The 1,059,940-nt window shown below is 37.0% G+C and overlaps 224 protein-coding genes, 9 long non-coding RNA genes, 12 other non-coding genes and 6 pseudogenes across 394 annotated transcripts in view; 119 read left to right on the top strand and 132 right to left on the bottom strand.

Annotated features, from left to right (window-relative positions):
• LOC111790142 (D-mannose binding lectin protein with Apple-like carbohydrate-binding domain-containing protein) overlaps nt 1-2,071 on the bottom strand; it is a 2,177-nt gene extending 106 nt beyond the window's left edge. Inside the window, exons 1-2 of the mRNA XM_023670973.2 lie at nt 977-2,071; nt 1-796 (exon numbers count right to left, since the gene is read on the bottom strand). The exon at nt 1-796 is cut by the window's left edge and continues 106 nt beyond it. Of these exons, the coding sequence (XP_023526741.2) occupies nt 141-796; nt 977-1,811 (1,491 nt within the window). The 5' untranslated portion in view covers nt 1,812-2,071 and the 3' untranslated portion in view covers nt 1-140. The remainder of the gene's footprint in view (nt 797-976) is intronic.
• Nucleotides 2,072-4,574: 2,503 nt separating this feature from the next.
• PSK3 (PHYTOSULFOKINE 3 PRECURSOR) lies at nt 4,575-5,257 on the top strand. Its single transcript, XM_023672448.2, has 3 exons — nt 4,575-4,808; nt 4,878-4,948; nt 5,037-5,257. The coding sequence occupies exons 1-3, from the start codon at nt 4,700-4,702 to the stop codon at nt 5,148-5,150; spliced, it is 294 nt and encodes a 97-aa protein (XP_023528216.2). The 5' UTR covers nt 4,575-4,699; the 3' UTR covers nt 5,151-5,257.
• A 1,052-nt stretch (nt 5,258-6,309) lies between these two features.
• On the bottom strand, nt 6,310-13,293 carry LOC111790321 (polyadenylation and cleavage factor homolog 4). Of its 4 annotated transcripts, none has more exons than XM_023671181.2 (8): nt 12,488-12,625; nt 11,771-11,827; nt 10,563-10,811; nt 10,217-10,471; nt 9,782-9,892; nt 9,238-9,690; nt 7,109-9,031; nt 6,310-6,572 (listed from the first exon to the last, which is right to left on the bottom strand). In XM_023671181.2, exons 4-8 carry the CDS (start codon nt 10,421-10,423, stop codon nt 6,558-6,560), a joined length of 2,709 nt encoding a protein of 902 aa, XP_023526949.2. In that variant the 5' UTR covers nt 10,424-10,471; nt 10,563-10,811; nt 11,771-11,827; nt 12,488-12,625; the 3' UTR covers nt 6,310-6,557. The 4 variants fall into 4 exon arrangements, with proteins under 4 accessions (XP_023526949.2, XP_023526948.2, XP_023526947.2 ...); XM_023671180.2 differs by having other exon boundaries at nt 10,710-10,811; XM_023671179.2 differs by lacking the exon at nt 11,771-11,827 and having other exon boundaries at nt 10,710-10,811; nt 12,488-13,293.
• An 826-nt stretch (nt 13,294-14,119) lies between these two features.
• LOC111790797 (ribosome production factor 2 homolog) lies at nt 14,120-16,414 on the top strand. The gene is made up of 6 exons (XM_023671858.2): nt 14,120-14,294; nt 14,445-14,648; nt 15,166-15,411; nt 15,484-15,726; nt 15,812-15,877; nt 16,128-16,414. Exons 1-6 carry the CDS (start codon nt 14,226-14,228, stop codon nt 16,266-16,268), a joined length of 969 nt encoding a protein of 322 aa, XP_023527626.1. The 5' UTR covers nt 14,120-14,225; the 3' UTR covers nt 16,269-16,414.
• A 251-nt stretch (nt 16,415-16,665) lies between these two features.
• On the bottom strand, nt 16,666-19,110 carry HSFA3 (heat shock transcription factor A3). Its single transcript, XM_023671857.2, has 2 exons — nt 18,417-19,110; nt 16,666-17,771 (listed from the first exon to the last, which is right to left on the bottom strand). Exons 1-2 carry the CDS (start codon nt 18,732-18,734, stop codon nt 16,776-16,778), a joined length of 1,314 nt encoding a protein of 437 aa, XP_023527625.2. The 5' UTR covers nt 18,735-19,110; the 3' UTR covers nt 16,666-16,775.
• Nucleotides 19,111-19,928: 818 nt separating this feature from the next.
• Nucleotides 19,929-29,903, bottom strand: LOC111790451 (serine/threonine-protein kinase CTR1). Its single transcript, XM_023671346.2, has 15 exons — nt 29,174-29,903; nt 27,858-28,159; nt 27,637-27,778; nt 27,266-27,369; nt 26,463-26,683; nt 25,241-25,684; nt 25,058-25,098; nt 24,539-24,607; nt 24,349-24,449; nt 24,174-24,255; nt 23,923-24,021; nt 23,034-23,102; nt 22,806-22,937; nt 20,624-20,718; nt 19,929-20,539 (listed from the first exon to the last, which is right to left on the bottom strand). Exons 1-15 carry the CDS (start codon nt 29,786-29,788, stop codon nt 20,431-20,433), a joined length of 2,625 nt encoding a protein of 874 aa, XP_023527114.2. The 5' UTR covers nt 29,789-29,903; the 3' UTR covers nt 19,929-20,430.
• Nucleotides 29,904-31,134: 1,231 nt separating this feature from the next.
• LOC111791846 (uncharacterized) lies at nt 31,135-43,656 on the top strand. 2 transcript variants are annotated; one of them, XR_015420290.1, is made up of 8 exons: nt 31,135-31,377; nt 31,695-31,759; nt 32,077-32,142; nt 35,865-36,004; nt 36,439-36,554; nt 41,728-42,304; nt 42,735-43,009; nt 43,207-43,656. It is a non-coding gene; the product is annotated as an uncharacterized LOC111791846 (long non-coding RNA). The 2 variants fall into 2 exon arrangements; XR_015420289.1 differs by having other exon boundaries at nt 31,177-31,377; nt 42,735-42,914.
• On the bottom strand, nt 32,816-42,220 carry LOC111791843 (DNA glycosylase/AP lyase ROS1). The gene is made up of 19 exons (XM_023673340.2): nt 41,713-42,220; nt 39,564-41,255; nt 39,079-39,471; nt 38,488-38,578; nt 37,025-38,396; nt 36,854-36,933; nt 36,618-36,702; nt 36,454-36,545; nt 35,863-35,931; nt 35,703-35,739; nt 35,546-35,628; nt 34,786-35,259; nt 34,527-34,563; nt 34,369-34,432; nt 34,104-34,243; nt 33,927-33,992; nt 33,726-33,840; nt 33,618-33,656; nt 32,816-33,192 (listed from the first exon to the last, which is right to left on the bottom strand). Exons 1-19 carry the CDS (start codon nt 42,218-42,220, stop codon nt 33,074-33,076), a joined length of 5,556 nt encoding a protein of 1,851 aa, XP_023529108.2. The 3' UTR covers nt 32,816-33,073.
• Nucleotides 43,657-47,142: 3,486 nt separating the features above from the next.
• LOC111789828 (delta(14)-sterol reductase) lies at nt 47,143-51,611 on the bottom strand. Its single transcript, XM_023670530.2, has 13 exons — nt 51,296-51,611; nt 51,077-51,194; nt 50,886-50,956; nt 50,708-50,764; nt 50,050-50,141; nt 49,681-49,728; nt 49,322-49,442; nt 49,178-49,224; nt 48,507-48,588; nt 48,034-48,110; nt 47,822-47,941; nt 47,557-47,631; nt 47,143-47,474 (listed from the first exon to the last, which is right to left on the bottom strand). The coding sequence occupies exons 1-13, from the start codon at nt 51,341-51,343 to the stop codon at nt 47,321-47,323; spliced, it is 1,110 nt and encodes a 369-aa protein (XP_023526298.1). The 5' UTR covers nt 51,344-51,611; the 3' UTR covers nt 47,143-47,320.
• A 1,115-nt stretch (nt 51,612-52,726) lies between these two features.
• LOC111791122 (peroxiredoxin-2E-2, chloroplastic-like) lies at nt 52,727-56,066 on the top strand. Of its 2 annotated transcripts, XM_087122600.1 has the most exons (2): nt 52,727-53,415; nt 55,590-56,066. In XM_087122600.1, exons 1-2 carry the CDS (start codon nt 52,776-52,778, stop codon nt 55,637-55,639), a joined length of 690 nt encoding a protein of 229 aa, XP_086978726.1. In that variant the 5' UTR covers nt 52,727-52,775; the 3' UTR covers nt 55,640-56,066. The 2 variants fall into 2 exon arrangements, with proteins under 2 accessions (XP_086978726.1, XP_023528104.2); XM_023672336.2 differs by lacking the exon at nt 55,590-56,066 and having other exon boundaries at nt 52,727-53,567.
• On the bottom strand, nt 54,655-57,124 carry LOC111791119 (glucomannan 4-beta-mannosyltransferase 9). The gene is made up of 8 exons (XM_023672333.2): nt 56,669-57,124; nt 56,481-56,579; nt 56,142-56,394; nt 55,955-56,065; nt 55,744-55,880; nt 55,551-55,664; nt 55,272-55,471; nt 54,655-55,194 (listed from the first exon to the last, which is right to left on the bottom strand). The coding sequence occupies exons 1-8, from the start codon at nt 56,996-56,998 to the stop codon at nt 54,837-54,839; spliced, it is 1,602 nt and encodes a 533-aa protein (XP_023528101.1). The 5' UTR covers nt 56,999-57,124; the 3' UTR covers nt 54,655-54,836.
• A 364-nt stretch (nt 57,125-57,488) lies between these two features.
• Nucleotides 57,489-58,062, bottom strand: LOC111791618 (uncharacterized). The gene has a single exon (XM_023673018.2). The coding sequence runs from the start codon at nt 58,024-58,026 to the stop codon at nt 57,586-57,588; it is 441 nt and encodes a 146-aa protein (XP_023528786.1). The 5' UTR covers nt 58,027-58,062; the 3' UTR covers nt 57,489-57,585.
• Nucleotides 58,063-58,896: 834 nt separating this feature from the next.
• Nucleotides 58,897-59,517, bottom strand: LOC111791121 (uncharacterized). The gene has a single exon (XM_023672335.2). The coding sequence runs from the start codon at nt 59,479-59,481 to the stop codon at nt 59,059-59,061; it is 423 nt and encodes a 140-aa protein (XP_023528103.2). The 5' UTR covers nt 59,482-59,517; the 3' UTR covers nt 58,897-59,058.
• A 369-nt stretch (nt 59,518-59,886) lies between these two features.
• Nucleotides 59,887-61,883, top strand: LOC111791118 (protein PSK SIMULATOR 1-like). Its single transcript, XM_087122762.1, has 2 exons — nt 59,887-61,103; nt 61,472-61,883. Exons 1-2 carry the CDS (start codon nt 59,887-59,889, stop codon nt 61,881-61,883), a joined length of 1,629 nt encoding a protein of 542 aa, XP_086978888.1.
• Nucleotides 61,844-64,370, bottom strand: CYP76G1 (cytochrome P450, family 76, subfamily G, polypeptide 1). The gene is made up of 2 exons (XM_023672334.2): nt 63,379-64,370; nt 61,844-62,614 (listed from the first exon to the last, which is right to left on the bottom strand). Exons 1-2 carry the CDS (start codon nt 64,285-64,287, stop codon nt 61,988-61,990), a joined length of 1,536 nt encoding a protein of 511 aa, XP_023528102.2. The 5' UTR covers nt 64,288-64,370; the 3' UTR covers nt 61,844-61,987.
• Nucleotides 64,371-68,930: 4,560 nt separating this feature from the next.
• LOC111791748 (leucine-rich repeat receptor-like protein kinase PXC1) lies at nt 68,931-71,693 on the top strand. The gene is made up of 2 exons (XM_023673219.2): nt 68,931-70,629; nt 70,722-71,693. Exons 1-2 carry the CDS (start codon nt 69,270-69,272, stop codon nt 71,393-71,395), a joined length of 2,034 nt encoding a protein of 677 aa, XP_023528987.1. The 5' UTR covers nt 68,931-69,269; the 3' UTR covers nt 71,396-71,693.
• An 842-nt stretch (nt 71,694-72,535) lies between these two features.
• Nucleotides 72,536-77,598, bottom strand: LOC111790915 (uncharacterized). The gene is made up of 7 exons (XM_023672045.2): nt 76,432-77,598; nt 75,336-75,480; nt 75,179-75,232; nt 75,005-75,096; nt 73,833-74,068; nt 73,505-73,675; nt 72,536-72,986 (listed from the first exon to the last, which is right to left on the bottom strand). Exons 1-7 carry the CDS (start codon nt 77,253-77,255, stop codon nt 72,889-72,891), a joined length of 1,620 nt encoding a protein of 539 aa, XP_023527813.1. The 5' UTR covers nt 77,256-77,598; the 3' UTR covers nt 72,536-72,888.
• A 460-nt stretch (nt 77,599-78,058) lies between these two features.
• LOC111790912 (uncharacterized) lies at nt 78,059-79,631 on the bottom strand. The gene has a single exon (XM_023672040.2). It carries the CDS (start codon nt 79,629-79,631, stop codon nt 78,249-78,251), a length of 1,383 nt encoding a protein of 460 aa, XP_023527808.2. The 3' UTR covers nt 78,059-78,248.
• Nucleotides 79,632-79,750: 119 nt separating this feature from the next.
• LOC111790913 (F-box protein PP2-A15) lies at nt 79,751-83,907 on the top strand. Of its 7 annotated transcripts, none has more exons than XR_002814588.2 (6): nt 79,751-80,072; nt 80,316-81,270; nt 81,470-81,588; nt 82,943-83,532; nt 83,648-83,736; nt 83,857-83,907. XR_002814588.2 is itself a non-coding variant. In XM_023672043.2 (4 exons), exons 2-4 carry the CDS (start codon nt 80,956-80,958, stop codon nt 83,388-83,390), a joined length of 879 nt encoding a protein of 292 aa, XP_023527811.1. In that variant the 5' UTR covers nt 79,751-80,072; nt 80,316-80,955; the 3' UTR covers nt 83,391-83,907. The 7 variants fall into 7 exon arrangements, 2 of the variants coding, with proteins under 2 accessions (XP_023527811.1, XP_023527809.1); XR_015420267.1 differs by having other exon boundaries at nt 83,612-83,736; XR_002814587.2 differs by having other exon boundaries at nt 83,648-83,907.
• A 4,144-nt stretch (nt 83,908-88,051) lies between these two features.
• Nucleotides 88,052-89,875, top strand: LOC111790911 (homeobox-leucine zipper protein ATHB-22). The gene is made up of 3 exons (XM_023672037.2): nt 88,052-88,325; nt 88,775-89,118; nt 89,276-89,875. The coding sequence occupies exons 1-3, from the start codon at nt 88,229-88,231 to the stop codon at nt 89,543-89,545; spliced, it is 711 nt and encodes a 236-aa protein (XP_023527805.1). The 5' UTR covers nt 88,052-88,228; the 3' UTR covers nt 89,546-89,875.
• A 1,174-nt stretch (nt 89,876-91,049) lies between these two features.
• On the bottom strand, nt 91,050-92,728 carry LOC111790910 (large ribosomal subunit protein eL24). The gene is made up of 5 exons (XM_023672036.2): nt 92,589-92,728; nt 92,127-92,202; nt 91,934-92,035; nt 91,444-91,592; nt 91,050-91,350 (listed from the first exon to the last, which is right to left on the bottom strand). The coding sequence occupies exons 1-5, from the start codon at nt 92,597-92,599 to the stop codon at nt 91,194-91,196; spliced, it is 495 nt and encodes a 164-aa protein (XP_023527804.1). The 5' UTR covers nt 92,600-92,728; the 3' UTR covers nt 91,050-91,193.
• Nucleotides 92,729-92,995: 267 nt separating this feature from the next.
• On the bottom strand, nt 92,996-94,738 carry LOC111790909 (late embryogenesis abundant protein, putative / LEA protein). The gene is made up of 3 exons (XM_023672035.2): nt 93,521-94,738; nt 93,345-93,454; nt 92,996-93,271 (listed from the first exon to the last, which is right to left on the bottom strand). Exons 1-3 carry the CDS (start codon nt 94,643-94,645, stop codon nt 93,103-93,105), a joined length of 1,404 nt encoding a protein of 467 aa, XP_023527803.2. The 5' UTR covers nt 94,646-94,738; the 3' UTR covers nt 92,996-93,102.
• Nucleotides 94,739-96,197: 1,459 nt separating this feature from the next.
• On the top strand, nt 96,198-97,500 carry LOC111790908 (uncharacterized). Its single transcript, XM_023672033.2, has 2 exons — nt 96,198-97,065; nt 97,150-97,500. Exons 1-2 carry the CDS (start codon nt 96,394-96,396, stop codon nt 97,423-97,425), a joined length of 948 nt encoding a protein of 315 aa, XP_023527801.2. The 5' UTR covers nt 96,198-96,393; the 3' UTR covers nt 97,426-97,500.
• A 766-nt stretch (nt 97,501-98,266) lies between these two features.
• Nucleotides 98,267-102,852, bottom strand: LOC111790907 (polyadenylate-binding protein 7-like). The gene is given in 12 exon segments (XM_087122075.1): nt 98,267-98,622; nt 98,624-98,785; nt 98,996-99,199; nt 99,473-99,628; nt 99,835-100,124; nt 100,454-100,643; nt 100,727-100,833; nt 100,925-101,184; nt 101,330-101,523; nt 101,646-101,764; nt 102,343-102,567; nt 102,658-102,852. Coding segments are annotated over 11 exon segments (1,944 nt in total). The 5' UTR covers nt 102,545-102,567; nt 102,658-102,852; the 3' UTR covers nt 98,267-98,562.
• Nucleotides 102,853-104,116: 1,264 nt separating this feature from the next.
• On the bottom strand, nt 104,117-106,739 carry LOC111790905 (aspartic proteinase 36). Its single transcript, XM_087121907.1, has 4 exons — nt 106,345-106,739; nt 105,736-105,865; nt 105,392-105,642; nt 104,117-104,699 (listed from the first exon to the last, which is right to left on the bottom strand). Exons 1-4 carry the CDS (start codon nt 106,572-106,574, stop codon nt 104,450-104,452), a joined length of 861 nt encoding a protein of 286 aa, XP_086978033.1. The 5' UTR covers nt 106,575-106,739; the 3' UTR covers nt 104,117-104,449.
• A 985-nt stretch (nt 106,740-107,724) lies between these two features.
• LOS4 (P-loop containing nucleoside triphosphate hydrolases superfamily protein) lies at nt 107,725-110,812 on the top strand. Its single transcript, XM_023672028.2, has 8 exons — nt 107,725-108,002; nt 108,456-108,749; nt 108,849-109,076; nt 109,279-109,344; nt 109,467-109,868; nt 109,969-110,113; nt 110,308-110,393; nt 110,500-110,812. The coding sequence occupies exons 1-8, from the start codon at nt 107,763-107,765 to the stop codon at nt 110,554-110,556; spliced, it is 1,518 nt and encodes a 505-aa protein (XP_023527796.2). The 5' UTR covers nt 107,725-107,762; the 3' UTR covers nt 110,557-110,812.
• Nucleotides 110,813-111,273: 461 nt separating this feature from the next.
• On the top strand, nt 111,274-112,228 carry LOC111791287 (Pollen Ole e 1 allergen and extensin family protein). Its single transcript, XM_023672567.2, has 2 exons — nt 111,274-111,691; nt 111,782-112,228. The coding sequence occupies exons 1-2, from the start codon at nt 111,526-111,528 to the stop codon at nt 112,129-112,131; spliced, it is 516 nt and encodes a 171-aa protein (XP_023528335.2). The 5' UTR covers nt 111,274-111,525; the 3' UTR covers nt 112,132-112,228.
• A 472-nt stretch (nt 112,229-112,700) lies between these two features.
• LOC111791805 (vacuolar protein-sorting-associated protein 37 homolog 1) lies at nt 112,701-116,597 on the bottom strand. Its single transcript, XM_023673288.2, has 7 exons — nt 116,334-116,597; nt 115,001-115,210; nt 114,419-114,506; nt 113,654-113,693; nt 113,507-113,553; nt 113,314-113,434; nt 112,701-113,241 (listed from the first exon to the last, which is right to left on the bottom strand). The coding sequence occupies exons 1-7, from the start codon at nt 116,345-116,347 to the stop codon at nt 113,087-113,089; spliced, it is 675 nt and encodes a 224-aa protein (XP_023529056.2). The 5' UTR covers nt 116,348-116,597; the 3' UTR covers nt 112,701-113,086.
• A 2,079-nt stretch (nt 116,598-118,676) lies between these two features.
• On the top strand, nt 118,677-120,140 carry LOC111791060 (protein RGF1 INDUCIBLE TRANSCRIPTION FACTOR 1). Of its 2 annotated transcripts, XM_023672244.2 has the most exons (4): nt 118,677-119,019; nt 119,116-119,307; nt 119,407-119,622; nt 119,698-120,140. In XM_023672244.2, the coding sequence occupies exons 2-4, from the start codon at nt 119,116-119,118 to the stop codon at nt 119,836-119,838; spliced, it is 549 nt and encodes a 182-aa protein (XP_023528012.2). In that variant the 5' UTR covers nt 118,677-119,019; the 3' UTR covers nt 119,839-120,140. The 2 variants fall into 2 exon arrangements, with proteins under 2 accessions (XP_023528012.2, XP_023528013.2); XM_023672245.2 differs by lacking the exon at nt 118,677-119,019 and having other exon boundaries at nt 119,041-119,307.
• A 4,467-nt stretch (nt 120,141-124,607) lies between these two features.
• LOC111791851 (putative 2-oxoglutarate-dependent dioxygenase SLC1) lies at nt 124,608-126,139 on the top strand. The gene is made up of 3 exons (XM_023673348.2): nt 124,608-124,859; nt 125,091-125,681; nt 125,800-126,139. The coding sequence occupies exons 1-3, from the start codon at nt 124,629-124,631 to the stop codon at nt 126,046-126,048; spliced, it is 1,071 nt and encodes a 356-aa protein (XP_023529116.2). The 5' UTR covers nt 124,608-124,628; the 3' UTR covers nt 126,049-126,139.
• A 1,059-nt stretch (nt 126,140-127,198) lies between these two features.
• Nucleotides 127,199-133,433, top strand: LOC111791575 (uncharacterized). Of its 4 annotated transcripts, none has more exons than XR_015420197.1 (10): nt 127,200-127,524; nt 127,832-128,029; nt 128,186-128,308; nt 128,412-128,449; nt 128,533-128,701; nt 129,037-129,178; nt 129,269-131,478; nt 131,620-131,756; nt 131,919-132,614; nt 132,706-133,433. XR_015420197.1 is itself a non-coding variant. In XM_087121835.1 (9 exons), the coding sequence occupies exons 1-9, from the start codon at nt 127,444-127,446 to the stop codon at nt 132,154-132,156; spliced, it is 3,339 nt and encodes a 1,112-aa protein (XP_086977961.1). In that variant the 5' UTR covers nt 127,200-127,443; the 3' UTR covers nt 132,157-133,433. The 4 variants fall into 4 exon arrangements, 1 of the variants encoding a protein (XP_086977961.1); XR_015420196.1 differs by having other exon boundaries at nt 129,266-131,478; XR_015420198.1 differs by lacking the exon at nt 132,706-133,433 and having other exon boundaries at nt 127,199-127,524; nt 129,266-131,478; nt 131,620-131,818; nt 131,919-132,039.
• Nucleotides 133,434-133,864: 431 nt separating this feature from the next.
• Nucleotides 133,865-140,339, top strand: LOC111790522 (uncharacterized). Of its 3 annotated transcripts, none has more exons than XM_023671441.2 (20): nt 133,866-134,979; nt 135,095-135,172; nt 135,258-135,459; nt 135,576-135,699; nt 136,206-136,295; nt 136,501-136,599; nt 136,733-136,825; nt 136,965-137,046; nt 137,143-137,202; nt 137,281-137,333; nt 137,413-137,579; nt 137,767-137,977; nt 138,109-138,166; nt 138,299-138,355; nt 138,477-138,722; nt 138,859-138,923; nt 139,038-139,094; nt 139,171-139,264; nt 139,577-139,717; nt 139,815-140,339. In XM_023671441.2, exons 1-20 carry the CDS (start codon nt 134,215-134,217, stop codon nt 139,917-139,919), a joined length of 2,847 nt encoding a protein of 948 aa, XP_023527209.2. In that variant the 5' UTR covers nt 133,866-134,214; the 3' UTR covers nt 139,920-140,339. The 3 variants fall into 3 exon arrangements, with proteins under 3 accessions (XP_023527210.2, XP_023527209.2, XP_023527208.2); XM_023671440.2 differs by having other exon boundaries at nt 136,727-136,825; XM_023671442.2 differs by lacking the exon at nt 137,281-137,333 and having other exon boundaries at nt 133,865-134,979; nt 136,727-136,825; nt 137,477-137,579.
• A 747-nt stretch (nt 140,340-141,086) lies between these two features.
• Nucleotides 141,087-143,043, top strand: LOC111791170 (putative pectinesterase 14). Its single transcript, XM_023672411.2, has 5 exons — nt 141,087-141,584; nt 141,743-141,914; nt 142,081-142,287; nt 142,375-142,628; nt 142,710-143,043. Exons 1-5 carry the CDS (start codon nt 141,166-141,168, stop codon nt 142,882-142,884), a joined length of 1,227 nt encoding a protein of 408 aa, XP_023528179.2. The 5' UTR covers nt 141,087-141,165; the 3' UTR covers nt 142,885-143,043.
• Nucleotides 143,044-144,091: 1,048 nt separating this feature from the next.
• Nucleotides 144,092-145,790, bottom strand: LOC111790157 (UDP-glycosyltransferase 73C12 pseudogene; annotated as a pseudogene).
• A 729-nt stretch (nt 145,791-146,519) lies between these two features.
• On the bottom strand, nt 146,520-149,059 carry LOC111791546 (UDP-glycosyltransferase 73C6-like). Its single transcript, XM_087122099.1, has 2 exons — nt 148,370-149,059; nt 146,520-147,879 (listed from the first exon to the last, which is right to left on the bottom strand). The coding sequence occupies exons 1-2, from the start codon at nt 148,649-148,651 to the stop codon at nt 146,704-146,706; spliced, it is 1,458 nt and encodes a 485-aa protein (XP_086978225.1). The 5' UTR covers nt 148,652-149,059; the 3' UTR covers nt 146,520-146,703.
• A 1,232-nt stretch (nt 149,060-150,291) lies between these two features.
• Nucleotides 150,292-152,500, bottom strand: LOC111789762 (UDP-glycosyltransferase 73C6). The gene has a single exon (XM_023670442.2). The coding sequence runs from the start codon at nt 151,821-151,823 to the stop codon at nt 150,417-150,419; it is 1,407 nt and encodes a 468-aa protein (XP_023526210.2). The 5' UTR covers nt 151,824-152,500; the 3' UTR covers nt 150,292-150,416.
• A 281-nt stretch (nt 152,501-152,781) lies between these two features.
• Nucleotides 152,782-155,909, bottom strand: LOC111789763 (uncharacterized). Its single transcript, XM_023670443.2, has 6 exons — nt 155,536-155,909; nt 154,329-154,497; nt 154,105-154,234; nt 153,907-153,961; nt 153,430-153,533; nt 152,782-153,331 (listed from the first exon to the last, which is right to left on the bottom strand). The coding sequence occupies exons 1-6, from the start codon at nt 155,696-155,698 to the stop codon at nt 153,221-153,223; spliced, it is 732 nt and encodes a 243-aa protein (XP_023526211.1). The 5' UTR covers nt 155,699-155,909; the 3' UTR covers nt 152,782-153,220.
• Nucleotides 155,910-156,233: 324 nt separating this feature from the next.
• On the bottom strand, nt 156,234-157,246 carry LOC111789764 (thaumatin-like protein 1b). The gene is made up of 2 exons (XM_023670445.2): nt 157,133-157,246; nt 156,234-157,054 (listed from the first exon to the last, which is right to left on the bottom strand). Exons 1-2 carry the CDS (start codon nt 157,185-157,187, stop codon nt 156,381-156,383), a joined length of 729 nt encoding a protein of 242 aa, XP_023526213.2. The 5' UTR covers nt 157,188-157,246; the 3' UTR covers nt 156,234-156,380.
• Nucleotides 157,247-160,131: 2,885 nt separating this feature from the next.
• LOC111790559 (phosphatidylinositol 4-phosphate 5-kinase 9) lies at nt 160,132-168,358 on the top strand. Its single transcript, XM_023671508.2, has 9 exons — nt 160,132-160,421; nt 161,167-162,568; nt 163,005-163,172; nt 164,593-164,758; nt 165,386-165,496; nt 165,755-165,942; nt 166,170-166,327; nt 167,101-167,266; nt 167,576-168,358. The coding sequence occupies exons 2-9, from the start codon at nt 161,307-161,309 to the stop codon at nt 167,853-167,855; spliced, it is 2,499 nt and encodes an 832-aa protein (XP_023527276.2). The 5' UTR covers nt 160,132-160,421; nt 161,167-161,306; the 3' UTR covers nt 167,856-168,358.
• A 997-nt stretch (nt 168,359-169,355) lies between these two features.
• Nucleotides 169,356-171,207, top strand: LOC111790078 (ras-related protein RABC2a). The gene is made up of 6 exons (XM_023670877.2): nt 169,356-169,714; nt 169,891-169,959; nt 170,243-170,308; nt 170,421-170,542; nt 170,721-170,849; nt 170,940-171,207. Exons 1-6 carry the CDS (start codon nt 169,576-169,578, stop codon nt 171,045-171,047), a joined length of 633 nt encoding a protein of 210 aa, XP_023526645.2. The 5' UTR covers nt 169,356-169,575; the 3' UTR covers nt 171,048-171,207.
• A 1,110-nt stretch (nt 171,208-172,317) lies between these two features.
• LOC111789922 (Ankyrin repeat family protein) lies at nt 172,318-174,689 on the bottom strand. Its single transcript, XM_023670647.2, has 6 exons — nt 174,460-174,689; nt 173,828-173,922; nt 173,660-173,738; nt 173,273-173,367; nt 172,720-172,815; nt 172,318-172,635 (listed from the first exon to the last, which is right to left on the bottom strand). Exons 1-6 carry the CDS (start codon nt 174,632-174,634, stop codon nt 172,549-172,551), a joined length of 627 nt encoding a protein of 208 aa, XP_023526415.2. The 5' UTR covers nt 174,635-174,689; the 3' UTR covers nt 172,318-172,548.
• A 905-nt stretch (nt 174,690-175,594) lies between these two features.
• On the bottom strand, nt 175,595-176,595 carry LOC111791396 (zinc finger protein ZAT5). Its single transcript, XM_023672717.2, has one exon. The coding sequence runs from the start codon at nt 176,432-176,434 to the stop codon at nt 175,667-175,669; it is 768 nt and encodes a 255-aa protein (XP_023528485.2). The 5' UTR covers nt 176,435-176,595; the 3' UTR covers nt 175,595-175,666.
• A 1,735-nt stretch (nt 176,596-178,330) lies between these two features.
• LOC111789968 (aquaporin TIP1-1) lies at nt 178,331-179,441 on the top strand. The gene is made up of 2 exons (XM_023670711.2): nt 178,331-178,805; nt 178,918-179,441. Exons 1-2 carry the CDS (start codon nt 178,416-178,418, stop codon nt 179,287-179,289), a joined length of 762 nt encoding a protein of 253 aa, XP_023526479.1. The 5' UTR covers nt 178,331-178,415; the 3' UTR covers nt 179,290-179,441.
• An 826-nt stretch (nt 179,442-180,267) lies between these two features.
• LOC111791047 (alpha carbonic anhydrase 7) lies at nt 180,268-182,308 on the bottom strand. Its single transcript, XM_023672229.2, has 5 exons — nt 181,948-182,308; nt 180,965-181,180; nt 180,729-180,893; nt 180,600-180,653; nt 180,268-180,506 (listed from the first exon to the last, which is right to left on the bottom strand). Exons 1-5 carry the CDS (start codon nt 182,245-182,247, stop codon nt 180,414-180,416), a joined length of 828 nt encoding a protein of 275 aa, XP_023527997.1. The 5' UTR covers nt 182,248-182,308; the 3' UTR covers nt 180,268-180,413.
• LOC147793045 (uncharacterized) lies at nt 181,199-181,941 on the bottom strand. Its single transcript, XR_015420266.1, has 2 exons — nt 181,672-181,941; nt 181,199-181,394 (listed from the first exon to the last, which is right to left on the bottom strand). It is a non-coding gene; the product is annotated as an uncharacterized LOC147793045 (long non-coding RNA).
• A 2,358-nt stretch (nt 182,309-184,666) lies between the features above and the next one.
• Nucleotides 184,667-186,735, bottom strand: LOC111790768 (alpha carbonic anhydrase 7-like). The gene is made up of 6 exons (XM_023671819.2): nt 186,514-186,735; nt 185,635-185,852; nt 185,243-185,464; nt 184,990-185,151; nt 184,847-184,900; nt 184,667-184,769 (listed from the first exon to the last, which is right to left on the bottom strand). Exons 1-6 carry the CDS (start codon nt 186,605-186,607, stop codon nt 184,680-184,682), a joined length of 840 nt encoding a protein of 279 aa, XP_023527587.2. The 5' UTR covers nt 186,608-186,735; the 3' UTR covers nt 184,667-184,679.
• Nucleotides 186,736-188,487: 1,752 nt separating this feature from the next.
• On the top strand, nt 188,488-191,222 carry LOC111791615 (uncharacterized). Of its 2 annotated transcripts, XM_087122475.1 has the most exons (12): nt 188,488-188,933; nt 189,009-189,146; nt 189,214-189,372; nt 189,466-189,584; nt 189,655-189,766; nt 189,848-189,964; nt 190,107-190,198; nt 190,355-190,421; nt 190,499-190,580; nt 190,666-190,757; nt 190,847-190,990; nt 191,069-191,222. In XM_087122475.1, exons 1-12 carry the CDS (start codon nt 188,754-188,756, stop codon nt 191,213-191,215), a joined length of 1,449 nt encoding a protein of 482 aa, XP_086978601.1. In that variant the 5' UTR covers nt 188,488-188,753; the 3' UTR covers nt 191,216-191,222. The 2 variants fall into 2 exon arrangements, with proteins under 2 accessions (XP_086978601.1, XP_086978600.1); XM_087122474.1 differs by having other exon boundaries at nt 188,488-189,146.
• Nucleotides 191,223-191,367: 145 nt separating this feature from the next.
• On the bottom strand, nt 191,368-194,275 carry LOC111790767 (ACT domain-containing protein ACR10). Of its 2 annotated transcripts, none has more exons than XM_087122476.1 (6): nt 193,939-194,275; nt 193,521-193,727; nt 193,256-193,361; nt 192,411-192,735; nt 191,997-192,281; nt 191,368-191,686 (listed from the first exon to the last, which is right to left on the bottom strand). In XM_087122476.1, the coding sequence occupies exons 1-6, from the start codon at nt 194,090-194,092 to the stop codon at nt 191,549-191,551; spliced, it is 1,215 nt and encodes a 404-aa protein (XP_086978602.1). In that variant the 5' UTR covers nt 194,093-194,275; the 3' UTR covers nt 191,368-191,548. The 2 variants fall into 2 exon arrangements, with proteins under 2 accessions (XP_086978602.1, XP_023527586.2); XM_023671818.2 differs by having other exon boundaries at nt 193,521-193,739; nt 193,939-194,273.
• Nucleotides 194,276-197,355: 3,080 nt separating this feature from the next.
• LOC147793044 (uncharacterized) lies at nt 197,356-199,359 on the bottom strand. The gene is made up of 4 exons (XM_087121836.1): nt 199,276-199,359; nt 199,129-199,206; nt 198,870-198,965; nt 197,356-197,676 (listed from the first exon to the last, which is right to left on the bottom strand). Exons 1-4 carry the CDS (start codon nt 199,276-199,278, stop codon nt 197,599-197,601), a joined length of 255 nt encoding a protein of 84 aa, XP_086977962.1. The 5' UTR covers nt 199,279-199,359; the 3' UTR covers nt 197,356-197,598.
• Nucleotides 199,360-201,626: 2,267 nt separating this feature from the next.
• On the bottom strand, nt 201,627-202,996 carry LOC111791266 (putative xyloglucan endotransglucosylase/hydrolase protein 32). The gene is made up of 3 exons (XM_023672538.2): nt 202,665-202,996; nt 202,369-202,586; nt 201,627-202,281 (listed from the first exon to the last, which is right to left on the bottom strand). Exons 1-3 carry the CDS (start codon nt 202,977-202,979, stop codon nt 201,915-201,917), a joined length of 900 nt encoding a protein of 299 aa, XP_023528306.2. The 5' UTR covers nt 202,980-202,996; the 3' UTR covers nt 201,627-201,914.
• A 3,169-nt stretch (nt 202,997-206,165) lies between these two features.
• Nucleotides 206,166-208,273, top strand: LOC111790072 (uncharacterized). Of its 4 annotated transcripts, none has more exons than XM_023670870.2 (5): nt 206,166-206,544; nt 207,416-207,565; nt 207,697-207,784; nt 207,887-207,953; nt 208,037-208,273. In XM_023670870.2, the coding sequence occupies exons 2-5, from the start codon at nt 207,454-207,456 to the stop codon at nt 208,088-208,090; spliced, it is 321 nt and encodes a 106-aa protein (XP_023526638.2). In that variant the 5' UTR covers nt 206,166-206,544; nt 207,416-207,453; the 3' UTR covers nt 208,091-208,273. The 4 variants fall into 4 exon arrangements, with proteins under 4 accessions (XP_023526638.2, XP_023526637.2, XP_023526636.2 ...); XM_023670869.2 differs by having other exon boundaries at nt 206,168-206,544; nt 207,408-207,565; XM_023670868.2 differs by lacking the exon at nt 206,166-206,544 and adding an exon at nt 206,572-206,702 and having other exon boundaries at nt 207,408-207,565.
• A 696-nt stretch (nt 208,274-208,969) lies between these two features.
• Nucleotides 208,970-213,635, top strand: LOC111791577 (bifunctional cytosolic FAD synthase/FAD diphosphatase-like). Of its 2 annotated transcripts, none has more exons than XM_023672968.2 (17): nt 208,970-209,253; nt 209,551-209,656; nt 210,141-210,186; nt 210,268-210,425; nt 210,517-210,634; nt 210,755-210,837; nt 210,997-211,056; nt 211,197-211,445; nt 211,788-211,884; nt 212,073-212,123; nt 212,215-212,295; nt 212,417-212,488; nt 212,557-212,619; nt 212,730-212,882; nt 212,976-213,033; nt 213,117-213,169; nt 213,244-213,635. In XM_023672968.2, the coding sequence occupies exons 2-17, from the start codon at nt 209,556-209,558 to the stop codon at nt 213,337-213,339; spliced, it is 1,539 nt and encodes a 512-aa protein (XP_023528736.2). In that variant the 5' UTR covers nt 208,970-209,253; nt 209,551-209,555; the 3' UTR covers nt 213,340-213,635. The 2 variants fall into 2 exon arrangements, with proteins under 2 accessions (XP_023528736.2, XP_023528735.2); XM_023672967.2 differs by having other exon boundaries at nt 208,970-209,333.
• A 414-nt stretch (nt 213,636-214,049) lies between these two features.
• LOC111789748 (D-tagatose-1,6-bisphosphate aldolase subunit) lies at nt 214,050-215,832 on the bottom strand. Its single transcript, XM_023670428.2, has 5 exons — nt 215,461-215,832; nt 215,016-215,116; nt 214,730-214,846; nt 214,525-214,626; nt 214,050-214,425 (listed from the first exon to the last, which is right to left on the bottom strand). The coding sequence occupies exons 1-5, from the start codon at nt 215,678-215,680 to the stop codon at nt 214,255-214,257; spliced, it is 711 nt and encodes a 236-aa protein (XP_023526196.1). The 5' UTR covers nt 215,681-215,832; the 3' UTR covers nt 214,050-214,254.
• A 970-nt stretch (nt 215,833-216,802) lies between these two features.
• On the top strand, nt 216,803-220,564 carry LOC111789746 (putative CoA ligase CCL10). Its single transcript, XM_023670427.2, has 6 exons — nt 216,803-217,986; nt 218,065-218,254; nt 218,999-219,144; nt 219,588-219,655; nt 219,770-219,872; nt 220,276-220,564. The coding sequence occupies exons 1-6, from the start codon at nt 216,964-216,966 to the stop codon at nt 220,387-220,389; spliced, it is 1,644 nt and encodes a 547-aa protein (XP_023526195.2). The 5' UTR covers nt 216,803-216,963; the 3' UTR covers nt 220,390-220,564.
• On the bottom strand, nt 219,686-226,422 carry LOC111789747 (uncharacterized). The gene is made up of 3 exons (XR_002814381.2): nt 226,283-226,422; nt 225,547-225,650; nt 219,686-219,822 (listed from the first exon to the last, which is right to left on the bottom strand). It is a non-coding gene; the product is annotated as an uncharacterized LOC111789747 (long non-coding RNA).
• A 497-nt stretch (nt 226,423-226,919) lies between these two features.
• Nucleotides 226,920-232,741, top strand: LOC111789744 (ABC transporter B family member 1). Its single transcript, XM_023670426.2, has 9 exons — nt 226,920-227,381; nt 227,476-227,530; nt 227,607-227,782; nt 227,872-228,072; nt 228,166-228,425; nt 228,503-228,819; nt 228,938-229,161; nt 230,153-230,526; nt 230,611-232,741. The coding sequence occupies exons 1-9, from the start codon at nt 226,920-226,922 to the stop codon at nt 232,610-232,612; spliced, it is 4,071 nt and encodes a 1,356-aa protein (XP_023526194.2). The 3' UTR covers nt 232,613-232,741.
• Nucleotides 232,742-236,174: 3,433 nt separating this feature from the next.
• On the top strand, nt 236,175-238,244 carry LOC111791019 (uncharacterized). The gene is made up of 5 exons (XM_023672191.2): nt 236,175-236,333; nt 236,492-236,708; nt 236,814-237,040; nt 237,171-237,249; nt 237,343-238,244. The coding sequence occupies exons 1-5, from the start codon at nt 236,325-236,327 to the stop codon at nt 237,978-237,980; spliced, it is 1,170 nt and encodes a 389-aa protein (XP_023527959.2). The 5' UTR covers nt 236,175-236,324; the 3' UTR covers nt 237,981-238,244.
• A 6,872-nt stretch (nt 238,245-245,116) lies between these two features.
• LOC111791803 (actin T1-like protein) lies at nt 245,117-246,725 on the bottom strand. The gene is made up of 3 exons (XM_023673286.2): nt 246,500-246,725; nt 245,468-245,546; nt 245,117-245,332 (listed from the first exon to the last, which is right to left on the bottom strand). Exons 1-3 carry the CDS (start codon nt 246,649-246,651, stop codon nt 245,264-245,266), a joined length of 300 nt encoding a protein of 99 aa, XP_023529054.1. The 5' UTR covers nt 246,652-246,725; the 3' UTR covers nt 245,117-245,263.
• Nucleotides 246,726-247,005: 280 nt separating this feature from the next.
• LOC111791802 (transcription initiation factor TFIID subunit 8) lies at nt 247,006-248,886 on the top strand. Its single transcript, XM_023673285.2, has one exon. The coding sequence runs from the start codon at nt 247,616-247,618 to the stop codon at nt 248,726-248,728; it is 1,113 nt and encodes a 370-aa protein (XP_023529053.2). The 5' UTR covers nt 247,006-247,615; the 3' UTR covers nt 248,729-248,886.
• A 1,027-nt stretch (nt 248,887-249,913) lies between these two features.
• On the bottom strand, nt 249,914-251,615 carry LOC111791801 (membrane magnesium transporter). The gene is made up of 4 exons (XM_023673284.2): nt 251,445-251,615; nt 251,315-251,367; nt 251,097-251,197; nt 249,914-250,323 (listed from the first exon to the last, which is right to left on the bottom strand). The coding sequence occupies exons 1-4, from the start codon at nt 251,515-251,517 to the stop codon at nt 250,230-250,232; spliced, it is 321 nt and encodes a 106-aa protein (XP_023529052.1). The 5' UTR covers nt 251,518-251,615; the 3' UTR covers nt 249,914-250,229.
• A 104-nt stretch (nt 251,616-251,719) lies between these two features.
• On the top strand, nt 251,720-258,610 carry LOC111791800 (phosphoglycerate kinase, cytosolic). Of its 5 annotated transcripts, none has more exons than XM_087121856.1 (14): nt 251,720-251,861; nt 252,278-252,474; nt 252,565-252,614; nt 252,822-253,092; nt 253,562-253,905; nt 253,983-254,268; nt 254,374-254,441; nt 255,168-255,419; nt 255,521-255,596; nt 256,319-256,383; nt 256,468-256,517; nt 256,736-256,820; nt 257,806-257,904; nt 258,009-258,610. In XM_087121856.1, exons 2-14 carry the CDS (start codon nt 252,330-252,332, stop codon nt 258,243-258,245), a joined length of 2,028 nt encoding a protein of 675 aa, XP_086977982.1. In that variant the 5' UTR covers nt 251,720-251,861; nt 252,278-252,329; the 3' UTR covers nt 258,246-258,610. The 5 variants fall into 5 exon arrangements, with proteins under 5 accessions (XP_086977982.1, XP_023529050.2, XP_023529049.2 ...); XM_023673282.2 differs by having other exon boundaries at nt 251,721-251,861; nt 255,171-255,419; nt 256,319-256,395; XM_023673281.2 differs by having other exon boundaries at nt 251,721-251,861; nt 256,319-256,395.
• A 642-nt stretch (nt 258,611-259,252) lies between these two features.
• On the top strand, nt 259,253-264,826 carry LOC111791799 (TSL-kinase interacting protein 1). 6 transcript variants are annotated; one of them, XR_015420201.1, is made up of 16 exons: nt 259,253-259,474; nt 259,540-259,695; nt 260,255-260,304; nt 260,384-260,458; nt 260,538-260,620; nt 260,695-260,742; nt 260,841-260,950; nt 261,296-261,380; nt 261,486-261,765; nt 262,079-262,216; nt 262,363-262,505; nt 262,591-262,829; nt 262,912-263,251; nt 263,554-263,977; nt 264,081-264,206; nt 264,277-264,298. XR_015420201.1 is itself a non-coding variant. In XM_087121855.1 (16 exons), the coding sequence occupies exons 2-16, from the start codon at nt 259,676-259,678 to the stop codon at nt 264,457-264,459; spliced, it is 2,301 nt and encodes a 766-aa protein (XP_086977981.1). In that variant the 5' UTR covers nt 259,256-259,474; nt 259,540-259,675; the 3' UTR covers nt 264,460-264,826. The 6 variants fall into 6 exon arrangements, 5 of the variants coding, with proteins under 5 accessions (XP_086977981.1, XP_086977978.1, XP_086977977.1 ...); XM_087121855.1 differs by lacking the exon at nt 264,277-264,298 and adding an exon at nt 264,316-264,826 and having other exon boundaries at nt 259,256-259,474; nt 263,554-263,973; XM_087121852.1 differs by having other exon boundaries at nt 259,258-259,474; nt 262,082-262,216; nt 263,554-263,973; nt 264,277-264,826.
• Nucleotides 264,827-265,487: 661 nt separating this feature from the next.
• LOC111790762 (cell division control protein 48 homolog E) lies at nt 265,488-271,040 on the top strand. The gene is made up of 9 exons (XM_023671804.2): nt 265,488-265,692; nt 265,831-265,996; nt 267,809-268,037; nt 268,272-269,038; nt 269,125-269,346; nt 269,462-269,533; nt 269,632-269,913; nt 270,070-270,429; nt 270,540-271,040. The coding sequence occupies exons 1-9, from the start codon at nt 265,664-265,666 to the stop codon at nt 270,825-270,827; spliced, it is 2,415 nt and encodes an 804-aa protein (XP_023527572.1). The 5' UTR covers nt 265,488-265,663; the 3' UTR covers nt 270,828-271,040.
• A 2,130-nt stretch (nt 271,041-273,170) lies between these two features.
• ROT4 (DVL family protein) lies at nt 273,171-273,686 on the bottom strand. Its single transcript, XM_023673014.2, has one exon. The coding sequence runs from the start codon at nt 273,444-273,446 to the stop codon at nt 273,231-273,233; it is 216 nt and encodes a 71-aa protein (XP_023528782.1). The 5' UTR covers nt 273,447-273,686; the 3' UTR covers nt 273,171-273,230.
• Nucleotides 273,687-275,015: 1,329 nt separating this feature from the next.
• Nucleotides 275,016-278,959, top strand: LOC111791612 (Pentatricopeptide repeat (PPR-like) superfamily protein). Of its 5 annotated transcripts, none has more exons than XM_087122841.1 (4): nt 275,016-277,016; nt 277,813-277,837; nt 277,921-278,053; nt 278,527-278,959. In XM_087122841.1, the coding sequence occupies exon 1, from the start codon at nt 275,139-275,141 to the stop codon at nt 276,915-276,917; it is 1,779 nt and encodes a 592-aa protein (XP_086978967.1). In that variant the 5' UTR covers nt 275,016-275,138; the 3' UTR covers nt 276,918-277,016; nt 277,813-277,837; nt 277,921-278,053; nt 278,527-278,959. The 5 variants fall into 5 exon arrangements, with proteins under 5 accessions (XP_086978967.1, XP_086978966.1, XP_086978965.1 ...); XM_087122840.1 differs by having other exon boundaries at nt 277,921-278,320; XM_087122839.1 differs by having other exon boundaries at nt 277,921-278,424.
• A 2,314-nt stretch (nt 278,960-281,273) lies between these two features.
• Nucleotides 281,274-283,266, bottom strand: LOC111790531 (uncharacterized). The gene has a single exon (XM_023671466.2). The coding sequence runs from the start codon at nt 283,073-283,075 to the stop codon at nt 281,657-281,659; it is 1,419 nt and encodes a 472-aa protein (XP_023527234.1). The 5' UTR covers nt 283,076-283,266; the 3' UTR covers nt 281,274-281,656.
• Nucleotides 283,267-284,626: 1,360 nt separating this feature from the next.
• LOC111790529 (adenosine kinase 2) lies at nt 284,627-288,863 on the bottom strand. Its single transcript, XM_023671464.2, has 12 exons — nt 288,620-288,863; nt 288,232-288,285; nt 287,252-287,298; nt 287,138-287,169; nt 286,947-287,048; nt 286,780-286,847; nt 286,528-286,604; nt 286,125-286,222; nt 285,986-286,056; nt 285,830-285,896; nt 285,574-285,757; nt 284,627-285,001 (listed from the first exon to the last, which is right to left on the bottom strand). The coding sequence occupies exons 1-12, from the start codon at nt 288,700-288,702 to the stop codon at nt 284,859-284,861; spliced, it is 1,026 nt and encodes a 341-aa protein (XP_023527232.1). The 5' UTR covers nt 288,703-288,863; the 3' UTR covers nt 284,627-284,858.
• Nucleotides 288,864-290,699: 1,836 nt separating this feature from the next.
• LOC111791494 (29 kDa ribonucleoprotein A, chloroplastic) lies at nt 290,700-292,684 on the top strand. Its single transcript, XM_023672865.2, has 4 exons — nt 290,700-291,102; nt 291,238-291,339; nt 291,730-292,029; nt 292,454-292,684. Exons 1-4 carry the CDS (start codon nt 290,737-290,739, stop codon nt 292,517-292,519), a joined length of 834 nt encoding a protein of 277 aa, XP_023528633.1. The 5' UTR covers nt 290,700-290,736; the 3' UTR covers nt 292,520-292,684.
• A 3,127-nt stretch (nt 292,685-295,811) lies between these two features.
• On the top strand, nt 295,812-299,257 carry LOC111791292 (cytokinin riboside 5'-monophosphate phosphoribohydrolase LOG3). Of its 2 annotated transcripts, none has more exons than XM_023672576.2 (7): nt 295,812-296,159; nt 296,611-296,708; nt 296,844-296,874; nt 297,466-297,565; nt 298,330-298,406; nt 298,524-298,667; nt 299,060-299,257. In XM_023672576.2, exons 1-7 carry the CDS (start codon nt 296,031-296,033, stop codon nt 299,114-299,116), a joined length of 636 nt encoding a protein of 211 aa, XP_023528344.1. In that variant the 5' UTR covers nt 295,812-296,030; the 3' UTR covers nt 299,117-299,257. The 2 variants fall into 2 exon arrangements, with proteins under 2 accessions (XP_023528344.1, XP_023528345.1); XM_023672577.2 differs by having other exon boundaries at nt 298,330-298,400; nt 299,060-299,254.
• Nucleotides 299,258-299,511: 254 nt separating this feature from the next.
• Nucleotides 299,512-301,728, bottom strand: LOC111791291 (uncharacterized). 2 transcript variants are annotated; one of them, XR_015420400.1, is made up of 5 exons: nt 301,527-301,728; nt 301,224-301,335; nt 300,496-300,564; nt 300,146-300,403; nt 299,512-300,061 (listed from the first exon to the last, which is right to left on the bottom strand). XR_015420400.1 is itself a non-coding variant. In XM_023672574.2 (5 exons), exons 1-4 carry the CDS (start codon nt 301,649-301,651, stop codon nt 300,193-300,195), a joined length of 387 nt encoding a protein of 128 aa, XP_023528342.2. In that variant the 5' UTR covers nt 301,652-301,728; the 3' UTR covers nt 299,512-300,061; nt 300,146-300,192. The 2 variants fall into 2 exon arrangements, 1 of the variants encoding a protein (XP_023528342.2); XM_023672574.2 differs by having other exon boundaries at nt 300,146-300,273.
• A 2,041-nt stretch (nt 301,729-303,769) lies between these two features.
• LOC111791290 (protein S40-4-like) lies at nt 303,770-304,733 on the bottom strand. Its single transcript, XM_023672572.2, has one exon. The coding sequence runs from the start codon at nt 304,539-304,541 to the stop codon at nt 304,020-304,022; it is 522 nt and encodes a 173-aa protein (XP_023528340.1). The 5' UTR covers nt 304,542-304,733; the 3' UTR covers nt 303,770-304,019.
• A 2,126-nt stretch (nt 304,734-306,859) lies between these two features.
• LOC111791289 (large ribosomal subunit protein uL11z) lies at nt 306,860-310,694 on the top strand. Its single transcript, XM_023672571.2, has one exon. The coding sequence runs from the start codon at nt 306,987-306,989 to the stop codon at nt 307,485-307,487; it is 501 nt and encodes a 166-aa protein (XP_023528339.2). The 5' UTR covers nt 306,860-306,986; the 3' UTR covers nt 307,488-310,694.
• A 2,099-nt stretch (nt 310,695-312,793) lies between these two features.
• On the top strand, nt 312,794-315,199 carry LOC111791288 (V-type proton ATPase subunit G). Of its 3 annotated transcripts, XM_087122256.1 has the most exons (5): nt 312,795-312,969; nt 313,269-313,412; nt 314,254-314,344; nt 314,651-314,751; nt 314,877-315,199. In XM_087122256.1, exons 3-5 carry the CDS (start codon nt 314,260-314,262, stop codon nt 315,018-315,020), a joined length of 330 nt encoding a protein of 109 aa, XP_086978382.1. In that variant the 5' UTR covers nt 312,795-312,969; nt 313,269-313,412; nt 314,254-314,259; the 3' UTR covers nt 315,021-315,199. The 3 variants fall into 3 exon arrangements, with proteins under 3 accessions (XP_023528338.1, XP_086978382.1, XP_023528337.1); XM_023672570.2 differs by lacking the exon at nt 313,269-313,412 and having other exon boundaries at nt 312,794-312,969; nt 314,237-314,344; XM_023672569.2 differs by lacking the exon at nt 313,269-313,412 and having other exon boundaries at nt 312,800-312,969.
• A 1,664-nt stretch (nt 315,200-316,863) lies between these two features.
• Nucleotides 316,864-320,117, top strand: LOC111791599 (putative E3 ubiquitin-protein ligase LUL2). Its single transcript, XM_087122255.1, has 3 exons — nt 316,864-317,579; nt 319,024-319,519; nt 319,727-320,117. The coding sequence occupies exons 1-3, from the start codon at nt 317,083-317,085 to the stop codon at nt 319,841-319,843; spliced, it is 1,110 nt and encodes a 369-aa protein (XP_086978381.1). The 5' UTR covers nt 316,864-317,082; the 3' UTR covers nt 319,844-320,117.
• A 907-nt stretch (nt 320,118-321,024) lies between these two features.
• LOC111791594 (uncharacterized) lies at nt 321,025-323,060 on the bottom strand. The gene has a single exon (XM_023672986.2). It carries the CDS (start codon nt 322,635-322,637, stop codon nt 321,216-321,218), a length of 1,422 nt encoding a protein of 473 aa, XP_023528754.2. The 5' UTR covers nt 322,638-323,060; the 3' UTR covers nt 321,025-321,215.
• A 2,319-nt stretch (nt 323,061-325,379) lies between these two features.
• On the bottom strand, nt 325,380-328,051 carry LOC111789957 (uncharacterized). 2 transcript variants are annotated; one of them, XM_023670698.2, is made up of 5 exons: nt 327,510-328,051; nt 327,026-327,425; nt 326,046-326,794; nt 325,706-325,895; nt 325,380-325,608 (listed from the first exon to the last, which is right to left on the bottom strand). In XM_023670698.2, the coding sequence occupies exons 1-4, from the start codon at nt 327,652-327,654 to the stop codon at nt 325,738-325,740; spliced, it is 1,452 nt and encodes a 483-aa protein (XP_023526466.2). In that variant the 5' UTR covers nt 327,655-328,051; the 3' UTR covers nt 325,380-325,608; nt 325,706-325,737. The 2 variants fall into 2 exon arrangements, with proteins under 2 accessions (XP_023526466.2, XP_023526465.2); XM_023670697.2 differs by having other exon boundaries at nt 325,380-325,613; nt 327,510-328,050.
• A 5,980-nt stretch (nt 328,052-334,031) lies between these two features.
• Nucleotides 334,032-337,295, bottom strand: LOC111789790 (syntaxin-71). 2 transcript variants are annotated; one of them, XM_023670481.2, is made up of 9 exons: nt 336,918-337,284; nt 336,576-336,701; nt 336,167-336,326; nt 335,960-336,045; nt 335,790-335,858; nt 335,662-335,706; nt 335,497-335,559; nt 335,249-335,325; nt 334,032-334,231 (listed from the first exon to the last, which is right to left on the bottom strand). In XM_023670481.2, the coding sequence occupies exons 1-9, from the start codon at nt 337,071-337,073 to the stop codon at nt 334,216-334,218; spliced, it is 798 nt and encodes a 265-aa protein (XP_023526249.2). In that variant the 5' UTR covers nt 337,074-337,284; the 3' UTR covers nt 334,032-334,215. The 2 variants fall into 2 exon arrangements, with proteins under 2 accessions (XP_023526249.2, XP_086977960.1); XM_087121834.1 differs by lacking the exon at nt 334,032-334,231 and having other exon boundaries at nt 335,245-335,325; nt 336,918-337,295.
• A 273-nt stretch (nt 337,296-337,568) lies between these two features.
• TRNAP-AGG (transfer RNA proline (anticodon AGG)) lies at nt 337,569-337,640 on the bottom strand. Its single transcript has one exon. It is a non-coding gene; the product is annotated as a tRNA-Pro (tRNA).
• A 415-nt stretch (nt 337,641-338,055) lies between these two features.
• On the top strand, nt 338,056-339,039 carry LOC111786779 (uncharacterized). The gene is made up of 3 exons (XM_023667006.2): nt 338,056-338,361; nt 338,477-338,564; nt 338,642-339,039. Exons 1-3 carry the CDS (start codon nt 338,170-338,172, stop codon nt 339,004-339,006), a joined length of 645 nt encoding a protein of 214 aa, XP_023522774.2. The 5' UTR covers nt 338,056-338,169; the 3' UTR covers nt 339,007-339,039.
• A 2,827-nt stretch (nt 339,040-341,866) lies between these two features.
• On the top strand, nt 341,867-343,424 carry LOC111790132 (peroxidase 21). The gene is made up of 5 exons (XM_023670960.2): nt 341,867-341,999; nt 342,090-342,238; nt 342,321-342,509; nt 342,594-342,759; nt 342,846-343,424. Exons 1-5 carry the CDS (start codon nt 341,897-341,899, stop codon nt 343,244-343,246), a joined length of 1,008 nt encoding a protein of 335 aa, XP_023526728.2. The 5' UTR covers nt 341,867-341,896; the 3' UTR covers nt 343,247-343,424.
• Nucleotides 343,425-344,654: 1,230 nt separating this feature from the next.
• Nucleotides 344,655-347,510, top strand: LOC111791408 (L-type lectin-domain containing receptor kinase VIII.1). The gene has a single exon (XM_087121908.1). The coding sequence runs from the start codon at nt 345,086-345,088 to the stop codon at nt 347,252-347,254; it is 2,169 nt and encodes a 722-aa protein (XP_086978034.1). The 5' UTR covers nt 344,655-345,085; the 3' UTR covers nt 347,255-347,510.
• A 691-nt stretch (nt 347,511-348,201) lies between these two features.
• Nucleotides 348,202-349,599, top strand: LOC111789836 (DNA-binding protein S1FA). Its single transcript, XM_023670540.2, has 2 exons — nt 348,202-348,416; nt 349,188-349,599. Exons 1-2 carry the CDS (start codon nt 348,396-348,398, stop codon nt 349,401-349,403), a joined length of 237 nt encoding a protein of 78 aa, XP_023526308.1. The 5' UTR covers nt 348,202-348,395; the 3' UTR covers nt 349,404-349,599.
• Nucleotides 349,600-351,329: 1,730 nt separating this feature from the next.
• LOC111790135 (protamine P1 family protein) lies at nt 351,330-352,810 on the bottom strand. Its single transcript, XM_023670966.2, has one exon. The coding sequence runs from the start codon at nt 352,808-352,810 to the stop codon at nt 351,776-351,778; it is 1,035 nt and encodes a 344-aa protein (XP_023526734.2). The 3' UTR covers nt 351,330-351,775.
• Nucleotides 352,811-354,042: 1,232 nt separating this feature from the next.
• On the bottom strand, nt 354,043-357,098 carry LOC111789832 (POLAR LOCALIZATION DURING ASYMMETRIC DIVISION AND protein). Its single transcript, XM_023670535.2, has 4 exons — nt 356,397-357,098; nt 354,858-355,291; nt 354,444-354,699; nt 354,043-354,347 (listed from the first exon to the last, which is right to left on the bottom strand). The coding sequence occupies exons 1-4, from the start codon at nt 357,058-357,060 to the stop codon at nt 354,181-354,183; spliced, it is 1,521 nt and encodes a 506-aa protein (XP_023526303.2). The 5' UTR covers nt 357,061-357,098; the 3' UTR covers nt 354,043-354,180.
• Nucleotides 357,099-357,843: 745 nt separating this feature from the next.
• On the bottom strand, nt 357,844-361,358 carry LOC111790004 (Tetratricopeptide repeat (TPR)-like superfamily protein). 6 transcript variants are annotated; one of them, XM_087122515.1, is made up of 3 exons: nt 361,015-361,358; nt 360,861-360,916; nt 357,844-360,742 (listed from the first exon to the last, which is right to left on the bottom strand). In XM_087122515.1, the coding sequence occupies exon 3, from the start codon at nt 360,418-360,420 to the stop codon at nt 357,943-357,945; it is 2,478 nt and encodes an 825-aa protein (XP_086978641.1). In that variant the 5' UTR covers nt 360,421-360,742; nt 360,861-360,916; nt 361,015-361,358; the 3' UTR covers nt 357,844-357,942. The 6 variants fall into 6 exon arrangements, with proteins under 6 accessions (XP_086978641.1, XP_086978642.1, XP_086978645.1 ...); XM_087122516.1 differs by having other exon boundaries at nt 357,844-360,732; XM_087122519.1 differs by having other exon boundaries at nt 357,844-360,661.
• A 414-nt stretch (nt 361,359-361,772) lies between these two features.
• Nucleotides 361,773-363,613, top strand: IRX9 (Nucleotide-diphospho-sugar transferases superfamily protein). Of its 2 annotated transcripts, none has more exons than XM_023672210.2 (3): nt 361,773-362,609; nt 362,731-362,962; nt 363,043-363,613. In XM_023672210.2, the coding sequence occupies exons 1-3, from the start codon at nt 361,987-361,989 to the stop codon at nt 363,223-363,225; spliced, it is 1,038 nt and encodes a 345-aa protein (XP_023527978.2). In that variant the 5' UTR covers nt 361,773-361,986; the 3' UTR covers nt 363,226-363,613. The 2 variants fall into 2 exon arrangements, with proteins under 2 accessions (XP_023527978.2, XP_023527977.2); XM_023672209.2 differs by having other exon boundaries at nt 361,780-362,609; nt 363,040-363,613.
• Nucleotides 363,614-364,736: 1,123 nt separating this feature from the next.
• POP4 (ribonuclease P family protein) lies at nt 364,737-368,666 on the top strand. Of its 2 annotated transcripts, none has more exons than XM_087122520.1 (9): nt 364,737-364,870; nt 365,477-365,744; nt 365,841-365,917; nt 366,274-366,524; nt 367,045-367,113; nt 367,206-367,264; nt 367,555-367,656; nt 367,790-367,946; nt 368,317-368,666. In XM_087122520.1, exons 2-8 carry the CDS (start codon nt 365,504-365,506, stop codon nt 367,897-367,899), a joined length of 909 nt encoding a protein of 302 aa, XP_086978646.1. In that variant the 5' UTR covers nt 364,737-364,870; nt 365,477-365,503; the 3' UTR covers nt 367,900-367,946; nt 368,317-368,666. The 2 variants fall into 2 exon arrangements, with proteins under 2 accessions (XP_086978646.1, XP_023526523.2); XM_023670755.2 differs by having other exon boundaries at nt 368,296-368,666.
• Nucleotides 368,667-369,757: 1,091 nt separating this feature from the next.
• RIP2 (ROP interactive partner 3) lies at nt 369,758-373,866 on the top strand. The gene is made up of 4 exons (XM_023672977.2): nt 369,758-369,976; nt 370,986-371,080; nt 371,706-371,892; nt 371,990-373,866. The coding sequence occupies exons 2-4, from the start codon at nt 371,061-371,063 to the stop codon at nt 373,631-373,633; spliced, it is 1,851 nt and encodes a 616-aa protein (XP_023528745.2). The 5' UTR covers nt 369,758-369,976; nt 370,986-371,060; the 3' UTR covers nt 373,634-373,866.
• Nucleotides 373,867-375,528: 1,662 nt separating this feature from the next.
• On the top strand, nt 375,529-376,029 carry LOC111791585 (NAC domain-containing protein 96-like). The gene has a single exon (XM_023672976.2). It carries the CDS (start codon nt 375,529-375,531, stop codon nt 376,027-376,029), a length of 501 nt encoding a protein of 166 aa, XP_023528744.2.
• A 1,321-nt stretch (nt 376,030-377,350) lies between these two features.
• LOC111789826 (small ribosomal subunit protein uS12) lies at nt 377,351-379,124 on the top strand. The gene is made up of 4 exons (XM_023670528.2): nt 377,351-377,454; nt 377,908-378,063; nt 378,600-378,726; nt 378,803-379,124. Exons 1-4 carry the CDS (start codon nt 377,450-377,452, stop codon nt 378,941-378,943), a joined length of 429 nt encoding a protein of 142 aa, XP_023526296.1. The 5' UTR covers nt 377,351-377,449; the 3' UTR covers nt 378,944-379,124.
• Nucleotides 379,125-379,894: 770 nt separating this feature from the next.
• Nucleotides 379,895-384,588, top strand: LOC111789741 (uncharacterized). The gene is made up of 8 exons (XR_015420390.1): nt 379,895-380,148; nt 380,519-380,728; nt 380,810-381,076; nt 381,548-381,582; nt 382,026-382,121; nt 382,445-382,562; nt 382,652-383,235; nt 383,497-384,588. It is a non-coding gene; the product is annotated as an uncharacterized LOC111789741 (transcript).
• Nucleotides 384,589-384,913: 325 nt separating this feature from the next.
• LOC111791582 (putative DNA helicase MCM8) lies at nt 384,914-388,257 on the top strand (annotated as a pseudogene). Its single transcript, XR_015420470.1, has 9 exons — nt 384,914-385,043; nt 385,257-385,273; nt 385,626-385,769; nt 385,867-385,977; nt 386,067-386,283; nt 386,411-386,573; nt 387,164-387,383; nt 387,471-387,566; nt 387,688-388,257. The product of XR_015420470.1 is annotated as a putative DNA helicase MCM8 (transcript).
• Nucleotides 388,258-389,472: 1,215 nt separating this feature from the next.
• On the bottom strand, nt 389,473-392,290 carry HCF152 (Tetratricopeptide repeat (TPR)-like superfamily protein). The gene has a single exon (XM_023672513.2). The coding sequence runs from the start codon at nt 392,048-392,050 to the stop codon at nt 389,807-389,809; it is 2,244 nt and encodes a 747-aa protein (XP_023528281.2). The 5' UTR covers nt 392,051-392,290; the 3' UTR covers nt 389,473-389,806.
• A 193-nt stretch (nt 392,291-392,483) lies between these two features.
• Nucleotides 392,484-401,223, bottom strand: LOC111790545 (E3 ubiquitin-protein ligase UPL4). Of its 4 annotated transcripts, none has more exons than XM_023671484.2 (17): nt 401,007-401,223; nt 399,738-400,406; nt 399,481-399,591; nt 399,229-399,345; nt 398,968-399,126; nt 398,663-398,824; nt 397,826-397,972; nt 397,631-397,752; nt 396,406-397,546; nt 394,736-395,923; nt 394,423-394,653; nt 394,240-394,344; nt 393,590-393,670; nt 393,441-393,509; nt 393,199-393,327; nt 393,022-393,105; nt 392,484-392,919 (listed from the first exon to the last, which is right to left on the bottom strand). In XM_023671484.2, the coding sequence occupies exons 2-17, from the start codon at nt 400,368-400,370 to the stop codon at nt 392,854-392,856; spliced, it is 4,545 nt and encodes a 1,514-aa protein (XP_023527252.2). In that variant the 5' UTR covers nt 400,371-400,406; nt 401,007-401,223; the 3' UTR covers nt 392,484-392,853. The 4 variants fall into 4 exon arrangements, with proteins under 4 accessions (XP_023527252.2, XP_086978261.1, XP_023527253.2 ...); XM_087122135.1 differs by having other exon boundaries at nt 399,738-400,397; XM_023671485.2 differs by having other exon boundaries at nt 399,738-400,349.
• A 3,177-nt stretch (nt 401,224-404,400) lies between these two features.
• On the bottom strand, nt 404,401-407,845 carry LOC111791849 (nuclear transcription factor Y subunit B-1). Of its 6 annotated transcripts, none has more exons than XM_023673344.2 (8): nt 407,660-407,824; nt 407,209-407,440; nt 406,989-407,118; nt 406,726-406,731; nt 406,555-406,629; nt 406,415-406,465; nt 404,905-404,938; nt 404,401-404,710 (listed from the first exon to the last, which is right to left on the bottom strand). In XM_023673344.2, exons 2-8 carry the CDS (start codon nt 407,421-407,423, stop codon nt 404,655-404,657), a joined length of 567 nt encoding a protein of 188 aa, XP_023529112.1. In that variant the 5' UTR covers nt 407,424-407,440; nt 407,660-407,824; the 3' UTR covers nt 404,401-404,654. The 6 variants fall into 6 exon arrangements, with proteins under 6 accessions (XP_023529112.1, XP_023529113.1, XP_086978922.1 ...); XM_023673345.2 differs by having other exon boundaries at nt 407,209-407,436; nt 407,660-407,819; XM_087122796.1 differs by lacking the exon at nt 406,726-406,731 and having other exon boundaries at nt 407,209-407,436; nt 407,660-407,845.
• A 1,050-nt stretch (nt 407,846-408,895) lies between these two features.
• Nucleotides 408,896-415,570, bottom strand: LOC111790603 (Leucine-rich repeat protein kinase family protein). Its single transcript, XM_023671571.2, has 15 exons — nt 415,249-415,570; nt 413,911-414,442; nt 413,176-413,681; nt 412,926-413,055; nt 412,757-412,828; nt 412,570-412,638; nt 412,421-412,492; nt 412,230-412,298; nt 411,588-411,739; nt 411,267-411,508; nt 410,354-410,480; nt 410,213-410,281; nt 409,929-410,115; nt 409,605-409,740; nt 408,896-409,428 (listed from the first exon to the last, which is right to left on the bottom strand). The coding sequence occupies exons 1-15, from the start codon at nt 415,313-415,315 to the stop codon at nt 409,096-409,098; spliced, it is 2,763 nt and encodes a 920-aa protein (XP_023527339.2). The 5' UTR covers nt 415,316-415,570; the 3' UTR covers nt 408,896-409,095.
• A 2,004-nt stretch (nt 415,571-417,574) lies between these two features.
• On the top strand, nt 417,575-419,153 carry LOC111791113 (uncharacterized). The gene is made up of 2 exons (XR_002814613.2): nt 417,575-418,567; nt 418,868-419,153. It is a non-coding gene; the product is annotated as an uncharacterized LOC111791113 (long non-coding RNA).
• A 1,033-nt stretch (nt 419,154-420,186) lies between these two features.
• On the bottom strand, nt 420,187-423,172 carry LOC111791676 (APETALA2-like protein 3). The gene is made up of 10 exons (XM_087121893.1): nt 422,619-423,172; nt 422,502-422,527; nt 422,375-422,405; nt 422,224-422,311; nt 421,976-422,121; nt 421,829-421,873; nt 421,643-421,749; nt 421,452-421,549; nt 421,261-421,383; nt 420,187-420,713 (listed from the first exon to the last, which is right to left on the bottom strand). Exons 1-10 carry the CDS (start codon nt 423,152-423,154, stop codon nt 420,510-420,512), a joined length of 1,404 nt encoding a protein of 467 aa, XP_086978019.1. The 5' UTR covers nt 423,155-423,172; the 3' UTR covers nt 420,187-420,509.
• A 2,070-nt stretch (nt 423,173-425,242) lies between these two features.
• LOC111791677 (large ribosomal subunit protein uL4) lies at nt 425,243-427,388 on the bottom strand. The gene is made up of 2 exons (XM_023673120.2): nt 426,225-427,388; nt 425,243-425,577 (listed from the first exon to the last, which is right to left on the bottom strand). Exons 1-2 carry the CDS (start codon nt 427,329-427,331, stop codon nt 425,464-425,466), a joined length of 1,221 nt encoding a protein of 406 aa, XP_023528888.2. The 5' UTR covers nt 427,332-427,388; the 3' UTR covers nt 425,243-425,463.
• Nucleotides 427,389-428,561: 1,173 nt separating this feature from the next.
• RVE8 (Homeodomain-like superfamily protein) lies at nt 428,562-431,727 on the bottom strand. 5 transcript variants are annotated; one of them, XM_087121894.1, is made up of 8 exons: nt 431,418-431,727; nt 430,823-430,880; nt 430,611-430,746; nt 430,370-430,528; nt 430,162-430,266; nt 429,948-430,057; nt 429,471-429,534; nt 428,562-429,107 (listed from the first exon to the last, which is right to left on the bottom strand). In XM_087121894.1, exons 1-8 carry the CDS (start codon nt 431,570-431,572, stop codon nt 429,082-429,084), a joined length of 813 nt encoding a protein of 270 aa, XP_086978020.1. In that variant the 5' UTR covers nt 431,573-431,727; the 3' UTR covers nt 428,562-429,081. The 5 variants fall into 5 exon arrangements, with proteins under 5 accessions (XP_086978020.1, XP_086978021.1, XP_023528891.1 ...); XM_087121895.1 differs by having other exon boundaries at nt 428,562-428,979; nt 431,418-431,726; XM_023673123.2 differs by having other exon boundaries at nt 429,475-429,534; nt 431,418-431,726.
• A 2,801-nt stretch (nt 431,728-434,528) lies between these two features.
• LOC111789979 (2,3-bisphosphoglycerate-independent phosphoglycerate mutase) lies at nt 434,529-436,630 on the top strand. Its single transcript, XM_023670725.2, has 2 exons — nt 434,529-434,787; nt 436,218-436,630. Exons 1-2 carry the CDS (start codon nt 434,628-434,630, stop codon nt 436,484-436,486), a joined length of 429 nt encoding a protein of 142 aa, XP_023526493.2. The 5' UTR covers nt 434,529-434,627; the 3' UTR covers nt 436,487-436,630.
• A 647-nt stretch (nt 436,631-437,277) lies between these two features.
• Nucleotides 437,278-441,350, top strand: LOC111790807 (WRKY transcription factor 44). Its single transcript, XM_023671869.2, has 6 exons — nt 437,278-437,741; nt 438,218-438,616; nt 438,703-438,846; nt 438,982-439,700; nt 439,870-440,028; nt 440,869-441,350. Exons 2-6 carry the CDS (start codon nt 438,407-438,409, stop codon nt 441,023-441,025), a joined length of 1,389 nt encoding a protein of 462 aa, XP_023527637.2. The 5' UTR covers nt 437,278-437,741; nt 438,218-438,406; the 3' UTR covers nt 441,026-441,350.
• Nucleotides 441,351-441,930: 580 nt separating this feature from the next.
• LOC111790808 (putative serine/threonine-protein kinase PBL7) lies at nt 441,931-445,605 on the top strand. The gene is made up of 5 exons (XM_023671870.2): nt 441,931-442,303; nt 443,007-443,191; nt 443,413-443,602; nt 443,683-444,074; nt 444,967-445,605. The coding sequence occupies exons 1-5, from the start codon at nt 442,195-442,197 to the stop codon at nt 445,285-445,287; spliced, it is 1,197 nt and encodes a 398-aa protein (XP_023527638.2). The 5' UTR covers nt 441,931-442,194; the 3' UTR covers nt 445,288-445,605.
• Nucleotides 445,606-446,290: 685 nt separating this feature from the next.
• Nucleotides 446,291-448,573, top strand: LOC111790562 (uncharacterized). 12 transcript variants are annotated; one of them, XR_015420334.1, is made up of 5 exons: nt 446,291-446,693; nt 447,011-447,088; nt 447,176-447,415; nt 447,878-447,969; nt 448,485-448,573. XR_015420334.1 is itself a non-coding variant. In XM_023671511.2 (3 exons), the coding sequence occupies exons 1-3, from the start codon at nt 446,368-446,370 to the stop codon at nt 447,258-447,260; spliced, it is 489 nt and encodes a 162-aa protein (XP_023527279.2). In that variant the 5' UTR covers nt 446,291-446,367; the 3' UTR covers nt 447,261-448,185. The 12 variants fall into 12 exon arrangements, 1 of the variants encoding a protein (XP_023527279.2); XR_015420337.1 differs by having other exon boundaries at nt 448,116-448,573; XR_015420333.1 differs by having other exon boundaries at nt 447,176-447,784.
• A 164-nt stretch (nt 448,574-448,737) lies between these two features.
• LOC111790560 (putative protein phosphatase 2C 38) lies at nt 448,738-451,457 on the bottom strand. Of its 2 annotated transcripts, none has more exons than XM_023671509.2 (5): nt 450,772-451,457; nt 450,143-450,468; nt 449,645-450,012; nt 449,296-449,532; nt 448,738-449,169 (listed from the first exon to the last, which is right to left on the bottom strand). In XM_023671509.2, the coding sequence occupies exons 2-5, from the start codon at nt 450,420-450,422 to the stop codon at nt 448,942-448,944; spliced, it is 1,113 nt and encodes a 370-aa protein (XP_023527277.1). In that variant the 5' UTR covers nt 450,423-450,468; nt 450,772-451,457; the 3' UTR covers nt 448,738-448,941. The 2 variants fall into 2 exon arrangements, with proteins under 2 accessions (XP_023527277.1, XP_023527278.1); XM_023671510.2 differs by having other exon boundaries at nt 450,143-450,429.
• A 3,757-nt stretch (nt 451,458-455,214) lies between these two features.
• On the bottom strand, nt 455,215-458,356 carry LOC111789821 (Pentatricopeptide repeat (PPR) superfamily protein). 2 transcript variants are annotated; one of them, XM_087122004.1, is made up of 3 exons: nt 458,153-458,335; nt 455,532-457,983; nt 455,215-455,434 (listed from the first exon to the last, which is right to left on the bottom strand). In XM_087122004.1, the coding sequence occupies exon 2, from the start codon at nt 457,965-457,967 to the stop codon at nt 456,306-456,308; it is 1,662 nt and encodes a 553-aa protein (XP_086978130.1). In that variant the 5' UTR covers nt 457,968-457,983; nt 458,153-458,335; the 3' UTR covers nt 455,215-455,434; nt 455,532-456,305. The 2 variants fall into 2 exon arrangements, with proteins under 2 accessions (XP_086978130.1, XP_023526290.2); XM_023670522.2 differs by having other exon boundaries at nt 455,532-458,356.
• Nucleotides 458,357-458,632: 276 nt separating this feature from the next.
• LOC111789820 (ABC transporter G family member 20) lies at nt 458,633-461,153 on the bottom strand. Its single transcript, XM_023670520.2, has 2 exons — nt 460,524-461,153; nt 458,633-460,433 (listed from the first exon to the last, which is right to left on the bottom strand). The coding sequence occupies exons 1-2, from the start codon at nt 460,939-460,941 to the stop codon at nt 458,668-458,670; spliced, it is 2,184 nt and encodes a 727-aa protein (XP_023526288.2). The 5' UTR covers nt 460,942-461,153; the 3' UTR covers nt 458,633-458,667.
• Nucleotides 461,154-462,877: 1,724 nt separating this feature from the next.
• Nucleotides 462,878-463,345, top strand: LOC111791056 (uncharacterized). Its single transcript, XM_023672241.2, has one exon. It carries the CDS (start codon nt 462,878-462,880, stop codon nt 463,343-463,345), a length of 468 nt encoding a protein of 155 aa, XP_023528009.1.
• Nucleotides 463,346-468,206: 4,861 nt separating this feature from the next.
• LOC111791707 (phosphatidate phosphatase PAH1) lies at nt 468,207-473,553 on the top strand. 6 transcript variants are annotated; one of them, XM_087122612.1, is made up of 13 exons: nt 468,207-468,368; nt 468,547-468,574; nt 468,781-468,822; nt 468,915-470,399; nt 470,483-471,084; nt 471,169-471,242; nt 471,474-471,558; nt 471,666-471,752; nt 471,900-471,972; nt 472,639-472,682; nt 472,775-472,903; nt 472,999-473,097; nt 473,218-473,553. In XM_087122612.1, the coding sequence occupies exons 4-13, from the start codon at nt 469,061-469,063 to the stop codon at nt 473,272-473,274; spliced, it is 2,589 nt and encodes an 862-aa protein (XP_086978738.1). In that variant the 5' UTR covers nt 468,207-468,368; nt 468,547-468,574; nt 468,781-468,822; nt 468,915-469,060; the 3' UTR covers nt 473,275-473,553. The 6 variants fall into 6 exon arrangements, with proteins under 6 accessions (XP_086978738.1, XP_086978739.1, XP_086978742.1 ...); XM_087122613.1 differs by lacking the exon at nt 468,547-468,574; XM_087122616.1 differs by lacking the exon at nt 468,781-468,822.
• Nucleotides 473,554-476,435: 2,882 nt separating this feature from the next.
• LOC111791666 (putative membrane-associated kinase regulator 4) lies at nt 476,436-478,960 on the top strand. Its single transcript, XM_023673103.2, has one exon. It carries the CDS (start codon nt 477,712-477,714, stop codon nt 478,576-478,578), a length of 867 nt encoding a protein of 288 aa, XP_023528871.2. The 5' UTR covers nt 476,436-477,711; the 3' UTR covers nt 478,579-478,960.
• Nucleotides 478,961-481,977: 3,017 nt separating this feature from the next.
• Nucleotides 481,978-484,249, bottom strand: LOC111790010 (exocyst complex component EXO70H1). The gene has a single exon (XM_023670770.2). It carries the CDS (start codon nt 484,077-484,079, stop codon nt 482,160-482,162), a length of 1,920 nt encoding a protein of 639 aa, XP_023526538.2. The 5' UTR covers nt 484,080-484,249; the 3' UTR covers nt 481,978-482,159.
• Nucleotides 484,250-490,218: 5,969 nt separating this feature from the next.
• Nucleotides 490,219-493,416, top strand: LOC111791007 (UDP-glucuronic acid decarboxylase 1). Its single transcript, XM_087121994.1, has 8 exons — nt 490,219-490,344; nt 490,423-491,142; nt 491,287-491,433; nt 491,531-491,610; nt 491,742-491,825; nt 491,937-492,011; nt 492,501-492,593; nt 492,754-493,416. The coding sequence occupies exons 2-8, from the start codon at nt 490,515-490,517 to the stop codon at nt 492,958-492,960; spliced, it is 1,314 nt and encodes a 437-aa protein (XP_086978120.1). The 5' UTR covers nt 490,219-490,344; nt 490,423-490,514; the 3' UTR covers nt 492,961-493,416.
• A 477-nt stretch (nt 493,417-493,893) lies between these two features.
• On the bottom strand, nt 493,894-498,240 carry LOC111791004 (uncharacterized). 3 transcript variants are annotated; one of them, XM_023672172.2, is made up of 5 exons: nt 497,984-498,240; nt 497,087-497,183; nt 495,184-496,841; nt 494,897-495,080; nt 493,894-494,598 (listed from the first exon to the last, which is right to left on the bottom strand). In XM_023672172.2, the coding sequence occupies exons 3-5, from the start codon at nt 496,771-496,773 to the stop codon at nt 493,982-493,984; spliced, it is 2,391 nt and encodes a 796-aa protein (XP_023527940.2). In that variant the 5' UTR covers nt 496,774-496,841; nt 497,087-497,183; nt 497,984-498,240; the 3' UTR covers nt 493,894-493,981. The 3 variants fall into 3 exon arrangements, with proteins under 3 accessions (XP_023527940.2, XP_023527939.2, XP_023527941.2); XM_023672171.2 differs by lacking the exon at nt 497,984-498,240 and adding an exon at nt 497,510-497,931; XM_023672173.2 differs by lacking the exon at nt 497,984-498,240 and adding an exon at nt 497,276-497,488.
• A 4,253-nt stretch (nt 498,241-502,493) lies between these two features.
• On the top strand, nt 502,494-507,456 carry LOC111791006 (DNAse I-like superfamily protein). The gene is made up of 11 exons (XM_087121993.1): nt 502,494-502,697; nt 503,330-503,427; nt 503,524-503,608; nt 503,834-503,893; nt 504,190-504,262; nt 504,482-504,586; nt 504,981-505,371; nt 505,443-505,645; nt 506,505-506,613; nt 506,694-506,851; nt 506,933-507,456. Exons 2-11 carry the CDS (start codon nt 503,398-503,400, stop codon nt 507,171-507,173), a joined length of 1,455 nt encoding a protein of 484 aa, XP_086978119.1. The 5' UTR covers nt 502,494-502,697; nt 503,330-503,397; the 3' UTR covers nt 507,174-507,456.
• A 527-nt stretch (nt 507,457-507,983) lies between these two features.
• Nucleotides 507,984-511,036, top strand: LOC111789960 (uncharacterized). The gene is made up of 2 exons (XM_023670702.2): nt 507,984-508,704; nt 510,667-511,036. The coding sequence occupies exons 1-2, from the start codon at nt 508,094-508,096 to the stop codon at nt 510,671-510,673; spliced, it is 618 nt and encodes a 205-aa protein (XP_023526470.1). The 5' UTR covers nt 507,984-508,093; the 3' UTR covers nt 510,674-511,036.
• Nucleotides 511,037-511,699: 663 nt separating this feature from the next.
• LOC111791039 (putative histone H2B.3) lies at nt 511,700-512,334 on the top strand. The gene has a single exon (XM_023672219.2). The coding sequence runs from the start codon at nt 511,774-511,776 to the stop codon at nt 512,191-512,193; it is 420 nt and encodes a 139-aa protein (XP_023527987.1). The 5' UTR covers nt 511,700-511,773; the 3' UTR covers nt 512,194-512,334.
• Nucleotides 512,335-514,294: 1,960 nt separating this feature from the next.
• LOC111790413 (uncharacterized) lies at nt 514,295-516,373 on the top strand. Of its 2 annotated transcripts, none has more exons than XM_087122155.1 (3): nt 514,295-514,524; nt 514,665-515,092; nt 515,741-516,373. In XM_087122155.1, the coding sequence occupies exons 2-3, from the start codon at nt 514,691-514,693 to the stop codon at nt 516,173-516,175; spliced, it is 837 nt and encodes a 278-aa protein (XP_086978281.1). In that variant the 5' UTR covers nt 514,295-514,524; nt 514,665-514,690; the 3' UTR covers nt 516,176-516,373. The 2 variants fall into 2 exon arrangements, with proteins under 2 accessions (XP_086978281.1, XP_023527066.2); XM_023671298.2 differs by having other exon boundaries at nt 514,655-515,092.
• A 114-nt stretch (nt 516,374-516,487) lies between these two features.
• LOC111790412 (arginine biosynthesis protein ArgJ family) lies at nt 516,488-520,268 on the bottom strand. Its single transcript, XM_023671297.2, has 17 exons — nt 520,114-520,268; nt 519,870-519,962; nt 519,503-519,626; nt 519,204-519,277; nt 518,970-519,014; nt 518,805-518,855; nt 518,665-518,733; nt 518,532-518,590; nt 518,274-518,343; nt 518,119-518,199; nt 517,942-518,028; nt 517,578-517,706; nt 517,422-517,484; nt 517,259-517,336; nt 517,033-517,178; nt 516,881-516,951; nt 516,488-516,729 (listed from the first exon to the last, which is right to left on the bottom strand). The coding sequence occupies exons 1-17, from the start codon at nt 520,171-520,173 to the stop codon at nt 516,647-516,649; spliced, it is 1,383 nt and encodes a 460-aa protein (XP_023527065.1). The 5' UTR covers nt 520,174-520,268; the 3' UTR covers nt 516,488-516,646.
• Nucleotides 520,269-521,566: 1,298 nt separating this feature from the next.
• Nucleotides 521,567-529,596, bottom strand: LOC111791469 (uncharacterized). 5 transcript variants are annotated; one of them, XR_002814655.2, is made up of 20 exons: nt 529,221-529,562; nt 528,181-529,109; nt 528,011-528,079; nt 527,733-527,931; nt 527,326-527,407; nt 526,610-526,678; nt 526,423-526,504; nt 526,240-526,328; nt 526,104-526,151; nt 525,859-526,025; nt 525,384-525,567; nt 524,556-524,613; nt 524,359-524,415; nt 524,033-524,281; nt 523,674-523,735; nt 523,325-523,381; nt 523,146-523,239; nt 522,890-523,030; nt 522,375-522,527; nt 521,567-522,007 (listed from the first exon to the last, which is right to left on the bottom strand). XR_002814655.2 is itself a non-coding variant. In XM_023672827.2 (20 exons), exons 3-20 carry the CDS (start codon nt 528,937-528,939, stop codon nt 522,438-522,440), a joined length of 2,556 nt encoding a protein of 851 aa, XP_023528595.1. In that variant the 5' UTR covers nt 528,940-529,109; nt 529,221-529,356; nt 529,457-529,596; the 3' UTR covers nt 521,567-522,437. The 5 variants fall into 5 exon arrangements, 4 of the variants coding, with proteins under 4 accessions (XP_023528595.1, XP_086978280.1, XP_023528596.1 ...); XM_023672827.2 differs by having other exon boundaries at nt 521,567-522,527; nt 529,221-529,356; nt 529,457-529,596; XM_087122154.1 differs by having other exon boundaries at nt 521,567-522,527.
• A 4,502-nt stretch (nt 529,597-534,098) lies between these two features.
• On the top strand, nt 534,099-535,794 carry LOC111791472 (actin-depolymerizing factor 1). Its single transcript, XM_023672833.2, has 3 exons — nt 534,099-534,404; nt 534,937-535,202; nt 535,288-535,794. The coding sequence occupies exons 1-3, from the start codon at nt 534,222-534,224 to the stop codon at nt 535,436-535,438; spliced, it is 600 nt and encodes a 199-aa protein (XP_023528601.2). The 5' UTR covers nt 534,099-534,221; the 3' UTR covers nt 535,439-535,794.
• Nucleotides 535,795-536,181: 387 nt separating this feature from the next.
• Nucleotides 536,182-539,703, top strand: LOC111791470 (Major facilitator superfamily protein). The gene is made up of 10 exons (XM_023672830.2): nt 536,182-536,689; nt 536,858-537,021; nt 537,141-537,204; nt 537,296-537,409; nt 537,511-537,555; nt 537,739-537,986; nt 538,079-538,169; nt 538,949-539,061; nt 539,138-539,252; nt 539,378-539,703. Exons 1-10 carry the CDS (start codon nt 536,522-536,524, stop codon nt 539,558-539,560), a joined length of 1,305 nt encoding a protein of 434 aa, XP_023528598.2. The 5' UTR covers nt 536,182-536,521; the 3' UTR covers nt 539,561-539,703.
• A 289-nt stretch (nt 539,704-539,992) lies between these two features.
• LOC111791471 (short-chain dehydrogenase TIC 32 B, chloroplastic) lies at nt 539,993-542,718 on the bottom strand. Its single transcript, XM_023672832.2, has 8 exons — nt 542,458-542,718; nt 541,588-541,819; nt 541,308-541,387; nt 541,065-541,218; nt 540,902-540,980; nt 540,697-540,781; nt 540,565-540,611; nt 539,993-540,326 (listed from the first exon to the last, which is right to left on the bottom strand). The coding sequence occupies exons 1-8, from the start codon at nt 542,573-542,575 to the stop codon at nt 540,153-540,155; spliced, it is 969 nt and encodes a 322-aa protein (XP_023528600.2). The 5' UTR covers nt 542,576-542,718; the 3' UTR covers nt 539,993-540,152.
• A 1,114-nt stretch (nt 542,719-543,832) lies between these two features.
• LOC111791317 (putative ADP-ribosylation factor GTPase-activating protein AGD6) lies at nt 543,833-545,835 on the top strand. Its single transcript, XM_087122084.1, has 3 exons — nt 543,833-544,925; nt 545,003-545,092; nt 545,157-545,835. The coding sequence occupies exons 1-3, from the start codon at nt 544,122-544,124 to the stop codon at nt 545,703-545,705; spliced, it is 1,443 nt and encodes a 480-aa protein (XP_086978210.1). The 5' UTR covers nt 543,833-544,121; the 3' UTR covers nt 545,706-545,835.
• A 599-nt stretch (nt 545,836-546,434) lies between these two features.
• LOC111790979 (uncharacterized) lies at nt 546,435-549,155 on the bottom strand. The gene is made up of 2 exons (XM_023672129.2): nt 548,621-549,155; nt 546,435-548,259 (listed from the first exon to the last, which is right to left on the bottom strand). The coding sequence occupies exon 2, from the start codon at nt 548,079-548,081 to the stop codon at nt 546,573-546,575; it is 1,509 nt and encodes a 502-aa protein (XP_023527897.2). The 5' UTR covers nt 548,082-548,259; nt 548,621-549,155; the 3' UTR covers nt 546,435-546,572.
• A 1,909-nt stretch (nt 549,156-551,064) lies between these two features.
• On the top strand, nt 551,065-551,822 carry LOC111791144 (RING-H2 finger protein ATL33). The gene has a single exon (XM_023672375.2). It carries the CDS (start codon nt 551,065-551,067, stop codon nt 551,617-551,619), a length of 555 nt encoding a protein of 184 aa, XP_023528143.2. The 3' UTR covers nt 551,620-551,822.
• Nucleotides 551,823-552,307: 485 nt separating this feature from the next.
• On the top strand, nt 552,308-555,353 carry LOC111791528 (Core-2/I-branching beta-1,6-N-acetylglucosaminyltransferase family protein). Of its 2 annotated transcripts, none has more exons than XM_023672914.2 (5): nt 552,308-553,111; nt 553,876-553,951; nt 554,044-554,159; nt 554,395-554,919; nt 555,123-555,353. In XM_023672914.2, the coding sequence occupies exons 1-4, from the start codon at nt 552,562-552,564 to the stop codon at nt 554,907-554,909; spliced, it is 1,257 nt and encodes a 418-aa protein (XP_023528682.2). In that variant the 5' UTR covers nt 552,308-552,561; the 3' UTR covers nt 554,910-554,919; nt 555,123-555,353. The 2 variants fall into 2 exon arrangements, with proteins under 2 accessions (XP_023528682.2, XP_023528681.2); XM_023672913.2 differs by having other exon boundaries at nt 555,023-555,353.
• Nucleotides 555,354-558,785: 3,432 nt separating this feature from the next.
• Nucleotides 558,786-560,565, bottom strand: LOC111791192 (dof zinc finger protein DOF3.6). The gene is made up of 3 exons (XM_087122102.1): nt 560,316-560,565; nt 559,869-560,164; nt 558,786-559,709 (listed from the first exon to the last, which is right to left on the bottom strand). Exons 1-3 carry the CDS (start codon nt 560,364-560,366, stop codon nt 559,040-559,042), a joined length of 1,017 nt encoding a protein of 338 aa, XP_086978228.1. The 5' UTR covers nt 560,367-560,565; the 3' UTR covers nt 558,786-559,039.
• A 246-nt stretch (nt 560,566-560,811) lies between these two features.
• On the bottom strand, nt 560,812-560,884 carry TRNAR-ACG (transfer RNA arginine (anticodon ACG)). The gene has a single exon. It is a non-coding gene; the product is annotated as a tRNA-Arg (tRNA).
• Nucleotides 560,885-561,349: 465 nt separating this feature from the next.
• LOC111791001 (H/ACA ribonucleoprotein complex subunit 4-like) lies at nt 561,350-563,326 on the bottom strand. The gene has a single exon (XM_087122568.1). It carries the CDS (start codon nt 563,263-563,265, stop codon nt 561,526-561,528), a length of 1,740 nt encoding a protein of 579 aa, XP_086978694.1. The 5' UTR covers nt 563,266-563,326; the 3' UTR covers nt 561,350-561,525.
• A 529-nt stretch (nt 563,327-563,855) lies between these two features.
• Nucleotides 563,856-564,765, top strand: LOC111790780 (uncharacterized). Its single transcript, XR_002814561.2, has 3 exons — nt 563,856-564,250; nt 564,344-564,403; nt 564,490-564,765. It is a non-coding gene; the product is annotated as an uncharacterized LOC111790780 (long non-coding RNA).
• Nucleotides 564,766-564,893: 128 nt separating this feature from the next.
• Nucleotides 564,894-566,547, bottom strand: LOC111790778 (uncharacterized). 3 transcript variants are annotated; one of them, XM_087122569.1, is made up of 4 exons: nt 566,314-566,547; nt 566,086-566,105; nt 565,747-565,896; nt 564,894-565,493 (listed from the first exon to the last, which is right to left on the bottom strand). In XM_087122569.1, exons 1-4 carry the CDS (start codon nt 566,363-566,365, stop codon nt 565,029-565,031), a joined length of 687 nt encoding a protein of 228 aa, XP_086978695.1. In that variant the 5' UTR covers nt 566,366-566,547; the 3' UTR covers nt 564,894-565,028. The 3 variants fall into 3 exon arrangements, with proteins under 3 accessions (XP_086978695.1, XP_023527604.1, XP_023527603.1); XM_023671836.2 differs by having other exon boundaries at nt 566,086-566,162; nt 566,314-566,538; XM_023671835.2 differs by having other exon boundaries at nt 566,086-566,533.
• Nucleotides 566,548-567,291: 744 nt separating this feature from the next.
• Nucleotides 567,292-570,079, bottom strand: LOC111790777 (peptide transporter family protein). Of its 2 annotated transcripts, XR_002814558.2 has the most exons (6): nt 569,346-570,079; nt 568,464-568,521; nt 568,270-568,387; nt 568,014-568,131; nt 567,447-567,657; nt 567,292-567,337 (listed from the first exon to the last, which is right to left on the bottom strand). XR_002814558.2 is itself a non-coding variant. In XM_023671834.2 (5 exons), exons 1-5 carry the CDS (start codon nt 569,889-569,891, stop codon nt 567,604-567,606), a joined length of 894 nt encoding a protein of 297 aa, XP_023527602.1. In that variant the 5' UTR covers nt 569,892-570,079; the 3' UTR covers nt 567,292-567,603. The 2 variants fall into 2 exon arrangements, 1 of the variants encoding a protein (XP_023527602.1); XM_023671834.2 differs by having other exon boundaries at nt 567,292-567,657.
• Nucleotides 570,080-571,907: 1,828 nt separating this feature from the next.
• LOC111791852 (metallothionein-like protein type 2 B) lies at nt 571,908-572,901 on the top strand. The gene is made up of 3 exons (XM_023673350.2): nt 571,908-572,068; nt 572,379-572,462; nt 572,541-572,901. The coding sequence occupies exons 1-3, from the start codon at nt 572,004-572,006 to the stop codon at nt 572,623-572,625; spliced, it is 234 nt and encodes a 77-aa protein (XP_023529118.1). The 5' UTR covers nt 571,908-572,003; the 3' UTR covers nt 572,626-572,901.
• A 1,044-nt stretch (nt 572,902-573,945) lies between these two features.
• On the bottom strand, nt 573,946-577,855 carry LOC111791164 (ATP binding microtubule motor family protein). The gene is made up of 11 exons (XM_023672404.2): nt 577,512-577,855; nt 577,247-577,415; nt 576,681-577,074; nt 576,355-576,560; nt 575,964-576,277; nt 575,615-575,882; nt 575,471-575,517; nt 575,280-575,301; nt 575,117-575,179; nt 574,393-574,431; nt 573,946-574,293 (listed from the first exon to the last, which is right to left on the bottom strand). The coding sequence occupies exons 1-11, from the start codon at nt 577,715-577,717 to the stop codon at nt 574,195-574,197; spliced, it is 1,827 nt and encodes a 608-aa protein (XP_023528172.1). The 5' UTR covers nt 577,718-577,855; the 3' UTR covers nt 573,946-574,194.
• A 471-nt stretch (nt 577,856-578,326) lies between these two features.
• TIM9 (Tim10/DDP family zinc finger protein) lies at nt 578,327-580,454 on the top strand. The gene is made up of 2 exons (XM_023672405.2): nt 578,327-578,511; nt 580,037-580,454. The coding sequence occupies exons 1-2, from the start codon at nt 578,417-578,419 to the stop codon at nt 580,221-580,223; spliced, it is 282 nt and encodes a 93-aa protein (XP_023528173.1). The 5' UTR covers nt 578,327-578,416; the 3' UTR covers nt 580,224-580,454.
• Nucleotides 580,455-581,737: 1,283 nt separating this feature from the next.
• On the top strand, nt 581,738-586,576 carry LOC111791467 (transcription factor MYB3R-5). Of its 4 annotated transcripts, none has more exons than XM_023672824.2 (9): nt 581,738-581,900; nt 582,293-582,444; nt 582,635-582,686; nt 582,917-582,974; nt 583,551-583,645; nt 583,732-583,835; nt 584,136-584,264; nt 584,688-585,786; nt 586,276-586,576. In XM_023672824.2, exons 2-8 carry the CDS (start codon nt 582,299-582,301, stop codon nt 585,742-585,744), a joined length of 1,641 nt encoding a protein of 546 aa, XP_023528592.1. In that variant the 5' UTR covers nt 581,738-581,900; nt 582,293-582,298; the 3' UTR covers nt 585,745-585,786; nt 586,276-586,576. The 4 variants fall into 4 exon arrangements, with proteins under 4 accessions (XP_023528592.1, XP_086978428.1, XP_023528588.1 ...); XM_087122302.1 differs by having other exon boundaries at nt 581,740-581,900; nt 582,299-582,444; XM_023672820.2 differs by having other exon boundaries at nt 581,740-581,900; nt 582,266-582,444.
• Nucleotides 586,577-587,173: 597 nt separating this feature from the next.
• PRT6 (proteolysis 6) lies at nt 587,174-599,966 on the bottom strand. Of its 4 annotated transcripts, none has more exons than XM_023672841.2 (19): nt 599,457-599,966; nt 598,029-599,141; nt 596,540-597,747; nt 596,302-596,442; nt 595,380-595,623; nt 594,578-595,300; nt 594,062-594,253; nt 593,271-593,932; nt 591,935-591,986; nt 591,051-591,684; nt 590,487-590,692; nt 589,879-590,405; nt 589,686-589,790; nt 589,480-589,546; nt 589,301-589,378; nt 588,957-589,025; nt 588,266-588,494; nt 587,930-588,018; nt 587,174-587,795 (listed from the first exon to the last, which is right to left on the bottom strand). In XM_023672841.2, exons 1-17 carry the CDS (start codon nt 599,523-599,525, stop codon nt 588,420-588,422), a joined length of 6,165 nt encoding a protein of 2,054 aa, XP_023528609.2. In that variant the 5' UTR covers nt 599,526-599,966; the 3' UTR covers nt 587,174-587,795; nt 587,930-588,018; nt 588,266-588,419. The 4 variants fall into 4 exon arrangements, with proteins under 4 accessions (XP_023528609.2, XP_023528610.2, XP_023528608.2 ...); XM_023672842.2 differs by having other exon boundaries at nt 587,951-588,018; XM_023672840.2 differs by having other exon boundaries at nt 587,174-588,018.
• A 1,471-nt stretch (nt 599,967-601,437) lies between these two features.
• Nucleotides 601,438-603,580, bottom strand: LOC111791488 (transcription factor AS1). Its single transcript, XM_023672860.2, has 2 exons — nt 602,654-603,580; nt 601,438-602,354 (listed from the first exon to the last, which is right to left on the bottom strand). The coding sequence occupies exon 2, from the start codon at nt 602,254-602,256 to the stop codon at nt 601,648-601,650; it is 609 nt and encodes a 202-aa protein (XP_023528628.1). The 5' UTR covers nt 602,257-602,354; nt 602,654-603,580; the 3' UTR covers nt 601,438-601,647.
• Nucleotides 603,581-603,980: 400 nt separating this feature from the next.
• TRNAK-UUU (transfer RNA lysine (anticodon UUU)) lies at nt 603,981-604,053 on the top strand. Its single transcript has one exon. It is a non-coding gene; the product is annotated as a tRNA-Lys (tRNA).
• A 418-nt stretch (nt 604,054-604,471) lies between these two features.
• LOC111791483 (RHOMBOID-like protein 1) lies at nt 604,472-610,681 on the bottom strand. Of its 6 annotated transcripts, XM_023672855.2 has the most exons (10): nt 610,517-610,681; nt 609,357-609,497; nt 609,099-609,231; nt 608,074-608,609; nt 607,576-607,896; nt 607,280-607,443; nt 606,899-607,062; nt 606,550-606,809; nt 605,734-605,860; nt 604,472-604,771 (listed from the first exon to the last, which is right to left on the bottom strand). In XM_023672855.2, exons 5-10 carry the CDS (start codon nt 607,887-607,889, stop codon nt 604,649-604,651), a joined length of 1,152 nt encoding a protein of 383 aa, XP_023528623.1. In that variant the 5' UTR covers nt 607,890-607,896; nt 608,074-608,609; nt 609,099-609,231; nt 609,357-609,497; nt 610,517-610,681; the 3' UTR covers nt 604,472-604,648. The 6 variants fall into 6 exon arrangements, with proteins under 6 accessions (XP_023528623.1, XP_086978429.1, XP_023528619.1 ...); XM_087122303.1 differs by having other exon boundaries at nt 609,099-609,599; XM_023672851.2 differs by having other exon boundaries at nt 609,099-609,497.
• Nucleotides 610,682-611,229: 548 nt separating this feature from the next.
• LOC111791479 (scarecrow-like protein 9) lies at nt 611,230-614,652 on the top strand. Of its 3 annotated transcripts, none has more exons than XM_023672846.2 (3): nt 611,230-611,432; nt 611,920-614,240; nt 614,334-614,652. In XM_023672846.2, exon 2 carries the CDS (start codon nt 611,970-611,972, stop codon nt 614,142-614,144), a length of 2,175 nt encoding a protein of 724 aa, XP_023528614.2. In that variant the 5' UTR covers nt 611,230-611,432; nt 611,920-611,969; the 3' UTR covers nt 614,145-614,240; nt 614,334-614,652. The 3 variants fall into 3 exon arrangements, with proteins under 3 accessions (XP_023528614.2, XP_086978426.1, XP_023528613.2); XM_087122300.1 differs by having other exon boundaries at nt 611,623-614,240; XM_023672845.2 differs by having other exon boundaries at nt 611,230-614,240.
• An 823-nt stretch (nt 614,653-615,475) lies between these two features.
• LOC111791485 (suppressor of disruption of TFIIS) lies at nt 615,476-617,799 on the bottom strand. 2 transcript variants are annotated; one of them, XM_023672856.2, is made up of 8 exons: nt 617,422-617,788; nt 616,951-617,025; nt 616,810-616,875; nt 616,616-616,713; nt 616,414-616,539; nt 616,026-616,319; nt 615,875-615,940; nt 615,476-615,786 (listed from the first exon to the last, which is right to left on the bottom strand). In XM_023672856.2, exons 2-8 carry the CDS (start codon nt 617,009-617,011, stop codon nt 615,634-615,636), a joined length of 864 nt encoding a protein of 287 aa, XP_023528624.1. In that variant the 5' UTR covers nt 617,012-617,025; nt 617,422-617,788; the 3' UTR covers nt 615,476-615,633. The 2 variants fall into 2 exon arrangements, with proteins under 2 accessions (XP_023528624.1, XP_086977972.1); XM_087121846.1 differs by having other exon boundaries at nt 616,616-616,875; nt 617,422-617,799.
• Nucleotides 617,800-623,346: 5,547 nt separating this feature from the next.
• LOC111791490 (cyclin-dependent kinase inhibitor) lies at nt 623,347-623,953 on the top strand. Its single transcript, XM_023672862.2, has one exon. The coding sequence runs from the start codon at nt 623,534-623,536 to the stop codon at nt 623,759-623,761; it is 228 nt and encodes a 75-aa protein (XP_023528630.2). The 5' UTR covers nt 623,347-623,533; the 3' UTR covers nt 623,762-623,953.
• Nucleotides 623,954-624,678: 725 nt separating this feature from the next.
• LOC111791480 (laccase-17) lies at nt 624,679-627,296 on the top strand. Its single transcript, XM_023672847.2, has 5 exons — nt 624,679-625,090; nt 625,305-625,701; nt 625,803-625,931; nt 625,997-626,956; nt 627,056-627,296. Exons 1-5 carry the CDS (start codon nt 624,971-624,973, stop codon nt 627,184-627,186), a joined length of 1,737 nt encoding a protein of 578 aa, XP_023528615.2. The 5' UTR covers nt 624,679-624,970; the 3' UTR covers nt 627,187-627,296.
• Nucleotides 627,297-627,402: 106 nt separating this feature from the next.
• Nucleotides 627,403-629,385, bottom strand: FHL (far-red-elongated hypocotyl1-like protein). Its single transcript, XM_023672859.2, has 3 exons — nt 629,110-629,385; nt 627,729-628,381; nt 627,403-627,641 (listed from the first exon to the last, which is right to left on the bottom strand). Exons 1-3 carry the CDS (start codon nt 629,145-629,147, stop codon nt 627,568-627,570), a joined length of 765 nt encoding a protein of 254 aa, XP_023528627.2. The 5' UTR covers nt 629,148-629,385; the 3' UTR covers nt 627,403-627,567.
• A 1,081-nt stretch (nt 629,386-630,466) lies between these two features.
• LOC111791486 (putative protein S-acyltransferase 16) lies at nt 630,467-633,702 on the bottom strand. The gene is made up of 7 exons (XM_023672858.2): nt 633,218-633,702; nt 632,616-632,708; nt 632,429-632,530; nt 632,194-632,271; nt 631,991-632,089; nt 631,803-631,898; nt 630,467-631,092 (listed from the first exon to the last, which is right to left on the bottom strand). The coding sequence occupies exons 1-7, from the start codon at nt 633,488-633,490 to the stop codon at nt 630,985-630,987; spliced, it is 849 nt and encodes a 282-aa protein (XP_023528626.2). The 5' UTR covers nt 633,491-633,702; the 3' UTR covers nt 630,467-630,984.
• Nucleotides 633,703-634,015: 313 nt separating this feature from the next.
• LOC111791481 (laccase-17) lies at nt 634,016-636,218 on the bottom strand. The gene is made up of 6 exons (XM_023672848.2): nt 636,074-636,218; nt 635,858-636,009; nt 635,532-635,776; nt 635,341-635,469; nt 634,590-635,267; nt 634,016-634,497 (listed from the first exon to the last, which is right to left on the bottom strand). The coding sequence occupies exons 1-6, from the start codon at nt 636,182-636,184 to the stop codon at nt 634,082-634,084; spliced, it is 1,731 nt and encodes a 576-aa protein (XP_023528616.1). The 5' UTR covers nt 636,185-636,218; the 3' UTR covers nt 634,016-634,081.
• Nucleotides 636,219-636,979: 761 nt separating this feature from the next.
• PCS1 (Eukaryotic aspartyl protease family protein) lies at nt 636,980-639,092 on the bottom strand. The gene is made up of 2 exons (XM_087122001.1): nt 638,954-639,092; nt 636,980-638,864 (listed from the first exon to the last, which is right to left on the bottom strand). Exon 2 carries the CDS (start codon nt 638,704-638,706, stop codon nt 637,354-637,356), a length of 1,353 nt encoding a protein of 450 aa, XP_086978127.1. The 5' UTR covers nt 638,707-638,864; nt 638,954-639,092; the 3' UTR covers nt 636,980-637,353.
• A 1,881-nt stretch (nt 639,093-640,973) lies between these two features.
• On the bottom strand, nt 640,974-642,020 carry LOC111791489 (uncharacterized). The gene is made up of 2 exons (XM_023672861.2): nt 641,505-642,020; nt 640,974-641,221 (listed from the first exon to the last, which is right to left on the bottom strand). Exons 1-2 carry the CDS (start codon nt 641,948-641,950, stop codon nt 641,083-641,085), a joined length of 585 nt encoding a protein of 194 aa, XP_023528629.2. The 5' UTR covers nt 641,951-642,020; the 3' UTR covers nt 640,974-641,082.
• Nucleotides 642,021-643,604: 1,584 nt separating this feature from the next.
• Nucleotides 643,605-645,366, bottom strand: LOC111789727 (putative E3 ubiquitin-protein ligase RHC2A pseudogene; annotated as a pseudogene). Its single transcript, XR_015420477.1, has 2 exons — nt 645,187-645,366; nt 643,605-645,064 (listed from the first exon to the last, which is right to left on the bottom strand). The product of XR_015420477.1 is annotated as a putative E3 ubiquitin-protein ligase RHC2A pseudogene (transcript).
• Nucleotides 645,367-647,186: 1,820 nt separating this feature from the next.
• Nucleotides 647,187-648,275, bottom strand: LOC111791741 (Pathogenesis-related thaumatin superfamily protein). The gene is made up of 2 exons (XM_023673211.2): nt 648,132-648,275; nt 647,187-648,050 (listed from the first exon to the last, which is right to left on the bottom strand). Exons 1-2 carry the CDS (start codon nt 648,235-648,237, stop codon nt 647,377-647,379), a joined length of 780 nt encoding a protein of 259 aa, XP_023528979.2. The 5' UTR covers nt 648,238-648,275; the 3' UTR covers nt 647,187-647,376.
• A 1,363-nt stretch (nt 648,276-649,638) lies between these two features.
• Nucleotides 649,639-653,038, top strand: NDP1 (Tetratricopeptide repeat (TPR)-like superfamily protein). 3 transcript variants are annotated; one of them, XR_015420378.1, is made up of 12 exons: nt 649,639-649,934; nt 650,032-650,158; nt 650,273-650,346; nt 650,457-650,503; nt 650,593-650,740; nt 650,825-650,869; nt 650,940-651,144; nt 651,240-651,301; nt 651,450-651,632; nt 652,231-652,276; nt 652,376-652,429; nt 652,727-652,776. XR_015420378.1 is itself a non-coding variant. In XM_023670736.2 (12 exons), the coding sequence occupies exons 1-12, from the start codon at nt 649,712-649,714 to the stop codon at nt 652,903-652,905; spliced, it is 1,254 nt and encodes a 417-aa protein (XP_023526504.2). In that variant the 5' UTR covers nt 649,641-649,711; the 3' UTR covers nt 652,906-653,038. The 3 variants fall into 3 exon arrangements, 2 of the variants coding, with proteins under 2 accessions (XP_023526504.2, XP_023526503.2); XM_023670736.2 differs by having other exon boundaries at nt 649,641-649,934; nt 650,650-650,740; nt 651,450-651,550; nt 652,727-653,038; XM_023670735.2 differs by having other exon boundaries at nt 649,641-649,934; nt 651,450-651,550; nt 652,727-653,038.
• Nucleotides 653,014-653,823, bottom strand: OHP (one helix protein). The gene is made up of 3 exons (XM_023670738.2): nt 653,572-653,823; nt 653,300-653,422; nt 653,014-653,194 (listed from the first exon to the last, which is right to left on the bottom strand). The coding sequence occupies exons 1-3, from the start codon at nt 653,737-653,739 to the stop codon at nt 653,126-653,128; spliced, it is 360 nt and encodes a 119-aa protein (XP_023526506.2). The 5' UTR covers nt 653,740-653,823; the 3' UTR covers nt 653,014-653,125.
• A 1,434-nt stretch (nt 653,824-655,257) lies between these two features.
• Nucleotides 655,258-657,854, bottom strand: LOC111789986 (L-type lectin-domain containing receptor kinase IV.2-like). Its single transcript, XM_087122434.1, has one exon. It carries the CDS (start codon nt 657,422-657,424, stop codon nt 655,388-655,390), a length of 2,037 nt encoding a protein of 678 aa, XP_086978560.1. The 5' UTR covers nt 657,425-657,854; the 3' UTR covers nt 655,258-655,387.
• Nucleotides 657,855-658,360: 506 nt separating this feature from the next.
• LOC111789985 (L-type lectin-domain containing receptor kinase S.4) lies at nt 658,361-660,753 on the bottom strand. Its single transcript, XM_023670732.2, has 2 exons — nt 659,249-660,753; nt 658,361-659,158 (listed from the first exon to the last, which is right to left on the bottom strand). Exons 1-2 carry the CDS (start codon nt 660,644-660,646, stop codon nt 658,511-658,513), a joined length of 2,046 nt encoding a protein of 681 aa, XP_023526500.2. The 5' UTR covers nt 660,647-660,753; the 3' UTR covers nt 658,361-658,510.
• Nucleotides 660,754-661,896: 1,143 nt separating this feature from the next.
• On the bottom strand, nt 661,897-664,187 carry LOC111789987 (uncharacterized). Its single transcript, XM_023670734.2, has 4 exons — nt 663,649-664,187; nt 662,925-663,315; nt 662,247-662,798; nt 661,897-662,156 (listed from the first exon to the last, which is right to left on the bottom strand). The coding sequence occupies exons 1-4, from the start codon at nt 664,122-664,124 to the stop codon at nt 662,046-662,048; spliced, it is 1,530 nt and encodes a 509-aa protein (XP_023526502.2). The 5' UTR covers nt 664,125-664,187; the 3' UTR covers nt 661,897-662,045.
• Nucleotides 664,188-665,535: 1,348 nt separating this feature from the next.
• On the bottom strand, nt 665,536-666,135 carry LOC147793043 (uncharacterized). Its single transcript, XM_087122753.1, has one exon. The coding sequence runs from the start codon at nt 666,133-666,135 to the stop codon at nt 665,536-665,538; it is 600 nt and encodes a 199-aa protein (XP_086978879.1).
• Nucleotides 666,136-668,579: 2,444 nt separating this feature from the next.
• Nucleotides 668,580-669,810, bottom strand: LOC111789990 (zinc finger protein 11). The gene has a single exon (XM_023670737.2). The coding sequence runs from the start codon at nt 669,622-669,624 to the stop codon at nt 668,833-668,835; it is 792 nt and encodes a 263-aa protein (XP_023526505.2). The 5' UTR covers nt 669,625-669,810; the 3' UTR covers nt 668,580-668,832.
• Nucleotides 669,811-670,882: 1,072 nt separating this feature from the next.
• On the top strand, nt 670,883-672,270 carry LOC111790757 (tropinone reductase homolog). The gene is made up of 5 exons (XM_023671791.2): nt 670,883-670,965; nt 671,048-671,121; nt 671,207-671,414; nt 671,489-671,705; nt 671,796-672,270. Exons 2-5 carry the CDS (start codon nt 671,048-671,050, stop codon nt 672,074-672,076), a joined length of 780 nt encoding a protein of 259 aa, XP_023527559.1. The 5' UTR covers nt 670,883-670,965; the 3' UTR covers nt 672,077-672,270.
• Nucleotides 672,271-672,526: 256 nt separating this feature from the next.
• On the bottom strand, nt 672,527-676,716 carry LOC111790756 (transcription factor EMB1444). 2 transcript variants are annotated; one of them, XM_023671789.2, is made up of 11 exons: nt 676,556-676,716; nt 675,859-676,345; nt 675,588-675,776; nt 675,124-675,217; nt 674,984-675,025; nt 674,823-674,882; nt 673,547-674,686; nt 673,348-673,452; nt 673,121-673,273; nt 672,907-673,032; nt 672,527-672,837 (listed from the first exon to the last, which is right to left on the bottom strand). In XM_023671789.2, the coding sequence occupies exons 2-11, from the start codon at nt 675,954-675,956 to the stop codon at nt 672,748-672,750; spliced, it is 2,097 nt and encodes a 698-aa protein (XP_023527557.2). In that variant the 5' UTR covers nt 675,957-676,345; nt 676,556-676,716; the 3' UTR covers nt 672,527-672,747. The 2 variants fall into 2 exon arrangements, with proteins under 2 accessions (XP_023527557.2, XP_023527558.1); XM_023671790.2 differs by lacking the exons at nt 675,859-676,345; nt 676,556-676,716 and adding an exon at nt 675,335-675,414 and having other exon boundaries at nt 675,588-675,729.
• Nucleotides 676,717-680,162: 3,446 nt separating this feature from the next.
• On the top strand, nt 680,163-680,725 carry LOC147793042 (uncharacterized). Its single transcript, XM_087122213.1, has one exon. The coding sequence runs from the start codon at nt 680,233-680,235 to the stop codon at nt 680,485-680,487; it is 255 nt and encodes an 84-aa protein (XP_086978339.1). The 5' UTR covers nt 680,163-680,232; the 3' UTR covers nt 680,488-680,725.
• Nucleotides 680,726-680,877: 152 nt separating this feature from the next.
• Nucleotides 680,878-683,056, top strand: LOC111791884 (Mitochondrial glycoprotein family protein). The gene is made up of 3 exons (XM_023673386.2): nt 680,878-681,446; nt 682,292-682,632; nt 682,724-683,056. Exons 1-3 carry the CDS (start codon nt 681,177-681,179, stop codon nt 682,881-682,883), a joined length of 771 nt encoding a protein of 256 aa, XP_023529154.2. The 5' UTR covers nt 680,878-681,176; the 3' UTR covers nt 682,884-683,056.
• Nucleotides 683,057-683,190: 134 nt separating this feature from the next.
• Nucleotides 683,191-688,111, bottom strand: LOC111791841 (delta-1-pyrroline-5-carboxylate synthase). 2 transcript variants are annotated; one of them, XM_023673338.2, is made up of 19 exons: nt 687,959-688,111; nt 687,250-687,321; nt 687,059-687,162; nt 686,590-686,692; nt 686,041-686,480; nt 685,814-685,964; nt 685,570-685,734; nt 685,378-685,455; nt 685,182-685,271; nt 685,018-685,104; nt 684,849-684,935; nt 684,671-684,767; nt 684,480-684,583; nt 684,318-684,393; nt 684,067-684,217; nt 683,912-683,980; nt 683,751-683,817; nt 683,595-683,665; nt 683,191-683,497 (listed from the first exon to the last, which is right to left on the bottom strand). In XM_023673338.2, exons 1-19 carry the CDS (start codon nt 688,007-688,009, stop codon nt 683,416-683,418), a joined length of 2,145 nt encoding a protein of 714 aa, XP_023529106.1. In that variant the 5' UTR covers nt 688,010-688,111; the 3' UTR covers nt 683,191-683,415. The 2 variants fall into 2 exon arrangements, with proteins under 2 accessions (XP_023529106.1, XP_023529105.1); XM_023673337.2 differs by lacking the exon at nt 687,959-688,111 and adding an exon at nt 687,471-687,786.
• Nucleotides 688,112-695,345: 7,234 nt separating this feature from the next.
• On the bottom strand, nt 695,346-700,213 carry LOC111791397 (PRA1 family protein A1). 2 transcript variants are annotated; one of them, XM_023672718.2, is made up of 8 exons: nt 699,759-700,163; nt 699,136-699,176; nt 698,957-699,035; nt 698,196-698,282; nt 698,031-698,119; nt 697,761-697,832; nt 697,554-697,671; nt 695,346-695,630 (listed from the first exon to the last, which is right to left on the bottom strand). In XM_023672718.2, exons 1-7 carry the CDS (start codon nt 699,914-699,916, stop codon nt 697,568-697,570), a joined length of 630 nt encoding a protein of 209 aa, XP_023528486.1. In that variant the 5' UTR covers nt 699,917-700,163; the 3' UTR covers nt 695,346-695,630; nt 697,554-697,567. The 2 variants fall into 2 exon arrangements, with proteins under 2 accessions (XP_023528486.1, XP_086978621.1); XM_087122495.1 differs by lacking the exon at nt 695,346-695,630 and adding an exon at nt 695,638-696,147 and having other exon boundaries at nt 699,759-700,213.
• A 306-nt stretch (nt 700,214-700,519) lies between these two features.
• On the top strand, nt 700,520-706,724 carry LOC111791024 (serine/threonine-protein kinase ATG1c). The gene is made up of 13 exons (XM_023672199.2): nt 700,520-700,978; nt 701,632-701,752; nt 701,848-701,906; nt 702,193-702,257; nt 702,580-702,673; nt 702,793-702,873; nt 702,970-703,078; nt 703,543-703,615; nt 703,697-704,070; nt 704,176-704,525; nt 705,307-705,601; nt 706,031-706,101; nt 706,261-706,724. The coding sequence occupies exons 1-13, from the start codon at nt 700,736-700,738 to the stop codon at nt 706,474-706,476; spliced, it is 2,151 nt and encodes a 716-aa protein (XP_023527967.1). The 5' UTR covers nt 700,520-700,735; the 3' UTR covers nt 706,477-706,724.
• Nucleotides 706,725-707,701: 977 nt separating this feature from the next.
• On the top strand, nt 707,702-710,524 carry LOC111789845 (putative receptor protein kinase ZmPK1). The gene has a single exon (XM_023670552.2). The coding sequence runs from the start codon at nt 708,017-708,019 to the stop codon at nt 710,438-710,440; it is 2,424 nt and encodes an 807-aa protein (XP_023526320.2). The 5' UTR covers nt 707,702-708,016; the 3' UTR covers nt 710,441-710,524.
• Nucleotides 710,525-711,727: 1,203 nt separating this feature from the next.
• Nucleotides 711,728-715,139, top strand: LOC111790448 (protein RETICULATA, chloroplastic). 2 transcript variants are annotated; one of them, XM_023671340.2, is made up of 8 exons: nt 711,728-711,953; nt 712,237-712,810; nt 712,879-712,977; nt 713,079-713,299; nt 713,386-713,455; nt 713,684-713,763; nt 713,873-713,937; nt 714,706-715,139. In XM_023671340.2, the coding sequence occupies exons 2-8, from the start codon at nt 712,250-712,252 to the stop codon at nt 714,897-714,899; spliced, it is 1,290 nt and encodes a 429-aa protein (XP_023527108.2). In that variant the 5' UTR covers nt 711,728-711,953; nt 712,237-712,249; the 3' UTR covers nt 714,900-715,139. The 2 variants fall into 2 exon arrangements, with proteins under 2 accessions (XP_023527108.2, XP_023527109.2); XM_023671341.2 differs by having other exon boundaries at nt 712,212-712,810.
• Nucleotides 715,140-716,342: 1,203 nt separating this feature from the next.
• Nucleotides 716,343-719,091, bottom strand: LOC111790447 (BEL1-like homeodomain protein 9). The gene is made up of 4 exons (XM_023671339.2): nt 718,345-719,091; nt 717,201-717,517; nt 717,054-717,114; nt 716,343-716,958 (listed from the first exon to the last, which is right to left on the bottom strand). The coding sequence occupies exons 1-4, from the start codon at nt 718,915-718,917 to the stop codon at nt 716,422-716,424; spliced, it is 1,488 nt and encodes a 495-aa protein (XP_023527107.2). The 5' UTR covers nt 718,918-719,091; the 3' UTR covers nt 716,343-716,421.
• Nucleotides 719,092-722,049: 2,958 nt separating this feature from the next.
• LOC111789967 (glyoxal oxidase-related protein) lies at nt 722,050-723,888 on the top strand. Its single transcript, XM_023670710.2, has one exon. The coding sequence runs from the start codon at nt 722,094-722,096 to the stop codon at nt 723,699-723,701; it is 1,608 nt and encodes a 535-aa protein (XP_023526478.2). The 5' UTR covers nt 722,050-722,093; the 3' UTR covers nt 723,702-723,888.
• Nucleotides 723,889-723,924: 36 nt separating this feature from the next.
• On the bottom strand, nt 723,925-726,474 carry LOC111791571 (protein NRT1/ PTR FAMILY 5.6-like). The gene is made up of 4 exons (XM_023672961.2): nt 726,146-726,474; nt 725,731-725,948; nt 725,003-725,547; nt 723,925-724,922 (listed from the first exon to the last, which is right to left on the bottom strand). The coding sequence occupies exons 1-4, from the start codon at nt 726,297-726,299 to the stop codon at nt 724,049-724,051; spliced, it is 1,791 nt and encodes a 596-aa protein (XP_023528729.2). The 5' UTR covers nt 726,300-726,474; the 3' UTR covers nt 723,925-724,048.
• A 2,906-nt stretch (nt 726,475-729,380) lies between these two features.
• On the bottom strand, nt 729,381-729,452 carry TRNAD-GUC (transfer RNA aspartic acid (anticodon GUC)). Its single transcript has one exon. It is a non-coding gene; the product is annotated as a tRNA-Asp (tRNA).
• Nucleotides 729,453-730,325: 873 nt separating this feature from the next.
• On the bottom strand, nt 730,326-731,573 carry LOC111790221 (universal stress protein PHOS32). The gene is made up of 4 exons (XM_023671070.2): nt 731,181-731,573; nt 730,984-731,093; nt 730,802-730,920; nt 730,326-730,695 (listed from the first exon to the last, which is right to left on the bottom strand). The coding sequence occupies exons 1-4, from the start codon at nt 731,500-731,502 to the stop codon at nt 730,605-730,607; spliced, it is 642 nt and encodes a 213-aa protein (XP_023526838.2). The 5' UTR covers nt 731,503-731,573; the 3' UTR covers nt 730,326-730,604.
• Nucleotides 731,574-734,003: 2,430 nt separating this feature from the next.
• LOC111790220 (uncharacterized) lies at nt 734,004-735,993 on the top strand. The gene is made up of 5 exons (XM_023671069.2): nt 734,004-734,355; nt 734,437-734,721; nt 734,840-735,125; nt 735,241-735,360; nt 735,462-735,993. Exons 1-5 carry the CDS (start codon nt 734,032-734,034, stop codon nt 735,572-735,574), a joined length of 1,128 nt encoding a protein of 375 aa, XP_023526837.2. The 5' UTR covers nt 734,004-734,031; the 3' UTR covers nt 735,575-735,993.
• Nucleotides 735,994-737,179: 1,186 nt separating this feature from the next.
• On the top strand, nt 737,180-741,803 carry LOC147793041 (uncharacterized). 2 transcript variants are annotated; one of them, XM_087122348.1, is made up of 6 exons: nt 737,180-737,562; nt 737,778-739,365; nt 739,451-739,635; nt 739,737-739,825; nt 740,748-740,816; nt 741,723-741,803. In XM_087122348.1, the coding sequence occupies exons 2-3, from the start codon at nt 737,794-737,796 to the stop codon at nt 739,586-739,588; spliced, it is 1,710 nt and encodes a 569-aa protein (XP_086978474.1). In that variant the 5' UTR covers nt 737,180-737,562; nt 737,778-737,793; the 3' UTR covers nt 739,589-739,635; nt 739,737-739,825; nt 740,748-740,816; nt 741,723-741,803. The 2 variants fall into 2 exon arrangements, with proteins under 2 accessions (XP_086978474.1, XP_086978475.1); XM_087122349.1 differs by lacking the exon at nt 737,180-737,562 and having other exon boundaries at nt 737,587-739,365.
• LOC111790219 (phosphatidylinositol:ceramide inositolphosphotransferase 1) lies at nt 741,691-745,184 on the top strand. The gene is made up of 12 exons (XM_023671068.2): nt 741,691-741,831; nt 741,960-742,049; nt 742,766-742,852; nt 742,966-743,034; nt 743,360-743,440; nt 743,563-743,634; nt 743,808-743,868; nt 743,992-744,091; nt 744,174-744,269; nt 744,354-744,400; nt 744,482-744,603; nt 744,704-745,184. Exons 1-12 carry the CDS (start codon nt 741,799-741,801, stop codon nt 744,782-744,784), a joined length of 939 nt encoding a protein of 312 aa, XP_023526836.1. The 5' UTR covers nt 741,691-741,798; the 3' UTR covers nt 744,785-745,184.
• A 610-nt stretch (nt 745,185-745,794) lies between these two features.
• LOC111789997 (uncharacterized) lies at nt 745,795-749,046 on the bottom strand. Its single transcript, XM_023670752.2, has 2 exons — nt 748,066-749,046; nt 745,795-746,855 (listed from the first exon to the last, which is right to left on the bottom strand). The coding sequence occupies exons 1-2, from the start codon at nt 748,521-748,523 to the stop codon at nt 746,618-746,620; spliced, it is 696 nt and encodes a 231-aa protein (XP_023526520.2). The 5' UTR covers nt 748,524-749,046; the 3' UTR covers nt 745,795-746,617.
• Nucleotides 749,047-749,814: 768 nt separating this feature from the next.
• LOC111791231 (uncharacterized) lies at nt 749,815-750,892 on the bottom strand. The gene is made up of 3 exons (XM_023672494.2): nt 750,734-750,892; nt 750,284-750,610; nt 749,815-750,202 (listed from the first exon to the last, which is right to left on the bottom strand). The coding sequence occupies exons 1-3, from the start codon at nt 750,798-750,800 to the stop codon at nt 750,051-750,053; spliced, it is 546 nt and encodes a 181-aa protein (XP_023528262.1). The 5' UTR covers nt 750,801-750,892; the 3' UTR covers nt 749,815-750,050.
• A 1,881-nt stretch (nt 750,893-752,773) lies between these two features.
• On the bottom strand, nt 752,774-755,807 carry LOC111790516 (myosin-M heavy protein). 2 transcript variants are annotated; one of them, XM_087122433.1, is made up of 7 exons: nt 755,395-755,807; nt 755,064-755,316; nt 754,351-754,551; nt 753,577-754,264; nt 753,382-753,488; nt 753,243-753,281; nt 752,774-753,155 (listed from the first exon to the last, which is right to left on the bottom strand). In XM_087122433.1, the coding sequence occupies exons 1-7, from the start codon at nt 755,578-755,580 to the stop codon at nt 753,142-753,144; spliced, it is 1,488 nt and encodes a 495-aa protein (XP_086978559.1). In that variant the 5' UTR covers nt 755,581-755,807; the 3' UTR covers nt 752,774-753,141. The 2 variants fall into 2 exon arrangements, with proteins under 2 accessions (XP_086978559.1, XP_023527203.2); XM_023671435.2 differs by having other exon boundaries at nt 753,243-753,302; nt 755,395-755,804.
• A 226-nt stretch (nt 755,808-756,033) lies between these two features.
• On the top strand, nt 756,034-759,673 carry LOC111790518 (uncharacterized). The gene is made up of 3 exons (XR_002814481.2): nt 756,034-756,417; nt 758,698-759,252; nt 759,552-759,673. It is a non-coding gene; the product is annotated as an uncharacterized LOC111790518 (long non-coding RNA).
• Nucleotides 759,674-760,651: 978 nt separating this feature from the next.
• Nucleotides 760,652-762,585, bottom strand: LOC111790517 (tubulin beta-2 chain). The gene is made up of 3 exons (XM_023671436.2): nt 762,069-762,585; nt 761,704-761,973; nt 760,652-761,614 (listed from the first exon to the last, which is right to left on the bottom strand). Exons 1-3 carry the CDS (start codon nt 762,460-762,462, stop codon nt 760,938-760,940), a joined length of 1,341 nt encoding a protein of 446 aa, XP_023527204.1. The 5' UTR covers nt 762,463-762,585; the 3' UTR covers nt 760,652-760,937.
• A 1,276-nt stretch (nt 762,586-763,861) lies between these two features.
• On the bottom strand, nt 763,862-766,839 carry LOC111790748 (uncharacterized). Its single transcript, XM_023671780.2, has 3 exons — nt 766,699-766,839; nt 765,234-766,443; nt 763,862-764,627 (listed from the first exon to the last, which is right to left on the bottom strand). Exon 2 carries the CDS (start codon nt 766,439-766,441, stop codon nt 766,208-766,210), a length of 234 nt encoding a protein of 77 aa, XP_023527548.1. The 5' UTR covers nt 766,442-766,443; nt 766,699-766,839; the 3' UTR covers nt 763,862-764,627; nt 765,234-766,207.
• Nucleotides 764,175-764,267, bottom strand: LOC111791935 (small nucleolar RNA snoR27). Its single transcript, XR_002814724.1, has one exon. It is a non-coding gene; the product is annotated as a small nucleolar RNA snoR27 (small nucleolar RNA).
• LOC111791937 (small nucleolar RNA snoR27) lies at nt 764,368-764,459 on the bottom strand. Its single transcript, XR_002814727.1, has one exon. It is a non-coding gene; the product is annotated as a small nucleolar RNA snoR27 (small nucleolar RNA).
• Nucleotides 764,541-764,631, bottom strand: LOC111791934 (small nucleolar RNA snoR26). The gene has a single exon (XR_002814723.1). It is a non-coding gene; the product is annotated as a small nucleolar RNA snoR26 (small nucleolar RNA).
• SOUL-1 (SOUL heme-binding family protein) lies at nt 765,440-766,188 on the top strand. The gene has a single exon (XM_023671779.2). The coding sequence runs from the start codon at nt 765,440-765,442 to the stop codon at nt 766,034-766,036; it is 597 nt and encodes a 198-aa protein (XP_023527547.2). The 3' UTR covers nt 766,037-766,188.
• Nucleotides 766,840-766,991: 152 nt separating the features above from the next.
• On the top strand, nt 766,992-768,868 carry LOC111790749 (fructokinase-like 1, chloroplastic; annotated as a pseudogene). The gene is made up of 3 exons (XR_015420375.1): nt 766,992-767,817; nt 767,872-768,455; nt 768,578-768,868. The product of XR_015420375.1 is annotated as a fructokinase-like 1, chloroplastic (transcript).
• LOC111790099 (O-fucosyltransferase 19) lies at nt 768,694-772,238 on the bottom strand. Of its 2 annotated transcripts, none has more exons than XM_023670903.2 (8): nt 771,536-772,238; nt 770,908-770,983; nt 770,751-770,821; nt 770,567-770,655; nt 770,345-770,477; nt 770,036-770,268; nt 769,474-769,950; nt 768,694-769,391 (listed from the first exon to the last, which is right to left on the bottom strand). In XM_023670903.2, exons 1-8 carry the CDS (start codon nt 772,085-772,087, stop codon nt 769,136-769,138), a joined length of 1,887 nt encoding a protein of 628 aa, XP_023526671.2. In that variant the 5' UTR covers nt 772,088-772,238; the 3' UTR covers nt 768,694-769,135. The 2 variants fall into 2 exon arrangements, with proteins under 2 accessions (XP_023526671.2, XP_023526672.2); XM_023670904.2 differs by having other exon boundaries at nt 770,908-770,980.
• Nucleotides 772,239-776,108: 3,870 nt separating this feature from the next.
• On the top strand, nt 776,109-776,203 carry TRNAY-GUA (transfer RNA tyrosine (anticodon GUA)). Its single transcript has 2 exons — nt 776,109-776,145; nt 776,168-776,203. It is a non-coding gene; the product is annotated as a tRNA-Tyr (tRNA).
• Nucleotides 776,204-777,007: 804 nt separating this feature from the next.
• Nucleotides 777,008-780,010, top strand: LOC111790699 (E3 ubiquitin-protein ligase HAKAI homolog). The gene is made up of 4 exons (XM_023671719.2): nt 777,008-777,166; nt 777,374-777,701; nt 778,000-778,058; nt 778,632-780,010. Exons 2-4 carry the CDS (start codon nt 777,444-777,446, stop codon nt 779,833-779,835), a joined length of 1,521 nt encoding a protein of 506 aa, XP_023527487.2. The 5' UTR covers nt 777,008-777,166; nt 777,374-777,443; the 3' UTR covers nt 779,836-780,010.
• Nucleotides 780,011-780,129: 119 nt separating this feature from the next.
• Nucleotides 780,130-782,029, bottom strand: LOC111790700 (reticulon-like protein B12). Its single transcript, XM_023671720.2, has 4 exons — nt 781,614-782,029; nt 781,090-781,270; nt 780,749-780,960; nt 780,130-780,669 (listed from the first exon to the last, which is right to left on the bottom strand). The coding sequence occupies exons 1-4, from the start codon at nt 781,678-781,680 to the stop codon at nt 780,500-780,502; spliced, it is 630 nt and encodes a 209-aa protein (XP_023527488.1). The 5' UTR covers nt 781,681-782,029; the 3' UTR covers nt 780,130-780,499.
• A 303-nt stretch (nt 782,030-782,332) lies between these two features.
• Nucleotides 782,333-785,715, bottom strand: LOC111790695 (ataxin-3 homolog). Its single transcript, XM_023671709.2, has 2 exons — nt 785,379-785,715; nt 782,333-783,603 (listed from the first exon to the last, which is right to left on the bottom strand). Exons 1-2 carry the CDS (start codon nt 785,616-785,618, stop codon nt 782,614-782,616), a joined length of 1,230 nt encoding a protein of 409 aa, XP_023527477.1. The 5' UTR covers nt 785,619-785,715; the 3' UTR covers nt 782,333-782,613.
• Nucleotides 785,716-785,958: 243 nt separating this feature from the next.
• Nucleotides 785,959-788,784, bottom strand: LOC111790694 (Cysteine proteinases superfamily protein). Its single transcript, XM_023671707.2, has 8 exons — nt 788,654-788,784; nt 788,399-788,552; nt 788,229-788,316; nt 787,819-787,882; nt 787,079-787,184; nt 786,901-786,955; nt 786,709-786,762; nt 785,959-786,464 (listed from the first exon to the last, which is right to left on the bottom strand). Exons 1-8 carry the CDS (start codon nt 788,748-788,750, stop codon nt 786,333-786,335), a joined length of 750 nt encoding a protein of 249 aa, XP_023527475.2. The 5' UTR covers nt 788,751-788,784; the 3' UTR covers nt 785,959-786,332.
• Nucleotides 788,785-788,799: 15 nt separating this feature from the next.
• DET2 (3-oxo-5-alpha-steroid 4-dehydrogenase family protein) lies at nt 788,800-789,836 on the bottom strand. Its single transcript, XM_023671706.2, has one exon. The coding sequence runs from the start codon at nt 789,625-789,627 to the stop codon at nt 788,848-788,850; it is 780 nt and encodes a 259-aa protein (XP_023527474.1). The 5' UTR covers nt 789,628-789,836; the 3' UTR covers nt 788,800-788,847.
• Nucleotides 789,837-791,780: 1,944 nt separating this feature from the next.
• LOC111790158 (protein OCTOPUS pseudogene) lies at nt 791,781-793,953 on the top strand (annotated as a pseudogene).
• Nucleotides 793,954-794,442: 489 nt separating this feature from the next.
• Nucleotides 794,443-797,220, bottom strand: LOC111790159 (protein NRT1/ PTR FAMILY 8.1). Of its 3 annotated transcripts, none has more exons than XM_023670994.2 (5): nt 796,965-797,220; nt 796,478-796,621; nt 796,180-796,397; nt 795,511-796,064; nt 794,443-795,420 (listed from the first exon to the last, which is right to left on the bottom strand). In XM_023670994.2, the coding sequence occupies exons 2-5, from the start codon at nt 796,581-796,583 to the stop codon at nt 794,589-794,591; spliced, it is 1,710 nt and encodes a 569-aa protein (XP_023526762.2). In that variant the 5' UTR covers nt 796,584-796,621; nt 796,965-797,220; the 3' UTR covers nt 794,443-794,588. The 3 variants fall into 3 exon arrangements, with proteins under 3 accessions (XP_023526762.2, XP_023526763.2, XP_086978973.1); XM_023670995.2 differs by having other exon boundaries at nt 797,001-797,220; XM_087122847.1 differs by having other exon boundaries at nt 796,478-797,220.
• Nucleotides 797,221-798,537: 1,317 nt separating this feature from the next.
• LOC111790160 (laccase-4) lies at nt 798,538-800,956 on the top strand. 2 transcript variants are annotated; one of them, XM_087122400.1, is made up of 6 exons: nt 798,538-798,735; nt 798,863-799,014; nt 799,103-799,347; nt 799,441-799,593; nt 799,645-800,568; nt 800,691-800,956. In XM_087122400.1, the coding sequence occupies exons 1-6, from the start codon at nt 798,640-798,642 to the stop codon at nt 800,819-800,821; spliced, it is 1,701 nt and encodes a 566-aa protein (XP_086978526.1). In that variant the 5' UTR covers nt 798,538-798,639; the 3' UTR covers nt 800,822-800,956. The 2 variants fall into 2 exon arrangements, with proteins under 2 accessions (XP_086978526.1, XP_023526766.2); XM_023670998.2 differs by having other exon boundaries at nt 798,539-798,735; nt 799,441-799,569; nt 799,642-800,568.
• Nucleotides 800,957-804,569: 3,613 nt separating this feature from the next.
• On the top strand, nt 804,570-806,362 carry LOC111791521 (putative acetyltransferase At3g50280). Its single transcript, XM_023672903.2, has 2 exons — nt 804,570-805,016; nt 805,092-806,362. Exons 1-2 carry the CDS (start codon nt 804,570-804,572, stop codon nt 806,127-806,129), a joined length of 1,485 nt encoding a protein of 494 aa, XP_023528671.2. The 3' UTR covers nt 806,130-806,362.
• Nucleotides 806,363-806,662: 300 nt separating this feature from the next.
• Nucleotides 806,663-810,899, bottom strand: LOC111791520 (sulfoquinovosyl transferase SQD2). Its single transcript, XM_023672902.2, has 11 exons — nt 810,325-810,899; nt 809,745-809,811; nt 809,526-809,596; nt 809,316-809,433; nt 809,148-809,221; nt 808,930-808,985; nt 808,728-808,811; nt 807,959-808,046; nt 807,800-807,877; nt 807,481-807,537; nt 806,663-807,306 (listed from the first exon to the last, which is right to left on the bottom strand). The coding sequence occupies exons 1-11, from the start codon at nt 810,657-810,659 to the stop codon at nt 806,811-806,813; spliced, it is 1,524 nt and encodes a 507-aa protein (XP_023528670.2). The 5' UTR covers nt 810,660-810,899; the 3' UTR covers nt 806,663-806,810.
• Nucleotides 810,900-814,102: 3,203 nt separating this feature from the next.
• On the top strand, nt 814,103-814,932 carry LOC147793039 (josephin-like protein). The gene has a single exon (XM_087122621.1). It carries the CDS (start codon nt 814,431-814,433, stop codon nt 814,803-814,805), a length of 375 nt encoding a protein of 124 aa, XP_086978747.1. The 5' UTR covers nt 814,103-814,430; the 3' UTR covers nt 814,806-814,932.
• A 594-nt stretch (nt 814,933-815,526) lies between these two features.
• Nucleotides 815,527-821,287, bottom strand: LOC111791519 (S-adenosyl-L-methionine-dependent methyltransferases superfamily protein). 2 transcript variants are annotated; one of them, XM_023672900.2, is made up of 12 exons: nt 821,139-821,287; nt 819,979-820,055; nt 819,804-819,897; nt 819,503-819,552; nt 818,916-818,965; nt 818,697-818,805; nt 818,359-818,419; nt 818,226-818,278; nt 817,636-817,728; nt 817,221-817,284; nt 816,231-816,338; nt 815,527-815,975 (listed from the first exon to the last, which is right to left on the bottom strand). In XM_023672900.2, the coding sequence occupies exons 2-12, from the start codon at nt 820,003-820,005 to the stop codon at nt 815,734-815,736; spliced, it is 951 nt and encodes a 316-aa protein (XP_023528668.1). In that variant the 5' UTR covers nt 820,006-820,055; nt 821,139-821,287; the 3' UTR covers nt 815,527-815,733. The 2 variants fall into 2 exon arrangements, with proteins under 2 accessions (XP_023528668.1, XP_023528669.1); XM_023672901.2 differs by lacking the exon at nt 821,139-821,287 and adding an exon at nt 820,677-821,078.
• A 720-nt stretch (nt 821,288-822,007) lies between these two features.
• On the bottom strand, nt 822,008-826,158 carry LOC111791518 (26S proteasome non-ATPase regulatory subunit 7 homolog A). Its single transcript, XM_023672898.2, has 9 exons — nt 825,829-826,158; nt 825,020-825,112; nt 824,850-824,931; nt 824,468-824,564; nt 824,270-824,345; nt 824,120-824,178; nt 823,828-823,950; nt 822,703-822,846; nt 822,008-822,450 (listed from the first exon to the last, which is right to left on the bottom strand). The coding sequence occupies exons 1-9, from the start codon at nt 826,013-826,015 to the stop codon at nt 822,379-822,381; spliced, it is 933 nt and encodes a 310-aa protein (XP_023528666.1). The 5' UTR covers nt 826,016-826,158; the 3' UTR covers nt 822,008-822,378.
• Nucleotides 826,159-827,212: 1,054 nt separating this feature from the next.
• On the bottom strand, nt 827,213-829,492 carry GPAT6 (glycerol-3-phosphate acyltransferase 6). The gene is made up of 2 exons (XM_023672897.2): nt 828,793-829,492; nt 827,213-828,252 (listed from the first exon to the last, which is right to left on the bottom strand). The coding sequence occupies exons 1-2, from the start codon at nt 829,408-829,410 to the stop codon at nt 827,362-827,364; spliced, it is 1,509 nt and encodes a 502-aa protein (XP_023528665.1). The 5' UTR covers nt 829,411-829,492; the 3' UTR covers nt 827,213-827,361.
• A 6,444-nt stretch (nt 829,493-835,936) lies between these two features.
• Nucleotides 835,937-837,065, bottom strand: LOC111791314 (uncharacterized). Its single transcript, XR_002814630.2, has 2 exons — nt 836,826-837,065; nt 835,937-836,752 (listed from the first exon to the last, which is right to left on the bottom strand). It is a non-coding gene; the product is annotated as an uncharacterized LOC111791314 (long non-coding RNA).
• A 5,037-nt stretch (nt 837,066-842,102) lies between these two features.
• On the top strand, nt 842,103-845,783 carry LOC111791200 (auxin transporter-like protein 2). Of its 2 annotated transcripts, XM_023672450.2 has the most exons (9): nt 842,103-842,581; nt 842,724-842,774; nt 842,944-843,142; nt 843,226-843,524; nt 843,614-843,797; nt 843,885-843,982; nt 844,062-844,269; nt 844,369-844,626; nt 845,304-845,783. In XM_023672450.2, the coding sequence occupies exons 3-9, from the start codon at nt 842,975-842,977 to the stop codon at nt 845,526-845,528; spliced, it is 1,440 nt and encodes a 479-aa protein (XP_023528218.1). In that variant the 5' UTR covers nt 842,103-842,581; nt 842,724-842,774; nt 842,944-842,974; the 3' UTR covers nt 845,529-845,783. The 2 variants fall into 2 exon arrangements, with proteins under 2 accessions (XP_023528218.1, XP_023528219.1); XM_023672451.2 differs by lacking the exon at nt 842,724-842,774.
• A 1,665-nt stretch (nt 845,784-847,448) lies between these two features.
• LOC111790672 (uncharacterized) lies at nt 847,449-848,851 on the bottom strand. The gene has a single exon (XM_023671672.2). It carries the CDS (start codon nt 848,849-848,851, stop codon nt 847,607-847,609), a length of 1,245 nt encoding a protein of 414 aa, XP_023527440.1. The 3' UTR covers nt 847,449-847,606.
• On the top strand, nt 848,697-853,968 carry LOC111791565 (LRR receptor-like serine/threonine-protein kinase EFR). The gene is made up of 4 exons (XM_023672953.2): nt 848,697-849,116; nt 849,214-849,772; nt 850,516-853,190; nt 853,269-853,968. The coding sequence occupies exons 2-4, from the start codon at nt 849,690-849,692 to the stop codon at nt 853,691-853,693; spliced, it is 3,183 nt and encodes a 1,060-aa protein (XP_023528721.2). The 5' UTR covers nt 848,697-849,116; nt 849,214-849,689; the 3' UTR covers nt 853,694-853,968.
• Nucleotides 853,551-862,752, bottom strand: LOC147793037 (uncharacterized). Of its 3 annotated transcripts, XR_015420307.1 has the most exons (6): nt 862,613-862,752; nt 862,433-862,498; nt 858,430-858,495; nt 858,248-858,342; nt 853,733-853,793; nt 853,551-853,607 (listed from the first exon to the last, which is right to left on the bottom strand). It is a non-coding gene; the product is annotated as an uncharacterized LOC147793037 (long non-coding RNA). The 3 variants fall into 3 exon arrangements; XR_015420306.1 differs by having other exon boundaries at nt 858,248-858,495; XR_015420305.1 differs by lacking the exon at nt 862,613-862,752 and having other exon boundaries at nt 858,248-858,495; nt 862,433-862,572.
• LOC147793038 (receptor kinase-like protein Xa21) lies at nt 855,000-858,717 on the top strand. The gene is made up of 2 exons (XM_087122221.1): nt 855,000-857,677; nt 858,157-858,717. The coding sequence occupies exons 1-2, from the start codon at nt 855,016-855,018 to the stop codon at nt 858,612-858,614; spliced, it is 3,120 nt and encodes a 1,039-aa protein (XP_086978347.1). The 5' UTR covers nt 855,000-855,015; the 3' UTR covers nt 858,615-858,717.
• LOC111791563 (uncharacterized) lies at nt 859,387-862,617 on the top strand. The gene is made up of 2 exons (XM_023672951.2): nt 859,387-862,087; nt 862,160-862,617. Exons 1-2 carry the CDS (start codon nt 859,420-859,422, stop codon nt 862,609-862,611), a joined length of 3,120 nt encoding a protein of 1,039 aa, XP_023528719.2. The 5' UTR covers nt 859,387-859,419; the 3' UTR covers nt 862,612-862,617.
• Nucleotides 862,753-863,814: 1,062 nt separating the features above from the next.
• Nucleotides 863,815-867,963, top strand: LOC111790671 (Carbohydrate-binding-like fold). 6 transcript variants are annotated; one of them, XR_002814531.2, is made up of 7 exons: nt 863,829-864,262; nt 864,875-864,914; nt 864,997-865,157; nt 865,266-865,988; nt 866,620-866,979; nt 867,268-867,336; nt 867,623-867,963. XR_002814531.2 is itself a non-coding variant. In XM_023671671.2 (5 exons), the coding sequence occupies exons 1-5, from the start codon at nt 864,047-864,049 to the stop codon at nt 866,836-866,838; spliced, it is 1,359 nt and encodes a 452-aa protein (XP_023527439.1). In that variant the 5' UTR covers nt 863,829-864,046; the 3' UTR covers nt 866,839-867,025. The 6 variants fall into 6 exon arrangements, 1 of the variants encoding a protein (XP_023527439.1); XR_015420303.1 differs by having other exon boundaries at nt 867,619-867,963; XR_002814532.2 differs by lacking the exon at nt 867,623-867,963 and having other exon boundaries at nt 863,815-864,262; nt 866,629-866,979; nt 867,268-867,492.
• Nucleotides 867,964-868,316: 353 nt separating this feature from the next.
• On the bottom strand, nt 868,317-873,424 carry LOC111790674 (cold-responsive protein kinase 1). 3 transcript variants are annotated; one of them, XR_015420251.1, is made up of 8 exons: nt 872,594-873,419; nt 871,542-872,467; nt 871,240-871,355; nt 870,911-871,121; nt 870,426-870,663; nt 869,711-869,861; nt 868,637-869,457; nt 868,317-868,537 (listed from the first exon to the last, which is right to left on the bottom strand). XR_015420251.1 is itself a non-coding variant. In XM_023671674.2 (7 exons), exons 2-7 carry the CDS (start codon nt 871,609-871,611, stop codon nt 869,080-869,082), a joined length of 1,164 nt encoding a protein of 387 aa, XP_023527442.1. In that variant the 5' UTR covers nt 871,612-872,467; nt 872,594-873,419; the 3' UTR covers nt 868,317-869,079. The 3 variants fall into 3 exon arrangements, 2 of the variants coding, with proteins under 2 accessions (XP_023527442.1, XP_023527443.1); XM_023671674.2 differs by having other exon boundaries at nt 868,317-869,457; XM_023671675.2 differs by lacking the exon at nt 871,240-871,355 and having other exon boundaries at nt 868,317-869,457; nt 871,531-872,467; nt 872,594-873,424.
• Nucleotides 873,425-876,411: 2,987 nt separating this feature from the next.
• On the bottom strand, nt 876,412-878,957 carry LOC111790675 (E3 ubiquitin-protein ligase AIRP2). Of its 2 annotated transcripts, none has more exons than XM_023671676.2 (6): nt 878,493-878,957; nt 878,261-878,391; nt 877,374-877,524; nt 877,154-877,220; nt 876,821-877,055; nt 876,412-876,743 (listed from the first exon to the last, which is right to left on the bottom strand). In XM_023671676.2, the coding sequence occupies exons 1-6, from the start codon at nt 878,499-878,501 to the stop codon at nt 876,533-876,535; spliced, it is 804 nt and encodes a 267-aa protein (XP_023527444.1). In that variant the 5' UTR covers nt 878,502-878,957; the 3' UTR covers nt 876,412-876,532. The 2 variants fall into 2 exon arrangements, with proteins under 2 accessions (XP_023527444.1, XP_023527445.1); XM_023671677.2 differs by having other exon boundaries at nt 878,261-878,396; nt 878,493-878,949.
• Nucleotides 878,958-880,968: 2,011 nt separating this feature from the next.
• Nucleotides 880,969-884,597, bottom strand: LOC111790673 (putative envelope ADP,ATP carrier protein, chloroplastic). Its single transcript, XM_023671673.2, has 10 exons — nt 884,138-884,597; nt 883,751-883,807; nt 883,413-883,475; nt 883,159-883,215; nt 882,996-883,079; nt 882,724-882,792; nt 882,538-882,650; nt 882,285-882,454; nt 881,505-881,583; nt 880,969-881,317 (listed from the first exon to the last, which is right to left on the bottom strand). The coding sequence occupies exons 1-10, from the start codon at nt 884,498-884,500 to the stop codon at nt 881,203-881,205; spliced, it is 1,170 nt and encodes a 389-aa protein (XP_023527441.2). The 5' UTR covers nt 884,501-884,597; the 3' UTR covers nt 880,969-881,202.
• A 1,134-nt stretch (nt 884,598-885,731) lies between these two features.
• On the top strand, nt 885,732-888,834 carry LOC111790676 (GDSL esterase/lipase WDL1). Of its 3 annotated transcripts, XM_023671679.2 has the most exons (9): nt 885,732-885,883; nt 885,989-886,119; nt 886,574-886,651; nt 887,072-887,212; nt 887,288-887,364; nt 887,454-887,600; nt 887,682-887,837; nt 887,954-888,013; nt 888,562-888,834. In XM_023671679.2, exons 2-8 carry the CDS (start codon nt 886,009-886,011, stop codon nt 887,997-887,999), a joined length of 756 nt encoding a protein of 251 aa, XP_023527447.2. In that variant the 5' UTR covers nt 885,732-885,883; nt 885,989-886,008; the 3' UTR covers nt 888,000-888,013; nt 888,562-888,834. The 3 variants fall into 3 exon arrangements, with proteins under 3 accessions (XP_023527447.2, XP_023527448.2, XP_086978047.1); XM_023671680.2 differs by lacking the exon at nt 887,954-888,013; XM_087121921.1 differs by lacking the exons at nt 887,954-888,013; nt 888,562-888,834 and having other exon boundaries at nt 887,682-887,946.
• A 2,630-nt stretch (nt 888,835-891,464) lies between these two features.
• Nucleotides 891,465-892,759, top strand: LOC111790758 (putative pyridoxal 5'-phosphate synthase subunit PDX1). The gene has a single exon (XM_023671792.2). The coding sequence runs from the start codon at nt 891,571-891,573 to the stop codon at nt 892,495-892,497; it is 927 nt and encodes a 308-aa protein (XP_023527560.2). The 5' UTR covers nt 891,465-891,570; the 3' UTR covers nt 892,498-892,759.
• LOC147793036 (Rhodanese/Cell cycle control phosphatase superfamily protein) lies at nt 892,646-895,524 on the bottom strand. The gene is made up of 2 exons (XM_087122250.1): nt 893,836-895,524; nt 892,646-893,070 (listed from the first exon to the last, which is right to left on the bottom strand). The coding sequence occupies exons 1-2, from the start codon at nt 894,279-894,281 to the stop codon at nt 892,869-892,871; spliced, it is 648 nt and encodes a 215-aa protein (XP_086978376.1). The 5' UTR covers nt 894,282-895,524; the 3' UTR covers nt 892,646-892,868.
• Nucleotides 895,525-895,925: 401 nt separating this feature from the next.
• LOC111790759 (uncharacterized) lies at nt 895,926-896,752 on the bottom strand. The gene is made up of 3 exons (XR_015420310.1): nt 896,394-896,752; nt 896,252-896,311; nt 895,926-896,055 (listed from the first exon to the last, which is right to left on the bottom strand). It is a non-coding gene; the product is annotated as an uncharacterized LOC111790759 (transcript).
• Nucleotides 896,753-896,952: 200 nt separating this feature from the next.
• Nucleotides 896,953-899,499, top strand: LOC111791508 (uncharacterized). Its single transcript, XM_023672885.2, has 3 exons — nt 896,953-897,193; nt 897,353-897,768; nt 898,645-899,499. Exons 1-3 carry the CDS (start codon nt 897,029-897,031, stop codon nt 899,084-899,086), a joined length of 1,023 nt encoding a protein of 340 aa, XP_023528653.1. The 5' UTR covers nt 896,953-897,028; the 3' UTR covers nt 899,087-899,499.
• Nucleotides 899,500-900,549: 1,050 nt separating this feature from the next.
• Nucleotides 900,550-902,889, top strand: LOC111791509 (PHD finger protein ALFIN-LIKE 1). Of its 2 annotated transcripts, none has more exons than XM_087122756.1 (5): nt 900,550-900,808; nt 900,901-900,933; nt 901,348-901,570; nt 901,955-902,075; nt 902,477-902,889. In XM_087122756.1, exons 1-5 carry the CDS (start codon nt 900,715-900,717, stop codon nt 902,606-902,608), a joined length of 603 nt encoding a protein of 200 aa, XP_086978882.1. In that variant the 5' UTR covers nt 900,550-900,714; the 3' UTR covers nt 902,609-902,889. The 2 variants fall into 2 exon arrangements, with proteins under 2 accessions (XP_086978882.1, XP_023528654.1); XM_023672886.2 differs by having other exon boundaries at nt 900,553-900,808; nt 902,434-902,889.
• Nucleotides 902,890-905,472: 2,583 nt separating this feature from the next.
• Nucleotides 905,473-906,972, bottom strand: LOC111791559 (jasmonate-induced oxygenase 2-like). Its single transcript, XM_023672946.2, has 3 exons — nt 906,456-906,972; nt 905,996-906,329; nt 905,473-905,884 (listed from the first exon to the last, which is right to left on the bottom strand). The coding sequence occupies exons 1-3, from the start codon at nt 906,926-906,928 to the stop codon at nt 905,636-905,638; spliced, it is 1,056 nt and encodes a 351-aa protein (XP_023528714.2). The 5' UTR covers nt 906,929-906,972; the 3' UTR covers nt 905,473-905,635.
• Nucleotides 906,973-911,531: 4,559 nt separating this feature from the next.
• CPK13 (calcium-dependent protein kinase 13) lies at nt 911,532-915,318 on the bottom strand. Its single transcript, XM_023671972.2, has 7 exons — nt 914,400-915,318; nt 913,527-913,670; nt 913,228-913,380; nt 912,908-913,023; nt 912,660-912,827; nt 912,072-912,302; nt 911,532-911,987 (listed from the first exon to the last, which is right to left on the bottom strand). The coding sequence occupies exons 1-7, from the start codon at nt 915,019-915,021 to the stop codon at nt 911,838-911,840; spliced, it is 1,584 nt and encodes a 527-aa protein (XP_023527740.1). The 5' UTR covers nt 915,022-915,318; the 3' UTR covers nt 911,532-911,837.
• A 4,725-nt stretch (nt 915,319-920,043) lies between these two features.
• LOC111790867 (trihelix transcription factor GT-3b) lies at nt 920,044-921,173 on the top strand. Its single transcript, XM_023671973.2, has 2 exons — nt 920,044-920,423; nt 920,581-921,173. Exons 1-2 carry the CDS (start codon nt 920,091-920,093, stop codon nt 921,133-921,135), a joined length of 888 nt encoding a protein of 295 aa, XP_023527741.2. The 5' UTR covers nt 920,044-920,090; the 3' UTR covers nt 921,136-921,173.
• A 2,664-nt stretch (nt 921,174-923,837) lies between these two features.
• Nucleotides 923,838-926,737, top strand: LOC111790868 (selT-like protein). The gene is made up of 4 exons (XM_023671975.2): nt 923,838-924,162; nt 924,257-924,330; nt 925,996-926,311; nt 926,408-926,737. Exons 1-4 carry the CDS (start codon nt 923,989-923,991, stop codon nt 926,522-926,524), a joined length of 681 nt encoding a protein of 226 aa, XP_023527743.1. The 5' UTR covers nt 923,838-923,988; the 3' UTR covers nt 926,525-926,737.
• Nucleotides 926,738-928,269: 1,532 nt separating this feature from the next.
• On the bottom strand, nt 928,270-937,724 carry LOC111790864 (uncharacterized). The gene is made up of 24 exons (XM_023671970.2): nt 937,436-937,724; nt 936,719-936,849; nt 936,367-936,451; nt 936,221-936,274; nt 935,690-935,781; nt 935,468-935,571; nt 935,114-935,192; nt 934,079-934,538; nt 933,157-933,495; nt 932,858-933,061; nt 932,673-932,771; nt 932,515-932,587; nt 931,939-932,066; nt 931,566-931,863; nt 931,231-931,469; nt 931,028-931,149; nt 930,721-930,838; nt 930,547-930,602; nt 930,373-930,466; nt 930,099-930,291; nt 929,937-929,999; nt 929,751-929,857; nt 929,612-929,674; nt 928,270-928,945 (listed from the first exon to the last, which is right to left on the bottom strand). Exons 1-24 carry the CDS (start codon nt 937,478-937,480, stop codon nt 928,838-928,840), a joined length of 3,354 nt encoding a protein of 1,117 aa, XP_023527738.1. The 5' UTR covers nt 937,481-937,724; the 3' UTR covers nt 928,270-928,837.
• Nucleotides 937,725-938,698: 974 nt separating this feature from the next.
• On the top strand, nt 938,699-943,579 carry ACX4 (acyl-CoA oxidase 4). Its single transcript, XM_087122752.1, has 13 exons — nt 938,699-938,975; nt 939,507-939,611; nt 939,967-940,073; nt 940,245-940,322; nt 940,413-940,536; nt 940,712-940,785; nt 940,874-940,933; nt 941,052-941,161; nt 941,824-941,983; nt 942,523-942,599; nt 942,695-942,866; nt 942,958-943,050; nt 943,244-943,579. Exons 1-13 carry the CDS (start codon nt 938,945-938,947, stop codon nt 943,373-943,375), a joined length of 1,323 nt encoding a protein of 440 aa, XP_086978878.1. The 5' UTR covers nt 938,699-938,944; the 3' UTR covers nt 943,376-943,579.
• A 1,093-nt stretch (nt 943,580-944,672) lies between these two features.
• Nucleotides 944,673-947,165, top strand: LOC111790863 (uncharacterized). Its single transcript, XM_023671968.2, has 5 exons — nt 944,673-944,833; nt 945,040-945,177; nt 946,532-946,593; nt 946,663-946,721; nt 946,810-947,165. Exons 2-5 carry the CDS (start codon nt 945,101-945,103, stop codon nt 946,825-946,827), a joined length of 216 nt encoding a protein of 71 aa, XP_023527736.1. The 5' UTR covers nt 944,673-944,833; nt 945,040-945,100; the 3' UTR covers nt 946,828-947,165.
• A 390-nt stretch (nt 947,166-947,555) lies between these two features.
• On the bottom strand, nt 947,556-951,339 carry LOC111790804 (ERBB-3 BINDING PROTEIN 1). Its single transcript, XM_023671866.2, has 8 exons — nt 951,084-951,339; nt 950,854-950,938; nt 950,528-950,677; nt 950,287-950,440; nt 948,547-948,899; nt 948,368-948,459; nt 948,099-948,278; nt 947,556-947,903 (listed from the first exon to the last, which is right to left on the bottom strand). Exons 1-8 carry the CDS (start codon nt 951,175-951,177, stop codon nt 947,818-947,820), a joined length of 1,194 nt encoding a protein of 397 aa, XP_023527634.1. The 5' UTR covers nt 951,178-951,339; the 3' UTR covers nt 947,556-947,817.
• A 2,135-nt stretch (nt 951,340-953,474) lies between these two features.
• On the bottom strand, nt 953,475-956,653 carry LOC111790805 (mitochondrial succinate-fumarate transporter 1). The gene is made up of 2 exons (XM_023671867.2): nt 956,000-956,653; nt 953,475-954,360 (listed from the first exon to the last, which is right to left on the bottom strand). Exons 1-2 carry the CDS (start codon nt 956,411-956,413, stop codon nt 953,824-953,826), a joined length of 951 nt encoding a protein of 316 aa, XP_023527635.1. The 5' UTR covers nt 956,414-956,653; the 3' UTR covers nt 953,475-953,823.
• Nucleotides 956,654-957,145: 492 nt separating this feature from the next.
• Nucleotides 957,146-957,217, bottom strand: TRNAE-UUC (transfer RNA glutamic acid (anticodon UUC)). The gene has a single exon. It is a non-coding gene; the product is annotated as a tRNA-Glu (tRNA).
• Nucleotides 957,218-957,520: 303 nt separating this feature from the next.
• Nucleotides 957,521-960,527, top strand: ATERDJ3A (DNAJ heat shock N-terminal domain-containing protein). Its single transcript, XM_023673237.2, has 7 exons — nt 957,521-957,742; nt 957,953-958,008; nt 958,105-958,178; nt 958,439-958,950; nt 959,036-959,377; nt 959,520-959,873; nt 959,982-960,527. The coding sequence occupies exons 1-7, from the start codon at nt 957,653-957,655 to the stop codon at nt 960,267-960,269; spliced, it is 1,716 nt and encodes a 571-aa protein (XP_023529005.1). The 5' UTR covers nt 957,521-957,652; the 3' UTR covers nt 960,270-960,527.
• Nucleotides 960,528-962,574: 2,047 nt separating this feature from the next.
• LOC111791899 (pyruvate decarboxylase 1) lies at nt 962,575-965,630 on the top strand. Of its 2 annotated transcripts, XM_023673413.2 has the most exons (7): nt 962,575-963,228; nt 963,315-963,478; nt 963,656-964,306; nt 964,413-964,530; nt 964,603-964,791; nt 964,880-964,957; nt 965,475-965,630. In XM_023673413.2, exons 1-7 carry the CDS (start codon nt 962,704-962,706, stop codon nt 965,505-965,507), a joined length of 1,758 nt encoding a protein of 585 aa, XP_023529181.1. In that variant the 5' UTR covers nt 962,575-962,703; the 3' UTR covers nt 965,508-965,630. The 2 variants fall into 2 exon arrangements, with proteins under 2 accessions (XP_023529181.1, XP_023529180.1); XM_023673412.2 differs by lacking the exon at nt 965,475-965,630 and having other exon boundaries at nt 962,621-963,228; nt 964,880-965,240.
• Nucleotides 965,631-965,805: 175 nt separating this feature from the next.
• Nucleotides 965,806-968,987, top strand: LOC111791898 (receptor-like protein 7). Its single transcript, XM_023673411.2, has one exon. The coding sequence runs from the start codon at nt 965,823-965,825 to the stop codon at nt 968,979-968,981; it is 3,159 nt and encodes a 1,052-aa protein (XP_023529179.1). The 5' UTR covers nt 965,806-965,822; the 3' UTR covers nt 968,982-968,987.
• A 1,256-nt stretch (nt 968,988-970,243) lies between these two features.
• Nucleotides 970,244-973,994, top strand: LOC111791556 (receptor-like protein 6). The gene has a single exon (XM_023672943.2). It carries the CDS (start codon nt 970,452-970,454, stop codon nt 973,845-973,847), a length of 3,396 nt encoding a protein of 1,131 aa, XP_023528711.1. The 5' UTR covers nt 970,244-970,451; the 3' UTR covers nt 973,848-973,994.
• Nucleotides 973,995-974,086: 92 nt separating this feature from the next.
• LOC111791902 (PEBP (phosphatidylethanolamine-binding protein) family protein) lies at nt 974,087-974,947 on the top strand. Its single transcript, XM_023673415.2, has 2 exons — nt 974,087-974,665; nt 974,770-974,947. Exons 1-2 carry the CDS (start codon nt 974,237-974,239, stop codon nt 974,842-974,844), a joined length of 504 nt encoding a protein of 167 aa, XP_023529183.1. The 5' UTR covers nt 974,087-974,236; the 3' UTR covers nt 974,845-974,947.
• An 89-nt stretch (nt 974,948-975,036) lies between these two features.
• Nucleotides 975,037-977,096, bottom strand: LOC111791901 (ammonium transporter 2). Its single transcript, XM_023673414.2, has 4 exons — nt 976,305-977,096; nt 975,940-976,225; nt 975,649-975,752; nt 975,037-975,556 (listed from the first exon to the last, which is right to left on the bottom strand). Exons 1-4 carry the CDS (start codon nt 976,941-976,943, stop codon nt 975,122-975,124), a joined length of 1,464 nt encoding a protein of 487 aa, XP_023529182.1. The 5' UTR covers nt 976,944-977,096; the 3' UTR covers nt 975,037-975,121.
• Nucleotides 977,097-978,451: 1,355 nt separating this feature from the next.
• TRNAE-CUC (transfer RNA glutamic acid (anticodon CUC)) lies at nt 978,452-978,524 on the top strand. The gene has a single exon. It is a non-coding gene; the product is annotated as a tRNA-Glu (tRNA).
• Nucleotides 978,525-979,377: 853 nt separating this feature from the next.
• Nucleotides 979,378-981,820, bottom strand: LOC111790130 (putative L-type lectin-domain containing receptor kinase VI.1). The gene has a single exon (XM_023670957.2). The coding sequence runs from the start codon at nt 981,473-981,475 to the stop codon at nt 979,475-979,477; it is 2,001 nt and encodes a 666-aa protein (XP_023526725.1). The 5' UTR covers nt 981,476-981,820; the 3' UTR covers nt 979,378-979,474.
• Nucleotides 981,821-982,450: 630 nt separating this feature from the next.
• LOC111790960 (histone-lysine N-methyltransferase ATXR3-like protein) lies at nt 982,451-985,734 on the top strand. Of its 3 annotated transcripts, none has more exons than XR_002814599.2 (5): nt 982,451-983,266; nt 983,608-983,805; nt 984,392-984,674; nt 984,799-985,057; nt 985,151-985,291. XR_002814599.2 is itself a non-coding variant. In XM_023672104.2 (5 exons), the coding sequence occupies exons 1-5, from the start codon at nt 982,573-982,575 to the stop codon at nt 985,600-985,602; spliced, it is 1,536 nt and encodes a 511-aa protein (XP_023527872.2). In that variant the 5' UTR covers nt 982,453-982,572; the 3' UTR covers nt 985,603-985,734. The 3 variants fall into 3 exon arrangements, 2 of the variants coding, with proteins under 2 accessions (XP_023527873.2, XP_023527872.2); XM_023672104.2 differs by lacking the exon at nt 984,799-985,057 and adding an exon at nt 985,405-985,734 and having other exon boundaries at nt 982,453-983,266; nt 985,151-985,313; XM_023672105.2 differs by having other exon boundaries at nt 984,799-985,295.
• Nucleotides 985,735-987,066: 1,332 nt separating this feature from the next.
• On the top strand, nt 987,067-988,021 carry LOC111789949 (abscisic acid receptor PYL4 pseudogene; annotated as a pseudogene).
• Nucleotides 988,022-988,900: 879 nt separating this feature from the next.
• On the bottom strand, nt 988,901-995,271 carry BRCA2B (BRCA2-like B). 2 transcript variants are annotated; one of them, XM_023670548.2, is made up of 19 exons: nt 994,830-995,271; nt 993,491-994,477; nt 993,283-993,407; nt 993,045-993,199; nt 992,645-992,767; nt 992,356-992,553; nt 992,205-992,286; nt 992,077-992,127; nt 991,768-991,843; nt 991,549-991,660; nt 991,389-991,460; nt 990,997-991,192; nt 990,743-990,925; nt 990,447-990,589; nt 990,318-990,380; nt 990,028-990,238; nt 989,770-989,937; nt 989,567-989,657; nt 988,901-989,332 (listed from the first exon to the last, which is right to left on the bottom strand). In XM_023670548.2, exons 1-18 carry the CDS (start codon nt 995,134-995,136, stop codon nt 989,601-989,603), a joined length of 3,309 nt encoding a protein of 1,102 aa, XP_023526316.2. In that variant the 5' UTR covers nt 995,137-995,271; the 3' UTR covers nt 988,901-989,332; nt 989,567-989,600. The 2 variants fall into 2 exon arrangements, 1 of the variants encoding a protein (XP_023526316.2); XR_002814387.2 differs by lacking the exon at nt 988,901-989,332 and having other exon boundaries at nt 989,770-989,933.
• A 2,891-nt stretch (nt 995,272-998,162) lies between these two features.
• On the bottom strand, nt 998,163-1,001,204 carry LOC111791873 (probably inactive leucine-rich repeat receptor-like protein kinase IMK2). The gene is made up of 2 exons (XM_023673375.2): nt 999,126-1,001,204; nt 998,163-999,016 (listed from the first exon to the last, which is right to left on the bottom strand). The coding sequence occupies exons 1-2, from the start codon at nt 1,001,080-1,001,082 to the stop codon at nt 998,412-998,414; spliced, it is 2,562 nt and encodes an 853-aa protein (XP_023529143.2). The 5' UTR covers nt 1,001,083-1,001,204; the 3' UTR covers nt 998,163-998,411.
• Nucleotides 1,001,205-1,002,903: 1,699 nt separating this feature from the next.
• LOC111790998 (PRA1 family protein B4) lies at nt 1,002,904-1,003,976 on the bottom strand. The gene has a single exon (XM_023672162.2). It carries the CDS (start codon nt 1,003,839-1,003,841, stop codon nt 1,003,167-1,003,169), a length of 675 nt encoding a protein of 224 aa, XP_023527930.2. The 5' UTR covers nt 1,003,842-1,003,976; the 3' UTR covers nt 1,002,904-1,003,166.
• A 593-nt stretch (nt 1,003,977-1,004,569) lies between these two features.
• SIEL (ARM repeat superfamily protein) lies at nt 1,004,570-1,010,786 on the top strand. Its single transcript, XM_023671584.2, has 8 exons — nt 1,004,570-1,005,223; nt 1,005,941-1,006,018; nt 1,006,543-1,006,776; nt 1,007,262-1,007,453; nt 1,007,720-1,007,860; nt 1,008,030-1,008,119; nt 1,008,365-1,008,822; nt 1,009,416-1,010,786. Exons 1-8 carry the CDS (start codon nt 1,004,891-1,004,893, stop codon nt 1,010,332-1,010,334), a joined length of 2,445 nt encoding a protein of 814 aa, XP_023527352.2. The 5' UTR covers nt 1,004,570-1,004,890; the 3' UTR covers nt 1,010,335-1,010,786.
• A 1,103-nt stretch (nt 1,010,787-1,011,889) lies between these two features.
• Nucleotides 1,011,890-1,017,728, bottom strand: LOC111790612 (influenza virus NS1A-binding protein). Of its 2 annotated transcripts, none has more exons than XM_087122411.1 (11): nt 1,017,430-1,017,728; nt 1,016,084-1,016,333; nt 1,015,639-1,015,820; nt 1,014,932-1,015,522; nt 1,014,765-1,014,842; nt 1,013,712-1,014,036; nt 1,013,429-1,013,628; nt 1,013,019-1,013,095; nt 1,012,764-1,012,865; nt 1,012,407-1,012,593; nt 1,011,890-1,012,204 (listed from the first exon to the last, which is right to left on the bottom strand). In XM_087122411.1, the coding sequence occupies exons 2-11, from the start codon at nt 1,016,241-1,016,243 to the stop codon at nt 1,012,115-1,012,117; spliced, it is 1,992 nt and encodes a 663-aa protein (XP_086978537.1). In that variant the 5' UTR covers nt 1,016,244-1,016,333; nt 1,017,430-1,017,728; the 3' UTR covers nt 1,011,890-1,012,114. The 2 variants fall into 2 exon arrangements, with proteins under 2 accessions (XP_086978537.1, XP_023527355.2); XM_023671587.2 differs by having other exon boundaries at nt 1,016,084-1,016,244.
• Nucleotides 1,017,729-1,019,405: 1,677 nt separating this feature from the next.
• Nucleotides 1,019,406-1,022,000, top strand: LOC111789719 (Sel1 repeat protein). 2 transcript variants are annotated; one of them, XM_023670390.2, is made up of 5 exons: nt 1,019,406-1,019,565; nt 1,019,667-1,019,953; nt 1,020,337-1,020,406; nt 1,020,504-1,020,601; nt 1,021,757-1,022,000. In XM_023670390.2, the coding sequence occupies exons 2-4, from the start codon at nt 1,019,771-1,019,773 to the stop codon at nt 1,020,551-1,020,553; spliced, it is 303 nt and encodes a 100-aa protein (XP_023526158.1). In that variant the 5' UTR covers nt 1,019,406-1,019,565; nt 1,019,667-1,019,770; the 3' UTR covers nt 1,020,554-1,020,601; nt 1,021,757-1,022,000. The 2 variants fall into 2 exon arrangements, with proteins under 2 accessions (XP_023526158.1, XP_023526159.1); XM_023670391.2 differs by having other exon boundaries at nt 1,019,407-1,019,565; nt 1,019,706-1,019,953.
• A 2,324-nt stretch (nt 1,022,001-1,024,324) lies between these two features.
• On the top strand, nt 1,024,325-1,028,483 carry LOC111790727 (RNI-like superfamily protein). Of its 4 annotated transcripts, XM_087122365.1 has the most exons (10): nt 1,024,326-1,025,652; nt 1,025,846-1,025,971; nt 1,026,146-1,026,250; nt 1,026,418-1,026,811; nt 1,026,896-1,027,025; nt 1,027,117-1,027,411; nt 1,027,496-1,027,747; nt 1,027,964-1,028,039; nt 1,028,108-1,028,135; nt 1,028,170-1,028,483. In XM_087122365.1, the coding sequence occupies exons 1-8, from the start codon at nt 1,025,011-1,025,013 to the stop codon at nt 1,028,024-1,028,026; spliced, it is 2,007 nt and encodes a 668-aa protein (XP_086978491.1). In that variant the 5' UTR covers nt 1,024,326-1,025,010; the 3' UTR covers nt 1,028,027-1,028,039; nt 1,028,108-1,028,135; nt 1,028,170-1,028,483. The 4 variants fall into 4 exon arrangements, with proteins under 4 accessions (XP_086978493.1, XP_086978491.1, XP_086978492.1 ...); XM_087122366.1 differs by lacking the exon at nt 1,028,108-1,028,135 and having other exon boundaries at nt 1,027,964-1,028,036; XM_023671754.2 differs by lacking the exon at nt 1,028,108-1,028,135.
• A 217-nt stretch (nt 1,028,484-1,028,700) lies between these two features.
• Nucleotides 1,028,701-1,031,502, top strand: WRKY33 (WRKY DNA-binding protein 33). Its single transcript, XM_023671757.2, has 5 exons — nt 1,028,701-1,029,290; nt 1,029,386-1,029,559; nt 1,029,806-1,030,281; nt 1,030,389-1,030,550; nt 1,030,838-1,031,502. Exons 1-5 carry the CDS (start codon nt 1,029,090-1,029,092, stop codon nt 1,031,250-1,031,252), a joined length of 1,428 nt encoding a protein of 475 aa, XP_023527525.2. The 5' UTR covers nt 1,028,701-1,029,089; the 3' UTR covers nt 1,031,253-1,031,502.
• Nucleotides 1,029,386-1,029,913, bottom strand: LOC147793035 (uncharacterized). 2 transcript variants are annotated; one of them, XR_015420345.1, is made up of 2 exons: nt 1,029,784-1,029,913; nt 1,029,386-1,029,657 (listed from the first exon to the last, which is right to left on the bottom strand). It is a non-coding gene; the product is annotated as an uncharacterized LOC147793035 (long non-coding RNA). The 2 variants fall into 2 exon arrangements; XR_015420346.1 differs by having other exon boundaries at nt 1,029,386-1,029,635; nt 1,029,784-1,029,905.
• Nucleotides 1,031,503-1,033,563: 2,061 nt separating the features above from the next.
• On the top strand, nt 1,033,564-1,035,728 carry LOC111791438 (uncharacterized). The gene has a single exon (XM_023672784.2). The coding sequence runs from the start codon at nt 1,033,899-1,033,901 to the stop codon at nt 1,035,423-1,035,425; it is 1,527 nt and encodes a 508-aa protein (XP_023528552.2). The 5' UTR covers nt 1,033,564-1,033,898; the 3' UTR covers nt 1,035,426-1,035,728.
• Nucleotides 1,035,729-1,035,870: 142 nt separating this feature from the next.
• LOC111791437 (short-chain dehydrogenase reductase 2a) lies at nt 1,035,871-1,039,793 on the top strand. The gene is made up of 2 exons (XM_023672783.2): nt 1,035,871-1,038,706; nt 1,038,882-1,039,793. Exons 1-2 carry the CDS (start codon nt 1,038,621-1,038,623, stop codon nt 1,039,711-1,039,713), a joined length of 918 nt encoding a protein of 305 aa, XP_023528551.2. The 5' UTR covers nt 1,035,871-1,038,620; the 3' UTR covers nt 1,039,714-1,039,793.
• A 1,207-nt stretch (nt 1,039,794-1,041,000) lies between these two features.
• LOC111791436 (D-alanine-D-alanine ligase family) lies at nt 1,041,001-1,058,347 on the bottom strand. Of its 6 annotated transcripts, XR_015420283.1 has the most exons (26): nt 1,057,793-1,058,347; nt 1,057,364-1,057,435; nt 1,057,133-1,057,176; nt 1,056,942-1,057,053; nt 1,056,771-1,056,842; nt 1,055,923-1,055,985; nt 1,055,648-1,055,725; nt 1,055,447-1,055,539; nt 1,055,126-1,055,245; nt 1,054,932-1,055,018; nt 1,054,583-1,054,792; nt 1,054,445-1,054,492; nt 1,053,887-1,054,141; nt 1,053,277-1,053,383; nt 1,052,532-1,052,776; nt 1,052,180-1,052,341; nt 1,052,028-1,052,092; nt 1,051,764-1,051,933; nt 1,051,530-1,051,608; nt 1,050,373-1,050,625; nt 1,050,029-1,050,074; nt 1,049,673-1,049,781; nt 1,049,237-1,049,299; nt 1,048,803-1,048,884; nt 1,044,927-1,045,023; nt 1,041,001-1,042,061 (listed from the first exon to the last, which is right to left on the bottom strand). XR_015420283.1 is itself a non-coding variant. In XM_087122169.1 (25 exons), the coding sequence occupies exons 1-24, from the start codon at nt 1,058,132-1,058,134 to the stop codon at nt 1,048,804-1,048,806; spliced, it is 2,976 nt and encodes a 991-aa protein (XP_086978295.1). In that variant the 5' UTR covers nt 1,058,135-1,058,347; the 3' UTR covers nt 1,041,001-1,042,061; nt 1,048,803. The 6 variants fall into 6 exon arrangements, 5 of the variants coding, with proteins under 5 accessions (XP_086978295.1, XP_086978293.1, XP_086978294.1 ...); XM_087122169.1 differs by lacking the exon at nt 1,044,927-1,045,023; XM_087122167.1 differs by lacking the exon at nt 1,041,001-1,042,061 and having other exon boundaries at nt 1,044,637-1,045,023.
• Between the last annotated feature and the right edge of the window lie 1,593 nt (nt 1,058,348-1,059,940).

Raw genomic sequence — 1,059,940 nt, 5'->3', positions numbered from 1 at the left:
CCGCTAGAATTAAGACAAAAAAAAATTAATAATAAAAATGGGGACCCACCACAACTATGCAAACTGGTCGGCGTCTACATCACTGTCGGTAAGATTATTGTTTCCCATTTCTAAAGCCCGCAAAGACGTCACTGATTACGTCACCGAACAAATTCACTACCCATCTCAATGGATTTAAAACTCGCGGATCCAAGATCCTTATACGGGCCGGGTGAAACCGACCCGTCATCGTCTTCGAAAAATCGCCCGATTCCTCTCCGCCGCCTCCACTGTCGGTAACTAGCGAACCCGAGGATCACCACCGCGATTCCTACGATTCCGGCCAGAATTCCGAGTCCGATCTCGAGACCCACCTTTAATTTGGCTCTCGATGGAGCTTGCCGGACCTTGAAGTATCCGGTTTTTGTTCCATCGGCCACCGCCACCACCGTTTGGACCGGGTAGTCGACCAGATAACAGAACCCGGTCGCGTTGTAGTAGAGCGAGCCCCAGCAGGAGCAATTTGTTTCACAAAAGCTCTCGCATTGGTCCTTGGTGAACCCGGTTCGGTAGCTCATTAACTCTTTGAACGGTAATTCCACTCCGCTCCTTCTCAGAACCCAGAAGTCTTTTTTTGCGACCCCATTTCCGCAGAAGTCGCCGGAATCCGCCGGAATACATTGGCCAGAGGTGTAAACCGTCCGGTTGTCCAGACATGAGCAGCCGGCGCCGGGTTCGCACAAACCGCATGAACCGCAGGGACTCGGAAGCTCACACTGCTCCGATATTGCTTCGTAAACCAAATCCCATTTGGAACCTGTTCAAAAATTAAATATATTTGTTAATTTTGTATTTTATTTTTAATTTTTTAAAACTAATTTCATGAACGGTCCAGTAAAATTTTAAAAATAAAATAAAATATCGAATATTGTATAATTTAGCTTGATTTTGATGTAAACTAACGGAAAGAAAGCTTTTGAAATGGATTTTGACGAACCTTCCCAGTAGAAGCCTCTGAGATTGCCGTCGGTATCCAGCCGGAGTCGGAGGAACCCATTCGCCGGTTTCTGAAAAGTATTGAAGGCTTGCAAATCCACCGGAACGGTGCCGTTTTGATACATACCGAGATACCCATCGGAATGTAGCTGGAGATGAATCGGTCCACCGCCGGGAATTACCTGAGCTTTTGCTTGCAATGCTCTGTGTCTATAATAAATTTGGGTCCTCCCTTCATTAAACTCTGCATACAGTCCGATAAAATCGGCCCCCAATCGGGCCGAATACGCTCTATTCGAAGAAATCAACGCCATTTCCGAGCTGAAATTCTGATTCTCCACCAGGGTATCTGCCGGAAAGTCAAAACTCTGCCACAGAACCACCGGCGGATCACGGGCGAGCTGAATTTGTAAATTCGACGAGTTCAGGAGCACCGCCCGGTCTCCGGCGGTATCAGTTGACCAAACTACCCTCCCATCCGCATCGGAAAGTACAAAACCGCCATCGAACCGGAACAGAGCACGGTCGGTCCAGGCCGGTAAGGTTGTAAGATTAACGGTCCAGATTGTCTCCGACGACGCCACGTGGAGAATCACGACGGCAAGCTGAGTTTCCTCAACTCGGAGGAAACCCAGCGAGAAGTTTCCGGTTGGATCGTTTAAGAGAGGCTGAAACGACCGGACCGCCGTGTCCGGCGAGGCTGTGAAGCCGCGAGCGAGTTCCTGCCGAGTCGCGGCCGTAGATACCGAAATGAGAAAGTGGAAAAGAGTGATAAAAACAAGCGCCAAAACGGCACGTGAGTGAGTCACCGCCGAGTTGGTGATCAGTCCGCACATACTTGCGACGGAACAGAAACAGAGAGACACAACGGAAAAGAAAGTGAAGAGTTAGGGAAGATATATACAAATGTAAATGAATGGCAGTGGATGATCTCTAAGCACGATGAACCAAAAAAGGCAAAATTATATGATATTATAATATTCTCAGCTTCAAAATCTACAATCTTTATGAAAATGTTTTTTCCTTTTTTACGCACTACGAAAAATATAATTAAAAAGATGGTGGAAATGTAATGGAAACCTAAAACCAAAGTTCAAATCTAGTGCTCAGTGTGAGTGCCATATATTGTTCCGTCCTATGCCCCCACTTTCCAAAATGTATCATTAATTTTCTTCTGCATTCAACCTTCCTTGGAATCTCGAATCATAAATAGATCATATAAATAAATTTCGTGGATGGCTACAATATGAATTTTAAAAAATATTTTTTATGGTTACAAATTTTGGGTGGATGATAATCTAGAGTTTAGGCTAATTATGACCATAAAATATACCTAGTGACTATTTATTATGGTCATAAACTACGAAGATTACTCTTGAAATGTGTTGGGGAACATCTTGAATTTATGAGCTGTTTTGGTAGATAAATGTGGATAAAATGTCGGGAAATGGTTGGTTGTGAAACCACGGAGAGTAAACGCAAAGAAGTCAAACCAAAATTAAATGCAAAGTCAAACCCCATTTCTTCAATGTCATAACTACCCAAAAGGGAAAAAAATGGGTGAAGGGTTGGTGCCCAGTCGAACTAATTGACTCGTGATCCATGGCCGCCAACTGGTTGTCTCTCTAATTTCAAGACTGCCATTTATTTTATTAAATTATTGGTCCAAAAAATAACCATGGGAATTTAATTTTCACGTTTAAATTTAATTAAATGCTTACTACAAGTATACATTCTTCATGGCTACAAAAATTAACCCTAAAAAATAATTTAATTATCAAATTTCAACATTTCTCGAGGTTTTATACAATAATTTATTTTTATTTTAATTGAAAAAGAGACATTGAGAGAGGAAATTAATTATGGAGTTATTTTAATGCACAGTTGACCTAAATAAAGGGCGTGCGCCCGATCCTCTCTCATTCATTCACATTTTTTAAAAGTCCATATGGTCGACTTTACAATTATTATTATTTTTATTATTTTTATCTTTTAAGAAATTATTTAAAAATGAATTTAAAGATCTGAGTATTTGACATATTCTATGGTAATGCATAACACGTTTTTCTTCTCTATAAATAACATATCGCTCGTATTTTGTGGACCGTGCTACTTTAATTTAACAGAGAATTATCACTCCAAAATAACTAAGAAATTAATCAATAATTTTAAATTTAAGATAAATCATGATATAAGACTATTGTTCATTTATTTTTGCGAGGGCCCATGTCGGGATCTTCAAAGGCCCAAACGTAAGACTATTATTGGGCCTAAGATTATTATCGGGCCTAAGACTATTGAAGCTGCAGGGTATAGTGGGCTTTTTATTCTGGTTTCGGCCCAGTCCAAATTCCCTCAATACAATCAATAATAATAATAAAAAATTAGGAATTAGTGAAGCCCATAATAAACAATATTAAATGGTTTTTTTTTTTTTGTTTAATTTGAATCGTAAAATTGCAATATTGAAAATAATTAATGTATTAACCAATCAAAATTTATTTTTATTAGTGGCCAAATTCACAAAATTCATATAATTTAAACTGAAATTTTTCATAAATTAAGGCCAAATTAAAAACTTTGTACAACATGAAAATATCAAAAGAATCTCACTTTTTCAAAAGCCTTTTTTTCTTTCTTTGAGACCTAGCCTCTTCTTTTGCCTTTGGTATCTGATACCAAATTTTAATTAAATAAAATTATATATATATATATGTACGAAGGGTTCATAGATATATATTTTTTTTAATTTAAGAGTATTAATGATATTTTTTAAATACGACACGAAGATATTTTTATTTTTGTTTTTTATTGGAGGTTTTAAAATAATATAAAGGTGATAATATTTTGGTATATATATTTAAGCATAAAATGAAAATAGAAATATCATTTGGAACCAATTCCCAATGCAAGAAAATGGATGGTATGCATGCATGAATATGGCATCATCTTCTCCTTCTTTCAGTAACTTTTGTCAGAAAGACCTTTAAATTAATTAAACAGCTCCAGTAATAATAATAATAATACCAATAAATAAATAAAAAAATAAAAAACAAATTCCGATTGTGGTATTAAACTGTTTCAAATTTGGTTGTCACGTGCGAACTCTGAGAACAAAATAAATAAATAATAAAATAAGAGAGAGAAAGGTTGAATGATTTTGGCTATGGCGGACAGCTGTTGTCCTCCATGCCGCAGTCCTAAGCTTTGACTTCTTCAACTACTTTTCAATTTTATTTTATTTTTCTCCTATTTTTAAAAATATGATTTGGAATAAGTGAATATATATCAATTATTTAAAATTGAAATGCGTAGATGAAGCAATAATAGTAATATTATTATTGTAATTATTAAAAAAGGAAGAAGGTTAAATTACATACCTAAAATGATAAACTTTATTGGGAAATTAAAATTATATATTTGGTCAACAGATATAAATTTAGGGATAGAATTTGTAATGTTATTAATTAAAAGGAAAGAAACAAATAAATAATAGAAATAGAAAAAAAGGAAAGAAACAAATAAATAATAGAAATAGAAAAAAAGGAAAGAAACAAATAAATAATAGAAATAGAAAAAAAGGAAAGGAATTAAAGTGGGCATTGGTATTTGTAAGAATGGTGGCATTTTATAACCCCAGAACTGCTCTGTTTGGGTGTCTCCATGTGACTTGAAAACAGCAACAAACACACACTGTCTCTCGCTCTATTGAGAAGCTTAGAAAATGAACCAGAGCTCCCATGGCTTCTTCTTCTTCTTCTTCTTCTCTTTTCTCTTCATTTTCCTTCTCTTTTCCCAATCAGCCTCTGCCCGATTCCCAGCAGCCAAACAGGGTAAGACCCACATAAAAAAATCCTTCCTTTTTATTCTCTCTATATTTGATTTTCCCGGAAAATTTGCAGGTCTAGGGGAAACCCACGAGAAGCTCACCCATGGAGTGGTTCAAGCAGATTCATGGGCAGATTTCCCCCATGTAAATAAATAGCCTTAATTAATTTATTTGTTGTTGTTCTACCAATTTTGTTGTTTGGATTTTAATGGCTTCTGATTTTGTTTTGAAGATGGTAGGAGGAAGGGAGAAGGGAGAAGAAGAAGAAGAAGAAGGATGGGAGAAGAGGAAGATGATGTTAGAAGCACACTTGGATTATGTTTACACACAGAATGTGAAGCATTGAATCAAATAGTAATTTAAAGATATGTTTTATGTACACATCCAAATACTACAGGAGTTGTTGTTGTTTTTATCATTTTATTATATGATATAAACTATTATTTACAATAATTATGGTTATTTTATATCCAAACTTCATAAAAATATAAATTTACGTCTGAAATACTAATTTAGCTTTTAAACTTTCAAAAAATATAAATTTATACGTCTTATTATTATATGATTATATTTTTTGTTACTCTGATTAAAAAAATAGTAATAAGTGAAAAAATTAAAAAAAAGAAAAGAAAAGAAACGAATCTTAGTCAACGAAGCTACAATAATGAGGAAAAAAGGTACGAATTTTTTTGGGATAAGAGATGGGACAGAAATGATGTTGTTGGGACATAAAGAATAGCAAACAAAACAATATAGGAAAAGTAAGATTAATAAGATTTATTGTAGCTCTACTTTTCCATGTGAACGCCATGCACCAATAATCAACAATTATTATTTCCAACCCCTTAAATTAGAGATGATTATTGAAGACATTAGAACTACTTTTCATCCCTCTTAATGAGTTTGTATGTTGTTTGTAGTCGTCGATAAGAAATGAATTTAAACAATGGAATAACGGTACAAACATATCAACTTTTACCTTTGCTTCATCTAAATCCCTTCAAATTCAAAGTACCATCACAAGCTTATGTGTGAGGTCTCACATTGGTTGGAGAGGAAAACGAAACATTCCTCAAGGGTACCGTCACAAGCTTATGTGTGAAGACAATTATTGCCATAAATCTGCAAATAAGTATCACAATATCTGCCACGTCAAGCTTGTCTAATCAACCAAACAAGGTGGGGACTGGGGGCAAATGATATAGGCAACAAGAAGCAAAATCCAACATCATTATAATCATATCCAGACCAGCAAGACAAGTGAACAACCCTTCTCAAAAGCTGAGAGAATCTTAAACAACTCTCCTTTACTGTCTAAATTACAAGGAAAAAAGAAAATGATGGTGAATCAAAACCACTTCGCTAGTATGACGACTTCGATGATACGAAGGCTTTGTTGATAGAGGCGCCTAGTGGCTAGGACTTGGAGTGCTCTGCCTCATATTTATATCAAACATATATTGATGTTAAGTGAAAATTCACTGAGAATCAAGACGGTAAAGATCTGAATGAAAAAGCTCATTGCATTGATGTATTCTCAACTATATATCTTTAGAAGAAAAACAAAAACAAAAAGGAATCTGGAAACTAGAAAATACCAGTATTAGAGCTACCACTCCCTATAATCTCTTGCTCAACCAATCTAACCACGAGCGAAGCACTCATATCCATACTCCCTTTCCGCATCCCCATGCCAATTGCACGAGCAGGATGCCCCCAGAGTAGTTCCAGTATTACGTTTTGCAGGGAAGCATCATACATCCATTTCCTGTAGGTTGGACATAATGCAAATAAGCTTATATTAACAACACTCAAATTTTAAATCAAGAAAATGCCTGCAACCTCAAGCGCAACATCGATACAGATTGAGCATACTTTCAGATTAACGCCAGTAGGCACAATATCATGCATCTAAAGTGTCTGCTTTATAGGTCCTAAATGTCAGTAAAAGGAGCTTTCTATGGAGGACTAAAGGAAGAAAACGATTATGATTTAGGTGTTCCATGATTAATTCAAGTAATGACGAGTAACATCCCAAATAATGGGGAAATAATACTTGATTCTACCAAACCAATTCATAGAATAGGGCTCTATCTTTTCCTTGCTTTACCAGTCCAATGCTATAGGGTCATTTAGCACAAAACATAGTTTTTCTCACGTTCCAAGTCAGTCCATCGTTCAATAAAAGAACAGGAAGGGGAAAAAAAGAGTCTACGAACAGCACATAAAAAAATCAGGGAGACCAATGAATGATAGTGAAACCAAATCAAGTCATGCAAAAGTGTAAAGATCCAGGAACATTACCTTCTTAATATCAGTTGCCAGTCCCAACTCGTGTATTGAACTTTCAGTGAAGCAACTTATGTGCACAATGGGTCCTATAGCAACTCGTTCATTTGTGCTTCCTACCTTACTACCCACTGATGGGATGGTGATATGCATTGCTCCTTTGAACATCCACTTACCCAACTCTTGACTATAAAAATCTTCAAAAAGCTCACCACATAAAACACAGGCAAATTGGTCTTCATCTGCTGGAACCATTGGCTCGTTATCTTCTTCCATCATGCTGGACTTGTCCAGAGAAGTGGCAGCGTCGAGTAGAAGTCTAGCATTTCCAGATACCCAATCAACTGAACTTGGATACCATCTTCTTGGTGCCCTACATGAATTGTTTGACTCAGTTCTTGACATGTGCCACCACAAGTGCGTATCCAACTGTTCTTCACATTTCAGTCTAAGACCGCAGATCTTACATTGAAATGGAATATCGTCAAAGAGTCCACTGATCACAGATGGATGAAATTTGCGAATAACATGTGAACTAAACTCATAGCCTATGAGGTTGTTTATCTCAGCTGTGGCAGATGGAGGTGGAGTAGTGGAGCTCTTAGCAGCAGCTTTTGAAGGTGATTCAGGTCTTATAGATGATTGACTGGAAGAGGGAATAGGGATGGAAGGAACTGGTATAGAACAAGTCACAACATCACCTGACTTCAAATTTTCAGGCTGTGAAGGCATCTGGGATGTAACGTTACTTGCTAATTCTCCTTTAGAAGCACATATGAGGCCCTTTGCAACCAATGAGCTCAAAAGGTTAGAAATTGGACTAGAATCATCGTTTACCACATTTGAAGTTTCAGTGGATGCACTATTCATAGTAGATGGAGAAGGAAGTGGATCAGATGGCAACGGTGTGTCTTCTACCTTAATCTGAGATAACTTAACCAGCGTTGATGTGCTTTCAAGAGATGGAGGACCTAATGAAGATTCGCCCACAGTCTTTGGCTCTGAGAATGTAGACTGAGTATGGGCAGGAGAAGACTGACTTGGTAGAGGAGGGTTGACGCTTGAACGGGGTTGCATATTTCCCACATCTTGGGAGCTGAAATTCTGTTGCATGCTACTGATTATTGAATGGTTGGACAAAATTCCACTTTTCATTACAGCAGCCAACAAACTACTAGTGCTTGGCTCTCCCAAAATTTCTGCAGGTAAGAGTTCTAGAACTGTCCCAGCTGATGAGGGCGGTCCAAAATCGGTGTCCGGAATTGATACTGCATGCTGACTAGAAAGTTCCGACTGCGTGACTTCAGGTTTCAGTGACCGGTGCCTGGTTTGAGAAGCAGGTATGGATGAAGCTGAAGCTTGTAGGTCCTGAGGCTGTGGTTTTTGAAGGTTATCTGGCCGAATGTTGGGATGCAGGCCAAGGGCAGCATCCCGTATATGCCTTCTACGTGGGTCAAGATTAGGAAATGAAGTTTTATGGCGTTGTTTTTTATGAGCGACATGATCCACTAATGGTGAAGGGGGGCGCTGGTTCAAGGGTGGCTGTCCAGATGGTAATGCAACACTTTGTGATGGAAATCTTGGATGGCCTACAGTCCCAAGGGACCCTGAACCTCCTTTATTCAGAAATCCATGTCCTGAAGCTCCAATATTAGATGATGTGATCTGTGATCGTCCTCCCATTTGATCCACAGAAGAGTTAGCACCTGACATTGCGGTTAGAGTGGCACCATAACCTCCTGATTGAGCTGAATTCTTTCTAGGAACCCTGCCTCTCAGCCCATCCAGAGATATTGCCTCCTGGAACTGCCACATTGATGACCTTTGCTGTCCAGAATCCCCTAGTTCTCTCTGCTCAGATGATTGTGAATCAAAGGAAGCTTCCCTATCAACACTTGCCCCAGTATCCCGTATGCTTAATGGCTTATTGTCAGTACCCTGCATATCGAAACCAACTCAACAATCAATCATTTATGACATGGTCAATGATCCATAATTGCCCACCCTGAAAGATGCACTACAAGAGTGGAAAGTATGTAGCAAACGTTTTTTTCTTTTCTTTTGCTTTCTGCCAATATAACTAGTGAAGTTGTTGGTAATATAACAAGGAAAAAGTGGTCCCCATCAATTATATCCAAGCTTACCGAATTATCCGAATCCTCAGGAGTACATTGATCTTTCCCGGTGCCACTGGCGATGGCAGGTGCACCATGACCTGTCAACATAGAGTTCATTTCACCCCACATAAACTCCTCTTCCTCAGAGTTCTTCCAGTTAGTAGACAAAACTCTGTTGCTGCTGCCGCTTGAAAATTTTTGCATGGGCAGTAGACGGGCACCAGTGTTTGCAGACTTGGGTGCAGGGTAATTTTCATATCCAAGCTTGTTGTTGAACCCATTTCTTTGTCCAGATAATTTCTCAGCCAAATTGTTTCCAGCTAAAGACAAAGATTTGTCTTGCCCTTCATCAACGACCCTCCTTCCAACACCTGATGTCCTTGAAAGATCAGAACCACATTCATAGTCTAGATATGCAGCGGCGACGTTCTTCTCTTGTGCCAAATCATTTGGTGCATCTCTAAGTGGACGCTGAATATCCTGCAAAATTTATACCATTGGTGTTTGTAATGAGGGAAATGAAAAACTAATAAATAATGCGACTTTTTGGAGGAAAAGAAAAAAAACATACAAGCCCTTTAATTGGTGTATCCGCCCACGGGCGTCCAGAACTAATTTTGGCTTGGGCGACATCCTGAGTTACAGTTGTTGCGCCAGTACCATCACTAGTCATTCCTTTCACCTTCATCATGTATAAAGATTAATCACATAAGGACAAGAAAAAGAGTAGCAAAACCATTTCACAAATTAAGATTCTTGGGTTAAAAAAAGTATAGTATAGGCAACTACTTGGAAGATTTTCAGAAATCTATTTCTATGAAAAAGCAAAGCTGAATAGGTTATCAATTTGTGGCAACGAGAAGATTAAAGACAACAGACAACACATTCTCAATTTATAAGGGCTGATAATCACATTTAAAAAACCAAGAATGACTTCAATTTTCAAGAAGTATAAGTGGACCACCGTAAGAATTAAAACGGAACATGGTAGTAGAACTTCACTAACCCTGCCTGACTGCTGAAGGCGTTGCCTCTCAATATACTTGGGATTTACATGGATACTATGGGGTGGACGTTGTGCCTGCAAATCTGGCTTCGAGGTTATGGTCCCAGAAGAAGAACTACCGCTAGACACGAAGCCAAGTTCTTTCTCGATAATCTGCAGAGTTTGAGGAGGAAACACTCCTTTCCAGGTGCCAAAAAGATGTCTCATGCTTGTATGAACAGATGGGTCGACTTGCCTATAAGCTTTGCAAAATACCTAAAAATGATAGAAAAAACTATTATAAATTTGGGATTGATAGGCAGTGAATACTATCATAAAATTGTTAAATTGATAGGACCCAGATTACTGGTCAAATAATGCTGGAAATGACATTCACGTCGATATCTTCATATCAGTTCAAGAAAATGAACAATGATACTGAGCCACGAGGAAGCACAACTTATGGTAGACCAGGGGTGCTCTTGGTAGGTAGAGGTACACAACAAAATCTAACCTCCGGTAGTCTTGCTGCAAAGTATTTTATGTAATCTCTTCCAATATTCTTTACAATACTGTCCAATAGATAAAGTGATGGCAGCTTCTGCTCAGTGGGAACCTGGAACATATATAAGAAATCAATATGGCATCAAGACTGCCAGATGAACACTTGACGATTGTAGGGCCAAACAAAAATGCCCCATAAAAAGAAATTGAATTCCTATCAGCAAGCATTTTGCACATGCATACACAGAAAAAAGTTGATGACTCCTTAAAACAACTTAGAGAATTGACCTTATGTAACTATCAGCAACACTCATAGCCAGTTATAGAGAGAAAAATGGTACAATATTTGGAGGCATATCATACTAAAACAAGAGTGCGTCAAATTTTACACAGACAGATGTGCATCGAAGTGTCTGTACTCATAAATGGAGATGAATATCACAATACAACATTGGTTTGGATCATTAAGTGAGGGAGAAAGGTTAAATCTTAAGAGGCTTCAATGGCTAAATCATGCTTCAAGTAAGTCAATACTGCAGTTTCTTGAAATAATAAAAATAATCTCCTACAATTATACAAACAAGTTAACAGCTCAACACTTTTCCAGTAGCAAACTAGTCATGTGCATTGTGCATTCACAGACACCAATGCAGGCCACACACATATCAAGGGAATCAAACCTCCAGCAGTCTTTAAGCATTCTAAATGTACCAAAGAAGTTGTAGAACGGTAGTTCTAATGCTCAATCATTACTCCAGAAGCATACACAAGTGCCTGACTAGATTCATTTTCACTTAACATTTAATGATATAACATAGGGTGCACGCCACATCAAAACTCACTGATCCTTCTCTAGTATCATTTGATATTTCAAGCTTTACTAGGATCAGGAGAAGAAAAGAAACACCACAAGGCACTCAATAACAAGAACAGGATCAGCATGAAAGGAACACGTAAAGGATCAAAAGTTCTATAACAATACAATTCAAACTTGCAACTCCATTTTTTTTCTATCAACATACACAGTTCCACCAAAACCACAAGAACTTTATCTAATATCCTAGCTCAAACCTGCTAAAATTCCCCCAGATCAACGATCTCTCATCGAGGTGAAAGATCATTAGCCTCCTGTCAAAATGCAATCATCTGTTAACTCGGCTTGGTGCTTATATTTCAATTGGTGGTTTTATTGGGTACAATTTTTTTATCGTCCCTGACTTGTGGATTTAGAAACAGTATAATATAACCATCAATTTCAGTACACAGGGGAGTCAACCAACTAAAGAAGAGAAGCTGCATTGTTGTTTAACTAATTTTATAAATTAGATTTTCAATTAGCCCAATAAAGAACCTTATGAGAGTTGCTAATTATTCTTGCGAAGTTTCATTCGATACCAGAAGCGTGAATTGATAGCCATACCAAAACCCACGTTATTACTTACAACCTCCAATAAAAAAGCTTTTTCTAAAGAAAATCATGATGTAGTTTCAAGTACTAAGATGATAACGCATAAAGAAACATATTATAGGAGCAATTGTTATATTCCACAACCAATCTCTTGCACTATCTACAAAATAATTAAAATCGCTGTAAGACGCAAAGATTTCATTAATCCCATTACATTTACAATTTTACTTCTGCAATTCAACAAGAAAGCATTTTCTGTATTTCTTCTTTCCCTTCTACACTAATTCCCCATACAATCATATTCACACAAAAAGAAAAAAGAAAAAAAAAACAATCAACGGAATGCAAAACGCTGCTACACAGTTTAAAACTGGGTTCACCTCGAGAATGTTGGCACAAATAGTGGCAGAGATCGCTTTTGCAGCCTGGAGATTTTCACCCGCGATTATGGTCAAATTCGTGATGATTGGTTTGGAATTGAAAGTCAGCTCAGCAAGGGCTGTCCTGTACTGGCTCACAAGCTCCTGATGCTGCGGCGGCTGAGGCTGATACCCCACTCGACCAGAATCACTGCTTCCCGGATCCCTATCGCTTGCTCGAAATCTGGATTGAGCGATATTGGTTCCGGAAACAACTGGTCTCTGCGGAAACGGCCGGCCATTAATGTTCCCACTGCGGTCAGCCTCATCGGCCAGTCGAAGCTTCTTCAAACCCGGTTCCCTCGTTCGATCGAAAGGTCTCCGCGAGCTCTCCATTTCCATTAGCAAACGAAATAAACCAAAACCCTAATCCTAAACCTAGTAAAATTCTAATTCTCTGTAATTACATCGTCGATACAAACGAAAAAAGGAATTGGCAAAAAAAGTAGACAAGATCTCAATAGCCTTTCTTGATTTCTTCCTACCAGTGACTAGTCGCGCAAAAGCAACATGTAGATTACAAAAACAAACCCACTGAACCCTAAAATTGTACAAGATAGAACCAGAATCAAACCCTAATCCTAAAAAGTTACAGAGAATGAAGAAGATTTACAGTGATTACTAAAGAAACAAGAAAAAAGAATAACTGAAATTGGGCTGAAGAATGCTAGAACCCGGCAAAGCTTTGAAATGGGAACCAGACTGGTTCTTTATATAGAGGGACTGCGAGAACGCTTAGCCCCAGTTTGAGATGTCCGTTTTTTTTTTATTTTCTTCTTCTTCTTCTTTCAATAATATTTATTTTATAAATATAAAAATAACAAATAACAAATAATTTAGATTCATTAAAATTACCCTTTTCCGAGTTTTTATCTGCTGCGGTAACGATTCGATCAATGAAAGGCAGGCACGTGGCGGCGATAAAGCAAGATCTAGCCTATAATTTGGAATCACGAAATTCAACGAATTATTTTAATTTATGAAGTTTTAAGAATTTTAAAGGTATATTTTGTAAATTATATATATATATTTTAACTATTTTAAAAAAAATTCACAATATTGGTAGGCATCAAATTGAAAATAAGATACATAAGGAAATAAAAAATAGAGCCAAATTTACGTTAATAAATTAATGTATTTATACATGTTAGAATGAAAGTCTCACAACTATTAATTTAAGGTCCGTCAAAATCATGACTCAAACTAAACAATATCATACTTGAGTACTTCGTGTGTCGATGTTAAATTTATGACACATAAATTTTTCAAGAAAAACCTAACCAATTAACTTAAATTTTTTCAGTTAAATTATAAATTTATATTTATTTAATTTAGTGAAGATAAAATTTAAAATTATATTAAATAATTCAATGAATTTTTTAAAATTTTGTTTTTTTTAACTTCTTGGAATAAAAAAATTTATGATCTATTATACTGTAAATTCATTAAATAGATCCCAATCTAATTTTTTTTTAGAACTTAATTTAACATAATTTATTTGAATAAAGAATTAAATTAAAATAGGAGGATTACTTGAGTTTTTCCAAAAACCCGAATTTGCCCCCAAAACCCTAACATTAAAGACGCCCGCGCCATAAAACCCACCAAAATCGGCGTCAGTTTGCAGTCGCCGGAAGTGTCGATATTCTTCTGAGCATCAAAACCCTAAATCATCTCCGTCATCTCGTCGTTGTGGATCATGTTGAAGATTAGAACTCCCAAGAATGGAAAAGTTAGACGAGAGCTTGAGAAACGTGCCCCCAAAATTGTAAGTTCTTCCAGTCCCGTCTGTATATCTTCATGCTTCGGGAGATAGTTTGTACTGGACGATTAACAGCATGTTAAAGAAGTTTGTATAGGTTGTGAATTGTTATTTTCTTTCCGTATTGATGGATTTGGTTATCGATTTGAATCGCAGGTTGAGACAGGGAAGAAGACGCTGATACTTCATGGCACAAAAACGAGCGGCGTGTTGAATGCAGTACTGACGGAACTCTATCACCTGAAGAAAGAAAGTTCCGTGAAGTATTCTCGTAAGAATGATGGAATTAAACCATTTGAAAGTGGCGGCGATTCGTCTTTGGAATTTTTCTCTCTCAAAACTGATTGCAGTATTATCGTGGTGCGTACACTTGTGAATGCTTAATATTCTATGCGTCGGTTATTTACTTGGCTTAATTTCTTGTGGAGCTCTGCAGCAAGTAACGTACTTTTTTTTAGTTTTGTATGTGCTTTTACAATTCAGTTTTCCCATCCGGAGGCAATTTCTGTACTCTTCATCACAGAGACTTTGATATAAAATTAATTCTAGCCGTTTAGTGATTCGTTTAAGGTTTGATTCTTTTGGATGAGTACTTCTCGTTTTCCCTAAATGGTTTTTGATCGAAGAACTTAGCAGTCCTCAAACAGATAAACCTATGTAGAAAAATATAGTCACGATGTGCATTTTTGTTGGGGTAAGGTGAGCCGCCAAGAATTTAGAGAACTTCAATTTCGGAGGCACCCTATTTTGAGGGAAACCTCCGTCTTATTGTGTTCAAGTTTTGTATCTCTTTTCCTCTGTTATTATAAAACAGTAAACAGCTTCGTGCTTTTGTCCCCAGTTATTTATTGTTGTATTTGTTGCACCTCTTTTGCAGTATGGTTCTCACTCAAAGAAACGACCCGATAACCTTGTCATAGGGAGAACCTATGATCACAAAATCTATGACCTAGTTGAGGTTGGGATTGAAAATTTCAAGTCAATGCATTCTTTCACATATGATAAGAAACTCTCGCCACGGGTGGGGTCAAAGCCTTTCATTACTTTCATTGGGGAAGGATTTGAGAATGTGGAAGAGCTAAAGCATTTAAAGGAAGTTTTGCTTGATTTATTCCGGGGGGAGGTATAAACCCTGCAGCTTTAGCTGACTTGAGTTTGAATGTTTAGATATAAAAGATATCTATTGTCTTTGCAGGTTGTAGAGAATTTAAATCTTGCAGGGTTGGACCGTGTGTATGTATGTACAGCCATCTCACCGAATAAAGTATTTCTCACTCATTGTGCATTGCGATTGAAGAAGTCAGGTTCAGTAGTTCCAAGAATGGAACTAGTTGAAGTTGGTCCTTCAATGGATATGGTGGTTCGCCGCCACCGACTTCCTAGTGACGGTCTAAGGAAGGAAGCCATGAAAACAGCCAAGGATCAGGCTAAGAAGAAGGTTTAATAATGGCTATCTTTTAAATGCATGCACTTCATTTTTTCTATTTAGCCGTTTGTCTAATTTTGATGTTTACTTCTTCCAGGAGAAGAATGTTAGCCAGGATGCAATTCAGGGCAAGATCGGAAGGATCTATATTCCTGATCAAAAGGTGTGCACATCTCTCTCTCTCCCTCTGTCTGTATATGTATTTTCTTGTTAAAGGGCTTGCTACTGTCACAATGCATGCATATCCTCTAGATTGGAAGTGGTTCATGTAATTGAACTCTTCTCTTGTCATGTTAGGTTCATGATATGAATTCTCATATCATGTTTATCACCAAAGTAGGTACTTTATTATGTCATCCGTTACAAATTTGCCAGTCATTTGAATAAACTTGATTTTCGACATTGACTCATAGGTTGGAGATATGGCTATACCCGACAAATCAAAGGGAGTGAAGAGAGAACGACGTGAAGCGAAAATGAAAAATAAAGATGACGGACCAGCCTCTAAAAAACCAAAGGAAGATTCAGAAAAGCCAAAGGAAAATTCAGAATAGTTCAATATTAGTGTAATAGTTTTGATCCGATTCTCCTCTTGCTAGCTTGAGTCAGCTGTTGTGAATTGCATAGTAGCACGCCAAATATATGGAGAGAGCAGACAAATTATTTATTGCTTATATACAATTTTGTTTTTGTTCTTCAATCTGATTCTTACATGCTAAGCCTATCTTTTATCATCTTAATCATTCAAGCTCTTCCTAAGTTTGATTGTGAACCTCATTGATCGTTCAGGACACAATGTTGTTGTGTAGCAAACAGAAGCTCTTTCAAAGTATGTATATGTTAGCAAGATGAGTTTACGATATCATTGCAGTGCATAAGCAAACACATTCAGCATTTTAAAATGGAAGTTTGAGAATGAAATAAAGGAAAATTCTGAGTAAGCAGGTGGAATGTATTTAAGTAAGTTCATAATCAATTCATTATCTAAGTAAATGAATTATTCAGTTCCTATAACTAGAAATAACTAAGATTCATAGTGGCTGCAAAAGCAAACTATGTAATTAAGTCTGATCTGTATTTTTGGGATAAGCTTGAGTATCTGGGTCGTTGAATGGGAAACCAGAAGCCGACCACTTGTCCATGCCCAAATCTCCAGCCTGCTGGGAGCCTAAATCCCAGATTGAAGACTGTCTGCAAGAAACTTGCCAAAATTGATCCTCAAAGCCGACTGGATTGCTCCACAACTCGTTGCTCGAACCGGGCGTACTAGCATCGACATTCAAGTATGCACTCCAAATTTCTTCTGGTTTAATGATACTTCCAGTTCCATGATGTGAGGGCTGTAGAATATCCTCTGCCAAAGAGCCAAAATAGTCAGGACTCCCAATAGCCTTTGAAGCCTCTATCCTCAGCTCCTCTCTTGGTTTTACAATTCCATCATGGAATGCTAATTCCTCAGACGCAATTAAATCACTTGATGGAGCATTCATACGTTGAAAATTGGGTATGCTATCTGGAAATGATCCCATTCCCTGCATAAGGTTGGCAGAAGGTCCTTCAAACAGGCTTGGATTCAAATCCATTGCTGTTTCGATCTTCCCTTCCATGGACAGTGTACAACCATCATGTTTATGCTGCTTAACAAATTTCCGCTTGATTCTCTCGGAATCGATATCTTTCGGTTCCTTCTTTTTCTTCAGGTGAAATAAGAGTTCTGGATTCCGAAGTAACTTCGACAAGAAAGTAATCATCTGCTTCTGTCTCTGCTCTGCTGACCGGAGGCGTCGGTTCACCGTGATGACATGCTGAGCAGTTCCCTTATGCTGCTGCTGCAATTCAACAACCTCCTGCAATAACATGCTCCTCTCTTTCTTTAACTTCCCAATTTCATCTTCTAATCCAGACTTCCCTCCCCCAGTAGATGGCCCTATCAAACTTCCAATCTGCTCTGAATGAGGTGATTTGCGCCTCTGAATGTTCTTTAATAAGTATTTCTTCCCTCGTTGGAAAGCTCCATTTGCAAATTCCCACCTGTCTGTATCAATCTTGCGGAACCCCTGAATGCAAATCCCAAGAGGTTTTCAAATCATCAGTATAGCAACATAACATACCAAAGGAATTGCTATCAACATACATCAGCAAACACCGACATTCATAGAACGTATGTGGTATATTTAAACAAAAAATTATCACACAACACAAGTGGGGTCGAAATTTTTCTTGCATAGGGGAAGCTCCATCACCTTTTGTATCTATAATCAGTAAGAGAACTAATAAATATGATCAATTTGATTGATTCTACCTGGTGGAGATGGAAGTTCCTCAATCCCCTTCAAACACATGGAGGGGAGTATTTCCTCAGGCCTGCAATATCAAGCAGGAAAGAGCGCAAGCCTCATAATTCAAAGCCAAAAGAACTCTGGCTTTAAACCAGAACGAGCCAGCAAAAAAAATGAAGGCAAAAGAAATCTTGAGTTCCCATAATTGAAAATCTTATGCAGAAGCATGAGATTCAAGTTCAATACACCCCAAGAACTATTGCAAGAGTACAAATACGAATCAATTACATACAAGAGTACTAAAAACAAGCGTAAATGTACAAAGAAATAAATAAAATTACAACAAGAGAGAGAAGAAAAGGCGGAACAAAAAATTTACATACAGACCACAGCAGCCATTGAAGGCTGTAGTGCAATACCCACATAAGTATTTAGCTGTCTGACAAAACTGGAGAAGTTGTTATGCTTGAAATTAGAAGGAAGAATGACTCTAGAAAACTCCACGGGATCCCAAACCACAAAGCTCTGCCCTGCTGAACCCCAAGATACAATCGGATCAATCGCAGGATCCTCAACAAGATCGAAAGTCTTCCACAGAAATGGAGGAACTAGCTGGCCATGAAGACATTCTAGAGGTTGAGGCACATCACTTCCCATACACAGCACCACAAATGGGTCCGAAGCTCCTATATCTGGTTCAAGCATAACGTCGAACAGGTAGTGTGCAGAAGAAGATGACATTGGGTTTTGAACAGAAAAGCCTCCGATAGAAGGAGACTAAGAAAAATATGACACTGGGCAGGTAAATGGAGCTCGGAAATGGATCAGAGTATATAAAAGAGCGCCACAGAACATTACGCCGACAAAGTGTTCGATAAAAATCTGGGGAAAGAAATTCAAAGGCGGTGGAGACAGTGACTGGGAATCGAGTCGTAGCAGCTCTACAGTTGAGCCGTTGCTCCTGCCGGCACCCCATTAAGACGCCGCCAAAAATTTGAGGCTGTGGATTCTCTGCAAATTGAGAGGAAACAATAGCAGAGAAGAACCGACCTTTGTTTATCAGATCGTTTTCGCAGCGCTATTTCGAGAGGCCGTTATTGTGGTTGGGGGAATTTTAGATCTTTTGTCCGCACGGGTTTTTTCTGGACCGGTCGTTTTGGTTTGAAAGGGACGCTTTGGACCGGGATTTGCTTAAGGACGAAGTTAACTCGACTGACCAATAGGATTTTAGAGGTCTTTGTCAATTGATGATCGTATCTCCAATTTTGATAATATATATTTTTTAAGAAAAAAATTGATTAATATATTAATTTTTTGGGAAGGAAAATTCTTATTGGAATATTCCCCATCACGATTTAAATAACATATATCTCAAGGTAGAAAAAATGTAATAATTGAGAACTAGTCGCATCCTCTGTAATAATTTTGGGGCATTTTAGCCATGACGAGTGTAAACATGATTTTTGTGACTGATCATACACCATCATATTGACACAACATGAAATAGTAAAATGTTATTTAAGTCTATCTAAGATGAAAGCATGTAAAAGGAGGTAGGAACGAGCATGGACAAAACATCCTAAACAAGCATGATCAAGATATCCAACATGCGGCCATAAACGACAACACGCCTTGGATAAGCATGACTGTGACATCCTTGTCTCACGTCACAGAGTTTTTATATCAACTGCGAGGCTTGTGTTTGAGTTGTATATAAATCACTAAAGAACTCTATGCTATTAATTTTAAAATAAAAACATTAATTGGACCAAATTTCACTGATGATGTTTAAAGGTTGGGTCTTCTTCCCCATTCAAAAACCAGCACTTTGTGATGAAGAAAATGAACCCATCCCATTTTGGGACCTTCACTCCCTGTTTTCAGGACCTAAACTATCAGACTCAGTGAATATTAATTGAATGTTTGAACAGCCTCTTAAATAACAGTAATGACATTTCCTAGCAAACACCAAGTCCGACTGAATATAACACTGTATCCAGCCACAACTAATCATTAGTATATACAAAATTAGTTCCATTCCAGGTCCCGTTCTCAAAATAAGACCAATAAATATACAAACAAGTAAAGGCGTGACCTGCAATAGGCTGACAATGGAGTTGCAGCTTCCTTATCACACTATAGCAAAAAGGTTGAAGCTTTCCTTCATTGTGGGCAATGGAAGTGATCCACATTCTTCTAATCTCTCTACATTTTGATGATAATTGAAGTTTTCCAACACTTCTCCATCCCTTCACAAAAACTTGAGAGAAGCCCGGTACCAGATCTTAGCTTGAAAAAGGGAACAAGTAGAAATGGAAGATTTTGCTATAGGAGCACCTAAGATCATTTGGAGGAACGTTTTAAATGCACCGGATATCTCTCGAAGGATACCGTTATCAGCACTCGAAAACGTCAGGCATTCCTACATTCCATATTGTCACATAACTGAGAGTGTGTCAGCACGACCTTGTTGAGGTGGTGCTTGTTTAGTCATTGGCTTCAAGGTCTCCATTATGCTGGAAAAAGATGGACGTTTCCAGGGCTCACTGCAATTTTATCAGTTAGTAATATCGAATGAAAAACAAAAATGCAAAAGAGCCCAAGAATAGAACTATATTAGAACAACTCACTCGGCCCAGCAAGCCATTATTAAGGAAGCCAATTTGGGATTTACATCACGTGGGATTTCAAGCCTTAAGCCCTTAAATCCAACAGCTGCAACAACCTACGCAACAAGAAACTGTCACGGATCTAGCTACGACAAAGTCGGCCGAAAGTTACCAGAGAGGTTATGCAAACTGAAGTGGGATTTATAGCTGAGCAACAATGTCTACAACAAACATCAAAATCCCACACATCATATAGGCAAGGAGTGCAGAAAAGGAAAAAAGAGAACAGAAAAACATCGCAGGTTTTTTACAAACTTTATGGTGAGAAAACGTCATTGGTCGCTTTCAGTAATTGAAGTAGGAAACATCTCATTTTTGCTCTGACCAAAAATGTTGGAAGTATCTAATAAAGCAAAGGAAATTAGCATGAGGCATTGGGATTGACCACAAAATCAAGAGGGTATGATTTTGATATCACATATCGCCTAGGCTTGGAGAACAAAGGAGCAGATTCCTTAACCCAATTTCCATTCAACGTGAGTTTTGCAGTCATAAATTGTAGTGTGGATGTTTAAACAAATGAAAAATCCTTCAAAATCACCATTTGCTACATCTTTCACCAAAAACTGCTCAATCAACACAAGGCAAAAAGTCAAGGGATCACCTAGCCTCAGGTCCCTAAAAGTGATACTTTTACCCCTAGGCTGGCCATAGCTTCCATCTTGATTCAAAACCTTTCTTTCCTAGAATCTTGTTTGAGAAAAGACCAAAATTGGACCAACAAATTTTCCAGTAGTAACAAAAGCCAAGGAAAAACGATAGTCGAGGGAAGAACCTCACTGAGCCTATCAGCCAAGATCTTCTACGTACTTAATGTGGTATTTTCAACCAAACATTCACAATTTTGGTAACTTTCTCCTTTTCTGGAATAAGAGCAACCAACAAACATCTCATTCAAAAACTACAGTTGATAGTCCATTACGAAAAATTTGACACATTTCCATATTATCTTTACTAACAACATCCCGAACTCCTAAGCAGAATTCCATGTCAAAACCTTGTGCCTGGAGTTTTGTTGGCTCCAAGATTTACTTTTATACCCATCCTCACTTCATCATCAACTGGCCTCCCAAGCATGCCTTTCATCGACAAGCCAGAATTCCACAGAAGTCCGTAGGGAATATATCTTTCCCAGACGCTTCCCAAGTTAGGAGAGATACTCCTCACAGTTTTCTTGATTCACCAATCACCGAGCTAGTGATAACATATTTCCTTCTAACAGCAATCTTGTGGAAAAAGTGAAGTTTTCTTCTCCTTCATTAACCATTTCTTTTTACATTTTTAGCGCCAAAATTTAGGACAAGATCCTTCAGCCTTGTTTTAAAAAAACTTCTTTCGTGTCTTTTCTCTTCATCTAAATTCCGTGATCCATTTAGATTACTAGGGCTATTAATATTTATAGTGAGCTGACTTTTTCTGGTAGGAAATACTGCCAAATACTTGAGAACGGCAATTCCATCCCGAGTTTTGGCTTGAATACTAAACATACTCCAATGTTTTTGGAAAATTGCTACGGGTGATCTCTATGCAAGCAAAATGAAACTCAAAACCACCTCTTTCCCCACTTCTCCTTTGCTATCGTGTTTTGGAGCCATGTCTTAGTCTTTTGCAGTTTGACCTTGCCAATGAACAAAGATTTCCTCAAACATTCAATCTCTTTGGTTATCTCACTCGTCCTACAAAGAAGGCTAAAAATGTTTTGGCTCAACATCATCCAGAGCTTCTTCTTGAATATTTGGCTAGACAGGAACAACAGACCCTTTAATGGAAATGGAAGAAACTACACAAATCTTACTGAATACATCATCACAGCCGCCTCATGGTACAAGCTTAGCAATATGTTTTGTAGTTATTCTTTAAAAAATATTGTGGCTTTTTGTACCCCTCTTCTGTTTGGAGGGCCTCTCCTGCCTTTTTTTTTTCTTTCTTTCTTTTTTTTTAAATTTTTTAAATTTTTATCTATTTCATTAAGTTAATAAAGTTTCATTTATCTTCACAGAGAGAGAGTGCGTGTTTGATATTCTAAACTAGGAAGCTCTAGAAGACTTACAAACGATCAAAGCTTAAAGAGAACATTTGCTTTTGATAACAGTGCAATTTTCTTATCCGACAACATTACTATAAGAAGACGGAAGAAAAAAACCTGAGCTGGGTTTAGATTACACCATGGCTGTTGCAAAGTTGCTAACTCCCACAAAATCACTCCAAAGCTGTAAACATCTGATTTTTCATTTGACGGCTCATCACGTAGTACCTCTGGTGCCATCCATTCAGGCTAACAAATTGAATAGTTAAACATTAGAAATTGTATAGACAACTTCCACGAATAGGGATAGTGTGGCGATATATTGCTACAAAGCCAAGAACTTACTGTTCCAGCTGCAGATTTTGATGAAAGAAATGTTCGTGCCTTTAAACGGGAGAGACCAAAATCACAAACCTGAACAGAGAAAAAATGAAGACATTCAAAGAAAGAAAATCTAGACCCCGTTTGATAACGATTTTGTTTTTAGTTTTCTGTTTTTAAAATTTATGTTCATTTCCTCGTATTATGATTATCATCTTTCTTAAAGAAAAACTTGATTCTAAGTCAAATTCTAAAAACATAGCTTAGTATTTAAAAACATTGGTAAAAAGTGGATAACAAAACAAAGAAACTTGTGGTGGAAGTAGTGTTTATAAGCATAATTTTCAAAAGCAAAAAATCAAATGGCTATCCAAAGGAGCCCTAAATTTTGATCATAAAGACAATACATCCCTTCAGGTTTCTTATTTAAAAAAAAAAAAGAAAAAAAATCTGAACTCCAACTCTGAGCTCTGTTATGTCAAGCATATCATCAGGTATGGAAATTTTATTTTGTTTTCAATGTTGTAAATTGATGTTCCCCCTTCCCTCCCTTGAAGCGTAAAAGATAGAACTTGTTGCTTACAGATTTTGGAACATTCATTATCATTTATTTTCATGTTCTTCTACAGCTGAGAAGTATAATCTAGAAAACGCCAATCTAAACATGTTTAAAAAATTTCTGCTGAAACGTTTCAGTTAAACTCATGTACCTAGGACTTGCAAGGTTATCAACAGTGGTAAAAAGTAGATGACGCACTAGGAAGAGTCTAGATACAGTTTTAATGGATAAAAAAAACAGCGGGGACTCATGCCAGCAAAGTAACACCTTAACAAGAGATAGAGGACCAAAAAGCGGGAAAATAGTGTCCCCTAGGAGAAATATTTTTAAGCTGAAAGTTACGAACTTATCTACCTTTACTGTATACTTCCTGTCAACTAAAAGATTCGGTGATTTTAGATCGCGATGAACAATTGGAGGATCACGTCTATGGAGATAGTTCATTCCCTTTGCCTGTATCAAAACGAATGACCGAGTCATTTACCAAAATATAAACGTCGTCGAAAATGAAGGTAAACAACACAGCACAAGATAAAATTCTGGGGGGGGGGGGGGGGGGGGGGGGGATGTTGAATACAATTTGTGAATCATTAGAATATACATACCACATCAAAAGCCATATTTATCCGACGTGTTTCATCAATGTCTTTGACACCTGACTTATGCAAAAGCCTATACAAGCTACCTCTGCAAATAAAACCAATTCTTCAACTTTCAAACATTTTCCATCAGATGCTAACTTTTTCAACTTTAATTAGGAGAAAGATGGTAAAAGAAAACCTCGATAGATATTCAGTGACAATGGACAGGTTTGGTGGCTTGGTCACGGCACCCATAAACAGTACAATATTAGGATGTCGTAAGGATTTCATGATAGCAACCTATCATGCAAAAATAAAGAAACAAACCAAAGTCAACAAAATAATCCGTGCCTGTAGTACACAGAATTGAGATTTCCACCACTGCATACCTCTCTCAGAAACTCATTAACACGTTCAGGATGGAAGTCTTGTTCTGTTAGGATCTTCACAGCAACTTCCTGACATGCCCATGATAAAATCTTAGAAATATGGCGTGAACACATCATATAGCTATTAAAAGATAATGAAAAGGCACCACTTGAATCGAGGCTTCATACCAAAATCTTCAATTACTCAATAATTGAAAAACATAGCTAGATAAGAAGAACAAGACAGGGTTTCCATTCCCATCCAAAGGAACTGCAAGATACAAAAATGCTCCCTACAATGACGCATAATCATATTACATCCTAATAATATCTTCTGATGCAATGGGAAAAGGCAAGTGTATTGACAGGAGAGCAAGATAGAAATCATATTATAAGAATTTGCAAAACAGATAATAATCATCAACAATAACTGCATTATGCATCACAATATTCGACTCAAAACCGAGTAAACACTGCATGCTCGCATAGTAGACTAATTTTGGGAAATAATAATCATCAACCATTTTTTGCATGACTCACCGATCCATGCCAATCAGCACGATGCACAGTTCCGAAGGAACCTGAAATTACACCAACGATATGCTCAGAATGACCTTAAAAGATTAATTGCAATGAATTCTATACATAGACTGACATCTTTTCATTATGCCTAAGTTATCATATTTAAAAGTCCATATTTTATAAAAAATTTAGTGCACATACCTGCTCCAATTCTTTCTTTTAAAACAAGATCATTCCATGGAATGTCCAAATCCTCTGCACCAAGGGGAAGTGTGTTACTCCGTGTGCTTGGTATTAGCTGACCTCCCTGTTGAAACCTTACGTCCATAGTAGAATCCATCCTTGGGTGGGACATATCCAAATATGACTGCGCACTTCCACGGCTAATATGTGGAACGTACTTCAGTGGGATTGAATCCTCAACCAGCACAGTTGGTTGTATAGCATTATGAGAATTATCACGCATTTTAAGTAGTTGGAAATCTCTGTCTAGGGAATTAGGCTGCGAAGTTTTTGCATGCAGTAAAATGGATTTTTCATCATTTTCACCAGGGACAAGCATTTGGTTGCTTCTGTTAGTGAACTTTCTATCAAACTGCTTTAGATACAAGGGGAGTGCGCTATCTTCTCCGTCCACTGTATTTTCTGTGATGGTGACGAATAAAAACTTATCAATGAAAAAAACAATATACAGGGAAAGCTTGCAAGATTGAGTGTGATAGAAGTTTTGAGAAAACGTAAATGCAAGCCATAACAAAAATTATGCGATTCAGCAATATTGCATGCTTACTGCAGCCTTTTGTAAGTGCTATCTTTAGTCACAAAATCTACTTTATCATACCTTTCGTAACAAGGAAAATTTCCACTATCTCCAACCTTACCGAGAATTTTCTCACATCACACTTCTCTATTTCTCATCATTCCCTGTGTCCTTCAATCAACTTTTCACAGAATTTTATAGCATGGAGCACAAAATAACTGGACTTTCTATACTGAAGTTTGATTAGACGGTTACAAACATATACAGCTTTGTCCGGTGCAGCACCGGCCTTTTTCATCAGATATCTAATGGGTACTTGAAGTGAGTATCAAGACAAGAAGAAGCACAAACTAGAGGTTTACTAATACCAGATATAGATTTGAATAGTTTTCCCCCCACAAATACACCTGTAGCTACAAGAAAACTAAATGTTGAAAATAGCCGAAGTAATGCCCCTGCGTAATGTCATCCACTGATGAACTGATGATCCTAAGCATCCAATGTCTAAGAAGTATGATCATACACTCTACTTTTCAGGAACATTATAAAATATATCTGGTTATAATTTACAACAAGAACTTCCAAAGAGAAAAATGCAAAATGAAATTATAAAATATGATTTTCATAGTTCCGAAATTAATGTGTGAAGAGTCAAATAATTACCTGAGTAATTACATGAGGAAGCTTCATCGAAAACAACATTAAGCAATTGGCAATCTGAAAAGTACTGTTTAGCCAGTGACCTGAAATCAATAGCCGGCTCTACTGGCTTTAGTCGTGGAAGTCGCAACGGCGAGGAGATCAAAATGGAGGATGGGCCATTGAGCAAAGAATCAGGCTCATACAAGCAACCAGGATTTCCAATCAAGTCAACCAGATACTCCCTACAGAAAATTAACCAAGCCAATTATAACTTTATTAATACAACGAGGAACAATAATCAGTTCCATGAGCTTTCCAACATTCATCGCCACAAAAGAGCAAAATTGGCAATAAATTATTACTAAAATTATGAATCAGCAAGGAAAAATAAGAAATGGTCAATTTGAGGAGGGTTGACACTGTTAGGTGCACTGTACATTTAAAATTAAAAGAGTATCTCAAAGCTAAAAATTGCACGAGTTAGAAAACATTATAAGTGATAACGTCGAAACCAAACATTTCAAAGGAGAGTAAAACCAATAAAAAAAACTTATCAACCATTGCTTCCAAGTCATTTTGTTTTCTTCCATCTCACCCCATTTTGATCTGAATTGGATCCCAAGGCTATTTCAGTATCCTACAGGAATTATCTTCACAATGACGATGAAGATTACAATACTGTCTAAATAGCATTATTATATGTCAATTAATGGCAGGCACCAGCTTAATTGAAATATGTTGTTTGAGCTGCATAGTCAATAAATGCAGCAGTAAACAATATAAAACTCTTTTGGAACTAGTAGAGTATTGCAGAGAGAGCATACTTGTCAAGCCCAAACTGAACAAGACAAGAAGAAGAATCATGGCGTGAGCAATATTTACAGCCCTTGGCTACACGACAGGGTAAATCAATTGTGTCAGCTAACACCTGCAAATACCATAATCTTGAATAAGCGGACCCTGAACTATGTTAATTCACTTGATAAACTAAAAGACAACTTATATCAAATAATAGCTATGCAAATTGAAAATACAAGAATACAAGATTAAGAATTTACCAGAGGCTATATGCATTAAACGAGCAGAAAATTATATATGAAATTAACTACTATAAAGTGACTGCAGGAATCACATAGCCAATACAGAAGGAAAACTATAATAAGTCAATTGATGTGCCTCAAAACCGGGATCTCACTTTAAAAAGAAGTGCACGATGCCGGCAGAGTCCTACAGAGAGTCCACCAAGAGGAACAACCACTGAGCCTAAGGTCTCCTTCAAGTTATCACTACACTCCCTCCATATCGGCTCCAACATATCTTCTCCAGAAACTGAGCCACTATTGATACCAAAAGAACGGAAGTTATTGGGGTTGAATGAAATAGACAAGTTTCCAAATGTAAGTGTGGATGTCTCACCCCAAACTCCTACAGACAAGTTTAGCAAGCTGGTTTACAACCTCTTCTGTGGTTATAGAGGTGCAAGAAACGTTTTGGACCCAATTTTGGAGGTCTTTTAAGTTGGGATCAGTGCGCCGATCAATCAGAACAACTTCAATTGAAGAATCAGTGCTAGGATCAACAGACTTTAGAGATTCAATTGATGGCATGCGATCATTATCAGGCAGGCTGGTGCATACAGTCCATACATATGGATCCATTCCATGGATTAAATAAAACCCATCAGGAACCTTGTCGAAGTATGATAGGCAGCCATTCACCTGATGCATATAATAACACGACAGAACATCATTTTCAAAAAATGGTACTCTGTTTAGCAAGACCTAAAAATATGTTCCTCTACCACATTCTCAATGTTATCACAATAAATCAAAGAAAAAAAGGTCAGATCTTCAATATTTGCCACACATGTAAATATACCAATAGTTCCATTTTCATACTGAAGTGGAAATGCTCATTCAAATCTCGGTTTTTTCTTTTTAATCTTTCATGGCTCAGGGTAGAATCCAGCCAACTTGAATAAATTAGGAACTAATCGACCTATTGACAAACAGCTGGGCTGTCCAATACTACAATGGATAGCCCATAGCTAACTTCCATTCTCAAATAAATATTGACATAACAAAGGTCAGATGGTTATAGCTATCCATTTACTGCATTGATTCCAAGAGATTAACCACAAAAATTGGAAAGAAGGTAAACAAAACATGAATCTTAAATTCCTATCGGTTTTCCAAACTTATATCATCACTTCGTGAATAGTACTCTAGCTTAGACAGCATGTTGCCCCTGGGAAGACGTACTTGATGTGAATGTCAAAGACCAATATAAATTTGATGTTAAAACAAGAAAGTAAGGTCGTGTTTTCTTCATTTGTTACCACATCCTAGATCAATAATGCAATTCTACTTCATCAGCCGTAAGCCTTTTCCTAGGAAGCAACCAATGGCATATGCTGCTTCAGTAACATCTACAGCAAAAGTCTATCATATTTTATTTGTATAGATATAAAATCAAACTCGGAGTATCATCAGAGGTCCACACTATTGCCCTATCATTCTTCATCGACAATTTTGCGGAGAAAATAGATGTTGCATCAATCCGTTATCGGGTAATCAGGATTTGACACGACATCCGACAGTTACCAATCTGGTTGCTATCTAGACTATAAATTCTAGAATAAACATAATGTAAATTAGCATAGCCACTGAAGTCAACGCAACAAAACCATAAGCACGGATTAGAAAATGTGATGGATTGAAAACAATTTCTACCCAAAATCGATGTGACACAGCCTCAGCAGAGCTAATCGACCTCCTTAAAGCTGAATCATCCTGAAATGGATTTAAGAAATTAGGATCATCAGCACAAGTCGCCACAGATGAAAGCCGAAGCGCCAATGCCAGCTGCAGTTGATAACTCTCCTCCGTCTGTTGCGCCCAGCTCTTACTAGAAGATCCTCCAGTCCCAGCGGCCATCTCGGCAGTCTGTGGTCTCGAATCGCCTCCAATCCTAAGCACATCATCGTGCGTACACCCAAACGCATCCGTCTCGTTAGCCACTGTAGTCGATGGTGTCGGTGCGTAGTACTCCCCGGATATCGAGCTCTCTCCAAAGCTGCTTCCACTGGACTGCCTCTGCAAACCAAACGTTGAGTACATATTACCGATCCAATTAACCTGCTGCTGCTGGCCCGCCCTGTGATCACCACCCGCTTCCCAATCCAATCCTCTTTCCAACTTCCTCCTGTCGTTCTTCCCCTCTCCTGATGATGTTTCTATCAACGATGTCGAAGCTCCGGCTCCAGCCACAGCAACGCCTCCACTGTACTGGTCGTCTGGAATTTGACTGAGAAGCGTGTAGTTCAATCTCCTGCCGGGCATTTCCATCGAGATTCTGAGAATTCCGATCAACTGGAATCCGTTCGGTCCCTAAAATCCACCATCGAAGCGATGAAGATTTCCCCTCCCTTCGATTTTCCACCTTTCCGGTGAGTATGTCTCTTTCAGAAATTCGACTGTCGGAGAGAGAAGCTTGGAACCATACAGAACTTTTATGCGTAGTGGCGTTTTCGTAATATTCTTTTGTCCAATAAATTCTTAATTAATTTATTTTGCCGAAGATCTGATATTAATTCGCAGTTGGCTCCATCACCCTTAAATTAGGCCCAATAAGATTATTCGTAACGACTGAAGTCATTTCCATTCCACGCGCCTGAAATTCTTTACGAGACTCCCGCGTGGGGGTTTACACGTGCGCGTGGTTTTGATATCTTCCCGATTAAAATAGGTTGTTGAACTACCATTTTATTCAATCGGTCTATGCCATTTGCTATGTGTTTTGTAATTTAAAAATTAAAAGTTTTGGTTAAAATTTCATTAGATCTTTATAATGGGTGTTATATCTATTATATATCTATTAATAAACACAATAAATTATATATCTATTACGCCCGCCAAATAAACGACCTTAAAATATACAAAGAATCAATAAAACTGGTATCCACGTTGAGGATTGTTGGGAATGAGTCCTAATTTATGGAATGATCATGCATTTATAAGTAGGGAACACATCTTCATTGGTTGGAGACCTCTTCAGAAACTCAAATCAAAGCCATGAGAATTTATGTTTGAAGTGGACAATATCGTACCCGTGTGGAGAGTCCCTTAACATGGTATCAGAGTCATGCCCTAAACTTAGTTATGTTAATAGAATTCTCAAATATCGAATAAATAACTGTGAGTCATGCCCTAAACTTAGTCATGTCAATAGAATCATCAAATATCAAACAATGAATTGTGAGTCATGCCCTAAACTTAGTCACGTCAATAGAATTATCAAATATCGAATAAAGAATTGTGAGTCCCGAAGATTAGTCATGTCAATAGAATCATCAAATATCAAACAATGAATTGTGAGTCATGCCCTAAACTTAGTCACGTCAATAGAATTCTCAAATATCGAATAAAGAATTGTGAGTCCCGAAGATCTAGTCAAAAGTGACTAGAGTGTCGAACAAAAAGTACTTTATTAAAGGGCTCAAGAGAACGGAGTCGAGCCTCGATTAAGGGAAGACTATTCGAGAGGCTCTATAAACTTCAGGAAATAGATTAAGGGAAGGCTATTGGAGAGCTCTATAAACTTCATGATGAGATAAGTGTACTTAAAAAAGGAAAAAAAATTCAGGTTGAAATTGAATTTACCCACGAATGTTTAAGTAAAAAAAAAAAAAAAAAAAAGCTCAAGAAAAGAAAAAGAGGATAAAAGAAAACTAAAATCAATAGAACTAGCGGGAAGGATAAAACAAAATTGGCGGCAAGAAGGAATAACAGCCATTTTTTTCCCGTTCTCTCTCTCTCACTGCCTCCCTTTCCGCTTTCTCACATCTTTGGCTCTTGACGCTTACTCCTCAGTCCGATCTCCTTCGCGACTCGATCTCTATCTGCGATTTCAATCGCACCATACATCCGCAACCAAGGTACGTTTCTTCATATGTGAAAGAGTGGTCTCTAACAATGTTTGAACCGCTAGTTGAAATTGGTCAAATTTCAGTTTATCTGGCAATCGTATCCTGTTTCGTCCAATTCAATTCAGTTTCTCATATTATCTGTAATCTCTCTGATGTCAGGTCCATTGAAACGATTTTGCTCCAGTATAACAACTTAGATTTTAGAATTAATGGTTGTTTAGGAAGTTGTGCAGGATTTGTTAATTACTATATAACTTGAATATTTGTATATTGTTTTCTGTCGACGATTGGTAACCATTTGAGTTCAATCTGTGTTTTGTCTTCAGATCGGTCTTCCTCTGTGATCCGATAACATCTGCTCGGCCACTTGGATCGTATTTTCGGAGTCAAGGTAGGCTTCATCACCTGAAATAGTAGTTTTAGAAGATGTTCAGAGTTATAGTTGATTTTTGGTTGGAGTTCAGTTTATCTGATGAGCGTATTCTGCTTCGTCAATTCAAATTCAATTTCTCCAATTTCTGTTGCGTGAAATTTGATGTCTGTGCCACTAAAATAAGATCGATAAGGCCTAACGCCTTAAGATTTTTGAATTGATCGTTTTTAAGAAGTTGCGCAAGAGCTGTGCACTACTACATAACTCGACTACTTTTATTTTGTTTATTAGTTAATGGACAATAACCGTCTTAGCTCAATCTGCTCTCTCTTCAGTTCGATCTCCCGTTGCGCTTCAAGTTCCATCAACGCTTTCACGTGGATCATACAATTGGAATCAAGGTACGCGTCTTCATCCAATGTAGTGGTCTTATAACTACGCTTCATGTTCTTGTTGAAATTGACAGGTGATCAATTTACCTGATAATCGTATCCTCGTCTAATCCAATTAAATTTCTTACATCATTGTTTATTTCGATCGCTAAAAATTTGATATCTGTGCCATTAGGACGATTTTACTCCAGCCGAACTTAAGATTTTTGAACGAATGGTTATTTAGGAAGTTGCGCAAGAATTTGTTCATTTCTATATCACTTACTATTTTTATTTGCTTCGTTCTCAATAATTGGTAACTGATTGTGCTCAATCCAATTTTCGGGCATTCGAAATTCACGAGATATAATCTTCAAACGGAGTTAGTAGTGGATAAGATTACATGGCATATTGAAGTGCGAGTCCCGATTGATTTTTCATTTGTTCTTCTTCGAGTAAACGGATAAGATTACATGGCATATAATTGGACATTGGTAGAAACCTAGAATACAACCATTACTGGATTGTCACGCGCACCAGTAGATGAGCGCTACTTTCATGGTCCGAGTAAGGTATTCTAAATAAATTTCTCTGTAAAGACTTCCACGTTCTCTATTTAAAAATGACGTGAATGGTTTGAGTAATTCTTTCATGAAAATTTTCAGGCTCATAGGTTGAAAGTCTGACGTGCTGTAATCTCTACTGAACCTGGAATCTCACATCTTGGATAGAGAAATTAATAAATACATCTTGGCTGTGTCGGTCGCTAGTTTTATATGAATGATTCGGACTTGAGCTTGAAATGACTAATTCTAATCTTGTTAATCACGTGTCATACAGGAATTTACAAGTGGATACTAACTTATTTGTGATTGTTGGAAGCTGTGTTACTAAATGATGTTCTTTTCTTACCGCTATGTTGTTTGTGCTGTCCTGGTTTGGGCTTCATCTCCTTGTTTTCTTATTGATCCACTGTCTTACCTCTTCCTCTGTTCAATTTGCTGGCTGGAAAATGAAGCCTGGCCATCAAGGGTCGGGGTGCTCTTGATTTTTTATCAAAACCTCTTACACAGACGAATCCTGCATATTATATTGAATAGATTTGAGTGAAAATAGATGTTTTCAAACTCTTATCTTTTCGGCTGAGTATTCAGATAGGCTAGACACAATAGCTCATATATCATGTAGATGACCGTTCAATTGAAAAATTCTACGTGCCGCATGTTGGCCAAAGGATAGAAGAATGAAAAGGTTGCAAGATTTATGATAATTGTTTAATGTTTACCCTAAGTAATTGGTTGATACGAACACTGGACCCGTAAATCCTAATATTTTGTACTGTTACCAGCATTCTCACATTTTTAACCTTGTATTTTGTTTTATACATGTTACACTTGTTCATATATCATCTGCAATCATATATATGTTATATAGAAAACTACATTACTTTTTTTCAATGGCGCAATATAGATGATAGGACAGCAGGTTAGTTTAAGAATAGGTACCTCTCCAGAAACAGTGTTGGATGCCTTGTGTCGATAATCCTGGTGGACAAGAAAAGCTGTTAATATATAATCAATCACACTATAAGAGGTATATGTTCTATGAGTAACCTTTGAATATCGTTGGTATGGAGGTTCCAAAATACACGGTGCGTCTGGGAAGATTCCATATCCAGTCCCTTGGAACATCTATTGGGTTGAGGCTTGACTCGTGATCTGCAAACACCTACAAAGGAAATAATTATAGTTAGTTGTGGCACCAAGCCTCGAATGAAAACATGAAAACATGGTGTAAACAGTATTCAACTTTACCTCATTGACTTGAAAGTAGGTACCATTCAGTGGAAAGCTTCCTCTCATTGCTGTCCGGCATGGTATCTGTTTTTTTTTTTTTTTTTTGGGGGGGGGGGGGGGGGGGGAATATTGATTAAGATTCGGTATGCTAGGTATATTTGAGCATAACCACTTATTTGACTAGACATGTCTCACCAAAAGAGTCCCTCGAACCATGAGAGAGTTGGCTTCTCTGACACTGTTGCACGAGAGGCACTCCTCTTCAAGACACAATTGATGATGTTCTTGATTACTGCACCTCTTTTCTGGTAGTTGGATGGAATTTGCTGTTTCACCTAAGTGATACAAAAAATAGAACTCATGATCGAACATACGTCAAAAGTAATACTCTATAATTTTTTGCCTTTTGGTTCTGTCCACGAAATAAGGGATATTTATAACGTTTTGGAGTTACTTCTACCTGGTGTCCAGATAGCCAAAAAGTATGAGCAAGGATCATCTGGTTCTCTTCCATCCAACTTCAACTGTATTATGAGAAATGCCACATGGTTATAATTCTCCTCATTCACCATAAAAGAAAGTAAAAATATTCTTTCTTTAGATGTAAGAATCACGAACCTTTTCAAGAAGAGGGTGATTATCTGGAAGTTCATAGCTGCAGACGGTGAAAAAAAAAAAATTAGTACGCAAATGAAAAATATTCGTTTGGAATGTGATACCTATACCGGTTGACTTTGGACATCCACTGGCCAAACAATTTCTGAACCATTAAATGATATCATCTATCTTTTACTGCTTTCAATTTATTCCCTATTGATAGCACCATCTATTTGGGAATTCGAAAGATCTTGATAAATGCAGCAAATGTTTTGCTTACACTAGGTGTTCTGTTCGCAGCCGGCTGACATTCTTAAGTTTAGGCATGGGAATTGATGCGGCTTCTGGGGTTAGTGCAATTAAGGCTTTTGACATGTCAGCTTCTTGAAGTTCCATATTCTTTTGAACGTAGTTCTGTAAATTCTGTGAGAACTCCTCAATGTTAAGTTTTATTGTAGGAATTTCATCAGGATCTTCATAGAAAGCATCCTCAATATCGAGGATTGCATCTTTTGTGGTGCTTTCTTGCTCTGGTGTTGCTGGTTCTTCAATAATGGGCACACACATACCAATTGTAGTCTTCCCGTCAGATTGATGCCTTTCTGATGGCTTGATCTCTTCAGATGGTATTGTTGAGGGAGGGAGGGGCAGCATTGGTTGGTCAATTGTTCTGGCCTGGTTATCTTCAGGTTCTCTGCATTCAGTGGTGCTAACTATTCTTTTATCTTCTGGTGCTGGAAGGCCAAGCCTTGCACTGGATATGTAAGAAGTATGTCTATTAGTCACCCACTTATCCATAATTAAAGATTTCCGTACTTTATGAGAATTGCTGCAAGAATTAAGTTTTAAAGTAGGGTCCCTGCCCAACATGTGATTCAGTGATATTCTGGAAGAATTAAAACTCAAAAAGTTGTTATTAGCTGAGGCCTAAATTGTGTTGCTTATGTGCACATGCTCTCTGTCTCTATAAAAGGGAGGAAATAAAGAAAGAGAGAGGGAAAGAAAGACTGCATGGACGTCTAGGAGAAAGATGGCCGAACCTTGCAAATGCGCTTGCAAAGTGCCTACATTCTCCTCTCATTGGACAAGCATTACAATTTGGTTTGCTTTTTGTACAAAAGACCTGCACCATACATTCCTGTCAAGATCGTTTATAAGTTGGCTTATGTTAGAACCAAAATTTCCAAGTGAAATTACCTTTCCAAACGTAATCATTTGGTAGTGTAGCTCATACCTGCATCCAGATTTATAGCCAAGTCGTAGGCATTTAGTTTGAATTCTCTTAATTTCCCCAACTAAATGATATAAAAGAAAGACTGCATCCATTTCTAGGTTTATAACTTGAAAACATGCTTACAGTGTTCTTTGGTCAAGCTTGCAAAGCCGAGGCCATAGATACTTCTGGATTGACTCCAGCACTGGGTACCTGGGAGGAGCAGCAAGAAAAGCTTCAAAGATTGATTTTACTATTCCGTGGAAATGACGTGCGTTCTGTAGAGGTCTGCATTCTTTACCTTGTAATATTACGAGTTTTACATTTTTTGTATTATTTATTTGGAATAGAAGTCATAATTAAAACCTCCTTAAAATTTTGTTCATTTCTTTTTTTTTTTTAAGAACTGATATTATCAACTGAACTATAGTAAAAAATAACATTTATTTTCATTTTATACTATTAAAAAACTTGCAAAGATATTGTCCTAGAGTCTATATCATCATGTTTTTCATATGCGAATCAATGATAAGCTATGTTTATATGACTGTGATACAGTTTGAAACAACTTCTAGCAATAATGAATAGAAACACAACAATTTAGGAGATAGAATATTTATTTAAAATTGTAATCCTTTAATAATGGAAGATGGATTTCAGAATATTTTTCTCGACATATCTTTTATATGGTAAAGATGTATGGATTTTGCCAAAATGTAGGCTTGTCATACTCACAATTCTAGAAGATGCAACTGTAGGGATTCTGGTAGCGGTTGAAGGGGTACCCATCCCAGTCGGACAGCTATACGTCCAACATTTGTGTCAACCTGTTAAAGGTACAAGTGAAAATCATATATATGCTTTATCTGATTTCATATCATTAACTCATTTTGGCTTACTGGGAAGGCAAGATGATGAAGAGTAAGAAGTCGCACACACTCCACACTTTTTAGTCCCAAACCTCTTATACTTAGTAGATATTCTCTGCATATTTTACATTTGCGTGTTAAACCCATTGTATGAATCATACAATTCTGATGGATGCAACATATTCTCTAGTGCAGAAGGTAACATTCTCAGTATTCTTCAATTTCGATTTCAAGAATTTGACATTTAAGTTCTCGATTAATCTTACTTTGCTTGGTCTGGTGCAACATCCCTTAACCATTCGAGATCAATGCTCCCATGATCTTTCACCAGACGGTTTAGAAAATCCTGTACAAATTACTCATCCAATACTCAGCTGGTGCTAGGGATTAATTAGAAATTTAGATCATGTTGTTTGAAATCAACACTATAATGATACCTTGATTCTTTCAGCAAGCATGTTGTTCATGCCGCGTTCTCTGATGGCGTGTGCAATCTCGTTCACATCAGCACATCTTACTGCTTCCCAATCCAACGAGTCCATTGTATTTTCACTTCTCTGTCGTGTCTTTCCGTTGGTTTCTACCTGTTTTCTTAAGTTGTCCCAATTAATGTTACCTTCCTTTTCCTTTGAAACTTGTTTTCTCCGAGATCTTGAAGTGGCAGGTTTCATCTCTTCAAACCCATTACTAAGTGAATGATCATACTCCTTTGGATTTGACTGTGTCACTATTCCTGTACCATTTGGTGAAAATTTTGGAAGAATTTCATGCACATTATTTGTACATTCTGCTGGCGACTCAGCATTTTGTGCGTCTTCAATCACACTGCCTTGAGGCTGTAAGGTCAAACCTGGCTCCTTTGCATTGATGCTTAATTCACTACTAGGTAACGGTGCTTCATGGATATCTACTATGAGCTCTATTTCAACATTAGCATGATTGCGAGATTCTACAGTCGGTGTACTTTTTTCAGAATGAAAATCTACGTCCTTGTGGTAAACATTAGGAGTTTGAACTCCATTGCACGTCTGATGGCAGTCAACTTCCAATGATTCCGAGGTGTGGTTTTGCTGCATTTGATAGCCATTCAAATGATTAACAGAATCTTTCATGGCTTTTTCATGATCATCCGGTTGTGAAGTGTCATCTATTCCATTGTCACAGTTCTTTCCTGCTAGGTTGATGTTCGTGTGAACCTCTGTCTGTTCAATGGAAGTATCGATAGTAACATGATCATTCAGAGTATTTAGTCCAGCCATCTGATTAAGCTTCTCTGATGAAGAATTGATGTGAACTTCTTTCAACCAGCTTGGTAGATCTTCTGAGTTGCCTTCTGAGGATGGTTCGATGTTCTCACTGGTTTGAGAAATTGATGAATCCAAACAGTCTTGAAATGAAAATGAATCATATATTTCTCTGGCTCCGGAGAGACATGCTTGCATTGGGCCGGTTCCACTCAATGATATTTCTCTCTCAGAATTGCTACATGTCCCAACAATGTTATGAGATGAACTAAAACTTATTTTTTCTGGTTCCTTGTTTGAGCTACCATCCTCGACATTACTTCCGGAAGATTCATTGCTGTCCACAATTATTTGCCCTTCACTATTTTCGATTTCATTTTTCATCAAGGAACCCTCTTCACTTATTTGTTGCTGCATTATCTGTTTGTTCAATTTCATGTCATCCTCTAAACTCAACACGTATGCTTCGGGTTCATCCAACTCTATAATAGGATGTTGATAGCATGATGCTTGTTGACAATTTGGCTTAGGAGGAAAGCGTGCAGCAAGAGACATGAAGGCAGAGCTGCCAACCTCAGAAGAAGTTAGTAAAAGGAGAAGAGATAGAGATTACTTTGAATTGCACTTAGCTCACACCATTTGACAATTTAGCTTACCTAGAAAGGTGATCTGACACATTTTGAGTCAGGAATACTCCTACCACAGAGTCCACAACAGATCCCTTCCATTGAGAGAAACGCCTATCTCCTGAAGAAATGCAATTATGTTATTGTTCAGCCCGATAAGCATAGTTGCTACAGCAAGGATGCGTGCTAGTCCTATACTAATCCTTCATGCAAATTAATTTTCGCTGGAACATATGGCTGACACAAGTACATATATATAAACAAAAGCACAGAACTTCTAAGCGTACAAACTTGGTTTTCTGTTCGATCCCCGCTCCAAGAAGGATTTACATGAAGGTATGTAAGAAGCACGACACTGCTAAGCCTAGGAACCTGAAGGTATGTCAAAGTTGTTATTTCTCTATAACCTTCCCTTTTCTCTCTCTCTCTCCTGTCTTGCCTGGATTGATTTTTCTGAATTAATGTCATACTCAATCAATATGAAAACAATTGTCTTGTGAACTTATTCAAATGCGAAGCCAATTCATCATTGAACTTTGATATTCATTTGATGTCTACATGGAGTTCTAGAAGTAACTCTTTGCTAGTGGTTGGTTTAGAGTTGAATAATAAATATTGTACCTTGAACAAGATGCATCCTTGCGATAAATGATTCTGCTCGCCCTCGAAACACCTTTCGCTCTTCTTCCCACCATTTGATCTTTTCTTCATCTGTTCCATCAATGCCTTCGCTGTTTATATTTCCCATCAGAAGCTTCCATACTCTACTAGTCTCTTCATCAAGCTCGACTTTAGGACGAGGATAACGTTTCTTAGTAAGATTAAATGGTACAATAGTTCCCTTTCTTCCATAAACAACAATGGCATTGTGCTCCTGATTTTGCATGTTGTAGGGTACAAGTGCTCGCTCTCTACATTCCAAATTGTTGCTCTCCTTGTTGATATCAAGATGCTTTAATTGTTCAACTATGGCATCGATAAAGCACATTTGATTACCATGTTCTGAAGCAGTGCCTGTATAGATAAAGGAAAGGGACAAAAGAAAAGAATTTTTTTTTAAATGGGTGAATATCTTGATCATTGGGAAAAATTTCTAATCCCGGTACCTAATGTTTTGGGGAAGAATTGGTAGGGATTGAAGGATACAAATCTGCGGTCCTGAAGATCTTTATTCATATTGTGAAGTGCTGAAATTGTAGGAGAATTCTTCTTGGTTCTTTTCTTCTTTGCCACTGTTGCTTCCATCGTCTCAGATAGTGCATGTATGCATGTTTGAGATGTATTGATATTTTTCACAGAACTGTCCACGTGAGGTTGATTAGTAGGATATATTGGCTGCTTCTCACAATCGACAATTCTTGCCGGTAAAGCCAAGTCACGAAGTCGTTTGGTTGACCTGGGTCTCCTTTTTTTTCTCTCAGTCTGACCTAAAGCCATGATACTTCCATATGTTTGCAACTTATCCTGAAGGTTCTGTCTTCCATGCACAGCTGCAATTTTACTTTTACAAGTACTAAACTGAGGTCCAGCTATCCAGCTATTGGATACTAATGCCATGTGATATCTCTGGGAATCATTGAAAGAGCATGCACTTTCTGGACTCATGAAATGTGTGGCACTTGCACTAGTAAATGCAGTAGAGGAGACAGGGTTCTGCCTCTTCTCTGTTCTTTTTTTCTTGTAAATGGTGGGAAAATGCATCCAGGATATTGACTGATATGCAGATAATGTATTATAATGGACCCCTGTTAAATTTATGCTCCCAGCACCTGCTTGATCAATGGCCTGAGAACGTTTTCTCAGGCCACAAGATGCTTGCTCTCTTGCAGTGAAAGCAGAGTTCTTGCAAAAGATAAGACCATTGGAACCTCCTGGTAAGGATCGATTATTATCATTCAGCATGGTTTCTACCGTGTTTCCCTTTTCAAAACTGGAAATTACTTTACCATTTTGTTCAGTATTGTTCTCCATTTGGTTGTTTGAAGGCAGACTTCTCTCAGGAGAATTATGTTCAGCCGAAATTTCAGCTGATTGGGCTTGTTTTTCTGGCAAAGATTCGTAGCTTTTCAGCATTTGATTCATGGACCAGTTTGGATCAGTGGAAGAGCCTACTTCTTCAAGCCTCACTTCCATTTGTCCTGAAGTTGATTGAATGTTTTGTGGGAGTGGATCTTTTTCCAGTTGCCTTGAATCGAAGGATAAGTCTCTTGTTTGGGCCTGAGAATCAAAATTTATGGCCCTTCTGCACGACTTCCTTCTATGCTTGAGCATTTCTTGGTTTGATGTTTCACCTATTATTTCTATTGGGGGAGTTGCTGAAGGCTTACTGAGTCCACTTTTCCTGACACGCTTTCTCGTACTTGGACAATAGGACTTCAAGTTAGGATTTTTTCTTTTATTTTTTCCTTCGATGATGACCTTAGGTCTGTGTTTTCTCCTTTTCTGTCTTGGTGGTGGTGTCTTATTCAGGTTATCTGCATTCTTGCCTTCCTTTCCATCTGGGGTACAGGTAGCAGTAATTGTAGGTTGCATTGCAGGTTCAAGTTCTTTATTTTCTCCAAGGTTCTCAACATCAATTGTTATTGAAGTATTACAGTTGTGGTTCTGTTCTCTCTCATCTCTGCTGTTCTCAGTTGGTATCTGCTGCACTTCAGCCTCACTTTCGGTATATTTACTCTTGCCCATATCTGGTGTCGGTGGTGCAAATCGGGAGGTAATTCTGATAGCAGCTGCATCTGACTCTGTCCCAGACGGAAAATTGAGGTCATAAGCATGCTGGCTATGGTCAGACATTTCATCTGTAAATTTGCAGAACTCAATTTCAGAACACTGGATGTCAACAACGATGAACTTATAGAAATTCGTCATGATATTCATAATTACGTTCTTTTCCACATAGCGTAAGTAGAAGGAATACGGTCTTAAACTAGTTGAAGCATGTAGCAGCAGCCAAAAAAATAATTGCAGAACTTCACAGGAAACAGACATGTGCAATAGAGAAAATGCATATCCGAATTAACAAATATAGGTGAAAGTATACTCATCATGAATTCTCTATTTTCATTCAGTTTCCTCCTACCAATTTTCATAGATTGCTTCAATTTCCCCAAATATTAACTTCTAATACCATAGCGCTGCTTTTAAGTTCGTCAGCTTCTTTTTAATGCTTGTACTAAATGTTATTCAAGCATCATAACCATACCATATTTAAGATTCCCAAGTGTAAATGACTTTATTTAAATTAGCTGGACTTACACCCTGTGGCTTCAGGTATGCAGCCTCCACTGAGACGACCCCTCATAGAGCTGGACTCCAATTCAACTTGATAGCTAGAGCCAGAGTCGAACAGGTCGCTTGCATTTCCACCCAATGCAGCATCGGCTCCCACGATAGAAGCCGCATCTGCTAGTGCCATTAGCTGCAAAAAAGGAATGCTCCCTAATGCATCAATAGAATGTATCGCCACTGTTCCATTATCTTTGCAGGCTACTTGAAATTGCCCAGCCTGAGCTGCTTCCCAGTCGTTAGTACCATTAGCTCCACCGTAACATGCAACTCCACTGGTGGTCTCAGCTTCCTTGTTAGAATTTGAGGAGGGTCTCTCTGATCCCAACCAGCATGGTCGTGACTGATTCCAGTCCATACTTGCATAGATCAGCGGCTGCAGCGGCGGTTTTGGTAGAATGAGCTTCACGGGTGTCGCCGGAATCCAAGAACCGCCTTGAACGTGGACCTTATTTCCCTCAGGTTGGCTGGAATCCATTTGATTGGTTTTCACTCAAGCAGAAGAGCCAATTTTGCCCTCAAGCTTGTTCCAGAAAGCATGGCCTCTCTTTTCCCGGCAAAGGTATGCCTTCTTTTCTTAATTTTAATTCTCTGTTCACGGTGAGAAAACGAGGCAAGTTTAGAAATTTCATGGTGTATCTTAGCACTGAGAAACCCAAAAAAACCAGTTTTATGTGTCAGCTCAAGCAGATCGTAGCTGAAAAATAGTACAAAATTATACAACGATTAAGAGCCTATCTGAATTAAAAAGATCTCCCTCGTAAAACCCTTCTGCTCTTTCATGGCAACATAAACGAGCTTTCAAAAATGGGGGAAAGAAGATGAAATAGAGAGAGAAAAAGAAGAAAGAGTGAGAAGTTCAGTCCTAAGCTTCAACGATCATCGGGAATGGCAGGGGAAGACGAAAAAAACCCCTAACAAGCCACAATATTTCCCCTTCCATTCCCCTCCATTACTATATTAATTAAGCTGAAAAATTAGCATACTTTCAGGGGAATAGTTACCGGAGGACTGAGTCAATGTAGCGAGATCTGAGTTACTACTCACCGGAAGGCCAACAAATCTCTATCTTCCTTCAGCCCTTCACTCTCTTTATCTCTGCAAACGATTTGCAAGGGAAAACCAAACAAAAAGATAGAGGGTTTTGTATATTTGCAGAACTCTTTGATCAGGTGATTTCTTAATTTCTTCTCAACCATTCTCTCTTTTTATGCTATATCTGAGTATCGTATCAAGAGCTGTACATAGTTTCTTATTCTCCACGAAGGTATATAGATATATCATGCATGTTAATAAATTACCTTCTTACAATTTTGATATTAAAATTTTCTATTCATTTCTAATTTCCATTGACTTTATTATATAATATAAATTCTTTTTGTTGCAGTAGAAAGCGTAGGTATAACTTGGATGACTAACTTATTTTATTTTAATTTTTTGTTTATATATATTTTATTGGTGCAGGATAATTGAAGATGTGGAGTGAGATAGAAGCAACGACCGAGGAGCAAAACTGGAAATAACGGTGTAATTAACTACCACAGCCCGTTAAGAATCGAACCTGGGAACTAGCACATGAGCTAACGGAAAATCAAGAGAATGACGTGGCAACGTCGTCTTGATGTTTGGTACTTGTTGGAGGGTTAAATATTCGATGATGGGGTCTCCTGCTTTAACGGCAAAACTACGATGTTAGGGCTTTGGCGTTAAGATCGAGAAAGTGGTTTTGGTTCTCTCTTATCCATTCAATCGCAAAATCTCATGACGTGACGGAACCGTCATTGACGTCGTTACTAGTCCCCGTTGCTAGAGTAGCAATCTAGTGCGGGCACGCTCTTCAGTTGGTAGTTGGTTGGTGGATTGCGTGGTACGTATATGATTAAATAATATGCAATATCATTGATTATTTCAAAACGGTTTATTTTGGCACAGAAAAAGGAGCTTTAAAATAATTACTTCCATCACAATTTTTAAAAAAAAATAATTAGTCATTCTAATAGACAAAGATTAAGTTAAATATATTCCACGGTACCCAAATTTTAAGGCACTATTTTAGTGCATTTATAGGTGGATATTTTATTTCATTTGGTTGGGAATTTAATACTTTAATTTATTTCAAAAATTTTAAAAGAAATGTACGGGCCATCTTTATTTTTATAGATTTGATTTAAAATTATCTAGTTAACTAAGTAATTTTTCTTAATAACTACGTTCATATAATTATTATTTAGAATTATTCTTAAAATCTTAGCGAGTAAACTCATTTTAAAATTTAGTGACCAAGTTGAATTTTAATTCAACTTTTAAAAATTAATTAAATTAATTCAAGAATTAAATTTATAATGCAATATTTAAGTTTTATTAAATTAATTAGAGTTTGTAAACCGTACTAAGTTGAAAAGTTCAAATATTTTAGCTCAAATATAATAAACAAACTAAAATATTAATATTGTTTTAAACTTTGGAGCCTTAATTAAGGTAACATTAACATGTTAATATGGCCACCTGGCCAAACAAATCAATTTCATCCTCAAAAGGCTGACATTCTGTCAATGAATACATCTGTCAAGTTTTCACCATTTTCTAATTGTCTTGTTTTGAAGGTTTGATAATTTCAGCCTGTGAGTGTAATGAATTAACAAAAGGTACTGAGATGGCCTCCTTTTATTTCTCAACCTCCTTAACACTTTTATCTTATCTAACAAATTTCAAAAGTGTTCTATGTAATTTAATCACGTACCATTTACTTTTTTACTTTTTTATTTTTTCTATTTTTCTAGTCTCATTAAAATTATAAACTAATAATTTTTTCAATCATAAATTTTTAAAATTTAGTGACAAAGTTGAATTTTAATTCAACTTTTAAAAATTAATTAAATTAATTCAATAATTAAATTTATAATGTAATATTTAAGTTTTATTAAATTAATTAGAGTTTGTAAAGTGTACTAAATTGGAAAGTTCAAATATTTTAGCTCAAATATAATGAATAAACTAAAACATTAATATTGTTTTAAACTTTGGGTGTTAATTAAGGGTAAACTTAACATGGTTAATATGGCCACCTGGCCAAACAAAACAAAATCCGTTGCCATTCTGAATACGTCTGTTAAGTTTTCACCATTTTCTAAGGTCTGATAATTTCACCCTGTGAATCACCAGAAACTGTGTGCTTTTTTTCTTTTTATATAAGACTGACACGTGTAATGAATTAACGAAAGATTTTTTTTTTTCTTTTATATAAGATTGACACGTAATGAATTAACAAAAAGAGATTTTTTTTTTCTTTTTATACAAGACTGACACCTGTAATGAATTAACAAAAGGGACGGGGATGGCCTCCTTTTATTTCTCGAACCTCCTTGGACCCTTTATCTTATCTAACAAACTTCTTTTCTATGTAATTTAATCACATCTATTATCGGTACCATTTACTTTTTTTAGTTTTTTATTTTTTATATTTTTCTAGTCTCAATTAAAATTATAAACTAATAATTTTTTACACTTAGAATCATAAATTTTTATAAATTATTCAGATTAAATGGTTTATAATTGTTCTCTTAATTTCATTTATACTAATCTTATAACTACCTAAATTTTATTTTCTTCCAAAATCATAATCAGCAAGTAAATTTAGGGTGTATTTATTCTTGAATAAGTAGAGTAAAATAAAAGAAAATGTCAATTAAAGAAAATTAACTACTATTTATTTTATTTCAATATTTTTATCTAATATACGTTAGTTCGTATATTTAAATAAGTTTTATACACCTACACACCGATATAATATTTAAATAAGATTTTAGGCTTTTTTTTTTTTTTTTTTTTTAATGAATGTAGTTATTAGTTGTGAATATGGATAAGATGAGACACACAAATACTGTCCAACAAACAATAATATCTTCTGCGACCAAATGGATTTGTGGGACCCACCAACTAACTTATAAAACGGTTAACGATTTTTCTGATTTTTTAGTCCGAAAAAGTCAAGTTAACAGTCGGTCACAACTCAATTGATAAAATAATTTTTAATCTTTTTTAAAAATTGATAAAAGTTGTATTTTAATTTTTTATAATTATAAGTCAATTTTTTGGAGTAGACAACTAGATGAGTAGTATTCTCTCAATAATTTTAGAAATTTTTTAAAAAAAATGTGAAGATCATAAAAATTAAAAAAAGTTGGAAATAATCTAAAATTTCGAGTTAGTTGAGTTGGTGACATGAACAATCATAATAGAATTCATAATCTTCCTAAGTTGGATTGGGTTGTCGGATTATTTTTTTAATTATTTAAAAAAAACTTACTTATCTACCAATGCATGTTACATCGCTATTCAAATATCAAACATTAACAAGTTACAATGTATCAGTAACTTTGGTTATAAACGTTAAATATTCATAATTTTTTTTAAGAGTAGGATTAGATTGTAACCTATTTTCAAATTTTCGAACGTTAAATATTCATAATTTTTTTTAAGAGTAGGATTAGATTGTAACCTATTTTCAAATTTTCGATCTTAAATACAACGTTACCAAAGAAAATATATGAAATCAACAATAACTATTTTTATTTAGGTAGATGGACTCGAGGGAGTTGATCTAAGTAAACATTGTTACATCTATTTTTATTTTTAATAATATTTTATTTATTCAATAGTGTACAATGAATTTTCTATAAAAAAAAAAATAATAGATAAATAAAAAGGGAAGAAAAATGATGGATGGAAACATTTCAACCAAAGAATTAACTCAACCTTTTACTTTTTCGAAGGCAGAAATCTATAATTATAAATTCCTTAAAATCTAATTCATAATAATTATGATTTAATTATACTTCAAACTATATTATAGCCTCTAATATAAGGTTAATCTAGTTGATTAAATTATTGAATTTCGTATTATTTTTTTTTTTTTTTGTATTATATTTAATAAAAAGAAAATTTGTATAGCATTAGCCTGTCTTAACTGGTAATGAGTTTGATATTGAATTTAAAAATGGATATCCAAATACTTATGTCAAATACAATACAAAAATTGACAAATATATCTAAAACTGAGTATTTAAAAAATTTAGAAATCAAAATAATCTATTTAAAAATGTAAGTTTAAGAATCAATCTGCATAAAAACTCAACCAGTAAAATTGAGGACTAATCATGCTATTATAAACGAATAGCGTTCATAGAATTTTAAACATTTTACTTCTAATCGAAAATATATATCTTAACTAGTTGAATTGAGCTTAGATGAATCAAATTAAAATGTATATCGAGATTCCAATGAATACTTTTCTAACTTGTATGGCCATGGGGACTCAAAGACAAGGTCGTGTTTGGTGCGAGCTACTCGGTTTTATTAATTCTAGAAAATAAAGTGCAGGTTGATCAAGTTGAGACAAAATGAGCAGACAGAAACAACTAAACATAAACCTTATAAAATGCAGAGAATCCATGAACATGGAAAACATATGAAAGTTGTGTCCTGAAGAAGAATAGAAGACAGCGTACCAGATAAGACGAAGACGAACATCTCGGCGACAAGAACGTTCACATTGTGCACAGGTAACGGTCTGTTGATGCTAATAAACATAAGGCAATATTCTCCAAGGGACGAGTTTGGTGTACTCCGCCCAAATGTCTTTATATTTCTCGGCACAACGAGCTTCGTCTCGTCTCTCTCTCCATATTAGCAGAATGAGAAGATACATGGGATAAAAGTATGGAATTGGGGAGCTGCAAAAATGAAGGGAGATATCTGTTCATGGGTTTGGTGTTAGTTTTCTTTGGCGACAAAGACAGAGGACCAAAAAATTACCTAATCCCACAAGGTAAGCTGAAAGAAAGTGCAAGCAACAAGTCTCCAAGGTAATTACAGTGCCGAGCAATTCCCCTATTCAAGAACAAGTATTAGAAAATCTCCATGTCCGAGGAAACAATGTCCAAACAATACCCCATAATTTGCCAAGTTTAAGATCTCAATGAGGCTCGGGTTTGAATATTGAAAAACTTTGGAGTCTCGGTAACAATCCCGTTTCTCGTTTTCTATGGTAACGAGTAAACTGAATAGATGAAAATCTTACCAATAACCAGAAGCAAGCAACTTTCCTCCAACAACTTTCGGAGGCTTACCCCATATAAGCGCTTTGCTGTTCTTTTTAAACATGTGTTTTTGCTTGTTAGATCCTCTAAACACAAGATATCTGTCCAAAATTGTACACAAAAAGCTCACATTTACCAAACCTTTGAGAGGAGAAGAGAAAGTGTCAATTTTAAGTCACGTTGTGGTAGCTACCCAATTAAGAAAACTAAGCAGTTAGCTATGGTAGCAGCCGTTGTTAACTCTGCCCTGTTTGTCAAAAGCCACCAACCCTATAACAAAAGCAAACACAGACAATCTTTTACAGAAGCCATGCCTTTCAAAATTTAAGTACTTGGATTTTGCAGGCATGCATTCACAAAATTAAACCACTATGCCTACAATATGCACATAGTTTAGCATGCATATAGAAAAGTATAAACAAACTATAAAAAAAAAAAATAATAATAATAAAAAAAAAAAAAAAAATCACAGCCTGCATTATGCTCTAAAAGACAAGTATGAAGACAGCATTTCGAAGTTTATGGTCGTCAACTGTGCAAGACAATCCGAAATCATAAGCACGAGTCTGAATTTGAAATTGAAGAATTGAGCATCCATTTTAACACAAAATGAAGTCAAAAGAAGAAAAGGAAATGATAGAAAAGGAAAACTACTTCATTATTTACCTGAATGCTAAACGTAAAAGGAATCCAAACAAGATCCCCAAATACCAGCATGAAGCCTAATCTCTCAGCAATTATGTCCCATCTACAAAAGATAAATCATTCACTAATATTCAGTCTGACTGCACAAAATCGCAAGTATAATGAAGTGAGTGTTCCGTGCTTAAAATGTGTAATGAGCACGATTCATGTGCAGACGACAATTAAGAATTCATGACTTTACAGAAGCTAGTCTTTTGGACCAACATGTTTTTGGTATAATGTATTTCGCTTTTTGATAAGTGTGTTGGTAAAGAGAAGAACCAGATTCACTACTGTGTCTCCAAGTAATCAATTAGGCTACATATGGTTTGAGAAGCTGGCTTATATGGATAAAGATTCAGGGTTTTAAACATGAGTGAAGATTCAATAAGAAACCATAGCCTAGGGTGGCAGCATATATGCTTTAGCTCTTAGACCACTAAAACATGTTTTCGGATGCCAATCACTTCTTTGTATCCCTGGTTCCAAGGAATTGATAAGGCGTCCATTACTTGCCATTGGCAGACTACTTTACGTAGAACTTTGGCTCAATCAAGAGCCAACAATATGTGACAATCAGGCATGAAACTTCACCAGTTTAAGCAAAAATATGTTTCAAACAATAGGAAAGAATGAACCGAAAATGCACTTACGTGGAGGTCATGTACTCCTCGTGAACAAAGTAGTCGATGACATATATCTGAATCAACATTTTAGACCAAACATCCAATTATTAGGCACCACCAAAAGATACGAAAAAATGATGGAATGCTTCGGAGTTTGGGCTATTAGTTTACCGCACAAAATGTCTGGTAGAGGATCATCGATTGGCTCAAGGTGGCATTCAGAACACTTCTTGCAAGAACTGATAGATTAATAAGTAGCCAGCCCATCATTCCAGCTCTCACAAAGAAAAATCTACAGTAGGAGTTTCAGCATTCTGGTCAACATATATAATAATACCACAAGAAGTGAAGCAAGTAACTTATATTAATAGTAATGATAAGAAATTACACGAAAAGGACCATCTATTAGCGAATATAATAAGAGAATTGAAAATCAATAAACGTGGTCATCATCGCAAGAGAAGTGGTGATTAAAATAATAACATTGTTCCTGAAATGGCACATGATAAAGTTCATAATAAGTAACATACTTGAGGTCAATGCCCAAAAAGTGAGGATTCAACTGGATACCAAACCACCTGTTAAGCAACATGAAGACTGATATTTAAACAAGTGGTCAAATCAGACTTCAAGAGTTAAAGCAAACATTTGACTACCAATCATTCATCTGTAATGATAAATGACACTGTTAACGAGTAAAAAAGTTATAACATTCATATGCAAGGAATTGATTTCTTAACATTATGCACCCAATCTTTCAGTCTCCTCCTCCAGGAAACAAACATTATGCACCTAATTTCTTAACTCGATTTAAGCATCTCAGCCAACCAAACACGCCACAAAATGAGAACTTGACATTATACATATACAGAAAAAAGTAACCAAAATTGAGTTTGTACCAATCATGAATAAAATTTCCCGTGGCACGAGGCTTTAGAGAAGAACTTTGACTACTTGAACTGTAGCCAGCAATACAGAGCAAAAATGTTGCCTGAAAGTGAGACATTAAGGAGAAGGTTAAAACAACGGAGTTAGAAGTAGACAAGTGATTGATAATAGAAGGCCAGAAGATTCAGAGACCAAACTTGATGAACAAGGAAAAAGACATGTCGTTATTACAAATAACCTCTTATACGAGAATCATGTTAATGGTATTGTGTTTTAGTGATTGAAATCAAATAATCGTCAAATTCTTGTGTGATGGTTCGGGATTTGGAGCCATACAAACAAGCTTATTGATGGACATTGTTAGAAATCTTCCCAATAACACACCTTCAGAGTTACAAGTCAAAAAAATGGTTAGTTTAAGTTACACTTCTAACGGGAGCTCTCGGAATCTCCCTCGGTTTGTACCGCTCTGTTATCAATAAGAATTGGTCTCTACCACCACCATTCAAAAATCTCAACAGGAAAAATCTAAGCAAGAAAAATCAACAGGGATATAGATATGCAACAGTCCATTGCAGAAAAGTGTGAGTAATGTTAATAATATGCCAAAGGGGCAATGGTCAGCTCTATAGCAAATAATTCAGATGTTCAACTTGAAGTTCCACGTACCAGGACACTAAACCAGAAGGTTGCTGATAGCAGCTCCAGTCCTCTATCTGATATAGCCTACATATGCGTTGTATTATAAGCTTCTAATAAGAACAGTAACCAACAGCAAGGAAGAAAAATGAATACAAAATTTCCATGAAAGAATGATCATCTGTAATGATAAACAGTGAACGCTTACAGTGGGCGAAATGTAATTCATTTTAACACCAATCCCAAGAAGCGCGACAAGCAGCAGTAGAGAGAGTAGACCTACAGCAGCAGAACAAATCCAGAGAGGAAGAGAGATCCAAATTTTAATGTTCATCTGCAAAGAATTTATAATCTAAGTGGAACAAAACTTGATAAACTGAATTTATGAGAAAACAATACCATTGCAGCGATACTGAAGCCTAGTACGATCTGACAAAATCACTCCAGGGATAATTCTTCCAGGTAGAACAGACCCAGCAATCGCCAGGTAAAAAAAGAAGATGAAGAGGATAGCAACCTGATTGCGCAAAACAAATAGCAGGAGAATCTCAAACACATTGAAGTGTAAATCATACTTAATAACGAATACTGATTCACAGCAATAGAATCAACACTTACAGCTTCCCATGAGGGTATTAGAACTTGAAGAAGAGAATCCAGATCCATATTCCTCAAGAAATCGATTCTTAGTAGCTTGCTGGGATTTTCTCTTCCCTCTGTAACAACAATAATAACTTCCAGCAAAAAGGTCGTCTAATTTCAACTCCGGCAATCTTTAGCTCGAGCCCCGAGTCTGTTGATTCCTACTCCTAAATCCACGGGCGGCGGTTGAACTGCTAGCGTGTGAATCTCTTCCCCAGGCGGGAACGTTCTTGCTTGGCTGCCTTTTCCCAAATTCCTTTTCTTTTTGTTAATTTGATTAATGATTTTCTAGTAATGACCCCTCTCACATTGTAACGTGGCTTTCCCTTTCGAGCTTCCTCAAGGGTAAAACGTGTCTGTTAGGGGAAGGTTTACAAACCTCATATTGTAACGTGGCTTTTCCTTTCGAGCTTCCTCGAGTGGAAAACGTGTCTGCTAGGGGAAGGTTTCCAAACCTCACATTGTAACGTGGCTTTTCCTTTCGAGCTTCCTCAAGGGGGAAAACGTGTCTGCTAGGGGAAAGTTTCCAAACCTTTATAAATAGTGATTTGTTCTCCTCCCCAACCAATATGTGACATCACAATCCACCACCCTTCGGGGCCCAGCGTCCTCGCTGGTACTCTTTCCTTCCTCCAATCAATATGGGACCGCCCCCAAATCCACCCCTTTGGGCCTAACGTCCTTACTAGCACACCACCTTGTGTCTAACATCCATTTGGGGAACAGCGAGAAGGCTGACACATCGTCCAGTGTCTGGCTCTAATACCATTTATAACAACCCAGATCCACTGCTAGCATATATAGTCCTCTTTGGGCTTTCCCTTTCGAGCTTCCCCTCAAGTCTTTAAAATGCGTCTCCCAGATAAGGTTTCCACACCCTTATAAATAGTGATTCGTTATCCTCCCTAACCAATGTGGGACATCACACCGATATTGTCCTATTTGAGTTTTCTCTTCCGAATTTATCTTCAAGGCTTTAAAACGCGTCTTCTCGGAAAGGTTTTCACATCCTTGTAAATGATGTTTTGTTCTCCTCTCCAATCAATATCGGACATCACATATTATAATTAAATTAGTTCAATTAATTAACCAAATTAGTTCAATTAAGAGCAAGTTGATCCTGAATTAAAAGAACTCAATATTTAAATTAAAAAAGTATATATCATTAACACGGCTTTAAAACTATTTACACCTCTCATTTATTTTCATTCACAAAAAATAATATTAGTTTTATATTAATTAAAATTATAAAGTTTTTCATTTTAAAAATAAAAGTAAAACATATATTCAAATTAATATTGTAAATGCATTCATAAAATTGACGAATGACTTAAAAATAAATAATAAATTAAAATAAAATAAAACCACATGCAAACCTAGAAATGCATTAATTAGCCAAAGCCACTCCAAACTCATCCCTTCTCCTCTTCATCTCAATCGCAAGCTCTCAACAACAATGGCGGCCTCTTTCTCCATTTCAAGACTCTCCCTCTCGATATCCTCTTCTTCTACCACTTCTCTCTTTCCCTCCCGAGCCGCCGCCCTCCATTCCCATCTCTCATTCTCTTCCTTTCCCCTCAAATCCCACCGCTGCATCTCCCCAAAACCCCTCCGATTCTCCTCTTCTTCCACCTCCAAATCCACTATCTCCGCCTCCATTTCCGTCGGCGATAAGCTTCCCGACTCCACATTTTCCTACTTTGACTCTGCCGACGAACTCCAAAGCACCACCGTCTCCGACCTCACCAAGGGCAAGAAGGCCGTCTTCTTCGCCGTTCCCGGCGCTTTCACCCCGACTTGCTCTCAGAAGCACCTTCCAGGTTTCGTTGAGAAATCGGCCGAGCTTAAGGCCAAAGGAGTAGACACTATCGCCTGTATTTCGGTGAACGACGCTTTTGTGATGAAGGCGTGGAAGGAGAACCTCAATGTTGAGGAGGAGGTTCTGTTGTTGTCCGATGGGAATGGGGATTTCACTAGGGCTATTGGTTGCGAGCTTGATTTGAGCGACAAGCCCGTGGGATTGGGCGTGAGGTCGAGGCGTTACGCGCTTCTGGCTGAGGATGGAATCGTGAAGGTCTTGAATTTGGAGGAAGGAGGTTCGTTTACCTTCAGTAGTGCTGAGGAAATTCTCAAAGTTCTTTGAATTAGAGATTGTTTTTTTTTCCTTCTGCTTATTTGTTGCTCCAATTACAGGATTGCATTTTTAATTTTGGAAAATAAATGAGATCAAATGAGTCTGTTAGAATAAGTTTCTGAGTTCGTTTATCATCGTGATTCTGGATTTTCATTGGTTTCTCTTCTTTGTGATTTGGGTTTCATGCTTCAATGTTTTATAATGAGAAAGAATGATTAATTTGGGTCACCTATAATCTGTTCGACCAAATGCCTTAAATGAGATCAAATGAGTCTGTTAGCCATGTCCCTATGATGTCCTTGGAGGAGATCCCTATGATGCCCTCGAGGAGAACAAACCACCATTTATTTATAAAGATGTAGAAGCCCAAGAGGGAAATAGGATAGGATGTAGAAGCCCAAAGGGAAAGAGGACAATATCTGCTGATGGATTGTTACAAATGGTATCAGAGACGTATTGGAGACAGACACCAGACGATGTGAGCTTTCTCACTGTTCCTCGAAGGGGTAGACAAGAGGCATTTCTCACTGTTCCTCGAAGGGGTAGACACGAGGCATTTCTCACTGTTCCTCGAAGGGGTAGACACGAGGCAGTGTAAGGACGCTAGCCCCAAAGGGGATGGATTTGGGGGCGGTCCCACATCGATTGGAGGAAGGAAAGAGTGCTAGCGTTGGGTAGACACGAGGCAGTGTAAGGACATTAGCCCCAAAGGGGTGGATTATGATGTCCGATTGGAAAGGAGAACAAACCAACCTTTATAAGCCTTGGGAAGGAGGAAACCTTCCCTTGGCATTTTAAAGCTTTGGGGAGGAGGAAGCCCAAAAGGGGAAGCTTTACCCTAGCATTTTAAAGGCTGTTTGAGGGCTCCATAGGCCTCAAATGAGGTTCTTTAGTACACTTTGTTTAAGAGTAAGATTGTTGAGGATTGTCGAATAAAGGCTGTTTGAGGGCTCCATAGGCCTCAAATGAGGTTCTTTAGTACACTTTGTTTAAGAGTAAGATTGTTGAGGATTGTTAGGAGGAAGTAAGTAAGGAATGCATCTCTATTGATATGAGACATTTTAGAGAGTCATGCTCAAAGTGGACAATATCGTACTAACGTGAAGAGTCATGGTTCCTAATGCTATTGGGATTGTTGATATTTAATCCTTTGATTATGTTTTATTGGTTTTAGTTAGCAATTAGCAATGAGAAACTAGTATAAGATAATCATAGTGAATTAGCAATTAAGTCCTGCGTCAGGGAAGAATTGGACAATTTAGAGATCATTCTCGTCAAACAACTAAGCTAGAAAATTTCAGCCTTTTGTGCTTTTATAGACAAAAAAGCTTCGTGGAAACTTTGCTAAACCCAAGCACTAGAACCTACACCATGGTTGAGCTACTAAAAGCTTGGAACAATGGTCCCAACATACCCAATTCCCACAATGAAAAACGAAATTGATTGGACAAGAATGAAAATGTAGAAGTTGTTTTCCCCGTACAGCATATTGTAGCATCCACAAAAGAACAGATAGGCTCCAATCCCAAGCTCCGTTACATGAATTCTATCTCCAATTCTGAACCCTAGTGTCCTTGTTGGTTTTGAGGCTGTTTTCGCCTTCAGAATGTCTCCCAACTTCTCTGTCACAACCCATTCATTTGCTCGACTACCCTCTAATAACCCGATGAGGGTCGCCTTGGCTCTGTGCAATGACATTACGTTTTCGAACATGATCCAGAAAATCGTCAAGTGGAATGACCTGAAACCAACCAACAAAACCTTAGAATTTGTGAATATGGATGTCCATTGTTCTAGGAAGTTTGAGTAGGAACATACCGTGGAGTCCCGGCAGCATTAATAATGGTGGTCGCTGTAGGAATATACACAGCTCCCCATTTTGGAATTGTAACTTCAGGCACCAGAACAGTGGCCGGTAAAACAACACAGAAGAGAAGAAAGTTGTTAATGTGGGCCATGATCTTCCTTACGAAGAAGAAGCTATATATCACATACACCTTCTTCCACAATGTCACTTTCTGCAATGAAAAATTCACACATCTTATCAGCATGATTCAATATTGATTTTGATTCGAGTAATGTCGACGTTGGGAATACCTTATTTCTTGCTATCTCCATGACCACCTTTCTGAACAGGTTTGCAGGGCCACATGACCATCTATGCTGCTGAAAACGGAAGGCCTTGAATGTGCTTGGCAGTTCATTTTTAACCTAGTGGTATGAAATCACTCCATCAGATATGGGAATAGAACAGGCATCAACGTTCGAATTTGAACGTTTAGATCGTTACCTGAAGGTCGCCGAGGTACAAGAATTTCCAGCCCTTGAGACTAGCTCGCACGGCCAAATCCATGTCCTCCACAGTCGTTCGATCCTTCCACCCTCCTGCCTCTTCAATTGCAGCAATTCTCCAAACTCCTGCCGTGCCTAGTGTAGAACAAATATCAAGCAATGAGAAACATTGAGTCATGCAGATGGGAGAAAGAGGAGTTTGAACGAACCATTGAAGCCGAAGAAGGCATGTGTGGAGGAGCCGACTTCTTGCTCGACCGTGAAATGGTAGTCCAACGACATCTCTTGAAGTCTTGTCATCATACACTCATTGGAGTTCACTGCAAGAACATAGCCGCAGGGGCGTCAAGCCAGTGCGTTATGAACATGGTATTGAATAAGGGAAGGGTGAGTTACCAAAGATCCATCGAGCTTGAATGAGGGCAAGTTTAGGGTTATGGATAAGGAAAGGAATAGATCGATGAAGAAAATCAGGTTCAGGTTGAAAATCTGCATCAAATATCACAACATATTCACATTTCCTTGCATAGCTTCGTTTCATCCCTTCTTTCAAAGCCCCTGCTTTGTATCCGCTACGATTGTCTCTTACTTCGTACTTTATGTTGATACCTTTGTCTGCCCATTTTTGGCATTCTAGCTCCACTAGACTCTGTTCATCAATTCAATCATTTGTCTTTTGTTCATTCTAAAAAACAGAGTACGAAAAAAATACTTCTTTTGTTTGTTGCTCTGTACCTTGATTGATGGGATTGTTGAATCGTCCAGTACTTGTATTGCGATTCGATCAGATGGCCATGAAAGCCCACAAACAGCTCTGATTGACATTTGATAAACCTAACATGAAACGAAGATCGCCGCCCATGTCAGTTTATTTCCAATGGATAATGAGAGATTAGAAAAACAGGGGAGGAAAAACAGAGCACCTCTTTTTCGTTAAACATGGGGATTTGAACAAGAACCATAGGGAAAACAGAGCTTCCGATCTCGGTGTCCTCTTTTATAGCTTCCCATTTGTACCTTTTCTCCGGCGTGCGACGGAGCAATTTCACTCCAATAATCACGACACCCATATAAATCCTCTCAACGAACAGCATTATCGATAATCCAGAACAGAGCACCATTAAAACTCTAAGCAGAGGAGCTATAATTGGAGCTCTGACGGTGTCCCAAATAAAAAGGAGCTGAGCCGGAATGCCATCTCCGACCGACTGGAATGCTCCAGGGAAAAACGCCGCCGTGGAGAGCTGCTCCATTTCCGTTTTATGTTTGGAAATCGGAGCAGAATTTGGTGGTGAAAGGGGGTGGTGGTTCTACTTCCGCGATCAACAGGATTGCAGAAGCAGAACAGATGTGGATGAACAAGATTTGAATGATGAGAGCGGAGGAAGAACAGCAATTTAAAGGAAAAAATTTGGACAGAGAGAGAGAGAGAGAGAGAAAGATTTGTTCTATAATCTCTCTCGTAACAACAGGTGGTTTGTGACCGTGAGACCATTTCAATTGGTAATTAATAGGATCTTAGGGTTCTAACCCCTCAAAATTGGGAGGGGATGTTAGGGTTCTAACCCCTCAAAATTGGGAGGGGAAGCAAATTCTAACGTAACCCACACAATTAAACATGCCCAATTATAATTTAATTTTGCTTAAATTATAATAATCGGATTAAATTAAACTTTGGTTTATAATAATTTTCTATATTTGTGAATATAATATAACAAGATCCCATAGTTTATAAATATCTAATAAAACAGAGTAAAACAGAGTTCTTTATTTTTTTTGACATAAAAAGACACAAACTCATACGTAATTACAGAAATAACCCAACACTTCTCCCTCCATTTCATTGCAGTTGAAGCCGAGGATCCACCTCCACTCTCGCAACCCCCTCCGTGACCGCCGCCGCCTTCGCGACCTCCACTTCTCCGACCACCAATCCGGCGACCTCCTCCTCCTTCACTTCATCCACATAGTTTGGATCGTTCTCATCAATGGCAGCCGGGGCAGGGGAGAGCTCGTTCTCAATCGCATCGCTGGGTCCTTCCCAAGTGAACTTGCCGCCGTGGCCGGACTTGGGCGGCGGCTGGGCGATTCCAGTCCGGGTATGAACCGGGTGGCGGTCGAGGCGCTGGACTCCCTTGTCAATGAGCTTCTTCTCAACGTACTTGATGGTGTCGATGTTGCGAGTATCGATCTCGGCCTTTTCGACTCGCTTTTTGCCTTCCTCGTCGCGGCTGACGGCTCGAATCGTCACTTTCTCCTTCTTGTCGTTGATTGGCTTCATGATTTCTGTAATTGTTGGGGAAATTTAGAATTGGGATTTAGGGTTTTATACAGAGAGACGAAGGAGAAACTGGAAGGTTCCGGAAAGGTGTGGACAACGCCGGGTGGGTGCTAGAACTCTCTGACACGTCTTACAACGCTTTCTTTCCGCATGCATAATTAATTTCCAATTTCTTTTTTTTCATAATTATTATATAATACAATATTGAGAGTTTCGATGATGATAGACTAATGCCCCTAATTTTCTCTCGGGACATTTATTTGCAGAATTCATTTGAAACCCATTGCCGGAGGAGATGGCAAATGAACGGAAAACAACCGAGAAGTTCAACTTTCCGGTGGGTTTCCCGGGAAGTTGTACTGCCGGAACCGGACATGGCGGAGATTGGTTTCTTATCATTCGAAATCACGCCTCTAATGTCAAATTAGAAGACGATGGTGATTGAGCTAATCTTGATAGGGGACAAATGTCCGGACCCTGTTCTTCACGAATTCGAAAAATTCGTTAAAGATCCGATGAAGAACGAATTCGTTAAAAATAAAGAACATTATTGGATGAAAGTTTCACGTCATGATCCCGATCCTGAGTTTATAATCAATGAGCATTTTGGAGAAAAAAAACATGAGAGCTTATGCTCAAATTGGACCTTATTGCTCATTGACAATATCATACCATTGTAGAGAATCAGAGCTATGCCCTAAAATTTGATTAAGACTAAGACTCCAAAAGAGGAGAAGTCGAGTATCTATTAATTCATTAGTTAATTCAGAGAATAATAAATTTATAAAGAATTGACATTATTTCTTTTGGGAGTCCAAAGCAAAATCAATAGAATTGACAATATCATATTATTATGGGGAGTCGTGTTCATTAAATTAAATTAATTTAATAACGTGTTAAAAATAAAATTTATTATCCCATCCTATACATACAGTAAGTAAAACAGAGCTCTTTATTATTTATTTTTTTTAACATAAAAAGACCCAAACTAAGACGTAATTACAGAAACAACCCAACGCTTCTCCCTCAATTTCACTGCAGTTGAAGCCGAGGATCCACCTCCACTCTCGCAACCCCCTCCGTGACCTCCGCCGCCTTCGCCACCTCCACTTCACCGACCACCAATCCGGCGACCTCCTCCTCCTCCTTCACTTCATCCACATAGTTCGGATCGTTCTCATCAATGGCAGCCGGAGCAGGGGAGAGCTCGTTCTGAATGGAATCACGGGGTCCTTCCCAAGTGAACTTGCCGCCATGGCCGGACTTGGGCGGCGGTTGAACCGGCTGGCGTTCAAGACGCTGGAATCCCTTGTCAATGAGCTTCCTCTCAACGTACCTAATGGTGTCGATGTTGCGAGAGTCGATCTTCGTCTTCTCGATTAGCTTTATCCCTTCCTCGTCGTGGCTGACGTCTCGAATCGTCACCTTCTCCTTCCCGTCGATTGCCTCCATCATTTCAGTTTCTATTGTTCTTGAATTTCGATTTCGGATTCAGGGCTTTATACAGAGACACGAAGCAGGAACTGGAAGCTACCGGAACTTTCTGACACGTCATATATATACATATACATATACATATATATATTATGTATTTATATGTATATGTATATGCGTCGAATATGCTTCTCAAAAGTCGTCTTAGCAAACAACGGGGAATCAAAAACATTGAAACAACACATAATGATTTGTTCGTTCGTTCATTTTGAGGTAAATTTATATTATTTTGTCTCCCTTCCTCTGTTTATATTTATACCTCTTTCATTTTCCCCAACATTCATTCACTCTTCTTCTTCTTCTGACGTTAATTTCCTCTCGGGACAGTTATTTGCAGAGTTTGTTTGAAACCCATTGCCGGAAAAGATGGCAATTGAACGGAGAATCGCGAGAAGTTCAACTTTCCGGTGGGTTTCCCGGAAAGTTGTACTGCCGGAGCTGGACATGGCGGGGATTGGTTTCTTATCATTTGAAATCGCGCCTCTTATGTCGAAGCTTGTTCAGGTATGGAATCGATTAGAAGACGAGGAATTCATGAGAGTGAAACAACAGATTTCGAACTCAAAAGGAATCGGAATACTGATTTCGAATGACGAACAATTTCTAATGGAGCTTTTGATGGTAGAAATTGTCGGAGATCTTCAATACATCGCGAAATCAATCGCGAGATTTGGGGACAAATGTTCGGACCCTGTTCTTCACGAATTTGAAAAATTCGTTGAAGATCCAATGAAGAACGAGTTTGATTGGGGTAGATGGCAATATAGATGGGAAAAAATGGAGAGAAGAGTGAAAAAAATGCAGAAATTTATTAAGCTCACGGCGGAGCTGTCGAGGGAAATGGAGGTTCTGGCGGCGGTTGAACGAAATTTAGGGAGGAACACGACGGTTTTTTCCTTTGCCGGAGGCAGTGGAAAATCGTTCAATTACCGGAAGGAAATTTCATGGCACCGCCGTCGTGTTCAGAGCTTGAAATTGTTGACCCCTTGGAACAGAACATTCGATTACATTCTTAGACTTTTCATGAGATCGATTATTACCATTACACAACGAATCAAAATTGTGTTTGGGGTTAACGAAATGCGGCTGCCGGAGGACAGCGGAAAGAGATTCACCGGCCGCCGTATCCCGGCGGATAATTGCAGGAGGTCGAAAGTAGAAGAACAGGGGAAAAAACAGAGTTATAATCGGAGTCCGCCATTGATGAAGAATTCAGCAGAGAGTAAAAGGTTTTCTCAATTTCCCCATTTCCGGTCATTCCGAGACTGCAAGTACGGAGCAACTGTTTCTCCACCGCCGTCGCAACCGGTTCGCAAAACGTCGTCGTTGAAGCTGACAAACACAGCATCTGAAAACAGAGCATCATCATCACCGAGACGAATCAATGGCGGACATTATTCAATCTCATCATTCTTTATCAAAGAAAATTTACCAAACCCACCTCCGAATTCCCTCGGCGCCGCCGCCTTATCAATTCATTACGGAAAAATAGTGACTTTGATCGAGCAAATGGCATCCGCGCCTCGCTTAATCGATAACAAGGAACGGGACAAGCTGTACAACATGTTGCCGTTGAGTATAAGGTGTTGGATGATGGAAGTCCTTTAGGAAATGATCATGGGTTTATAAGTGAGGAATACTAACTCCATTGGTATGAGGCCTTTTGGGGAAACACGAAGCAAAGCCATGAGAGCTTATGCTCAAAGTGGACAATATCATACCATTGTGGAGAGTCGTGTTCGTCTAACATGGTATCACTTTGTTCGAGGGGAGGTGTTGGATGATGGAAGTCCCACATCGACTAATTTAGGGAATGATCATGGGTTTATAAGTGAGGAATACTAACTCCATTGGTATGAGGCCTTTTGGGGAAACCCAAAGCAAAGCCGAGCTTATGCTCAAAGTGGACAATATCATACCATTGTGGAGAGTCGTGTTCGTCTAACATAAGGAAAGCTCTAAGATCCCGTCTGAGAAAAGCAGCAAAAATTCGGCACTCGTCTCTGTACGATCCAGTTCTGGCGGCAGAGTGGAAATCAGCGACGGCGAAAATATTGCAGTGGTTAACTTCAATGGCTCATGACATGGAGACATGGCATTCAGAGCACAGTTTTGAGAAGAAGCCCAACGGCGGCGACATGGGTGGTTCAAGGCCACGTGTTTTGCTGCTGCAAACTCTCCATTATGCAGACAGGGAGAAGACGGAGGGCGCCATTGTTGAGGTGCTCGTAGCTTTGAGCAATATTTGCAGTTCAAATGAAGTTGATGAGCAGAGATTGTTAAAGGGATTTGGCGTTGAAGCTGATGAGAGTTATTTGTGCAGAGATTATGGGTTTTCCTGTTTTGATGTTCTTGCTCTGTAATTTGGATTCATGAAGCTCAGAGGATGAGAAATTTATCGATTTAGAAACTAAATTGTGGTGAAATTTATTTATATGAAAACAATAATTTATTTTTTTACTGATTTTTACACGAAACGACGTTTATGAGGAATCGGAATGGCTTTCAAAGGAACTTTCTTTTTCAGAGTAATTCCCATTTGCTCCGACATGTCCATCTCCTCCGGCAAAAGTCCGTCCGGCAGAGCCCAATCAAACCGCAGAATCAACGACCCCAGAGCCATTGGAAGAACCCTTGATGCCAGTGGCACCGCCGGGCACATGCGGCGGCCAGAGCCAAACGGAAGGAAGTCAAAGTGTTGACCTCTAAAATCCTTGCTGCCGGTCGGCTCCAAGAATCTCTCCGGCGAGAAAACCAAGGCGTCTTTCCAGTTTTTGGGGTCACGGCCAATGGCCCAAACGTTGACCAAGACTTGGGTTTCGGCCGGAATCCAGTAGCCAAGGATTTTACAGGGCTTCATTGCCATTCTCGGGAAAAGAAACGGCAGCGGTGGGTGGAGGCGGAGGGTTTCTTTGACGACGGCATCAAGATATGGGAGGTTTTGCAGATGGGTTTCTTCGAGTTTGCCATCTGGCGGTATGGTGGATCGTAGCTCCGCCTGAAGTTTTTGCATCGCTGCCGGGTTGCGGAGGAGCTCCGCCATTGCCCATTCTAGTGAACTAGTGGTGGTGTCCGTCCCCGCCGTGAACATCTCCTGAAAAAGAAAAAAAATAAAAAAAAATCCAAACCAATAGGAATTCCCTAATTTGTTCTATAAAAATAAAAAGAGAAGCTTTAAAAGATTAAAAAAATAAAGAATTAAAACTGTAACCAAACAAATCAACAGCCAGCCGAGATCGTTCTCTTTGGACTTTTTCAAACTTTCATCAATGCTTTAAAACGAGTTTATAGAGAAGGTTTCCACACGATCGTTTGTTCTCCTCCCCAACCAATATGAGACATCAAATTGGGGAGGTAAAATTGTGATGTCCCTAATTGATTGGGAGGAAAACAAACATCATTTATAAGGGTGTGAAAACTTTTCGGTAGACGCGTTTTAAAGTTTTGAGGGGGAAGCGAAAAGCTCAAAAAGGATAATATCAACTAACAATGGATCTAGGCCGTTACAAAAACATGATAAAAGAGAAGAATAATATGAAATTATTACAATAATATTCCAAAATACTAAAATACAAACGAATTATTTATAAAATAGTGTGGAGCCCCAAACATTATAAAACATTAGGAACAGACAAACCCTAAATCCGATTCATACAATCTGATATGTGTCAACAATATAATAAATTATTCATATATATATATATATGATTTCTCAATCATATCACGTGAGATGCACCATTTCTTAAACATTTGATTTTAAACATTTATAAGTTTAATTTTGAAAATAAAATTGAAAAATAAGAGCAATAATAATAATAAATAATAATAATAATAATAATAATGAAAAATAAAGCTTACCAGGACGATAACGTTGATGATCCAAGAAGAGAAACGGGAGGGCTCCACAACGCCATCGCCATGGAACTCCAAAAGCACATCCAAATAATCCTTTTTTCGTTCTTCTTTTTTCTCTTTCTCCATGGATCTTTCTTTTATGAACTCGCCGGCGATTTCAAACGCCTCCTTCACATGAAACTGCGTCGTTCTCCTAATCCCCTGCGGGTCGACCCACCGGAATACCCGTAGAAAGTCCGCCACATTCGGCGTTCCGGCCGTCTCCATCACCCTTCTCGTGTGGTAATAGAATTCCTTCCCCCTCTTCGAATTGGGCCCCACTAGATCTTTCGAAAATATTAGGTTCCCGATTAAATTAAAGCTCATTATAAAGAAGAATTTCCCCACGTCCATCGGCGGCGCGTACCAATACGCGCTTCCCTTTATTTCATCTTCCACATATTGGACCATGGCATCGACGCAACGTCGGCGGACGTGTTGCATGGCATCGAGCCGGCGAGTGACGAAGAATTCGCTCGTTGCTAATCGCCTCAGCATTCGCCAGTGGGATCCGTATTGGGAGGTGATTAGGGAACCTTCTGTGCCGTGGTCCCCTTTCATTGCCTCGTAAATCATACGCCCCGACAGCGGCGCGTCGTGGTTTTTGAACATCTCTCGTGCTATGGTGCTCGATGAGACGACCACTGTTTTCATGGACCCGAGTTGGAGGGTCATGATTGGGCCGTACTTAGCGGCGAGTTTTGTGAAGGATTCGTGAGCGGAAAAACTGAGTTGGAGCAAGTTTCCGACCACTGGCCAACGCGGTGGCCCTGGTGGAAGCTGCTCACCCAGCGCTGCCGTTCCACGGCGGCGCCACACCCATAAACCCCACAGAAAAGACACTAAAATAAGCGCTGCAATTTCTATCTCCATGCGAGTTGTGTCTGTGGCTTTTGGTTCTCGTGATTTATAGCCACGGGAAGAAGTGTTCCCTCTGCCCCGTCAACACCGGTGGTCGGTAAATGGTGGTGCCACTGAGTTTCTAAAATCAATATATTTTTCGACATTTAAAAATAAAATCAATATATCCACTGAGTTTCTAAAATTTTTAAAAATATATGTATCAACATAAGTTTTAAAGTGATAAATTGATTTTTAAAATTTTTAAATTTGTAAATACTTATTATACATTTAGATAAATATTAATCATTTTATAAAGTTTAAGACCAAATACTCACCAACCTACCTAGACTAAATTTATACCGTTAAACTATATTATATTATGATATTGTCCACTTTGAGCATAAGCTCTCATAATTTTGACTTTCCAAACAGTCTTATACCAATGGAAATACTATTATTTGATTAGAAATCCATAATCATTATCTAACATTAATTTATATATTTATTCGAAATTTCATATCTACCTTATTCAAATGTGTTAATAAACTGTGAAATATTTAATACGAAATGCTTTTTTTTTTTTCTTTTTCTTTTTGGTCTTTTAAAACAAATTTTGTATGGATTCTAATTTGGTGGACAAAAACTATGAGATTATAAATATTGAAATTATGAATAGTGATTTTTACCAATTGGTTTAAAAAATTTATTCATCTTCTTCGCTAAAAAAGAAAAGAGTCAGGGACCATTTATAACTTAATTGATTTTTCTGAAAAAAAAAAAAAAAAAAAAAAAAAAACACATATATAATGTCAATAATTGTACCCCGATTGATTAATTTTTTAAAAAAATGTATATTATATTAGTATGTCAATTTTCTTAGTGGTGGGGATATTAATTTTTTATTTTCTGGCCATTTCCAACGTTTTTTTTTCAAAGCAAAATAAAATAATAAAAATTTAAAAAACATAAAGAAAAAAAAAAAAAAAAAAAAAAAAAAAAAAGCCACCATCGGTAGAAAAAAAAAATACCTCACCTGTGACTTAAATTATTGGGCTAGTAACTATCAACTTTTACGAAAATAAAAATAAATAAATATGCTAATCCATTACTACTATGGATTCTTATCCATTATTAAGACTTGATTTACCTAATTTATTTTAACATAATTTAATGATAATTATTAATCTCACTAAAATCATCTTTTATTAATGTACAAATTATTAATTTTGGCTAAAATTACAACGTTTATTTAAATTAAAATTAATTCTTAAAATCGAAATGACTTTTAAAATTTTAAGGCTAAAATTACAATATTTATCTAAATGTTGACCTGCAATTTATCAGCTAAATTTAAAAAACATATATATACAAATTTATTATTTAAAATTGGTTTTTTAGTTTAATTTATTTTGTTACTAATGAATATATTTAACTAAACGCATATAAATTAACCGAGTCCAAAATGGCTTGGTAATTATAATGAAATTTAGTTTTCTTAATCTAAATTAAAATTGAAATTTTAAAATGAATATGTATAATTTTCAAACAAAAATTATTATGCATTTAAAAATTATGGAATTTGAAAAAGTGGGGCCACATTTGAAGATGATGATTTACACAATCGTGGGCCTGAGAAGTTGGACTGGATCTTGTTGGTCCCCGCTTTATTGGGCCCAGATTATTTTTTATTATTATCCAATTTAGTGTTTTTTTGTATGAATATATTTTTAATTTAGATTTGTGGTCCATATAAGCTCGTATCCTAAAGATTGGATAAATTTTATTTTTTGCTTCCAGACAAATTAATGATATCATTAACAAATTATTTTTTTATTTTCAATTGTAATAATGTCAATATAACTCCAATTTGAATATGGTCCAGATAGTTGTTCACATAAAATTGTTTAAAATATTTATATGGAATTAAAAAAAAAAAAACAAAATTATTAGGTACAAAAATATTATGATTAAAAAAGTTTAAAAATTAATATTATTTTTTTTAGTGACTCAATCATAGAAACTTCATAGTTAAACGCGTTTTAATTGGAATAATTTTACGTTCGGTGAACTCTTAAAATTTTCCTTGAGATGCATGTGAGTGACGACAAAATATGTTGAAAAGACTCGTGATGACATGCAGTGATAGTTTAAGCTTTTAAGAAGCCACGAATAGGTAACGTGACTATGTCGCCAGGAATTTTCCTAAGATGCGTGTGAGTGAAGACAAAATATTAGGTAACCCGACCACATCGTAGGAAAATGTTTGGACTATCATGTGCCGAATTTGAATTCCGAATCTTGGACTTAGATCATATCTTCGAGAGAAACAAATGTAAACGTAACCGAAGACTTCTATATTAAAATATATTAGTAAGGTTATAAAATATTTTTGGTCCCAATTTTTTTCAGAATTAACAATTTTGTCGTAATAATTTAATATTTGTACCTTAAACAAATAAAATTTTGTTTAGATTTTAAATCTAGAAAATTAATATCTTTTAAACCTCTCATCAAATGAAAGAGCAAATACGTTTCTTTTTCTGACACGTAATAAAACTTTTGTACTCTATAATTTAAAATTAAAATAAAAAATAAAAAATAAAAGTTATAATGTTATAATAATATATTTAAAATTAGAAAAATAAGATATGATGTTAAATTTATAAATATTTGAACCCACTTTAGCGATTTGGTATTAAGACGTCACGAAGATGGAGAAATACTTTTAAACATTTATGCAATTTTTATTCTCGTTTTTAATTAATCTAAAGGGCCTATCAATAAATAAATAAATAAATAAAAGGCGAAAAAGATTTATTCAATAATAAAATGCAATGATTTATTTTTAAATTTATCACATAAAGTAACCATGTATTTGCATGATGTTTATTTGTTATTTTTAAATTAAAAAGTGAATTATTATAAATACGTTATATTATTTATTATTAATATATTTTTTTTGTCATTACACTATTTTTAATTTTATTTTGTCCCATTTTTTGAAAGTGCGAGTCACGGTAAGATCATACCACGTATGTATATATATATATATATATATATATATATATATATATATATATATATATATATATATATATATATATATATATATATATATATATATATATTAATTTTTTTTATTAAGAATAACATATTCTTAATTTCAAATAAAATTACATGATTGATTAATTTGTAAATGAAACAAATGAATTAATCAAAATATAATTTGAGAAGTCATATACGTAGGTTAGTTATAAACAAAATAATCGTTAATTTTTTGTTTTTTGTTTTAATTATTGTTTTATTTTAGTTCAAGATTTTAAAATGAATTTTGACCAACGTTTTGGAGTTTGGTCGAATGGGCTTATGATTAAGCCCAAAGTAGAAGCCCAAATATTCAAATACCATAGATTTAATATTTTTTTTAATAAAATACTATTTTTTTTTTTTAGTTTAAATTATTATTTTAAAATGATAAGTTAAAATTTAAAAATACCTGTTAAATCTAAAATAAATTTTCAGACCCATATGGCCGGACCGACATGGACGGCCTGGAGAGCTGAAGAACGGGCGTTGCCACCGTATTATTGAGTCGCCGGCATGCCCTCCGCAGCAACGGTGAAGGAGGTGAAATTTTGAGAGGGTATTGGCAACGCTTCTCCTCCTGAATCATATCGAAGATCTCTGGGTCGACGGTTTGGAGAGGGCTGTTACCGGAAGCATCGCCGGAATCCATGGCGGAGGAGACATAAATTACAGAGAAAATGGTAAATTAGGGAACGCCAATCCCGCCTTCAATCACCATTTTTTAATGTTAAAGAAAAAAAGAAAAAAGCGAAAAAGTGGGAATGGCATCGGGAAAAAAGCAGAAGCAATTGCTTGACTTTAGTCCACAGCACCACTGTGGTCGTGACATTAATTGAAGGGAGGAAGCTTGCTTTGCACTGACTTAAAGTTCTCACCTTTTTTAGTTTTTTCTAATTCAATAAATAAAATTGGGTAATAAAACTTTTTTTAATAAAAAATACTCATTATTTACTTTGACTTTTTTCTTTGAACAGTAAGTCTAATATTGTCCACTTTTAACATAAGTTTTCATAAGCAAGAGGTAGTATTGTTCACTTATAAACCCATGATCTTCCACTAAATTAACCAATGTGGGACTCACTCACTCCCAATAATTCTCAACAATCCTCCCCTCGAACAAAGTACACTACTATAAGCCTCCCCTTAAAGCTCGACTCCTTTCTCTAGAGCCATCGAACAAAGTACACCATTTGTTCGACACTTTCTTTCTTTGGAGCCCTCGAACAAATTACACCATTTGTTCGACACTTTAGTTTTGTTCGATATTTGAGGATCCTTTTGACATGGCTAAGTTTAGAGCATGACTCTGATACCATGTTAGGAACCACGAGTCTCTACAATGGTATGATATTGTCCAACTTGAGTATAAGCTCTCATGACTTTGCTTCGTACTTCCCAAAAAGCCTCATTCAAATGAAGATAGTATTCCTCAATTACAAACTCGTGATCTTCCACTAAATTAACCAATGTGAGACTAAGTCTCAATAATTATCGTGTCTCGTGTAGTACGCAAGGAAGAAAGAAAAAGAAAGAAAAAAAAAAAAAAGTGAAGAAGTTCCCATTCTTGACTGAATTGATTTATGAAGAGTGGAGGACAGCAATGATTGAATCAACCCGTCTGAAATTGGAACTTTGAAATGATTCCCCCTCTGAGTTTCAATCACCCCTTAATTTTTGATAATCATGATTTGTTTTCTTAATTAATTCTCACATCCTTTAATCATTCCGATTCCCTTTCTCTGTTTCTTCTGTTTCTTCTTCATCTTCTTCCTCGCGCACACACACACACACACAGACAAACGGATAGGACATTCCTTCGCTTTTCTCAACTTGGGTTCCTTCAAACAAAGACACCCTTCTTCCTTACTCTTCCCTCTCACCCATTTCTCCCACCCAATTCCCCACAGATCATCATCATCATCATCATGCCGGTGAAGATTTGCAGTTTCGCCGTCGCCCTCTTGCTCTCTCTTACCCTTTTGGCCTCTGCTTCTCTCTCTTTGGACGACGGCGACGACACCTCTGCTCTTACTCGCTTCCGTCTTCAAGCTGATTCTCACGGCGGCCTTCTAAGAAATTGGACTGGTTCTGATGCTTGTGCTTCTTCATGGCGTGGAGTTCAATGCTCTGTTAATGGCCGTGTTGTTGCTCTTTCTCTTCCTTCTATGAACTTACGAGGCCCCATTGAGTCTCTTGCGCCGCTCCACCAGCTCCGCCTTCTCGACCTCCACGACAACCGTTTGAATGGTACCATTTCGCCGCTTCTGAACTGCACGAATCTCAAGCTGTTGTATCTCTCTGGCAACGACTTCTCCGGCGAGATTCCGCCGGAGATCTCTTCTCTACGGCGACTCCTAAGGCTAGATTTGTCAGATAACAACATCCGCGGCGGAATCCCGGAGGATCTCGCTAAATTGTCCCGGCTTCTTACACTCCGTTTGCAGAACAATGTTCTCTCCGGTACGGTGCCGGATTTCTCTGTTTCGCTTGTGAATCTCACTGAACTTAATTTAACAAACAATGAACTGTCCGACCGGTTGCCGGACGGGATGATGAAGAAATTCGGCGAGAAGAGTTTCACTGGAAACGAAGGGATTTGTGGATCGAGTCCGTTACCGATCTGTTCGGTTACTGGTTCACCGCCGGGGATGGATTCTAGCAGAACGGTACCTTCAAATCCAAGCTCATTGCCGCAAAACCCTATCATCAGTTCATATAATAAAGAATCGCGAAAAGGGCTTAGCCCTGGCGCGATTGTCGCGATTGTGATCGCAAATTGCGTAGCGTTGCTTGTAATCATCTCGTTTATTGTAGCGTATTACTGCGCTCGTGATCGTGACCGGAGTTCAAGCTCCATGGCCGGAAGCGAGAGCGGTAAGAGAAGGAAGAGCGGAAGTAGCTACGGCAGCGAGAAGAAGGTGTACGCCAACGGCGGCGGCGACAGTGATGGCACTAACGCTACAGACAGAAGCAAATTGGTATTCTTCGATTGGAAGAAGCAATTCGAGCTTGAAGATTTGTTGAGAGCGTCGGCGGAGATGCTCGGAAAAGGAAGCTTGGGGACTGTTTACAGGGCGGTGCTGGACGACGGTTGTACGGTGGCGGTGAAGAGATTGAAGGATGCAAACCCATGTCCGAGGAAGGATTTTGAACAGTATATGGATGTAATTGGGAAGCTTAAACATCCAAATATTGTTAGATTGAGAGCTTTTTACTACGCTAAAGAAGAAAAGCTTCTGGTTTATGAATATCTTCCAAATGGGAGTCTTCATAATCTTCTCCATGGTTGGTTCATTGATGAAGCTTTTGATTGCTTACAACGTGTTTGATGAAGAATTTGGTTGATTTTGTTTTGTTTGTTTGTTTGTTTGGATCAGGGAATCGAGGGCCAGGGAGGATTCCATTGGATTGGACGACCAGGATCAGTTTAGTTCTTGGAGCTGCTCGTGGGCTAGCAGCCATCCATGGAGAATACAACGCTTCAAACATTCCCCATGGCAATGTCAAATCTTCCAATGTTCTTCTCGACAAAAATGGAGTTGCTTGCATTTCCGATTTCGGGTTGTCTCTTCTTCTCAATCCCGTTCATGCCATTGCACGGTTGGGAGGATACAAAGCGCCCGAACAAGACGAGACGAAACGACTCTCTCAAAAGGCAGATGTTTATAGCTTTGGAGTTTTGTTGTTAGAAGTCTTGACGGGGCGTGCTCCGTCGCTCTACCCGTCACCTTCGCACCCACGTAACGACAAGGAAGAGTTGTCGGTGGACCTCCCGAAATGGGTTCGATCCGTGGTGAAGGAAGAGTGGACGGCTGAGGTGTTTGATCCGGAGCTATTGAGGTATAAGAACATTGAGGAGGAGCTTGTGTCTATGCTTCATGTGGGGTTGGCTTGTGTTCTTCCTCAGCCTGAGAAGAGACCAACAATGGCGGAAGTGACGAAGATGATCGAAGATATTAGGGTCGAGCAGTCCCCGCTCGGAGAAGACTACGACGAATCGCGTAACTCGCTTTCGCCTTCCATTGCCACCACAGAAGATGGTATGGCGTAGCCATAAGTTTTGAGGTGGATTGTTCCTTGAGATGATGTTTAGTTTAAGTTAATATTCTCTGCATTTTCTCATGCAAATTTATGTATTTATTAGAATTTCTTTGGTGATTACTCTTAAAAACTTTGATCCATGTTTACTCTGCGTGACAGTGGGAAGCTTCACTTGATCTTCCCATAAACCCCTCATTAAGCTAATTAATTAGTTCCCTGTCATGTAATTTAAGGGTTCTTTTTAATTTTTTAATTCTCATGTAAGTCTTAAAATAAGGTAATATAATGCCATCGTGGATTTTATTTAATGTTCATAAAAATATTGTTAAGAAATTTTAAATATTAATATGGTGAGTATAGCTCAATAATAATTGACATGTATTAGAGTTTCATTGCTCCATATATAAATTGTGAGATCTTACGGATGATGAAAGTCCAACATCGACTAATTTAGAGAATGATCATGGGTTTAAAACAAAACCATGAGAGTTTATGCTCAAAGTGAATAATATCATACTATTGTGGAGAGTCGTGTTCGGTTAAAAATGAAAATAAGCATTTCTATAAGGGCTTGAAAATCGAAAACCTCTTCCTAATAGACACGGTTAAAAATGAAAATAAGCATTTCTATAAAGGCTTGAAAACTGAAAACTTCTTCCTAATAGACACTTTTTAAAACATTTCTATAAAGGAATCGAAAACCTCTTCCTAATAGACACGGTTAAAAATGAAAATAAGCATTTCTATAAGGGCTTGAAAACCGAAAACCTCTTCCTAATAGACACGTTTTAAAACTGACAATATTTACTAGCGGTAAGCTTTGACTGTTATAAATAGTACCAAATGTGCCTAGGGTGTGGAAATCTCTCCTCTCCTCTCCTCTCCTTTCAAACAGCCACGTTTCAGAACTGTAAGGTTGACAGCGACTGTTACGAGCCGAGGCAATTGTATTAAACTTTTCAATTTTGATTTGGAATAAGCCAAAATATGGAAGATTGAGTGATGATGTCTTTTCTGGCATCCTTCCCACCAAAGAACCTTCAAAAGTTGTTCATATTTTACTATTGAATGTACATGTTTTGTGTTGAATTCATGGGTTGAAAATGGTGAGAATGAGCCAAAGTGACACTCAACTAACAAACACTTCAAATACATTACTTAACAGGTATACCTTTATTTTGATAAAGATAACATGACCACCAATATATTTCAACTCTGTCATAACCACAACATCTATTTTCTTAACCCTACCCTTCCACTGAATCAATATTAATATACATACAAATACATTACAATACAGATGCAAATGCAAATGCAGAAGAAATTTTGGCAACACACCAAGAATCAGATCTTCAAATCAGTAATCAGAATCTACTCCCTACACTTTCACACTGTGGTTTACTTAGAAAGTAACATGGCAAAACACTCCAAATCCTTACCCGGAAAGAACCCAGAAGCTGAGAGGAGGCAGAGCTACCATTTCTTAAGAGATCCCACCGACCGCTAGCTAATTCTTCCATTTTGATCAATCAGAGTACCCACTGGATCTCCGCATAAAGCTTTTGAGATATTTCCAGGCTCAAGAAGATTAAAGACCACAACTGTAAAACCATAATTGGGTTGGATTTCATTCTAATCCCTCGACAACAATGCAACAATATAGAGGAAAAACACATCAAACTTCAAACTTCTATTTAGTGCTATGAGATTCTTTTTAAGATCATAACATTTGGAGGATGAAGTTTTGAATCTCTGACTCTTGGTCAATGATGTCCTAACCAGTTGAGCTATGTTGACGTTAGTTAGTGTTTTGAGACTAATCCTTCGACAACAATGCAACAATATAGAGGGGAAAAACACATCAAACTTCGAACTTCTATTTAGTGCTATGAGATTCTTTTTAAGATCATAACATTTGGAGGATGAAGTTTTGAATCTCTGACCTCTTGGTCAATGATGTCTTAACCAGTTGAGCTATGTTGACGTTAGTTAGTGTTTTGAGATTAAACCATACTATTAAATTGATGCTGTGAAATCTTTAAGGATCAACCATGACATTAAGCCAAAATATTAGACTAACCCTGAACATAATATTAATAATATAAACGAAAAAACGTACCGGGAATGTTGTTCTCTTCGCAGAAAGTTAATGCTGTCATGTCCATGCTAATGGCACCTCTTGATACTAACTCCCTGAAAGAGATGTGCTTGAATGTAAAATTGCTGTCATGCGAATTGCAGTCATACACCCCATCAACATTTGTACCCTTAAGAACTGCCTCAGCATGAACTAGTAAGAGAGAAAGGCATGTAAAACCATGTAAGCATTTAAATCCGAAAGATTAGCATATGTTGCATTGCATACTCGCAAACAAAATAGAAAAATGAAACAGGAGAGATCATGCAACAACGGACTAAAAGAGACAGAATAGTAGGCAGGGCCATACTCTCAGAAGCTCGAAAGGCCGCAGCTGTATCAGTGGAAAATAGGGGATTTCCAGTGCCAGCACCAATGCCACCAAATATAACTACTCTGCCTTTCTCAAGATGCCTTATAGCACGTTGCCTATTGTATGGTTCAGCAACCTCCTGAAGCATAAATGCAGATTGGACACGAGTCTGAACTCCCATCTTCTCTATTGCTGATTGGAGAAGTACTGAATTCATAACGGTAGCCATCATACTGTAGAGATGGTATTCAGGGTGTCAACATTAGTAATGCTTGTTACACAGATGATGTTTATCCGGTGCGTTCTACTATCAAAGTCAGGATAAATAAGTATTTCATAAGCTACCACTACCAAGCATCTATCCAGTCACAAATAGCATATGGTACGTTCCAACATTGCACAAATTTAACAATCTTCTATTGATCTACCCCACAAACCTCAAATGGCCTCAACTAAACATTCATTAAACCAAGTGTGACAACTTTCAATCTTAGATACTTAATAAATCAAGGTTACAGTGGTACAACACAGATCCCATACAGGCAAGGTCATTTTTTAGCTTTAGAGACAAGAAGGGAGGTAACCTTCTCAACCCCCTCATTTGCTTCCTAGAATACAAAATTACTTATTTCTTAAATAGACAAGACCCCTTTCCAAGAGTTCAACATCAGAAAAACACAGGAATCCAATAAGAAGAAAGAAATAGAAAAAGGCATGTCAACACCAACAAAGATGAAGCGGATGGCAGTCTCATACAACTACAGAATGCCACAATGGACATATGATACATCATAGCAATAGTATCGGTGTCAATGAAACAATTTTTAAAAATTAGAAATTTTTTGTAAATTTATCTAAATATCAATAATTTCTTGAGATTTACACAATATCTTGACATTTTTCATGATTTTTCCCACAATATCTTGACATTTTTCATGATTTTTCCCACATCTCTAGCATTTGGGGAAATAGCCTCTTGATTCCTATTCTGGATGACAGGCATCTAAATTTTCATTAACATCAACAGAATGTAGGTCTGGAAGGTCTATGGTCTCTTTTTTAGGAGAGAAAGTGTGATTAAAGCTTTTTTTAAAAAAAAAAACGGCCAACTAAATAATGAGAAAGAGGATTTAGATTTTGTATCACCAAGGAGGAGAGTAAAAACGCACCCAATTTGGTATGCTGTACATCTATCTAAACCTGTTGTAGTCACCCAAGAGTCTCCACAGAAGAAGTTTCGACCTCCAACAACAATTGCCACCTGAAATACTTTAACCAAAAATTATAGTCCAGTGTGAAAAAAGGGAAAGAAGCGATAAAAAATGGTTGGCAATAATTAATACCTCCACACCCAGGCGACAGGCCATTACAACTTCCCTGGCGATTGCCATTGCAACCTAATCATCAGAGAAACCAATTTGATGCTGGCAACTATCCAATTGTCTTAATGATATAACATTATAAGCTCACTGAGAATGTCACAAGAAAATTCTATTAAACCTTCGAGTCGATGTTGTTAGGACCAGTCCCTGCAAGAGCTGCACCACTGATTTTAAAGACGACTCTTCGCCACCTTGGACTGGTAACTGCTTTGGGTTTTACATTATTCATGTGACCAGCAGTATTGGGTGTGGGAAGAACATACCTGCCAGATCGATTGCAAAAACAAGAACTGTTGTTACCTCGTGAACAAAACTATCACAAAATGGCTTATTATAGGACGAAACTAGAAACATGGAACTCAAATCAAACTCAAAAGAAGAAAAAAAAGGTTGAAAAACCAGCTTATCATTAGCAAGAGGTTCATTAAACCATTTAAAAAATGAAGCAAATCAACAAGACATGTCCAAATACTTGTCTCTTATATATTTGTATAAACCAACTCCAAACTACTCAGCAGTCAGTACACACCACAATACACCATATTGGTAATAATACGATAAGGCATGCGAATGGAAACTGATATCTGCTTCCAAAGATTGGTTCATCCCGACAAACATAACCAGTTTCATTTTCACATAGGCAGACAGACAAATTATAAGTACAATGACACACCAGCAAACTGCAAAGCACATGACCAATCGAACTGCACAAATGCTATGAACAAAGAGAGGAAACACCAGACAGAAATCATACACTATTGATACACTAAAGATTTTTCCAGACACAGAAACCATTGTTCATCTGAAAGCGTCACTGCGGCTAACACTGTTTTGGGACATAATTGTAAACATTCACATCAATTATTGTACGAGCTTGATCCAGTAAGATGTAAGAGCTGTTAATAAAGATATGCACTTAGAATTTCAAACTGCTCCTTTCACTGCAGAGCAATGACCAGTGAATACGAAATTCCGAGGATGAAAGAATTGCAGATATACAATCAATAACAACCCCCGTCAGCAAAAAACGTGTAAAGAAATTGTGTATCTTGTAGAGTTATTACTCAAATAGATAATTGACTATGCATTCAAGAACTCATGGTAATTGAAAAACACACACAACACAGATCTGAAAGAACACCCATTTTCCCAAAACATGTTTTGTTTTGTAGAATGGTAGATCCGGGGAAGAAAGAGACGGTAAGAAGTAGAACCTCTTTGACATCCTCGGAGTATTCCCTGATGAAGCCACACTCCGATCATCGTCAGACACAACCTTCATTGTCAAAGAATTTCCAACAATCTGCTCCATCTGCTTGAACCAAGGCCAGTGGCTGATCGAAACGCCACCGCTACTCATCCTCTGCCTCTCCAACTTATACCTCTTTTTTAAGTTGTCCACCTTGTTCTTACACTGTTCTACGCTCTTGCTCTGCTTCTCGCACCGTTCACTGACAGTTGCAGCCACTTCCTCCCAGTCCCTCCCCCTCAAATTTCCCCTATTCAGCTGCGTAAATTTCTCGGTATACGCGTCCAGAAGGCAGGAGATAGCCGCATCGCTCCACTCCTCTCGATCCTTCCTGTATTCTCCGCCACTGGAGGAAGGCTTCGCTCTTTTATAACTAAAAGAACCTCCTTCCTCCCCAAGCTCATCCGACTGATCCTTCCTCTTCTCCACCCGCACATCAACACCAACACCAAGCCGATTCGGATCTCCATTATCAAACGAACTGGAGCAGAAAGCAGCATCACCATAATCCTCCCCATCGTCTTCCTCCTCCTCCTCATCTATCGGGCCGCCGATCTTCTTCGGACTTCCGGACGGCGCTAGAATAGGTTGAGCCGGTTGATTGGGAGGCGGCGGTGGAGACGCGTGAACAGAAGACGCTCGAGGCGTGAAGCGGTGAGGAGCATAGGATTGATGGATGTGGTTAGGAGTTGGTACATGATGGTGGTTGGCGGTAGATTGGTGGTGTTGTTGGTGGTGGTGGTGGTGGTCGTCGCTGAGGAGAGAGAAGTCGTCGTCACAGGAAGCCATTAGAGGACGTTAGGGTTAGGATTCAAGCTTCACCGGAACGACGGCGTTAGGGAAGGAGAGCCAAACGTTGAGGGCGTTTTCAAATTCTCACGAAAGGGATTTGACGGAACACACCCTACCGTGAACTGCTCAAGACTTCCCACGTCACGGCTTCTCACGGTTCCGTTAAGTACCGAGAAATTTCTATCCTCTTCCCACATGGTGGGGCCCTTATGCTTGAGGCTCCGTGACGATCGTTAACATGCCTTCTCGTTTCCATAAATACCCTTCTTAGTTTCTCTAATTGTCGATACTACCCCTACTTATCAAATCAGTCACGTCCTTGATTGACAAAATATGCCTCAAGTTTAATTAATCAATAAAATACCCTTTTAAGAATAATGACCAATAAAACACAGATATTTCAAAAAATAAATTAAACCTTTTTACATTTGCATACAAAAAGATAAAGATAATATAAAATGTTTATTCTATTTTCTTTTTCTTTTTTAGTACAATAAGACGTGGATGTATAAATGTAATATTAAATAATAAAGATAATATAAAATGTTTAGGGTTTAGCCGCCATTAGGCTTTTTTTTTTCTTTTTTTTTTTTTTTTTTTTTGCAATATTCCTCTAATTTGCCTTCAATTTTACCGCTAAGAAAAAGGAATTAAATTGGGCCAGATTTGAGCCCAACGGGCTCAAGATTTTGTCTTGTTTGTTGGGCTTGGTCACGAATATGGGCTGGGCCCAATAATAGCTTTTTGTGTGGTCCAAATGATATATTAAGGAAAAATAATAATTAATAATACAAAATAAAAAAAAGATGAAAAGCTTCTGTTTGGTTTATTCAGAATTACCCGACATCTATCAGACAAAATCTTAATCAGTTATAAATAAAATATTGAAAAACCAAACCAAACGGGGTTCATAATTATTTTAAATTACATTTCAACCCCCAAATTCAAAAACCCTAATCCCTTTCTTCTTCTTCTTCTTCTTCTTCATCTTCAACCTGTGATCGAAGATGGATCACCTCGCCTGTTCGAGGAATGCTGCTGCTGCTGCTGCTGATAATGGTGCAGATCCGTCAAATCGAGTTCCTTCTGCTTCACCATCAGCATCATCCTCTCGTTTTCCAGCCTTCTCTTTTCGTTCTCCAGCTTCGCTCTCTCCATATCCCTCTCCTTCTTCCTCCTAAACTTCAGCCATTTCAGTCTCTGTTTCTCAATCTCTAAGCCCTGCGATTGGTATTTCACTTGCTGCTCTTCTAGCTGAATCAATCTCCTCTTCATCCACTGATTTTTCTCCCACGGGCTCCTCCCCCCGTCCTGCACAACTCCCATCACCTCCGCACTCATCTGTTGAATCCCTGCTGTGAATCCTTCTTTTCTCCCCCTCTTCTTCGATTCCGTTTCCTCCTCCTCTTCCTGTACTCTCGAACTTCCTTCAATATCCTCCTCCTCCTCCTCCTCATCTTCTTCTTCCGATTCATCATCCTCATCCTCGTCTTCCTCTTCCTCATCTCCGCTTTTCGAACCCTCGCCGGCCGTGGCGGCAGGAGCGGTCTCCGTCGCGTGGAAGCATCGTTGCTGTTGTTGTTGTTGTGGAAGGTGGGATGGTTCTGCCCCCGCCTCCGGTGAGGTATTGGCACCGTTGCCGCCGCTGTTGCCGGCGCCATGACGGCAAGTGTTGTGGTAAGCGCACATTTCTCTGAAGAAAAGATGTTTAGAATTGAGTAATTTTCGGACTTCTTCTTTCACTTTCGGTGTTAATTCCATTGATTCCAATAGGGTGTGATTCTCGACGACTCTGCAGGCTGTGCCCTTCCCCAAAATGTCGTTAACTCGTTTGTATCTTTTATTTAAATCGTTAAATTTGTCTTCGCATTGCTGCGGTGAAACGTAGAATCCTTTTTCCATCATTGCTCTGGATACGGATTTCCATTTCCCCTTCTTTTGCAGAAGCCCCACTGGTTTTTTCTTGCTGGCATGGTCCATCGGCTCCGACCCACCTTCGTCGCCGATGTAGAACACCGCCGTGATCAGCAGCCGGACCATCATGTCCGTCCATTTCATCCTCTGCCACGGCGAGATTTTCTTCTTGGCGTCGCTGTTGCTGTCGTCCGCTAACCCCTGCTCCTCCTCGTCGCTGACATTCGACTGCTGCGGCTTAGGCTTCGCCGGGTATGGGGATTTCACTGCGGCCGGCGGCGGTTGTTGTTGGTGGTGGGCCTCGTGTGGAGCATATGACACCATTGGGGGGTGGTGTAATTGGTGAGGATTTGAGGGGTTTTGATGAAGTGGCAATTCCAATCCCAGCATTGACGAACTTATGCCGGGAAACATCCCTCCACTAGCACCGCCGCCGCCGCCTAAACTATTGGGTTCCATTAGAACCACCCCCTAGTTTTCTCGATTTACCGTTACTAAATCTAGAAATAAACACAAACCCAGAAACAGAAATTCCTGACTAGCTATAGAATGTTATCTGAAGACTGTCCCTAACACTCAAAATTTGAAGAATGTTCTTAGAGAGAGAGACAGAGAAGAACAGTGGGCTTATTGGATAGAGTGAAAGAGACCATGGAAGAGAGAGTATATAGATAGAAGGGGGCAGCCTGTTTGGGAAGAGTGGATTGTGGAATTGGTTGACAGAAAACCGCCCATGGTTTTGGGAGGTAAGCGGGGTGGTAGAGGAAAAAGATGAAAACTGGAAACTGGAAACCCACAGTATTTTTAGAAGAAACCTGTGGAGAGAAGAAGGGGGGAAATGGCTGTGTTTTGTTGTTGGTTTGGGAAATGGCCTCGCCGTTAGACACATTGCTATTCCACGTACGTATCTCGAAAACCACAATCTTTTTTTTTTTTTTTTTTTTTTTTTTTTTTTTTTTTTTTGCTTTACTCTTCCTTAGTTATTGAAAAAAATGACTACATCATGTTTCATCATTTTAAATAATTATTCTTCTTTTTACTTTTTGGATAATGTGAACTCCAAATTTTGACTCCTGATAATTTAGTTAAAAGGATATTCCAGAGAAAGATGAATATTTGACCCATATCAGGAAATTATAACAGATTCAAAATGTGCGAAAGTACGGGAAAAGATCTCTCATTCCTTTGGCTTTACATCAAAAGTTGATGACCCACAAAGGAGACGAGATCGACGATCCATAGCGCCGCAGTGGGGCTTCACTGTTCTTCAATGGCCGAAACCAAAAGAACCCAATTTCAATTCATCCCAAAGCTGTAATTCCAACGACCCACCACTCGCCTTCTTCCACGTCCTTTTCCACCTTCTCTGTTTTGAATATCTTACGGTCCATTTTGATTTCGAATCAAGCTGAGCTAGCCCTCCAAACACCTCTCAAATTTCTTCGATTTGGTGCATTTTCTTATCCTAATCCGATGCGTCGTTTCATTTCTCTTCGTTACTTCTCTTGTAGCTCGCCACTCTCTTTTTGTTTTGCCCCCATTTGCCTTTCCTCCATCCACGTTCCTGTCCGAAAAGCCCAAAACTTCTCTTTGGAAATTGTATTTATTTGTGGGGTATCATGGAAATCCGTGTCCGGATTTCGAATTCCTAAAACCGTTGGACGAGGGACGCGGTTTTGTGATAAACTAATCTTGAATGCTTTTCTGCCGGCGATTAAGCGATGACCTGAAGAAATTGCGGGAAATATTGAGGTATTGATTTGGGACTCTGCAGTCGGCGGCGATGGGGGCCTTGCTCTCGTACTTGGCTGAAGTTGCCAATGGCTCCACCAACGATCCTGGCCTCGGAGACATACCCGAGAGTTGCGTCGCCTGTGTTTTTCTTTACCTGACTCCGCCACAGATTTGCAACCTTGCGCGGCTTAACAGAGCGTTTCGCGGCGCCGCCTCGTCGGATTCCGTTTGGCAATCAAAATTGCCTTCAAATTATCAAGATCTTCTCGATTTGCTGCCCCCCCAACGGTATCAAAATCTGTCAAAAAAGGACATATACGCACTGCTATCTCGGCCCGTGCCATTCGATGATGGAAATAAGGTGGTTCGTCGTCTTCCCCATTGCAGTATTTCATTTCCTTTCTGTTACTTTTTTTCTGGGTTGGAATTTATTTGTTAGGGTTTTTCTGGGTTGATCCTTTAGAGTTCGACAATTGATTTCCTCCCGCCCCCTCTTCTTGTGTTTTTGGGAGTATAATTGTGGAGGAAGGGATGTTGGTTTATGGAATTTTGAACCTTTACAGGAGGTGTGGCTGGACAGAATCACGGGAAAGATTTGCATGTCAATATCAGCGAAGGCCATGTCTATAACTGGAATTGATGATAGAAGATACTGGAATTGGATTTCGACTGAAGAGTCTCGGTTAGACTCGGATTATCCTTAGCTTGGAACTTATAAATATAAATTTTAGTTCTTCACTCTGAGGTCAATAGATGTTTAATTACGTAACTTTTAGTTGGTCTTTGTAGGCTTTTTGCTCTTGAATTGGGTTTGAATTAGCCAATTCGTTCAAGTAATGAAAAGTTTTATTCATGATTTGCTTGCAAAAGAGGTGGTTTGCATTTTGATGGAAGATGTATCTATGCCTCTATGGACGGGAGGTGAGTGGCTTACATATGCCACTGGGTTTTGAATTCTTTGACTCCTCTGGTTCTTTCTGATTATTTTGTTTCTTTGTTGCTGCAATTGTTAGGATATGATGAAAACTCGTTCTGTCATATGTGACTAAAGTATCAATTTATCAAAATGCTGTTTTGTGAGTAAACTGGTAGTTGGTGGAGGCATTTGATGTGATTTTTGGTAAATAAGGAGTGATATTACTGAAGAATGATAATATGTTTCTTCGCTGTGATGGGCATGAAAAACTGAATTGTTGGTTTGTCATTGATATTTGTTGTTTTAGACTGCTCAGTGCTGCTGCTAGTTCCTTCCTTTTTGTTTTGTACCTGGATGATGACATGGGCATGATTTTTTTTTTCAACATACTCATTGTTTGTCTGGATGGAACTGGTCGTTAGCTTTTTATTTTAATTTCTCTTCATAAGTTCCAAAAATGGTTCGACATATAGTATTTCTGTCATGTTTGGTTTGGTTTTAATGTACCTTTTGAACAAATTTCTGAATTATGTTTTTGAACAAATCAAGTCTTTTCTGAGGATTTTGCATCTTGAACTGTATATGTGAATATTGCTTTTTTCAGCTTCGGGATGTTTTTTCTCTTTGGTGGGGAGCTAACGACAATCTCCATTGATTACACAAATTTAGAAATTCCCAGAAATGAAGACTCTCTTAAACTTTTGCTTTAGTCTCAAAGCATCAAAGACTAAAGCTTGTCAGATTTTGTGTAATGTTGCCCTGTGTTGGACAACTTTTCTTTTGGATCTATGGTGTTGTTCTGGTGATTTACGAATTCAGTTTTATATCAATATACTCAAAGTGAATGAGGTGCTTGAGAAAGTTCATGATCAGTCCCTTACATTTACACGTGAATGAATGTAGTCAGAAACAAAGTGGGGGTCCTTAGATTGTGTGGGAAGTAACAAGGAAAGATTATAGACTTTTATAACATTTTTAATGAGTGGGTTTTGTGCATCCGAGCAATGTGATTTCCCTCAAGCAGGGTTGCTAGAGTTCGTGTCTATTTGATTGTTATTTTGCAAAGCGTTAGTATCCTACAAAATTATAGCGCATCTCTTATGTTTCTCAATCTTTTCAGGTTCAATGTTGTGGCATATCTGCAGCAAATTTGGTGGTTTGAAGTAGATGGGATGGTGAAATTCCCTTTTCCTGCTGATATCTATACACTGACCTTCAGGCTTCACCTTGGAAGGTTCTACAAGCGGCTCGGCCGACGTGGATGCAGCTTCGAGCATACTCACGGTTGGGATGTAAAGCCTGTACGGTTCGAAATGTCTACTTCTGATGGACAGCAAGCGGCACATGAATTCTGTTTAGACGAGAACAGATTTATTGATGTAAGTGAACACCACAAGCGTGGGTGTTGGATTGAATACAAGGTAGGTGAATTCTTTGTCAACGAGTCGGGATCGACCACGGAAATTAGATTTTCCATGAAACAGATTGACTGCACGCATTCTAAAGGTGGGGTTTGTGTAGATTCTGTATTTATCGTTCCCAGTAACTTGAAAGAGCGTAAAACATGAGGAATTCCAAAAAGTAGTCAGCCAAAGATGTTTCTGCAATCCTCCATAGTTGACCTCAAAGGATTATAACATGGAAATTTACAGGTTGATACCATTTCTAGGCTTTTGGCATTTCGTTCGTCGTCTTGGTTTTCCTCGATGGGTATGCGCTCTGTCGATTTTGGTTATGTACATTCTAATGTGAACAGCTTTGTTATCTTTATCCCAATCTGATTTTGAAGGATATCTGGTGAAATGGTATACGTTTGCAACCGCAGATTCAATAGAGTATTGTAATGGATTACAGGACAAACCCACACAACCACATTGGTTTTGATGAGAGGCTTGAAAGCAAAAGAAGAAACAGGTTCTTCTCTTTGACATCCTCAAAAGTAGTATTAATGATGCACTTGTCTGGCTATGATGTGGGGAAGAAGTATAGTTATGTTTTGATTTCGTTTTCGTTTTCGTTGAACGAATTATGCAGTTATTGCTATGCCCCCAATGAATGAGGTCAATTCGTTTAAAGTTCGGTTCATTTACGATTGTGTTGGCTCAAATCCAGTCCCGTTTTGTCAAACTCAAAAAGTTGATCTTCAAGTGTAGTAAAACATCATTCAAGCATAGTTCAACAGATAAAATACTAATTATTTGGATTTTTTGATCTCTATTCTGTAGATTTTATAAACAAGTTTTCAAGGTTGAAAATGCACACTTTTCTTGTGGCTTTTGTTTGTCCTCATCCTTTAGTACATTTATTAGATCTACTTTCCAATGCTTAATTCATCAGTTTTGTATGCTTCTAGAGAGATTGCCAGAGAAATGTGCAAATCACTCAAACATCAATACAACCAAATCTATCTCAACTACACTACACTCGTTATTTAATCGTACACTAACGACAAACCCTTTAAATTTGTGAATCAATCGACCAGTTAAAAAAATTGAATGTTCTAAATATCTCGAACCAAACCCAACCAAACCGCATTATTATTAAATACATTTACAAATCCGTTTTCATTAATGGAATCAAAGCCTTTCAAATTTATATTTTGTTTTTCTCGAAAGGAAAAAGGAAAAATTATTTATTCGGTCTCATATATTTGTGACATCTTTAGGTTGAACATGAATAATACGTGAGAAAGTTTTGAAATTACATTTTTGTCCCTGGAAAAGAAGCAAAAATTGAAAGCTATATAGTGGAGAAACAAGGAGAGGTGAAGATATATTGGGAAGTAAAATTAAAAAAGTAAAGAAAGAATTGAGATTAAAAGATGAACTGGAGAAGGGGTTGCGTGTAAATGTGGAATTATAAGAGGGGGGTTGGGATATAAATATGAGCAACCCATTGCAGGACCAGGCACCCTCCTTTCTAATATCTATTCATCTTGCATTCTCAATCTTTTGCTTTTAATATTTAGCCATTAGGCACGGCTATCTCTGCATCCCTCTCTATTTTCTCTCTCTCTTTTTTTTTTTTTTTCTTAATTTTAATTTTAATACCTTTTAAAATTATAGCGCTTATAAACTTAATTACTAAAAATAAAAAATAAAACATTTATCTAACATGACCAAGGCCGTCAAAAAAGAAAAAGAAGTCAAGCCTCTTCAAAGCAGTAAAAAATGGCTAAGACTCCAAAGGAGTTGAGCCTCCATTAAGGGAGAGGCGTACTTTGTTCGAGAGGAGGTGTTGGATGATGGAAGTCCCACATCGGCTAATTTAGAGAATGATCATGGGTTCATAAGTGAGGAATACTAACTCCATTGGTATGAGACCTTTTGTGGAAACCCAAAGCAAAGCCATAAGAGCTTATGCTCAAAGTGGACAATATCATACCATTGTGGTTCGTCTAACATAGTATCGAATAAACTATCATTTTCATCATTTTATAAACAAATAATAATGATTCCTCCGCAGCGAGCTGTTTGGTTGGACAGTTGCGATGTCTTGTCTCTTTTTTAATTTTTTTAATTTTTATTTGTGTTGGGAATTATTGTTTTTGCTGTAAATTTAATTAAAATTTATATTATTTAAAAAAATAAAAAAGGTAAATATTGGGCTTTAAATATTGGAACTCAATTATTAGGTTATTGCCCACTTCCAAATTAAAATCCGTGTAGTAAATAGCAGACTGAGCTTTCAATGAAAAATTCAAAACTCTCACCTGAACACCAAATTGTAATTCAAATTTTTTTTTTTTTTTTTTTTTTTTTAATTTCTCAATTAAAAAAATTATTTAAATTTTTTATAATCTCACAATCATGACTAAACTTGTAATTTTATCTTATTTAATAATCTATTTAAATTTGATGGTGACCTCCATAAATTTAAAATTAAAATATAGACGCTTAATTTTAAATGCAATACTTTCTCCCACGAGTGGTAGTTATGAGAGTTTCTCCATTAAATTTGAATTAAATATTGTCCATAAATTTTTAAAATAAAATTTATTTTATTTTATATTCCATTTTCCTCTTTCAGTAAATTCAAATCCGCACCTTTTATAAAGCATCTACGAAATTTCTATTTCTCAATAATTCAACCAAACCCAATTTAGAATTATTTTAAAAAAGAAAATTAGATTTAAATAACACACTAATTACGACATTACCCAATTAAAAGAGTTAAATGAGTTCAACACCTAATAAAGTGAAGCCTTCAACCCCTAATTAAGAAGATTTTAAATTAAATACCTACTCATATTATTATTAATTTATTTATTTATTTAATATGAAAATAACATGATTTTTAATTTTATACTAAGAATGAAGATAAATTAAATAATGACAAATAAATAATTTATGTTTTTTTTTTTAAATATATGTTATGGTCCAACAAGGATTTGAAATTCCTTCATTATGACAATTATTACAAGATTAATTAAGTTACCAAATCCATCTGACTTTAGTCTAAAATTGGGTGATTAAGTATGATTAAGTCAAAGTTTAGGGTAAGAAAAAACTAAGCTAAGAAGGGTCCATTATAATAAATTAAATATAAAGTTTTATTAAAATAAAATCTCTAAAATGAGTTTTGAATTTTACTATAAAGTTTAAAAAATGATATTTCAACCCAAAAATGGGAAATATATTAATTAATAGAAGTATTTACAAGGGGAGACATTATTAATTAATTATGATTATGAAATTAATCGCTGAATTGTAACTTTATATTGTACGACGTGGAAGCAAAATCTATGGTAGGCTACGTGTCTCAATCTTACCCTTACAAATCTGGCCTTTTCTTTGTGGGTTCCACGTATTAATTACCAAAAAAAAATTCATCTATTCTATTAATTAGTTTATAAAAATTTAATGCAAATTAATAAAAATTTTAGATAAATTATTTGATCATGGAATTAATTCAATGAATTTAACCTGTCAGTTTCTATATTCCATTCTAATAGAAATTTAGTTATATAGCTCTTTTTTTCATATATATATATATATATATATCAAGTATAAAAACAAAATGATAATAATAATAAATAAATAAATGTGTGGTTGACATTATTATTAATTCAAGTTTGATTATTTAAAAACATGTTTCAAAGATATTAAAATTACTTTTAAACAATAAAAAAAATGAGTTCCAATTGTTTTGGAATTTATTATAAATATATATATATATATATATATATATATATATATATATATATATATATATTTAATTTTAAAAAATAGTTATTTCAAACTCACTATTTATCCATAAACCCCACGTTTCAATAACATTGGTCTTAAATGTTGGCATTAATAATTATGGTCCAAATAATAATTAGGTTAACTAAGACCCATGTCAGGATATATAATAGAGATTACTTAGCTTAATTAATTGAATTATGTCACTAACATAAATATATAGCTTTGCATTAATTATATACAAATACTCTTAATTATAGTATGTCATACCTAATACACGTCTCAATCTCTCATATGTTCGAAGATTAGAATATGAGAGAGAAATTGACAAATCTATCGGATAAGATCACGAGAAGATTTCAAATTCACGATTATTAGATAACAACCCCATCGAAAATGTAGTTATTATTAGACGTGACTTCGAAATTTTACTTACCCCTAAACACCACTAGATACAAATTTGAGATACTCTTTTAATGGATCTAACGATGCGAAATTGTTAATCACACCACATTGTAGCAACTTTCTCGAGTAACTTCGGTAACTTCACATTGTTTTCAAACTCTTATTTCAAACATAATTAGCTAAGAATCTCACAATTAAGGAACAAACGTCTCAATCCTACAAATGTTGAAGGTCATTACTATTAGGGATAACATACGTGAAGCTGGAAGAGTATCTCAAATTTATATCAATAAAATGATTATTAGGGACATGCAATTTTTCAAATAGAACATACAATAGTTATTAGAAGACACCCACATTATTGTTCGGGTCGTTCGGGTGGACGCGGTAAGAGTTGTATTGAATAATTTTTCCCTCTTTTCTCTCTCTCCTCCTTTATGTGTCTCCAAGTTGGTGAAGACATAGGCAAGTTTGCGTATGAAATTTTGTGCCAGCTTCATGACAAGTACTAACATTTATGTCTCTACATACATACATATATACATATATACATATATATATATAGATATATATATATATACATACGTATATATAGCTGTCTCTCTCTCTCTACAAAATAACACTTTTCAACTCTGCTGACTCTCACCCTGAGCTGTAGCCCTAAATTTTCAACTGCCCTAAGCTCTCTCTCTCTCTCTCTCACTATTTGTAGTTCATTTCCCACTCTTACTTCCATCTTTCCATATTTTTCACAAATCTCATCTCTTTTTCTTTGTTATCTGATCGGAAAAGGTCATCTCCGGTCACCGGGAAATATGGAATGGGCCACCGGAAGTTTCAGACCCTTTCTTTCTCGGCCACCGGAATCTTCCTTTGGCTTTCTCTATAACTATAATCTTGAACAATATCAGGGTAATATTTCCACTTCATTTTAGGGTTCTTCAGTTTTTTTTTTTTTTTTTTTTTTTTTTTTTTTTTTTCTTGGACAAGATTTGATCTTTTGTTGTTTTGATTTGTAAAAAAACATACCCAGATCATAAAAATCAAATCTTTGCAGTTATTTAGGGTTTTTTATGACCATTTTCAAAAAAAGTTGCTGTCTTTGAACTAGAACTGTCATTAAACTCTCAGAAAGTGGAAGATCGTGAACAATTTGTGTTTTTTTGAAGCATTTCATGTTTTGGAAATTGATTCTCTTGCAGATCCATGCAGAATAGAGGGAAGAATGAAGAATGGGATGATTATCTCTTAGATCGTCTAAGATTAAAACAAAATTAAAATTGAAAATTTGTAGATATAGAAAGTTTGGTTTCTAAGAGAATTTGTATAATTTTCTCTCTGTGTGTTGCTTCCATGAGCAGGCATCGATGTGAAGCATTCGGCCATGGCGGGGACGTCTGAGACCGTGCTCCAAGGGCTGGTTCCAGGGATGGATATGAATAGCTATGGAAATTTGGATAAGAAGAAGCGGCTGAGCAGCGAGCAGCTCGAGTCGCTCGAACGTAGCTTCCAGGAGGAGATCAAGCTCGATCCCAATCGGAAGCAGAAGCTGTCGAAGGAGCTCGGTCTGCAGCCGCGCCAGATCGCCGTTTGGTTTCAGAACCGCCGTGCGAGGTGGAAGGCGAAGCAGCTCGAGCATCTCTACGATACTCTCAAACAAGAGTTCGATGCCATTTCTAGAGAGAAACACAAGCTTCAAGAGGAGGTAATCTTTCCTTAAGTTAGGGTAAATTGTGACAAATCTTGTGAAGATCTCAATTCAGGCTTTCATTTGTGGATTAGGGTTTTCTAAAAACTTCTATTTCTTGATTTTACGAACGTAATTATATCAATTTTAACCCTAAACGGAGACACGCTCGTAGGTAATAAAGCTGAGGAGTATGCTGAGAGAGCTTCAAGCTGCAAGGAACCAAGTATCGACGGTGTACACTGACTTGTCGGGCGAGGAGACGGTGGAAAGCACCTCCGTCGGAGCTGGCTGCTCGAGCAAGCCAAGAGCGGTGGCAACAGCAGCAGCAAACCAGTACCCGACGCCACCGGAGCAGTGCAACTATGTGTTCAACACAGAGGAATACAACCCCATGTCTCCAACTTTCTGGGGCTCTCTGCCACCCACATATCATCCCCAGTAGGGTTGTTTGGTTTGGCTGTTGGGCTTGCTTTGGCCTTCTGTTTTTATCAGATTGTGAAGTGAGAGTTTAAATTAGGGTTTAGAGAATAGTGTTTGAAAGTTAACAGTTTCTAATATGATCAGTATTTCATGGGGTCTTGGGGTCTGTTTGGAGAGTTCAGATCATACCACCTCAAATCTGGTTTTAATTTTATACACAAAAGGGGAGCAAATGGAGATATTGATGTATGATTTTGTTAAGAAAGAGTTGAGGTTATATGATCTGAACTTTCTGTGCTCATCTAACAAGATCCCACTTTAATAAATTGAATTCCTCTTTTATGTTCGCTAATTTATGATCATCTATATATGTTCAATGGTTCGGGTTTGCATTGTGATATCAATTCCCTTAACGATGTATAGGTCGAATTATAAGTTTAGCCAAATAGGTCTAAACTTTTGAAAACAAAGTCTAGTATAATCTTTGAACATTGAGATATATGTCTTGTAATAGCCTAGATCCATTGCTAGTAGATATTGTCCACTTTAGCTCCTTACATATTCCTATCGGCCTCACAATTTTAAGATACCTCTACTAGGGAGAGGGTTTCACACCCTTATAAGGAATGTTTCGTTCCACTGTCTGCCCAATGTGAGATCTCACAATCCACCTCTTAAGCCCAACGTCCTTGTTGATTCCACACCCTTATAAGAGTTCTCCAATCCACTCAATATAGGATCACAATTCACCTCTTGGGGTCTAGTGTCCTCACTTACACCCTGTCTAATATCTGGCTTTGATGCCATTTGTAACAACCGGATCTCACAATCCACCCCCTAGGGCCAATGTCCTTGTTGATTCCACACCCTTATAAGAGTTCTCCTATCCACTCGATATAAGATCTCAGGGGCCAGCGTCCTCACTGACACACTGCCTAGTGTCTGGCTTTGATGCCTTTTGTAACAACTCAAGCACTGCCTAGTGTCCGACTTTGATGCCATTTGTAACAACCCAAGCACAAATATTGTCCCACATCTCACATATAAGTATATGGTTTAGGGTTTCCAATGCACAAGAGATTAACTATTCAGATTAGAAACCCAAACTCATGCTTGAATCATATCCAATATCACTTTCGACATCCTTACTCAAGTTGGTCTTTCGTTCTCGTCGAACATCTCGACGTTTAAAGGGTTAATTTGAAAATATAATCACATTACAAGAAGTTAACATGACCATATGAGAAAATAGTTGGAAGATTTTTCTCCAAATGAATAAATCAAATAAGCAGAACCACACACTTTATAGGCACTGACCATTCACAATGGCCAAACACGTAAACAAAATAAACCAACTTAAATCTGTCTTCAACCTCTCAAATATACCTGTCAAATCCATCTGTGGAAACATTAAATTCGACTGGTTCTAAATGTTTGACCTAATAAAACCAGATCCCCCAGGGGATGAATAATATGTAAATGCATTGGACACAAGAGTGTTAAGATTAGAATGGAAGTCAGTCAGAGAAGACCAAAAATAAATGCATTTCTGGATTGCAAAGCTTTTCAAACACAATAAGTTTACCAATTAATAGGGGCCACTTCTCATAACAGATGTCCTATCCACTAAAACTTGTAATTTAAAGGACAAAACATAACAAAGTAGGGCATCAACGCTTCCCACCGCCACCACCGAGCTTTGGACCTTTGGATGCAGGTCCCTTGGCAACGTTACCCTTACCTGGCGCCTTCTGGGACTTGGCTAACACTTCCGCTTTCTTGGCCTTCTTTTCGTCCTTTGTTTTCTTGATTCTTTCCTTAATTTCCCTGCGATTCAATAGAAAAACAGAACATGGGTTCAATGCAAATTCATGTGTTTGATCCGTAGTGTTTCTATTCTAGTTCAATCGTGTTATGCACCGCAGAGCAGCTTCTCTGGCAGCATCACGCACTTCTGGCTTTTCGGCTCTCTTCTTCTGGATGACTTCCAAAGTTGCACCAACAATGGACCTAGAGTATGGCTTCCTGGTGGTACGTCTCCTCTTCTTCACCGCCTCTTGAGCAATATCCTGAACCAATGTCAAAATAAGATAAAAGGAAAAGATGCATTGTCGGAAGGTGTGAAAACTTCTGTCTAAAAACTCCAAAAATCGCATTCTAAAGTCCTAGAAGGGCGAGAGTAACAGCCCCTAATAGACCGTTTTAAAATCGTGAGGCTGACGATGATGTGACGCGCAAAAAAAAATGACTCACGCAGAAAGAATGACTTAAGTAGAGGGTTAACGGATGTTTTATTCACACTTCTTACTGAACTACCTAGTTTATTAATTGTTTTAAACACGTCTACTAAGGAGAGTCTCTGCACCTTAATAACGAACCTTCCGTTTCCCACTCTAATATATTACCTTACCTTCTTATGCTGCTTCCTATACATGGCTGTCCAGGTAAGCTTCGAAGGCTTCAACCGGTTGTGGAAATACCTCTTGCATTTTGAGTTAGCAAAGAGGAACACCTGATAGATTGGCAGAGAAAAAAATGTCAAACAAACAGGGGAATACCCACCACCTCCAACACCATTCTACAGGTTAATTCATCTGTTTCACCTGAGAATCAGCCCGGATAAATCTGATGCCCCTCCCTGGGTATATCTTGGAGCCACTGAAGCGACACAGCTCAGTCCTGAAAAGCCAATGCCATGATACTATATCATCCAAGCCAGTCGCTCGTTCAAAAATAAATTACAACAATAAACCATATGGTTCCCGGAAGCAAAGAACTCCCCATCTATATCGTTCGATTCAATCAAACTAACAACCCTCTGACCAATTAACTTAAGCCTAACAGACATTCTCTATTGAACTTTTCCTTTCGAATTTCAAGCGGAGTGCTTCCTTAAAATGAACTTCGGTTTCTTAAATGGAAGATGATTATCAAGGACAAACGTATTCCTCACTCGGAAAACGGTAGATTTTTCTAAAGCGTTAATGACCAGAAAAACAGAGCATACGCGACCAAAATGACGATCAGATCAAACAAAAAATTAGGAACGGAAGGATTAGACGAACTTGAGAACCATGGCCGCTGCGCGCTAAAGCTTCCTCCCGGGTTGTTGATGAAACCCTATTAAACCAAAACCCCGCTCGATTTAATCGGTAGCTTATATTGCAATTGTTGAACAATCTCTTGGGCCTGGGCTTGGGATTGGGCTCGGGCTCATTTGAAAATTACAGGTTGAAATTGCTACAAAAATTACTTAAAAATTGTGATGTCCGTGATGTTCATGCCCATAAATTGGGAGTTGCAAAAGCGGAAACTTGAAGCTTTAGTCTAAAGCAGAGATTTGAACCCACGAACAGAACATTCACATGGCAGCAGCCATTTATACAATATTTTGTTTTTGTTTTTGTTTTTGTTTTTGTTTTTTTTATTACACAGTTCATCCATCGATCCATCCAAAATAAGCACAAAACTGTACGGTTCCCAAATATGAAAATTCATTATTCGAAAAAAGAAAAGTGCAGCAGAAAACAGACGACGATCAACGATCAACACTAGCTAGCGCATTTTTCATATCAGATTTCACATTTTTCCCTGACGATCCTTCGAACGATCCTCGTCCATTCGACCAACGTCGTTGAAAGTCTGCCCCGCCATGTCGTCCGCCTGCTTCAAAGTCGAGGCCAGCGCCCCCGGCCTTGTCTCCTCCATCCCTACCACCACCGTGTCTCCCCCCTTCCCGCCACTGCCTCTGCCAAGACGACATAAACAATTTCAAAGATGTATCTTTCAAATAAACAGTAAAAAGGGTGTATTTGTTTTACCTATTACGCTCTAATGTCACTTTTGCTTCTTCTCTGTCGCTCCCTCCTCCCTGCAACCTCAGCTCCTCCATCTTCCTCCTCGCCGCCTCCTCCGATTCGTCCATCTTTTCCTGCCATTCCTATTGTTAGTGCAGGATTTTGTGGTGTAGTCCTGATATGAAAGAATTTGAAGTTACCTTGGCGGCTTCTTTAGTCTCAAAAGATTTCTCCTTGGCTTCCTCTTTCTTTCCAGATAAGTATTCCATGGCTCTCTTTGCAGCATCCGCCGCTGAATCTCTCAATTCCCCGAGTTTGCTTACTGTAGTGTCCTTTCCTTCTTTTGCCTTCTCCGCCGTGTACTCCGATGTCTCTCTCTCTTTCTCCGCTGTATAGTCTCTGTATTCCCCTGCCTTCCTTGCCGCCGCATCCTTCGTCTCCTTCGCCTTCTCCTCCGTGTAATCCTTGTACTCTGCTGCCTTCTCCTTCGCTTCATTCGCCTTCTCCGCCGCGTAATCTTTGTACTCACCGGCCTTCCCCTTCGCCGATTCTGTAGCTTCCCTGGTCTTCTCCGCTGTGTAATCTTTGTATTCCCCTGCTTTTCTAGCCGCAGCGTCCTTCGCTTCCTTTGCCTTCTCCGCTGTGTAATCTTTGTATTCCCCTGCTTTTCTCGCCGCAGCGTCCTTTGCTTCCCTCGTCTTCTCCGCTGCGTAATCCTTATACTCGCCGGCCTTTCCTTTTGCGGATTCTGTAGCCTCCGTCGTCTTCTCCGCTGTATAGTCTTTGTATTCCCCTGCTTTTCTTGCCGCCGCGTCCTTCGTCTCCCTCGCCTTATCCGCCGCATAATCTGTGTATTCGCCTGTCTTGTCCTTCGTTTTCTCTCCATATTCACTCATTTTCCCTCTCGCCGACGCCACCGTATCGCCGGTGGCTTCCTTCGTCTCCCTCGCCTTCTCTGCCGCTGCACTTCCATACTCGTCCATTTTCCTCTTCGCCTCCTCCGTCGTCTCTCTTGCCTTCTCCGCCGACGCGTCCTTCACCTCCTGACCTCTCTCCTCCGCTTCCTGGCTCTTCCCAACCACCGCCTCCTTCGCGTGTTCATACGTGTCCTGCACCGCCTTCAGTACAGATCCAATCACGCCGGACCTCTGCTGCTGATCATGTGCCGCCGCCCGGTCCGTCTCCACGACCTCCACCGTGGCTTTTTTCTCGGTTCCAGGCGCCGCTGCGTGCTGCTCCTCGTCTCTGTTAATGTCTCTGAGATCGGAAGCAGCAAGCCTCGCCGCTACCTCTGCTCTCTCCTTCTTCATTTCCTTTGACGCCATTGAGATCTTCACCGGAATTTTCTCCAAACGTGATTTTAATTTTATCGCGTTCCTCTTGTGGATGCTTGTTGATAGTTTTTTGAGTTGCTGTTCGGCGGTCGCCGCTGGACTTATATAAACACCGATCCCTGTAGAACCGACACGTCGTTTCTTAGTGCTTAAGGGGAGGCCACGTGTACGTCGGATACTAAACGACACGTAGTCGAGCTACTTATGTCCCCTGGCCGATGACACGTCCCGTATTATGGCCGAGGTCGGTGGTTTGATGTTTTGCGCTGATTAACCTCCACGTGTCCCGATGGAACCACGTGTCAAGCTGGGTGAGTGAAAAGCATTATATATATATATATATAATTTTGATTAAATAAATAGGAATATATAATGTCTAGAATGACATGCTTTAGTATTTAAAATAATGAAGGATCAGTTCAAATTGGTAACGATTACCGACATTTTAAAGTTTTGAGTTCTTCGAAATGTAACAATTTGGTTGTTGCAAGAGATAGTGTTACAATCCACGATAGAAGTTATTAAAAACGTTTACTAGTTTAAGTGGAGGAGAATGTCACAACCTACTCTCGTCTTGGTACGTGCAAATAAGCAAAGGTGGTAACATGAAAGTGACGTTGAATCGGTCACGTGAGAGTCGAGACAAGATAAGTACTATGATGCAAGTAAGGAGGATGAAAGGCAAAAGATAGATAAGATTGTTAGAGACAGGTTGAAAGAAGAGTTGGAACCTCGGGCTTTGAAAGTCATGGCTTGTGGCTCTAAAGTTAAGCCGGTATAAAATATAAATGCTTGTCAAATTTGTTGTCAATCGATCATTCGATAGACGCTCCACGAAGCCATATAATCGCTCACAAAAATCGTGAGATTTCACATCGGTTAGAGAAAGAAACGAAATATTTTTTATAAGAGTGGAAATTGACAACGACATGTAACGATCCAAGCGAATAATATCTTTTAATGGTGAGTTTGGATTGTTACCAATGGTATCAAAGACTGACACTTAGCAGTGTGCTAGCAATGACGTTGACCCCTAAGAGGATGGATTGTGAGATCCCACGTCGGTTGGAGAAAGGAACAAAACATTCTTTACAAAGGAGAGTGGAACCCTCTCCATAGTAGACATGTTTTAAAATCGTAAGACTGACGACTATATGTAACGAGCTAAAACAGACAATATCTGCTAGCGGTAAATTTTAACCGTTACAAATGATATCATAGCCTGACATTTAACTGTATGCTAGTGAGGACGCTAGTCCACAAGGAGATGGATTATGAGATCCCATGTCGGTTGGAGAGGAGAGCGAAACATTCTAAGGATGTGGAAACCTTCTCCTAGTAGACGTGTTTTAAAATCGTGAGGCTACAACGATACGTAGTTAAAGTACACAATAATTAAAAGATGCGTATGCCAAAGTTAATATTAGAAGAATAGAATGACAGGAAACATGTTCATCCATAGACACCAAAGTTGATTCAGCTCAAAGAATTCCCCAGTCCTTAAAAGATGGTTTGAAAGCCAAGGAATCGTTGAAAAAGCAAAGGACAATCCGGTTTAACAGATTGGTAACGAATCTTTTACACCATTTTCATAACAAAACTTCACAATTCTCCCAATTCTTCATTCATTTTCGTACCAAAAATCCGGTGGGGACGAGGTGCGGGCGCTTGAATCGCTCTAATCCACGTCGGCCAAAAAAGGAAGGACTTTTACTTTTATGTAGGAAGAAGATTATCAGATGGCAAATACATGTTCAAAAACTGGTCAGTTGGGGGCAGTGGTATTAAAAATTGGCATTCCTCTAGCTTGTTCTGCAGCAGGTGGCATATGCGCCATAATGATGGAAAAACTCATGGAAAATAGGCACTTTAGCAGCCATAATTGTTCTTCATTTTCAATTCCTTTAGAGGATGAGGAAATTTCAGAAACAGAGGAACAAAAACCCAATGTTGAGAAGAGGGTAATTCAAAGCTTAAAAGACAGAGTTGAAGAGCTTGAAAAAAAAGAAGTGGAAATAGAGAAGCAGTTCATTAGGTACCAAAATTTAAAAGAAAGGGAAGCTTTGCTGGTGGAGATGAAGAACACCTTGGTTATGGATATGGGTCATATCAGTTTCTTGGAAAGGGAGGTTTTGTGGATGGAAGAAGAAATCAAGAGGTTTGAGGGTTTGGTGTCAGAATATTTGGGAGTTGCAGAGCAGGTGGAAGGGCAAAGAACAGAGAACAGGTTGCTTGTGAGAGAAGTAAAGAAGATTAAGAAGAGATTGAAGGAACAATCGAAGATGATAAGAGAGAAGAATTTGGAGATTGAAGATTGTAAAACGAAACTTGAAATGGAAACGAAGAGAAGGATGTTAGAGAAGGTGGGGAACGAAGTAAGAGAGTTGAATGTGCAAATGGCTGAATTAAAGGTTTCATCTTTTTTCTTCTTTTCTGAACTCAATTTTGCTTTCATCTCATAACAAATTGAGGATTTCAGGTTTGTTGTGTTGCAGATCAAAGAAGAAAAGGCAGTGACAAGTGAGAATTTGGAGAAGCTTTCAAATGAAGTGAATCAGTTGAAAGATGCAATTGAGATGTTAAGAAAGCAAGAACAGGAGCAAGAACAGCAAGAACAGGAGCAAGAACAGCAAGAACAGGAGCAAGAACAGCAAGGGCAGAAAGAAAATCCAGATCACAAAGCTCTGGATCGAAAGGAATCGTTGTCTGATAAAACTAACTCCACAAGGACAAAGCTTCTTCATAGAATAATCTGTATTGGGGGGAAATGAAAAGAGGAAATACTTTATAATATTCTCCAAATCCTTATCCACACACCAATATCTGTATATTTGTGTTTAAAAATAAAAACTTACAAAAAATAAAATATGTAATTTTACTCCATTTTATGTCAAAGAGGGTTGGTAGTGAGTCCCACGTTATTGGAGGCCTTTCGGGTTTATAAGTAAAGAATACTTCGTTACTAAGTAAAGGAATACAATACATCTTTAGACCTTTTAGGGGGTTTATAAGTAAAGGAATACATCTTCAAAATAAAGCCATGAATACATCTTCAAAACAAAGCCATGAGAACTTATGCTCAAAGTGAACCTTCCCAAAACAAAACCATAAGAGCTTAGCTCAAAGTGAACAATATCATACCTGTGAAAAGTCATAATTCCTAACAAAATTACTTATAAAATTATGACACTTTTAATTTTAATTTAATAGTTTAAGGTTTGTATTTATACAGTAGGTTTGTGAATTAAAAATAAAAAATAAAAAATTGTAAACCAAATACATTTGTAATTTTAAAAGTTTAAAGATGAAATAAATATCAAATAGACACAAATTAAATTCACGATATCAAAGCACAAATAAAAATTTGTGCTTTTTAAAACTAAAAAAAATTGAAATTATGTGTTAAAAGATTTATAAAAGAAAAATGTGGGGTTTTCATTTTTTTTTTTTTTTCTTCTTCTCTTCTCTTCTCTTGATGATAAGAGAAATTTGTAATTTTGAAAACGTCTTTCAACAAAACATTTCTACACAAAAATCAACCAAACCCAGTCAAAACTGCCCCATTTCAGATAATATAAATAAATAAATAAATAAATAACCATTAAATAACAGAAACATAGGCTTGAAAATTAGAAAAACACCATTCAACAAATCTAATTTCGAAACAAGCATCCATTCTGATCCTGGGAAAAGAAAAGGGTACTACTAATGGACTACTAAATGTTAGTAGTTTTCTAAACAAGGGAAGATTAAAATGTTCCTCAAAATAAAATGACAAAAAAACTAGTACGAAATCTGTAAACAACTCTCTTCCATTCCAGCAGTCAATCGGCCACCAGCCAGCCGATGATCGGTATCAAAAATTCAAAAAATTTATTCTCCGGTAAAGAATTCACTGAGAAAGTGAATTAAAGTTGGAGCAGTTTTGGTTCCCTTTTAGCTGCGCTGACTGCACGCTCAGCCGGTATGGAAATCGGAGTCTTGGTTGGACAGCTTACTCTTTGAGATCTTAAGCACCTGCACTGCTTCTTCAACCTTGGCAACTAGAGATTCAGGTGACTCTAACAGAAGCAGTAATTCCGAGTTGTCCATCTCCAGAAGCATCCCAGTAATCTTCGCAGCAAGCTCCGGCTGCAAGTGTCATTAGTTTAGAATGTGTCTTTAATCATTCAAAATCTATTTAATGTTCGGTTTTACCCTTTAAACCTGATTTGCCTACAATCAAAATTGATTTGAAAGGATCGAAAACATATTTCGGAGTGATTTGAACATGAATAAAATGATTTAGTCATTTCAAGATCACCCTAGACATGCTATTAAGTATCGTGGTCGATCAGTTACCTTGCATTTTTGGACAAGGGGGTAGAGGTGCTCCCCAAGGATCTGTTTTTGTTGGTCTGGGGGAGAGGAAGAAAGGATGCTGCTCAGTATTTGGGATCCCTGAGAGACATCTCCAGTAGAATTAAAAGCGGCAGCTGAGACTCCAGAAGTTTTGTTTCTTTCACATGGGCGAGCATTTGGGACATACTTAACCTGTCCGGTCCACTACAGCAGAAGCCTCAGAAAACAATATTTTACGGTAGAACACCATATGATAACTACATTTTTGGATGGTCTATGACTGACTCCAACTTTTTCCAAATTAGTGCTCAAGTCCAAAACACCTCCAATTACATTACGTTGGACAAGAAAATTTAAAATATATTCCACAGAAACAATTCATAGAAAGTCTATTCCACTCCGAATTCAGATGAATGGAACAAGCAAGAGGCAAGAGAAAGTAAGTGAATAATTTGTAGAAAGACTAGAATAGCTTACCTGCTGATTGCCGGATGATTTATCAGTAACTCCTGGTTGATGGGCATCTTGTGAATTGTGCATATAATAGACAGATTGGACACCATTTTGATGAGAAAGCATTGGGCCATTTATTTTGCCTCTGTTTTGCCTGGGTTGCCTCGAAGCATTCGGAATCTGTGGAATAAAAGTTAAGATCCTAAGAAAGATTGCTTTCACAAGTTAACAAAATTTAACTCTTAATAATAATTCCCTTTTTTCTGAAAAGAAAAAAAAAAAGCAGAAATAATACATTATAATTATTTTATAAGATCACATATTATACAAAAACTGCTGGGCTGCAGAAGACATCCAGGTTTAATCCAAGAAAAGTTGCAACTTACAATAGGTACAGGTGTAGGTTGAAAAGCAGGTCTTGCAGGAGATGTGAAGGCATTAGCTCTCCATGCAGGGTTCATTCCTAAAGGCTGAAACGTCAAACCTGAACGAGATGGAACTTGTGGAACAACACCTGGTGCTGGGTAATAATAAGGTGTGCATCCACCCTGAAAAATTGTTGACTGTCCTAGCATCGCTGCCATCCGTTGTGCAAACTGATTCCTCAGTTGCATTTGTCTATCCACTTTTCTTTGTGCTATAGCCAAATAGAGTGGCTTCCCGTGAAACATATATCCTACGAGTATACGTTATCCAGTGTCCAAAGAAAGGTAATTAGTAGAGACTTGACCAATAGAACTTAAGAAATGATAGCTTTACTCAAGAACAAGAAAAGGATGCCAATTCCAAAGAAAGGCAATCCAGTATTTTTGCAATCCAATAATTCACAACTGAACATTCTTTCTTAAACTCTACTTAACTCAACCCAATTTTCAGTTTCAGTAGGGAGGAATGAAAACTTCCTTCAAAACTTCAAACAAATCAGAAACAGCACATCAAAGCACCCGTGAAACAATTTAAGATAATTTATGTATTGATAGTTCAATGCGCTCATGTAATAATTACCTTGCAAACTGTTCACGGCTCTTTTAGCTTCGTCAGGATTGGAGAAGCAGACAAATCCAAACCCTTTGTTTATTCCCTTGTCATCTCGCATAAGTTTTGATGAAGTGATGGTGCCACACGGACTGAAAAGCTCTCTTAGTTCTTCATCAGTAACACCATCATCAATGTTCTTCACATACACATTTGAGCCCTACATAATAGTTGATATTGTTTATTCGGAGAAAGAGACTATAATTATACCAACAATGAAAAAGGACGAGTTTTGAATGGTACCTTATATTTTAAGACCTGCTCTTTACATTTCTCTTCGTAACGTCGACGTAATACTTCCTCACGCTCTGTCTTCTTCTGTGCCCGTGCAATGTAGATACGCTTAGAACCTGGTAAAGAAAGAACATAGTGAGATAAAAAAAACACATCATATTGAGTTAACATAAAAAAATCTAGTTAAAGACAAAGATGCATCTGTACCCAGTTGCGATCCATTAAGTGCTTCTAATGCCCGTTTCGCATCATCAGGGTTCACAAAGTTTATAAAGCCAAAACCTCTTGACATTCCATTCTCATCCCTTGAAATAATCATGCTGGAAATTTTTCCAAACTCAGAAAACTTTTCCTGCAAATGCTCTTCCCCGATCTCTGAGTCAAGATTTTTCACATACAAATTGGTGTATTTAACATCAGGATTGGCCAAGACTCGTTCACTCTTCCAGATAAACTTTCCGACATATCTGTAACACATGTATGGTGAGTGTAAATTAATTATACATACAAATAATAAGCATTGCACAGTTACTTCAAATTATGAACGCTCATGTATATTTCATCACATCAGGCGATCATTGCATGGCTGATGATAAGAAGTGCTGTATTTACATCTGCTTATCCCCAATGGTAAAACCATTCAGTGACTCTATGGCAGCTTTTGCGGAATCCTCAGACTCAAATTGAACAAAGCCGTATCCTTTGCTCTTCCCATCATCGGATGTGACTACTTTGCTGGACAGAACATTTCCAAATTTCTTAAATAGCTCTTGAAGTCCTAAACCATTGATTGAATCGCTCAAGTTCTGCAATGGTTAGTCAAGTTAACCAGAAAAAGAACAAAAGACCATATTAAAATGTAAGTTTCATGAATAACCCGATATTGATTCTATAAGCCAATTATTCTCTCTGTAAAAACAGCATAAACCTTAACAAACACGTTTCCAATTCCACTTTTTCTTGCACCAGGATCGCGGCGTGACCACATGACTCGAATCGCTCTTCCATTGAGCATTCTGTGATTCATTGCCTCTATCGCGTTGGTAGCTGTTTTAAATTATATAGACATAATAAGGCAGTCACAAAATCATAAGCTCCAATGTATGTTTAGCTTCAAATATTATGCAAGAACCAATCATAGAAAGCAGCATTTCCAAATAAGCAACAAATGGTGGATAAAGCATCCTGAAATGACCAAATCTATTCAAGAAACAGAAAAGAAATTTGGTGTAAGCAGATAAATAAATAAAGGGGAAAAAAACAGAAGCCTTAACCGACTGCTAATCAACCTATTGAATTAAATAATTGCAATTCAATCAACTTCTTTATTATTTATGAAATCTCAAGATCAAGAATATAACAGTGATCAGCAAACATTTTTTCTGCCATAAATTAAATGACAAAAAGAAAGTTCATCGGAATCTCAAAGAATCCAAAGACTCGAATATAATGTTATATATCGATCGTCATTTGATTTCTCAACGCAAGAAAGAAAAAGGAAAGCAAAAATCCAACGCAAGAACGATACAAACGCCTTTAATCGCCCGATTGAAAAAGAACAAAAACAAAATCAATGCACACACAAGAATGAGACGAGAAATTATGACAGAATAAAAAATGAATACCGTCTTGCGGAGACATGAAATTGACGTAGCCATAAGAGAGAGAGCGTCCAGTGGCGGAATCTCTACAGATACGAACAGAGGCGAGGCTCTTGAATCCAGAGAAAGCATCAAAGAGCTGACCATCAGTGACATCAGGATGAAGGTCGCCAACATAGAGCGAAGCCGGAGAGGCATGAACCGCCGTCTGAGGAACCGCCGCCATTACAAAAGGGAAATCGCGAACTCCTGGAACAGGTAGAGATTCAAACCACAAAAACAAACCATCATCATCAAATCATCAAAAAATAATAACAGAAAAACCACAAGAACCCAAACCTGAAGTCTGGTAATCACTTCCTTCTTTGGAATAATGCCGATGACAGTTACAGGAATCTCTGGTTAACAATGGAATAAATGCAGAGAGTGTAAGAGAACAAAAAAGGATTGAAATGTCGTATTTATAGAACGGGTTTAGAGAGAAGAGTACGATTTTAGAGAGTGAGGATTCTGCATGGATCCACAGCTTCAGCAGTTATAGCTGCAACCTCCTTTAGAGAACGCTTCAAACCCAATTATTTATTTATTTATTTATTTATTTATTTATTTATTTATTTATTATTTTTTAGCTGTCATGTGGTTGAAGAAGAATCCCCGTTCCAAAAGGCTACAAAGTCAAAGATAAAACTGAATTAATTAATTATTATTATTTTAATAATTAATGAGTGAATTCTTTTTACCCTTCCCTCGTTTACGGGGAAAATTAAGCAAATTTTGTTATTTGTATTTAATTTAATTTAATTTTTTAACTTGAAGAACCCTTTTTAACGCATTTTTTTTCTGGACTAAGGTTAAAAGGTTTTAATATTTTCAAATTTTAATTATAAATTTTTTAAAAGAAATTATAAATTTATTAAACTCAAATCTATAATTTTCTATTAAATAGAAAAGTAAATTTAATCGATCCATAATTTTATTAGCACATAATTTACAATTACCGGCATTTCTCAAAATATGGGCCCGATGACAGGCCCAAATTAAGAAGTGGGCCAGAATATTCATCTTTTTGGGTCCATCGCATCTCCAATGGTCTAAAAATAATAGCACTACACAGCCACCGGCAATCATAGTCATCGTACTGGACTGGAGGGGGCAAACAATTGGTGTAAAGAATGGGGATTTTAAGAAGGGAGAACTACAGAGTTAACGTCGAAGAAGCTGGAAATGGATGAACAAACTGAGACTCACTAACACTGCTAATGCTTCCATAGTTGATGATTGGAGGAGTTTATCTCGGGTCGAACCGCTCACGCTCAACTGTCCTGCATTCACGAACCTGTTCTTCTCAGATGTGACTGATACGTTTACCGCTTGGGAACCTGGAAATGACTGATACGTTTAAAGTTGTTCCATGGGATTGTACAGATTTATACACACTGCTTTGTCTGTTCTCAACTTACAATCATAATTTGCCCACCCAATTCGCTGGCGAGCCAAGTCATATACAAATATCTTGTCTTTCATAACTATATCTGCAAAGACGAAGACATGAAAAATGAGGTTTAAGGATAAAGTGTTAGGAATCACAACCTTCCACAATGGTATGATATTGTCCACTTTGAGTATAAGCTCTCATGGCTTTGCTTTCGGTTTTCCCAGAAGGTCTCGTACCAATGGAGATGTATTCCTTACTTGGACCTCCCTCCCAACAATCCTCAACATAAAGTACACATGCACATTGATCTGTGGAGTCGTGTGATACAGTGTGGTAATGAACGGTTGAATCCTATATAAAATGTCATAGAAACTGATAAAATGTTTAAATTTTCTTCTCCCTAGATTAAAAGCTAGGGAATGAGCTCTCAATTATGCAAGAAAGAGATTGGAAGAGAGCGTCCAAAACAAAATAACTGTTACAGAACAATCATTTGTGAGAAAGGAAATTCTATTAGTAGCTTACGCATTCCAAAAGGTTTGCAGCAATGAAATACGTAAGAAGCACATTCAAACTGGCAGTTGTTTTGGCTTAAATAAATTAATTCCATAGATAGAAATTAGTTGCAACTTTTTTACTTCTGAGATACCAAAAACTTTCTGAATATAATTTGAATGAGCCACTAAAATTGACAGATTATTCTCTAATATGGACGTACTGAGAGGGCACAAGTGGGCTATACACAATGCCTGGCTCCAAAACCTCACCAAGAACCAATATACCGCCACCGTTCCCTTCTCCTTTTAAACAATGGGAAAATACTTTAGGGGTTACCCCTCGAGCTGACAACTGTGATATGACAGACAAATCCCCGGGGCCAAATCCAAAAATGCCATCAATTGCATGGTCTGATTTAGTCAAGTCTCCTGACTGATAGGTGCTACAACTGCATTCATATATTCATAAGATGCTTTCAGCATTTCCAGAAAAATGTAAGAGTAGAATGCATATTTGTTGAATTGAGCGAGGAGGAAATATATTTAGACCATAACAGAGGACATATTGTATTTGGTATCAAAACATAAGTGTGGTATGATGAGACAAACATTAACCTTATATTCTTCTTGATGTGCATACACTTGGAAAACAACAGTCAAAGTTGTTTGAAAGTGTAACAGCCCAAGACCAAGCCCACCGCTAGCAAATATTGTCTTTTTTGGGTCTTCCCTTCCAAGCTTCCCCTCAAAGTTTTTAAAATGCGTCTGCTGGAGAGAGGTCTCCACACCCTTACAAGGAATGCGTTGTTCCCCTCTCCAGCCGATGTGGGATCTCACAATCCACCCTCCTTGAGGGTCCAGCGTCCTCGTTGGCACATCGCCCAGTGTCTGGCTCTTATACCATTTGTAATAGTTCAAGCCCACCGCTAGCAAATATTGTCCTCTTTGAGCTTTCACTTTCGGGCTTCCCCTCAAGGTTTTTAAAACGCGTCTACTAGGGAGGAGAGGTTTCCACACCTTTTCAAGGAATGGTTCGTTCCCCTCTCCAACCGAAATCTTTTATATGGTAAAATAGTTATTTCATCCGCATAGAGTCCAATTGAATTACATATGTTTTCAAAAAGTAATTTACCCAACTCACCCAAAAACAACAGTAGCTGAAGAGTTAACAATCATAGAAGGTCCCATAACCATGTCGAAGTACATGGACTCAGATACATAATAACCTGATGTTCCACTTCCATCACCATACTGAAAGGTGTAACTGCATTGTTTACTCTGAGATAGACACTGTGTTGCAGTTGTTTGGAATGCAGACTTGCATATTGGGTCAGAACAGGAGATGAGTGAAGAACTTGATGAGATGGAAGCATCAAAGAAATTTAGTTGAATCTGCACAGGGTAAACTAAAATAAGGACTCTAGCATGGAGGCCATAGGGCAATTTGACACTAGCAAGAGAGGAGGTGAAAAGAAAGACCCTTACTCCAAGTCCACTTGATGTGGGGCATCCATTGCAGGAATTGCAGTTCACCCACAAAAGATCACTTCCAGTGTCGATCTGCACCGTAAATTCCCTCGGGGGAGTGCCCAATTTGACTTTCGTAAAGTAAAGCCTGAGCATGCCATTAACAACGGAATAACAAGTTTACTCCACAACAAAGTTCAGAGAGTTAGTCCAATCAAATCAAAACAGAAAGTAGCATCCACAAGAAATATTTAAATAAAGAAGAACAAGAAAAACCCAAGAAAGAATTGAAGTAGCATTTATTATTACTTCCCTATTAGAACAACAAAAGAAAATGAAAATGGGAATATAAAGCATTTTTCCAGTTTTAAGTCAGTATATATCAATTCGATCATCCTTCTTCGCCTTCTCTGGTCTGTTTCCACACCTCTCTACCTCTCTATCTCTCTCTCGGCACCTGAACGCCCTACCAGCCGCTAAACAGAGTATCACGTGGACGAAAATATCACGAAACACAGAATCGATTATAATCCAAGAAAATCATAAGAGTCCTATAGTAGATAATTTACGAACACATCCAACAACTAAAAACAACAAAATAATTTACAGATGAAGAGCAAACAATACCCGATGAGCAATGGATCGGAAGAACCTTCGACTGAGAAGTCGACGACACCTTGCAACATTCTGGCATGCCTTAGTCGGTCCCGAGCTCTAAGGGTTTCGAGTTGGACAGGGCGAGAAGAAGGGAAGGCCCTCTGCAGAGAGAGAAGTGGGACGGGGAAGCCGCAGTAAACCACCGCCGCCGGCAGAACAACGGCAGCTAAGGCCAAGATCAAGGAAGAGAAAGCCCGCATTTCGGTGGAATTTTGAAGGTTTTGAGTTGTGAAATGGGAAGATTTATGAGCAAAGTTGGGTTTATGGGATTGTTCCTGCACATTGCAGTGAAATAGAAAGAGAGATGAAGAACAGTAAGCAAGAAAATATTTTATTTTGGATTAACTAATAATAATAAATTCGGTTTATAAAGCTCAAGCTTAATCCCGCCATGGATCTGCTCCAGCATAAACAGGCCAAAGGCAATCGTACGTGGGTGTGAAAAGTCGAAAATAGCCCTTTTATCCATTTACGCTTTAAATCTCGTTTTGGCTGTTTGTTGTTCATTTTTTAACTTTCAAACGGTCAAATTTGTATTTTCACCCCAAAAAAAGAAAAATTGTCAAATTTGGCCCAAACTTTTATAATATTTCTATCTTTGTCCATGAACATAAATTATTAAAATATCAATGTTGGTCCTTTTAACTTTTAAATTAAATATATTTTTTATTTTTGCAATTTTTCAATATGCGTAAATTATTAATACTAATATTACTTCTTGATTTGTTTCCTTTCTTTTTATATTTGTTAGGTACAAAATGAGTCAAATAAGAAAGATTTTATTTATTTTTTTCACCTATTTAAACACATACCTTCCATAAAATAATAATAATAATAATAATAAATCATCCCTCTCTAAATATCATTAAATAAAAAAATATTTATTTTAACCTTTTTCAATATTTATTTTAATGTCACACCTTTACGTTTATTTTATTTTTGTCGGTAAACTTTTAAATATCTATTAAGTTTATATATATATATATATATATATATATATATATATATATATAATATTACATTTCGTTTGTTTTTTAAAATAATTTTAAAAAATTACGTGAAAATGAGTGTTTATAAACTTAATTTTACTTTATAATGAAAAAATAAAAAGAAACAAAAATAGTTTATAAATTAAGCTTTGTTTTTGTTCGTTAAAAAATAGAAAACAAGAGAATTAAAAAAAAAAAAACAAAAAAACAAAAAAACAAAAAAGAAAGGAAAATGTTAACGAATGGGTTTTAATTTAGTTAGTAATTAATGGGCTGGGCTTCAAAATGTTGGGCCGGATCCGACAGCTATGGACCGACTTTACTTCGAGAGATGCACTATTTAAACGCAGCTAGCGGAACACGTAAGCAATTATTTTTCTGTTTCAGCGCGAATCACCGATGGCAGATCCCGCGGCTCCAGACTCTACCACCAGCAACGCCTCTACCGCCGCCGCCGCCGTTACCGCCACTACCCCACCCGTAGTTACACCAGTTCCCAAACGTGCTTGGGGCGATGAAGAAGACGATGATGTAGGCGATGCTGGAGATTCATCCTCTGCGCCTTCCGAGTACATGGAATCTCTTAAAATCCAAGACGAAAAAACTCTTGAAGAACCCGATGACTCTAACATCACAGCGGTAAGTCTCTCTCTCTCTCTATCTATCTATCGAGTGCGCGTGCAAGTATAGGTTGAAATAGCTTATTGGAATTGGCATAGAAAAGCGATATAGATGAATTTGATGTGGAATATTCTTGTCCGATTTTAGATGACGAAGCATTTAGGGTTTAAGCGAGGATTAAAGAGCTTTATTTTCTGGCTGTAAGATTTGGTTCTTCGTGCATCGAAGTGACATAATTGAAATTCCCGATCTACATAAATAAGAACGGGCTGTATACAACAGTCCGGGATTTGATTCTTCGTGCATCAGATTAACATGTTTGAATTTCCCGATCTACGTAAATAAGAACTCTTTCGAGATAGTTGACGATCAGTGAAGTTGTTTGAAGCTTTAGTTCGTGTGCTTAGACATCGGAGCAATGCGAACTTCATTGTTATGCTATTCGGTTAATTCTTTTTTCATTCGGTGTAGGTGACAACTGGTGATACTCCATATTCATCAGCCAGTACTTTTGAGGATCTGAATCTATCTCCAGAGATTTTGAAGGGGTTGTATGTTGAGATGAAATTCCAAAAGCCAAGTAAAATTCAAGCTATAAGTCTACCTATGATCTTGACTCCTCCGTACAAAGATTTAATAGCTCAAGCACACAATGGTTCTGGAAAAACTACTTGTTTTGTGCTTGGGATGTTGAGTCGCGTTGATGTGAACTTGAAGGCTCCTCAGGCGTTTTGCATATGTCCTACAAGGGAGTTGGCCATGCAGGCATAAGTTCCCCCTTTCTTTAACTGAATGTCTTATGCACTTATTTATGCTAGATCTTGATTTTCTTTTATATTAATGTTAATATTACTATTATTGCAGAATATTGAAGTTCTTAAGAAAATGGGAAAATACACTGGGATAACTTCAGAGTGTGCAGTTCCTGCCGACAGTGCTAACTATGTACCTATGTCAAAGCGACCACCAATAACTGCACAAGTTGTGATTGGAACTCCTGGCACAATAAAGAAATGGATGTCATCGAGGAAGCTGGGCGTAAGTTGCGTGAAGATTCTTGTTTTTGATGAGGCTGATCATATGCTTAGCGAGGTAAGTTATTATCTATAAATTTTATATGCATTTGTGCCCATGGAAGTAGTCTGATCTCTTCTTGATGTGTTATTTAAGAACATTGTTTCTTCATGTATATTTTTGTATCATTAATGATGGTCCATGTAATTTTTGTTTTGAGTAATTGTGAGGATGAGTATTGTAGTTACTTTTTTTTTTTTTTTTTTTTTTTTGGTTACAGGATGGCTTTAGGGATGATTCGTTGAGAATCATGAGGGACATTGAGAAAAGTAGCCCTCATTGCCAGGTTTGTCTATATTATTAAACAACCGTATGCATATGTCATCATTTAATCGTGTGATTATATACTTGTTCATTCAACCATTTAATCTCGGTTGTTTTCTTCTCTAAAAAAAAAAATTGTCTCAGGTGCTTCTGTTCTCTGCTACATTCGATGAGACTGTTAAAAACTTTGTCTCTAGGGTTGTCAAAGACTACAACCAACTTTTTGTTAAGAAGGAAGAACTATCCTTGGAGGGTGTGAAGCAATACAAGGTGATATGTCCAGATGAATTAGCAAAAATTCGGATCATAAAAGATAGAATTTTTGAACTTGGAGAGAAATTGGGTCAGACAATTATATTTGTGCGCACAAGAAACAGTGCAAGCATGTTACATAAGGCACTGGTTGATTATGGATATGATGTGACTACCATTCAAGGGGCACTGACGACGGAAGATAGAGACAAAATAATAAAAGAGTTTAAGGATGGTTTGACCAAAGTTCTCATTTCGACTGACCTTCTATCTCGAGGATTTGACCAGCAACAGGTGTGCGGATATCAGTTCCCTATCTTCCCTTTTGTTTTTTTGATGCTATATCCTATTACTTGATGCCTTTTCAGACCCCTGATATATCTTCTTTTTCTAGGTCAATCTAGTTATCAATTATGATCTTCCTCTGAAATATGAATCTTCTTCAGAAGCGATGAAATTCAGATCTTCCTCACAATCTGAGCCTAACTATGAGGTGTACCTCCATAGAATTGGTCGGGCAGGTCGTTTTGGGCGCAAGGGTAAGCTTCTGTTTCTATTATGCTTATGTATCTAAGTTTGTAGATCCTTAAGCAACATTTTAGGGGTTAGAATCAATCTCTTAGACTAGCTTCTTAATAAATCTTCTGTAGTATTAATTTTAATGAAGAATCACTTGATATCTTCTTGGTATTTGGTTAACTGAAAACCCATGGCTGTTGTGTGATCGCTGCAGGAGCTGTGTTTAACTTGCTCTGTGGTGATGTGGAGATCATGCGAATGGACAAAATTCAGAACCATTTTAACTCTGAAGTAACAGAGGTAAGATTCCTTCTCTGGGTGATCACATTTGAATTCCACTCAGTTTCCTGATCCAGCCTAGATATTGAGTTTCTATCTCAGCACCTTTTGAAATTTGAATTTCCAGGTTCGGGACTCTGATGAGGACATTCAAGAAGCCTTGAAAACTGCTGGATTGCTTTGATGTATAGAGGTGAGTTTACTGCCAAACCCGCACCAGAGGCGATAAACATGGAATGATTGGATGCAGAAAAGTAGATCGGAGTGATGCTTCCCCAGTTTTTGTTTTGCTTTAAAGTAAAATACATTTGGTTACGAGGGTAATGTAATGTGTTTTGAGTTGTCAATTTCCGGCAATATGGTTAGAATGTTGTATATTGTGAAGTTATGTTATTTACAGATTACTGAAATCTCTTGGTTGATGAAACCCATTGAAATTATTTGGCTGGCTTTATTATAAGTAAATGTGTTTTTATCATAGAATTTGTGAAAGTAATGAATTTGTAGGCGTAATGTTTGTAGGTGTAATACAGTTGTCTTTATTACATTACAGCTTTCTAGAAGAAAGGATCTACAAGAACCTGCCTACAATAAAGGAAATAATAATACAAAAACAATAAAGGAAATAATAATAAATGAATATATTTACCTTCAATAAGAGGACAAATATAGTAGGCTCGTATAGGCTCGTAATGTAAAGAGGACAAATATTGTAGGCCCGTAGTATAAGGCAAATATTTAGATTAGTATAAGTTTTGTAATAAATATCAAACTTATAAAAATAGATAATTAATATCCGTAAGTTTATTAAAACAAAAACAAGTATTTTTATGCAAATAATGAAATTAGATTAACATTAAAATTTTAAGTCTAACAAGAATTACATAATAGCAAAATTTATGCTAAAATTTTACGAACACAAAACAAACGAGAAAAAAGTTGAAAATTTGAATTGAAGGAATGTTTGTGATCGTTGACTTGCGAGCGGATAATCCAATATATAAACCAATGTTGCTTACCTTGACGCTCCCATGGGTGGAACGCACGTCGCCAAGAAGTGCCTCCCCACTTCCTTCTTCCTTCGCTATATGAACCTCCGCAGCCCTCACCCATCCACACACACACTGGCTTTTACAGACACCACAACATCAAGATGGGACCTCTATTGCGGCTCACAATGGCGGCTTCTGTTCTAATCGGCTGCATCAACATTGTAGCAGCGACGAACGAATACGACATCATTCATATCGGCGGAAAAGTTCTCTGCCAGGACTGCACCCAGGGGTGGAACGAGTGGATCAATGGCAAACCGCTCAAAGGTAATACAGAATTATTAGGGAACAAATTCCACCTTTAAAATTGCAATCGCTTTCTCCGATTATGTTAATCTTCGACGATCTGGATTGCAGATTGTAAGGTATCTGTAACGTGTTTGGACGAGAGAAGCAGAGTGATACACTATACGAGTGATCTAACGGACGAATTAGGGCAATTTGATATCAAAATGGAAAAGGTGATGCACGGCAAGAAATTGAACCCCAAGAAATGCTCGGTTCGGCTCGTTTCGTCTCCGGATCCGTCCTGCAACACCATGACTGATTTTGCCGGCGGCCGCTCTGGCGTTCAACTCCGGGGACCGAGCTTGGTGTATCGCGATTTGGTCAAGTACGTGCTAGGACCATTTTACTTCACTTCGCCTATGTGCGAGGAACCTGATACAGATGGCTCCGATGATAACGGTGGGGGGAGTAATTACTGAAACTCCTCTTTTTTTTCTGCATTCCAAGTTCCTGTTACTGATCTTGTGAATCCATGAAATTTATAATATTTTTATCACCATCCTTTTCTACTTTTTCTGTAATCTCTTGAAATTTCTAAAACCCTAAACCCTAAACGAAAGTCAAAATGAAGAACTAAACAATCCTATGTACAAGAAATAGATTCTTAGAAAAACAAAAGAAGCTTATAAAGTACAATAAACATTTACCCAGAGGAGCGTTATAAAATTTTGAGAAGAAGCCCATGAAGGAAAAACACAATATATAGTAAATTATATTAGACTTTCATATATGAATTTATTAGACTTTCAGATATCGGACAGTGTGCCAACAAGAATATTAGCCCTCAAACGGGATGGATTGTGAAGTCTTACATCAGTTGAAGGAGAAACGAAGCATTCCTTAGGGTGTAGACAATATCTACGAGCGATGGGCTTAAGCCGTTAAAGAAGATAAAAGCTTAATATGCAAGGTATTGCTAAAAAGTTAGATTAAAATGTATGAAATGAACATGTCAAGACATCATTTGATAAAGTCAAATAGTATCACATTGCATAACTATGTATGTATGTATATATTTTAGAAAAGGTTAAATTACAAGTCCAAACTCCAATAAATCTACTTATGATGAAGTGTTAATTACATAAAAAGTAGAGAAAAATGATAAGGGGGCCTGGGTAGAAAAATGATGCCAAACAAAACAGCACAGATATCATCTTTACAACCATTCATCAAAGTGAAAAAGAATCAACTTATTATCATCACTAAAACGAACCCACACAAACTGGTAGAAAACACATCTGGGATGGATGATTCAAATGATTTCAACCTCCACCCTGAAACAGAACAGCTTGTAGCAGTAGCAGTAAGGCAGTCAATTTTGTCGGTTAAGAATATACCTCACTGCCACTGTGATCAGTATTGTGCTGTTTAGTTTCAGGTGGTTCTGGCAGCAAGTTGAATGAGAGCTCGCCGGTGGTAATTCATACGCAGCTTCTTGTATTTATGAGTAAATGAACTCAAATCTATCTCTCTCTCAAGGAGCTGCATGTGCACCTTCTCCGACTCCTCTTCTGTCTCTTTCATTCTCTCTGCAAACAAAACGTTTCAATAATCTGAGCCAATTTGCGACCAAAAATCCGAAAACGACTATCACGATATACCTTGAAGCCTTTTGAGAAGTGAAGCAGGAGAACAGAGCTTCATAATGTCCTCTTTCTTTCGGTCAAGCTCGTTTAGCTTCTCCTCGGCCGCTGCCAGTTCCGTTGTCCGAATAATTCTGCACTGTGAGAGAATAAACAAAAGGGAGGTAGCATAAAGGGCAAGAGAATTCACCATTTTCTGATAAACCCATACCTGGTTTCTGAGTTCCATGATGCATGGTTCCTTTTCCAAGTTCTCACCTTTTCAAGTTAATATCATGATTAACATTTGTCCCGTAAAGATGTGCTTAGAATAAAAGGCAAGCATAAAAGTCACTAAAAAAAAAGCTATGTTACTTACTAGCAAGCTGAAGAGTTTCCTTGCGCAGCTCATCTTTTAGCTGGTGACAATTATGAAAAAAATGAAAAAGAGAAGGAACCAATCAGGAACAGTTTACATAAGAGAGACATAATAGGGACCAACTATAGAAACCACACGATAAACATAAGAAATCGTGAAGCGAACAGTTCCTCGGTAACACAAGTCAGTTACGCTAAATTCAGTTGTATCTCATTCACATAGTTATCAAAAGGTTTAGTGATGGAAGTGCACGAGGAGGCATTGAAACTCACCACCTCCCGAACTTCATCACACGACCTCTCCACCTCTATAAAATCATATGTTCCTCTCAATCCTATGATGCTATTCTTGAGATATTGCCAGCTCCCACCTTTAATTCAAAATAATCTAAGTCGGGAAAGATATAATACAGGAAAGAAAATCCTGCAAATCTTAATATCGATTAAGAACGGATTGTTTCTTTGATTAAGAAATGAACTACTCATTGAAATAATGAAAATAGAGAGGATGAATACCCTATGCTTACAAGCAGTATACTAGGAAAGATCAAGAAAACACTCAGCAATTTGCTAGTATGGAATCAGAAATAGAAAGGCTGCATGAATAGTTAAATAAACAATCTGCTCGACATACTTGAGAACCATCAGGTTGTATATTAGTTCTCTTCTATCAAAAACAACCCAATTAAACTTCAACTTATATTTCTTACATTTCAGCTTCACAATTGAGTAAGTTTAAGAACTAAGGGAAGAAAATGTAGCTTACATTGTTCTGAGTTTTGATCTGGTCAAGTGAAAGGAGGAACTGATTATATGCATCCTTGTCTGACAAAAGCTTTCGCAACTCATCAACACTGACCAAATTTAAAAGGGGAGAAAAAAGAGAGGGATCAATATCCTGAAACGACGAAATAAAGAACATTGAAATCTGGTTCGAATCATAACAAGCATTTGAAATCAGAAGCAAAATTAATTAAATAAAAAAAAAATTGTACAACAGTACCTATAAATATGCAAACATCATATATTAACTTACAAGAATGATCACTTAAAGAACGTCCTTGACGAGAAACACACACATGTAGCTTTATTTCACTAATGAAGTTCAAATCTTATTAAAACACACACACACACAAAAGATGAGTGGGTTTTCCACTCCTCAAAAGCATTAAAATTTTTGGCACTAACATTGACTGAAAAGGACTACATAGGTACAAAGAGCCAAAAAAAGGAAACTCGAACTGCACAAAAATAATCCAAAAACCATAAACTTCTGAATATGAATGAGAATCAAAGAAAGTAGTGGGCACAAGCATAATTTTTTGTATTCATGGACCTTGAGCTTTACCTTTTGTCCTTCAAAGCAGAAATAATGCCGGCAGCTTCCTCAGGGGAAACGTGTGATGGAGACTGTGGCCTACCAGAAAGCCTTTGTGGACTGGAATGATTGGAGGAGGTGCTACCTGGGGCTGCAGGGCGAGAGGAGCTAGCAGAGGGTGGATACCATGACTGTGTGGTAACATCTTGTGGAGGACGCACCTGTTCCTCTTGAGATCCCCTGAAAGTAGATACAAAAACACTCGAATGGGTCAATGACTTCGCAAATCATACCCAGAAAAACATCGGTTTAAATGGAATCAGATCAAATCACGATTCAGTGAAAAATGTTGCAAAAAAGGCATTTCCTTTTTAACTGAACTATGAGGAAGTACACTGCTCGGTAATAAAAAAAGTGTTGCCAAATTCAGATGAAGGAATGCTAATCCTTTTCCAATTGTTGATTTCTGCAACCAACATGAAAGAGCATACACTCTTTCGAAAGTTGTATGTGGTTGCTTTATTCGAGTACAAACTTTCCAATTGTTGCTTCAGAAACATAACAGGGGCAACGACACGCTTCCAAATGATTAGGAGAGGAGTCCCACATCGACTAATTAAGGGGATGATCATGGGTTTATAAGTAAGGAATACATCTCCATTGATAAGAGACCTTTTTGGGGAAACAAAAAACAAAGCCACGAGAGCTTATGCTCAAAGTGGACAATATCATATCATTGTGAAGATCCGTGATTCATAACACTCACTCACTCTTTTGCTTGCATTAGTCCATCACTTCTCACCTAAGGTACACTGCGAAGAAGGTCTTTAAAAATAAAATGGTAGGGACCCAATAAATTGGATTTGCCAAGTACCAACACAGCATGGGGGAAATGCGTGGGACTCAAAATGCTTGAATGCGGTCCGACCAAGCTCTACGCAGAGTAAACATGTCCCTAAGGATCCTCAAACGAGACCAACTTACATTCTCGGCGATATCAAACACTCAAACGTTTTCCTTTGTCGTGCAACAAGAAAATTTGAAAAAATTGAGCATAAAAGCCAGATGTCGTGCACGTCAAGCAGATTCTTGAACAAAGGAAGTTCAAACAGCAGGTAGCGATACAGATATAAACAATTAAACCTCTTAATTCACAGCCACAAAATCGAAAACCAATCATGAACCAAGTCGGTCTAAAATCAATTCGTAACGAAGTTGAGAAGGCAGCTTAATCAAGAAAATGCGCACAGACTGGCCGGAACGCCCAAAAGTCGAACAATCAGAGTTAAAACCGACTAAACAAGAGAAGCCCAATCCAAATACATGAAATTAAACACGAAAAAGAGAAAGAAAAAAAACATACCAAAACTTGAACATAGGTCGGAGGATAATAATCCAGAGAACAAATGATATGAAGAAAAACAAAACCCTAGGATGAAGAATCCTCCGACCGGAGAGCAAGGATCCGGCGGACAATTAGACCTCGAATCCTTCTCTATCCGCGTAATCGCTTTCTTTAACCGGAATCAAATCCCAAATTTTTAACCGATGGAGTTTGATGATTACTCCGACTACTAATATCCGTGCCATCGATTTCTCAATCGTTCTACCATGTTATTAACTCGTTGCTTTTCATTAAAATGGCGCGTAGAGTAAATTTCGTCGAATTTAATGTGTAGTTTTGTTTGTTTTAAGTAAATTTAAGGTTAATTTATACATAAAAACACCCTCATTTATAATAATAATAATAAATATATATATATATATATTCTTATTATTTAAAATGTAAATATTAGCTTTTTATCTCTTTTTCAAAATTGTATAAATTTATTAAAATATTTAACAAAAATGATTGAAATTGGAATCCGAACACCGACTCTACCACAATTGTAGGTCCCACTTCTCATTTAAATATTATATTTTAAAGAATTTCACTATTTAAAAATATTTATGATGTATAAAAACTAATATTTTACCTACAAAATAGGAGTTTTATTATATAATTATTGCGCGGCGGCGCTTGCCTTCTCCCCTTTCCCTTCATCCTCCGGCGAGACATGCCGCCGCCGTAATGCTACCATCGCCACCGCCCAGGACGAACCAGAAGCGGCGGTGTTTAGAGTTGAGAAAAGGAAGACAGGGCAGCGGGGGAAGGCCATGTGGACATTTTGAGAAAGATGAGGTTAGATGCTTTTTCATTTGTGGGAGAGATCTTATGGAGATTTTATCAATGTGATTGAATCATAAAGTTACAATTATTAAATGATTGATTCAACACAACCTAGCTAATCATGTTCCTTCCAATATTTCTCATTTCTAAATTACCCCCCACTCGTTATCATCCCACCTGCTACCGTGTGAGTGTATATGTAAAAATTTCTCCTTAACAGACGCATTTTAATATAGATATAGACTCATAATAGCACCAACCGAAAAGAAAGTCCCAGTGTCCCACTCACGCGCTTCTTTCCTCTGTTTTTTTTTTTTTCCTTAAAAAAAAAAAACATTCTTCACTGACACATTGTACTTCTACTGCCATCTCCCATTTTACGGACAATTTTAATTATATATTTTAATAAATATTAAAATATATAACTTAAATAGATAATATTACATGTTGTTGTCGTTATTATAAATACGAAAGATAAAAGTAATTAATATTTTTTTATCTTATCTTCTAGAAATTATATATTCTTATCCTCCGTACATTACATATTTATATCAATTTTAATTAACATGTTAAGAAAAATACAAATAAATTAATTTTAAATTATAAAGAGATAAAGGAATAATGGAGGAAGCACTTTATGCCTACACTCCCACTAAAATTGATGCTTAACAGTTCATTGTCGCTGTTATATGTATATTTATTTATTTATAATTAGTTTTATACTTACTTTTTTATTTATTTGTTAAATATATGCTGAAAATTCTCTTAACAATTATTGATTTTGGATATGTATATTATTCTAGGGATGCATTTGGGAGTGCCACGTGGACAAATCACATTAAAAATTAAAAGAGTCCCTAAACCTTCCCTTAATCCCAATTTAATCAATTCATTCACCACCTATTTGTTTCAATAACCATAATGCCTTTTCTTTAATATGCTTACTATTTCAAGAATTATATATATATATATACACGCAAGCGAGCGCGTGTATATATATATATATATATATATATTTATTTATTTATTTATTTATTTATTTTTACTACAAATCTAAAATGGCAAAAAGATAAAAATAAAATAGTTGAATTTCTAGCTAGAAAAGGAAAAATAGAATATATATATTTAATTTTTTTTTTGAGAGATCCAAACTTTATATAAAAGATTAGAATCTCACTCCACTTCACATGATTCATCATCCACTAATCAAAATTCCCTTTTTTTTTTCACTTTATATATATATATATTTATTTATTTATTTATATATATATATAATATGGGTTTGTTTATGGCAGGGGTTTTGCCATATCCTTTCCCGTCGGCGCAATACATGCAATGCAACACACCTTCCTTAAATAATAAGTTGATTAAAAAAAATGTAATGATTAATTTAAATTTTAGTTAAATTACCACCACCTTTTAAAACTATAGATATATATATATATATATATATATATATATAGTTTATGATTTTAATTAAAAGTTAAAAATTTTAATTTAACAGCAAAAAAGAAGTAAAGACGTGGGACGTGGCGGAATGATAGGCGTTGATGAAAATGGGAAGAATAAGATGAAGAGTAGAGGAAAGGGTGACCTGGTGCCAACGTAGAGACGAGAGGAAGATCCAAAAGCAGCGTAAGCGCGAAACTTTGCCATCTCTGTCAATTTCATCCAACGCTTCTGATTACTCCTCAGCCACCAAATCCCATCTCCACCGTCCATTACATACATTAACCTTGTCCCTTCACTCTTGGCCTATTCATTTGATTCCTCTCTCATCTCATTTCTCTCGTGAGAGAGTTATGAGAATAAGGCAAAAGCTCACATTTTTTCCGATACCCATTTCCAATTTCGCTCATCCAGAGGAATTATCATATTGGTAAGCCAAAAAGGATTCACATTTATTTCTCTGTTTCTTCTTTCTTCTTTCCACATTCTCATTTCGTTTTGTTTTTGCTTTAAAATCGCAAAAAAGATGAAGCAGAAATCAGTAATGTCGGCGCCGCCGTGGCTTGAGCCATTACTCACCACGCCCTTCTTCTCAATTTGCCACACCCACAGCCACGCGGCTAGGAGCGAGCGGAATATGTACTGCCTCGATTGCCACACTGACGCATTCTGCTTTTACTGCCGCTCATCGCATCACAAGGACCATCAAGTCATTCAGGTTGGTACCATAACTTTTGGGAAATTCTAAGACATGGGTATTGTTAAGCATTGTTTTTGAAGAAATGGGTTGGTTTTTGATTGTGGAAATTGGTTTTAGATTAGGAGATCTTCGTATCATGATGTGGTGAGAGTTGCAGAGATCGAAGATGCTTTGGATATCAGTGGTGTCCAAACGTATGTGATTAATAGCGCGAGAGTGATGTTCTTAAACGAGAGGCCTCAGCCAAAAGCCGGGAAAGGAGGAGCTCATATCTGTGAAATTTGTGGGAGAAGCTTATTGGATCCATTTCGTTTCTGTTCCCTCGGCTGTAAGGTCAGCATTACTCTGTTCTTCATTCAATTCTTCATAATTCATCATCTTTTGGTATAATTTCTATGGCGTTTATAGCTGGTAGGGGTGAAGAGGAATGGGGAAGATGCGAGCTTTAACGTGGAGGCGAAGAATGAGGCAATGGGGATGGAAAGAAGAGAAGGAATTTCATCGAGGAGAAGGAAGGGTATTCCTCATAGGGCACCTTTTGGGGGTTGATTCAATGCTGCCTTTCCAAACCAATTCTTTCCATGATTTGGGGTATTTGTCCATACAAATATAGGGTATGTCCCTAAAAATCGAAATAAAATGATTAATTTTGAAAGGGTATTTGGATGTGAAGAGGCAATAATGGAGGGATTGTTATGTTCATAATTGCTAGGTGTATATTTGTTTATTGAGAAATTAAAAATAAATAAAGAATAGAACATGTCTTTGTGGAGTCCGTTTCATGGGTTTTCATGGGCCCATTATCCACATGGGCCGTTTATATAAATAAATACTTTCATTCTATTTTCTTATATCCTTTTTATGGTTAAACACCCATACTCTTCTTTATTTAATTATGTTGTGCTAGAAGCAAGACAAAACATGAGCTAAATCTCTCTAATTTTTAATATTAATTTTAAATGAAATTAAATTAGGCTTTGTGTACCAAACTTTTATTATAATTAATAGTTTTTTTTTTTACTTGTCTTAGGAATTATTACATTTATATCACGTTTATTAAAATGGGATATAGGCGATTTAAATAAATAAGAAAAAAAAAAGGTGTGGGATAATAATGTGAGGTGGAGGGGTGTATTTGGAAGAAAATAAGTAGGTAAAGGGTTGATGTGGATTGATGGATCTATATGTTCTTAGACTACACATCTTCCACAATTTGCCCAAATAATTAGGTATACTACCTCATTTATGTAAATTGTGACCATTTACCTTTTTTTAAAAAAAAAAAAAAAAAAAATTATTATTTTTTTCCATTTCGGGTTCGGGTTCTTTTTAACGGGTTTCTCCCACAAGGTAGCCATTTCATGACGGGAGGATTTTATGATTTTTTTTTTCTCTTAAATAATACCAATAATAAATGGATAAAATTTTCAAATAAAGTAGCTGAGTTTAACTCTAAATTAATTTAAACATTAAACGTCACCATTATTAATAATTTAGAGAGCTCGTTTATTTAAATTACATTAAATCGGGTTACAAAAATAATAATAAATTTAAAAATTTTAAGGTCCCGTAATTTTTATTTTTTAAAAACTCGAGTTAATTCGAAAAAACAATAAGTATTATATTTTGGATGTAAATATTTTTTAATATGGAACTGAAATGTTGAGAATATAAATATAATTTTGATGACTTGCATTGTTGTGGGTCGTCGAGATGGGCTCTTGGTATCTGAGCTGTCAAGCAGTGATTGGTGCGCAGAATATTAAAAGATTCTCTTATTTATTTTAATGAAAAATAAAAGCTTCTCATTGACTTTTAATATTTAATATATTTTGTAAAAATAAAAAATAAAAATCTGATGAGAAGCATCGTCGGTTCAGTGTATTTGGGCAACCAATAATATTTAAATAACTTATTGCAACTGTTTTTTTTTTTTTTTTTTTTTTTATAAATATAATTAATTTATTAAAATGGGATATAATAAAAGCATTTTTTTTTTTTACTTAAATATCAAAAATACCCTCCAATAATCATTAAACGACAATTCATGACCATTTCCATGAATTGTTCGGTGTCGTCCCACTTGGTCACTGGCCCAAAAGACAGTAAAAGGCCCATCTTAATGCCACCGTAAATGGGCCTAATAGAAACCGGCCCACATCACCAGGCCCAGCCTTTCTACAACGAGCTTCAAGCACTACAGCGAGTAATTCAAATTTTTAAAAAATTTAAAAGTATTAATTGTATTTAACTTATTAAAATATAATATTGTCCATTCAAAAATAAGATTTAAATTTCTACATACAATTTATAACTAACAAACCGTCAATTCAATTCAACCGTCATTTTATTTTGAATTTGATATGCAGAATCGTCTTGTGCTATATGTATTGAGATTGTTCGTAAGCATGATGAAACTTATTTCGTCCGCGAAAAAATTCTAAAGGAATTTTCAATTAAAAAGGCTTTATTTTTATTTTTATTTATTTTTATTTTTTAGTATAAGCTACCATTGACATGTTAAGAAGAAAAAAGGACAAAGAAAATGGGTAGCTGAAGTCTGTTTACGATGTTTGATAATTTCAAACATTTCGGCCTTTGTTTGACCATGTCCTTTGACCTTTTTTTTGTTGTTTAATAAAATAATATGTGATTTTAAAAATAATTAAAAAAATTCATCGAAGACCCTTTCTCTTAATAATAATTATTTCAGGAACAAAAATTTTCCCCTAAATCGACACCCGAATTACAATTTATTTTAAATATAAAAAATAAATTGATAAATTAGTAATGTTATCCAAACTCAACTACTTCAAACAATAAATATTTGATAATACAAATGGAAATTATTTTGTTTTAGTTTTAATTAAAAAACAATGAATAATAAAATGATTTTTCTTTTTTGTGGTGAATAATTTAGTTAAACACGTGTGAATAATTTAATATAATGGTTGTTAATTGATACAATAAAATAAAAGCATGTTGGATAGAAAGTGCATCAACTTTCACTTGACTCATAATTCATTGGTAACCCAAATTCAATCTTTTAATTTGAAGTAGAGCAGCCCATGATTGAACCCTTTAATAAATTTATTAACTTTCAACTATTAAGTCATTCAATTAAGAAAAAAAAAAAAAAAACAAAAAAAAAACAAACAAACAAATATTTACTTCAAACAATTTTTTTTATCACCTTTAATATAAAATTTGAATTTATTTTGATTGACCATATATATATATATATATATATATATATATATATATTAGCAACTCAATTAGTTGGTGAACAAAATATATAAACGACCAAAGATCGAAGCTTTGAACTCCTCCATCCTCAAAACCGTGTTAAATCATTATCAACTTAGTATTTAATTAAAACCCTATCTTTTAAAAAAATGGAAATAAAAACTAATTTAATTAAAAAAAAATCACGATAACTTTATATAACATAAAGTATTAAAGCCAAGAATGCATTATTATAAAAAAACAAAAATAATAAAGGCTAAAATAATGCACATTCAATGAACATAGAAGAATAAAATAATTAAAAAAAATTCCAATTAAAGAAGAAGAAAAAATAGATAAAAATGGACATTTTTTTAATTTTTAATTTTTAATTTTTTTTTTTTTGATATAGGGCTTGGAGTTGACTTTGGAATATGAAGTCATTCAATTTATATCCTAAATTTTGCATGCTACGTATTACAACATACATAGTAATTATTATTATAACCTTGTACGTAGATATTTTAGTTTTTTTATTTTGAGGTCAACCCTTTGACTTTTCAAATTTTCTTTGTTTTTAATTGAGTTGGAAACACAAGTGTAGTTGCAAGTTGTAAAAAGAGAGACCAAATATTATTATAATTCCACCCTTAATTTGGTGTATTTAACAATATAATAATATTATAAATCAAAGCCATTTTTAATTATTTGCTACAACATTCAGAAAATAGACTAATATTTAAAAATTATGATGTCATAAAAAATTGATATATAATATCATAATTGGAAATTTTACCGTAAGTATTAATTGATTGATATTTATAGTACTAAACGTTATGTAATTTATTTATTTATTTATTTATTAATGGAATGTTTGAAGGTAGTTCTTAGTATCCCTTGATGGCACGTGCTGAATATAATTAGAATATGAATTTTGATAATATTCCAAAGTTTTGATGGCTAATTAAAGTAACTTTTTTCTTAAAGTTATATTAAATAATAAATTATACCTTCAAAGATTTGATGCCTAAACTAAGTGAAGGGCTGCCATTTTATTTTTAATATTATATATTTTTCTAGAAACTTCTTTTTTAATAAAAAATTCAAATTAAAATAAATAAATAATGCTAAAAAGCAACTTTTAAATTTTTTAAAAATTAAAAATTGACTAGCTTTTGATTGAGGCATTTTGAGTAAATTTAAAGTAAAACCATGAGAGCTTATGCTAAAAGTAGACAATATCATACCATTGTGGAGAGTCGTGTTCACCTAACATGGTATCAGAGCTATGCTCTAACCTTAGTCGGAGAGTCGTGTTAGTCTAATATGCTATTAGAACCATGCCCTAAAGTTAGTTGTGCCAATAGATTGGTAAATTCTCAAATATCGAACAAAGAACTCCAAAAGAAAATGAGTCAAGCTTGCTTGAAGGCAGTAAAAAATGACTAAGACTCCAAAGGAGTCGAGCCTCGATTAAGGGGAGGTGTTGGATGTCGTGTTCATCTAACAAATTGGAGCAGCCATTTTCAATCAACATCTTGACATGTATACGAGGATTTCACATTGAATTTGATTGATATGACGATTTAACTACCACGAACTAATTTGATTTAATTGTATGATTAAAAAAACGAAGAAAAACAACAAAAATACAAATGTCGAACAGCTCGGAAATTAAATAATTAGTAACAAATCTTTATTAACCTAATTTTAATATGAATTGACTCAGTATTAATATAATGAAAAAGAAGTAATAAGCGTCTTATGGATGGTATGGTCGGATATGAGGGATTTAGTGGATGAATTGAATGTGTATAATTTAACATCCATGTGGCCTTTGCCCTAAAAAGTCAGCCACGGTATTCCCATTTATTTATACATGAAATGATGACAACAACATAAAAGGAAAAAGAATTGGGTCCATTAATGAAGCTAATTTGAAGAAGCAGCTGTGGAGTAAGTTTCCTCTGACTGGATTTTGTCAACGGTTTCGAACCCATTCCCTGGCTTCCCAGAACTTGCCCCCCTTTTCCTTCTCCTTTGCTCTATAAATCTCTCCAACTTTGGCCTCCAATTCTCCACTACACCCACAACCAACAAATTTGGAGGCTAAAATGTACCAAAAGGGTGTCAAGCATCTGTGTGACAAGGGCTTGAATAAGCTCCCTCTCAAATACGTCCTCCCCGATTCCGAGCGCCCCGCCGCCCCCTGCCAATCCGCCAACCTCGATGTCCTGGGCTCCATCGAGCTACCTGTCATCGACTTCGCCGAGCTCTACGGCCCCAACCGCCTCCATGTCCTCCTCTCCCTCACCAAAGCCTGCGAACAATATGGCTTCTTCCAGGTTAGTTCTGTTGGATGATGAAAGTCCCGTATCTTCTAATTTAGGGAATGTTCATGAGTTTGTAAACAAACAATACTCTCTCCATTGGAATGAGGCTTACTGGAAAGCCCGGTTATGCTCAAAGTGGACAATATCATACCATTGTGGAGAGTCGTGAAGAATATTTAGTACTGAATTATAATTTACTATATATTCATGTTGACGCTTCGTGTTCTTGATTTGATATGGCAGTTGACAAACCATGGAATTTCGACCGACGTGATATCAAGTATGAGAGATGTTAGCTCACAATTCTTCGAGCTTCCATACGAGGAACGAGCGAAATACATGTCATCCGACATGCATGCGACCGTGCGATACGGGACAAGTTTCAATCAAAACAAAGACAATGTTTTCTGTTGGAGGGATTTCTTGAAGCTGACATGTAACCCTAATGACCTTCACCAACTTCTCTCCCGCTGGCCGTCTTCTCCGGCGGGGTTCAAAGACTCGGCGTCGACGTACGTGGAGGAAACCAGAGCGCTGTTTCTCGGTCTGGTGGAAGCCATTGTTGAAAGCTTGGGAGGTATGGAGAAAGAAGAGGAAATGGAAGAGTTGTTGAAGGAGTTTGAAGATGGAAGCCAATTAATGGTGGTGAATTGTTATCCACAATGTCCTGAGCCAGAACTAACGCTGGGAATGCCGCCGCACTCTGATTATGGCTTCCTCACACTTCTCCTTCAAGATCAAGTTGAAGGCCTTCAAATTCATCACCAACAACAATGGGTCACTGTTCAACCCTTGCCCAATTCATTCGTCGTCAATATCGGCGATCATCTTGAGGTGGGGTTTCGCAAATTTCATGTCTTATTAATGTTACGAGTCATAACATGATATTATTCACTAAATTAGTCAACGTAGGACTCCATCTCAACAATTCTCAACCATTAAATTTCTACAGATATTCAGCAATGGAAGGTACAAGAGTGTGCTACATAGGGTTGTGGTGAATGCAAAGCAGCCGAGGATATCGGTGGCGACATTGCATAGCCTTCCTTTTGACTCGACGATCAAGCCGTGGTCGAAGCTCGTGAATGAAGAGAATCCACGACGTTACAAAGACACTGATTTTGGTGTCTTTCTTGAATATATCACCTCTTGTGAGCCTAAGAGGAAGAATTTCTTAGAGTCTAGGAAAATTATTTATTGAACTATGTATTAGTACAATAATGTCAGATTTTTATTTTTTTTTTTAAAAAATATTTTGTCAGGTGAATAATGTAATTTTTAAAAGCCAAACAAACCCTAATTTATATGATATATATTATATTAAAATGTAATTTTTGTTTATTTTTATAATGAAAGCTATTATTTATTGAAACCCAACGTCAAGTTTACATATATTTTTACTATAATATTATTATGTATTATTTTTTTATTTATGAGATTGAAAATTATGAATTTAAAATATCAAAATTCCTCATTCCAATTTTTGAATTTCGGGTCAAGTCCGGCAGTTTAAGTTTGATCCGTGATGACTTGACCCGTGTAGACTCATATTTCTAATTCGACCTGAATTTTGTTGACTAGATTAAGGTTAACCCTTTACGTTGAATTTTGGCCCTTTATTTACCATTCATGATGTAACGTATAGTCGCGACTAATAGGGTCGTTTTTAGCTTCCGTGTCAAATCGGGCCCTACATGGATTTCTCACTTTTTATAATATATCTAATCGATTAAATTATTGATGGTTTGATTTAATTTATAATTTTTTTTCCTTCTCGTAAATATTATAGATTTCTTAGCACTCGTGAATTCTAGCTGTCAAGGGACACGACAAAAAGAAAATTAGACAATGAAAATCGTTGACCACCACAACATTATTAAGTGACCTTAAATAAAGTCAACTAAATGCGATTTTATGGCTGCAACTAAATTGAGGTCAATATGGGCTTTTTTGATTACCCGGTTGTAGTGGGCTACGTTATTTCTCGGCCCATACTCATTGGGCCGTGGCCCGAACGAGCTTCCTTAAGGGTGGTTGTAAAAGTCTGGAAAGACGAATTTAGCCTAATTAGTTTAGGTCTATTATTAACCCTGAAAATATTCAGATAAGTCTATTATAGTTTTATTTAGCAAATTTATGTAAATTGATGAAATTAAAAAATTAGGGATAAAACGGTAAAGGCATTTTTACCAACTTTGGCTCGAGGATGACCAATGGCGGGGCGCCACGTTGAAGATTCAGTTGGGTTGTCGCAGATGGGCGACGTGGCGAGTGCTGTGAGCGAGTACAGCAGAAAATAGGTATTCGCAACGGTTTGAGGGCGGGATTTCTCTGTCTTTGTCTTGCATTTGCTTAGAAATGGCGGAGAATAATATACCGCTTTCCCAAAAATGAAATGACCAACGTTTTCTTTGTCTCTCTCTCTCTGTATCAACTATATGTTCTTGTTGTCTTCTAGTCATAATACTTTTGATCCAACTCTGTCTGTTATTGGCAATGGTGACGATGATCAAAATGAGGAAGGGATTGGAACAATTTCTGCGGTGATTTGATTGAACAATTGCGAGTCCGTGAGAGAGAAAATTGAGAGAGGAAAATGTTCAGGTTGCACAAGAATCGCCAAGCGAATTCGAAGGAGAAATATGATTTCAAGCTCTCCAACTTCAAGGCAATCCAGGTACTTATTTTATTTTGAATTTTAATGTCTCTCGAGTGTAATATGTTCGTTTTCGTTCTTTGTTTTGATAGTTTTTAGTGTAGGGTTTAAGTTTTTTTTGACATCGCCTTATTTTTTTGGGATTACGAATTCGCTCCGTTGTTATCTGAGCTTCTCGTTCTGATTAATGACAATGATTGATGATCTTGGCTTCTCGTTACGGATTCGCTCCACTGCTGATTTCTGTTTAATGCGATATTCAAATCCTTTTCCTGACATGAACGGAGATGTTTATTTGTTTTTCTTTTTGTTGCTTGTACGAAAACAGGTACCTAAAGGTTGGGACAAGCTATTTGTATCTGTAACCTCAGAGCAAACTGGGAAGACAATTGTCAGGACAAGCAAAGGATCAGTCCGTAATGGAAGTTGCCAGTGGAGCGAGTCTATATCAGAATCCATTTCGGTTTCACAAGATGAACCTTCTAAGGAGTTTGAAGATTTTAATTACAAGCTGGTTGTGGCCATGGTAGGTACTGTGGTTTGTCTTTTTAGGAGTAAACCATTTCTACAAGCAATTATTCCTCATGCCAGCCCTGTGTTGTTTTCATGACCATGCTCTTTGTCTTTAACTCTATAATATGATGACTACTTGGTCTAATTTAAACCGAATCTCCAATCACAGGGATCATCAAGATCTAGTATTCTTGGAGAGGCTATGATCAACCTGACAGATTACACAGATCCTAAAACTTCTTCTGCAGTCTTACTTCCACTGAATAAGTGCAATCATGGGACTATTTTACAAGTAACCTTTACTTTTTAAACATTCTTACAGGATGGGATGGTTTTGTTCATAAATTTTATCTAGGAGTCCAGGCTTTAAAACGTTGGCTTTGTTTTGTTTGCAGGTGAAAATCCAGTGCGTAACGCCAATATCAAAAGTAAGGTCTGTATAATGGGATGGTTTTGTTCATTCTTGTGAATATTTGATTATATGTTTGGCCTTTAAAATTATTGAACACCTTTCAGGAGTAGAAGAATTAAACAGACAAATTCTCTAAAAGAAGACTTGAAGAAAGAAGGTCACGACTCGGATAGCTGCTCAGATATTACAGATAGCCAAGTGTCTGGAAGTATTGGATCTTCCTCTGGTGCAGATTTATACTCTAGCTTTCACTCGGGAGATGCTAGCAGCACGGTAAGATCTAAGATCGTTCTTACCTTCACAATTTTTCTGTTCTTATACTTCTCAAATACGGTAATTCATGTTTGGTGCCTCTACTGTATTAGTTCTTGCTCGTTTAATCGAATTTCTGTCATTATATTAGGCTTTGATCATGTTTTAGATTAACATTTGCATTCTTAATGCGTTATTTAATGAGGCATAACATTTTTTTCCTAATAAACAATATGAGGAATTTTGTTTATGCAGGACCCTGTTCCTCATCTAGACCATGGTACCATGCAGATTCATTGATTGTTCTATATATTTTGATTACATAATGACTGACATATTTTTGTATCTGTTTTTAGGAAGCAAGTTACTCTGCATCGGATTCACACATCGGCAATGATTCTTCTGAGGCTTATGATTCAGTAGAGAGTGACGCTACAAAAAACAATTACAATGATGTTCGAAGACAAAACTCGGTGTGCTCACAGAACAGTGGTTCAGGTAATCATTCTTAAATTTTATGTCAAGATTTTGCAATATCATCTTCAGGAATGTCTTACCTTTCATGTAAAAATTTTTTGGAAGCAGCAGAAACAACGACTACTGAGGAACTTCGCGCTGAAGCTAGGATGTGGGAGAGCAATGCCCGCAAACTGATGGCTGATCTTGATCAGTTGAAGAAAGAGTTTTCAGATCAATCTGAAAACCAGAAAAGTTTACATGCTGCACTTTCAGCAGCAACTGCGGAATGTGATGGTTTGAGAAAAGAACTTGAGGAACTGAAACCGATGACTGAGAAGTCGACTCAAAGACAAACAAGCATCGCGGATTTATCATATCAAGATGGTGAAACAAAAATCTTAGATGAATTGAAAGATGAACTGAAGTTCCAAAAAGAATCCAATGCTGATTTCGCTCTGCAGCTAAAGAGAAGTCAAGAATCAAATATTGAGCTTGTGTCCGTTCTTAAGGAGCTAGAAGAGATTAATGAAAACCAGAAATTGGAGATAGAGGAACTTTTGAAACAGCAAAGAAATTATGATGATTACGAAAATATTAATCAAGAAAACAAAAAATTGATGCTTCAATTGGAGCATGTGAAGGAATCAGAACAAAATCTTCAATTAAAGATTGAGGTTCTGGAGAGAAACTTGGAGGAAACCAAACTTGATTTGCAGAAATGCGAGGTCTCCAACCAAAGATTTCCTCAGGGTACAGACGGGGAATACGATAGTACGCTTCATTCTGAGGAAAATTTAGTGGAAGACATTGAAAGATTGAAAGAAAAAGTGCAGGAGTTAGAAAAAGATTGTAATGAATTGACAGAGGAAAATATGAACCTCCTGTACAAGCTTAAGCAAGCAAATAACGACTCTAAGCGGGGAGAGTTGGCTTTGAACTCCACAGCTGGTGAGCTTTTGATTGAGAATAACGATGGTCCTTTCAGTAAAAATGTAGATAGTAGAGAAATTGAGCTGGAAGTCAAAGTTGAAGAGCTCAGTAGGGAATTGACTGAGAAAAAGATGGAGATTGAAGAACTTGAGCACAGCATTTTGTCCAAAGACGACGAGATTAAGATCCTTGAAGATTTGCATAACAAATTGCAAGCTGAGTATTCTGGTCTTCAGAAAGAAAAAAATCAGATGGAGGAACAAATGGAAGTCATACATGGAGAAAGTGATATCAGTGCTAGAAGCTTAAATGATTTGAGAAATGAAGTAAACACGCTTAGCAACAGTGTGGATTTGCATATTTCTGCCAACAAGATTCTTGAAAGTAAATATTCAGAGCTTCAATGTGAAAAACAAGAACTTGAACTCCATATATCTCAGATCGAACAAAAAAGCACACAGTTGTCAGAAAGCATATCTGTTTTGGAATCACAACTAAAATATACGACGGACGAGAAGGAGTCAATTCGCCTTGAGTTAGAGAACTTTAAGTCTGATGCAGTGGCTCTCCAGGATGAGGTTGATAGACAGAGACTCGATATAGAGACAGAAAGTGTTGATTTGAAACAAATGTTGAATGACTTGCAAAACAAATATGCAGAGGCTCAAGATAAATGTGAGTACCTGCAAAGAGAAAAAACGAACTTGGAAGCTGCAGCTGAGCATCTCTCTGAAGAACGAAATTTTCTTAGAGAATCAAATGGAGAGCTGAAGAAAAAGAATTTCGAGTTGCATGAGGATTATTTCCGCTTGGAATCGAAATTGAAGGAATCGCTTGAAAGGTCCGCCCATTATTTCATAAGAGTTGATGATTTGGAGGATAATCTCTTTCTTGGGTTGGAGGATTTAACCTCAAAAGAAAGATTCCTATCTTCGGAGTTAGATTCAATCGTTGAAGAGAACATAAAATACAAAGAGAAATGTTCATTGATTGAAAGCTTGTATAATGAGACATATCTGGAGAAGACAACTGAAGTTCAAGAACTTCAAGCAGCGGTTGTGCACCTGACCATGGAACTTTCAGCTACAAGGAATGATCTCAACGTCATGGAATCTAATGAACAGTTACTGGCTCTGATCAGTGAGCTTTCCGTGTCAAAAAAAAACGAAGAGAAACTGATGGCTGACCATGAAGAGTTACTGAAGCAGTTGGAAAATCACAAATCACTTGAAGTCAAACTTAAGAACTCTGTCGATGATCTTGAATTAAAGCTTTCTTTTTCTGAAAAAGAACGAAAGCAGCATGAGGAAGAATTAACTTACTTAAAGCGTCTAAAACGATCTCAATTCCTTGAAGCAGAACTGAAACGTTTGAAGGAGGAAAAACAGATCCAGCGGGAGTCTAGCATTGTAAGTGTTCAAGGTTTTTCCAATACCAACGGCAAAAAACATGCCCAATAAAGACATGAAGCTTCTTAAAGTTGGTCTATTTTACTATTCATTTAGTTTACAGGGATGGCTTTATAACTTCTTACTTTCTAATCTCGACAGGATGATAGTGGATGCGATATTGATGTTGAAGGTCCTAATGTTGCTGAAGCTGAATCAATTGAAAGAATTCAGTTGCTCGAAAAAGAACTTGCTGAGGTTTTGGAAGCAAACAAGAAATATGAAGATCAGCTGAGCAGGTAAGTGCAAGACGAGCTCGGTTTTATATTTGTTACATTACAACGTGAACTGTTGTACTTAAGTGAGTGGAATCTATTAAGTTATTCCCTATAGAGTTTCCTGGCACCAAATTCCCAGTTTTAGATGTTGAATTTTTCCATATCTCTTTGCATCATAATCAGGGTCATTCAAGACGATCAAAACAACAATGAAAATTCTCCTATACCAACAGTTGGAGGCGATGTAATGACGAAGGAAGGATATGAAAGCATTAACTCGGCTCTAGAGGAGGAGCTAAGAGACCTTCGTGAGCGGTACTTCCACATGAGCCTTAAGTATGCTGAAGTCGAGCAAGAGCGTGAGGAACTTGTTCTGAAGCTGAGAGCACCCAAGAGCACCGGAAGGAGTTGGTTCTCATGAAAGTCCAAAAATGCAAGTCTTCACTCTTTCCTTAGCTAATACGCACCAGTCTCAGGGAGTTTCTCGGTAGTCATTTTTCAGTTCTCAAATCATGATTTCAATCAAGACTCGAGATTGAATCCTGCTGGAAAACTGGTTTTAGGCTAACACGTGGAAGAGTGCTTGGTTGTTTGAAAAGGGAGGAAATGGAGATTGTGATGAAAACTATCCCGAAATTGAAGGAATCAGTTGGCAATGCATTTCCATTGTTTCAAACAAGTTACTTTGTGTGAAGTAAGGCAATAATGTGAAAGAGCCATATGAGTACACCACTCTGGGAGTCGTTACTCTTTGTAGATTTCCCCCTCATATCATAGTCTACGTAGTGATGATGGGGTGAATGGTATTGGAGCTTGGAGAGATATAATAGCTAAAGCAGATTGGCACTCACTTGTGGTGTTCTTCCGTTGCTTCCTCAGGTATCCATTTGCCTTGCTAATCTCAGCATTTGCCTTGTAGATAGACGATGCGTACATGATGATTTTGCTAAAAAGAATGTGACATTGGCAGGTTTGTAAGGAGATACCTCTGTGGAGCAAAAACCTGATGTAGGTTGTTGAGAGAGGCAAATGCAATGCAGGAAAGGAGCAAAAAGGGAGGTAATATTGTCACACTTGGAACAGAATACGATGGTGGGTAAGAGTATATCCCCTAGAAGATGCTGAATTTGTTCATGCTGCGTCCATTTTTCTCTCTTTTTTGTTGTTGCGTGTCTTGCTTTTGGCTCACGTTTCCAGTGGCCACGTACCGCTCCTGGGTCACATTGATTTGCCTTCCTTCTCTGCCCTGAAAATCTCCTATAACAACCAATGCAGCAGCTTCTTTATCAAACCCTTCTTACAACAGCATAACCCCACCACCACTCTCTTCCACGCCCCTCTCACCCGCCAACCCCAGCGGCGGCCGACGGCGGTGGAGCTTCTGATGCTCCCAATTGACCAATGTTGGGTGAGAATATGATATGAAGGTTGCCTGAAACTTATGTGTGTGTCTTCTTCGGTGGGGACAGAGAAGATCTTTCCTCATTTCCTCTGTTAAGGGCAACTCCCACATCGAGAAAGTTCAGTATTTTTCGACTCAGTGACTTGGATTATATGCAGCATTGTTTTATTCTTTATTTTTTTTCTTGATTTGCTTTCTAGTAATGCAACACTTGGTGGTAGCTAGCTTATTAAATACACACTCGTATATGTATGGCTATGGCCACCTGAATTTTATCAATGGAGTGTCCTCTCTCACTCTCTCTCTCTCACTCTCTCTCTCTCTCTCTCTCTCTCTCTCTCTCTCTCTCTCTCTCTCTCTCTCTCTCTCTCTCTCTCTCAGTTGTTGGAATTTTAGATGATTATAAACAAACCAATTTGATTATTTTAAAGATGAATTTAGTTCGTTAAATGCTCTGTCCCAACAAAAACATGTTTGACTATTCAAATTCATTAAGTTAATTCAAATATTTATCGGTTTTCTTAGTGGAACTATGAACACAAATTTGTACTAAACATTTTGAAATGTACACGAGAATACAAATTAATTTATATATTGTTGCGGAAAAACGACGGCGTATTGGTCTTTTTTTTTTTCTTTTTTTTTTTTTTCTTTTCCAGTTGGAGTCCGTATTTCCGTTCCGTATTTCCGTTCCGTATTGTTGCAAGATTAGAGTAATGGGAAAGGCTGCCCGGTCTGCCCGTCTCTGTGCAGGCCGCCATCTTTATCCTTTTCCCTCCATTGCTCCACACTCAGCTCAGACTGCGTTATAATTCCAGAGATGCGTTTTGATGCTACACCGTCTTCCTCTTTCTTTTCTCTCTCTCCCTTCACTTTCTGGTAAAAGCCTCTTCAAAACCCTAACTCCAATTTGTTCCGATCTCCCTCTCTCTCTCTCTGTTTCTCCATGTCTTCTCACGGCGATACTTGCGATCCACTGCTACATTCGTTGTTCCAGAGTTTTCTTTTCAAATTCTAGGATTCAGAGGCTCGTATTTTTCTGTTGAATTCTAGTTTCAGGGCTGATTATTATTAGGTATGAAGCGGGAGTTGGCTTTTGATTTGGAGGTTCAATCTCAGCTTGAGGGGGATCTTGGTTATACTCGAAGTGAGACTCTAGCTGAGGCGAGGTCGGGTAGCTATTTGGACGAGGCTGCTCCGAGTGGTAGCTGCAAGAGATTTAAAGGCGCTATTGTGAATGGTCTGATTGTATATACTAGGGGAAGGAAGTCTCCGATCAATGTGTACTGTGGGCTGTCGGAGAATGATAATAGGAAGAACTGTTATAGCGGGGTTGAGCAGGAAATTCTTGGAAGCTTGGAAGTTGGGAAGGGCTGTATGAATCAGGAGGTTCAAATTCAAACTATAGTTTCGGATAAATTGAATTGCAATTCGAAGAGTTCTGACTGTAAGAAAGAGTCTGATGGGGCGATGGAAAAATCTGGAGATAAGGAAGAAGGAGCGGCGGGGAATCCTGAAGTTACTTCAAAGGCAAGAAAAGTTGAGGAAAGATTGTCTAGGTGGGGAATTAGGCGCTTTACACGCTCCTCATTAAGATCGAAGGTTGAGCTCGAGGAAGTCACGGTCACCCCAATTACAATAGGATCTGTTAAAGAGGAAGTTATTCCAGATGTCGGTGGAGAAACAAATGAAACAGTCAACTCAGTGTCAACTCCGAAGAACAAGTTGGAATTAAAAATGTCCAAAAAGATTGCATTGAACAAGAAGCCAATGACTGTGAGGGAGCTGTTTGATACTGGTTTGCTCGAGGGGGTACCTGTCATCTACATGGGTGTAAAGAAGGTTTTGCTCATTTAAATTTTCGAATTCTAAGTATAATTTTCAGTATGTTCAATCATTTAGAATTGGGTGTTATATATATATCAGGCTTCATTTTCTTGCTGCATTTTGATCTCAGGCATATGAACACGGCCTGCGCGGTACAATTAAAGATGGTGGGATTTTGTGTACATGCTCATCCTGCAATGGATGCAGAGTCTGTAATCTCTCTGGATTTAACATAGGGATTCATGAAATGGTTTTTGTTAGTGTTTTCGTTAATTTCTTTTTGTTCAATCTAGGTCATTCCTCCTTCACAATTTGAGATCCACGCTTGTAAACAATATAAACGAGCAGCACAGTATATATGTCTTGAGAACGGGAAGAGCCTACTCGACCTGGTGAGAGCATGCAAGAGAAGTAGGCAGACACTTGAGGCCACCGTACAAAGTCTGATTAGCTCTTCGCCTGAAGAAAAATGTTATACGTGTAGAGAGTGTAAAGGTGAAATTTTGGTTTTCTATTATTTGTCGCCACTGGCAGACGTCATGATAAGCGCAACCAAAACCAAGTAGTTTACAAGATTTATAATCTGTTAGATAATTAGTGACGATTTCTAGGATGCTTTCCTTCATCCATTGGAAATGTGGGACCTTTATGCCCATCGTGCGAGGAATCAAAGCGATCTAAGTGTACACAGACACTGCCAATGCCCCTCACTTCCGCAATTGATAAGAGACCGAGGTATGGCATCTACTTCTTTCAGCTTAGGACCCTTTTCCTATCACCCAAACCCAAATGCTCCGTTCATGCTATGGGTTCTGGAAAATTAGTTAGAATTTTATATTCTTCCCTGGTATGGCTTCTATGTATGACAATGTATACAGTAATGTAGAGTAATATTATTCTGTAAAAATTCTCCACGACAGCTAGTACACGAACTGCTTCTGAAAGTATCTTACTTGCAACTTCGGGCCAGGAAAACTCTCATAAGATAGTAAAACATATAAGTTTTTGAATTGGGTAGTGTAGCGCTTTTAAGTAAAGATGGGATACGTAATGCATGTAAGATTGATGGTACTATCTTCAACAGTGTAATTTTCTAGGACGCCACTAATTACACTGAAAATGCGGATTCTGTAAATCTTTCACGATTTAGAACATGAATGCACAGAAATGTCATCTTCATTTTTTTTCTTTCTTTAGTATAATGTTAAGACGTTACATTTTAGGTTAGTTTGGTTTTGCAGGTCAACAGTTCCAACCCCATCAAAATCATCTGGAAGTGTTCCAGTATATATCTCTTCACGATATAAACGCAAATGGGTAACAAAAGCAAAGCAAGTATCGTTCTCTTTATGTGCATTGTACACTATGGGCTATACCTTTTTTTTCCCACTTCCTCTCCATTTTTTCCCGACACTTTTGGGGATTGAAGTATTAAATTTGAAATTCCTGCCTTTAAGTTAGCTGTATGCCGATTTCTTTTCCTAAGATACTCAACTTTAATACCTTTTCAAGTTCAATCATTGGTATAACTTTCAGGTCAAAACCATCCGAATACATTTCCATCTCAAGGTCTCCCAAAAGTGCACCAATGCGTATTCCTAAAAAGAATAAGAGTGCAGTGAAGATGAGGAAGAAGTAAGTACAGTTGATCTCTAGATTACTGTTTTTAATGCCGTGGTTTGGTGAACCATTTAAATCCACCGAAAAAGGCTGCATCATCTTTCTGTCCAACATTTCATCTTTTTAATATCTTTATTTTAAGTTGCAGGTCATTGAAACTAGCTTCAATGCTAAAATCCTCCCAAAGTGCTTCAAAGTGTAGTTCTTCATTAGCTAAAAATCAGTGGAAAATAACAATGAAGTTAGTTGTTTATCCTTTGTTGTTATTTAATTCTTAGTGGCCCAAATTTCCTTCTGATTCCATATTATTGAAGGAAATACCTCTCATGGTTTTGATAACTATTTTGATTACTTTATGTTTGAATACTTTTACTCTTAAGAGATCAGAGGTTGCATAAGTTGGTTTTTGAGGAAGACGGATTGCCTGATGGAACTGAAGTAGCATATTTTGCCAGGGCACAGGTAGCTAAGATAGGTCATGCATGCTTGGAGTAACCATTCAAGTATTCCTCAGTTTATTAATGTGTGTAATGATTTATTCCTTTCATTTACGTCCAGAAACTGCTCCAGGGTTATAAGAAGGGATCTGGAATTTTATGTTGCTGCTGCAATTGTGTGGTGAGCCCTTTTAAATTCTTGTACTTTCAGATTCTTGAGTGCTATTGTGAACACTTTCTTTTTACGTTCCATCTGCAGGTTAGTCCTTCACAATTTGAACTTCATGCTGGCTGGTCTTCTCGCAAGAATCCGTGAGCATATTTTCCTTTAGTTTTATGACAGCTCAAAATATTCGTTGCAAGCTTTTTCATATGGATTTTTATTTTGCAGTTATGCATACATTTACACATCAAATGGGATTTCTCTGCATGAATTAGCAATTTCTCTCTTGAAGGGGCGCAAGTATTCTGCTAAGGATAATGACGACTTGTGCATAATATGTCTAGATGGTGGAAATCTTTTGCTTTGTGATGGCTGCCCAAGGGCATTCCATAAAGGTAAATCATAATATGGAGTACCATGGTTTAGACAATTTAAGCCGTAGTACGTCTTTATTTTTTCTTTACAAACTCTTTAGTCAACAGTTTATAAGCTGTTGTGTTAAATTGGCCTCCTTGTCTCGTTCAGTTTTTTGACTAATGGACTTTGTAGTCTGCCTGATTTCCGGTCCATTCCTTTGTGCAGAGTGTGCATCCTTATCAAGTGTTCCTCGTGGTGATTGGTATTGTAAATTTTGCCAGAATCTGTTCCAAAGAGAGAACCTTGTTGAGCATAATGCCAATGCGGTTGCAGCCGGAAGGGTGCATGGAATTGACCCTATTGAGCAGATAACTAAAAGATGCACTCGAATGGTTAGGAACATAGAAACAGATCTTAGTGGATGTGTGTTATGCCGGTAATAATTGCATTTTTTTTCTTCTCTCATATGTCCCTGAATAAGCTTCTCATTTTTCTTTTTCGTTGTGTTATATTGTATAATGGTTTTGCTTTGATGTTTAGTATTTCCTTTTACATCTTTGAATGCAGTGGCTCTGATTTCAGCAAATCAGGTTTTGGTCCCCTCACAATTATACTTTGTGATCAGGTATCTTGTCATATCATTTTAACCTCTAGTTGATCATTCAATTGCTGTTGTTATCAACTCATTTCTAGTTCCTTGCCTATGTTCCTTGCTGTTATGCTTTTTCTGCAATTTCTTCATTTGATTTGTGGTCAGTGCGAGAAGGAATTTCACGTGGGCTGTTTAAAAGACCACAAAATGGCATTTCTTAAGGTATTGACTGAAATCGTAGTCTTGCTTTTTACTTGAAATCCTTTGTGTGGAAACAATTTCTTTCCTTGTCCAATGCCATTTTTTCCGAGATAAGAAAAGGTAAAGACCGTTAATGAAATAGGAATTGCCAAGAGGAAAGTGGTTTTGTAGCACAAGTTGTACGAGCATACATTCTACTCTACAGGAGTTGCTAATTCGTGGGCCAGAAAAGCTTCAGAATTCACTTTTGGATGCTGTCAATAGAAAACTTGTAGAAAATGGTTCAGACATTAAGACTAATGTTGATGTCAGTTGGAGGCTTATCAGTGGCAAAATTGCTTCACCTGAAACTCGGTTGTTGCTGTCAGAGGCCATTGCTATCTTCCACGTAAGTTTTCCTATATTTCATTTTGATTAATAAACTGTGTTTGATTAAGATACTATTTTAGATAAACTGTGTTGCCAGCATTTGAAGTATGATCCATAAGTGCAATGTTTGATTAAAACATGTCATTAATTTACAGGATCGCTTTGATCCTATAGTTGATATAACAAGTGGACGCGATCTTATTCCAGCTATGGTTTATGGGTTAGTGACAAGTTATTTCATTCTGATTTTTGGTCTGTCAGCAATAATAGCGCCATGTTCTGTTTTTATAGTGGTAATTTATATTTTGTTGTTATCTGTCATCTTATTTGACAGAAGGGATGTAGGTGGACAAGAGTTCGGAGGCATGTATTGTGCCCTATTATTTGTCAAGTAAGAATCTTGCTTATCGATTGACCTATAGCCTGTTACAAAGCATCATTATGAATTTCTTCTTTATATTGCACAGCTCATTTGTTGTATCTGCTGCAATGCTTCGTGTTTTTGGGCAAGATATTGCAGAGCTGCCCTTGGTTGCAACGAGTAATGGTAACCATGGCAAGGTCTGATTAATGAAATATTATTTCATCCATAAAAACTTATATTTTAGTTTTATGTTCTTTCCTGTTTTTTTTTTTTTTTTCTTTTAAAAATATATATTATTCTCTTGACCTACAGTTTCTTTTGGAACTGCCAGTGAAAATATATTTTCCTTTTCCGCATCCTTCCATTTCTTTTTACACTCTAGATATTCCGAGTATGCAAGGCAATTTGGAATGTTTTTGACATCTTTGACTTTCTAAGTCGAGAGTATGCAATATTCTGGCGATTTTGATTTGATTCTTTCTAACATTTCCTGCATGTAATTATGACAGGGCTACTTCCAAACATTGTTTTCGTGCATCGAGAGGCTGCTAGCTTTCTTGAAAGTTAAGTGCCTTGTTCTCCCGGCTGCCGAAGAAGCTGAATCCATTTGGACTGAAAAGTTCGGTTTCAAGAGAATAAAACCAGACCAGGTATATACTTCAAAGAATATAACAGCACATATTCCTTACCTCAAATGGTGCGTTTTCCAGCCACACCTAAGCATAATTTTGTATCGACTGACTGCAGCTCAGCAGCTATAGAAGAACTTGCTGCCAGATGTTAACTTTCAAAGGGACATCCATGCTTCGGAAATCGGTTCCTTCATTTCGGGCTGTAGGTGCTCCATTGTGACCAAGCATGGAGGGTGTGAGGTTCCCTCTAATCTCCCCTTCCTCTCTCTATTCCCTCTCCGACCATCATTCTGTGGGTTTGCCTGTGTATAGCTTATAAACCCTTTTCCCTTTTTAGGCTATCCAGTAGATGAGCTCTAGTGTCTAAATATCCATTTTAGTTTTGTATTACATCTTCAAATGTAACTTTCCCTTACCTTCTTCTCCTTGTCCGTTGCCTTCCTGACTGCCTCCATATCGTAGGTGATGGCTTTAGTCACAACCACCAGCCATTCTAGACACCCTTCCATTCATACTTGTGATTATTCAAGTGCCTCAAGCGTTAGTATGATGTGCTTATAGTTGATTTTGCTGTGTAAATGACTTGAGAAGAAAAATTATTATTTAAAAAAGAATGACATTGCAAATCTTATTTATTTTATCTAATATTTTATTTTAGTTTAGCAAGTATGAGGGTGGGAGGGTGGGGGAATAATTCTTACAACTTTAGAAAAGGTATTAAATAGACTTGTTATTAAGACTCCCAAATCCACTAAAATAAACAAAACAGTGAAATGTGCACTATTTTGCTTTATAATTAAGACGATATCCATAAATATACGCACTCCAACCGGCCCTATGCTTTGCCTTAAAGCATCATTGGCAATCGAGATGGAAACAGGATCAATGATGATTAGGACTGCTCAACTCAAATACTCAATCTAAATGAATAATCTGAAGAATAAAAGAGAGAAGATGGAAGGAATAATATACAAGGAGACGAATAGAAACTCTACCTTTCCACAACTAAATAAACAACACTATCCACAACTAAATAAAGACTATTTTTAACATTCATACCGGGAAGCTCTCATGAGTTGTAAATGTTGTCGAAATTAGTTTTATTAAAACTAAGTTGTTGAGAAAGAGATAAAATAAAATTGAAATGATGAAATTTTAGAGGGAAAACAAGGGAAAAAAGATGCAACTTCTCTTCTAAAGAATGCATCTTCTTGTTTTGCTAATCAAGTCTTTGATTTCAATGGCCTTTTCCTTTAAGAAGTTGAAATTGACATCATCACCAGAAACCAAAATAATGCATGGAAGTCCATAGGCTTCTTACCTGCCAAGCCAATCCTCCACTAACTCCCCCCATTCCCTCAAAATCATATATATATATATATATATATATATATATATATAACTATTTACCTTCAACCCCACTTGTCCCAATTGACATAAACCCACAAACAGGTCCTCCTAACCTCATGAAGATCAAAACTAACTTCCTCTTTTGGCTCTGTTCTCTTCTCATTGTAGCTCTTTCCATCACCATTGCCCTGCGCTCATTCCCGCCTTCCTTGACTGCCATCCTCGCCGCTGTCCGTCCTCAAGACGGTGCTTTTGAGCTTGGCATTTTCAGCAGTCTAGCGAAAGCGAGTGGTTCGGATGATCTCTTGTCTCTTGTGACTCAAATTGCGTCCAAATACTATCAGTTGAAGCATAAAGAAAATTGTGATGAGAAGAAATGGAACTCTGAGTTGATATCTTTGTACAATGTTTCACTCACTTTGACAGTTGATTTGAAGGGATGTGCAAATTTTAGCACTGTGCAAAGCGCAGTGGACGCTGTTCCTGATCATGCCTCTTCAAGGACCCTTATCCTAATTGACTCTGGAATCTACAGGTCATTATCTTCCATTAAACATTCAAATCTTCCTTCTCTATTGATTTTTGGAAAGAGGGCAGTTCGAAAATTTTGCTTTAAACACAAGTTTTTGTCTCTAATCTGATTTCACACTCTGTTATGATTGAACTAAAAGATTGAGAGAAACGTGTTGGCAGGGAGAAGGTGATGATAGAAGCCAACAAGACAAACTTGATAATTCAAGGCCAAGGCTACCTCAACACTTCAATAGAATGGAATGACACTGCCAATTCCACGGGAGGTACCGCTTACAGTTCTTCAGTCACAATCTTTCCCTCAAACTTCATTGCCTTCAACATCAGCTTCAAAGTAAAGACATCTTCCTTTTGCTTCGTTAACTTTGTTTTGAAGTCTCTGCAAAAAAAAAAAAAAAAAAAAAAAAGAGTATCTTTAAGCACTTAAAAAGTCATTTCAATCGGGTCTCGTTGTTATTACCTTTATTGATGCGGCTTTTGTGGGTTTTCTTTGAGAAAAGAACACAGCTCCACAGCCAAATCCAGGGACTGTTGGAGGACAAGCAGTGGCACTTCGAATTGCAGGAGATGAAGCTGCTTTCTATGGATGTGGGTTTTATGGAGCTCAAGACACACTCTATGATGACAAGGGAAGACATTACTTTAAAGAATGTTTCATTCAAGGGTCCATTGATTTCATCTTTGGCAATGCTCGATCGCTCTATGATGTACCTAATCATCATTTCTATCCTCTACCTCGTTTTAAAATACCCTTCAATTCATTTGTTTTGTTTGGTTTGGTTTGGTAATGGCAGAGTTGTAGCATCAAGTCAATAGCAAAGGCAATGGTGGATGGCGGGGTGAGTGGAGCCATCACAGCACAAGGAAGGCAAACAAGAATGGAGGAAACTGGTTTTGCCTTCATCAACTGCACCATCAATGGCTCTGGGAAGGTGTGGCTTGGCCGTGCCTGGGGCGTCTCTGCCACTGTCATCTTCTCTAAAACATACATGACCGACGTGGTGGCTGCTGACGGATGGAATGACTGGGGACACCCTTCAAGAGACGAGTAATATAAGAGTCTTTGTTGCTATAATGACATTATTTTGTGAGAGGGTCACCCCATGATGTTGTTTGTTTTGATGATCAGGAGTGTGTTCTTTGGGGAATATGAATGCTCTGGAGAAGGAGCAAATCGCAGCTTGAGAGTGCCATATTCAAAGCACCTGAATCAAGTGGAGGCTGAGCCATACATGAATGTTTCCTACATTGATGGAGATCAATGGCTCATCCATCAACAAATTACCCTTTTCTCTTCTATTTAATGTCCCTAATAAGCCTTCAACTTTCGAGTTTCTTAATGTTTATACTTCTCTCAAATGATCCGTGTTAGTAATCACGACTCTCTATAATGGTAGGAATCACGACTCTTAAATGATCTGTATCGGTATTCCTTACTTATAAACCCATGATCTTCCACTAAATTAACCAATGTGGGACTCACTCCCAATAATCCTCAACAATTCAACAATCTTCCCCTCGAACAAAGTACACACTATAAGCCTCCTCTGAGGCTTGTGGAGCTCTCGAATAGCCTCCCCTTAATTGAGGCTCGACTCCTTTCTCTGGAGCCCTCGAACAAAGTACACCTTTTGTTCGACACTTTAGTCACTTTTGACTACACCTTCAAGGCTCACAATTCATTGTTCAATATTTGAGGATTCTATTGACATTATTAAGTTTAGGGCATGACTCTGATACCATGTTGTTAGGAATCACGACTCTCTACAATGGTATGATATTGTCCACTTTGAGCATAAGCTCTCATAAAAACCTCATACCAATAGAGATAGTATTACTCACTTATAAACTCATGATCTTCCACTAATTTAACCAACGTGGGACTCACTCCCAATAATCCTCAACAATCCAACAATCTGTTCGTACTCGCCGTCCACAGGACCTCGTCCTTGTCGTCACCGCCAACTGGTAGCCTGGTGGTTTGAGAGTTCGTGCGTGTGAGACAAAATATCAGATGGGTGTGGTCGTTTTCAAAAAATTTAAAAACAAAGGGACAAAACGGTCATTTCATGCTTACTAAGTCTCTATATATTTGGTAATTTCCTTAATTTATTTTTTGTATTTCTCTCTCATCACTTGATGTCTGAGTCCTCTGCATTTTCTATTTGTTTTTTCTTTTGAATTTAATGAAACTATAAATAAAACTGAAAAGAACAAATTTAAGAGTGGTGAGTTAGTTAACTAAACATGTCAGCTTCACGATTTTAAAACGGGTCCATAAGCAGAGGTTTATGTATCCTTATAAGAAATATTTCGTTTCCCTTTCCAATGGGCCTCAACCTTACGATTTAAAGAATATTTTGTTTTCCTCTCCAATTAATATGAAATTTTATATGTAATATTTAGTTACTTTTTCAATAAATGTGAGATCTCATAATCAACCTCTTTTGGGAGCTAGCTGTAACATGTTAGTGCAGTTTCCAATCACGTAGATCTAAGGTGAAGTTGGAGTGAATTTTGGAATTATAATTTTAAGTTTATTATTAAAAATGGTAAGAAAAAAGAGTGAAAAACTTAATAATTTCAAATCATAATTCAAATAACATGTTTAGTGCAAGATTAACCAAGAGAGGTTCGATCAAACTCGGCAAATTCCATTGATTCCATGTCCTATTATGCGTTTACCATCACCTTCTTCTCCTCCTCCTCCTCCTCCAAGAGCTATTATATCCTCAATGAGCAGCGTAGTGCTTCGATAAGAACCACCTCCTTCTTTAACAGCTTCAATGGCCTTCTTCGCAAGCGTTCTGCATCTCTCTCTGATCTCTTCTCCTTCCTCTGATGCACCCATTACTCGTTCTATAGCTTCCATCACTTTCTCTTTCTTCACCGCCGCCCCCATCTCCTCCTCTCCCCATTGCGACGCCGCCTCCACACCTACGCTTACCCCAATTTTAAGCATCTTCACGATATGCGTCTCGTTGAAAAATTGATCTGCAAAAAGCGGCCATGTTATCAGTGGTAACCCTGCCGTTACCCCTTCCAGCGTCGAGTTCCAACCGCAGTGTGTCAGAAAGCATCCGGTTGCAGGGTGGGACAGTATCATTAATTGTGGCGCCCACCCACTAATCACCAGCCCTCTCCCTTCTGTTTTCTTCTTGTAATCATACTCCTCCAACCATTTCTGCAACTCCTCTGCTTCCTTCCCTTTCCGAATTACCCAAATGAACGGTCTCTTCGATGCCTCTAGACCCAATCCCAGCTCCACCAGCTGCGCCGTCACCAAATTGCAGATGCTTCCCAATGAGACGTACACCACGGAAGATGGGTTCTGCCCATTGAGCCATTTTATGCATTCGCCTTTGTCAATGACGGCTCTGTTTCCTCTCTCGGCCATGTCGAGTTGGTTGTCGCTGCAAAGCAGAGCAGGGCCAAAGCACCAAACTTTATCAGGGAGGTCTCTGGTTTTTTTAAACTCCGCAAGATTCTTACCCTCCATCTCCTCAAAGGTGTTGAAAACAACGCCGTAGGACTTCCGATCAGCCTCATCCATCTCGAGAGTAAAGGCGGCGAAGTCTTCATCGGTGTGCTTGGGCAGAACAGAGTTGCGAAACTGAAAGTCATAGCCAGGCAAGTCAGGTACAGTAACAAGGCAGTCATCAGGCAGTGAGCGGAGATAGAATTTCTGGACAGCCAAAGTCTGGGAACACAGAACAAAGAAGCTGCTCAAATTGTAGAAAACGAGCCTGGGGACGTGAAAGTGTTGAGCAAGTTTCAAGGTCCAAGGGAGGCAGAGGTCGGAGATAATGCAGGAGGGACGTGGGGTGAGTTGTTCGAACAGTTTGAGAGATGGCTCGTAAAGGAGATAAGTGGCTCTCATGAATTTGGAGGCGGAATCGAATGAAGGGAGTAAGTCTAGATTCTCGCAGCCTTCGGGGAGGCCGGCTTGCTTGCATGGGAATGGCAGTTGGGCGATGTGGAGTGGCAAGCCGGAAGTAATGGCGCGGGAAACGACGGGGCTGTTGCGGGCTGCGTTGTGGGGGGTGGTGACGAGGGTGACAGTGACTCCACGTTGAGCGAGAAGCTTGGCGAAGTCTATCATGGGGATCATGTGGCCTTGGGCGAAGAAAGGGAAGAGAAGGACGTGAGGGGAGGCCATGGTAGAGAGGTTAGTAGGAAGAAGACAACAGTAGGTACGAGAAAGACAGGGGAGCTCTGTTTCAGGCTTTATACTGAGAGAACAATCGCTGGTAGGTACGATGTGTGGTTCTCATTCATTTGAATATCATGTGTTGTCTCCAAAATCGTGAGACTCACAATTGTGACATTACATATTTGTTGAAGAGGAGGACGAAGCATTCCTTGTAACCGTGTGAAAACATCTCTCAAATAGACACGTTTTAAATTCATGGGCTGATGAGAATACGTAATGGGCTAAAGCTGACCATATCTGATAGTGGTGGATTTTGATAAGGATAGGGCTAGAGCTGACACTATCTGATTACAAATGATATTAGAGCTAAACATAGGGTAATGTGTCACCAAGCATGGTTGTGATGGACAAAGGAAATGTAAAGTTTGAAGTAAATGAGATTGTGCAAGTAATCATCGAGTTATATTATGTACCAGACTTGAAGGACGATTTGTTGAGCATCATATAGCGGTAAGAAAAAGGTCTTGCAATTCTTATACAAAAGGGAGGATGTAAGATTTATCATCACGGCAGAAGGTTGATTCTAGAGGCTACAATGACATCAAATAGAACGTTTACTCTATTTGTTCAATCTCTATCAGAGGAACAATCCTGGTTCAATGTTATTACAGAAGATCCGGCGAGAACATGACATTGTCGATATGGGCATCAAAGTTATGGAGGATTAAAGATAGTTCAAGAGAAGGACATGGTGCAAGAACTGCCGGTCCTTAAAGCTCCCTCAAAAGTATGTGAGTGTTATTTGATAGGAAAACAATAAAGAGATCCATTTCATAAAGAAGGGAGGCGGATTATGAGATCTCACATCGGTTGTAAGGAAAATAACATCAATATGTAACGAATTATAAGAAACCATGACGCTACAAGAAAGCATAAAGAAGACTATAAATAAAGGTTATTGTGACACTATTCAGATGTGATGGCCTCCTCCATGAGCAACAATATCTTGAATCAGCAGCTTGATATCCCTGTGAGACGAACCCCCTTCTTCTACAGCTCTCTTCGCCATTACTGCAAGCTTCTTGGATCTCTGCCTCATCTCTTCTCTGTCCTCACCATCGAACACCATTTCAATGGCTTCTCTCACTTTCTCTCGCTTCACAACCACCCCCATCTCCTCCTCCTCTCCCAAGTGCATAACTGTCTCCACCCCCATACCCACACCCACCTTCAGAACCTCTACGATTAGCTTATAATTGAACACTTGGTCCACAAACAGCGGCCACGTGATCATCGGCACGCCCGCCGAAATCCCTTCGGTGCTCGAATTCCAACCGCAGTGCGTCAAAAAGCACCCAATTGAAGGGTGGGAGAGTATGAGAATTTGAGGAGCCCATCCACGAATCACGAGGCTTCTCCCTTTGGTTTTCCCCTCCAAATCATACTCCTCCAGCCATTTCAGCAGCTCTTCGGTAAGGTTTGCTTTCCTTATGACCCAAATAAATGGCTTGTTCGACGCCTCCAATCCCAATCCCAGCTCTATGAGTTGGGCCGTCACCAAATTGCAGATGCTTCCCAGAGAGACATAGACCACGGATGTTGGTTGCTGCCCGTCGAGCCATTTGATGCATTGGTGTGGGTCGACTGAGGCTTTGTTGCCTCTTTCTGCTTTGTCGAGGTTGTCGTCGTTGCAAAGGGAAACAGGGCCGACGCACCACACCTTCTCTGGCGATTCTCTTGTCTTTCTGAACTCGGCTATATACTTAGGCTCCATCTCCTCAAAAGAATTAAAGACAGCGCCGTATGATTGCGCATCGGCCAGGGTTATTTCAACCCCAAACTTAGCCATGCCTACGTCGGTGGTTCTAGGTAACTCCGACTTATGAAACTGGACAGGATCAGGCAAGGCTGAGAAAATTACGGAGTCAGAGTCAGAGCTTGCAAGAGCAGAGTCGGTCATTAAGTACTGCAAACAGAGGAGAAAGTAGGCACTCGAAGTATAGAAAACGAGTCTTGGGACATGAAACTTTTGAGAAAGTTGGATGGTCCAGGGAAGATTCATATCGGAGATTATGGAAGTGGGACGAGGATTGAGTTGGAGAAACAATTTTTCAGAAGGGTCGTAAAGGAGACTGGCGGCTTTGAAGTGTTGGATGATGGAAGTCCCAAATCGACTAATTTAGGGAATGATCATGGGTTTATAAGTGAGGAATGCTAACTCCATTGGTATGAGGCCTTTTGGGGAAACCCAGAGCAAAGCCATGAGAGCTTATGCTCAAAGTGGACAATATCATACCATTGTGGAGAGTCGTGTTCTTCTAACATGGTATCAGAGCCATGCCCTAAACTTAGTCGTGCCAATAAATTGGTAAATCCTCAAATCCTCAAATATCGAACAAAGAACTCCTAAAGAAAAAGGAGTCAAGCCCCTCCTCGAAGGCAGGAGCCTCGATTAAGGGGAGGCGCACTTTGTTCGAGGGGAGGTGTTGGATGATGGAAGTCCCACATCGACTAATTTAGGAATGCTAACTCCATTGGTATGAGGCCTTTTGGGGAAACCCAGAGCAAAGCCATGAGAGCTTATGCTCAAAGTGGACAATATCATACCATTGTGGAGAATCGTGTTCTTCTAACATGAAGAAAGTGGACATGGAGGCAAGCGAAGGAAGCAAGTCGACATTGTCGCACCCTTCTGGGAGCCCACCTTCCTTCCATGGAAACTCCAGTTGGACGACACGGATCTGTAAGCCGGAATCGATGGCGCGAGAAAGAACAGAGTGGTTGCGGGCGGCGTTGTTGGGTGTGACGACGATGGTGACAATGGCGCCACGGTGGGCGAGAAGCTTGGCGAGGTCAACCATGGGGATCATATGGCCTTGTGCCATGAATGGGAACAAAAGGAAGTGAGGGGTAGCCATGTGAACTGAATTGAAGGTTCTGCAGAGCGATGAGGCCAAATTATTGTGCTCTGATTTGGGTTTTTTGTAGTAACGAAGGGCATCATCCCCCACTTCGTGTTTATTGGGATTCGATCCATTCGTTTAAAAACATGATCGGTCCCGTCAATGCTTTGAAAGAGGTGCATATATATTGTTAACGTATGCGACGAGGTATATAAACAAAGGATCGTGGAAGATAGTACCGATTTTTGAGGCCATCCAAAAACACGTGGAACGATGTTCTTAGAAGCTTCTCTCCTACATTTCATGGATTTTGAATAATTAAATGAATTCTAGAGAGATTATAATATAATGTTATTTCAGCAAGAGCATGCTATTTGGATCTCTGTCTCAACTCTTCTCTTTCAGCCTCGCCCAGTTCTGTGGCGCCACCAAGAACAGAGTTTCACAAATTTTGCATCTTCTACAGATGCAAACCTGAACAAAAAGTGTGAGTAGCATCCTCTCAACCTTAGATTTAGCTATATAGTATGAGAAGTATGTTTGAACAAAGAATGAGTTGAGATGACACATGTTGAATGTAATTATGTATGTTTACTGAAACATGTACGCGCTATCTTATGAACTAGGTATCCATATTTAGATCGCTATGTTATGTCTCTATGTCATATGTTTACTATGTATGTGGTTATACGAGGACGATTAGGGGTTCGCCAACTAACCTTTAATCGTGAACGTGACTCGATTGTCAGGGGTCTGGATAACCATAAAACTGGCTTATGATATTTTATGATTTATGGTTGTACCATGTGGGGACTATTGTAAAGTTTGCCCGTTAGCTCTTGTAATGAGTCGGTCACGAGCGACAAAGGTTCATAGTTGTACCTTTAGAGTTGGTCATGATTATTGTTCATGCATGTGAGTTATGCGGTTGGGGACGGTAGGGGTTCGCCAACTAGCCCCTTATCGTAAACCTGATTCGATTGTCAGGGGTCCGGATAATCATAGAACTACCGTATGATTTTATGATTTGTGCGCTGTGAGGACTATTAGGAAGTTTGCCAGTTAGCTTTCTTTTGGTGAACTTGCCACGAGCGACAGGGATCCACGGTTGCACCTTAGAGTTGGTCGAGCCTTGACATGCATGAACTTTATGAGTTATACCGAGGTCGCACCTCGATGACTCTGAGATATGATGATCATGATGAGAGACTAGCAGAAATGGCTAACCAGGAACCAAGAGAGGAGTATAATGAGAGAACCTAAGGTGTAGCCTAGGAAGCGCCTATATGAGGGAACGAATCCTCAAAAGAGAATAAGATACTGAACGTATGAACAAGATTAATTAGACTTAATAACGAAATATGAACTACTAGCAAGTTACTTACAGAGTATATTTTATACACTCATTTTTACTACTTCAACTTTCTTTTCCGGTGGAGTTTGACGTAGCAGTCGAGGCGGAGGCATATGTGGGCTGTTGGCTATAGAGAGTCCTATCACAATCTGGAGTTCCTTTGTACTTACATTTAAATCCTGTATTTCATATATTTTAAATAGTTTGATATTGTATTTTAGTGATCTCTTCTAAGGCATTTCAAACCGTTTGGCGTGTAAGGTTCGACTTGTATGGTCCGATATACAAACTAAATCTCAGGTCACAAAATGAAAAGCTTTGTTTGATTACGCAAGAAATGGCCCATTCATGCCTCAACAATGACCACTGGTTTGCCAGGAAACCAAAATTCATAATCACAATTAGACCAATTAATCATGGACAGCTTCAAATCTCATGGCCTCCTCCATGAGCAACAATATCTTCAATCAGCAGCTTGATGTCCCTGTGAGACGACCCCCCTTCTTCTACAGCTCTCTTCGCCATTACTGCAAGCTTCTTGGATCTCTGCCTCATCTCCTCTCTGTCCTCTCCATCAAACACCATTTCTATGGCTTCTCTCACTTTTTCTCTCTTCACAACCACCCCTATCTCCTCCTCCTCCCCCCAGTGCATAACTGTCTCCACCCCCATACCCACACCCACCTTCAGAACCTCTACGATTAGCTTACAATTGAACACTTGGTCCGCAAACAGCGGCCACGTGATCATCGGCACGCCCGCCGAAATCCCTTCGGTGCTCGAATTCCAACCGCAGTGCGTCAAAAAGCACCCAATTGAAGGGTGGGAGAGTATGAGAACTTGAGGAGCCCATCCACGAATCACGAGGCTTCTCCCTTTGGTTTTCCCCTCCAAATCATACTCCTCCAGCCATTTCAGTAGCTCTTCGTTAAGGTTTGCCTTCCTTATGACCCAAATAAATGGCTTGTTCGATGCCTCCAATCCCAATCCCAGCTCTATGAGTTGGGCCGTCACCAAATTGCAGATGCTTCCCAGAGAGACATAGACCACGGATGTTGGTTGCTGCCCGTCGAGCCATTTGATGCATTGGTGTTGGTCGATTGAGGCTTTGTTGCCTCTTTCTGCTTTGTCGAGTTTGTCGTCGTTGCAAAGGGAAACAGGGCCGACGCACCACACCTTTTCGGGCGATTCTCTTGCCTTTCTATACTCGGCTACATACTTAGGCTCCATCCCCTCAAAAGAATTAAAAATAACGCCGTAAGATTGCGCATCGGCCAGCATCATTTCAACCCCAAACTTGGCCAGGTCTGCGTCGGTGGCTCTAGGTAACTCCGACTTGTGAAACTCGACAGGATCACGGTGGGTCATTAAGCCCTGCAAACAGTGGAGAAAGTAGACACTATAACCATAGAAAACGAGTCTCGGGACATGAAATTTTTGAGCAAGTTGGAGGGTCCAGGGAAGATTCATATCGGAGATTATGGAAGCGGGACGGGGATGGAGTTGGAGGAACAATTTTTCGGAAGGGTCGTAAAGGAGACTGGCGGCTTTGAAGAAAGTGGACATGGAGGCAAGCGAAGGAAGCAAGTCGACATTGTCGCACCCTTCTGGGAGCCCACCTTCCTTCCATGGAAACTCCAGCTGGACGACACGGATCTGCAAGCCGGAATCGATGGCGCGAGAAAGAACAGAGTGGTTGCGGGCGGCGTTGTTGGGTGTGACGACGATGGTGACAATGGCGCCACGGTGGGCGAGAAGCTTGGCGAGGTCAACCATGGGGATCATATGGCCTTGTGCCATGAATGGGAACAAAAGGAAGTGAGGGGTAGCCATGTGAACTGAATTGAAGGTTCTACAGAGCGATGAGGCCAAATATTGTGCTCTGATCTGATTTGGGTTTTGTGCTCTGATTGGGATTCGGGTAAAGCTCAATCACTATTGTTAAATAGATGATCGGTCCGGTCAATTTTTGAAAGCTACATAATACAACGAGGTAAATAAACAATATTATTTTCTTTAAAAGAAACCTAACAAATAAAACAAAATTAACTTGATTTGCAAGAGTGCGATCAGTCCCATATATTTTATTTTTTCTTTTCCTTAATTTGAAGTCAACGAGAAACACGTGGAACAATCTTCTAGAAGCTTCTCTCCTACATTTCAACCTTTTGATTTTGTGGATTCTGAATAATACTCCAAATGACTCTCCATCCTCCTCTGTTGTTTACCATTAATGGGTCAAGTCTACCGGATCAAACCTATCAGACTTTATAAATGATGAAATTAAAAAAGAAAAAATAAGTAAATGAAAATGACGTAGAAGAGCCCAAATTCCAAATTAATGAAAATGTGACTAAATTGGTGCCAATCACTTCAGGACGGAATGGAAGAGGGGAGAAGATCCTCAAACGAGGAAAAGGATCCAATGACTTCGAAAGAATTGAACGAGGAGCCGTATGATGTGAAAATCTCATATACGGTTCTATCGAGTGGTTGTAAGGGTGACTTATCTGTCAACTTTTCCATTATCACCCCCCCCCCCCCCCCCCCCCCCGAAAAACCAAACTCTACATTACGTAATGTTGCCAGAGTATGCATAACCTCAAGATTTGAAATCCCTACTTATATACCTAGTATTGGCCATAATTTATATATCCGTTTCAAACCCTTCAGCTCGTAAGGTTTGACTTGTATTGTCTGAGATACAAACTAAATGTATAAAATAGTAATAGGTTTGTTTATCATACCCTACTCGTTTTCTAATCCTTCTAATTCATAAACCTCTGCTACAAACTCTCAGGTAACAAAATGATTATTTCCAAGTGGTGAACCAAACATACACAATAAGTGTGCAAAGATTTCTTTAAGGTACTCATAATTTATCAAACTGATAGGCAATACCTGGATGTTGTCCCCATCTTCAAATGAGCCCACGGCTGGAGAGAGATGTCCATCCACAGATTCTAGACCATCAAAATTTCAACTTCCGCACTCTGATTTACATTAAAGTTCAAGGAACATGCCATGCAGTATCGGGACGAGGGAATTAAAAGGGATTCTAATTAATGTCATCAAAACCTCAGCCTATTTACAAATGATGAAGCAATATATGGTGGGATAAATATGAGAACAAAATTAGGAACATTTTACTAATGCAAAATGAGTTGACAGATAAACTGAACCCTGCAGATTGAAAACTTTACTAGGAAGCCGGATTGGATGATAATGGCTCAGGCAATTGGTGAAAAAGGAGAGCCAACTGGAGCCGCAAGCCCAAGGTACCGCATTATCCTCATTCGACGAAATTTTCTTGTTGCTTTAACAGAAATGGTCGTCTCTTCCTACAGACCGAAGAATATTGTTTTATCATAACATAATATACAACTGGTCTTTACTTTGTTTTCCATGCATTGGAATAAATTTTGAGACCCCAACTTACATCGAAGGGAACTTTTGGCTTTCTTTCCCTTTTTCCTCGTCCTCTGTCGACGTGTAGGTCATTGTCTTCAATTCTGCTTGAGTTTGATGAAGACCCTTTATCTGCTTAAAGAAGACAAAGAGTTTCATCATATTTGATATCTCGTAAGAAAAACCCAACGGAACAACATGATGTAACAGAATGAATGCATGGAATCTAGGTGTAACGGCCGAAGCCCACCGCTAGTAGATATTGTCCTCTTTAAGCTTTTCCTGGGCTTGGGCCATTACACGGGAAGACATTGATCTTTCAAACATGCATTCTTAATGATCATTGTGTATTGAAAAAATGGAAGATGCTGTACATGTTTCTCAGCTTAATGGTAAAAAGCAAAATCTTTTTCTATTTCACGAAGCATGGTATTTTTGGCAGGAATAGTATGGCCAAGATAACTTCAAAACAAAATGGCAGATATTGATATACAAATCAAGCGCATACCACATGATTGATCTTGAAACTCTGCCGTTGTGTTTGAACTCCTCTCCTCAAAACTCTGAAGGAAGGTAAATGTCATGCACAGAGGTTTAAGCATAGACATTAAAAGGAAGAGTAAAAAGGCTGGATACTTCTAAATGAAAATCATAATACACACAGAATTTTTTTGAATTTAATGATAAAGAATAGCACATTACTTACTTCAGTAGACCACAACTGTACATTCTCTGGAGTTTCAGAAAGACTGTTGCTTTCTGAATCTGGTAATTTTTTACGAACAGGGTATGATATCTTAGAAGTACATTTTCTCTTGCTTAAAGCCTTGCATGAACTGAAAAAGGATAATCAAAATACTCACTAATATGAATAAAGAAAAGAAATTTGATAGCTTATTTTTTAACAACAGTTTAACATAACAAGCAGACCTTTCACTGAGGCGGCATTCAACTGATTGGATATCATCAGGACTTGAGCATTGGCTAAGTTCATCATCTTCCCCAGACGAGTTGCTGCATTTGACCAAAGAGCTCGAAGAGAGTTCTTCATTTGTATTATCTGAGTGATTCAAGGAGAATTGTGGGAAGGCAGCTGTGCCTAACATGTCCAAAAGACTTCAGGTTCAGTTTCAATCATTTAACATATAATCCAAATATAACATTGAGACTTTTCCATTCCAAAATACTAAAGAAAACAGAATCAAGCGCACTTCAACAGGAAAGGGTTGACAAAATGAAATGAAAAATAAAACTTGTGGAATTGCTAATTGCTATATAGGATCTCTCGAGCCAGATATTTCTGATGCAACAAATATCCATATAAGTAATACGAAACAATCAAGAAGTAGTTAATAATATCTTAATTCTTATATTGGATGATAGACATAGATGCATCTGGCTATTGGATCATTAAAATTTCCATCATAAGAACAAACATTAAATCATCCATTGACACATTCCTCTCACTAGGGGCCACGAATTTCATCTAAAAGCCAACTACACTACGAATACCCAACTAAGAGAGACCACCTCAAAGAGGGCAACACATCACATACTCATGGTCAAGGGAAATTTCTGGCTGGGGTAGGGTTCATCTGACACTAAATCATTAAGGACAGTGCTGAGTGCAAACAAATAAAATTCAGAACTCTAATTTGACCATTTATATTGTTTCAGATTCGAACTCCCCAAGATACACAACATGGAACACGATAACCACAAAGAACTCCTGCCCTCCATTTTCAACTGTTGCCAGAATAATGGATGTAAATTATTGTCCGTGTGTGAATGAAAAGAACTAGTTAACAGGTAACGGTGAGTATTATAACTGAAAATAGGGCCAATTTCGTGAATCAGTCTAAACACAATTTTTTTCTCTCCAAGAACTAGATGACAATACAGGATCGTAGAAACAATGTCTAGCAATATCCGGAAATCAAAGATAATAATGTGATGAAAAAAAAAAAAAAAAAAACAACAACAGAAAAATATCAAACATTGTGCTAGAGAGATCCGAGGCGATACAATGACAGTGAGAGTCATCAAATCCAGTACACAAACAAATTCCAAAATTAATCACAAAGCTAGGTTAGTTCAGACAGTTCCAGAAACAAAAAGGTACAAAATTAAAAGATACCTCGGTGAGCAATAGAAGATGAATAGCAAAAGAGAGAGGAGAAATCAGTGCGGCGTTTAGGCGGTGAGCTTCGGCGCTGTTGAGAGTACTTGGGTATATTATCAATCAGTGGTGGTTGTCTTTTGCCCTTCTTCCTCTGAGACGTCTCCCTCCTCTTCGCCATTGTCAAGAATCCGAGATACGCTTTGAGAATTGAATTATTGATGTGAAGAAGAAGCCCTAGATGAAGACGAAGATGAAGAAGAAGCGGATTGTTTGGAAGTGGATCGGAACGAGCGAATAGAATGGGGCAGCGACGAATTACCAATTCGCATAAGAATGGGCCATTTTTAATTATTCCCAAACTCTCTGAAATCACTCCAACACGGTGGGCAGTCCAAATTTAACGAAAATAACTGATTTTTTTTTCCCATCACTCCACGGAATAATATTTATACTCAATTTCAATCCTACGTCAATTTCATAATTGCACCTTTTTCTAATTCTATAAATACATATAAATAAATAATTAATAATCTTATGTAACTTTAAGGAAACTACTATATAATTTTAGCTTAAATAATTAAATAATTATTTATTTATTTATTAAAATTAAATTAAAATTTTTAATTTTTTTATTATATATATATATATATATATATATATATATATATATATATATATATATATCCAATTCAAGCAATATTGAGAGAGAATAATAATTGGAAGTTGGATTTTATTTTCTTTCTTTATTAATATTTAATGCAGAAATATGGACTTGACATAAGATAAGACTTTGTCAAGTTTGTTCATATAACACTGTACGGTGTTATATCTTTATTCTTAATTATTTGTAGTTATTGTTCTCAACCGCAGAATGTGATGACATAATTTGGCCTGTTGTTGCAAGTGAAAGTGCTGTTCTTATCATCATATGCGTAGCTATAAGCATCCGGGCATTGGTTCTCGAAAATCATTGAGTAGTTTGTTGGCCTGCACTTGTTAGGGTCATTGAACGCTCCAGTGCAGCAATACTGAGGCTGGTTGAATGCAAAGCAAGCACTCTTGCAACCAATCACTTCGTTGCCCGATCTCACTTGCAATTCCCCCGGACATACCCTATTCACGTCATTACGGCAGTTGGAGGATCTGCATGGCCCTGTCCCGCCTTGGGTCGTGATGGTGGCTGCAATGTTGAACCCATCGACGAGGCTGACATCGTAGAAATCTTGCCCGCCGTTCGGGGCGACTGTGAATTCAGCTAACGTCGCTGGTGGGACTCCTCCTGCGCCATTGCATGAGAGCCCACGACCGCAATCTCCTGTCAAGCAAGTGAACCGTCCACCGTTGTTGGAGCATCGGGTTCTTGCCCATACTCGACCGGTCCATGGCGCTGGGACGTTAAACGACCTTGACGCTCCGGGAGCTAATTCGAATCCAGTTGTTGATAGTTGAGGTTGTCCTGGACCACTTGTTAATGTTGCTGGCCATATGGTTCTCGGACAATTGTTTCTCACCGTTATCGTAGCAGCTTCCGCCCCTGAAATAATATAATGACGTGATCAAACGAACTAAACATTATTATTACTAACATCTCGAGAAAGAAACAATATCGTACCAAAATGGAGGACGAAGAACAAGAACGATGCAACAAGGACTGCTTGGCTCGACATTTCGGACACCTTCAATTTGCAAACTGATGAATTATATGAATGAAAGGAGAGATCCACCATATGCTATTTATAGCCAAATGTATGAAGCTCAGCCAGATTGGAGGTGAGATTGCCGTGAAGGAAACTAATCTCACAGACCACTAAGGAACTGACACGTAATATTTGCGAATTAAGAAATTTAATTTATACGAAAACAAAGACTAATCAAATTCTCCATAAATTCAAGAAATGTATAAAAATTTCAAATAATAATAAAAAAAATTGTGTTAATATTGATAGCTTCAACATTGACTTTTAAACGTTACATAAAATTACAAAAATTTAATCAATGTTTCTTAGTAGTATTAGTTTAGTACTTAGGGGGCTAATAATTTCATTATGTTTTTAATCGTTTAAAAAATATATTAATAAATAATATAACATTTATAATTGTTGAATTCAAAGAAAAAAAATAAATGACGTGGAATTAAATAAATAAAGAAAAATGATAAACATATAAGGAAATAACAAGGTATTCTAGAAGAAGATGAAGGGTATATGTGGAATTTTGTAATTTAGCCCGCATATCTCGTTAATGGATTGAATGAAATTGGAAGAGTCTTGTAATGAATAATTAAAGGGTAGGAAAATAGGCGTCTCTTATTTGACCAAAATGCCCGTTCAAGGTATTTGGTCTTAAGAAAATAATATTAGTATATATTTCGTATTTATCAGTTTAATTGAAGTTTGATTAGTCAAATTAAATTATGCAGTACCATGGGTTCTTCAAAGACCTATGATAACAATTAATGGACGCCTTCCAATACTTATTTTTATTTAAATATCGAAGTTTTATGAAATTTTATTAATCACTAAAATAAATAAGTGGTCTTATGCTTTAAATGTTGAAAGAATTTTTTCGTAGAAAAGTTTAATTATATTGATAAAATATAGATATTCTTTTTATAGACAGTCAGTCACATTCAAATCATGAAAATTTCATAATTTCTTATTTAAGAAAATTGAGATACAACTAAAGTTCAGTAAAAATGGTCATTTTATTTATTATACTTCATGTATTTTGGTTTTTTTTTTTTTCTTCTTCCTCTTCTAAATAATATATATATATATATATATATATATATATATATATATATATATATATATATTCAAAATATAGGATAAAAATAATATTTTAATTGCGTGAATTTGATATTTAAATATTAAAATTAATCGTTATTATTTTGCTTTTATTGTCGAGTGGTCAGGGACCAAATAAAGACTTATACATCGTTGCTTATGAACATACTAGATATTTCTACGTGATTAATTGAAACAAATTAATGGCGAGTTGCTATTCAACCTAACTCATTGATAACCATACTATATCGTTACATAAGTTTAGAATCATTTGAATATTCAAACTAACTAGTCGTCTTTTTAGAATTTAACGTAGTTAGTATATTAAGTATAATTCGATTATAATTTATATATTTTTTTATTCGATATCAAATGTTCGAATCTTCACTCATCTTTGTTGTACTAAAAAATGTTGGTCATCCATCCTTTAATTTAATTTTTTTTAATAGTGCGTTAGATATTGTAATTTCATGAAGCATATAAATTAGAAGTTGTAACCGTCCAAATCCACCACTAGCAGATATTGTCTTATTCGTTCTTCCCCTAGTTTTCTCTCAAGTTTTTTAAAACGTGTCTGCTAAGGGGAGGTTCCCACACCCTTATAAAAAAAATATTTCGTTCTCATCTTCAACGGGATCTTACAATCCACCCCCTTTAAGGTCTAATGTCCTCGCTAATACTCATTTATCTTTTCAATTGATGTGAGATCTCACAATCCACCTCCCTTTGGGGCTCGCATCGGGCGCTTGTTTCTCTCTCTAATGAGTGTGAAATTTAACGGAAGTTAAATCTCAGTCACTAAATAATTCGATTTTATGTTTAAGGTCATGTTTAATAATTATATAATTTGTATTATTTATTTTAAAAATTAAATTTATGAATATTATTGGGACTGTATAAAAGGTGTTATTGGGCCGTTGGAACTGCCACGGCCTTTTGGGTTCTTTCCGCACCCCATCACTGTTTCTTCACGCACACACTTGATGCAGCCCAATTGATTCTTACCAATAAACATCACCTTTGGTTAAATAATTTTTTAACTCAAAATAAAAAAAGACATAAAAGTTGAATAAATTAAATTAATGAAATCTTATGTTAATTTAATTGTATTATCATACGATAAATTTTAAATTATAATGTCTCCCATCTAACTTCAAATAAATTATTTGTAAATTTAATTGACTAATTAGAAATTTTAAAAAATTTAAATAATAAGTATAGAGACGTACAACACGTGATATATTTAGATATGACAAAAAAGAGCAGGAGCTTATCAACTTATTATCGATTTATTATTATTTTTATTTTCTTCAAATAATTAATATTAGTTAAATGGAGAAACTGACAGAATGTGAAAAGGTTCTAATAAAGCATAAAGCAAAAAGCAAAATTACCATTACGGGATACCATTTTATACATTTTAATTTAATCCCTATAATATTATTTTTAAGTTTTTTAAATATAATTTGGTCACGTTTAATAAATCATGAATGTTACTACTGTACACAAATTAAATATATGATACAATGTGTGAATAAATAATTTTAATTTAATCCGAATTAATATCAATTTAAAAGTGATTAATGAGATCTGATCCAATTATAATATCTGATTAAAAAATTTTAAATTATAGAAACTATGTTAATTAAGATCATACTATTTAAAAATATTAATTATATTAAATATCTAAAAGGTAAAAAACTAAAAGTTTAAAAACATTTATGAAATTTACTAAATCGGTAAATTAACAATTAAAAAAGAAAAAAAAAAGAAAAAAAGGAATTTTTTGTTTTCGGAAAAGGTTAAAAAAAGGGGGAAAAAATGTGTGAAGATTCGGGGGAAGAGATGCGAACGAAATTGGGAGGAAATTGGGTTTGAAATAGTTGTTTTTTAATGGAGGCAATGTCTGGCTAAAGATTAAGATAGAGTGCTGGGTTAGTTCAAAAGTGATCAGCTCGCAGAATTTTGATCCATAATCGTCACTCTCCAACTCAAAAAGATCGATCTGAAAGCGAGTCTGAGAAGAGTTCTGGAGGTGTTTTTCCACTTCCAACCGCACCTACTTTGCTCCTCTTCTCAGATCCTCCCACTCTGTTTTGATTCTCTTCTCCGGAGGTATAATCTCTCTTTCTATCTCTGTTCATTTCTTCTTGCTTTGATTCTGAGTATGACTGTATATTTGTTTGGATGCACATGAAATCCTTACACTTCACTTGCTTTGTTTCTTTTTATGTATTTTTACTGTTTTTTCTGCTATTTCTATGCATGATGTTTGGAAACTCGATCATGTAATGGTGAACTCAAGAGTTCGATTCATTTCATTTCGATGTTTGTTTCTGAGAATCAGCATTGAATTTAGATGTTGTATTGTGCTCATTAGTTTTCAACACCTGCTTGGTCACTCCAGAAACTGATTCTAACATTACGGCATTGGTCTTCCTTTGTCGCTTGATTTTGTTTCCTCTCGCCACGACTTATCTCCGTGGTTTGATTTTGCCTATCTGGTTTTATCAGCTCTACAGAAAGAGAACAAGCTTGATTGTGATTGTGTGTGTTGCTTTTTATGAAATATCAGCTTTGAAGATGGTGCCAGATCCAACTTTTTTAGTACGTTATGGAGTGTTCAATCCTACCATCATACACCAATTGCCTTCCTTACCAACTATGAATACTACCGTTCTCAAATCAGTCGTGAAAACTAGCGAATAAATAAAATTGCTCTCGTATGCTCTGTTTCTGTTCGTATTGTGATTTTATCCACAGGGAATAATAACTGATTTCATCATGCCCCCTAAACTCGTATTATTCTCTTGGTAGACTTTGTTTTGTATTCATGCTAACAAGTTTCTTGTTTCTGCAGATCAAAGGACGAAAGTTGGAGCCAACAATTTTCTTCCTGCAATAAACATTCTTTGTACGATATCCTGTCTGTCTTATAGCGGATGGGGTGCGTTGGAAATTAATATTTTATTAAGAAATTGACTCCTTTGGGCATTGTGCATGTCTGGCCCTGAGGCCATCGTTGAAAACGTGGAAGGGACACTTTCTTCTGCCGGAAGAACGAAATCACTCGATGCCATTTCAAGCAAATGCGTCACATCTGCGATAACAAATGGTGAAACTGTTCTTAGCTCTGAGTCTGCTTGCTTCAGAGTTGCGGAGCTATTGCTTGTCAATGATGAGTTGTATTCTGGGTCTCTTCTTGATAACATCCCTGAGGGCACGGGGAAATATGTCTGGTCAGATGGATGCATATATGAGGGTGAGTGGAGAAGGGGGAGGAGGCATGGGACTGGAAAACTTCGATTTCCTTCTGGAGCAGTTTACGAGGGTGAATTTTCTGGTGGTTTTATTTATGGTACAGGAACATATAAAGGTCCTGATAATTTGATTTATAAGGGACGATGGAAATTGAATTTGAAACATGGTTTAGGTTATCAAGTCTATCCAAATGGGGATACTTTTGAAGGATCTTGGATGCAGGGAACACCTGAAGGGCCCGGTAAGTATACATGGGATAATGGAAATGTTTATTTGGGGAATATGAAAGCAGGGACGATGTCAGGGAAAGGAACCCTTACTTGGATAAATGGTGACTCATTTGAAGGAAACTGGTTGGGTGGCATGATGCATGGGTTCGGGGTATACATGTGGAGTGATGGAAGCTGCTATGTGGGGACGTGGACTAGGGGCCTGAAGGATGGAAAAGGGTCATTCTATCCAAAAGGAAGTCGCCTTCCAGCAGTTCAAGAAATTTACCTGAAGGCTTTGCGAAAAAGAGGGTTGTTACCCGATTTAAAAAGGCCGAATCATGCACATATTCATCATGCTACTACAGGGGATATGGGAAATTTCAAGGTTGGTGAGAACCAGCAATCCTCTGGAGTTTCATCTGATAAGATCTCAAAGGGCAGTTTGTTAAATCTGGAACATTATCGCACTAAAAATGTTTCCCTTGAAAGGCGCTGGAGTCTTGAGGTAGCAATTGAAAAAGTAATTGGACACGACTCTTCATCAGGATTATCAGACTATGAATTGGGTGGAAATGAAATAGATACAAAAATACCAATTTTGGAACGCGAGTATATGCAAGGTGTACTTATCAGTGAACTCGTTATAAATAATAGTTTTTCCTCCCCATCATCCAAAAAAGGAAAACGAAGACAGAGAAAGCTGGTCAAAGAGGTTAAGAAACCAGGTGAGATGATCATAAAAGGTCATAGGAGTTACGATTTGATGCTCAGTTTACAACTTGGAATCAGGTATGCTCATTTAACTACATTTAAACAAAAATCCCGAATTGTGTTTCTTTTAGAATATCTCAGACTTATTTCTTTATCCACGATTTGTTGCTTGTGCCTGGATTTTGATAATTATATCAATTACCCTCTTTCGTTGGCATGGAAGTCGTAAATTCATGAATATCATTTAAAAACCTCTGTCCTAGAAATAATATTACCAGCGAAAATAGATTATTGAAGAAAATGACTAAATGAGAACGGGCATAAATCATAAATCGGTCACTTAGAGGACAGAGGGAATGATGCTTTCTTGTGTATTTTTTGTTCTTGAACTCAAAATCCTTATTTACTTGCCAGTTACTACTGGTTATTTGTGACCATAAAGATGAATTTATATGGTTTATACCGTCAACAACGTTGAGAAGTTAGTATTGAACATACATTAGAATGTGGTCAGATACACTGTGGGTAAAATTACACCCATACAAAGGCGGGAAGTCAGGAGTTCAGACTTTGGTCCTCGAGCAAGCTTTTGGATGAACTTCCCTAAAGAAGGTTCCCAGTTGACTCCACCTCATCATTCAGAAGATTTTAAGTGGAAAGATTATTGTCCGATGGTCTTCAGGTTAGATGCTGGGCTTTAACATTTAGGGTTGTTATGTACGCAGATCATTCATTTATATATGCATGCAGAGTCACAGGATGCAAAGTCTTTTAGATACCTTCAATCGTCGATTCCTTCATATGCTGGGATGCTTTTTTTTTCCTTAAACTTTATACATGTGAAGTCTATCCGTATGCCGATATAGTTGTGTATAGTATATTGTCTTTCAGGGGCTTTTGTTCACTTTCCAGGGATGTAGACATTTATATGGTGATGCTTACCCTTATGATCGCTATGATTCAAGTGATTTAAATGTGCTACTTGTTTACCAATTTTCATGATGAAATATTTGGTCAGAAATGGAGCTGCTTAGATGATAGCCAAACAAATTATGGCTGGATGTCTTTGTCGGTCCTCACTCTTTTGTCTTGTTGTTTCTGACGCACAGCTTTATAAATACTACTTGAGAGAATTTTATAACGGTTTTCTTGTGGTCTATATGGAATGAAAGGTTTCAAGATCTTGAGGGATTAGAAGAAATCATTTAATAGCTTTTATGAATCACCATCCCTTTTGGCTTTTGGTGTAAAAACACTCAACTTTGTGAAAGATTTTAATATGAATTCAATTTCTTCCGATTGGAGATGTTTTTGGTAACCTGCCTTGGTGCAGGTCTGGGCTCTCCTCTCCTTGAAATTCTTTTATATATATAAAAGAATTTTGCTTCCTTTTACAATTGACCTGGAAATGTGCTTCTACAAGCTCGATTATGTGGCAATCTGGGCATCTCTACCATGTACCTTGAGCATGGTTGAATCCTTCTGCTCGTGTTGTTTTCCTTACCAACACTATGTCAGCATCAATGAGAAGGAGAAAATTCTTTTATCCTTATATTTTCCTAATTCAGGACAAATTGCAAAATACATGATACAAAAGTTAAGGCAAAGGTCAACTGTCTATTAGTTACTGTCCTATCATTATACATGTGAAAATATTCATTCGTGATAGTTTTTCTAGAATATCTAGTTTTCCATGTTGCTTAATCTCTTTTCTTGTAATTATGAAATGGAGGATTAAATATGTTTAGTTATGAAACTGTATGCAGATGATTTATGAACGATGCTCTTCTTCTTAGTCATTTCTGTCAAGTTTCAACATTATTTTTCTTAAATGTCTCTTAATGTAATTGTCTTGGAAAATTGGCTTTTTTCCACCCCAGGTATCTTCTTTATGTGGAAAATCAAAGTTCTGTTAAGTTTCAAGATGGGAGAATGTACTCGATTAATCTCATAGTTTTGTTATGCATTCTAACTTGCATTTACTAGGGTTGCAAGTAAGAAGAAATGTAGTTCTCAAAAAAGAAGAGATGTGCACAAAGATGATGGAATTTATGCTTTCTCTGCATCCTCTTGATTCATATCTTTATAAAAATTCGTTATAGGAATCTGAGGGAGATGTTTAAGATTGATGCTGCTGACTACATGATGTCCATTTGTGGCAATGATGCTCTTAGAGAGCTATCTTCACCTGGGAAGAGTGGCAGTGTCTTCTTTCTGTCCCAAGATGATCATTTCATGATTAAAACACTCCGAAAATCTGAAGTTAAGGTGTGTTCATCTCTACTTGCAAGTTGCAATGAGCGTCCAAATTGTTGCACACCCCTACATGCAATGATTAAACTTTCATAGAAATTGTAAATTTTCCAGAGTAACTTCTGCATAGCACATAGATATTTTTCTTCTTGGAAATTATGCAACGGCTTAGAAAATGTAGCGCCGTATTTTGATTGCATGATTCTCCAAGTAAAAAAAAAAAAAAAGAAAAAAACTAAATTCTGAGAGTTCAGATTGAATTATGATTTAGAAGTATTTATTGGGTTTAGAAAATGTAACACCGTATTTTGATAACGTAGGTGTTTCATTTTTCTGTTGGATGATACTGAGTTATTTTTTTTATGCATGTGTATATTTCATTTGATTGAAATGCATTTGTAAGATGCATACCAAGGAATAACATATCTTTTCTGAGTAAAGTAGACTACTTGAGATTTGAGTTTGAAGAAGTACCGCAACTTTATCTCATGCTTTAAGAAAAAAGACAACCCATCATGCCGAATAACCCTCATAGTTCTCGAGTTGCCTTAACAAGTCCGCCGGATTAAACTGTCACTCATGAATTTTCCGTGTGTTTTATTCATTTATATGCAAATAACATCTACAAATGTTTTGCTGTAGGTTCTTCTGCGGATGCTTCCAGATTATCATCATCATGTGAGGTCATATGAGAATACACTGGTCACAAAATTTTTTGGCCTTCATAGAATCAAACCATCCAGCGGTCATAAGGTATTAAACTCCAAAACTTGGAGCTTTTGTCCTAGCCTGTGGCATTCTCCGGTTCTTCCACATATGATGCGTTCTAGATGTACACAGACCCTAGCATATTGTTAGAAAATTAGAATTTAGGTTATCATATGTTATTTCTGACCTCATTGTGACCGCATGATTTTAAATGTTTCTTCAAACTTGCTTTGAAATTCAAGTTGTTAAATAATAACTTCAAACAACTAATATTTTATCAGCTAACATTTTGTTTTTGTGCAGTTTCGCTTTGTAGTAATGGGAAATATGTTCTGCACAGAGTTGAGAATTCATCGGAGATTTGATTTGAAGGGTTCGTCCCTTGGACGATCAGCAGACAAGGTTGAAATAGATGAAAACACCATACTCAAGGATTTAGATTTGAACTACTCGTTTTATTTGGAACCTACTTGGCGAGAGGCTTTATTAAAGTAAGTCATACTTAAATTATTCTCTATTTCTGGGAAGGCTATACGTTAGTATGTCATAGAATTGATTTTTTCTTCCAAGCATGCTATACGTTTGAGATAGAGCAGTACTTGATTGAAGGAACTCTAGCTCACCAAACAACTATTGCTGAACAAGCATTTTTCAACATTGAAAGGCATGTGTGTGTGTGTGTTTGTCATTCTTAAATCACATGTTCTCTTCAATACAGGCAGATCGAGATTGATAGTAAATTCCTAGAAGTGCAGAATATCATGGACTATAGCCTTTTGTTGGGTGTACATTATCGTGCCCCACAACGGCTACAATCCCACATATCTTACAATCGAAGCATAAGGGCTGATGGGTTGGAAATTCTTGCGGAGGATGGTGAGTATCAAATGAGAACTTTTTTTTATCTTTTGTATTTCCGGTCAATATTTATAATCGCTCCGGCTTCAAATTTTTAAAAAAGGATATAATACATTAAGAATAGGCTAAATAACTTATACGGTAAAAATTACATGGATTGGAGAAATCACAAAATGAAGATCCCTTAATTTATACTGCTGCGAGATTTTTGATATTCTGAGATCCAAAATCAGGTATTTATTGGTTATGAATATGAAGCTGTACATTTTAGAATTTTATTATTCTGTTTGCCAGTATAATGCTAGGAAAGCAAGGTTGGTGGACCTCGATAATATTCAAAGTTCGGCAGTACTTTTCATTTTCATATGAAATTATGAATATTAGAGTAATTTTGATTTGACAGTTCTTATGGACCTCTGGAAAATTTTCTCCATTAGTTTTCCATATCCAACATAACGTTTACCAGTCTTATCTCCAGACGTTGGCTATTGATATGCTATGAGTATGACTTGAATTGAAACATTAGTTTGATATTGACGGATGCCAATTACCTTAGCTTGCTGATTATCCAGCCTAAGATCCTATTCTGTTTTGCCATTGAGACTGAGCTTACAATTGGGAGAATTTTCGGATCTCGGTACTTGTGGCCATCTAAATTTCATCTGTTATGCATTGGATTGAGTATAATTTTGTGTTTAGCCAGTCACCCAGTTGATTTTCTGATTTGATTTGATTTGATTTGATTTGATTTGATGTACTTGACACAACTAGCTGCTAATATTAAATGGCAGATCCTTTCGAGGAAGACATATCGACCTACCCACAAGGCCTTGTCTTAGTACCTCGCACAGATGATAACAGTGTTGTTGTTGGCCCCCACATCAGAGGCAGCCGTTTGCGAGCATCATCTGCAGCTGGGGATGAGGAAGTGGATCTTCTGTTGCCTGGTACTGCAAGGTACTACTTTTCATCCCCACAAAATTCTCATTCTTCCAACTACTTATGTAATCATGCATACATGGTAAGAGCAAGACAGCTGACCTAATCAAGAATCAACCTGTCTGATCATTATTATAGCTTGAAGATTGAGACATATCTTCAAGCACGTCTCAGTGTTTGTTTGTCAACCACAGTAGAATCATGTTTACAAAGTAGGTTATGGTTTATTAATCTTTACTCGCTACTCTTCTTGCAATTACTGGTATTTAACAATATCTATCAGAAAGAATTGCAATTGAGAAAATCGTTTCACACTCCGTCATGCAGGCTCCAAATCCAACTTGGAGTGAACATGCCAGCAAGAGCTGAGCAAATTCTAGGAGAAGAAGAAAATCAGATGTTTCACGAGGCTTATGATGTGGTTCTATATCTGGGTATCATCGACATTCTACAAGAGTACAATATGAGCAAGAAGATCGAACATGCATATAAATCTATTCAATTTGATTCATTGTCCATCTCTTCTGTGGATCCTACATTCTATTCCCAACGTTTTCTTGAGTTCATATTTCAGAAAGCATTCCCTCAAAATGCTCTCGCAAGCTGAGGAATGTTGCTCCACATGCATATCCTTACAATTCAATTTCTCCTCCGGAAGTTTTCCTGCAGCAGGCGATGCATATTACAACGATTGAAGATCGGAGAGCCTTCATTTTGGAATCTGTGGAGGGTTGTGGGTGACAAATGGTGGCGATGAGACCCAGGTTGTGCAAGTGCTTTAAAATTCTCAGCCGTTCGCTTGTAGATTATTTTAACACTCTTTTCCACGTCCTAACATAATCTTCTGCAGTTCCTCTGGTAGAGTCTTAATTTATACTTCCATTCATATTGAGCTTACGACATTTCTCTCTCCCCTTACTCTTCTACTATTGAAAAGGAAATAAGGGAAATCGCCCATGAAGATTCTACATTCAGTTGCTAAGGGGCTGCATGTTTTTTTTTATTTCCCCTATGATACTTGTAAGTTAGTTGCAGAAACAAGTTCATCATAGCTCTACATTGTTGATCTCAAATTTTGGTCATTTCTTTCATAAATGTGTTTTTTTTTTTCTTTTCAAATTAAGCGTTTTGAGTATCGTTGTGAATTGTTCGTGCTAGAATCAGCGATTTTGAGAAATATTAAAAATTATGGGTTTTTTTTTTTTTTTTTTTTTACAATAATATGGTTCAAGCATCTTAGCTGTTAGATACAACAATTTTCTTTCATTTTGCCTGAATAGATACAACAATAAAAAATATGTTTAGTTTCTACATGCCGAAATATGATCATAGAATGGAAAAGTGCAACAAAATTCACTAATGATTGCGCATAAAGTAGGGATCCTAGACGAGATCGATGGTCTCGAGAGCAAGCCGTCGTAGACGCTCTCGACGATCGATAGCTTCATTCTGAGCAAAGGCCGCTCCTCCACTTCCCGGCTTCGACCCCCACTCTCTGTCCATCGCCGTCGAACTTCGGCGTTGCTTCTTTACCGGATCCGAATTTCCGACTGACAAAGCTACTCCATCGTCGTCCCGGCGACATAAAAGGACCTAAAAGGCCCAAAATGAGAGAACCAATTGGGCTACGGCCCATAATCGTTTACGAATTATTGGGCCAAATTATAAATGGCCCATGGAGTTTAGAGCTAAAAAGTACACGATCATTTCGAAATATAACGGCCTCTCTAATTAAAAAATAAAATCCGAGTGAAAATGACGGAAAAGCTGAAGATCATCCATCCATCCATCCATCCATCCATCCATCCATCCATCCATCCATCCATCCATCATGATCTTTCTTAATGATGATTGAGATTCCCACTACGCCTAAAAAAAAGATTAAATTATTGCATATAAACAGTTACTCCAAGGACAGAAAAATGTTAGCTTTATTTCAAAATTTGAATTTTTTTTGCAAGGAATATCTGATCATAAAAATCCCATTTTGAATTTACAAAAATAATTTGAAGTTTATTCCAAGAAAAAACTTGGTTTACAAGAAACAAGTTTGCTGAAACAGGGAGCCAAGCAGTAGAGTTGGGACAAAACCATTGAATTCCCATAAAAGAAAGGGTATAATAGAGACAATAACATTACATTTCATCTAAGAAAAGAAAAAGGGGAAGGGCAAAGAACAAATACGTTGTCGTCTCACCTGGTGCTCACTTAGCCGTTTTCTTGGAACTTCTTCCTTCTTCCTTCTTCCCTGTTTTCTTACATAAACAAACATGGCCCAATAGAATTTTGTAATCCCATTTTTCTGTTCTTTCATTTGGATCATCAAAATGGGATCCTCTTCCGGCCAGACCAGCAATTACGATCTGTCGTTTAAGGTTTTGTTGATCGGCGATTCGGGTGTCGGCAAAAGTAGTCTTCTTCTCAGCTTCATCTCTACTAATCTTGAAAATCTTGCCCCTACTATTGGTATGTTTTGTTTTGCCACAACAACCAAACCCCACTTTTTCTTTTGCATTCAAGAAGCGCATGAAGGAAAAAGATGAACAGGACATGCCCTTCTCATCTTCTTCTTCTTTGTGGTGCTTTGGTTCTGTGTTTGGATCTGTTTTGTTCTTTTTTTTCAACAGTTTGTTTCTTTTTAGGTGTGGATTTTAAGATCAAGCTGCTTAAGGTGGGTGGGAAGAGATTGAAGCTGACAATCTGGGACACTGGTAATGATTAAGCTTTAAACGGTTCTTTTATCTGCCATTTTTGGTTCAAATTCTGGAGATTTTCACTTCGTTTTGTATCTGAACTTGTTAGAACTAAATTTGGACCTATACTCCAAATTTTATCTCTGCTCGAACTGTCTCTCTTTTGTTGTTCCTGTCTAAATGATTTGGGAAGAAGAAAGTTTGCCAAAGTCATTGGAATCTCAATTGTTTCACGGTTTCCAATAGTTTTTCACTTCAGATGGACTGGTTTTGAACTTGTTTAAGCCTTGGTTTCTTGCAGCTGGACAAGAGAGATTCAGAACATTAACCAGCTCCTACTATAGAGGTGCCCAAGGGATCATTCTTGGTAAGGCCAATGCTGAAGGATGTTTCACTGACATTTTGTTGTCTTCTGAGCTAATGTTTCTCTGGGTTATGTGCTGTTCATTTATCCTGAAATGTTTATTATCTTGTGGTAGTCTATGATGTCACACGGAGAGAAACGTTCGAGAACTTATCCGATGTATGGGCTAAAGAAGTGGAACTCTACTCGACGAATAAGGACTGTGTCAAGATGCTTATTGGTAATAAGGTTGACAGAGTAAGTTTGCTTCTTTCTCTGGTGTTCTAGAGAACACTCCTCAAGTTGAACACCTGCATTTTTGAATGATTTATCGACAAACGCTATTCACGAGTAGCGATAATCGTTTAGGGAATGTTTCTAAGCTCTATGGTATTCAGCTTGAGAAATGATAGAAGTTCATGTGTGTTGAACATAGGAATCTGAAAGGGCTGTGAGCAGAGAGGAGGGGGCTGCTCTAGCAAAAGAGCTTGGATCCCATTTCCTTGAATGCAGCGCTAAGACCAGAGAGAATGTGGAGAAATGCTTTGAAGAGTTGGCATTGAAGGTAGATATCTATCAAACCAATTTCGAGTACTAACCTCGAGAAATCGATCGCCTCGTTCGTTGTATGAACCTTTGTTTTTTGGTGGTACAGATCATGGAGGCTCCTAGTCTAATTGAACAGGGTTCCACTGTTGTAAAAAGAAACATTCTGAAGCAGCAGGAATTCCAGGCTGCATCAACAACAGGTTGCTGCCTCTGAAAACTCGAGCACCAAACATATAGCATGATTCTCCTTATCCACAGTTTCTGTACATGTCTCCTACTGCTTCTCCTTGTCATTGAGTTGTTTGTTTGCTTAAATGACTGTAATTGGGAGTTGAAAAAGAAAGCTAAATACATCAAACCATTCACTTATGTAATTTTCTTCTTCTTCCAGTTTCTCTTCCCATTCTTTGGATTGTTTGGCATGGTATTCTACCTATCTATACTAACAAATTCGGCTTGTATCATATGATCAACACATTATTCACTCAATATATCACAATTCTACCTCTAAATAACTAAATATTTACATCGAGTTTGTGAGATCTCTATATTGGTTGGAGAGTAAAATGAAACATTAAAGATATAGAAACCTCTCTCTAGCATATGCGTTTTAAAACCGTGAGGCTAACGTTGATACGTAATCGGTCAAAGCGGACAACATCTACTATTGGTGGACTTGAGCTGTTACAAATGGTATCAGAGTCAGTCATCGACCGGTGTGCTAGCAAGGATACTAGGGGTTGTTACAAATGGTATCGGAGTCAGTCATCGGGGAGTGTACAAATGAGGACGTTGGGATCCAAGAGGGTGGATTGTGAGATCTCACATCGGTTAGAGAGGGGAACGCTCCAAGGGGGTGGATTGTGAGATCTCACATCAGTTAGAGAGGGGAACGCTCCAAGGGGGTGGATTGTGAGATCTCAAATCGATTAGAGAAGGGAACGAAACATTGGTTATAAGGTGTGGAAACTTCACCCTAATAGATGCATTTTAAAACTGTAAACCAAACAACAAGACAATATTTACTAGGAGTGTGGCAAATTTGAATGGAAAACAAGAGGAGAGACTTTGAGCTCAGCTTTGTTTTTTGTCTTTCACAATTTATCTTTTTGAAATTGTAAAGGAAGGTTTCCCCCTTCACAATAATTTTCTGTCTTTTTGTATTGTGTACAATGGACTCCTAGCATAAACAGTATTAGGCAACCAATGGCCCCTTCATGTTGGAAAGGCAATCACAGGAAACTCCTCCCCCAACCACAAGTTTGGTTCATAAAGAAAGGTAATATTCACCCCATCGTCTGTTTCTCATCGGTTTCACTACCAACCAGCAGCAATGATCTATGTTTTTGATAAAATGGATCCCATCTGAATTCTTCTTGAATTTAATTTCTAACCCTAATATTTTCAGTTCTTGACTATTTTTCATACAAAATTATGTTTTACAATATTCTCTACCTACAAAGGCTCTAAAAAAATCACTTGAATTACTCCAATGTTACTATATAGAATGCAACCAAAGATTCTAAAATAACATGACTACCTCTCCAATATTATAAAACTTTCATATCTAGACATGAAAGCGTCTCTGTAGTAGTAGAATAAACTTAAGAAAAAGAAAACTGAAACACTATCAACAAAGTTAGAGACAATAAACCTAAAACTGTGAAGCCCAAAAAGTTGCCTAAGTCATTTTAAGCACCGCTATCAGATGGAGCCTACTGACACCCCATTGCCATGTGGGCTGAGGCAGCTTCCAAGATCGTCCTGGCCTCTGTCCCGGGATCGGCAAGTTCAGTTGGGGCCTGTTAAACAGAAGCAATACTTTAGAAAATGGGCACCGCCAAATACAGGAAGATGAAGTTCCAATATTCAGTCAAAATACAAACCTTCCCGTATGTATTCTCCTTGGTGGGAGATGCCCCTGAAGCTAGCAGTAACCTTATAACTGCAGCATGCTCGCCTCTTGCAGCATGATGAAGAGGCTGTAAAAATAATGTTCACAATCAATTTGGTAGCAATGACATTATTGGAACTGATTACTTCTCCATGACGGTTTTAAAAGTTTTCTAGAAGGTTATGCTACAAAGATATAGGAAGTCATTATCTCTTTTCAACAAGAGCAGGCAGATAACATTCGCTAGCATGTGTGATGTGTAAAAGGACTTCTTAAACTTACAAAAGTCCATTATTCATATTGTTGAAGAAGCAAATGTAACCGTACCACAGACAAAATTTCTAGAATAATGTTGCCCTGTGCTTTACAGTAAAGCCAAAAAAACTAGGTGTATTATCTATATTTTATTGCATCAACAAGGAAGGTATAGTTTAACATGGTCGTTGCTACTAGCAAATATCTGCTACGGGCAATTGATAAAACTTAGCTATCTGTTTATCAAAAAGGATAAAACTTTGGACATCCAAGATAAACCAGCTACTTACAGTGTCACCTTCTGCATCAACTGACTCTACCATCCTCTTCACACCGTCTGTGCCATTAGCACTATTTAGTAGGAATTGTACAATCTCTACATAACCTGCACAGATCATTGGAGGAGGAGAAAAAAAATGAGACCAGCAAGACTCGATTGGGTTACTCCACACTCCTTGATTGTGGAGCGGCATACCGAAAAAGAAAAGAAGAAAAAGCCCATTCCGAAACCTTCACTATCAAGTTCAAGATAATTAAAGAAATTCCAATGGCAAATTTAGGAACCCGGATGAAGATCAGAAAAAAGCAGCACTCAAACGCATAGCAACATTTTGAAGAGCTAAATCTTTTATTACTGTGAGCTCAAAAGTGGAAATTGTTTCTAACAGCCTACTCACCCCCAGCAGAAGCATCATGCAAAGGAATGGCACCATCTTCATCTTGAACCTCCAAGTTTGCCCCTCTTTCCACCAGCAACTATATAAAGCATAATTTATTTAAAAATAAGCCACAAATCATAAAAAGTTCAAAATAAAATATGTTGAAGCTTGCATAGGGTAGCCAACCTGGACACATGGCAGATGGCCATATAGACAGGTAAGGTGTAGAACAGTGTCCCCATCTTCCACAGCGTCATTTATACTTCCCATCGTTAAGTTATCTGAAAGAAAGCCGACAAGGGAGGCAACATTAACATTAAACTCATAACGAGAAAAAAAGCTCCAGCAAAATTAAAACCAGAGGCCTCGATTCACATAGCTTACAGTAAAAAGAATGGATATGAAAGACACTAGTGGTATGAAAATAGAATATCATAAAATGCAAACCACTCAATGAAATGAATTACATGTAGTTTCCTCTTCATGCAACTGATTCTGCATCAACATAAACATAAAAGATACACACAAAAACTTTCTGAGATTAAATTGTCATAAACCAAAAGAGGGGCTCCCATTAAGACCTCATCACAATTGAAATGAACAAGAAAACCAACATGCATTCATTAAAACTACCATCTTTTCAGAGTAGAGTAACTGAATGATGATCAGATATTTAAGCAGAAGAACGTTGTAAAATTAATCGAAAAAAGATCATCCCGACCTAATCAGGACAGTGAATAATCCAGTAAAATTAACAGAAAAGTCTAGCAACAGAACTGGTAGAAAATCGCAGTGCGATTGGAAGGAATGAGTTGAACCTATAGCGTTACGAAGGCCATTAACGTCGCCGAGCTGTGCGGCGGTAGCTAGGGCGCGGAGGTGAGGTGGCGTATCGGAATCGAATTCAATGACACCATTCTCTTCAAAAAGGGCGTTATCTTCCTCGTAATCGTCTTCGTCTACGACACCGTTGCGCCTGCCTGGAACCGCCATTAAAGTTCAAGCTTCCTCCGATGATCTCTAGGTCAGAGAAAGCCGAAGGGATTCACAAAACAAATGGCATGCTTATAGTTTCTTCATCTTCGCCAGCAAAGGCCGGCCGGCCCAGCTCTGAACGTTTGACTTCAAAGTTGGACACTTTTGGGCCCTCCGGCCCAACACATTATTTTAATGTAAATTTTGTTATAATTTGATTTTTTTTTTAAATAATATTATATTTTATAGAATATTTTAAATTTAAGGCTAAATTATGAAATATATATATATATATATATATATATATATATATATATATATATTAAAACTCCTAATTTAAAATAGTTTACATACATTGATATAACTTCTTCAAATAATTTATCGAGGGAGAGGAAACCGAAACGGTTTTAGTTTTAAAGTGACGTTAAAGTGAGAGGAGAAACACGAGAACCTTACATAATCCACTACTTTCGGTTCGAGTTTTCTCGTTTCCTATTCCGTTCTCTCTACTTCTACTTTTAGTTCGAGTTTTCTCGTTTCCTTTTCTTTTCTCTCTCTTTTAGCTCGAGTTTTCTCGTTTCCTTTTCCTTCCTCTCTACTTCTCTATCACATGCTTCTTACACGGCGAGAAACTAAATTTGTCGTTTTTTTTTTTTTGTTTAATGATCCCAAGAACATAACCAACATGCTAACAAGAAGAAACTAACGCCAACCCACCTTTTTGTTTTTCCTCCAAACAAAATATTCCCCAAAAAACAAGACTTGTACCATCAACAATTGATGCAAAAATGGTGCCTTTGCGTCCAAATTAAAAAAGAAATCAATATAATTAACAACATTGAAGATGGGTGATCTTGAGTTAGAATTGAACTGAATTGAAGTTAGCCAAATTAATAGATACGCATTAGGAATCGAATTAATAAATTGTATACTCAAATCCAAACCCCAAGAAGGAATTAATTGAATCCCAATTGGGAGTTTTAATTTGCTGCAAATGATGCGATGTTTGCGACAACAGTAGGGGAAAAAAAAAAAAAAAAAAAGAAAAGATCAGTAATGGCAATCCACCAATGGCGATGCGCCGGAGAACACAGCTACCGGTGGCCGGTGCCGGTCTTCCTCCGGCGCCGGAAGGTTAAGATCCAACTCCAACATATTCCTCTTTTTCTTTGTCATCAAATCCTGCAACTGCGGAGTTGTAGTAGTAGTAGTAGTAGCACCTCTAGTCGGATTGGCGGTCAACGCTCTGTGTCTTCTCATATGGCCGCCGAGGGCCTGGCCGGAGGAGAATTCCGCTCCACAAATGGAACACTCATGAACCTTGGGTTTGATGAGGTCGTTAACGGCAGCGGGGGGCGGCGGAGGAGGAAGACGGCTGGTGGTGGACAATTGCAAGGAGAGTTGGATTGAATCAGAGGGTGTAAAATGGGGTTGCGGAACAGAGGTATTAACAATGTTGTTGAATTTGGGCTTTTTATGGCTAGCTCTATGTCCACCCAAGGCTTGAAAAGAAGGAAAATAACGATCGCAAGTTTTGCACTGATAAAGAAACAACGATTGATTAGCAGCCAATTTCTGTCGAACCAAAACAGGGCTGCTGCTGCTGCTGCTACAAGCCCCTGTTCGAGTTCTCCCCTGCGCCAAAAGCATCAAACAATTAGCCAAATCCTGATCCTCTTCTCCTTCTCGGGCTAACCCAGCGGAGGAGCTAGAACAATCAGCAGCCGAAGATGCGGAAGAAACAGAGGGCGGTCTTGAGCGTTTGGTTCGCTTGCCCTTCATGATTTGAGCCTGGTTTTCATCTGGGGTTTCAGCCATTTTTCTTGAGGGAATGTTAAGAATAGTGAATTGATTGATATGAAAAAGATGGGCGAAGAATGGAAGTTATATATAGAGAAGAAGAAGAAGAGGAAGCAATGTAAGTAAGAGGAGGCTAAGAAACGAGTGAGATTCGGTTGGCTTTGAAGCAAACCCCACCCATTACTTTTTACGCACGATTCCTTTCTGTAGGATTAGTTTGCAAGCCTGGAACCACATAATTTGCGCTATTCCCTAACCCCCCCATCTCTCGCAATAACCACAAAGCCCCTCATTTAACTATTACTATTTTATGTGACACATTCAGTAATTTATGTCATCACATAATGGAGGTTGACCAAAACAAGAACCCACCCACTTCAATCCCGCCGGCTACTATACTTTAACCCAATTATTAACTAAGCATCTTTTCATGGGCCACCCAATCATTGGGGTGTACTACTACACACTACTACAACGTGGGTTGGGTCATTTTAATTTTGCGTCAACCCCAGTTCATAATGCTTTAAAAAGACTTCAAATTTACCAAATTTAGGGTGGTTTGAGAAATGGGTTGTGGTTAAAACGTGGAATAGTTGGGAAAGTTTGAGTCTTTTTTAGTTGGAAGAAAACGGAGAGAAGAGGGAGATATAAGGATTATACTTGGCGTGAGGGTGTCGCGGTGGGCGGGCGGTGAGTGCCCGGGAGGCGATGAAACGTTAGGGTGTGTGGCGCACCAGCATCACCAAGTAAAGCATCATCCCATTCATTTTTTTTTTTTGTTATATTTATTTATTTTAATTGACTTTGCTGTCTGCTACTACTACTACTACTTCTCCACTACCTTTCTCTTTCTCAACACTTCCAAAAAAGAAATTGTTGGTTCAAGAAATTTATATAATATTTGATAAAAACAGATTGTATTATTTAAATTATTAGATTGATAATGATTTGGGTCTTCTATGATTGGCTAGTCGTGGATTAGCTTTTCTTCTTGTCTTTCTCTCCCTCGTTCTTCTTGTGAGACAAGATATTTTCGACAAACTTTGGTAGGAGTAGTCCTACTCCCACCCGTGTCTTGCTGACTGGACTTGATACCATTAGTAACAGTTTAAGTCCACCGCTAGTAAATATTATCCTCCTCTCCGACCCCATGTCTACTAGGGAGAGATTCCTACTCCCTGGAGATATTAAGTCTTTGGGGGAGGTTTCCACAGGGTGGGTGTCCACCTTGCATTTGGGCCGAATGGGCCAAAATATTGGTTGAGGATTGAGGTTGAATGGGCCATTCAATTCGAAATGGGCTTCCCTATATATTTAATTTTTAATATACTTAGAACTTGGTCAAGGGTCAGGGAGTGTGGGTCCACGACACCAATGGAAAACAGAGAGGTCAGTGAGCAGAGCTGGCAGAAAGTACATAGGTCACCAATCATAACTGCCCAGTCACAATGCCAGCTGGTGCTCTATTTTGTATGATGATGTGTACCATCTCTCAGCCGGTGAGCCCCACCCACGTGGCTCCTCCTCATTTTTATTTTTATTTTTCTTTTTTTCTTCCCTCCCTTCTAGCACACGAAATTTGGTTCCTTACACTATTAATACACGTGCTAAATTCCCAAAACATACAAAATAGATGTCCTCTTAATTTTTAGATCATAAATTTGTGACATTAATCTTTTAATGGGATATAAGTAATCTCTACTACTTCGGGTCCAACATCCTTGCTCGCACATCGCTACGTGTTTAGTTTTAGTAGTATTTGTAACATCTAAAACCCACCACTCAGTTCTTAAAAATTAAATAAAAATAAATTAGGTTGGTAAGGCGAGATAAAAATAAAATAAAAATAAATCTTTTGCATTCAGCTTTACCGGCAACCGGCAGTAGTCAGCTGTTCATGGTCCTGTCCATTTCAATATAAACCGTAGGAGGGATTTGGCATTGTCATCCCCCGGAGATATCACTTCCACTGTAACTCCTCTGTCTTATTTACTCCACCATGCCGTTCCAGAGGATAGTAATCGCCGTCGGCCGGCCGGAGGAGGCCACCCATCCCGCCGCCCTGAAGGCCGCCTTGGCCGAGTTCATTTCCACTCTAATCTTTGTTTTCGCTGGCCAAGGTTCGGGTCTTGCTTTCTCTAAACTCACCCATAATTCTCCCACCTCCCCTGCTGCCCTCATCATCGCTTCCTTAGCTCATGGCTTTGCCCTTTTCGTCGGAGTCTCCACCGGCGCCAACATCTCCGGCGGCCACCTCAACCCCGCCGTCACTTTCGGAGCCTTAGTAGGCGGAAATATCACCCTCCTCCGCGGCATTCTCTACTGGATAGCCCAACTCCTCGGCGCTCTTGTCGCTAACTTGTTGCTTAAATTCGTCATCACGGACGTAGTGAGTCATTTAATTAACCTTCCTCATGGTTAATTTCACAATTAAATATTAAACATTTTCAATTTCAAGCTTGAAATTAAGAGTAATTTTTCGTAATGATCAATGTTGGCAGGTAATTTCTGGATTCTCGCTGTCAGCAGGGGTGGGAGTGTGGGAGGCGCTCGTATTCGAGATCGTAATGACATTCGGATTAGTGTACACAGTTTACGCCACCGCCATCGACCCCAAAAAGGGTGAGTTGGGAGTGATAGCACCCATCGCCATCGGGTTCATAGTGGCCGCCAACATTCTGGTGGGCGGCCCATTCACCGGCGCTTCCATGAACCCGGCCGTGGCATTCGGACCCGCCGTCGTGGCTGGGTCTTGGGCCCAGCACTGGATCTACTGGGCCGGCCCACTGATTGGCGGCGGCTTGGCTGGCATTGTCTATGAGCTGTTCTTCATTGGGTTCACCCATGAGCCCCTCCCCGCCGCGGAGTACTAAAATTAAAACCACACCCGGGATTGTGGCCCTGTTCTGTAGTAATTAACCATATCTATTTCTTCTCCGTGTTGGTTGCTGTATGGTTGTGTTAATCTCATCTTGTTCTTGAACTTTCCCATCTCATTTTCCTTATGAATGTAATGATTTCAGTCCGTACTCTGTTCTAAACCCAATTTCTAAGTGTAAAAGGAAAAAATGGGGTTAAATTTTAGGGGGATGTGAGATAGGTGCGTGGGACACGTGATGCGTTGTTGACTGGAAATTGGACAAGGAGTGTTTGGATACAAGTAGAGTGTGGACCAGTGGCGCATCCAACGAGGATGAGGCTGACCCGGTGAAGGGGCATGGCAGCTTTGCAGACACTAACGCTTGGGTTGTGATTCACGTGCTAGTAAATACGATAAGATAAGGTCTGGTCTGGCCCCAACTCTCTAAATCTAAATGTTAAAAGGCGTAGAAACTTCTCTCTAATAGAATGTCTTACAATTGTGAAGTTGAGGGGATACATAACAACATAAAATAGATAATATTTACTCACCGTGGGCTTGGACTTTTACAAATAATATCATAATCAAACACCTAGTGTGGCAACGAGGGCTCTGGCCTCCACTAATGTTGGATTGTGAAATTCCACATCGATTGAAGTAGGAAACGAAATATTCCTTATAAGTTGGCGAGGATCAAGAGATCAATTGTGTGAGATCCTACATCAGTTCCCCAGAATCATGAGATCTTATCCGTTGGAGAAGGGAATAAAACATGTTTAAAACCCATGGCATGAGGGATAGATTGTGAGAACCCAAATTCATTAGCCAGCATCGTGAGATCCCACGTCGATTGATGAGGGGAACGAAACATTCCTTATAACTTTCCGAAAATTGAGTGTTTTAATTTCATTAAGCAAGAACAATCACGAATGAAAATTAATCTTGGAGGATATGAGTAAATAACCAAAAACAACCAAATAGAAAAAGACACTTTTGTTTGGAAGACAAAGTCACAATTATTGATTATTGAAATTTCAGAAACATTATCCAAAGCATTTAATAAACATAGGATTTGACAAAATCCCATGGTCTTTTATTCTAAGTAATACGTGGCAGTTAAGAATTGGGCAGAAACGTCTACTCAGCTGCTACACTTCCCACCCACGAGTATGGGTCAAAGTAGGAGACATCTCTACCGTTGACCTTTTGCAAAGGCCTCGCATTCTTCTCCTGCAACAAAAAACGACAAACCATTAATTTCAATTCTCATCCAAACTGTCACTAAATTCGAGGACATTTTAACATGGTTGGAACAGAACTTACTTCAACCAAAGCTCGTTTAAGAAGCCGGACTTGATAAGGTGCCACAGTTTGTACCTAAAAAATGAGTATCAATATCAGCATCATCAACCCATGAAAGGGATGAATGAGTATCAAATGCAAAGTATGAACCTTGTCCATGACAGTCCAAGTGACACCTTCAGTACACGGAGGAGTGGTCAGAGATCCCATGTATCTAAAGTATTTCCTGCCACCAAGCTTTACGTCTCTAGGATCCACTTGCCCAAGAAATTCCAAGCCTCCTTCAATATCTAGATTTTGTATGTCCCTTTCTAACTGAAATTCAACAAGAACATATGAATTTCAATGATTTTGTGTAATAATAAGGAATTTGTGGATGATTTTACCATGAAGATGAATGGATCGAGTGGTCCGTATTCGTATAAAATGCCAATAACAGCTATGTTCTTTGTTACGTTGTTGATGTGGACCATGTGAAGCTCCAAAGGAAACGTTTTGCCATCTTGGGTATGCTCGGAAGGATGATGCCAATGGTAATTTACAAGCTGGTAATCAATGTTCTTGATCTTGATTGATCCAGCATCATTTCCGTCCCAATCTACCTGCGTTTTACAAAAAAGTTGTAAACTTTGGATTATAAAAACAATAAAAACACAGTATTAGAGTGATGGGTAGTCAATTAATTATAGAAATATTCCAAAAACGTGTGCTTTTCTTGGTGGGTGGGGATGTTAAGAATCACGAATCTCCACAATATTATATACTGTCCTCTTTGAATATAAGCTCTCGTGACTTTCATTTGGATTTTCCCCCTCCCTACAAAAAAATTATATACTGTGAGCAGTTGTTGTTACTCTCTTGCTTGCATATATAACGTCTCTTTCACAAACTCTCTCTGCCCTCGTTTTCTAAAACCTTCTTCTTAAACCGAGGCCAAAGGCTCGAGCATACGTCGTTTGGCCGTAGGCGACGTAAGAACGAATTGGCTTAGCTCACTTTTCGTTGGAAAGTGAGTGCCGCACAATCGCAAGTCCGCTGCCATTAAGAGTGCGATTGTGACAAGTGGTGAGACCGATAAAGATGTATTTCTTACTTATAAACGCATGATCATTCCCTAAATTAGCCAATGTAAGACTCCTTCCCAACCATCTTCAACAATCCTCCCCTCGAACAAAGTACACTATAGAGTCTCTTTTGAGACCTATGAAGTCCTTGAACAGCCTCCCTTTAATTGAAGCTTCGATGCTATGAGTTCATAAGTAAGAAATAGATCTCTATTGGTATGAAGCCGTTTGGGGAAGCTTAAAGTAAAGCCACGAGAGTTTATGCTCCTTGTGAAGATCCGAGTTAGGAGAAAAGCAATACTTACAACAATTTCGTGGCCATCGTTCTTGAGATAGGCATTAGCAGGTCTATGTCTTCGTCTAAGATCACCCAAGCCCTGGTTTAAATCAGCAGTCCATTTTGACAAGGAAATAGGGGACTGGAGTTTGCCATTCTTACACATTCCCCAATCCATATCCAATTCTCCCCAATGCTTAGGCCCTCTGTCGCTACATGGATCATAGCTGAACTCCCCACCGACCTTCGCTGCTGATGCTGCTGCTGCTCCACTTGATAGCAATGATAAGCAACAGATAGCAAATATGAGAAGATGGGAGGCTTCCATTTCTTTAGAGCTATGTAAATGGAAAATGGTTACAAAAATGATGTGCCCATCCCACCCACTTATATTCTATTTTCTTGTGCATGGATTCCAAGTCTGAAAACTATCATATTCCATCAACCTTTATCCTACTCAAACCCTATTGGATGAGTGGTTGGGAGGAATATTATTCCATGTTTTTTTTTAAAAAGATCAATACTTTATTGTAGCTTTTAGAAAATAATTACTAAAACATATGAAAAAAGAATCTAATGCACAAAAATCATCATCACATGACGTTCGCTTTAGCTCGTTACGTATCGTTGTCAGTTTCACACGTTTGTTAGGGAGAGGTTTCCATGCCTTTATAAGAAATGTTTCATTCCCTTCTCTAAACAATGTGTGATTTTACAATCCACTCCCTGAGATCCTACGTTTCTCTTCTCTCTCCAATCAACGTGTGATCTCACAGTCCACCCCCTTGAAACTCATCGTCCTTGTTGGCACACTGCCCGACGTTGTCTGACTCTGATACCATTTGTAACACTTTAAGCTCATCGCCTATTTTCTAAGATAGGCAATGTTTCGTTTTTTACGTATCAACATCAGTCTCACGCGTCTGTTAAGAAGACGTTTTCACACTTTTACGAGAAATGTTTCGTTCCCTTCTCCAACCAATGTGAGATCTCACAATCCACCCCCCTTGTGACTCAACGTTCTCGCTGGCACCCCTTTGTTTCCTTCTTCAACCAATATGAAATCTCACAATCCACACCCCCTTGAAACTCAGTGTCCTTGCTGGTACATTGTCCGATAGTGTCTGACTCTAATACCATCGGTAACAATTGAAGCCTATCGTCAATTTCACGATTTTAAAACGTGTTTGGTAAAAAATGGTTTTCATACGTTTATAAAAAATATTTTGTTTTGATTTGGGACGTTTCGTATGAGTAGGGAATTTAACTTTTCAAATTATGGATACTATCATTAATAAATTATTGTATTATAAAATGCTATAAATATGAAACGTGTGTGTTTTTAAATTTACATAAATTCCATCGATAAAGTGAAAATATAGGGGCAGGTGAACCAACTCCCACGCCAATATCAACTTTTGTTGGATACTTAAATAAAATAAAATACAAATATTTAGCCTTTAAAAATATAATTTTAACCTTTAAAACATTCAAAACGGAATTAGTAATAATCTAAATCAGATAATTATCAATTACTTCGAAATTACTTTTTCGTGTCAAACTTTTCTTTTTCCTTCCAAAATCAAAACAACAAGTAACTCAATAATTGCATCTCATTCATGTTTTTTTTTTTTTCGAAAACATAATAAAAATTAAAATAAAAACAAAAACGTGTTCAACTTTATTTTTTATTATTATTATTTTTTTTTAAAAAAGTTACTCATTGATTTTAAATTATAACACTTCATGTTTTCTATTTATAGTTATTCAACTTTCCACGTGTTCATCTTTTTTTTTAACCAAATATTTTAATCTTCACCCACTTAGGTTTTAAAGAGAGGTGAGGAGTTATATATATATATATATATTAAACTGAACCATGTATATTTTCATTAAGTGTATTGTTGTGTCTTCGTTGTTAGACGAACATAACTCTCCACAATGGTATGATATTGTCAACTTTAAGCAAAAGCTCTCATGCCTTTGCTGGGCTCCCCAAAAAGCCTCATAACGATGGAGAGAGTATTCTTTGATTATAAACCCATGATTATTCCCTAAATTAGCCGAGGTGGAACTTTCATGATCCAACTCCTCCCCTCGAACAAAGTACGCCTCCCCTTAATCTAGGCTCGACTCCTTTGAAATCTTAATCATTTTTTATTGCCTTCGAGAGGAGGCTTGACTTCTTTTCTTCTGTAGTCCTTTGTTTGACATTTGAGGATTTACCAATCTATTGACACTCTCATGTGATTTTTACAGCAACGTTGGATGATATGAGACTTTCATCATCCAACCATCGTAACACTTCCTAAATATTTATATTTTTTTAAAAATTAAAGGTTAAATTAGATATATATATATATATATATATATATATATATATATATATTTTTTACAACTAATTATTTTTTAATGCAAAGGCTGCCACGTTTCCTTGTTAGAAAGGAGATGAGTCTTGCAAACATTCCAAATTTCCCACGTGTCTAATTAAAAAAAAAAAAAAAAAAAAAGCTGAGTTGGAGGTTAATTTTTTTAAAACATAAATTATAATTTTAGTTTCTTACAACTCTTAAATTTTTAATTTTGTGGAAAATAAAAAAAGAAAAAAAGTGTAGTATGAGTTGTATAAAAAGAAAAATAGCAACATTATTATTATTATTATTTGGGGATAAAAATGAGACAATAGGTGATAAATAAAGGAAATAATTAAATTCTCAAATATCCTAAAAGGAAAAAATAATAATAAATATATATATAATTTCAATTAATTATGTGCGTAGGATTTGGATCATAAAGGTCGACGTGTCGTCCATTATGTGGTTGGATTGGTCTTGCATTCCTCTCTGCAGACTGCAATTCACAATAAATAATTAAATGGTTTTAATTATAAAAAATAAAAATAAAAAAATTAATAAGTTGATACTTACATCGTGAACCGCTGATCTCAGAAGGCTCACTTGTTCCCGTGAGACTGTTTGTACCTGATAACAATAATAATTATTATTATTTTTATTTTTATATCCTAATTTGAAAAAAATAAAAATAAAAATAATAATAATAATAATAATACCTTTTTGTTAATGTTCCAAATGACACCCTGAGTACAGGGAGGGACAGTGAGGGATCCCATGTATCTATAATACTTCTCCCCACCCATTTTGATTCCTCTAGGATCTATCCTTCCTGCTTTTTTCTCCTTTTCTTCACCCAATTCCTTTATTTTTCTACTCATCTATCAACATTTCAATATATACTTCAATTTAAATTCCATCAAATTCAACTCATTAACGTTAAATTTTATATGCTTTTCATTATTCGGTCACCTTGCCCAGGAACGCATCGGGACGACCAATCTTGTAGAACACGCCAACAACCGCAATCGGATATTTGGCGTCTGGGTTTGAGCTTTGATGAACCAAATGAACCTCTAAATCGTAGCTTCTTCCATTAAGGGTGTGTTCAGAAAGCGAGTGCCAATGAGCTTGCTGAAGAACATAATTTGTTCCGTTGATCTCGATGGATCCTGCGTCTCCCTCCCACTTAATCTGTTGGATCCATTATTATATTGTATTATATATTATAAAGTTGAATGATAGTTGACCGTTCATTATAAGATATTTGCCTTACATTACGGCTTATCATATTTGTATCTAGATATTTGCCTTATAATCAACGGTCAACTATCCTTAAGAATAATGAATTTATGTAACGTTACCGTAATGTCGTGGCCTCGATTCTTGAGAATGGCCATGGAGGGTTTGTATTTCCTCTTAAGTTGACCTAAACTTTTGACAACTTTGACTCTTTTGCTTGACAAATCAATGGGTGATTGCATGTCGCCATTGTTGCACATCGCCCATTCTTTTTTAATCTCACCCCATCTCGTTGGCCCTTTCTTGCTTCCTCTTATATAGTTGAACTCGCTTTCATCCTCTACAGATTTTCATTAGAGTGAGTCCTACGTTCGCTAATTTAGGGAATGATCATGAGTTTATAAGTGTGAATACATCTCTATTGGTACTAGGCCTTTTGGGGAAGCCCAAAGTAAAGGGATGAGAACTTATGCTTAAAGTGGATAATATCATACCATTGTGGAGATCATTGATTCCTAACATGATATAAGAGTCATGCCCTAAACTTTCACATATCGAACAAAGATTGTGAGCCTCGATTAAGGAGAGGCTCTCCATATGCCTCAGGAGAGGATTCTTGAGGATGGTTGGGAGTGAGTCCCACATTGGCTAATTCACTGATTCCTAACATGATATCAGAGTCATGCCCTAAACTTAGTTACGACAATAGAATCTTCAAATATCGAACAAAGATTGTGAGCCTCGATTAAGGGGAGGTTGTTCGAGAGCTTCATATGCCTCAGGAGAGGATTGTTGGGAGTGAGTCCCACGTTAACTAATTTAGAGAATGATCATGCCTTTATATGTAAAAGAATACATCTCTATTGATACAGCTCAAAGAAAATCCATGAAAGCTTATGCTCAAAGTGAACAATATGATACTATCGTGAAGAGTCGTGACTTCTAATAATCAAAATACACACTATTTGAAAAAAGACATGGATTATGATATAAGAACATACCGACTTCCTGCGCGGTGGCACACGACCAGAGCAGGGCGGAGGTTAAGCAGACGACGATGGTCAACGCAGAAGCTCTTTGGCTTAGCATCGCCATGGTTAACAAAGTTGCAGAAGATTGTGAAGAGGGGAGAGGGATTTATAGGCGGAAATGGGCTGTCTGCTTCGTGTAGGTTTCTTGGTGAAGGCGGCGGCCACGACGGAGGAGGAGGGTCTTAAACAATTATTTCATCAAGGTTTGAAATTTGAAATTATATTCATTTATAATTCATTTATATGATCCTTCATGTCTGTTTTTTGTCATCTTGTCTTTGTAACCCTCAATTTAAAATTATATATATATAATAATTATACATATATTGTCGATTAAAAAATTTAAAAGTTGTCTACACGTTCAATTAAAAACGATATATAAGTACAACCCCACATAAAAATTGAATGTTTATATTTATTATATTTAATCACGTGGTTTTGATTTAAATTTGTCGTTTTATCCTATGATTGTTATATGTAACTTTTACTACGTTGAATATAATTTCATTAAAATGGTAATGACGTTTATAATTTAATTAGTTTAATGACATATATTATTTATTAAGATTTAATAAATAAATAAATAAATAAGAGTGGTTGAGCGGCTATTTCCAATCAATTAATTAAATAAATAATTAATTATAATTATTCTAGAAGGAGGGGAAAAAGATTAAAAAATAAATAAATAAATTAGAATTTCCTTTTTTTGGGAAGGCTGGGGCGGCTTTTGGTATGGTTTAGGTGAAACAAAAGCGTGATATTTGGATTTAAAAATAATATAGAAAGCTTAACAATTTTGACACATAAAAATTTATGTTTTTTATGGAGCGGATTCAAGGAACAGTTTTGGAATGGATTACTTTGATGATCAAAATTAAGAGTAAAGAAAACTCGTAATTTGAATTACTTCATAAGAGGTTTGATTGATACTACTTGAATGACTCTAGCACGTAAGTTCTAAACACAATAATTTGCAAAGTAAAAATTTAGCTTTCAACAAAATTGAAATAGAAACTTTATTCTTTTCGATTCCAAGATGTGATGTTTGGGAAGTTTTGATGAGATGAGCGACACGCGGGCCTGTTCTCGATGGCATGACCCCAAGAATTGGGATGGCGTCAAGGCATATGAACCATGTCGATGGGGATCGAGATGACAAGATGAGATGCGACGTTGCACTGAGAGACCTTGGCCTTGAGCAGAGACAAGGTCAAGCCGAATGATTTAACCTGGTGTAGAGGCAAGTTAGATGTGTCGCAGACGATTGAACATGCACGCGCAAGCAGCGTGTGTGGTTAAACAAGCTTGAATTCTGCACAAGCGATGTTCGATGGGCGAAGACAAACCTCGCCTAAGATTCGATGAAGTCACAAAGCCGGAGCGAAAAATAATATGGAGCCCTTACGGCAGGTCGAAAGGAAAGAAGGTTTTAGGCAGCTTTTAACAACTTTAACCTATATGATTTAAATAGATATGCTAACCTTCTATTAAAATGGTTAGTTAACAAGAAATACCCTAACCTCCCTATTAAGATAGCCCATAAGTATATTCACGGTAGTCTTTAACTCTCATGTTATTGAAATTATAATTAAAATAATGCAATAAAAAGAAATGGGTTAGAAAATGGTTGGACAACTTAAATTCAACTATGAATTAATTAATACAAATTAAGGTGCATTTAATACATCTCTATTTTGAAACTCAACTTTGCATCTCACGTAGAGAAGGTCTCCAACGTCTTCTTTGACGAGCTCATCATAGCTTGAATATAAGTGACTAAAGCATGTTGTAATTTATTGATTCTCGTCCGTGTAATTGGACTTTGAAGTATGAAAATTCCTTGGTCATGGTTCATATCACATCTACTCAAGATTAAACGTGTAAAACAAACAAAAAAAAAAAAAAAATGATTATGGTAATTAAAGAAAGGAATCATCATTGAGAAAAACAACGAATGAAGCAGACGTAATATAGGCCATTTCTCTCAAATCCTTCATTTGTTGGATTATCACAGTCTCTTTGAATCACTTGAATATTAATTACATATGTTTTTTAAACTTATATCATCCATGATTCTCCGGCCGGCCTTGTCTTATTGCCTTCTCTTTCTCTTCCCCTGTATCGCCATTGTCATATTATATATGATATCATATCCATTCTACCAGTGAGTAGTATGATTCTGTGAGCTTCGTTTTGTTAAAGGGTTATCCATGGAACAAGGCCCGAGTAACACACAATCATTTGCTAAGCAAAAACAAGACGATGTTATAATTGATTGTAGTAAAGAGGAGGCAGTGGCAGTGGCAGTTGCAGCGGCGGAAGAGCCTCCGGTGACACAGAAGCCCAAAAGGGTCGCCACTTTAGATGCTTTCAGAGGCCTTACTATTGTGGTTAGCACTTCACAAACCCCATCAAATAAACATTTCCAAATTAGTTACTATGTTTGTGTGTGTTATGTGTTGCAGTTAATGATATTGGTAGACGACGCTGGCGGAGCATACTCACGAATCGACCACTCACCATGGAACGGTTGCACGTTGGCCGACTTCGTGATGCCATTTTTCCTCTTCATAGTCGGAGTCGCCATTGCACTTGCTTTCAAGGTATTTCTTTATCGTCTTATTTGATAACTATTTAGTTTTCATTAACTGAATTTGAAAAGTGTTGCAGAAAATTCCGAGTATAAAACAAGCGGCGAAGAAGATATGTGTAAGGACTGTAAAGCTTGTGTTTTGGGGCCTAATTTTGCAGGGAGGATACTCTCATGCTCCTGATGATCTTCAATATGGTGTTGATATCAAACACATTCGATGGTGTGGCATTCTTCAAGTATTGTTCAACAAAACCATTCTCCTGCATCTATTCTGACCCTTTGTACTTACAAATGTTTGTGTTATTTAAAAATCATGGGATGATTTGCAGAGGATAGCGTTGGTTTACTTTGTAGTAGCCATGATTGAAGCTTTCGCTACCATAGGAAGGCCAAGGGTCATCTTGGACGATGGCCATATCTCCATTTTCACAGCATATAGGTGGCAATGGTGGGCTTCAGATCTCTCCCTCTCTGTGTTTTTCACTGTCTTTTCACATTACACATTGCTTTCTCTGCAGGATTGGAGGGTTTGCAGCCATGGTTATATACCTTATTACAACCTATGCGCTCTATGTTCCAGATTGGAGCTTCTCAGTGCTGGACGCCGACAAGCAGCTGCAGCATTACACAGTGAGCCTCCTTTGGCTCAAATTTTAAGCTCCACTCTGTATTTATCTTCTTAATTATGACTTAAAACTCGTTGGTTTTCAGGTAGTTTGTGGGGTTCGAGGCCACTTGGGTCCTGCCTGCAATGCCGTAGGCCATGTTGATCGCCAAGTTTGGGGCGTTAACCATCTCTATGCCTACCCTGTTTGGAGTCGCCTCAAGGTTTTATAGCTCTTTCTTGGGATGTTGATCAATAATAATGATAAGAGTTGTGATTTTTGTTTGTGAATCCAAAACTGTTCCATGGAACATACTATTGGATATAGTTTCTAAAGGCTTGTTGAATTTGTAACAAATGATTTAGGACTGTACGTTTAGCTCACCGAACGATGGCCCTCTTCGGAATGATGCTCCAAGTTGGTGTCTAGCTCCGTTTGAGCCTGAGGGATTGTTGAGGTTCGACAATTTTTTCTTCGGGTTCAAACTTTTGTCCTTCTAGTTGAAAACATATGCTTAAACTAGTTGGACTATGCTCAAGCGAGCGAAATTTTGCACAACCTAAAGGGGACTCGGAAAAGTTGGATTAATTTGGCTTTCTTTTGCTGGTTTCAGTTCTGTTTCTGCCATTGTTTCTGGAACCATTGGCGTCCATTATGGCCATGTTCTGATTCATTTCAAGGTATAGAACAGACCTCCAATTCAGTTGAATGTATGGATTTGCAGTCCTAGATTAAGAAAGTGGAGACTTTTTTGCAGGCCCACTCTCAACGGCTCAAGCAATGGATGGCAATGGGGCTTGGCTGCTTTGTGATTGGCATCATCCTTCATTTTACAAACGGTTTGATTTCATGATCATACCAAGTTCAAAACACTTATCAAACAATCTCCGCTGAATCTAAGTCGGTATTGTACTGAATTTGCAGCCATTCCTATAAACAAACAGCTTTACAGCCTTAGCTATGTCTGCTTCACAGCAGGAGCAGCAGGGATAGTTTTCTCAGGCTTCTACATTGTGGTAAAACTAAAATCCAAATCTCATATAAACCCATTTTTCATCTCTGAATCTCCAGCATTTCATAGATGTCTCTTCCTCCATCGACACAGATCGACGTTTGGGGGTGGCGAAAGCCATTCTTATTTCTGGAATGGATAGGAATGAATGCAATGCTGGTATTTGTAATGGCAGCTCAGGGAATCTTTGCAGCTTTTATCAATGGATGGTACTATAAAGCTCCCGAAAACTCCCTAGTAAGTACCCTTTTTCTCTCTGTCCATATGTCCTTCAAATGAATCAGATTAATGACGGATGATCAATAATATAAACAGGTTCATTGGATTCAAAAGCATGTGTTCATCAATGTTTGGCACTCAAGGAAACTGGGAACTCTGCTATATGTGATATTTGCTGAAATAGCATTCTGGGGAATAGTTGCAGGGATTTTGCACAAGCTGGGAGTGTACTGGAAACTGTGAAGACTTGGCAAACCTTAAGGCAGACACTAAGGAAAAAGCACCAAATTTCTGTTCTTAGTTTTCTTTCACTCTCTGGATGTTGTTTCATCTTATTTCAAGCACGTTTCTTTTCAAAATGGTAACGGGTGCTCTGTATAAAGTTGAGACCAATAGAGCTCTTAAGGCAGTTCTTTATAAAAATAGTTGAATATATCCAATTTTACATCATAATTCACACGATCCTGTCCCTTTAGAATACAGAGATGACATGTTACAAGCATCAATAAGATTAGGAGGAGGAGCCCATCCTAACCTGGAAGAGAGAGCTTTGTTTTCAGCTTTCGGATTTTCGTACTACGCCCATCCCATCAACATCTTTCGGACTCCGTCCTTGATCTTGTTTCTGGGAACCGAAGATCCAGCACCTTCATCAAGCATGACTCTGTACACTTCCCATTCTTGGTCTCCTATCAAGTAGCGTCTGATTTCTGCCTGAAAGACCAATCTCATTGTAGTTAAGCTTTGCCATCATATACACCAAAAGCAAAATATATATATATATATATCATGAAGGGAATATTCTCCAGAAAGCAAAGAGTACTTTACCACATCAGAAGGCAAAGAGTACAAAGATTCAAAATGGACTAAAAATTTTGAGGAATATATCATAGAGGTGATATCCTTTTCATATGTTAATCTGGGAGAAAACCAGAAAGATGCTATGGATGTATGAAAGGAACGAAATATTGCAAGGATGACATCAAATAGTTCCATAAATTATTGTAAGAAGACTGAGAATTACCAAAAAAATACCGATGTCGAGCAATTTTAGAGCAAGAGTGATGTTATAAAACACAAGAGGTCGACCCTTGCCAGATAACTCAGTCGGGTTTGCCACCAAGAGTTCTGTGTCGGGACCTCTGCTCAAAACAGTTACTCTGAGGGGATGAATCAGTTCCATCCGTAAGCGTGTTGACAAAACATTCTGCTTGCTTTGGTCTAGAATCTTCTTCCCATCAGCTTGCACGATGAACAAATCGATCTCACATCTTCTTCTCTCCTTCTTATTAAAGCGTCCATAAGAGATCTGGCTACACAATTGAGTTTAAATATTGATAACAGAACCTGAACTACACAACAGAATTGGGTGCCCATATTTCTGATAACTTCTGAAACAAATATTACTTAGACATTGAAATGAATGAATGTTATATACCTGAATGTTGTAATCCTTGAGAGTTCTCATAATGTCATAAATAAGACCTTTGTGATCTTGACAGACAATTTGGACAAGGGTATGAGAAGGACTGAGCGAGTTGTCCAGGGTGACAGAGACATCTTTAGCACCTGATGATGTGGTAGGTGAATTTTCATTTAAATCAGGTTCTTTTGCTATTTCAGATGGAAGAGACGACGCCGGCGAGCATAACATAACCTCGGCGCCAATCATCTCTATTTCACAACTAATCATTGTATCCCCCAAGACATGCTTCAAGTGGTCACATGTGTCCCGCTGTCTCTTTGTTGTGTGCATAAGCTCCCTAATGGAAACACAAAAATGAAAATACGTTTTCTGAAACAAGGAAAAAGGAAACACCATACATTAGTATGTAGAAATTATATATATACATTCATGTCAAACACGAGTTGGGGTTTCTCTCTTCAAGGTCTGCAATTGTACATTCGACATTTACGGTTTCCCTTATTCTGCTACAATGTTGGCATCATCTCAGGAGCTGCCAAACCCAACCCTTCCCGCCCCTCTGCTCACAGGTAAAGGAAAAAGAATGGAGACCGCAAAGTGGTAGAACGGAAAGCTCGTACTAGAAGTCTTGGCCACACAAGATTACTTACAATTTAACCTACAATGAAGGAACACCGTGCAAACACCACTGCCCAATCATACTACAATGTAACCTGATTGAACTATTTATGCAAGCAATACTGTTCTAGCTCTCATGAAACCATGAATCCATCCCCCACACAAGCCAATCAAAATGAATTTAATCCTTGGGAAACACGTAAATTACACATTGCAGATAAATAAAGCTCGATGTAAACCTGGTGTCAATGATGAAAAACAGATCCATCACTTTTCCATCTGGGGTAGTCGACACTTTCACTTTCTCTATAAGAAGCTCAAGTTCGCAAAGAACGGATGTTACATCTACAAAGAAACCACTCTCTTCAGATAAGAGACAGATATGACAAGCAAGACAAATGGAAACAAACAGATGAGACAAGAAGAACAGTATTCCACAGTTTGCTCTCTTTTTCCTCGTACAGTTGTACTCATAGCACAAGCTCAAGGGAGGAAATTACAAACCGTGCAAAAGCCCTCTTCTGTCATGGCAACAAAACTTCAAAAGAAACATATCGGAGGGCTTTGAAGACTGTGGCTCGGGGCGGAAATAAACAAGCGTAGCAGCTGAATAACAAGAAGGGCAAACCTCCACCAGCCTCTGTTTCAATAATCCCCACCTCGTCGACGAATTTCCAGTCACCCACAACACTATGTAGCACCATTTACCATCTGTTGTAACATCTTTCAACATGGTATTGACAAATTCACAAGAAGATTAGCAAGACCATCAAATCACTAATTGAAATAAATCAATCCAAAAAAGAAAGAAAGAAAGAAGACACCCAATCGCCCACTACCTGTTTGATTTGAATACCGAAAACGAAAACGTAACCACGACGTCTAAAATGAAAAGAAAGAAACGATTTGAGGATTCACTCACCGCCTCGGACAATGTTTAGACCAAAGAAGAGAATTACGCGGCACAAGTCGCAGCCCAACCCAGTCTTATCGGGGCAATTGACAGTGATGACGCTAGGCTCATCGTGTTTCTCCGACGGCCTGATAAGCACAACATCGTCAAGCAAAATACCCATATCTTTGTTTCTTCGTTTTTTCTCTTCTTCCTCGTGGGTTAGGCTCTGAGATTCAGAGTTCGCCGATGGGGTCTCTAGCAGCAAAAAAACATAGAATCCATTAATCCATAAAATACATTTTAATTGACCAAAAAGCCCTTCACAATCCCAAATATTCCCTCTTCCTAACACAATCTAGAATAAACAAACGTGCTTTCGAAATAATATTTATAATTAATTCCAATTTTTAGTAAAGATATTTATTAAAAAAAAAAAAAAAAAAAAAAAAAAAAAAAAGATCTTAGAAGAGGGGTGCAATTTCGTAAATAGAGAAAAAAGTGATCGAATGTATGATATTTGTAGAATTATTTTTTTGTGATGAACAGAGAAAAGTATAGAAGGTGACAAAAGGACAGAACACCTAAAAAATGTTTTTTTTTTTTTTTCTTTGTATTAATATTTTTCTAAATTAAAGCCAAATTTTGTATTTTAATTTTTTAAAAAATTAAATTGATGGTGAGGTGCTTACTGCTTACCCAATTGCTTTCTTTTTTCAATAAATAATAAATAAAAAATCGTCTAATATTGTCAATTGTCCTTTTCTTCATTTTGCAATTTTTAATGTCAATCCATTAACTATAAAATATATATTGATAAATTTTTAATACAAATTCAAGACCCATTTGTTGATCAAAGTTCATGGATTCATCTCAAAATGTGTTTTTGTTTTGCTTTTTATTTTTATTTTTCAATTTTCTTTATTTAAAAAGATTACTTTGTTTTCTTTTATTGGAAAAGGATGCATGCTTAAATTCCCACATGTTTTTTTTTTCCTTTTCTTTTTAGCTATTTTGGATTCGGATATTTTTTGAATCGAAGAAGAGAAAAAGGAATATCCATTCTTAAAAAAAATATAATGATTTAAACTTTTCAAAGTTTTATTCCTTAATATTCATATACTTTTCATATATTCGTATATTGTAAGGTGTAACACTAAATATCATGTCCTATGCAATTAGGTAAACTATCGAGTCACCTAAAACATTATAATATTAAGGATATAAATTTATTTTGAAAATAACTATAAAAAAAAGTTCATAAACGAGAAATCCCATTGTTCATTAATCATTAAAATCAAACCTTTCAAAAAAAAAACAAAAAAAAAAAAAAAAAAAAAAAAAAAAAAAAAAAAAAAAAAACCTCCAAAAGTGTGGATGAGAAAGAACAGGAATCACATCCAATTGACTTTGGGATAAGAATCTACTCACCACATGTGTCCTATTGTAGGATTCCACCAAAGCCCTCTCCACTCTCTGTCTTTAAAGCAAAGAATTTGATTGGGTTACCCAAAATTAATAGCATTATGTGAATAATGTGCTGAAACACTCTGTTTGGCATTATGGTGTAATGCACAATATTGGCCTCTTGCTCTATACAATTGCACTATTCTTACTCTATATAATGTCTGTCACTATCTATACTAAAACAAAAAAGTTGAATGGACAAAGCATTAAGAGACGTATGAGGTAAGAACTTACTTTAAGAACGTTCTTACTTTAAGAACGAAAGAGAGTGAAGGAAAAAAGAAATCTCTGTTAGCTAAATGGTAATAGACCGACCTAATTGTTCTTCTTAGGCTAGAATTACAGTCCTTTTGAAGCGATTCTTCTTTACCCTCCAATGAATCAGTATAAAATCGATTCAAGGGAATATTGAAGCTTTATATACATCAAATATACGATGTAGTTATGCATGTTTTGTCTTCTGGGTTATGGAGGATGGTTTAACAGGGTATGGAATCCAATCCACTCCACTGATAGAGATAGACCAACAAATTATGCCCTTTGTGGCTGTGAATTTTAATAAAACAAGGTTGCTTTCCTTACACTGCCCACTTGCCTCCCCAGAAAGGTAAGTCAATAAAATAAATAATGCTATACGTACAAACACTGCCACTTTCATAGCCATAAATAAAGACTGACCCCTTCTACCGATGTGTTATAATCTATAGGTAAATAATTTAATTCAAGTTGAGCTAAAATAAGACTAAAGCTTCATGTCTCTATGTGAAGGAAAAAAGGAGAAAAAAATGAAGGGTTGGAATGAGTTTGAAACCACCCAAGATGTTGATATTGCTTTGCCTTTCCCTCTTTTTCTCACCACAACTCATTCTATCACTTAATTTCCAAAGCCAAACTCCCCAAGTGGCAAACACATCTTTATACCTTCAATAATACATTTGCTTTTAGTCTCCCATGCTATTATTGTCCAACTTTCTTCCTTTCCATCTCTATACACTTTTAAATCTTTCATTTCTGTCTCATATTCGTGTTCATATAACACGAAAAATCTTATTTGACATCTTATTTATAGTTAAAAAGAAAAAGACAACAAACTTACGACCCCATCTAACATATAATATGTCATACTATGTACCAATAATAACATGAATCATTATAGATTAACCTAATAATCAATAAAGGCTAATATAAATAATAAAAAGCTTAGCAAGTTACAATGATAATCACCAACTACTTATATAACTCATGCAGTTAAGATATATACCCTCAATCAGACAAATATCAACGAGTCAATTCTCCCACCCCACATGTTAGCTTAAAAAATAAATAAATAATCTACCTACAATTTGATATCCTTAAAGTATTCTTCACAACCAAATGTTTGTTGCACAGAAATTGGTCCATAAACACACAGATCAAAATAATAATAATAATACCTTAATATTATTTAACAACAAAATCAAAGATAAGAATGTATAGGCTGTGTTCTCTATTTCTCCTCTAGAAAGCGGTGTTCTCAATTCCTCCCCTAATATCTTTTCTTTTCTTTTCTTTTGCAATCTAATCCTTGTTCGACGCTGGTTTCAAATATAAGATCCTATTTTCTCTTATCATGATTTGTCATGCAGCTATGCTACCAACTTCGTTCAGTTTCTACTTCTACAGCTGGCAAGAAGCTCAGTACAATATGCTATTCAAGTATTTGTCCCCACCATGGTTAAAACACTAATTTTCTATTTTGGAATTCAAAGGACATAATTAGCAATCTATACACTCAATGGGCCATATGTATATATAAAGGAGGGTAACAAACAACACTATCTTAGTCGTTAACATGAAGGCAGATAAGGCAGCCAAAATTTCTTTTGGGAACAAAAGAGTTAGTAGGCATCTGTTAGTTAAGCCTTTTTTTAGGCCTAATTTATTTTATTTTTTCTTCCCAGAGATTCCACGAGCATTAATTAACTACAAGTAAGGAAAACATATTCAAGCCAACCAGCTAAATTATTTAGAAAGCATACATACAATGTCGGTATTGATGTTATTCAGAAAGCATGCACTGACAAATAACTGTATAGATAGTATTAGCGATGAGAGTTTAAAATATATTTTTGTCTGACCCGATTGGAAATCATAGCTTTCTAAAATCGACAGTGTCCACAGCTTCTAGGGCCACAAACATCTGTTGATCTTGCTGACAGGTATGTACATCAGAAATTTCCAGATTCAGTCTTGCTTCTCATCCACGGCATCCACGACTTTTGGAGGTGGGAGTTGCTGATCAACTAGAGGTTCTAACTCCACCTATTAAGATTAAGAAAAAGCTTGCTTCAACCAGCCAGACGAGCAAACTTAAGAATTAAACCACTAGACGATAGGTGCAGTGTAGAACACACGCATATCCGCTGTCAGGAAGTCCGACAAAAAAAAACACCCAAGTACAAAATACAAACACAAGCAAAACAAAACGAAGGCACTTCTCGTTTTACACAAGAAGATAAATGTCTGACGTCTGCTGCAGCTCGAGTATATACATAAGCTAAAAAGGATATGGTGCTCCCAAAATTATCACGCTTAAGGTAGAGAAGAGAAAAATGGCGGAGGAGAAAAATCGAGGGATGTCATCCGATTCAAAAGAAGACATCTTTAATTTATTCGTTTACAACTAACAAAAATTGATCCTAGCAGGTCCTAAAACCTAATAACAACGATTTAAAAGGCGGAAGGAAAACGGGTTTTCCTCTTGGAGAGCTGAAGAGCAAGCAAGGAGACAACGTGAGGCATAACAAAGAGAAGAGTCTCTCTCAACTTCAGATTCAGTGAAGTTTTCCTAAGTAAGGTAATTGCTCTTTTGACACTACCCTAGCATTCCAATACACTAGCCACACGTACTTAATCAACATTATGATCCATATTTAGTTGTCTCATGAAGTAAATATGCACAATCCTGGCAATCTCCTCAGTATGCCCATGCTATTAAAGTGGCTTCTTGAGAAAACAATTAACCAATATATCTCTAGAGTCAATAATTTTATATGAGGAACTGCTGAACTCAATCACCTGATGTCGTTACTCTTCCATTTTTGGTTGAGGTCTTATCATGTGGGGGTACTCAAAGTGGATCAGCTATCGATTTCTAGGTTTCATCATAAACCTAATTGGTTACTTCTAATTACGTAGTCAATAGTTCAAACTGCACTCAAAGGGTAGGGTATTTCCTATTTCTATTGGAACTTCTGTACCAAAAAATGGAATCTCCAATTATATCCCTTCCAGGATGCAATATATATCCTTTCTCACCGTCACCATAGTGTATGAGCCAGGCATATGCACAAGAAGATTAATCCATCAAAGCTTAAACTTCTTCATGACACACGCTCCATTCATATCCAATTTCTCAACACAAATTCATCCATTTCCCCAATGTTCCGTGTATTACTTCTTCAAAAGACCAATAGACAACGCAAATAGAGTAAAAACGATAGCAGACCACTCACATTGCTATTTTGTTTGGCAGCAGGGCGATAGGGGCAAGCCGGCGGTACCCTCTGTGGTTTTCTGTATTCCCAGCCAAAAATTCCATAAATTTTGCCCTAAGAGAAAATTCAAGAAAAACAACAAAAGAAAAAACAGCAAATTAGGATGAATATTAACAAAATTCCTTTCAACACCACAGAAAACCCGAAATCTTTAAGGCGATTTGATGAACAGGCGAAAAGATGAGATCCAAAAGAGAAATGAATCATATGGGCGTACCATAATTAAATCGAACAGAACAGGCAGCGCGTTGACGACTGGAATGAGAAACAGAGGCAACAAACACGCCAAGCAAACCTAGTCCAACGAAAAACAAGCGTAAAAGAAAATTTCAAGCTACCAATCGCAAGAAATTGAGGGATTTACCATTTTCAAATCGATTAGCAAAAAGATAGAAGAAGACGATCGCAACTCCGACGAACTGGCGCCTTCGATGAATCTGACCCAATCCGAGTCAAAGAAATAAAGATCAAAACCGTCCAAATTGATTAAACGAAAAGGGTTAAAAAAAGAAAAAAGTTCAGAACATGATCGGCGCCAGATTTGAACCTACCGACCTTTGAGTAGTAGTACGTACACCAACGCCCTAACTACCCAAGCTAATAAGGTTACCCGGCAAATTAAATATCTATTTTCTTAACTCGTTTTTATGAATTTAAAATTATAATCTTAATATCTATTGCAATTTCATCCATAAATATCAAAAAATATTAATTTGAATTTCCCCATTCACTCTGGAGGATCTAAATCTACGCTATAATTATGATTTTTTAAAATAACATAGTTTTAGATATTTTAAGAATAAACAAAACAGTGTTTTATAGTCTTTCTCGATTTGTATTAATAAAGATTGCGAGTGTTTCCTTATTCAACAAATTATTCTAAATTATGAAATATTTTTTTTTTTAAGAAAGTCATATGACCATTCGCATAAACGTGTAGTATCTTAGGCTCGAGAGGTGAAATATGATAAATGGTACCAAAGTTTAATATAATTCTCTCGCTAGTCGTTACCCTTTTCTTGTTTGTTCGTGTGAACGACGCGGTAGCCCATGAAAGCTTTGGGAAGCGATGATTGTTGAAGTTGAATGATTAAAGAATGACAAAATGAGAAAGCAAAATCGTTTATATAATGAGAGGGTTATGTTGAGTTGAGATGTAACAGGTGAAACTGAAAGCAAAGACAAGAGTGTGGTGATATACAATAATGGGGTATAATATGCGTCCCCATCTCCAAACCCCACCACTCAAACAAAGCCCCCTTGGCTTTGTAATTCTTCATTTTGGACTTTGTTGTTTCTGAGAGGAGGGGGATTCTTTTGCTCTGTGATGCACAGAAAGATGAGATTTCTGGCGTTTGGGCACATGGCTCTTCATATACCCTTATCCATGTATGGGTATGGGCCCTTTGTGCCACCACCCCCAAATTATTTCACCTCTCACTCTCACTCCATTTGATATCATACTCATAAAATGCAATAGCTAAAGCTTTCATTAATCATTAAGCCTTTACTTCCATACTTGCACCATTTTTTGACAACCCAAATGTAAAGTTTCAAACTTTTTTACATGACCATTCCACACATATTTGGTGCTTCCAAGAGACGTGTTTGAATAAAAATGGAAAAGGGAAAATCTTTACTTTGGGCTTTCCCTAAAAGGTCTCATAACAATAGAGACAGTATTATTTGATTATAAACTCATGATCATTCCCTAAATTAGCCGATGTGGGACTTTCATCATTCAACACTATGTAGTAGATGCCTTTCAAAACTGTGAGACTGACGACAATATAGAATGGGCTAAAGCAGATAATATTGGTTAGCAGTGGGCTTGACACTGGGCGATAATGTGCCAAAACGCAAAGGGGTGGATTGTGAGATTGTGAGATCGTGAGATCCCGATCAATTGGATAGGGGAACGAAACATTCAGGGGTGTAAAAACCTTTTAATGGTAGACGCCTTCTAAAAGCGTGAGGTTCACAGTAATATGTAATGAGTTAAAGTAGACAATATTATACTAACTGTGGGTGTTACAAGGGTGAGATCTCATAGGCCAAAGCAAACAATACTTGTTGGCGATGAGTTTAGAGTGGTGGATTGCGAGATTTCACATCGATTGTAGCGGCAAAACATTATTGATAAGAGCATGAAAATTTCTCCCTATTATACACATTTTTTATAAGAGTATGAAAACATCACCCGAGTAGACATATTTTAAAATTGTGAGCCTGATAATACGTAACAGCCAAAGCAGACAATATCTACTGGTAATGAGTTCGGATTTTCCGACATAATGGAGGGTTATGCTATTTCTAGGGTTGATAACCCCATTTTTCCTTGTCTCTTGTCTTTATGAGTTGCATTTAATAAAATTATTTTGCTAAACCCCTTTTTTCCTTGTCTTCCGTCTTTATGACTAATTCAATGAGTTGACAAGACGTTTGTGGTATGCTTTTATTTTATATAATAAACAAAACGCGGATAATATATTCCAATATATCTTCATTCCGGATCTAAATAAATTAAATATTTTAACAATATTTCTAATTAATTACCTATAAACTTTATTATCAAATAATAATAATAATAATAATTGAAAAGTATGAATCATAAGCTAAAAAGAATTTTGAACGTACCCAAAGTAATATCCAACTCAGAATCATTAAGAGTACGTGTCATTTTCTCATGAAATCACAACAAAAATAAACGGAAAATAAATAAAATAAAAACACCGCACAATATTCATTTATTATTATTATTTTTTTTGCCGTTCGGATCACAGGGGATTTTGGACGCTGTAAGGTCAAAAAATGCTCGCATCTGTTCCTTTTCTAAGCCATTTTTCCACGTGGGACCCTCCCATTTGTCAACATCTTTCCAAATATAAATTTTCAAACCAATAATAAAATCACCAAATCCAAAAAAAAAAAAAAAAAAAACAGCAAAAAATTTAATGGAGTTTTCACTTTCAGTGCATGATAAAGCCCAATCCCCGCAAAATTCTAATGCCAACACTCTGGTGTTAAGGAATGGTCTCTCTTGTTATCCCAACAATAGTTATAAACCAACTGATGGCTCTGTACCCATTTCATTGCATTCTCCTGTTGTCTACTCAGCCCCCCTGACCGGAACGGCGACGCCGATACCGGCTGGCACCACGCCGGCGAGTACGCCGAACAACCCCTCGCTTTGAAATTCCTATACTTAGCCACAAAGGGTTGGTATCTGTAATCCGCTCTGTATTTCCCATCCTCTGTGGCCCATGAAGATGCGTCCCATATCGAGCCATAAACCCACATTGGCCTTAGTGGGAATGTCGCCGCGCTCTTCCTTGGGTACCTTCTGATGGGTATGTCGTCAACGAGAAATCTGAAAACAGAGGAGGAAGAAAACAGAGTCGTTAGCAGAGTGGAACAGAAACCAGATGAAATTGAATGATGTGGGTGATGAACGTACATGATTTCATTTGGGCGCCATAGAATGGCGTAATTGTGAAAATCTTTAGTGGGGTCGAACCAGAGATGGAATTTCATTTCTCTTCCGATGATTCGACCATCGCCGGTTCCTCTGATGTAAACATTGGTTTGTAATGTATAAGGCTTACCGAATGTGGTTCCTAAGAATTCGATGTCGACCTCGTCGTGGAATCCTGGGTGAGCTTCGTTGTTGGAGAGCTGCCATTAAAAAACCAGAGGTGGATTACAAAACAGGAAAGATTAAAAACCCAGAAACATGAAATTAAAATTACATACATAGAAGGCGGTGATGACGCCGGCGGTATAGCCGGGTTGGAGTTTAATGGAGGCGCTGAAGTATCCTGATCGGAAAGGGCGGAGGGACTTGAATCCACTTCCGGTGGTGCGATCGAGCCAAATGGAAAGAGTGTCTTGGGAAAGGCTTTGGTGTTGAGGGCCCCAGAGGTTGCGGAAGCCTTTGTAGAATTCCATGGAGCGGACGTGGCTGCTCGGCCAGAATCCGGGGGAGGGCGGCCAGGAGGGCGGCCAGGAGGCGGCGGCGGCGGCGGGGGAGAGGAGGAGGAGGAGGAGGAGGAAGAAGAAGAAAGCCATGGAAGAGTGAGTGAGTGTAAGGAGGATAGAATAGAGAACGGTAGATAAATAAATAAAGGCTTATTTGCCTAGTTGGAAGGACCCCGGTCCCACACTTATGCCACGTAGGATAAACTTCAATACTCATTTTTCTTAATTAATGAAAAATCAACCCTATAAATTCGAACATCACGTAATATATGACGTAATATTTAATAAAAGGAAAAATCGAGAAGATGAAATAAATATAGGGGAGAACCATACTCGATGAATGGCACATAATTATGATGTAAATATTGTTTAAAGAATTTGATGCGGTGGGCCATTTATATTGTACGTATTTATATAAATTTCTAAAAATAACAATAATGTGGTCGGAGATTTCTCTTTTATTCAGTGTGGGAGGGTGCACTGGATAAGATTTGATCCTTCAGTCAAACGGTTGTGATTTCGCCAATTTTCTACCAGGCGGTTTTTCTTTTAGATTATCATAGGCTCAAGTACACTGGATTCTTCTTCCGGATACTTTCTTCGCTCTGCGCGTTGACAAATGTGTACTGTGACAGTCACCGCACTATAGTGTCGGCCAGTCATAATTTGCCAGCTTAGATTCCAATGGGTGCATGAATTTTCCGTGTTTCCAGATATTGTAATTTTCTTTTTGTTTTGTTTTTATTTTTACTGATAAATTATCCGATTAATTTTAAGAATTTGTTTTTATTCCTGTCACTAAAACTCTTAATAAACGTGGGAATTCGAACAATTTTGGTTGGAATTTTATAAGATCTTTTGTTTTTAAAATTTTGCCGGTGACTTTAAAAGCTTATATTTTTATGTAATTTTTTTAAATCTAAAAATAACTAGGACACGTCTTCCTTTGTCATTTTGCCAGAATTAATAAAAAGGTGTTATGTTGTATGATAGTACCATGAATATAGGAGAATTTAAACTACTTTAAATAAATAGTTTTATTATTATTATTATTATTATTATTATTATTATTATTTTCCCTTTATCTGGTTTGGTGAATTATATTCAGAGTGGCCAATATAGTACTAATCCAGAAAATAGTTATTTCTGACATGATAATCTTAATTTAATCATATCAAAGAAATATATATATATATATATATATATATATATATATAAAAGAATGTATATACTGTAGACATCGAAATTCAAATGATTCGGAAAGATTTAAAAGGCAAGAATATAAATTCTTTTTAAAAATCAACAAATTAAGACAAATCCACGTCATAAGTGGAAGTTGTGAGGAATTTAAAAGATTCTTGTTTGGTGACCTAACAAAATTATGTACACATCTCTTGATAACATAGTGATAAACCCAATACATTTATATTATTCCATGTCTCATTCAATCTTTATATCATAATCACATTTTAAATATAAAAAATACCAATAAATTATTTTAATTCAACTAATAAAAGAATCCGCATTTATTACATTTTCGTCAATAATATATATTTTTATTCTAATTTATCTATGCTCCTGTTTGTAAATAGAAAGAACAAAAACTTTATAAAAATGCGAATTATTTCTAACCGACATATTAAAAAAACATGTGAAAATAAGTCTTTACTAACTATTTATTTCATTTAAAGAGTGAATTTAATCATATTACATAATTTATATATATTAGTGGTTGGAACATAAAATATTGAAATTATATAATTATTTATATTATGAAGAAAAATAATAAATATATGATAATAAAAAGAAATGAAATATTAAAATAATAAGGATATCATAAGTTTCAGACACAAAATCCCTTGGATACCTTATACATCATTCATGCATATGACAACAAATTATTGATAGAAAAAAGTATTGAATTATTAATTAAAAAAATATAAAAATATAATAGTAATAATAATATTATATATATTAAAAAAAAAAAAAAAAAAAAAAAAATCTAAGCCTTACCGACACTTTCTATTGACGGTACAAACGACAACACTGTATTTTACCCCAAGAGGTAATTTCGTACGTTTTTTCTTATCTTAAAAAAAAACAATATTTAATTTTTTTAAAAGATATATATTATTTTAATAAATGATAAAATAAATAATTTTTAAAAAATAATTCCAAGCTGTCTCACATTTTAGAGCAGTATAAAACCAACATAATTGATTAATAAAAAATAAATAAAAAATGATATTATGCCATTATTAATCAATGGCTTGCTATTATTTGTTTATTTTTTTAATACATATTTGCTAATGGGCCTAACGTGATTGTCAGACCGAGCCCACTACAGTTTGCTCAATAGCTTCTTTTAAATAATTAAGGTAATTTAACAGTTTGCACGATGTTTTTCAATATTATTATTTATTCGAGTATTGATTTTACATTTAATTATTGAATACATATTTAGTAATGTAGCTTAATATTTCTTAAATATCAACCAATTGTTTTTTAGCCTATAGACCATATATGTAATTATGAATTAAATTAGACATAATCATAGATAAAAAACAAATAAAAATTGTTGAGATGAATAATCATTAATATTGTAATAACAATATTTTCTTTTCAATAATATATATATATATATAATATGAAAAAATAAATGACATCCTTAACTATATCATTTATACAAATTTAAAATAATTATATTAATAATGTAAATAAAATAAGTGATAATGTATCTTAATGTTATACCGTTATAAATAATTTTACTAACAAATATTATCTGATTTGGCCAGTTACTTATTACTGTCAATCTCATGGTTTTGAAACGCGTGAGAAAGTCTAGCCCTATTTCAACTAGTGTCTTACATTGTCTGGGTGGAGGGCTCTGATACCATTTGTAACCGTTCAAGTTCACCGCTAGTAGATATTTTTCATTTTAGCCCGTTACATATCACCGCTTCGTTAGGTTTAACAAACTGAAAATGCAACCTTTCATTTTAAATAAGAAACAAATGGGTTGTTGAGGAAATATCGGTTTGTCTAGAGAATTAAGTAACTTAAATATTATCCGCTTTGACTGTTACATGTAATGGTGTGAGGAGGTGAAAGTAAGAAAAGGGGAATTTGATGATTGCCTCCATGAAGATCTGAAAGGCTCCATTATTGTTTCCATGAAAACTGTAATGAAGATCGTACGATTGTACCAGTCTCCAGCATTACCGAACCTCATAAATTGGAGCATTATTGAATGGGGTATCATTTTTGAACGCTCAACAGAAGATGATAATATCTCGTATCCCCAGAAAATACAAAAGGAAATGCCATTAAAACCAGAGGCCCAAGATGTAGGATCTCCCAAATCCACCGCACCCCCGACTTGTTGTTGTTGTTGTTCTTCTTCTTCAAACCACACATCTGCTGGCACTTGGCAGAATTACAGCCGTTGGATCAAAGGAAACTGTCAGTATTGTATCGCCGTTTAGCGCTCAAGAATCCACTTACTTCCCCCCCCCCCTTTTCTTTCGGGTTTGATCTGTAGCTGATGCTGAAAAGTGGGGCAGTTTCTTCTTCGGTAATTTTCCTTCGGATCAACCCCATTCTCAACGCTTCGCTACAGGATTCACTGTTTTGCTCCCTTTTCGAGGGTCAAAAGGTACTCCCCTCCTCTGCCCTACTTGTTCAAATTTTTCTTCCATTCTGCTTCTGTGACGATTTTTGCGACTTTTTTGCGTTTTTTCTTTCGAATCATAGTCTCTTTGGAGTGATTGTTTGTCCGATGATTGTTTCTGAAATGTGGCAAACCTTGGATATGTAAGTTTATTGAGAAACATGAACAGTTGATCCTAATTTTTCGAATTAAGCATGATATTTCGTTGATGGATCTTTGATTGGAAGGTAACTCTTTGGTGTCTCAAATGTCGATTTCTTGAAATTGTTAGGTGTTTGTGTTGGTTCTTGCTTATCTCTTACGAATCAGTAGAGTTGTAGAAGTTCATAAGCCATACCATGAAACTGGAGAAGAAGAAAAAAATTCTTCTCTGCTGGCTTTTAACTAGTAAAGATACTTTCTAAATTCTTTCCATGGCATCTAGCTAGGTAGATACACATAAAAATGTGTTGTAAGAAGCACTGAAGTGCTTTTGGAGTAAACATTTGAATAGTGTTTGAAGTCTTTACTCATGTACTATAACCGCCCAAGCCCACCGCTAGCATTCCCTTTTGGGCTTCCCACTTTCCGTCAAGGTTTTAAAACGTGTCTACTAGAGAGAGGTTTCCACACCCTTATAAAAGTTTTTAAACCTTGAGGGGAAGCATGGAAGAGAAAGCCCAAAGAAGACAATATCTGGGAGCATTGAGCTTGAGTTGTTACCTAAAAAGTACTCCGAAAGCTTTTCCGAACACATTCTTAGTTGCTACCGTAGTTTCTTGGACACTTGGGTGCCTTTTCTTTGTTTTTCTCTCTATTCCCCGCGAATTCTCCTCAAGGAGCTCGTTTCCTTTATCTCATGTGTACAGAATTACAGATAACAGTTCTTCAAGGTCAAGGCAATGGTTGTTCATTATGGAGAAAATGGAAATCAATGGTAGAAATCCTAATTTGAAAGGGAATGGAAACCATTCTTCAGGTGATTCAAACATTAAGTCTAACGAGATGCCTACATTCGTCAACCACGGTAAATCTCTTCGCTCAATCCATCGATTGTTAAGCTAGTGTTCAATATCATACCATTTGGTGACATCTCCATTGGATTTACCAACCAAATATCCTCGTACATGTCATGATGTTGCATCATTTTCTGTACAGCGGAGATAGCTTGGCATGAACGCAGGCGGGAATGGGTCGGCGACTGTTCGGGAAACATGCAACAAGTACCAATGGAACCAATCTTGAGGTATTAATTCCATTTAGCTTCAAGTGTCAGTTTAGAAACTGCTGTTGGTTTCCCTGTACTTGTGTTTGCTGAAGAAGATCTTCAATTGATTGTTGGTTGCAGCTGGACCACGACTTATGAAGATCTTCTTTCAACTGCAGAGCCTTTTCAGCAGCCGATTCCTTTAGCTGTAAGGTTCCTTTGTTCTTCATCCTCATCCTTCCCTTTCGATTCCTTATACTTTATAAAGCTTCTTTTTATTGGATTCTGCAGGAAATGGTGGACTTCTTGGTTGATATCTGGCATGAAGATGATCTCTATGATTAGAGGCTTTCTCACACAATCTATCAGAAATGCATTGTTCTTCTTTCTTTGCCTCTCTTTTCAAGGCTCTATTCATTTTTTGGTATAACCATTGAACAAATTTGATGATCAGAATAGATGGTTCTCTTGTACTCTATGCTGATTTGTAATTAACTGAGAGAAGATGACGACTTTTTTTGTTTTTCATCGTCGTCGTCTTCCTGGGTAATCTGCATACCGAGATTTTTACTTTAACTAGTAAGTCGTGTTTAGAAAGATCGACTAAGATATTAGAAACTTTTTTGGTCATGGATTCAAATCTTATGAACAAAATTTGTTACATACTAATAACTACAAGCTCCCACTTAGTGTTTGATCTGTACATTTTTATCATCTCTCTTGCTTACGTTTACGCTAAAAAGCTCGAGTCAACAAGGAAGTGCATGAGTTTAGTCTCAAAATCTAGTGACCTTTTAGGGATGGGTTTAAGATTCCACCTATGAAAATACTTTAAAGGTAACTGAGGAGTGTAAAGATTTGTTCAGACCAGACAGAGATTGCAAGACTCACCTGTTGAGTAGGGACAAAAGTCGGCCTAGTGGTATGACAGTGTCAAATGGAAGGGTCGTCTCATCGGGTAAAAGCTAGTTTGACTGGGAGTCGAGCAGGGAGAAAAGTCAGCTTAGTAGTCCGACGGTGTTGAATGAAAGGACCGTCGCACAACTGATAAAAGGGATGATAAAAGGGATAACAGCTGGTTTAAGAAATGATAAAACTTTTGGGCTCTCTGGTGGGCCCAAGAAGATCAAACCCGAAATTGAGGCCACATAAAATGGGCCGTGGACGACATGTAGAACACGAGAAGGTATATAAAAAAAAATGAGAAGGTATCTTTTTTATTCCCGTGTAAATTGCGAAGAAGGAGAGGGGAGATTCCCAGTATCCCTTCCCATTCCCATTATCATTACCCGACGAAGCGACTCAAATTTCAGTTTTCACTTTTCAACTTTCAACGGGTTGTGCCGTGCCCCACTTCCCCTTCGCTTCATTTTTTCCTTCCAAGATTAGAGCATCACCCAACACCAAGATTCTAAACAAGACTTCCAATTTCCAGAGATAATCAATCTGTGGCATTCCAACAACACCTCTATTCCCTCTCCGTCTTTGAGATCCTTCATCTCAACAAGGTGGGCGTCTCTCTCTTTTCTCCCTCCTCTTCCTTTTCTAGTTTCCCCTCTCAATTGGCGCATCTTCAGTGTTGATTAAGGTCAGTTACTTCACTTTTACTTACGTAGATTAGCTGAAAATAGCTTCTATACTTCAATTGACGAATACCCATTTTGCTTACTTGCTTTAAGAGAGGTTTCATATTCTTGGAAATGAGCGAATGCCTCACCTTCCCATCTTCTGGGATTTCCTGAGGTCGCCAAAACTGTTTCGGACTTGTTTGTGTTTAGTAACGTTAAATGAGTTTAATGTATCAGAGGGCATGGAGATCGATAAAGCAATCAGAGATTGTGACGATCGGAGGCTCAAGACCAAGTACAATAACGCCATCTATGTTGTTAAGAGAGCTTTGTCTTTATATTCGTGAGTACTTCTTTGTCGATTTCTGATGGTTGTTTGGTGTGTTGTCATTCTTGAGTTAATGTTGATTGGTTTTTTGCTTGTTGCCTTGAAACTTGTGGTTATAGAACGGATAAATTTTAATCTTACTTTGACTTTAATACGTGATGCATGAAAACCCTTTAATTATTTGAATTATTCCATTCCCACCGATGTAATGATTGGTAGTTCTTTATGGAAGTTATTAGTTGAAATTGGGAAAATGATTTATTTGAAGGGGTTCATTTAATACGTGTTGATGAGTTCTTTTAACTTTAAACAATTACACTTGAAGTCTGTGAATGTTCATCGTTTTGTTGGTGATTAGATGTTGATTGGGGTAGCTTAAGAAAGTCCCAATAATAAGCTAAGGAAATGATAGATTGGCATCTATGTGCCTGAAGCATAAAATGGCATTGACCTCTAAATTTTTCATGCTATAACACATTGTAACTTGTATCATCAACAGTACTGAAGAGGTTGCTTTCAGCTTCAACGGCGGAAAAGATTCGACTGTAAGTTTCAATCTCGGACTCTCTGTTTATCAACGAATTTCTTTTTTCTTCATTGGTTCTCATGGAAAATTGAATGTGCAGGTTTTACTGCACATACTTCGAGCTGCATTTTGCCTGCATAAAGAGGAAGAAGGCTGTTCTGTTGATGGACTCAAGGAATTTCCTATTCGAACAATATATTTCGAGAGCCCTTCTGCTTTCCCTGAAATTAACTCATTTACTTATGATATGGCAACTAAGTAAGAGAAACACATTTAATTTCACTTCAAGGAATTAAATCTATGGCGTCACTTAAAGCTAACTGATATTCAACTCATTCTTACATAACAGCTATGGCTTGCTAATGGATATCATCCGGACAGATTTCAAATCTGGCTTGGAGTCTTTATTGAAAAATAGACCTGTCAGAGCTATTTTCCTTGGTGTTCGTATTGGGGATCCTACTGCGGTATTATTTGCACTATATCTCCCTAAACTCTTGTTATTGTAGGCACCATTTATTTAATAACGTCAATTTGAAATGAAGATGCCTTGATTTGTCTACTCCCCTCTCTCTCAAAACAAACAGGTTGGCCAAGAACAGTTTTCCCCTAGTTCGCCTGGATGGCCACCATTTATGAGAGTGAATCCCATTTTGGATTGGTCGTACAGGTATCGTTTGGTTCTACATGCTCTATTTCATTTTTAGGGAGATGAAAAACCTATGAGAACACTGGCCATGGGTAGAATGTGCACTTTTCTACTTAATAGTTGATATTCTACTTGAGGAAATATGACTAGTGGTTATTTTTCTCTCATTCTTCTTCCCAGAGATGTATGGGCGTTCCTATTAACTTGCAAGGTTCAGTACTGCAGCCTTTATGATCAAGGGTAATGATACCTAGCAAACACAGAATGTTTTTTCTTTTGCTCTTGTAGCTGCAGGGTTGTGTTTGTTTGTGATGCCCACTTTACTCTTTTCAAAGCTTTTCCTTGATATTTAAACTTACTTATTTAGCTTTATTTTGTAGATATACTTCAATTGGGAGTATACATGATACACTTCCAAATGCATTGTTGTGCATTAATAATTCCACTGGAAGCGAGGGGAAATTTAGACCTGCATACTTGCTTTCAGATGGAAGGTCGGAAAGAGCAGGGAGAGCAAAACGGTTTTCACCTTCCGTGCTAAATCCTATGAGTAATGGGGCGAGCAATGTCGATTTGCAGAAACAAAGCATGCTCACTGCTTCGGTCATAGCTGTTGGAGATGAGATCCTGTAATTTTCTTGTTTCTACTACATTATTAGTTGCTAAATGTCTACATTCTTTTGATTAAATTGTTCGTGTTATTTTTAATACTAATGGAAGTTAACCTTTGTTGTGATGAATCTCAACCAACCTCTTAAACTTTTGCTTGGTTTTTTGTTCCACCATTTTGAACATCTCATTCCTGCTGTTTTGAGCATCTTGTCATGTTGCAGTTGTAACAATTGTCTGAGATGTCATTGTTATTGCAAAAAAGAGGGAAGAAATCGAAAACAAAGTACAGTTTGATTTTGAAATGTTATCGACTGTTATCGCTGAAGTCTTTCATTATCCTTTATCTGCCCATAGCTCAGCTTCGGCACTGTTGAGGATCGATTGGGACTCTCACTGCGAAGAAAGGTGCACTCTATTGGTTGGTCTATATCACATACTTCCATTGTCCGGAATGATGTAAGTTATACAACAACAGATTTCTAGCTCTTGGTTGAATCAGCTTACCTGTTTGAATTGTGTATAATAACTCATTGCATGTACAACAACAGATTTCTTTAATGATATTAAATGTAAAAATCCTCAATGTCATTTCTCTAATGACGTTTGTTAATCTTTTCATCTTCTGTTCTTTCACATTGTATCAGATAGATTCTGTTGCTGAAGAAGTAGAGTTAAGAAGGTCTTCCAATGAGATGGTACTAATCAACCTTCAAATAACTCTTTTGGTTTTTGTTGTCATGAAATTATAAGATGCACTAGCCTCATTTTACTTGCTGGCTATTGCAGGTGTTTATATATGGAGGAGTAGGCCCATTGTTTTCTGATGCAACTTTAGGAGGTATCGCAAAGGCATTTGGGGTTCGACTGGTGCGTCGTTTGATTTCTTTTGGCAATTTCGCATTGAGATAGTTGAATGAAATTGAGAATATCATATTTTGGAGTGAACTGAGACCTTTATTCCTTTGCTTTTATCAACTGGCTTCAATAGGCTCCTGATGAAGAATTTGAAGAATATCTCAGGCATCTTATAGGGGAGCATTGCACTGGTGACCGAAACGAGGTAATTTTGAACCGAACATAGATGTTTCGGTTTCGTTCTGTTGTGATAAACTGGTGTTTTCTTTTCAGATGGCTCAGTTGCCTGAAGGGATCACTGAATTATTGCATCATGAAAAGTTGCCTGTCCCGTTGGTACGGTTTGCCTTCTAATATGTTGAATTTCCTTACATTTGAATCCATTTGATATGATTTCTGCAGTGGTGTTTCTTCAAATCAGTAGCTAAAGATTTGCTCTCCTGTAGATAAAGTGTCACAATGTGATAGTTCTTACTGCAACAAACATGGCGGAACTGGATCTGCAGTGGGATTGCCTGATTGAATTAACAAGAACTGGTGACCTTTTCCCATTGTTGGAACCATATAAGTCGAAGCACTTGACCACAAAACTTTCAGATGTACGTATCAGATTTTCCTCTCCTTTCCACATAGCTGCATCTGTGCTCATTCTTTGACTGTAGACATGTTTTTTTTTTTATAATTAAATGCAGGTAGAGATTGCTCCATCTCTGGCTAAACTTTGTCTTGAATTCCCAGATATACACATTGGTGAGAGTCTTTATATAGTTTTCCCAGAGTGATTAAATATGTTCTGCAATCTCTTTCTAACCTATTTTCTTTGACTTGTTAAGGATGTTATCGAGAATCGAGATCTGGGCCGATTATTATAAGTCTGAAAAGCAAGGTACAAGCTGTGTAATATGATATGATATGATATTCATAAGAAAGTGTAATATCATCGTGGTTGTTTGGTTTCAGAATGAAGAAAGAAACGAGTTAGCTGCAGAAGGGTTGAGCAAGAAGTTCCAAACCGGGGCGTTCTCTGAAATCGAATTGCATTCTCCAGAAATCTGAAGGGCTAACATTTGGAAAGCTGCAAGCAAACAGCAGGCATTATTACGAAAATCAGAGAGGAAACCAGAAGGGTTGATAAAGAAAGATTAAGGAGATGTTGGAATGAAATTGTAACAGGGAAGGAGAGAAGATTAAGAAAGAGCTGGTGTTGGTGGTAACCCTGGGTAGCCATGGAAGACGGGAAGGAACTATCCAATCTACTGCTATTGACATATACAATATATAATAAAAATGAGTACTCATTATTATTGTTTTCTGGGTAGGAAGCCCCAATGAAGGATGTTATAATTTTGAAATTTACGTGTACGATCATTCTCGATATGCCTAGCTACGTACTATCATCATATCATTTGTTCCAACTTCAAAAATAATAGGTTTCGACTTTTACGTCCAAAATAATTTAGAACATCAATGACAATCGTATCTTTCTTTTTAATTTTCAAGTAGATGAGAGAATTTCGATGCAAGCCCACATCAACGTGGGAGGTTTCATGTGAGAATTTTGATACTCTCAAATGAAAGGTATACGTCCAGTTAGGCCAGGCCACCACCCGAACCCGAAAAGGGCCAACATTCTTGGCAAGCAACCTTTGCTCCTTTAGAAGGAAACTCTAAAAGAGGGGTCTAATTAGTTAGCAAAGAAATCAAATCCTCAACTCCACTCCAACACAAACACCATCAAATGGCAAGAGAGGCTAAATCAAGAGAGATGATCCAAGATGTAGAATATTCATAAATGAACATGTTGTATTAGCTGATGAGCTCAAATAAGCTACATACTTCTTTTGATACACTTTCAATATTTAGTTAATAACGTGTGACAATTGCCCTTTTGAGTTTTGTACATATAATTACATCAATTTTATGAACAGAATGCACAAGAGAATGGTTAAATGGCTGTAAGAATACCATACTTTACAAAAAATCCCATTGCCAATAAACTTTCTCCACAATCCCTCCACCACTCTGAACAGCTAAGTGAAGCGTTTCAGAAGCAGGAGGAACCCCCCACAGAAGTGGCACAGCCACTGTCATGGTCAGCTTCTCCTGCAAACCCCCTTTGCTTGCCTTCTCTGCTGCTACAACCTGATCATCATCACAATATGCAAAAATGAAACTCAAACAACTTTGTCCCCATCACTAAAAGCTATTGGTTTAGGGTCAAAAGTCCTTTGTATAACAAACCTCTCCACCTTGCTCCAAAACAATGTCCTCCACAACATCACTGAGCATCTCAACAGAACGGCAAAACCCAAAGATACAAAGTCTTCTTCCCATGTCAAGTCCCTAAAAACAACAAGGCAAGCTTAAGACAAAGCCTAGAGAAAAGAGTTTGAGATCCATGTAATTGGGCACCGAGACATATGCTCTTAAACCCCAAAAGGCTCACATTGGTAGCTGCAATATCAAAAAGGGCACCAAGACATATGCTCTGTTTTGGATCCATGTAATCACTCTCTTGAAACCGTTGGAAGCGTTGGTAAGCCTTTGACTTCCCTTGTTTTTTCTGTCATATGAACATCCTTTTAATCCAGATACGAATCAGATTGCATCAACTGAATCAAGTTTCTAGGCGCTAAAGTAATTAACAATAGAGATCAATGTGATGGCAAGTTTTGATCAGAACTGAAAAAATAAGTGAAGCATCAATGAGCTTGTATGTGTGAAGGGCATACATCTGAAGAAGAAATTCGTCGAGGGACAATGGAGCCTCCAATCTGAACAAGCCCATCAGGAGTGAACAATGTGACTCTCTCCTCCGGAACCCAATGAATTTCTGTGCAAAATTTCAATTTTGAGCAACCCCTAATTCTAGATAGATGGCTTCATAAATAAACAGAACTCAAATATTTCATTCCCATCACTCGATGTCTGAAAACCACCCACCCAATGCACTTCGATAAGAATGATCAAACCTAACGTAACAACAGAAGAAGAGAAAACAACCCTCTCCTCGCTCAATTGAACGAAAAGGGGGGAAACCCGTTTTCGCAATCAAACGAAATCTCATCAAATTAGGTAACTAGAATTGGGGAAAATGTCCTACACATCGATCCTTGGGCATCAGCAGCAGATTTGATAAGAAACGCGAAAAGAAACAAGGATGGAGAAGGCACATACCGGTATGACCATCAGTCCAAGGAAACAATCCGAAGGAATCGTCGCCGATGAAGCTTCCAGAGGCGGAGGATTTGACGGAGAAACGAAGAAGACGAGAAGGGCGATGATGAGAGAGGGAGAATCTAGGAGAAGAAAGGTGGAGGGAGCGGGAAATGCAGAAAGGGGAGGAGAGGGAAGAGAAACAGAAGGAAAGAGAAGGATCCGCCATGGATGAGAGCATGATTAGCAGATTCAGCAAATGGGATTGGCGTAGAGAAGAATGAAATGGAATGGAAGAATCTGACCGAAATGAGAAGGAAAGGCGAAGGGTTGGAGGCCACAAAGGACACGTAGCGCATGCTCAGACGCTTGGATCCAAGTAAAACTGAGTCGGTCTTCGCCTCCTTTAAAAAAAAAAAAAAATACCCTCAAATATTTAATTTACGATTCTTACCAAAAAAGGGATTTATTTATTTCTTTATTTATTTTTAGTTATGGATAATAAGAACAGTAATCTTAAGTTTTTTTTTTAATTTTTTTTTATTAGTATCATCAATGCTTGTTACCTTTTCATCTTTTGAAATATTATACCATCATAGGATCATTCGGTTTAATGACACAAACCTACTACCACTAGCCCATATTCTTTTCTTTCAGCTTACCTTCAAGGTTTTTAAAATGCTTATAGAGGGAAACTATCTCACAATCGGTTTGAGAGAGGAACAAATGATTTGAAAATTTCTCCATAACCGATCATCGTTAGAGAGGAAAATAAAAACCTCTACGTGATAGACCCATTTTTAAAAGCTTTAAAAAAAATTTCAAAGTGAAAATTCAAAGAGGACAATATATGCTATTGGTAAAGGATTTAGGTCGAAATATGAGAGAGTCGGACAATATATGCTATTGGTAAAGGGTTTAGAGTTTTATTTGAGTGAATTATTTTCATTATTATGGTGTTATGTCATTAGAATCATAATCCAATAATGGAATAAGTAGTCTACAATTTTGTATTTCCAATTTAGTAAATGAAAATTTAAATCACTTTCCCTCTATTGTTGGCAATTAGTTCATGTCCACATAATGTATAAAATAAAATAAACGTTTTTTTAATGGTGAAGACAAAGCAAGGGTGCCATTAATGAGCATTTATCAATTGTGAATATTCAATTTTCTGTCAGGAAGTTGAAGAATTGGTTGAGTAAATATTCCAAATCTAAGATGGTAATAAAGGTCTAATATTCATTGAAATGCCATGAAATTAACTTACGAATGCATAAATTAGCAGATTATCATCGTTAATGAGTATGTTCATGATATCAAGTCTGTGTTTATGAGTTTGAATCGAGCCGTGTTGGGCGGAAACTCTACCCATTTCATTTAGTAATCAATTTCTGTCAATTTCAACATTATCTTCTCATCTGTTCATCTTCACCGGAAAAGTCAAAACTCAGCGACCTCTAAACAAACGATCAAACCGTCCCGATTCGAAATCCATCGTTTTTCTTCAACCCCATTTTGGCTATGGCGATCGCGATCGCGATGGCCAAATCTTTCAATCCCCAATCCCAGATTTACACTTCCCCACGTCCCCCAATCCACTTTCCGACCGACCCCACTATCTCCATTGTTTCGTTTCTCTTTCGAAACTCCTCCTCTTTCCTTCACAGCCTCGCTCTCACCGACGCGGATTCCGGCGAATCCCTAACTTTCCGTCAGCTTCAAATCCAAGTCTCCCAGTTGGCCCATGCGTTTATCCACCTCGGGATTCGGAAAGGCGATGTGGTTCTCATATTCGCGCCTAATTCCATCCATTTCCCTGTTTGTTTCTTCGCCATTGTTGCCATTGGAGCCATCGCCACCACTTGTAACCCTGCTTACACCTTCGCGGAACTATCAAAGCAAGTCGCGAACTGCAACCCCAAGCTCGTAATCACCGTTCCAGAACTCTGGGACGTAATCGGTAAACTCAACTTGCCTTCTGTAATCCTGGGTTCTAAAATTTCTTCGGAATCCTCCCGCCCCAATATCTGGGTTTACTCCGATTTGATCAAAAACTCCGGCGACGTGTCCGATTTGCCTGTGAGTGAAGTGGGTCAGAGCGATGTGGCGGCACTATTGTATTCATCTGGGACGACGGGGATTAGCAAGGGAGTGATTCTGACTCATAGAAACTTCATAACGACGTCGTTAATGGTGACCCATGATCAGGACCTTCTTGGTGATCCTAGAAACGTGTTCTTATGCTTTCTCCCAATGTTCCATGTATTTGGTCTCTCTGTAATTCTTTACTCGCAGCTTCAAAGAGGAAACACCGTCGTTTCAATGGCGAAGTTTGAGCTGGAAAAGGCTTTGGGGGTGGTGATGAAGTATAGAATCACTCATCTTTATCTTGTTCCGCCTGTAATTATAGCCATGGCGAAGCAAAGTGTGGTGAAGAGGTATGACTTGTCGTCGTTGAAGCAGATTTTATCGGGGGCGGCGCCTCTTGGGAAGGATGTGATGGAAGAATGTTCTAAGGTTTTACCTCAGACCAAGATCACGCAGGTTTTGAACTGTTCCTTCTCAACTCCTCCATTTTGCACTTTCATTTGGCTGTTACAGGAAATTTTGTATGGTGTACAGGGGTATGGTATGACAGAAACTTGTGGAGTTATTTCAATGGAGAATTTGGGGGTCGAATCTAGACTATCAGGGTCAACTGGATTCCTTGTTTCAGGAATTGAGGCCCAAATTTTGAGTACAGAAACGCAGAAGCGTCTCCCACCCGGTGAAACAGGGGAGATATGCGTGCGAGGACCAAATATGATGAAAGGTGGATCTCTCTTTGGATATTCTTTAAATGATTTTGAATCGCAGGTGAACATAATTTTGATCTGATGAACAGTGCTAATCCATACTAACTACACTGAATGGTGTATCAAACACCAAACTAGAGTTATACCTTGATCCAACCCTTCTCTTTTGTAACGGTTCAAGCCAATCGCTAACAAATATTGTCCGTTTTCAACGTGATACGTATCGCCACCAGTCCCACGGTTTTAAAACGCGTATGTTAGGGGGAGGTTTCTATACCTTTATGAAGAATGTTTCATTCTCCCCCAACTGATGTGGGATCTCATAATCCACCCCTTCCGGGCCTAGCATCCTTGTTGGCACATCGCCTCGTGTCCACCCCCTTCAAAGCTCAATCTCCTTGCTGGAGCTCGGTGTCTGACTCTGATACCATTTGTAATAGCCCAAGCCCACAGCTAGAAATATTGTCTACTTTGGTCCCTTTTCTAAGAGTAAAATTGTGAGATCCTACATCATGGGGAGGAGAACGAAACATACTTCATAAGGGTGTGAAAACCTCTCTCTAGCAGACGCGTTTTAAAACCGTGAGGCTGACGGCAATACGTAACGGGCCAAAGTGGACAATTAGCTTACTTTCTTGAACTTGTTTGATTGGATCTGCTAAAAAGAATTGAAATTTCTCCCTGTTTTAAAGATGCCAATCTCGTTTCTCTGATGATTTGTTGTCAGTCTGATTGGCTAAATGTTTGCATGAACATTTCAGGATATTTCAACAATCAGAAAGCCACCAGCCAAACCATAGACGATCAAGGATGGGTTCATACTGGAGATATCGGATACTTTAATGAAGAAGGAGAATTATTTGTTGTGGACAGAATCAAAGAACTCATCAAGTGTTATGGTTATCAGGTTCTTTTTTACCTCAACAAACATCAACTTTTCCATTTGGGAGTGCTTCATTTCCTTTTACTAGGGCGGTCCAAACTCATCACTAATAGATATGTCTTCTTTAGGCTTTTCCTTTAAAACGCGTTTGTTAGGGAGAGGTTTCCATACCCTTATTTATAAAGAATGCTTCATTCTCCTCTCCAACGGACGTGAGATCTCACAAACCATTATATCAGAACTTAACTTCTCTTAAATCAAAAGAAACTGCTATAGATTCTTGTATGCTAAGTTCTTCTCAGTTAAAGAATATGATTATAAGATGTACTAATCATATGCTCGGCTCCAGCAAGCATGTCTTCTAATGCTATGTCTGCATTGTCTCCTCTTCTTGGGAGTATCAACTCTAGCTGCATTCGTTGTTGATTGATATCAATTTTTTTGTAACTTTCTTGTCTGCATATTAGGTTGCACCAGCGGAGCTTGAAGCACTGCTACTTTCCCATCCTCAAATAATAGATGCCATTGTGATCCCGTAAGTAGTATATAGTAGCATCTATAGTCCCATCATTATGTGGACGTTCATAGTGGATTTTCCTTTCTATTTCATACTTTCTTGTTAACCTCTGCCATGAATTTCCACCTGCAGATATCCTGATGATAAAGCCGGTGAGGTCCCTATAGCATTTGTTGTTCGTTCACCTAATAACTCAATAAACGAAGAAGATGTTAAAAGTTTTATCGCGGGTCAGGTAATATTTTGCAAACCCCTCAAACAAGAACAATAAAAAGACTTTTTGTCGGTTGGAGAGGAGAACGAAACATTCTTTATAAGGGTGTGGAAACCTCTCTCTAATAAACGCGTTTTAAAAACCTTGAGGGAAAGCCTAAAAGGAAAAGCTTAAGAGGACAATATCTGCGAGCGATGGCATGCCCCCACCTCACGAATTGGGGTTGCTGTGTCTTTTCCTAAGAGGGGCAGCGGCAAGCCAAGCCTTTACTAAGAGGCCGCCTTTTATGGGCCTGCTGCATAAACCCAAGAAGGCAAAAGATGTGGAAAAATGCAAATTTAAACATTGATTCCCTACGCAAAAAGTGGGAACCATCATTTTGACAAAGGAATTCATGAAAATGATCAGCTCTTTCCCTTTGCAGGTTGCACCATTCAAGAGATTAAAAATAGTAACCTTCACGAGTAGCGTTCCGAAGTCGGCTTCGGGAAAGCTTCTGAGAAGGGAGCTCATAGCACAAGTCCGTGCCAAGATGTAGACGTCAAAATATTGAATAGAAAGAACGCAAGTTATTCTGATACAGTTAGCAAAGAAATGTATTTACAGCTTGATGAACACATGAACAATGCAACAACAATTTACATGGATCATAATAAATAACAGCTTTACTTTTGGCAAAAAGAGAATCATTTCAGAGCCAATAAAAGCAAAAGGAAACAGAAAAGTGTATGATTTAAAATGGAGTGTGAAGATGAGTAAGAGATGAAGTAGATGATACCCCAACTGTGAGCATTAACTTTGGGGGAATGTTGCTGCTGCTTTCACAAACACCACCACTCATTTACACACCACTTTTTCTGTCACTCTTACTTTTACCACAAAAAAAAGAATTGACTTTGGTTGGATTACCATGTTTTTCCATCTTAGCAGCCCAAAAATTCAACCCAATACTGATGTAACCATTCAAAATTTGGTGTTCTAAAAGGGGTCCCATAGTGTTGTAAAATTTGGCGTTGGTTACACTCTTTCTCCTCCTTTCACTATCCCTCTGTTTGGAAGATTTTGACACACAAGATGCTATGTGCCATCATCCTCTGTTAACTTCAATTATTTAGGCTTTGCACATGCACTCTCTTTCTCTGCCCATTTCATAATCACTAGTGCTGCTACCTCTGGCCTAATCTTTTCAGCTTTTATATAGATATATATATATATATATATATATATATAAAATCTGGCTAAGGTATACATTCTCGATCATCAAAGGTTCAAATGTTCCACTTTCACACGTTATAATTGAACAAAAAAAAAAAACTTTCTTTTGTTTTCGATTGTTGGTTCATTTCACACATTTTCGTAGTCAAATAAACATCTTTCCCTCTAAACCTTTACGAATTGAAATAGTTGATTAGATGGGTTATATTCTTATGGAACAATACTCAAACCTTAATCTCTCAAATCATTGAATATATCAATATAGTCAAGTATTATCTATCACTTGATATGATTTTGTTGGAGATATTATCAAATAATGTTTGAAGTAGTGAAGGTTGGTAAGTGGGTGGTGGATATAGCAAGCAATGGATAGATATGCAATTTGCATACGAAATTAAGGAGCCAAACCCATCAATCTCAGAGGAAAAAAAAACAACAAAACAGAACAAAAAATCTCCATCTTTATTCTTCTTAATGTGGTCAAACATCTTTATTCTCCTTAATGTCTCTTCAATTCACAGTTCTAATCATATTCTTAAAACATAATTAAATATGAATTCCTTTGACCAATAAGAACAAAATTCCAAGGCTAATTCAACCTTTATCCCTAGACTTTGATGATGTTCAGGAGGAATACAAAGTGTATTTTTTAAGTCTCTCTTAAAACCCCTTTATTGGGACCTCAAACTTAGAGCTTTTTAAGATATGACATGTTGAATGATTCCTCGTGAGGGCCAAACTAATATCTAAAGTAGTCCTAAATCGAAAGGAAAGAAGCTCTAAAACTTACATAAGGTTAGACGAACACGACTCTCCACAATGATATGATATTGTCCATTAGGAGAGCTTGGGCTTCCCTAAAAGGTCTCACACTAATGAAGAGAGTATTCTTTGTTTATAAATCCATGATCATTCCCTAAATTAGTCGATATGAGACTTTCATCATCCAACATTTCATATATAGTATTTCACGCCATGGAATAACACTCCCATTACAAAAAGATTCAATTTTTAGTTGTGGGTATTGATAATTTCTTGTGGAAAAGGAATTGTTGGAGCTCTAAAATGACAAAGCTAAGGCAAACAAGAGTAGAAGTAGAAAAACATTTGTTTAACAAAGAAAAAGAAAGAAAAAACAAAGACATGGAAGGAGTTGTTGCATGTCGTGAAACATAACCCAGAAAACCAGAAACCCAACTTCCTTGTTTTTTACTCTTCAACCGTACACTATAAAACTAGGGTTTCCTGGATTCCCTTGCTTTCACAATATCATAATCAAAGTGTATTTGTATGATTAGATGAATACGATCACTCCCACTAAGGAACACATAATCTTCCATCATTTTTTTGAAAAGTAACCCACACAAATCCTTTTCTCATTTCTCCACTAAAAACCTCAACTTTTCCATCAACTCATTATAAAACCCATTTCATATCTCCACTATAATCTTTGGATGGTCGTCTTCTTCATACTTTCCATTATTTTGGGTCGTCTACCAAGTCATCAATAATTTCTTCAGACGGTTGGGAGGAAGGAGTTCTACATTGACTAATTTAGGGAATGATCATAAATTTACAAGGGAAGAATACATCTCCATTGACTTGAGGTTTTTTGGGAAGTGTAAAATAAAGTCATGAAAGCTTATGCTAAAAGTAGATGATTTCGAACAAAGACAAATTTGTTAAACTTGTGACTTTTGAAAAGGTTCCTAACTAGTTCATAACGGTTTTAAAAAAGAACTAAAACCCATAAATAAAGGTATAGTCTTTATAAACCTAAGTTGATAATTTTGGAATTGGAATATAAATAATGATGAATTTGTTGAGGAAGGTGGGAGCATTATGCGAATTATTTTGGTTGAAACTAGGTGAATAGAATAAGAAGAATGGAGTGAGTGGTATATGCATATAAGGGTTTCCAAAGTGTAAGCTTAAAATGACATCCACTTAGGTTCATAAATAAAGACTTGAAAAGGTAGACTAAGATGCTTAATGCATGTGCATTACACACTGTTCTTGCTTATTAATAATGCTTTTTATTAACTAAATTTTTGCAATAATTATATATAAAAAATAAAAAAAAAGTATCCAAAAAGAGAAGATTGTGGAAACCAACTAAGATGAGAAACTTTTAATTTTTCCCCTCTTATCAATTTGTGTGTGGAAATATTTCTCTTTATATAAAAAATAATAATAAGATATTTTTTTTCTTTTTTTTTTTTATTATAAAGAGATTAAAAAAAAAAAAAAAATCTTGTTGGTTGGATTTCCACCACAAGAGCTAGCTAGCTAAAGGGTTAATAAAAGAAATTATATGGGATTTTAGGGGCTTTTTTGAAAACAAGAAAAGGACAAGCCAACAAATTATTGAATGAAAAGAAAAATAAATAAATGGGTTTGAAAATATATTTATAAAAAATAATAAAAATAATAATAATAAAAAAAGAAAGTTTCTGAGTGCTGACAAATTGATCATAATGAGTTGGTAATAATGTGGTTATGCTTTGGGACATTTGCCATCTCACCCTTCTTTGTATTATATTGAAATATGACGCACAAAAAAGAAGAAGAACCAATTTTTAATATTAATTTCAGATTCAAGCTTCCACAATTTTTATTTATTTATTTATTTATTTATTTATTTATTATTATTTTTTTTTTTTTTGGTTAAGTGTGAGATCACAGGTCTATCGGTTGGAAAGGGAAACGAAAGATTACTTATAAGGATGTAGAAACTTCTTATTTACTAGTGATGGACGAGGAAAGCCTAAAGAATACAATATCTGTTAGTGATAGCCTAAAAACGCCTAAAAAACACCATATATGCTAGCGGTGGGGTATTAAATTTTGAAAGGAATCATGAAACCCAAAAGAGTTTGGTCTCTAATTTCTTGATTCATAATCATAAGGCTTGAGTGTAATTAAGCATGAAAGAGTGTAACCCAAGTTACCGAATTCCTGAAATCATGTCTGAAAGTCACCAAAAGAAACCCTTTTTTCACAAGTGAATAATGAAGGTTATAAATGAATAATGAAGGTTATGTATCCTTAGTAGAGATTAAGATTGTTTAAAATGATTCCAATCTGTAATGCACATGCCATGCCACTGAGAGAGAGCCCTTAAACCCAAGGGAACTTCGAGACTTCAAATGGAACCAAGCCACACTGTATAACTCAAAGGGAAGACACAATTTTGACCTATTTGTTCTGTGAATGAGATAGAAGGGGCAGTTGGTACGGTACAGGGTGTTGGATGATGATGAAAGTCCCACATCGCTAATTTAGGGAATGGTCATGGGTTTATAATCAAGGAATACTCTCTCCATTGGTATGAGGCATTGTAAGGAAGTCCAAAGCAAAGTCATGAGAACTTATGCTCAAAGTGGACAATATCATACTATTGTGGAGAGTCGTGTTCAACTAACATGGTATCAGAGCCATGTCCTAAACTTAGTCGTGTCAATAGATTGGTAAATCCTCAAATGTCGAACAAATAACTCCAAAAGAAAAGGAGTCCCGACTGTCCGTAGCCCCGTGATAAAAAAAAGAAAAAAAAGAAAAGTCACTCTTTCTTTTTCTCTCTTTATTTCTAAAGCCTTTTAAGTCTGTTATTCTTTCCCAGTATACCCACATGCCTTGGATGGAAAAGCTGTTTAGTTTCATAAATTCCTCCAACTTTAGGCTTCAAAACCTCAGATTTCGGAATTTAATAACCCCTTCCCTCTAATTACTCTGTTCTAGATTCTTATCAATGTGTTATCATTTCAGATGTAGTATAATTACCCGTAGTGGATACTTGATTGGCTACCAGTTTAGTTTAGAGCCATAGTTTTCCCCCCCAAAAAAACTCACCTACCTTTTATTGCTATTCACTCCCAAACAATCTTCCACCTACTTTTTTTGCTACTTTTTGGATGAGTAGTCTCACGTCATGGGTTTATAAGTAAAGAACACTATCTTCATTGATATGAGATCTTTGGGAGTGTGGGATCGAAACATTTCTTATAAGGGTGTGAAAATTGAAAATCTTTCCCTAGTACACGCGTTTTAAAACCACGAGAGAAGTCCTGTAACAAAAAGGCTAAAGAGGACAATATATGCTACCAAGGGCTTCAGCTGTTACTGGGAGAAATCAAAAGCAAAGCCACGAGAGCTTATGCTTGAAGTGTACAGCATCATGTGATTCCTAGCCGTTTCTAGACTGTATTTGTGGGTTTGAGATAAAGTTCATCTCTAGTTACACTCCAATTCAACCAAGAAAAAGAAAAAATGGGTCATTTGAGTTCTCCATCCAAGATAGCAGCCCTCCCACAAATGTTTATTCTAAAATAAATGCATAGAGCTAACAACTTGAATTGAAATGGTTTTTGATTTGAGTATGAGGTTGAGTTATGAATAATGAGACCTCCTTTCCCAAGACAATACTTTAATAATGAGGCATTCAATCAAACAAACCAGACATAGAGGATAAGAAGGGAACCTTTTATTTCTTCTTCTTCTTCTGACAAAAATAACATAGTCAATGAGCATACGGCATCAGATTTTCAAACCATGCTTCGGTTTTTCTGCAGTCAACCTTCAAACCTGCAAAAATAAATATTCAAACACTGGAAGCCTTGTGCTCTTATTGTTCTTCATTATTACTATTATTTTAATCTTTTTTTTTTTTTTTTTTTTTACCATGTTTTATGGAGGACTTTTGGATTAAATATATGACACCATAGGGATTCTAAAATCATCCAATTTCTTCATTATTCCAAGGACACAACAGGGGTTAGGTAATTTATGTCCTGTATTTTTTTCAACGTTTCACATTCTATTCTCCTAAACAGTTCATAGCTTTAAAAAATTTAATAACAAGATTTGGTTAGATTCCTATGTTTTAAAATCCTTCTTAACTACGTTTAAATTTTAGATTAAATTATAAGCATGGGATTATTGTTTTAATAAAGAAAATTATTGTTTCGAGTAAATTATTGTTTTAATAAAGAAAAGTGCAATATCTAAACACAAAATATAGAGATTAAAATATAAAAAAAAAAAAAAGCTAACGGGGGCGATGACAATATCTGCTAGCAGTGGCAAATAGAAGCTAAACCGTTTTCCAAGCCCCCAATTTCATAGTTTAAAAAGTTGTTTCTCTTTAACCTTTATAACGTTAATCAATTTATGACCGTTGAAATCCAAATTTGCATTTTATTGAAAAGAAATTGTACCTGCCGGGCAGTGGGTTGTGGTTTGTTCATAAGGACTTTTTTCCAAGTTGATGATATGATTAGATTAGCCTGAAAACAAATGATAAATGAGATATGGAGATCAGTGAGAATATATAGTAAATTACAAAACAAGAACAATTATAAGGTTTTGAGACGACAATGACTAAAGCAATGATTTTTGGTATTGGGATTAAATTAAAGGGATGGTGGGGTATTTTCCTACTTTGAATATGTTCTGCTAAAACAAATCAAAATAATAATAATAATAATAATAATAAATCATTTTCTTTTTTCTTTCTCACTCCGGGACGCCCTCCTCTAACATGCGTCACTTTCTGTGTTTTTTACGGAACAAGCAAAGTGGGAACAATTGGAAACCCAATCTGACTGTAAAAACAGCCACAGCCACAGCCACAGCCACAGCCACACCACTATTTGTCTCTCTCTTTCACAACACTTCCATTCAATAAGAACAGCAAGAACTAGAGCCAGCACAACTGAGAGAGTAAAAAGAGGAGGGGAACAAAAAAAAAAAAAAAAAAATCACCACCAAATGTAGCAGCAAAAGTAAAGAGAAGAAGTTATTATGAGGTAAAGAAAGGGGAAATTTTGTTTCATAAACCCAGGAATTTCGCCAATGTCACAAGATTCTGAGGAGATTAAGACGACTGAGAAGTGGAAATGGTCCGAAATGCAAGGCCTTGAGCTCCTCTCTTCTGATCCTCCTCCTCCTCCTCCTAAACCATCACCCCCAACACCGAAACACACAGACCCCGAAGACCTCAGCTCCAAAGAGGAGGAGGCTGAACACGGAATTGGCAGACCCATAAACGGAGAAATGGAATCTTCAACTGATTCCAAGAAGGAAAACGGCGGTGGCACCAGTGGGGAGAAACCTGAAGCCGTCAGTTCTGTTGGGTTTGGGGAGCTTTTCAGATTCGCGGATGGGTTGGATTACGTTTTGATGGCAATTGGGTCGGTCGGAGCCCTTGTCCACGGTTGTTCTTTGCCTCTGTTTCTCCGTTTCTTCGCTGATCTTGTTAACTCTTTTGGGTCTTACGCCAATGATGTGGATAAAATGATGCAGGACGTTTTGAAGGTAAAGTTGAACTGTAACTCAAAACACAATCCAAGTGTTTATGTTGATAATAATCTAAACAAAAGCTGAGAAACTGAAACCTTTCTATTTTCAGTACGCATTTTACTTCCTCGTGGTTGGAGCTGCGATATGGGCGTCATCCTGGGCAGGTACTCAGAATTTCCATTAGCTTCTCTGGGGTTTTCTTTCCCGTTCATATGTGATTCTAAGTGAAACCGGTTGCAGAAATTTCATGTTGGATGTGGACCGGCGAGCGGCAGTCCACAAAGATGAGGATCAAGTACCTAGAAGCCGCACTGGACCAAGACATTCAGTATTTTGATACAGAGGTGCGAACATCTGACGTCGTTTTCGCCATCAACACGGATGCAGTGATGGTCCAAGACGCCATTAGTGAGAAGGTAAAGAAACCAGCCCTGTTTTCAGTAATCCCTCTGTTTGAAATCTCCCTTTTACCCGCCTAATTGATGTAAATGAATGGACTTTGCAGCTGGGCAACTTCATCCACTATATGGCAACATTTGTGTCCGGATTCGTTGTGGGTTTCACTGCTGTGTGGCAATTGGCGTTGGTAACTCTTGCGGTGGTTCCTTTGATTGCCGTAATCGGCGGCATCTACACCACCACAATAGCCAAGCTCTCTGCCAAGTCCCAGGAAGCTCTTTCAGAGGCTGGAAATATCGTTGAACAGGTAAGGGGCATACTTTGCAGCACTTGGTGGTTCTCTAAAGATTTTTGCATCTTCACTCATCTGGGTACCGTCAACTCTTGACGTAACATACAGACAATAGTTCAAATCCGAGTTGTTTTGGGGTTCGTGGGCGAATCAAGAGCGTTGCAGAGATACTCCTCCGCGTTGAAGATTTCTCAGAAGATAGGTTACAAGACTGGATTCTCCAAGGGTATGGGATTGGGCGCCACTTACTTTGTTGTTTTCTGCTGTTACGCTCTTCTGCTCTGGTACGGAGGTTATCTCGTCAGACACCACGCCACCAATGGCGGTCTGGCCATAGCCACTATGTTTGCCGTGATGATTGGCGGACTGTAAGTAGCCACCACCATCTCCGGGTTTCATCTTGAAACCACCAATTTATGGCTGACGGATCGCTTTGCTTTGACAGGGCATTGGGACAATCTGCTCCGAGCATGAGTTCGTTCGCAAAGGCTAGAGTTGCAGCTGCCAAAATCTATCGTATAATCGATCACAAGCCCACTCTAAACAGCAACAACGAATCTGGTTTGGAATTAGAGTCAGTTTCAGGACTGGTTGAGCTGAAGAATGTGGATTTCTCATACCCATCAAGGCCAGATGTAAGAATCCTGAACAACTTCTCTCTAACTGTCCCTGCCGGAAAAACTATAGCTCTGGTCGGTAGCAGCGGCTCGGGCAAGAGCACCGTCATCTCCCTAATTGAAAGATTCTATGACCCCATCTCAGGTAAATGTCACGATCTGTTTCCACTTTTAAAATGATCAACGCATTGGTTTTGGTTTGCAGTCATTCTTGAAATTTACGTTTCCGGAGTTGAAAAGTTCCTTCTGGACTGAATGCGCAGGAGAAGTTTTACTAGATGGGCGTGACATAAAAACTTTGAAGCTGAGATGGTTAAGGCAGCAGATAGGACTGGTGAGCCAAGAACCTGCACTTTTTGCCACCACCATCAAGGAGAATATTCTCTTGGGCAGACCTGATGCAGACCAAGTTGAGATGGAGGAAGCTGCTCGAGTCGCCAATGCTCATTCATTCATTATCAAACTTCCTGAAGGCTATGACACCCAGGTTAGATATCATCTCAAAACTATGTGTTAAAACATGACACTCTTAATCACCTTCCATTGGCTTACAATGACAAATGTTAATCACCTTCTATTTTTCTGAAGGGTAAAGGTCTATATATATATATATTGATCCAACTAAGATATATGTGTGATAATTTACATATAATCTTTCTTATACCTATTCTGAGTAGCAAAATGGAACATTTTATTGCATTTAACAAGGTTAAACCGACTCTTTTTTGGTGCAAGTGAGGAGAAATGTTTTGGTCCTACAAACCATGGAAACAGGATAACATGCTTGGTCAACAATGCATGTGCAGAAATAAATAGGTTTTTAACTTGTCTGCTCTGACAAACGAGAACCAAATAAACTAAAGGGAGGGACATATCAAGCATATGGGTATGCAGATGGAATAGAAAACAGTCGATGCTGACATCTATGTAAAATTATTTATACATTTATATATAGTTTTCTGTTATTGATCTTCAACATTCCAAGGAAAAAGGTGCCATTGACATTAGCATGCTATACAAGAAATAATGATGACATGAAGATGATGGGTTTCAAAGATATTGAAAGAGTAGGAATCAGAGGGGTTAATGATTTCTTGAGCCACAAAACTTGTGTGGATTATTATAATAAAACTCAGAAAAAAAACAGAAATGTTCTTAATCTAATTTGTAACTTCGAGCTAACACAGAGAACTTTTAGATTATTTGTTACCTGCAACTTGCACAAGCTCTTGACACGAATCTACGTATCTATGCTTTACACTTACCGTATTATCAAAGATACTAAAAAAATCACTATTTGGTCACCTGTTGATAGAATGACTAGAGAATTATTCTGCATCATGTGGTGGAAAAAGACGCTTCGAAACAACTTTACTCGTATAAGATACTGAACTTCTAATGTAGTCTTGATAGAAGAATGAATCATTATGAATCAGAATCCTGAGGTTTGAAGTAGAAAGTTTATGGATGGTTGGTAGGTAGGGGAAAGAGGACTGCAGCTTTCTGGAGGGCAGAAGCAGAGGATTGCAATAGCAAGGGCAATGCTGAAAAACCCAGCGATCCTACTCTTAGACGAGGCTACTAGTGCATTGGATTCTGAGTCAGAAAAGCTTGTACAGGAGGCTCTTGATCGTTTTATGATCGGGCGGACGACTCTTCTTATTGCCCATCGGCTCTCTACCATTCGTAAGGCTGACCTTGTGGCTGTAATCCAACAGGGAAGTGTTTCTGAAATTGGAACACATGACGAGCTCATTGCCAAAGGAGAGAATGGTGTATACGCCAAGCTTATCCGGATGCAGGAGATGGCACATGAAACTGCTCTCAATAATGCCAGAAAGAGTAGTGCAAGGTAGCTATAAAAATATATTCGATTTCTCCTTTTTGAATCTTCTCTCAATAACTTGTCTAACTAGCATGGACTATGATTTTTTAGGGCTTCAAGTGCCAGGAACTCAGTGAGTTCCCCAATCATTGCACGGAATTCTTCCTATGGACGATCGCCTTATTCACGTCGGTTATCTGACTTTTCCACATCTGATTTTAGTCTTTCTCTGGATTCTTCACTTCCCAATTACAGGCTTGAAAAACTTGCCTTTAAGGAGCAAGCCAGTTCCTTCTGGCGTCTTGTGAAAATGAATTCACCCGAATGGCTTTATGCATTACTTGGTTCTGTTGGTTCTGTTGTCTGTGGGTTTCTAAGCGCCTTCTTTGCATATGTTCTGAGTGCTGTTCTCAGTGTCTATTACAACCCAGACCATGCTTTCATGAGCAGAGAAATTATTAAGTACTGCTACTTATTAATCGGACTTTCGTCAGCTGCTCTTCTCTTCAATACAATACAGCATTTCTTCTGGGATATTGTGGGAGAGAACCTCACCAAACGTGTGAGAGAAAAGATGCTGACAGCAGTACTGAAAAACGAAATGGCATGGTTTGACCAGGAAGAAAATGAAAGTGCAAAAATTGCTGCTAGGCTGGCCCTTGACGCTAACAACGTTAGATCAGCTATTGGAGACAGGATTTCTGTGATTGTACAGAACACGTCACTCATGCTAGTTGCATGCACAGCTGGGTTCGTTTTGCAGTGGCGCCTATCCCTTGTCCTTGTAGCCGTCTTCCCCGTGGTTGTTGCGGCCACTGTTCTACAGAAAATGTTCATGACTGGTTTTTCAGGAGACCTTGAGGCTAACCATGCCAAGGCCACACAACTTGCAGGGGAAGCCATAGCCAATGTAAGGACAGTTGCTGCATTCAATTCAGAGGAAAAGATTGTCAGACTTTTCTCAACCAACCTCGAGATCCCACTACGCCGCTGCTTTTGGAAGGGACAGATTGCTGGCAGCGGCTTTGGCGTTGCTCAGTTCTCTCTTTACGCTTCCTATGCTCTTGGTCTTTGGTATGCATCATGGCTTGTCAAGCATGGGCTCTCTGATTTTTCGAAGGCAATCCGTGTTTTCATGGTCCTTATGGTTTCTGCAAATGGCGCAGCTGAAACACTCACTCTAGCTCCTGACTTTATTAAGGGTGGTCGAGCCATGCGATCCGTCTTTGCACTTCTTGACCGCAAAACTGAAATTGAACCTGATGATCCAGATGCCACTCCAGTCCCAGATAAACTTCGTGGAGAAGTTGAATTTAAACATGTTGACTTTTCCTACCCAACTCGCCCTGATATCCCTGTCTTTAGAGATCTTAGTTTGCGTGCCCGAGCAGGTAAGACTCTTGCTCTTGTTGGCCCGAGTGGGTGTGGCAAGAGCTCTGTTATTGCACTAGTCCAAAGATTCTATGAGCCAACTTCAGGACGAGTTATGATTGATGGAAAAGATATTCGTAAGTTCAACCTCAAGTCTCTGAGAAAGCACATTGCCATGGTCCCTCAGGAACCATGCTTGTTTGCTGCTTCCATATATGATAATATAGCTTATGGCCACGAATCAGCCTCTGAAGCTGAGATCATTGAAGCCGCTACTTTGGCAAATGCCCACAAGTTCATATCTGCATTGCCAGAAGGATATAAAACTTTTGTTGGGGAGAGGGGAGTTCAACTATCGGGTGGACAGAAACAAAGAATTGCAATTGCTCGTGCTCTGGTCAGGAAGACAGAGCTTATGCTACTAGATGAGGCAACAAGTGCACTTGATGCTGAGTCTGAGCGGTCCGTCCAGGAGGCGCTCGACCGAGCTTGTTCAGGTAAAACAACAATTGTAGTTGCTCATCGACTATCAACTATCAGGAATGCCCATGTCATTGCAGTAATTGATGATGGTAAAGTTTCAGAGCAGGGATCACACTCACATTTGTTGAAAAATTATCCTGATGGGTGTTACGCCCGGATGGTACAATTACAAAGATTCACACACAGCCAAGTCATTGGCATGACTTCAGGTTCAACTTCCTCAGCAAAAACTAGAGAGGATGAGGACAGAGAGAGCTAGGAAATGGAACCATAGCAATTGACAAGAAAGAAAAAGGAAAAACAAAATCCCTTATACCCTTACTATTCTTTTGGGATTTGTCTGCCATTTTCTATCCAGTAAGTATATTAAGTGTATTATCTTCTTAAATTTTTCTCCCCCTTCTTATATAGGCCTTCTCTACTCACAAAAAAACTCATCAGAAACCATTCAACGAGAATCTAGTGCATAGCAGAAACCCAAGATCTTTTCAAACCATGGGAACCAAACATTTTAACAAACACCTCATATGCATTCAAAAAGATGAAAACAACTTCAACGCAAGACAAGCAATAAGCACACAATTTGTCCCATATTCATAAAGAGAAATTCACGTGGGAAACAGAATAATTGAAAATTTGGCATGGTACAGCAACGTCGTGCATGCAAGACAAGATAGTTACCGGAAGGAATCGATTAATCAGAGGGGAATGAAAGAAACGAAAGATGAACAGACATAAACACAGAAACTGGAATATGATCTGTGAAGAAGACGGTCATTTCTAGTTTGTGGGCCGAAATCAAAACCAGTCAAATCTCCGATCAAACTTGATTGTTCACCGATTGGCTTTTAATGGCGCTGCCTCCCCCATGCTCTGCGACCTTTGCCTTACTTGGAATTTTTTTTTTTGTAAGGATTCAGTTTTTTTTTTTTTTTTTTAATTTCATTGGTAAGGATTCAGTTAACTACTGAAACAGCTCTGGGCTTGGGCTTGGGCTTGGGCTTGGTCTTGGGCTTTCTTTGGTGTCACAAGCCCGTGGGCTATGGTTTTGTTAGTGACCCACGTTGTTTAGTTTGAATGTATCCATCAGGTATTAAATTATAAATTTATAGCCTAAAATGAAAATTTTAAAATATTAATTCTAAATTCTAAAATTTCAAAACATTTTTTTTTTTATTTTTCTTTTAGTATTTTAACATGTTGACATTTTCAAAATTTTACATAACTCGCATAATCAATTAATTATTTGAAATTATTTATAGAATATTTAATTATTTGTTTCAAATCATGATACAACCAATAAATTAATCATTTGATTAATTGAAAAGTGGATTGTTAGGTGAATACGAACGGGTAACAACATGTAGGGATTAAAAATATCTTTTTACCATGGGTAATTTTTACTTTTTTTTCTTCCCTTAATTATTACCTTTTTTAACTTTGCCTACTCATCAATTTTGATTTTATTAGGCCCTTCAATAATTAAAATATTGGTTCATATCTTTTATATCTCATATAAATATGGATCATCAATTAATCAATCATCGATATAAATATAAATAGTTATCGTAAAGCCAATAACTTATTTATAGAGATAAGTTTAAATATTTTTTATAAATTATTTCATTTATAAGAATATATGACAATACTCATATTTTATCATATACATATTTTAATTCTTTCTCCTACCTATCATTTGTCCTTCCTCTATCTCGTATTTTTAATAATTTATATATAATATGCTATAAAAATAATGTGACGTTTTATCTTCAAAATTTTCTTAATCTCGTGAAATTATATGAACTTAAATCTGTTTGAGTGGGATTTACTTTTTTTAAATCGAAAGATTTAAGTTACTTCAAGGGTTAATTTTATTTTTATTTGTATTCTTTTGTTTTTTTTTTTTTTTTTTAAGTTTAACTTGGATTTATAATGTTCAAGAAAGATACGAATAATATTTATAAGCTTATCATACAAACCAAACGTAAAAGGACGACAAAAAAAATAAAATAAATAAAAATAAATAGAGATAGTTATCTTTTTGTTTACCTTTTCCATAGCTCGAATTGTACCATCTTTCAAGTACATAGTTCACATGTCTAACTTTGTCTTACATAACAACAATAACGTGATTCAACAATAAAGTTCTAAATATATATATATATTAAACAAAATATTAATCTCTATATCGATTTTTTTTAGTCTAATGTATTTATAAATAATATAAGGTAGTTTAATTTAGGCTTTGTAAAAATACTCTTTTATTTAAGATTTTGTTAGATAATTTTTTTTTTTTTTATTGCTACATATTTTTTAAATTTGGTTGGATTTTGATAGGATTTTTGTGGTGGAAGGAAATTAATAAATAAAATAAAGATGGTGAAATTAAATGAATGAATTGAAATAGTAATAAGGTTCCAAACTTTGTCCAAACAATAATGAGCCCGGTCCCCCACCCGACCCGAAGACAGGACAAAAATTGAAGAATGGTTGTCAAACTCACCCCGCTAGTGGGCTACTTTTCGTCACAGCTCATTCAGATGTTGACACGTTATCCTCATTCACCCTTTCAACATGAACCACCGCTTCCCTCCCCCAGTAAACGCCATCTCAATTCGCGCCTTTTCCTTTGTTCCATAAAATAAGTTTATTGGCTTTAGTCAAATACATTTCCTTTTCAGGACCGCCCCCTCCGCCGCCGTTAATTTCCTTAGATGGCGGCGCCTCGCCGCCGCCGTCGCAGCCACTGAATCTAGAATGTTCAAATTCATTGTCTCCCTCTTTATTAGGGGAATTAATGGTTTGAATTTTAAAATATCTATTTTAACCTTTTACTCCAACATTAAAAAAAAAAAAAAAACAATTATAGTTAATATATATTATCAATTTAATAAAAAAAAAAAAAAACTCCATAAACTTAAAATATTAAACGGATCTTAATCTTTTAAATTCATGCCCACATAAGTAAATCATGACACATGATGTTTAACACGAATAAGAAAGCAGGATCTAAAATAGAGAGCAAAAACGAGACGTTTCTCCTACATATATTGACAAAAAAAAAGATAACATTACCTCAAAAATGGCATTGAAATCGACCTTCTTCGAAACATAATTACTTTCATATATATATATATTTCATATATATATATAGTCAATTTATTTAAAATTTTAAATAAAAATTAAGTTATAGATTAAGTCTAATTTCAATTATAAATTTTAAAAGAATTAAATTCAGAGATTTATTTGAAATATTTATGAAACATAAGTACAATTTTTGAAAAAATAAAATATTTTTTAATATTTAACCTCTATATATATATATGGTATTAAATGATTAAATTAGGAAAAGTAATGTTAAAGCTATGGAAATAATAAAAATATTTTAAAATTTAGTTTGAATATATTATTATATTATTATATTATTAAATCCAACGACGAATGAAAAAACAACGCACAATTAAAATAAATTAAAAGAAAGGGAAAACATAAAGTAAGATAAAATATTTAAATATTAAAAACCGTTTCTACAAAGCCCAATTTACCGGACCGCCCATCGTTTTTTCTTTTACCAAACTGAATGGATAATAACGTTGAACAGGGTATTATCGGTAATTCAAATATGACAGTTATTTTTTTTATTTTCTATCTAAAATTTCAAAAAAAAAATAATAATAATATAAAACAAAATGGTGGGAAGGGGTATTGTGGGTATTTCACATGCCCATGTGGCATCCACTTAAAACCAGGTGATTGGATACAGATACATCCGATATGATTGAAAAAGGGCATCCAGTCTAATCGGACGGCAAGGCCAACGCCCCACCATCCGGACCATATCATCATCATGCCATGCATTACCATCATACATACATACATAGCCATTCAAATCCCAGTTCTATATAAGCCAAATCCTCCCACCATTTTACTCCCAATCAACGAATCAAAGAGGAAAAGAAAAACAAAAAGAAATGGGAGAGGTCGGATTCTCTCTCTCTTTCTCTCTCTTTCTCTCTCTCTCTCGATCTCTCTCGATCTCTCCCGATCTCTCTCGATGTCTAATTTTTTATTTTGAAATTTTGAAATTGTAATTCCAAAATTTGTTTCTTCTGATGAATTCTTTTCCTGGGTTCTGCAGCAAAAGGTGGAAGAAGCAGTTGCAGCAGCTAAAAATGAAGTCGAGAAGAAATCGGCGGCTGCTGTAGCTCCAGCTCCAGCGCCGGCGGCGGTTCCGGCAGTCGCGGAGGGTGGAGTGAAGAAAGAAGACGGCGGAGCTATCACCGCCGTATACAAAATCGACATGCATTGCGAAGGGTGTGCAAAGAAGATTAAACGAGCTGTCCGACATGTCAAAGGTAAAATCTAGATTTCAGAATCGAATACTTTTTGGAATCTCAATCCAAATTATTCGTTTTATTCGTATAATTCTTTTTTTTTTTTTAATTGAATTTGTGGGTCAGATGTGGAGAGTGTTAAGACGGATTGTGCGGCGAATAAGTTAACTGTGATTGGGAAAATGGATGTCGTTGCGGTGAAAGAGAAATTGGAGCTTAAAACCAAGAAGAAAGTGGAGCTTATTTCCCCTCAGCCGAAAAAAGACGGCGGCGCTGTCGCCGCCCCGGCGGAGAAGAAGGCCGATGAGAAGAAGCCGGAGGAGAAGAAAGCTCCTGAAGAAAAACCCAAAGAGGTGAGTATCAATCACTGTTCATATTTAACGTAATAAGAACAACTCACATGATACCCACGTTTTAATTTTCTTGTTTCTTAGTTCATCTCTCAATCACTGTTCATACTCTGTTTTTCATTCATTGAAACAGAGCACTGTCGTTTTGAAAATCCGGCTGCATTGTGAAGGTTGCATACAAAAAATCCGCAAAATCATCTTGAAAATCAACGGTAAGGTCTAAAATATCATAATTTTAGCTCAGTCAAACAGATGCCCAAATGAAATCAAATTAAATTGACTTTTTGTATCTTGTAATTGAACAGGGGTTCAATCGGTGGCTTTGGACGGAGCCAAGGATTTGGTCACCGTGAAAGGAACAATGGATGTGAAGCAACTCGAGCCGTATCTCAAAGACAAACTCAAAAGAAACGTCGAGATTATCCCACCCAAGAAGGAAGAACCCGCCGGTGAAAAGAAAAAAGAAGAATCCCCGGCACCTGCCGCTGTGGTTGCTGTCCCCGTCGCCGTTGAAGCTGGTGGCGGTGAGAAGAAGAAGGAAGAAGCTGGTGGCGGTGGTGAGAAAAAGGAAAAGGAAGGCGGCGGTGAGAAAAAGGAAGGCGGTGGTGAAAAAAAAGAGGCGGTGGAATCTAAACCTGCACCACCGCCCGCTGCCGCCGAGGGTGGCGGTGCTAAGCCGGTGGATGTAATGAACAAGTTAGAGTATTACGGCGGATATCCCTACCAACCACTATACTACGAGGCGCCGATGCAGTACCACCATAGCTACCCAATGGAAGCAAACCCGAGTTACTATACCCCCAACTATGGTTACGCTAACCATGGTTACACAGACCATAGATACGACGTCGTTCCAATGGACCACCACTTCCCTCACCACATGCAACAGGATCAGCCGCAGATGTTCAGCGATGAGAATCCCAACGCTTGTTCCGTCATGTAAGATTCCAATCAACGGCTGAGATTCATCCGAGAAAAAAAAAATCCATAAATCTGTAAATATCGACACATGTAAAAATCAAGATGTGCTCGCCATAAAAGAGAAAAAATTGGAAAAATGGATTTTTGAGGTCCGGTACGGTTCGGTTCGGTTTAACCAGATTTAGTTTGTGTTGGTTGGTTGGTTGGTTGGGTGGTTCGTCTTTTTCGTTGTATCTTGTCAACCTCAAGAATTTTTGGCGTTAATTAGATGAATATTTCAGTTTAATTTTAAAAATAAATGCGTTTAATAAAGTAAGGTTGAAAGTAATTAAAAAAATTAATTTAATTGATTTTAAAAAAGCAAATGATGAAAGGTATTGCGTGGAAATGATGGCACTCTTGAACCCCTCTTTTTATTTCCATCATTACCTATGAGAGCTTTAATTAATTAATTAATTAATTAATGGAGATTAATTAGAGTGTTTAAATAAATTATTTTTTGAAAAAAGAAATAGAAAGTGAAAGTGAAATGAGTGGATAAAAACAAAAAAAAGGTAACGTGGAGAATCCTGAAGCCTGTTTTGGGAAATGTGAAAGTAGCTTAGGGATGCTTTGACTTGTTTACCTCGGTTATTTAAAACATTAAGACTAATTGTCTGCCTTCATGTACTAATGTTTGAGCAAGTCTAGACATGATTACAATAGAAAGACAATACAACAGGTGATGCACGAGCATGCGAATAAGCATGATTGTGACATGATGACTGACACTCGGCCCTTTTTTGTTAGATGATTGAAGTCTTATATCGGCTAATTTAGGGAATGATTATGGATTTATAAGTGATGAATACTTAACTCCATTGGTATGATGGCATTTGGAGAACCCCAAAGCAAAGCTATGAGAGCTTATTCTCAAAGTGGACAATAACATACCATTATGAGTCATGTTCGTCTAACATGGTATCAGAGCCATGCTCTAAACTTAATCGTGCCAATAGATTGGTAAATCCTCAAATATCGAACAAAAAACTCCAAAAGAAAAGGAGCCAAGGCTCCTCGGAGGCAGTAAAAATTGACTAAGACTCTAAAGGAGTCAAGCCTCGATTAAAGGGAGACGCACTTTGTTCGAGGGGAGGTGTTGGATGATGGAAGTCCTACATCCACTAATTTAGGGAATGATCATGGGAGCTTATGCTCAAAGTGGACAATATCATACCATTGTGAACAGTCGTATTCGTCTAACACTTTTAACTTACTTTGTGCATCAACTTGAACTTAATATCGAACTCAAAATTTAGATTGAGCACTAAATCCCTTTGTAGGTCACATGGCAATCGATTCGAGATCATTGGGTTGTTTTATTTAGAGAAACGAAAACGACCCGAGATTTTGATGCATGCATGAAAGATTAGGGTTTAGTGGAAATGTTGGATATGTTACGTATTTTCCACTGCCTTACATTTTGAGCACCACCTTATCTTCTTTACTATTTTGTGTTTGTCTCATGCCTGCCCTTCCATACCTAAAATTTTTAGATTTTTATTTAAATAACCCCAAAATATATTTATTTATTCATTTATTCATTTATTTAATTCTGTCGAGTTGGAATCTGACGTAGGACCATGAAATAGGCGTTTAAAATTCTCCATTTTCGAAGGCGACAACTCATCAAACCTGCATTCACAAGTAAGCCCTATTTGCATACCCTCCCGCCACCTAGACACTGACATTTCCATTATTATTTTCCACATTAAATTCTCCTTACTCCGGATATGTGTGTCTTTATTCTTAAACCGAATACGCTGATCCTCGTCTCCAAACGCCCAAAATAACGACCATACACTTCTACTTCACATGACTAACCAACCTAGATAAATATTATTTATTATTTTTCTAAATTCCACCTTAGAAAAAATTAGGCATCTCTCTTTTTCAAATAATAATTTATTATTTACCAAAAACACCCCCAAGAGAATGGGAATTGCAGAGGTGTCCACTACTGAACAATTCCACCCACGTCACTAAATATCCCGAATTAATTTAAATTAAACCCGCTTTAAATTTTCTTATCCTAATAAATAAATATTTTAAATTTATTTTGGACGGAGGCCAAAATGGGCATGAAATCCACTCCACCTATTCCTTAAACGTACACGCACCCTTCCACACCACACTAATCACTACCATGATCTGCCACGTGTCCTGCATGCATCCCGATTTGGTTTCCACGTGTATTTCTCTTATTTGTTAGCTTTATATCCATTAAGCATTTATTTTAATATTATCACTTTTATTATGTGTCCATAGCCAAATTAAATTAAAATTTTAATAATATTATAATTCTTTTTTAATCAATGACGTCACCATACCATATGCATCGAGGAAAAAACCTTCTTTTCTCTTCTCAGTGGGTTTTGTTGGGTCCAAACAATGGGATTAGGTGTACCATTGAAACCACATTTAATTAGCAACTTGATTAACATTAATAACCAATTAATTATACATTGTATTATTTAATAATTTTTTTTTTTCATTAGGAATTTAATTACGATTTTAAATTAAGTCCATACGTACGATATGTTACGCGGGTCACCAACTTGCTCGGGCGTGACATTGCATAAGTAAGTTTTTTAATTAATACCTTTCGAGTTTATTGTATATTAATGTTTCTTTCTACTCGAATTAAATATGGTTTTTGTCCTTTTCGCTTTTATTCTTTCAATATTTTGTTTATTTATTCGCCAACTTTTGCCTTAATTATATTTTAGTTTTTAAATGCTTAAATTTTCATTAAATTTTTAAAAAATTATTATTGGGTTGATTTGAAATATTATCATATTAATTTTATTAAATTAATGATAGATATGTTTGCTGTCAGGGAAGAAATAAATATTTAAAAAAAAGGATTTGAAGAATTAGGAATGAATGAGGACAACCTAATTTAGCAATAATATGAAAATAATTATTTAAAAAATATTTAGAGATTTTATTAAATGTAAATGACAAATTTCGAAACATCATGAATGAGGATGGTGAGTCATATCATTGTGTGGGGCCATGGTTCTGACTCGTTGATGACTCGGATTCTGAAAATGGTGGCAACTTCTACATCAACCCCATCATGTGTGGATGGTATGAGATGGATGGATGGATGGATGTGTATGATGTAATGATGTCAGGCTGTCAACTCCATGGCCATGAGTGGGCCATTATCATGATATAATGTTTGAATTTTACTTTTTTTTTTTTTTTTTTTTCTTTTAAGTTCTTAGTAAATTACAAATATTATATTCAAAAAATACAAAATTCATTTAGATTCCTCATAGTTTTGGAATATCTAAATTTTGAGTATTTCCTTATTTATTTTAAATTCGAATCCAACACGTCCGTTGACGTAGCCAGGCAATTGACTTATTTAGAAGTACTCAAAATTATGTTTTTTCATCCTTTATTGTGAGATCCCACATTGGTTGGAGAAAGAAACGAAACATGTTTTATAAAAGTGTGAAAATCGATATAACGAGCTAAAATAGATAATATTTGCTAGTGGTGAGCTTGGATTGTTACAAATGGTATCAGAGTCAGATACCATGCAGTATAAAAATGTCCATAAACTTTGTATTTTATTTAAATAACTTTTAAAAGTTTTAATAATATTATTAAATTAAAAAAATCCTTTACCGTTAATTTGGGATGAAAATCATTAGTAATTTATTTAAAAAATATCTTACAATCTGAAAACATTCTTCGGGTTAAAAAAATATAATTAAAAATTAAAAAATAACACTAAAAGTTTAACTTAAATACAGTATTAACGCTCTTTATTTTTATTAAAAAGAAATTAACTTTTTTAGTGTCAATATTTAGAAAAAAATCGTCTATCAATATCTTAGAGATTATCTTCAAATTTTATAATATTAGTTTTAAAAGTTTATGGGTATTTTTTTAAAATGTAATAGTGTATTTTTTAATTTTTTTTAAAGGAAAAAAGTATTTTTAAAATGAAAAGATATTTGGGAGATAAATAGTTAATTTTGAATTAAACAAAAATACTTGTAATGATAAATTAAACTTTTTACTTAAAAAAGTATCCCATTTTATAAAATGTTAAAGCATTTTGACAATTATAAATTAGATTTCAACAATTCCGATAAAATAATAATAATAAAATACTGAAAAAGCGTTTGAAATTCCAAAGAATGAGTTGGAATTGACACGTGCATTGTTGGTGGGAAACCAAAGGAATATTGGTTTAAAAACCAGCCCGTGAACTAACCGAGCCGCCAGATAAGCAAAGGGGGGAACACGTGGGACCCGTCCACGTCAGTGACACGTGGGAAGTTTGAAATTCAAATACAAATACTCCTCTGTGTTTTCCCTTCCATTTACGGTTCCCGCGTTTTCTGAGTTGGCTTTCCGTCTGCATTCCCTCTAATTTCTCTCTACCCTTAAAAATCTAAATTATACCAAAAATATCTTTAAAAATATAATAATAAATCAAAATATTTATTATTTATATTCCAAAAATTGTATATCTCTAATGAAGTATAAATTTAAAGTATTTCTCATATTTTTTAATTTGAAGAGTTACGACCGTTGAGAATTCTCCATTTCAAGCTTTTTTTTCTTTTTGAAAAAAGTCGTACTTAATCTAGAAATATGCACTTTTATTGAAGTCACAATTGTTTTTTGGTCTCAATCAATTTTCTTTAAGCGGCTATTATTTCAACAAGTCGAATTTGACAATAGACTGATTTTTGATAATGATCGAAGACATTAAGCCATCGTTTTTTTTTGGTAAAAAGGAAACAAAATAAATAAATAAAAAATACTTTTGTTTGAATTACAAGAAATTAAAAAAAAAAAAAAAAAAAAACTTTTGTTTGTGATATAATGTTTTTTTATATGTGGCAATGGTGTAAAGTATTTTTGGTGCTATTTGTGATAATGAAAATTTGGGAATAAAATAAAAGGACAAAAATGGTGACTTGAGAAACAAGAATTTCCATTAATTCTCAAAATAAGTTTGGACAATATTTTCAAATTCCATACAAACGTATCGCTGTCATACGAAATGAATATCAAAGGTGATGATAATAACCGAACAAATAATTGAGACATATTTTTTTTTCATTTCACATTTTCAAATTATTATAATTAAGTTTCAAACTTTTAACATTTCACGGAAAAATATATATATTAATCATAACTAAGCATTCAAAATCTTATTAATATAGATCATAAATAATACTATTAATCCTGGAGCTTGTTAATATAAACACGAATAAAATCGATATATTTCAAATTAATTTCTCTAAATCGTATACAAAAAAAAGAACGATAGAGATATGTTTTGGGTTAAACACGTGTAAACGCACAAAATTGAGAAAATTAAAGGAGTAAAAGTGAAGGAGTGGAAAGCACTAAACCACAAATTGGGGGCCTACATTATTGAAAAAGAGTGGTATAGTTTGAAGTTGGAAGTTTCCATAAATGAATCATATTTATAAGTTTGTTATTTATTTATCTTTAGATGTAAGTCTTTGTAGCCAACTAAAACTTCTATACTATAAATCTTCAAAAAAGGCAACCCATTTGCCATTTTTTTCTTTTTCTTTCTTCACCTTTCCATGCTTTTTCACATTTCTCTCCCACCCATTTTCGGTTCCATCCCTAAAATATAATCAAATCGCACGTACTATTCCTGCCAAATCGTGAGGCTGATGACGATACATAATGGGCCAAAGCGGCTTAGACTGATACAAATAATATCAAAGCTAGACACCAGGCGGTGTGCTAGCGAGGACATTGGCTCCCAAGCGGTGGATTGTGAAATCGCTTGGTTGGAGAGGAGAACAAAGCATTCCTGATTAAGAATGTGGAAACCTCTCCCTAGTAGACTCATTTTAAAACATTTGAAAAGCTCAAAAAAGAGTCCAAAAAGTATAATATCGGCTGAGTGGTGAATGCAGTTAGGATCAAGACTAAGAGAGACAAATAGGAGAAAAGAGATGGATTTTGGGGGCATAAAGGGAAATTCACCCATTTGAATGTACAGAAGAATGAACAATGTCTAAGAGAATATCATCATCATGAAGAAGAGTGAAGTTTGTTCACCATAATCATTCTGATTTTTGACTTTCATATTTAGATAAACTTTAATGGAAGAAGAACAAAAAAAGAAAAGAAAAAAAGAATCTTTTGTTCTTCTTTCCCATCTTTAACTCAAACAGATCTTCCTAAGGTGGGCTTTTGGTGTGGCACAAGTAATCTTTTGGAATGAAGAAGAATTGAGGATGGGCTTCAAAAGGAGGTCACAGTTCTTTTAAACATGGCAACAGATAGAGCTTTAGGCCCAAAAGATTGCCCAGATCCAGCAATGAGTATTGGCTTGGTCTGCAAATACATCAATGCTGAAGCTGTGCTAAGAAATCCATAAATCAGAGCATTGGGTTTCTGCATCATCTTAGAATCAGACCACCATACCTGTAAAACATGTGAGACTCAGAGTATTGGTATGTACTTCTGGGGATCGAAAACGATTCGATCATTTCTACCAGATGTATATATAAAAGTATATGGTAAACATAAGGTAGAAGGTATCATGATCCAAAATCCAGATGACACCACATCAAAATGATGAAAAGGTGCATTGTGTTTCACTGTACCAGTGATTACTACTATTTCTACTCGAGAAAGAACAAAAGAAACATTTACGGTAACAGCCCAAGCTCGAGTTCCCCTCAAGGATTTAAAAACGTGTATATTGTGGAAAGGGTCTAGCCCTACTGTCTAGTGACGGGCTCTGATATCATTTGTAACAGCCAAAGCTCACCGTTAGCAGATATTATCCTCTTTGGACTTTCTCTTCAAAGGCTTCCCCTCAAAGTTTTAAAACGCATCTACTAGGGAGAGTTTTCCACACCCGTATAAAGAATGCTTCGTTCCCCTCTCTAACAGATGTGAGATCTCACATTTACTATCTATTTGGGAATCTATCTGAACACCAAGTTGTAGCACATTTTTTAAGTTGCTATGCTCCATTTCAGTATGATATAAGATACCCTTTCAGATCTTCATCATATAATTGCAAATGGTACCAATTATGGTTCATCCATTCCCAAAATCATTACTGCAGAAAAGAACGACCACACGACATGCTGTTATCCAAACAGATTTAAACAAATATGATTCTACACATTCATAAACCTTCGAGCCTGAGTGCAATAGTAATCTCTCTATGCTACAGTAACAAACCAAATAACTAAGCATCCAAGCAACAATTTTCTTACATAGTCCGAGAGCTTAAGGAAAGTACACGGGCCAGTTGTAATAATAGGAATCCCGGTGGAGCTTGTCCATGTACTGATTCCACTGCAGGAACAAAGAAAATTTTGTAAGAACATTGTAGCCATTCCATGACATATTAAAAGTATAACAACAAAGTGGTTCATATGCAATATAAAATGCTTGTTTGTTTTCTATATAAACTGGAGTAGAATAATGTACCTTGAACTGGTATGGCTGATTCTTTTCACGCGCCTTTTTCCAGTGGTATTGCTCAAACAAAAACGCTTTATCATGCCAACTATCAAATTACAAATTGAGAATGCATGATTCAAATATGAACTGAGAATAAGGATGACAATTGCAAAACAGTAGCGGCAAAAACAATACAAAGAATCACGACGAACACCCACAATCTCTAATGGGAATAATGCAAAAGAGAACTGTAGAACAAGCAGCAAGAAAGGATGCCAATATCTCCCTATATCAACAACCCAGCATGTACATTTCTAAGTGATAAGATAACATCGATGAACCAAATGATAACACAAGGCATAAACCTGATCTAAGGATCCACAATATCAGATTCATTTACGGGAGTAATTCTTCAGCCTAAAGAAGCAGAATCCAAAAATAAGATTGGCATTGAACAACACAAGAAGAAAATCATATATAGTTATAATAGTTCATATACTTGTCAGCAGACATCAGGAAAAGCAAATTTATATTCTTCACAGTACAGGTGAATGCAATGAAAAATATATTTCAGGAGGATCGAAAAAATTCTTATATAAGAACAATTTAAATTCCAGAACCAACTATTCCGCAGAACAGAAGACGTTAAGTTTTATACAGGCAATGAAAGATTATCGTTATACAATAACATTTACAATTTCACGGCCAGTTGAATAATAAGTGATAAGATTATCACTATACATGCAATGAAACTGAATCATCTACAGTCACTACAACTTCTGGTGCAATAAGGTCCACTAGAATTGCAAATCCCTAAAATAACTCCTAATCAAAGTCCAACCCCTGTAAACATTGATTTCAAAACTGACCCGCCAAAAAAGAAGCTGAAACTATTGAACGTCAGTACATAACAACAGAGTAATGAAGCAGAAAGGCGAATTGCAGAGCAAACAAGAATTCAAACAAATAGTGCTATAGTTTAAGAATCAAGACATTTCCCTGCAAATTTAACCCTAAATCGACTTCGAACAAACAGGGAGAGATGAAGAAAAAGAGTACTTGAACTGATTGGAGAGTTGCCACATGTAGGGATTCTTCCATGTGAGAACGGAGAAGGCGGCGGAACCAATCCAAATGTTTACAAAACGATCTGGGTCAGTGTGTGGAACTCCAGGGTCGCCTCTGTAAGCATTTCCGAAGTACTTCTCCATTTCTTCGTCTCTCTTGCTTCGATTTCTCAGAATCACGGCTTCTTTCTGGTCTTGGTTCTATCCATGCTTATCTACAGCCGTGGAATGCCCCCATCTTCAAAACGCACATTCATGGGCCGCCTTGTGATGAGACCAAGGCCCAAACGTCCATGGCCTCTGGTTGAGATTAAGCCCACGAGTAAAAAAGCCCAATGGGCAGCCTTGAGATGAGACCAAGGCCCAAACTTCCAGGCCCAAACTTACACGTGTCCACTTGTCATCTTATTTTATAATTCTCCTAAGTCACAGTTTAATAATTTATTTTTGTTAACAAAAATATTGAGAAAAATAAATGTTTTAGATACAATTTTAAATAAATAAATAAATAAAAATATTCCGAAGGTTTCTTCTCTTCAGAACGAAAACCTCGAACTTCAGGAGTTTACAGCTCAGTTTAATCGCTCTTCAAACGCCGGAGATCTGCGGCGGCGTCTGTTTCTGCTTCCGTCCACCGTCATCTCCGATTTTAAATCTCACTTTCTCTTTCTCCTCCATTTTTCTCCGTCTAGGGTTTTGTGCTGTTAGATTACAGCGCTTCGGATCGTTGGATCTCTCGCATATTTCTAATTTTCTCTTTCAGATATTTGAAAAAAAATCCTCTGAATTATTTGTATGATAGTTTGGAAAGTTATTATCATCAGTTTTAGAGCTTCCTTTTAGCTTTTCGTGTTTGTTTCTTCCCTAACTTTCCGATGGTTCTTTAGATTTTTTTGCCTTCTAACTGCTAGGTTCTTGTTATTGATTTTGATTCTGACTCCGAATTCATTTCTCGAGTTTTTTCTTGTCTGGTTCCGAATTTCGAATTGCAAAAAAATCAACTATTACGCTTGGAGATCGAAGAAGGATTCAACAGTCTTCCGACGAGTAACTGGATTTTGATCGTTTGAGTGTGGCGGAATTCGAAGAAGATTGAAATGCAGAGGCAATGAGGGATGGGGGTAGGAGTAGCATGAAGTCGAAAGAACAACGAAGGTCTGAGTTGAGGAAGTGCAGTGGCAACGATTTAGGTCGAGAGGTGTCCAGAATTGCTGTGACGCAGATGTGTAACATCGCAGGGTTTCAGAGCTTCAAGGAGTCTGCTATGGACGCACTCGCTGACATTGCCATCAAATACCTTTGCCATTTGGGGAGGATAGCAGCTTTTTATGCCAATTTAGCTGGTAGAACTGAGTGCAATGTGTTTGATATAATTAGAGGGATCGAAGAGTTGGAATCATCACAGGGGTTTCAGGGTGCTTGGGAACCAAATCATTGTCTTACCAATTCGGGGTCAGTGAAGAGCATTGTTCGCTATGTAAATTCAGTTGAAGAGATCCCTTTTGCTCATCCGCTACCACGTTTCCCGGTGATCAGAAACAGGGAGCCAATTCCAAGCTTTGTTCAGATTGGTGAAGCCCCACCTAGCAAACATATTCCCAGTTGGTTGCCAGCATTCCCTGATGCTCATACTTACAATCATTCAGCTTTGTGGAGGAGGAAGCCGAGGGAGCCACGCGCCGAGAAGATAGAGCTTGCGAGGCAGCGGAGGAAGGCAGAGAAATCTCTATTAGGTTTGCAGAAGAGATTGGTTTCCTGTGGTTCAGAAAGAAGTGGCAATGGCAAGATTGAGTTTTCAGGAGGTGAAAGTAATTCATTCCTTGGGTCATGTTTGCAAGAGATGGAAGATGGGATTGGATTTCCTTCTGAAAATTCAATTGGCAAGGATGGGATTAGCCATTTGTCTGTGCCAGAGGTGTTTGCTCCTGCCATTGAGGCGATTAAAGGTAGTGGCTTTCCTAACAGTCGGGATGTCGAGGCGAACATTCTTCCTCGTGCGAGGCCCCTTGTTCATTTCAAGTTGGAAACTAGCAGAACATTTCTTGGGGGATCTATGAATTTGAATGCTAAAGTGACAGGAATTAGGGAATCTGTGTTCTGGGTCAGACGAGATGATGAAAGAGATCAAAAGCACAATAAAGAAAGAGATGAAAAGAAGAGGAGAGTTGAATACATTCTCAGACATTCTATAGACAAGCCAGAAGAACTCAACCAATCATAATCCAACAGCCAGAACATGTTTGTTGCCCTTGCTGTTACTTGCTTCATTGTTAAAGCCCTTTCTGAGCTCACCACTTTTCTCTTCAATATTGCAATGACAGATGTGTCTATAGTGATCTAAACTTGTACAATGAATTTCTCTCTCCTTTTCTTGTTTCATTCATTCTCCTTCACATTTGATAGTTCTAACCAGGCTCTGTACAGCACTTTTTACTTGAGAAACCTCAACACCTTAACAAAGCTTAGCACAATATTTATAAGTTGGTGAGACACATCGCTAGAATGCATGTGAGATCCCACGTTATTTGGAAAGAGCTTATAAGGGTGTGGAAACCTCTTCCTAACAATCACGTTTTAAAAATCTTGAAAGCCTAAAGAGGACAATAACGGTTAGTGGTGGGCTTGAGCTGTTATAAATGATATTAGAGCTAGACACCGAGCGATGTGCTAACAAGAACGTTGGGGGGAGTGGATTGTGAGATTCCACATTGATGGGAGAGGAGGAATGAAACATTTTAGGGTATGAAAATTTCTTCCTAACAAACTACATTTTAAGAACCTTGATGGGAAGCCTAAAAGGAAAAATTCAAAGAGGACAATATCTGCTAGCGGTGACATGACCTTGATTCATATAGGACAATATCACGTTTTAAAAACCTTGAAAGCCTAAAAAGGACAATAACTGTTAGTGGTGTGCTTGAGCTGTTATAAATGATATTAGAGCTAGACACCGAGCGATGTGCTAACAAGAACGTTGGGGGGAGTGGATGGTGAGATTCCACATTGATGGGAGAGGGGGAATGAAACATTTTAGGGTATGAAAACTTCTTCCTAACAAACTACATTTTGGTGAGCTTGACTGTTACTATGCATATAGCAAATGATGCTAATGACATGACCTTGATTTTACCATACCTCTACTAATGATAGGCTTAGGCGGTTTTCTACCATACCTGTTACAATGCATATAGCAAATGATGCTAATGACATGACCTTGATTCTACCATACCTCTACGGTATGATAGGCTTAGGCGGTTACAAAGCCGCCAAATGCTATGCAAATGTAAAAAATGACCCAGGATTGCATCAGAATACAAAATTCATTTTAAAACAAGAACCCCAAGTCATTTCCACACATCCAAAAGAGGCCTAATTCAATAACAATGGATCGTACACAGCAGAGAAATACGCTACCAAATTGAAACCATTTACCATTGGCAGATGAAAAAACAAACTAATCCCAGTTAACCAGATTGCAGAAACACATACTAACCTTTCATATCGATCCAAAAGACGCCTAATTCAATAACAATGGCAAAACCTTGTTTTGACGAAGAGACTATAAAATAAACATGGAAAAAACCTCGCAGTATCCAAAATAATTAGCGAGTGAAGAAACATTACATTGATGGAATGCAGCAATATCTCCTTTAGGTTCTTTAACGTCCATTTCTGTTTCCAGCTTGAATTCTCCAGTGCCAACTCTAATCACAACTGAGATCTCAATGTTTCAGCTTCAAATCTGTTTTCTGGGGAAATAATTTGCCTCGATGGTTGAAGACCATAAAATCTTGATTGGCAGGAAGAAAAACTACCCTGCAATGTAAAAATATTTCTCCACATGAAAAATAATTTTAACTTGCTGGACGAAACAACATGCTAATAACAGTGAAATTAGTTGTAACAACTACAAATTCTTGAAATATTCTGAACTCGAACAAAACTTGAATTGAAGGGACGGACCATGGAAATACAGGGAACAATCCAAAAAGAGAATGTAACCGCTAGCTCACCGCTAGCAAATATTGTCCTATTTGGACTTTCTCTTTCGAGCTTCCCCTTAAAGTTTTCTAAAACGTGTTTGCTAGGGGGAGGTTTCTACACCTTTATAAAGAATGCTTCATTCCCCTCTCCGACCGACGTGGGATCTCACAAAGAAATTCTCTAAAACTTTCTAACGGGTTCATCTCTATCTCTTCGGACATTTAAGAGCGGCTTAGTAGAACCTTTTAAGAAAACAAAAATAACTACCAGATTCTAGGAAACTATATGCCTTTGCACTTCTTTTATGAACTTTGAAGCGAAAGAAGGCAAGGCAGTAAATTGGCAGACACAGGGGTAGGGGGTAGGGGGAGGTGGAAGTGGATAGACTGAGCTGGTAACAAAGGTTATATTTGTGATAACCTTTACCGGAGTTTTACTACCAGAGCCTAGCTTTTCTGGATTGGCAAACGGTCTACAATCGTCAACACCAAAGCCTTATCATCGTAATATCGTATCGATGGGGAAAACGAAAAACTAATGGCGGAATTCCATCCAAAACATTTAGCAAAATCACATTTCATGCACAAATTGACAGAAAAATGTACCTATTCTCCTCGGATTGTGGATTAATCGAGCGAAACTTCCCTGGCACGGTGAGTGTAGCCCACACGGACAATACTAACCCTAGACTCAATTCGATTGCCACCTAAAATTAGGGGACAAGAAAAGCTTCCTTATTTCAGAAACACCTCAAATCGAGTGATATAAGCGGAACCAACTGAAAGCCAAAATTAAAGAAATAAAAAAAGCGTGGCGAGAATACATTAAACGGAGGGCCTGAAAACTCTTCCTGCATAATCTTCAATACGTTCCTATCTGCAGTCAAACAAGATCAATCGAGAACTGCAGGGTTTACAATTAGAGAATATAATCAGAGGTTTTTTAGGGCATACATTGGATGGTGGAATAAGCAGCATGAGCTAGGATTAGAATTCCCAATACGCCGACCACGAAGCTCACTCCCATCTCGACCACCGGACGGCGGAAGCTACAGATGCCGGCGGAGGTTTTGCTTGACTTGATCTATGGAATTCCAATCACCTCCCCTGCTTCCGTTGATACTAATGGGATATTTAAAAAATAAAAAATAAAAAATAAGAGAAACAAAAATAGGATTTAAATTGATAAAATATTAAAATATGGACTACAAGTCGAACGGGAAATAGACGACGTGTCGTTTTATTTTAGACGTCGATAAGGTACTGAAAGAGCGGCAAGCCAATTTGACCTGCTCTCGGCGCGTGTTATTGGTTTCTGGAACTTGCAGTTTGCTTATTTCTTCGACTCCAAACGCGTCTATCGGCTCACCGGTGAGTATTAATGAAAGATGAAAGGAACTGACTGATTATCTTCTTGGTTTTCAGTTTATTCAGCTCAAATTCTTCGATTTATGTCCTTTTTCTTCGTGTTTGTGGCAATCAATTGCTTCCATGATCTGTAACAACTACATTTTACGTCAGTTTTCTGTGTGACGATTTCCGACAATTCAATGAAACATTTGGGTGATTTTAGTGGTTGTTTGTAGTCCATTCATGGTGGCAGTTCATGGCTAAACAAATATCTACCATCATTAAAGGACTGCTTTGGTTTGTAGAACTAGCTGAAGTTATACTCTGTTTTCTAGCAACACAATGGTGATAGTTAGGAACCATACCTGGAAACGTTCTTAGCTGTTTGGGTCATTTTCAAATTTGAACGATGTGTTCTAAATGTTCTTTTATCATAGGTTTATTGAAGTCTAGTGCAGAGTTTTCATTGCTTGAATAAGGAAAAAGGAGATGGGCCAACTTTTAAATCCACTTCAAGGGTCTATTTTCGTTAGCAAAGGAGTTGCTCAAGATTCACCGAAGTTATATTATCAGAATCTATTTCCATACTTCACAAAGTATGATAGATATCATGCTGTCTTAGCGTCAACAGAAGGTATAAACTTGATTTTTCACTATATATTAGACTTATGAGTTTGCTCCAAGTTCTTACACAAATTTGTCTTGTTTTGAAGTTACATCTCAGCACGACGTTGGGGGGTAGTCTATTGTAAGAAGAACATGGTGACCTCGGAGGTATTTAGACGGCTCAGTTCCCTTTCGTGCCACCCGATTCGTCTTATGATGGAAATGAAACTTGGTTTATTGCTCTGTATGCATAACTTGAAATTTCAGTTCCCTACTTTTTTTGAGCCAGTTCTTAAAACTTAATTTAATTTTTTTGTTCTATGTATTATATATATGATTTGCTTGTGGTCTTAATAAAAGTTGGGGTTATTGTAGGACCATGCTCCTAGTTGGTGGAACTTAGAGGCTGTTCCACATGTGCAAACTCTTAGAGAGTTTCCTAGGGAAGAACTTGCCGGAAAAGTTGTCATGGTCAGGTTTGATTCAACCTTACTGCTACTGGAAGAAATCAACCTAAGGATTCACTTGGTGAAGAATGCAGTCTTCACCGTTAAATACTTGCACAAATCTGGAGCAAAAGTGATACTTGCCAGCAACTGGAATACAAACTCTACTACAAGACATCCTGATATGGAGTCTGTAGCTGGTACACATTTAGGATGTTTCCTGATGTCAATATAGTACACTGTGATTTCATTTTGTGAATGGAGTTCTATAACCTACCTCGATATGGGATATAAGGCGTGATGTGGGGTGCACGTGCATTAGAACATGGGGTGATTTCCTTTGGTTCATTGGTACTGCCCAATTGGACTTGTAAGAGATGATTCTAAAGAGAATTTCACTTCCAATTCTATGGTTGGTCGTCGAAGCAGTGGGAGGAGACTAGGACTCTGACCGCGGGCATCCCGATTCGAATCTGTAAAATATGATACATATGGATAGATTGAAGTCTCTTCTATTAGTATGGGTTTGGAGGGATAGGTGAATATATGGAAATAAGATAGAAGTAAATAGAAAACATAAATGCATGAAATTGGAAGTGTTCTTAGACGGTCTTTTTTTTTTCTTTAGATGTTCCTTAATGCTTAATGATTGATGGCTTGCCATTTCAGATTATTTGACCTCTGTTCTTCAACTCAAAGTTCTCCCAGTACAGTGCAGTTCCATTAGTATGATGTCGAAGAAAGAATGCTTCGAGAAAGTCGACATTCTTCTTCTCGAGAATCTTTCAGAGTTCAAAGAAGAAGTTGCAAATTGCTCAAAATTTTCCAAGCTGCTATCTTTAGTTGTTGATATTTTTGTTAATGACTCCTTTTCCCAATCCCATAGAATTCTTGCATCCACAGTTGGGATTACTCGTTTCTGTTGTACCTGCATTGCTGGTTTTAGCTTTCAAGAAAGTTTATGTCAGCTAAAGGAGGCTGCAGAGACCAAGAGGCAACCTTACGTTGCAATTGTATGTTTTCCTCTACTAGTTCCTTCATCTGCCATAAAACGATTCTAGATCATGTATTATGAATTTTTTTAATACAGATTGGAGGAGGCAACCTTTTAGACAAGGTGTCTGCCTTGCACCTTTTAGCTTCCACATGCTCTGCGTTGGTCTTTGTTGGAATGATGTCATTTCAGATAATGCATGCCTTGGGGCTGCCTGTTTCTTCACGACTGGTGAATCATAGTGTATGTAAGGAAGCTGCAGACGTAATTCAGTTTTCACTTGATAAAAGCGTACAAATTGTGTACCCAAAGGATTTCTGGTGCAAGAATGTAGACACTTCAAAGAAAATGGAAATATTTGCTTCTCGTGATATTCCAGATGGTAACTTTTCATTTCCCCTACCCGAATGCATGTTTATCCTTTTTAAGGCTTGACTCTTTGAAATTAAGCTTGTTCTTTCGTTATCTTAACTTCTTCCTCTTTTAGGCTGGCTACCGGTTGATCTTGGTCCGACATCATTGGATGAAATAAACGCCCTGCTAATGAAGAGCAAGGTAGGATTCAATTTTTACCTTAAATTTCAATAGTTGCTTCTGCTTATTCTAAAATCCCAATTATCTTCCATTGTCTGATTGTAAGTTCCCACGTCAGTTGAGGAGGAGAACGAAACACCCTTTATAAGGGTGTGGAAACCTCTCCCTAGCAGACGCGTTTTAAAAACCTTGAGGGGAAGTCCAAAAGGGAAAGTTCAAAGAGGACAATATCTGCTAGCGGTGGGCTTGGGCCATTACAAATGGTATCAGAGCTAGACACTGGGCGACGTGCCAGCTAGGAGGCTGAGCCCCGAAGGGGAGTGGACACGAGGTGGTGTGCCAGCAAGGATGCTGGGCCTTGAAGGGGGGTGGATTAGAGGGTCCCACATCGATTGAAGAAGGGAACTAGTGCCAGCGAGGACGTTGGGCCCCAAAGGGGGGTGGATTGTAAGATCCCACATCGGTTGGGGAGGAGAATGAAACACCCTTTATAAGGGTGTGGAAACCTTTCCCTAGCAGACGCGTTTTAAAAACCTTGAGGGGAAGCCCGAAAGAGAAAACCCAAAGAAGACAACATCTGCTAGCGGTGGACTTGGGCCGTTATAGTCTGGTAAGTATGAACTACAATTTTGTGATTTAGAAACTCAGCATGTCCAACTTCTCTTTAAACCCCTACTAGTACCAACATAGTTATCTGTTGTTTAGCACGCAAGAATCTCAATCTAACACCTGAGCACTATGTTGCAGAAGATTATATGGATTGGTCCAGTGAAATTCTTTAATTCAAGCCAAAGTACGGGTGGAGCTTCTATATTAGCAAGAAAGCTATATGATCTAATCCAAAGTGATTGTGATGTAACTGTTGTTGGAACCTCAGCATGCAAAGCACTGATGCAGGAATCAAGTACTTTACCTGCTTGTAATGTCTTTGAGAATGCTTCTGTTGTGTGGGATTTCTTGAAAGGGAAACAACTTCCAGGGGTTCTAGCCTTGGATAGAGTAAGTTCTTCTGTATTTTGATTATTTTTTCTAAAAAACTGAATAATGAGTTTAAACTGGATGAGCAGCTAAAATTAGTTTGAAGCGATTTCTTCATGCAGGCATACCCATACAAGATTAACTGGGATGCAGTCTTTTGTGATACAGCTCTGCCTTTGGTGGTTGACATTGGAAGTGGTATTATTTTCTTCGTAATCATATAGAATTCTGTATTTAACCGCTACATTGTAATAGCCCAAGCCCACCGCTAGCAGATATTGTCTTCTTTGGACTTTTTCTTCTCAACTTTCCCTCAAGGTTTTGAAACGTGTCTGCTAGGGAGAGGTTTCCACACCCTTATAAACAATGTTTTATTCCCCTCTCCGATCGATATGAGATCTCACAATCTACCCTCCGCACCCTTATAAACAAGACTTCGTTCCCTTTCCAATCGATGTATGATCTTACAATCCACCCCCCTTCGGGGCCGAACGTCCTTGCTGGCACACCACCCAATGTCTGGCTCTGATACCATTTGTAACAGCACAAGCCCACTGCTAGCAGATGTTGTCCTATTTAGGCTTTCTTTTCTGGGCTTCCCCTCAAGGTTTTAAAACGCGTCTGATAGGGAGAGGTTTCCACATCCTTATAAACAATGTTTCGTTCCTCTCTCCAATTGATGTGGGATCTCACAATCCACCCTCCACACCCTTATAAACAATGCTTCGTTCCCCTCTCATTCAATATGGAATCTCACATAAAAAGTTAAAAGACTTTCTTGTGACAGTAGTTTAGTTTAGAATGTGCGCTAGATAAGAGAAAATAATCTGCAATTTTGGTGCAAATAATCTACAAGTTTTAATGACGATTGCATTTAATTTTTCATTCAGAGTTGATAAGTTGTATGTTGTAAATGACAGGTAATGGGATGTTTCTTCTGGAAATGGCCAGAAGAAGGAAGGATCTCAATTTTCTTGGTCTAGAGGTTAATGAAAAGGTCTTCATTCTTTTCCTAACCCGCACAAACCTTAATTATTCACATTATCTCACTCTTGAATGACCCTTTCAGCTTGTGAAACGTTGTCTACATTCTGTTTGTCAACTGGAGATGCGGAATGGGTAAGGACTACTTTTTTTTTTTTTTTTTTTTCCTTCTCTCCTTTTTTTCGGGCGTGGCATAGGTTATGCTCAGCGAGTCTTGGCCTATCTAAGTAGCTGAGTGACAGTTATTGATAAAGTGTCCACTGTCCTCTGCTTGTCACTGAGTTAACATGAACCCTTTGCATCGAGTTTTCTGTTACTTCACTAAACCTTGTTTCAAATTCTCATGGTTTCAGGCACTTTATCGCGACCAATGCAACGTCAACGTTTCGTTCCATTGTATCTAGCTACCCAGGGGAGTTAGTGCTTGTCTCTATACAGGTACAAAAACCTCATGAACCATGTTGTCTACAATCTTTGGATTTGTCCCTTCCTAGACATGATATCTGTGCTGAGAACTTATAAATGTTGTTTGTATTTCTTACTCCCCGATATTTAAGCACTCGATCCTTCCCAACTAATATCTCTAAATCCGGATTGCTTGATATTTGGAGTAAGCCTCTCCATTGGTATGAGGCATTTTGGGGAAACCAAAAGCAAAGCCACGAGAGCTTATGCTCAAAGTGGACAATATCATACCATTGTGGAGAGTCATGGTTCCTAACATGGTATCAAAGTCATGCCCTTAATTTAGCTATGTCAATAAAATCCTCAAATGTCGAACAAAGAAGTTGTGAGCCTTGAAGGTGTAGTCAAAAGTGACTTAAGTGTCGAACAAAGGGTGTACTTTGTTCGAGGGCTCCAGAGAAAGGAGTCAAGCCTCAATTAAGGAGAGACTCTATGATGTACTTTGTTCAAGAGGAGAATTGTTGAGAGGGAGTCCCACGTTGGCTAATTAAGAAGATGCTCATGGGTTTTTAGGTAAGGAATACATCTCCATGTTAGGAATCACGACTCTCCACAATGGTATGATATTGTCCACTTTGAGCATAAAGTCTCGTGGCTTTGCTTTGGGCTTTCCCAAAAGGCCTCATACCAATGGAGATAGTATTCCTCACTTATAAACCCATGATCTTCCACTAAATTAACCAATGTGGGACTCACTCCCAATAATCCTCAACACTCCATTGGTATGAGGCTTTTTGGGGAAACCAAAAGCAAAACTACGAAAGCTTATGCTCAAAGTGGACAATATCATACCATTGTAGAGAGACGTGGTTCCTAACGTTTACTACCTTTAGTGACCTTGAACCGCAAGCTGATTTCATGCTTAAAAGTTAAATCCTTATGGAGTCATTCCCATAGCTAACTATTTGCACCAAAGACTGTGTATCTGGAAGTGAAGGAGGACTTTTTATGGATACAGTGTCCCAATCCTGATTTCAATAAACCGGAGCACAGATGGAGGATGCTGCAAAGGTCATTAGTGGAGGCAGTGGCAGACTTGCTTGCGCCTAATGGGAAGGTAATACCATTTTCTCAGTGCATCTTCACTTTTTTTTGTTTGTTTGTTTCAAGTAATACCGTGGAATTTGGACATCTCTTCTGGGCTGGCTTCCTATTTGTTAGGTGTTTCTTCAGTCCGATGTTGAAGCTGTTGCTTTAAGAATGAAGGAAGCTTTCTTACTATATGGAAAAGGAAAACTATCTGTTTTTCAAGATCAAGTTGGAGAAGGATGGCTAAGTGAGAACCCATTTGGAGTAAGATCGGACTGGGAATGCCACGTGTTAGATCGTGGGGATCCTATGTTCAGGTTAATGCTATCAAAATCAACTACAATCAATGAAGCTCATCTTGAGCCATGAAAGTATATCGTAACTGGTCTTCCGGTTCATGAACTTTCAACTTCGTGTTTTACTTAATCGATGGAAGCGGTTCTCATCAATCAAGTTCATGGTTGCGAAGCAGTCCACGTTGCCTGATTCTTAAGAACTCGACTCGGGGTTGCAAGGCATTGTCAGAGAAACTAGTGCGATAATCCATTCGCTTTTGTACTGATAATTGAATTAGCTGCTGCAGACTGCCATTGTTGCCTGCTAACCAACCATGAAGAATATGACAACTTTTTTATTCTCTGCTATCTCTATACAAATTGGGAGGGAAAAAACAGGGGCCAAAAGCCAACATATTCCCAGCAACCCAATAAGCAAACCCTTCTAAAGGAAGAAAAGTTCCCCATTTTGCATCACAAACTCAACCCCTTTACTTTTTCTTGCTTTCTTTCATGGACAGAAAACTCCCAGATTCCCACATTAAATATTATCCCAATGGAAAAGATTATTCCAAACCCCTCGTATATAACTTATTTATTTATCGATAACTTGAGATCCTACAAGTTTGAGAGAGAAACATAACATTTGGTGTAGAAACCTCTCCTTAGTGGATGCGTTTTAAAATCATGAGGCTGATGGCGATATGTAACCGATCAAATCGGTGAGTTTGGCTATCATAAATGGTATTAGAGCCAGATACTAGGTGTGTGTCAGTGAGTACGTTGACTCCTAAGGGGAGTGAATTGTGAAATTCCACATTGGTTGGAGAGGGGAACGAAACATACAAGGGTGTGGAAACCTCTTCCTAATAGATGCGTTTTAAAATTATGAGGCAGACGGTGATACGTAACGGGTCAAAGATCCACAATTTGCCATTTTTTAAGTAATATTTGTATATTTAATTAGAAAATGGAATATATTATTATTATTATTATTATTATTATAAGGTTTAAGTAATATTTTAGATATTTTCTCTTTTATCAATAAAATAAATGAGGGAAGTAAATTCACAAATTGTTTCTTTTTAGCATTTTCAGGAATTACACATTTTTTTTAATAATTTGTTTTTCCCCCTTTTCCCTTTTCACAAAGTATTTTTTAATTTTTAATTTTTAATTTTTATTTTTAATTTTTCTTTTGTTCTTTCTCATTCCTCAACTGTAGACGGCTGTCGGAAAATTTTCTCCGGTTCTCATCGTTTTCGTCTAATATTCGAAGCTTTTTGGCGTTACAGATTGTTCGATTTCTCGAATCTTTCTCAGGTATTGTCAGTTTTGTGTACAATTTCGTTTCGTTTGTTGATTTTCTGGAGATTTTTTTTTTTCAGTTGACCATGGGTGCAGTTCGAAACCCTAAATCATCTCTGGGGACCTAAAATGGAGCGGAGATTATTAGAATCTTTCTTTTCAATTGTCTGTTAGGAGTTTGGTTTAGAGGAATTTTAACGCAATTTGATTAATTAGATGTTTCATGCAAGGTTTAGGTGAGTGATTGTTATTCGGATTTAATTTCGGGTTAAGCGATTTGAATCAGTTGACAATTCTCAGCCGCCTGGCAATAATGAGTTTCTATCCGAAGTTCGGTTATTTACTCAATTTTAGTATGTGAGTTATAAGTTCATTTGGGGTAGGTATTTGATTGAATTACTGCAATTAGGTTTTGTTAGCATTTTTGTGCGACAGGATTTTGGATAAATAGGGATGCTTGCTAAGGCTATATATGAGTAATCATGAGTTCTGTTGTACTTGTACTTGTTCCAGTTTATTCTATTTGATGATCTATGAATTGATGAACGCAAGAAGCTACTCTGTATGTTCTACTTTTGTTCTTAATTATTGGGAGCGTGAAACCCTGTAGAAAACTCTACCGTTGTTAACATTTTTGGGGGCTTCTCCTGATGCTTATAAATGATTAGATTTGGATAAAGACATTCTATTTATGAGTGCCATTCTTTCTCGAATGAGTTATCTCTTTTCAATCCCTTTGTCTATAAGAAAATATCTGATTCCTCTTGACTTTGAAACGATTACCCATTGTTGCAGTTGGTTTCTGATGCTTAGGAGCATCATTCGGAAGTCGATGAAGGACAAGAGTAAATAAGTTCATTAAAAAATATAAAATGCAGACAGATTTAATTGTCTCCTCCAACTCTGAGACACATCTTCATTCAGAGACTTTCGTTGCCCATGTTGGAGATCAAGGCATTGCAGCATCAACTCCCGATCATGTTATAGAACCACCGCCTGGTACTTTCTTGACCTTTTCTTTTACATTCTAAATCTGACAAATTTCCTGCCTCTAATTATTCTTTATTGGTTCATGCAGCCAAAAGGCCTACTCGACAATGGGCTGCTTGGACACGTGAAGAGGAGGAAAGTTTCTTCACTGCATTACGGCAAGTTGGCAAGGCATGTAGATGTCGCCTTACTTTGTATATTTGTTACTGTGGATGCCTCCTGACTGCTTCATATTTTCTGTGCAGAATTTTGAAAAGATCACTTGTCATGTTCAAAGCAAAAACAAGGACCAGGTGCTTGTTATAGACGGTCTTCTGTTGGAAAGTTAATCCTTGGACTTGTACTCTAATCCCTTCTTATGTATATATATTCTTCAATTTTTTTTCAACAGGTCAGACATTATTATTACCGTCTAGTAAGGCGTATGAATAAACTGTTGGCTCCTGGGTTATGTCTGGATGCAAAAAACTCTAAGGATACTAATGCTGCAATGCTTCGATGGTAATAATTATTACTAGTTATTCTGTTGCCATTCCTTCAATCTTACCTATGCTTTCCAAATGTGGGTGGTTATTTTCATTTGATTGATTGCTGGGTTTATGTGTGAAAAGTTATGAAAATTAGTTTGGATTCTGCCATAATGTCACATGACATCATTGTTGAGAATGTTGGCCTTTTTGCATCTGGAGAAGTCAGACTGATACTTGAGCGAATTTGTTATTTCTGTGTTAATTTAACGAGTTGTTATAATTTTCACTGTTCAGTCATATAAGAAAGCTATCTATTTTGAGAAAAATAGTATAACATAGATGTGATTTTTCTCACTGTATTTGGCATGTCCAACAGGTGGTCGTTACTGGAAAAATATAGTTGCAAAGCTTCAAAACTTCACCTGAAACCACGGCGTTTCAAGATTTTTGTTGAAGCGTTGGTTAGTCAGAACTATCTAATCCATCCCATCCTTTGGTGCCTTTCTATGATTGAAACTCTTCTTCTTCATGTGCTGATGAACTGACCAACTCACTTTTACATGAAGGAGCATCGACTTTTGAAAGATCGGAAGAAGACTGTAAGAAAACGTCCGTTGCAGGGAGAAAACTGCCCTCCACCAATAGCCAATGGTGTCTCAAATCAGAGTAGAGCTTTAGGGCATGATGGGCTTGCAGTTAAGTTAGTTTTAGTTGACACTCAAAACATTCCAAAATTGGGCCCTAGAAAAACTGTGTCAAAACGCAATTTGAATGTTGGTATTAACCGTGGAAACAATGGTGGATATCCCACAGTCCTCAAACCATCGAGGCAGAGAAGAAAATCAGGTGCGAGCTCTTCTCTGAGAGGGTTATGTTGGTTTATTCTAGAAGATTGAGTACATTAATAAGTTTTCTATTAAATTTCTCCTTTTCTTAGCTATATCCTTTGTCCAACTTTTTGAATGTGCTATCTAAGATCAGGTTAGTAAATTGATCCAAAAATGGATTTTTATCGGAAAATAACTGTCGAGAAGATGAAACTACGATGTTATGTATTTTATCAAAAGGGAAAAAAGATGTTTAACTTCCTATGTATTTGGGGTTGCACAATTAATGTTAAGCAAGAGAATATTTATACATTGGATATTTGTACTTTTAGAAGGAGGTGTGTCATCAGCTGCATATAAAAAATGGGAAAAAGCTGCAATAGCAGGTGTTTCTTTGGTTGCTGATGCTGCTGAGCATTTAGAGCGCAATGTCACTGATGAGAATGTTTTACGTGACCAGAATACTCTAGGTAAGTCATCTACTTTTAATTTTCTTTTTAAATTGTTATAAACTCTATATGAAAGGTAGTCTGCAAAATCTATCCGTGTTAAAGGATAATGAAAATGTGTTAAATCTCTTCACTGTTGTGACTAGCTGCTCTAAAAATTTTTCCAGGGAAAAAGAGTACTGATCCTGCTGGGAGCCCCTTGCTTCTATTGCCTTCTCTTCAGCCAAATTCCTTGATTGATGTTGCTTCTACAAAGCTGAAGCTTCAGCTATTCCCAATTGATGATGGTACTCGTAGAGCCTTGGAATTGGTGAGACTAATAGAGATTACATCAATCAGTTTATATGTTAAGCATTTTGAGGTTACAACAATGTTGGGGTCGTTTTTTTGTTCAGGATAAACATAATCCACATTTGGAGCTTACTCTCAGTACTCGCAAGAAAATTTCATCAGTTTTAGAGCATCTAAGTCGTAAATGGGGTAACTCAAGTGCTGCTCATGGAGAGCTTATGCTTTTTCCATACAGTATCCAGAGGAAAAGCCTGGCAGATTGTCAGAGATGGGCGCAAGACTCTTTTGAGAGTGCCGGTGATGTCTATGCAACAATTGGAAGGCCCCAAGTTTTTCGTTTAAGGTTTAGTTGTTTTTTCCTTTTTGGCATTCTACTTAAAAAGATAAGCGACTAACAACATAACTGACCTGAAATCTTTTTGAAGGTATGGTTGGTGTTGCAACGCAGAACATGGGTCTGTTGAATTACAGACTTCCGTACCAGCATACTGCATTCAAGATGATCATGTCATGGATTCCAGGGATATTGAGGGAAGAATTGTGGATGTAGCATCAATTGATGCTCAACCTGTGAACTTTAATAAGAATGAAGTAGGTACATTGAGTAAAAATATGTCAACTCCTACTGCGCCCAGTGAGACAGAGAGGTCCATATCCGCACGTCCAAATGATGATCTTCCAAGGTCCTCTAATCCTGCATTAAATATGTCGTGGGATAAAAAGAATGTTGCTGATACAACTATCATCCAACGATCTGAGGATGTGGTATTTTTCTTCTCTTAACTATTTTTGGTTGACAATATTCTGTTTATAAATGGTATTGTACTGTCATCTACTGATGTTCTGATGTCAAAAAGTTGCCTTGCTCTGTACTTTTCTCACTGATGATCACTGTTCTAATAAACTGTTAAATGATTAGCTGCCTTATATGTATTACTTTAGTTTGGCTCCTTTTGGGGTTGGTTTTTTTTGTATTCCCCTTGTATCTCTTCATTTTTTGTCGACAAAGCTTGGTTTTTTTTTTTTTTTTTTTTTTTGAATTGACTGTTTCATCTTTGAATAACTAGGATGACCTGAAGTCAAGCAATGGGACTTCCTTATCAGCTGGGGAATGGGCTGACAGCCTTACAAACATAAGCATTGGAGACCTACTTTCAGGAGTTTCTCAGGATGTGGATGCCAACTGCGTTGTCACTCCTCTTGCCGAAGGCACCCAATGTCTTCAGCAGATCCCATTCAGCTGTGATTCATTTGATGCTGCAATTGCTGCTCATATATCCAGACAGCAAAATAAGACAGTTTCTCATCCAACTTTGCTGTCTCATGCATCCTCCATATTTGATGCCGAAGAGACATGCAATGCCTTCTCATTTCAAAAGAATCCAGTCATCCTTCACGATGTTTCTAGTTCGTTCACATTCTCATCTGTCCGAGCTTGCGGACATATTGCTAGAACTAACTCCATGGGATCCAGCCACATGACTGAAGTAGGTATTTGGCAAATGCCTTGTATAAACAACATAACCTCAGCTGGTGTATGAAAAATGATTGCTTGGAAGTGGATCTAGTTCTAATATATTCAATTTTTTCACAGGATTTACCTAGATCAGAGTGCAGCCCTAGTGAGGATCACATTCAAGGAGATCCAAAGGACGAGTGTCAGGCTAATCCACAGATCTCGGAGACAAACAATATCGACGAACTAGCAGACATTTATTGGGTATGTTCGTTTATGTTCGTTTATGTTCGAGAAATCCAAAGATAACTTATGTTTTGTTTTCTATTCTCAGCCTGATTCTCTAGGCCCGTTGGATTTGGATTTTCCACAGACTAACAAGTACCATAACGAGGAACTAATTTTAGGGGACAGCCTTAGCAGCTTAAACCGTTTGATAGCAAGCAGCTTGGATGCATTTCAAAGTTGCTCCTTTTTCGGGTTCGACAAGAAAGAACCATCAGCATTCAACAGTTGATCTCCAGAAAGCCTCCTCATAAGATTTTTTTTAAAGATGGAAGCGAAGCAGTTCGCCTTCGAATCCAGAAACTAGTAAAGAAAAGAAGCAATTCTGTAATCTTGGATCCAGAATTCAGCCATAGCCAAAGCTCGGTGCTGCCCACGTGAGTAGTTCACAATCATGGATTTGTATCTAAAAATTTCTTTGCTTCTGTACAAAATAGACATGGAAAAGGAAAATCCACTTAATTTCTAACGTTTTTTCTTAGTGTTCTTAATGAGGGCTGTGTGTTCAGTTCCTGTAAATTGTACACAGTTAAAGCTGATGAGAAAGAACATCTTCAACCCAACTCACAAAATTTCAAATTGCTCTTCTTTTAAGTTCCTGCTATGGATTTTTCATTTTTCTGTACTCGGATTGAGATTAGATTTTTAATTTGAAAATTTAAAATTTAAAACAATGTTAATAGATATAGATATAGTATTTCATGGTCTAAATTATTACTTTTTTTTCTTGTGGTAGATATCTCAACAAATTAATATATGTATTTTTGAAAATTCAAGATCCTTTTAACGATACATAATATATATTTTATCATTCATATTTGCCCTTTAATTTATTTAAATTTATTGACATTTCAAATGAACAATATGTCTCACATTTTGAACTTGCATATATATATATATATATATATATATAATTATTTCTAGCTCTTTTTTATTAAATTATAAATTAAGTTGGAATTTCATACTCAATAAAAAAATTTATAAATAGTTTGGAGTTTTTTTTTTTGTTTTTTTTATTTTTTTTTATAATCAAACTATAAAAATAAATTATAATATTTAAACTATATTTTTGGTAGAAGGGAAAAATTTGTTTTTTTGTTTTTTTTTTTTTTTTTTAATTTTTAAGTTCCAAATATGTGAATCTTGAAGAAGATATGATAATTACCCTAATTTAATAATTATCATTATTAAATATTTCGTTATACTTGACAACTCAAATGTATATTCTTAAAATTTTTAGATGAACAGTTTAATTAACCGTTCGGTGTAGATATCAAAAACCTTTCTTTCCGAACAAGAAAAGGCCGAAATCTTTCTTCTTCTGCTACAAATATCGCAAATCGTCTGAGCATTTCACCCAAATTCTCAGTATCGCAAGTTCGGAGGAAGTTTTCTCCTTCTGATTCTCTTTGCCTGTCCCTCCGTTTCTGCTGATTATGGCCAATCAACCCGAATCGTCCGACTCGTAAGCCCCTTTTTTTCCCTTTTTATTTCCCAGATCCGCATTATCTTCTAGGATTTAGTTCTCATTGGAATGCTACTTTTCCTCTTGTGTTTGTTTATGATCTTCTTGAAATTTGAGGCCGGTTTTGTGTTTCTCCAGCAAGGGTACGAAGAGGGACTTCAGCACCGCCATTTTGGAGCGGAAGAAGGCCCCAAATCGACTTGTTGTCGATGAAGCTATCAACGATGATAACTCGGTGGTCGCTCTTCATCCTGATACCATGGAGAAGCTTCAACTCTTCCGTGGGGATACGATCCTCATTAAGGTCGGTCTTCCGCGCATTTTGTTTGATGATTCTCATTCGATTAGCTGTTTACCTCGGATTCTTTGCAAATTTTTCTGATTTATTGGAATTTTTCTTCTTCTTCCGGTTGTTTATTCCATATGGATTTGGGAATTTCTTTTTTATTGTTTTGAGGTTTTAAGCTTGTTGAGTACCCTAGGATCCGGATATACCATTTTCGTTCCGGATGGGGAATCTTATTTTGTTTCTTTTGGGCTATTAAGTTTCTATTTGACACTTATTCTAGATAGTGAAATTTAATCATATACATAGCAGTCCCTTTACTTTTCCTCCATTTTAGTATGCGAGTTCTTCTCGAGGTTGCTAATAGTTGTGAATGCGAGTACTGAGTCTTAACATATTTCAATTCAATCAATTGTTTGTGGGTACTCCGCGGGGTCCTCTATCTGAAACATTTTCGAAGAGTTTGTGAAAGTCGTTATTTCATCTCTATGATATTGGATATTGGATGTTTTGCACTAAATCTAAGGTAGTAATCAGTAATTGGGACATGCTAAATTCCCCTGATTGTTTCAGATATAGACATAAATAAGTTGAAGAATGGTGGAAATATTAAATATATTGGAGAAGTTGAGGATGTTTTTGGCAAAATTGTGGAATGTCGAAGATGTGGCCAATTATTATTAATTTTTTTGACTTTTACTTTTAGTTCATCTCATCATCGATAACTGTTTCTTGGCTTTTAGAATTGCTATGAAAATATGATGTCTTTTAAATGTTTCAGGTTTTCTATGATTCAGGATGGCTTAACTACCTTATAAAGCTATTATTGGTTTTAAATTTGCATTTTAGATTTTTCTACTCTTCCGATTGAGCAAACACTAGGTACTTGGAAATGTGAAACTAAGATTAATAAAAGAGAGAATCTTGGGACTTGTTGTATGCTGTAACGTGTTAGTCATAAGCTACTTCATTTTCAAGCATATTTACACTGCCTAAGAGGTACGTGGCTCATGGGTTCGTGTACAACATGTGTTGGACACTCAGACACTTGTTAGCACAATAGATATGTGTTAAATACTAGTTGTAAGAGTGAATGTGGATACAAAAATCAATTGGCAAGTATTAAACACTTGTTTAAGCATGATAAATAGGCACAAATAATAATATAGGAAAAAATTGATAAATTTTGGGAATGAAATATATCAATTCATTTTTTATGCATGTAAATGTATAAACTTGTTGACTTTAAATATTCTTCTTATAAATAATTATTTATATTTCTTAGAATGTATAACTTAATAATATGTCCTTGTGGGTGTGTCATAGATTTTAGCGGTGTCTTGTTCCGTATCCACTTCTTAGAACACCACTCTTCCTTGTTCTTTTGGTCCATTATTGGCATCTTTGTTCGTTATTAAAAACAATTGTGGGCTTATTTAAGGTGGTAGCCTAGAGTGAGGGAACACAATCCATAAGGGCAGGGTTCTATCTTTTCATCATGTCCTGCATGTCTATGGTTGGGGTGAAAGTTACAAGCGTTTTTAAGCCGACCCTAAGGTAATAATATATTGGAACCTTCTGAACAGAAAAATCCCCATACTCACTTGTTACTCCCACTTGTTGTATGAAAAAAAATATATATGTATACCTCGTTGCTTGTCTTTATATTCAACTTGCTGCAACATTCATTCTAGATTAAAAAGTAGATGCATGTTGGAGATTTATGATTGTTTTCTTTTCCCCTCTTTTTTTTAATGTGAGGGACCTGCGATTACTAATTCCCAGTTATTCTTATTTTCTATAAATTTTTACATTGTGTTTGGGATTCAGGGTAAGAAGAGGAAAGACACAATATGCATTGCTCTTGCTGATGATACATGTGATGAACCTAAAATAAGAATGAACAAGGTCGTGAGAAGCAATCTTAGGGTTAGGCTTGGTGATGTTATCTCTGTTCACCAATGTGCTGATGTTAAATATGGAAAGCGTGTACACATTCTTCCGGTGGATGATACTATTGAAGGGGTTACTGGAAATCTTTTTGACGCTTATTTGAAACGTAAGTTTCCTATTTTTAACTTCATAATTCATACCACTGCCGGATTCATTTGTTTGACATCCTATTTCTTCTCTCTTCTCTCCCATGCGCATAAGAATTTTCAGAACATTTTTGAGGGCTTCATGCATTTCATTTATCTGTTGTTGGCACATGCATGCATGATTGAGCTTTCTGATTTCAACCAGTACTTTACAATATTGTAATCAAGACTGTCCAACTATCTTCTATTTGCAGCCTATTTCTTGGAGGCATATCGCCCTTTGAGGAAGGGTGACCTCTTTCTTGTGAGAGGGGGAATGAGGAGTGTAGAGTTCAAGGTTATTGAGACTGATCCTGCTGAATACTGCGTGGTAGCCCCAGACACTGAGATCTTTTGTGACGGGGAGCCTGTGAAAAGGGAGGATGAGGATAGATTAGATGAAGTTGGTTATGATGACGTTGGTGGTGTTAGGAAGCAAATGGCTCAGATTCGTGAATTGGTCGAGCTGCCACTGAGGCATCCACAACTATTTAAGTCAATCGGTGTGAAGCCACCCAAGGGAATTTTGTTATATGGACCCCCTGGGTCTGGGAAGACTTTGATTGCACGTGCTGTTGCCAATGAAACTGGTGCATTTTTCTTCTGTATTAATGGACCAGAGATCATGTCAAAGTTAGCCGGTGAAAGTGAAAGTAACCTCAGAAAAGCTTTTGAGGAAGCAGAGAAAAATGCACCATCTATTATCTTTATTGATGAAATTGATTCCATTGCTCCCAAACGAGAGAAGACCAATGGGGAAGTTGAGCGAAGGATTGTCTCGCAGCTACTGACCCTCATGGATGGATTAAAGTCTCGTGCACATGTCATTGTCATTGGGGCTACAAATCGACCCAACAGCATCGACCCAGCTCTGAGAAGATTTGGAAGATTTGATAGGGAAATAGACATTGGTGTTCCTGATGAAGTTGGGCGTCTAGAAGTTCTACGAATTCATACTAAAAACATGAAACTCGCTGAAGAAGTCAGTTCCCCAATAATTTACTTCTTTCTTCTTTTTTTTGGTGATAACTAAGTGTTAATCGAAATCTGTGAATCTATATTATTTAGGTTGATTTGGAGAGGATTTCTAAAGACACGCATGGCTATGTTGGGGCTGATCTGGCAGCTCTCTGTACTGAGGCTGCTCTTCAGTGCATTAGAGAGAAGATGGATGTAATTGACTTGGAAGATGACTCAATAGATGCTGAGATACTCAACTCAATGGCAGTTACAAATGAGCACTTTCAGACTGCTCTTGGAACCAGCAACCCATCAGCTCTTCGTGAAACGGTAAGTACTCATTTATATTCAAACGACTGCCAGTGCTGCTAATGTATTTGCATTTCACCCACCCTTCAGACCGTTCCTTTGGATGTACCCTAATGGCTTGAGCTTTGTTGATCAGGTTGTTGAAGTACCTAATGTTTCATGGGAGGATATTGGAGGTCTTGAGAATGTTAAGAGGGAGCTTCAAGAGGTAAACCAATAACATTTTTTGTATTGCCCAATACTTCTCTGAACCCTTCTAATTTTCACATGGATAATCTTTGTTCACTTTTTGTTGCTTTTATGCAGACGGTCCAGTATCCAGTTGAACATCCTGAGAAATTTGAGAAATTTGGGATGTCGCCATCCAAAGGAGTTCTTTTCTATGGCCCTCCTGGATGTGGAAAGACTCTTCTGGCAAAGGCCATTGCAAATGAATGTCAAGCAAACTTCATTAGCGTTAAGGGCCCAGAGTTGCTCACTATGTGGTTTGGGGAGAGTGAGGCCAATGTTCGCGAAATCTTTGACAAGGCTCGCCAGTCCGCTCCTTGTGTCTTGTTCTTTGATGAACTCGACTCAATTGCTACCCAAGTGCGTTGCATTGTTTATGGATGAAGATCTTTTCATTTTTCTGTTTAGTATTTAACAGAAGGAATAATCTAGCAGTCATATGGATATATGCAAATATTAGCTTAGTTTCCTTTGTGGGTTCTTAGACCTTTTCTTTTTCATTTCAATTACTTGCAGAGAGGTAGCAGTGTTGGGGATGCTGGAGGTGCTGCTGATCGTGTACTGAACCAACTTCTTACAGAAATGGATGGAATGTCAGCAAAGAAAACTGTTTTCATCATTGGTGCCACCAACAGACCAGACATTATAGATCCTGCTCTTTTACGTCCCGGGCGTCTCGACCAGTTGATTTATATTCCTCTCCCCGACGAAGAATCTCGTCTTCAAATTTTCAAGGCTTGCTTGAGGAAATCTCCCATTTCAAAAGATGTTGAACTCAGAGCCCTTGCCAAGTACACTCAAGGTTTCAGTGGTGCTGATATTACAGAAATCTGTCAGCGTGCCTGCAAATATGCTATCAGAGAGAACATCGAGAAGGTCTTTCTCTTACTTTCAAATAGACTTCTTATTCTTTATGCTTGCAGTCCAACCCCTCCCCCACACCCCCAAAAGCCAGCAGTAGTGATCATTATCGATGCTTTTTGCAGGACATTGAAAAGGAGAGGAGGAAAAGTGAGAACCCTGAGGCCATGGAGGAGGATGCCGATGACGAAGTCGCCGAGATCAAGGCTGCTCACTTTGAGGAATCCATGAAGTATGCCCGAAGGAGTGTCAGCGACGCGGACATCCGCAAATACCAGGCATTTGCACAAACACTTCAGCAGTCAAGAGGGTTCGGAGCCGAATTCAGGTTCGAGCAGAGCTCAGGATCAACTGCATCTGACCCATTTGCAACCTCTGCTGGTGGGGCTGATGAAGATGACCTCTATAACTAGTACGTCATTTAGGCTCCAACCCGATTTATGCTTAGACTTGATAGCATGATATAACTTGGTAAAAGCTTCATCATGTGGATCACTTTTGATTGGACAGAGTCGTGAATCCAAACCATTGGAGGGAAAGAAATCATTTTGTTTATCCATAATTTTGTTATGGGTTACACAAAAAACTGAAAAGATTCTATTTGATTAAGATTATCATTTACATCATTCTTGATATACCTAATCTTTGTCGAGTGGCTAGTCAAGCCGAACAATTTGAAGATTGAGCATGCAAGATTGAATGATCAAATCCATTGATTTGTGTTGCCCAAAACAAAGCAGAACACGAGACACCAAAATGTGCTTATTACCTCATTTCCCAGAATTTCTGGGTAAATGGATTTATATTCAGTAAGTACAACCATTCAAATTGTGTAAAGGAATTGTTGTAAAGGAATATCATAACAAGTTGTGTGGGGACATTTTATGTGAAAGCACACGTGCATGAGCACTAGAAAAAGCCAAGCTTGGTTCGTACGTATAACAACATTGTCACCAGTTGTAGCTTTGATCCTCAATTATATAAAAATCCCTCTTTTAGGGTTTTTTATTTTTCAACGTTTGCAGATTGCACGTGTTCATCTTACATATGGGTCCCTCTTTCATTCACCAGATTGCTACTAACCCTATTTTCATTTTCCCCACTTTCCCCCCTTTTTTTTTTATTTATTTATTTTTATTGGACTCTGATTTTCTTTTAGCTTACTCTATTATTTAGTAACTATAATTTCATTGAAAGGATGTGTTTCAAAGCTTACACTTCTCCCAAACCCGAAGTGATGCAAGCAACTAGGCTTTACTTTCATTTGGTTGATTTAGTGAGATCGTATTTTTCCTCAAGTTTGGAGTTGCTTTTAGTTGATTTGTAGATCCGTTTGTTGCCATAGTTTCGGACACATGCTTTCATTTATGGCAATACCCTGAGAATCGAAACATGACCACTAGAAAGAGCTAAGGAATTGAACCGAGTATAACCTTTTTTTTTTTTTAATAGAGTCTATTCTTTCTTTCTACATGCATGGTGCGGTATAAGCGTGGTGGGTTTTAGTGTGCATAGATTGTAGTTCCTTTTCCATAAGGGAATGAATCGTCCGATGCTTGAACAATACTCTGGATAGGACAACTCTAACTATACAATTCGGTGGGAACGAACGAATGAGAAAGGGTTTAGGGGGAAGCTCTTAAAAAAGTAATATTAAAAGAAAGAGGGAGAAAAAGGGGTAAGGAAAGGAGGAGGGTTTTAAGGAGAGGGAAAAACATGGTGGAGAATTGGAATGGGACCCCAACAAAGATATGAAATAATAATAATAAAGAAAAAAGGAAGGAATGTGTGGTGGATGTGCTTTTTAGAAGGCCACACCAGAGGATGTCTCAGCCAAACAGGAGAGGAACCGTACACATTACTCCCATCTCTCTCACCAAAACCCTATTCTCGACCCTATTCTCGACTATCTCTTTCCATCTCTATAATATTCCCAAAAACTCTATTCTCGAGTATTTCTTTCTATCTTTATAATATTCTCGAAAATCCTATTCTCCAGTATCTCTTTCCATCTCTATAATAGTATGATATCGTCTATTTTAAATGTAAGTTCTCGAACAACATGTAACATTACTTTTAAAAAAAATTAAGTTAGGCGGAGATGGGACATGGTGGCTGATGGGTTTGAGGGAACAAAGGTGTTTGCCATCATACTTCACTATATACCCATTTCAAATCAAATCAATCAATTTGCATTGGTTCATAATAGCATTACAAAATTGATGTCTATCAGTATATGATTGATACACCAATGAAAACATAAAGAAACTTTTTTTTTTCATACATCTAATATCGTAGATGACAACTACATCGTAATGCAACGTTTCTAAAAGAAATTTATTATTCTAAATAATTTTAAGAGATGAAACGAAAGGAAGAAATGAAGAGAGCAAAGCGACAACGAACCTACGGGAAGAAGAGGAGAAAAGAGAGTGAAAGAAACAAACTCGAGAACGACCGTTTCTCAAAGTTTGATGTTTGAATCTTCACGTGTTTTATGGTTGAACAAACGAGAAAGACTAAAGGAGAGACCGAGAGAGAGAGAGATCATATGAACATTTTGAAGAAAAGTATGAACAAAGACAGCAAAAAGATCCATTTTTTGGATCCAAATATGGGATCCAAAAAGAACCCATTTGAGAAATATAATGAAAGGTAAACCCCATATAAGAATATACCCAAAAATCAATGATATAAAAAGAATAATAATCATTCAAAACTATAGTCTAAAATAAAATATCATACACATACCAAGCTTACAATATATATATCTTATTCAATCTATAAATGAAGTAAAAGAATATAATAAAAAGATATCAAGACTCCCCTCTGTCTCTCCAACACACAAGCATAGCAATGCACCTTCTAAGAATATAAAATTTAGTCCTCTGTTTCTTCACCAAATTGGTACACTTCTCACCAAAAGACTTACACCCACCGCCACCTTCAAACCCATTATCATTATTATTATTGATATCACCATTTCCCCCTCTGCAACACCTCCTGCTGCTGCTGCTGCTTTCTCTGCTCATCAAAGCTTTCAACTTTTTGTTCTGGGTCACCTCCAATTCCCCACAAAACCCCAAAAACGCCTACCCTTTTGCCTCAGCAACTCAAAACAACTGCGTTTTGATCCAAAACAGGTTGGATTTTAAGGGCTTAAAGGGTGGAATTTATAGCAAGAGGAGATGGGAAGATGAGGACATTGAAAGGCATAAAACAATTAGGTGTCTCTGTGGGTGTGTGGGTGTGCGCGCGCGCGCGTGTGTGTGTATGTGTGTGTGAGTTGGAAAAATAAGGCAAGAATATTGGGCCAATGGCCCTCTTTTTTGTTTCCTCTACAAGGTTCTAGCTGGAAGCTCAGCTGCCAATGGCCCCACTCCCTCCCTCCCTCCCTCCCTCCCCTAGTTCATCAATCATTAAACGCTTGTGTCCTTATATAATTTTTCAAATATGCTCGAGTTGATAAGGTCGGTTGGAGGAGCTAGTGACTATTCAAATTTCGATCAGGGTTGTTTGGCCAAATCGATCACTCGGCATAATCTTAACTGACCATTGTGACAGTCTATAACAATTGTAAATAACATCATTTGTTCCTCGTAATTTATACATACATACATGTAATGTAACTACTCAATGTAGCAGATATTCTATTTTTTGGATTTTCCCTTTCAAGATTTTTAAAACGCATCTGCAACGTTTTCACACCCTTATAATGAATGTTTTGTTCCAAACCAATGGGGAATCTCACAATCCATCCGAATTTGTGGCCCGACATCCTCAATTGGCACACAGGGACGCTGGCACACCGTCTAGTGTCCTACATTGATTGAAGAGAGGAACAAGTGTCAGCGAGAACATTGGGCCCGAAGAGGAATAGATTGTGAGATCCAACATTGGTTGTATAAGGGAACAAAACATTCTTTAGGGTAGAGAAACGTCTTCCTGTCACGTTTTAAAAACTTCGAAGGGAAACCCAAAAGAAAAGGTCAAAAGAAGATAATATCGACCAGCCGTGAGCTTAGATTGTGACGCATGACATTAAATATTTTTTATAATATTGAGGTACAATGGTGAAATTGTGTGCATGTATAAATAACCTAAAATTTGTAGATAAAAAAACAAAAAAAAAATGGACAAATTTGAATTGGTACACAGTTTCCAAGACAATTATTGTAGGCACACGTGCATTCGTATTCAATTTTATTGGCTTTCCACCCTGCAATAAATGCTCTTTGGTCAAAAAAGTAAAATTCCCATGCTTTTAAAAAAAAAAATAATAATAATAAATAAATAATTCCATACTTTCTCTCTCAGTATTAATAAATACTTTATATTATACATATCATATAAATAATTTAATTAAAAAAATTATTTTTTTAATTAAAGACATATCTGGATTTATTATTTTATTTTATTTTTTGCATAGTATTTAATATTTTATGTAATGATGTTTTAAAAGTCTCTGATTTTATTTGAATTAAAAAAAATTAATTAGATTCTTAATAAAAATTTATTTAAAAAAATGGAGGAGAGGAAAAGAAAAATAAAAGGAAAAAGTTATGAAATTAAATTAATACAAATTTATAATTTAGAGTGGGAAGTTGTCAATTTGATGAACAGTAGTGCTCTGTAGATTCATTTCAAATTTTTGCCCGAAATTTGATCTCAGAAGATATTCAAAAGAGAAGGCACGAAATCGATTGAGATCTATCTACCATCCCATGGCGAATCAGGCGATGGCCACGAACATTGCGAAGCTGATTGTGAAATCTGGCCTTAAACCCTTCAAAACGACGCCATCGCTGCTTTCGAATCTTGATTCTCGGGTAACGCAATTGGTTTTGTCTAATCCAAGCGTTCCTACTCAGTCGTGTTTGAGTTTTTTCAACTTTCTCCGACAAAATCCTTCTCAGAAACCCGATCTTCGGGCACATTTAATCCTTATTTGTAGGTTGTATCGAGCTCGGAAGTTTGCTGTAATGAAAAATGTGTTGAACTTCATCGTCAATGATGGAAATCTTCGCAGCAGTACTGAACGGATTGTTTCTTCGATTGGAGGTGAGCTCAGTGAGCCAAAATTTGTTGATAAATTTTGTGATATGCTGTTTAGGGTATACGTGGATAACGGAATGTTTGATTCGGCTTTGGAAGTTTTTGATTATGCGAGAAAGAATAGGTTTGAGATTGAGGAGAGATCCTGTCTTGTCCTTCTGCTTGCTTTAAAGAGGTCTGGTAATGTTGAATTATCTCTGGAATTCTTGCGCCAAATGGTCGATTCAGGTGTGGAAATAAGTGTTTATTCGTTGACGATTGTGGTTGATGGGTTGTGTAGAAAAGGGGAGGTTGAAAGGGCCAAGGCTTTGATGGATGAACTTGTTGGCAAAGGATTTAAGCCCAATGTTTTCACATATAATACTCTTTTGAAAGCTTATATTGAAAGGAAGAATATGAGCTGTGTAAATGAGATTCTTAGTTTGATGGAGAAAGATGGCGTGGATTATAATGCAACAACGTATACAATTTTGATTGAATGGTATTCAAGAAGTGGGAAAATTGAAGAAGCAGAGAAGGTGTTCGATGAAATGCTTAAGAGAGGTATAGAGCCTGATGTTTATGTTTACACCTCCATTATAAATTGGAACTGTAATTCTGGAAACATGAAGAGGGCCTTTGCTCTGTTTGATGAAATGACTGAGAGAGGACTTGTTCCAAATGCTTACACTTATGGTGCTCTTATAAATGGTGCCTGCAAGGCAGGGGAGATGGAGGCAGCTGAGATGCTGGTAAATGACATGCAAAGTAAAGGGATTGATGTAAATCAAGTTATATTCAATACGTTGATAGATGGGTACTGCAAAAAAGGGATGCTTGACGAAGCTCTAAGGCTGCAGGATATCATGCAGCAAAAAGGGTTCGAGATTGATGTGTTTACTTATAACATAATTGCCAGTGGGTTTTGTAGGTCGAATCGGCGAGACGAAGCAAAGAGTTTATTGCTCACAATGGAAGAAAGGGGAGTGGCTCCAAATGCAGTGAGCTTCAGTACTTTGATTGACATTTACTGCAAAGAAGGGAATTTTGCAGAAGCAAAGAGGCTGTTGAAGGAAATGGAGACGAAGGGCAAGGTACCTAATGTTGTTACGTACAATACTTTCATTGATGGATATGGGAAGAAGGGAAAGATGGAGGAGGCATACAAGCTGAGAGACGAGATGCAAGAAAGGGGGTTAATGGCAGACACATTTACATATTCATCACTTATAAATGGGGAATGTGTTCGTGGGAATTTGGATACGGCACTTGAACTGTTTAATGAAATGCCACAGCGAGGGCTAAATAGAAATTTGATAACTTACACGGCATTGATCTCTGGGTTGTCGAAGGATGGTAGATCTGATGAAGCTTTTAAATTATACGATGAAATGAAAGCAGCAGGCATTGAACCCGATGATAGAATATATTCTTCCTTGACAGGGAGCCTTCATAGAGCAGGATCTTAGTTTCGGGATTGGAAATTGTCATCAACCGAATTGAAACTTGACCAGACTGGGTGTATTGAGCTACAATTTACCGAAGTGTGAATGTACTCGAACGACTGGGTATATTCGTAAATCCCTTTTGTTGCTTTTGATTCCTTCTTTATCGCTTTTGAGGCATTGAAGTATTGTGATCACACATAAACTTATTTGGCTAGTTTGATACCTTTTCTATTTTCTATATGTAACCAAGATTTTTTTTTTTTTTTTTTTTTCATCGTGCATGTCACCTCAATCCGGCAATGCTTTTTATGCGTATTCCTAGGCAAGCAAGGAGCTAATTGCCATGAGGCCTTTTGATTTGCAATTTCTAAACACTGGTTGCGTTCACTTTCCTGGTTTGTTTTGTAGTTTTGTGAACCTGTGGTCTTTCTTGGAAGAAATTAACTGCCATTTCTTTAATGGATGATCCTTTTTGTCACCTGTGGTCTTTTTTGGAAGGAATGAAACTGTCATTTCTATAGTGCATCCCCCTTTTTCCTTCTTTCCTTCCTTCTTCGTGATGGTGCGTTTTTACCGATGAGAAATCCATTATCTGCGTTAACGCAGTTCTGACAGTAACTTGTCTTCTCAATTAGTCACATGGATACTTATCAAAAAAAGGATCATGTTCCAATAATTTGGAGTTATGGCCTAGCCACATAGGAGCATCTATTATGGGTTGATTTAAGGAGCATTGCACACACAATATCTTGGTTTGATGATGGAATTGGTAGTTTGTGTATTGTTTTTTCTGTCCGCTTTTCATCCAACTATACTCTGTAGTTCCGAGCCAGTATGCCTTCTGTCCTACCATTCTTTTACGATATGTGTTAACCATGTTGGGTTGCTGATTTGGATATCTTTGTTTATTTTGCAGGAATATTTTCGTGACCAGTGAATTGGTGAGAATTTTTGGATTTTTTTTATTGAGCTTGAAGTTTTGCATCTATAACTTGTAATGAATTTGGTGCGACTACTTTTGTAGCCACGATATGTTGTCAACCAAGTAACGGCTGGACAGTGATTATCCAAGAAAGGTGCTCTAGTTTCTTACCGATCTTCAAGCAGTCTTCCGTATGCTTAATCTTCACAATGACTTCCCCGGAGAAAATTTGATGGTATAATCGTTATTTATATACGCATATCATCTATGTTTATTCCTTAACCATTTGATCTCCCTACATATATAAAAGCCTGAGGCCAAGCGCTTCCCTCTTTGAGTAAGGGGGTGACGTGGTGTGAGATCTCACATTGGTTGAGGAGTAGAACGAAGCATTTTTTGTAAGAGTGTGAATCTCTCCCTATTAGATGCGTTTTAAAAATCTTGAAGGGAAGTCCGAAAAGAGAAGCCCAAATAAGACAATATCTGCTAGCGGTGGACTTGGGTAAGGGAAAAGTTTTTCAAATTATGGCTTAATGCATCGGGCTTACATGGTCACTTTCTGGTGGCATCCATGGCCGTTTTGCTGCCTCAGCTTTGGCAGTCAAAGTGAGGGGTTTTGCCATACATCCAAATCGGTTATGTTATTTTCTTCTTTTATGTAATTTTCATTTTCATTTTATTCTCATATGTATGATGCAATTGCAATAGGCATGAAGTATGACTTGCCAAGAGTTGAAGATCCGAGGCTTATCAGCAAATGGTGATTAAATGAGGAAACGATCCTTGACTGTGTTACCAGAACCAGGCATGCAGAAGGAAGGGGAAACGATCATTGACTGTGTTACCAGAACCAGGCATGCAGAAGGAAGGGGAAACGATCTGTCCTTGTCTTGATTATGTCATAACACAAACATGTTATTGAGTTTTGTTTGGTAAAAAAACATGGAGAATGATATTTGGTAAAATCCCTAATCTCACCATGGGCCGTTCTCCAAGATAACCGTGACTAATGCTTATTAGGTACTATAGCCAAGCTTCCAAGATTCGATTAAAATGTTCGAAAATAGAAGATTATTGTGTCAGAATTGTGATATTTGTCTAGGAAAGGTTACTAAATAATTTTATACATCGAATTAAACTTGTTCTCTTAAACTAAATCTTTTTCGTGGACTTGAACGTGTTCTTAACAAAATATCACCTTCACATTGAAATCTAAACTTGTAATAAGTCACAAATATCATTTATTGAAGTCGTTGGATGTTGGAAGTATTCAACGCGAGAGTGGGAGTAAATGAAGAGGGAAAATTGGAGAAGAAAAAATCAACATTTCCAAGTATACTAAATCAAACAATTATGATAAACACTGCGTAACTATTCACCTAAGCACGAGGTATCACCATAATTGGAGTACATGCATTACTAATCCGAGTGTGGGCATCATGCCTTCGGATAAAAAAAACGCATGCCCCTTGCAGACTTGGAAATAGCAGGCTTGTAGCATGTTGTCTTTCGAGTAAAAGAAAAGTACATATCATATCAAATTTCACAGATTAGCCATAAGAAGGGAGGAAAGGAGCATTCCATAACTGATGCACTACAAGGCTGAAGTATTATATAGCTCATCGCCTCTTTCGGGGAGAGCGTTTCTACCATTTTTTTCCTCGAGATGAGCTCCTACCTCGTCGAGGATATGCCACTCATCAATCATCACCTCTTTCTTAAAAGAGCATGTATGCCACTTTCCTAAGGTTCTTCCCTTGGACAAGTTAGTGCCCATATAGGATGCAAGACTATTCTGTCTTAACATCCTCCCTTTAATCCGCTCATACCTTGTTGGGTCTTATGCAGCTCAACGCCTTTTTATCACAAGTAATTATTCTCTCTGATCCTCTTTTTGAGCTAAGCTCATGCCTTAAAAGCTATGTATGATTTTATCTTCCATTAAGGAGCATGCCTTCTCTCCATTGGGTTAAACTCATGCCAGCATGGGGGGTCGCATTTTCTTTATAGAGCATGCTTGCACCATAACATCACCCCTTCCACAGAATGCAATGAGTTCGTCCCCTGTTCTTCCTTAGGATCTAAATATGAGCTTAAGAATCTCTTCCTAAGGATGAGCTCTTAGCTATGGTCTTCCCCCACTCGAGATGAAGCTCATTTTGTGCTAAAATTCCTGTAATATAGCTCAACAACTCATTCCTAGAAAGCATGTATCTGTTTTCCTGACTAACGTAGCATCTAGTTGAGCCTATGATCCGAGATTAAAAAAAACCTCAAACTTATATCTGGACAGTACAGAAGAAAGTAGAAATGGGGAACTCGAGATATGTTTATATTGTACAAACAGTTCTCTACACAATAATCCCAAATGATCAAAGAGAAATAGCATCTTAAAAAGTGGTTGAACTAGAAAGATACCAAGCAAATCAAGCCACAGAACATACATGTTGGTTTTAAAAGATACAAAAAATATGACCGTCCTTTCCGAAGTTCATGTACCATGAAATATGAATTACGTAGTCATACGTCACAATGCATCAGAAAGAAATGAAAACCATATTGGTTGGTTGAGCACAACCAACCATTTCTTGCATCCCTCAGCACAGTTTCTACTCCCACATGTGATTTGGTTGGTGAGATTTGAACCAAGTCAAATCTTCCACTTGAAAACCCAAATAGGTAAACTTGAATAAATTGAAGATTTCTATCTACGTTATCTTCCTGTTTCTATTTTCCTCCGTTCCAAAAAAAGCAATATAAATACATACATACATGCATACGTACGTGTGTGTGTATATATATAGACCACACACGAAAAAAGCCCACACTTTTTTTTGCGCCTCGCACTTTAGTGAGCCTTGAGCTTAACACTAAGTTAACCAATAAAAATGGAAGAGCCTAGGTTAGTTTCTCTAATTGCAGATAGACCAAGGTATCAAGCCAAATGTTGGATGAAAGAACTCTGTGGGTCTTAACTACAAGGTGCCAACATTCTCTACTTCAGATAATCTAAAATTCTAAAATAGAGAGAAAAAAAAAAAAGAAAAAAAAAAGGAAAACATCCTCAGCATCACCTTGATCTCTGATTCCTGATAGTTACACATTCATAACAAATTTAAACCAACTCGACTTAGTGAATTCCTCGTCCAACAGTCTTCGTCCATGAGAACAAGTAATGATACTTGAATTTACACGTTCATAATAAAATATATGACCAACTTGATTTGGTGATTTCTTCGTCCAACAGTCTTCAATTTACCCAAATGATAAAATGATAGTCCAATAATTATTCTGGTCAATGATTGCTTCTTCAGATTCAGATATAAATTCATAACTCGTAAATCGGTAATTATGCGTTTATAACAGTGTACACGACTTTCTTAGACAATAACAATGACCAGTTATAACATTTAAGGAAAATTTTAAGTAAACAATAATAAGAATGCTAGCAAACAAATAGAAACCCATCAATGCTTTCCCATATTCAAGCCTATTTATAGTTCAATCTCACATATTGAATGGAATAAAAATACTAAAACAGACCTATAGTTTTATCTACATAACTCCTAAATTTTTTTAGCACCAAAAAACAGATGTCAGCAAGGCATCCCACTGGGATGGATTTGATTCTTGTCAAGTATTCTGATGTAAAATATACACAAGTAGCATGAAGCCTAGACAGAAAGTACATACAGAGGACATTGCTCGTGACACTAGAGAAACAAATAAGGGCGCATATCTGGAAATGCAAAACAGGCATGCACAGAGCAATGAAAAATTACCAGTAACTTTCCTTAGCGTTAAGCAACTTGCCCCCTATAAAGCCGCCAATTCATCATTATCGAACCCCCTCGATCAAGACTTCGAGCTCTCTACGACCAAACCTCTGTCCCTGAACTTTGGCATCTCTACACCTAGCTGCAAAGTAGAAGGTAAGCCAAACCACCATGAAATAGACCTCTCCCACGGACTGAAAAAACATGGCAACATGTTTTCCACAAACTCGTGCAAGAGCCCATCTCATGAAAGATCCACAACAAATGGCTTCCAAGCACTTGATTTGAATAGCCTGGTTTAACATTGTCAATATCAAATAACAACCTTCCTTCAAGATCTCTCTACCAGTCCGCCTTGCATCCACAATAACAACCCAAGCATCCACAGCAAAGATGAATGCGACAAGAGTATCTAGCAAAAACCAGGCAAACAGAAACCCAGAGATCTCTTTCTCATAACCACGAATCCATGGAGACATTATGGAAAATGGCATCAATTTCAACCTTACAAATAACTTGAAAAATGAATATTGATCTTCGATTTCACCAAAATACCACAACCCAAGGAGCTGGGTTAGCGCATCTCGCACAGCCCATCTCATCAAGATAAACCCAGAAAGTCTCTTGAACCCCAATCTTGACCCATCCCAAACCATACCAACAAATGAACCAAATCTCTCCGTTAGATCATTAAGGACAGCGATGAACACAATGCCTGAAGCCCATGAATATGTAACAAGAAAGCCAAGCATTACCCAGATATAAGCAGCGGAAAGAAAACTAACAAAGAAGAACAGGGCTGCAGCGTCCCGACGACCAAGTTCCAGTCCTTTGACAAAAAATTGCAAATCTACAAGCCTTTCCATATCCTGGTGCACATTTTCATCTCCAAGTCTTCTATCATTTTCCTCCTGATCATCGCCGCTTTCGTTATCATTAGAAAAAGGCGAGCTACGAGCCTTGAATCCCACTCCCGGCCGAACAACTTCCGAAACCCTAATTCCATCATCGACGACCAGATTCGAAAACCCTGAGATCGAACCGAATTGAGTAAAAAAAACGAAACTTGCATTAGGTGGGTGATTCCGATTAGTCCCAAAGAGGCCACGCTCGTCATCCACATCTCCGGAGAAGATATCATCATCTAGGGTTCCAACGCGGGTAAGATGCAGAAAAGGCCGGCGACGCTGGCGGCGCTGGCGACGGGCAACAGCGCCAGACATGGACGAGTCCTCGGCAGACCGTAGGAGGCGTTGCTCCCCTGCAATGTCAAGGCGAGAGAGAAGAGCCTTAAGGGAAGGGTCGCGATCAATGAAAGAGGTGACATATTGGGTGCCATTTTCGACAACGACGCGGAAGGAAAGGATGAGGAGGGAAAGGAAAAGGAAGGTGAAAAGATTGGATGTGAAGGAGGCCGTAGCTTCTCGGAGAAGCTGGGCCGTACTACGGAGATTATCAAGGCGAGGATGATTATCGGTCATGGCGGAGGGCTGTGAGCTTCACCGGTTTCTTGTGATCCACCGCCGTGAGAGGGTGAATTTCCGGCGCCGGATTGGGAGAATTGGCCGTTGGATGATCGGAATAGAGAGCGAGAGAGTTGAAATGGAGCAGAGAGTAAGAGAGTGATTTCAATTCTCAATTGTCAAAATAGGGATTAGACGCCTCTCAACGGTGGTGCCAATGGCAATCAACATAGACATTTCCAGCGCGTAATTTTACGCGCTCTTTTTTTATTTTTCTTTTTCTTTTTTTCTTTATTTATTATTATTATTATTTTTTCTTTTTTTAGCGAAACAATTAAACTATAGGAAACCACTTCTTCTCCCAAGTTTAGTTTTTTAAAATATTATATTTTTGCTCTTCCATTTTAAATTTAATTAAAAATTTTCATTTTTATTCCATTTTTTTCTTACTCTTCAACATTTTACACTTCTATTTTTAAATTTTAACCAACTTTTAGTTCATTAATTTAAAAAACTATGTTATATAATATTTTAATTAAATTTAATAGGATGAAAAAACTAACCTAACTAATTAGTTATATTTGTTTGGATCATTTTAAATCAAACCAGATTTAAAAGGGTAAAATTTGATCTATACATATCTCTCAATTAATTTCAACAATAAATTGAATAATTCATACTATTACACACAATTTATTTCAAATTGTCGCAAAATAACGAAAAAAAAAAAATATCATTTAAGTCTATATTTTAGATTTTATTGTATTTAGACTTTAATCCATATGCTTTCAAAAAAAAAAATTACAGCATTTTCTTAATAAATCTTAAAAATATATTCATATATATTATTATCTTATATGAAAATAGAACTAATTTTGATAAAAAAAAAAAAAAAAAAAAAAAAAAAAAAAAAAAACAAGTTTAAGATTTATTGAAAATACTTCGAATAAAATTAGACATGAAATTACACGGACCAAAATAAAACAAAACTCAAATTACGAGACCAAAATAAAAATGGACAAGTATATACAGACAAAAATGGTATTTAAAAAACAATAATTTGAAAGTCCTAAATTTTGTTCAAAATTAAAATTAATTTCTAATTCAAAAATAATTTTGAAACCTTTTGACAAACAAGGATAATATTACAATCTTTTAAAATATATATATATTTTTAAAACAATTTATTTATTTATTTATTTTTATTGTCTGTTCCCAAGAAAGAGGAAGAGACATAATTGAAACAGATATTTTTAGATAAGATTAAAAAAATATATATGTAAAACACCAGAAGTGTCGGAAGGATAAGAACATACAATCAATCAGAATTAAGAAGAAAGCAGAAGCATGTGCCATTGTGCATTGTGGGTCTCTAAGAGGCAACCGTGGGGTACAAAAGCTGCTGTAGCTTTGCACACGAACCTCTGCTGCTTGTTGCCCCCATCGCTTGTTTTGTGCATGGAAATGCAACAAAATTCAGAAGAAAAAAAAAAAGATGAACAAACAAATTTGGGTTAAAAGGCCAAGCCAAACTAATGGAGTGCCTCTACTCTATCTAGTACAGTGGTATGAACCAAGCTGCTCTATAATCATATAAACTTTCAGGGCAAGATACTTAATAAGTCCTTACAACATCTGGGAATAACAGGAATATGGTGAATTAGATATATATTGGGATGCGCAGAAATAGCCATCATCCGCACTAGCCAATAGGAAAAATGAATATAAAGGTAAAGCAATAGCTAGAGATGGGTACTACTAGGAGAGGAGGGCCAAAGGTCTCGCCAATACGAAAGAATGCTCATTTAAAATCAGGCTTCTCAGGGAATGTGCAGCCAGACCTTTGGATTATAACATTTGATGCATAACACCCAGCTCTTACGCAGTCCTCGATGGGTTTTTCTTGAACTAATTGAGATAGAAAGCCTCCCACGAACGCATCTCCTGAAAAACAAAAGGAAACACAATATGAAAATATGCTCTTAATACACATTTCAGCTGTTCGTTCATGTACCCCTAAGCGTATCATAAATATGAATTTGGTTTCTGTATCACAGAGTGTAACAGTCCAAGCCCTCTGCTAGCAGATATTGTCCACTTTGGCCCGTTACGTATCGCCGTCAGTCTCACAATATTAAAACAATAAGGAGAGGTTTCCACACCCTCATAAATAATGTTTCGTTCTTCTCTCCAACCAATGTGGAATCTAACAAACCACCCTCTTGGGAGCCAGCATCTTCGCTAGCACACCGCCCAACATCTGGCTCTGATATCATTTGTAACAGCCCAAGCCCACCGATAGCAAATATTGTTACTTTGGCCCGTTACGTATCGCCGTCAGTCTCACGATTTTAAAATGCGTATGCTAGGAAGAGGCTTCCACACCCTTATAAGGAATGTTTCATTCTACTCTCCAACCGATGTGGGATCTTTCAAAGAGAGATTAATAAAAAAGTTGTAATGAAAGTCAAACTTGGATGTGCTTGATGGTTCATGCTCACTAAGCTCCAACATACCTGCTCCATTAGTGTCAACGAGTTTCTCTTTAGGCAGCACAATAACTGGGAACGTCTTCACTTTTCCATCCTCAGCAACAACAACTGGACCTGGACCTTGAGTAATAACAGCAATTCTCTTGTGTGTTCCTGATGCTTTAGGCCACGCAGCAATCTTTAGAGCTATCTCCTCAACATTCTCAGTCTGCTCATAAAAAGTTGACCTCCAATTATACATGATGAAAACCAGTTTTTATGGGACAAAGCAAGCCATTACCTCCCATCCCTGAACTTTAGAGAACGTCCTTGCTTCGGTTTCATTACCAAAAACGTAGTCGATATACCTGAAACATAAAAAATATATATATATTTATGTATACGTCCCGGGTCAACACGTCAAAGTTTCTTACTTCTACCATACATTAATACTTACGGAAAAACTTTCTCCAGTGCGTCCTTGAAAAACTCACATATAAATGGAGCAGAAAGGTTCATCGAGAAATACTGCAAATGATTGGCAAAGTTAGTAACCTATTCTGAAGCCTTGGTAAACCGTAACGTCACAGGAGTACCTTTTTGTTTGCAGCTGCATGTTCAGCTACAAGAAGTGCGGAGTCTGGTGATACAGTGAGAAAAAATCCAGCAATGTAGAAATACTTGGCCTTCTCAACTGTTCTCATGGAAAACTATGATCGAGTTAGCCTGTAAGAGAGAAGATCTATCCTATTTACAGCTCCCTAAGATACTTCAAACAAAAATTTAACAGTTTTTAGAAGAACAATCATTGAGAGATTTGAAAATGTATAAGATTATTGTCCAAAAATTAGTCACTGGTCTATTATTTTGAAAGAACGAACAACTTGCTCTAAGCAAAGTGGAAAATCTTTTAAAGAAGAGTTCTTTTCAAGGAATAGAATTTCTAAGAACAGATTCCCACAAGCCCTCTGAAAACCATAATATGAGTTCTGCGTTTACCTAATGCCCAATTTTCAGGTTTTTTCAAATGATCAGACTTGTAGCAATTTGCAGCAGACAAATTAGCCACTAGTGACCTGTATGTCACAAAAACAGACTCTTGTTAGACCATCTAACCTAAACATGAAACAAATGGTTAAAATTAATGATATCTAGAAGTAACAATCTAAGAAATAACCAATTTTTTACATAGAGCAAACTTTATATGTTTTATATGTTAGACTTATTGAAGCAAACAAGATATCAACCAACCTTTCACCACCCACCACACAAACAGCACATGTTCCTGTCGGTGTAGATTCAACCTCATAATAATGAACCTAATTGCTCAAATACCAATGGGCAAAAAAGAGCAAATAAGAACTGAATGGTGTAAATTATCACCGAAATGGAAGGTGGTGATATAATATGAAACTTACATTAATACCGGCACTTTTTGAGTTTTTTTTCATCTCCTCTCCGAACTTGTCTTTTCCAATGCAACCGATATAGCTTGTTGCACCAGGATGTTGAAGCAACCACTGGATTAGGCAAGAAAAGTCTCACCCCACGCCAGAAAATAAAACTTGAGGGATATGTGCATATTCACCGGGGAACAAGATTAGTTTACCTGAGCCACTTTAATTGAGTTTTGTGTAGCACCTGCACTTAATAAAGGTACATGAAATTCACAAATGTGCCAAAACCATAGTAACAAAAATAGATTCAACCATCCATACGTCACCTCCTGCAATGTACTCCACATTAGGATTCTTTGCCAATTCTTCATACCTACAAAAGAACATATATGCAAGAAGGGATCAACACAACAATTGAATAACTATTCCAAAATTTTAAAAAACAGAAGACTCACATCAGAAAATATGTGAAAATTCAAACAATGTCAAAAAAACAAGAATAATAAAGCATAACAACTCTACTTTAACCATAGAATTTTCTTCAATAGGAAAAGGAAAACACAATTTATAATGAAGGTTAAAAAATGTTAACCCAAAACAAACGACTCAACTAGTGCCTCGTTTCGTTTCTAATTATCCCCTGAAGTTCAATATGCCTGAGACTTTGTATAACATTACATCACATCCTCACTTCTTTCCAACTAAATGAATAAACCACAAGCCACGACAATTAGTTTAGCCACGTATGTTAATTACTTTAGTAACCAAGCTATTATCAGCTGCTTTCTGTTCTCTGGTCGTTTTTGCAACTAGTCCTGTAGTTCGATTCAATTAACAAAATTCATATTAAAAACTTGATTAAGTAATAACCTCAGGCAGAACAAAAGACATAGGTTGTCAAAACTTATTTACTTTTCTGTTGGATAAATTTCAACCAATAAAACAGGACTAACCAACATCAATGTAAGTTGATCTCATCTAATATCTTTCAACATCAAACTTCTAACAGCACGCATCTTCCTTTATTCCCTAATCCATTGAGATCGAATCGACCAAATTGTAACGAGAAACTTGATTTTCAAGCAAACTTATAAGACAAGGTCGAATACTATGAATGATGCTCTCGAGATCGATCGAGTGACATCTCATTAAAACAATTAAAAAAAGCGTCATCTTGAATAATAAAGTTCATAAAAGAAGCGTAGCTGATGGCTGTTCAACGGATAAGTAGCAACAAATCAGTTAAACATAAAATGAAACTAAGAGGGGAAGCTGTCAGCCAGTAAATTGAAAATCAATCCCTTACATTGGAAGATGTTTCTCCTCCGCGAGGATAGCATTATTCGGCTTGATGTCGTATCTGTACGGAACGAGAAATTTACACAGTCAATATACAGTCAAACGTGAAATCCCAATATTTTTATTTCGGATCAAAGTTGCAATTTACAAAACCTGTCTGCACGCATTAGTATCATAAACACTACAGCCAATGAAGCTAATATAAACGAAAAGAACCATGAAAACCAACAATAAAATTAGTGAAAAGACTAGACACTTAAGATGCAATCAAAGAACCGTAGAGATCTGAATGAAAACGCATGAAAGTTAAGACATAAAATAGCATATGGATCTGAGTTTCATATGAGAACACATGAAAGCTGAATAGAAGAACGAGGAAAGAAATGGCGGAATGCCTCTGCAAAAATTCATCATCAACGACAGCCGATATGTCAAGAAGAGGGTTGCCCATCCCCAAGATGATCCCCTCGTACGCCATTGCTGCGATGAAAGAAATCGATCGAGAAGGAGAGAAAGAGAGAAGGACAGTAATCAGAGTGCGAGATCGAGATCTGCGAGGTGGGAAATGGCGGGGATTTATAGTTAGAATCGGGGAGTGAGTGATGGCGCTGCGTGGCACAACTCTCAAGCTTCACCGACCTTAACCCCAATGGGCCCCTTTCCATTACTTTTAGGTTCCCGACTCGTTTGGCAGCGTCGATTAAACTTTTAATTATTTCCTATTAAACATGTTTTAATAATCTAACCAATCATTTGTTTTTGTTTTTTTCTTTTTTAATTATTCTTTGTTGTTTTTGTATTATTTATTCTTCCAATTATTTATTAATTCTAGATTTTCTTTCATTTTTGTAGTTGCTTTTTAATATAATTTCTTTATTTTATCGATTATTTATGTTTATCATTGTTGTTCTCGATAAATAATTATTTTTATTTATCAATTATTTTCAAATAATTTATAAAAGAGTTGAAATAGATATATTGTATTTGGAATGAGTGAATAAATTGATTTTTGAAATAAGTAGTGTATAATTAACTTTTTAATTTGATTATAATACTAATTATTTATATTTTAATAAAATAATTATTAATATTGACGGGTAAAATTGTATATTATTTATAATATAATTAAATAAAAACATTAATTAGTTAACATACAATAAATTTATTAAATTTCTTGAAAATACTCTATTTATATTGAATTATGATAATATTTTTAATTCAGTTATTTGATTTTCAAACCTTTTAAATAAAACCAACCTATAAAAGAGTTTAAAGAATTGAGAGGGAAACAAAAGGTTTTTTAAATTTTATTAATTTAATTTTTAAAATTTTGTTATTTTAAAGATAAAAATACAATTTTTAGAAGTTTAAGGGTATTTTTTAAAATAAAATATAAAATATTTTTAAAATTTTAAATATGTATTTTTATATTTAAAAAAAACGGTATTTTGAAACAAGTTATTACTATTTTTCTTTTAAGTTTAAAGTGTTTTTTTTTTTTTTTAATAGTTATTTTTTTTAAGTTGAATAATATTTTTGAAATAGAGAAAAAAAAATAAGGTATTTTTTTTATATAATTTAACAACGGGAAAGACTAAAATGGTACGTTAAAATAATTGCAAAATAAATTACCCTAAAAGGAGAATTGCATGGTTATAAATATCTGGTGCTGTAGTATGAGTTAGACAAGAGAAATGGATGGCTGTGATTGAGCCGCGCAGAAACCAAGTGGCCACTTATGCGACAAATATCACAAGTTGGTATTGATAACGATGGATAGATCTCACACGCGTGAGCGTGCGACTTCGCAGTAGCCACTTGCTACCACTTTTATCTTTTTTCTTTTTTTAATATTTATATATACAAAAAATAAAAATAAAAAAATTACAAAGATTTTATTCCATGTTGGATGAAAAATAAAATAAAATGAGAAAAAGGAAGATCGAGAATGTCTCAAAATGTACGACCATTCATCAAAATAATACTTACCCAAAAAAGATTGAAAATGCCTTTTAGTGTGGAGTTATGATGTTAGCTTTCCACTGTCTCTAGACTCTATGATCTAGGCGAGCTATCTTAAAATGAACAAAATGTAATCGGATGACTAAAAAAAATTGTTGAATTTGAAAATCGACCCAAGTAGGACTTAACAACCTACCCTAGTTCTCCGTAATAAAAAAAAATCTTATATTTAAAAGAAAGGTAAAAAGATTTAAGCAATAAAATGTAAAATTACACTCAAAATTATTTAAGCACAAAAGTAAATAAAAAAAAATGTTAAAAATTCAAAATTTATAAATATTAAAAGAATTCTATTTAAAAAATTATCTTCATATTTATGAAATAAAATAAAACTATTTGAAAAATAGAGTAAAAAAAAAATATCACAAATATCACGCGGATATTAATATTATATTTAGAAATTTACATAAAGTTAAAAAAAAGGACCCTATAAATAGCTAGTTTCGCTCATTCAAGCCGTCTCCAACCTTATCTCAAAATCTCGGAAGCCATGTCTGCCTCTGCAACTTCCTTCACGCTCTCGCCCTCAACCCTCAAAACCCTATCCCTTTCTAACCCTAAAATCAAACTCTTCCCTCTCAATCCATCTTCCATTCGCCTTCTTTCAAATCCCATTTCCGTTTCTTCTCTCGTTCTTCGTTCGAGTAGGGTTTCTCCTCCCTTATCCTCTCGCTTTGTTAGAAATGTCGCCGTCTCATCCGATTTCGAACAGGAGGAAAGCATTTTTGAGAGCGATGGTGATGAGTCTAGCTACGCTCCTGACCCTAAACTATTCGTCGGAAATCTCCCTTTCAGCGTCGACAGTGCTCAACTTGCCGGCTTGTTCGAAAGTGCCGGACAAGTTGAAATGGTCGAGGTAATTTGTTTTTCCCTTTCATGTTTTGTAGGGTTTGTAATGCGTTGCTTTAGACTATTAAGTTTTTCCTGTTTTCTCGAGGAGACCTATTTGCTTTGCCCTAATTTTATAAATTGAGTGCTGTTCTTTTAAAAGGTGGTTTACGACAAGATGACGGGACGAAGCAGGGGGTTTGCTTTTGTCACCATGTCGAGTGCCGACGAGGCTGAAGCCGCTGCTCAACAATTTAATGGCTATGTAAGTGGCTACACCCCTTTTGCGCCACTTTAATACTCTTGCAGTATTGCTTTTGGTTCTGCTTCAATTACTCCTTGTCAATTCAACTACTGTAACTGTAACCCAAAAAATGAGGAAGTCATAGTTCCTTTTAGTGCTGTTCAGCTTTGAACATCAAATTTTGGATGAGCACACGTTATATTGTCGTCATAGAGAACCCATCCTAATGATATGCTCTAGTTCGGCCTTATTTGTGGGGGAAAACGTTTGTAGAGCTTATATTCTTAGTTTTAACGCCAAAAGTTATATAGATTTGCCTTTATGCTCCAGTTACATACTGTTGTCTTTCATTTTTGGTCAAGGGTGTGTTGCATTCGCCTCTAATTGATGATTCCTTGTAACTCCTCACAGGAACTTGAGGGTAGATCACTGAGGGTAAATAATGGACCCCCTCCACCAAAAAGGGATGATTTCTCTTTCAGAGGTTCCAGAAATTCTTCAAATTTTGATAAGCCCAACCGTGTTCATGTGAGTAACCTTGCTTGGGGCGTTGATGACCATGCACTTGAGAACTTTTTTAGGCAACAAGGAGATGTTGTGGAGGCAAAAGTAGTTTATGATCGCGAAAGCGGAAGATCTAGGGGCTTTGGTTTCGTAACATTTAATTCAGCAGAGGATGTTACCAATGCCATTCAGTCATTGGATGGAGCTGTAAGTTCTTGGCTCTTCATTTTTATGCTTTTTTCTGGGTCAGGTTCTGCATTTGTTTACTATTACTCTTCATATGCCTTCCCATGTTCAATTAAAGCTTGCTTACTGAATTCATGTTCAATTCTTATGGGCATGAAATCCTGTTGTTCATATTAATCATGATTTCCTCACTTGTTTCCTTCGTGGATGTTCTCAATTTTTTACGAAGCTGAAGTTGATGTTTTTTGTTCTTTCCCATTTGCCTCAGCTGAAGTGAATTCTTGTGGTCGCAAGTTTTATCCCAGTTCATCATTTTTCAATTATAGAACTCATTTCATGCATTGAATTCCCGATAATACACCTGATCCTTACTTAATGATGAAGAAATGCATGGTTCGGAATCAAGTATCTTCCATACATCTAAGTACAAATGTATACCTTGCAGGACTTGAATGGAAGATCCGTCCGAGTATCACCAGCAGAAGCAAGGCCGCCAAGGCGCCAGTTTTGAGTATCAGCAGCAGAGCTTTTGAGAGGAAAAAATTAACGTGGTTTTTGGGCTCCTTTATATTAACCTTATTTTTCTCTGCAATGTTGTCCGATAGTAGATGGTGCCAGATGATTGGCTGTACCTTCCCTATGAACGATGGCATTTTATATTTTTCTGATTTTGCCACTCTTCAATTGAGATTAAAACCTCTATAGCTTAAAACATCTGTGATCTTGGACGAGTGAAGCCCACCTTTCAAAAGGTGTTCATGGGGCAATATTTTGTGCCTTAAGGCTTAGCCTTACTTGTACATATAAAACGAGATGTAAGCCATGAGTCGAGGCCATAATGTAGTGGCTCTCTAGGCTTGCGCTTTCCAACATGCAACATTTAAAAAGAGCATAAGTTCTCATGGCCATGCTTCTAACGTCCCCTTAGAGATGAAGGCTGACTTGGTGGGGCTTGATAAAGAAAGAAACTTGAGTCTGGATAAAGGCTTGAGTCGGGGCCCAATTTTTGGGATTGGTGATATTTATTTAGTAGGTTAAAATATGGTTATTGGGTTGGGTCTGTGAAGTTTGCAGTTAGTGTCTACTTGGTCTTTCATTTTAATTTCGAAATTTGAAAAATAGTTTACATTTAAAATTTAAAAGTCCTAGATAAATGGAATATTAAATCAGGATAATTGTATCTCATTAGTACTAACCATTTTGGTTAAAATAAAAAAATAAATTGCTAATATTATAGTTTTCAAATTTCATAGAATTAAAAAAATTGAAATAAAGATTTAGATTATAGTAAATATATACTTTAGGGGTCCTTTATTAAGTTTGTATTTTGATGGTACAAAATATTGGTTGATTATGCCCGAGTTTAAAATATTGACAACAGATTCTAGCCATATCCCAGATTTCATAAAATCGTACGATTTTTCGGATTTAAATAAAGCAAGTAATTATCTAAAACAAAATTAATTATACTTATCATTGGTACTATATTTAAAAAAAAAAATATTCTATTATAAAAAAAAATTCTTGATAAAAATACACCTTATAAATTATCTCCAAAATTGTATAGTGTTACTTTTGAAATTACACGAGTATTTTTGAAGCATATTACTAACTATAAAAATATTTGTTTAAAAAAATTAAAGAAAATTAAAAATATTTTTGTAAGTAAAAAAAAAAAAAAAAAGTTTTTGATCTTCTAAAAATTTAAGGGTAATTTTAGAATAATGTTACTAAATTTAAATTTAAATAGAAAACTAGGAAATTTATTGAATTTAAAAATTAAAAAACTTAAATGCAACCATTGTAAGAAGCCATGTGAAGTACAGTAATAATTCATGAATAGGCAGGTAAGCTAGGAATCATAATTTAATATTCTTTTTCATTTCCATTTTATATTAACAGTTATATCAATTTTAGCAATCAAATCAACCTAAGTTTTCTCCAATAATTTAATATTCTATTTTTACAATTAATTATTTTTTTCTTGATTTTTCAAAACATAAAATATGATAAAATAAATTTTGAAATATAGAATGGTTCCATAAACTCTTGAATTACGCCTCTCAATTCACGTTTTCAAATTGTCACGTGTTGAAATGTAACCTTACTATCTTTTATTAATAATATTTTTATTTTTTTTATGATGTCAACACTCTCACTTATTGAGTAAAGTTATTAATTTTTAAATCAAATAATACAAGTCAGATCCTTTTCTTAATTAAAGCCACGTGTCCGTACCTAGTTAATGCAATATAATAATCGCAGGCCCTATTAATATTTCTTTCTATTTCGACCATTCATTAAAAAAAAATATATAGTATTAATTGATTTAATTATATTTGTGTTGCCTTTTGTTTATTAAAACTTGGGTTATGAATATTTTTAAAATAAAGAGTCGAATTATTACAAAATAATAATATTATTGTTAACAAAGCAATTTTAATTAATTTTCAAGTAGAATCAAAATAAAACATTAATAAAAAAAAAATATAAATTGATTTATTTATACTATTATTTTTTGTTTATTTATTTAAGATTAATGAGTGCTCGAAAAATCCTGTTAGTTAAATGGGGACACAGACATAAATTATACTCTTAATATATATATTAATAAGTAAAAAAATATAGAAAATTATGTTTTGTATTATATTATATAGAATGTTTTACATTTTTTAGTATAAATTATATTACAATAAGAAATTATTTAAAATCAAATATATATATATTAAAAATATATATAAAGAAAATTAAAAAAAATGTGGAGAATCTAATCCATAAATTGGAAATCCTCGTTTTTATCTCTACAATAAATAAATAAGAAATTTCACGAGAGAGATCGAAATATGCGATGGAAACAAAAATGGAGGTGTAAAAGACGTCGGTGCCCCTGTGTCGTATGTTTGAATTATTAAATTTCGTATGTAGATACATTAACAAGCTTATAATAAATGCAAATATGTAGCATTTGACCATAATACAAGCACTAATTTAGTAGTGTTTGACTGCAGAGAGACTTCAGAAATGCTTATGACTCTGTCTATTTCTTTATGGAAATTAAATATAAAAATTAATCTTTCCACAGCAATAACTCATCATTATTTACTTATCCATCGAATATTAATTGTTTTTTTTTAATATGTTTTTTCATTTATTAACGTAAATTTAAATGTCATTTTTTAGAAATTTTATAGTATGCTATTTAATTATATTCACATTATGTTATGATAATGTTAGATAAGCTTGTTAGATGAACACGACTCTCCACAATGGTATGATATTGTCCACTTTGAACATAAGCTCTCGTGGCTTTACGCTTCTCCAAAAGGCTCTTTTTATTATAAACTCATGATCATTCCCTAAATTAGCTGATGTGAGTTCTCCTATTGGAGCGAGGCCTTTGAGAAGCCTAAAGCGAAGCCATGAGAGCATATGTTCAAGGTGGACAATATCATATTATTGTGGAGAGTCGTGTTCATCTAACAAACCTCGCATTTTTTAAATTATTTTTAATTATTAATATATATATATATATGTGGTTAAATGTCATAAAATTAAAAAATGTATAATTTATATTCATGTATTATTTTCTTCAACTAGTCCTAGGGGTAAATCTCGAAATTTAATATTTGTTTTTTTAATTAATATTCCGAAAATTTAAAAAAAAAAAAAAAAAAAAAAAAAAAAAAAAAAAAAGAGGAGGATGAGGTGGCGCAAAAGCGTGCGTGAAGTTACGCACGTGCGAGGAGGCAAGAAAGATTATTATAAAAAGGAAATAGGCCACGAAGACATTTCCGAGCTTAGGAGAAGCCTCCTCTGTTTTTGTTCTCTCTTTTGTTCTTTTTCTTTTTTCTTTTTACGTTTGTTGTTTTCGTTTTTGATTATCTGTTGGGGTAGCATTCACAAACACCTATTAGGAAAGGAACAAATAAATGCTCTGTTTCACCACAGCTTTTTGATTCCATTGCGAAACTCTGTTTTTGAACTCAATACAAAGGAGTGAAACAGGGCATAGCGAGAAATCGATGGAGGGTGTGATTTCGAATCATGAAATGAAGCCATCCAAGTTCAGGAGGATTTGTGTGTTCTGTGGAAGTAGCCAAGGCAAGAAGAAAAGCTACCAAGATTCCGCCATTGAACTTGGCAAGGAATTGGTAATCTTCTTCTCTTCTTTAACTCCATTGTCGATTTCCCATTTCTTTGTATTATGTGTTCGAAGTTGCTATAGATTGTTCTACATTTCTTTCCTTCACTTCAATGCTTTGATGATCTTTACTACGTTTGTTGTTTGTTGTTTGTTTTGAATCTTCGTCTTCCGTTGATGTTCATTTGGATTCCTTGTGATTGTGCTCGCAACGTGTTTGTCATAATGTCCGATCACGGCCCTTTACTTATTTTGGCTAAAATCTTCCCCAACTTTGAACTTTCCTTTTCCATTTCCAATTAGAAACTGAAATTGCAAAGAAAATGCATGATGTTAGTAGGGTACAGTTTGTTTCTTGGTTTCTTCTGCAATTTCAACCTGTAAGGAAAGAATCCCATTTCATAAAATGAAACTCTCGAGCCATTGAGATGATGAGTTGGGTTTTTTGTTGTTGTTTGAAGGTTTCAAGGAACATTGATCTGGTTTACGGTGGGGGCAGCATAGGGCTGATGGGTTTAGTGTCACAAGCTGTTCATGATGGCGGTCGGCATGTCATTGGGTATGCCCCCATTTTTTAATTACATCCACTGGTCCCTCCCTTCAACAATTTTTTTGTTTTTTGTGTTTCTTCTTTTGGGTTTATTCACCATTACAAGTTTACCACTGACTTTGTCATCTTATTGTTCTTGTCCAGAGTTATACCCAAGACACTCATGTCTCCTGAGGTATGTCTGTAACCAGCGGCTGCATAAAGTCTTCAACCTTTCCTTCCTTATTCAGTTATATTTTAAGAAAGAACTGTTCATTTTATTATTATTGAATCTGATTTTTCATTTATTTATTCCAACTTATTCTTGTTTATGATACTTTGAGATGGTCTTTTTGGCTATGCTCGGGAGCCTTATCCATAGTAGTTAGAATTTACCGCTCTCGGTATTGAGTATTGTTGGGAGGGAGGCCCACATTTGTACATCTCCATTGTTATGAGGTCTCTCGGGAAGCTCAAAGTAATGTCATTTATGTTTAAAGTGGATAATATCATATCATTGTTGAAATGCGTGATTCCTAACGCTCTAATCCTTCTAATGTCAACCTAGTTCATGACTTTTTTCTTTCTTTCTTTTGAGTTCTTCATTTTAAGCCCTTCATTCTTATGTCATGCCAAGTTCAGAAAATTAGAGATCATCTCTGGATCAAAACCTTTTTGAATTGCCCTCCCTTTTCCTAGAGAACCCATCATTTTTCTCTCTCCAACAAGGCTCCAAAAGTCCTCTTTCTCTTTCTAACCTATCCTATTACGTGGTCTTCTTTTACAGTTGACTGGTGAAACTGTCGGGGAAGTGAAGACAGCGGCAGATATGCACCAAAGGAAGGCAGAGATGGCAAAGCATTCAGATGCTTTTATTGCTTTGCCAGGTGAGTATATAAAGCCTGCACATCAAATTCTTAAGCATTTGGGCTTTTATTACTCTCAGTCAAATCAATGTGCCCATTTGGGCTATGCTATCTGTCGGTCACTCAAAGCTCTAAAAACCCTTCTTTCAGATCTTCCTCTTGTTCACTCCTGTAAACAAAAACATGCAATCCTCGTCTTAATTCTCTTTTTATCATCAATTAATCTTACCCTTCTGCTTTCGGTGCCTGTCCTTCTAGCCTTCCTGTTTTACTGATCAATCAATTCAGCTCCAAAAATCTCGGACTTCTTCAACTTTTTCCACACAAACTATGTCACCATCTGCATTAATGGCGGTGTGCATTTATAGCAACTGTGGGCAGCCATCTTCTCCTTACATTTGGTCATGATTCATTAAGAAACCATCATTGACCCATCAATATCAGACACTGAAAAAGATAAGTCTCTTGAATAATACCAGCTGTGGGCAGCTATGTTCTTCCCAAAATTTGATCCTTAATTTCATAGCTCTACCTCTGCCATGAACAGTAAAAAAATGCAACTTTGACTCTTCCTCTTATATAAACGTTCACAAATGCGTTTTCAAAACATTCTCCTCAAGTTTAAGAACTAAACTTATAATTCGATCGAAATCTGATTTCGAAAGCTGCTGAAATCAGAGCTTATTAAGATTAGTAGAGTTCATTAAGTATAGCAACAGTGATGGATCATCTTCATGTTATTAAAACTGCTAAATTCTTTGTTCCAATCATATGAATGCATGCAGGTGGGTATGGGACTCTGGAAGAACTACTCGAAGTCATAACATGGGCTCAACTTGGAATTCATGACAAGCCAGTCGGTGTATCTTATTTTTGTTATTCGAATATTCCATCTGCTCAGCCTTACTTTTGCCTGTGCTGTGATTGGTTAGCTATGATAGTTACTGAATATGAACAAAATGAATACTAAAAACTGCAGGTGGGGCTGTTGAATGTTGATGGATACTACAATTCATTACTGTCATTTATTGATAAAGCTGTAGAGGAGGGATTCATCACTCCAAATGCGCGTCAAATTATCCTATCTACGCCATCAGTCAAGGAGCTAGTGAAGAAGTTGGAGGTATCATGATAATGACATTATTGTAAATAAAAATGTTCATTTAACTCATAAGGTTGGGAAAGAATCCCCCGGTCAACCGGGATTGAGAGAGGTAGTTATGAGAGTTTTTCCCTTTTAACTAGATGAAGCCTGGACAAGGATTTATCCCCGTTAGATATGTCTCGCCCCGATCACTTTTAGTATATAAATATATATATAAAATGTGGGATAGAACCTGATCCCTGCAAATTCTCTACAGGGAGTTTTCGCCTGGTCTCTGCTTTGTTCGGTAGACATTTCTAACTAAGATGAAATATGATACCATATAATTTTGGTTGTTCTTTAGCTTTATGGATTGGTTGTGAGAGAAGCAAACGGAATCCTATGTGATGATTGTTGAGTTGTGTGTGTAGGAGTATGTGCCTTGCCGTGACAGAGTTGCTTCAAAGCTGAGTTGGGCGATAGAATAGCTTGGCTTATGAAGATGGTCCACAACTTTTTTAGCAAATGAAGGAGGCCACAATGAATTTATGTCTATTATTGCCTATTTTCTGGTGTTCTTTCCCCTTTTTGGTAAATTACTCCATTTCATATAAGTTTATATATATTTAAAAAAAAAAAGCCTCTAATTAATTGTTGATTTTTTTTTTTTTTTTTTTTTAATATTCTTGTATTCTCTTGTGAAAATTACCACCTTCTTTGGTCTCATTGGTGATCTCTGCAGACAAACAAATTTTAGCATAAAAGATGTCCATAAAGTAACTAATAATAGTTTATATTCAACCTATATTTAGTTAATATTAATTAAGAGTTTTTTTAGACTTTTTTTCAGAATCAGATTTAAAATTTATTGCAAGTACAAAAGTTAGATCTAAAAAGTTTCACTTTTAACTATTATATAATATAAAACTCTTCATACATTTAATAGTGTGACGTCACACATAATCATTGATTTCTAAGTTTGTCTTTAGCTGAAACATAATATCGACTCAAAATCCTACCCAAAAAACCCAGATTTAAAATCATTTCCACGTTCTAAATTGCTCTGAACAGGATTTCAAATTAATTATTGAATCATTTGAATTCTAAAAGGAGTACTGAGAAGAAAAGAGTAAACCCAATTTCTATCTTCTAAGTTGTTCTACAAACTAACCTTATACTTGCACTTGATTCATGAAAAGAAGCTTCCATGTTGTTTTCCACCTATTTTGTCACTGCTTAGCCTATGAGGAGCGACAATGCAGCTCAATGTTTCTCTTTCCTCTATCCACTTTGTCATCCCAGCTGAAACTTCAGTCTTAACAATCCATCCAATCCTCAGAAGTGAAATATGGGAATAAGCAGCTGGGTTGAGATGAACAAGTAAACAGAAAGTCAATGGTCTCGTGGAGATTGCATAATAATAATCTCCTCTCCTGCAAAATCCAAACAAACATTTGGTTCAAGTACTAATTCCCATCAAAAGCCACGACCAGCAACCTTTGTTATAGACGTCTTACAATTCAAATTCAATGCTAGTACTATATTCGGTGTCTGTTGATTAGCTCTATTGAGAGCCACATCTCGACGTCTCGGCCTTTAGCTTTTGCTGTAAGGCATCCACTTTTGTGCGAAGAGCTAAGTTTTCCTGAAAACATTGACATTTTAAGGGGGACAAAACCAAGTAGATCATATGGGACAAAATTTTAGTTCTGAAGACGAAGCGATAGAGTTTCTTGCATGTATGTGATGATATACGGATCTTCTCAAGTCATTTCCTAATTTTTTTGAAGGGAAGATTGAAGGGAGAAATTATTACTTAGTTATATACTCGAAATTCAATAACAATATAATTATAACAAGGAGTTACCGTTTGCATCTTTGTTAGCTTCTGATCGAAGCTAGCAGCATCCCCCACCTTCTTAAAAGATTCCTTAAGCTGCCAAGTATGAGTGTACTGAATCAGTGGTCAAATGCAAAGACGTAGAAGCAATTTACTGCTCATGGAGGTTCTTAAAAAAAAACCATTCAGAAGTTCAATCAATTGATTGAGATGTGTTCAATCTTATGTATGTTTTTTCAGCATGCCTTTTCACTTGTAGAATTCGAGAAAAGTATATGATCCAACAAGGGACTATCAGTACTAATTGAAAAGGAAATCACATTCCAATGTTTGAATATTCCATGTTCTAATAGTAAGTTAAATTGTCTTAAACCCAACAGCTTATGCTAATATGTAACGTAAACCAGTTTCTTACAACAGCATCGTACGACAGATAAATGATCAACAATATGGCAAGAACAGAGAGTTAATTGTTCGATACAAAAAAATTCGCATATTCCGCGTTTAACAAGTTTTTTTTGCCGGTTGACAATGCAAGAAGTTATGAATCTTTTGATTAGCAAGCCGTGAATCGAAGGACCAGCAACGAGATAAAAAAAAATTCAAGCATGCGCCCGTCGAAAAACCGGTTTCAGAAAAGTAATTGCACAAATGGTAACAAAATCATTCCGCTGGATCAAGGCAAATATATAGTTTCAATGCAATGAGGAAAAATTTCCATCGAATTCATGGAAACGTAAACCTGGAATACTGACCTTGTTTAGATCACTTCTACATTTATTAGCTCTATCGTGTTCGTGGTCGTACATACGACGCCATTCCGCAGATTCATCCATTGCCTTCCCGTTCGCAAGGTCGAATTGCCTCCTAAACGATAATAAACGAGCAATTTAAAACAGATAACCTTACTGCATTTTACATTTCGAAGTTCCGACAGCATGGATAAGAGAAACCGGTACCATTTCCTGAAGTTTCAAACAATTTTTCGTGACGAGAACCAACATAATGAGAGAAAAAGAAAAAAAAAAAGGAACGAATGAAAGATGGAAAATCCAAACCTGAGAAGCTCGGCATGGCCGGAAGACAGGGAGAAGTCGATGGTCCAAAGCCTCATGTACACTACCGATCCTAAGAACATCGCCACCGCCAAACCTATGAAGATTCGCTTCCGATCTGCGTCCATATCCCTCTCTGTCTGTCAATAGCCGGTGAAATCGACATCGACAATCTCGAGGTGAAAGGTCGGGGGATACTTTTCACCGAAGATTGGCGCGGTTAGCTCGTTATGATTGATTGGGCCCAATATCTTTCGACAACCACACAAATTTCCAATCTCGGCCCATCGAGGCCCAATTTTTAAATGTTTTTCTTATAATATTATTTTAGGCTTTTTGTTTTTAAAATTTATTCTCGTTTTTTTTTCTTTTAACTTTTTTTAAAATAATATTAATTTTAAGTCAAATTTAAAATATATATATATAAGCTAACTTTTTTTTTAGTTTTTAAATTTCAAATGATTTAAAAAATATATCCATAGAAAATTAATAACAAAAATATATATATATTATAGGCCTAATTTTTTTTTATTTTTTTTTTTTTGTAAAATAATAATTGTACGGAGGCTTTAGTTAGTATTTTTTTTTTTGTTAAAGAAAAAAAAATATTTAGTTACGAGCTATACCCATGTTGACGTTTATTTCAAATTTAATTTTTAAATAGATAAATTAAATATAAAGCTCGTTTTCTAAATAAAGAAGAAGATTTGAGCTTATGACATTCATTTTTGTATGAGATGATCTCAACAACGACATCAAATATGGGTATTACGAATAGGTATACATTCCACGTTTATTCACTTGTTCATTCAAATTATTATAATGTATCCGTATCCAAACATCATATTCGATGTTTCATAAAGGTCGTACATACCCAATGGTCGACAACCACTTAAAAAGATAGAACGGAATAAAGGTAATCTAAATTCTACCGTTTAAAAAACGTTTGAGGAATATAAATTATATCGTTATATTCACATGTGACATGAAATGTCATAGTACCCTTACGAAATAGGACCACGTATTGAAATATCTGTTCATATGTTGTGTTTGGAAGTGGTTGAATACCTTTTCATGTTTGCAAATCTCCACGTGGATTCTTATTCCGGACAGGAATATCTTATTCCACTACAAGAGTAATACTCTGACAGCCACCAATCATGGACCATTCCATATGGCCCCTCCTTTTTCTCATTTAATGCCAAATTATAAAAAATGCGATAAAATTTTAAAATTATAATTATATATATATTAGTATGTTTATGTGATTAATAATTTGATTTTATGTGTAAGGTTGGTTATATTATAATGTATTTTAAAATTAATAAGTTAATTAAAACACATTAATAAAAGTAATATTTTGACATTTATATAATAAATATATTCCTATTTTGACCATTGAATTATCGTTAATTTCAAAGTATTATTTTTTAAGTTCATCAATAATAATTCATTAAATTGGTAGTAGTGACAAAGAAAGTCCAATTAATTTAAAATATTATATTGAATTAAAGACTATTTAATGCTTTTCTTATTAATAATTTATCGTTTATATTTATATAATACACATGAAAATGACTGTTTAGACTTTTTTGTCCCTTTTATTTTTACTTAATTCCAAATTTATTATTTATTTTTGTGGTTAAAATTTAAATCATTTGTTTAATTGAAAAAAAATTTTAATTTTATATTCTAAGTGATTTCCTTTTATATATTTATGAAATGTCGTAATTTTTAAAATAATAGTAATAACACGTCGCCATTTTTATAATATAAAAATGGCAATTTTATCCTTAAATTAAAAAATAATACAATAATTTTGAATTATCGTTTAGAGGTAGTTGAACAGATCAAGCAGCGCCGTTGGATTAATATAATTCCGCAGTGGTTTTTCTTTTTTCCTTTCCTTTTTTGGTCAATAACTCTTTCAATAATATTTAATTATCACTAAATTATTTATTTATTACAAACAGTTTTCATCCATTCATTTGTAAATTAAATTAAATTTTTTATTTTTATTTAATTTTTTTAACACATTTTTGGAATTAAAAAGAAAATCTAATTGCTCGTTTTTTTATTTTATTGTCTCTTTTTTTATAATGACAATTGAAAGCAAAATATTAAAATCTAAAATAAATAAATTTAAAAATATTGGCCCATGTCCCTGTCTAGGAGGATAAGCTACACAAGAAAAACAACTCAAGAACTTCCCATAAATACCCATTCATTTTGCTCACCAATCCCAATCGCCACGTGTCGAATTTAGTAGTTTTATTTAAAAAAAAAAACAATTCTAATTTGCGTATTTGTTAATATCGGAATTTTAAGTATTTAAACTTGGAGAAATTTATTTAATTGACAAAAAAGAAGAAATAAAATAGAGAAAATTAATGGAAAATTACAATGGATTATTCTAACTATAATTTCCGGTACCGATTACACGGTGGTTTTTTTTTTTTTTTTTTTTTTTTTTTGCTATTTAAAAATTAATTTTAATTAATCTTCGAACCCAGTTTTTTCCCAAATTGCATTTCTCACCATTCTCAAATCTCTGCCCTTCAGCGTTCTTCCGATCCCCTCGTGAACCGAAAGCGAATCGCCTCGCCGTCGCGCTAAATACTCGTGCGGTGGCGCCCGCCGAATGTCGTTGTTGTCGTCATCGCTATCATCGAAATCCTCCTCCTCTGTTTCTCTCCGGCCTTGCTTGCTCTGGTCGCTCTGCAGAATCTTCGACCAGTCCGGAATGTTGACCGGTAACGACGAAGATGCCTTCACCGCCTTCTCTCCCGACGCCGCAGCGCCGCTCCTCTTTGGAAGTTTGTTCGGGATCGGAAAAATCTTCCTCGATTCCAGCGGCGGAGTATGAGCGGATGTCCAGATATCCGCCTCGTCGAACTCGAAGAGGTTATCGGCGGCTGAAGAGTCGGCATGGTTGACTGCAGTCTCCGACGAAGGATAGATGTAGTTAGGTTTCGAGTTGAAACCGAATCCAAAGCCTAAACCTCTCCTTGACGCCATTGATAATGGATCGATGCTTTCGAGTTTTTGATTTTGTTCTTCTTCTTCTTCTTCTTCTTCTTCTTCTTCTTCTTCTTTGCTGTGATTGAATTCAACTGTTCTGAAGGAATCAAAGTATACAATTATTTTGATTTTTGGCCCACCAGTTTTATAATGGTTTTAATGGATAAGTTCACGCTCCCCCCGCCTTCTTTGCCCGGCGAACGAAACGTTTATTTATTTATTTATTTTTAAAAAATTGGAGAGACAATTCTAGAGCACGGATGCCCACATGGTTTTACCGTGCACTCGCGGTCCGATTTTCACCCCATTTTTCAAAATTTTTAAAATGCACGTGATGAGTCAAATTCAACCAATATAGTGGGGAACACGCGATATCAATCATATAGTCTGTCAAAACTCATACAGAGCAAAATCAAATGAAATTATCAAATCAAGCATTCCAAACGTTGTCACTTTGACGCGTCATGTATCGTCGTTAACCTCACAGTTTTAAAACGCATTTGTCAGATAAAGGTTTCAACACTCTTATAATAAATGTTTGGTTATTCTCTTCTACTGATGTGAGATCTCACAATCTACTCTTCCTTGGAGTTCCGTGTTCTGCTATATACATTTTTTTTTTTTAATATATATTTTAAAATGTAAATTATTTTAGAGCATTAAAGGAAAGTACATCATATCCACGTGAGCTCGAGTCCAATGGCCACACATGATGGTAGTAAAATCCCGCATTTACAGCAGACGACAAGTACGATCCGACACGACACCACACAAAATCCGGTCTAATTTCAGTTGCCCACGGAACGACACGTCGGACAAATTAAAATTATATATATATATATATATATATATTCCTTTCTTTCTTAATTTCATTGCCCCCACCTCCTGCATCCCATGATTGGTGTAATAGAAGATAACGACGAATTTTAAAACCCAATTAATAATACATCGACACGTGTTCCAATCATTTTCTTTTAATTAAATAGAAGAAAAACATATAATATTATCCCCTACACACACTCTCTCCTTGCACCCTCACGTTGCGGGTCCCACACCAGTTTTAATAGATTAATTTTTTAAATTCCAACTTAATAAAATAATTATTTAAATAATGTATTTACTTAATTATTTCCACTAAGATTAATTTAGTATGATTTTTTTTTAATAAATTATAAATTATCACTCATTGATTAGCTATAATTAGTTAAAAATACAAAAACATTAATTCAAAATAAAATAATTTTATTGGGTTTTGTTTACTTGTCTTAATAATACACATTATTGTCTTTTAGACTTTGGATATATAAGGTAATTTAAAGCCAAAGTGTTTGTTTCTTGCACTCGAGTATAACCTTAATATTCTTTTAAAAATTAACTTTTAATATTTTCACTTCAACCCCTTTAAACTTTATTTTATTCCAAGTTTGAATTTTTATTATATATAATAAATTAACGACGAAAAATCAATTAATTAATCTAAAACGTACGTACTTGAAATTTAGAATCAAGAAAAATTATATTTTTAAAAGTTGTCAATGCTTTTGGAATTTAGCTAATATTAGAAATATGTTTACAATTGATTGAAGTTGCCATTAAAAGTAAAATAAATAAATAAATTTGAGAATAATTAGAGGTTCAATTTTTTATAAAAAAATGAATTAATATTTTTAATTAAGTCGCTTTCAAATTTGCTATTTCTTTGAAGCATAATAGAGTTTACGTCAACTCTTCACGGGTAGGTAAGATAGAGATTTTAATAATTAATGATGTTGGCTTTCTCGTTTCTTGTCATTTTATTTATTTTTCACGACACGCTAATTATATTTGAAGACAAATATCTATGAATGCTATCTTGTCGGATATTATTTTTATTAAAAAAATGAAAAACAAATTTATAATAAACAATAAGTTAAATTAATCGACTAATTTTATTTTTATATATATTACAAATGCATCTAAAAAAAATATTCCAATTATTTAGACGTTGACTTTTTTGTATCAATAATGTAGCATAATTTAAATGAAATTAATTAGTATTCTTTTAATATAAAATTATTTATTTCTTCAATGAGAATTTCCAAAAGTTAGATTTTGGAAATATATTTAGACCAAAATATCGAATTAGAAACGTCAACGAGGGGTAGAAAAAAGTATTTTATATATTTGGGCCATTTTTCCAAATCTGAAAGTTTTTTGGGCCATTTTCGAGAATAACCATTTTCAATGGGCCGACACATCGAGGGATGCGTCCAAGTGCAACGGATTAGGGTTTTCAATATACAATGGGCCGACACACCGTCGTTGTCGCAGCTATATCAAAAACCCTAGCATAAATCGACTGAACGCCACGCCATTTTCTCTTCGCCGTTTTGTTAGTTCACCAGTGGCTGGAATTCCTTCTGTGGAATCTCTCGGATCCACCAGCCTTCACGCTGCTGAATCATGCCGCCGAAGTTCGACCCAAGTCAGGTGGTTGATGTGTTTGTTCGTGTGACTGGAGGTGAGGTCGGAGCTGCTAGTTCTCTCGCTCCGAAGATCGGTCCTCTTGGTCTTTCCCCTAAGAAGATCGGAGAAGACATTGCTAAAGAGACCGCAAAGGAATGGAAAGGTCTTAGGGTTACTGTAAAGCTCACCGTCCAAAATCGTCAGGCGAAGGTCTCCGTTGTGCCTTCTGCGGCGGCTTTGGTAATTAAGGCCTTGAAGGAGCCGGAACGTGACAGGAAGAAGACTAAGAACATCAAGCATAATGGAAACATTTCTCTTGATGATGTGATTGAGATTGCTAGGGTTATGCGGCCCAGATCGATGGCTAAGGACCTCTCAGGTAGCGTCAAGGAGATCCTTGGTACTTGCGTGTCTGTTGGTTGTACTGTTGATGGCAAGGATCCTAAGGATCTTCAACAGGAAATTTTTGACGGCGACGTTGAAATCCCCCAAGATTGAGAGTAAAACTTTCTTTAGCCACCCTTTTAGAATGAGGGGTATTGAATTTACTACTACATCTTTGTTTTATCAGTTTTGCTATTTAACGTAAGTTTTAGGGCGGTTCTTCTCTCTTGTTTAGCTGTGATTTTTGTCGGTTTTTTTTAAAGCTTGCATTGGATTATTGCAATGAATATGAAAGCCTCATTTCTGTTCTATCACTAGTGCAAGGACCGTATTGTGATTATCTGGTTAGATTACTTTTTTTTTTTTTCTTTCAATCAAACACTTGCCTACAATTGCTTGTTCTTATCTTTACGGGGTATTTTCATGATTTGTTATGATCTTTTAAGGGGCGCTTCCATGATTTGTTAGGGTCTTCTGTTTCATCTTCGATCAATTGTATTTTCTCTGTTATTAGTTTCCATGATTTGCTGCAGATCAGATTTCTTGCTTATCCTTGCCTAGAACATATGTAATATTTTAAAGTTAACTTGAATTCGGTAATACCGTCATGGGTTGATGCAAAGATTGGCCATTTTAAGACACTTTTTGTTTTGTTCTTTCTTATAGGAATGGTGATGTGTGTAGGATTGGATGTCCCATTATGTCCATGACGTATCCTAGGACAATCAAATCTTGCTCTTTTTTTAATTGCCCAATAGGCCTAAATTCTCTAAAATTGTTCTGTTTCATTCCATAGATTCATTAGCAATAGGCTTCTATACAATTAGTTCGAGGCTTTTGCATGTTAGTTGCCTGTAGCCCTTTAGATTTTAGGCCTATTATTGTATCAATTATGAGAAGCTTAGCCGAATGGGATAAGCCTTTGCCATTATATAAAGGTTTAGCTCATGGGTTAATGAAATTTGAATACAGAGATGGTTATTAAAATTAACCATAGTATACAAAGATAGTCCTAACACAACACAGATCGTAGCGTGTAGTTTGCTTACTTAGTGCTTGAGCCAAGAAGAAAGAGTTTAGATTTGAGGTGGATCCCTTTTTTCTTTGCCTTTACGAGTTGAGTAAACAAAGTAAGAAAGTTTGATTGTGAGTTTCTTTAAGGTTCTCACACTAAGATGAGAAAGTGTGCGTTCACGTCTTAGAATCTTGGTAATCTTGGTTTTGATGTAGTTGCAAACCTATTATTTTCGTCGAGATGGGGTTGGTGTTCCGTGGACCCTCTTCTTTAGGATTCATCTTTGAGTGACGTGATAGGTAAACAAACCTTGCGTGTAGGAATCTGGCTTTCATTAGGATTACATTATTTTCACCGGAATAACATTGAGGATCAGTTATGGCATAAGTAGAGATAACAAACCGTAAATCAGAGACTTGAATTACCCAAACATGAAGATGATATGTAGTCTGTTGGTGGTCCGTGTACCCTCCCCGTGTTTAATGCTAGAATCCTGTATTTTTATGTGGCTTTTGATGCTAGTAAGTGAGCTCTGGAACAGAACCTGAAGTTTTGAAGTCTGAGTGGAAGCTAATCTTTATCAATAAGATTAGCCTTTTTCTTTCATTTCTTTTAAAACTGTGTTCGGGGCGAAGACAGATCATTTGAGTTTTGAGTGCCATGAAAGGGAAGAGTAAGGGTTGTGATGTTTTGATAGTGTTGATTTACACCAACTTAGAAGCTACTCCACCACCCACACACACACACAAAAGGCACAAACACCAAATAGCCTCTTCTAGACCCAACTAGGGATGTACCTGTTAATTTTTCATATAGTTTTAGTTTTGTAGCAATGGGGTCAAGATAAAAAACACATGGGATCAGGTTCTTCGCGGGAAATCATTTTTTCCTTCAAATATTTTGAATATATGCATACTCACCTACATACATTAATATTTTTTAATTTTAATCTAATAATCGAACTTAGTTTTTGAATCTCTATGGTTAAATGAGTAATTTTAATTAAAAGCTTAGTCACAACTTTGTGAAATCTTATATTGGTTGGAGAGAACAAAATAGATAATATTTGCTAGCGGTAAGTCTATATAACAGGTCAAAGCAAACAATATTTGTTAATGATGGGCTTGAGCACAATTGACATTAGAATTGGTATAGATGCTAAAACTTTGTTCTCAAGGAGATGGATTGTGAGATCTTCTAGCTAAAACTTTGTTCTCAAGGAGATGGATTCTGAGATCCCCTAATTAATACTTTATTCTCAAGGAGATGATTGTGAGATCCCCTTTGGTGGAAAGGAGAACAAAGCATTCATTACAAGGGACATTCAACAAAACATTCATTATAAGGGTGTGGAAGCCTCTCCCTTGATGACGACGGGCTTTTAGACTTTTAGATTGGGATCAGGATCTCACAAAAATGGGCCAAATTTAATTCAAAATGTAATATGTTAGTATATAAATAAATTAAAAAGGGTGTGGGACAAGGGACGCTATAAGAGTGATAAATAAATATATAAATATATGGATGGAAATATTGTATTTGATTTGAATGAGTAAATTGAAAGGAAAGAAGTGGTTCTTAAAAGGCATGAATGTCACAGAAAATCCAAAGAGCGAGCGTAGGTTCGTGGATATGAGGTGGGGAGTTTGGTGGCTCATGACCTGACTCTTTTATAATTTCTCCGCGTTTCCATTCCATGTTTTTTATTTTCTCTCGTGTCTTTGGCCTTTTTCGTCTTCCTCCGCCTCCTTCTTCCCCATTTCCCCCACTCTCTTCACTCTATAAATATCCTCTTCCATTCCACTTTCTCCTCACTCCCCTTCTTCCACGCTTTCCCTCTCTCTCTCTCTCTCTCTCTTGCATAATCCACCGTTTCGGCGCTTCCATGGCCAAGGCAGTCACCAATTTGAGCTCCTGGATCGAGGTCGCTCCTCCGCCTCTTATTTCTCCTTCCAAAACCTCCAATTCTCCTCGCTTGGAGACTATTGCTGAAGACGACTCCGAAGATTGCGATTAAGAGTAAGATCGCGATTAGGTATTTGTTGTATTATATTGTGTTCTACTCTTACTCTGCCCTGCGGATTTGAGATCTCTGATTCCTCCGTCCTTTCTTCTGGTTTCGATCTGGTATATTCTTCGTTCTCAGATTTTGTTTGCCAGACACGAGTTTTAATCGATGGAATGGAGTCCAAATTGTTTAGGGCTGTAAATTTTGATTTTCATTTTTGTTTCTTAGTCGAATTCTAATGAATTTCGACTTTAGTTATGGTGTTGGATTCGAAATGTGTACTTTCAATTTGAGCAAACTCCATCGTCATGAACCTAGATTCCTTTTTATTTATATGTATATTTATAACTAAAACCATGGCAACTAAATAGATCTTTGATGAAAAATTCAAAGCTACTACATATGACATTCAAAGACTCTATTAAATGCGGAAGTTCGACTAGGAAAATTGAAATTTAGTACGACTAATTTCAAAATTGACCGGTTTTTATAAACAGACCATTCTAATTTTTTATTGGCATCATCAAACTTCGACTTTTTCTCGCTCTTGCTCACTTTCTTGCTCTCCCTCACGAGATTCTTCTCGCTCCCTCTGCAATTGGTTTGTACAACGTCGGTAAAAGCGTTGCAAGTTGCCGCAATCCGTCGTTCCTTGCGGAAGGAAGAAGAAACAACTTCGGTCGTCCTTGACGGAAAAAGAAGACAAGAGGAAGAAAATAAATAAATAGTTAATGAAAAAGGTTTTGATACCTCAATTTTTGAAAAATCATCTCATCTCAATTATTATATTCACACCATTTTTTTTTTAGTACAGGTCAATCCAAATAATCTTTATACTTTTAAAAATGCCAATCAAATTTAAAGAATATATGATAAACTTTGGTCTATTACAGAGAGACTAACTCTATTCTAACTAGATATATTTGAAAACACTAATGATGATAAGTAACCGACTAAGACGGACAATATCTACTAGCAGTGACTTCGGACTATTACATATGGAATTAAATGTAGGCACGGGGCAGTGTGTCGACAAAGACACTGGTCTCTCGAGTGCTTAAGATTATTCAAGAAAAATTAATATGAATATTGATATAATTTTTTTTTTGTTGAATAGTTTTCGAATGGAAATCAAAATCATTATTTGACCGTAATTTATGCCTTACCCATTAGTTAATACTCAAATTTACGTGTAATAAGACTCTAAATTATGAATTTAGTGCTAATAAACCTGAAATAGAAATTTATTATTGAAATACACATAATTATTCTAATACTAATGATTTCAATAAAATATGATGACTTTTTCACCTTTAAATTTCTTTATTTTAGCATCTATTTTCTATTAATATATTAAAAAATTATGTCTTTGAAAATAAAAAAGAATGGTAGTTTTTACACTTTTTTTAACTACTTCATTTGTAAGCTAACTTTTTTGGTCGATAACCTAATTTAAAATCCATAAATAAAATTACGTGTCAAGACAAGGAATCTCTCACGCTTTGAAACGTACCGACTACCGGCTACCGGCACTGGGTGCAATGACTCAGTGGCAGAGTATCGCCTTACGTGTAGCATTAGCAATGGAGGGAACGCCAATAATTGGTGCGTTTTACCGGTGACGTGTCTTCTCAATATCCATTGGGCGGTGTGGTCCACTCCACTCAACCGGGTCTTTTTTTTTTTTTTTTTTTTTTTTAAAAGTTAAAAGCTGTTTTTATTGCCTTACCTAATTTGATTTTGATTTTTCTTCCTATGTCGTGCACGTGTTACGCATGATTTTATTTAATTTTTAAATGTCTATTTGTTTTTTTGGTCATCATCTAGATTAATCCAAATTAAGTAACCTTTTCCATGAGTATAATTTCTTATATACACTACTTTTCATATAGGCGAATTGTAGTTTATAGTCCAAATTGAGTACGGGCTTTATGAATTGGCTCACCCTTGCGGGATAGCGACCTTTTATCTCGGCCATTGTAGCACGTGTGTCGCCCAAGGAATAAGGGACATGATAACTTAACATCATCCTTCGACTTACCACCGATAGTCTGTTTAGGGTTCCAATCTGACAACTAAACACAATCTTTACGAGACTTGATCCAACACCTTACAGCATAAGGTGACGACAACCATGCACCATCTGTGTCCACCTTAGGCTACCATACTTGGAAGTTACTTTTTATTTTTTATTTATTTATTTATTTATTTTGTTATGTTCAAAATAATTTTTAAATCAATCTTTAATTATTTGAAAATAATACTGTTGGTATGAAAACTGCGTCGTTTAACCAATAGATTCCCTTTTTCACCCGCAGGGTTAAAACTTAACGGTGAAAAAGAAAAAAAAGGAAAATGATGAGCGAGCACCTAAACAGTAATTCCCGGTCTAGCAAAAAAGAATCGTGTTCCTCGCGACCGCGTAGTTTTGCTCTGAAAAGTTATATTAAAATCCATCGCACCACAAATCTCGCTTCTTCCTCCTTTTTCCTCTACACTTTCCGTCTAAAGAGCGCCCCGATTTCATCTGAGTTTTCCGATTTCTTCGCTCCGGGAAAATCTCCGATTTACAGGTACCGATCATAATTGCTTCCTATCTCTCTCTCTAATTCTAATCACGATCCGGAATCTGAATCTACGATTGCTCGATCTTGTTCAATGCTTTGTTATTCTGTTGTGTGTGATAATTCTTCTACTTCTTTGAGTGGCGATTGCTTTATTCTGTTTTTGTCCCGCCGATTCTGGTGTACGGCTGCTAGACAGTGGTTACTCACGAGATAGATCTGCGTTGCTGGATCCTTTTGTTTTGTGCTTCCGGTCCTCTTTGGATTGATAGCAGAAGTTTTTTAGGGTGATCTCTTTGTTTTCTTAGATTTGGACACTGACGAATCGAGAAACATAGGCATATACGCTTAATCCGCTCCCGCCGGGTGAAGGAGACTGTATCTGGCAAGCGTTGGAGTGTTGGATTTCAGAATTTGAAATTTGACCTTGATTTGATGTGCTGGACTTAAAGGTTTTCGGTCTTACTTCGACGCACACTATTGATTTATGATTTTCTATCTAAGAAACTGAAACTTTTGTCATTATTCTGAGTCGAACAATCTTTTCGTGAACTAGGTTTGGGTTTAATCTATGAGCAGCATTTGATATATAGATTGTTTTCTGTTCCGATGCATCAAGTTTCTAAGTTGACTTGGTTTGAAACTGAAGATGAGGAACATTCAATCGTTTTCTTGTACTTTACCTCTTAGGTAGTTAATGCTATAACTACGGAGGACTAAGAGTTCAGACTAAAATTAGGTTGTTAGGGAGATGAACTGTAACTTAAACTTTATAGACTAGTTTAGACTACATTAAGACGAAGCAAGATTAAAATAGTTGCAAACTGAGAATAGAAGCCACGACAATTCTTTAACGATGTTTGGAAAGACTCTTGAGCCAAAACACCTGAAGTGCAACTTTTGAAGTACAACTTTACTTCTTAAGATTTATGGCTTGTTTGATTTCTAAGAGGAGTAAGGCTCCATCAGCCGAAGGTACATGCCTCATGGCTTTTGTGGAGGTTGAAAGAGTAACTTCGACGTATTCTTAGAAGTATTAAATCCTCTTATTTGTTGTGTATTAATGCACGATTTTGTGATAATTTTGTCCATTACTACTGCTACTTCCAAGATTTGAGTTTAGAAATTGGTTCGATTCATTTAGTCACAATGATCTCATCTAAGAAAAATTAACCATGATGATATCTGCGACTGTATTTGGCATCACACTTTCTGATCAGGATGTCTCTTTGCTGAGTTTCTTGGCCTCTTTTACTTGTTAACCTTTTCCATAAAGTCATTTTCTTTTTATAGGAGAATATGGCAACTAGGGGTCAAGGTGGTATCCAACAATTGCTTGCTGCAGAGCAAGAAGCTCAACACATTGTCAATGCTGCCAGAAATGGTAAACTTGCTCTTGTTTTATTTTATTTTGTTATATATGTTTAACATTCATATGCATGTAAAATTTGTTATTTGGTCCATATAGGTAAATTTGTTATTTGGTCCATATAGGTTGATGTCCTCGAATTGCATTTAGTTCCATACTTTAGTTCATAATTTGCTTGACATGAGTTTGTGAAGTGTGAAAAAGGATCATTATCATCTCCTCTTTTCCCGCTATTGATCTACTTTTTTCCCATTGCTTTATGAACCTGTTGAAGTTAGACATAATTTATAACTCAACAACTTGATTTTCCTTTTCTTTTAGCAAAATTGGCTAGACTGAAACAAGCCAAAGAAGAGGCTGAAAGGGAAATTGCTGCATATCGAGCCCAAGTCGAGTCTGAATTCCAAAGAAAACTCACTGAGGTTAGTATAGAATTATTTACAAACACACATTGTCTCTTGTTGTGTAAAAACCATCCTGATATGTTAAAATATCCACTAACTCTGCCCTTGCTTTCCCATCTCATCTTCATCCTTTGATCATACAGAGTAGCGGAGATTCGGGAGCTAATGTTAAGCGGCTCGAAGTTGAGACAGACATAAAGATTCAAAACCTGAAAGAAGAGTCTGCTAGAATTTCACACGATGTTGTGAACATGCTCCTGAAGCATGTGACAACCGTGAAAAATTGAACTTCTTGATCTTAAAAGGTTGCAGTAAGAACCTCTAAATTATGTTATTCTTTTTGTGGTGCCTGGAAACGGCTTAAATTGCATGTGTATTATGGAGATGAAATCCCTTCCTTTGTATGGAATCAGTCAGCATTTTGCAGACTGCACTCTGTTGTTGAATAAAACATAATTTCATTCAATGTTCAGTGCTATATTTTTTCTTGCTGTTTTGATTGAATTGCTTGCTAATTATTTTATGCATCCAGGAAAAAAAAATCAGGTGTGTACCATTTTTTGTTTCTTTATATATATATATATATATATATATATATATATATAATGGAAGGGCAAGTAAAATGGGTTTAGTTTGGTGGATGAAGACAAATATTCAAATGATAATAAGGTGTGTACCATTTTTTTGTTTCTTTATTTTCAGGCTACAGAATTCAGTTAGTGGAAAAAGGCATAATTTCCTTTTTCTCTTTACCGTTCTTTTTTCTTCCCACTTGCTTCCATTTAATCTAAATTTCATTATTTTATTATATATGATACTATATTTTTAAATTTACCCATCATTTTTTAAAATATTTTGTGAAAGTATGGGGTCCAATTAGAGATATAAATAATCCAAATGAAATCAAGCCTTTAAAAAAATATTAGAGATTTTTTTTTAAGAAATGTTCTAAAGATCAGAGACAAAGTGAGGTATCTATAATCATTTTATGTTTAATATTATATTGAAAATGATATAATTATAGAAGTCTACAAAATTAAATATAAAACCTTTAATTATTTTACTAGGCTTAGGTTGACAACTAATACTATATTTAAATCATACCTAAATTAAAAAGATTTTGAAAATATAATACCTAGTTTGATATAAGCTTATAAATACTGTATTAGTTTTACAAGAAAAAGATTAAAGAATCGAGAATAAAAAAAGAGAACAATTTTCTTAATGAAAGAATATATAAAAGACAAGTTACGTTGAATGGGAAGGGGAAAAGACAAACTTCTTTGACTTCGTTGTCAAAAGGAACGTATTCATGTTGATGATGTTGATCACAACTAATTGGTCCATACATTTAATACAAATCATTTTGAAAGTTATATTTTTTTGAAAAAAAATGTCATTCAATAAACTTTCATAGATTATGAAACATTTTCACAAAATATAGTCGTATAGTCTAATAACTATCATTTTCTTATGCACTAACCGAGTAATATACATGTTAACTTGAGCACATTAGTCTTCATTCAAGTGTTCGAGAAAACTTACATCATAGACAATTATTTCACCTTCACTGATCTCCAACTGTTGCATACCTTAGTATGTAGGTCAAACGTTTCCATCTAATTGTACCTCATTGGCTGAATGCTTGTCTAGAGACCTTGTCGAAGGTTTCACATGCTCTATGTGACACCAAAAACTTATGTGGGTGTAGGCCCTTATGCTCTCGATCTTACCCCTAACATTTGTGGTATCAGTTCCTGACAATGAAGATGGTGGTGTGACAATGCACGACCTCACGACCTCCCAACATGACAAGAAGCAAGACAACTAAGGTTAACTAAATTGAGAGCGGAGTAACAAAAAAAAAAAAAAAAAAAAAAACAAAACAAAACAAAATTTCTAACCAATTAAGTTTGAAAGTATTAGCCAAATTAGAAAGATGATTAAGAACAAAATGTAATTTAGGGCATAAAAAACAACATATTTGGGTGTATAAGAAGAGGTGAGTTTAAAGAGGAGTGATGGTTTTTGTGGGTGGAGGTTTACGCAATCCCCATTATACCCGCCACCCAACCTCCGCTGCCCTCACCCCTTCTTTTCTCTCTCTTCAACCCCCCCTTCTCTCTCTCCTCTGTTCTTCCCCCCTTTCCCAATTATTTTAGCCTCTTCCTCTCTCTCTCTCTGTTCCCCCATTCCCAATCCCTTCCATTATATCTTCTTCACCTTCTTCCACTTTTCTCTGTCCTTTCTGATTTCTTCTTCACTTCCAACGGACTAGCTCTCTTCAATTCACCTGGGTTTTTCTTTTTCTCATTTGGGTTCATTCCATTTCACACAAAATTTCTTTCCATGGGTAACATTGGTAGTAGCGGTTCCAATACCCGGAGAAGGCACGGTAGCCGCCGGGGCGGCCATCCGACTCCGCCTCCACCAGCCCCACCGCAGCCCGAAATCACAAGTAATCGGTACGTTTTCGCTGCCGCTACTCCTTACCCATCTCAATACCCCAACCATCCGAATCACCCACCGCCGTATTACCAGTACCCTGGTTACTTTCCGCCGCCGCCGCCTGGTCCGCCGCCGTCGATGCCGATGTCTTTGCCGCCTCCTTACGATCACCACCACCGTGGAGCCCATCCCCACATGGATCCCGCGCATTGGGTCGGTGGGAGGTACCCTTATGGCCCTTCTATGCCGCCTCAAACGCCGTATGTTGAGCATCAGAAGGCGGTTACCATACGAAACGATGTCAATCTCAAGAAGGAAACTCTAAGGGTCGAGCCTGATGAAGAAAACCCCGGCCAATTCCTTGTAGCATTCACGTTCGATGCCACCGTCGCCGGAAGGTATGTGTTCTAATCTTTGGAGCTTTTGATTTCCTTTTTGTATCTGTGATTATTAATTGAAGTCATCTGATGGCTTTGTGGAAGTGTTGGGTCAGATTGTTTCAATTATTTATTTGCTTTTGCTTTTCTGATACCGAGGAGCAAGAATGGTAGAATAATGATTTTATGAAGCCCTCCATAGTTATTATAAATGATTAGAACAAGTCATGAGCTCTGGTTTTGTAGATATTTAGTGATCAAAATTATAACTCATCAGTTCTCTGTGGTGGTGAAAAGGAGATTTTTCTATAAGCTTAGAGATGATTGAGAGCTTATTGGGATTGTTGACCTCTTAAAACTAAACTGAGTCAACTTCAGGTGTACATTGTTGTAAATGCTTGAATCTGGGCTTGAATTTGAACACACCTTGACCAAGAACTGCAGGTGTTTGTTCTTGGGTTTCTAACTTATCCATGAGGGGAGGGGGTTTGAACTTACGAACTTTTGGTTATTTGAGCTATGTTCAGGTTGACGTATAGCTATTTGTTGATTATGCTGATAGTATATAGGTCGAATTCATCGACCTAACTTATTGATTGCCCTCCCACTCCCCCCTCACCCCACCGGAAACGAAAAGCGAAAATGTTGGTAGTTCTTTCATTTGCTGCTTATGAGTTTAATCAGAGGTAATTTTTGAAGAGGTTTAGTAGTCTCGAGGCCTTGTTTTCAGAGGCGAGGCAGAAGTTTCAAGTTACGTTAGAGAATCGTTATTGAAGTCATAAGAATGTAAAACCGTGAATCTCTAAATATAATGTTCATATAAAAGTTCACTAACTCCTCCTCCATATCACCACTATCACTATTATTAATGGGACGAGTGGTTGACCTTTTGTTAAACTTTCATCTTTAGGGACTCGTTCAAGTCTTAGTGAAAGTAATAACGAGACACCACCCGAGCCCTCGTAAGATGACTATTATAAATGGGTGTTATTCCTTTAACTATTGTCATAATGCATGAGTATTCCAGGCCTTGATACACTTTTATAAACGCAGTCTCTCTTGTAAGAGGTATGAGCCTCTAATGAATTGAATACAACTTAGTCTAGCCGAAGATATTGTTAGGAATCACGAACCTCCACAATGGTATGATATTGTCTACTTTGAGCATAAGCTCTCATGGTTTGCTTTTGGTTTCCCCAAAAGACTTCATACCAATGAAGATGTATTCCTTATAAACCCATGATAAGCTTCTTAATTAGTCGACATGGGACTCCTCTCGCAACAATCCTCAACAGAGACAAGCCTTAGGGCATATAGACCTTAAGAGCCTTTGAAAACGTACTTTAGAGGGTCTTTCTGTTTTCCTTTTATTAGCATCTACGGTCGTGTTAATAGTCCTGTCAATTGTTAAATTTTCTTTTATGGGGTTAGCCTGAGAATTTGAGTCTCTTTTATCTTGAAACAGTATCACCATCTTCTTCTTTGCAAAAGAAGGTGAAGATTGCAACTTGACTCCCGTAAAAGAAGACATTCTTCAACCAGTAACTGTCCATTTCGAACAAGGCCTTGGACAGAAGTTCAGACAACCTTCTGGAACAGGAATAGATTTCTCAAAGTTTGAAGAGTCAGAATTTCTGAAAGTAAATGACACGGATGTCTATCCATTAGCAGTGAAAGCTGAAGCCTCCACCGACAGCCAAACTGGACCAGATGGTACCTTGGTACCTGAGCCCATGAATGCTCAGATAACCCAGGCTGTGTTTGAGAAAGATAAAGGTGAATATCAGGCAAGAGTGTTGAAACAAATCCTGTGGGTCAATGATATGAGATATGAGCTGCAGGAGATATATGGCATTGGCAATTCAGTCGAGGGCGAGGTCGATGGAAATGACCCTGGAAAGGAATGCGTCATTTGCTTGTCGGAACCACGGGACACGACTGTACTTCCCTGCCGACACATGGTAACAACAATTATCTCTATCTTAGTTTATTGTAGATGATTCTTACGCTATTCACAATACTATGATCATATGCAAGTCTGTTTCACTTGGTTCTGTTTTATTTGAGCTGATATCTTCATGCCTACAAAAGTTATGTCTCCTGCACTCCTTTGTGCTCACTACATTCAATCCTTAGGCACCATTGATTTGTTCTCTTGTTCTTGACAGTGCATGTGTAGTGGTTGTGCTAAGGTATTGAGGTTCCAGACGAATCGATGCCCGATTTGCAGACAACCAGTCGATAGGCTCTTAGAGATAAGGGTCAGCAATGGGCCAGAAGAATAAAGAACGGTACGAGTATCGTCTCATCATAAAACAAACTCTGTACAGCACTGCTTTTGTTGCATTTCTTTTTGCATCATCTGAACTGATTCTCTTTCCCTCGAATTCTCTACCTGTTGTTCTAAATAATCAAGAAGGAAAGCTGTAAGTTTATAACCAGCGCGTTATGTTTTGTGCCAAGGTAAAACAAAAAGAAAGGAACTGTAAACAGTTGTGCTTGTATTCTCATGATCTCGAAAGTCTCTATTGTATACATGAGCTGAGCCATGTTTTATTTGTTTGTATCCTTGCTATTTTTTTTGTCTCCTTGTTTCTAACATCCTGGTATTGGTGTCTGGTCCTAAAACTTGATTCTTAGGACATGGATGTTTGTATAACTATATGGCTTTCATGTTCTCTCGTTCTCACTGAGTGAGTATTCCAACATCAAAAGTTTCTATTGTAGAAAGAGTTCCTCGAATGATGTGTCGACAAGTAGTTTCACTATAGTTTAGTTGATTAATACATTTATCACCTTCTTTCGTATTTGGTATCGACTATCATACCGCTAAATAAGTGTATGTTCTATCGTTACTACGGGAAAATATGCCTTTTGAATTGTTGAGGAATCAAAATTAAATAATATTGTAATAACCTAAATCCACCATATATTGTTCTCTTTAGACTTTTTCTTCCTTCCGAGCTTCTCGTTTTAAAACGCCTCTGCGAGGGAGATAGAGAGGTATCGGGAGGTATCTTGATGTGGGTCTTACAATCCACCCTCTTGGGCTTTCTTTTTAGAGCTTCCCCTCAAGAATTTAAAACCCGTGAGGGAGAGTTTACACATCCCATATATATACATCCACTTCTTCATTATTTCATTAAAAGGTTTGTACTATTTAATGAAGGTTCAAAACGAACTTTCATGAAAGCACAAAATTTTAAACAAACTTTGATGAAGCAACGTAGGTATGAAAGAGAAGCTGAAGTAAAAAGTTGCTTGGTTTTCTTTAAAGATGTTCCCCTATCCCCTCAATAATACTAAAATAAAAGTGCTCAAACTCTCCACCGTCGGTGCTCACATTATGACTATGATTTAACTTATAATATAAAACAAAAATAGGACCTCAAAACTCATAAAATCATAATCAAACTTAAAAAAAGGGCATCAACATCAACATCAACATCAACATCATCACCAACCATACAGCGAACACAAACAAGACTTCTTTATTCAAACCAAAGAACCATGTAGATGCAGTTCAGCGGTTCAGTACTTCAAAAACTAAAAGAAAACAAACATAGTGGGGTTGCTTATTATAAAAGTCTCTGGTAGAGCGCCCAACCACACAGCAACTCAGCCATTTTCTTGCTTACCAACCAAACAGACACAGCTTCAGAGTTTCATGGAGGAAGGAGCGTCCAGAAACCATTGATGGACATACACACCACTGTTTCTCAAATCCTTGAACAGATCCATACAGTCTCTTTTCTTCACCTCGCCATCTTCATCAACCCCATCTCTGCAGCTCAGAAACAGCTCGTCCACCCAGCAAATCACCCTGCTTTCGAACAAATCTGATAGAAACTTCAGTTCCTCCTTACCTGCATCCATCTTCAAGACGACGAAATTGGCATGCTGCACAGTTTCCTTGAACCAAGATAGAAAATCAAACTCGTCGTCGATGTAAGGTTCTTCTTCGTCTTCATCATCGGCGCCGTCGTTATCTGTAGTACGATCAGTTCCAGCCAGGCCAGGATGATAAACAAACGTGACTCCAGGCATATGGATATGTGCGGCGAGAGAGGACATGTCGTAATCAACAAAATAAACATTAAAATCTCTGCGATCCACCGGATAAGAAGGTGGAAACCAATCTCTGTTGGTGTAATTCAGGTGCTTCCCTGTACCAATATTAACATAAACCAACTTTTCCCCGTTGGAAGCATTTACAAGCTTAGGCAAATAAGCCAGCTTCTTGTCAAATCCCACAGGTTTTGCTTTCACAAGAGGCTCCATTTTTGGAATTAAAGGCTTGTTCCTTGTGAGAGAGCGACATTCAAATGAAGGGCGAGGCTCCAAATGCGCAAATTCTTCGAGTTTCTTCTTAAATACAACCAGAGTTAAGTTATTAACATGGCCAACATGCATCACAGTGGAAGCTTTAAGCAAAGATGACACTGGAATTGCAGCTCTAATCAAATTATTCGGCACTGAACCAGTCGTGCCCACAATAACAGCCCCAATTCCGCCAGGTCGAATCACACGCTCGATCTCGAGCACCAAAAGTGCAGGGACTGAATACCTGTCTAGGTCTCTAGAGAAAACAAAATCAAAGTATTGATCCTTAAAGTCCAGTTCATAAACGAAATGTTTTCTCCTTAGAGAGAAAAATCTGTGTTGACCAACACCAATAACATCATTGAATCCCATGTCCCTCAGTGCCAAAACGGCGGAGCCCGATCCCTCTCCAACGCAGAGAGATTTTGCACTATGATCCAACAATTTCTTCTCCATTAGCTCAGCAACGACATTAGTCGTCAGATTCATGTTTTCCTCACAGTGAATCGCTACGAATGGCTCCCAAATTGGATTCAGAAAGTGACCTTGAAACATATACGAACCTCGAGAAACTCTCGCTTCCACATCGCCAGATTTTACAACACAATCGCGAAAGATCACTCCGAAATCGGTACCCGTCAAAATATGCAACAAAGGAACAGTCGAAACAGCCAAGGCCAGAAGGAATGTTCGAATAACAACACGCCTGGCCAATGCCCCATGAGCGATCTGCCATTTCACAGCCTTCAAACTCATTTCTCCAATCACCAGTCAATCTCAGCACAGAATTCGCTTATCGTCGTCGAAGACGGAGTAAAATCGGAATAATTCCTCAAAATAATATCAACACAGAGAAACAAAAGAAATTTAGCGAGTACAAAACCTGGATGATGTGTGATTTCCACCCACGAGGAGCCCCATAGATTTTTGGAAAATTAACCAGACCCTCTTCGGAACCCTCATCCTTCGAATCTTCCCGTCCCAAGCCACCATCGTCGAAGAACCCAAATCAACCCATAAAGCTCAAAAAACTACCTCACATTCTTCAAATTCTGATTTCCCACAGCACAGAAACCTCCAAACCCCTAATTGGAACTCAAGATCGAGATCGAACAATTTCAGGCCTAGGGTTTCGAGCGAAGAAGAAGAAGAAGAACAATGGAAGTTCGATCAAATAGGAGCGGTAGTATTAATAGTGAGAGATTACTGAAATCGTGCTCAACTCTGGGTATTACGTGGCACGAGGGGATATTCTAAGATCTAAAACAGAAGAGTACACGTGTCAAGCAATGAACGGACAGAATTTGAGATTAGAAGACTGTGGGCCCTAAATTATTGGCCTGTAAGGGCTTTATCGTAATTTAACGGGAGACAGTAGTACAGAATCGCTCTGGAACATCATAATTAGATCAAACAATCAACGAAGATGATAATTTATTTTAATATATACATTGTAAAATATACTCTTAAAAAATTTATAATTATTTAAAGTATTTTTATTGGTTTAAACTTTGCAATATAAATGGTAAAAATATTTTTAAAAATAAATCACAATTTCATACTATTTTAAATAATTTTCTTTCGATAAACTTGAAATATTTATAGTTTTTTAAATAATAAAAATTTAAAAACAAAATAATGAATGATTTAATGGATATTTTTACGTCAATTTTTGAATTAGTTAAAACCATACATGAATAACGCGAAACTAATAGATTGAATTTGAGAAAATTTGAAACAACCATTCCAATTATGTTATTTCCACGATTTGATGTCTCTTTACGCAAATATCCATAAAAAAGAAAAAACAAAAAAAAAACAATTTTTTTTCTTTTAACTTTAAAATTTGAAGATTTTGTTTGGTAATTTTCATTTTAGCTCTTACCTTTTTTAATTTTCATTTACATTGCAATTAAAATGGGTTAAAATACTATTTTGGTAATTTTACTTTTAAACATTTATTATTGTTTTTTTTTTTTTAATTTCAATAAATCTTAAAATTAATTTATTGTAATTATTAATTTTCTATAAATAATTAGTCCTAAATTGTGAAAATATATATACCGTGTATTTTATTATATGAAAAATATTACTTGTTGTTTAACCACTTTACCTTCAACATTTATTAATCATTTTTAATCTTAAAAATAAAAAATTAAATTTGGCAAAAAGAAAAAGAATAATAATCTGTGTGGGCCAAGAGCCCAATAGAAAGACCAATAAAAGCCCAAAACATCACGGTCTTGTGGGAATTATCGAAGATGATCACAAGCCCAATAGAAAAGCCCAATAAAAGCCCAAAAAAACATGATCACTAGCCCAATATGTAAAGCCCAATAACTATGCCAGCCCAATTATTTAAATATCTAAACAAAATGATCACAAATTTACGGTCAAACCTCTACTATAAATATTCATCCATCCCTCGTCACGTTTGTATGGTCTTAAAGAGTGCCCCGTAATCTCCTTGATTTGTCTCAATAAAAAAGTGTGGGTGTTACTATAACGAGAGTTGTGTTAACCACAAAACCCTAATTTTGCTACATTTTTCAAACTTGGAGTTACCGTAGTAGTTCTTAGGTTAAAGACCCCAAATTATTTCAATTTTTATAGTAAAAGAAACAATTGATTTAGTTACAGTTTAGTCCTTCAACTTTAATGTATATCAATTCAATCTTTATACTTCCAAATTTACCGCCATTAAATACCAAATTTTATTACGTATTAACTTAATCATAATAGATTTAATTAAATCTTTAATAATTTATGATTTTTTTTTTTTGGGAAGGACATAGGCACCTTTTTAAAAGGTGAATTTTGTTCCATTTTCTTTTTGTAATTTAACACAAAAAGGTAAAATCATTACGCTATAATTTTCAATCTAAATAAATAAATACTTTTGAGAGTCCTTTGTTTTTAGGACTTCAAAAAGTTGAGCTTCTCAAAAAAGCCCTTTTGAATTTAGGGGCTGTCCTATATTATTATTATTATTATTTACTTGGAAATTAAATAAATAAAATAAGTCAAATGGGTAGGGGTGGGTGCCCCAAGCAAGTGGTTCCCTAGCAACAAAAGTGCCCTACAAACAATCAAACCTAGGACCCTATCTATCTATATACATTCTTCTCCATCTTAATTACTCCCAACGTTATGTTTTTATTTATTTATAATAATAAATAAAAAAATCTCTTGAATTAGGGTCTTGAAATTCTCAATCTATAAACATCATTGGAAACTTAAAATTTCAAATATATTTAATTTCTTTTATTTTTGTTGAATTTTCTATCTAATATTATTAATATTTGTTAATGTTATATTCAAAATTTTAATAAAAAATTGAAAGTTTAAGATTGAATTGAATATTTTTAAAGTCAAAATATGAAAAATTGTAATTAGTCTCAACTGTTCCATGTCATAGTGTACTTACCAACGTTGACCGGTTGACCGGTGGTGGCTGCCGACGACCAGTAGTCAAATATATATATATATATATATATATATTTGTATTTATTTATTTATTTATTTATATAAAGGAGCAGTTTTGTCTGGAAAATGCAATAATTTGAAAGCGAAATTACGAAAAAAGGTTCAAACAAAACGACAGCATAGAAAATTACAAGAAGAAAAGGTTTACATGCACGGCCCTTTTTACTACGTTCTGAAACTGTCAATTTAACCATTCACCGGTGGCCACTGCCGTCGCCGCCGCCTGACCCTTTCCGCCGCCCTACACTGTAAAAATCTGTGAATTCATCTTGGTTTTTGACGGTCTAATTTCTTACATAAAAATGGTGTTTTTTTTTTTTTTTTTTTTTTTCACTCACCTTCGATTTGATTAAGGTTTTGATGATGAAATTTAGTGGTTGGCGGCGAACTGGCTTAGTCCCATTGTTGAGTTTATGGCGGCGAATTTTGCCAGCTCCGGTGGAAGGAACGGTGGCTGGGGTGCTTCTCCGTTTCCTCCGACACCGAGGAAGTCTCTCGTTTGGTCGTTACTTTTCATACTGTTGTTACCTACGTTAAGAATATGAATAAATGATTCGGTTTATAAATTTGAACGTAATTTAATTGGTTAAGTATTTCATAATCCTCGATTAATGGCGGTAATTTTCAAATCTAGAGCGGAAAAGAGCGTTAAGAATATGAATAAAAGATTAAATTTACCATTGTTGAGTGGCATTAGAAGCTGGCTGAGAATATTCGAGCTTAAATCGGAGTTGGTACCGACCATCTGAACCGAGTCAGCCATTGTCATGCTTCTAGATTTGTTCAGAGAGTTCAAGCTTACAGCGTTGGAGGACGAGGACGACGACAAAGACGAAGAGTTCATCACTCCGAAAGCACCGGCATCGATGAGCGGGGAATTATTGTTGGTGCTGCTTCTAGTAGAGCCCATAAGAGCAGCTTTTTGCAGAAGGGCGGTGGCCGACATCGGAGAAGAAGAAACAACGGACGACGACTGACCCGACAACAGTGCAGCTGCCGAGGACGTAGCTTTCGACAAACTTCCCTTCTTCTCGACATCTTCCTTCTCGAACACGGGCAACATGGAAAGGCCGGTTTCGGCTATGGATCCAAAAAGATTGGAAGAAGAAGAGGAAGGTCCATAAAAGTTGGAGATATTGTTGTTATTGTTCAACCAAAGAGAGAAAGGAGATCTGTTCTTGTGTTGATGATCTTCAAAGTCTCTTAGAAAATGATCAGAGTGAGTGAATTGGGAAAGGGCAGGAACATCTCCAAGTGTTTGAAGATTATTGGTCTGATGATCAATCAAAGATTGATCTTGTTGATGAAGAAGAACTGAATCATTTCTGAGATTATTCAGAATATTTGTTGCTGAAACTGTCGTGATTCTTGCACTTTCTTCAGCTAATGCATCGCAAAATGCTCTGTGGGTTATGAAGCTGTCTTTCCTGTACGAGGAACAACAAAAATCCAACATTTAATGTTCCAATCTTTGTCATTTTTGTTACAATTCAAACACAAATCTGCATTAATTACTTCTGTCTTTAACATTTAAAAAAAAAAAGTTTCAATTTTTTTGGCTTTTTTCTTGATTCAAAAATTACCCATGATTAGAAAAACATGTTCGATTTCAAATTTTGATCCATCTCGTATCTTAGAAGTCAGATGTTCGAGTTTACCTGGAAAAAAGGGTTCCACAATCACACTTATATTCTCTAGTCCCACAAGTTTTGGAGTGAGCTTTCCAATCAGATTGAACCGCATATTTCTTAGAACACTTATCACATTTCCACTTCTTCTCGCCGTGTTTTCGGCTGAAATGTTTCTTTACTCCGGTGAGATCGCCGAGGGCTCGTGATGGATCATGGTGAACGCACGTCTTCTCCGGGCAAATATACACCTTCTTCTTAATCGGCTCCTTGTTCGTTCGTTGTCGAAGCTTCCATGGTAGGTTATGTCCTCGTCGATGAAGTTGCAGATTCTGATCTCTTTGAAACCCCTTATTGCAAATTTCACATATGAATCTATTTGTCGCCATGAGCGATTTCGGCGACAAAGCAACAACCTCCGCATCAGGATCTACAACAACAACAACACAACTTATTCAAGTTTCGCTTAAACGAACGAATCGAGTCAAATCGAATCAAAGAAAAAGAAGCTCACCTGGGGTTCCGGGGAGGTTCCGCTTCTTCTTCGCCGCAGCGGAGGGTTTGGGTTTAGGGTTAGGGCTAGGGTTTGCATCTGGGTGGTGAGCAAAGGGAGTGGGAGTGGGAGTGGAAGAGAGAAGAGAGAAGGGATTAGTTGACATAGTGTTTTTTGGGTAATGGGTTCTTATTTTGGAGGGGATTGAAGAAGGTTTAGACAAGAACAAACAAGAAAAAACCAAGAATTTTTAAAAATTTTCCTTCTGCACACAAACAGCTAACAAATTTGAAGGGGGGGTTTTGGGTGTGTGGAAATGATGATGTTTTGACAAAGGGAAGAGGAGACTAATTAGGGTTCTGCCAAAAGACAGTAAAAACCAAAGTTGAAGGGTGTTTGAATCTGAACAAAACACCATAAATTATATATATATGGTGAGAAGCTTGAAGGCAACAATGATATCTCTTTTTCTTATGATATTGATATTAAATTCTATGGTGTTGATATCAATTGTGTAACCCATTTGTTGGAATGGGCAACCAACTTTCTCTGTTTGTCTCTCTCTTTTTGACAACAATGAATAGAGTTTTTTCATTTTTATTTGGTACCTTTTTTTGAAGCTCAAACTCCAACACTGTTCATTCAATTTTTCAATGCAAAAAATGGGGACCCATTTGAGTTTGTTAATTAACTATGTATCTTTCTACTTACTAACTACACCCATGTCTATGTTTGTACCAGCTTTTGTCTTGTGACATGAAAGATGTTCTTGTTGACTCATTTGTGTTCGTATGTTTAGGGGTTGAAAAAGTATGGGAGATTCTCCATACAAGCTCGAAAGGTCGATATAGGAGGTAGGGAAATGTAATAGCCGGAGACTACTGTTAGTAAATATTGTCCGTTTTTGTCTTTTACGTATCGTCGTTTACTAGAAAGAGGTTTCCATACCCTTTTAACGAATGTTTCGTTGCCCTCTCCAACTGACGTGGGATCTCACAATCCACCCCTAGGAGCCCAATGTTTTTGTTGGTATATTGCTTGGTGTATGGCTTCGATACCATTTGTAATAGCTTGAGCCTACCACTGGCAAATATTGTCCATCTTGGCCCGTTACGTATCGTTGTCAGCCTCACGATTTTTAAACGTGCCTACTAGGGAGAAGTTTCCACATTCTTATAAGAAATGGTTTGTTTTCATCTCCAACCCACGTGGGATCTCACAAAAAAGGAGATGGGCGACTTAATAGATCGAACCGATCATAAGTGTTAGATGTCACTCCCCACTTCTGTTTCTGATGGTCTCGCGAAGAGGCTTGTTGTTTCTTCGAGTCCACATGGCTCTAGGGAGGCCAATTGTGAACAATGGACCCATAGACTCCCGAATACACCCACGAAACAAGAAAATTTAGGTCAATTAATCACTTATCGTACTTGTTTTCAAACACTACTTAAAACTTCAAAACCATCTCGAAAGCTAAACGAAACACCCGAACACCGTCACATCCTTAGCACCAATCAAATCGAAGCGATGGCGTGACGAATATTAATATAGAGAAAAAAACAAAAGAAAAGAAAGGGGGAATAGTGGACCTAATCTACCTAGAAGTAATAAACAGAGAGTGTTTTTTATTTAAAAAAAAAAAAAGAAAAGAAAAGAAAATAGTAATAATGAAAAAAGTAAATTACCTTTCTGGGGTGAATCTGGAATAGAATGATTAAGTAATAATTAAAGGTAAATCAGTAACTTTAGGGACTGTCATTTCAGTACAACAGAGAGTCAGAAGCATAGAGACATATACGAGAGTTTACATTTCCCCATACTTTTGCTTTCTATTTCACACAAACCGTCCGTGATACCTTTACTTGTCTCTATCCATTTTGTAATTCTTTTTCTTTTCTTTTCTTTCTTGGTTTCGAATATTTCACAATTTCAAGATTTGGTTCGAGTGATTCATGTGTTCATCTTCGTGTTCTTGAATTTCATGGTGCTGAATCCGTTGAATTGATTTGAGAACATTCGATTGGCGTTTGAGTGTTCGTCTTTTAGTGAAAATTATAAACTAGTTTTAGTTGCTTCATCCTAATTTTAATATGAATTCTCTCATAAATGTTTCAAAACTATTATAGAATAGTTGTTCAAATGCTGAACGAAAATTGGACAGCTAGCAGATATTGTCTTCCCTTCAAGGCTTTAAAATGCGTATGCGGGAAGGTTTCCACACCCTTATAAATGGTGATTTGTTCTCCTCCCCAAACCAATGTCGAGCATCACAATCCACCCCCCTTCGGGGCTAGCGTCCTCATTGGCACTTCTTCAATCGATGTGGGACCGCTCCCAAATCCACCCCTTTGGGTCCCAGCGTCCTTACTGGCACACCGCCTCGTGTCTACCCCCCTTCGGGGAACAGCGAGAAGGCTAGCACATCGTCTGGTGTCTGGCTCTAATACCATTTGTAACGACCCAGATCCACTGCTAGCAGACATTGTCCTCTTTAAGCTTCCCCTCAAGGCTTTAAAACGCGTCTCCTAGGGGAAGGTTTCCACACCCTTGTAAATGGTGATTTGTTCTCCTTCCCAACCAACGTGGGACATCAGTGACCTAAAACGAAGTTGAGATAATAACGAATTTAATTTAAAAAAGAAAAAAGTGATTAATTTGAAATTTAATTTTTTTTAGCGTAATAATCTTTGGGAATTAAAAAAAAAAGGATATAAATTAATAAAACATTGAGACAAATGGAACCACTTTTGTCTGTTTTCTCTTGGATTTTGCTTCACACCACATATGCTTTCCCATCCCTATTTAGGTATCCAATGCTTTCTCTCTCTCTCTCTAACACATGCACATAACAAATACACAAAACCCTATGTCTCATCTCTTTCTCTCTCCTCTTCTCTCTCTAAATAATAACAAGAAAAATACCCTTATTTAACAGGTGGGGAAGGGAATGAGCCCTAAAGATATATATGTCCGACTAGATAAGGACATACTCCGATATATATGTTGCATGAATCAGAGAGAAAAACATATAAAGAGAGAGATTCTCGGTATGTTCTCTCCCGATCAAATATGGAGAGAGAAACAAATTATTGTATATGACAAACGCAGTGTAACTATCTCATAATACTAGTGACTCTTTGACTCTTTAACAACAGTTAATCTGAAACTATTAAGTCGTTTAGGCTAAAGACGAACGGTTTGATTTTACTAACTAGTTTTACGTTTTTTTGTATTTGATAGTTATAAAAATAATCTCTTATTGTACTAATTAATTACATATATGTTTTAACTCTCCCTTCCCAGTAAAAAAAAATGATTAATTAATAATAAAAAAGGAATATTAGATGAGTTAGGTTGTGCTCACTACGTATAATTGTTAGCCTCAAAGTTTTTAAATCAGACAATATTTGCGAGTGGTGGACTTGAGCTGTTATAAATGGTATCAGAGCTAGACACCGGGTGGTGTGCCAATAAGACGCTGAGCCTCAAAGAGGGTGGATTATGAGACCCCACATCCACTGGAGAGGGGAACAAAGCATTTCTTATAAGATGGTAGAATCTCCCCCTAGTAGACGCGTTTTAAAATAGTGAGGCTGATGACAATGCGTAACGGGCCAAAACAGACAACATTTGCTAGCAATGGATTTGATTTGTTATAAATAATATTATAGTGGGCATTGTATCAGCGAGAATGTTGAGCCCCCAAGAAGGGTAGAATGTGAAGAAAATCTCTTCCTATTAGACGCAATTTAAAACCAAAAGACTGCGGAAATACATTAAAACTGTGATTGATTTGAATCGAATCATCATAAGTTTTTATCCATAATTTTCCCACTTAAAAAAGCAAGAAAAATCTCAAGCACATAAATAAGAACAAGGTACTTGATTACATTATAAAATCAAATACAAAAGTTAAAATGACATGAACGTAAAGATGATCGCAACATTACATACGGATACGAGTAGAAGAGGATGGGCCAAAGTTTAACATCATCCATGACTTGTAATATAACAATATGCTCCACATGAAAGACATATCATCGACACGTCAATTTTTTCTCACATGTCAATAATTAATATGTCGAAATTTTAAATAATAATATCTCATTCGTACCGACTTTTTATATATAAAAAAAATAATTTGATTTCATATATAATTTCAACAATAAAATCACCCTTGAAAATTATGAAAATGTGGTAAAAAAAAATATCCATAAAAGAGGGATGATTTTGAAGGGAAGATAAATGCTTTGGGAATTGGGACTAATAATACATTTCACGTGTCTCTATCCATGAAAGGAAGGGGATGCCAATAATGTTGCCCTTGAAAACAAAAATTATTCCCTTTCATTTCATTTATTATTTATTTTATTTTATAATAATTGTATCAAATGCAAAATCAAGAGATCTTGTTCTTGAAATATTAGCACTCCAAATATCACAATAACCCATAACATTTGGAGGGTGAGCATTTATATCTATCTAATTTACACGTTGCTCGAGAAAATTATAGATTTTCAAGCCAATCAATGAGTTTGAATAGTAGTTCATTCGAGCATAAATGAGTAGATAAAATGTAATTATTATTCTAAACATTGATGGTTCGATCAAGTTACTGATATCAACTATTTCGTAACGACATTTTTTTCTCTAAGAAGCTTTCTCTATGAGATTCGCTCTAGGATTAAAAAGTATCTAAGAACATCAATGGAAGTATAATATACGAGTAATTGAATATATACTTTTATTTCTTAAAGAATAGATTCTTCCAAAGAATGATTTAATTCCACAAGAAAAACATAGGGCTTAACGTTCCTTTGGTATCAACTAAATGCCCATAGAATGTTCTTTTGTCTTCACTAATAAAAATAATGCTTCCATTTGCTATTATGTAAGACTTCAACAAGTCCATTTCAAATGCCTCCATATGAACATTATTAAATAAATGACCTCACTGCTATTCAAAAACTAATGTGAGGGTCGGCATAAATTACTTTATTAAATCTAAAAGGATAGGCGTGTTAGGTTACGATTCATATATAAAATACGACATATTCCATTAAATAATCTCTCTCGTCTCTCGCATCTCAAACCGACATGTTACAAAAATAGTACAAATAATACTTAATTTTGAAAGGAAGAGAAAATGACGTTATAGAGATTTGATCTGTGTATGTATTGTCAAACATATGAAGGTTAGACATTATTTAATGCATAAAAGATAGATAAGCAAGAATCCAGGAAGAAAATGACATAAAAGAGAATCAAATGGCATCATGTTGGACTTAATAAATATATCTAAACCTGGTCACTGTCCTGTTCAAATGAATAATCAAATAAAATTGATTACTGAAAACAAATATATCTTCAACCATAGTAAAACTGCACTGGAAATTATTTGGGAGGGGCCAAGTAATTTTGCATAGAACAAAATGTATTTCTATGAATATAATTGAGCAAAATTATTGATTGCATATGAACATTTGGAGAAGTTTTAAAATCTGCTCCAGGAGTGTAAGAATATAAGGAAAGGATTCCAATATTAAATCTGCATCAATCTGTACCAACAAACATACTATACCCTTCTCCAACCCCATAAAAAAAAACTACCTAAAAAGAAAAGTGGAGTTGACCCAGGAAATATGTCTCTATTCTAGTATACCAGCTTCTCATTATGGTAGTTTTCAAAGAGAAAAAAGAAATGTCATTATAGTTAGTTCTTTCCTTTAGAGATTGTCAGCAGATCCAATGTATAAAAAGAAATGAACTCTTCTCCCTCTCCCTCATTTAGACCTCCAACCACCTTGTTATACAAGTGGTGGGGGGAAAAGGTGGGAGATTGAACCCTAAATGTAGGCTTAAAAACAAATAAAAATCAGTGGGCCTATCTTGCCTTTGAAAAGTTTTGTAAAGTTATGTATTAGGTGATCTACACACATCTAATTTACAAAGCTAACCCCTATATAGTTCTGTTAAAACAAGGAGTCTCAATCCTTATTCCTTTATCTCCATCTTCACCCAGGCTAGCGGGCAGAGACTCAAGGACTATCATCGCTAGCCTTAGAGAGGAGCAAAGGACAATCATGTCAATCAATTCCAACTGTGCTCGTCTTCGGTCAATCACAAAGTATGATCTATTAAGGATTGTTGGGAGGAAATCCCACGTTAGCTAATAAGAGGATGATCATAAGTTTACAAGTAAAGAATACATCTCTATTGGTATGAGGCCTTTTGGAGAAACCAAAAGCAAAGCTACGAGAACTATGCTCAAAGTGGACAATATCATACTATTATGGAGAGTCGTGGTTCCTAACATGGTCAAGATCAAAATTTTGAGATACATGTAATATCCACACCAGGGAAGGATGGGAAGACCAACTATGCACTCCAAGACCTCAAATAGTAACGATATTCATCAGATGGGAAGACCAAGTATTGTATCAAATTTATCCGTCGAGTCCTATATAGGAGCTAAGGTATTAATCATGGAGATCAGTGTTCGATTTGAAGTCGAAAGCAAAGAGAGGGTTGCACAAGTGAACATTCAAGAATCAAGCAACATAACCAAGATTTGATAATACAGTGTGAGTTGTGTAAAAGAATATGACATACAAATAATTGTAAACAACACAAACACGATCGGATAATGTACTCAATATAGATACTCATCTTAGCAAGCTTCACACAAATATTCTACAAGAAGATGAAGAATTTTCCCTCTCTTAGCTCACTTCTTCAACACACTGCAGAGGAAGCAGACTCTATTAGAACTTCAAAATGCTTTTTCCATGGTCAACCAAAAAAGAAACAAAACAACTTCTGCTAACATATCAACGGTTTTGAGATATAATTACATGATAAAATCTCTCTAAATAAAGGAAATGGTTCTGGCTAGATGAACCATGACACCTCCATCCTTTGTTCTGACAGGGTCCTCCTTATCTTTTATAACCAGTGTATAAGGGGTTATTCCTTGCGACCTAGCGGACACCTCCAAAGACAAGGGTACTTATCTTAAGACCGTTCCCCAGGAGAGTATTTTGATTCTCATTCACCATCACAACCCAAAAGAGGATCCCAATTGATTGCACATTGGACAAGAAGCCAAGCATATCAAATTACAACTAACCAATACCTACAGAGATCCAGGCTTCTTTATTCTTTCCAAAGGCATTTTCCTCGAATAATTTTAATAAGTAACTTAATCCACGCCGAACATCAGTTTACTAATGAAAGAAAGAAAGAGGAGGGAGGGAGAAAGAAGGAGAGTAGAGAAATATTACAACTACTTTTTTTCCTTCACAACATGAATCTTTTTCTTTCTTTCTTTCTTTCCTCATTTTTCTTCTTTTTTATTTTTTATTTTTTATTTTTTTTATTTTTGTAAGAGACCAAGCTTTCTTGGAGAAAAATGAAAGAATGTACAAGGGCAAACAAAAAAATTAGCCCAACAAAAAAAGACTGCAATCCAACAAAATCAAACCAAGGTCAAAGTTACGAAAAGGCCAAGCGACCAAACTAAGGTCATAGTTACGAAAAGGCCAAGCGACCGAAGCTCACTAGGAGGTAATGAACTTCGCCGTCAACCAAACCTCATCACACAAGTTCTCCATCTCTCTAAAATTCTATTTTTCCTCTCTAGCCAAACACCCCATAAAATAGCATATGTGAGATTCAGCGAAGGAAATAGTAAGACATTGCACAAGATTATAATTATCATTCTTTTTTAGGGGGCAAGGAGGTAGAAGGTAAAAACTTACTTGTATAGATAGGCAGCAATACCCAAGATTATACACAACAAAATGATATCAATGCAGAAATTTCTGCTGGACCTTAGCTGTAGCAAAATAAAACCCACATTAGATACACTTACAAACGTCCTACAAATATACATATAAATCAAGGTATTGTGCATGCACAAGGATAAGCACATATGTGCACAGGGATATACACTTCAGGAACCGACAACAAAGGTTAAATAATGAAGATTAGAAGAACAAAGCAAAACCTGGTTAACTGTGTCCCTTAATCTAACGTTGGTGTTCTTAAGGTCAGATGCAGCCTTGTCCACCTGACATGATTCAAAAGGTAAATTTGGTGATGATTATAAACATGAACATCGAGACTGCAAGTACATATACATTTATGTATGAATAAATAAAGATGCAAATACCTTAGTGTCAATCTCGTCCATCAAAGGAACTTGCCTGTCTATTTCCTGCAAATAACATGCGACAGTCACTATCAACTAATATACTGATAATGAAAAAAAAAAAATCCGGGGCATAGAAGATAAATAACCTCATTCATATCATGCGCCATGTTCTTCAGAGTATCCAACCCCTCTGATATCATGTCTAATCCTTGATCCTGCATGTGCGCAAAACAAGGGGTTTAAACCACAGCCATTGATCAGTAAGCATGCAGCCTCCGTTCTTGAATAAAGAGACTACACTATACATATAGTTTACCTGCTTCATTTTCCGCATTTCATACTCTTGTCTGAATTGACTCGACTCCTCAGTGTGTTGGAAGTACTCATTATCAAATCGCCCATCTTTTATCAATTCAAATGTGCAGGTCAAAAATACGATTAATGCAAGGTACTCGCAACTAAAAGTAAAAAGAAATTTTCGCAACAATGGTTGATCGAAATTCAGCTAAATTTAAAGCATCACCCGAGTCAAATTTGATTTCAGCACGTGAAGTTGAGGAGTTCCAACCCCCATTCTTCTTTGAGGAAGAAGTAGTTCCATCTGGTATAGCTTGAATCCTATCCGGCAATGCAAGCACCAAATCATTTCTAGTGGTAAGATCTTCAGTTGATAGTCCTTTAACCTGTAAATAGATTATGTGACCATCCCATGCAACATATAGGAAGAAGCAAACACAATTCAAATCCAGTCGCTCAACTTCAACAAGAGTATAAAAATTCCAAAACCATCCTAAATGCAGAATGAATTTAGGAAACTAATCCATTCATCACAATCCTCTCATCAATTCATATGAAACATCTAGGTTTAAGCTGGAATTTGAGCAATGAAAGTGAAATTTTAAACAAAATCAGTGAAGACAGTGAATACAAACCCTCTTTACAGCTAATCTCTGCAACTTGGGGACCTCCTCTAGTAATCGAGCCTTGGTATGACGAATCTCCGCATTCAACGCCACAACCGATGCCCTATTCTTCTCTCTGGAAGCATCCTCCGCTTTCTACACAAAAAAATAGCTCCTAAAATAGAATCCAATCCTCCGCACCGACAAAGTAAAATGCAAAATCATCTACGAATCACTAAAAATGACGATTCAACCACTGAATTAAATCTAGATCAGAAAAGCAACAAGCTACCAATATGATAACCTTCATTTCCCTATCCAGCAACAGAACGAGTAGGAACTGAGAAATTGACTGAGGGATCAGTGTCAAACCTGGAGAGCGGCTTCAATGTCGGCTTCGACGGTGGCATAGAGTCGAGCGAATGCATCGTCACCAGAGACATTGAGATCTCTCTGCTTCTCTACATCATATTTGTCGTACTTCTGGCAGATCGCGTCTACTCTGGTCAAAAGGTCGATCACGCTCATCTTCGATTCTTCACCTCCGTGCTTCGATAGGGTTTCCGGTGAGCTACAACTGTGAACGCGGTTCCGAATATCTACAAAAGTTGTGCGCCAGTGCCAGTACCGCCGCTGATTGAACAAAACTCCCGCTGATTGTTCTACTCACCGAGGCAAACTTTCAGTTTAAAAGCTTTAAATTTATGATAAATTACGACTAATTTGTCACAAAACAAACAAACAAATAAAACTCACAAATTTTAAGCTTCCATTTTTATGTCTAATTTTAAAAATCAACAAAATCGTGGAATTTGCTATGAAAAACCACCCCATTAATTAACACCCGATTAAACAATAAATCTAAAATTTCATATAAAAACAAATAACAATTCCCTTTTATCCTCGAATTTTAGGTCCAGAAGGAAAGCCCAAAATTGTGAAGCCCACAGCAAAGTGGCCCATTTCATTTTTCAGGCCGGAAGTTACCATCAAGGCCCAAAATGGAAAGAAAAAGTTGGCTTTGGGGCATTCCGAGAATTGAACTCGGGACCTCTCGCACCCTAAGCGAGAATCATACCACTAGACCAAATGCCCATTTGTTGGTATTAAACTATATAATTATATAAAAATTAAATAAAGAAAACAAATTAAATAATTTTTTTTTATGATTTTCCTTCAATATATCTCTTAAAAAAATAATTTTTAAAGAAATTTTAACTATAAAATAAAAAAAATAATAATAATAAAAGTAACTCATCTCAAATTCGTAACGTATAAAATAAAAAATTTAAAGATATTGTAATATCGAGTCATTACTATCACTATCTTAATGAATTCAACTCAAGTCGAATATAGATAGAGAATAATTTTTTTAAAAAAAATGGCGCTTAATACGTAAAGTACAGGGGTAAAAGAGTAATTTGATTATAGAAAAGAAAAAGAAAAAAAGAGAAAGGATGTGGATTGATATTCACTTATGGCCACATCCTCCAATATTCCTTTAATTTTTTATTGGGGTTGAGAACTCATTCCTTCTTCTTTCATTTCCACCACAACTCTGTGTTCACTTCCATGGCTTCTTTTATATCCCAATCTTTGTTTCCCTTCCACTCTTTGCTCTTCCATGGCTATCAACAACACAACCACTTCATGTCTTGTTTCAGCCATGGATCGCCTTTGGCACCACCACATCATTCTTTCCTCTTCACATCCTTTCCCTTCCCATCTCCACCCAACTTTTCCTTTCTCAAACTTCCCTTCTTCCCTTTCCTCCGACCGCATCTCCCTCGACGACGACACCTCCCTCCTCTCCCAGGTAACCCTTCTCCCTGTGCTCGATAGGATATCATAACGAATAAGAACGACAACGATTTTGAACTTACGATCTCGTGCGCTCTACTAAAAGTGATTTTGATGTTTGTTTTGTATAGGAAGATGATAGTATCAATGGAGACAGATACAAACAAGATGGAAAGAGAGAGTCAATGGAAGAAAGTGTCAGTGATCCTGAATTTACAAGTGAGTTGAATTATTATTACTATCATACATAAACTTTGAAACCCAATTAATAAAATGTGGAGAATTGTTGTGTGCAGTGAGGAAAAAATTGAACAAATCTATGAGTTGTAAAAGCTTGGGGGAGTTGGAGCTGGAGGAAGTTAAAGGGTTTATGGATTTAGGGTTTGAATTCACGAGAGAAGATTTGAGCCCTCAAATGGTGAAGTTGGTACCTGGTTTGCAAAGGTTTAAAACTCGAATGGACAGACAAAATCTCGAAGACGACGACAACGACGACAATAAGAAAAGAGATATAGCAAGACCATATCTTTCAGAGGCATGGACAATAAACCGACCAAATTCCCCTCTTTTAAACCTAATGATGCCAAGAGTTTCTTCAACCACTGACATGAAGAAACACCTAAGATCTTGGGCTAGAACTGTTGCAATTGAAATTCAATAAGAAAATTTTTACACTTATTTTAATTTTTATTTATTTATTTTTAAACAATTTTGTTATTTGGTTAATTATATATATATATATATATATATAAAAGTTCAACGAAATCGAACCATCAATTTTTAAGATGCATAGGTCGAAAAGAACATATATAAATAAAGAACTGTCGTGTTTTATAATAATCAAAACCCATACAGTTTTTTTTTTTTTTTTTCTAAAAAAATTATATTTATGTCTACTGACACTTATTATTTTTTTGTTGGAAAAATTAGTCCAATAATGCATTTTTTTTAATTAGATTTTGGGCCTCGTGGCTTGCATCGCTTAGAATGGGCCTGATGGTTGCCTCCCTTAAAATGGGCCTGACTGCTTGGAAAGCCCAGGCGTTGGAAATAATGGGCCGCATATGGTGTCGAACATTTTATTTATTTAATATTTTTTGAAAGCTACTTTAATAAATAAATACTTTTAATTCTTTAAAATATATGGGATTGATTTATCTTCAAGATTACGTTTCCATTTAAACAAAAAACAAAAAAATCACTCATGATATATATATATATATTTTATTTATTTATTTATTTATATTATCCATCAGCGAATATATGGATACATTTTTTTAGTGAGAAGCAAAAGATAAGGCTTATAAGAAATTAAAAGAGAGGGAGAAAATCAAGCAAAAGTCAAATTTGATGTAAAAATAAATAAATTAATAAAAATACCCAAAGCTCCTTTGATACCCTTTGATTTTTTTTTCTTTTTAAATAGTTTTAAAAATATTCTTAAAAAATTAAAATTAAAAAAAAAATAGTATTGACCTTTTAAAATTTATTAAAATTTTAATTTTTTTATGTCGGACGAAAATTGTATATATAAACTTCATAAAATATTTCCAAATTTTTTTTTTTTTTTTAAAGCTTATGGATATTGATGTTAATTTAAAAGTTTATGGTTATTTTTAAAACGTGGTATTAATGCTCCGTCCATAGGTTAATGGTAAAGGTTTTTTAATTTGTTTTTAAGCACAAATGTTACTGAATTTTTTAAATAATTTTAAAAGTGTTTTTATTTTTTATTTTTTTAAATGAAAGAATATTAATGAAATCTTCAAAATTATAAATATTTAAAACAAAATATTCATAGTTTCATCGAGAATTAATAGTTTTTTAAAATTTTTATTATTAAAATTTTAAAAAAATAATAATTTTATTAATTTAGTCCTAAATTAAGTCTGAAGACTTAAATATATGGATAGAGTGTAATTTTTCAATGTCTTTAACGTAAACAAAAAACAAACAAAAATCTGAAATTAAAACATATAACTCCAAATATGTGACTAAAATTTTAAAAATTAATTTATATAAAATATAAATTCATAAATTATTAGAGAAGTTTGCAGTCAAATTACGATCCAGCGATTCTGTACTATATCCAATAAAAAAAATGCGATTTAAAATCTCTAAATTTATTTGAAACAATTTTATATTGGGGAAATGTTGAATTTTTCATCAATAATTAAATAAGAAAAAAGAAACCCCCAAAAATGACCAAGTTGGATAGCTTCCAACTCATACTGCCCGCGATCCCATCCCTATTTCCAATTATTTATGCATTAAAAATACAAAAAAAAAAATAATAATAATTTGACTCTTTACAAAATTTAAATAATTTGACATTATAAATGCAAACTTAGAATTGGAACACGTGGCACATAATAAGAGCCTTTTGATATATATATATATATATATATTAACTTAAAACACTTTTTTATAAATATATTTCCAATCAAAATATTTATTATCTTACATTATAAAAATAATCAAAAGAATAATCAAATAAAAATAAATAAATATAAACTTTGAAACGCATGTGCCAACCGAACTTTTTAATATTATTTATTGAAACTCTGTCAAGTTTCCATTGACTTGGGTAGGCATACATAATTAGTATACCCTGTTTATTTATTTTTAAATTTATATTAAAATTTTTAATTATTCGAGTTGAATAATGATTTAGCGATAATCCACAACCACAATATATACTTTTATTTAATATATATATATATATATATATATATATATATATTAAACCACATTTAAAATTAAATTTTAGGTATAATAATAACCTTTTAATTTTATTTAATTTTTGTATTACGAATTTTTTTTTAAGTAGGGCCCACCACTGGGTGCTGGCGTGATATCAAATGGTGGCGTGTGGTCAAAGAAAGTGGCTTAAATGGGAAGGGGACTTCCATTCCACACACTTTTGAATTATAAATAATTTTGTTAAGAATAAGAAATAGAGGTTGGAAAGTGGAATGTTTATTAATGTCAGTAGTCTTTTGAATAGGATAAAAGTTACCCACTAACTAAATCTTGAAAATAAGATAAAATATATAATCAAATCCTAAAATAAAATATGAATGTCCAAGACATATTCCATAATTAATTATTATAATATATTTTTTAAATATTATATTTTAATATAATAAAATTAAGATTTAAATTTTATTTTAACGAATATATGTTAATTATTTGAAAATTTACCTAGCACATTAATTTTCCACTACAAATGACTTTAACATTCTCATTAATGGTGGAGTAACCATCAAAGTCGTTGAAATAAAACAATTTTTAATTCTTTAATTAATTAATTAATTAATTTAATTAACCATCTGAGATTCCCCTACATAAAAATATAATAATAAAGTTGACAAAAACAATTATCAAAAATCAAGTGGAATAAAATTTATAATTATCACGATAATTACAAAAATAATATTTATCGCGTCGGCCGTGACCCAATATAAATGCACAAACACAAAAATAAATAAATAAATAATAAAATAAAAGCCTATGCTCCTTCTTCTACCACTATAAAAAGGACCATAAAAATGGTTGCTCATCATAAACCAGGAAGCTTCAAGAGCTCAACAATGGCGGCCAAGAACCATTTGAGCCTTCTTCTTCTCCTCCTTCTGCAGCTGTTTTATTCAGGTTCAATTTTTTTTATTTTTGTATTTTTTTTACGAAAAATGATAATGTTATTTAATTTAATATGATCCAATTTTGTAAATTTGAAAATAGGAAGGGGCGAACTGCAAATTAATTATTATGCTAAAAGTTGCCCAAAAGCTGAAGAAATTATAAAACAGCAAGTTGCCGATCTCTACTATGAACATGGAAACACTGCCGTTTCGTGGCTTAGAAATCTCTTCCATGATTGCATTGTTAAGGTAATTAATTAACTCAATATTTTAATTGAACCCGTTTAATTTATATATTTTTTAAAATTAATAATTTGATGTAATGTCGTAGTCTTGTGATGCATCTATGCTGTTGGAAACGGTGACGGGAGTGGAATCAGAGAAGGATTCAGAGCGAAGTTTTGGGATGAGAAATTTCAAATACGTAAATAAGATCAAAGCTGCTGTTGAACAAGAATGCCCTCTCACTGTATCTTGTGCTGACATTGTTGCGCTATCGGCTCAATATGGCATAGTCATGGTATGTTATGAACGGTTTATAAAATCTCGTGAGAAATATTAATATATGATTAATTATTTGAAATGGTTTGAATTTGATGTACAGTTAAAAGGGCCTGAAATTGAGTTGAAAACGGGGAGAAGAGATAGCAAAGTGAGCTATTCCCATCTTGTTGAAGCGTTTGTTCCCAGGCACAATGAATCTCTTGTAAATGTTCTCTCCCTCTTTAGCTCCATCGGCATTGATACCGAAGCAGCCGTCGCTCTTTTAGGTTCGTTAATGTCCTCGAACTATACGACTTTTTTTTTCCGATGAGTTATAAGTTTAGTTTATTAACTTTGAAATTACGTAATTCAGGAGCTCACTCGGTCGGCCGAGTTCACTGTGTGAACTTAGTGGAGAGGCTATATCCAAGTGTGGATCCAACCCTCGATCCCGAATACGCAAAATACTTGAAAGGTCGATGCCCGACACCAAATCCAGACCCGAAAGCAGTATTGTATTCGAGAAATGATCGGGAGACGCCAATGATTCTGGATAATATGTACTACAGTAATATACTGAACCATAAAGGGTTGCTCATAGTGGACCAAGAATTGGCTTCTAATCCTCTTACGCTTACCTACGTCAAGAAATTTGCAGCTGATAATCAATATTTCCATGCCCAATTCTCAAGGGGAATTCGTTTGCTGTCGGAAAACAATCCCCTCACCGGAGATGAAGGAGAGATTAGGAAAGATTGTCGCTTTGTTAATTAATCTCAATTTAACCTAATTGAGGTAAAAAAAGTGTATTCTGATGTAAACTTTTCCCGTTCCAGCAAAAGGAAATGTTTAAAAACTATCTCGCTAAAGGAATGAAATTGTTATGAAATAAGGGGTAAATAGATAAATAGTAAAAAGTTGTGGACTAATCTAAAAATTTAACATTGACCAACTGTTTGACTTTGGTACATGAGGTGGAAATTAATTAATAATTTTCTTTTTCTTAAAGAAAAGAAAGCTTTGGAATTAAAAAAAAAAATCGAATAATTCGTATTTGTTAATGCTTAAAAGATAAAACAGCGATTCTTACGTTAAAAATAATGGGCTTTCAAAAGGCCTTCAAAAGCACTCCACCATTAAAAAGTGGAAAAAAAATGAACCAACCTGGACCGTCCGATCAAACTTAGTCAAGATTCACATAATTAGAGGTCCCGTGCGTTGTTTACTACCCGTGGGGCCCGCATCGATTTGAAAATCCTCGTCAGCACCATACTTCTCGAGATTTCCTCCTGATCCTCTACGGTCAGCACCACCAACAACCATGATACGCTCATCATCAAATCCAACCGCAAACCAAACAAATCGGGACCCTACATGTGAAAAAGAGTGAAATAAATCGAACGGTGGCCCACGTGGTCACGAGCTAAAAATAGTTATGTATGACGTGGCAATAAAACGGCAGCGTTTCACTAGTCCATTCGCCTAGTCATTAGTCACCTATAAGTAGAAATTTGAAAGAAAAAAACAAATCGAGCAGATCGTTTAGGTTTGACTTTTTTGTCCCTTTCCCTTTTCTTTTCCTCTTTTCTCAAATTTAATTGATTAAAATTTTGAATTTTTTATTTTATTTCCAATTAGGACCAAATTAACCAAATAAATGTACTTCTAAATTAACCAAATAAATATACTCCTAACAACTCTACAACCAATAGGATAATTATCTTTTAAATAATTAAAAAATATAATTAATACTTTCTATACTAAAATATTTATTTATTTTAGATTAAACGTTTAAATTCTTATTCTTATTAATTTATTTAATATTGTTCAACAAAGTTAAAATATTTATTAAACGAATGCATTTAGTTTAATAATTTTTCTTTTAATAAAGAGAACTTTGTCATGACTTTCAAATCATCGTGTGGAGCCCGAAACTTTTGTGTTTTGAGATGTGCAATTATGGCTGCTTTCGAGAAAATTTGAGGTAATATTTTAATCACAAAATGCACAAAATACTATAAAATTTATATATATTTTTTATTACATTCCATAAAATACATCATTTAAGCTTAGCTAACCATTTTAAAGTTTTGATTTAATAAATTCATGAACTTAAAAATTTATATTAAATTTTTTAAGGGAAAAAATTGCACTTTTGTTTATAATAAGTTACTAAATTTGTAGCGGTTTTGCCAAATCAGAAGATGACATGGAGAACGCAACGATGCCACCGAATAAAAGGCGGCCACGTGGGATGGAAGATAAAAGCGTGGAATCACTCGCCGTTGGAGGCACGTGCGAGAAAAGACGTGAAAAGAAGAAAAAAGGGAAAACAAAGCTTGCTTTATCATCGAAAATGGACCGTTGTGGATGGACACGTGTCGCAACGGCAATCCACTTGTCTTCTTCACTCTCTCTTTGGATTCTCTTAGTATTCGTTGTTTGTATTCTGAGGTTTAGTCTGTTTTTTAAGCCCAAGAAATTCCATTATTCTCTCTCTCTCTCTCTCTCTCTCTCTCTAGCCCGTGATTTGTTCATCGTCTTCTTCAATTACACTCTGGCCGATAAGGAAAAACCAGAGATGGGTCTGAAGAACAGAGCTTAATCTCAATAATGTTGAATTTCTCTCCCATTTCCTCTGTAATTTCCTTCACAATACTTCTTTTTTCCTTTTCCAGTACTGCCTTTTTCGATTTCTCTACCACCGCCGTCTCCGCCGCCGAATTTGACTTCGGAACCGTCGCCCTCAGCAGTTTAAAGCTTATCGGCGATGCCCACTTGAACAATGGGAGCGTCAGACTTACACGAGACCTCGCCGTCCCAAATTCAGGCGCCGGGAGAGTCCTCTACGCCAAACCCATCAGATTCCGGCAGCCGGGGATTAGTTATCTCGCCAGTTTCTCCACATTTTTTTCTTTCTCCATCACTAATCTCAACCCGTCGTCGATCGGTGGCGGTTTGGCGTTTCTAATCTCGCCCGACGATGACACGCTCGGCGGCGCCGGTGGGTTTTTGGGGCTGGCCGACGATAGGGGATTGGGATTCGTGGCGGTGGAATTCGACACGTTGATGGATGTCGAATTTAAGGACATTAATGGGAACCATGTCGGATTGGATCTGAACGACATGGTTTCGTTGCAGGTTAAAGATCTGGACGGAATTGGAATCGATCTCAAAAGTGGGGATACGGTAAATTCGTGGATCGAATACGACGGGTCGGCTCGGATCTTCAAAATCTTCGTTTCGTATTCGAATTTGAAACCGACAGAACCCCTGATGTCGTTCAATCTCGATCTCGACCCGTATTTGAACGATTTTATGTACGTCGGATTTTCCGGTTCCACACAGGGGAGTACGGAAGTTCACAGTGTGGACTGGTGGAGCTTTACGTCGTCGTTTGACTCGAATTCCCCACCCGGGTCGGTTCCGCCGCCGCCAACGACGACGCTGATGAACCCAACGGCGAATGTCGTCCGGTCAACGCCGCCGTCACAACCTCCGTCGGGTTCAGATTCCAACACCCAAAAGAATACCAACTCTCCATCCTGCCACAATGGACTATGCAAGCAAGGTGCCGGCGCGGTGGTTGGAGTTGTGACGGCGGGGGCGTTTGTTCTAGCATTATTCGCCGGCGGGTTGATTTGGGTATACTCCAAAAAGATTAAGCGGGTTAAAAAATCGGACTCCCTCGCTTCAGAAATCATCAAAACGCCTAAGGAATTCACTTACAAGGAGCTCAAAATCGCCACCAAAGGCTTCAGCTCGAACAGAATCATTGGCCATGGCGCTTTTGGGACTGTTTATAAAGGGATTCTGCCGGAGACCGGCGACATTGTGGCGGTGAAACGGTGTAGCCATAGTACACAGGGGAAAAATGAATTCCTCTCTGAACTTTCTATCATCGGAACTCTCCGCCACCGGAATTTGGTCCGTCTTCAAGGATGGTGTCACGAGAAAGGCGAAATTTTACTCGTTTACGATTTAATGCCAAATGGGAGTTTAGATAAAGCTCTGTTCGAGGCCAGTACGCCGCTGCCGTGGCCTCACCGGAAAAAAATCCTTCTCGGCGTCTCCTCTGCTTTAGCCTATTTGCATCAAGAATGTGAAAATCAGGTCATTCACAGAGACGTTAAAACCAGTAATATAATGTTAGACGAAGGATTCAATGCCCGTTTGGGCGATTTCGGGTTGGCCCGACAAGTGGAGCACGATAAATCGCCGGACGCCACAGTCGCCGCTGGCACAATGGGATACTTAGCGCCGGAATATCTCCTCACCGGACGGGCGACCGAAAAAACCGACGTGTTCAGCTTCGGCGCGGTTGTTCTCGAAGTCGCCAGTGGCAGACGGCCGATCGAGAAAGAGAGCGGCGCCGGAAAATTTGGCGTCAACAGTAATTTAGTCGACTGGGTTTGGAGTTTACACCGGGAAGGACGGCTGTTGGCGGCGGCTGATGGGAGACTCGGCGGGGAGTTTGAGGAATCAGAGATGAGGAAAGTTTTGTTAGTTGGGTTGGCTTGTTCTCACCCTGATCCGATGACCCGACCCACAATGAGAGGCGTAGTGCAAATGTTAATCGGCGATTCTGAGATTCCGATCGTCCCTCGGTCTAAGCCATCGACAAGCTTCAGTACCGCTCATTTGCTTCTCACTTTACAAGATAGCGTGTCCGATCTGAACGATATGATCGCCATTTCCACTTCCTCGTCTGACCACAGCTTCAAGGGCGAGGATTCGATCTCACTGGAGGATCGGACGGCGGGAAGTCCATCAATTGTTTGAATCATTTTCCACTCAATACGGTACATATATTTTCACAGAATTAAATTATTATATTTTTCAATCTTATCCAATATTTTTTTAATTAATGTACGACACAATAACCACGCATCAGCATCCAAGTGAGATGGTGGGGCCCACCTTTTTTTTTTTTTTTTCTTTCTTTTCTTTTCTTTTCTTTTCCGCTTTTAGAGTTGTGGGTGGATGTTGCTTTCAAATGAAAATAATAATAATAATTAGGTTTTTAGTTTATTTATTAGGATTATTATTAGGTTTGGTGAATCAAATTTTAATGGATACAGACTTTTTTCCCCTTATTTTTACTCATTTAATAATAGTTATTATTAGTCCTTCTCAATAAATCTTTTTACTCAAATTTTAATTAGTTTTAACGGCGGTGTTTTATTTTTCAAACAAAAATTAATCAAGGTAATTAATGATATATATATATATATATATATATATATATATATATATATATAAGAATTAGATATAAAAAAATATCTTATTTGGTAATGAGGCTATCGACAACGGTCTAAAGCGAACCATATATTTGAATTTATCATCACACGAAACAATTTCTAAACAAAAGTAATAAGTAAAATAGTAATTTGATTTGCCACGTGTAATACATGCATTATTATTTTAAATTGAAAATATGATAAAATCTCAAAATCTTAAACTATTTTTATCATTACCGTTATTATATATTTTAAGGTACATTTATCTATAGTTATATATATTAAATTATTAATAAATTAATAAATATTATAATTAAAATGGTCAACTTAAAAAATGAAAAAATGAAACGAATGATTGAAAATTTTAATAATAGCAGCTGACTATAATCCAGAAGCTAAAATAAGAATTAGAAAAGTAATTTTAAAATATGAATATTTACAAAAATAATTAAAAACCTACGAGCGTACACGAGTCACGAGCCCATTGCAATGAAAAGAGCGGCCCATAGAAAGCACAGGACCCGGGTGGACCAAATCGCCGATTTATATGAATCTTCCCGTTTTTCTTAGAGCTCGCCGACAATTTGTTTTTCCGTCAACGCTTCACCGCTGATCCGATCTATATAATTGGCTTTATTCAGGATCTTCCTGCCGGCCGATCTGTCCGGCTCTGAGTTGTAGACATGGCTTCAGCCAATGGCAAGGTACGATCGACGAAGGGAATCCCCCTTTGTTTCTTGCTTTTAGCGTTCAATTTCACGAGATCTGTGCTTTTTTTAAATTCCATTTCTGATTCCGTGTTCGAATTCCTTTTTCTTCGAATTGGTTGTTTGGATCGATCAGTATGAGTCGAGGCTCGTCTTTTTCTTCTTTTCTGAAACCTTGATTTCATCTGGTTGGGCGGTGCTGGTTTGAATCGGAACGTTGTTTTGTTGGCTGTAATTGTTTTGGATGAAATTTGAGTTTCTGGTTGTTTGGCGCTCGCATTGTAGGATCTGTAAATCTTGGTTTTATGGATGAAATTTATTTCTGGGGGAAAAAATCTAGGGAAAGACGAACCCTAAAGGCGAATTGTCGTTTCAAAATGGGAAATGTCGAGCGATTGGGTTGGAAAATTGTGATTAAACTGCTTTGCAATGTCTGCATTCATCATTAAAGTTCGGATGATACTTGAAATTGTTATTACTTTTGTAGATAACTAATTTAAGATCGAAAGCGTGCTAGGTTTGAGAAATATGGTGAAGAGAAGCCATTTTGGTTTATGCTTAGTGTTAAATTAAGATATAACTATGAACGAAACTGCCTATTATAGGTGAATTATGAGTTCTCCATTTCTGAAAGCGCCTAATCAGTAATTCCTTCATTGGATCCGTTCATAATATGAACAGGGAAATATGATATGGTGTGCTGTGTTCACCAAAATTGTTTGTGGCTCATTGTGATGGGTTATTAATTGTTGTTCTGCAAGTGAACAGGGCAATGTGATCAATGACGTTGAAGCAAAAGGATTGAATCCAGCGCTAATAGTTCTTCTTCTTGTTGGTGGGTTGCTGCTGATTTTCCTCGTAGGGAACTATGCACTTTACTTGTATGCACAGAAGAATCTCCCTCCCAAGAAGAAAAAGCCAGTATCTAAAAAGAAGATGAAGAGGGACAGACTGAAGCAAGGAGTGTCTGCACCTGGAGAGTAAAAAACAACAGAAAAGAGAGAAAATTTAGCTCCCCGAGGTTTCCTTCTCTGTAGAACGTTTTGATTCTCAAAATTTTCCTACATAGACTATCTTGAAAGTTGCTACAGGTATTTCCTATATCTGCTGTCTTAAACTCTTCAGAAATTGAACTTGATTATGAGTTTCTTAACTCTTATTACATGGGCTCTTTTCTCTACGTGCCGTTGACTCTTCACTACTCATGCTCATCTTCTCTTTTTGGCACACACCAGAAATATTTTTGTTTCTCCATTTTTGAACAGCCTTAGCTCAATGCTTTGTACTGCTGGAATCCTTTTCTTTTTTTTTCTTGGACTGCAAATGTGAGATCCCACATTAGTTGGGGGAGGATAACGAAGCATTCTTTATTAGTACGTGGAAACCTCTCCCCCTAGTAAACACGTTCTAAAAACCTTGAGGGAAAGTCCAAAGAGAACAATATCTGCTAGTGGTGGTTTTCGGTTGTTACAAATAGTATCAGAGCTAGGTACCAGGCGATGTGCTAGCGATGAGATTAAACCCTAAAAGGGGTGGACACGAGGCGGTGTGCCTGCAAGGACCTTGGGCCCCAAAGGGGGTGGATTGGGGGGTCCCACATCAATTGGAGAACAAAACGAGTGCCAGCGAGGACGCTGGGCCCTGAAGGGGGTGGATTGTGAGATCCCACATCGGTTGAACGAAACATTCTTTATAAGGGTATGAAAAACTCTCCCTAGCAGACGGGTCTTAAAAACTTTGAGAGGAAGCTCGAAAGGAAAAACTCAAAGATGACAATATCTATGAGCCGTTGGCTTTTTTGAAAGGGTGGGGTTGGCTAGATTGTATACTCTAGAGAGGAGAGAGATTGCATTGCTTGGTTGAGTGGATGTGTGCAACTCTGTTAAGGAAATTGCAAGGTCACTCTTTTCAACAGGAATACACTCACAAATTTGTGACAAGAAACATGTAGTCAACCAGGGAAAAGACGTGTTCTTGTGGGGGGCGGGGGGCCATTGCTATTTGAATTTGGTGGAACACTGGAGAACATTGAAGCCTGGAAAAGCTTTACCTTTCAGTGAAGTAAGTAAGTGATGTTGTCCCCTTTCTGCGTTTTTGTGGGATTCATTGTTTTCAAGTCTCAATCAACATAATTGCGCCTTCTGTGTCCGAACAGGCAAAATGCTGATACAAAACACTCAGCTTTTAGACTTTTCCTGTTTTGTTTTGTTGTCATTTAGCTCACTTGCTTGCATTGCTATACTACACTCTCGCAGGCAACTCAGTATATCTTTTCATATGGGCAAAAGCAGTAGCCCATTTTGTTTTTTGTATTCCTCCTGCTAAACCCACGGTACCTCTTTAAATTATCAATGTCTTAAATGACTTTGGTTTCTTGACGTCCACCATTGCAAGATCGAGTCATATCTCTTAGATAGGATGATAATTAGCGTTTTATCCACTAAGCTATGCTCAAATAGAATGACTTCTTATTAGTTTCTAGCTCAACAATTACAGGGGTGAGAAATGAAACCATCATCTTTAACATGGTAATTGATGTCTTTATTCACTCAGTTATACTCGAATTGACAGCTTATTAGTCGTTGCTAGACATGAAAAATAGATTTATGAGGGTGGCAATTGCCCTTTAGCTGAATTTAAAGGTTTGTCTACTTCATCACATATTGATACTTACTAACGTGTCGATATGAATTTTCAATATAGAAAATGATATAAAATTGCACATAATGAGAGATAAAGTCACATAATTGAACAAAAATGAAGCAAAACCATTGTTAGTAAGTAAAGTTTTGAACAAAATTGTGAGTTCTTGAGGGATGAAGAATGTGGAAGGAGACAGGACATGTGAAGAATGGGGGAGGATGGGTCTTCTGCCAATTACACAAAATTGTCCATTTCAATATTTAAAAAAAAAATAAATAAATAATAAATTCAGTCAGAGTATCCAAAGATGCTTTATTTAAAGCTCTCCCTTCCATAACTCCTAGAAGTTACAACTTACAAGAAGTTGTGAAATAACCAAAAGCAAAAAACATTTAATTCAATTTCCAATCCAAAAAGAAAAAAAGAAACCCAAAAGTTATTCTCTGTCTGAAAAAGTGTATATTAATGGTGCCATGCCAATGCATCTACAGAGAGAGGCATTAAATACAGAAGCTCTAGATTTTGATGGGTCAAGAAAATTAGCGAAACTCCAAGCTGGGATTGAAGCTATGGAGATTGTTCTCACAGCTTCAGATATGAGGAATTTATACAAAAAAAAAAAAAAAAAAAAAAAAAACTATCAATATTGAAGTAAAAACAATGAAACAGTAAGGAGATTGAGATTTTGAAGTGGTTTTTTTTTGGTTTATATATCATGAATTGTTTGGTGAGCTTGAATCAGTAATCCCCAACCTTCTCTTTTTCCAGAATCCCAGTTCTGGGTTCATCTTCTCCGCCGTTCTCGACGGCGCAGATTTGCAACGTGTCAAAATCAAGGGCCGAGACGAGCTTCCCAGTCCTTCTTCTTCTTCTTCCCCTGTTTTTTCTCGTTCGATATTGCCCGATTTGATGATTCTTTCTGTGGTAGAATCATCGTCGATGTTCTTCATAAATTTCTTGTCCTCCTCGAATTCTAAGCCTCCACTCGGATCTTGATCAGAAACTGAGGCTCTTTGGGATGTGGGTTTCTCAATCTCGACCGTTTTGCCGCCATTGTTGGGCTTTGTGCTCTGTTCTTCTTCTTCTTCTTCTTCTTCCTCTTCTTCGTGATTTTTCTCGGTTCTCAGAGGAGAGCCCCAAAATCTACTCGCTAATGATGTCGATCGATATGGAGCAGATCTGCATCTTGTTAGTAACAATGCATTTTTGGGCGGCGAAGAATGAGAAGAAATGAACGCTTCGACTGTTTCTTCTCCTTCGTCGTCGTCGATGGGGGCGACAACTTGTGTCTCTGAGTTCGGAATTTCAAATCCGCCGTGGACGGGGGTTTCATGCGGCGGCGATTTTTTTCTACTTCTCGATTTTCGGCGGAACCCAACTTGGAAAAATGAGACCCATCTCTGAAATATTTGAGAAGAATTGGGCTTGATTTTTTTTCGAAAACAGGGGCATAACAGAGCAGCTCGGATCCAGCGGCAACGGCGGCGCGTAGGCGCACCAGAACGTCTGCTACGGCGCGTGGAGGAGCGGCGAACTCGGACCTGGCCGATGCAAGTGACTTTAGGGGACGAAGGCTCTTGGGTTTCAATGGCGGTGGCGTTATTTTTCTTTCTCATGAACATCATCGGACTCGCACGCGACCTTCCTCTGCTTTTACTTCCCACATTGCTCCTCAAAAACCTCATCAATGGCGGCGGAAATTTCTCCGTCCTGCCTGGGCTCGAAATCGGCTTCGCCGATGGCTTCATTTTCAAAACCCCTCTTCTTCTTGGAACACTGTGCGAAAAAGATACTCCCACAGAGCTCTTAATTTCGGTTCGTCTATCTCAAATCGCCGCCGTGAAGATGGGCAGTTCCCGGCCGAGTTCTTCACTGGTAGAGCTAGAAGGTTTCGTTTTTCTTTTTCTTTTTCCTTTTTTTTTTTCTGCGGGGAAATATTTGTTTTGTGTGGGAATATTTATATGTGTGAGTGCACGGACGGTGAAACGACCGCAGAGATTTTTGTACACTACAACACTGGAAGTTTTTGTTTGTATGGGGGTATTTCGGTAATTTGGAGAAGAGGGTTCATTTATTTATTAATATTTGCGAAGCTATTAAATGTTTATTTATTTATTTATTTATTTATTTTATATATGCAGAGGTAGCCGTTTTATTTAGTCTTTGAAAATTCGATGTGTGGATCATTTGTTTTTATGTTTCCCTCTTTTCACACTAAATGGAGTTTTGACTTTGACTTGTGATTTAACACCAAAATAAGAGGTTAAAATAGTGGTGGTTACACTGCCCTATATATCTTATAATCTCGAGCGTGCATTATTAATCGGTCGATGTAAGTCTTGAGCTCAAACCAACATGTTAGTTTTATAATTCGGTGAAAGCATATGACAATACTTACAAAATCAAGTTTAGAAATCAAATAGACATAAGGCTTAAAGTTTACCGACTAAATTTATAGCTTAATCTAAATAAAATAATAAAATTAAGCTATACAAAAATATAAATAACCAGAGGACAATATCAATAATATAAAAACAAATTTTCTAGAATAATTAATAATGCCGACAATAGACATCTTTTAACACAAAAACAACGTACCTTTTGTACATGAAGATGAAGTTCTTCCTTGCATAGAGTAAGAAGGTTACACGTGCGAAACAAAGTCCAGCACAGCATGTCACCGTCTCCACCACCTTCAACCTCGACAAAGCGACATACCAATATGGCAAATTCATATACATACATACATACATACGTGTGTGTATATATATATAGAGAGAGAGAGAGAGAGAGAAAGAGAGAGAGAGAGAAACCAGCGTCATCATTTGTTTTCAAGGAATTCCAAACACCAGCATCATCTTTGAGAATGGGTGGATGTTTGGAGTAACAAGTAATTTCATCCTGCAGACAAGAAGACAAAAGGTCAACTAATATTGCTGCCTTCCACTCTGATGGGGCTAACAAAATCATCAGGGAATCATTCAGAGAAGTTCAGCTCCAATTATCATGTGCTAAGTATAATATTACATAATATATTCAACTATCACATGCAGTTTTGTGGGAGATCTACAATTTGATGTAAGTTAAGATCTGGCAGCTTTCTAACTATTTATTGCAACTATTCTATAATCCTATCATCATATACATTGCAATCCCAGGTTTCAGATTCAACGGGTCTTTTCATCCCAACTACTACTGATCTCATTGGCTCACAGCCCATCTGGTTAGATTGCTCCCATGAGCTGCAGCTCTGCTTCTTCTCAGTGTGAGCTTCAGCTTCATCATCTGGGATTCAACACTACGTGTTAGAGAGATTATTCAATTTGCAAAGCAGTCGAGGTGAGCAATTATTGCAATCAATACTATAATACAAGAACTTGCCAGAAACTGTTGTTAGAGAGAATTCAGTGAGGCGTTTGACACAGTCCTTCAAGGCTTGGAGTTCAGCTTCTTTCTCATTTAGCTTGGATTGGGCGACATGGAGTTCGGATTCCAACTCCACAATTTGATTCTCCTGCTGTTCAATAAGCACATGGCACAGTTTCTGATCCAATTCCGCTGGTACTACACCGTGCGATGGATAAGCATCAGATCTTGGGTTCTCTGGAACATGTAATTCAATAGCTGAAACCTTGGTCTGGAAAATCCCAATTCAATCAAGTTAGCATAAGATATAGATTGGATATTTTGCTTTAGTCGAAACTCGTCCTACTATCACATCATCAAGATTTGATTGAAAAATTAATGGAGTAGAACTGAAAGGGTATGCCCCATTCAAGGCTTAAAGATTATCACCTTCTCCAGTTCCTTTAAAGCTCCGGCTTGGCAAGTGTCTTCAGATGAACACCATGGCAGTTTTTCAAATTCAGTTGCGAGTTCTGCTTCCAATTCATCCATTTCATTCATCTCTGGATCTGGTTCTTCAGTAAGAACACTGCTTCCACATTCCCCATCATCGAACATAGACAGTGTGTAATTTCTCACCTCGTTAAGACGCCTCAACTCTGCGCTAGACCTGTCAATTTCAGGATGAACTGGCTGCAAGTTTTCTCTAGCTTTGCCTGCCTGCACATGACGTGAATATTTTCTCCTGTAAAGTTCTGATTTTAATTCTCGAACAACTTTTGCAGTCTCGTCCACAGTTACATTCAGCCTATTTATTTCTGTTTTTCCTACCGACATCATGTACATGATTCCAACACCAATTCCCCAATGAAATAGAGAGCCATCTGAAAAGAACATAAAAGCCACACATGAATAGTAGCTTAAGATGACTGATTCATAGAAGCAACAAGAATTAAGGAGGAAATCTTGTTAAACTAACAAACTAGAAACAGCAAACACCGCTAGCTATATATGCAAATGTTTGGTGGTGAATGAACACAGTTCATGTTTACCATGCATAAGATTTGGTAGCTATTTCAAATTTAAATACCAAATTAGGCACAGTGATGCAAGACTTTTCTACAAGAAATTGAAGTTAAATGCTAAATGAACACAAAAGGTTGGAGTTTTTAGACCCCAAAAAAAACAAAAAAACAAAGCCTGCAAGTTCCTTTCTTAATTATATACTCAAGAGGGCTTAGGATTTGAATGTTCTGAGTCCTAGGTTCAAGCCCAAACTGAAAATTTAATTAACTTTTGATTCTTGGCCTTTTGGAGCTGCGTGGGTGGGCTAAGCCTCCTGATAAATAGTGGGGTGGGTTAAGCATTCAGAGATTGAAGAAACGGATCATCAACAAAACAGTGGGGCCCCACGCCCTAATTATGAAAGAAAAGAAGAAAAAACCAAAAAGAATACTTTGCAAGAACGAAGGTTGCATAACTTTTATCAAATCTAATGAACTGTTGACTCCCCAACCCAAACCATGCAACTAGAACTCCAACGTATAAAGAATGCAACAAAAGGACATGCCTCATTGTTTTCACCGAATTAGCTCTACAAACAACAAACAAAAAGTTCTTTTTAAACCAAGTTAAATTGAAGATCAGAAACGAGCATACTCAGGATGTGCAATCCAAGAAACTAACTGAAATAATATTTCTACATATCTACAACAATAAAGATCGCTCAAAACGAAGATAACCCACTTATTTAACCATATATAACTCAGTAATCAGTCCACGATTTCTGTCATTTTGAACGTAATATAATCAGGATGTGCAGTCCAGAAAGCTGCACATTCCGTATTCTAGTATCGTATTGAAACAAAAGAAGGATCACCGTAAGGATCATTAGCAGTTGAAACTTGGAATGGTTCTGTCGGCACTGTTCTTTCCGAGAAACCAAACAGAAATAAAAGGATTTATATTCAAATGATCGCATAATCTTACCTTTGGAAGAGCAGGACTCACTCTTGGAGGCACCTAAGTTCTTAGTAATTCTCCTCTTTTTCAAAAGTACAGAAAACCTTCCCGAACTCTTTTTTGGCTCCGTCGCCATTTCTCTAGCAGCACAATTTTCCACTTCGACATTTTTACCCCTACCTTGTTTTGCCGCTCCACGGCACCGACTCCTAGTTTTCTTCCTCAAATTCTTCGATCCAAGTCGAGAGCTCGTCGCTCCACGAGAATCCGAACTAGAAAACCTGAAAATCCCCTCACGTTCAGACTCATTCAGTCCATTCGAGACCATAGGGGACCCAAACTCCGTGTCGATCGAACCCTCGAACTTCACAATGCCATCAGATTCCTCCCGATCTACGCAACTCTCATCACATTTCTTCAATTCTTCTGCAATTAAAGTCTCATTAGGGTTTACACCGGCGCCGAAAACGTGCTTCGCGACCAGTCCAGTGGATCCTGCCACCGCCGCGGCCAGAAGAACCTGCCACATGGAAATCGAAAAGAAAAAGCAGAACAACAATCTTGAAGAGAGAAGGAGAAGATGGTATCGATGAAATGAGTTGTTGGTGCGGTGGATATCCGCCGTGCGATGGTGATTACCACCGTGACACTTTGATCGTACTGATTTGGAAGAAGTTTTCAGTAGACACATTCACATGCTTCCCGCTTTAAATTGTCGTCTCTACGATAGGAAACTACAGATCGACCTTTTTCAAAATTTAGAACCCGGGTTATGGGCTGGGCTAACTCCTACGGCCCACATTACTTGGGCCTGAATTGAGTGTGACGAATTTGAACCCTGGGATAATGGGCTGGCCTAACTCCTACGGCCCACATTACTTGGGCCTGAATTGAGTGACGAATTTGAACCCTGGGCTAATGGGCTGGCCTAACTCCTACGGCCCACATTACTTGGGCCTGAATTGAGTGTGACGAATTTGAACCCTGAGCTAATGGGCTGGCCTAACTCCTACGGCCCACATTATTTGGGCCTGAATTGAGCGTGACGAGTTTGAACCCTGAGCTAATAGGCTGGGCTAACTCATACGGCCCACATTATTTGGGCCTGAATTGAGTGTGACGAGTTTGAACCTTGAGCTAATGGGCTGGCCTAACTCCTACGGCCCACATTATTTGGGCCTGAATTGAGCGTGACGAGTTTGAACCCTGAGCTAATGGGCTGGGCTAACTCATACGGCCCACATTATTTGGGCCTGAATTGAGTGTGACGAGTTTGAACCCTGAGCTAATGGGCTGGCCTAACTCCTATGGCCCACATTATTTGGGCCTGAATTGAGTGTGACGAGTTTGAACCCTGAGCTAATGGGCTGGCCTAACTCCTACGGCCCACATTATTTGAGCCTGAATTGAGTGTGACGAGTTTGAACCCTGAGCTACGGCCCACATTATTAATGTTTCTAAGACTATCTTACATAAATATATAAAAAACAAAAGATAATTTAGTCAAAAGAATAAATACCCATTTCTATTGCGAGAAGCAATGTACATCTAAAAAAACTACTTGAATAACTAATCATATTTTGTAACCCAAACAATACTCCATCGGTAATGGATCACAACTATCATCTAAAACTTGCAACATCAACTCCTCTAGCATTGTGTATATTCTACCTCTCTCTGGATGCAGGCTATCTTCTGCAAAAAACACATGAACTCTATCCTTGATCTCAATCCAGCTCTGACCGGGAACTTTGCTCACATCCATCCGTCTCATTGATCTCCTTATTCGAGCGAAGTCTTTCCAACGGCCCGAAGAAGCATGGATGTTACAGAGCATTACGAGCGCAGCGGAGTTCGATGGATCATTTTTTAATACATTCTCTGCAGCTCTTTTGCCAACCTCAAGATTACCGTGGAGTTTACATGCTGCTAGCAGAGTCATCCAGACGACGATGTCGGGTTCGAAAGGCATTTTCTTGATGAAGTCCTCTGCTGCATCCAAGCATCCAGCACGGGCGAGTAAGTCAACGATACACGAACAGTGTTCTTTGGTTGGTGAAATGCCATCTCGCTCTTGCATTGTCCTGTATAACCTCAAACCTTCTTCTACCATTCCAATATGACAACAAGCAGTAAGGATTCCTAGAAATGTAATTTCATTTGGCCTTATGCCGAGGCCTCTCATGGTTCTGAACAGCTCGAAAGCTTCATCACCGCATCCAGCCTGAGCATATCCAACAATCAAGCTACTCCATGAAATGACATCAGGATCGTTAATCGAATCAAACATCTTTCGAGCACATCCAAGGGATCCGCACTTCATATACATATTGATTAACGCATTCGAAACAGAAGTATCAAGATTCTGTCCTGATTTCATGATAAAGCAGTGAACTTGACTTCCCACTTCATATGATGCTATTTGTCCAGATGACACCAACACATTAGTTAAAGTAACACGGTCAGACTTAATGTGAGAAGCAAGCATTAGCTTCATTAATCTTAAAACCTCCCCAGCTTGGTTCTGCAGGCGACATGCGGTAAGCATGGTGTTCCATGAAACGACATCAGCTTTATTTCCTATATCTTCAAATATTTTAAGTGAATCATTCAAATCTGAGCATTTTGAATACATGCTAAGCAAACCGTTGCACACAGGAACCTCTAAATCGAACCCGGTCTTGATGATGTAGGAGTGAACCTGCATTCCCTGATTAAGCATCATAGGCTCTGAACAAGCACAAAGTAAAGAGAGGACAGTGACATCATTTGAAGCAAGTCCTGTATGCCTCATCTGAGAAAAGAATGACAAGGATTCCTTTGCATCACCAACACTAGCAAATCCTGCAATGATAGCATTCCAGGCTACTAAATCAGGCTTTTCAATTTGACAAAATACTGTTCTGGCAGATCCTAAAAATCCACACTTTGCATACATGTCACAAAGGGCGCATCCAGCAAAACGATCCCTTCCTAACCCAAATTTTATACACAAGCCATGTATCTGGCGTCCACAATTTGGTTCTGAAAGATTGCTACAAGCACTGAAGGCACTACCAAAGACAAACTCATTTGGCTGATAGATAGGCTGGGAAAGCATTTCCCTAAAATGGCATAAAGCTTCAATCTCATAACCAAGCTGGGAAAACCCAGCAATCATTGAGCCCCAGGAAATTAGATTCTTTGTAATAATATGAGAGAAGACATTTGTTGCATCAGCAATTTGGCTGAACTTGGTATACATAGAGATTAGAGCATTCTGTGCAATTGGGTTACCGCCAAATTCTGACTTTAGAACATGGGCATGTAGTTGCCTTGCTAACATAAGATCATCAAGTCCTGAGCAAGATTTTACTACACTTCCAAAGGTAAAGTGATCAGGAATATGTCCTGATCGTAACATTTGAACATACAATGTAATGGCATTATCATCTTGACCATAATGTGAGTATCCAGATATCATGGAGGTCCAAGATACCGCATTCTTCAGGGGCATTGCATCAAAGATATTTCTTGCTTCCTTCAAAGACCCACACTTCCCATACATATTAAGAATATGATTCTGAAGAATCAAATCAGGCTGGTAGTTGAATGTCGACATATGACAATGTATTTTCCTGCCATGTTCTAGGGATCTTAGAGAAGAGCAAGCGTGGATTAAATGGGTATAAGTGATAGAGTTCAATGGAGAATTTGAACACTTTTGAAAAATATCAAATGCTTGAAGAGCTTCTCTGTGTAATTTTTTCTTGCAGAGAGAGATTATATTATCATCATAAGAATGTTCAGCAACAGGGCGGGGAGAAAAGGCAATCTGGGAATTGAGTCGAATATGGGAGAGTGCTAAATGCAGTTGAGGTTTGAAGTTCTTTATTGAGGTAGCTGGACTACAAGGGTTGAAGAAAACAATAGCTTCTGATGAATAAGTTACAAAATATATAGAACTTAAGGTTCTTATAAATGTCATTCTGCAGTGAACAGCACGAGATTCACAAATGAATGGTGCATAAATAAAGAGAGAAAAAACTTCACCGCTTTTCAATTTATCCATCCCCTGCAACTGCAAGAGTCAACTTCCACATGGAGATTTCAACCATGTTTGATCTAAACTACTATCTCCTGTACGACTTAGAGACTGATGGCATAGGAAATAACCAGAAACCATGGGGTGGAAGAAATTGAACAGATGAGGCAGTGCCTAGATCAGCCATTCAAATCTGGGAAGTCAAACCAGAACTTACCGGTTCCACATTAGAAAATACCTTGTGCGCCAAATGTGTACAGCTCCAGTTCTGAAAACCAACTATATTAGAGTGTCACCGTTCCCGTCGAAACATGCAAGCTATATCTCTAAGCGGACATTCTTCAAACACCTTGCGTACAACATTTCAATATCGAAAAAAATACAGAACCATCACAAATATTCACACACTACGAAAATTCCTTTGAATCCCACATGAAAAAACAATATTCAGAGTCCAAAAAGCGTACCTCAATAGGAGATTTTGGAGTTCCCGTCGCAATATCATTCCATGATAACAGATAGACTTCAAGCCGCACAACCGAACAAATGAAAAAATTCATCGGTCATGCCGATATTCAGGCGAAAAAAATGTCCAATAAATTGAAATTTAGAAACAGAGACATTATCCAAAGACAATTTCTGGAGCAGCAGCAGAAGAAGAAGAAAAGCCGGGACTTCCAAACAAATGGAAGAACAACGTCCTCGGGGGAGGGAAATACCTAAATCCTTGCGGTTTCGAACTGCAAACGAGCGGAAGAAAGGGTAAAGGAATTAAAACTCTGCAGAAGAGGGAAACTCCATTAGAGGTCTGAGCTTCGTTCATTTTCCTCGTCTTTGATTCGAACTGGACGGCATGGTGCTTACTTTTGACCTGTGGTACGGCCGTATGGGTAGTTTCGTACTATTTGATACTATTATAGCGGGAAATAAGATTAATTATAAATAAATTAAATTATAAAATTTAATCTTTAACCTTTTTTATTTAATATAAAATTTTTATTTTTATCTATAAAAACATATCATAAGAATACTATTTATCTCCTAAAAATCAAATAATACACAAAATTAAAGATAAACATTGAAAAAAATAAATTTTAAATAGAAAAATAACTTAACAAAAACCTAAAATGACCCTATTTAAAAATTTTATGGATTAAAATAAATATTTTATAGATTTGAAGACTGAAATAAAACAATTAAAATTTAATAACTAAAATAAAATAAAAAAAAATGTAATATTTAAAAGGTATAGGGACTAAAACGATATTTCAACATATTTTTATTTTTATTTTGTTATAATGTTTTGATTAATATGAGTATATATATATATATAATCTAGAAATTTGCAACCACCATGAAGAAAATGGCTTTGATCCTAACGTTAATTATATTAGTTGATGGGTTCCATCCCACCCAACAATTTGGTGCACAAAGAAACACCCTTATTTTCCTTCTTCCTTTGACTTCAAGAAACCGCTAAATCAAACCATCTCCTCCTCCGTCTCCTCCGCTTCCTCCTCCATGCAAAAACACAATGAGATTTCATCTTAAATTCCCTCTCCGAACTTCCTTCCACCATAACATCTCTCCAAAATGGGATCTACTGAAAGACCTAAGAAGAGAGCTCAGCTCTGCAAGAAAGCCATCCTCCACTTCTCCCTCTGCTTCATCATGGGCTTTTTCACCGGCTTCGCTCCCTCCGCCAAATCCTCCATCTCCTCCGCCCCCTCCAATAGAACCGAACTCCTTCCTCCTCCGATTTCCGCTCAGATAACTTCGAATTTCAGCCGGAACGTGCTCGCGGAACCACCGCCGGCGAGGAAAACAGAGGAGAAGAATCGGAAAGAGGAACCGGAAATGGAGCCGCGAAGGCAGATCATAATCGTGACGCCGACGAGCAGTAGGGATAGGTTGAGAGAAGTAGGGCTGAGGCGATTGGCGAATACGATTAGGCTAATAGGTCAGCCATTGCTGTGGATTGTGGTGGAGGCGAAGAGTGAATCGAGTAATTTGGCGGAGATAATGAGGAAAACAGGGATTATGTACAGACATTTGGTTTTCAAGGAGAATTTCACGGATTCAGAGGCGGAGATGAATCATCAAAGGAACGTCGCTTTGAAGCACATCGAACATCATCGCCTTAGTGGAATCGTTCATTTCGCCGGACTTTCCAACTTTTACGATCTTCGATTCTTCGATGAACTCCGAGAAATCGAGTACGATTTCTCCTTCTCTCTCTCTCTCTTTTTCTCTATAATACGATTTCTCCTTCTCTCTCTCTCTCTTTTTCTCTATAATCATTTGCTTATTCAAATTCAAAATTGGCGTTGAATTCAGAGTGTTCGGGACATGGCCAATGGCGGTGGTGACCGCAAACAAGAAAAAGGTAGTAATCGAAGGGCCTGTTTGTGATTCTTCTCAAGTAATCGGATGGCATTTGAAGAAAATGAGCAACCAAATTCAAAACCCTAAGCCCCAAATCCATATCTCCAGTTTTGCCTTCAATAGCTCCATTCTTTGGGACCCCGAGAGATGGGGTCGAACTTCCTCTGTCCAAGACACTTCTCAGGTATGTTTAAATTTCTATGATTTTGTTTGTAATTATTTATAGTAATTACTCCTAATGATTTTTATTAATTTCATCAGAAGTCTGTTAATTTCGTGAAACAAGTAGTCCTTGAAGATGAAGCTAAACTTACCGGCATTCCTTCGGGAGATTGCTCAAAGATCATGTTGTGGAACCTTCGTTCCTTCACTAAAACTCCTCCGCCCATTCAGCAGTTGCCACCTGTACAGGAGGTCACCCAGACTCCGTCACAGCAAGGAACTTGATAAACAAACCCAAAAGTAATCTGTAGGAGGGTACATTCACCCATCCAACGGTCTTGATATTCCCGATTTTTTATTCTTTTTTCTTTTTTAATGGTAATTGTTAATCTCTTTTATTTCTATTTAGAAAGAGGACTTCGGGTTTTAGAACCGTTTCGGAATGGAGTGGGCCCGTTTAAAGCACAAATTGGTTAACCTGTTAGCCCAGTGGGTTGGTAGTTGGCACTGTACTCTGGCCCATTGTGTACGTGGGCCCATTTAAAGAACAAATTAGTTGACTGTTAGCCCAGTGGGCTGGCAGTTGACTCTGTACTCTGAATTTAATTTTGGGATACTCTGAAAACGGTGATAATTTCAGAAATGATGAAATACAAATTTGGATTATCAACTATTTAAAAATCTCTAAAATAAATAAGTTTCTGAATTTAATTTTAGCATAACTTAATTAGCATTAATGGAAAATGATTTCTATGCTTTATGATTATGATTAGGTAGGGATAGAATAAGAGAATGTTAAGAATTCAAATATGGAGGAGAAATTCATTGAGTTTGAAAACGGTCAACAGTGATCATGAAGCATAACTTAATAGAAAGAGCTCGATTCTAGATGATGATTGCAAGAGCCTAGCGAGAATACAGTCAAACAAGTCGGTTAGGCGTAGCAACGGAGGACCTAGATCATCCGTATGGGACAACGAAAGCCAAACTAGTTCACCAATTCTCCCGAATTACATGTCCCTTACTAAATCGACGAGAGCTAAATCTAGGTTGCAGAGTCATAGAGAATAATGGAGCTCGAGAAAGAACGCCACTTACTCCTCCGGATAAGCAATAGTTGCTATATCCGCGCATCTCTGGCCAGGTTGAGGTGGTATTCCGTTTGTCTCAAGGTGGACTATGGCTTAAATGAAGATTGCTTCAAAATTGATAGCAAGGATCCTACAACACTCATTAATCTAGCTAAAAAAGAATAGGGGTGAATATTGGTTAAAGATTTATATGGATAACTTCAAATATATACACAGTATACAAAACAAAAGATATATATTCAAAATATTACTAAAAAATTTATATATAGTTCAATTTATTATATAAGTTTTATCGGAATTAACTGTCTATTTATATAAATATTTATCATATATTTATTTATCAAATTTTTACTATAAATAATCGTTTACTATCTATATCAATTAAATAAACTAGCCCATATCCACATATATAGCAATATCAATATAATTCGTTACAATATAATCTATCATTTTATTATGGAACAATTTTTTAAAAAATTTTTAAACAAAATATCCATCTAAATTTAATAGCAAAATAGTAATAATAATAATTGGTTAAATCGAGATTATTTTGAATTTCGAATATTTTTATTTTTTAATTTTTTTTTAATAATTTAGCCATTTCTATTATTTATTTCTCTAAACCCTATTTTCACACTCCCGCCACCGTCGAATCGCCACCGCCCCTCCTCTCCTTCTCATCAATTTATTTATTTTACCGGTTCGAACAAGCCTATTTCACGTTACAGCCCCTCCCTCCCAGAGTCCGCCACTGCACCTCTCTCACCGCGCCGATCCTGCTGGACATCGTCTCAGCGGCTGTCGCAGCACGCTGCAGTCTCATCTTTTCCGACTCCAAGGTCTGTTTTATCTGGGCATGTTATGTTAGTTTGTACATACACATACTGAGAAGAAAATCAAGAGTTTTTGTTTAAGTTCTTCATCACTGAAAGTTCAATCAGTTTAAATGAAAATAGATGAAATAGAAAAAAAAAAAAAAAAAAAAAAAGCAGGTTGATTGGGTGCCGTTGTGTTTGCTTGAATAAAGAAGAAACTGAGTAATATAGAAGAAATTACTGGGAGGCAATCTGGTTCCATTATTTTCTTACATGCCTAAATTCAAAATCCTTTCAAATTCGACCAATTTCGAAAGAATGGAGTAGCTGTTATGATTTTTTTTTTATGTCAAAAACAATGGCCGAATAGCCACTATAGAAACAGCCCCGCGGCAAATTTGAACTGCCATGTGCTACCCTCTGCCTTTTGATTTGTTGCATATGTTAGTCAATTGAGGCTTTGATAATCTGTATAACGCTTTGGTCTCTACGGAAAATTGGCGTGTCTCTAGATCATGATTTTTCTGTCAACACAATTATCAATCAAAGTAGTGTTCATGGACCTCTACCTTTGTTTTCTTTGCATGTTTTTTCGAGTTCTATGTATTAAAAAATCATATATTGTTTCAGGAAGGGTTAATCAACTGCCCATTTCCAATGGCGGGCAATGTAGCTTCTCAAGATTTAAGGAAACACGCTTTGGAGGCATTGGAGCGGAGGTGTGCTGCTGCGAAAGTCGAACTTCTTCAACAACAGAAGAAGACTGGTTCTACAGAGAAATTAAAGAAAGAATTCAAGGGAAAAGCTACTTTGAACGACTCCTCTTCAACTGTTGTTTCGGGAAATCAGTATGATTCTTCAATTCTTTTGCCATCTGAAGGGAAACCCTCAAATAAAGGTCCCCTCGTCGTAACTATGGTTTTAATATTTTCGTTTGCTGGGAAGGCAGTATGTTTTAGTTTGCTTATTATTAGTTGATTTCTTTCATGTGCAGATGTGAATGAAAGCGACCCTATATATTTCACCCTCTCAGCTGCTGTGAATGAAAATTTGATGTCTACAAATATGGATGTAAGTTGGCATCACTGGAAACTTAAAAGGGCCTTTCAACATTTATAACTTGGTTTTCTGTTTCTTAAAAATTAAGCTTATAAATGTTATTTCATCCACACGTTTGTATGTCTGCATCCAGCTTTTTAAAAGCAATTTCAATATCTTAGCAAAATTTTGAAAACTGAAAAAGGTAGTCTTTAAAAATTTGTTTTTGAGATTTAGTTAAGAAATTAAACGTGGTATGAAAAAGATGAAAAAATGCCCTAAAAATTGTGAGGAAATAAGCATCATTTTTAAAACATTAAACTATAAAAGGAAACCGTTTATCAAACGAGAACTAATAAAACTCATACTGAATCTCACGTCTTCTGTAGGTTTCAAGTAATAGAGGAAGAGTGGTTGACAAGATTTGTCATGAGCTAAGAACTAACGGTTACATTAAGCGGTCAAGAGAATTGAAAGTTGATGCTTGGATCCTTCTTGATAACTTTGTTCCCAAACGTGCTGGAATGATTGGCTCTCGTAAGAGAGCTTTGCAGAGCAATTCAAAACGATCCAAAAGGCATATGTCCATGAAGCAACATAAAAAGTGTGGAACATTTGATCTGCCTTCTGATTTCCATAAGTGAGTTCCATTTTAATCCTTGGTTTAGAGCTCTCATCACCATCTCCTCGCCCCATTTTATCCCATATAGGATTGAATAAGAAAATGATGCTGAATATGTCTGTTTATCCTGAAATTAGAATTAGAATTTAGTAGTTGATCGATATCCATCCAAAATGAAATTTGGATGGTTATTGAGTAAAGTCATGTTTGTTGCACTCTACTGAATGTTACACTTGTTCTTCATAAGCATCCATTGAAATGAGTTTTCTTCGGCTGCCACGATCATTTATGTTTGACAATGGATTATTTTGTTTGGAAAAAGGCTGATGAAAGTGTCTATTTCTCCTGAAATTAGAATTAGAATCTATTTGTTGATGGTCATCCATCAAAACAGGATTAAGAAGGTTATTCATCAAAAGGGAATTAGAATCAATAGAGTTCTAAGTTTGTTCTTCATAAGCATCCCATTGAAATGGGTTTTCTTTTGCTGTCACTATCATTTATGTTTGACCATAAATTATTGCGCTTTCTATTTCAGGTTTGAAATCTTTTGGCCAATGCACGATATGTGGAAAAGCTACATGAAACAACGGCTGTGCCATGTTGGGTTAGATTTTTTCTTTTTGTTACATCAATGTTTTGCCTGTATTAGTGATAGTTATCTATGTCATTGGGTGATCAGAGTTTCAAATCTTGCAGGCCAGATACATTAGCTCGAAATCTTCTCGTCGCAGATCTTCATGGTGCCATGATCCTAGGTAAAACCATTCTTTTCTCCTATTGAATTGTTTGCATTCACATCATATTTATATAAATTCCTTGTTCATCAAATAAACCAATTTTCATACCATGGAAGAAAGCACAAAAAACAAGACCCAACCAACTAGAAGGCTACAGAAAGAAGCAAAACAAGAACAATTAGAGAATTTTGTAGACTACAGAAAGAAGCATACAATTAAAATGGTTCTGTAATAAGAGCATGAGGTTTCATACTAGTGTTTCTCTGTCTCATATTGGCTATTTTATGATTTGATGATATCCACTGCAGTTGTTGAGTGTAAAATACCTGCTTTTACTGGAATAAGCGGCATCATGATTCGCGAAACTGCAGAAACATTTGGAATTGTGACTAAAGATGATAAGTTTCGAGGTAACTCCTACTTATGAATCTTGAATCTGTTGCATTTTCTGTGATCAAAACCAATTAAGTTCTATGAATTTGGCCAAGTTTTTCTAACAAATGACCTTGAATGTTTCTTTATTTTGTGGTTTTGATCTTGCAGTTGTGCCAAAGAAGTCTTCTGTGTTTATTTTCCAATGGGATTGCTGGAAAATTACCTTACTCGGAGATAAACTCAGTTCAAGAATCCCCAGTTTGCCATCTAAAAATTGATTTCAGTCAATGATCTTCAATTATACAGTAATATTTACAGTGTACAGGTAATTCTCTACTATATTTAAGCCATTAAAAGGGGTTTTCTGGGGTAGTTAGATTATTGAAATTGTGACATGGTCGTAGGAAAAACCGTCGAACCGTCGAAAACGTCGAGTTTATACAGAAACGAGTTAATTTAAGCTTGTTTAATAACGAGTTCTTGAATTTTGTCATCATCTTGCAAATTTATAACTAAATTTGGTCTCTGAATCTTCAAAAATACAAGTTTAGCAATGTGAAATTTTAATTTTAAGATTGAATAAGCTGGTTGATTTTTAAAAGTTTATAAATATATTTAATTCTTTTTAAAATTTAAATATTCAAATATAAATTTATAGTTTAATTAAATTGTAGAGGTGGTGGTCCATTATGCAGCAAGAAGCAGACAACGAGAAAGGGTTTGTTTCATGTCGAGACAAACATTAATTGACACCGACCACAATATGGCACAAGCCTTTCCTCTCTGCAACAAGATGGCCGCCGCGTTACGGTGGTTCCGCCGTACGCGCCTTCTCAGGTCCACCGCGTCGCTCTCTCTCTCTCCCACGGTTCCTCCGCCGGTACGGCCGCCCCACACCTACTCTCCCATGTGCGGCACTAACCAAGTTGTTTCACAACGCAATAAAACTTAATATTTTTATATTGATTATTTGCTTTATTTATTTGAATTTGAACTTTCCAACTCTAAGAAAATAATAGATATAAAAACCACCGAATTATATTCATTTTGAAAAAATTAATCATGATAATATTATATTAATTACTATAATCTATGAAAAGAATACTCCTAAACTTTATTATTTATTTAAAAATTATATTTATTATTTTTTAAATTCAGTTTCAAAAGTATATTTGGTTTAGAAGTGATTACAAATCATATTTTATTTTATTTATTGCGAAAATTAAAAAAAAAAAAAAAAAAGAGAAATGATTTTAGGAAATGGTTGCTTGGCTTAGAATCAAGATGAATGTTGATGCTGATGCAATGATGATAAAGAGCACAAGCTCATAGGAATGTAACATTTGGGTCATTGTGGCCAACATCAATGCCTCCCACTTATGGTCACATTAAAAAAAAACGGATAAAATAATCTCCTCATTATTATTTAAATTAATTTATAATTTAAAACTCTATATTGAAATTAAATACTAAAAAAATCATTTTATAATTAAGCTTTCAAAAATGAAAACATAGAAGGATAATGTTACAATGAAATCATAGTCTTACACGGTTAAATATATATATATAATATTTTAAAAATTAATTTGAGTCCACATCTAATAATTATTTAAAAAAAGTTCTCAATTTTATTTTATTTTATTTATTATTATATTTTTTTATATTTTTTGAAATTCACAAATTTATTAGATATAAAACACGTCATTTGGACCACCACCTTCTTGATAAACTTCGATGTTTATAAATTTGGTGATTCCTCTAACATCAAATTAAAAAATTATTAAAAATTCAATAATTTATTATACATTTTGAAGGTCGAGAAACTTATTAAATACATATTAAATTTTTTTAAAAAAATTAGACAATAAACTCAAAATTGATTTAAATTTAATATTCGATGGATACTTTTAAACTTTGGATATTATAATATTATAGTATCTAAACTTTAAATTAAAATTTATAAAGCAATCAATTTAGATTATTTTCCATAAAAAAAAACTGGAGAAAAAACGTGATTGGAGGGTGGAGAAGCGCGTGAAGCATGAGGAGCGTGGCCCAAAAAAATGGCCACTGAATAAAGAAATGTATCGTACTACTGATTTTACGTTGCTTTTCTTCTTCACTCGCTCCCTCCCACTGACATAACATAACAGACTTTTGAAGAGTGAGAAATGGAAAGAGAACTCGGGAACTGAGCACAAAACCAGTTGAAGAAGATGATGAAGAACTAGCACCTCCATTTCACCATTCCTTTACAGCCTCAACTCAAAAAGCTAGGGTTTCTGTAATTTCAAGCGAATTTGATAAGGAAAATCGCCACCAGCATCAGCTGCATCAGCAGATTTCCATTTTCGGGTAACAACACCCTGTTTTACTGCCTCCTTCCGCTTCGCCAAATGCTGTTTGTTTGAGAATAATAGCCAATATATGCGCCATTTCTGTTCTACTTGCTGAAAGATCTGTTTTCTTTTGACGTGCGCTTTGATTTCGCGTAATGTTAAGCGTTTTGGAAGCAATCGTCGCGTTTTCCGGATGGTTTTGATTTTTACGATGCGAAACTGTTGAGGTTTTGCTTCTTTCTGGAAGTCTCTTCGTCTTCTATGGCGAGTTTGGTGTTGTGATTCTGCTTACTGTTTGTTTTTATGTTGAATACTTTATACTCTCAGATCTGTGAGTTCAGTTTATTTACCCAACTGGGCCGACTCTGAAAGCCCTTCTTCACCATTCTCCATTAATATTTGTTTTGCTTCTTCCTCGGATGTGTTTGTTTCTTTAATCCACTTGTTAGTGCTTTTTATGATCCACCATTGAATACATTGCTTTATAGTTTGCTTAACTTCATACTTTTTCCATTTCTGAGTGTATCTGGAATTAAAATACTCAAATGAAAGCTAATTTTTCTCTGAAAAACCCGGCGGAATACTCCTTAAATACGGAATTTCATGTAATAATTCGTTTGAATGAATTTCAGGGGCCCTTGGGCCAGAGTAGTGCGTTTCAAACAGAGGTCACTGTAGGGCAAAAAGGAGGGGCAAAAGGGAAAAGGGAAATGTTAAAAGTCCGAAACATGTTTTTTGCCTAATGATAAATATAGGGTTCTCTTTCTTACAATTTTCCATTTACTTTCCTATTTGAAAAAAGGCTAAATTGAAATGGATTTGGCTTTTGTTGGTTATAGTGGGGTTAGTTTTTTGGAGTTTCTTTGAAGGGATTGCATTGTGTGTTGTCTTTTTTGTTAAGTTTGGTACTGATGTTGATCTCTGGTAGTGAGGCTGCTATCCTTTGTAAATAATTTTTGTACAAACATATATTGGCTTCCCTTTTCTGTTCTTTTTCTCACGCAAGATTCTCTCGGCTCTTTCAGGTACTGTGGGTCAGAAGACTCTATAACTCAATTATTTTATCTGCTTGATTATTTTTCTAAGGGAAACACACAAGCATGCAGACACCCAAAGCAAAGTAAGGCTATCGTTTAGTTTTTGAATTGCATAGCTGTTTGCACCCTCTGGCCGCTTAATCGAACGGATTTCTTTTGTTCTTTATCTTTTGGCTTCCCACTTTTCATTCTTGATTTCTGATTGTTTTTAACTGTAATCTGAAATGTTTATGTTTTACTTAAAGAAGTAATACTGTCCATGATGCAATCATGCAAGGTTTTAGATGAGGTAAATTACATGATCTAGTTGCGCGTTGGGTCGGTTTGAGAGATTGATTTGCAGATAAAAATTCACGTTACTCGAGAAAAAAGTGTGGAATTTGACCTCTCCTTATACGTGGGGTCTAAAGATATGTATAGTTTAACATTTAGGATCATGATTGAAGTGATAATATATAATTTAAATTATTATCAGAGATTCAACTCAATAGTGAAGACTGATCAGAGATTGATATGTTCTTAATTACAAGTCAAGCTACGCTGAACACAGAAAATGCATGGTAGCTTATCCTCCATTGATTTGTGTGTTTATCCGCTATCCTCTCTCAGGATAAAAGACACTTTTGGTTCATTGGCACCTACTGCTATAGCTAAGTAGCAACGTTATATTATGGGCAGATATTAAAAGTTGTTTAAATTGGACTGCAGAGTTGGCTCCTCAGAAGTACCTCAAAGAAAATCCCCCAGGACGCCTAGAACCGCTCGTCAACTTAAAACTCCAAGCTCACATCCTGATTCCATTTCCACTTCTCCACTTGCTGCTAGCAAGTCACCGAGAGAGAGGAGTCCTAGGGTGGTGACTGACCGCAAGTCACCACGATCTCTGGCCACTGAGGTACTTGTTTTACATTTTATGACCAATGATAGTGGTTCTAGATTATACCATATCACATTGATTTGTTGTTATTAGGATTTTTTTTTTCTCATTTCAGAGTAAAGGACCTAGCAAAGTGGCTGAATTGGAATCACAGCTTTCTCAACTCCAGGAGGAACTCAAGAAAACAAGTGACCAACTGAACGCATCTGAATCAGACAAAACACAGGCCCGACAGGAGGCAGAAGAAGCAAAGAAACAACTATCAGATATGTCTGCCAAGCTTGAAGAATCCCAACAGCAGGTGCTCGAACTCTCCACTTCGGAGGAAGATCGTGTTCAAGAATTGCACAAAATTTCTCAAGATCGTGATCGAGCATGGCAGTCTGAACTTGAGGCCATTCAAAAGCAACATTCAATTGATGCTGCTTCATTGGCCTCTGCCATGAATGAAGTTCAGAGGCTCAAGGTCCAGTTGGAGATGGCGTCTGAATCCGAAGGAACCCAGAGTAAGCTTGCTGAGTCTGCACAAACTGAGATAGATTGTTTAAGAACACAGCTATCAGAGACTCTCTCCCTAGTTGAAAAACTGAAAGATGAGCTTAGTTACTGTAAAGAATCTGAAGCTCAAGCTCTTGAAGTTGTAAGGAAAAATCATAATCAATTTGAAACAGCCAAGGCAGCTGTGGAAAAGCTGCAATCGGATGGAATTAAAGCCATTGACGCTTACAACTCTCTGTCATTAGAGTTGGAGCAATCAAAAGCTCAGATTCAATCATTGGAGGAACAAATCGGCAAGAAGATTCAGAAAGGTTTGTTAGATTCTGAAGACAATGATTTAGATCCTGACGTCAATGCAAAAGCTGCTGAGGAAAACGATGGAAAGGATGAAATTGATGAGGTAAAAACTGAGCTAACCGCTATGAGATTAGAAGCAGATAAGTCAAAATCTGCATTGGAGGCAGCTGAGGCAAGATTCGAGGAGGAATATGTTCGTTCAACATTGCAAATTAGAATTGCTCACGAACTTGTGGAACAAATGAAAGTAGAGTCATGTCAAAAAGAGGCAGAATTGGATGCAGAACTTAAGGAGACCAGGGCGAACTTAGAACAACTGAGAGTAGAGCTTAAGGAAAAAGAAACTCAACTGTGTAGCACTGTGGAGGAGAACAAGATTCTCAACTCAGAGATAAGCAAAATGATACCAGTCGACAGGGAGTCCGAACTAGCAATGGAACTACAAAGGTTAGAGGCTGATATGGTGGAGCTGAAGAACAGGCTCTTGGAAAAGGAAACACAGCTGCAGGGTACAACAGAGGAAAATGATGCACTCAAGAAGGAAATTGAGAAGATCAATGAGGAAGCGGTTAGTATAGCAGAAACAACCAAAGCTGCAGAGAAGGAGGCGCTGATGAAACTTGAGCACGCAACAGAAGAGGCAGATAAAAGTAGTCGAAGAGCGGTACGAGTGGCCGAGCAGTTGGATGCTGCACAGGCTGCAAGCTCTGAAATGGAAGCTGAGCTGAGGAGGTTGAAAGTGCAAGCAGAGCAGTGGAGGAAGGCAGCTGAGGCAGCTGCTGCAATACTCTCAACTGGGAACAATGGGAAGATTGTTGATAAACTAGTTTGTTTGGAGAACAATTACCCTATGGGGTCACCATACTCGGAAGATCTTGAGGCGTCGCCAAAAAAGAAGAATGGAAATGTGTTGAAGAAGATAGGAGTTTTGTGGAAGAAAGAGCAGAAGAAAACTGGTTACTGAATTAACTATAATACTGTCTGAACTGAATGGTTTATGATGTCTTCTGTTCTTCCTTGTACTTTCCCATTGCCCTTTGCTTTGTTTCATGTTCGAAGACTATGCTAATATGTAGTATTATTGTATGCAGTGGCAAATGGGCAATGTATAATTTTACATTTCAATCGCTTACATCTTTTAAACTGGTTCGTTTGTTTAGGACGGTAATAGAATTTGGTTGGAGTTTTTTTTTCCAAGTTTTCTTTGTTTTCTGTCATTTTCTTGAAATTATATTGAAAAATAATTAATGAATATACACGTTGTTAGTTGTTAGACGAACACGACTCTACACAATGATATGATATTGTTCATTTTGAGCATAAGCTTTCATGGCTTTGCTTTGAACTTTCACAAAAGGCCTCATACCATTCTCTAAATTAACCGACGTGGGACACTTTCATCCAACACCTCCCCTCGAACAAAGTATGTCTCCCCTTAATCGAGGCTCGACCCCTTTGAAGTCTTCTCTAGTCACTTTTTGACTATGCATACGAGGCTCACAATACTTTGTTCGACATTTTAGGATTTGCCAATCTATTAGCATGGTTGAGTTTAGGGCATGACTTTGATACCGCGTTAGACGAATACGACTCTTCACAATGATATGATATTGTCCACTTTGAGCATAAGCTCTTGTGACTTTGCTTTGAGGCCTTTTCGAGCCTCAATTATGAAGAGGCGTACTTTATTCGAGGGAAGGTGAGACATTTTGGGGAAACCCAAAGCAAAGCCATGATTATGTGAGGCCTTCTGGGAAACCCAAAACAAAGCCCTGAGAGCTTATGCTCAAAGTGTACAATATTATACCATTGTGGATGTTGAACACAACTCTATGTGGGAAACACTCGCACACTTTATTAAGATCAATCGAGAAGAGATTTACAAAACACTATGTAGAAACTACTCCTTTGTATTGCTCAGGATTTTTTTGGAGAGATTAAGACCAATCGAGGAGAGATTTACAAAACACTATGTAGAAAGAGATTTACAAAACACTGCTTAGAAACTACTCCTTTATTCTGTAGAAAGAGATTTACAAAAACTTTGTAGAAACTACTCCTTTGTATTGCTCGAGATTTTTTTTGGACGATGAGCTAAGTAGGATGGAGGGTATACTAGTCAATCTCTTCCTAACATTTCTCAACCTTTCTTCTAAAATACTTAAATCATTTTCCTAAATTTATTCATAAAATCATAAATCATAAATATAATTACTCATCCAATGGATGGACTTAACTCTATTGGGCTAGACATTTTAACAGTGGAGAGTCGTGTTCGTCTAACACGAATATTTTTTATATGTTCCGTGGCCAATTTAATAACGATAAATAGATTGGTCTGTTGCAGGATATTTGAACTTTGATGTTGCATAAAAATACGGTTGATTTATATCTAATTTTATTATAACTACTCAATTTTAGATAATTAAATAATATTAATTATTTTATTTTTATTGGAGTCTAATTATTAAAAAACATTTTAATGTATCACATATCATAATTATTTTTAATGTATTATTACACGATAAAGATAGAGATAGAATTACGAGATATAATTACTAAATAAATTTTAAACCCTAAAATTCAAGGCCTTTCATTCACAATATATTTATTTATGAATAAAAATTAAATTAAACTTAAAAATGTTATAATAATTTAATTTAATAAAAAAAATATTTATTTAAATTCTAATTGGATTTAAAATATATCTTCAAAGTAAATCAAAATTGTGTAATAATCTCGAAAAAATCTCGGCCTTTTTCCCATATAAATAAATGGATTATCCAAGACTTACAGAGTTCCATTCATTACAACTGTGGATTTCTTCCTAATTTCTGCCTTCCGTTCCTCCCTCGCATCATGGCCACTGTAGCATTAAACCAACTTCCATTGGGTTATGTCTTCTGTCCCACCGATCAAGAACTCTTCCAATTCTATCTCCACCATAAAATCGTCGGAAACGACACTCCATACGTGCTCCCCGTCGTCGACCTTTACAGCGAGGAACCTTCGGTGTTATGGCAAAATTTCGGAGGGATCGACGATCAATACCTCCACGTTTTCACGCAGTTGAAGAAGAAAAAATCTCGAGTCATCAGAAAGGTTGGCTCCCATGGTGGAACTTGGAGTGGAGAGAGTGGTGCTGTTAAAATATTCTCTTCTGATGATCATATTCTACTTGGGACTTTAAAACGTTTTCATTACGAGAATCCTAAGGTTGGGAAAAGTGACGAGAATTGTTCGTGGATCATGCATGAGTATACTATTAATCCTGATCTCGTACCGAACGGGAACGTACATGATCGTTTCGTTTATTGTAAGATTCGACAGAAGATTTTGTACCATAGAAGGGAAGATTAGACATCGATATCAATCGAGGCCATTCAAGTACATGAGCAAGCTATTGCAAACCCTGGAGAAGAAACGTTTAAAATCAACGAACAATTTCTTGGAGAGCTTATGAATCCCATATCAACCGAGACCATTCAAGTACATGAGCAAACTATTGCAAACCCTGAAGAAGAAATGTTTCAAATCAACGAACAATTTCATGGAGAGCTTATGAATCCCATATCAACCGAGACCATTCAAGTACATGAGCAAGCTATTGCAAACCCTGAAGAAGAAACGTTTCAAATCAACGAACAATTTCATGGAGAGCTTATGAATCCCATCTCAACCGAGACCATTCAAGTACATGAGCAAGCTATTGCAAACCCTGAAGAAGAAACGTTTCAAATCGACGAACAATCTCTTAGAGAACTTATGAATCCCATATCAACCGAGAGCATTAAAATACATGCACAAGCCGAAGATTCAAATGAAGAACAAATGTTTGAAATCAATGAACAATTTTTTGAAGAACTTGACGATCCATTGGAAGATATCGACTTCTCTTGCATGGACGACGACCTCTCATTACTTGATGATTTACCACTTCCATGGTAAAAAAACATTTACTTTGGTAGGGAAAAGAACTATGGAAATCAAATAAATAAGTTACATTTTTTTTTCATTAAATTTGAGCGATGTTTTGTGACGAATATCAAATCTATTAATCCCATCGATCTCGAGCCAATGCATCTACATGCGATTTAATTTGTTAGGCTCGAAATTTCAATTTAGCATCTGACTTGTAAAAAATTTCTTGTTTTATTACAAATGCTTATAGGGTTGTAATAGGCAACATTAAAATTATATTATATATATATATATATATATATAATGGCTTTTTCTTACCAACGGGACTCTCATTAAATGATGAATCTAATTTAATTCAATTATAAATTTTTTTAGTTGGTTTATTCAAATTTTATTTTAAATAAAAATAAAATATTAGTTAATATATATTTATTTAAAATTTATTGTTGATATTGATTCATTTTCAAAATAGTTAAAAAAGTTGTTGGAGAAGATAACTATGAAATTAAATAAAAATAAAATAAATATATGCGTATATAATAATAATAGTTAGTAAAAGAAAATAATTTTTAAAAATTAATAATAAATTTGAATTTAAATGAGTGGAAGCTTATAAACTAAATTTTAGTTTGGAATTTTTGAAAACTCCTAAAAAAATGTTTATAAAATAATTTTGATGCATTGTTTGGGCTCAAAACGATAGAAATTAGCCCAAAATGGTGGGCCGAAATTTCAACCCATCCGGCCCAGGTTCTCCATATATTATCGTTTATTCGTTTCTGGTTTATCCTTGAAGCTTAGTTAGGGTTTTGGTGCTGCTCCTCCATCTACAGTCGAAGAACCAGTTGTCTCTGCAAACATGGGGTAAGATAGTTCATTTGATCGTTTTGTGATTTCTACTTGCTTGGATCGGCTTTGAAAATGATTTACTTTCTTTACTGTCGTTTTTTTTTTTTTCCTACAATCACATCCGTTTTTAGTATGAATACATGGAGTATGGGACTAGAATTGATTTTTGTTACAATGAGTTGGATTACTTTTGGATGTATAACCTATCTTGTATGAATATGGTCGAAGGAGTGAATGATTCTTAGGAGTTTTTGCCATTTTAGTTTTAATTAATACTTGTTAGAATTTCATCTGATTTGCAATTACCAGTAGACTTTTTTTTGACGCGCAAGTATTTGAATTTGTTACGAATTCTATAATGGCGAGTAAAATCTATAGCCATTTGGAAAACTCCTGTCGAAGCGCGGGTTGTGGTTTTGGACCTGGTTTTGATCGATTGATGTTTATTGTTATGACCTAATCCAACAGGAAGACACGAGGTATGGGAGCTGGGCGCAAGCTGAAGTCCCACCGTAGAAGGCAAAGGTGGGCTGACAAATCTTATAAGAAGTCTCACCTTGGCAATGAATGGAAGAAGCCATTTGCCGGATCTTCTCATGCCAAGGGCATTGTGTTGGAAAAGATGTAAGATTTCAAGCATACTTTTTGTTATCTTAAGAATTTTTTCAAAAGGGAGTTGCGAGCATACTCAGAAAATATAATGCATTTCATCTAAGTTGTCCTTTCTCATTCCTTACATTAGTTTTATTGTGTGATTTTGTCATAATAGATTCTATCCAAGCACTTCAGTCAGAGTTACCTGATTGATTTTGATGTTGGGAGCTCCTATTTCTCCCATTTGATAATTAGATGTATTTTATTTATCATAGTCGATTCGACGACCCAACACGACAAGTGACTGTCACCCAACTTGATTTTAATCTTTGTAGTAACATCAGATGTTATTGAGTTCTTAGATGTAGTGTCCCGATTGATATTTTCTGCTGGTTCTCTCTGAGACTCACTGACCTTTTTTTTTCCTTCCATTTATTCTCTTCACTCTAAATATTGGTCAGTTCATTCATACGTAATGTATATTGTTATGTAAACTGCTCTTTGAGTTTTGCTTTGCTATTTTTAAATGTTTGGTACCTAAATGAGCAATGGTAATCTGATTTCAGAGGTATTGAGGCTAAGCAGCCCAATTCTGCCATTAGAAAATGTGCCAGGGTCCAACTCATCAAGAACGGGAAAAAGATTGCTGCATTCGTACCCAACGATGGGTGCCTGAATTATATAGAAGAAAATGTAAGTCTGCACCCTCTCTCCCCCTTAAAAAAAGAGATGAGAAGCTTTGAAACTGATATGACAACTGTGATTGCAGGATGAAGTGTTGATTGCTGGATTTGGTCGTAAAGGACATGCGGTCGGAGATATTCCTGGTGTTCGATTCAAGGTTGTGAAGGTCTCTGGGGTGTCTCTCCTTGCTCTTTTCAAGGAGAAGAAGGAGAAGCCTAGGTCTTAAGTTTGCTTGGTAGAGCTTGTCAGCTTATTTCAGATCTTAATTATTCGTTGTTATGGACTATTATGTAGTTATTGGCTCCCTACTTGCAGTCTGATTTTTGACATCGTTTGGCTTTTTAGAATTCCTTCCATTTTGCTCTGAAATATTAATATATCAACACCCATGTCGAGCTTTAATTGAATCCATTCTGCATTGTCAGGCTACTTTGATTCCCAACATGATAATTGGTGTTCATGTTGGTAGTTTGATTCCCAAGCTAGTGAAGTAACTCTTCTAGGTAGATTTTGATTATTTTGACAGATTTAGATTGGATCAAGGGGAGATTTTGATTAAGCTGTTTTGACAACCAATACGTGTTCTTATCTTTGGGGTCGGGTTGGTGTCTTATTCTTTGTGCTATGCTTGAATTGACTCGAAAAAATATATTTGGGTTGGTGAACATTAAGTCATAAAGTTGGATGTAATAAGGTTTACAGTCGTAAAATCGAACTAACCCAATTATCCTCCTCTCAAATAACCCAATTATCCTCCTCTCAAATAATTATTAAATTTTGAGAACGATATAATTATCTTCTCAAATAATAAATACTTTAAATGTATCAAATACTCGAACCATAATTCAACTTACATCAATTATTTATTCATTGTTAAACTACAAATTAACAATAAGAATTATTAAATTTAAATACTAACCCAATTCCTTTTAATGCTACGAAAATTGAAAACTATAATATATATATTATATTTTGTATAGAGGCCAAGTTTAACGGTAAAGTTGAGTACTATTTGATTGGAATAATATTTATATATGGTTTTTGTATTTTCAAATATTCAAAAGTCTAGGGAGTCGTTCAAATTAAAAGTTTGTGGTGGAATTGTAATAATCCTATAACTAAAGGGCCGTCTTGCAAATTAGAAGTTTCTAATTTTAAACCGCCACTTCCACCGATTTCAAACAAACAAATAAAAATAATCACAACCCTCCTTTTCCCTCTCCAAAACCTCCCGTCCCTCTCCGCCTTCGATTTTCAAAATCGTTCAGGATCATCATCGCTTTGGCGGATCTTCCAGATCGATCTCCATGGACGCCGCAGGCGCTGATCACGATCGGCGTTTTAGCCGTCTCAGCCTCATCGATTTTGCCTCCGAGGACGATTTCCTCCTCTCTTCTCCTTCCTGTGATCTCCACGACGTCAATTCTTTAGGTCTGTTCCGGAAATTGTTCATTTCACCCTCGTTCTGTTTATTGTGTCGCGAATCTTGATTTTTCTGATAATTTTGTGTTTCTGCATTATGTTCTATATATGGAGCTGCTTGTGTTCGATTTCTGTTCTATGGTTTTTTCTTGGTTGTTCGATATTCTCTTTTGCCACTCAAATTCAAGCAGTGGCTTTAGTTCTGTTTTTGGTCGAGAATTTAATTTTCTCTACTTCGTTGCGCGTTGTTCATCTGCGGTACTTTTGCATGGATTTTCTTGGGTTTAAGAACTAGAAGATTTGCTTAATTTTGGGAAACTTGGAAGTTTTGGAGATTTTATTCGACTTTTTTTTTCTCTTTTTTTATGTGGTTTTGTAGACATTACGAAGGAGGACGAGGAACAGGACGATATCAGACAATTAGGGACCGTAGATTCTAGCAGAATAGAGGAGGGAACAGACGCCTTCGAACAGAGAGAGGATGAACCTCAATCACTCCAATCTTCGGAACCGGAAAGGATCAGAAGAAATGGAAAATATAACTTGCGTAAGAGTTTAGCATGGGATAGCGCTTTCTTCACTAGTGCAGGTATTCTTTTATTTGCTTTTGAGATGTGGTTTTAGTTTTGTCCCAATATACCTCTTACAGTTCGAAACTTTTGTATTTCAGGGTTTTTGGATCCTGAGGAGTTAACGAGCATGATTGCACCAGTAGGCAGGATTGAAAAGCGTGCACTACCGAAAATTTCAGAAGATGTTCAGAAATCTTCAGATTCAATTTCTTCGTTGGAAAGTGAAATTATGCCATTGGACAGCATTGAGGGAAATTTATTCGAAGATGTAAGGGCTTCAATTCAGAAATCTAGTAGAATTATTGGGATGGGTAACTCGAGGAGTAAAGCTGAATCCGGGCGAAAGGCAACATGCAAACCGCCATGTGAGTAACTTTGTACCCAAAGATCTTGTTTAATGAAAAAAGTGATTTTTTGCATGATTTAGATAAAATGAGAATCTCGCCCTTTATAACCTAGCTCAAATTTGGTATGGTTACTGCTCGAAGAACCACTTTTCTTTCCGAAGCATGAAGTTACGTGCGTGCTGTATCGAATCGCCACCTTGTATTTGTTAGATAGAAAGATTCATGCGGAAGTGAACAGGAGAAAACAAAACATAAATTTCTTCTCTTTATTCATTCCTCGGCTATTTTCTGACAGCTGAGAGATTATTCTCCTTTTCCCTCCCCCATTGACAATTCAGCTTTTGTATTTTCCCCCCCATTTGTACCTTTTCTTTTTCTACATGCGTATCTGTCTGTTGATTAGTTCTGCAGGAGCATGATTTATGAATTTTTTATATAATAACTTTGTATCTCATCAGAACCGAATCTAACAATACGCATTATTTTCAGCTCCAGGACGGCTTGATCTTACTTCACAAAATAAGGTAAGTTGAACAAATTTTTGCATCCTCTTAGTGTTTCATAGGTGTAAATCTCTTTTTCGTTGATAGAACCTTAAAGCTATTATCCTTTGTTTTTTACACTTCCAAAAGTTTTTTGATTCGTGAATTTTCATAGAAGTTATTTTTTATCCTTGTTATCAAATTTGTTGTCTAGCATTTAACTGAAATTTTGGTTCACTTGTTCTCTGATTTGATATCATTCCTAATATAGGTGGTGACTAAAACACTGCCATGTCATATTTTTGTTAAATGCACTAAAAGGTCTTGTGTTCAAGGGACAAAGAAAACTTTTATTCAAACTTTAGGAATCAAAATAGAACATTTGAAAGTATAAAGATCAATAAGTTTAAAAATACAAAGGTCAAAGTTAGATTTAAACCTTTCTTGTATACTCAAACTCATAATGTAACCGTGTAATATTTCAGATAAAGGATAGGTCTGCTTCCAGAAAGCAAACTCATGGGTTGCAAGGACCGGGTAGAACTATTATGCAAACTTCTTCTCAACCACGCAGTGGACAGGTGAAGCACAAACCTAATTGCCTTATATATATAACCTATATCATTCAAGTGTCTCCTGGTTTCGAAATTTATATCTGGATTTTTTCGGTTAGACTACATTTTACTCCATTAGTATGAAATTAACGTTGAAGTTCATTATGTTTGTTAGCTTTTAGTGAATGATGCCAAGGAAGATAGGGAAGTGTATAACAGTAAAATTTCTGACTATGGATTAGGATTTGCCTGTCTAATAGCTATCACATTTCTTTGTCGAGCATTTTCTACTTATTTGGCCACATTTTTTTGCTGCTTCTGAGGAAAGATTTTTATCCTTAATTTTCTAGCAATTGAAGGCAGTCAGCAGGCTTCCTTCGATCTCAACATCGATAAAGAGGCCTTCCCTTGGTCACAATCTTCCTGCCACTGAAAAGGATGGCACTACCAGTGATGCAGGACGTGCAGGTGATTAGAACTTTTAATTTAGCAAAATATATTCTTTGAAATGGGATGCACAGATCTACATATTCAACCTCTTTTCACGCTAATTGCAGGCAGGCGGGATTCAGTTAGTCTTAGAAGTACTGCTAAGCTTACCCGAATTCCAACTGCAGCTAAGATTCAGCAAAAGACTTCCTCTGACCTTTCTGGAAGTTCATCTGACAAGGTCGGTAACTCTTTCTCCAAAGATGCGAGGAGAAAAACAGAGGGTAAGGCTTCACCTTCCTCTGGCTGTATCCCAAAAATGTCATCACGAGTTGGATCGAAGGTCAAAACTCCTGTTGAGAATTCTCGTCTCTCGTCTTACTTGATATCCCAAACTAAGCATTCTTCAGGAATATCACCTGCTAGTTCTATTAGTGAGTGGTCGACAGAGTCATCATCAAATTCTACTCTTGAACAACGATCAAATAGCACAAGAGCCAGCCTTCACTCAGTTTCGAGCAAAAGAATCTCTATAGACAGTGACGCATCTAATGATGGAGGAAACCATCCTGTTGGACCCAATACTCAGACTACTGGTTTGCGGTCTCAGCCAGTAAAGAAAACTTCTTCGCAGTCTTCTTCACTTCCTCCTACTTCAATGAAGCCTTCGGGCCTTCGATTGCCATCACCTAAAATTGGATACTTTGATGGGGTAAGTTTTGTATTTTTATTATATGAACCAGTATCTTTAGTTGAAAGGTGTTTTTTTTTTTCAAGTCGTTCTGCTAAGCAAGGAAGCTAAAAAATTGTTGTCATAAGCCTTCCCGATGGTGACAGCATAGAGAGCACTCGGTTCCTTCTCATAATCTGCCATGTCATAAACTCTGGAAAACAAACATACCTCTCGTGTTTTTATTTTTCAAAATTCCAGAATTGTGACATTTAAAGACCTTTTTGTGACCGTATTTTGTAGGGGAAAACATCTAGCATGAAATCTAATCTTGCTGTACCTGGTGGCATGACTAAGACTGGAGCTGGAAATGTTAGCACAAATGGAGGCCAAAGTAAGACCAAGCCTTCAAGGGTTCAACCCGCTAGAGTGTTACCCAAGACTGCAACTCGTGCTAATATTCAGCCTAATATGAATTCGAAATCAAATAAACCAATTACAACGAAGATGTCCAAAACGAATGACCAAGAAATCAAGGAGCTTTGTCGTGAAGGACGGAATACCGATTCACACAATTCAGGTTCATGTGCAAAAAGTAATAGGAATTCGGGTGCTTTGAGGGAGGAGATGAGCAAAGAGAATGAATCTTTTGCAGTTATGCAAACAAAATGACAACAGCTAACACCAACAGAGAGCCTAACAACAGCTCACCGAACTTCCAGACCTAATGTTGATGGTATGCTTTTGCCAACTTTATGCTTGCAGTAAGGTAAGTCAGAATCATGAATTTGGGCGGGTTTCGATACTCGAAAGAGTTAATTAACTGTTGATCAGGACTCTCGGCTTGTGAATATCTGATAATGTCCCAAAGGAAGCCTCCCACTTTCTTGTCAAAACTCAAAGGTTCACTGATGCCTCTCACTGCTCATCTAACTTAGGTAACTGAAAATCATTCCATACAGGCCCAAAAGATCTTTTCTCAGCTGCGGCAGCCGCAGATGTGGATCAAGAATTGACTCTGTTGCCATCTTAGCAAGAACACAATACTAATGGCTGTGGCTTGTCCTGGTGTCTGTCTGGTCCAGTGTTTCATGATGTTGGTATTCCAAATCTGGGTTTTCTGGTGAAATGTGAAGGTCGTTGTGCTGCAAGCTGAGCATCTGATACCAATCATATGGGGGCATTGCTGACTTGGTATCGCCGTTGTCGTCGTGTCTGTGTACTCGTGGTGCTTGTGATCTCGGCAGAACAAGAATTTCGAACCTTTCAGAATCCAAAAAGTGGTTGTCATGTTTTACCTTTTTAGTTCATGAATAGTGTTGTAGATGTTCCTCATTTAACCCTTTCCCGTACTCAACATTTCTGGGTTTCAATGAAAACTTTATTGTAGGATTATGGATCCATCTGATTATGTTTTAACCTTTTAGATCGTATTTGAATGTGAAAAGAGAACAATGTAACAATACTATATTAATTATAGATTGACTAAGTCGACAGAGTAAACCCAAGTTTGTAAAAAGTAAATTAAAATTTTAATCCCAAAAAAGTGTAAAAATGACAGAAATGTGTTGAGATAAATGAAATTGTTTTTTGTTTTTTAAGATAAATTATAATTCAAATATATTTTAAAAATAAAACTAAAACGCATCGGGTGGGCCCATGGCCGCCCCAGTCTACATTCCTAAACTAAACCCGCTGCCTTCTATCTTTCCCGCCAAAAATGGACGAATCATACATAGAGAAGACGCGCATGGAGCGGGAGTTTCCCGCGTTGTCTTCACTGTCGAAAATGGATGGCTCAAGCTCATTTTCCTTTTTCTTCTCCCGCAGGTCGACATCTCGCTTCACAGGTGATTCTCTCTCTCGTTTGAGTTTGATTTTTCATTTTTGTTCGTTTTCTTGGGATAAGTTGACGAAATTCTGTGGCGCGGGTTTTAATTGTTCGAGATACGTTCTTGCATCAAGAATTGGATGTAGGTAGCTCCTGCAAGGTCGCTTCCAGCTTGCGCGATTCAGTTGATTTCGCAACATCGATTTCCTATTGAATCTTGAGACTGTTTTAGGGTCAACAGATATCTCGGTACGCTTTTCTTGTGCACTATAACAGAGACTAGAAATGCCTCGTTTCTAGGTTGGAGGAACTGATTTTCATTTGTCTAAGTCAGTAACTGCTGGTAATCAACATCTCCTCCTACTATACTTGAAACGAAGCGTAGTTTGAATTTGGTTCTGGATCCGAGTAGTTAATGTAAATATTGTTAGGTAGATTGGATTCGTTTCATATCCAATATCCATTGCGTTTTCACCTTTATAATGCAAAAACATTTCAATCTGTTGCTTTGCAAAAGTAGCTGACTAATCCTATCGATGCTCCTCTCACTTGTTCTTAGCATCACGTGGAGGAGGGAACTGACGTTCAATTATTTTAACAGGCTATCGGTGATGATCGTGTCATCTTTATTTTGTCTATCGACTTTCAACAGTCCAGGAAGACTTGCGATCAACATGGATTTTACCTAATGCTAAAGGAAAATCCTAAAGTTGTTCTCAAATGTATGAGTGCTGCAATTCAACAGGTAACACAAATTATTGCGAGAATTTCATTCTCTATTTATATACTATAAAATACCTTCAGAGTTTCAGCTCAGGATGCTTAACTCGTCTTTAAAGCAGGTAATGAGGACCAAATGGATGCACAATTTAGAAGACGTCAAATCCTAGTTCGATTGCACAACTATTCAGAATCTATGCTTGCTTTGAAGAACTTGAAGGCGTCATATATTGGTACTTGTTAGCTTCTAAAAAATTTATTATGAAGCCCGAAGTTTACTTTAAGGAAATGATGTAGGCTATATTATTTTGGGACATGACAGACAAGCTTGTATCAGTGCGCGTTATTGTTGTTAAAGTTAGCACTCTCAAGCCTTTCGTGATGCAAATGAACCTTGATTGTGCATAGTGTAAAAGCAATATTGATCGCATCTTTCCTGATGGCAAGGTTTCACCTCCATCATTTGTGAGTTGGATGGGTGTAAAAGAAACATTCACCATTCGAACTACTGCTGAAGCAACCGACTCTCAAAAAATACGGTAACTTCTAAATGCTGAATATGCTCTCAATTCTTTTTTAGTTTTATTAATTACACCTTCTTCTTGAGTGTATTTTCCGTCATTTTCCTTCTACTGTAAATATTAGATTCTTCTTAAATCTTTCCAGGCTGTAAGAACTCACTATATCTGATGACCATGAAGAAGGGGGGGTGCCTCGAACTGTAGAGTGTGAACTGACTGGAGATCTAGCTGATGCAGGCATCCCTGGAGATTTTATGACTGTTACTGAATTATAAGAGTAATTAATAATTACATGGATATTGGAGGAGGTACAATATTTCTACCAAACTTGGTGTATTTTCTATATTTCCCCATGGGTGGTAAAAGTTGACGGGTCAGATGTTTTTCTTTGGCCCATAGGATCTGTTTAAACTTCTCTTGCTTGCAAGTACATACATCAATATCTTATTCATTAGGAATTTCATTATATAAGCAGAAAATAAATTTTGATTCGTACGTTTTTATTTTGTTCAACAGTTTTAGGATGTTGAGTAATGTTCACCTTAATTGATTTTTCTTCTTGAACGGGGAGACCATATTTATGCTATACATTAACAATTCCGTAAATTTTTCGTCATTTCACTTTCAAATTTCAATGATTGAAATCAGACACCAAGACCTGTGCAAAAACAAAATAAAGTAACTAAAACAATCACGCACCAACAAGTAGTTCGATGACTCTCACTGTCTGATAATATCAATTCATAGGGCTAAAAATAGTTTAACTTATTTGCTGCGTTATGAAATCAATTAATTTTTTTTAATTACACTATAACACTTGTACCAGGTGTTTATGTTGTGGGTTTCTAATTACCATTCCTTACTAGTACAGATTGAGCAACTTTTCATATATTTTCAGGCAACTATTTGTATCTGGCGGCTGTTTCAATAAAAAATTCCAAGTCACAGTCTATACACCTGAGGAGTTGCAACATTCTAACTCTAATGCAAGAGAAACCGAGTTGCTTGATTTTTTCTCATTCTCCCAAGAGATTGCTCTGGGGAATGTGGTTCGGATGTCTTCTGTCATATACTTCAATCCTTATGTTCATCCATCTATGGACATGAACTTGTTAAAGGTAACATTTTATACAAATTCAGAATTGCTGATTGTCAACATTTTCTTTGGCTAACTATATTTTGTGGATCAACTTAAATCTGAAAAGCGGGAGTAACACTAGTAATATTTGGTGGTGTACGAAAGCATTCAAAAGACCAGAATAAAGTCCCTGTTAGAGAGGTTATTCATGTCATAGATGTTGGTATGCTTCTATGTCATCCTTTCCCATGCTCACTTCTGGATTTTGAACAATTATCTTGAAAAGAATGCTGTGTGATCAATGAACAGACATTATAGATAACTTTTCATTGTCAATTTCTTAGGTTATCCTGGACTTGGCAAAAATCAACTACGGCAAGCGACTGCAGCTGTCTCTCCACATGGTATTTATTTTTGTGGTAATGCAGCAACCAAGGCCGGGCCTAACTGTAGCTGTTGTGAGGGATTCCAGGAAAGATGACCATGCTTTTGAGTCCGGTATTTGTCTTTTCTTAAGCACTAAGACGACATTTCCTATATTTGAAATCCAGGAATAAGTTCTTATAATGGTCGTGATTCTCTGCTTTTTTAATCGTGGAAACAAAATATTGTGGCTGCTTGATGATTTTGGAAGTCATTCATAGCCTTTTATCTTTTGTTCCTTAACGCGCTAGTACTGTATAAATCCTTACATTCGGAGCCCGGGAAATGCTTATTCTGAGCAATAGCACAAGTCTTTCGGGCTTATTGCATACATAGATTTCACAAGTTGGTAAAAGTTGAACGACATTGGATCTAATCTTTCAATGTTTTACAATAACAGAGTGTAGTTGATTGAAGAGCCTTTTATATGAATGCTCATCTGATGCTTAAAAAGTGATGATAATTTACTTTTTCCAAAATCACTATGGTACTTGCAGATGTTGGATGATGCTGTAAAGATGAATTTGAAAAAATGTCTGCAGAACATCAGGTGTTGTGGCTCGAAACCCGAATTTCACTTGAAGGATGTAGCCAAATTTTAATTTCTATAACTCATACTCGTCTTTATATATTAGGCTTGTTTATTACTCACTTTTAGTTTTGTTTTTCACACTGTCATCGTCATCATTTTTAGATTTTATTTATTTATTTATTTTATTTTTTTGTTGTCAATTTTCAAAATGAAAAATGGGAAAAAATTAAAATCTTCTTTTCATAGTTTCTAATATTCGTTAGAATTTCCATTTTTTAGATTTTTTTTGGAAGAATAAAAATCTAATTATGAAACAAAGGTTGTTGGCAAGCTTAATTTTTAATAACCGAATTGTGGTCGTATCACACGGATTCCATGAGAAAATTACAAACTTCACCTTGCACGAGTTTTTAAGTGCTAATTTCGTATGTATTATTAACTTTGCAGGATGTGGTAGAAATAATGAAGGAATCCCTTTATGACAAGTATGCAGATGAACATGGCGTCCTGGATTTTGGTCGAAGTGGGGGAAATGAGTCAACAGAAAGAAGCCAAGTGATTTATGAGTGCACTCACAAACAATCAGAGTTGCAGCATAAAGACGGTTTTTCCTATCGCATTCGGCTCTAAGCTAACCACATATGCTATTGCCTGCAGGAAATATATAGCTTGGCAGATAGAATTGGTCGAGTAGCTGACATCGTTACCTTAATAGAAAATCTTGATAGTGTTTGATATCTGTTTTATAAGGGGCCAAAGACATACCAGGTTTAGTGCACAATCCTCTTAGCAAGCATAAAACCAATTAAAAAACAAAACTATGCATCAACAGATCATTATCAATCTTTGCACTAACCCATTCATGTTTTAAACAGGTGCTGTTCTCATCGTACACCAGTCAATCAGCAAGGCCAGGAGGATAAAACCGGGCGATATTGAGAGGTCATACTTTCTTTACTCTATTTTTTCTCCCGCAATGTCTCCAGGCTACAGATGCCTCTTCCACAATACCAAGCACGTATTATTTATTAGTTGATGCTGAAATAATTGCATAGTATATTCCAATGAATGAAATATTTAAACGGTACATAAAGGATGCTGTTCTGCTGGATAATATCCATATTATCTTTGCAGTTCACGCATTGTTTTTCATGTTTCAAGAAGCCCCTTTAGATAAATTGTGAATTCAAATATAGGTCATATATTCAAATTAGGATGGTCACAGAGCTTTCCATAAGTTGGAATGCACATGAACTAGTTCAGGCTGTAGACACGCACTGCCACATAAATACATACATAATAAGCACTTTGTTTCATTAGCATTATGCAGTCCAATATATTATCTTCCCTCAGAAAACTTTTACAAAATCAAATATGCACTATAAATATTTCTACTTTTTCGTATTTTCTTTTTCTATTGGAATCCTTGACAATATACTACAGTGACATACCGAATGGTTGAGGTAGAGGACCAATGAGAAATGAGTTGGAACGATCCGAAGCCAGGCTTAATAATCACGATCTAAAGGCTCCAATCTCCACTCACTCCCATAATAAGAATTGGGCAAACCCAACCAAAACTTGAAAGCCTCAGCTGCTCTCTTCTTCTCAATCCTTCTATCCTGTCTGGCCTTTGATGCATGTTTACTAGTAAACATCCTAGAATGCATTTCCACGTAAATTCTACTGTACTTAGTCTTGTTGGGTGGAATCCCATACTCTTCCATACAGGCCACGATTTCTAGAGCCTTCCTAAAGAAAGCAGCCCGGACACATATATCGGCTAGAGTATCCAATAGCCCTTCATCAGGTTTCAAGGGAGGGGGAGATGAAGAATCAGACTTATGTCCTCTATTCACTGAACATCTCTCCTTTACTTCATTCCATAGCAGAAGGGCTTCACCTGGTTTTCTAGCTAAAGAAATTCCATTGGCGAGACTGCCATATGTTGAAACATCAGGGAAAAATCCATTCTCTTTCATTTTCTGGACTAATTGTTTTGCTTCTTCTATCAATCCTAGTCTACAATACCCTTCAATCAACATATTCCAGGCTACTATATCAGCTTTCACTCTAGGATCATTCAACATTTCATCGAACACTTTCCTCGCTAGCTTTGGTTGACCCGACTGAGCAAAAGCTTTCATCAGAGTGGTATAACTAACCTTGGTGGGTGCTATTCCTTTCGATCGCATCTCATTAAAGAACCCAAGAGCTCCTGCACTATCATCGACCAGTATGCATCCATCAATCAAGATGTTATAAGAAACCACATCAGGTTCAATGCCTGCCCCATTGACCATCTCCTTAAGCAGCTCCCTGGCCTTGTCCATCTGAAGCAACCTGCAATAACCCTTTAGGAGAATATTGTAGGTAATTCTATTAGCAGGACACCCAATTCTTGTCATTTCAGCGAGCACTTGACGTGCTCGGTCCATCGACCCTGCCTTTACCAGAGCTGAAACTACAGTCGTATATGATACATGATCAGGATGACTGGATTGATCACCCTGATTGCGCATTGCCTCGAGCATGCGTATTGTATCAGCTACTCGACCCTCATTCATATATCCTTTCATCAGAGTCGTATAAATTCTCGAGTTAGGAGAATAGGCTTTTGGCAACAACGGTGGCTCTGAATCACTATCTTCATTCAAATTAGGAAGCAACTTCTTGAATATCTCATCTTCATCTTCATCTTCATATTCATTCAAATCTTCCGCATCTTCGATCTCCTTCAAATTACCATCCCTGAGAATCCTGCAAATATCTCTTTTCCCTTCCCTCATTGCTTGAACTACCTTCTCAGCGGTTTCCAAATCTCCAAACCCTACATAAGCCGCCACAACCGAATGCAAAGTCGTCATACACATTGGAATATCCTTTGCAAGGATCATCTCCAACACATACACAATAAGATCCTTCCTATTGGCTCTCGCACAGAGCTTGATCATGACATTGTAAGTCAAAACATCAGGCTCAGCACCAAATTCTCCCATTTCCTCGAACAATTGCAGAAACTTCTCATAGGCACCCATGTTGGCGCAGGCATTGAGAACGCCGTTAAAGGCCGCTGTGTCCGGCCGCGAGTCAGCTGTTATTGCCGGATCTGCAAACCGGCGGAGGCGCTGAGTCACTGAACTGAATAGCTTGATTGCTTCTGCAGGTCCACCGTCTGGTGAAGCGGCAAGGCGGCTGACGACGGCGCTCCACGCTTTTACGTGGGGAAGGTAACCCGAACGAAGCATGGACTTAATGACAGAACTGGCGTAAGGAGTGTGTCCAGCCTTGGCGGCGGCAACGGCAAGGAGGCCGAGGGAATTGGCGTCGAGACGATGGAGCTGGTTGTCATGGCGGAGGCGCGTGAGGATGGACTGAGCTCGAGTGAGGCTCGAAGGGGTATTTTGGTAAGACAATTGAGAAACTAAACGGCTGAGACAAGTAGGGCTGGGTAGATTAGTACATTGGGTATACGTTATCCAGGCCTCATCCGTTTTCCTCTGGCGTAGCTGTGATAAGAGTCTCTGTTCTAAGGAACTGGAAGACGAATCGGATAGGAGAGAGAGGTCAGTGAAACTAGTTTGACGGGCGGTGCTGTGCACCAGGAAGGGGCGGACAGCGGCAGCGGCAGCGGCAGCGGCAGCGGCAGCGGCGGTGTCAGCAGTGGAAGTGGTGGTGGAGAGTGGTGGAGAGGGCCGAAGGGGAAAGGTTAAAGGGAGGTGCAAGTTAAGATTGGCAGTGAAGATGAGCATGGGGACGGTTGTGGCGGAGGAAAAGGCGGCGACGGCGGCAGTGATTCATGGCTGCTCCATGAATGGAATAGAAGGGAAGAGATGAAGGAGGGAGGATTTATCTGAAAAGTGGGGGGAAAATGGGGTTTTAGAGAAGGAGATAATGAGAGTGAGGACACGAGTCCAGGTCTGTTGGGTGGAATATGGACACACTACGTTGAGCGCGTGGTGTCCTCATGTCCCTACTTCAGGAAGATATTATTTTCAAACTTCTTTTTTCACAATAATTTTTCAAATAAATATCTATTTCAAGATATCATCCTCACTCTTTTGAATAAAATCAAAACTCATTTCTAAACATACATTTAATCATCATTCAAAATCAATTTTGACTATACACAAATTACAGATAAAGAAATCATTTTGAATAAAATCACTCCTAACCATGCTTGGCTTGGTCAGAAAATTGAATAGATTAACGTCAAAGCCACACAGTTGCTATGCACAATAAATGAAAAGTAGAAAAGAGTTAGTGGTCTATAAGGAAATATTTACAGTGCCAGCATGGGTTAAAAAGTAAAACGGGAGACCATGCCAATAATAAATCTAAAACCCTGCATTTCCTGTACAGCCTTATTCTACCCTATGTACACAAGATTTATGTACGTTGGAACTTGCCCACCAGAACCAGATGAAGAAACCTCCTCTTGTCCACACCACAATCTGGCTGCCATTCTTCATCCATTTTCACCTTATCTACACAGCTGCCTTTGTTATTCTGATAATTACCAATTTCACTTTCTACGGACGGTAGAAATTTGAAGCTACGAAAGATGAAACGAGCCTTGTCCTTCTGTTATGGCATATAACAGCTTCTCTTTCATTATCTCCTGAACAGTAAACAGATAGAGACCAAATTTGGAGTCACCATTTTTGTTGTAATGGAAAGAAAACCAATTGTTTTTATAAGAAAGGTTAGAAAAGTCCTTCACCTTCGAAGAGTAAGGAGGCAACTTGAGATAGTTTGCACAGGTCATCACGCTAGGTAAGTCGGAATCGACCATATTGCTAGAGTGCTGCATAAAAAATATCCCAAAAAGGAAATATGAGTAAAAAAAAATGCTAAATTGAATGAAATATTTGAAGAGAATTTGTTGATAATAAAAGACCTTTCGGACAATTGTCAACTTTGGATTGAGAGATGCAAAGCCTCCGGAAGGAAGCCTTGGCGCCCCAGTCACGAACTGTAGAAATGCCCGTTGCTGTTCATTGTCAAAGTCTTGGATGATTTCAAGCAGCTGAAATTAAAAATAAAAAAATAAAAAAATAAAAAAAAATGGTAAGAATCTTGGCAACTAATAATATGCATATTTGAACCAAGAAATAGCTAGGATTCACTTTAGAAACTAACATTAATAATGGAGGGGCTACTGGCCGTATATCCGTGGTCAAACTTTATATTGTCAAGGAGATCACTCAACTGCACCAAATGATGACAAAGATCCAAGTTAATGGATAATAACTTCAAGATTAAATGAGACAGTTAGCTGATATACGTACGGCCCAAGAGTCCTGTTCTCCGCATATTAAACGCTCTAGTTCTTCTGCAGTAAAAACTTGAAGGTGTTCTATGGGAAAAACCTGAGTGTTGACAGTAAGAAAAGAAGTACTCTGGTTATCAGTTAAGAGCACGAAGGTACCGATAGATGCCCGAGGGGAAATAAAAGAAGTGTATTTTTATATGGTAATCACTAAATTTTCTTTAAACCAACTAAATTGTCGAGTGTCTTCTCTTTTAAGGACGGGAACGCTCGTGACATTTCATTGAAAGGTTTCTTGCATCTTAACATTGCAGTTCATCCGTTCCTTATATGGAGCCTATATCATGATTTATACTCCCGATGTAGCACTGGTGCGAACACATTCGGGAGCTTCCAACCATGGATTCCTAGTTCTACCCTTAAAATTTGAATGAGATAATAGAAATACAACTGCACTTAAGTAAACGTAATCCTGTATCACGTCTAGAAATTAAAGCAGTTAATAATTATTTCACTGTAGGCATCGATGAAATAAAGAAGCTATATCTGAACCCTAAACAGAATTCCATAAATTTCAACCTATATATCATAAACTACATTCCCAAGATTACGGGCAAAATGAACATGGGAAGTATAATCTTCTGTAAGAGAGGCCACAGTGAATCTGACCTGATTAAATCCAGATTTAAATGCTTCTATTTGTGTCGAAATTCCAGAATATAAGGTAGCATCTGCAACAAGAGAGACATAATCCTCCAAATTTTTTGTATTTACCTGGGGAAATGGTCAAAGTGTATTTTGTGAGTATCCGTACAAAAGGATAAAACCATACACAGTGAAAATTGGCATTACCATTGAATTATCTTGAGAAGAAGTCAAGCGACAATCTGGATAACCAGGAAGAGTAAAATCAAGGCAAAGATCCTCAATATTGGTATCGTGATAACAAAATTCAAGTTTGGACGATGAGTTGTCTTCACAAACAGATTCCAATAATTTACTTCTGTTGACCAAAGCTTGAAACTCTAGCAGAACGGTTCCGAGCTCTGGATCAAATGATTGGATATCATATATACTCACCTCCTACAAGAATAAACAAGAAATCAAATAATGGAAGACAAAAAAAGACGAGAGGAATGCACTTGAAAGAATTTCATGCAGGTACCTGCCCAAGTATTAGTTTATAGAAGGCTTTGGAGAAGTAGATATCCATAACCCTACCATCCTGAATGGCCTTTGCCACTATTTGTCCCATAAGTGTGAACTTTTTAATTACTTCAGAAAATTGTAGCTCGCCGATATCAACAGTTGATAGCCATGGACGGGGGAAAAGTCCAAATGGAGATTCTATAGTTTCTCTACCCTCAATGTTAAGACTCTTTCCAGGTATAAATGCATCATGATCCCCTCTCCACATTCCAAGGCCATACTTCTGAAATTCTTGACTGACAAGAGTATAGAATTCTAATGTTGGACCAAGCCCAGTGCCAACTTCTTCATCATATTCCACCTCTAGGAGTACTTTCTGATGTGCATACTGATCCATCATTTTGGCAGCAGAAAGTAGAATTTTGTCGCGGAGTACTAATGCCTTCTTACGAGGCAAGCCACCAGAACTTGATCGTACGCCATTTGAGGTTCCCAAGTCACTGTATGATCTTACATATGGCTGTTGTGGCATGCCAAATACTACTATGCGAAAGTACTTGCGCCTTGCCTCAAAACTAAATAAGAAAGGGCATGAATCCATAAGTTCCTTGCACCATAAAGGCATGCCACCGATAGAAACAGCAGAAAAGTCCCTCATCTGCTGTTCAAGTTTTTCAGTCAGTTTGCTGTTTACAAATTCATTCTGCGACACTGAAGGAACTGACAGCTTTATATTGTCCAAGGTACTAATTCTCCCTTCAGAAAAAGCACGTATTCTTTCATGTGACATAATGTGAAATGCCATTCTGTTCATACCCTCTATGATCCTTAGAAGAAATAAAACATCATAAACAGGACTTTCTTTTGCCAAGTCAGAAGGCAGATCACAATCTAGAATGCCACAGAAAAATGAAGAGAAATGCAACGTTGCACCTTTGTCGGATGCAGAAAAGAATTGGTTACAACTGTTGTCCTCCACCTCTCCAGCACGTTTATACATTATTGTATATACTTGGCTCCATACTTTCGTGCCAGATATTGCTTCATTTTCTTTGATGTGTTGCTGGAGAATTGTCTGGTAAAGTGTCAAGGTGGGCTCCAGCTGCTTTCCCTCAAGGTAAAGTAACAATTTGGGCTTCGTGCCTTTCTTACTGGAAGATGCAGAACCCTGTGATTTCTCATCAGTGCTGACTTCTACAGATACCTGATCCAAAACAAGGTTAAGATAAATTTATGAGTGCACAGAATATGATCAATGCTTCAATCATGGATTAAGCAGGCACTCAAAGAGACAATATAAGAAACATAAGCCAACCAATTACACGAGAATATTCTGCATGAAACCATAATATTTATCCTAATTTACTTGGAAGGAGAAAAATGCATCAGCTGAACCCAAAACAATGAAATGAAATTTGCAATGGATGAGTCTGCAAATTCTAGAACTGATCCATCTTATAACACGGTTTCATGTATATGCTTATAAAAATGATCAACTTACAGCATAAGTTTCATATGATTGTATTCCTTCACTTAAAATAATTAAACTCAAACCAAATGGATTTAGTTATGTTGGCCTTATTTGCCTGAATTATAATCACCCCTACTTCAAGTATCATACAATTTAAGAGAAGTTTATCGTTTTCTCAACATTACAAATATTTCAAAAAGAAAACAGGAAGGGACCTCAATTTCAGGCAAATCTGAAGACTTGCTGTTAGACCCCACTAGTTCTGGGTTAACACCAAAGTAAGAACATACATTTGAGAGTAGTTTAACTTGATGCTCCCTCAGGCTATCGGCTTCAGAGGACTGCTCAGCTTTTTTTCTGCTAACTTTGGGCCATAGAAATCCTTCAATGGCATTCAAAGAAGAAAAGGGGTCAACAGTCAGGATATCCCCAGTAATGTCACAGAGATCTGTTTCCCCATCTCCTCTCACAAACCGAACTTTCACACAAGGATGTGGTATGCACCGACCGTTTGGAACTGTAGCAAAATAGTTCCTATGTTTGAATCCCTGGCTAGAAATAACAGGAAAGTTTTCTAAAGAAGAAAGTGAGATCTGTAATTTCCTTAACAGTACCCTAACTGGCAAGTTTACAGATGGGTGATCTGAACTAGAAAATAGTAGCCTTGCAAAAGCCTCAAATCTTCTTTCCATAATTGAAAATTGTCTAGATATAGTTTGTGGTTCTCCCTTTTTCCTCAGATACTGACCATTAGTTAGGTAATTTATAAATGACTTGACAATTCCACTTTCAATAAATTCAAAGGTGGATATTGGCTCGCCACACTTCAGCTTTGACATAATCTCAGCCAATAAGGCATAAAAATTTTCTTCATCCTGCGCTGGAGTGTCCTTGATTAGGGACAAGTTCAGTAGATCATCTAGGGCCCCAGAAAAAGTAAGAAGATTTTGAAGAATATCACTCACTCCTTTATCAGTGTCGCACAACTCGTCAGTAAAATAATTGTTTCTTATATGATTTGCAAGACTATAGACTGAATCATCGTCAAGCTTGCAGCTGCCTGTTTCTGCCACCGAGGAGAAACAACCACTCGAAAAGGCATAACATAAGCATCTCCCATTTTCTCTTGTAGACTTTTGACATGAACCAAATGATGGGTGGACACCAGCAAACACTGGGAAAATCAACTGCTTATACTTCTCTGGGGTTATCAGTGCATCAATTGCAAAATAGACACCCTCCTTGACAAATGATTTCAAAAATATACTAGAGAGCTTTTGCAGGATAATCTCAGTGATTTTTAAAGCTAACATCAGCACATGGTGGTCTTTTCGAGTAAACACTCCAACCAGGAAACTGACAAATCAGACAGAAAAGATCATTAGACTTTCTGAAAACAATTTGAAAATGCCATAAAAAGGAATATCAGGCATCATTCACCTAGAAATGTTGGCATTCTGAAGCAACTCAACAAGCATGTCAGATTCACCCAGACAGATAAACTTATAGATAATAGTTAGGCAGCCGCAACAAACATACAATTTTGCACCAGAACTAACCACCTGCAGCGAAAATGTGATGTTATAGAAGATGGGAAGGGCTATAGCTTTTTTATTAGCTTATAATAATAGCCACCTGAACTAGCAAAGGAAGTATATCCAAGCCAAACTTCTGCAGTTGCTTGGGATTACTGGCTAGAAACGACACTTTTTCAGACAATTGTTCTGCCTTTGCATCTTCAGTAGGGAGAAGCTCATTAAGCAATTTGAGGACTTCACATACCTGGACAAAAAACCAATCACAATACATCCCCAAGAATTTTAAAATTATCGCAAAAGCAGACCCTACAAACCTGGAGGGGAAAACAAGTGTAGAAAGACTTTGAAACTCTAGATCCAGTTTAGGTCAATTATGAGCTATTGAACTATAACTTCTTTTGAGAAGGAAACTACGGGAATTTTATTGATAAATGAAATGAGAAAAGGAGTATAAAACACTCCTAAACTATAAGAGGGGAATTACAAGAAATCTCGTCAATTCATAATTAAAAAAGATAAACTGAAAACTTTAAAAGGACTGTTACATTTATAGAAAGCATTAAAAAGGAGCAAAATATTAAAATAGCGGTTCTCCTAGCTCAGGCTACCAAGTGAAAGTAAGGTAAAGTGGAGGCTAGGAGGTGGAGATGATATATACTTAACAGAGCATCTTGGTTTTTTAGCTTTATATTGCACGACATTAATATATCAAGTCGAATCCATGGCTTGAGATTTGGACGAAAACTTTTAGATAACTGTGGTTATCAATTAATATTCTGCAACACTTAAAAAAAGGATTTCTATGATTGTAAGTGCTTTTTTCATATTCTCCCTCCGTAAGTTCACTATAATTTTTTGTTTTAAAAGAGAACTGTCATACCACAGTCAGTCTTCCCGTAGTTTCAAAAAACAGTACATGTTAAAAGTCTAATACCTGGTTGCGTTGCCCATCAACTACAGCACATGAAGACATCCCATGCGAGAGGTTGTAAACAGATAATATTTCCTTCAAAGTGTTGCTAATGTCTAGCTCATAAAGAGTTTTGAAAGCAACAATGGATCCTGAAGATAGTTTGACAAGTATACCAAGCAAATCCTGCGACGAAAATTTATGGTCATTTCACCATTCTTCCCTAAAGATGATAGTAGAGGCAAAGGGGAGAAGTTCATCCGTATTTTACTAAAATAAAAATATATAAAATATTAAACCATTGGTTCCTTCTTGTATGATTCTCTTACATTGTAAATGGTCTGGGACAAAGAAGTTCGGCTATTCAAGTTTATAAGGCGAATGACTTGTTGAATCAGTCCATGCTGACAGAGCCCATCCAAAATCTCGCAGGATTGATGTGCACACTCAGCTATTTTGATCATGCATCGAGCCACATTCTCTACCAGCTGAAATGTGACAATATAGCAAGGAGAAGATTTATAATTTAAAAAAATAAAAATAAATTTAAAATAAAGCAACATGAAGCATTCAATTTCAGTTATTCAAACCTCCCCATCATCATGCTGAAAAAGATTGCATAGAATAGGAACAGCCTCAATTAAAGTTTGTGGACACTCGGAAGGAAGTTTTTTGCAGATATTCACCACTGTGCGAAGAGCCGTCCTCTGATCCAAACCAGATTTACACATTAAAATTTTCAATTTTCTGATCATGGGGTTTCGCAGGAACAAAATAATAGGAACATGAGCTCCACCAAGCTGTCAAGATTGATTTAACAAAAAGAAGGGAAAATGACTTACTTGTATGCTACTAGAAAAAAAATCGATAAAAGTTAACACAGCCATAACTGCACCACCCTCTAAGCATGCAACTGGGTGTTCCTGTGATATTCTTTCCAATGCTTGCAGACACTACATTAAAACAGAAACTCCTTCAAATTATAGCAACAGTATTCAGGATTCAGTATTCAACGATGAGCTGTCGATTATAATATCTTGAAGAATATAATTTGATAAATGAACTAACAAGAACAATCAAGATAGCATGATGATATCACCTGTTCAGCAACATCCAAGTACACAATAACTCCTAGCCTCTGACAGAGGGCAGGAACTCCGCCATGGCGAACAATAAAACTAGATGCTCTGGGGTATGCATCGCATAAATAAGTTAAAGCCCTTAAAGCCAATAGCACTATCTCTGAGTTGCTATCAAGTTTGACCAGATTGACAAGAATTATAGATAACGAATCTGATGTCGTGCTCGATAGTGAACTTTCCATGCAGAATGATAAAACCTCACATAGATCCGTCAGCAGTAGTATTTGGGCAGATGTATCAGATTCTTCGCCCAAACTTGATAAAATCCTTTTAAATCGTTCGTGATCACTAGATGATCTTTGCCTCTGACAATTACGAAGATCACTATGTTTTTGTTCTGCATCATCTGAATCACAAGACCCGTAGGCTGAATCCTTATCATGTTCTCCCTCTGAACGACTGGAAGCAGAAGCAGACGATGAAGTGTCCATGTCATTCTCATGGATGCCAGGACTTGAATTAGTCGATGTCACGTGCATTTGCACAGATGAATTAGATGAGCTTGGTCTGAATTCCAATGAACTGCATGTCCGTTTATCAGCAGGTAATCTGTCCACCATTTCTGCACGCTTTTGGCCACGATTTCCCATTTATCATTTATTGGCTCTAATAGAGACCTAAACCTCCTATATAATTAAGAGATCCAACATCGCATAAGATTGACAAAGTTATTATGCTTCAATAATTTGCATATTATTAATGATCAGAACCAAACTATGCAGGAAGACAAAACTTAAATAAAAGACGCGATAACAAATGATATTTGGCTCAACACTAACAATTTCACTTCAATAGATCGAAAAGCTCTCGGAAGTGATCATTCCAATCCAGAATCCACAGAATAATCAGATAGAAATTGGAACATTCGATTGAGAATTGTCTACCTCAAACCTTAAGAGCTAAATATGAAATAAATTATGTACGCCTTAAATTTGAACCAAAAAAAAAAAAAAAAAAAAAAAAATTCTACTGCTTCAAGACTAACACAGGACCGGAAACCACCACGGATTAAGCCACCATTGACAAGTAAATTTTATATCATATATGCTTAACAATCTCCAACACATAACTAAGTTTCTCCAGTAAGCTCGAAACTAGTCCCCTTCTAACAGCCAAAATTAGACGAAAGCCGAAGCAAATACGATGAAGAACGATATCAAAAATTACGAATGTAAACACGGATTTACGATCAGACGAGAAGAAAATTATCTGATATTTCTTAGTACCTTAGCGCTGCAAACCGAAGACTCGCGAAATTCCGAAAGCACGATGAAAAATTACGAGAGTTTTCTCAAGGAAAAAACTTCACCATACACGCCGGAACGCAACTCCCACGGCTGATGCTTTTATCGTGATCGAAATTGTAAAGTTCTCTTCGGCGAGGATGATGAAAAAACAGAGAAAACGCTAGAGCTCAAAAGATATATATGAAAGACTGAAAAACTGAATTTGTTTGATCAATATATATTTTATTATTTGTTTCCTTTTTCATTATTCTCATCCTATTATTAGTTTAAATTATAATTTAGTTTTTAATCTATAAGATACTCCATATCAATATTTCTTTTTAAATAATATATTATCTTTAAAAAAAATGTTAAACCAAATCTTTTTAAAAGGTAAATTCAAATATTTATATGAAATGAAAGGGTTAATGTGGGTTTTTAATTAAAATAGAATTTAAAAAATAAATTAAAATAGTGTCACGTGATCAAATCTTACCCTAAATTAGTTCGAGTATATATGGTTAAAAATGAGATAACAATTTTGTAGGGAGTAAAATTGTATAACTATATAACTATTAATTAGAGTGTATATTCCTTAAATGAATAATAACCTATGGATCCTACTTGTCAACAACTGATTCGACCAATCTATAAATGATCGAGTAAGGTTAGAACTAATTAATATATTTAAAATACGAACTAAGTGGGCCATCTTGACGATTTTGATGTGGAATGTATTTTACTATTTTTTTCACTCCATCCTAACTATTGAGTAGATGATTAATTTTAAGTAAGGCATCGTCACTTAAGAAGAGTATGTCATATTGATTGTTGAGAAAATTATTCAATGAAGAAAGTAAATTAGTAGGCTTCATCTAATTTATTGTAGACATAATGGTATAAATTCAATTAAAAAAACATAATTTTTTGTTTTTTTTTTTTTTTTTAACATCAAAATAGAACATAGACTTAAAAAATTGGAGAAAACCATTAACTAAGAAAGAGTGTTGTTCTTATCAGGGCCGAGTCGGAGCAACTCGGCCTCTAGCATAGACTTAAAAAATTAGAGAAGACCAAGGAGTGTTGTGCTTCGTAGAGGGCTGAGTCAGAGCAACTCCGCTAGTTGAGTTTGTGCTTGTTTACTTCTCAAACTAACCACCTTTTCTTTTAGTGGTTCTTCCCATCCATAAATTAAAAATATTTGTACGTTGATGAACTGATGTTTACCGAAAACATTCATTGAAATCGTGTGATATGTATAGTATTAATTTATTTTATACTATCTCTTACTTTGTGTATTTCATTTTAAAATATCAAAGAATTATTTAAATATATTCTATTTATTTAATTAGAATTTATCTTTTCTATTTTTTAAATTTGATATTTACCTACCAAAAAAATAAAAAGTACTCAACTCAAGCGAGTTAAAAATAAAAAACTCAAGCGAGTTAAAAATAAAAAAATTAATGAAATATAATTTATTTTATAAAAAGGTTGAAATTACAAAAAAAATATATATATATATATAGGATTATTATTATTATTATTTGCCCTCTCAATTGTAGTCTTTCTTAAATAAGAAAACATTGTTTTCCATTTCTTTATTTTATTTTTTATTTTTAACAAAAATTCTATTTTTTTTATACTTTTGTTCAGCTTTTTCAATTTTTGAATAGTAATTACAAAAAATATATATATATATAGGATTATTATTATTATTATTTGCCCTCTCAATTGTAGTCTTTCTTAAATAAGAAAACATTGTTTTCCATTTCTTTATTTTATTTTTTATTTTTAACAAAAATTCTATTTTTTTTATACTTTTGTTCAGCTTTTTCAATTTTTGAATAGTAAGTAAGAAATCATTAAATATTAAATAATTATTTTTGCCCTACATGGTACTTCTCGTCTTACGTACATATGTTTTATCAATTTTTTTCTTATCGAAATATTAAAAAATCATTAAATAGTTCTTTGTACGGTTGCTTTATCAAATTTTTTTTCTTACCTGAGTATTAAGAAATCCTTACCTGAATATTAAGAAATCATTAAATAGTTCTTTTTGCGCTCCATGTACTTCTTACCTCTCGTACATTAAATTTTCATTAAATTTGAGCATATTAGTTAGTTCGTATGCTAGTTCCTTCTTACGGTAGATTTTTTTCTTACCTGAATATTAAGAAATGCATATTAGTGGTGTTTCTTAAAAAAATCAATTTTTAATTTCATGAAAGTTCGACTAATATAGAAGATTTCGGCCTGCCAAACTCATTAGCGTTTTAATATCACTTTCTAGATCAAGAATAATTTTACCAAACTCAAACAGTTTTAATATCAATTTTTAACCCATCAATTTATTATTGTCCGATAACTAATATAATATTGGTAACTAAATATAATCTTCTATTTTCCCTAGATATTATCTTCTTTTGTCTTTCTTAATCTTTTCCTAACTAAATCTAATCTTCTACTTTACCAAACTAATTATAATCTTCTACTTTCCCTATTTTTTCCAAATATAATCTTCTACTTTCCCAAACTAATTATAATCTTCTACTTTCCCTTCTTCTACTTCTACTTTCCCTGAATATAATATAATCTTCTACTCTCCCGTCTTTGTCGACTTTCCCTATTTTCTCCAAATATAATCTTCTACTTTCCCAAACTAAATATAATCAATCTTCTACTTTCCCAAACTAAATATAATCTATTTTCCCTAAATATAATCTTCTACTTTCTCGTCTTTGCCGACTTTCCATATAATCTATTTTCCCTAAATATAATCTTCTACTTTCTCGTCTTTGCCGACTTTCCCTATTTTTGACCTCCCCAATAGATATTGTAATAGATATTGTCTAAATATAATCTTCTACTTGTCTTTGTCAACTTTCCCTATTTTTGACCTTCCCTATCCCTATTTTTGACCTTCCCTATTTTTGACCTCCCCAATAGATATTGTCTTTTAGTCTTTATCGACCTCCCCAATAGATATTGTCTTATAGATATTGTCTTTTAGTCTTTATCGACCTCCCCAATAGATATTGTCTTTTAGTCTTTGTCGACCTCCCCAATAGATATTGTCTTTTAGTCTTTGTCGACCTCCCCAATAGATATTGTCTTTTAGTCTTTGTCGACCTCCCCAATAGATATTGTCTTTTAGTCTTTGTCGACCTCCCCGGTAGATATTGTCTTTTTTTAATCTTTCTTTAGTCTTTATCGACCTCTCTAGTAGATATTGTCTTTTAGTCTTTGTCGACCTCCCTAGTAGATATTGTCTTTTTTAATCTTTTCTTTTCATATGATCTTTTTTTAATATTTTCCTTTTCAGACTTCCCTCACGGACATGAAAGTGAAAATTAATGAAATTAAAGGTTTAAAAAAACATTAGTAAATGTAAGATAAAGAATCTAATTTATTTGTCAAAAAGTAATGGTAGAGAAGGTAAAGGACCCACACTTGATCATTTCTAAGACTTAGAAAATCAAAGCATGGTTTACAGCCTCCTTCTTTTAGTAACTTTAAGGTCATCTAAGGCTCTGCAGACCCACCATCCCACAATCATCGACTACTTAAAAATACATTCTTTTAGGTAGAAAAAGAAAATAAAATCCTCAAAACTAGTGGTGCTACTTTATACTGAGTTTGTTTTCAAGCCACAAATGAATGGGATCCCCCAGGAGTTGGTTGGAAATACTGTGTCCTAACTGCAATACAATACATAGAGCAATAACAATAATATTATACAAAGTTTCAACTCATTCTATACTACAACCATCAATCAAAACCCCACCCCACCCCACCCAACCCAACCAAACTTCTAATAAATAGACTCAACAAAGATCTCCCACATTCAACAGTTCTAATATTCGATTCGATTCGAGGCAGTTTTAGTCGGTACCTTGCATAGGAACCATCAGATGCTGGGCTTGTGACTGCAAAAACAAGGAAACATGGTGTTGGTGTTAAACCCTACTAATACAGAATGAACTAAATTTTGGTTTGGAAGATCCAAGCATCTAGATTTACCACTTTTGACCATTATGATCAAAAGGGGCATCCCAATATAAAGGATCTCAAGAAAAAAGTTGCGCTTTTTCTAGGTAAATAGCCTCTCCTTGAAACGAATCAAATTTATTTAGTAATTTTTCAACCAAGACTTAGATATGAGAGCTTTAAAACAAACCCCAAGTAATATGAGAAAAAGATAGTTTGCCCGAGGGAAAAAAGCTTCAAGAATCATGAAGATATAAACAAACTAATTTGCTTAAAATGAAGAAGTAGCTTAAACAACTACATGAGGCATGAAAGGGCAAAGACAACTTAAACGAAGAAGTTCGTAGTAGATTCAATCTAGAAGAATGTGTGGTGCAAGTGTAAATAACAAACGGTGAGATTTCACGTCGGTTGGAGAGGAGAACAAAACATTCTTTATAAGGGTGTGAAAATCTCTCCCTATCAAACGCGTTTTAAAAACCTTGAGAGGAAACCCGAAAAGGAAAACCCAAAGAGGACAATATCTGCTAATGGTAGACTTGGGCTGTTAAAAATGGTATCAGAGCCAGACACTAGGCGATATTGCCAGCAAGGACACTAAGCCCCAAAGAGGGGTGGACAGCTAACGGTGTACCAACGAGGACGTTGGACCCGAAAGGGAGTGATTGTGAGATTCCACGTTGGTTAGAGAGGAAAATGAAACATTATTTAAAAGGGGGGTGTGGAAGTCTCTCCCTGGCAGATTGCATTTTAAAAACTTTGAAGGGAAGCCCAAAAGGGAAAACCCAAAGAGTACGGACTTGGGGCCGTTACACAAATGAAATTCAACTTGTAACTTCAAGTCCCCAAGAATAGTTCTTGACATGATTTTTCCCTACACACCAATTATTCTGATGCTACAGTATGAACTCTAGCAAATTCTTGCGAAGTCTTGTGGCTACAATCGACAAACAGATGAAGTTCCAAACACATCCTTTAACAATTAGATGGATAAGTAATGGGGAGACTACCAAGGGCAATTGTATCACTTCATGACTTCTAATCAGATGGACAAGCACTCTTGAAAGTGCTCCCACTAAAAAGGTTTTGAAAGTAACTTCAAAATTTTCAAAATTACATTTAGTTATTATATGACTAACACCATAAACATGTTGACAGAAGTATCTAGTGAGCTAAAAAGACTTCCACAATCCAAATGTCTCGCCCATGTCACCAACATGTTTGGGAGTGATTTTTTGAAATGGTTAAAAAAACACTTTTCCATATTCAAAATCACTCCAAAATATACATTAAATGATTCAAACTCTATCAAAATCACTCTCAAACATGCCGTAAGTACTGGCAGAACTATTTCTTCGCCTCTTCAAAACACATAGTGAAAATACAAATTTCTAGAGAGGGAGTGAAGAGAGTACTTGAGAAGTCGCATAATTAACTCCTTGGGAAAACGAGCCTCCATGAGCGAGCTATAGAATACAGAAAGAAAGAAAGCTCAGACAGAAACACAAAGAATCAAGCTCAATGAGAAAAACAAAGACAAATTCTTATAATTCACCTGAGGAACAGAGGTTGGATGAGCTTCTTTTTTAGCCGACGCATCGCCACCTTTAGCAGACCCCTTAGTGTCACCCTGTCGGACAATACAAGCAAAATATACAGAAACCTCACAATTTCATCCATGGATGTCGACAAAATCACAGAGGCGTAAAGGACAACTCTATCTTACCTCCGTCTAAAACATCCCAAGTCCCAACCAGCAGGCAAACAAAGCAAAAAAAAAACAAAGCATCCGCCCATCAGTTTGAAGCGCAAGTAGAAAATTAACAAACAAAAAATGTACAAATAAAAAGTTGAGCCTAGATGCAAAGCTCCCTGTTAGAAACACATCAAATCAATCGTGAAAAGAGGATAATGAACAATATGCAAACTGTAAATTATATGCTCTACAGTTCATCAGAGATTTAGCATTAGAATTAGCCGACGGACTACCTCTCTGTATTTCGTCAAGTAGGTTTTAAGCGGATCAATATAATCCTCAAATCCGAGAGTGGCCATCGCCCAAAGTAAATCATCGCCATTAATCGTCTTTCGTTTCTCTCTTTGGCATTTATCACTTGCCCTAGATTCAATTCAACCATAAAAAAATCCCCGAAATTCAGAACATGGATTAGGCAAATAACAGCAATGGATAATAGAAATACTCCCGTACTCGCTAGTAATAAAACTGATGAACTCCGATACACATTCTTGTACGGTCTCCTTAGCATCCTTAGCAATCTTCCCATTAGCAGGGAGAGCTTTCTTCATGATCCTGCTAATATTCGCAATAGGAAGAAACCTATCCTGTTCACGAACATTAGACCTCGGACTCTGCTCGCCGCTCTCATGACTTCCTCCGCCGGGACTCGCCGGAGCATCAGCCATATTCGCCAAAACCCTATCTTAAAAAACGAAACGCGAAACAACATGGTCAATCCGAGAGAGGAGGAAACAACAAAAGGCATGAAGAGTAGCAGAAAACGCAAGATGGAGAAGAACTCAGAAGGAAAAATGGAAGATGGGTGAGAAATTAGAGGGGAAATCCGGAAAGGGAGAGAGAGGGGAATTGAGAGATTTGAAAGAATTGAAAAATGAAGAAGAGAAGGAAGTTATTGTTTTACCTGTTGGGAGAAACGGAAGATTTGTAATTTGGGCGCGAGAGAGAGAGAGGAGGAGTAAGATCGGGTGGAAATGGAGTGGTGGAATGGATCGGACGATGGTGAAGATAGGGAAAAGGAGACGACTGAGATGAGAGAATCAAGTTTATCACCACCGTTCGATTTTGTTTTTTCCTTTTCAGGCAATTCAGTAGGGGAAAACAGGAAAACCAAAGCGCTTTCTATTTTCTTTTTCTTTTTCTTTTTCTTTTTCTTTTTTTAATTTTCTTTTTTTGGGGATTTTATTTTAAATAAAATAATATTTTTCCAGTTCCCATGTTTTTCCGGGTTTTCCTGCGGCTTGCCGGTTTCTACTCTCGATTAAGTTCAACGAGTTGGATTTGAACACGTGTTGCTTTTTCTCGCAGATGTTTTTCCGCCACTCGTTTAGCGGTCGCCTAATTTGCTAAACGACGTCGTGCTTTTGCCGACTGAATTCGGCTCTCTCTCCCTCTCTCTACTGACTCATTGATAAATATGTGGCCGAGTTACAGAAAGGCGACACGTTTTTATTCTTTGTTTAACTTCCATTATTTATAAGATAATTAAATATTTTTAAAATTCAAGATTTAATTTCATACTCAAATCCCCAATTAAATTAGAATTGCATAATAAATTTATGAATGTAAGCATAATTTAGCCTTATTATGTATTAAACTAATTTTAAGAAAAAAAAATTATAGTTTTTAATAATAATAATAATAATAATAATAATAATAATAATAATAATAGTATCACAATAGACCCAAAATTTAAAATTTTATGCATTCATAATCTATGATACCGCTTATAATTGCCTTCAATTCCATCCAATTAAATTTTTAAATACCTTGTACAAGTATTTTAAGATGTCGATCTATATGCATATCTCAAAAGAATTTTAGATTCCCACGACCTTTGTGGGTATGCCCATTTCCACTCATCTAGCTCTAGATTTGGCTCGGATTCTATTTATGGCTCTCATTCGTGTCGAAATGCATAAAAAATGGATGAAAAATGACAGATGTCGTAAAATAAACAAAAAAAAAAACGTGGGTTAATAGAATAAGGAGAATGAGATTCATCAACTTTTTTATTTATAAAGAATCAAGAACCATACGAGTTATTATGTTTGAGCATAAATAGTGGTGTATTTTATAGTTCTTTTTTCCTCCACAAAACTATATGGATTGTAAATCACTCCAGGTGAAAACCACAAAATAATGACAAATGGAGTACTCAATGACAGCCCTTCCAAAAATAAGCTGTTCAAAAATTTACAACTAGCTATCCATCCATTTCATCTATTTTAAGGAGATATGTAAGAGTGAAAAAATATGGGACATTGACAAACTTTGTGACCCAACTCCTGCAAGCAAAAAGAATGCTAAAATAATGTGTTTGTACAATGACGACGACGACTACCTTGCAGTAGGTCGAGCCATGGATTCGTCAAACGACACGTAGTTTTCGTTTCCACATAAATCAAGAGATCCCATATTCAAAGAGTGGATTGAGTTTCTAGACATATCATCAGAGTTACCTTCTCTAGTTGCAGTAGCTTCCCTTTCAATCAAAAGTGAATCTTGTATCTCCTTCAGCACTTCAGATATGGATGGCCTCAGGTGCCCATGTGGCTGGACACACATCAACGCTTTCTCTGCAATTTTCCACATCGATTGAATGTCGTATTCGTTGCGTAGCGATGGATCGATGATTCCTTGAATGTCCCCGCTCTCGATGTGTAACTTTGCCTGGGTTACAATCAATCAATCAATCAATGTGCACCATTCACAATCCATTTCATGAGATTTTGCAACATTTGGACTGTGCACCATATTTCCTTCTCATTAACAGAACCAAAAGAATTAAACGGCTGAGTACCATATATGTTACAGTTTGTACTTTTGTTAAAGGAATCAAGACTCACCCACTGGACGATATTGCGGCAATTAACACCAAAGTTTACATTAGATATTGCTTCTTGACCAGATATCAACTCGAGAAGAATAACGCCAAAGCTATATACATCGCTCTTGTCTGTCAACTGCTGAGAGATATAATACCTGATAATAAAATAACACAACAAGGAAAGCACCAAATAAGAATTTTTAGCAATAAAAAAAAATCAGAATTACATTAGATTAAACGCACCCCCACATTTGTAATGGTATGTCGAGACAACCTGTGTGTGTGTGTGTGTATGACTTTACCCCAGGAAAAATATATAATTCTCAAGGGGTGAAAAGCTTACTCTGGATCCAAATATCCTACAGTTCCCCGAACGATGCTGGACACGTGGGAGACACCATCCACCGCAAGCTTTGAAAGACCAAAATCTGAAACCTTTGCTTTCATGTGCCTGTCAAGGAGAATATTACTGCTTTTCAGATCTCTATGAATAATTGCTGGTATGCAACCTGTATGAAGGTACTCGATCCCTGAAAACATAACAAGCAGAATGTGTTGAGGAAAATATTCAAGGAAGATTCTTCCATGCACATGACAAAACAAGATACATATAGCTTTTATCCAAACCTCTTGCAGAATCTTCAGCAATCTCGAGGCGCTTAATCCAACTGATAGTTTTTTCCCGTACTAGTGGACCTGTACACAAACAAGTAGTTAGTTGGCTTCTGAACCTGCATTGTTCTCTGAAAACATAACATGCGGGCTTACCATAAAGATGTTCTTTGAGAGTTCCATTATGCATGAACTCATAGACAAGCATACTTCTGTCTTCTTCTTGGCAATATCCAAGAAATTGTACCAAATTTCTGTGATGAATCCTTGAAAGAAGAGTCACCTTCAAAACCAATTGGTCATCCATCAGCCACAAATATCAATTTCTAATGTCATTAGGTTTTATATAATACCAATCCACTCAATGCAATAAGATAAGAAAGGAAATAGACATCTAGACGTTCTATCTTTGTTGCTTCTTGCACTAATTATTTGAAAGACATTTTCCACTGTACACGGACCACCAAAGCTTGAGAATCATAATCAGGCACAAGATGAACTCCTAACACAGCCTCGACAACATATTGAGTTCCGACTCATGACTCAACGGCAGAGGTAAGGAGCTAGGCTGAAAAACAGACCTTCTTAATTGTTTAAATGGTGAAATATTGAAGATATAAAAGTGAAAGGAGCAAGTTCCTCATTTTTATCATTTGATTCAATAGGAAGACACAAAATTGCAAAATTTTCAGAATGATTGGCTTTCTCCCACGCTTGAAGGTTTTCTAACTTTTTCCCGACAGCATACCCCTCCCTAGGCCCTCTTCTCTCATTTCTTATAGCACTAGTAGATCCCACTAAAAGTTCTCCCAAATGGTTGTGCACAAATATTTAGCTTAACCTTCTCCCAACACTTAATATCTCATCAGCCTCAAGACTCACGATTTAGTCAGTCCCACGTGGTCCTTTCCAGTTTCTACAACATAATTGACACGAAAGAAAAAGAACAAATGATATAAGAAAGTATCGTGTAACCCGCCAACACGACCAATGTATTAATGGAAATCACAAAATGACAATTCAAGTATAACGACTGAATTGAATGGAGGATCCGTTATACGAATATTACCTCGTTCGCAAATTCCCGCTTTCCCTGGAAGGAGTTATTAGTCAAAACTTTAACTGCAATTTCTTTTCCGTCATTTAATTTCCCGTAGTATACAACACCAAAACCTCCAGACCCAATTTTTCTTTCAAAATCTCTTGTTGCTTCTACAATTTCATTAACACTGAAGCAATGTGCGGTTTCCTTGGGGGCATCACCCTTTGAAGAGGCAAATCTTTGTACAGGCAAGGATTCTTCAAGTAGATCTGCTAAATTAATTTTTTTAAATATACATAACCATGTCAAATCAACTCATGTTCTTGAAAGGAAAAAGTTTCTATATACCTTGTTCTTGATATCTTTTTCTTCCTTTTTGCAAAAAGTAGCAAGATACCACAGTAGCCAACAGCAGGACAAGAGCACCAATTACTGAACCCACAATGATATAAACGTGGTTCTTTTTCCCCCCTTCATGAAGATTGATGTTTCCAGAGTAGCTGTTAATCAATCGAGTGCACATAGTGAAGGCAAGTAAAGAGAGAAATGAACTTGCTCAAAACCTTAAATAGTTGGTATACAAAGGGTAACAAGGCTTTTGGAAAAACAACAATTATTTTAAAAATGACAATCCATTTCGGACAAAAACCTGCTTGCTTGCAGCAGTCATCCCAGGACTTATTAGGCAGGCCCGAAGAATTTATTTTCCTTGAAAAAATCACTTTTAAGATTATTTTACCTAGCATTGACCCACAGTTCTAAGGCTTTGTATAAATAAATACGACCATATATTGCAGACTAGGAATGATTTACATTCTGAAAGAAGGAAAATTCACAAGTGAATATTTATTAATCTCAAATCATCTAGTATTTCCACAACACTTTCCAGCACAACCTACAAGAATTCACCTCCAAAAAAAATTCAAAGTTCAGGATAATTTAAGAGCACAATGAAACAATCTATAGACCAAGTATGAATCAGAAACTCACTCTATGACTAGGTTTTTATTGAGAAGACCAGAAGGCACTGTTCCAGATAACATGTTATTCTGAACATACCTACAACCATCAGATACATGAAATATATTAAACACCTCACTTGGAATCTGTAAATGTAAACTCTGTTAAATACTACAAAGTAGTCAATTCAAACATATGGCAAGAAAATCCTCAATACTTACAGCTCCCGTAAACTTGGTAGATTTGCTAAAGAGGAAGGCAACTCTCCAGTCAACTGGTTGTTCTCGAGATGGCTAAAAAAGCAAAGATCCCAGTCAGCTTAAAAACCTTCAACAGAATATGAGATATAATTGAAGTCATTTGAGATTACAGGATTTTTAAGTCCGCGCATCCAGTAAAGTCTGGTATAGGACCTACGAACGAATTTCCATCAAGCCATCTGCATAGAGGCCACAAACAGATGGTGAAACCAAAAGAGACATGAACCTTTATGGATGTAGAATGGAAATAAGACAATTGGACAACCAAGAAAATGTTATACGCAAAATGGAACTTACAATTCAACTAAACCGCTCAACTTTGTAAGGTCTGTGGGGATGCTCCCCGTCAAATTCTTTTTGGACAATGAACTAACAAGTGCCAAAGGAAGATATAGTAACTGGAATGATCAAATATAGTTGAGCATAAATAGACTTGAAAAATGGCTGAAATGGCAACAACTTTTACATTTTAACTATTCTTGACCGTGGATCAGAGTTACATTGCAACCATGACCAAGGAACTGGCATGCATGGATCACCACCTTCATCCCAATCTGAAGATGAAAATTTTGAAATTATACTAGCAACAGCTGCTCCTGAAGTTTACATGTTCCATTAGCAAACATAATCAGGAAAGATAAATACACTATGATAGGACCAATAAATATATAACATACGAGAGTTTAAACTTAAAACCAATTTGAATTTAGGCTTACCATCTAGAGAACCATCACTTTTTTCAAGATACTTGTTAATCTCCATAGCGTTTAACAGAGGTCCCAACGAAGAATCTGATGTTTTCCCAAACCGAAAAGATAATACAAAAGGGAAGGTTAAGTTGGTAAAACCAGGCTCATAAAGCCGATATTTTCCTTGAGCATTTTCTTCAATGTTGACTACAGCTTTGCTGATATCAGGCATGCCGGGAAGTACAAGCCTGAATTTTCTCGTATCAGTTGGACCCAAGTCTTCAATTTCCGCGAAGTAGGTGACAGCCCATCCAAAGCCAGGGAAACCATCCAAATTTAACCGGTAAGTTAATGAACCATTTCTTCCGACTACAGCCGTCTGCATAACTTTTTGAGGTGGCCTTTCATCTCTATCTACATCTATTGGCATTTTAGTGGAAATTTTTTCTGTACCAGCAGCAACATCAACAAGGTAATTTGCTTTTCTCACAGAGTCCGACTCCCATATCCGGTCAAATGGATCATCAGGATACCTGCCGTGATGGTTTCATGTTACTAATACATTAAAAAAAAAAAATTGATCTTTATATAAATATTAAAAGCATTCTCACAATAGATGGCACTACGAAGCTTGGTAAAAAAAAAAAAAAATCCAGTTACTGATTGTTTTATTTATTTACTGCTGGCTGCTTGTGGACCTATTCCTGCGGCTATAATATATGAGTATATGAGAAAGCAACGATACTACAAGTGCTGACTAACCTTACTGGAGCTTCGGAATCTGCACCAAAATTAATCCTTGCTGAGACACTCAGGTAAAACTGATCCTCAAATTCAGTATAGTAGGTAGAGCCATTAAATTGTCGAAGCTCAAGCGTGGATATGAATGGCTGCCCAGTTGTAGCATTTGACAAACAGACGCTTACTGTTGGAGTTGAAGCCAGAAATATGAGCTCTCGAACTTCTATAGTGTTGGCATCAGATATGACAATTGTTGACCAGTGAGTTGCCCCAAGGGAAATATCAAATTTTGGATACACGTTGTTATTGTCAAAGTTACCATATAAAAATGTTGCTCTGAGAAGGTAACGTGTTCTACTAGTGACATTGAGTGAGTAGCAGTACTTCCTGGAATCAGCAGGGAAGTGTCTTAAGGTCAAATATTGCTTCTTTGTCTCATTTGCAACAGAAATGTTAATTGCTTCTCCAAAACGAATTTGAGTATCTGGAACCCACTCCAGACCAATATCGTCAGTGAAACTTTCTTGACCTCCACAGTCCAAACTTACAAACCCTACTCCACACAACATACAGAATACTTTAGATTCGTAGTAAATACTTAACCATTCGGTTTAACGATCTCTATAGTTCATATTGAGAATAAACATGGTAAGAATTACTACATGGCAAGCTTCAAAAAGACAACCAAATAAAAAAGATGAAGAAATTCTTAGAACTTGTAATAGTAATGTTCAAAGAGAATTTGGCAAGCTTCATACAACGACAACCAAATAAAAAAGATGAAAAAATTGTAAAAGAAAAATTGGCACAGAAATGTTCAAAGGGAAGAAGGAACAATTAAAAATCACTCCAACACTAAATATCAAAAAACCATGCGGTACAAATTATCAAGTTAGTCAACACCGAGTCCAAGATATAAACATCAGAATATCAGCAAACACATTCAAATACCAGAAAGGATATCTAGCATCAATATAATCACGCTCTTTCCGTAATTGGATGTATTCTTTTGGATACTTTCAATCAAAGTTCAAGAATGGAAAGCGTCAGTCATCAACTAAAACCAAAAGTTTAGGTAATGGTGACGGCAGCAATAGATTCTAAGACATCTAAAATGCATTCTTCAAAGACAACAAGCCAGAATCTAACAAACACTGCAACAGCCATTGAGCAGACCGGAAAGAGTGAAAACTGAAGACTCGGAGATAACGCCATATAAAACTTGACAAAAACAAAGAAACCAACAACCGCAAAGCTCGATAAACTTCGCGACATAAAAGTTAGTCGAAAATGAGCATAAAATCCAACGAGCATGGAAAATCACTGAAGAAGCTGGAAAAACAGAGATGGAGTAGATACCTGGCATCTGAGCAAAGCATGCGTGGAAAAGAAAGAAAAGAAGAAGAAGCAGAAGCTTAGTCTCCATTTTAGCGAGCGTGAAGAAACGATTGGAAAGAAGATTCAGATATCCGTCATTCTTGAAGCCATTGAAGCGATTTGAGAGCTTAAGAGAACAGAAGGGCAAGAAAGTGGCGCAGAGAAAGTAAAGTAAGCAAGAAAGAACGATGGGTATTATTATTAACAATTCTTCAATTCAATAATCAATCGCGAAATGGAATAAATGAAAGAGAGAGAGATTGGACTGAGTCGAATTGGCGCCTTCTCTCTCCCTCCTTCGAACTCGGCTCTTTCTGTTATTTATATATATATATATATATATATATATATTTTTTTTTTTTTTAATAAACCTTCCAACATTAGTGTGAGGTATATATTTCTTTAAATTTTTTAAGAAAATTCAAACTAATTTTTTAAAAAAATAATTGTAAATTTAAATATTTTTACGACAAGAAAAAAAAAACGGTAAGAAAATAAGCATGATTTCAAAAATAAAAAAATTAAAAATTAGATAGTTATCCTGCCTGCAACTTAGTCACACAGCCTGTCATCAAATTCTTGCCCACAAATCAATATAATAGTTTGTCCTTCCGCGTGTGTTTTTTTTTTTTTTTTGGTAACATTTTCATTTTCAAAATGTCTCCCAACGTATAAATTTTCAAAATAAAGCATATTAAATTTGAAATTTTTAAGATCGAACTATAAAAAATATGTACGTTGTTAGTATAAGTAGTAACTTACCATTTTTTTATGGTCTTATTCTTAGAATCACTCTTATTCAAATGTGGTATCGATTAATTCATGTATCACTCTTTTACTTGGGTATTATATGGCCACTAGCTTTCATATTGATTCGTTCGTCCTCGAACTACGTCTTATTAGGAGATGTACTGCTTCAGTAATATAATGATAGGATTATAAAGTGCCTATATTAAAAGTAGATAAATAAATAATAAAACCATTAGAAACTGAATAAAACAAAGCCATAAATATTGAATTTGTAGTTTAACTTAATATTAGTTATTAATTTCACTGAATTTAATTAATTTACTTTTTTTCTTTTTTGACAGGGTCGGGTCATGGGGATGCGTGGGACCCAACAGAAAGGTGAGATACAAATATACAATGATGAAAAAGCTGGAGTTTAGACAACAAGGTACGGTAGGCTGTACACGTGGACGAACGTGATTTAGCACAGAAGGGCCCCACCACTAGGTTGCATCCGCGTCACAATGCATCTAATTTCAGCTGGAAAGGTAAAAATAGAATAATAGTCAATAATTATTAATCAAAAGATAATTTAGGGTTAAAAATTGATGATTATTGTTAATTATTGGACATCGGAAAAGGATAAAGAAAAACCGAACATCGAATGTTGCGCACGTGCTGTCGGTTTGGCTGGCCGTACGGAAAAAATAATAAAACGGCTGAACCGGCGAACCGGATTGGCCGGCTCGTTGGCCGGAATTAATAGTGAATTCCGAAAAGAAAACCAATTGATTAGGATTCAAAGTAACTTTCTGTCAAGTATTGAAAATAAAAAAAAAAGAAAAAAGAGTTATCTTTTATGTCTTTAGACTTTAGTTCTTTGAATTTGAAAAAAAAATATATATTTATTTTAATTTTGTTTTGATATAATTTATTTTAATTTTTTACTTCAGTGAATCTACGGAAGGAAGGATTTGAACTCGTAGCATATTGGTCGGTAATATATATAATCTAATTTTAAATTTTATCTTCGCAAATCCACTTATTTAACATTCAAAATAAATAAAAAAATAAAAAAAAAAATTATCGGTTAAAAAGTTGACATGCTCATTTTTCACAGGTTTAATAGCGTAATCTCACATTATTTCAAGTTTTATATGCGAACCTATAAACTGATCAACTTAACGACGTGGTGCTATGAGAATATTACCATGAATAATATAGTGTGGAAGCTCACGCTTTATGTTGCGTTCAATATTAAGTTTCCCGTGCATTGCTATCACTTCCATTTCCAGCCTAAACTTCCGTTTTTTTTTTCTTTTGAGATTCTTCGGGATTAAGACTTTCTTTTTTTTGAACAAATCTCTTTTGATTATACTTATTTCACTTTTTAGTAGAAAATTAGGCAGATTATTCCATTCGAGTATCTTTCTTTAACGCTTTTCTACCTAATTTTTAGTCTAATTGATATTTTCAATTTCGCACCAATACACAAATAAAATCGAAATAAAGGAACCTTGCAAATATTAATTATTAATTAAAAAAATGAAATTAAAATAAAATAAAAGGAGAAAAAAAACTTTGGTATAAAGATGCTTAATACCTCTTCCTTTTGAGGACACCTTTTCCTTTGCTTAGTGGAATCAAATGGTAACAGCTAATGTGTTGTATGATTTTAGCTGCCATTTAAATTTTTATATTTTTGTATTTTTTAGAATTTTTAAAAAAGTAAAAAGCAGTAAAACGGCAAAGAGATGATGCGTTTCACATGATTGTTTCACTTTTTTCTAACACTTGCTTAGTGGTCAAGTTTCTGAATGAGAATTATGGTATATACTTTGCCACCTGTCTCTAATTTATAATTTATGTCCATAATTTAACAAAAATTCCTTTTAAAATTCATACTCCATAATTTAATTAAAAAAAAATTATATATTATCAAACCATTTAAACTCCAAGATAATAATTATATTAATTTAAATTTTAAATTATAATCTCAAAATTCACACTCTGTTAGGATATTCTCACTAAAAAAGAAAGCCCGTCACTAGTGATTCGTGGGCCGCCCAACAACGGGCGGCCCATCTCTAATTGGGCTGAAATCGGTCCAAATTTATATAGGTATTTTTGTATGGGGGAATAATTGGAATTTAACGATACTTTTAAATTTTTGTGTTAAAATTATTAATAAATTTTTTTAAATATATTATTAAAATATTGAGAGTTAAATTGATAAATAATTCTATAATTTAGTTTAAAAAAAAAAAAAAGGAGAAACTATTTTGAGAGGTGACGTGTGTAACTAGAGTACCTATAAATATTTAGTGAGCAGCCGCAGCAGCGAAGAACGGAAGCTTCATATCTCGATCCGATCGCCGTCTTCACTGCTCTGAAACAACATTTTTGTCACGCAATTGATAGGCGAAAGCTTTTAATCCCTTGTCTGCCTCCAGAAAGGAGCCTACCAATTGTAGCCATCGCTAAAGAGAGAAAGGGATGTACCTCTGCTTCTGTAAGGAGAGTCCGAAACGACCGATTATTCTTTGTGAATCGGGGACGAAAACTCTGGAAGGTAACCACAGTTCTCGATTATCGGTTTTTCAACCATTTTTTTGCACAAATTTCAGAAGAACATTGCTTCGTATGCTAAAATAAGATAGTGAATGAGAAGAGGACGTTCTGAAGTCTGAATCAGGAGATGAACTGACCGGTAAATTGAATGAAATTGCGTTGCGATGCTTTCGATTTAGGGTTTGCAGAATGAATAGTTGAGTCAATACTGACTGACAGTTGCTAATAATTGATGGATGGATTTGTATTTTGACGATTGGACTTTTCATCTTCGTCTTTTTGTTTTCTGACAACACGATAGGAACTTCGCTTGATAAGGAGAAGACGGATCAGTAGGGTGCAGGCGGAGGTGACGGCGGATGCCGGCGAGGCGGGCGGAGATGAGCCTTAACTGCCGTAGGCACAGGCCCTACGATGAAGATCGGCAGAGATCATGAATGCGACTCTCCCGCAATGAGACGAATATTCTTAGCTAAGTATTTCGAACTTATTTTTTGCATTTCGAAACTATATTTTTTAATATTGCCCCCATAGACTAAAATAACAACAATGCATAAACATTATTTTAAAGATTTTTGTTAACTAAATATCTTGATATTTTAACCCAAAAAAAAAAAAAAAAAAAAAAAAAAAACTGAAATATCAACATGGCATATTCTCATCTCGAAATATATTACTCTAAGTTGTTATTGACGCATTAATTTTATATGTTAATAGAGCAAACATGACCATAGAAGACATTTTTAGGTTTTAATGGAATAGGAATATTTCATCTATTTGTTCGTCACATTAGTAGGGTCCATCAACATCACTGTGTAAGGAAAATGGGTACGATGCTAGAAATTTTAGTTGTTTATAGATTAATGATTAGGACATTTACTCTTTTTGTTAAGTCAGATATTCGAATTTCCATTACCCCATTCGTTGTATTTAAATTTTTTCTCAATTAAGTTTAACAAAAAAAAAATGCAATTTTTTATTTTTAAAATTTTAGTTTATAGACTTTTATTTTATAAACTTTCTTTTACCATTAGCAAAATTTGGAAACTTTAACCTGTATTGTCGTTAGCTTCACGATTTTAAAACGCGTCTACTAAGGAGAATAGTTAGGGAGAGTTGTTTTAAAACGCGTCTACTAAGGAGAGTAGTTAGGGAGGGCTGTTTTAAAACGCGTCTACTAGGGAGGGCTGTTTTAAAACGCGTCTACTAGGGAGGGCTGTTTTAAAACGCGTCTACTAGGGAGGGCTGTTTTAAAACGCGTCTACTAGGGAGGGCTGTTTTAAAACGTGTCTACTAGGGAGGGCTGTTTTAAAACGCGTCTACTAAGGAGGGCTGTTTTAAAACGCGTCTACTAAGGAGAGTAGTCATCCACACCAATATCTGGTTTAGATATTTTTTATAATAGCCTAAATTCACCAATAGCAGATATTGTTTGCTTTATTTTGTTACATATAGTCTGTGCCTAAAAATGTGTCTAGCAAGGAGAAGTTTACACATCCCTATATGGAATACTTTGTTCCCTAGTTGATATGAGATCTCATGCTATTAGCTTCAATGTAATAGTTAAAACGGAACCATAAGAAACAGAGCATAAAAACTCAAATATGGAAGATAAGGAAGTGAAGGAAAGCCATGGTGTAGCTTGCAAGATTTGGGCAAAACCTAAGCAGTTTTACAATCCTTAAGTTCAGTAATAAGGCCAACAACATAACAACATTGTCAATGAAGCTATAAAAGAAAAAAGGAAATGAGTGATATGAACATCAAGTAATCTCAACATACTGAGAATCTTAAAATACATCAATAAATGGGCGTTGAAATAAGGCAGCGGACTCAGACTATGGGTTACCTGTAATCTTTCCGAAACAAAGAAAGAATGATGCATTTGAAGTGAGATATTTGTGTTCCTTCTTCCCATTCCACCCGGTGCTCTCTATCTCTGTTCAACTCCTACAGTAGAAGATTGCTGGGAAATGGGTTTCACCAACACCAGATGAAGCTGATGGAATGGCAGTCGAAGAAGAAGAAGAAGGGAATCCTGATGATGCTGCAGCAGAGAAGAGTGGCACGGAGGTTGTTCCACTTGGGTGGCCATGGATTTGCCACTCCCATGACCCAACTCCCATCCTCACCTCTGTTGCTCTTTCCTGCATTTTTTACCAATTTTAATCATCTTACTAATTCAAACATCCATCCAAAACACCTCAAAACTACCCACCTACTCAAATATACCAGATATATATCATCCAACAAAGGGTTAGAGGTTCAAATCTTTCTAACCCCACATCATCATAACTCAATCAGTTTAGATATATATCATCGATCAACTGGTTAGTGGTTCAAATCTCTCAATCCCACGTGACAGTTCAATTCCCACGTGATAACTCAATCAATTTAAATATATATCATCGACCAATGGGTTAGAGGTACAAATTTGTCTTTTACTTTAGACGAAGAGAGAGAGAAAAGAAAGAAAAAGAAACTAGGTAAAGTATGGTGAGCCCCACATGATAAACAGATATATCTACTCTTATCTACTTAGTACGTGAGGAGATGAATGTAAACAAAACAAATATGTACCCTTCAACTGAAATAAATGTGTTTTGTGGACCTCACATAATAAAACAACATACTCACAGAGTTCCTAGGTAAGCTGAATATAAACAAAATGGCGTATGTAGTGATTATTATTACCCTTGAGTTGGGAAAGAAACTGGAGTTTGAAACACTCCAAGGAGAATGGTAATTGGAAGGCACTGCAAAGCTATACGGCTGTGAATGGGATGATCTAATTGCTGCTGAAACAGAGTTCTCAGGCTGCCAGTGGAGATACATGTTAGCCAAGCATCAAAACAAAGCCAAATGCAGCATTGAGAAACAATTACCATAGCTCTTCTCTCAAACATGGCAATGCTCTCACTTTGAGCCTCACAAAGATTTGGGGGAGCAATTCCCAAGTTCAGATCAAGAATCTGGTTGTTCTCTGCATATGGGACATAATCAACACAGTTTTCGATACCGAATGTTAACTCGATCGATCGAGTGACCAAATTGTATAGCCAGAGAAGGAGCAAACCTGCTGTGCCAGCCGCCTCAGAAGCCATCTCTGCAACATAAGAACTTGGTTCAAAGTTTGTGACAGCCTCCTTACCATTGCATTTCAAGGCAGCTTTGTCATATGCTCTGATTAAACAGCAAAACATGAAGTTAAAATGAAATGGTGGAAGCTTGAAAGGGTTAACAAGAATGATTTTAAGAAGACCTTGCAGCCTCAATCTCACTATCAAAGAGACCAAGATATATGTACCTACAAGGAGGAAAAAGCCAATAAAAACAGCTCAATTCAAGACAAAAACACAGAAAACTAAGTCCTAGGATGTTCTGTCCAAAAGTTAAGAAGAATTCTCACTTCTTGCCCAAGAACTGGCCCATCCGAGCCTCCCATCGCCCACATTTATGCAGAGTGACCCCTCTGTACTTGGAGCTCCCCCTCGAAAATCCAGTGCTATGGCGGCGAAGAATATGAACAAACTCTTCCTTGGTAAAATTACTCATCTGGGACATTAATGGCAGCCAAGAGTAAAGCTCTTCATCAATGGCGTTAGAGAAAGAGTTTGAAGTTCTGACAGTAATGAGTATTAACTTAGCCAATCCCACCTGCTTAATATCTTCATCATAATCACTGACATTGAAATTGATATCTGCATCGACCCCTCGAAACTTGATCGCCGCCCGATCATACGCCCTGAAATGGAAAATCCGAATTCTAACACACAAGCAAACGAGAAGATAAATGGTTTGTAGTTACCTAGCAGCCGCATGTGCAGTATCGAAACCACCTGAAGGGGGAGGAAAACAGCCATGGCGATGAACAAGATTTAGATCAGAAAGAGTGAAGAATCGAAGTTTGAACGAAGAACATTAAGAAATCATACCCAGATAAACTTGTTTCCCGCAGTCCCTGTAATGAACAGAAAATGTGCTCAAGAATGGCATAGATGGCGGATTCAAATTCAAGCAACCTAATATGGAGAAGGAATTAAAACCCTTACCAAATATGCGATTCCCATCTTCCTGTTCTTCGATAAAAGGTAACGCCGCGATACTGCGAACTTCGAGACCTTGGACCTCGCCGATTCTTCCTCATCGGCTGATGCTGTTGTTGCCCCGGCGGTGCTGTTATTCGTCGCTCCGCCGCTCCCCCCCAATAGTGAAATTCCGGCGGAGAAACCTCCAGCCACTGCTTCTGAGAACTCGAACCAGAAGATAACCCGCCTGTTAATGGAAAAAGCTCCATCGTCTGATCGCGGTGGTTATCGGAAATACAGAGTGACTTGGCCGTTAAGTTTTCCTGAACCGCGCAGTCCTTACCGAAGGCGAACGGGAAAGCTTCATCAGCGTTGGAAGATGAGTCCTCGTCGCCGGTAGTGCTGGCAGAAAGATCGCCGTTAAAGCTACCGGCGCTTTCCATTCTGATCGCCGGAAACTGGAAAAGCCTCTCAGTAACCATCTCAACCGAATCAGAGGAAACAACTTGGAGGTTAAGATCCAGCATTGGGTTTGAAGCTCCACGTTCTGCAAAAGCCATCGAAATCAAAGCATAATTGGGATCCAATCCATCACAACTCCACAGTAGTGGTTACAGAAACATAGAAGCATGGTGAAAGAAACTGACAGAAAATGAAGGAAGAAGAAGAAGAAGAAAAACAGAGAGATTGTGAGAAGAGTAGAAAAGGGTCACCAGTAAAGAGAATGATAACTGTTTTAATATGATTGTGAGGGGGCAGAGGAGAGAGAAAGGGAGAGAGAAAGTGGGAGAAGCCGTTGTTCTATTGGAGGTGGAGCTCGATTTCCATGGCGGATGGAAGAAAAAGGGAAGTGGAGAAAAAGGGGAGAAGTGGGGGACTCGCTTCTTCTTCCTCTCTTTCTCTGTGGTGTTTGAAAGAAAACAAGGGAGACTGTGTGGAGGTTAAATCAATCAGACCAATGGACACCAATTGTGACTCAGACCACTCTCTCTCTCTTTTCCTTTTTAAAGTTTGAGTTTAAAATACATTTTTTTACTTTAATTTAGTACAACCTTTTTTAAGCAATTAATGGCATATTTTATGGAAATTTAATAATCCTTTTTTTAGTACTTCATTCATCTTTCCATTTCAAAATTTTGTTCCTCATTTCTACCACTGCAATTAAACATAAACATTTTTTGAATTAGCCATAGGTTTTCGGGACATTTTCTTACAATATGTATGATTGAGCTACCTATAAGGAAGGTACACATTTTTTTTTATATAGATAGTAACTTAAATCCTCTTAAACTTTTCTCTATAACTTTATCATTGGAATCGCTCTTGTTTTAATATAGTTTTGGTTTATTCATGAACCTCTGCTTAACTCGAGCATTAGAATTTGTTTCCTAAGGCTTAGAAGAGTGTCGTGTATAAATTGTTTAAAATGTTGAATTATTATTTTATCATTTTTCTTTTGAGATTTTATTTTTTTAGTGAATTTACAAAATGTAGATTAATTCTCAAAACATTCCCTTTTTTCTTTTTTAATAACCATTTTTTTATTTTTGCCCAACTACCAAAAATAGTGTACTTAAATGTGACAAACCAATGTTGATTTTTTTTCTTTTTTTTTTAATTTTATAATGCAAATCCCTAGGAAAAGGAAGGTCCACTTTTACATGGAGCTTGAAAAATTTGGCAATGGGCATTAACCATTTCTAAATATTTTAATGAATAATTACCCAATTGGAAACTAAAAAAATGTGTTTTTTAATTAATAAATAACAACATTTTTTAATAGAAAGCAAAATCAGCCACTAAACCATTGATGCCTAGAGACAATACAAGATTAATCTATTATATAAAAAAATCCCAAGAAAGGATTATAAATATAAATTATAAGATTAAAACTTTTCTAATAATAATAATAATAATAACGAAATTAAAGAGAAAACGTGTGTTTTATTATGGTCAGAGAGACAGAATCATGTACGGTACGGTGCACTGGAATTTAATGTGAATAGCTTTTTGTGGTACAATAAATTGTAACATTGTCATTGATAGGACATCAACTTTTTAAAGACAAAACCTTGGGGATTAAACACACTCTTAGTACATTAACAATTACCATTTTTAATTCTTAATGCAAATATATATATATATATATATATATATATATTTAACTTTATTATTGATTTTAAAGAAAATTTAATATTATTTTAGATGTCATTCTTTGAAGAGATATTATCAAACGACTTTTAATTTATGTTTATTGATTTTACAAATTCATTTCAAGGTTTGAAAAAAAAATTGTGAGAAATAAGTAAAATTATTAAGATATAATTAATATTGAGATTAAAATCATCTTTGAAATTTGTAATTTTTGTATCGTATAGATTGGACCAAGCACCAGAGGACGGCCCAACAAGATACTGGGCCGTCCAGTAGTAGCCCATATCATTTTATTCTCTCTCTAGGACTGGGCTGCTGCTGGATACAACGTGATTACTCTAAACAAGGCTCATTAGGATCAACCATCAAGATCAATCAATATTGTGCATTGTTATTCATTGGTTATGAAGAACCCATATATTATATGAGAACTAGTCATTAAATTGCATGAACATTCATACCTAAACTGAAGCCCTATAGTACAAAGATATCTGTAACTATCAAAATAGCAAACAATGGATTCAATTTTAAATATAAGTTTGAAGTGTAAACCAAAAACACTAAACTGACCTCCCTAAGCTCTTCAGATGTTCAATTCCATTTCCAGAAGTAGACAAGAAAGGGGGCAAGAAGGTAGGAAAAGGCAAAAACAACAGCATACAAAATTTAATTGACAAACTAATGTCTATGAAGAAATTGTCAAAGAGAAACGAAATCACTGAGACACACCAAGCCACTTGGAGAAATTCTCGAACTCGGTGTAATCACTATCTGAAATCATTGTTTGGTACCATGCTTTGCCTGCTGCCTTTACTGCTGTAGCGTCCTCCTGAACACAAAACCGCCACAACGGTCAACAGGGATCACAGTATCATATCAAGCAAGATTAGGGAACTGACTCTACATTCATCCTAGATAAAAGCCAAGCCACTAACATTTGATCTGTGAAGATGAAAAAGATGACAAACCCAAGAAAGATACACGGAAAGCAGCTTTCCCAATTCAACTATAAATCAAATCCATAACATCCGGGTAGTAAACTTAGGAGACCAGCCAACTTGGCAATCCGTTAAATGAAAAGAATGGAGAGCCAATTCACAGATGCTTTCAATGTCATAGGAAACAGATGATATGCATCAATCAATGAAGAGGGATTTGCTAAGAGAAAACAGAGACGTGAAACCTAAAACATGGGCAGCATCCAACTATCATCTATCAAGTTACACAATGACTTACTACAAGTAGTTTAACTAAACTCTAGAATCCAGCAACAAAACAATATGGCTCAAAAACATTTCAATCAAGAAAAAGTTGAATGAATGGCTGCAATATTGAATCGCATTTTAAAATCCTGCCACTATTACAATCGAAGATCAACATTACCAATTTACACGCGAGAAGAACCACCAAAAAATCAATCAAGTACATAGCAATCAAAAACACAGCATCCAGAAAGCCAAATTCAAGAGATAATACCTTCGGGATGATGTTCCTCTTCTTGTCAAGCTTTTCCTTCTTGGCTTTTACGCGCTGTGCCTCAGCCAATAAAGACATTCTCCTTGCAGTCTTAGCATATGGGTTAAGCTTCAACATGGCGTTAAGGTTCTTGAGTGGGTTCTTCTTCAATGAAGGTCTCTTCACATCCTTCTTGATGGGTTTAACCACAGATTGAACCTCGTCGGAATTGATGATCCTAGATAAATCAGCATTGACCATTTTGGCCCTCGGAAGCACGTAACCCTTCTTCTTCTCAGAAGACTTCTCAAACGATCCATAAATGGAATCAAGCTTCTCAAAAGCAGTTTTGGTCCAGATAACAAATCTTCCAAGATGACCTCCGGGTGCGAGCTTCAAAAGATTCAGCCTCTCAACATTTACAATATCAATGCCAGGAATGTTGCGGAAGGCCTTGACAAGCTTAGCACCTTCAGTACCATAAACTATCAACGGACCCTTACGAGAAATATAGCGACGGTTCCTCATCTTACCCTTACCAGGGCGAATGGCGTGACTGTCCTTCGCCTTCTCCGCATCAGGCAATGCACCGATCTGCTTCAAAGCCTTAATCGCAGAAGAGGTTTTCTCGATTCCTTCAGCGGAGTCGCTAATCACAAGCGGCAATTCCGGAACAGACTCGATTCTGTGGCCACGAGCCAAAACCAGAGAAGGAACTGCAGAAGCAGCAATGGCGGAAACAACAGCATACCTCTTTTGATTCACGTTGATCTTTCGGTGCCATCGGCGCCAGATCTTCGTCGGAGCAAACATACGACCTCCACGACACATGTTTCCAAAAGCTCCTTGACCAGCACGGTGAGTACCGCCACCAGGAACACGAGGGATACGAGAAACGGCTCGACCTGTACCCCATGACTCTGCGGAAGTTTGATGACCTGCGCGCTTGCTCACGGCATAGGGTTGGCGTCTGTTCTTAGAAATGTTGGCGTGGACGAAGTTGACGATATCCGGTCGGATAGAGGCTTTCATGACATCGGGCAATGGCACCGTCGGGGCAGCATCGGTTGCCATGTCGCCTTCGAGAGACTGGACGGCGACCAAAGGACGAGCGGCGGCGGCGGCCATTTCGGGAAAGTGAATGCGCAGAACTAGGGCTTTTCTCTATGGAAACGTGGACGGGAGAAATAGATCAATTTATAGCACAGAATTAGGTTTTAAATCGGGACTAATAGTTCTGGGCCCAATTCAGTGCTTACTAGAATGGAAACGTAGCCCTGATTGATCAGCCCGATAGTGAGCTGATCCAAACATTGTTATCATATATATATATATATATTTTTTTTTTCAGATCGTTAAAAAAATGCCATAAAATGAAAATCTCATTTTTGGGTTCGGTCACATAGACCCCCTTGTTGACATCTATAGGAATCACCGAGAGAAGAAACTCAGAGGTCTTGAATTGCAACCAATCAACAATGTGGACTATTGAGTCATGCCCGGTAGAAGTAAAGAAACCAACATGCATTCAATTTAATGGCTTGGAGGGGTAAATTGGGGAAGAAGAGGACTTGGAGGCCTAATCGACGAGTACCCGATTCACACCCCAATCATTTTCATTGAATCTTTGTACTCAATCCAAATAATTATCTGTCTACCACTGGTCAAATCAATCCCCCCTTGAAACAATATTAATGGAAGTCAAAGATACTCGCTTATATACCTAGATGATTCTCATGATTAATGAATCTTCCCCCATCTGACTCATATACCCAAGAAAGAATCCGCATTAGAGGTGATTAGAAAGACAATCCCATCTACCGAAGAAAAAGTGGGGAAGATAGTTTTGAGAAGGAGAAACGGCAATGGATTGTTGAGAAAGCTTCAATTATCATATTGTCGACTAAAACCTACTAGATATAAAACGGTTCTTTCAAACATTTTATTTATCGAAAGTATAATCGAAACAATACAAAATGACCCACCATGAAATTTTGAGTCGAACAGACCCAAACATCATAAGTCTCCTATCTCTTTGTTAAATTTAGAATTTTTTTAAATTTCTTCTTCTAAATGGGATATCAAAGTATATTTCTTGCATTAATGAAAGGCAAAACATTGATTGAAGAAAATTAGTCGCCAGAAGGGAAGGAAGACTGTCTAGAAACACAATTCGTCTATAAATACTAACCCATTTCATTCTTTCAGGTTGCTTGGGGAAAAAAACAGCCTACAAAAAGAGGTGATGAATTTAAATCAGAACAATTTACACTCACTTTGAACAGTACAAGCACAAGATGATCGCCTATCGACCAATACCACTCTGAAATCGAGCCACATTTTGATTCAACAGCCCGATTGATATGCAGCCTCACAAACGGTTAATGGGCTGTATTTTTATTAGCAAAAGACAAAATTCATCAAACAGATCTTACAAAAATATACATTTGGTTATAGGCCAAACCAGTGAAATATGAGCCTTGATAAGGTGCCAAGATGAGGATCCATAAAGGCCTCAAAAGAATCAGTGGAGACCAATTTTTGATACAATCTTCTCTAACAGCCCTGGCTGGCGGCTGCCATTGTTTGGGCTTTCCACCACGCTGACTTCGACAAGTAATAGGCAGAGTAGATAAGGGCTGATACAAGGGTAATGAGGTAGTTTTAGGTAGTAGGTAATTCAACAGGATATATCATCGGTATGCTTCTTCGTAGGCACTCCTGCAGCGACTGCCACTGTTTTTGTATTCACATCATAGGTTGACAACACGGTCCTCTGAAACAAATCAGTTAAGTCGACATAGAAACCGTTTAGAACGTTTTCGAATGCTTAACCATGAGGGGAGAATAAGTTACAATTCAATTCCAAAACTGAGTATCAACCAGAGCCTTCAGAATGTTTTCCTTCAATGTGGGAATTACACAACGTCAGTTTCTTAGAATCGTTTCCATTAAATATAACATGCAAAAGAGCTTGGACATCATGAAAATAGATTTTGTTCAACCCTATGTTAACCAGCATAAATTAGCAATCTAGTTTCACAATCCACTCTACCAATAAAATGGGAATTTATAATTTCATTTCAAGTCCTAGAAGCTACGCCCTATGCAAATCTAAAGAGAAACCGTGACTTGACATTACAACCATGCAAAGCATAGGCTTCGGGCACAAGATATAAGCATGGCATGGCATGGCATGGCATCTGAGAAAGAAAAGTACATGGTAGAAACAGACATGTGTACTTGGAGAATAGAAGTATGCCATACTTACAAGTGGTTCAAAGTCGGGGCTGGACAAGTTAAAAGTGAGGTTTCTCATCAACAACAAAACCTGCATATCACCAATTGTAGCTTTGAGCAAATGCTTGCATAATTTCCAGAATGGTGTTTTAACATGCATTAATCCGGAGTCTTTAATGATCAGCATGATTGGAAGTGCAACTAAGAAGCAATATAAACAAGCAGAATATGATTTCTAAATGTGCACGAGGGTGAAGCCTAGCTGATTACATGCAATTATAGACACTAATTGTAATGGCCCAAGCCCACCGCTAACAGATATTGTCTGCTTTGGGCTTTCCCTCTCGGGCTTTTCCTCAAGATTTTTAAAACGTGTTTGCTAGGGAGAGGTTTCCACACTCTTATAAAGGGTGTTTCGTTCTCTTCCCCAACCGATGTAGGATCTCACACTAACTATACTTGGAAGTACAAGCCAAAGACACAATCCCAGATTCTCAAACTCACCGTTTCAAAGTTGATAGGATCCATCTCCTTGAGTTTATTCACATGCTCCTTACTTTCTGGGTCAAAAACGCTCCCAATGAAGCCATAAACTTCTGCAAAATCTGGTAAGCCTGCAGGATAACGAATAAATAAGAAGTTAGATCGCCATTTTACTTCTAAGGCCTAGTTTTTCACTGACATAACACTGTATTATAACCAAACTGGAATATGTTACCATGAAGCATAGGAGCTTGTTTTCCCTGCTTTCCCGTATCAGGGCTTCCAATAACATTGAGGCTATTGCTATTGATCATTGGTGTCCCTTCTGACGCATTTTCAGCTGAATTTTAATGCCATGTAATAAGGTAAGGGCTTGAGAGTCCAATTTTCAATGCCAGTCTACTTCAATGAAAATTTTAGGGGTGGGAGATAAATATACGTACTTTCAGATCTGTGAAGATTTGTAAATTCATCTTGTGGATGAGTGACTTTGTTGGATGAAGGGTTAATCATTATCGATGCATCCTCCCATGGACAATATCCAAGTGCTAGGGTATTAACTGAAGAAGGATAAGCCATTGACGCTTGCATCGGTACCAAAACTGTTGAATAGCAGTTAATTAAGTACGTCAGTAATTGGGAGCTTTGAAGTTTGTTTTTTGCTCATGAATCAGATTGTTGTACCATTTTTGGATGCCTTTTGTGGATAAGGATGTGAAGCCTTGCGTTTTGGGCGAGGTGGAGGTACATGTGCTATTGTTCCATTTTTTTGGACTTTCAAAAAATACTTTTGGGCATGACTTCGAATCTGCAGCATCGACTGTAGGGTAAAGAACATGTTGTAGGAAGAAATCAAAGATAAAAAGCTCCAACAAACCAAATCGACCATTCTTCACCTGAATAACTGTCTTTGAACCTACAAAATCTTCAATTTTCTTCCAGTCACGATCAAACCTGAAAATTTGACATATGTTCGGATCTCAATTTTCTCATCCAATTTTCTTCAGTTACTGGATTAGTGGATCTCAATATCTCAAGCTCGTAAAATTGCCACTAAAAATTCGATTCTAGTATGGAAAAACCACAACTACAGAGCTTTCAACACTCTGATTCCGCGTCAACTGATAACTAACCTACGTAGAACTCCAATTAAAGAGCACTAAAATCATAGCTCCATAATGTTGATGCGAAAAAAATCAGATGAGACAAAAATATGCGATGTGGTATGACGAAGAGCGGGAACACAAAAATCAAAACCATCACAGTTAAGAAAACTCGAAGTTAAATCCTCAAACCACAGTCTCGCCAACAAACCAGAATCAAGAGAACTACAATCTAGAAGGAAGATGAAGCTCCGTCTGAAGTTATAAAGCAGTTCAGAGAAAAACACAAATCGTACATGGATGTTGCTTTCGGAAGGTAGAATTAGACACGAACATCAGTAGACGAAAAATCATAGATAATTGCAAGCAACAGACAAAAGAAACTCACAGTTGTAGAGCTTCGAGGAATTTATCGTGCTCCTCTTCGGTCCAACTCTCTCTGGACTTGGTAATAGTGTAGGGCTTACGAACCTTCTTGCCAGAAGAATCTGCAGCAGAGGAAGTCGCCATAGAAGTATGTGGATTCGAAGCGTTGGAGTTCATGTGGTTAATCAGAGCATGATAAGGCTGAATCGGAGCAGAGACGGAGGAAGGTAACAATGGCGGGCAAGGTGTGAAATGAGAACTTGTGGAGCGAAATTTGACGCCTTTCGTTTTGTTGGCCACTAGGGAGCGTTCGATTGAAACGATTTAATCGCCGCCTACCGGGGAATATCCGTTTTAAATGTGTATTTATTTACTTATTTGTTTAAAAAAAAAGTCATGTCGTCCCAAAATTATGGATTTATATTTTGATCTATATTCATATTAATTCAATTATTTTTTTTAATAGATTTAATCCCTAATAAATTTCATTATTCTGTCTTTTTCATAATAATGAATTATTAAATTTGTTTCATCTATAAAAAAAAAAAGATTTGTATTTATAGTAAATTTTCACGATTAAACCAGTAAAAAAACCAAGTGGATACATAACTAAAATTAATTAAATAAAATTTGTTATATTTAAAGTTAAATCTAATTTTTGTATCGAATAATTTTTCACGTCTATGTATCATTTTTATTTTCAACCTCAAATAATACAGTAACGATCCATTACGCCGATAATTCAAACTTTTTACCTTGGAAAAGATGATTAATATGTAATTGACATAGGCTAAATTGAATTAGAGGTAATTAAAGTTTCATTTAATAACCAATTGTTTTTTTCATATCTTATTAAACAAAATAAATAAATAAACCTACAAAACTAATGGACATTTAAATTTAATTTTATTTAGATAAATCATTAAAATTTATAAACAATGATGATTCAAAAACTACATTTTAAAATGATTCAATAAAAAAATAAAATTATATTTTGTATATTTCAAATACATATTTAAAAAGTATTCTCGATTTTAATAAATGAATATTTCAAATACATATTTAAAAGTGTTCTCGATTTTAATAAATAAAATATTTTTTAAATCTCTTTAATGTTAATTAATTTATGATTTTTTTTAATTTATAGGTTTAATTTAAATTAGATTAAATTAATTTTTTTAAGTATGAAACAACATATTTACCACTTATTTAATTTGAATTATGCTTAATTAAGATGAATTATGCTTAATTAAGATTTAATTATTTGAGAATTAGAAAGATGTCTTTTTTTTTAAATAAAAATATTAGAAATAAAATTTTCAACAAATCTATTTAAAAATATAATATAAATTGCATGCTAGACTTTTAATTTAACATAAAATTCAAAATAGACAAGAATATAAATTATATGTTGGATTTCAAAGTGGAATAAATGGTTTTTTGTTTTATTTTTTAGTTTAATAAATGAAGGGAAAAAAAAAACAAATTTATTTTCAATCTCCGTTGAAAATTCAAACGATGCTACACGAGGAAGGGGACAGCGAGGCCGATGTTTTGGCGATGTTCAACATTTAGGTGGCCTAATAAATCGGGAAGCGGGCACAAAGTGGGGCCCACGCAGATTTGGGAAAGCTACCGGCGAGTCATTCTCGACCACGAGTGCCCGATGACTCCACCTCCTCGTCCCTGTCCCGCTCGCTCGTTCTCGTACTTCTGTCGTTATGGGATAAGAAAAAAATTATTACATTATTTTAAATTAAAATTAAAATTTTATGTCTCGCTTAACGAAAATTTCTAAAATTAATTAAATTACTTCGGAAAAAAATAGCTTAAGTAGAACTAAAACATAATAATTTATTATATTAAATTAAAAGATCAATAAATATATATATATATATATATATATAGTTTACCTTCTCTTTGTGTTACATCTTTTCATACGAGTTTCGTTCATTTTTTATTTTCGAGATTAATTAATTTAGAATAGTTAGGATACTAATTTCAATATTGATGAAATTTTGAAATTAATTAGAAGAAAAAAAAATATATTTTTGAGTACGGATGAAATTAAAAGCAGTAGCTATTTCTAAAGGTTGGATTTACACGCTGGACATTACCGTGACCACGGGATCCAACGGCTGAGATTTATCTACTAACCAACTTGTTTTTCCGTGGTGCATATTGGATTTGGGAGTGGGTGGGCCCAACAGCCTCGCCCAACTTTTTTTCCACACCCCTGTAATGATCGACACGTGGCGAAATATCTCCCACTTGTGATTAATATTTAATATTTTTTTTTTCCTGAAACGACAATTTAGGGACGGGGCGCGCCACCGGTGACCGGCACATACATGGACGAGCAAACGCCAAATGAACGGAGGCGCGAGAGTGAAACACGAGTGGCTCGTGTTTTGCCAAAGAAGGCAATGGGTAGGGTCATAAATGTCTTATCACCTTTTTTCTTTTCTCTTCTTTCCTTTTCCCTCTTTAACTAAAGCGTTCCCTTCTTTCTTTAATGGATTGTTTTTATTTATTTATGTTAAATTCTAAATTTAGTAATTTTAAAAAATTACACTTTGTAAAGAGAATGTGTATTAATTGACACGTGGAATTATATTAATTTGTAATTTAATTTTTTTTTCGATATATCATTTAATTTTTAATTTTTTTATTAGAAATCGAACCAAATAAACATATTTATTGAAACTATATACAAATTTAATCTTCTTAACACAATGTAACAATTTAAATATAATTTTACGAACATTTTTAACATAGAATTTTGAGAATGAATTGAAATGTAAATGGATAGTTAACATTTATGATATAATAATTTATTAATATTATTATCGTTCTATTTAAAAAAATATATTTTAATTATATTACTTAAAAAGATTCAGATAAAGAATTTAAAACCATTTTCGATACTTCAAATCATGTCTGTTAAAATTATTTATTGAATTTAATCTATTTATAACTAGTTGGGCCAGAAACGAGAGAAGCTGGACGGATCGGCCCAATTCATACTAAAAAAGCCCAAATTAGTTGACGTGGGATCTTACGGGCCCACAAAGACGATGATTCGGATGACGTGGCAGATTCTGAGGCCTGCAAGTTCACCGAATACGGATATCAGAAGGAACGAACTGAGGGGGGCCAGTGAAGTGAATCGGTGGATGCAGACCAAGGAAAGAATTCTTGGTTTCAATCTGGAACTGGAATCTTTGCCGCGATGCTAATCGGAACCGTAATCGCACCTCGTTACTTTTTCTCGAGAAACAAACAAAAATCTTCTGCGTCCTCACCGTCTTCTTCTTCGCCGGCGGTTCCTCTGTGCTCAGGGAGAAGGCCTACAGATCCACGAAAAGATGACGATAATGATGATCAGAAACGTATGGCATCGGTATTCTTTTCTCTATTTTTACTGATTTTTAGTTTGAGTATGAGTTTTGCTTCGTTGTTGACCTCTCTAGCTACTTTGGATTTTAGTTTGAGTGTGAGGGAGAGAGGCAAGAATCCATTGAACACTCTGGTTTAAGGAAGTAATCGAAATGTCTTAAAGGATAAAAGTAATTTAGTGTTGAGAAATGCTTTTCGTATTCTCCCGCCATTTTGAGTATGATGATCGGAGGTACTTAGAATGGAGTAGGAGTTACATGTTAGTGTTGAGATCTAGATTTCCGTTTCGTCTAAAATTAGGTTTAGGATTTGATTCATCTGTTTTTAAGTATTAGTCACTCGCTGATGAAGGTTTTTGACTAATTCTCTAGTCGATAAAAGCAAGAATGCTTCCAAATTACAGGAAAAACTCACTTGGAGTATACAAAAATTACGAGCAATTTCCTTCTTAATCTCTTGATCAATTTGCTTTTCAAAGCGTTAATATGCTTTAGCTTGCTCTTGATCGCCCAGATAAAGGCATGTAACTTCCAATTATAAAGCTACTAATTCTCCTTAATATGTATTAACTTGTTGCACAACAACATTTCTCTTGTCTCCTTGATTCTGAACGAGTGCCATCTACTCAATGATCAAGAGTTATATGTCCTACTATCTTATGCGAGATTGATTGGTTCTAGTTATATTGAGTATCATCAGCTCACTTTTCAAGCTCTAGGCTCTCAAAAGAAGTCGAGATTTCAATTACCAAGTGTTAGGAGTACAAACAAAGTCCCACGTTGGCTAGAAAAGGAAAAAAATGTATGAATTTAAGTGAGGACAATCATTTCAATTAGTATGAGACCTTTTGGGCGAAACCAAAAGCAAAATCACCAGGGCTTATTACGAAAGTGGGTAATATCATATTACTTAAAATATATGTAGAGGTTCTGTTGTCCTGAGTGGGAAGTTGGTTCATACATAACTTGTAAATTTGAATCTTTTCCTTTTTAAGAAATAAAAACAAGAAATCTTTGAGGCTTTGTCCTTTATTTTCATGAGAAAACAAGCGTTTTGAATTATTTTAAGTTTTCAATCTAGAGAATTGAATTCAATACTTGAAAGGTATGTTTGAACATCCCGAGCCCTTACACGAGGACACCATTTTGAGTAACTCGAGTTCTTCTAGTTTGTAAGCTAACTATTTGAATTTTTCAATATCAAATGCAGATCAAGTTGATGCTTAACATTGAGGTTAAACAGTTATTGTTTGAAAATAGCCTAAATAAAGTAAATGTTTCCCATGTTACTTTACATTGGCCTGTCCTCAGTATTAGGGTGATGATAAGGATATTTGCAGGCAGAAATTTGAATTACAATTTTCTGAATCATATCAAGTATCTAATTACTCTTTGCATCATTGATTACCAATTATGTGAATCAGGTGATAAGCCCACAACAGATTGGGACAAGGCTTGGTCGAAGTTCAGAAAGCGAGGGAAAAAGACGATCTTCTCGGATTTCTCTCCAAACAAATATGTAAGCTGGAATCCGCGAAGATCGGATTATCCATTGTCTGAAGAAGTAGATCCCATCAAAAGAACAGAGAGATCAAATCTGATGCTGTGGACTAGTCCAAGGTTTACTCTAGCAGGTGCAATTGTAATTGTTACATTCCTGTTGGTCTATACCATTCTTGCACCAATTAAATAGTGATTTTTGCTTGTGTATTGACCTCTCTGCTCCTACCTTGCTTCTTCTTCTTCATCTTATGATGTTCATGATTGTAGACGGGGAGATTCAGGTGAAGGTCTGTAAATTTGTATGGAAATTCAATGGAATCTGTGTTCTTTGTTTCGCATGCTTTCTTTATAGTATAGATATAGATAGATTGGTAAAAATAGTATAACTTTTTAGAAATGTTCTTCTTTGAACGTGGGAATTATTGATCACACTGAGTTGGGTGGTAAAAACTGGACCAATTTAGATTCTCTATTAAAATTTCGTTTTCAAATGAATCTTTTACACATGAAGTTCATTTTTTTTAAATTTACACTTGTATTAGACTTCTTTAAATGGATATATATATATAGATGAAAGAGAAATGGGAGAATTAAGTTTTTTTTTTTAACCCCTCCTTAATTTCTTTTAGATTCTATTAACATCCTTGAAAATAGTATGATATTGATATTATGTTAGATTAACACAACTTTCCATAATGGTATGATATTGTCAGTGATCCTTGATTACCCATGAAAATAGTATTCCATGAAAGTAGTATTCCTTTTCATAATGGTATGATATTGTCCACTTTGATCCTTGATTACTAATGAAAATAGTATTTTTGGATTATAAACCCATAATGAGCTCGGACTTTCAATAAATGTAATTTTTTCAAAACGAGATTTAAACAATTAAAAGAATAATCTGAAGATGTGGAGAGTGTTGGGTGTAATAATTTGGGTGGTGGGGTATTCCAAAACCTCACTTCATGGCCAGGCAGTCGGTGTGTAAACATGGAAGCTCATTTAACCAAATTATCATCATTGCTTCTTCAGGCTCTTCCCTTTGCAGCAGCAGCACGTGCATCGCCCAATTCAACTACCATTCTTCTCAGTAGAATTTCAGTTGGCGGGATTGGCCACTCCCCGCTCTTCCTCTTCGCCCCCACCCCCAACTAACTAAAACCCCCCACACCCACAATCTCCAAAACCCCCTTGCTTATCGCCCGCCACCCCTTTAATCTGTTCCTCCACGATGAAAGCGGCGACCACCAGTTTCTCCTTCACTCGCCTCCGCTCTCTGTTCTTCGTCTTCTTCAGATTGTTTCAGCAAATGGGGTTTCTTCTCGTCTTCCATTTTGAAATCATCTGCTAAGGAAACCCACTTTCAAATAATCCCATTTGAAGTGAAGATCGTCTCGGAGAATCAGTGGTTCGAGATTCCGTGGATGGGCTTGAAGCAATTGGTTTGTCTTTGCCCTGGTTTTCTTCTGTTTGATATTTGAGTACTTTTGATCGATTGTTCCCTATTTCCCCCTTCCTCAAGGATTCGTAAATTCGTTGGAATTGGAGTTTTAGATCTTGATGAAGTCATTTTAAATATGGGTTTTGGTATATTTCTTTTAGTATGATTCTAGATTGAAGCAAACAACAAGAGGGTTATGTTCTGGTGTCTGGATTTTCCCATTGTTATAATGCTTATTGATTGTGTGTTTCAGTTAATGTATTCATTATAGCTTCATCATATTGAAACATTTGACAAACTTGTCTCAAATGTTGAGATATCCTTTGCTGGGAGTTCTGAATTGTTCTGGCAGACTAGGAAGTTTTCTTGTTATGCTTTGAATGATCCAAACTGCTGTGATGTTCTGTAATACTTGATGAACTTCATAAATAGCGCTGACCCGCTTTCGATGTAATTACATTTCTCCATGAATTATAGGGTATGGAGTCTCGTTTGACCACAAACAATGTAGAAAAGCCATTGCTTAAGCCTTCAGCTTGATTCTTTGTTGGGTCCTTTCAAAGCTATTGGATACCGCATTCTGGGAAGCAATTATTTGGTTATCAAAGTTTTCTTGAATGTTCATAGGCGTGTCTTTTCTGAGAAAAACGTGACTTCTTGTGCATCATGGACAATAAAGCGGCGGAGAGAGTTGTTATTGCCAGACCGGTGGCGTCAAGGCCAACATGTTCTAGTTTTAAGTCATTCTCTGATATCCTTGCGTGTGCCTTCAATAGTTCTCCACCTAATATGACATCAGAAACAACCAAGGTTGCTGCCATAAGACCGAAGACAGTGAGGTTTAAGCTGAAGGACAATCCTGCTCCATCACCCATGGTGATTTGTTCCTCTGATAATTTACTTCTATAGTACTTTTTATTTCATAATATTGCACCTCCTTATGTGACATTCAACATTTTCAGGCCAAAATTTTGGAAACCGCCCCTCAAACGATCTCTCGTAGTTCATCTGATAATCTTGCCATATCAGACAGCAAAACCACTGTTTTATTCAAACCTTTGGCGAAGCATGTATCGAAACGGACCGTCTCTCAGCTGTCACACATTGTAAGTAGCTTCATAATCACTTCTATTTCTTTGTTGGTTGAGTATGGTTCAGTTTATCTGTTTGATGCTCTTTAAAGAGAAGATTTGAGCACTTGAGAATCTGCATAACTTTGCTGCTGGCTTCTCTTTTGCCAGGGGAACACCAATTTGCAAAACTGTTTACCACATCCACCTGATAAGGACAGTATTCAATGTCCAAATCAAGGTAAAGACAATGTCCAATCTGCACTGACCTCAAATCTTCCCCAGAACATCACGTCCACCGTTGAAAACAGCCAATCTATTGAAAGCTCAAGAGTGACATTGAATTATAGCAAAGAGGATCCAACATTGCTTCATTCTCAAGTAAGTTGTGCTCAGCCTTCTTATGACGGATATAATTGGAGGAAATATGGACAAAAGCAAGTTAAGGGAAGCAAGTATCCGCGGAGTTATTACAAGTGCACACATCCAAGTTGTCCTGTCAAGAAAAAGGTTGAGAGATCATTGGATGGGAAGATTGCTGAAATTGTTTACAAAGGTGAGCACGACCACCCAAAGCCTCAGCCTCTAAAGCTCAACTCATCAGGGACACAAGGGGAAGGTTCGATATCAAATGGAACGGTACGAGATACTAATCCGGAGCTATGGCTTTATTACCTCAACGGGCAAATAGAAGGTAGTGAAAGCCAGCTCGAGAATCACATCGAAAAAACTTGTCAAGGCAGAGTTACATTACCCTTTGATCCAGTTGTAGTTAGAGAAGTCCATGGTGGATGTAGAATCTCTGATAATTCATGCGGTCTAAGTGTAGAATGTGAAGAAGGAAGCAAAGGACTTGAATCCACAGGTGATAAATTGCGAAGTAAAAGAAGGTAAGAGAAAGCTACTTAAACTATGGTCACATTATACAAAGCTGCCTTTTTGCTCCTATAGTTGTAAAATGAACTTGGCATCTGAGTCTGCTTGCTTGTCTGTCTTATAATTTATTTTTGCTCCTATAGTTCATGTTCTTATGAGTTATATGTTCATCTTGCAATTCAGGGGTGGCAAAAATCCAAGAAATGAAGCTGATATATCAATTGAAGGCGTTTATGAGCACCATGCTATGGCTCGAGGCTCCGGTGATATCGAGATTTCTGGCAAAGGCATTCGTTGGAGAAAATATGGGCAGAAAGTTGTAAAGGGAAATCTATACCCTCGGTAAGGACTTGAAGATCTGCGTTAACTCAGTTTCATTTTGGTTATTACCATATTATTATTCCAGTTTATTTGTTTCCATCCTTACCGCCTGAAGTTACTGTTTGTATCCTCTAATGCTAGTTGCTATGGAGATTCTTCTGAGCTTCTTGTTTCTACAAATTCTAGTTTTTAACAAGTTCCCAACGAAATTTGTTAGCCAAAAGGTGTAAACCTGTAGCGATCCCACGTCGGTTGGAGAAAGGAAGGAAACATTCCTTATAAGAGTGTAAAAAATCTCTCCATAGCAGACACGTTTTAAAATCTTGAGGGGAAGTCCATAAGAGAAAATCCAAATAGGACAATGTTTGCTAGTGGTGGGCTTGAATTGTTACAAATGATATCAAAGCTAGGCACCGAGCAGTGTGCTAGCGAGGACGCTGGGCCCCCAAGGGGGTGGATTGTGAGATCCCACATCGGTTGGAGAGGAGAACGAAACATTCCTTATAAGGGTGTTGAAATCTCTCCCTATTAGATACGTTCTAAAACCTTGAGTTAAAACTCAAATAGGACAATATCTGCTAGTGGTAGGTTTGAACTGTTACAAATGGTATCAGAGCTAGATACCGGGTGGTGTGCCAGCAAGGACGCTAGGCCCCTAAGGGAGTGGATTGTGAGATCCCCCATCGGTTGGAGAGGAGAACAAAACATTTCTTAAAAAGATGTGGAATACGCGTTTTACAGACTGCATGAGCATCACCAACCTAGTGGCTTGTATATCACCAACAAGTTCTGCTATTAAATTTTTCTTGGTTGCTTATATATCTGTCAGGAGCCGATCTCATGTAATCTTTCGCCTTGCAGAAGTTACTATAGATGTACCGGTCTCAAATGCAAAGCGCGCAAGTACGTCGAACGAGCGTCGGAGGATCCAGATTCCTTTATCACTACGTATGAAGGAAAACACAATCATGATATCTCACTTGGAAATGCAAATCATGTAGCTCCTCAAATGGAATAGCCCAAAAGAATAGAAGCAAATGGATTGATTCACTTGTGGAGCAGAGTGAAGGCAGCCAACATGTGGAGACGAAACACCAAATCATTTTGAAGATATCGTCGTGCCTATTGCTCATCCATATCGGTACGTCGTTTCGTCTTCAACATCCATAGTTTCGACGTGTATGGTTTGTTGCAACAGAGTAGTGACTACTCTTCATTGTGCTGCTTTTAGTTGAGCAAATTTTCAAGCACTTCCAATGAGTGTTACGTTTTGTAGACATCAAACCAACAAGATAGCTTTGTTTTTTCCTCCTCTCCTTTTCAATCATGAGTCCTTCCTATTACTTTTATGGTTCCAAAAAAGTCGAGTAAATGAGAATATTTACTAAAACTATCGCATCTAAATGGTAGTTAAAATTCTTTATTTATGATTATAGACTTTATTTATGATCATTTACATAATCAAATAAATTCCCATTGGAATAGTAGTAAATAGATACTCGATATTTACGTATATTAGAGAGAAATAAATATAATATGGGTGTATGAGATACGTATCAGTTTAATCTTAACACGTATTCTTGGTCAACTATTAAGAGGTTGGATCAGATATTTTTGCCTTTTCTTTTTCTAAATACATGCCACGTTTGTTGCAAAAGAAAAAAGAGAAATAAATAAATACATGCCACGTTGGCTGTCAAATGAAGGTTCTAAACAATATTTTAATTCAACGTGATCTCAACTACTCCGACAGAATGGAAATGACCCATACGACACGTCGGTGGGTGTAGATTAGCCCACCAAGGTCCAAAGCGGGCCCAATAAACTAAAATAGCCCAATGAAAAGAATTTGAGAATCAGATTAATACGACATCGTTTTAAACGTCCGAACTTCAGCCAATAACTAATTTTCTTGAAAGAGAAAAAAAAGAAGAAAATATGTTGGCGAGAGAGAGAGAGAGAGAGAGAGAGAGAAAGTAAACGGGAAAAGACAAACTAAACATTTCAAGGAGACAGCTGAAGGCCATTTCTGATTCATGTTCTTCGGAGCTTTCTAAACTGGTGGCTTTTATATTGGTTTTGGATTTGCAGAACTTTTGGATACTTTTAGGCCATCTGTTTTCCTCTTCTTGGTTGGATGCTGCTGTGGAAGTTCATCAAAGAGTGCGCAAGGAGATTGAATTAAGCATGATTTGGATTCCTTGTTCTGGAAATTCAAATAGGAAAGTCAGGTCCAAGAAATTAAAGAAGTTGGAATCTCAGAAGAGTCGAGTTGATCCAAGCAAAGCTGCTTCAGGTACGTCTATCTCTTCCTCTATTGTTTGATTTAATCTGTTACTCCTTCGCTTAACTGTACTGTGGTCGTATTTGGAATCCACTTCGTTCGGATGGATTCGGTCGAGTTTTTTCATTTTTTTATTTCTTTCTTTGACTTTGGTTTCTGTAGAACTTGATTAGCGATGGATTTTGTTAGCTCATTGATTTTCAAACGAACTGCGTTTCCGTAGAGTATAAAACTAAACCAGGTTCATGTTTAGTAGAAATTGTTGGACGTCTGATTTACATTGAGAGATTTATGGTTGCTAAACGTCTCTATGGCGATCGTATCGACGATCCAGCTTGACGGTACTTCAATCAGACATCCGGTTTTCTAAATCTAGTTTGAATTTTGCTCTCATCGAAGCTGTATGCTAACTTCTTCAATATAATGGCGATTTCAAGACTCCAGTTTACATATAGCAAAATACTATTGCGCATTGATCCAGAATACACAATCGCATCCTGACATATTTACTGATTGTTAATTTGGAGTATATCATGTCCACGACTTTCCTTGATTTCTGTTATTCGCTATCAACTGATACTGAATTTCTTTTTATTCTGTCTGTAGATAAGTTTTTACAGGAGACTTTTGAGCTACTGCTATCATATGAATCAAGTTCAGTGGCTACTATAAATTTTTCGGAAATTTTTTGTCTGATCTGTTTTTCATGTTGCAGGGAAACTAAAGACAAGTTCCTCCTTCAGTGAAGCCTCGAAAGGTGGAGGATCTGATCCTATCAAGGCACAGATATTTTCATTCCGGGAGTTGGCAGCTGCTACCAGGAATTTTAGGGCAGACTGTCTATTGGGAGAGGGAGGTTTTGGTCGAGTTTACAAAGGAAATTTAGAAAGCATCAATCAGGTCGGTCATATTTCTTATACCACGATGGTTTATTTGGTTGTATAATTATCATATATGTATGCCTCATCCCTTTCTTGTTGTGAATTTTGATTTAGTTTAATTTTTTTCAGCTTATTATTTCACAGTTCAAAGGCTGCTCAAAGATTAATCCCTTTTAGTTTGTCATACTTCGAAAGGAAGTTGGACGCAGGACTTGAAATCACTCTTTTCATTCATTGTAGGTTGTGGCAATTAAACAACTTGACCGCAATGGGTTGCAAGGGAACAGAGAATTCCTCGTTGAAGTGTTGATGTTAAGCCTACTTCATCACCCAAATCTAGTTAATCTGATTGGTTATTGTGCTGATGGAGATCAAAGGCTTCTTATATATGAATATATGCGTCTAGGAGCTTTAGATGACCATTTACATGGTATAGAAATTTCTACATGCTCTGTATACTTTTACTGCATAGAAAATTCCCTGCTTACTCTTTGTTATCTTCTTCTGCAGACATTTCACCTGGTACAAAAGTACTAGATTGGAATACAAGAATGAAAATAGCTACTGGGGCAGCACGAGGGTTGGAATATTTGCACGACAAAGCGAGCCCGCCAGTTATTTATCGAGATTTAAAAAGTTCCAACATTCTGCTTGATAAAGGTTATCATCCCAAGCTGTCTGATTTTGGATTGGCCAAACTTGGGCCTGTTGGGGATAATACACATGTATCTACCAGAGTTATGGGCACTTACGGATATTGTGCTCCTGAATATGCAATGACTGGTCAGTTAACTCTCAAGTCAGATGTTTATAGCTTTGGTGTTGTCCTTCTAGAAATCATAACAGGCAGGAAAGCAATTGATGATTCAAGAGCAGCAGGGGAGCAAAATCTGGTTTCATGGGTAAGAGATCTAACATTTTCCCATATGTACATCACTTTTTGGCTTAAATGGTCTGATAATTCTAGGACTTCATGTTCTTCGTTTCTATGCAACTTCAGCGGTAACACTAGTAAAAAGAATTTATCATCTTTCATATCTGGTAAAAGTTGTCCTAGGAGGTGAAAGGTACAAATAGGTTGGGTGTTTGATAGTCTCTATAGGTTACAACTTTTATCATTTTAGTCCCTTCTTTCTGTTTTGTTCAACTCACATGATCTATGAATATAGCAATATAATCATCTATACTAATTATCCAGATAAATAATAAAAAGAGTTGACATGACAGCACAAGAAAATTAATATGATATATTGCCTAAATTGAACTGATGCCATGTTAGCTACTATGGTACATCACATCAGTCTTTTAAATTAGGACATTTGTCTTATATATGACTATATCATTAGGTGTAACGGCCAAAACTCATCGCTAGCCGATATTGTCCTATATGGGCTTCCTCTCAAGGTTTTTAAAACGCGTCTGTCAAGGAGAAGTTTCATACCTTTCCTTTCGGGCTTCCCCTTGAGGTTTTTAAAACGCGTCTGCTAGGGAGATGTTTCCACACCTTCCCCTTTGGGGCTTTCCCTCAAGGGTTTTAAAACACGTATGCTAGTAAGAGGTTTCCACACCTTTATAAAGAATGCTTCGTTCTCTTCCCCAACCAACCAAAGTGGGATCTCACCTTAGGAACTATATCTATATATTTTTATTATTTAACATTATACCAATCAAATGTTGTTCAGTATGTGATTTCTTTTTCCTCTCTCTCGATGCTTATCTTCTAATAGATTGGTACAGGAAACCTCGAGTCTGGAAAGATATTTCTGATTTATTATACAAATCCTTTTATTGCAGGCAAGACCATTATTTAAAGACCGTATGAGATTTGCGCAAATGGCAGATCCAATGCTTAGAGGCCAATACCCTTCAAGGGGTTTGTATCAGGCTCTTGCAGTTGCAGCAATGTGTGTTCAAGAGCAGCCAAATATGCGACCTGTGATCGCCGATGTTGTCACAGCTTTATCTTATCTAGCTTCCCAAAGATACGACCCGGGTTCGAACATACCCCACAGCTCTCCTGGATCTGCCAGTACTCCTCCAAGAACCAACAGAGATTCTGATAGGAAGCTTAATGGCGGTAGAAGATACGACAGGAATCCGACTAGACGACTATAATGAGGCTCATCTTCGCTCCCTAACGTTTGTCAGCCAATATACTACGAGGACGAGTACGAGTACGAGTATGAAAGGCGGTCTTTCAAAAGCTTGATTGAATGCACCTGAAGGTGCCTGATCGTCAATATTTACACAAAAATCATCAAGTCATGCGCATTTCTATGCTCCATTTTGCGTTTGTTTATAGAATATAGATAGAGAGTATATATGGTTTTTGTAACAAAAATGTGCAAGTTAAGGTGATTGTCATATATATGTATTTTACCCTTTGATATTAGTTGGGTATAATTACTTGAAAAATGAACCGAATTTTTCTAAGTTCACGCGGATATTTTGCCTTTTTTTAAACCCATTTTCCTCTTTAATTCTAGAATTTTTTAAAATGTTTATGATTTACCATGTTCTTAGAGAAAAATTCTCTTACCGTTCATGGGTAACAACTAATCTCAAAATCTCTCTCGACAAAATTACTCTGAACAAATACAAAAAGACGCTCAAACTCATTACCTCTCAACCGTTCTAGACAACACTGTATATAGATATAAAAGCATTAATAAATCAAAATAATTATGTATGAGAAAGAGTGATGAACCAAATAAATTCTAATACAGGCCTAGGAAAGGGAAATGTAATCTAATTATTCATGAATCTAATAGATACATGAACTTATTCTTTATGACAACTTGCGATGTTTATATTTTATATGATATTTTTATATAATTATTTTATATGATATTTGTATTTCCTAAATGAAGGGCTATATTTAATAATATATGGTAATTATGATGGTCACGACAAACAAATATTTGAATATTTGAAGCAAATATTTTCAAGTGACTAAACATATCAATTTTATATTTATCAATCGAAAATGAAAAATACCGTTATTTCTCTGCCACAAAATACAAACCGCCAAAGAGAAAAGAAACGAACCGCCAATATGGATCCCAAACCGCCAAACCGGTCAGGCGTTGAAAAATACAAGGATAACCCAAAAAAAATAAAACCGCGCATCGAAAAGCTCACCCTCTTTATATTAATGATTCTGAATTTCGCGCAGGTCCCGATCTTCCTTCTTCAATGGCGACTGATTTCACAGAAGAACTGAGCGAAAACAATCTTCCAGGACCGAAATCGGCCTTGCCGTTGAATTTAGGATCTGCAGCCGCTGGTAATGGCCAAGTAGATCAACACCAAAATCGCCGTTCATTTGCTGTCGGGCCTTCCCATTCCGTGACTCCCACCGCTACAAAGGAAGGCACTGAATCTCAACGTGCCGCTTTGGGGAGAACATCGGAGCATCATGCTTCTGTTTTTGATATCTTCAAGAAGATCCGTCGTGCGGAGCGGTTCGGGATTCCTGTACGTTTGTCGGAGGCAGAAAAGCGATTCTCTCGAGCTGAGAGGTGATTTTGCGGTTTAGTAGCATTGTTTATTTTTTCGTACGGATTTGTTGCGTGTTCGTATGTCTATGTTCCGAGGAATGTGAAGAGCTTAGAATTCTGTCTTTGAATTTGATGCCGTTTCCTGGATAGATAGTGAATTCTTCAACTGATTAATGCATTTATTCAAGAACAAGATATTCTGTATTCTCATTTTTCGAATTGGATGCAGAAGTAGTTCGGAACTTCTTCTTATTCATCCTTTTTTCTTTATTTTTCTTTCTTGTGTCGTTCCGCAATTTTAAAGCTGCCATTTCGTTTGAGTACTGGAAACTTCGCAGGTTCGGCATTGATTCAGTATGTGGGCCGGATGAAATGTTCAAAGCAGAAGAGCTGAAGAGAAAGGCCAGAGCGGAGAGGTTTTTCTCTCTGCTTTATTAGTATCGTGTTAGAGAAGTTTGTATAATTCATCTTTCCTCAGTCCGACTATCTTTTATGTTTTTCAGATTTGAGCTCTTAACTTTGTCAATGGCTACTGACGAGGAGGCAAAGAAGAAAGCGCGGCTTGTCAGATTTTCCCCATTTTTGTAGAGTTCCCTTTTGGTTGAACAAGAAAGTTATATCAACAAGTCTTATGCACAGCCAAGCTCGTTTAACCAATTGGACAAGCCGAGCTATTAACCATTTAGTTCATCGTATCCTGAACCCTTTCAATTTAAGGATGCGGCCATTACTTTGTATGAAATGTATAACATTGAACTCCATTAGATGTAGGTGTTTTAAATTTCTAGAACTGCACCCTCTTTATCCAATTGGAGGGTATACTTCCATCCAGTTTTCTACATGCCCATTTTTTTAAAAAAATTATCTACACTATTATTATCATCGTCCTTCCAGTGCTCAAGCAAGCCCTTTGAGTTCGATCCAAGTAAATGGCAAGGGGGATGTACCTGTTGGTTCCTTTTTAGTAGGCTAAGCAACTTGTTTGGTGAAGGCTTTAAATGGTCAATAGATGTTGGTTCCTTTTTAGTAGGCTAAGCAACTGTTATCTGGAAGTGTCACGATTTTATGGAAGGCAGAACAATGGCCTAAAAGAAGTTTTTCCATCTGCGTTGGTGGTCAACATACTTCTGACTTTTATCTTATAGACCGTATTCAACTTAATTAACATGGGAGAAGTTATCTAATTGATTCGTTCATCTTTGCAGGTTCAATGTAATTTTCATGGGTGTTCCTGATTTGCTGTCTCCACATTTTGCACACTGAAATCCCGTTTCATAGCAGCATTTCTGTCACCCAGGTGCTTTTTCTTGAGTTGTTTGATAAGATGTGACGGCATAAGGCGGCTCTTAGCCATTATTTTCTAGCACCAAGTGTTTTCTTCTTTTGTTTGTATTGAGGATCTGTTAGAGGAAAAAACTAAAAAAAAATTGTTGATTTACACAGGCGATGGATTGAATTCAGAGTCATCCTTAATTCTGATGATGTATTTATATCCCTTTTGTTTCTTCCACTATCACCTTAGCAACTGCCCTCGTCAATTTTCTTCTCTGATCGTTATATTTCAAAATTTTTCAAATGGCAGGGGTATTTGGTCTTTAACTATAATTGAGAATAACAGATGAAGCTCTGAAGGGGTTTTGGATTTGCTTCAAGAACCTTGTGACTGCTTTTACTCTGTTTGATTTACCCATATTTATCTCAATTATCTCACTTATAAGGGATCTAGAAAAATCTTCAGTAGCCAGTCCGATAGTGTAACGAATGGCTTGCTCACCTTTCATGTGAAGGTTTGACTTTCACTATGTGTTTCAGGCTTGCTCTTCTTGAGGAACCGAAATGAAGTTATGCTTATTGGTGGAGTGTATGATATTACTGGTCAGGTTCATACCCCCCCCCCCCCCCCCCCCCCAAAAAAAAAAAAAAAAAAAATCATTTTTTTATCCTATTGTGCTGTCAGCCATTTGTGATGCTTGCTAATCTATATACCAACTCTCAAAAGAAGAGAATATTATGTGTTGATGGTAAAGAACGGGATAATGTTGATATTTCTGATGGAAAAACAAGATTTACAAAGATGAAGGACGTTGTTTCATTTTGTTACATCAAGAAACGATTTACGAACTTTGTACATTTGCATCCTGTCATCTTCTATTTTACTTGCTAATAGAAGATCTTACAAATTGATAGATCTTTCTAAGAAGCCTGAATTTTCTAGTTTTGTTTGTCAAGAAATTGAAAAGGGTATAAAGACATTAACAAAGTTTACCAGCTAGGAGTTTGCTGACGTAGGGAGACCTTCTCCTCCTCTGATTGACAAGGAACAAGGGGAGGGCCTGCCATTGATCAACTGAGGATCTAAGAACACAACTACAACAGAAATGTCATCGTGGAAATGCCTTCGCACACCTCTATCTATCTTTTTCAGGTCGGAATATCTCATCTCTCTTTTTTTAGCTGCTTCTCGAAGTGCAGCCTTGATAAGTCTCCTTGCTATTCCCTGCAGTTTTTCACCAAGTGGAACCATAAATTTTAGAAAATTTTCATAAGGAATATGAAAGTGGTGGTCATCAAATCAATGTCATGGATCAACAAGATGGTGGATTATGAGAAGAAATATTCTTACATTTCGAGGATAGCTGTTGACGATGTCAACAGCCTTCTGGTTGCTAAGGTGCTCCCACAGACCATCAGAAGCAAATATGAGATATTGATCATCTGGGCGGAGTCTGTGGACCAGTATTGACGGTTCTGCACTGAGGATTGGTTTGTAAAATGGCTCAGGCAGTTGAAATTTAGGTGGCAGAGGAGGTCTGTTGAACTTTGCCTTTTTTAAATATGCATCACCTATGGATCTTGAAATCTGCAGGGGGCAAGTTTTTGAAGGTTCAGAACTGTAGAGGATTCGTAGATTGCTTCACTTAACAATCAACAGCTACCCTCTCAAACTTCAAGAGAATTTCCAGGAAAATTACCTGTATGATACCTTTAACACGCCACACATTGTGCTTTAGGATCACAATCTGAGGATCTTCTGGATGAACCATCCGTAGTTCATCTCTCACTGATTCTATGCTTGCATTGTGTTCTGTGGACAATTGAATGGCAATGACTTCTCTAGTGGCTCTCTCGGTTCTCCCAAGCACTGCTCGAGAATCGCCTGCGTTGGCAATATAAAGCTGTCCATTGCATATGATCCCTACCAAACAACATGATCCAGCAGATGCGATCTTGGGTTCATTAAGCCACTGTTTCTGGACAAGAGAGAGAAACTCCTCTTCTGTTGCTGCAAAAGCCTTCCTGATAGCGTTTTCAGATATGTTTTGGTGCAAAGATACATATCCTGCGCTTTGAAAAACCACAAAGAAACATCAAAAGCAGCTCGTGGGGACTTAATATTCCTGCAAATTTTGAGACCCAGAAAAAAAAAAAAATCAGACTGTACAATGTTTGCAATGAAGATGAAAACCAACTTTTGAGATTGCTGAAGAGATTGTCGTTGACAAACCGTGAAGCTTCGGTTCCGCCATGGCCGTCATAAACTCCGACAAAGGTCCCCTGCGGACCTGGGTTGGTCATACTCAAAGCCCCAGATTCAAGCTGGCTTTGATCTTCCACCACATTATTAGCTTGGATTACTGCCATGGAGAATTGCCCATAAACATGATGCCCCAGATCCTTAGACCACAACAACCCATCAACTCGTCCGTTTGAATCACCATCATCGTGAGGCTTCCAGCATGGTTTAACCATTTTTTTTCTAAAAGGCCAGTCAATGGACACAAAATTACTGGAGTTTCTGTTTCATATGTATCATCCAAATGAGCCAGCAATCAAAAAATTCATCATCCCAGATCAAGAACACGACCTAGACCCACTCTCAGCTCCAGGTTTTGTATATACTCAATACTTTCAACCCCTATTCCTGAAACTACATCCACATCCCCCCCAATATATCCAGACACCATTAATATGAACAAAAAATTCAGATAAAGACCGGACAGGTATGGGCTAAAATAACTGCAAAATGTCCCTTGAGACAAGAAAGCAACAGTCTTAATACAAGTTCAGAGAATATGGAGGTGGTGCTGGTCCTGTGTACCTTGAATCTGGGATTTATGGGTTTGGCCCTTGCTTCTGTGTCATCTTCCAGGAACAGACTGAGCTGTAAAAGCACATAACTGTTAAGAAAGTGGCAGCGTTTGGTCTGAGATCAGAGTGATCAAAAGGGGAGAGTCAGCCGATTGAATCACTGAGGGTTTTTGGAAGCTTGCTTTTCCACAGAGGATCCACCGGGTTAGTTTCTCTTTCTTTCTCTGTTTCTCTTTTGTTTTCTTTTCTCTTTTTTCTTTCTATCTTATGCGATCTAGCATGGGGATAATAAAAACACACTAAACAAACTACAAATCTGACATTGTTGTCCCTCCCCAATCCCCAGTCTCCCTCCCTTCTCTGTTTTCTCTCTGCCTTTTACTCTTTTTCTGTATTTTTATAGACAAGTGGTGGGCTTTTTTTATGGGTTTGGGGCCTTCCGCCACTTCATGTCTGCAATTATAAAAAAGCTCCAACTGAAATTTATGAGCAAAACCCACCATTTCTAATCACCTTACCATCAGCCACAACCCACCATTTCAGGCAATTTTTCCTAATCTAAATCAGAAAAGCACCCCCTCCTCCTTTTTCTTACTGTAAAAACTACCTCCACATTTCTGATCTGCATTTGGAATTTCATTCCTTGTAAATCCAGCAATCTACTTTGCCTTGCCTTGTAGTAATTTCTATTCAGTTTTTTAGGTAGACTTTTTGAAGTGGGATTCAGCATTTGTGTCTTTCTCCTTTGGCATGGTAGAGAGATTAGACATTAATGAGCTGAGCTAAGCCTCAATTAGCAAAATAAAGGAATTGTTTAAGTGAGCCTTTTGCCTCAATTAATAAAAGATTGAACAAAACTGCAAAGAAAAAAAAATCTGAAATTCTAAAAACTGTATCTCCATTACAAAGCAACAATAAAGTGGTTGTGAAATTAAATCTGAAATGGAATTGCATAGCTGTCAGCATGGCCAAGCAATTATGAAAGAGAGAGAAATAAGTTAAAAGGGAAAAGGATAAGAGTGGGGAATTATATTCTGTCAATTACAAAGCTCATAATTTGTCAATCAAAACTCATACTACAGATTCCAGTGTCGTTATCATACTCTACTTATAAATTTGGTTATTATCAAATAATTAACCTTTATGTAATTTACAATTTTTACTTAACCCTATTATTGTACAAATGTTATTACATTATTGTTTTACTAACATATTTAGATAGATAGATACATGGATATGTTTGTCATAAGCTCGTCGTCAATATAATTCATTTCTTTCCAATAGTGAGTCCTAACATAGAACTTTTCCTGTAGTCTAAGGTTGAAGTTAGGGAGTTATAAAAGATTAAATTTAAACATTTTCCCATACATCTGAGACCCATTGTTCTTATTTTTTTAAAATTTTCATATCAATGGACTGAAAAAACTAAATATAAAACAGCAATTAGTTGCAACTTCTAGGAAAATCTTGATTTCTTTTCAATCAAAAGTCATGGGTGGCAACCAATAAGAAGAATTTTTTTGATGGTATAGGATAGGATGAGTTCACTGTTATTTATTATAGGGTTTCTTCAAATCCTACTTTGTAAGTTGTTAACCGACATAAACGAGTCTCTCTCTCACTCTAATTTTTTCCTTTATTTTATTTTTTGAGTCTAATTTTCGCCTATTATTATTTTTTTTTAATTATTTCTTCACTATAAGTAAATATAGAAATTGACAGATGAGTTGACATAATTTTTTTTTTTTTTTTTAAAAAAAAGGGGGAAAAGATAAATGTTGGGGATGAAAGTTTTTTTTTAATTTTTTTTTTAATTTTTTATTTTTATTCCTCCTTTATAAGGAAGTTGGCATAAAATTAAAACTTTTCTTTTTTCAGGTGATGGATTAATTATTCCTTAAATTTTTATGTCTTGTAAATATTATACCAAATCGATAATGCAGAATTTTCTGATCAATCAACAAACAAAATCTCATCAAACCCAATTGTGAAATTTGTCTTAAGATATGGAAAAGCATTGCCATAGCTGTTTCAACAAAAAGGATGGGAAATTATTGGCTCTAAGGAAAAATCTTTTTTACCCTCTCTTTAAAGGATAAAATTAACGAATTTAAATGCATTTTCATTTATTTGGAAAGTATTTTTATTTGAATATTTTATTAACAAAAAGTCTAATTTTCTTTTGGAAGTGATGTGAACACTGCACCAACCAAAATGAGTGGTACATGCACAAGACCCTGTTTCTGAGATCAGCTTATAGATGTTCCCTTGCATTATGTCTGGATCTAATTGATCATATTGTCCTGTTAGACCCCCCCTCCCCTCCTTTTCCTTTTCTAAATATGTAAATATTTAGCCTTTTGTACACGTCTTTCGTCGAGAAAATATGATCATACTTCCTTTTTTCACATTATAATAATATATTTTTTTTAATTGGTAAACCTCACGTCGTTTTTAAATGAATACTAACTTGACAGATAATAAATAAAAGAAGTATTCATACTCTTATAATACTTAATATATTTACATGAAAAGAGTTGTCATTCAAGATTGAACATTTTATTTAAATAATAATCTAGATTTCATTATTGAAGGGAAGTCTAAAGAGTTGCTCGAGCTTGAGCAAATTTAGAGTTAGATTTAGGTTTCTGTTTTTATGTTTTTAAATAATATTAAAGTCAGTCTATATAATTAATTATATTTTAAAAAAATCCTATTAGTTATCCTTCAAATCAAAATATTACTATTATTATTTAACTAATTTAGATAAAAATTAACTTCAAAGTTCAAACTAATAATAAAATCTAATTTTTAGATTTATTGAAAATGTAAGGATTAAACATAAAAAAATTGAAAAAGAATACTATATTAACCTTTATATAACAATCTCGATTTAAATTAATATAAATTAGTTAAAATAGGATGGTGTTGAGGTCTCATGTCTCAAAGGAAGCTTGGTTTTTGAAGGCAATATGGGATGTTTCACCTTCTCTTTTAAAGTATTTTTAAAAAAAAGAATTAAAAGGAAAAAAAAAAAAAAAAAAAAAAAACAATTATGAGTTTGAGTTTGACTACAAAGCTCTGATCTACAGTTGTTTGGTGGATGTCTTGGTTTGAGCTCACAAGCACTCGTGTTGGTGCCCTCTTTTCTTGAAATCGAAAGCACGTGAATTAAATTAGATATTTAAAAGTATAAGACTCTTAGAATTTAAATTCTTTTAATCAAACAAAGTAATCCGTTTTGTTAGTTTTAATTTGAGTTGGGCCTGATGGGCTTTTCTATCAGGCCCATCTCCAAATCCACCACCATGACAAGAAGATAGCTGCTTCCTTTAGCATACTATTTAGGTTTCAATTTGGACATGGTCATTAGATAAACTCCTCCCTTTCTCTAATGATTATAAAAATAAGAGCACTACCTACAATCCAAGAACACTAAATAAATGCTCCTAATAAAGATGGATATATAATAATAATAATAATAATAATAATAATAGGGGAGAAGGAAATTATAATTTAATTAGCCAGAAGAAAGGGCCAAATCCAACCTGTTATTCACTCCCTTTTTCCATAAGCTGATAGTCATTGCCTTTTTATCTGTGATACGCAACAAAACAAGCAGAGAAGAGTCAAGGGAAGCGTGGCCCATCCATGGCTCTTCCTTTTGTACCAACCAACCTAACACTCTTTCGTCAAAGCCGGTGGAATTCCACAAGATCCAAATCATATTTCTACTCTCTCTCTCTCTCTCTCTCTCTCTGCAACCTCTTCTTCCCAATTTCCCATCTTAGCTTTGTGTTATGGGCAAAAGTTTTATTTTGATGAGCTAATTGTTACGTTCTCGTGGTTAGACAGATCATTGCTCTTCCCATGTGTCCTAAAAGTTTGAAATTTTGGAGATCTATTAATCGTTTTAAAGTTTAATTGACACAAAAATGAAAATTAAAAGGCTAAACTTATAATCTGATTGTTAAAAAAAACTAATATATATTCATTTTCATATATGTCGTCTACAAGTCTGTAGGTGAGCTTAGGTGTACCGCAACTAATCTACAAAACAACTTTTGACCTTAGGTAGGATTTTACCGTCTCAAGAAGGAGGTGAATACTAAGGAGCTTGAGCTTTTTCTTTCGGATCTTTTCTCACTTAGCTCTAAGGATCAATAGGCTACATATTTCTCTATTAGGTTCGATTCTAATCTAATTTGATTGCTACACAAGTGGTAGGGTGTGAAATATAGTTTACTACCTTGAAATGTTGACCCCTGATGTCCCTTTTTTTCCTTTGATTGGATTTTACACCTCTCGAATCCAAAAATGCATGAATATCTATACGTATCCGTTTGTATGTGTCTAGGTAGTTCAATTTATATAGATTTTGTGACAAAAAGAAATGAAATTGAACACATATAAGCTGAATGGTGAAACAGAGTATCAAGAGAAAAGTAACGAGTCAGAAGCAATGAAGTATACTAAGTAAAGGATTTAGTGAACAAGCTACTATTTAATATGAAATATTATTGTCGGCTATACTAAGCTAAATCACTACATTTATTTTATAAAGCTTCAATTGTACGAAAGAATTTAATATTAGCAATTTTCCTTTCATACCTGCAAGATGCAGCTTGGGGGAAGTTGAGTGGTTTCAACTGAAGGCATCGTGATTGAGATATCTGAAGCAAGGAACGCAACAGCACTGTTATGATCTCAAACAGTTAGATGAACTTACCGAAAATGGTAGAAAGAAAATCACAAACTCACGATTCTTACTTTGAAAGTGAAGTGTCACCCACCTCCGTTGAAAGAAATACTAAAGTGCATTCCAAAATCACCTTACAATTATACAGAGCATAAAGTAATGCTTTTGTGGGGATTATCAAATATTATATACGATAAGCATCGATCTGGGTCCATTTTCGGCATCCTTTGGGAATCCGAAATTAACGAAGCCTATGAGCTGCAGTGTTGTCTAGCTCTCAACTAACGACATATAACCATCTTCATCAGGCTACAAATCTATTAAGTAACCATTCAACTCGCCGCCTACCTTTCTCTCATGTCAGAAATGTAATCTGGAACTCTTGAATCATATACTATTATGAAATAAATAATCCTTATTATCCACCAGCAGAGCTAAATATCAAACTCCTTTTTCATTCGTAGTCGCATTCATGAATATATTTACCCCTTCCGGACGAATTCTAGCAGCCTTCAACATTATGCTTCTGTGAATCTATTATCCCTACACAGATAGCTTGGCCTATAAATAGAGAAGGCAAGTTTGCCAGCAGAAAGAACAGCCTTGGTCAATGGAGAACCATTTTTCTGCAGCTAGTTTGCGCGGTTCTCAATTGGCTTGTTGAGATGAAATCAGATATAAGTCCACAACGTTTCAAGGAATGACTAATGCTATGGACTCTCCTGTCAGGCAACAAGCTAGTTTATCTTCGAGGAGCGTGATTCAAGCAGAGGAATGGTACACCAATGTGCTTCATAGGTCGTCTTGTTATATGTTCCATGCTTCCTTGGATGATCACCCATGCGCTAACCACTGCCACAGTCGTCATTTATCTCATGTTGCTGAATGAGTCCTTCTTCTTTCATCAACCCAACCAATCCTTCCAACGTTCCATAAATCTCTGGAGTCCTGTCATTTGAAGTGTCTCTAGCTACAAAACTCTGCAGCCCTTCCCTTGTTTCTATCCAGCTACTACCCGGGATCTTCTTCAATCCAACTTCCTTCATCAAATCCCTAACATTGTCAGCTTCTTTCCACCTTCCAAATTGTGAATATAAATTAGCCATGATGATGTAGTTACCAGTATTTTCAGGCTCGATATCAAAGAGACGATCGAAAACATACTTTCCAAGTTCAACATCACCAGCAACAGAAGCCCCATTGAGCAAAGCACCCCAAACTTTTGCAGTAGGTTCAATTGGCATTTTAGAAATAAATTCAACTGCATCAGAGAGCTTTCCTGCTCGACTAAGGACTCCAACCATGCAAGCATAATGCTCGACTAGTGGTTGAATCCCAAACTCTGGTAACAAGACATTAAATATCTTCCAGGCTTCATCCAACTCTCCTGAATGGGCACAGGCAACTAATACTGATGTAAAGGTTACCGGGTCAGGTCGAATGCCATTTGTCAGCATCTCATAAAAAAGACTTAGAGTCGCATTAGCATCTCCGTGCGCAGCATACGCTGAAATTATTGCAGTCCAAATGATTAGACTCCTACGTTTTAATTGGTCAAAAACTTGGCGTGCCCCCTGGAGGTAACCAGACTTGGCATAAGAATCAATGATGGCAGTAGCAACATAAATATTCCCATCGTAGGCGTTTCTAACAGCATAAGCATGAATTTCTTTCCCACCTTTCAGGGTTGAAAAGTGTGAGAAAATGGGAAGAACGCTCGCAAGTGTCACAGTATTTGGTCTGCAACCATGCAATTGCATTGCTCGAAATATATCTACAACTCCATCTTGTTGGTTGTTCTGAACCAGACCAGAAATCACAGCATTCCATGTGCTCAATGCTGGCCTTTCCAGTTCTCGAAAAAGATCCATTGCTTGGTTAACAAAACCATGGACCATGTAGCCTGATATCATTGAGCCATAGGTGACCTCATCTTTCTCAGGCATTCCTTCGAACAACTCCCGTGCATAATCCAAGCTACCACACTTTGCATATAATCCAATAACAGCGTTGAATAGTGAAACATCCATTTCAATCCCGCTTCCATTGACGAATTTATGAACTTCCATCCCAAAAATTAGATCATTTGAATGAGCACAAGCTTGCAAAACACTGACTGCGGTTAATGCATTAGGCTTCGGCTCTCCTGAACCCAACATCGCTTTAAATAGTTCCTTGCAGTCTTCATATAACCCACCCTGCGAGTACCCAGCCACCATCGCATTCCAAGACACTATATCTCTCTCAGGCGTTCTATCAAACATAATTCTCGCTAAAGCCAGCTCATCACACCTCGAGTAAAAAGTAATTAAAGCATTGACAACAAAAATATCAGATTCTAGCCCTCGTCGAAGAACGAAACAATGAACTTCCTTAGCCAAAATCGAATTCGTAAACAAAGACGCCAACGCTTTCAAAACACAAGTAACCGTAAATTTATCAGGCTTCACATCCGTCGAATTTAAATTAACCAAAGACGAAAACAGCTTCAGCATATCAGCGTGCATATTGTGAAGAGTGTAGCTGATAAACAAAGCATTCCAAGAGAAAATGTTTTTGTGAGAAATGCTATCAAACACATTATACGCATCTCTAAGGCTGCCGGATTTTGAGTATAAGGCAATGAGTTTCGATCCGAGGAAGTTATCCGGAGCGACTGATGATAAAACAAGACGAGCGTGAAGCTGCTTACCGAGGCGGAAGAATCGTTGATCGGTGCAGTGCTGGATAAGGCGGCCATAAGCGCCGTAGTTCATCCCGTCGCTGCGGCGGATCAATTGTAGAGCGCCGTCAATATCGAAAAGATGAAGATACCCAAAGCCGCTGGCGGGAACTGAGGCTTAAAGGTTTCTGGGCTTCGCATTCCTCGTTCATTTGTTCGCTTGGCCCGTTTAGGTGGATTTTACTTTTTTGCCCATCATTATTTTATCTAATTAGAATAAAAATAAAAAAAGTTAAATAATAAAAGTAATTAAATATTCACTCTGTTCGTCAAGTTATTATAATCCAAATTAAAATAATAATAATAAATTTATTGTTGTTTGTGTTAGATATTGTCCGCTCTGAACATATGACTTTGCTTTGTGCTTTCTTACTAATGGAGAGAGTATTATTTGATTATAAAGTAATGATTATTCTCTCCCTAAATTAGTTGACACTTTCATCATTTTTAGTTTTTTTTTTTTTTTTTTTTTTTTTGGTTAATTTTCAGTTTCTCTTGTTTTTACTACCAAACAAGAGCGCGAAATAAAACAGAATTCTGAAAAAGAATCCCCAAGCCATACTGATCCAAATACAGTTCCATTTGCTCAAATCCGTAATCCCCTGTTGCCTCAGTACGTCGGAGCCGGTAGTAACGCAGGTGGATCCGGTGATGTTGAACCCCAACGTCTTCCCCATGCTCTTCAGCAGCTCCACCTTCGCCGCCGCCGGCACTGTCGCGAGTGGCGTATTGTCGAACATCTGAACACCGCGGACGAAGCACTCTGCTGTCGCCTCAAACTCGTTTTGCAACACTGCTTCGTACGGATACTTCACCAGCGACATGTAGTGAAACCAGATCCAGTACGGCGGCATCCGGTCCCGGCTGAGGAAGAAGCCACTGAAGAGAAGAAAATACGCTAAAATGGCGACAACGACGGTGTAGCCTAACATTACATGAGAAACGACGCCGGAGAGAAATGTGACAAACGAACTCCCGGCCCAGAAGGCGGCTAGTACGGCGGCGAAGAAGAAAAGAAAGCCAGAGAAGCCGCCAGCGAGACCAACGGCGAAGTACGTCGTTCCATTAAAGGCCAAAGAGAGGATAATCAACGACGGAATGGAGATTAACGAATGTGCAAGAACGTACGAAGATCGACGGTAAGCGTTGTAGGCTGTTTCTCTCATAAAAATGTATCGTTCTTGAAGGAAAACAGGGATTGCCTCTGCACAGGTGTAGAAGGTTGTGGACATGGCGAAGGCGAAGAACCCTAACCGTTCTTTAACACCTTTAGGGGAATTATCCAGATGCCAAAACATGGTGGCTAAAATTACCCCGGTGATCAGAACCGCACCCAATCTAATTCCAAATAGCTCTGGCATTCTCCTCGAATTCGTAATCGATCGTTTTGCTAGCACTAAAATCTCAGTCCACAAAGGATTTGAAAATTTCGAGAACGAAGAAGAACGATTCGAATCAATTGGGGCGCCCGAGACTAATTTCCCTCTCGAAATGCTTGCGCTAATGGCGTCTTTGAGACAGAGATGAAATCGATGAGAAGGATTACGACGAACAACTCTGTGACCTTTTAAGTGATTCTTGTTCTTCCACTGCCATGATTTGTTGTGTTCCACCATGGATCTGGTTCCACCAGCAGTTTCTTCCAGATCTCGAACCAAATCCAAGGCAAATTCCGTCCGATTTTCGTTCTCTGGAATCGGATGCCCAAAATCAGCCAAAAAATCCGACAACTCTGCCGGAGATCCGCTGTAAACGGTTTGCCCACGGGAAAGGAAGATCAATCGATCAAGCAACGAGAGGATTCGATAGCTCGGTTGATGAATCGACGTTATCACAATGCTTCCGCTCTGTGCGATTCTCTGCAAGACTTTGACAACCATGAAAGCGCTGGTGGAATCGAGGCCCGAGGTAGGTTCATCGAGGAACAAAAGTATCGGATCGTGGATAATGTCGATTCCGATAGAGACACGACGTCGTTCTCCACCAGAGACGCCGCGGTGACCTTCATCGCCGATGACGGTGTTCGCGGCGGTTGTTAGACCTAATTGGTCGATTAAGGCTTGAACTCTCGCTTTCTTCTTGGATTTTGAGAGTGAGCGAGGTAGCCGGAACTCCGCCGCGAACATGAGAGTCTCTTCCACTGTTAGCATCGGAAACAGAAGATCGTCTTGCATAACATAGGCGGAGATTACTTTCAGCAGCGCAGATTCCAAAACTTCGTCGTTTAATGTCACCGTCCCTTTCAATTTCTCTACTCAAAATAAGAACATATTTGTAAATTAAAATTAAAATTAAAATATAAGGATTTTTTTCTTTCTTTTTTTTTTTTTTTAAATCTGACCTTTTGTAATCCGATCAGCGAGAGCGTCAATGAGCGTAGATTTCCCAGACCCACTAGCTCCAAGCACCGCCATAATTTCCCCTTCCCTCGCCTCGCCGGAGATATCATTAAGCAACAGCTTCACCCTTCCACCATTCTCTTCCGCCGTCAAATTCTCCGGCAACGACGAACCTCTCAGCCGAACTTTCACTCTGTAACTCAGATTCTGAAACGAAAGCTTGAAAGGATACAACACCGGGGGCGGCGCCAGATAACTGCACCCATAACTAACGTCGACGGTACGGTGATCTGGCGACTGTGCGTCTTCCACTCGCTTCAGGAGCTCGCCGAGAGTGGGTCGCCGGGCGAACTCTCTGAGCTCCGATTCGTTGGTGTAACTCCAACTCCTTGGGAAACTGTCGCCGCCGGTAGCAGCCATTTAGACGACGGCGGCGGCGGCGTTTTAGTTAGAGAAGGGAAGAGAATTTAGTAAGGAAAGGCATCAAAATTGAGGAATTTATGGGGGAGAGAAATTGTGGTGGTTGAATTGGAGTATCAAATCTCCAACGCCCGGAGAAAAGAATGAGAGAGGGGAGTTGCGGCAAGGTTTCCATTTTCTTACCAATGTCATTCATAAACCAACCCAACTTCCTCCTTACATATTTACATCTTCACGAAACCTTAGATATTTTTTAAACTTTTGGTTTAAATATTATTATGATTCTATTTTTATTTTTTTAATTAAAAACCTGTAATGAGTTATTTAAAAAATTTGTGAGTTTTTTTTTTTTTTTTCGAGACAAAGTATAAAATTAAATAATATTTTTATTAATATATAATTTATTTTATCGGTATAAAAATTATTTTATCAAATTCTTATCCTTGTTGCAAAAAAACATTTGAATTTCTTTTGTTATAAGTTTTTAAAAACCTTTTTTTTTTTAGATTTGATTTTAAAATTTGAAAATGTGTTATAATGGTAAGTAAATAAAAATAAATTTAAATAACAAAAAAAGAAAAAACGAAACCTTAACGTTTGCTATTCAAACAAGTTAAATATGAACGCCATGTTTATAATATATTGTCAAATACTTAAGACAATTTTTTTAATCACGTAAAAATAACTATTCTTACACGTACTAAGTATGGTATTTTTTCATTGAGATGTATTATGCACGCATTTATTTGTTAAATATTTTGGAAAACCGTACTCGGGTAAGAAGTAATTGGTAAAGTTTAATTTATTAACATTAGGTGTGTAAGGTAACCCAACCGCCATTTTCGTCTCCTTATTATTAAAATGAAATTAAGTTAAGACAAAGGTTTCATTCCCATTCTTTTTACTTTGATTCATAACAAAAACATTTCGTTTTTTATTTTTTTCATAAATTATTAGAATAATGCTATTTTATTTTTATTTTTACTTCCTTCAAGTAATAGGGATTTAAATTAAAACCTATTTTTAATAAATCTCTTCGTTTATGGTTAAATTTTAAACTTAATCTATAAAAAAATTAATTAATTAAATATTATTATTATTATTTAACCAGTTTAATAATAAAATTTAACTTCTTATTCAAACTATGTCCACGTGGCACTGTGTTCGGCCGTTTCTAACTAAATCCGTTAACATGAAAATGGGCCGAGTTCGAAACACTTCCAGTCTTATTTATTTATTTATTTTTATTATTATTTCAACTAGATTTTTGCTTAATCTTTACAATTGCAATTCACGAGATATTTTTTAATTAAACAATAATCTATTTGACTGTCCACTTCGTTTTTAATTTTAAATTTTAAAATCTTTTGAAATTTCGTGCCAAAATCGACATTTGCTTAAACTTTAAAGATAAAAATATATATTTTTTCGGATAATATTTTGTAGATTGTAACGAGAAGATTAAACTCTTACTAAAAAATTTAGTTAGAGCCAAAAAAAAATTAGTTGCATCATCAACTAATATTTAAAATAGAAAAACAATTTTAAAATATATGGGGGCAAAATTGGTTATTTGTGGTAATTTAGTTTATATAACTTCTATATTATATTTATTGTAATTTAAAATGTTAATTTTTATTTTTTTTAAACTCTTGGTATATGCTAATAATAATGTCAATATTAGACCGTTGATCTTACTGACAAAAAAATGAATAAATAAATCAATAAAACTGTACAATTAAAAGAAGAAAAGCGCCTCGGATCCATTTTCAGCTTCTGTTTGGCGTACGAGAATTCCCCCAAATTTTCTTTATAAAAACAAACGAATCAATAATTCATCTCTCAGATCATCCCTCAAAATCAATCTTCTGCTAATGCTCCCGGCCTCCTCGCCCTTCTCCGCCATTAACGATCATCGAAAAGAGCTTCAGAGAAAATGAGCGCGGTCTGTACAACGAACTACTGCATTAGCACCGTGGACAGTGGCCGTCCGCCGCGCGCAGCCTATATCAACCTCTCGAATTGGACGGATTCGGATAACGAGACCGATAAATCGGCGATTCCGAGAACGCGCCGCCGCGTTCCGGTTGTGGATGGAGTATCGTGCAGGCAAATGTATTTGAGGAGCTATAAATTTTCAACGAAGGAATCGGTGCGGGAGAAAACGAGGAGGTGTTTGTGGAAAGTAAAGGAGAAATTAGGTCAGAGAAAGAGGAGAAAATCGGGCGATAAGAGGAATCAGAATCAGAATCGGAATCGCAATCGGAAGAGGAAGTGTTTCATTTGGAGGAAGATGAAGAAATTTTCTTGCAGTTTCGTTCTGTTCCGGATTTTTCGAAGGATTTTGACGTGTTCTGCAAGTGTTGATGTTGTGGAGCAGAGAAGTGGAAGTAATGGTAATTGATTCCGAGTCTGGAAGTTTGATCTGTTCTTTGTTCTTCTTGTTCTATAATTGAATTTCACATGCTTTTTGTTTGTGTTTAATCATCTTCATTACTTCATAGCTCATTCTGATCTCTCTCCCATCCCTCTCTATTGTCCTCTGAGTTTTCGCTTTGGGTTTCCCCAAAAGGCCTCATACCAATGGAGTTAGTATTCCTCACTTATAAACCCATGATCATTCCCTAAATACCCATGATCATTCCCTAAATTAGTCATGTGGGACTTCCATCATCCAACAAACATATCAGAAACAAAACTGAAAGCCTAAAATAATATTAGCGAAAGAAAAAAAAAAAAAAAAGTTAAAAGCAAAAAATGGAGAATATCAGTAGCTGTGATTGCAGCTTAGGATTCTTTTGGACGATAACTTGAGAAGAACATTTCCTCCCCTTTCCTGATACTGGTCTTCATACTTGATGGAAATTTTCAACATTCTATAATTTTTTACCTAATTTGTTTTGGCTTTACCGAAAAAGATTAAAGAAGAAAAGAAATTATATTCTGTTTGCTTGGTTTAATAATTCAACTCAATTATTCATATGCATTTGAAATTCAAAAAAAAAAAAAAAAAAAGACTGCGAAGTGATGAACTATTGAGTGGATAAACTTTGTGTTACTGAGATTCCAAATCTGGTAAAACAATAAAATTAGTCTCCTTTTGTTCTAAATTTATTGACTAACGGGATAATTATCACCATGATAATTATCTTTACACTTTTATCTAAACTAAAAATAATAAAAGAAAATGCATCTTTGCTCGAAACAGAAGCACGATCACATCTGCAAAATTATGAATTTATAAAAATAATTAATAAATGAAAAAATAAATATGATGATAAATTAAAATATTTACAAATAATTTATATGCGAATAAATTGGATAACTTACCTAATGCCATTGATGATTATAATTTGAACTTTGTTCTCTGTTGAATATGTTCCATTGTTCAAGTTCCTTTTCGTTCCCTTCAGGAAACAGCATTTCATTGTTTGAATATTGGACATAGGATTCCATTATTTGAGCGGGTGAACTAAAACCAAAATTAAAAAAAAATATATATATATAATTGTTTGTGGACGTGGTTAAAAAAAAAAAAAACTTACCCATACAAAATTAAATTATTTTTGAAATAGAGATATATATTTTTTTTTGTTATCGATCAAAATGAAAATATCACCTACCATTCATGGTCGTTACTTAAAAATTCTGTATTTAATGTTGCCAGTTGCTTGTTAAACTCATTTGCGATTGTATCATCATTTGAATATTGATAGGGTAGTTCCATTGTTGGTACAGGTTGACTATTGAAAATTAAGAAGAAAAAAACATGATATTTAGAAAAAAAAAACTTATGCCTTAAATAAATAAAAAACACTCACAAAATTAAAATATCCCTTACTTTGAATAATCAATACTTGAATTTTTTTCTAAGACTGGAAAATCTGTATTTAATTCTTCCAACTGATTCTCGCTGGCGAAAGTTATATCATCATTTGACAATTGATCAGGTTGACTATTGAAAATTAGGGAGAAAAAAAAAATATATTTAGAAAAAAAAAAAAAAAAAACTTATTTCTTAAGAAAAAAAAAAATAACTCACAAAATTAAAATATGGCTTACCTTGAATGGTCAATACTTGAATTTGTTTTTAGGTCTGGAAAATCTGTGTTTAATTCTTCCAGCTGATTCTCAAGTTCATTTGCGAAAGTTATATCCTCCCTTAAAAATTTATCATCTAATTCCATTATTTGTGCAGGTTGACTATTGAAAATTAAAAAGAAAAAAAAAATATTTAGAAAAAAAAAAACTTATACCTTAAGGAAAAAGAAAACTCACAAAATTAAAATATTGCGTACCTTGAATGGTCAATACTTGAATTTATTTCTAGGTCGGGAAATTCTAAGTTTAACTCGCCTTGTTGCTTCTCAAACTCATTTTCGAACATTGTATTTTCAAAAGATTGATTATATAATTTCATCATTTGTTCGAATGGACTGTTGAAAATTAAGAAGAAGAAAAAAAAAAACATTATTTAAAAAATATTATACCGGTAAAATTAAATTATTTTTTTTGTTATCAATGAAAATTAAAATGTTACCTACCATTCAAAGTCATTGCTTGAATCTTTTTCTATGTCGTAATGTTCGGCATTTAATTCTTCCAGTTGGTTCTCAAAATTATTTGCTAACATTATATCATCATAATGTTCCGCATTTAATTCTTCTACTTGATTCTCAATCTCATTTGTGAACATTATATCATCATAATGTTCAGCATTTAATTCTTCTGATTGGTTCTCAAGCTCATTTGCGAACATTATATCATCAGAATGTTCCGTATTTAATTCTTCTAGTTGGTTCTCAAGCTCATTTGCGAACATTATATTATCAGAATGTTCTGGATTTAATTCTTCTAGTTGCTCTTCAAGTTCATTTGCAAACGTTATATCATCTTGTGATTCTATCATTTGTGGTGGACTGTAAAAATTAAAAAAATAATAATTATTATGAACAATGTTAAAATATATATAATTTTGATCGATAAGAAATGATATGTACCATTTATTGACCCCATCCATGTAGAGGGCATCTGTTTGTGCTGTTGTAGGGCCATTAAAAACAAAGGGTGCTTGTATGGTTGACGAGACTGTATTTCTTACCTTTTTCAATATTCTTTTTCGAATCAGACAAACAACATACGAATCATGTACAAACCCATTGGTTAGGACGGTAGGATCAAGTGTGTATTCATGCATTATCCAGGAACAATCGTCATCGTTAGCATTCACTCCTCCAGAAGTCTCATAATGGAAACGTTTAATAGTACCAATGGGAGCATTGTTAGCGGAAGAAAATACTTTATGACCTTTGCTCTCCCCACTCCAAGTCCCACCATTAAGACCGACCTTCCTGATGATACGAGATTTCTTCTTTTTTAGGGTCGTGAAAAAGTAGATGTCTTTATCCTCCATTCCTCCGCATTGTTGCCATATCATAGCAGGTTCATGGGAGTAAATATCGATCACTGGCAACGAAATTGACGGAACGATGTCTCCAACAATCTTATGAAACAAATAATAGGTCAATAGTTCTTCATCTGTGGGAGCGAAGTCGTAGCCGAACGGAAACATGCTTGAATCCATTGCAATGAAAGGAATCAAAACTACAACCAAAATTCAATTGAATTAATTTTTTTTTATTTTATTAGATCTAATAGATTATAAATTTATATTTACGATCTACGCAACTTTAGATTTAATGTAATAAATTCTTATAAAAATTTCAAACATATTTCTATTATTTCCATAAAATACCGAATCAAAATTTTTAATGTATTTAATCTCCAATACACTCCAATTTATTTATTTTCATAACACAATGATATTTATTTGATCTCTAATATTATTAATGATATTTATTTGAAAAGCGAACAAAAAAAAAAAAAAAACCTCTAAACATTGAAAAACAACTCGAAATAATGAAAAAATTGAAACTCTCGTAATCTAACCTTTTGAGAATTTGAATGGTATCGATGATGGTTTTAGGCTCTTCCTGCTGAATTGCACAGACTTGAATAATGAAAATGAGTAAAGGAAGGGAATGAAATTAATTTATAGATGAATAAATGAAGGTAATGAAATTAATTTATAGATTTTTAAAAATAGGGGAGAAAAAAATTTATTGGACGGTTCAAATTATTTTGATTTAAAAAATTAACTACCTTTTCAAATATACATAAATTAGATTTTTTTTTTTTTTTTAACAAATAGATAATAAATATATTATAATTTAGAATATGTTATGTTTTAAAATTATATATATAATTTATGAACATTTAATATAAATCATAATTAATGTTATTATAGGTATAAAATGTATTAATAGTTATAGGTTCATTTATTCTAAAGTGTTTTAAAAATGGTATGAAATATTAAGATAATATATTATAATTTAGAATATATTTTAAAATTATATATATATATATATAATTTATAAACATAATATAAAGTATTAATAGTTATATGATATATAATTTATGAACCTTTAGTGTAAATCATAATTAATGTTGTTATATGTATAAAATATATTAATAGTTATATGTTAGTTTATTATATCATAATTAATGTTATTATAGGTATAAAATGTATTAATAGTTATATGATATATAATTTATGAACATTTAGTATAAATCTTAATTAATGTTATTATATGTATAAAATGTATTAATAGTTATATATTAGTTTATTATAATGTTACAACAAATAGATAATAAATATATTATAATTTAGAATATGTTTTAAAATTATATATATATATATATATAATTTATGAACATTTAGTATAAATTATAATTAATGTTATTATATGTATAAAATGTATCAGTTCATTTATTCCAAATGTTTTAAAAATGATATGAAATATTAAGTTATTTTTAAAATATATATATATAGAAGAAACTAAACAAAAAAAATTAAAAATAATAAAATAATAAAATAATATAAAAAAAAATTAAATAGTTAAAAAAAAAAATTAAGTATACAAACCCATTAATACAAACACTATATTTTATATTTTTATTTGGCGGGTCAACTCGAAGATTTTGTCCATAAACTCGAAACCAAATTGATTCAGTTCGGGTTCAGAAAAATGAACTCAACCCTACTCGAAATGCTAATCTAACCCAATCCAACTCTTATAGTTCGGGTTGGGTTGATCCGAGTTATCGGGTTGTCGGGTTGAATGTACACCCGTGTAATTGTTTATTTAAAAAAAAAAATAATTAAAACAAATGACATGTATTCGAGTTCCACAAGGTTGTTGATGTTGTCTGGTTCTACCAATCTTGAAGGCGGGGAAAAATCAATTATCAGACAGGAAACTTTTCTTAATCTCCAAAACACCCTTACTCCTCCGATCATCAACACTGCAAATGCCTCTAATTCCTCGGATCTGATCGCTAATTTCGTTTCCAAGGAGGCCATTTTGGTATTTCCATCACACCCATTTGCCTATATAATGCGTATGGTTATGAGATTTCTGCTTCTGGATTATTTATTTATTTTTTTTGTCGTCCAAATCATTCTCGTAAAGAAAATTCATGACACCCATTTTCCGACCCACCTCCTCAAACCTCAAAATTTACAAATTTTTTCGTTGCCAACAGGAGAAAGACTCCGACAAGATTGAAGAATGTATGTTCTTTTAACTTTTAGCGGTCGAAATTTGCGGCAAGTTTCTTTTTCTTTCTTTGTTTGTTTTTCTCATCATCGCATGATCGGAATTAGGTTTGTTTGGATTTTCTTTTGATTTGTTAAAGCGTTTGTGTGTATTGTTTGCACTTTGTGTTCTATATGTTTAGGAAATTTTGAGTTTCTTAATTCAATGCGTTTATGTTCAGGAATGATTCGTTCATGCAAAAGAATTTGATTTTAGATTTCAGGTATTTGGTTGATTTGATTTGAAATTTAGAGTTTCTTAATTCAATGCGTTTATATTGTGAATTGAATGTAATGTAGTGAATTTTCTTGGTAGATTTGGTAGAGTGGTGATTATAACAAAAGATTGAAAAGTATTCAAGTTGTGAAATTAGTTTCACAAGAACTGGAGGATATAAATTATGCCAGGTTTGATTGAAAGGAAACAAACGAAGGAACGTGAATATCTAATCGAGCGTCCAAATGAACGTTGTTGGCAGAGTTGGCAGTCTCATTTCACAAGGAGTTTATTCGGTTGCCACACCGTTTCATCCCTTCGGTGGGGCAGTCGATATAATCGTTGTTCAGCAGCAGGATGGGAGTTTTCGCAGCGCGCCGTGGTATGTTCGATTTGGTAAATTTCAAGGCGTTTTAAAGGGTACGGAGAAGATCGTCCACATATCTGTCAATGGCATTGAAGCCAATTTCCATATGTATCTTGATAACTCTGGTGAGGCTTATTTCATAAAGGAAGTTGAAACTGGTCAAGGAGATCAGGCTGATGGAGTTACAGATGATATGGTTAAGGATGGTGTCATTTTTGTAGACAGCAAGGATGACCATAATAAAAGTTTCATTGTTACGGGTCGGCTGGAGCACAGTGTCTCGGATACTACTGTCATTCAGCTGCGAGATGAAGACAGTTCTATGGCGGTTGCTCGATTGGAGAGGGCAGAATCTGATGTTGAGCATAGATTCTATGATTTTCAGGATGAGCTGTCTTCCGTGGAGGATTTAGAGAGTAATTCTAATCGATATGAGAATTTAGAGACTGAGAGTTGTGCCGAGTCACAGGGTACGGATTCGGAGGTTATCCTAGTGAGTGTCGATGGTCAAGTCCTGACTGCACCGATATTGGCAACCGAACAAAATACAGAAGATGTGCAGTTAAGTACACCTCAGTTTCATTTGGGTCCTGGGGAGGGGACTGAATTTTGTGAAGACGACGAGTTTACAGGCGAGGATGCCTGGGCAGCTGATTACATCAATCAGCTCAATACATCTACGGAAAACGCCACAATGGATAAAGTTGGTGGTTTGAGCAATGAGAATAAGGGTAGTGCTGTTTCTCAAACTGAAGAAACCCGAGGAACTCGAGATGGCCGCATTAGAATTGAGAAAGCGATTTCTAAAGACTGTTTGGAGCTGTCGAAATTCGCCACACTGGTTGGAAACACTGATTCTGAAAGTGTCATCTCTCCAGTGGAGGCTGAATATTTAGAAGAAAAGGTCAACACGATTGTTCCATCGGTATCTAAAACCAATGGGGGGAGTGTTGTTGACTCCAGAGATAGAAATGGGACACGTTCAGGTAGTGATTCCGATAGCTCTGTTGTGAATATGACTCGAGAGGTACTTGTTAAAGCTGGTGGAACCGAGGAAAACGTGTTCGATGACAAACAGTTTGACAACACAATTGAGGGTATTGAAAGAATGGACAGCGGTTCGCAAGGGCCCGTTGCTGATGACGAGTGCAGTGTAAGAGAGCTGGAGATATTTCCAGCAGATGCTTTATGTGGAAGTACATATCATCATTCAACAAGTAATCATCTTTTCATTTAAATTTAATTACAAATTCTTCGACAGTTCTTTGCCACAGACTATACATTCTCTGGTTACATGCAGGCTTCGAGATATCACTTTGCGGCCATGAACTTCGTGCTGGTATGGGCTCGGTTGCTGCAGCCGAAGTCTTCGACGCACATCGTGTGTCTGCAGAGGAATTTGAAAAGTCCGCTTCATCAATTACTAAAAATGGGAATCTAATTATCAGATACGGAGAAAGGTACATGTCGTGGGAAAAAGCCGCTCCTATAATACTGGGGATGGCTGCATTTGGAGTTGATTTAGAAGTGGATCCCAAAGATGCAATTTTTGTGGAACGGGATGACTCATTGAAGCCTGGGGACGATGAATCTACTCCCGCGTCCACTCCGGCTGGCCGAAGATGGAGGCTCTGGCATATTCCATTTAGAAGGATTAAAACGCTTGATCACAGTAACAGTAGCTCATCGAATGAGGAGATTTTTGTCGATTCCGAATGTACATTACAGAACTCACTAGGAGAACAAAGTCCAAGGGTGCCGAACCGCAGCAACGAGCCTTCTAAGAGACAGCTTGTGAGGACAAATGTTCCAACAACTGAGCAGATAGCATCTTTGAATCTGAAAGAGGGACAAAACATGATAGCTTTCACTTTTTCAACTCGGGTTCTAGGGACACAAAAGGTTTCGGTCTAGACTCGTGATATGGATATTATAAGCACGTTATCGTGTTTTTTTATATGTTAATGCTAAAATTATTTTTAACAGGTCGATGCTCACATTTACCTATGGAAATGGAATGCAAGAATTGTGATTTCTGATGTTGATGGGACTATTACCAAGTGAGCCTTCTTTACTCTTAAATATACGTTAGCCTACTCCGCTTAAATCCAAGTTTCAAAACTACCTTTAGAGTAGAAATCTATTAGAACGTTGGATGAAAATTTGGACCCGACACTACCAAACCCAGTCCAGGTCCTAATTTCTGATGTCGATATGGCTCTTGTTGTGGTTTGTTGGTCATTTGTAATGATCCTTGGATGATATAACTCATCTTGAATCATATTTTTCAGGTCTGATGTATTAGGTCAATTCATGCCTTTGGTCGGGAAGGATTGGACGCAATCTGGCGTGGCTAGACTATTTACCGCAATAAAGGTACGTCTTCCGCATCGATTCTTCCAAAGTTGTGTTTCCTAGATGACTCGATTTCCATGGTTGATGAAGCTTTTGTGTTAATCAAATGCTTCATTTGTGTTACTCAGGAGAATGGTTATCAGCTGCTATTTCTCAGTGCACGGGCCATTGTTCAGGCGTATCTTACCCGGAGTTTCTTACTCAACCTAAAACAGGTTTCGTTGATATAAATTGGTAGTGACTGCTTCGTTTCGATCGAAAAATTGACCTTGGCCAGACCAGTTACCTGAATGTTTTGATTTTTATCATCATGTTGACTTAAAGGAAAGTATGAATTTGATAATAGTTCTTGTATGCTGCAGGATGGAAAAGCTTTACCAAATGGACCGATCGTTATCTCACCCGATGGACTATTTCCTTCTTTATTTCGAGAAGGTGATATCTTTTTACGCGTAAATTTTCATGATCATTAGTTTTAATGAAGGTTAGAACTTGATAAGTTTTGAAGCATTGACACTAGTTTGAGCAAAGTGGTTGTGAGATCCCACATCGGCTGGGGAGGAAAGCGAAGCATTCTTTATAAGGGTGTGAAAATCTCTCCCTAGTAGACGCATTTTAAAAGCCTTGAGAGGAATCCCGAAAGGGAAAGCCTAAAGAGGACAATATCTGCTAGCGGTGGGCTTGAGCTATTATAAATGGTATTAGAGCCAGACATTGGAGGGTGTGCCAGTGAGGACGCTGAGCCCCCAAGGGGGTGAATTGTGAGATCCCACATTGGTTGGAGAGGGAAACGAAGCATTCGTTATAAGGATGTGGAAACCTCTCCCTAGTAGACACATTTTAAAATCTTGAGGGAAAACCCAGAAGGGAAAGTCCAAAGAGGACAATATCTGCAGCGGTGAGCTAACATTTCATAAGAAGCTTAGCCAAGGTTGCCTGTCAGTGTAGTCGAAGTTTAAGAAATTCCGAGTCCCGACCCGCATACTGACTATCCCTTCTCTTTGTGCACGAACAAATTTTTATTCAATTCTCCCATTGATTTATGCTTTTCTTTGTATCTACATATTACAATTGACTTTGGGTTTCGTTTATCTATGGCAGTAATAAGAAGAGCACCCCATGAATTCAAAATTGCCTGTTTAGAGGTAAAAATGAAAAATTGAGCAGCTGATCTTCATCATTATCCTGATGGGTAGAATGTTTTCCTTATTTTTCGTATGGCGATAAACGAATACAGGATATTAAGAAGCTTTTCCCTCCCGACTACAATCCGTTTTATGCGGGGTTTGGCAATAGAGACACAGATGAGCTCAGCTATCGAAAAGTCGGGATTCCAAAAGGAAAGATATTCATAATCAACCCCAAGGTATCCAAGTATCCATTTTTTATCAACCCTTTTCGCCATACTTTATCGAGTAGCCAATTTGGCATTCACTTTGCAAACTTCGCATCTGTTTCCAGGGAGAAGTCGCCATTAGTCATCGAATCGACGTGAAGTCTTACACGTCTTTGCACACACTTGTTAATGATATGTTTCCACCAACCTCACTGGTCGAGCAGGTAATGAATGTAGAACCCTTAAAGCTATGTCCAAGCAGTCTGAGAAAATACGACTTACAGATATCCGAATACTGGTTTCGTTAAAGCTAACACTGTCGTTATCATTTTGCATCCATGCAGGAAGATTATAACGCGTGGAATTTTTGGAAAGTGCCATTGCCTGAGATTGATTTGTAGTCGTTGCACAGAGAAAAAGATCGGTTTCGATGTACGAAAAAGACGAAATTCTTCACATTTTCACTGTTTTCTTCCTCAAAGTAATTTTGACACAGAGGCACAGGAGCATTGTTTGAAGCTGTAGCTATTTGGGTGGATCAAGCGAAGCTCCTGTGTGGAATAAAAGTAAAGATGTTAGTCGAATTTTATCTCTTAATCTTGTCTTCTTTTGCTTCCTTTTTGGTTATATTACATTCAGATGCACTTAAATTCATTAATTTATGTTCTTGCTTATCATGATTTGAGGTTCTTTAATCTAAACGGTGTCATGTTCGTTCTCCTTCCCGACCCGACTCCCACGAACAAAAAAGGAAAAAAGAAAAAAAAAAACATAAATTTTGCCTGCTTGCATGGCAACTTGAAATTTAATGCTCTGTCAATTTAGCTCCCAACATAGGGACCAAATTAAAACCACCCCAAATGGCAGCTCTCTCTCCCTCACAATCAAATGTGGGACTTAAACAAACCTCCTTTAGGCATATGGGCGGGCTTTTAAGTTGCAGACAAGCCTATGGATGCTTCTAGTAATGAGAAAAAAATAACATTGAAAGACACAGCTGAAAGACACAGCTGAAAGACTCAGCTGAAAGAGACAGCTGCTGGCTCTGTCCTGTTGAAGTTTACTCATAAGATCATACACTTAACCCAAACTACGTAACGTCCAAAGTCTTCGATACATCCTTATCCTCTCCAAAACCATGTTCTCCAACCTTCTCCTTTAGCTCTATGAAATTCGTAATTATCAATGGAAATTTGCTGAGAAAATCCACGACACACTGTCGATGTCTTCGTCTAGTTGGAGATTATTAACCAGTATCTGTTAACATCAGTGGTAGCCGTTGCATAAAATTTTCTTCTTCTTCTTCTTCTTTTTTTCTTTTTCCCCTTGTTTCAAACAGATCAAAAGTAGCTTTTATTTCCACGTAGACGTAGACGTAAACGATATGAGATGCTCTATATGCTTCTATTGTCTTGCACTTTTCGTTATGTTTTGGCTTCTTCGTTTCGTTTAATAATGATGTTTCTAGCTTTTAGTAATCAAAAAGTTAAAACTTCCTTAAAATGCTTCAAATTTCACTCATCCTTCTATGATCTTTTTAGACTTACAATACAAACTAAAGTCAGCAAACTGGAGAAGATTGGCATTCTCCTAAAAAGGATGAACCTTAATACTTTTCTCTCGTTTCTTTCGAGCCAAACAAGCCATAGTACATAATGAAGTCGGCCTACTAGCGAACTCGGGTTTCACTAAAAATGGAGGATCCCAAATGATTTCCTCCAACAGTCTCTTGACACAAACCCGTGGCTCGGAGGCATGTTTTAGAAAGTTTCTAAGGTCTGTAATTGTTGAGAAGTTACATTACTCAACAATCTTGTAGTGTTTAGAAACCGTCGTAGGAGCTGTGTTTTTTTAATTCAAGATTGGGTTTACATGGGTTAGACTTCAATTTTTATCTCAGTCATGTGTAGGAAAATTTAATGTTAGACATGTTCTTTTGACAAGACATGTTCTTTTGCAAGTTGGACATCTGTCCAAAAGTTTGTCTGGACGAATCCGTGTTTGACATGGACGCTCGATGCAAGCTGCATCTAAGAACTTTTTTACACCACTTGATTCACTAATCTACAAGGAAACTAACAAGAACTTATTTAATGTCTGCTTTTTTTCTTCTTTTAATTTAGTTTACAAACAAACCATGATTGTCTTGTGTTCTAAGTCCTTAAAAGGCTGCTAATCATGGTTGACTTCCAGGTCGGGAGTTTTGACTTCCAACCTCACATATTGTGAACTGAATCAAAATTCCTTCTTGAAGAGCCATCAAACAACATGGCCGTTAGTTTGACACTTCTTTCAAAGTTGATTCCACCCCCAACCTATCTCTCTCTAGATTTAAGACGGTGGGTGTAACAACCCAAGCCCACAACTAGCAAATATTGTCCATCTTGGTTCGTTACGTATCGCCGTCAGCCTCACGGTTTTAAAACATGTCTATTAGGGAAAAGTTTCCACACCCTTGTAAGGAAGGTTTCGTTCTCCTCTTCAACCAACGTGGGATCTCACAATCCGCCCTCTCTGGGGCCCAGCGTCCTCGCTGGCACACCGCCTGGTGTACCGTTGTGAGCCTCACGGTTTTAAAACGCGCCTACTAGGGAGAAGTTTTCACATCTTTATAAGGAATGTTTTGTTCTTTTCTCCAACCGATGTGGGATCTCATAGTGGGGCTGCAAGAAGCGTACTTTCTTTGAGTTGGAAGTAAGTCGTATCGACATACTGCCTGTTATCAGTTTGACAAAAGAACGGTTGATAAAATTTTGAGTTGTTAGATAATGCTGGGAAAAAAGAATATAGTACACATGAAAACATCTGGTATGAATACCTTAGTTTATCCAGAAATGCCCATGAAAGTACACAGCATTCCCGTTTTGCAGTATATCGAGTCGTTATCGACTTTCTCTTTTTTCGAGCACTGTTTTAAAAGCTAACGGGGGCTGTTACTTTCTTTTGGAATTTGCTGCTAAATACAGCAACATTGTCAACATCCTAACGTTGTGGGAGATACTCATGCCGTGTGTTCTTTTATCATTCAAGTAACAGACAAGAGTAGTTGGTTGAATAAGAGAGGTCATTAGTTGGTGTTCCCTCACCCTTTTCTCCAATTCTCTTTTGAACATATCTTTTCCGGGAAGTGTTTAACTTTTGTCCTTTTGCCTTTTAAGGTTGAGTGGGGACTCATATGGAAGGAAATTTTTTACTATAACCGTCCAAGCTCACCGCTAGCAGATATTGTCCTCTTTGGGCTTCCCCTCAAGGTTTTTTAAAACACGTATGCTAGGGAGAGGTTTTCACACCCTTATAAAGAATGCGCCCCCATTCGATGTGGGATCTCACAATCCACCTCTCTTCGGGGCCCAGCATCTTCGTTGGCACTCGTTCCCTTCTCCAATCGATGTGGGACTCCCCAATCCACCCCCTTCGAGCCCTAGCGTCCTTGTTGGCACACCGTCTCGTGCCCACCCCCTTCATTACCCTTCGGGGTTCAACCTTCTCCATCGCCCGGTGTCTAGCTCTGATACCATTTGTAACAGCCCAAGCCCACCGCTAGCAGATATTGTCTTTTGGGGCCAGCGTTCTCGCTGCCACTCATTCCCTCTCCAATCGATGTGGGACCTCCCAATCCACCCCCTTCGGGACTCAGCCTTCTCGCTGGCACAACGTGTGCTGTCTAGCTCTGATACCATTTGTAACAGCCCAAACCCACCGCTATTAGATATTGTCCTTTTTGAGCTTTCCCTTTCGGGGTTCCCCTCAAGGTTCTTTAAAACACATCTATTAGGGAGAAGTTTCCACACCCTTACAAACAATGTCTCATTCTCCTCCCCAACCGATGTGGGATCTCACAATTCACCCCTTTCGGGGCCCAACGTCCTCGTTGGCACTCGTTCCCTTCTCCAATCGATGTGGGACCCCCAATTCACCCCCTTTGGGACTCAGCGTCCTTGCTGGCACATCGCCCTTTGAGGCTCAACCTTCTCGCTGGCACCTGGTGTTTGACTCTGATACCATTTGTAACAGACCAAGCCCACCGCTATCATATATTGTCCTCTTTGGGCTTTTCCTTTCAGGCTTCTCCTCAAGGTTTTTCTAAACGCGTCTGCTAGAGAGAGGTTTCCACACCTTTATATAAAGAATGCTTCGTTCTCCTCTCCCAACCTACGTGGGATCTCACACTTATCCTGTCCATTCCCTCTTTCCGAACCAACTCAGTTCAAAACTCCCAAAAGTTAGATCTTGGGTGAAGGGAATGAAAAAAATATGGTACACAGAACAAAAATGAGAGGAACTTCACCATTATTGCCTTAAAACACTCATGAAATAGGATGAAAAAGATTAAACAACGATCTATGTGCTCGTTCGGTCATCTGTTAGACGTTTTTCTTGTTGGACTTCTAGATCAAACAGGTTTCTAAACTTGAACATCTTCCCATCTGATTGAGCCATCTTTCAGTTACTGCTCAAACCTTCCATAGACTTCCATATCTCATGGAGCTCTGCAGTTTGTGCTATCTATTCTAATTTACAAACAGCTTTTCATCTTTACAGACGTCCTTAATTCAATCATAGATTAGAGCAATGAGATGAGTTTGATGGACCATACTCATGTCAAATGGTCATCCGCTTCGCTCGCTGTCGAATTCTCTCTCTATTTCTTCCTCCTCTCACATGTTATATAAGCATCACGATCCTCGTCTTGGAAGTATTCAAAATATCTAAGGTTCAGTATCTTGAGACACTGAATGGTTATCACTATAAATTCAGACCATCTTCATTCCAAAGAGCATCACTTCATCCACACTTTTCCTTTGTAAGTTTGGTGAAGAAAGGAAGCAAAGGAAGAGATGGCCATTGGACAATTCTCTTGTACCTACACAGAGGATTACATAGAAATGGATATAAGTTCCTCTTCCAATTTCCGTTATTCTCTGAACTCTCCGCCTCAACCGAGAGAGTTCGAGTTCCAAATGAATGCGGTTTCTCTTGGAAGAGAAACCGCCATTTCCCCGGCCGACGAGCTTTTCTACAAGGGAAAGCTTCTTCCCCTTCATCTCCCACCTCGAATTCAAATGGTCCAAAAACTCATTCAAAACTCCAACGCTCACCATGAAACCGAACCTTGCTTTGAAGAGAACTTCCAAATCTCCTTCATCTCGACCTCCTCCGTGTCCTCTACTAATGCAAGTATTTATACCCCTCATAAGTCCTTTAATTTTTCGCCTGCCGAGTCGTGCAGGTTCAGTTTTGAGCTAAAACCTGTTGACCATTGGACGAATGCTGAAATGGGAAGCTGCCAAGAGCTTAAACAGAATAGGCAGTCCTCTTTGTTTCGTACGCTTAAGGCCTCGCGAGCATACATCCGGTCCCTCTTCAATAAGTCTGCCTGTACAGACGAGTCCTGCGCAAAACTAGCGGAAAATAGGCCGAAAAGAAAAGAATTCGGCTCTAAAAGAGACCATGTTACAGCTACATTAGTTAACAAGGACAGAGTTAGAAGACAGAGGAGAGCCTCATTCTCTGCTAGTAAACCTTCCTGTCCATCCTCCGTATCTTCCTCCGGTTCTTCCTCGTTATCGTCTTCTTCCTCTTTGTGCTCGTCAAACGGGATGTTTGATCCACAAGTTCTTAAGAGATGCAACAGCGCGAGCTCGGAGATGGCACGTTCCATCGAAGGAGCTATAGCTCACTGTAAGCATTCTCATTTTGTATAATTTCACTCAAGGAAAACCCAAACCAATGCTGAAGAACTCTGCAAGAATCACAAACTGATGGCAATGAGAGTTTATAAAAAAGGCAAGAGAGACAGAACTACGCGAAGGATTAAAGCTTGGAACTATCTAGTTTGTTTTCTGGATGTAATGATGTTGTTTTATAGCTAGCAGTTGCTGTAAGTAAAAGCTCTTTAGTCCTGTCAGTCAGTACTATTTTGCTCAGTTACTGTATTCATTGATATCTTCTTTGGCTGATGTTGTTTGTCATGAACACCGATGAACTGAGCTCTTATTCTCTCTATTCTTTGTAATGTAGATTCAAAGAATGGTTGCTGCAATGTACTTATCAATATATGATCATGATCATCTGTATTTGCCTTCACCCATTTGATTCAGTTCTGATTTCAAAACCTTCTTAGCTGGATGCCTTGTTCATCCGTCTCGTCATTACTCGTTTAATCTAGATTCTACATAGAACGTAGGAAAGAACACGAGAGGTATCTTATCAGGTTCATTGGCAGGATGTTCTACATGTAAGGACTTAAAACAAATCGAAAAATCAAAAACAAATCGAAGTTCTTACACTTAGAATGGTGTAAGAACTTCGTGTTGGATGCCAAGAACTCGGATACTCGGTTATATCAGAAGCATACCATGAGGGTATTACAACCTGTCTTAAGAAGCATCAACTTATTGGTTCATTTGGAATCATAACTTAAGTTAGTGCAAGTTGTATAGACTCGGAAAACAAGAACGAATCATGGAAGGATCTCTCGATCTTTCTCGTTTCTTGAAGAACCTCGAACAAATTCGAGTTAAAACTCGGATTGAATCCAATGTTTTTGACAAACCCTTTTGATAATTTTGAAGATAAAGAAGGAATTGGGTGTCCCATGAGCCAATGGGGCCATTGATAAAGCTAAAGCATGTGAAAATTGCTCTAAGAAACCAAGGCAAAGCTACATTAATGAGTGAGAGAAATTGACAAATGAGAAGCCTCAAGATATTTCCTTCTTCTTCTTCATCATCATCATCTTTTCGACTAACAAAGACTTCAATGAGAGATACTTTCTTCCCTTTTTTTTGCCCCTTTTGCCCCTTTTCCCTACCACTTTTCCCCATTATTCTTTTGTTTTTTCCTACGCGTTTATATAGTTCAATATTAGCTCGTATTCAAATGAACATGGAACAAATCCAAAAGGTCCATGTGCTCGTGTTGGCACGTAAATAAAATATCTTTCGAGAGCTTACATAATTTGCATATATAATAGTCTAAGTTCACCGCTAACCGATATTGTCCTCTTTGACTTTCTTTTGTGGGTTTCCCCTCAAGATCTTTAAAACACGTTTACCAGGGAAAAGTTCACATCTTTATAAAAAATGATTCGTTGGGATCTTATACATAATGTTCTGATCCCTATTTTTTTTTTTTCTGTCTAATTATATTTTTAACTAAATTTGAAAATATGAAAGGGGTATTATTAATAATAATTAATTAATAATTGAAGTGTGTAAGGCAAAAAAATAAATAAATAAAAAAAAAAATTTAAAGGAACTCATTATTATGTTTCTAAGATATTTATTTGTGGAGTCCTACAAACTCCACTTTATTCCTATTTTGCATAACTTTTCTTGCTAAAGAAACTAAAAAGGGAATTATAGTACAATTTTATTTTATTCTCCTTGGCCTTTTTGCTTTCACTTTTATATATATATATATATATATATAATATTTCCTTTTTTTTTTATTAATAATGTAAAAATATTAGAGTGCCGTAAAAGTTTGAAATAAGTATTTTTTTTAATAAGAAAATGATGATATGAAACAATCATTTAATTTGTTTTATATTTATTAGTCAATATCATAAGCATAATTTCCAACTTGTACTAATAATTAGTTTTTGAAATTAAATGGAATAAAATATTATTCAGTAAAATTGTATTTTTAAATATTATTAAATAAAAAAAAATAAAAGAGTCATGTGAAAATGATGTTTTTGTAATGTGAATATTTATATAATTACCAAATTTATTTGGCATTAATTTTTTAAGTTTCGAGTTAAATAATTAAAATTTATTAGTGGTCAATTTATTAATGAATTTCTTTTTTTTATATATAAAATGTAGTAATTAAATTACATCATGTGATAGATAAATAAAAAAATAAAGAAAAGGAAAAAAAAAATAGTATCAAAGATATTATTTGCAATAGATTGAAAATCTTTTTAGAGGATAATTAAAATTGGAGATATATATATATATATATATATATATTAATTTAATATATTATATTCTTAGCTGGATGGAAGTAGGGGCAATGGGGTGATATCGGGGTGTACGGACTTGGATGTCTTAGGGAAACGACAGGCAAGGCGTTATCTTTTGGAGCTGTCGTTATCCAAAATATTCATCGTTCCGCAAAACACCAGGAGCCGTACGGGAATTCTCCTTCCCACTTGTATTTTAATATTTCACTTTGACTTTCACAAGCTTTGACTTATATATACACGTCTTAAATTTCTTTTTTTATTTTTTTTATTTTTTTATTTTTACATATCTTAACTTGTAATTACTTTAAATTTGTATTGTCCAATACATGTGATCATTTATCATGTTACAACAATATGTAGAAGACATCAAGATTTATAATATTTATAAATAATGTTATTTATTGTCGATGTATCAAAGACGTTTAGAATGTAGCTTAATAAATGTAAATGTAGACGAGGGATTAGCGCTTTAATTTTTCCAGTACTCCTCTCTACTCCCTCCCTTTATCCATTTATACTCCATCTAAAGTACCCACCTTTTATCCATGTATACTCCATCAAAAAAGTACCCCCTATTATCCATGTATACTCCATCTGTCCCTAAAGGGGGCGGAGAATTGTGGAGTACTTTCTTAAAATAATGAGTGTTCAAAAAATGTATCCGTTAATAAATTTAAAAGGTTGAAATAATAGAATTAATTTTATCTTAGGTCATAAATTTATTATTGTTTTTTAAAATTAATAGTGTGTCAGTAAATAATAAAGAGGTAGAGGTGAGAATTGAATTGGGTCCAACTAAGTCTAAACTTATTTTTTATTATTATGTTTGCAATCACTTTCTTAGTTGTTATTTTTGTAATATTTTAATAAATAAAGATTGATGAATCTATAATCAAAATAAAAAATACCATATTATACCAAAAATTTTGAGTTGTTTTGAAATTCTCTAGATGAAAAAACAATATATTTAATTTCTGTTATTAAATTAAAACACTAAAAAAAATTAACTAATTTAAATACATCAAAATTGAAACGAAAAACATATATTTAACAGAAAGAAATTATGTGCGTCTGAACTCTGACGGCGGATGAAAAAAGTTGTTGCATACAAAAGCCGAAAGAGATGGAATACAAAAAGTCTTGCGTAACCAATTTATTCAAACTTTATGATCAAAATGTCAAAACGTACTAAATCCGTATTATTTACCGTTACAGCTTTCACAGGCATATCCAAAATTCGGGAAACACAGAGGTGAAAAGTTAAAAAGAAAAAATTAAAAAAAACGCGGCAATTCTCAGCGGAAGGGCTGATTAACGGGGGCCCGGTTCCCGCCGGTGAGAGGAGGAGGTGGACGACGGCGACGAGGTGGAAACGCTCGCCCAATCTGACGGTTCAAAATAGAGATCTGAAAGGTAGTTACCGATATCTTCCGGGGAGAATCTGATGTACGGCTTTTCATTAGCACCGGCGTAGGCTTTCTGCGCTCTGTAAAATTCTCCATAGAACGAAACGAGCTTCCTACCGATTGATAGTTTAACTTCGTCTCGAAGCTTTGGATCAGGAATGAAGCAGGATTTCTGTTTCCGATGAGTTTCTTGGAATGCCATATTGAAGTTCCTGAAGATTTCTTTGACTTCCTCTTGTGAAAATTTCTCGGTTGGATTCTCCGGCAAGGAATCGAAGACTCTGCCCCAAGCCAATGCCTCGTATTTGGCTGCAAATTGCCTTACTTTGGCCTCGTGCTTCGCGATCCACTCGTCGCCGAGAAGGTAATGAAGATTCGACGATCGGACTTTAGAGACGATGTGTTGAAGATTGTTAGCGAGGAATAGATACGAGAGTGAAACGTCTTTGTAGCGTTTCGCTTTGCTGTCGAGTTTGCAGAGTAGGACTAGAATTAACCATCCCATTCGCAAAGAGATTGCAGAAGCCGTTGGAGAGTCGTCGGAGTCTGAACTGCCGAAGAAAATTTGTTCCAGAGAGGACTTGTCTTGCGGAATCCACTCGGCGAAAATATCCGTCAAAACGTTGCCGTAATCGGCGAGGAAAGTGAGGTAGTTCATTGAGAGAAGCGTTAAAGAATGAACACCTCCGCCAGCGACCGGCGATTTGGATGAATTTTTCTGAATTGAGAATTCGAGATCCATCACTATGGCACGGACTAACTCGCCAAGCTTCGCGAGTGAGGTCAGAGCTTGAGATCGAACTACAGATGAGGACTCAGACGAGAAAATCGATTCGATCTCCGGCCAATTTTCGGCGATTGATGAGTACATATCAAGAACACGGAACATTTTCTCCGGAGATTTTTTACTCTTAGCTACAAGTTCAGGGAATCCAAACAGAAGCAGAGCACCTTCTCTGGATATATCAGCAAAACAGGATTCTCTAATCGATTCAGACGAGGAAAAAACGTTGTCGCAGAGAATTCGTTCGCCAACGAACAGCGTTCTAATTGCGAGTTTAATTGCATCCAACCAGTTCTTGATTTTAAGATCAAGCACCTCCCAATCCATCTTGTTGATTCGCGAAGGGCTCAATTTCTCAAGACCGAGGCGGTACACACCTTCATCGATAATCGATTTTCGAATCACTTTATACATATTAACGCACTCTTTAGCGTATCCAGATGAGATCATGCATTCAGCTATGGTTCGTAAATCCTCCATAACGATGGAAGAAACTTGCTCAACTTCAGCGATCGAATCGCCTACGACTTGGACTTCATCGTCTAGGGTTCCGTCATCGTCGAAATCAGCGGAAGTGCTCGATCTGGTGGAGCAGCGGGAGGATCGAGCCGAAACAGATTCCGGATCGAGATGAGCGCGGTTCATAGAGAGAATCTGATAAAACTCCTTCTGAAGCCTTTTCATTGCGATTTCCATCAAACCTTGAGCGTAAACAAGCCTATCGGAAGCGAAACCGGAATCTTCCGAAACCATCAGATGCATCGCTTTTTGAAGATCATTCACGCGCTTAATGAACTGCATGGCTTCGTTTCTGTCTTCATAAAACATCGAAGTAACTTTCGCATAAGTTGAAGAATCCGGATTCCATTTCATCACAATCGCCGCCGCAGATTCGATGCTCTGTTCGATCATCGCATCGTTGAAGCTCCGCCGAGGAGTCAAGGCCGGAGATCTCGACGGCGACGAGATCGAATACCTAGAAATGGAATTCGACGGCGACGAGAACTGGAAAAGGAGACTCCTCATTCCTTTTCTCGGCATTTTTCGATCTCTGGATCTGAAAGACGAATCAGTTTCGGGCTCTGAATTTGTGTACTCTTTTTCCGTTTCTAGGATAATGGTGCAACGAGGCTATGCATTGCTTTTTATAGGCAAAACAGTACGGCGCCGTTCAGAGGATAAACGACGGCAACGAAAAACCTTAAGACTTTTATGATTTTTATAAAAACACGCCACGTGTATTGACCCGAGAGTTGCGCGTTTTGTAGCTCTTGCCTCGTCGTTTTGGACGGCGACTACCAAGTACTATTCTGAAACCTCACCTCCTCTGCCTCATACGACGTCGAATCAGTCCCATCCATTTAATAACCGCTTCATTTCCTATTTCTTATTTTTTGTTTTTCAGTTAAATTATTTCCAGGGGTATATTCGACCATCCACTTCTAACTAAGTCTGAGTTATACTCGAATTGATTTTTTTTTTAATTAGGTGCGAATACTTACAAATATTTAATAATTTTTTTAAAGTAATTATAATTAAATTTTCAATTTTATATATAATAAATTGTTGACGGATTAAATAAATAATTAGTATATAATAATCGTAATTTTTTTTAATAATTCAATTAAACTTCTATGTAATTTTTTTATGAAGTTCGATGTACTGTTATATATAAAATTAAAGTTTAAGTATTTATTAAACACGAATATTATAAAAAAAAATTTCATGAATAAAAATAATTAAAAAAAAATATTAAGCTTATAACATTAGCTATCAATTCATAAATAATCAATGAAAGCATGATGTTAATTGCTTGAAAATGAAACAATTGGTGGTAATGTAAGGGGGTAATAAGGTAATTTCAAATCGACATAGCTATCAAAATAATTTTTGGTGGTTATTTCTCATTGATGATGGAAGAAAAATTCAGACTTAATTTCTTTTAAAGGAAAAAGCTGAATAATTTTCTTTGATGTGATTTATATTGTTGAATCAATCCAATTTGGACACATTTATTAAACTTGGGGCATAATTGTAAGTTTCTATTAAATAGGGAAAAAAAATCAAATAATATCAATTTAAATATTTTGGTTCACACCCCAAAAAAGAATGTAATACCTTATTTTCAAATTATTATTATTATTTAGCTTTTATTCTTGAAATTTGTGATTATTTAATTTTATATGAAAAAGATTTATTTGACTAATTTTTATAAAACAGTTTTCTTAGAGGGTAAGTTTGTAATTTTCCACCAAAGAACAATTTTAATTTTATGTCTGATAACCAATATAAATTCATTTTTTAAATATTTTTTTTCGAAGAAAAATAAGAACTTCATACAAAATCCTCGAGATCACGGGCTTTTAATTTTAGTTTTGCTTCTACATAGCTCGTCCACATTTATTTGTTTCCAATGTTTGTATAAACATTAATATATTAATGAGACAATGTCACATAAATAATAATGCATGGGTGTCCCATTTTATAACCATTTAAATTAATGGACTTTAGGGCAATTAAGACATATTAGTGAATTAATTTTTTAAAAGGTAAAATTAAACTCAAAACAATTAATTCAAAGAACACGTCGGTTTTAGGTGGCAAGTGGATATGGTGTAAATTAAATTAAATTAAAATTTTAAAATATATATTTTTATTATTTGAAAAATTAATTAAAAAAAAAAAAAAAACAAGTTGGTATGGTCAATAATTGATAATTGTTGAAGTTGAACGTTATTTCAAAAGTCAACAACACTTCCGTCGAAAATTTTCAACCAAATTTATTGGAAATGTTGGTGGACGAAAACTTCCCAAATGTACGGTCATTAAATTATTAAAATAATTCATGTGGCACCAAAAATAAATAAAATAATATATATTTTAATTTGTCAACTTTTAACAGAGAACGATGTTAATTTTTTTTTTCTTGTTATTGTAGTTTTTTTAAAGTAAATATTTTAAATTTTAATCCAATTTTAAAATATTAAGCTTTTTTTTTTCTTGTTATTGTAGTTTTTTTAAAGTTTTTAATCGCTTAACGTCCAATATTGAATCTTATATAAAATTTACTTTCCTTTTATTTATATATATAATATATATAAAGTTCGGTGCTTTAAAAATTTAATAATTAATTTTGTGACTTTAAGATTGAATGACTCTTCAAATAAATAAATAATTAACGTATTGTATCATGTTTTTGGTAATTAATGAATTTAAAATTATAATAATAGAAATACAATTGACTTTTTCATATTGAAAAAAAAAAAGTAAAAAATAAAGAAGAAATTGGACAATATGCGTAGGCACTTATTGACTAAGAATAATTAGGCTAAATTTATGGGGTTTCGTTAAAAAAATATAAAAAAAAACATTGAATTTTGTAGATCGGTTGACATTCACATTCACATTACGTTAGTTTTATATCTTAAAGCAAAATTAAATTTTTATTTTTTAGTTTAAATTTTTGTATAATTAATTTTAAATTTTATTTTTGTTTAATATTCAAGTGGTGCATTTTTTTATTTCTTTTAAATCTCATGATTTATTGGCAACTATACAATAAAATTATGTACATCAAATTATTTATATTATTTGACGTAATTAGATATTATATAGTTTTTCTATCCGTATAAAATAACTTTTATAAGCGAATATGGTTATCTCTTCATGATTTAGATTTGATAACGTTATAATAGGGACAAATTATTAAAAGACAAAAAACATATTTTGTTTTTTTTCGTATAAATTTATTCATATATTATTATATATATAAATTCGACACATTTATAAGAAAAAAACGACTATGTGACAACTTGCAATTTTCTTAAAATTTAATGGAATATTTGTATAATTTTAATTATACTTTGAGCATATATTTGGAGTAATATTATAAAATAACTGAAATTTCAAACTTTTTAATTGAAAAAATATATTTAATATGATGTATTAATATCGGGAATTGGATTTTTTTTTAAAATAAAATAAAATAGCCGCGGGGGCTGAGAGGGTCAAAATTGTCAATTGGTGGCAGCCGTACATTTCTTGCACAAGGGAACGGGAAGTTTCGGTTGCACAAAAATTCGTACATGATAAGGATGATAAGGCAATTTTGTAAAGGTGTTCTCATTTATTTAAGCAGCATCACCTACACGTGTACGTTTCCACGCGAATTATCTATTTGATTAATTAATTTTTTATATTTTATTTTGCAACTTTTTTTTTTTTTAATTACAGGCTATTGAAATTTGAGTTGGATTATCTAATTTGTAGGAGGAATCAGAGATTAAATGAAATTATTAATATACATTAAATTTATTTAATAATTAAATTAATGGTATTTTGTTGGACGCACAAGCAAATCAAGAAATTAATTAGAATAAAAGTTTATTTTGTAATCATCCAATCAAATTATGATTTATTTAAAAAAAAATTCGATTTTATTATTTCTAGCTAAAATTTCAAACATTTAAATATAGATATTGACATTTACTTTTATTTAATTCTAATTTATTGATTATTTGTTCAAAAGTTAAAATCGAATTCAAGAAAGTTCTATATAGTACGAGCTGTGTTTAAATTGTTGCACTTTTATTTATTTATTTATTTTAATTATAATAAGAGAATTAAGAAATAAAAATAAAAATATTAGAATACTCTATAAGTACAAATATGTTTAAATTGATGTATCCATTTTAATGAAAGCGATGAATAGGCTAAAAATACATTTTATTAACTAGAACAACGCACGATTTATGGATATGGATGATGTCATATTCTCATCATTAAATTGGTCGCAGTTAGATAAATTAATATCACATCAATTTAAACATAATTAAGTGAATAAAAAATTAATTATTATTTCAATGGCATTTTAGTTATTTAATTGAATATAATGACTTGACTGGGTAGGTTTCCTCCTCTTGCTTCCATCTTTTTCTCTACTTTTGTGATGTGAACCCAATAGATGCCCAAAATCACATAGAGGGGGAGGTTTTTCTTTGTGGACCTCTTAAATTTTTCCTAACTTAGGTTTTTTTTTTTTTTTTCTTTTTTTTTTTTTTTAATTAAGCAAAAAAAGCAATTTTTATTGGATTAATTTGTTTTAAAGCTCGAGAATAATGATGTAAACGAGATCTTTTAGATATGGAAAATAGAGTTTACGATGAACGAAACTTCTCGTTGTGATGGTATGAGGTGACTAAAATTTCTAATGCTTCATCATGCCTTAGTATATTCTCAGGTCCGAATCAATCCATTTCAATTTCAATTTCCAGGGCTCCAATTTTCTCCCGGGCGAAAATTGAATCGAAAACAAAACATCACCTACCTTTCTCTTTCAATCAATTATATAACAAATATCTCGTAATATCCAATATGAACATCACAATATCGTTGTGTTTTAATTCTTAATAATTATTAGATATAGACTCAAAACACTGTAATTTCTCTCTCATACATTTAACGATCCAAAACTTTCACAGTTTCTCGTCCTATAATAAAAATCTTTTTTGGATGGTCCCTAAAAAGCCCACTTCAAATCTCTCTTTCATTCTCACTCTCGAAAGAGATCGGAAAAAATCTTTGTTGAATTGAGTCCTCACGATCCTTCGCGACCTCCTTCGATTAGGAGTTCGTGCACGTAATTTGGTTCAATTTGGGGAAATATATTTCAAACTCTTTCAATTTTTTTTCCTGTCTAATTAAGTGGTTGAAAAATGTTTGAAACCCCGACCACACATCCCATGCAATTACGTATGTTTTTTTTTTTTTTTTGTGAAAATATATTGAATATCTTTTCTTTAATGGCCGTCTTTTACAATTACATAATAATTTATATTTTCTTTAATGACACATATACCCTTCTATTTAAAGTGATTTTTTTTATTTTAAAAGCTAACACTCTCAATTTATTTTCTTTTTTCTCGTACTTTATTAAAATATTTCAACAATGTACGAGAAATTTTGAACTTTAAAATATAACATATTTATAATATAGAAGATAATAGAGAAACAGTCATTTTAATCCCTAAATTTTGTATTAATTTTTATTGCCCCAAATATTATTAAAATAGTTTTATGAATTTTTTTTTTTAAATTTTTTTGGAAAAAGGGCTAATATGAAAGTTTTAACGTGTGAAGGGGTAGTTTTGATAATACAATGATACAAAAGGGCATGTGTGCAAATTTATAGATTTATAAAGGGTTACGTGGGCTTTGTGGACCTAAATGGTCTGAATGGGCTTGGGTTTAAAAAATGTGGTTCCGCGGCCTTCTTTGACTAAACGGCCTCGTTTCATAATTCAACGTCCTTCTCTGATATTTAATGCTTAATTAATACAACTTATTTGAAAAAGAAAAAATAAAATAAAAAGAGAGAGAGAGAAAATTGTGGTGCCAAAAAAAACGTGGTCCTAAAAAAATTAATTAAAAAAAATTGAAATTGAAATGTTTTTCCTTTTGTCCTTAGAGCTTCTCAAAAGACATTGTGAAGCTTTCATTCAAATTAATGTCTGGATTAATTTAAATTTAAATTTTGTTATATAGCTCAATTTACTGGAATTGAAGCATAGTTCAGTAGATAAACACATCAATTAATCTTTCCATAGTTAATGGTTTGATCTCTCACTTTTTAATTATTGAAACGAATATTAGCTCTCGAGTGTAAAGGCAGAAGGGAGGTTTACTGCAAGACTCACCTGTCAAGCAGAGACGAAAGTCGGCCTTAGTGATTGAGTTGGATGTCTAATTGTACAGGCGATAATGATAGTATCTTGTACCTAAATCGGTGGCTCACCTTTTCTAAATAATGGAGAAGAGAATCGAAACATGTCACTGAAATACTTTACTGAGATAAAGATGGGCTGTCTAGAGGAAGGATGGGCAGTTGGTTAGATCTAGTATGGATTGTACATGGACTGATTCTTAATATTAATTAAATAATAATAATTTTAAATATATATATATATTTTTATCCTTCCGAATTTTAAATATTATAAATCTAATTTAATTATTAAAAAATAATATTAAATTATGGGCCTTAATGTGAACAGCCTTCAAGCCCGGTTCTTACTGGGTCCATTGAATTGGTTTGATGGGCCGAGCCCATTTTCCATTTATAGTATTATGTTATTTCCAAGGAGCATAATTAAATTTATTTCCATTTATAAATTTTTTTTTTATAGGGGAGGGTAATTTCGTCCAAACGGCAGTTTGGAAAAATTTCAAGTGTGCTTAGGGCATTGAGCAGAATTACAATTTAGCGGGTCCTTTAATCCGGTTCAGTTGGGAAAATCTGGCGATCTCTCAGGTGCGGAATGGTTGAAATTCGATCTTAAAGGTTCATAAGACTTGAACTTAATATCCAAATTTCTGAAATTCTCTGTAGGAAAATCTTCATTTCACTGTTGTTCTTCTTGATCTGTAATAACATTCAGAAGCTTCTGTGAATCATTTTCGAACAATTTCCAGCACAGAGAAATGCATATCAAACAGCTCCATAAGCAATCAAGCATCAATCACCGGCGGGATGAAGAGGTTCCGCCGGCTCCAATATCACCATATTCGCCAAAAGCTCCCAAACACACCAGATCACTGCCCAGGTCCATCAACTATCTCTTCAGAGAGCAGAGACTTCTGTTTGTTTTTGTCGGCATTTTGATTGGCTCCACGTTCTTCATCCTTCAGCCCACGATGTCACGTATTGCCCCCTCTGAAGCTGGTTCCGCAATACGCAGATCGTTTTCTACAGGTTTGACGAGTAGGGACCAGGTTTCGGGATCGGGGATGTATGGATTCGGTAAAACGGGGGGCAGAGTCCCCGTCGGTATTGGGCGCCGGAGGTTGAGGATTGTTGTCACCGGTGGAGCTGGATTTGTGGGAAGTCATCTTGTGGATAAGCTAATTGAAAGAGGGGATGATGTGATTGTTATTGATAACTTCTTCACCGGTAGAAAGGAGAATTTGGTGCATCATCTGGGAAATCCTCGATTCGAGCTCATTCGACATGATGTGGTTGAGCCAATTCTTTTGGAGGTGGATCAAATCTATCACTTGGCTTGTCCAGCATCTCCTGTCCATTACAAGTACAATCCTGTCAAGACTATTATATCCTTTTTTTCAGTAGTTTCATTTTCAGATTCTTGATTGTCGTGTTATCTACTTCATGTCATAGTACATTGTGTTTTGGGAAAAAAAGTTTGCTATTAGAATTATTATGTTTTTGCCTGGACATCCTTAACCATATATCACAAGACAAATGTAATGGGTACCTTGAATATGCTTGGCCTGGCGAAGAGAGTTGGGGCTAGATTTCTACTCACCAGTACGAGTGAGGTTTATGGTGATCCACTTGAGCATCCTCAGAAGGAAACATACTGGGGAAATGTGAACCCTATAGGTAAAATGCAATTCTGATATATACCACGAGCATTTCTTACAATATTTGCATGTTGCATCAGAGTTACAATTTTAAGATAATAATTTGTAATTCTTAGGGGAGAGAAGCTGCTACGATGAAGGAAAAAGAACAGCAGAAACCTTAACTATGGATTATCATAGAGGTGCTGAAGTTGAGGTATTCGCTCTGACGCTTAGTTGTATCCCATTAGCTGCTGTTAGGATTCTTACACTGAACATGAAGTAAAAGGATTACTCTCTTGCAGTTTCCAGATTCATTTGACAAGTTGTGAAATTTTCTCTTTGCAGATTCGAATTGCTCGCATTTTTAACACATATGGGCCTCGTATGTGTTTAGATGATGGGCGTGTTGTCAGCAACTTTGTTGCACAGGTTAAACATCTCACTTGATGTTTCCCCTTCCCCTGTTTAAGATTTATTTAGGAGTTGATCGTGTGATCAATGCTTAAAATGTATTTCCTAATGCTCATAGTAAATTTTCAGGCCATCCGAAAACAACCATTGACTGTTTATGGTGATGGAAAGCAAACACGGAGCTTTCAGTATGTCTCTGACTTGGTATGGCATATTGACTTCTGTAATTTCTCTACTGAACCTTGGACTGTGTAGCATTGCTTTAAAATATTATTGATGCTTTTGTGTTCGTCTGACATCGTTCGGGACTTACCAACTGTTGATTGCATTAGCCTTGTTGGATTACTATATATTGCTATTCTAGTTTATATACTTCAAGACATTCGGCATTGCTCAAATGAATTTGTAATCTCCACCCAATTACGTCGATTTAAGACAACTCTCAAATTAGTTTGTAATATACAACCAGTTACATCTTCTGGTTCTATTTGGTTATTGGATGTAAATTCCATGAAGATAGATGCTTGTAATTATTCATTTGATTTATTATTCTGTGGTTACTACTTACTATATATGTAAGAGCATCAATTGAAAACTTGGCTTGAAAGAGGCAGCTCAACTTCTAAAATAAAGCATTCTATCGTGATTTAACGAATCGATACTGAGGACCTTGAGAATGATCTTCAATGGTAGGTTAATGGACTGGTGGCACTGATGGAAGGTGAACATATAGGACCTTTCAACTTGGGTAATCCAGGGGAGTTTACCATGCTAGAGCTGGCCCAGGTTTGTCTTTCTAATTGATTCATTAATCTAAATATTCGTGAATTTTCAGGTCATTTCAGGATCCATGAAAAGGGGTTTTTAGTAATGCGATCTCTGTTGCAAGCTGCATTAGAGTATTTCTGTAGCTACCATTTCAACTTTCAGTTTCTTGTTTGTATAGGTTGTGAAAGAGACTATAGATCCAAGTTCAACAATAGAGTTTAGACCAAATACTGCTGATGATCCTCACAAGAGAAAACCTGATATAAGCAAAGCAAAGTCGTTACTCAACTGGGAACCCAAAATCTCACTAAGAGAAGGACTGCCTCTCATGGTGAGTGACTTCCAGAGGCGCATTTTGAATGAAGATGGAGGTAAAGGTTTCTAATGAAGAAAATTACAAGGAGTGAGACATGTATAGTGTGAAGCAACTGAATTTTGCTGATTCATTCATTCATTGTCCAAATATCCTCTAAATCGAGCTTCATCACACTATAGTAACATAAAAGGTTTTTTGCACTTCATTACAAGCTTCCACATCCCTATTTATTTGTTTTCTTTTCAATACATTTTATCCAATAGATCTGTGGTGCTGCTGGTGAAAAGGTCTTTTTGGCCACGTTTTTTGTTTCCTTGACCCAGCATGATTAGGCTATACCTGAAGTATGGTTGTTAGAAGCAGCCCAATCTGTTTGTATGGGCTTCCAATGCCTCCTTTATCTCTGGCTTGCCATTTCCACTTGCCCCATTATACTACATATATGTATCCATGCAAATAAACATGACATACGTATATTGTATTTGTCAATATGACTGATATTATGGTGTGGAACTGTTTCTCTAAGTTTTGCTTCACACACCCATCTAGGCATAAATTTACTCTTCCAAATTTTAAGCTTCTTTTTGTTTTGTGAATGTTTCCTTCCTTTTTGCTGGTGTTGTTGCTGCGGTTGCCACAGGTGTGGTTGGTGCTAGGTGGGTAGTTGAGTTTTTCATCCATGTGTTGAAAACTTAGAAAAACAGCATTTGGTTTTAAATTTCATATAACCCCAAGCATGCGAACCCTGTGCAGGAAGTAGAATGCATCAACTCGGTAATCGTCGTCAACTTATTTACTAACACGGGCTGTTACATATGCTTTAGATTTTAGCCTTGAATTGATCCTTTGTTTTGAATTATTGTGGGGTGCCATGATGATTTGTGGAGACTAGAGATGTTTGTTCAAACTTTTACCACCGTGAATTCAAGGTGAGTTCAAAGGGACAAATATATGAACGTGAAGCCAAATGGCAACGCCATAATATCTCTATCTTCTGGAGAGAAAAAAATAGGTGTTTTCCTTCATTTTTTGGCTCTTGCAATTTGTTTGAAAGCTTTAACATCTTATTTCAACATGAGAGCTACATCATCTATAAATACATGTCAACTACCTCAGCTATGAGTTCATCTACCATTACTCTCTCAATTTCCTTGCCTATTACATCATCATACCCCAACACTAACCATTGAGTTGTCCTTCCCAGCACTTCCTCTACGATGGTTTCATCTACTTTCTTCACTTGCTTACCTAGAAACTTACACAAATTATTGCAGAGCCCTTCATTAAACCCTACTTGAATTGTTGGGGGTCTTATCCATGGATAAGGGTCAGTGAATTTTTGGTAAATATCCAAAATTCCTAAATTTATTTGGTCAAAAAGTAGCTTCCTTTCTGACCTTGATTGAGAGGACCGAACCGCATACTTCTTCTCGAGCTCCTCAAATATAGAAGGATCAACGGGGCAGTCCAAAGAATGCCACATTGCGATGAACATATTGGGGTCAGTATCTTTAAAAGCTGAGTTCTGTAAGACATCATTTAGATATGAAAACTCCCAGCGTTCTTCAGCTTTACATGCAAACTTCTCCTCAGGAAACCCAATGGATCCTTCCCCTCCATCTTCATCATTCGAGATGTGCTGCGATTCTTCAGATTCAGCAAATGCTCCCGTCTCTAACTTGAGTAACTTGAGTTGTCTTCGAAGCTCTGTATCACGAGACAGAGGAGATCGAATTAGAAAACAAAAGATAGTAAACACATAAGATTTTTTTCTTGGCAGCAGCCTGGCTAGTCCTGAGTGAGATCATAGGCGTACACAGTAGTAACTTTATAATTCTCACTTCTCAGATCACATCCATCTCTTTCTTCTCTGATGAATGAAAATTGTCCCATTCAATAATTTATTTATTTTTATTTATTTTTTTTCCTTTTCATCCTTCACAATGAAAAATCAGAAGGGTCAATGGTATGACAAGAAGCTACGATCATTTACTTATGTAATTACCATGGAGGTCAGCACTTAGACTCCCAAAGCAGTCAGAACCAGGTGGTAGATCATCTGTAAACGGAGGTTCCAGAACTGAAATTGGACTGGGTTGATCAGCTTCCTTTGAGCTTACAGGAGAATCTAATCCAAGTACAGATTTCAAATGGAACGACGTATCTTCAGATGCCACGGGCGACAATTCCTGGACATAACAAAATGTTGAAACCGGGGGAAAAATTGTCAAGATGTAGGATGTCATAGTTAAAATATTTCTTAGTGTAGGGCGAGAGGATTTGGAGACAAACCTTAGAGATAAAAAAATCTTGGTCACCAGAGCAAGAAATATCTTCTACTACTGAATGAACAGGCAATTCAGGTTGAAGTTCCTCATTAGATGATACAATTGTTTCATCGGATTTCACTCTCAAATCCATCCAATTTTCAAAACCATCAGTTTGATCCTTCACAGGGAAAAGTGTTGATTCCTCATCAACCAGAAGAGTTCTATCCGCCGGATCAATGTCTTTAAAATCACTGTCTTGATTCTGGCTAGTGCAGATCTCCAGTACAGTGTCGTTATATTCCCCAAGTGAACAGATAGAACTATGAGATTTCCTTCTCCTAGATCTGGAGTTTCTTCGGGTTGTATGTTCCCTTTGGCTCAAAATCTCGCCGATTGCTTCCTTTCTTTCCCACTTGAATGGATCCATGCTAAGAGGTTCGGAATTTGTTTTAAGAATTTCAGAGGCAGTTGATGAGGCGGGAAGAGATCTTGATCTAGATAACTTTGCTAAGCAGATGTCCTTCCAGCCATCCCTACTGCTTATACCAAAAGGTTCAATGCCCTGCTCATTATCAATTTTATAGCTGGATTCTCCTACATACCTTGGTTCCATGTATGTAAGCGTAGTTTCCTTCTCGGGCATGGCAAGCATCTCAGCCAGCGTGCAACTCCTACCGACCACACCGGTGTCATGGTAGTCACAAGTCGTTTTCCACCTTTCTGATGGTCTCTTCTTAGCCTCTGCACTCAAGGATGACTGTTTATAACGGAATGATGAAGACCGGCATTGACCATTTAAATCATTCCCAACGAAAGAATTTCTGTTCCTATCATGTCTTGTAATTCCAAGAGATGAACTCATGGAACCATAATCAAAATTCTCTCTCACTTGCCTAGTTTTCTTGGACACTTCTTTTGAACATCTAACCTCGTGATTTTTCATTCTCAAAGTTTCCATCTCCCTGTTCTCTGTCCTTTCAGATTCTGATGGCTTCCTACAATCAGATTGAAAAGCATGTGAGGACGGTATAACAACCCTGGAAGAATTCTGGGCCATTCCAAGATTTGGCTTCAAAACAACAATTCTTTTCGGGAAGATGGCTAATCCCTCATCGTCTTCTACTTTAATTCGAGAACTTTTGGCAACATAATTAAAATCAGGGGGGACGATATGAGCGCTACAATGTTTGCGAGATCTTCTATGCTTCTTCCGTGGATTCCTCCTTTCTGACTTCCTACCAGAGTCATAGCACACATGATTCTCATCATCTGATGATTTCATAGCTACCATATCATTACAATTAGAGTAGGGAAGAACATCATTTATGTCAAGCAGATGCTTCATGAACAGAGAATCTGGCTGTTGGAGATATTTCAGCAGAAGTTTCTTGTTTGAATCCAGCACTGCAAGTGCGTCAAGGAACTCCTTGGAACCCTGTAGCTTCTCATTGGTTACAACCCTTTGAGATTTTTCAGGTGATACCGTCCCCTGCAAAGAACTCCTTGGCTGATGCATCCCTGGCATCCCATCCAGATCCATCATCGCATCCAGACCCATCAATGTGGCAACGGGGCTGGGTGACCTCCTTCTGGGTTCAGCCACTTTAGTCATTTCTTCTGCTAAAATACTTAAGATTGCCTAAAGAACTCACTGCCCAACTTCAGCGTGGACTACAATTTCTGAATTCATTTTACCAAACAATCAGTTCTGTTTTCACGATTATTCCACAGAAAAGATCGGCTAGATCAACTTAATGCAGGAAGTGGTGAAGGATCAGAGAAATTTATATACCAAAGATATTCTTTTCAAATTCACAGGAAATACTTGAAGAACAGAAGGAGAGAAGAGGAGATGAAGGGGGAGAAGGGAAGAGTTCACAACAACGAAAGTGAAATTCAATTTAAAGGTGAACTCCGGAAAGTACCTGGATGCCAATCACTCTTCCGAGCAACTTATTTTCACGCGCCTCAGTTATGTCCAGAAAAATTATTACAGAAAGAGATGATTTTATAAAGAAATCCCTGCAAAAAAACATAAAAAAAAAGGAGTGAAAGTCAAAAAGGTAAGCTCTTGAGAACCTGTTTTAGCTAAGAATTCAAGCCCAGACAATAACCTCTGAGGCTTGATATTGCAGACGAATGAAAACAATAAATACATATGAACCAAATATCATATCATTTGGGTTTTGAAATCAAGTTATCAAAGCAATCAGAAAAGCAGGGTAATGGGGTTGCAACTTTTATCAGCATTTTAAGCAAAAGCCCCAAAGTTCCAGCTGAGAAAATTGTGGCACAGAGCTAGAGAAACTATGATATCTACAAATCGAAGTACTCGATTAGCGCTATACCTCAGTACATCCAACGAAAGCACAAGAACAAACAAACAAATTCATTTCTCTACGCTTTTTCCTTTCCCGAAATTTGGTCAAGAGCCAAACAGAAAACACCCAACAAAGAAACAACTGGCACAAACTGTTCACCCAGCTAAGACAAGTGATTCCCGTGAGCTTCTACCTATTTTGTAGAAGCAGGTCGAGGCTTCTCCACTTCACGCATTTAAAGCACTTTCTAAATAAATGAACAGTCTAAAAAACACATTCGAATTCCACCACAGGCAAGTGAAGGACACCTCTAAATCTCAGATTCAAGATTCAATAAAACACGGAAATCTGCAGAACGTGATATTCGAAGAGAAGTTAATAAGGAATAGAAACTCTAAGCCTAGCCGAATCGGAGACACGAAATTGGCGAATGATTGAGAGAGACGAGCGGCAGGTGGAAGGAACTAATGTCGAAGTGTCGGAACTTTATGCCGCCATTACCTTTACGTCGTATCCAGAGGGGAATTCTTGGCCTCCGAGTCTCCAGATCAATTAATGCGACGTGACATAAATGAAACTCAACCTTCATTTTTTAAACTCGACAAGTTCAATTAAACGATCAAGAACGTTAATAGCTTCAGGAAACTTATAACTCTTGCCTCCATGAGCGATCAAAGAGCTTCAACATCATTGGGATTGTTCGCCAATTGTTCTTCATCACAAGCTTCATCCTCCCTGGTTTCCTTCACACACTCTACCGTGAGCGGAAACCCTGATCACGTACAGAAATCTTGGTAATACCCACTACGACGTCGTTTACAAGAGAACGCAAAAACCCGCCAAAATCTCTTTTTTCAAAATATATTCTGGAATAGCAGTTTATTTTCCTAACCATGATTAACAACAAGTGGGTCCCATCTCTCGGCGGGGACATCAAATTTCGTGCCCTTTCCGGTGCCGCTCACCGGAAAACAAAGCCCACCGGCTTTTCAATTCATGATTTGGGCCTTAGGCCCAGAAACCCAAAAGTACCGAATTTAAAATTTTTCTCCATTTTTTTAAATGCATTTATTTGAAATAATTTTTTAATACATAATTTTCTTATGATTTTTATTAAAAATTATTCTAATAATATAACGTTAGATTCTAACGGGTCTGTCATTCTCCGTTTAAAGGAAGATTCCTTACTCGATCGAGGACAAGTCCTCGCAGACGACAAGCGTGAAAGTTAAGTTTCTTAATTTTCTTTTAAATTTTAAAATTCAATAAATAAATAATAATGAAATATGTGTCCAAATTGCAAACTAGTTTGGTAAAGGAAAACAAACTCCTTTCAAATTTAAACTTGTGGATTAATTTAATCTTCCAAAGTGGGTGGTTGAAGTTGATGGGCCAAAAAAACTAATACTCACTTGAATCATGCTTCAAATTATGCTGTTAAACAAGAAAGATTAAGCCAATTCAATGTCATTATTATTTAATGGGAGAAAAAAAATAATAAAAGAAAGAAACAAAACACACAGTTAAAGATTTTGTAGTGCTTCCAAAATGCCAAAAACACGGGAGATTCCATGAAAATATGAACAAGACACGGACCAATTTGGACAGCAAAAGTTTATTTAAATTTTGTTGAAAATGATTAATTAATGTTAATCAGTTTGATTAGTGGGAGGTTCATCTCCCTAATCTCATTCCGCAACCGAGATTTTGTGTATCAAACTTTTTCCATTTGGGTTGGTTGGTGGTCGGTTTGTACTTTTTCTATTTGATCGTTCATTCAAATAGTTTTTTTCGATCCATGATTACTCAGAGTAGAACGTTTAGAAAATTGCACAACGACCATACAATTCTATCATTAAATGAAATAAACACGTCAATTTAATTACTCGTTCTTAAAATCATTTCAATGATTAATCCCACTTCCCCCAACCACTAATCTCTTGTTGACATAATTGTAAATATATTATGTTAATCTACTCTTATATCATTCCATTATGAAGCAATCATTAACCCAACTTCTACTTCCACTTTTAAACTTAGTTTATATAAATTAATCATTAATTAAATACTTTATGTTAAATTATTTATCGGAATAATTACTTTTATGACGACATTTAACTTTTTTGAATCTAGACTATTATATTTTTAATTTGATAAAAGAACGAAATTGAATTAATACGATGAAAATTAAGAAAGTTTGAATTAGATCGGCTATTATATGATACATTAACTTTATATTATATGATATATATAACTTTTATATTACATGATTAGATGACCCGTCTTCTCGTAGATGAGTAGGATAAAGCTTGGCAATCACATGAAAATGGAAAGTCAAATTCACCAAATAAATCCCACAAAAAGTCTACTAATAATTAAATATATAGTCTATACGTTATAATATAAGCTTGAGAGAATTAATACGAAGTTCTATTATTCACCCACGTGATTGCATCGAGTTTGACTTTATTTTAATTTTTATAATATGCTTTTAAGAATTCTAATGAAATAATTTTAGAACAAAGATTTTTATGTGCATTCATTTCAGTATATTTTATACTTTAAATACATTTATTTTTAAAAAGCATTTTCGAACATATTTTAAAATCCATTTAAATTTGGTTTGTTTTTTTTTTCTCTACCTATTTTAGCTGGATACAAGATACGTGGAGGGTCCCGATAATTAGGTAAATAATTATGACATGAAGACGACAAATTATGGATTAACATCTACGGATAATTATTGTAAGAAAAGGAAAAAGAGATTAGAGATTTGATTATTGAATATTAATTGAGATTAATGACATGTAATTAGAAGTTTCTAAGGATAATAAAAGATATTAATCTTTTTGGACCGACCTTCTTCGTAGCTCCCTATCAACATAACAGTGCACTAAGAATCCCATCATGGGAAAGTCAAAAAAGTTGATATTATCAGTACGTGTCCGTAAAAAACTGATTTAATTATTTGTTATATTCCTTTTCTAATATTTTGGTAGATTGAGGTTAGATCTTTTAGTCAACAAAAGTAACCCATTTTATATGTTTTTAATCGTTTTATATTGGTATAAGCTTGCTTTTATGGGTTAAAAAGGGCTAATCAAGGTACTTTTTCTAAGTTTTTACATTTATTTGGATATATGTTATGTTTTATCGTACACGTCTATGATTTGAGATAGGTTTTGACATAATAAAATAAAAATTATTGATATGGAAATCGATCTTTCGGTATATTTGTTTATTGAGTTTATTGTTGTTCGAGATCTTGCGTAGAATATATCCTGTTTTCATTATTCTCTCTTTTGGATAGCTTAAATCTTCGGTTAAATTTAAAATAATTAGTGTTTTTTTAGGTCATGGTATAATATTGTGAGATTCCACATTTGTTGGAAAGAAAATGAATCATTCTTAAAAAAAAAAAAGAAAAAATCTCTTATCAGTAGATGCGTTTTAAAATTGTGAGAATGACGATAATACATAACAAACTAAAGCGGACAATATATGTTGGCGATGGCTTTGAGCTGTTACAAATGGTATCAGACCCAGATACCGAACGGTATGTCAATGAGGACGTTGGCTATCAAATGGATGGGTTGTGAAATCCCACGTTCGTTCCAAATAGAAACAATTTGTAATCTAAGTTGATGGATTAATTTTTAAATTAATTTCGTATCTAATATGATTTCATGAGGTGAATTGTTACCACCACCTGTAGTTGCGTTAGGTTAATCACAGTCAAGATCTTCAGGATCTGCAAGAGGCAACAGAGCCGTCCGCGTGGAATCTCCCTAATAATGGGACACTTGGCTCTCCGCTATTGGTTTGTCGTATATAAAGTGCCAAATCCAAACAAAAACAATAAACCTTAAATTAATTTTTTTGTTATTTAATTTCCGGGGTTGTTTTATGTTTAATGTTTAATGTAATGGAGAACGTGATCGGGTGTGGCGCACTCACATGGTCAAACTCTTTGACTTCCTTAAACGCCACCCATAGGCCACGTGTAATGCCAATATTCCGGTTTAAAGTATTAATTTCGTTAATTTTAATAATCCTTGGAATTTTTTTCTTTTATTTAAATATGTAATTTTCCATTCTTAATTAAAAGATTGAGGTATCAAATTGAATATTCTGTCTTCATAAATATGGAACCAAAAAATAAGTAAATAAATGAAAATTTCTTCTAGAATGCCTCGATCCACCTCAAATCCTACTAGTTAGTACAAAGGCTAGATGAAAAGTGGATCATCCAGCCCTGTGACCTAATTGACCTAACCCTGGGTGATCACGACTATTTAGTTACAGCTTCACCCTAGCCGAAGATTCCACCATTATCAACGAAGAAGTTAAAGACTCAAATAATCTCAATTAACCTTTTAGTTATTCTCTAAGTGTGACTGTCTTTTTCATTTACGGTTTGAGTTTGATACATTGTAATTAAATGATATATATTTTTAATTCATTTTATTGCAATCGTAAAGTTAAACTATTTTTAACACTAATCATAAAGTCGAGAATATTCAAAACTTTAATCATGCACCTCGATTAAACTCTTATGATTGAGTTGTCTCAAACAAGACTTCAATAAAATATTAATTTAGGTTTAAATGAACGAGCGAGTGAGTTAAAAGTACATATGGGGTAATGAATGGAGAGGGAGAGTGCTACAATCATTATTATAAAACATATGGTACTTATTGATCTAAAGCATTCAATTCTCAATATTTTTAATATTTTTAATTATTTAATATAAGGGAAAATATTGTTTTTCTTTAATACAAAAGTAGAAAGAATGAATCTTTAACATAGATAATAATGGATTAATTATAGAAAAATATTATTCATTAACATAATAAATTAATGTGTATTTAAAAAAAATATATTTATTAAAATTCTAATTTTTATAGTAAAAAAAAATTAAGGGACAGTTAGCCAGATTTTAGTTGTTTATTAATTTTTTAAGAGGCATCGTCTTTGCATAAAAAGTAAGAACAAGACGAGAGACGGCAGTCCCAGTTCGACACATTTTCGAATATTTGGAACACCAACTACTTCTCCCTTTCCCTTCTTTCTACTTTTTACCACGAATCTCCAAATCGCCACCTTCAACCTCCTTTCATCCGCCGTCTCCGCCTCCTCCGGCCGCCGCACAACCCCTCCTTTTCCACTTCGACTATGGTTTCCTAAAAGAAAAATTACCCTCCTCCCTCCTTCTGTAAGTAATTTTCCACTTCCAATTCTCCTAATTTTACCTTCATTTTCTGTTATTACTTTCTTCACGAGCTCCTCAGCTCGCAATGTTGTTTTTTTATAATCAAATTAGTTTACTCGAGTATGAATTTTTTTCTTTCTAGTTTTTTTTCCAATAGAAGGAATTTTCTCAGGAACTTTTCCCGAGAAAATCCCAGTTGGAATTCCGAGAAAAGTTCACTTTTTTGGAACTGGGTTTTGATCATCTTCGTAAGATCTGAAAAGGGTTGCTGAAAATTCATTCCTTTTTATTTGATTTGATTTAATTAAATTTCTCTATCTCTCTCTACTATTTTATTGGTATTTCATTTTCTACGTTTTTGGTTCCTTGCCGGAGGCTGGCTGTCTCCATTTTGTCCTGCAACTGGGTCTTTTATATTGCCGTTGAAAACGCTAATTAAAGCAATAATTAAGGTCTATTTCAAACCCCTCTTGTCATTTGATTATTAATCGTCCACTTAATTACGCTTTTTTTTTAATTACTTTGTTTAAGATTTAAAAAAAAAAAAAAAAAAAAGAAAAAAGAAAAAGATACTATCATTCATTACTGATTTATGATTTGGATATTTTGGCAATCATTGTCCTCCGCCGTTTCAGTCGGTGGTTTTTGGTCGGAATAAAAATCGCTTTAGATTCGCTTCTCGGAGGTTGACGGCGGCGAAGCAATGGGAATGAAGCGAGGGAAGATCTTTAAGGTAAGAGTTGATTTTTAAGGATGGAGGTTGAATTTCCGACTTGTCCGTTTTTGGGTTTTGCTTATGTTGTTTTGTCGACTTGTTTCTCCGCCGTAGTCGTCGTGGCCGAGGGCTGTTGCAAGGAAGTGGCTCAATTTTCCGGCCGATAAGCAAGCTTTTCCGTCCGATTTCGTTGCCCAAGGTAATTATTTAAACTTTCTATTATGTATAATAAATTCTTAACTCATTAAAAAAATTGATCTATTATATTTTAATTTTAATTTTATGACATTTTGAACTTAATTTTGTATCGAATAAATTGATAAAAACTATATAAAAAAAAAATTAAAATTACTAATTGGTTTCGGTTTGGTTCTGATCAAATAAATTACTCATTGGATTTGTCGTTTGGTGTTTGGTTTAATAGAGAGGAGGAAGAGCTGCTCCGATCTAGACAGTTGCGCCGTCGTGCCGGAAGATATCGGAGGTAATGTTTTGCTGGACTTCGACACCGTAATGATTTTCTACAATCTCAGGCTGCTTTCAACCGTCAGATATCAATTTACCTGATTTGATCAGTGGACAATAAGTGAAAAGACTTTTAGTTAATAACTCATCATGAAAATAGGGTGAAAAACTCTGCTATCTTAGGGATCAGTGCCACGTGGACGGTGGAAAATGATGGTGCAAGATTTAGTGTAGTTTGACTTTTACAGGATGGTCATTGTTCTTTAATGTTTTTATCTCGACGTGTTCGTTTCTGATTGCTTCTTGAATTTCTAGTTGAAAGGTGGTCAATAGAGAAGACACGTGGACTTAGAGTTAACCCCAGCTGCAGTGAATCTCTCGACTTGAGGTAATTAATTTCATTTTTTCAATATTATTCTATTATTTTCTTGTCTAATTTTTAAATATTTTTAGATTTTGACTTTGTTTTTAGATTATCAAATATATAAATGTATTTTTTGAAACCTAGAATAATATAATAAAATTTAAAATTCAAATAAAAATAATATAAAGTTTTTTCGACGACATAATTATTGAATATTGATTTGAATTTGATCGAGAAAATTAGGATGCTCGTGGGGACATGGAATGTTGGAGGAAAGGCACCAAAGGAAGGCTTGAGCTTGAGGGATTGGCTCAATTCTCCGACCCCAATTGACATTTATGTACTTGGGTAAGCTTTCACTTTTTATCTCTAAATGTTAGTTCGATAGCGACCATGAAAACTCGACCTTTTTTTTTTTTTTTTTTGTTTTATGGAATCATTATTTAAATCCTAAAATAAGTTTTTAAACTATTTTTTATTTATTTAATTTTCGAAATTTGACTTTATTTTTAACCAATTTTTTTTTATAAGTAGAAATTGAGATTATAAAATTACTTAAAAAAAGAGTGAAATGATTTCCTAGAATTGTGGACCTGAAGGGTCGTTTCATGCCCATACCTAACTTACTGGCCACCAACCCCTATCCTATCTAGCTCTATCCCCTCACGCGCCGCCGTGAAAGTCAACTTTGTTTGTCAGTTAGTTTTGTGGTTAATTGAGTACTTGTAATATTTGTTAATAGGTTCCAAGAAATCGTGCCTCTAAACGCAGGCAATGTGCTTGGGGCGGAGGACAGTGGGCCAGCTGCCCAATGGCTATCCCTCATCCACCAAGCGCTCAACACCGACGGCATCGGTTCTCCGACATCAAACAGCCAGCAGCAAGCACCCCAGAAGCCACGGCAGAGTTTCTCAGACTTGCTCGCTTTAGAAGACGACAATTGGAGTGGCGAAACCGGGATGTGCACGGCGGGTAATAAAGCAATGCGGCGGCGACAGTACTGCCTTGCAGCAAGCAAACAAATGGTGGGCATTTTCTTGTGCGTGTGGGTTGAAGCGGATCTTTATAAACACGTGTTGAATTTGAAAATCTCCAGCGTTGGGAGAGGCGTGATGGGGTTCCTTGGCAACAAGGTGAGCCATTGCCCACCGTTATATTGAAAGAAACTCGAATTGTGGAATGATGTTTTGTGGTGCATTGATAGGGATCTGTGTCTATCAGCATGACATTGCACGGAACAAGCTTTTGCTTTGTGTGCACACATTTGACCTCTGGGGAGAAGGAAGGGGATGAGTTGAAAAGAAACTCTGATGTGACTGAAATTTTGAAGAAAACTCGGTTTTCACATTCTTGCAGAGCTACTTCTGGAGCTCATCCACTCCCTCCTGAGACCATATTGGATCATGAGTAAGTTTCTTTTGCTTTCTTTTTACTAATGACTTTAGAGATGTTCACGTGGCAGGGGATGTTAGGCGAACATGACTCTCTGCAATGGTATGATATTGTCCACTTTGAGCATAAGTTCTCATGGCTTTGCTTTGTGCTTTCCCGAAAGACTTCATACCAATAGAGAGAGTATTCCTTGATCATAAACCCATGATCATTCCCTAAATTAGCCGATGTGGGACTTTCATCAAACACCTCCCCTTGAACAAAGGGGAGAGACGAAAAAATCTTTTATTTTTTAGGGATAGGGACGGGGATTTGCCATAGGAATTCATGAGAATTGTGTTTCCACTAGGATGGAGATGGACGTGGGGAAGAGCGGGGTTGGAGAGTGTAATCCCCAACCTCGGCCTCCGTCCCGTTTAGGTAACGGTTTGGAGTGGATCATAGCATTAAATGAACATCTGGTTAGATCCCATATCAACTGAAGAGGAGAATGAGTCATTCTATACAAGAGTGTGTAAACCTCTCGTTAGCAAACGCTTTTTTACAAGGGTGTTGAAACATCTCCTTGGCATACGTGTTTTAAAATCGTGAGGCTAACGGCGATAAGTAACCGGCCAAAGGGGACAATATTAGCTAGTGATGGACTTGAGCTGTATCAGAGCTAGTCATCAAGTGGTGTGGCTCCCTGAATTGTGAGATCCCACGTCGGTTGGAGAGAGGAAAACAAACCATTCCTTAAAAGGGTTTGAAAACCTCTCACAAATTATGAGGCTTATAGTGATACTTTGGGACAATATTTGTTAGCGGTGGGGTTGGGCTGTTACACATCTTTACTCATAAAACTTGTGATTCTAACAACGAGAGTTATATGCAGTAAGGTCATCTGGCTAGGGGATCTGAATTATCGGCTTTCGACAGGCTGCGGGGAAACATATGAGCTTCTTAGGAACAGCGATTGGCAGGCACTTCTAGAGAAAGACCAGGTGAGTTTGAGTTTGAGTTCGAACTAGAAGTTTGGCAGAAGATTTGGAAATCTAAATTCTTTGATATGATGTCTTGGCAGCTAAAGTTAGAGCAGAGGGCTGGTCGAGTGTTCAAAGGGTGGGAAGAAGGACGAATAGAGTTCGCTCCAACTTACAAATACATCACCAATTCAGACCATTACGTTGCATTGACCTCCAACTCCAAGCCATCCAAAGAGAAACGCCGCACTCCAGCTTGGTAAGTCACCCAATTGGAGCTTGTTAACCTGCAAAAAGGAGAAGCTTTTCTGATCGGTTTGTTTTTATGGCCACTTGGTAGGTGCGATCGGATATTGTGGAGAGGGCTAGGAATGAAGCAGCTGTGGTATGTACGAGGGGAGTGCAGATTCTCAGATCACAGACCTGTTTACTCTCTGTTTTCAGTCCGAGTCGACTCGGCAGCCACCAACTCGATCAAACCGTCGATCGACGCCGCCTTGCCATCATTATGTGCAGCAGCCAAAATCCAAGCTGAAGAGCTGTTGCTCAAGGCGGAGACCATCGACACCTCCCTCCAGTAACTCTGTAACTCGTTCTGTCACTGACCCAACAGCTGAAATTTTAAAGCTGCAAGCTCAAGACAAGCTGTCTGGCCCCCATCGATCAAGCAGCAGGTGGTGGCTGATATGTCACTTCAGTCTGCCCATTCTTTTATTTTGGTGAAGGAAAAGAAGCCAAATCAAGGAACAAAGTTTTGGTATAGTTTTTTGAGAAATTTGTAGATATTAGGACTCTGGAACGTCTATGGTAAGATTTGCCTATTCTTACATGTTTATAATTTATAGCAAGCTTCCTACAACTCTATCTTGCTTGGCTTACCTTTGATGGTTTGAGGCTGCAACGTAACGACAGTGGGAGAGGTCGGTACACGAAAATTGATAGTTCGAGGGTATTTTATAGAATTAAACCCGTTAAAAAAAAAATTAAATCGAGTATAGTACAACAACAAACTATTGCATTATATTTAGTATTGAATCAATTGATAGTTCGATGGTATTTTATAGAATCAATGGTGAGATTTTTTAAACATTCCACTTTAAGCGCGTGAAAGCTTCATCCCCGTAGACGTGTTTTAAAATTGTGAGATTGACAGTGTTATGTAAAGGGATAATATCTAGACACCTTTTGAAAATGACATTATAACTAGACACCAGTCATCAAGGTGGGTGAAATGAAACATCCTGAGAGTGGAAACCTCTACCCATTAGACAGACATATATTAAAACCATGAGACTGACGGGCCTAGATTTTATTTTCTCCAAAATACTAATTTAGTATTTAAAGTATAAAAATAAATAAAATAAAATAAATTAAGAAGAAGCAAAGCTAAGGAAACTTGGTTTTCTCCGATGCATAAAAATTCCGTACTTCATCTAAAACCCTTCAAAATCCTTCGGAAGAAAAACTACTCTCTGCGATTGCCAAACTCGAACCGCTCAGCATGAACTCCTTCAACAACACTGCGAATTTTGACAACCTTCTCATTCAAACTCTGATGGGGAGGCTCCAAATCCGGCCCCCAAACAGCAACAACAATCCCCTTATCTCCCAATCCCTCGAAGACCTTCTCTTCGATGTCGCGAATCTCTCCGACGACGACAACGATGAGAACAAAACACAGCTCGCCAAAGAGGAATCGAAGCTCGAGAAAGAGATTATTCGCATCATTCTCGCCGGAAATTCCGATTCATTAAAACCCAATTCCGGCCAAGCCGTCACGATCGGCGAGCACCACATATGTGTGGGGTTTGACGAGGAGAAGGACTCGGGTTATCGAGTTTGGGAATGGCACGGACACATTATGTTGTTTGATGAAGAAAACGGGTACACGCCGGAGTATATATATGGGAATTACTTCGAGAATCTCCAGGGGAAGGTCTACCGTGAGTTACGTAAACTAAAGGAGGAAGAAGAGAAGGAGAACGAAGAGGAAGAAGATGGAAATGAAGAAGAGGAGAAGGTGGGCGAATTGGGTCTTCGGGAGCTGATTAATGGCGGTGATTCGAGCGCCGGTCGGATTCTTCATCGTAATGTCAATGCCAGTTCTCAAAGGTTCCGCATACTTTACTCTCAATTTTTCTGACATTCTTTAGAAAAACATCTCTTCAATGGAGTTTTGAAATAGCCACTTAGTTTTTTATTCTCAAATGCCATTGATATATGTTTGTTCCTGATATCTTGGTTTGATTTTAATTTGTATATGTCATAGAGTTATCTACCCTCCGTGAAGTTCATGGAGTAAACCATTTCTCTCTCAAGTCCTGTAGTTATTGTATGTTTAGACATTGGTTCACCTCTGTCGGTAGAGAACTATTTTCATTGATTAGGTAAAGGACTTATGGATGGAAAGGTACAGGCATATCATATGTCTGTTGTTTGATGAGGTTTGAGAGTTGGCAATGTTCAATCCTCCTTGTGCATGAGATGTGTAACAATCCAAGCCCATTGCTAGTAGATATTGTCCTATTTGAGCTCGGCTTCCCCTTAAGGTTTTAAAACGTGTCTGTTAGGAAAAGGTTTCGAGACCTTTATAAGGAATGTTTCGTTCCCTTCTCCAACCGATGTGGGATCTCTCAATCCACCCTCCTTGGGGAGTTCAACGTCCTCGCTAGCACACCGTCCGGTGTCTAGCTCTGATACCATTTATAATAGCCCAAAACACTTGAGAGAAAGCTTAGAAGGGAAAATTCAAAGAGGACAATATCTGCTCGCGGTGGGCTTACTATTACAAGATGTTTATATAGTTATCATCATTGTTAGTAGTTACTCCACTACTCCATTACTCCATGGTGGTAGATGGAGCTATGGAAGTAAGCAAGGACTAAAAGGAGTTTATCTAAAGCCTAACTGATAGTTTGACAGAGGATGTGCGATTATTGAGTAGACAATACAATAGCAGAAGCTTAGCCACATGAAATCTCCGGTTGTGATTTTCTTTGCCTCCCATTGGGATTATCCTCCATAGATGAGCGTTAGAACAGCCTTATATTTGGGAAACAAGAAATCTTTAGAACCTACCAGAAATGACCCGAATCCTAGATAGCTTGTCGCTGATTGTCCGTAGAGTTTCGAAATCAATATCACATCTTTTCATGCTCCGAATGCCATGAAGAAAACAAGTAGTTGATGCGAGAAATTTAGAACTGCCATATATTTACTTACATACTGCAAAATGTTTTGAACGAAGCAACTAGGAAGCTTTCCACTATATTTGCACAATCTTATTGGCAGGATATGGCGAAGTTCAGGACATGGTTTATTTTTTAGGAAATTTATGGTAACCCTGAATGTAAGGCCAAAGGAGGTCTGTTTGGTGCATTTGCTCATAATTGTTTCTTGCATGCTTTAAATTCTGAAAGACCATATGTGAGGTTGCATTGTTGCTAGATTGTGCTAATTGGAAACTTTAAGTTTTATGAGCCGTTCCTTTTTCTGAATAACTGGGATTTAGAGCTATGCCCCGGAGGCACCCACGCCCACCCCAAGGCCTTCGTTAACTCACTGTTCGTCTCGGAAACTTGGACAAGACCTTGTGACTTTACTCTGCTCCTGCTCTTATAAAGCTATAAGAAAAGACAAAATGAATTTCTTAATAGAAGACGTGGCACGATACTTGACTTCTTCTTTCAAGATCAAGTCCCAGTTCAGATCTGAGAGCGAAAGCAGTAGGTAGGGTTGGAGAACGAGGGTGGAGCTGTTTGAAATCCTCTGGTCATAGGCTGTCTTCTTAATATTAAGGGTTTTTGGTATAAGTTTGCCTGAAGGTTCGTACTTCAAACCGCTGAGCCGGTATGACTAAGAGACGCCAAACCCTTACCAATGGACTTTTAGGTTCTCCCTTTTCGGCTTGAATTTGAAAGAAGATTCAAATCATTTTCAGGCATGGACTCATGCTTTTGCCACTGCTGTTTCACTTTCACTATTGACTTTGTTCATGTAAATCTTGAATATTTCAAACATGATTATTAGTTAGCTGTTCTTACTTGATGCTCATACATTTATTCCGATCGACAGGTTTTAGTCAGCTGAGTTGCGGTCTTTCGATCAGTATAAGAAGTTCGGACATCGAAGAACGTTGCTATGGACTACCATTTCACAGATTGCAGCTGGGTGTTCCTGCAGTTAGGACTCTGAACTTCATGTGTATTATGGGAAGGGAGATGAATGCATAGATTCAGTAACATTCCCTCTGTTTGATGAGTTTGTTCATCATCATTTTGAATAAATATTCTCTCTTTGCACTTTTCAGCTCACTTCTACAGTTCTACTGTGTTGTGTATTTGGTCATTTCTTTAAGGATTCTTTGTCTGCTTCTCGGGTTTTACAGATTTGATCGGCAAACGGTCAACAATTAGACATTTAATGACTCTGACATTCTCTTGCATCATGATTATATTATCCATTTTTCGCTTTTTAAGAAAATTCTTAGTTAAATTGTTTCGAGTCAATCGTGTACCTTTCTCATTCTAATGAGGAAAAACATTTGTCATTTGTTGGTTATCAGGGGCATCTCGAAAATGTTCGGGTCGAAATATGACTTTCAAATTAAGTTCCGAATCTAGCTGCCAAGGGGAGTGGCGATGTCATACGTAAATAGAAAGAGACTCAAGGCAAATAGAGCTTTTGCATATTTTCGTTAATCCATGAACAGGATCTATATAGACACATAGGTCCATGGATCCATAAATCACGATTGAAACGAAAGACAAAAAGATAAATCTCGATTTATGGATTTATGGATTCTTCCTTCACAATTGCTATATCAATTTTTTTTTATTTTAAAATTTAACAAGTTTTATTTAACAACCAATTTTAAAGTTTAAATGTAAAAAACAATATTTTCCAAACCGTTGTTTAAAAGAAATGGAACTATTTCCATAGGCAAGGTATGACGTGTCCGTCCGAACGAGTCGTAAAGTCGGTACATAATCTCGACCGCAAACCATTAAAATCCAATGGTGAGGTTTGATGACACGTCAACGATCCGCGTGAAAGTCCAATTAACGAATAAAAAACGCCTCATTCTTCTTTATAAACGCTCCTCCGCCCCGAATCTACTAATCGTTCAACCCGCGAGGCCGACTTCACCTCAATTTCTGAAAATCTTATTTACTTAGAACAATGGCGCCAACCAAAGCAGAAAAGAAGCCCGCAGAGAAAAAACCAGCCGAGAAGACCCCAGCTTCGTCGGAGAAGAAGCTTAAGGCCGAGAAGAAGATCGCTAAAGACGGCGGCGATAAGAAGAAGAAGAAGGTCAAAAAGAGCACCGAGACTTACAAGATCTATATCTTCAAGGTCTTGAAACAGGTTCATCCTGACATTGGGATCTCCAGCAAGGCCATGGGCATTATGAACAGTTTCATCAACGATATCTTTGAAAAACTTGCTCAAGAGGCTTCCAAGTTAGCGAGATATAACAAGAAGCCTACGATCACCTCACGCGAGATCCAGACCGCCGTTCGATTGGTGTTGCCTGGCGAGTTAGCGAAGCATGCCGTATCTGAGGGAACTAAGGCCGTAACCAAATTTACGAGCTCTTAGAATCCGAATCGGTAAATTTTGGGATTAGGTTTACGTTTGCAGTTACGGTAACATGTTGTGTAGATCCTGGTTTCTCTGGTCATAGGTATATCGAACTAAAAGTGTTAATGAATAACAAATTCCTTCGGTCGATTCTCTTCACTTTTGTTCAGCAGATGTTAATAATTTTTCGTCCCGGCTCAAATGTTTGTCGAACGGAAAGAATTAGGGTTTCTACAGATCCGATATTTCAGTGCCGTCGATAGTTCTGTTCTCGATTCACTTAACACTTCAATCGATTGTTTAATAGTTCAATGCTTCGACATGATCTTCGAGCAAATCTGAATTTTTGATAATCAGAAAGAGGTTGGCTGATCGAATTGCGCCAATAAACCTGCACGTATGGAAACCGACGTCATACAGGCAGGGGCGTTAAGTTTAGTAGAGTTTTGAAGTTTTGCGAACGATTTTAATTTTCATTTTATCAATAATTTATTTTTTTAGTAATAAAATTTTGCATTCTACATAGGATTGACATATATTCTTCTATTGAGATGGATTGCAGGTTTTCAAACGCCTCAATTTGGGAGAAGCTTCTACATTCATTCATTCCCTCTCAGGATCTACTTCTTCACAATCCACTCCTTTGGGAACAACTGTCACATATCTATCAAATAAAAAATGAATTTAAATTTGATAAATTCAGAGAATTAATTTTTTTTAAAAAAAGAAGTTTAGATATTTGTTTGATATAAGCTATTAACTAAGCAGGCCAGTCCAATAGGAAATGGGCTTTCAGATAAGGAGGCCCAGTTGAATAGGAAATGGGCGTTCTTATAAGGAGGCCCAGTCCAATAGGAAATGGGCTTTCAGATAAGGAGGCCCAGTTGAATAGGAAATGGGCGTTCTTATAAGGAGGCCCAGTCCAATAGGAAATGGGATTTCAGATAAGGAGGCCCAGTCCAATATGAAATAGGCTTCCATATAAGGAGGCCCAGTCCAATAGGAAATGGACTTCAATATAAGGAGGCCCAGTCCAATAGGAAATGGGATTTCAGATAAGAAGGCCCAGTCCAATATGAAATAGGCTTCCATATAAGGAGGCCCAGTCGAATAGGAAATGGACTTCAATATAAGGAGGCCCAGTCCAATAGGAAATGGGATTTCAGATAAGGAGGCCCGTCCAATAGGAAATGGGCCTTCAGATAAGCGGGCCCAGTCTAATATGAAATAGGCTTTCAGATATGGTGACGCAGTCCAATAGGAAATGGGCTTTCAGATAAGGGGCCCAGTCGAATATGAAATGGGCTTTTAGATATGGAGACGCAGTCCAATAGGTAATGGCCTTTCAGATAAGGAGGCTCAGTCCAATAGCAAATGGGCTTTCAGATAAGGAGGCTCAGTCCCATAGGAAATGGGCTTCCAGATAAGCGGGCCCAGTCCAATATGAAATGGGCTTTCAGATATGGAGACGCAGTCCAACAGGAACTTGGCTTTCAGATAAGGATGCTCAGTCCAAAAGGAAATGGGCTTTCGGAGAAGGAGGCCCAGCCCAATAGGAAAGCATTGCAAATATCTGAAAACAAATAAATCAGCGAATTGTCAAAGGAAGAAAACGTGTAGAGCTTTGATTCGGCCTCGCAGCTATATCTATGAGACCGATTCATTTCTCTTGACCCAAAGGATTAGTTCCGTAAGATCCCAATTCCGCCACTATTTTCGACCTCATCCTCCCAAAATTATCCGATCCGCTTCCGCCGCCGCTGCAACGTCGCTGATCTTTTGCAGCATGTTACGGATCAGATGATTTCCAGTTCTTCTTTTTACTGACCGATTTCAGGTTCTCATGTTCTGAAACTTCGTGTTCTATTCGTACTTTCGATTCGCACATTTTCCATTTTTTTGAAAAGTTTTCTTCGAGCTCTTGGCTCGCAAATCTGAGGTTTTGTTAGACCCTACGGAAAATTAGGGTTTCGAAGAGCATTTCAGTATGCCTTCGGTACCAATTGATCTCTTCCTGCACCCTCTGCTTCCTTCTTTGACTTCTTTTCATGGTGGTTCATCGTCGCATCGTCTTAAGCGGCTTGAAAAGGGTGATCGGCGTGGTAATCTTAGTTAACATGGGGTTCTTTTAGCGCATTTCGTGCTCTATTCGTATTCTTCAGCCTTCTCTTCTCCTCCTTGCTCTTGGTTCGTTCGAGATTTGGAATTCCTAGAGAAATTAGAGTTGTAAGGTAAGGATTTATTTGTTTTGATCTTGAGGTCTTTTAGCGGTCGAAGCCTCTGAGAAGCGAGTCACTGGCAATTGGCTACTCGTTGAGAGGGGTTTTGCAATCCTTACTATTGTGCGAGGTATTGTGCTATAATCTTTTTATATTCTTACTAAGAATTTTACAGGCATAATAGCTTCATGTTTCTTTCTGAGCACCTGGATCCAGTTTCTTTTCGGGATTGTTTTACAATATCTTGGATATATGTGCAGGTTCTAGCAGATTTCTTGTGTCTTATATAAGCCTGAATGGATATTCCTTCCGTTCACCAGAAGTTGGCTCTCCTAGACGTGGACGGGTTGGATGATCTGCAATCGTCTTTGAAAGAAATTGATGCTGCATTGTTTAGTGATCTTGATGGATTTTTTAAAAAGTCCTTGAGCCTTGAAGATACTCAAAGTTCAGAATGTAAACTCGCTGTGAATTGCTGCTATAATTCAAATGATAGAAACAAACAAAAAGGGCTTGAACTTCCCGAGAACAACTCAGCTAATAAGCGTTTAAGCAAATCCAAGTCCTTCCCCATCCCTGCTGTAACATCCCCTCCTAAGGAATCTTCAGACAATGAGAAGAAACCACAAGTAGCGACGGGTGATGTGTCCTGTAATGAGTCTATGCATCAAGCCTTTGCAAGATCCATATCTTTACCTGTAAGTTTTCTTCTCATCAAAACTAAATAGGGAGAAAGTTGCAGTTCTGTCTTGTGTTTATGATTTCTTGTTTTAGTTAAAAGCTACTAATGTTCTAATTATTTTTTTGTCACAAAGTCATATATGGTGTGGGCATTGGAGCTTCTAAGGAAAGGCTTTACGAGTTTGGCTGACATTATCCTAGATACTGCTTGTCTATTCGTTAATATAGATACTGCTTGTCTATTCGTTTCCTTCATGCGAATATTTTCTTTCTGAGTATGTCATGTTTTTGTGTTCTTGTGGAGGCAATCCTGCTGTGGCGGCTGTAACTATACTTGCTTGCTCTGTTGCGTGGCTTTGTGTGCAACACGGAAGTGTGTTCTTAATTTGTTCTGCTGTTTTCTCATTTTAATTTCATTAAGAGTTTTCTGTCAACATTGTTTGTCGTGAGCAGCATAACCAAAAGATGATTATCTACATTTTTTGTTTACTCACCCCAAGTGCATATTTGAGTTTGTTAGTTAAAACAGCACATTATCTGAACTTGCTTGTGGTTTTATACAATTATAAATAATGAATTAGTGAAAAGCGAATGTTAGTGACGCTATTGCACATTTGCGTTTCATCTTATCCCTACTGTTTGCTGACATAACTTCTAATGTCCAGGCTCCTGTGAGGCTCGTATCTGCTATGAAAGGTAGCCGAGTACAATACTATGGGGAGTCGCCTAAGATGACTGTGACATGGGCTCCTGACGTGTACGATCCTCCTCAGACATCGTTGTGCCATAGTGTCAAAAACAACAAGAAACAGCAGAAATCTAAGAACAGGAAGAATGGAAAGAAAGGACAGAAGGGCAGCAACTCTTCACGTGGAAGTGGTGGTGGTGGTGGTGGTGGTGGTGGTAGGGACAAAAGGCAGGCTCGTAAAGCCGCTAGTTCTGATCGGTATCAAAAATCATTTAACCCTCACGAAAGTCTGGTTAATACTCTCAATGAGTATGAGAATTTCGACGATGGTAGCTCAGACTCTCACTGTGGAAGCATCTTCCTGAAGACATCGCTCACCAAGGTGCACTACTCTGTTACTGAAGCCTTGTGAGCGCAGCGTTACTTGTCCAAGTTTTCATCTTCTCTCACAGTTTCTGTAAATAAATAAAATGTTTTTGTTTCTTTTGTGATTGTGGATAACCGAGAATCATGGACCAAAGGATTGTACGACGTTAACTCGTTTGTTGTTTGTTTGAGGATTTATAGACCATTTTGTTATATGATGATTTTGAAATTCGCTTTTTATTTATTGAACACTGTTTTTGGAATATGGGTGACTGCTTCTAGGGAGGGGTTTGTTTGATAATCTTGTTTTAGAACTTCTTAAATGACTAATTGAATGTAGAAGTTGATGTTCTAAAAATACCAAAAACAGAAACAAAAGATACATTGAAAATAGAAAAAATCCATGAAATTGGAATAACTCAATTATAACTTAGCTTTAGTTCAATTAAATAATTTCAACAGAGGACCAAGTGATGTGTTTATTCTGTTGTAGCTAGCTGCATTGCCAACAATCTATCTATGTAGTATACTCTGCATTTATCTTGACATAGTCGTAACTCAAGTCGCAACCCCATGCCCGTCCTTCTCCGTGCCCATCACCTGTCGACCAAGGCAACAATAACTAGCTTAGCGATTAGGCTGGTATTAGAAAATCCTTTTTGGTGATGTCATTGGAATATCATTGTTCAGAATTACATGAATATCTTTTCTTAGTGAAGTGAAAATGTAATATATTATTTGAAGAACTCACCTATAGAAATGGAAATTTTGACAGTACCATGGGTTTCTCCAGCGCTTCTGAGATAGTTACTAGCTGCAGCCCTGAAAACAGTCACAAGTGATTAATAAAATTACAAAGATGTTTAAACACGTCTTTAAAATGTGTGAAGATTGTCCTTGAACCTGTCAAAACATTGAGGTTCTCCTCCGTCCATTAGGAGAATGTTTCCTAGAGACACTTTGAGTTTCTTCTGCTCGAACGCCACCCCTGCGTACCCGGCAGCTGCTGCTATGCGTCCCCAGTTTGGATCTCGGCCATATATAGCTGACTGCAACATGAGAGCATAATAATGAAACATGCTTGCATGAGGTGCACCAGAGAAAGATGGTTTAAGAATGAAAATCGTGCCTTTACAAGCGACGAGCCTGCCACCGAACGGGCAATTTTTGCTGCTTCGGCTTCTGAACTTGCACCATTCACTGCAACCTGTGGCATTCGCAGATGGGAGATTTCAAGTTCCTTGATGTCAAAAGGCATAACTATGCAAGGATTTGTTTATAGAAATGCAGACCTCAATCAGACAGGTTGCTCCTTCACCATCCCAGGCTATTGACTTGGCAAGGCCTTGCATCACCTTCAAATAGAAACGAGAAAAAAAAAAATCTTTTGAAGCTGTCCTGCTTCTCAAAAGGACATACCAAAATTTGGATAATAATGAGATACATACCACATCAAGGCATTCTTGAAGCTGTCCTGCTTCTCGACTTTTCAGTGACGAAATTATATTAGAACGAGACCCCGACAAGCCACTCGACAAAGCAATGACTGTGTCGTTGGTACTTGTATCCCCATCCACCTGCATTGTCAAACCCAATTATAATAAAGGAAAATTGTAATTAACTGCATCTCGGATATCGATTATATACCATTTTTGTATCTATACCCTTACTCGTACCCTCGCACAAACCTAATATAAATTAGGTCTATGATACAGGCGTTCTTATATTTGTGCCATTTTTGCAAAACATTTTATCAGGTGATAAATCAAATCAGATAGTGTGAAATTATTAACACATACTGAACAATCATACCGTAATTTGATTGAAGCTTCGATCAACAGAAATTTGCACCATCTTTCTCCAAACATCACTAGCAACCACAGCATCCGTTGTTACAACCTGCCACATTGTAACAAATCAACATCAATCAAAATAACCATACGCATTTAACTTGTTCGAGTACAACCCGCAAAATTTGAAGATACATACACCGAGCATAGTAGCCATATTCGGGTGAATCATTCCTGAACCTTTCGCCATTCCTCCAATTCTTATGGTTGAGCCCCCAACCTAGGCATTAAATCAACTGTTAGTCCTGCCTGCAATGGTTTTAATTGAATACATCACAGCCAAATATTACGCACTTGGGACTCGATTGCCACACTTTTACTAACAAGATCAGTCGTCGTTATCGCCACTGCTGCAGAAGCTGCACTGTAAACAGGCTGATAAAGTTATTACAACCAGAAAGTTCAATCAGTACTTAAATTGAAATAAAGGGAAGGAGGGAAGAAAACATTTGTAAAGAAAATTAATAATGAAGGAAAAGGCTCGATGAAGCAGAACCCGCACACATAACTGCAGAAAGTACGAACAAACTTAACTAAAAGATTGAAGATTACCCTTCAACTGAAGATGAAAGGGATCTGACTAGTTTTGGAAGAGAATTCAAAAGTGCATCCTGCAAGAATTCAAGACAATACGTCCAGTTGGTATATTGTCAGCTAAAATACAAGACACAATACATTTCCATACCTTTTTGATTCTATGACCAATCACCCCTGTAGATTCAACTAGAACTTCCTCTGGCCTTATTTGAAGGATCTGCAATTAAATTTACTTAAAACTTAAGAGTTGTTCTGAAAAAAGAATGAACAAATTTGTTGTGAACATGCCTTGGAAAGATTGTTGACACATTCTATCACATCTTCATAACCAGCATCCCCCTGCAGCAACAAAAAGAATCTTCATCCAACATAGCCATAGATTTCTAACTTTCCAAGTCCAAACCGTATTCCGAGATAACTATCTCAATAGAAGTCATCAAAAAGACTGCTTACAGTGGCGGCATTGGCTTGACCAGCATTTATTAACACTGCACGTGCCTAACAAATCGTAGAATCGATCAAATTGTCGTTAGTGAATAAATAAGCACATGAAGTTACAATTTTAGTTAATGAATATAAAAGCATGGTTTGTTGAACAGAGTGAGCCAAAACCTGGTATGGCCATATAAGAGGAAAATCAGTGAACTTGTTAAACATAATTTGAAGCCGATATGCAAGAAAACCTACCGTTTCCAAATCGTTCAATGCTTTTTTACAGTATAACACTGGTGCTGCAGCAACTACATTCTTTGTAAATGCTCCTGCAAGTGAAAATGAGCAAACTCACAGTCAGTGTGTAGAACGTTTCTCAAGCTTAGCTATGGATGATCAAGTCACACGCTCATTCCAAACCAACCAGCATGACAAAAAAATTCAGAATTAACCAGTTCACCAAAAATTTTCCTATGATGATCATTGTCTAGTTTGTATAATAACCAAAAATTGATTAAAATAGAACGCAGATGAACTCAACAGTGAGCTCTTACCGGCAGAAATGGCATCAACATCGCAAGTAACGAGTGCAAGGTCGGGTTTCTCTCCCAATGCACGTAACCCGCCATAGAGCCCCGCAGCTTTGAACCCCTTCGCAGCGGTAACTCCTCCACCAATCTGAAAAACAAGTTGTCTTTTCAAAACTAAATGTTCTTTAGATTCTAAAATTTGGCATTTTCAAAGAACTTGTGAAGAGAAGATTAGAAGACAAAAACAAAAAATTTGGGGAAGGAAAAGAACTTGGAGATGAACACAAGAAGAAGAAAGGCAATAAAGTAGTCAGCCAACCCTAGAAACTCAGAATAAATCAAAACAATCGACATCTTCAAGCACACAGATAGTAAATTCACAGTGCCTGACCTGCTTCCATGGTCCATCAGGAATCAAAATCGGAGCCTCCGGCAAATAATTGGCGGTCTCACTCGTAGACACAGAAAACACTCGAAAATTCCTCTAAGACAAACAGGAAACGAGCAGAACATCAATGAAAAACCGAATAGAGAAGTTAAAAAACTAAAGCGGAAATGGAAAAAGGGGTATGAATATTGCAGTTGTTTGTAGCTAAAATCCGACCTAGAAACAAGAACATAGAAAGGGATTTAACCTTTGGGGATTGAAGGGCGGGGAGTTTGAGAGAGGGGTAGGGAGGAACGGAGAGATACATTGTTCTATTCTAACTGAAACAGAGACAGAGAGAGAGAGAGAGAGTGAAGGAGAAGGAGGCGACGACGAATCGAGCGTTATATAAAGTTGAAAAGGACTTTAGGAAAGGGGTTTTGTTGGGGTTTGGCTTGGGTCAAAAGATTCTGTCACAATAGCACTTTACTGGAGTGTAACAGTGTGCAATACTTGTTTTAACTCCATAATAAGTTAACCATGAGGAACTCACAAAGTTGACTCATCCTCTAGCTTCGAGTCATATTTGCAACAAATGTGGTAGAAGACGTGAGTAAGGAAATACATTTAAAAACAAGTTAAAAGAATTGAAGAAAGTAACGTTATAAGACTGTAAGAAAAGAAAAAAACATCACGGCCGAAGTAGCATATAACTCATGGTAGAAAGAATTGACGATTAGTTGCATCCTCTTAGAATACATTTTGGGGCATTTTAGTCATGACGGCTATAGACATGATTTTGGTGACCGGCCATATACTCATGTATTGACACAACATGAAATAGTAAAAGACTATTTAAGACAAACATGTAAAAGGGGTTTAGAACCGGCATGCGACCATAGACAACACGTTTTAGACGGCATGCGACCATAGACAACACGTTTTAGACAAGCATGACTGGGACATCCGACATGCAGTCATGGACAACATGATTTGGATAAGCATGACCATGCAATCAGAAGCAATTACCATGGCAAAGGGATGTATGGATCATCATGATCGAAATAAGAGTTATATGAATTGAGAGCTGAAACAGGGGTTAACCTTTATTTACGAGTTAAAATTGAAAGTTGGGACAATGAACGATATTATAATATTCATTAATCAAAAGGTTTGACATTGATATGAATGATGAAACAATATTACATTAATATCGATATTTGATAGATATATCAAAAAAATTAACATTTTGATATCATTTTTTGCATCAATAATTTAAGCCATAAGTGGGGGTGTCAATGGGACAAGTGAAAATTGAAAGGTTCTTATTCCATAATCTCTAGAACATGCCAACATGGAGAAAATGCTATGAACAAACAGACAAACAGTTTGCAGGCTTTAAGAACCCACTTACTTTGGTCTTTGGTCTTCCAATCCATTCCCATGGTTAAGCTTAGATTTTTGTAATACATGAGTACACTTTGTAGAGAGTTTACTTTCAAAATGTTTAATTATGGAAGAAAAATATATTAGCTTAATAATGATTTTATTAGCGATGTGGTTTATCCTCTACCCCTTTTCTTCTACCGACTCTCGCTGTTGCCGTTCACGGCCCTCCTCCTTGACAGCCGCCGCCACTTCTCTCCTATCTCAAAAACCCTCTAATCTTCAAAGCATTTCTAGGGAGAAGGGAAGAAGAAGAGACACTGAGAGAGAATAAGTGACCTCAAAAACAAAATTAATATCTTTACCAACTCATGAAGCCTCCACATTATTTTCTAACTAACCGTCCAAAGACCATTTAGAAGCCATAAACATCAAACTAAAACTCGAGAGAGACCAAAGGGTATTTTACAAAGAAAACCCACAATTATTCAGGAAGAAAAAAAAAGGAGAATTTGATCAAAATTTCTGAGGGTGTTATACAGACAGGGTTGATCAAAACTTGTAATAAGTCCTAAAAAGGGTTTGGGAGAGGAAGAGAAATTAGATGCATACAGAAACAGAGATGAGACTGCTGGAAGAACTTGATAGAGCAACAGGCAAATGCAAATACAACATCCACTTCCAAGTTGGTGGGCCTATGTCTCTGCAACAGCAAGCCAATCTTGTATTTCCCCCTTTCTTTGTGTTAGTATTTTTTTTACACTTCGGAAGCCGAACTACATGAAATATGATTTTAGTTAACCATAAAATACAAAAACAAAACAAAAAAACAAAAACAGGGACAGAGAGAGAGAGTCTCCAGCATGCATAAAAAAATGTCAGCATGCAAATTCTTTTTCTTTTTTCTTCTTTTTTTTCCCTTTCTTCACTGGTACCCCCTTCCTTCCCAATTAGTTAATTATCTAATTTCTAGTTTGTACAAACAGAACAACCTTCCCAGAAGATGATTGTTGCCTTTGGCTGCCAGTCCAAACCAAAACTCGCAGCAATTATACATCACAACTACGTTATGTAGGATTTAAAGGGGAAAAAAGAATGAAATAAAAAAATATAATATATAAAATTCCAACTTTCAGCTAAAACCTTTGCTTCCTTCAAACGGGATCCTAACTTGGAATTATTTCGATAGAGACGTCGCACCAATCATCATGTCAACGTCGACTGCTGGACCACCTTCTCTAGCATCGATGTTCCGTTGAAGATCGTCAGCTGGACCTCCCTCATATACTTCATCAACTGCCCAATCACAGACAACAAGAGAAACGTTTCAACAGAGGATGATAATTTGCAGGTAACTGAGACAAGAAATGACTCGGAAATGGGTATAGCAAATCATCCAGTAAATTTTGTCCAGAAAACCATGTTGGACTAAGAAAACAAATATTTTGGATCAATTCAAAATTTTCAATTTGGATCAAATCACAGAGTTGTGAGTTGAGTCAATAAGCAATTAATGCGAAACTCAGTTGTTAGGAGTGAGCCAAAAGTAACAGAAACAAACTGATAACCCAACCCATAGTTTAGGTGGAATGGATTGAGTTGTCAATTATTTTGTACGCTCACAAAAGCCAACTATAGCATCATGGGATATTGCTTACTTGTTCTTCACTCATCTTTCTGAAGCCCAATTTCTTAGTCCAAATTGATTCAGCATCCTCGGCTGCAGGGAGTACAAGGTTTTGCACATTCAGGGAAGAAAGTAGCCGCTCTATACAGGAAAACAATACTTGGAAATAACCCTGCGCACCCCCAAAAACAAAAAAAAGATTCAACCAGAGCAAAAGAGAGTAGAGATGAAAACCTACAATTTAACAATCAACTACAACCTTCTCAATAAGAACCTTAAGCACGTACCCTGCCCTGATGTTCTCGACTTGTGGCAACAATAGGAAGCTCAGCAACTTCACGACCAAATATCCTAAGAAGACCAGCCGATACAACTATCGATCTGAGAAGCAAAGGATCACAAGAACGTGAGGGAATAAGCGTAGGAAAAAAAAAACATGTAGTGCACTATAGCTAGAATGTCATACCTCACAATTAAAACAACGCAATACATTCCTCCAAACTCTTGCCCAGATATATTTCTCCTGCAGTAAGTCATTATATATCAAACATCTAATCATCTAAAAACACAAATAGACAAGCATCAATCCAGTTAATGAGCAATAGGGAATGAATTCATCAGGACTCTAGAGCCTTTACCCCATCATTTTAAGGAAACAAACAACACTGATGTGCCAGAGAACAGACCATAATTTATAAATTGAAAACTAGCCTAAAGAAGTTCGTAGAATTAAAAAGAATAAAAAGAGATAAAACTCCAAATATTTATCTTGCCAACGACATTGGAATAGCCACAAGATATAACATTTATCTTACCCATAAACCATAACAGGAATCAGATCACGACCTGATTTTGCAACAATAGGATCAAAACATTCCTGTTGGAAAAAAAAAAAGAGAGAGAGAGAGAGAGGTGATTAGAACTCCAGAAATAACAACTTCAATCAAAATCAAAAGAGTTAACTCAAAAAATGTAAAAATCATTTAAGGGAGTTTGATTCCCAGATTTGAAAAGCTTAAATTTATGAAGCCCATAGTTGTATGTTACGTATGTTTGGATTGCAAAAGGGAATGGATTTAAAATTTCTAAATTTGTAAAGTTAAGGATTTAGATTTTGAATGGAAGGTTAAGAAGAAGAATTGCTGGGGTATCAGATTAATATGGAGAGCTGTACCCGAAAAATAGCAGTTGCCCTCGAAAGAAATGGAAGATCTTCTGGGAAGCGACTTTTTCCACTTAAAATTTGCCACCGAACATCATTAAGAGCTCCATCAACTGGTAATCCTTTTCCAACATGCTTCCTAATTATTAAATCTGATAAGGAATCTGGAATGATCTGTGCCCCGTTCAAAACTGTATTCTGAAAAGCCACATGGATATTACTGCACTCGTCACAGCAGAACCACTTGTCCTTGGGAAGTTCCTACAGAAAGATTGGGGTTCTCTAAGTACCTTCATAATATTATTTAAGATTAGTAGTGAAATTGCTTTTAAACATACCTTCAGATCACATAATCCACTATCCCGCAGACAGCCTACATGGAATTCTCTTTCACACTGAAAAAGAAAAAAAAAAAAAAAAAAAAATAGACAGCAAATTAAACAAAGCAAAAGGAAAAAAAAAAAAAAAAAAAAAAAAAAAAAAAAAAAAAAAAAAAAAAAAAAAATCGAATAAAAATTTGATATAGTGTTCATACTTGATCACAAAGAAGTACAGTTCGATCATCAAATTTAGCGGCACTGAAATCATGTCGCCTACAAGATTGTGAGAAGTTGTATCAGAGTTAAATAATAGTACAAATTCATGTACCTAAGAAATAATGAGATCTGACCTTTTTTTCTTTCATAAGAAACAACAAAAAGAGTAAAGAAAGCTTCAGTTTTATCATGAAAGAGTATCAATTACATTTTATCAGCACTTTTTTAATTGGGGTCCTTTCACATGATTAGTGTTGGGGCTTCTTCTGTTGTTTTTTATGTTTTATTTTCCTGCATGCCCTTGACCACTCTTTCATCAAATTTCACAATAAAAGGTAGGTTTCTCATAAAAAAATAACATCAGATTTCACTTGCTAACTCTACAAGAAGCACAAGTAGTAATTAATAAACAATTAAAAAAACAAACAAACAAAAAACTTAAAAAATCTGTATCCAACAACTACTGAATCAGGGTTTCAGCTAAACAAAATATAAATGAAAAAAGGACGAAAAGGACGAATGTGGAGTTGTCAAACTATCTTCTCTGTCAACTTTGAACATGCCATACATGATACAAGTTTTAAAAAGGCGAAACAAATATTTAAAAGAATGGGAACATATATATTTGATCCATTCCTAGAACAGGTTCTTAAAAATTATTAATATTTATCCAGTAAAATATGGTGCAGTGATTTACAAGTTCCCCTACCCTAGATCTCAATTTTGAAGGTGGCAGTGGCATTCTCCCAAACTAACTCGAACAAATAATTTCATAAAAGAAGTCATCGTAAAAGAATCTAGAGATGGGAGAAAAAAAAAGTAATTACCTGCAAACAACACAACCACCAATTTCATATTCAGGTGCTTTAACAACTCGTGTCAACCTAAATACAATTGGTTTTGAAAAACTCAAAGAACCTCCGGAAGGAGCCTTCAAATTGGAACCCACTTTATCTCTACAGTTTGGGCAAGACCAAACTCCTTCAGGAACATTCTGTAGATGCAGGCAGCCTGGAAAAAAAAAAACCTTTAGGAGTGCAGAACTAGCATCCAATTGTGAAAATAAGCAGATATAGTTTAAAGAAATTAGCAAGGGGAGAGTCAAATGAACATGGCCACTGGCTAGAGTGGGGGTAAAATAATAATGCTAATCCAATCCGTGGAGACAAACTGAAATCCATACTGCAGGCATATTACATAATTTTGGATGCAATTTTGAACAAACATAGAACACTTTTAGAATAATCAACCTGATGAGACTTCATCTAAGGATACACCAAACAAAGAAAGACGAAAATCCACCTGTATGGAAAGCTCGAGGGCAGCGATCACAGAAAATCAAATCCCCTCCATTACCACATGTAGCGCACATATCATCACTATCTCCTGTGGTAAGTTTTTGCCCACTAGCCAAGGAAATGGCTATATCATGAAGCGTAAGTCCATTTGTAGTATAAATGTGGCGGTAGCTGCATCACATAGCATATTTTTTAGTGTGACAATCTAGCAGCACTCCAAGATAATATAACACTTCACACCATACTCACGGCTGACGTCTGGCAGCCATCCCTGCATGGGCTTCAAACTGTGAAGGGCTGATCTGTTTCAAATTTGTGAAATGGTTAAGAAATAGATAAATATAGACCGAAAAAGAGATCAACAGAGAAAGAAGGGTGAGATTACTTCAACAAATAAAAGTTGCAGCACCTAACCTCTCGATTACAGTGACTACAGAGTATGCCATTTCCTTGCTTGTAGCCTACAAGTATTCTCTATGCAAAGTAGGGAAAACGAAAAGGAAAAAAATGTCAGATCAATCAACAAACTGGTTCATTACGTGCATACATCAGCTAAGATGGCAATTACCTGTCCTTTGACGAAGTATGCCAGCTCAGCCCCATCTGGAAGCCCATTTGGCATGAAAAGTAGCCTGTGGAGATCATTATCCCTGCCAATATAGGGGAAAACTATCAGTGACAAGGAATGCTATAAACTATTTCTTTTGGAAAAATTAAATAGAAAATGTGCTTGCTATAAGCAATAAGAAAAAAACCTTCTTTTTGTGCCTTTTTCTGCCGTTTTCTTCTGTTGCATGACTGGGTTGGATAAATTAGGGATTGGCCTGGCATAAAACGAAAAGTAATACATGACCAAAGCACGAGAGTATTCCAAAAACGAGACATATCTTAAAGAAAACGTAGTGGAGCACAAAGCAGCCAGCATTTTCAAAAATCAAATAATTATTAGAAAGTTAAAAGTTACAAAAAAACAATGCTAGCTCGTAGCTTCATGCTTCTAATGCAATACTAATACTGAGGAGCAAACTGTTAACTCGCTGATAAAATGCCTTGGGATCTAAATAGAGGCAGTTCCTGACAGCAAAAGGTTCACACATCTTCTTTGATGTCAAGAAAAAATATAGCACAAAAATGTTTAATCCATTCAAGAGTATTTACTTGGGTATGGTCGGTAAGGTAGCTAACCAAAATTTACGGAATTTCTTTAAATATTCCTTGCCCCTCAAACCCTATAATCAAACAGAGACTGATGCTTAGTCAATTTTAAGTCTTCAAATAGAGACACTATAGCATATAGATTTTATGTCACTGGCAACTGAAAAAAATATATAGAATAGCATAAATACATAAATGGAAATTGTTTGATTCAAGAATGTGAAGGGGATGCACATAAGTGGCAGCCAGCTAGACATAAAATAACGAAGAATGAATTACCCTCTTGGGTACAACAAATCCTTTTATTATTTTATACCTGTCAATGGGATGTGACAATTTAGGAACCTTCACATCATCATTTTCCACTTCAATAATTGCACTGTTCTGGTGGAAATTTGCTGCAGAACATAAAATTGTCAATAGAAGAAGAGAGTCCAACTCCTTCATTTTTAGAGGAAGGAAATTCATTAATTAGTCTCATACTTAATGGTTAATGCCAAAACAGAAGATCAAAGCAGCTCCAATCTTGATTATTTTTAGGCTTGAATGGAAAAAAAACTAGCTCATTTACTTAAAAGGCATTTAATTTATTTATATATATATATATATATATATATATTTTTTTTTTTTTTTAATCTTTATCATACATCAAAACAAGCCACCCCAAGCACCTCAAGAATCTTCCAGAAAGGAGAGAACTAGAATTGTTAGAAAAATCAATACCTTTCCAATCCTCAAATGAATCCACGTTAATACATGAACCCGCTACTTCCTTAATCACTTCATCTAATATGCTAAGAGGTGCACTCTTAATTTCCTGTATGACACTATAAATTGGCCTCCCATTCTCCAGGTATATATGATTATTTGGATGTCTAGTCTTGAAACCAGCGTGCTGCTCAAACTCATAAGCACTGAGGATCTGTTCCAAATTGTCATTTAATTATATGGTCACTCCAAGGAAGTTCGGAAATAATGTAAATGAATTGCTTATTACTTACAGTTGTAAAATTGCATATTGAACATCCGCACATATAACCTCCGCCATTTATAATACCATGTAGCTTCATCTAACAGTAAAATTGAAATTAAAAAAAAAAAAATTAAAAAATCAGACCGTGAAGAAAATAGCACCGAGCAGTATTAGGAAGTATGAAAAAATAACAAATACCTCGCTTGTCGTAGATATATACTTGACTCGAGCTCCGTCAAGTATACCAGTCGACAGTAGCTTTTTAACATTCGACGGGTAATTGTTTGGTAAAACCTTCTTCGACATTTTCAATTCCATTTTATTTGAACCTAAAGGATGCCTGCTGCTCTCAGCAATGCCTTCCCAGCTATGTGCAGATGTCTCCGTACAAGCATCGTCCACCAGTGAAGGTTCTGGTTTACAGTCCTTGTCGAAGTTCCCATATGAACGAACTTTGTCTGCTGACATGGATGCGTCAATTTTGTCCTTTTTTTTGCTGAACTTGAACGTAATTTTTCTAATTCCAGTTGAACTAGCATGCTTGGGTATTTCAATCACAAACCGAGAGACCTCATCAACATCACACATATCAACGTCATTTCGAGACGTGTCATTCTGGCAACGAACTCCATTACTAGAGATGTCCTCCGAGCTTGAATTACCCGAACAAGCCGAGGTAAGGTCCCCACGCTCAACTTGGTTGGTATTTTCTTGCTCCTCAGGTTGGCTGGTAATATCTTGGAAATGATTCCCTTTCGGAGAAATTACGGGATTCGAAACTTCTGAACGAACATCTTCATTCGACACTTCTTTAGCCTGCTTCTTGTTGTGAAAAGCCTCGGGTTCCGTATCTTCATCAAGACACTGATGGTCCCGCTTCAATTCGGTACTCGGAGCGCTCTCTTTCCCCAACGGCTCATTTGTAACTGCAGCCAACCCAGCTGCTTCTTCTCCCATCCAATATATATTCCTCCAAATCTGCAGAGCCAGTAGCTAACAGTCCCGCAAACCCAATCGGCAGCATCCAAAAAGCCCAGGCAGAATGGAAATGAAAATCGAGATTCACGTAAAAAACAGACTAAAATTCCTTGGAGCTTGAGAATTCGAGTACTAAACTTCAATAAAACCTAAAATCGTCCAAGTGAAAAGTATCAGAAAACCATTAATTCCGAATAACCGCCGGCTGTTATCATCAATTCAGAAACAGAGAGTTCACGCGTAAAATCAAAAAATCTAACCTCGACGCACTTCTTGAAACCAAATAGGAACAATCCGATCAGAACAACTCAAGAATAAAAAAAAAAATTTAAAAATAATTCAAGCCGCGAACACCAGAGCCTCCGATTGAATTCCCAACAACTACGGATCTGAGATCTGCACAGTCAGCAGCAGATTTCAGGTTTGTATAGAGTAAAATCGATCGGAATACGACGAAGAGCGGATTAGTTAGGGCTAGGGTTTTGTCCGCGAAAACCTGAAAGAGAAAAACGTGAGAGACGAGCAGGGCGGCAAAAAAACGAAATGGAAAAGCTTTTGGTTCGCGGTCAAGATTTAGCTCTGGACGAGATAGACATAAGCTCCACGGAAAAATAAATAAATAAATAACATATTTATTTATTTTAAAAGCAACAACAAAAATAGTGAAGTTCGTGACGGTTCACGATCTTTAGAAGGAGCGAGATGACGGTTTGAAAAGCCCATGGGGTCTACTTTTTAATCCAATAAGAAACTAACACGTAGGATTACTCGCCAGCATTGTACTTGCGTGGAGGCTTCTAGTGATGATGTGTCTCATCTACAGAATCAGGACCACTTTATTAGCAGAAACTTTATGAGCCTTTTTATTTTCTTAATTAAAAATATATTGATTTTTCTTTGCCTTTGGGCTTTTCCTTCCTTATTGCTTGATGACGTGTAACTTGAAGATCATGGCGGTTGTTTTTTTGTGTCAGAAACTTAATTTTGGGCCGTTAGATTATTCCACGTCATTGTGCTGATTTTGATTCTTTTTTTATTGTGGGCTTTGGGCTCAATGGACTAGATTTTAGTTTGGTTAGCCTCAAGGCCGAATTACTTTGTGAACGTTTATTGGGCCCATTTGAATTTAGGCCCAAATATCATGGGCTCAACTACAAAGGATCAAATAATTATACATGGGCAGGTTTATTATATACTTAAGAATTAATTGATTGGGCTGAATAAATTCTTAGGCTAAAATAATTATAATTTGTCTCCTAATTAAGGTTATTTTAGATAATTTGATGATATTAATATTTAAACATCCCACCCAACGTGGCATGCGTCCGTTCGCGAGGCAGTTAGAAAGTTTCCCCATTTCAATTTCCCACGGCGGTAGTTTCCATAAATGCCGGAGTTCCGATGTCTTTTCCATAAATACCCTTCCATTTATAAATAAAGACCGTTGGTTACAAATTAATTTTCACTTTTCATTTTGTAAAAAAAATATAATATATATATATACGTATTACCAATTATATATGCTTTTTTTTTATTTAATTTGAAACCATGATTTTTTATTACCATATAGAAATTAAAATTTTAAATAAAAAAAATGGTACGAAAATTATAATATATTCATATTTTTTAAATATTTGTGTCGAGTAGATCTATGTTACTGGCTCTAATACTCCAAAATTTCGATATTAATAAGGTTGACGTATTAACTAAAGACAAATTAAATATCTAATATTATAATAGATTACATACGTCACTATCCGTTAAAGTTCATTTTTGGTACGTATTTATTAAAGTTAACGGAACAATCTATTACGTAAGAAATTAAAAGTTCGTAGGTTTTAGTGTTATCTTTATTAAACTATTATAATTCAAGTGATTACCACACGAACATAAATTAGAATAATATAAATATAGTTGGGTAATTAGATAAGAATTTGAAATTCTGGTAAAAAATTAAAGATTTTAATATTTTAAGTATTGATATTAGGTTGAAGATAAATATGAAACAAAATACTAAAGTAAACGTTATATAAAACCAGTCAACTCTACCGTTACGCCGGCGACACACTATTTATCTCTGTTCACTGTGCTCTCCTCTACTCACAAATCCACTCTCAATTCTGAAATCTCCGGCGGAAAATGTCGCAGCGACAGGGCAGGCACCAGAGGAGGCCTTCGCAGAGCGTGTTCATTGCAGCGGATTACCTCTCCGAGCCGCCACGGGCAACCGGACCGGGATCTGCCGTTGAGCATGCAGGTCCACACTCGACTCACCTTCCTCGCCCACCGCAGCAGAGTCGCAACGCTGATCCAGCGGCGCCAAGGCCTCCTGCTCCAGCGGCGTCGAATGAAGCTCCGAATCCGACAAACTAGCGGACCAAAAGCAGGGATCAACGACGTCGTTGTGTCGTGTCGCAATATGAAGATGAAGATGAAGTTCGCGTTTAGCTTTGGATCTGTGGTTTAGTTTCTGCTTTTTTTTTTTTTTTTTTCGGTAATTTCTAGATTAGGTGTCCTTTATGTAATCTTAGTCACAGAAGTTGTGTCGAAATTTGGTGTTAAATCTAAGCTCATCTGGTTCGGTTTTTTTTTTATTTATTTTTAATTTAAATTCCAAAGCTATCAAATTGCTTCTATTTTTACCCTAAAATTTTGATTTAATCAAATAATCCACCAACTTACTCACAGAAGTTTGATTTGATGCATGCAGTTCAGAGAGAAAATCAAACCAAATTTGGAAAAAGTGGTTTTTAAATATTATTATTATTATTATTATTTTAGACGGCTCCAAGGTTTAAAATAAGGTAATTTGGCACAAATATTTAAATAGAGAGAGACGTGGATTCATGTGGTACACTAATTATAAAATGAGAAGAAACAAACAGAAAAAATAAAAAATTGTTGAAGGGCATTTTAGGAAAGGGAAAAAATGGAAGGCAAAATAAAGGTGGGCATTTGCAACAAACACAAGCAATGCCCAATGGTGGAAAAATGGACGGCGTGGAAAGGATGTGCTTCTTTCTTTTTATTATTATTATTGAAAAAAATTAAATATTATTATTATTATTATTATTATTATTTTCTTTTTTTGGTGAGGAGGGAAAGAATTGCGTTGGATCGACGCAGTGGAAGGAATCTCGGGAAAGAGAATTGGGAGTTATTTTTATCCCATTTTTAAGTTTTTTAATTTTTTATATTTAAATTATAATAAAATATGTCAACCGAGAAACTGAAACTCGTAGCCGCCCAACTTCGCCGAGCTGCACGCCGTGTGTCCGTTTTGTTGTCTTTTATTTATTCCCAATGTATCGTTTTTTCTTTTAATTTTTAGGGAAAAGCTCAATTTACATTTTTTTTTAATTTATAATTTAAACCATTGGCTAATAATTTAAAATCGGTGTAATATTATCTAAATAAATTTTATTTCTCTATCATAGTTTTTCTAAAATTATTTTCTAATTAATACATTTATGATTTTAAAATAAAATACTAATAAAATGTTTAAATTGGTTCGGAAAGACTAAAGATATAATCTCCAAAATATTTAGATGGACAATTTTTACTATGAAATATTATAATTTAATTTAAATTTAATTTACTTTCCATATTTTTATTATGGACTTTCAATAATTTGGTCGATTTTGTATCTTAAATTTATTATTTATCTAACCTTTATCTCTAACTTATATGATTTAAAACATATTAACATGTTATCTCTAAGTTATATGATTTAAAACATATTGACATGTTATGCCACATATTTGAAGTTACCTCATTAATTTTGGTAAAGTTAAAATAAATGTAAATACGGATAAAAAATAATTTTTTAAAATTCAATAATTAAAATTTAATTATTAAACGTTTTGAGATTGCAATCGAACCTATTTATAAGTTTAATACACAATTTAAAAACTAAAATATAATAAACTCGTGTTTTATGGACTAAAATATAAACAATTTAAAATTAATTTACAAAATCATAGTGTGGTTCCAAAATATATTTTATTAATGAAATTAATAATATCATATATTTTTTTTATTAAATGCTCGTAAAATTCATTTATAAAGTTTAGAATTCTGTATTTCAGTTGATGCAGTAACATTTTTTACTCGAAATTATATATTATAAAAATATTAATTTTTTCATTAATATTTTAAAGTTAAGCTTATGAGTATTATTTTAATAAATGTAGACTTCGATTTACATTTAATTAAATTATGAATTCTTTAAATTTTGAAACTGAAAGGACAAACCTTTTATTTAACATAAAATTAAAAAAAGAAAAAAGAAGAAGAAAACTTCTTGATGACAATAATCTTATTATAATTTTAAGATTAAAGGTTTTATTTTATTTCAAGTCAAATTAAATTAGAAATAAAAGATAATAACTAATAAGGTTAATTGAAGCCGAATGAGCCGGCTTATATGAAGATGCGGCGCAGCCAGAGGTACCGCCCCACGTCCATGGACACGTGGCGCATGTTGGTTGGATGGTCATCATTCACTGCCAGCTGTCAAATGTAAGTCACCGCCACGATAGCGTTGCTCCCGAGCACCAACACAGAGAAAAAAATAATAAATAATAAGAAAAAGGACCCAACAAGAAAACCACTATAAAAGCCAGTCTACATTTTTTTCTCATTTCTGAGCCCGCCTTCTTCGTCATCTTCATCATCTCCATCGGAGCTTCTTCTGTCTCCTCTCAAAATGGTGAGTTCTTCTGAAGTTTACTTAATTTCTGCTTTTATTCGTGGTCTGACGATCGTTTGGTTCTTGAGAAAGTAGATTCTATTTCTAGTTTGCAACTTTGAAAATAACTACACTCTTGCGATCGGGAGTTTCTTGCAATTTGCGGAGTCTTTGAATCTTTGTATATAACTTTGAAGTCGTAATCCGCATGCAGTTTCTGTGGTGGGGAGTGAATGTGTTCTGTTCCCTAGGAGATCGGATTTGAATTCTTCTGTGGTTGTTTCAACTAAACGAAACGTCATGTTCTCTGATTTATTGTCGAGTTTGAGTGATCGAGTGGCCGTGGATCTCTCACGATCTTCGTTTTTAATTTTGCACTTCTTGTTATGTTACATTTGAAAATTTCTGTCAAGGATTGCAATTACAAGTTAATATTCGTGTATTCCCCCTTTTGAACCTTTTGAATTGCTATTAATCTTCTTATGCATGTTGTAAATGAGGGGGAAACTCTGTTAGGTTGTGATGCCTGCCTCTGATCCACATTTTGTTTGTTCCTTTCTTTTAAGTTTGGATGGAAATCAATATCAACTATCAAGCTATGGACAAAAGCTTATGGGGTGGAAATCTTATCCTGTCCATATTCTTATCTTGCGTGGCTGAGGAAGAGAATCCATACCATTTACTTGTTACATGGTTATCTTACTTTGACTTAGTGGTTCTTAAAGCTGGAGGCGCACTAAAGTGTAATAAAAAGGTTTTTAGGAAAATAAGCTTCTTGTTTGAGATCGTATGAATGTTTATGCATTGCTTTCTCTAAAATATTAGAAAAGAAAAAGTAGGAAGTCACTCTCAGTAGCTTCGTTAAGGGAACCTTTGCTTCAAAGGCTTCTTTGAAGCAAGGCGTAAAGGCTGACCTTGGGCCTTAAGCGTGTCTTGGTGCGTGCCTCGGTGCGTGCCTCGGTGGGCTTCTTAAAACACTGATTTGACTAAACATGACTATAAATTGATGGCTAAGATAAGGCTCTCAAGGGAGAAACAGAACAATTGTTGAAAATTTGAAAAATCTGATTAGATCAGAAAAATTCTCTTGTTCCCAATTTTATGCATGTCCAGTGTTGGGTTAAACATCGATCACCCCACTGCTTTGCTTTGTAGCCTTTGTTTGTATTGCTGTATTACCGATAACGTTTAATTTTCCAACTTTGTTCTTGCTTTTCAACTCTTTGTGTATGCATCTCTTCTGGACTTCAAAATTTTATTAAACAGCTTCGTTCTGGATTTCATAGGCCAATGCAGCATCGGGAATAGCCGTGAATGATGATTGCAAGCTGAAGTTTTTGGAGCTCAAAGCAAAAAGAACCTATCGCTTTATTGTGTTTAAGATCGAAGAGAAGCAAAAGCAAGTTGTCGTAGAGAAAGTTGGCGAGCCAACACAAAGTTACGAGGACTTTGCTGCAAGCCTTCCTGCAGATGAATGTCGTTATGCTATCTATGATTTTGACTTTGTTACCGAAGAGAACTGTCAAAAGAGCAGAATCTTCTTCATCGCTTGGTATGGCTGATATCTCCTTTACTGCATTCCTTTCATGTTTATCTTTCCCACCACCGCAGTCTTACGAAAACACCATTGCTTGAAGGTCCCCTGATAATTCAAGAGTCAGAAGCAAAATGATTTATGCCAGCTCCAAAGATAGATTCAAGAGAGAACTGGATGGATTTCAGGTAGAGCTGCAAGCAACCGATCCGACTGAGATGGGGCTTGATGTCATTCGAAGCCGAGTTGGCTGAATGCTACATTAGCCAATTCAGGTGAACGGTATCAATGTCCCTGCATATCTTCAGTTCGAGGTGAACGAGTGTCTTGGTCGTGGTTTTGTGGTATATAATGTGTTTTGAATTTATGTTCTAAATGGTCTTTTGTATGAGTTCGAGCTAAATAAGCCTCTTAGTTTTTCAACTATATATACAATTTCATCCTTTAGGGAGATATTGCAGCAGAATGCCATCAGATTCCAGCTGCTGTTCTACCTATGCTCCACAGATTGATATACAAGAGGATTGGATATCCGTACTTGAGCAAATATTGGTGTAATTTTCCTTTTAGTGTTCTTTAGAAGCTGAGAAAAGTATTTATTTGCTTGGAAGTAATCGCCCTACTTTTTATATTGAATTTTTTTTTTTTTTTTAGTTTTAGTTTTTCCTTAATAAATTCATGTTCTGGTTAATAAAAGGCTAAATCAAAGGAGAAAAAATCATTTGAACAAAAAAATTTACTAATTTAGCGTAAAATTTTAATTGTAACAAATAAATGAAAGATAGTTTAATAATAATTAATTTAGTTACTTCAAACTAATTAATACAAAACTAATAGAAAGGACTAAAAGTGGGCTTAAATCTTGAAGTTGGTAGGCCCATTAAAAAATTAAATTCAAGTTTTTTTCTTTCAAAAAGTGTTATTTTAAAATTTAGGACCAAATGACCAATAAGGACCCAATAAATTACCTTTTCTTTTTTCAACTCGTTTAAATTTTAGAATCAGATGGATACCGGACCGGTAGGTAGCTTAGAACTTGGGAGATATTCCGAATAAGGCCACCAACGCAACGCCCTACCATCGTGTGGCGAGCCAAATGGGGAAAATTTTCACAGAAGCAAAAATCGTGATCGGCCAGCGCTCTTCTCATCTCACATTCGATTTTTCGCATCAAACAAACAGAACATTTCGAGCTCAATCGAGCTTAATTTAATCGAAACAATAACCCTTTTGATTGTCTTCACTTTCAGCCGGCAATTCTCCTGGGTTGACCTCATCCGCTTGGGTTCTTCTTATAAGGCGTTTCTACGAGCAAATCGGATTGAAACGCCGAGACCATGGATCATTCGGATCCTGTAGGCGAAGAGGCGCGATTGCTAGTTAGTAACGCGCCAATTCGAGCTCCGGTGAATCATGCGAGAGATGTTCATGTTTTGAGCTTTGCTTTTCTCTTAATTTTCCTTGCTTATGGAGCTGCGCAGAACTTGGAGAGCACTGTTAATACAGTAAGTTTCTGTTTCTATTCACTCTGTTTGTTCTGTATTCTTCTGGTATTTGTGGAGAATGTTGAAGAAATGGACGAGAAACCTTAATCAGTTCATGTTTTGTACGGGTCTTTTTCGGGGTTTGCTTTGAGCTGAGTTTTTTTGTTTGGCCGTGGAATTTCCATTCAGGAGGAGGATCTGGGGACTACCTCGCTCGGGATATTGTATTTATCTTTCACGTTTTTCTCTCTGGTGGCTTCGTTGGTGGTTCGAGCTTTGGGGACTAAGAACGCTTTGGTTCTTGGAACTACTGGTTATTGGTTGTTCATAGCTGCAAATTTGAAGCCAACATGGTAAGATTTTTCATACTCTCAATCAACGTGAGGTTGAGAGTTCTTCTTTTAAATATACTGTAACTCAATGTTGAGGTGATTGTAAAAGTTGAGATGATTTTCCGAACACTTCTTTTCAGGTTTACAATGATTCCTGCTTCTGTCTACCTTGGCTTTGCTGCTTCAATAATATGGGTTGGGCAGGTGCAATGTAGTAAATATTTTCAGACTATTATAGCAATGGATAATCACAATAATTGCAGTGAACAAATCTGTGATATAATGAATTTCTCAGGGTACATATCTCACTTCAACTGCACGTAATCATGCGAGAAACAATGGCTTACATGAAGGAACTATCATTGGCAACTTCAACGGAGAGTTTTGGGGAGTATTTGCAAGTCACCAGGTGAATCCATGGATTTAAAGTTTATAAACTTTGGTTCATCAAGAAATGTTATCAACTTAACAGTAAGGTTCATACCTTTTTAAAGTGGTAAATTTCTGCAGGTCATCGGAAATATTATCTCTCTCGTTGTTCTGAGAAATGAAACAGTATGTATTCTCCTTTTATTTACTTTCTCAAGGAGTTCCATTTTAGAGTTTGCACGTTCGATCCCGTTAAAAACAACTATAATGATGTCGAAGCAGGCAATTGCTGAATCATGTGATGCTGTTTGAGACCTTTGATCGCTTCTATAGATTGAATTGTGTGTTTTTGCACCGTGAATGCTGCAGGGTGGAAGAACCAATGGAACAACGATATTGTTCATTATCTTCCTTTGCATTGTGACGTTAGGTATAGCACTTATGTGCTTCTTAAGGAAGGAAGACAGTAAAGAAGAAGAACCCTCATTGTCCTCGTCCAGCCTACGCGCCTCTATATTGTCTTTGTCAAAGTCGGTCGTTGCTCCGCTGACTGACGTAAGAATGATCTTGGGCATTCCTCTGATAGCATATTCAGGACTACAGGCGGCATTTGTTTGGTAATTACTGAAACAAAGTAGAAGTATTGCATGCTCTCTGTTGCAATAGACTATGTTTTTCCTGACTAAGCATTCAAGAGTTTCAAACACAGGGCCAAGTTCACGAAAGAAGTCGTCACACCATCTCTTGGCGTGTCGGGGGTTGGTGGTGCGATGGCAATTTATGGAGCCTCTGATGCAATTGTAAGTATGCTTACTTGTTCCTTTTGTTTTATTCCTTCAACTAGTTACAATCCTAATTTGATTGGAGGAAATTGATGAACAAACTATATTGAAATATAGAGTAACAACTACCGGAAAAACCATGTGTCTGGAGGTACTACTTGGACCCTCCACTCTCGAGCTATCTCTCAAGTCCTAATTCATTATCCAAAATAAGGTCTAACTTCCCCCTTCCCCGTTACCCATTCCCCATTCCCTCTGTTTATTACCAAATACCTTCCCCCAACTAATTACAAATATACCTTTAATATTCTAATTGTAACGGTCCAAGCCCACCACTAGCAGATATTGTCTTCTTTGGATTTTTCCTTTCGGGCTTTCCCTCAAAGTTTTTAAAACGTGTCTGCTAGGGAAAGGTCTCCACACCCTCATAAAAAATACTTCGTTTCCCTCTCCAACTGATGTGGGATCTCACAATCCAGGGGACCAGCATCCTTGCTAGCACTCGTTCCTCTCTTCAATCGATGTGAGATCTTACATTAATAGTATTCCTAATCTTATTCTACTACCACTCCCATCAGAAGTATGCATTAAGCTTGCAGAGGTAGATTATATATAATGGCTGTTCGTCCAAGTTAGTTGAATACTTTGGCAATCTCTCTCTTTCTCATGATTTTGGCCATGGCTCATGACTCATGTCCTGCACATTCATATCTTCACTTCCAACTATTTATCTTTCATCAAAGCTATCACTAGTAGAAAAAGTGAGGTTTTAGTGTTTTTTGTTGTTGTCTTTCTAGTGTTCATTGGTTGCTGGTCGTCTTACATCTGGGCTCCCATCAATCACTTTCTTAGTATCTGGTGGAACTGTTGTTCAAGCTATTGTTTTTACTTGGCTTCTACTGGGACAGAGGTTAGCAAGCATTGGAAAACCTTTTACTTTTAGGATTATTTTGTAATAAATACTAAGCCATTACTCTTGAAAGCAGTGAAACACTTGGCGCTGTATACCTGCTTCTCATATCAGCCTTACTTGGGATTGGTGATGGAGTTTTCAACACACAGCTGAATGCTCTGATCGGAATACTCTTCAAACATGACACGGTACTCAAATTTCACACAATCTAATGCCATCCCATTGTGTTCCTCATATTATGTTGATTGTTTCTTAACAAAAAATCCACTCAATCCTGGGTTTCTTCAAATGAGCGTTATGTTTCGGTTCACAGGAAGGAGCGTTCGCCCAGCTGAAGGTCTGGCAGAGCGCGACCATTTCGGTCGTCTTCTTTCTCAGTCCATACATTTCGATGGACGCAATGCTGGTGAGTATACTTTCTGTTCTCTGCCTCTCATATGTTTGTTTTCTGACTTTAACTGTTTGGGTAGAGAAATCATTCTCGTCAACATTCTAATGTAATGTCTACACACAGTTATGTGTGTGCCTACATTTATGTTATTGCTCCGAAACAAATATTCCAAACATGTCTTAATTCGATGAACTCGGATTCACCTGAGTATGAAAAGGGTCGTCAAGATAGATGGCTAAATTTAAATACCGATTTTTCAAAGAAGTGCTTGGTTGCTTCTTGATGCTTCTTTTTTTTTTACTAATTGAAAAGGGGAATACATATCTTCCTTATTAGTTGTCGCTCGATCAAAAAGATATCGAAACCTCAAATTTGCTGACTTTCCGAGGTATAGATAACCTTCCCATAGACATTTTTTTTATAAAGAGAGTAAAGGGGTGGTACGAAAGATTGGTCCATTCCACAAAGCTGAGCTTGTTGGTTCGCTTCCCCGACCTTCTTACAAATCTGCCTCATTTCTCTTGATGGAATTTAAAATACTAAATGACTTTCGTTTCATAAGAACATGAACAAAATATCCTTTAATAGTTTTGCTAACATAGCATGCAACATGAATATTCAAGAAATTATACGATTATATTTAAAAAACACTTTAATACCGTTGACATGTAACTTGAAGCTTGGGAGCTGCTTCTTTTCATACTTTAGAAATTGAACTGATCAAGTCCTCGCTGAAGTTCCAAAGTTTCTTTGCAAGTGCTTCGTCTCTAGCATAGGAGCTTGGTCGCTTCTCGTTATTGTCCAAAAAATATTTCCCACTCACTCCCTTTAAGTTCGGGTGGAGTGCCACATAGCATGTTGTTGATGCACCCTAAAACAAACACTAAAGTGATTTTCATTCATTCAAAAAAAAAAAAAAAAAAAAAAAAAAAAAAAAAAAAAAAAGACAATCTTATTCTAATCGAGACTAATAAAACAATCTACATTAGTTACTTCTGAAAATAATCAAACCAACACATTAAATAGAAAATTTTAATTAAAAAATTGGAGAAATTTTCATTATAAAATAAGAAATATAATAAGAAGAAGAAACAATTGCTTTAATGTACCTGAGGGACATTCTTCCATATAAAGAAGGTGAAAACCCGCAAAAGCCCTGGAGAGATCAAGAAACGAAGGTGGGTAAGTGACGACATGTCGTCCAAGTAAAAAAAGAACAAAAGGGATTCGACATATCTTACGCATTAGAAGCTTAGAATGCCTCATAAGGGGCGTCATTATCAACCCCGGATGCACCGCGTTCGCCGTTATGTTCACGCCCTCTTCCTACAACCACCAATAATTTTTTTAATTTTTTTTATTAATTATTTAATACCATTTTCATTACTAACAAAAATAATTATCTAATATAAATTTCGATAATGAAATTGAGTACAAGAAAATTACTTGAAATCGACGAGTGAGCTCCTTGATATGTAAAATGTTGGCTAACTTAGATTGCCCGTACGCCCTCTTATCGGAATACCTACAAAGTAATAACTTACCCTTATAATCGCATCCAAATAAATAAATAAATATATAAAATTTGAAAAGAAAAAAAAAAAAATACCCCTTCTTTTCATTGATTTTGTTGAAGCGAATTCCATGGCCATAAGTGTGGACATGAGCTATAGATGATAAATTGACGATTCTACCCTCAATTCCTGAGCTTTTTGCAGTGTTCTTCATTTTCTCAAGAAGAAGGTTTGTTAACAGAAAATGACCTAAGGAAAATAATAAAATAATTAAAGTCTTAATTAAGTTTATATAAATTAAATATAAAAATTAGAGGTAGTTTTTATGTGTATATTACCAAGATGGTTGGTGCCAAACTGCATCTCTATCCCATCTTCAGAGAGTTGAAATGGGCAAAACATAACACCAGCATTGTTTCTGAAATGGTTTAAAAAAAATATTTTAAATTTTTATAAATATTTCAAAATTATTCTTCGAATACAAATATTGTATTATGTGGAACAAAACATTGACGTGAGAGTTGAATGAACGACACTAAGACTGTCGTTCAACGGGCAATTTTGATTTTTTTTTAAATAATAATTTGGAGTAAATAAAAAGGATAGAAAGGAATTTACATTAAAATGTTGAGAGGGAGATTGAGAGCAATGAAATTTTGAGCAAATTGTGTTGTGGAAGTGATGGATGAAAGGTCAAGTTTGAGAACATCCAATTTGGCAGATGGATTTTGTTGAAGAATTTGTTGTTTTGCTTTATTTGCTGCCTCTACGTTTCTTGCCCCTATGATCACATGTGCCTTTCGCATCGCTAAAACTCGTACCGTTTCAAGCCCGATCCCGCTCGCTCCTCCTACAACAAAACTATCATATCTCAGTTTCGCAAAAAATATATTACTTTCAATAACAATCGAATAAGATTAACTACAAATAGTTGTAAAATTTTGAGATTTTGTCAAATCTTACCTCGATTGGAGAGAGAAACAAAACATTACAATATTTGCTAGTAGTGGACTTGTAATGTTACAAATAGTATTAAAGTCAGACAAAGGACATGCTGGGTGTAACAACTCAAGCCCAACCGCCAGTAAATATGGTCTTCTTTGAGCTTTCTCTTTCAGGCTTCGCAAGTTTTTAAAACATGTCTGTCAGATATAAGTTTCTACACCCTTATAAATAATGTTTTGTTTTTTTCCAGCTGATGTGAGATCTTAAGCTATGTCCCAACAAGGTGGATTGTGAGATCTCAATTCAGTTAAGGAAGAGAATGAAAGATTACTTGTCCTCCCTAGTAGACACGTAAACAGAAAGACACTCAATTTTTAAGGTTTAAAATTTTAATTTTAAAGTCAAAGATTTCCTACTTTTGATTTGAACTTAAGAAAAGTTGACTTTCAGAAGACTTGGGAGATCCAACAAACATGGAAGTTTAAGAAACCCTTTCAAAATAATATAAAATAAAAGAAGGAGAGAGAGAGAGAGAGAAGTGACCGGTGACAATGACTGTAAGGCCGGTGGCGTCGATCCCTTGGGTGACATCCTCCGCCGTAGATGCGGATCCGAAGCCGCTGAGCCCCGGCCATCCAGTGATCAAGGAAATGATCGACATCGATTTCTTTCAAGAAACACACCAACAATTTTCTCAGCCTTGATTTGTCGACGGAAGCGGCGGCGGCGGCGGCGGCGTAATAAAAGAAAGAGAGAGGAGATAAATTTATAGAGCGTTTTGGAGGGAGGAGGAAGGGAAGGGACGAGGGAGGTAAATTTAATGTGATGGGGATTTGACATAGTAAATAGCATGCTGTTTGGTTCAACCATTTTTTCAAAAACTTCAATACCCGCCCCTCAATAATTCATATTTAATATTTATCAACAACTTTTTTTTTTCTCATTAAAACCTTAAATTAATAACTGTATCTCATTTCTACAAAATATCATTTAAAACTATAGAAATAAAAATACAAAATTGTTGGAATTCATATTTAATGTCACAAAACCATAAGGTTATGATCAATATTCTTTCTAAATTCAATGAATCATAATTAAATATAATCTGTTGCCTTTTAATTCACCAATCAAATATTGTTTTTTTTTTTTTTTTTTTTTTTTTTTAATTATGTCTCTCATTTAATTTATAAAATATATTATTGTAATTGGCCAATACAAGTTATATTATTGTACCCTACGCATTAATAAAAATAAAATAACTATAATTAATGCCAATAATTTAAACACAACATGGACGGACATCAACCAACTTCACATTATTGATCAATTTTTCATATTCATTTTTGCCTTTTTTTAATTTAAAAAATTCCTTTTTTTTTTCAGTGATAATTTTGAGGTTCCCATTAAATGGCTTTCTCCTCCCTATAATTTAGTATTATCATAGCAATTTATGTGCCGAAAAAATAGATAAATTTTTTAATAAAATTTAAATTTTGTTCCACTTCCATGCATATTAAATATTAAATTCATTAAGCGTTACCTTCACATTTTTATTGTAAGCTTTTAATTTAATCATTTGAAAATTTATTTAAAAAAAAAACGTGATTTTATGTGTGTTTTAAAAAATTATAAATAATGTTTGGTATGATATTGATAAGAAGATCCTAAGAGTAGTGGATCGTACATTGGGCCAATTTTTTTCAAGGAGGAAGAAAGCCCAAGAGCAAACCCGCGTAGTTTGTCGGCCCATTTAGTTGGGATAGTGGGCTCAGGCCCATTTTTGATGGATAACTTTTGTATGGAAATGGGCCTAACTAAGCCCAAGTGTTAAACAGAAGAACATTCGAGCAAAGAAAATGAAAATTTAAATAATAAAAAATTAAAAACAATATTTATAGCGCGAGTGGAATGCATATGAATTCCTCTTTCGTTCCTTCTTGTTGGAACGAACCGCTAAAAAGGAGGAGGTTTCGACGATTTGTGGAGGGTGTCGGTGTGTCTCGCCGAAACAGGAAGAGGTTGAAGCAACGAAAGAAGAAACTGATTTGAATTTGAGGTTGCGCTTTAATCGCCCGCCCTCCTTCCCTTACATTATTCAACAGTTTTTTGTTTACATTTTTCTCAGATTTTTCTTCTGTTTTCGGATTTTCCGATTACCTTTCTTTTTCTTTACTTTTAATCTTCGAATTCATTTGGATCTGATCGAAATGGCGGCGTCACGGCGGCTACGGGACCTTCAATCACGGCCGGGGAATAAGGTCTGTGTGGATTGCTCCCAGAAGAATCCGCAATGGGCGTCCGTTTCCTATGGCGTTTTCATGTGTTTGGAATGCTCCGGGAAGCACCGTGGCCTTGGTGTTCATATATCTTTTGTTAGATCCGTTACAATGGATTCTTGGTCTGAGATCCAGATCAAGAAGATGGAGGCTGGGGGTAATGAGCACCTCAACGCCTTTCTTGCGCAATACGGAATACCTAAGGAGACGGATATTGTGACTAAATACAATTCTAGTGCGGCTGGAATTTACAGGGATCGAATCCAAGCCCTTGCCGAGGGCCGATCTTGGAAGGATCCACCGGCTGTGAAGGAAAACATTGGAGCAGGAAAATCGAGGCCTCCATTGGCGCAAAGTGCTAGTGGAGGAGCAGGCAGCGGAGGGAGTAAGGTGAACAACGGAGGTTGGGATAATTGGGATAGCGACGACAATTTTAAACCGTCCAATGATATGATGAGGCGTAACCAATCGACTGGCGATGTTCGAGGCATGGGCGGCGGAGGGGTGCATTCCAGGTCCAGATCGACCGAGGATATTTACACACGGTCTCAATTGGAGGCCTCTGCTGCAAATAAAGACAATTTTTTCGCTAAGAAGTTGGCCGAGAATGATTCCCGGCCCGAAGGACTTCCGCCATCACAAGGAGGAAAATATGTTGGATTTGGCTCCTCCAACAATCATGTACCATCTCCAAGAAATGATCCCCAAAGTGACGTTTTCTCTGTTGTTTCTCAGGTATTATGAAGATTCTTCTGTTTGAATTTTCATTTAAGCTTGCTTGCTTGATCAATTGATGCATCGTTTCGTTTCAGGGATTTGGTAAATTATCTCTGGCTGCTGCCTCTGCCGCTCAGTCGGCTGCAAATGCTGTTCAAGCAGGCACAAAGGAGCTGACAACCAAGGTACTTACATTGAAATTGATATCATTATTGAAGAAGAATGAATTTGAATGATTTGTTTATACAGGTGAAGGAGGGAGGGTATGATTACAAAGTGAATGAAACGGTGAATGTTGTGACAGCAAAAACAACAGAGATTGGGCAAAGGACATGGGGAATCATGAGAGGTGTAATGGCAATGGCTTCATTGAAGGTGGAAGAGTACGCCAAAGATGGGATGAACTGGAAGAACGATGGGGGGCAAGGAAACGAGACTGAGAAAAATGAAGAAATTGAGGAGAAGGAGAATGATAAGAAAGGAGGATGGAATTGTTCTTCTGGTGGAACAGGACAAGCATCAAATTCTTGGGATGATTGGGATAATAATAATAATAATAATAATAATAATAATAATAATAATACCAAAGACAACAGCAAAGAGGAAGGAACAACCAAAGGGAGTGGCTCCCATAGTAATGATGGGTGGGCTGGGTGGGATGATCACAAAGATGATGGCTACGACGATCACCATTATGAAGCATCTGTTCCCAAAACTGTGGGCCAAAGTGGTCAAAGTGGTCAAAGTGGGAAGGCCGGTGGCGGTGATACATGGTCGGAGGGAGGGTTTCAACTCTGAGGTAAAACCTCCAATCATAAACACTCTGCTTATTATGTTGTACTTCAACAATTTAATTCTCTCTACGTTTGATTTGTAATGAATAGAAATTAATGACACTTCAACAATGAAAATTTATTTGGTTACAAAATTGATCTCAATAACCATTATTAAGCTAACTACTTTTTTGTTCTAACTCTAGTTAATTAACATCCTCCACATTTATTATACCAAATAAACTAGAAAATAATTAATAATTTAATAATTTTATTATTACAATGAATGGCAATGAAAATAATTAATCCAAGCTAATATGTTTATACAAAATATTAAAATTGAAAATCACAAATACTTTTTGGTTACACTCTTGATCACACTAGTGTATGCATACCGTTTTTGACACACATTGGTTCTTTCAACCGAGTCGGGACAGAATTTTCTCAATTCCAATCGATTCTTTTGAGTAATATATCTGGAAATTCCCATGGATTCTTTATTAACACCGTTTCGAACACAATGAGTACGTACATTCCAAAATAATTACCGATCTCAACTTGATAGATGATAGATTCCCCTCTGTATCGTCCCAATTCTACGGGTCCAGATTAGGTTCTTCTACTCATCCAATTTGGTTGGTTCAGATTTTGGAGGATATTTAAATCCCATAAGATGGGAAATTCAGGAGCATTAGCAACTCTAGTAATACGGAGCAGTATACGCATAAAAAAAGACTAATAATAATACAGTAAATTGAAAAAACAAAAAATACCATAAACAGATTGAGGTCCGTACAATTCTTATCTTGTGGTATAAGTTAGTAAACCGATCACAACAACCATGGCAACAAACAAGACAGCAACCTTTAATTCTCTTTCACAACTGAACTGCCTATCTCAACTTAATATTAGATTTCACGCCATGCAGTGGTCTAAGGCAAACATGAACCTCGTGTTCTTCTGAACCTTCCTGGAGTTTGGGGACCATGATCTCAAGAACAGATCCCGGTCCATCATAGTACGCTTCAATGTTAGCATCTTCAGGAATTCGAGTCAAAAGAGGAATCTCTCTCACGAATTCACCTGGAGGACAATGTTCGGTAGACGAATCTAAAAGCTTGAAAGTTCTATCGTGCCTCTTGATGAACGGTACTCGAGATGTACTCACACAAGAAACCTTTATAATACCATGCGTGAGCGTGTTCCTCCACGAAACTTTGACCCTTTGTAGATCCACAAATGGCAAACTGATAATTATTAAGTAGCCTTCACCGTCTTCATATATTGCCTTTGCAGCTGTAACAGGCCCGTGGCTGTTCTTCATAACTCCACTGAAGTCGTTCAACCACTGTACGCCATTCGAGTGCTTGTCCATATTCGAAATCCAGTCGGGAGGATTGACCATCAATGCGCAATCATCGTCGTTCATTTTAGGAGATGAGCTTTTCCTTCTCTTGCTGGTAACAGATGATAAATCCATCATATCACAGTTGCTGAGGGTTGACATCTGGTTTGATAAATTTAGCGTCGATCCGTTGAGCAATTTCTTCGGTTGAGGATTTAAAGCACTCTTGACGGGAGGAACTGGCCTCTCGAGTTCAAAATCTGGGCTAGGAAGGTTCCTCCATGAGCTAAAATCACTTGCTTCAGGTGGGATAGCGAAGTTAAAGTCTCTACCTGTTAGGTCTACCCATCTCTTTCGTAGTTCCTTGTCGAGAGACATTAGATTCGGAGACTCAACAACCTCGATCCCATGTACACACTGAGGATTCGAGAGACCCCTATAATGCTTCCGTTGCATTCTATGTGATCGAACGAACCCTTTCTCAGCACCAAATGGGAAAGGAGGCTCGCCTTGGCGAGAATGCCCGTTCATATAACTTCTAAGCTGCATTTTACCTAATGCATTTTCCGGCTTCTCCTTGAAAGCCCACATGTACATGTTCTCCATGTCATGTTGGACCATAAAAACATCGACCTTAAGATCCGACTTCTCGAATCCCGAAACACCTTTGCTGTCACGAATAATCTTAGCCTTCGATTTCTCATTTATCACAGGCTTGAAGTAGAAACTAAAGAAGAACCATGCACCCCAAATGCTGTCTACTCGCTTGGTACATTTTCTTACAACCTTTGGAACAGTAAGAAAAGTTTCAGTATCATAAACTTGTGAAGCAAGCCCAACATCTAAAATGTTACAATGATCAGAACTCCATGGCTGCAAAGTGTAGCTGCATTCATTCGACAAAGGTAAGTTTATGTCGGGTGGACGGGAGGGGACGATCTGTCTCTTCATTTCCAAATCCAGTTCTTCGTGAGACGAGGCACTTGGATCCATGAATAAAAGTGTAGATGGATGATGATTCTCTAGTGAAAGGGCTGTGAGGAGAGAATCTCCCATTTCAGCTCATCTCTTATGGAGCCATGTTTGTTTCTGAGAGTTCAATATTGAAATTGCAGATGCGAAAAAAAGGAAAAAAAAAAAAAAAAGAAGAACAGAACAACGCTGACTGAAGAAAATAACGCTGTAAACACTCTGATGATGTCAATCTCCAGTGTATCTTCCCTCCATCAAAACCCTAGATTAACCAAACGGAGAACAAATTGCTTACAGACTCGATGATCAAAGAATAATGAACAAAGAATCCCAATAGAAACAGATAAGCGGAAGAACAGCATCATAAACACAGAAGAAAATCCAATCCACAACAAACAGAAACCAATTTCTATTCAAACATCTACTTCTCAATCTCCATTGCCCTATATTGAATCGAAACCTACCTTAAAAAAAAAAAAAAAAAAAAAAAAAAGCCCTAAATCACTGGGAAACGCCGATTTCAGATCTCAAAATTCCCCCAAATCAAATCCATCATAGAAATCAACAATTACAAGAAATGGTGAAGAAAATCTAAAGAAAATCCAGAAATCGAAGGGATCTACCTTTTGGGATAAGCATCGGGAAATCGAGAAGTAGAAGGGCCTCCAAAACCAACAACAACGTTCATCTCCATTGCGTCGTCAACAACCATCCCTCAATAGCTTCAGTTCTTCAATTTCTCCTTGTTCCTCTTCCCCCCTTCTTCTTCCCAACCCCCAAAAAGTAGAGATAAAATGGAACCAAACAGGGGCGCGGCAGGTTCAACAAAATGGGGAACGAGTGATTTTGGAAGCAGATGCCGTAGAGGGTTGCTTTATAGAGAAATTTGGATGGTCAAAACCACAATCACAGCATATCCCACATTACAAAAATCTTTGTTGCCTTTATATTCTCCACTTTTTTTACTGGACATGGAAATATTTGTTATCAAGACAAACCCAAATAGCTCAACTTTAGATTTAGGAATAAAGTTTGTTCATACGCAATAAGATCACCGCTTCCCAACTCCCATAAAGTAAAATGGAGCTTCCTATTTTATTAAAGATTGATTTAAACAAAAGCCTAATCCCCACCCAGAAAGCAAAAAAGGAAAAGGAAGGAGGAAAGTGCAGAGCATTGTTACAACAAACAGGTGGAACAAACAAGTTGATTTGGATCAATGATTACGTTACCATAAGCTCTGTTACAAATATTATATGATATAACCCATCGCCATTTTCTTCTCTCAATTTCATATCATAATTTAAATCTAAAATATTTGAAATGCACACATAAGTTTTTTTTTTTTTTTTTTCCCTCGCGTAGTAGGCTTCCAATATTTAATCATTTGATCGGGAGTATATATAAATCCGCTCATATTTATAATATGGGTCAAACTTACTATTATTTAGGAACTGACTAAGAAAATTAAACCGAGTCTACCATTCAAGACTGTACCCACTTTCTTCTAAACTTATGTTATTTAAACCGCTTTCTAAACTTTCAAGCTATAATGTCAAACTTACTCGACAAACGCTGTCTTAATATTTCAATCACGTTCGTAAATTGGGCATGATTCAATAAATGATATATAGAAATGTAAAAGAAAAAAAAAAGGGGGGGAAAGTAGGGTGCTTTGCTTTTATATTCTTGTGGTGCATATTCATTTCAATATATTCAGCTTTATTTATTTATTTATTTATTTAGGTTCCCTATCATCACAATAAAATATCTCCAATTTTTCCGCCTCAAAGGAAACCAATAATATACCCTAAGTCACACCTCAAAGCTTTACACATCTTTTGACTTATTTCTATTATAAATTATAAAGACTAAATTTAAATTATATATATATATATATATATATATATAATTACATGGTTTAAATTAAATATAAAAACTAGTGCTTATATTAATTTTACCATGATTAATTTTACCCATCAAATATATGTTTAACTTTTTTTACTTGCAATTTGGATTTTGAAATTTGACTCAAAATTATTCCTTTTATTTTCTAAAAATTAATAATAATGTTTTTATGTAATTAAATGTGTTCAACATAATTGAACATTACGTTAGACTTAGTCTACATTTAAATAATGACACTTTAAAGTCGATAATGATAAGTGGGTGATAATTTTGACTATGCCATGTTCCTACTTATACCGCTTTTATATTAACATTATATATATTATATTTTTTATTTTTATGCTCCTTAAATTCAAAAGTGGCAACCAAATAAATATGACTTAAAATGTTTTTGGATATTATACATTGAAAAGAATAAAAAATGGAGGGTGTGTCCTTTATTGGTAAGAGAGGTATTTTATTATTATTATTATTATTATTTTAGCTTTTTTTAATATAGAAAACAAAGTATTGTTATTATTATTAAATAAATAAAACTCATGTGAATTCTTGATTCTCAAGTGGGTTTGGTAATTAAATATAAATTTAATTTCTTATTTTAATTATTGACTCCTAAGTCCTACCTGCCTTCCTAACCCTTTCTTTTTTATAATTTTTATTTTTAATTGCCCACCTCACTCATTAAATATTCACAATAATTCCCATTTTTTAAACACAATTATTTTTGTTCTCATTTTCAAATGAATAGGTCATGGAAAATATTTATTAAAAAAAAAACGAGTTTAAAATGTTATAATTTTTTTAATAAGAACGACCATGAGTAATTGGGCCTTAATGGGCCTTAACATCGTATTTCTGGTCCAGTAAAAGTAAATGGGCTTGCCCATGGCCCACATTTCCAAGCTGCATAGCCATCATGCTGACGCAGCCGCAACCCCTCAATTATTGCTTTACTCATCCTTATTTAACCAAATATTTTCCTCACCTAATCGATTTATTGCTATTATTTTTTACAAAAAGAAAAAAAGGAAAATTAATTCATTTTATTAAGTGAAATTAATTTTGTTTGTTTCATTAAAAACTAATAATCTTACGAATAAAAATAATAAAACTCGAATCTTGTACCTGAGCTCCCAAATGATAAGAAACCATGTCCCAAATGGACACCAGCGCCGCCCTGATGAATCGATCGACGCCGCCGCACCCGACGACACATCGGACTAACGATTTCTCTCCAATTGAATTCATTCTCGGTCTCATCGCCGTCATCGCCATCCCCGCCCTTGTCTACTCCTTCTTCTTCGCCATCAAGTGCCCGCCAGGTCTCCTCCGCCTCTGGCGCCGGAGATCCGCTAGGCTCTCCGGTGCTCCTGTCACCGTTGTAGCTGGAAATCGTTCTTCTTATAGTGATGTGGCTGTGACGTTTAAGTACAATAAGGACGAGGTTGGTAAGGAAGTCGGCAACGAATGTCCTGTATGCTTGTCGGCGTTCGTTGACGGCGAGGAGATCCGGCAACTCATCGCCTGTAAACACTCTTTTCATGTGGATTGCATCGATATGTGGTTATACTCTCACCCTAATTGCCCGGTTTGTCGCGCGGAGATCGCCATCGCTGTTAAGCGGCCGATTAATAACCGCGCGCCGCGGCGACCGGCGGCTTCTAGAAGCGACGATTTCCATCAAGGACTGCCGGATGCCGGAAATTTAGTTTGAAATTCTTCTTCTTCTTCCATCTCTGTATGTAGCGAGATTCCGATTACTGCAAATTCGAACAAATTACGTTCAAATCTCATCTCGATTTCGTGAATTTCAGTGGATTGTTGTGGATTAGATCGGTTTCAATTCCACATAGCTTTGAAAATTAGGTTGTTTTTTATTCTGAAATTCAAAGCGCAATATTGAATTTTATCTTTATATTCTAAAAAAATAGAAAATTAATTCTAAAATTGTAACATTTTATTTTATTTTATTTAAATAAAAACAAAATGAGCCTCCATAGTTATATATGAAAAATAAGATTTAATGCATATTTAAATATAATATAAATGGTTATAAATTAACATCTTGGTTCTCATGAATCCATTTTGTTTTCATAGAATTTGGGACAAAATAAAAATAAATAAATAAGGACAAAAGTCTTATTATTAGTAGAAATTCTTGAAGAACAAGAAAATGAAACCCATTTTAACTAACATAACTGTAAATAAGTGCAAATTGGTTTAACAAATTTTTTTTTTTTTAAATTTTAATATTGGGACTCTTGAATTTTTCACATTTATTCTTTTTTTTTTTTCTGATAAACTTTTAATATTCGAATTTTTAAATTGTATTGGTGACTAAATATTAAGCAGCAAAATAATAAATTAACAATTAATTTTTTTTTCTTTAATTATATTTTCTTCTTACCAACCAAGTAGGCCACTGACCGGTGCGCCGACAGCTCACTTTTACCTTCCGAGCTCTTTCTCAAGCATCGAAATCTTCAAACACGCCCGTAAATCCATTTTCATCTACGATGGTTCAAGTCCGATAACTCGACCCAGCTTATTTTGAGTTGTAAGTTCGGATCGAGGTTTTGGGTTTAAGCTTCTAGCAACCAATTTGAGTCAGTTCGTCTTCAGAAATCGCATTCCAATTTGAAATTGGTAAGTTCATATGAAGAAGAATCATAATCCCTATTATCCAGATCGGAAATGGCTGATGTCGTTGGGGGTATTTTGCTTGCTGTTTCTGATATTCATTCTAATTGTTACTCCCGGGTACCCTAAATCTTCTTCCGACGCCGATTTTTCTCATGGCACAACGAGATTGGTATTAGACTCCGATGGGAATGAAATGCTAGAGCTAGGGCTTCCTCCATTGCCGAGATTTGCGTATTTCATATCAGGAACCAAAGGAGATGGTGGATCGATGAGGCGGCTTCTTCAGGCGGTATATCACCCGAGGAACTACTATCTGCTACATCTCGATCTTGAAGCTTCGGATGCCGAGAGACTCGAACTGGCGAAATATGTGAAATCGGAGAGTGTATTCAGAGAGTTCAGGAATGTGATGGTTGTAGGCAAGGCCAATTTGATCACTGATAAAGGTCCAACTATGATTGCTTCTACACTTCAAGCAATTGCGATATTGCTGAAGCGCGCTAGGGATTGGGATTGGTTCATTAATCTCAGCGCCTCCGATTATCCTCTGCTCTCGCAAGACGGTAATTTCTTTAGCTCATTTCTACAGCCGTTTCTCAAGTTGAATGTTATATACATAGTCGAACTGGCATTTGCTTGTTAATTGAGGTGGATTCGGACTAAAATTGGTTAAGAATGTAATTCCTGGCATTCAATTTAGTTCATCGAGCTTGTTAAGTGTATATCGATCATAAACTATTGGATCTCGCTTTATTGCAAACATTCCCCAATTTTTGTAAACACGATATTGATTTCAGTTTTGCCATGTTCCATGTATATATGTTCATACTAAAATTGGAATAAGTTAATACTAAGTATAGAATTCAACGAACTTTCTGTTTATTTTGTTGATATTTAAGATTTTATTAGTTATTTTTTGACTTCCCATTCAATTTCTTTTTGTGAGTGAATCTGAAAGCTCAATAAGCGATCAATTGGTAAATGTCTAAATTTTCTTAGGGTTAAGAGGCTGAGTTCTTGGTGTTCAATTCATAATCTGCTTAAATATATTGTTCAGTTCCTAGATTTTTGGGATACTTGTTATGATCTTGCTCCCTATTAAAGTTTGTGAGGCTACAGACATTAAGCAGCCATTTTCATTACCTTCCAATTCTGTTCTGGTTGAATTTTGTAAAATCATGTTGCAAGAATTCAGAAACTCTTCTTTTTCTGTGATGCTGATATTTATGAAGAATAAATGAATTTGCCGTACTACGATGTTTGATGTTCGACTCGTGAGCTTTATTGTTTTTTGGGTCATGTAACTGAATATATGTTCATGTTCCAGATCTTTTGCATGTATTCTCCTTCTTGCCAAGGGATTTGAACTTCGTTGAGCACTCGAGTAATCTTGGTTGGAAAGAGTAAGCCTAGTCCTCTTCGTTGCATCACGATTCACAAATATCGGTTTGGATGTGAACACATTGTTATCTAAATTGTTTTATAACTGATCTAGGGACTTGGGAGCCAGGACTATAATAATAGATCCTGCCTTGTATCATACAAAGAAATCTGGAGTGTTTTGGGCAAAAGAGAGAAGATCAATACCGTCATCGTTCAAGTTATTTACTGGTAAGGCATCTCCACCCCTTTGGATGGTTTATTATTCTAGATATTTCCACGTTGGACGAGATATAAATCGAGCTAAACTCAAGTCAATGAGATGAAAAGTTGTAGACATTAGCAGATTACCGTTTCATTCGGTGTCGTAGAATTTAGGAGTTTGGACATTAATTTATCCGCTCGAGTAGTTCGACATTGTTAGAAGTAATATACTCGGATAATGAAAGAGTCTTTGCCATGGCAGGATCTTCATGGGTGGTTCTCACAAAGCCATTTTTGGAATTCTGCATATGGGGATGGGACAATCTCCCTCGGACTCTCCTCATGTACTACACCAATTTCTTATCTTCTCCAGAGGGTTACTTTCACACCATCATCTGTAACCACAAGGACTACCAAAACACTACTGTGAACCAAGATTTGCATTATATGAAGTGGGACAATACCCAAAACCAGCACCCGATTAATCTAACGTCTGAACATTTCATCGACATGGTCCAAAGCGGTCTCCCTTTTGCTCGGAGTTTCGCTGAGAATAGTTCAGTACTTAACAGAATAGATTCCGAGCTTTTAAAGAGGTCGAACGGGCAGTTCACACTGGGTGCTTGGTGCGTAAGGAACTCGGTTTCAGAGACGGGTCCGTGTGTGGGCTACGGCAGTCCCCATGCTGTTAAACCAACCAGCAGCTCAAAGAGGCTGGAAAAGCTTCTGATGAAGCTTCTTGATCATGAGAACTTCAGACCCAGACAATGTAGATAATCTGGCAAAGGTATTGATTCCTCTGTACAGAAAATTTGAAACCCAACAGTTATTTTTGGTTGTATGAAGTGAAATTATAGGATTTGTTATAATTTAGCTTTTAATTTATTTAGGGCCAGGCCCAAACCTCATATAACTTGGGCCCAATTTTACTTGGGCTTCGAAGGTCGATGTCACTCTCAATCGCTTTTAAGACTACTTGTCGTTTTGCAGAATCCAAAGCCACCAAGACCAAACGTTCGCCCATTTGTTGTCGTTCTACGATTCATTGAAGAAAGGCCTCTGCTTTCGGCCATGACGTCTGCCAATTATGATCCAAAAAAGAAAGATAAATACTCTTCCTTTTCTTTTTATTGTAAGTGCTTCCTCACGCAAGCATCCATATCAAAATAATAATAATAATAATAATAATAATAATATAAATTTTATAGTTTTTATTAATCATTTTAATGTGTTTAATTAAAACAATATACATCGTGCCAAAATGACTTGTTTACCCCTATATGTAAATCGTGCGTTTAATTTATGTTTAATTATTGATTTTAAATGTTAAAATTTTCCCTTCAAACGAATCCAAAGAGAAAAGAAAGGTTTTTGTGTGTGTTCATTGGATGCTTATAGGGTCAAAGTTAATGGGCGAAAGAAGAAAACTATAGGTTGAAAAGGGGTTGATGCTAATGTGAAGTAGGCCCTTCAACTTGTTAAAAAGATGTCTATTTTTTTTTTGACAAACCCATTTTAAAATTCCCACCAATACTTTTATTCTTATATATAAATTATTATTCAATGAATCCGCTCCAATGACTACTTCTAATAACGAAGAACTGCTATGTATGGTGTAGCAGCTTCTATGTGAGATTTCGGTGTAAAAACCTTTCCCTAATAGGCACATTTTAAAATCTTGAGGAAAAGGCTAAAGATGACGATATCTAAACTCAAATGAGACTGCCAAAAATATTTGTTTTGTACAAATTTTATGTTGGAATCAACGAGAGCGTAAAGGATAGTGCAAGGAAACATGGGTATTCCCCTGTATTTTTATTACCCATTTCGTATTTTTTACTTCTACCATCTAAACAATAAATAAACAGAATTATCTTCGTCATTTTCTTCGATGCTAAGTTAGAATGGTCAAACAAGCTCGTTACGAAACGATTTAAGTAAATTATGTTGTGTTGTTTTTAGGGTTTGATAGAGATAGGTCCACTAATGGCTGGGGGACCAAAATGCAAAATTTGTTGTGTGTGTGTGTGTGATGTTTAATTGGGAATCTCAAATGTGTATGGGGCCATGGTTGCATGCATGATTGAGTTGATGTGGGATAACCTCTGAACTTCACCAAACATCCTTCATTCTTTCGTAGAGAGAGATAATAAAGTGAAAGCTGCTGCATCCCAACTGTTCATAAATACATATAAACAGCAAATTAAGTTGTACCATTCCAAACATGTTCCAGATACATGTCTTCCATCAACATATTCAAAATGAACATAAAACACGTTGAACGATGTGTTGATGTAACTATATATATATATATATATTGTTTTTTCTGGTTCTTTTGTATAATTACGATGCGATTATCTCGTAATAATTGTCAAATGTTACATAATTATTTCCCCTCGACAAACCGACCAACCACTAGATTTTGTGTTGGAAATTAAAAAATATTTATTTAAAGAAAGAAAGAAAAAAAAAAAAAAAGCAAAAATGGGAGTTTCTTTCCAGAGTGTGTGAGTGCTTTATGCGCTCTTAGTAAGCGCCCTCGATTTTTGTAAAAGCAAACTAAAAAAAAAAAAAGAAAAAAGAAAAGAAAAGAAAGCAGCTTAGATTCAGCTTTAAACTCATTGCTAGCTTTTGACTACCACCCTTTTTAAGTAATGCACAAAAATGAAGACACACACCCATTTATATACTCTTAATATTAATTAATTAATTAAATAAATAATAATAATGATATAAAATGTGATATTCACTGTCCTGTGTACCTTGTGTAATTTAAGTAAGTTTAGGGGGGTTTTATATAATAAGTGAGGAATTTGAGGGTGGAGAACCCAATTTTGTTTCTTTCTTGTAAGTTTGTGCAATTTCACGCAGTCGAAAAGTGCGTGCAATTCAAACATGGAAGCTAAGAGTGGGACCCACACGTTACTGACAAAACAGATCTTTGTCGCCTTGTGATGCGTGTCAATACTATACTCCCAGCGGTTTATTTTTTTATTTTTTTTATTTTTTTTTGTTCTTTTTCTTGAATATATTCATGGGGAGCGATTTTGTTGGGTAGAAGCTCGAGCCCATTATTAGTACATATTGTTTATTAGTAAGACTCACAGTTTTAAAATGCGTCTACTAAAGAGATGTTTTCACACCGTTATATAATTTTTTTGTTTACCTCTGTAACTGATGTGAGATCTTAGACATTGTCTCTACACATCTGAATCAAGGTAGAGTAGAAGTTTTTAGGGAAGCGTACGTAAAAAAATTGTGCTAAAAATTGAGTTGGTAATCATTTGGTTTGTACTAAACCAAATGAAATGATGAACACACCATTTCATTGGAATTGTTGCAAAGACCAGACCAAATTATTGGAACAATGACAAGCTTATATAGATATATATATATAGATAGATATATAGATATGTATAAACCCCAAAATGAGTTTAATGGGGTTTTCTTTTTTGAAGGAAGCGCTGATTTGGGCAAAATCTTTGGCTTTTTGGTATGTGTTGGACTGTGTTCTCCCTGCATATACCCCTTTTGTCTCCCTTCTTCGTTCAAACATGGGTTTTCCAAAATCTTACTTCCTCACATCATAGAAGGAATATCGTAATCATGACCCGGTGTAAGTGGGTTGGGTTTTTTCTTTCTTCCTTTTTTGGGTCAATATCCACATTCTCGGAAATCAAACCCATCATCTTACAATAAAATTCGTTCCTAAAAAATAGTTTTGAAAAACAAAAGTAGAAAATTTTCTTATACAACGAGTATGTGAGATCCCACGTAGGTTGAAAATGGGAACGAAACAGACATGTTTTAAAATTGTGAGGGAAAATCCATGAAAGAAAGTTCGAGGACAATACCAACCGTTATAGTTGAAAAGCAACCATAACTAATTAGCTTAATAGCTTTGTTTCGAGGGATAAACTAAAACCAAATTTAGAGTTTAAGGAAATTGTTTTTTCTTCATATACAATTCGAAAAACGTCTTTACAATTCACGACTCGACTTTTATCGATATTGAAAAAGATTAATTGATACCTTCTTCAGAGTCAAAACTGCATTGGCATATAACATACTTTTCTTTATTATTAATTTTTTCAAGAAAATGAAAAGAAATAAAAAGTACATAAAAAAAAAAAAAAAAAAAAATCATCCCTTTGTTTTACTACAAACCCTTTGTCTAGAATAAAGAAATTTTTTATAGAAAACAAAAACTCACTTTGCAGAATATAAATGCATTTCCCATAACCATATAATATATAGCCTTTATGGGAATTTTGTTCTAAACAAATAAAAGCTCTCATACCTTTTACTTCCAATTTCCTCGTTTTAGAACGATGTTCGTGTCGGCGTCGAGAGTTGTAGATTCAACAATATGTTTATTATCATGGGTTTTTAGTACCATTGGTGTTAAAAGGAGAATTACGAGTAGCAAACCCTAGTTCAACAATTAAACGATAATTAGTGTTTTTTATTCACGAGAATCTATATTTAGAAGTCGAATCGAAATGAACGTAATCATGAAAGTTCTAAATTCGTATTAAAAAATGTGAGATGTTTTAGGGTTTTGAGAGATGTCATTATTATGCAACAATTGGGAAAATATTGGAAAGCATGCATTTTGGGATATTGATATGATCATATAACATATGAAGGAAGGGACACACAAAGTCTCAATAATCTATATTGTAATAAAATGTTTTCAATTCTCATTCTCAACTCCAATCCTAAATACTAATTCTAAAATTAAAATTAAAAAACAAAAAAAGAAAAAAAAAAAAACCCTCAAAGATATGATTTTTAAGAGAACAAAGAAAGTAGCATATATTTCTAGGGTTTGAGGTAACCATGATGATGACACGAAGGATCCGACCATCCCATTGATCCGACCAAACTGTTAGTTCTGAACATTTCTATAATGGGTTTCTTGTTGAAGATGAAGAACTGAAACCAGAAGGATCCGACCATCCCATTGATCCACTGCTCCAATATTGTTCATTGCCAACTAATTGTCTTCCAATGTTATTACCTTGATCTGGGGTTTCTTCCATTTTTACTGAATTCCCCATTTGGGTTAAATTCCTTGAGCTTGATGGTAATTTTTGCCTCATTTCCCAGCTGGGTCCGTCGCCGCCGCTACTGCTACCACCGTCGAAAGGGTCTAACCCGGAAAAGAAGGGAAATTGAGGAGCTTGTTGTTGGAGCCGCCATTGTTGGTCAAATCCCAAGAGAGATCCAATGCTTGTTCCTCCACCTAAATTAGTGTTGCCCAATTGGAAATTCAGGTCGCCGGTAACGGTGGCCGGAGCTGAGAGGCCACCGCTGTAGTTGAAGCCACTGATGTCGAAGTCGCTGAGTTGTTGGTGGAGAGGAGCCATGAAGCGGAGAGGTGGAATCTGTGGGGAAAGACCTCCACTGTTGTTGGAAGCTATTGCACTTGATGAGGAATTCCCTGAACCACAGGTTTGTTGTCGGTCGGAACTGACCGGCGGCGACTTTGAACTTCTCCCTTTGCTTCTTTTGTTCCTCCGGCACCCACCCCCGACCGGAACGCTTCGCAGCGTCCCACCTCTAGTCCAGTACCTTCAAGAGCGGAGCCAAAAATATGAAATCTTAAAAAATTTATATAATACCCTTTGAATTTAGAACCATACAAGCTAAGCTAAGCTAAGTAACCCTTTTATGGAAGGAATTAAAAGAGCAAAAAAATTAATAAATTTGAATAAAATCATAAATATTTACCTTCGACATGTCTTACAAAAGTGACGAGGTTGAGTGAGGCTGTAATTGTTGAAGTAGCAGAACTTAGTGTTGGTTGAATCACATCTTGGGCATTTCAATGCTGCCTCAGGCATGGGAATATTAGCCATTCGAGCTCGCTCGGCCATCGAACCGGGGCGGATGGAAGTGGGAGCACCGACGCCATGGGGGGGTGGGGGAGGGGGCGGAGGAGGGGGTGGAGGAAGGAGCTGGGAGCTGAGTCCGGGGGTGGTGGTGGTGGTGGTGGTGGTGGTGGTTCCCAGTTGATGGGTGAGTTGCTGAGGGAAATTAATAAGAGGGAAATTAATAAGAGAGAATGGAATGAAATATGTGAAGAATATTCAAAAGAAAGAAAAACTGAAGGTATAAAGAGAGGAAAATAGGGGAATATTGAGAAAAGAAAAGAAAAAGAAAAAGAAAAAGGGTTACCTGGTGCCAGTTGGAAGGATCAAGATAAGGAGGAATGGAGGAGAAATTCATGGTGAGGTGTGTTTTTCTGGGTTGTGTTTATCTTTTGTAAAGGTTGATGAGGAAGAACGAAGAAGGAAGAAGGATGAGGAAGAAGGAAGAAGGAAGAAGGACTCCTTTCCCTTTGTTTCTTAGTCTATAAGCTTCTTTTCATCCTTTCCCTTTCTCTCTCATCCAACCCATTGTGGGAGGAGAGAGATTAGTGGTTAGATTAGGGCTTTTGTGGTGTACTACGGTCTTCCTTTATATCTATAATGTTCTTTTTTGCATGGGAATATATGTGGGGTCCATGTGCTCTATTTAACAAACGACACCGTTTCATCCAACCTTTTCACAACAAAGAAAATTTCAAATGTTACCACCCCCACTAATAAGGACGGAGGGAAAGAATGAAAAGACTATTGTACGTTTATACTCGATGGATAAATGGGAAATTTTTAAAAAAATATATCTAGAGCGACTTCACTGGGGATCGAACCCAGAATCTCTGGTTTCGTAGACCAGCGCCTTATCCATTGGGCCATGAAGTCCTTGTTGAATGCTTATGCAAATACAATTATATAATAATCGTATAATTATGCAAAAAAATATACATTTCATAAAATTAAAATGATTAGCAGTTTCGTTCTAGTTGGAGAAGAACTCGTGATTGTCAGAGATCATGATGTTTTGGATCGGCCATGAAAATTTGGAATCTGCTTGGTGAAAACAGATAAAATCAAAACATACTAAGCAACAAAGAGGAACAACACTCATATTAGGGATTAAGCAAACTAGTAAATCTCAACTTGATTTCACATCTCAAATTATACAAACAAAAACAAAATTGATTTGCTTGAGCTCATAGATGTTCGTTCTATATGGGCCATTCCTCCTTCCACCCTTCTTCATTTGCTTCGTTAGAAATGTCAAATCCTTGGTTGTCCCAAGGATGGGCCCATCAGCTTGTAAAAGATGGAATCAAAGATATCAAAAGAGACCATAAATCCAAGAGATGATAGCCAGGAAGATACTATGGTAGAATCGAACAGAGTCGAAATGTTGAAACAAAAATTCTACAGCAAATGCGTAATAAAGAAAGAAAGAACTTGCAAAATCTAGAAGAAACTGAAATGGACAGCCATACAATCAGAGTTACCCAAATAAAATGTAAGAATCTGATCCCTCTAACTTACTCTTCTGCATCTTCTTTATTCTTCTTTTTCTTCTTCTTTTTCTTCTCACTCCCATCAACATGATCATCTGCTTCCCCATTTTGAACATCACCAACGCCAGATTCCTTATCTTTCTTCTTCTTTTTTTTCTCCGACTTCGGTGTCTCCGGTGTACCTGCTTCTTTACCCTCTTTGTCCTTCTTCTTCTTTTTCTTCTCCGACCGCTCAGTATTCTCCTCGTCCGAAGGTTCACCACTACCCTTCTCTTTGTCTTTCTTCTTCTTCTTCTTTTCTTTCTTCCCGCCTTCTTCAACTTCTTCGGCATCTTCAGTCTTTTCAGCTTTCAGTTTCTTAGCAGGAGCAGCTTCGGTTTCTTCATCATGTTTTCGCTTACGCCCTCCACCATCTTTTTCTGTCTCTTGCTTACCCTCATCAACAGTTGCAGAGTCAGTAGCAAACACGCTAGCAACCAAAGAATCACCACCAGTGGGTAAAACCAAATTCCTCATCCACTCCGAAGGAGTTTTCTCATTTGGTTTTCCATGCTTGTCCAACTTCCCTTCTCCAATAAGTTTTTTCTTCATTGATGCCCTTGGACCTAATCCCCATTTCCTTGGGTAAGTATCTCGGTCCATCACAACCCTTTTGATCTTTGCAACTACACCATGATCACAAGTTGCCATCACAGAAGTAGTCATCTCTGCAATACCAAGAGCAATGGCTTCACCCTTGGTGGTCATGAGTACAACTTCTTCCCCAACCTCAATATCGTTCTCAAATCTCAACAGCCCTGGAATCATCAACTTAGCACCATAACAAATAGCATTAACAGCAGAATCCTTGACAACCAATCTTTTATAGCTCGTCAAAACCACCTCAAGAGGCATAATTACTCTCCTCAAGTAGCTCTCATCTTTGAAATTATCATAAACCCATTGAGCATCCATCACATCATGCATTGTAACCATGTTATCCTTCTCACCCAAGATCCCAGATCTTACCCTCCTAAGTTCTTGCATATGCCCTCCAACGCCAAGAATCAGACCCAAGTGCACACATAGCGTCCTAACATAAGTTCCAGCTTCACAAGAAATCCAAAACACAACCAAATGTTTATCAGCATCATACTCAAGAAGCTTGCTTTCATATATAGTTCTAATCCTAAGCTGTCGTTTCACAGCCGATATCAACGGCGGCCTCTGAAACACAGCCCCGGTGAGCGTCTCCAAAGCCCGAGCCACCTTAGAAACATCGGGAACAGAAGAATGCAATCGAGCAACACAAACATACTCCTTACCCGCACCCTGTTGCGATTTCACGAGCCGCGTGGCTCGATCAATGCACACTATCAGGTTCCCAGTAACCTTCGGGTCGAGAGTACCACTATGACCCGTTTTCTCAACCCGAAGAATTCTTTTAATCCAAGCCACAACTTCGTGCGACGAAGGATTCGCCGGTTTATCAAGATTGAGAATACCATACCTGATGTAGTCAACCAGAGGCCGCTTGAGTGGGGAGAAACCGGACGGCAAAGGAGTGTAGTGACCGGTACGTACATTGAGACGATCATAGTTCTTCAAAAGAATAGGCCATTGAGATGTATCCACCGGAGGAGTAAAACTTTGAGGCTTGATCATAAAGTCGGCAACGTCCTTTGGCGGCTGCTCATCAGAACCGACAGCCGGTGACACTTCGTCATCCTTACTCCGGTGCTTCTTCTTTTTCTTCTCCGAACGAGAAATCTCAACGCCCGACATGGCTGAATTTTCGGAAAACTAAGCAATAAGCTGCGAGTGTGTAGGCTGCAACGAAGAGAGGAAATGGTTTTCTCTAGGGTTTTAGAGTAGCCGAACTTCAGACAGCGGGTGGTTTTAGGCGCTAATGGTAATATATATGGGCTTGTTGGGCCTCATAAGTCTTGGGCGTACAATTTAGTTGGAGTGGGCTCGAATAAAAGACAGAGGCCCAATTATGCAAATGGGTAAAATAATAAGGCCCAATATTGAACCCGCTGTTGGGCTGAAATGTTATCGAGCCCGAGAATCTATACTGTGCGGCCGTGCGTTGCTTTTTACTTTACAGCCGTAAGCAAATCGACCAATCACCGAAATAGTTTCAAAAAAGGACTAAAACCACGTTTTATATTTCCTTTTTAAATAGAAAAATCGGCGGAAAATTAATTAATTTAGACGTATTTATTGTAATGAAATATTTTTTTAAAATGTCAAATATATCTATAATTATTCCATTAATAATAATTGGTTGAAATTCTCATACACAACAAAAATTATATCATGCATGAGGATGAGGAGATAATATAAAATAATATAAAGTATTTTCCTTTCTGAAACTATTTGGGCGGGCAGGTTCAAATTACGAGGCTGCTTCAATTCATTTCATTTCATTCAATATCACTCTTCCAATGGGCCTGCTGCAATCCCCTAACTCATTGTACGGCTTCCATTGAAGCCTGGTGAGTGAGCTTCTTTTCCAGCTCCTCTCCATGTTCTATCTTGTAGGTGATTATTGATTTGAGGTTGCTGAAGGAGAGGGAATGGGCCAGGGCCTGAGCTGCGGACACCGCCATGAAAATGGACTCTGCTTCACTGCTCTGCAGAATGAGGATGTGGAAAGTGTTCGAGCCATGGTGGAGACTGATTCGTCTATCTTACACCACACCACACCATCCACCATCAAAGATCAACGGTCCTACATGTGGCGGCAGCCAATGGACAGATCGATGTGAGTTTAAGTTGAAGATTTACTCTGTTTGATGTTGATGCGGAGTCTTCTTCCTCTTTTTGGAAGAATTTAGTTGTTTATTTATTGATGTAGATTCTTTCGATGCTCTTGGGTCGGAATGCGAATCCCGATATTCTGAATCGGCATAATCAGGTTTTTTGTTCGTTTGATCGAATTGACTGTTGTGAACTCGTTGTCCTTCTTTTTCATTGAATCGATTAATTTTTCGGTTGTTTCAGACTCCTCTGATGCTGGCTGCTATGAGCGGGAGGGTAGATTGTGTTCAAAAGCTGATCGAAGCAGGAGCTAATGTTCGTATTCCGTTTTGGATGATTTTCAGGAGTTTGTTTCTTATTTTGCTGCTATTTTTTCTTACTGGCGTCGATTTGATTTCCGTAGATATTGATGTTTGATTCTAAACATCGAAGAACCTGCTTGCATTACTCAGCTTATTATATGCAGTAAACAGTTTCTAAAGGCATCCATAGGACCATTTGAAGTTTTTTCTTCTATCATATGCTAACAGTTAATAAGCTAACCATGGCTGTCACTTAAAGTGGTTCACTAACTTGGCAGTAAACAGACTGAACGTAGCAGCTGAGAATACATTGATTTGTCTGATCCAAACACAATGGCTCAATGGTGATAAGTCTCCCACAACCCAAATGGTAGAATGAAAGAAATGACCATATAACTTTTGACATGCATCATTTGTCCATGAAGAAAAGGTTGTAGTGAAACAATGCATTCAAAGTTATTATAGGAATGAAAGAAAGAATTATTTGATGAGTTGGCAATATAGACATGAAAATAGTGGAGGAATCCCTTGACAGTAACCATCTTCAGCAAGTTCTCCAATTGATCTTCTGCTTTCCTCTGTGATCGCCGGTGCAAATGGCTGCACGGGAGCAACTTGATCACTGGAAAACAGAGAGTTTGTTCCAGAAACAGGACGAACAGGCGAGTAATCATTGGGTCCATACATGGTCGGGTTGTGAGCTCTCCTTTCTGCTTCAAGAGAGTGTTCAAGTGAAGGAGAACTGCTCAAGCTCACAGCATCAGGGCGGAGTTTAATGCATAAAGATAAAGAAAACAACCATGGCTTGGACTTGTACTTCTTTTTGTCTTTGAGTATTTCCACTCCGTTTCCTTTGGTCGATCTTCGCGACAGCTCCAGAAGGCTAGAGACTCCAATGAGACTCCCAAGCGTGATGCTCTTGTCATGGTAGAATGATCCAGTTGACTAAAAACCAATTGCCTGATGGAATTTAGCAAAAACAGGGCCAAAAAGACAATGCCAGAGATTTTGAAGTTTTTGAGACTAACCCAACGCAATGTATTTGCATGATCGAACGAGAGCATGAAAGAAAAGGAATTCTTCTATAATCAAGCATAATGTGCTAAATTTTCAGCCTCTCTAACGCATACACAGTTACACAGGCAAAAGAAGAACAGAAAAAAAGAAAAAAAAAGAGGAACTAATTGAAGTAACAGACCTCTGTATCAAGATCTGAGGAAGAGTCGGTGAAGGAACTAGGAGAATGAGTGCGCAAAGTATTGAAAGAAACCGAGGCCGAGAGATCATGATTTCCCGCCAATCCAACTCTGGTGTTCATAAGCCGCAAGCCTAATGGCCATCCATCTTCCTACATTCCGAAATCCAACGCTCGATTAGGGAAAATGAAGCACTCCGAATTTTCACGTGGAGAGAGAGAGAGAGAGAGAGAGAGAGAGAGAGAGAGAGAGAGAGAGAGAGAGAGAGAGAGAGAGAGAGAGAGAGAGAGAGAGAGAGAGAGAGAGAGAGAGAGAGAGAGAGAGAGAGAGAGAGAGGATACCTGTTGAGCCATGGTTGAATCTGAAAGCATGAAGTGCAATAATGTACCAGGAGAAAGGGGAGGGGGTCAGTTCGGAGCTTGAGAGATACGACGAAGAGTCAAATCCGGCGATATCAAAAGGAGAATTCAGGACGAAGTGAAATAATTAAACCGAAGAAATCGACGAACAAGAATGGACAAGGAAGAAACTATAAAAAAACTTAAATTATAGAGAGAACAAGAATGTACGATTGCTCTTGCGAATTTGCATCACATGGCTGTCATACGACGCCATTGGCATTTGGCCCTGCAAATATCAGCCTCAGTCAATTTGAACTGTGGAGGAATTGCAGTTTCTGTGTAGCAGACATGGGAGCTGGCGGAAGGAAATGACGTGAGAGAATAATTTCCTACTGCCGTCCGATTTGAAGCTGGACTAACGACCAGTGGAGGGCCAGAGAAGGAAACTCCCAAATTCTATTTTCTTTTCGCGCAATTACTATTATACCCTCCTTTATTTCTTCTTCTGCCACTCGCCAAGGGCTTCTTGTCGTCATTTTGGTTTATCAACACCCAATATGTCCAAAACACCCTTTTATCGGTATTACTATTTACGTTAATTTATTAATTCCAATTTTTTTTCATGGTAATTTAATATGTGAATCATAAAATTGTTACTAGTTTATTATTGATTTTTTTTCAAATTAGTCTCTACGAAAGTGTTTTTATTAGTACATTTTATTGCATAAAACTTATTTTTATTAGTATATTATTATTATTATTATTATTATTAGATTAAATATTTATGAATTTTACCTTTATTTAAAGACTAACTCTATTATGTCAAAAATCACAATATTACTCTCTAACTCATATAAATGTTTCAAAAATGAGTACAAAAACCATTAGAATAATGGAGAAAGTTGAGAGTTGCAGTAACCCAAAATGAAAATCAAAGCTTAATCGGCATCACACTATTTTTAGTCATTGCTACACCTATTCTAAATCTCAATTTCCATCCAAAATTGTGAAAAATTCAGCTCCCAACATGATGAAACATTTATGAAGGTCCCACGTTATGGTAAGTTAATTGCTTCATCCGCAGAACCAATTTCCTTTTCAGACAATGGGCCACAAATCCAGCTCGAGCTCGAACAGAAGAGTTTATCACTAAACCAATGGCCTGCACCGACTGAGGAATAATGATAAAGTGCTGTATAGCAGGCATCCAAGAAAGTAACATCACTTCGCAACAACCAAACGATCCTCCAAACTGGGGAAGTGGGACCAACAACATACATTATTACATATTGTAATGCCAGTGCATAAGAAAAGGTGCAACCAACTAAATCACTTTCTATAAAAAGATATGAATGTTTTACCAAAGATAAGAAAGTGCCTACAACATTACAAGAACCCATGATGAACTTCTCTTTGGTAGATGGTGTTTCTCCATTACAGTTGTTCCTTGAGAGATCTCAGCTTGGTTACAACTTGCATTCTTTGAACTTTTGTGGGCTGAATCAATCATGCAAGTATTTACTTTTGCCCCTGGGATGCACCAGGTCGATACTCTCCAATGCCAAGCAGGTCCTGGAAATGTTTAAGTATGAATCACATCTAGTCTACAGGGTAATGGATTTAAAAGGAGCATCAAACATGTAGCATTTTTATCCAATCCAATCCAATCCATACGACATACAAAAGTAAAAGTTTTCGACAATATGTACAAAAATGTCGAATATATATGCTCAAATCTAAGATCTTAAGTTTTTTTTCAAAAGTTTTATGGTAAATTAACATGATAGAGGAGGATGTGTTCAAAACTCCTGCAATCTCTTTCGTTCTACATAGATATCAAATATTGATAATTCACATGTTAGGCTTTAGGAAAAAATTGATATTTGAGCCTACATAATAGAAAATGTTACCAATTCAACATGACTTACTTGGCATGCCTTATTCTTTGCCCTTGTTTCTGCTGTGCTAGGAATATCATGATTTGGCTTTATAAATCTCTTCTCACGTCGTTCACACGAGCCCCATCCATCACAAAATCTACCACCTCTAATATTGAGAAAATTAATGTAAGAGTGTAGTTCAGTTCAAGATTATATAACGTGGAAGGAGCTTAATACAGCAGAATCAATAAACAAATAGGAATAGTATAATGGATAAGTTATTAAGTCCCATCCATAAACATACTGCATATATGCTCGAACAACAAACTCAGCACGCTGGACATTGCGGTTATCGTCAAATTCAATTGTCTTGTCCTTGATTTCAAAAGAGAGATTGAAATAAAATGATATTTTCCTCCATCCTGTATAAAGTAAACTGCCCCAGTTACATCTATTTCTCCATGTTGGAATGAAAGGACATAGAGTACAGTACTCCACCTGATTTTTTTATGAAAGGGTTCCCAGCAATCATGGTGAAATCCGATTTCTCTAGAATCTGTACGTTGAGAATTTCAAAGAATATAGAATTTAAACAATATTTAGAGACAAGATACATACAGAAGACATGGGATGATAGCCAATGCAAATTTAGGAAGGCAGTATGACATAACCAGAGAAACTTAATTCAATCCCATGACACAATTGGAGATTATTAAGGTTTCAAAAGCAAGTAAGACCATTCATAGACGCAAAATATGTAGCTTTTTAGAGAATTAGAAGGGAAATATTCGAAATAGTTTTCATGCTGGCTTGCTTAGTACATTTAAATTGGATTTTACTAAGATTTAAACCATACTTTAGATTAGTTAGGTTCTTTTTCAATCTTCACAGTAAATCTTTCCATGGCCTCCACCAAAACGAGCCAATAATGACTTCTCATGGCCCCGAAATATTTCACAACAGCCTGATCTGAACTGAAACATGGTAACATGCAATACTTTTAAAAGCTTAACATCATCTTTGAGACAAGTGAGAAAGAAAAACGTTTTCTATTGTCTTTTAACTAAACCTTGAAACCCCTACAATAGAAATTAATTGAGATTATGACCTTGACTTGATGTGATTCCTACCCCTTCAGTGATAAATTCTTGGATTCCCACAATGTATACTCTAAAATAAAACACATATTCCCGAATGACATACCAATGGATTCTTTAAGTTTCTGACTGTTAGTCTTAAGTTTCTAACTTTTAGTGCTCGGGCTATCCCATGGTTGCCTGTTCAATTGAAATTTGTTCAAACAGAGGCTTGGTTTGCGCAGGGAAAGTATCATATGAAAAAATGAAAACTAAAGGTGGAATTAATGGATATAGAAAATACCGCCATTGCCGCATTTTGATACTCCTTAAAGAGAGACACTGAAGGGAACTGCCCAGAGAGGCTATGCCTTGCAACTTCCCTTTCCTCGGTCAGCCCACTTCCACTAAAAGCTGGTGAGCCTTCAGATCTAGAAGCAATCTGCGGCGACAAATATGCTTCGGGAGACAAATATACCGGCGCAGGCGGATTCCGTAGCGCATTGTTACAGACAACCGCAAGAGGACTTCTCTCACTCATTTCAGATGCACACGTCCTTGCAATTTTCCGAGGAGGTTGAAACACCCAAGGCTCATGCACCACTTCACCCTCTACAAAAACCCTAGAATTTTTCTGCGCCTGGAATGGAGTTCTAGGGCTTTTTGGGAATTTTGGCGGCGGGGAAGGGTTTGATTTATTGACGCAATTAAGTGCTACAGACTTACGAGATGTAGACGAGGAGGAGGAAGAAGTCGCAGCAGCAGCAGCAGCAGAGTCGATTACAGCCCACAAAGCCGCATCATCGAAATCTTTGTCGTCGATTGCAGAGTACGCGATTGGGGGCGCCATTGTAGTGAAATTCTGAACTTCAGAACTGTCACTTCAATGAAAAACTCGCTTATCAAAGATTGAACAAAAACTACAGAAATCAAAACGCTGAAGCCATCGGAGAAGGCTCATTCGCCATCTCCGGTTCCATCTGAGGTATCTGAAGCGACCACTGCCCGGAAAAAAAAAAATAATAATAAAAAAAAATAGCGGGAAATGAATATTTGAATTCTGAAAGACACAAATAAAACGTCGTCGTTCGAAAGGGAAGACGATACGGAAGCCACCGTCCACGGTAGTGGGCCTGCAATATTATTGGGCCAACCTTATACGGACGAAGGTAAGCCCATGATACCAATGATATGGCCCATTACAGTGCTCAACAAATATAATCCATCAAAACAGTTAAGCAGAACGGGGAAGTGATTGTCAAATTTCCCTAAACGGTATAAACAAACCATAATTTTTATGAAAAATGATAAAATATTACTAAAATATTATAATATTTTAAAAAAAGAACCAAACAAATATTGTTGGTCCATTATTTTAAAATTTTAGCTGATTAAATGATTAAAAAGGAATTTTCGATCCCCCAAAAGGAGCTTTAAGGATTAAAGTTTAAAATAAATTAAGGTAGGCATCACAGCAAATTTTGGGCCACGCGGCTTATTTTGGACAGATTTCCGCGTGGGCCCATTAGTTTATGGTAGGATTGACAACGTGGGCCCATTTCTATGTTGGGTTGGTGGAAAATGTCCTCGTTGGCAAAAGGTAAAATGGTAAAAAAAAAGGTCGAATTTTGTGGGTCCCGCCCACAATGAATGACCCATGTGCTGTCCTTTGCCTAAACAAAGGCGTAGTTATTTATATATATATATACTATTTTTTTAAAAAAGTTATTATTAAAGTTTTCAAACTAGCTCCACTTCAAGTGCAAGTCTATTGTCTCTTGAAAAAATGACGTTCGTGGGCAATTTTATTTGTCACATTTTAATAAATAAAAACAAGTTAAAAAGATACAATATTAAAAAAAACGCAATAATCTTTTTAACATGTGATCGACCCACAAAAATAATATTTTAAAGGAATAAAAAAGTATAATTCAATTTATTATTATTATTAGTTAAAATATTGACGAAAATGGGTTAATTTGAGGTTGAGATGAGCTATTTTTTATAATTATAATATTGAGACAATAGTAATTCATATGATCAATATAAAGAAATCATTGCAAAAGGACTTTAAGAATAAGTAGTGCACTTACTAGGCTGCTGAATAGTGTACTGCGTTTACTATGCTAACATGCGCAAATGTACTACAAATTAACTGACACATTTGTAGTACATGTCTGATTTTGAGATTTGTTTTTGGAAAAATTAGTATACTTGTATTTTATTTTGAAATAGAATCTTAAATATATTTTGAATAAAAACAAATATGAGAGATATTTATGTGGGAAATTTTGTTATTTTGTTGAATATATAATATATTAATTAAAAAATGTATTTATGACATCAATTAAACGAAGGAATGCTACCAAATGGATGTATATTTGTAGAATTTGAAAAGTTTAAAATGTAATTTTTTTTAAGTTAAGGGTTCCTTGGAAAAATATTAAATGTTAAGTGTTAATAAGAAATGTTTTCAAAATATAAATAATGATTTGCATATTAAGAAAATTAATTGGATCTGAGTTTGAAATTATCGCACCTTAATTATCATTTAATACGTTGTTTGTTTTGGAAAAATACATCTCGACTGATTTAAAATATATTTGGTAGTTTCTTCATTGTTTAATACCAACCGTTTATTTATCTTTTATTAGATCAAATGTGGACCGTCGATTTACCTGATTGTCTGTTGCGGACCCCACAAAAGCCGTACAACTAAATCCATAAGGCGATTAGCGCGAGAGATGCGTGGAAGATAACGGATGCAGATTTGGGACCGGTATGGTTTTAATCCGCTATGATTTTGACACGTGGACGGTGATACTATTCTCTCTCCCCTTCCCCGCCTGTATTTAAGTATCTCATCCTTCACCCCTTTAAACTCGTTCAATCGCGATAGGTTCTGTTTTCATTTCATAAACAACCTTCCAACCTCTTCGTTCGTCGTTGTTCATCGTCGAAAATGTCGTGCTGTGGTGGAAACTGTGGATGCGGCTCTGCCTGCAAGTGCGGAAATGGCTGTGGAGGGTGAGTAAGCGCTATTTTTCTCCTTAGGATTCGATCGCGTAATTTATTTTCGTTGTTTTGATTCTGTGGATGATTATCTCTCGAGTATCTGATCTTCCGTTTTCTTGTATGTTGCTTTCGATTTCTTTGTCTTCTTTATGTCTTTTTTTCTCGCTCGATGGCGATCTGATCATGTGCCCGTTCTTTTATTGAACTCTGGAGATGAGAAAGATCGCGCGATTAAGGCGGATATTCGTCTAACAGGACTACAATTTTCATTTTCAGAGGATTATTGCGATGATTCTGACGTTTTTTATTTTCTGTTCTGCAGATGCAAGATGTTCCCTGACATGAGCTTCTCAGAGACCACTGCTACCATCGAGACCTTCGTCGTCGGTCTCGCTCCTCAGAAGATGTAAGTTCCTGAAATTAAACCTAATCCTTCAAGAGAAACTTAGTCTTTAATTAACGAAACCAGCGTTTTCCATATCAGGTCCTTCGAGGCGTCAGAGATGGGAGCCGAGAACGGCTGCAAGTGCGGTGACAACTGTACCTGCGATCCATGCAACTGCAAATGAGCAGCCGCTCGAATCCTCTCGAGTGGAGATTGTGTTCGACTACTAATAGTATGCGTCGTAATAATAATTATCAAATCTCCAAGCGTTTTCCTTCTGTCGTTGCGTCCTTAATTTGTCGCGTTCATTATGAATATTAACAGTTATGGAGTTTGTAAAAACGAATATGCTGTTATGGTTCAGTGATCGTGTTTGTTTAAGAATTCTGTGTTTATCCATATGCCTGTTTAGTGGTTTATCCATATCTGTGGTTGAAAATGAAGAACAGAGTTTGAATCCTGTCTAAGAGCTTGACGTGATAAATATCTTCATGCCTCGATTTCAAACAATATCCATAATTTTAATATTCGATAAGTCCTCGCGGTTTCAGTGGGGCCGATTCAATAGTTAAACATTCTCATTCTCAATCGACGTCCAAAATTAAATGCGCATTTACGTGTTCCTGCTTTGTCTTTCCTGTAATGGCCAAACTTGTAATGGCAAATAGCTTGGAAATTGATCCATCTTTTTTGTCCTCTTGCCTGTAATGATCGGTTAGCGCATCCTTTCTTCTTAAGGATCGGTTGCCTTTTGAAGATTAAAGTGGTTTATTCTTTTTAGAAAAACTTGTGGTTGCAACGTTGAGTCGGTGAGATAAGTGAGGAAGAAAACAAAGTAAAACGAAATCAATAAATTCAATTAAAATTTAAAGTTAATACATATTTTGAAATTTTATTTTTTAGGGTGTTAGAAATTAAGTAATACAAATATAGAAATAAATAATAATATATATATACTATTTTAATTATTCTTTTGTATTTATACATATTTTACATTAATGATTTTAATGGTACGCAACTATCTTTCGAGGTAAATTTTCAATGTGCATATACTTTTTTAATCCTCATATTTCAATTATTCTACTGGAATTCATTCATTAATCCACTACTCCCATATGTTCCAACTATTTCTTTCCTTCAAAACAGTTACATAATTAATTTAATTTTCAAAGTAAGCAAATTATTACCCCACCTCATTAAATGCTGTATAATTTTGAATTTAGTTCCGTTAGAAAAACAAAACAATCTTAATAATTTTAAAATAAATACATTGAATGTTTAAAAAACTTTTTCTGATGACTCGAACTAATTTAAAGGATACCTTTATTAATTTTTGGGAGAAAAAAACTTTTTTTTTTTTTGCAAGCTTTAGAAAAGTCAATCAAAATTGTAAAATATTTAAGAATTCACTCTTTTATTACGTGGAAAGGGTATATTTTATTTTGTTTAAATTAAATATCTTCTCTGGTTTCATATAAACCATAAAAATTGCGACAAATCAGCATCACTCTGGATCATCATATTTAGATTACAATAGCCACAAGTTCAATGTGATACAAATAGATAATTTGGTTAATGAATAATACAGATAGGGCTTACAGAGAACATGAAGGAAGCCCATCACGCCGACCAGGCAAAATCTTTAGTCGGACAGTTCTCTTCTCTACTGTTACAATATTTTAACATACAGCAACTTGGAGGATGTTGCTATGGCACACTTCCCAATACATTACTATGTCTTCTTCTACCTTCATTATTGGTTGGATAATGAAGTTTCTGGGCAAGGGACAGCAGCCAAATCTTCTATTCTACCAAATATTCCCATTGCAGCTTTGCTGAATAAGTTATGGATCTGCAGAAGAAAAAGAAGCCATATTTTGAGAGCCTGATTTTTCCAGGAGTGAAACAAAATGGTAAATTTGGTAAGTTATTGCGTTTGTTGAAGCATTACCTGCTTGGATGAGAGTCCCAGTTTCTTCAAGTCAGCAAGCTATATAAACACAGCAAGGGGAAGAAGTTCATTATATTCAGGAAATATTCAGGAAAGAAATTGGATAGTGTTGCTTTATCGACGTGTTTTTGTAAGTTTACATGCGACGTTTTCTACATGTCGAATGACTATCAGAAACGACAAAACTATGTGTGTGTGGGGTTGGATTGTATTTGTGAATGGCAAAGGCCTCCACAATGTGACGGATAGTTTTGGTCTCTCGTGTCATTGACATGGTCATGCTTGGCCAACTCTTAGACACCAAAATGAAGACTTAGATTGGACTAGGAGAGAAAAGGGATAAGGTTAGGTCCCAAGTGCATATGACACGAGAAGATGGACTTGGTAACCATGAATGTCCACTATCAGAAACGACAAAACTATGTGTGTGTGGGGTTGGATTGTATTTGTGAATGACAAAGGCCTCCACAATGTGACAGATAGTTTTGGTCTCTCGTGTCATTGACATGGTCATGCTTGGCCAACTCTTAGACACCAAAATGAAGACTTAGATTGGACTAGGAGAGAAAAGGGATAAGGTTAGGTCCCAAGTGCATATGACATGAGAAGATGGACTTGGTAACCATGAATGTCCACTATAAGAAAATTTTGGATGAAACCACCACGCACCATTGAACATACGAGAGAAATACATCAAACTTATATCTCGTGGTTATTGTCTTACCGATTTCAATGGACTAGTTTCTCTGAGATCCACAATGTACTCTGCCATTTTCACTCCAATGCCCTGGGAATTGAAAGGGAAAAGAGAATGAGGAAACTTAAAGGGAAGAGGTTGATGTTTTTCCTAAATAAGAAAAAAAAAATGGTCGAAGTCTAGAAAATACCTTCAATTCTACTAGTTCCTCTCTGCAAAACAAAGAAAGCCAATTAATAATTGATTAAACTTTCACTATATCAAATTGAAAAGTTGGGTACTGGAACAAGAAATCCACATATTCTTGTGCACGAAATGCTAAATATTGTACCAAGGACTTGTGCACAAAATGCTAAATATTGTATATGATTATGGACCTACCTGCTTGCTGTATTCAAGAAATCCACATATTCTTGTGCAACGCAACTCTGATTGGTTAGGATGACAAGAAAAACCAGAATTATTGAAATCCAAACAGCATCGAGACATAAAGATAATGAAAATTTAAAAAGGGTTTTTGAGTACCTTGAGGGTTGATACTTGGGCATCAAACTTATCTAATGGGGTCCCAAAAGATTTGAATTCCTCGTTTGCTGGGAATGGTGTTTTTGGAGTCCTTGCTGGTAATTGGTCTGTAAACGAGAGTTCCAGCACACCCTTTTGGATTCCATTAGTGTTGTGGATTGGTGATAGAGCCTTTCTTGGACTATTGAATTTCACCTTTTCTTTGGTTGTGATAGAATTAGCTATATCTTTATTTTCAGCCAAGTATCCGAAAGCCACGGCTACAGTCCTGAAGATCATCAATGAAGTATTGTTAAAAGAATTAGTAGAAGGTACTAAAAGTTGATAAAGCAACAAATGATTGCCAGACCTTTCTTTTTCTCGTTTACAGTCACTCTGGTCGGCCGTTTGCTTAACTTTGGCAGAACTATTGAAGAGAGGTTTTCTCACTTTTGATGCAGTAGAACAAGGAGTTTTGCTAGAAAATGGAGAACCAATCCCTCCGATTCTTTGTGCACTTTTGGTCTTTCCTTTGGATTCAAGCCAAGCTCGCAGCTTCGATTCCATGTCAACTTTAGCTTGTGGAGTCCCCTGTTTATGGATCGGAACAACAAAATTCGAAATTTGACGCGATCTAGCTGCCAAGCTGACTGTATGGACAGACTCCTGATATGCTCCTGGATTCTGTTATCAAATCAGAAGGAAATTTGAGCAAGTGCAATTCTTAGATTACAAAAGATGTTTAACCTGCATCAATTTACCAGGCAAGCAATCATTAAGGCACGGCTTGATCCACCGAGAGAATCTTGCAGTATGCGGGTCAATTTGCTTTCTCTGTAAGGTACTCGGGCAAGGTTCTTGTTTAATGCATATATCACATTTGAAAGCGCAAACAACGACTGGTTGATTTTCGCGCTCTCTTGAAGGCGAATCCCTTCATTGCCAGTCCTCCTGTTATCTTCATTGCCTGTGATGGATGGTTATGCACAAGTATTAACTAAATTAGCAACACGAACAACTTCTTGAGCAGTGCAAAGATCTTATTTGATGGTTAAGGCTAGGTTTCTATTAAGCTTGAGAAACATACCTGCCAAGTCTATGAGGTTGAGCTTTCCGGTAACAGAAGCCGCCGAATCACCACATACGGGCGATGAAACTGTAATAACAAGAACCCCATGACTTCTACTTGAGACATCGTTAAGATCGGTATCAGCAACTTTCCGCCTTTGAACTCCAAGAGCCAATGTCTCCCGGAATTCGGACATGGAATTTACAGCAACCTTAGATAAACCTCTGAGATGAATTTGCCCTTCTTTATCATCCATAATTACAATTTCTTTAGCTTTGGGTTCCAGAAGATCATGACACCTTTCCAAGTAGACTTCATAGTACGACATTTCTGCTCTACACCCAGTTTCCTCACAAAGTGATAAAACTCTAGACATGGCTAGTGGCATTAGACCTGGTTCTTCTTCAGTACCCTGCATCCTCAACCAAATCGACACAATTCAGAGTGCGAGTCATTTCTGTAGTTGAATTATTTCATATCAATTTCAGGAAAGCTAAAGCTTATATGAAATGAAGCTAATGATTCTTCTGTTAATTTCAAGCTAAATGCAACATATGACAAATCTCCCACTAATTAAAGATAACCTGCATGGTGTAGGACTTTCCACTGCCAGTAGCCCCGTAAGCAAACACAGTAGCATTACATCCATGGAAGAGTCCAGGAATCAAAGGATTTACTTCTTTATCGAATATCTGCCTCACCGTGTGATCTTCTTGGCCAAAAAATGAGTCCAATTGATAGCACTCGTTTCGACTACAGAAGATCCAACAACTATAATCAACCAAACCAAAATATTCTTCTACCACGGCAGAAAAACACTCTACAGAGAAAGAATAAAAAACAAAGTACCTGGTTTCCGGATCTTTGAGATTAACAGTAACCTCCTCGGGAGAGATACGCCCTTGATCCACCACAGAAATGCATGAAACTGGAACCCTAGAACTTTTGACTGAAATTTCTTGGGAGAGAAATGGACGAACCCTAGCAACGACTCTGACCTTGGAGATTGCACAGGATGTAGCAGGTGCAAGAAGTTCAAAATTTTCAGCAGCCATTGAACTGGAAGTATGGTTCGCGTCGGCAGTGGCAGAGTCTCCAAGCGAAGGGAGGGACGAGGGAGGAGAATTTGAAAATCAAGACGTTGGTGGCAGAGTCTTATTGATTTTAAATTTTCCTTTTCCTTTTCCTTTTCCTTTCGCGAATCTCTTATTTATTTGAACTAAATTCAAATCTTCGTTTGAATTATCCTGGGCCAGGATTCATGGGCCTATTGGGCTCAGTAGCCTACAAAATTTCCGTAATTGGGCCTCTCATTTATAAGTAATATGAGGCCCACTATTCGACTTCAAATAATAATAAATGTAAAAAAATTTAAGCATCCATTAACCACAGGTTAAATTTACGGTAACAATCCATCATTTTTCTTTTTTACTTTCACATACCTATGGATTTACACTATTTAAATGTACGGAATGAATAGCATTTGGAGTTTTAAAAGGATAACTCAAAATATAGGGGCTTAAATGGGAGAATATACGAACATTGAAGGACCATTTAGCAACAAAACTATTACGTTTTCTATAGGGGCTGAAATGGAAAATATACGAACATTGAAGGACCATTTAGCAAAAAAACTATTACGCTCTCTCCAACTTATAATTCCAACCTAGCTGAGCTGATAGCGGCGATACAGAGAAGGGAGAAGAAACCAGAGAAGTTGAACCCTAAACCCTTTGCTTTCTTTGGAATCGAAGATGGACAAGAACATGCTTGCTGATTTGGAGGGTCTTCCTGAAGAAGACAAGCTCAAAATGGCCACCATGATCGACCAGCTCCAGATTCGAGACAGGTTCTATTTATTTATCTAAAAACTTCGAGTTTTGAAGAGGAACTAATTTATTGAATCATTCTCTTGTTATGAATGTTGTTTCTTTCTCCACGTGTTGTTTCTTTCGTTCTCCATCTGGAATTTGTCTCCGATAACTGATGATTTTTGTGGGTGGCAATATGATCTGGGATTAATATGGTAGAAAATCTGGCTTTGTTTGTCTCTCGTCAACTGATGACTTTTATGAATGTCCAAGCGCATTCCACAAATTGCCTTCGTTTGTTGGTTGGAAATTTTTGGAATACGCTTGGACGTCTTTGAATGAGCCGTAGAAGGATTGGAAGTGTTCTAGATACTGGTCAATTTTGTGGGGGGCGATATAGAAATTTGTTTTTGGGGGTTTTGTGATTATGAAGCAGCCAGAATAAGAGCTTCTAGCGCGGTACCACAGCTTGAAACTTGCATGACATGCGCTGAGAAAGATCTAGCTAGTTAAATTTCCTCTACCAGATTTTGGGGGCTTGTTTTACTGTATCCTGCTTCTGTTTTGTTTGTATAATTTGATTATATTTTTGCTGAGGTTTTGAGACCACCTTTTAGAGATTCACTGGATTGATTTAGGGGTCAATAAGAGTAAATGTAGATGGTAAATCACTTACCAGGAATGAGCCCAAATCATGTTTATCTCCTAGAAATTTAATATCCTTTTAATTGTCTTGGCAAACAAATTAGACAACCAAATGTGGTAGGGGGAGAAAATTAGCCTTTGAGAATAGTTAAGGTGAACACAAGGTAGGGTGAGATGTGTGTATATATATATATATGAAAAGATCACCTTATGATAGTATCACTTATTTGTTTACTTTCTAAATAATATGTATTGGCTCGTGCGCTATTAGTGTAACAGCCCAAACCCACCGCTAAACAGATATTGTCCGCTTTGATTCGTTAGTATCGTCGTCAGCCTCGCGGTTTTAAAACGCGTCTGCTAGGGAGAGGTTTCCACACTCTTATAAAGAATGCTTCGTTCCCCTCTCCAACCGATGTGGGATCTCACAATTCACCCCCCTTTGGAGCGTAGCATCCTTGCTGTTACTCTTTCCCCTCTCCAACTGATGTAGGATCTCACCGTTAGTCTATTCAGCGACCATGCACCCTGGCCAGTGGCCACAGGAGCTCAAAGTTCGTACCTCCTGGTACCCCAAGTTAACCAACAGAGATTCAGGGCTTTTCCTTCTTTTGTGTGACAGGTTTCAATATTCTGAAATCTCGTCTGAACTACGATTTCCTTCTGAATATACTCCAAAAAAGGGAACTGTTGGAGTTCTAGGGAGTGATATTGATTTGATCTTGGATTAATATATCTTTGGAAGCTGAAGTAAGATGCCGTATAATTTATATTGAAAAGAAGACTGCACAAGACTACAGTGCACTACTGCAGCTCTTTTGCTCCATTTTAATTTATGTTAGCATCCAATTTATGATGACCACAATAATATCATAACACATTCAGAGTGATAACTGTTTGCCTTCTAATAAATTGCAGTCTGAGAATGTACAACTCATTGGTCGAGAGATGCTTTGCGGATTGCATAGACAACTTTCAGCGAAAGTCCCTAACGAAGCAAGAGGAAACATGTGTACGTAGGTGTGCCGAGAAGTTCTTGAAGCACTCAATGCGCGTTGGAATGAGATTTGCTGAGCTCAACCAAGGAGCCGCTACCTCAGATTAGTGTAGCATCAGAGGACACCCAGACATATTCTTGAGACCTTCAGTTCTTTCACCTCTGGAATTATAGTATGTTTCTTCCATATTCTTGAAACCTTCAGTGCTTTCACCTCTGGATTTATAATAGCACGTCTTCCATAAATGTTGCAACTGGGATTAAGTGGTGATTTGATTTGACTTATATATTAAAGTTTTAGTAGCAGACTTTCAATAAATGTTTGAGATTTGATATCCATTAGGATGATTTAACTTAGTTTTTTGCTTATTGCTGGTAATATGGCCTTTTCTTCAACTTCATAACCAATTTGATAGAAAAATGATTGGAGATCAAATCTTGAACAGTTAGATGAACTGCAATTGGTTGGGTTTGTTTGGCAGAGCCTTCTGATGAACGCACTTCATTCTTCATCTAATCTAAGCATCTCATGCTTGGGTAAGCCAATGTTTTATTTCTTCCTTTGATTGTTGAGATTATTCCATCTGCTTGAGTAAAGGTTGGATGCTATGATCTTTTAAGGGAGATAGAGATGCTGTAGCCACTTTAGTTAGTTATTTTTTAATTGGCTTATTAAGCCAAGTACTTAAAATTCTTGCTATGTTAAGTGGTGAAAGATGCCTAAACCCACTAACCCATGTTAGTGCTAGTTGTTACGGTCGTACTTTTTCAACCAAGGCTGATTGTGAGCGAGTTGGAGTCGTACTTTTTCAACCAAGGCTGGCGAGTCAAGATCACAATACTACACGATTGAAAAAGTAGGATCCATCGCAGATTGTGACACTAACACTACAATTAAAACGAATTATTCTATTCTAATAAATTTAACGGCTTTATATACATTAGCTTACGTACTTTTCATGTCACTAAAATTGACTCATTAGAGTTTCTAAAGATCCCTCCCAAGCTTGAATAAGAAAAATGTATGATATATAATTTTTTTTATTTTATAAATATCAACCGATTTAGGCAAATATTGACTAGAAGTAAACACTACTTGTTTGAGCAATGTGGAAAAAAAAAAAAAAAAAAAAACAATGTAACATATTAATGCTTTTATTGTTTTTTTTTTTTTTTTTTTTTTTAAGAAAATCATTTTTCTAGTTTATATAAGATTAATTTATATTTGTTAACGCACGATATTTCTTTACAAGAATCCGCTCAAATCCTGGTCATTTATTCCGAATCAGACGGTCCAGAATTGCCCACGAATTTGATCCCAAAAAATGTTCGACCTTTAACGCTCGAAACCTCAAGGGACTGTCCGTTCTAACGCCTTCGCACTATAATCGTTAATTGACCGTTAGCCGATAGGGTTTCACTTCTACTTTGTTTTATTTTTTAAAAAAATCAGAAAATCTGTATCCTTCAATAACGGTAATTAACGGAGACGTCGGTGGTGATATGGATATATTCGTTATGTATAAATATTGCAAATATTGGGAATATTATAATTTTATAATTATTTTATATTATATTATATTATATTATATATATATATATATATATATATAATTTTATTTTCTCACTCTGTTTGGCCTCTACTTTTGTTTCAACGGGCGACGATTTTCGAAACCGAAAGGAAACTCTTTGTTTCTGAGGGAATGGTTGTTCCTTCGTTGTCGAACTAATTTCATCGCTTCCTTCAGCTCCACTTCGATTCCCGCCACTTCCTTTCCAGCAGAGGTATCTTTCTATCCTCTCAGATGTTTGGAATTTGTTTTCTAATTCACTTGATTTTCCTTCAATCTTGTCGACTGTTTGATCATGTGTTGTTTTCGTATTCGTCTCAACCTTGCTCTGATTGGGTCAAGATTGTTCGAGTTTTCCCCCTTTTCGTCTCTAAAACCCTACAATTGTGATTCTCCTCTGCGTTTTCGATCTGATTGCGGGGATTAAGATCTGAGTTCTTTCGTTGCTTTTCGTTTTCCAGTTTAGGTGGTGGGTTTTCGAGAACTTGATACGAGTTGGGGTTTTTTGAATTGTTTCTTCGGTGGTTTTCTGTTTGGATTTTCGGTTACAATTTGAGGTGAAATTTATTCTGTTATTAGGATTTTGAATTTTGGAGATGGTTCTAGGAGTAGATGGAAGAGGCGAAACAAGAAGAGTTTTGTCTCGAAAATAAACAATCTACGGCTGCTACGAGTTCCTCTGTCTCTGAAGGTAGTGGCTGCGCAGCTGCCAAGTATCCTGGGATGTGTAGTCCAGCACCAACATCTCCTTCCCATCGGTAATTTCACAAAGTTGTAGCTCTCGCTAAGATTTTGTCATTGTTTCTTGCACACTCTATTAATAAGGCAGCTAGGTGTATGATATTATTGGCTGCCAAAGTAATTAAAAAAATGCAATGACTCTACCCTGCTTATGACCAGTTCAAAGAACTCAGACGTTTATGCTTAATGTGTAATTTGACTTGGCAGGAGAACCAGTGGCCCTATTCGTCGAGCTAAGGGTGGTTGGACTCCTCAAGAGGTAAGCATTGATTGCCCCCTTTTTAGTTGCTCATGTTGCATAGTTCTTACTTCTTAATTATGATGGTCATTGACGTATACCATGTTTTTCAGACGCCTGCCAGGCCTAGAAAAACTATATCTTTCAATGGATAAAGAAGATTCAATTTCCAAAATCCTAACTGATAAGATCACTCATATAATAGGGAGCACTTTTCTTGACTTGAAATGATGATTTTTTTTTTTTTTCAGGATGAGACGTTGAGAAATGCCGTTGCAGCTTTTAAGGGGAAGAATTGGAAGAAAATAGGTTTCTCTCTATTTTTGTTGCTATAGAACTCTTTTTTTTAAATGATTTTAGAATTTTAACCTTTGGCTTTAGTTGATTTCTTTATTTTATCTGACGAATTGAATGTGTTCTACTGTTAAGATAGTCTTGAAGCATTTTACACGTTCACTTAACTAATAAAAAAATTATGTTAAATATTTTGACCGTTTTTAAATTTGTGGCCAAAGGGAAGGCATTCTAAGCTTTATACCTTGGATGATGATCTCGTTAGTATTAGTATGCAATTGTACTCTTCTTACATCTTTTGCGTGTTTGAATTTTATAAGCTACAGCTGAAAGTTATGGGAAAACATGGTTACTTGGCCCAATTGGGCTGATAATTACTTGGTATGCATATATTGCTAATTCAACTTTTAGTCATTTTTTAGTATCATTATAAATTATACCTATGATGAGTGGGTTGCCTGATTAGTAATTACCATCACTTATTTCAGCACCCTGACCATGACTTTAAATGTATCAATTATCAAAATGGTAAAGTTTTTATACGCAAATTTGTTAGGTTGATTAACCTTATCAAATAAAATTTGTGTGCAGCTGAGTACTTCCATGATAGATCAGAAGTTCAGTGTCTGCACAGATGGCAGAAGGTTCTCAATCCAGATCTTGTCAAAGGACCATGGACTCAGGAGGTTGTTACTCGTCGTCTTTTTCCTTGGAGGCTTTCTTCTCTTGCACTTATAGTGAAAATTTATCATTTTGTTTTTCTTTCTTATAGGAAGATGATAAAATTATTGAGCTGGTATCGAAGTATGGGCCTACAAAATGGTCTTTGATAGCGAAATCTTTGCCAGGTCGCATAGGGAAACAATGCCGAGAGAGGTACCTCCTGTGAAATTACTGTGATTAGCTGTGAGCTGAAGTCTTGATTTTAAAATTCTAAATGTAATCTGCGTGTTTCTGGGAAGTTTACTATGCTTTTTTTCCCCTTAATGCTTGGTCGATCGCCCTGTTGAATGATTGTGTGTTTCCTTTCTTTCTTACCTAAAGACAATAAGAGTTACTTATGAGTCATGATTTCCGAACCTTTAGCATTTTCTGTCTTCATGTTTTCCTCTTTCTGAATATTGAAGGGATGTGAGTTTTTGTATCTGTTGTAAAGTAATATTCTATTATTTTTAGGTGGCACAATCATTTGAATCCAGATATAAAGAAGGATGCTTGGACATTAGAAGAAGAATTGGCCCTAATGAATGCACATCGGTTACATGGGAACAAATGGGCTGAAATAGCCAGGGTTTTACCTGGAAGGTACTCATTCTTGTTTTCATAAACTTTCATACCTCAATGAAAATAAAAAAAGAAGGGAAAAAGAGATAAACGGATATAAATGTACATAGATAGGTCGAACGAGTACGTGTAGACCATGTGTTCAGCCGCCTGTCCAGTCCCGTCTAATTAATTTATAAAGTATCACTGATATGATCTTTACATTCTTCTCAATAGGTCATTTAGAAGTAACCCTTGATTGGTTATGTCATCTCTTATTTGAAGATTTTATTATTATGCTGAATGAATGGTAGAAAAATGTGGAAATATGTGTTATATAAACTAGGACGTAACAAACACGAAAAAGAGTATTATTTATCATGCATTGGAAAAGAAATGTCTGCTTTGGAATTTTTGTCTGCTTGACTTGGTTAAAATGATATGGCGTATTCCTTCTATATTCAGGACTGACAATGCAATAAAAAATCATTGGAATAGTTCCTTGAAGAAAAAGCTAGATTTCTATTTGGCAACTGGGAAGCTTCCACCAGTTGCAAAAAATAGTTCCCAGAATGGTGCTAGAGATACTACTAGGACTCCACCTACTAAAAACTTTCCTCTGTACTCAAGTAAAGGATCAGACTCAACTGCCCAAACATCGTCGGGTAACACCGACATGTACAAATTGGAGGTAAGCAGTAAGGACCAGGTAGAGTCGTCAACGCCTCCTGATGAAGATATGGTTGCTTCAACAAGTGGGGTTTTGAATGAGTCTGCTGATTCCAGACACGCCAATTGCTGGCCGGGATCTTCAAATATCACAGATCCGAGATGCAGGAAATCTGGGTCAGCACGAAAGAATGGGACTACGACTCCTGGTGAACTGGAGAATGAGATTAGCAAATTAGATGATGATAAAATTACACAAACACCTTCAAGATTTGAATCTCCGAAGTATGGTTCACTATACTATGAGCCACCCCAACTAGAAAGTCGTATTCCAGTAGATTCTGAATTTTTAAGCATGTACATGTATGAGACAAATAATAGTTCAATCGGTTCGCCTATCGGTATCTTCACTCCTCCTTGTGTGAAGACTAGAGACTTGAGTATACACAGCCCAGAGTCGATATTGAGAATTGCGGCTCGAAGTTTCCCCACAACTCCTTCAATATTACGGAAGAGAAAGACAGAAACTCAAACTTGTCTCCCTCCTAAACAGACGCAGGATGGGGAGACAGAAACAGTCATCTCCCGAGAATCTGGTCAAGAAGAAACACTTAATAATGGTGACAGCATGATGGGTTCACCAAATGGAAGCTTATGCGAGACTCCTAGTAATGATCATGGCCCCAGCAGGTCAAACAGTAAGGCTTTCAATGCATCTCCTCCATACCGGTTAACATCCAAGCGAACGGCCATCTTAAAATCTGTGGAAAAGCAACTTGAGTTCGCATTTGACAAGGAGAAGAACAACCATGCTGTCCAGTCAGTAGAATCAAATGGAATCTCTTCCAGATAAAGGATTCTTTAGCAAACACAATAAGATGGCAAATTCTGAACTGTAAGTTATTGAGCCTCTTTCATCTGTTAGTAATATGCTCATTTTCTTTTGAAACTTGTAGCACGGATATTAATAATGTCATCTCGTTCTTTTTTGTTGATTTAATTAGGGATATCCTTGATAAGTTATTTATCTGCTTTGCGAATCTTTTTTTGTGTGCATCAACCTTCAGAGTGAGGAAAGATCTTGGGTGGGGTTTTGATAACTTTTGGATCCTACTATTATTATCAAGTTCAATCCTACTCTTTCTATGCATTATCTAAGTTATTTGACACCACAGTGTAGTACTGGTTTGGATCGAGATACTTAACCAGAATAAGTTTTTCACCTGAATTTTAAGGATCTTTAAACACTCGATCTGCTTTTTTATACCACTGTTAGGTTGGCCCCATTCTTCAAAATGTGCAACTACTACATTGTAAATAAGCATGAGATGTACTATTAGAGATACTTTCTGTAAATTTACTGACACGGTTCCATTTTTGACAGAGCAACGGAGTTCAGGGTAAAGCAGCGCATAAAAAAGGGCTGGTCCGTCAAAAGTTCCGGCAAGTCAATATCGCGAAAATGCTGTTTCAGTGTTTCTTGAAGCAGCAATTGGTCTCGAAAAAAGATGATTCGCTTTAGTTCCTTCGTACATATATTATTTTGAACTTATTTGTTTTACAGTTGCAGATAGGCCTAACGGTTTCCTATTTTAGTGTTCACGTAAACATGTTTCATTGTACACTTGGCAAGGTTTGAATGGTTAGAATTCTGATACTTCTGAAATAAAATTTGATTTTTCTAACCGTAAAAATTCACATTTCAATGAAGAACAAAATTCTACAGTTCTGCAGGGCTGGTATCGTTATCATGTTAAGAGTCTAATCTTATTGAGGTATCGTTATCATGAGTCTAATGACATAATATCATGATTATTATGTACGAAGCTAGATCATATAGTAGAAGCCTATTGTTAGAATGAGGATGGAAATATAATTTCCTATGGCTTAAAACCCCATCACACTGCTTTAGATTAGAGGATTGCAAAAACATATCTTCTTGCGAACCACATGAGATTCTCTACGTTTTGTAATTTCATACCACCAATGAAATCATTTCTTGCAAAAATAAAATCGTAACAAATGTAGTTTTGAGACATTGAAACCTGCAAAACCTAAAGCTATTCTTTGTTTTGGATATGGAGTCTTCCACCCAACTAAGATTACATATTATGTAGCATACTTCATGATAGAAATCAATTGTCAGAGTAAAAGATCGGAGAATTAAATCTCCACTCTTACACACTGTTTTCTCAGCGTAAAAAAAATCAACAATAGTTCAAAGAAACCCATTCTCCAATTAAAGACATTGGGAAAAGATGGATCGAGTTGGAGATATGTGATAAGAGTTCAAAGAAAGGAAAAATATAAGAGTGAATGTTGATATTTTACAATGAAGATTAACAAATAAAAAATTGAGTGGACTAGAAATGCACAATAAGCTCCCCTTCTACTTTCCCTATGTACTTAAAGAAGATTTATTGTGCTGATTTCTAACGATGGGTTTGAACTTCAAACAACATATAAAAACGGGCAGAACAATTCAGTTTTCCCTTTTTGGGGATCTAAACCTTTCCATTATAATTGCACAAACTGATTGCAAATTCATACGGCCAGATTTGACAGAACAAAATGGCCACCACTCCCATCTCCACCCCCCAAATAGAAAGATGCCAACGGCCTTGATTCAGAAATGAAGGCAACTCCAAAACAATGCTTTGCCACTAAATTACCATACCGGGCAACCTCCCTATGTACAAGCGCACTTTACACACGTCAACTTCAGAAATACTTCCAACACACTGCACATTGAAAGGTGATGATGCATCTTTGATATCCTCTGGGCCACTGGCTACCGACTCCAACATATGAAAACAAAGGGCCATTTCTCACCTCTGAAAAGACTTGTGCACGAGAATTCGTTCTGTAGGAGTACGGATTCTTGAAAACCAATAACTACACAACCTAAAACATGAATACATGTCCAGAATAATACTGCTTTAGAAGAAAAATCTCTCAAATCAAGGGAAGACAAGTCGGAATTGATGACAGAGCAGAGCAGCATAGCAACACAGTCAACATTGTAGCAGAGAATTTACATTGGAACGTCAAAGGCTTACTCATCATGCCTGAACTTAAAAAGCTCATTAATCCCTCCTTTACAGCCCTTCTAGAATTGATATGAAAACTGTGACAAATAGGATAGGCGTAGACATTGGTACACGGAGATGGATTTTTATATGTTAATTGATAACAAACAAGAGAGAATTTGTTAAAAAGAATAGATAAATATCATTTTTCAAAATAAAGATTAAAGTACGCAATGGTGATTCATGAAAACCAGAAAGGCTATACAACATATACAACTAAAATTCTATACAAATAGATATTTATTCTACATCAGAGGTATATAGGGGTTTCCATGTTCATCATACCTGTATTCGACATCCCTATCAATGCCTCCATGGTGTAGAATACTTCGCTGCTAGGCAAACTAGGACAAGGAACTCAGCATGAACTATAACAGGTAAGTGCAAAATGTGAACCATGGTTAGTGGCCGAAGGAATCGCCTCAAAGTATACTCCAGATTAAATCATGAAGATGGACCCAATTGTAGTCTGGCCTAGAACCTTTGAACTTCGATCAAGGCCATGACAAGCAACCTAAAAAAAAAAAAAGAAGTTAATCTACGAAGACGAATCATTCAAACATTTTTATTCAATACTCAATTTTCTATGGTTACGATTCTAATATAATTAAATATAGAAACTATCTGCCTCCACAAGTTCACTAAGTTTGAAGTCAAAGGAACACTATCAAATGAAAAAGTGAACTACAAGGTAAAAATAACGAGATATGTTTTTGTTTTTGTATCCAATTGAACAAAAGTAAACAAGAAATAGTTATGAGAACAGAGAAACGAAAAACCAAAAATGGAAATGTCATAGAACTGGTCTCTCACATAGATAGGTGGCTATGTCTTTAGGGGTCAATAGCTAATTTTTATAATTTATCAGAGGCCTCACTTCAAATATTCAAAGAAGAGAAAACTTCGTCACGTAAAACGAGGGAGGGAACAAATGTCATGGCAGGGGGAAAACATAAAGAAAGTTCGTTTTCTTCACCATATATGAAAGGGCAGCGTAACGCTCTTCATTCAAATACAATGGCTTTCCCCGACGCATTTCAATATCCTGCAGCAAGGAAGGAAACTAGAGATTACAGCGGAATATGAATATGACCAAAAAGAATGCTATACAATACTTATATAAAATGACAAAGGAGAAATTTCATCAAGAACCCATAATAATTTGCAATTGAAAAAGGATAAAATCCTCGATAACTGCAATATAGAGTCGTTTGGTTTCATATGTTTCAAGATAACATGACATACAGAGAAAATGCGTACTTGGACCATAAAGCAATCAAATAATCAAGTAAATAACAATTGATAAAGATGACAATATACCTCCTCACCAAAAGCATCCAAATAAGGAGATGGCCAAGGAGCCTGACGTGCAGATCTCTGCAGTAAAATCGTGGTCCTCTGTCGAAATAAAGCAGAATCTTATTTAGTTGATCCCATTGTCGAGTAAAAAATATGTAAAACAGAAGGATCCCTTAACACAAGGTTAAAGGACGACGCACCCTAATCAGCAAAAACACACCAGTGCCAGCAGCACAGATATTTGCATGAGCTTGGCATCCACTTTCCCTTGAGACAAACATAATTAACTTTCAAAACTTCATAGCTAACAGCAAAAGCACAGAATAATTCTTTTTCGTGTGAAAATAAACATCGATCCTTCTAAGCCAATTTTGAAAGTAAAACTATTTTTGAAAGGCAAAAAGACCTGCAACAGGATTTCCAGCTTGGGGAGCACAGTCTACCACATAGCAGGCATAATGCAGGATCATCAATAACGTGTTTGCAGTCAGGGCATCGCTTTTTTATGTACCTGTCGAAGCAGAAAATTCGATCATTCCCACTTCAATATAACAACAGAATAAATAAAAGAGAGAAATTGAATAGAAAGTCGAACACACCTCTGCAATAAATCGTGGTAAACATGAGGCAGACGAATTAATTGAAAAGGTACTGCAGGTGTGCAGTGCTTTATGTTTTTAGACCTCTGCAACTCAAATTCTTTATTAAAATGACAAAACCACTTCGAAACAAGTGCCCGTGAGGTTCCATCCTTAAAAACAATATCCAATGGAAGAATTTCGAACATTTTCTCAAGCTTCTCAATTTCGTTGAGTTCCAGTGTGTTGTTGTCAATCATATTGTTACCGGCAAGATATGTTTCTAAAGCAGTCTCTCCATAAAAAATTGGCACTAGTGCACAGGAATTTAGTAGTTTTAGAAGTAGTGCACATCTCCGAAGATAAGGGAAAGTCAAGCTACGTATCATGTCCTTAACATTACAAGACGGCTCTGTGTAATTTGAAACAAAATACTGTCGCGCATATTCAGATTCTTCCATAATTTTGCAAATATCAGCAACCAAGGAATCGCTAAAGCCCAACTCATCTACCTTGCATTGAGACTTGATGAAAGATGAGATTATAGCCTGTAAAGAATATTTCAAACTTACAAATCTAGATTTGGCAAAACATAATCAGCATTGAAACTTTAAATGCTTCAAACATACCTGGGCCACAGAAACCAGGTAGAAGATATGCACAAGGGAAAGCAAGGATTCCCTACACGATAAAAAGGGGAAAGGAAGACAAAAGAGAACCCACATCAACGATGCAAATGGGTCATGGGCAAGAACAGGATCAGATCCTCGGCTCAAGAACTGGATATCAAATTGTGGCAATTCCACACGAAGGCTGGTCAAGATGTGGAGGATACCTGCAATAGCATCAATCAGAAAACTATAAGTTGAAGAGTGGAAGATATATACAGAAAAACTCCACGAAAGAATTTCAGATGGGAATCTATCTTAGCATTTATTGAAAGTTCATGCCCGTGAATAAAGAGGCATCATATCTAATATCCTCGACAGTTAGTTCATAAAAAACTTGTCCTAAACAGAACATGGATGGACATTTGGAAAAATTCAACAAGATTCTAAGTGTTCATTCAACTCAGTCCCTGAAGTGCACACTACAGAGAACGAAGTCATAGACGGTGATACAATAAAATCCAATAAAGGAGTGCCAAAAATAACCCAAAAAGATAAAGATGCTTCTAAGCCCCTGAGTTGTACCTCGTCCACATGAGTCGCTAGCATTTTCATTGGACATCCCAGAGCAGATGGAATCTGCAAACCTTTGAATACCACAAAATCTTTGAAGCAAAAGGAGAGAATCCTCACATTTAACGCGTTGTATCACTTTTAGCAATAAAGACAATACAAAACCACCAGAAGTTTTAAGCTCCTTGTACAACGTATTCAGGCCAATATTGGGGTTCATATCAGTCTTACTACGGGCAGCAATTTCCATTGATATGAGGGAATACTTGAGCATGTCCCACATAAGAATTGATGGATTAATCCTTGAGGAGCTTATTAACTTATCCTGTTTCTCAGAAAAATACATCTTAGACAGAACAAGGGATACAACTTCAAGATCATGACTTACTTTTCTATGTCCATGTACAGAAATATCTTTAAGCACTTTATTCCTCCCAACAGCCTTAGCTGCGGATTGCAGGAGAGCCACTGCTTGCTGAATATAAAGTGGATTCCCTCTTTCAGTTGATTTGTTAAGATGACCTGAAACCCGTGACAAACTCCCAACTGAACTCGTCGCCGGGTTCCAAATGTTTTGAGATTCCCTAGGATATGCAGGCAAAGTGCAATTTGCAAGACGTCTACACACTGGGCACAAGAATTCTCCCTGTTACGTGAAACAAATTTTCCTAAATTAGCACACATATATATAGAATATATATATATAAACCACAAAATTCCTGAGTTTTGATTGAGATGATTCTCTGGTCAGGTGATTGAAGTATCAAGTTTTGGATTAAGCTGGGGCATTGAACTTCTGGTTAAGATGATTGATCCTATGATTATGTTAATTAAAATTTATGGTTCTTTATTCTAAGAAAATGCGGAATGAAGAACTAAAGGAGAGATACATATACCTGCTCAGGATCAACTATATGCCCTCCTTCAAATACAATTCTTCGAGCAAACCTGAAAGCACAAGAAAAGAACATATGTTTGGCATTAAAACACATTGGAACATAAAGAAGCAAAGTGTACCAACAAGCAGTCTAAGAAAATAGGTACATCTTGCACTTACACATACAACTAACGATGTCTTAATTCAACTTGGGGATAGAGTAGTACAACCTATAGAACGGATCCTGTTCAAGTAACGCCATTACAATGCCCTATTTCTAACTATATATCAGTGGAAGAGTATGACAAAGTCCTCCTTCAAACCTTGCCTTAATAACTCCCGAGCACTAGTAAATAAAGACAGCAAAATGTACGGATGTTTCCTTGCATTTAATTTGACTCACAAAAAGTTACAATATCATGATTACAACATCAAAATGTGAACAATAACACCCAGCAAGTTCGAGAGAGCCGGTAAACTCTCCCAAGCCCTAGAACTACTGTTCTATTAAAACTACGTGATAAGAAAAAGTAAATAGACACAGGCAACATATACTACTAATACCCCGGCCCTAACAGATGTACTAACGAACTCCCCACGTCTCACTAACAGTTGGCCCCCTGGTTAATTCCCTTATTGCCCCTTCTAGCATAAGTATTAACAATAGAGGGCCTAACACAAAAACACAGTGAACTACATCAGACAGAGGCCTCTTTGCCATTGTAAGCAATACCCCCAGTCTCCAGAAATAAAAGAAAAAAAAAAAAAAAACAAATGTACTAAAAGCACTGTTATCAGCTATCACTATTTTAGAACTTCAAGCAGATGCCATATTTGGTATTACAATCCTCTCAATACCAAACCCGAGGGGATGACCACACAACCATATACAACCAGGGTGTACCATGGTCTACCTCGAGGATAATTCAATTCTCGATCCACTTGACTTTAACTATCACTTTCATCTTCCCACAGACAGGAATTCACAAATTGCCACAAGTTCCCTTTTCTTACTACTAGCTTTTCCTACTTCTGCACCTCTGCTCTATAATGCAACAAAAAATCAGATTTATAAATTGAAACTAAAGCTCTAAAGAATAAAATCCTGGAATAGGGTAAACAAATAATTAAAAAAAAAAAAAAAAAAAAAAAACATCAGATTATATAGTATTAAAGGTTGGCCACACACAATAAAACGATTTTCTAAATCCATAAACTGCAACGAAAGACAATCACAATAAAAAAAAACCATCTGCTGTGAGCAAAAGGGATTTTTTTTTTTCTTTTGAAGAAGAAGAAACAAAGAATTTCATTGATGAATGAAGAACAAAAATGAATTAATGTAGAAAGGATACCTTTCCTTCAGTGAAGATAAGTATCGATCAAGACATCCTTGATGCACAGCATGCCCACAAGAAGAAAGATAAATTCCATCACAGTCTGTAGGACCAATTTCATTAAATGCAGTAGGCTGCAAATGTTCTACCAGCGTGTGAACATTATGAGCGCTTACAGAAGTTGAATGATTTTCTGCCAGCTCTCTTGATAGAGCAGCTATATATTTCACATGCAGCACAGACATGGAATCTTCTCCTCTTACAACTTCAGAAAAAATTTCATCCCCATAGAATTTAGAATGCAGACTATCGTGCATTTCTTTTTGAACAGACAAATAAATATCTTCTTCCAATGTATCAAAGCTGATTATTATCTTTTCTCCTTTATCATTTGATGTACCAGGCACTTGACTGTTTCGTAAAGGAGGAAAATGAGACTTGACAAAATCCAGAAAAGCGCCAACTTCCCCAGGAAGTCCATGATTGGCATATTCTTTTACTGCATTCTGAATGAGCTCTGTTAACTGCAGAGACGAAATCCCTCCTGAACTTGCAGAGGACGTGCTTAGTCCTGATTGATCAAGGTTTCTTTTTGACATTGTTGAGGCATGTTCATCTCTCCAGTAAGGTTGATCCCATGACACGACACCTCGATCAATTAAACTCACAAGCTTTGATTTCTAGTTTAAGAAAGACAATTTTAAAATCAGAACCAGGAATCTGTAAAGGATGAATTCAATTACACAAAAGAAACCAAAATGGAGAAATAAAATGAAGTTAATAGAAAATGCAAACAGCCGATCACATACCTGCAAAAGAGTCAGAAAAGAAATAGGCACGCTGGAACTCGAATCATGGCAAAGCGAGCAAACAGTTTCAGACTGTTCGGCACTAACACTGACGTCGGGCTTCTCAGACTCTTGCCCAAATTCTGGATCATCATCATCCACAGAAGCATCAACACTGGCCAAAAATTTTGATTGCTCGGCTCTCATTTTTTCCTACAGACAAACCACCCAGGAAAGTAAGGTATTAAGCCAAAGTTCGTTTGGTAACAAAGGCAGAATAAACATCATTGCCATGTGTGAATGTAGCCAAAGTTTACCAAGGTAGATAACACCTCTTATACCATAAAAGCCCAATGAATTTACAGTATACGTAGGAACTTTAACTTCAATCTAACCCTTACAAGATCAGAATAAAAAAAAAGCCTTCCAAATGCAAAAGAGTTACCTATCAAATGAAAAACAATATTCTTCCTTGGAAGAAAATGATAGAAATAAACAAAAAAAGGTACTTACTCAAAAAGAAGGAAGACATCTTACCAATATGGCAGCCTGTCTCTCTCGAGCCTTTGCTTTCCGCTTCTCACTATCAGAACTTCTGCTCGGTCTATTACTATTACTACTAGGCAAAGATTCTGACAAGTAACCAAGAATTTCAGGCGCAAGTTGCTGGACTTTGCCCATACAATGAGAATCAACCTCTGAAAATTTCTTCAACAAGCTTTCAACCAGAGAGGATAGGTTGCAACTTCCAGCCTCCAAAAAGTTTTCTCGCCCTTCCTTCTTGTGCATTTTCATTAATAGAATAAGAAGAGATAACAAGCTTTGTCTGCCGAAACCATATGCCAAACCCTCATCAATTTCTTCAGCAGCAAAAAGAAGCAAGGGAATAGAATCTGGACCATAAAATGATTGATCACTTGATTCCTTTTGCTGAAAGCAAATATCCAATGCCAATGCTAGCAAGTGCAGAGCACTTAACAGGACACTATCTGGAGCCCGTGATTTAGTTGATTTCTCAGTAAAAACAGAATAAAACAGCACAGCGCGAACAAATTGAAGGACTGTTTTACAAGTAGCTATTCTAGCCAATCCTTTAAAAGGGGGATAGGTTTTAGTCCATTTAGGCAGCTGTGAGGTCAAAGCAGAGACACTACATGACCTCAAATATCGTTCTTCAGCAACCTGCAGATCTCGTAAACTCCAACGAGGGTGGTACAGATCCAATTCTTTCCAATACTTCCAATGTAAGGAATACATTCCCTGAAACATATTTAGGTCTTAGGAAATAATAATGAACATATGTATGCAACAGATAACCCAAACTGGTGAGGGGCATAACCTGATTAAATCCAGAGGGATTGGAATAGACAGCAATTGTATCCAAAATTTCCTGCAGCTGATGACACTTGGAAAGATCACGAGGGAGTGCTTTCACCAGTTGACTATGAGTAGCATCTCCGATTGCTAACTTGTAAATCAACTCTCTCTTCAAGCTTTCTGCTACTGTAAGTCCGCAAAACCTCCTTTCATTGACTATTTGAATGATCAATGTGAGCATCTCTTGCACTAAAGTAGGCTCATACCTGCAGAACAGTGTTTTATACTTCGTATGAAAATTTTAAGAACAAAACAATTCCTTATGAAAGGGGTAATTGTATAGTATATGTAGTTAAACGTGGTTGCAAGCTCTCTCCCAACCATTAAATATATTTGTTTCAAATATAATTATCAATACCTGCATAATTTGTCAAATAGTAAAAATTACCCCATCTTTTTCTTTAACACTTTCGTGATGTGTTGTGCTGTCTCAAATAATTATCACATCTATGGTAACTGATTCTTGTCAAATGTATTATAATCTGCCTAAATGTCAGCTTTATAAATGGAGCTTTTTTAAACACAAAAACAACTAAGTCCAAGAAAGGAGATTTCAACTATAATAAAGGACTCCAATCCAAAAGAAAGATACTTGCAAAAAAATCCAAATGAACGATATAAAGGGATGTCAGTGTAGAGTGTGAAAATTAGGAAAAGGAGGGTCCCTATTTTTGTATCCTTGAATATACTAAGGTTTCATTTGAATTCATGTTTATTGTAACTTTTCAATGATTCAACAAAAAATTTGGTTTCTTTACAAAATATATATATTTTATATAGATACTATAATGAATGATTCCTAGCTGCATTAAACAAGGGCTTAAGTAGCACCCTATTTTAAAAGAACAATAAGTTCCAAGTCAAAGTAATAGATGAGTACATACTCACTAGGGCGTTCAACATTTAGGGAAATATAGTCTGACAGCCGGAAGCGTTCTATAATTCTACTGACATAAAGATCAGGTGGAGCCATAGCCGCACAACACTGCAGCAGAAAGAGATCAAGCTCCAGACATTGTTCTGACCTGTTACAAAGCCATTAAAATAGCAGCAAGTTTCCATATAGCATACCAAAATAAGAAGATAGAACATAAGTCCTTTGTTCCCCAAGAGTTAACTTACCAGCGGATCGATCGATACAACTCACAAGACAATAGTGCTGCATCTCCGTTCCTCCGCCACATTCCAGCATTAACCTCAGCACAAAAAACTTTAATGCGTAGAGGATGCTCCATAACAAATGAAGAAAAACCGTACGGGTGACAGTCTGTAAGAACACTTTTAAAGAAGTCCATATATTCAGATGACAAATTTGAGGAACTAGCACCTGTTGCACTTAGCACCACAGATTCACTAAAACAGCTTCCCAATGCCTTCTGTAAAAGCAAGGAAAGCAGCCGATGTAATGGAATGTGAATAGATATGTCCTGGGAACTGACATCATAAACAATGTTTGGCCATGCGGATGAGCTTAGAGAATGTAGTGCATCAACCTCCATGGCAAAGTCCTCATCAGTAACTGTATCATTGGTCACATCCATCAATTGGCTGTCCTCCCCACAACTTATACCATGCTCATTGTCAATACTCATTTGAAGGCCACTGTACATACGTGAGGAATATTGCCTAATATGGTATTTGCTTCTTTTAGCAAGCTTCTCAAAAATAAATTTACCCTTCTCCATCTTGGATGGGGCAGATGTTTTTCTCAATGAATAAGATTTGCAACTAGGAGACAGGCTGATGCTATCATCAAGCATATTTGGAATGCTTCCATAAGTACTTTCAGTTGCCAACCAACTATCAATAATCTTCAAGCACTCGTAAGTCAGCCACATAATAGTTGGTGAAATTTTATCTAGACAAACTTCATCAACTCTTGATGCAGATGTGGATCTACTACCCTTTCCCAATACATTACATGCAGCAGTTTCCTGTGATAAACGTCCTACTTTAGCGTGCCTAACATTATCTATATCATCCACATTCTGCTTGTACGTTTGGAAGGACATTGCATCAGCTGTATCTTCACGACTACTACTATTAGCAGGAGAAAATGCTTCCTTCACCAATAGAGAATGAATATTAGCAACAGAGTGATCTAAACCAAAAGGTAAATGGACATTTTCATTTTCTTCTTCTATGTGGAGGCCTGTTTCTCTCTTCTGAGGATCCATTCCTTGCACAAAAGTCAGCAGTCTCAACCAAGTTCTTAGGATATCCTGCTGCTCATAGATTACATATCTGGGCACTACAGCATGGCTCATAACAAATCTAACATCTTCAACTACACGAATGGTGGTTTCATACAAATTACTCCACTTTATTACCTATAAATGAGAAAATAAAAATCACAAGAAAGCAAATAAGCAGAACTATGCCAAAAAGAGTACTAATTGAAAATTATTATAATGAACACACGAAGCCTGTAAGGGGGATATTTGTCAATGACTTCATTATAACATTACAAAGGTCATTTGTATTTCATTGCCTGTCTATATGTGTGAACATTACACGTTTCTATCTTCTACTAAGAACACATTTAATGAATGAAGAACAGCATAACAATTGACCAAGTGCGCAGAGTTGAAAATAAGAAAGGATGCTTTACCTGCAGGCGACCATCTTCACTTACGCAGGAAATGAAAATATCTTCTAAGCATCCCAAGAGGATGGACAATAAGTTCATTTCCTCCACCAAACGAGGAGTAAGTGTTGGAACTGTGAATATTTGAACTGAGAAAGTTGGCAATAGTGGATACTTCTTAAGAGCGTGGTCACTGCTGTCTTCTATCGCTTCACTGATAACAGTAGGATAATAATTCAAAAAAACTTTTGCAAATTCGTATTTGAATATAGGTTCTCCCAGCAATTTTAGAAGTAACTCGTGGACTTTCTTCACTACGCTATCATTTAAAAGCCTCTCTAACCTCACCAAAATATCCAATAAGCCAGCCGAAGAAATCACCCTCTTCGAAACAAAGCTGAGTAAACTTTCACTGTATTTGCAGAAGTCCAAAAGCATCTCAACAACAGCAAATGTTAACTCATTTGCAACCTTTTTATGCTCTGTAACACGGTCACTCAATTTAGGGTCTTCCACGCTAATATCTTCGGCAGACAAGAGTTTGTTTTTCCAAGAAGTGAAGAGTGCATCAAGTATAGGCCCTACGGATTTAACAAATTCCTCTGGAAGAGGTTGTATCTGTTCTGCACCTTTATGCTTTGAGCAAAACCCTTCCCGCTTCCATGCTGTCGCATCACCACAATCACAGCAACCGCCACCTGTATAAATTATGGAGTAATCGTGGTCCTGGTGGTTTCCACTCTGAAAGCAAGGGACACAAATTGCACAAGTTGGGTCATGTTCACAAGTGCGGCACCTATAAGCTATATCATTGTGGCCCCAAACAGCACCACATACACCACGCTGGCCAATACTCATTTTTGACAGATTCTTCAGAGCATAAGCTGGTTCACCTTCAAACATCAACCACTGTAACCACATCATGCTTTCACGGAATTGAGTTTTCATGGTTGGGCCCGTCAGAGATTTTTTAGACCCTGCTTTAGCATCTCGTATAACTTCTACCACTTCGACATCAGTAGGCAAAATTGCAGACACCAGCTGCGGTATCAGAAACTTGTTGTCCTTGACAAAAGAAACTAAACCACGAAAAAGTTGATCCAATAGCTCATCAGGAACTCCAAGTACAGCTAGTCGCTGACAAACAAGGGAATCAGAGTTATAAACAAGTAAACCGATGATAATCACAGTTTGATCGAGGCAACACACTATCTCAATTCCAAGTCGAAATTGAACAGAAAATTCAATAACAGAATAGGATAAACGCATCTACAAAAGTAAAGACAACGACAGACAAATACACCCATTTCCTCCATGAACAAGAACACTAACAGCAACTGATTGCAGGATGGGCAGCAAAGTATATGGGATTAGAAAGAACGTCCTTACCTGAATCAACACCGAATTTGAAATGAAATGTACAAATAGGAACGGGAAAAGAAAATCGCATACCCGCAGAATTCGATCACGCGGCTTAAGTGGCGCAGATTCAGAAGGGGAACCAATATCCATGTCGTCCATTCTCCGGGAGCGCCAATATGGCACAAAACAGTCAGCGCAACACAAACAGCGCCGTAGCCGAGAGGTTGCACTCCCCAGGTTTCAACTCCAACCAACAACTACTCGACAAGAAATCCGAAACCTAAAATTCAATCCTCTAATTGGTCCCGTCTCGATCATTCAATCCAGGAGCAGTGAATTTCAACACTGAGATTATCCTCTTGATCCCTCTGCGCTCCCAATAGTGGACTGTTTCACCAAATTTCAGAACCGCGATCAGCGTATAGAAAATCGAACATCGTCCACAAAAGAGTTCATCGCCGAAGGTAGGTATAAGTAAGAAATTTCGTCAAAAAGTTGTTGAAATTACAAACGAAAATGCAGAAACCCTTCGAAGGAAATGGTTGATCTTGATCGTATCTTCTTCGATTGCGTAACTATTTCTCTTTTTTTTAATTAAAAATAAATAAGTAAAGTTCATATTTTTGTCTCACGCAATGCTTTAAGTCGGTGAAATGTAATAAAATGCTGTTGTCGGAAACAGCCCAGGCCCATTTCACATGTGCGCCTGCTGGGCCGCCACACACTCTCTCCCCTCCCTCTCTCCGTTAAACATTATTAAACAATATATTAATATTTAAATGAGCATTGATTTCTTCTTTTCAAATTGTGCTTTCTTCACAAATTCGAACTTCAATATGAACAAACATTAATAATATCTTAATCTTATAATTAAATCAAGCTCGAGCTTATTTTTAATTTCAAAAATACATAGGCATATAACATTAAAACATATAAAATATCTAATTTGAATAATCGATTTATGTGGATGCGTATGAAAATTATTGTTAAAAGACAAAAAACTATATATACCGTTATCAAAAAGTTTATTTTTCTATTAAATGTATAGTCAATCATTGAATACATTAAATGTTATTATATTTTATACGTTATTTTATATTTAGTATTGGTACACTCTAAAATTGTATTATAAAAGATTAGGTAATAAATAAATTATACATCAATATTTATAAGTAGAGGTATCCGGATGCTACCCAATGTGACAAGCCACTCCTAAAATGCATATAAATTTTAAATTACATAATGAGAGTGGGTGTAATGGAAACTAATTGGTGTTCATACCATTTGTTATTTTATTAATTTTTTCAAAGTTCTTTTAAATAAAAAAAATAGAGTAAATGAGATATGAATTACGTATAAATTTCGAGAAATAGATGTACACATCATCTTGAAGCTGTCCTATTTTCTATTCATACTCTTTGAAAAATAAGTTTATTCTATAGTTTTTATCTATAATAAATGATCCAAAGTTTATAAATGATGTGAATTCAATCAAAAAATATATATATAATATTTATTGTAATAACAGGTTTTAAAACGCGCTTGTAGTAGGGAGAGGTTTCTACACTCTATTTCACCTTTCAACCAATGTGGGATCTCACGATCCACCCTTTCGAAGGCCAACATCCTCTCTAACATACCGCCCGGTATTTGACTCTAATATCATTTGTACCAACTTAAGTCCATTGACCTTTCAACCAATGTGGGATCTCACGATCCACCCTTTCGAAGGCCAACATCCTCTCTAACATACCGTCCGGTATTTGACTCTAATATCATTTGTACCAACTTAAGTCCATCACTAGCAAATATTGTCGCTTTAGCTCATTATGTATCGTTGTCAGCCTCACGATTTTAAAACACGTCTATTAGAGAGAGGTTTCCACACCGTTATAAGAAATGTTTCGTCCCTTATATAACTGATGTGGAATCTCACAATTCTCCCATTGGGGCCCAACGTCCTCGTTAGCATACCACCTGATGTCTGGGCTCTGAAACCATTTGTAACAACTCAAACCTATTAGCATGTATTATCCACTTTGACCCGTTACGTATTGTTGACAGCCTCACGTTTTAAAAACACGTCTACTAATAAGATGTTTGTACACCATATTGCGAATACAAGGCATATGTAGGAGGAGATTGATGCATAATTTCAGATGTCAATAGATACAAAATGGAAGTAAAAATACAAAAGAGTAACTAAAAAGGAAGGGTTTTCCATGAAGAAATTGAGAGGCAATCACCAAACTTGAACTCAGCTCCCACTGGAATCAGCAATTCAAGTCCTGCAACCCATATGCTCAAGAAACTTAGTGAGGCTCGAGTGTTTAGCAGCCCATTGCTCAGCCAACTTTTGTTCTTTGGCCTCTGCATCCTTTCTCAACCCTGCCAATTGTTCCTTATACTCTGCTTCAATCCTCTCCAAACCAACCTTCTCTTCTTCTCTAAGAGCCTTCACTTTCCCTTCAACCTCCTCCATCTTTACACGAATCCGGGACGCCTTCTCCGACTCCAATTGCAACTCTTGTCGTCTTAACCTCCACGCCGTTTCCTTCTTGTGCGCTGCCCAAGCACGGTGCCCTTCATCCAGCTCTCGGCAGCATTCCACAAGCTCCGAAGCAAACAGGCTTCCACCACATGATGCCATTGACATATGAGGTGCCAAATTGCCCAACACAAGAGGCATGTTTTCTGGGATTCTCTCTGGCTGTTGCAGCCAAGGGATGGGAGAGTAGGCTGGAACTGTGGGGGACGACAGTGTTAAGGTAACCGATGGGGAAGGCGGTCGGAGCGAAGAACCGCCGCTGGAGTTCGAAAGCCAAGGAGGAAGAGACGGTGGCGGAGTGGATGAATCCGTTTGAAGAAATCCCCCATTGGAAGTGGCCATGAGATAATTTTAACTGAATAGTCTTACAAACGTACACTCACAGCTGAGTTGAAGGCTCCACATTTATTAGTTCCCCACAGCCTTCCTCTTCATAGCATCTAAGAAAGGATGAACATCAAGAACTTATGATAAGAAGACGACAAAACTGAAACAAATTTCAGGTAAAAGACAGACTAACACAGCAATCAAAGCATGACCCATTTTACATTTCAGATCAGAAGCTGAACTAATGAAGTAATGAAGAACAAAGCAGAGATAAGCAGTGATAGAAACAGGAAGAACCTATTAGAGCATCACCAAAAATTGTGCTACATCCAAGAGAATTCAGCATAAAAACACATGGAAACCAGAAAAGAAACATAAAAAGATGAAAGGTGAAAGAGAGATGAGTGCATACACTGGTAGTGATAAGTACAAGGCTCCTCAGCCAAACAGAGCCCAATTCAGTAGAAACAAACAGAGAAAAAGAAACCCAATTCTGTAAAAGCCCCCAAAAGGTGAGAGAAGTGAAGGGCGTGGGTGTGCTGTGCTGAAGGAGAGGGAAGAAAAGAGGTTAAATATATGGAAGAGAGTGATAGAGAAGGGGGTGGGAAAGCCACAGCCACAGCCACATCCACAGCCACAGCAGGCATTAACTTTGGTTTAGTCACTGTTGGATATATATGTATAAAGGCAGAGGGGACGATTGAGACAGAGCGAAACAGGTGAGGATCAGAGCTGCTGCAGCGCCAGAAAGAGAAAGGGAAGGGGGGAAGGGGGGAAGGGAGTGGGTGTTGCTTGGCATTTAATGGTGCAGAAAGCTTTAAGCTTGGTTTCAGCGCTTAACCTGCACCCACCCTCCATTCCACTCATTCACTTCTGTCCCAATCAAAATTCTCATCAAGGGTTTAGTTTCAAATGTAATTACTTTTCTCATTCGTAATAGTAATCAGAGAGAGAGAGAGAGAGAGAGAGAGATGGAGGATAAGGAAGCGAATGGGAATTCTGAAGGCGGCGAATAAGGCAAAAGAAGAGCAGAGAGCGTCCACCGGGTCCGAGAGTCAGAGTGAGGATCGCGGAATCCTTGCGGTGGCCCCCCGAGAAGGGGAATTCTGAAGCTCTGACGTCAGCAAAACAAACCCTAGAAAATGAAATTGGAATTAAGAGAGTGGACTGTAGTCCGGGTTTCGCGGCCCGAGGCGACGGACTTTGATGGACACTCCACCTTTCTTATCTGCTACTCCTCCTCCTCCCTCCTCCTTTTGTCAGTGATGCGTTACGTCTCTTTATCTTTCCATCTAAACCCTTCTTCATCACTTTCTATCTAATCCCCCATGCAATTTCTTCATCACTTTATTGTCGCGTCAAAAAAGCTCTCATGTCCCATCCTATTTTTTCTGGTACGAAACCTAAACGGTGGAAAAAGCTGCTTATTACGATAACAAAATAGAGAATAAAAGGTTTCGATTTTTTTTTCTTTTTTTAACAAAGAAGACAAAATAAAATAAATAATAAAGGAGAGTGGGATTTGATGTTTCAAAGCTGCCGTGAAATTGAGGGGGATCCTCTCTCTTTAACCCAAAATCACTCTCAGTCTGCAAAACCCGACTTAACACTGAACCATTACCACCTTCAACACTGCCTGCGTTCTCGAAAGGGTCACTCACATCCGCCGGGAAACCGCCACCGCCGGCCACCATTATTAGTGCATTTTATAATATACTGTTTCACCGTTATACAGTCAAGCCGTCTTAGCTCAGCCGGTAGAGCGCGTGGCTTTTAACCACGTGGTCGTGGGTTCGATTCCCACAGACGGCGTTTTTTTTTTTAATAGGAAAAAAATATATATATAGAATTGGTATTTGTGCTATAACTGAGAATAAGGCCTAGAGATAGGGTGTTCTAGACGAGCCCCAGCCCCAGCCCCAGCCCCACCCCAGTTGCGGTTTGGTGTGAACACGTGGAATTTGTAGGGGGATGTTTGGTTTTAAAAGTCCCCACCCCCACTTTAAGAACTCCCATTGGAAGTAACGATAGGGCCAAGAAACAAAATCCGGTTAGAGATTCTTTGTTTTTATTTCCTTCTCTCTTTTTATTTATAAATCAAAACATCTAATTAAAAGTATTAATATTACCGATTTAAGTCTAATTCAATTAATTAAAATATATGCATATTATTAAAAAAATTGTAATAACATGCGGCAAAGCCATTTTTCATTTAGTTCTGAAGCCCTGATGACTAAAATGTGTGTTTGAAGCTGGATTCATGAAACCTGATGAAATGACTTCACACACGGCTGTGGAGGGGAAAATACAGCATATACAGAAAGAAGAGAGGCGTATTTGCAGGATGAAACATGTGGTCCAACAAGGGGATGATGATTTTCCTGAAGGGGTGTGGGTTTACATTCAATCAGTTACAAAGCCCAGAACACAAACCTTGTATCTCAGAGTTTGACGCATTTGGGAGAATATACGTCCCGGATTTGCCGTTGCTCGAGCACGTCAGATTCAACTGGTTACCTACCTGATGTGACTGAAAACCAAAGATGGAAATTTGGAAAAAGGTTAGATGAAAGGAGTTGGTATAAACCTAAAATTTCATTTCAGAATCAATTCAATAATCAAAACAAAATATATATTACTTTTATGATTTCTTAGAGTTTGAGTTTTTATCTCATACAAAGATACGTGAATTTCCGCACGTCAACAGAATTGAGCTAGTAAAACCAGGTATTTATTATTTAATTCTCAAATTTCAAAAGCCTCTCAAAGATCAATTTAGTGGTTTTCTTAATTAAAAAATAAAATTGGTATATATATATATAACTAAATACTCACTTTATAGCTTAAAATCATATTATTGTGTTAAATTAATTTTTTTGGTAATTATATTTTTATTTTATTAATGAAAAAAAAGTCAATTTATTAGTTGCATTCTTAGTTTTTATATAGAACCAATGAACCAACTAATATCAAAATATATAAATTTATATCAATAAATATTAATAAATTCAAAAGTATCGTTTTGCAAATTTGTACCAACATATTGTCTTAGACTTGCCCACTGTTATCAATGTTTAAAATTATCTTCATATAAATTCAAGCACCTGACATAATTTTGGAATGGCCATGGCTATGTGATAATAATTTATAGTTTTATGTTTTTGAAAGTTAAAACCCACTTATGATTTCTTCTTCTTTTCTTTTTTTTTCACCTTGCTAAATATACTCGAATTCCTAACTAAAGTTCAAAAATAAAAATAAATCTTGAAAATCTTTGTTTTAGGGCTCTTAAAATCCCGATTAAGAACTAGATTATTAAGTAAAGAATCTATGAGAAAACTAGTTTTTCTTTTTTCTTTTCTTTAGGGAACAAAATGACTATAAAATAGGCCTTAAATAATTGTTAATTAGGGTGATGTATGAAATGTTTTAGAAAATCCTCTGTTGTAAGGAAAAACCAAGGAGAAATGAGAATGCAGAAGGAAAGATTACCAAACAGTATGTAGGTTCTGAATTACAGCTCCATTTCGAAGTAGGAACGCAAGACAAATAATGGCACCAAGAGCAATGACGGTTTGCATCAAATCCTCGACGAAGTAAAACCAGGCCAACGGTGAACCTGGAAAATAACGTCTCAGATCAGTTTCAAAATTACATCATCTTGCCAAAATAGGTCGACAAGATGGGTATAATCTCAATCACTTCACTTCTTTGAAAGAAAGAATCTTTTACTTCTACTATCAATAAGAAACCTGGAAGTAAAAATCTACAACCAACATTGAATCTGAAGTTGTATTATACACATTCTAACTTCATCAAAATAATCTTTCTGAAACATGAAGATGCAACTATGCAATGACTTTGGTCTCATTTCATGAGTCCAGTTCTAAGACATTAGAAGGAATTAAGTATTCAGATCATAGAGTGAAGGTGTATTTCCTCTAGTTGACAGCCAATTACTTAACGTTCCGGAATTGCAGTGTAGTTATTAGGTAAACAAAATCGACAAACAGCGTGGAGTAAACTAACAACTTTTCCAAGATCATTCCTTCCCTAATTGCGAAAATATGCATCTTTCTGAAGATTATTATCGTTTTTTTATAACTAAAGAAGTTCCATGGGACGCTGAAATATTGTTTAACCATCAAAACAAGATTTTGTAACATCAAGTTCATGGTTTCTTGAGATATCTTGGGTTAAAAATAAAAAAAAAACAATCTCCTATACCTTGTGACTCCAGTTCTAATTTTGTATGCTCTCTAAATACAATTGGATAAAGGCAGCACAAATATAGAGTGAATTGCTTACCCGGCAATCAGAAGTATTAGCGAAATGATCCATAATACGCATTGATATATCTTGAATTTATGTTCGACGGGGATGGAAGAATTTGTTATAGAAGTATATCTTCGGCTAACCCATCCAAACTGCGGGCGAATGAGAAATACAAACCCCAGAAGAAATCCAGAAATAAATCCTCCAATATGAGCAAAATTATCAACATGAGGAAGAATTCCTACTGCCAAGTTGATCGCTATAATGACCAACAGAGTAAGAAGAGCTGGTACCTGAAGGGGAAAAGAGACCAGAAAATGCAACCAAGCTAAGTGTCAGGATTCATCAGAAAATTTCAATACAAATGCGGCTTGAAGAGTACCTTATTAGAATATATCGTCCAGTTAGTGATGAGTTCAGAAAGCATTCCTCCGAGCAACCCAAACAAGGCACCAGAAGCCCCGACAGAGATGTTTGACTGGATGAACAGAGCAGACAACAGACTCCCACCAAATCCCGATATAACATATAGCAAGCCGATCCGTACTGTAAGACATTCACAAAAGAGTTGGTTAAGGGTGGAAGGCCAGTGAATCCACTATATATAAACATAGAATAATCCATGTCTACGAAAACAATAAACAGAACTCTTGATAAAGTGGCCAACAATCGAAGGTCGCCTCTTAAATAGGTAGGCATTTCAGGGAATAATTCTGCTACCAACACCAGAAAAGAAAAGGAAAGAATGATCAAAGGTACGTACTAAATCCAAATTCTTGTTCAAGACGAATCCCAATGACTAAGAGACTCAACATATTCGCCAATAAATGAAAAACACCGGCATGTAACCAATTACACGTGACGAGACGCCACAGTTGGTCTCCATGAACCACTTTATTAACTTCTAATGCACCCATACTCCGTAGCCTGAAACACAAGCAATAATTGGTTCAGTGGACAATGCATAGTTCACTTGAACGACGAAAAGTTCAAGATGTAATTGACACAAACAGAATTCCGGAAGAAAAAAACTATGAGAATGCAGTGAAACCAACTTACGTTAAAGATGAAGGTCCAAGCAGAGGATTTTCTTTTAGGGGCTGGAAAGAGAATCTACCCAAGAATCGAGCAATACAAGTGACTGAATTCTTAGGGCAATTATTAACATACATGGTGATAATGAACATAACAATATTGGCTATAACAAATGACGGAATTAACCAAGAGATCCATTTCTTGAATTGCTTGACTTCCCTGTAAGCAATTGAACCCGACGCTTGCAACGACTGGGCATCCACCTCTACAGGATGTATTGCAGTACCTTGCCGGGAATTGACCATGATTTGAATATCCGAAGGGTGATGTTCCGCCATTGAAGCTCTTCTCAAATTAGAGAGACAAAATAGGATGAAACGATGGGATGAACTTGATCAACAACTCAAAAGAAAATAAAAAACGACGAAAGAAAGAAGAAAAAAAAAGTATATATATTATATATTAATTAAATAAAAAGTTTACTTAAGAAAGTGAAAATGGTCGACAATGATAGAGGCTTACCAAGTCATAATTTGAAGGTGCAAGAATCAAAGGCCACCTACCATGGCGGCTTGAGATACATGAGAGACGCCAAATTGTTCATAACGAGAGATGGCTCGTGTTACAAGTCTCTCAGGCGAAGGATCTTCTTTCTTTGGTTGCTCAAGTTATCATACAGCAATAGTCCATTTTGCAGGGGCCAATTATCAAATCCCAAAGAGGAAGAAAATTCAGAACCCAATTAACTTCGTTTTTTCGTCTCCTTTTCCAATCAATCAAACAAGAAATGAACTTTTCACATGTTTACAACTATAAGAATAGCTATTCATTTCAAACATAAACAAAATTGTCAAAATAATATTAAATATAACATGCCGTATAATGTTTACATACTGTACTCTTCAATACTTCAATTGCTATTATGCATCTGTAAATTCTTGGCTGTATGATTAGTTGCAACAAGGGGACACCTCAGATCAGGCGGTTGCAGTTGAGCTAGCAACTCCAGTTTAAGAAATTCAACGATCAGAATCTTCAAATAAATTGGTTGACCTACTCTGAATGAGAAGAATCAAAGTCAGTAATACACATAAAATAATTAATTCAAAGATGGTTGTTATTTGTTTCATAAAATAATAAACCATAAAAAAATAAATTAGTGCTAGAAGGGTCTACTGAAGCTGGTTATTATTTGTCTAAAGTTGGCTGAAAAAATCAATTCCCAATACAAAAGATGTCATCTAAACTAGATGAGTTGAAACAAAACAAAGAGTCTGGATCCGAGACTGGGCTTCGGCAATCAGGGTTTTATGATTTCAATGGTCCAAAGTCCAATCGGCCTGTGGAAAGACTATAAATCTGTATGCTTAAGCTTAATTTGCGTTTTTTATTTTGAATGATTTTATGATCATTGTTGTTTTTAATTGGACATTCTCTAAGAAGGCCACTGCTTGGGCATTTTGGGCGGCAACCCAGAGGGCATTCTTGACTCTGTAATCCAACATGATAAGCGAATAAGCAGCCAATAAAATGTTTATATCACTCACCTCAACTTTTGCTAATTCTGTATATACTTCCTCTACTTTAAACGGATGCATGAGGTGAGGCCCCCATGTCCCACCGACCTTCGAAAAAGTCAGGTCGTCAAACAGCCATCCTTCCTGACTTTTCACAGAGGCCCTTCACAATATATGCTTTGTTAACTCTCTTTGGATACTAAAAAGAGCACCTGCAAATCTTCCCAATGCTCATGACAATAGAGCAATGGATTGCGTTTGATGAACCAGTCATGACGCCTTCCTCACCTTTTGCAGCGATAGCTACCGTCCACTCTTGTGCGCTGGACTGCTTGCCATTTTCATCAGCTGCTTCATCGGCGTCGTCTTGGAGATATCTTTCCCCAGTGCCTGACATCTTGTCATGAACTCAGGTTGGATGAATATAAACTGAAACCAACGCAAACATGCCAAGTGAGCCTTTACAGTACAAACTGTCAATTGTCTCCGTTCTGTTTCCATTGACTGAAATTATCCGTCTACAAGTTTTGCCTAGAAATGACAGCATGTAAACTTCATAAATAAACACTAGCATTTTCTATCCTAAGAGAACCATTCGCATTTGAAGCCGAATTCAAACTCTCACCAATCTGGCCCAAAGAAACTTAAAAAATAACAGAAAATTTTACTTTCTCATACTGCAGTTCTTAGCAATTCAAGATTAAGGTACAGAAGCAACGTTCAGATTCAGGCCTCCGTGCATCAACAATTTGACAATTCTTATTGAGTGCTAAACTAACAACTATAAAATGCATGGTTGCAAGCTATCAAGCGTTTGTCATGCAGAAAAATCTGCAAGTAACCTACAAGAACACATAGATAAATCCTAATCTTCTGGACTACAAAAATACAAAGAGAATCAAGCTTCTAGAGCAAGAGCCATGCAAAACGCCAAATTCTTTTGAAAGAAAAGTGAGTATAGTACAAAGAGAATGAAAAAAATTTCGAATACAAAAGTGGGAAGAGAGCCGGAAACATCACATTCATCGTTTGCACAAGATCATCAAGCTACAGCAACAACTTCTAGACTAAAGTTCTGGTTTCGACTTAATAAACATAGTAAGAAATATTGCTTCACAAAGCGAATTAGGAAGCTCTATATCTTCGTCTCTTCCAGTTTACCTCAAAGTCAAACAAGCTGAGAGTAAACTAGCCTTGCTCGACGCTGCAGACACTATCATTTGTATTTGAACAAAATAAACCAGGCAATCTCACTGATGCAACTACTAGAACAATCAAGCAAACCGAGAGTAAACTAGTTTTAATCGATGCCGCAGATACTTGTGAATTGACAATTGAACAAGAAATCAAACAATCATCGACGCAACCACTACAAACTGAAAATAGTTCGCTTCCAGGAAATAATAAGAAAGAATGGAGCAGCAGCGATAAGGAAAGAAGCGTCGCACCTTAATCGACGATGGCAACTAGGGCTCCGCTACAGAGAACGAAGACAAGAGTAGTTGGTTCTTGATCGACGGTCGAAGATGACGATTGAGATCAAAATAAGCCTCGGTTTGATTCAATTCTCTCCAAGTCCTTGTCCCGTTTCTCCGAACCGCGCGGAACAGGAGGGAAAGATTGCAAATATTTTTAATAAATATTTTTATTTATTAAAAATATAAGTGGCGCGCAACTTAGCTTGTTTCATGCATCGAACCGAATGTTTGCGCGAGTCACCGCCGCGGGATGGTTTAAAAAATAATCGAACCCGGTTCGCACCTATCCCCCAATTGCGGGAAATTTTAAAAAATAATCGAATCCGGTTCGCACCTATCCCCCAAATGCGGGAAAGTTCAACCAGGTCAAACCTACGATGGACGTGCACTTCACTAGAGACTTCTTCATCTTTCCTCCTTTTTTTCCCGGTATTCTCTCTCTCCGCCGTACAAGTCCGATCTGTTCCACGTGCCAACACGTGCGTGACTTGTGGTCCCTATCCACGTCCACACGCACTTTTAAGCCAGGGGTATTTTAGTAAACCTGCATGCTTAAAGCAATTAGAGCTGACTTAATTGGACACGTTGCGCTCTGTGAATGGAGGAGACTCGAAAAGGCGAGTAGGTTTCATATGTTTATTAAGAAAATAGGGGGATTATTGGTAGTTTTTGATTCGGGCAACTGGCTGAGCCAGTGCGATCGGAATCAACGGCTGGGATTCGTCTTCAACCTCCGACTTCTTTTTAGAAACTTTTGTAGCTTCAGGCGAACCAGCTATCACTGCTAATTTTCTTTACAGAGACAAAAAGTTTTTAGTCGAAATTCAATTTCCCCATCGTTCTCTTGGCTTCTACATCCTTCTCTGTAATCCAGGGTTTCTGTGAGGTACGCATTTCCATATAGTTTTTGCTTCAATGAAAGCAAAGCATATTAAGTATCTCTACGGTTTCTGTGATCGTTCTCCTCCTGCGCACGTTTGAATTCATTTTGACTATTGGCGTCTTCATTTGAATAATAGATCAATTTAGTTTCTATTATCGCTACCTGATTGTGCTCGAGCTCTTTTAATGACTAGGTGTAAAGCATTCACTAGGAGTTAGTCTTAGTTATTTATCAGGCAAGCTAGATTCTGGGATGCTGTAACTCAAATTCTGTGGATGTCATCAACGACCTGGTAGAGTTTGAACATTTGAAATTTGGATTGCTGAGAGTTCTTTTTTTTTTTTTTTTTCTTGTGTGTGTGTGGGGGGAGGGGGGGAGGGGGGGTTGAGTTTTGAGATTCACTGGGTGAGTTCTTGTTAGATTAGTCGTAGCTTTGTAATGGATCCACGCTTTACACGACAAGCTGGTTTCACGAATGAAATTCTTATAGGTAATCGCCCCTTTGCGGTTCAAGCACAAGAGAATGCTCTTGGAAGGCCCATGTTTCAGGATACCGTTTTGAGTCATAACTTTGAAGAATTTAATTGCTTTCCTCTCGATCCATCGCCGAATAACATGGCCTCAAGTTCCAGTATTAGAACCTCATCTTCTAATGAGGCGAGCCATGAGGAAGATTATCTGGAAGATTACGATTTCTCTGATGCTGTTTTGAGATTCATAAATCAGATTCTGATGGAAGAAGATATGGAGGACAAGACTTGCATGCTTCAAGATTCTTTGGATCTTCAAGCTGCTGAGAAATCATTCTACGAGGTCCTTGGAAAAAAGTATCCTCCTTCTCCAGAACCGAATAGATCTCTGGCCAATCAATACAGTGATAGCTTCTATGAAGAACTTTGTGGAGATAGTATTAATTGCCTGAATAGTTATCGTAATACTTTTTATTATGGTGATGATAACCCTTTTCAAACTCTGGGTGAGGATGTATTTCAAATCAGAAGCACTTTAGATGATATCATTTCTCCATCATCTCATAGCTCCTCGAATAGTATTATTAGTGGGGTTGATGGGTGGGTGGACTTCTCGAATAATACAATTTTAGTCCCTGAGCCTAATGACAGAAGCCAATCCATTTGGCAGTTTCAAAAAGGGTTTGAAGAGGCAAGCAAATTTTTACCTGGTGAAAACAACTTGTGTCTTGATTTTGAGGTAAATGAGCCAGCAACTCATGGTCCGGAGGAGGAAACGAGCGAGATATATTTGAAGGCAGGAAGAACGGATCAGAAGAGTGTTTTGTCACTTGAATCACGTGGAAGAAAGAATCCTCATGATGAGGATGGAGATTTGGAAGAAGAGAGATGCCGCAAGCAAGCAGCTCTATTTACAGAGTCAACCTTGCGATCTAAGATGTTTGATATTGTGTTGCTTTGTAGTGCAGGGGAGGGGCGTGAACGGTTAGTTTCATTTCGACAGGAATTACAGAATGCTAAAATCAAAAGCATGCTGCAGAATGGGCAACTAAAAGAGTTTAGAGGTGGGAGGGGTCGTCGGAAGAAGCATAGTGGGAAAAAGGAGGTTGTGGATTTGAGAACTCTTCTAATTAGCTGTGCTCAAGCTATTGCAGCTGATGACCATAGGAATGCTAGTGAGCTTCTAAAGAAGATCAGGCAACATGCTTCTCCTTTTGGGGATGGAAATCAGAGGTTGGCTAGTTGTTTTGCTGATGGTCTGGAGGCACGCTTGGCAGGTACTGGTAGCCAGATTTACAAAGGTCTAGTTAATAAAAGAACATCTGCTGCCGATGAATTGAAAGCTTACCACTTGTACCTTGCTGCATGCCCATTTAGAAAGATCTCTAATTTTACTTCAAACAGGACTATAATGATTGCTGCAGAGAATGCAACGAAGCTTCATGTCATAGATTTTGGTATCCTTTACGGTTTCCAGTGGCCTACTTTAATCCAGAGATTGTCATGGAGAGAAGGTGGACCTCCAAAGCTTCGAATTACTGGAATAGAATTTCCCCAGCCTGGATTTCGTCCTGCGGAGAGAGTTGAGGAGACAGGTCGTCGCTTGGCGGCCTATGCAGAGAGTTTCAACGTGCCATTTGAGTATAATGCTATAGCAAAAAAATGGGAAAATATTTCTGTGGAAGAACTCAATATCCATCAAGATGAGTTCCTCGTTGTGAACTGTTTGTATCGAGCAAAAAATTTGTCTGATGAAAGTGTTGCCACAGAGAGTGCCAGAAGTTCTGTTTTTAGATTGATACACAAAATTAAACCCAACTTATTCATCAGTGGCGTTGTCAATGGGGCATACAATGCACCTTTCTTCGTTACCCGATTTCGAGAGGCATTGTTTCACTTTTCTGCTATCTTTGATATGCTTGAAACTGTTGTACCTCGTGAGGATTGGGAGAGAATGCTGTTGGAGAGAGAGATCTTTGGCAGGGAGGCTTTAAATGTTATAGCATGTGAGGGATGGGAGAGAGTGGAAAGACCAGAAACATACAAGCAGTGGCAATTTTGGATCATGAGGGCTGGATTTGTGCAACTGCCATTTTATCCTGAGATTTTTGAGAGAGCAGTTGAAAAGGTGCGGTCAAGTTACCACAGAGATTTTTTGATTGATGAAGATAGTAGATGGATACTGCAGGGATGGAAAGGTCGAATTATATATGCCATCTCTGCATGGAAACCAGCTGCAGAGTAAACATGAAGATGGGACAGACTGTGTTAATCACGTCTGCAGGTGTCTCTTCATTATTAGCTATATTCAAATCAAAAGAGACTGCTTGAGGACCAAGGGGTTAGTATTCATGAACATTAGCGCCATTTCACTCTCTTTTGTTGTTTTTTCCTCACCCGTTTTTAACTAATTATTGCCTCAATTATCTAACAGGTTAACTGTGGAGCTGTTTCAAAATTTGAAACGAAGTGTTGAGGAAGGCTCCAATGCCCCCTGTAGAATTTTCTTCCCTCCCCAGATGGATAAATCTGTGTTTTCGCAAATATCTTTCTAAGGTTCAGTTGGAGAGTCAACAATGTCGTTCGCCCTAAACTGCGGGTAGGAATACATAACCGAATTTATTTTGCCTTTTTCTCTCTTTTATCTTGCGAGGTTCTTCAGAAAAAGAAGTTATAAACCTCTCATCTTCTCTGTGCCAAGAATTTTGTAGTGTATATATGAATATAGGAACTTATTAATCTTTTGTCCTTCATCATAATTTCACTGTTCTTTGTTTAGGGTTTCCATGAATACCTATATATAATTCTCACAAATTTTGGCATTGACAATTGCTTAGTATAGAAAGTGACCTGAATTATTATCGTTCTCGAATACCAATGAGGGCTCTGTTTTCTTTGAACTAAACCCAATGTTGCTGTTGTGGGGACCTCTGTCCTGAGCCAAGTTTTGGGGGAACATGGATCCGAATGTCATGCAATTTCTTGAATAATGAGATATACTTTACCAAAAGGAGTGGAGAAGAGGACCCGTAAATAGTCGTGACTGACGAGAAGCTGATGCCATATTCTTAGGACCTCTTTTTTTTTTTTTTTTTTTTTAAGTGATTATTTGGAACAATGATTTATAGATTTGGTTCTTCCACTCAACCAAAAGTGATTTCAAACGAGTAAGAAAATAATTTGATCATAATTGTATTTGCTTTTCTAAAAGCTTTTAATTATTTGATTTCACACTAGTGAAAGTACTTTAATTTCTTTATTGGTAATTTTTATCCAATTCTTATTGAATATATATATATATATATATATATATATGAATTTTAAAACCATCACCTATGTAGGCAAAAACGGATGGTCCAATTATCCTAAAAGCCCAAATGTTGGAAATTGGTTTCTTTATGTAATGAAATTGGTAACAGATTCTTCATTAACATCTATTTTTCAATTATTAGAAAGTAGCATGAACATCTTCAGTGAATCTATTAGGGACGTTGAGTTGATTATGATTTTTTATTATTTTATTATTATTATTATTATTATTATTTTGTTAATACAATGATTGTAGAAAGACAAAGATTACACATATGAACATTACTCTCATAATCAAAATGATTAGTTACAACACATCTGCCTAGTAAAACTGGAACTCAAAGATTTCCCCTTTTTTTTTATTTTGTTTTTATTTCATTCTCTTCTGGGGAAGGGTTGAAGAACATAACATGGCTGTTATAGTTCTAAGCTGTCACCGAAGTTTCAACTGCAACCTTGCCAGCATAACCCTTGTTTGATTTGATATCAACATTCCAAAGCTCAGGTATTCCTTCCCTAAGATTGTGGATGCTTTCCAAGGCATAATCTGCTCCTTTAACTCTCTGTGAAGTGCCAATCTGTAGTTTTTAAAAAAGTTGAACAAGTTAGCCAACAATGTCAAAAATCTTCAGCAGGAACTGCCCTCATGATACCGAAATGCCTTACCAAGACGGTGTCGAGCCCGACGCGCTTCCCAGCTTGTATATTTCGAACACTGTCTTCAAAGAACAGCTGAAAACAGAAAAAGGGACAAATTAAGAAAAGGGGTGAAGTTAGATTAAACTCAGAGAAGACTAAGATGGTTCTCTTCTCTTACAGTTCTCTGAGGATTGAGGCCTGCAATATTGAGAGCTCTTGCAATGGCAGCTTCTGATGGTTTACAAATGATGGGAGTTTTTGGTAATTCCACCCCAGGATTGAGTTGACGAAAATGACCAACGATGTCAAAGATTTCGGAGCCGAAACACTCAGGTTCATCTTTATCAACTGAAGCAAAGTTCTTATTGGTTGAATTCAGGGTTTCAAAGCAGATAATCCATTGAAAACAGTCTTCTAAACCAAGCTTTTTAAGAACTTTAACTGCATGGATCTTGTCAGCATTTGTAAAGATCTATCCACATACAAAAAGGAGAGAAAAACAAATATCAGCAAGATCAATCTCGAGCCCTGTAAATAATTTTCTCAAAGAACATACAAATACTTACAACTTTCTTATAAGGAAGGCTCAACAAAAGACTCCTTAGAACAGGATCAGGCTTTATGTTATCATAAGGAAGCCTTCCATGAACAAAGTTGTGGTACTCATCATAATCAAAATCATAGCCAATTGCCTAAAGAAAAAACCCCCATTAGCTTCACACTTTTAAGCATTTAGAAAACTGGGAATTTGTTCGAGAAGAGTCATACCCTGAGACCTGCCATGGTCGTTCCATAGTTTTTGTACAGTAAATTGCAAAGGTCAGGGAGTTTGCTCTGCTCTATGCCCAGTTTTTCGACCATGTAATCTACAAACGAGGCAATAACAAACAACATCAAGAAACTGATGATGATCTCAACACAACAAGAATTCCAGGCTGATATATTATGCTTTGTAATCTTACCTTTGATATTCTGAAGGCATGAAGCTGCAATGCCAGAACTCAAGGGATATAGAGTGTCATCTAAATCTGCAGTTTCAAACACATTAGAAGAGAAAGAATCATATGAGAAAAGATCTGGTTGTTCTAAGACAAAGTTCTTACCAAATAGAAGACAGTCATATTTAGGTCTCTGAGCCTGCCTGAACCGGTCCTCGAATACCATCCTGATTAGAAATCCTATCAAGAACAACAAAGAAACGTCAAAACTGGTATCAGTAAGCTTGAACAACGCGTGCTCTGTTCAGTTTACAAGGTTTTAATGGTTTGTTCAAGAATGCAGGTGAATTTAGTCTCTGAAAAAGTTGAGTCCACAGCAATCTCATTCATTGGTTCTATAACGATTCCAGCCAATAAATCACACCCTTGTTATGTAATCAAATTAGAATTTCAACATAGACCCATTTTAGAAGCCGTTGAGTGGTGAATCAAAAGTTGAAGAAACTATTAAATCAGGCAAAAACAGGAAGGCTCCAGCAAATGCTAGAATATAAAAGTCATAATGACCCAGAAACGAAGCCGTAATCAGAGATCAAAGCAAAATAAGAGAACCCCATGAGAAGAAACTGGACATACCAACTGAGATTGAAAGAGCAAGAACAATAGAACAATGAGGGAACAAGAAGAAGCTTGTTACAGAGAAATGAAGAATGGAGCGAGTGGGGGAGGAGAAAGAGAGGGCTAAAGGGGTTTATATAGGCAAAGGGAAAGGAGGGATCGCCGTAGTTTATTGAAGATGAACTAAAGAATGAGTTTTCAATAATGAAGAACAATTGAAAGGCATAATGGGCAGTCTCCGCAGTCGGGTTCCTTGTACTTTCTGGACTCATCCCTTGTCCTTTCTGGTCCTTCACCGTCCACCCAGCGCCACCCACCCAGCTGTATGCGCCAATAATGAATCTGGGTCCTCTTTTTTTATCCAAGTTTTTGTAAGCCACGGAACCAAAAAGGTGGGTTTAATTTTTTGAAGAACTGTGATGATCAAAGTAAACAAAAATTAGGCATGGAAGGTTGGGTACGTTATGGGGCGAGGGAATCAAGGAATGCAAAAACCAATGATTTTTGCTTGACGTGTTCAACTCAATCATACACAGATTGAGTCGTACACATCTCATTCTAATATTTTATCTGTTCAAATACCAATCATTTCTTAAACACAATCTTCAATTTTTTTAACCTCTAATCACAGGAATGAATAATCATAGTAATCAAATATGTGTATATCGAGACAGTTCAGTTCCAGGAAATTGACACGTGCATGAAAATAATTGTGGTGGGTATGAAGGAGAGGTACCTTGTATTTTTATGGAGGCTTCTGGATGACCACATGGTACAATCTTAAAAGTAAATGATGAGTGTGAACAAAACAACACAGCACAGCTCATATGCCAGCCCCTTTCTCCAAATACGGGTCTTCGGAACTGTTCAGTTTCATTCAGACATTTCCTCGAACACTTTGTGGGCATGGTGGTTGCTTGCAGTTGCACACGCCCCTATCTCCCTCAATGCCTCTTTATTTCTACACTTTGAGGTGCTCCAAGTCGTTGTGAACTATATAGCTCCTCTCAATCTCAATCTTTTTTTTTTTTTTTTCTTTCGTCTCTCAGAGAGATGAAGGGATAAATAAATTGTAAGATATGGCACAATTTTAAAACACATTCACTAGAATATTTTGTTCTACCCTCCAACCAATATAGAATCTCACAGTCCATCCCTTTAGGTGATAACGTCCTCTCCAACTAATATAGAATCTCACCGTCCATCCCTTTGGGTGCTAACATCCCTTTGGGTGCTAACATCCTCACTAACATAGAGTTAGTTGTTTGTTTCTAATACCATTTGTAACCGTCAAAAGTTTCCCATTAGTAAATATTGTCTGATTTGATCTATAAAATTTTCAATTAATTTGGTCTATTAAATTTAAAATCTAAATAGAAAATTTTCGGACCCTTCCAAAAAAAAATTCATTCCAATTATTGAGATGAATGAAAAAAAAAAACACAAAGGAAATAGACGACAAATAGGCAATAATTTAGGAGTTAATGTTATAATTTGGCATAAACATATTGGTTGGTTATAGTTTCTTGTTCAACACACGATCCAAAGATCTTGCAACCCTAGCAAATCCCCATTCTCCCTCCTAACTTCTATCTTAATCCCATTTCACAATTTTTAAATCTTTGAGCTCTAACAAAAGCTCGTAAATGGTCCTTTCGATACACAAATGTCTCACTTCTCACACAATTTAATCCTTTTCATCAATTTTGTAGATTTTTTTTTTGTTCGTTAACTTATGAGTAAAATATTTTATGTATGAATACTCAAAATAAAGTTTCCTTGAATTCAAATGATCATTTTTTAAATTTTAACAGTAAAACTCACTATTCTCGTAAATATATACAATAAGAATGTGACATTAGGTGTCACACAATAATGCCTAGGTTAATCTTTCTAGGTACCATAGGTAACGACTAAATAATTTAAAAAATAAAAATAATTAGAATAAAATAATAATGAAAGAGACGAGGGTATCTTATCAAGAGAGTAATAATTGAGGGGCTTTAAGGAAAAATAAAAGAGTTTTTAAGGGTACGAAAGAAAGCACACAATACACGCTTGAGAGGTGAATTATTGGGGGAATTAGAATTATTAAATTAATTAAATTACCCAAATGAATAGTGAATCACACACCAACCCCACACCTACCCCTAAATAAATTATTAACCAAATTATTTCTCCATCCAATTACAAGTTTTAGTCCTAGAATACGATTAAAATGTATAAAAATCTCTCTATGATAGATACGTTTTAAAATTTTGAAGAGAAATCCATAAAAGAAATCTAAAAAAAAGACAATATTGACTCGCGGTGGGTTTGAGTTGTTACAAGTGGTATTAGAAGACAGTGTGTCAGCGAAGACACTAGGGCAAAGGAGATGGATTGTGAGGTCCCACATCAAATGAAGAAGGAACGAAGCATTTCTTATATTACATAATATAAATAAAAAAATTATAAAAACTGAAAAAATCTCGCAATTTTGATTTGTTTAATGACCCACGATTAATTTTTTTAATGGAGGAAAGTCTAATAATAATGAAAAAAGAAAATATAATTAGTGATAAGCATACTCATCATAAAATAATATAATTTAATATATAGACCACAATAAATATAATTATTTTAGGTCAATCATTTATATTATGATATGTTTATATATTAATGTTTGTAATTAAATAAAATCACATCTAAACCTCAATGAAAGGTACATAGATTGTTTAGGGATGTGATTTTTTAGAACAAAGTTTTGTTATACAAAGCAACCATACAAGCAAGGAAACCAACAAGAAAATAAAGTGGAGATATTGGGAGCATAAAATTAAATTTATTTATTTATTTATTTATTTTCCTATAAAAAATTGAAAATGAGAGAAAGGTGGTGGAATTGCTCTGCTGGGTCTTATTAAAGAACAATTTCCCAACTCTTCCTCTCAATTATTATGTGAACCATTTGGCTGGCTATGATCATGACATTATATTATATAACATTATAATTTCTATTATTTATTTTAATAATATTCATACAAAATATCATTACATTCCAATTTAATTATTGTAAATCTTCTCGCAAGTTCATGTATTTAATTGATTCATTCTAAGATATTAAAAAATGATTATTTTTCGATAATTAAATATTATACACGTAAGTTGTCTATTTTATATAGATCATGCTTTTAATTTCAAATGCTCGTATAGGTTATGTATTTGTTCATCATATTCTCTTTATAATTAATATATTATATCGAACAATTTATGTGACCCATAATCCTTAGAATTAAAGTATTGTGGATTGGTATCCATTATTGAAGGGTAAATTAAATAAACATTTCCATATGTAAAGTTAATAATTTAGATATTCCGTGCATGCATCTGGATTAGTGTAAAACAAAAAGGCATATTTATTCCCACGAGGGAAAAATTCTAATTTGGACGAAAGAAATCTCGTGCTTCCTCTATAATAATGGATTTTATGATATGAGATGACAACTCTTTCGCCAATCTTTTTACGATACCATTTCTACTTTTACGTAAAAATTAAACTTTATGAACCAATGTTTCTAGTTCGGTCGAGTAATTTGTTGTATATTGCATTTGAATTCTTATATGTATTTTTTGAACCATGTGTTTTTTTTTATTTTTTTTTTTTATTTATTTATAATTTTTTTATTAAAAAAAGTAATGGTTTATTTTATGTAAATATATGACATTAATCAAACATGTCAATTTCACGTTTTTGTTTCAGTAGTTTATATATAATTAATTAATTAAAACAAAGACTTTTAAGGTCAATAAACTGCTTCCACTAACTCAACCAATAACCGACCAGTCTTGATAGTAAGTAACCATCGTTAAGCTGAAATCAATTTCTTAAGGAAACTGAGTCAAAATGCCATTTTCAATATTTATAATTATTGACAAACAAAATGTAAATTTAATTCATTATTTAATTAGCCCAGTTTGATAATTTGTTGATTTTTTAAAAATAAACTTTACTCCCTTTATATATATATATATATATAATTAATTGCTTCCACACAAACATAATATCTGATGAATTATTATTATATGTACTTTCCTCATGCATTGGCTGTCTACTTTCCAACAAGGAGCCCATTAAGGTGGGAGAGGAAACCCCATTTTGTTTTGTACATATATGCATTTAATTTTCTTTTATTTATTTTTTATTTTTTTTTTATATGTGGACAACTTTAATAAAAATGTATTCATAAGGTTTTAAGTTAATGTCAACATGTCACGTTTCAATTTTAATACACATTAAAATTTCCCAATTTGAATCAATTAATTATTTATATATACACCTAACTTTGACCACATAGGTTGATTAAATAAAAATTTGGAATTTGTAATTTTTTTTTATTTTTACCATGAAACATTAAAAGAGAATATATATAAATAAAAAGTGAATATTTGTGATCTATGATGTATACCCAAAGTGATAAGAACAATAAGATGCATGCATCTCTCACTTTGATTCTAAGACTTTTACACCACATAGTTTTGGTTATTTTGTTAAGCAAATTCGTGATATCAAATCAACTTACAACTCATTTAACTAATTTTCGCTACACACTCACATGACTGTCTCCATACATATACATACAGTTGGAGTTGGAATTTGATTTTGGTTGAATATTATATATACATTTATATTTATATTAATATTATTAGATGATTTATTTTTTTAACTTTACGAAGAATATCAAAGATTAATTGGATATATCAACATATATTTCCATCCTCCATGGGCAGAATATAATTGAGTGTGCACAAAGGAAGAAAATTCCAAACAAAGCCAAAACGCTGCGTTTTGAAGGTTTTTAACCTTATCTACAGATGCTTGGAAGAAGCAATGCCAACCACTCCCGCCCTCGTGTAAAACCTCATGTTATTATTATATTATTATTTATATATAGAAATCCAGTATACTTGGAATCCAATGAAGTTCTCATAATTTTAAAATAATAAAAATAAAAAATAAAAATAAAAAATAAAAATAAAAAGTATGTGGGCTGCTTTCGTTGACCGTGAAATGTTCAAAAGGAGAGAGAAATATATTATATTTATTATTATTATTATATATATATTCGCTTTTTTGAAATAAATAATTACTTTTTATTTTAGAAAATAGATACTGGGGTCAAATTAAAGAAGGTCCAATCAAATATTCTGTTCATGATTGAATTTGTTTAGTGGGCTTGATTGTTGTATTAGAGCCCAACTCTCATGGGCTTGGTAGTCCATTTGATTCGTCAAGAGTTGGGCCTGAAGCCTAATAATCTTGTCTGGAGTTACGGGCTTATCTGTAATAGTGGGCTTTATTCGCAGGCCCAAACCAAAGACGATCAGATAATGAATTAATTTTTTATTTTACTTTTTTTATATTGTTAATTTTAATTCTGAGCAGGTAAATTGAATCACGACGGTACCTAGAGGTTCGTGTAAGATGGGTCCCATGGGAGTGCGTGGACCCCACTTTTACATATGCCGATTTAAAACATTAAAAAGATACAGAATCAAGTGACAGGCGGTGACGAAATCATGGAGACGTACGGTCAAGATTTAAAGCACACCTTTTCGTTTTGTATTTTTGCCGCGCATTCACCGCCTTATATTTTTTAATTGAAAAATAATACTAATTTAAATTACAAATTTGGTCCTAGACTTTGGATTATTGCATTTGCATCCCCATTGGTTTTCCAATTTGCCTCCCTTTGAAATATTTTTTAAAATTAAAATATTATAAACTTTTAATTTAATTTAATTTATGTTATTTTTAGGTGAGCTGAAAATTCAAAAGGTTAAAGAAGGAAAAGAAAAAAAAGCGGGAAATCGTAATAGAGAGAGAGAGAGGAGACCCAGTCAACGATTGACGCGTAGACGGCTTCCACGCCTCCCTTAGCTGTCTCCCACAACCCCGGCACTCCCCGCCATCCATTTATCTCTCACAACACCCACCAAAATTTCAAAAATTAAATCCTCCTCCTTCTCCTCCTCTTTTCGCCACCGTCCACGGCGGCTCTCTGCTTGGAGTTTCGAAATTTCACCGCCTTCTTACTAACCCTACCAACTAAACAAACCTCTCCCAGATACTTTGTTCATTTCTCTGGGAATGGAGGCGAAACAGGGGTCTGCAAATTACGAGGAAGAGTGTTCGACGCCGACCCGATGGGAGTGTCGGATTCCAGCGGTGTTCAACTGTCCGCCGCCGCCGCCGCCGAAGAAGAAGAAGGCTGTAAGTAGTGGGAAGAAGCGGGAGCCTCCGAAACATGGCTATTTTCAGCCCCCTGATCTTGAGGCTCTGTTTTCTGTTCCTCCAAGAAGGGAAGCTTGTGTTTAGTTGAAGCTCTGTTTTAGTGTTTTCAGAAAGTGGGTTTTGTTTTTATTAGATTGTTCTATTGAATTGTGAATACATTTTGATTGAGAGTGGATTTGGATTCATTAGTTTTCCATTGAAGAAAGAAAGCTTTAATCATGATGGGTTTAGTTCGTTGTTGTTGTTTTTTAATGTTTCTTTAGACGTTTGCACGAATCGTGGTGTTTGATTCAAGGAATTGGTATTTCATCAAATTCATAATTTACTCATTTATTTATTACCATTTGAGTTTGTATTTTGGGATTGAAATCAATGTGTTTAAGCTTTTCCGTATAAACAAACCCTTGTCAGTAAAGATTTAGTAATATTGCTTATTTAGTAAGAAAGTAGGGATACAAGTAAATGACTAACGTCAGAATCATACTGTAACGGCCTAGAGCCACCGCTAGTAGATTTTGAGTTTTCTTTTCGAGTTTCACCTCAAAGTTTAAAACGTGCCTGACAGGGAAATTGTTCTACTTTCGAACGAACGTGGGTAAAGCAAAAACAGATGAAAATAGATAAAATAGGAGAAAATGCATGGGAGAGATGAGAGATTGAGATAGGATTGGAGTTTGTGTGTTGGTCCAAAAGAAGGGGGAATAAGCAAAAACGACATCCCAACAGGAGAAAATGAAGTGTGGAATTCCCTACGCTTTCTAAGAGCAAAACAGAAGACCCAATTAGATCAAACATCTTTGTTCAACCAGCCCCCTCTCTCTCTCTTAACTATCTTCAGAATATGGTAAGATAGAGTACGGGATTCCGTTCAACATCCTATTGAGAGTGAATCCCACGTTAGCTAATTAAGAGATTAATCTTGAGTTTATAAGTAAATAATACATTTTCGTTGCTATGAAATCTTTAAAAAAAATAAAAAATAAAACCATGATGATTAAAGTAACACAACATGAATCGTGATTCCTAACATAAGATTGACTATGAAAGATCTACTTACACTCTAATTACTTACTTAATTGACACTCTAAAATTAAACTTGACCAGCATCTCCAAAACACTTTCAAACACTTGTGAACTTGGGAGACTCTACAGAAAATTCCCACCAAATTAATGTCCCCCCACCATTTTCCTGCTACCTAATCCAAAAATCTCTCACTCTCTCCCTAACTATATATTAAACCCCATTTGTTCATCTTCTTCCAAACCAAAATCTAGTTCAGCTACTGAACTTCCATGGCTTCCTTTCATCTTCCATTGCGTTCATCAATGGCGGCTCTGCCTGTCGTTCTCTGTGTCTTGTCTTGTTTCTTGCCGGAGCTTGCATTTGCAAAAACCAGACACTATACCTTCAATGTAAGTGGGTTTTTCTTTATCTCTTTTATTAAAAAGACACTATACATTTTTTTTGTTTTTTTTTTGTTTACTTTTTCTAATTTCTTAAAAAAGAAAAAACAGTAAGTAATTTACTAAATATGTTTGTAACGTTTTTTTGTCTTAAATATTAAATTAAGAATCTTAAAACATTACGAGGATCTTAATCTTGGCTTAAGGTGGTCGGATTTTTCAGATAAGATACCAGAATGTGACGAGACTCTGCCACACGGTGAAGGTTCTAACCGTAAACCGGCGGCTCCCAGGGCCGCCATTGGTGGCCAGAGAAGGGGACAGAGTCCTCATCAAGGTCATAAACCACGTGGCCGAGAACGTCACCATTCATTGGCACGGTGTCCGCCAGCTCCGAACCGGTTGGGCCGACGGACCGGCTTACGTGACCCAATGCCCAATCCAGACGGGTCAGGCGTACACTTACAATTTTACACTCAAAGGGCAGAGAGGGACTCTGCTTTGGCATGCCCATATCTCGTGGCTGAGGGCGACGATTCACGGCCCCATTATCATCCTCCCCCGCCGGAACGAATCCTACCCGTTCGAGAAGCCCCACAGGGAAGTCCCCATTGTTTTCGGTGAGGAGAGGTTTGTTCATTAATGGCGGCGGTGGGTTGGGACGGGATATGAATCTAAGCAAAATGGTTTGTTTTTTTGTTTGTTTATGTGGTGGGTGCAGGGGAGTGGTTTAATGTGGATCCGGAGAGTGTGATTCAGCAGGCTCTGCAGACGGGCGGAGGGCCTAATGTTTCTGATGCTTACACCATTAATGGACTTCCTGGCCTTCTCTATAACTGTTCTTCTAATGGTATGGTATACTCCAAGGTTGTGTATAATTTGACCAAAATTGTACTAAATTTGTGCTATTTTCAGATACTTTTAAGCTAAAGGTGAAGCCAGGGAAGACTTACTTGCTCCGATTGATCAACGCTGCACTCAACGATGAGCTCTTCTTCAGCATCGCCAACCACTCCCTCACCGTCGTCGACGCCGATGCTTCCTACGTCAAGCCTTTCCAAACCGACGTCGTACTGCTCAGCCCCGGCCAAACCTCCAACGTTCTTCTCAAAACCAATCCCAATTTCACTAATGCTACTTTTTTCATGGCCGCTCGCCCTTACGCCACCGGTCAGGGCACTTTCGACAATTCCACCACCGTCGGAATCCTCCATTACGGCCACTCATCCATACCAATTCCGGCCACTGGAATTCCGAGTCTAATTCCCAATCTTCCCGCTATTAACGACACCAATTTCGCTTTCAATTTCTCTAGAAAATTACGGTCTCTTGCCAACGCCAAATTCCCTGCTAAAGTCCCCCAAACAGTGGACAGGAAGTTTTTCCTCACCGTCGGGCTTGGAACTGCCCCTTGCCCGAATAACGCCACGTGTCAAGGTCCCAATGGTACGAGATTTGCTGCCTCTATTAACAATGTCTCTTTTGCACTCCCGTCGACGGCGCTTTTGCAGGCCTACTTCTCCCGCCGGGCTAATGGGGTTTACCGGACTGATTTCCCGGCAAGGCCGATTTTCCCGTTCAACTACACCGGAACGCCGCCGAATAATACGTTTGTGAGTAATAGTACGAGTTTGGTGGTGTTGCCGTTCAATGCGAGTGTGGAGGTGGTTTTGCAGGGGACAAGTATTCTGGGGACGGAGAGTCACCCTCTTCATCTTCATGGATTTAATTTCTACATAGTTGGGGAAGGTTTTGGAAACTTCGACCCCAATAAAGATCCAGCTAATTTCAACCTGGTTGACCCCGTTGAGAGGAACACCGCCGGCGTTCCCACCGGCGGCTGGGTCGCCTTCCGTTTCTTCGCCGACAACCCAGGTGGAATATAAATCTCCATGCTTTCATATTTATTACACTAAAAAAAATTTGAAATTTTAGTTTTAAGCTAAAATTTAGACATTTTGGGCGGTGAAACAGGAGTGTGGTTCATGCATTGCCATTTGGACGTGCATACAAGTTGGGGGCTGAGAATGGCCTGGATTGTCCTCGACGGCCCAAAACCCAACCAGAAACTGCCGCCGCCGCCGGTCGACCTCCCCAAGTGTTGAGACATTCCGTTTACTAAAAGTTTTGGTCTTTATAAATTAATAATTTCCAGCTTCTTTTCTTTCCCTTCTCGCGTGTTTTGCCCAAATTCTGCTTCTACATGAATCTGTTTCTGTAAAGTTCAATAATCTCTTTGAATTCTTCATTTTCCTGTCTCTGTAAAGTTTGATTCAGCCACTGCAACAATTTGTTTAGTGTAAAGAATGAAACTTACTACAGAGTTAAACACGCCATTGCTATCGATACGATTTTCGGAATGTTCATTCGGTACAATTCGTTAGGATGAAACTGATATCCACATTATTCATACAAACTCGATACGTTTAGATGGCGTTAGTACATTACATGTCGGTCGCGCTCGTACTCGGAACGAGCAATCGGAGTTACAGCATCAGCATGGAAAAGTACTGCTCAAATTCTTGATCAATAGTTGGGGCTCTAGCACTTGATTGAGCCTCTGCATTAAGAGAATGAATGTGATTTAGTAAATGGCAAACAATGAACTTCAACTGATAAAGATTCTTATGGAAGATGCGTTTACTACCGTGGTTTACTGTCCATCGTCCGGAGGAAAGAATATAGGCATTTGGGTCCAATCCGTTTGAGTAGAAAAGATCCTCAAGTTCCTGGTCTGTGCATTGCTCAGTTTCATCATGTCCATATTCAGCAAAATCATAATCTTCACGGCTATCCAGTTCTAGTAGATGTTCCTGAACTTTGTGAACTGTTTCGATTCTATTTTCGCCTCTTGCAAACGCTACTTCCTGCTCGGTCGAGCTCGATTCCATGGCTGTGGAGCTTTCAACTGAGAAATGGGTGTTTTCAGAACTTGCGCCACCAAAACTCATACATTGTGTGGAAGAACTGTCATATGTGCAAGCTTGGTTCATTTCAAATTTGGCTCCATGAAATACAGATGTTGCAGAATCAGTCTCTTCGCAGAAGCTATTGCTATCTTTTGCCGATTCGGGACTCGACCCATCGTCGAAACGCAGTACATTCGCGCTCCCCTTTATGAATTGTACATTCATGTGCTCGGTTTCGGGTAAGCCATTATACAGAAAGGCAAGCTTGGAAGGGAAGCCTTCATTGCAGTGTTTATGTTTTGGTGAAGGCAAGCCCAAATGTTCAGCCGGTAGCTTTCTTTTCTTGTTCAAGTCAAAAGGGTTGGTCTGGAGCTTAGAAATTACATAGAAGCTGCAAAAAAAAAAAAAAAAAAAAAAAAAAAAAAAAAAAAAACAACATTAGAAAACGACATAATTCTTCAGATAAGAGACAGGAAAAAGGCTGCAATCCTCCATTAATTTGGATGCAAGACAGGAACTACAAGAGATAATGCTTCAAACTCTCAGTGAAAATATACCAACAACAGAGCTGGATTAAAATAAGAGTTCCAGCAACCAAAACATGAAAACAATGTCTTAGAACATTTTGACTGGATACGATCTCTTTCCAAAATGTGCTGGTAACGCATAGAATTGGTAGGATTTCGTTTTCAGTCGTCTAATTTCTCAATGTGTATTCTAGGTAATTAAAATCGGTAATAAGTTGATCTGTACCAGTAAGGCAAAATCGCAGACTCCATCAATCGATTGAAACTTCAAAAAAGGAAAAGAAATCAGACTTCCCTAAATTAGTATAGCGCGGATCAAGATTGTTCTTCATCTCCCGAGTAAATAATAGCAACAATAACGATACTCGAAACACTAAGAAATGGGAAAGAACCTAAACCCCATCTTGATCCCCATCCACCATTTCAGTAATTAGACAAACAAAAGAACAGACCTACTTGAAATCTTCACTAAATCAAACGAAAAGGGAAAAAAAGAAGAGAGGAAAGTGAAAGTAAACACTCGATGAACAGTATAAGAAACATAATCCAAAACTGATAAAAGTGGTGAATCTTAAAAACCCAGATGATAAACCTGTTGATCTCAGCTGGGTTCTGTTTCTTCTCCTCCATCTCAATCGATCAGATGCAGAGACAAATCCAAACCCACAAACCCAGAAATGAAATCCAACAACACTGGAAAAAGAAGAGGAAAAAGACGCTAAGAAATTGGAGTCACAGAAGCCTGAGCAGCTCGCGCAGGATAGTTATTGTTGCTATCTTTTCATCAAACGATTCCCAGAAAAAGGGAAATAAAAAAAGGGTAAGAGAATTGGGGGAATTGGGTCTTACTGGTGCGCGCCATCGAGTCAGAATTAGACACGTCCATTTGGAGTTCACGTGGGTGGCACGAGAAAGTTGCTTCGTTCGTTCCCCCCAATCCCATCACTCTCATCACTGCGCCTTGTACTGTTTCTTTCTCTTTATTCCAAGTATTTTAAAAGGATAACTACTGTGAGAAACCATATTTTATTTCTTCCTGCCTTTTCTAGAATCTAAGAATGTGGATAACGTAAGGATATTCATATTTATAATCTAATTCCACTTTTTAAAATACCCTATAATATCTAAAACACTATTGGGTATAATCTCAATTAAAATGTGAGAAATTTAAAGCAAAATATATTTATATAAGATTGTATGAACAGTAGCTCGATTGATATCTTGAATTCCACTTTTTGCATGGTTATATATTACCAAAAAAAAAAAAAAAAATGCATCATGAGCCTTGGATCCAAGAATGGATTGACATTACCAAGTCAATTAATAATTGATGCAATAATGATAGAGTCAACTATCAAGTCCTTTTAGCTGGAAGCACTGTTCTTGATTTTGAACAATTTCTCTTCAATGAAATTATTGATTTGAATTTACCGACTAATCAATCCATTCTGTGCAAATTAATAAGATTTTTCTTATCTCTAAGAACAGATTATAATTTCTTAATGAATTCAACCGTTCTGGACAAAAGATAGAACCATCCACATTAGTACATTAGCAATGAGCTTGTTCTAAACTTATATTTACTTTTTCATTTAAATTTAAATGATGGTACTGAAAAATCAACGTCATATAAGTCCATCTCATTCTTTAATGTCAGAAAAAAGGGAAAAAGTTGCAGCCTTATGTTCAAAAGTATTGAAATTTAGGAAACTTTATAGTATACGACAACAAGATTATCTTTTGTACACAAGAAAGAAGTGAACTTTTCGTAACATATTCAGCCAGCCAAAGCAATGGAAGGATGAAAATGGGAAGATAAAAGAGAAAATGTCTCTTCAAAAGAAGAAAATAACAAAAATAAATTATCGCCTTATGAATGATAAAGGAAGGAAAAAGCAATTGGAAGAATATACTTGAAAGATTCAATCGCAAAGAAGCATAGATGGAGAAACAAGTAAAAACACCATGCAGTGTTAAAGATTGCATTATATCTTAATTGCAATTTACCTCCTTTTTTTTTTTTTGTTACAAGTTACAGAGCTACGACTACACAAAACAATTTGTTAGCATGTCCAGTGAACTCATGTACATAAACACCCGGCTACATCTGAGATCTCTCTTTTTCTACATTAACCTATAACCCGCATCGTTTTCTTCCAGACCCTAACTTCGAACGGATTTTCTAAAACAAACAGGAAAGGATAAATCATACCTGAAACAGATTTGCTGAGTTCTTGATGTCAACAAGAAGCAGTTCGGGATAGACAATATCAGTAACTCTCCAACAAGCCACGGCTGTCACGCTATCATATCTATTCAACATTTAGAATGCTGTTTGAAATTTGGGTTCTTCAAAGAACCACCACTCTGCTGAAGAGCTCAGTAAACATGAATCCTTCATGGCCATTGAGAGGTGCATAGCTTGTTGTTCTTAAACAAATGTCATGGGCAGAGATGAACTTTCCTTTCAAATTGATACACTAATAGATTTGTCATAGGCCGTTCGGAAGCGAAGACCAGAGCCATTATGTCTCGACATGGGGCATATCCAACTTAATATATTTGGGCCAAGAATCTGTTGTAATGAGATAGAACAGCTCAGATAGCATACAGATAAGACTCTGGGCAGTCCAACACTCAGCTATATTTGTACAAACGTAAGGATGTGATCAGCTAGCACCACATTTAAGCAGCCATGCCTATTAGAATTTGATGCATCTATGAAAGCTACCTGACAATGGATGAATGCATTCTAGGTCGTACAGTCTAATACATGTCATGTTTGAACGCAACAAAACAAAAACTAACAATTACGGCCCCATTTGATAACCATTCAGTTTTTCAAAATTAAGTTTTTAAACACTACTTCCATCCATAAGTTTCTATGTTTAATCTTCACTTTCTACTGATGTTTTCAAAAACTAAGTTAAGTTTTGAAAACTAAGAAATATTCTTCAAAAACTTGTTTTTGTTTTTAGAATTTGACTAGGAATTGAAGTGATCGAAAAAATGGGATGAACAAGTATAAATTTTAAAAACAGATGACTAAAAGCGAAATCTTTATCAAACGGGGCCTAAGTAAATACTTCATGCAGCTATAACACTACATGTTTCACACTGATCAACCATAGACATGAATAAGCCTCGAGCATTTCCCATTTTGAATTGTCAAAACATACATTTAATATGTAGATAAATGACCCTATGTCATTCTATACATCAATGGTTTCTATCACCCTACAAATCAGGCAAAAGAGAGGAAGAGAAATAAACTATAGCAAGTACCGTGGTAAGATTCTCAAAGGCACCAAGATCATACGGATGTGAATACACATTCCCACCTTTCTCCGCAAGCCACATAGCTCTCACTCCTTCATGATACTAAAAAGCAAACAAAATGCCTGGTAAATCTGTCTGAATTAGCAATTCACCAGCAAACAAACTGACAAGAAACCGAACCGGCAGAAACTAACCTCTATTGTAGTCTTATTGTGCAAAATTAAGTAAATGTGCCAACCCAATAGAACATTTAATGCCATACTTAATGGCAATAGCAACAGCCCAGCAACAATCTGTATAAGTGACAATGAGCATAACAACTAATTTGAACAACAAGCATGAAGAATTTCAAAAAGGAAAGGAAAAAAGAAAAAACAAGGATGCACTATGTATTTACATATATAGTCCTAAAAGGGCCTCCAACTTCCAGCTCATCCGAAGGAGGATCAATTGTAAGACTGCCAATGAGTAATACCTGAAGATTCAGCAAACAATGAAACAAATTTTAAATGCAAGGAGGATGCCTGCATGCAACTACTTCAATAAGTAAAACACAAGGAAAGAAACTGGCTAGAAAAGAAACGAAGGAAGAATCACAAGTCGTCTAAATCACATTGCATCAAATGACTTACCAGGGAGTAGATACATGCGACTACAGCATACACGACAAACATGAAGAACAGCTTATAGTTTTCATGGCCGACGCAGTTATTTATCCAAATGCAATGGTGGTCCTTTACAGTTTATAAAGAACCTTTAGCATAACATCTACATAAAATTTTAAGCGGTAGGGTACTGTATAAAGACAATGATACATACCATTCGCAAAATGCATCTTTTGCAAACTCGGCAATGATGTGCACGAGGAGGCTTATATTGAGAACACTTTTGACAGTATCTTAGGTCACCTCCCTGCAATATAATCGATATGATCCAATTCTTCAAAGTTCATTATAATGTCGGGGAACAATTGATAAAATATTCGATCATATTTCCTTAATCAATTAGTTCTGTTGATATGTAATCAAATTCTACGAATCCATTAGCCTTAATATAATTTGTAGATCAAGAGGTCTCATAGAAGAGCTATTCATACTCTCGGTTCCTCATTACCCAACAAGATAGCGATTGACTGGTCAACACAAACAAAAACACAACATTCACCTAGAACGGGAAAAGAGAGAGAGGATCAAGTTATTAATTGGGCATAGCAGATAACAATCGATGGGGCTAACCAAGATTTTTCAACTTCAATTCCAAAACACGATCAGAATGAGATCGAGGGAATAGGATCTACATCGCCGTTGTATAAAAGACTCTAATAACCACAAATCAAATAGCTTGAACTCCGTGAAAGATCGTAGTGACCAGATAAAACAGAGAAAAAGATAAAAGCAAAGGCAACACCGAGTAATGGGTACCTTACGCTTGATCTCGTGAATAGGGTTTTCGGAATCCTCAATGTCAGGCATGTAGGTCGAAGGGACCCGACCGGGATCCGTAAGGATAGCAAGGGCGTAACTAGTGATGCACATGAGAGCCACGGCGGTGAAGACGACGGCGTTCATAATTCCAGGCGAGGTTATAAGGCCAAACCACCGGTCGATGAATATAAAGACGGTGGAGAAGTAGATAAAGGAGATTGCTAAGACGACAACGGCGACAGGAGGAGAGATGGTAAAGCCCCGCTTCATCTTCTAGGGAAGCGAGGGAGGGAGACCCACCGGCGGCAAGGCTCCGGCGGCTCCGGATGTTGAGGGGATTAATCCCGGTGTGAAATGCAATGTTGAGAAGAAAAAGAAGAAGGCTTAAATGTAGAAGGGCGGAGTGGAACCGGTGGCTTGCTTTTTACGAATTTGGGCTTTTCTTCATCGTTCCTCTAACGAAAGCGTCCCCTTCTCGGTGGGTACTGAACAGTAAATTACTTAGTTTGGAAGCTTGTTGCGTATCATCATTTAATATTTCCGTTTTCAATATTAAATTTTCTTTGCGTATCATAACTTATATATTTAAATTCAAATATCCTTTAATTTTTAAAATACAATGAAACTTTCCCAAAATTTCCATTTTTATTGTCTATTTTTTTAATTTTATTATTTTAATTTCGATGTTTTAAATTTTATCTATTTTATAATTTTAATTTTCTTTACTAATTTTGATTTTCATGAATAAAATTGTTAATTTCAAATTATCATTACTCATTAAGTGGATGAATCAAATTAACAATAAGCTTCTACTTTCAATTCAAAGGGATGAACTTCAAAGCTAACGATGAAAACGAACATTTAGCATTTAGGCAGATCGGAAGGTGGCGGCGGGAGCTTCTGGTTGGGCCGTTTTCCGTCCTGTACGATCCAGGCCATTTTCAACCCCCAGCTGGTATGAACTTCCAAGTGGCAGTGCATGAACCATGCCCCCGGATTATCAGCGACGAATCGGATTGCCACCCAGCCGCCGGATGGGACTCCGACAGTGTTCCTCTCCGCCGGGTCGGCGAGGTTGAACTTTGCCGGGTCTTTGTTCGGGTCGAAATTTCCGATGCCTTGACCCACCACGAAGAAATTGAAGCCGTGTAGATGGAGCGGGTGGCTCTCCGCCGTCACGATACTCGTGTCCTGCATTACCAGTTCCACGGCGGCGTTGTACGGTAGCACCACCACCTTCGTTCCGCTACTCACCATCGAGTTCTTCGGCGGCGAGCCTGCACAAGCCAACCAAGTATGAATTCTTTTTTCAAGTCTGTCCGTTCTTAATTAATTAGTTACTAATTTTTCATCTAATAAATTTGCGTACCTGTGTAATTGAATTTGAACGGCGGATTGGCCGGAAAATCAGTGGTGTAAACACCGTTAGATTTGTTAAAAAAATGGGCTTGTAGAAGAGCCGTGTTTGGCTGCACGAACGTCACATTATTGATCGACGCCGATAGTCTGGTGTTATTTGGGCCTTGACAGGATCGGTTCCTCCGGCACGGCAACAACCCCAATCCCACCGTGAAAAAGAATCTCCGATCAACCCTCGTCGGCACTTTCGCTGGGAATTTCGAATTCGCCAAGCTCCGAATCTTCCCGTTAAACTTGATGGAAAAACTCGTGTCATTGAACCGGGGAAGAACCGGTTTATGAAGAGGGAGCTTAATGTTCTTCTTTAACAGAGATTTTGTGGATTCGTACTCAAGCAGACCAGTGACAGTGGTGTTGTCAAAGGCGGCCGGTGCGGTGGCGTATGGCCGGGCGGCGATGAGGAATGTGGCATTGGGAGCGTTGGATTTGGTGTGGAGAAGGACGTTCATGGTCTGTCCTGGAGTGATGAGAACGACATTGGTTTTGAAGGGCTTGACGTAAACGGCATCGGCTTCGACGACGGTGAGTGTGTGGTCGGCGATGCTGAAGAAGAGCTCGTCGTTGAGTGCTGCATTGATCAATCGGAGTAAATAGGATTTGCCTGGCTTTACCTTGAGCTTGAAGGTATCTGCATTGATCAACCCCTTCGCTTAGATAAAGATGGATACTTGGGCATTGTTTAAGGCATGAATTTAGAGTACCTTGAGCAGAGCAGTTATAGGAGGGGCCAGGGAGGCCATTGAAGGTGAAAGCATCAGAAATATTTGGAGCACCACCGGTTTGCATGGCTTGGTTGATGACAGCCTCTGTATCAGCCTTCCACCACTCCCCTGCAATGCCCATTCCAATCAACTCTCTTCAAAACTAAAAAAGTTTCAAACAGTTTGCTTACCAAAAATGATGGGAACTTCTTTAAGAGGCCGAGGGAAAGGGTAAGGCTGATGGGTTCTTGGGAGAATGATGATTGGGCCATACACAGTGGACCTTAGCCATGAGATATGAGCATGCCAGAACAATGTCCCTCTTTGCCCATTTACTGTGAAGTTATACACATAGCTCTGCCCTGTTTGGATTGGGCATTGTGTCACGTACGCTGGCCCGTCCGCCCACCCACTCCGCATCTGTCGCACTCCATGCCTATTGTTGAGAATACGTTAGTGTGCAACCTAATCTATTAGCTTAAACTTTTTGAACGAAGTATATTTCGTTGCAGCGTACCAATGTAGGGATATATTATTTTGGACACGATTAACGACTTTGATTAAGAGACGATCGCCTTCTCTAGCAATGATTCTAGGCCCGGGAAACTGCCCGTTAACGGTCACGACGGTCTTTGTTTGGCAGAGCCTTGTTACATTCTGCAATTGAATCTGCAAGACAATTTGATAAGTAGTGTTGAGTGGGAAAATGGTGTAGTGTTTTAATGAAGCTCACATGAAACTTGTAGTGTCTGGTGATTCCTGCATTGGCCGTGCTTGGAAGCAAACAGAGAAGACTAACAGAGAAAGCAAAGCAAAAGGTGGCTTTCAGAGAATCAAAAGCCATTTTTTTTAATTAAAAATCTGATATTTTCAGTTGGATGAAGAGAAGGACATGAAATGAAAGATTTTTATAAGGGGAGGGGGTGAAATCAATGGGTGGGTTTGGTCAATTAGGTGAATTTAACAGCATTTTTATTTTTGTTATGTTGTATGTTTTATGAGTCCATCAGCCTCAACTTCTAGTTGCTGCTAAACCTTTGTTTTCGAGTAAAATTGAAGGTTTTGTTCTAACTAAACCCATTTTACATTTTCTTTTTAACACATAACTACTCGATTAATAAATGTTTACCATCTCAAAAAAGTCAATGGTTCGATCCATTAAGCTGGCACAATAACATTTCGTCTCACAATTTACCCCAAATCACAATTTTTTCGTTAGTGTTGGCACTTATTCCGGTCGATGTGGGATCTCACAGACACAGACAGAGCGACACATGATTATTAATATTAAAATGAATAGGGGAATTAGGGAGGATTCAACCTCCAATTGGTGCCACTTTCTAATCACAAGCTAAGAAGGAATGCAATGTTGTACCCACCTGCTTGACTTTAATTCACATAATATTCAAATTTTGTTGAATCAATTTATAATTAGAGAAAGTATTTCATAAAATTAAAAATAAATTGTGAAAATATTTTCTATTAGTTCATTAAATGGTTTGATTTTTTAACATACCCTCCGAATCTCCTCTCTAATCTCCAGATTTTTTAGGGAACTTCTTTATTGACTTTACAACATCTGCATTAAATGTTGTAATATTTGGTCGCTTGGTCACACTTCCATTATTGTCTCAAAAAGTGTCGTAAATAATTAATATAATATTTTTATTACATTAAAAAGCTCATGAATATTTTAAATGTACAGGCAGGGAGGAAAAAAAGAAAAAGAAAAAGAAAAAGAAAAAGAAAACTGTCCTTACACGTGGCGAAATTGCAGCTCACTCAAACTCACTACACCCGTCGGATCAAACTCGCTTTTTTTTTTTTCTTTTTTATTTTATGATATCACAGAGTATATAGGGGACCCACATACGGACGGTATTAAAAAGCTGAAGGACCACCATAATAGCATGGACCTACGACTACACACCAAAAACCGTAAGATTTTAATCAATATCACGTGCTAAGTTACCCCGATAGTTAAAACGCTTCCATCAAATGGGCCCGGGTCATTTACAGGCCCATACCCAACTTCTGACCCGCTAAATCGCACCGAATTTCCGCCAACCCGATCCGGGATTTTTTCAGATCGAATTCCATCCACACGTTTTGTTGATGAAGATGCCCAATTACAAACGCTTCCACGCCGAGGAGATCCGAATTTCCGAATGTAAAACAGTGAATCGAATCGTTTCCTCTTATTTCTCCGGGCACCCGGTACAGAATCCGGTCGCCGGTCACCGTCATTTCGGCGCCGCGAAACACTAGCGTCACCGATGGCAGTGGCGGGAGCCGGGTTTGATTCATCGGAACCCGGTAGCAAAGATCCATTGCCCCTTGAAAAACGAAATTCGAATCCTCGAAAACCCGAAACGAACCGGCGGTTCGGTTCAGGAACTCGTCTCGGAGCGCGGTGTAAGCTGGTCCGAGAAGGAACGTGAACTGAGTGCCGGAGTCAACCATGGTTTGACCCGCTCCGGTGTGGTCCGGTTCGAAAACGGACTCGGGTATCGGAAGTAACTTGTGGGAAACTTTGATCCCTTCAAGCTGAACCGTGTAAGCAACCCGATCGAAATACGGTAATGGGGTCGACATTTCGATGAGTGGAGTGTAATTCAACGGAGCCAACCATGAAAAATTAGCATCTCCGAGTAATAACAAACCGGAAAAATCATATTCCGATATGCAATAGGAAAATTTGGGGAAACCCATTTGAGATACAAAAGAGAGAGATCCACGATTCATACCCATTAATCCGGTGTTCTTGGAGTCTTCTTCATTGTTGGAGCTGAAAATTGAATCCATACAACCGAAAACAACATTGGAAATCCCGGAATTGCCGATGTAAAAAGTATCGGTGGCGAGAGTTCCTTCTGAAGAAGAGGCATCAGCGTAAGACAGAGTGGCGTGACAGAGATGATTGGAATCACAAGATGCCGGAATTGGAAAATCCCGAGTTTGGTCGGTGCAGGTGGACGAGGAACAAGGAATCGGAGTGTACGAGGAGGACCCGGCCGGGTTGAATGTCGAAGATGAAGAAGAAGAAGAATTTTGTGATCTGTTGCAGTGGAGCCATGAGAGTTCACTGCCGGTGTCAATGACCATTGTAACATTCTGCGGCGGCGTTCCGACCGTCAGAGAGACAGTGAGGCTGACGTTATGCCGGAAAGGAAGCTTGTCAGGAGATCGCCGGATGGATTCCGGCGGAATAACTTGGGTTTTGAGGGGAAGAAGAAGGGCTGGGTTTTGTGAGGAACAGAGTATGAGATTCGGAAAGACAGAAAACAAAGTACAGAGGAAGAAAGGGAACAAAGATTTGAGAAATTTGTGGTTTGAGGAATTGAAAGCTATACAATAATCCCTCATTTTCCTTTTCTTTCCTGGAATATTGGAATCGGAAGACAGTTGGGGGCAGTTGGAAGCTCCTGAGTGAAGAAATCCGAGCAACTTCGTTGTCTTTCTTTTGTTTGCGAGAACAGAGTGTTCCCAAAATCTTTGCAACCGTTCGATAAATTTCTCCTTTCCTGCGAAGATGAAGATCCAACTATATATATATAATTAAAACAAACAAAAAAAAATTCCCAAAATTAAAAAAAGGAACAAAGAAATTCACACTGAGATCTCCAGAGGGTCGTGGCTATTCGGTGCAGAACCACGATGTTTAAGCAAGACAAGACAACCGAATTTTGTATTGTCCCATGTAATATCGAGCTACATCTCTTCTCTCTCAATAACTTCAAGGTCAAAACAGGTATTTTTGATACCGTATTTTAGACGGAAAAGTATAAAAAAATAATGAGATCTAATTTTTATTAATTTCTATTCTAATATTCGTTTTGAAAGGTTTATTTTAGAAAAATTTAATTATTTTATCTTCATAGAAAAATAACAAAAAGGCTATAAATTTTTATATAATGAAAATTGAAAATAAAATTGCCTACCCCATTTGAGGAAATTATTTTGAATAATTAAAAATAATAATTCTAGTGTACCAGAGCAACACTTGATGTTTTTTTTTTTTTTTTCTTTACCCCTATTATTTTAGGAAATAAAGCAATATTCACTGAATTTATAAATCGGTTTTCTTTTAAATATATATATTTCTGTGTCGTGAAAATAACACTTGGAGAAGAAGCGACGTTAAAAGGAGGCAGAGCAATAAATTAATATTTAGACAAAATTAGTAAATCGGTCACTGAAACAGACAAGGACAGAGTCAAACGATGCTGATGATGACACGTGGGAACAATTTAAGATTAATGTTACGTTAATTGCATGCCAGATCAGCAAAGGCATTAAATTAATAATTGGAAGGATTTTAAAAATATATTTAATTATGGTTTTCATCAATACGCGGTTTTCCTATAATCTATGTATTCTATAAATGTGTCTGCAACTTGTCTGAAGTAATAAACAAGCACACGAAAAAAAATAATTATATATATATATAAATATTCATTAAATTAATTTGTATAAAAAACTTTTATAATTATAAGAATAATGGGATCGCTTGTTATTTGAGCAAAGAAAAAAAAAAGGAATTTTAAAAAAATGAACACAATTTTATTCCATGAAATAGTAAAGTTGACATTTTTATTATTTTCTTTTACTTAAATGTCAAATAAAATGAAATTAAATAAATATATAAAGAAAAAGGAAATTTTGTGACCATGGTGTATTGAATGTGAGAGGATAAGATGCATTTAATGCCGTCTCCATGTTCAATTCATTTGAGTTTCATTATCGATTTTTTTTTTTTATATATTTAATCTGGTGAATCTCTACCACTTAAAACCTCAAACACATTAATTTTATTAAATAAAATTCTAATTTTTTTTTATAAGTAAGTTAATTAATATATAATACTTTTTTTTTTATATAATTTTTATTTCATTATTTTTTAAAGTTTATATATATATATATATATATATATATATATATATATAAAACTGAAAATGGAAAGTTGGAGAAAGTATATGAGAAAAAATCTAAAAGATTGGTGGTTTCACATGTGATGCTGAATGGGTTGAGAACAATAGAAGGATGGTGATGGGTCCTTTAATATTAAAGCTATTATTCACACCTTTCATCTAATTTAACACTCCACTTAAAGGACTGTCCCTTCCTTTTAGGTATCTGTTTCTCTATTTCTAACCATAAATAATTTCCACCATTATTCATCTAACTCTAGAAGCTTCTAAATTTAACCTTATCACATTTATTTACTCAAAGTCAATAACTTTTATGTGAAAAAAACCTAATTTACCTTATCTTAAAATCAAACATAACATAGTGGATAAAGACGTGTCAATTATTATTAAATTATACTAAAAAAAATGTATAATGTAGTGTACATTTACATATTTCAAACATGGATAACAAAGTGCTTTCATAGTATGTTGGTGTTTGATTTGACTTGTCTTGGTCAACGAATTGAATTTCTTCCATGGAAATTGGCCATGTGATTTAGTAGCCTACTAATTATTATTTAAATAATAAAAAATAGAAGAAATATAAATAATACTTACAACCATTGTTCTTCAAGGGATTGAAACATAGTATTGTAGTATTATTTAATGACCTCATTAATAATGTCATTTAACGTTAAATATAATATACCGGTCAAAGCATAATTAAAAAAAAAACTAATTCGAATTCAAATGTTAGGTTAAAAACAAATATTACATTTCCATACTAAAATATATTAAAAATAGATTATTACAGCATTAATAAGTATGGAATTTATTTGTCCACTTGGTTGAGCTTGCCAAGGCCATTGCAACGAGCACAAACGATCTGAGTTTGGTCTTTGCGAGCCGCATTAGCCCTCAGCGCCGCTCCCGATCGCCGGACAAACCCTGCGCCGTCGCATTCCGGACACCTACGGTAGACCAGACCACGAAAACCGCCGCCGCAATTAAAACCTCAACCATTGAAATTTAAATTAAAGCTCCTCTTAAAGCATGGCAGATGGGTAGTTTGTTTAATTAATGTCGTGAGACTGAAACTGAAATTAAGAGTAAAAGACAATAACAGAAGCAGAACAGAATTCCACTGCAGAGAAAAGGGGAAAATTTATGGTGAAGTATTCTTTAAATCGCATTTGTTAATTTAATTTCAATGCAGAAATAGATGGCTATAGAAGTACTAGAAATTTTACTTACAGGTCTTTGCGAGAGAAGAGGATAGGGAAGGCGGTTCCTACAAGAGCCACAGCTACAGCGCCGGCGATCAAGTAGGTGGTGCCATCGGCGGAGACGTCTCCAATGGCGGCGACCACTGTAGAAATTCTCCGGTGCTTGCTGCTGCTTTGGCGGAGGGACAACGCCGAGGGTCTCATCGGCTGATTGGAGGGCGGAAAAGGGGCGGCGGCGGGCGTTTGCTTAATGGGTTCTGTGGAAGAAATACGTGGAAATGTACACAAGGATGCCATGTTTTGCAGAGGACTGAAACTGAATCTGAATACAGGGGGGACGAAGATCAAGAACAGAGTTTTTGTAATTTGGTGGTTGGAAAGGATGGAGGGATGACTTGAAGTTGAATGAAATCTGGATAAGGCTGTATTGGACTTCAGGTTCTGATTGTTGTGTAGATAAGAATGGCCCACCATATGAATTTCTTAGTGACTAACTCCCTTCTAATTTTGTCCTTTCAAAATGGACACCGAGGCGTCAAATGTTACTCAATCATAAATATCTTAATATTTCGAAAATATGATACATATGAAAAGATATTAGCTACACAGAGTAAAAAAAACAGAGGCGCCAAGCAACCTATGCAGTTTCCAGTGGAATGTGCAGTGTGTAGACACTTGTCACCCACAAGATCCAGATGGTAGAAGACCTGAGAGAAAAGCCAGCCTTCGATCATGCATTATGCAAAGAACCTCCGCTTCCGAATTAGAAAGCCCACTCCTTGGGGTTCATCTTCATCTGCTTATGCCTTTTTGTCATTTCCGTTTAGATATTAACACAAAAATCCAACAATCATAGCTTACAACTGCCGCAGATGACATGACTCGGAAGGAATCCGCACATGGCGACACACAAAGTTCAAAAAGTTGCAAGACATGTGAACCAACATCTCTAATACCAAACAAAACGAATAAACTTCCATTCCTTCTCCCAACAATCACCATCTGATGTGTGTTCTGGTAGTTCATTTTCACGACAAGGAAAAAAGGAGTACAACCTGTGCTGTTCACTTTCCTGCCCATATATTTGACAATTCATGCAAGAGGGAAATCAGAAAAGAGATTACACTTGGAATAAAGGTAAGGTATATTATCTTTGATATTAACTTACAAAGCTGCAAAAGTTGCACATGCATCAAATGGCATCCTTTTCATTGAGAAATGACGTTGGTGGTTGATATACAAATGTGCATAGAAGTTTAAACCAGTAAAAGCCATGAATACTTGAACTTTCTAGGGTCCAAGAGTCTTTTTTAGTGCATCGGCATGGTTTTGATAGTAACATATTAATCAACTTGTAATAAACAAAGCCCTGGCCCTGCGTGCAAAGTTCTTCAATGTATAATTTACCTCACCTGAGTCTTAAATTGTCCCCACCCTATCAGCATTGTCAATCTGCCTTCCTTATAAGAGGATGGGTCCGTCCTCCCTTCCCCAGCATTGTCAATCTGCCTTCCTTATAAGAGGATGGGTCCGTCCTCCCTTCCCCAGAGACAGAAATGTAATGAGCTGAGACCTGTGACAGATATGACTTCCCTCAAAGTTTTTAAAAGGCATATGCTAGAGAGAGATTTCCACACCACATCATTATAAAGAATGCTTCTATCTTCTCTTCAACCGATGTGGGATCTCACAATCCACCCCCTTCAGAGCCCAGCGGCCTCGCTGGCACTCGTTTGGATTGTGAGATCCCATATCGATTGGAGAGATAAACAAGTGTCAGCAAGGACGCTGGCCTCGAAGGGAGGTGGGTTGTTAGGTCCCACATCGGTTGGAAAAGGGAACGAAGCATAAGGGTGTGGAAGCCTCTCCCAAGTAGAGACATTTTAAAAACCTTGATGAAAAACTCAAAGAGAACAATATCTTCTAGCGGTAGACTTGAGCTGTTACAGCTAATAACTTCAAGGGGAGAGAGTATAATAAGTATCAGCTGAAAGATAAAAGGCAACGAGAGAGATAATAAGAGTTCCTTAAGAATCATCGTACAGCAGAAACAGAATGCCACAAAGCAAAGTCAGAGAGATGAAATTTAACTTAAAGGTAAAACCATGAAGGGATAAAGAGAAAGACATACTAAAAACAGAAGATTTTCGTATTCTAAAGATAAGAGCTGCTTTGCAGCGAAGTTACAATGTTATGTTGCATAAAAGGAAAAAATGAACCTACTAGACATCAACAAGAACTCCTTACCCATCTCTTTCCTTCTAACATCAAACAGCAAAAGATATCAAATACTCGAACTGCCAAAAACCCTTGACTGGGCAGATTCTACAACTCTCTCCCTTCCTTATCTCTACATATACTTGTCCCACCATGTCAAAAACTCTCCAGTCAACTATATTTAAGCTATCAAATTCAGTATTTCTTTTTGATGTATAGCTATATACATCTGATAAAACAAAAATTGTAAAGAGCATACAGGATGGGAATTCAACCTCTCTATAAGTATATAACTAAGCAGAAAATGTATAGTTTGCGTCCGACACCATAGAGTGATTATTCCTCCTTGAGCGTCTGTTGAATAAGGTAGTAGAGAAGCTCCTTCTAATTAAACCAGTAACTGAACCAGAACGACGGGATGTACTTCTAAACCTCCCAAAAAAGGAGAAGAAATTGCGAAAAATACGACGAAATCCACCACTTTCACTTGATCTTATCCCACTTGACGCCCATGTAATACTCCTTGGAACACCGCTGGTGGTACTAAACCCACCATCAATTTCAGTGTAAACAACAGGAAGGTCATGTTCTGCAGCTCCCCTTCCCCAAGTGAACCTTCCAACAGCAAATCCCCCCCCGGGAAGCCTCCAAATTGTTAATCCAACAACTTCTTCAGCAGAAGCTGGGGAGCTCCTGCCACTGCCATGCGCATCGGTAGGCAATTGGTGGCGACAAACAGGACAGGAATTCCGGATAGAAAGCCAAGGGAATATACAATCCGAATGGTAAATATGCTTACACGGCATCTGTCGAGCCTCAGAGTCGAGCTCAAATGGTTCCTTACAGACCGCACAATGTGATTCCAAAGGCACATCGCTAGCAAGAATCTTAACCACAGGCAAAGATTCAATTGCAGCCTTCGACGCCGGTGGGTGTTCCAATGGGCCAACCCCGTTCACCTCCAGTTGCGCCAATTGATTGAGAAGGCGATCGATCCCCGATCCCATCAAGAACTCGGATATATTAGAAGGCAAGGAACGGAGACTAGCCCCCGTACCATCATCATAATAAATCTCATAATTTCCTCCACCTCCAACACCATTATTACTAATAGCGCCCGAATTAGAGGGATCGCGTAGAACAATGATACGATTGAAAGAGGAGCGATCCTCACCGTTTCTTCGGCTGCGACGCAATCTTGGGACGAAGGAAGGGTCTAGGTCAGAAGCATCATCGTGGTTCATCGCAGCAGGTGGAAACCGATGATCAACCGGAGAAAGAGACGGCAGCGACCTAAATTCTTCTCCTCCACAATCAAGACAACAGACCTAATGTAGGGCCCGAGCCCGAGCTCTGATAAATCGATTGCATCTGTAGCAAAAAGATGTCGATCCCATCAAATCCATCAATTGATCGATCGAAAGAATGGCACCATAACTCCTTGACAGAATATACCCTAATTATATAAAGTTCAATGAATTGATTGAAATTACCTATCCGAATTCGATGCTCGGAAATCAACGAACGCCAAGAAACTTCAAGAATCCAAAAATGATCTCCCTCGAATGGAAGAAAGGATGCCAAAATTGCAGAAAAGAATTCGCCTTTTAAGTGGTGTAGTAAAATCGAGAGACAGAGAGATTCGCAACAGACGAAAATTGAGGTTAAAAACAATTGCGTGGAGCTTCGACAGCGAAGGCACGTCGCTTATCAAAGCGTGGAATTAACGCGCCAAATTTCGTTATTATGCACAAATTTCGTTGCATTAGTTTTTAAATAATTAGCATTAATTATTGTTGGTTGCCGCCATGTGCATTTGTCTTCAATTTAAATAAACTAAAACAATACCAATTTACATTAACAATCTTCCATTCTGTTTATTCAAATTATTTATTTATTTATTTATTTATTTTGTAATGATTGTTCTAAAATCAATATTTATATATTTTTTTTGTTACTCCATAATTGAAACATCGACCCTTTCTCATATTCATCACAAAATTATACATATTTAAATTTTTATATTTTTAGTTTCAGCTATGTTTATTCAAAGGCTTTTCTTGTTTGGGCTTTCAGGATTTAGTTATTTAATGGGCTTCCAAAGCCCAGCCCAATCCGACCCATTCAACAATTCGACATGTCGAATATTCTCTACCGTCCCCACGGCAATTTAAGGTTTCAGGCTTTCGACATCTCCTTCTTCATCAAGTCTTTGATGGCATGTCAGGCAATTCTGGGTTCTCGTCCAGCTCTAGCGAGACATTGTTTAAGCAATGCCAGATGGTACGGCCTTCCCAAAACAAACAATCGGTACATAATTTGTCATTGTTGTATAGTTTTGGTGATATTGTTGCTTGAATATGCATTTCGTCTACTGTCAAAAATTAGAATAGATTGGGTTGAACTTGCTTGAGTTTGATTGTGAGGGGGATCGAGTGTGGATGTAATCAATCCCATGGAGGGAACAATTCATATGATGGAGTTATACCAGCGGATCACGTAAGTAATTGTCATGAAGCAACGTAATTTATACTCTCAAAAAGGCCTTCTAGTTCTTGGGATGTAATTTATTTGCCTAAATTTACTTCGTTTCTGCTGCGACTTGGAAGAGAAATGTGAGATTCCACATCGGATGGAGAGGAACGAAGCATTGTTCGTAAGGGCGTAAAAACTTCTCCCTAGCAGATGCATTTTAAAAACCTTGAGGGGAAGTCCAAAAGGGAAAGTCTAAAGAGCACAATATGTGCTAGCGGTGGGCTTGGGCTGTTACAAATGGTATCAGAGCCATATACCACATCGATTGGAGAGAGGAACAAGTGCCAGTGAAGATGCTAGGCTCCGAAAGGGTGGATTGTGAGATCCACGTTAGTTGGAGAGGGGAACAAAACTTACTTTATAGACGCTTTTTAAAAACGTTGAGAGAAAAGTCCAAAAAGAACCATATTTGTTCTTGCATACTTAAATACTTATAAAAAAATAAGGTAATATAAAACTTTCTTATACTAAGAAGATTTCCCATATGCTGGATGAGCTGCAAATGTTGAGTTATCTGATGTGGCCAATGGTAAATGCCTTTGTTTCTTTTGTGTATATGTCAATCTCAGGTTTGGTTTCCTTAACTAGTTGGACTCTTTAACACCATTCTAAAATGTAGTCTGATATCTGTATTGAAATTTATTAATGCTCAATGGATGCCATGAACAAGAAGGCACTTGTGTTGGTAATCAGGAGAAATTCCTTCCTTTGCTTGAACTCTAATGCTAATTTGTTGGCTTTGGAATCATAATAAAGTGTTGTCATTCTGTCTTTGTTTTGTTTTGACCATGAGTTTCATCCAGAAAGTGTCACTCTAAAGAATCATGAAGATCTTGTCCCTTCTGAGCCCTTTTTTGTACAAGATATCCAAATGAATGCAAATTTCTTTGCTGAAAATCTCTTGTTGCTGTTTTATAGGTTAGTTGAAAGCTATTACTCCTGCCAATCTTTGCTGAACTAATATGCGTAACAGGATATTTATATTGACATAGAATGCAAAATCTTCAACAGATGCTTATTGGAGTCTATTTCTTGAGTAACTAACAAAAATAAGATAGAAAACGTACAAGAGCTTCTAATTCTTCAGGAAGGCATTATTTTTGTACTGTCATGGTAGACTTCTTTTCTGCAGTAACCTGGAATCGTCCTCACATGGAAGGGCAGAATGTGATGGCGTAACGCGAAACCTTACATTTTCGAAGGCTGGACGGGTCGTCAAAAGCATAGGTGTAAGCCTTGGGGCACATGGCTTTGAATAAATGAGCAAATAGTGTGGGTCTGCAGGTTTTGGGGTTAGCATACTTCCCTGTGCAGCAGTACTTGGCTGATTGCATGGCTAAACAGGCGCTCTTGCAGCCCACCACTTTTCCATTCTTCTTCACTTCCAAGGCTGATGGACAGAAAATGTTCACATCGATATCACAGGACGCAATGCCACAGCCAATTCCACCCCCAATTGGCTTCATTGAAAGAGGCAAGTTGAAGCCATCTACCAAGCTAACATCATAGTAATGCATTGGTGAAATAGATGATCCCAGAGTTACTTCAACAATAGTGGCTGGAGGAACCCCAGCAGTGCCTCTACAATGTAATCTGCCTGAACAATCTCCAGACTCGCACGAGCCTTTTCCTTCATGGCTAAAAGAACAGCCTTGCCTGCCCCAAATCCTGCCTGACCACTTCTTCGGCACTTCGACCACTACGTGCTTGCCTCTGCCGAGATGGAAACCGCCGCCCATTGGCGTCTGGTGGCCTGAATTGCCGAGTATTCCAGGCCAGACACTTTCATTGCAGTTGTTTGCTAAGATGAGTTGTTCTCCACCTGCAAGAAGAGAAAAACTTAGCGTATGAAGTGAATAAGAAGGGTATTGAAAGAAGAAGTGTTTGAATTACGCTCAGTTACTTGTAAGTGAGATGGAGATTGCCAAACAGAAGATGAGAAACAGGGAGGAATGCATGGTTTCAAACTTATGAACAGGCAGCCAAATGGTGATGATACTTCCAAACATTTAGCTGATAATGATCCGTATGACAGAGATTTGGAAAGAGAGGCATTACTTAAAGGCTGCATTGCTCAAGTTTTTCCCTTAGTTGATACTAACCACTTGCACTTTCACTTTCACTTTCACTTTCACTATAAAGGGATTTATCCATTCCTTCAAAGTGAGGGCATTCTGTTTCTCTTTATCTCGTTTGCTTTGATAGATCACCATAATACACTTTCCAACTTTTGAATAACGATGCTCCACTCTGCTAGATTTCCTCCTTGAAATAAGCTCTTTCGCTAAAGGAGGAGGGATTCAAGAAATCCCTCACAAGCAGATTCTCTTATTGTTTATAAAAAAGTGTTCAAAATTTGATGGAAACGATTGCTTGGCTTGTTCAAATAGAGAAAAGTTGTTTGATGAGTGTTCAAGTTTTGAATTTCATGCTTTTCATTTTGTCCCAATTTTTAAATATTGTTGCTTGCTCCTTTTGAGTTATTAGCAGCCTTATCCTGGGTGATCTAGGAAGTGAGAGGATATTTACGTTGATTAATTTAGTGGAAGATATGCTATCATACTATTGTGGGATAGCACTTTAGATGAACACAACTCTCCACAATGGTATGATATTGTCCGATCATGGGTTTATAAACAAAGAATACTCTCTCCATTGGTGAGGCCTTTTGGAGAAGCCCAAAGCAAATGCACGAGAGCTTATACTCAAAGTAGACAATATCATATCTGTGGAGAGTTGTGTTCATCTAACATGGTATCAGAGTCATACCCTAAACTTAGTCGTGCCAATAGATCGGTAAATCCTCAAATGTCGAACAAATGACTCCAAAAGAAAAGAAGTCGAGCCTTCTCGAAGGCATAGTCAAAAAATGATGACTCCAAAAAAAAAAAAAAAAATCGAGCTTCGATTAAGGGGAGACATACTTTGTTCGAGGGGAGGTGTTGGATGATGAAAGTCCCACATCGGCTAATTTAGGGAATGATCATGGGTTTATAAACAAAGAATACTCTTCCATTGGTGAGAGCTATTGGGAAGCGCAAAGCAAACTATGAGAGGTTATGTTCAAAATGGACAAATCATATCATTGTAGAGAGTTGTATTCATCTAACCAGTTTAGAGTTTTGTATTGTATTTTTTATGTTATTAATGTTCTAACGTTAAAAGTTGAGCTTATATTTGTATATTAATTCTTTTATTTCAAATTATAAATTTAAACTTAGGCTATAATTGATGAATTAAATTTATATTTGTAAAAAAAAGAAAAAAAGAAAAAAAAAGCTAAATTATAAAAAATATTCATCCAGTTTGGTTTAATCCAAGTAAGTTTTACAAATAATATTGCAATTTCTTACTAAATTAATATTGGCCAATAAAAAGTAATTTTTATAATTAGTTTTTTCTTTTTTCTAAGGATTCTCTTGGCTTTGATTTCAATCGCTCTCTCTCTCTCTCTCTCTCTCTCTGGCCATTTCTCTGATAGCTATGATTCGCGTCGCCGTTCAGCTGTCAAAAACCACCGCGGCCGTCGTTCGAACTGCGGGATTGGGCTCCAGTTCCCGCGTCGATCTTCTCTCCTCTCCATCGTTCTCATGGTTAGCTTCACCGTTGAGATCACTTCACGTTGGAATAGACCGCCCGAATGCGAGCCCGGTCACTTGTCAGATGATTAATTATGCTCTGTCTCACGCTAGGTCTCAGAAATCAGGTCCATATTCTTATTTGATTTCCTTATGAAGTTTTGTTTTTATGTCAAAAATCGGTATGAAGTTTTTGGTCTGTAATCTTTTTAATGTGATAATTAGACGAATCGTACGCACAAGGTCGTCTGGTTCTGGAGCAGTGCTTCTCTGCTCAGTCGAGTGAAGGCCAAGATGCCGATAACTCTAGGGGAGCGGTATTACTTGCCATGTCTACCTTGTTTGCTGAAAGGTTTTCCTTCTGTTTCATTTGTCCTGTCGTTTTTTGATTCATTTCTTTAAGAGCTACATTGTAGTTTAATGGAATTGCTTATGGCTTAACAATTGTCCTATTTTGTTATTTCAGAGGTGATATTCACGACGCTATAGATAAGCTTCAACGAGTCGAGGATTTAGCACATTGCTCTCTAGATATTAGAGGTAAAGTTTCCAAGGGTTTTTAGTTCATTCTTTTAGCGTAGGTAGCTCGGTTCAAATTGATTATTGGGAGCTCGTGTTTTGACTCTAGGTTTTTCTTGTTTTTCTTGTAGTTGCTGCTCTTGAAGCACTTGCTGGACTTCATCTCGAACTAAACCTGGTAAATATCCTTGTAAACTTGTCATTATTGCTCATCTCTAATCGTGTAACATGGATCAAAGTTATCTGGGGATGATTCTTCATATATAGGATGATTCCTCATCAGATATCGCAGATAAATGCTTAAAACTATTTGAAAATAGCAAGGTTGCTGATGATGAAAATTCTGGCGTTCTGAGAGCTCGTGTTAAAGCTGTAAAGGGGCTGGTTGAGCTTGTAAAAAATAACCTTGATGCAGGTGTTTGGCTTTTAGTACTTTCTCTACGCACTTTGTTCTTTTGTGATGTTTTACTCAAGTTAAATGTTGGTTATCTATCTGCAGCTGAATCGTTATTTGAAGGGTTTCAAACTATTGAAAGATGTGCTGGTGAGGTTCACTTGAACGATCTGTGTGGGAAAATTTTTTGATTACATCCTATTGACCATTTGATATGTAGGTAGTGCTGCATTTGCATATGGAGAATTCTTAGTTGCCTCACAGAATTTTTCATCAGCAAAAGAGGTGTATCAAAGAGTAATTGAAGTGGGATCCGAAGTCCAAGATTTGAGTGAGCAATGTGCTTTAGCTGGTGGTAATATGTCTCCAATGGAAGTGTTAGTGGCTGCGACTTGTGCTTTAGGGCAGCTTGAGGGGCACTTGGGGTAGCTTTTTGATCATTGTGCTATGTTGGGCTATTTGTCCATAAGATTCTTTATTGCAGTAGTTATGAATCATAACTATACCCTGTTTTGTTTAGGAATTTTTCTGAAGCCGAGGATATACTGACAAACGCATTGACCAAAGCAGAAGCATATTTTGGTATGGTAGTTGCTAGTTTAGAATTCCCAATATACTTGAATCTTTACGACATGTACACAACTGAACTTTCTGTTTGTTCTCATGTGGAATTGTTTGGCTATTTTCCAAGTGGGTGGGCGTCTAATTTTTGGAAAATTACATGGTACAGGATCTCACCATCCCAAGGTTGGTGTTGTCTTAACCTGCATAGCACTCATGTTTCGATACAAAGCAAAGAAGGAGCATTCAAGTTCACTTTTGATTCAGGAGGTTGGATTTTGCTCCTGCCCTCTTATGTTTGGCATATGTAGATTCTATGTTGTTAATGAAACTTGTTGCATCAGTTACGGAGGTTGGTAATTCAGTCTACTTAACTTTGGGAAGTTTTTTTCAGTAATAAAAGTGACATTTTACAGATGACTATAAATTGGGGACATTGAGCGTAAAGACTTAAGTCCATTTTTGAGACGCCCTTTGAAGAGTGATATCAAAAGAAAAGGGGAATTGTGTTGGGAGATTCCTGATTAGAAAAGTGATATCGATTTGAGAGGATGTAGCTCACGTCTGAATCATTTGTATCGTGTAAATCTACTCATAAATAATTTGTGAGAACTGTCATGCTCTTTTCCACTGCTTACTTATGTTTTAAACTCCCTTAAAATATAAGCAAAAATTACATTCTTTAGTGCATTGAGGAAGGTGTTGATTTCTCATACAAACATCCTGGTGTTGGTTCTTGTATACTGGCCCGTGATTGAATCTTTTGCCAAGATAGAAAAGTTATACGACTAATTCCGGTCGTTATCAAGTTGTCTGTACAATTCAATTCCAGTTAACATTTAGGCTTCTTGTCTGAATGTTGGGAAATCAAAATGTTAAATCCTCATAGTTTATAAAAGTATTTCTTGTTAGTTTCCTTTCTGCAGATTTCTCTAAAAATTCATTTACAGGGACTCTATAGGAGAGCAATGGACTTGATGAAAGTTTCACCAAAAGGTATTGCCAACCAACTCAACATCTCAAGCTTTTTTATTTTATTTTATTTTATTTTATTTATTTATATTAATTTCAATTGAATGGTTTATCCTCTTGAAGGCACGGGAGAACAATTAAAGGTGGACAAATGTGACATTGCAAATATCGCCGGAGGTACTGATCAAGTATAATCTAAGTGATTCTAAGCATTTAGCTCGATGCTTTAAAAAAAACAAACAAATCACTGCATCAGGAAGAAACGTTCATTAGGAGAGTTGTACTACTTAGACAATTGATAGCTTTCTGCTGTACTCTTAAATGAAACCGAGATAAACTGATCGTTATCCCACCATTGATTATAATTGAAATCATTCATAAAGTCACATATTATAGTAAGAAAGACGTGTTAAGCTTCATAAACGTGGTGGTCTGAGCATGATTATTCTTTGATATCACTGATTGCCTCTGTAGGTGCGTACGCGGAGATACTTGACGTCCAAAAGAATAGAAAGGCTGAAGGACAGATGATGAGGAAATGGTCGGAACTTGCTTGGAAGAATCGTAGGATATCACTGGAAGAGGTACTAGACATAGCTCAGCCGCCTTCCAAGGTGCCTATTATCGATACTCGACTCTGTAGGCTTATTTAGTTTGCAATATTTTCGAGTTCTGGTTGTTATGCATCATTATAGAAGACAAGAGGTGAGCACATTCTCTAGGCTGACAATGTTGTGTAATTACTTATGAAGTACAAGAACTTGAAGAATGTAGAATTCTCTGATACAGTTGAGAGGTCTATATTACAGTTACAATTTTGATTTAAAAAAAAAAACACAAAGGATCTCAAGATGATAATAAGCTTTCTGGAAATCAAAGAGGAAGATCCAGTCCTTTCCCAATATCAACTCCAATCACCTGAAGTATACCCTTGTTCAATATCTGGAAAAACAGAAAATAAATCAATAAATAAAACCCCTAAACTTGGATATAGAAGGTAAAAGAAAGAAACTTTTCTTTGAAAAGAAAAAAGAGAGAAGAGCTCACCAGCTCTACTACGAATATCCCAATGAGGCCTATCATGCTGGCTCTGGAATTCCAGATTTCAGCAGTTTTAGTGAATCCAAGAAACGGGGCTTCAAATTTCGGCTGTACTTTTGGCAATTCAACCTTCAAAACAGAAATGAAAAGGTAACTCGCAAGCTCACATGAATTTATTATTCTAAATTTCTCTAAGCTTTTCAGATGTAAACGATATTTTCAACAGGTGAAACAGAATTGGGAAAAGTCCAGTGGTTTGAAGAGGATAGTCAGCTTACTCCAGCCGGAGGCTTTGCGGCCTGAACCCTAAAAGGGGCACGAGCCCTTCTGTTATTGGCACGGACAGACCCAACTTGGAAGAGACAGAGTCGGCCGTCTTGACGGTCACAGATCGGAGCTCTGGCCGGAAGAAGAGAAGACGATAAAATCGTAGCGGAGGACGCCATTACTTGGTAATGCCCCAAACACAACGACAACCACAACCACAACCACGGCTTCGGTAATGTTATCACAACTTTCCTCTTCAATTTCTTTTCTTTTCCGGAACTCTTTTTTCCACCTTAAATTAAATGCTAGGCTGGAGTCTTGGTCCCACCATATCTTGATGATTTTCAGATTTGTTAAAAGTATTTTCACTTCACTGATTACTGTCGACGTATAGAAACGGGATAGAAATTGTCCGTTCCTTTTAATTTTTTATGAAAATAAACATCCATACGAAATAAAGTTCTTGTAAAAGAATTTCCAACCTCAAATTCATTTTTGGTTAAATTATGAGTTTAATCTGTGATATTTTCAACCATTTTTAAGACTAATGAATCTACTATATATATATATAATGGAATTTTGTGTTCAATAATAAATTACTAAATTTAATATAACATTCATTTTTTAAGGGAGTATGAAGAGTTTATAAAGTGTGTTGCTATTATTGCCATTCCAAACATAGCATAGTCTATCGATCTTTCACCTGTAATTTTTTACTAAAAAAAAAGTATATATGCTTTTTTTCTTTTTTTCTTTTTTGATTACAAAAAAAAAAAAAAAAAAAAACTACATTTGAATTTTCTATGACCTCATGAAATATTTGATTGGTTACGATGGAATTGGTCTCAATTATACTTCGAATTTTGAAAAGTTCATTTTAACTTTGAAAGTTTGAAATTTGTTAGAAAAGCTTTTATTGTTAAATTCATGTTCAAAAAGTTTGTCATTTATGTGTTGTTTATATGATCGATTTAAATACATTCGGGAGGTAAATTTGGGGCGAAGAAGAAAAATCATAAACAAAGAATAAAAAAATTGGGTGTGTGGGGTTGAAGGTGTAAAAGTTCGAGTTAAAATAAACTTTTCAATGTTTAAACAAAACCAATTTCATTATTTAGAATTATTTTGATCATTTAACTGCTTTTTTTTTTTTTTAAATATAAATCAGAAGGTCAAGATTCTTACCATTTGAATGTTCACGACTCCCACGAAATTTAGAAAATTCAAAATTCAAAATTCAAATTTGTATTTATTGATGGTTAGGGTGTATGCAAATTTTATAATTCACATCTAACTATCTGGTTAGGGTCAATTTTTGGTGGTCTTCTCCAAGTTTTTTCCCAACTCCACACCAAAAGGTGTGCTTAAAAAAAATTAAAAATTATTGTTATCTTAGGCCCAAAAAACCCATATGGTTCTTTAAGTAGAAGTTTTTTTTTGTTTTTTAGAAAAAATAGTTTTTATAGTATAATATTAAAAATATAATGTAATTCCAAAATAAAATTAGAACCTGTTCTACAATGGTACCCTACAAATAAAGGATGTTGGTATTATTTGTAATTGTTATGAGTCTTATGACGTGCCATGATGTTATGCTTACATTTGTGATAAATGTGTCTTACTAGTTCTTATAAAGATTGAGCCATAAGAAACTTGAATTAGTATGATTTATATTTGATTTTTGAGGTCTCAATTCGTAACCATGAGTTTCAAGAAGCTTTATTTTTATAAGTAGCATTGTACTCACAAACTGGTTACAAAATACATTGTTGATTTCAGTTACAATCGCAATCTGTTGACCAACTGTTGTTGATGAATGGGTTATATTCAACGGCCACCAGACAGAAGAGACTGAGCATCGGAAGAATGGGCGAAACCCCTCACAAAGGAAGAAGTAGAATATGCGAGAGCCTTATCCAAGGAAGAGTAGGACATGGCAAGATCATCAAAACCTTCAAATCCACCGCTTGAAGTATCTATTGAAGCCATCTCTGGCATGGGAGTATCGCCTTCCAAGTACTGTACAATTTGGCGCATGCTTGGCCTCGCCATTGGGTTGGATTGAGAACACAACAAGCCAAGTTTCAGAACCATTTCCATTTCCTCTGCTACATAATCTGATCCCAATTTTGGATCCTTGGCGTCGACAATGGCTCCTCTCGCCCAACATAAAAACACCCAATCCAGCAGTATTACATCTTCTGTCATTCCCCGAATCTCTATTGGCCTCTTTCCTGTTGCAACCTCCAGCAGAAATGCCCCAAAAGCATACACATCCATGTGGGTCGTCGGCCTGCCGGATCTGGTGTGTTCTGGAGCCAAATAACCGAGCGTTCCCACTATGTGTGTTGTTTGAGGGTCTGTTCCATGGTCATACAGTCTCGCCAACCCAAAATCTCCCAATCTTCCGTTTAACTCACTGTCTAGCAAGACATTACTGGCTTTGACATCTCTGTGAATCACAACTTGCTCCCATTCTTCATGAAGGTAAAGCAGCCCCGAGGCCACCCCTTTGATGATTCGAAACCTCTGGCTCCAATTCAGACTAGGATTTGTCTCGCCAAACAGGTACTTATCTAAACTTCCATTCTGCATGTAATCATATACTAAAAGCAGCTCTCCTTTTCGTCTGCAGTAGCCTAAAAGCTGTACAAGGTTTCTGTGGCGAAGCCTCCCAAGACTAACAATCTCAGCCACAAATTCTTTCATTCCCTGCCTTGATTCATGAGAAATCCTCTTGACAGCGATTTCAAGTTTTGATTTTGGTAATACCCCTTTGTAGACTCGTCCAAATCCGCCAGAACCCAGAACCTCTTTCTCTTTAAATCCATTTGTAGCCACGTATAAGTCTTTGTATTTGAACCTGTGAGGCCCATAATCAAGCTCCCAGTCCTCGAGCAACTCGGCGAACTTCCTCTTCCTTCTGACAACATGAACAATGCCTAAAATCACCAACAAAATAATCCCTCCAGAAATTAAAGGCAACCCAATTGTTAAAAACTTGGATGTTTGTTTTTTCCGAGGTAGCTTTGGCAGGTGGGAAATGTCAAGTCTTCGAGCCTGCCCGTTTAATCTGAAACTCCATCCTAAAACATAATGAGAAGTTGAAACCGAGCCAGTGGAGGATGAAAACCCAACGAACATGGAGCTGTTGTTTATGACAGATGAAAGGTCACGAGAGTAAGACAAGAGTGGAATTTGGGGTTTGGGTATGTTGATTGGCGCCAAAGTGACGTTGATTTCTTTGTGGATACCATCATATTCGACCCAAACCTGCATTGGTTTGCCACTTATAAGAGTCAAATTTCTTAAAGTCCCATTGTTCTCGGGATAAAATCCAGCAGTTGCAGCTCTCTCAGAGGTCAACCCATTTATGTCTATGCCAACGTGATTGGCATCGATATCTTTCAACTCTAAATTCTGAATTGTGTCGAGCTCTACGGCAAAAATATGGTTGCTTGTGTTACCGTTGTTGCCGTCATTGAAAAGGCCAAGATGCTGACTTGGCTGAGCTCCGGGAAAAGTTCTCGTCGGAGCCACCACAAAGGCAATTCCATGGCCGCTTAGATTTGGGTATTCAGATATAATGGCAAAGACGAAAGTGGTTGAGAAGGATGAAACGCCATAAGAGGAATTGACAAAATTTACAGGATTAGTATAAAACCCATGGCCAATTCTTTGCCTGGTCTCGTTGGTCAGTTGCAGGAGGCCATTTGGGGTAACAACAGCCATACCATCGAGTGATAGATTTGCAGATTGGAAGCCATTGAAGATGAAATTAGGACCTTCAGAAGCAGCTGAGACTACTAAGGCCACAATCAGGCACACCACAATTGAGAGCTTGAAAAACATGGTTTTTTTCATCTTTCTTCACAACGGTCGATCAAAAATACAGGCTACAGCGATGAGGAAGTAGCAGACTCCATAAAAAAGATGCTCATTCGGAGGTAAGCAATTTCTTTCAAACATCTTCTTAGGTTATTTTGAATTTTTGAGCTGGTAAGTTCCACGGATTCTGAATCTGTGGAGTCTTCATATCAAGTATAAGGCTCACCGTTGAAGAATTCCTGATCAGCTAAAGTAATAGAAAAATTAGACGAAGAAAGAGAAATCCACATTTTAAAAACCTTTAAATCCAATTGAATCTTATCGTTTTAGTTGTACAAGTCTGTGTATCGAATATAAAATTTGTTGGAAGGTCACCTTGATAATGAAAAAGGAGTAAATATTGTCAATTTGTTCAATTTGGGGGTTTAAGAATAGGAATTTAAAAATGGTCCTATAAAAGATAAATATTAAATTATTTGGAAGATATATTAAATTATTTGGAAGAGTAGTCTCCTATTGGTTAATGAAGGGTAAGATCACGAATTTATTACTATAAACAAGTAACTATATCTCCATTAATAAAAGGTTTTTCAAAGAAACTAAGTGTTTTTTTATTCTTATTTGCTAGATAGATATAATTTTAAAAAAAATTAAAAAGTTAAAATTCCAAGAAGAAAGATACATAAATGCATACATAATAATTTCGTGCATAAATATGGATACAAAATACCGAAATTAGAACTACTTTTCTTTTGGAACGGAAAGATGGAGAAAAATTAGTGGAATAATCATGAAAAGGGAGGATTTCTGGAAAATTCAAAGACTCCACTTTTGGGCGTCTTAGAGAGAGAGAGAGAGAGAGAGAGAGAGAGAGAGAGAGAGAGAGAGAGAGAGAGAGAGAGAGAGAGAGAGAGGGAAATATGAGATGGGGAGCGAAGTAGAAGATTGAAGAGGAGAAAAGAGGAGGAGGAAGAAACGAAAAGTCAAACTTGGTTCACTAAGAGTCTTCTTTCTCATACATCTTAAATTAAGATGAATCATTAAAATTATGTGTAAAAAGTGAAAACTCATTAACCTTGAAAGATATTTGAGTTATGAGGATGGAATCATATCTTACAACTCTCAGTCTCTGCCATTGAGAAGCGAAAGAGGAGAAGTGGAAAATGAAGCAAAACTATTATTATTATCATTTCCGGTACGCGAATACGAGCATGTTGAAGCAAACGAATTCACAAAATCATCGAACCCTTCCCCGTTCTTCCCTCCTTCCACCACTTTCGGTGCCGATATCTCCTCCGGCACTCCATTCTCCCCCTCCAGATACCGCACCACCTGTCTCATACTCGGCCGCCCCGCCGCCGAATCGTTCGAACAGAATAACCCCAATTTCAATATCATCACTGCCTCCACCGCATTGTAATCCCCTTTCAGTTTTGGATCCATTGCTTCCATTAATCTCCCTTCCCTGTAATTCTCCCACACCCAATCCACCAGCACCAGCTCCTCCGACCGAGATTTTGGGTCGATCGGTCGACGTCCGCAGGCCACTTCCAGCAGAAGTGCGCCGAAGGCGTACACATCTGAGCTAGTCGTGGCTTTCCCTGTTCTGTGTAGCTCCGGCGCCAGATATCCCAGAGTTCCCACCACCCGAGTCGTGCTCGGGTTCGCCCCGTGTTCGTATAGCCGAGCCAGGCCGAAATCGCCCAGCTTTCCATTCATCTCGCTGTCGAGCAGGACATTACTGGCCTTCACATCTCTATGAATCACCACCTATGTTAAAACGACACGAATAAACGGTTTAGTTCAGCCACTTATTAGCTCTTCAAAAAGTTCATACGAGTTCATTAGTGATTCAATAACCTGCTCGTAGCCTTCGTGTAAGTACAGCAAACCAGAGGCGACGCCCTTGATGATTCTGAATCTCTGTTCCCAACTCAGAACCGCTTCCGGCTCATCGAAAATGTAGCTATCCAAGCTCCCATTAGCCATAAATTCATAAACCAGAAGCAGATCCCCACGGCGGCGACACCATCCCAGCAACTGAACCAAGTTCCGGTGTCGAAGCCGGCCAATGCTAGCGATTTCCGACACAAATTCCCTCAGGCCCTGTTTCGATTCATGAGAGATTCGCTTCACAGCCACTACGGTTTTCGATTTCCGCAAAGTCCCTTTGTAAACTTTCCCAAACCCACCGCGCCCTAGAAGCTCTTTGTCCCTAAATCGTTTAGTCGCCTGCTTGAGCTCCTTGTAAGAGTACCGATGAGGGCCGATTTCAAGCTCCCAGGCCTCGATTATGTCCGCGTTTTTTATCTTCCATACGATAAAAACAGCAACGCCAATTGCAATTGCTACAATCAAAACGGCCCCAACAGAAACCCCAATTGTAAAGGCAGTGTGCTTCTTCTTCGGACCAGGAACAGAAGGCAAAGAAGAAAGATCCAGAGATTGGGCTGGTCCATTCATACTGAAACTCCATCCCAACACATAGTGAGAGCTTGCAAGAAGCCCAGTCGAGGCGGAGAACCCAACATACATAAACTCGTGAAGAATCGGAGAGAGATCTACATTAAACGACAGAATCGGCTTCTTGGGTTTAGTGGAGAACGGAGAAAGCGCCACCGTCAGGGAATTTACAGCGGAATTGTAATCGATCCAAGCTTGAATCGGCCTCCCACTTTTTAGGGTCAGGTTTTGCTTGGTGGGTCCATCATCAACGAAATAGGAAGCGGTGGTGGAGGCATTAGAGACCATATTGTTGAGATTAATTCCGACGTGGTTGTCGTTGATGTCGCCGAACTCGAAATCTTGAACGGTGTCAAACTCCACGGCGAAGAGATGGTTCGAGAAGTTCCCAACGTCGGTCGCATTGAGAAGGCCCAAATACTGACTGGGAAGTCCACGGAGGTTCTTCGACTGCGCAATGGTGAAGGCGAGGCCATGGCCACCGAGGGTCGGGTACTCGGGGACGACGGCGATGGAAAAAGCGGTGGAGAACGAAAAAGCCTTGCCGTCGGAGGAGTTTTTGAAGCGAACAGGGGAACTGTAAAAGGCATGGCCCTGTAATCGACTGGTGTCGTTCGTGAGCCTTAAGATTCCGTTCTGCTCGATCTTGGCGATGTCAGTGAGGGTTAAGTTGGCAGCGACAGCGGCGGAGTCGTGGAATCCGGCGAAGTAGAGCTGCTGAGATGCGGCGGGGCCGGCGAAGAAGAGGAAGAAGAAGAAGAAGAAGAAGAAACAGAGAAAACAGAGTTGGGCCATGGGGAAATGGAAGGATTGAGATCTAGAAGGTTATGTTGTGAATGTTTAAGAAATCTGGTGGGATGGGAGGATGAGAAGCGGCATAGTGAGCGGATTTCGTTGAATTGAAGAACAGAGAAAAGAGAGAGATGAGAGAGAAAGAAGAGAGAGGTGTGATAATGACAATTGTGAAGTGGAAAAGTGAGGAAGCAGCAAAAGGAAAGGTTCACGTCAATTCACAGTTCACATGAGGAATGAAGATCACAATATGGAGGCTATTTGCCAAGTTGGCCGCTCCAAAGCTGTTTTATCATCTCCAACAGCTCAAATCTACGGCCGATAGGTATCGTCAGTTCGTTACAATATTGTAATTAGCCTTACAATTTTTGAAACGTGTTCATTGGAGAGATGTTTACGCGATAAATATTTTGTTCTTCTATCTAAGGATATGAGATCTTACCATATAATTTGATTGAATAAGACACGTATTATTATTTTAAAAATAGACTAAAAAGTACCGATTTTTAGGTAACATGTTAAGTGAATTTTAGGCACTAAGCCACCATGTGTCCGAAAGTAATGTCTATATCATAAAATTTGTATATAAAAAGAAATTTTGGTAATGGACCTCTCCCTATAGGGAGGGGCATTGACTATAGCAGGCAAGCTTTCATTGTCAACCTTTTTTTACATTTTGCCTTCGTATTTTCAAACCTGATTCAACCCATTTCTTGAATTCAATGCTTAATTCTAATTTTAATTATTATAATTCAATTTCAAACACTTATGAGGATGGAAAATAAAAAATAATTTTTAATGTTTAAACTTTTAAGGATATTTATATAAAAAAAAAAACAAAAAAAAAACATTATTCTTCGTTTAATTCTTATGTTGTATTTAAATTCAAGTTTGGGATTTGTTGTTTAATTTAATTGAATTTAAATCAAGGCAATCAATAATAGTGGGCAGTGGCACATTAATTTATAATTATTTTTATATGCTTTTAAAATGCCATCATTCTTATTTTTGCCTTTTTCTTTTTGTTATTAAATGAATTCTTTCTCCATCTACCCCTTTTATTAAACATGTCGTGTTGGCCGTTGGGAGATTTTAATTACCCTATTGTTCTAATTTATTATATCTACCGTTAATAATTAATTATAAAATCAGAGCCCTAATAACAAAATTAAAAGCTTATAATTTATTAGATTTCCCCCTTTTAATTTTTTATTTTTTTTATCTAATAGAATATATTTCTAAATTAAAAAATATTGAATAAAAATATATTATATACAAAATGAAGATTCTACATAAAACATTTATTATTAAATTTTTTGAATTGCAATATATTTATCCAAAAGGGTTGGATTAAAATAATTTGATGATATGCTTAATTACCTCTTAGAGGTGTGTGGTTTTGTTATGGCGGCGTCACACTTTCAAATTGATTGCAGTCTCTAATACGAACTTGCATCAATCCATTTATTGTGTTGTTATCACGGACGACATCACAGCATTGTCTTCGTGGTGCCTGAGGAACACAAATTTAAAAATTTATGAATATTAATCAATTATTAATTACATAATATAATATTCCAACACGCCTACCAAATTTGTTTACCTGCCTCCACAGACGGCGGTCGAATTCCGGCGCCGACACGTTGAAATACTCAACCGACAGTGCAGAGGCGTAATCCGGCTGCTTACACTCATTAGTATTATTCTCCACGTATTTCCGGTAGCTGGTCAACGTCCGCCATCTGCGGCCGCCAAATCTCTCCGCCGTATCCAAGAAATAAAGAATGGGTCTTTCACACGGGTTGGAACTTACGGGTCGGGTATCGAAAGTGAAGGATTCATTGGCTTCTGTCTTCCACGTCTGGAACGTGAGAAAGGGCGTGTCCAGTTCCTTGGCTGTGGCCAGCCATGGATATAACTGAACACTGTAACCCCACGACACCGAAACGGACCAGTTACGAGCCGTGTCGTAGCAGAAGCTGTGCTGAAGGGCTCGACCTGGGTCCGTTTTGTAAGCAGTGTGGAGCTTCTTGATCGAGTCGGGTGGGGTCATGGCTGGAAATATGGCCTCTAGGTAATCCAGGTGGTGGAGCGAGACCAACGGCGCGACTGGATGTGCAGCTAATATACCATATATGTTCCCTCGAATATCCACCTGTTAATTCAAACCCATTTATTAAAATAATATAAATCAACATATTTATGGGCGTAATTAATTTAATTTACAAAAATGGGCCTACTTCCCATAATTTTTTTTGTCTTTTTTTGAAAAATAACGAACCTGGTGGAATCCAAGTTCTTTGGTCAACGGAACGCCGATCTGGCTGATGCAGCCCTGGATTTTCTGATCGGAGCCGTACATGTCAGCATAACGGTTGATGCAGCCGTCTAGAATTTTAACGAGCACCGCCGCGAGAGGGTAGCTAATGGCGAATCCGGCGCCGCCGTAGGCCATGGCGTAAGAATGAACTTCATCTTGTTCTACGCTCTCAGAATTACTGCCGACATAATACATTTGATTATGATCGTATTTGCCCAACAAGTCCACCAAATTCTCGGTGAAGAAGACTGTATCATCGTCCCCCATCACGAACCACCTCACGTTCTTCAACCCCAGTTCGTAAGTCTCCTTGATTATCCTAGCCACCCGAATCGCCGATCGAAACCCGTACCTGTTAAGTATCAGATGTTAAGAATAGTTGATGGAGAGCCCCATATCAAATAACACATCTCTGTATTATTACTATTTTTGTAAAATAAAAAACAAAATCATAAGAGCTTATATTTAAAAACTTTCTCATTTTTGACGTGAGAATGGTCAAACAATTGAAAATGGTAAGAATATAAATAAATAAATAATTAAATAACTCCAATTTGTTTAAATTTGAACTTATTTTTTATTTTAAATTGTGTTGTAAGGTCAAATGTTTCTATCTCTATCCTCATCCAATCAAATCCAATCAAGTTAGAAATAGTGATTAATTGAATATTAATTTAGATGGTACCAGCAAGTGTAGTTGAATTGGGAGGTGTCGTCGGAGATACGGTAGGGCGGAGAGGATTGTGGCCAGGGAAATTCAGGCTTCTCTTCAAGCCAAACAAACCCACGAGTGACATTCTTGTTCCACCACAGCTCGCAGTAATGGCGTCGCTCGTCCCACGTCTTGACAGAGCCACCAATGCCGAACACAAGATGGGAAATGTTCGTCGGCTGTTCTCCGGCACCGAAAGCCTTCACTTCCCGGTGGTTTGAGATTCGGAGTGCACCGTAACAGCCGTGACAACGGGGGATTTTGTCGTATAAGGTAAGGTAAAAGAAGAGAGAAAAAGAGGCTACGATGGAGATGACAAGAAAGGTTCTAACGAAAAGAGCGAAGACATCAGCTGGCCGGAACACCATAAATTTGAAAGCTTTTAATGAATTCTGAGTGGACATTCTGTTCATTCCTTTGAATTCAGAACCAAAAGACAAGAAATTCATTAAAAGGGACAGAATTTTGGGGATAATGGGTATGAAATTGTAACGTGACTGCGCGTTCTGTTCATGTTCCTGGCACGTTCATATAGAAAAAGCTTTGATTTTTTTTTTTTTTTTTCCTATAATGTATTTTAAAAAATGAATGCGTTGCCAGAAAAAATAAATTGCTTCGTCTTTGTTTAGATGGTAAATGACTTTTTAATATGGTAATATATCCTCCAAATTTGTTTTACCAAAAATTAAAATTTGTAATTTTGTTCCAAGTTTCCATAATAACAATTCTTTTCCATGTTCTACTTGACTTCTATGATTATTTTATTTTGTTTTTAAAAATAAAATTTTTGAGAGATCCTAAATAGAATGTTTCAGGTACTAAATTAAGAATCTTAACGGTCTAAATCCACTACTAATGAATATTATTGTCAATTTTCGTCCATTAGGTATCATTGTCATCTCACGATTTTAAAACGCTCCTGTTAGGAAGAGGTTTTCACACTTTTTAAAAGGAATGCTTCGTTCCCCTCTCCATCTGACGTGAGATCTCATAATCCACCCCCTACGAGTCTAGCATTTTCGCTGGAATACTGTTCAGTTTCTGGCTGTAATACCATTTATAATAGTCCAATCTCACAATCCACTCCTATTGGGGGCTCAACCTTCTCGATGGCACACCACACTATGTTTAACTCTAATACCATTTGTAAGATCTCACAAAGGGTGGAAACTCTCCTTGGTAGACGTGTTTTAAAACCATGAGACTGACGATGATATGTAACGAGCCGAAATTGACAATATCTGCTAGTGGTGGGCTTGGACTGTTACAAATGATATCATAGTCATACATCAAGCGGTGTGTCAACGAGGATCCTGGCCCACAAAGAGGTGAATTGTGTGATCTCATATTGGTTAGAGAGGGAAACGAATCATTCCTTATAAATACAAGCGGAAAATCTCAACCTAGAAGACGCGTTTTAAAATCTTAAAAGAAAGTCTAAAAAAGATAGTATCGGCTAGCAGTGTACTTGACTCTTATGTCCACTATATCTTTTATTCGACCTTAGAACTATATTTAATATCATTAGGATTCACATTATTAGGAACAAAATAAATACAAGTGGAAAATCTTATGGACCATAGGTAATGATTTATTAGATAAGTGGTGGGTGATAATAAGATGACATTCAAAATCCATTAATTGATTATATAATATAGTTGTAGCATTATAGTTGGACTGGGTCGTAGCCCCTACCATTGGGGAGGGGTCACCGTCTCAAAGGGATTGCAGCCTCTCATCCATACATTCACCACATTATCCATACTCGTACCATTCACCACTTGGCAACATTGTCTACGTGGGGCCTGCCAATACAATATATATATATATATATTCAAACTTAGATTATTTGGTAATAAACTACATACTAAAATGGATGACGTTTTGCTCGACGCTCTCGGAGTTAGAGCCGATGTAATACATCTGATTATGATCATATTTTTCCAAAACAGTCACCAAATTCTCCACAAAGAAAACGGTGTCGTCGTCGCCCATCACAAACCACCGCACGTTCTCCACTCCCAATTCGAAGCTCTCCTTCACGATCCTGGCCAGCCTTACTGCCGACCTGGACCCATACCAGCAGGTGTAGCTGAATTCCGACGTGTCCGCTGAAACTCTATACGGAGGAGACGTGGAAGGCCACGTGGCGTTGGGCTTCTCGTCCACCCAGACGAACCCACGGGTGACGTTAGGCATCCACCAGAGCTCGCAGTAGCTTTGACGCTTTTTCCATGTCTTGGTGGACCCCGCTATGCCAAATAGAAGGTGGGATACGTTCGTCGGTGGTTGCGATTGCGATGACTCGACGGCGATTATTTTCCGGCGGTGGCAGTTGGTACAGTTGGGTGGTTTCTGGTTGAAGGAAAAGAGGAGGGAAATGAAGGCTATGGAGCATAAAACAAGTGAGATTTTGAAGAATTCACGAGAATTTAGTGAATTCTGACTCTGAATCTTCATTGTGTCTTCCAAAAATGAAATAATTGCCTTCCTATGGGTAATTAATTATTATTATTATTGGGCCCTTGTGTCTAAGGGTAGTTATTGGGCCTTTAAGCTAACTATTGGGCCGTAAATTAGCTTAAAGGCCCAATAATTACCATTAGACGTAAGAGCTTGATCCAATTACAAAGCAGCTGTCCATTTTTTGAGGCCTTTAAGCAAACTATTGGGCCGTAAATTCTTTTATGGGCCTTTCAGAGTTGAAACTCTAGCCCATGACCCATAAGTTTTGACGGTCGAATTTTGGTTCAATTTAAAAGGAAATTTCATATATACCCTTATCATTATAAGTATTTAAAAAATGTCCTTTAGATGAAGCGTAACGTGGTCAAGTCCAAAATAAAGTACTAAAATGTACTGACAAAATAAAACTATTATCTATGTCATATATCAAAAATATATTTTTTATATATATAAATAGAAGATCGACTGTACTCATACACCAACACACATAAATTTCCCTACATCTATAAGTAGTAGTGAATCACTGTAATTAAAGTGTTTACAAGAGTGTCTTACAAAGTATTTCCCAATTGCAAATACAAAATAATAATGATTTCACATTTTAAAATAATATTAGACAAACTTTTATAAAGGCTAGTAATACTAATTCTCCTACATAAATCAAAACCGCCCTAATTCTCAAACATGAATGATGTACTAATATATGAGATAAACCAAATGAATCAAATAGATTCATGAACCAAATCTTCGCGACAATTCATAACAATATTTTAGGTTGAGTTCTAAACTTTTGAGTACAGGATCGATATGTACATAGTATAGACGATTATAGACGATTGAAATGATTACGAATATAGCAGGTATGATGAATGATGATTCCATGTATAGTAAAATATAGTTTGGAATAAATTACATAGCCATTGAGGACAGAAATGAGACAGCAAAGTTGGAATGATGTTATGTCGTATTCCCATGATATATTATAACACAAAAGGAGTAAGAAACGACATGAAAGGCCCATGTGCTCCACTGCTCCTTCATAAACCCTAATTCCACCCTCTCTCTCTTTCTCTCTTTTCATATCCATTAATAATACCTTACAAACCCTAAAACCATTCACATTCTCTCCTCCATCCTTCTCTATTCCCTCTTTAGCAAATATTTGCCGCTGTCTCTGCTTGGCTGTGCACAGAAACAAAAGAGACCCCCATCGTCAAGTCAAGGGCCCTCCAGGGAGCCATTAACGCATCCCTTCAATCCCTTCCCTATAATGGTCATAGCAATGCAAATTTGTTGTTTTGTTTCGATGTGGGTTTTGAGAAATCTAAACCCTTTTCAGTTCTCAATTTCTGCTGTCCCCTTTTTAATGCATTGTTCCATCACCCTTCTCTCCTTTTGACAAACCAACATGCTGTTATTAATACCCATCAATTTCCCCCCCTTCTGTCCTCCACCATTTCCTACCCTTTCTTTTATTCCTTCACAATATCATAACTACGTTCATTCCTTTACAACATCAAGTACGTACGGCTCAATATTTGGATTCATCCTTTTTTTTTTCTTTTTTTCTTTTTTTTTTGACATATTCATACTTGTGAGCTTTTACCTGGGGTTGTGTTATTTGAGATTTATTTTCTAAACTAAGTCATTTTTGTTGTTGAAATTCATTCATGGATACTAATTTACCCTAGATGCTAAAAAAGACATGACACGGTTGAGAGTTTATGCTTGTGAATCATCCAAATTCATCACATCTAGGGTTTAGGTTAGTGGGATCTCATCTACGGCTCAGATCTTTTCATTTTTGTTTGGGTTTACCATTCTTGGATCAAGATTTTCTTTTTTTCTCTTTAGGACATCATCAGTTCTAATACCATATTCTTGCTTGATTGCAATATTAGTTGACAATGAGAAGAGTAACTCGTGTAGGTTAGAAAGATTGTGAGGCATCGAGAGACAAAGGTGTTTGCACACTTCTTTTTCAATCCTTTAGTTAGGGTTTACAATACAACTCCCTTCGTCTTATGTGAAGTTAGCAATAATGTGAGCCTTATCTAATTCAGCTTTCAACAAATCCACGCCAATGAACGAGTTAGATAGCTAGTTGGTGTTTTTTTCTTGCTCGTTATTTCCTCTCGAATGAAAATTATTTGCTTTCTTCGATGGAATTCGTGATACTTAATCATGGTCGGAGTCATCTTTAGGATTTAGCGTGAAAACTCCACATTTAAGTTTATGGACTCTAATACCACATTAGATAATACACGAACTAGCTTCTAACTCAAAATCGATTGAGCCCATATATTTTAACCTCAATAAACAAAGATTGTGGTGGTAACCTAATAGAAAGGAGAAAAGTGGCATGCAGATAATTATTAATTTATCTCGGTATTTACCCTGAAAAGTTGAATTCTCATACAAGATGTGCATTTTGATCCTGAATAATAATATAAGAAGGATTGAATTCTCATATGTTTTGAGTGAAGTTAGAGATGATTGTATTGAATCTTTCCTGATTTGTTTATTGTTACAATGGTCTAAAAGATTCATTCCAACTCTTTGTTACACATACTGAAAAATGAAGAGGTTCACTAGCTCAAACGAACAATTCAAACAAACACAAACCCAGATGAGAAATTCAATCATGGAATTTGCTCACTAAGCTTTGAGAAAATGGGATTTTGATTTTACTCAAACCCCACCAAGCCTGAGTTCAAGATCCAAATCATGGAAGGGGCTAGAGCTAACTCCAATTACCTCCGATTCAATAGGATCACGACGATGACGATGATGATTCTCTACCGAATTATTTGACTTCACATACAATTGTATCGACGACGTTTCATCATCCGTTTTCCTCTTCTTGCAACTGGTATCCGCCCCCGCTTCCTCCCGCCCACCGTCATCGTCAAACAAACCCGATGTTGGGCAAGGTGGTCCGAAACTGAAATTCAACCCGTCATCCAAAATCCCAATTCCAACGTGATGGTTGTCTGTAACCCTAGAGCAAGAATTTGTCAAATTCTCATCTTTCCCCGCCTTTGAAGTTAGTCGGTTCGGGGGCGGTGGATGGACCAAATAGGGTTTAGGGGTAGGAAGATGATAGGAAAAAGTAGAAGAAGAAGAAGAAGAAGAAGGGGATTGAAAGGGGAAGGAATTAGTGAAAGGGTTGTGATTGGGAGTATTTGGGGATTGCTTCAGTCTAGCCCTATCTCGTCTGTGGACATTCATGTGGCCGCCCAAGGCTTGAGCTGAACGGAAGTCTCTTCTACAAAAGGAGCAAGAATAAGAGCGCGGAGGCCAAACGCAGCCTCCAAGGCCGCCAGCAGCATCTTCAGCAAAAGCTTGCTCTTCCCATGACAAGGGGTCCTCATATGCAAAGGGGGTTTTGGTTTTGGTTTTGGTTTTGGTTTTGGAAGATTGAGAATCCACAGAATCATCACAATCATGTGTTTGTCTCTCCTCTTGTTGCTTCCTCCACATCCAATACAATCTGTGGGTTTACAACTCAGAAACCGGTTCAGAATTTGGAATCCAAGAAAAAGGGTTTGGTATTAAAGATCATAAATAAATAAATAAATAAATAAATAAATAAATGGGAATCTTTCAGATAGAGAGAGAAAGAGAGGAGATGGGATAGCTACACAACAACTACAAAATGGCTCACAAAAACACTGCAACCTCATCTCTTGGTGCAGCCTAATTATATGAAACCAATTTCTTTTTATTTTCTTTTCTTTATTTTCTTGGTTCATTTCGTTTAAAACCAAATTGTTCGCATCAACCTGCCTGCCTCATATCACTCTAACCCCGAATAAGTGGAGTATAAGGAGTGTTAGACGAACACGACTCACGACTTTCCGCAATAGTATGATATTGTCCACTTTGAGTATATGCTCTCATGGCTTTGCTTTGGGCGAATGAAGTTAATATTATTCACTTATAAATCCATAATCATTCCCTAAATTAATCGAGGTAGGACTTCTATCCTCCAACAATGAATTTTTTTTTGTGTTGGGTTTTTGGCAATTTTCAAAATGAGTAGAAACACAGGTCCTTATACAAACTATAAGGTATGGAGAATTGTTGCTTTAATTGGACCGACAAAATATGAACCATTATGTTTCCCACATTTACTCATATATTAATTAGCTTCCAATATTTGGTTTTAAATCACTCAATTACAACATAATGGTTTACTTAACACAAAATTAATCGTTTTTAAGGTATATAACCTTCACAATTATCTTAAATACTTAATAGTTAGTCATTTGAAATTAATCATTTTTTTTTTCTAATTCAATAAGATCTTGAATTATAGATTATTTAATGATAATTTGTGAAAAAAATAATATCTTAAATAATTAATTATACATGTTATATTTATAAAAAAAAAAAAAAAAAAAAAAAAAAAAAAAAATCAAATATAATCAAAGATCTTGAATTAAGCACGCGTTATGCCTGTATGGGCTTTTTAGGATCTTTGAGGCCCAGCCCAAAAAGTAAATCGAGCCGTGGATTGTGGGCTTTTTAGGATCTTTGAGGCCCAGCCCAAAAACCAACCACACGGTTCACACAAAAAGAACTGGGGGATAGAAGCCCATAACATGGGAAAATATGTTTTTTTTTTTTTTTTTTCGTTTAATATTTTTGTAGACGTATTTTTAAAAATAAATACATCAAAGTCGAAAAAAAAAAAAAAACATCAAACGATACAAAATAAGAGATTTGACATGCAAGTAGCATGTCGCTATGGACAGTAAGATTTGAACAACACACTCATATAGTACCCTCGTGGAAGGAAGAAGGAGGACGACATTAATTGTGAGAATCTTTATCTCTCCATATTTTAATATTATCTTTTCAATCTCTTAAAATATCCATTTCATTCTTCAATTCGCTGCAGATGAGTTCCCCGATTCAAAGATGGTCTCTCAACGGCTTCACCGCCCTCGTCACCGGCGGAACCCGAGGCATTGGGTCGCCCTCCAATCATTATCAATCCCACTTCTCATACCGTTCATCTGTTTATGTTCTTACTTGTTTTGTTTTATTTTGTTTTCAGATACGCCATAGTTGAAGAGCTTGCTTCACTTGGGGCTGCCGTACACACCTGTTCGCGTAACCAAACAGAGCTGGACCAAAGGGTTAAAGAATGGGAGCGAAAGGGGTTCGAAGTCAGTGGCTCTGTTTGTGATCTCTCTTCAAGATCTCAGCGAGAGCAGCTCATTACCACTGTCTCTTCCATCTTCAATGGAAAGCTCAACATTCTCGTAATTCTATCTCTCATTTATTTTCTTTACAAACCCAAAATGCTAAATTCTGAAAATGGGTGGTTGGTTTTAAGGTGAACAACGCAGGGACGGTAACACTGAAATCAGCAGCAGAGCACACAACCGAAGATTACAATAATATAATGAGCACCAATTTTGAGGCCCCTTATCATCTCTCCCAAATTTCGTATCCATTTTTGAAGGCGTCTGGTTATGGAAGTATTGTTTTTGTGTCGTCCGTTGCGGGAGTCGTCGCTTTACCAAAAGTATCAATCTATGCGGCATCCAAAGGTATGGGGTTAGATAAATCTGTGGGTAATGAATGATGGGAAGATTCAAGATTGTTCTTTGACGGTTTGTGGGTTTGTATTTCGATTGCAGGGGCGATTAACCAAATCACGAAGAACTTGGCGTGCGAATGGGCGAAGGATAATATTCGTGTCAACGCTGTGGCTCCGTGGGCCGTGAAGACTACAATTTCTAAGCCGGATGCGGCGGTTGTGGAGGAATATAGTCGGCTGCTGGAGCGGACGCCGGCGGGTCGAATTGGAGAGGCGAATGAGATATCTTCAGTGGTGGCGTTTCTGTGCCTTCCTGCGGCTTCTTACGTGACTGGGCAGGTCATTTGTGTGGATGGTGGGTACACTGCCGGTGGGGGCTAGACTTCAGTATGGGCTGTGCATTTGTGTGGTGTAATGTAGCAATGTTTTCAGTTTATGTGTATCATCGGAAGTGGTCAAAGCCAGAAAGCAAAACGTTAAACAGTAGGCACAGTGTCTCAGTCTGAAAGAAAATAAAATGTATGAATATCGGCCATGTGATGAGATAAGGTCCGCCTTTGAGCTTTCATTTTCTATTTTAAGTTTTGGACAAAAGATGAATTAATATCATATCCTCCTCGATGGTTGAATTAAAACCCAAAGCATGGTGAATGACTCACGTGGTCGCCTTAAGGCGGTGGGTCAGTAACTTAAAACTCCATATCTTACATCCAAACCCAACAACGCATCAGTCATTGCCAACAGCTGACACCAAAGATGCCCTCTCAAGGAGCCTCCTAAAACAAAGCATACCAATAGACTAAAAAACTTGAATTAGCAAAGAAAAAAAAATGTCATAAAGGTGAAAAGCTAATATTTATAAGATTATAGTATATATACAGATTTCAGTTGCATGCAAATAAACGTATGCGTGCATGTTTCCAGTCTTTTGGGTTTGATCAAATTCTGCAGGTCGACTATACATTACAAGGAAAATGTTACTTAATGAACAACAAATGTTTCACTCTCCATCAACTTCACCATCATATCTACTTGACATGGAGGATGTGGCCTCAGATCCTGCATGAGATGGGATTTCTTTGGCGCTGGAGAAGATGCATCAGAGGCCAGAAAACATCCATTCTATGAAACCCCCTTGGAGCCTGTTAGAAAGTTCAACAAAAACGTTAACTTTACGTTCGCCAATTTGAATAGAACTATAAACTCCATACCTCCACAACGAAATGAGCCCAAGAGTTGTTTGAATGGCGTTCAACCACACCCTTCAATATTGTTAATTCCAAATTTCGGATTATTTGAGCGATCTCTAAGAACAGTTCCGTGTCATTGCATAGCATCTACAGGGTGTTGATATCGATAAATAGTATTAAAACACACGCTAGCAGCTTCTGAGAAAAAGACATTTAAAAGGAAATCAACAAAAACCTTTATAAGCATGTGTCCATGGTATTCTAGATCCTCTACAACTATGGGGCAAACTTGGAGCTCACTCCCAATATCAAACGCCCGGGTCCAACTTGTCCCATTTGATTGAAAGCTCTCATTCTCAAGATCAGTGCAATACTCAGAATCAAAACCCTATAAAAGCATTTCAAGGCATTCAAGTAGTATACTAAATTCTAAGGCTAAAAGACATTTATTCTTATATATACCTCTTCTTGCTGGGCAAGTTGCTTCAGTTTCTCGGCTTGATCAGTTACCCGTTGTAAGTATAGCATGTGCTTTATGGTTTTCTCTAAGAGACCGTCAATGCTGCACTGTTTGCCATTAGACAAAAAGGAAAACTTAGGGAAAAGAAGCAAACAAAACTCAAATTGACACACCGTGGCAGTTCCTTAAGAGTACACCTACCTTAGCACCATTTGGGACCATTTGCCTTAACTCTTTGATACGATCCTGGATCAATTGTCTATCCCTTGGCCTTTGTCTTGTCTTAGAAGTAACTTTGATCTCAGGGCTACAATTGAAACGTTTCATCCCTTTCCTATGTCGAGTGATGTCACGGTCATTTTCTTCCAGCTCGTTGATGACTGTAGAGTTTGATGTCGACAAACTAGTTAAAGTTTTCCTGCCTATTTCAGTCGCCGTGGATTCAGGAAAGATCCATAGGGCTGGATCATCCATTACCATTGCGCTTGATTCAGATTCACATGTTTTAGCAGAAAGACTCGAATTTCTTACGACCGGGGCAATTCTGCCATTGATTGTGTTATTCGAAAATGTATCGACTGAATTAGGAAATGCAGGCATCATAGCTTCCAGGAGAAGCTCAATATCACCTTCCTTGAAATCTCTACTGCTCAACACACTTGAGGTTGTATCGTTGATTGTGCTAGATAAATCATATGAGAAATCAGTAGTATGTTTCTGTGCAAAAAATGCTGGTCCAAATGCTTTCTGTAGTTCACAGTCATCAGGAAAGCTAAATAAACTATCTGCAGTGCCATATTCTTTCTTGGTCACAAGATTTTGTCCTGATTGCTGTTCAACTACATTGTCCACAGGATAAGAGTTAACAATTCGAGGTGTACTCTCAATTAATCCAGTCTCATCGTTTCTCAACCGACTGCAAGGTGGTAGCAGTGATTCCAGTGAAAATAAATCAGAAAACTCCAGTTCACCAGCTTTAATAGATTGATAAAGTGGAGCAAATGACGCTTCCATATTAATCCTTAGCATGTCACCTTCACCGTGAAGAGTTTCCAGCCGAATTCTTCTAGTTACAGTCAGTTCATCTTGAATGGTTACAGACGGATTAAGAGTTGGCACTGGTGGTTTAATATTCTCAATAGCCCCGTGATTTTGAGCTTCCATCATATAAGTGGTAAAGTTCGCTTGCTCATCCAAGCTCTCAAAGGGACTAGGCACAACTGACGCACAGAGAGGCCAAGCACCCTTGTGTGGAGCAATACTTGTAGCATTTCCATCAATGAAGTTAATAGCACTGAATCTGTCTTTAATAGAAGCAACCACCGATAGATTTTCGGTAACCTGAGATTCAATTAAGCAGGGAGGAATCAAATTGTTGTTTAAAGTATTGTACCCGAGGAGCCTTAAACAATCAATAGACTTGACATTTAAAAGAACGGAACTTTTGACACACACCGAAGTTCAGAAAAATACAAACCATTTGCAATGAGCCAAGCTGCAACACTCCAAAAGGGAGAACGGGCACCAATAGAATAGTCTGCAAATGAATACAGGATCTTTAAGTTGAAAGCAAAACACGTGTTTTATGTCAAATGCACCTAAGGGTAACAACATGAGGTGATATCAAAACTATACTACCTTGATACCAGATGCATATTGAATTAGCCATTCGGTAGGACCCTGAAGCAAAGACACGATAAATTATGTTAATGCCCCATTTTTGGAAAACTAAAATAGCTACGTTCTTATATGGAAACCAAAGTGAAATCCGCACACACCTCGTAAATAGAAGCAGAGGTTAAATCGCTGGTAAAAATATTTTCAAGGAAAACCCAACTATGATTTCCAGAATTTGCCACGCTTCCCACAGTCCTGATGTAAGGTTCGAATAAGATAAAAATTAGGCACGTAAACTAAGATATTTGAAAGAACAGTACATCTTAAGCACTGTTCACTCATTAAAATAATTCTAAGAAATATGAAGGTTACAAGGACTGATGGTAATGGATCCACAACTGCAAACTAAAGTCCATGGTAGCATGAGATGATAGCCATGGCAACAATGGAATCTGCATCAAGTCCTCAAAAACCTTCATTTGAAGATTCAGCAAGGAAAAATCCAAACATAGGCCAAAATTAGCTAGAAAAGTAAACATTTGCAAAGTTTCAGACATATCAACTTTCGTTGGAAAAGCCAAGCACACAAGATTCGAGCTGAAAGTGACAATAAATAGGAGTTTACCCCTCTCCCAAGGCATATTGACGGCAAAACATATCAGCCACTGCTGGATCAACTGAACAATTTCCAGAATCACCATAGTATGACGAAACATGTTCATCCCTGTCTTTAATCATTCCATAATCTGTTGCGCGTCCCATATGATTTTCCAATTCTGAATAATTGCAATACCCATCTTCCCAAGTCAATATCCTGATGATAATCAAAGTTCAAAAGTTAAACAGACTGACTATGGAATAAAGCCATAAACATATAGATATATCAAGAATCTTACGTTGAACTATGATACTTAATCTTCCAAAACACAGCATAAATCCATTGTGAATTGCTGCAAAGACTTCTCAAGAGCTGGTTGAGAGCCGAAGTCTCCATCCTTCGCTTGAGCGCTTACTCTTCCAGAGCACACAAATATGCAGAACAAATTCGAAACTAACGAAATATAGATTAACCAGAAGGGAAAAAAAACCTCCACTAGCTGCCGCTATATGAACTTCGACCCGCCTGTTTTATTCTTAAACCCGCTCTTCGTTTAATTGGTGGCCCAGTTGAAGCTAATAGCCATAATCCCATCGCTGAAGAAAACCCCCCGCTCCCCTCTATTCTTGGCACTATCAAATATTACCAACTCTAATACAGTTAAAATCTACAGGAAACAGACAAGGGCTCAGTTTCATTCACAATTTGGAATTCACTCTTCATCAGCAATGAGAAGGAAAATGAAGCAGATCCAACGGACAGAAGAATTCTCAACTTGTGGTGATCTGGGAGGATGAAAAAACAGATGATCAGATTATTCGCCAAAAGAATTGCGTAGTTTTCAGTAGAACACAACAATGGCCCTCAGAGTTTGTCATTATGACCGAGTTCAACACATACGCTTGAAATACAGAAGAATTCTCTACTTTTTATTAGCCTCCCGTTTTCTGGGAAACCAATCAACAGTTCAGAGAGAGAGAGAGAGAGAGAGTTACCGGTTTGATGAAAGTTTAGCTTCAGAATCAGACAATTCGAGAGTGTTCAAACTCGGTAGATTCCATGGCCTGTCTCTTTCTTTTTCTTTGTGCAGAGAAAAATAGCAAACAGTTCGTATGAGAAAATGGAGCGGCTGAGTGCTATATTGGCCTTTTCCATTTCACGCGCAATCACCTTTTTATATACACCAACCTCCACCACCGGTCACCAGTCACCAGTCGCCGCCTGGTCCACTCTCTATCCGGATTCTAAATCTCCTCTAAATTTTTACTTTTAGCAACTTCTCGAGTCCGGATAGATTTCTAATGCAATTTTTTTTTTTACCATCATGACCTTTACAACAGTAATTCTTATCCGATTGCTGCTATGTTAAAAGCTTCATTATTTTTCACTTTAATATTTCTATTAATTTCCAACTTTTTAAAAGTTATATCTTCTTTTTAGATTTTTTTCTTCATCTCTCATAACACTTTCAGTTTTAATTTTTTCAATTCACAAATTAATTTTATTTACTGAATTTTATAAACAAAATGAAATTGTTTCTAAAAATAAATTTGATAGATTAGAAGTCTACTTTTCATATTATTATTATGTTTTGGGGTCATATTTATATTTATTCAATTTTTGTGCTGCATCATTGCAAATAAATACAATCATCCAACAAACATAAAAGATAATATTTTTCAGTAAACTCACTTTTAAAAAAAAAAAATTATTATTATAAAAAATAGTATCATATAGCTTTTCCTTGCCGCCTTCACCTAACTATCTTTACATCATTTCATTAATAAAATAATTTATATTTAATGTTTTAAATAGAAAATAAGTAGGTGCTCAGTGAAATTGGAATTTATAATAATTAAAATCAAATATTGATTGTGGCTTTAAAATTTTACCGTGTATTAATATTGTATTTTATTTTTTAAAGAAATAATATTACAAGACAGCATATATTATAATAAATACACGTGGCACCGACTTTTTGAAGAGTCATTTTAATTGAATATCTGAACAGAGAAAAGTCATAAATTAGAGATTGGAAATGGAATGATAGCGATGGGGTATTCTTGGATTCATTGAATTTTACAATCAAACTTGTTGTATGGATATATGATTTTCCAATTTAAGGAATATTCTAATCCAACGGTCCTAATCTAACACTACCATTATTGTGTTACAGTTGGACCCAATCCACCACTCCACTTTTTTTTATTTTCTTTTAATAATTTATTCCTATGGGTTTATATAGTGCATTTTCTTATGGTATTTATGTAAAAACATTGGTTTCCTTGTTTTTTAATTAAAAAAAAAATACTATTCTAAAGTATTAAAATTACGATAACATTTAAATGAGGCGATCAAGTTGACAAATTTAATTAAAAATTGATTAAAAAAATGACAATTTGAATGTCCTAAATTGCAATATTAGTTATTAATAAAATGCAATGACGGCAAACGAAGAAAGCAACTGTTTGAGATTTTGGAACCACAACTTAATCTGTCCTTCCATCAACCAATAGCATTATCTAAAAGAAATAATTATAAAAAAAAAAAACAATAATTATCGGAATCCTCTAGTGCGTGGACAAAATAGTAATTAATGCTCCAAATGTTTAATTAATTGCAAAACAGTTAATTATCAAATTTTATTTTTTAACTTTAACTCCTTTAAAACCAAAAAATAGTAATTAATGCTTGAATGGGTTACTGTCCTAGGGTTGGAGGAGAGGGTACCCCACAAAGAAAGGGACACCTCTGCTTTATGTAGCGTATGGTGGGAGACCCTGTGGAGTGAAATTTAAGGCACACACCAAGACATGATTTAATAGTGAAAGGCACGTACACCTATACCCTTCTGGTCAGCATTTTGGGCACTTTCCTAAATGAACAAAAATTCTCCCTTGGTTAAGATAAGGTTGTTGACGTAATGTACCACCACTTTCTCTTATTTTAAGCTACGATGACTTAATATTAAGGATAATGGACTTACATTTATTCTAACACCCCATGTTTAGAATTTGAAATTTGAATTCGGCATTTGGTGACACTTGTATTTCTCTCGATCTCTCGCAATTACAAATAGTGTCTAAGCGATACAGATTTGATTCGAAGATGAACCAATATAAAAGCTGGTGGCCATGTCTTTGTCCTTTATTAGATATAATATTATATTTTTATTTATATAAAATCATTTAACCTATAAGCTTAACTTGTATCGTTCCATCCACAAATGCTTTTAAATAAACTGATTTAGAAAGGTTTCAAAAGAATGTCGCGAAATTATTGGTCCTATAAAAAGAAAATGTATTTAATAAAAGCATAACTTTTTTAATTAATTTATTTATTTAAGTGATAGGTCCCTTAAGCTTAAATTTACACTATTTTTTATTTGACTATTGCTCATTTAGTTTTTATTAAAATATTTTGGTACTTAAAAAACATTTTTTGATTAGAATGTCTAAATTTCGTATTACCCATGATTTAAAGTAGTTAATAATAAAAATTTAAAAATACAGTGAGGCATTACGTGAATACCCTCTCTATATTGGGCCCATTTCTTACGGGCCGAGAAATCAATAAACTGGGCCGGATTTAACCCACACGCTTCTCTAGAAGCAACTAAAATCAACACATGACATATAAAGTAAGATTTGTATTATTGTAGAAACGGACTAAATTAGAGGAATTATTAATATGAATAATTATTTATTATTATTCCATCATTAAAATTGACCCCTTCTCGGTCTCTTTGAAATAAACTGTGGCGCAGGCAAATGGTTTTCTCTTCACATGAGGCCGACAGCGACCTTCATCTACCTGCCCACGGCTTAGGACCACACAGCCTACTGGATTTATACATATTTTTAATTACCAGTTCAACTTGATTTAGCTCTCTCAATTTTGTTCGCAACCGACAGAATTACACAAAATATAAATATTGAATAAAAAATTAAAAAATAAATTTAGTTTTATTTAGAAATATATATAAAAAAATTAAATAGAGATTTTGTAGAAATATAAATTGGAGCACAAATTAGGTAATGACACTCTTGTTAATCATGCTGAGCACCAACAATGAACAATAATTAAATAATTTGTTTGGCGGTGAGATGCTTCATTTATACACCATTAATCAAATCACAAACCTTTATTATAATATTATAATTATAATTTAGTACAACAAATCACAAATTTTATTTCCTTACTTCAAAGCCATCCATAGAAAAACAACCATAAACCCACAAACCACATTATTTGAAAAATAATTAAAAATAAAAATAATTTTTAAAATCTAATTGATTGGCACAAATTAATTTATTCACATTTCTCACAAATCCATTTAAGACTGATATATAATTAATTTGAAAATAAATAAATAACATAATTAGTTTGAAAAGTCAAATTGAAGATTAAGAGAAAGATTTGGTGGGAGTGGGATAATATGGGAGAGGATAAGGACTATAGTTTAAATAGAGCTTTCAATATTACTTTTACCTATGGGCTGGTTTTCCTTTGTCGTCCAAGTCTTACGTGGCTTAGCGTAAACACCTGGGCTCCATACGATTACGCCACCTCATCATCGTCTATCTCCTCTCCCATTTTAAACCAATCCCCTCTCCCATTTTCTCTTCAACTTTCGAAGTTGAAACTCCTCGCTTTCGTTTTTCTCTCCCACATGGAAGGTATAATTCCCTTTGTCTACAAAGCGATTGTTCAATACAAGAACGAAAAACAAGTACCGGCGATTCGATCATGGCTCTGCGACTCCCCGTCCACGTCCTACATCAGACTTCCCAGCGGTGATTCCGGCCGATTTCAAGACGGCTCATATTCCGCCGCCTCACCTTCTTCCACTACCACCCAGATTCTGATTTCCACCGGAGTTCAGTCGCCGCTCCGCCATCTGACGCCTCGTCGGGTTGCCGCCTGATTCAACCACCGGCGGTGAGTTTGATGAGGAGAAAAGGAAAAAAAAAAAAAAAAAAAAAAAAAAAAAGTGTTTAATTTGTAATATGTCGGTTATATTTTGTCTGGTCTAGAAAAACAAAAAGGATCTCAAGTGTTTGGAAAGCCGAAAGGCACCGGCGCTTGGATCTGAAAGTGATGGAGATGGGTATCTCCTTAAAGTTGTGAATATTGATTAATGTAATTGCTTTCTTTGCTGTGGATGCCTCTGTTTTACTTCTTTTCTTGTTTGATATTTTTGAATGGCCATTTGGAGTAGTTGGCTGTCAAATCCAAAGGAACCCATAAAAAAAGAAAGCAGAAAGAAAAAGTCTTGTAGTTTAATGAGACGGTGCTTAGGTTTACATATCAGTGGCCCCAGGTGATGACAGGAAAAGGCTGAATGCCGGCGAGGCTTTTAATATCCTCTGGTTTTCGTTCAATTATTTATCTCCATTTTTTTTAAAAAAATAAGAATAAAAGAATTGGGCCGGATTATAGTGGACCAAGAGCCCATTGCGTGGTTATTTGGGCTGGCCCATCAACACGAGGAAGAAGGCAAAAATTAATATTAATATACGGAAGTAAAACCCTTCCGTTCTTCGTCTTCCAAAGGGCCAAAACCCTACTGTTTCTGCAAACAAATTCGTCTTCCTTGCGATACCAATTAGAAAAATGGCTTTGAATTCGATTCTACGTAGGGCTTCCACGTCGGTGTTGCCCCTCGCCCTACGCTCGGTTGCGACTCCTAGAAGCTTCCACCATGCTATCTCTGTGGCTATCACTATTGGGAACCGCAGTTTTAGGAAAGAGCTTAACACGGATTTTTTTCTCCCATTTTTTCGTTCTTATTCTGCCGCGCCTGCCAAAAACAACGCCGAAGTTACTCTGATTCGAGTTCTTGAGTCTGAGATTAAATGCGCCGAGGAAGATGATCAGAACAGCGTAACTTCTCTATCAGTTGCTTATCAACCCATGTGAATTGTCCGTTATTTTGTTTTTCCTTTCTGCGCGAGATGGAGATCTTTGTACTCATGTCTAAAATTTGCGATGCATTTTATCGAATTTCTCAATTTAGCAAGTTTTTTTCTTCCTTGAGCTGATTTCTGAAGTTGATCAAGTTCATTTAGTCTTATAAGTTTTTGAATTCTCTTGCAAAAAGCATTAAGTTCATGTTCTTATGAACTTGGGATCTTTCGTAATGCCTACTTCGGTCCATCCCACGAGAACTTGTGTAATTCACGGTGGGTGCTTTAAATGTTACTTCTGCACGATTCCTAGTTCCTCTCTTAAGACACTTTGTGCTTTCTGGACGTGTAGAAGTACGATTTGTACTTACGAACTCGTAAACCGTTGTATTTTGCTCTTCCTGTATATTTGAGTGAATTTATTGGTAAGCAATATCCATCATGCTTGTGGCTTTTACCTTAGTGTTATTCCATTTTTCTGTTTAACAAGAACTTTGCTTGAAACTGAGATTTTCTTTGGTTTACGGCCTTCTGTAGCAATTTGCCTGTCATTGCTCGTTATAAGTTTTCGTTATCGAAAATGGTCCTGGACAATGTGCTTGTTCCCCTATAGATCCAAGTTCAACCACCCTAGATTCGGAGCCATCCTTGTCCTATATGATTGGTGATTTTGTGTTAGTTTAAGACCTAAGAAATATTTCTCCTTAATGCGTTATGGTGACCCTTGGGCTGCCTACTTGGAGTCTAAAACAATTTACAGGCTCGGTTCTCTTTGAATATTATCATTGGAAGTTTGTAACGATGGATGCTCTTGTATTGCAGGTAGACGAAATTCCAGAAGAGTTTCCTTTTGAAATCCAAGACAATCCTGGAGAAAGAACCATATCACTCTATAGAAAGTATAAGGATGAAACTATCAAAGTTGAAGTTGATATTCCTAATGTTTCAGCTGAAGATGAAGAAGAGGATAACGGTGGTGAAAACGATGAGCAGACTCGCGAAGAATCCAGCATTCCCCTGGTCGTGAGTATTTCCAAGGATAGTGGAGAGCGTCTTGAATTTGGCGTTACTGCCTTACCCGATGAAATATCTATAGACCATTTGTCAATCAAGAAACCAGATGGTTCTGAAGATCAGCTTGCATATGAAGGACCCGAGTTCCAGTTAGTCTACTTGGCCTTTGATCCTTGTTCTTTTTACTCTCTTGAGAAAATTTGTTCGCTAAATAAAAATTTCCTCCTTACTCCTTTGCAGTGATTTGGACGAGAACTTGCAGAAAGCTTTCCACAAATATCTTGAGGTTCGTGGGATTAAACCCAGCACGACAAATTTTTTGCACGAGTACATGATCAACAAAGACAGCCGAGAGTACTTGATGTGGCTGAAGAACTTGAAATTTTTTATTGAGAAATAAATAACCAGCACTGATTTTTTTCTAGAGAAGGGTTATGACTTTTATTATTATTTAGGGTTTGTATTATGATGTTACGTAGGGAGGGTTCGCCTACTATCCTGCGAACAATATAAATAGTAAATCATCATTTTAATTTAAAAGGATTGGGAGGAAACTCCTGAAAGATTTCCATATACTTTTTCGTATATTTTGCACCCTTCGAAGTGCTAACAGGTATTGTGTGATGTAGGTTTGAACGTTTTAGCCTTTTGATTGATAATTAGATGAGTATCGGCGAGAACGGAACTTATTTGGAGAGTAATGGAGGTAAGGCAAGAAATGATCCATTTTTCTTTTTTGAATTATTTTGTCATGTTTATGATTACAAAAGTAAAGCAAAAGAGTTTGCGACTGACTCTAAGTTGAAATCTTAGCTCAATCTCTAGATTGCAATAAAACTTAAGGAAGGGAAATGACTGACAAAAATAAATGTGAGATGATAACATGGGCTGGTATAAGAAATGAATCTTCAAGAGCATTGTGGCGACTCCCATCAATTTTTCTGGGTGAGATCTTTGTGGATGTAGGTCACTCCTTTGTCGCCGTTCACTACTTGCCCATTTCCCCTTAAAATCCTACATTTACACAAACACACAACATCATCACCAAAATGGACTTTAAACTTGTCAAACCATCCCTGTTTTCAAACATTATTTGCAGAAATCATTTTACCATCTTGTTGTCAACAGTCCTTCAACTCCTACTGGGCCTCGCGCATGAATCCTACTGGTACTTACTCCAACCTGTTCCGCCGTTATACCCAGAAATCAGAAACAAGTAAAGATTTGACCTTGGTTTTTCGGCCATGAATGTTTGGGAATGGCTTACCTCTGCACCAAGTCCAAACCGAGCTCCATCGCAGAATCGTGTACTGGCATTGTGGAATACAGCAGCACTGTTGCAGAGAACAGGAAACACGAGTCAACCCTTGAAACTCTAACCTCCTCTCGAACAAGTTAAGAGCACTAAAAAGGTAGATGCAACCATACCTATCGACTTGATTCAAGAAAATTTCAGCAACTTCCTGGTCTTTGGTGATGATACAGTCTGTATGCGAGCTGCCATGATATGATCAAGGGGTTAGTTTCAGTTCACTATTTCCTTGAGGCAAGAAACAGAGCTAACATGTGGGAGATTCTGTCACCTTCCATGTTGATGTATGTGGTCAATGGCAGCAAAGACATCATCCACAATCTCAACAGTGCAGGTCAGTGAATTGTACTCGTGGTGGAATGAGCTTGCCTCGCTGATTCTAAGTAATTGACTAGCTCGTTGTCCCCCATATAGAGTCACACCTGCATTAGAAACCAATTAGACTTGAGCAACAGAAGGTTCATGGCCAGACATCGAGCAATCGATACGAGATATGTTAAAGAGGAAGTGGTTCATCTATACCTTCCTTCCGCAGTTCGGCAACGAGTTCCATAAGTCCTCCATTACTTGCCAAGTCCTTATGTACTAGAAGTGTTTCCTGAAAAAACACAAGGAATGCACATTATATAGTCAAGAAGATGAAACATATTGCAGACCGTAGATAGCACTTTGAAACAAACAAACCATTGCGTTGCAGGCTGCTGGATAATCTACTTTCGAATCGGACACTATCCGCTTTGCCATCTCTATATCAGCCGATTTGTCGACATAAACATGACAGATACCATCTGTGCAGGGGAAAAAAAAGAGAAATCTTCAGTAGTAGATCTGGTTTGCAGAGTATATATAGCATATCACGGCGCTTGATGTCTCACCAGAATGGCCAAGAACAGGAATCTTTGTGGATTCTTTAATCTGAGACACAAGCTTGTTACTTCCTCTTGGAATCACAAGGTCTATCACATCATCAAGCTGAGCCATCAAGTTGTTATAAGAACATTTCTTTCAGTGCTAATAAGCAACATTCAAGTATAAACTTCTTTCCCTCCTAACCTTGAGCAGATCAGGGATCTCTTCTCTTGATGTTACAAGTCCAATAAGTTTTCCACCTACGGTGTCGGGGATGGCCGACGTGATGACCTAACCAAAGTCGAATACGTTAACGGGAAGGTACATTGAAATAAGCCAATAATGAAGCTAGAATAACCAGGTGAAAATGAACCTTATGCAGAGCTGCATTTGATTGTCTGGCTTCTTTCCCTCCTTTAAGAAGCAGACCATTTCCGCTTCGTATTGCCAATGCAGCTATCTGTAAGGCAATGAGCTTCAATATAGTGTACTCACAACAAGCAGAACGATTGAACTGAATCATCGAGAGCATTAGACCTGAACTAGAGCATCGGGCCGAGACTCAAACACAACGAGGAGGACACCCAAGGAGCATGTGGTGTTCTCTAAAATAAGATCACTCGCAATCTGAATGGAATGACAGAGATATCACTAGGCATAGTAGAGGAGCATCATGAACTCAAATATAACAGTAAACATAGAAAAAGAAACAAGTTCTAAGTAGTATTGCTACTTCTTTTCTTTTCAAAATGCGACCAATTGGTTCTTCCATGTCAGCAATTTTTCGAATGGAGTTTGCAAGAAGCTCAATCTGTAAAAAAAAAAAAAAAAAAAAAAGAAACCATTTAATTTTCTTCCCATATGATCAAGAAAAAAAAAGACATGGTTATGAAAGATATTGAAGCCATGGATGAAAAATCAGTACTCTTCCAGGCTTCAGAGCCAAACGAGATATCAGAGACTTCTCATATCCAGCCTCCTCTGCAGCTTTAATATCAGCATTGTTCTCGGCCATAATCATATCTTCATTATCTTGAAGGGCATTAGCTACATCCAGCAATATCTTTCTCCTATCCTCAGACTTGAGAGCCTGGAAAGAAAAAAAAAACAAAACTTAGTCCAAACTCATATAATTCAGAAGTTATATCAAGGAAGTTTGTTCCCCTGACCTGAAGCCGCCTCGAACTTTCCCGTGCCTCGACCGCCATCTCTCTTGCAGAAACTTCTTTAACCAGAGTCCACAAATGGGCATCTTTGTGGAAGAGAGTTCCTTTCATCTCACCTTGGAGTACTTTGATTATGTTATCAGTGGCAAAACCACTGCACCAGAAATCAGATCAGAATTAGACTGATATATCACAGCTCAATTGAGAAGATGGGGTTGAGTTATGTATACCTGGTAATGACAACAGGAATGCCAGCACAAGAAGCACAAACAGCAGCATTAACTTTAGCAGTCATACCTCCTCTGCCGACTCTGGATTTGTCACCAAATGTTATTTCCCCTAAATGTTTCTCTTTAACAAAAGTCTGGATTAGCTTTGAGGTTGGGTCAATTGGAGGGCCACTGTAGAGCCCTTCAACATCACTCAGTAACACCAGAAGATCAGCTTTGAGTTCTAAAGCTAGTAGACCTGCCAAACTGTCATTATCCCAGAAGATACCAGAAGAATCCTCATATGGAGTTTTCCTAGTACTAACTGCATCATTTTCATTAAAAATGGGAATCACTCTAAGATCTAACAACGAATTAACTGTTTCAGAAAGCTGTTGTCTGAACCCAGTATCACAAAAAACTGAATCTGTCACTAGAAGTTGGGAAGAGGTCACATCAAGCTGCAAATTTGCATAAGAACACATTATCAACAACAATTGAACAGAGGAAGCATTTGTGTCTGACGTTGATATAAAGAGCTTTTAGATGATCATGCAATTCTATTATTACCTGGCTAAACATGGTATCATAAAGAGCCATGAGGCTACTCTGCCCAACAGCTGCGCATGCCTTTCCATCAAATTCACCTTGTGGATTCTGAAGATCTGCAAAGCTGGAGAAACAAAAATATACCTTCTCAGGAGAAGCAACATTGATCCATCCTCGCCTCACAAGATTCAATTGGAGGGGAACGAAAAACATTACTTATAAAGGTGTGGAACCTCTCTCAAAAAGACTTCCGCTGAGTGGTTACAAATGGGTCCAACATGACTCACCGGTTCACCCCATTTCCCAATGGGGTGAATTGTGAGAGGAAGATTTTATATTTTTATTTTCTAAATTATTTCTTAAGAGATCGGATCAAAAAGGGAAACACTTGTCACAATGGCATTGGTCCACGTGGGAAGGATGGTGGTACAGAAACAAAGCAACAGAGAAAAGGAAGAAATTAAAGGAAAAGGGGAATTTAGAAGAGAACCTGCTGTTAGCCAATTTTCTGTATCTGAGCCTTTGGCGACCAAGACCGACAGCCCCTGATGTGACCAAAATAACCTCGTACCCTCGAGAGTTCAACTCCTTCAACTGTTCCGCCATGAATTTGTTCTTAATCTCAAAAACACAAAAGCAATGGATCTAAAATATTCCCAATTAAACCAAATATAATCTCACCTGCTCACACAGAGCCCCAAGCCTTCCCAATGCCAGTCGCCCATCTCCACGGGTAACCACAGCAGTCCCAACCTTGAGTCATTATCACAAACAAAACAAAACCTTTTCAGTAACAACATTGTTCATTGATTTCATTTGGGCAGTAAAATCGAGAACCCACATTTCTGGGAATGTGGAGACGAATTAGAAAAGAAAAACAGAGTAGGATTTATGATGGGTACCTTAACCACCAGACGCTTAATATTTCTTATGAAAGTTCTGGTAGGGTCAGTTGAATCCATCGGTAACGTATATATGGTTAAGAAGAATAAAAGAAGGAGAGGAAACCGGGTCGACTCGGGACATACGAGGCGACCCAGACGAAGCAGAAAATTGTAGGAACAATAAAAAAAAAACTCCAAAAAACTCCAATGAAGCAGATGTATTTGAAGTGGTAAATGTATTTATAAAAGGCGCAGAGAAAAAGTGGGGGAAACTTGATTTCAAGTATACTTTCTGGAGAAATTCAAGGCACCAAAAATGCAACTACTTCAAAAATATGAATGGATTCAGTTGTTTCGATTTATGTCCATACATACGTAAAACAATATTTATATGTTTTCACTTTTTTTTTTTTTTTTTTTTTTTTTTTTTTTTTTTTTTAAATTTAAAAAACACAAAGTAATAAAAGAATGATAGAAATGTAAAAATGAAGAAAGGGGATAGAAACCTTGAGGACGAGGCGCCTCACATTCTTGGTAAAAACTCGAGAAGGATCCATGGGGAGCGCGTTGGTATGGTAACTCAGTGAGTGTTTATGCGGAGAAGATGGAGAGGACACACAGTGTATTTAAAGCTTTGTCCAGATCTGGGAATACAAAAACAAGAAAGTGAGCCAGAAAAATATGACGTTGGAGAACACGACGAGGGCCTTCAAGCCTGCGTTTCAACCTCAAAATTTTACGAAAAAAATAATTAATAAATGTTAAAATCACCATTTTATGAATATATTTATATGGTAATTTCCACTATTTGAGTTTTGAGTTAAAGAATAATTATATATATTTTTACTATTATATGATATACTTTGTTAGTTTAACATTTTGTGGTGTTGAGATAAACTTCTGACTCACTTGTGAGTACATTGCATTCCAACAATTGTGCTACACTTGTTCTAACTCAACAAAACAAGAAAAAGTCGGATTTTGTAGATAACCTTAACATGTGATCGACTTTGAGTCATTCGAGTCACGTTTGAAAGAAATTGTAAATTTCTACTTTGACCAATTACTATTGTTTTCATGGTTTTAAAATGCATTTGTTAAGGAGAGGTTTCCACACATTTATAAAGGAATGTTTCGTTCCCTTCTTCAACCGATGTGAGATTTCACAATCCAACCCCTTAGACCCATCCTCGCTAGCACACCAAGTGTCTGACTATGATATTGTATTCTTTATACTTTCTCTTGAAGGGTTTTCCCTCAAGATTTTAAAACATGTCTACTAGAGAGTTTTTCACACTATTGTAAAGAATGTTTCATTCCCTTCTCCAACCCACGTATAATCTTACACAACGACTTTGCAGTGTCGTAATTTTGACACGACAAGCCTTAAGGAGGAACTCAAGCCTCATTCACTTGGGTAGGCGACTTTGTGGCTTCGTTGAACTTTGTGCGAGGTTTGACTTCATCAACCGAACATCATTTGGGTAGAAATCAAGCTTGTTCGACCACACAAGTCGCCTACACGTGCATGTTCAATTGTCTGGGACCTCACAATTTAGTCTTACTTATATATATAATTGCATGGCTATGCATACTAATATCAAATAATTAACAAAAACATAGCTATAATTGTAAAAAAGTTGGAGGTTTTTGTGGAAGTAAATGAATAAATACAATGAGAAAAGAAAAAAGAAAAAGAAAAGGCATAATTTAATTTTTTTTTTTTTTCCTTTTAATGATTTCAATTTCTGTTCGCACAATCTTAATTAAGGAATGTAAATAAAATACTGGTGGAACCCACTCATTACTATGGATGGGTTTACCATACTCTGCAGCGGTAATCAACGGTAGGTCCACCAGTTTTTTTTTACCACTCCAAAACTTTTAACCTCATGGGACCCACATATTATTATTATTATTAGTATTTGTCTATTTTAACCATTTCACCCCTATTACCTTTCCGTGAAAAAAAACAATTACCAGATTGGATATTCGATTTCACATCCGTTTTTGCAGAAAAAAAATGAAGATTAATAAAAATATATAAAATATATATATATATATATATAATATATTTGTAAATTATACTTTATTTCAAAAATATTTTTAAATTTTTAATACTCTTCACTTTTCTTTAAAAAAATTATTTGTATTATGTTTTAAAAAATATTTAAGAAATTTTGTAAGTAGCCTTACACTTTTTATGTTTATAAATAAAAGTTTTAAGAAATAATTTTTATCGTTAATATATGAACGAAAAATTCATAAATTATTTCCAAAATTTTAAATATTATTTATTATTATTATTATTATTATTTTGAAAGCTAACAAATAGTTTTGAAATTTGGTTTTAAAAATAGCATGTGGTTGGGGTCAGTGTTTCCTCTGGCTGTTGGTGTTTAAATTTGGATCTGTCCCCACATGTTTCACAAAATACAAATATTTTGTTTCCATTTTACATGAAAATAAAAACTATATATTATAATTCTCAATCACCAATTGGACTTCCATACCAAACATCTTTTCTCTTCCTTACACCTAAAATAATTTTGAAGACGTGTATCATATTTGCCCATCTACTCTACATTTTCATTACAATAATATCATTTCAGCACTCACATTATTTTTCTTTATATATATATTTATTTATTTTTCTAATCTTTTAAATTATATTAATATATATTTAATCATTTAAATTTATTGGGCTTTATAGCCCAGCACATTGAGATTCGCAAAATGCATTAAAGCCCAATGTTGGCCCAATTCGTTTAAATTAACAAAATGTATTCAAGTCCAATTATGGCCCAAAAGCCCAATGTTGGCCCATTTCGTTTAAATTAACAAAATGTATTCAAGTCCAATTATGGCCCAAAAGCCCAATTGTGGCCCAATTCGTTTAAATTAACAAAATAGTATTCAAGCCCAATTATGGCCCAAAAAGAAACTAAGCCTATTTCATAACGTTATTTGTTTTTGTTTTTTTCTTTCCTCAAATTGTGCTTATTTCCTATTTGTTATATACAAAGGCCAATGCATGATGAGAATAAAAAGAAGGCTGCGAGGATCTCAATAAACGATACCAGCGGCACAATCTCAACCAGCGCCGCAGCCGCCACCACCACACCCGCCGGCGCCGCCGCATTCTCCACCACCACAGCTTCCACCATGTTCCCCAGCATCGACCACCGCAGCTGCAGCAACCGCAAAACCAAACGTGGACGCCAAAACGACACCGCCATCATGATCAGTCAAAACAGTCAAATTACCATTTCCGGTAGTGGAACCACCAGCTGCAGTTCCTCCGCTGTATCCCCGCGGAGGTCTGAATTTCCGGGCACCTTTGTCGCCATGCGCTTGATTGCTCTTCTTCTTCTCCTTTGGGCCTCGGAAACAAATACAACTCATTGCTGCGACTCAAAATTTGAACCCCAAAAGGACCGTTAAGGGTTGCAGATTGAGGAAGGAGAGGCGTCGTTTATATACATATAGGTGGAATATTAATTAGTTAGGTAGGTGTTGAAGTTTGAACTTGTTTTGGCAGTGTGCCCACCATTCACATTCATTCAACAGTGGTTCAGATTGGACAATTTATTATAATTAATGGATACTTTTGACGCTGAATTTTAACTTTTTGTTTGTTGACCCTTCGATTTCAATCAACGAATGTGACCTCTGACCTGGGCGTCAAGGCAGATTTGATTTACTCAAGGATTTGGATCATTAAGCCTTCAGTTTTGGGATTAGATAAGATAAACAAAAATTAATGGGATTGATTCCATTCTTAATGAACTTTCAATGGAGGAATTTAATGATTATTTCTATAAAAAAAAAAAAAGAAATGTTTTGTTTATGATTTGATGAGAGAAAAAAAAGCTCATATCAATGGAGATGGTATTCCTCACTTATAAACCCACGATCTTCCACTAAATTAACCAACGTGAGACTCACTCTCAATAATCTTCAACACATTCGACACTAAAAACTAACAAATAATGCGTGTGAATGGATAAGAGTTCTTCAGTCTTTTATTTATTTATGAGATCTGAATATACGTTGTTGGAGCAAGTATAAAACTATCTATCTATCTATACTAGCTGAGATATTTGGATGGTGTTGAAGATTATTGAGAGAGAAGTCTTAGCTAATTAATATCTATTGACATGATGCTTCCACAACACTTTATTCTCAAAGTAGACAATATCATACCATTGTAGATGATCGTTATTCTTAACATGGTATCATAGCTATGCCCTTAACTTAAATATGTTAATAGAATTCTCCAGTTTGGAATAAACGGTGTACTTTGTTTGAAGGCTCCTCGAGCCTAGCGTGGATTAAAGAGAGTTCGCATGAGCCTTTTGAAAAAAAATTAAAACAGCTAACTAAGGAAAGTTGGTTGACAAAAATTAAAATAAGTAATTAAAAGGATAAAAGTTAGTTTATGCTGAGGGTTTATAGTAGAAGGATCCATTGGCAATTGGGCGGGTGGAAGTGGTTGGTGCCAAATCAATCTCTCCAAGAAAGAAAATAATTCAAAGCGGCTGCGCGGCTCCGAGAGCCACTCTTATGGCCCCCAAAAGGTGTCAGCAGCAATTCCTTTTTTGAAACTACCTAAGACAGAGGCAAACAATTCCCCCCACATTGACTGGATTACAAAAGTATTTTCAATCTGGGAATTAATGAATTTAGAACGACAAAATTATTGAACAGGAATTGAACCCACTAATCACAAAAACGAATCAATCAACGGAAGCAATTCTATACCGATGTTTACACCACTAAGCAAGAAAGAACTACCAAAAGAAAAAGAAAGAGAAAAAAAAGATCACTATGAGTTTCAGTTCCTATGTACAAGAGATAATCAAGAACCTAAAACCCCATCACAGCAAAATAAAAGAAAAGAATCTGATATGAAAATTGAAAGAAGAAGAAGAAAAGGCGTATCCATATCCGAAAGATTGTTGTGAAATCAGACACCTGCATAGCCGCCGTCGCAGGTGCAGCTGGAATTAGAGGCGGAGGTGTCGCCGTGATGGCGGGGCTTGGTGCTGAGACAACAACACAAAAGGCCCAACAACAGCATGAAACACCAAGCAGTGCCCAAAGCCTGTGCCCAATTCAAGTAATTCTTCTCCATAGGCTTCTTCTGTATGATGATGATGATGATGATTATTATTATTGAAGCTTTTCCTTTTAGGTCTCATGGCGCTGAAACTGGGAAGATGGGTCTGTCGCTGGTCATTACAGGGTTTAAAGATGCAGAACCCAATGGGATGGGAAGAAAAAAAAGAAGGAATCTGTGCTGTTTATAAAATAAAAAAAGGGGAAGGATGCTGTCAGCTCAAAAAGAGAGAGAACATGGGCTTACGTTGAAAGAGGCTGAATTTAACATGGCCCAGCCTGTGGTCACTCAATGAATCAACTAACACAGCAGGCTGGTCACTCAATGAATCAACTAACACAGCAGGCTGGTCACTCAATGAATCAACTAACACCTACGCTGTCCGCCCTCCCTTTCTTCTTCTCTGTCCCTAAATCAAATTCATTTTGGCTTTTGGGATAAAACAATCTCAATTAGTCCAAGTAATAGGTTAAAAGTTTAGACATCCAACTCCAAATCTTCATGCATACACATGCCCGGAAATTCATTGATTGATAGAACATATATTCCCTCGTTTACCCTCTAATTTAGTGTCATATCACATGTAAATTGAAGAACAACACTTTTGCCTTTGCGGATTCTTATGTATGATATGATAAAATCATAAATATTTGATTTGGAATTGAAGTTTACATCACGAGCAATAACATTAAAACATAAAAATACTATTCATTAATGGGATTCCAAATCATAATTAAGTTGATTCTGCTAGAAACATTGCTTATAGATTGCTGATGGGGAATATTCTAATCATAAAAATGTATTAAAATACTATCATCTTTTTTGCTATGATCACAGGCTAAATGGTAGTAATGATTACTTTAAATTTGAAAATTTGAAGAGGGTAAGCACAATTTATAATGGAAGTGAAATATGAAAGAAGGTATTAGGAAAAGAAAAGGCAGCTTGCAAATGGGAACTTACTTTTTGATGCAACTTTACACCCTTGGGGGAGACTTCTTTATTGATGAAAATAATTATTCAGATGGGGAAGATTCATTGCAAATATCCCCTTTTCATTTTGTCTCTGCTGGAAAGATTTAAAAACATCAAAATTTTAAAGTGAAAAAAAAGAGAAAGAACACAACAAAGTTCTACACATTTTACGGAATGAATTTGAATATGGAAAACAAAATCCAGATTACCTCTTAGTTTCGTTAACAGAAAAAGAATTATTAAAAAAAGAAAGAACGAAGAAGAAGAAGAAGAAGAAGAAGAAGAAGAAGAAGAAGAAGAAGAAGAAGAAGAAGAAGAAGAAGTTTAAAATAAAATAATTTTAAAATAAAATTGTTTCCTCCAAAGAAGTTATATTTCAATTTCAACGCCACAAGCTTAGTTGTTTAAGAAAGAAAATTTGGAGATCAAAGTTGAGGATAGAGCCAAGAAAGCATAGAACTTTCCCGACCACTCTACAGGCAAGAGCGAGCCAACTCACCAAACAAAGATTTTGAGCAATCAATAAATGCACGTGGCAGGCCCTCGTGGCGGCTTCTTAGCATCAAAAGGTCGACCTTGATGCTCTATTTTTTTTATTTTTTATTATGAAGCACAATTGGATAACGACAGACAGGCAATGGGGCAACGCTGAAGGAAGCCAAAAACTAATTCTCTGAATCATACTTTTGTTTACAAACCAAACCATGAACTTCTCATCTGAAATTCATCTTAAAAAACATTGTGTACTTTAAAATTCAATCAGCATTCCAGAGATCTCAACTACTCAAATTAATGACTGCATTCTTCATTTGTAGGAATCTAATAGTGTATTTCAAGTCTCCAACAATTCTATGGATTTTCTATTCCAATATTCGTAACAAACAGAACGTCCCTCAAAATACCAAAGGGAAGGAATATGAGTGGCCTACGAATCCCTGATCGAATTTTAGCGAGTGTATGACAGCCACGTGGTTAAAGGCACCAACTTTTACTAATTATATTCACTCACTACCTTTTGGTATCCAGATAATGGAACAACCTTCTTCCAAACATCGGATAACAAGTGTCATGTTTTCAGCCCCCCATCGAAACTTGAGAACTTTCAGCCCTTTGAAATTTTCGAATTTGAAATTTTCATCCGTTTGTTTTTTTCTCCCAAAAATGGTCAGCAGGATAATGACTAATTTCAGATTAAAAAAAAAAAAAATCAAACTGAGTGACCCTGCATGCTGTAGTAGTAAGCATACTGAAATATGTATCCAAGTTAAAGCCAGTGTCTATTGGTTCTATAAGACATCCGCGAGCAGCGATAAAATTACGTTGCTCAATCTCAGAAATGAATTTGTTGGTTTTTTAAAATTTACTTTGGAAACTTTATTTGAAAAATGAAAAAAAAAAACTACGGATCTTATTAGTTACCTGGTCTCCGTCAAGCCAACGGTTTTGAACTAAGCGCTTTCTCATAGTTCACTATTGCAAAGGCCTTCTGCAAGGGACAAAAAAATACGAATAGCACAAAGTCTCAAGGGCCACGTAACCAAAATATGAAGTTGCAGGATGTAGTTGTACCTTAATACGCTGGGAGATCAAAGGAACTATCCAATCAAATAGAATCTCCTCAGCGGTTTTGAGTTTTAATAGCTAAAAGCCTCCGAGCTTCAATCAAAAGAACAGAGATCCTAACAAATAGATACGGAAGGCACATGAAAGGCACACATGTTATTCAACCACAATCCGCTCACGAAATGGATTGTTCCTTTTCTTTTCGTGAAGAAATAAGAAAGTAATAAAATTCATAACTAAATGGGCCATTGGAGTGCTATATATTCTAAGAAACTCAGTCTGCTTCACTGAAAGTCTTCCATTGTATCTATCCTCAGTCTTCACAATACAGATGACAAATGAAACAATTACATCCCAGAAACATGAGCCACAGTTTACATAAGTTGCAAAATCTGGCATATTTTGGCAGTCATCACTTGAGACTTTCCATCCCAGCATATTGTTCTTCAGAGGCAGCAGCAAAGCAGTCTGGTGGAGCACAGATTTACAGTATGAACACCATAATTAACAGAGGACGCCTGTACAGAAATAATATCAATCTTAGTAGTAGCGAGCTTACATCAGGTTTATTCAATCAGTGAAAGCACTATAGTCCCAAACAAATCTCTGAAGAAACGGCAAAATACATTATAGATCTATTACTATGATACTTGACTGATGAAATATGCTCAAGTTGGCATACTGCTATGTTATCACTTCATACAAAACATAACGACAGAATACATTATTGGCAGGACGAGAGACATCTCAGGTGAATGGTCTAGCCATACATACAGGTTTAATCACAATTTGCTTCATATGCAAGCGTAATAGTCGAGAGCAATGGAGGATACATTAAAGACGAATGCTTACTTGATAAGTGAATTTTATCAGCCATTCATCCACATACATTTGAAGTAGCACTGTAGCAGTGAAAAATATGGGTGGGTGGGTGGGGGATTTATAGATAGTTTTTTCTTTAATAGAAGCCTTACTAAGGCCTCATAAATGATCAATTCTCCAACTAAGAGAGGTGGGAATCGTTGTACGCAACATCTATAAGAAAAATTTAGTACGAAGTTTGAGTGGGTTAGATTTAATCAATTAAATATAATACACTAATTGAGGTAACAGAAATACGAACTTAAGCTTCTTTTTTAGTGCCTCAAAATTTCAGACTATCACATCTATCTTCTACACAACAATTATTAGCAAATACAGTTACCTACAACATTTGTTAACGTATCGACATTAGGTTTCTAACAATTAGATGTGATATCCTATGAGGAAGAGGATAACAAGGGTCATAGCATATTCTAGTTCTAACAAAAATAATTGCCAAAAGGAAGCCATAAATCAAAAAGCACAGACGAAATCATTTCTTTTAAATGGCCACAAAACTTCTGTCGATAAAAAGATGTGATATCATGCTACTGAGCAGAGAGCACTCAAAAAATAAAAATAAAAACCTTCAAAGGGAGAATAATAACGAATATCACATCCTACAAATCGACAGTGTTTGGATCAAAAGCTCTGAGCGCAAATATAGTATGCAATTCAGATTCGATTACTTGTTTCCAGTTCACTGGGTCTTTGTTTGGTAGATTTTTTTCAGAAAACTAGTTTGGAATTCTGTGATACAAACGATGGAAAATATTGTGACATTTGGAATTAAAAAAATGCAGAATTACACTAAAAATGGGGGGAAAAAAACAAAGATTTATAAATATACTAATTCATACTACAAAACCGTTTCATTTTTGTTAAAATTAAAACATTAATGGTACATAATATAAATTATGACATTTATTTTACAAAATTTATAACATCAAAATGTTATTTATTAATTAATAGTATTTAAGATTCAACTAAATAGTTAGTCCGGAATTACAACTTTTTTTTACAAAATTTATAACATTAAAATGTTATTTATTAATTAATAGTATTTAAGATTCAGCTAAATAGTTAGTCGGCAACTACAACTTTTTTTTTTTTTTTTTTTGAGTTCAACAACGTGTGAGGGTAGATAATTGACCATCTAACCTTTTGGTCGAGGATATATATCTTAACCAACTACCATTTTTTTACCATTTATAAATTTATTGCTAAACACACTTGGAACAACTTCTTAAGATTCAATTTCTATATCAACCCTAAAAAACATGTTCAGAAACACTTAAAACATAGAATACAACTTTTTTTTTCCCCTTTTCCATTGAATCCCTAGTTTATTTTATTTTATTTTATTGTTTTTGTATCACAAAGAAAATACACCCTAGACTTCCTAGTGTTCAAATTCCCACAATCACCCCTCAATATACGGAACCCGAGAACAATTCCTTGTAGAAATTAACAACATAAAATTAATAACATGCACCCTTGGAGATGCATTAGAAGTAACAAAAGAAAAAGGGTAGGACATCAGTATAGCACGTATAAGAACGAAGGCGGAATATACTCACATTGTAACAGGTGACTACAGTTCACTATAATTGCGCCATACAGCACGGAATTCCTCACGGAATGTGTTAAGACGTGCTTTCAAGTTAGGTGTTCTGAAGCTTGCATGAAGCAAAGTGGCTGAAAATTTTGTTGGGGGGTTGAGAAAATCAACCATAAAGTATAAGACGGAAAAAAAAAAAACAGATTTTTACATAAAGCTTACATACCAAGAAGTCCAAAGGCAAGCGACCAAAGTACAGTCAACAAACCGCAAGAAATGAACCAGAGCATGAAACTCACTACATCAGATGAGGAAAAAATCAGAAAACGTAGAGCACAAAAGATATATCATGCTAAAAATCAAATTCAAAAGAAAATAAAAAGTTTGATTGAAAGATGCACTCCAAGATAATATCAGTACTTAAAACATAGATGAAGTGGGCCCTCTAAATTCATATGCGAAAGTAAACCGACAATAGGTAAAAAAGTATCTTTACCAGAAGAGAACACCAAGACAAAAACCCATCGAGGACGTCCGCATATGTATATTGCTCTTTTAGCTGATGGGCGTCCACGGATAACAGGCCTGAAAAATTGTTTAACAAATATGAAATCTATAGTGATGACTAATTGTATTCATGGAAATCGAGGAAGATACATACGTAAGAGGAGGTCGCATCTTTGCAGCCATATGTGGAGAGAATTGTCGAACAGTTCTGGTTACTTTCTCACTGAATGTGCCTGCAAAACTGTGGTAAAAAAATGATGAAAAAAACTTGGCAGTCCCAACAAATTTCACCTGGAATTAAAACAAAGGATCCATGCACCTCACTATATTATCTACATTCTAACACGTGATGCCTTGATCAAAGGACACAAAGAAAATAATAATACATTAGCATAAATTTTGAATCTGCATATCTTGCAACTCTGGAAAACAAGTGTAATTAAGAAGCCTAAAATGTCCATGAACAAGTTCAGGTTATTAACAAGCTACATCTACTATTTTTAGAGTTTTAAAAGCTTGAATTTGTTGATGCATTTAGGAACAAATTATTGAACAGGAAAATCCCAATTGCAAATATATGGAAAGGTATGAGGAACAATTGATATTTCAAAGTAAGATGGAAGGAGATATCAATATTCAGACCTGCTGTGAAAATAAATAATAAAAATTAACAATAAGTATTGTTGATATTACTAGTTAAATGTTTTTATGAACTATTTTATTAAACCCTTATGCTAGTTGTAGGAAGGTCAAAAGAGCAACTTTAGAAGTAACTATAATCGTGAAAACGACACGAAGTATAAAGATAGCTCATTCCGTGTAAGGAAACTTAAGGCCAAAGAATAAACAACATTCCCATCACAAGAAAGGCTAATAATATTTACTGTCATCTACAGTGTGTGGCTATCAGCTCACCTGTCATTCAGAAAAGCAATGCTAAGTGCTGTGAGAGAAGCAGCAACAATAGCAAGTGGCCTTCGTAGAAAACCCAAGGCTGTGATCAAGAATACACACTTGATGAAAAACTGTACGAATTTTAAAACAATAAAAAGAAATGTACACAAATAAATGCAGATATAAGAAAGTTCACTCACCAAGAATGAAAACAATCATAATGAAATAGTTGGTTCGGTAACTGCAAATGCAAGAAATTAAGATTCCAAATTAGTAGGATGAACGAGGCACTGCATCGCAACCAGATAATAAATGAAATGACGTGAATAGATTTCAGCTTGTTTGCCCAACAAGTAAATTAAAATAAGCCATGATCAACTATTTGAGACACATTACGACATGATTTCCAAGGAAAACTGAAAGACATAAAAGAAGCAACGCATATATAGATTTCAACTTGTTTGCATAACATGTAAATTCACTAACTCAAACAGTCGAGCCTACAACGTCAGACATATAACTTGATTTTCCCTTTACAAATTGAACATCGCGTAATCATGTTCCATTTCGCTTTCAGAGCATATAGCTCCGTGTGGACTGGATTCGTGAAAGCCGAACTAAACCGATATATAATACGTTACAATCAGAAGCACCTCTTAGTGTGAATCAGCCTCACTTAAGCAACCATGACTCTCAGCGAAAATTGATGCCAAAATTTCATATATATATATATATATATATATATATATATATATATATATATATATATATATACATAAAGAAATGATTAACTCGAATAAATTGTAGGAGAAAGTCATCGTACTAATAGAGATTGCACTTGAGGCGGCTGTTCCACTTGGCGGAAGATCGGGGGAAAGTGAACCTGGCGAAGAACTCGGAGATAGGCCGAGGAGGCGATGACCAATCGACCTCTCGAAGCGCATCGATCAGATCTTCAGCAGTAACGTTGCCCCAATCCATGGCTGCCTATCTCAACTTAGCGAATTGGGGAGATGATCTGATTCTGAGTTGCAAATGAGAGCGTAAACCCTAAAAGAATGAAGGAAGGAAACTTTTGGGCTCTGAAACTTCTTGAGACTATAGAGAAGGCAATTCAAATTTGGACCGCAACAAAAAAGAGGGGAAGAAATCGCAGCGGATTTTCGTTTTTCTTCACCAAGAGAAGCACATGAAATGAAACCCACGAGGTTAAGACATTGTAGGCATAAGCCAAGAGAAACCGCGCGCGCAAAAAAAATTGCAGCGATAAAGTATGATATATCAAATCCCGGGTTCGAACCGTAGACTTCCCAATAACTTTATGAATTGATTAATAAAACTCGAAAATATTATTTAATAAACCTTTTGGATTTTTAATTCTCCAGTTTCTGCGTGTTTGTTTTATTTGCCAACTCCTTTTAATATATATGATTTGCGTGTGTATTTAAAAAAGGCGCCATCAATCGAGGAATTCGCTGATCACAGCAATGATCAGCAGTTAAAAAAAATACCAAATCCCGCGTTAAAAAAAACAGAATTATTACACGCCAAATTAATCACCAATTATTATCTGCTTATGCTTTAAACAAAGCCTCAAATTCAATCATCTACCCCTTTCTCTCTCTCTCTCTTTCTCGCTCTAGCTCCACGTTTCATTTCAAACTTCGAATTTGATTTGATCCATTTGGAAACCCGTGCACGGTTCTTCAAATTTCATCTTCGAGCTGAATCTTCGGTTGCTGGGAGGAGTTTTATTCGGGTCTCGTGTATTGGGATTTGAATCTGCTAGGGCTTGGCCGAATGGCTCATTCCACGGGGAGAACTCGGGTGGTGGCGGATTATCTGGTTGGTCGGCAAATTGGCTCCGGATCATTCTCGGTGGTGTGGCATGCGAGACATCGAGTTCACGGAACGGAGGTGGCGATCAAGGAAATTTCCATGACCAGGCTCAGTAAGAAATTGCAGGATAGTCTCATGTCCGAAATCTTTATCTTGAAGAGGATTAATCATCCTAATATCATCCGATTGTATGATATTATAGAGGTTAGTGTTTAGTTCTTTAAGTTCTATGTGTTGATGCTTAGAAAAATTTAGATGGAGTTGAGAATTTTATGTTTTACTCTGCATTTGTTCTCGAATTTGTGGGATAAGAGAAGCTCTAGATAACATTTCAAGGATAAGAAAAAGTTTTCACCAGAATGCGCTTGGTTTTTGTTGACGTTTAGTTCTTCTAAGCACATTGTACTGAGAAAGGCTGGTCATGTTTGGGGTTATAATTTAACTTAACGGCTGATGTAGAAGTAGGATTTTCGGAAAGTTGCCGGCGTACACTGTTGTTTATGAACCTTTGCAATACACAATATTTTGCCTGCTAACTAAAGTTCATGTATTTGGAGGGAACTCTTTTATTTTTTCAACTTGATCAGCTTCCTCGCTTTATGGGTGGAATACGAAGAAATTTCTAGGCTGAGTGGATTTAGTGTGGATTAAAAGGTCTGGAGGGTTCAATGTATAATCATTTGTTGGGAGTTAGTATTATTTTTTCTTTCCGCTTGTTGAATCAGGTCATGCCATCTTTCATGGAACATTATGGTTTTCTTTTCTTATTTGTTATCTGGGGGAGGATTTGGAGTGGAATTCGTAGGAATTGGTGATTTCTGAGCCCTTCGCAATCTTCATCAGTTACCTCCATTCAGGTTCCTGGGAAGATACATCTGGTATTGGAGTACTGCAAAGGTGGTGACCTTTCTTTTTACATTCAGCAGCGCCATGGAAGAATCCCTGAAGCAATTGCTAAGCACTTCTTGCAGCAGCTTGGTACGTTTAACACCACCCCCCCGGTTAGGGGAGGGGTTGTGTGATTTTTACATCTTCCTTGAAGTATTAGTAAGAGATATTCTTGTGAATGGCAGCGGCTGGCTTAAAAATCCTTCGTGACAACAATCTTATACACAGAGATCTTAAACCTCAGGTAAGCCGTTTAGTAAACTCCATTTTAAAGTTTTGTTGGGCTTGTGCATATCATAGCAAGACAACAAACAGCAACCTAGCCTTGTGGAATGCTCAATGGTTTTTCTATATGAATAAAAGGACGAGTGGTATATATTATTTCCAAATGTCCAATCTCTATGTCTCATAGTTTTGTTTCTCAATAAATATTCAGCACGTTTGTAGATTTCTGATGGGCGAGTATGCTGTTTAATTGTTCTATTTTGACATGCCTCGCCTTATTATTATTATTTTTTTTTGGGGTGCAGAATCTCCTGCTTTCTGCAAGTGACGACAATTCAGTTTTGAAGATTGCTGATTTTGGATTTGCGAGGTAGAACGGATTCTTCCCCTATTTACCCTCTGCAGATTTATCTAAAATGGAACTATGTCATGTTTTTGTACTGCTCATATTCACATTCAGAAGAGCAAGTGCAAGATAGTTGTGAATAGTTGTGAATATCTGTTATCAGTTTCCACCAAAGAAGTACTTCACTTCTCATCAAGTTAAAGATTGTAGCTTAAACTAATTTTGGTATTTAAGTTTGTGATTGGTAATTAAAGTTTCAACCCATTGAAATTTATTATCTCCATGTCAAAGTATTCTCCTATGACCCTTTCATTTGAGACCTATGTTCTCCAATTTATTTTGCTAGATCTCTGCAACCTAGAGGACTTGCAGAAACCTTGTGTGGCTCACCACTTTACATGGCTCCAGAGATCATGCAACTCCAGAAGTATGATGCTAAGGTAATGCCTATGCGTTTGCATACTTTTTTTTAATGTTTTTTTTAATAAAAAACAAAAGATAAAAACAGTCATTATATGTAATCAAACTTCATTCTATTAACTGTGAACTCCATACGCAGGCAGATCTCTGGAGTGTTGGTGCTATATTATTTCAGCTCGTAACAGGAAGAACTCCATTCACAGGAAACAACCAGATACAGGTACAGTTAGTTTTATGTTTTCTTTTTCTGCATGCCTAGAGTGTTCATTATTACCAAGGACGATCTCATACTATATTTTTATTATGAATTTGGCAGCTGCTCCAGAACATTGTCAAATCAACCGAATTACATTTCCCTTCAGATATAAATGACTTGAGTTTTGACTGCAAGGATTTGTGCAGGAAATTACTGCGTCGAAATCCAGGTATAAAGTTGCTTGAAAATTTTATTCTCTGATGTTTTACTGCATTGCCACATCTTGGGTTATTGCATCTGAAGAACGAATGAGTGCCGCAGTATGATGAAATATCTCTCTTTCCATACAAAAGAAATAGAGTATGACGTGAATGTTGCGCTCACTTTTCCTAAATTTCCTCAATATGCCTGCCTGGACTCTCCCACTTTTATTGGCTACAATTCCCTCCAGTTACCAGCTTCTTGGTAGCTCTAGAAGAATTTTCTCGATTTATGTTATTTGGAAAGGAAATGTGCAATCTTCTTTAAACACCAGTGGTATGAGTGTAATTCTTATTTGTTTGTACATTGATTTGATGGAATTAAATTCTTACATTTTGTAATACTTACCTTTATTTATGCTAAGCTCCTATTAACTTCGTAGGATTTCTTCTCATTTTAGTTCTATTCCGTTCATTGTCATTTTATATGCAGTGGAGAGATTAACATTTGAAGAATTTTTTAAACACCCCTTTGTGTGTGCTAATCAACCTGATGAATCGTTGAGGTAAATAAGCAAAGATCTCCATTTTTTTCAATCTATGTTTATGTTATCAAAATAATAGAATTTAAATCCATATGCTTACAGAAGTAAGAGGTCATCGAGATTACTGGATGAATTTCCTTTTTCAGAATCCGATCCTGCTAGTAATATGGAGGAAAATTCACAAGATGATTATCTACCTTTCTCTTTAGACGATGATTCTAGTGGTCCTGAAGGAAGTCCATCCTTTGTGAGGAGGTCGTCAATGAAGTCTACTTATGGATTTTCCCCAGATAAAAAGGTTGATAGAGGGACCAGAGATACTACTTCCAGATACGGCAGCATTCCAGATAAAATGGAAAGTACTACTCTGATTTTGGATACTCGTGTTCAGTTGGAAAGAGATGTACACTCTAATAGAAGTCTGAATGGTGCATCAAGATCTGCAAACACACTACCGGTGAATAATCGGCCTAGAGGTATGAAGTATATATTTCCTCATCCCCTTTATGGGATTTAGCTGTCTAGATCCAGAATGTCTTACCATTGCCTCTTCCCCTTATATTCTATTTCCTCAATCACAGTTGTGGATTCACCGGATTTGATTGATCAAGATTATGTTATTGTGTCTGGACCCCCCATGGATGACACCTCATCTACCTTGGCAAGTGCTTCCAAACCAATCCCTTCTCGCAAATCACAGAGTCCTCCTCAATCATCGATAAGGTTAGGTACTGCAGTGACTGCACCAATGCCTATCATTGGCAGAGCTACTACTAGCAGCTACCGAATGGGAAGCTTGGGAAGTCAAAGTTCTGCTCCAGGGTCAATGGATATAGAAGACACTTTGGAACAGCCATCTGCAAATTGCAGGGCAAGGGTCAAGTCATTGCAGCAGTCTGCATCTACCATTACAGAATTAGTGAAGGAGAAGGTAAGTTGATTTCAAATTGCTGCAACTAATTTCTTTCTTTTACCATCCAGTTAGGAAATCTGAGAGATGTTTTCTTTTCTGTTTGGAGGGCGGTGGGGAGAAAAATAAGATATCTGACTATATGAGCTATTATAAACAAAGAGTGGAGTGGAAAGGTTTTTCTTCATTTACATTGTTTTCTCTCATAGAGGACGCATCTTTTGGACCTAGACTTTATTTTTCAGTTTCCTGGTCATGACTAGAGGAAGAAAGTACTCAACGTACCAAATATATGAGTTCTTTTAAGAGCAATGTGATCAATGAGTGGAGTGAAAGGTTATTCCATTTATATTTGGTCTCTCTCTCATAGAGAACGTATCTTTTAGTTAACGCTATTTTTCAGTCTCCTGCTTAAGACTAGAGGACGCAAATACCTAATGTCCAAAATTGTTACAAAATATCATGTTTCTCCCGGTTTTTTTACAAATTTTCTCATGTATTTCTGTTTGTTATGCCAAGCGACTCTCTCGTTCTTTTTCGTAATTTCACGCATGAGTAATTAGAATTTATAGTTAAGAAAATAGTAAAGTATTATTCTGTTCCTTACTTGCGATAGATGCTAAGTACTTCTATCGTTACGTTGCATTATTGTTGGATTAGTATTCAAATAAATATCTTTTTTTTTTCTTTCTTGGATATGCCTATATGCGTATTGTCACCTTATATCATGTAATACTGAAATATAATTAAAAATACTACATTATGGCATAAGAAACTTACAGTGTCATATTTCTTTAAAAAGATCACTGCGGGTAGACAGCTTGAAGCATTCTCGATTCAGCTTGTTATTCTTGCAATCTGGAAAAAAGCTCTGGACATATGCCATACACAGGCTGCTTCAGCTTTAGAAGGAAGTCCAGGCCAAGGCTCTGCAGAATTTAGGAGAAGCCTCAGCAAGAAGCAAGGAAGTTCTCTTGGGAAGGAATCTCATCTCATTGTTAACTCACATCAGCCAGTGGATATCTCTTCTCAAGTTGAGAGGGAGTTTCTTCGGGAAGTTGAATATGCTGAAGAACTTGCCAAGATTGTTGAGCCCGGTAAGTTTTCGACTGAAATTTTCCCACTGATACTGTAAGGATCTTATAGAATTGCATTTCATTTGCCAGCACTTGCAGTTAGCTGATCTAATATTCAGACAAAACAACCTTACAGAACACCCAAAAAGCCCCCCACCCACCCGACACACGCGCTCCAACCATAAATAAACCTAACATAGCCATAAACATCCAACCTTCACAAATGCCAGCGGCAGCCTTCCACTATGGAGTTGCCAAGTGCAATGTGTGCCTTTTAGAATTAATTGGAAAGTGCAGATCTTATGTATGTCTTCTGTAACAGCTGCATACCAAAGACTCAATTTGTCCCCGATCTGCTATGATTTGTTATTGATCTTAGTATTGCGAGCATATATATAAGAGTGATATCAAGAGAGAGAGCTCACTTCGTTTTGTTACCTATGATTACAGGTAATACAGAAATGCCAGATGCGATAGAGACAGTATTTCAATCAGCCCTAGCTTTTGGAAGGCATGGAGGCGTGAGTACTCCTATTCCTAGTGTGCATGAATTTTGGATCATCCAGTTGTGTTGTCTAACCTGTAGAATATCAAGAACGTTACTATTATGACAATATCACTCTGTTACTTTGTTAGTAAGTCTTGACTGATTTCTGGATGTAATGTGATGATTGGCACAGGTTGAGGAGCTTATGGGTGAAATGGAAACTGCAGCTGTCTTGTATTCAAAAGCTGCACAATTACTGGTTTTCCTTCTCGTGGAAGCACCATCGCTCATTCTAAACCCACCATTTTCACTTACAAATTCAGACCGATACAGGCTGCGAAGTTACATTGATATTCTTAATAACAGACAGGGTTACTTAAGGTCTCAACGATTAGCTCTTTTGAAGTGAGAGAGTCAACAAGGCCCTCCCTGAAAAAAGAAGCCAAAACCTTCGATTCTGTTCAGCAACGAGCACTGTGTCGTGTAAAATCATTTCTCTGTACAGTACAGTCTAAACACTATTGACTATTCTTTGAGTGATAGGGAGTTGGTGGGGGCTGTGTTTCTTGGGGTGATTGGATCTCTGCAAGACTGTAACACGACGCTCTTGACTATTGTATTAGTGCCATAAAGTATGGTATTCACATTTATTTTATCCGTCTCGGCTGCCGTGTGGTACATAACTTCACAGAAACTTCAATTTCAACACTTCTTTTGTCTAAATTATAAAAACATTTATGAACTTTTCAGTTTGTTTCGTCTTGGGATTTTTTTCCCAATAATTATTTATAATATCTGTCTACTAGTTAATTATTAAATTAACCACGTGCAGATTTGTTGATTTGTGTAATTTTTAAATATTTGTGTGACTCATAATTGGAGTACTTTATTGATGAAATAAGATAAAGATGATATTAGACTAATTACATAACTCGTCATTTCATTAAATACGATGCAAATACACATAAAAATATTAAAATATTATTTTAGTTCCTATAACTTTTGTTTTTCAGTTTAAAAATATCTTAATTTTAGATCTCAAAATTTGTTAAATATTAATGATAGTTGTCAGCAAGAAATAAATATAATCTTATAATTTATTAAAGAAACGTTGATAATGACTATTTTAAAAAAATTAATAATAAAATGGCTGCACGAACTAATTTTTAAAGTTCATTGAACTCACAAAGACTAAAATTAGGCAAGTAAAAGACAAAAATAAAACGAAATTAAATATTTATTTTGACATATTATTTAATAAAGATACTTTTGAATCCTAGTCAAATTAAAAAAATCGAAATTATTTTTTTTTTTTTAAAAAAGAATATATTGTTTTAGCGTTCAAAATTATGATTAAAATTTTCATATTTTTTTTAAGCCGCCACGTTTCTATAAAAAAAAAAAAAAAAAAAAAGTTTTACATATTTAAAAACTCTTGGCCTAATAATCTCATTTATGTACCAACAGATGTTGTTACTATAATAATAATAATAATATATCCATCAAGTGGATCATCAAGTTGGAGAAAAAATAATAATTTTTGTCTGACAAGTTGAACCGATTTTCAAGTTCTTGTTCTTGAATTTCAATCTTTCACATCCAAAATTTCATCTTTGAAGGAAACAAAAATCATTAATAGTATTTTGCAAACAGAAAACTAAAAATCCCCCAAACTTATTCCGTAGAAGGGATTGAAATCTGACTAAACCTGATGAAGGGGCAAGTTCTTCTGTAAGATGATGTTCCAAACATAATTACTCAGGCTCGCCAGCCATGTCTGACGTTGTACCTTAAATTATTATTGGTTTTAACTTTTGGCGATTCATGGCGGCCAATGCCGTTGACCCCAACATGGCCAACCTCCCACTCTTGGAACAACATATCTCTGCTAAATCTTCCCTCCATACAACAAATCCCCTCTCCCAAATTAGCTTCTCAAAGCGACCACAATGTTTGTTTCTTTTCTGTGGATTTCTTCAGTACTTCTTGCATCTTCCAGCGCTTGGGCGGCGGCGCCGGTCGGGTTGCAGAGTTTGACACCCGGAAACTCCATAGCCGTTGAGGACGAGAATCAGTTCTTAATTTCCCCAAATGGAACATTTTCATCTGGGTTTTATCGCGTGGGTAACAATTCTTATTGCTATTCAATATGGTACACAAATAGCTTCGACAAAACTGTGGTATGGATGGCTAACAGAGACAAACCGGTTAACGGAGAGAAATCCAGACTGACCCTCAACGTCAATTCCAATTTGGTTCTCACCGATGCAGACGGCACCGTGGTTTGGTCCAGCGACACTGTTTCTGGTGGCAATATTCAACTCCGACTTCTCGAAACTGGAAATCTCGTAGTGATGAATCAATCTCAGAGTTTCATTTGGCAGAGCTTTGATTTCCCCACCGACACTCTGCTTCCAGAGCAGCGGTTTCTGAAGACATCAACTTTAATTTCAATGCAAAATCGAGGTATATATTTATCAGGCTTTTACTACTTCAAATTCAACGACTACAATATCTTGAATCTCTTATACAACACCCCTTCACTTTCCGGTATTTATTGGCCTGATACCATGGTCACGGTTTTCGTGAATGGTCGATCTCCGTATAACAGCTCTAGAATTGCAATTTTAAACAAAATGGGAGGTTTTGAATCGAGTGACAATTTCAAATTCAACGCTACCGATTATGGGTTGGGTCCCAAGAGGAGATTGACGGTTGATTTTGATGGGGTTTTGAGATTGTATAGCCTCGATGAATCAACAGGCAACTGGACCATCTCCTGGCTTCCTTCCGGTGCGCGTATAGATGCTTGTATGGTTCATGGGTTATGTGGGGACTACGGTATTTGCGAATATAACCCATTACCGGCTTGTTCCTGTCCTCCCGGTTTCACTAGAAATGATCCTTCGGATTGGACCAAAGGGTGCAGACCCCTTTTGAATTTGACTTGCGATTCCACTAATTCTTCCAAAGAAATGGATTTCATCGCCCTTCCTAATACGGATTACTTTGGGCATGATTGGGCTTATAGGCAAGAAATATCTCTCGAAACGTGTAGGGATTTGTGCCTTAGTAGCTGCGAGTGCACTGGATTTGGATATGCACTCGATGGCACGGGACAATGTTATCCCAAAAGCGCTCTTCGTAATGGGTATCGAAAGCCCGACACGATTGTGCTAATGTTTATTAAGACCAGGAAAGGCGGGCCGTCATTGAGGCAGCAAATTTCGACGAGTGATTTGGATTGCTCGGGCTCACAGACTGTTTTGGGAGCAGATCATTTGTATGCAGAGGACAGTAGTAAGTTTCGTTATATAGGGTTGTTACTTGGAGTGGTGGTTACCGTTGGGATTAGTGAGCTCGTTTTTGTTGGATTCGGGTGGTGGAATGTGTTTCGGAAGCGGGTAAATGAGGAATTGGTTAACATGGGTTACATTGTATTGGCCATGGGGTTCAAGAGATTCTCGTATGCTGAATTAAAGAGAGCCACCAAGAACTTCAAGCAAGAGATTGGGAAAGGAGGGTTTGGAACGGTTTACAAAGGAGAGTTGGATGATGGACGGCTTGTGGCGGTGAAGAGACTGGAAGGCGTTTTACAAGGCGATGCAGAGTTTTGGGCAGAAGTGAGCATCATTGGAAAGATAAACCATAAGAATTTGGTGAAATTGTGGGGTTTTTGCGCTGAGAAACAGCATAAGATGTTGGTTTATGAGTATGTGCAAAATGGGTCTTTGGACAAACATCTATTCTCGGATTCATCCCAAGTGTTGGGATTGGAGCAGCGATACGAGATTGCTGTTGGAACAGCGAAGGGGTTGTCATATTTACATGAAGAATGTCTTGAGTGGGTTCTTCATTGCGACGTGAAGCCTCAAAACATACTTCTTGACGAAGCTTTGGAGTCGAAAGTTGCTGATTTCGGAATGTCGAAGCTGTTTCGAGAGATCAATGAGAGTGGATTCTCGAAGGTGAGAGGGACGAGGGGTTATTTAGCTCCGGAGTGGATGATGAACCTGAAAATTGACGCGAAAGCAGACGTTTACAGCTACGGGATTGTTGTGTTGGAGCTGGTGAGTGGAAAAAACGCATATGGGTTTCAATCGTCCAGCGTTGGCAACGATGGTGGAAGCAGCACAGATTTGGTGAAATGGATAATGAAAGTTGCAGAGAAAGGTGAGGTGGAGAAGGTGATAGATCCAAGATTGAAGGTGGAAGACAAGCAAAGCAAGAAGAAGATAGAAATACTGTTGAAAGTGGCTCTGCTGTGTGTGAAGGAAGATCGAAACCAGAGGCCTGCAATGAGCAGAGTTGTAGAACTCCTTACTGGCTACGAAGAACCCACCCCAGATCTTTTTGATCCAAAATTTTATTAATTACCTTGTTTTTATCAACCTTAAAATTGTGAAGAAAAAAATAATAATAATAATTTAATTTTCTTTTACTAATATTCTATTTTAGTAGGTGGGAGATAACAAATGTCGTGCATTTATTAATCTCATACTTATTGTTGAATTTAAAAAAAAAAAAAACAAAAATAAAATACTTATTTAGTTGAAAATTTAAATAAATATTGATCAATTTAATATTTGTATTATAAAAAAAAATCTATTAAGTAGTGAGATAAAATTGTAAAAATATTTAAAGGCAAATGTAGAATTTATATATCGTTTTTTATTTTTTTTTAATTTAAAACAAAAGAAAATTTTCGGAATTATTGATGAAGACGAATAAGAAAAATATTCGAAATCATAGATGAAGACGAATAAGAAAAATATTCGAAATCATAGATGAAGACGAATAAAAAAAATAAACGGACAGAGGATAGGATGGAAGCTAGATTTTTAAGCATCATTATTTGTGACATAAAGTTTTCTATTTTTTATTTTTTTTAAATAACGGTTTGAATTTATTTTTAATCAAAAGTTAGCTTGATGCCCTACTTTTCTTGTTTTCTAAGAATCAAGTTTAAAAAAATTAAAAAGACTTATAATAATTATAGCGACAATTATGGACATCCTTTAAATAGATTTAAAACTAAAATTAGAGATAGAAATGTCAATTTTACTTGTAGGGCCGAGAGCCCAATCTTAAGAATGAAAAAGAAAAAGAATGAAAAAGAAAGGATTTTTTTATTGGCTTTTCAATTGCTCCAATTCTCACTCTGTTTAATATGAGTATATTTTCAACACATATATTTAAAAAATTAGTTAATTTGGAGAGTTTAGTTTAATATTTATATAAAAAAATAAAAAAAAAAATTGTTAAAATTTATGTTATAAAATTAAATTTTGAATTTAAAAAAAATTAGGATTTTTTTTATTGGCTTTTCAATTGCTCCAAAGGAGAAATTAAATTGTATATTTGAAGAGATGAGAGAAAGAAGAAGAAAAAGGCGGAATTGAGGCTTCGATTCAACCGTGGCAACTTGGCATCTTTCGTGGCCATCCCGCTGGCATATTGGCTCTGTGCTGCCTCCCACTTCGCTACTTCGCTCTCTCCAATGTCTCATTCAATTATCTTTTTTTTCCTTACACAATTTAGTATTCAATAAATTTAATAACATATTCAATAATTAATGTAGTTTTGAGATCAAATTTCAGCTGAATTGAATTATATAAACCTCACAAATATATATCATATATATATATATATATGGCTTCGTTGCCATGCGGGGGACCGCTGGTTTGTTGCCACTGCCACTCAACGAACTTATAGCGCCACTGTCGACTTATAAAAAGAGAGGCACAGGAAAACCAACATATATGGTATAACCTCTTCATAACTTCTACTGCTTTGCTCCTCCGCCGCCTCCAGTATACCTTATTCCCTTCCTACATCTGCATACCGCCGACTTCCTTAATCGAATTTGTTATCGCTCCCGCAGAGGTATACTCATTCCCCGCCATAACTTATAGATTCTGTATCTTTGTTTTCCTGTTGAAGTTCTTCGCTTGTTAATCGGAAGAACAACGATAATACGACTGTCTAATCCTGCTTTCTACAGCCTGATGCCTAAAACAACTTCTTATGTTGTTGCATGTTGATTACAAGTTTAGGCGCGATTACATTCGTTAATCTGTTTTTTTTTTTTTTTTTTTTTTTTTTTTTTTTTTTTTTGTTGGCTTGTGGTTTTCTCTGGTGAAGTTGTAAATTTGTCAACAATTCGTAGTTGGATTCTCTACATGGCGGTATTTGGAACATCCTGTTCTGTGGATTTCGGGAATGAAGTAATTTTGGGGAAGATGTGGAGTCGGGGGGTGGCTTTTGGCTGCAGAACCTTTAGAAATGTGGTGAAGGAGGTTGCTTATCCAGCATCGGCTAGAAAAAGTATTGGTAGATGCGTCACTATAAAGAGGAAAAATAAGTTCTCGGTAATGATGGATTTTTCTCAGTCGCATTTGGACTCAGACGCTCCTGCAGCTGCTATTCCTGTTTCGAAGGAAGAAGATGAGACCATTAAGGGAAAGGATTTTAGAATTTCGGAGATATCAAAAGTGGACAATGATAACAGTGGTAATGGAAATTATAATAACGGTAAAGGAGGTGGGGGCGGCGGTGGCGGTGGTAGTGGCGATGACAACAAGGGAGACAAAGAAGAAGAGGAATTTGGTCCAATTATGAAATTTGATGAGGTGATGAAAGAGGTGGAATCAAGAGGGGTAAGTCTTCCTTCAGATATGTTGGAGGCAGCGAAGGGCGAGGGAATTCGCAAGCTGCTGCTGCTTAGATATTTAGAGATGCAGGTAAGAACTTATCTTCTCTAACATCTTTTGCCATTTCTGCTAAGCAATTTCCTTGTTGGTTATTGAAGGGTTTAGGTTGGCCTCTTGGCTTTTTGATGAAGTCTTGTGCTATGCTTCGAAACCGGATGCTGGCTGATCCATCATTTTTCTTCAAAGTTGGCGTCGAGGTCCATTACCTTATCCTCATACCATATTTCACCATTTATAGTTTTGACATAACTCCGGATGTCATACACATTTTTTGAAATTACTGATTCAATATTTGCAGTTAGTTATTGATTCTTGCTGCGCCACTCTTGCGGAAGTTCAAAAGAGAGGCAAAGATTTCTGGACAGAATTTGAGCTTTATCTTGCTGATATTTTGGTGGGCGTGGGTGTTAACTTTGCTTTGGTTGCCCTTTTGGCACCTTATGCTCGTTTTGGGCAACCATCTGTGTCAAAAGGTTTCCTTGGACGCACTCTTCATGCTTGTGAAGCACTACCAAGCAGGTTTAGAAGCTGAGTTGTGTTGTTTGTAAGTTATCATCGTTCCTTATGAAACCAATATGTTTAGAAGCTGTCTTCTTCATGTGTAGTGTTTTTGAAGCTGAACGACCAGGATGTAGATTTTCTGTACAACAAAGAATTCTTACATTTTTCTATAAGGTGAGGGTTATAAGATACTTTTACCCAAACTTATTTTCATCTCTTAGTGTGAGATCCCACATCGGTTGGAGAGGAGAATGAAGCATTCCTTGTAAGAGTGTGGAAACCTCTTCTTTGCGAACGTGAGAGGCTGACAACGATATGTAACAGGTCAAAGCGGACAATATCTGCTAGCTGTGGGCTAAAACTCTTATACTTGAGAACTTATTTTTATGCTTATTGCTTTAGGGACTCATGTATGGTGCAATAGGATTTGGATGTGGTATAATCGGCCAAGGCATTGCAAATTTAATAATGATCTCAAAAAGGTTATATCTATTCCACGAATTTTGCTCTCGCACATTTCGTTTACAACGTTGGTTGTTGTTGTTTCTTTTTTTTATGTGATCCTTACCCATTTCTTTTGGCATACATCAGGAGCATAAAGAAATCTGAAGATGAAGTACCAGTTCCACCTCTCTTAAAGAGTGCGGCTCTTTGGGGTACTTCTCGCTTGTTTATATTATTTCAATTTTATTTGATCGATTTTCCCTGGGTCATGTGAATGTTGCTACTTTGCTTATTGCTTTACTCTCACTAGATAATGGCTGTGTATGTCTACAATGAAGTATATGTTGCATGTTTATTATTTGTTTTTCTTGCATTCCAGACATTTGTGATGCTTGTGCTTGCTGCTTCGTTCAGACAGTAGAACTTATCTGATATTCTGATATTCTGATTTGATCAAATGCACTATGCTTGGGTTGATAAGTTTACCACCACACTCGATCAACTTGATCAGGATTTACTTTGTAATTTGTTCATCAACTTCCCAATACAGATAGATTCTATTTACGTTGAGATATCAGTTTGATATGTTGTTGGATTCATGAGCTTGTGACTGATTAAATGGTTGCCTTATTTCACTAGATATACTTACTAAACAGAGAAGTTACTACTCTCTAGCCTGTGGCATTGTGTGATACCTTGAACAAAAAAATGATCATTCGAAGGAAAAGAAGGAAAAGCCTAAAGTGGGCTGTTACACTCTTGCAGTGTTATTTGATTTTCTTTTGCCTGCTAGTTATCCTGTTAAGAACCACTCTATAATGATCAGGCCAATTGCCTTGGGAGTTTTGAGATTGTTTTTCATTTGGAGTTCTCTTCTCTATAACTATGTTTTCTTGTACCCGAACTCTTCATTATTGGTATTTTTTGTGTCTGTTTCTTCTCACCAAAATATGTTTTCTTTGTCACGGCCAAACTTGCAGGAGTTTTTCTTGCAGTATCTTCAAATACGCGTTACCAGATCATCAATGGACTGGAACGCGTAGTGGAATCATCAGCATTAGCAAAGTATATTCCAACAGTTGCTTTGGCTTTCACGGTAGGTATTCGATTTGGCAATAACGTGTACGCTGGAATGCAATTTATCGACTGGGCTAGATGGAGTGGAGTCCAGTAACACCATCTATACAACTTTGAGATATCATTTCTATCTCCTAGGACTCCACAAAAGTGCTCATACCAAAACAAAAGGTCATCATCCTCTTAACTTAAGCTTCGACATTTACTGTAATATCTAGACAAGGAAAACGGGTCCTTTTGTTGCAATAATAGATTGAAAAGATTCATTTTTGTTACCTGTAAAAGTAATAGGAACCCTTTTATGATATAAAGAAGATATGCCTCATAATTCAATGGAGTTCTGTTCGCCAGAAAAGCACAGTAACCTTGCAGGAGAATTGATAATCTGATTGCGAAATCCAGCATTGTTGGAAAGGAAGAGGTAATCTGCAACCCGAGGCCTAGAAAAGGAGACTTTTTTTTTTTCTTTTTTTTTCTTTTTTTTTTTAATTTGATTACTCTGATCTAAACCTCAGGATGCAGATTACCTGATCCATACCCAATAAAAATTATAAAATCAAAGCTCACTCTGCAGAAAAGAAGAAAAAATAGCAGAGAGTAGAGAGTTTTTTGACTGAGGAAGAAGCTTTGGATTTAGATGGAGCTGAAGTTTATGAGGTAAATCCATCAGTATTTATAATGGGTTTCAAAATTCATTTTTTTTTTAATTTCTTTTACAAGGAAAAGGTGAATAAAACAAAGGAGAAACACATGATAAGGTGCTCTACTAGAATCATGAGTTGGCATCTGTTCTTCGTTTGACCACTTTTTTTTATTAAAAAAAAAAAAGATCCAGTAGGATAAGAGATCTTACCCTATTTATCAGCAAAAGTTTACCCTACATGTTTCTTCCCAGTTTTTACCCAGTTTTAAGTTAATGTTATCTTATTCATCTTCCAGTCAACTACAATTCCTCATGTGATTATGATTTGTATACATAGCTCATCTTATAATTTTCCAGTTTAATTCCAATACAAATAAATTTTGTATCCAAAAAAGTTACCTAATTGATTGGGTTGCATAGAGATTAAAGTCGATTTGTGGTTCTTAATACTCCACATAAAAGATCAGAGATTCCCCATATCTCCACTGGAAATCTAGGCCCACTATCCTTTAAAGGGAGAAAAAGAAAAGCCCAAAATACTTTTAGAAAAGAAAGAAAGTGAGCCCACTAGCCCAATAAACTTCGAAATCTCATTCATTCATACATACATACATACATCCCAAACAGCAAATTAGGGTTAAATTTCCAACAACGATTATTCTCTAAAATGCGTAAGAACAAGCCACCTACACCAGACATAGAGAACCCTCGTCCTGTTCTCTCCTTTGAAATTGTAACATAATGGCAAATAATGGCGTTTTGAGGTTTGAATTCTCATCTATCTTTGTTTGATCTGATAGGAATTGGGAGGTATCCCATTTGCTTATGCTCTTCTCTACTAGTTTTTACTGATCTAAACCCTATATATATATATATATATATATATATATATATATATTTTAATACAGCTTCACTGCCAAATAATATGGAACCTCTTGTCTTCCTAACATCATAACTTCAAACCCCATAATCAATTTCACCCTACAAAGTCATGTAACAGCTGCCCTCCAACAACATCTCTACCAAAATGTCCTCCCATTACATACCCATCACTATTGCCTTGAATTCCCAGCCCGAAACGTCGAGCCGCTGCAACGGGGAACCCAACAGGAAAGGGTTCAGAAAAGCCACCACCAATGCCGTTGTTGTTGTTCTGGTGAAGACCAAGAGTTAGCGAAACTCCATTGTTGTTCCCCCCCATATTTGCATTTGAGCCTACATGGGGATGGCTCGACACGTTGTAAGACACGTTCAAGGGCTCGTCGTGATTTCCCATTAGCACGTCGTGTGGTTTGTTTCGGGTATGTTTGGTAGGAGTATCTTGAATTTCTTGAGCGGATTTAGAGGGGTTATCGATGGCGAGCAAGTTGGTTGGATGGTGATCGTTTAGCCTGTTGGGGTCGCGATCATCTCTATGCAAATTCTTCTGCGTTTGTTTGGTTTCAAGCATGTATATTTCTTCGACCATTGGCTTCCAAAGCCTAACTCTTGCATTAATGAACCAGTTAGATACCTGTCTCAGAGAAGAGAGTAGATTTATTGTGTTTTAGAGCAAAATAAATAAATAAATAAATAACGTGAAGTTTGAATTGACATTAGAAAGCGGACCTGACTACGAGACAGACCAGTCTGTTTTGCCAACATAAGCTTGTCTGTATCAGAAGGATAACTGTCCAAACAAAAAACCAAAACAATACCAATCAACACACTAAAAACCCAACACCACCATGCTTGGGGTTATAGTGAAGTACTTACGGATGCAAAAAATGTTCGAACAACCAAGCACGAAGAACGGTGACTGCTCGTTCGGGAAGCCCCCGTTGCGGTCGCCAAACAGGCTGATGGTCGAGAAATCCCGGGTTCTGACCGGATCTTTGACCGTAGTCACCACGAGTCTTCTTATTGAATTGAAGTTGGTCAAGAATTGCATTTTTCAAGCACTTGAAATGCTTGTACATCACTTTAATAGCCTGGTTTGCATAGGGCGCTGCATTCCCAAGGCCAGAGATGTACTCAAAAGATGTCATTACTTCCTGAACTTGTTGATAGTACTGCTTATATTTCCTGTAAATCTACACAATAACCCCAACACAAATGCTAAGCTAATACACTAAAAACATCACTCGTATGCATATAATTGGTCAACAAGTTATGAGAAGTAGAATAGTATAAATCAAAAAACAGAGAATATATTTGTGGTGAAAATGGGTTTAATTGGTATAAATCTTTATGGAAATGGATTCGTTGGAGGACTTTGATTAAGCACATTATGCCCAAACTTGGTAAAAGTATCCTCAGAGCTATCAAGTTAGCGAGAGGCACTTTGGAAGGCCAATACTGATTTGTGCATATATTCCCTCTCATCACCTTTTCTAAAAAGATGAGAGGATAAAACAATCTTTTAAATACACGAATCTAATGCATATTAACTAAAGCAGAGGACGCACACAACAATCAATCTTAGGAATAATAATAAGGTTGCATGTTCCTCCCTTCCTTCCTTCCTTCCTTCCTTCCTTCCTTCAGTTTCACCTAATCAAAGGAATCTTTATATATGTTTCCCTTAATTCATGATGCCCATTCAACATGCACACTGCTTATAATTTAAATTACAGTACTATTTAGGGTCCATGATTAAGAAGAATAATATAATAATGATGATGATAAACCAAACCCATTGGGGAAAAAAAAAATCCAAGAAAGGGGGAAGTAATTAAAGTTGGTAACGTATCCAAGAAAGGGGGAAGCATGATAATTACGCATTAAACCCCAATGTCCCCATCTAATCTTAAGAAAAGTAAAAGGGAAATTAGAATTAGAGCATAACAAATAAATTTTTTAAAAAAAAAGAACAGGTTTAAATGGGAAATTAGTGAAGAAGAGAGTAAAGAAGTAGTACCTCATCGAGCATTGAGAGAAGGGTGGATTTGATAGGAGGGGCAGAGTGAGAGGAAGCAAGGGGATGGTGGTCGAGAATTGGAGAGTGAGAGGAAGGATCATCCATGAAAGCAGAGGGAGAAGGAGAAGGGGGAGAGTTGAGGGAGGAAGAGGAGGGGAAGGCGGGGTGAAGGCCAACCGCATCGCAAAGCTCCTCTAGCAACTGGTGGGCAGGCTTCAAAAACCTGGAGCCTTTTAAAATGGAAGCGTAGCCGGTGAAAGGGCCGAGAGGGAGGGCGGCGGGAATAGGGGCGGCGAGGAAGGGCTGAGAGGAGAGGGAGAGGGAGAGAGGCTCGGAGGTGAAGCAATGGTTTTGATGATGGATGTCGGGTAAGAGGGAGGATTGGATTTGGGGGTCGAAGAAAGGGTGGTGGTGGAATTGGAAACGATGGGTGGAGTCGGATGGGGGGGAGATTAAGGATGAAGGGTCGTCGTAGAAAGGGAGGAAAGTGGAACGGTGGTCGGAATGTTCCCGGAGCTTGTCGCGCCGGCTTTGTTGAGGGACATGGTCGAAGGATTCAATACCTTCAGCCATTAATTAAAAAGGAAGCACACAAAAGAGAAGGGATTTGTGGGAGTGTTTGTTTAGGACACACAAATATAGACCTCTCTCTCTCTCTCTCTCTCTCTCTCTCTCTCTCTCTCTCTCTGTCTGTCTGTCTCAGCTGCACCCTTCGTCTCTTATCCCCCGCTTTAAAAAGCAAACAAATAAAAATGAATCCAAGTTTATCTGGGTATGAGTTTTTGTGGGTTTGAGGGGAGGGAGGAGCATAGGGTTTCGGGAAACCGGGGGGAGACCGGCTAATGCCGGTAATTAATGAAGTAACCTGCGTGGCAGATGTTTCTGACAGGGGGGTTTTGAGGTTTTTTGTCGTTTTATATTTATTTATTATTATTATTATTTTTGGAGGGTTATGGTGGGTTTTCCAATTTAATTATTTGGTTGGATGTCTATGAGAGAGTGGGTGTGGGGTGTGGGGTGTGGGTTTCCTGGGCCATCCCTTCTTCTTTCTTGCTTCCATTTACAACTATTTTCATTTTATTAATTAACATAACATTTATTTGGATAATTACATAATTAAAAACAATTAATAATATGACCATTTCTTTTCTTTTCATTTCATTGAATTAAATTGAAGAAAATAAAATAAAATAAAATAATATAATATCGGAAGCGTCATTAATTTGGAGAAAGTTTGAAGACAGCGATGTGATAGCTTGACTAGAACTAAAACTCCATACTAAGAACCACCATTAGCAAAAAATTAATTAATTAATTAATTAAAATGGGTCCCACCAAAACCACTCTATAACAACTAGAAGGAGATTAGAAAAGTAATTAGAAATTAGTGATGAACTTGGAGATCAGAATTTAAATTTAAAAAAATATATATATATATATGTTGTGATCAGAAACCCCCGTGTGTTTGTTTTGTATTTTGTTTGTCTCTTCGTATTAACTTCTGGGTATTTCAAATCCTCTAAACTTTTAATCTTTTTGGAAAGATGCCAGCCTTTTCACTCTCTCTCTCTGTTTTTTTTTTTTTTTTTTTTTTTTTGTAAATTGGAGAATATTTGGAAGTGTTGTTAGTTGAAAGCAACAAGAAAATGAAAGTATATCTTAAATTTATGTGGATGTTAATGGGTTGTGGTGGGTGATTTGAGGCCAAAAACAAGAACATGTAGATGGGCTAAAATCTATGAAGATATGTTTGCTTTCACTCTCACTCCCTTTTACCTTAAATCATTTACTCTCTTTTGTTTGTCAGCTTTTCATATCTATCATCTAAACCATACATACCATTCAACCCAAAACAAAAACAAAAACATAAATAAATATGAATGGATTAAGTGTGAGCGTATAAAGTCACGTAGCATGGTGACCATATCAAAACCTACAGGGAGTGTTTTCCACGTGGCAGTTGTGGGAAAAGTAGTGTTTTTTTTTTTAATATTGGGAGGGGTACTGGGGATGTTCAGGTCATCGTCGTCATCCTCTATTGTTTCTCAGTCAGCACTCTGTTTTTTCTTAATTTTTTTTTTAATTAATTTTGGAAGAGAGAGAGAGAGAGAGAGAGAGAGAGAGAGAGAGGAATATATATAAAAATATAATGCAAATCTTTTGCTTAGGGGGAAGGCAAAGTCCCCGCCCGAAGTTGGCGCCTATGGACGGAACGGTGTTTCAGTGTTGATGCAGAGAAAGTTAGAACTTTACTTACCATCCAACAGTGTCCGTACTGCTTTATTTATTTACTTTCACAATTACCAGCGTGAATAGAAATAAATAAATAATTGAAAAAAGGCATCGGTCTTTGGAAACGCCACAAACAACAGTTGTTGAGTTTTAAATTCCATGAGTTTCGCCATCTTCTAAAATGTATGAGAAAACACATAATAAATAGATTGTTATAATATTGGGTGTGTGTTTCAAAAATGGAAAGGAGGATGGTACTGTTGCGACGGCTGAGGGGGGGAAGTGATGGCGTCAGGATGGGAACAAGGGGATGTAAGGGGACACTGTAGGTAGGGCCAACACTCCTCACACTAACCGAAATATATTTTTTATCAAATCAAAATCAACCTCTTCCATCCTACTTCTCTTCTCTTCTCTTCTTGGGACCCAATCCCAATCCCCCTCTTCTTTGCATTTAATTTCAGCTTCTCATCCCATAAAATTTAGATACTGGAGAGCCGAGAGGAGGAAGTATAGGATAATAAATATAAAGGAGACTGGAGAATCATAAAACCTACCTCTTAATCTAATACTACAACCCAATCAAAAGCATCTGGGTTTTCCTGACCCTACCCTATCCAACTTTATGCTCTACCTAATTAATTATCACTAATCATACTTTCCCCATATCTACATAAACCCTAACCCTAATCCTAATTACTCTCATCATCACATCTAACCATCAAATCAAATTCAAACCCCTCACCTGCACACTTGTCGTCTCCACAAAATTAGTGTTTAGGTGCCTCCATGGGCCGGTTTCATTTCCGGGCCCTGCTACCCCAATTCCTACATTGAATGGGCTCCTTCAATCGAATAACTAAGCCCAACGTGTGTGAAGCTATGGCAAGTGCGTGACTTTGTAATAATGATTCTCGGAAGTGGGTGGTGGCGGCGAGCGGCTTTAGCACAGAACAAAGAGCTTTTAAAACCAAAAAAACTGCCTTCCCCTACTCTTTCTTTAGAATTGGATTCTTTTTCAAGGAATATGGTATTTCATCGCCTCTCGAAGCATTGTAGAAAGAAGGGAATGAAATTAGAAGCAAAAGCTTAAAGTTTGATTAAAATTAATTGGTGATAAAGCTTAAGTTTAAAGGGAAGGGAAGGGAAGGGAAGTGATTGCGAGTGGTGAGTGGGTAACATGGGGAGGGCCCAATCCAGTTGTATTATGATATTTAATTAAAATTGCATAACCAAGAACGGGACTTTCATAGTGGAATCAAATTGATGTCAATGATTTGATGACCACCCTATCCTTTCCCTTTTGTTGTGTTTAATTAATATCCATATATTTTCCATCTAAATATTTGCCTCCTTATTCATATCATTGTCAGATAAACCTCAATTTGGGTAATTAACTCCTAAAAATATGCCATTTTTATTAAAATTGACAAAAATAATTAAATAAATAAATAATTCCATTCTGCAACTCCTTTTTCAAGACCGGAGTTGCTCACTTTCGTTACTCACTCTGCCCAATGGATTTCCCTCTCTGTCTCTGCTTCCTTCTTCTTTCCTTTGCTTTCTCCATCATCTCCACACGTGCTACTCTTCCTGGCACGTGGGAGCTTCTCGTTCCCAATGCTGGCATCGCCTCCATGCACACCGCCGTCACAAGGTTCAACACCGTCGTCCTCTTGGATCGGACCAACATCGGCCCAACTCGTAAGATGCTCCGCAAAGGCCATTGTCGGAACGATCGGCACGACGCCGTTCTCAAGCATGATTGCTACGCTCATTCCGTCGTCCTCGACCTTCTAACCAACCAAATCCGTCCTTTGACGATCCTCACCGACACATGGTGCTCCTCCGGCCAATTCCTCCCCGATGGCACTCTCTTGCACACCGGCGGCGATATTGACGGCCTCAGAAAGTTCCGGAAGTTTCAACCCTGCGAACCAAATGGTGCTTGTGACTGGATTGAGCTCTCGGAACCGGAATTAGCCGATGGGAGATGGTATGCTACGAATCAGATTTTACCGGATGGTTCTGTCATAATCGTCGGCGGCAGGGGAGCCAACACCGTCGAGTATTATCCTCCGAGGAAAAATGGGGCGGTGAATTTACCTTTCTTGGGTGACGTGGAGGACGGTCAGATGGATAATTTATACCCTTACCTTCATCTTCTTCCAAATGGGCATCTCTTCATCTTCGCTAATAACAGAGCAATTTTGTATGATCACGAGAGTGATCAAGTAGTGAGGGATTATCCACCGTTGGATGGTGGGCCTAGAAATTACCCATCCGCTGGATCGTCGGTTATGCTCGCTCTTCAAGCTGATCATTCAAATGCTGTGGTAGTGATTTGCGGGGGGGCTCAATACGGTGCGTTTATCCAGAGAAGCACCGACACTCCGGCTCACGGAAGCTGTGGACGAATCGAAGCCACCGGTTCGAACCCAGTTTGGGAAATGGAGGATATGCCGTTTGGAAGAATCATGGGCGATATGGTGATGCTTCCCACCGGCGATGTGGTGATTATTAATGGAGCACAAGCGGGTACTCAAGGGTTCGAACAGGCTTCGGACCCGTGTTTGCATCCGGTTCTGTATCGACCCGACCAACCGGCCGGGTTGCGGTTCATGACGTTGAACCCAGGAACCGTTCCGAGAATGTACCACTCTACCGCTAATCTGATTCCTGATGGAAGGATTTTGGTTGCTGGTAGTAATCCTCATTACTTCTATAAATTCGAGGCAGAATTCCCGACGGAGTTGCGAGTTGAAGCATTCTCGCCGGAATATTTATCGGCCGACAGAGCCAATATTCGACCCGTTATTGAGAAAATTCCGGAGACGGTGGGTTACGGCGCCGTTTTTGACGTGCTCGTGTCGGTTCAACTACCTGTAGTGGGGGTTGTTGAAGTCAATTTGGCGAGTGCGCCTTTTGCTACGCATTCGTTCTCACAAGGTCAACGGTTGGTGAAATTGGCCGTTACGGCGAGTGTTCCCAACGGCGGTGGGGTGTACCGGGTCGGGTGTACTGCTCCTGCGAACGGGATGGTGGCTCCACCTGGTTATTACATGGCGTTTGCAGTGAATCAAGGCGTGCCAAGTGTGGCCCGCTGGATACATCTATCGCCCTAATGATTTTTCTTTTCTGTTATTTAATTTTTCTTTAAGTCGACGTGAGAAATGAAAATGGATTCTCCAAATTGTGGATAATAAGATGAGCGAATGGGATTTTAGATTATGAGAAATGAACAAAGTAAATGTAATTTTAGCTGCTCCATAACTAATATATAAATATTGCCCCTTGCTATTAAGTTTTTTACAGATACGAGAAATAGATTAATTTTTTTTGAAACCCATTTATAAATTGGAAATTAAATACATGTGGAATAATTAATCAGCAAATCTAAAAGCCTCCACTTACAAATACATTAAAAAAAGAAAATAAAATTAAAAGCTATTAGAAAGCAACAGAATATATTTCAAACCGCTGAGCTTGGGTCTGGGGCGTCGGCGTCGGAGCAAGCGCCCACGGTCGTTTTCTGCACGGACTTATAGGTGTAACGGCGAGCCAAGAAGACATAAACACACAAGTCAACAGCCACAATTAGAGCAAGGAGAAAATAGAACTTGTCCAATCGGCTAGTGTTCAAATCCACCCCAAACCAACTGTGGCCGCCGCTCTTCCTGGTGATGTTATCCACAATCGTAATGAGCCAGCTGCTAACAAAATTTGAGGCCCCGCTGACACTCAAATAAAATGCTATCCCAAGGCTTCTCATGGAATCAGGAACTTGATCGTAAAAGTACTCTTGCAGCCCCACCAGACCAAACGCGTCTCCAATTCCGATGATAATAAACTGGGGGGCCAACCAGAACACGCTCATCGAACCCGCACTCCCTCCTGTTGGGTCGTTTTTTAGTAGCCCCAGTCTCTTTCGCTCCACAACAGCTGCGACAATCATAGTCATGAAAGAGAAAACCATCCCAATTCCTATCCTTTGGAGTATGGTAATGCCTCTCTCGTTGCCTGTGGTTTTCCGAAGGAATGGAACAAGTAGCCTGTCGTAGATGACAACAAAGACGATCATGCCCAGAGCAGCCAAACAGAACATGGACGATGCGGGCATTATGAAACTGCTCCCGATTTTTCTGTCCATTATCAAACATTGTTTAACGAAGAATGTGGATGATTGTGCCACCACGATTCCAAATGGCAAAGAAACTATCCAAATTGGGATCATATTCAGAATCAGCTTCAATTCCTCTACTCTTGTAACAGTTGTAAGCCTCCAAGGTCCCCGATTCTCATCTGAATTGCCTCCCTCCTCAATGATCGCAGCTTTGTCCAAAAACCTGTTCGTGAAAAACACTTCGGATTAGCTTTACCAAATCAAGTTTAAATTGAAAATTGTGAATTGGGGGTGGGATCTTACTTAAGCTTCTTTGTGTGGGACAACAGCCTGGCCTGAAACCTGTCAGCAGTCTGAACTTCATAGAGGTCAGAGGAGTGTGGAGGATAAGGCAAATTTCTCTTCCTAAAAGCAGCGACAGCGACCTGGAGGAGAGGGGTTAAAGGGCTGCCTAAGGGTACTCTGTAGCGATAAACAGAGCTTCCAAAAAGGAAGACTGCGAGGGATAAGGCCATAATCGAAGTGAGAATGACACCAGCAATTCCCCATCCCAAATGGTCTTCAACGTAGACGATTACAGTGACTCCTAAGATGATCCCGGCGCAAAGCCCAGAGTTCCACCAATTAAAAAACGACATCTTTTGCTTTCTTTCTTCTGGGTGGTTATCGTCGAACTGGTCTGCTCCGAAACTCTCCAGCGATGGTTTGTGGCCTCCGGTTCCAACAGATATGAAGTAGATCGCTGTGAAGAACAAAACTTCATGCACTTTTCTTGGCTTGTTGCATATTTCACTGCCACAGGCCTTCAATTTCGGTACCAAAGTGGACAATGTCATCAGCGACAGCCCCTGTTTTTTCACACCAATGTCACAATGTCTTAACCAAAATGTCCTTCCACTAAAAATTCAAATATTTCTTTCTTTATATGGAAACTATAACTAGTGTTATCATATCAAAAGGTCCTATAATTTAGTGTAGTTTCGTTGTTAAAATGATTTATAAATGTAAGTAATTTGAAAGAAAAAAGTTACCAAAAGGTAGATGACGGTTGAAAGGATGACAGTGGAGTAACGACCCAAATAAGCATCGGCCAAGAAGCCACCAAAGAGAGGCATCAAAGTGGTGACACCAGTCCAATAATTAACATTTCTAGCCGCTGTTTTGAGGTCCTCATGCATGGCCTTTGTGAGATATATTATCAAACTCGTCGCTATTCCGAAGTAACTCAGCCTCTCACTGAACTCAATAGCTGCAAATTATACCAAAATTAACAATTTTAAAACACTGCTCATCATGCTAAATGAAAAAGGCGAAGCTTTGAAGTAAGATATGCAGCGAAGAAGAGAACCCAAATAAAAAAAGAAAAAGAAAACAGGACAGAATTTTGTGAACTTTATTGTTGGAGTAAAGATTAAAATAGGTTAGGCGTTAGTATGTATTGGTTACCGATGATGAAGAGGGAAGATTTCCAAACGCCGGTGGAAGCTCGAAGAGGAAGCTTTCCTTTATGGTCCACAGAAGAATCATAGACCAAGTTGTCGTCATGGGTGTGTTGTTGGGGCTCATCTGCAAATTCTGCTGTTTCCCTTGCAGCTTCCATTTGGCTGTGTTTTTGGTTACTCGGAGATTGGAACTGGGAGAGAGTGAGAGAGGGAGAAGGAATTGGGTTTGAAGTGGTTTAGTATTGGGTTGAAGAGGATGGGGTTTTAAGGCAGAGGAATAACAGAGGCGTTGTGGGTTTGTTTTGGTATTGGTTATGGGTTTTTGCTTTTCCCCTCTCGATAATAGGGAGTGGAGATGGTGAGGGAAGATGGGGGGTTTTGGCTTCCTTAAATAGGATTCAAATCTCTACCACACCAACGCTCTTGTTTGGCATCAAATATTGAATGTTTTGATTAAACTCACCCTGTCCATTTCAAATTCCTCTTAACTTACTTCCATCTTAGGGTGTTGTCAATACATCAATACATAATTATCACTAAAATCAAGGCTAAAATACCAAAAAAATGTATTAATGCTCAATTCTTCCTTTTGAGTTTTGTGCTATCAAAACAGTTGTTTACAATGTATTTTCTAGCGCCTATTTTGGCCCATGCAGTCTAGCCTCACGCCCTAATCCAACCTAACCTAGTTTAATTGAGTCTGGTCAACCTAACCCAGTTTTATATCAATTTACTTGGTAGATTTTTGAAATTGTGTATGGAATGGTATAAACGTGATTTAAGAATACAATAGGTTGGATGTTTTTTCTTTTTTTTTTTTTTTTTTTGTCATATACGTGAAGGTAATAGACTTCTTGTCTGTCAAAAAGTATAAAGATGGACAAAAATATTGAATCCATGCTTTAATATTCATTTATCCATTTAAATCCATGCTTTTTTGTGCAGTTATCGTTTTTTGAATTCATTATTTAATTATTTAAATTCAGTATAATAATTACCCTAAATATAATATTATAAATGATTAATAACTATTCTACCAAAAAAAACATTTTAAACATATTTTCCAATTTTTCTAAAAACCATTTAAGATTATATTGAGGTAGAAGAATGTGTTTTTTCCATTGTCTCATATTCATAGAATCATATCCCATTTTATGTTTTATATTCTATTATAATTATAATAAAATATAATTGATGTATATACAATGGTCAATCCTAGATTGGTGGGAAAAGACAATTTAGATAATTAATTTATATGTCAGTTGATTTGTGGGAACGGTGTGAATGGCCAAATATGAAAATAAAAAGAAAGGAATATTAGGAAAGGTTGAAATGAAGATTTTGCTGTCACCATCTCAAATTTAAACATGTTAAATGAACTAAAACAAGTTTGAATATCATATTCCACCACATTCCTTCTATATTTACAACCTTGTTTTATTATTTAAATACTCACTCACTCCCACCAACAACCAACAGATTGATGGACGTGTGGAATTGAGATATTGTGTGGAGAAAGTAGGCAATGTAGATAATTTGAGGTTGTTTTGGTATACAAGCAAGATCCCAGTTGTTTGATGTATATTAGTTTTGGATTTGATAAGATAACGTCGCATTACAGGTTGAGATGTATCCAATATATCCAATATGAAAAAGGGGAAGGCTAAATCATAGATGGAGTGTTGGAATAGAAGTGGTAAAGGAATTGAGGCATGTGAAATTAATGTTGCCTAGTTTGATCTATATAGGTAGGTTTGAAAGGTGAAACAAATCACACCAAAACATGGAAAGAAAGCATAGGATATGGTATCATATTACAAAGAAAGAAGTAAACCCATTTTGTGTGAAGTTGAGTGGGAGATCCATATCAGTCACAATCCCTCCACTTCTCAGAATCTGTGCCACCAGACCAAGTTGCCAATATTATTATTATGAGCTTTCTGTTCAAGTTTGCGCGGAAGGAGAGTTAAATGGAGAGAGAATTTTCCAAATTCTGGCATTTTGGGGTTTGCATGTTCTTGCTTTTATTCCAACTTTACACTTCCCTCTACCTCAATTGATTCCCCCTTATTCTTTTCTCATACTTATAATCAATCTTTTATATTTACACATTTTTTATATTATTATTCTCATTTTCGTTAAATCAATCATATATATATGCTTTTATGGAAAGGAACATAACATGTAGATGCTCTAGTAAATGATATTAAAGTCAATGACTAAATCCGTCATATTATGACCGAGTCCTAGCTAACGGGTATAACTTTTTTAAGAGTGAAAGGTCTCTTAATTTCTAATAAAAGGAAGATCCACCGAAAAGTAATTATCTTTATTGGTATGAGATATTTTAGATAAAACTAAAATAAAATAGATATTATTATGATATTAAAAAAAAATTTATCTTGCAAACTCTACAAAATGTGAGATTTTAAACTGGTGGGTTCTCTTTAAAATGTTTTTTTTTTAACACACAAAGTGAAAAGTTAGGAGATTGTTTTTTTTTTTTATATAAAGAAAAGAAGAAGAAAAAAAAGTTGTTTGTAAAGTGCACGTGATAAATTCAATAATTTTATTCATACAACTAAAACTGACTTTATTTTTATTCTTCTTCTTATTATTATAATTTGTGATGTTAGGATGTCGTGGAATGGATTGCATTGTGGAACTAATTCAAGCACGAGCTCATTTAATGTTGCCTTCAACGAATCTCTGCCATTTAATGTTGGCTTCAACGAATCTCTGCCATTTAATGTTGGCTTCAAAGAACCCAATTCTAAGGACTTCCTAGCCCACAGTTTGGGTCCACTTCGTTTTTCCCCGCAAGTTATTGGGTCTTCAGTATCGTGGGCCTCATAACTCAGGCCCACCACTTTATAAATTGAATGGTAGAATATCTCATCAGATATCTGCCCATTTGCAAGCAGCGCATTTTCACCCCTCTTTTCATTATCATAATTCATAAACATTATAAATAATTTGTTTAGATTTCAGTAATAAAATTTACCCTAAAATGAACTACAAAAAAAAAAAAAAAAAAGGTTAATTTACCGTCTCGAGGATTATATTCTTGACTTGTTCTGAAACAATATACATATATATTACAAGGTGTAAAGGAAACTGCCAAATTCAAAAAAAAAAAAAAAAAGGAAAAAAAAAAAGCGATGTCCAGGAATCGAACCCGGGTAAAAACGTGCGTTAAGTTTGTCTGAAATTTGATTTTGTAGAATATGAAAAAAGATCGCCGTTGCCGGGGATCGAACCCGGGTCACCCGCGTGACAGGCGGGAATACTTACCACTATACTACAACGACGCAATTGTTAGTCATCTGAAACTAGTTTAATTTACTTTATTCATAAAACTAATAAAAGTTTTGAAGTATAAAATTATTAATTTTATGAAAATAATAATAAAATGAATTAAATAAAAGTGAAAGAAAGAAGATTTTTGCTATTAAAATGAAAAATGAGAATTAAATTTAAATAAAGGCAAAATACATCCAATAGTTCCTATTTTCTAATATCTTCTAATGGGTCCTTAGCAGCAAAATCTGAGTCCTCATGCCCATTCTGGGTACTCCAAACTGAAAAAGATCGAGGATTGTTGCCATGGTTGTGGGATTACAGAGATAATCATGAATTATAGGTAAAAAATATATCTTCATTCATAAAAATATCTATCAAAAGAAAAACCTTGTTACTTAGTTAATATGTGCGATTAGAGGAGGAGGAAATGATTATTGATACGTGGTTGAACACATGGCAAGCGAGAGATGAAGAACTTGTAAAATGGGATGAAAGTTTGGACCGTTGTTAGCGAAAATTAAGACCAAAATAGCGCCACACCGGTTTCAAGTCCCTATGCCCTTGTAAATTTTTAAGGGTAAAACAATACTCATATTTTGCTTACAAGCAGTAAGATTTAGGGTGGAAGTCATTCATGTGGGTACTTAAAAACAAACACTATTGGCCCAACTTTCATGTTATACGATAAACTTGAATTGAAAATATGGAGTTGAAACACAACCAAATCCAGTTGATTATGTCAAATTCAGGATAACCTTAAATTTTTCAAAGGAATAAAAAGAAATTTTCGGAATCCAAGGAATAATTAGGAACAAATTAAGCAATCAAATAATTGGAACAAATTAAGCAATCAAATAAATAAACGAAACGAAACGAAGTAGTTTAGTTCTTAAAAAGCATCATTGTAATAATAATAATAATAATGTTTTCAGTAAAGAAACATAAACAGGGCGGCGGCGCAGTCCAGAAGAAAATCTCAGATGGTATGGGTGTGGGTATGGGTAGGAGGGTATGGGTAGGGGCAATTATTAAATATAAGAGCGCAGGGAGAGGAGCGACGTTTTCAAGGACACAAACAGCATTTTCTACAACTTCAGGAGTTTGGGCATGCTCTTAATCAACAAACAACAAAACCCCCCTCCTATCACCGATTTCACGCCTTAATTATGCTCAAATTTTGAATCCTTCACCACTGTAACAGGGCAAGGAGCATGAGTAATCACATAGTTGCTAACACTCCCAAGCAGAATCCTGTTTCCAATCAGCCAAACACAAAATTTCCCCAAAAAATACGTAAACAATTGTTCATCATTTTCAATAAACGATTCACTATCTGAAGAAGAAAAAGAGGACAAACCTTCGAATGGTACTCTGTCCTCTGCTTCCCATTACCAGACACTCCAGCTTCAGATCTTCGATTGCATCCACAATCTTCTCCCTCGCATCTCCCCAGTACAGCTTCGACACAACTTGAATCTGAAATCGCAGTTTACTTTTACCTTTCATCTAAAATATAGAGCTCAAAATCAAAGTGAGTACCTCTTTCTGTCTAGAGCCAGTGTCGAGGATATCGAGGGCTTCCATGTCGACTTTGACATCATAGCTCTTCAAAACATCAGGCTGTCTGAATTCCGATAAGGGAATCAGAGCTGGCAAAAACCCAAACAGATCATCAAGATCTACAGAAAGTGAGTATGAGAAAACATCAAAAGAAAAAAAGAGGATCGATTACTGACGAGAACCAGATTCAGCCCAGAGCTTATGGGGGGATTCGTTAACTGAATTGGGGTTCACGTAGATGATGAAGAGAGTGTCGCCTTTATCTGCCAAATTATCGATGGCCCATCTCAGAGCATTCTTGCTGCTGCTGGAGAAATCCAGAGCCACTCCGATCTTCCGATCCTTTACCATTTTTGTGGCGTTTCTTCTCTTTTCGTGAAATGGGAACAGTGCGATTAAAACGAAAACGCAAGGGAAGTAACAACGCAGACCTGAAGTTGCGTTTAAATTGGTAATACAAACGTGAAGGGGAAAGAAGAAGGAAGCATGGAATTGCATCTCTGCCGTCCACGTGTACAGATCACTCAGCAATTCAATTCCGGTTCACCCGAATCATTCTCCTTTTACCTGGAACTCGGACTCCAATGGGCCGTTCGCCCCCGTTTTCCCCCCCTACTGAATTACTCCTTCGAAATTAAAATAAAAATTTAATTGGTTTAATTTGTAAGTAATTTTTAAGTAATATATAAATTCCCACCTAATATTATTTAGTCGTAAAGTTATACGAGGCACGACCAATGATCATAGAATAAAAATTTTCATAAACAAATATTATAATTAATTAATTTTTTTAGATGGCTTGTTGGTATATGCAGACGCAACTACTCGGAAACTTCCGGTGCTGTCCTTTCTCATCATCACCATTATATCGCTTTTCCTTTTTCTTCTCTATTTTTTGTTCTTTTCTAATTTTTTAGTTTACTATTAATTCCAGTTTTGAATTTGTTCAAAATTATATGTTATTTCAGGGAATGGATGATTTAGGAAGTGGGCCGAACTTCATGCTGCGTGCCTGTGGGCTGTGTGTAGAGAAATGTCGTTTACGGCCCATCGCGTAGATCGTGGAATGGGCCTTTCCGAACCCATTAGCGATCTCAGCCTGTCAAACAAAATTCTCGTCACTAGCATGGCATAGCAAGGGGTAGTGGTCTGTAGACATTTGGAAAGCATGCCAGTGACACGTGCCCAGGAATCTTTTAATGTAGATGTAAAATGTTTTTATTTTTTATTTTTTATTTTTTATAATAACAGTACCATTCAAAAATAATTCTCAAAAGGAGTGTAAGGCTTCAATGAGATGTATTGACTTCGGTAAATCCTTCAAATTATTAAACAACGGGAAGTCCGGCCGTCCGGTTACTACCATTGATGTCGGCGACGAGGAAGATAAAAAAAAAAAAAAAATTAAATGATTGTAACTAGAAACAAAATTGGTTGCCAAACCCCTCAGCGTCTCTAACAACTAAATGTGACGATGTGTCGGCCACCGTCACTCTGAATTCTCTGTCTGAAATTGGGGTTGTGCGAGGCACGTGAGTGGGATTAGGCATAGAAAATTAGAAGGCTATGAGGAGTATGAGAGAGGCAGAGCTGGAATCCACTTCATTTTCATCTTTATTTCTCTTTTTCTCTTTGACTGCTTTATTTTCCCAACCCAGTTAGGTATTGTAATATAGTTATGGTTATGTTTAAACTCTCCGACAATACTTAGATCTTGCAGCAACAGTATTTCTTTTCTTTAAATTATGAGTAGGATTGTCGTCCTCTACTTGCAACCAAAAGTCAAATCTAGTGTCTGATTCAATGTCCCAAATTTGGAATACTGTGATTGTTGGAAGCCAGTAAGGCAGGGAATAAAAAGGTTAGGCGACTTCGTGGCGTGACGTGGCGCGGCGTAATTAGCCTAAATTACGCGCCATTCTTTTGCCTATTTCGCGGCCAATATCTCCCGTAATTCCGGCGCCCTCTATCCCCGTTTCGTTTCCCCCCGTCGTTTTAGCAGATTTTGGTGACCCACCACCGACTCACTAAACTCCCACTCCAATTAAACATTCATTTAAAAAAGGCAATTTAATTTCATACTTGTTTAAGACCAAAACATCCAACAAGCTGCCAAATGAGTCGTTGACCATAATTCAAATTGACTTCACACTTATTCCCATTAATGTTTCATGAAACTGAAGAATGGTGCTGGGGAGCGTGCCACGCGGTTTCCCAAATTTACCTTTCTATTTAAAAATATTAAATTAAATAAAGTTTGTATTGGGTTAGTTATTTGAATATTCAAAATGTTGGGTACAATAGGCAATGCATTGAATGTCATAAAACTGTATTTGGAATCAATTAAATAGGATGACAAAAGTATAAATATTCATACACTCCGAGAATAATATCCATCCAAATTTTAATGAAATTCAATTCGTACCACATAAAATCAAGTAGAATTTATGGCATGCAATGAGATTTTTAAAATAACGAAAATAAAAAATAATATTAAAAAAAAAAAAGTTGTTGATGTCAAATATTGAATTTACAAATTAGGGTTTTTCGTCATTCCCTTAGTTTAGTTTAACGGTAAATGTAAAATGGAAAGGCGGTCCAAGTGGGACCCACTGATCTCACCTCGTGCAGAGCGGCTGCCTATTTTCACGCTACGGTTTACTAATGTAATTTTAATTTTTTTATATTATTTTTTTTAAAAGAGGGTATTTATATTTTATATTTTATATTTTATATTTTATAAAATAAAAAACAAAAGGTTAATAATATAGTGGCGCCAAGGCCAACTGGCGCAAGCCTTGTGGAAGGGACGCTTTACAAATCAAGATGCACGTAGTCACACTCACCCACGACCCCCCTCATTACTCTTTTATTTTATTTTTTTATTTTCTTTTTTCTATAAAAATTCGCTTCCATTTTTCTATAAAGAATCCTTCTCGTTTGCATCTCTGCCCTCTTCACCTTCTTCTATTCCCTTCCGTCTTTCACAATTTCTAGGCTTCGCGTTTCCTCTCTTTCTTGCTGCTCATGGCTGACAGTTTGGACGACGGCGAGTTTTGGCTTCCTCCTCAGTTTCTTGCTGATGACGATAATATGCCCACCCGGAACACTTGTGCTACCAACAAAAACAGTGACCTAAACTGCTTGGGTTCCACTCCCTTCCTGCCTCGACGGCCTTCCTTCCCCTTTGAGTTCGGGACTTTTGGTGGGTTTTCGGATTTCAGTTCTCCCGGTGAATCGTTGAAGGGTTCCAGCGAGACGGAGAGTGACGAGGAGGATTGTCTCGCTGGGATTACTCTCCGTATGGCTCAATCAACCATTGATGACGGTTTCGACTCTTATAATTCTAAGGTTTCAATTCGGACCTGATTGCTCTGTTTCTTTTAGTGTTATTTTTGTCTAATTTTGGTGGATTTGTTTTTTTCTTTTCAGACAAGCCTCTTGTCCGGATCTCCGCAGTCGACTCTGTGCGACATGGGGAGTGGTAGTGGTTGCAGTCAAGTTTCCAGTCGTGGTAGTCCAAAGAGTAATTGTAAAGTTCCATCTCCTCCAGCTACATGCGATCTGCTGCATGCGGCTGCAGGGGAAGTTGCGAGGATGCGAATGAATGAGAGTCGTGGTGTTATTTCACAGAACAGAGGAACGTCTCAAGTCTCTGTTCCAGTGAAAAACTCGAGCCATGGTACCGGGTTTTACCAGCAGTTGCAGGCTATGCAAGTAAATATATTAACCAACCCCTTTATGGCGTTTAAATTATTTGGTCGACTGGTTAGCTGTACTTGTGTTGAAGTAGTAATCGATTATGATTCCTTATTGGGCTCATATTCTTTGGCAGGTTTCGCACCTGAATCAGAAGGAAATTATGCAGCGACAAAACTTGACTGTCGGTGAGCAGATGAATTCTCCTGCAGGGTATCAACGGCAACAGGTCCATGTAATGGTTCAGAGTGGAGTGAGGGGCTGTCGGGGATTGTCGTCATCTGCCTGGATTCCGCCGCCGCAGGGCTCTGGAACGAGGGCTCCGTTTCTCGGAACTCAAGGAGGCAAAAGGGAATGCGCTGGAACTGGTGTATTTTTGCCTCGACATAGCAGCACTCAATCTGAGCAACGCAGAAAGCCAGGTAATCTAAATTCCAAGCATGCTGATGCAGAATGATAAGTGAGCATTAAATTAAGAACCCACACGAATTGGGTAATGTTTTAAGCAAATCATGAGTTTGTTTTTTCTATCCACAGCCTGTTCTACGGTGTTGGTACCTGCAAGAGTGATGCAAGCCCTGAACCTTAACCTCGAGGATATTTGCAGTCAGCCTCATGTTCAACCCATGGGTGGCGGAAGATTGAATTCAGAGAACGGTAAAATTACATGCTCCGTCATAAATTATTATGAACACAGCCCTCCCCAGCTTCCACAAATTGATCGAATCATTTCTGTTTTCGTTACTGTGATTGTGTAGATGTTCTCCTGAGGCTGCAAATCAACCGTGGTGGAAATTATGAAAAACGAAACGGCCGCGGGCAGTTACCAACAGACCATGAAATCAAGCTTCCCCAGGAGTGGACATACTGAAACGAAATAAAGTTACGCAATATGATGAAAGTAATTCAAAATTGGTAAAGGAAGGAGACGACTAAAGAAGGCGGTGCATTTGATTTTATGGTTAGATTTAGAGAAAAATAAGAAGGTTTTGGTGGGGGGATTCCAATAGGGAACAAAATGGGTTTTAGGGGTAGCAGGCAAGGCAGCTATATAAGTTTATTTTGTTGTTTGTTGGGTGAGGGAGTTTGGGTCACTCAGTCAAACTGATGAACAAAAGAAAAGAAAAAAGAGGGTATTTTCCACCTCTTTTGTGTCAATAAATATTTTTCTAGATTCTCTATAAAAGGCATGTGCATTGGGAATGAAAACAAAAGGAACTTTTTTGGGACTCTCTCTAGTCTTCCCTCCCCTCCCCCACTTGGTTATGCGTATACCCAACCAACACATTTTCAGTAATAATAATGCTAATAATAATCCTTTCGCATTACTCTATTTCAGCTGTTCCTTTCTTTATTTGTCTGTAAGAACAGGAAATTCATAATTTTATGCTGTTTCGCTTGACTTGAATTGGGATTGAAAACGATGGATTTATAATAACGGTTAATTAATTTGTTTAATTAGAACTAAGAGAATAATTGCGTAAATGGATAAGGAGTAGGAGAGGTAGAGAATATACTATATATATATATATATATATATATATATATATATATATATATATATAGTTGGCTTAAGAGGGAAGAATCTCCTTCCCCACTTGCCTGCCCTGCCCAACTCTGCCCGTTCGGCCTAGATATTCAAAGTTGATGACGTAGGCCACGTACGTGTCACAAACTTGTTCACGTGGCAGCTCTTGTGTTTACGAATTATTTGGGTTTAAAGAAACAAAAGGGCAAAAGTAAATATGGGTGCAATAGAATGGTAATAGTTGTCCAAATATAAGCCTTACCAAGGAAGCACGGAGATTTTATTTATGAATAGGAGGAAAAGGAGATAGTGGGGGCCTAGTGGCGGATGGCGTTAATCTGGGGGAGTGATATCAACTATCATCTCTCACTTAATAACAACCCTCACATGGCGCGCACTATGGATGTTTCCCATTTACGCGCACCTTACCCCATTTAGTCCCACCCGGTGACACAACCGTCTTTCCGGCGCCCGTGGCGGTGTTAGGGTCACACGTCCTTTTCATACACATCGGTGGAGAAACGATGGGCGGGGGGGTTTCAAACACAAAAGGAAGAAATTTTCTTTTCTTCCTGACTTCCTCACTCACGCTTTACAAGCGCGTGTGGTTCACTGACGTAATGCGTGGGAGTGCTAATGGAATTTAAAACGCCGTCTGTATGAGTAACATAACAAAATATTTATTATTCCCTTCCGTTTATAGGAAACAAGAAGGACATGGTAGTAATTTAAACCGATATCATTTATTTATTTATTTATTTTTTTTAATTTTAACATGCTTCATCTCCTCCCGTTGCCATGCAGGACCGAAGTTGTTTTTTTCAGTGTCAAACGGTGCGTTTCGGTTTTGGAATTTGTTTTTTTCGCTGACGAGTTTCGTTCGTGACGGAGGAGAGCGAAGAAACGAAAGTGGAGAAAGAATGATTAATTAATTAATTGGCGCGCTTCAGCCTTTTCCTTTATTTTCTTTTCTTTTCTTTTCTTTTCTTTTCTTTTCTTCTCTTCATTTCCGCCGCAATTCTTTGCTTTGCTTATAATCCACATCAGATTAGGACGTTTTGATTCCTTTCTTTTTGTTTTCGTTTCCTTTCTTCCTTATCGGGATCTACCAGTTTCACTTCATCATATTGCTTCTCCTCATACGAACCTTGCATTCCTGGATTTCTCAAGGTCCGTCGGTCTCTCTTCATCTTCTTCATCCTACATTTCGCTTTCTTTCTTTCTTTCTTTCTTTCTTCTTCTCATCTCTTTTGCTTGTTTGAGGACATATCCAATGCTTAATGATTGCTTTCCTTTTGCGTCTTGCTTCCGTTTTCACGTTGATTGGTCAGGTAATACTAATAATCACATTCCTCATTGTCCTTGTATTCATTCCCAAAATGGCAATGATTGCTTTCCTTTGTCTTTATCTGGGGGAACTGCACTCCTCAATGTGATTAAATAAGGGGGAATTTCTGATTAATCCAACCTTTGAAACTGAGGATGTTCACGGTTATAATGGTTTTGATCTTTTACTAACATCCTTTAACATTGTTCTATTTTTCAGTCTCTGCTGTTGTAGCATGGGATCCAGCTTGGAGCTGAGAAACAGTTCAAGCCACCGCCATAACTCGAAATGTTCTGTTCCACCGCGTAGCGACTTGTATTGTGTGTCAACCAAGGGGACCAATATTGCTCGGGAAACATCGTACCGCCAAGCTAACAGAGTCGAACAGAGTCCAATAGGAGAGGACGAAGTTGTTAGGCATATGTCAAACTTGCCTGCTTATCTCCTTCATACACGCAGACTAGAAAATCTCCAAGACAAGGTTTTGAATGTTGGGGTTCTGGACTGGACACGGCTTCAGAATTGGAAGCACCACCATATTCGCTGTCCAACGCAAGCTAAAGATGTTGCTAGCTGTTCAAATACTGCAATCAAGGGGCGGAAAAAAATACAAAGGAATTGCACATCATCCTCATCACAGGGAAATGTTTCAAACCTGATGCAACAAAAAGAAAGGACAAAGCGTTCAGGTGGGACGATGAGTTATTCAGAAATATTTTCTCCACCCGGTATTCTCCTCGCATCTGAATGTCCATTGCCTTCTTTAGCTGACGTTAATAATCCAATGATGGGCAGAATGCAACATCCTCTGCTCTGTCATACTACCGCACAACTTTCATGTTTGAGACCTTATGGAGGTAAACAAACAGAGAAAGGAGACTCGGACATTAAGCTTACCGGTTGCGCAGGTAGTTCAGATACAAACAAATTTGGTCCTGTGATGTCTGAAAATACCAGTTGCCCACAGAGTTCAGATAGAAAGAAAATACCTTTTACAAGGTTGATGAAGCCAATACTGAAGCATAAATCCTCAAATCCTCAACATCCTATTGAAGGAAACGTCAACTCATTAGGCCGTTGCCCAACCGGTCTAGGCAGTGCTCGCGACAAGAAGCATGCTGAATCACCAATGCAGGGCCTTTTGCAGTTCACGATAATGAATGGTTTTCCGTTGTTTAAATTATTGGTGGATAACAATAGAAATGTGCTTGTAGCCACGGCTAAAGATTTAACCCCATGTGGGAAGAATGGAGCAGCAGGGCAGAGTTGTTATACATTCTACCTAGTTAATGAAATAAAAAGTAAGACTAGTGGTTGGAAACGACCAGGGAATAGGGATAGAAGTTATGGCTATGCCTGCAACGTCATTGGACAAATGCAAATGAATTCCGATTATGAATACAGCAACGGTAAATGTATAACAGAATCGATTTTGTTTGGTGTTGAGATGAGACCAGAAGATCCAGAATCAGCAATCATAATAAAAAGTAGAGAACTTGCAGCCATTGTTTTAGAGGTTCCTACCGAAAACTCGAAACATGATGGGCAACAAAGTTGTAACGTTTTGATAGAGAATGGCATGAAGTTTTTGTCAGAGGATAATGGTGTAGTAATACTTCCAGGGGATGTTCATGGGTCACCAAGCAGCGGACAGCCTTCCACATTGATCAATAGGTGGAGATCTGGCGGAGTTTGCGACTGTGGTGGTTGGGATATTGGTTGCAAACTGCGTGTGCTTTCCATTCCGAACAAACTAATTACATCCAAGGCGTGTCCTATTTCCAAGTGCCTCCAACTTTTTGTTCAGGTAAATCTTTAAATTTTGGTTACAACATTTGATTGATTGCTTCGTTTTAGTCAACTAAAAATCTTGACTCTCTGTTTTGTTTCAGGGAGATGAACAAGATAAGCCCGTGTTCAGCATGACACCCTTGAAGGGTGGGTTCTTTGAAGTTTGTTTCGATTCCTCCATCTCTATGTTACAGGCGTTTTTCGTATGTGTTACAATTCTAAATGGTCAGAAAAAATGATGAAGTATCCCAATACTAATGGAATTAATGCAGTCCGTGAAAATTAGGTTTGTTTCCTTGTATCTAATATTTTGCTTGGTTGACAAATCCAAATCAAGTCCAAACATGTGACATATCATTGAGGTCGTTATGGGGTTATCGTAACCAGATATCCCCCTCATGCCCGGGTGGACGCAGCAGACACCATCTCCTGGTGCCCAAAGAGTTTGCATTCAGTGGGGCGAGCAATAACACCTGGTATGCCTTCTGAACTGAGAATTAAGGTTGTTGGGCTTTCAACTTTGGTTGCATCTTGCTTGTCTTGGAATCATGTGTTGTGTTGAATTTGGTTGGGTTTTGGTGTGTGTGTGTGTGTGTGTGTGTGTGTGTGTGTGTGTGTGTGTGTGTGTGTGTGTGTGTGTGTGTGTGTGTGTGTGTGTGTGTGTGTGTGTGTGTTCAGATTCCGCTTTTTTGTGTGTCAGCCTCTCACCCAAACCCTTTCCTTTTTTTACTTTCTTTTAATGCACTACTATTCAGTATACCTATCCTTTTCCTCTCCGACTTGTCATGCCTTACAAATTACAAGATTCTTTTGTCTTCTTTTCTACTAATAATAACTTCACCTCCACCACAAACCTGACACCCCCCCATACTAAAATGCCTAAAATACTCGACTGTTCATACTTCCAAGTTTCTTAAACACATCCACAACCACCCATTTTGCCTTACCCCTCTGTTCATAAATTGACAACTATATTGTCTTCAAGTGAGAACAACGTTTTGGGACATAATTACAAAATTCAACCCTAAACCCTAATATAATTTGTGAACAACTATATTAATTTGTTTATTAAAAGGAAAAAAAAAAAAGGAAAAAAAAAAAAGGAAAAGAATGGCAGGCCAAGATATCATCCGCGGCTCCTCTCGACGCTGGCAGAAGCGTTCGTGGGGTCCAACATGGTCAAGTCCTCCAAACCCGAAAAATGCCTTGGCGTGGACTTGACTCCTCCATTTCAGTTTTCCTTTCCCTTTTCCATTTTTATTTTCAAGGTTTCTTTGGACTAACAGTGAGATATTTTTGGGAAATACAAATACAAAATTTGTATTGTAATAATATATATTCCTCATTTTACGAATTAACTTTTCTTTTTGTTTTTTAATTTGGGCTGCAAACCCAAAGCATTGCAGGCCACCGGGACGACACGACGGGTTCAAACCCTCTCTTATTCCCGAATTAAGAATTAAAAAGGTAACTTTGTCTTTCAACTGTTTTTCTTTTAAATAAACAAATATAGTGCTCATTTATACCTCATTTTCTTTTTCTTAATTAATATCCATTTCAATTCTTTTTTTCTTAAAAAAAAAGAAACAACGTAGATAATTTAACTTCTCCTTTCTCGAAGTTGGCTGGACTTTGGGAGAATATATGCCTTCTATTTTTATTATTGACAATAAATAATAAAAATATTAATTTTTATACAAACTTTCACGTGAATATATATTAGAATTAAAAGTTTGTATTTAAAATAAAAAAAATAAAAAATTCTCGAAGTCACCGTAAATTTAGGTTTTAAAATTAATTTTTGGGGTCTCCGGTTATTTAATATTATTATATTGATAGACAGAAAAAGAATATATATATATAATATATATATATATAGAGAGAGAGAGAGAGAGAGAGAGAGGAAGAGGTCAGAGCCAGAACGGCAAATCTTTCTTTCATATTCTCTGTTTTTGTAGTAACAAGCAGCCTTCCCCCCTTCTTCATTCACCCCCCTCTTCTTTCATTTTCTCAACTGTCTTTCTCCATTTCTTCCATCAATTTCGCCTTTTTTCTTCTTCTTCTTCTTCTTCTTATTCTTCTTCCATCCCACCACACACCCACTATCATACAACAATCCAAAGGGCCCTCTTTCCCTTTCGGCTCTCTTCTTTCACTAATGCCTTGTTTTCTTTCTCATCCATCGCTTCCCCTTCTGCTGCTTTTCCATTGCAATCCCTGACTTGGGTCTTGATTTTGAACTGGATCTTTCTTTTCAATCTGGATTTCCCGGTACCGGCATTTCGTTTTGACTTTGCCGCGCTTTCCGGAGTTCGGTTTCATTTTTATTTTTCTTTTCTGGGTTGGGATTGATTTCTACGCATTGTTAACCAGATATCGAACTTCGCGATGTTGACCTTCAGAGTTTGGGTTTGAAGTAATATGGAAGCGGTGGTTACGCCCATTCAAAATGAATCTTTACATTGGTCGCGAAGCGTCGAAGGTAGGTTGGTTTCTTGATTCAAAATTTCACATTTTTCTGCCTCTCCTTCTGCTGCTGCTGCTGCTGCTGCTGCTGCTTTCCAAATCATATTTTCTTATTTTTCCTCTTTCCTTCTTCCCTGTGAGAAGCTATGGAAAAGATTCTGCGCAGAGATTAGTACGGAGATCAGCCTTCTCATCGACAACTGGAAGTACCTTCTTGGTGGACTTATTTTTCAGGTATTTCTTTCAATCTATTTCAATGAATCATCTCGCATTAAACCATTTTTACTTTTTTTTTTTTTAAAAAAAAAAAATTTCCCCCTCTTTTTAAATAATGTTGGTCGGCTTGTTTGTGGGCCCTTGCCCATTCATCTTCTTCCCAATGGAATAATTATTCGCCAGGCTTCGTTTTAAAAGAATTAGAAGGAAACAAGATCCTTTCTATGGCAACCAAACATTTGGAACCGTCTATATTTTAAATTCGAATTGATTTAGTACTTTGATGAATCTACATCATTTGTTTCTTATTATGCAACCAAACATTTGGAACCGGTAAAGTTTGAACACGTAATTTGTCCCAAGTTTTTAAATTGTATAAAGTTTTCCATCTAATATATGCATCCAGTGAATCCAAAGTAGAAGTGACGACTGAACTTTTATCATCTTTTGGAAATGCAACTTTTGTAATCAATGACTGAAGCATGTGGATGGCTTTAATTCATAATTCTAGTGGTTTTAGAGAAGGAGGTAAAAATATGCGCTCTCCATTGTCCAGAATTGTAGGAAATGTCCTCTAAACCATGTTTTCTCTAGCTAACTGTTCTGAAGGCAGGTTCTTGATCATATCTTCTCCTCTAAGATACAGCATTCTAATTATAGGATCTTGTATTCTAGGATTTTGTCATTTTGTCTTCTTATATGTCTAATGTATAGAGCATCTTTCTTCTCGTCAGTACATACATGGAGTTGCTGCTCGGGGAGTTCACTACATACATCGTCCCGGTCCAATTCTTCAGGATGTTGGTTTCTTCCTTCTCCCTGTCAGTACTGATCTCTCTCATCCTTATCTTTTCCCATCTTTTATCTTCTTCTATTCTATTTTGTTGTTGTTGTTGTTGTTGTTGTTTAAGTATATGAGCTTTTTGATATGTAGGAGTTAGGACAAGACAAAGCTTACCTCAGTGAGACTCTTTTCACATTCATATTTTTATCCTTTGTTGCGGTAAGTGATATCTTGGTGATGCCCTCTTTCCATCTTAGTTTACTGATCACTCTGAGCTAATGGTTTCATCAGAACGGTCTTCTGTTCTCTTCATGTTTATAAGACATATAATTATGTCAAATATGTTTTTTTTCTTTTTGGACTTAATGGGTCTGTTTAGCTGGTTTCCTGTTTTCAAAAGATTTTTACACCCATACAATATAATTATGCATTAACATGGGAAGCTATGTTTTATGTTTCCCTCTGATTGATTTACTTTCTATTTTTCCCCATTATTTGCAGTTTTAGGTGTACTAATGGATTTTGTTTAATAAAATAACTGCAGTGGTCTTTCCACCCTTTTATTCTCAAGAGCAAAAAGATCTATACAGTTCTCTTGTGGTGCAGGGTTCTAGCATTTTTAGTTGTGAGTATTCATGCATTTATCATACCAATTTCTCATTGTTCATCCGAGTTGGTTATCTTGCTTTAAAAACATTAGAACATTTTTGCATCCCCTAATTCAATGATTGAATCTGTTTTCACCAGGGTTGTCAAATTCTTCGTATCTTAACATTTTATTCTACACAGCTGCCCGGTCCAAACTATCACTGTCGTGAGGTACATTTTTTAAAAAATTCGTAGTGATGTACTAATTTACTTTTTTTTTTTTTTTTAAATTCTCCTTATGTGTTGGTTATTTTCATTTGTAAGAGGCATAATTCCTAGTGTAGCAGTAAAATTTGATGATTGTTTAAACGGGATAATTTATGAACTCTGGCTGTATTATGCAGGGTTCAAGACTTGCCACATTGCCTCCTCCAGATAATGCCTATGAAGTTCTATTCATGAACTGTAAGCATTTCGTAGTCTATTTGTACTTTATTAGTCAAGAGTATTTGTTCCATGGTTTTGTGTTTTTTTCTTTTTTTTTTAATCTGATTTTTTTACGAGTCTTACATTGCTGGTTCAATGCAGTTAGGGGGGTATTATACGGTTGTGGTGATTTGATTTTTTCATCACACATGATCTTCACTCTTGTTTTTGTGCGGAGTTATCAGAAATATGGCACACAAAGGTGCTTGCTTATCCATGGTTAATACGTTTCGGTCTTTGTAATGTTGCATGCAGACCAAAATTGTTTTTGTTCGTTACTACAGGCTTATGAAGCAATTGGCATGGTTGCTTGCTGTGACTCAGAGCTTGTTGATTATAGCATCCCGCAAACATTACACCGTAGATGTTGTGGTTGCATGGTAAGCGTAACACTGATGTGTTCTTGTTCAGATCTTTCCATATCGTTCGTTATCACTAACACACAAACGGTTGATTCTCTATAGGTATACTGTTAACTTGGTGGTGTTTTTTGTGGACAAGAAATTACGAGGTTAGTTTTTGTAATCATGGATTGTTGGTTGTCCTGATGTAGAAAGTTTAATCTTTTATGTATTGGGCTTTCATGTTGCAGAGTTGCCTGATCGTACCAATGGGACTGCACTATTACCATTGAGCTCCAAAGAGAGAGATACCAAGACCCGAGATGAGAGTCACAAGCTCTTGAATGGGAATTCCGTAGACCCCACTGATAGGGTATAATATGGTGAATAGTTCCCTTTCCCTTTTGGATTTGGGACTGTAAAACCACTCTAACATTTACGTTGTTCTTTGTTGTTTTTTGTTTGTTCTTCAGAGGCAGAGGACTCAAGTAAATGGCAAGACTCCTGAAGATGGGAACGCTGTCCATGTTAATACCACGATGAATGGGGCGTAGCACAAACAACACAGAACTGCTTGTGGAGGATTGTTTATTTCTTACAATGTAGACTAATGGCTTTCCTTGCCTGTGGTTGCCTCCTTTTCCCAAGACCGGTAAAATCTGTTATTTATCCTCTCTTATTGGGAAATGCCGTATTTAGATTTACTTTCTTACAGTCCCATTTCTTTGTTTATTTTTTTCTTCTGAAAATTGCCATTTGCATTTGGCAATTATTTAGGCAGGAAGTAAGAGGACTGGATCCTTCTTCTTTTCTCTTAGTTGGATCAAGGAATTAACGTCATCTAACGTAGTTCATTGGTTTAGATTATTTCGAATTTCACTTAGTTTACTGTAAAAAAAATTTTAATGATCAAGTCATCAAAGTCGACATTGTTATAGATTACTGAAAGTTTTACTTTTTGTTTTTGTTTTTAAAGGTAGAAGGCTATCTAGATATGTGCTTTGAAATGCATTGCCTTATGCAATGGGAATGCCACATTGTAAATTTTACAATCCTATGTTTTTGCTCATTGCTCATTCATTTTCTTGCTCTATTAGATTCTCACTTGAATGAACATAGTTTCACATTAATTATAATAGCCTAAGATAGTAAAGATTTTCTGCAACCTGAAAGAGAGAGAGAGAGAGAGAGAGAGAGAGAGACTTGCCATATGATAATTAATGTCTAAGGAAGAGTTGAAAGATTCGTTGTTTTTCCTTTTAAGTAATCTTTTACTCTATTAGGGGGTGTGTGTGTGTGTACAAAGTGGCCTTCAAAAGTCACTTTCAATGATATTTGTTATGAAAGCCTCCTGAATGCATGATTACCCAAATGATGCAAAATAGTGTGTCTTGGTCCCTATCTCAGTTGCAGTGTTTTTTTTATATACATCTATCTAGGTGATCTCGAACTCTATCTAATCATAAACGACTTGGCTATGACGATGACATTTCTCCCTGGGCAAGGGATGTGTGTTTGAAGAAGACAAATGTTAATAATGCAAGCCTTATTAGACCCCACTGCATTTAATTTCACCAAATATAGAAGTGTAAGGTAAATCTTAGTCACCTTCTTTGTGAAGGAATATTGGTTTCACAATGGTAGAGATAAGGACAAGTCTATATGGGATTCTTCCATCAAAATCAAGGCCTCCCAAGATTTTAATTGGAAAGAAACATCTCTTTTTCTGAACAACAACTGCGTTAACAAAAAGTCCCAAATAAAGCCGCTTTAGTTTGTACAGATTCGTAGTTATCGATGTGTTCCAATAAAAGGGCAGCCCTTCACGCCACAATTTCATGAGTTTTCCTGACAGATTTTTGTTTGCACTTGACAACAGAGAGAGGTCCCATACACGCCTCGTCTTCCCCGACTCCAGGAGGGCTCACCTTCCTGTTTTTTATCCACAAGGAAATTGCCTGCTCCTCGTTTAAGCAAATAAAAGATTGGCCTCTTTTTTATCATTTACAATGACCTCTTCATTTCACTGTAAAGATGGGACCTTGAGAAAGCACAGAGCTTGTTCATGTGTTTCTCCTGTACATCTCGCCACAATCAACGCTCAATAACTAAATACTTTTAACAACAAACCATCCAGAGAAACCGTATCGAAAATCCATAATAAGAATAGAGAAAGATGATGCCCAGTGGAATACTCAGAATCATCAACCATGTTCTTGCTGAACCACATTTCTCGGTAACTTGGAACTGAATGATAGTGCGGCGAAAAACTTGTGGAGAATGTTGGGAGAGGTACATGTGGACACTTTGTAGGCAATTCTCTGGAGGGGAGGGTCTTTTGCAGCTACAACTTCTGCAAGTTCCTTGATCGGCTGTCCCCCGATTCGCTACGTGGGCACATTGAAGTGAAACAGCCAAGATACAACAAAAGCAAATACCATACAAGCAAGCAAAAAATTCAGAAACCGGTGCCCACGCCAGAAGCTTTGGGTGTCTGATGGGGGAGTTGATGCAGCAACTGCAGTTGTTGAGGAGGCGTTGTTGGATTCATTAGACTGATCTGTTAACTCAACCTCATTTGGTTCGACAATGTTTTGTGCAATGGAATGGCAAATCTCACATGTCCTAATGAGAAGGCTCAAGAAGATTAGGAATAATAAATAAAGTAGCCATAGGAACAAATATGCACACAAAAATCACATTATGTAAATCTATCATGCAATGCAGCAAATGTAAGACCACCAATTAACAAGACATTGATTGAAACACACACCAGCAATAGTTGATTAAAGATGGCTGTAATCACCCATGTTCAGAATCACTGTCCATGAACAATACTGTGGAACCTTTTTGTGAGTCTTCAAATCACTTATCAGTGGAATTCGGAGCAGAGTGCAAGAACATATCGTCTGTTCGTTTCTCAGTGATTAACAAATAACCCTTTTTCAAAATGTGTACTGACATATCCTATTCATGACATTGGAAAAGTACTTTTAACATCAAATCAAATATTCATCGTCTTGCTTCCACAACAGATGGTATTATCCTAATCCTTTACATTTTGACAGCCTTCAAGCTCTTCATACATGTCATTTTTTTATACACAATTCAACCAAGCCGATCGAAACAAAGACTATTGTAGTTGTAAGGAAAGTTAGATCAAAGGCATGAATCAGATCCATGAGAAGTGTACTGAAACAAGTTCCATGTTCCATATATTTATCTAATGGGGGAACTGACAGTTGGTTGACACAAGATGAACTACCATTTGGATATGTTCGTTCATGAGATCAAGGAACTGAAAGAGCTAACTGTGTGACTAGAAAAGTTCGGAAAACTGAAAACTAAGCTAGAGATCCTTTTATGATCTGTTGAGTGATCAACATAATCTTTCCCCACTTCTACTGAATCATGGTTCAGACTAGCAAATGGAGTATCCACTTTACAGAGGGGGCGAAGAGACAAAGAGAGAGAGATTCCTAAGCCATCAGAAAAGGGACAGGGAAGAAGGAATAATCAGTGTAATGCACTTTCTTTTGCTTTACTCCTATTTCTTTTTGTTCGTCTAAGCGCTCCCTCTAAGTATGCATTCTTTAATCTGCAACTTCAAGCTCATTACACTAAAGAGTTTTCCTTTAAGCCTCCTTAAATTAATGAATAGTGGTACCCCATGAGGATTATCTTAGAAGATGCTTATCACAAGAACATGCTAGAGTAGAGCCGCAAGAAAATAATCTGAAAATATGTACTCAAAGAACTATCAAGCATAACATAACATAACATAGCATGAGTGAAAAAGTAATCAGAAGCCATGGGGAACAGGGAGTAGACTCACTTGTTTCCTTTAATTTTGAACCAGGTTTCAGCACAATGCTTGTGAGCAACAGCCAAATCATCCTTGCACGAACAGCCCAATTCGATTGGGATTCCAGACTCTTGGCTATTACTCTCCAAACCCAAATGACAAATCCTGCAATCCCTCTCTACTTTAGCCAAATGCACCTTGATTTCAGAAATCCCATTTTCATTTTCAACCTCCACCGAATGAGCCGAAACCGACGAAACTCGGCGAGAATCCGAAGCAACCCCAACCCCCGGCTGAGAAACAAAAGAAAACCTAAACTCATCATAAGAACCACCGTTGGTCGACAAAAACTGAGAGGGACACGAACCCTCATCGGCGTCAGAGAAATAGACGCTACAATCGGCGCTCAAATCACTACCACTAACAGACCGCCGATGATTCCCCTGTTCCAAATCAATGTCGGATTGGGAAACTTCCGGAGGCGCCATTTTCTTAACCCACAAGCTAAAACTGTTTCACAAACACTTCCAGTACAGGGCAGACACATATCAGAGAACCAACAGTCGAGGGCTCCAAATAGTTTCTCCAAAATTTACGAAGAAGAGGAAGCTAGAATAGAATTCATGGTTCCTCTGTCAAAACAATAGCGGATTTGGTAAAGAAGAAAACAATGGTCCAGCAGACAGAGGCACAGAGGTGTGGTGCCACTCACTGTTGGAAGGCTTGAGGAACGGAAGTGAGGACTGCAAAAACGAGCAGAAACGTGGTATGGGGGTGACTAGAGAATTGAGAGGAGAAATGAAAGAAAAAATGGAAAAGTGAAAAAGAGAGAGAGAAAAAGAAGAAGGTTCTGGAAGATCTGTTCGCTAGTATACACAAAAATCTACGTTCCCAGTTGATTCCATACGCTGCTTCATCACCCCTTTCATTTTCATCAAACACTTGATGATCGGGAATGGTTCAGAAAGTGACGCTTACCCTTTTTCTTAATTTTGTCGCTATCAATAAATTCTTCATCTAATCTTCATATAAAAACATATTAAGTTGTGTATTTTCATTACTTGGACGAAATATCATTCCCTAGATTGCTGCCACGTGTCTATGATCCCATCCAATTTTCAAAATTTTGTTCCCACTTAGAACTTCATTAGGTAAGTACAACAAAGGTGGGCCGCATATTTGTTTAGAAGAAGGTGGGCCGCTTATTCCGCAGGGCCCAAAACATATGTGGCCCATATTTTGTTAAGGCGTGGTGTGCACGCGACGTAGAGGGAAATCCCCCTCTTTGTCTTGAAATAAGGACGAGTTATTCTATTCCTTATTGAAAAAAGTTGACACATTCTGGACCACACTGTTTATTTTATAATTAGTGTCACCATTCATTTTAACTAACTAAAAATAAAAATAATAATAGTAATAATAATAATAATAAATCAAAAGAACAAATTAAATGATAAAAGATTGCAGTTGGGCTATTAAAACCAACAATGATGCCTCAATTCTATAATAAATGGGCCAGTCGAACAATTCATCGGCGTCGACTTGGAATTCGTCAATTCGTTGACTTTGACCATTTATACAAAATTCATAAAATGCTTAATTAATTAATTAATTAATTTCCACGTAATACAACTAACTTGTTTCACAAGAAATATAGTCTTTTTTTAGAACAAGTTATGGATTTATTAATATGCATGGGAGTAGCCTAATAAATTAAACCTATAGAAAAAGAAAATTAAAAAAAAAAAATATATATATATATATATATATATATATATATATATAAAACAATGTTTTATTATTACACGAAACTAAAAGTATACATCAACTCACTGTGTGTGGGAAATTTGAAAAGAAGAACAAAAGGAAACGACGTCGTACGTCTTATGATATCGAAATAAAAGGTGAATTCCGAAGAAAATCACTCATCTTTTACTATTCTATTTATTATTACCTCACAGCTGTATAAAAGAAATTAACAATGAAAAAAACCCAATAATAAATTAACTTAATTTTCACATGGGAGCTGGGGCATCAGCTGTAGGGAACACTCCTGTGGCGGCTGCGGATGACACCGGACCAGCGGCAGCCCCGGAGCTCAACAGCTCTACCATGGCACGGTGGGGGTTGGTGCGTTGCCTCTCACAAAGGTCGGGCAAGAACACTCCTGCAATATTCATTGTAATTAGGAAGGTGTAAGGGGTTTTGTTTTGAGAAAATTATGAGTTGTTTCTAAAACAGGGCTCACCCTCTCCTGCAGCCATGTTGAAGTAAAGGTCCACAATATTGGGGCACTTCTGGTAGCAGGCGGGAGAGCAGAGGCTGGCGGTGAAGCGAGGGTCGAGGAGGGCGTCAGAGGCAATTCCCACGGAGTTGCGGTCCAGGCCACAAGCGTTGATGCACCGATCCGTCTCAATGTAGTTAGACATCCATTCCACCATCACCTCCGAGGTCCTGCATTGATACTCAAGCTTCCCATCTTTGTTCTCCGATGTCTCCAACAAACATCTCTTCCCCGATGAGGCTATTGAAAAAGCGCACACATCCACCGACAACTCCTCGCACACAAGCTCCCCTGCAACGACAACAACAAAAACAGAACAATAATTTCATATCAAACGTGTCCTGCCCTTGGAAAACAATTGGAAAACAAACCACTTATCATTTCCTAAATTAGCAGCGTTTGATGTGAACGTACCAAGAGCTGCAGACACGAAAACAGAGGAGATGAAGAGAAGCAACGCCATTTTGTTGGAGATAGCCATGGGAAGTTTTAATCAAATGGTGGAATTGAAAGAGAAAGAGAGAGATTTATAGATATGGAGGGAGTTGCAATTGAAGGAAAGGTTGTGAATGGGGTATAAATAGAGAACAACCCAGAGCGACGCCGGCTTTTGAAGGGTGGTTCGGGTGCAGCGGCCGTTGTGTTCTAGTTGCCAACGCGTTAAATCTAAGGCTGTAATTTGTGTTGAAAGTCAAGTTTTTAAGCCTTGTTCTGGTTGCCATTTGGGGTTTTCTTTCTTTTTCAATTGGAATAAGTTCGTGGTGTGATTGGTGCATTTTTGTTGTTGACGCCTAACAAAGCCGCGTATTTGGTTTCTTTTGAAGCTTTCCACATTGAAGAAGCTTCCACGGTGTGGGATATGGTTATTATTATAATCTTAATTTCAGGCCAAATCATACCTTCTCACCAAAATAATTAATTATTTACAATGGATGAGTAAGGTCATATCTTCCTCTATTTTAGCTCAATTATCATTCATTTTCATACATTTTAATGAAACATTATAACTTCGAGTTTAGTCGGTCAAAAAAATAATAATAATAAAGCTACTAGGTTATTAATACATTAGAAAAATGATTAACATTAAAAAGACTATGTGGGTTGATTAATACCCCACATTTAACAATTAATGTCAATTAGGGGAAAGTCTTAAGGTGATGTGTAAGTTTAGCATTTACTGAGGGGTTAAATTGCAAGTAGTTTTGTAATTAAAAACACAAAATTTGGCAAGTTGGAAAGGAAATGTATTTATTTTCATGCATAAACAATATTTTTCTTTAAATGTTATAATCTCAATAAATGTGAATAAATTGTGTGAGAGGTTTGCTTTGACTTTCATTTTAATTTTAATTTTGTGGTATTTAATATTTATTCTTTTTCAATGGAAAATGAAAACTTGTTTATTCTCTTCGTTTCTTTTTCGTTTCATAAATATTTTAACTTCTTCTTTACCCTACAAATCTAGACCTTTTTAAACAAAAATACTAAACACACATTTTTTTTCAATTATTTGACTTTGAATGTAATTGAAATTTGACGCTAATTCCTTTTCTTCAGGCTTAAATCTAAATGGATGTGATTTACATGCACCAACATTTTGAAGCAACATATTTACAATGAGATGTTAGCTGTGAATACTCCAATAAGAAATGAGGGAAAATAACAGTTGAAGAGTTAAAGAATCTATGAACTTATGATGGATTTAAATATTATCATAGTTTTAATCAAACAAAATTGAATTAATGTTGGAGTCTACATCTTTAGCTGTTTCATTTGTCCTTCACCGTTTCTTGGGGTTCAACTTTCATGGTATTTGTCCCCGGCTGCCATTTGTGTGTCCTCACAAGCTTTACGAAACGTTGTTGATCATCTTTTAGGAAGAGGTAAAACGCAATCAACTTGAATTTAGAATTGCTATTCTAAATCTTAATGAAAGATTGAATTTTATATCGTGAATGCTTGATCGAGAAAAGAAAATCATTATTACATTATTCATTCTAAATAAATAATAATGATAAAAATTAAAATATTAATAATTTTCAAATAAAATCTTAACAGGATTAATTAAACAACTGTGAAAAGGATGCATTAATTTTTTTTCCATATTATTTAAACATGAGGCAATTTACCCATAATTTTATATAGATTCATATAACTTGTGGAAGAATGCAACAATTTGCTAAAGAAGGCTGAACCTTCAAATTTAAAATTGGATGTTCACTCTTAGATGGGCAGCCGGTAATGACGATTTGGGGTTTGACCTGTTATACAATTCCACATGGGTTTTCTACAAGATGGGAATAAGTGTGCTTTTCAAACATACGAAATATGAAATTTTTTGGTTAATTATGCTTTCTATATCATTTTACAAAGAGTCATTCAGACGTCACTTCCTTCGCATCTACAATTTCGTATCAATAATGACTCCGTCAATATTCAAATTGATCATTCCTGTTCCAAAGTCTATATTGTCATTCACTCCGGGAAATATCAAAGAAATGTCCTAACATATGTACTGCATTTATACAATTTCACCAGAACGCTCTGTGGGGGAATTTACATCTCATATTTCAAACTATAGAATGTAAAGCATGACCAAATTACTCTAGCAGATGCAAATCATTCCATTAGTATTTCCAGCATGGGGAAAGGAATATCTTGAGGATGGAACTAAATACTACAGATGAATGGTAATTGAATCTTACCACCCAACTTTCTGGAAGTGAAAATGTAGTTATTTCTTAAGTTAAGAGTAAGTTTCTCGTCGGCTTCAGTCGTCCCTAGTCAAGCGGCAGAGTTATGTTGATCACAGATTTGAGGAACTACAATTTTTTGGCTGCAATATCAAAAAGTAAAGACTTAACTGTGCATAATTTGAATATCACCTATGATGTGCACGAGTAAAGGTAGCATATGCTTTTACCTGGGCTTAAAATTCTTATGCATTTTGTCGTGGACTTCACTGCAGTCAAAGAATCCATGCCTGCATTAGTAAAATTTGCCCATGAACTTATGCATTGTTTAATGGAACTTCAAGAGGTGTAGAAGATGAACTACATTACCTTCTGTATTTGTATTTTTTCCAGATAAAATTTGTGTCACAGTTGATGAATATTCTGACATCATTTGATCAGTCCCCACGTTACAGTCCATGGACTCATGAGATGACCTGGGAAAAGAAAAACAAGGAACAAATTGTCAGAAAAAGCGGTGAAGAATAGTTCGTGGGAATTGCAGGGTGATGAGCAGAAGATTACCCAGAGAGAGTGTCTATAGAAGCCCCCAAAGTTGGGACGGATGAACAGCCAACTACTTCACAATCCATATCCAAATCAGCCAACATTTCAGTAAAAGAGAAGTCTCCTCCAAAAACATCAAGAGAAGGCAATTCAATGTCAAAAATGTCTAATTGCTTTTCGGTCTCGGATGCATAAATATCATTTTCAGTCTCCTTGTCAGAGCTCATGGGTACATCTGAGACATCAAAATCTAGACGTCCCTTCACGTGTTCTCTCTTTCCCTGCCTTTTAGAGTTTGTCTTGACAGGGGAAGGAGATAAAATGCTGTGGTTCCTCTCTACAGAATAGTAAGCAACTTGCTTGTAAGGACTGATTGTCACTCTTTTTGATGAAATTACAGTGCAGCAAGTAGGACTAACGTCTTGCGGAGTATTGTTGTTACTGCAATCAGCAGCAGAGGAAATCTCATGTGGAGATGTAGACTTGTCGCTTTCACAAGAATTTGCACGGGGGGGAGTCTTTGGACCGGAAGAGTTGATTGGAATAGAGAATGAAGGTTGGTTGAACAAACATTTTACAACACTCGATCCTTGAACAACAGATACATTGGGGGTGCATCTAGGAGATGATGACTGAGTTTCATTAGAATGCTGGACAGTTGATTGAACATTGTCAGCTACAGTAGATTGGGAAAGTGCATCAGTATCTGTAATGTACATGAACTATATTAGATATGATTGAAAATAGACGCGCCTCAATCATATTCACAAACAATTTGTAAAGAAAGATTGCCTTTGCTAGCTGACTTCCTGGAAGATACTTTATTTCGAGCTCTCTTAGAAGCTGGAGGAACAACAATGGAAGCTTTGGAGCTTTTCCTCTTATTTGCTTCCATGTCATTATTAACGGGTGTTACGAAACTTTGAGACCCGCCATTGGTGTTCCGAGGTGTGACCTCTGGACGAATAGGTTGCGTAATGTTCATGGGACAGCCTGAGAGAAGTAGGTCTCATTAACATCAACAAAAATGTGTCCAACTCACAATAGCTCAATTAAAGATTGGTTGCAAATTTTTCTGAAACAAGCAGGGGAAAATTAGTATAGAACAGTCTTAGACTGTTCTCCTGTGTATATATTTCACCAGAAGTTGGAAACCCCCACTGACGACTAACAATACTGCTTAGCAACTCGATTATGACTAGGTTAGATTGTAAAGAAACCCAGTCCCAAAAGTCTCCAAGAAAAGCAAAGAATAACAGGCAGTATAACCCACTCCCAAATGTAATGTATAGGACTGAATGTAAGATTTCACTCCCAATGAGTTCAGAGATCATTTCTTTTCATCTCTCCAGTACTATTGCAATTGAGTATGGCAAAAAGGGGAACTACCTGTTAATGCCTATATCTTCAACCTTTAGATCAAACCCTGATAAATTTTAATGGATTTTTAAGTTTTTCAGAAAGCACATATGTTCCATTTTACTCGGAAAGTTCTAGGACGGTACCTGCGGGAGATTCAGATGGATCAGATTGACCAACAGCTACAACTTTATTTGGAGCAGCTGAAATTGAAGGCGTTGAAGACCTTCCACTGGCATTATAAGCACCCATAACAGTCTGCATACCCTGTAGAAGAGTGTGGACGCGAATCTTCTCTTGTTCCAAATAGCTTCTTTCTTGATCCAAAATCACCTTTTGTTCTTTCAAACTGATGTATTCATCTAACATCGCCTCTAAGCTGAGCAAGCTCTTCGGAGCCTGAAAGCCAAAAGAATTATTACAAAAAAAAAAAAAAAAAAAAAACCCTCAAATCTCCAAACAAGCAGAAACATGTACCTCTTGTATGGGAGATTTTGCAATGAGCGATGAAGCTTCAACTCTAAAAACAGTACGCGTTTCAGCGTAATTGTTATCAGAAAGATATTTATCAACAATGAAGGCGACCTGAATAGGGGTTACGTTACCAATCCCCTTGCCGGCGGCCTCAGCTTTTCTAGCCTTGGTCTGCTTCCCCATTCTCATCGGTTTCAGATGCAGATTCGAGAAGCGGAGAAAGAAAGGGAGGAGCCGCGATTGGAATCGGAGGGGGAATGAACTGGAAGATTTACTACATAAGATCGAAAGCGGCGGGAAGAAGAGAGGATTTGTAAGGGAAAATGGAAAACGCGGGAACTTTTAAAATTTTTGCGGGTAATGTGTATGGGCGGTTTTTTGGACCCGCCTTCAAGTCCATTCCCGCCACCGCTGTTTCATTCCATCCGCCGCCGCCGTCAAATTTTAATACAACATTTTAAAACATTATTATATTTAACAAAATATAAGGAGTGTATGAGACGAAATCTTATATATAGTAATTATATTAATTTAGTAATATCATTCGTGTTACTTAATTTTAGGCCAATATAAATATTAGATAAGAAAATATGAATTGAAAATATAAATTAGATATGAAGATATTAATATTAAATGAGGCTAAAACATGATGGGACACTTTTTTTTGAGGCCCAGCAGCGGCCCATAGTCAGCACTAGAATTAGAATAATCCAATGGCGGGAACTCAAAGACGCTGAGAAATTCATCACAGGCTCTCGTAGCCGCCAAGAAAAAGCCACCAATATCGGCATTCCATTGGCCAATTGAATTGTTCATGGCGCCGGACGGAGTACCAGGTAGCGGCTCCTTCGTCAGTGTTGCCATTTTTCCGCATCTGGAAGCTCATCTTCTATGCGGAGAGCCAAGACAGAGGCAGAGACAAGCGAATAGAGGGCGAACCAGTCTCTGAACCGATCGATGAGGGAGATGAGAGATGTTTGAAGGAACGATCGTTTTATCGGCTCAGAAGCTCGAAGTCTGTATGAGGTCAGAAAGTTATTGTGAAATTATGTGATTGAGTCCTGTGATATCGTATATGCCTTCTTCCACGGATGGCTATTTATTTCGGATTCACTAGAAGCACCTTTTTTAGTTTTGGCCACTCACTTAATCGATGTCTGGAATGTACTTATAGCTTGATTCACTTTCAATAAGAGGCAAATACACGCTACGTTTTGCTTGTAACTGAAGATTAGGAACCGTGTGAATTCGATTGGGCATAAAGTGCAGAAGAAATTTTGCATAAAGGAGTAGGAGAGGGATAAATAATTGAAAAGAAAGAAGGTTTATTAGAAAATTAGAAAGATAGACACTTTTGAAAGAGAAGGCTCTCACACACTCTCTAATCCTCTATTACTTGTTTTTAAGCGACGCTGTATATTAGGTATACCGTGGGAAATTATGTAATCAGACGTTTAAGGTTTTTGCTTCCTACACAAATTAGTTTGTCACGATGAACAATAGGTTGATGCTTTATTATAAGATCAAAGGATTAAATGAAGATAGTGTCCGGGAGTTCTGGCATGCAGGCAGGTGTAAGCTGTAAAATTTCAGGTGAAGGTCAGAAAATAAGGCATGGGCTATTTGACTATACTCCTAGATACTGTTCAGATCATTGGAAGGGAGTGTGTTTATAAGTAAGGAATACTATATCCAGGTATGAGGCCTTTTAGGGGGAGTGTGTTTATAAGTAAGGAATACTATATCCAGGTATGAGGCCTTTTAGGGAAACTAAAAACAAAGCCATGAGACTTATGTTCAAAGTGGACAATATCATATCATTGTGGAGATTTGTGATTCCTAACATGATATCAAGAGTCATGCCCTTAACTTAGTCATGTCAATAGAATTCTCAAATGTCGAACAAATAAGTTGGGACCCTAGAAGGTGTAGTCAAAAGTGACTCAAGTGTCGAACAAAAGGTGTACTATGTTTCAGGACTCTAGAGAAAGGAGTCGAGCCTCAATTAAGGGGAGATTGTTCGAGGGCTCCATAAATCTCAGGGGAGTCTCTATAGTGTACTTCGTTTGAGGGGAGGATTGTTGAGGATTGTTAGAAGGGAGTCCCACGTTGGCTAATTAAGAGAATGATCATGAGTTGATAAGAATGGAATACTATCTCCATTAGTATGAGATCTTTTGGGAAAATCAAAAGCAAAGTGATGAGAGCTTATGCTCAAAGTGGACAATATCATACCATTATGAAGATTCGTGATTCCTAACCGTTACTTTCATGTTATTCAGGCCTCATGTTATTCAGGCCTCAAGTAGGCATAGCGAGAAGAATAAGGTTATGGGTTTTGAATTCAAGAGGCGTATGATCGCTATTGATTTTATATGCACGGATGACCTTATAAATTGAATAGAGAAAAGAACATTTAAAATGGACTAAACTTACTTTCACTTGTACGGACCATCCATTAAATTTTGATGTGCTGAAGGATTGGTTTTGGGGAGCCAGTTCTAATGAGTTGAATAGCTGCTTTCTTGACCCATGTCTTGAAAAGTTTTATTTTAACCGCCTGTTGTCACTAATATTGTCACATTTATCATACAAATCATTTCATGTTGTTCCCAAAGTAGTGTTGCAGTTACCTATCGAGAATTATTAAGAGGAATAGTCTCACATTGGCTAATTAAGAGGAAGATCATGGATTTATAAGTAAAGAACACTCTCTATTGGTACGAGGCCTTTTAGGGAAACCACAAGTAAAGTCATGAGAGCTTATGCTCAAAGTGGACAATATCATACCATTGTAGAGAGTCGTAGTTCTAAACATGGTATCAGAGCCATGCTCTTAACTTAGACATGTCAAAAGAATCCTCAAGTGTCGAAAAAAATAAGTTGTGAGTCTCGAAGGTGTAGTCAATAGTGACTCAAGTGTCGAATAGATGGTGTACTTTGTTTGAGGCTTTCAGAGATGGAGTGTCGAACCTTGATTAAGGGGAGGCCGTTCAAAAGTTTTAAAGAAGAAAGGTCTCAAGGGAGGCTTTATGGTGTATTTTGTTCGATGGGAGAATTGTTAAGAATTATTAAGAGGAGTATTCTTACACTGGCTAATTAAGAAGAAGATCATAAATTTATAAATTAGAACATTATCTCTTGGCATGAGGTTTTTCGGGAAACCAAAAACAAAGCCATGAGAACTTATGTTTAAAGTGAACAATATCTATTGTGGGGAGAGTTTTAGTTTCTAACATTACCTTCTTCCGTTGTCAGTGTGATAAAGTATTGCTTGTGCCTAAAGTATGAATGTCCTGTTTGCAGGTTGCAGGTGTAGAAATAAAAGGTTAAACCTTGTTGATGCTGGAAGAATTTTCTGGAGCTTTAAGCATGGATATCTCCCTCTCTAACCCCATCTCCACACTGCTATTAATCTAAATCCCGGTGTACTACCTTTATTTTCCTTTGTTATCTTCTTGAGCCTGAAATTTGTGTTCCTTGCATGCCTTTCTTTTTAATATCACAAAAACCTTAAAAAACCCAAGCCAGTTGCATGAGCCTGCCACTGTGTATAAGGTTTTCATGGACCTACATAAAAAAGAACAAGTATACGATCATCTATCCAGGTCTCGAAAGACTAAAATGTAACCAATTTGAACTAGATTATATGTATACTTCGCTTGTGACCTTAGAATCTGAGTGCGAAGAATATGGCATTACTCTGATTCCACCAATTGATTTCATATGTGAAGAGGCTCCTAAGTCCTATGAAATCCAGACCAGCCGCGCTTATTTGTATGGTATATCGAAAGAATTCGCAAATGGATATGTATCTCCAAATCCGTCGACCACAAAAATGCAGTAAATGGATGGGGAAAGGTTAGTAGTCTCTTCAGTCAATTTTTGTTCACATGTAAATGTATTCATCTTATTTTCTAGATTTGTGACATTAAAAAGGGTGGTTTCTGTTAGCCAAAGAACTTTATTTCAATACCTATATATTTTCCCTGGGTGTTTGAGTGTTGCTGGCCGTGCTTTACCCTCTCGAATAAGGTCCCGTGAGAGGGGACTTCAGTTCTTAGTTGCAAAATGAAATAACAAATTATGGTTATAGAATGAGTTACTGTAAATTTAATTTTCAACTGGTACAAGTCATTAGTTGATGATTGTGTGAGCAGGTGAAAGAATAGCTGTTCCATCCTGCACCATTTGGGTCAAACCCCAGAAGTCTATTCTGCATTTAATGAGAAAAGAAATGGGACTACGGTTGGTGCAATCAAGGCGACTCGAACTCTTTGAGGTTAAACTTCTCAATCTCATTTCTAGTACTATACTAAAGATTTCTACTGCATTCATCAATCTAATTTCTAGTACTATACTAAAGATTTCTACTGTATTCATCAATCTCATTTCTAGTACTATACTAAAGATTTCTACTGTATTCACCATCTCATTTCTAGCACCATACTAAAGATTTCTACTGTAATCATCAATCTCATTTCTAGTAATATACCAGTATGGATTATTGCTACATTAATATGATGAAATTTTGTTATCATATATACCTGAAGCCTAAGACTTTTCATGCCCAGATGCCGACAACAACCTGTTTTACATCCCAGTATGTTATGAGTAAGGTGTGAAACCGACCATTTGAGAGGTGGGTGACAAATTGGACCATTGATGCAAAAAAATTTGATGAGAAGTAATGAAGCCCTGCAAGAAAATCCTCTTTGTGATATCTGTTCACAATCAGCAATTACTGATAGAAATTGAATTTCACGTTATGTATTTAATATTTACTATCTCTGTCAATATAACTCCTCAACTGATCCTATTGCATTATTTTTGCAGAAAAGAAACTGAGAATTTTCAGAATTTGTGAGTGATGATAATCTCTTCAAAGGTACGAGATATTTGATTCAATCAAATCTAGTATTCTCATTAACTCGAAGTTTAAAGTGAAAGGTGTTTAAAATTGTTGGAAATGAGTGTCATGTTGGCTAATTCAATAGGAAGTCTTTTGGAGAAATCAAAAACTAAAGCCGCTAAAAGTAGGCAAAGTAATTGTAGAGCATCGTTTCAGCATAGAGGGAAGAAATTCATCATCACACGCTTGGTATCCATGTGCAGTCAATAGACACTGGCAATTCAAAAATAGGTTTCGAAGTATAAAACCACAAACAAATAGATTTTCAGAGTCCTTTCAGAATTAATCAACTTGGGGAAAAAAAAAACTTAACATAGGCATTCATTTACAAATGCTAAGCGAAAGGAATTATCAAACAAAATTGCCTGTGATAGGAACTTCATTATGATAATATTTTCAACTGAGAAACTTGCAGAATAACAAATTATACGAGCATATGTAACTGATATTCTTCATGTCTTATCAAGATAACAGCAATTAAGAACCAAAAACGAAAAGCAAATCTTAATTGACGACAATATTATGGCCTAAAAATTCTACAGCAACATGAATTGATTTAGGCCTTTCATAAATCCACCCCACTGAGTTGTTGCCAGAGACTGGCAAATGAAAATCCACAACATGTTCACGTACTTCATTCATCCTGTTCCGCACCATCTTCATCTTCGTAGTAATCTTCATCCTCAGCCGAAGCATCTTGATATTGCTGATACTCAGAAACCAGATCATTCATATTGCTTTCGGCCTCAGTAAACTCCATCTCATCCATACCCTCCCCTGTGTACCAATGCAAGAAAGCCTTCCTCCTAAACATGGCCGTAAACTGCTCACTCACACGGCGGAACATCTCTTGGATTGATGTTGAATTTCCAATGAAAGTAGAGGCCATTTTCAAACCGGTTGGAGGAATGTCACAAACTGTAGATTTCACATTGTTGGGGATCCATTCAACAAAGTATGACGAGTTCTTGTTCTGGACATTGATCATCTGTTCATCAACTTCCTTAGTGCTCATCTTGCCTCTGAACATAGCAGATGCAGTAAGATAGCGACCATGTCGGGGATCAGCAGCACACATCATGTTCTTAGCATCCCACATTTGCTGAGTGAGCTCAGGTACTGTAAGAGCCCTGTATTGCTGGGATCCACGGGAAGTGAGGGGAGCAAAACCCACCATAAAAAAGTGGAGACGAGGAAATGGGATAAGATTGACGGCAAGTTTCCTGAGATCTGAGTTAAGCTGTCCCGGAAATCGTAAACAACAGGTCACACCGGACATCGTTGCAGAAATCAGATGGTTAAGATCTCCAACTGACCAAGAACACAAGAAGAATTATTAGAGAAGGATGTAAAATTAAGAAGAGAAATTAAAGATCCAAGATCTGTGTGCAGAAACATACAGCTAGGGGTGGAGAGCTTCAGGGTACGGAAGCAAATATCGTAGAGAGCCTCGTTATCGAGTACCATACACTCGTCGGCGTTTTCAACAAGTTGATGAACAGAGAGGGTTGCGTTGTAAGGCTCAACAACAGTATCAGAAACTTTAGGAGATGGGAAAACGGAGAACGTAAGCATCATTCTGTCAGGGTATTCCTCTCTGATCTTGGAAATCAGAAGAGTTCCCATTCCAGATCCAGTCCCTCCTCCCAACGAATGGCAGACCTGGAACCCTACAAAGTTTGATCCAAACCATCTTGAGCAACAAAACGCAAGAAAGAACCCAAAAAGGGAAATCACAAAAAAAGAGTCGGTTGGGTAAAAGTACCTTGCAGGCAGTCACAATTCTCAGCCTCTTTACGAACAACATCAAGAACGGAATCAATAAGCTCCGCACCTTCGGTGTAATGTCCTTTAGCCCAGTTGTTTCCCGCACCAGACTGACCGAATACGAAGTTATCAGGTCGGAAAACCTGACCGTAAGGTCCAGATCTGATACTGTCCATAACACCAGGCTCAAGATCCATAAGCACGGCACGAGGAACGAATCTCCCGCAACTGGCCTCATTGTAGTATACATTAATTCGATCGAGTTGAAGATCGGAATCACCAGTGTACTTACCGATGGAGTCGATGCCGTGCTCAGCACAAACCACTTCCCAGAACTTGGCACCGATCTGGTTGCCACATTGGCCTCCTTGGATGTGAAGAATCTCACGCATTTTTAGAAGAAATGGAAACTAAAAATTGATTGAAAACCAGAGAAAAGGGCGAAGAAACCCTAGAGAGAGAGAGGAATGGAGGGAGAGAGAAGGTAAGAGATGGAGTTAAAGGGAAATGTGGGGACGGAGGGTTCTTTATAGAAATAAAAGGAAATAACGGTTAAAATATTATTTAGGGAATTTGAAATAAATGAGCGGGAAAGAAGTTAGGGTTTGCAAAAATGAGTGTAGAAACAGCCACATGCTCCAACGGCGTTTGGTAAATGTAACGCTCCCCCGTTAGTTTCCCTTCAAATTTTGAAAACAAATATATCTGGAAACAGCTGGACGCCACCAATACCAATGTGATCTCTTTATTTTTGTTTCTTTTGTAAGATTATAATATATATTAGGAAATTTGGTACACAAAAATTGGTAATACTTTAAAGCCGCGCCCCGCTGCCCGTAGCCCCCACACCATTCAATTTTTCTTTTGACGTTTTCTGCTCTTTTCCACTTCGATTTTGAGTTCGAAAATATGTTTCTCTTCATTTTCTAAATCAATATTAATTTTTTATATTTACATTATGGTTACGAAAAAGAGAAACCATTATAACAAAATTATTCACTAATATAAACTATTTACAAAAGAACTCCGGAACACAATGTAATGTTGGGAAATATTTGAAAAGATTCCTAGTGCTATTGGTTGTATGATAAAAGTGGTTACCATGTGAGTCCAAATTTAAAATTATTGAATCTTTATTATGTTAATCTTATAATAATAAGAAAATGTATTTTATTTCACTAATTATGTTCTTCCCACAATTCTGAAAAAAATATGTTATTCCGCCATTTAATATAATATAATATATGATACTTTATTTGTTGATGTAATCCAATTACCAACCGCAAATAACTCAATACAACAGGTTCATTTTATAGTTACAAGTTTGATAATAGTTCAAAAATTAAAGAAAAATACTTGAATGCATGAACGATTAACCATGACAATGTAACCTGGATTCTAAATTATATAACTTCAGTAATTGAGGATCGTAAGGTTTACAATTAAAAGAGTATTCTACATTCGCACTCTCTTCGCTTCCAAAAGATTGATTTCTCTACGTACCCAGAAGAACATAACATTCTCTTCTCCCAGTACAGAAGGTGTTGTAAGCATTTGCAATTACATCACAATTATTCCGCGAGGAGTTGCAAACATTTGTGGTATCTCAAGTCCAAAATAGTTTTAAGACTATGTGAGTGTGAACAAAATCCAAACTAAGATCAGAAAACAAAAATTAAAGAAAAAATTGACTTGTTTTTGGAATTTGAATTTTCAAAAACATAGAGCATTACGGAAACCAAAACAAAATGGCAGGAAAAGGAAATGAAAAAAGAAACCCTAAGTCGAGAATGAATCAAGCAGAAACAAAAAGTAAATGTTTAATTCATCGATTTACAAAATGGCAGGCAATACCAATCAGGCATAAAAAAAAAATCAAAACAAACAGCGAACAGCCATAAAAAGGCAAAGCAGCTTCAAGTTACTACCTATTGAGATTGGTGGATATGAAGTAGTAGGTGCTGAAAACAGGAGAAGGAGACAAAGAAATGGTTCTGGGGACAAATGACAACAAAACTCATCAACCACCAACCGGCAAAAAGTTGAAAACGGACGTTCTGGAACGAAACCTACCCACCAACAACCATCCAATGAAAACAACGCTGTTGGATCTCAGAAATCAACAATATCATCAACTCCATATAGGAGGAACTTACAGATAGATAACGCAGTTTTTCATAAACATCATGGATCCAAGGGATGTATTGGTAAACGCATATAAACAATTAACCATTCAAACAAATACCTATATCTCTAAGAAATAAAATAAGACTCGGGGGGAAACAATAGAGTAAGAAAACAGATCTCAGAGATTATACGTTTATCTTCAATTCCTAGCAGGAAATTGCAGATAGATAACGCAGATTTGTAATCGCATCATCGGTCTAGATATAAAGTAGAAAAAGAAAAAAAAAAAAAAAAAAAAGCAATGACCTACAAAATCGTAAACTAGCGACCTTCTAGAGAACAAAAGCATCTCAGGAACAATATTCCCCATGGGTTTCTTCATGGTAAATCAAAGTGCAAGGATAACAATAATATTGTTTCATCACCGATGCTGCCAGAAAAATGAGATTGAAGTAAGATGAACAGTAAAATACCAAATAGAAGAAGCAGAAATAACTTATAAGGACCACAGACAGCCTACAATACGAAAAGAATCGTCGACGACGACGACGACGAAGTAGCTGTATTGCAGAAAGAAGAGCGACGGTCGGCGGCGAAAAGAAAACAAACCCTAGCACTATTTTCAGAATTGATTTATGAGTGACGATTGATGAAGGAACCATTACATAGGGTGCCACAGGGCTAAGGATGTACTTTCACCCTTACAGATTTTGGGTTTTTTCCCTCTTTTTTCTTTTTTCGCGGAAGATGAATTAGGATTGTTTTATTTATTTATTTTCTGTACAAATATTTAGGATTGTTTTATTTATTTATTTTCTGTACAAATATTTAGGATTGTTTTATTTATTTATTTTCTGTACAAATATTTAGGATTGTTTTATTAAGATTTATCCGAAAATAAATCCACTTCATTAATTATTTTGATAGTTAATAAATATTTCTTAAGTAATAATTTTGGATGGAAATTAAAGTTACTGAAAAATAAAAAAATAACAAAATAAAAAAATAAAAAGTTTTAAACAATTGAATTGCTTACAGAGGGAAGCTGGAAGCATCTCCATCAGGCGATCCCACTTGCAGCGAAGCCGTCGTGGACGATTAAAAGCCACAAAACACCTCCGCAAGCTTCCGCCATCTATTCCATGGCTGAACATTCCAGTTCCATTTCCAACCCCTTCTTCTCAACGTATAAATCAGCAACCCCTAAACCTCCTTCACTATCGACATCTAAGTTTTCCAAAGATGGGTTTAATTTTCGGGAAGATCAGTGTCGAAACGCCCAAATACGAGCTGATTCAATCCACTGCGGACTACGAAATTCGCAAATACGAGCCGTCGGTGGTGGCCGAAGTCACCTACAACCCGATCCAGTTCAGAGGCAACAGAGACGGTGGTTTCACTGTGTTAGCGAAATACATCGGAGCCATTGGCGAGCCACAGAACATGAAGTCCGAGAAGGTGGCTATGACGGCGCCTGTGATCACCAAATCGGAGAAGATCTCGATGACAGCTCCGGTGGTGACGGGGGGCGAAGGAGGCGAAGGGAAGCCGGTGACGATGCAGTTTGTGCTACCAAGCAAATACAAGAAGGCCGAGGAGGCTCCTAAACCCGCGGATGGAAGTGTTTCGATAAGGGAAGAAGGGGAGAGGAAAGTGGCAGTCGTGAGATTCAGCGGAATTGCGACAGAGGGGGTGGTTGCGCAGAAGGTGGAGAATCTAAAGAAAAGCTTGGAGAAAGATGGGATTAAGGTGATTGGGGATTTTGTGTTGGCGAGATATAACCCACCTTGGACATTGCCTTCTTTGAGAACCAATGAAGTTATGATACCAGTAGAGTGATTTGAATCCTAATGTTTATACGCATTCTGTGTTTGATATTCATGGATTAGTATATCATGTCTAGTGCTCTGTTTCTTCTGAATAATACCATTACTCTCATGTAAGATAAACTATTATTCACTCAATACGATTATGTCATGCTTCAAGATCTATTTCATTTTGTACACTGAATCAACCAGAGAAGAGCTTGATTACGATGATGATGATGTTGAAAAGAATGAGCGGAAGTCTCAAGAATTGGCATGCATGGATGAGCCCTATTACCTGCCCTTTGAGCGTGTTCCGTCTTCCTCTCGACATCTCTCCCAATGTCCATCCTCTCCGAGAAAGAAAACGATCTTCGTTTAGAATTGCAAAGGCATTTGCAAACAACAGAAGCCCTTCCAAGAAGGTCCAGAATCCCATATCTGCATGTGCAAGAAGGAGAAAACTTCTCAAATAATGAACTGATCGAGATGGTTTCGAACTTCACAACAGAAAAAGCAAAGTGGGTTTCGGATATTGGACGAAATCATGAAGGAAATCTTATGATTTACTTGGGACCCAGAAAAAAAGAAGTGGAGATAAAGGAGAACTATGAGGTTTCTGTAACGAAACTTGAAGAAATTCACGAAGAGAAATCGAAGCTGAACGTAATCAAATAGAGATTCTCGTTTTCTCACCTTTCTTTTGATGAATCTTGAGCAGCGCGAGAACAGAGATGGAGGATTGATCGAACAACTTGTTGATTCGAGTGGAAGAAAGGAATTGAGGGGGACGACCGCTTTAATCGAGCGGTTGACGGAGATTTTCAGATGATTACAGCCGTCGGATGAACTTCTTGCATTGATAACTTTGCAACTTCTCTATTCTATCTTGTGAGTAGAAGACAGCCAGCTCGACATTAACTTTCTTTTGGGTTTTTGGGTTTATCTCCTAGTTTTGTGCCAAATATGGATAATCCCTGGAAGCACCCATGGCTTCATTTCAGCTCCTTTCTCTTCCCCATCTTCAATTTTCCCGTTTTCTTTATTTCAACCCATCAAATTACAGAGCGAAAACTCTTGATTTTATCTCTGAAATTCATTTCACGCCATTTACATAGTTCGTCCAAATCCCTGAAACTAAACCCACCAAGAGCTTCCGTCAATGGCGACGACAATGAGGTTGTTGAAACGCCCAGCCCCACACGCTGAGGGAGGAAAAAGGGGACTAGAGCTCCATCGTCTTCTTCTACTACTCCTCAAAAGAAAACAAAACAAAACGTTTTAAGAAACCCCAAATCACAGATAAAACCACAGAAGGGAACCCATTTGCTCAGGTTTCCCAAGACGAATCAATCGATTCAATAGCTGAAAATTACGACGATGGAATGGACTTCTCATACGAAGATCCTCCATTGATCTGCTGCTTCGGCGCCGCACAGAAAGAATTTGTGTCTTCAATTCGTGTACACGATAATCAGATGCATCGTGACAAGTACTCGGAGTGGAAAATGCTCCAATGGGATCCGCCGGAGTTCGCTAGGGCACCAGTGGGATCGTCCTCCAATGTCGCTATATCTCACGTTAGGCTCGGCGGACGAGCTGCGTTCATGGGGAAAGTTGGTAAGGACGATTTTGGGGACGAGATCGTGTTGATGATGAACAAAGAGAAAGTACAGACTCGAGCTGTGAAGTTTGATTTAAATTCTAGAACTGCCTGTACGTACATGAAGATCAAGTTTGAAGACGGAAACGGTGAAAGAACCAGGCGAGGATCCCCTGATTAGCTCTGAACTCAACATCGCGGTGCTCAAGGAGGTAAATTAGCCATATTCACTCAAAACAAAACTTCTTGTGTTTGTTTCATTGCAGGCAAGGATATTCCATTTCAATTCACAAGCTTTGATGTCCACTGCAATGGAATCAACGCTCTTCAAGGCTATCCAGTTGTCCAAGAAGTTTGGTGGACTCATCTTCTTCGATTGAAATTTGCCATTGCCTTTGTGGAGATCACAGGACAAAACTCGAGAATATATCAAGAAAGCCTGGAATGAAGCGACATTATTGAGGTTTCAAGGCAAGAACTAGAGTTTCTGCTAGATAAAGAATACTACAAAAACAAAAGGAACTACAGACCTCAATACTATTGCTCAAACCATTGAACAAACCAAGAATCGGCGAGACTATTACCATTACACAGCGGAGGAGCTACCGCCCTTATGGCACCATCGCCTCAAGTTATTGTTCGTGACAGACATTCCAATGCAGATTCATTACTATACTCCTTCATTTCACGATCGAAGATGTGCTCATCACACCATTCACCTGCGACAGGACGGGTTCTGGTGATGCTGTTGTAGCTGGGATCATGAGAAAGCAAACTACTTTCCCGGAGATGTTCGAAAGCCAAGAGCAACACAGAATCTGAAAGAGCAGGTCTATGTACCATCAATGTGGTAGGTTTAAATATCCCTTTTGAGTTAGCATTGTTGTAATTTGAGCTTTAGAACAATGGACTGAATGTATAGTAGAGTAATTCTTTCTTCTCTGATGTCTCTCTTTTCCTCTTACTCAAAAGTCAGCCAGTGGATTGGCAATTCACATTTTCTTTTCAAAATTTTTACATTATGAACTGAAGAAGGGAGAGAGAAGAAGAAGAAGGGAGAGAGAAGAAGAAGAAGGGAGAGAGAAGCATGGAAGAAATGGCAATTCACCTTTTCTTTTCAAAATTTTTACATTATGAATCAATGGGGAGATGCGATGGATAATGATGCAAAGAATAACGAAGGGAATGAATAATTTTTGTCTGTGTAAAAACTAACCTGATTTACTAATAAAAAGGAAAAACTACATCTGAACTGACTCCCTACCTCACCTACCACTTATCATAATCCTATTCACTAACAATTTACCTTAAAAAGAAGGAAAGAAACAACTTCTGCTTTTGAAGCTGAAGGAAGCTAGCAAAACCTCTGAGTAATATCCTCCATCTGGGTCTCATATGATTCAACTCCTTATGGCTTGGAAAATGGAAGTCAAGTTTGAGGAACGCAGAAGAGCGAGTTCCCTAGAGCAATGAAGCACATATTATGAATTTAGCAGAAGAAGCAACGAGCATGCAGTGAAATCATAAAATCTATCTCTGCAGTGAAGCTTTATGATTTCGTTTCTCATTAGTTTTTGGTCTCCATGTTTGATTCTGAGACTTGATGCAAAGACAGCCGGGATAGGGATTAGCATAAAAATTCTCCTCTAGCCTCGGACTCTCTCCGGCTTGTCTAACATATGGGGAACCCAGTCTGTCTTTTTGCAATTCCTTCACTTCTTTGGAGAATTCTTCCCACGAGATGGCCTCCTCCTCCAACTGGTCTATCAACCTCACTAGATTTTGCCTGAAAAAATGAAAAGATATTGAGGCGCCCGGTAGTGTCAAACCAACACACCAACATAGAGTAATAATAGTCTCCAACGAACCTGTCAGGATTTATAGTCTTTCTGAATCCTCCAAACCTCCTATGGCCCTGCACTGCTTTAGCCATGTTTCCATCATAGGTATAAACAAACACATCACTCTCTACTGCCACGATATAATCCAAGGCTGCCATGCGATTCTGGTACGGCTTAAATGGCTCCAACTCCTCCTTAGTTGCAAGAGTTGAATGAGAAAACACATTGGGGTATTTCGATCGAAAGGCCTCCATGCTATCTCTCCCAAAAATCTCCCCCGCAACAATGTAGATTTTTGTCGTGGAAGGGTAATCCAAGGCTTTAAGCAACAGGGCTGCCTCCATAGGTGTCATTGGGCAGCCTCCTACAAGTCGCCTTTCTTTTGCATCTATCTCTTTCTCCTTCCAATGCTTCACATTGTATCTCATAACTTTGAGCTCCTCATTTTCCTTCGCCGTCAGGTTGTGGCTGCACCCTGTGAATGCAAGCATATCTTTCTCATACCTGAAATTCAACATTTACATACTTTGGTTACTCTCTATGCTATCAAATAACACCCCAACCCAAGTGCTTCAACGGCTGAGACTACCTCAGATGGAGGGCAATATATGGTTCGTCATCCCTTCTTAATCTATCAACTAAAACCTTCCCAAGATCCTCAATCTTCTTCGTGAACCGTAGAGCATCGTAATTGGCTCGGCATCGAAGCTTCTGAACGTACGATGGCAAACCATTATTAGAGATACGAGAATCAGTGTGGGTGAGCATCAACACTTTGTGTCGCTTTAACAAACGTAGCATCTCTCCTCGGTAATAGCTAGCCTTCACATTGAAATAGATTGTGAGAAATAGCATCAAAGAATTATGATTGACATCTAAAATTGATGTTTTCTTAGACCTTGGACCAGGAAACTGGAGCCTTGACATAAGGTTTCACCGATGCCAAACGTCGAGGCAGGGTCTCAACGATTTCGATATCATCTCTTAGAACATCAATGAAGTGCCTCCAGTCAAAAATATCTTTGAAATCACTGCAAAAACCAAAGTTCATCATAAATTATATGCAAAATAATCAGCTAGCAAAGACTGGGAGTATGAACAAAGGGAGAAACGCAAGTACCTTGGATCTGTCCAAAAGGACTGGTGATCAAGCGATGGAAGAACAAGGGTGGCATTCATAATCTTAGCAACAGCAACCATATCACATATCTGGAAGCAAGTTAAGGCATATCTTAGTTAGAAAGATCATGGGTATGATTTAGCTGACTATTTTAGCTCTTGAAAAACTAGCGAAAACATCTCACCCCTGTTCTCATCTGATTCAATCCTCCATTGGCATGCACAAGAAGATATCCATTTGTTTTACCCCGACGTCCTACCGAATCAAGTTTAGAAATGAGAAACAAATTCAATGGGTTCTAAAATCCTTGCCTTACAGATTAAGGGAAGTATTACACATACTTATTCGATTCCTGGGTCGAGTAATGCACTGATAGAAATTGTCGCTCTTTGGTTTCATCCAAATTTCAGGCGTCTGCTAAACATGATATAAAATAAACGCAACATAATCAGCTGTGAATCTCATAAACTCCAACGAACATTCTAATGCACAAACAGACAAATTTTGGATGTAATTAATTGCATTCATTGAATTGAGTGGTTCAAAGTAGAAGAAAACGAAATGGGTTGGCAGCCAAAGCGACAAACATAACGGCGAATTGAAAGAAAAAGAAAGCAAAATTCTGGTTACAAAAAGTTAGTAGTCGCAACCCTTGATGAGGATGCATTTATTGCCAGCCCCCCACTACTATTTATTGGAGTCGATCACCAACATACAATTCCAGAAACAGTTCCAGATTGAATGAGATGCAAAATAAAATAAAGAAATAAAAACAATGGGTTTTTTAATTCCAGAAAAGGAAAAGAGAAAGAAAAAACAATTAAATTCAATTCCTCTAGAAAGGCCACACATCACGCCATCTTTCCTTTTGACTGGAGGACTAATGCTATTGGGATGGAATATTTTGCAGAACGAAACAGAGCAGAAAAAGGAATTAATAAAAAAAAAAAAAAAAAAAAAAATACTCACAGAAATTTTCTCGAGAAGGCGCTTGGGGACGACGGCTTCGTCCTCGGCAACGGCCCTTTGCGCCATAGCCCAATCCTCTTTGAAGGTCTGTATGATGAGTTGTCCTTTATCGATCATCTTGCCATTAATCTCCACATGTGAATTGAGGAAGGAGAACTTGAAGAACACGGTTAGAACAGCCATGAACATCAAAATCAAAAAAATCATACGCCCAAAGTTCCTTCCGGATACTAATGACCGGACGATCATGGGCGTCAATAAAAGGCCTTCTTCCATCTTGAGAAGCCAAGTCTCGGGCACCCAACAGAATGCCCGAGCCCGAAACAAACATTGCCTAATCATGGGATGATGAACATGATGGTGAAGGTGATGATGGTGGAGGTGGGACCCGACATTGGAGACGTTAGAATTGTCTTCCTCATCATACAATTCTGAAGAGTTGGAGATTCGGGAATCGGGGTCCATAAAGTCTGTTACACGTCGTCTGGTCTTGGTGGCCTGTCCGCCGTGTGGACTTCCATTGCAAGAATTGGCCGGAGCGCCGGAAGCCATAGGTGGGCGATTGAAATAGCAGTGTTGTCTTTGTTTGTTGGATCGAGAGAGATTGAGAAAGAAACAAACTAAATGAAAATCAGAAATAATCAGAAATGCCGATTTTCAGTGAATATGAAGAAGAGAGCCGCCCGTATTGTATGGCCGGCTAAGGGCGTGATGATTTGGAAAAAGAAGAGAGCCGCCCGTATTGTATGGCCGGGTAAGGGCGTGAATATAATTTCGGGTGTATATATATAGCCTCTGAAATCTACCAATGCTGATTCTCTCTCAAACTCCCTCCCTCTCATTAAATCCAAATGATTACATTTGGATTTATAGGCCATATTTTACCTCTAAATAAAAAATTTCTTTTTCCATACTCTCCATTATTAGACGGAATTGCCCCTTCCTAATAACTAATGTACCATAGTTAAATTATACAAATACTCTTCAATTTTGGTGTTTGTTTTACCTCACAATTTTTTCCATTTTTACTACTCTCACATTTATTTTTTTAATAATTTTTTTTAATAAAATGAGTATAACAAACTTATTTATATAATTAGATCTAAATATTTATTCATTAATTTTGTGCCATTTTTATCCTCCATCTTAACAATTATAACTTTTAAATATTTAAAAAAACAAAATTTAGATATATAATCAATACAATTTTCAAATTTTCATGTTTTTAAAAAAATATATGGAACTTTAAATCCTAAATATTTTAGATTACAATTTATTTATTTATTTATTTAATACAAGTATATAATTTTATCTAATTACTGTCCCATTCTTTTAACGGGAAGTTTAAGTTATATATTTTATTTAAGTTATATATTTTATTTAGCTAAAAATAGTGATAAAAAGTAAATTTTGTTTGTTTGTTAAATCTAAATCTAAATCTAAATCTAAATCTTTTTTATTTATTTATTTTGAAAAATGGACTATTTTGGTATTATGTTACAGGAACTATTAAAAAAAAATTAAAAATCTATTTTGATATGGCTGGTCTGTTCTTATTAATTAAAAAAATCTAATTTTATTGAAAAAAGAGTATACGTCTGTTAGGAAAACAAATTATAGAAAATGGAATTCATTATTATTAACAAAAAAAAATATACAGCTAAACCGATTAATAATAAATTAGAAGAATATTAAAAAGGAACGGAAATTGCAAAGAGGGTTTTATGTTTCCAAAGACTACAATTAATTAATACATTATTAATCAAAAAATTATATTAATCATGCTAATTTGTAAAACGACAGAATATCAGAGGGCAAAGTAGTAGTTTCACTTTTTTTTTTTCTATTAGGGAGTGGGCAGCTATTAATTATGTATTTAAATTCGGCTAGTTACACACTCAGTGCATGAAACACAATATTAACCGACATCCCACATCCAGAAACTTAAAAAGACACGTGTTGCGATCGCATTAATGGGAGTCGCTTCTGTACACAGCAGTGGCATGATGGAGTTGATCAAAGAGGAATATTGATGGCCGTTGGTTGATTTGAAGAAAGGAGGAACTGCCAGGATGTAGAGAATGGGAGAAGTAGTGCGGTGTAAATCCAAGTGGAATGGAGTTTAGGCCGGACGACACTTCAACGCGGATTGCCTCGTCATATCAGGAATTTTGTAAGCTTCCACGATCTGCCCATTCGTGCTTTAATTTGATTGGTCTGTCATCGGGATCCAAAATAAATGGAATTTAATCCAAAAACATAGCTTCAATTTTACACCTTATTATATTTTCAATCACAGTTCCTGCCTATCATAACCTGAGTTCCAGTCTTTCTCATTAAAAAAATGCTATATTTTTTAAATTTTTCTACCTTTATAATTTTAAGTTTAATATATATTAACTATTACAAATTTTCTCACCTATTTTTATTAATTCATAACATATCATCAATCAATCTCAACCTATGTTCATGATTATTGAAGGAAGATTTAAGATTGTCAGTTGAATTATTGAAAATAGGTCCCTTAACCAATTTCTAATCCTTTTCTAATTTAATTAGTTATTTATATTTATGAATTATTGTATGGTTAATTAATGTATCAGGTACCATGCTAATTATTCACCTTTATAAATTTCAAGCAACTCGAAAAGAAAATCAAAATTAATATTCAATGTAATTAATTTTTTTTTTTTACAACGGTAATAAATGTTTCAAATCATTATAGTACAATTATGAAATTTGACTCACATTTACATTTGTTACAGAATTCATATTAATCATAATGATAGTCGCTATATAAGTGAAGATATTAAATTATGACAAAAGCCTGAGATAGTGTTGAAAAGAAAATAGAAATTAGAAGATAGTACCAAAAATATTAGGTGTAATAATTCAAAATTTTGACTTCCTCCGCCCTCCCCTCAATTATTATGGAATTGAATTGGAGTTAAAAATCCATTTATTGGTCAGCCCAAGTTTGTTAATCCTTCACCAACATATCACTTTGAAAAAAAAGTGTTTCCTTAGTGGAGTGGACAAGTGTAACCTAATAGTGGAAGTGTAACCTAATACCACACTACTCATGTCCATATACAAAGTTTTTGTTAATTTTATTTTTATTTATTTTTAGTTAGTGAAATGTTTTGGTTGAAATAATAATAATAATAATAATAATAATAATAATAATAATAATAATAATAATAATTTATCCAACAACAAAATCATCAGGTGCATAGTTTATTATTGTATGACAAAAAAAAACATTCGAATTGTTTTAAATTCTAATATATAGTTGAGTATGTTCAAACCATTCAAATTTGAGTGAGAAAGATAGAATTGAAGAGGAGGATAAATAAATGATTTATATCCACGATAATGATTTTTATTTTTTGTTAAATAAAAAATAATGATGCAAAAATTTAAAAAATAAAATTAAAAATTGAAATAAAATATAAAGTTTAGACTTTATTATTTTTTAAAGGGATGTAAATTTTAAATGTAATTATTAAATAAAATTTAAAGATTTAAAGATTTTTATATAATTTAGCTATTCAATAAATAAAATTAAAAATTGAAATAAAATATAAAGTTTAGATTTTATTATTTTTAAAAGGGATGTAAATTTTAAATGTAATTATTAAATAAAATTTAAAGATTTAAAGATTTTTATATAATTTAGCTATTCAATAATTATGACGCAAACTAGTATTCGAAATTAAAAGTACTTTTATCTTAACTGGTGAATTAATCTTAATATTTATAAATTTTACTTAAAAAGTAGTTAGGATTTATTCATCAATATGATATTACTTTAGATAGGAGAGCGGAGGACTGTAGTTGGTCAAATGTTTGGTCAAATTATCCTTAGGTTGTTGGTTTGAATCCGACGAGTGATTTTTTGTTTCATTTTGTTCTCGTTATTCAGCCCACGGGCACAACAAACTTTCAGCAAGTCATATTGTTTAAATGTAGTGGGTCAAATATCTATCAGATAATCCTTAGGTCGTTGGTTCGAATCTGGCAGGTTGGATGGTTCTTTGTTTCGTTTTGTTATCGGCCCAACAAACTTACTGTTTGGCAAGTCATATTAATGTTTAGTAATGCCACAAAGAAATAATTATATTTTGTTATCAATCTGACCTTACCTCAGTTGGTAGAGAGGAGGACGGTAGTGGGTCAAATTTCTGTTAGATAATCTTTAGGTCGCTGGTTTGAATCCGGCAAGATGGGTGCTTTTGGCATCATTCTTTGTTTCATTTTGTTTTTGTTATTCGGCCCAACAAACTTACGGTGTAGTAATGTTTAGTGTCGGGAGAAATAAATAATGATTACATTTTGTTAATCAATCCGACCTTAGCTCAGTTGGTAGAGCGGAAGACTGTAGTAGGTAAAATGCCATCATGTTTTTAGCTTATTTGGTTCGTTTTGTTATCGTCCCACAGTCGTATTAATCTTTTGTATTGCCAAAAAGAAATAATATATTTTGTTTATCAATCCGCTCAGTTGGTAGAGCGGAAATACCTGTCAGATAATCCTTATTGCCAGAAAGAAATAATATATTTTGTTTATCAATCCGATCTTAGCTCAGTTGGTAGAGCGGAGGACTGTAGTAAGTAAAATACTTGTCAGATAATCCTTAGGTCGTTGGTTTGAATCCGATAGGTCAGATCTTTTTTAGAGTGTTTTGTTTTGTTTTGTTCTCATTATTCAGCCCAAAGGCCCAACAAACTTACCGGTATAAAGTTGAACGAATCCTGCTTGTTCATTGATTATATTTTGTTGATCAATTCGACCTTAGCTCAGTTGGTAGAGCTCAATTCGACCTTAGCTCGGTAGAGCAGAGGACTGTATTAGGTAAAATGCCATCAGATAATCCTTAGCTTGCTAGTTCAAATTCGGTAAGTCAGATGTTTTAAGCATTATTTTTTGTTTCGTTTTGTTATCGTTATTCAGCCCAGAATCATATTAATCTTTAGTATTGCCAGAAAGAAATAATATATTTTGTTCATCAATCCGACCTTAGCTCAGTTGGTAGAGCGGAGGGAAAGTCAGTTGGTAGAGCGGAGGGATAGAAATAATATATGTTGTTCATCAATCCGACCTTAGCTCAGTTGGTAGAGCGGAGAACTGTAGTAGGTAAAATACCTATGACAGATGACCTTAGCTCAGTTGGCGGAGGACTGTAGTAGGTAAAATACCTATGGGAGATGACCTTAGCTCAGTTGGTAGAGTGGAGGGAAAGAAATAATATATTTTATTCATCAATCTGACTTTTAACTTAGTTGGTAGAGCTGAGGACTTAGCTTAGTTGCAGAGCTGAGGACTGTAGCAGGTATTTACTTGTGGCAGATCGGATCTTTTAGAGTGTGGATCTTTTAGAGTGTTTTGTTTCGTTTTGTTCTCATTATTCGGCCCAAAGGCCCAACAAACTTACCGAGCGGCATGTCGTATTATAGTTGGGTAGCGCCAGAAAGAAAGTTGAACGACGTGTCGTATTGTAGCCTACACGTCCTGTTTGTTCACTGATATATCGGAATCGGAGAATCCCTTGTTCTATTTGGGAGAAAATAAGCGGAAGGCGAACGGGGAGACTGTGCGGAGGAAGCGAATCAGATAGCTCCTGCTTCGCCAGTAAGCTTCTTTCTGTAATGCTGAATTTCTATGGCTTCCAGTGTACAAATGCCCCAATCAATTAGGGTTTCCATCTTAAATTATTTCTCCCCAGACTGGCATGTTCCTGTAGTTCGTTTTCAGTTTTTGAATTGCTTCTTTTACGTCTTTCGTTTCTTTCTAAGTTTATCTGTTGCTGCAAACTCTCGTTACGCCTTGCTTTTTTAGATTGGGTTTCTGGAGAGGGAGGCAACTAGTTTCATTCTTGTTTGGGGAAAGAGGTGAAGGAGATAGAAATATGCTTCAGATCCGGCTTAGCAAAGTTCCACAGGCTGAAGGTGGTGCTGGGGCAGTGAAGCCCTCGCCGGCGGAGTCTGTGACGGTCGCATGCCCTGACCACCTCGTTCTTGCTGATCTCCCTGTAGCAAAAGGCATTGGTGCGGCTACCGCTGCTTCCATTGTCAAGTCTGTGGGTCGCAGGTCTCGCCGTCAGCTTGGAGAACGAGTTCATTTTTGTGTCAGATGCGACTTTCCTATTGCAATTTATGGTCGCCTGGTATTTTTCTCCACTAACTCCTTGTTATTTTTGCTAGTTGATTTGCCTACTTTCGGTCCATGGAAATCATTCATATATAAAAGATGGTTTTCAATTTGATATATCTTTTTTCCCCAAGCGGTTTGCATCACTTTTATCATCTATGGATACTGGTTTCTGCCAATTTGTACAAATATAATGTTGGGGCTAGGACAATACGATGTGATTATTTTATTCATATCTGCAATGTCCTTGCCTCTAAAATGGAGGCCTCTGATATGCTTTTTATGAGCTAATCAGTGGTTTGCCTTTCTTGCAGAGTCCCTGTGAGCATGCCTTCTGTCTTGATTGTGCAAGAAGCGATTCTTTGTGCTACCTGTAAGTAAAAAGGCTTTCAAGTTCTTAACGAGACCATTAAAGGTTCTTTTGTGTTCAGAATGTCACAACTGATTGCCTATATTTAGTTCATTTTCCCTTTTCTATTGCAAAAACTTTCTCTATCACGTTCTTCAAATATTAGTTGTTTTCTTTGCTTATTAGTTTGTATACTGCACACAGTTTTCTAATGACAGCAGGATTCAGCTTTTCCTTTTATTTCTTACTAAGAGAGTTCATGGAGTAAGAATTTACAGCACCAGAATTGAAGATATGATCAGCGTGTATGAATTTGAATCACAAGAAAGAACTAATATTTTTGGAATTTTTTTAAAAGACGTACTTGTTTCAGTTTGAATTGAAATTTTTATCAACATAGAATCCTATAATATCCAATCATCCATTATGGCATTTGAATGATGAAAATAAAGATGCTGTGACAGATCAGCTATAGTTACATTGTACATAATGAACTCTCATTTGATTTTAATATTTGGAGGGTTTTTGTGTACTTTATGATAATGTTATGAAGATGACTTTAGAAATTATGATACACTCATGATTTTTGTGACACAGTTGTGATGACCGCATCCAGAAGATTCAAACTATAAAAATGATGGAGGGGATCTTCATTTGTGCAGCCCCACACTGTCTCAAGTCTTTTCTAAAGAGGACTGATTTCGAATCTCATATACACGAGAGCCATGCTGACCTTCTTAAGCCAAATGCAGAGAAGGAAGATGGAAATGAAATTGAGGCCCATAGTGCTAAACAATCTACAGCTTCTGAGACGTCAGTCCGAGGTCCATTGAGACCACTCATATCTCCAGGTTCCAATTCCCAGCCACAAGAACGTGAAGAAAAATTTCATCGACAACAATCTAGAGACCAACCTAGATCTGGCATGCAGCAAAAGCAAGCGCCAATTTTGGGTCAGAACCAAAACAATACATCTGAGTCTCAACAAGACAGCGGCCATTCACATGGCTTCGATAGACATGGTCCTCATGGCCGTTTTCCCCCTCAAAACTTTGACGCACAGGGTGCTCCACATCAGGAGTCCAGTCAGTTTTCAGAGAAACAGCAAGGAATTCTATCCGACACTCCACATTCTCAGTATCCTCCTTTGCAACCAATTCCGCCACCAAATTATGTGGTTCCACCTAACTCTAATCCAATGTTGACCCCCCCTCTACCATTTGGTTATCCTCCTTTTCCAGTTGAGGGAGCTCAACAATATTACAGTACACCCTATGAAGTGCCACGGCAGGACACTGCAGCAGCAGAGACTGGATCCGAGCAAGGGTCACTGCTAGGCTTTCCACCAGGTGCAGCAGGAGGAATGAATTTCTCAGCAACTTATCCGCACCCTTGGAATGCTGGACAAGCCGGTATTCCTTATGATCATGCTGCTGGAGGTCAAGGAATGCCCGATGCTTTTGCTAATACGCCTGATTCTCAAGGAAAACATGGATTTTATCCAGGAGATTATAGACGCAGCCCTGGAGGCATGCCTGTGAATTCTACTGTCTCGTCTATGGCCAACAAAGGGATGGATCAGGGGCATGCATCAGGTAGTACGATGGACCTAAGGGATGGTAAAGGTATATTGGCACCACAGCCTCTAATACAATTGCCCCCACCCCCACGACCCCCACCGTTCTTGTCGCATAACAAGCGGGGTAAGTTTTATCCAGGAGATATGGATCATGATGGGCAAAACCTTGGATGGCAGAATGACAACCATAGCCGAGATAGCTTTGGAAGTGGCCAAGACTGATGATTTTTCCATGGCTCGTTCTGTGTTTCCTTTGCTGTATACTTCCAGCCATTGTTTTGATCAAATTTGCATCAGCGTTAGAATGTCTGTATATTTGAACTTGATGCTTAATGGGAAAGTTCTTCCCTTAGAGGACTTTTTGAGTATAAATAGTCATTTGAGATGTTGAGATCAATATCATATGATGCAATAGTGACAGTAGATGAGAGTATCATCATTGAAGGAGTTTTGAGAAGTTGTTACTAAAAGCATCCTATTGTTATCAATTCTGATAATTCCTTAGTACGAAGGACATTGCTTGATGAAGGAGATTTATTAGAAAATGTTGCAATCTTTATTTGACATTAAAAGGTTTGAAAATACCAATTACAGCTGCAGCAGCTGCTGCTGCTTAGGCTGCATATGTAAATACATTATCAACTTGCCTTTTAAACCCCAATCACCCAAATGGGGGAAGATAAATTCATAATATGGCGATTCTAAATACATTTTTTTAACAGGAATTAGAGAAAATGAAAGCCAAAGTTATGAACAAAATACAATCATCTCTCAAGCTTCTGTCACTGATGAGGGGTTGTAGCCATTAGCCAAGGTGGTGGGTTGAAAGAACACCATGAAACATCCAAAATGAAATAAGAAAGCCATGAAGAAGGGAGATTGCTGATCAGCTCAGCTTTTCTTTCTCCAAAATCCATTGTTGGTATGTCAGAACTCGCTTCTCATCCAATTTCACATAAAACTGATGCAATTTTCTGTACATCAATACGACCTGCCTATCTACGTAATCTTCATACTTCTCATACAATGCGGGGATTGTCAGCACGAGTAAAAGGCCTGTCATTGAGAGCAAAAAATGGCCATGAAATCTATCTATCTACACACAGAATTATGGAAACTGAAGACTGAAACTTACTGGTGTAACATAAAGTGATGAGATCAGTCAAGCCACTGATAACTGAAATCAGCCACAGACAAGCAGCTACTTTGAAGAACAATCTGGGGTTTTTTCCCATGGCTATATCTTGTGAAACAGACAGAAAATCGTTCACATGGGAGCGAATGAAAGATGCAGCTTCGTTCACCATATCTTCTGAGAGATGCAACTCAGGAAGAGGCGGCGCGGGTCTGTTCAGAAAGGTAGCAGATTCAGAAGTAACCTTAATCGAAGTACTTAGAAGATTTGATTAGCCTGGAAACAAGGAATCCACAGATTTGGCCCAGAAATAGTTAAGAGACAATCTCCGAATAGTTTACCTGTTGAGAATGGACGCAGATTTGGCCCAGAGAAAGATAATGGTAACAAGAAGAAGTAGAACACTGGAAATTAAAGACAAAAGGGTGTAACCACATCTCTCAAACACCACCCAAGTCGCCACCGTAATTGACAGAATCCACAGAGTTAGATCCTTCCGCCTCCAAAGAATTACATCTGCAACTGAACAGATTAAAAAAACCAAGAGTTAAACCCATTCATTGTTATGTTTATTGGATCGCAAACGCAATCTTAATTAGCTTTGAGGAGTAATCATCCTACAACTCTATCAGCTGCAGTGACAAGCAGAATCCACAGAGAATTTTCAGCAATTCAAGAATACATTGCACTAGCGATGCATAAAAGAAGAAAACAGTTCATCGATTAAAATTTTCGGAAACAAACAATCAATGCTTCGAAATTCGACATCTCACTCAAAAGAAGACCGATACAGCGTAATCGGATAGGAATTCAAAGAGGATCCACGAAAATAAAACAACCCAGAAATCAGAAAATCTAGTCGTACCAATACCGCCGCCAACAATTTCGTGAAGAGTTCGCTGCCTACAAAACAAACGATCGGAGGAACCCATCAAAAGAACTGAAAAGAAAGGATGTTGATCCCAGTTGAGCTTTGAAAATACCCTAAAGAAACAGAGAGGTCGGAAGCAGGAGCCAGTAGAAAAGGGAAAACAGGAGTTCTGTATAGCTTTTTTTGTTGTCTACTCTCTGTTACCCTTTTGAGTTTTCTGAGAGTCCTGAGGGCAGACTAGTTGAAATGGTAAGAAATGGGAATTGGGCCAACTGACAGGTCAAAAGCGTCATGCCCCTCGTGGCCTTTTATTCTACTTCTCCATCATTCATCTGCCCACCGGAAACGGTATGAAACTTATGTCCTTTTTACTGCTTACAAAGACAGAGGAAGACGATAATACTCTTTGTATTGACCTCTGACAGAACCATGTTGAGCTTCTTTTATAACTGCAACCTAATTGTTTGCATAGTGAATTTATTATATATTTAGTTGAATGATAGACCCGACCTAACCTAATAAAAAATGTATTTTTGATTGAGTTACCAACCAACTCTGGAAGCAATTGATTAATTCAGATCATCAGATTCGAGTGGGGCTATTCTTATCTTAACACACAAGTTTCAGTTTATAACATGTTTTGATTTGAACATGAGTAACGGGGGATACTTAGAGGTTTAAAAATGTTTTCAAAGACCGAATACATCTCTGTTATCCAACATTTGTGACAATTCAGAGGCCAAGTCGACGGCTTATTTTTTGAAGAGTTTATACAGTATCAATCTGAAAATTGAAAAAAGTAAGTGAATATAGTTACACTGCACAGAACGACTGTAAAACATGGATTCGACTTCAACTAGCTAACCTCAAGCTCAACAAGGATCCGGAGGTTCCCATTCTCCTGCAAATTCTCTTATTCTTGTCAATGGGTCAATCCTGTTCTCATCCGTCTTGAACCAAAAGTCATATTCAAGGCAGAAAGCACTCTTCTTCCTCATGCAGCTCCCACATTCGTTCGACTAATTTTCTTTCGGGGGCTCGAAACAGCGCATTCTGCATTATCTGCAAGTCCACTTTCACCAAAGGCAGCGTCTGCATTGCCTACAGATTCATTTGCAGGCTCGTTTTTATGAACAGCAACTTCAGTGCAGACCGTAAGATTATTGGGGGTGGTAGCTTTGGCGGCGGAATCTGCATGTAAGGTAGCAGCTGCATCGGGGGAAAGTGCACGTACATTCTGGGAGATGGAAGCTTCAGGGGTAACAACAGGCATGTCTTGGGGAGAGGCAGGTTTGGTGGAAACTACAGGTACATCTTTGAGGGTGGCAGCTTTGGGAGCAACTGCAGGAACATCTTGGTGGGTGAAAGCTTTTGGGAAAACTGCAGGTATATTATTCTGGGGGGAGGCAGCTTGGGTGGAGGAAACGGCAGGTTCATTATGGGGGTTAGCAACTCCTGCTGCCATGACTGCTGGGGAATCCATCAAGCTAGCAGCTATTGCAGCCTTGAAGTCCTCATCCTCCACGTCCATCAGCATTTCTGCATCTCCATATGAAAGAAATGTATCTTGCGGCTTTGTCCAGTTTATTCCTTGAGGAGGGCGGGCTTGGGTTGAGTTGCATGATTTGGTTATCCTATCAGCATCCTCAGGGGTAAGCCATTGACCATAACCGTTGGATGCTTCAGAGCATGAGATGGGGAAATCGTTGGGGAAATTACCCCTCACAATAAAAATGCTCCAACCGAAGCCCTTTAGAGAGTCCAAGTAAGCTGAAAGGTAAAACTTAGAAAGATTCTGTGGGGCTGCATATAGACTATCAAAATTGTACCACTCCCCATTCACTTTCCTAATACAAAACCAATGGTTTTGCAAGTGACAAATAAATGCACTCTCCAGTTCAGGATCAATCTGTGCAAGTTCAGCAGCTGGTGAGTTGAGAGCAATGACTTGGAGATCCCATACTTCCAAAGCCTTTTGTAATACCTGCAAGCAAATATATAATAGTTTAAACAAATAAGATCATCCCAACAGGTTCTACACATTGCTTGTTATATACAAATTGAAGAAAATTGGTTTATAAAAAATGAACTCCACTCCATCTGAATACTTCCCTGTTTTGCACCAAAATAAGGTATTGAGTCTCATCACTCTAATATCCACAAAGCTCATAACCAACGTGTCTTGTCCGGTATAGTTGACGGGAACCAAGAATTTTTACATTAAAATAAGGAACATATTACAAGATTAGGGAAGAAGGTCAAAAGTCCGTCCATACTTGCCCATTTCCAATATTTTCTGATTAGTCACTAAATCATGCTCTACTCCCTCACTTCCCGTCTTTCTTTTTAACCAGTTACTGGTAAAACAAATCTTCTAACAATCTCAAACCATCTCATATGCTAATTCAAGTTAAATTCAAGTATTAAGGCCTAATTTGATAACCATTTGAATTTTAGTTTAAAAATTGATCTTATAAACACTACTTTCACCTATAAGTTTCTTTGCTTTGTTATCTATTTTTTACCAATGTTTCCTTAAGAAATATGAAAATAAAGAAATTATGAGAAAATAAGCACAATTTCCAAAAAGCAAAAAACCAAATGCTACTAAATGAGACCTTAACAACCTCTAGCCATCCCATATGCTAATTAAGCTAAATTCAAGAAATAAGGCCCCATTTGATAACCATTTAACTTTTTGTTTAAAAAGATAAAGCTTATAAACACTACTTTCACCTCTGAGTTTCTTTGCTTTGTTATCTACTTTTTACCAATGTTTCAAGAAATATGAAAATAAAGAAATTGCCAGAAATAAACACAATTTTCAATAAAAAATAAATAAAATCAAATGGTTATCAAATGATACCCTAAGAGATCATAAGTATATCTCTTCTAGAATAGCTATGCCCAAAGCTCTCCCCCAACGCACCATGTGGTCAACTCTCATTCATAGTTATAAGTTAAAGGTAAGCCTATTCTTTAAATTTTCACATTTGAAGCAGAGCATACAGCAAGAAGCGTACATCACTTGAAGGAATCACAACAAACTTCTACTGTATTATCAGGTACAGCAGAATAGTAGTAGCAAGCATTGCCACAAAGGTCGTGCATTGCAATGTTAATCAATTTTGCACCACTACACTACTCAACGCTGCTATCTCAGGTGGACGACATTGAGACATAAGAGAATAGAAGCTATGGGTTCTTGCAATTAGTGAACATTGTTTAGAAAAAGTAATTACCGGTACTATTATGTACATGCTAATTCCCATATCGCCATTACAAGTCAATGTATCAGCTATTTTAAATTCAAAAACATAACTGTTGTAACCATTACGCAAATGACTCATAATTACTGTCACGACTGCATAGTGGCTTACAACGGTTTGTCACTGCGTTAAGAGAATACAGAACTATGACATCAGGATCGCAATTCAATTGCTTTCCATAAGACGTTCGGTATATTCGAATACCACTGTTTTAAAATATTAAAAAACGACTGGAATTCGAGTAGTCTATTCGCGTGTAAAGAGAATTCAAATCAGATTGAAGAAGTTACACAAAGACTATCCATGGAAGAACGAGCGTATTCACACTAAATTGATCATAGTTCTCGACAGCATGAGGCAAGATTTTAAGCCATTACCAAACGAATCAACAGATATGCAAAGAAGACCTTCAGTTTCCCTCAACCAAGTTCAAGAAGGAGACGGAGAAGAGAATAATAACCAAGAACAGATATTGCGATAGAAATCAAACCTGGATGCTAAAATCACCGTCCAAGGAGACATTGTGAGACTCATCGGAGAGAAAATCACCGGTGGTGGAACCAGCAAGCATCATCTGGCGTTCTTTTCGGTCAAGATCGTATGCCAGAGCAGCCAAATCGAATTCGGAGAAGAAGGGACCCTGCAACACGGTGTTGACACAATGCACAGCGCAGAGCTTTGATTCTTGTACCTCATGATACAACATCCCTCCATTGCTGGCTTCGTCCATAATCAGAATCACACCTCAAAAGACAAAATAGGAAGAAGAGAGAGAAATAAACCCTAGAATCAGCCAAGCCAAGCCAAGCCAAGCTATGCCTCTTAACTTTTGGTCTATGCTTATAATTCTCTCTCCAACCAAAAAAAAAAAAAAAAAAAAAAAAAAAAAAATGTGGCAATTAATCTTTTGCTTAAAATTATGTTAATTTAACTTTTACACATACAATATTATGTCAATTTACTTTCATTAATATTATGAAGCTAAACTCACTTTAACCATGAATGTTTAAACTTTATTACTGTCATTAATCTACTTCATTAGTTCAATTTTTCTTAAATTTACTCTCTAATTTTATATAAAATTTATGAATATCCACAAAATAAAATATTGCTTGCTAACGTGAAAGATAGAGCATTAAACAAATCTCCCAAAAGCAACAAATTTCAACAAAAATCCAACCTTTATGTCCTATTTCTCTTAAAGTGTCATCAATTCATTTATTTCTTCATAAAAAAACAATGTTTAAACAACTCAAAAGTTTGGAACTCACGTTCACAATGCAATAGCTTTTACAAAAAATTTAGATTAGAAGAGCTTGGTATTGATTGACCAATAAGAGAGCTTTGGGTGTTGTGTTATTGGGTTCCTCCGACCATTCATTGTTGGTCGAGCATGTCTTCGTTGGCTCATCTTTAGATGGCAACAAGGTCACATCACCCCTCCTCAAACAAGCAGATCGTAGTGGTTCCTACCGCTGTAAAGCAACCTCACAGGTTTCTTGGGGTTTCCTCCCTTGAACTCAGCTCCATATTCTGCAATAGGAATAAAGCTAGAGCTACGCGAACCCATTCTGTGCTGAAAATTAAGTAGAGAACATGTTAATTTCTACTATTCTTTTCAAACGTCGACACAAATGAAATCGTTATCAGAGATGGCTGAATTAAGTTTGTGAAGTTAAGCTTAAAAGGGAGTAACACCACCTAATCCTGTTCCTATCTCAGAAATTGCCCAAGACTATCAGAGAATATACTCGACCTCAGTTTAGACACCAACATTTGTATGGGTATTGATTTAGGTATCTTAGTTGAGAAAAGTATACCTCATGCTCTGGTATGTAGACAATGATAGGTTGCTTGCAGAGCTTTGACAATACCTGATAGAGGTTAATACAGATCATGATTCATACGTGACGTGAACGAACGGTGGCTTTACACATGGCGCGTAAATGCAAAATAGATTAACAAAAATCTGAGTATAGCTTGTGAAGATACGCCAGAAGAAGAGAACTAACCAATAGCTCTGACTCTCCTCCCCAGAAATTAGGTGTACGAATTCGTCGGCAGTAGCTGAATTTATTTTTGGAAGTTCTCATTATCAGACAGCAATCAAAGACGTGGAAATCCAAAATCTAAGAGGACAACTTAACATGAATAGAAAGAATAAAAAAGTAAAAAGGGAAACCAACCAACCGTTCTAATGGCTCCTCAGCAGTAATTGCAATGAGAGCTTCTTCATACTGCCGTCTTTCTTTGCCATTATCACAGATAACTTCTTTCACAGCCATGCGTAAATCATCTGCATGTTTAAGCTACCAACATCAATGATTTATGAAAATTGGAACTTTAGATCATTCATACACAAACTCCAGAATGTATACTCATATGATTACGAACACTTGAAACTATTAGTGTAACAGACCAAGCCCACCGCCCAGAAGATATTGTCCTCTTTGGGCTTTTCCTTTTAGACTTCCCTTAAAGGTTTTTAAAACGCGTAGGCTAAGGAGAGGTTTCCACACCCTTATAAAGAATGCTTCGTTCTCCTCCCCAACCGACGTGGGATCTCACAGTTAGAAAAAAGAGAGATGTCCACAGTCCCATACGCCTTTTGTTGTGTGACTGATAAACATATTTTTGTGCTACAAGCACAACTCACTCGTCAAGGTCACCTGAGTGTCGAAGTGGGCTTGTCAAAATGAAACACTAATTCAAGACAAAAAAAAAAAAATTGACTCTAGCTTTGATGTTCATGGTAACCTTAGTAGACAACTGGAGCACCCAAAAACATTTGGTTGATATAGTAAACAGAATATTTGCAGAATCTTCCTACTTGTTCAATCAACATGAAGATTATGTTCCGCATTCAATTATCCAAGAAGATATGTCTGCACTCGCATTGTGCCTATAAGAGATGATATATCAGAGCTTACCTGCATCATTTTTCTCCTCAAATGGACGAAGAGGAATCCCCTTGTTGAAAGCCATTCCTTTGGCCTGATTTTATTAAGAGGAAGTTAGTTTAAAAGGCAATAAAGATAGCTCCCACTTCCTTGAGACAGCCAGTAAGCAGGAATACAAATACTTGCGAATCACTGTCCTTAATCTTATTTCTGAAGATTATCCTTGTTTCTAAAAATCCATTTGTGTTTCACTTCATAAATTTTGTTTTTAAAATTTGCTTTTTAGACCGAAAATGAAGTGGCATCAAAAGCATAGCAAAGAAAGTGAAAAACAAAAATCCACAATTAGATAATTTGAAACATAAATTAGAATAAACAGAGGGAATCAGAAAATAAATTCAAGAGAGAACAAAAGAAAAGAATAAGGGAAGATAGGTTACAAGCGCACGGAATAGGCAGCGTCCATCTCCAGTAACTTTCTGGACTTTGTAGTGCTCAACTTTCCTCAATGCAGGCGATTCAGCGCGCCTAAGAACAACAATTTATGAATTCCGAAAAGACACGGATATCAAAAACTTTCGCCCAACTAAAAGAGAATGAATGAACTTACAGCATGGGTCCAATTTTAGCAAAGAGTGGGCGGCCGCGATTCATAGAAAAAGGGAAAGAAGGAGCGACTGAGTTGGAAGGTGAAATTGAATTTACAGGCGAAGATACGAGCTCAAATCGAGCAATTCCTAGTCGCAATTGCTCGAGAATCGCCACTACAAGATGAACAAACCGACAATAACTCGAAAAGGAAAAATAACGAAGAAAAACAGAGAGACAATGAGAAGAGGAGCCATAAGAATGAAGAAGGTCTCACCATTTTGAGGTTTCTCCGCCATAATATCCATGGAAAAGAAGCAAGCTACGAAGAGGGAGGCGCTGCCCGGCAAAACTATGTTACAATAAAATTTCATCCATTTCTTTAAATATAAATAATTTTCATTTTTTTTTAATCAATTAAAATAAGAGAATTTAAGATTATTTATTAATTTTAATTTTTGATACAGACACTTAATACAGGAAGGGAATAACGGCCTTCCTATCTCGGGGATAATCCTCCCCGAACTTGTTCAAGTACCACGTGTGGTTCGCACGTGCCCTAGGCACTAAATTGGCACACGTGTAAAGAAAAAACCCTAGCCCAGCCCATGACCCGCACATCACCGCCCAGCCCAGCCACTCCACAATCTCTCCCAAATAATTAGGGCAACTCACCAACTCAAACCACCCTCCCGTCGGCACCTTATATCCGCCGCCCGCCATCTTCAATTTTACCAGAACACCATCCGACCAAATATTCACTGCCATCCCCAGCACGAAAACCACCGCCCCACCGAAAAACCGCCACCAAAACCACTCGTCTCTGTCGTAATCCACGTAGTGAGACACAGATCTGGTCTGCAGGTAAGAGTTGAGCAAATTGAACCCGAATGCCATGAGCGCCACAACCACCGGGAAACCGGTGGCGGAATTCCGTCGAGTCCCACTCCGGAGAAGGCGAATTGGGTAGAGGCAGGTGCGATTGAGATAGTGGAGGAGGAAGAGGGAGATGAGAAGGAGAGACTTGTAGTTGGAGGAGTTATCACCGGAGGGGAAGAGTAGGAGAGTCAGCCATAGGGTGGGACTTTCCATGAGGAACCACGCCAACGGAACCGACATGGTCGGGCCCCACCCCGGGCGGTTGTGCTTCCCGTAGGGCGCCTGGAGAAACCTCAGGGAGACGGCGGTCGGTGGTCCGATGAGGTACAAGGCGAGAAGGCTGTTGTGGAACAGAGTCTGGTCCGAAGCCATTAGTGTGATGGGTTCGAGGAATCTGGTTGTGGGTTTGATTCAGATTTGTACTATGGCCCCACTTTAGTTTGTATGTACATGCCGAAAGAAACTTTCACAGAAAACGAAGCCTCTGGAACCTTATAGCCAAGCCACCCTCCCTACTCATTAAAGTCCATGGCTCTGGCTATGCCTATGGCTGGAGAAAGCAGAAATGAAGATCCTATTCTAATTTCTATAACTAAATTTTGGTACAAAATTAATTGGAGAAAATGAATGCTCATTTAATATATAAATCAATGAAGGAATAATTGTACCCTACAAAAGTAATGAACAAATCAGCCAGAACCCGAGCCCTCAAAGAATGAATTGTGTATAAATAATATTAGAGTCAAATACCGAGCCGTCGAACCATCTGCTTACGAAGATGGACCTTTCTTCCATCTAGGCCTTATATCATAGATCCAAGTTGAAAAACCACACAAATATGTTGAATTATGGCCCATAAGACTATGAGGAATATAAGAGAGGCCTCACCCAAAAAAAACAAATTGCATGGAAAAACAGACATGGAGTGTAATTTTAAAGAAGTTTTGAATTTATTAATATTATTATTGGGGAAGAGTAATTATGGATGATAATGATGTGGCAAAGTAATTAGGTAACATTAATAATGATCTAAAAAGGAATGGTGGGGTTTGATTGCAATATTTTTGGGATCAATGGGTTGCGCATGCTTTTATATTGTATTATTACCTGATTACCACTTCACCTTTATTTTATTATATATACATAATAATAACCACCTCCATACTTCTTTAATTAATTGCCAAACAAATTTCTGAATGAATATTATTAAAATTAAATTATGTTGAGTTTTTTTTGGAAGCTAAACTCCGACACAACAAATCTCAGTTGTATCAGTGATTGAATAGCAAAGGAGAGACAAATAAATATACACAAATTTGGTGGGGACTTATAAGTTAGAATAAAACAGGAACATTAAATTTAGGGGAAAAAAAATATTAAACTAACACATGGATCCATATCCCTTTCAAAACAATTTGGAACCTTTCCTTTTTATGTTTATTACATCATTAAATTTATAAATGTATCTAATATTTCTAGATCATGGAGTACTAATGCTAGACATATAAATGGAGAAGGAGAATCATATTGGACCAACCAACCTTTGGATACCATGGAAAGGCAAACCATAATTCAGGTATTTCATTTTTCATTAATTAAAATAAATAAATAAAGAGCAAGACAAACCCACAAGCCTTTTGCCCTTGAGAGAGAGAGAGAAGAAAAAAAAAAAAAAAAAACCCACATATTTTTAAAAATTAATTATTTAAAAAGAAATAAAAGGGTTAAAGTTAAAGATAGAGAGGAGGACGGCAAAGCACTTTACACTATATTGTATGCCCACACTGATCCAGTACCGTGGATTTGGGCTTACCGGGTCTTACCCACCATGACGACCAATCATAACATTCCACGTGTAATCCGGTGAATGGTTATCTTAAATTTACATTAATTAATTTGTTTTTTCACGGTGGTTCAGCGGTTTGTGTATTTGATAATGTGAAAGGGGCTTTGGAAATTTAGATTCTGTGTTGAGCAACGTTGGGATTCGGAGCCAACAATAATACAATAATACAATAATACAATAATACAATAATACAATTATACAATGCACCTTATTCATTTCGCCATTTATTCACTTTCCAAATCAAATAATTATTAAAATAAAACATGTTGAATATTTGTATTTATAACAATAAATAATAATAATAGCGGTGTTTTCATTGAAAACTAAAAAGGGACAGATGTACCCCATAGCTCATTTCCGGAAATTTGCTTGCTTTGGAGATTCTAGAGGGTGTGGATGTAATTTCATGAACTTGTTTGCCCTTTTTTTTTTTTTTTTTCTTCTTCATTTTTCAATTATATTTTTGTTATTTACAATAAGAATAATAATTTTGGAAAATATTTGTATTAAGTGGAAATTAAAAAAGGTAAAAGGGTGGGGGTGGTAGAATAGTCATTTCCAACGCGAGTTCCCCCTACAAACAATTAATTAATTATTTATTTATTTAAAATTTGGGAAAATATTAGAATTATTTATTAAAAAGAAATGCAGCTGCAAGATCTCAGTCTTTTTCTCTTTCTTTCACTTTCCTAATTCCTTCTCGCCAACATTTCCCAATATCCTATCATGACAGCCTTCTTCTTCTTCTTCTTCTTCTTCTTCTTCTTCTTCTTCTTCTTCACTCTCTCATAGCTTCTCCTTCTTTGTTATGAATCCCTCCACCCACGAGAAACCAGCACCTCCTCCTCCTCCTCCTCCTCCTTTGCCGCCGTTGCCCCACCGCCCTTCCGCCGCCTGTCCTCGTCACCCACAAGAGCAGTTTACTGCTTTCTGCCCTTTATGTCTCTGTGAGCGTCTCTCTCTTCTCGATTCCTCTTCTACTACTTCTTCTTCCTCTACCCGGAAACCCCATTCCACTGCTGCCTCTGCTCTTAAGGCTATTTTCAGGCCTGCTCCTCCTAATCGACCCTCTTCTTTTTTGCCGGAGCTTCGTCGTACTAAATCCTTCTCTGCTTCTAAGAACGACGCCTTCTCCGCTGTTTTTGAGCCGCAGAGGAAATCTTGCGACGTTCGAGTTCGTAACGCTCACTGCTCTCTCTTTTCCCACGACGCTTCTGCTTCTTCTAACCTTGTCGCTGAAATTACTCCCGAGACTAAGATTTTGGAGGACTCCAGTTCGTCCTGCCTTGAACCGCATCCCGTCGGCGACGGGGAAATTAGGGTTTCGAAACAACCCAATGTGGTGGATGTTGTGAACGAAAACGGAGTTCAGGAGATCGTTGAAGAAGAAGAAATTCAGGTTGAAGTAGGGCCAGAACCGGTGCAACTACAGGAGGAATTCAAAACCATGAAGGATCATATAGATCTCGATTCACACACGAAGAAGCCATCCGGAAGGGGGAGCTTCTGGTCGGCGGCTTCCGTTTTCAGCAAGAAGCTGCAGAAATGGAGGGATAAACAGAAGGAGAAGAAGCAGAGAAACGGCGTTGGATCTACGACATTGCCAGTGGAGAAGCCAATCGGACGCCATTTCCGAGATACCCAGTCGGAAATTGCTGATTACGGCTACGGCCGACGATCCTGCGATATTGATCCGAGATTCTCTCTCGATGCCGGCCGAATATCCTTCGACGATCCCCGCTATTCGTTCGACGAACCGAGGGCTTCTTGGGACGGGTATTTGATTAGCCGAACGTTCCCAAGAATGCCCACTATGCTTTCCGTCGTTGAGGATGCCCCTATCAACGTCTTCCGTACCGATGCCCAAATTCCCGTCGAGGACTCCATAAATTCAACTAATGAGGAAGAAAATATCCCCGGCGGGTCTTCGCAGACCCGGGATTACTATTCAGACTCTTCTTCCCGTCGACGGAAGAGCCTTGACCGGTCCAACTCCATTAGAAAGACCGCCGCAGCGGTGGTGGCTGAGATTGATGAGATGAAGTCGTCTGTTTCGAACGCTAAAGTTTCTCCTGCAACTACAGATGTGTGCCATGGCCCGAAACTAGCCATCCCAGATAGAGATTCGAACTCCAGTTCCCTGCAAGATGACTGCTCTAAGTCCTTGGATTCGGCATTTAATGATGCTGCTTCGGTGGTTGGGACGGGGAACCGGAAAGAGGAGTCAAAAAAGTCCAGAGGGTGGGGGAAAGGTTGGAGAATCTGGGGATTGATTAACCGGCGGGGAGGAAACAAAGATGAGGAGGAAGACAAAGAGAGTAGTAGACCCAATGGCATGGAGCGATCGTATTCAGGGTCATGGCCGGAGCTGCGCGGCGAGCGGAATAGCGATGTCAAAGGAGGGTTCAATCCCAAAATGTTCAGGAGTAACAGCAGTGTAAGTTGGAGGAGTTCAAGTATGATGGGTGGATCTTTCAGTAGTTCAAGGAAAAGCAATGCAGAGACTAATGGGAATGGAAAGAAGAAGAACGGGGAGCCAGTCTTGGAAAGGAATCGTAGTGCTCGACATTCTCCGACGAACATCGACAATGGACTTCTCCGGTTCTACTTGACGTCGTTGCGGGGCAGCAGGCGAGGCGGGTCGGGAAAGGTGAAACCAAATCAAGCACAGTCCATTGCTAGAAGTGTTCTTCGACTGTATTAAACTGATATTGGTTGGGGAAGGATTCAATTCAAAAACATGTTTTCTGGTTGAAAGTTGCTACATGAATATATACATATATATTTGTTGTTCAAGCGCTCTCCTTTCCTTGCTGGGTTTATTGGAAATGGATGGAAAAACAATTTCAAAACTGTTCATGTGTCTTCTTCATGTTCATCTTTCTACTGTGATTTGATTTCATTGTTTGAGTAAGCAAAGCAGTTGAGAATGAGACAGCCAATGCCCAAAAGAAAAGGGGGAAATCATGATGAAGCTCTTGATTCTTGTTTTGTTTCTTATATTATCAATATCACTGATGGTGACATTAATATCTTTGTAATAAATGAAGTCAAAAGCATTACTGCAAGAATTGTGAATTTAATTCGTAGGGTCGATCATGATTGGCGTCACATAAAACTTTATTTTATAAACAATAATAATAAAAAACAATCATATTACATTAATATCACGTTGGAGAGAAGAACAAGAGCCAGCGAGAATGCTGAGTTTGAAGGAGGTGAATTGTGAGATCGCATATTGAAGATAACGAAACATCCTTTCCAAGAGGTAATCCTTTTGTTTAATAATTTTGCCCACAAAGTCAACAAAGCAACCAATGTAAAAGAAAAGAGAAGAAAAAGAAGCAATCCCAACAACAAGTTGGTCAAACTATTATTCTTCAATACACACTTTTTGACCATTCAACACTAGAATTAAAAGTTATCCAACTCAATGTAATGAAAAGCGAGTAAGTGAGAATGTATGAGAGCATCAAGGACTGGATTTTCAGCGCAAACGGCCTGTTGCCCTTTTGGAAGTGTAGCTTTTAGCCACTAACAGATAGACAAAGAAATTAACCACGCTGAGAATCGCCAACAGCCAGAAGAAATAGTCAAGATGTCCCTTGTTTAAGTTACTAGGAATCCACCCCAACTTCCCGTGTCTCGTCGACACTTTCGTCACGATTGTAACGATTAACGTGCTTAAGTAATTTCCCAATCCAACCGTTGTGAGAGACAGTGCAGCCATCATGCTTCTCATTGCATCCGGTGCTTGGTCATAGAAAAACTCCATCTGTCCGATAAATGTGAAAACTTCTGCACAACCAATGAAAAAGTACTGTGGAATTTGCCAGAAAATCGACATCGGAATGTTCTCCGCATCGTACAGGTTGTTCTTCCTTACGTACTTGAGCCTGACAACTTCCAAGCCACCGGCTGTAACCATGGAAAACACAGAGATGACCAGTCCTATTCCCATCCGTTGTAGCTGTGTGAAGCCACGCTCATTTTTGGTGAACTTCCTCGCCAATGGGACGATGAGTTTATCATATACCGGAGCCCAGAAGAGCACGCTGAGGGTATCGAAGATCGAAAGCGAGGCTGATGGGATTTTGAAACTTGGCCCAATGTGCTGATCCATTGTATTGCCTTGTAGAACGAACATGGTGCTCATTTGGCTATACACTGCTGAAAATACTATTCCACTCGCCCACACAGGCAACAACCGGACAATGCTCTTCAGCTCCTCAACTTGTGTCACTGTACAAAGCCTCCATGCGTCTATTTGGCCCTTCATCCTATCATTTTCAGTCTCTACAGAAGCCTTATCTAGGAACCTGAATCATACGGATAATATAAGAATCTCTCCACAATTGATGAATATACTTACATCAAATGGCAGTAAGTACATTGATGAATATACTTACTTCAACTTGTTCGTGTGCTCGAGCTTGCGACTTCCTTCAATTTTTGACTCAACATCATCAGCAGTCTCATAAAGGAGAGACTTATCTTCTGGAACTCGTACCCCGTGTTTCCGACACGCTGCGATGATAACTTGCAAAATTCTGGTGAGAGGACTTCCTGCAGGCTTTTGAAGACGGTACAAAGAGCTACCAGAGAAGAAAAACACAACAGCAATAGCCATGGCTACTGCAGGAACTCCAAAGCCCCACCCCCAGCCTACATTCATTTGTATCCACACAAGAACTGATGAAGCAATCATGGCACCCACGTTGATTGAAAAGTAAAACCAATTGAAGAAGGAGCTCTTCTTCTTTCTTTCAACTTCATCCGTTTCATCAAATTGGTCAGCCCCAAAAGACGAAACACAGGGCTTGATTCCCCCTGTTCCAAGGGCGATCAAGTAAAGTGCTATGAATGTGGCAGCAGTTTGGCCTCCCGTTGGATGGCAACTAGTACTGTCACATGATGGCTTTAATCCAGGGACTGAAGCAGCCATCGTCAACAATGTCATGCCCTCCAATACCATACATCAAAAACATAGTATCACTACAAAGCAGCCGCTAACTAAGGCTAACACGGTTCGAATATTCATGCATTTTAAACACTTCAAAATAGCAAGAAAAGCTTACAAAGACATATAAGATTGAGAAACTGGCAATCGTCCAATATCTTCCCAAGTAAGCATCGGCCAAGAAGGCTCCAATCAATGGCGTAATGTAGCAGGTTCCTGACCAACTGGTAACACTATTTGAAGCAGCAACATTGTCCATGTTGAGACGTATTTGAAGATAGTTCACCAGATTGGTACTCATTCCATAATATGCCAATCTTTCACAGCATTCATTCCCTATACACCATCATTACAATTTGAGCATATAATAATCAAAACTGAATGTTAAAAACAAAGGGGAAAAAGAAAAAAAATACCAAGAATGAAGCGGCAGGCCTTCCAATTTCCAGTCTTCTTCTTATTAGCAGGATTCTTACGCATATCAACAGTACCATCTTTTGTATATATATCGTCTTCTGCCATTCTAAGGCCCTTTCTTGCTATACTAACACCTACAGGACCTGTTGATCAAAACTAAGGCTAATAGTTTCATCTCACCAAAGATTTCAGAAACAAAATCGAAAACCACATACAATAATAATAATACAGGTTTTGAACTGGATTAAAATAATAAAAGGGTAGGAATCAACTTGCCCTTTTCCAGGAATAAACTTTATTATTCAACAAACTAATTGTTTAATCAGTCCTAGGTTTGAGTGTCGCAATCAAATAATAACACAAAGAAAAGAGAGAATATGAAGAAGTCAAAGGCAATAGAGAAATCCAAACACGAAGCAATCACAATCAAGTAGTTTATGGAAGACCCAAAGCGAGAAATCTGGATTGAGAGTAAAAGGAACAAACCCCTGATGAAATAGTCGAAAGTGAAGAATGAAGAACCTTGAAGAAAAGGAGGAGTGATGGATGGATCAGAGCGATGGGTTGACGAAGATGAAAGAGTACTTCACCGCCACAGCCAGACAAATGGACATTTATTTACGTACATACAAGACACCAAAATCAAACGCACCTTCATTCTGATTGGGAAACAAAAACGTAACCATTTTACTTGCGGAATCCCAAGTTTTGTACGCCCATCCTTTGCAAAAATTTAAATAATAAATATCAAAATAATTTTCTACAAAATTTTTATATTCGTTCTTTGTTTTGATCATAATATTTAATATGAAAAATAGAATTAAAATTTGTTATTGGAAATTTGGGAGGTCTTAATTTTGATTGATAAAATAAAATCCTTAATTTAATATGATAAAAACACCAAAAAATGGATGTGCTATTTACGGCAACACAGCTGGTAACGTGTATTTGTATGTAACACAGATCACAATTCTTAATTTATTTTTCTTTTTAATTCTTTCCCTTGAAATTTTACCAAATTTGGAAAACTATATTCATATTTACACAAATAAGGCAATTCTTCTTTATTACTTAAAAAATTCAAAACAAGCTTCCATCTTTCACACTTATAATAATAATAATAATAATAATAAATAAATAAAAATAAAAACTATTACTTTTTATATACAGTTTCAAGTTCACAAGATTCCCAATATTGGATCAACACCCCCAACTATTTTTTCTGTTCATAATGGAAAAAATGTATATATATTTTTATTTTTGCTATAAAAAATAATCGAAAGAGTTATATAAATAATAAATGGTTGACTAGAGAATAGATTCAATAGATTCAAATCAAAGTATGGATCATTTAAGATTTAATATCTTAAGAGTAATATTGGTAGTAGCGTACCAAAATTGTTGAGATTCTTGAACTGTAACAACTCAAGCTCACCGCTAACAGATATTGTCCTATTTATCTTTTGCGGGCCAGCGTCTTTACTAACAATCGTTTCTCCTCTTCAATCGACGTGACCTGATGTACCTGATGTTTTGAAAGAAGCAGAAATGGTTGTGTGGTGGTTTTTTAGGATTGAAGGTTCCTTGGAAAATGAGGTAAAAGGAGTGAGTGACTAAGACCCATTTCCAAACCATTTCTGGTAAATAACTGATATCAATCAAAGGCCAACAGAAGATAGAGAGGTTTGATGAGAAGGGCAGCTGAAGTGAGTGACCCACACCCTTTTCCCCACACCCTTTTCCCCACACCCTTTTCCAAAGAATAAGCATATCAATCCCATAATATTAGAAATGAACCTTCCATAATGTCTGAGACACCAAAAAGCTGAGGCTTTAATCATATGGAGAAATGCTAAAAGGCCTCAATTATTGCTGCTGCTCATACAAACATACAACTAACAAGAACAGAAACTTTATGTAACATGTAAGATATATAGAACAAAATGGTGGATCTGCCTCTGGTTTCATCTGAAAATCCTTTGCTATCAAGATTTGTTTAACTCATCACCTAACTGGCAAAAAACGACATGGCAACAACACACACACCTTGTCTAAACCCATTTGGTGTTTCTCTTTATAAGCCTGAGTTCCATGCCCATCCTTCTCACCATCTTCTTCACCTCTCACACATCAAAATAACTCAGAAAAGGGAAACATATTAATGGAGTCTTGGCGGGTTCGAGCTTTTCTCTTATTGGCATTTTGCTGCCTTCTTCCTGGTTTGGCTGAGTCCAGAGTTCGCCATTACAAATTCAATGTAAGCCTTTCTTCTCTTTCAACTTTTTTTGGATATTGGTTTTAGAAAAAAGAGAGCTTTTGGATGACCTATTTCTGTTATGGTTTGATTTTAATGAGTGATATTGAGTCATATTGGAGGATGGCAGGTGGTGTTGAGGAAGACAACCAGACTTTGCTCAACCAAGCCCATTGTCACTGTCAATGGACAGTTCCCTGGACCAACCCTTTACGCTAGGGAGGGCGACACCGTGCTTGTCAAAGTCGTCAACCACGTCAAATATAACCTTTCAATTCACTGGTAAAATCTCACAAATTGCATTTTCACTAACCTAATAATGGTGTTGCAAAGGTCATAATCTTACGAGTGTGTACAACGTTGGTGGTAGGCATGGAATCAGACAACTCCGAACGGGTTGGGCTGATGGACCGGCATACATTACACAATGTCCTATTCAGCCGGGGAAAAGTTATGTGTACAATTTCACCATCACCGGCCAAAGAGGCACACTCTTCTGGCATGCTCATATTCTCTGGCTGAGAGCCACCGTCCATGGTGGCATTGTCATCTTGCCAAAGCTCGGCGTGCCTTATCCATTCCCTACACCCCACAAAGAAGCTGTCCTTGTGCTTGGTATGAGCCTCAAAACTTCACGAACTCTCCTTTCTCTCCTTTCCCCTTTACAAAATGGAGATTTTGACTTGCTTTTGTGAATGAATTGCATAGCTGAGTGGTGGAAATCAGACACCGAAGCTGTGATCAACGAAGCTCTGAAGTCAGGATTAGCACCAAATGTCTCTGATGCTCACACCATCAATGGCCTTCCCGGATCCATATCGAACTGCCCTACACAAAGTAATTCAACTAAGAACCTAACCTGTTGGGAAGCAATAAACAGTTCTGATTTTCTTCTTTTTTGGTAATCAGGAGGCTTCACATTGCCTGTTCAAAGAGGGAAGACCTATTTACTACGCATAATCAACGCTGCACTGAATGAAGAACTGTTTTTCAAAGTCGCAGGTCACAAGTTAACAGTTGTAGAAGTCGACGCCACATATGTCAAACCATTCAAAACAGACACAGTTCTAATCACTCCCGGCCAGACCACCAACGTCCTCTTAACCGCAGATCGAAAATCTGGCAAATACATGGTGGCCATTTCTCCATTCATGGACGCTCCGATCGCAGTCGACAACAAGACCGGCATTGCCACTGTGCACTACACCGGCACATTGGCCACGTCCCTGACAACAAACACCAACCCCCCTCCTCAAAACGCAACCCAAATTGCCAACACCTTCACAAACTCCCTAAGAAGCTTGAACTCCCAAAAGTACCCTGCCAAGGTTCCATTGACAATCGATCACCACCTCTTGTTCACCGTTGGTCTTGGAATTAACCCATGTCCCACTTGCCAGGCCGCCAATGGAAGCAGAGTAGTGGCAAGTATCAACAACATAACGTTTGTAATGCCCACCACCGCTCTTCTACAAGCACATTTCTTCAAAACAAAAGGTGTTTTCAGCACAGATTTTCCAGGAAACCCCCCTCACAAATTCAACTATTCAGGACCCGGACCTAAGAATTTGCAGACTACAAGCGGAACTAAGCTCTACAAATTACAATACAACTCCACAGTGGAATTAGTTCTACAAGATACAGGAATCGTAACCCCAGAGAACCATCCCATTCATCTCCACGGATTCAATTTCTTCGAAGTCGGGCGAGGGATCGGCAATTTCAACCCTAAAACCGACGCTAAGAAATTCAATCTCGTGGATCCAGTGGAGAGGAACACAATCGGAGTTCCGTCCGGTGGATGGACGGCAATAAGGTTTCGAGCGGACAATCCAGGTAAAACGGATTCGACTCCTCTTTCGATTCTTTGTTTAAATCTTAAAGCATCGAAATGAATTCAACCGATTCAATCGGAAAACAAAAACAGAAATTAAAGGAGTTCGGATTTGACCTTTCAGGAGTGTGGTTTATGCATTGCCATCTGGAAGTGCATACAACCTGGGGATTGAAGATGGCGTTCTTGGTGGAAAATGGGAAAGGCCCCCAACAGTCGCTTCTGCCGCCGCCGAGAGACCTCCCAAAATGCTAATCCACACGAAATGATACACCAATAATAAAGGAATGAAATTTTGGTTTGATACAGATGATGTAAAAATTGAGTCATTTTTATATTATATAGTTCATCATGCGAATACGGTATGGAATGGAAGTAAAATCCATATCATGATTTTCTCTTCCTTTTACTGCATTTATTGTAATCCAATTATATGGTTTCCTATCTATATTATATAAAAACAAAACATAATTTTTAAACTTTAAACTCAAAATGTCCCTACAAATTCCAAATCAGCCAATCAAAATTCGACACCCTTTGCCCTCTCTCTCTCTCTCCTCTCTTCATTATGTGCCTTGTTCTTCTCCCATACATCTCGAGACCAGCGGCAAATCCAATCACTGTTTTTCCTCTTCTCTGTTTGATTTCTTATTGAAAATACCCATCTTGTTATTGGTTAATTTGAGTGTCTGGATTTGACTCTGTTCTTCCTCTGTTTCAATTCATGCGATCTGTGTTGGATTCTTCAGATTCACTGCATTTCCTCAACTGGGTTCTTTCGGGTTTTCGATTTTCTTCAACTTCTATGTGTTTTAATCTGTGAGTTGTTCTAAATTGGACTGATGAAACGAGGAATTGGGATTTGAGTTGACATCAAGTATCTGTGAGGCTTGCTGCATTTTTTAAATATCATTTTAAAACCAACCAAGTTTGGGCTGTGTATTAGTTTGTCTGAAATTTGAACATGGTCCAGGGCTTGGTGTGGAATTTGTTGCGATCGTGGGTGTCGCTTCACAGTTTTAAAACGTGTTTGCTAAGGAGAGATTCTTACATGTTTATAAAAAATGATTTGTTTCCATCTCCAACTACTGATGACGTCTCACCTTGTGAACTCATTTGGTTTAGTTGAGTCGATGTCCATTCAGATATCACTATCAACATAAACACTCGAAACATTCCTTTCCCAACACAATCATTATCCATTTTACTTTGAGGCTTTGAACCAACATAGAGGGGAAGGGTTTTGGGGTTTAAATGAGGATGGAAATGACCTTTACTCCCACAAAACCTTATCCAATATCATGCTAGAAATGGATAAGGTTTGCTGGTTTTTCTGCTCATCCCCATCTCTTATTGTCGGATTGTCTTTGATACTTCTTCTTCTTCTTCCTCCTCAGTTCCCCATGGCTACATTTCTTCCTTTCCAAACTTCAGGGCTCCCTTAGCTAAGCTCTTAGCTGCATCAAGTTGTCACCTTTTGGACGCAGCTGTCTCTCCTTTAGCCAGTTCATTCCTTCTCAATAATGCCCCCATTCCACACCCAATCACATAAAGAAATAGCTGTGGAAATTTCGTTTATGAATTTGGAGTTGTGTCTGGTTGTTGGTCCTCAAAGTATGGCGACACACCCACCTTGTCCACCCCGAAACTAAAACCTTAATTACAAACATCACAAAACAAACACACACACACCGCCATCTGGGGTCTCATTTAATGGGGTTTTTGTTTCCTTATTCATGGCTGTACTTGCTGCCCCTCCAAACTGTTGGATGATGGAAGTCCCACATCGACTAATTTAGGGAATGATCATGGGTTTATAAGTGAGGAATACTAACTCCATTGGTATGAGGCCTTTTGGGGAAGCCCAAAGCAAAGCCATGAGAGCTTATGCTCAAAGTGGACAATATCATACCATTGTGGAGAGTCGTGTTCGTCTAACATGGTATCAGAGCCATGCCCTAAACTTAGTCGTGCCAATCCTCAAATCCTCAAATATCGAACAAAGAACTCCTAAAGAAAAGGAGCCAAGCCCCTCCTCGAAGGCAGTCAAAAATGACTAAGACTCCAAAGGAGTCGAGCCTCGATTAAGGGGAGGCGCACTTTGTTCGAGGGGAGGTGTTGGATGATGGAAGTCCCACATCGACTAATTTAGGGAATGATCATGGGTTTATAAGTGAGGAATACTAACTCCATTGGTATGAGGCCTTTTGGGGAAGCCCAAAGCAAAGCCATGAGAGCTTATGCTCAAAGTGGACAATATCATACCATTGTGGAGAGTCGTGTTCGTCTAACACAAACCACAACTCAAACTAAACATCAGTCCCCCAATACCCCAACTTATCCGTCTTTGTCGTGATTTAGACATCATATCTTACTCTAATATCGGACACGAGTGAATGATTAGTACAGGTAACTACGTCAATAAAACCAACAATATATGAATTTATGATCAACCCCAATTATTTATATACATGCCTCATGGAAAAGTTTAATTTTTTAATACAATCTCCATAATTGTTTATAAATTATGATGAATATATAAATATAGTGTTGTTAACATATTCTATAATGAATGGAAGAAATAAATTGCAAATAATTGAGATTCTTTATTCCTACTCATTAATTTTTTTTTTTTTTTTTTCGAGAGGCAAAGGATTCGCACTTATTAAGGTCAAAATTAAACTATATTCAGATTCATGCACCATAGGCAATATAATCATATAGGCATATTATTCAAATGATTAAGTTGTTAATTAATTAATTCACCGAAAAAAGGAAAGTTAGTGGTGAGAGTTAACTTATCTCTATTTTTTGTGGAAAACTATGAATTAATATAATAAACCCATTAATAATTTAATTATGATAATTTTGAATGAGATATAAAAACTCGAAAGGATCTCTCCTTTGGAATTCGTGGAGGTATTTAAATTACCCTTTCTTCTCCCTTCCATTATGTTTTGTCTCCACTTAGTTTATATCCAATTACATAATCGAAACCATTCCACACCAATTTAATCTACGATATGAGTTCAAAGCTAATAGTACGATCAAAATCTATGTCACTTAACGGTTAATAACTTTATAAATTATCTGACGGTGAAGAGACAAGGGATGTGTTATTGGTTTAGATGCATGAACAAAAACATTAAAGGGTGGTGTAGTAATGTTTTTGACTTGTGTCTTTTCAACGTAGGCCTCTATGTCTTTTGGTTTTGTGCTGTCCATATTTTTTATTTTATATAAATTGTAATTATTTAACAAAGATAAATATTGACCAACGATTAATTAATTAATTTTTTTTTAAAAAAGTAGTTAGATATGCTTAGAAGCATTAGCCATTTAATAAATAGTAATGGGAAAGCAGAGAGAAACTAACAGCAAACACCATCATTTCAACGTTTGCAACTTTCTTCACATTTTTTTAACTTTTGGTTTGTAAACGCGAAAGGGCAATCATGATTAAGCGTTGTTTCAAAGAAAAAAGAGGCAAAAACGACAATTTTGATCCCATTTTAGTAAAAACTATGTTTTTTAAAACTTTACTTTTAATGCATTTAGTAGTAAAAAATTGGAAGATATTTGAGTGTGATGCTACCCGTCCAACGTTGTTAGACGAACACAACTCTCCACAATGGTATGATATTGTCCACTTTGAGCATAAGCTCTCGTGACTTTGCTTTAGACTTCCCCTCGTACTAATGGAGAGAGTAATTCATGATCATTCCCTAAATGAGCCGGCGTGGGACTTTCATCTTCCAACAAACATGATCTAACCACTGTTTCAATACGTGGACTAGTAAAGAACTCATGGGTCTCCCTTGCTGACTCGATTCTATTCACGCCAGGTCAACGAACCAATCATACAATAATAACAATAATAGGGGGCGGAAGTGCATGAATGAGCCACTTCCCTTCATTCCTATATATACTCATTTTCGCTCCCTCTCCCCTTCCAATCCAAACCATAAGTTTAGGCAAAATCAAAACATATATTCATTGAAACATGCCTTCTTCTTCTTCTTCTTCTTCCATTTCCATCGTCTCAAAATGCTCTGTTTTTCCTTATCAACCTTCCTCCTTGAACTCTGTTAAGCTTAAGCTCTCTGTTTCTGATCTTCCCATGCTCTCTTGCCACTATATTCAAAAGGGTGTTCTTTTATCTTCCCCTCCTTACTCCCTTTCTGATTTCGTCTCCTTTCTCAAGCTATCTCTCTCCGCCACTCTCTCCCATTTCCCTCCTCTCGCCGGCCGTTTCTCCACCGATGCCGACGGCTATGTTTACATCCTCTGCAATGATGCCGGGGTTGAATTTATCGAGGCTAAGGCTAAACATCTCACCCTCCATGCCCTTCTTTCCCCTCTTGATCTTCCGGTTTACTTCAAGGATTTTTTTTACTTTGATCGGACTATTAGCTACTCCGGCCACTCCAACCCCTTACTCGCTGTTCAGGTAATAAAATTGACATTTCTGCGATCATAGAATCTCATGGTTTGATGGCTAATTCTGTAAATTTAATCTTATTAGGTGACAGAGTTGGCGGATGGTGTGTTTGTTGGGTGTACTGTCAATCACGCCGTCACCGACGGGACTTCGTTCTGGCATTTCTTCAACACATTTGCTGAAATTTGCAAAGGGACTAAAAAGATCTCGAATTCGCCGGATTTTAGTAGAAACACTGTTTTCAACTCCCCGGTGCCGCTGAAGTTTCCCGAAGGTGGGCCGGTGGTGACGTTTAACGGCGACGAGCCATTGAGAGAGAGGATTTTCCACTTCACTCGAGAATCCATTCTGAAGCTGAAGCTGAGGGCCAACATCAATAACCAGGTCACCGGAAAGAAACCGGTCAACGGATTTTACGACGCCGGCAAGATTTTGGGGAAACAGGGGAATGATAGTTGGAAAACGGTAGACGGGAACAACGGGACTAATAACGAGGGGAACATAACGTCCGTTTTGGAGAATTTGATTAAAACGAATGTCCCGAGTCGGACGGCGGAGATTTCGTCTTTCCAATCGTTATGCGCCCATCTGTGGCGCTCAGTGACACGTGCGAGAAAATTAGACGAGTCCAAAACGACGACGTTTCGCATAGCGGTTAACTGCCGCCACCGACTGAATCCACAGATGGATCCGTACTATTTCGGAAACGCGATACAGAGTACTCCGACTGTGGCGCCGGTCGGAGAGCTTCTATCGAACGATCTCCGATGGTGCGCCGATCTGCTGCATAAAAACGTGGTGGCGCACAACGACGCCACCGTCCGCCGGGGAATCGCAGATTGGGAGAGCCAACCACGGCTATTCCCGCTGGGTAACTCTGACGGTGCATCAATCACCATGGGCAGCTCACCAAGATTTCCAATGTACGACAACGATTTCGGGTGGGGCCGTCCGATCGCCGTCAGGAGCGGCAAAGCCAACAAATTCGACGGTAAGATCTCCGCCTTCCCCGGGCGAGAAGGAAACGGCAGCGTCGATCTCGAAATCGTCCTCTCGCCAGAAACAATGGCTGGTCTGGAGCGGGACCCAGATTTTATGCAGTACGTCTCAACACCGGTATGATTGGTCCACCCAAGCGCGGGGCCCGCAAAGTAAAAATCTCTTTCAACGAATTAATTACTTTTTATGGTAAAAGTAAAAAAGACATATATATATTTCAGAATCGTCTCCCGAAAGGTAAAAAAGTAAAACTGAGAGGAGGCGTGGAATTTGATGAAGTCATGAAGACAAAGAAAACGGCGACGTTTTGGCTGTGGTTTTTTTTATAAAACTCCTATTATGTTTATGATCAGCTATATATAACTTCCCCACGCCGTCGAGAAAAAAGGATTCAAGATGGTTTCTAGTGTTGTGCTATGATTTAATGGGATGATGTGGATTCTTAGTCTTATTAATGGGAGCAAGAACCAAAAATGGTGTAAACAAAGCAGAGTTTGAAATGAATATGGTGTCGGAATTATAATGTCGTGCGAAGTTTAGAGCAACATATCAAATTTCATCATTCAAAATCAATATCTTCATGTTCTTCATGTTCTTCATGTTCTTCATGTTCTTCATGTTCTTAGTTGGTGGCCAAAACGCCTGTTTATATGATGTGAACAACAAAGTTGACCATTTCTTTTCTGGTTTAATGAATATATACACAATGAATCTTATAGTATATGCCAAACAATCACGCGGATGTTTTTCCTTGTGCTACTGAAACCAAGCTGCCACAGAAATATGAAGAACAGGTGTAGCATTTCACTGATAACTCACTTCTGGGGATGGAAAAATCCGTTTAAACACCCATTGAAATGGTCTTAGAAACTGTGCTCTTTTCTTGCGCCAGAACCATATGGCTGCGTTGTATTGTTCGTTGCGGATTGTTCGAGTTGCAGCTTTCCAGTCGTATTTCTCCATCTCCGCTCGAGCTGCTTTCCCCATTGTTTCCCTCAGTTCGCGATTCTCCAACAGAGGCTTCAGCTTGCTTAAGCAGTCATCGATGTCTCCCGGGGTGTAAAGGTGCCCTATTTTGCCGTCTACTTCAGGAGGGATTATATCGGGAACTCCACCGGCACGAGCTCCGATCACAGGGATCCCAGAGGACATAGCTTCCAATACGACAAGTCCTAACGTCTCCGATTCAGAAGGCATTACAAAAACGTCACCACTAGCATAAGCCTGAGATAGCTCTTCCCCTGATAACATCCCTGTAAATACTGCAGGCAGCCCACTGAACATCTTTTCTAGCTCCTCCCTGTCATCAAGGAAAACACATCAAACAATTACAAACAAAGTAATCACTCAACCCTGTTCGTCATAATGCATACAAGAGTTCCCTATAGCATTTGGTTTTTCAGAATGATTTAGTTCTTGATATGCTAATTTAGATAATAAGCTCATTGCGGTTGTCAAATCCTAGAACAGATACCTGTACGGTCCATCTCCAACGATCGCGATTCTTGCTTCGGGGAGTCTATCCATGATCCTATCATATTGATGGAACAAATGTAAGAACAGCTACATATTTTTATGAGGATCATACATAATCAAAGGTGGAAGGAAGAACAAGAAGTTGATGCACAATTCAGGCTCCATTTGATAGCTATTTCGTTTAGATAACATAACAACGAAACCTACCGGTAGAAGTAGTGTTTTTCAAAAACGAAACGGTTATCAAACAAGATCATAGTCGTAAGTTATCCTAGACCATGGTGCAGAGGGTTAAGGAAGCTAACCATATTTCATACCTTTTAAGGAAATCCAAGCTCTTCTCAACGCCAATTCTTCCAACATGAACAATCAGTGGTTTATCAGGCTCTCCGCCACTGTTGGACAAAGCCAATCATGTTAAAGGAGATGATCTTTTGAGTTACATTATTTAAGAAATAAATGTGAGGGAATGTTACCTAAGCTTCCATCTCATTACATGCGAGCGGAAGCGAGGATGAAAGCTTACAGAATCTACACCCTTGTTCCAAAGTCGAATCTTGTTAGCTGCAAAAAGAGAAATCGAGTAAATACCGCTGATATAACTTGCTTATGAATATATGCTAGAGCCCACCGCTAGCAAATATTGTCCTTTGAGCTTTCCCTTTCAGGCTTCCCCTCAAGGTTTTTATATCGCATCTCTTATAAAGAATCCTTCGTTCCCCTCTCCAACCGACGTGGGATTTCACAATCCACCCCCCTTTGGGGCCCAGCGTCTTCGCTGACATACCGCTCAGTGTCCACCCCCCTTAAGGGCTCAATGTCCTCGCTAGCACATCACCTGGGCGTCTGGCTCTGATACCATTTGTAAAACAGATCAAGCCCACTGCTAGCAAATATTGTCCTCTTTGGGGTTTCCCTTTTGGGTTTCCCCTCAAGGTTTTTAAAACACGTCTACCAATGAGAGGTTTCCACATCCTTATAAAAAGTGTTTTGTTTCCCTCTCCAATCGATGTGTGATCTCACAATCCACCCCCTTCAGGACCCAGCGAGGGTCCTCGCTGGTACTCGTTCCCCTCTCCAATCGATGTGGGATCTCACAATAAATACCACTGATATAACTTGCTCGAGAATATATGCTCTAAGGTAAATAAAACACAAAAATATGTCAAACTAAATCTACCACTTTCTTATACACATTATCATCAATGGAAATCTACAATTAGTTCCTGCGCTATTTCAAATCACCTGCTGTCACTTTTTCAGCTTCAAGATCCTTGCCAATGGCAGCAGATGGAACCAAAGTAAGATCGGCAGCTCCATGGAGGAATTCTAAAAAGAAAGACTGAATTCTAAATAGTGATCCTTAATATTCAAATTCGTATGATGGAACAGAATAAATCTTCCTTTTTATTAGTTCAACAACATAATACAATAAATCCTCACGTACTTATAACGAGCCACATGGGTTTGACCAACCAACTAAATGTATATCTTGGAATGTATCTGCACATCAGAAAAGACAGATATATGGTAATCTAAACCTGGATACAATAAACAACAAGATCGACTCGTACGCAACTGTTCTCGGCTCAACGAACCTCGTAACTTGTTAATGATAAAGATTGTAATACGTCCAATGGTAAAAAGTCCCAGAAAAGAACTTACACAGGTACATGAGTATGGTATGACATAACTAGCGGTACACTTAATAGTTTTGCAATAATCAGAGCTCCAAACACCTAAAAACGAATCGAGTTGGACATCGGTCAATCAGCTTGCTCAATTTGATGACTAAATTCAAGAACATATAATGAGATGATTTTTTTGACTTGCCATTATCCCTGGTGATGATGCGTGTATGATGTCGGGTTTAAACCGAGAAACTTCCGAAATTATTCTTGGACTAAGTGCTAGAGAAAGGGGCACCTTCTGATACAAAGGGCATGGAAAGCTGCCAATAGTTAAAGATAAGTTGAGCAAACAAGAGAGGATCATAGGTTATACTGAATGTTATTATCATCTGACATGAACTCCCAAACTTACCTTCGTGATCCAATTATTTTAGCACCATAAAACTCCTCAGGCACACCTTCATGAGTTGTCACAACCATTACCTAAGTAAGTTGCATAAAAAAGTCAACTTCTCTATTGCTAGAAAGCAATTAATAGAACACACTCAAGCTTGTTGCAATAAAGAGTTTAAGATGGATTGAAACGGCTATCAAATGCTAAGACAGGAACATGAAAGGGATTAAATTAAACCTCGTCGCCCATTTCGCGTAGATAGCGAATGAAGTTCTGGAAGCGATTTTTGTATCCCGACACGTATCTGTAAAACCAACAATGGAAGGTAACTATCAGTGATTCAACACTTATGAGTATAGTTCACAAACAACCCAATACACATGAGGAATAGGGAGTAGATGCAAAATTTGACAGAATATCAGTGCAAGAACAACTAATGAGACATGTTCAAGGTTTTGGTGACATCAAAGACTGCGATGGATAGAGAAACAGTGATTTAAGTATAGATCAATGCAGCTAATTGTTGTAGTAAAACTACAAAGTGGCTTTCTATATCAAAAGCGGAATCAATGAAGTTAGAAATAAACCCTTCAAGAAGAGGCTAAACCCTCATTTGACATCAAGCATATAGCAGCTCCTAGATGCTATATAGCAGTGCAAGACAGACAAGAGCAGCTGAAGTAAAATCATAAGATCCGATTCCCAGTAACATATATTAGAGAGTACCAAATGGAAAGCCGTAAAATAGAAGACAAGGCCAAGAGAATAACCAACACAAGAAATTACAAGTTGTTTATGCATAGAAAGGAAGACTCACGCAAAGGGAGAAGGCTCCACAAAGAGAGCAATACGACGAGGTTTGGAAATGGTATCGGGGTCAAGCAAAGGAGGGCTATCTTCCTCTCCATCTTCAGCTCTGACTTCAGCAATAGTCATTTTGTTAGCCTTAACACTAAGAATCCCACTTCCCCTTTTCCTCAATCGAACAATTTCACAAAACAAACTTCTGGGTTTTGAAGTTGAAGATCTGGAATGATGGAATCCCAAAGAAGAAGGGGGTTCGTAGAAGGAAGTGGTGGTTGCTGCGGCGGCGGAAGTGGAAAGAGGGGGAGGAAAAAGAGAGAGATTTATAGAGAGAGAAGTATTGGTCATATTGGAAAGGAGTTTGCCGGCATATAATATAGTAGGTGCAGTGTCTGAGTTGGGATTTGTGGGAATTGAAGAATTTTTAGCTGTCTGATGCGTTTGTAAAGTTGGGTAACAAAGCAAGCAATCGAAAATCAGGGTCCGCCAGAAAGCTCGTCCCGTGGTATTGAACAATATCTGGGAAGGAATTGAGGAGACTCCTTTTATGGATATTCCACTTCTGATTTTTTGGTTCGGTTCGGTTTGTGGAATCAACCAAAGGTTCTTTCAGCATATGCTTTTTCAGTCTAATAATTTCAAATTTGTATTCTTCACTTCATCCCCTTTTCCTCTAATTATGATTATCATGTGTTTATGTTCATATCATGATTACGATTAGGGGATAATACAGAATCTTCGTACATTCTAAACAAGGGGAGAAAACTCAACGCACACTCATCCAAATGGTTTGAATTTTCTATTTTGCTTCTTAATTTACAATTAGTATCTAAATTAAGGGTTAAGTTTCGGTTTAAGAGATCTGATTAAGATTGGGTTGGGAAAAAAATCCCTCCTTTCCCCCTAATTCTAAATATTCTGTATTGAAAACAATTTCTAGGGTTCCTTTTTCTTATATGAAAAATCAATTGTAAAATCCTTCAAAAGTGGATTTGAGTGGCTGATGGGAACAAGGAAATCAGCAAAATTTCAAAACCCAACCATTGTGCCATTGACATGTGGACCAAGATGCTATTTATCCAACCTGTCAATGCCCAGTGGTTGGTGACCCTAAACTGATATAAAGACAACAATACACCAACAAATATTTCAAACTGAAATCTTTAGCTTTTGTGTTTAATAAATTTTTAAATTTAAACTAATAATACTAAAAGTTTAGTGTTCGATTCCATGTAACTTTTAAGTTTGTATTTAAATTATAATGGATGAATTTTTATAAATTTAAATTAGATCAGTTCTCTGTCCGACAAAATTGATAATTTTAAAAAACAATTATAAAAAACGTGGGAAATAATTGACTAAGAAAGTCTATAAAGTTTCATCGGATCATGATAGCTCACAATTTGTACCTAAAAAATGAATGATCCAAGATTAATGTAACATAAATATCTTTGTCGAATAAAATTTAGGCCACATAATATCCTTTTCTGAGCATGTGCCCTTGTACCCCTAAAGGTAATGCATTAGGATATTCTATATTTACATTTATATATTAAAATTAGCTTCTCATATTTGCATTGGAATATTATATATTTAGAAGCTATATTAATATTGTCAAAATGAGCAGTGAGCATAGATCGGGCTTTGTTATGGGCCTCTGGTGGTAATCCATGATAATTTGGGTCGGCCCAAGTCCAGTCAAATTATTTATGGGCCTGAACTGGTACCGGTATTGAATCCACAAAGCCCACATTAGAGTTTCAGCCCATTTTAACAGTTCAGGCGGTCTCTAATTTGGGCCCTACACACACGGGTCCGAAAGCCCATGAAAAATCGTTACGGCAAATATCAAATTATACCCATAAAAATTGAGTTCAAAAGTATAGGGATATGATTGATATTATTCCAAATAATTGAGATGGAGTACAGTAAATGTGACATGACCAGCAACAATTTACTGAGCTCTTTGCCAAAAAAGTCCATTGCTTTCTGAAGGGGGAAATTCTGTTTCCTGGAAAATATTTGGTGTGAACAGTAAAAAAAAATATATATTTTTAAAATTTGTTTTTGAGAAAGTAAAAATGGATAAATAGTATGGCCAGAATATATCACTATTTTATTTATTAATGGTATGGGTAGCTGAAAAAACACTTTCTTTTTGAAACTCGCATGATCTAAAACAGGAGCTTTTTAAAAGAATGGGTCAAATTTGTTGATTAATGATAATAAAAAAAAAAATCAATTTGCTCGTGAATCATAACTGGTCATTGGTTAACTTTAAATTATAAAATAATTATAAGGACAATTAGACGTGGAACTATCATTTTCAGCATATGCAGTTTTTCAAAGAAATTGAGTAAAAACAAACATTATGGCGATGTTGATGGATGAGTAAGACTCCTAATTTTGTATTAAATGTCCTTGATGTTTGAGAATATGGGCTTGGGCATTTTTCTAAACAAAAATGAATTGTGACCACCTATTTTCTTTCAATTTAGTATTTTCTTTTTGGGCTTCCCTTCAAAGCTTTTAAAACGTGTTTATTAGGGAGAAATTTCTACATTGTCATAAGAAATGTTTTGTTCTCTCTCCAATCAATATTGGGACGATGTACCCAAAGAGGGTAGATTGTGAAATACTACATCAGTTGGAGAGGAGAACGGTGTGCTAGCGAGGACTCTGGGCCACCAAGGGGTGGATTGAGAGATCCCACATCCATTAGAGAGAAACAAAATACTCCTTATAAGAGTATGGAAACATCTCCTTCTTAGTAAACGCATTTTAAAACTATGAAGTTGACGATAATGCATAATGAGCTAAAATGAGTAATATATGCGAGTAGTGAGGAAATTAATATTTTGAATAAAAAGAAAAAAAAATAAAGGTGGGGAAATTGCAATAGATTATGTTTAAAAAAGGTGATTAAAAATGATGAAAATGGGTATGGATGAAAGAGTGGGAAATGATAAAATGAAAAGGAAAAAAAAGGAAAAGGGGTGTTCTTTGTTGGTTTGGTGATCGTCAAAAGCAGAATAGTGAGCATATGTTGGCGTGCGTACTCATCAATGTAATGTAATGGTTTAGAAAAAGAAAGAAAGACAGAGAGAAGCAAAAAGTAGGATAGCAATGACGTACCAGTATAATTAAAGGTGTTGAACAGATGAAGAGTCATGGGTGAGGGAGTCAACAGGCAGATGGAGAATTCAATTCAACTTTATTTCTCAGTCAAAAGGGCAAAAATCTGAGAGCATGCAGATTTTTCAACACAAATTCTTCTGCCGAAGGACAGTAAAAGAAGAAAAGAAAACCACAGCCTGTGACCTCAACCAACACACAGACACAGACACACAGACACAGACACAGACCCATTAGCATCATCATGCTGATGGATTTCTGTGATTCTACTGAAATTGGGAATCAAGATGGCCAACAAAAGAGAAACTCGTAGGCCCCATCCATTGTGCCTCAAAAGCAACGATGTTGCTGAAGAGTATCGAGTGGTTGTCTCTCTCTCTCCCTCTCCTTTTCTCCTCTCCCTCTTCTACTTCTTCTCATTCTCTTCCTTTTTATTCTCTGTTGGCTCCACTCCTCTCTTTTTCCGACCTAATCCACTTCCCCATTGCTTAGTCTTACCCACAACTCCTCATCTACTACGCACACAAATAAAACCCACTCTTTCCTTAAGTTCAGCCCTTCAATTGCAAACCAAGACCTGTAGAGCTGTGAGTGAGCATGTTCTTCAAAGCTGTCTTCATGGGGTCCGAAATTTTCTAAAGGGTTGGTAAAAGTTCCTGCAGCTTCTATCACTCATATTCAAATGAAATGTCCATTTGAGCGTAAACTAAACGCTTACTTTGAGCCTTACTGCCCACTGAATCAGTCTTACCACAGTGGATAGTTTCTTAATTAAGCCCCATTCTTTCGTTTTCATTCTTCTTTCTCTTCCTTCAATTTGAATCAATAAATGCTCCTTATTCTCACAACCTAACTCGCTGTCCCTTCTCCTCAAGAAAGCTACTTACTTCTCCCCCACATCCCACAAATCATCTCGAAATCTCTCTCCCTCTAAACCCCATATTTGTTTACCCTTTGGATTTTCATCTCGGTTGGAAGGTTCAGATGTCAAGGAAAGCGAGCAAACGGGTCAGCTTCAGTCCCGATGTGAATGATAAGCCAACAGTCCTGCTCAAACACGGCGGCCGTGACGGCGGAGCCGGAATATGGAGCTTCGGCCTGAGCAGAGACACAAGGTACTTGCCGGTTAGGTTTCTACAGAGCCTCAAGGCCAAAGTAAGTGAAGCCATTCGCTTTGTATCAACAAGAAAATCTTCTCGAAAGGTTTCTTCAGCCTCCACCTCCACCTTTACAAGGTCAAGATCGGTCTCGGACTCCATGGACTCGCATCGAGCTGAAGCCATTGAAGATTGCATCGAGTTCTTAAACCACTCTTCGTCTTTGTCCAGATCAAATTCAGTCTCTGGAAGTACGTACTAAAAGTTCTGTACTCATGGGAATGGAATGTGCATGTAAAATTTAGTCGATATTTTAGACATTCTTTTGCGTGCCCGTCTCTGTAAGATGATGCTTTAGCAGATGATAATAGAGTTTCTGCCTTCGAATCTCTGAAATTTTCTTGTCTAAATGCGTGAACACCAGAGATCTGTTCATTAAAAAATTACATAAATAGGATATCAACAAAATATCACTTGATCAGGTAAATTAATATGCATAAAAGTTTTACTTGGCTGAGTTGTTCTTGTTCAGTATTGTCCATAAAGGAAGGAACTGGATGGAACAACCACCGTTGACGGCCTAAATAATGGCATCTCCTCAAGGAGTGAATGGCCTAGACAGCACGAATCTCTCTGCGTGATATGTTTGGGCCATAAATTTTTAGAAGCCAACAGTTAGACAGGGATGAGTTAGACCTGTGAATTTGGAGGGCCACGCCTTTGAGGAGATGAAAGATTCTCAATTAGCAAGCATGGTTGGTCAATTCTCAATCAGGGGACCCACCTGTAAAACCCCAGTTTGTCCAAACAATTGCAAAGGAGAAACATAGGAACATGCAGACCCACATGCAGTGCAATGGTTAATGGTATGCTCGAAATGATATTCCTTATTTGTTTTAGTTTGAGGTATGCATGGGGGTGGGGGGTTCATGTCCATGAAAATAATGAAGGGTGAGTAGTACTCGTGCGGGATAATCTCGTGCTAATCATAATACATCTCCATAATCATTATATTTTCAAACTAAAAGAATCAAAATCAAGATCCACATTACATCAAGAGGACAGAGTAATCATCACATTAAACGAGAGAGAGAGAGAGAGGGGAGGGGGGAGAAATGATTGCTGTTTCTAAAAATTACCGGTCCATCCGAAGCCACTTTGTTGTGGTTATCTAACATTGAATAGCGTAATCAGGAATCCGAGGAGAGTTTTTCAAGTTCTCGAATTCCTTGACTGGAAGCTTTCTTCATTTCAAGAGCCCTCTTGTAAGGTGGGGCGATAGGAGGCTGCACAGGATCTAAGCTCCGATAAGTTCCCTCGGCACCTCTGGGCAGTGGGTATGAACGGTCGGAGTCATATCCACTGAGGTCCCCACATGCAAGAAATGGGATGTAAACTTTATTGGGACCTTCCAGCCACCCACTACTGCAATCTGCGAGGGACACAATGTAGCAAAATAGCAATGCTATTACTTCCACTTGTGTAACGAAAAATACCAGGCAATTGACCACATCAAAATCAGCAAGGACACTAATTTTAAAATGCCTAAAGACAAGAAGACAGCTCGGTCATAGCACCAGCTGTAAAACAAATAAATCTTTAAAAACAGGATAGGAACATGTTTGATCTTAGGATGCGTCCATCCGTTGATACGTAAACACCCAATCAAGGCAGTACATTAGTTTACCTAAGTCATCTCCTCCTGATGGACTTCCCACCTTTTCCAGCAGGCGATGTAGATCTTTTGGGTTGAAACCTTCGGGAGGAGAATAGTTTTCACAGACTGCAAATGCCTCTGCATTCATATACAATCCACATATGAGCTTCGACATGAACATAACGTTAAATCATAATCAGAACTTTGTTTAAAAGTCTTTACCGTGGGTTCACCTAGGTGACTAAAAGAAACCAATGGAATGAATCGCAGATTTAGTTCAAGATTGTATCCACTTAATCCATTCAACTTTTAAATGCTCCAATTATGTTCTTGAACTCTTGATTTTGATCCCATTAATTTCCCATGGTTAACATTGTGGCTTAAATGTTTTCATGGAACGTTGATTAGACTAACGAATATGATATGATATACCAACATGTGATATAAAAGAGAAAGCCAACTAGCTAAACTAAGGGCAGACAAACCCAGAAATTCAGTTTAAAATGTAATTGCTCCCATCGCGTCTTTTCGCATCTTCCATAATTTTGTTTAACATGCCTACTTCTGGTACATAATGCCAAATAATCACTTGCTGTTTTAAGCAAGAGATAAAAGAACGCTTGCTGAATGTAATTGGAACTTTTTCTAGTTCACGAACACAACCATGAAAGTTTAGAAAAATTTTACTTTTGCCCTGGACTATTTTGTCCTCTATTACATCTTTTATATATTGCAGATGTCACCACGAAAATGAGCTAACTCCACAATTTGCTGTTGGGTGGACACCAGTCCCACCACCTAGAATTAAACGATAACAATCTAAAGTTGATTTAAGGAATCCAAGTACAATGGATATCTAAAAATTCATGCGCAAGAATCCTATGAACCAGACGCTATAAAGAGAAAAAGGCAATTTTCAATTAGGAGTATCATTTTCTGGAAACAAGTTCAATCATAACCGAAAGATAGACCTCTATAGCTACCAATGGAAAAAAAAAAGTGGGAAAACCAAAACGTTACCTATACTGGAATTGCGACTGCTTTTTGGTTTTGCAAAAGTCACTACAGGGAAAAATAACTTCAGCTGCAACAGAAAAACCCAAAAATGTAAAACATCATTGACGGCTCAATCACTTCATGTATGAAACAACAAACACCAATCTTTGATTAAGATCCTTATTTAATCCATGATAATACTTGACAAGTTTTACTAGTGCTGAACATATCTAAAAGAATTCTATACGTCAATGCATTAATTATAAGGTACAGAAGAGCTCACAGGAAATTTTCCAATTTGACTGGAAAAAAAATGTAGAAGAGAAGAGAGATTCATATTGTAGATGCCATTAGTGAGAACACCATAAATTTCTTCGTTACTCGAGTATGCTACATGCTTTTTTAATTGGGTATTGTATAACAATCATTTAATATATACCTGACAATACAAAAGGCTGGTATCCTTTCCACGGAATATCTTTGCTATGAACTTACCACCTTCTCTGAGAACGTGAGTAACTATTGTTAAACCCTGCAAAGAAAAGGGGGAAAAAACGAGATGAGCTCAGTTACTTAAACCTTATGCATCTCCAACTATATTGAGAACTAACTCAAGGAAGAGAGAGAGGGAGGAAAAACGAGGCAGAGCAGAGGACAGTGATGGAAGCAACAAAACTAAGTCCATAGAGGAAAAAGATCAAAGAGTGCAGGCAACATACAATAGAAAAACACTTAGAATGCTTCAGTATAACCTCCTAATACAGCAACCACCATTTACCTACAGGATCTCAACTACTTTGCTCACTAGTTACACGTTATTTTCTATTTGTAGGATCAAACAATTTGACACTCATTAGTGCTTCTCTTGTTGGTATTAGTTTTTGATCCTTTCCACACAGTAAATGTGAGATGAAGCAACATCATTACTGTCAATGTGCATACATACCATGCATTTTCAAAATCTCTTAAAATATTCATCAGCACTTTCTCGAGAAATTAAACAGTCTCTGTAGAAAACACAGCACTTACAGCTAGTATGAGCTGGGACTGAACAAACTCGTCCATGTCATGAAGACCAGTAACTACAAACAAGCACATAATCAGTAACAAAATATCATCAGGTGGAACCTCAACAGAGAATTCAAAAAACACAAGTATCTACCATCAGGTGCACCATCACAAACAACCAGGTCAGCCTTGCACCCATCAAAATGCCTAATGACCTGGTAAAATTAAATATTAGATAGGCCATGCACAAAAACATATGACAATTTAGTATGTGATCAAATTGTTGAATAAAATAAAAGATTTCTAACACAATGTGAGCATTCATTCAAAGAGAAAAAAAAATCCAGTATGGAGAAAAACATAGGAAAATTATCAAAAATAGAAAATTTAAAACAAAATTGACCATGTCGGTGGTGCATTAGGATCTGGATATGTCTTCGTTTACCACTTCAAATGTTAAAAAATACTTCGTACATGGTACACCCGGCTTACCACTTCAGCTGTCCTAGCATTTGTTATATCACCCTGCACTTGAATAACACCTTCAATTGGAGCCATCGGTTGTAAATCAATAGCAACAATAAGAGGATGATCGCCATCCCTGCAAGTTAAGTTAGAGAATCAATGAAAAGGGAGAAAACAAGTGGAAAACGGAGAGAAGGATGGGAAGGAAAAATTTACATTTTCATGCAATAATCTACCATAACTTACTTCGAATCAGGAGAAAGCTTTGCTGGGAGATACAATTTCCTACTAAGGACCTACACATGATTAGTAGGCGAGAAAATGTAAAGACAACTTGGAAATAATTAACCAAAATTAATTATATTTTTGTTCAATAGTTGCAGCAACACATACTACATTGCTTTTATCAGCCTCCTTATATTTAGTGTTTTTCAAAACGTGAAATGTACTGAAGCATAATACTCCTATGAGTGTTAATATAAAAATACAGATAAAAATATATATTGTTCTGACAAATAAGATAATGAAAGTTTAAAAACAAGCTTTTATAAGAGTACTTAAAAATTAAGGAATTCGAGTTGTTTTCTTCCCTTTTTCAAGAATACTTAATGTTATCATTACTTTTGAAAAGTGTACCAAAATGCAGGGTCAATGAAGGGAGGAGAGTATTGCACCCCATATGCAGGCATGTTGTTCAAAAAATGCTTACAATGCCTATCACTTGAAGAATTCTTGTTAGATTTAGTTGTTTTATATGAAAAAAAAAATCCCCAAAAAGCATTGACCACTAGTTTGATAAACAAATTGCAACAAGAAAACGCCCAAGAAATTACCTGGCTCCAGCTACCGGGGGCTGCACATAAATCCACCACTCTCTTGACTCCTGCATTTAAAATTTCATGGTAGATGATAAACTTAGAAGCGTTTCAAATGACTTGTACATGATAAAACAGGTTGATTACAAAGGAAAATAAATCACACAGATTTCAGGAGGATTCTAGAAAATAGTTCTGTTATGGAATCCAAAATGTTGCAGCAATAATTATTCTCATTCATGTCGACCATCTCAGTGATTGACATCCCAGCAGAAATGTAAGAATATTTCAATAGAGAGGAGCCAATATAAGAACAAACCTTCAAATATGTTAAATTCGTCGTCTATCTGAAGAAGTTTAAATGCACTTCGAGCACGCCAACCTTCTTCTTTTGCTTTACGGTAGTATATATCCTAAATGAGACACAGTAAATAAAACTTGGAAATAGATAATGAATTAGAAAGACAAATAGTCAAAGACAATAGTGCTTAAACCCTCTTATCTCTCGAAGCTTTGCCCATGATTGAAGAATCAAGCAAGAGTTTCTGGTAGTGTTGAGAAGACAGGCCTCCTGGTAACATTCAAACCCAGCATGAATGTTAAAGTGGGTCATCAAAGGAAGTCTTAAGTGTATTTAATAAATAAAGTATTGAATCCTCAACCCAAAAAAATAAACAAATTTTGGTATAGAGCCAACAAGCCTTACAACAATAATTCAATTGGAGCATCAAATTCCTTCTTTCCAGAAATATTTGCCACATTCTTGGTTAAAATCAAAATAGAGCAAAAACGTCTAATTAACAGATAAGGCTCCAATTGATAACCATGGGGTTTTTTGTTTCTAAATTTTGAAAATTAACCTTATAAGAATTGCTTCCACTCATGATTTTTTTTTTTATCTACTTTCTAACAATTTTTTCAAAATTCATGTCAAGTTTTGAAAGCTATAAATAAAAATAAAAATAAAAATAAAAACTTGTTTTTACTTTAGGAATTTGGTTGAGAATTCAAACGCCACCTTACAACAGATGATGAAGACCATTGTAAAGAAATTGTGAGAAAACAGAACAATTTTCAAAAAGTAAAAAACTAAAACAAAATGGTTATCAAACAACGCGTAAAAATTCCAGATTAGAACACGCTATGCGGTGTGCTCATAAACAACTCTAAGAACTAGCTATACAATCTTCACCTCAGAGTACCACATCCTACGGTTAACGTTTACATGGATAGCGTAGAGATAAATGAAATCTTGATCAGGCATTTCATCGAACATCTAACATGCCTCGGAATGTACAGAACTTCTACACCCCTCCTCCGACAACTGCTTACAATCGGACACACCCAGAAACAATTCTCTAACTCAGAGAATTAATATTATTTCCGTCATATCTGATGTCAACTTCAAGGGACAATTTGTAAAGTTATCAACAACTAACTACACAAACAAACTACTAGTTACAACTCAACCAGTTGCCAACTAATGACAAGTTGATTAGTTACACAATATAACAGCAAACTAATAGGTCTAACTCAGCCAAACTTCATGCTGCGACGGATTGAACACTAGATATAATAGAAAGAATTAGGGCAAGCCGGAAAATGTTCGCACAGCAGTGCAAAAGAAAGAACAAGAAAAGGAGGAAACTCTTACAGTAGAGATGTACGACTAGGTCCGTTCCCAAGCTGAAATCAACCTGATGCTAACTTCAAATCTTAAGTCCAGTAGTTTTGTGCCGGCGCGCCGCTACTGCTACCCGCGTCTTGAATCCTTATTTCTTTAAATTTTAAATTCTGATAAAATATATATATATATATTCCAATTAATTGTAAATTCTCTCTAAATCCCATTTTTGGTGCTGGTTTTGGAACTTAAATGAATATTAAAATAAGATTAAAATGTTTTCACTTTGTTTGGGGTGGGGGGGATTTACTATGATCCACGGTAAATTTTGATATAGTTTGAAGGTAATTAATGTAATTATTCAGGCTCAATTTTAGCATCAAATAGAATTCCATACTCCAATTTATCAAACCCTAATATCACCCAGAGTGAGTTGATAATTTTTCTAATAAAATTAAGGAACAACAAATTTTGATAGAATACGGTGACATTGATCAAATACAGTTACATAAGTTTAATTCATGAACTTAAAAGTTCGTATCTATTTAATTTTTTTAACTCCAAAAAGAAAAAAAAAATGTTAAAAGTCTTTGAATTTTAGAAAATCTTATCCCATTCAAATTTTATAAAACATAATTAATGTTATAAAATTAAAATATTAATCTAATGAAACTCTTAGCTTAGAATTTTGAAACTAAACTCGTAATTTAATCGATAACATACCATAGTGATTAAAAACATACACATTACGTTTGGAACTATTTCAATTGAAATGAAGAGGTATTCAGTAAGTTGTAGCGATGAAATGCTATCATGAAATAATTTACAACCAAAGAGCTTAAGCTATAAATGGAATTTGTAGGGTAGTTTGTAAATAGAGATAAATTATACCCCACAAGGAAAGTCAATGATCCACTATGGATAAAATATTTTTGTCCATTCAACGATTAAACAGCTTCAAGAGGATGGAGCAATCATTTGATTCTACAACATTAGCAGCTAATGAGGCTTAGGGTTCTATACTTCCTTTCACAACCTGACTTCAAATTGCTTTTGAATGAGAAAAAGTGAAATGAGTGTCTACAGCAGCACATATTTGGGCAAATAAAGTGACATTGGACAAAAAATTATCAGGAAAATACATGCTGGGAAACTAGCCATCTCTTCCAATAGGATAAAACAAAAATATCATCATCAATCAAGAACCCAACAGACAGATAACTAGCTCCTTCAACTCAGATGTTTCAAAGGGACTGATGGAAGCTGCACATTAGTTTCCAGAAGCTATGGGGACAATTGCTGGCTTTGCATCCTCAGCCTTTTCGTGTTCTTTGTTTAACATCTAGAAAACAGATTTTTCCACCAGAGCAATCAACGATTATGAGCTAATTGAGAGGATATGTGTGCATAAAAGGGCGTTCGAAAGTCATTCCAGGTCAATTTTAATGGTATGAAAATCACGTTAAAAAGAGTAAAATCAAGTATTAAATAGGGCATATGTAATAGAGAATTGAAGGATGACAAAAGTAATTTTAACCATTTCAAAATCACTCCTAAACATACCATAAATCGGCTGGAAATTATAGAAACTAACCTTGTTATTGATTAAATTATGAAGTGCAATGACACTCCGGATGAGTGAGGAAAGATAAATAACCAGCATCATATCATTGGTTTTTACTGCAAATGATTTTATCAACTCTGCCACGTTAAGATTTGGAAGAAGGTTGAATACATCCTGCAATTTTGAGTAGAAATTAAACATCGGTATAGCTTTTCAGGGTGTTTTTAGGGTGGAAACTAGTAAATCATAATCAATTGGTCTGTTCCGTGTTAATACTTCTCGCACCACATAATGCATAAAATATGATGGAAAACAAATCACACCGCAATGAGGAAGTTCTTACATAATAGTGTGTGTTATGTAACAAATCTACAAAGATGGATGGATGCATTTGAAAAATTCACGAGACATGTGACGAATGCATCTTATTATTGGCCATGACATCAATGTAATCCCTTTTCCCTCTTCACTGGATCCGTATAGAGACTGTCTATTAATTGATCGTTCTTTTCTGGGGGGGGGGGGGGGGGGGGGGCAAAACCTATTGGGTCTTTAATCGTTTCACAAATATGAGATATCAATATCCTGGAAATGATAGTCAAGGCAATTTGATTTCATGATATCCTAATTCAAGACAAATTACAAAGGAATTCCAATCCTTCGGTTATTAAAACAATGCTTGAGTGAGATGAGACACAACATGAACTTATTGAATAAAAAAAAAGGAAACAACTTTTTATAAGCATATAATACTGAAACCAATAAAACTTATGCCGATAACGTTCAATTAACAAACAAACGAATAAAATAGACATCAGAAAAAGAAGAAAAAAAGAAAGGACCACATAGGCAAGGCACCTGAATATATGACATTTTTTCTTACAAAATGTTTATTCCTTTTTTAAAACTGCAAGCAAGGTCCTTGCTTAGCATCAGATTACGCAGGCAAAGGTGCATTCAGCACCTAAACATGCCTTCTAAAAAAGTGGACAACATGTTTTGAGTTGCGGAATATTTGTCAATTTGATTGGACAAACAGTGTAGAAAGCACATCATCAAATACATTCTATAGTACACAAGCGCACGCACAGGTGAATCAATATAATGCAGTGACATGCATAAAAACTGCACAGAAATGGTTAGAGAAAATGGTACCTGTAAATGGTAAAGAATCTCATGATTTAGCGGAAGCTTCTCGTCAATAACAAGATCAAGGTAGCCACGAATCTCACGAAGTCGTGCATCCAAACCTTTCAAAGCAGTAAGTTTTCCTGTCACCTATAAAATATCATTTATATTAGTCAATGCCTTCGTGACCTATGCTGTCATCTAAAACTTCAAGTTTCATACATCAAGTAAATCAAAAAGGTTTTGGAACAGTTTAAATAAAAGAAAACTGATTGGAGAAAACTGCAATGCAAGACAAGTAACAGTAAAGGAAATTAACCTCATTGGCAAGTGTACTAATGGTGGTATCCTTGACATCCCTTAGTAAGTGTTCCACACCTGTATTTAGACAAACCAAGAGTGTTATGTGGTAAAAAAAAACTGATGAACACCCTAAAACGGGAGACTTGAAATTCATTTTAGTACTCACCAATTTCCTCAACCTCGTGGGCAGCAATAACTGAAGGTACATGAACAAAGATCTTCTGGCTCTTTTGGGTAGCATTCTGTCACCCAAATTAGAAGATATGTAACGTCAATTAGAAAATGATCTTAATAGTAAATTCAGAACCATTAACTCTCTAACGCATCAAACATTTTGGGGAAAAGAGATAACATGAAATCATACCTCTTTAACTTCTTCAACATCATAGTAGGCTTTAGTAGGTATTCCCAACTCCTTTGGTTGAACATCAATAATCACAAGCACAGGATTTGGTACATAACTAAAAATCCAGCGGAGAAGATATGAGTGACTCATGGTGTAACCAGACAAACAACATCGGTCAAAATGATGCAATATTCATCATTTACTGACTATGTGATAGCCTCCTAAAGAGTCTAAATTCATGGTACAAAATTACATAAATAAGGGCTTAGAAAACTAGAAAAAAGGAACATAGAGAGGACAGGATAGAGAACAAGCAGAATAGTTTTTAAGAATGCAGAATTTGAGAACATGAAAATAAAATTGTGAGAACCTCAATACCAAACATGTATGGAGATCTTACTTGTGGAACAATTGGTGAATATCAAGATCATTCTCCCGCAGCTTTGGACCTGTGCTATACCAACCTACGATGTGCTCCTTAGCTGACAAGTCCACAAATTCATGGCTGATATAAACAAACAATTCTAAACATAGAAAAGGCACAAAAGGTACTAGAAGTAGAGAAAATACCATTTATTCTCTTGAACATTGAAAACATCGATTCGTGATAGTTGTGGTCAAGAAACCATATGCTTGGATCTTTCTCATCTTCTTCAAAGGGGACTGAAATAAAGAGCGTGGACTACCCATCAGAACAGTAACCACCCTACTGGACTCATACATGGCTGGATTATAAACAGTGATTTGGAACCACAAAAGTCTATAGTCGAGATAAATAAAAACAGTTAAAATATACAATGGTTCAACCCAAAATCCAAACAATCTCGAGGCAGATGGATAATACTGATGTTATACATTTAATAAAAAAAATTCAGTGGGTGCCTAAAGTGTCGATAATCTTGGCTGCCAAAACCTTAACCAGTACGAGTCAATCGAGTATAGCTTAACAACGAATTTCCAGTGTCATACAAACTATGAAAAGAGTAACAACCAAAGCAGGTGAAAAAAGCAGGCAACTGAGTGCCATAGTCCTAAGTAATTCATAATGAGAGGCAACCTAAGAGATTTTGCGAACTAGGACAACCAAAGCACAAATAATCGCTTCTTTTCATGCCTTTTTTGCGAATCAGGGCAACCACAAGAAAGGTACATTTCCAGTCTCTGTAGCCAATTCTAAACTTATGTTCAACGAACGTCAAATTCAGACAAATACCCAACAAATTGCCCAGATTCCTTGCACCATATCATACAAATCAACCAGCGTCCACTTTCAGCTATTAAACCGAATCAAACGACCAGAAAATTCAGATCCAAACACAATACAGCAATATTTTTTACAATAGGCGAGAGAGAAATCGGTAAGAGAGATGAATACGGACCTGCATAACTATTGCTGACATCGACAGTGCCCTTGAAAGAGCTACCGAGTAAAACTCCTACAACTCGTTTGCGAGATTCCTTAGCAACTCGATTGTAGTTATCGACGATACTGAGCAAAACCAGAGGGTGGACTACGACCTTCTCGACTGGCCTCGATGATATTTGCTGCGTCTTGATCACATCCATGGTGGAATTTTTGGCAGTGTCTCCGAGTTCAATCGAAATTGCGGTTCTGTGCTGAGGAGGTTAAACCCACTTAGAAATGGAGAAGCAGCTTATTAAGCCCTTTTTGGTTGTCGAGTTTTCTTGGCAGAAAAGCAAAGCTCCATTGTGATGAGCCAGCAACCCACTCGGCCCAAAGAATCCACAAATTCTAAACCGCGCTTTTCGTTTGCTTCTTCCGAGGTCCAGATATCAAAGGTAAATATAGCTTAAGATAAATATGTAAATTTATTCGAAAGAGGGAGAGAAGCCCAAAACAATCCGGCAAACCTCAGGTGAGCCCATAGCCCAATATCAGACAAGAAACTGCTTCACCAAGATACTCATATTCACAATTATTAAATAATATATTTATTTTCATTTATTAGCTTTAAACATAAAACAACTATTAAATACGAAAAATACCTAAATTTACATCATATCATTCATTACTTTATATTAAAGTTAGTTTAAAATTTTAGTGCGCGACAAATTAAGTTGAATTGTGATGTGCATTGTATTATATATTAAGATAGCGTCTCAATTAGTTGACATTTATGACTCTTCTCTCTTGTCTCTTGCACCCTAACTTTCTAGTCTGTCATCTCTTCTCGTTCTTCAATCTCTATACCATGTTCTTGTACTAGTTTTCGTTTATTGTTTGTTTGTAAAATATTGCAAATCGAAACAATAGATACTATATTCTTTTGTACTGTCTTGTTTATTATTAATTATTATACGTATACAATAACTGATGTGGAAGTTAAAATTTGAATTTCTAAGATAAATTATATTGAATATACGTAGGTGTTGTTATGTAACTATCCATCCATAAGGTACTAGATGTAGTCATAAATTTTGGTTGGTGTGAGATTGATTGATTGCATATCCTCCACTACTATTGGCAGCGTTGTTAATGAATAAATACACATAGCACTATAAATATTTATGTCTACCTCTTACACTCTCCTCTCCTCTACCAAACCATAACCTAAGAACCCTTTCTTTTGAATGAGTCAATCAGAATGAGTGATGCAGGAGGAGCATATGGTATCACATTTTTGGCTTTTATGGCGCTGTGTTTTGTGGCTCTAAAGCAATGGGGAGGGGGAGTTGCAGAGACATAAATGCCCAATCAATTTATGCCCTTCAGTGTACCTTACCATATCAATAGGGAGTCAATTTTAAAACAACACAAATAAGGACAATTTGTGTATACATATTGAAGAGGAACAATATACATAAAACCATTTATATTTATTTTTTCTAACAATTGAACTTTTTATGGAAAATAAAACCGATAGAGATTAGAGAATAATGGGGTTTTGGTTTTAAGTAGATTTCTTAACTGATTTGCCGTTTTCTTTTTCAGGGGAAACTCGGCCGTCAGTTCCGGAGAGAATGCCGTATTTCCCCTTTCTGGTCAAATTAGTACACTCAAATCCTAGGGTTCCGCCAAGTACCTTCTGAATGTAATTCGCCACCTCAATCGCTGATCTTCCGCTGCTGCACGTCATTTCCGCTGGCAACTGATTCAGAAACGTGATTTCGTATGTCGGTCTCGGATTCATGAACACAAAGTACGGATCGAGTAATTTGTGTCCATTCACCGTCGTCCCGTAAAATACACTCTGTTTCGTGTTAATGGCGACGGGGACGATTCTATCTGTTAGCTCGGCGAAAAGAGCACTGAATCGTAATAGGAATGGCTCTCTGCAAGTGGTCCCTTCGGGGCAAATCACGAGGTCGCCATCTTCAAGAAGGCGTTTAATGTGAGCCGCATCTTTCTCTCTCTCTCTCGACAGAGCAACGGCCTTGATCGGAGAAATTATCTCCGTGAATTTGCTTATACTGTACGTAACGCAGCTGATTTTTCTACCTAAGGCGACCGCGATGATCACCGGATCTAGGACAGTGCGGTGGTTACAGACGAAGAGAACGCCGCTCTGGCCTTTCTTCGGCGGCGGCGGCGGAGTTCCCTTAACAACGAGCTTGATTCCGAGGAATTTGTAGTTGTACCAAGCGATTCTTTCCGGCAAGGGAATGTTGGTGTAGACTCTGAGAATTGAAAGGATCACGCCGATCGGCAGCCATAAGAAGGTCAATAGCGCCGCCAGTGGTGTCGGCCGTTGCACAAATCGGCCGTCGTGGAAAATAATCGGGCTTAAAAGTTTGTTTCTCGGCAGCGGCTCACACTTGGATCGTGGGACCATATATCCTTCCTGAATCATCAGCCACAAATTTCAAGGTCAAATTACACGTAAATTATAATTTTTTTCTTTAAACCAATTTTAAGTATTTATTAATAAAAAAATCACTCAAATATTGATAATTGTGATAACTAATATTCATTCATGATGCATGAAACTGAGGTTGGAACGTACATGAGGAAGATGTGGGTGTGACATGAAAATCTTGTGCTTTATATTAATCGCTCCCATAATGTTAATAATGCAACAAAACAATATTAATTGAAGGCACGTGCTAGGAAAAAGGGGGGGAAAAAAAAGGAAGAAACAGCTGGAGGATTTTAATTATGTTGAAAAATGAAATTTATTGAGGTTTGGTTGGAGATTGAATCACAAAAAATGTAACAAGTGATTTAGTGACCATTAATTGCCATTAAATTAAATGTAACAATATTAATTGAGAGCATGTAATTGGGCCACGTGGGTGGAAATTAGGAGGTAAATAAATTAACAAATTTAGGAAATATGAGATTAATAATAATAATATGAGATGGGGAGAGATGGGAAATAGACCTTGCAAATTGACATGAAATCATGGTCAGTTTCTCTATCACCAAGCCCTAAATCAGGCAAATCAGTGCCCACTTCCTTAATAAGGCCCGTCTTCTTCAGATCGCCAACCAGAACTCCGGGTTTTTTAACCAACCCGGTAGCCCGACCCGATTTCGTCACTCTCAGCTCTGTTCCGATGACCTTATCGGCTCCCAAAAACGTTTTCACGAAGGGTTCCACCATAATCCTCGGATTCGCCGTCACAATAATCCTCTTCCCGAACGAATTGAAGACCTTCCAAGTTTGGGGATGAACGTCCTCAGAGTAAAATTTGGGCAACACAGAGCGAGCCACCATTTCGATATCCGCGACTTTCAAACCGGCGAAGGCCACGAAAATGAAAGTCTGAATGGCCAGGGATTCGGACAAGAACATGTAAATTAAGTAAACTAAGGGCGACGAAACCAGAAGGAGGAGTCCCCGGAAAATGCTTCCGGCTTCGACGGCGACCAGCATGTAGTAAGGGAATGCGCTGTGAGAAATTAAAAGAGTTCCGTCTAAATCGGCGGCCACCGTCTGGTCTGACCGCCGGTCTATGTTGCATTTTGAGATGGCCGGGAATTGACGGTAAGCCCCCATCGGAATTCTCGAGACTTGCGAGAGGGAAATCAGAGAGAGAGAGAGAGAAATGGCTGTGAGTTGGGAAGCGAAGAGGGGAGAAAATGGGGTTTATAAAGAGACAGTAGGCAAACTTCAGATTTTTTTTAGTGCGATTTAAATATATAAAAACAAATATAAATTACTTGAAAAAAAAAAAAAAACAGTTAAAACGAGTGCATGAACCACCATTATGCTCACCCGAGTCCCATGTGCACGAGTAACTAAATGAATCGCATTCAATTGCTACCACTTAAAAGTAATTTTTGTCTTTGATTTACATAAGGTCACACAACACGTTCAAGTATAATTTATTATTCATGAATCCCATGTCGTGTACGAATTCGATTTTTGTTGTTGTCACATACAAAACATTAACAAAGATCTATCATTATTTCTCTCGATTTTTTTTTGTTTGATTAATGAATTCGTTAGTTTTTTTTTTTTTTTTTTGTTTAATTTAGGTATAATTTATTTTATAGATAATGGGCTAATTGATTGGACTAATCTACATGTTGTTAGTTTGATTTTTGACTGATTTGGGGTTTTTTTTTTTTTTTTTTTTTTGACTAATTTTTATGTTTTTTTTAAATCTAAGTATTTTATAAATTAAACAAAGTAATTAATATATAAATAATATATTAAAATGGTTGATGACGTGATCTAATTGCTTCCATAACTTTCCTACAAGAAACTATTAAAAAAAAAATATTATGGGCATTGTGTGACCTACAAGCTAAACAAAAACTTGAAGTTAAAGTTTTTGGTCAATTTTTTTAAATTATTTTATTAGGTAAAAAACATTTTAAATAAACCAAATCATACATTAGTCAAAGATTTGAAGTTTATATTTATTTAGTCTCGCGATCTTACAAAAAATTAATATTTTATTTGATGTAAAATTATATAAATACAATCATTATAATTATTATTATAATAATATGGTAAAGTTGAGAGTAGTAGAGAATTAAATGGGGTTGGTTAAGGATTGTTTTATTATTAATTTTGTTGAGAAATAAATAAAAAGAAGAAAAGTTTAAGGTGGATTTGAGTGGTTGAAGGTGGATAACAACACCTCCATCACATTGAATAAGCCTACTTTTTTAGTTCATAGGCGCCGCCGCCCGCTCACTGCCGCATTTAACCACTTCCGCTACTTGGCAATGGCATGGACTTAGTACCACGATTTGAGGTTTCCATACCCGTATTAATAGTTTTGTTTTCCTCTCAATTTGAGATCTCATAATTCACCCACCTTCAAAGTCCAAACATCTTTGTGGGCACATTGCTTGGTGTCCACTTTCCTTCAGGGCCTAGCGTCTTCGTTGATACACCGCTTAGTATCTGGCTATAACACCATTTATAACAAATCAAGTCATGGACTTGACACACAATGTGGGTTGGCAAAATCCCTGTTGGTCCTCGTTAATTATTGCTGATACTCGTTCCTCTCTCCAATCAATGTCGATTTTAGCTATTACAAATTGGGTATGGATTGATTGCTTAGGCATAACATAGTTTCTCAACAACCATGTTTATTAGGTTTCTTCTTGTCCTTTCACCTGAAAATGTCTTCACACTTGCAGTCTCATGTCAACAACACCCAACCAAATTATCATGTCTGTCTAGATAAATTCAAGGAGAAAGTACCAAAGTTTTACCATATATTTGGGCGAAGTAAAATACAAAAGTTTTACATTTGGACAACAACCAAGATTTCTTGTGATATTTACCCACCAACACAAACAATTAATTATGGTAGTTTTTTCAAAAACTATGTTTTTAAAAACAGGTGTAATTAATTGAGCTTTTAATTGTAATTAGTTTCTTGAGCATTTAGGTTTCATTAGATGTCAAACCAAACCCCTCTTTTTCTTACAACCATATCAAGATCAGTCAATTCATAAAATCAGTATTTAAATAATAATAATAATAATAATAATTAAATATAAAAAATGTTTGAATTAAATCTAAAACTGTGGATTTTATTGTTGAGAGTAGGAGGAGCCTTCTCTCAACTCTTCTACATTTATTCTTACAACTACTTACAACTGTCTTCCAACTTTTAATAATATTATATTCTTATTATTCTTTTTTTTTTTAATCATAAATGATAAAATTAAAAGAAAAAAACAAAATACTTTTAATTATTTTTCAATCTATCTTATATTAAATATTTTAAATGTCTAGTTAATGACATGATTAAATACAAAGTGAACATGAAATAAATGCATAAATGTAGTTATACTGTCACATGAAAATTTATGAATAAAAGAAAAAATAAACACGTAATTGAACTATAAGTATCGTTATTAATCACGAAATGAATTAACTTGAATATGTTATCGACCTAACTTAGTAGCATTTATTTATGCACGAAAGTAACCTTACTTTGTTCTAAATTTACTATTCCAAATTAAAAATATTATAACATAAGCTATTAATGTGACAAAATTGTATGAAAACTATAATATAGTCTATATACCTAACTTAGGAACATTTATATTTGAAATGAAAGTCATTTATTTTTGTGTGGAAAGTTTAATTGATAATGAGCTAAAAAAGAAAAAATAATGGTTATTACTGTCATATCACCGAACTTACCGGCGAGTTTGGAAAATAATTTTAGAATAAACACAAATAAATTAAAGATAATAATAATTGAAGAAGGTGACCATTTTATTTTGTATTTCTAAGAATGGACTGTTTTCTTAAATATTGAAGAACAAAATGGTGACGATTAATGATTTGTAACGTTAATATCAATTAATATGAGAATTTAAACTATGCTCTTAAAACAAAAATAATGTATCATCGTATTTATTAAAGCTTATTCATATTCGCATATAATTATTTAATGAAAATTTAAAATAACATGAAAGGATAATATACGAGGAGGATCGCATGATTATATATATTTTATTAATTATTTATCATATTTCTATCAAAATTTTAATAATTAATTAAATGGCGAAAGAGTTTGAGAAGTAATTTTAATTAATTAAAATTAGGCTTTACTGTTTATTGCAAATCCAATCCAGTAGTAGAAGAACTGCCAACTCAGAGGAACCAACGGGGGAGGGGATTTAATTGGGCCTTTTACTCAAGTTGAGCTCAGCCCACAATGAAGCCCAATTCTCATTGGGCTGAAATATGAACCGGCCCATATTTTCGGGCCCAAACTCACTAGTAAAATCCACAAATGTTCTTTAAAATAGAAAGAAAGAGGGAAGTCTACAAGTGCTCAGCTTGTTGCCGCCCGCCCCTATCCTCCTCGCTGCTGCAACCTCTCACCGCCACGCACAGCCCCACTTCCGCTGCAGCCTCTCCTCTCTCAGTCGCTTGTTCTTAAGGTCTGTCCGGATCCAATCTCTTTTCTTTTCTTTGGTTTTTGAGCTTCAATCGGCTAGGAATCACAACTCTACACAATAGTACGATATTATCCACTCTGAGCATAAGTTTCATGATTTTGCTTTGGGTACACCATAAGCTACTTTCTCTAGAGCTCTCGAACAAAGTACACCATTTGTTCACACTTTAGTCACTTTTGACTACACCTTCGAGGCTCACAATTCTTTGTTCAATATCTGAGTATTCTATTGGCTAGGCTAAGTTTAGGGCATGACTCTGATACCACGTTAGGAATCACGACTCTCCACAATTGTATGATATTGTCCACTTTGAGCGTAAGCTCTCATGGCTTTGCTTTGGGCTTCTCGGAATGGAGTGTCCACTTTGAGCGTAAGCTCTCATGACTTTGCTTTGGGCTTCCCGGAATGGAGTGTCCACTTTGAGAGTAAGCTCTCATGGCTTTGCTTTGGGCTTCCCAGAATGGAGATAGTATTCCTTACCTATAAACCCATTAACATTTCCTAAATTAGCCAATGTGAAACTTACTCCCAATAATCCTTATAATCCTCGACACAATCAACTCAGCGTGAAGCATTGGATCCACAATAAGAACTCCAAAAGCTGCCTATTGTGCTGAGAAAAGTGGCATTAGATTTAGCTACAATCATGAGAAAAGTGGCCACCATGTTTACGCTAATATTAGATGCACATTGGTTGAGAGTAGAATGAGCATTCTTTGTAAAGGTGTGAAAACTTATCATTCCCAAACGCGTTCTAAAAATCTTAAGTGGAAACCCGAAAGAAAAAGTTCAACCAGCCGACTTTGTTACAAATCCATGTGGGTTATGGTGGCTAATCAATGTATAGAATTACAGAATCCATTTGTATATTATAGTCCCATAGAACAGTGATAGATAATTTGTCAAGTTCCATATAAAATCTTTAGATACGTTTGCTGATATGTTTGACTTTTGAATAAATAGAATTATAAAGATTATCAACTTCCATATAGAATCTTTAGATAATAACCACTGAAATCTCACCTTTCTAAATTAAAAAATAAAAAACAGTTCACCTTTAGTAAAGATATATATATATATTTAATAATAAAAAAGGGCGAAAAAAGCGTAAAATGTGGACATAAGCTAATTTCCAACAGAATCCTAATGGTCTTCCCATGTCTGCCATATTCATCAAATCCACAAAAACAGGAGAAGAAGATCAAGTGGAGGCATGCACATTAGACATAGACAAGCTGGAACACAGTGCCCACTGCCCAGCCCAGCCAGACCTTTTGTTTGTTTGGATTTATTTATGTTAATGTTTCAAACATGCTGATTTAATAATGTTTTTACAAGGTTTAATATTTTTGAGATATTAATGTTGGAGGTTTTCTAAGAAATGCTTCTTTCTCCTCTTCAATCTCTATTCTCCAACCGATGTAAGATCTTATCCTGAGCTTCTAAAAATGAAATCAAAATTGAAAAGAAAAAACAAAAGGGTTTTTTTCTTAATCCAAATAGTCTGTGAAGCTGGATGTTTTCTGCCCCAGATTGGTTGGTCTGTTTCAGCAATTGGTCGTGGAGGTTTGGCCGAAAAGATAGTTTTTTATGACCCGAAACCGAAAGGCACAAAGACAAAAAAAAAAAAAAAGGGGGAAGAAATGCAAAAAGAAAATTATATTAAAGAAAAAGGATACAATAGGGTGGCCAGCACGTGTAGAGATGATTAAAAGCTTTTCCCTTTATTTTCCTTTTTCCAACGAAAATCAACAAACTTTTAAATTTAAAATAAAATAATAAAAAAAAAAAGTCTGCCAACTTTGATGTGTTCATCCATAATTCAACAGTTTCGATGGCCGAGAAGAAGAAGAAGAAGAAAACAGCATTCTGTGCTTTCTTCTTCCATTCATTTGAAAAGGCAAAAAAAAAAAAAAAAAAAAAAAAAAAATCACGTGGGTTCAGACATTCTTAGTGCCCACTTTAGCTAAAAAAATGAAACATCAAAAGAAAAAAAATTGAATTAAAATGAATCATAAAGTCAAAAAGATACCCACAAATTCGGTGGTTCATGTTGATTTGAAGAGACAAGACCATTTTGATTATCCTTAACAATACATTAATTTACAGTTTTTTTGTTTAAATTGGTGTTCAAATTAATCTATAGTGGATGCTGAACTACCCCATGTCTGCTTCAGAATGATTGACATCCAAAAGCTTGTTTTTTTGGACCAATCTTTTCTACCTTTATCTCAAATCTAACCCCCAATAAACGAATCCAGTATCAATTAGAAACTTCAGTTTCTCTTTTTCTCCTTTGGAAATTGAAATCATATATGGAAGAGACTCGATCTTTAAGAACTTTTTCACTGAAATGAAAGGAGCTGAACTAACTAATATATTGAGCTGAACTAATCTAATGATGGAACTCAGGCAGCTATGGATTGGGTAAGAGGGAAGAGGGCCACGTGAAGAGAAGGTGATGTTCCACTCGAATGTCTGTCTTCAGATCAGATCCCCCTCCTAATTATTTGATTGAACACTCACTAGCTGGCTTTTAGTTCTGATACAGTTTAGCCATGGAAACCCCACCAAATTAATGCAGTACTGATTGATCTAAGGAAGAGTTTCTTCTTCTTCTTCTTCTTCTTCTTCTTCTTCTTCTTCCTTTTTCCCTTCCAACGATGCTGTACAGGTAATGGGGCAGGGGTAAGGTCATCAGAGTGGGCTCTCCCCTCTTGGCTAGGCAACATTTCAAACACTTGGCTGACAAGAATTGGCACCTACAGCATTTAACACCAGAGTGTGCATTTTCTTCGACGCCCCTATTGGGCATTGGACCCATTGGTTTAGTAAGAGATAATGGGTCCTTATCTTGTTTCCCCATTTTCATTCTCACATGACAGTGGCCTCTCCTACTTTGACTACAGAAGAAGCTCCAAATGAGGATTATAATTCCCTGTGGAGTAAGCATCTGGATCGATATCCCAACTATGTGTATGAACAGAGACGTGAGCACACACAGACTTGGGTTTGAAAGGGAGAAGGCAAGAGCTTTCGAAAGCCATATAAATCCAAAGAAAAATTCAAAACAGAGTCATTGAGATCATCATGACCCAACATATCAAACAGATGGCAGGTGGAAGACAATGACATGATTGATGGCAACAAGTTTCTTCGGTTTACTTTGGCCATTGAGTGTTTTGAGAAAATTCACTTAACAATTTTCTTCAATGGACAAGGATGTGCAACAAATTCTGGTCTAATTAGACAGGTAAGAGACAGATCATATTGCTATGGCAACTTGCAAGAACAAAGTGATAGAGAGAACCTAAATCACAATTCACAAAGCAGGCAGGCACCATCATCAACTCAATCAAAACCCAAGTCAATACTTTTCAACAAGATGCAGCACTGCACAATAATTAAGCATGATGCAAGTACTATCATCACAAAAATCAACTTAAGTTCAGCATGTTAGCCACATTATGAGTCCAATTATAATGATTAATTAATGTAAAACAAACACCAAATCTTTAACAAGAGAAACCAAATCATTAACCACTAACCACCTAATTTCAAGATCGCCCCTCGTCAGAATCTGACTAATCATCTCTGACAAATCTGTTTTCTAGCGACAAATAGTTGAAAGTTTTCATGTTTTTTCTCCTCGACATTTCATCAAACAGGTAGAGTGCATAAGACAATTGACGAACAGATGAAGCGATTTGCAGGGTGTCGGAGGGGGGTGACAGCCACTTTATCGGCGTGCATTAAGGTGAGCTCCTCCCTCCCCCGTCGATAAAAATTTAATCATGTGGCTAATAACATGCCCAGCCACGCCTTCCAATGGCCACCAGGCCGTTGCGCACATGACTATGTATGCATAAAGCTAGGCATCTGACATTACTTCCAATCAAACTCATGAATACCTTCTTTTTCAAAAGATTTTTAATCATTCTGTAGAATATAACCTATACCATACCGAAACTTTCTTTAATCTGAGTAAAAATTTAAAAAAGAATTGTTCAATCGTTGCTTACTCACATTGCACAAATCAATTGCGCAGGGGGCCATGTCTTCTACCGCTTTCGTCGCATTTAAGCCTCGTACATTGCACAAATCCCCTGTGGATGCTCATTCAATTTCATTTGAGATATGGCTTTTGAAACCCCGATTCTCCAAGTATTTACTGTTGCGTGATTTCAAATGCCTTTGACTTTTCCAACGTAATTCTTTAGTTTGACTTTTTATCGACCACAAATCTTCAATGTTCGGTTTTATTTTATCCTCAGACCAGGAAAAGACGTTAAATATATTTTTTCAATTAAATTAAATACCATAATTAAGGATTCGTCAGGTGAAAGATTGACTTTGAATTCATAATTGGTTTAATTAAACTAATCGTGGATTTGGATCTTAAATCTGCATCGCATTAATTATGAGAAATCATTTGAAAGCAACCAAAACCCATTTTTTAAAAATTGTAAATTTATATATTTAGACCAAATGTCGAGACATTTACACAAAGTCAATTTCTTTCTTTTATGATATCATTAACGCTCCTCCTTTACTCCATCCTTTCAAGCTTTTATTTTATTTTACATTATTAAGATTTACCCTACCATTAATGCTATTATTGGTATAATTTTACCATTTTACAATATTCACCGCCCAACTTGCGGTAATTCCATATTTGGTCACATCTTTCCACGAATTGATTGATGGGTTGTGGGTTTGTTGGGTGAAATTTAATGGCTTAATTAATTTGGGCATCCAATTCTTGTCAGTGTAGTTATGAGCAAGGAATTTCATGACGGCGACACTCTCGTTGGCAGCGCCACCGCAGACGGTGGAGGTAAAAATTATATTTTTACGGTATTATATACAATTTAAAGTAAAATAATTATATTATTAAATGAGTGATGAAGAAAAAGTGGGTATTATTGGACATGCGATGAGTATTAATGATGGTGAATTTAGATGAAAAGTCAATATTATAGGCTGCAAAAGTTTGCAACTTTTTTGAGTAGGAGCGATGCCTTCCCACGCATAAAATCCTCTCTTTTTAGTGTATATTTAAAAGAAGCACAAAAGGAATCCCTTTTTGGTTTTTTTCTCGTAACTTATCAAAATAGACCGAACCCACGAGATAAAGACACAAAATCAAACATTCCATTGAAAAAAAAATCATTATTACCATTGCTGAACTTAACACGAACCAAACAAACCAGATCGAGTAGCAGAATTTGCAATATACGATATGGTAGAGAATGGGCATGGCCATTCATTCATTCATTACAGGAGGAACATCATGATACTTGCCAATAATGAGCCAAGGCATTGAGGTGTGAGGGTATGAATTTTTGGACCCCTCAATGGTGAATGGCCCATAAATGTTTATAAATAAAGGAATCCATTCAAAGGTTGGTCAACTGCCATTTCCATCATAATACAAAATAAATAACATAAGGATTTCAAATCAAGTTAGGAATTTGTCTATTTGCATTGTTCTAGTACAACCTTATTGCTAACAACTTGTTGGAGGTAGATATTTTAATTAATTCATTATTTAAATCGTTAAAATTTTATTTATTCAAAATTTAAAGTATGAAGTTTCAAATCAGATCGAGAATTCGAGTCAGACATCCGTAACGTTCTAGCTGTCAAAGGTGAGAAACTTTTATTTGAAAGTTAAAATTAGTAAATTCGGAAGGGATATCAGGGGACCGAGGAGTTGAGGGTATGGGTCAAATAATGAAATGGGACCGTAAAGGAAGAGGGATAGTCCCTTTCGAGGGGTCCAAATGAACAATGCTTCTTCCGCTTATCGGAATTCAGTACCTTTATTTGTGGGGTCATTTTCACCCCCAATTATTGAACTACTTATTCACATATTCATCCTACTTTTATTTGAACCCTTACCATAATCTAATTAAACCCTTTTAATTCCATATTCTCTATAATCCGTAGGAGAGAATCTATTAAATATGCAATTTTATAAAAAAAAAAATGTATCATAATAACTGCAAGTTATAAATTATTCAATTTTTATATTAATTTATAGAGTGAAATTATTTTAAAAGTGTGAAGTCGAAATTGATAATAGGTCAAAACAGCAATACCTACTAACAGTAGACTTAAACGGTACAAATAACGATATCCAAACATTAAGTGATGTGCCAACAAGGATAATGACAGTAAACGAGGGTGACCAAGGAAAGATACATTATTAAATGTGGAAATTTATTTATTTATTTTGATGAATACTGTAACAACTAACTTCGTATTTGCTATAAATATCATCTCCACTGACAAACATTAAAATATAAGTACATTCAACAATCAAACGGGAAAAAAAATGTTTCTAGTCAAAGACGTGGAGCATGAGGAAACTTTCTTTTAGCAATTGACTTATTTATTTATTATTTTCGGTAATTATAGACGCACAGAAAGGAATCCTTATTAAAAAAAATATATATTTCATTGTTAAATTATAAATTTTATCTCATGGGTTATCAAACATTTAATTTTGTACCATGTTCGATATCCGATGTATTTTTAAATTTATTTATTAGACACAAAATTTAAAAATTTAAAATTTCATTAAAAAATCACTCTATATTAAAGTATTATTTAAGTTTTAATATATAAATGAATTTAATTATGGAAGCTTAGCAACATGTTAGCCTACAAATAAATCTTCATATGTTTTGTCTTTTTATCATTCAACCATAGAACATGATTTGACTCGAATATTAAATGTGAAATATAAATAAACTATACTTTTTTTAATAAGAAGAAAACCTGTCGATTTCTTTTAAAGATGAACATGTATAAATTATAGATATATAGACGTGATCTTAAACCTTGATCTTAGTCAAAATAATAATGATATGAATACAAATTTCAATATATGGAAGATTACATGGTTTAATTATATGAATATTGGAAGGATCTCATCCCATAAAAAAACATCGTGTCGTCCAAATCAGAGATTGAGACGGTAGAGAAAATAGAAGAATGATTGAAGGTTTTGGTCATGAATTGCATGATAAGAGGGGAAGGAACGTCCCCATGGCCAAATGTTGTTCGTTTATTCCCTTATTTAGTGGAGTTTGACTAAGAAACGAAAAATCTCCATATCTTCATTACCATGATTTAGAGGCTGACCATTTGATGCAATTTGGTGGTTTTAATTTGATGAGTATTGTGAATTATTTTCCGGGAAAGAGTGGGAAAATAGGTTTCTCGGGAACCAAACATACTAAGATGTCGGCGCCTGGCTTCTCAAGTTTCTATATGCTTTCGTCTCTTTATCTCTTTGGTAAAATACTTTTTTCTCTTTTATCTCATGTTAAAATTTTAAAGATTTAAATAAAAAAAAATAAAGGCGATAATAATAAACTGGATGGATATAAAGAAATCATAAATTCAATTATTTTATATGTAAATTACAAAATTAAGCTTTTTTTTTTTTTTTAATTTGATTAGAAATTTGTTTATGATATGGTACAAATGTAAGCTTTCTTAAATGGAGTTTTGTTAAGGAAAGTTATTAATGGGTCCATTTGCATTAAACAAGTGTATTAATTGATAACCCTTGATTAAAAGTGAAAAGCATGTACCAATCAAACCCACCTTTCCAAGTACACTCGCCCTAATCTCATCCAAGGGCATCTTCCGACCTTTAGGTTGGTGGGCGGGTCCCACCACCCAAATTTTTGTTATAAGCATCTACCAATTTTTTTTTTTTTTTTTTTTTTTTATTTTATTTTTTCCGATTAGAATTTCAACACCCAAATAAATAAATAAAAGGTTCATTTTCCCATACGACATGTCGTTTCCCTTCTAATTTAGTTGGATAAATGAAATTGAAATTTTATTATTGGGATTTGGGACCCACGTGAGACTCAATGATGGGACATACTCCCAACTTTGATCCTCCTAAAAGGCTTAAATCCTTCAATAATCATTGCTCTCCCACTATTAACACATGTTTAATACAAACTCAAATTTTACTTTAATTATAAATTTATCATCACTCATATTTTAACTATAATTAACTATATTATAATATCCATTATATATATTTTAAATTTTTAATGGAAAAATCAAATAAATTTAAGATTTTAACATCTGTCCGTGTCAAAAATTAGAAAATAATATTAAGGAAAAATAAAAGGAAAAGGAACATGTGAGATTATTGTAATTTACCTTTTTTTTTTTTTAATTTCATAAATTATTGAGTGGAGTCGCGACAATGGGCCCAGCCGTATATATAATGGAGCCGGCGGTAAATGGGGTTAGGGTTGCTTATGCGCGTGTATAGCTTTAGAAGCGTGGGAGCTTTTTGTGGCGGGGCCAACTACGGCTTGGCTCGGCTTTGCTTTGAGCCGATATTCGAATTATAAAAACAAATAAATATTTTGTCGCTGTGGCTATGATTTCAGAAATGGGCCTGGTTCAGAAACTGCCGGCTCATTCGGCGGTCTAGTCGATGGAAATGCATTCCTATCTTTTCTCTTCGCCTTCTTTTATAGCGCGTGGTCTTCAGTTTCCTGAAAAGTATTAAGGAAGGTGAACTCACGCGATTGTTTGAGAGTGGATTATGCTCTTTATGTTGGGTGGAGACGTAGGGTCGGGAGGAGATAACGGAAAATATTCCAACTAAATTGACCGTAATACAATTATACCAATACAACAAAGAAATTAATTACAAAGTAATGAAACTATGTAAATATTACAATTTCTTGCTCCTCTGAGTTTTTTTTTATAATTATAATTATAATTTTTTACATAAAAGTGAGGATTGAGATATGACCGAGGTTAGGGACAAGATTCTCTGTTGAAACATGAATGTTCCGTTCCATATCATATATACATTTCATAACTAATTGAAGTTACAGATGGTGTGTGACAACATTTAAAATTAAATTGGATTCCCTCCATTAAATATATGGTACAAAATTAAATTTAATAAACTTAACATATTCTATAAATCATATGATTTACCGGAAAGCTATTCAATGAACTTGCCATAATGCAGCTGGATAAACGAAAGTATATTAATAAATGAAAGTTTTGTTCCTAAGCATGTACGTTTCATTAATCTTGAAGGCGACGGCCTCAAATTTTATTTTATTTATTAAAAAAAAAAAAAAAGACATTATAAATAACCATCAATAAGGAATAATAAGGTAGGGATAGAAATATAATATAAATAATAAATATTTAAAAATGGAGTTATTTATTAATTTAAAGTTTTAAAAAATGAATTTATTTGGGGTATAAAAAAGAGGTTGGACCTTATCGATGAGAACAACGTCTAGATCGCTTTTGTTTACGAAATTCAGTTGCATTTAATCAAAAGAATCGAATCATCAAGTGGTTTACAAGCGAATTGGGCGTTTCGTCTCTCTCACTTTTCCCTCTGTTTCTCTCACTTCCATCGCTTTCTCTCTAAAACCCAAGCTTTAAACTTTTCCTCATTCCTCTGTTTTTTTATATATACAGAGCTACGAGTATCCTATATTTGAGCCCAGCTAAAAAGGGTCTTTTTCTTCTTCTTCTTCTTCAAACCTCATGAATCCAACAACCTCATCGATTCCTATTCGGTTTAGTTCTGCAGCTTTTCAGGCGTCTCGCCGTCTTTGAACTCTGAATTCGGCGGTGCCTCTGTTTTCCTCTCTTTTTTACTGCCATTTCTGGGGAATTTGGTGGCGCATTAAAGTTGGGGCTTTCATTCAGTCCAGCTACTTAATTTTCCTTCTTCACTCGGTGCATTTAAGACCCCTTTTCAGGTACTCACCTCTGCCATTTATACTCTCTTCCTCTCCTGGGTTTGGTTTTGTTCTTATTCAGTCAGAGACACTGAGAGCCAAACTAAAAGTTTGTTCTTCTAACCAAACAAGTCACTGAATTCTTAAACTTTTGTTCCTGAAGCCGATCTGGGTTTTCTTCATTCTTTCCACGAAAGAGACATTTCGAACTAAGGTAACTTGTTTAATTCTTTTCCCCCTTTTAAGTGAAGTACCTCAAAACTCTGTTTTTTTTTTTTTTTTTTTTTGTTCCTCCTATTTTCACTACAGATTTTAGCATCCCCCGATTTGGGGATTTCTTATATCACGTCGTTTTTGTCTCATTTACTGTCTTGTTTATCTAGGAATTTAGGTTTGTGAAAGAAACCAAAGACAATGTTGCCTCAGAAACTAGCAGAGGAAGCCATAGTCCCCAACTTGAACGAAACAGAGCATGAAGGCAAGGAAGAAGATAAAGAATCTCAGTCCATTTTCAGTGTCAAAAACCTTCTCTGGCATGGCGGTTCTTCCTGGGATGCCTGGTTCAGTTGCGCTTCTAATCAAGTAAAAAACAAAAAAGAAAACCATTTCTCAAATTCTTTCACTATTTTAAGGATATATTTAATCTGTTCTTTGGTTTTTTGCAGGTTGCGCAAGTTCTGTTAACACTGCCGTATTCCTTTTCCCAGCTGGGAATGCTTTCTGGGATATTGTTTCAGATTTTCTATGGAATAATGGGTAGCTGGACTGCTTATATAATCAGTGTTCTCTACATTGAATACAGAAGTAGGAAGGAGAAAGAGAACGTGAGCTTCAAAAACCATGTGATTCAGTGGTTTGAAGTGCTCGATGGCTTACTGGGTCCTTATTGGAAAGCCATCGGCCTTGCTTTCAACTGTACCTTCCTCTTGTTTGGATCGGTCATTCAGCTCATTGCTTGTGCAAGGTGACATTTTTTTGCCATTTTCTGTCATTTTTATGCTTAATTTCATCTGGGTTTGGTTTATTTTGAGGGTTTGAATTGGTTTTCAACAGTAATATTTATTACATCAATGACCATTTGGACAAGAGGACTTGGACTTATATTTTTGGAGCTTGTTGTGCTACAACCGTTTTCATTCCTTCTTTCCATAACTACCGGATGTGGTCGTTTTTGGGCCTTGGAATGACCACTTACACTGCCTGGTACATGGCCATCGCCGCCATTGTCCACGGCCAGGTAATTTCCCCGGCCACCCCTCCGCCGCCGTGGCTATCCTCTTGTTAATGGGAACTTAAATTTTTTTTTAATTTTTTGAAATTTTAGGTTGAGGGTGTCCAGCACTCTGGCCCAAAGAAATTGGTTCTGTACTTCACCGGCGCCACTAACATTCTTTACACATTTGGAGGCCATGCTGTGACTGTGTAAGTTTATTGGTTTCCTTTTCAATTGGGTTCTGCTCTGCAAGTCATGAAATTCGGCCTGAAAACGTTTATTTTTCAGTGAAATTATGCACGCCATGTGGAAGCCTCAGAAGTTCAAGTACATCTATTTGATGGCCACGTTGTATGTTTTCACCTTGACGCTTCCGTCGGCCTCCGCCGTGTATTGGGCCTTCGGCGACGAGCTTCTGAACCACTCCAACGCCTTTTCCCTCCTTCCGAAGTCCGGCTTCCGTGACGCCGCCGTCATCCTCATGCTCATCCACCAGGTAAAATTGGACTGCACGAAAGGTGTTTGTAAAAAGTCCCCTTTGAGAAAAAAAAGAAAAAATTGGTACAAATCTGACAGCGGGGGTTTATGGGTGCAGTTTATTACGTTCGGGTTCGCTTGTACGCCGTTGTACTTCGTTTGGGAGAAAGTGATTGGAATGCATGATACAAAGAGCATCTGTTTGAGGGCTGTTGCCAGATTACCAGTGGTGGTTCCGATTTGGTTTTTGGCCATTATTTTCCCTTTCTTTGGGCCAATTAACTCTGCCGTGGGAGCTTTGTTGGTGAGTTTCACAGTGTATATCATCCCTGCTCTGGCTCATATGCTCACCTACAGAAAGGCCTCTGCTCGACTGGTAAATTCCTTTCCCTTTTCCTTTTCCTTTTCCTTTTCCCTTTCCTTAATAAATGCTTTTCCCTTCTTCTTTTACCTTTGCATTCCAACCCCTCCAAATCCCACTATTTCTCTTTGCCCCCACACTTCAGCTACCTGCCATTTGCTTTTGCCCCCACTTCCTTTTTATTAAAGCTTCATATCATTCATATCCATCCCTCTAAAGGAGGGGTTTTTGTGAAATAAATCAAGAAATTGTTGTAGAAGTGAATTATTTTAAGACATGAAGGATGGAATTGCAAAAAATATAATTACTAGAGCTTGAATCTACATAGGATTAGACTATCAGCTAAACATTGGATCACGACATCATTGGTTTTGAACAAAATTTATGTTTTATTTAGTGTACTCTTGGTAACTTTTAATTGTAATTGTGTTGTTGAGGAAAGAGGGTGGTGGGATATGGAGTTATGAACTAAAGCATTTATGGGTTTGATATTGAAATGCTATCAGACAATTAAAATAGGTGACCGGTCGTTTTCTTATAGTTATTCAATGAGTTGGCCTCCTCTCTTCACTCACTCATCTTCCTGTCTGTAGGCCCCTTTTCTAGCACCCAATTTCAAGTCTTTGTCCCACTCTCAAAACATATCAATTATTAGTGAAGCTTAAACATTGGAAATTCCTCTTCCTTTGCAGAATGCGGCGGAGAAGCCTCCGTTCTTCATGCCGAGCTGGGTCGGAATGTACGCATTGAACACCTTTGTGGTGGCGTGGGTACTCGTGGTCGGGTTCGGGTTTGGAGGATGGGCTAGCATGACGAACTTCGTTAGGCAAGTCGACACGTTCGGACTCTTCGCCAAATGCTATCAATGCAAGCCTCCGCCCCCACCTGCTGCTGTGGCTGCCGCTCCCCATCACTGAACTCCAGCCTCCGCCGCCCGTCATCTCCTCCATATTTTGTATCATGCCCCTCTCCCTCTCTGAGTGTGTTAGATTTGTCTGTGATCTTCTTTCCCTAGTGTGCTGAATGGGTAATGATTCTCATCCAGTCAAAATCAATGGCTCAATTTAGTTAACTATATTATATTATATCATATTATATTATATATTATACTTGTAGCTTATTTAATATTTTATTTTTACCATTCCCATAAATTTAAGAACTAGCTTATCTCATTTCTCATGGGTCTCCCAACTGTACAAGTATATTAGAACATGGGCTGGTCTGAAGGGTATAAGTGGAAAATGAAATAAATAATCCATTTCACAATGGAAATTTATGTGCCAAGCTTTCACGTGGTTCACACGTGCCTATGCACATGCATCCCCTTATGATTAGGATATTTAATTTCTTTTGGGATCCAACAAACTTTGATTAGTAATGGCCACCACCGAAAGCTATTATTTTCTGTAGTCATAAGTGATTGGATTGTTTTCTTTTTGACCCGGCCCATCAATTCGGGTGGGCTAGGCTTACAAAGAAACATGGGCTGGACTCGGCCCATTTTTATCATGGGCTTATATTACATTAACGCCTTGTTCGTATCTTGGAGAAAATGGGCCGGGCCTGATTGCTTCCTGAATGGTCCCCTACAAAACCTCTTGGGCCGGCAAGCAATATTGGGCCGACACATTAGAATGGTCCCCTACAAAACCTCTTGGGCCGGCAAGCAATATTGGGCCGACACATTAGAATGGTCCCCTACAAAACCTCTTGGGCCGACACGTTAATCTTTAACAGATATATTAAAAAGAATGTTATGCTTTCTTACGCGATTTGTTAATCAGTGCTGATACGCTTTCGCCCTTTGACCACAATACTTTACTCTGCGTGCCACGTCATCGTGAAATACATAAGTCCTTGCCTTTTTATTTATTTATTTATATTATTTTTTACGTAGCTTCTTGACTCAGTAATGGCGTCCGCTTCTACCGTTCCACTTCCAATTCCTCCGTCGGTTTCTCGGCCTTTCTCCTTGCCGGCGTGAACTTCGTATTCTCGAGCAGAATCCCTAGGAGTTCATCTTCTTCTTTCAACTTTTTAGTTCTTGGATTTTGTTTACTTTGCGTCTCATTGAGGCGGAGGCGATGAAATAGCAGTCAGGGAAAGCGATTCAATCAGTGGTATGGAAATTTACGCCCACTTGTGTTGTTTATTTGTTTGGTGTTGCTTTTCTAAATTAATTAGGGTTTTCTTTCATTATATTCTCCTCGTGGCCATTCGCGCTTGGACTTTTGTTTTTCTAATACAAAAAGTTCGCAGGCGAGGCGTTTGGGCCAGGAGTACTCGTTGTTCCAAACAAATATTATACAATATGATGGCCAAGATTTTATTGACATTGATTTCCACGAGTCTTTATTCTCCGGCTAAGCAGTATTTCACGTCGTTACTCTTTGATTTTGAAATTAGTTTCATATGATTTGCTCGTTCCTGTTGGTTTACTCGCATGATTAAACCATTTAATTGAATTTAACTTGATAGTTCTTGAGCTTCCACGGCTGATTAATTGGTAAAGTGCATTGGTTACTCTATGAAGATGAAGTGGCCTTAACAGTCCACAGGGTTTGGAGACCGGTTAGATTTATTTGGGGAGGAAGTATTGTGACGGCAATAAAACCTGCCTCTACTGTAGACTTCAGATATAATCATCTAGACATGATATTGCACAGAGATTGGGTTCAAAAGAATCAGAGAGTAATATTTCTGATCATGATATTGTAGAAAATTAGTAAATGAATGCGATGGAGAAGATTCATTCTCTTAAACACCTATGTAGAGGTCTCTTATTTGAGTCTTTGAGTAAACCCTTGATGCCTTCAAAGGTTGTGCATTAGAGTAATTGCAGACTCACAAAAACAGACGAAAACAAAGAAAAGCTATAATTTGGGAAATTTCACATCTGGGATAAAAGATTGGGTCATGATCTCATTATGATTCTTGGGAGGAAAATGGTTCACTGTTAGTGTATTAAATAAATTGTAGTTTTTTTTCCCTAATCCTAAGTATAGCTGCAAATGATGCAATGATCAGAGAATAATCTTTCTATCACGCTTCCCTTTTGCGTTATATGATTCTTACTCTGCTTGTTCCATAGGTGTATTCCATAAGCCTCTTTATTTATCTGAGCTTGTTTTGCTTTTGCCCAACTTGCAGCTGCTCGGTTTTCTGGGCTTTTAAAAAGTTCACCAATCTTAGTCCAGTCCACTGGGTAGAACGCTGCAGGTGGTAATACGGTGACATTGAAACCAGGTCTAGCTGTGGCTCCTGTTACCTTTGACATTACTCTGGAGACCAGAAAAGGTCCATTATAGCCCCATCTGCTCCCATCAAAATTTGATGCGAAATCTTCCATGAATTTCTCTAGAAGTGGATGATTCTTATCAAAAACAAGAACAGCATTATTCAGTATTCTCCAGTTCTTAGATACTGGATCAATACTTTGTGCGCCAATTGAGTTCTTCAAACCCATGAAAGACTTCAAAACAATAAAATCTGTATCGATGTAAACACCTCCATACTTGTATAAAACTGCAAGTCTCATGAGGTTAGATAGATTCTGAGCTAAAGGAATCTGACCTGGATCTTTTTTCCCTCTCTTCAACTCATCAAACCAAGCCTCCACCGGGGTGTTTTTGAACAGCGAAGGCAAGTCCGGTGTGATTGCCTGAATTTTAAACCCATGATCAAGTAGAGGTTTAAGAATCTGGCAGCCTCTTTCTGAATCCAGTGTTCTTGATAGAATAGTTAAGCATCCACGTGGGTGAGACTTGAAAACACTTTCTACTGCCATTAATTCTCTGCCCCTGAAAGACCTTGCTGGAGATACCCATGTCATGAAGAACTGTGTCTCACACTTTTGGCTGAGGAACTCCAAAAATCGATCGTGGAACTTCTGCGTCAAGTTGTTAGACTGCAAAATCCGAAAGTCAGGAAGATGCTTCCTAAACCAATCAATTCTTGCCTTTTTTCCTGAAATATTGGATGGAACTACTAGCGAATCGAAAGTTTCACTATCATTATCATCTCTGTTATTTGGCGAGGACTGCAGTGGCTCTCCAACTAAAGTTGGCTCAATGTGCACTTGTGCGATGGGCGCAATTGTTGAGTTTGAATTGTCTTTCTCATCTATGGATACTGTTGGAAACGAAACTTTGTAGATTATGCAATCTCCACATATGAGGAAGATGATGGCAGCGAGCAAGATGGCTGGCAATATGGGTGTTATAGCACACCTTTCAGACATTTCTTACAGGAGTTTTTTCCCACAAGAAGAGAGTCTTAGTCCAGATATATGCAATGAGGCTTATTAGGATAAACTCATGATTTTAGGGAATTTGTTGTCGATCACACCAATGGAAGACACAATTAGAAGGAAATTAATTTATTCAGGCGGATTGCTTGGTCTCCTAGATGAGGTTGGTCATATTTTATAAACTCCACAGAAGGAAATAGAATTGAACGGGTCAAATCTATGATTTCAAGAACGGTGGCGAGTGCTAATCACAAAGGTGATGTTTTAGTTATGAAGATCCAACGGTCGAGTATGAAAGCATTGAAGTTAACATTTTCTTTCATATAAGACTTTCACATTATGAAATAACGCAGGTACTGTACTTCATGGTTGACCAGCAGCCTCCAGTTTCGGTCATTACATTTCAAAAGGTGAAGAAAAGGAGAGGGAAAGTTAGGTTCATTATAATGACACATGTGGGCAAGATGAAGGCAAAGAACATTAGAATAAGAAATGATGGCAGCAACCGGGAGATGGGATGACAATTATATATCAGCTTATGTTACTATGAGATCCCACCTCGGTTAGAGGTTATAGAGGGGAGCAAAACATTTCTTATAAGAGTGTAAAAATCTGTGATACGTCTTAAAACCATGACGTTGACGACGTTACGGATCAAAGCGGACAATATTTAGGTGGCTTTTGGCGGTATCCAAATTGCCCAAGTATTGTGCAACTAACTCCAATTGCGTACTAAACATTTGAAGCATACTAACTTGCAGGTTCGTTTACTTGGTTATTTGTTATCCAAATTGTTTTTCTGCAGGTAATTGCTTATCATTGTGGTTACATGCCGACGTGTTTGGTGCCCATATATCACAGAGGAACCACAATAAGAAATGCGGCCTCATCTACAACTTCAAGCAATGAGAGGTAGGAAGAAATATCATTCTGAAGTTCTTATTATTATTATATAAAACTTTATTTACCAAATAGTAGTGGACAGGATTTAATAGAAGAAAAAATAATTCTTCAAAACTTCTTTATTATATTACATTAATTCAGTACCTTTTTAGTTTTGAATTAGAATATTGTCTTTTTTGTAAACATAATAATGTAAAACGTTTTCATCAAAATTAATTGTCAATTTTTATTACTCTCCTACTATATAAAGAAATTTAGTGTTTTGGTACTATTTATTTAATTCTTAATGTTGGTAAATTAATAAATTTTATTTAATTGCATCAATACAAACGTATTATAGAATAAAAGATATCAATTTAATTTTTTTTATTAATATAACTAATAAAAAGTATTGTCAATATGAATATAATTTAAACTATTTACTTAATATAACTAATAAAATATTTTTTATATATTAGAATGTTTCCACCTAAAATGTCATAAATATAACCATAAAAATGAAGTAAAATGTCAAACTCTTATCTTTTTCATGAATTAATGTTAAGACGTCTACCACCGAACCACCATGAATGCTGTCGAGCTAAGACAAGACTTCTGAATCATTTAAAACTGACCAAACGGTCAATAAATGATAACATCCAAAAGGAATTTGAACCTATTGCTACCATTACCGATACTTCACTAAGTTTATCCTTGCAAGGAAGCTGATATTCAGGCTTTGTTCCATTACAAAATCTGGTATTTCCCAACAGGATGAGGCATAGTCGCTGCGATGCCCACAAATTTTTTTACTCTTTTTTATGTCATATCTTTCTGATGTCCATGAGCTGCTGGGCTTTCGGAAATGAATCAGATCGCTTGGCTCTACTCGACTTGAAAAGCAGAGTGCTCAATGACCCACTCAAAATCACGAGCTCTTGGAACGACTCCATGCATTTTTGTGAGTGGGATGGTGTGACTTGCGACTCTAGCATTACAAGAGTAACGGCGTTGAACTTGGAAGGTCGACAGCTGAGTGGTTCCATACCACCTTCCTTGGGAAATCTTACTCATCTCACTGAAATCAGATGGGGTGACAACAACTTCCACGGCCCAATTCTCCAAGAGCTTGGTAAGTTATTACGACTGCGCCATCTCAATTTATCCTTCAATAACTTTGACGGCGAGATTGCAACGAATATAAGTCACTGTACTGAGCTTGTTGTTTTGGAGCTGAGTCTCAATGAGCTTGTTGGTCAGATTCCAAACCAGTTCTTCACGTTAACCAAGTTGAAACGACTCGGGTTTGGCGGTAACAATCTCATCGGAACTATCCCACCTTGGATAGCAAACTTCTCTTCCTTATTTGCTCTGTCATTTGCACTCAACAAATTTCAAGGCAATATTCCTAGTGAACTCGGACGCCTTTCTAAATTGGAACACTTCAGCGTTTATGGGAACCATTTGACAGGCATTGTGCCGCCTTCCATCTATAATATAACCTCTCTTACTTACTTTTCTCTTACTCAAAATCGACTTCAAGGAACTCTACCACCAGATGTCGGATTTACTTTTCCTAATCTTCAGGTCTTTGCCGGTGGTGTCAATAGTTTTGGTGGGCCTATTCCGACATCCTTGGCTAATATCTCCGGTCTTCAGGTCATAGATTTTGCTGAGAACAGTCTCGTTGGAGCGCTACCGCATGGCTTGGGGAGCTTAAATGAACTGGTGAGATTCAATTTTGATGACAACAGACTTGGAAGTGGGAAAGTTGATGACTTAGATATAATGAAGTCCTTGACTAATTGTACTAGTCTACGCGTTCTGGGTCTTGCTGGAAATCGCTTAGGAGGAGTGTTGCCTCCATCTATTGCCAACCTTTCCAACCACCTCACAATTCTAACCTTGGGGAGTAACTTGTTAAGTGGAAGCATTCCAGTAGGGATTGAAAACTTGGTTAACTTACAAGTTCTTGGAGTAGAAGGCAACCGTGTGAACGGTAGCGTCCCGTCCAGTCTTGGGAAGCTTCACAAGTTGTCTATTATTAATTTGAATGGTAACAAGTTAACAGGAACAATTCCATCCTCCATGGGTAATTTATCTTCAGCCACCAAGCTTTTCATGGAGGATAACAGGCTTGAGGGAAGTATACCTCCAAGCTTGGGACAATGCAAAAGCCTCCAAGTTCTTGATCTATCTGGTAACAACTTAAGTGGCAGCATACCCAAGGAAGTTCTCAAACTCTCTTCCCTTTCAGTCTATTTGGCCTTAAACAACAACGCACTTACTGGTCCATTGCCGTATGAAGTGGGTGAGTTAGTTAGTTTAGCATTGTTGGATGTATCGCAGAACAAATTATCAGGTGATATTCCCGACAACCTCGGAAAATGTATTAGCATGGTACGCTTGTATTTGGGAGGTAACCAGTTTGAGGGGACAGTTCCTCGATCTTTGGAAGCTTTGAAAGGTCTAGAAGAACTGAATCTCTCAAGTAACAACTTGTCTGGGCCAATTCCTGAATTTCTTAGCAAGCTTTCTTCACTCAAGTTTCTTAATCTATCCTATAATACTTTCGAGGGGAAACTGCCCAAAGAGGGAATTTTTTCCAATTCAACCAAATTTTCCATCCTCGGAAACAATAATCTATGTGATGACTTGCAGGAATTGCATCTACCTCCGTGCAAATCTGACCAAACCCATTTTTCCTACAAGCTTCTAGCACCGAAAGTGTTGATCCCCGTAGTATCTACCCTCGCTTTCATAGTTATTCTTTTGATCTTCCTATCTGTACGTTTTTTGATGAAGAAGTCGAGAAATGTTTTGACTTCATCTTCCTCTACGGACATGTTACCACAGATTTCTTACTTGGAGCTCAATAGATCAACCAATGGATTTTCTGCAGACAATTTGCTTGGTTCAGGTAGTTTTGGTTCTGTGTATAAAGGTGTTCTTTTGAATGATGGATCAGTTGTTGCTGTTAAGGTTCTTAACCTTCAACAACGTGGTGCTTCCAAGAGTTTTGTTGATGAATGCAAAGCTCTCACAAGCATACGACATCGAAACCTCCTTAAGATCAGAACCTCTTGCTCAAGTACAGATGAAAAGGGGAATGAGTTCAAAGCTCTAGTCTTTGATTTCATGTCCAATGGAAACTTGGATTGTTGGCTTCACCCTACAGATATCGAGAAGGGTCAAAGATTGAGCATTATTCAGAGACTGAACATTTCCATTGATGTTGCCAATGCATTGGATTATCTACATAATCACTGTGAAACGCCCATTGTTCATTGTGATCTAAAGCCTAGCAATGTGCTGCTGGATGATGATATGGTAGCTCATGTTGGGGACTTTGGGTTAGCTAGATTTATCCTGGAAGGGGCAAATGAATCCTCTTTTGGACAAACCATGTCACTTGCACTTCATGGCTCAATTGGATACATTCCTCCAGGTATTTTCCTTGCATTCAAACTCACCCATCTTGAGTTTCTGTTGGTAAAATGATGAATGAATGAATGTTCAATTGTAGAGTACGGAAGTGGAGGCAGAATTTCAATTGAAGGAGATATCTTTAGCTATGGAATTCTTCTATTGGAGATGTTCATTGGAAAAAGACCCACAGACAACATGTTTAGCGATGGTGTGGACATTCATCTATTCACAGCAATGGCATTGCCGCATGGTGCGTTGGACATAGTTGATCCTTATTTGCTATCTCAACAGACATGCCAACAAGAACAGGGTGAAGAAAAAATACAAGAAAAAGCAATAATGAGTGAGGAAGATCATACAAAAATAGAGCAAAGAAGGATGGAAGAATGTGTAGCATCAATATTGAGAATTGGGCTGTCATGCTCCTCAAGAACACCTAGAGAGAGGATGTCCATGAGTGTCGTGGTTAATAAGTTGCAAACAATTAAAAGCTCCTTTCTAAAGTGGAAGGAGGCAAGCTAATGTTGTCTGACCAACAAGAGTTTCAACAGGTTGGCTTACTTGGTTTATCAGAATCAATGAGCTCCCTCCCTCATCTGTTCATTACAGATCCGACATTTCCCTGCAACACGAAGCACGATTGCAGCAAGGTTAATAGGATTCTGTATTCCGATGATCGGAAGTCATTGGTAATCAAAATGTGCATAATTATACACGTACGTGTGTAATAGGTCGTAAACTTTCGATTCGGTATCTACCAAGTTTGAAATACCATATCAAGCACTTATTATACACAAGTTTGAAAATTAAGTAGCCTATAGATATAAGTTGAAAGGATAAGAACATAATAAATATACTTATAATTTAATAAAAAATAAAAATTGGAAAAATTATTTGAAGAATCTTTCTCCGGACGAAGAATTACTATTGCTAGTCTTCATTTAATGAGATTATGATTGAGCTAAGATAATTGGACCACCTTGAAAAAAATACCATTTCTTTAAGTCTCTTCCTTTTTATTTCGCAGTGGAATGGGCCACAATTGCAGCAGTGTCAACAAGACGACTCAACCACCCACTCAAAGTCGTGAGCTCTTGGAACGAGTCCAACCATTTTTGTGGTTGGTTTGGTGTCTCTACGACCTCACCAGAGATGAGCGTCCATGAATGTCGTTGTTAACGAATAGTCAAATTATTGATCAGAATCTCAGCATTCTAATGATATATTAACCTCCCAAGTGTTCTAAAAGCTTAAACGCATGATGAAGAAGGAATTATGAGTACCAAGCTGATCCCGGAAGAAGAGGGAGATTATGAGATCCCACGTCGGTTAGAAAAAGAAACAAAACATTCTTTATAAGGGTGTGAAAACCTCTCACTAACATATGCGTTTTAAAAATTTTGAAGAGAAGTTTGAAAGAGAAAGCCCAAAAATACAATATCTGCTAGCGGTCCGTTTGGACTATTACAGATCGACATTTGATAAGCTCATAGATGATAGCAATGGGGAGGCAGTGGTCGTGGGGTTGGAAAAAAGAGAGAAGGGGATGGTGGGAGATGGGCATGGTGCCTCTTAGAATATTTCCAAGGAGATAGGTATCGTGCCTCTTAGAATATTTCCAAGGAGATAGGTATAGTGCCTCTTAGAATATTTCCAATTTAATAGAAGGCTCATCAAAGTGGGGTTTAAACCCAAAATCAGAACCTAAAAGCTATCATTGCCACTCGAGTGCTATGCTTTAGCATGTCCTTGCAAATATAAACCGCTAGATTAAGGTTCTGTCCATCACAAACCCAGCATAATTTCGCAGCAGGATAGGCCAGGATTTCTTCAATACCAACAAGATGTTTCTCTATGATATCTTGTTGTTGTCTCTAATCTCAGCTTTTGCAAGCATACTCACTAGGGGAGATGAATGGGAACCCTTGGCTCTGTTTGACTTGAAAGCCAGAGTACTCAACGACCCACTTAAAACCATGAGTTCTTGGAATGATTCCACGCATTTCTGTGACTGGACTGGTGTCACTTGCAATTCCACCATTGGAACAGTAGTGGGTTTGGACTTGGAAGCTCGAAACCTGACTGGCTCCATACCCACTTCTCTGGCAAATCTCACCCACCTCACTGAAATCAAATTAGGAAGCAACAACTTCCATGGCTCAGTTCCCCAAGAGTTCGGTCGGCTACAGCAATTGCGTCTTCTCAACTTGTCCAACAACAACTTCGGTGGTGAGATTCCGACGAATATAAGCCATTGCACTGAGCTCGTTGTTTTGATACTCAATGCCAACAGGTTTATAGGTCAGATTCCAAACCAGCTATTAACGTTAACCAAGTTGAAGCAACTAGAGTGTAACTACAACAATCTCAGCGGAGCTATCCCATCTTGGATAGGGAATTTTTCCTCCATGTTTAATTTGAATCTGGGGCGGAACAATTTTCAAGGAAGCATTCCCAGTGAGCTAGGGAGATTACCAAGATTGAAATTCTTTGAAGTTTATGAGAACAACTTGACAGGTAAAGTGCCCCCTTCAATCTACAATATAACTTCTCTGGTTGACCTGACACTCACTCAAAATCGACTTCAAGGATCTATACCCCCAAGTATTGGATTTACACTTCCCAATCTTCGGATCTTCCTAGGTGGTATGAATAATTTTAGTGGGTCTATTCCTACGTCCTTTGCTAACATCTCCAATCTTGAATTGTTAGATATATCTGAAAATAGTCTCACTGGAATGATACCTCATGAGTTGGGGAGATTAAAAGACTTGCGAGTACTCAATTTTGATACCAACAGGCTTGGAAGTGGGAAAGCTGGTGATCTAAATTTCATCAGTTTCTTGGTTAATTGTACTAATCTAATGGATTTGGGTCTAATTAAGAATCGTCTTGGAGGAGCACTGCCACCAACCATTGGAAACCTTTCGGACCGCTTGATAAGGATAACCTTGGGTGAAAATATGTTAAGTGGAAGCATTCCTAGTGGGATTGAAAACCTGATAAGCTTGCAAATTCTTGGAATGGAATATAACCATCTCAACGGTAGAATCCCTCCCAGTATTGGGAAGCTTCAGAATTTGGGTTGGTTGTACTTGGATGAGAACAACCTAACTGGGCCAATTCCATCCTCCATTGGTAACTTATCTTCAATCTCTAGGCTTTACATAGACCATAACAGACTCGAGGGAAGTATACCGCCGAGTTTAGGACGATGCAAAAGCCTCCAAGCTCTTGATCTAGCTCATAACACCCTAACTGGCTCTATACCCAAGGAAATTCTTGGCATCCCTTCCCTTTCAGTTTACTTAGGCTTGGACCATAACTCACTCACTGGTCCATTGCCATCTGAAGTTGGTAACTTGGTTAGTTTGAGTGAACTATATGTATCAGAGAACAAACTGTCTGGTAATATACCCAGCAATGTGGGTAATTGTAGGAGCATGGAAAGCTTGTCTCTTGAAGAGAACCAGTTTACTGGAATTATTCCTCCATCTTTCGAAGCTTTGAGAGGTCTGGAAGAACTAGATCTATCAGCCAACAACTTGTCTGGGTCAATTCCCCAATTTCTTGCCAACCTTCGCTCACTCAATTACCTCAATCTATCCTATAATAACTTGGAAGGAAAAGTGCCCAAAGAAGGAGTCTTTTCCAATTCAACCATGATTTTCGTCCTTGGGAATAAGAATCTATGTGATGGGCTACCGGAATTGCATTTACCTCCGTGCATGCCTAACCAAACACATTTGTCCAATAAGCGGTTTCTAGCATCAAGGGTGTTAATCCCCATAGCATCCGTTGTCACACTCACTGTTATTTTGGTGTGTACCATTTTTGTGTGTTTTGTGCTGAAGAAGTCGAGGAAGAATGGCTCAACTTCATCTTCTTCAAAGGGGTTTCTACCACAAATTTCTTACTTGGAACTCAGTAAATCAACCAATGGATTCTCTATTGAAAATTTCATTGGTTCGGGTAGTTTTGGCTCTGTGTATAAAGGCGTTCTTTCAAATGATGGATCTATTGTTGCTGTTAAGGTTCTAAATCTTCAACAACAAGGTGCTTCCAAGAGTTTTGTTGATGAATGCAATGCTCTCTCGAACATACGACATCGAAATCTGCTCAAGATCATAACATCTTGCTCGAGTATTGATGTACAGGGCAATGAATTTAAAGCTCTAGTCTTCAATTTCATGTCCAACGGAAATCTTGATTGTTGGCTTCATCCTGCAAATCAAGGCCACAACCAAAGAAGGTTGAGTTTCATTCAAAGATTGAACGTTGCCATTGATATTGCCTGTGGATTAGATTATCTCCATAATCATTGTGAAATCCCTATTGTTCATTGTGATCTAAAGCCGAGCAATATATTACTCGACGACGATATGGTTGCTCATGTAGGAGACTTTGGGTTAGCTAGATTCATGTTGGAAGGATCAAATGACCCATTATCCTTCAGCCAAACCATGTCAATGGCACTCAAGGGTTCTATAGGCTACATCCCTCCAGGTAATTCTCCTTTCATCTAAACTCTTATATCATCTTTATGTTAGCTACTCTACTCCGTAGATCCCACGTCACATCAGTTGAAGATGGAGAGGACAACAAAACATTCCTTATAAGGGTGTGAAAACCTCTTCCTAGTAGACGTGTTTTAAAAACCTTAAGGGAAAGCTCAAAAGGGAAAACCCAAATAGGACAATATATGCTAGCGGTGAACTTGGGCCGTTACAAATGATAACAAAGGCAGACACCAGAAAGGCAGACACCAGACGGTGTGCCCCCAAGGAGTGAATTGTGAGATCACACATCGGTTGGAGAGAGTAACAAAGCATTTCTTATAAGGGTGTGGAAACCTCTCCCTATTAGACGCTTTTTAAAATCTTGAAGGAAAGTCTAAAAGAGAAAGTCCCAAGAGGACAATGTCTCTTAGCGGTGGGCTTAGGCTATTATAGATACTTGGTATAATAATGAATGAACAAATGCAGAGTACGGGACTGATAGCAGAATCTCCATGGAAGGAGATATCTTCAGTTACGGAATACTACTATTGGAGATGATGATCGGGAAAAGACCCACCGACGACATGTTTGGGAATGGAGTGGGTATCCATTTGTTGAGTAGAATGGCAGTACCTCAAGATGCCATGGCCATACTCGATCCTTGTATGCTACCTGAAGAAACACGTGAAGAAGAAGAGAAGGAAGAGAGAATAGAAGAAATGGTGATAATGAGTGAGGAAGATGGTACAGAAAGGGTACCAAGATGGATGGAAGAATGTGTAGTGTCGATGCTGAGAATCGGCATATCGTGCTCCTGCATTGCACCTGCAGACAGAATGTCAATGAATGTTGTCATCAATGAATTGCAAGCAATTAAAAGCTCCTATCTCAAGTTTACTAAGCCTCGTCCAAGGTATCATAAACATCAGTTTTCCCGAGCTTGACCCAAATTACTGCCTATTCTTCCCCCGTTGTTCTTCGACCACTTACCAAAGATAAGTATTTTAAATATGATTTATGTATTGGTCACACTATTTTTTTTTTTTGTGCAAAATTTTATTTTATTGAAATGGATGATAAAAAATTACAACATTTACTTAAATTTATCATCTTTCACGAACATCACAACTTTAAGGTCATAATTAATTAAAAAGAGAAAAAAGGGTCGCTTCAAAGTCTTCGGTTAACAAATTTTGATAAGAATAGCGATGTCATAAATTTGTTACCTTGACCTTATCGTGACCCATGACTTATGTTGGTATTTAGTAACTTTATTAAACTATATTTATTTAATATTTATTAATTATTTTTATAATAAGAGTGTGAGAAATAACCTCACTTTTATTAATTTTATGTTTATGCATGGAAAAAATAAAATTATTAAATAGTTCATAAAAAATCTATTAAAGCTTTTATATTTTAAGGATAATAGATTATGGTCTTTATTTAAAGAAACAATCTCTTTTGAAGTTAAATTTCACTTTTGCTTTTGAATCTAATCGTTTTAAAATTTGAGACCATATATCTTTTAATTAACTTTGAAAATTGACCATATTTATTTTAACATTTACCATCCAACAACCCGCACTTAAAGCTAGGCAGGTGGAACAAGTAATTGACTCATTTTGAACTCACCGAACGGCCATTCAATGAGTAAACTTCCAAAGAAAATTATAACTTCATAAAGCTCCCAAAGCCGACGATTCGATTTTGCTCGTCCTTGCGAATCCGGCCGTTCTCAGCCGCAACATGAGGCGCAATCCGATTCTGTGTATACTTTTGTACCATACATTTCTGATATCCCTGAGCTCGACTTCTGCAAATGAACCAGATCGCTTGGCTCTGCTCGACTTCAAAAGCAGAGTACTCAATGATCCATTTGACATCATGAGCTCCTGGAACGATTCCACGCATTTTTGTGATTGGGATGGTGTTACTTGCAATTCTACCCTCCGGAGAGTTGTAGTTTTGGAGTTGGAAGCTCGAAAAATTAGTGGCTCTATACCGACCTCTTTTGGAAATATGACTCATCTCACTGAAATCAGGTTGGGAGACAACAAATTCCACGGCCATATTCCCCACGAGTTCGGTCGACTTCTACAATTGCGTCATCTCAATTTGTCTTTCAATAACTTCAGCGGTGAGATTCCGGCCAATATAAGTCATTGCAGGGAGCTTGTTGTTTTGGAGTTTGGTATCAATGGGCTTGTAGGCCACATTCCACACCAGTTGTTCATGTTAACCAAGTTAGAACGGCTCGGGTTTGGTGTTAACAATCTGATTGGAACTATCCCACCTTGGATAGCAAATTTTTCCTCCCTATCTCGTATGTCACTCACATATAACAATTTTCAAGGAAATATTCCCGAAGAATTTGGGCGCCTGACTAGATTGGATTTCTTCTCAGTTTCTGTGAACTATTTGACAGGTACAGTCCCACCTTCAATCTATAATATAACTTCTTTGACTCAGTTATATCTGACTAATAATCGACTACAAGGAAATATACCACCAACTATCGGATTTACACTACCCAACCTTCGAGTCTTCGCCGGTGGTGGTAATAATTTCACAGGGCCTATTCCGACGACGTTTGCTAACGTCTCTGGTCTTCAAGTACTGGATCTTCCTAAGAACAGTTTCACTGGGATGCTACCTGATGAGTTGGGGAGGCTAGAAAGCTTGGAGAGACTCAATTTTGAAGACAACAGACTTGGAAGTGGAGGGGCTGATGACTTAAATTTCATCAGTTCCTTGGCTAATTGTACTAGTCTAAAGGGTTTGGGTCTATCTAGGAATCGCTTTGGAGGAGCATTGCCTTCATCTATTGGAAACCTTTCGAAGCAGCTCACAGTTCTAAACTTGGGTGGAAATATGTTGAGTGGAAGCATTCCTTCAGGGATCATTAACTTGATTAACTTGCAGATTTTTGCAGTGGAATATAACTATGGTCTGAATGGTAGTGTTCCTTCCAATATTGGGAATCTTCAGAACTTGGTGATGCTTTTGTTGCAAGGTAACAAATTAAGTGGGTCAATTCCACCATCCATTGGTAACTTGTCTTCGATCACTAAGCTTTGCATGAACGATAACAGGCTCGAGGGAAGTATACCAACAAGCTTGGGACAATGCAAAAGCCTCATAGGTCTTGACTTATCTGGTAACAGACTTAGCGGCGTTATACCTAAAGAAGTTCTACGTCTCTCCTCCCTTTCAGTCTACTTGGCCTTGAATAATAACTCATTTACAGGTCCATTGCCACTTGAATTGGGTGAATTAGTTCGTTTAACATTGTTGGATGTATCAAAGAACAGATTATCAGGCAACATTTCAAGCAATCTTGGTAAATGTGTAAGCATGCTTTACTTGGATTTGAGTGGTAACCAATTTGAGGGAACAATTCCTCAATCGTTAGAAGCTTTGCAAGGCCTAGAAGTACTAAATCTTTCCAACAACAACCTATCAGGATCAATTCCCCAATTTCTTGGAAATCTTCAGTCACTCAAGTATGTCAATCTGTCCTATAATAACTTTGAGGGAAAAGTGCCCAAAGAAGGAGTTTTTTCCAATTCAACCATGATTTCTGTTCTTGGGAATAATAATCTATGTGATGGATTACAAGAATTATATTTACCTTCGTGCCCCCCTAGCCGAACACATTCATCCACCAAGTTGTCATCACCTAAAGTGTTAATCCCTGTAGTATCAACGGTCATATTTACTGTTGTTCTTCTAAGCATCCTTCATGTGTGTTATAAGCTCAAGAAGGGAAGGACTAATGCTTCAACTTCATCTTCCTTCATGGATTTTCTACCACAAATTTCTTACTTTGAACTCAGTAGAGCAACTGATAGATTCTCTGTAGATAATTGTATTGGTTCAGGTAGTTTTGGTTCAGTGTATAAAGGTATTCTTTCAAATGATGGATCAGTTGTTGCCATTAAAGTTCTAAATCTTCAACAGCATGGTGCTTCCAAGAGTTTTCTTGATGAATGCAAAGCTCTCGCAAGTATACGACATCGAAATCTGCTCAAGATCATAACTACTTGCTCAAGCACAGATGAACAAGGAAATGAATTTAAAGCTCTAATCTACAATTTCATGTCCAATGGAAATTTAGACGGTTGGCTTCACCCCACAAATCATGAACACAATGAAAGAAGGTTGAGTTTCATTCAAAGATTGAACGTTGCAATTGATGTTGCCTGTGGATTGGATTATCTCCATAATCATTGTGAAACATCCATTGTTCATTGTGATCTAAAGCCTAGCAATATATTGCTGGATGAAGATATGGTAGCTCATATAGGGGACTTTGGGTTAGCAAAATTCATGTTGGAAGGATCAAATTACCAATCCTCTTTCAGTCAAACCATGTCACTTGCACTTAAGGGCTCTATCGGATATATCCCTCCAGGTATTTTCCTTTGAATAACAATTGTTAGATCTCGATTTTCTATTGCTACAAATAATGAATGAACAATTTCAGAGTACGGCATCGGTGGTAGAATTTCAATTGAAGGAGATATCTTCAGCTTTGGAATACTGCTATTAGAGATGATTATTGGAAAAAGACCCACCGACGACATGTTCGGCGATGGTGGGAACATTCATGAACTCGCTACAGTGGCGTTGTGTCAAGATATGCTAGCCATAGTTGACCCTTCGTTATTTGAAGAATCGTTCCAACAAGAAGAACAGAATGAAGATATAATGCAAGAAATCGCAATAATGAGTGAGGAAGATCGTAAGAGATTCGTACCAAGATGGATGGAAGAATGTGTAATCTCAGCAACGAAAATTGGCTTATCTTGCTCCTCCCATGTACCTGGTGAGAGAACGCCCATAAATGTTGTCATTAACGAATTGCAATCAATTAAGAACTCCTATCTCAAGTTTAAGAAGCCAACCCAAAGGTTCCACAGATATTTGTTACCCTAACCTTAGAGACGAATGAATTTATTCGGCAACGAGCATCGGGCTCTTGGTGGAAGAATGTGCGATGAGAAAGGCATCGTTTATCTCAAGGTGGAAGAAAGGCTTTCCCAATCGGCCCACGAGGCCGAGTCGAGGAGTAAGGCCGACTGCTTGGGAGGGACATGGCTTACCGACCTCGGGCTTGTCGACTACTAAAGCAAGGTACGTGACATACTACCCAAGCTTAGCACACTATTATTTCGATTTCTGATCCAATAATGACTAAGCAGCAGAGTCTGCGCGTGAGGGTCCTCGCTCCCTTTATATGCCTTGCAGCTTCATCTAAGTGGATTTCGGCTAGGTTGTTGCTCTCCAAGGTTGTTGTTCTCTAGCCCACCTCTTAGCAAAGTAGGCTGATGGGCAAGACCCTTCCCGCCACAATGGTGGGGCATCTGAGGTTGTTGCCTTGTGGCCAATTCAGGCAGTTTCATCTAAGTGGATTTGGACTAGGTCGTTGCGCTCCAGCCCACCTCTTGACAAGGTAGGCTGATGGGCAAGACCCCTCCCACCACAATGGTGTGGGGCATTAGAGTTGTTGCCTTGTGGCCAATTCTCAAGGACTCAAGTTCTACCTTGAGTTTTTTGGTTCTTCAGTTATAGTAGTACTGTTGTGTGGATGATTCAACTAGTTCAATCAACCTAATTCATTTGATTAGACTCACGCATCAACATCATTTATAAACTCTAGTTTTTTTTTTTTTTTTTTTTTTTTTTTTTTTTTTTTTAAATAAAATCGGATAAATTTTACTCTAAATTTTTATAAATTTGTCAAATTAATATCTAGTCAAATTTTACTGGAGAAATTTGGTCACAATAATTAGACAATTCTCTTATGGACAAATCTGTAGTGTTAATGAACAAATCCATGCTAATATTTGAATGATAATATTTTTTTAAAAAAAAAAATGTTTATAATTTCCATGTTATATAAAATGTAAATTTATCACTATAAAACCTTGTTACATTAAATGATTCACGTGAATATTTAAAATATTGAAAAAAATATGGATAAAAATTGATGATATCTAAAAAAAAATTATAAAGGCAAAATATTAATTAATAATTAAATATTTTACCCTTAATTTTTTTATTATTTTTTATTTTTTTGTTATATTTCATGGATTTTAAAAAAAATGTAAATTCATCGTGATCTAAACGTTTGCGAGTGGATAAATTTAATGAGAAGCATGAGATTCCTGGATTTGTTCGTATGCCCACGTGATCCCATTGGTCATTTGGGACACGTGTTCGTTTCGGATGATGCACGTGAGAAGTCGTTTTCCCTTATCCTCACGAGGCCCCACCGTTATATAATGGCAACCACCAGAAACTCCATTAAGGCGCGAGACCTAAGCTCTGAGAGTGTCATTGTCAGTGGCAGACTAAGATTGTGGAGAGGATGAAAACCCTAGCGACCTCGAACTCCATCATCGGTAACAATGCAGCTCCTTGTTCCTTCTCTGCTTCTTCGCTGAAAGAGCGTCTTCTTTGTGGAGGACCTGAATTCGTCTCTTACCGGAGGCATCGGAAATTGACTAGTTCTGGACTTCAGCATTTGGTATCGTTGCGCCGGGGAGGCATTGAATTTCTTCCTTGCTTCTCGTTTCATCAGCAGGTCTCTTCCTTTTTCGGTATCGGAAGTTCTTGCTTTGTGATTGTTCTACGGCTTCGTTTGGTTTCTTTTTTATTTTCTTGAAGAATCTTGGATTGTTGGATTACCTTCTTCACCGTTTTTTAATTATTATTTATGATTTCTTAATGTGTGATTGAGAGATAAGCTGTGCAAACTTTCTTCGCGGTTTATCTTGTTTATGGATTCTTGATGAATGATCGGGAGTTAAAGCTGTGTAAACTAAGTTACTGTAACTAAGAAGGAGCCTTCAAAGTGCGATTTTGCTCATATGAAAGTCTCTCACCGACTAAGATAGCGCTACGCCGTCGATCTTGAGTTACTAAACGAATTCTCTGTTCTTTATTTACTCATATTTTGTATGTCTCGACATTAAGTCAGTTTCTTCATTCAATAAAGGAGTCGGTTCCTGAAGGTTTAGGTTAGATCAAAGCAAGAATAAGAGGAACTTCGGAAGTCCAGAAATGGGCTATGCTTCAACAATATGTAGATTATTATTTCCAGAAAATCTAGGAAGTGATTGTGGAAAAGATTGTTGCAAGGATGTATGTATGCTAATAGAATCATCCTGATTTTGGTACAACTGGTTCTTTGCAGGCAGATACTCAGAATGAGGTAGTTGAGAATCAAGACACGAGTAAGTCAAAATGATTGATAATAAATGATTACTTCCTCTGGGAAAATAGCCTCATATTTTTGTATCGACATCTTTTATACAGATCAATCAAAGACAGTTCGCGTCAAATTCCAGCTGCAGAAAGAGTGTACATTTGGGGAGCATTTCTTTGTAGTAGGTGATGATCCAAGTTTTGGTTCCTGGGACGTTACAAGTGCAATACCTTTAAACTGGGCAGATGGGCATCTATGGGCAGCAGAAGTGGTAAGTAGAGAGACTCATCAAGAACATAAAAACCTCAATATAAAGAAACAAGTTTCTTAGACGATTTTAATATTTGGTCATAATTATTTTTTTTTCTTACCAAATTAGGAGATTCCTGTTGGAAAAGCAATCCAATTCAAATTCGTACTTCAAGGAGAGACTGGGAATGTTGTATGGCAACCTGGTCCTGATCGAACATTTCAACCCTGGGAAACATCTAATACAATCATCGTCTCTGAAGATTGGGATAGTGCTGAATCACGGATACTCAGTGAAGAAGAAAACATTGTTAACCAGGATGATCATTCTCCCGTTGTCCCAGAAAAGTTAATGATTGAGGATTCATCATTTGCTCTTGCCGATGCTTCAATAGTAGAAAAATCATCGGTGGAATTGCATGAAGTGTTGATTCTTGGCGGTAACATCTCAGCTTCAGAAGAAAATGGCAGTAATGTCTCTGCTTCAGAAGAGAATACCAAAGATATTATGGCATCGAATATAATCTCACCAAAGGAGAGCTACATTCTCAATACAAGTAACAAGGCAGTGAGCGAGGTATACAACAATCCAAATGGGGAGACAACACTTATATCCCCGAGTGAAACAAAGAGAACAGAGGAAGTTTTGGAAAATTATGAGAAAGAAGTAACAGCGAAGATCCCTGTTCAAGAAAGCTTTATCAACTATGGCGTTCCTGTTCTAGTTCCTGTTCTAGTTCCTGGTTTACCTCCAACACCAACAACCTCAAATCAGGATGCACCTCAACATGAAGTCAAAGATGATGGTTCCATCGATGGAATTAATGAATCTAACGATCATAAACTACCTGAGGTAACAGCTTGATGGCCTGACCTACTTTTACCATTTTTTTTCCTGCTTCAACTCTTGTTACCACAAAAATCGTCCTTGCAATTTGTGTGCATCGTGTATTGTATTTTTGAAGGAGATCCTGACTACAAAGGACATAACTTTTGATAGCTTAAATGTTTTCGAATCGATATGTGCAAATGATGAAACTTGACACTGGCCATGCAAGTTATCTTGTATAATTTTCGTTACTAAGCCTTGCCTATCGCTGTCATAGTTCTATGGCCTGATAATTCCAATGTTGGTATCTTAATTCTATTTTGCTTATTTCATACCACCAGCAATTCAAATTATCGCACAACCAAACATTTTTCATGCCATCAAGTATCGGTATAGCCTATAAGAGTAAAACATAACTGTGATTCTCTCCTAATGCTCTGCTTCAAATTACACGTTCAATTACCTATTAAACTTTTAAAACTGCAAATAAACCTGTGATCTAATATTTGATAGCAACTGAAATCACACTCTGGAAGCATGGGACTACAACTCACTAATTTAGTTCTTTTGTGCTATGATTGATTCAACCTCATCTTCTGCTGTACTGTGTTATATAATGTTCTTATGCCTCGTATTTCTTATGTATTAATCTCAGAACATACAGGATCCTGATGTTGTGGTAGAACTAGAGATGGAAGCGAAGTCAAGTTATGAAGAAAATGTCGTCCAAAGTGAAATTAGACAAGAGGATGACACAAATAAAATTGCGAATGAATCTGATTTGCAGGAAGTCAACGATAGTATCGTTCAGAATGACATAACGTGGGGTCATAAAACCCTGAAGAAGTTCTTCTCCAGTTTAAGGTTGCTTTAGCATCACAAATTCATTCTTATTTCTGTACTATGTTGTTCCCCAAGAAATTTTCAACTTACTGTGACCCAATTGGGTGGATGGAAGCTGCTGTTGGGAATTGTACATATGGTCTGCCACTTCACTATATTCTAATACTACTTGGTAAGATTACTCATATTCTAATACTACTTGGTAAGATTACTCCGTATTGAGTTTGTTTCAATTGGCATATTTTATATAAGGATAATAGATGGTTCACATATTTCCACAATGATATAATATTGCCCCATTTGAATACAAATTCTCGTGTTTTCTATTTTAGAATCACCCAAAAGACTCCATGCTTCTATAGATAATTTGTCTCACTTACCTAGTCAATGTGAAATTTTGTTTTGCACGTTTTGTCGAGAGATAAATATTTTATATCATTCTGAACGGTTACTTCGACAGGTGTAAATACACAGACTATGAAATTGGTTCATTAGCGAATCTGGACTGCAATGGTTTCGCAAGAATCTGGTAATTATAGTCTTTAGTCATTTGGATTGTATGTATATGTTTAATGTTAAATTTGAAGAACTGTTGTCATATATTGTTTTGCATTATAATTTTTAGCACTGCATCAGAACGTATGAGTTAAAAGTGAGTTCATAATTAAAGAAACTCTTTAGATCATGATGTTACTGTGAAGGGGCAACAACTGCGTAGGGCTGAAAAGTTGATCATTAAAGACTGCATATAGCGTACGCCACAAATAGTGTTGTTGGGTTGCCTAGTAATGTGTTATTTTGTCACTTCAAGGTAGATCTCACACAGAACAAGGCCAAATTAAATGAAGGTTGCCCTGGTTGATGATCGTACAGTAATCGATACTCCCAATGCGTGGGGGCATTCGTTTTCATTTAATTTAGTAGACGGCATCTGCATCGTTAACTGTCTTTCCATGTGAGTTTTAATTTTAGCCTTTCCAGGTGAGTTTTAATTTTAGCCTTTCCAGGTGAGTTTTAATTTTAGCCTTTCCAGGTGGGTAACTAATCGCGAATCCAGGTGTTGACCCTAATTGATTCAATTCTGAGTTAGCTTGGCTTAATTCTTCTTGTTCCTTACTATGACTACTAGTAGTAAAATTTTATAATTTTATGGCTAGATATTGTCCGCTTTAACTCGTTATGTATCATCGTCAACCTCACAATTTTTAAAATGCACCTGTTAGGGAGAGTTTTTTACACCAGTTTTTTACACCCTTATAAGAAATGTTTCGCTCTACTCTCCAATCGATCGACATGGGATCTCACGATGGTATCCGAGCAAGTCATCGGATGGTGTAAGACATTGGTCGGAGTAAAACGAGATCATCTCCATAGTAGATGCATTTTAAAATCGTGAAGCTAACAGTGATATTAGCCAAAGCAACAATATCCGCTAGACTTCTATTGTTGCATTATTCTCAATATGGTTGATTTGGTTCGTATGACTAAAATTAGAATTGAACCAAGGAGTTCGACAAAAAATTAACTCTTGAGGCCCATTTGAAACCAACTTTTGAAATGCTTAAAAATGTAGATATAGAAAAGAAAGAAAAATCATCGATTTAAAACTTGAAAAAGGTATCCCAAAGAAATGCTTAGATTCCCTAATTACGAAAGTTCAACTCAATATCATTCTTCACAGCTGGATCCAAGGAAACGTTGCATTATGCTCTCCCCCACTTTACCCCTTTCTTGAAGATGGAAACGTGGCATTAGCACTAGTACAAGTCAAACATCCACCAATAACCTTACACAACAAATTAATAAATAGACAATACAACAAAAAGCACCTAAATTGTGTCCCATTCTCCATGGTTTAATAAGTCTCCTCAGCCTTCATGGTTTCTGCGCCTGTTGAGCTCAGAAAAGCAGGAGACATGAGTATAAACATACTTTAACGGGAGGCACAAGTATTTCCTACCCGCTCAAGAAGTTCAATAGACGAACAGAAAATAATTTATGTATACATATAGACGGCAGTTATTCCCAAGCAAGTGCAGCAGCAACCTGCAAACCTTTTGATCATCTTCAACCCGTTCATCAAATCATTCACAGAATTGTTGAGGATTATTGAGAGTAGTACCACGTGAGCTAATAAGAGAAAGATTATGGGTTTACAAACAAGGAATATTATCTCCAATGAGACGTTTTTGAGAAACTAAAAGCAAAAGCATCTAAAGGAGGGACCTAAAATATTAAATACTACAAGGTGAATAGGAGCAGTGGTTAAGTATCACCTAGGAAGCATTTGAGTCAGACTGTTTGAGCTGTTAAATTGAGATGAAGATGGAGAAGTCTTCATAGCTTTTTTATATTTGATTCCATGGGAGGAGGATGTTCCCCCAGAAATAGAAGCAGCAGCAGCAGCACCATTTAACTTCCTAGTTTTGTGTCCTTTGTATACTCCAGGCTCTGTCAGTAGTTTTTCGTTAAGGTGTACCTCTCTTGAAAGCATTTCCACGACCTGCTTCATGGTTGGCCTTTGATTTGCTGCTGCTTGGGTACAGAAGAGTGCAACCGTAATGAAACGCACCACCTCGGCCTTTGGATAATTGATCAGTTCCGGATCAATGAGTTCTACGAGCCGTCCTTCTTGTTTTAATTTCCAAGTCTACAAGTTGCACAAATCACATTTATCAACTGACGTATACTGCAGGGAAAATGATTATACATCCACGTCTCAAATCCTTTTCACACAAATGAAGTGAAATATGATTGACGATGCCAAAAGAATAACTTGCCTATGTAAAAATCACTTACCCTTGGTGACTATAAAACAGTAGTACTCATGAAAGAAAAGTCACTTTCAACTCCATAAATGAATGAGCAACAAGTTATTGTTTTTTAAAAAAATGGAAATGTACCCATTCCACGAGAATCAACAACTCTTCTCCAAATGCTGCTTTGGTGCTGCTACTTCCACTAATTACTTCCAGCATGAGCACACCAAAACTGTATACATCTGCCTTCTTTGTCAACTGTCCTAAGAGTGCATACTCGGGAGCCAAATATCCACTGAAGGCACACGAAATGGTCAGAAAATACTTAAAGAGGAACAGAATATCATGCAATAAAAGATCAAGAAATTAGTGTTGTGTTTCATCTTGAGGGTGCGTGGATGACTGAAGAAGCAAAACCAATGACTGCAAACTAAAATGGGATGGGCTACCAGATCTTAAGAATGCAATGCACCTATGTACCACCCAGCACCTTTTTATTGGACCTTTTCACAACAGCCAATTCATGGCTACTTCACATTTGATCTCTCTTGATCAGATAAGCTACTTCCTGAGTGACTACTTGACCTTGGTAAACTCATTAGTCAAATCAAGATAATGGTGACTTTTGGTTCTTGAGTAGGCTGCATAAGCCATAAAGATAGCGGTGATCAACTGTTAAAATTCCCTTTTTGATTTTATCTATTTATGAGAACCGATTACTACACAGATGAAGCAGCAAATTAATTAGTAAAGTTTCTTCTCTGCCAAAAACAATGAGGAGACAATGGAAACAAGTCGTTCACAGCATATTTTCGAAGCAAGGTTCACAAATATCAAGATAATGAAAGACAGCGCTTACACAGTTCCGGCCACTCGAGTACTAACATGAGTAACGTTGTCCGGGAAAAGTTTAGCCAACCCAAAGTCTCCTATTTTAGGATCAAAGTTTCTGTCAAGAAGTATATTGCTAGCCTTGATATCTCTATGAACAACAGACGGTTCAGCTTCCTCATGTAGAAATGCAAGACCCAAAGCTGTACCGAGACAAATCTTAGCTCTCATTGGCCAATCCAGAACGACATGCTTACTCAATGTACCTGAAATCATAGTTGCTAATGATAATCTTATACTGATGATAATTTCATCAACTAAACAGATAAGACTGCAAGTATTTGTTTACAAGCTACATAAAGAATGGACATTGTCAGAAGATTAAACTGACAATAAGACACATGTTAACCGCACTCAAATTTCAGAATAGAAACAGAATTTCTTACAAGCATAAGAACGAATTTATACCGACCTAGGATAAATAAAATCCACTTGAATGCTTCGGAAGCTTACCAAGCAAAGTATTCGCAAGGCTGTTGTTTTCCAGGTATTCATACACCAAAATTCGATGCGTGCCTTCGACGCAACAACCGATAAGTTCAACGAGATTTTGATGTCTTATATCTGATATCATATTTATCTCGGTTAAAAATTCACGAGTTCCCTGAGTAGATTCTGCAGACAGTGATTTTACTGCAACATTGGTACCATCCCTCAAAACTCCCTATCCTCGCAAATCAATGACAGATTCAAAATGTATCAGAATTGATATGGGAAAGGTACCTAGAGGGAACAAATTACAGGAAAGAACACCATAAAAATTAGATTATCATTTGTCTCACTTTGTAGACAACTCCATAACCTCCAGCACCTATTCTGCTTGATGGATGAAAATTACTAGTGGCTGACCTCAGTGAATTATAAGAAAAGATGCGTACATTGTTGTTAACAGCAATCCCTAACCAAGTACAACACAGAAAATCATTTCAATTTCAAATCCAAAGAGTCGAAGTAATTACTTATAAAAAAAACCTTTTCGCCTCACCAAACAATCAGAATTTGTGGTAACCTATTTTAAAAGTTATAGAATATATAAAACTAACCTAGAATCAACAAAAGAAAAACAAAGTTACCTGATTCTCACCTTCTGCCGGTTCCTCTGAGCTGCTATTTCCTTTACAGCAATTCAGGATTGCAAAGCAACAGGAAGCCATCGTTGCAACAGACAGTGTCACTCATCTACACACAGACCACTTTTAAGTTGTACCACACAACTCAATGGATCAAAAAACATCAAAATTCAAGAAAGATTTCTAAACCCCTTGCAACAATTAGGAGAATCGTCACAGAGATGAGCCAAAATGAGCTGAGCGTCGGCACCTAAAAAGGCTAGATGGTAATGGAGACCCAAAGGGGCGCCCAAGAAAAGGTGTGGAAGAAATGCCAACGGAGATGGCGATTGCTCAAATTTAGAAGAGATTGAGATGAAATGGAGTGACTAAATGATCAAAAAAGTTGAATGATTTACAGAAAAGACAGAGCTGTCTAATAGAATGGAAACATATGTTGATCGTGTCAAATTTCAATTTCTTGGGTTTTCTTGGGTGTGTTAATCCAAGGATTCAAGGAAAAAAAAGTTCAAGGGAGAGGTGTTTTAAGGAACCAAAAAGTTGAATTTTTTAAGGAAGTGTCGTTGGGTTGGTTAATATATCACGATAAACTAAAATCGGAAGCAGGGTGACCATAGAATCCTTCTGGTGTCAAAACACTTTTTTCAGTTTACTTTTTTTCTGGTCAGAGCAAGAAGTTCATACTGTATTTTTGACATCATTTTTAACTTCCAAGGCCCACGCAATTTGAAGCTTACTTTTTTTTTTTTTGGTCAGAGAGAGAAATTCATACAGTAATTTGACATCAGTTCAAAGTTCTAAGGCCGACTGTGCTTCTAGAATTCAGGCGCTGGGTGAGCCTCATAGGAAATGTCATTACTACCCTTGCATCTTCAACTCCTACGTCATTCTACATTTCCCATGACGTCGGAACTGAAATCACAATTCACAACAGCTTTTTCTGGGGATTAAAAATTCAAAAGAAAAAGAATAAGAATTATATGTGAAATGTCATTACTACCCTTGTCAGTTTTCTGGGGATTAAAAATGCAATAAAAAAACCTGTGCGGAAAAACAAATAGCATACCACTGTGACATACTTCGCCAATTAAAACCGCTGCCAACCACCTCTGCTGTTCCATGAGATAAAAGGCTAGAGAAGAGAGAAGACTTCAGAATTTTCCGTCAATAATTTATTGGTTAGGAGAGGGCTTGTCCGACAGCAAATTATATTATATTTTCCATATGAATTATTAAAGGAATAAAACAGCTTTATTTCCTAGGAGCAGGCTTGACTTTATACACATACATTACTATTATTTTTTATATAGCAATGATATTTGAGACATGTCAAGAATAAAAGTCTGTAAATTCTGAATACACTAGCCCATACAATATCTTTCCAAATACATGAAAGTATGCCAAAGGTTGACATTTCACAATAATAATATGCCACACTTCGTGTTACATAGAAAATTATTTATTATAGAATCTATAAGTATACAGGAACATAGCATAGGGGCATTGTTCCGGACTAGTTAAGTAGTTGACTTACCTCTACTTGGCGAGCTCCTTTTTTCTCTTAGTAAACTACTATACATATGCATATTGTAAACTCTGCTTTTATGGAAGAGCCGACTCCACGGAATAAGGCTTCCGCTAGGGGAAATGAGGCTTTCGTTCGATACAAAAGATTCATTGGGGTGGTTTGTTTTGGCTTACTAATCCGATAGAAGAAGAATCACATGTATGCGTGCTAATTCATTGCCCAAATTCTTTTTCAACCCATCAAAATATAACTTCTTACTTAAAATACACAATTATTTTTGTTCTAACTTCTTAGTTGAGTATTAAAATAAAAGTGTTCTCTTACTGTATTTCATTTCATATGTCCACAAATTTTACCTTTATTTATTTATCTTTTTCTTTATTGACTCATAAAAAGATCGAGTAAAAAACAGAAATAAACAAATGGCCAAAAAGACAAACTAAATAGCAATAAGAAAGAGGTTGGACAATGATCACATTACGCTAACATTATTGACAAAGAAAAAAGAACCCTTCAACATGGTCAAAAGTTATTACCAACCAATAAACAAATGAACGAATGAAACAATAAAATACACGAAAGTCGTTACTTAACTTTATTTATTTATTTTTAATTAATACAATTTAACCGTTACCTTTTTTTTTTTTTTTTTTTTTCCTTCAAACCTTGAACAAGAAATCCTAAATTCAAACTTACCCCATCAGCACTTCATTTAAAATAATAATAATAATAATACATAAAACCAAAGATAAATTTACATAACATCACCTGTTTTGCAAATTAATGGGCCGCGGTTTCCTGCGACTTCTCAAATAACAGATGCAAGAAATCTGCGCGGGAAAAGAATAGTTTTAGGTAATAATTTAATCTTAAAGTTTAGTTCGTTAAAATCTAATTTTTGAACTTCCTATAACAATTTATGCATGTATTTTCAAATTTGTAATAATTTAATCAAGTGTCATTTTTTTATTGCGTAATAACTTAATGTTTGTAGGTTATTAACACACTTAATCCTTAATCACATTATTGATTAGCATATGTAAAAAAAAAAAAAAGTAATAAATAAATAAAATGATTAATCTTACAGATATATATTACCATACAAACTAAATTCTTAAAAATTTTGAGGTAGAGAGACTAAATTATTACATATTGAACTTAAAAAATGAATTGTCATAATATTGAAATATAAGAACCAAATCACAAACTAAGTTTATTGACTAAATTGTTTTATGAAAATCTAAAAACTGAAAATGTTATTTAACCTAACATGATTCCGAGACAACTTTTACATACATTTTTGTTATATTATTTATAATTATCTTTATATATAATCTGTAATAACAATTAAATATATTTCTCTCATAAAATCATGTAATGTGGTTAGCGATCACAAGTAATAATTTTGTCAATATATCACACATGGTTGTACGATCAAAATTCTTAAAATAATTTCAAAAACAGAAGTAAGCAATCATTTTGAACTCAATCTACCAAAACAAGTCGGTCACATGAAGTTGCAACTGTACTCATCCTAATAAGAACTTTTAACGCCAACATCACATCCTCGTTTCTGGGTGAGGCCATTCATCAAAATATGAGTAATTGCAGAAAGATGGGGAGAAGCACACACATTACGTGATGGTCCTTGGTGATCAAATCTCCACTATATTTTACTGCCTACTTGGTTACAGAAGAAGAGACCTATCGGTAACAGAGGGCTCACTTTTCTTACTAGCATGCAGTTGATGAAATTATATGAAAACGACGCCAACGGCAACAATTTCCAACGCCACACTATTCAAAATTTGGTGACAGGATTACTATTTATCAGAGAATATTCTAGCATGGACGGAAAAGTAAGGACCAGCAAATGGTGTAGTATTAATCAGACCTATGAAGCTTCGGTTGGAGATTACGACCCCTCCACAATGATATGATATTGTCCACTTTGAGCATAAGTTCTCATTGTTTTGCCTTAGGTTTTCCCAAAAGATCTCGTACCAATGGAGATGTATTCCTTACTTACAAACTCATGATCATTCTCTAGATTAGTGAATGTGGGACTCCCTTCCAACCATCCTCAACAATCCTCTCCTAGAACAAAGTACACTATAAAGCCTTTCATGAGGCCTATGCATTCATCAAACAACCTCCCCTTAATTGAGGTTCGACTCCTTCTCTTCTCCGGAGTCCTCGAACAAAGTACACCATTTGTTCGACACTTGAGTCACTTCTGACTACACCTTCGAGGCTCACAACTTCTTTGTTTGACATTTGAGGATTTTATTGACATGGCTAAATTAAGGGCATTACTCTGATACCATGTTAGAAATTACGACCCTTCACAATGGTAGGATATTGTCCACTTTAAGTCTAAGCTCTCATGACTTTGCTTTGAGTTTCTCCAAAAGGCTAATAACAATGGAGATATACTCCTTACTTATAAAAGCCAACGTGGGACTCCTTCCCAACCCTGTTCAACCCGAAATTGAAAACAAGGAAATGTAAAACAGAAGAGTAGAGAAATCTCAATGAAGACCTGACTAACATTTTCCCTGAAACAAGAAGGAACTAGTAACTCGCTTCCATATTTAGCCATAGATTTGATTCCTAAATCCGGAACTTCAGTGGCATCAGTAAATGAACTGTGGCACTTCTATATAGAACTCGTGAATTGACTTGGAGAAGTATCAATGTTGGAGATCATAGAAAATCATCGCAAGGAAATACGAAGTCCAGATACTAATTGAAATCTAAAGGATTCAATTCAAGGAACGAACAATAGAGCGAAACACTGTGAGCAAACACACAAAATACAGAAATAATCCACACATTCTCGCCTAAGCTCCAAAACTTTGCTCAAACACTAGACATAGATAGATTAGTTCACCATAAAGTAGAAAATAAGGCATTGAGAACCAATCCATTTTATTTGATAGGGATTAGGCAACAAACCGATAACTCCGACTTGTGTTGTAGCCGACGTAACCTAGAGCTGCGATTTCGCGATGAAAATGTCGCGGAAAATGAGCAGCGATCATATCGAAGACTTTGATCCTGTATATTTCCCATACTCCTGAAGTTGGAGATCGTCTTGTGAAAAGATTCAAATCCATCACTCGTATTGGGAGTGAGAAATGAAAGTGAACACATCCCGTCGATTAAACTTCGAATTGCCGCCAATTCTCCTGGAAAATAAAAATAAAAAACCCCGCCATAATCGGATATGGGCCTGAACGGTTGTCCATACCGGTCCAATGGAAATAAAACCAGGCCCACTTACAATTGTCTACTTAAATCTTATATTTAAAAATAAAATAAAATAAAAAAATAAAATGTATAAAATTGGAAGCTACCACAAAAGGCTTCAAGTCTATCAAATTATAGAATTGATAAGAATTATGCACAACAACATATGTAATGGGTTTTTTTTTATATATACAAATTACTTCCGGTCGTCCAAGCCTGGAATGTCTAATAGTGATTGAGATAATAAGAGATGAGTTTTGGATCTGGGACAATAAGAGGCAACTTATCAATGAACATGAACAGCCTCTTCAAATTTTCACTAGAGATGAAGGGCAAGTCCACGATTTCGCTGCTACTCGTACAGATCCAAAGATCTCCCGAGTTGACTCTCCTGAGACTGTCACGGCAGAAGGGGCATGATTGAGACCGAGCGCGCCTGAAACAAAGGTAACATAACAATCAGCTCCAAATAATTAGTAGCTGATAGCACATAAGAAACAGCAGAAAGCTTACCAACTCCTGTAACACTTCATGCACATTGAATGACAGCACGTAGGCAACACAACCTTGCTGTTTAGCTCCATGCAAATACCACATTCTTCCTCTCTTTCCAAGTCTATTTCAGAGATCTTTCCTTTGTCCAACTGATCTTTTCTTTTGTATTTGGCCGCATAAGCTTCTCTATGTTGTCTATCTTCTATGTCATTAGTTCCTCTTTGAAGTAGCACCAGAGAAGGAAATATCACCCCTGCATTTGCAAAACTAAAAAATAGGATTCGCAAGACAACAAATTTTAATTCACCTCAATTTGAAGAAAGGGCAGCTTTTATCTTCTTAGCCACTTACCATAGAACTCCTTGAGACTAGCCTTTCTTTCCTGAATAGACATGGTAGTCTTCCCATCTTCATATGCCTGAAACAAATTTAGCACATTCACAAGCTTGACAAGATAAGCTACTTCTGAAGATTTTTATCTTGGGTGACCAATTTGAACCAACTTCAATCACCAAACTCGGACAATGTAGGAGGTATGAGCGTAAAATTTTTGTCATGCAGGTTGCCGTACCTTGTATATCAGAATTCTGAGCAGACCCAATGCGCCAGCAAGGTGGCAATCAGTCCATTGCACGAAGAAGAGAAAGAACTGTGCAGCCGGACTGTATGATAATCTCATTTGAAGGCATGCTCCACCGTATTCCTTGGGATAATCAGAAGCCCTGTTCAGAATTGAGTGTTCTTTTTTTCAATTCTTACGAATTAAATGAACCTCAGATGGAACTATTGTGCACTGAAAGTAACAAAATCTCAAAATTTGAAAGAAAAGTTGCAAACTACTAGCAGTCACACAATCCTGAGAAGTCGAGATAACTTACAAAACTACTAGCAGGACAATGCTACAGTTAAGACATACAACATAACCCACGCAAAAGGAAGAAAATGTCCATTAAAATTAACATTCAGAAAATCAAGTGCATAACATTTATTAATGAATCTAAAATAAACAATTCCATTAATCTTAGAGCAGGAAACAACATACATGTGCGGGAGCAGAACAATTCAAGAAATAAGATCGGAGTGATTAATTTCTAATCCACATAGGGATGAGAGAATTTACAGATAATGAGAAGCAAAATACAAGACTTGCAACTCTCTTAGACGGCATATCGATTGAACTGTATATTCAGAACAACTTTCCTGAACTTCAAATTCTAACGCAATGAATCCAACACGGGTGGCATCTAATCTAGGCATGTAGAAAACATGGATCTTGAGATACGAATTATTGAAACTCGATGCAGTTTCGATCATAGAAATCGATCAAACATAGTGGATAATTTCCAGACAGTGAGAAACGCGAACATTGCAATAGCAGTTCTGACAGACTCCAGAGTGATTGTCAAGAAACGGATTACAAAATATCAAACAATAAGGAATAGAATATGGAGAGATTACAAGGTATTGGCGAACTGAATATCAGCCTCGAGTGCCTTAAGGGAATCCTTGAAAGATTTCCTCATTTTGACTTGATTTCCACACTCAAACTCCCATCCACCACTTCCAGTATCAGCAGCGACAACTCCTACCTTATCTAATTCAAATCAATCGATAAATCTCCATTCAATTCAGAAGAAACCAAAAAGAACACAAAAACGAAACCCAAACACAGCCAAAAATACAAAATTACCTCTGCCATCTGCAAGCGAAATTTTCTTTACGCCTCGTTCGACTTCAACAGCACACCTCCGAGAGAAATCCAACCTATGAAATTGGGAAATCCCCTTTCTGTGTAGTTCTTCGCCAGAGGGGTTCCAAAGTAAATTTGCCAATTCGAGAAGTGAAACAGCCGTGGAGAAGGGGAGTGGGACTGCCTAGGCTTTCGCTTAGAGAACACGTAACAGAACCACCTCAGTTGCTTTAATAGTCACGAAGAAGCAGGTAGATTCCAGATACTTAAATTTACCAAAATACCCTCGTACTTGCCTCCAAATTCCTACACACTCTCCTACTATTCTCACCCCGTACCGTCACAGTCATTCAACTTGCAAATCTCATTGGACTTCGTTATATCTTATGGGCCATGATTCCGCTGACCTGTCACCTGCTTAGGGCAGCAGTGGCGGAGTTGCGTCACTTGCAGTGTGACGATAATAAAAGTAAAAGCTGTGTGTAAATTGATTGATGGCCTTTCGTCAATTCCTCACACGTGTACGGCCTGATATATTTGTCGCCGCCTTCAATGAAACGCGGCAAGCATGCATGACTGATTCTCATCCGTATGTGGAGCGGGCCCCACATTTTAATGGCTTTATTATACATAATTTATTTGTTATATCTTGTAGAAATTTCCTAGAATTTCGTGTATGCTACCAACGAAAATAATTATTTAACTCATGAAATAAAATAATATTTATTTAATAAGGTGAATGTAAAATCTACTAATATTTTAAATTTTCATGCGTGACATGGGTGATTGAAGTTTGACCCAAAGAATTTCATAAACTTTTTTTAATTATTTTTAATATAGTATAGATGACGTAACAACAAATAGTTATTCTTATATTGTAAAAAGAACATTAGAATATATATTTCGAAAGTTCTAACCACCAAAATGGTTTTTTTTTTTCAGAATTAAAAAAAAAAGTTGTTATAACTAATTAGATTTTTTTAAAAAAAATAAGCCTATAAATAGAATTTCTTTGTTTGGCCAGTACTTTCTAACAATGATTTCAAAATTCATGTAAAGTTTTGAAAATTAAGAGAAAAAAAAAAGTTTTAAAACACTTGTTTTTGCTTTTTGATTTCAACGAAGAATTCAAATATACACTAGGAAAGATGAACACCAATGTAAAAAAAAAGTGAAAAAAATAATCACTATTTTCAAAAACTAAATAATCATCAAAATCAAATCTAAATTTTAAAATTTTCAAAACCTAGGATTAGATTTTACAAACATTTGTAAAAATAGACTAAAACAAGTAAACATTTTAAGTTTAATGTTAAAAAGAAAGATCAAATAGCTATCAAAATAAGTTAAATCAACTAAATACAAACTAAGACAAGAAATAAATCAAAAGATTATACCGTTTTATCATAACCTAATGAAAAGTTAGGACGAAGATCCTAAACTTGGTCCTAAAGGTTTCAAACCAAAATAAAATCTCCTACATTTAATGGTAAGTAAACACTAGTAAAATCTCCTACATTTTCAGGGATTCTGCCCAACAAAATGGTAGACCTCTCTTGTCTGTGAAGATCAATGAATGAGAAGTAAAATTATTGAGGGTCCGGCCTTTAGTAGCCTCCACTAATCATTGCTTTATATGGATTAAAAAAAAGTAAAACAGCAAGCACACGTTAAATATGGATTCTCAACAACAAAGAAAAAAATAAGTGATCCAATCTAGCAGAATCTACGGCAGCTTTGCTTTCATTTTACGATCACAACAATTATTGTTCTTCAAGTTTCAAAAGCAACCACTGTGCATAGTTGTCATAGAAAAACCAAGCAATCGGGCATACAAAGTTTAATACCGAAATAACAAGAGTCAGCTAGAAGAGATTTGGTGGAACTCCTGGGTTAACTATTCTCTATCAGATCTCATACGTATAATTGAAAGTTTCCATATTAAACATAAAATAAAAGATTCAAAAGCTTGTTGGACACTTTTAGAGTCCAAAATCTATTCTACCATAAGGAGCTAGAAAGTTTAGAGGATAGCAAGGGTTATATTAGGAACATTATTAGTAGCATAATTGTAATTACTTGGTAGTTTATTATGGTGGGGTCATTAAAAAGAAAGGGGATTTAATGTTGAGTGGGTACTAGGCATCACTTTGGAAACTCTGTCGTAAGTGGATAGGGTTAGAAACCACAACTCTTCGCAGTAGTATGATATTGTCGATTATAGTCCATTTTGAACATAAACTCTCATGGCTTTGCTTTTGGTTTTCCTAAGAGGACTCATACCAATGAATAGCCTCCTGGTTTTTGGTTTTCCTAAATCCACGATCAACTCCTTAGTTAGCGGACGTGAGACTCTTCTCCTAACAATCCAAAATAGATAGATTAGGGGAGAGAGACAGCTCTCTCCTATTCATATTGTAATCTCTCTTTTGATGTTTCAATCCAGTTATATTTTTGTTCCATGTAATTGGTATCCTAACAAAAACCTGAATTCTTTTCTAGCAGGTGCATGCTTTTGTTTGGTATCCAAAGGGTTGTCATTCCAAAGGTCCCACTCTGCAATGGTTGAACTATGATACAACATCTCTATTTTAGCAATTACAAAACCCAAAAACCATACCTAGCTCTGGCTTTCCATTGAACCGCAACAAAAACTTGATGGGTAAGGATGGCGAAGAACCATACGCTAAGAACAGCTATTCCGGAAAATTTAATCACTGAACTTCTGATTATGCTTTTCACGATTTTCCTCGATGATTCTCTGGTACTCATTTTCACTGGTCTCAACAAGACGCTTGACAAAGTCATATGTGGTAAGCTTGATGCTGCAGTAAAAGAAAGGAAGGGAGGTAACCCAAGAACAAGAGTGGAAACAATTTCATGGAAGAAAGAGTGCTGAGAATTTGAAGGTTAGTTAAAATATTCAACAACAACAAAAAATAAAATAAATAAATAAATAAATAAGAAAAAAGTAAAGGGAAATTCTCTGGGTTATTCGGATATGAAATAAACCTGCTGCTAGGTAAATTCTTCAGGAAGTTGGGCAGTAAACCCCTGTAAAATCCAATAAATCCATCACTAGCCCATATACCTGCATCAAACATCAATTCAGATTGAGGCAATGATTCCTAAACTACAACTCAACAAGAAAATTTGGACGTTGAACAAGCACATAAATTTTGTAGGTCAGAGCGTTTTAGTCTCCAAGCATTCCCAGATTTCACTCCTAATAATAATTATTGTCATTACGACGTGTTGTTCCACGTTGGTTGGAGAGGAGAACAAAACACCCTTCATAAAGGTGTGGAAACCTTCCCCTAACGAACGCATTTTAAAGCCTTGAGGGGAAGCTCGTAAGGGAAAGCCCAAAGAAGACAATATCTGCTAGCGGTGGATTTAGGTCGTCACAAATTGTATCAAAGTCAGACATCGGACCATGTGCCAGCAAGAAGGCGGTTCCCTGAAGAGGATAGATATAAGGTGGTATGCCAGTAAGGATGCTGGGTCCCGAAGGGGTAGATTTGATGGCAGTCCCACATTAATTGGAGAAAAGAATGAGTGCAAGCAAGGACGCTGGGCCCTGAAGGGGGTGGATTGTGATGTCCCACATTGGTTGGGGAGGAGAATAAAACACCCTTCATAAGGGTGTGCAAACCTTTCTCTAGCATACGCGTTTTAAAGTCTTGAGGGGAGGCTCGAAAGGAAAAGTCAAAGAGAACAATATGGTGGATGTGGGTGGTAAAAGAGTTCGATAATTTTACTTCAAACTTAAAGGAACTAATACTAAATTACCTGCAAAAGCATCAAAAACTGTGTTGTAAGGTGTACCCTTCATTTGCATCTGTCTTCTCACAGTATCCAAAGGATAGCACATGAGTGTGGCTAGGGATGCTGAAAGCAAGGCTGTGAATAAAGATGTTTGAGTTCTCCTTTGAGCTTCTTCTGGAAAAGATTTTTTTACCCTGTTGTACACAAAATATATCATTAAAGAGCAAGAAATTATTTTCATTGAATGTAATACAAGAAAGAACCAATGAGCACCTACAAGTCAAAAATGCAAAAGTTCACGGCAATGTAAGGAGCTATGCCAAAAAGGGATGGTCCAAGACCACTGTAGTAGGATGTAATGCCTTCCTCTCGTAGCATACTCAAGGCTATCTAGAAACCAAAAATTATCCATAATTTACATATGAAGAATTTTTCATATATATAGAAGGGCAAGTCGAGCAACCTCAGATGCCGTTTGAAACCCAGGGTCAACTGCCATGCGTAACCTCAAAACATCTAATGGATATGTCAGCTATGAAGATAAGATTGATTAATAATGCACACAAGAGAGGCCAGTCAGGAAGCCAAAATTTTAAAGTCATAATCTGATTTATTTCCTCTTCTTCTTTTTAATCTGAAAATCTTCAAGGAAGATATTCAATTGAAGAAGAGTATGGAAGTTGCAGCCTTGAAAAATAAAACAAACAATTAACGAATAAGATATGTCATGCTTACGAAGGTGGATGTCATGCCAGCACAAGCACCAGCAGCAAGTCTTCCAATCACAGAAAGTTTGTCATCTTCTCCCCTGAAAAAGTTCTATAAATTCTGGTACATATGACAGAGTTTCACCATATTTGATTTCTGTTTAAGATTCATCTTGAAATACAAACTTTACCTTAAAGTTTTCATACGCAAAGAGTTGGATAGCACTATATGGTATGATGCGTATAACCTGGAACATAGAAGGCAAACCATAACCAGGTATTGCGTTTCAGAAGGTTAAACTAACAAATCAGCAATACATCAGGAAAGCAAGATTATGTTTGGACATTAATAATTTCCATAGGTATAATTGTTCTAGAGCTCATAAAACTCACCGACAACACTAGAAGAATAATATTAATAAAAAAATTAACTGAAAGCAACAACCTGAGGAAAGTTGCCTTTCCAAAGCCCTCTAACTCCTTCCACCTTTATTATGGTTGCCACTGCCTGCAATTCGTCCATGCAAACCACCAATCAACACAGATAGCAGTGTCCTTTAGAGTTGATACTAATACGTTAAAGCTCATGAAGATTTAGCAATTAAATGACGCCTCTAATCTGTCTATCTTCAATGGAGAGTAGCTAAGAAAATTGAAGATGTTAAAAATATACAAAAACAATTTGCTAACACCTTGAAATATTGATGTGGCACCAAGAATCATCAACGCAAATAAATAAATAAATAAATGTTGAAGTGCCAATTAAGGTGCTTCTTATCATACCTCGATAAAACCAATCGACTTCTTAGCTCCTTCTTGCGCAATTCTTGCTCCATGAGTCTGCAAACAAGCGAATTCAGAGTACAAAACAAGTTAGATGAATTAGCGAGACCTCTCTTAATACAGTGTATGCTTAAGACACGTAAGGAGATCCGAATTTCTATGCATTCATCCTAAAATGAACTTATAGATGCCTACAAGAGCACCGAAAACTAAAATAGCAGTGGCCGTACAATATAGGTTATCTAAGAGATTTCCGCGTTTAAATTCTACAAATAAAATGGAGACTGTTGCCGTAAAACATAGCTAAAGAAATACTACTTTGCGATATGAATCCAATTCAATTGACGAAAAAGCGAAGTTGCTGGAGACGAACAGCGAGGCTATAACCTGCATAAGAAGCTTGATTCTCTCTAGAGGAGCTGTCGCAGTCTTAGCGACCGCCCCCGATACGGCGGCAGCGACGAAGAGCGTTGCTTCTCTGTGCACCAAGGCTAGAACTGACAATGGATGCTTGAGCAGCTGAGCCGGCGTCGGCGCGAACCTCTTCCGGTTTCTCTTTTCCATAACAGTAATGCAGGCAAATGTAAAGCTACTACCATTGCCATCACTATCACTACCACCACTGGCGCCAAATCGCTTGTTGCTATTCCACAGTGGCTGACAGTCGGTAGTGCTGAAGCTTGGACGATCAGAAGCTTCAAGGTGTCCAATATTCCGCCACACAATTACTGGCTTCTTTTCTTCCCGCATCCTGAACGAAACTGATTCTGTAGAGCTTACGAGCCCGGGAGATAGGCAGGAAAGCCAGAGTAACCACTAAACAGAGACACGGAAATGATGAAACACCAATAGACCAAACGAATAGAAGCAGATACCTGTTAACAAAGCCTAAATATCCCAATTGGAAATCGACAGCTGGCAGTGGGTCCCAAGTTGCAGCCAGATATTTTTCATGACGGCGTACGTTCGGGAGCTTGTTGGGCTTCGGCCCAATATTTCTATTTCCCTGGCCCAGTTTTACTTCTATCTCGGCCCAAATAATAATAATAATAATAAGGAGGAGGCAAGTTTAATATAAAAAAAATATTAATTAAAAGGAAAGAAATCAGAACATGAACAAAGTAAAAGTATTTGGTCTTCCACTTCCATTGCACTGGACCCGAGATCCAGACATCCAAACACTTGTCGTCTGTGTCCCATGCAATATGCAGTTCCTTTTTCTTGATTCCTTGAATGTCAACCACGTTTCACTCGCTGCCGCTGATATCACTCCCAAGTTTAGCAACGGACCACGTTGAAGCTCCAACCTCCAACCACGGCAGCTACGAACTTTACAAGTACATAATGTATACAAATTTAGTACTAACACTTCGCAATTTGAACCTATCTATTTGATATACGAACAATTAAATCGATAAATAAATTTTAAAGTTTATATTCAATTTAACATAAAAATTGATAAATAAATTTGACATCAAATTAAAATATGTTTTCCTGGTCTGAATTAATGAAATAATAAAATAAATAATATGGTTGATTTGATAGGCGTTACTTTTTTAGAATAGTTGATGGTTTTGGTTTTGTTTTTGTTTTGGGAATATATGGTCACAAATTTCCTACGATTTGAAAGGAAACATGTTTTTCAGGAATTGATGTCCTTTTTCGCAAGTGGTTGGCATTCCCACTTTTCGTTTATTTCTTAAACTTTTAAAATGTTATTGTTTTTGGTATTTAATATAATTTTACAATCTAAAATTATTTTATGTTTTTTTATTTTATTTTAATTCAAACCTTATAAGTAAATGTTTAAAATTTGAAATCACGAATAAGGATAAAAAAGTATTTGAAATCTGGCTAAATTATAAATTAGTATATAAATGTTAATATTCCTGTCTGTTAATTACTAAATTTTAGAAAGTGATGATTGTTTTTTTAGAAGATAATACTACATATTTTTCTTAACCCTCCGGAAATTTCTTATAATGGGCGGGTTAGATGAGTAATTTTCCCTATAAAATGGGTGGGGAATTTGTCTTCTAAGGTCCATGAGACGGAGAATTAAATTGTGAGAGACTGTTCTTGTGCAGCGGTAGAGACCGTCGTACTCCGGAGTCAGATCAATAATTGGACGTGGTTCGATTTCTCTGCTCTGCAATCTCTTTAATCAGGCCTATTGTTCTGTATAGAATTACAGTTCGTTTTGCTTTATGCTTAATTTGAAGTTGTCGTTTGCTTCAGTCTGGCCTGGATTAGCGAAAATGGTTGGGCCTGCGAGACCTCTCTTTGTGCTATTTGGTTCTTCCATAGTTCAATTGAGCTTTGGCAATGGCGGATGGGGTTCTATTATTGCCGATTTGTACTCCCGCAGGGTATATGTTCTTAGTCTCTCTGGAGATTTCTGGTTCTTTCTTGTTTCCGCTTCGTTTCATGTTTTTATGTTTATTCTTGCTGGTTTCTTTTTGTTCGCATGAAGTTTAATTATCGAAAATGGCATAGTTGACCTCCTGAACGAATCTCTTGAAATGTGGCATGCTTGTGGTCATGTTGTGGATAAATTTTTGCGAACAATAGACCAGAATGGCTACTATTTAAAAATTACAGGTTCAAAATGGACTGTGATTGATTGTTATTCTAAAACATGCGTGATGACTTTCCTTGGCATTTTCTCACCGTTGGCTTCCCTTGAATGGTTTGGAAAGTTCTTGCGGATTTCTAACTATTTCCTTCGTTCGTTTGATGAGATTTTGATCCGTTCTGAGAGCACAATTTGTAGATCTCATACCTTTGTTGGTATCCTGATTAAGTTTCTCTGCAACTCCACAGGCAGATATCTTGCTACGCGGCTATAGTGGTTGGAATTCTAGGCAGGCTCTACAGGTTTTGCATCATGTCTTTCCAAAGGTACATTGCTGTGTTGCTGAAACTCTAGTTCAAGGATTGAAAAAACAGTAAGATAATTGAATTGGCCTTTTGCAAAATGTCTTGAAACCAAAATTTGCTATTTCTGACAGTCTTCTTGAACAGTAGTAGTTCATGTTTACCAATGAATAGTGTGGTTCTGTAAAGACAGCATGAAACCCCTTCATGGCTTTAAAAATTAGCACCAGATTCTGCTAGCGACAGTTAGTATTAATTGTGTTTTGGGTAGGTCTTTCTGCTCCGATACCATGTTAAATCAAACCGTAAACTCGTAAGCTCTTGTCGATGTGTTTTATGTAAACATTCTTAATAAAACATGTTTCAACTTTTACTAAATATTATGTTTTGTTCAATTGAGTGGATATTTTGAAGCTAATGTTTTAAAGATATGTTGCCTCTCAGGACAGTGCCATTCAACCTTCATTGGTGATAGTCTACTTTGGTGGCAATGATGCAGTGCTTCCTTTCCCTTCTTCCCAGAAGACTTTGGTGCCACTTCCTGAATATGTAGAGAACATGAAGAAGATAGCCATTCATCTCAAGGTGAACTGTTAATATACTCTTAATCTCGCATCAATCAATTTTTTTCTCTGCTTATTCGTCTAAAACATTTGTCAGAGCCTCTCGGAGAAAACCCGAGTCATCTTCCTCACAGCTCCGCCCGTGAGCTATGCTCTAATTAAAGAAAAACTGAGGTGTGCTCATATTGATATATGCATATTTTGTTATGAACATTCTCGCTTTTTCAACCCCAATGCCTCATTTTATGTCCTGATTGATCCAGCGAGGAACACGCCAAATGTCGAACACTGGAATCATGTCGTAAATACGCGGAGGCTTGTAAAGAACTTTGCAAGAAGATTGACGTGAAATGCATAGATGTGTGGAGTGCAATTCAAAAGAGAGATGACTGGCTCACTTCTTGCTTCACGTTAGTAGTTATAGTTCATAGAGGAGGATCATCTTTGATCCTTTTTGAATGGATTGAATCAGTTGTTTGTGGTTATTTCAGGGATGGCATTCATTTCACAGCAGAAGGGAGCCAGATAGTTGCAGAGGAAATTTGTAAGGTTTTGGAAGAGGCAGACTGGGAACCAAGTTTGCACTGGAAAGAATTGCCTATTGAATTTGGTAGTCCAACTAAACCATCCAGCCCTGTAAGGCAATGGTAATCGATTCTTCTTTTGCATCATACGAAGTGGATTATTATTATTATTATTATTTTCATTTATTTTAGTCCATGATTAAATGTTAATAAATGTTTTTGCATGTATTGACTCTCAGTTGTGTGAATGGGAATGGATCTCCCACATCTCACTTGCAAACGTAGGCATATGGATTAAGGTTGGAATTTTCATTTGATTTTTTTTTATTATTATTATTTATAAATAATAAAAATAATAAATACTCCTTGGAATTTAGTTAAGAGTAATAAAAATAACAAAATTTTATATGAAATAGTTAAAATAATAATATTTAATTGATCAAAATCTAAAATTTATATCTAATAGATTTATTTTTAATTAAAATAAGAAATAAATATAAATATAATATAGATTTATTAAATTAAAAATTGAAAGCTTATGTACTAAATAAATTCTAGTCTAGTATCGAGCGAAAGAACCTATGGCTTTCACTCCTGCCCTTATATTACCTGACCTACTGATTCTCAAACAAATATCCCCTAAGAGTAATTCTATGGTAACCTAAATCCCCTCTTTCGGTAAAGCGGCTGGAGGATTCGATTCTTCTTCCAAATGTGCACTCATCCAATTTCGAATATAATTAGAAATTTTAAATTTGAAACTCAATTAATTAATTGAAAATCTATCCCATTTTAAATATATATTTTAAAACTAACTCAGTGTTGAAATGATGACGTGTAAATGCAGGCCCAAAAAGAAGAAAAATCCTTGACGGCTACTTTTGGAGTCCACCACAGTAATGGGCTCGTTTATTGGGCTCAGCCCACTCCTACAGATTAATGGGCTTCTTTATGGATCAAAGTAGCCCATCATGTGTAGCATCATTTGAGATTTAGTTTTTCCTTTCTTTTCCTTTTCTAATAAATAAATAAACCTTATTAAATAGGTATATGCTGTTTGTGTGCGTGTCTGTGTGTATCAAAACAAAGCTAAATAAATTAATTATTAGCTCGTGAACCACTAATTCGTGTGAAGCTTATTTTAATTTTAAATTTTTAAATTTTTAAATTTTATTAGTACACGTTTAAAGTTTAAACATATCTAGTTAGGTATATTTTTAGGGTTTATTTTATTGGAGATATATTTATTAATTGTTTAGGCTATGTATTGACCCACTGAATTAAGTTTAATTAATTCGTCTGAAGAGGTTAGTGAATAGTTAATTTAGGTCCAATGTTTATCTTAAGGTATATTGAAAACACAATTAAATAATATGAAGAGAAATTGTATTCGGATAGCATCTTTCCCCCACTTTTAACGCTAGGAATTAACAATACATATTTTATTTCATAATTTTGACTCGATTGTACGACCAATCAAAATTAAACTTAAATAAATAAATAAATAAAGCAAAGTAGAAACAAAGGGAGTTTGACGTAATTGATGGCATTGGGACTTAAATCAACAACATCAATAATAAATTATAATTATTTAGTTTTCTATTAATTTGTAATAGACTATTAAACTTTTAATTTTTGTTTAGAATTTTTTATTTATTAAATTAATTTTGTTAAATAAATTAAAAATATATTAGACAGATATATTAAAGTTAAAAGAGCGACCTATTTATCTGGACATAAAATTTTATAGATTTTATTTGTAATTTAATTTAATAAGAAACAAAACGAAAAGAATCTTAAAAAAGAATAATAAATACAAAAATAAAAGGATGGAGTGAAAACCAAGTGGGACACGTCTCTCTCTCTCACTCCTTTTCTCATTTTTTAAGCTTTGTTAATTGTGGAGAGGAAAGAGGGTGATGGAAGATTGGGAATGAGAGGCACAGTGCATTTGCTTCATCCCAACCAATAATATTCATTTTTTAATAATTCAATTTCCAATCATAAATTCCATTTTCTTCAATTCAATTCTTTTTTTAGTACAAATTGTATTTAATATAATACCTTATTTTACTTGGTCGACCAATTAACACAAAATTAGACATTATTTTGTTCCCTTTTTAACGTTTAAAATAATTTTTTTGGTGAATTCTAAATGTGCCTCCGAAATTTAAAAAAAAAAACTTATTTGGTCGTATCGTGATTGTATATAAATAATTAACTTTTAAAAGAAAAAACTTTATTTATTTTTATTTCTAAAAAAGCTAAATTCTTTTAAATAAAAAATTATTGTCTCGAGTTTGATACTTACACGTTCGTAGGAATTCTTAAAGCCAAAGTTTAAATTTTAATGGCTATTTTATTTAAAAAATAAATAAAAGTATGTTCTATCTCATCTTGTTTCTTTCTTTTTAGTTGTAAAAAGTATAATATCGATGAGTAATAAATTCTTATTGACATCTCTGTGGAGTTGATTATCAATTATGTGTTTATATTTAAATCTTCCAGAAAAAGTTTATTTAAATTGTTACTATTAATTTCAAAAGTAAACATCTCAAATTTTTTTTTTTTTTTTTTTTTTTTAAATAATAAATAGGGGAGTAGAATGGTCCTAAATTGACAAAATAAAAATAAAAAAACTTGGTTAAAGAAAAATTGAAATGTAGGCTAATTAAGAATTTAAACTTTAACTTTTAAGGCTTATAAAAATGGTGATTGAAAAATGTTCTATATTCATTTAACCTATGTAATTTTGTTTACCCCATAAAATTATAAGATTATTTTTTATCTAATCATAATCTACCCTTTTGAAATATTCATTATTTTACTAATTATTATTATTATTATTTTGTAGTTATCAATTCATAGATATATATTTATTTTTTCTCTTTTTTTTTTTTTTTTTTTTTTTTTTTTTAATTGTTGCTCATTGTTCTTTGAGTTGGAAGAGAAAAAAAGAAAACAACAAAAGGGAGGAAGAAGCTAAAGAATGAGAATAAAGGCGAAATAAAGAAAACCAGTAAGCATGAAAAATGTGTTGTAATTCCTTTTTGGCTCTAACAACCAAAACACTACTAGTTAGAAGTATGTATGAAAATTGTGGTCCTCAAATAATTCGTATACATTCTATGTGAGCTACCGATCAATTTAATTATACCGATACTTCAATAGGGTTTTAGAGACACGTTTAGATTCGCCCGTGAAGCAAAGTATTTTTCAAATAGGCATTTTATTTTTCAACCAGAAAACTTGTTCAAAACACCCTATTATAATTGGATGAAAAAATAGATTTTTTTCTTTTCTCAAGGATGATTCATTGAGCGGGAATTACTTTTATAGATATTTTCGATATAAAATTATCGAATTTATGTAGTTAAAGAAAAATAAAAAGATAAAAGAAGAAGAAAAAAAAAAAAAAAAAAAAAAAAAAAAAAAAAAAAAAAAAAAAAGGAAAAAGCGAACAATCGGTTGGACCTTCAGAGTGCGAAAACCGAGGGCTTCATGCATCAAAATCCGTGGCTTCAATTACAGCTGATAAACATGGAAGCCACCTACACTCTAAAGCTCCCGATCTCTTGTATACAACCGTTGGATTCGAATACTTTTTTTTCAAATATCGACGACTCTGTGGACCCCATTTCCATATATTCCACGCGCGTAGGCTCGACGTATGGTCTACGCATCTCGATAAGATCATTCCAGAACAACCATTACTTAAAGCAGCTTTCCCTGCCTCAGTTTCTCGTCATTTCCTGAATCCTCACCCTTCTTTCTCGCTTTCTTATACGCCGCCTTACTGCGGATTTTCCTAATTCCGGTCTTCAGTGTTTCCCTGTACTTTCATTTCCCGGCGAAAATGGCAGGATCTGGAGTTGTAGCTGTGTACGGGAACGGAGCTCTCACCGAGACAAAGCAATCCCCCTTCTCCGTGAAAGTCGGATTGGCTCAAATGCTCCGCGGCGGCGTCATTATGGACGTCGTCAACGCCGAGCAGGCTCGCGTTGCTGAAGAGGCGGGAGCCTGCGCCGTCATGGCCCTTGAACGAGTCCCCGCTGACATCCGAGCCCAAGGCGGCGTCGCCAGAATGAGCGACCCTCAACTCATTAAGGAAATCAAACAAGCCGTCACGATTCCGGTCATGGCGAAGGCTCGAATCGGTCATTTCGTTGAAGCACAAATTCTGGAGGCCATAGGTATCGACTATGTGGATGAGAGCGAGGTGCTTACTCTCGCCGATGAAGAAAACCACATCAACAAGCACAATTTCCGCATTCCCTTCGTCTGCGGCTGCCGTAACCTTGGCGAGGCGCTGCGGCGCATTCGCGAAGGTGCGGCGATGATCAGAACCAAGGGCGAGGCCGGCACCGGCAATATCATTGAGGCGGTGCGCCACGTGCGGTCCGTGATGGGGGATATCAGGCTGCTGAGGAACATGGATGACGATGAGGTCTTCACGTTCGCCAAGAAGCTTGCTGCGCCGTACGATTTGGTGCTGCAGACGAAGCAGCTTGGGAGGCTCCCGGTAGTTCAATTTGCCGCTGGTGGTGTAGCGACGCCGGCCGATGCAGCGCTGATGATGCAGCTCGGTTGTGACGGCGTGTTCGTCGGGTCCGGCGTGTTCAAGAGCGGCTACCCAGCAAAACGAGCCAGAGCGATTGTCCAGGCCGTTACTCACTACAACGATCCAGAGGTGCTGGCGGAAGTGAGCTGTGGGCTCGGCGAGGCAATGGTCGGACTGAACTTGAACGACAAGGTTGAAAGGTTCGCCAGTAGATCGGAGTAGGTTATCTTCTCCGGGGATTCTGCGTGTGTTGGATCTGGGAACTTATAGTTTCTAGCAATTTACGTCTAATAGCTATAAGGACTTCGATTTCCTGTTTGGATTGAATTGCTTTCAAATCCCCTCTTTACTCCTTCTAGAACATCTTCAATTATAATGTTACTTCAACAATCCTCTGTGTTTCATTTCTGATGGATTTTTTACACCTTTGAATGTATTGGATTTCTCAAGATTATAACAACAGTCCCTACATGCATTCCTTCAACTTGCTTCAAGCTATTTAGCTTCGATTCAGAACAATGTAATTGAGAAATTATACAAAAAAAAAGTAGGGGAAAAAACCCAAAAGGAATTAGAAGCGAATATGGATGGTCTCAGCTGTTCTTACCCACCGCTTGCAAGAGGATAAGCAATTGGAGGAAGTAGTAAGAAACTCCTCCGATTGTTGCGTATTGTAGTTTCTCCGGCCCTTCGACGGCCGGGAAGTCGCTCTCATTGGCACGATTGAAGCCTCCAGCCAGCCACCCCAAGTTCTTGTATCCTTCTTTGTATAACTTCACCACTGCGACCAAAGACCTGACCAAGAAGACAAGAATTCACCGTAAGGTTAAATATTTACATATTATGTTTATACTCTGTGAAAACGTGCAGTGGGCAGGAAGGGCTATATAGACATGATACTTTCCAATCCCTGCATTACGGTATTACAGAGATCTTAGGTTAAATTATAAGTTTGATACATAAACATCCAAACATGTATGTAGATATTCTATCGCTTCAACTACTGTTCAATTGAATACTTAAAAAGAAGTTGAAATATACAAAATTAGAAGTTTAAGAACAATTAAACAAAAATTTAAACTTCAAACAACTTAGATTCTTATGAAGTTCATATACTAAAAATACACATTAAAGCTTGTATGATAAGAAGCCAAAGACAAAATGGCGTTTTATCCAAAATTCTTGTTCAACTTTATATTTTAGAAAGTAACTTTTCTTTATGCCAAAGGTGTAAGTCTAAAGTGTACCTTATTCTGCAAATTCACTAAAAGCAAAAACTATTTCTACACTGAGGGTTATCTTAAAACGAAAAAAGAAATTATTTAATGTGACCACCACTATTGACTATGTAGGAGCTAAAAAGTAAGAAATAAATATATTGATCAAATAACAATTTCCTAGTTTTTCTCTGTATCTAATGGCACCAAATTACCAATCCTTAGTGTTCGTTTCTTCCAAAACTGAAGTTCTAAGGAATTAGCCGAAGAAACGTTGGCAGCCTGCAGCCACAAGAAATCAGCCACTAAGAGTGGATTGAATTGCAAAAACTAAAAATCTCACCTTAGCCCTTCGCCACAAGCCACAAGGAGCTTGGCGTTCTTATCAGGAACAGCCGCCTCCACTTCACGAATAAAATCAGGATTCAAGGTCGTCAGGTATTGGCCAGTCCAAAGTCCAATGTAGCCAAAATGCACCCATTTCTTCAAAAGACCAATAGGACCATTATCCTCGTCCTTCACAAACAGCGGCACATGCACTGACCCTCTCACTCTAGCTTTCTCCCACTCCCATGCCGGTCTTATGTCCAAAAGTCTAAACCCCTCCGAATCTATGGCCGTCACTGCTTCCTTTGGCCTAATTGCCTGAACCTCGCCAGACTTCAGGAGCTCCTGAGCATTTTCGGCGACGGCTCTCACCTGAGATATGGCAGTCCTCCGCCCGGTGAGCGGCGGCGTTGGTCGTTGCCTTATGGGTGTACCGTAAAGATGGGTGAGCTGTACCGCCATCGCTTCCCTCCTTACAGTCTCAAGTCTCAACTTATCCAATGCCAAATGGCAACTTCTCTGTTGCTACTCAAAATGTGTCATCGCTGTCACTTCTGTTCTGTTCAAAAAGATGCCAAACAAACAGGCCCTTATTTTCCTCCGTTAGAACCTTTTATGGGCCTTTTCCTTTCCACGAATCAGCCCACTGGAGTTCATGCAATGACCATTTGTTTGCCCAGATAACAGGACTTGTAATTTCGTGTTGGGAGTATATACTAAAATAAACTAAGTAAACAGGAATATGGTATTCAATATGCGAAGGACATTATTTCAACCTAAGATGGAAATAACATACAATGTGGACACATCTCATGAATTTCTTCTTACTTCATCTACTAAAGCTCTAAGTGGAAAGAATGTGCAGACTGACTTCATAGCATGATCCACTCGGACATGCTAGCTACTATCAGTCTCGAAAATCTTGTGCTAAAGGATATCCATGAATCTGAAACCATTCAGGCATGTGAAAATTTTCATACAGAATGGGTTTGACGTCTTTTCCCAGGGCCAGGTGTTTGAAGAGAGGGAGGAAGTGTTGAAGGGTTACCAACAGGAAGACCTCTAAAAGGTGAAGAAGGCACTGAACAGAGCAAAGGATAAGTGTATCTAATAGAATGGAGCATCCGTAATTCCGTTTGAAAAAACCATTATTAGAAGAGAAGTTTCTACCTGATTATCAGAAGGCTATGCTGGAGATAATGGAAGGCATGGGATTCCATTCAATGGTAGCAGCAAGAAGCTAAAAGGGTCGTTGTCAATAGTAACAATTTGTAAGAGATTTCTTTGCATAAATGATAGGTTTTCTACATGTTCTCTGTATTCTCCGCAATTTAAAGACACCTTTTACAATTAAAAAAAAAAAAAAAAAAAAAGAACCCTAAAAATTCTGAATTGATTATCTTCATTTCCATATCCCAGCTCTATATTTAACAGCCAGAACAGAAGTAGAAACTTAGAATCGAATTATGGCATTGAAGGGAACGGATGAAAAGATGCTGCCAAGAATCAACAAATTTAGAATCTAAAATCAAGTCTTCAATTCAACATCATCTTCTGATAAGTAAAAGCCAAAATCATGGACAAAACCTTTACACAAAATCTGTCATCAAGGGAAATATTTCCTTAATTGAGTTGTACTCCAGGCAAAGTGATATCTCAGACACTGAACTCAATATAGGTAAATTATTTTACGCTAAAAATATTATTCCTGCTAATTAGAAGAAATACTTACATGCTAACTGTTGATGGCCGATAAGTCGGAAGGCTAAATCTTCCATCCGGTAATTCTGCCACCAGCGGTCTAGCATATCCTGTACATCCGTAAAAGACCACATATGACAATGGAATAACAAGAGGAAAGTCACAAAATCGACTGATTAATCAATGTCAAACCTTCAAGACCAGCAGTTAGTAATATACGTTCGGAAAATCAATAGCCTGGCTCAAGAACTCGTGCAATCCAGGACGTTCGAATAGGGTCACATAACTGATCTTTGGTTTTCCTTCACATTCCGTCAACAGAGCTTCCAACATTAATCGATGAATAATATAAATTTCAAGGAAAGTTTCAAAAGACTGTAAGCTAGAAAGAGAAATCCAGAGGTACCTTGTCCGAGGATACACATTCCAGCTCGGACCAATTAAATCCAGCTTCTGTTGCTTGAATGCCAGAAACGGCTGGCAAACTGGATGTTTCATATGCACAAACTCTGGTTTCATCCAAATTAAGAACCACCTGAATGAGCAATTGAAGTATTTAAAACACTAGCATGGCAAATGCATAAACCTAACCTTGGTTTGATCTCAACCTTATTAACAACAGGTCTCCGAATATAGATAGCAGTGATAGCTAAAAGAAATACGGTGGAGGTCCATAACCAACGGAATTTAAATTCATTTCAAAATAACATCTAAACTAGGAAACCACATACCGATACCGACGCTCTATCATCTAAGAATTCGACGACAAAGATTGCCTCATCATCGTACTTCTACAATGTCCACAATCATCAATTTAGCCTCAAAATTTCTTCAAAATTATAAAAGGAAAGAAGAAGACACGACGCACGTTACCGTAATCTTTTCCCAAGGGAGACCTTGACTTCCACGATCATCCACAACACTGAGAGAGCTAACTTTCTTTGCTGAAAACTGATGAAGAGGAAGCTCAGCATCGGGCAAGGGCTTGAAAGAGGGCGCAGATGAGGCAAGAAGAGGGAATCTAACACCAATGCAGGACAAAACCTAAGCCAAACAAGGAGCACCATGCACGATCTGAACAATTATAGGAGAAATGAAAGAGAGCCAGTCCATCAAAGATCGCCAAACTTGCAGAGACCTCGGCGCGCAGACCTCCATTTTGCCGCCATGGCTCGCCTTGAACGCCTGCTTCTTACTCTTCCTTTCTTAAAACAACTTAATTAATATTCACCCTTTTATTCCAATTTATTGATATTTTTTCTTTTTTAAATAATTTGTTTAAGCTCTTAATTGAGTTGTTATTTATTTTTTTATATTAATAATAGTGACATTTTTTATTTTATCAAATTCTATAATTGGAGAATAAAATTGAATCTTTCAAATTATAGCGTCATAATTTAAAACTACAAAAAAAATTGGACTATCTTATATATTTTACTCACTATATAAGTGTAAACAGTCCAATTTGTGTTCAAGGTCTTTGCAACTCCTGGCTAGACGACGGAACGATGGGCGTTAATTACTACAAAATTCTTCAGGTGGATCGCAATGCCAACGACGATGACTTGAAGAAAGCGTACAGAATGCTCGCCATGAAATGGCATCCAGATAAGAACCCTAACAACAAAAGGGACGCCGAAGCCAAATTCAAGAACATTTCGGAGGCTTATGATGTAAGATACGCGATTCTTCTGATATGTAGTGTAACAATCCACTCGAATTTTTTTTATAGAAATTTCGCGTTGATCTGAATTTTATTCCACGATCCCATTTAATGTTAGCCTGTGCGTAGATGCATAATCGAATCGTTTAATCTTTCTGTTTCTACTTAGGTTTTGAGTGATCCTCAAAGACGAGTTGTGTATGATCAGTTAGGAGAGGAGTATTTGAAGGCGCAAACGCCATTGCCAAATGGTTCTTGCAGTAGCTATACTAGCCATGGTTCGTCGACTAAGTTTTGCCGTAACTCGAGAAGTGCCAATGATTTATTTTCGGAATTGTTCGGTTTTCCGAGCCCCTTCGAAGGGATGAGCCACATGAGTGACCCTCGTGCTGCTGCTTATGGATTTCCAAGGGGTTTGTTTGGTGATAATATATCTGCTTCCCTAAGACATGGGGCTGGTGGGGCCTCTAGTTATATGAGGAAGGGTGCTGCAATAGAGAAAATTCTGCTGTGTAGTTTAGAAGATCTCTTCATGGGCTGTGTGAAGAAGATGAAGATTGCTAAGGATGCCTTGGATACTATGGGGTTAGTCTCTACAGATTTATTCAGTTAGACTTTCAGGATCTCTCATTTATTTGTAATCTAATTAAACCCAATTCCTGAATTTGATATTTTTCTGAAGTGTTGATCGACTTTTTGTGATGCTATATCTGTTTTCTCGTGATTAGGCTTCTATCCTTGTTAATCTATATGAGAACTTTGCATGCATAACTTCCTTCTGTTCATTGGATAAAAACAGAATTACTTGCCTAAAATGAAAATTGAAGTCTCTTCTAATGTTTTATCTTTCCTTGCAAACATTTCCTCTTTGATATTTCCAAGAGCATCTGAAATTTTTGTCCTATCTATCTTGTGCAAATGGGTTTGGAGAGATCTCCGAGAAAGTTAAAAAAAATTCACGTGGGAGCTTCTGATGGGAGTAAAAACAACCCCAGGTAGTATCCAACATATGCTAACCTGTCTCTCCCAGTGCTCTATCATTTGCAAAGCTGAAGTAGAGATTCAAGATAATCTTCATTTTCACTATAATTTTGCCCCGCAGTTCATAATTTTCATGGAATTTTGGTTAAGCACAAACAACATTCTTTGCTTTCTCCTTGGAGGTCAGAAAGCAAGCTAGCCTCTATTCCTCAATTTAAACCTGGCTTCTCTCTGAAATCTACATGGCCTACTGGCTTAAGCCCCCATTGTTCTTTGGACATTTTGAAATGTGAAAAAAGAAAGAACCATTTGGGATTGGGAAAAGTCTGAAATTCCTCGTGGGCTCATATATTCTTGTCTTGAGACCTATTGGTGTGAACTTGGTCAACTCTCTTTGTATCAATTTTGGGGAGGAGGTTTCAATGTTCGTAGTTATAAATTTGTGTGTTTTTTATAACCTTACGATGCTATTATGTACAGGAGACCTACTACAGTGGAGAAAATCTTGACAGTAGACATCAAGCCTGGATGGAAGAAGGGAACTAAACTTACCTTTCCAGAATTAGGAGATCAGCAACCAAGAGTTGTACCCTCGGACCTTGTTCTTACCCTTGATGAGATACCTCATAGAGTTTTCAAAAGGGATGGCAACGATCTTATTATCACCCAAGATATCTCTCTGGTTGAAGCTCTAACAGGGTACACTGTGCATCTAACAACTCTTGATGGACGGAATCTAACGATTCCAATCGATTCAATCGTTGGGCCGACTTATGAAGAAGTCGTGATCGGAGAAGGAATGCCAATTCCCAAGGAAGCTTCGGGGCATGGGAATTTGAGAATCAAGTTCAACGTGAAGTTCCCGGTGGAACTGACTTCAGAGCAAAGAATGGGCATCCATGAGTTATTAACATCTTCATGAAAGATGGTAACTAACTCATTCTACTACTACTCGTCGTATATATTATTTCGTTTCCTTGCTATAGGTAATCTAAGAAGAGAAGTAAATTCATGCTTTGTTGGGTTTAATAAATGAATGACGGTGGTTTAGGAGCTTGAAATTGAATGACTGTTCCATTTCTTCACTATTGCAATTGTCATGTCTGGTGGTGGTGGGTGGTGTGGTGTAGCTGGAAAACTGTAATATACTTACATGTCTCCTATAAGGCCCCCCCACCCACCCACCCACCCACTAACGCACATCGCTTCCTTGTCATTTAGTAGATGTAGGCATTCATGACGTGGGAGAAGCTGCATCATTTGTTCTGATTCTTGTCTTCTATTGGACTGCTTTTGTTTTCCTTCTTATATTTAATTTAAAACATCTGTATAACTTGGCTCTATCTCATTCTCCATCTTTTATTGGTAGATATTTTTTAAATATTTACCTATTACACATAAAATTAAATATTTAGGTTTTTTATTTTATTTTTGTTGCACATAAAATTAAAATTTATATCTAATAAATAAATAAAATTTTGAGAATTCTGAATTTTAATTACCTATTATATACCAAATTTCAATTTTGAGGTTTTATTAGATACAAAATTATTATATATTTTCTGAAAATTTAAAGATTAAATGGATGTGACCAAATAAGTAATTTAACCTAAATCTTTCTAGTTGAAGTTGGGTCTTGATACTTGGCCATACACTCTAGGTGCCTAGAAAATTAAAATCAATTGGAAGTTCATTCTTGGGTAACTATAGTGATCATTCATGTTAAGTTTTGGTCTATAATTTTCTTGTGAGATTCCATGTTTGGTTGAAGAGGGGAATCCTCTCCCAATGGTAAGGTTGATGACTTATTTAACGGACAATATTTGGTAGCAGTAGGCTTGAGCAATTACAAATGGTGCGAGCCAGTGGTCGGAGTAGGGTTAGACCCTCTTCATAGTAGACACATTTTAAAATCATGAAACTGTCGATATGTAATGGGCTAGAGTAGATAATATCTATTAGCGGTGGACATTGACTGTTATCGTTAAGGGCGGGCTCATACAAGCTTTAGACCCACGTTCTAAAATCCTACTTTCGTTATGCTGGGATATTTCCGCAGTTTTGGATGAATATGAAGCCGCCGCAAATTCAAGGAAAATGCGAAAATAAAGGGGGAAAGGAAAAACAGACGATCCCAAATAATAAATAAATAAAGTTTGTATAAAACGTATATTATTTGTTATATTTATACACTTTTACCTTGAAACATTTAATTATGTAATAAATTTTAAAATTACTGATCTATCAAACGAAAAAATGACTAATAAATTTTAACCCCAAAAAATACAATATTTGTTAAGCTAAAAAAAAAAAAAAAAAAAAAAAAAAAAAAAAAAAAAAAGTGGTTGGGAAATAAATTTTTGGAGTGGCAATAGTAATTTTCGTTAGCGTCAATTTACGTTCCAACCTCCGATTCTTCTATGTCCCGCGCTCTTCTTTCCCAAACTCATGCATTAGTCCTTCCTCCATTCATTCCCAATCTCTCTCCCAATTTCCATTTCTTCATGTGACTTCCGATTTCACTTTCTGCTCTCAGATCTCCATTCCGCCATGGAAATGGCCTCCACCACTCCCAAAACCGTCGAGGAAATTTTCAAAGACTATAGCGGTCGCCGCGCCGCTCTTGTTCGAGCCCTCGCTCACGGTCTTGTCTCCCTCTCAATTTTCTCTTCTTTGTTTTACTCTTTTTCCCTCGGAGATCACTGATGTTCCTTTTCTTTTTCTTCTTGTTGTCAGATGTGGATGAATTCTACGGCCTCTGTGATCCAGGTGATTCGTAATTGTAAATTATGCGGAGTTTGTTTGTATATGATTTTTGTACGATGCTTACTGTTTCGTCGAATGTGGATTTTCTTGCTGCTGGTGAATTTAACGAGCCATTGATGCATGATGAGTTGAGATATTATTTTCTAATTTCGTTTAATGACTTAGTGTTGGCAACTACTTCAGATTGGACGCTTGTTCCTTGAATTCGAAATTTATTTTTTGTGATCTTGATCCTTGCTTCCAGATCCTGGAATTGTTTCTTCGTACACTTACGGTATCTCAATTAACCAGTAACTGTTGCATACCGTAATGTGTTGATTGGTTTTCTATTAATTTAATTTCTTCTCTGAGAGCAGGGATTTACTATCATTTTATGATGCTTCTCATATGTTTTTCCTTTGATTTCTACCTTTTCAGATAAGGAAAATTTGTGCCTTTATGGACATCCCAATGAAACATGGGAAGTGGTTCTTCCAGTAGAAGAGGTTCCACCGGAGCTTCCTGAGCCTGCACTTGGAATTAATTTTGCTAGGGATGGCATGAACAGAAAAGATTGGTTATCTCTAGTTGCTGTACATAGTGATTCCTGGTTGCTTTCTGTGGCTTTCTATCTTGGAGCAAGGCTTAACCGAAACGAAAGGTGAACAATTACACTTTTGATTTTCTTGCTTGCAGGCAAAAAATTTCTATCTCTAGTTGCTGTACAAATTTACTATCTCAAATGTTTTTTTTTTTTTTTTTTTGCACTATTTGCAAATACTCTCTGCGGCATATGGGTGATAGGTCTATAACCAGACTACTTAAACTAAAGGATTCTACGGCAATTACACTACTTTCTTTCGTTTCCCAGCTTATTATGACTGATTTACCTTCAAGAACAATGTTACTGTCTGAATAATTTTGCTTTTAGGAGGTTGAAGAACGACTTTTCTTAACTGTTTATTTGACGTGATTACATAATGATGTTATTTTGCTGTGGAACCGTCCACTAACTTTTTCCGTCTCACTAATTATATAATGACAGAAAGCGTTTGTTTAGCTTGATGAACGATCTTCCCACTGTCTTTGAAGTTGTGACAGAACGGAAGCCTGTCAAAGAGAAGCCTAGTGTAGATAGTGGAAGCAGAACACAAGGAAGCGCGAAGGTTTATTTAGTTGATCATGTTTTTTCAATATTTCACAATTGAATTTTCTGTGTACAATCCTCTCCTGTGGTTCGATGCAATGAATTCTCGGGAGGGATTGAAGGATGTTGTCCTTGTCTAGTGTCAATTTTCATACAATTGTCTAACCAAATTTTGGGGAAAAAGAACTTCTGATCACACACATCAGAAGCTTAACTTGACAGTTGATACATTACTATCATGTCTATTAAAGATTTAGCTTCAAATCCTTCACCTTATATTTGTGATATATCACTATCATGTCTTCTTAAAGCATTTGTAGTTAACAAATTGTTTAAAACTTCTGAGTAGCTATTAACTTGATAGCTCTCTATTATAGAGATCCAATGATGGGCAAGTGAAAAGCAATCCTAAACTTGCAGAACAGAGTTACGAGGAGGATGTCGATGAACATAGCGAAACCCTCTGCGGTAGCTGTGGTGAAAATTACAGTGCAGACGAGTTCTGGATTGGGTGCGACATCTGCGAAAGGTGGTACCACGGAAAGTGCGTAAAGATAACACCTGCTAAGGCTGATAGTATCAAACAATATAAATGTCCATCTTGCAGCATGAAGAAGGGCAGGCAGTAGAAACTAAAATGCAGACGAAGGGCCAAAAAGTGCGAATGCCCGGAATTTAAGTGACTGATGAAGCATAGTAACAATACTTCTATATGTATGTATGAATTTGTAGTTTATATGATCATCTCTCATAGGTGTTTTGGATCCTGAAGTTGACCTATCTCAACTGTATCTCCTTATTTAATTATGCTGGTATATATATTGTTTACTTTAGGACGACTTTCTCAACATGTCCTCAAGAGTATTGGAACTTCATGATCCACTCTTCTCCTTGTATTTCAAATTGTCACACAAACTTTACCCTATTTTTATCTTAGAAGAAGAAACCATCAAAACTACCGGCTGATTTCAGCGAGCTGTTCAGAAGTTATCTTGGCTCCACCACCGCCAGCAGCAGCAGCAGCTTCAGGACATTGCCCTTCCCCAGCTACAGCTCATCACCCACCTATCTTATCGATAAAAAGTGGTCGGTTTTTAAAGGTTATTAAAATGACATATTTCATTTGTTAGCAGATTTTCTATATGTTTCATATTAAAGAAAGGGCTTCACGACAATAGACTAGAATTCTAGATCAATAAATGCAATAATAACAATAAATAACAACAATAAATGAATAAAATAACTAGTACATTGTGAAAGTTGGGTTTCTAGATGGCCTGCAACAGTGACGAGGCCACCTCATTGAGCCCACATGATACTATAACAATTGGGCTTATAAATGGTGTGACCCAACTTCACGAAGCCCAGATTTTCTAATGGTCCAAAATTCCGTAAACATGCCCATATTGTCCATTTGAGATAATATACGGGCTAGATTCGGCATGCTGGGCCCATTTCCATTAAGACCGTAATGGGGCCGACCATTTTGAGTCCATGTGTTGTAATAAGAGTTGGGCTTATATGCCTTGCATGGCCCAATTTTATCAAGCCCACTCCACTAATCTCGTATTAAATAATAAGAGTTGGGGGCAATCTAGTTCGGCCCAATTGTGTCAAGCCCGCAATGGTCAGGCTTGTTTGTTGCTTTCTCAGCCCACCTCTACTTTAATCAAACCACAAAAAGTAGGAGGAGGCATTAAAAAACTAAGGCTTAATAGCATGTCACACATTTCCACAAAAATATGTTAGGTTCTCATAAAAAGTACTTTCCCTTTCCATTGTGCCCACATTAAAATTTTATAATACAAAGTTTGAAAGTCAAAGAAATAAAATGTAATATATGTGTTTGACCAATATTATTTTTATCATAAAGTTAAGAAATGGCATATTTAAAATGATGATAGAAGAAAGTTGTGTTTGGTATTGGCTTGGCATCCCCACACACACCAAACTTACCTATGTGATTTCCTGATTTAGTCTCATTTTTCTTCTTTCTTTTTCAAAAGCAAAAGGCTCCATTTAGGTCAAAAGTTTATACTACGAAAATTGTAGTGATGGAATTAAAAAAATAAAAAATTAAATTTCATCCAATAAATTATTTTGTATTTATTATTTATTATATTAATAATTAAAAACTAAGTATTCACACATTAATCCCTTACAATGTCTAGCTAGATTAAGAGCGTTTGAAGGACAATGAATTCAAAGTTGTTTTGATTTGATATAGAACTTGAATCAAAGAAAACGGTTTAACGATCAAATGGATCCAATGGGTTGTGTTGATTTTAATACTCGACATATTGTTGATATTCATATATGTGATACTCTTTTCAAAACTTTTTTGTTTTATATACAACAGTTGTGGAGTTGAAGATCGAATAATCAACACTGAACCAATGTTGGAATCGATGATTCATTCAAATATGATCACATGTTTTAAATGCATTTATTGAGCGCGAGTCAAATTTGGTAAGTTTGAACTTAGCTTTTATATTATAAAATGTAGAGATTGGAATGCCACAAAAGTTATTGGTAAAAAAGTGACAAAGAAGACTGCTTTATTGGGTGGAAAAATGGTTAAGAAACAGAGCCATGGAAAGAAGGTAACTTTCACTGTTCCAATTCTAGTTTATCACTCAATTGGGCAACTTCGAAAAGTAGGGGAAAAGATTAAGAGCTCACGAAGTAAATTCTGTAGTTACACTTTATCTAACTTTGATCGATGGGGGAGGAAAACCACTCCCTAGCAGATGCGTTTTAAAATCGTGACGCTAACGGCGATATGTAACGAGTCAAAGCGAACAATATCTACTTACGATAGACTTAGGCTATGACAACTGTCATGAGTGGTCAAAAGTGGAACTATGGTATATAAGCAAAGACAGATTATTTTCATTCTTACGAAGTATTTTAGATTTAACCAAAAGCAAAACTGGAGACATTATATCAAAAGTAGACAATATTATATAATTACAGTCGAAATGTCTATTAAAAAGTTCGGATTTTGAATTTATTAAATACAAATTGAAAACTTAATAAATTATTTGAAAAAGTTCGGATTTTGAATTTATTAAATACAAATTGAAAACTTAATAAATTATTTGAAAAAAAGTTCGGATTTTGAATTTATTAAATACAAATTGAAAACTTAATAAATTATTTGAAAGTCAACTACCAAACTTAATACTTAATTTATCTATTAAAAAAAAAAAAAACATATGGCAAGCAACCATATTTTATGACAAAAAAAATAATTTGTTATAAAATAAAAAATTTATGTGCTTCTTTTTATTACATTTATGATATATTTCGTTTCATTTTTGTCGATATTGGCGTTTTAATAATGTCAGAGAATTCAAACTTTTATTTATGCCTATACATAATTTGACCGTAAATATATATATATATATTTTTTTCAGATGACAATTATAATTGCATAATAAGGTAAAGAAAATAGATAATAAGGTTTTTCACAACATAAACGGGAATGAATTCCAACAATGAAAATGCAAAAGTGGTATATATAAAACCAAGAAAAAGCTTTAACAATAACTTGAATTAAAATTTAAACCTAATTAATTAAGTGGATTCAAGAGATTGTTCATGCTGTGAAGTTCCACAAATACCCCTCTTCCTAATGTGCAGTCTATATTCATCGAAGGTCATGCGTGGAAAAATGGCTGGCCTTTCTTCACTGACAAGCTCCTTGGCTGGTTCAATTATCAAATCACTTTTAGGGTTGTAGAAGAAGGCCAAGGACACTCGATCCTTGTTTGAATTTACGATCACCCTATGTTTCACGCTCTTGTATATTGCATTGCTCAACACCTAATCAACAAAACATATATAGTCGTATCAGTCAACCATGCAAGATTGAAACATATTAGATTCAATCGTTGAGTGTTTGAAATTCGAAAGAGAGAAAAAGATCGAACGGACCTGAATTTGATCACCGATATTGACAATCAAAGCATTAGGAATAGGGTCGATAGTGATCCAATGGTCGCCCTTGCGAACTTGGAGGCCAGGAACGTTGTGGTCGGGTAAGAGAATGGTGATGCCGCCAGGGTCCGAGTGAGGGGAAAGGCCTAAAGTCAGGTCGGGCTGTGGGCATTTGGGATACATATTGGCTCTCATGCAAGCCCCTATTCCCTCTTCTCCTCCAAATGCATTCAATAAATACTCTTCTTTAAGCCCCAATCCCACTGATAACCTCTTCATTAGTTTCCCACATAGCTTCACCGCCTCGTTCCCATATTCTTCTATCAATTTCCTGTCGACCACAACCCGACCTTCGTTAGCTTAAAACCATAAAACGGTTAAATCGCCGATCAAAATAAAAATTTAAGCCGATAGATTACGTTAAATTTAATCATATCAATATGATTTTGAGACGTACTTGGAGGAGGGAGGGAAGGCAGGCCACATGGCTGGGTTTCTGAGGGAAGTGGGCATATAGTTCAAGAAAAAGTAATCACTCCAATCCAATATGGCGCCCTTTTCGATACCCAAACGGCTGCCGTATCCTTCATAAGTCATGGGCGAGTTGGCATATTGTTTCTTCAAATCCAACGGCTGATCGAAGAACTGTTTCCATGACTCCTTCACGCACTCCATCACCTCACCACTAATCCCATGGTTTATTACATGGAAAAATCCCCATTCCCGGCAAGCTTCAGCCATCTCCCTCACCGCCGCCGCGCTCTCCAGCTTCGCCATGTCCACCACCGGAATATTCCTCTGCACCTCAACACTCTCCATGGCGGCCCCACCTGGCCTCTGACATGGCGGCTTCACATACCTCACTGGAATCGTCCTTATTCCACTCTCCGCCAGCGACTGCACACAAACCACCGGCTCCGGCCAACTCATTTTCTTTATCTTATCTTATCTATTTTCTGATGCAATTGTGGATTTTTAAGACTCCACATATTTATAGGAAGTGTCAGCTGTTACGTGGCTCTTAAACTAGGTGAGATAATATAATAAAGAAAATTAAAAAAAATAAAAAATAAATTATAGTGGGAATTATTTAATTTCCGCGCCGTGAAAAACTTGCTTTATTTCATCCGACAACATGGAAAATTAAAAAAAAAAAATTAATTAATTAAAGAACATTTGTTTTGATATTATAAAATATCTCTCTTCCCTTTTTAAGGATTTTATATTTCTTTTATGATCAGTTTGGCCGTATCATTGGAATTTTAATAAATTATGAATAATAGAAAGGAAGGTTGTTGGAGGGGTTTCATAATACCAGAAAATTAGTAGAATATATATATATATATATATATAGATATATAAATTGAAGGAAAAAAATAAAAATAAAAACAAGGATAATGTTTGGCCGACATCCACGGGACTGGGACATAGGATGGGTTGCAGTGGTGTCTGAAGAACACGTGCGAAAAATCGGCCAGAAAAGGAAAAAGGCACGTGATAAATCAATTAAGAAGTGACGGTGGTGTAGAGGGACATTGTCAAGCCCCCACTTCTTGAAAAATATATCATAATTGATTTTAAACTCTTCAATTTATGTAAACTAATTCGTCACTTTGCACGTGTTTTTAATGTTTAATAATGCTATAAAATGGTGCGACTTGAGCAATAATAAATTACAAATTACAAATTGAGAACCATAAAATTGAAGGTGAAATTTTTTCTCCATTGCCGCTTTATATATAGTATAGATATGAATTGGTAAATACTGAATTTTTTTAATTAATATTTATTTATTGAATTTTATTATTTATATTATTAATTATGAATCAATTTTTATGTAATCTCCCCTTCCAAATAATAAATGTGTTCACCAAACTTATTGTAATGTTTTTTTTTTTTTAATGGATTTCATTACAAATTAAAAGATATTACAGGTAAGTAAGATTTGGAAGAATTGGGACAAATTTGAAAAATGCTACCTATATTTATATTTATTATAAATATTAAATTAAAAAACACATATCAAATTTAAAAATAGGAAGAAAATAACGTAACAATCTGTTAATAAATAAATAAAATAAATAAATAAAATTTAAAAAAAAAACATTTCTTTTAAACAAAGGATATAATTTTTTAACGTCACGCCTCAAAATTAGTGTAAGTCAAGAGAAACTATTTTTGTTGAGCTTATATTATTGAAATTGATATTTATAATTTATAATAAATTGAAATTTGTTAAATTTGCTATACCATGAATTAACCCAACCATTAAAATGGGTTGGTGGTGGTAGTGGCTAATGAGCGGTCGTTGTCAATTGCTAGTGTTTAAACATAGCGAAATTTGAGAAGAGTAGTGTGAGGATATTTTAGTCATTTTTAAATTGAGAGATTGGTAATTAAATAAGATTATAATTAGTTTACAAAACTAAATATTTCAAAATTCAATACCAATTCAATGTGAAATTAAAGTATATTGCAAATACAACAAATCACAAACTTGCCAAACATGACAAACTTAATTTAGTGGTCTATTTTACCTTTTTCTAGGTATGAACTTAAGACAACGAATAAGAAAATTTTCAACAAAATACGTGGAAATATGAAGTTGTAAGGATAAAATTTTTGTTTTGAACTCGTTCTATATACTGTTAGAACAACACCGACTCTCCACAGTGGTATGATATTGTCCACTTTGAGCATAAGTTTTTATGGCTTTACTTTGGGCTTTCACAAAAGTCCTCGTACCAATACAGATACTATTCTAGGATTATAAATCCATAATTATTCCCTAAATTAGCTGATTTGAAACTTTCATCTAACATATGCAAAAGATAAGAAGAGAGAGGAAGAGTTTTTCTCTTTCTTTTGTGGTGAAAGATCGATGCACACGTTAGTAAATAGAGACCTAATATTAAGGTGTGCAATACAACTCTAGCACGACTCCACACTATTTCTACCTATATTCACTTACTTAAGTATCAGAATAAGTATCTAGATCTAATACTTTATTTATGAGTTAATTTGGACATGTGAAGGAATTGGCGTATCAACGACATGAATTAAAGTCGATTGAAATTAATGGGTGGCTGGGAAGCCGTATTTTATTTGTTTGTTTTTGTGATTCTCTCGGCTACTCGATGCCTTTTCAGACTGCAACGTAAAAATAAACTAGTTTTGAGATCTCTCTCGATAAAGAGCTTAAATCATTTGCTCAAATTCATTGTGTTTAGTTGAAAAAACAAACCGTCATAGTAATGGATAAAAGGACATAATTGAGTATTTCTAGACAAAACTGGTCGGATTAGGTACGAGAAAGTGACTTAGTTTATAAAACTGTCCAAAGGTAAGAAAAATGTGGCCGAATTAAACAGGTAAATTTGTGTATAAATTTCTACTTAAAATTTTCCTTTTTTATCTTTTACTTTTCTCCTTTTTCCTTTGTCCATTGTTTCAAAGGTAATTTCCAAACTCTTTTTTTTTTTTTTTTGGATAAGAGTAAAAAATATTTAATATATATGTTATTATAAAATAGATTGAAAAACCTTTGTTTGGGTTGTAGATTTTTTCTTATATACCAAACGTGTACCTTAAACATATTTTAATTAGTTATGACATATACTTTCTTTTATTTTTTTTAATTTTAACTATTTATAATAGAATAAACTCGAACAATTAAAATATCAATAGAAGGAAAAGAAAAATATGTTTTATTTGTTGTGGTCGATTTTAAAGATTAATGTGAAACAATGAATAAGATGGGCGTAATTTGTTTCACATGTAACTATATATGTTGAGTCGTCATACACATCTATAGTTTTGTCTATTTGCTTCTCTATGTTGTCAATAGTGATATTCTCTATCATGACCATAAATCTGGTAAAATAAAACATGATTTTTTTTTTTTTTTTTTTTGTCATTTTTCAACACAGTGCATGAATCTCTAACAATTATAAATATTCATAATAATATAAGAATTGTATAATAAAATTGGATATGAATTCTCCGCACAAATTTCAACTTATCATTCATTGCATTGCATGGTGCATGAACCTCTGACTAAACCCTAAATGATCGAAGATTCTTGATATAGAATAAGGTATCAATTTTATTTGAAAACCGTGTATAGATTACCGTATTGATTTAATTAAGCTAGTAGCCATTGTCGAGTAAGTATCAATTTTTTTTAACTAAATAATGTAATATGGAAAAGTAATGAATAAGAAGCACTGCTGAGGCAACTACCTAATGTTGATGGACAGTGTCCTTTCAGACAAACATTCTCAGTTTTTATTATTTATTGTTTATTTAAAAAATAAAAGCATTATTAGATCATCACAAAAGCAGCTAATAATGCTATGGGTTTTTACAAAAATGTGACAACTTCCAAACTCTATTGGCTGAGATTTTTTAATAGGTTTTAAATGTTCCTCTAACTGTACTCATAATTATTAAAAGAAAAAATCTTTAATGTATATACATCAATACATTCAGTTGAAGAAAAAAGGCGTCGTGGGCCTCATGGGCTTTCATGCAGCAGCCCATGGGCCGATATCAGAGCTAAATATTTTTAATGTGAAACCGCAACTATTCACATTACTCGGATGATAACCAATACGAGTACAAAAATAAATTATTTATCCCCTCAGTTTTAACTCTGCAATGAAGAGTGGGCCTACATCAAATGTCTGTGGCCCAAATGTTTTCAGTAGCCTTAGCCCCCCCCGGTAGTGCAAATCCTCAAGCAGCTGCATCAGCAAGAATCTGAGATGAGCCCCACCACATTGTTTAACTACATTGTTGGTGCATAGCCCTCATCTATCTCGTGTTCTAAAATCGTCGTTCCACCATCACACCTTCAGACCTCTCGTTCCCTCTACAACTCTACCTCTCACTCGATCTGCAAATCAATCCGTTCCCTCTTCAACGACTCTCCCTCGATGGATTGACCCGCTCTTATCTTCCTCCAACAACTCTAATTTTGGGCTCTCAAAAACACTACTCCATACTGCACGGACGCTTTTCAACTCCCTCGAATAGTCAATTTATCTAAAACCGAGGCCGAATAAGCCCCCATAAAAAATAAAACAACAAAAAAAAAATGCCCAATAAACTCAAATGGAGGAGCTGAAATAAAATAAAATATATAAAAAAGCCCATTGGTTTGGTGCTATATAAAGAACCATATAAAACGAAGCGTTCAGATTTTCACTGAATACCCATTGGTTTGGTGCGCTATATTTTGCAGACCAAGATCCATTAATTCAGTTGGTGGATTTACGGCGCTGTCCAGTTCACGTGGATGTCAATGTCATTTTATAATCCAATAAATGAAGAGCACTAACACTGGCAAGTGGCGCCATAAATTCGGTGCTTTATGCCGCTAATAGACCCTAAACTAAAGCATTAATTTATTCTGACTTTGAATGGTAGGGAAAGAAGGGCCCCACCTAAGCTCAATAATTGTTACGAAACGGAAACAATAGGCTTTCAGCTCTGCTCTGACTGAGGTCTGCAGCAGAATTAAAAGCAAGCATTAGTAGAAAGAGTAGGTTGTAGTAATATCATAGAATAGAACCTGTACTGTTGGGGTTAACTTCGAGGCATCACATTTTACATAAACATTTTAGGTGGGGCCAATTAGACACATACTGAGCCTGCAATCACGCTAATGGGCCGCCATATCCTAATCGAATGGGCCGGGCCCCACCCAACAAATAAGCACACAAGAAAGCAACTCTCAGATGTAAGCCCAATGTTACGTTACAGTGCTTCTCTATGTGAATCAACCAAATACCAACAAATCCACTCTCTCCTCCAAATCATCGCTGTATTATTATTATTATTCACTCCCCAAGTTTAGCGATCCATCTTTCATCAGCTTGATGCTCAGACTGTTAAATCTTCCTCTAGAGTAGTGCCGAGAAGCCTTCCTCCAATCCGTGCCCGTTTTCATCATCGCTACGAATTCGTCATAACTTATAAGCCCATCCTGCATTTTATCCACAACCATATTTTATGATTTGCGCACAACAGTCAACACACAAAAAGAAAGAGGAACCAAGTCAAGGTTCACCTTGTTTGTATCTACTTCCTGAAAGATGTCATTTGCAACATCTGTACAATCATCTGCTCCATCTTCTACTAAAGCATCACGAAGTTCGTCTGGCTCGATGTAACCGTTTCCATCCTTATCAAAGTACGAAAATGCCTTCCTAAGGTGCTCATCATTCGCCATTCTTTGTAGATGAAGCGACACTGCAACAAATTCTCCGTAGTCCAAGGTGCCTTTCCCATTGGTATCAACCTGTTACACCAAAGAGCACTTAACCATTCAAAGTGTGGCAATGATTTTTTTAACACATAATTTAATATTTCATACTGCGCATACAAAGAAATTGTGTCATTATGAGCATGGAGATATATTTGGAAAGTAGCTCTCAAGGATGTGAAAACATTAATTCAGGTGCTGCCTTACATAATGCCCAATCATTATGATACTCACCCTAGCTTATATGGAAATTACAGCACACAGGTTGAGAATAGGCAATAGGAAAGTCATAATACCAGATCATGATTAAGGAGGAACTTTGGATTCACTTGGAGGTTTTTTAAACTAGACAACAAAAAATGGACTGCCAACTTGGTAAATAAGAACACTCACAGCTTCAATTAACATCTCAATTTCATGCTCGCCGAGTTGAGAGCTTAAGTTGTGAACGCCAGCCTTCAGTTCTTCGATATTAACAATACCATCATTATCAGTGTCAATCTTCTTGAACATTTCTTTGATATCTTCAACTTCTTCGGTGGATAAGAAATCAGCAATAACCTGTCACAGGGTCCCATTGAATTATTTTTTAAGATGCATTAATCAAACAACAAAACGATATTCGGAAGCATTTAACCAACCCGTAAGGCCTTTCTCTTAAATCTGTTCATCATGGAAAACTGCTTGAGCCTTGATTTCACAACATCTCCAAGTGGAACATTTGGAGCTTTTTTAATATTTTGAAGCCAAGGATGATCTGTACACAAAAATGAAGCAGCACATAACCCAGAGTCTGATCAAATTTCCAAGTAAACACCTAACTAATATTACACATAAGGCTAATAACTTGAACACCTAAACACGTCAATAACAGAGAAGTTTGTGTTAGCTCAACAATATAGTCCTTTCATTCCTATTGCCAAGAAATACAATCAGTCAAAAGTCAGAATATGTAAATTACCAAGAACTTGCTTTGCAGTCAAACGAAGCTTTGGATCTGGCTCCAACATTTGCTTCACAAGACTTTTAGCACTCTCTGAGATACAGGGCCATGGATCACGTTTGAAATCTATCAGCCCACGGAGAATAGCTTGAGCCACCCCTTGTTCAGTCTCTATGAAAAAAGTACAATTGATTCAATAGAGCATTTTGTTTCAATTAGCTATACGTAATAGTCATTGGAACATGAAAGCAAAGTAATCAGACATTAGTCATCAATAATTGATTATAACCCACAAGGGATGCTATGCAACTAATTACCAGCCCAAAAGGGAGGAACTCCGCACAACAAGATGTATAAAATGACCCCTGCACTCCATATGTCTATTTCTGGTCCGTAATTTCGCTTCAACACCTCCGGGGCCATGTAATATGGACTTCCAACAATTTCGGAGAACTTTTCACCTATAATTTTGGTAAAATTTAGTAAGGTCACATCTATTGTCTCAAGAATGGGGAAAATGTCAGTAGCATTGAAAGCAATAAATTGATTAAAACAATTATTTTCATATATAGGTGTAACGTTCCACATAAGATTGAAAATACATCACCATTACTCCCAAATCCTTAACAAGAGCTGTTAATGGGACCTTTCCTCATAGGTTCCCACTTCTTTGAAGTACTAACTAGCAGGTTCAATGTGTAAGTTCGTTCCTCCATCTGGCGGCAGGAAAACTGCCTTAAAGACTTTCTACAACTTAGAGATTTCATGGAATGGAACTTGTAACATGTAAGACTTCGTAGTATAATGTGGTAGAGAAGATAACATCCTTATCTGTCGAAGGATAAGCTCCAAAAGTTTACCCATCTATGGCCAGAAACACAATTCCTGGATCTGATGGAAGGAAAGCTAGACCCAATTTTAGATAGTTTGATCTCAAGTGGGACCAGGAAATCAAAATTGAAGACATAGTAACAACTATAAACGCTTGGGTACTAGTAAAAAGCCAAAAAACGCATTTCAACTAGAAGTGACTCTTTTCTGCTCAATTCTGTACTAATTCAATCCTAAATAACGCAGAGAACAGAACAATTTGAAAAATTGCAATAACACTATCCAGGAATCGCGATTCTTAGCGTACATCGAGCTTAGAAGCTACATTGTAAATTCTACATTCCAATCAAAACTCTAACCTGGCTTGAAGAATATAGATAATCCAAAATCTATTGCCTTGAGAGGGGAATTCTCCTTCTTGTTAGCAAACAAGAAATTTTCAGGCTTCAAGTCTCTGTGAATTACCCCGTGCTTGTGGCAGAGTTGCACAACCTCAACTATTGTCCTCATGACAGCCGCAGCCGCTCGCTCCGTGTAATGTCCTCTCGCCACAATCCGATCAAAAAGCTCACCGCCCTCGCACAATTCCATCACCAAATGCACTGCATTTTCATCCTCACACGCCTCCTTCAAACTCACAATGCTCGAATTCTTGGGCAAGTGCTTCATAATTGCGACTTCACGCCTCACATCCTCAACGTCCACAGCCGTCCTCAGCTTCCGCTTCGAAATACTCTTACAAGCCAATAAATCCCTCGTTTGGCGGTCTATACAAAGGTACGTAACGCCGAACTCGCCTCGGCCAAGCTCTCGATCCACTAAATACTTCTCCTCAATATTCTCCTTCGGCACGCCATTCAATACCGTAACCGGAGCCTTCTTTCCCGCATTCGAGTCCCGACGGCTGGGATCCTGTCCTGAAAAGCTCGATTTCACATCCTCTCTCGCAACAGCCGCGGGAGATCTGCAACAATTCCCCATCAGACTCAAAAACCTCAATCTCGGCTTCGATCTCCCAAAACCCTCAGCCAAACCAGTCCACAGAACCTTCACACCATAATGCCGAAACCCTAACCCTAAAGAGCCAGAGAGAGAAAAAGAGAGAACGAAGCAGTTCCCCGTGAAGCGAAATCAAAGAGTAATGTCAGGGAAATGGAGCCGTAGAAGCGAAATGGGAGAGAGAAAGTCACTGTTGAAGCAGAGAGAGAGAGAGAGAGAGAGAGAGAGAGAGAGAGAGAGTAGTGTGTGAGTGAGTGAGTATTGCGGGGTAACGGCTCAGATGCTTTGGAAGAGAAACCGTCTTTTCATAGAATTTAATATATTTTTAAAAGCTAATTATATCATAATTAAATAGTTAATCAAATTAATAATCCTCATCTTTTGGGGTCAGGGAATTTTGTCGGCTACGCCAAGAAGGTTGAACGGTCGGAACGGGGCCGTTCTGTGGGAACATGGTGATGTTGAGATGTGGCTTTGTGTTTTTTTTTTTTTTTTTCTCCCAATTTTGTATTTTAAATTATTTTTAATTACCCTCTCTCTCTCTCTCTCTCTCTCTCTCTCTCTCTCTCTTTGTTCTCTTGAGTTTTTATTTCTTTTTTTTTATTTCTTCTTTAATCGAACTCCTCGAATACAGACAGAATGATAACTGCTAATTTATTATCTCGCTTTCCCACTTTGTCCCTCGTTTTATGGATTTTGATTCATTTTGCTTCCCATCAAATTATTCTTAACCCTCTTTCTTTAAATCCTCATTCTTCCTAACCATTTCTTTCTAATAAATATATCAACACTCAAAATTCCATATTTAACCTCAAAATTCCATAAATCAAAAGAAAATCAAACAAAATTTGAGATCCAAATTTACGGGTACCATCCTTGATTTTTCATTATTCAACGTAATTTATACACAGTTAAGTATGGCTCAATACAAATGAAAAACTGAGATGTTTAGATTGATGAGGTGGGTCATCTTGTTCTCTCGAAGTTCTTTTTCTCATATATTTGTTGGGGGAGTTCACTCCATAAAGAATATTCGTTGCTAGGGAGAGATTTTCACACCCTTATGAGTAATGTTTGCTCTCCTCTATAAAGGATCTGAGATCTCATGATTCACTCTCTTAGGGGTCAGCGTCCTCACCATTCCATGTCGTTATGTATCTTGATTTCCACATAATTAAGACGAATGATTTGTTCACTTCTCCAATTGGATACAAAGAAATCAAATCTAAGTTGCGGAATCATTGGTCAAAAAGCCTCTAAAACTTGTAAAAGTAAGGGAATTAAGGCGAGAAAGGGAGAGAGAATAAGGGGGAATGTAGGGTTAGTTTTGGTTTAAATGGTTTGGAATAAAAAAGAATGGAGGTGTTTGTCTATTTCCTAAGCGTTTGATTGGGATGAAAGAGTAATAAGGGTTATTGTGGGTCTTGTTTGGCACTCCAACCACCAGCTTCCCCCTTTTTTTTTTTTATGTTTGCTTAAATTGCATTTTTAGACTCAGCTTCATTAAGAAGCTTTTTGCATGATTATTTTCATTACATCCCTTTACCCCTACAAATAATAATAATAATAATAATATTAATATTAATAATAATAAAACAAATCCCATAAAATAGGAGAGAAATATATACACATAGCTTCAAGCATCTTTTGGTTTTTGATGCCCTCCAAACACGCCCTTGTGTGTTGAAACCAACCAAAACTTTTGGAGCCCTACAAACCCATTTCATGTCACCTACTCTTCAATTGGGCCGTGATTGGACCACACCAACCCAGAAATGTCATGTATTATTGCCCATTTCTTAAAGGTTTTTTTAGTAATTTAAGTTAAGATTTTACTAAAATTATAATTTTTTTAAAGTCTAATTTGGGACGTTACTAAAATTATAAGGTCGGGTACTAATGTTGAACTTAATTTTTGTTAAAAATATATTTAAAATTACTTTTTGAAAGTGTTAAAATTAAATAATATATATGAAATCAAGATATGTTTAGAATAAAATATGGTACATCTTAACTTTGTTTTCTTCCTCTTTCAGTCAATTCAAGATACCCTCCCAACAATCATATATTTTAATTATTTTAGCTTTTTTAGATCAAATTGTCTCTCTAAATCATATGAGAGTACGATTATTAATTTTAATTAGACCCATTAAAGAGACAAAGAGAATCAATTATTTTCAACACTTGGAAGCCTTTTTTGGGGTGTAAAGACCAAGGAACTTGATGTGATTTTTGGCCAATCTTTTTTTTTTTTTTTTTTAAATGTTTCATTATTGCCCTTCATTCCCAATGATTCATTTTTGCCCTAATGCACGTGATTTTGCAAGTTAAGAGAAGACAATATCTATTAGCGTTGAGTTTTGAATATTACAAATGGCATAAGAGTTAGATATTAGAGGGTGTGCCGACAAAGACGTTAGATTTCCAAGAAGTCAGTTGGAGAGGAGAATAAAACATTCATTCTATAGAAATTTAAATTTACAACTTTGAGAACATAATTTACGCCCGTTGAACTATATTTATTTTTACCTACAGAAAAATAAAATTTAAAATATAAAGAGGGAAAAAACAGTGAGGATAAGAAACTATATATATAGAGAGAGAGAGAGATTTATGTTTTTGTCTTTTATTTTCCTCCTTTTTTGTGAATTAGGCGTCGATTGGATGAGGTTTGGACATTTTACTGTTGAATTTTAACTTTTAAAGTCTGACTAGATTTTGTGAACAAGTTATGTCCAGTAACTTTCCTTTTGACATTTGACTTTTTTTTTCTTTTCTTTTCTTCCTTTTCTCAGGTTTAAACTTGTAAAAGAATTATTCCAAAAGGAAAAAAGAAAAATAAAATAAATATTCCAAAAAAAAGTAAAAGAAAATAAATAATGATCTTTGTAGGATTGATGTCATATACTGACATGGAATGTGTGACGTTTCAGTTTTACCGTAAATCATCAAAGCGTTTAAAGTGATAACATTGGAATTCCGGTCTCCCTTACGCACACATTTTTCCTTTCATTTTTTTTTTCTTTTGTTTTTTTAGGCAAAAAAAATCCCTTAAGATTTAAAAAAATGACGTATTTTAATGGGGAAAATTATCAATTGAAATATTTGGGATGTTTGATTTAAAATATTAAAACTATATGATTGATTAATTAGTATTATATGAGAAATATAATTTAAAATGTTATTTTGTTGAAATTTTATAGGAAAATAAATGTATTTTCTTAAATATTCTTCAAAGCTTGTGAAACATCTGTCATGGGCCATGGCAAGTCCTTAGGACTTTCCCTTACTTGTGGCTCACTCCATCTTGATCCCCAAGCTCTACCACAAATACAAGTCGTTGCTTTCATTGTCCTTTAAATTCATTCATACCTTCCAAGTCTCAATTTAGATGATTTGGACTTTCTGATCCTACCATTCGATCTAATCGAGGAGGTCCAACTAGTTCTGTAATGTCTCATCGAGATTGGGGTGTGTTAAACGCATACCTTATAGAGTAAGAAAGGCCACATCAACATCGACCTTGACTAAGGTGAGCCTTCGAGCTTTTAACCCTTTGTTGTCTCACGCCAAAACTTAAATTGGGACTTGGGTTTTAATTTGGGTGTTAATTGACTTCAGCATGGTTAATCTAGATTAGATCCAACTCGATCGGGTTATGGTATGTTCTTCAATCCATATACACCCATAACATAAAATGTATCGTACTTTTGTTCACAAGTCTCGAGATTGGGATGAAACAAATATATAAATACTGAGATTTATCGTTAATTAATGTTAATGATCTCAAAAGAAAATGCTAGAAAATATTTAAAACAAAAACCATATTTTTTTCCCTAATGTTAAAGTTCTTCCAAATCAAATCTTAAAAGATAGTAAATTATAAATTTAACCTTTGCTGGATTGGAATTTGGTAGAAAAAGAGAATCAAGGTGCTGCGCTATCTTTTACGAAAAACAACTTGCCAGCTCTGCAGTGGGTCCCACGGGAAGCGTAGAAATTTGAAGACGACGGTCAATGTAAAAGAATTTCTTTTGACCACATCAACAGTTTTTTACTCGGCCCAGTATTAAAGTCAGTTTAGAACGACGTGTCGTTCAAGAAATGTCGAGGGTACTTTCGTAAATAAAAACCTTCTGGATTATTTTGTTGCCAAGTTTCCCTTCCACCTTCTGGATACGTGGTGGATTGGTATTGGAGTAATGTGGTGGAATTGCTTACGTGGCAAAGTGGGGTCAAGATGTGTAAGCAGTGACTTGGTATTGGTCAAGGTGTGAACCATATGACCTGTGGGTCCGCCGGACTTTCCCTTATGATGTCTGCATGCGTGCCACGTGGATACACGTTGTAGGCTTACCCACGTGGGACATCACAGAATACCGCGTTTTTTATTTTATTTAAACGACGTGGATAGACCCTTTTCCGAATTTTTTTTTAATAAATAATAGATAATTTCCTCCCTTTAAAGCATTTATCAAGTATAATAATCATGCTTTTCACTAAAATGGAAATATTGTAATTTACTAAGGAAAAAAAAAGAATAATTTCACACTTCAAAATTAAAAAACTTTACATTAATTAAATTACTATAAACACAAAAGGAGAAATATTATGTAATAATTGAAGCTTGGGATAGAAGCTGGCTGTGTAGATTGGACCAGCCGTGAAGAAGTTGGAATAAAGCCTCCAACCTCAAGAAGGACAGTCTCGTAAGGCTGACGACGCGCAAACGCAATGGGAACAAAAGGGATACTCAAATAACAATAATAATAACAATATATTTTTTTTAAAAAAAACATAGTTTAAAATTTATTCAGGGATTTTTCATTTCCGCGTCAACAGATTTATGTCCAAATTTTATATTTTTTAATTTTATTTTTATTTTGCCCTCTTTTTTTTACGATTTCACATCTGGTTTTCACACCAACCCACATATTAAAAAATTTCCCTTTCATTTTCTTTCTTCCAACGACGATCTCCCTTTCCTTTTTTCCCTTTTTTTTTTTTTCTCTTTCAGATATCTATATAATTTTCTCAAGCTTTGTGTAGTCATGGAAGGACATCATCCCCATCACCTTATTCCGCTCCACCACCAGCAACAGTTTCAACTCCGTCCGCCGTCGCATCTCCACCCGAGCCTCACCGTCTCCGCCGATCCAACCCTAGCCGCCGCCGCCGCCGCCACCGACAGATTCCCCCAATGGAGCCTTCAGGAAACAAAGGAGTTTTTAACGATCAGAGCCGAGCTGGATCAGACTTTCATGGAAACCAAACGAAACAAGCTCTTGTGGGAAATTACATCCTCCAAAATGAAGGAAAAGGGTTTCAATCGCAGCGCTGAACAGTGTAAATGTAAATGGAAAAACCTCGTTACTCATTATAAGGTATTATTAAATCTCTTCTATTTTTATAATATAATCTTTATCAATCATATTACATCATATGATTATAACAAAAAATATCACTAAAATTTCATGCTTATATCCGGATCAAATCTTACCAATAAACAAAGGCGTGGAATTGATATAATATTATATACAGGGTTGTGAAACAATGGAGCCAGAAAATTTAAGGCAACAATTTCCATTCTACACAGAGCTAAAAGCAATTTTCGGAGCAAGAATGCAAAGGATGTTCATGGCGGAGGCGGAGAGCGGTGGGAGTGGATCGAAGAAGAAGATGAAGACATTATCGTCGGACGACGAGGAAGAAAACGAAGACAGTAACGGCGACGGGGGCGAGACAAAGGTTAAGAGTAGGAAGAGGAAGAAGGTTAAAGGCACGACGATGGCGACGGACGGCGGAGGGGGAAGCGGTAGCCGTTTGAAAGAAATATTGGAAGATTTCATGAATCAACAAATGCAAATGGAGGTGCAATGGAGGGAGGCATTTGAGGCAAGGGAAAAGGAGAGGGAAATGAGGGAAATGGAGTGGAGAAGGAACATGGAAGCTTTGGAACATGAGAGGATTATGTTGGAAAGAAGTTGGAGGGAAAGAGAAGAACAAAGGAGAATGAGAGAGGAAATTAGGGGTGAGAAAAGAGATGCCTTAATCACAGCTTTGTTAAACAAGATTAGAAGAGATGATCATATGTAGTAATTCTTTCCATGCTTCAACAGAGGTTCTTTCCATTTCAACTTCTTTTATTCAATTTTTGTTCATTCTTAACCTATAATTATGGAGTTTAGTTACCCTAATAGTAAGCTATTCGATTCGATTTAGATAAACAAGAATCATTCTTGTTCTGTGATTGATATATACTAATAGATTCATATCTTGATCGATATGAATGAATTAATAATTATTAGTCATGCATAATTTTTAGGTTTGGATGATATCCGAGTAATTTAGGACATGATATTGTAATATTGTATTTATGTTGGTAAGAGATATTAGATAATAAATTCACTTAATTTAAGGATATAAATAATTGTTAGAGGCAATTGGAAGAAGCTCTCGTCTCCTCGTCGACAATCAATCAGCAGTTGTCGAACTCGACTTCCTTACTTCAACTGAACTTTTCTTATTTCAAGGCTGGCTTTTCGATCCAATGCTCTTTTGATATACAACTTTGTTCTTTAGAGAGTGTAAGTATTTTTGTTGGCTTTAGCCTAATCTTAGAACGAGTTACATCATCATTTGATGGTAGAAATTTGTATGAATAATTATAGATGGCTACAAAAGGAAATTTTGGTCTCTTCTGAATGATTACTTCTTTCAAATTGTTGAAGGAATAGCCATTTTTTTCAATGTTGTTGCGTGACAAATTTGCATATTTCCCTATTTTGTAGTGGCAAATAGATACAAATTTGTTCTTGGTTTGTTTCGAAGTTGGGAATCTAGGATTAGTTGGAAATTTTAGAAGCTTATTTATTTTTCAAGCAGAAAGAATAATGCAGTTTTTTTTTTAAATAAAAATTTTAATTTCTTGTACTGGAAGAAATCAACTTTGAATCATGTGATGATCCAGAAGTTTCGTTATGATGTCCAGCTTGGTTACACAAATTGACCAAACCGTGTTTCTTTCACAAATCATACAGTAACTTCACTTCCGATTATAATATTTCACCGACACACCATGTTCTACCATCGATCTTCTCCTAGGTTTCTTTTTTTTTTTTTTTTTTTAAACACTTTAATTCATAACCAAAATATTTTTTACTTTGAATACCCTAATTTGAAGAATTTATTAGATATGGAACGTTTTAAATGCCAAATTAAAAAAAAAAAATTAAAATTTACCGAAATTAAATAAAAAATAAACTACTAAATTAGGAATTTTATAAAGATAATAGATAATAAAGTACTAGATTTAAGAATTTTAAAAATACTAAAATTGAATTAAGTCTTAATTAACAGTAATTAGAATAAAAATTATATATAAATAGAGAGTTTGTAGATTGTGTGGATGGTGGGATGGTGGGAAAATGAAGAGTATTATATAATATAATTAAAATACATGAATCTCATCAATCCCCAGAAATCTTGTCGATTGAGTTTCACATGGTATGATTCTTTGTTTTAATTAATCCAATAAATCCGTTATTTTAATATAGTTTGTTTGGGATATTAAGCATTTATAACAGCAACATTCTATTCCCTTTATTCTCGCTTCAATTTCTGCCATTACTAAGAGAACTGAAATTTTATTTTTTTATTATTTTTTACCATCTTATTCTTAAATGAAATCTTCATCTGAATTTATTTTTAAAATAAAATATTTATTATTCATTATTTTTCTTTATATAGAATAAGAGAAAAAAAAGAAGAGCCAACGTGAGCATCATTTCAATTATGCATTTTTTTTAAGAACATGCATTAGTTAAAAGTCAAAAGGTTGGAATTTCACCCACATATTTAAAATAATAATAATAAATAAATAAATAAATAGTAATCTATTTGTCCAAATGTATAATTTGAATTAATTCGATAAACATTCAATGGGAAAAGTCAAGATTATTTATTTGAAAATGAAACAATTCTTTTTACCTAAATTGACTATAAAAAAAAGTCAAATGACCTGCAAGTCCTGCCATATGGACCTATGGATTGTACAGACCAGGGTTAGGATGGTAAATACATCACATGTGGGTCCCCCGCAAAAATAGGAACAAGCTTCGGTGGGTCCCTAATTTAATTTGTACAACTATTGCTGACTTTTATTGTTTTTTTAAGCTCCAGTTGTGAACATTGCAAAGGTCAAATGTTTAGACCAATCTCTGATTCCTTCTATTCCAAGCCATAAAGTTTGTGATGTGAGTTACAAAAATGGGCGGACGAGGGAACATATTTTTATGCTATTATTTTTTTTAACTTTAACTCAAAAATATAGTTAATTTTTGAATTGTGACGTTTCACTGAATATAATCTATCAAACTGTAAAGTTTTACTTTTCGGTAAAATAAAGTTTGTGCACAATTTCACCCACAGTTATTTAAATTAAATTAACAATTGGAAATTATTAATTAACATATAAACTATATTATAATAAAAACAATGCAATTTCCAAAACAATTTTGAAGATACGAGGAGGTTTATTTGAAGAATTAGAAATATTGAAAAAAAACATAACAGTTATATGAAAGGTTGACTTGGGCAGAATATAGTTAGACCAGGGCATTTCTTATTTACATTTTAGGCGTAGCGAAATATTGGGCCTTCTGTTTTCTTCAAGCCCAAGAACTATTGGGTCCAGGCCCATTGGGCCCCCATGTGTGTGAATCGTGTACGTGCATTTGGACTGGGTATATATACCGTAGTAGTTGGGTTATTTCATCTCATTTCAAGATATTCCCAAAGCCCGGCAAAGTAATTTCTTGAGGACAAGTTTAGCCTTCAATAGGCTTCATATTTTCGATTGGAAGTGTTGCTTTCCCCCAAAACATTTCACCTCCTTCTCTCGTGGACTTCGAGTTTCTGATTCTTGAGAGCTTTGCATCGTGGATTCCGATGGATCGAACTCAGATAGTTCTTTTAGGTCTGCCGATCTTTCTGCTTTTTACTGATATTGTGAATCTTTTCACGCCTCCGCCTCCTAAACCTGTCAATCATCCTCCACCTCGAGTTCACTACCAGCCTAAATCTCAACCAGTCATCCAGGAACCGCTTGAATTTCCTACGGAGGTTAATGATTTCATGTTTGATTGGACATTTCTTGAATTTTGTTATTATTTTTTATATTCTACAACTTAATTTTTCGTCTCGTTTTGGATTGCAGAAACGGAGTGGAATCGGAGGAATTGGCCAGGGCAGCGTTATTAATATCAATTTCTGTGTTTCTTGTTCTTTCAGGTAGTTCATCGTCTTGATTGCCAATTTTTGTGTTTATCTGTCTCATCTTGCGCGGGAAGTGAGCGAATCGAACGTTTATGTGATTTTCCTTTCTTGTGTATTTTTCTCTCCATTTTTCATCGACTGTGATCACGCATCATATTGCGGTAAACTTATAGTGAAGGAGAATCTGATTGCTCTGTCTGTTTGTTTTTCCTTAGCACACGTTTCTTTCATTATCGTTAACTTCCTCGATTGAACGAACATTTTTCGTTCTCAGTGTAGGTCTCTTTTGTTATTGTTAACTTCCTTCGTCGATTAAACAAACGTTTCGACTTCTCTACCTTCTAGTGGTTGTTATTTTAGAACATTAAATCTCCAGTGGTTTTTAAGGTTCATTATGATGAACAGTCGGTTGTACTTCGGAGTTTTGCCTCTTCTTCTTTTAAACACGATTTCTTTGTTTTTCTTGGTTTTTTTCCCTATAAGTCCAGGTTTCTTTTACCTTTAACTTCCTCGATTAGTTATCATTTCGATTTCTCTACTATTTAGTGATTGCTGAGAGTCATTATGATGAAAAATTAGTTATACTTTGGAATCTTTGTTGTTCCTTTGATCTTGATTTTTTTTTCCTTACCTTTGATTAGCATGGATTTCTTTTATTACCTTAACATCCTCGATCGAACTATTATTTCAATTTCTCCCCTCCTTTGTGGTCGGTTAGAGTCATCATCATGAAAAACAGGCCGAGTCTGCTTCACTGTTGTTCGGTTAATCATGATTTCTTAGCTTATTTTAATCACAACATTGTTAGCTTCCTAAGTTGAACAAATATTTCAGTTCCTCTACTCTCTAGCAGCTGTTGAATTCATAGTGATTATAATAAAAAGTTTGTTGTATTCTTCTTCACTGGTTGTTCCTCTGTTAATATGCTTGTTTTTGTTCAAGACGAGTGCTGAACGAACATAATTGCATACATATAGAAACAATTTGTAATAAATTTCCATATGGAGCCAACTTCTCTATGTTAGGTTGTTTGAGAACCTATAAAATGAACTTACCTATAGCATGCTTTAGTGTTGCATTGATAAGCAACTTCAGTAGATTATGCCTTGCAAGTTAATTTTCATTTAGGTTTAGAAACAGTTTTTAACGTTTCAAACTCCCCAATGGGATAAAAAATGAACTGGATTGTGAACGACAGAATTTTGGTCTCTACTCATACAGCATAAGAATCGAGCACAAGTCTAATTAGAGTAGCATTTACTAAATTACCTTTTTGTTGTTGCACGATATTATTGAAAAATAATTTCACTCGTGATTCCAAGTTGGCCAATAAATTATCCAATGTTCTTCATGGAGTAAATATCATATATTTCTTTACTTGTATCAAGGAAGCATCGGACAGGCACTTACATAATGGTGTTAGTTATTATGCCAAGTTTGTCGGTAGATTTCACCGTAATCCCTAATTATCTTTCTGTGTGAACTTTGATATTTGCTCCAGATCCCCCCCCCCCCCCCCCCACACACACACACACTACAAATAGGAAATGTTCAGAAGCTGTGTGCTTGCGTTTGATCTATATGTTTTGGGGTTGTCTCTTTAAAATGTAGTAGTACCGTCATGTTATCTCAATTTGTGGAAATGCTTGCTGTGAAATGATTTTACGCTTCCTGTGGCAGAGGTACTGCGATAAACATGAAAAATATGCTGGAGTCGTCGTTTCCTGGAGTTGAAGTTATTTTGGCAAATTACCCCCCGCCACTCCCAAAGCGTCTTCTTAGTAAAGTAGTACCCGTCGTTCAGTTTGGGGTTATTGGAATAATAACGGCAGGGGAACACATTTTTCCTAGGTTGGGGATGGCACCGCCACCTTGGTACTATTCATTGCGTGCAAATAGGTTTGGAAGCATTGCAAGCACTTGGCTATTTGGAAATTTTATCCAGTCATTCTTACAAAGTTCTGGAGCCTTCGAAGTATATTGCAACGGTGAAATGGTAAGATTCTTTTGAAACCTTATTCTGGTTTTTTTTTTTTTTTTTTTTTTTTTTTGGGTAAGATGACTGTTGACCGATATTATCCGTTTTCTGAAGGTATTTTCTAAGTTGAAGGAGCAGAGATTTCCTGGTGAGATTGAGTTGAGAGATCTTATTGGAAGGAAACTTTCTGGGTTGAGATTTGTTGACAACGCCGGAGGAGTTTGGTCATAGGTATGTGACTTCTTGTGATCATTACCATCTAATCCAACTTTATAATAGCTTAGGGAGGAGCTTGTCTTTGATAGAGATTCAGTTTCAATGTCTATTCGTTATATACTAAACATTACTCCCTGTTCCCCATTACCTTTGTTACGGAATCAAAACTTTTAAAACTTCAAATTCATCCCACTCTAAAAGAAAGTCCAAATTCATCTGTTGATTTCATACCATAATTTCCTTGTTTGATATCACTTTGCATGGTCATAGGTAGGCTAGGTTTTTGTTGTAAGAAGTAAGTGCGGTACATGATGAAGAATAACTTTTACTAGCTGCTGAACATGTGCATTTGTAATATGTTTGGAAAGTGCTTTTGAAGGAATATTTCGTTTGAAGTTGATAATTTTATACAAAATATTTTCCCATTATAAAATCTTGATATCAACACTATATGAATTTTTGTTTTGTACGAAAATAGTGCAAGTGACTAATTCTACCATCTTCGTCTATGATTTTCATCTACATACCTTCCTATAATCTGCATTTCTTTTTATCTTTCTTCTAGTGTCGTATTCTTCATATTAATTAGAATGCGAAATGTTTGTTTTAGAAGTTTTTATAAGATGGTTTCATTCACATTCCAGTTATTAGATGATATTTTTCCCCCCCCCACGTATCTAGTCTAAAAGCTGCATTTTGATTGTCTAAGTAACTAGAAATAGCTTTAATTAGTCTTGGTCCTGTAAGTTACTACTATGTTGGTGACACTAACAGAAGGTTGGACTAAACATTGACGATGCCGCCAGTGTTCAAATTCTCAATGATAGGACAAGGTTTATTCTCTTCTCTCTCTTTGTCTTACCGTCTCTCCATTCTCTCTTCAGTAGGGAGAGGAATAGAGTCCCATAAACTATAATATAACTTGATGTGATCTACTTTATATGACAGATCTTAAATTTTAAAAGTTCAAAGATTCAACTAGTAATCTGATCTTCAATTTAATAATTTTTATATTGCGTCGTGTCAAGTTATTTTAATTCATTTAGAAATTCTTCCAAGTCTTTGAGACATTTTTCACAAAATATTTTCAATGATTTGTTGATTGATTGTATTGATCACAAATGTTTTTTTCCCTAATGGCTTGTTTTTAATATCTTTTACCAATCATTATGAAGTCATATTTTTAGGTAATCTCATTTGAATTAAAGCGAGATGTTTGAAATTCTTTTATTCCAAAGATTTTTTTTTTTCAAAATACCATTCATCTGAAATCATTTTAATCTGTAGAAATTTTGATTTATTAAGAAAACAATTTCTCTATGCACACTTTAAGATAGCTGGGTTTGAAGTTGTCATTAACAATTGTCTCACTGCAAAAATAATTTTATTTTAATTTTTTAAATAATGAAGAATTACAAGTAAATGGTCGTCTGACTTTTCCCCACGGATTGCAGGAAAAAAAAAACGCTCTCTTTCCACATCTTCGCCAAAAATGGCAAATGATGGTAGTGCAATTCCTCGTACTACAAAATTTGGTAATAATAAATAATCTTTTAAGTAGAGGCAATAATCCAGACCGAACATAGAAAAAAAAATTCCAATTCAATCCATAAGCAAAACCTGTGTACTGAAAATTATTCAAAAGTCTAAAAAGTTCCAAGTAATTTTTGTAAATTACTCGTGTTTTTAGTTATTTAAAACAATATCTTCCAAATTCTTTTGATCTAAAACTACGTAATGAAAAATATTTATAAAAGTAATTAGATAATAAAGTCAAAATGTTTAATTAGTGTTTTTATATCCGAAATATAAACAAATTATTAGCTTACTTCCTCGGGGATAATCCGAAATATACAGTTACGAGATACAAATAAACACGTATAAAAATGGAAGGGGATATTACCGTACTCTCTTCTGATTATCGAGGAGGGCCTCTCGCATCCATCCAGAACATTCTTAACCTTCACCGGAGCTCTGCGAACTCAACCTGCCAAATGGGCTCCTCTCGAATATTCACACGATAAGAAGAATTACTCACACGAAGATGGAAAAAGTTACAATTCTGACAATCACCAGTTGGAAATCATATTCGGATGGCTGAAAACTTGCAATTCCTAAGCAACTCAACTCTCAGGCCACTTCAACCAATGAGCGCGAGTGAGTGTGAGTGTGCGTGTCGATTCCAAGTTCACAATAGACGTTCTCTCTGCCATCTCGTCCTTTGGTGACTAATTGGCAAGCTGAAGGGCATGAAGGGGAAAGAACGGTTGTGAAGAAATATATACCTATTAAGTATGAAACACCTATTTCAGATATAGGTTTAATCATTCATATATGCCACCATTTCCGCTTTTCCATCGTCTTCACAAGTTCATTTGCTAATGACGCAAAGTCTTCTGCGCCATTTCGCAAATCTTCTGTGCGCTTACTCAGTTTCTACAAAACATCAACAACGCAAAGTGCGACATGAATTTTTACTTGTGTTTGTGAGATGAAAGCATCGGATATGGGTAATAAAGTAACTCATAATGCTGAAACCCATGCAAATACGTGAATGAAATGGGGGCCGGATTTCCCTTCACTTGCTAATTTATTGAAAATGTTTGTTTTTTCTTTTTAAACATACTGAGTCTGTTTCGTAGTTAATAATAATAATAATAATAATAATAATAAAACATTTTCTAATATTCAAATTCATTTAAAACTCTTTCTTGAAGAAGGATGAGAGAGCTGATAATTTAAAAAATGATTATCTAAAAATGTGTGTGATTGAATCACCTATTAAATGTGGTAAAACCAAAACACATTTGTTTAAAAAATGCCAAATGTATAATTAAAAACACTTTTAGAAAGAATAAAAAATATTTTAAGACACTTTGTAACACCAAGGTGGTATTCACATCAAGACTTTCTCCTAAATCTTAATCAAACGAGCCAACAAATTTGTATCCTGTTAACGTTCGTTCCACTTTGGTTTTTATTTTACTATTTACTGATTTCATTCTTGAAGTAATATCTAAGTCCAGCAATTCCATCTTCCTATCAAATCAAACTTCTGAGAAACCGGTAAGAAGATTATGCATGAAGCAACCCGATACATACCTCTAATTTTTCTTGCCTCTCTAAGAGTTTGTTTCTCGCATGTGCAGCAGCCAACGAAGCATCCTACATTTCACTGTTCATTAGAAGAGGAAAAAACAATCAATACCAGAATCAAAGTATAATTCTGATTTGAAATTACCCCGGAAAATTTGTATGTGGCTAAAATTTCTTCAGTTGTTCTAGTTTTAGGCTTCCAATCATCATCCCCATCTCCAAACAATCTTTGCCTATCTGTTCTCCTCTCCTCTGCACAGACAGCACATAGTTTACTTGCCTATCTGTTTTCCTCTCCTTTTTATGAGATTTGGGTTCAGTTTGGTTATACCTTTAACATCCTTGGATGAAGTAGATGCTGGTGGTGGTGGTTTGTCGTCTATTTCAATATCATCTATTTCAATATCATCTATTTCAAAAAGAAAGTTAACGATGACCAAAAAAATCGGCAAGAAACAATAGTGTGGATTATGGGATTTGTTTAGAGCAGAACCTATTGTGAGTTCCTCAACTTCCTCGGTATTCTTAAGAGCTGAGGATGATGAATCTGGGAACGGAGGCTTCAGAAATATTTCCTCCAAATGAGCACAATAAGATTCACGGGAAGTGCAAAAATTTACGGTAGGGGTCTTTTTCCCGCCTTTAAAGCCTTTGACAATGCTACTTAATATCCCCGTTGACGGAAGCTGCAGTAACACCGTTATAACTTGAGGGTGAGTGAAAATATTAAACGCTTTAAGAGGAAAAGGCAAATATTCTGTTCAAACCTGATTGTTCTTCTGATAAGATGAAACACTAAAAGCAGCATCGGCAGCAGCAGCAACAACTTCATCATAGAGACTAGGCAAGGAGTCAGGAATACTGAAAACAGCAAACTATTTAATCCTCTTTCACGATTTAACTAATATTCTATCATGCCAGTTAACAAAACATCAAATTACCTGAACTCATTTTCCTTGGATAACAGAGAGAGAAAAGCTACCTCGCCCCCGTTGGCCTATTAACACAAGGATGTTCCAAATAAACCTTTAAGATCGTGAAAACTGCTAAATGTTCCAACACTCACTTTTCTGACTGAATATTATATATATGCAACAGTATACTTGCAAGCATACCAGCACTATCTGCCCTTGTTCAGAAGAACTTGAAATCTTGTCCATGTTTGCCTTAAAGTTCCACATTAGAATCGATTGGAGGGAGCTTGCTTTCAGCAACTCTAAATCTGGCAACGATCTAGTCAAAATTTGGAATCAGCAGCAACCATCAAACAAACAGCAAAGCAATACTGCCTAAATTTATATGACTAATAAATGAGCAAAATTATATATCTAATCTGGTAGGAGTGCGTTGGCATAAATGTGGTAATCAAGTCTACACGTCTAATAACATTAGCACATCAAGTGCAAGAGGTTAGCTCCTTACCTTATTTCAATAACACCAGACTGAAACAACAATACTAATCCGACATCTCTTTCTTTGATTTTAAAAGTAGTAGTCCAACAACATTTTGACTGCTTCACTTTACGAGTAGGTTTATTATTTCCCTGTCACAATGAGAGCATTTAGTTAGAAACTGAAGCAACCAAAAAGAAAGAAAGGAAAAGATAAAAAAGGTATAGAAGAACCTGAATTATGGATTTGACCGAGTATAAGCGCAATGAATCCTCACAACAAAGTAGAACATATGAATCAAGAAACTTTTCGGCATGGCGTGTTTCTTCTGCAGAAGAATCATGTTGGGATTCGTGCAAATTTGATCCAGCAGAACCACTGCCTAGATTACATTCACTTTTGGTAGTAGGATTTTGGGATGACTCCTCATTATCCTTTTCATCAGGAGATCCAGAGACAGAAATACCACTCTCTGGATACAGCAACAAAAAATCTTGTCACGACAAATGTACACACGCCCAAAGTTTTTATTTTCTTATAATCTTGCGGAGATGGATATAATACTTGCCTATAACATACATTGAAATCGCAACAGATTCCTTTTTCAAGTGCCACGGCCGAAGGCTGATCATGTTTCCGGCAGTACCATCAAAAACATTGATCTTTGCATCTTTGGTTAATATAAACAACGGTTCTTCAGCACAATCATCTGCAGATTTAGCCCCTGAGTGCTTGGGGCTCCTTATAGGGCCATGAGTTACAGCAAAATTTCCTTTCCAAATCATTGTGATAATGGGGGAGCTTGAGTTAGATATGCCCTCCGTAAAGAATAAAACTGATGATGAAGAAATGTCGAGCACTGCAATCTGAAAAGAACGCAGGCTCAGAGATCCTATTATAAGCAAGTAAAATTAAGAAGTTTGGTTGTGGAGAATCCTTACACGACCATTTCCATACCCCACACCAAGTTTAACTCCACCCTTAGAAAACTGCAATGCTTGAATTGGGGAATTTAGGAGAGAAAAGACAGCTCTACAATGAGGTCCTTTGCCTTGAGGCAGACTATGAACTGTGGAATAAGTTGACCATGTTTATTAATAGTTGATTTCTAGTAAAAATAGACACACAAGTCAATTTTTTGGAATTGAAACAACTCATCAGAGGTATAGCAACCTAAAATTTAACCATTTACAAGCTTGCCTTGAACTGTTTTTATATATGCTGAAAAAGGTTGAAGTTTCGTGCACATGCTCAACTGTTCACATAATCAACGACTCTCCAACCAATCCAAATTTTAACCTTGACAAAACATTGGTTTCTCAAAATCTTTGACGATAATAGTTCACATGAAAATGAAATTTTAATTAAGCATGCAGGATCCATTCTGTAAATAGCGAGGTCTAGTTTCAAAATTCCATTTGAGATTTGCAAGCATGGGGAAAAATATTTTTGCTACAATTAGCAAAGCTTCTTTTCTTTCCCCCTGGGGGGGCGAAGAGAATTAACAAATTAAATACCTTCACGTCTGGATTCGGTAACAAAGTATAAATTTTTGTCATCAGCACTGCCTTTAAGGTCATAAATCCGCACCTATCCAGTTAGTTTAGCAAGGAAACAGTAAGTACAAAAGAATTTTAGGAGCCGAATCTCATCTAAACAACAAAAGATTTCTAACCAGACCACATTCATTGCCAACAGCTAAAGAAGTAGTAGCACAGCAGAAGTCCAATTTTAATATAGGAGCACTTGAACCAGCAACCTTTATACCTTCCAACTGCCAAATTTCAAGTATTAATAAGAAGGTTTATATCATTTTCTTTTATCAGAAAAATAATAGGGGAGATTATGGGGAGTTCTAACCTCAGCATCTAAATGGCATATAAAAGAAAATAAAGGATGAGTTGCATCCCAAACGCGTACAGAACCATCTTGATAACCTGCTAGGTATACCCTCTCAACCTTATCATCTTTCATTGTCGGTAACTGATAGGGCACTCCTCCAGTCAATGGCCACTTTGCACTACGAGCTTGAATTGCTGTTGAACTAAGCTTCATCAATGCTAGCTAAGAGGAAAAATACTTGAAGTCAAGGGTGTATAACTGAGGGCACACACACAGCAGAAGAGAGAGGATCAAATATAAGGCAACAAATACAATACCTCAGATAAAATCTTTGTCGAGGATCCCCAATTGGGCAACTTAATAAGCTTTGACGTGGTCATGGATGGTTCGGATGTAGGTATCATTGCAGGAAACTCCAATGGAGAGATGAGTGGTTTGCTGTCTGTTTTATCTATTATTGAAGACAGCATACTTGCGTCATAAAAGTGCAGTTTCCCAGGGTTTGTAAGCACAAAAAGTTCTTCTTTGGGACCATTCCCAGCAGCACCAGAACTTGGCAACAAGATCATATCTGCAAAAGAGCCATGGAGTTTGATCTCTGTACGACCCGCACATCTCAGTACCTCCATTCCAGGTGACCACTCAATGGTTAAAACCTGTTGAGAAAGTCAAAACATAAAACCAACATAGCTATTTATACTGATGATTCCAAGAGGCATTTTCATATTCCATTGCTAAAAGCAGAGAACATTGTATTTTCTATAGAAAGTAGTTGAAGTTTGGGTAGAAAAGTAAAATAGTTGCATACCTTCTCTATATCATGAATCAAATACAAATACAAGGCCTTCTTATATAGAAAAAAGAACGTCTACCAATAAAAAAAAAATCTTCAATATATAAACGATAAATATACAAATACGACACAAAAATATGAAGGAACTCCAACAAAAGTTAATAAAAAGTATTAAAATAGTGGGAAAGTTAAGGTTTTAAATATCTGCCTGCACAAGTCTCATTCAGCGAACGATGCAATCAAAGAAATGAAAATTCTCCTTTTCTACAAAACAAATTTAGCCTTCCAGTGGATGTATAAGTGAAAAAGACATTCGCAATTTAATTACTGCTACAAATGTGAATGGTGGCAAGCATTATCCTTTTATTCATTAACTGCATCCACGTATACAAAGGAGCTATAGAAATGAAAAGGCAATGTGGAAAAGTTAGAATAGAACAACACACCGTTAAAACTTCTTCAGATCCTATCTCATCGCCACCATAGATGAATAACCGCCCTTCACAATCATTAGGTGCTCTACCGTTTCCAGACCAATGCAAGACAATAACAGGAAGTCTTTTCTCTGAAGATGATAATTGTAATCTAACAACATTTTTAGATGATGGCGAACCTTGTTGACCACTACCAGAAGCGGTAATTAATGTTTTCCAGAACAAGATATCTCCATCTATATATCCCACAGCAAGAATTAATCCATTGGAGGATGCCCAACAGAGAGCACTTATCTCTTTCTCTGCTAAACTATTTTCCAAAGCATCAATTGGAAGGTTATCATCCACTTCGCTCGATGATTCATCAAGTCTGTCATTCATCTGCAGGTCCTTGCCGCCTCCAACAAAAAGAACTTGACCTCTTGAGACATCCCAAAGTAAAAACAAGCCACTAGCATATGCTATCAAAACACTGAGAATATTACAAACTGAAATTAGAATAATTTCACGTAAAAGAAAAGGAAAAAACTAAAGAAGAAAAATTGTATCCAAAGGAGAGCATTTGAATTATTTTTAAGGATATAACTACAGGCTTAATAGATTTTGTTTTAAAGATAGTTTTTTAAAACCAAGAACAAATTACTGTGATAAAATATTGTATCAGTAGAATTATGTAATTAGTTTTCACTACAAACATCAAAGTTTTAAATATGACATTTAAGTATGAAAAATAAAATTGTGTTCAAATACAAAACATGGTGAAAAAGAAATATTTAACATGTCATACTTGAGTCCAATTATTTGTTTAAATAAGAAACAGTTGGTCCTAAATGTTTCAGAATTCATAAATCATCATATTCATGTAATGTTTGTCCCATAACCATTTTTATGCTTCTCAGGCAACATACCAACTCAATCTAAAAACAGAGTTTAACATCTGACTATTCATTGTTGGCAGTACAAAGAAGAATAACCTTTAGTACCAACATTTCAAATCCAAAAGCAAAGAAGTTAATAAAGTTTATTCATTCCGTGCAAGTATCTTACCTGTTCCCAATAGAAGAATGTTGAAGAACTCCAATGACAGGTGAGGTTTGGACATCAGGAAATGGAAATCCCGCAACATCTATGGGCCAAAAAAAAGTGGAAAAAACAGTGTATGGTCATAAGCGATGCACCAAACATCTGAGTTAATACACTTTGCTCATTCAACAGTTCACTATTTTCACTTTTGTTCATTTTTTAAAAAATCACCCTTGTAATAAGGAATTTCCTAGTGGGATGAAATACATAAAGCAGGACATTTGTACATAAACGGATCAGAAGCAGAAGCATATATCATGTAGTTCGATGAACTAGACAATAATGTCTCTAACTGAATGAAACAACAGACATTATTACCACTGATAGAAGTTGCAGAAACAAGGTATGGCAACTGCAGAAGTTTTCCATCTTCAGCATCAAACTTGATAACTGACAGAAGACCATTCTCATCCCCGACATACCTGCATGTTATTGAATAATTTCTTATTTTCGTTTTGTGAAATCATGGCTGAACAGATTGATTTCCAGTTATTGGCCAATTGAAAGCTGAATGAGATGATGCAATGGAGGTTGGTATACATGAAGTGGGAGCCACTGACGATGGAAAATGCAGTTATATTTGATTCCCACTGTAAACAGCATGCTATAGACCTGCTGTCAAGATTCCAGACCTGCCATGAAAAATAATGAATAACTACTGAAACATTTTCTAGCATAGATGAACGTGCATCCACCTAAACATGTACGGCAGTGCCTTGCCACCAAAAATAAGTAACCGAAAATATTCTGCTACTGAGAAATAAAATTTGTGGACGCTTGCAAATCCCAATCAACTACTTTCTGATAAGATTGCAGAGAGTCATTCCCTCATGTTACCTCAAAAAACGGCTATAGAAAACCAGGAATAGAAATAAAACTGAAGACCAACTTAACCTGCTGTCTTACTAATGGTATTGAGGTTCAAATATATAAACTTAAGAATACAAGGCCGGAGTAAACAAAATAGTGGGGATTAAAATTGTTATTAACTAGATTCATGATATGGATATGAAGATGTCTCATCGTGGTTATCAAGGATACAAAACTACTTGGTTAATGAAGATTGAATACCTGAATTTCGTTGCCATTGGAGATGCTAATTAAATAACCCTCATTCTGTAGAAACTGTAAGAAGGAATGCCCAATCAGTTCCATTGCTGCTAAAATAGGAAAGAAGTGAGTTTATAATTCACTTTTAAAAACTGCAGAAAATTTACCTCCAAGTACTTGTAAGGCAATTGGTTTGGGGACATAAGAAGCCCTTCAATACCACCTCCACCGATCACTTTTATTCTTCCATCCCTGGCATGAAAAGTTCATTCAGCTGAAACGATGTCTTCATTTTTCCTGTTCTAGATTTCTACTAATATACATCAAAAATCAAACCCTCACTCATCCAAGGTGCCATAAATTCCACAGGATAACATCACGATTATCTCGCATAATGTACAAGATAGGCCAGTAGCAGGCAAACATACTATTCATAGTTCAGATGCAGGTGACAAGCTACTCAACACTTTTTAACTTTCATGTTCATCAAAATTTACAACTAACAGACGACCAACTCACAGTGTTCCAATGGCCAGTAGCCGTTGGATGGAGTCGAAAGCAAGAATTGATGCGGTTGATGGAATGCCAGAGTGAACCGTGACTCTGAGATCCAAGTCCTCCGGAGTTAAACTACCGCGCAGTACAGCATGCTACATGGAGAAAATATGAAAACAAATGATGATTTCGTTTCTGATTAGTTAAACATTGACGACGGCTCAGGATCAAGCATAAAATAGCTAACATTGCACGAAAAAAGATACCACAGCGTGAAAAATGAGCCGCCAAGGAAATCGCGCGTTTAGTTTAGAGCAGTAATGAGAAATGAAAAAAAAAAAAAAAAAAAAAAAAACGATATCTCCTCCGTTTCTTAATTGATCGGTATTACCTATAATTTGTGCCAAGGTGAAACGAAAATATCTTCCGTTCCTCGCTCGTGACTTAACCAAGACGTACAAAATATAAGCTAAGATTAGTTCCCTAAATTGCGATATATTGTCGCCTCTATAGCATCGCAGATTACATGATCAAATGGAATATATCTTGTTCAAGATCCTTTTCATAAGATAGACAGGGCATTGAAACATACGCTAAGATTAAGATGAAGATTCGTCGCCGCAACATATTTCAGATTTCATCAATTTTGAGCAAGGAAATTAAAACCCTAGGTCATGTGCATTATTGATGAATTCGAATACGGCAATTCTTGTCGAAGTAGAACCAGGTAGAAGTCAATACCTGAGAATGGAGAATGGCCTTCTGCAACAATCGCTTGGCAAACATGATCGATCAACTTGACTCCGACGATTTCTTCCTAGATAGAATCCGATCAATGATCATTCCGATGACAGCTGAAGAAGTGAATTCATCGGTTTTCACTCCCGAATTTCAAGTCAAGGGCCATTCAACTTGCTCTCTCTCTTTCAAAGATTCTCTACGGTATCTTCTCCTTGGATGTATTTAATTTTCGCGCGCGGAACGCCACCTATTAATACTATTTTTGTCCCTCCCTTTCTTTCCTTCCTCCCTCGATATATCCGCGTAAATTAGAGGGTTTGACGTCACCATAAAACATCCCTTAACCTTTATATAAAAATAAATAGCAGTAATAAAATTTATAACAGTTTTTAAATAAAAATAACTTAATCGTTAATTTAAATATTTTTTTATAATTTTCTTTATCTACTCAAATATTCTTAGATATTGAAATTCTATTTTTTATATCTATAAAATTTAACATATACAGCAACAAACATGTGAGAAATGTCGAACTAACTGTGAATTTTATAGTTTTAATTTTAAGTAAAAATACAAAGAAGGTTTGTTTTTGTAACGAAAATATTGTTAAAAGATTATACTGATTTTGCAATAATAATAATAATAATAATAATAATAATAAAGAAAAAAAAAATCTTATACAACAAAACCTAATTACTAGCATATCGGGGCCAGAAAAAACTAAATTAAATTAGCTTCTAATGAGCGTCAAAACATACCCCATTATCTGCAAATATATACCCATGAGTTCATTCTTACATTTGCAAGTGTATCTGAAAAGACGTGAGGTATCAAAACTCTCTAAAAACTTCTTTTATTCAAATATTTTATTATTATTATTTTATTTATTTTTGTCTTCTAACTCAATTTTGACCTAATTTATGTTCTGGAAACTATAATTTAATCAATTATCCGTTCTTTAAATAGTTTGAAAACTAAATACAATATATTAATGAAAACTCCCAATTCAAAGCTCTAAAATAATAATTGAAAAAATTATCAACTACTTTCACAATTATGAACTAAAATAAAAGAATATTGTTGAAGGAAGAATGATTTCTAGATAATAAAAAATGTGAATAATCTTCATTAAATTAAATTTGAACTATATATATTATAAGCATAATTACATTTTATTTTTATTAAATTATTTAAAGCCATTTATCACTTTTCGTAATTTCATTAAATCGGAACGAACATAACAAAAGAAGAAAAAAGAAAAAACTCAATAGATAGCCTTGAATGGCGTGCCTATAACTCCTATCTTTCTGCAGGAAGGCGGGCACATGGTTCATTCGTGTTCTTTTACCAGTTCAGATCGCCGCTTCACCATTTTCTCACGGGTTTGAAAGTTCTTAGTTACCTCCATCGCTCTCCTTTTTCTCCGTTGTCGTGCTCCGATTATTAAAATACGAAGGTGGTTACAATTCTCAAGCTCACTTCAGCGTCGTTGCTTCTATCTACTTGATCATGACGGTTGACACCAAGATGAATCGCGAAGGTGAGGTGGATTCGTTGACCTCGAATCTTTTACGAGTTTGTTCTAAGAATTTATGATTTCTAGTATACAATTTTGTTTACATTTGGTTTGATGCTTGATCCATGTCGTAGCTAATTTTGTTTTATCTGATGACATGTTATGGCGGACTCGTACATTAGAATGAAATTCCATTTCATCTACTTGATTGGTTCCCGATTTCTCAAGATCCTCTGAGTTTGATAGTAGTATGTATGTGATTGTGCATTTTCCCCAAGGAAATTAGTTTGTTGAATATGTTTGATCGGTTGTTGTAGAAGGGGGGAAAATTATTAATTTTATTTTTGCCGGTTACTACAAATTCTCGATTAACACTTTACGTCATGTTGGGCTTTTGAGCGTTGTTTTAATTGTGATTATGCTTCTGCCAACAAATTGACCATCAAATTCCATTCAATTCTATGCGTGCAGTCGAGAGTTCTTTAATTATTTATGTTTCCGATGTTTGAATTATTAGGCCTCTTACTCTTCTGTAAAATTGATGAATTATTGCAGATGATAAGGACAAGAATGCAAGAAGTGCTTACTTCGGTTCACCGGCCCTGGATGTTTCTGTTGCGTTCCCTCAAGCAACTGCTGCATCTGTCTTTCCTCCTTCCGGTTGGAATTCTTAACCTCCACTGCTTCTAGTTCTATTTCCGACTATCATCTTTATTTCTGTTAGGCTTTAGCTCATGCATTTACATTTGGTGTAACTCCAGTCATTTCTTCCCAACGTATACTTGACTTCACCACGGCTCATTAAGTTTTTTTAACAATTGTGCACTCAGATTTTTTGCTTTTGTATTTTTAAAGATCCCCGGTCACTGCACATTCGGGATCTAGTAGCCAAGGGTAATAGGGTCAGTTGCTCTCATAAGTGTTGAAACAACTTTTTTACTGGTTCAATGTCATCCTTCAATTCGTTTGTTTGTTTATTTCCCCATTCTTGAAATTTGCTTTTGTATAATTACAGTATCGGACTACTATCAGTTCAACGACCTATTGACTCCTGAGGAGCAAGCTCTCAGAAAAAAAGTGAGACAGTGCATGGAAAAAGAAATTGCTCCAATTATGACAAAGGTGCTATTTTTCTCCCACGTGTCTCTTTGAAGGAAATGAAACATACTAAAAGTTGGCCTTTGTATCGGCTGCTAATTCACCGTCTAGTTCTGTTTGGTCTATGCTATGTCTCTTTTGCTTGTTTAAACTACAATTCTAAAGTCTGTTGATCTGGAAGTTTTACCTTGTCAGTATTGGGAGAAGGCAGAGTTTCCATTTCACGTTATCCCAAAGCTTGGTAACTTGTGCATTGCTGGTGGTACGATCAAGGTACCTGCTTTTTGTTTCTGTTTCAACTCTTGAATCTACGTTAAATTGTTTCAATATATCTGAGTTTTTTTTTTTTTTTGGGCCTATCAGGGTTATGAGTGTCCTGGTATGACTATTACTGGAAGTGCTATTGCTACTGCTGAAGTAGCGAGAGTTGATGCAAGTTGTTCCACTTTCATCCTGGTGCATTCATCCCTGGCAATGCTCACTATAGGTAAGTATTTTGAATTACCTCTCAGTTATCATACTCTTGGAACTGTACGTTATCGTACAAGTTCTTTTTTTTTTTTTTTTTTTCTTTTTTTTTTTTTTTTTGTTGTTGTTGTAGTAGACGTTAGGTGCTTAAGTGTTCAAGATTTCATATAATTTTTATTAATCCTCAATAATAGCTCTATGTGGATCGGAGGAGCAAAAGCAGAAATATTTACCTTCCTTGGCAAAGTTGGACACTATCGCTTGTTGGGTAAGGGGATTGTTATTGAACTTGATATCAATTTCATAGGGCGTGCTTAATTTTCAGTTAATTGAACAATTCTTTTCCCCTTTTCTAGGCTTTGACTGAGCCTGAAAATGGAAGTGATGCCAGTGGTTTAAGAACAACAGCAACAAAGGTTTCGTGCTCTTTACTTTCTTGTCTGTCATTTTTTTTACTGTAGGAATGGCTTTCCAATAATTGGCATAGTTAAACGTTTTTAACTTTTTATATTTATTTGACATCGAGACAACCAGGTTGAAGGAGGTTGGTTAATAGAGGGGAAAAAACGCTGGATAGGAAACAGTACGTTTGCTGATTTATTGGTTATTTTTGCCAGGAATACAATTACGAATGAAATAAATGGGTAAGTGCAAGGTGGTATAAATTCTCCTCACTATCATTTATTACAGTGATCGTCAAGTATTTACATAAAAAAATGTATGACACATGCAGATGATTCCCCATTTCTCAACTTTTTTCTGAAACTTTTTGCATTGCGTGTTCCCCTCTAGTCAATATCATTTGTAAGAACGTATCTTTTAGAATTAATTTCTGTAAACAGCAAACTGAGTACCCTCCCTGTGATACTCATGAAAGTTTAAATTCTCTGTGATGTCCACAATACTTCCAAGATGCCCTCTCTTCACCCTCCCTTGGTAAGCTGTTTGCACATCATTCATGTGTACATTAGTACTTAAGATGTCTGCAGATTCGTGCTACACTCACACCTCCCCATGTTACATGTCACACGCTGACTCTGCCTGAAAAACGCCATATAGGAGCAACTAAAAATCCAAAATTTACTCACAAAAATGTGTTATACTGGTTGTTCATTGGGTCATATCATTTGAATGATTCTAGCTTCTTGAGTTGGCACGTGTGCACTATTCAGAAAAAATTAAGAATAATCAAAAGGTGGCAACAAGAAGAACACAACTTATGATATGATTTTTGCACTTGCGTTTGCAATAATTTTACCCGTGTAACTTTTTTCCATGGATTCTGGTTTTCATTTTGGCCTTCCAGATTTATAATCAAGAAAAATTCCCCTGGTCTGATGGTTACAAAGATAGAAAATAAAATTGGTTTGCGGATCGTTCAAAATGGAGACATTGTGATGAATAAAGTTTTTGTGCCCGATGAAGATAGGTTACCTGGTGTAAATTCATTCAAGGATACAAATAAGGTAAGTTTTTTTTTTTTTTTTTTTTTAATATATATTTAAATGTTCATCTTATTCTTGTCTTGTTGCACATTTCAGCTTGTATGCATGTGTTAGAAAAAAAGTCATCCTGCTTATTTGTCGTCTCTTTATTTCTCTTAATAAAATGGGGTATTTCATTGTCAGTGGCTTCCATGATATTTCATATTCTAACCTCTAATTTTGATCGATAAAGTAAACGAAGATTCAGTGGATACTTTCAGATTTTACTCTGTTTCCCACCTTTTTGTTTGATAAAAAATTTCATCTCTCTTTTTCTCATACTCAAAATATGACACCAAGGGATTTGGGGATGCTCGTGTATGATTTGAAATGTGACCAAAAAGTATGAACGATTGGTATGCCAAATACTTTCACAGTACATGTTGAAGTTCACTGATGTGATGGAAAATCTGAAAATCAATTCATTGGCCTGTTAAGAAAAAATATCTCTTCTTGAATTTAGTTTCTTTTATCAACATTTTTACTAGTTCTATAGTTATAACTAGTGCTCTATGTGGCAGGTTTTAGCGGTTTCACGTGTAATGGTTGCCTGGCAGCCCATTGGCATAGCAATGGGCGTTTATGACATGTGCCATAGGTAGGCATAACAAACATTTTGTTACCCTTTTTCTTCTAATTGATCTATTAATTGCAAAATCTAGGCATTATATTTCTAATGTCCAAGCAATCCAGATATTTGAAGGAGAGGGAACAATTTGGAGCACCATTAGCAGCTTTTCAAGTTAACCAACAGAAACTTGTCCTCATGCTGGGAAATGTTCAAGCAATGTTCCTCATGGGTTGGCGACTTTGTAAATTATATGAAAAGGGCACGATGACTCCAGGTCAAGCTAGCTTGGGGAAGGTTAGAGCTTAGGATTAAACTAAAATAACTTGATGAATATTAATTAATTGCCTCCCTTTTCATTAATATTTGTTTCTTATATTGGCATCAGGCATGGATCACTCTGAGGGCTAGGGAAACCGTTGCTCTAGGACGTGAGTTGCTTGGAGGCAATGGGATTTTATCTGACTTTCTAGTTGCAAAGGTTTGCAAATACTCACTTTCTTGTTTATGTCATATATTGACGGAAAATGATTTTGGTTTCTGATTTAAAATATGGTCCTATAATACGTAATTACTTATCTTTCAAGCTTGAATTTCAATTACAAATTTAGTCTGTCAACTATAATCTATAAAATTTGCTTATAAATTAGAAACTAAGATGCTATTTTTTTCAGGCATTCTGCGATTTGGAACCAATCTATACGTACGAAGGAACCTACGACATCAACACGTTGGTAACCGGCAGAGAAATCACAGGTGTTGCCAGTTTCAAGCCTGCTTCTCTCGCCAAAAGAAGCCGTCTCTAATATGTTTTCTGCCTACCAACAGTTGCAAGATTTTCTGATGCGAAATTTTGCACACTGGCTGGTGAGGTAACCAAATGATATTATCTATGAATAAAATGTGTATTTATTTAGTTTCTTATGGATTCTGTCTACGGGATACTTCATCACAATGTGTGAATAAACTATTTAAAATTAATAAAAACATCAGTTATTAAGTAGTTTAAAGATGAACTAATCAGCAGTGACATTTGCAAGTCGTTCTCTGTAGCGCACATAGTTTTAGCAAAATGTTCTCAGCCGATTATTGTGAATAGAAGAATGAACATTTGTATGTGACGAATTAGTCTCTATCATAAATATTAGTTTTACAATCCAATGCAATTTAAATTAATTAGAGATCAGATATGTTTACAAGTTACAAATCTACATCATTAAATAATATGAGTTTTAACTTAAAACTAAATTGTTATATTCTAAAGTTTAGAAATGTATTTTTTATTTCTAAAGAATCTCATCAAATTTAGAATTTTACTGTTGAAACTTTCTCTGACTCCTACAATAATAATTTTCGTCTCAAACTAGTAAGATTAATTGCGTCCTAGACAAGGTAAAGCAAAATATTTTTTTTCCACAAATATAAAGCTCTATTTGCTTTAATCATGGACTTTCATGGATATTGAGAGATTTGCTTGTCATACCCATCATGAAAATTATTCGAATAATATTTGGAAATAGCACTCATCCCATCTTTGATAACTACGAAAGTTCTATTTAATGGAAGTATTTTAATGGTTTACATACACAATAATAAATTAGAGTGAAGTTTACCTCACTCGAAACTAATCTTATCACTGTGCTCACCCCACACTAAGAAGATAATGCATAATTTAGTAGATATGCCTGAATTAAGATAATGCATAATTTAGTAGATATGCCTGAATTTATGGAGATTTGATGTGAAGGTTTAATGTAGCCATACAAACTTCTAATTTCACGGTCTATAAACCTATTGAAACGGAATGTCAAATCTGCGATTGAATTATGGGTCTCTCATAGGTGGGAGTAAATTGTGTTTATGTGGGGGGAAGAAATACTTACGTGGGGACTACGTTCGTCTTTTCACTAATTCCACAATTGTTTTTTATTTGTTTAAGAAAAATTATAGAATAATTTATTTTGGTGCTTTTCAGTTAATTTTAAAGATTAAGAAAGAAGTGGAAATAGTTCTAAACGATATAATAATTAACTTGAGGTTTTAATTTATTAAAAAAAACCTAATTTTAGAGATGTGAATGAATTTTTGTCAAAATAAATAAATAAAGAATCGAATTCTGGTTAAGAGAGGCATCAGGTTCTTCTGCAACCAACACACTATAGGTTGAGGCGAGAAGTCTGGCTCCCGCGTAAAGAGGCTGGGTTGGCTTGCGTTGGAGGGAAATTAGGGCATTGAACCATTGTCATCGCGACGATATTATTTAGGTAAAGATATCCTAACTTCATCTGTTTCGATCGACTTTCCTTCGTTGAAATTCCGTTTGTCTGAGTTATTTTCCATTGATTGAAGGGTTTTGCTTATGCTTATCTCTTCTATACTTCTTTACGAGTTTTTATAGTCTTCGCCGATTTCTTTTGATTCCTTGAAGGAAGATAAAACCAGATTCTGTAAACTTCTTCTTCCGTTTCAGGAATACGCATCAAGCAGCCATCTGAATCGCTATTGATTTATCTGAATACTTGGAAACGAGCATGGCGGGTGGAAATTTCATGCACAGAGTAGTTTCTTACCTCGTGAATGAGGTTATCGTCAACAGTCTTGCGAATAGGTAATTGAATGATCCGACTTTATTGCATTAGACGACTTTTTTTTTTCTTCTTCTTTCGTGCCCGTATTTGAATTGGACGATGAGGATATATATAATGAGCTTCATTCTCTGGCCTGAGGGACCGATTTTAGTTCCTATTTGGCTCGTTCTATCGAAAGAAAAAAAAAAAAATCAAATTTGCTTTTATGTTTATCTTCTGCCTTCATGGTTGGGTGTGCCGATAAAGAAATCTGAGAAAATTTTGCTAGAGGTCCATTGATCTTCCATATATGAAATTTTATATAAAATTGATGTCCAACGATCTACGTCTGCTAAACAAGATTTAGCGGTTGGAGTTGAGAGCAAATTTATTTATTAGCTTTAGCGCCTGGTTGATGGTTGCGCGTGCAGCTTGGGAGATTCTATAAACTTTTGCTATAGGTACATTTTCTATTTCTCAATTGAATTTGATGGTGTCTGATCTATGTTTGTTAAATCTATGCTGAAATCGGAACTTAGGTGGTTGAGTTAGAGTAATTTTTATCTTTTGATATATTTTTTCATTTGCGTGGTCTGTTCAGTTGTTTGTACAAGTTCTAGCAGTTAGATTACTAATATAAAATGGAATGAAAGAACGATACAAGAGGTTTGTCGCTTTGTGCTTTGAAAACACTTCTTTGGTTATAGTCTTTCCCAACCCATTCAAAAGTGGTGGTAAAGGATAGGACAATGTGTAGCTAGATCATTTAGGAGGGACTTATTAGTGAAAATACCTTTGGAGTCTTTTATCCAAACCCATTAAGCTTGAGGGAACGATGGTTTTTGCAAAGGAACCGGGGTGTCGATATAGGAAAAAGTAAATTTAATCTTGTAATTATAGTCCTTAAATTCCTATGAAGTGTATATTACGAAAAGACGGGGGAGTCTTGTTTTCAATCAAGACTGTGATCAATTTCTGTACTTGATTTTTATAAATTATTTTCACAATTCTGTTTTTTCACTCTAAAATTAGACGAGTCTTTCCAGTTTCCCCTTGGTTATACTGAATGTATTTCATTGATCTGTTCAAAATTCTGTGTGAAGTCTTTTGTGTGCCCCAAGATTGTCTCTGTAGTTATTTAGGCCTTTGGAACAATGTCTCTGCTCTAAAACGGCCATTCCTTGCTGTCTTCCCCAAGATTATCTCTTATTCCCTCGTTTGACAATCTCTAATGCTGACATTGTGGGCATGCAATGATTATGGAGAGGATTGAATCAATTATACTTTTAAGAGTTTGGCAATTTTGGAATCTTTTTCCCCCAGCATTTCTGGTATTGAATCCATGATGTTCAAGCTCAGTGACAATTGAAAAGTCACATTTTCCCTTTCTTGCAGCCGTACGTTTCAAAGGTTTGCTGTGAGGACATCAAAGCAGATCGAGGATATATCCAACAAAGGTAGCAACTTTAAGGTTTTTGTTTCACTGATTTAACTTATGCTAACAAGACCTTGGAATTGTCTTGCAGCTTCTCAGAAGAAGCAAGAACTTGCGGAACAAGTGAAAGATCTCTCCAAAAATTTTGATGTGAGACTCTTCTTACAGCTTAGATCTTTCTTATTTTGAACAGCATAGACATATATCCTCACGCCTTATTCGAATTTTCTTTTTGCAGTCTTTCAAGAACCAATAATGGCAGAGTGGAACGTTTTATTGCGACATTATGTAAATCCAATTCCAACTTTTCAAATCCGTTTGCTCTTTGCTTATAACAGTCGCAGATAGCATTAAGTAGTAGTAGTACTGTTTACAGCTTTATCTTGTCTATGTAATGAATAATTGTGACGGTAAAATTTTAGATCCGTTCCTGGAACTTGGTCAGCTGTGCCTGTGTTTGAAGCCAGCCAGGATAAACCAATTTCTGCCTTACTTCCTCTGACTGTGTAACCTGTTTACAGCCTTATCTTGTCTATGTGGGACTTTTAAGCACGTCATGAATCAAAGCATTGCCAATTTTGGTATTTCAAGAAACTTGCGTCCGATCATGAAGCAGAGCATGCCTTTTAGCCATTTGGATGAAAAAAGAAACCTTTTTGACACTTTGATTTTCCATAAGAGAACCTTTCTGACGACATCAACTAAAACTATCGACATAAAAACATGCAATTATAGTCATCAGAATATAACTTTAGAAAGCGTGTATGCATGTTAAACGAGAGAATTTTTAATTCCACGAAACAAAATTTTAAAATTTCTATAATTTTTTAAAGAAGAAGTTATATCGACACCGATTTTCCTCTGAGCATTCACATATTAACACACAACATAGAAAAATAAATACGAGTTTATCCGTCTGCGGTCGAAATAAAAGATGGTTAACAAAAAAAAAAAAAAACAGGGTTTAAAGACAGCAGGAACGAATGAAAAGATAAAAGAGTAAACAAAATAGATTAGGGTGATTCAGTCGCACATCTCACCGACTATCAAAATCCAAGTATGTCAACCATACAAAAGAGAAGTTGGATTCATTAATAAAGAACGTTTCACCACTTTAAATCTGGCAACCATCACCTGCTCATTGTGTGTACAAACGAGGTAAAGCCAAATTTCAAGAAAGAAAAAGCGAAGGGGGATTTCCTGTTTTGTCCTTTTACTTCTTTTTTAGAGTGTGGTTTTTGGGTGCTCATTCTTGGGAGGCACCACCATTGACTGTGGCATCCATAGGCTCATCAGCATCTTTAGGGTCCTCTGTTTTGTCTCCCTTCTTACCTGCCAACAACGGAGTAAATGTTCAGAAGATCAAATCAAATATTATCCGAAACATGTCCGTTGGTTGTTGGTAAAGAGTGGTTGGAAAAGTATTGTCAGACCAACCTATTATCTTTTCAAAACCAAAACAGTACATCGGAAAACATTATGTCAATGGCAAAAAAAAATGTTTTTGCGGTCTGTCTGTTAGCTAACCTTTCTTCTTCTTTCCGCCACCCTTTTTCTTTGTCTTCGTGCCCAATGCCAACCATGCCTTGATTTCAGGATCCTCAATTGTTTTTGTAGGCTGCAGATCCTGCAGGGGATGAGATGTGACTCGATCGGATCCATTAGGCATCAGCAAAACGGTGAATTTGATATGAGCAACGTAATCACCTGATATACACACAATGAATTTAGCCATGCAGCAAAAGAAGAATTGAAATGCTTAGGCCAAAAGGAAACTCAAACATAATCAGCCTCACCAGGCTTCTCATGAAGAACAGGGTATGGCTGCAAAAGATCATGGTTAACACATTCCACCAATCCAAGCCGAGCCCTTTTCTCTTCCAAAGCCCTGCAGCAATTATGAGATTATATGAATTAACAATAGAGGTGCAGAAACAAAAATATTGACAGTGGCCATATGAGAAGCATAACGAACCTTGCTGAGAAAGGCATTATAGGAAACTTCTGAGTTATTTCACTGAAAATAAATCTAGAGGCTTTCATCTTTAAATGATAGTTCCTGTCCACAGCTCTTTTATAAATAGTTGTCTGCTTCTCATCCAACAACTTGGGCTTTCCTTCTCCTGTGCTTGTAACTATATCTATTGAGTACACCTCGTTCTCCTCAAATTCTGCTTCATCAACCCTCGTCTCAGGATTGGCAACGCTCAATACAACCTTGTTCCCATCAATCACAAACTGCTTCAGCTGATGGCTAAGAACACCTTCGACGATTTTGCAGTCATAAGATGCAGCAACCTTTTGAATTGCTTCTGTAACATCCTTGTTCTGTAAAATGAAGTTTTATCAAAAGAGTGAAAAAAAGAAATAGAAAAGAAGTTTAATAGAGAATTGAAATGGGTGACTGCCTCTTTTCAAAAGGCCACACACGTGGTTATCTAATTGGCAATACTTCGAAATAAATGAGAAAACAACAGCACTCAAAATTTTGTTTATCCCAAGTTCCTAAACATTGAAATCAAACCAATGAAAGTCCATGATACTCTATCAGTGTAACTATGACATGAAAAGGCTTCATTGGATGCAATCCATAGCCATTGTAGTTATCATCAAGTAGAGACCATGTTGCCACGAATAAAGAATTCTAATAAACGAAAATTTTCAAAACAAGAAAACAGGAGAGGAACCCCAGGATCCTAAAACTGGAAACAAAATCACTTTAGGTCCACGATACTCTATCAGTGTAACTATGACATGAAAAGGCTTCATCGGATGCAATCCATAGCCATTGTAGTTATCATCAAGTAGAGACCATGTTGCCACGCAGAGGCAGTGTAGACTAAATAATTCTAACAGACAGAATATTTCAAAGCAACAAAACAGGAGAGGAACCACAGGATCCTAAGCCTTGAAACAGTCACCTTAAGTCCATGATACTCTATCAGTGTAACTATGACATGAAAAGGCTTCATTGGATACAATCCATAGCCATTGTAGTTATCATCAAGTAGAGACCATGTGTTATACAAAGACAATGTAGGAAAAAAATGTTCTAGTAACAAATGGATTTGTTTTTATCAAGAAAACATGGGGAAAAAATTTCCTAGGTTCCTAAACCTTGTAAAAAACCACGTCAAGACCATGATTCTCTATCAGTGTAACTATGACATGAAAAGGCGTCACTGGATGCAATCCATAGCCACGGTAGTTATCATCAAGTAGAGACCATGTTGCCGCACAAAGGCAATGTAGGAAAAAGTGTTCTAAGCTCACTGAGGTGTACAAATATTTACTAAAAATTAATTTGTTTTAGGCACCTCCATATTCCGTAATATACACTAAAATGGTTGTAAAAAGGAATTTGGCATAGAAAAACTATGATAAAACCACAGGTAAAATGATTTGGGCCAATGTTGGACATAATAGGTTTGACTATGGATAACTATCCATGCCTACCTAGTGTTACTCCAAATATGGCCATAGTTCATGTAGGCAACAGGGAAAAGAGGAAATCAAAAGAAACAACTGATTACCTCGGCAAAGTTGCCTTTCAAATAAACAGAAAAATCAACATTCATTTAGTAGAATTTAAATATCCAGATATTCACAACATACTTTTAAAAAATATCATGATTTAGATTGACCGACAGACTCAAAAATTTTACATCAAGTCCAAACGAATTAAAATTTATAGCTCAACAGCATAACAGGTTACCTTTTTTCCAGGCCTCACGAGCCTCAACGCAACTTCGGCTGCAGTGTTAGCAGCTGCAATAACATCGGCAGCTCTTCCTGTAACGGGACCTTCTTGGAGCACATGAGTATGAGCGACCACAGCAATAAACCCGTCAATATGACAACCTAAGTCACTGCATTAAGACAAAATTCCACCATGGTTTTATAATTCCATCATTAGTGTAACAACTGAGTTACCCAAATACATTAGTACAGCTTACATCTTAACTATATCGCCCTCTTCCAACACTGTCGCGTCGGATGAAAGGGGTGAGAAGTGACATACAGTGTTGTTAACAGAAATGCAAGTTGGAAAAGCAACACCTCTTTCAATCTTCTTCTTGGCATTTTTGTACACATTGCCAGTTTGCCTATGCCCAACAAGAGAGAAACAAAAAACACAGAGAGAAGACCCCATTAAATTAGGCAGTTGATAAAACGCTCTGCGGGATGACATTGAAGAACAATCAAAAGCATTGAATTGACTTGAACAAGCGCGATCAGAAAGTAAATAGATCCTTCAACTTTAATAAAACTAAACTCTTACTCTCTAATGAATGAATCCCCTTTCTCGCAAACGTCAACAATCTTTGCTTTTGGTTTGCATTCGGATATCACCAACTGCAATGCCTCTGCATAAACATCCATTTGATCACTTAAAACACACGTTTCCACATAGAATACACCAATTTTCGGTATAAACATCAAGCAAAAACAGGGCTCGATTAACCAAATTTAAACTGATGTGAGATAGAGAGAGAGGGGATGGAGTGTTACTGTTGGCAATCTCAGCGGCGCTTTTGTATTTGGTGACTACTTCAGGAGAAGTAAGATCGAGCTCCTTCTCCTCCCTTTCCTCGTCGGACATCATCTACGCCGGCGAAGAAAAAAACAGTCCGACGGATTGAAAACGGCTGAGGAAAGAATGAGAAATTAGGATAAAAGTGTGAAGGTTGATAGAGGACAGAAGGGAGTAAGCAAGGAAAGTGGAGAAGGATTTAGGGTTACAATCGGTGAGGTGAGGCCGCACTTTCATTTCTTATATAAGATTTCATTTCCAATGACGATCTAGGGTTTTGGTTGTGATGCGTGTCCCTCTTTGCAATACTCATGGCCCCACACCCACTAGCATATTTTGTATTTACCTGTCTATTTTTTCTTTTTTCTTTTTTATTATTTATTGTGTTAACGATTTAGTTTCTTTTAAGACTTGTTTCAAATAATAACAAAAATATCTTTAATACCTGTTTTTGGAAAATAATATAATAATTTATTAATTTATTAATTACATTTAATTAGGACTATTGATTTTGATTTTTTAAGTTTAGTATATCAAATCATCCACGGGTTAATTAATATATTTATTTAGTGAGTAAAATAAATATATTAATGAGATATTAATAACCTCCAAACCTTCCTTTATTTTGTTTTATCCGAAATATAGTACCTCTCTTATTTTATTTCATCCCAAATTCTTATTATTTTATTTCCTTGGTCTCGTTTATTTGAAAACACAGAAAGTTTTTTAAACAAAAAAAAATTGAAAAAATAATTATTATTTGATTCCTAAGATACAAAGAAATGATAGTATAAATATTTTGTCATTACACCATATAATATTGATCGCTGCAATATAATAAAATGAGATATTCGTTTGTATTCGAACAACTCGAATTTAGGCAACTTTTCGAAGAACTTTATAATACACTTTGGCTAAAGAAAAAAAAAATTACACATTACATTTCCAACGAGGAAAGCTTCGATAATATAAAAATGGCCTCAATACTTGAAAGTCTTTCTTTTTTATTTCATAATTTTTTTTTAAACATCTCTATAATAGTTTAAGAAATTACGTATTCTAACATTAGGTTCAATGTACTCTATATTTTTAACTATTTCCTCTTAAATTCTATATATTTTAAAGTTCTTACCTAAAAGATTATTAAAAGGATTATTGAAGAAATGTTGAGGAAGGTATCAAAATTCGGTAAAATATTTATTAGAAACTAAAAAAAAAAAATAGTAGAATACATATTTCATGGTAACGTTATGGTGCACCAATAACACAAGCGTGTGCACCACTCAACTCGTCAATGATATACTCTCAATAAAAAAGACAAGTTAAAATCATCTTTTTTTTTTTTTTTTTTTTTTTTTTTTTTTTTTTTTTTTTTTTTTTTTTTTTTTTGTTTCAATCAACTCAACTTATAAAAATGAAAAGAAAAAAAAAAAAAAAAAAAAAAAAAACTCGAAGCTAGTTTGCCACATAACTTCTCCCTTCCTTCCCTAGCCTCCTCCAATATCAATCATCAAATGATCAACATCTTCCTCATGTCTCGCGAACAGACACAGAGAAAAAATCTTAACCTTCCCAAGATAGAAGAAAATAGCGCAAAAGAGGGAAAAAGGAAAGAGAAAATGAAGAGAATAGGAAAGACAAAATAAAGAGAATCTCCTAAGATGGATTCGAGGGATAAAATTTGAATGTCCCTTCTCCTTACAATCACATGATGGTCTACAACGATCCTTCCAAAGATAGAGTGAACAGGAATCAGAAACTGTGCTGCTAGTTCAATTAGCAAGAAATTCATAAACATGTCATGCTTAAAGACTCCATCCTTCAACTTCGACAACATGATACTCATGGAATGGACCATTTTCTTCCATCTTACATTCGAGCAACATTTTGCTCTTTAACACATATTTCCCTCTTGATCATGCCCATTTACGCATCATGAAACCAGAAACTGTTGCATTAACCATATTGAAGGAATAATCTGTGTGTGTACGTGGGTTAGAGAAAGAGAATATGAATGAAGAAAGGTATCATTCAACTTAACAAAAGTATATTTGAGCCTAACATATATTTACCCATTCCACCTCTCATCAGCTGGATCAAAGCCTAACAACATTATATCAAAAAAAAAAATACTTCAAATAAATACTTGAATTCATCATACCAGTAATAGCAATAGATCCATCCATTTGTCGCAAAATCAGAGCCCTGCAGTCCACTCTGAAAGACAAATAGTTGGTTAACTGAAAATTTTGTGTTACCAACCAAACTCATTGACATAGCCAATGTGTATACAGAGGCAGCATCTTTCAACGAAGTCAATGAAGTTCTCTTTTCTTACTATCCAAGACCTTTTGATAACAATGTTTACCTGTTACAATGCTACAAGGAAGTATGTCATTGATTGCAAAACAACATCCACCAACAAGAAGTCTTGATACTACCAAAGAATTCAAGAATTGTAACTAAAGAATATGCTCTAATCAGAGGCTAATGGGCTGTCACAAAGTAAACAGCACTGAAATTTCTACCAGTCTATAAATTATAATACTTTCCCATGTGATCTATTTTAAGACACGAGGTGCGAAAACTTCATGGTTATTTGGATGGTGGCTGAAACAGTTGTAGAAAAATGAAGGTATGCAATAAGAGACGCTAAAAGACCATCACTTGGTCTGCTGTGGACTTCATAATAAAGCAAGCCAAAAATGTTCCTAGTATTCATATGGGAGCATCATGAAGATGACTCTTCTCATACAAGCCAATAAATTGATCGGCCACAGCCCACACAATGGCCTGCCCTGGTGGAATCCTCATGAGTCGGGGCAGCAGCCCTTTCCATAAAGTAAAAAGTCCCTCCTCTGCGTATATAGTTCTGATAGCATGGAACATGCCTTTGTACTTGAGTTCACCAGTGCCTCGGCTCTGGGCCATTAACCTAGTTTTCACAACATCAAAAGGACCAGTGCATAAAGGGCCTGCTGTGCCTGCTAGGAATCCCGATACCATTGACTGCCATGGCTGAAGGACTTTTCCATCCCCTTCATGTCTGTTCCAAAGAACAACATCAAAAGCATTCTTGGCAGTAAACATGGCAGCCTGGTTTGTACCATTCCGCATAACAGTTGGAGCAGCACCTGCCCAAAGCCCTAGAAGGCCTTCTTCTCGAATAATCATTCGAGCACAGTGCACTGGACCCTTGTACTTAAGGAGATCAGGACTCAGTCCTTTCTGCTGCTGCAATCTAATTTTCACCACCTACACCAGCAATATCCGCACCAATATGTTAGTCATCCCACACTTTTTCCGATTGGACAAACATAAATAAATAGGGTGCAAGTTGAAGCTAAACAAACTGACAAAACAAATCAACTCAGGCCAAAGCGCTTACACCTTATTACCTAATTGACCAGGAAAAATCTCTTCAAATGACCAGCACAGTTGCAGTGTATCAACAAAAAGCAAGAAAATAAATATTTCCTTCTCTGAGTCAAACTTTTCTTCTAATTCAAACCTTTGAACTTGAATCTAACTCCCCAACATCTTTTATTAGCTACATCATTATCTTGAGACCTTCTGTAAATTGACTCTGAAAAGCCCACATGGCTTTACTTTTAGTTTTACCCCAAAAGTCTCATTCTAGTAAAAATAATTGTCTGCCACTTATAAAACCTAGATCTTCCCCTTCCCTATCAAATTTGTAACATTGGTTCGTTTCAGATCTTTTTTTTTTATCCTTTGTAATACATATTAGATTAATCCATAGATCATACCAATCAAATCCCTTCTTTTAAACTTGAAACGTGAGATTTTGGTTGCAATCCCAATAACATTGATGACTTTCCATTTAGCATTCTCCCCTACCCTAATTTAGCAGCTAAATAAACCCAAATGAAAGCAGCGTTGAAAATGGTGAAGAAGCTGATATTTTCTAAAAGCTAGAACATGCTCGAGTAACAACAACTCTTAAAAGGTTCTCACTATAGTTTTTTTTTTCTTGTAATAATTTTGTTACTGTAAATTAAAAAATGTAAGAATAAATGCTTATATTAAAGATCTCATAAAAAAGAATCAACCCACAAATGGTGTCTGGCGGAGTAAATGAAGTGGACAAAGTTTCTACAGTCCAAATCAAACTTCGTCCAACTATATACCTATTCTGTCTTTCTATGACTATGACTATGATAATAATTTTTTTTAATGTTGTGAACTTAGAAACGTGAAATTTCTAAATGTAAAAAGGCTAAATCATTGTTATATAGAATATACTAAAATGCGAAAAGAGCACAAAGAATAACAGAGTCCTCTGGCCCTAATGAAAACTAATTAATTCATTTTCGTAATGTTAAAAGGGCCAAACACTGTCCATCACCAGTCCCAACCAACCAACAAGCAAGTAATATATTATATTTATCCTACTCACCCGAAAAAGGCAATGCCAGCGCCTTATTTGGAATCTGGTTTCGCCATTAATGAAACCCAAGTTTTTCCGTTGAAAACAAAGCATATGAGCGTTTAAAATTGATAAAGTACACCGCCATTAAAGAATCAGCAAAATGTGTTTATATTATTATATTATCAGTCCTGTCGGCGCCAACTATCGTCCACGACAAGGTTTCCGATTGTTGAAGAGAACCAGTGGCCTCAACTAAACCTAGAGACCAACATTCAGATCTAACGATTATCAATTTATAATTCTACAAATAAATTTCATAACCTCCCATCTTGGGGAAAATTAACTGGTTAGGCGTCCTTCCTCTGGAGATAATCTCGAATTCAATAGTCTAAAAAAGATAAATAATCATGATTCCATAACCAAATCCGTCGAATATGAAATTGGAAGTTGAATTGCAGCAGATTATTTGACATTGAGAGAGAGAGAGAGATGCAAACTGACCTCAAATGGAGTAACAATGACGAGAGCCTCCAAAACCCCGGCACCGAATCCAGAAACCAGACGAGCGTGATTGCTAAGCTTTCCAGTCTCCGAATCCTTAAACGCGGACTGAAGCACTGCATTGGACCCCATGCGAAGCGCATATTTCAAGGTCAGGTGAGTAGCGAACGGAGTCAATCCCTTCCAAAGAGCCCGAACTCCTTCCGTTTGCGTAACCGTGGCTCCACAGTGGACAATCCCCTTGTAAGCCCCGGTCCGATCGAGCTGCAACCTAGTCTTGATAACATCAATCGGCTGTAGACAACAGGCCTCCATCACCCCTCCGAGAGAACCAGAGATCGCCTTCATGTATGGAGGAATCGATTTCTTCGATCTCTGTTCCGTAGTCGACCGACGAGCTTCCTGGTTCTCCATTTTCTCGGTCTTGAAACCCAGAATCGTTGCTCTTTGCTCGTCCACCTTCCTCTCGTTGTGTTGTTACTGAAGTTCGACCACCATTTGGGTCTTTAATGCTTGATGCTTTGCTTAAGCTCTCGGTGAATACAGCACCACGAACGAGGAATTGATGAAGCTTGGAGTTACGACGCTAATGGCGGCCCGGGAAAAAGTTGCTTGTTCTTTTATTACAGGTTGTCCACGTGATTCATCATTAGACATCAAATCAGAAGAATTTGGTTTCATTCAAATTTAGAATAATAAAATATGCGAAGGGGGGAATTATAATTTAAAATAAACAAATAATAACTATTTATTTCTATAATTTATTTATTTTCTTTTTATGTTTATTAACTTTTTTGTAATATTTTTAAAATCTATGTGACCTGTCCACTCTCGGAGATAATTTGAAAAATTTTCATTAATTTTTAAAGTAATTTTTACCTTAATTATAATTTGAAATTAGCTATTAATACCAATTGTTAAATCTAGGGTAAAATATTTATATGGTATAAAAGTGAAGGGTAAAAGGGTACGTAAATAATCTCCCCTGGTAGCCCTTTCATATATAGTAAGATCATAATTCTGTTAATATACAACTATTAAATTTGAGGGTAAAATAGGTATATATTAAAACGTGAAGGATAAAATGGGTACGTAAAGAGTTCATTTTTATTAAAAATATTCAGTTTAATTAAAAAACGAAAAAAGTTCCGTTGCCGGGAATCGAACCCGGGTCTCCTGGGTGAAAGCCAGATATCCTAACCGCTGGACGACAACGGAAGCTTTTGACCAAGTTTATGTCAGTTTTTAATTGATCCAAAACAAGCCCAAACCTTTTGGATCCAATCCAAAAGGCTAGACTCTGGGCTCAGCCAGCCGGCCCAATATGAACGAGTCCATACGGTAAAATACTTGGGCCAGCCCATTTTAAATAACAGCAAAACTGGATGAATAACCGTGAATTTGTTGTGACATGCGCTAATTCTCGATTCTCATTGGTCAGCTTTCGTGGTATGATTTTGGGCTGCCACGTAAGCATATTTACTGATTCGCTAAAAATCGAAGGCTCCGGATTTTTCTATTTCTTTCTGATCGGGGAAGAACCTATATTATTTCGCACCCGTCGCTTCGCCTCTCCCTCCATTATACCATCTCCCAATTACCAAATTCCAGTTTACGAAATCATCAGTTGCAGAAACTCGGCTGGATCTGAACATGGAGATTCGTCTTTCGCCGTTCATTCTCATTATGGCGTCTTTGTTCCTTTTCCTGTTGTCGGAGGCCAAAACCATGGACCCTTATAAGGTAACGAAGATTGGTCGGAGTTTTTCTCTCATTGATACATTTTGCCATTTTTTTGTGTATCGTCATTTTATTATGTTGATGTTCGGCTTGATTTCCTCCTAATTGTTTATAACTTGAGAAATTTACATGCGTTTTGTTACGGAGTATGGAAGTTTGTGGTGGTGTTATAGAATGGCTCATAATCGTTGCGTTTTCTGAAATTGTTTTCAGGTTCTTGGAGTTGAGAGGAATGCGAGTCAGCGGGAAATTCAGAAAGCTTTCCACAAGTATTTAACTTCCCTCCAAAATTTATGTTCTTGTTCCATTTGATTCAACTTCTTTTGGTTGTGTAGCTCATGGTGGAATTTATTAATCATTGGCAGGCTTTCTCTTCAGTATCATCCAGATAAGAATAAGAAAAAAAGCGCACAACATAAGTTTGAAGAAATCAATAACGGTATGTTACTTGCTTCGATCAACCATTGTATCTTTTCGCCAGGGCTTTTCTACTGCAGTTAATCTCTTTTCCCTGTCATTTCGATTTGTGGGATGAGTTTTGGTTGAATAGGGTGTACTTAATTTGAGTCATGAAGTTCAACATTGGAGAAGAAAAATAATGTTGCCCTGAATTGATATCATGTTAAAGTACTACTAAACCAACATGTCTAAATATGCCTAGTTTTCCACCACAATTGACCTTACTTCTCCATTCTTCAGCATATGAAATTTTATCAGATGAAGAGAAGAGAAAAAATTTTGATTTGTATGGCGATGAAAAAGGTAGCCCTGGGTTTGGCCCTGACTATTCAGGGGATCAAGGTGGTGGACATACATTCTTTACGAACGAAGGAAGAAGACAGGGTCAGCAGAACTTCAAGCCACAGTGGCAGGGTACTGGTGGACAAGGAGGTTCACAGTCTTTCTCATTTTCCTTTGGTGGACCGAGTGGTGGTTCAAATCCCTTCGGCTTTGGTATGGAGGATATATTTTCCAATTTTTTTGGAGGTGGCTTTAAGGATGAGGGTAATTTTGGTAGCCACTTTAAGGCCCAATCTGGATCTAAGAGTTCCTCAATCATCAAGGTCGTTAATAAACAAGTGTTTAAGCAAGAAGTTGTGGGCCAGGGAGTAACTTGGCTTCTGTTTCCCATCACGTCATCTCTGAAGGGAGTTGATCATGTTCAATCAATTATAGAGGATGTTGCCAGTTCGTTGCAGGGAGCTTTAAAGGTGCTATTAAGTAATCATATTTCTAAATTAAATAGTTATGGCGATTTTTCACTGTTCTCATCTTCTGTTTGACCTTTCAATTCAGGCTGGAAGGATAGATTGTGAATCAGAATCCTCTCTCTGCAAAGACCTTGGCATTTATCCTCATCGGACTCCTAGAATATTTGTCTATTCATACATAAAAAGCACCGATGGTTCTTTGGTAGAGTACAGTGGGGACGTTGCTGTGAAGAATTTGAAAAGTTTTTGTCAAGAGCATTTTCCCAGGTTCTCTCGACGGGTCGATTTGAGGCAATTTGACTTCTCTTCCAACAATGGAGGAAGATTACCCACTTTAATGCTTCTGTCAACCAAAAAGGATACACCTGTTATCTGGCGTGTCCTTAGCGGGATGTATAACAAGCAGTTCAGTTTCTATGATGCAGAGGTATATTATTACTGAGCGTGCTTGATTATCTCATTCTTGTATGAGGCTATCAGTATCCGTTGCATAATTATGTGGGTTATCTCTGTGGAGGTTCATCATTTTCATACTCTGATAGCAGATTTCTTTTTATTTTATTGCATAGGTCACGGATGTTTCAGATCCTACAATAAAGAAGTTAGGAGTCGATGCCCTTCCAGCTATAGTGGGTTGGCTATCAAATGGAGAGAGGCACGTTCTTAGAACAGGGATCAATGTGAAAGATTTGAGATCTGCCATTGATGATCTCAGTTATTTACTTGATGGTTTTGAGAAAAAGAACAGGAAGGCAGCGTCAAAGCCAGCCTCCAAAACACAATCTGATTCTGCACAGAATCGGATCCCTCTATTGACAGGGTCCAACTTTGATTCTATCTGTGGGAAGAACACTCCTGTTTGTGTTATTGGTGCCTTCAAATCTTCTAAAGCAAGGAATAAATTGGAAATGATCCTAAACATGGTGAGAGCACTCGCATTTACGTTTTGTCTCAAGCCGCTGCACTTTGGCTTGTTGATTGCTGCTATGCTATACCTTACATTTTCTGTCCCTCTTGATTTAATGTTTCAGGTGTCTCAGAAGACATTGTCAAGGCGTCAGATCTCTGCGCCTAGCTCTAAGGAATCCATATCCTATTCTCTCGTAGATGCAACAAAGCAACCATCGTTTCTTAAAGCATTTGACAGTGCTGGATTTAAATCCTCTGACCAAATACTGATCGCATACAAACGTCGAAAGGAGAAATTTGCAGCACATTTGGGTGAAATGACAGAAGAAGAGGTAGAAAAATTTATCGGCTCAGTACTTAATGGGGACATTACATTCACCAAGACCCGCCAGAAACCTGTCTTGAAGTGAAGGTCTGCCATTAACAAATGTACTCAATTCTTGCGGTCTTATGTACATTTTATGAATATAGTTAGAATGAAGTAAAAGAAAAGAGTATATAGTGAAGGGAAGAAATTATTATCTGGAGAGAAATCTGTGTTGATGTCCTATTGAGGGTGCCTGCATCAATGTTTGCCACCTGCATTTCGTGGGCAGAAAATCTTTTTTGTGTTAAAAAAAACAAAACATTAACCCCCGAGTAAATAATATAATTTAATATTTCTTGTATTTGGGCTCTATTATTTGTTATAGACTCTTGCACCTTGGAGAATGGGCCAACTTATTTTTGGGCTTTAGATGACTGGAGCTGGGTAATTCTAAAGCACGCAAGGCCCATGGGCCAAGAATTTTCCAGAAGATTCCAAAGCCCAAATTTGATGTTCGTTTGGATTATGTGGCTTCGCATGAAAAAGAGGAATATCACATGCTCGTCACGGGACATCCATCTCACATTCTTCCGTTGGTATTTGAAAAATATAAATATTCTCAACTGCCTTTTGTCCTTTTCGATTTCAACCTCTTTCCCATGTACAGATCACTTGCAAAACTACTTTTAAAGTTTTCGGTGTTCACACTTTCTATAATTTATTAACTAAATACAAAACCAGTACAATAATATTAAGTTTTAATTTCATTTATTATTTTTCTTTTCGAAAATTAGGAAGAAGAAAAAAACAAATCTCTACTCCTAATATTGTTGATTGCAGGAGAAAAAAGATACTAACTTAGTGAGAGCATTTAATTTTCATTTTTAAAATACAATTCAAATGTCTTAGAAAATAAATATATGAACTAGAAAATAAGAAAGAAATGGTAAGTGATGGAATATTCTCTTCTTTCTTTTTTTTTATTTTTTTAATTTTTTGGTATTGGAAAGTGGAAATTCCAGATTCAATAAAAGCTGTCTACTGAGCACCTGAAAAGATGCCACCGTTTTTTCTTCTCTTTTTCCATGTGAGAGAAAATAAAATCAAAAAATTAAAAAATTGGAACTTTTTAGCGGGTGACAGTGGCGCAGCTGGTTCATGACACGTGGCAAGCATTGCCGTACAAGGCAGAAGCAGCGAGACAACCGTTTAGCGAGTCAAATACCAGGTTACCCAAAACCGCCCAACTCCTGAAATAAAAGGGGCTTTCCCAGTTGCCAATTACCACTCTCAAACCCGCCATTTTGTTTCTGTCTTTTCCCCTGGTTTTCAGTTTTCATTTATTTTGCTATTTAATCATTTTAAAACAATTTTATTTTTTATTTTTTATTTTTAATTAGCCACCTCACATGCTCATAACGTGAATTATACACTTGGACCCTGGATGTGTTGTTTCACGCTGATCTGGTATATTTAAATTTCTCTTAATTTCACTCTTTTTTTTCTTTAAATAATACATGAATCAAAATTTGACAACTTGATATTTTAATTGAAAATAAATGTGTTAATTAATTGAATTAGGTAAAAGTTAACTTGATATAGCAAAAAAAAACAAAAAAAAAAGGGTTAATTGAGTTCACTTTATATGCCAAGTGGGTGTTAGTGCGGTATTAGGATTTTATATAATATAAAAGCTACTTTTACAAAGTGCTTAAAGGTGAGCCCCACCATAATAAACAAAAGTCAGTTAAATATTTAGTGACGTCAATTTTTTCATTGTATTTTAAATAAATTTCATGAAACATAAGAGAAACTTAAAAGGGACATTTCTATAGTCATGAATCGAACTGTTACAGTCACCATTCCTTTATTTATATATTGGTTTTGAATATTCTTAAATTGTTGGAATTTTAGGAAATAAGAATATTTTAAAAGTCAAGAAAACGACATAAGATACCGAATATGTTATATTCCGTTCCATTACATGTTTAACGGCGTCGGTATAAAATATTTTATAAAATAAAAATATTAGTACAATTCCAATTTTATGTCCAAATAGCATTCTATATGTTGTTTAAAAATTAATAAATAAATATAAAATAACATATATTAATAAATAGAAATACAGCGACCTCCCGTATTTGGAAAAAAAAAAAAAGTGATGTATTGTTGTTTTATTAAAACAATAAATGATGGAAAATTAATAAATAAGGAAGGGAGAATTTGATTTTCTCGTCAAACTCCGATCACAGTAATTACGGATTCTAGCCCACGAGAATCCACAGGCATCAGCGCACTCCAAAAATAACCTTTTTCAAAACCGTCTTTGTTTTGCTCTGTAAAAAAAAAAAAAAAAAAAAAAAAAAAAAAGGTTTCCTCTTACCACTCGCCACCCACTGCAACTCCCACGCCATTGCCGCCACTTCATCCCTTTATATATAAGCCTCTTCATTTCCTCTCCATTTCATCGTTCTAAACCACCGTTCTCTAATTTCCCGATTTCATATTTCGATCAAATCTCATCCATTCCTCAATCAATGGACACCAAAATCGGATCGCTCGATGCTTGCAAACCCGCCAACAACGCTGTCTGTTGCCCATCCAACGGCTCTGTTTGCACCATCCAAAATTCCGTCCCCTCCACCGTCGTCACCTCGTCGGAGGCTACACTTGGCCGCCACCTGGCGCGGCGCCTGGTCCAAATCGGTATCACCGATGTGTTCTCCGTTCCCGGCGATTTTAACCTGACGCTTCTCGACCATTTAATCGCCGAGCCTGGGCTCAACAACATCGGCTGCTGTAACGAGCTTAATGCTGGATATGCCGCTGATGGCTACGCCAGATCCCGCGGCGTCGGTGCGTGTGTCGTCACGTTCACCGTCGGCGGTCTTAGCGTTCTGAATGCCATAGCCGGCGCCTACAGTGAGAACTTGCCACTCATTTGCATCGTCGGTGGCCCTAACTCCAATGACTATGGAACTAACAGAATCCTTCATCACACTATCGGCCTCCCTGACTTCAGCCAAGAACTCCGATGCTTTCAAACCGTCACTTGCTTTCAGGTACTACACAAGATCTTATTGCATGCCTTTCTTTTGTGGTTCTAGATTTTTGTTGATTAATGAGGCGATTTCTTGTTTTTGTTTAGGCTGTTGTGAATAATCTTGAAGATGCTCATGAGTTGATTGATACAGCCATTTCTACTGCCTTGAAAGAAAGCAAGCCTGTTTATATAAGTATTGGTTGTAATTTGCCTGGGATTCCTCACCCCACCTTCAGCCGTGATCCAGTTCCATTTTCGCTTTCTCCCAAGTAAGTTCTGTTCAAGAATAAGTGCATAAATTGTTCTGTAATTTATTAGACGCTATTAGACGCACATTCACATCAGATAATTAAATTTCCTGGAAGTTTGGGGCCTAAGTTTATAATGGCATGTTAAAGAGGAACTTAGCTTTGAAATTATTGAATGGATTTCTGTGATGGGAACAGAGTGAGCAATCCACATGGGCTAGAGGCGGCAGTGGAGGCGGCGGCACAATTCTTGAACAAGGCCGTGAAGCCAGTGCTTGTTGGTGGGCCTAAATTGCGAGTTGCCAAGGGCTGTGATGCTTTTGTGGAGCTCGCTGATGCTTGTGGCTACGCCTTGTCTGTGATGCCATCGGCGAAAGGGCTTGTCCCCGAGCACCATCCTCATTTCATTGGAACTTACTGGGGCGCTGTCAGTACCTCCTTCTGTGCCGAGATTGTGGAGTCTGCTGATTCATACTTGTTTGCCGGACCCATTTTCAATGACTACAGCTCTGTTGGGTACTCTCTTTTGCTCAAAAGGGAGAAGGCCATTATTGTGCAGCCCGATCGGGTGACCATCGGCAACGGACCCACATTTGGTTGTGTTCTAATGAAAGATTTCCTTCAAGCACTTTCAAAACGTGTTAACAAAAACACCACGGCATATGAAAACTACCATAGAATCTTTGTTCCTGAAGGCCATCCTTTGAAATCAGAACCCAAAGAAGCGTTGAGGGTCAATATTTTATTCCAACACATTCAAAAGATGCTCAGTGGTCAAACGGCTGTGATTGCTGAGACGGGGGACTCTTGGTTCAACTGCCAGAAACTTAAATTGCCAAAGGGATGCGGGTAAGCCATTGTTTGCCAAATTTACAATGATATCAACCGTTATGTTCAGATCCTAAAAAAGGTTCTTTACTTTCCTCTTTTTGTTTGTTTGTTTGTTTATTTGCAGATATGAGTTCCAAATGCAGTATGGTTCTATTGGTTGGTCAGTTGGCGCCACTCTTGGATATGCACAGGCTGTACCAGAGAAGAGAGTAATTGCCTGTATTGGTGATGGAAGCTTCCAGGTAAAAATTTGGTTCGATCGAACATTTCGAGTACGACTTTCGGTTGTTAATCAGTACTGCTTCACATCACAGGTGACTGCACAAGACATATCGACAATGATCCGTTGCGGACAGAAAACCATCATATTCTTGATAAACAATGGTGGTTACACGATTGAAGTCGAGATCCACGACGGGCCTTACAATGTGATCAAGAATTGGAACTACACGGCATTGGTCGATGCAATCCACAACGGGGAGGGGAAGTGTTGGACGACAAAGGTAAGTTGGTATCGAACTCTTTGGTTTGAGAGCTGCAGGGGAGGAATAAGAGGAATCCTGTGTTTAATGAACGAATTCGGTGTTGCAGGTTCGATGCGAGGAAGAGCTTATTGAGGCCATTGGAACAGCCACAGGAGACAAAAAGGACAGCTTGTGTTTCATTGAGGTAATCGCTCACAAGGATGATACTAGCAAAGAGCTATTGGAATGGGGCTCTAGAGTCTCTGCTGCCAACAGCCGCCCTCCCAATCCTCAGTAAACAAACCAAAAAAAAAAAAAAAAAAAAAAAAGAAAAGATATTAATAAAACTTCATCAACTTTGCAGCAATTTGCTTCCTCGTTATTGTGTTTGATTTGAGATTGTATTAGAAAAAAAAAAAAACAAGTATTTTGTTGTGTAAATTCCTTCGAACATTTTCTTATCGAGAGCAATATCTTCTTGAGTTTTATATTCTTTTCTTGGATTCCCTCTTGAGCACGTGCTCCTCACGTGATGTTTGGTTCAGTACGAAAATTAAAAAACGTTCAGACGCGACTGTAGAACACATTAAATAATATTAATAATAATACTTAATTGAAAACAATTTAAAAAAACGGCAGCTACATATGATGAAAGAAGAATGAAATTAGGTGAAAAACATTTGACTAATTAAACAAAGATTAATAAATATTTCATGTCTCAGGTTGCAGTTGTTCGTGGAGAAGCTGAAGTTTAAGGATTCTAAAGAGCACGACAATCTGAGAGGAATGTTTGTCTAGAGGCAAAGCTGGCTGTTTTTCTCGTTTATATTAGTGTCCCTTTGAACTTAAAATTAAAAATATTACATATTATATGGGTTGACCTGACCATCGATTTCTCTCTTTTTAAATGCTAATTATTCAAAAATTAGCAGCGAGACGACTCCCAAACTTGTGGTCAATGTGCCTGGTCGTCGAAGCAACTTCAAAATTTTCCCCATACTAAATCATCATGCTTCATTGCCGTTTCTCTTCTTCAAAATTCGTCCCCTTCTGTACGGCTATCCATTCCAATGGCGAATCTGCTGCTGCTACTTTCATGCCTTTTTCTCATACCCATATGGTCGATATTACTTCCAATTGAAACTAATATGGTGCTTGGACGATGCCCTGAGGATCAGCGGTCCCTGTTGCTCGAATTGAAGAATAATCTCACATACCAATCTGATTTGTCCGTCAAACTGGTTCTGTGGAATGAAAGTGTAGCGTACTGTAATTGGAAGGGTGTTACCTGTGATGACGCCTGTGTTATCGGTCTTGATTTGAGCGATGAGTTCATTTCCGGTGGGATTGATAATTCCAGTAGTCTTTTCCGTCTTCGGTTCTTGCGAAGTTTGAACTTGGGTTTCAACCGGTTCAATTCCACGATGCCGTCTGGATTTGAGAGGCTTTCGAGTTTGAGTGTGCTGAATATGTCTAATTCTGGATTTGGGGGACAGATTCCAATTGGGATCTCAAGCTTAACAGGGTTGGTTATGCTCGATCTTACTGGCTCATTTCTCTTTCAACCTTTGACACTGAAGCTTGAGAACCCAAATTTGACGTCTCTTGTTAACAATTTGACCAATTTGAGAGCTCTATATCTTGATGGTGTAGATTTATCAGCTGCGGGAAGAGAGTGGTGCAAGGCCTTATCGTCTTCACTGCATAATCTGAGAGTGTTGAGTTTGTCGGACTGTTCACTTTCTGGACCTCTTGATTCTTCACTTGCGAAGCTTCAAAATCTATCAGAAATTCGTCTGGATAGCAACTTCTTTTCCTCACCGGTTCCCAAGGAATTTGCAGATTTCCCAAATTTGACTTCGCTGCATCTTAGCAATTCAAGATTATTTGGAGAATTCCCTCAAAGAATATTCCAGGTATCAACTCTCCAAACTCTGGACTTATCCCTGAATCTATTGCTGAAAGGTTCTCTTCCAGATTTCCAATTCAATGGATCCCTTCAAGTTCTTTTGCTTCGTGTCACAAATTTCTCCGGGGAACTGCCAAATTCTATTGGATATTTTAAGAACTTGACCAGATTAGACTTGGAGAGTTGCAACTTTGGTGGGTCCATCCCAAATTCTATCGAGAAGCTTACACAACTCACATATATGGATCTTTCGAGCAACAGATTTGTTGGTCCAATCCCATCCTTATCCTTATTGAAGAATCTTACAGTTTTGAACCTTGCCCATAATGGGTTGAATGGTTCCATGCTTTCCACTGAATGGGAAGAGCTTTCCAATCTTGTTAACCTTGACCTGCGTAACAATTCTCTCACTGGAAATGTTCCTTTATCTCTGTTCCATCATCCCGCAATCCAGAAAATTCATCTCAGCTACAACCAATTTACTGGTAGTTTGAATGAGCTCGCCGACGTGTCCTCATTCTTACTTGATACCCTTACATTGAAGAGCAATCGGTTAGGAGGTCCATTCCCATTGTCGTTTTTTAAACTTCGAGGTCTTAATATTCTCTCACTTTCATTCAACAATTTTACTGGAAAATTGAAGCTAGACATGTTCAAGCAGCTTAAGAATATGACGAGACTTGAACTCTCAAGTAACAGTTTGTCAGTTGAAACAGAGAGTACTGATTCAAGTTCTACCTTTCCTCAAATGACCACACTGAAGTTGGCCTCTTGTAAGTTAAAAAAGTTCCCTGACTTCTTGAAAACCCAATCTCTGCTCAACTCTCTTGATCTCTCTGATAATGAACTTCAAGGAAAAGTACCTCTTTGGATTTGGGGACTCAGAACTGTTTCTCAATTAAATCTTTCTTGCAACTCTCTTGCTGGTTTTGAAGGATCACCAAAGAATCTTTCTTCCCGTCTCTATCTTCTTGACCTTCATTCCAACAAATTTGAAGGGCCACTTTCGTTCTTTCCTCCATCTCCTACCTATTTGGATTTCTCCAATAACAGTTTCAGTTCTGTTATTCCACCTGCGGTCGGAAACTACCTTGCGTCTACAATTTTCTTTTCTCTGTCAAGAAATTCTTTTGAAGGTAGTATTCCGGAATCCATATGCAATACTATAAATCTTAAAGTACTGGATTTGTCTAGTAATAACTTGAGTGGCATGCTTCCCCAATGTCTAACTCAGAGGACTGATCATCTTGTGGTACTAAATCTCAGAGGAAACGCCTTAAATGGCCCTATTCCTATTTCATTTCCAGTTAATTGCAGTCTAAGGACTCTTGATCTAAGTGGAAACAACATTGAAGGGGAGTTACCGAAATCTTTATCCAATTGCCGTCATTTGGAGGTCTTGGACATTGGGAATAATCAGATACAAGACATCTTTCCATGCCCATTGAAGAACATATCCACTTTGCGGGTACTTGTTCTTCGCTCGAACAAATTTCATGGGAGGTTTGGATGTCAGGAGAGCAATGGCAGCTGGGAGAGCCTGCAAATTGTGGACATATCTCGAAATAACTTCAATGGCAGTATTTCTGGGAAGAGCATAGTAAAATGGAAAGCAATGGTGAATGAGGAAGATTATAGCAAGTCAAGAGCTATTCACCTTCGTTTTAGTTTCTTCAAATTCAGTTCTGTGAACTATCAAGACACAGTAACCATTACAAGCAAAGGTCTGAACGTTGAACTGAAAAAAATTCTAACAATCTTCACATCCATCGACTTCTCCTGCAATCACTTCGATGGGCAGATACCTATAGAAGTCGGGCAACTTAGGGCGCTTTATCTTCTCAACCTCTCACACAATTCTCTATCGGGTGAAATTCCTTCATCCATAGGAAATTTGAGTCAGCTGGGTTCTTTAGACCTTTCAAATAACAGGCTTAATGGCATAATCCCTTCAGATCTTGCAAGACTATCGTTTCTAGGAGTATTGAATCTCTCCTACAATCTGTTGGTTGGTAAGATCCCTATCGGCCCTCAAATCCAAACATTTTCACCAGATTCCTTCGTAGGTAACGAAGGATTATGCGGATCCCCTTTGCCGAAGGAATGCAAAACTGATATTCGACCATCTTCAGATACAAGAACCTCAGCAGGGGGAGTTTCAGAAAATGAATTTGAATGGAAATACATAATAATTACCTTTGGATTCATATCAGGTGCGATCACGGGTGCAATCGCCGGTCTTTGGGTTTGGGAGAAAAAATCCGATACTTTGATGAGATGGGCCTCGGCTTTAGGTTTTGGTATCAAGAAAAGGGTTTAAATCTTATTTGATATTGAATTTTCCTTTTTTAAAATATCATATTCATGAATTGGCGGTCACTTCACTTAAACTCGAATTAATTCTGATGTGGATTTGAGATTTATATACTTTTAAATAACGTTCCAAAAAAGGTCACAGTCGAACAAATAAACTAAATTATAAAAATAAACAAAATAGTTATTTTAAACTTTTGGTTTAACGTTATAAAAGTAAATAAAATTTTCTTAAACTTGTTTCAAGTTTTTGGAAACGTTCAGATTACTTTTTGTTTAAAATGCTATTTTGTATTCCTATTTTTAAAGTTAGATTATAAATATTAATTTTATAAATTTTGGAAAAATTATCTTGGAGTAACTGCATTTTAAATATGATTTTGCAAATATGAAAATTGATTGAAATAAAAATAATGCTTTTTGACCTTTTTACATAGCCGATGAATTTTATGCCATATTTGTAAGTTATGATTGTTATTTGTGTGATTGGCCCATTAAGGTTGAGTGATCAAGTCGCCACTATTTATTTATTTATTTATTTTTTTTTTTTTTGCCGTTTTTTTATTAAAATAAATATGTATTGAAAATATGAAATCTCTATTATAGCTCAAATTGAATACTTAAAAGCAATGAACAAATTAATTGAGTTTAAAATAATTTATGTTTAATTTAATAAAATAGGCCTACCTTTCATTTGTAAAATAATAAATTGATTAATCTCGGTAACATAACTAAAAATTACTTGTTAATGATTGTTGACTCATGGAAATATTGGTGAACTAATACTAAAAGCCGACAACCTCGCAGACTTGTTTTTTTTTTTATTTAAAAATAATTTATATGCATTATTTTTTAAAAAAAATGAAATAGTTTTTTTCTTCTAAAGTATAGTGGTAGTAATGATTTAATTTAATTTAAATTTCAAAATAATAGCAAGGATAATGATAAATTAATAAATTATATATGTGAAAATATCATTGTTTATAAATTGCACGATAATTTCAGATAAATTTTTATAAACAAAAATTTAAAGAATAAATAATTTATTTTTATTAAAATTGATGGCCAAAATGAATTTTTTAAGCTCCAAATACTAGAAGACTCGAGGAGAATGGAGTAAAATACGTTGTAATGTTGTATAGGTAGGAGAAAAATGAAATCCGTAGCGTTGCGGCGGCGGAAATTTTGGTATTGGGTTCACATAGACGCGGTTTATGTTGAATGCGCTTCCATCGCTGACCATTCCACCGTCCTTGAATGCCATTTCCCCTAATTTCTCTTTTTTCTTCATTCTTCGTCTTCCTCTCTGTTCTTCGTCTTCCCGCATTTGTTTCTTCGCATTCGGATTCTGGTCCTGCCGAACCCACACATGTCTGGAGGTCAACCTGGTGGCTTATGAACATCCTTAAACTCATTACTAATTCACACCACTTTCCCCATTTCTTATCCGTATGGACCTTTCCAGTAGTCGGCCCCGATGAGAAATCTGATATCTTCATGCATTTTTTTGATATTCAATTCCTCGATTTTACTTAGCATAGGAAATCTTGTGGTCTCTGGACGATGCCCTGAGGATCAGCGGTCTCTGTTGCTCGAATTCAGGAATAATCTCACGTACAAATCTAATTTGTCCGTGAAACTGGTTCAGTGGAATGAAAGTGTCGATTACTGTATTTGGAAGGGTGTTACCTGTGTTGACGGCTGTGTTACTGGTCTTGATTTGAGCGATGAGTTGATTTCTGGAGGGATTGATAATTCCAGTAGTCTTTTCAGTCTTCGGTTCTTGCGAATTTTGAACTTGGCTTTCAACAGGTTCAATTCCACGATGCCGTCCGGATTTGAGAGGCTTTCGAGTTTGAGTGTGCTGAATATGTCTAATTCTGGATTTGGAGGCCAGATTCCTATTGAGATTTCAAGCTTAACAGGGTTGGTTATGCTCGATCTCACTAGCTCGTCTCTTTTTCAAGCTTCGACACTGAAGCTCGAGAACCCAAATTTGACGACTCTTGTTCATAATCTGAGCAATTTGAGAGTTCTATATCTTGATGGTGTTGATTTATCAGCTGCAGGAAGTGAATGGTGCAAGGCCTTATCGTCTTCGCTGCATAATCTGAGAGCGTTGAGTTTGTCCGGCTGTTCACTTTCTGGACCTCTCGATTCTTCCCTTGCGAAGCTTCCAAATCTATCAGAAATTCGTCTGGATAGCAACAACTTTTCCTCACCGGTTCCCAAGGAATTTGCAGATTTCCCTAATTTGACTTCGCTGCATCTTAGCAATTCAAGATTATTTGGAGAATTCCCCCAAAGAATATTCCAGGTATCAACTCTCCAAACTCTGGACTTATCCCTGAATATGTTGCTGCAAGGTTCTCTTCCAGATTCCCAATTCAATGGATCCCTTCAAGTTCTTTTGCTTCGTAACACCAATTTTTCTGGGGAACTGCCAAATTGTATTGGGTATTATAAGAACTTAACCAGATTAGACTTGACGAGTTGCAACTTTGGTGGGTCGATCCCAAATTCTATTCAAAAGCTCACACAACTCACATATATGGATCTTTCGAGCAACAGATTTGTTGGTCCAATCCCATCCTTATCCTTATTAAAGAATCTTACTGTTTTAAACCTTGCTCATAATAGGTTGAATGGTTCCATGCTTTCCACTAAATGGGAAGAGCTTTCCAATCTTGTTAACCTTGACTTGCGTAACAATTCCCTCGCTGGAAATGTTCCTTTATCTATATTCCATCTTCCCGCAATCCAGAAGATTCAACTCTGCAACAACCAATTTAATGGTAGTTTGAATGAGCTCTCCAACGTGTCTTCTTTCTTACTTGATACCCTTACTTTGGAGAGCAATCGGTTAGAGGGACCATTCCCATCGTCGTTTTTTGAACTTCGAGGTCTTAAGATTCTCTCACTTTCATTCAACAATTTTACTGGAAAATTGAATCTGGACATGTTCAAGCAGCTTAAGAACATAACAAGACTTGAACTCTCAAGTAACAGCCTGTCAGTCGAAACAGAGAGCACTAATTCAAGTTCTACCTTTCCTCAAATGACCACACTGAAGTTGGCCTCTTGTAAGTTAAAAAAGTTCCCTGACTTCTTGAAAAACCAATCTCTGCTCAACTCTCTTGACCTCTCTGATAATGAACTTCAAGGAAAAGTACCTCTTTGGATTTGGGGACTCAGAACTGTTTCTCAATTAAATCTTTCTTGCAACTCTCTAGCTGCTTTTGAAGGATCTCCAAACGATCTTTCTTCCCGTCTCTATCTTCTTGACCTTCATTCCAACGTATTTGAAGGGCCACTCTCGGTTTTCCCCCCATCTGCTTCCTATTTGGATTTCTCCAATAACAGTTTCAGTTCTGTTATTCCACCTGCGGTTGGAAACTACCTCGCGTCTACAGTTTTCTTGTCTCTCTCAAGAAATTCTTTTGAAGGAAGTATTCCGGAATCCATATGCAATGCTACAAGTCTTCAAGTACTGGATTTGTCTAGTAATAACTTGCGTGGCATGTTTCCCCAATGTCTAACTCAGAGGACTGATAATCTTGTGGTACTAAACCTTAGAGGAAACGCCTTGAATGGCTCCATTCCTAATACATTTCCAGTTACTTGCAGTCTGAGGACTCTTGATCTAAGCGTAAACAACATCGAAGGGAAGGTACCGAAATCTTTATCCAATTGCCGACAGTTGGAGGTTCTGGACCTTGGGAATAATCAGATACAAGATGTCTTTCCATGCCCATTGAAGAACATATCCACTCTGCGGGTGCTTGTTCTTCGCTCGAATAAATTTCATGGGAAGTTTGGATGTCATGAGATCAATGGCACCTGGAAGAGCCTGCAAATTGTGGACATATCTCGAAACAACTTCAATGGCAGTATTTCTGGGAAGTGCATAGTAAAATGGAAAGCAATGGTGAATGAGGAAGATTATAGCAAGTCAAGAGCTAACCACCTTCGTTTTAATTTCTTCAAATTCAGTTCTGTGAACTATCAAGACACAGTAACTATTACGAGCAAAGGTCTGGACGTGGAGCTCCAAAAAATTCTAACAGTCTACACATCCATCGACTTCTCCTGCAATTCCTTCGATGGGCAGATACCTATAGAAGTGGGGCAACTTAGAGCGCTTTATGTTCTCAACTTGTCACACAATTCTCTGTCGGGTGAAATTCCTTCATCCATAGGAAATTTAAGTCAGCTGGGTTCTCTAGACCTTTCAAGTAACAGGCTTAGTGGCACAATCCCTGCACAGCTTGCAAAACTTTCGTTTCTAGGAGTGTTGAATCTCTCCTACAATCTGTTGGTTGGTATGATCCCGAATGGCCCTCAAATCCAAACATTTTCACCAGATTCCTTCGCGGGTAATCCAGGATTGTGCGGAGCCCCTTTGGCGAAGGAATGCAAAACCACCACCCATTCAACTTCAGACACAAGATTCTCGGAGTCATCTTCAGCAGCTGATGCTGATTGGCAATTCATATTCATTGGAGTTGGATTCGGAGTAGGAGCAGCTGCAGTTGTTGCTCCTCTTATGTTTTTGGATGTCGCAAGAAAATGGTCGGACGAAACGGTTGACAAAATTATTCTGGTCATTCTTCCATTGATGGGATACATGTACCTGACTTCCAGTGAACGCAAAATCGAAGCAGAAGAAGATGATGATAGTGAAGATGAGGATTACATTGCTGTTGTTGGGTATGAAAATGAAGGAAGTGAAGAAAGATCCGCAGAGTTTGAAGGGCCATATTGTGTTTTTTGTTCCAAACTTGATATCTACAGGAAGAAGGTTATTCATGATCCTCGATGTACATGCGTCCCTTCACCTTCCCCATCTTCTTCCCATTCTACATTTCTATAGAAAAATTCAATCATCAAAAGTTCATACTTTCCATTCTTTTTGAGATTCTATTATTTAGAATATAAGAGCCTTTCTTCTGTACATAATTCAAGGTTTGATCATTCCCTGTGTAACTATCTCCTCATAATATATTATCATTCGTATTTACTTTATAGTATTTTATATTTTATTAAAACATAACTTTACCGGGCACTAAATAAAAAAGTATAAACCGCATTCCGCTTGGAACAGTCTACGCTTGCCACGTTAAAGGTAACGTGTTGTCGCCATCTCGAAGCTTCTGGCTCTATGTCTTAGTGGGTAGATACGTGGCCAAGAGCCAAAGAAAGTCTATAAAAAAGGGGCATTCCCATGACGCAGCAGACAAGAAGAAGAAGAAGCTAAGGACCATGGCCGACAGCGAGGAGTTCAGGCTGGCGTCTTCAGCAATAGACCACGAAGGAAGGTTGCCAAGAAAGTACACATCAGAAGGCCAAGGGGCGCAGAAGAATAGATCTCCGCCGTTGGAATGGTACAACGTGCCTCAAGGGACCAAGACCCTCGCACTTGTGGTGCAGGACATCGACGCGCCGAACCCGGACGGCCCTATTGTGCCGTGGACTGTTTGGGTGGTTGTGAACATACCGCCAAGCTTGAAGGGCCTTCCCGAAGATTTCTCTGGGAACCAACAGGGGCTCGGTAAGGATTATGCGGCTATCCAAGAGGGCAACAACGACGATAAAATCCCTGGGTGGCGTGTACCCACTTTGCCCTCACTTGGCCACCGCTTTGAGTTCAAGCTCTACGCTTTGGACGATGAGATGAACCTCGGCAATAAGGTCAATTATAGCCCAGGAATATTAATATTAAAAATTAAAATTGATGAGCGTCTAATCATTTCCTTTCCATCTTTTGGTTAATGATTCCGTGCCTTGACTTGCAGCCGACAAAGGAGAAGCTGTTGGACGAAATAGAAGGGCACGTGCTGGGAGAAGCTGTATTAATGGCGATCTTCTGATCATGGGACGGGACATTCAACTTTTTGTACTCTTTTTTGTCACTTTCTTATCTGAAATGGAGCTGCAGGGGAGAGGAGAAAACTCTGTATTTTGTGCATTAAATCTTCGTCACCATAATAACAGAGGAATGTCACCATAATAACAGAGGAATGTCACCATAATAACAGAGGAATGTCACCACACCAGGAATAAACTTCGGAACAAAAATTAAGCCCCACTAAAATTATGTACATTCAAGACGCACTCGAATCAAACCAAAGCAGGCTTTAAAAATGTTTACAACTCGATTATCACTCCTCTAGCACCATGGATATAAGGCGAGGCCGTTCCTTCTTCAATATTGTTCCCCGCAGTGCCGTGCCTTCTGGGATCGAATTTCTCGCCGTCGCCCCAAAGAGCATAAGCCTCCTCGCCGTGGACGGCGTCATCGCCGATCATAAGTGCCTCGTCAGGCATCCTCAATGGCATAAACAGCCGAATAAAGAGGAGTATTATGGTCGTAGACACTACGTTCCATCCTATAATAAACGCGGATCCGGCCAGTTGTTTCAGGAATTGAACGCCGCCGTTTTTGCCGTAAAAGGCTCCGCGTGTGCCGGTTATCGGTAGGTATAGATCGCATAGAGTGGGCTCGGCTAAAAGCCCTGTTAAAAGCCCGCCCATCATTCCCGCCACCGCGTGCGTGTGAAATACGCCGAGCGTGTCGTCAGCCTGTTACACGTGATTTGACAAAATTTAAAATAAAATATTAAATATGTAATTATGTAAATCATAACAACAATGGTTGAAATTTGGTTTTTTACCTTTTGCAAGAAACTCGATTTTTTATGAAGGACCATCATGGATACCCATGGAATACTCCCTCCCAGAATCCCCATTATCATAGCCGCCCACGTCTGCACTACTCCTGTTTCCATTTATTTGTTAAAAATGTTTGACAATTTAATTTTATAAACAATATAATTATCCGAGTCAAATGTAATATACATTAATAATATCATTAATATCATACCCTCATTTAATTCTATATTTATTAAAACCCCCTAATTTAATTATAATTACACGTAAGCTAAAAAAAACATTACAAAAATTACCTGCGCCGGGAGTAACGCAAGCCAAGCCAGTCATCATACCCTGAATGGCTCCAATCACCGATGGCTTCCCAAAGTACAACACGTCCAAAATGGTCCACACCAGCAGGCTCGTCGCGGCGCTCACGTTCGTATTCAGCACAGCTATCGACGCGACCACGTTCGCCGAGTGCGGCGCCCCGCCGTTAAATCCAGACCATCCCATCCACAGCAGCCCTGCTCCGGCCAGCATCAGCAGTACGTTATTGGGCGGAAACCTCTCCCTGTCACTCTTAATCCTCGGCCCAACCTGACCAAACAGTTGAAAGCCAATCAATTCAAAACCCTGTTCGAAAACAAATCAAATTCACTCAGGTTTTTGCTATTACCCAATAAGCGGCGGTCAGGCCAGCAATCCCTGAAGAGAGATGGATCACGTAGCCGCCGGAGTAATCAATTACGCCCCATTGAAAGAGAAACCCTCCGCCCCAAACAGAATATGCTCCGACGGTGTATGCGAAAATTACCCAAAGAGGAACAAACGCCATCCAAGCTTTGATGTTCATTCTTGCAAGAACAGAGCCAGCCAGTAAAATCACCGTAATCGCAGCAAAAGTGAACTGGAAATACACAAGCGAAGCCATCGGAATATTGGGTTCAATTCTGAGCGTTACCCTTCCATCGTTGTTTGTATTGCCACTCTCAGGGATATTAGCTCGGTCAATTAGGTAACTTTGGGTCAGAGCTGGAATCCCTTTGCCCCACAGAGGAACCAGCTGGTCGCCAAAGGCCATTCGGTAACCGACGAGGACCCAACAAATTAGAACGGCGGCGAAGGCGTAGAGGACCATAAAGGCAGAATTGACAGCCCATTTCTTTTTGACGATGCTGGCGTAGAGAATCACAAGGCCAGGCATGCTCTGAAGTCCGACGAGAGTGGAGGCTGTAATTTGCCAAGAGTTGTCGCCGGTGTTCAGCCATGGCGGGGATCCGGCGGCCATGTTTCCCGGCTGGGCGGTGTTGTTCATCAGGAATTTGGTGATTTTTTGAGGGTTGGAAGAAAGTGAGAGGTTGGAGAATGAAGTTTGAAATTTGATGGAGGAAGGAAATTTGGAGGGTATGAGAAGTGGGTTTCTAGGAATTGAAGTGCTGATAGCGAGATTTGAAGGATGTTGAAGGAATGGGGTGAGAAATTGGAAGTAGTTGAGTTCTTTTTCAGCGGAGTCGCATAAAAAATGGTATCAACTGGAGCCGAGTGGGTGCCGTTTTGACCCTATATTCCTCCTCTATACTCCTCCTCCTGCCTCCGCGGAGTACTTCCATCTTCCCACCTTCAGTATTAAAATCATAATTCATAATTATATCATCCTTTAAATTAATCTATAAATTTTTACTTTAAACATAAATAAACGCTATGATTTTCATCCTCTAATTATATCAATTACTGATTTTTATTTTTCAATATTTTTATCTCAATTATTTGGATTCTTTTAAGAGCCAACTTTGAATAGTTCATCTAGGAAATAACAAACAAAATACATCAAAAATATTTTATAATTATTATTTTTATTTTATTTCATAGACATATTTTAGAATAGAAAATTACCAAACATAACTCAACCATTTACTTTGAAATATAAATACAACGCTTAATTTTTCTACATTTTTTTTAGTTCAACCCGAACGTGGAAATATAATTTTAAATAATTTTCTTTTTTTTTTTCAAGAATTATGTTTAGAGCCACATCCGTCTTTATTAATATTTAAGAATGACCATTAGAATCAAAACAATAAACCGTCAATTTATTGTTTGTAATTTAAAATTTAAATATTCATTTAAGTTGTACTCCGTTTGTATAAATTAAATAAATAAATAGGCTTACAATAAATAAGGTGCAACTATATAATTTTTAATTTGAATATTATGTGTCTATAATCATAAGTGGACAAATTCTTTATCTCCTATAATGAAGAAAACTAATATTGACAATTATTTTTAAACTACGAGACGTCAGCTCATTTAATATATAATTAAAAAAATGATAATAGAATTAGAGATGGAAAATAAAAACAAGTTTATAGTTTAGGATTGTTGAACAAGAAAATGGGAACTAACCTTTATAATATATACAAACATTGAACAGAATAATGGAATGGAAGTCAATGCTAGTCTTGCCCCTTTGTAGGGTATCCCGTTCCTGCTAGGGACGTTTTTTAGGAAGATATTTAACACCTATAAATTAAATATTATTTTATTAGAAAAGTTAATGAAATATATTTGAAGTTCAGGAGTAAAAAATAATCTTTTGAAATTTGATGAATATAATTAAAAACTATGGATTTTTTTTTTTTTTTTTTTTTTTTTTTGTATAATTTAAAATTAAAAAATTAACATTTATGTATATTTTCTTAATTTCGTACACAAGTTATTATCTTGTGATTAGGGCTTGAGGCCCCTTAACGAGTTAACAAATGGGTTGGGCCTAACGTAAAATGAATGTGTTTTAATTTTTTATGTAACCATTGATCTCAACAATCCGTTGTAGTCTAGTTGGTCAGGATATTCGGCTCTCACCCGAAAGACCCGGGTTCAAGTCCCGGCAACGGAAATTTTGCATTTTTTTTTAATTTATAGGGCTCGTTGGGCCTATGTCAGAGACCTTTTGGGCTTGAGGGGCTTAAGAGGGCCAGAGATGTTGGAGTATTGACCAATTCAGTTAGGATTTATCGCCATCGCTATTATGTTAATGGTCTTCTTTTATTTATTTTTTAAAGCGTAAGTTTGCGTCACACTATTAAAAATCTAAATTCAAGTGCTATATATATATATTTATTTATTTATTTATTTTGTTGCTTGACTTAGTAAAATAAGGAGTATTTTAACGAGGCACCATATAATCACACTATGACATCATTATTTCTCCACATGCTTGATTTTTGAATGATTGTAATATAATATTATTTTATTTATCAAAATTCAAAACCCACTAGTTTTTTTTTTTTAAATATAGTGAGTAATAATGAAGCTTAGACTCCTAATCATTACTTAGCCCATTTTAGTAATTTTGCTTTGCTTTATAGCCTTTTTAGTTGACAATTTAGAACCCAAAAGTAACGCTGAAAACATGGAGTTAGTTTGAAAGGGAATATTTATTTCTGGAAATTACTTGGTTTATCGGATATCAATACGCCCATCTCTTGACCTTCACTTATCACTTAGAGATAAGATAAGGGTCTCTTTAGATTGATAATTTCAACACTTGACTTTTGGATTTTATAAATAATAATAATAATATTAAATTTTCTTTACTTGTTAGATAAAACTATTAAATAGAATCATTCTACTTCTCTATACAATAAATAAATTAACGGTATTTAGATATTTGACGTAAAATTAAATGATTTACTATAAATTGAATTCAAAGATTTGTTTGACAAAAAAAGTAAATGATCGTGGGCTAATTTGAGTTCAACATATGGAAACAATTTTATTAGGGTATGTAAATGATATTGATTTACATGGATGAAGTTAGAAAAAGTAAATAGAAAAGGTAATTGTTTACCTGCTTAGATCTATGGAGGTTGAGATAAAACTAGCAGATGAAGTCCGCGAAGACGGTGGAATGAATTGAGTGAATCCGGAGCTAGATTGGAAGGTAAGTTGAGAATAATTTGGAGGATGAACAGAAAGAATTTGGTCATCTCCATTAAGATATCTCGTGACTTGCCTCATGCTTGGCCTTGCTTCAGGGTTGTAGTGGGAACATAGAAGCCCAAGTTTCAGCACCATCTCCATCTCATTCATGTCATAAACTGCACTCAACTTCGGATCGGCTGCGTCCAGAATACGCCCTCTTTCATGGCATTCCATTACCCAATCTACCAATATGAATATATCTGATTCTAGAGGTCTTCTTCCACAAGCCACTTCAAGTATTAGAACTCCATACGCAAACACATCCGTGGTTTTAGATGCTTTTCCGGTGCGAGCCAACTCGGGTGAGATGTAGCCAATGGTGCCAACGACACTGGTTGTATGCGATACTTGGTCGTGGTCGTATAACCTCGCGAGACCGAAATCACTTAATCGAGCATTCATGTCGATATCTATCAACACATTACTCGGCTTAACATCTCGATGGATCACTACTCGCTCCCATTCTTCGTGTAGGTACAGCAATCCACCAGCAACGCCTTTGAGGATGTTGATTCTTTGTTCCCAATTCAGCACAAAGTTGTGTTTTGGATGGTAGAGGAGAGAATCCAAGCTTCCATTTGGAACATAGTCATAAACCAAGAGAAGATCATTCTTTTTCTTGCACCATCCTTGGAGATTCACCAAGTTCTTGTGTCGTAATCGGCCCAAACTTTCGATCTCGGCAGCGAATTCCCTCATTCCCTGAGTCGAATTTCGTGTTATCTTCTTCACAGCAATTTCACTTCCAGTGGAAGGCAAGACACCTCTGTATACTGAGCCAAAGCCACCTGATCCAACGAGCTCAGAGTCTTTAAATCCCTTTGTGGCTTTATAAAGATCGTTATAGCCAAATCTGTGAGGACAATCTCTTTCCCATTCCTCAAGGCTGTCATCTCGTACTCTTCTTCTGAATAAAGAGGCTAAGAACAAAATTCCTATAAATGTCATGGCAGATAATATTGGTACAACAACGGTGAGTAGAGGATTGAATTTTGACGGCGGAGAAATGTCCATTTTTGGTGGTTTTGGTAGCTGAGAAACATTTAACGCAGGTGCTTGTTCATTGATAGCAAAACTCCAACCTGAAATGTAGTGGAAGCTTGTTTCTATTCCGGTTGATGCAGAGAACCCAACAAACATTGTCTCTTTCAAAACTGAATTCAGGTTTATGCGATATGAAATCAATGGCTCAGTTGGTTTGTCCACATCTGTAGGAGCTATCGTGACATTCACAACCTTACTATGGCGACTATAGTCAATCCAAGCTTGGATTGGATCACCACTATCCAAATACACCTCCGTTTTCACATCAGAGCCATAGTCAGAATACTCAGCCGCTTCAGACGCATTTGATCGCATGCCATTCTTGTTGATTCCGACATGGTTTCCCTTCGAATTTCGAGGGTCGTCGTGGCCATTAAGAGTATCGAATTCGACTGCAAAGATATGATTGGAAGCGTCGCCGTTGTTGGAGGAGTTGAATAATCCCAAGTAATGTTCACTTGCAGCACCTGGAAATGTGGTCGATGGAGCTATAACAAAGGCGAGGCCATACCCAACTCGCGAACTGGAGCTTGATGGAACTATGGCAAACACAAAAGTTGTGCTGAAAGAAGAAACGTCTAAAACTGGTTCAGAACTTTTATCAAACATCTGGTGGGCATTAGGATTGAAAGCCTGGCCTATAACGAACTGGGTGCTGTCGGTTAGCCTCAACAAGCCAGAAGCCTCTACAGAAGCTCCTTGACGAAGGATAAGATCTGAATTATTGAATCCATGGTAGACAAACAAAGGTTGAACAGAAAGAGCAGAAACATAGAAATCAAATATGAGAAAGCAAGCTAACGAAACTCCCATAGCCATTGTTAAAGAAAGAAAAGAAAGAAAAGAAAGAAAAGAAAGAAAAGAAAGAAAGCAAGAAAGAAAGAAATCAGAGGTTAAGAAGAAAGCAATAATCTTCCATGGACGTAGCTATGAAAGAAACTCTGATAAATAGTGAGATGAGGATGTGAAAATGGCAATTGGGAGGAAGATGTAAGAGTCATGGGACCATCGGCATTGCTAAAGTTTCCATAGTCAAAGAACATATTTTTTCAATTAGTTTGAATTTTGCGACGTTAATTAAATACTGAAAATGACACAGAAAATATTAGGAGTTTCTCCAATAAGAAAATTCAAGAGAATTTGAACTCACACACAAATTGCTCTCCAAAGATGTGGTGGAGAAGAGAGTTTTGAAGCTTCCGAGCTTCGACACTCCACCCACCATTGGTGACAACCCGCGAGTCTTCCTTTTTTTGTTTTTGTTTAGTATTATAATATTCAGTTTTTGACTTTTATTTTATGCTAACGACAAATAAATTTCTACGCTTTAAAAAGTTTTCTTTATTTGATATTAAATAAAAAAAAAATTCCATAAATTTTGATCATGCTTTTAATATTTTGTTTATTTTTTTTCTTTTTTAATTTGAAAAAACAACATTAGACGAAGACATAAAGAAAAAAAGAGAAATATTCAACGACAAACTATAACCGCCTCAAAGAGAAAATAACCCACAATTCATTTAATAACACTACTAAAGTAAAATTGAAAAATTCTACTGAATGTATATATCAAATAATGTCATTGAAATCATAGGATAGAGTAATTGTGATGTAACATAAAAAATAAAAAAATAAATAAATAAAGTTATAAATCATCAGCCATTTTCACCTTATTCAATGCTTATATTATATCCATTGGGCCAATTTATGTATGGGCCAAGATTCCATTTTATCATTTCAGCCCATTTATGTGGCCCAATTTCAGTGTTGTCTATCCACTCGCTTCCAATCACTCTCCATGACTCCTCCGCGAATCCCTCCATCTTCAGGCAGGTCCCAAACCCTACTTTAATCGCCTCAAGTCTCAACATTTTACTAACTGATTCACCTTCTTTAAGCAGAGTTGTGTCTCGGCTATGGCGTCAATCAACTTCAACCCCTTTGAGAATTGGTTCTCCAGGCGTCCTAATCCCATTTCTCCCCTCAATCTCATTGCATTTAGAGACTCGTTGTCTCAAAAATCCTCGACGTCCCCGAACTTTGCTTCAATTAGCCTCTCTAATGTCTTCAAGAAGCAGAAAAAACCAGAGGAAGCACCCGAAAAACCAGGGTATTACCGCGAAATGCTAGATCAATTCTACTGGGAATGCGAAAATTTACCCGATTACAGACACACCCCTGAGGTTGAGAAAATCTTGAGCGAAGATCCTGTTTTTGAGAAGAAAGAGAATCCTACTGAAGAGGAGCTGGAAAAAAACGAGAAGCTCTGGAAAGCGATACGAGATAGCCCTGTTGTGCAATTTCTGGAACGTGCGGAGAAAATTGCAGCCAAATACAATGAACTTGAGCTCAAAGAGAATGAGAATCCATACAGACGTGAGGACAGGAAGCTATGGAGGGCAATTCCTCATGTAACTGGGCTTGATGGGCGGCCTATGCCGAGGAAAGCAATAAAAACGAGAAAAGAATCCGATGATAAGTTTTGGGATTTTGCGAGACAGTTCTTTTTGGGGCTTTGGGGCTACCGGCAAAGACCTTATCCACCTGGTCGCCCGATCGATGTTGCTCAGGCCATTGGATATAAGCGCCTCGAGGAGCGGTACTATGATTGTAAGTCTAAATTGGTGTTGTTCCCTGAAGAATGCGCGCCGATTTCCCATTTTTGTCATTGCCTTGAGCTATATCGAGCCGTGGAAGCCACATTGGCATGGGCTATCGGAGTTCCATCATGAAACGGGCTCATATTAGACCTGTTATGTTCTTCTGCCCAAGTTTCTTAGATAGGCACTTCGTTTTATCTTGGATTTACTTTTACATTGTTTGATAAACCTGTATAGTCTACATTTCAGTCATGTTTGATCAGTTTCATGAAGTTGCTTAGTGATTCGAAAGTGCTTTCCTAGTCTTGTATTGTATTCATGGCTTTTAGCATGATTGTGTTGACTTTGCAGTTATAATGAAGAGTGGAGGTTGGTACTATAAGGATCGGTTAGGTCGTACTCGAGGGCCATTGGAACTAATCACTCTCAAAACAGCTTGGGGAGGTGGGATTATTGACAAGGACACATTTATCTGGGGGGAGGACATGGACGAATGGGCGCCAATTCACATGGTTTACGGAATGGAGAGTGCAATTGCCACTTGGGAAGGTCAGTTAAACTTCTATGGTTATCTTTTCATTTCTCCTTGCAAGTATGAAGTTGAAGGTATCAAGAAATTTACCCTGAATTTGTAACATCAATAGTTGTATGCTTAATTTGAGCATTACTTATTGTTAGTCTTTAAGTAGATCACCACATTACAGTTCAAGATGTATGCTGTTTTTGGAATGCACCCCAGCTTCTAATTGGTTGCTCCCTGCCTGATGTAGGAGTTTTTTACTAGCTGGGTTTACGGTAGAGAACACTTGTTCACAAATACTTTATGTAGCTTTTCCTATCTTTACAAGATCTTGGAAAACTAGCTAAGCTTGAGGCGATATAGAGAACCATAAATCCCGTCAATATCACTCAAATCACTGCTCACTTTATTTGTGGCTAGCTGCCATCTTTAACTCGGTTCCTACTTTTATGCTCTAATCGTATTTGTTACATCTCATTTCGTGTTTGTTATATCTATTTATTGTTCTCGCCATCCCCTGTTTGACTTCTGCCCCATCTAGTTGATTTATAAATGATTTATAAACAGATGTCATTATTTACAAAGAGGTTTACTGGCTCATGGTTGTTTTTCCAGTTAGACTCGGCGCTGCTGCCACTGCTTTTATTCATAAATTGCAGAAAGGCATCCCTCCATGGGTTCCTCTTAAGGGACAAGAGAAGAAAACCTACAAGCAACTGCAACAAGAGGCTTTAGAGAGCAAGAGACGAGATCTAGCAGTATTAGCAGCTAATGACGGTGTTTGGCCAGGAGTTAGAACTCCTAGCCATGCGCTTTTTCTCTGGGCAAGTGGAACTGAGCTGACAACTTTGTTGGAGGCAGACCACATGCCAAACAAGTACATCCCTAGGGATCTAAGGTATGTCCACCCCACATTCGATTCACTATATCTCTATTTATATGAATTACACCCATTTTAGTTTTATTAGTTATAATAAATGTAACAGCCCGAGCCCACCTGTCTTTAATGTCATTTGTAACAGTCGAAGTCCACCACTAACAGATATTGTCCTCTTTGAGCATGAGCTCTCATGGCTTTACTTTTGGTTTCTCCAAAAGGCCTCATACCAATGGAGACGGTATTCTTTGCTTATAAACCCATGATCATCTCCTTAATTAACCAAGGTGGCACTCCTCTCCCAACTATCCTCAACAATAAATCCATGGTGGTAACTTCGTTTCTCTTCAATTGTTCATTCCGTAGCTGAGGATGAAGTGTCCTTCTTAACGTTGGCCAATGCAGTAACTTTTTTGGATACATAATTCAACTTTAAATATCCATTCTCCACTAGATTCTTATACTCAGCGTCGTGGTTGTTATCTGCGGTATGGCAGGTACAAGTTAGCTAAAATTCTACCCGGGTTAAGACCATGGGAGGTTCTAAGCGTGGAGCAAGCAATGGATCAGATAACATATAGTGGGAAATGGCATCGTGAACGTCTTGGGTCGTACACGACTGGGCCTCCATACATCAGGCATTGGAATGATGATGTGAAGGTACACTACTTAACTTACGACGGCTTCATTCTTATAAGTTTGGTAGAGATATGTGAGTCAGGATAACGAAACCTCTGTCCCTTTGTTGCAGAGACTGCTTAGGTTATTCTCCAACCTCAGCGCTAGAGTTTACAGTAGGTTGGAGCGGAAGATTCCTGGCTTCGATAAAGTAGTCGAGAAGGTCCAGGCTGATGCTGCTGCCAGAAGAGCTGCGCGGCTGGAGAAGAGGAAGGCATTGAAGAGGTCCAAATACGAGCGGCGGCCGGTCAAAGTCAGAAACGATCAATAGCTTACGATTTATTCTCTTAGCAGTTTTGCAAAGTTCAGCTACGGTTTGAGAGTAAATGATTTATTATTTTGAAATTAATTAGTCTTAGTCATCGCTAAAACTCCATTATTCCAATTATTTACATCTACTTCATTGCTCGATTGTATAATTAATTGTTATATTCGTTTCTGGGTGAAAAATGTCATGAGGCCGACATGGGCCCAAGTAGGCTTTAGGCCCATTAACGCCCAACCGAGCTGGGCCCAAAAAAATGTGGTTGATATTAAAAGAAAAAAAAAAAAAAAAAAAAGGCAGAGATCAAATCCAGAAGGGAAGGGCGATGGACGGATGGAGTTGTTGTTAAAGAAGGAAAGCAAATGATTGGACAAAACGACGGAGGATTGTGAGCCAGTTAATGGTATATGGTTATTTGGTGGTCTGTCACCATTTTCTTTCCCTTTTTTCTTCTTTTCACCAAAATGTTGCAACTTGAAGGCTGCACCCTAATATTCAACCATGGAAATTAAATTAAATTAAATAATTCCAAGGCTTTCAAAAGCCAAACAATCAATATTATAGATATTCGAATTTCCCAAATCCAACATAGCTAATTATATAAATATTGTTTCTCATTAATTAAACACTAAATTACAAAAGTAGGGTTGTTTAAGAAAATTCAAAAAATATAATCGCTTTGATTTGATTTAGGTTGAAAGTTAATTTTGATTAATTAAGTTTAATATATTTAAAATAATAATAATTAGTTGATTCGAGTCTTAAATTATCCCCATAATAAGTTTTGTTTTACTAAATTGAATTTTGAATTTAAAAAAGTTTATTGCATGAGAAAATTGTCGCCCCACCAATCGTTCTCTGCTCAAATTCCCGATACTCTCTTTCTATACCTTATTAGTTATTCCTCAACGTGCAGCCAACGCCCATTGAGCAAGTTGCCCATTTGCAGGATGCGATTTTACTCACATGCCCTTGCATTGCCCTCTTATTTACAATCCGCCCTTTTCATTCTGTACATCAACGGAATATTCATTCAACACGATCCTGTAGTATTTATGTCATTGCCCATATGAATTTTCCCACCCCCATTTAGGTAAGCTGTGGGACCACCTCCATTTAATTCGATTACGATTCAAATAAACTTCCTCTTTTTTTTTTTTTTTTCTTTTTTCTTTTTTTTTTTTAATATTGAGTCTAATCGTATTTTACATCCAATATACTTTTTAATTTTTAATTTTATATCTAATACATCATTTAAATTTTTTAATATTAGACGCAAATTAAAATTTAAAGAATGGTTCCTTAGTGTAACCTATTGGATTTATTCTGAATTGTTCAATTTCAATTTGGCTTCGTCAATACAGAATGACAAGTAATTTTGTAATTAAAAGGGCAAGGAATGGGTGTTTTGGTAATACCAACGCATAAAGTTACTCTGACGACTGGTATGTTGTATATAACTGATATCCACGCAATTGAATATTGTCTGTGATCCAAGCGGAAAAACCAAACCATCAGGCTGAGCTTATAAATCAACCGCCGGACCGCCGTGAAGGATCGCCGCCGTGGCGGCCGGCAAATGTTAAATCCTCTCTCTTTCATTATTAGTTAATTTTGTTGTTGTTTTTTCTTTTTTTTTGGCTTCGCGTAGAATTGTAAAAGGCTCTCTTCATTGGAAATGCCTTCGAAACCCTCTGTATCGTCTGTTCTAATAGACCGAATCAACGGCTCCGATTCAACCACCGCCTCAATCCATTGCCAGAAAGAGAACCAGAAATGGTTCCAGGTGCCGAAATCTGTGGCCGTTTACCACACGCATACGGTAGGGCCTAACCAGACCTGCTCCGCCGTGGTCCAAGAAATCGCCGCCCCCATATCCACCGTCTGGTCGGTGGTCCGGCGGTTTGACAACCCTCAGGCCTACAAGCACTTCGTCAAGAGCTGCCACGTAGTCGTCGGCGACGGCAACGTCGGAACCCTCCGGGAGGTTCACGTCATCTCCGGCCTTCCCGCCGGCCGCAGCACCGAACGCCTCGAGATTCTCGACGACGAACACCACATCCTCAGTTTCAGCATGATCGGCGGCGACCATCGCCTTGCCAACTACAGATCCGTCACCACACTCCACCCATCGGTGGCCGACGACGTAAGTAAAACTGTGGTCGTTGAGTCCTACGCCGTGGATACGCCGCCGGGAAATACTAAAGAAGAAACCACCGTTTTCGTGGATACCATTCTGCGATGCAATCTTCAGTCGTTGGCTCAACTCGCCGAGAATTTGCATAAACGCAACAACCAGTCTCCGCCGTAAGTTAACTTCATTAACTTGAACATTCACTATTTTGCTCTGTTCGTTTCTTCAATTTCTGGCTTAATTGATTGTCTATAAATTTTCATGGGCTACCAAATGCCTTTTTCTCTAGAATTTTCTCTCTCTTTTGTTCTGAAGTGTTTGTATTCAGTTCATATTTTGGACAAAAGGAGTTAGTATTTTATTTCAAACATAATTATAAACTTACAATGATTATATTATACCCTTACCCTAGAATTAAAAAAATAAAATAAAATAGTATTTTATTTTAAAGATAATTATAAAGTTAGTGAACTTTTAAACTTACATTAATACAATTGATCTTTAAAAAATCATATTTTTTAAACAAAGTTCAAAATTTTAAAGGGTATTTTCTATAATCAACTTTCTAATATTTATATTATAAAAAGTCGTTAAAAGGGTTTAGAGAGAGAGGAAGTAACATTGTTAAGGACAGAGGAGACGACTATCGATGGAGCATGGGGTTTAGGGTTAAGCCAATCCAATGGCAAGTTGTACATTTGATTTGAAAAAAAAAAAAATTAGTCACAGAATAATCAATTTATAAATTTTATCAAACTAAAGAAATTAATTTCTAACTTTTAAAATTAAATGGACTTGTAATTTTCTATGAACAGAGATCTAGATAGGCCAAGCGAGACTATTATGAATTAAATGGAAAATTTTGGGCACGTGAAATGGGCGCCATTTTGTGTTCAGAAAGCTCTGTCAGGACGTCGTTAGTGGCTGCAAAGATATCAGCCTTCTTTTTCTTTTTTATTTTTTTATTTTTTTAATACTCGGTCAATGAAGCCAACCTTCAAGTGAGGTAATTGTACAGTCAAAGTCAAACAAATTTTGGTCTGATTTCAAAGCTGATTCACAGACGTTCCATGATAGCTGGAAGTAGCAGGAAAAGAAACAGAGTTTTAAATGATCAATTATTTATGCTAATAAATGGAATGTCTCTGCAATTATTTTGGAAGCAGCCGGTTATAAAGATTTTTAAAGGGTATATTAGGAATAATGATAAACTGTACCAAAAATAATTCCAGCTATGAGAACATAATTGATATGATATACATCAAACAGAACCAACCCAAGCCGTCAGTCCCTTTCAATCCATGGAAAATTATGGACAGCTAAATCAAAGAAAGGAACTGAAGGTTGAGCCACACAAGTTTTACTTACATGATGGATGCCACAGACGCCAATCCATTCCCACTTTTGTCCACAGGGCATAGCGAGCTGCCTTCTGTAATCAATGCACATGATGAATGCCAAATCTTGTTAATAAGGAAGGCAGGAGGATTCATAGCCGACGGCACATGAAAGACAATTTGCAATTCATGGAGGATATCATGCGCCTGCTCGTCCCATTGCTGTGACAAAGACCTTTTCCTTCTCTTCTTTTTTGACAAGGATCTGCAAAACAGCTTTGTATTATTCAGAATATTGATGAGGTTTAAAATGAGAACACCTCCCATTTTGATTTTATGTTAATCCGCCATTGATCTTAGTGTTTAATGCTTACTATTTTACACACGTTTTCTAAATAAATTTATAGAATATATTTACAGTTGTATATTTTGAAATTAATTACCCTAAACTCTTGTTCTATGATAAAAATAAATAAATAAGATGCAAAGAGAGTCTTACATTAAAATCCAGGTCCGATCAGCTCATTTTCCCACTAGCCTTTACGATCACCAATCATAAATAAAATCATCTCCCTGAGATTCTCGATAATCTGAATGGAAGAAACAAGGACGATGGATTAAGTCCAGAGAAATCAATGATCAGTGAAGTATGTACACCAAAATGGTTGAAATTTTTCAGAAACATAGTAACAGAGTACAAACTGAAGTGGAATTCTCTGCCCATCTTTTAGCAGAAACTGCAGCGTTTTTCATGTGAGAACAATCGACAGAATCGAAATTCAAAAAGTAGGACGAATTTTCTGTTGCTTCTGCCACCCAGAGATTATTGATCTGGTCCTTTGATCTCTTAATAAGATTGCAGAAACCTACCTGAAGTAAAATTAACACTGACAATATAACAAGGGATAATGCACTTTGGATTTGGGAAAGAACAAAGAAAAGGCAACTACATGTACATACAGTTGAGCCGGTAAGGTTGCAGTTGATTGGCACAAATGACTCATCATCCGCATACGGTGAACAGAAACTAATAGCAAGCAGTGAATTGGATGTGCCTTCTGAATGTGACTCGGATATCGAACCATCTGCCACAAATATCCACTGTTTCTTCTGATGAGCAGTTGTAAAAACCTCCCCCACGTGTACAACAATTGCAACGACATCAAATTCACTGCATAATAGAAGGATAGTATGTTAATGTCTAGAAATCTAATGATGCCTTCTAGAGATTTAGTTGCAAGCCGCCTTACCTGGATAGAGGGACTTCCCCCAAATTTGATAACGAAACTGATTTTCGGGGGTTATAAAAGGGCCTGCGGCAGGTAAGGCATGAGTTTGCACCTCAATTTTAGCAAAACAAGAGACGTGGAAATACGTACTTGAAGCATTTCATTGACTGTGGAGATAAAGACTGCCATTTGGTAGTTGATCCTTTTGCTTGCAAGTAAAGAATATCCGCATCGCAATTTATTGGCACAAGTCCTCCAATAGCGTATGCCTGGCCCTCTACCAGCTCAAGTTGCTATCACATTGTTTAAGGAAATTCAATCAGACACTGGTGAGGCAACTCCATCTTGCTCATTCGTCATAGGCACATGACAATTGAACTCGAGAAATGATTAAGTAATACTAATAATTCATTGGTGTAGAAAGCAATGCAAAAGATTGAATTCACCTGCTTCTCTGTTGGATTCCAGATTGTAATCAAGCCCTCCTTCCTATGGGTTTCTCTTTGGTTGCTTTTGCTTGTAAGTCCAACCACTCTCACCCTCATAAATGGAGTGACATCTCTCCCACTTAACCCAGCATCTGCTAACGCTTTCCTGATTGATTTTTCCATGTCCGATTGCCTGATTGCCTAAAATTTGAAGTCCTGTTTAACATTCTGATTTAATCTGTCTCGCAATAATAACATAAAAGAATGATAACCTCTATTTTTGTTTGGTAGCTCGCAAAAGAAGTTAACTGTTCAGGACTCATCTCTGCCATCAAAAGTTCAGGTTCAGCCGCTGTCTCGAGGATCTTAAAGAGTTTTGCCCCTTCTTCACTATCACACTCACTGTAGATACGACTCTTTGTCCCTCTCTGGAATTCAGAAACAATACCATCTACAATAGCTGTGCACCTGCAGCCAACATCAGTCAACCATAATACGAAGCTAACAAAACCTCCCAATTGAATCTGCAATACTTTATTTGATCTTTTCTACTGAATCATATTCGATCATTAACTTATACCAGACAAACTAAACTGAAATGTGGTAGAATATTATCGTCCGTGTTAAAAAAAACGAATTTGTAAGAAACAGCTTGGGTATCCACCTCTGATCATATAATTGCCTGGTCTTCATCTCCATCTTCTCGGTTCTTACTATGGATGCCCCATCACCTAACCTATGTCAATCGGGACGAAGTTCGATGACAAGGTTTTATCATTTTTAGCATTTCACACAGAATAGTCAACACAATCATCTTGAATTACCTCTCCTTGTAAAGAACAGGGTATTTCCGTGAGACTCCAACCAAAGTCGAAGGAACTGGACCTCCACTACTCTTGATGCACTTAAAGGATAATGAAACACCAGCATTTTTGCCTACATTGAAAATTGAAGTGTTGAGCATGAATAAAAAAGTGTACTACAGGCTTGAGTTGTCTGAGGTAGAAAATTGTTATTTTCAACAGAATTTCTGTGGCACTCACAGAATCCCAGTCTATCGGCCCAATGAGCTCTAAAAGTTCCATTAATATGCAAGGTCAAATAAACAGCCCCTGACATCTGTAGTTGATGATGAAAGCCACAAATGGTCAGGAATAAATCAGCAAGTCTAAACAAAGAATAGACAAATAGTTGATTTTCATATTCAAAATTGATTCAACAGTGTCTTTATGCGTTGATTTTATCCAACAGTACAAAGACTTCCATTATGAAATATTATCAAACTACATAAACTAAAAAGAATAATTTGAAGAATAGACACCATAATCAATAAATTAATTAAGAAAAACAACCTCAAGAGGTGAAACAGGCCCGATCCAACCACACAATCTCGCTCCCCATATCTTCAAAAGAGAGGCATAACTGTAAGCTGGAAGCACTTTGAATGAATAAAGGATTGGCTAATTGATAGATAAATTACCCTGAGTTTCTGTCCCACAAACAGTTTTCCCGAAAGAAGTTGCTTTGACAGCTGCCCGTCCAAAAGAGCATCAACAGAATACCTACCACGTCCAATATCAATGACAAAGAACTAAATAGGTAGTGAAAGATCTATGGGGTCAGTTCCATACCACCCATCGGTGAGTTCAACTTTTGCCCCTTCACCATAATCAGACCCATTGGTCGAGGATGAACAAGCTTGAGACCTTGATTTGTAATTTGAGCGAATAGCTGAAACACATAAAACTAACAACATAGATGGCGGTGCATCTCCTTCCAGTATTCTCTTTATTGCAGAACGGTGGCCTTGATTAACTTCTCTTTCATACCTTTCAAACATTAAATGGTTAATCTCATTATTTTTATAAACATGGTGCAGCTTGATTCTATCATATTTTAGTAACAAATGCAATTATTCACCTATATTTCAATTCCTCGAGAACATTGGAAACTGTCAAAAAATTTCCATTTGATTTGACTGGACATTGCCTTTCGTAGCAGGCCAGTTTCCAAACAATCCACTTGTAGTGATTTTTGACCCACCTAAACAGCCAAAAGCACCAAAGTTAAACTCAACTAACAGAAGAAATCGAGAAAACTCAATATGGAGCAATAACTGATCATATATCTCATATATCTCCCTCTGCAAACTGTGAGAATGTTAGGCTAAGCAACTCCACGTCCAACCTTCTCATGAACACACAAGGGTAACAGAGAAATGCTTCATCGAAATCCAAGTTGCATTTATTTGGTTGGTTGCACCTTTTCATATTAGTGTGTGTAAGGATTACAATAAGAAGATGAAGTCAGAAAAAATTACAATTCAGAAGAATGTTGCAGAGAAGCTCCAGACTCGACTAACATATGACGAAAAGCTTCTACTCCAATACAATTTGTGCCAGAGTTGTCAGGAACTTTATATTTCTCTGCATTTTCTGCATTCATCCTTCTGACTTCATCTGGCAGGTAATCCAACTATTTCACCATAGTGAAAATTATTGCCTCAGTATCAAAACTCCACAGAAAAATTAGAGCGTGCTGATCTTAGATCAACTTACCTTGTCTCGGGTTGATGGAGGTCTTCCAAAATACTCTTTGATATACATCCTTGAGGATTGGTGTGGATACCGAGTGGAAACCCTTTTTTTGCAACTAAAGTTACTAGATGATGAAGTAGATAAACCTGGTCAAAAATGTAATCAAGATTTCACAAAAATATTGAAGCTAACGAATAAGATGAGAAAAAACTAAAGAAGGTAAACTGACTTGTGGTAACAAGTGATGCATTCTTATTCAAGGGGGTGGAGAACTTGGAATTTCGGGGCCTTTTGAATGGAGATACAGAACTTGTACTCCAAAGCTTCCTCTTTTCGTTATTACTAGCTCTATCGCTTCTACTTCTTGAGTCAGCAATATTCGATATGTCATTTAGAGGCCCGCCAAATGATCGCTCGCCTAAATGGATCCCTGATCTAATTCCATTTTCAGAAACATTGTCTACTATTGTACTTGGCTCACTAGGCTGGCAGCCTAAAGTTTCTGGCAAACAGGATTTATTGTCGTCAAACCTGCTAATACTTTCTTGTTCGGCTGCATCAAATTTCTTCATCAAATTACTCCCTAATATACTTTTTGTCTTGAATGAAGATTGCATAGCTCTGGAAGATGGTCGTAAGGGGGAAACAAAGCTTTTAGATGTGTGTTTAGTAGTTGTTGAGTCTTCCATGTTGAAGGAAGGAGTGTGAAAAGCATGTTTCCCATTTGACGGTGTTGCATTTCCCATATCTTCCTTATAGCAATCCACGTCCCCTTCATCCAAGAAACTTCCCAACTCTGGGTCACCAAGAAGGCTTCTTGCGCGTTGTAGTGCATCGCTTGAAATAGATAAGGATCTCCCCCCGGCAGTATGAAACTTCACTGCAGGAGGCTTGGGAGCCTTGTTAGGCAATTCAATTTGTTTGAATGATGGGCTGGCGTGATTCTCTAATGAACTTCTCGAAAAGAAAGTATTAGAGACCAATGTATTGCTCGTGTTCTCCATACCACACGCACCTTTTGATTCCAGAAATTCCCCCTCAAAATCGTAAGGACTGATAGCTTGTCCAAATCTTTGAAAATTGGAACAAGTATCATCTTCTTCCAGTCCTAACAATGTCTTGGCTCTAAGAAGACCTTGAGAAGAAACGTTGACTGATTTCCCAGAGCCCGTTTGAAAGAGAGAATTGGAGAAATTACCTCCTTTATGCAATTGACCTGCACGAATTCAAATAGTAGAGAGATTTATCCATCAATGATGAGCACCCTAGTTACCATAACACACGAACGAGGGAAAAGGGCAATAATAAATTAAATGTAAAATGATAGACTGAAGCCAGTGAGTAGCAGAGATAGAATATGAATCAAAATTGCGAGCTACATAAATTTTGAAAGAGTAACAGCACGCAGCCAATTTGATAAGTTCTATACAGCTCGTCCAAATATGTATTGCACTAAAAAACTTGGGCATAGAGCAAAATTTTGAGTATGGCTGTTGACCGTACAGAAAACAAGGCGGGAGGAACATTTAGTTAAAGGAATTAATGGAATTAAGAGAGTGAAGAAAGACCTATATCTGGAGCGTTGTCATCGGCGAGCATAGATAAAGCCTTCTCGATTGAAGACTGTTTAACAGAAACCGATTTTCCCAATCCGGTTCGAAACATCGGAGCGCCTGCATCGGCGTCCTCTGGACTTTGCATGAACCTAGAGCAGAGCAAGAGGTCGGCCATGGATGGGAGACGGGCAACGGAGCTGCTGTTACTTCGAGAAAGGGAAACATTTTGTTCGCAGTCGGATTTGACTTCGAGACGCTCGCCGGTTAGTTCCCACTGGAAATTGTTGCCGGCTTTGGGAAAAATCTGCCACGACGACATTGGACGCAGCGGAGTTTGCGTCGCCTCTGAGCTCAGTTTCTTGATTCGAGTTTTGATGAAAAAATGTTTCCAGAAATTAAATGGCGGGAAATTTCGGAACCGGGGAGGGAAGAAGTTCCGATGGGTATGGGTTAAACGTCAAAATCGCGGAACGTTCGCAAAATTAAGTAAATAAATCAACTTTTTTTTTTTTTTTAATTGTCCTTTCGGGTTTGGGCTCGAAGCCCAATATTGGTCCATCTAAGCCCACTAGATTGGACGATAAAAGGGAGAGAGATCCCTCTCACTACCCTCTATATATTATCGAAATAAAAACCTTTTTTTTTTTCTTTTCAAGTTCGCGAGAGAATCGGAGTAACAAAATTTACGGCCAAATTAATACAAATACTCGGATGTTTTATCTTAAAAATATTTCTAACCTTTTTGTTTTTATCAGACTCTTAAAATTAAATGAAAAATAAAAAATATCATTATATTAATACTTTCTTTAAAAAATATATATATACTTTCAAAATTATTTCATGTCTTTTTAATTTTAATTGTTTCAAAAATGTCTTTTGATTGGGTAGAGCTTTTAAAAATATATATATATATTATTTATTTCATTAATGACTTAAATTTTTTTTAAAATTTAAAAAATACTTTAAAACGTTTCAAAAATTAAAAATTAATCTTACCCTCATATCTGAAGCACTTATAAATTTTAAAAAATAACAAATAAAATATAATTTTAAATTTATACTTTCTTGTGATACGTTTTAAAACGGCATGAAACTCTCACTCTGAAGTATTCATATTGTTTAGTTCTTAATATTTAAAAATAGTTTTAAATTATCTTAAAGGGTGAGGTGACTACCCATTAATGAAAATATAAAAATAATAATAGGAGAGTTGAAATATAGTGAAATGCTACTTAAAAAATAAACCTATATTTTTACCATGCAAACTATTAGAAAAGTGTGTTTCAATTTATTTTTACCAACGTGGACATAGTTCGCTCTCGAAAAATTTGATCAAACGTTGTAAAAAAATACTTTGATTTGAAGCAAACATACTCTATTTATGTATGATTATTCCATTTATTAAACACAAACCATCACTTTAGCTTTAATAATTATAATAACGATGTGTTACTAGGTACACGTGGACCCCAACGACTTTCCATTTCATATATATGGTTGAAGTTATTCAGATTGCCACCTAACACTGAAAAAGTGGTGCATTTTTTATATAAGGTCAATCGATGGGATTATCACCAAACTACTAGAAAAAACGTATTTAAATTTTAATTAACATTGCACTTCTAGAATTAATATTGCAAAAGTCAAGTCCTCCAATCAACTCGATAGGGTGACTCAACCCAACCATAGGCTAAGGAATAAGTATCAATTTTTTTAATTATAAGGACCAAGCATATGACTATGGTAGAACGGGTTGACCAACCAACAAATTGGAGCAGTTGAGTCGACCACAATCGTCTACTATGCATTACATTACGGATTAATCATACACTTAATCAAGATTATAAGTACAATATTTTAGTTATGTTGTATAGTTTAAAATATTGTTTTTATTTTTTTCATGTTAAAAAGTATTTAATTTAGTTTATTTTCCACATTTACTTGAGAATTATTTAGTTTTGGTGAATTACTTTCCACCGTTTATTTTTGCAATTTCTCGCATTTTCCATCTCCCCATATTTTTCACGTCTCCCCGAATCCTCCTATAAAAATGGCTGCAGCTTTCATTTTTCCTATCCATCCGCCTGAAACATCGAATGAAGCGAAGAAGAATCCTCTGAAGCTCAGGAGGGATAGCGCCGTCAATGGCGGTTCCGTTTCTGATGAACTGCCGAACCGGTGATTCCTCCGCCGCGGCGCTATCCATCCTGAGTTTCATCGGTTCTCCTTGCTCTGCTATCACCGTCTTTACAATGTAGTCTACAGAAACAGAGCAATGGCAAGTGTGAGAACCGAGGACGAAAGGAGAAGTGAGTATTTTACTATTATTCTGTCTCTGAAGTTGATTTTCATAATATTCTATCCGATGAATCGTTTTCTGAGTGAAATTTTAGATTCTTTTTTAGTTTTCTTTAGAATTGGTTTGGGTTAGGTTAGGTTCATAGCTTAACAAAGATTGTTTACTATAAAAATTTGAAATCATCAAACAATTAGGTTAAGTCCAAATATCACAAAATCCAATAACTCTGGCGCGAGGGTTAGGATGATGTCGCTTTCTTGCTTTATAGTGGGTGAAATGTGAGGCAAAATCTTCGCACCGTATCTTTGCTATTTTGGAACCTTCTGATATTTTCTTCGCAGATAGTAGAAAACCATATGCTTTTTGCTTCTCTCAAGTCCTTTTCTCAACAAGGCCTCATGATAAATGCAGTCATAATCAGTCGTCGATGGGGCAAAATACTTCGCGTCATTTTTGGCACCAACCTTTTTAATGGAAAAAAAAGTAAGGAACACTGTTTTCTTGTCGCTGGCCCCGCGCCACTTACTGTCAATAGAAAAAGGAAACAGTAAAATGGAGGTTAAAGAAACACTTCTAAGCTTTGAATATGGGTTAGACCAAGGCCAATTAGCCAATTAATCTGAGAATGCTACCGGTGAATTTGAGCTCGATTAACTTTAAGGGATTGATCAGATAATTGACTGCGACTGATATTTTTTATAAATAGTTTCATGGTTTGAATTGGTTCAGTTCCCTCGGATCTTGATCAAGAGGAACATTGAGGCCGACAATCATATGATAGGTTTGATCCGGAATTCCATGGCGATTCGGAGCCAGAGATTGCAGCCGAGCAACAGAACTCGTGAGGTGATTTATGAAAACAGCCATGTAGGCATTGCTGGCGGTATAATTTGCCCTGCAAATTGAAGTTTTCTGGCGCCGGAAGTCATGGTTAGGGGAGGGACGATCACAAATGAAGAGAAACACATCTCCAATTGAACTATGTAAGCCAACTTAATGCGGTATTTGCTATGGGATTAATCTTTTCTTAACAGGAAAAAAATGAATGAAAAACAGAAACTCACAATCAGCTTAAAATACATCACAGAAGGATCGTATTATACTTGTATCTCATCAACAATAAATATGCACTTAGAATCAATATGAATAAAAGAATAATTCAAATACTAACTGACCAAAAATAAAAGAATACAACTCTTCTCTAATCTCCACTATACTATACCAAATAAAATAACAATACCTCTATGTTCTTCCCATCTTGGCGGTAATTTATAATTCTCTCTCTATATGTAGCTCTATTCAGTTGCTGGTTGAGTTTTGGCGCTATCCTCACCAGAAGTAGAAGTCTTAATTTCCTCCAGTTGCTGGAGAATTTGCTGAATGTCCGGCCGAGAAGCTGGTGATGGATCGACACAATGCAGGGCTAGTTTTAAGGTGTTCAGCAGTTCATCACCAATATTTGGTGCGTCTTTCATAAGCTCCAGATCAAACACTTCATTTGTCCACTCCTCCTTTACTATTGAGGCCACCCACTGAGGTAAATCCATTCCATCCATGGCTTCTCCAGGAGATTTTCCTGTCAAAAGTTCCAATATTATGACTCCAAGGCTGTAGACATCTGTCTTCGTTGTGGTTTTTTTGGTTTTTGTTAGCTCTGGTGCATTGTAGCCCTGTGTTCCTGCAGTGGCAATCACATTTGTGGCTGCAGCTGAAGTCATGAGCTTAGGAAGGCCAAAATCTGCAATGCGAGCATTGGTCTGATCATCCAGCAGAATGTTGCTGGACGTGAGGTACCCATGAATTAGATTCTCCTCTGTGTGGAGGTAGTTCAAGCCTTGCGTGATTCCGATCGCTATTTTCATCCTCATTGGCCAATCGACCGTGGTTTCCGGCCCGCGAGCTGCATACAGTAACCAAAGTCAGTATATGAGTTATGAATATACCCCTTAAATAGATGGATCAATAACCTCTTTCTGAAGTCGTAGCAGCCAATGGTTGAGTTTACTTACCATGAAGGAAGGAAGAGAGACTTCCTCTAGGCATGTAATCAAAGACAAGAAGCTTCTCTCCTTTGGGGCCTATGTAGTAAGCTCTAAGAGCAAGTAGATTTGGGTGTCTAATTTTTCCGAGTGCCACAACTTCAGTTTCAAATTCCTTCTGCCCTTTTGTTGTTTTTTCCCTCAATCTTTTCACTGCAACTTCATTACCATCTTCTAATGTTGCTTTATATGCTGTTCCATATGTGCTCTTGCCCATGATCTCCGCAGTCGCACACAGAAGATCATCAGCAGTGAAAACAAATGGCCCATCAAAATGAACTAGTTTTCCTCCGGCTTCACCCGTCCCCACTTCGGTGCTGCCTGGTGCTTCCTTCTCGACGCTTCTCGCTGTCGCTTGCTTGCCAGCCGTTTTGTCATTCTTTCTAGCAGCAGCTCTTTTTGATAACAAACAACACAGCAAAATTGAGCAGAGAAGAAGAAGAAGCACCAACAGAGCTCCAGCGGCTATCAGAATTATGTCCTTCACACTGAGTTTGCGGGGATGTGGTTTCCGGACCTCAGATGATGGAGTTGTAATATTCTGCGGGGAGGATGCAGGTTGACATGGAGTTGAAGCACTAAAACCACACAGTTGAAGGTTCCCTACAAAAGAGCTCGCATTGAACTTATTTGATAGAAGAACCGGGACAGGGCCAGAGAGATTGTTGTAAGAGACGTTGAAAGAGGTCAGATTCAACAAACTAATCAGCGATGTTGGTATCTGTCCCGTGAAGTTATTTTCAGAGAAATCAAGTTGGGTAATAGCAGAAATGTTCCCCAAACTTGCAGGAATCTCACCACTTAATCGATTCTTCCCAAGCTTGACCACTGAGAGATTCTGCAATCTATCAATATCTCCTGGAATCTGGCTTTCCAGGCGATTATTTTCAACATTTAATAATTGAAGAGAGGATAGATTAGAGAAACTTGAAGGGAAGCCACCATTAATGGCGTTGTTCGACAGATCCAAAAGGCGAAGTCTCTTCAGCTTGCCTATTCCACCTGGTATAGCCCCAGAGATCTTATTTTCACTGATGGAAATCTCTTGAAGCCATTCCAGTTTACTCAAGGAAGCTGGAATTGCCCCAGATATTGCATTATGATCAAGCGTTATAACAGCAAGTGGGCAAGTTCGACCACCCCAAGAATCTGGGACGGTCCCAGAAATATTGTTGTGCTGAAGGGCGAGAATTGTAAGAGAAAACGACTGCGTAAAGCTACTTGGGATAGATCCCGACAATGAATTGTAACTCAGATTAACTCTAATCAATTTGGTAGAATTTGCTAGACCAGAAGGAATTTCTCCTGTGAGCAAATTGTTGCTCAAATCAAGAGTTTGAAGAAGGGGAAGATTACCAATTGTAGGAGGAATAGAACCTGAGAATCTGTTGTTGAAAAGATAAATTCCTCTGAGATTTGGAAGGAAGCCGAGCGACCGAGGGACTGTGCCGGAGATCACATTGTCGTGGAGGCTGAGCTTTCTAAGTTCCCGGAGCTGCCCAATCCTGTCGGAAATCCGGCCGGCAAGAGCCTTCCATGGAAGCTGTATAGCAATGACCTGCCCCTTCACACACTTGATTCCTGCCCACTGCCCGGAACAAGCTCCAGTACTTCCATTCCAGCTACGCAAAGCTCCTTTTAGGTCGATGAGTTCGCGTTTTATAGCTTGAAGAGCTTGAAAATCTCCTTGTGTAACAGCCACTCCGTCCCACATCTGGCCAGTGACCGGTTGAAGGGAAAAGGCCAAAAGATGAGAAAAAAAGAGAGCAATCAGGTATGAAGAACAGCTTCTCCATTGTTGGCACTTCCACTTTCTGCTCTTATTAGGTGATTTAGAGCCCCAAACAGCTGTTTTTGCTACAGGAATCTGCATGAACTGAAGTGGGTTTACCTGAAACTCACTCAGAGGGTTGTGGGTTTTTCCCATGAACAAAACGAAACTTCAGTTTAAGAGGGAAAACAGAATGGCTTTTCGTATCTCTGGTTATTCTAGGGTTTCTGAAAGTTGGGACGATAAGTTTTATAGGGGAAGAAGATGAAGAAGAAAAATAAATTAGATTAGCTGAGAGAAAGGAGTTGGTCTGGGTCCGACGAAGCATGTGAGGACCTGAAATGTCGTTGTAATTTAGGGTGGACGAAGGATTTAGCGAAGGCATACGCTGGGGTCAGTCTCTTTATTCTTTTATGCTAACGGCTACATTTTTCTTCGGTTATTCAGGCTACGTGACATTTTTTTTTTTCTTTGCTTCTGTAACGCTTTGTCGCTCCCCCAACGGCTATATTTGATTTGGTCAGCATATTAGGTGGATAAATGTATAATGGGAGTTATAACGTACGTCCTGCCACTTGCGCTACATCATTTCTTATTTTTAATAATAATGCACAAATTAATGATAAAATAATTGCCTTTTGTCTTGAATTTCACATAGAATATTTAATTTATACAGATTTTCAACTTCATAATACAACCCTACACTTAGTGTTTTAGTGTCTAATCTAGTGAGGTCCAATTCATCCCGTAATTTTAACAAATAACTAATCTTGAAAATAGGTTGGTTCTAATTTTTCGATCAAAGGCATATTTAAGTATTACAGATCCGTTCAAGATGGTTTACACAAATAATAATTAGATTGACAAATGCACACAGAATTGACATCTAAAACCTCATTTGATAAAACCCATTTATTTTTCAGATATGCGTTGCAAATGGGGTGTTCTCAATCCCATAAATAGTGAATTGAATTCAGCCCTCATCAATTAAAACCCTTTAATTAATAAATCCATTAATTTAAATAATTTTTAATTTGAATCATTTTTCTAACCGTATCAATTTACACCAATTTCCAGTTTTCCTTTTAAGTGAAAAGTAACTCCAAACCCACATCAAGACATTGGATCCAAATATTATATGATTTTCTCAAGAAATCTCAAGCAAATAGTTTATGAATGTCTAGCAGTGCATTTAACTAACTGTTCAATGCACATGTTATGCACTGCACAACAAAAAATGTAGTTTCTGGGATATACAGACACGTAGTCGCCGTCTATTCGTTGTTTACATAATATATATTACTCACATATCCTCTTCGGTCTTCGCGTAACAATAAGAAATGAGAACTGACGGGCAAAGTAAGCAACCCCTATTTAGAAGAAACAACTTTCAACATGAACGTTGTAAACCTGAAGCATTCAACAATTTGTACCTAAGTTTAATTGGGTTGACTAGAAAATATATGAGAACGGTAATCCAATTTGACCAATTCAATGCAAAAAGTAACAAGACTTTTGAAGTATATATCTTCCATTGAGAGGTGTATATACGGTCAAGCGATTATTAACATAAATCCACCCTTGTGATATATCCTCATCCATACCTCGCAAATTTACAAACCAAATTCGAAGCAAGATTTAAGTTTCTACAATCTATTTATTGTACAATCCAATCTCAAATTTATCCAATTATGAAATTTGCGAATTGCGAACTCCACGACACCAAATCTAAACACCTCCTGATAGGATGTAGCAGCTAAATTGGGAGATGACCCACATTGCAGTGCATCATGAACAAACATACATTCCAATTCAACAGAAGATTAAAGGAAAAAAAAAAAAAACTTGCATACAGAACACGGGGGATTTGGGTTCTATGCAAGAACCCCAGATCTACATATCAAAAGCATACATCACAGACCATTGGCGCGAAAGATGTGCGATAAATTCAAAACTTGTAGAATTGGACAAATAAAAGAATGAAATTCACACTGTGTTATAACAAAATTCGAATTATAAGATCCATGGTATAAGAAGGAAGGGAAAAAATTGAATCCACAGACAACCTTACGGAGTATCATATTCTATCTCAAGGTAAAAGAACGGATCGTTAATATGAAATTTTGCACAAAAGAAAAAGAAACAAAAACTGCATCTTATTTCGTCTACGCCAATTTTCAAGATTTAATGCATTTACTGATACCGAAGTGAAGGCGGTTCCATCCCCTGGTGTACTCGAATCACGTGCGAGCAGCCACAGGCACGGCGGCAGCGGCAGCGCTGGAAGCCGCGCTGCTAAAGAACGAGAGAAATCCGGGGGATACATTGTCTTGTTCGTCCAGGAAGAGATCTTCGGGAACTCTAAATGCGCCGTGGGCACAAACCAGAGCCACACCGACCAAAAGAGCCGAAACGAGGACCGATCCAACGCTGGTGAGGAACACGACGAACACGCTGAGCAAAACCAGGAGAATTAGGGTTTCACTGTCCTTGAATGTGCGGCCGAATACAACCAGCGGCTGATCCGACGGACGGAAGAGGTAGAGGAATATCCACGAGGATAAAAGCCCGACCAGAAGAATAAGGGAAAACGGATGAGAAACGAGAGAAAAGCCAGGGATCAGAGCAACCACAGCGAGATAATTGACGCGAAAATAGGAGTAATTCTTGCGAATTCGCAAGGTCGCTTCGGATAATGATTCGGGCTTTGAAAATGCCGTCCGATCCGCAAGTTCGGCCCATGGTTTTCGCTGGGAGAGGCCGTGCCGGAGAGATTCCGATATGTGGTTAATGAAGACGCGGAAGGCCGGCGTGGTGACAGGGCCTTGAGATTGGAGAGAACCGCCGGATGCAGCGGAGAGGATGGCGGGGGATTGAGGATTGGAGATGGGAAGTATGGCCGGAGAGGAAGACATTGTCGCGTCGGCGGATCTTGAGGCAATGGCAAATGGGAGTTTTTAACGAAGAATGCTTCTCCTGTAATTAAGTCAATGGGGGAAAAGGGGCGAGATGAGGAAACTGACGACGACGCAAGACCTCTCCTACCAATAAATAGTGGAGAAAAACGCGGCTGAGCGAATGTTTATTCCGTAAGGACGACCCTTCTCTGTGATATCTCTCTGCTTCTCATCGTGATCGTCCATTCAACTTCATTTCATTGGTCAACGAAGGGTAATGATACAGCATTTTGATCAACTCTACCATGGACCATTTATTAATAAGCTCAAACTCGATGGACCAAAATTAAACTTTAGATTATTCAATCGAACCTTTATATTATGCAAATATTGAAGTTTTACCCTCTCGTTAAATTTTGTTAAATTATATTCTAAAATTTAGAGTTTTTTTTATTTATTTTAAATTTATTGCTACTTATCAACTTCCAATTTTTTCGTAAGATGGTTTGTCTGCTTGGGCCTACGGGGTTGGACAAGCCGAAGCCCAATCAGACCCAAAGCTCACGAAGGCGGCCAGAAGATCTTCCCTGTCTCGGCCCACAGAGTTGAGCCGAAGCCCACAATGTGCTCTTGTTTGTATTCCATCCCTTGTAGACGAAATTGAACCGCAAATAAATTTTGACGTCCGCCCTTCTATGAAATTAAATAATAATAATAATAATAAATAACAATAATAAGAACCCCTAAAACTACTTGTGCCTCGCAGGCTCACTCTCGCAGTCGTTCTCCCGCCAAAACCATTTCTTAGTGCTACGATTCCCTTCTTCTGTTGCTCACTTTTCATCGACCATATTGTCATATTAATCCAAAAAGATATCGTAGTCTCCTTTCTGTTTGCTTGCCGACGGAACCAAGGAGACCACAACCAAATCTCTTCGCATCGTGCGTGAACTGAGAACCAAGCCAAGCTCGATTCCAGGTTGTTTTCCTTTTTGTCTTTACTTCCAATCCACGAACCTCGGCGGCGATCGAACTCTTAAGCGTTGAATCGTCGTGTCACAGCGTTAATGGCGGAGCGGGATTCAGAACTTGTTTCTGCTATTAACGAACTCGACGATCGGTCATTCCTCTCGCTTTGCTTTGGTCCTTCAGTGTCCATCAGGATTTGGCTTCTAAAAAACGCCGAGAGGTTCCAAATAAGGCCATCGCTGTTACTTACTGTTTTCCTAGGGTTTACGAAGGATCCGTATCCATATGTTAGAAAAGCTGCTCTCGATGGACTAGCAGGTTTGGGGAATACTGTTGTCGAAGACGGCAGTATGATTGAATGTTGCTATTTCCGTGCTATTGAACTTCTAAACGACGTGGAGGATTGTGTTCGGTCAGCTGCAGTACGCGTTGTAAGATACTCGTTTTGCGATATATCTCCATTGTCTCTTTTCTTTTACAACATAAAAAATTTGATTAAGCAATTTCGGTTCGGTAGTATGTCACAGTTCCTTAAGATTCATAGTCCATGATTGGATGTTGCAGTTCCTTAAGATTCATAGTCCATGATTTGATGTCGTAGTTCCCTAAGATTCATAGTCCATGATTTGATGTTGCAGTTCCTTAAGATTCATAGTCCATGATTTGATGTCGCAGTTCCTTAAGATTCATAGTCCATGATTTGATGTCGCAGTTCCTTAAGATTCATAGTCCATGATTTGATGTCGCAGTTCCTTAAGATTCATAGTCCATGATTTGATGTTGCAGTTCCTTAAGATTCATAGTCCATGATTTGATGTCGCAGTTCCTTAAGATTCATAGTCCATGATTTGATGTTGCAGTTCCTTAAGATTCATAGTCCATGATTTGATGTCGCAGTTCCTTAAGATTCATAGTCCATGATTTGATGTCGCAGTTCCTTAAGATTCATAGTCCATGATTTGATGTCGCAGTTACTTAAGATTCATAGTCCATGATTTGATGTTGCAGTTCCTTTAAGATCCATAAGCCATGATTTGATGACGATTGCTAATTAATAGACTTAGTTTTTTAATTACTGCGATCAAGCTACTCGCATTGGCAGAATATCACGTTCTTTATCAGTAAGAGCTTTTGACAAATTGATCCAGGTCATCACTTGGGGTCTCATGCTTGCGGCTCATAGTCCAGAGAGGAAACAACATTTTTCTGATGAAATATTCGCTAACGTAAGTTTAAATTTAATATGCTGTTGATTTCTCTGGATTGGTGAAATTCATTCACTGAAAAACTTATCATCCTTTGTTTAGAGTGTCATTCTTAACTAGAATTCGAGATATCAGTCTCATCTAGATTCCGGATACTAGTATTGTGGTGTGCATACTGAGCGAACCTATTTAGACATAGTCCTGTGTTGCGTCTGGATAACATTTCTTCTGTTTGCTAGTGGTGGATTAACTTTGCCTTAGGCATTCAACTTCCTTGGTAGTATGCAACTTTAGATTCGCTTTCCATGTCCATCTTCTCAGCTCTCATGTTTAGTGTTTAAAACTTTCCACTTTGAATAGTGTTTGTATATGGACAGGTCACATTTCCTTAGGAGATCTTTAAGGAAGTGATCACTATTTTTCCATGCCAACTGAACTTTAGGAAGTGCTTTCCCTTGCGTCGAGTCTTAAAGTGAGTGCTTCGAATTTTGAACTTGTAGTTATAAAATGCCTCTACTGATATACGTATATATTGGTAATATCAGCTTTGTTCTATGACAAGAGATATGAGCATGGAGGTCAGGTTTAATGCATTTGTTGCAATAAAAAGGTTGGAAATTGTTTCCGAGGATCTTCTTTTACAAAGCATGTCCAAGAGAGTCTTAAGTATCTTCAAGGGGAAAAAGTCTCTTGTTCAATGCTATACCGAACAATTAGAAATGTTGGCGTTGGATGTTGCTGGGGCTTTTGTGCATGGCGTAGAAGATGAATTTCATCAGGTAACTTGCGTTGTTATATATGTTTGATTGAAATACCCCTATGCACCAATATTATAGATTTAAAAAAAAAAAAATTGTTCTTATCTCCACTATCCTTGTAATCAATCGTCACTCCTCAACGCGTTTTGCTATTTCAACTTTAATCTTGTAGTTTCTTCATGTTTATGCCACCAGGCCTTCAATGATAGTTGTTTCAGCTTGCTTGCTTAATCACCATACCAATGCCATAATGGTTGGGAGTATCCTCCTGTAAACTTTTTATCTCATTAAATTTGAGCATACATGTTTTTTTTTAAGTGGACAATCACTGCCTTTTTTCAAGAGAGGAAAATGACGGACAAGGAAATGAGTAGAAGCTTTATGTATTGAAGACCTGTCTTCTAAATTAGACATTAGCTACGAAGGAATGATATATGCTCTTCATCATATTAGCATTTGTAGAAAAAAATGTGACTATGATATTGACACTTTCTCTTAATCTCAAGGTGCGGAAGTCTGCCTGCGATGCTTTGTTTAATTTGATCATCCTGTCAACTAAATTTGCTGGCGAGGCCTTGAGCTTACTAATGGACGTCCTGAATGATGATTCAGTTTCTGTCCGCTTGCAAGCTTTGGAAACATTACATCACATGGCAATTTCCAATTGTCTGCAATTGCAAGAAGCACATATGCACATGGTATAGTTAATCCTTGTTCTATATTTTGGAGTCTTTCAATTACTCATAATAGGTGTTCATTGACAGCAGTTTAAGGTTACGATTATAAGAACTTCTGTATCTGAGTTTTTTCAATTAAAAGTTTGAACCGTACAAAATCATACTAAGCCTGTCACTGCGCAAGTCATCAAATGAAATTTATTTGTGTCAATATTTGAGATTGGATATTAAAGATCAATATCTATGTTTGGTTCATATTATTCTTATCAACATTGGTTTAATTGCAGTTTCTCAGTGCTTTAAGTGACAATAATGGCCACGTAAGATCTGCTTTAAGGAAACTTCTTAAATTAGCGAAGCTGCCAGATTTGGTGACATTTCAGTTGTCTTTTAATGGTCTTGTCGAAAGTTTAGAATCATACCCGCAGGTATGTCTTCCCTTGATCCTTCCCTTGTATTCTTTCTTCTTTTGTGCTGTTGTGTATAATTTCTATAGATTCGTTTACTTACTATTGCCGCTCCTTTCTGGAAATAGAATCTATATTGAACACAATTTCATTCTTATTGATGTGCTATTTTCACTTTGTTAATTGCTAGGATGAGTCTGATGTGCTCTCCGTGCTGTTTCATATGGGTCAGAATCATGTAAATATGGTTGCCTCCATTATCACGGATGTTTTTGAACAGGTTAGCTTGGCTCTTTATTTTCCGTATATGGTAATGTTGGACTCATCTAATTATCTAGTGAAATCATTTATATTCGTGGATTAGCTTCCAGCCATTATACCTTAATCCAGTTTTCAGTAGTGCACGTGGGGCATATATATATTTCAATATTTTATGTATATTAATAGAAACCTGAAAGCTCAATCGTGAAGGTCAATGAATGGTGATGGTACTGTTAACTCTCTTGTACTTGTTCTTTGCTTCAGATAGACCCAGCGTCTGAAGGAAAACTTGGATTTGATAGCGTGAAGGTGATTGCATATACTGTTCTAGCTATTTCAGCTCCCGTTCTGGACACTCATTCTCTTAGGATTCCACCTAGAATATTTTCTTATGCAGCTACATTGCTTGGAAGGATCTCTCATGCTCTGGGCGATATTATGGATCAAAGCACTATTTTTGCTTACTTGCTGCAAAACAGTAAAAACACTGGATTATCTGATCTGGGGTTTAATCCAGAGGGAGTCCCATGCTCACTTACACCTGGAAGTTATGTCAATGATATACTTGCCATTGCCTCACCTAAGACGCCTGCAACGATACATGAGAAGCAGCACAAAGATGATGATGCCATAGAATCTATCAAAACTATCCTCTCAAAGGTGCAAGATATTTGGCCGCTAATACAATCGGGATTTTTGCATGAAGTTCTAAGGACTTTGAGGTTTGTAAATCAGTTCTTTGTTTAACTTCTTATGGGGTCATACATTAAATGAATTGTTCCATACTTATGGTAGTTCTATGAAGCTTTTATTAGATATCAGTGCAAGATCAGTTGCCTGTGCTGATAAAGTCAATATTCTTTTATTATTATTTTTTTTAATGAACAATACGATTACTCTGTAAATTTTGAGCTTTTAAATTTTGTTCTTATCTTAGGTTGGAAAGAAGCGCTGGAGTGTTCGATATACCTTTTTGTGCTAGCTATATTCCTAGGTCCTTTGGTTGAATTAGATACTGCCTTTAGTCACCATGCTCCCAGTGTATCCAGCACCTTTTTGGGGTGGCTTTTTGATAATTAATTGTAGGAATGTTTGTTTTTCTATGGTTGGTACAGTTTTTTTTTACATCTTCCATCATATCAATTAAAACTGTTTTCTGTTTCCATGTTTTGACATGAAAGTGAGTCTTGCTTTTATTCTAATCATCATTGCAAAACGACAGCTTTGGTTTTTTCTCTTTTGTTCTCATCCTTGTCCTTTGCAGACAAGTAAATTCAACTTTTGGTCTAACTTCCTCATTTTCTTGGAATTGCAGGGTTTGCAAGGAAGCATTGGAAGTATTCACGTATCAAATAGACAAATACAGTGGGGCTTTAGCTTTTACACTGCAATATCTCAAGATAATGAAACTGGTTGCGAAGGTATGGAATTTGATGTCTTCAAAACATAGTTGTAGAATTGGAGAATGGGAATCTCTATTAGGAAAGCTAGAAAAGGGGCTGAAAGGGTTGAGAAGTAGGTTCATTGGATTCTCTAAAGAAGAAGAACGACATATCTTAGAATTGATGTTGGTAACTTGTGCACTCAAGTTGTCTAATGGAGAAATTTGCTGTCATCTCACAATTATGAGAAAATTGTCGATGATAGCTTCCAACATAGAGCATCTCCTTAAGGAAGAATGTATTGAGCCATCAACTTTTGTATGTGAAGTTCAAAGATCATTGTCAAAGTTAGGCGCCATTACCCCTAAAGCTTCTTGCTATTCACTTGATTTTAGAAAACTGCTGAAAACTTTCACCCTCAACCATCTAGAAATTTCAGAAAAACTTAAGCACGTCAAGGCAGAGCTAGTCATTCCAGATAATGACTACGAAAAACCCCTCTATTTTGTTCCAGGACTACCCGTTGGTATTCTGTGCCAAATTATCCTACACAATGTTCCAAGTGAGAGGAAGCTATGGTTTAGAATCACAATGGATAACACGACAAGTCAGTTTATCTTCTTGGATTTCCTTTCCTTAGGAGGAGGTTGTGATGAGGTTAGGGAATTTACCTATACCGTTCCATTCTACAGAACTCCAAAAGCTTCTTCTTTTATAGCTAGGATTTGTATAGGACTTGAATGTTGGTTTGAGAGTGCTGAAGTTAATGAACGCCGTGGAGGTCCAAAACGTGATCTAGCATACATTTGCAAAGAAAAGGAAGTTTATCTTTCCATGATCCACAATAGTTGATTTAGTGCAGGGTTCATTTAAAATATCAGTCTCTGTAAATATTGAGGGAATATGTGAGAATGGCTACGGAATATGTTTTTTTAGTGTAAAAGTTAACCATTTTGATCTTCATGCAGAAACTGTTGTGAAGATCTGATCAAAATGAGCCATACCAAAATGAGCCTATTTATGGTTCAAATGCTTACTGATCCTGCAGATATCTTGGATACCAAAAGATCTGCGGATTGGTCTTTCTTTAGTAAAGCAAGAAAAAAAAACATCGATCATTCGTTGAAGGTATTTTCATTTCCATCTTGAAAGCCTCTATCACTGGGTTTCTTTGAAAGAGACGCTTTTTGTTTCTGACGGCTTGCTACCCATGCCGTTTGTTAACTTGGATTCATTAACCGGTAAGTGTTATGAACTTAAATGGTGCCGTACAAGTGAATAACTGATGCAGGAATTGGATCCCAGGTATGTGAACAAATACTCATCCATGAACTCAATATAGAAAGAAACATGGAAAGTTACAAAACAAAACTAAATTCTTTTGAACTATTAAAAGAAGATTTTGTAACATTTATGATATAACCAAATACAACTTTTTGATGTTTTCGTTTACTTACAACCACATGTAATACAATATTTCAAATACAGATAAAAGGTGCTGAAATTAGTTACTATTACCGTTTCAACGGTGGTGGGAGAATTATTTGTAAGTATTTTCATCTCTTACTCTTTTTAACTTGTATATCATTTTAAACAAAAAATCTTAGTAAGATATTTATTTGAACTATACATATATATAAATAAATAGTACCTATTTTAGTAATTTTATTGGACAAGAATCATCTCACGAATCATAAATGAAACTAATAGTTCTGTTTTTTAAAAATGGATAATGCTTGTAGCAACTTTTTAAACAAAAGCAAATTATAGCAAAAGACATCAAGTGTTTAGTGTAGTTTCTCAAATGACTTCAGATTAAGATGTTCTTTTTCAAAAAAAAATAATATTTTATTTAATAAAAAGCACTTTTAAACAAAATTAAAATGAAGATGTTTTTATTAAGTAACTCAGAAATTTTCAAAAATGAGCAAAATCTAAAAAATATGGAGTAAAACAGTTAATTATATAATTACTATAGAATATAATGCAACAAAAGAATTATATTTTACTAAAATAGTTAAATTACAAATTTAGTAATTGAATTTTGAGGTTGTTTTGAATCTTATAGAATTAAAATTTAGTCTCCTAAATAAATATTCAAAATTTGTAAAGTCTTAATATCTTCTCAATACAATAATGAAAAGTTTAAAATTTTGAATTTTTTTTCCGATCACTTGAAAGTAATTTTTTTTATTGATATTATTTAAAATTCACAAAACCAAAGTTCAAACAAAACTTATAGTTCAACAAATATTTTCTAAATAGGGTGATTTAAAAACTTTTACTGAAAATATTTTTTAAAAAAGGGCCTTTAATTAGACAATTTCGAAATCATTTGAAAAAACACTAAAATTTGAGGAAATGGTGAAAAATGTCAGGAGTAAATAAGGGATTTTTTTTGTGAAAAAAAAAAAACATCATTAGGTGAAATTATAAGTTTATAACCCTCCTTTTGAGTCAACTAGGCTTGTTTTTACTTTTGTGTTTTCAATAGATTTGAGATTTTGACTACCGATGTTGAAAAGTCGGGAGTTTATGCCTCTTCGCTATTCAAAAGGAAACCATTGCAGCTATGGATATTACCAACATACCAACATACCAACTACGTGCAGGTGGGAGCCTCTTCTCACGCTCAGCGAACGATAGCCGATTGGAAACACCTTTTCCTTGGAACCCTGGACGTCTTTTCCTGCCAGCCGCACCCTTCTTTATAACTCTCAACCTATCATTTGAAAAACCAGGGGAGTTATAAAGTTAAGTGTGTTTTACAAAATTGATAGCAAAATTGACAAATTTAAAAAGACAACCTCATGGTACGCAAAGCAATGTACTTTGAAGTATCACTGATAAATTAAAGAAAAAAAGAAAAAACTGACCGTTTTCTAAATTATTAAATGAAGGGATATGGTAGATCATCGTCTTACCGTGTTCAAAATTTTGTCATCAATTAACACACCTCCAATTATGTATATGGATTCATTGATGACTCCAGCTGCCGCATATCCTCGCGTCTTATTCATGGGTTCCCCAACGATCCACGATTCCATACGTGGATCATATACTTCAACGCTCGAAACCATGGAATCTCCATCAAATCCCCCAAGAGCATAACTGCGAAGTATAGAACATTAAATACAGGCCTGGTCATTTCTCCACATGGATGTGAAAACTTATAAACTATTGCTTGTTTGGCGTATATTCCCAATTGATAAAGTGCATTCACGTAACACAATCTGACTCATTATAACCCGTAAGTCACCCATAACAAAGAAATGGCTTACAGTTTCTCGTTCAAAGTCACCAATGAATGACATCCTCGCTTTGCATTCATATTAGGGATTTGAGTCCATGAATGTTCTCTGATGTCAAACCTTTCAGCAGACCTGAAAAGGCAGAAATTGGGAAAGACCATGAAAGCTGTTTTTGTATCTTTCAAGCCAACTCAATTATGGCATGCTGGAGGCAACAATTGAGATAGTTCTATTAACTCCTCTATGAAGAAGAAAAGAAAAGAAATATTAGTCATGGTATCTTACCTCATATAGTCATTACCATCAAACCCCCCTGTTGCATAAATTACGCCATTGAGCTCCACTGCAGCAACAGCAAATCGCTGTAGAAAATAATCGAGCAATTAAAAGAAAATGTCAACAAACAAAATGCAGCTGTAAGAGAAGTAATCAATGGCAAGCATTTGAACTATGGTTAAGAAATCAAGCATGAAAAATTGGCCGAAGAGCATCCTTTACACTCGGTAGCACTGACCTCACATGGATTTATATCCAAGGTGAAGTCAAGCATACCAATACCCGACCATTAAACCGAAAGAAAACTTTAAGGAAATTTGTTCGTCATACTTTCCAAATTTAACCGAATGAATCGAGTTATCATAGAGGTGGATCAACCTAAAATTAAACACGACAAACATGCCAAAATCACCAATTACCCTTTGTAGCATTGACCTTGTACAAATCCATCGTCCAAGATCCATGTCAAGCATTTCAACATCTGAGAACGACTCAATACCATTTCCACCACCAATAGCAAATAATTTGTTACCAATGCTAACTCCTCCGAGGCTTCCCTTTGCCAGATTTAAAGAAGGGCACAAGGTCCACTGATCGGTCTCCAGGTTATATGATTCAACTTCAACAACAAAGAAAGGAAATGACAGAAATAATTGTATTACACAAATAAAGACATCCGAGAAAATTAGTAGAAGTTGATACCTGTGTTATACCATGCACAACCATTACCACCACCAAAAACATAAAGCTGACTATTCAACCATGCAACAGAAGCGTATGCACGTACAGAGCTCATCGGCCGAAGTGATTTAATCATATCGCTAGAAGGGTCATACAATTCCAAAGTTGACAAGTGTGATGCACCATCATATCCTCCAATAAGAAAAATGGATTCATCAGGATCCAAACACAAGTCTTCCAATTGTTCCTCCACCACTACCCTCTTTGCTTCTACTGCATTTGAGTTTGGCAAATAATTCGACGTTATACGACCCTTCAACTCCTGGATTTCACCTTCTGCCGCCAACTGCCATGAAAAGTTGAAATTTTTCCCATAAATCTTATCACATAAGTTAACAAGAGTTGTTGTCTGCCCTTAAGCCATTTTCATCTTTGGTAGGAGGGACATAAACAACAGGCATTTGAGATGAAGCGAATCAACTAGTTAAAAGATAGATTACTTAAAACACAAGCAGTACCAAGATCGTTCAACCCTCATCCTCAAAAAATGCATGCATCGTCTTGCAAACCTTCAGCAAAACAGCTTAATCAGTAAGCTTTTTTCAAAATGTTTGTTTATTTAACGCTTTAGTGTTTGTTAACGTATCTGAAATATTTTCAAATATCAAATTACAAAATCATACGAACTCTCGGCTTAAAAATGTTGCATAGACTCGTGTACAGAAATTTTCAACATTGTTATTATATGTGTGCAGGCGTGCATATATTTCACCTCCTACATTAAGGGATTCTTTAGAATCGACCTTACGTTATGTAGAAACCCACAATTCTTTTATGGTCCAGAAGAGAATATGAGGAATCGAGACAACCAATTAAAATTTTAAAACAGCGCCATTACAACCGCATAATTTACTACTCTAAAGATATTCACAATGTCCTGACTATCCCAACTACATTTTGATTAAAAAAACATGAACACATTGGATTCTTGAATATGACCAAATGCCAGACATGCAGAAGGAAGGAAGATAAGTATATAGTAGTGGACTTTTTAAAGTAAAGAATGAAAAGTACCAGCTTTTCCTCCAAGAAAACTATTCTCCTAGCTTGTTCTGCATTAGATTCCTTAAGCTCTTGTAGCTCTTGAACCAACTACAAAATATTAAAACCCATATTAAACGCCACGATCCAGAAAGATATTCACATAAAAATATATACCATATATGGAATGCTATAACTACCTTAGCAATTGGAGACTGAAGTCCAGTCAAAGTACCAAAGTCCTCTTCATTGCTCTCTTTGGACTTTATTGGTTCACCGGAACTACCATTATTCACCAAATTATTGCCCTTATTAATGGTAGTATGATTCATATCACTTGTTAAAGGCAAGATTGGACTTTCATGATGCTTTATAGCAAATTGTTGTAGTTTGTGCAATATTCGGCACTTCACCTCTTCATCGGATTCATTTGCATAACAATGAGCTCCAAGTGCACTATTCCCTGCATCTAATGAGGAAGTAACATCTACGGCGTCCACTACTTGACTTTCCAGGTCAAAGTGCTCCTCCATAATTTGTGATTTGGTCTTTTCACCTTCATCCCTTGATTCCAAGGAGGGGAGGACTGTACAACAAGGTTTGCAGTTCGTTGTAAATTGTGGTACATGTGGAGTCATTGCTTGAGATGATAATAAAGAAATCAACTTATTTGTCTGAGCATGGTCAAGCTCAAACCAGAAATGATTGGGGCTATAATAGTTGTCCTTAATTATAGGCTTGAACTGATTTTCTAACAAAGGTTGGCACAGCTTCCGAACAAGAATTTGAACCTAATAAAAATAGAAACCATAAGAAAAGAGCATTTTCTTGGTGATAACCATTGTCTATCTTCACAGTCATGACAATTAGGGGAAACAGAACAAGAACGGAAAGTTTTTGGTAAAACCTGAGCTGGATAAAGTGTTCTCTCTGAACCATCAGTAGTCCACCCATATGGATTAATATTTATCTGTCCTGAACTAGCTGCCTCAAAGATACCATTCAACTTTCTCTCGCTATAGTTGAATAGAAACAAAGGCAAACCAGGATCAATGTTCTTCACATATGAAAAGTGTTGAGAAGGCAAGCCTGTATAGATGGAAAATAAAGATGTAAGTGATCCGAGGGCAGAAAATTGAAACAAAACAAGAGGATAATCTAGAGTGAAGAGGGAGGAAAATTGTAAGAAGAACAAAGTAATTGATATCGTCATGTGATTTCCAACAAAATAAATCACATTCTTTAAACTACAAAATGCTGACGCGTAAATATAAAACTAGTAAAATAAGTAAAGAAAATGTAAAGAGGAGAAAAAATAAGCAAAAGATATAGATTGAGTTGTGGATACGAACCAAAAAGCTGGTTAGAAAGACATTCCTTTATGGTGCTGTTCGTGCATCCAAATATTACGCTTCCAAGGTGACACTTGCTCAAATTTCTGTACACTTCACCAGCATCCAATCGAGAAGAAGATCCAGCTTTGAACTTTAGAGCTCTCTGTCCTGTATTCATTCTTCCATATGGAGAAGTGAAGAAGAAAAAATCTAGTGAAAATCATAAACTGAAGAAATATAATGCTTGTAACCAAAGACACGTGTCATCCTGCACAACAAATCATCCAATAGAAATTGCATTCATAGTCAAGTTTAACAATCTCCAAATTTCTGCTTTGACAACATACATATATTTTTTTTATTTTAAAAGAAAGTAAGCTCTACAAAACTACATTTAGTCCACATAATTTATATATTACTTACTTTTCGCTCAACAAAGAAAAACATAAAATTATTTGAGGGAAGCAAAATGCATAAAAGAAAACATTAGCAAAAGTATGAACACTCAAAAATAATTAATGACAAATTGACCATTTGTGTGGTGATTCATATTTGGTCAGAGTTGATTTCTAATTGGTTAAAATCTTGAAGGCTTGAGTTCACCAAAAGATAGGGATCAATTATCTAAATAGAAACAATAAGATACTGTCAAAATGATCAGGTGAAGAAGAAGGTAAAATAGAACACTCAAAAGCTTAAGGATCATTGACGTGCAAAACAAAAGGAACAACTGAAGATACATCAAGCAAAAGTTACTATTATAAAATTAAGTCAAAATGCATAAGGATCTTCCCAGACTCCCAAATATTTGACCAAAAAAAAAAAACTGAAGCTACATCAACCTCAACGTACGTTCTAAACCTGGACAAAAGAAACTTTTAGTAACCAAAAAATTGTGTGAACAACGACACCTAAAAAACATAGTGAGAAATTAGCGCATCTTCAAACCGTGACAGTATGACCTTACTCAAGAGGTCTTCGACATGATTCCAAAAGGAAAAGCAGATAAAAATATCTAGCACAGTAGAGGAAAGAGCATGATATCTTTCGAGAAATTAGCGTTTATTCAAACACAACGTATTTAAGAACATGATCCTATAGTGAAATGCAAAGTACATTTCGTTTCAGAAGAAATATTTAAACAACGAGATTATCAACTGATATGAACAGGTTCCTCATGTACATCCGAAAGCACATTTCAAAAATACGTTACGCTTCGTCAATGATTCTAATAATCTTATAGCAACAAATCTGCTAATATTACTCGGATAGCCAGACTTTGGAACAAGTAACATAACAAGAATACGCGCACTTCGATTCGATCATCACTAGATTTCTACAATGCTAACTTCTAAGAGACTTACCTTTCACCGCAGGCAACCGATTCAAATGAAGAACTCGCCGTTTGAACAAACTAAGTTTTCACGGAGATGGATTCAGATAGAGGTCTCAATATCTGGTAACTCTTCCTTCACGAGATCTAAAATGAAAATCCTCACATCATGATAATGAAGTTCCCTGTTAACTCTTTCGCTAACTCTCTCACAGTCGCGAGAGAGAGAGAGAGACGAACAGAGCGGGACTGTGCTTTACGGCGTGAAATCTCAAAACAGAGCGCGAAATGAGGCTTTTGCGTTTCTCAACAACGATCCTGACGAGTCTCGGTGAAGTAGTGAAGAAACGTGGAGGCTACGATCAAGTGTTTCATGCTTATAGTATGGATCAACAATTTTGCCACGTGTCGCGTGTATGTGGCATCAATGGCACAACTTGCGTAATCCAACCGTCCAGATCAAAATTTTTGCAGCAAATAAATTTTGTGGGTTGAAGAAAAAAGAGTTGGGAGTAATTAAAGCTGGAATTATAGAGTACTCTTGTCTTTCGATTATTAATGCCCACATTCCATAAATCCAAAACTCTTGCGCAACAGATATTTATAGGAAAAAGCACGCAGATCTCATGAATTATTGAGGAAATTAAAGTTTTTTTTTTTTTTCTCTCTCTCTCTTTTTAAGTACAACAGGGTCTAAAAATAAAATAAAATCTTAGGACTGTAATTTTAAAATTTAAATAGACATAAATTTCAAAATTCAGACATAGTTTATAATTTATTATAAAGTATATGGTATGATAAAATAATAACATTTTTTAAACAATTTTCGAATCAAAATGCTACCAAATATGGTTTTTGTTTATGTTTAGTCCTTTGAAGGCTACCGTATTTAAACAGAGGAAAATGCATAGTGAATAGCTCACATACCCATACCTGTGTGAATAGTGAGATTTTTAAGTGTAATTGACTCAAATTTATTGACTTAATCGCTATTTCCCAAGCAAGATCTCCCATTTAAAAAAAAATTTAGTTAGCGTTGTGCACATTTAACCTACACGATAAAAAAAAATATATATTTTAGGGAATAAAACGATCAACAAAATATCTTACGGAAAAAGAGGTCATACTACATGTGATATTAAGAATCAAGACAAAATATTTTACGAAAAAAGAGGTTATACTATAAGCGATATTAAAAATCAAGATAGTCAGATTACATGCGATATATTATATATATTAAAAATCAAGATAGTCAGATTACATGCGATATATTATATATATTAATAATCAAGATAGTCAGATTACATGCGATATATTATATATATTAATAATCAAGATAGTCAGACTACATGTATTATATTAAGAATCAAGATAGTAAAGACTACAGGCGATATATTATATATATTAACAATCAAGATAGTCAAACTACAAGCCATATATTATATATTATTAAGAATAGACTACAGTTGATATATTAAAAATCAAGATAGTCATACGACCGATGATACATTAAAAATCAAGATAGTCATACGACCGATGATACATTAAAAATCAAGATAGTCATACGACCGATGATACATTAAAAATCAAGATAGTCATACGACCGATGATACATTAAAAATCAAGATAGTCATACGACCGATGATATATTAAAAATCAAGATAGTCATACGACCGATGATACATTAAAAATCAAGATAGTCATACGACCGATGATACATTAAAAATCAAGATAGTCATACGACCGATGATACATTAAAAATCAAGATAGTCATACAATAAGTGGAAAGTTTAATATAAATGATTTTTTTTATATGGAATAATAATGAACGATAAAGGACAAAGGCTAGAGTGATAAATTGCAAAAAAAAATTAAATATTGAATTAAATAATTAATGCTCCTAATTAAACCTAATTTTGTTATGTCCGGCCGGCCCAAAGCCACGAGTTATTCGTAGTTTTTCCGCAACAGCTTTATGTTGAACAACAACTTTACTATTAAACGACGACGTTCCAGTAGATCCCGGCTCCACAGGCCCCCGCGCCCGCGCCGTCTATTCTTCTTTTGCCAGTATATCCTTCTTAATTTTCAAAATCTTCCAGACGCTCATGCTTTTTTTCTGTAAACCAGCAAGAGGACATCGATTTTCGTACCAGCAAGAAGGAAGGTAAGAAAAAACGATTCCGTTGTCAAATTATTACATGGACCCCTTCAAAGACGAGTTAATTTTTCTCAATTTGTTCTTCGCTTTGATAAAATCGATTGCAGTTCTGTAAGTTTAACAAAATAGCGTTTGCGGCGCCTCAGAATCTCGCGAAATCCGAAGGTCAAGGTTTCGGTTTAAGTAATCGAAGCCGTTGAAGTTGAGATAGATGGAGATTAGCGGAGGAACAGAGGGCTTGAGTCGCGTTCCTTTATCAGAAGTTGTTTCTGATTGCGCCAAAAGATGGTTTAAGGACACTTTGAAGGAGGCCAAAGCCGGCGACATCAACATGCAGGTCTTGGTGGGTCAAATGTATTATAGCGGTTATGGGATTCCTAGAGATGCTCAGAAGGTCAATTTCTTCCCTTTCAATTTATAAATTCCTATCGTTTAACTCCTCCGAGTTTTTCACGAAATCAAGAACTCCAGAATATTGCCTAATTTACTTTACTTTTGGAAAATCTTGAGCTTATATAGATTTATGTGGGTATTTATTGGTCAACAGCGCGTATCGTAAATATTGTAAATTCTGTTATGTTTCGGCTAAAAATGGTTCTCAGTTTTCTCCAATGGTTTGGTTCTCTATAATTTCGTGTTTTGTTGCAACTTTGAGGAGATTGGAACATTTCTTAATGTCGTATGATTATTAATTGTTCAAATTTTGTTTTTGTTTACTGAAATCCTATTGACTTAAATGGAATTCGTTTGCATGGGTTCAAATACCATTGATTTTAGGGAAGAATTTGGATGACAAAAGCATCAAGAAGTCGATCGTCTGTCTGGAAAGTTAGTGATAAACATCCAGGTTGACTGCTATTTTGATAATTTGTCTTTTACTAATCTTATCAGTCGTCTATAAATATCTCTTGCTAATTTCTTAAGCCAAACATTGATTGAAATAGGTTATAATGCTAGTGATTCCGATTCGGATGAACTGACTCGCGATTCTTAACTACACCAATGTTGCTGATTCCTCTATGTTATGTCAAAACAGCTGCTGGTATCTCCTCGACAACCTGTCTTTTGGCAATTTAATTTGTTATTCTATGGCTCTTATGTGTGACATCAATTATTTTTTCTTACATATGTGAAAATGAAGTAGTAAAAGAGAGAGTCGGGAGAATATGACATTTTTGCTTGTTAAAACAAGTGCCTTCAGGATTCGGACGTCTTTTAACTCCCCTGCATCTGTTTCCATTATACTTTAACACTTCAAAAAGATCTCCCTCTGCCCTTGTGGCTGCCCGATTGAATATTAATTTTTAGTTTTTGTCTTCTACATCCAGTTATTGTTCCAGCCTCCTTGGATGATTTAGGGGATAGCTAAATGATTTTGAATATTAAGTTTGTTGAAGTTAATAGTTTTAGGTCATAAATGCTGACGACAAGAAGGCATCCCTTGGGTGTTCGTGTTTGTGTTATGCAAGTCTTGCTGAAGATCCTAAAGAATGGCTCTTTCTTGTTCTTTTGTCTTTGTTTTAGTTCCTCTTACATGTCACTTCTCATGGTAAATGATTGAAGCTCACACAACTTTTTTTCCTTCTTCCTATAATCATCAATCTTTGTTTTTTCAGTATCTTTGGTTTCTATTCAGTTAAATCCTTATTTGTCACGGGATGAGATTCAATTATCTTCTAGACCTATATCATACTTAAAATCTAGTTGCGGGTCAACGGCTGGCAGGATCATTGTTTTGTCCTCTAAATACACTTACATGTCTTTATACCAATCAAGCTGTTGTTTCTGAGACAACTTAGTTGTATGATGAAAGCATTGCTATGATTTAAAACATCTTCCCAACCATACAGTTGGGGAGATGTTTTTCACGTCAAAGATTAGATGGTCATTTTCCAGTCATTTGCCTGTGCTATGGTTGATTCCATTGCCGTCGATATAATATTGGGATTTCAATTTTATGGAAAGATCATAGATATATGAATAAATATCAATGTTGATGAATATTTCCGTTAATCAAAAGATTTGTAAAAATTATTTAAATTAATAATTACGATGTTCTTACTTTCAGGTTTAGTTATATATCGTGTTAGTAGTATTTATAAAAGATATTAGAGATAACGATTAGTAAGTAATATCGATGTCGAACACTCCTATTCACAAATCTATTGATTCAGTTTGATCTCTTGATTTTTTGTAGTATGTGCTTTTCACCGTGGAGACTCTACTACTTGCTCAGCTATGTGTGTAGCTGCGAAGAACTTGTGTACTTGCTTCCTGATTGTTGGATTTGACGGATGTAATATGCTTTGATTTCTACAAACAATCTTATATCCATTTTTTCATTTTCTGTTTAGTTTACCACTTTTCATTGTCTGCGGGAGATTTTCATTTGTTTTTTGCATAAATGTCAAAATTTGAACTCTTTTGGTTGCTCTTTCAAATTCCCTGTCAAGAACACTCTTTTGGAAGCCTTTCCAAGCATGCTTCTACTTGCCTTCACTTTCTTAGTTGCTAGCTGTAACACCTTTCTTTTGCTCATATTGTTTTTTTTTTTTTTTTTTTTCTAGGCAGAGTGAAAAAATCGGTATAGTAACTATTTTTTGATTCCTGTTTCTTTGTTGGATGTGTATGTCAAATGTGAAAGCATTGAGCGACCAAATCTTATCTTTAATGTCCTGTCAGAGAAAGATATTGTTTCTTGGAATACCATGATTCAGGGCTCTGCGGTTCAATTGATTTTGCCCAAACAAGCATTAGATCCTTTCTTTCAAATGAAATCATAGAATTTGAAGCCTGATTGCTATGCGACGGTTTGGTGCTTTGTCTGCTTGTGCAAGATTAGGAGCTTTAGCCTTAGCTTTAGGCATCTGGTCCAGCAGCCTAATGGATAGACGTGAGTTCTTGCAGAGTCTCGTTTTCTAAACAGTTTTAATTGACATGTACTCCAAACGTGGAAATGTCGCTCGAGCACTGAGAAACAATGGAAAGGAATGACTGTAGTTTGAAACGCCATAATAGTTGGTGATTAATGGAAATGACTGTGTAGTTTGAAACGCCATGATAGTTGGTGATTAATGGAATTGTTAACGGACTTGTTGAAGTCCGAGACAGATCAAACTTATTGTCGGAGAAAATATATGCAAAACTTGATGAATTTGGTAGAGAACTGAAAGCCGCTGGTCATGTGCCAACAACAGAGGTTGTTCTTTTTGTCATTGCAGACAAGGGGAAAAGGAACATTTCCTTCGTTACCAAATTGAGAAGCTAGCTGTGGCTTTTATTTGATAAAGACTAAATTAATCCATACGCAATTTTGTAGAGTGTGAACGAGTGACCTTGATTCAATTTTTACCAATATCGAACCAATCCAAAATATTTGTTTTATTCGGTGAAAAAATAGAAGAACAAACTTATTCATTAAAAAGTCAACTAATTGTGAAATTATCCTGAATTTAAAATGATTTTGAAATCTAACATTTCTTTTTTATTTTTTTAGAAACTTTATTTTATAAGATGGGTAATTACAAAAAGAAAAGGAATTATTCAAGTCAATTGAATAATATATGGAAAAATAGTGTTAGAATATAAAATATAATGATAATAAAGGACATTCCATGATCCAAAGTCAAAAACCTATGAATTGCTCTTCCGACCCCAAAGGCCATGGGGTTGAAAGGAAGGGCTTACCAACAACCATGACGGCCTCTTTTAAGTCCTACCGTACACAACAGCAAATGAGGTCAATTAAGTATTAATTAATCAAATTCAAAAAATAAAATATTAAATAAATTAGAATAATACATTAAATAAGTGTAGGCGTTATCCGTACTAATTTCTCTGTGGCCATATGATTAAGCGGGTACATGTTACAGCTGACCGTTGACTTTCTATATTCAATAACAACAAAATAACCAGCGCAATCATCGGTGGCTTCTTCATTACTGCATCAATTGGAAACCATCCAAATAGAATACGATTGAAGAATATCTTTTTCCTTAAACAAATAATAATAAAAAAAAAAAAACTAAAAAATATCTTTTAGCGATAGCATTACCTAATTAAAAATTGACATTTAAGACCAGAATTATATTAAAATTAGTATGATAATAAATTATTTATTCTAATAATCGTACTCTCTTTTTTTTTTTTTTTTTTTTTTCTTTTCAGGATTAATAAAAAGAAAAAGAAGAAGAATAAATTGAAAGGCAAAAAAGAAAAGAATCTTTAAAGAGAACGATTGGGAAATTGCAGCCTGCAGGTGCAGTTCGTGCCTCCACCAAGTCGGGTGTTGGGAATAAAATCTACAAATCCCCAAATATTTCCAAATCTCTTAGCGTAAGAACGGAACCCGACGATATGCATTGAAGCATGTTGGGCCCACTCACAAGAGCCTCATCATTTCCGGAAACTATTGGATTGTTAATTATTTCTTGAGGGTTTAATTAATCCAAGAGTATTATTTGAAAATATTTTAGATCCAGGTTGTGAAGAGAGAATAATATTTGTAGTTCTAGAGAGCGAATGATGAGGGGAGAGAATAAAGGAAATGCTATAGCGAGGCAAGGAAGGCAAGTGGGGGGAGTGGGCCCCAATTCCTAACCCACTTTTGACGCTATCTCTCACCGTTCTTATCTGAGTAAGGTCGGTACTATGGCTGCCCAAACTATAAGTACGGCAATATCCTTTCCCTTTCATTTTGACTCATCCATTTTCCTTTTTTATTTTCTTTTTCCACTTTTTTAATTATTATTATTATTATTTTTTTTTTTATTAGGTATGCCGTTTCTTTGATCGTACAGGTTGTGTGCACTTTGAAGTTTGAATCCGTCCTTCCTCACATACTCCTCCACCGGATGACTCATGAAAGTGACGTTTCGTTCACCAAATTACAATATTAACCCCCCTTATTTTCTCATTCCAACTTTCTCCTTCCTCTCATTTTTCTCTGTTACGGACCTCCCTCGGCTTCATGAATTACCAACATACCCCCTATTATTTAATCTGCCGATTTCTTTTCTAAAAAATTATTCAAAAGAAAAACTATAATTTTGTTTTGACAGTAAAATTTGATGAATACGAGAAATTTATATAAAAGAATGGAAGTAATATTAATAATAATATAGAAATAAAACTAGCGTATCATCGACGTTGTGAGGGTAGTGACGTAATTAGACATCTTCCTCTCTCTTTCTCTCCCTTGAGCCCATCCCATAACCTTGAAGGCAGAGTATTTTCCGTTAACAGTTATCGCTCCGTCTGAGGAAGTAGTTGGCTTGTTCTTCCCGGTTCCTAATATTCCGATATAGAAACCAACTGCTCAGATTCAACCTGTTTTTTGTCAGAGCTCTCAGACTTGTTGCCTTCTTTTTTCTTCTCCATTATTGTTTTATATGCGTTTTTTTTTTCAAGAGTTCAACACAAAATTCCAGGGAAGAGTTTCCTTCTTCAAGCATGAAGAGGCAGAGGAGATTCACTGAACCCACAAACCCTTTTGATCTGGTTTCCGATGAAATCATCTTCACCATACTCGACTTACTGAGCTCTAACCCAATTGATCTCAAGTCCTTCTCCTTAGCCTGCAAGTCATTCTACTCTGTTGAAGCAAAGCACCGCAAACTCCTCAAACCTCTTCGTTCTGAGCATCTTCCTACTGTGCTTAAACGATACACGCAATTGGCTCACCTTGATTTTTCCCTTTCTCCTCGAGTCACCGATGCCTCCTTGGCCATCATTTCTAAGGCCTGCAATTCCAAGCTTCGTTCTATCGACCTTTCGAGGTCTAAATTCTTTTCGGCTACAGGGTTGTTGAGTCTGGCTACGAATTGTACAAATTTGGTGGAGATCGACTTATCGAACGCTACGGAGCTCAGAGATGCGGCGGCTGTGGCTTTAGCGAAGGCGAAAAATCTGGAGAAGCTGTGGTTGGGGAGGTGTAAATTGATAACGGATATGGGGATTGGGTGTATTGCAGTTGGATGCACGAAACTGAGATTCATCAGCTTAAAGTGGTGTATGAGTATTGGAGATTTGGGGGTCGGTTTGATCGCTGTTAAATGTGAACAAATTCGTAGTTTGGATCTCTCCTATATGCAGGTAATCTGCTTTGTCTTGGCATTGAATGGGTTTTTCTTTCGTGATTTTGCTGATGGAGTGAAGACAATATATACATTTTTCAGTCTGATTTCCATTCTTGAATTGGCGGAGTATTGATTGTTATTGAACTCCTGGTTTAACTTTTGGGGTAGATGTATTAACATTGGTGCACCATTGTTTTTGGCCCTTTCAGATCACGGAAAAATGTTTACCATCCATATTAAAGCTCAAGCATCTTGAAGATTTGGTATTAGAGGGATGCTTTGGCATAGACGATGACTGCCTTGCTGTTATTAGATATGGATGCAAGTCCCTAAGGGTAAGTTTTGATGAACTCAGATAGCTACTCCACTTGGTTTTATTTTCTATTGCTACATAATCCTTGGCCTTGTTTGAGTCATAGTAGGACTCTGGCTTAGCAGTTCGAAGGGTTTTTGATGATTTCATCCCTTGAAGCGTATTCTGACATTGGCAAACATTTTAATTTCCGCAGAAACTTGACGTGTCGAGTTGTCCGAATATTAGTCCTTCCGGGCTGTCTTCCCTGACCCGTGCTACCTCATCTATACAGCAGCTTACTTTAGCTCATGGCTCTCCTGTAAGTCCATCAACTTAATCTCCGTTTTTAACTGTGTGTACTGCCTTGTTATTTACAAAGTACGATTGAAGTTGTCTGTTCTTGTTATTTACAAAGTATGATTGAAGTTGTCTGTTCTTGTTATTTACAAAGTATGATTGAAGTTGTCTGTTCTGTTGGTGGTTTAGGTGACTCTTGCTTTGGCTAATAGTTTGAAAAGCTTGACCATGTTACAATCGGTCAAATTGGATGGGTGTGTTATTACATACGATGGACTCAAAGCCATAGGAAGTTGTTGTGTGTCCCTTAGTGAACTGAGCTTAAGCAAATGTGTTGGTGTGACTGATGAAGGACTCTCCTCCATTGTGAAAAAACACAAAGATTTGAAGAAGCTCGACCTAACTTGTTGCCGCATGATAACTGATGTTTCTGTTTCCCATCTGACGAACTCATGTGGTGGCCTCACCTCTCTAAAAATGGAGTCTTGTTCCCTTGTTAGCAGAGAAGGGTTCATCCTGATTGGACGACGATGCCATTTGCTTGAGGAGCTTGATTTAACTGATAACGAAATTGATAATGAAGGTCCTTAATTTTCCTTTTCTGGGTTACCAGTCTCCTCAAAACTCCTTTTCTGGCATACTTATCATCCATTTCTATTCCATACAGGTCTGAGATCATTATCTAGGTGTTCAAAACTCTCCATCTTAAAGCTAGGAATTTGTCTGAATCTTAATGACGAGGGACTTGCCCATATTGGCACGTCCTGCGCCAAGCTCATGGAGCTAGACTTATACAGGTTTATAACTTCTCATGATTCCCTCTCTCTTTAATTTTAATGGACTCGGACCTGCGCTGACTTATACGCGTCTTCGTTTTTTTCTCCTCAGGTGTGTGGGAGTTACTGATTCTGGCCTTTTGTCGATCATCCATGGTTGCCCTGATCTTGAAATCATAAATATAGCATATTGTCGAGATGTCACGGACGTGTCATTTTCAACGCTACGTAAATGCTCAAGGCTGAAGACAATTGAAGCTCGAGGGTGCCCGCTTATCACATCTTCTGGCTTAGCAGCAGCTGTTGTAGGGTGCAAGTTACTAAGGAGATTAGACTTAAAGAAGTGTTGTAATGTTGATGATGCCGGCATGATCTCCCTTGCTCATTTCTCTCAAAACCTCAGACAGGTGGCCATTGCTCTCTTTTCACTATTTCTAGGAGTAAAACAGGTAGAAAAGCATCATATTAACTTCTCTAGTGTCTCTCGACAGATAAATTTGTCGTATAGCTCGGTTACAGACGTGGGACTGTTGTCTCTTGCCAGCCTTAGCTGCCTTCAGCATCTGACTGTATTGCACACCAATAGATTAACTCCAAGTGGAGTTGCAGCTGCCTTGTTGGCACATAGTTCCTTGACAAAAGTGAAACTCCATGCACTCTTTCAAGCACTGCTACCCGAACGTCTTCTTAAACGCTTGGAAGTACGAGGATGCACATTCGAATGGCGAGAGAAAATATTTCAGGTACTTGTGCGTGTTTTCATTTTGATATCTTCATTAGTTTTCATTTTCGGTGTGGACTCTTTGGGAACATCATATACTTTTGCCTCGATTCTTGAACTCGAAAGTCGAACCAATGTTAGGCTACTACTAAAGAGAGTCCCACATTTTTGTTGCATATTAGGAGTGGAACCTTGATCAATTTTAGGAATGCTCAGTAGGTTTTTACATGATTGGCAGGCTGAGTTGGATCCCAAATGCTGGAAATTGCAGTTGGAAGATGTGATGCAAATTGTGTTATAGGATGATGATGATGATGCAAATTGTGTTATAGGATGATGATGATGATGCAAATTGTGTTATAGGATGATGATGATGATGATGCAAATTGTGTTATAGGATGATGATGATGATGCAAATTGTGTTATAGGATGATGATGATGATGCAAATTGTGTTATAGGATGATGATGATGCGGAGGTAGGCGCAATATATGGTGGAGAGATTTGGAAGAATTTGTGGAAGCCTATCTTATTTTCATTGGCTCTTCTCCAAACGCCTTGCTTTTCTCTCCTGCTCTTCCAAGTTTAGACTATCATGTAATATGTTGAGTATTTCATTCTCCAAACAGATTCCAAAAACTATGAAAAACTAGTGGCCTTTCTATAGGCCCAAAAGCTATTGTTGGTAGGAGAATTGGGCCAACAGAGCCCATTTGGTATTTTTTATTTTTTGGTGAAGGAAATGTCTGATTGGGCCGATTTCGTAAACGGAGATGTATTCCTGAAGCAGCTCTCAAAATTGAAATGAAAACGCTGTCGCTCTCACCCTCCCTCCTTGTTTAATATTAACCCGTGACATGTATCAAGATTAGAGCTTAAATTATATATTTTGAGTACTATCATTCACCAAGGAAGGAAGAAAAAGCATAGATGAGACAGAGAGAGATATAGAGAGAGGAACAGAATCGATAAGATGCCTCGACCCAGCGGAGGCCACGTATACAGAGGCGAGACACGTGGAGTGATCTCAGCAGCATAAAGATGAGCCGCCTTCTGAGAAGAGCACTGACCAGTCCAGTCAAACCCACAAGGTTTGACCGAAAAGGAGAAAATTCCACGGTCAAACTTCCATCTCAGCTTCGAAGAAAGTAGCTCCACGAACCTTAATTGCCAACAAAACAAAATCTCTCCCTCGGTCCTCTCCTCTCTCGCTGCTCCTTTTTTTGTGTTAATATAAATAAGCCTTCATTCTGAAACTTCTTTCCAACAACATACCTTCTTTCTTCCAGTGACTTCCTTTTTCCCAACAACAAAAATTGGAAAGAAAAAGAAAAAGAAAAAGAAAAAGAAAAAAAAAAAGGTAACATGAATAACATAAACCAATCGGTAAATACAGTGGCGGGCGGATCTTGTGAGAAGAGAACCAATGGTTTGGGTATGGAAGCTCCGAAATTCAAGTCTCTTCAGCCGCCTCCATTCCCCATGTCTCCTTCTTCTTACCTATCCGCCTTCTCTTCTGGTTTAAGCCCCACTGAGCTTCTCAATTCCCCTCTCTTCTCCTTTGGTGTAAGTTCTCCAATTCCCCATTTTACTTCTCTTAATCTCATATATTTTCCTCTCTCCCATCTGGGTTTTGCTCTAACTTTGATCTCTTTTTACAGCTTTTTCCTTCTCCTACTACTGCTTCCTTCAACTTCAGAAATGATTACGATGATGCCGACCACCAAGAAATGAAGGCGGATGTCAAAAATTACTCCAATTCTTCGTTTAACCCTCAAACAAGATCCTCTGTTTCGTCTTATTTTCAGTCCTCTTCTTCCAACGTGACTCCACTGGTAAATGTTTGTGTATGAGGCTTTGCACCTTTCTCTCTTGTCGTTTTGCTACTATTTTAAAAACCCTTGTCCTCACCTTGCACGACGACGATGATGATCTTATTACACCAAACATTTTTTTAATATAATAAAAACAGGAATCCCACAGTTGTCAGTCGATTAGAAAAAAAAAAGGAGGGGGGAAATAAAAATTAAATAAAATTAAATTAGCATCTGTAACTAACAGTTTCTGTTTTTGTTTGGCAGAATCCAGGCGGTTTGTCGTGTGATGAAAGTGGAGCGAAATCTGAAGTCGTTGCCACAGATATGGCGGCAGCTCAATCAAACCCAGTTTCTCAGCTACCTGTTTACAGCAGAGAACAGAGAAAATCGGAGAACGATGGATATAACTGGAGAAAATATGGGCAAAAACAAGTGAAAGGAAGCGAAAATCCACGAAGTTATTACAAGTGCACTTTTCCCAATTGCCCAACCAAGAAGAAAGTGGAAAGATCTTTAGATGGCCAAATCACTGAGATTGTTTACAAGGGAAGCCATAATCACGCCAAGCCCCAGCCCACAAGACGTTCCGGTAACTCCGCCGTTTACGACCCGTCGGCGGCGGAATCCACCTTGCTGCGGGAGGATTCCTCCGTCTCAGTGGGGGACGATGAAGTCGAACCCAATTCGCCGTTTAGCAACTCGGTGGACGACAATGAAAATGAACCGGAATCTAAAAGATGGTGAGTGAATTCGAATGTTTTTTTTTCTTTTTCCTTTTTATTTTTTATTGGAGGGTTGAAAAATTTAGGTAATTTTGAGGTAAAATAATAAATATTTGTTGTTGCAGGAAAGGGGAAAATGAAAATGAGGGATTTTCTGGGGGTGGAAGCAGAACAGTGAAAGAGCCAAGAATTGTGGTTCAAACAACGAGCGAAATTGACATACTGCCTGATGGCTATAGATGGAGGAAATACGGACAAAAAGTGGTGAAAGGAAATCCAAATCCGAGGTATGCCATTTAATCTTTGATCTTTAAATAACAACTCTTTCTAATTACGCCTTTACTTGCAATTAATTTCATTCTTACAATTTAGTTAAACTTCTAAAGATATTTGAGAGGTCAGCCAACTAAAAATAATTAAGAGATGGAACCATAATTAGGGATTAAATTAAAAAATTTAAATTTGAACTTCAAAAATAATAAGAAGAAAGAACTGCAATAATTGTTTAAAAAATAAATAAATGAATGAGTGAAGTGGTGTGGACTTGTAATTTATTCAGTTCTTGTGCGTACAGGAGCTACTACAAGTGCACATCTTTAGGGTGCCCTGTAAGGAAACACATAGAGCGGGCGGCCAACGACATGAGGGCCGTGATCACTACCTACGAAGGCAAACACAACCACGAAGTCCCTGCAGCACGCGGCGGCGGTGGAAGCTTCTACAACGCCGTCAATCGACCTGTACCCGCCAACATTCCAATGCCAGTGAGGCCATCCGCTGCCGTCAGCCATTCTTTCCCGACAAATTTTCCGGCCACCTTCCTGGCTGGAAATATAAACATGTCAGAAATAGGAGCACGAGCAGCATCATCATCATTCCCGTTTCAGACATCACAAGGAGTGCCCCCAAGTTTTCAAGTTTCAGGATTTGGAACAGCCGCCAAGGAAGAGGCCGAAGACAACATGTTCTTCAACTCATTTCTATCTTAGATTATACAAAAACCAACAAGTTTTACAGCTTTCTCTTTTCCTTTTTTTGTAGCTTTGTAAAATTAATAGAAACAACAACAGAATACATTAACTGCCACAAATTTGTTGATTGTTTAGGTTAGAGTTTAGAGGATATCTCGCTTGTTCTATCAATTATTACCCAGAACATTACACATTCGTTTGTTTGAAGTTTGACAATTACCAATAGCTAAAGTAACAAAAGTAACAGTTCCAAATATTTTACCTCCTATTATGATGAGATTTGAATTTTTTACCGGTCAATTTAGTAATTACAGATATATATATATATATATAAATTTCAGATTTTCTTGATGGAGGTATAATTGATAACAATAAACCTGATGATGGAGGTAGGAAAAGAAACGTCCCCTGTGCAAAATATGGTAATATGAACATTGTTGGGCTAGTCCAAATATAAAGAGGCCCAAACAGAGATCAAACTCAAGCCCACAATGTTCTGGGCCGGGTCCACACTGCGTCAACTAAACAACCCCTCGCTGGAGACAAAATGGACTCCTCAGTTATGTTTTTATTAAATCAAAACTATTTATCCAAATTTTTTAGTACTTGAACATAAAACCAGGTGTGATTTATAGAACATCGAAGATACGATTTTTTTTTCTTTTTCTTTATTTCTAAAAATCATCTCAAAATTAAACCTCCGATCTATTATTTACACTATTATTATCAAATATATTTTTAGTATTATCATCGTATGGCAAGAAAATTTCATCGTTGCATGTGAAGGTAGAATAAACTATAGAAATTGCTTCATGTGATGATCGCAATTTATACCATAATCAATGACCAAAAATATCTACAAAAGCAATTTGTGATGGCATTCTAAAATATCATCCCACATGTAATGTATTATTTAATGAAAATGGAAGGAAATTAAAAAAGATTGCAATGAATTGGGTTGTATTCAATGTCGTGTCTTTGTAGTCAACCCCACTACCATTACTTTTGTTGACCAACCAATGATATTATTTTTCCCCCTCATAAATGGCTCTCACAAAATAATGCAAATATTTCTCACTAATTTGAATAGTGTGCTTAGTGCGACATAATTGAACGCATGTGCTGTGGTCTCGCCCAGCCACCGCCATCCATGCCCTGCTACTCAATTTAGTCAATTCTAAAAATATAATACTTTTTTTAAAACTTATTGTTTAATTTTGTGATAGTTAAATCCATTCCGATTCTATAATACAGTTTCAGTGTGATTTAGATTCCAGATTTAAAATTTGAAAATGCATAATATATTAAAAAATATATAATTCCATAAAATAATAATCATGTAAAATTATAATCCGAATCATGTGGTTAAATTTATTAATATTTGAGTAGCTACCATTCTTAATTATTATTATTACAGATATTATGGATGTATTACTAAACATACGTTAAATGTCAAATTTTAATTACGCCACCAAATACACTTTCATTAAAGTAATTTTAATTTATAATAATTTAGTCTATATAGTTTTATATTTATAATATTGAAATTTATTATTAAATAATGTAGTAATTGTACTTAACCATTATAAATTGTTATAATTTGAAGTTAAGATAGTAAATTGTTATAGATATTCTTTATAGAATTGGCGGTAAAATAAATGACAGAGCGCACCCTAGTCGGCATTTGGGCCATGTATGAGTATACTGGGCCGGCCCATACTATCGATGACGCACCAATCACGGGCAGTAGCCGAGAAGGCAGGGAGTGAATTAGAGCGTTGAATGCGGGTGGAGAAGTTATTTTGAGGCGGTCCTTTTACAAACTTTTGCTTTTTCATCGACAGCAACAACAACTGGGGTGGGGCGCGCAATGCCAGGCAAGCGATTGGGCCCCAAAGCAAAATCCATCATGTCGCACCCAAATGCTTTAAAATCTCCCACTAGTTTTTTTGGTGCAATCCTCCTTTTGACTTTGGACCGAATAATTTTTTTGGTTCTTACATTTTAATTTACTTACCTCACGGATACTTAAGTGTACGCGTGTAAAATCAAGTGGTGGTGTGTGACATCATTTAATTTTAGATTATTTTCTTTTGATGCTTTATTATAGTGTTTGGTAGTTGCTTTCCTTGCTTGGGAATCATTATATTATTCACTAATCTTCATCTAATCTCTCCGGTGGCCCCACCCTCGAGAGTAATTAAGAGAAAAACGGCCACATTAGGCATGAGTTTCTTCCAGTTCCCCACTCCGCGTGCCAACAGGCTATACCGGTTCCCGGTGCCCCTTTGCCAGCCGTGTCTACTTCCACATACTTAACGCGGTCTGGCTTAGCTCAGTGTGAGAAGTAAATCAATCAATGGCTTTGTGCACTGTCCTCCTTTGAGCAACGTAAGTTCCCACCTACAAAACTCTTTCTCCGAATGCTTCGTCGGAAACATCCTGCCATGATTTTTCACTTTAACCCTAATTTCTCTCTATATTGTCGACCCTACGCATCTGGAAATGTTTTGATCGGAGCCAACCATACTTCTGCTCGCTTTTGTTCTCGATAATCTTCCTTCGCTTTCTTGTTTCCATCCTCATTTTTTTGGTTTTCTTCGACTGTGATCGTGCATTTGAAGCGTTGGTTCTCCGGCAAGTGTAAAGACCACGGGTTCCGCCATGCGAAGGTTTCTATCTCTGAGGAATTTGGTTAGGGCACTCCTTATTCCTGTACTTTTCTTAGTTGCTCATTTTTCTTACGTTGTTATTACCACTGGCGAGTCTTGTGTCACTGGAAATTTCTGTTTCTCGCCTAAAATTTCCAAGTATCTAGCCTCCGGCTTACATCCCAGAGCAAAGGCGATAATCGATGGCGCAGCTCCCACAGCTGAAGAACTGTTGCGTCGTGATCTTTATACTAGTAAAGGTTGGATCAAGGCCGTTCAGTTCTATTCTTCAATCTTTCAGGATCTAATCTCCGTAGGGTTTCTTTCTCACAAATCGAAATCTCTGTGCGTGGAAACCCCCAACGGGCAGGATGTATTTTCCTTGAAACAGATTGGGGTCTCGGATTCGATTGGAATATTCAAGAAAGCCTCTAAGCCTCTGGTGATAAAGGGCGGAGGACACGAGATCCCGTTTGCTGATAATACCTTCGATTTTATCTTCTTGGGCGTCGGCCGCCTTGATCAGTCATCCCGGCCGGCAGATTTTTCCAAGGAAATTGCTCGGACGCTGAAACCCGAAGGGTTTGCTGTTGTCCAAATTAGGGCTAAAGATACGTACAGCTTTCACTCATTCATTGATTTGTTTAATTGCTGCAAAATAGTTACATCACAGGATATAGATGGCCCTGATTCTTCTATGCCTTTCCTTCGCCAGATTGTTCTGACGAAGGAGAGTGATGATATTCTTGGACAGGGTGAAGTGCTAACGCTTCGCCCAAAGTCTGATGGTAAATGTTCGGTCCCCGCATTTAAGGAAGAATTGGTACGAAAGGCCGAACCATTGATCTTAGAGGAGCCACTGAAGCCATGGATTACATTGAAGCGTAATATTCAAAAGATAAGATATCTGCCATCAATGGCCGATATAAGCTTCAAGCAGAGGTACATTTACGTTGATGTAGGAGCAAGGAGTTATGGCTCTAGCATAGGAAGTTGGTTCAGGAAGCAGTATCCGAAACAGAACAAAACCTTCGAAGTTTATGCCATTGAAGCCGATAGAATTTTCCATGAACAGTACAGTTCAAAGAAGGGGGTCAAGCTGTTGCCCTACGCAGCTTGGGTGAGGAATGAAACTCTGACTTTCGAAATTAACAGAGACCCAGGTCAGAAGGTTCAAGATAAGGGAAGGGGAATGGGTAGGATTCGACCGGCGATAGCATCAACGAGGACTTTCGACGGCGAAGTGGATGAGATTCAGGGCTTTGATTTTGCTGAGTGGTTGAAAAATAGTGTAAGTGAGAAGGATTTTGTAGTGATGAAGATGGATGTGGAAGGAACGGAATTCGAATTGATTCCGAGATTGTTCGAGACGGGTGCTATTTGTTTGATAGATGAGATATTTCTGGAGTGTCATTACAATCGGTGGCAGAGATGTTGCCCAGGCGAGCGAAGCGCAAAATATGAGAAAACTTATGGGCAGTGCTTAGATTTGTTTACTTCCTTGAGGCGAAGTGGAGTTCTTGTTCACCAGTGGTGGTGAAACATTGTGTACATGGCCGTTTGTTTGCTTCATCCGCCACTCTCCCTCTCGCACTTCGTCGTAAACTGATTTAAGTTTGGAGCTGTAATCGAAGGCAGGAACAACGGGTGGTGGTGATTGGTGGGCAATTCGACTTCCTATATCAATCAACGTTAAGGAACCCCATAAATTACACCCTTCTTCTTCACATTGGATGTACACTTTGGGCTAATGCGCCCTTCGTTTAAGCTGTTGTGCTATTTCTTACCCCCTAGATTCGTAGTAGGTTATAACCATTTCCCAATATTACCAATATTTACTTCACATTTTCGTGTCTCATGTTTACAATAAACACTCTGAAATCCGAACTCCTCCAAGTCCTTTTAATTAAAGGCCACTTTGAAGTGCTCTCAACCCAGCTTGGTAACAAACTAGGCAGGCATCTCTAAGACTCTGGCACATACATACTCTTCGCCACGAACGTGTCCGACATGCATTTCGCCGCATACGTCTTGTTCTTTTGGGTGCATATTTCTGTCAATTGCATTGGAGCGTTATTTTTTAGGCTTTGGGGAGTAGGGACAGAAACAACTAGCTAGCCGTTGGTTGAAAGCCACTTATCCCCACACAGAGTTGGAATCTAGAATAGGATAAAACAAGGCTCTTAAAGAACTCGATTTTTTTTTTTTGTCATTTGTACAACCAATTTGGTTGATATGGACCAAATTTCATATTCACTGCCCGTTTCTTTTCATCTTAAAGAGGGAGTTGGATATAGAAATATTAGCTTACTTCTCATATATTATTATACTGGACAGTTTGTCTTGACTAACTTGAATATTTTATCTGTGTTGTGAGAGAAATGGAAACGCAGCCGGGACGGAGGAGAAATCATAAAATGCTGGAGGCTTGTAACGAAAATGGCATCCATGTCACTGTAAGTTCTGTATGCTTCTTACTTCATATGATAATTATTTGGAAACTATGCTCTTATTCAGCCAATAAAATTCAATCCCCAAATATTTTGTTTAAAATAATTCATCTAAGTTTCTTTGTAGTGTTTGTCTTTATAATATGCTGAATGGTATTTCATTTTGATTGTATGAGTTGTTGATGTAAAAGCCCGAATCCCACTTACCCAAACAACCTCTGGGCCTTCTATTCTTAGCCCATATTCATCACCACATCACACTTAGGGGTATTAAGAATTCTGAAGTGCTATCATAAATTCAAAATTTTAGAGGTCATCAAACACATTACACAAAAACACAAATTCAAATCTATTTCAACCCTGAGCTTCATCTTTATTTCATGATAAACTTGTTTTACTTCATAAACTCAGCATAAAAACCTTTTCTTGCCCTTATTTTTTTTATAAAAAAAAGTGTGAATATATTAAAAGCCTTATTTTAATGATGAAAGGATAAACTCAACCTAACAAAAATGACATATTTTAATGTACCCAATAATATTAATGGAATATAAATTTGAAAAAGAGGCCACACACTATTTTAATGTAATGTTTCAGTAGGCCCATCCATGTGTATTGATGATAAATTAACAAAACGTGATATGTGAAGGACTGTATTTTTATCATTGACGCGTCACCTTCATAATATCTTTTGCATACTTTTTTCTTTAATTTCTTTGTGATAGTGGTAATCACTCTTGACTTTCGATTATTATTTAAATAATAAATAAATAAAAGTACTTAAATTTGGAGGAAGTGATACACGAGTTTTAAAATTAAAATCCAATGACATTATGATAATAATGTTGCAAGAACATAAACTAAACATTTTATTTTATTTTATTTTATTATGGTATGCCCATTGTAAAATCAAAACTTCTATGCTGAAAATTGGGAGATTTTGGGGAATCTTAGGTAAGAAAAGAAAAAAAAAAACACTTAATTCTTGAGTTTTCAACTGTTCAATTCTCTCTACAAAATGGTTTTTATCTTTTTGTTTAAATTGTTGATTAGTTTCTAAAATTTTCCCTTTTAAGATAAGATGAAGCAAGCATTAACTAAAGTGAACCCTGCAAGAGAAAGAAAAAGAAAAGGAAAAAGAGAAAAGAAAAAGAAAAAAAGAAAATGAAAATGTATAATAATTTTTGTACCTAGGATGGCAAAGTGTAGTTGTCATTATCATAATTCTCGTCGGTCGTTTGTCGTTTTTACAATTGGCCGTATGAATATTTAATATAATTATTTGAAAACCAAGATATTTAAAAATCCCGTTTGACTCAGTTTCCAATCTCGTTGACCGTAGGGATTAGGCAACCAAAAACTAGATCTAGGCTTCCTGTGTGTGTGTGTGTGGGTTAATTAAATTAGTTTTGATGTAAATATTAAATAAAAATTTATGGAGCATGGATTTTGAAGAAAATAAAATTAATTAAAGAAAAATCCATGTGTTAGTTAGCGAGGTAATCCAAATATGAAATCAAATCTTGTTCGGATTGGCATAACAACAGAACATTATTTAAAAGCATTTTTGGGAATTTATGAAATAAGTAAATTAATATATGATAGAAATGAAATTAATTTAGTGTAAGGATAGCTGGAGAGCATGCAGGGGGGTTTAGCTGTTCACAGGAATCTTTATATATTACTCTATATATTACCCTTCTTTCTTTTTTTTTCCTGAACTTTTGGAATTTTTTTTGTTGTAATAGATTAATAGGTCTAAAAAAGATAATGAAAGTTGGAAGGTTACAATTTTCAATTTTATTTGTAGAATGTCCTTTTGGTAAGAAGGAAGTGTTTTATATTAAATATTAATCACTATCTAAAGTAGTACATCAAATTTGTAAATTCAAGTATAGCAAGGTCAGAGTTGAAGACTAGAACAAAGAAGTTGTTTTGAGAAGGAAAAAAACAAAAACAAAAACAAATAAATATATTTTTGTAAGGAGAATTTAGTTTGGGGGGGAGCAAGATGGAATTAGAAGACAAGGTGAAGGAAGCGAAAAGGCAGTTGAAAGGAGGAAGGTGCCTTGAATGTGAAGACCCAAAACACAAAGCACAAAACAAACACAAAGCACAAAACAAACACAAAGCACAAAACAAACACAAAACACGAACGCTCACCCACCAACTTCACAAATTCCTCTTCCTATAAATCCCCCTTCTATTTCTCTCCCCCACTTCGTCCAAACTCTCTTTCTCTCTCTCTCTCTCTCTCTCTCTCTCTCTCTCTCTCTCTCCGAGCCATGACTGCCCAAGTTCTCCCTGAGCAAGCGCTTCAGAGCAATATTCACCTCTTGGGAAGAGACAACTCCCCTTCCCTCCATAAAAGGTAATATCTAACGTTCTTTTCCCATACCCATTATTTTACCCTTATAAAAAAACACCTCTTTTAGTATATTGAACAGGACAAATTGTAAGTGCTTTGTATGGGTCTAAAAATTTAAAACAAAAAAAAAAAAAAAAAACAAGGGGGGGCTTATTTTCTGTGAATGTTGTTGGTTTAGATTGGAGGGCAAAGTGGCCATTGTAACCGGCGGCGCAAAGGGAATCGGAGAAGCCACCGTCAGGCTCTTCGCCAAACACGGAGCCAAAGTAGTAATCGCCGATGTGGAGGATCTCCTCGGCCAGGCTTTGGCCGACACGCTTTCTCCATCTCCAGTGTCCTTCGTCCACTGTGACGTCAGCTCCGAAGAAGACGTCGAGAATCTCCTCAGCTCCACGGTGTGTCGTCACGGCCAAGTCGACATAATATTCAACAACGCCGGAGTTTTGGGGAACCAATCAAAGACTCACAAGAGCATCGTTGACTTTGACCCCAACGAGTTCGAGCGCGTTATGCGTGTGAACGTCAAAGGCGTTGCCTTGGGGATTAAGCACGCGGCGCGCGTGATGATTCCGAGAGCCACCGGATGCATAATCTCGACTGCCAGCGTGGCAGGCGTATTGGGCGGCCTCGGCCCACACGCTTACACTGCGTCTAAGCACGCCATTGTCGGACTCACCAAGAACACCGCCTGCGAGCTCGGGCGCTACGGCATACGTGTCAACTGCATTTCGCCGTTCGGGGTTGCCACGTCGATGCTGGTGAACGCGTGGAGGGCTGATGGGGACGAAGAAGACGAATGCATGAACTTGGGAATTCCGTCGGTGGGTGAGGTGGACAAAATGGAGGAGTTCGTTAGGGGTTTGTCCAATCTGAAGGGCCCCACATTGAGGCCAAAGGATATAGCGGAGGCCGCGCTTTATCTCGCAAGTGATGAATCTAAGTACATCAGTGGCCATAATCTCGTCGTTGACGGTGGAATTACCACTTCAAGAAATTGTATTGGCTTGTAATCTTTTCTTCTTCTTTTTCTTTTTCTTTCATTATTATTATTATTATTATTATTATTATTTTTTTTTTTTTTTTTTTTTTTTTTGCGGGTATTGGTGGAAAGAAAAAGATGGACACCGATATGCCTGTTGGTTGGACTAGGATTAATTTAATTTTAATTTTAATTTTTTCAATTGGGGTTTGGCTGTTCTATAATTACTTGGAAGTACGAGGGGTGGATATGCAAATGTTAGTTACTTTTATTAATTTTTAAAAATAAAACAAATGAAGAAAAAAGTTTAGTTCAGAAACAATTTAATTTTAAAAGAAAAAGTGTGTGATTGTGGGGATAAACAGCTACGAAGTATGGTAGGGCGGGCGGTAGAGTTTGAATATAAATCATTTTCACAAATTGTGTAATTGTATGGGACGGCATTAAATGGAAAGGGTGGGCAGAATTTTGTTGGAGGTTTGGTTCTTTAATATTTATGACAACGTCATGTCGTAGCATGATTGGATAGCAAGCGATCGGAGATCCTTGTCAATTAGTTTAAGGCTGACCATATCTTAATTTCATAAAAGATATTATTTTTATTCCTGTTTCTAATGGTAAATTACATTTTTTTTTTCTTTTTACAAAAATTGAAATGATGAATATATAATATCAGACACTTAAAATAATATTGATTAACAAAAAACTAATGATTTAGAGTAAAAAATTAGTACATAATATCGGCTAATTCTATAAGAATTTATAACAAATATTTATGTGCATGTAAAAAGTAACTAGTTACTATACCTTTGGACATCGAGAAGGAGATGTTCGGTTTGTTTTTGTCTCTTTGGAAGTATATATATATTTGTAAAAATAATCGTAGGACATTAACATGAATTATTGGCGTGACACATTCACAAGAAAGTTAAAAACAAACTGAAAATTAAAGTATGACTTTGAATACAAGGAAAACAAATTTAGTTGAGAATGTGTTCAAATTAAGAGTACGCGAAGTCCATTTATGTGAAAGTGGGGATATGTCACGATTTTTATTTATTTATTTATTTTTTTGAAAAGAAGGGGTCATAATTGTCATTCAAAGGATTAGGTAGTCTACCAAAGAAAACAATGCCTTTATTTATTTTTTATTTTCCTATTACATTGTTCAATGCTATGTGCTGTACACGGTCTTATTTTAGTACATTAATGTCCTAAATTTTAAAGGTTGAAAGGTGAGTATAATTTTGAGGGTTGAGTCTATTTGATTATTTGACTTTTAATAGCGTTTAATAGACTTTTATTCTCTCAATTTGAATAATAAAGAAAATAAAAATTTCTATTAAATACAAATTTAAAATCTTAAACTTTTAATTTTATATCGGATAAAATCGTAGATAAAAAAAAAAGTTGAAATATTGTGAACAAAATATATATAATTTAACCTAGAAGTTATATACATACTATAATGTTATATACAAACATGGGCATCATCATGTATATCTGTTTTGCAAACCATAAACATTAATAATTATAGGATCAATTAAATGTGAACTATATATGACCTCATATAACTAACTTAACAAACCACTCTTCTAATGGGTGCTTTTTGATTAAAAAAGAAAAAAAGAAGAAAAGTTTTCAAAAGCAACCTCTCTTGGGTAAGCAATTTACAAAGACATTAGAGTACTTACATAACATTTTTAGAAATTACTATTATTTTAGAACACAGACAAACAAAAAAGAAAAAAAAAAAATGGAAGGAATGACTGACACCGCATTCATGAACATTTATGAACAGTCAGCCACAACGAGGTGGGCATATTTCGAATTAATTTTAAAGACCTAATCAGCAATTTATCCATTCCAATTGTATAATAAAATAATTGGAAACAAATGGGGGAAAAGATCAAAGGTCAAGGAGAAGGCAAATGCAACCGGAGAAGACAGCCCTCTGGGAATTGGAGGGGCGTTTCCCTCGGGAGAAAGGTAATAAGCGACCGCTCCATAAAGAGAACAAATGGGGCTCAGAGGCTGTCATGTTGGGGGGTTTATAAAAAGAAAGAAAGAAAGAAAGAAAGAAAGAAAGAAAGAAAGAAAGAAAGAAAGAAAGAAAGAAAGAAGCAGAGAAGGTAGCTACGATTGGGCAGTGAGGGAGGCAGGGTCACAGACGGGGGTGAGAGAAAGAGAGAGCTGGACCATAAATAATAAATAATAAATAATAATAATAATATTCCTTTACCTTTACTGACTTTAGTTACCCTCAAACCCAGGCTGGACCATCGTGCAGGGGATGCTTCCTTCTCTCTTATCTTTCTTTACGTTGTTGGGGCATTTTTATTTGGAGTGGACAAACAAAAAGAAACAGAGTACAGCAAGCTGAGAAAAGAAAGAATATGCTAATTTTGGTGTGGAAGAGAGGGTACGGAACATGCCCTTTTCAGAAGAAAACATGGGAGGAGAGAGCATTTAATTTGCAATTAAACAACTTTGATATCTCTACAACTGTGATAGAAAAGACACGGAAGTGAGCCAACTTATTATAGGCAGTGTGCAGTGGTGAGAATCCACGTGGTGACTCTGTTTTTTTTTTTATTTTTATTATTATTATTATTATTTTTTTTATTCATTCTGATAACACAACCTGTTTTCTTCGAACAAAGGATATGCAAGTTGTCAACCCCAACTTCTTGCTTCTCATTCTTCCTAGACTTCTACTTTTTTTTTTTTTTTTTTTTTTTATCAATATTTCGAGGCAGCTTTAGTAATAAACTTCCCGTATCCCTCTCCACACCTTTTCAACTTTGACCCATTCAAAACTCAAATCTTTCCACTTCCTTTCACTCTCTGATCTCAACTTGCTTTTCAACATGCTTTCCGTCAGCCTTTTTGGTTTTGGTTTTGGTTTTGGTTTTGACGCACAATACAACTATTCTCCCACCAAACCCAGATTCAATCTCCATTATGTCCCTCCAAATCTCGAGTTATCATCCAATTACATAAAGTGGGAGGGGAGTTGGAGGCAGATTAGCTTATTAAATTAACCAAAAGAGATCAAATCCTAGCTGCCCCCAGCAACTTCGGAGAAGGTCGGCCTGAAATTAGCTTAGAATATTATCCTATGGAATAGAGTATTCTTTTGGCAACTTGCTCGCAACCCAACAATGATGGATGTGAGTTGTGACAGCGTGGCAACGAGGAGGGAGGATCTCAGGAGGTTAGGTTAGAGAGGTCATTTACATAACATATGTCAAATCGAAAATCACGAGACAGTGGTATTGTATTTTAGTGGGCACCAAATGGGAGGAAAAGTCTGAGATTTTTCACGCGAATGGGCATGGGCACCACAACAAGCCAACTCTCTCACTTTCTTTTCTTTTCCTTCTATGTTACGTAAACACGAGAACTTGAATCCAGGCTTAATCCCCTACGCCAAGAAGCCCATGGAGAAAACTGTAGAGAAAAGGCTGGAACACACTCGTGGACGGCCTTGCAACACACTTGAATCAAATGCACTCTTGACACTAACTCAAATGCACTCTGACCCATCGACTAAGACTAACTAATGCACAAGATTGTTCTAAATGAGTGGTGAATAAGTAACAGGATTGGCAAAGATGAGTTATTGGAAGAAAGCGATCAAAAGAAAGCATGTATAAGTCAAATGCACTCTTGAGAGCAATTATAGCTGCGACATATTTAGCCTCAGTACTTCATAATGCTACTATAGCTTATAGCTTGCTGCTCGCTGCAACTAAAACAAATGCTGAACTAATATTGAAATAGTAGAGCTTGGGATGGAAAGTCTATCATTGATATAAACTTCTAGGCTATTTTCATTCCGGAAAAGGAAACTGCATACACATCCGTTCAAAAGCCCTACCCGGAACCAAATTTGAAGAAATTCGAAGATTGATTGGCCTTGTTGACTGGAACTGCAGCAAGGGGAAGTCTTTGGTGTTGCAATTGATCCCCATCAGTTAAGAAAAGTTAGGAGGCTTTAGTTTGAGCAAGATTAGAAGTTAGTTGGCCTCTTTGACTATAAAATTGGATGCAATTTCTCTCTTTGTCTCTTTCTCTAGTTTACTTTCTTCCAAAAATTCATCTTTGTGGATCCTGTTCCTTTATGTGAATCTTGCTATTAGTAGATGGTAATCCTCTTCTGAAGGAATTTGAAACAGGTTTGAGATCGCATCATTAGCAGATAATTAAGTGGTATTCCTGTTCCTGAATATCAGATTCGGCTGTTTTAGATCTAATCATCCAATTATAGCCACTTATCTACATGGGTCCTTTTCTGGATGATTGTTTGAAGGATGGTTCATTCCAGAATTGTTTACACTGCCCTCGAAATGTCTCTTGTTCTAGAAATGGCCAAAGTAAAGAAACTTGCTGGATTTCAGAGTAGACAATCGAGTTCTAGCACGAAACAAAAAAGAAAGGTCCAATACCTCAAAGCCATTTTACAGCAAACCTTATGCATAGAAAGTGTTACACACAGTGTAAAGATCACTTACAAAAGACTAATGTCAGTCATGACAAAGCTTGTTTTTAGAGATGGAGTTCTATCATAAGATGTGATTTTGTGAGAAGAGGATTGAACTCTGAATCCATTGGATGTGGTCTGTCTGGAGGCCTTTTTCCTTTGCATTTTCAAAATTGAACTTTAAAGGTACTTCCACATTTCAGAAGAATTTTCTTAATATCAGAATACTAATCTAGAGAATATTCACTAGTTTATGGAGGAAAGTGGAATGGAAACGTACCAAAAAGAAAAATCTGGATCAAATTTTCAGTTCAGCTCCTCACATTTGACTAATTTTAAAAGCTAACAATTGGGAAGTTTTCAAGAAACCTTTTCCTTGATCTGGTCTGGTTAATACCTCAAAAGCGTTATAATTATTGAAAAAAAAAAAGAAATTATTACTGGATAAACTTTCTTAGAGAAAAATAGTTATCAAATAAGTAATTTATAATGGTAGTGGATGACAAAATTAGATCAGTGATAGCTCTACCCATCATAGACCATTTGTTGTCTTATCTCTAATAGATATCTATCACTTAACACTACGATTATTTTGATGTCTATCACTAATAATCCATTTTTAATAACTATTGTTGAAAGATATTATCAACCTCCTATGATTTGATCTAACAACTTTATTGAATAACAAAACTTTAAGATCTAAATTTTCTAAAAACGATAAAAAAGTCAACTCAAAAGAAAATTTTGGAATAAATTACCTTAATGATCAAGATCAAAACTAAAGAAAACCCATAAGTCGAATCACTCCACAAAATAGCTTGATGAAGACTACTTGAATGATTCTACCTTGCAGATCTAAACACAAGAAATATAAAAGAATAGGCTCAGGGTTTAAGAAATGCTTCGAAAATAAACCTTAGAGAACCTATGGTCAATTGAAAGATTGTAACTATCATACTCATCAATACAATAATGACCACTAACAAATTATAACTTGCTTAATAATTGAAAAATACAATGAAGCTTCCCTAAATCCAAATATATTGGTACAATTTTGTCATCAACCAGGAATATTTGTGGATGATTAAGACACCTTATTTCGTATCAATAGATAATTGATATGTCCATCAACGATAGGTTTTTATTACTCATAAACTATTTTTATGTCTATTAACAACTATTTCCACGTGTTTAATAGACTACTTTTTATATCTATTAACAACCATTTTTTCGTGTTTGATAGATTATTTTTATGTCCATTAAGATTATTTTAATGTCTATCATTGATAAACTATTCCCATGTTTTTCATTTATTGTTATTTGTTATAAAAGTTTTTGTTACTAAATTAAATTTTGCTGTTTTAATCTATTGATATATTGATATAGTATATTAATAATAAATCAAATGAGTAGCAAATAATCCCTAACGTAAAGAAAAAATAGATCAAATATCATTGATATATCTTTTTAAATCACAATCAATTAATATATCAATGATATAATTAATAGCAAATAAACATGTTAAGTATCACATACTGAAATTTAAATGTGACACGTATCATTTTTTTTTTCATGTTAGGAAGGTATACAAGTAATAGATCTAATACGATAAATAATCATACAAACAATAATTGGTTAATCATACACACAATAATTGGTAAAAAAAACTACGTGAATTATTACTTATGTACATTTTTTTATCCTATTGATATAGTTATTGACAATACACTAAATAGTCCCGGGACATGCAAATAATTATTGACAAATCACAAATCCGATGTTACTAATATATATACACATACATACATATTCATATATATATATATATATATTTGGATTTATTGATACGATATATCAATGTAACTCCAATTGTATAACATAACAAAAAAGTGTAGGGGAAAAAAACAATCAGCCTATAGAGTTCAAAGCTACAAATTAAACAAATAATTTACTAAGCCTAAGCTAAACAACTCTACATCCTGAGCACAAATTATTTAATTTCACGTACTAATTACTTCCTCAATCAAACCATTCTAAACTTAAGTAACTTACTACCCAAACTCCCTCTCAATGTGTGTGTGGGATTCGAAGCCACAGGCGTTTATTGCAGAATCGTCATCCTCCATTAAAGGCAAAAGGTCAATAGAGTACGACCTAGCTGTTGGCCCCATTTCTCAGATACACTTTGAAGTTTGAAGACACAGTAACTCTCAACTTTAAAAGTCAGATTTGATGTGTCCCATTTGGTACCAACGTGTCGCTTTACATGTTACTGTGTCTGACCTCTTTTAAGTTTCAAGTCTTAAAACAAACACCCCATTCCTCCCTTCTCTCCCTCTCAAAAACTTGTACGTCGTCTTTATCCTTTAAACTCCGTATCTTTTCTGGTTCACTCATGGTCATGGCCATGCCGAAATGAGTTTCTATTCAAACCGCTCTTTTGAACCCACGCTGTCACAGAAGACAGATTTTCTCCGAAAGCCTATGAAAAGAAGGTCTCACACAAGAAAGATTCCAAGGGAATCTGTAGTCAAGATGGCGGAAGCTAGAAGACAGATAGCTCAAGCTTTGCAACTTCACAGATCGTCGATGGCCTCTTCGTTTTCGACGACGATGTCTATGGCTGAACCCATTGGCTGCCATGGCTGTGAGTTTGAGAAAAAGCTCATGTTTTCAGGTTCGCAGCATTTTTGCTATTCGATATTGGAGTCTATGCCAGTTCCTCAACCGACATGGTCGACCACTGCACCTTCTGTGCTGCGTTCGCCAGAGGCCCCGATGGAAGAGCAGGAAATTTTTGAGTGGGGAGATGGGCAAGCTTCTTACGCTTGGTGGCTTGGATTTTTGAAGGCTTTGGATGTTGATAGCAGCAACGACACAGAGTATCCAAATGCAGGGAATGGAAATGCGGTGGGGATGAGTTCGATGGTGTTGACTCAGTGTCAGGATGGCTTGGAAAGTGGAGAAGCACTGTTTCTTGAAGCGAGTGACAACACCTCGTTTACAGATGAATGGTTGATAATTCCTATTGGTGAAGATGGGGGATTCATGGACAACAACTGCCTTGGGAATGATTTGGCATCTAACTAAGTTCTATGTGGTTTTGCTTAGTTTTCTGTTACATTGTTGGGGTTGTATGGTTTACCATTTTGCCTGGAATTTCCCTCCCAACGGTACGATTACTTGTTTATGGATCCATCTGAACGCCTTTTGTTCATTCTATCAAGTCATGACGGTGGATGATAAGGGTGCATGGTGATCGGGTCAAGTTTGGTGGGTTGACCGTGGACTTCGTAGCAACTTAACCGTTACTCTATTCTATGAAGTTAGTATTTTAAGAATTTATGTTGCCCATAACAATATAAGTTAACCCTAAACGTTCGGGAAGAAAAGTAGTCCGGGGTATAGTCTACGTACCAAAAACACTTATACTTCAAACTATGCGTTATCGACAGATTAAGAGGGGAAAAAACAAAAGAATTTGAGCTGGAATGAACAATAATCTCATATTGACCTGGAATGAACAACAAAAGAATTTGGTTTCAATTTAAATGTGTTAGACATTGTCTTTTAAATGCGTTAGATATTGTCTACTTTGAATAGAATGATGGTGGAATGAACAATTTTGACTAATTTAGTAATGATCATGAGTTTATAATCAAATAATACTATCTTCATTAGTACGAGGTTCAAAGCAAAACCACGAGAGTTTATGCTCAAAATGGACAATATCATACCATTGTAGAGAGAGTCGGGTTCATAAGTTGATATTTTCTATTGGTCCTAGGATGATGATATGGGGACTCGATGTCAAGACTCCAGTGAATGAGTGTTTTTGGGCCTACATCCACGGGGCACAACTTTTTGCGATAGTTTTGGACTTTGTCCGAATAAAATAACTGTGCCAATGAACCCAACACCATATGAAGTCACATTAGAGCGTTACCCTGGATGAAATTTAGATTTTTGGCTGTTGTAGTCCTAATTTTTTGAAGATCCATGTAGCAGCAGACTAGACTAGCTAACCATCATAAGAGTCCCAACGCCATTAAATATTGAAGTATTTTGATATATACCTGAACATATCCAGACCAATCAGAACAGATGACGTCATCATTTAGAATGTTTTTCAAGTTGAGGAAAAGGGTCCAATGACAACCTTAGGGAGGACAATAAATTCAAGAAATATTGGGTCATTCAAGAACAGACGAGATGAAATATAAAGTAGGCTTCCTAGTGCATGCCACCAGACAGCTCAAACAGACTAAGATACGAGGCTGAATACATAGAGTCACCTCATCTGATTCTGAGAATCCTTTGTTGCAACTTATGGGCCAGAAGTGCTGATGGAAGTTTTGTGGCTATCCTGGCTCCACTTCCAGAATTCCAACAGAATGGCCCTACCCTTTATTACAATTTTAGAATTGGAAATGTTTAGTCTCTGCATGTCTTGTTTTTCTGTTTTCTTTCCAAAGGTGTGGTATTTCATATGCTTCTTACATTTCTTCATCCATATGTTTGCAGCCCTTTTTTCTCAACTAAATATGAAAAGATTGAATAAAGGACGAAAAGCATGCACTAGAAAGAAGTTTATTGAATCAAAGCACGTAAATATCACGAGTAAATGACCATACTTTATGGTGACCTCTCCAATGCTAAATCAAGCAATCTGCGAAAGAACTGATGGGGGTATACAGGTGGTGTCTCCGCTAGTGCCTGTGCGTGCATAAACGACACATGATTATTTAGCATTCAGAAGTTGGATGGAAAACACTATATGTTAGCATGCATCATGATTGCGCTAAATTCAGCACATATGATGTGGGGATAAACTTCAAATGAATTTTTTAATTTGCAAGTTCGACATTTCAAGGATTCTTTCCAAGTTTTTTTTCTACAGCATAAACTAATGTAATGATAGACTCGATCATAATAAAAGAACACGTCAAATAATTAAAATTAGAATTTAAAGGATTTTTTAGTGTTCGAAGAACATTGATGTTCTACAACTGACATAACATAAATCCAGAAAGAAAAAAAAAATATATATATCAAATGCAATTCTTACCTGGTGGATGAGAACTGTGGAAGGTGTCATTCCCGGGACAGTATTAACTTCAATGACTAAGACCTAAGAACAGAACAACCTCAAGTGATGTCAACAAATATGACACTTGAAAACATCATCAATTCCAGGTTAGAATTCAAGTACCATGCATAAACCCCCAAAAAGACTTCAGTTTCAGAGAAACAACAAAAACGTTTGATTAAGAGAAACAACAAAATACTTGGACAAGCACCCCTGACCGTTTGTTCCAAACTAAGTGCATAGCTTGCTTTTATGAGGAAAATGTGCACGATATTTTGTTAGCGAGAAATGCGAAGTACTCATTTTGGTAACGCGTTATATGTTAAATATTAAATGCTTCAATGATGTCTTGTTCAAAATTTTGGTAAGCCAGAAAATGGAAAGGCATTTAAGGAGAAATAATTAAATTAATTACCTCTCCACTGTCAACATTTACGAATGCATCTATTCGGGAAAATCCTTCCAGCTGTAGTGTGTTTGCAATCAGTTCAATATGTTGTTTACACTTCTCCAGCGACTCATTACTTAGGCAGAAAGGAAAATCCTCATAAATACATAATGTTAGGATAAATTTTACACTTTCAAAGTTCAATTAAGGAAGGAGAGCTGAAGTATGGCACGTAATATGAGATAAAGCTGAATAGTCGCTACTTATGTGATTCTTATAAAAAAAAAAAAAAAAAAAAAGCTACTTACGTTTAAAAAATATAACTACTCCAGTTTCAAAAACTAAAACAAGACCATGTTAAAGAATGAAGTATCATCACAAACCTAATAATCGATAAAGGTGGTGGAGTTAAATTGATGCCAGTCCCACCTGTCAATTAGAAATACGTCAATGGACACTTCAAGAAACCACAGTTACGAAATCAAGTATCCATAACGCTCTATCACATGCTGAAAGTACATATCGTCGTGTTTAACTACTCGTCATTTATGAAAATAAGCAATTTTTTCTAGTTTCTGATAAATATTTGCTCGACACCCACCATAGACAGGGGCCAGGCAATAGCCTGGCAATAGCGCAGTCCCTAGATTTTGTATAAACCCAATTGAATATAACTACAAATAAATATTAGCATCCCATCTTGGTTTGGAAGAAAAAGATAGATCACCTTGGAATTTCTCCTCAAGAGATAAGATATCCCCACTTTCCTTGACAGTGACGCTAGGACTCAATGAGTGCATTGATCCACGTGTTCCCACAACACCTACAGTTATTTCCACCCATCTACTCTGTCCTTTCCACAAAAGTCGTTCAGACTCATTGGTATATTTGGACGAAACAATTATCTCATCGGTCTCGATAAAAGGTTCAAAAATCAAGAGCTCTGGAGGTGGTTTTGGCATTTCAATCATACCGTGTGCCTATAATTAAAAAATGATAATATTACTGACTTTAACATCAAGTATGAAAACAACAATATAACCGAAAACGAACTTGATTTCAAGCAATTTAGCCCAAAACCATTAGAAAAATAAGTGATCACGAGGAACAACAAAGATGCATATTTTGTCAGACGAACACGACTCTCCACAATAGTATGACATTGTCCACTTTGAGCCTCATGGCTTTGCTTTGGGCTTCCCCAAAAGGCCTCATACCAATGAAGATAGTATTCCTCACTTATAAACCCATGATCTTCCACTAAATTAACCCATGTGGGACTCACTCCCAATAATCCTCAACAATCTTCCCCTCGAACAAAGTACACTATAAGCCTCCCCCGAGGCTTATGGAGCTCTCGAATAGCCTCCCCTTAATCGAGACTCGACTCCTTTCTCTAGAGCCCTCAAACAAAATACACCCTTTGTTCGACACTTTAGTCACTTTTGACTACACCTTCGAGGCTCACAATTCTTTGTTCGATACTTGAGGATTCTATTGACATGGTTAAGTTTAGGGCATGACTTTGATACCATGTTAGACGAACACGACTCTCCACAATGGTATGATATTGTCCACTTTGAGCATAAGCTCTCATGGCTTTGCTTTGGGCTTCCCCAAAACGCCTCATACCAATGAAGATAGTATTCCTCACTTATAAACCCATGATTTTCCACTAAATTAACTAATGTGGGACTCACTCCCAATAATCTTGATTGATTGTCCACATTTTGTATTACTACCCAAAGGCACAGACTGCATTTCAATGTCGGGTGTCTATTATTTCTGTAAGGTACTCTACAGCACTCATACAGGTTCGTCCTTATGGATTCGGATAGCATCGCATGAAGAAAAATTCCTAGAGATGCACATAAGTATTTCTACCCTTGATAAACTATTAGAAGGAATTCTGACGAGGCAGTCCTCCAATGCTTTCACATACACCGCAAGGTCATCAGCGCAGCTGCATGAAGAAATAATTCAAATGAAAGTAAATATATAAATGTCTTTTTTACTATAATTTTGATATGCATAATAACGAGATGTTCTTTTATATTCCAAATGCTCAATCAAATTTTTAGAGAAGGCGAACAGCAAACGACATGTTATATATTTTACCATAGTCTTGCAACCCCGGTTGAGCAACCATCTCTAGCTGGTTTAACACATAACGACTGACACTGAAGCTTGCAGGTTAAGTCATGCCATAAATTTAATGTAGGGATATGCAAGAGCTCATCTTTCCTCCTCGCATCCTTTTTAATGGTAAGTACCCCCATGTCTGAAAGCTATTCATAAAGATAATTTGTGAAACAGAGATATATGCTGGTGTCATAGATTATACAAATCTGATCTCATCTAACAGTCAGTTGGATAACGTACATGGTTTAGGGCCAACGAAGTTGCTACTTTGTCCATGCATATGTTAGAGGCTGCCACTCCGGGACCTTCAATTGAGAAAATGAAATACAAAGTGAGCAAGAGAAAGCACAACTATTGGTAGCCCTCTTTGACCAATAAGGTTTTTGGCAAACCTGTATAAGGAACTCCTTTGGCCTCTAACAATGATTGAAGCATGCCATTTTCGCCGATGCCTCCATGCACTAAAATGTATACAAGATAAAAGTCATAAACACAGTAAATTTTTATGCTATGATTTTCTAACTTCACTGCACTGTTCTTCAAATTCCAAGGATCTATCCTGCGAGGGACTGATATTAGTAAGTTTTCTAATGCCGTTATAATTGCACTCATATAAAGGAGAAGAGGAGCACATGCCAAGGATTGGCACCTGGCAGTAGCAACAGCATATACGAAGGGGAATAGAAAAATGAACAAGCAGTACAAAGGTGCTCAGTATGAGCACCTGGCGGTTAGAAACAACACCTGCTATAAACACTGTCGCATCAACTTCCTTCGCTTTCTTGATCCACTGCTCCAAGGAAAATTTCACAGGTAATTCATCTTTGATATCAAATCCTGCAAACCAACTATGCTTCTTCAGACCTTCTTCAAGATCAGTCACCACTAGCTCGCGCAGATGAGATGTTAATGCTGCACGAGTTGGTTCAAATGCCTCAATGCATGCAGCAAGAATTTCCTCTGTGGTGTGTCTCAGCACAAGTGAGTAACTGCTTCGAAAAAAGAATTATGTTAACAAAAAATATAAAAGGGCTAGCCGCATAAACGTTGGTGAACCTTTTTGTCCAGAACCTATTCTAAACATTGTTGTCTTGTGGACTTAACCTCAATTTAAATGATGGGGATGATACATGCCAAAAATGGAAAGAAATGTTTAAGAGATCTCTTTATTTACGGCATGATAAGATATCTGGATGCCAACAACGTTTAAAAGTTTCATACCTTGCATTTAGATAAGTATGTTGAGAATTGACGTTCAAAAGACTAATTATAGAAGTACCAAATAAATGGTCAAACGAAATCTCAAATATTTTAAGCTATGGTTCTTTAAAATGGTCGTCATAGACATGGTGTCATTGTCACTTAGTATTATTTTTCCTGAAAAATAGTTGGCACTAAGTACATATCCCTGAGAAATAGTTATAAGTTTCAGAGATAAAGAATTTTAAGAGGGATAAAGATACATAAATTCACAATAGTCAGAACTTACGGCAATGACCAAACTGTTCTGGAAGTCATGTCAGCTTCATTTTTGTCCAAATCCACACTAGATGTTTGCTCGATAGACGGGGCAAGTAAACATGGAGTTACTTCAAGCTGTAGCCATAAAAATCATACTCAAATTAAAATAGGAAAAACAAGCACACAGAAAGAAATAGCCCGTTAATGAAGGAAAACAAAACAAATCTGTGGCATGGGAGGTTTTGTATCCATCTATCGCAACTTCAGGCAGAAATCAGCATAACTCTTGATGCACAATAAGCAACGAGAAGTTCTCAAACTGAGGTTTTTTGTAGGATTTTTCTCTCAGGTTGATACAGAATATTTAATTATCAATAAAGTGCTTTTTGTAATTTCACATCATCCATGAAATGAAGGAATTTTATGTATTAAAAAAATCATCAATTGTCCCATCAGTGCAAAGTTTTGTACTCAAACTCGGTGTTCAGCTTCAAAACAACGGGAGAAATACAAAGGATACAATATTCAAAACTAATTAAATCACATCTTGATTATGAGCACTTGCACTTTCAACCTTTCAACTGTTAGGTATTTGAACGTTTAAAATCCAAGATCAAGGCAGAATTGAGGTAACTTACATCATCAAATGCTTGCAGATTAAGCCAAACATTTGTTCCACTCATAAGAGATACTTGACGTTCTGATGTGTCTCCTCCAAGAATAACAAAAACTTTTTGGTTGCTTTCTGTGCTAGAATATGCTTGAGTACGTTGAGAGGAGATTGATCTTCTAGGCATATTTCCGGACATACAGTCCAATGATCCTAGACTGGGATACCGCAAGCAAGCATGGTAAATAATGCTCCTAAGTATGTTTGAGTGAGAAAAACCAACCTGGAAATGAGTATATCAGACTTAATGATGTGACGTATGTGGCCTTGAGATCAAACACATGACAAATTGGAAAACAATAGCAAGGAAGATGAGAATAACTAGAGGTTCTGGCATAATCCGTTAAATATTAATGTATATTATGTGATCTAACCAAAAGAATAATGTGATTTCTCTTTAAAGAGGCTAAATTTTTTTGACGTCCTTGCAGAAAGCCCTACAGGCAGTACACAAGCAAATTCCATTAACCTCTAGCCGAGATCCATTGGACAAAAGAACATTATAATGCCAACATATTCGAAGTACCTTTGAGGCTTGCTGAAACAAAAAACTGGTTTGTTCCATCCCACTTATCTGTGTATATAAATAAGATTAATAAGGAATTGTTGAAAGAAGTATGCTACTAGTAAAGTTCTAATTATCAGCTAAACAAAGCATCATTACCAAATTTATGTCTGTATACACTACTGTGCCTGATGCAGTCCTTCCAAACTTCCCTGTGGAGGATGAAGAATCATGAGAGGAATTAGGCAAAAACCACCCATCAATTCGGGCAAAATCACAGAGACCAAGTCCTTTGAAGAGTAAAGATGCTCCTTCACGGATGCTTTCTATCACATCAATAGGAAAACGAGGAGGAGTATGATATGCAACCTGTTTCATAAATGCAGACTCATTGATTAGAAAAATGAATATAGTTACTAGAAAGAGTTTAGACAGAATTCAAGCTAGTGAGTTCAAGAATAGACATAGCAGGCATGCAAGTATAAGTGGCACTACACCATCACTGAACCTGCTGGGTGGGGAGATATTTCCTCCGGTAATTGAAAATTGCATCCTTTTCTCCGACATCAGCCCAAGCATGGGATTGAAGCTCAACCTAATTTAAAGAATAGAAGAAGAGAAAGGATTCTAAGATGCATTATATGTAGTTAGGAAAAAAAAAACAAATCAAGTAAGTTATTTTGAGATAAAAGAAATACATACTTCTGTTGGTAGTAGTACAACAGGATGACAAACAGAACCAGATCCCACATCAAGGACAATTGCAGTGAACTCACTGCCTCGTTCAAGAAATACTTCAACAAGGACTTTATCATCAATTTCCTATATAAGATAAATGGTGCACACTTTATGAAATTGAAATATGAATGATTGATTTACATTTTTATCGAATCACATTATCAGCTTAAATGAGATTTAGTATTACTAAGCGATTGAGAAAAATATGAAGTTTAAGGCAAGATTGTAGAGAATAAATGATTTCATGCCCTGCACAGCACAAGGTATTGGCAAATGTCATAGCACCTTTGAAATAATCTCATTAGCTTTCTTAAGTGAATCCACCACTCCATATGCAACCGACACACCAATGCTTGATCCTGCTCTTACTGGTTTTACCTGATTGACACCAGGAAAAAAAAAAAAAAAAAAAAAAAAAAAATCTATTGTAAAAATTTTACAATCCAACCATAAACAGATTCCACAATAAGTGAACATTTTACTTACAACAACTTTTCCTGAGCTAAGATCTAGCTGATTTCTCAAAAACCACTTTGATAGGTCAGATTCACTTACACTACCAGCCTGAACATCATTCCATGAATCAGAATATTACAATAATAAAGGATAGAGGCGTAAGGTCTAAAGTCAAACCGAAATAAACTAGATCCTAACAATCTTATTTTTGACACGTGCACACACACACAAAGGACCTTAATTGAAGAGCATTCAAGTAGGCGGATACTAAAACTATGAAGAAAATAAGGTTTGTTGAAAACTACCTGTACCAGAAAATTAGGCACTGTTATGAATCCAAGTCTATCGAGCTCCAAGGAGGCGTTATACTATCAGTTACCAAGGGAAACAACAGGTGAGCAATGCTAAAAGAAAAATGGTTGATTATGACAAAGTATGCAGAACATGTTGGGTATCCAGACACAGAAAATATAAGCAAACACCAAAGATAACTATATTACAATGTCAATGAAGAAATTACAATATAAACAAGTAATTTGCGGTACTTTCACCTTCCCTCTTGCGATCTCTCTCAAGCCCTAATTCACTCCTCAAATGTCTAACTCCCTCTATTGATAACTAAACTCCATAACCACCTACCAAACTAATCACTACTATACCCTCATACAATCCCAAATCGCATTCCTATCAGAAAATATCCCAAATGCCTCCTATACAAAACCTCCTCAGGACACCATCTAACTTTAGTTTACTGAACTCAGCCATTTTACAGCATGCTCCTTGGCCCTCCTACCCATACAATCAGGAGACAGTTTCTACCGTGTATGCATAAAACACTATCCTACTACAACTAACTAGATCCAGGTAATATCTAAGTACTCAACTCCAAGGCTATGCAATTGTTTTTTTTTTTTTTTTTTTCTATATATTTCCATGCTTTCTTTGATACTTATTGTGTCCACTTCTCTGAATGTTACGTAAAAATTAGTTGTGATGCAAAATTTTGAATTGGTTGTCTGTTTCCTCGCTGGAGTCAAAACTTTGTTTTGGTTCACCGAGAATTCAATTCCACAGCTCATTTATAAAATGACATATCCAACGTAATACAGAAGCCATGAAGGTCTTGAAAATTTTATACACTAGACCATCATACCTTGTCAAAGGCATGTGCACACTCCGTAGAACCTGTTCCAACAAATGGAATGTTATGCGTTTCCAGTAGTTCCTGAAACACATCAACTGACATTTATAATTTATTTATTTATTTATAACGTACATGAAGAAAAAGTAAATTAAATCCACATTGTGAAAACTAAAGTTACACCTGGATCCCACCATCTTCACCAAACCGACCATGTATAACAGGGAATACTATGTCCACGGAAGTAGAAAGGTGCTCAGCAAAGTCAGTCAAAGACCGGAAACCGCGGGCAAGGCTTCACAAACGAACAGTTTAACGTTTTAAAGTCCCCGCAAGCAAAGACTCAAGATCAATTAAAGATAGTCTGAACTTACCTTTTAAGTTTAAAATCAAAATCTGCTGGAGTGTTTGAATAAACCTATGAATTAGAAATAGCACGTAAAATGTGAAGTAGAAAATCAGAATACAGGATGCAAATGTTGAAAGATACCGAAGATCCTTCAGATTTGTTCCCATTTTTTAACAGAGTAAGAAACTCAGGAGCATGAGAAGTACGACATCAAACGAAGCAAGGATCAAAGATCAAGGCTGCAGGTTACTCGTACCTGAGCAGAAGATATTGCGTACGCATTCAACTCCGGATCGATGTAGTAACAGCTCACTTGCAAATCAGCTCCCTAGTGTAGACAAAGTCGATGCATCAAATTAAGCTAATTAATGGCTACTGCAAATCATACACTCAGATAGTTTTTCTCGATAATAACGATTTTAAACCAATTTCCTTAATAGAATTAAAATTATATCTCAACCATGCAAAACTTATCGCATCTGATCACTTGTTTGTCAAAATTAAATATGAGCACCTCTTTTTGTTGACGTATATTAGCTATGTAAGTATGTTTTCACCATAATATTAATAAAGAAAAATCGTTGCGAACCATTTTTAGTCTCTGCTACGAGCTAATCTATTATCGATCACATATTAATCCTAGGGCAGAGAAGTCCTTAGCTATTGCGTATGTTCCCCTGCGTACCTGTATGTGATCAAGAACTGATCTAGCGGAATTGAGAGAAATTCCACGTTCCGCAGAGGGACCTCCACAGATAAGTCCAACTCTCAACGCTTCACATTTCACACTATGTTTCTCCCTTTCAATCTCTGTAGCCGCCATTTCAGCTACACCGTCCTTAACCACCATCTTGGCAGCAGCACGAGAGACTCGGATTTTGGGAGACTGAAGCCGCGGAGCATGATTATGTAAATCCAGAGACAATCCGAGGAAGCTGGAGGAGAGTGTTGGAGTGAAGTTTGAAGCTCTCAGTTTAATGTCTTTGCATAGTACGTTGCAGGTAGAACAATTTGCTATATGTGCCATAGGAGGAGGAGGAGGAGGAGGAGGAGGAGGAGGAGGAGGAGGAGGAGGAGGAGGAGACGGTAGCCGCAGGCTTCAGCTACTCTGAAGAGTGATGTCGTTAATAATTCAATCTAAAAGAAGGAAGGGAGTGGAATAAAATAAGCGAAGGAGATGAAGCAGTGTTCTATCATTTGTCTTCGTCCTGTAGAGGACAGTTCAAGTTTAGGCGGACGGCAGATCACAACGTATCAAACAAATGAAGAGAGGAAAAAGAAGGCGCGTATATATTCCATAAATTAACCAAACCGGCATCTTATTCTTTTTAACTGACCACGTGTTTTTTTAAAACTCTTTTTGAAAATGTATAAATACTTTTAAAAAATATAAGAATAATAATAATAATGGCGTGGACAAAATTGGTCCGTCCCACCAGACCCCCAAATGCACTTATTTGGTGTCGTTTTTAAGTTCACCATTTTGATTCAATAATTGCTCTCTGTGTGACCTCATGAACAGCCAGCTTTTTTTTCTCTAATTTATTATTTGATTGAGAAATGCCCGCAGACATATTCGTCAGTCTTATTAGTGATACAGCGTTAAAAAAAATAAAAAAAGACTAATAAATTAATATGATATTACCAGATGAGTTAGAATAATTTATGAGCTGTCCAGTCTCACTTTCTGGCCCGTTTGGTAGTAACGCGCTTAGATGATAAAGCCCAGCCCGCCGAACAAATATGGGCTTGAAATGGGCTATATTGGGCCTTCATATGGGCTTTGAGGTGGTGGGTACAGCCCAATCTAAGTTTTTCATTTCACGCCGGCCACCTAACAAAGCAAACAACTAGTCTGTCGGTCAATCCGGAGCTAACAGCGACAGAAACCTATCCCCCATAGGTTGACATGCCAAAAATTGCGTATTTCTTTGACTCCTTTGAATTTAATTACGTAAAAACATTTTTTCTTTTCTTGGAATCTAGGGAAAAGCATTTTCAGTACTAAACAATTTATACCGCTGACGTAATTATACGCACCAGGATAAGTTAAAAAATAAGATTTAGAAAAGCCTAGACTACAAATAGAACACAATGAATTAGTGATTTTTTTTTTAATTAATAATATTTCCGGATTTCGCGGGTGATTAGACAAAAATTGCAAATCATGTTCGCCACTCACCAGAAATCATTTCACTTTTTTCACTTAGGATAAAAATAAATAAGGGTGAAATTAGTAGGGTGGAAGGGCATTAAGGGAAAGAGTGTAAAAGGGAAGTTTGGCGCACTTATACGCTAAACCAATAAACCACCTAAATAACCACTAATTAGTTGTTTATTAGGATGGTAAGCTACGATCTCCGAGTTACTTAATTAACAATCAATTATTTTGAACTCTAATTCGAAATTAATTATTAATTATTAATTATTAATTATTAATTATTAATTATTAATTATTAATTATTAATTAAAACACCGTTTCTGTAATGCTTCCACTTTGTTTCTGTTTGGTTTTCGGTTTTGTTGCCGTCTTTGTTCCGCTCTGTCTCGTGGATTTCCACTATTGCATAGTCTGCATCCAAACACCCTCCTCCAGCGTTTTTCTTTTTTTTTTCTTTTTCTTTTTTAAAGTACAATCACTCGGGTGAATGGGAGATTCACTATTCCACTTCAAAAGTACTGAATATTGTTTTATTGTTCAAATTTAATATGATTTTAAAATGTTTAAATGCACGTACTAAAATGAATAAAAAAGGTAATTCATAATACAGTGATTGAAAGCTGTACCAACCATAAGGAGCCATAAGTAGCCATAGTCTATGCTTGAACTGGA

Source organism: Cucurbita pepo, chromosome 3 (genome assembly GCF_057944985.1).
Source record: "Cucurbita pepo subsp. pepo isolate OVF chromosome 3, ASM5794498v1, whole genome shotgun sequence".
NCBI classification, from domain to species: domain Eukaryota; kingdom Viridiplantae; phylum Streptophyta; class Magnoliopsida; order Cucurbitales; family Cucurbitaceae; genus Cucurbita; species Cucurbita pepo.
The sequence above is the reverse complement of the archived record's forward strand: the minus strand, read 5'-3'. Positions and strand labels throughout refer to the sequence as shown.

Bases quoted from the DNA above. Each gene is read 5' to 3' on its own strand.
- PSK3 (XM_023672448.2), top strand. From the start codon at position 4,700: ATGAACCAGAGCTCCCATGGCTTCTTCTTCTTCTTCTTCTTCTCTTTT. The intron at 4,809-4,877 runs GTAAGACCCACA...GAAAATTTGCAG, and splicing joins ATTCCCAGCAGCCAAACAGG to GTCTAGGGGAAACCCACGAG. The intron at 4,949-5,036 runs GTAAATAAATAG...TTTGTTTTGAAG, and splicing joins CATGGGCAGATTTCCCCCAT to ATGGTAGGAGGAAGGGAGAA.
- LOC111790321 (XM_023671179.2), bottom strand. From the start codon at position 12,868: ATGGAAATGGAGAGCTCGCGGAGACCTTTCGATCGAACGAGGGAACCG. The intron at 9,893-10,216 runs GTTAGTGAAGTT...TACATGATGAAG, and splicing joins GCCTTCAGCAGTCAGGCAGG to GTGAAAGGAATGACTAGTGA. The intron at 9,032-9,237 runs GTAAGCTTGGAT...TTCGATATGCAG, and splicing joins CTGAGGATTCGGATAATTCG to GGTACTGACAATAAGCCATT.
- LOC111790797 (XM_023671858.2), top strand. From the start codon at position 14,226: ATGTTGAAGATTAGAACTCCCAAGAATGGAAAAGTTAGACGAGAGCTT. The intron at 14,295-14,444 runs GTAAGTTCTTCC...TTTGAATCGCAG, and splicing joins AGAAACGTGCCCCCAAAATT to GTTGAGACAGGGAAGAAGAC. The intron at 15,727-15,811 runs GTTTAATAATGG...TACTTCTTCCAG, and splicing joins AGGATCAGGCTAAGAAGAAG to GAGAAGAATGTTAGCCAGGA.
- HSFA3 (XM_023671857.2), bottom strand. From the start codon at position 18,734: ATGTCATCTTCTTCTGCACACTACCTGTTCGACGTTATGCTTGAACCA. The intron at 17,772-18,416 runs GTGGGTATTGCA...ATTTGCATTCAG, and splicing joins TCAGACAGCTAAATACTTAT to GGGTTCCGCAAGATTGATAC.
- LOC111790451 (XM_023671346.2), bottom strand. From the start codon at position 29,788: ATGGAAATGCCCGGCAGGAGATTGAACTACACGCTTCTCAGTCAAATT. The intron at 26,684-27,265 runs GTATGCTCTCTC...AATTTTCTGTAG, and splicing joins GTTCAGTTTGGGCTTGACAA to GGAGTATCTGGTTGACTTGA. The intron at 24,256-24,348 runs GTTTTCTTTTAC...TTTTATTTGCAG, and splicing joins GTCACTGAATATCTATCGAG to AGGTAGCTTGTATAGGCTTT.
- LOC111791843 (XM_023673340.2), bottom strand. From the start codon at position 42,220: ATGGATTCCAGCCAACCTGAGGGAAATAAGGTCCACGTTCAAGGCGGT. The intron at 36,934-37,024 runs GTATCATTATAG...TAATTTGTACAG, and splicing joins TGCTTGCTGAAAGAATCAAG to GATTTTCTAAACCGTCTGGT. The intron at 34,433-34,526 runs GTTCGTGATTCT...CTCATAATACAG, and splicing joins ATCACCCTCTTCTTGAAAAG to TTGAAGTTGGATGGAAGAGA.
- LOC111789828 (XM_023670530.2), bottom strand. From the start codon at position 51,343: ATGGATCTGGATTCTCTTCTTCAAGTTCTAATACCCTCATGGGAAGCT. The intron at 50,765-50,885 runs GTAAGCGTTCAC...ACGCATATGTAG, and splicing joins TGAATTACATTTCGCCCACT to GCTATATCAGATAGAGGACT. The intron at 48,589-49,177 runs GTAAGTGCATTT...TATCTTTTGTAG, and splicing joins GAGGAGTACATGACCTCCAC to ATGGGACATAATTGCTGAGA.
- LOC111791122 (XM_087122600.1), top strand. From the start codon at position 52,776: ATGGCGGCCTCTTTCTCCATTTCAAGACTCTCCCTCTCGATATCCTCT. The intron at 53,416-55,589 runs GTTCGTTTACCT...CTTTCTGAACAG, and splicing joins CTTGAATTTGGAGGAAGGAG to GTTTGCAGGGCCACATGACC.
- LOC111791119 (XM_023672333.2), bottom strand. From the start codon at position 56,998: ATGGAGCAGCTCTCCACGGCGGCGTTTTTCCCTGGAGCATTCCAGTCG. The intron at 56,580-56,668 runs GTGCTCTGTTTT...GTTTCATGTTAG, and splicing joins CCATGTTTAACGAAAAAGAG to GTTTATCAAATGTCAATCAG. The intron at 55,665-55,743 runs GTAACGATCTAA...TCATACCACTAG, and splicing joins TGTACCTCGGCGACCTTCAG to GTTAAAAATGAACTGCCAAG.
- LOC111791618 (XM_023673018.2), bottom strand. From the start codon at position 58,026: ATGAAGCCAATCAACGACAAGAAGGAGAAAGTGACGATTCGAGCCGTC.
- LOC111791121 (XM_023672335.2), bottom strand. From the start codon at position 59,481: ATGATGGAGGCAATCGACGGGAAGGAGAAGGTGACGATTCGAGACGTC.
- LOC111791118 (XM_087122762.1), top strand. From the start codon at position 59,887: ATGGCAATTGAACGGAGAATCGCGAGAAGTTCAACTTTCCGGTGGGTT. The intron at 61,104-61,471 runs GTGTTGGATGAT...GTCTAACATAAG, and splicing joins ATGTTGCCGTTGAGTATAAG to GAAAGCTCTAAGATCCCGTC.
- CYP76G1 (XM_023672334.2), bottom strand. From the start codon at position 64,287: ATGGAGATAGAAATTGCAGCGCTTATTTTAGTGTCTTTTCTGTGGGGT. The intron at 62,615-63,378 runs GTAAGCTTTATT...TTTCTTTTTCAG, and splicing joins TCATCAACGTTATCGTCCTG to GAGATGTTCACGGCGGGGAC.
- LOC111791748 (XM_023673219.2), top strand. From the start codon at position 69,270: ATGCCGGTGAAGATTTGCAGTTTCGCCGTCGCCCTCTTGCTCTCTCTT. The intron at 70,630-70,721 runs GTTGGTTCATTG...TGTTTGGATCAG, and splicing joins TCTTCATAATCTTCTCCATG to GGAATCGAGGGCCAGGGAGG.
- LOC111790915 (XM_023672045.2), bottom strand. From the start codon at position 77,255: ATGGCTTCCTGTGACGACGACTTCTCTCTCCTCAGCGACGACCACCAC. The intron at 74,069-75,004 runs GTGCGTTTTTAC...CCATCTCTACAG, and splicing joins TGTACAGCATACCAAATTGG to TATGATGGCTACCGTTATGA. The intron at 73,676-73,832 runs GTATGGCCCTGC...CTCTCTTACTAG, and splicing joins GGCCTTTCGAGCTTCTGAGA to TTCATGCTGAGGCAGTTCTT.
- LOC111790912 (XM_023672040.2), bottom strand. From the start codon at position 79,631: ATGGAACCCAATAGTTTAGGCGGCGGCGGCGGTGCTAGTGGAGGGATG.
- LOC111790913 (XM_023672041.2), top strand. From the start codon at position 80,956: ATGGGGGCCTTGCTCTCGTACTTGGCTGAAGTTGCCAATGGCTCCACC. The intron at 81,271-81,469 runs GTTCGTCGTCTT...GAACCTTTACAG, and splicing joins TCGATGATGGAAATAAGGTG to GAGGTGTGGCTGGACAGAAT. The intron at 81,589-82,942 runs GTTAGACTCGGA...CAATCTTTTCAG, and splicing joins ATTTCGACTGAAGAGTCTCG to GTTCAATGTTGTGGCATATC.
- LOC111790911 (XM_023672037.2), top strand. From the start codon at position 88,229: ATGGAATGGGCCACCGGAAGTTTCAGACCCTTTCTTTCTCGGCCACCG. The intron at 88,326-88,774 runs GTAATATTTCCA...TTCCATGAGCAG, and splicing joins TAATCTTGAACAATATCAGG to GCATCGATGTGAAGCATTCG. The intron at 89,119-89,275 runs GTAATCTTTCCT...ACACGCTCGTAG, and splicing joins AACACAAGCTTCAAGAGGAG to GTAATAAAGCTGAGGAGTAT.
- LOC111790910 (XM_023672036.2), bottom strand. The intron at 92,036-92,126 runs GTGAAACAGATG...CCAATCTATCAG, and splicing joins TTATCCGGGCTGATTCTCAG to GTGTTCCTCTTTGCTAACTC. The intron at 91,593-91,933 runs GTAAGGTAATAT...ACATTGGTTCAG, and splicing joins ATAGGAAGCAGCATAAGAAG to GATATTGCTCAAGAGGCGGT.
- LOC111790909 (XM_023672035.2), bottom strand. From the start codon at position 94,645: ATGGCGTCAAAGGAAATGAAGAAGGAGAGAGCAGAGGTAGCGGCGAGG. The intron at 93,455-93,520 runs GTAACTTCAAAT...TAGGAATGGCAG, and splicing joins AGACTAAAGAAGCCGCCAAG to GAAAAGATGGACGAATCGGA. The intron at 93,272-93,344 runs GTAAAACAAATA...TCGTCTTGGCAG, and splicing joins GTGACATTAGAGCGTAATAG to AGGCAGTGGCGGGAAGGGGG.
- LOC111790908 (XM_023672033.2), top strand. From the start codon at position 96,394: ATGGCAAATACATGTTCAAAAACTGGTCAGTTGGGGGCAGTGGTATTA. The intron at 97,066-97,149 runs GTTTCATCTTTT...GTTGTGTTGCAG, and splicing joins TGCAAATGGCTGAATTAAAG to ATCAAAGAAGAAAAGGCAGT.
- LOC111790905 (XM_087121907.1), bottom strand. From the start codon at position 106,574: ATGCGGGCTTTCTCTTCCTTGATCTTGGCCTTAGCTGCCGTTGTTCTG. The intron at 105,866-106,344 runs GTATTGTTTGCT...TGGCATGCTCAG, and splicing joins TCCGATCCATTGCTCATCGG to GCTTTACTTTACGAAAGTCA. The intron at 105,643-105,735 runs GTAAGGGTCTTT...TACCCTGTGCAG, and splicing joins CCACATCAAGTGGACTTGGA to ATTCAACTAAATTTCTTTGA.
- LOS4 (XM_023672028.2), top strand. From the start codon at position 107,763: ATGGCAGATCCCGCGGCTCCAGACTCTACCACCAGCAACGCCTCTACC. The intron at 108,003-108,455 runs GTAAGTCTCTCT...CATTCGGTGTAG, and splicing joins ATGACTCTAACATCACAGCG to GTGACAACTGGTGATACTCC. The intron at 108,750-108,848 runs GCATAAGTTCCC...CTATTATTGCAG, and splicing joins CAAGGGAGTTGGCCATGCAG to AATATTGAAGTTCTTAAGAA.
- LOC111791287 (XM_023672567.2), top strand. From the start codon at position 111,526: ATGGGACCTCTATTGCGGCTCACAATGGCGGCTTCTGTTCTAATCGGC. The intron at 111,692-111,781 runs GTAATACAGAAT...TCTGGATTGCAG, and splicing joins CAATGGCAAACCGCTCAAAG to ATTGTAAGGTATCTGTAACG.
- LOC111791805 (XM_023673288.2), bottom strand. The intron at 113,694-114,418 runs GTAAGCTACATT...AATTGTCACCAG, and splicing joins AGATCAAAACTCAGAACAAT to CTAAAAGATGAGCTGCGCAA. The intron at 113,554-113,653 runs GTAAGTAACATA...TAACTTGAAAAG, and splicing joins GGAAACTCTTCAGCTTGCTA to GTGAGAACTTGGAAAAGGAA.
- LOC111791060 (XM_023672244.2), top strand. From the start codon at position 119,116: ATGAAGCAGAAATCAGTAATGTCGGCGCCGCCGTGGCTTGAGCCATTA. The intron at 119,308-119,406 runs GTTGGTACCATA...AATTGGTTTTAG, and splicing joins AGGACCATCAAGTCATTCAG to ATTAGGAGATCTTCGTATCA. The intron at 119,623-119,697 runs GTCAGCATTACT...TGGCGTTTATAG, and splicing joins TCTGTTCCCTCGGCTGTAAG to CTGGTAGGGGTGAAGAGGAA.
- LOC111791851 (XM_023673348.2), top strand. From the start codon at position 124,629: ATGTACCAAAAGGGTGTCAAGCATCTGTGTGACAAGGGCTTGAATAAG. The intron at 124,860-125,090 runs GTTAGTTCTGTT...TTGATATGGCAG, and splicing joins AACAATATGGCTTCTTCCAG to TTGACAAACCATGGAATTTC. The intron at 125,682-125,799 runs GTGGGGTTTCGC...AAATTTCTACAG, and splicing joins ATATCGGCGATCATCTTGAG to ATATTCAGCAATGGAAGGTA.
- LOC111791575 (XM_087121835.1), top strand. From the start codon at position 127,444: ATGTTCAGGTTGCACAAGAATCGCCAAGCGAATTCGAAGGAGAAATAT. The intron at 127,525-127,831 runs GTACTTATTTTA...GTACGAAAACAG, and splicing joins CCAACTTCAAGGCAATCCAG to GTACCTAAAGGTTGGGACAA. The intron at 131,479-131,619 runs GTAAGTGTTCAA...TAATCTCGACAG, and splicing joins TCCAGCGGGAGTCTAGCATT to GATGATAGTGGATGCGATAT.
- LOC111790522 (XM_023671440.2), top strand. From the start codon at position 134,215: ATGAAGCGGGAGTTGGCTTTTGATTTGGAGGTTCAATCTCAGCTTGAG. The intron at 137,978-138,108 runs GTAATAATTGCA...CTTTGAATGCAG, and splicing joins AGTGGATGTGTGTTATGCCG to TGGCTCTGATTTCAGCAAAT. The intron at 139,265-139,576 runs GTCTGATTAATG...TAATTATGACAG, and splicing joins GTAATGGTAACCATGGCAAG to GGCTACTTCCAAACATTGTT.
- LOC111791170 (XM_023672411.2), top strand. From the start codon at position 141,166: ATGAAGATCAAAACTAACTTCCTCTTTTGGCTCTGTTCTCTTCTCATT. The intron at 141,585-141,742 runs GTCATTATCTTC...ACGTGTTGGCAG, and splicing joins ATTGACTCTGGAATCTACAG to GGAGAAGGTGATGATAGAAG. The intron at 142,288-142,374 runs GTACCTAATCAT...TGGTAATGGCAG, and splicing joins ATGCTCGATCGCTCTATGAT to AGTTGTAGCATCAAGTCAAT.
- LOC111791546 (XM_087122099.1), bottom strand. From the start codon at position 148,651: ATGGCTACCCCTCACTTCCTTTTGTTCCCATTCATGGCACAAGGCCAT. The intron at 147,880-148,369 runs ATGTTAGAAGAA...ATCATCCAACAC, and splicing joins CCTCCATGTCCACTTTCTTC to TTCAAAGCCGCCAGTCTCCT.
- LOC111789762 (XM_023670442.2), bottom strand. From the start codon at position 151,823: ATGGCTACCCCTCACTTCCTTTTGTTCCCATTCATGGCACAAGGCCAT.
- LOC111789763 (XM_023670443.2), bottom strand. From the start codon at position 155,698: ATGGCGAAGAGGAGGGAGACGTCTCAGAGGAAGAAGGGCAAAAGACAA. The intron at 154,498-155,535 runs GTATCTTTTAAT...TGGACATGTTAG, and splicing joins ATCTTCTATTGCTCACCGAG to GCACAGCTGCCTTCCCACAA. The intron at 154,235-154,328 runs GTCTGCTTGTTA...ATCCTTTTTCAG, and splicing joins GAATGCCGCCTCAGTGAAAG to TTCATGCAAGGCTTTAAGCA.
- LOC111789764 (XM_023670445.2), bottom strand. From the start codon at position 157,187: ATGTCGAGCCAAGCAGTCCTTGTTGCATCGTTCTTGTTCTTCGTCCTC. The intron at 157,055-157,132 runs GTACGATATTGT...ATATTATTTCAG, and splicing joins GTTCTTCGTCCTCCATTTTG to GGGCGGAAGCTGCTACGATA.
- LOC111790559 (XM_023671508.2), top strand. From the start codon at position 161,307: ATGTCTGGCCCTGAGGCCATCGTTGAAAACGTGGAAGGGACACTTTCT. The intron at 162,569-163,004 runs GTATGCTCATTT...GAATGTGGTCAG, and splicing joins AGTTTACAACTTGGAATCAG to ATACACTGTGGGTAAAATTA. The intron at 163,173-164,592 runs GTTAGATGCTGG...AATTCGTTATAG, and splicing joins TATTGTCCGATGGTCTTCAG to GAATCTGAGGGAGATGTTTA.
- LOC111790078 (XM_023670877.2), top strand. From the start codon at position 169,576: ATGGGATCCTCTTCCGGCCAGACCAGCAATTACGATCTGTCGTTTAAG. The intron at 169,715-169,890 runs GTATGTTTTGTT...GTTTCTTTTTAG, and splicing joins AAATCTTGCCCCTACTATTG to GTGTGGATTTTAAGATCAAG. The intron at 170,543-170,720 runs GTAAGTTTGCTT...TGTTGAACATAG, and splicing joins TTGGTAATAAGGTTGACAGA to GAATCTGAAAGGGCTGTGAG.
- LOC111789922 (XM_023670647.2), bottom strand. From the start codon at position 174,634: ATGGCGGTTCCAGGCAGGCGCAACGGTGTCGTAGACGAAGACGATTAC. The intron at 173,368-173,659 runs GTGAGTAGGCTG...TGATCTGTGCAG, and splicing joins GCATGATGCTTCTGCTGGGG to GTTATGTAGAGATTGTACAA. The intron at 172,636-172,719 runs GTTTGTATTTTG...TCTGTTTAACAG, and splicing joins AGGAGAATACATACGGGAAG to GCCCCAACTGAACTTGCCGA.
- LOC111791396 (XM_023672717.2), bottom strand. From the start codon at position 176,434: ATGGCTGAAACCCCAGATGAAAACCAGGCTCAAATCATGAAGGGCAAG.
- LOC111789968 (XM_023670711.2), top strand. From the start codon at position 178,416: ATGCCGTTCCAGAGGATAGTAATCGCCGTCGGCCGGCCGGAGGAGGCC. The intron at 178,806-178,917 runs GTGAGTCATTTA...CAATGTTGGCAG, and splicing joins AATTCGTCATCACGGACGTA to GTAATTTCTGGATTCTCGCT.
- LOC111791047 (XM_023672229.2), bottom strand. From the start codon at position 182,247: ATGGAAGCCTCCCATCTTCTCATATTTGCTATCTGTTGCTTATCATTG. The intron at 181,181-181,947 runs GTAAGTATTGCT...TGTAAAACGCAG, and splicing joins ACGATGGCCACGAAATTGTT to GTAGATTGGGACGGAAATGA. The intron at 180,894-180,964 runs GTAAAATCATCC...GTTGAATTTCAG, and splicing joins TCGATCCATTCATCTTCATG to TTAGAAAGGGACATACAAAA.
- LOC111790768 (XM_023671819.2), bottom strand. From the start codon at position 186,607: ATGGCGATGCTAAGCCAAAGAGCTTCTGCGTTGACCATCGTCGTCTGC. The intron at 184,901-184,989 runs GTATTATTATTA...TATTGTTATCAG, and splicing joins TTTGGAACATTAACAAAAAG to GTACAAACAGTCTCACGGGA. The intron at 184,770-184,846 runs GTAAGTATCAAC...TGTGAATTGCAG, and splicing joins TGAGATCAGCGGTTCACGAT to TCTGCAGAGAGGAATGCAAG.
- LOC111791615 (XM_087122474.1), top strand. From the start codon at position 188,754: ATGGAACAAGGCCCGAGTAACACACAATCATTTGCTAAGCAAAAACAA. The intron at 189,147-189,213 runs GTATTTCTTTAT...AAAGTGTTGCAG, and splicing joins CCATTGCACTTGCTTTCAAG to AAAATTCCGAGTATAAAACA. The intron at 190,422-190,498 runs GTATAGAACAGA...ACTTTTTTGCAG, and splicing joins ATGTTCTGATTCATTTCAAG to GCCCACTCTCAACGGCTCAA.
- LOC111790767 (XM_023671818.2), bottom strand. From the start codon at position 194,092: ATGGGTATTTTGCTTGACGATGTTGTGCTTATCAGGCCGTCGGAGAAA. The intron at 193,740-193,938 runs GTGAGTGAATCC...CCATGTTGAAAG, and splicing joins TCTAAACATTGTCCGAGGCG to ATGTTACAACAGATGGTAAA. The intron at 192,282-192,410 runs GTATATAACATT...TTGTGTAGCCAG, and splicing joins TCAAGGATTACAACATTCAG to ATCTCTTATGGACGCTTTAA.
- LOC147793044 (XM_087121836.1), bottom strand. The intron at 198,966-199,128 runs GTACGCCCATAT...ATTTTCTCTTAG, and splicing joins TTCTGTTCGATTTAATTATG to GGCAAAATTTATGGAATTTT. The intron at 197,677-198,869 runs GTGAGTGGTCTG...TAATCTTAATAG, and splicing joins CTGCCAAACAAAATAGCAAT to GTGGAGTTAGAACCTCTAGT.
- LOC111791266 (XM_023672538.2), bottom strand. From the start codon at position 202,979: ATGGCTTTCTTCTTCTTCCTCCTCCTCCTCCTCCTCCTCTCCCCCGCC. The intron at 202,587-202,664 runs GTATGTAATTTT...TTTTAATGGCAG, and splicing joins GCGTCATCACCGCCTTCTAT to CTCTCCAACAACGAAGCTCA. The intron at 202,282-202,368 runs GTACGTTCATCA...CTCTGTTTTCAG, and splicing joins TGGCGCCCAAATGAAATCAT to ATTTCTCGTTGACGACATAC.
- LOC111790072 (XM_023670868.2), top strand. From the start codon at position 206,668: ATGATTGTTTCTGAAATGTGGCAAACCTTGGATAT. The intron at 206,703-207,407 runs GTAAGTTTATTG...TCATGTGTACAG, and splicing joins ATGTGGCAAACCTTGGATAT to AATTACAGATAACAGTTCTT. The intron at 207,566-207,696 runs GTAAATCTCTTC...TTTTCTGTACAG, and splicing joins GCCTACATTCGTCAACCACG to CGGAGATAGCTTGGCATGAA.
- LOC111791577 (XM_023672968.2), top strand. From the start codon at position 209,556: ATGGAGATCGATAAAGCAATCAGAGATTGTGACGATCGGAGGCTCAAG. The intron at 210,187-210,267 runs GTAAGTTTCAAT...TTGAATGTGCAG, and splicing joins ACGGCGGAAAAGATTCGACT to GTTTTACTGCACATACTTCG. The intron at 212,124-212,214 runs GTACTAATCAAC...TGGCTATTGCAG, and splicing joins GAAGGTCTTCCAATGAGATG to GTGTTTATATATGGAGGAGT.
- LOC111789748 (XM_023670428.2), bottom strand. From the start codon at position 215,680: ATGCTCTCATCCATGGCGGATCCTTCTCTTTCCTTCTGTTTCTCTTCC. The intron at 215,117-215,460 runs GTATGTGCCTTC...AATTTTGCACAG, and splicing joins TTGGACTGATGGTCATACCG to AAATTCATTGGGTTCCGGAG. The intron at 214,426-214,524 runs GTTTGTTATACA...GATGATGATCAG, and splicing joins TTTTGGAGCAAGGTGGAGAG to GTTGTAGCAGCAGAGAAGGC.
- LOC111789746 (XM_023670427.2), top strand. From the start codon at position 216,964: ATGGCGATCGCGATCGCGATGGCCAAATCTTTCAATCCCCAATCCCAG. The intron at 219,145-219,587 runs GTTCTTTTTTAC...TCTGCATATTAG, and splicing joins TCAAGTGTTATGGTTATCAG to GTTGCACCAGCGGAGCTTGA. The intron at 219,656-219,769 runs GTAAGTAGTATA...TTCCACCTGCAG, and splicing joins ATAGATGCCATTGTGATCCC to ATATCCTGATGATAAAGCCG.
- LOC111789744 (XM_023670426.2), top strand. From the start codon at position 226,920: ATGTCACAAGATTCTGAGGAGATTAAGACGACTGAGAAGTGGAAATGG. The intron at 228,426-228,502 runs GTAAGTAGCCAC...TTGCTTTGACAG, and splicing joins GCCGTGATGATTGGCGGACT to GGCATTGGGACAATCTGCTC. The intron at 228,820-228,937 runs GTAAATGTCACG...CTGAATGCGCAG, and splicing joins ATTCTATGACCCCATCTCAG to GAGAAGTTTTACTAGATGGG.
- LOC111791019 (XM_023672191.2), top strand. The intron at 236,709-236,813 runs GTAAAATCTAGA...TTTGTGGGTCAG, and splicing joins AGCTGTCCGACATGTCAAAG to ATGTGGAGAGTGTTAAGACG. The intron at 237,250-237,342 runs GTAAGGTCTAAA...GTAATTGAACAG, and splicing joins AATCATCTTGAAAATCAACG to GGGTTCAATCGGTGGCTTTG.
- LOC111791803 (XM_023673286.2), bottom strand. From the start codon at position 246,651: ATGGAGAAGTACTTCGGAAATGCTTACAGAGGCGACCCTGGAGTTCCA. The intron at 245,547-246,499 runs GTACTCTTTTTC...GTAATTTGATAG, and splicing joins CAACTCTCCAATCAGTTCAA to TTGGCATGATAAAGCGTTTT. The intron at 245,333-245,467 runs GTACATTATTCT...TTGTTCCTGCAG, and splicing joins ATCAGCCATACCAGTTCAAG to TGGAATCAGTACATGGACAA.
- LOC111791802 (XM_023673285.2), top strand. From the start codon at position 247,616: ATGAGGGATGGGGGTAGGAGTAGCATGAAGTCGAAAGAACAACGAAGG.
- LOC111791801 (XM_023673284.2), bottom strand. From the start codon at position 251,517: ATGGGAGTGAGCTTCGTGGTCGGCGTATTGGGAATTCTAATCCTAGCT. The intron at 251,198-251,314 runs GTATTCTCGCCA...CCCTAATTTTAG, and splicing joins TTTCAGGCCCTCCGTTTAAT to GTGGCAATCGAATTGAGTCT. The intron at 250,324-251,096 runs GTACATTTTTCT...TTTACATTGCAG, and splicing joins CCACAATCCGAGGAGAATAG to GGTAGTTTTTCTTCCTGCCA.
- LOC111791800 (XM_023673281.2), top strand. From the start codon at position 252,330: ATGGGCCAACTTTTAAATCCACTTCAAGGGTCTATTTTCGTTAGCAAA. The intron at 254,442-255,167 runs GTAGGATTCAAT...ACTATGTTGCAG, and splicing joins CCCTGCTAATGAAGAGCAAG to AAGATTATATGGATTGGTCC. The intron at 256,518-256,735 runs GTAAGGACTACT...TCATGGTTTCAG, and splicing joins CAACTGGAGATGCGGAATGG to GCACTTTATCGCGACCAATG.
- LOC111791799 (XM_087121851.1), top strand. From the start codon at position 259,676: ATGTTTCATGCAAGGTTTAG. The intron at 262,217-262,362 runs GTAAGTCATCTA...AAATTTTTCCAG, and splicing joins ACGTGACCAGAATACTCTAG to GGAAAAAGAGTACTGATCCT. The intron at 264,207-264,276 runs GTATGTTCGTTT...TTCTATTCTCAG, and splicing joins AACTAGCAGACATTTATTGG to CCTGATTCTCTAGGCCCGTT.
- LOC111790762 (XM_023671804.2), top strand. From the start codon at position 265,664: ATGGCCAATCAACCCGAATCGTCCGACTC. The intron at 269,347-269,461 runs GTAAGTACTCAT...TTTGTTGATCAG, and splicing joins CATCAGCTCTTCGTGAAACG to GTTGTTGAAGTACCTAATGT. The intron at 270,430-270,539 runs GTCTTTCTCTTA...TGCTTTTTGCAG, and splicing joins TCAGAGAGAACATCGAGAAG to GACATTGAAAAGGAGAGGAG.
- ROT4 (XM_023673014.2), bottom strand. From the start codon at position 273,446: ATGAGCAGAGAAAGCAGCAGCAGCAGCAGGAGGTGTTGCAGAGGGGGA.
- LOC111791612 (XM_087122841.1), top strand. From the start codon at position 275,139: ATGGCGAATCAGGCGATGGCCACGAACATTGCGAAGCTGATTGTGAAA.
- LOC111790531 (XM_023671466.2), bottom strand. From the start codon at position 283,075: ATGACCGATAATCATCCTCGCCTTGATAATCTCCGTAGTACGGCCCAG.
- LOC111790529 (XM_023671464.2), bottom strand. From the start codon at position 288,702: ATGGCGTACGAGGGGATCATCTTGGGGATGGGCAACCCTCTTCTTGAC. The intron at 286,057-286,124 runs GTACTCCTGTGA...AATCATTTGCAG, and splicing joins ATGCAGCTGCAAACAAAAAG to TATTTCTCGATGAACCTTTC. The intron at 285,758-285,829 runs GTAATGGCTTGC...TTTTATGAGCAG, and splicing joins CTAAAGTTCAGGGATGGGAG to ACTGAGAATGTTGAGGAGAT.
- LOC111791494 (XM_023672865.2), top strand. From the start codon at position 290,737: ATGTCTGCCTCTGCAACTTCCTTCACGCTCTCGCCCTCAACCCTCAAA. The intron at 291,340-291,729 runs GTAAGTGGCTAC...AACTCCTCACAG, and splicing joins CTCAACAATTTAATGGCTAT to GAACTTGAGGGTAGATCACT. The intron at 292,030-292,453 runs GTAAGTTCTTGG...TATACCTTGCAG, and splicing joins TTCAGTCATTGGATGGAGCT to GACTTGAATGGAAGATCCGT.
- LOC111791292 (XM_023672576.2), top strand. From the start codon at position 296,031: ATGGAGGGTGTGATTTCGAATCATGAAATGAAGCCATCCAAGTTCAGG. The intron at 296,709-296,843 runs GTATGCCCCCAT...GTTCTTGTCCAG, and splicing joins GGCGGTCGGCATGTCATTGG to AGTTATACCCAAGACACTCA. The intron at 297,566-298,329 runs GTGAGTATATAA...GAATGCATGCAG, and splicing joins TGCTTTTATTGCTTTGCCAG to GTGGGTATGGGACTCTGGAA.
- LOC111791291 (XM_023672574.2), bottom strand. From the start codon at position 301,651: ATGGACGCAGATCGGAAGCGAATCTTCATAGGTTTGGCGGTGGCGATG. The intron at 301,336-301,526 runs GTTTGGATTTTC...ATTATCGTTTAG, and splicing joins GGCCATGCCGAGCTTCTCAG to GAGGCAATTCGACCTTGCGA. The intron at 300,565-301,223 runs GTCAGTATTCCA...CATACTTGGCAG, and splicing joins GTAGAAGTGATCTAAACAAG to CTTAAGGAATCTTTTAAGAA.
- LOC111791290 (XM_023672572.2), bottom strand. From the start codon at position 304,541: ATGGCGTCAAGGAGAGGTTTAGGCTTTGGATTCGGTTTCAACTCGAAA.
- LOC111791289 (XM_023672571.2), top strand. From the start codon at position 306,987: ATGCCGCCGAAGTTCGACCCAAGTCAGGTGGTTGATGTGTTTGTTCGT.
- LOC111791288 (XM_023672570.2), top strand. From the start codon at position 314,260: ATGGCAACTAGGGGTCAAGGTGGTATCCAACAATTGCTTGCTGCAGAG. The intron at 314,345-314,650 runs GTAAACTTGCTC...CTTTTCTTTTAG, and splicing joins TGTCAATGCTGCCAGAAATG to CAAAATTGGCTAGACTGAAA. The intron at 314,752-314,876 runs GTTAGTATAGAA...TTGATCATACAG, and splicing joins TCCAAAGAAAACTCACTGAG to AGTAGCGGAGATTCGGGAGC.
- LOC111791599 (XM_087122255.1), top strand. From the start codon at position 317,083: ATGGGTAACATTGGTAGTAGCGGTTCCAATACCCGGAGAAGGCACGGT. The intron at 317,580-319,023 runs GTATGTGTTCTA...ATCTTGAAACAG, and splicing joins GATGCCACCGTCGCCGGAAG to TATCACCATCTTCTTCTTTG. The intron at 319,520-319,726 runs GTAACAACAATT...TGTTCTTGACAG, and splicing joins TACTTCCCTGCCGACACATG to TGCATGTGTAGTGGTTGTGC.
- LOC111791594 (XM_023672986.2), bottom strand. From the start codon at position 322,637: ATGAGTTTGAAGGCTGTGAAATGGCAGATCGCTCATGGGGCATTGGCC.
- LOC111789957 (XM_023670698.2), bottom strand. From the start codon at position 327,654: ATGTCAACTAATCCCTTCTCTCTTCTCTCTTCCACTCCCACTCCCACT. The intron at 326,795-327,025 runs GTAAACTCGAAC...TTCCTCGTACAG, and splicing joins TGTGGAACCCTTTTTTCCAG to GAAAGACAGCTTCATAACCC. The intron at 325,896-326,045 runs GTAAATTTAATC...TTCTTAACGTAG, and splicing joins TCTAATGCCACTCAACAATG to GTAACAACAGTATGAAAAGT.
- LOC111789790 (XM_023670481.2), bottom strand. From the start codon at position 337,073: ATGAGCGTGATCGACCTTTTGACCAGAGTAGACGCGATCTGCCAGAAG. The intron at 336,702-336,917 runs GTTTGACACTGA...TTTTTTGTGTAG, and splicing joins ACATTGAAGCCGCTCTCCAG to AAAGCGGAGGATGCTTCCAG. The intron at 335,859-335,959 runs GTAAACTATATG...GCGCACATGCAG, and splicing joins AAATGCGGAAAATGAAGCAG to GATCAAGGATTAGACATGAT.
- LOC111786779 (XM_023667006.2), top strand. From the start codon at position 338,170: ATGGCTATCAACAACACAACCACTTCATGTCTTGTTTCAGCCATGGAT. The intron at 338,362-338,476 runs GTAACCCTTCTC...TGTTTTGTATAG, and splicing joins ACACCTCCCTCCTCTCCCAG to GAAGATGATAGTATCAATGG. The intron at 338,565-338,641 runs GTGAGTTGAATT...TGTTGTGTGCAG, and splicing joins CAGTGATCCTGAATTTACAA to TGAGGAAAAAATTGAACAAA.
- LOC111790132 (XM_023670960.2), top strand. From the start codon at position 341,897: ATGGTTGCTCATCATAAACCAGGAAGCTTCAAGAGCTCAACAATGGCG. The intron at 342,000-342,089 runs GTTCAATTTTTT...ATTTGAAAATAG, and splicing joins TCTGCAGCTGTTTTATTCAG to GAAGGGGCGAACTGCAAATT. The intron at 342,510-342,593 runs GTATGTTATGAA...TTTGATGTACAG, and splicing joins CTCAATATGGCATAGTCATG to TTAAAAGGGCCTGAAATTGA.
- LOC111791408 (XM_087121908.1), top strand. From the start codon at position 345,086: ATGTTGAATTTCTCTCCCATTTCCTCTGTAATTTCCTTCACAATACTT.
- LOC111789836 (XM_023670540.2), top strand. From the start codon at position 348,396: ATGGCTTCAGCCAATGGCAAG. The intron at 348,417-349,187 runs GTACGATCGACG...GCAAGTGAACAG, and splicing joins TGGCTTCAGCCAATGGCAAG to GGCAATGTGATCAATGACGT.
- LOC111790135 (XM_023670966.2), bottom strand. From the start codon at position 352,810: ATGAAGCCATCGGCGAAGCCGATTTCGAGCCCAGGCAGGACGGAGAAA.
- LOC111789832 (XM_023670535.2), bottom strand. From the start codon at position 357,060: ATGTGTCTACTGAAAACTTCTTCCAAATCAGTACGATCAAAGTGTCAC. The intron at 355,292-356,396 runs GTAAGATTATGC...TGTTCTTTTCAG, and splicing joins TGAGTCCTGCTCTTCCAAAG to ATGGCTCTCTATTTCATTGG. The intron at 354,348-354,443 runs GCAAGTTCTTGT...GTTGAATCCCAG, and splicing joins CTCTCTAACAACAGTTTCTG to ATGATGAAGCTGAAGCTCAC.
- LOC111790004 (XM_087122515.1), bottom strand. From the start codon at position 360,420: ATGGATAAATTGAAAAGCGGTGAAGTTTTTTCTCTCTTTATTTATGCA.
- IRX9 (XM_023672209.2), top strand. From the start codon at position 361,987: ATGGGATCTACTGAAAGACCTAAGAAGAGAGCTCAGCTCTGCAAGAAA. The intron at 362,610-362,730 runs GTACGATTTCTC...CGTTGAATTCAG, and splicing joins GATGAACTCCGAGAAATCGA to AGTGTTCGGGACATGGCCAA. The intron at 362,963-363,039 runs GTATGTTTAAAT...TAATTTCATCAG, and splicing joins CTGTCCAAGACACTTCTCAG to AAGTCTGTTAATTTCGTGAA.
- POP4 (XM_087122520.1), top strand. From the start codon at position 365,504: ATGGCGGGCAATGTAGCTTCTCAAGATTTAAGGAAACACGCTTTGGAG. The intron at 365,745-365,840 runs GTCCCCTCGTCG...TTTCATGTGCAG, and splicing joins AGGGAAACCCTCAAATAAAG to ATGTGAATGAAAGCGACCCT. The intron at 367,114-367,205 runs GTTAGATTTTTT...CAAATCTTGCAG, and splicing joins CAACGGCTGTGCCATGTTGG to GCCAGATACATTAGCTCGAA.
- RIP2 (XM_023672977.2), top strand. From the start codon at position 371,061: ATGCAGACACCCAAAGCAAA. The intron at 371,081-371,705 runs GTAAGGCTATCG...ATTGGACTGCAG, and splicing joins ATGCAGACACCCAAAGCAAA to AGTTGGCTCCTCAGAAGTAC. The intron at 371,893-371,989 runs GTACTTGTTTTA...TTCTCATTTCAG, and splicing joins CACGATCTCTGGCCACTGAG to AGTAAAGGACCTAGCAAAGT.
- LOC111791585 (XM_023672976.2), top strand. From the start codon at position 375,529: ATGGCCACTGTAGCATTAAACCAACTTCCATTGGGTTATGTCTTCTGT.
- LOC111789826 (XM_023670528.2), top strand. The intron at 378,064-378,599 runs GTAAGATTTCAA...ATCTGATTTCAG, and splicing joins GGCATTGTGTTGGAAAAGAT to AGGTATTGAGGCTAAGCAGC. The intron at 378,727-378,802 runs GTAAGTCTGCAC...CTGTGATTGCAG, and splicing joins TGAATTATATAGAAGAAAAT to GATGAAGTGTTGATTGCTGG.
- HCF152 (XM_023672513.2), bottom strand. From the start codon at position 392,050: ATGCTCATCTTCACTGCCAATCTTAACTTGCACCTCCCTTTAACCTTT.
- LOC111790545 (XM_023671484.2), bottom strand. From the start codon at position 400,370: ATGGGAAATCGTGGCCAAAAGCGTGCAGAAATGGTGGACAGATTACCT. The intron at 395,924-396,405 runs GTCCCTTCCTGT...GTTTTGGATCAG, and splicing joins CAGATTTGCCTGAAATTGAG to GTATCTGTAGAAGTCAGCAC. The intron at 393,106-393,198 runs GTCTTTTATTAT...TTTTTTATGCAG, and splicing joins AGTTGACAATTGTCCGAAAG to CACTCTAGCAATATGGTCGA.
- LOC111791849 (XM_023673344.2), bottom strand. From the start codon at position 407,423: ATGGCTGATGCTCCGGCGAGTCCCGGCGGAGGAAGTCATGAGAGCGGC. The intron at 407,119-407,208 runs GTACGGGAGTAT...AATTGAATCTAG, and splicing joins ATCAGTTTTATTACTAGCGA to GGCAAGTGATAAATGCCAAA. The intron at 404,711-404,904 runs GTACCGACTAAA...ATTGTATTGCAG, and splicing joins TCTGATGGTTCCTATGCAAG to TTAGGACACAGTATTTCCAA.
- LOC111790603 (XM_023671571.2), bottom strand. From the start codon at position 415,315: ATGGAGACTAAGCTTCTGCTTCTTCTTCTTTTCTTTCTTTTCCACGCA. The intron at 412,829-412,925 runs GTAAAAGTTGTT...GGCACTTGTTAG, and splicing joins CGGTCAAGAATAGTTAAAAT to TTCATTGTCCAAAAAGAATT. The intron at 412,493-412,569 runs GTAATCTCAAAT...TTGCTTTTTTAG, and splicing joins TGCGCGGACTTAAAAATCCT to CCATCTCGAGAACAACCAGT.
- LOC111791676 (XM_087121893.1), bottom strand. From the start codon at position 423,154: ATGGCTTTTGCAGAACGTGGAGCTTCAAACCCAATGCTGGATCTTAAC. The intron at 422,406-422,501 runs GTATGATTTCTT...CTCCCCCTTCAG, and splicing joins CGGGAAACAAGTTTATCTGG to GTGGTTTCGATACTGCACAT. The intron at 422,312-422,374 runs GTAACTACAAAC...TTTCCATTTCAG, and splicing joins ACTGCACATGCGGCTGCTAG to GGCGTATGATCGGGCGGCGA.
- LOC111791677 (XM_023673120.2), bottom strand. From the start codon at position 427,331: ATGGCCGCCGCCGCCGCTCGTCCTTTGGTCGCCGTCCAGTCTCTCGAA. The intron at 425,578-426,224 runs GTATTATCTCTT...TTTTGTGTTCAG, and splicing joins AGAGGAACATCATCCCGAAG to GAGGACGCTACAGCAGTAAA.
- RVE8 (XM_023673121.2), bottom strand. From the start codon at position 431,572: ATGAACTCCAACGCTTCGAATCCACATACTTCTATGGCGACTTCCTCT. The intron at 430,529-430,610 runs GTACAACAATCT...GCTATTCAACAG, and splicing joins ACAAAAGGCATCCAAAAATG to TTTTGGTACCGATGCAAGCG. The intron at 429,535-429,947 runs GTGAGTTTGAGA...GGTGATATGCAG, and splicing joins ATCCTATCAACTTTGAAACG to GTTTTGTTGTTGATGAGAAA.
- LOC111789979 (XM_023670725.2), top strand. From the start codon at position 434,628: ATGCTAATCGGAACCGTAATCGCACCTCGTTACTTTTTCTCGAGAAAC. The intron at 434,788-436,217 runs GTATGGCATCGG...TATGTGAATCAG, and splicing joins CGATAATGATGATCAGAAAC to GTGATAAGCCCACAACAGAT.
- LOC111790807 (XM_023671869.2), top strand. From the start codon at position 438,407: ATGGACAATAAAGCGGCGGAGAGAGTTGTTATTGCCAGACCGGTGGCG. The intron at 438,847-438,981 runs GTAAGTAGCTTC...CTCTTTTGCCAG, and splicing joins TCTCTCAGCTGTCACACATT to GGGAACACCAATTTGCAAAA. The intron at 439,701-439,869 runs GTAAGAGAAAGC...CTTGCAATTCAG, and splicing joins AAATTGCGAAGTAAAAGAAG to GGGTGGCAAAAATCCAAGAA.
- LOC111790808 (XM_023671870.2), top strand. From the start codon at position 442,195: ATGATTTGGATTCCTTGTTCTGGAAATTCAAATAGGAAAGTCAGGTCC. The intron at 442,304-443,006 runs GTACGTCTATCT...TTCATGTTGCAG, and splicing joins TCCAAGCAAAGCTGCTTCAG to GGAAACTAAAGACAAGTTCC. The intron at 444,075-444,966 runs GTAAGAGATCTA...CTTTTATTGCAG, and splicing joins AGCAAAATCTGGTTTCATGG to GCAAGACCATTATTTAAAGA.
- LOC111790562 (XM_023671511.2), top strand. From the start codon at position 446,368: ATGGCGACTGATTTCACAGAAGAACTGAGCGAAAACAATCTTCCAGGA. The intron at 446,694-447,010 runs GTGATTTTGCGG...GAAACTTCGCAG, and splicing joins CGATTCTCTCGAGCTGAGAG to GTTCGGCATTGATTCAGTAT. The intron at 447,089-447,175 runs GTTTTTCTCTCT...TATGTTTTTCAG, and splicing joins AGAAAGGCCAGAGCGGAGAG to ATTTGAGCTCTTAACTTTGT.
- LOC111790560 (XM_023671509.2), bottom strand. From the start codon at position 450,422: ATGGTTAAACCATGCTGGAAGCCTCACGATGATGGTGATTCAAACGGA. The intron at 450,013-450,142 runs GTTGGTTTTCAT...TTCAAAGCGCAG, and splicing joins TCTCTTCAGCAATCTCAAAA to GATATGTATCTTTGCACCAA. The intron at 449,533-449,644 runs GTAATTTTCCTG...TGCCCCCTGCAG, and splicing joins GTGTTAAAGGTATCATACAG to ATTTCAAGATCCATAGGTGA.
- LOC111789821 (XM_023670522.2), bottom strand. From the start codon at position 458,216: ATGAACTACGGCGCTTATGGCCGCCTTATCCAGCACTGCACCGATCAA.
- LOC111789820 (XM_023670520.2), bottom strand. From the start codon at position 460,941: ATGGCTGCTACCGGCGGCGACAGTTTCCCAAGGAGTTGGAGTTACACC. The intron at 460,434-460,523 runs GTCAGATTTAAA...TATTTTGAGTAG, and splicing joins CGCTGATCGGATTACAAAAG to AGAAATTGAAAGGGACGGTG.
- LOC111791056 (XM_023672241.2), top strand. From the start codon at position 462,878: ATGAGCGCGGTCTGTACAACGAACTACTGCATTAGCACCGTGGACAGT.
- LOC111791707 (XM_087122614.1), top strand. From the start codon at position 469,061: ATGAACGTTGTTGGCAGAGTTGGCAGTCTCATTTCACAAGGAGTTTAT. The intron at 470,400-470,482 runs GTAATCATCTTT...GGTTACATGCAG, and splicing joins TACATATCATCATTCAACAA to GCTTCGAGATATCACTTTGC. The intron at 471,973-472,638 runs GTGATATCTTTT...TATCTATGGCAG, and splicing joins TCCTTCTTTATTTCGAGAAG to TAATAAGAAGAGCACCCCAT.
- LOC111791666 (XM_023673103.2), top strand. From the start codon at position 477,712: ATGGCCATTGGACAATTCTCTTGTACCTACACAGAGGATTACATAGAA.
- LOC111790010 (XM_023670770.2), bottom strand. From the start codon at position 484,079: ATGCCGAGAAAAGGAATGAGGAGTCTCCTTTTCCAGTTCTCGTCGCCG.
- LOC111791007 (XM_087121994.1), top strand. From the start codon at position 490,515: ATGCATATCAAACAGCTCCATAAGCAATCAAGCATCAATCACCGGCGG. The intron at 491,143-491,286 runs TATCCTTTTTTT...CCATATATCACA, and splicing joins CAATCCTGTCAAGACTATTA to AGACAAATGTAATGGGTACC. The intron at 491,611-491,741 runs GTATTCGCTCTG...TTCTCTTTGCAG, and splicing joins ATAGAGGTGCTGAAGTTGAG to ATTCGAATTGCTCGCATTTT.
- LOC111791004 (XM_023672172.2), bottom strand. From the start codon at position 496,773: ATGACTAAAGTGGCTGAACCCAGAAGGAGGTCACCCAGCCCCGTTGCC. The intron at 495,081-495,183 runs GTTTGTCTCCAA...TGTTATGTCCAG, and splicing joins AAGATTTTTTTATCTCTAAG to GAATTGTCGCCCGTGGCATC. The intron at 494,599-494,896 runs GTAATTACATAA...CTCGTGATACAG, and splicing joins TCTAAGTGCTGACCTCCATG to AGCTTCGAAGACAACTCAAG.
- LOC111791006 (XM_087121993.1), top strand. From the start codon at position 503,398: ATGGGAATGAAGCGAGGGAAGATCTTTAAG. The intron at 504,587-504,980 runs GTAAGCTTTCAC...ATTTGTTAATAG, and splicing joins ATTGACATTTATGTACTTGG to GTTCCAAGAAATCGTGCCTC. The intron at 505,646-506,504 runs GTAAGTTTCTTT...AGTTATATGCAG, and splicing joins GAGACCATATTGGATCATGA to TAAGGTCATCTGGCTAGGGG.
- LOC111789960 (XM_023670702.2), top strand. From the start codon at position 508,094: ATGAACTCCTTCAACAACACTGCGAATTTTGACAACCTTCTCATTCAA.
- LOC111791039 (XM_023672219.2), top strand. From the start codon at position 511,774: ATGGCGCCAACCAAAGCAGAAAAGAAGCCCGCAGAGAAAAAACCAGCC.
- LOC111790413 (XM_087122155.1), top strand. From the start codon at position 514,691: ATGGATATTCCTTCCGTTCACCAGAAGTTGGCTCTCCTAGACGTGGAC. The intron at 515,093-515,740 runs GTAAGTTTTCTT...TCTAATGTCCAG, and splicing joins CAAGATCCATATCTTTACCT to GCTCCTGTGAGGCTCGTATC.
- LOC111790412 (XM_023671297.2), bottom strand. From the start codon at position 520,173: ATGTATCTCTCCGTTCCTCCCTACCCCTCTCTCAAACTCCCCGCCCTT. The intron at 518,734-518,804 runs GCATGTTCACAA...ATTTAATTGCAG, and splicing joins GTGTCAACAATCTTTCCAAG to ATCCTTCAAATAAGGCCAGA. The intron at 518,029-518,118 runs GTATGTATCTTC...ACAATGTGGCAG, and splicing joins ATATGGCTACTATGCTCGGT to GTTGTAACAACGGATGCTGT.
- LOC111791469 (XM_023672827.2), bottom strand. From the start codon at position 528,939: ATGGGAGAAGAAGCAGCTGGGTTGGCTGCAGTTACAAATGAGCCGTTG. The intron at 525,568-525,858 runs GTGGATTTTCGT...TTTTTTTTCCAG, and splicing joins CCCTCGAGCTTTCCATACAG to GCTGCCTGCATCTACAGAAT. The intron at 524,614-525,383 runs GTAATTACTTTT...ACAATCTTGTAG, and splicing joins GGTGGTTGTGTTGTTTGCAG to GCGACATGATTTCAGTGCCG.
- LOC111791472 (XM_023672833.2), top strand. From the start codon at position 534,222: ATGGAAATCAATATCAACTATCAAGCTATGGACAAAAGCTTATGGGGT. The intron at 534,405-534,936 runs GTTTTTAGGAAA...TGGATTTCATAG, and splicing joins CACTAAAGTGTAATAAAAAG to GCCAATGCAGCATCGGGAAT. The intron at 535,203-535,287 runs GTATGGCTGATA...CATTGCTTGAAG, and splicing joins AGAATCTTCTTCATCGCTTG to GTCCCCTGATAATTCAAGAG.
- LOC111791470 (XM_023672830.2), top strand. From the start codon at position 536,522: ATGGATCATTCGGATCCTGTAGGCGAAGAGGCGCGATTGCTAGTTAGT. The intron at 536,690-536,857 runs GTAAGTTTCTGT...ATTTCCATTCAG, and splicing joins TGGAGAGCACTGTTAATACA to GAGGAGGATCTGGGGACTAC. The intron at 537,556-537,738 runs GTATGTATTCTC...TGAATGCTGCAG, and splicing joins TTGTTCTGAGAAATGAAACA to GGTGGAAGAACCAATGGAAC.
- LOC111791471 (XM_023672832.2), bottom strand. From the start codon at position 542,575: ATGTCGATCATTTCCTTGATCACTGGATGGCCGGGGCTCAGCGGCTTC. The intron at 541,820-542,457 runs GTCACTTCTCTC...GTTTTGTTGTAG, and splicing joins CCTTACAGTCATTGTCACCG to GAGGAGCGAGCGGGATCGGG. The intron at 540,782-540,901 runs GTAATTTTCTTG...TGGTGGTTGTAG, and splicing joins AGCTCACTCGTCGATTTCAA to GAAGAGGGCGTGAACATAAC.
- LOC111791317 (XM_087122084.1), top strand. From the start codon at position 544,122: ATGGCGGCGTCACGGCGGCTACGGGACCTTCAATCACGGCCGGGGAAT. The intron at 544,926-545,002 runs GTATTATGAAGA...GTTTCGTTTCAG, and splicing joins TTTTCTCTGTTGTTTCTCAG to GGATTTGGTAAATTATCTCT. The intron at 545,093-545,156 runs GTACTTACATTG...TTGTTTATACAG, and splicing joins CAAAGGAGCTGACAACCAAG to GTGAAGGAGGGAGGGTATGA.
- LOC111790979 (XM_023672129.2), bottom strand. From the start codon at position 548,081: ATGGGAGATTCTCTCCTCACAGCCCTTTCACTAGAGAATCATCATCCA.
- LOC111791144 (XM_023672375.2), top strand. From the start codon at position 551,065: ATGGACACCAGCGCCGCCCTGATGAATCGATCGACGCCGCCGCACCCG.
- LOC111791528 (XM_023672914.2), top strand. From the start codon at position 552,562: ATGAAGAAGAATCATAATCCCTATTATCCAGATCGGAAATGGCTGATG. The intron at 553,112-553,875 runs GTAATTTCTTTA...TTCATGTTCCAG, and splicing joins TCCTCTGCTCTCGCAAGACG to ATCTTTTGCATGTATTCTCC. The intron at 554,160-554,394 runs GTAAGGCATCTC...TTGCCATGGCAG, and splicing joins ATCGTTCAAGTTATTTACTG to GATCTTCATGGGTGGTTCTC.
- LOC111791192 (XM_087122102.1), bottom strand. From the start codon at position 560,366: ATGAATTTCTCCTCCATTCCTCCTTATCTTGATCCTTCCAACTGGCAC. The intron at 560,165-560,315 runs GTAACCCTTTTT...AATTTCCCTCAG, and splicing joins ATCCTTCCAACTGGCACCAG to CAACTCACCCATCAACTGGG. The intron at 559,710-559,868 runs GTAAATATTTAT...CCGCTCTTGAAG, and splicing joins TTTTGTAAGACATGTCGAAG to GTACTGGACTAGAGGTGGGA.
- LOC111791001 (XM_087122568.1), bottom strand. From the start codon at position 563,265: ATGTCGGGCGTTGAGATTTCTCGTTCGGAGAAGAAAAAGAAGAAGCAC.
- LOC111790778 (XM_087122569.1), bottom strand. From the start codon at position 566,365: ATGCCAATGGCGTCGTATGACAGCCATGTGATGCAAATTCGCAAGAGC. The intron at 566,106-566,313 runs GTACATTCTTGT...TCATGCTTTCAG, and splicing joins GCAAATTCGCAAGAGCAATC to ATTCAACCATGGCTCAACAG. The intron at 565,897-566,085 runs GTATCCTCTCTC...TTCGGAATGTAG, and splicing joins ATTCAACCATGGCTCAACAG to GAAGATGGATGGCCATTAGG.
- LOC111790777 (XM_023671834.2), bottom strand. From the start codon at position 569,891: ATGGCGCCCCCAATCGCGTACTCTGCAATCGACGACAAAGATTTCGAT. The intron at 568,522-569,345 runs GTATTTTCTATA...CTCAACGTACAG, and splicing joins ATCAAAATGCGGCAATGGCG to ATTCTAGAGAAATCGGATTT. The intron at 568,132-568,269 runs GTATGTTTATGG...TCTCAATATTAG, and splicing joins GTTGTTCGAGCATATATGCA to AGGTGGTAGATTTTGTGATG.
- LOC111791852 (XM_023673350.2), top strand. From the start codon at position 572,004: ATGTCGTGCTGTGGTGGAAACTGTGGATGCGGCTCTGCCTGCAAGTGC. The intron at 572,069-572,378 runs GTGAGTAAGCGC...TCTGTTCTGCAG, and splicing joins TGCGGAAATGGCTGTGGAGG to ATGCAAGATGTTCCCTGACA. The intron at 572,463-572,540 runs GTAAGTTCCTGA...TTTCCATATCAG, and splicing joins GGTCTCGCTCCTCAGAAGAT to GTCCTTCGAGGCGTCAGAGA.
- LOC111791164 (XM_023672404.2), bottom strand. From the start codon at position 577,717: ATGGCTGCTGAAAATTTTGAACTTCTTGCACCTGCTACATCCTGTGCA. The intron at 576,561-576,680 runs GTATGTTTCTCA...CATCCATCACAG, and splicing joins CAACCTCATAGACTTGGCAG to GCAATGAAGATAACAGGAGG. The intron at 576,278-576,354 runs GTAAATTGATGC...ATTTGATAACAG, and splicing joins CCTTAATGATTGCTTGCCTG to AATCCAGGAGCATATCAGGA.
- TIM9 (XM_023672405.2), top strand. From the start codon at position 578,417: ATGGACAAGAACATGCTTGCTGATTTGGAGGGTCTTCCTGAAGAAGAC. The intron at 578,512-580,036 runs GTTCTATTTATT...AATAAATTGCAG, and splicing joins CAGCTCCAGATTCGAGACAG to TCTGAGAATGTACAACTCAT.
- LOC111791467 (XM_023672824.2), top strand. From the start codon at position 582,299: ATGGAAGAGGCGAAACAAGAAGAGTTTTGTCTCGAAAATAAACAATCT. The intron at 582,445-582,634 runs GTAATTTCACAA...TTGACTTGGCAG, and splicing joins CCAACATCTCCTTCCCATCG to GAGAACCAGTGGCCCTATTC. The intron at 583,836-584,135 runs GTACCTCCTGTG...TATTATTTTTAG, and splicing joins GGGAAACAATGCCGAGAGAG to GTGGCACAATCATTTGAATC.
- PRT6 (XM_023672840.2), bottom strand. From the start codon at position 599,525: ATGGACGACATGGATATTGGTTCCCCTTCTGAATCTGCGCCACTTAAG. The intron at 591,685-591,934 runs GTATATGTATCT...TTCACGTAACAG, and splicing joins ATATAGTTGATCCTGAGCAG to GGAGAATTCTTGTGCCCAGT. The intron at 589,379-589,479 runs GTGCGTCGTCCT...TTATTTCGACAG, and splicing joins GTGTGTTTTTGCTGATTAGG to AGGACCACGATTTTACTGCA.
- LOC111791488 (XM_023672860.2), bottom strand. From the start codon at position 602,256: ATGGCCACTTCCAATGGGGGATTTCTTCAAACGGATTCATCCACTCCG.
- LOC111791483 (XM_087122303.1), bottom strand. From the start codon at position 607,889: ATGGCGGAACATCACCCTTCGGATATTCAAATCATGGTCAATTCCCGG. The intron at 607,444-607,575 runs GTAAGTTGGTTT...CTTGTGTTTCAG, and splicing joins CTTGGACCTTCATCTTTAAC to GCTACGGAGTATGGGTGCAT. The intron at 604,772-605,733 runs GTAATCTTTCCT...TTTGGTTTTCAG, and splicing joins CAGAACCTACATACTGTTTG to TCACATCAGGTAGGTAACCA.
- LOC111791479 (XM_087122300.1), top strand. From the start codon at position 611,868: ATGGATCCACGCTTTACACGACAAGCTGGTTTCACGAATGAAATTCTT.
- LOC111791485 (XM_087121846.1), bottom strand. From the start codon at position 617,011: ATGGTATTCGAGGACCGGTTCAGGCAGGCTCAGAGACCTAAATATGAC. The intron at 616,540-616,615 runs GTATGACTCTTC...TTTTTTCTTTAG, and splicing joins CGACCATGGCAGGTCTCAGG to GCAATTGGCTATGATTTTGA. The intron at 616,320-616,413 runs GTAAGTATTTGT...GTATGTGGATAG, and splicing joins GCCTTCCTTATAAGAAAGTT to ATCTTTACAAATGCTGACAA.
- LOC111791490 (XM_023672862.2), top strand. From the start codon at position 623,534: ATGGAGGCGAAACAGGGGTCTGCAAATTACGAGGAAGAGTGTTCGACG.
- LOC111791480 (XM_023672847.2), top strand. From the start codon at position 624,971: ATGGCTTCCTTTCATCTTCCATTGCGTTCATCAATGGCGGCTCTGCCT. The intron at 625,702-625,802 runs GTGAGGAGAGGT...TGGTGGGTGCAG, and splicing joins GGAAGTCCCCATTGTTTTCG to GGGAGTGGTTTAATGTGGAT. The intron at 626,957-627,055 runs GTGGAATATAAA...GCGGTGAAACAG, and splicing joins TTTCTTCGCCGACAACCCAG to GAGTGTGGTTCATGCATTGC.
- FHL (XM_023672859.2), bottom strand. From the start codon at position 629,147: ATGGAGGAGAAGAAACAGAACCCAGCTGAGATCAACAG. The intron at 628,382-629,109 runs GTTTATCATCTG...TTTTTTTTGCAG, and splicing joins AACCCAGCTGAGATCAACAG to CTTCTATGTAATTTCTAAGC. The intron at 627,642-627,728 runs GTAGTAAACGCA...CTCTTAATGCAG, and splicing joins ACGATGGACAGTAAACCACG to AGGCTCAATCAAGTGCTAGA.
- LOC111791486 (XM_023672858.2), bottom strand. From the start codon at position 633,490: ATGAAGCGGGGCTTTACCATCTCTCCTCCTGTCGCCGTTGTCGTCTTA. The intron at 632,272-632,428 runs GTAAGTCATTTG...CTGAATCTTCAG, and splicing joins TCGCATGTATCTACTCCCTG to GTATTACTCATTGGCAGTCT. The intron at 631,093-631,802 runs GTACTTGCTATA...TCATTACAACAG, and splicing joins CCTTTGAGAATCTTACCACG to ATTCTTGGCCCAAATATATT.
- LOC111791481 (XM_023672848.2), bottom strand. From the start codon at position 636,184: ATGGCTTTTGATTCTCTGAAAGCCACCTTTTGCTTTGCTTTCTCTGTT. The intron at 635,777-635,857 runs GTACGCTGCAAC...TCTCAACAATAG, and splicing joins AATAATATATCCCTACATTG to GCATGGAGTGCGACAGATGC. The intron at 635,268-635,340 runs GTACTCTAAATT...TGATCAATGCAG, and splicing joins CTATAACTGCTCTGCTCAAG to ATACCTTCAAGCTCAAGGTA.
- PCS1 (XM_087122001.1), bottom strand. From the start codon at position 638,706: ATGAGGGATTATTGTATAGCTTTCAATTCCTCAAACCACAAATTTCTC.
- LOC111791489 (XM_023672861.2), bottom strand. From the start codon at position 641,950: ATGGTGGGCCATTCTTATCTACACAACAATCAGAACCTGAAGTCCAAT. The intron at 641,222-641,504 runs GTAAGTAAAATT...GGTCTACCGTAG, and splicing joins CTCTTCTCTCGCAAAGACCT to GTGTCCGGAATGCGACGGCG.
- LOC111791741 (XM_023673211.2), bottom strand. From the start codon at position 648,237: ATGTTTGGAAGTATCATCACCATTTGGCTGCCTGTTCATAAGTTTGAA. The intron at 648,051-648,131 runs GTAACTGAGCGT...CTCTTCTTGCAG, and splicing joins AATCTCCATCTCACTTACAA to GTGGAGAACAACTCATCTTA.
- NDP1 (XM_023670735.2), top strand. From the start codon at position 649,712: ATGATTCGCGTCGCCGTTCAGCTGTCAAAAACCACCGCGGCCGTCGTT. The intron at 650,159-650,272 runs GTTTTCCTTCTG...TTGTTATTTCAG, and splicing joins TCTACCTTGTTTGCTGAAAG to AGGTGATATTCACGACGCTA. The intron at 651,145-651,239 runs GTAGCTTTTTGA...TGTTTTGTTTAG, and splicing joins CAGCTTGAGGGGCACTTGGG to GAATTTTTCTGAAGCCGAGG.
- OHP (XM_023670738.2), bottom strand. From the start codon at position 653,739: ATGGCGTCCTCCGCTACGATTTTATCGTCTTCTCTTCTTCCGGCCAGA. The intron at 653,423-653,571 runs GTAAGCTGACTA...TCTGTTTTGAAG, and splicing joins CCGCAAAGCCTCCGGCTGGA to GTTGAATTGCCAAAAGTACA. The intron at 653,195-653,299 runs GTGAGCTCTTCT...CTGTTTTTCCAG, and splicing joins GGATATTCGTAGTAGAGCTG to ATATTGAACAAGGGTATACT.
- LOC111789986 (XM_087122434.1), bottom strand. From the start codon at position 657,424: ATGAAAAAAACCATGTTTTTCAAGCTCTCAATTGTGGTGTGCCTGATT.
- LOC111789985 (XM_023670732.2), bottom strand. From the start codon at position 660,646: ATGGCCCAACTCTGTTTTCTCTGTTTCTTCTTCTTCTTCTTCTTCTTC. The intron at 659,159-659,248 runs GTTATTGAATCA...GTTTTAACATAG, and splicing joins TACACGAAGGCTACGAGCAG to GTGGTGATTCATAGAGATGT.
- LOC111789987 (XM_023670734.2), bottom strand. From the start codon at position 664,124: ATGAATTTCTTGTCTTTTGGTTCTGAATTCAAAGGAATGAACAGAATG. The intron at 663,316-663,648 runs GTACCATCTAAA...GATACTTAACAG, and splicing joins CAATTCAACTACACTTGCTG to GTACGGGTTTCGATCGGCGA. The intron at 662,799-662,924 runs GTTCGTTATTTT...TTGAATTAACAG, and splicing joins AAGAACTTGGATTCCACCAG to GTGGATATTCGAGGGAACAT.
- LOC147793043 (XM_087122753.1), bottom strand. From the start codon at position 666,135: ATGAAGATTCAGAGTCAGAATTCACTAAATTCTCGTGAATTCTTCAAA.
- LOC111789990 (XM_023670737.2), bottom strand. From the start codon at position 669,624: ATGTGGAGGAAGCAACAAGAGGAGAGACAAACACATGATTGTGATGAT.
- LOC111790757 (XM_023671791.2), top strand. From the start codon at position 671,048: ATGAGTTCCCCGATTCAAAGATGGTCTCTCAACGGCTTCACCGCCCTC. The intron at 671,122-671,206 runs GTCGCCCTCCAA...TTTTGTTTTCAG, and splicing joins GGCGGAACCCGAGGCATTGG to ATACGCCATAGTTGAAGAGC. The intron at 671,706-671,795 runs GTATGGGGTTAG...TTTCGATTGCAG, and splicing joins AATCTATGCGGCATCCAAAG to GGGCGATTAACCAAATCACG.
- LOC111790756 (XM_023671789.2), bottom strand. From the start codon at position 675,956: ATGGAGACTTCGGCTCTCAACCAGCTCTTGAGAAGTCTTTGCAGCAAT. The intron at 675,026-675,123 runs GTGTGTGCGGAT...TCTTTGCTTCAG, and splicing joins CCTCTGCTTCTATTTACGAG to GGTCCTACCGAATGGCTAAT. The intron at 673,453-673,546 runs GTAGGTGTACTC...AATGGCAAACAG, and splicing joins TGGTCCCAAATGGTGCTAAG to TGCAGCATTGACGGTCTCTT.
- LOC147793042 (XM_087122213.1), top strand. From the start codon at position 680,233: ATGGAAGGTATAATTCCCTTTGTCTACAAAGCGATTGTTCAATACAAG.
- LOC111791884 (XM_023673386.2), top strand. From the start codon at position 681,177: ATGGCTTTGAATTCGATTCTACGTAGGGCTTCCACGTCGGTGTTGCCC. The intron at 681,447-682,291 runs GTAACTTCTCTA...CTTGTATTGCAG, and splicing joins AGGAAGATGATCAGAACAGC to GTAGACGAAATTCCAGAAGA. The intron at 682,633-682,723 runs GTTAGTCTACTT...ACTCCTTTGCAG, and splicing joins TATGAAGGACCCGAGTTCCA to TGATTTGGACGAGAACTTGC.
- LOC111791841 (XM_023673337.2), bottom strand. From the start codon at position 687,530: ATGGATTCAACTGACCCTACCAGAACTTTCATAAGAAATATTAAGCGT. The intron at 684,936-685,017 runs GTTCATTTTCAC...GACTTTGGTTAG, and splicing joins CAAATGCAGCTCTGCATAAG to GTCATCACGTCGGCCATCCC. The intron at 683,498-683,594 runs GTAAAATGATTT...GTGTAAATGTAG, and splicing joins GGACTGTTGACAACAAGATG to GATTTTAAGGGGAAATGGGC.
- LOC111791397 (XM_087122495.1), bottom strand. From the start codon at position 699,916: ATGGATTGGGGCAACGTTACTGCTGAAGATCTGATCGATGCGCTTCGA. The intron at 699,036-699,135 runs GTGAGTGAACTT...TCTTGATCACAG, and splicing joins TATGATTGTTTTCATTCTTG to CCTTGGGTTTTCTACGAAGG. The intron at 697,833-698,030 runs GTAAAGATACTT...CATCTGATGTAG, and splicing joins TGTCTTGGTGTTCTCTTCTG to TGAGTTTCATGCTCTGGTTC.
- LOC111791024 (XM_023672199.2), top strand. From the start codon at position 700,736: ATGGCTCATTCCACGGGGAGAACTCGGGTGGTGGCGGATTATCTGGTT. The intron at 705,602-706,030 runs GTAAGTTTTCGA...CTATGATTACAG, and splicing joins TGCCAAGATTGTTGAGCCCG to GTAATACAGAAATGCCAGAT. The intron at 706,102-706,260 runs GTGAGTACTCCT...TGATTGGCACAG, and splicing joins CTTTTGGAAGGCATGGAGGC to GTTGAGGAGCTTATGGGTGA.
- LOC111789845 (XM_023670552.2), top strand. From the start codon at position 708,017: ATGTTTGTTTCTTTTCTGTGGATTTCTTCAGTACTTCTTGCATCTTCC.
- LOC111790448 (XM_023671340.2), top strand. From the start codon at position 712,250: ATGGCGGTATTTGGAACATCCTGTTCTGTGGATTTCGGGAATGAAGTA. The intron at 713,300-713,385 runs GTTTAGAAGCTG...CTTCATGTGTAG, and splicing joins TGTGAAGCACTACCAAGCAG to TGTTTTTGAAGCTGAACGAC. The intron at 713,764-713,872 runs GTTATATCTATT...GGCATACATCAG, and splicing joins TTAATAATGATCTCAAAAAG to GAGCATAAAGAAATCTGAAG.
- LOC111790447 (XM_023671339.2), bottom strand. From the start codon at position 718,917: ATGGCTGAAGGTATTGAATCCTTCGACCATGTCCCTCAACAAAGCCGG. The intron at 717,115-717,200 runs GTAAGTACTTCA...TTGTTTGGACAG, and splicing joins TTCGAACATTTTTTGCATCC to TTATCCTTCTGATACAGACA. The intron at 716,959-717,053 runs GTCCGCTTTCTA...TCTCTGAGACAG, and splicing joins CTGGTCTGTCTCGTAGTCAG to GTATCTAACTGGTTCATTAA.
- LOC111789967 (XM_023670710.2), top strand. From the start codon at position 722,094: ATGGATTTCCCTCTCTGTCTCTGCTTCCTTCTTCTTTCCTTTGCTTTC.
- LOC111791571 (XM_023672961.2), bottom strand. From the start codon at position 726,299: ATGGAAGCTGCAAGGGAAACAGCAGAATTTGCAGATGAGCCCCAACAA. The intron at 725,548-725,730 runs GTAACTTTTTTC...GTGAAAAAACAG, and splicing joins CAACCGTCATCTACCTTTTG to GGGCTGTCGCTGATGACATT. The intron at 724,923-725,002 runs GTAAGATCCCAC...TTTCACGAACAG, and splicing joins TCCCACACAAAGAAGCTTAA to GTTTTTGGACAAAGCTGCGA.
- LOC111790221 (XM_023671070.2), bottom strand. From the start codon at position 731,502: ATGCAATTCCATGCTTCCTTCTTCTTTCCCCTTCACGTTTGTATTACC. The intron at 731,094-731,180 runs GTCAGTAATCGA...GGTTTTTGCCAG, and splicing joins CTGGGCTGAATCTGGTTCTC to CTCTGATTCCCTTATCGGAA. The intron at 730,921-730,983 runs GTACTCACTTTG...CTGCGATTTCAG, and splicing joins CTGGCTCTAGACAGAAAGAG to ATTCAAGTTGTGTCGAAGCT.
- LOC111790220 (XM_023671069.2), top strand. From the start codon at position 734,032: ATGGCTGACAGTTTGGACGACGGCGAGTTTTGGCTTCCTCCTCAGTTT. The intron at 734,356-734,436 runs GTTTCAATTCGG...TTTTCTTTTCAG, and splicing joins TCGACTCTTATAATTCTAAG to ACAAGCCTCTTGTCCGGATC. The intron at 735,361-735,461 runs GTAAAATTACAT...GTGATTGTGTAG, and splicing joins AAGATTGAATTCAGAGAACG to ATGTTCTCCTGAGGCTGCAA.
- LOC147793041 (XM_087122348.1), top strand. From the start codon at position 737,794: ATGGGATCCAGCTTGGAGCTGAGAAACAGTTCAAGCCACCGCCATAAC. The intron at 739,366-739,450 runs GTAAATCTTTAA...GTTTTGTTTCAG, and splicing joins GCCTCCAACTTTTTGTTCAG to GGAGATGAACAAGATAAGCC.
- LOC111790219 (XM_023671068.2), top strand. From the start codon at position 741,799: ATGAATCTTTACATTGGTCGCGAAGCGTCGAAG. The intron at 742,853-742,965 runs GTCAGTACTGAT...TTTGATATGTAG, and splicing joins TTGGTTTCTTCCTTCTCCCT to GAGTTAGGACAAGACAAAGC. The intron at 743,635-743,807 runs GTACATTTTTTA...TGTATTATGCAG, and splicing joins CAAACTATCACTGTCGTGAG to GGTTCAAGACTTGCCACATT.
- LOC111789997 (XM_023670752.2), bottom strand. From the start codon at position 748,523: ATGGCGCCTCCGGAAGTTTCCCAATCCGACATTGATTTGGAACAGGGG. The intron at 746,856-748,065 runs GTGAGTCTACTC...CCTTCTCATTAG, and splicing joins TTCAAAATTAAAGGAAACAA to GACATGTGAGATTTGCCATT.
- LOC111791231 (XM_023672494.2), bottom strand. From the start codon at position 750,800: ATGGCTATCTCCAACAAAATGGCGTTGCTTCTCTTCATCTCCTCTGTT. The intron at 750,611-750,733 runs GTACGTTCACAT...TTGTCGTTGCAG, and splicing joins TTTCGTGTCTGCAGCTCTTG to GGGAGCTTGTGTGCGAGGAG. The intron at 750,203-750,283 runs GTGAGCCCTGTT...TGAATATTGCAG, and splicing joins CAACATGGCTGCAGGAGAGG to GAGTGTTCTTGCCCGACCTT.
- LOC111790516 (XM_023671435.2), bottom strand. From the start codon at position 755,580: ATGAGAATGGGGAAGCAGACCAAGGCTAGAAAAGCTGAGGCCGCCGGC. The intron at 753,489-753,576 runs GTAATCTTCTGC...TTCTTTTCCCAG, and splicing joins TCTATAGACACTCTCTCTGG to GTCATCTCATGAGTCCATGG. The intron at 753,303-753,381 runs GTAATGTAGTTC...TTACTAATGCAG, and splicing joins AAAAAATACAAATACAGAAG to GCATGGATTCTTTGACTGCA.
- LOC111790517 (XM_023671436.2), bottom strand. From the start codon at position 762,462: ATGCGTGAGATTCTTCACATCCAAGGAGGCCAATGTGGCAACCAGATC. The intron at 761,974-762,068 runs GTACTTTTACCC...CAAACTTTGTAG, and splicing joins GAATTGTGACTGCCTGCAAG to GGTTCCAGGTCTGCCATTCG. The intron at 761,615-761,703 runs GTATGTTTCTGC...GTTCTTGGTCAG, and splicing joins GAAGCTCTCCACCCCTAGCT to TTGGAGATCTTAACCATCTG.
- SOUL-1 (XM_023671779.2), top strand. From the start codon at position 765,440: ATGGGTTTAATTTTCGGGAAGATCAGTGTCGAAACGCCCAAATACGAG.
- LOC111790748 (XM_023671780.2), bottom strand. From the start codon at position 766,441: ATGGGATTCTGGACCTTCTTGGAAGGGCTTCTGTTGTTTGCAAATGCC.
- LOC111790099 (XM_023670903.2), bottom strand. From the start codon at position 772,087: ATGGCTTCCGGCGCTCCGGCCAATTCTTGCAATGGAAGTCCACACGGC. The intron at 770,822-770,907 runs GTATGTGTAATA...TTGATTCGGTAG, and splicing joins TCGACCCAGGAATCGAATAA to GACGTCGGGGTAAAACAAAT. The intron at 770,269-770,344 runs GTCTAAGAAAAC...TTCAATGTGAAG, and splicing joins CTCCAGTTTCCTGGTCCAAG to GCTAGCTATTACCGAGGAGA.
- LOC111790699 (XM_023671719.2), top strand. From the start codon at position 777,444: ATGCTTCAGATCCGGCTTAGCAAAGTTCCACAGGCTGAAGGTGGTGCT. The intron at 777,702-777,999 runs GTATTTTTCTCC...CCTTTCTTGCAG, and splicing joins TTGCAATTTATGGTCGCCTG to AGTCCCTGTGAGCATGCCTT. The intron at 778,059-778,631 runs GTAAGTAAAAAG...TTTGTGACACAG, and splicing joins AGCGATTCTTTGTGCTACCT to TTGTGATGACCGCATCCAGA.
- LOC111790700 (XM_023671720.2), bottom strand. From the start codon at position 781,680: ATGGGTTCCTCCGATCGTTTGTTTTGTAGGCAGCGAACTCTTCACGAA. The intron at 780,961-781,089 runs GTAAACTATTCG...CTTTCTGAACAG, and splicing joins TCTGCGTCCATTCTCAACAG to ACCCGCGCCGCCTCTTCCTG. The intron at 780,670-780,748 runs GTAAGTTTCAGT...TCTCAATGACAG, and splicing joins CATCACTTTATGTTACACCA to GCCTTTTACTCGTGCTGACA.
- LOC111790695 (XM_023671709.2), bottom strand. From the start codon at position 785,618: ATGGACGAAGCCAGCAATGGAGGGATGTTGTATCATGAGGTACAAGAA. The intron at 783,604-785,378 runs GTTTGATTTCTA...ATTTGCTTGCAG, and splicing joins ACGGTGATTTTAGCATCCAG to GTATTACAAAAGGCTTTGGA.
- LOC111790694 (XM_023671707.2), bottom strand. From the start codon at position 788,750: ATGAAATTTTATTGTAACATAGTTTTGCCGGGCAGCGCCTCCCTCTTC. The intron at 788,553-788,653 runs GTGAGACCTTCT...TTCATCTTGTAG, and splicing joins GGCGGAGAAACCTCAAAATG to TGGCGATTCTCGAGCAATTG. The intron at 786,763-786,900 runs GTTAGTTCTCTT...AACCTCTATCAG, and splicing joins GAGGAGAGTCAGAGCTATTG to GTATTGTCAAAGCTCTGCAA.
- DET2 (XM_023671706.2), bottom strand. From the start codon at position 789,627: ATGGCTTCGGACCAGACTCTGTTCCACAACAGCCTTCTCGCCTTGTAC.
- LOC111790159 (XM_087122847.1), bottom strand. From the start codon at position 796,583: ATGGCAGAAGACGATATATATACAAAAGATGGTACTGTTGATATGCGT. The intron at 796,065-796,179 runs GTAAGCTTTTCT...ATGGTATTGGAG, and splicing joins TCTCAATCTTATATGTCTTT to GGCATGACATTGTTGACGAT. The intron at 795,421-795,510 runs GTAAGTATATTC...CGTATGATTCAG, and splicing joins GAGCACACGAACAAGTTGAA to GTTCCTAGATAAGGCTTCTG.
- LOC111790160 (XM_087122400.1), top strand. From the start codon at position 798,640: ATGGAGTCTTGGCGGGTTCGAGCTTTTCTCTTATTGGCATTTTGCTGC. The intron at 799,348-799,440 runs GTATGAGCCTCA...TGAATTGCATAG, and splicing joins AGAAGCTGTCCTTGTGCTTG to CTGAGTGGTGGAAATCAGAC. The intron at 799,594-799,644 runs GTTGGGAAGCAA...GGTAATCAGGAG, and splicing joins TTCAACTAAGAACCTAACCT to GCTTCACATTGCCTGTTCAA.
- LOC111791521 (XM_023672903.2), top strand. From the start codon at position 804,570: ATGCCTTCTTCTTCTTCTTCTTCTTCCATTTCCATCGTCTCAAAATGC. The intron at 805,017-805,091 runs GTAATAAAATTG...TAATCTTATTAG, and splicing joins ACCCCTTACTCGCTGTTCAG to GTGACAGAGTTGGCGGATGG.
- LOC111791520 (XM_023672902.2), bottom strand. From the start codon at position 810,659: ATGACCAATACTTCTCTCTCTATAAATCTCTCTCTTTTTCCTCCCCCT. The intron at 809,222-809,315 runs GCAAGTCAAAAA...ATTCGTTTTTAG, and splicing joins CATCATCACCAGGGATAATG to GTGTTTGGAGCTCTGATTAT. The intron at 808,812-808,929 runs GTACGTGAGGAT...CTTTCTTTTTAG, and splicing joins ACCCATGTGGCTCGTTATAA to AATTCCTCCATGGAGCTGCC.
- LOC147793039 (XM_087122621.1), top strand. From the start codon at position 814,431: ATGTCAAGGAAAGCGAGCAAACGGGTCAGCTTCAGTCCCGATGTGAAT.
- LOC111791519 (XM_023672900.2), bottom strand. From the start codon at position 820,005: ATGGGCAAAGCTTCGAGAGATAAGAGG. The intron at 818,806-818,915 runs GTAAGTTATGGT...CTTAACTTGCAG, and splicing joins AAGCTTTCTCCTGATTCGAA to GGATGGCGATCATCCTCTTA. The intron at 817,729-818,225 runs GTAAGTGCTGTG...TTTTCTTTGCAG, and splicing joins AGTCCCAGCTCATACTAGCT to GGTTTAACAATAGTTACTCA.
- LOC111791518 (XM_023672898.2), bottom strand. From the start codon at position 826,015: ATGGATGTGATCAAGACGCAGCAAATATCATCGAGGCCAGTCGAGAAG. The intron at 824,346-824,467 runs GTATGATTTCAT...TTTGGGTGACAG, and splicing joins ATGTTGAAGAAGTTAAAGAG to AATGCTACCCAAAAGAGCCA. The intron at 822,451-822,702 runs GTTAGTTTCTAT...TCTGTTTTCTAG, and splicing joins ATAATTTAATCAATAACAAG to ATGTTAAACAAAGAACACGA.
- GPAT6 (XM_023672897.2), bottom strand. From the start codon at position 829,410: ATGGGGGCTTACCGTCAATTCCCGGCCATCTCAAAATGCAACATAGAC. The intron at 828,253-828,792 runs GTCTATTTCCCA...CTGATGATTCAG, and splicing joins ATTTCATGTCAATTTGCAAG to GAAGGATATATGGTCCCACG.
- LOC111791200 (XM_023672451.2), top strand. From the start codon at position 842,975: ATGTTGCCTCAGAAACTAGCAGAGGAAGCCATAGTCCCCAACTTGAAC. The intron at 844,270-844,368 runs GTAAAATTGGAC...TTATGGGTGCAG, and splicing joins TCCTCATGCTCATCCACCAG to TTTATTACGTTCGGGTTCGC. The intron at 844,627-845,303 runs GTAAATTCCTTT...CTTCCTTTGCAG, and splicing joins GAAAGGCCTCTGCTCGACTG to AATGCGGCGGAGAAGCCTCC.
- LOC111790672 (XM_023671672.2), bottom strand. From the start codon at position 848,851: ATGTCTGAAAGGTGTGCTATAACACCCATATTGCCAGCCATCTTGCTC.
- LOC111791565 (XM_023672953.2), top strand. From the start codon at position 849,690: ATGCCGACGTGTTTGGTGCCCATATATCACAGAGGAACCACAATAAGA. The intron at 849,773-850,515 runs GTAGGAAGAAAT...ATTTCCCAACAG, and splicing joins ACAACTTCAAGCAATGAGAG to GATGAGGCATAGTCGCTGCG. The intron at 853,191-853,268 runs GTATTTTCCTTG...GTTCAATTGTAG, and splicing joins AATTGGATACATTCCTCCAG to AGTACGGAAGTGGAGGCAGA.
- LOC147793038 (XM_087122221.1), top strand. From the start codon at position 855,016: ATGTTTCTCTATGATATCTTGTTGTTGTCTCTAATCTCAGCTTTTGCA. The intron at 857,678-858,156 runs GTAATTCTCCTT...GAACAAATGCAG, and splicing joins TATAGGCTACATCCCTCCAG to AGTACGGGACTGATAGCAGA.
- LOC111791563 (XM_023672951.2), top strand. From the start codon at position 859,420: ATGAGGCGCAATCCGATTCTGTGTATACTTTTGTACCATACATTTCTG. The intron at 862,088-862,159 runs GTATTTTCCTTT...GAACAATTTCAG, and splicing joins TATCGGATATATCCCTCCAG to AGTACGGCATCGGTGGTAGA.
- LOC111790671 (XM_023671671.2), top strand. From the start codon at position 864,047: ATGAAAACCCTAGCGACCTCGAACTCCATCATCGGTAACAATGCAGCT. The intron at 865,158-865,265 runs GTAAGTAGAGAG...TTACCAAATTAG, and splicing joins ATCTATGGGCAGCAGAAGTG to GAGATTCCTGTTGGAAAAGC. The intron at 865,989-866,619 runs GTAACAGCTTGA...TATTAATCTCAG, and splicing joins ACGATCATAAACTACCTGAG to AACATACAGGATCCTGATGT.
- LOC111790674 (XM_023671674.2), bottom strand. From the start codon at position 871,611: ATGGCTTCCTGTTGCTTTGCAATCCTGAATTGCTGTAAAGGAAATAGC. The intron at 869,862-870,425 runs GTAAGCGCTGTC...GTGTGCCTTCAG, and splicing joins ACTCGAGTGGCCGGAACTGT to TGGATATTTGGCTCCCGAGT. The intron at 869,458-869,710 runs GTACATTTCCAT...TGCAACTTGTAG, and splicing joins TGTTGATTCTCGTGGAATGG to ACTTGGAAATTAAAACAAGA.
- LOC111790675 (XM_023671676.2), bottom strand. The intron at 877,525-878,260 runs GTAATCTCTCCA...AATTCTGAACAG, and splicing joins ATTCAGTTCGCCAATACCTT to GGCTTCTGATTATCCCAAGG. The intron at 876,744-876,820 runs GTAAGCTTTCTG...CCTTTGTTTCAG, and splicing joins ATGAAGTGTTACAGGAGTTG to GCGCGCTCGGTCTCAATCAT.
- LOC111790673 (XM_023671673.2), bottom strand. From the start codon at position 884,500: ATGCGGGAAGAAAAGAAGCCAGTAATTGTGTGGCGGAATATTGGACAC. The intron at 883,808-884,137 runs GTTATAGCCTCG...GCTTGTTTGCAG, and splicing joins GAATCAAGCTTCTTATGCAG to ACTCATGGAGCAAGAATTGC. The intron at 882,455-882,537 runs GTAGGTGCTCAT...TGTGTACAACAG, and splicing joins AACTTTTGCATTTTTGACTT to GGTAAAAAAATCTTTTCCAG.
- LOC111790676 (XM_023671679.2), top strand. From the start codon at position 886,009: ATGGTTGGGCCTGCGAGACCTCTCTTTGTGCTATTTGGTTCTTCCATA. The intron at 886,120-886,573 runs GTATATGTTCTT...GCAACTCCACAG, and splicing joins CCGATTTGTACTCCCGCAGG to GCAGATATCTTGCTACGCGG. The intron at 887,838-887,953 runs GTAATCGATTCT...ATTGACTCTCAG, and splicing joins TCCAGCCCTGTAAGGCAATG to TTGTGTGAATGGGAATGGAT.
- LOC111790758 (XM_023671792.2), top strand. From the start codon at position 891,571: ATGGCAGGATCTGGAGTTGTAGCTGTGTACGGGAACGGAGCTCTCACC.
- LOC147793036 (XM_087122250.1), bottom strand. From the start codon at position 894,281: ATGGCGGTACAGCTCACCCATCTTTACGGTACACCCATAAGGCAACGA. The intron at 893,071-893,835 runs GTGAGATTTTTA...CTTCTTGGTCAG, and splicing joins GCTTGTGGCGAAGGGCTAAG to GTCTTTGGTCGCAGTGGTGA.
- LOC111791508 (XM_023672885.2), top strand. From the start codon at position 897,029: ATGGGCGTTAATTACTACAAAATTCTTCAGGTGGATCGCAATGCCAAC. The intron at 897,194-897,352 runs GTAAGATACGCG...GTTTCTACTTAG, and splicing joins ACATTTCGGAGGCTTATGAT to GTTTTGAGTGATCCTCAAAG. The intron at 897,769-898,644 runs GTTAGTCTCTAC...TATTATGTACAG, and splicing joins GATGCCTTGGATACTATGGG to GAGACCTACTACAGTGGAGA.
- LOC111791509 (XM_023672886.2), top strand. From the start codon at position 900,715: ATGGAAATGGCCTCCACCACTCCCAAAACCGTCGAGGAAATTTTCAAA. The intron at 901,571-901,954 runs GTGAACAATTAC...ATATAATGACAG, and splicing joins AGGCTTAACCGAAACGAAAG to AAAGCGTTTGTTTAGCTTGA. The intron at 902,076-902,433 runs GTTTATTTAGTT...TCTCTATTATAG, and splicing joins GAACACAAGGAAGCGCGAAG to AGATCCAATGATGGGCAAGT.
- LOC111791559 (XM_023672946.2), bottom strand. From the start codon at position 906,928: ATGAGTTGGCCGGAGCCGGTGGTTTGTGTGCAGTCGCTGGCGGAGAGT. The intron at 906,330-906,455 runs GTACGTCTCAAA...TGTGGTCGACAG, and splicing joins GCCTTCCCTCCCTCCTCCAA to GAAATTGATAGAAGAATATG. The intron at 905,885-905,995 runs GTCCGTTCGATC...TTTGTTGATTAG, and splicing joins ATATCGGTGATCAAATTCAG to GTGTTGAGCAATGCAATATA.
- CPK13 (XM_023671972.2), bottom strand. From the start codon at position 915,021: ATGGGGAATTGTTGCAGATCTCCCGCGGCTGTTGCGAGAGAGGATGTG. The intron at 913,671-914,399 runs GTTAGAGTTTTG...CCAAAATTATAG, and splicing joins ATCTATATTCTTCAAGCCAG to GTGAAAAGTTCTCCGAAATT. The intron at 912,828-912,907 runs GTTGGTTAAATG...ACCCTGTGACAG, and splicing joins TTAAGAGAAAGGCCTTACGG to GTTATTGCTGATTTCTTATC.
- LOC111790867 (XM_023671973.2), top strand. From the start codon at position 920,091: ATGGAAGGACATCATCCCCATCACCTTATTCCGCTCCACCACCAGCAA. The intron at 920,424-920,580 runs GTATTATTAAAT...TATTATATACAG, and splicing joins ACCTCGTTACTCATTATAAG to GGTTGTGAAACAATGGAGCC.
- LOC111790868 (XM_023671975.2), top strand. From the start codon at position 923,989: ATGGATCGAACTCAGATAGTTCTTTTAGGTCTGCCGATCTTTCTGCTT. The intron at 924,163-924,256 runs GTTAATGATTTC...TTTGGATTGCAG, and splicing joins CGCTTGAATTTCCTACGGAG to AAACGGAGTGGAATCGGAGG. The intron at 924,331-925,995 runs GTAGTTCATCGT...TTCCTGTGGCAG, and splicing joins TGTGTTTCTTGTTCTTTCAG to AGGTACTGCGATAAACATGA.
- LOC111790864 (XM_023671970.2), bottom strand. From the start codon at position 937,480: ATGTTTGCCAAGCGATTGTTGCAGAAGGCCATTCTCCATTCTCAG. The intron at 936,275-936,366 runs GTAAATTTTCTG...TCCTTCTTACAG, and splicing joins TGCCTTACAAGTACTTGGAG to TTTCTACAGAATGAGGGTTA. The intron at 934,539-935,113 runs GTAAGATACTTG...TAATATTCTCAG, and splicing joins CATTCTTCTATTGGGAACAG to TGTTTTGATAGCATATGCTA.
- ACX4 (XM_087122752.1), top strand. From the start codon at position 938,945: ATGACGGTTGACACCAAGATGAATCGCGAAG. The intron at 938,976-939,506 runs GTGAGGTGGATT...GAATTATTGCAG, and splicing joins CACCAAGATGAATCGCGAAG to ATGATAAGGACAAGAATGCA. The intron at 943,051-943,243 runs GTTTGCAAATAC...TATTTTTTTCAG, and splicing joins CTGACTTTCTAGTTGCAAAG to GCATTCTGCGATTTGGAACC.
- LOC111790863 (XM_023671968.2), top strand. From the start codon at position 945,101: ATGGCGGGTGGAAATTTCATGCACAGAGTAGTTTCTTACCTCGTGAAT. The intron at 945,178-946,531 runs GTAATTGAATGA...CCTTTCTTGCAG, and splicing joins GTCAACAGTCTTGCGAATAG to CCGTACGTTTCAAAGGTTTG. The intron at 946,594-946,662 runs GTAGCAACTTTA...ATTGTCTTGCAG, and splicing joins CGAGGATATATCCAACAAAG to CTTCTCAGAAGAAGCAAGAA.
- LOC111790804 (XM_023671866.2), bottom strand. From the start codon at position 951,177: ATGATGTCCGACGAGGAAAGGGAGGAGAAGGAGCTCGATCTTACTTCT. The intron at 948,900-950,286 runs GTAACCTGTTAT...TTCATTTTACAG, and splicing joins TCGTGAGGCCTGGAAAAAAG to AACAAGGATGTTACAGAAGC. The intron at 948,279-948,367 runs GTGAGGCTGATT...TGTGTATATCAG, and splicing joins TGTTCTTCATGAGAAGCCTG to GTGATTACGTTGCTCATATC.
- LOC111790805 (XM_023671867.2), bottom strand. From the start codon at position 956,413: ATGGAGAACCAGGAAGCTCGTCGGTCGACTACGGAACAGAGATCGAAG. The intron at 954,361-955,999 runs GTCAGTTTGCAT...TTGCTGGTGTAG, and splicing joins TCATTGTTACTCCATTTGAG to GTGGTGAAAATTAGATTGCA.
- ATERDJ3A (XM_023673237.2), top strand. From the start codon at position 957,653: ATGGAGATTCGTCTTTCGCCGTTCATTCTCATTATGGCGTCTTTGTTC. The intron at 958,179-958,438 runs GTATGTTACTTG...TCCATTCTTCAG, and splicing joins GTTTGAAGAAATCAATAACG to CATATGAAATTTTATCAGAT. The intron at 958,951-959,035 runs GTGCTATTAAGT...CTTTCAATTCAG, and splicing joins CGTTGCAGGGAGCTTTAAAG to GCTGGAAGGATAGATTGTGA.
- LOC111791899 (XM_023673412.2), top strand. From the start codon at position 962,704: ATGGACACCAAAATCGGATCGCTCGATGCTTGCAAACCCGCCAACAAC. The intron at 963,229-963,314 runs GTACTACACAAG...GTTTTTGTTTAG, and splicing joins AAACCGTCACTTGCTTTCAG to GCTGTTGTGAATAATCTTGA. The intron at 964,792-964,879 runs GTAAGTTGGTAT...TCGGTGTTGCAG, and splicing joins GGAAGTGTTGGACGACAAAG to GTTCGATGCGAGGAAGAGCT.
- LOC111791898 (XM_023673411.2), top strand. From the start codon at position 965,823: ATGGCGAATCTGCTGCTGCTACTTTCATGCCTTTTTCTCATACCCATA.
- LOC111791556 (XM_023672943.2), top strand. From the start codon at position 970,452: ATGAGAAATCTGATATCTTCATGCATTTTTTTGATATTCAATTCCTCG.
- LOC111791902 (XM_023673415.2), top strand. From the start codon at position 974,237: ATGGCCGACAGCGAGGAGTTCAGGCTGGCGTCTTCAGCAATAGACCAC. The intron at 974,666-974,769 runs GTCAATTATAGC...CTTGACTTGCAG, and splicing joins AGATGAACCTCGGCAATAAG to CCGACAAAGGAGAAGCTGTT.
- LOC111791901 (XM_023673414.2), bottom strand. From the start codon at position 976,943: ATGAACAACACCGCCCAGCCGGGAAACATGGCCGCCGGATCCCCGCCA. The intron at 975,753-975,939 runs GTAATTTTTGTA...AAATGGAAACAG, and splicing joins TTGCGTTACTCCCGGCGCAG to GAGTAGTGCAGACGTGGGCG. The intron at 975,557-975,648 runs GTAAAAAACCAA...CACGTGTAACAG, and splicing joins AATCGAGTTTCTTGCAAAAG to GCTGACGACACGCTCGGCGT.
- LOC111790130 (XM_023670957.2), bottom strand. From the start codon at position 981,475: ATGGCTATGGGAGTTTCGTTAGCTTGCTTTCTCATATTTGATTTCTAT.
- LOC111790960 (XM_023672104.2), top strand. From the start codon at position 982,573: ATGGCGTCAATCAACTTCAACCCCTTTGAGAATTGGTTCTCCAGGCGT. The intron at 983,806-984,391 runs GTCAGTTAAACT...TTGTTTTTCCAG, and splicing joins TGCAATTGCCACTTGGGAAG to TTAGACTCGGCGCTGCTGCC. The intron at 984,675-985,150 runs GTATGTCCACCC...GCGGTATGGCAG, and splicing joins TACATCCCTAGGGATCTAAG to GTACAAGTTAGCTAAAATTC.
- BRCA2B (XM_023670548.2), bottom strand. From the start codon at position 995,136: ATGTCGTCGTGGCAGATTTTTCCCAAAGCCGGCAACAATTTCCAGTGG. The intron at 993,200-993,282 runs GTAAGTTGATCT...ATGGTGAAATAG, and splicing joins CTCCATCAACCCGAGACAAG to TTGGATTACCTGCCAGATGA. The intron at 991,461-991,548 runs GTAATTCAAGAT...CGATTGACATAG, and splicing joins CCTGTTCTTTACAAGGAGAG to GTTAGGTGATGGGGCATCCA.
- LOC111791873 (XM_023673375.2), bottom strand. From the start codon at position 1,001,082: ATGGGAAAAACCCACAACCCTCTGAGTGAGTTTCAGGTAAACCCACTT. The intron at 999,017-999,125 runs GTAAGTAAACTC...TACTGTATGCAG, and splicing joins TCTCTCTTCCTTCCTTCATG to CTCGCGGGCCGGAAACCACG.
- LOC111790998 (XM_023672162.2), bottom strand. From the start codon at position 1,003,841: ATGTCTTCCTCTCCGGCCATACTTCCCATCTCCAATCCTCAATCCCCC.
- SIEL (XM_023671584.2), top strand. From the start codon at position 1,004,891: ATGGCGGAGCGGGATTCAGAACTTGTTTCTGCTATTAACGAACTCGAC. The intron at 1,008,120-1,008,364 runs GTTAGCTTGGCT...TCTTTGCTTCAG, and splicing joins TCACGGATGTTTTTGAACAG to ATAGACCCAGCGTCTGAAGG. The intron at 1,008,823-1,009,415 runs GTTTGTAAATCA...TTGGAATTGCAG, and splicing joins GAAGTTCTAAGGACTTTGAG to GGTTTGCAAGGAAGCATTGG.
- LOC111790612 (XM_087122411.1), bottom strand. From the start codon at position 1,016,243: ATGAATACAGGACAGAGAGCTCTAAAGTTCAAAGCTGGATCTTCTTCT. The intron at 1,015,523-1,015,638 runs GTTTTACCAAAA...TATTTTTATTAG, and splicing joins GAACACTTTATCCAGCTCAG to GTTCAAATTCTTGTTCGGAA. The intron at 1,012,594-1,012,763 runs GTAAGCCATTTC...TATACTTCGCAG, and splicing joins GTGACTTTGAACGAGAAACT to TTATGCTCTTGGGGGATTTG.
- LOC111789719 (XM_023670390.2), top strand. From the start codon at position 1,019,771: ATGGAGATTAGCGGAGGAACAGAGGGCTTGAGTCGCGTTCCTTTATCA. The intron at 1,019,954-1,020,336 runs GTCAATTTCTTC...CATTGATTTTAG, and splicing joins TTCCTAGAGATGCTCAGAAG to GGAAGAATTTGGATGACAAA. The intron at 1,020,407-1,020,503 runs GTTGACTGCTAT...TGATTGAAATAG, and splicing joins AGTTAGTGATAAACATCCAG to GTTATAATGCTAGTGATTCC.
- LOC111790727 (XM_087122366.1), top strand. From the start codon at position 1,025,011: ATGAAGAGGCAGAGGAGATTCACTGAACCCACAAACCCTTTTGATCTG. The intron at 1,026,251-1,026,417 runs GTAAGTCCATCA...TTGGTGGTTTAG, and splicing joins CTTTAGCTCATGGCTCTCCT to GTGACTCTTGCTTTGGCTAA. The intron at 1,027,026-1,027,116 runs GTTTATAACTTC...TTTTCTCCTCAG, and splicing joins ATGGAGCTAGACTTATACAG to GTGTGTGGGAGTTACTGATT.
- WRKY33 (XM_023671757.2), top strand. From the start codon at position 1,029,090: ATGAATAACATAAACCAATCGGTAAATACAGTGGCGGGCGGATCTTGT. The intron at 1,029,560-1,029,805 runs GTAAATGTTTGT...TTTGTTTGGCAG, and splicing joins CTTCCAACGTGACTCCACTG to AATCCAGGCGGTTTGTCGTG. The intron at 1,030,282-1,030,388 runs GTGAGTGAATTC...TTGTTGTTGCAG, and splicing joins GAACCGGAATCTAAAAGATG to GAAAGGGGAAAATGAAAATG.
- LOC111791438 (XM_023672784.2), top strand. From the start codon at position 1,033,899: ATGCGAAGGTTTCTATCTCTGAGGAATTTGGTTAGGGCACTCCTTATT.
- LOC111791437 (XM_023672783.2), top strand. From the start codon at position 1,038,621: ATGACTGCCCAAGTTCTCCCTGAGCAAGCGCTTCAGAGCAATATTCAC. The intron at 1,038,707-1,038,881 runs GTAATATCTAAC...TTGTTGGTTTAG, and splicing joins TCCCCTTCCCTCCATAAAAG to ATTGGAGGGCAAAGTGGCCA.
- LOC111791436 (XM_087122169.1), bottom strand. From the start codon at position 1,058,134: ATGGCACATATAGCAAATTGTTCTACCTGCAACGTACTATGCAAAGAC. The intron at 1,051,934-1,052,027 runs GTACGTTATCCA...CTTTATGAATAG, and splicing joins CTTCGTTGGCCCTAAACCAT to CTTTCAGACATGGGGGTACT. The intron at 1,050,075-1,050,372 runs GTGATCTATCTT...TCTAATTGACAG, and splicing joins TCTTGAGGAGAAATTCCAAG to GTGGGACTGGCATCAATTTA.